General features: G+C 39.8%; 2 protein-coding genes, 8 long non-coding RNA genes and 1 other non-coding gene across 74 annotated transcripts in view; 5 read left to right on the forward strand and 6 right to left on the reverse strand.

Annotated features, from left to right (window-relative positions):
- Positions 1 to 7,768: 7,768 nt before the first annotated feature.
- On the reverse strand, positions 7,769 to 25,222 carry LOC105483395 (uncharacterized). Its single transcript, XR_988227.3, has 4 exons — positions 25,109 to 25,222; positions 16,795 to 16,985; positions 13,812 to 13,926; positions 7,769 to 9,369 (listed from the first exon to the last, which is right to left on the reverse strand). It is a non-coding gene; the product is annotated as an uncharacterized lncRNA (long non-coding RNA).
- Positions 25,223 to 60,074: 34,852 nt separating this feature from the next.
- LOC112427144 (U6 spliceosomal RNA) lies at positions 60,075 to 60,177 on the forward strand. The gene has a single exon (XR_003018612.1). It is a non-coding gene; the product is annotated as a U6 spliceosomal RNA (small nuclear RNA).
- Positions 60,178 to 64,004: 3,827 nt separating this feature from the next.
- On the reverse strand, positions 64,005 to 240,163 carry LOC105483473 (ADAM metallopeptidase with thrombospondin type 1 motif 9). 3 transcript variants are annotated; one of them, XM_011744376.3, is made up of 40 exons: positions 239,671 to 240,163; positions 238,692 to 239,092; positions 233,375 to 233,537; positions 209,912 to 210,201; positions 207,246 to 207,329; positions 207,029 to 207,144; positions 205,876 to 205,916; positions 205,662 to 205,767; positions 202,300 to 202,446; positions 200,917 to 201,058; positions 198,900 to 199,004; positions 192,875 to 193,020; positions 184,984 to 185,165; positions 184,758 to 184,894; positions 182,813 to 182,930; positions 182,461 to 182,556; positions 173,393 to 173,559; positions 173,171 to 173,300; positions 172,103 to 172,229; positions 166,613 to 166,823; positions 165,969 to 166,133; positions 163,989 to 164,153; positions 157,508 to 157,627; positions 154,424 to 154,528; positions 154,119 to 154,286; positions 152,149 to 152,418; positions 147,033 to 147,194; positions 144,477 to 144,653; positions 118,064 to 118,231; positions 110,956 to 111,129; positions 100,315 to 100,485; positions 96,178 to 96,372; positions 91,291 to 91,423; positions 90,979 to 91,073; positions 90,773 to 90,867; positions 90,548 to 90,681; positions 88,695 to 88,786; positions 81,446 to 81,550; positions 70,518 to 70,612; positions 64,005 to 65,471 (listed from the first exon to the last, which is right to left on the reverse strand). In XM_011744376.3, the coding sequence occupies exons 1-39, from the start codon at positions 239,783 to 239,785 to the stop codon at positions 70,523 to 70,525; spliced, it is 5,808 nt and encodes a 1,935-aa protein (XP_011742678.2). In that variant the 5' UTR covers positions 239,786 to 240,163; the 3' UTR covers positions 64,005 to 65,471; positions 70,518 to 70,522. The 3 variants fall into 3 exon arrangements, with proteins under 3 accessions (XP_011742678.2, XP_011742683.2, XP_024649109.2); XM_011744381.3 differs by lacking the exon at positions 207,246 to 207,329; XM_024793341.2 differs by lacking the exon at positions 110,956 to 111,129 and having other exon boundaries at positions 239,671 to 239,803.
- On the forward strand, positions 111,057 to 139,132 carry LOC105483468 (uncharacterized). Of its 3 annotated transcripts, none has more exons than XR_988316.2 (5): positions 111,057 to 111,146; positions 118,355 to 118,765; positions 127,294 to 127,401; positions 133,181 to 133,419; positions 136,768 to 139,132. It is a non-coding gene; the product is annotated as an uncharacterized lncRNA (long non-coding RNA). The 3 variants fall into 3 exon arrangements; XR_988327.2 differs by having other exon boundaries at positions 118,355 to 118,753; XR_988335.2 differs by lacking the exon at positions 136,768 to 139,132 and adding an exon at positions 136,682 to 136,710.
- Positions 236,958 to 616,616, forward strand: LOC105483454 (uncharacterized). 23 transcript variants are annotated; one of them, XR_011620152.1, is made up of 11 exons: positions 236,984 to 237,464; positions 357,016 to 357,279; positions 534,269 to 534,361; positions 535,079 to 535,256; positions 551,514 to 551,553; positions 561,417 to 561,520; positions 566,680 to 567,309; positions 571,404 to 571,578; positions 576,038 to 576,129; positions 599,630 to 599,697; positions 615,252 to 616,616. It is a non-coding gene; the product is annotated as an uncharacterized lncRNA (long non-coding RNA). The 23 variants fall into 23 exon arrangements; XR_011620141.1 differs by lacking the exons at positions 599,630 to 599,697; positions 615,252 to 616,616 and adding an exon at positions 589,195 to 589,264 and having other exon boundaries at positions 236,965 to 237,464; positions 576,038 to 587,388; XR_011620136.1 differs by lacking the exons at positions 599,630 to 599,697; positions 615,252 to 616,616 and adding an exon at positions 587,289 to 587,518 and having other exon boundaries at positions 236,971 to 237,464; positions 576,038 to 580,433.
- On the reverse strand, positions 440,816 to 448,471 carry LOC139361995 (uncharacterized). The gene is made up of 3 exons (XR_011620172.1): positions 447,717 to 448,471; positions 444,241 to 444,293; positions 440,816 to 441,347 (listed from the first exon to the last, which is right to left on the reverse strand). It is a non-coding gene; the product is annotated as an uncharacterized lncRNA (long non-coding RNA).
- Positions 448,498 to 457,334, reverse strand: LOC139361994 (uncharacterized). Of its 2 annotated transcripts, XR_011620171.1 has the most exons (4): positions 457,108 to 457,334; positions 454,747 to 454,854; positions 454,313 to 454,474; positions 448,498 to 450,520 (listed from the first exon to the last, which is right to left on the reverse strand). It is a non-coding gene; the product is annotated as an uncharacterized lncRNA (long non-coding RNA). The 2 variants fall into 2 exon arrangements; XR_011620170.1 differs by having other exon boundaries at positions 454,313 to 454,854.
- Positions 589,206 to 724,714, reverse strand: LOC105483418 (uncharacterized). Of its 7 annotated transcripts, none has more exons than XR_011620166.1 (11): positions 724,596 to 724,714; positions 723,653 to 723,753; positions 668,804 to 668,891; positions 658,568 to 658,759; positions 651,785 to 651,930; positions 645,320 to 645,402; positions 597,391 to 597,840; positions 595,145 to 595,368; positions 592,634 to 592,722; positions 591,747 to 591,796; positions 589,206 to 589,339 (listed from the first exon to the last, which is right to left on the reverse strand). It is a non-coding gene; the product is annotated as an uncharacterized lncRNA (long non-coding RNA). The 7 variants fall into 7 exon arrangements; XR_011620163.1 differs by lacking the exon at positions 724,596 to 724,714 and adding an exon at positions 724,462 to 724,584; XR_011620164.1 differs by lacking the exons at positions 645,320 to 645,402; positions 724,596 to 724,714 and adding an exon at positions 724,462 to 724,584.
- Positions 677,674 to 684,726, forward strand: LOC105483413 (uncharacterized). The gene is made up of 2 exons (XR_988235.2): positions 677,674 to 680,452; positions 684,635 to 684,726. It is a non-coding gene; the product is annotated as an uncharacterized lncRNA (long non-coding RNA).
- On the forward strand, positions 724,247 to 752,190 carry LOC139361993 (uncharacterized). 7 transcript variants are annotated; one of them, XR_011620157.1, is made up of 6 exons: positions 724,247 to 724,954; positions 728,698 to 728,858; positions 738,344 to 738,477; positions 738,963 to 739,153; positions 739,525 to 739,622; positions 741,663 to 743,492. It is a non-coding gene; the product is annotated as an uncharacterized lncRNA (long non-coding RNA). The 7 variants fall into 7 exon arrangements; XR_011620162.1 differs by lacking the exon at positions 738,344 to 738,477 and adding an exon at positions 751,926 to 752,190 and having other exon boundaries at positions 724,262 to 724,954; positions 741,663 to 741,819; XR_011620160.1 differs by lacking the exon at positions 738,344 to 738,477 and adding an exon at positions 743,520 to 743,768 and having other exon boundaries at positions 724,265 to 724,954; positions 741,663 to 741,819.
- A 151,519-nt stretch (positions 752,191 to 903,709) lies between these two features.
- Positions 903,710 to 1,153,433, reverse strand: part of LOC105483536 (membrane associated guanylate kinase, WW and PDZ domain containing 1) — a 677,852-nt gene continuing 428,128 nt past the window's right edge. For 2 of the 25 annotated variants that reach the window (XM_011744417.3, XM_071092041.1), the window contains 22 exons: positions 1,046,336 to 1,046,455; positions 1,031,287 to 1,031,493; positions 1,022,025 to 1,022,229; positions 1,005,364 to 1,005,446; positions 1,000,297 to 1,000,335; positions 995,059 to 995,116; positions 991,793 to 991,947; positions 989,074 to 989,166; positions 982,636 to 982,818; positions 981,456 to 982,076; positions 952,482 to 952,513; positions 941,865 to 942,081; positions 937,837 to 937,920; positions 934,221 to 934,312; positions 932,566 to 932,758; positions 929,290 to 929,583; positions 925,777 to 925,980; positions 914,942 to 915,035; positions 914,752 to 914,812; positions 913,564 to 913,707; positions 911,376 to 911,514; positions 905,229 to 907,302 (listed from right to left, as the gene is read on the reverse strand). In XM_011744417.3, coding sequence (XP_011742719.2) covers positions 906,548 to 907,302; positions 911,376 to 911,514; positions 913,564 to 913,707; positions 914,752 to 914,812; positions 914,942 to 915,035; positions 925,777 to 925,980; positions 929,290 to 929,583; positions 932,566 to 932,758; positions 934,221 to 934,312; positions 937,837 to 937,920; positions 941,865 to 942,081; positions 952,482 to 952,513; positions 981,456 to 982,076; positions 982,636 to 982,818; positions 989,074 to 989,166; positions 991,793 to 991,947; positions 995,059 to 995,116; positions 1,000,297 to 1,000,335; positions 1,005,364 to 1,005,446; positions 1,022,025 to 1,022,229; positions 1,031,287 to 1,031,493; positions 1,046,336 to 1,046,455 — 4,073 coding nt within the window. In that variant the 3' untranslated portion in view covers positions 905,229 to 906,547. Of the gene's footprint in view, positions 907,303 to 909,253; positions 909,343 to 909,458; positions 911,515 to 913,563; positions 913,708 to 914,751; positions 914,813 to 914,941; positions 915,036 to 925,776; positions 925,981 to 929,289; positions 929,584 to 932,565; positions 932,759 to 934,220; positions 934,313 to 937,836; positions 937,921 to 941,864; positions 942,082 to 952,481; positions 952,514 to 981,455; positions 982,077 to 982,635; positions 982,819 to 989,073; positions 989,167 to 991,792; positions 991,948 to 995,058; positions 995,117 to 1,000,296; positions 1,000,336 to 1,005,363; positions 1,005,447 to 1,022,024; positions 1,022,230 to 1,031,286; positions 1,031,494 to 1,046,335; positions 1,046,456 to 1,153,433 lie in introns of those variants that run through there. The other 23 variants (XM_011744510.2, XM_071092043.1, XM_071092042.1 and 20 more) reach the window with 23 other exon arrangements.

Raw genomic sequence — 1,153,433 nt, forward strand, 5'->3', positions numbered from 1 at the left:
TCACCTGGTCCCGACCCCGAAGGCTCGTCCCTCACCCTTGTCCCCAGCCTAGGGGCAGGGACCGTTTCACGCCCCCCTGCCGCTGTAGCTGGGGTAGGGGAGTGGAGATGGAAGGATGAGGGTTGAGTTTTTTTAAGGTATAATCCACATACAGTAAATTCACCCTTTTTTAGTGCACAGTTCTGCCAGTTTTGACAAATTCGTACAGACCTGTAACCACCACCACAATTAAGCTATAGAACAGCCCTCTCACCCTCGAAAATGGATTATTTTAAAAGTTTGTACTGTGCCTGGAATCTAGTGTTCATTAGGTGTTGGGAGAGGAAGAGGAAGTGGAGGAGGAGGAGGAATCACGCCCCTATGTAATTGTACAGTGCCTAGAATATAGTAGATGCTCATTAAGTAACTGTTGAATCATTGTATTCAAGCTTTAAAACCATCACGCCTTTAGTGCCTTTTCTCCCATTACCTTTTCCAACACTTATTAGCTGGTGATCTCCCCAAATTAACCTCTTTGTGCCTCTGTCTCCTTATCAATAATAATTTTTTAAATGATGTAACAAGAGTCCTTATCTCACACCATTGTTGAGAGAGCTGAGTTGGGACATATATAGTTATTATAACAGGCACAGACTAAGGCTCATTAAAGATTAGCTGTCATGGCCAGGCATGGCTCACGCCTGTAATCCCAACACTTTCAGAGGGGGAGGCAGGACAATCTCTTGAGGCCAGGAGCTCCAGACCACCTTGGGCAATCTGACAAGATCCCATCTCTATAAAAAGTAAAAAATTAGCCAGTCATGGTAGTGTGCACTTGTAGTCCTAGCTACTTGGTAACCTGAGGCAGGAGGATCACTGGAGCTCAGGAGTTTGAAGTTACAGTGAGCTATGATGGCCCCACTGCACTCCAGCCTAGGTGTTAGAACAAGACCCTGTCCTTATAAAATAAATAAAAACAAAGATTAACTGTCAAAGAGGGAAAAACTTAGTAAGTCTGAGAGATTCAGGTCACGTGCCGGCTTATCATTGATGTTTCTACTCAAATATCACCTTCCCTGAGAGAACTTTCCTGGCCCCCACTGTAACATCTCTCACACTAATATGATCTCGCACACACTAATACGATGTGTAGCATACATTGAAATGATCTTGTTTGCTTATTTATTTGTCCTCACCCAAACCTAAGTTGCACAACAGAAAGGATGTTGTCTTCTTGGCTTCAGTCGCCCTAGAACCTGTAACAATGCCTGCCTCTAGTAGGTTCTCCATAAATATTTCTTGAAAGAAGACATTCTTCTCATTGTCAAAAAAGAAAACTGTCCAAACTTAGTGTTTTACAGATGAGACACTGAACTTTGATAAGAAAAGGTGTTTGCCTGGAGTGGCACAGCAAATGAGTGGCAAGGCCAAACCACCTACACACCAAATTCAAAAGAATAGGGGCCACAACTCAGACATACCCAGTGGATCAGTGTCAGCTGATTGTCTTCACTGCCTAGACAGTCAAGTTTGGTTTTGTTTCTAGGCCAGAATTAGGATGAGGCAAAGAAGGCCTTTACTTTGGGAGCAACATGTGCTGGGGTGCTAAGAAACTCAGTAACCAAAATAAACCATGTTTTTATTCAATATTCTAAAGAATCAAAGATAACACCAAAAAAAACCTCCATGATGAACAGAATATCATTTTAAATAAAGACAGGATTCTACCCTTTACTTGTATAACCCTGCCTCACTCACCTCATCTTAATCGTGGCCCTGGTAAAAATGTTCCAAAACTCAGGGACATTAAGGATAGATTTCCTTATATTGCTTTATCTAAGTTACTCACCACCCATTATCACCATTAGATGATATACCCACAGAGGGTAAATGCCCCGGCTTTTTTATCTCTTCATTAGCCCAGGCTTAGCACAGCATCTGACTCATTTCAAATGTTCAACAAACATTTGTTAAATAACTAAATCTAAGGCAGTAGATTAGGTAGGGGGAGGGGGAAGGGATGTTAGCAATCACAGCCGGAGATCGTAGTCAGTAACAGGACCGGATGCTCACCTGGCTTTCTCAGCAGAGCACCACACACCCAGCTCTGCGGCCTTGTATCTAGAGGAAAAGGCCAGGAGGTTAGGGAAGTGCTCACATTGTGATTGTGGCTATCACCTATTAGTATTTTAATTATGAAGTTTTAGCAAAAGTCAGTAACAAAATTAGTGCATTACAAGTTTCCAACAGATGGAGGGTGAATATCTTGAGGAAGTGTTGCCTTATTCACATTCCCTCAATGGAGCTACAAGAGCTAGGAGCAGGTGTCTTGCCTCAGATGTGGCTGGTGGAGGGTGCAATGATAACATCATTGGGAGCATGGGTGGAGTGTTTCTGGCCTTTAACTTTTGTTGTGTGATCAAAGAGGAGATGCCAAGAAGATGTGAGTGGACTTTAAATGTTGTATGAATAAGCCATGTGCATGTGGCCCAATCCCAACCCACAAACCATGCTCCAAGGGTTTCTCCTGATGCTTGCCATAAAAAGAACCCCTTCCTAAGCCCAGTCCCCACTGCTCTATTTCTTCTGAGTCTCCTCTGAGTTTGAGCCAGTATTCTATGGGCTTATTTACACCTGAGATTCATGTATGAGAGGTAGTATCTTCCTTATCTATTCAACAACCACTTTATCTTGCTTAGGAAGACAAAGTTTAGTAACCCAGGAAGGAAAATACATTCTTGCTGTCAGCTGCAGGTGAATAGTAGACAATTTCCTTTTGCTTTATCACTGCATTTGCTGTTCATAGACATCTTTGATGTATGTTCTTTCTTCATCTCTCAAGGCAATACAGTTACTAAAGGAACTTGAAGAGATCCTCATACACAATTGTCAACATGGGAAGACGCCTTTGCTATAATGTAAGGTGGAAAAACAAAACCCGAATAGACTGTTTGCCTGTAATTGCTCCTAAAATATGCATCAAGAAACTGGAAAGAAATACACAACACATTAAAATGTATTGATCATGAAATTATAAGGTTTTGTTTCCTTTCTGCCTCTTAAATCTATTTCCTATAATGAACGTGTTCATTTCATAACCAGAAATGTGAAAGTATTTATCTAAATTGAGAACTGTGCCCTTGTTGCCTGAGGTCTTCTTACATCAAATCTGGATCAGCTGCAGTGAGAAGCTCTGTGTCTCCCCTTCTCTTGACCTATATATAGGTTCCTGTCTTGTGTAGTTTGGCTTTTCTATTTTTTTTTTGTATAAATCTGTGACTTTTAAGCCAGGCAAAGCTTCTGGCCCGCTGTTCTCACATACCTGCGGGAAACCTCAGCAATGTGTCCAAAAAGTACTTTCTAAACTAGGAAGGAATACAATAGCTCAGAGCAGCTTCACACATGTGCACACTTATTTCCGTAACCTACCAGAAACAATTCTGAATGTGGCCAAAGGAGTAAAATCTCCCTGAATAGTAGCCAACACTTAGCAGCTCTATCAAAGCGTCCTCTGAGTCAGAAGTCTGCAAATGGTAATTTTAAAAAGAGTATTTAAAGCCATGGGTGGTGGGGGAGTTCAGGATGACTGGAAAGATGATTTTTTTTCTTAGTGGTGGGATTATAGAGGGGCTTTCCTCCTCCTTCCCAATGAGCACTCTTCTGTAGTCTATACATTTTCTTGTCTAGGCATGAATCAGACATATGTCATCAGAAAGAAATCAGGAGATAACTGGAATACAGAGAGCAGTGCAGGTGGGCTATTTCACAGGATTTAAATAATCTTGAATGTATAAGTATATCCTAATATATTTAAAGCAAAAATATCTGAAAAGATATAAAGTACTACACTAAACAGCATATATCTTTTTCTTTGAAAAGCCTTGGAATTTTGTGGTGCCATGGGCTCAGCTTATCCTGAAAAGTAAATTACAAAAAAAAGAAAACTGTAGTTGGAGGGACAGTCACAACAGTGTTGTTTCTAAGACGAGAAGAAAAATCACGCGTGATCTGAATACCTAACATTAAAGGATCCATTAAGTAAAAATAAATAATGGTACATCCTTCCAATGGCACTCTGCCCAGATGTTAAAAATGATGTAGGATATGAGAAAATGTGTGTGAATATTGTTCCAGTCTAAAATCAGGCTACAAAATAACAATATGAATTTACATTTGCAGAAGATTTGGGGTACCTCTTATACTTTCAAAAATACACACATATTGGAAAAAAAAGAAGTCCACCAACTACAACAAAAATTGTTACTGGTTAGGATTGTTTTAGGGATTGAATTTTAAGTGATTTCATAGTTTCTCTTTTGCTTATCTAATTTTTAAAAAATGAATGTGTTTTCCTTTTATACTAATTAAAAGTGAAAATATAAAATAATTACTTGACTTTTTTTTTTAAGATGGAGTCTCACTCTGCGCCCAGGCTGGAGTGCAGTGGCACAGTCTCGTCTCACTGCAAGCTCTGCCTCTCAGGTTCACGCCATTCTCCTGCCTCAGCCTCCCGAGTAGCTGGGACTACAGGCATCTGCCACCACACACGGCTAATTTTTTTGTATTTTTTTTTTTAGTAGAGACAGGGTTTCACTATGTTAGCCAGGATGGTCTCGATCTCCTGACCTCATGATCCACCTGCCTCAGCCTCCCAAAGTGCTGGGATTACAGGTGAGAGCCACCGCACCCAGTTAATTACTTAACTTTTTGAAGTTCTTGAAGACTAAGAGTTATCTTTAGATGATAAAATATAAGGGGCTGTTGTTACTTTTTCTTATCTATATATTCTTAATTTCTACAGGAAGCAAGTATTGTTTTGAATTAAGAAACACTTTGGAAATATAAATGGATTTCAAATATTCATAATTATCATGTATGAAAAATACTACTTTTCTTTAGAAGGAAAAAATTTCAAATTTTATTTCTTTGCAATTTTCTAGAGTTGTTTTCCCCATGAACATATGTGTCTTTTGTAATAATAATAAAAAAAAAAGTGTATTTTTGGTGCAGCTCTTCTGTCACTCCCTTTAACCAGGGATTTGAAGACTTTTGAGTACTGTGCTCCCTGTTTTCTCAATAGCCCTAAACAAGCACAAATATGCAAAGCTGACTTTTGGATAATCCCTTTCACTTGTGTCCCAGTCTACTGTTTGCAGAGTACATTCAAAACTATTACATTGGGACTCCAAGACTCACAGTGAGGTCAGAAAAGGAAACAAACACTCGCTGTAGCTGTGTTTATGCTGGTAAGAGAAGGGGGTTTCAGAAGGAACGAAGCCTAGGTTTGTTGTCCCAAGTTTTCATGATCCCTTCCCGTCTTTGGGGATAGCTTTCTATTAAGATGTTCTCTCTCTCTGTCACATAGACACAGAAGCAAACCCACACAAGATTGCCCTGCTGTGCACCTTCTGGGCACACCCAGTGCCCCTTCACACAAAAAGGCATTTGAAGGACCCACATGGGTCTGAGGTAACAGCATATTTTGGGGGAGTTGAGTGGACTTTCTCTTGCTGTTTTCCCCTTGACTGCATTTGTTTCCCCATAATCCCCGACCACTCTCTCCAGCTCACCTGGCAAAGCTGCTCCTTTCCCTGAGCTCTCCTGCAGCCTTTGTATTATTTTTCTGCATTGGCTGAATTTGGCATGGCTTCCATCAATTGAATAGAAACCATGAAAAGGGGAGGAGAGGCAGTTTCCACACACACTATTTCCCCTAGTTCCCTAGTCTATGCTTGAGTGTCATCAAGAAACCAAGGTTATTGGTTTGCCACACAGAGCTCATTTTTCTCCTCAATTCTAACTCAAAAATAAATTCTCTCCCTCTGTCTGACACACATACACACAGAGAGAGAGAGAGAGAGAATGAGAGAGAGAGAGACATTTAATGGCCTCTGTCTCACTGAGATTCCGAATTACTGAGTGGTTCCCAACCTTTCTGTGCTTATACTGTCCAATGGTAGAATTTTGGAGAGTTCAACTGAAGGGATTAAAAGACTCAAAACAAGACCAAACAGGTCAGTAATGAGGACAAAGCAATTGCAACTATAATGTAGGACTGGTTGCCCTTTTCACTTGGCCTTTAGCACTAAGCCTCTTTAGAACAATGTCTCTTAAATTTGGCTGCGTATCAGGAATGACTTGGGAACTTTAAGAAAATTCTAATGCCCAGGCCACACCCCAGACCAATTAAAGCAGAATCTCAGGGGGTACAGCCCAGCCATCAGCATTTTAAGAACTCCACATGTGATTCCAGGCTGCAGTTGTACAGTAGAACTGTGGACTGCATGACCTTTTAGGCAAAGGCTTTTCACGGCCAGGTTCTTTGGCCGAGATTTGAATCTGCTATGCTTTCTTCTTCTTACCAGAAGCTGTGTCCAGCTTGACACCCACTGGAATGACCTCATCAACAGTAACAGTTTATAACATATCTAAAGAGGGTGGGCCTGGGGTTCTGAAGGGCTTTGTGTTTGCTATGCCTGGGTGCAGGCAGCGAGTGTGGAGCACTTAGGACAGGGCTAAACTCAGCTGTCTTGTAAAGGAATAAAAGAATGGGTGAGGGCTAGGGAGGCTGACAGAGGAGAATCACCTTATTGGCTGTGCAGACAGGGATTCAGGGGAGAGATGTGTCCAATGGGGATTGCTCGAACAAAATGTTGTTCAGTGCCTCAGCTGGCCCCACCGCAGATGTAAGGAATCTTCTGTAAAACCATATTATGTTCAGATGCTTGACATGCCTAGCTCTTAGGGAATCCTGGAAGAGGGCTGAGCTTTGTGTTGAGGCTGGCAAAGGGCCATGTCTGAGCTGGCTTCTGGTAACAAGAAGGAAGTCTACACCTGGGCTTCAAGAGTGTAAAGTCAATTACAACAAATTAATTATGCTCATTGGTCAGAATGTGTTGGAGCACTTGTGCTGGGCTCATGGCACCCTGTTAGAGACCCACTGGACTAAGGCCTGGTTAATGCTACAGAAAAGGCTGGCTTCTGTGCTCAGATGAACATCATGCAACAGCTTCTGATCACAGAGGACAACCAAACCGACAATGTTAATGAATTGTTAAAAAGTCTCCAGTTCCAAACAACGGCATGGATTTCACTTCTCCCATTTACCCTAGCTTCCCAACAGACCAACAGATTTCTTTAAAAGCCCAGAGCTAAGTGATTATTTCGGTTGAGGCAGAGATTTCATGTTTTGGGAACAATTTGATCAAATGATCTGATTTTTCAAGGTTTCAACCAGTTGGCCTGTCTTACCTGCAATTTCCATGAAGCATTTCTTTTTCTTTCCTGTCAGCCCTCTGAAAACCAAACCTGACATAATATCTTGATAAGACCCCTTCCTGATTCTTTCCATCTGGGAAAGTTGTCTCATTTGTCTAGCCCAGCAGTTCTTAACCCTGGCTACACACTAGAATAATCTGGGGAGTTATTTTCTTTAATATGTCATGTCTGGCCCCATCCTAATCAATTAAATCAGTATTCCTGGGACCAAGCAATGGTTAGTTTTCTTAAAGCTCTCCAGGTGAATTTAAAGTCCAGTCAGGATTGAAAGCCTTGAATCCATCTCTTTTCCCATAATTTCTTTACTCATCATCCTAGATTTTCCTTCTCTGTGCTCATGCTACATTATCCTCATCCTACCTTTGTACCTGCCCTCTCACTGTGCAAAGTAAACAGTATATCTCTTTTGCATAGATAACAGGAGAAGGAGACAGATCAGGACAAGACCTTTAATTCTTTGCTTCTCAAAGGTGATGTCGGAAACCAGCAGCCATGAAATTATCTGCAAGCTTATTCAAATTGCATAATCCTAGTAACTCAGAATCTGCATTTAAACAAAACCCCTAAGCAATATGAATGCACACTGGAGTTTAAGAAGCACTGTTCCAATTAGCCCATAACACATCCCCCTTAAAGGACCATCCTACAGCCCCTCTGTGATTGGCCAGAGTGGAACTATGTGGTTCAAACCCTCAGTCTCCCCAGGTACTGGCTCTGTATGAAGCTCTATTTTAAATGCTTCTATAGACCATCATTCATTTTAACCTTGCTACAGCTCTGTGGGATAGGCTTACTATTATTCCTAACTGGAATAAAACAAGGTTGAGAGAAGTGAAGTGACTTGTCCAAGCTAGTGACAGATTCAGGATTTCAACACAGGTTCCATTTGATTCCAAAGTTGGTTCTCTTTACAATAAAACAGATGTCACAGTGCTTCATCCAGAAACAGGTGGGCACAGAGTAGGTGAGATAGCTGGTGAAATTCTAGCTCTTCTTGCTTTGGACTGAAACTTGAAGACCCTTTCTCTGCTGCTGCCTCGAACTTGCAAGAGCCTTACTCTGCTGCTAGCAATGAAAGAGAGACCAGTTGTCCTGCTCTAGCAGCAAGTCAATATCTCACCTTGGAAATGACTTAAAAAAAAAAAAAAAAAAAGTGGTGTTCTCATCACCACTGAGAACTCGTCCAAGAGATCATAGTCTGTTTGGCCTCTTGGCAGGACCCTTCTGAATATGTAGTTCATTTCCTCTTCAGCAGAGAATTTGGTCTCTTGAGTATTAAAATGTACGCTTTTCTTTTGTGTTCTCTTTTTGCAAGCCAAAAATCGTCCAACCAGACAACTCTTTCTCTGTCATGTATGGGACATGTACAATTTTAAATGGTTGTAAACAAAACAAAACAAAACAAAAACATTAGAACTTCAGTTTAAATGAACTAAAACTTCCTACATAGCATGCAGATGGGGCCAGTATGGCCAAGATGTTAAGTGCCCATCAAGTCACCTCTTTTGTCTTCTGAACAGGATAATCAATGCCATAGACTAGGTTGAAAACTAGATCCAAGCAGAGGCCCCTCACATTCCTTGGGCATGTAACAATGGACAAGTAGTAGACTGAATTGTCATTTCTTCATAAAAGTGGTTGCCAGGATTTGGTTCTGTATGAGTCAGAGCAGTCTAGCTAGTCCAACGAACAGCAAGTCTCACAGGCCTATCAAAAGAGCTATTTCATGCTTTTGCTCACATCACAATCTGATGCAAGTGAGGCAGGGGAGGGGGCAAGAGGAGGGAAAGAGTGAGTGGGAAGGTGGTGCTCTGCTCCGCCTAGACATTCAGGCCAATGATTCTTCTAAGGGCTGCATCTGCCATCTTCCAGAACTGCAATGTCCAATATGGCAGTGATATCATATGTGACCATTTACACTTAAATGAATCAAAAGTAAAAATTCACTTTCTCAGTTACATTAGCCATATTTCCAGTTCTCAATAGCCACATGTGACTAGATTCTACTATACTAAATATGCACAAAATAGAAGATTTCCATAATTCCAGAAAATTCTATTGGACCACTTCCTCTCAATTTCAGAGTGCTCCACTGGATTGTCTGAATCTGACCTGCAGACAAGAAAAGAGAAGGTGAAGAGTCAGCGAGGAGTGGTGGACATATTTTCCCCAAATTTCATTGGCACAAGCTTGAGACATGGCCTCCTTTACTGCAAGAGAACTGGGAAGCATCAACTAGCTTTGTGCCTAAGAAGAGGAGAAGCATGGACATGCATGAGCCCTTGGGCATCCCTGTCCCAGTGTCCTTATCAGAATTGCAATACTATCTCACACTACATTCCTTGTATTCCTAGGAGAACTGGCCAGGCTTCTAAAGAACATAACCTTATTTTGGATTAGGCCTCAGAGATGTTAACTCTTGCTGTTTATAAGAGTTGACTCAGATGCAGAAACTCTGACAACAGTTAACCACTTCACTTGAAAGAGAAAGCCTCATATAACATTCATCTCATCAATGGCAAAGTGTATGAAAAAGTGATTCTATTTTTATATTCTAAATCGGGAGTTGGCAATTTTTTCTGTACAGGGTCAGACAGGAAATATTTAAGGCTTTGTGGGTCATACAGTCTTTATCGCAACAATTCAACTCTGCAATTATAGTACAAAAGTGCCATAAATGAAGGAGCATGACAGTGTTTCAATAAAGCTTTATTGACAAAAGCAGGCGGTAGGTCCAGTTTGGTCCAGCATAGTTTGCTGGCTCCTGCTCTAAGTCTTTACCAGGTCCTCTTCACTTCCTAGCAGACTCACCTTTCTCTTCTTCCTGTCCCCTCCAAAAAAGAATGGTAAAAAGAAAAATGGAAATGTTGACATATGTAGAGAGCCAACATTTTGCAGTGCTAAGCAAGTTAATTTAATTCTCACAACCCATTTACAGATGAGGAAGCTGACACAGAGAGAGATTAAGTCATCAGGCTTAGCGCATGAAGAGACTATGATTCTAAGTGTGATGCTATAATTCACTATAAGTCACTGGTGCATGAAGCAGTATTGTTTAATATCCCCCAACATGGTAATCAGGGAAGAACTCAGCCATAGACATTATCAGAGGGAGGGAACTAGAGTAGGGCATGGGGAAAAAAAAATACATACCTGAGTTGTAGTTAATGGGATTTGTTTGTGAACACCTATGACACCTGTTAGGGGTGGGGAGATGGCAAGGAGAATGAGGAGGAAATGTGTAAACCATGTAGGAGTCTGTGGTCTTGCAATGAACAGATGGGAAGTCATTATTGTGATGAACACAAGGCTTATTAATGTGCAACAGTGCCCAATTGTAACCCTCTCCTGTCATTTTCAATAAAGGGAATTTTGTCTTTGATGTCTGCTTCTCCTTTCCCCAGTTTCTGGCTTAAAAAAAAATTCAAAATCAGGATGTTGGGCAAAAAGAAACAGGCCCAGGTAGAATGGAAGAAAGGGGAAAGATTTTTGTTTATTGGATATTTCATGGGCTCTCCTTTGTTGTGAAAAGTCTGGGTAATGGGCAAGGCAGAGAGAGGGATGAAGGCAGACAGAGAGGCAAAATCAATCTAAATACTGTATTGCTGAGAGAGAACAGAGGTCAAAGACGGAGAGCCTGAAAGGGCAAGTGGGCTGCTCTTGGAGATGTTTGGGGTTGGGGTGGTGAATGAGAAGCTCTGGTATGACTGAGAAAATCAAGAAAGAAAGAGAAAAGGATTTTGAGAAATGCTACCATGGGTTATCAGCTGGGCCCCTTATAACATTCTGTGGGTATTGCAGGTAAAGTTTCCATTGTAATTGTTTTTGCTTTGGAAGATGTGACTGTATGCAGAGATTGGACCACATGGGGCCTTGGAATTTATTTGGGTTACACCAGCAAAATGTCTCCATTTTTTGCTCCCTGAATTGGAGGAATCCAGATTATATGAAAAAAAAAAAAAAAAAAAAAAAAGAATTGCAATAGGCACAGCAGTATGAGAATGGAAAAGGCTAGCTCTTGAGGTAGAAAATTTTTCATATCTACAAGTGTTCAGGTAACCACCTATTGTGATATTGAGGAGGAAATGCAGGAGCCATAGGGAAGTGGGTTCCTCAACCTGGCTAAAAATCAAAAGAATCACAGCTTTCACAACGCACAGACCCAGGCCCCTTCTATTTCTGTCATGTTGTGGAGCACTGACCTTTTACAAAAGCTCTCCAGGGGATTCAGAGCTTTGGGAACCAATGATGCCAAGAGCTGGGCAATGTGATCTCTACTGCCGCTTCCAAGCCTGACAGCATTATCCTCCACAAACCTCTCCTTTGTAAAAGCATAACATCATAGGAGTATTTAGCCAAAGTACATTCTGTTAAAAGGGAAGTGTGCTTAAAGGATCTCTCAAATAAGTAAAGAGAAATAGAAGGAACAAAGTCACTGTGAAGTTACATCCTGCTTCTTTTTGTGTCTCCTTGGATGATATTTTAGACACATTAAACTAGTCCACTGATTTATTTATTTTAAGAGCTTTTTTTTTTTTCCAGGTCTGTGGGGCTCCACTCTTTCTCTGCATTCACTCCTAAAACCCTTTAATGAGAAAATAGTGCCAGGTGGAAAAACAAAAATAGCGAAGAGGTTCTCAGGCCAGTCACAAAAATTATTCTAGAATCCAGGTAATTGTGGCTGAGAGCTGTATCTGGAAAATGGTGAGTAAATTATATTTTTGTAAATGCAGCCCTACGTGGAAAGCTGTGAGGCAGCTCCTTATGAAAAAGGCTAAGTTAGAGGAAACTTTCTATAAACCGAGTGGATATCAAGATTTTTATCTTTAAGATTTTCTCCTGAATTGCAAAAGTAATATGTCTATTTTAGAAAATATGTGACACACACTTAGAAAATCAGAAGAAAAAAACTTAAAGTACACATAATTCCATCACTGCAAGAAAACAATTTTAAATATTTTGGAGTATACTCTTCCAGATGAACACATATATACACACATATATACATATAAATATATACATGTAATAAACCTGTTTCAAAAAATTGGGATCCAACTATACCTATTTCTTTGCAACCTGCTTTTTCCCCCCACTTCATCTGTCATGATTATTTTCTCACACCACAAATACTTTTCCACAGCAGTTTCCAAAGGCTGCATAAAATTCTATCCTATTAAACCCCATTGTTGGACATTGAGGTTGTTTCTAATTTTTGACATGATAAATAATGCTTCTCATCTGCATCAGTATTATTTTAGATGAAGACACGCAGATATACCCAGTGATGCCAAATAAAACAGTGCCATTGCTAAATGTGATCTCATGTTTTATGCATTCTAAAACATTGAAGCTGTGGTTTGGGAACTGGTTAACTGTGGCTCCAGTGTGCAAAAATATATCACCTTCTTTTGGGACTGAGCTGCGGCAGCCAGGTCACCTAGCGGGGTGGGGGTCAGGAGATAAGCACCACCCCTCAGGTGCTCCAATTCCCTGGGCTCAAGACATCGCTCTCTGTCCTTCCAATAGTAATATTCAAGGGAAAGAAATGAGGGGAAAAATTTGATGGCTTCTGTTTCAGGTTGAATTATGCCTCCCCCCCACCCCCACAAATTCATATGTTAAAGTCCTAATCCCTGATATCTCAGAATGTGACTATATCTGGAAATAGAATCTTTAAAGGGGTAAGTAAGGTAAAAATAGGTCATTCAGGTGGCTCCTTACCCAGTATAACTGGTGTCCTTGTAAGAAAAGTTCAGGACACAGACACACACGTGCGCGCACACACACACACACATACACACAGGGAAGACCATATGAAGACACGGGGAGAAGACAGCCATCTGCAAGCCAAGGGGAGAGCCCTCAGAAGAAACCAGCCTTGATCTTGGACTTCCAGCCTGCAGAATTAGGAGAAAATAAATGTCCGTTGTTTAAGCCACCCAGTCTGTGGTTCTTGGTTATGACAGCCTTAGCAAACTAAGACAGTTTCCTAACACATCTTCAGAGAAATGTTGCAAGTGAGTCAGAGTCCTAAGAGCAGGCAGCTGGAGAGTTAGAGTCAGAGAGATGGGACTTGAAATGGAGGGTCTAGGACTCAGGAGCTACCTGATCTTCAGCATGCCCCTGGGGTTCCCAGCCTCAGCATCCTCACCTTTATACTAGAGATCAAACTTCTGTGATAAATAACACCCACTGTATTAGTCAATTTTCAAGCTGCTGATAAAGAGATATCTGAGACTGGCTAGGAAGAAAAAGAGGTTTAATGGACTCACAGTTCCACATATCTGGGGAGGCCTCACAATCATGGCGGAAGGCCAAAGGCACTTTGTACATGGCGTCAGCAAGAGACAATGAGAGCCAAGCCACAGCAGAAACCCCTTAAGAAAACATCAGATCTCATGAGACTTATTCACTATCATGAGAATAGTATGTGAGAAACTGCCCCCATGATTCAATTATCTCCCACTAAGTCCTTCCCACAACATGTGGGGATTATGGGCGCTACAATTCAAGATGAGATTTGGGTGGGGACCCAGCCAAACCATATCACCCACCTTTTGGAGGATTCTGAGGATGCCAGACATGAAAAGCGCCTGGCACAGTGCTTGGTATGTAGGAGGCATGGGATGAACTGTGTTAGTTAGTGGCCTGCACAAGCTTATCTTCACCCTGTCAAATAAAGTGAGTCTTAATTAACCATATAATATGTAAAAAGATAATTACACATTTGGAACTTTTGCTTTAAGGCAGATTCACTTTGTTTAGCCCACAGAGTGCTTTTTAAAAACACTTCAAATCAGTTGTCAATATTTTAACAATAGGAGATTCTCCACAAATTCTGGATTTCTGGCTATTTGAAAAATCAACAGATCTGGAAGACCTAGGACGCATTCTCTGGCTCACTGTGGTTCCTTGGCAAGGGATGTGGCTGTGTCACCTGCTGGGCCATGCAGCATTGAATGTGTAACCTAGATCTAATATATAAACTGATTTTTATATATATATAAATACATACATACACATGGAGAATAAATGTGTGTGTGTGTGTGTGTGCGCGTGTGTATGTGTGTGTGTATGTATTCCTTAAGTCCTATGTCTCTTCGCTTCATTATTTCAACATCTTTTCTTTTTAAAAAAATTCACTTTGATTCCAGATTCATGCCTTTGGTGTCTGATTCAACAAAACTGGTCTAAAAGCCCTATTGCACCATACACCCTAGAAATGTGGATGAAACTACAATTCCCCTAGTCTAACCTCTCATTTTACTCATGAGGCAATACAGCTAATATGTGGCCAAAAATTTTAGCCTTGAAAGGGGCCTCAGAAATTAGCTAGTGTTTGTGAAACCCTCGTTGTTGCTAGAAACCTCAGAGATTTAGGAAAGGTTTTTGTTATTTGATTCAATTTTTATGAACAACAACAACAACAACAAAACCCAGGAACAAAAACAAAAAACAAAGGAATTTAAACATTTAATTAGTCATGTTAATTTGTTTTCCTTTCCCTCCAAGCAATCTCCAGGCATTACTAAAATGCTCGCAGGTATTTCCTAAAACAGGTTTACCTCCACCGAGCCCTGTGAACCTCAGTGTTGTCTTGTATCAGTTGCTAGGTAACTGAGGAAGATTTATGCACATCTATTGTTAATTTTAAAGACAATTTTCAGCTCTGCCATAAACATCACTAGAAGCAGACACCACACTTGCACTGAGACATTCCTCCAGCCTTCCCTGAGATGGGGCATTCCAGGGCATGTCTACAAAATCCAAAATATTCTGGTTAAAAAAAAAAAAAAAAAAAAAAAGGATAATGCTGGTAAATTCCCAGCTGTCTGCAAAAACAGTTCAGCAAATTTGAGACATTTGGGCCCATCTCCAGTACCCTCTTGTGCCAAATCTATTATAAGTTTTATTCAAAGAGTATCATCTGCCCTCCCAGTTTGCCTGCATTTAATTGTGCATTTCAAGTTTGCCCAAAATTTAATATTGTGTTTCTCTCCCCCATTCTTTCCAGCAGCACCAAAATTTAGTCCTTTGTATCCCAGAAGCATCTGCAAAATTATTTCTCAACCCAGTGGTTTCTTCACTTTTTAAAGGGTTCTTGTTAAGCACAACAACCATTTATACTGGTTTTGACTAAATGTATGGATTTTGTTGCCACTGTTTGGGTAAGTGTTGGGGAGACTCAGTTTATATGATGGGCATCCAAACCAATATTTTGTAGAGTGATCATAATTATAATGACCCTTGGCTTGTGGCAAGCAGTTCATGTTTTATTACAAGCTTCCCGGGGCATTCCATCATCAGATTCTCACCACAACCCCGTAAGAAGCATGGTTCATGGCATCATCATTCTAGCTTAGATGACTTCCTGACTTCAACACTGCTAGCTGGTGGTCTGGCCTTGTCTCCTCCTAACTCATCCTCTACACAGTCTCGAGAGAGGTCTTTCCAAATGGAAACCTAACCATGCCAGTCTCCTACTTAAAATCAGCCATCGATGTTTCATGGTTCACATTTGTAACATGGAAGACAAGGGCCTTTTTGATCTAGCCCCTGTCTGCCTCTTCAGCCTCATTGCCTGTCACTCTTCCCTCACATTTTGCATCTTGGCTGTGCTGCCTTTTATATAGTTCCCTGCACACCACGCTGTCTTCTTGTCCCTGGGTCTTTGTTCATATGGCTTCCACTACCGGAGATACCCCGCCATTTAATTATTACACCAATGCCCAATACCAAAGCATTCTCTGACCATCTCTGCCTCACACCTGAAGAGTTAGATGCATTCCCCTGTGCTTCCAGAATACTCAATACATATCTCATCTGTGCATCTATGGAATTGCTTTATAACTATCAGTTCATCTGTCTGTCTTCTTCTAAACCTAAAACTAAATGTTTGAGTATTTTCCCAGGGAGTGCTTATACCATCTTCTTCCTCTGAGTATCTCCCAAGCCTAGCACAGTACCCAGCACATCATGAGCATTAGTTTGTGGCAGGGAGGGAGTAAAAGGGAAAGGGAGGGAGATCATAAGAGGGAGGCCAATAGCACCATTGGCCTGATTCCACAGATAAAGCAGCCCAGCCTCCAAGAGATTGGGTGACCCAGGCAACACAATTAGCAAGTGGAAGAGCCAGCATTTGAATGGGAGAAAGATCCTTAGAGATAAGTGAACACAGTCCAGGCGTGATGGCTCACGCCCCGTACTCCCAACACTTTGGGAGGCCAAGGCGGGCTGATCACGAGGTCGAGAGATCAAAATATGACCAACATGGTGACCAACATGGTGAAACTCTGTCTCTACCAAAAAAAAAAAAAATTAGCTGGGTGTGGTGGCATGTGCCTGTAATCCCAGGTACTCAGGAGGCTGAGGCAGTAGAATCACTTGAACCCGGGAAGCGGAGGTTGCAATGAGCTGAGATGGCACCACTGCACTTCAGCCTGGTGACAGAGCAAGACTTTGTCTCGAAAAAAAAAAAAGAAAAGAAATAAGTGAACACATCCTTTCATACAGTGGAGAGAGCTTCTGTTTGCATACCTGCGGGGATGGGCTGATCACTGCCTCTCCAGGCAGCCATTTCCATGGCTGGTCCGCTAGGCTGTGAAACGGTTCATTCTCTGGAGGCGCCAAAGCTAGTTTCCCAGTGATTGGCATCAGCCCGGTTTCACTTTTGTCTTCTGCTGTTAGACATTTCCTCTTGTCAGAGCAGAAACCTCAGACTTCATATTCTGTGGATAAATCACCCTCGAATTGTTCCCGCCTTCCTCAATCACCGTCAAAAAATGCAAAAATAACCAGATTCTTAGCCTAAACACAAGTACTTTCCATGTACTGTCTAATCCAAACATCCCAAAAACACAAGTTTAAAAACATGCTGGAGATCACACAGCTAAAAAGTCACAAATCAAGGCTAGACCCCAAGGGGTCTAACTCCAAGTTCATGGACTTAACCACCTCACAATACTCTTGCCTGTCTGAGCCCTTTAGCTATTAAGCAGTGAAAAGCTAAGCAGATTAAAAGCACATAATTCTCTCTCTCTTTCCCTCTCTCTCTCTCTCTCTTCCTCCCCTCCCCCCCTTCCTCCCTCTAATACTGGGTTTATGGAGACCTAGCAGACCTCTCTCCTCTGAGGATTATTTTTCAAAATGAGTTTCTTTCTCATCCCCCCTCCCATCCCAAGCCCCATCTGAGGAAGAAAGATCGCTGGGTTCCTGGCTGTGTACATACTGTGTTATTCATGGGGTACGCACCAGGACGGGCCAGCTCATTAGTTTCAAAGCCTCAAATTAATTTTACATTACTGTCCCCGGAGGTGAAAGGTCATTTTTTTATCTTCTTAGCCTTATCCACCACCCGGGATGAAATTGGATCTTTAGGAAGGAGGCGACCCTGCTCCCTATTGTACCAGCTATTGATGCTTCTCTTCTTTGTTGTGAGTGAAATTGTACACACAGAACTGAGATGAAAAAAAAACAAAAACAAAAACAACAACAACAACAACGAAAACACACACACACACACACACACACACACAAACACCAGAGGTGGTTTTTGTTGTGTTGTTTTGAGGCAGGTCTCACTCTGTTGCCCAGGTTGGTGTGCAGCGGCGTAATTATAGCTCACTGCAGCCTAAAACTCCTGGGCTCAAGTGATCCTCCCACCTCAGCCTCCTGAACAGCTGGGACTAGAAGTGTGCACCACCACACCTGGCTAACTTGCAAACTTTTTGTAGGGATGGGGTCTTGCTATACTGCCCAGGCCGGTCTTAAACTCCTAGCCTCAAGCAATCCTGTTGCCTCTGCCTCCCAAAGTATTGGGATTACACACTGAGCCATTGCATCTGGCTGGCTTTTTAAAGTAGGAACATTTTGTAAATTATGGAGTAGAGTAATGATTAAGAGGCTGGTACTGAGGGTGTTGAGAAAGCTAGAGACTGAAACAAACCGCTATTGGCAGGATGAAGCTGATGGGAACTAGAAGGTGAGAGGCCCTCTTAAATCCTCCAACTTTGCCATCTCCCTCTGGTGCCTCCTAGTGGCAGAACCAAATGTGGCACCAGCTGATGGGGAGAAATGGCAGCCCCAACCACTGCATCACAAAACAGTGGTTGGTGGGCCTAGGGTGAGGGACAGCAGCTTAGTAATTGGTACTTGCAATCACGTCTATATCAAAGATGTATCTCAATAACAATTAGGCTGGTTCATGGAGGCTCTGGTGAGTTTGGAGTGGCCCATGTTCACGGGACGTTCCAAGCATGGTCCCAATAACCTCCCAAATGATGAGAGGAGCCACCCCCCACAGAGGGAGGCTTGGTTTCCAGGTTGGACTGCCCCAGTTAGACTGAGCTGGATTAAAATTGCAGGGTAGCCCTGGCTGGATCAAAATTGCATTGAGGAGGGGAAGAAAGCGGCATTGAACCCTGCCTGCTTGTATTCACTGTAGCTATTGTCTCACCCACAACGGTGTAATCAGAGCGAACACACTGACCAGTGTTTGCTTTCCCTCTCTCCAGCCTTCTCCCACCATTTTCTCCCAGCTCCATGAAGAGGTTTGGCATTCAAAGGAGGGGGAGGGTGTGTAGTACCGCAAGACTGATGGGTGACCCCTGGGGAGTAGAGGAAACAGAACCTTCTCTTCATAGCTCCAAATGCTTCTACACGATGAATGCCCTGCCAAAGGATGAGTTGCCATGCAGCTTTAGAAGATGATACTGTCAGAAAGAGGCAGAATCGTGCCCTTTCCCTAAGCAATGCCCATCAAAAATGCCCCATGAATATCTTGGAGCCAAGTGGCATTCCTTAAAGACAGCAGCTGCCAAACAGCAGGAAAAACTCCAAAGTAGAAAGGTGGGATTTGGGGGAAGAAAGCAAAATAGAGCCACTGCAGTTTTAAAAATCAGCTTAATTTTCAATGATATTCACCAGGAAGCTTACTAGACTTAAATAGACCCTATAAAGCAGGGCAAAGGGGTTCCATTTGTGACACATCATGCTTTCAGTGCAGGTCTGTTCTTTCTCAAGAACACAGACTTGGTGGGGCACCCACCCCACTAGAGATGAAAACCCTGGAGTACAGCTGAAGACCAGAGCTGGCAAAGAAAGGACTGCTCTAAATCAGGACCCAGCAACCATTCTGCCCATGACTTTTCTGAGTTGAACTGGCCTTGCAGAGGAGGGCAGTGAGTTACCAAATAGCAGCTTGCCAGCTGCACAAGCCCACCTTACCCATTCTGGCCTGGAAAGGGAGAGAAGTTAGAGGTTAGGTCTTTCTGATTTTGGTGGAGCACCAATGGCTATGTATTGGGCATCCCTAGTGGGCCAGCTGGTAACTGGTTCTAGCTCTGGTTGAGCTCTGCCCTATACGGTTGGGTATAGATGTGAAAAGGCTGGTTCCTGGCTTAATATGGGACATAGGTATCCGCAGCCCATTTAAGGATGATGCAATGAGAACCTGTCTTTTTGACTTGTCAACATTCTTTATACCATCTTCTGGTAAGAGCACCACGAATTCCTGTGGGGAGCCATCTCTTCTTCACTTTCGGCCCTATAACTAAGTTTGGTGCATTGAAATGGATTTTAGGATTTTTACTGAAACCATCAGGAAGGAAAGAAATCTCTTTTGGTGGCAATGGAAATAGTTCATGCATCACTCAACAATGACCACAACAATGCTATATAAAGAGCCCTCATATAGCTCAGCCCCACATATCAGAAAGTGTTTATTATCATGCTAACAATTCCTCAGATTAGCTGGCATGCCTCTGCTTCCAGCTGCAAGCCTGCATTCAACTGAGGCAGCTTCTCTCTAAATGTCTTTTTTTTTTTTTTTTTTTTTTAAAGAGACTACCTGCAGCATATCCTCATGGTAATTCTATAAGCACAAGAGAAAGCATATGGAAACAGGCAGTTCCTCTTAACACCTAGGCTCAGAACTGGCACACTGTCATTTACAACCACACTTCTTTGGCCAAAATAGAGTACATGGCTACACCCAACATCAGTGAGATGGCAAATGCACTCTACTGGTAGAAGAGACTACAAAGTCGCTGGCAAAAGGCAGGCATGCAGGATGGGTGAGGAGTTGGGAAAAATCATGCAGTCACCCCCACAGTGTAAGCTGCCTTTGTTGGTAGCCATTTTGCTATGGGATGGGAAAAGTCTCCCTGAATGAAGCCAGCAGGAAGGAAAACAGAGGCAAGAGATGGAGACTGAGACTTGATAATATTGTTCGAGTCCTTGAATCCTGCTATGTTCTGACTTTTTGATTAAATAATTAAGTCTGTTTCAACTGGTGTCTGTGATTTGCTACAAAAAGACACCTGACCCGACTGTATCAGTCAGGAAACAAGGAAGGTCTAGAGTGTCAAGTCTGAAACCTGTGACTCAAAGGGAAGGCAAGATAGGATTCGAAGGGAAGGCAAGATAGAGAAGTGGGTCCTGCAGGAAGAGCCTAGAAAGGTGGCCAGAGGCAACTGGACATGGGTTATGGAATGTAGCTGTGCAGGGTGCCCTTGGAAAGCCAGTCGACATGAAGGAAATACAGAAAAGATACTGAGTCATTTGAATACTCCAGATCAAAGGAATATAGGGGCTCTTGTTTCTCCGGCATCTAATTGATACCCAACAACACCAGTGTAGTCCATACTGACGTGGCCCATATTGCATAACCCCAAAGTCAGAGTAAAAGTTCTGGAAAAGTGTCAAAGGACTTCTAGGAACGTAAGTTCTAGAATAAGTCCTTGATCTTGGGATTATTAAAAAAGAACCAGAGGCTGGGCACAGTGGCTCATGCCTGTAATCCCAGCACTTCGAGAGGCCAAGGTGGGTGGATCACTAGATGTCAGGAGTTCGAGACCATCCTGGCCAACGTGGAGAAACACTGTCTCTACTAAAAATACAAAAAAAAAAAAAAAAAATTAGCCAGGCAAGGAGGCACATGCCTGTAGTTCCAGCTACGCAGGAGGCTGAGGCAGGAGAACTGCTTGAACCTGGGTGGTGGAGGTTGCAGTGAGCCAACTCTGCACCACTGCACTCCAGCCTGGGTGACAGAGCAAGACTCTGTCTTAAAAAGAAAAGAACCAGAGTTGGATGTGGTTGGCTTATGCCTGTAAAATCAGCATTTTGGGAGGCCGAGGCAGGAGGATCATGAGCTCAGGAGTTCGAGACCAGCCTGGGAACATAGCGAGACCCCGTCTCTACAAAATTACATATTTAAAAAAATGAAGCTTGGCATGGTTGTGTGCACCTGTAGTCCTAGCTACTCAGGAGCCTGAGTTGTGAGAATTGCTTGAGTCTACGAGTTGGAGTCTGCAGTGAGATATGATAATACCACTGCACTCTAGAATGAGACCTTGTCCCTAAATATATAAATAAAAATAAAGAACCAAGGTTTCAGACGAGCCGAGGAGACTTTTGGCCTAAGAGGAAGAATCTCTAGGACTCAAACATTTGAGTAGCCTTAGCAACAACATTCACTGCAGCCATTACCATGTATTGAGAACAAGCCGTGTACCAAGCACCAGCCTAAAGATTTGTCATATATTAAAGCATCCTCTCTTGCCAATAAATCACAGAAGTAGGTATTTTATGTCCATTTTACAAATGAGAAAAATGAAGTCCGGGAGGTTTCACGCATCTAAGGGCCCTGAGCTGAACCTCTGTCCTGCCCAAAGCCCTTGCAGTTAACACCAGGCCAGGAGCCTCCCTAATGGATGATTCTTTGTTCTCTCTGACCCTAGAGCTTGGCAGGGACCTTTTAATTAGTACTTCCTTCCTTTGCCCTTTTAATAGCCTTCTGTTCTTTGAAATTTGGGCCCAGCATCAGACTGGAGAGAAAAATATCCTCTCTGTCAAAAACTTTTCTACAGTCTCATTGTAGAGAGCAGTTGTGACTTCCCCTGCCTGGCACCCAATCTCCCTTCTTCTGGTAAAAGCAACCAGGTTTCCTTTGAACAATCACTTCCCCCAACCTGCAGTCTAGGTGACTGATGTGGGACCAACCCTGTAGAGCTGATTCCCCTGCTTCTCCCGCCAGGGGTAGGCATCTGGGCCATAGTTGCTGATTAGCGCAGTCCATGACCTCAGACAGGCACAGTGTGGTGGGGTGGGGCCTTGTGTCCCCAGCTGCTCACCTTATTTCTGTGCCTCAGTCTCTTCACGTGGGCATATGGCAAAGATTCAATGGGAATCTTTGCTAGGATTTTGTTGGGACTGCTGAGAAAGTGGTTCTCTCTCTTCCTCTCTCTGGTGGGGGTGGTGTGCTGTGGGATATGGGGTTGGACTTCTTAGTAGAAGGAAGATCTGATGAGTCCAGAGACAGATTTGTCTTAGCATTGTGTAAAAGCCTGGGCCTGGCTGTGCCTATGGTCACCACTCCCCTGGACTTTTCAGGAAGATCAGGTGTTTTTTTTTTTCATTTTTTTATTCGTTTTTTTTTTTTTTTTTTTTGAGACGGACTCTCACACTGTCGCCCGGTCTGGAGTGCAGTGGCACAAACCCAGGTTCAAGTGATTCTCCTTGCCTCAGCCTCCCAGGTAGCTGGGATTACAGGCACCCGCCAGCACTCCTGGCTAATTTTTATATTTTTTATATTTTTTATTTTTAGTAGAGACGGGATTTCACTATGCTGGCCAGGTTGGTCTCGAATTCCTGACCTCGTAATCCGCCTGCCTCAGACTCCCAAAGTGCTGGGATTACAGGCGTGAGCCACTGCCCAGCCGAAGATTAGTTTTAAATGGAGTCAGGACCGGGGCAGGGCACAGAGTAAAAAGAGTGAGAATTGTTGGAATATCTTCAGACTTCAGCATCTTCCGGCTTTTCTCTCCTTTTCTAACCCATGAGACACACTAAGTAGTAAACGAGGGCATGGAAAGAGGAAAGGACAAATCTTTATGGTGTAATTTTCTTCCTCCTTCTCTTCCTTTCATGCATCATGCAAAAGAACACAGCCACTGTGGTATAGCCACTCCCCAATTATAAAAGCATGGACAAACGGACAATTTTTGTAAACCCCTGGGCCCCTGGGAATATAATAATATGAGCTTCAATCTTATGAAATGGACATTTTTATACATTAAAAAAGTTGTTGAATATTGACAATTTCACATCACCCTAACAGGGCTCACCTTATATAATTTTGTCAGCATTAAATGTGATGATACACAGGCAGTTCTGACCATAATGCCTGGCCACGAGGTAATGACTAGTAAATATTAATTGCTAGTGCTACTACTAGGATGACATTGACCATGACTGCTAAGAAGCCAAAGCACAAACCAAAGGGAATGGAAAGAGCAGCCCGAGGCTTTCACGGCAGATTTTGGACTTGACTGCCAAAGCTGCTTGTTTCCCCTCAAATCTTGCCCTTCAGGTTTTTCGTTGTTATTGTCTCCCCCAAGACAGAGAAGCCAAAAGTTCACAAAGGTAAAACAGGAAACTCCACGCCTCAGTGGCTCTATCACTCCTCCTGAAAAGATGCTCTGGGATCCCTGGGTTGTCTAGAGTTCTGATGACTGGGGAGGAGGAAGAGGGGAGGGAAGGAAGAAGGGATGATGTTAGAATTGCCATGCATAGCCAGGCACGGTGGCTCATGCCTATAATCCCAGCACTTTGGGAGGCTGAGGTGGGTGGATCACAAGATCAAGAGATGGAGACCATCCTGGCCAATGTGGTGAAACTCCGTCTCTACTGAAACTACAACAATTAGCTGGGTGTGATGGCGCACACCTGTAGTCCCAGCTACTCAGGAGGCTGAGATAGGAGAACCCCTTGAACCTGGGAGTGAGCCTAGATCGTGCCACTGCACTCCAGCCTGGCGACAGAGTGAGACTCCGTCTCAAAAAAAACAAAAACAAAAACAAAAAAGCCATGCATATTTTTAAACATCTTGATGTCAATAAAACAGCTTCCAATTCAGGGACAACTGGGGCACTTGTTTTGATCATGGGTTTCTCACACAGCAGCCAGTTATTTTGGTTAAAACAGAAGAGCATGTGTTTTCTGAAAGGCAGCAATTTGATGAGTAGTTTATTCTCCTCATTTTCCAAAGCTTCAAGGTGTTATTCCTGAGTTATTTCAGCTATTCTTCTCTGCTTGGGGCCTTTGGAAATGTTATTCCCTGAACCCAAACATTCTCCCCTCTTTTCTTCACCTGCTTCACCCTGCAGAGTGCTGAGCTCCAATATGACTTTATGATAACTTTTCAGACACTCCACATCCATCAACCCTTCTGTTACATGCACTCATATCACTTGGCAATTTTTCTTCACAGCGTGTATCGCATTTGACGTCTTGCTGTTCTATGTGAACTGCCTATGGAGCATCCATTGTCCCCCACTGGACTCCAAGCTTCAGGATGGCAGGTACTCACTGGGTCTACTTTATTTTCCACTGTCCCCAGGACCTAGCCTGATGAATACCACATGGTTAATACTCAAAATATATATTATATTTATGAATCCATCATTCAGTCATTCATAATAATTAAGTGAAAGCATTCATCAGTGATAGAGGCTTGGACCTTCCCCACTGGGGATGAGTATTTGAATTGAGGTACAGAAGGGATGGCATCAAGGATGTCACCTCGTTCACCCTATAAAGGGGAACAAAAGGAGGGAAAAATCCTTTGACTCTGAACAGAGTCCAACTCATTGTGAAGTCTGGAAAAGGTGACTGAAAGGTATACCAGCATTTCATTAAAAATCCTGCATATGCAAACATCGACTACTGAACTTCAGACACGACCAACAGCCCAGAATGAATGAGACGTGTTGGTGATTAGTTTGAAGTGAACAACAGTAATACAGAATGGAAGGAATTCCAATTAGAATTAAATGGGGGAAGGAACACTTACTCTGTCACTGTGAGATAGCACTCCTGATCACAGATCCTTAGCTGGTGGCAGTGCTGGTGTTTATAGCCAGGTTTTCCAGAGTCACTGTGGTCTGTGAAAAGGAACAAGCACAGCAGATCTAGGGAGAGAACATTTTGTTTGGGTTATACTTGTCAATCAAGTGGTAATTTATCTGTTGTACATCTCCCCTGCTAGAGAGGGAACATAATGTAAGAAACTGGGCCTTATTTTTTTCATGTATGTGAATGTTTTTTGCCTGTATTTGAAATGCCAGCCATCATTTGCCATGTCTTCTAGGGACAATCTGCATTAAGCCCAGGTAAGTAGGCAGCAAATCATATGATCCACCCCTATACCTTCCCCAGCTTTTTGTTCCCCCTTATAGGGTGAACCAGGTGACATCCTTGATGCCATCCCTTCTGTACCCCAATTCAAATACTCATCCTCAGCGGGGAAGGTCCAAGGTTCTATCACTGATGAATGCTTTCACTTAATTATTATGAATGACTGAATGATGGATTCATAAATGTAATATAGTTTTTGAGTATTAACCATGTGGTATTCATCAGGCTAGGTCCTGGGGACAGTGGAAAATAAAGTAGATCCAGTCAGTACCTGCCAATCAAAGGTACTGGGCCAATAAAGTGATAATTTATCTGTTGTACTATCTCCCCTGCTAGAGAGGGAATCTAACGTAAGAAACTGGGCTTTATTTTACCTCTCAATTTTATCCAGAATAAATGCCTTTGCATAAACAAATGAATGATTATTATTGTTGGTATATAGCCTCTGTCACTCACAAAAACAAACTATAATCAAAATTCACAGAACAAGATAATTCTCACTCCATAAAATATGCATCAACAAGAAATATTTATTGAATACCTACCATATACCAGGCAGTATGTTACACATTGAGAGGCACACAGGGACTATGTCCTCAAAGAGTTTAATTGCCTGGTTAGGGAGTATCTAGTGAAAAGCCCCTCTGGATCCATGTAACAGAAACTCACTCAATTTAACTCAAGTAAGGAAAACAAAGAAAAAGGATACAGAATTTAAGAAGTAGAAAACATAGGCACTAGAACTAGAAAACCAAAAGTAGAGGCCACTTCACTGTCTCACTCAGGCTTGTCTGTCCACTTTCTTACCTTGCACTTGACCCAAAATGGCAGCCAGTCCTAATACTATACGATGACCTCAAAGATCAAGCGCTCACCATAACTGATTTACCATGGCTGGGGAAGGTATAGGCATGGATCATGTGATTTGCTGCTTACTTACCTGGGTTAAACGCAGGTTGCCCCTAGAAGACATTGCAAATGATGGCTGGCATTTCAAATACAGGCAAAAAACATTCACATACATGAAAAAATAAGAGGAAGGGGCAAACTACAGATGGCATAGAAGTCCCTGGAAAGGAAGAAATAATGATAGGTTTGGTCAGGAAGAAAGATGGCAAAAGAAAATACAATGGAGTGAAGGAGTTGGTCCCAAATTCCAAACTTCAATAATAAGGAAGAGTTTGAAACCTTCTCTCTCATGAGTCCTGGCTGTGATTGTTCTAATTGCTAGAATGTCCCAGAAGGTTTTGTTAGCAAACCCAAATCCTCCAACTGCTTGGAGGTGATATTTCAGAAAGGTCTTTTAAAACTGTCTCAACAGTACCATTGACTCCCATGACCTGTGAGTCTGGACAAGTAATGTCTTACCTTCTGTGGTATTTGCACAGCATAAAGTGATGACACAATTAGGCACACAAATTAATAATACCTACTACTCACTTAGACCTTAGTAGGTGCCAGACACTGTTCTAGGTCCTTTATGCATGTGAACTCATTTAGTCTTCAGAGTGTTTTGTTCAGGTGTCAAACATTCATTGAGTTTCTACAGCTTACGGGGCAGTTAGCTAAAACCTACTGAGAGTCTGTAACCTGCTTCTCCCCATTCTACTCTGAATATTTCCTCTTGTTTGTTGTAAAAGACAACTAAACATGTGGCAGTATAGCATGGAATCAAGAGTGCAAGCTGCAGAGTCAAGAAGCCTGTAGAGTTTGACCTTCCTTTTGTCACTTCCTCCTTAGAGATGTTGGCCAAGTTTCCTATCCCCTCTGAGCCTCAGTTTTCTCGTGTGAGGATAATAAGAGTGCCAACCTCAAAGAGTGCTCTGTGAGGATAAAGTGGAAAATGTATCGAAAGCACACAATATAATCCTTTGCAGAATAAGCACAGTCAACATTAGCAGTCAGCTTTTGCTATTAAGAAATCCGAAGCAGAAAGTCACAAAATAGCTGAGATGGATTTACAAAGGAGAATGTGGCTAAGAAAGACTGGCTAGGAGGAGTGGAATGGGGTAAAGAGAAAGGACGCACATGGAAAATAATGTTTCATTACAATCTGAAGGTGAATATAGGGCAGAGTCTGACCTCCTCCTCCTGTTGCTGCTTATTTAAATAGAGAGGACCCATGCCTGCTACATTTGCAAATGCTCCATTTCCCCTCTGGAACCCATTTTTTGATGTGTTAAATAGATACTGCCTAAGATCTTTCCAGCACACAAATTCTATGAATATGGTGTTAGAGGGATTTCCCCTTATTTGCTCTTAACAATCAACAAATTATAAAATAGAAATGAAAATAAAGTATTCCCAACCACATATTAAGTTATTATCAATTATTTATCATACATAGACAATGGGTTTAAGTCAACTCCCTACTCCCAAGGGAAGAATGAGATGCAATAAGCCCATTGGATTTTTCAGTTTAGTCTTTGGTGTTCTTCAAGATCAGGGGTCCAGGAAAAGCTGCCATAGATTGTAAGAAACCAAGGGAAAAAAATGGGCACGCAGTAATGCTACTCACTTGCTATGTGGACATGTATATAGATTTAGGAAAATGAGAAGTAAGGGTTCTATAAAGATACACCCCAAACTTGTAACCTTCAGTAAAGAAGATCATGATTAGAAATAGTGGTCCAAGGGCACTTTAGCTTCATCTGTGATACATTAAGTTTTAAAAAAGAGAATGCATTTATCTCTTGCTTAGGTAATTAAAATTTAATTGTTAAATAGGGACCCTTGTTCAGGGAATGGTTGTCCAGGGAACTGCAAGAAAAAGCTGCTTCGCTGGTTGATTTCCCCAAGGCCAGGTCAGTGTTCCAACCCCTGCTATGTTGCCCCAGAACTTAAGAGGTGAGATTTCCAACTTAATTATTAATTGAACCGAAAAAAGTGACTTTCTGGAGACTGAGGGCTAATTTTGATGTTGATGTCAACATGTAGATGCCTGTTTATAAATTAAAAAAAAAAAATCTGGTTGTGTTTTCCTAACTATTGTTTAAGCAAAATTACATGGCAAGACAAATGTGTATAAATTGCTGTCTTGGGGGACTCTTGAGAAAAATATGAAATAAATGGAGCATCAAGAAAATTCGTTCAGCTGTGGATGTAACTGCATCCTCAACTCTTTCTCTGTGAATTGCACACACACACACACACACACACACACACACACACCCCTTCCCAGTCCCTTTCCTACAATTCTCAGGAGTTTAGAAGTGAAAAATCATATAATCAACACTTTTTAAAATAATTAATGGAACAGACATGTAATGGAGAATTTATAGGCACAGATCTTCCTAAATCTTCAAGCTAACCTTTGGTCTCAATTACTTCCTCTATAATCTTGATCAAATCCACTGTAAAACCACAAATACTTCCATAGTCTCCACGTGCAAAGCATTCTGTACTTTTCTTTCCCCTGTGCCTGTTAGAAATGGTGTCAAATTCTCCCTCCTGCTATGCCCATCACTTCCATAAGAAAAAAATTCCTCTTCCTGCCTTTCTCTATGGCATTCTGAATATCTAGTACTTCGTAGGAGATACTAAAAATAATAAGCCAATTTAAAACTCCTTTTCTTTTTCTTTACCAGTAACTGTGGGGGCGGGAGGGAAGCAAACTAAAGTATAAGAATTAGGTTAAGAATTTGCTCTCTGATTGTACTGGGCCCATGGAAATTAAGGATGCCTTTAAAATCCGGGGTTCAAAAGGTCACTTCGGGACCATGAGAAGTATTGCAAGAAGAAGCCATCCTCCAGCTAGAGGTGCAAGAAAGAGAATCTTTGGAAATTTAGATTATGATATTGGAGATTAGAGAGTAGCTTGACACAGAAATAATCATTCCACAAATGTTGAGGAACCTCAGGCTGTGCAGACACAATTCTTTTTTTTTTTTTTTGAGACAGTGTCTCACTCCATTGCCCAGGCTGGAGTGCAGTGGTGTGACCTCGGCTCACTGCAACCTCTGCCTCCCAGGTTCAAGTGATTCTCCTGCCTCAGCCTCCTGAGTAGTTGGGATTACAGGCCCCCACCACCACCCTCGTCTAATTTTTGTATTTTTAGTAGAGACGGGGTTTTGCCATGTTGGCCAGGCTGGTCTGAAACTCTTGGTCTCAAGCGATCTGCCTTCCTCGGCTTCCCAAAGTGCTGGGATTACTGGTGTGAGCCACCATTCCAGGCCCAGACACCATCTTAAGATCTTGTTTAATCTTCATGACAATGAAATCATTGTCCCTATTTGCCAGATGAGGAAACTTAAGCTTAAGGGGGTGAGATCGCATAAGGAGCTGAGAATTTAACTCAAGCAGACTAACGCTAGTACTCTCATGCATCACTACCCAGCAAGAAGGGAGGTAGGGAGGGAAGGAAGCAAGAAGAAAAAGAGGGAAGGAAAGAAAAAGAACAGGTGGATGTTTAGTTCAAAGAGAGTGAAATTGAGAAATTCAGTTTTAAGAACAGCGAATACCTTGAATCCAAGTGATGTTTGGAAGGGGAGGTAAATCTTAGTCATGAGGTTCACAGAACAACCGGGAATAGAAATATAGCAAAACCAGAATGCATCCATATGCCAAAGGAAAGTATGTCAATTAGGGATCCAATAGAAACAGCTGTTACACTTGAGTTAGGAGAAATGCAGGAAGATTTATTTAGAAAGGGGGCATTTAGAGTGGTGCATGTGCAGGAGAACACAAAGGCAAGCAAAGTAACCTTGCAAGTGCCCACCATCTTCAAGCCTAAGAGACGAGGGAAGGAAGCTGTTAGCAGAATCTTAGGGAGCTGTGGAGCTTGAGAGGAACAGAGACCTTAGTCTGGGGACACGCAGGCTGGCTGAGACCTTGGAAGTAAGGGCACCCATCCTTTCTTCTCCCGTCTTGCAATCTCCCTTGGGGGTTCTGCATTAGCTGAACCCAGCTAAGTGCCAAAGAGCAAGGGTTCCCTAGACTAGATGGTCAGCCACTAGGAGCAGAGGAGGGGATCTGGAGGGGAATCTCAAGATACCCAGCCCAGAAGATGAGGGCAGAGCTGTCAGCTGGAGACAGGTGTGAAGTAGATTGAGTAGATAAAGACTGAAGGAGGGGAAGAAGAGAACTGAGGTTGCACTTTGGCTCTGATATTAACAAGTGATAATGTAATGTGAAAACACATTCAGTCACTGGGGGGGAAACTGCTGTTTTAATAGTGGGTTAGCTATCACCTGGGTGAAGCTTCTCTGAGTCGTGCAGATGTTTACCTAGTTGATACCATGTCACACAGTGCCTTATGGGAGTGTACTAACAGTTACCTGGGTTGCTACAATACTGGAAAATGACTATTTGGGAAAAGGATGCCCAACCATTTTGGGACCTGGGAGGATATACAGAGGTGAGAGGAGCAATGGATAAGGCGTCAGATCCAGTGGTCCCTTTACTCGTCACTCAAAGGCAGAATCATGGAGGGAACCCCTTTATTCATATCTGGACCCTATTCCCAAGGGCCTTTGATGACAGAGTTGGGAATGAGCTATGTTAAGAAACAAAGAGCCATAAAAGACAGAAGAACATGTCATTCCGGCAGAGGATTCTCTATGTTCCTAGAGGGCTTTGAGGTATAGTGAAGGGAAAAGTTAAAAATACAAAAAGCAAAAGCAGCTCCATTCATGGGGCTGTTTGTTGTCAGAGCCATAAGTCTTGTTCAAGGAGATGTGATCATCGCTACATCAAGTTGGTAGCTGGGGCACCCAGAGAAAGTGCAAGTCTTCAGGATGGTGAGGAGCGAAGAATGGCTCTGCCCGGTACAGGTAACAAAGGTTCTGCCTGGTGTAGGTAAGAACATCTGCCCTGTGGCCAGAACAGGATGCTCTGGATGAGAGGGGCTTGGTCTTAATTGGGTCAGAGCCAGGTGAGGAAATGGACCAGCAGCCCAGGAGGCCAGTCCACAAGGACCACTACACATCACTGGGATACTTTGGAAATAAGATGCCCATTAACTCAGATTTTTCTTAAACCATGGGTGGAATGCAAATGGGTCCCAATATTGACAGCATAGAAATTATCTTCAGGTAGAAGCAAATGACAGTGTCAGCCAATGCAGACCTACTCCTGGAGAAAATTTTTGCCACTAGCTTTTATAAACTGCAAGATTCAACTATGGAAAATGCAAGAATTGCCAACTGACCATCACTTAAAAACAAAATCTGGATAGATAAAATTTTGGGAGTGAGAAATGCGTGATATAGTGCTGCTTCCTGGGGGCCAGTTGTTTTGTTATTTACACTTTGAACCTTTAAAATCTTTGGCGTGGCATGGTGGCTCATATCCATAATCCCAGCACTTTGGGAGGCCAAGACAAGCAGACAACTTGGGCCCAGAAGCTTGAGACCTACCTGGGCAACATCTGAAACCTTGTCTCTACAAAAAACACAAAAATAGGTTGGGCATGGTGCTACATGCCTGTAGTCCCAGATACTTGGGAGGCTGAGGTGGGAGGATCATCTGAGCGCCAGGAAGTTGAGGCTGCAGTGAGCTGAGATCTCACCATTGCACTCCAGCCTAGGCAACAGAGTGAGACCCTGTCTCAAAAACAAACATACAAAACAAAGCAAAACAAAACAAAACAAAAACCAAAAAAAAAAAAAAAAAAAGAGAGAGAGAGAATAAACTTTCTAAGAAGTTGTCTGATTTGTGAAATTGCAAAAAAAAATTTTGAAGACGGGGCACAGAAAAGGAGGAAGAGTTCTTTAGTCAGCAACTAGATGAAACACACACTTTGGCACACGGTAGCCGTTTCGTCGTTAGTCATTTAGCCATTAACTTGAGCACATTTGTTCTCTGTCCCCACTGAATACAGGTTGAAGGAATATTTAGAGAATTCTGGCTTGAAAGGGTAAAAAACTAACAACCTGCCCCAGTCAGTCCCCCATGGGTATTGAACTCGGGAAGATTTTGTTGGAGAAGTCTGAGAGTCCAGTCCTACAATTTTACACAATTTGTTAAACGTAAAACATTGCTTTGGCTTCGCTTATTGATTTTCCTTTCTCTTCCATTTCTGACAAACTCCAATTTACTGGGTGCCTGCTATATGCCAGGCTCCAATGATGAACATAGCTTATTTTGTTTCACATCCAAGGGGCTGTCAAGGACACACAGACTATGAGCGCAGACACATTTTAGACTTGCACTGTCCAATACAGTAGCCACTGGCCACATATGATTATTGAAATTTAAATTTATCTTAATTAAGTAAAATTTAAAATTCAATCTCTCAGTTACACTAGCTATGTATCAAGCACTCAATGGCCACATGTGGTTATGACAATGCTGCTGGACAGCACAGATATAGAGCATTTCTATCACTGCACAAAGCACCATTGGATAGCAGTTTTAGACCTTTCAGAGTTGTCTCTACCTCCTGTGAAGTCATTTTAAGCAGAAAAGCTGCCATTCATTGAGCACTCCTCTGGGCCAAGCAAGCAAGATTCTGGGTCAGTTACATAAGATCATCTCACCACAGCTTGCTGCCTCACGTCTCAACCCATTTTATTTATTTATTTATTTATTTATTTATTTATTTATTTATTGTAAAGCTGTGGTCTCACTTTGTTGCCCAGGCTAGTCTCGAACTCCTGGCTTCGAGCAATCCTTCTGCCTCAGCCTGCCAAAGTGCTGGGATTATAAGAGTAAGCCACTGAGCCCAGCCTCACCCCATTTTAGAGGTGAGGAAACCTGAGGATAGAGAGGCCAAGCAGCTTTCTCACCATCACACAGCAAGTGAGCAGCAAAGCCCAGGGGGTTTGACTTTAAAGGCTTTGCTCATTCTGATGGCCCCACCTTCCAAGGGCATTGCCCCCAAGCGTGAGTGAAAGCACCACTGTGGACTGCCGTGGGGTCAGACAGGCTAGAGGACCAAGGTTGGTTCTGCCAATGACCATGTCAGTGATATTGCCTAAGTCACTTAGATCTCTGAATATATGTAAAGTGGTAGAGTTCAACTTGTAGAACTATGAGGATTAAATGAGAATATACACATAAGCACTTGGCACAGTATCTGGCACACAGTAGCCAGTTAGTACATGCACACATGAGTATTACTTCCGGAGTGAATCCTTTTCTTCTGCTTAAGCAGCAAACAAGTGTTGCCTTTCTCCCTGCAATACACATTTCTGAGTCTGGCATGCCACCTGCTGGTCCCTCCTGGATACATCATCCAGCCCCCTGTTCTCCCCAGAAGGGCCAGTGCCCAGAGTGTTCCCAGAAGGCTGGGCTGTAAAACAGGAACATCCTATCTGAGTATTCAGATATTTTTTTGTAAAGTCCCTTTCACATTGTGGCTCCTCTGAGAATTTAGGATAAGTTTAGATCTTGCTAAGTTTGCTGAAATCTTCTTTGTTGCCAGGTAGATAAAGAAGATGGACTTCTCTGGGACCCTGTGTTCAACGTTATTCTATGTTGCCAGGGTCTTCTAGCTGCAGGCTATCTACAAGCACAGGGTCTTTACTATTATGGCTGGCATTCCCTTCGATCTGATGCTGAACATAAGTCTCACCTCCCCACCCCATATCCTATCAATCTAAAAGTCCTGTTGGGTTTTTCTCTCCGAAATATATATTTACAATCTGTCTAAGCCCCTTTGTATTCTCTGCCACCATCATCTCTCACCTGGACCACTGCATTAGCCTCCCGATCTTCTTGCATCTCCTCCCTTCCCCGTGCTGTCCATTCTCCACGCAGCAGCTAGAGCTGTGGTCCTACCTGCTGTAGCTATGGAATGCCTTGGGGAACATTCAAGACCTACCAACGCCCAGGGGCCAAACTCTGACTAATTAAATCAGAATCTAGGCATAGTGGGTAGAAGGTCTCTCAACATTCGTAGCTCATGAAAGCTCTTGGATGATTCTTTTTATTTTTATTTTTCGAGACAGAGCTTGCTCTGTCACCCAAGTTGGAGTATAGTGGTGCCATCTCGGCTCACTGCAACCTCAACCTCCCAGGTTCTAGCGATTCTCCGGCCTCAGCCTCCCGAGTGGCTGGGACTATGTGTGTGCCACAGCACCCAGCCAATTTTTTGTATGTTTAGTAGAGATGGGGTTTCACCATGTTGCTCAGGCTGGTCTCAAACTCCTGATCTTAAGTGATCTACCTGCTTTGGCCTCCCAAAGTTAGATGATTCTTTTGTGCGGCCAGGATTGAGAATCACTGAGCTTCCAGTCCAGACCAGTAGCAGCATCTCCTGGAGGGCCTATTAAAATACAGACCGTGAGTTTCACTCCCAGAGCCTGTGATTCACTAGGCCAGAAGTGGACCTGCGAATTTCCATGCCTCATAAATTCCCAGGTGATACTCCTGGGCTGAGGATCACACTTTGAGAACTACTGTTGTAAAAATATAAGGTGGACCATGAAACTCCTGTTTAAATGACTTATTACACTTATATATGTATATTTTAAAAATTCACCTTCTGTACCATGGCCTGTCAGGCAGGGTGAGACCTATCAATCTAAAAGTCCTGTTGGGTTCCTAGCTCTTGGCCTCTCACACTCTCTGTTAACCACTCACTGGCCTCCTATCTGCCTCTTGAACACCGCAGGTAGTCACCTGAAGACCTTTGCAAGAGCCTCTCTCTCTGCTCAGATGGCACCCCCTTTAGCTCTTCTGTTGTCTGATTGTCTTTCAGTCTTCAGGGCTCATAGAAATGTCACTGCCTCAGGGAGAGCTTCCCTGAATGTCACATTCAACATGTTCCTCACCTTCCCCTCACCCCTTGTTCCCTATCTCAGCAAACTGTTTATTTCCTTTATAGCATCTGTTACAATTTGCAATTATTTTATATCTGTTCACTTAAAATACATTTACCTCTCTGCCAGAATGCAAGCTTTAAGAGGGCAGAAACTTTGCCTTCTTGTTCACTACCTGGCACATAGTAGGTACCCAATAAATGATTACTGAATGAAGGGTTGAAGAGAAGCACGAATCAGGGAGCATAAAGGTTAGAAGGAATAGTATTAACGGAAGCGGGAGCCCTGTCCTGCTTCTGTTATGTCCCCCAAGGGCTTCCTGTGTGCTCATCTTTTAATATTACATCTTTAATTCACACAACCGGGCAAGGTAAGGTCATACTCTCTTCAATTTACACATGTGGAAATGGAGACCTAGAAAGGCAGGGACACTAGGCTGAGATCACACAGCTAAAAGTGGCAGAGTGGGCCGTGACTCCAGGCTGCCCCTATCCACATTCATCCTAAGATATGGAAGGAAGGAAAAAAGAGGCAGCAAAAGAACTGGAAAAGCTGTTCCCGCAGGGCAGTTTTTATTTTGCTCTAAACTCGTATCCAAGGTAAAAATATTAAAATAGAGCTGAAATCAAAGAACCCTTGCCCTACTTTCCAGGTCTCAGATTCTCCCAGAATCTCTTCAGAAGAGAGTGATCAGGCAATGATGGGTGTCTCAACTTTTAAGACTTTTAAAATAGCTGGCTCAGAGCCTTTGGAAGAATAGCACAGGCAGGAAATGGCAAGGCAGGATCTGAACCCAGCCCAACTTCCTGCACAGCCTGCCCAAGCTTTCGCATACAGCACAGACAGTATCTCATTCAACGTTCTTTTGTAGTGGCCCACCTCCTTACTGTGCTGGTTAAGGTAACATTCTAGATGCTGTCGCAGATAACCAGTCTCCTTCCCAAACTCAATGGCTTCATGTAATAAAAATTTCTCTTTCACCTCCCAAAAAGTCCAAAATCAGTGCTCCCAGTCTGCAGGCAGAGTTGTCTCCTCCAAGCGGTATTTCAGAGACCCAGGCTTCTTCCATCTGGTGGCTCTTCCATGTTTAGCAGGTGGCCTCCCATTGTGGCTAGGGAAGGGGAAGGAGGAGCATGAGATGGGCCAGGCCTGGCAGTGGTGCATGTCATTTCCATTCACATGCACTGGCCAGAACTCAGCGACATGGGCATACTTAACCGCAAAAAAAAAAAAAAAAAAAAAAAAAAAAGCTTGGAAATAGAGCATAGTGGCCAAAGCTATCTCACAGCTAACTAGTCTCATTTCCTAAGAGTCTGATGAGTTTCTGTGTCCCACCCCCCGCCCCCCACCGCCCGCCAGACATCTCCTCTCACTGATAAAAGAATTATCATAATTATAATTATAGAGAAGACTTCAAATGCAACCAGGAGAAGGGCCACCTTGATCTTAAATTCAGATCATACAGAGGTAACGACAGGTCTCCAATGTTCCTGCCGAGGAGGCTGAAGGTTTAGAGAAGGGCAGGGGAAAGAAGAGGTTAAATGTACAATTTGCTGAAGCCCAGACCTGGCTAAGAAAGGGAGACGTCTCTGTCCACCATTCTGGTGTTGTTAACAAAGTCTACCTTGAGTTCAATTCTAGATATTTTAGAATTTCACCAATTAAGCAAACATCTATTGAGCATCCAAAAGATAGGAGATAATAGTCCTAGGGATAGTTCTTTGGGATATCAAATAAAGGGATGAATGAATATGAGGTGAGGTCAGCTCTATTCTTTATCTGGTTGAGATTTTGAAGACACCAGTAATAAAAATTTGACACAATTATAATATATCCAGGACTGTATTCAACACTTGATATAAATTATCTCATTGAATCTTCCCAATAATTCTATGAGGTAAATACTATTATTACCCCCATTTTACAGAAGAGGAAACAAAACTAAAGAGATGAAATAGCTGTCCAAAATCTCAATTGCTCCCAAGAAGAGAAAAGAATGATTTTTAACAACATGACACTGCCTGTATTATGAAATTACAGTGCTATCTGCATATACAGGCATAATTCAATTGGCTTTGGAAAATAGAAGGAGGTTTAGAGTTCTAAACAGTTACTGGGCTGGGTGCAGTGGCTTATGCCTATAATCCCAACACTTCGAGAAACCGAGGTGGGAGGACTGATTGAGGCCAGGAGTTCAAGACCAGCCTGGGCAACATAGTGAAACCGTATCTTTACGATTTTTTTTTTTAATTAGCCAGGCATGATGGCACATGCATGTAGTCCTAGCTACTTGGGTGGCTGAGGAGGGAGGATTCCTTGAGCCCAGGAGTGCAATGTTGCAATGAACTATGATTGTGCCACTGCCGTTCAGCCTGGGCAACAGAGCAAGACCCTGTCTCAAACAAAACAAAAAACAGTTACCGAATCCAAGAACAGGTCGTAACTGGGGTTAAGAGTGCCCTGTGTAATTTAAAAAGTGACTTTGAAGCCAAGCAAGCTGTGTGACCCTGGAGGAGGAGACACTTTGTCTCCCTATTCTTCAGTTTCCTCTTCTGCAAAGTAAGGAAGCTGGCCAAGATGCACTTGAAGTTCCTTTCTTCCTCTGTAAAAGCAGCATGGCAAATGGGAAGGACTGATGTTTTCAAAAGCCAGATTCAGGGAAACTCTTTCTGCCTGTCTGAGCCTCCATTTTCCCATCTATGAAATTGGAATTAGGTTGGATTTGCTAATTTTTCTCTCCCTAGTGTCTGGCACAGGGAAGATAATAGGGTCTTAATAAATCTTGGTCACCTCATTAATGTTCCACCTGATTGGAGATGGCAGCAATCCATTGCATGCACAGAAGGCAGAATTGTATGAATAGAGATCTGCCTCTGAGCTCTGAGCTCTGAGCTCTGAGCTGCTTCTGAGCGCACAGGGTGTCAACCTCCATCCTGAGGTATGGTGGCCATTTTGGGAATGGCTGGCTCCTGACTCAGAGAAATGGCCTGCAGTTGAGGAGGCAGAGTGTAACGTTTCACAAAGCCTCCCTTGCCACCTCTGCCCATACCCCACACTCCATCATGTGCAGGGCAAACTGGCTCCCAACGAATCTGGATTTCCACTATTCACTCAGAATCCCCAACGGGCAGGTTCAGGACTTCGGGGTACAGAGTTCAGAGAGAGAGAGAATATTAGATCTCCCCGCAGGCCTCCCCAGCAAGCCTTATTTCTTACGATTACTTCAGGGATGCTCCCAGGAGCCTTGCCCGCCTGGCAGATATTGAATAAGGCAGAAGCCAGAGTGGATGAAAAGCAGCGTCTTGGAACGGTTGCCTGGTTACCAGTGGCCTGGGTCACGTGGTCTTCTCCCTTTGGGGTGGCCCAGGGCCGGCAAAGAGCAGGAGTACAGGGAAGGGGCAAAGGGAAGGCAGGGAGGGGAGGAGAGGCAGTGAGAAGCAGCTGCTATACATTGCACTTTCCTTCCCCGACAGCCCGACTGCCCGCATGTCGGGACAGGACAGGAGTACCAGGCCACCTGGGTGGGGACCCTGGCTCTTGCTTCCCAGGTGGAGGACGTGGACAAGTTAACTCAGCCTGTGGGCACCTGTCTTTCCTCACCTGTAAAATTAGTCTAATAATAGTGCAGACCTCACTCAGTTGTGACAAGGCTGCAAACAAGAAAACAGAGAAAAGGGGCCCAGCTCAGGGCTGGGAACGCACTAGACTGAACTTGAATACACCGGTGTTGCCCAGCGGAGCTGGGGGCTGGTGGCCAGAGTAACAGAAATCCTGAGTCAGGACGGCTACCTAATGTGACAGCCCAGGGCACAATGCAAACACATGCTTGTTGTTCCACAGGCAGGAGACAGGTACCCAAACATAAAGCCCCACCCCACTTCTGTGGCCCCTCTTGTGCTGTGTATTTGCTATTTAATGCTATGCTCCCTTGGGCATGGAGCTACTGGAGAGAAGCATGTAGGCCCTCACAGGCACCCAGGAGTCTTCCCCTGCAGTGTGGCCCACCAGTGCCCATCTGCTGCCAGGTCCCCTACACTGAGGCAAGAGGAACTGGGGAAGGGAAGCCAGGCATCCTCCTTTCCCACGGGCCCTTCACCCCAACCCATGGTGGACAGGTACCCTCACATCTTGCAACCTCCTTGTCAGAGGCTCTAGCACAGGGGAAAGGCTTGCCCTGCCAGTTGCCTCCCTGAAGGCACCACGATGTCATCAACCTTTAGGGCAGGCATGGCTGCAGTCATGTCCTACCCAAATGCTGTGGGATGCGCATGCTCAGCCTCCCGTGCCAGTGCCCTGCAGAGAGCAGAGTGGCAGCTGTTAGGGGGAAGAGAGAGAAGAAAGGATGTGAGGAGGGGATAGCAGGGGGTTGGGGAAGCTGGAACTGAGAACCCACCTGGTGAGGGAGGGGCCGGACTGCACTTGAACTGAGGCTCTTAGCCTGGGTGCCTGCTGTGTTATCCCACAGACTTCATTTACAAACTACATATTTAAAGATAAGATTATGAAGAATTTCAAGACACGACAGTAGAACATTAAATTCCTAGCACAGGCTTTTGTGTCACTGAGCTGGTTGTGCACCAGCTGACCCCTGTTCTGAGTTGTTGTCGTGGCTCTGTCACTAACTCTCCCTCTCCGGGCCTCGGTTTTCCTTTCTCTAAATGAGGGGGTAGGGCTAGATGGTTTCTAGACCGTCTTCATGCTTTTATGTTTCATGATGTGTCCCACTAGCTGCGTGGACATGGGCAAGTCCCTTCCCTTCTCTGGGCATCAGTTTCCCTGTCTAAAAATTGAGAATTTGGGAATCCCGAAGGGCCCTGCCAGGGTTACTGCTTAGAGAGATGCCTTTTCCTATCCCCTCCTGTGTTTGAGGGGACTTCTTTTCTTTTGCAGAAGGAAAGACAAAGTTGTCCACCAGGTGCTGGGGTATGGGGCTGGATAGAACATTCCTTTTCTCCTTCTGCCCACACTGGTGAGCTTGGGGACTGTGAGACAAGAAAGAAGGGAGGGAAAGCTCGTTAAGGAACAGAGAGGCAAAGAAGCATCACGTGAGAAGGTAAGCAAGCAGGCAGCCTTGGGAGATGCTTTCATTCACTCATTCATTCAGCAACAGTGAAACAGCAAAAGAATGTAACACTCACCGTTTTTGTGTAAGGGGCTTTTACCCATCCCCGCATGTAGGCTAGGATAATTTTAGAGCACTGAGATAATACACAAAAAACAGCAATCATGTAGTTTTAAAAGCTAACTCTGGGGTTATAGGGAAAGTATGTAAACAATTATGTTTTGTTAAAGATCCATATAGATAATACACAAAAACAGCAATTATGTAGTTTTAAAAAATAACTCCGGGGTTAAAGGGAAAGTATGTAAACAACTATGTTTTATTTAAAGATTTATAGGAGCATTGTGACCTGACCAAGGACAAAGAAGTTCCCAACCTCTTCAGGCCCTCGCTGGCACCCAGATGTCTGCAGTCATCAGTTACGTCTTGATCCCAACTCCCTCTTATTCCCCCGCCCTTAACATAAAAAAGAGCCTGAAATTTGTACTGACTTAAGATGGCATTTTAGGACACTAGTCTACCATCTTCTTGGTTTGCTGGCTTTCTGAAAAACCTGCTTTTCCTCCCACCAAGTCTCATTTCTTGAGTTTTGGCTTTCAAGCAGAGAGCAGCTGAATCTGGGTCTGGTTACAATCCATTCATTCATTCGTTTATTCATTTACCTGGATGGTTGCAGCAGCCTCTGCCCCCATCTCCCTGCTCTGTACTCACTCCCTTTCAATCTTCTGCTCCTCACAAGGGCCTAAGGGAGCTTCTGATGTGATAAACAGAACCATGTCGTTCCTCCCGAAAGCCTTTGTCAGTTAGAATTAGGTTTAGCTGTGACAGAAAATACACACTAACAGTGGCTTCAGCAAGATAGATGCTTTTCTCTCCCTCCCAGAAGCATCTGGCAGCTGGCTACCTGAGACTATGGCGGTTCAACAGGTTCAGGAATCCAGGCTCTGTCTACATTGTGGCACCTCCAATCCTGGCTTTCATTTACAGCGTCACCTCAGAGGCTGAGATGGTGCTGGGGTTCCAGTCATTTAATCTATACCCCAATATAGTAGCAAGGAGGGGTGGGGACACACATCCCCCTTTCTAAGATACTAGTCAGAAGTTGCATACACCACCCCAGCTTAGATTCTAGCAGCCAGAGCTTAAGTCACATGACCACATCTGCAAAAGAGGCTGGGAAAAGTTGTTCTTATTCCAGGCAGCCACACGCCCAGTTCAACTTTGTGGATTTTATGAATGAGGACAAAGGGGAGAATAGATACTTGTGGACAACAGATACTTGTGGACAACTGTTGATCTCTGCCACATAGTCCTTCCATAGCTCCCTACTGCACTTGAAATAAAACCGAAACTCTTTCCTATGCCTGCAAGGTCCTGGCTGTTTTCCCACCCTCTCTCTTCCCTCATCCTGCTTCAGGCCTGCTGGCCTCTTCCCGGTTTCTCAAAGACCATAGTTGTTTCCCATCCGGGACTATCTGTCCACACTGTTTCCTGGTTGGAATGCCTTCACCCCACTCTATGAGTCTATCCCTTCTCCTCTTCTAGGTCTCAGCTTGTGTATCACCTTCTCACAGAGGCTTCCCCAACCACCATACTTCTCGTCATTTTTTCTTGGGTCCTTTCTTTGTTTCTTTATAGCATGAAAGACACCTTGGAACTAGCTATTAAAATATCTGATAAGCACAACAAAGCATGAATGCTCGCATCAATGGTTGCTCACCTTTTTGGTTTGTCTCCCACATTCAAAAGGAAATTCTATGGGGGAGGCTTTGTATCTCGTTCACAACCCCACCCCTGGAGTTTTTCTCTACAACTACATATTGGTCTCCCACTAGGTGCCAGGAACCTAAAAGACAGTAAGCACATTCAGTTTTCATCTCAGCTGCAGGGCAGCCAAGAGGTGAGGACTGGGGTTCATCTCCTGGAGAGGAGGCAGAGAGCTCAGCAGAGACAGGGATAAAGGAGTTCAGTAAGATTGTAAGAAGAGCCCTGAGCTGCCAGGAATGGGATTAGGGATCCTTTTAGCCTCGTTGCTGGCTCCATCCTATGTCTCCACCTTTATGCGAATGTGTTCCTTTGTCCTACTTTTAACTTACATCAGACTATTGTGTGTTCCTTATCCTCCCAAGCAGCTTTGCATCCTTTCTGGAAGAGGGTGTGGGTATAAACAAACAAACAAATACACGATAAAAATACAGGAGATATTTGGGTATATCCAGTTGCTAGGAATAGAAACCTACTCCAAGCAGTGCCAGGCGTCTCTGAATTACAGAGCCAAGCAAGCATCCAGCAGTTTACTTGCCCTATCTTGCTGGGTGTCTTAAAGGACCGCAACTGGATGTGTCCAGAAAGCAACTCAGTCTCCCTCAAACTGGTCTTCCCCTAGTACTGGTAAACCAGTTGTCTAAGAAGCCTAGTGGCTACCCTCAGTAGGTAGTATTGTAGCAATTTACAACAGGGTTTCTCAACCTGGGCACTGCTGACATTTTGGGCTGGGTAATTTCTTGTCGTGGGGACTGTCCTGTGCATTGTAGGATATATAGCAGCATCTCTGGCCTCTATCCCTAGATATCAGTAGCACTCCAGCCCCAGCTGTGACAACCAAAAATGTCTCCTTTGAGAATCACTGGTTTAGAAAACAGACTTGAACTTCAGGCTGTGTGTTCACATCTCAACTCAGACTGTGTGCTATGGAACCCTGGACAAGGTACTTAAACTTTTTGTGCCTAAAGTTACTCCTTTATAAAGTGAGGAAAATCATAGTTTCTACTTCATGGATTAAATGAGCTAATATATGTAAAGCAGTTAGAATGATGCCTGGCACCATATTAGCTATTTATTACTTTTGAAATTAGTCCTTACCTTCCCCTCATTCCTTAACCAAATCCATCATCATTTCTAGATAATTTAAATTCATGAGATAATTTTACTCTAAAATCCACCTACCTTTCTCCAACAGCACCCTTGCCCAAACCACTGGCATCTCTTACCTCTGAATAAGGCTTCCTGCAATTCTCACTCAACAGAGAAGCCAGTTTGGCCTATTTAAACCATTCCATGCTTAAAACCAATCTACTAAGTCCCATTGTTCTTAGGAAAATGCCCTTCACCAATGGGCTAGAGATGAAACAAACATGACCCTGGTGCATCTCTACAGCCTGTCTCCTAACTTCATCTTGTTTGCTAATTTCAGCAACAATGTTTTATCTCTCCATTTCTCAAAGATACCATTCCCCCTCCTAATTTCAAGGCCCTTAAGTGTTCCAGACCCTCTGCTTGCAACCTCAGACAAGGCTATTTTTAAAGCAGTGATCAAGGGCTTTTTCAAAGTAAAGACCAGCCACTTCCCTGGAAAAGCAGAAAGAACATAAGTGATTGAGCCAGGCAGGACCACCTTGTCCACTGGGGTAGCATATGCACTGCACAGACACGCTCAGCTAAGGAAACAAGTAGGAACTGCAACACATCCCAAGCTCCACTTGTCAAACCACACTCTGGTGCAGAGCCATCTGCTTCCCAAGCTGTTTTTGTGCAGAGCTATGCTCTTTGAAAAAGGGTTATTTTTGCTAATTTGCAGTGAAGGTGCCACACAGGCTAGTGGCAACCCTATAGTCAGAACACACAGTAGGTTGATAGTAATGGAGCTACATTTTAACATGTACATTGTCTCTTGTGAAGACATTGAAGATAAGATAAGATACCCATTATGCAAACCGACTAGCTCTCCTGCACTCTTTCTTTCTATAGTTAGAAATTGAAGCTGGGTGCAGTGGTTGGCACTTGTAATCCCAGCTAGTCAGGAGGCTGAGGCAAGAGCATTACTTGCGCCCAGGAGTGCGAGTCCAGTCTGGGCAATGTGGTGAGTCTCCATCTCTAAAAGAAATGTTTTTTAAAGCGAGATGTTCTTGCATCACTGGTATTAGTACAGAGATGAGGCAGGCTTGAGAAAAAACTGTCCCTTACTTTGTGCACCGAGCAATTGGACAAATTTCAAGTCTTGGAGTGAAGCAATTAGCACTTTTCATAATTAAATTCATAATAAAATACCTTCTGGGAATTCAATATCTTTTTAAATTAACTATTCTTATTAACCTCATTCATCTGTCTCATAAAAAATGTAAACTAAGCCTAGCCATAAAGAACACATATCCCAGCAAATATAATTAGCACTAAACATTTAGCCACACAGTTAATATACTTCTGAGCCAAAAGGGACCACCTAGTACAAACATTCACTTTAGTGATGAGAAGCTTGAGGCTCAGAGGTTGAAAGCAATGTGCCCTGCATCACTGGGCTCAGGTCATTGCTAAGAGTATACGCAGGTCTCCTGTTTGCTGGGCCACACTAGAAAAAGAAAAGAAAATGAAACCTCACTTCCTTACCAGGTAAGAATTGTACATGAAACCCATGTTTCTGATTACTTGGTCTTTATACAAGGGGCACTTTTCCAGGGTACTGGTTGGTGAGTCTGTGTCCAATCAAATTATAATCAATCACAAAAACAGTATTGATTATAATTAATAGTAGTTTTTTTGATACAACATATTTGAGAGTATCTCTGTCGGACAAAATACAGAGCCTGGGTTGCCAAAGCCCGGGCAAAGACAAGTTTTATCATTCTCTTGTTCTTTAATAGGATCGAGGCCTCTGAGACTACCATATTTTAAGTAAACCTAAGACCGGCACGTGTAGATTTGAGGAATATAAAAGTGAGTGCTTCCCTAAAAGGGCTGAGCAGAAGATTCCAAGAATATTTCCCTTGCATATTTAAATGAGAATCAATTTTTAAAATCCATGTACACCCATTTTGAACTCTGTGTCACAGAAGTCAGCATTTAATTATGTGCACGTGTGATATCCCAGTGGGTATAATTGGGGAGTTGACGTTGAAGTGCACAGAACAGGGTATGCTGCAGTTGGGCAGACCCAGGTTTAAATCCTGGCTATACCACTACTAATCATCACCCTCTGAAAGTCACTTCACTTCTCTGAACCACAGCATATGCATTCATAAATGAGAACACTAATAGCTACCTTCCAGAGTTGGGGGAATTAAATAATATGAGAATACCATATTATTTTTAATACGTTTTATTAGTGGAATGGGATCAGAAAGGCTCAGCATACCTAGGTGAGCTGAGCCTTTTTGATCCCATTGCCCCAATAAAACTGTGAGGTCTTTGTAAGGCCTTTGCCTATTATCTTCATCTTGGTGTCTGCAATGCCAAATATGAGGTCTTACATAAAGTATGTACTCAATAAATGTTTATTGAGTTAACAGAGGAGTGTGGGAATGGGTTACATCTTTCCTGTAACTGGCACTAACCAGCAGTAGTGGGTTGAATAGTCCCCACTCCACCCCTAAATACATTCACATCCTAACCCCTAGAACCTGTGAATGTGACCTTATTTGGAAAAACGGTCTTTGTAGATGTGATTAATGTAAGGATCTCCTGGATGATCTGGGTGGGACCCAAATCCAGTGGGTCCTTATGAGAGACAGAGGCAAAGACACAGACACAGAGGAGAAGGCCATGCAAAGATGGAGGCAGAGATTGGAGTGATGTAGCCACAGGAACAGCTGGAGCCACCAGAATCTGGAAGAGCAAAAGGAGGGATTCTCCTTTAGGGCCTCCAGAGGCAGCATGGTCCTGCACACTTGGACTGACTTCCGCTCCAACTTCTGGCCTCCACCACTGTGAGAGAATACATTTCTGTTGTTTCAAGCCACCCAGTTTGTGATCATTTGTTGCAGTAGCCCTAGTAAATGAACACACCAGCACACAGGAGGCACTCATGCTTAACACTGGAACTTAATGCTTCAACACTGGAAGTAGTCAAGTGAAGGGATTTGGACTCATGTTTTGATATCAAATCCTTAAACTCTACTGTACACCCAAAGCATGTTATCCAAGCTGGCTTAACTATGATCTAGAAATTTGGGGTATAGTACATTAATCTTGGAAATTCCATTGTAAAAGGAGCCAGAAATTCTAATAAGCCACTCAGATGACACTACTTATTTTCCTGGAAGAATACACCAGGTTCTTCCTCTAGCCTGACCCAGACCAGCCACCCATGGCAGATAGTGCTAATAGATAGTAACCGCTTCTTGCTGAGCATCAGAGATGCCACCTAGACATCCTGATGGGGGCACCAAAGAGCAGCTGGACATTCAATCTAGAGCTCAGGGTGGATCAGAGTCAGCCCACAGCATGGCTCTCGCCTCCAGCCTGAGTTCCAGGTGCATGTGTCCACCTGCTCCTTGACTCTCCCCCCGGATGTCTCTCACCTGGCATGTGTCCGACTGAACCCCTGATCCCCCGACCCCATTTGTTACTTCGGCATTATCTTCCATCTCAGAAACAATTCTTCCAGTTACACTGTTCTCTTGGATTCCTCCCTTGGTCTCACATCCCTCAGCCAATCATGTTGGTACTGCCTTAAGAAGACATCTAGAATCCAGTCACTTGGCACAGTTTCCACTGGTGACTGTGGATCTGTGAATCACTGTGACTTCTGGATCTCCCCGTCCCTTTTTTTTTTCCTTGAGACAGAGTCTCGTTCTGTCACTCAGGCTGAAGTGCAGTGGTGTCATCTCAGCTACTGCAACCTCCACCTCCCAGGTTCAAGTGATTTTCATGCCTCAGCCTCCTGAGTAGCTGAGATTACAGGCATGTGCCACCACACCTGGCTATTTTTTGTATTTTTAGTAGAGATTAGGTTTACCGTGTTGGCCAGGCTGGTCTCGAACTCCTGGCCTCAGGTGATCCACCCGCCTTGTGCTCCCTCCCAAAGTGCTAGGATTACAGGTGTGAGCCACTGCACCCAGCTTGGACTGGTCTATTTTAAGAGCTTTTTCCTAACTAGTTTTTCTGCTTTTCTCCCAGCCCAATGACATTCTATTCACCAATAGGCAGCCAGAGAAAGCTTTTTAAAACCCAAGTCAATTCAAATGGCTTCCTACCTCATTCAGAAAGGAGTTCAGGCTCCTGATCCTGGTTCCTAAGGAAATGTGTCAACTGCCCCCATCCCAATATCCTGCCCTATTCTCCTCTGTTTTCATCTTTTACTACTCTCCCTTCACTCATAACTCAAGTCCCCTGGCCTCCTTGCTGTTCCTTTAAAATGCCAAGTGTGGGGCTGGCAAGATGGCTCATGCCTGTAATCCCAGCAATTTGGGAGGCCAAGGCAAGTGAATCACTTGAGGTCAGTAGTTTGAGACCAGCCTGGCCAACATGGCAAAACTCTGTCTCTACTAAAAATACAAAAATTACCTGGGCATGGTGGCTGGCGCCTGTGATCCCAGCTTCCCAAGAGGCTGAGGCAGGAGGATCGCTTGAGCCCAGGAGGTGGACATTGCAATAAGCCAAGATCACACCACTGTACTCCAGCCTGGGCAACACAGCAAGACTCTGTCAAAAAAAAAAAAAAAAAAAAAAGCCAAGCACACTCCTTCCACAAGGCCTTTGCATCTCCTGTTCCCTCTACCCGGAACACTATTACCCCAGATACCAGCATAGGCCCATCACTTCCATCATTCAGGATCTAACCCCATGGTCACCCTTGAGCACCCTATATAACAGTGCCTTTCCTGTCACTTTCTGATCCCTCTGCTTTAGTTTTCTTCTTTTCATATTGCATGGCTTGTCCACAGAATGACCTTGGATATTAGGCTTAAAAATTCCAGTTTCCTGACAGATAGCCGCAATTTAATCTGAAATCTGCAAGAGTTGTGTGGCCTTTAGATTCTGAAGGGGGAGAAAAAGTCAAATTCTGGTGAAGTTCATGTGTTCTGTATTAGTCAGGGTTCTCTAGAGGGACAGGACTAATAGGATAGATGTACATATGTAAGGGAGTTTATTAAGGACTATTGACTCACACGATCACAAGGTGAAGTCCCACAATAGGCCGTCTGCAAGCTGAGGAGCAAGGAAGCCAGTCCTAGTCCCAAAACCCCAAAAGTAGGGAAGCTGACAGTGCAGCCTTCAGTCTGTGGCCGAAGGCCTGACAGCTCCTGGCAAACTACTCGTGAAAGTCTAAGAGACCAAAAGCTGAAGAACTTGGAGTCTGATGTTTGAGAGCAGGAAGCATCCAGTACAGGAGAAAGAGGGAGGCTGGGAGACTTAGACAGTACAGTTTTTCCACGTCTCTCTGCCTGCTTTAATCTTAGCCATGCTGGCAGCTGATTAGATGGTGCCCACTCAGACTGAGGGTGGGTCAGCCTCTCCCAGTCCACTGACTCCAATGTTGATCTCCTTTGGCAACACCCTCACAGACACACTCAGGAACAGTACTTTGTATCCTTCATGCCTATCAAGTTGACACCCAATATTAACCATCATACACCTTTATCTACAGAGTGGAAGAAATGCAAAAACCAACAGTGTGTGGGTGAGAAGTCATGAGTTACACGAATATAAAGAATGTAGGTGAAGCCACCACTTCTTCAGGCTTCTCTTAAGAAGGAATTCAGCTGACCAATTAGACACCCCAAGATCTAGCCACACCTTAGGTATTAAACTCAGCAAACCCCAAATCTGAAAGTGCCAGTATCACTGCTTCCTTTAAGATTAAGCATATTTCAACCGTGGGGAAATTTATGATTACTAAAATATTTAAGATAATCAAGTCATAATATTAATATGTATATAAATATTTCATGTTAAAATGTATATTTTATGTGCTTATTATATTTACAAGAATTTAGTCTATTAGCATGAACAGATCAGCCTACTAATACTCATTTCAAATATGTAATTGAGTAATAATTGATCTTGGCTTAGAATTTTAATTTGAGATCTTATTAAGTTTATATATGTTGTTAGAATATTTAAGACACTTTAAAAATTACATTTATTCTCTTAATTTAACAGATTTATGTAAATTACTTAGGCACCTAGGAAGATTTATCAATAACACAAATGAGCTACTAAAAAGTGAAACTGAATACACAGAATTTATAAATGTAGCTTAAAATGTTTGATAATGTTGGAATTAATTGAGTTTGCAAGTGGACTCAAACACTCAAACGATCTTTAAAAATGGCAGCTCACATTTTTTGATACAAGTAGACATATAAGCTGAGCTTAAACCCTTGCCTTTTAAAAACATGTGCCTTAAATAAATTAATCATTAATTTCTAAAACCAAGATACATTTTGAAATGGTCTTTTCTGTGCACCAAAACCATCGAGGATTTCAAACGTTATTTATTTATCTCTTTGATGCCTCATTAGAAAATAAGCCCCACAAGAATGGGTATTTTGCCTAATTTATCATTGGACTCCCAGTTCCTAGGTCTGTGTCTAGCATGTAGTAGGTACTTAGGAAAATTTTGTTGCATGAAGGCAAATGCCCTTTGCCCTGAGTCCTACAGGATTGCTGGGCACATCCTAAAGAGACTAAAGCCCAGTGATTGCCTAGAAGACACCCAAGATCCTGAATCAAGTTAGATCCAAGGGTTTGGGGACAGTCCTAGGACACTGATTTACTGGGCCTTCTGCTCCTCAAAGGCACCTATGCCTGCTACCTCCTCCATGAAGTCCTCCACTATACCCAGAGTATGTTCACCATTTACATGACTCAACATTGTAAGGTTACTTTTGTGCGGTAGGCTGAAGAGTTCTACATTTCTTTATCACCCAACACTCTCACATGCCTTTTGAATGAGTGAATGAACTAATGGACAAACAAATGGTGCTTTCGTAAAGCATACTTTTGTGCCTGTTACTCCATAGAGATTAACGGCCCAGGCTTTAGAATCAGACAGAATGAGCTCAAACCCCAATTCCAAGGCTGGTGGTATGTGACTTCAACCCATGTTTAAGAAATATTGTGAGTATTGCATGCTTTAAAAATAAACATTAACCTCAATCTGCTTACCAGGCAAGATAAAGGGAAAAGCTAAACGCAGGGCACCAGTGGAATCATTTAAAATTGTTTGCTTAAGATATGTCAATAGATACCTGCAGATGTGAAGGCTTACCAGGACATGCAGGCCTTTTAGAGAAGAGCTTCAATATGGTTTACATTTCAGCCTCAGTATTTATAAACAGAACAAAATCCGGAGGGAAGAAGCCTGAGAAGATAAGCCTTTAGGTAAATAGTTCAAGAGGCACCAGAAGCTGCTTCCTGGGATGGGCCAGTAAGGCTTAACAATGGGGAGGTTCGGTGCAGTTGGAGAGTAGGGTGGGAAGGAGAAGTGGAATAGACCAGGATTTTTAGATCAGTACTTCTTAAGTTTTAAAATGTATTCAAATCACCTGGGGATCTTGTTAAGCACAGCTTCTGATTCATAGGTCTGTGCTAGGGTCTAACATTTTGCATTTCTAACAAGCTCCCAGGTGATGTTGATGCTGCTGGTCTGCGGACCACAGTTTGAATAGCAACATTCTCTGGTATGAAAGCATTATACATACCACCAAAAAGAGCAGTGAAGAAAGAAGTACAAACAAACAATCCCCTCCCCAAAATACAGATAGTGGCTAGTGCTTTTTTATTCTCATCAAGTTAGGTGTCCTAGAAACTGTATCTTAACATAAACCACCTTGAAAAATTGCTGGTAAGATTCATTTATTTGCTCAACAAATATTTATTGAGAATCTACTAAGTAACAGGGCTTGTTTCAAATTTTTAGGGTACAGTAGTGAGCAGCCTGCCCTTGAGGAGTTTATATTCCAGTGTGGGAAGGCAGATTCATAAACACTTAAAAACATACACAAGCAAAAAAAAAAAAAAAAAAAAAAAAAAAGACGAAATTGCTTCATGGCTTCAAGTTGCGATAAATGCCAAAGAAAATAAAACAGGACTATGAGTCAGAGAGTGGCTTGGGAAGAAGGGCTTTTGGAAAGGGCTGAGAAGTAGCCAGCCATGAAAAGTTCTAGGGGGAGAGTGTCCCAAGCAGTAAGTGGAAAGCGCCTAAGCTGAGAGAGAGCTTGGCAAATTTGAGGGATAGTAACAATGTGGTTGACGTGTAGTGACCAATGGGGAAAGAAGTAAACAAGGGCAAGACTGTGGTAAGCAACTAGGGTTTGACTCTATTTTGTGATGGAGTTTACAGGGTTTTAAGCAGGGGAGTGATATGAATAGTTAAAAAGATCATTCTGATCAATTTATATATCATCAGTGGTGGCACAACCAGCCATTATGTGCCTCTTAGAATTTGGAGGACACAGTGTCACTTATAAAATAGTCTTGCTGAATGCAATTAAGGCTTTAGATCTAGCATCTAGTTTATAAGAAATACAGGAGTTAGTGGAACAAGTTAAAGTACATCACGAGAAAGTACACTGAAAAATCCAGAAGATGGGATCACTGCCTCCTTTTCACCAAATTCGTAGCATGAAAACAAGGAGGTGCTTAGGATTAGAAGAGAGGTAAGAGATATTAACAATCAGATGTATGCAACATATGGATCTTAATTGGCACGTGGTTCCAATACACCATCTGTAAGAGACATTTTGGGACAACTGGAAACATTTTAAGATGGAAACAAGGCCTTAGGAATTATTTTGATTATGTCAGATGTCACAATGGCATTGTGGTTAAGGAGAAGAATGTTCTTATTTTTTAAAGATGAATACTGAAGAAGTTAGGAGTGAAAATTCATGATGTTTGAATTTCTTAATGATTTGCTTCTAATGAATAGAATATAGCAAAAGGGGAGGAATGTCACTGTTATGGTTTGGCTGTGTCCCTACCCAAATCTCACCTTGAATTGTAATAATCTCTACATGTCAAGGATGAAGCAAGGTGGAGAAAATTGAACCATGGGGGTGGTTTCTTCCATATTGTTCTTGTGGTAGTGAATAAGTCTCACAAGATTTGATGGTTTATAAATGGGAGTTCCCCTGCACGAGCCCTCTTGCCTGCTACCATGTAAGACGTGACTTTGCTCCTCATTCGCCTTCTGCCATGATTATGAGGCTTCCTCATCCATATGGAACTATAAATCAATTAAACTTCTTTCATTTATAAATTACCCAGTCTCAGGTGTGTCTTTATTAGCAGTGTGAGAACAGACTAATACAGTCACCTCTGAGATTAGGTTATAAAAGTCTGTGACTTCCATCTTGCTGTCATTTTCTTTCAGGCTCTTTCCACTTGCTCACTCTGAGGAAGCAAGCTGCCATGCCATGAACTGCCCTATGTAGAGATCCAAGGGACTGAGGGCAGCTTCCTGGCCAGGAGCCCCGAATTCTGCCAACAACCATGGGGTGAGCTTGGAAGCAGATCCCTCTCCAGTCAGCCTAGAAATGACTACAATGCTGGCCAACGACTGATTGTAGTCTACATAGTCTGTGACCTTTCAGGGTCTCTAAACCATACGTGGATTCCTGATCCACAGATACTATGAGATAGTAAATGTGTGTTGTTGTAAGCTGCTAAGTTTCAGGGTGATTTGCTATGCAGCAATAGATAACTAATATACCATTATATAGGTAGTTCATTTAACTAATCTACTATTAAGGGGCATTAGGTTATTTCTAATACTTTGCTATAGAAAAGAATGCTACAATACACTTCTATTAGTCCTGTTATATTTTAAGGAAATTATTTTTAAGTTACACTTAAAAATGTATGATTTTGAGAATTACCAAATTGCCCATTGCAGAGGTGAATGCTTTTTTTTTTGAGATGGAGTCTCCCTCTCTATCACCCAGGCTGGAGTGCAGTGACACTATCTTGGCTCACTGCAAACTTCGCCTCCCAGATTCAAGTCATTCTCCTGCCTCAGCCTCCTGAGTAGCTGGGATTACAGGCACGCACCACCATGCCTGGCTAATTTTTATATTTTTAGTAGAGACGGGGTTTTGCCACATTGGCCAGGCTGGTCTTGAACTCCTAGCCTCAAGTGATATGCCTGCCTCGGCCTCCCAAAGTGATTACAGGTATGAGCCACCAAACGTGGCCTCAGAGGTGGAGAACACTTTTGCAAATACTGAGTACTACCAATTTTTTCATCATTTGATAGATGAAAAAAATTCTCATTGATCTTTTAATGTATATTCCATTGATTATGAAATAAATTGGGTGTAATTCATTTGCTTGTCATTTCCTTTAAATGTTCTAAAAACTGCCTGTGTCTTTTCACCATATTTATTTCTTTTTCCTTTTATTCTCATTCTTTCTCTTTCTTTCTTCTTTATTTTGACTGTTCTTTTATATTTCTTCAGCAAACACTTGTTTTAAAAGCAGGTTGCTTATCTTTGTAAATGGAAATAATGCCTTAATCTGGCAAATGTGTGGAGAACATTTTTCTCCTAGTTTAGAATTTATCTTTGGACTTTGTTTATGGATTTCTTTATTTTTTCATATATATATTTTTTATTTTTATATGGTTAAACTTTTAACTTTTCTTCCTTATGACTTCTGAGTTTTGCATAATTTCTAAAAAGATGTTCTTACTCAAAGATGCTGCCAATGAGAATGATGTTGGTGATGCCAGAGGGAGGAAGAGAGGAGGAGGATGATAAATGCTTGCTTTGTATAATATGTTATGTGCCAGTTACTGTTCTATGAACTTTGTGCGTATTTCACTTACTCCCTGAATTACCCTATAAGGGAAGTATCATTATAACCCCAACTGACAAATGAGGAAACTGAGGTCTAGAGAGAAGTAAGTTAACTTGTCTAGATTTTAGAGGCTGTGCTCTTTACCACCATGCACTTGCAAAGGCTGTTTTTAATGCCATTCCTCGTTGGTTTTATGCCAACACAGATCACTTTGGTCTTTGTGACCGCAAAGCCAACTCCATTTCTTGGGTGCCAGGGGTAATTATAATGCTTTTTCACGACCAAAGAAGACTTTTAGTCCATAGAAAAATGGAGCCATAAATGATTTAGCACACACAAGGAGGCAGAAATGGAAATCGTTGCTGAAAACCAGCTCTTATCTGAGCGGTGAATTGGGGCTGGAATAAGAAGCGTGGCCTTTCAGAATTGCTCACATCCTATACCAATTAAGTGTTTGGGGAAGCCGACAATGGCTTCCTGATGTGGAAATCACTTTGAAACATGTAGGCTGGTAGTTAAAGCCATTAGTTCCTCTTGGGCTTCAAGGACAACTACAAAGAAAATATTTTGTAAATTGCGCAAGAAGCATGGATTTGGCAACCCCTGGGTTAGCCCGAACTGGTCAAGCAATTGCTTTTAACACTATTTCCTAAATGGACTAATACCTGGTGGGGAGATAGAAAACAAACCTCACTTCAGACAGGCAACACAGGGCTTCTTAAAAGCTGCAGGTCTCTCTGCCTCAGACAACCATTGAGAGAAGAGCTAGGCTCTTTTCTTGGACAAAGATTTTTTCATTTCAGTCTCAAGATTGAGGGGATGCAAATAAGCCCAGCACTTCTTGCCTGACCTTTCCTTGTTGAAAAGCTCATGCAGAAAGCCCAGAAGGACACCCAGGCAGGCATTTCTACATGCCTCGAAATCATATTGAAAGTTGAGATACAAAGAGCAAGAGAACAGGAGGCAAGTTGAAGTCACTAACTGGAAAATTGCTTTATCTTGAGTTCTCAGGGGCCTATGACTCTTAACCAGTGGCAGCTAATACGAAATATAGTTGAGCACTCACCAGAAATGTTCCAGTCGGGACTAATTTTCTTTCTTTCTCCGCTTGCTCTTGTGAAGCAAGGTTCTAAATTTTCTCTTCTTTCTGTAAGGAAGCTTGCTGGTGTGAAAAGGCAGTGTGGTAAGAATGAGGAGGTGTTGGCTCTAGCCTCGGCACTGCACTTTAACTACTTTAATGTACTGGACACAGCTGCTTTCAGTCACACCCACACTAAGCTGTTAAGACCCTGGGTTTGAGAGTTGACTCTCTTACCCTTTGATTCCCTTATCTTTAAAATGGGAATAAAAATAGCAGCTCTCTCAAAGAGCTATCGTGAGGGTTCCATGAGAGGCCATGTGCAAAGCATTTACAAAACTCCTGGCATGTTTCAGCTTAGGGTGAATGGTGCCCTCCAGAGTTGTGTGAAATATCAGTTCTGGCCTGTCACATACTGCTTTGGTCTAGGTCAGGGTTCTCCAGAGAAACAGAACCGATAGAATAGATAGAAATGGAGATAGATCTATCTCTAGATCTGTCTATCGATCTCTATCTATCTATCTATCTATCTATCTATCTATCTATCTATCATCTATCTAAATCTCTATCTGTCTCTCTATTATATCTATGGAGAGACAGAGAAAAAGAGACACTTTAAAGAATTGGCTCTTGTGAATGTGAGGGCTGACAAGTCCGAAATCTGCATGGCAGATGAGCAAGCTGGTACACCAGGGAAGAACTGGCATTGCAGCTAGAGTCTAAAAGCAGTCTGAAGACAGAATTCTTTCTTTCTTGGGGGACATCCATCTTTTTCTCTTAAGACCTTCAATTGACTGGACGAGGCCCACCCATATGATGGAAGGTAATATGCTTTCCTCAAAGAGTACTGATTCAAATGTTAATCACATCTCAATAACGCCTTCACAGCAACCTCTAGACTGGTGTTTGACCCAAAACTGTATACTATGGCCTAATCAAGTTGACACATAAAATTAACCATCACACATAGTAAATGGTCTTCTATGGTCTAAATGTTCATGTCTCCCCCAAATTTGTATGTTGAAATACTTACTCCCTGAGGTGATGGGGTTAGAAAATGGGTTTTTGGAAGGTGATTAAGTCACAGGGGTAGAGCCGTCATGAATGGGATTAATGCCCTTATGAATGATGCCTGAAAGAGACCTCTCACTCCTTCTGTCATGTGAGGTTAGAATGAGAAGACAGCTATCTATGAGAAAGCGGGCCCTCACCTGACATTGAGTTTGCTGACACATTGATCGTGAACTTTCCACCCTCCAGAACTGTGAGAAATAAATTCTTTTTTTGTTTTTAGATAGAGTCTTGCTCTGTCGCCCAGGCTAGAGTGCAGTGGCCTGATCTTGGCCTGCTGCAACCCCTGCCTCCCAGGTTCAAGCAATTCTGCTGCCTCAGCCTCCTGAGTAGCTGGGATTACAGGTACCCACCACCACGCCTGGCTAATTTTTATATTTTTAGTAGAGACAGGGTTTCACCATGTTGGTCAGGCTGGTCTTGAACTCCTGACCTTGTGATCCACCCACCTCGGCCTCTCAAAGTATTGGGATTACAGGCATGAGCCACCACAGCTGGCCAATTCCTATTGTTTATAAGCCACCCTATCTTGTTATAGTAGCCTGAACAGACTAAGGCATGGTCAACAAATGTAGTTAATATTTTTCTTATGATATAGTTATTATTTCTGTTGTTGTTGATCTATCTATATGCCCTTTCAGGCCTCTTTTAGTCTTGATATTTTCTGTTGAACAACATGCATCTGCATTTAGGGAAAGGAAACAGAAAAAACTGCAGTATTGTGCAAGCAAATGAAATCTTAGAAGGATATATAAATAGGAAAATCCAGTTTTCTCAACACTTGGTTGTGGAGTTGAGATGAAAGTTGGGCCAACACCTTCTCCATGATAACCTTTCCCAAACTAAAACACAGATTATATGTAGCATTTATGTATTACATAAACTTCAAATAGCTAAGAGATATTGAGTACTTACTATGTACCAGCCAGTGTTCTGAGTGTTTTAAATGTATTAACACAATGAGCTTCACAGCAACCATATGATGTGGGTGCTGGTGCCAATAATATGTTCCATCTCATTGATGAGGAAGGTGAGGCCAGAGAGTGTAGGGATCTTGTTCAAGGTCATACAACTGGGGAGCAGGGAGACCCACATAAGCCGCTGTGTCCTGTTCTAGAGCCTGTAGGTCCTGACCACATGTCCACCATGCAAAAAATTGTAGAGCTAAAGTAATGGGATAAGGGACATTGCCACTGCCTAGAGACTCCACTGCTGTATGGCAAGGACACTCTAAAGGTGGGTCTCCCTAGCGTGCATAAAGGTCTTTTGGAGAGCCTGTTAAAAAGGCGGATTCTCAGGTCCCACCCCTAGAGAGACTGACTGAGTAAGGCTGGGGTATGTCCAGGATCCACCCGGGATCCCACTAAGTCTCCTGCTTTTGCCGTGGTCATGCTGGGGCTCAGAAGGCTCACAGAGGTGCATCCATTCTGTGGTATTGTGAAGCTGGGCAATAAGCACTGAAGAAGTATCCTGGCTCACCAAGAAAGATGAAGACAGCATTGCTACCAAGTATGCCAATGGAAGTTTCTGTACCTAATAATGGCCCATGTACTAAATGTCTGTCATAAGAGAGGTCTTATGAGCCTTGACAAAGCCATGAGAGACATCCAGAATTCAGTGTGCCATCACCTAGCACTATAAGAATTCTATGTCCTAGGAAGTATGTGTAAGAATGTAGGATTCTTGTCAAGTTCAAAAGTCTTTGGATCAAAGCAGAATGAGATTTGTATATAACAGCCACATACAAAATCAATCAAGCAATAAAATGGCTGCAGACTTTGGAATGTAGACAGAAAAATTAGGCAATACATGGAATATGAATCCAGGAACGTGGGCTATGGGAACATCCCTCACTTGAAGTTAAGGGTCACTGACATAAAGTCCAGTGTGGCTTGTTGGGGATTTGGACAGACCAGCATCTGGTGTTTGCAGAAGAGGGAGTAGACAGAATAACAGCCTCCCAAGGATGTCCATGTCCTAATCTCCAAAACCTGTATACATGCCTTTATATTACCTTACATGGAAAAAGAGACTTTGCAGATATGATTAAGGATCTTGAGATGGGAAGATGATCCTAGGGTACCCGGCAGGCCCAGTGGAATAACAAGGGTCCTTACAAGAGAAAGACAAATGAGTTAAAGCCAGAAAAAGGTGATATGATGATGGAAACAGAGGTCAGAGAGAGAGGGAGATTTGAAGATACTATACTCCTGGCTTTGCAGATAGAGGAAGGGGTCATTAGTCAAAGAATGCAGGCAGACTTTAGAAGCTGGGAAGGGCAAGAAAACGGATTCTCCACCTAGAGCCTCCAGAGAGAATGCAGCCCTGCTGACCCATTTTAAATATCTGGCCTCCAAAACTGTAAGATAGTAAATGGGTGTTGTTTAAAGTCACATAGGTTTGAAGTAATCTGCTGCAGCAACATAGGAAACCAATATAGAAGGCTTCCCTCAGATTTACGTGGGATGATCTCATAGTTTCCTTAATTGGAGTAAAAATAATTGCCCTGGTTGTCTTCCACTCCAGACCTGTGCCCAAAGGAACCTCTGGCTCTACAATAGGTATATGAGCACACAACTTTTATTTATACCAAGAATGAGATCTGAGACATAAAAATCTTCAAATACATCAGAAACATTAAGATTTTTGTGTTGAAGAATATGTTAAAACTTACTTAGTTGTTTATATTGTCATGGTGTTAAAAATTTGAACTTTTAGAGCGGCAGCTTATAATGCCAATTTAAAACATGTTATTGAGTACTTGATTTAGATTTGTGATATTAAGTCAAAACTATAGTACACTGATTTTCTATTTTGGAATATTTTAAATAACTTTAAGTCCATTGATTTACATAATATTCATATTCTATATATATGTGTGTACACATATATATGTACACACACATACATATGGTTCAAGCAATTCTCCTGCCTCAGCCTCCCAAGTAGCTGGGATTATAGGTGCCTACCACCATACCTAGCTAATTTTGTATTTTTAGTAGAGACAGGGTTTCACCATGTTGGCCAGGCTGGTCTCCAACTCCTGACCTCAGGTGATCCGCCCTCCTCAGCCTCCCAAAGTGCTGGGATTACAAGTGTGAGCCACTGCGCCTGGCCTAAATCATTTAAGTCTTCAGAAAGGTTTGCTGAATGAGATAACTGAAGGACCTAAGACATAAATACAATCTGTCAAATGTACAAATGTGATATAAAATATTTCAAGCCTTTTAATTAAGTCACAAATGAGACACACATTAGTCAAACGGTTTTTTAAAAAGTAATTGAATAAAACTAGGCTAGTAAATAAATAAAATGATAGAATTTGTAAGGTTGACTCAAAAGCTTAAGGAACAACTAGGCTTCTGAACTTGTAAATGTAAAAAACTGAATATCAATTCTTTTTTACACCCAGCACCATCCTTGACCAAGCTGTGACATCTCATTATCAGTGGCCTATAAGGCATTTGATCCTAAGTCCAAACCAAGTGGCAGGATGCAAGCCACATATGAAGATGTACATTTCTGTGCAAAGTCACTTTTTCTTTCCCATTGTAATTGGATACCCTTCTTATTAGCACTTTGAATATTTGTTCCTTTTGTCCCTACTGGAAATCACTGGGGTGAATAATGTTGTAAAACCAGTTGATCGCCTACCTGGCAGACAAAACATGCGCCTACAGCTAAAGCAAAAATTGCCTTCAAATTTTTTTTTGGAGAAATCAGTATTTGATATTTAAAAGGAAAAGTAATATTCATGGAAAAACACTAGCTTCCTGGTCTGGAGTTCTTCTTTAAAAGATGGGGCCTCGTTATGTCATCCAGGCTGGAGTACAGTGGCACAATCATGGCTCACTATAGCCACTAAATCCTGAGCTCAAGAAATCCTCCCAGTTTAGCCTCCCAAGTAGCTAGGACTACAGGCATGTGCCACCACACCTGGCTAATTTTTTAACTTATTTTTAGAGACAGGGTCTTTCTGTCTTGCCCAGGTTGGTCTCAAACTCCTGGCCACAAGCAATCCTCCTACCTGGGATTATACGCCTGAGCCACTGCATCTTGAGATGCATCTTGGAGTTATTTTTCATTTTGAGGTACACATTCAAGGGAAGTAGTATCATCTTCTTAGGGCTTAGGACTTCTAAGGATCATGAGCTGCTTTGCAAAATCACCTCTAAAATGAGCAGAGAGCTTGCTTGGGCAGCACATATACTAAAATTGGAGTTGTACAGGGAAGATTAGTGTGGTCCCCGTGCAAGGATGACACACAAATTCGTGAAGTGTTCCATATTAAAAAATAATAATAAAATAAAATAAAATAAAATAAAATAAGCAGATAATCAATGCAATGGCCCAGACATAATAGAGCAAGACCTCTCCCGCCATCTGTTGGTGATAGGTGGTTTCCCATGCTCACTGAGGTTAGTGGCAGACTTTGATGGGGACCCACAGCTTTGCTCATAGCTATGAAGTTTGTAAAGAAGAAATGTCTGACCATCCTATTTAAAACAGCAACATGCTCACCCCATGGCATCTGGCATTCCCAATTCCTTTTCCCTGTTTTATTTCTCTCTCTGATACTTCTCACCTTCCAACACACTAGGTTTCGCTTGCTATTTTTCACTTCTGTACCAATCAGGGCATAAATTAAAATCAGCATGCCAAGGCAAAGGGAACCATGGCATCTTTGCGCACTCTGGGGGTATGAAAGTTCTTGGTGCTCAGGGAATGCCATCCCAGGCCATGATAGTAGATGAGTGGCCATGATGGACAATATGGTCAGATTTATGACTGGAAAATAATTGCAGGTTGGTTTAGTTGTTGATTTGCTTGTTTTCTATCTCTTCTGTCACTGCCAAAATGTAAGCTCCAAAGGGAGGGAGATTTTTGTAGCTTTTGTTCACTGTCTGTGGCAGAAGCAACTAATTTCCTCAGTAACAAACAATTCTCTCCTTCTTCCTTATAGTAACAGACAACCCACCTCCACTTAGTATGAGCTGGGCATGTGGTTGCCAGCTGGAAACTACATTTCCCAGCCTCACTTGCAGCTAGGTGTGGCTATGCCAATAAAATATTGCCAATACGTTGTAAATAACAATTATGCTTTACCTTCCCTGTCTTGCCTTCAAACAATTGCTGCCTTCCTGCAGGCTGGAGGCAGACCTTGTGAGGAGGAACCATATGAGGACAACGGCTTTGAGAATGGCCAAGATACAAAAAGAAGGATCTTAGTCCTCTGATGTTAGGGAGGAGAGTCACCTACCAGTCCCAGGGTACCTGCTACCTCTGGACAGCAAGTAAGAGAAATTAAAGTCTACCTTACTTTGGAGTCTCTTTGTTACAGTCTCTCTTATGGACTGAATTTTGTCCCCAGTCCTTACCCCCTGAATTCCTATATTGAAGCCCTAACCCTAATGTGACTGTATTTGGAGATACCTATAAGAAGGTAATGAAGGTTAAGTGAGGTCAGAAGGGCAGGGCTCTAATCTGATAGAAATGGTGATCTTGTTAAGAGGAGGAAGAGACACCAGAAATCTGTCTCTTTTTCTCTGCACATACACACAGAGAAGAGGCAATGTGAGAACACAGGAAAAAGAGGCCTGTTTACAAGCCAGAAAGAAAGGCCTCCCCAGAAACCAACCCTGACAACACCTTGATCTTGGACTTCCAGCCTCCAGAATTGTGAGAGAATAAATTTCTGTTGTTGATACCACCCTATTTGTGGTATCAAACTCATGCTCTCTTAGCCTTGACCTTAACTGAAACTGCTGCACCCAAGCCTTAGATGAGTGCCTAAAAATTAGTAGATATGCAATAAACATTACTTGGTTAAATAAATAAAATGCAAAGGCAATATTTAATTTTGGCAGTGCTACACAAATATAAATGATTACTGGACTCTCATAATTGTACATCTGTCTATTTATCCACCCACCCATTCATCTTTTTGTCACCTTGGTTGTGTTTACAATGAAAATAAAGTCTCATCTTTAAGCTCTTACTGGTTCCTTCACTCCCACAGCCCATCCCAAATCTATCAGTTGTCAGCTTCTATTAATTTTACCACCTATATCTCTCTATAGTTGTTTCTTTTTCCTACCATTACAATGATCACCACTCCAGGTCTCATTTATCTCTTACATACTCTACAAATGCTTCCAAAACTTTATCTCTTCAATCTCTGTACTTGATCTATTGCAGAGATTTTTAATTGCCTCTTTCAAATTCATTTTGCTTTCTTTCCTAGGAACAGATCCCTCATTTTATTTTCTATGGCAATGTACCCTGTGAAACAACCCCATTTCTCCACTACTCCTACAACCACATGACTAAATTCTGACTAAGGAGATATAAGTAAAATATGTTAGGTAAGGTTTCTGAAAAACTTTTTAAAAGAACAATAGAGAACTGAAAATATGCCACTTTCTATCCTTCCCCCTACTCCTAGTTTTTTTTTTTTTTTCCTGTCGCCTGGAAATTTGGAAGTGATTGCTGAAGCTACAACAGTCATACTGAAATATGGAAGAATGAAGAGAGAAGGAGAAAGAGAAATGAACTCTGTCCCTGATGAAGTCGTGGAGCTGCCATGCTAGTTCTAGACTGCCTACCTCCTACATAACAATGAAATATACTTTTACATAACAATGAAATACACTTTTTTCTTTCTTTTTTTTTTTTGAGACAGAGTCTCGCTCTGTCGCCCAGGCTGGAGTGCAGTGGTACGATCTCAGCTCACTGCAAGCTCCACCTCCCAGGTTTATGCCATTCTCCTGCCTCCCAAGTTTATGCCATTCATCCTCCCAAGTAGCTGAGACTACAGGCGCCCGCCACCATGCCCGGCTAATTTTTTGTATTTTTTTTTTTGTATTTTTAGTAGAGACGGGGTTTCACTGTGTTAGCCAGGATGGTCTCGATCTCCTGACCTCGTGATCCACCCGCCTCGGCCTCCCAAAGTGCTGGGATTACAGGCGTGAGCCACCACACCCGGCCTGAAATACACTTTTAAATATGTGAGCCATTGCAGTCAGATCTCTGTAATTAGCTGCTGAACACAATTCCTAACTGATTACGGAGCCCATGCCTTCACTGCTGTCAGCTTAAGCTTGCTGATGCACATTTTGAGGGCAGCTATTTTGCTAGCACTGATGCAGGGCTGAAAAGGATATGAGAAAACACTTTATCCTGGAAAGTAAGTGGGAAGACTATCAATAGCTTCATTTTACACATGAAAAAAACTAAGGCTCAAGATCATACAGTTAGTAAACACCAGAGAAAGGATGAGAACTGAAGCCTCAAATGATGCTGAGTGATGGCAAGGGGTGGGACTTTGGTGTAAGCTCTGGGGTTTGGAGTTTGTACACAGGCACATGCATGTGTTCTCACACACACACACACACACACACACACACACACACACACAATAGGAATTTGAGTGGATGCCTGCTTCTTTTTTCATGTCTCCATCCCATCTCCCCTTTTCTCTTCTGGAAACCATCTCTTTTTCAGTTGAAGCTGTTGATCACCTGACTCTAGACTAGCACAGGATCCCAGGTCCCTTGATATTGTGATTGGTCCAGAAGTGGTCATGTGACCCAATCAGAGCCAAACAGAGTTCTTCTTTGGGAGATGACTACTTATTCACTGTGTGTGAACTTGAGCCTATTTGCAACTCTAAGGCTCTGTCTCCTTGGTGTATTTTGTGGTTGTGAGGATGAGGTGAAACAATAAAAGTAAAAGGCCTGGCATATGGTGGCAGTTTGATTATCATTTGCTTCTAGTAGACATGTTTAGAAAGCTCTCATTTTTCCTTGGACACCATACAGGGTAGGAACTACACACAAAATGAACAATTGAGCACCCAAAGTGCACATAAATATTTTGTTTTGTTTGCTCATTTGTTTCCCAAGAGGGGAAAATTCCCAGTTTCCAGAAGAACCACTTTAATTGACTTTCATGATGAAAAGACAGATCTTATGGACAATCCTCATCCCTATCTGTCTTTAGAATTGCAATTGTAATAAATGAAATCAATAGAATCTTCACTTCTTCTCAATCTGGAAACTAGAGACGTTCTTACTCCAACTCGAATCAAGAGTCCAGAAACTATGCGAAACACAAATGGTTTGGGTGTGGTGATGTATTTATTCATAATATATTTTCAGAACATATTAATAATGGAGAATAACACTTATTCATATACTGAGTATAACTTTTCCTGGAGCACTCTAGAGCTTGCTTGGAGTTGGAGAATACTGCCAGGCTTTTCCTAATCTCTTTGGTCTTTGGAAGTGGGCAGGGTTTCTCAAACCAAGTGTCTTCCATGGACCATTGGCAAAGACTTCTCTTCATCAGTTTGGAAGGGCAGAAAGACCATGGCTTCAGCACTTCCATTTTGGAAAGAAGTAACAAAAAGTGAACTAATGAACAATTGGAAAGACTCAAAGCATTTTGTATTCCACAGTTCATTTCTTCACACAAACGTCCATTACTGCAGCGGCCATGAAAACTGGCAGGGTGTTAGGCTCATGGCCTGAAGAGAAGTCATGTCACCAGCCAATGTTTTCATGCAAAAGGCAATCCTGATGATTCAGAACCTGGTTCTGAACTTCTCCAGGTGTGCTGGTAAGCTGAAGGTCACACCCATTCTGTGCATCCTCTGTCTTTCTACTGGTAAACTTGGATGTAATTTTAGAGTATCTTGGCAAAATGGTGAGATGATCTCACTTGCCCAATATCACTCTGTAATGAAGCTGGGTGGGGGATCCTCCATTTGATTGTAGAGAGACCAAGGCACCATGGGCTGAAGCAAAGAATATTAACAACACTAACAACAATAAGGATAAAGTCCAAGTCTCTTCCAAAAAAGGCATGTCCAAAAATAAGGGTAGAGAGCTGGTCTTATTTCATCCAAGTGATTCTGTGCACTGGAAATTGTCCTTCTGTTCCTTCCTTTCATTGAAAGTGTTTATATTTCTGAGTCAGATTATCATTTAAATACATACAATATTAGCACCAAGGCAGCATATTTTTTTTCCCAGAGATCACATGAAACTGAATACATATTTAACATAGTTAATAGTTGGTACAGTCTGTGATATCACTAACATACTTGTTGGCTGATACTTGCCTAGAAATGCCAGAAATACCTTTTATACAACTCTTATAGCACCTTGATGACGGCTAGGTTGTTTTAAAAAAAAATCCATTTTAAAAAAGTAACAATAAAACATTTACAGATGAAAAGTAAACAATAGTGTACCGTGATAATGAAGGATCACTTTGTCATATTACTACATGCAAAGGCAGTCATAATAGAATCATTTTACGTACAAAAATATTACATCACAATAAATAATTTCAAACATAAATATTAAACTTTACATCATTAGGATAGTCCACATATATACATACACACATATATGTGTATATATGTATGTGTATATATGTATATGTACACACATTTACACACACACAAGCATACAAGTCACATGCACACACACACACACATACACACATGCACCCAAATTAAGGTGGAGGTATTGCATTACTATCCTTCATCCATCCCATAATGGCTTCCTCTTCAAAGCACCTGAAATAAACAAACCAGAAAATATAAACCTTCTGCCTCAAATGCTATAATAGGCAACTGATACATTTTTACATATATAATTTAAAATTAACACCTATTATTTTGTCTAGATTTTATTTTTATTTTTTCTGAGTCACAGTCTCACTCTGTCACTGAGGCTGGAGTGCAATGGCATGATCATGGCTCACTGCAGCCCTGACCTCCTGGGCAGGCAAACTTCCCATGTCAGCCTCCCAAGTAGCTGGGTCTACAGGTGTGTACCATCATGCCCAGCTAATTAATTTTATTTTTTATTTTTTTGCAGAAATGGGGGTCTCACTATGTTGCCCAGGCTGGTCTCAAAATCCTGGACTCAAGTAATCCTCCTGCCTCAGCCTCCCAAAGTGCTGAGATTATAGGCATGAACCACCACAGCTGGCCCTAGATTTTAAAAGTAATGTTTGTTTGCTGTAAGAAACATGGAAGTTTCAGGGAAGTAATAAACAACAAAATTTGAAAACCCACTAGCCTGAAATCCCCTTACCTGAGATAACTGCTCTTCATATATTGGTATTTTGGTATTTCCTTCTAGTCTTTTTTCTATAAATATATGTTTATATATGTAAATATTGTATATCTGTACTTATGCATAAAATTTACTACATATAACATACATACAAAGTTTATCTTCTTATATATAAAATATATAAAGTACATATATAATGGTGATCTCTAGTGGATACCTGCTGACTTTTGCACGCTTCCATCCCATCTCCCCCTTTCTGATAACAAAATACCTTCTTGTCCTTTAGGAACCATCCCTCTTCCAACTGAAGCTGTCGATCACCTGACTCTAGGTAGGTATATGATCTCAGATCCTTGGATGCTGTGATTGGCTCAAAAGTGACCATGTGATCTAACCAGGGCTAAACACAGTTATTTTGCAGAAGGTATGCTAGGGGATGAGTGTTTACTTGAATCATGAGTTGTAAGAATGAGGTAATCCTAGAGCTGCCCAGGACCATGGTGTGGGGGCGATAATCTGTCTGAGAATGAAGCCATTTAAGAGGCAATAATTGCTGATTGATGAGGAAAGAAAGAGTACTGATGACTGAACTTCTGGATCTAGCCATGCCTGACACTAGCATACTTCTTGGATATCTCAGTTACTTAAGATAATAAATTTCCTTCATTTCGTTAGCTCCTTGCAACAGAAATAATCCTAAATGTCAAATAGGCACTGTTGCATCAGGATCTTCAAGAGCCTTACATGGTAATAGGCTACTGCAAGCTTGAGGGAAGATGCAGGAGGGTCACATGAATTGGTTGAGTTCATCCCTTGTAGCTGAAGTCACTGGGATGATAAAAAGAGTGACGAATTCTGTCTTATATTCAGCAGAAGAATCACTTTCTGGCATAATGTACTTAGGTCAGGGATTGCCAGACTTTAACATGCATGACTCCTGTGGACTTTGTTAAAATGCAGATTCTGATTTCACAGGTATAGGGTGAGGCCTAACATTGAGCATTTCTAACAAGTTCCTAGGTAAAACTGATCATGCTGGTTCTTGGACCACACTATGAGTTAACAGGGGTGTGGCACAGTGGAGTGATTAAGAGCACTGGCTTTAGTGTAGGACACTCTGAGTTCTGCCGAGGGAATTCATCATCACCTTTTATTTGTTTATTTTTTTTATTTTTTATTTTGAGACAGAGTCTTACTCTGTCACCCACGCTGGAGTGCAGTGGCGTGATCTAGGCTGACTGCAACCTCTGCCTCCCAGGTTAAAGTGATTCTCCTGCCTCAGGCTCCCAAGTAGCTAGGACTACAGGCATGTGCCAACACACCCAGCTAAATTTTGAATTTATAGTAGGGATGGGGTTTTACCATGTTGGCCAGGCTGGTCTCAAACTCCTGACCTCAAGTAATCTGCCTGCCACAGCTTCCCAAAGTGCTGGAATTACAGGCATGAGCCACCATGCCCAGCCTCATCATGATCTTAAGCAAGTTACTTAATTGTTGTGGGCCTCAGCTTCCTCATATGTAAAATAGCAGCTCCTCCACACAGTTTTGTTGTGCGGATTCAATGAAATATTGCTCAACAAATGCCACTGTGGTTTTACTATTACATTCTTGGGAAGTATTTCTCAAAGGATGAGCTGTGATTCACTTGCATTAGAATTCCCTTTATCAAAATTACAGATCCCTGAATCCACTAGAGACCTAATGAAGCAGGACCCCTAGAGATCAAGCCCAATAAACAGCATTTTAAATAAGCTCTGCAAAGAGCTGGTACCAATCCTATTGAAACAATTTTTAAAAAATCGAAGAAGAGATATTCCTTCCTAACTCATTCTATGAAACCTGTATCATCCCGATACCAATACCTGGCAAAGACACAACAAAAAAAGAAAACTAAAGACTAACATCCCTGATGAACACTGACATGAAAATCCTCAACAAAATACTAGCAAACTGTATCCAGCAACATACCAAAAAGATAATCTACCATGATCAAGTGGACTTTATTCTTGGGAGGCAGGGATCATTCAACATATGCAAATCAATAAATGTGATTCACCACACAATTAAAAACAAAAACATATGATCATATCAACAGATGCAGAAAAAGCATTTGATCAAATCCAACATTCCTTCATGATAAAAACCTACAAGGAATAAGACATCAAAAGAACATACCTCAAAATAATAAAAGCCATCTCTAATAAACCCACAGCCAATATCATACTTAATAGGCAAAAGTTGGAAGCATTCCTCCTAAGAATCAGAACAAGACAAGAATGTGTACTCTCACTACTCCTATTCAACATAGTATTAGAAATCTTAGCCACAGCAATCAGGCAAGAGAAAGAAAGAAAAGGCATCAAAACAGGAAAAGAGGAAGTCAAATTATCTTCCTTCACTGACAATATGATTCTATACAGAGAAAACCCTGAAGATTCCACCAAAAGATTCCTAGACCTGATAAATGACTTCGGTAAATTTTCAGGATGCAAAATAAATCTACAAAAATCAGGAGCATTTCTATACATAAATAACATTCAAGCTGAGAACCAAATCAAGAATGCAATCCAATTTATAATCACCACAAAAGGAATAAAATACCTAGGAATACATCTAACCAAGCAGGTAAAAGAGCTCTACAAGGAGAACTATAAACATTGCTTAAGGAAATCATAGATGACGCAAATAGAAAACGTTCCATGCTTATCTACCGGAAGAATCAAGAGCGTTAAAATGTCCATACTGCTCAAAGAAATCTATAGATTCAAAAAATTCCTATCAAATTACCAATGTTATTCTTCACAGTGTTAGAAGAAGAACTATTCTAAAATTGATATGGAACCAAAGCAGAGTCTAAAAGCAAAAGCAATCCTAAGCAAAAAGAATGAAGCCAGAGGTATCATATTACCGGACTTCAAACGGTACTCTAAGGCAGCAAACCAAAGGTAACCAAAACAGCATGGTACTGGTACTACTATAGACACATAAATTAATGGAACAGAATAAGGAACCCAGAAATAAAGCTATACATCTATAACCAACTGGACTTCAACACAGTCAACAAAAATAAATAATGGGGAAAGCACACCCTATAATAAATGATGCTGGAAAAACTGGCTAACCATACACAGGAGAATCAAATTGAACCCCTACCTCTCACCATATACAAAAAATAACTCAGGATACATTAAAGACTTAAATGTAAGACTTCAAACCATAAAAATTCTAGAAGAAAACCCAGGAAATACTCTTCTGAACATTGGCCTAGGCAAAGAAATTATGACTAAGTCCTCAAAAGCAAATGCAACAAAACAAAAATTGATAACGGAGACCTACCTAAACTAAAGAGCTTCTGCACATCAAAAGAAACTATCAACAGAATAAACAGAAAACCTACAGAATAGGAGAAAACATTTTTAACCTAAACATTTGACAAAGGAATAATATCCAGAATCTATAAGAAACTTAAGCAAATCAACAAGAAAAAAACAAACGACCCTATTAAAAAGTGGGTAAAGGACATGGACAGACACCTCTCAAAAGAAGACACACAAGCAGTCAACAAATACATGAAAAAATGCTGAACATCACTAATCATCAGAGAAATGCAAGTCAAAACAACAGTGAGATAACATCTCATGCCAATCAGAATGTTTATTCTTAAAAATAAAAAGATAACAGATATTGGTGAGATTGCAGGAAAAAATGGAATACACTGTGGATGGGATCGTAAATTAGTTCAACCTCTGTGAAAAGTAGTTTGGAGATTTCTTAAAAAACTAAAATAGAACAACCTAAAATAGACCCAGCAATCCATTACTGGGTATATATCTAAAAGAAAATAAATCATTCGACCAAAAAGACACCTACACTCACATGTTTATTGCAGCACTATTCACAATAGCAAACGTAGAATCAACCTAGGTGCCCATTAATGGTGAATTGGATTTAAAAACTGTGGTCTGTATACATGATGGAATACTATGCAGCCATAAAAAAGAATGAAATCATGTCCTTTGCAGCAATATGGATGCAGCTGGAGGCCCTTTTCCTAAGTGAATTAACACAGAAACAAAAAACCAAATACCACATGCTCTTGCTTATTAAGTGGGAGTAGAACATTGGGTACACATGGACATAAAGATTGAAATAATGGACACTGGTGACTCCAAAAGGGAGGAGGAAGGAAAGGGAAAACTACCTATTGGATACCACGTTCACCATTTGGGTGATGGGTTCAAACGAAGCCTACATCTCAACACATTGTATCAGCCTAATAAACTTGCACATGTACCTCCTGAATCTAAAATCTAAAAGCAAATAAATAAATAGGCCAGCTCTGTAGAGGGGAACCCATGTTAAACAGTAGAGAACTGATGGCTTCAGTCACATGAGGACAGAGGAGCAGGAGATAAAAAGACAGAACAGTATTGGGTCAGCTTCAAGATGCTTAACTGTAACTCTGCCCGATCCTCCCACATTTGCTCATATAGGCTACAGAAAAAAGTAAAAGACAGACAGACAGACATAGGACTACTTACCTTAGCTATAAAGCTCGCACCTCCAGGCCAGTACCAGAGGATGGAGTGCATTTCCCACAGTAACCACCGCATTTCCCTATGACTCGGGTACCATCCTGCAAGGAGATGCATCATCTTAGGCTATCTGCTTGGTTAATGTTTTCAGGGCCTGCACTGGCTTTTTGGAAAAATGTTCTTATACACACAGTGAGCAGGCCTTCTGAACTGACGTGAAGCCCAACATACTCACCATGATCTAAAGCAGGGGCTGGCAAACTTCAGCCTGTGCGCCAAATCCACCCTACCACCTGTTTCTATATGGCTTGCAAGCTAAGGATGATTTTTATATTTTTAAATAATTGAGAAAAAGTAAACACAAACTAATATTTCTTGACACATAAAATCATATGAAATTCAAATTTCAGTGTCTATTAATAAAGTTTTATTGGAACACAGCCACATTCATTAATTTACCTGATGTCTATAGCTGCTTTCACGATGCAAAAACAGAATTGAGTCTCAGCTTCATACTACTTCTTGGTGCACAACAAATCACAGTGACATTGTTTTAACTTGAGAGTGTTTTGAGTGATGTGTGTATTGCTAGATCATTACACTTTATGTGCTTATTACCAGAGTATACCATTATGACAAATAAGAAAAGAAGAGGAAGTAGACTTTGAATGTTGCCCTTTTAAGGTACAATGGCATGTGGATTATTTTGTTATCAAATTTAGATGACAAAGCATTATGATTATTATGAAATGACACTATAGCTGTGCTAACAGAATACAATATATATCATCACCAAACTAAATACTCATCACAATATTCCCAATTCACAGAAAAACAATGGTCAAAAATTTAGAAAATTTAAAATGGAATATCTCAGCATAGCATAATCCCTCCACAAAAAATAAAAAAAAATGAAAATGAGTAAGTTTCCAAGTTGCTCATTTGTTAGCCAAGCAAAGAAAACAATTTACTAATGGTGAGTTCATTAAATCCTGTTTAACTGCAACATCTGAAGAAACGTGTCCAGAGAAAATAAACTTAACTACCCTTTTGGCAACAACTATTGCTTGAAAAGCCAATAACAGTGGGAACCACATCAACAGTCAATTAAAAAAAAACAAAGCAGATTATTTTGAGTGGTTTTCACTGGCTCTTGATGGGTCCACACATATTACTGATGTTATTCAGGTGTTATCATTTCTTTGAGGAGAAGAGTCTAGTGGAACTAGTGGAATAGTTTGTGGAACAAGTACAGATGAGAATATTTCAAAAAGGTTGGGAAAGAACTGCAAAACAACTGAAGTGGAATCTGCTAAGATGTGTTGACAACTGATGATAGTAAAAATATGTGTGGAGCATAAAAAGCTTTATTTGGACAAATGTACAAAGCTTATGAAACTGTTAGGTGTTTAAAGCCTATGGTTATTCACTGTACTATTCATTACCTGGTACTTTGTGGAAAATATTTGATCTATCAAGTGCTATAGAACTAGTAGTGTCAATAGTGAACTTTATTTTCTATCACAGACTTGCCCATCATCCATTTTATAATTTTTTTTTGTCAGAACTGAAAGCTCAACACCTTGACTTGTCCTACTACACAGCAATTTGATGGTTTAGCAGTGGGGTAAAGTTTTATTTTGATTTTTGAGCTCAGGGTCAAGATTAAAATTTTTTGAACTAGAACTGTTCTCAATCACTGTAATTCAACACTTAATGGCTCTGAATATTAGCTTTTGCTTCAGAGTTGATCATGTTTCTTAATGGATTGTACCTAAAATTACAAGGCACTGTTCTTACAGGCAAAACTTACACTGTGATAAAGTAATTTCATTGACAACACTGTTTGGATCACAGACTGTTTTATACACTTTCCATACTGTCAAAAGTTAAAACAGGAAATGACTTCTCTATTACACACAAATTTAAAGTGAATATATTTTTTGAACTTAAACTGCAGTTCCAGCACTGTTTTTCAGACTTTGATATAAATGCAAAGGAAATCTTTATATGTCAAAATCCATTTAACTAACAATTGAGGAGCTTCTATCTCATGTTTAATTGCAAGTGATTAATATGCAATGTAGTGACATGCTAAAAGGCAAATATCAAGAGAAAACTCTAATAGAATTCTATACATGCCTGCCAAGTCATGAATATGTTTAATTAACATTATATGGTTATGGACAGATATCAGTGTTTGGCAATATCAATGCATGCAGAAAGGCATTTAGAAAGATTGAAATATATAATATCTCATTTCAGGTCAGCATTAACAGATAAACATTTACAATCTCTTTTGATAATAAAGAACACTAATTGAGCAAAATATTTTCCTCCTCCAATATCCCATTCATCTCCTCAGGTGATCTGTATTAGAAAAAACTATACTCAGTTATCATAATTGTATTTTGAATTTAACCAATAAAAAAATTTTGTGCAAATTTATTTTCTCTCTTGACATACAAATACATATACAATATCATTGATTTTGCCTCTTGGCCCTTCAAGACTAAAATCTTTACTATCTGGCACTTTGTAGACAAAGTATGCCAACTCCTAAAGACCTGCAATTCTTAGAGTCTGTCTTTGCAGATTCATCTGGTACCATTCTCTACTCAACACATGCATTTCTTTTAGTTGTTGTTCTGGTATGTCCCTTACATTACCAGGCCTTTGCATGTGCCATTCTCTCTGATTGGAGCTCTCCTCTCCCTCTCTGTGCATACTGTACCACCTCAACTTTGGCCTGGTAAATTCTTCAGAACTCAGTTTAAAGCCCATTTCCTCTGAGAAACCTTCCTGACCTGGTTATCTGCTGCAAAGCACCCTGGTTATCTGCTGCAAAGACAGACAAAGCATCTGTCTTCCTACTGGAATGTCAGCTCCATTATGACAAGACCAATATCTTGTTAAAACCTGGGAGTATCCAGAACCTACCACAGTGTGTGGCTCATAATGATATGAAATATACAGTTGTTAAATGAATGAATGAATGAAAGGCTGAAGCTGAATTCTTCTTTTGGAACTGCAGTTAAGAATGCCCTGCTAATCAGGTCCCCTTATGTGTTACCATGCTATGAAAAAGTCCTTGTTTAATTTTGGCCTCATATTCCATTTTGTATAACTACCATGTCACATAATTCCACCCCTCCACCCTCTGCGCCTGCACAATATTTCATATTTTCCACTTCTGGAAATAACACTATGATGAATGTATTTGTGCCTACATTTTAGGATTTTTTAGGGTTACATTCTCAGAACTAGGTCAAAAGTCATGAAGATGTGCTTCACACAGCCAAACTAAGAAAGCCTCTTGAAAACAATGGATAATATCACTTGAAAAAAAGAAAGATGAATACAAAAATATAATTAGAAGAAATAAGTTATAGTATTTTATTTTTATTTTTCTTTTTTTGAGACGGAGTCTTACTCTTGTCACTCAGGCTGGAGTGCAATGGCACGATCTCGGCTCTTTGCAACCTCCGCCTCTCGGGTTCAAGTGATTCTCCTGACTCAGCCTCCTGAGTAGCTGGGATCACAGGTGTGTGCCACCACATCTGGCTAATTTTTGTATTTTTAGTAGAGACAGGGTTTTACCATGTTGGCCAGGCTGGTGTCAAACTCCTGACCTCAACTGATCTGCCTGTCTCAGCCTCCCAAAGTGTGAGATTACAGGCGTAAGCCACCATGCCCAGCCAAGTTATAGCATTTGATAGTACAGTAGAAAAATTATATTTAATAATATAATATGTAAATATAATAAATATTTATATAAAATTTATGTATAAAATTATACATATTTTTATATATTTATATATAAAATATAATGTATTATGATAATCTTATGTGTGATATATACTATATATTACAATAAAACAATATAATATAGTATAATATATATTAATTAATATAAATATATTTACTATAGATAGTTAACAATAATTAATTACATATGTCAAAATAGCTAGAAGAATTGTAATGTTCCTACCTCAAGGAAAAGATAAATGTTTGAGGTGTTGGGTATCCCAATTATCCTGATTTGATCATTACATGTATACACGAATCAAAATATTACTTGTATAACCAAAAATATGTATGACTACGATATACCAATAAAAATACAAAAGACAGACAAAAGAAAAACAGTGCCAGTTTAATAATAAAATAGGACAAAATAATTTCTTTTAATTTTTAAAAATTTGCATGCATTTGATGATGAATGGAACTGAGTTGGGAGAGTTATTTCTATCCTCCCACCTGGTCTTGGTTTTTGGGGCCTGTGGTAGTTCTGGAGCTGGCCCATGCCACCAGCGACTGGATTTGAGGCCAGACTAACTGGTCTTCCGTGAGGAACTTTCTCACCAGGCTTAAGTATAGGGCCAAGGGCCTTCACGATACAGGCAGGCAAAGAATGCCTTCTGTATCATCAAAACTTATGCTTTACTCAAAATCTCCTGACCCAGCAGAGGAGCGAACCTGAATCAGACTGCCTGGAGCTTGCACTGCATCTTGAACAACCTCTTTATGCCTCAGTTCCTGGTACATCTGTAAAATACGGATAATAATAGTGCCCCCCCACAGGTTTGCTGTAAATGAGATAATGCATGTAATGTGCTTAGCATAGTACTTGGCCTAATATATGTGCTCAATAAATATGAACTGCTATTATCATAAAGGCATTTTTAATGTGTAAATATCCATCACAGCCTGTTTTCAGGGAAATGAGTAAAAGTCTGGGTAATTATAAAATTATAAAATTAAAAAAATAAATCCAATACTGGGTTTACACCATTACTGCTATCTCCTTAACTGGGATTCTGTTATTTAATTGAGATAAAGGCTGAGCTAAAACTTATTTATCCTAAAGAATAAAAACAGTCACACTGAGCAAGTAAATACCAAAAACCCTTGTCAAGCAGACAGTGTCTATTTCAGAAAACAAATATATTAGAAGCACCCACTCTCATTCCTTAAAACACTAATTTTTATTTCTTCATTAAAGCAGGCCTTCTAAAAATCTCTTTTCGATGACTATTTTGCTAGCCTGGTTTGAGCTATTACATATAATTAAGTGAATGAATCTCTGTTCCATTAAGAATAGTTTGTATTTCACACTTTTCACTAATTCTTCTATTTTTTTCAGTCTATATGAGGAGGGCAGATTGGCTTCTTTGATTTGGGAAGACCAGCATGTCTTTGACTGGAATGTGCTTATTTAAAGACTTATTTAAAGTCGTCAGAGGGTGCTGGGGGTAGAAGCAAGCTGAGTTGGGGGTGGAGGTGGGGATTTTGCTAAGAAAATCCATACAGATAGTAATGAACAGAGATTATAATGATCATAGGGGTTAAAATCTGCCTGTTAAGGTCAAGGTTACGTGCAATGAAATTTACCCTTGAATGTCCCTGAAATTGCCCATAAAATACAGCATATAGGTTTTTTTTTTTTTTTTTTTTTTTTTTCTGAATATAGCCCTGGACACTTACCTATATATGAATATATGTATAAATGTCTAATTTGTATAGGACTATATAGAATAAAAATTAGACTACCTAAAATGTACATGTACAGCATTTTAGTCTACTGGTCTGTGGTATGATTTTTACACTTGGTGGATAGTTGGACTTTCATAAGTTGACAGCAAGTTCGGAGGTAGCCCAGGTCGATACATGAGAGAAGACGGCACTGAGCATGTGTGTGTGTACACACGTGTGTTTATTTCAGGTGCCTGAACTCCACTGTTTGCAAGTGAACTGAAGGATAGGAACTGAATCCATCCCCTCTATGGTAATATAACTTTCGTTATTTTTTAATTTCAAAGCAGTTCTTTGATTTACAGCCCTTGCTCTAGCACAGGAATGTCTGTTAGAATATATCCCTTAGAACAGTGGCCCAAGTTCTTCCCTGACCCTGCAAATTCCCCAGGCACACAAGGAAGACAAAAAGCCCTGTAAGCGCCTCTCACACCCAGCCAAGACGTGATCATCCTTTCATGCTGCCTGTCTCTGAAGGCCTGTTCCAGAATCTTCTACCTGAAGGAGACCAAAATGGGCAGCTCTGAGAATGGGCATGGGGAGCTGTGGTGGAATTCTGGGTGGGGCTGAAGGGCACTTTCACATTCTGGCACATTGGAGAGTTGAGGGTATACCGCATCGCTGACAGAGGAGCTTGAAATTCTGACATTTTCTTTCAGCCCTCGTCTCTGGCCCATGGTCTCCTTTCTGTCTGTCTGTCCCTCATGCAGATATCTAAGCAGAGTGAGGAGAGACTTACTAGACCCCTAGCTGAGCTGGTGCAGCTAAAGCACTTGCCCAGAAGTCCACCCCCAACCAAGGGGTGTTTCACACAACTTATTCCTGGGGTCAGGTGGCAGCCATGTGGACAGGCCCAGCCTGGGCTTACACTGCATTTGGATGTCCTTCCCACCAGCTGTCTCAAGCCAGCTCCCTTCCTTAGTCACCTTGGCCAAACTTCTGAAACAATGTGGCAAGCCTCAGGGCTATGAAAACGTTATAACATTAATAGCTAATACTTGTGCTCCTGCTATTTGCCCAGTAGGATACCAACAGCTTTACATTTTTATTTCATTTATGCTTCACAAGAAGTCAGTGAGAAACGGGCCACTACAGTCCCTATTTTATAGATGAACAAACTGAGTCCCCCCTCTCCCCACCCCCATTTTCCCGGAATTTAAATAACTTGCCCAAGATGGCAGAGCCAGTGGGCACAGACTCTGGCGGTCAGATTTCAGAGGCCACATACTTGACCTCTGGGCTCTGCAGCCACTGATGGTTTTCATTGTGGCACCGAGGGCTGAGCTGCTACAGGCTAGAGGGGCTGATCCCACCACCAGCTCAACTTAACATCCCAAGAATTTGACCTTATTCTCACCTTGTTGTTCCAATCTCCCAGTGACGGCACAGCTGGGAGGAAGATGCAGATTTAATGTATGTAAGCTGCCCAATAAATACTAGCTATTTTAACTATAATTAGGGTAAACCAGAGAAAGAGTCCTCTCCATTGCTCACAACAGTGAACTTGATATTGAGACTGATTTTGACCAGTTTTGCCCTTGGAAGTGAGACAGCGTTGCTGTTCTCCAAGTGGTACCAGATATCTAGTTTTACCCTGAAGGACTACAGCTCTCTTTTAGTTTTGCTTGGGGAAAACATTTTATTGCCAAGGAGATTTGGAAAATTGAGGTTTTCTTTTCCACCCACCCCCCACCCCGTAGCTCCCGGCAGAAAAGCAAAAGAAAGTGAGGAATGATTATTTGAGAGCTGAAACAGGGCTATTTGGAAAAGAGAGTGTTATAACTGGCCAGGGTGTGAGCATCCCAGAGAAGACTGGGCCACAGGCCCTGGGGGGCCAGACCGTGGTAGGTATCGAGTGGGAACAGGATATGGCACAATTCCTGAAGTGTGTTTCATGGGACCCTGGTTATTTGGGGGAAATTAAAAGCTGTAACTTGGAAAAGAAGGTTTTGTGGTTGGCTTCATTTAGGTTAGTGGTTCTCAAAATGTGACTCCAGATCGGGGGCATCAGCATCATGTGGGAAATGGTTACAGATGTCAATTTCTGGCCTCTCCTCAGACTGATCATGTGGTGGGTTTTGTTTTGTTTTGTTTTGAGATGGGGTCTCACTCTGTTGCCCAGGCTAGAGTGCAGTGGTACAATCATGGCTCATTGCAGCCTTGACCACCCAGGCTCCTCCTCACCTCTGCCTCCTGAGTAGCTAAGACTACAGGTGCACACCACCACACCCAGCTATTTTTTTTTTTTTTTGGTAGAGATTGGGTCTCCCTGTGTTGCCCAAGCTGGTCTTGAATTCCTGAGATCAAGCAATCCTCCTGCCTCAGCCTTCCGAAGTGCTGGGATTATGGGCACAAGCCACCACATCTAGCCACCTGTTTGTGTTTTAACAAGCCCTGCAGGTGATGGTGATGCACTCGTGAGTTTGAGAACCACTGCTTTAGTGGAATGCTGGCTAAAGTTACACAGGTTTATTTCCTGTATAATTTGGTCCCATCTCACATGCTAATGCTTACTGTGACTCTTCAGGAATGAAATACAATATACTAGCATTTTCTCCCAAATGTGTTGGGCGGTGGAGCATATTTTCAGGAAGCATCGCTAGGAGATGCTTCTCTGGACCACACAGGGGAAGTCAGGCAGCATTTCTCCTGACAGCCGGGGGCTAGAGAGGGCTCAGTCCCAGCTGCCAGATACTCATAAGGAGTACTCGACAGGCCCTGGAGATTAATTTTGAGTTCAGACTCTCTGAGCTGCCAAAGAACACCAAGAATAAGAAAAAAAAAAAAAAAATGCCGACAGGCAATTGTTAAACCCAGCTCCCTCCAGCCCAGGCATCTCCCAAAAGCCTTGGGGAACAGCCCATGTAGTGATCATTCTTTCCATAAGGTGGTGCTCCTGGCTTTAATTATTTTTAGTTTCTGGCTGAAACAGTAGTAACCAGCTAACAAATATAATTTATGTTACAGTTTATCTACATGGGTTTCCTACAATCACATTTTTATTTATTTATTTACTTATTTTTTTAACAGAGTCTCACTCTATCACCCAGGCTGCAGTGCAGCGGCACTAGACAGGCAAATTTTTTGGTTCTGGGTCACTGAAACATACAGTGTATTTCAAAACATCATGTTGTACACAATAAAAATACACAATTTTTATTTGTCAATAGATAAGAAACATAATATATAGATTTTGGAGGGAAGAAATGGGGGAAGAACATAATTTCAGGGCACATTCTAAAGCTCATGCTCTCTCTCTCTCAGCTATCTTTACTCCTTTCAGTGCAAGGAAAAATATTTAATGACTAATTTACAAGTAATCAATATGGCTATTTAATCAGATTTGAGGTCACTGATTGGCTTAGATGGAGAAGAGAGAGAGTGAGATAGCTTTTTTCACAGACACAATCATGGCAGCTAGAAAAAGAGATCAGGAAACAGATTTTCCTGGAATGTCACAATTGGACATTTCTCCTCTTAGGTGAGGGAGGCAGGTTGAGCTGCTTTTTTACATTCTTATTTTGATTAGGTAGAAGTGTTTGCAATAGAGTTTTCAGATTTAGAAAATAAAAATACAGGATGCTTGGCTAAATTTGAATTTCAGATAAACAACATATACATGTTTAGTATAACTATGTCCCATGTAATGGTAACAGTATACTTGTTGTAAACAATGTTCATTGTGTACTTGAAAAAAAAAAAAAAAAGAGAGATGGTGTCTCACTTTGCAGCCCAGCCTGGAATGCAGTGGCGCAATCATGGCTCACTGCCCCCTCAACATCCTGGGCTCAAGGGATCCTCCAACCTCAACCTCCAAGTAGCTGGGACTGCAGGCATGCACCACCACGTCCAGCTGATTTTTAAAGGTTTTGCAAAACCAGGGTCTCACTACCTTGCCCAGGCTGGTCTCGAACTCTTAGGATCAAGCGATCCTCAATGTGTGTTTGAAATTCTAATTTAACTGGGTGTCCTGTATTTTATCTGGCAGTTCTGCCTTGTAAAAATACCCTACTTTCCCAGCTCTCTTCTTTGTCTTCCCCTACCCACATTTCTGAGGCAACCCCAGGCAGGGCTCCTGGCTGAGGTGGGATTGGAGAAATGGGCCATGCTTGGGTAAACTTAAACATATTTTTTCATGAGCCGGGTTTCTGCCCCACACTCTTAGGACTTCAGAGGGAAGGCTGTAAGTGGCAGCGGTTTCTGACCTGGCTGTACATCTGAATCATTTGGGCAGCTTTACATTCTACTCCTGCCAGGGCTCCCCCACCCTCAAGAGATTCTGATTCAGTTCATCTGTGTGGGAAGGACCTGGGAAGGTGCATTTTAAAATTCCTCAGGTGATTCCACTATACACCCAAGGTGAGAAACAGTACACAGTTGACATGCTCCTCAATTTACAATGGGGTTATGTCTCAATAAACACATCTCAAGTCGAAAATACCATTAAGTCAAAAATGCATTTAATATCTCTAACCTTCTGAACACTACAGCCTAGCCTAGCCTACCTTAAATGTACTCAGAACACTTTCATTAGCTTATAGTGGGGCAAAATCATCTAACACAAAGTCTATTTTATAACAAAGTGTTGAATATTTCGTGTAATTGATTGAACACTGTACTGAGTGAAAAACAGAACGGTTGTATGGGTACCCGAAGTAGGGTTTCTACTGTGTGATTTGCTTTTGAACTATGGTGAAGTTGAAAAATCAAGTGGAACCGTCGTTAAGTTGGGAACCGCCTGCACAGCACAGTGCTTCTCAAGCTGTACGTGCCCATCACCACCTACGACCTTGTTCAGCTGTAGACTCTGACTCACTAGGGTCTGGGCCGCAGAACCTGCATTTCCAACACACCCCCAGGTGACACTGATGCACTGCGTAGACCACACCTTGACCAGCCAGATTTTAGAGTGTGAAAAACTTATTATTATAGACCCTGTGTGTGTATCGCTAGCTCTCCAGCTATATCACTTAATAAGTTATCTGTCTTCTAGCTCCATCTGTATTTCAATTATTCTAAACAAAAGAAGAGGTCATTTCCCCTTGGTTCACAGAATGAACTGCAAGCTGGCTAACTGAAAGATGTCTGAGCCACACCCTCGACAGAGGCTTCTTCCTGCTTTTACCTTCCTGGTTAGGTAGTTTTTCTAATTACTTGGATGGTTCTATGTTCACCTCTCGAGGAAGAATTCACCAGAAGTGAACAGGGCTCTCAGACTTTAATCACATGTAAACACTGCACCCTAGGTTTATTTCCTAAATGGTCTTCCTGACACTGCAAAATGGCTTAAGTGGGAAAGCACATTCGTTTGTTCCCTCAGCACCACTACCACAGTTATAAAGACAAGAACGAGAGAAAGAAATCAAAATTCATCTCTCAACCCATCTGTAGAACCTTACCGGAGACTTCTTGATGTCAGAGACAGCGTAATTCCCTTGTGATATCCATCTGGCAGATTCAGTTAAAGAAAGGCCGGTTCCATAAAGGTTGATGCTAAAACGACCCTGGAATACACGACCAACAAGAGATTTTCAGTCCACATGATGTCCCCAACAAAAGCAAAGGCAAAGGTGATACAATAAAAGGTACTTTGGAAAAGGGAAGGATGTTGATTAATTGTGATAGCTACTAATTATTGATTGTATTTAGTTTTGTTTGCCCAGGACCAGCCATTCTTCATGCATCATCTTAATCATCCTCGAAAGAGCTCTATGAAGGAGGTTTTCTTTACAGATGGGGAAACTGAGGCGTGACGGAGGTGATTAACTTCTTCAGGATACGGTAAGAGTCCAACTCACATCCTCCTGACTTCAAAGTCCTTGTTCCATTCGGCCTCCCTAACACAGCAGTCCTGATGTTGCTCACAATTATCAGATTCCTTCAGGAACAAAATGTCACAGTGTAATTTTTCTAACAAGATCTTGGTGCCAAGCTTCCTGGGCTTCCAGCTCCCTGGGGCGATTAGCACACCGCGTACTAAGCACAGCAGGGCGGGACTTCAAAGAGGCGCTTTCCCCAGGACGGTCAGCAGAGGGCAGGGTTGGCCTGCTCAAGACCACCTGGGCCTGGCGGATGCGGCTTCCAGGCTCCGTCTGGTAAGGGACATCTTCCAAACCCCACCGAAGGTGCCTTTCAGAATATGGCCTCTGGTGCCTCTATATTGATTTCTAAAGAGACGGTGCAGAAGAAAGACCCTCTCACTGCTTTCTCCAACTGTCTAACTCTGTCTTTCAAAAACGACTCGCAAAGGCATCTGAAATACTTTCTTCTTGAGGCTTCCTACTCCACAATGAGCAGTTTCAGAGCTAAAAATATTCCACATGAACACTCCTGATTGTTTTCTTTCTAAACCTGACAAGCCAGCCCTTTGTCAAAACAATCTCTTATAAACAAGAAGAGAGGCAAGGAGGAGCTCACAGCTGATCAGACCCACATGTAAATAAAGTTCTTTCACCTGTGATTAGATCCTGGACAGATCTTTTCTCACCTCTTGGAACCTCAGTTTATTCATCTGTAAAATGGAAGGTACTAAAACTCTCTTCCTTCTGAGCACTGTACAGAGGACTAAATGAAATCAGCTAAGGCTGGCACTTAGATATGCAAAAAGATGGCATCTGTCTTACATTTTCTAGTTGCTTTGTAAGTGTTCGTCTGATCTCTTCAATATGAACAGGAAGCTTATTGAGAGCAGGGCCTTACTATTGCTTTGTTTATTGAATCAGCTATGGTTTGTAACATATGACTAGCCACTTAAATATTATATCCTAGCTCCTCAATTAAGATTTCCAGGACTAGGTGTAGCTTAGAGGTCTCTCAATGCCAGTTCCATAAATATTGACTAACAAAAGTTTATAAACATTTCTGGAGTGCTAGATTCCACAAGATAGAGGTGACCAGAGGACTTAGTTTGGACTAAATCAGTGGTTCTCAACAGGGGACGATTTTGACCCCAGGGGAAATTTGGCAGTATCTGAAAACATTTTTGTTTGTCACACTGTGGGGGGCAGGGAGTGGTGCTGCTACTGGCATCTGGTGGGTAGAGACCAAGGATGCTGCTGTGATGCACAGGACAGCCCACAACGGAAAATTCTCCAGCCTGAAATGTCAACAGTGCTGAGGCTGATTGAAAACCTGGTACAAAGGATAGATTTACCCTAGAATCTTGCTCCCTTCTTTACTTGCATGTGACCTCAGGCAAGGAGCCCATCTGTAAAATAGATTAGTAAGACTTAACCTGTGAATAGGAGGTGATTAGCTAGAAGGCATAATGCATGTCACTCATTACCTGGCAGACAGTAGGTAATATTTAAAAAATATTTTTGGGCTGAGTGTGGTGGCTCATGCCTGTAATCCTAGCACTTTGGGAGGCTGAAGCGTGTGGATCATATGAGGTTGGGAGTTCAAGACCAGCCTGGCCCAACGTGGTGAAACCCCATCTCTACTAAAATTGAGAGGTGACAACGTGCTAGCAGCCCTCGCTTGATCTTGGTGCCTCCTCGACCTCAGCGTCCACTCTGGCCGTGCCTGAGGAGCCCTTCAGCCTGCTGCTGCACTATGGGAGCCCCTCTCTGGGCTGGCCAAGGCTGGAGGTGGCTCCCTCTGCTTGCGGGGAGGTGTCAAGGGAGAGGTGCTGGCGGGAACCAGGGCTGTGCGCTGCGCTCGCCGGCCAGCGCGAGCTCAGGGTGGGCATGGGCTAGGCAGGCCCCGCACTCAGAGCGGCCGGCCGGGACCGCTGGCCGTGGGCAGCGAGGTGCTTAGCACCCCAGCCAGCAGCTGCGAAGGGTGCGCCAGGACCCCCAGCACTGCCAGCCCGCCCACGCTGCGTTCGAATTCTTGCCGGGCCTCAGCCGCCTCCCCGCGGGCAGGTCTCTGGACCTGCAGCCTGCCATGCCCAATACCCCCTCCCTGCACCCTCTGGCCCCCCCTCCGCCCACTCCCCCTCCCCGGCAGTGGGCTCCCAGGCAGCCTGAGCCTCCCCAACTGGTGCCGCCCCCTGCTCCATGGCACCCGGTTCCATCCAAAGTCCAAGGGCTGAGGAGTGGGGACTGGCAGGCAGCTCTGCCTGTGGCCCCCCAAGGAGATCCATTAGGTGAAGCCAGCTGGGCTCCTGAGTCAGATGGGGACTTGGAGAACTTTTATGTCTAGCTGGAGAATTATATATGCACCAATCAGCACTCTGTATCTAGCCCGGGGTTTGTGGATGCACCAATCAGCACTCTATATCTAGCTAATCTGGTGGGGACTTAGAGAACCTTTCTGTCTAGCTAAAGGATTGTAAATGCACTAATCAGTGCTCTGTGTCTAGCTCAAGGTTTGTAAACATACCAATCAGCACCCTGTCAAAACGGACCAATCAGCTCTCTGTAAAATGGACCAATCAGCAGGATGTGGGTGGGGTCAGATAAGGGAATAAAAGCAGGCTGCGGGAGGCCACAGTGGCAAACTGCTTCTGCTTTGTTTTTTTGTTCTTCACAGTAAATCTTGTTGCTGCTCACTTTTTGGGTGTGTGCTGCCTTTAAGAGCTGTAACACTGAAGGTCTGCAGCTTGACTCCTGAAGGCAGAGAGACCATGAACCCACCAGACGGAAAAAACTCTGGACAGGTCTGAACATCAGAAGGAATAAACTCGGGACATGCCATCTTTAAGAGCTGTAACACTCACCGCGAGGGTCCACAGCTTCATTCTTGAAGTCAGCGAGACCAAGAACCCACCAATTCCGGACACAAAAATTAGCTGGGCATGGTGGTGCGTGCCTGTAATCCTAGCTACTCGGGAGACTGAGAGGTGGAGGTTGCAGTGAGCCAAGATTATGCAAATGCACTCCAGCATGGGCAACAGAGTATGGCTCTGTGTCAAAATTTTTATGACAATATGCTACAGAGGTTCGTGGTTCTTATGTGGTGGCATGGATGCCGTGCTCAGGTGTTCCTAATTGTAGCTGCACTGAAGCCTCCTCAGACACTGGGTTTTGTATGTTGCATTATTCAATTGGCCATTTTGTTTTCTTTTAGTTTATTTGAGACAGGGTCTCACTGTCACCCAGGCTGGAGTGCAGTGGTGTGATTTTGGCTCACTGCAACCTCTGCCTCCCGGGTTCAAGTGATTCTCATACCTCAGCCTTCCCAGTAGCTGGGACTATAGGTGTGCACCACCAGGCCTAGCTAATTTTTTCTTTGGTAAAGATGGAGTTTCACCATGTTGGCCAGGCTGGTCTTGACCTCAAGTGATCCACCTCCCTCAGCCTCCCAACGTGCTGGGATTACAGGCCTGAGCCACTAGGCCTGCCACCCCCTTCCCCCAAATTTTTTTATCTTACTACAATTTCTGTCCGCAGGAGTGGGTCCACATAATTCAAAGTGCCTAGGCCATCCTAGTGCCAAGAATGCCCCTCTTTTTTCCCTCAATTCTGCTTTCCACTCAGCCTGCCTGTCCCACCTGTACTGCAAGAGAAAGGAGACTTGATCTGCTTTGGCACTGAAGTTTTCGGGAGATTCAGGTTGCTGATCCAGCTTCTTTCTGGACAATGCCCCCAGCCGACCTGGGTGTCCAGTGTCTGAACACGCTCAATATATACGTCTAATAGGTCTGTCTTCCCAGAGGGGTTGAGGAACCCAGATGCAACAGATCATCGTCCTCATTTTCCTTCTGCCCTTTCCAGTTTAGGGATCTGCATTTCAGCAAATGTCCTAGCTGATTGTTAGCACTCTGAAAGTTGAGTTCCACCAGGGAAGACCTAATGTTCTTTTTGCCTCTGCTCTGGGACATCTTTGCCCTTAAGAGCCTTATCTTCAAGGTCTAAAGGGCACATGAGTTGTAAACACTACCTTCTGTTGCCTATTCTAAGGAAGAGGATTAAGAGTTGTACGTTTACTAGATGGTCCCTAAAGGTTTGCAAAAGATGTGCTTAGACCAAAGGATAATCCTGTTTTCTGTTGTACAAGAGCAAATGTTGCAGAAATGTTGCCTGAAAACAGAATCAAAAGACACATCTACTATCATGGATATGAATTCAGACACACTTAGGATCAAATCCAGACTCTACTGAGCAGCAGCTGTGTAGGTTTGGGTAAATCCTCCCAATTTCTACTCCTCACCCTCTTCCTCTTTAGAAAGGAGGCATTTTCATAGAATACTCTGGTGATTTAAATGCTACATGGAGTAGACAATACTGAGTACAGTGACTAAAGCATAGATGCATAATAAATGCTAGCTATTAATACCATCAACAATAACAGTGTCACATCTACTGTCAGGATAAAAAAATTCTGGTTATGTTTCAAGATGAGGGCTATCGGGGAACCCACTCTTATTAATAAATACATCCACAAAGCAATAGTGGTCACTGAGGTAGAAGAAACAAGTTCTCAAACACAACATCATTCTGCTGCGATTTCTGGGCAATCACTAGGTCAAAGGCTGAAGCATCCACTCTGAAGCAGCCTCCACAATTGCGCTTTCTACAAACCTTTTCCTGGAAAACTGATTGGAAAAACTCACATCTTGCATCAGTATAGCTGGTGTTAAATATACATGTCTAAGGAATTGAATTCTTAAAGTACCCAATATGGTTTGAAGAATGAGCTGGGAAAAAATAAATTAGCCTCTCACAAGCTTTGGGTTTTCCCATTTAGGAATTGCTTCATTGTCAGGATTTAGCAAAGCAATCAGTTCATTTGTCTGTGAATTATTAAAATAAATGAATGCAAATTACTTTTCATTTACTTAAGCTTCCCAAAGGATGTGCATAGAGAAACGAGAAAATCCTGAGACATTTGAAGAAAGCAGGACAGGGTCAATATATTAGCCACTAAAATGCAACAGATACCAATGGGGTTTTTGAAGCCATCAATTGCCCTAAAAAACACCGCACTTCAAAAGTTTTCGATTCCTGGGTAATGGAAGAAAGTCTTTTCACCATTATGTCCTTTGTTTATTTTCTTTCTCCCCTGAGAGCTTCCTCTCCCTTCTCTAAAATGTTTAGCAACATTCTTCTAAAGCATGAGGCTGAAAAAACACTTCGTTAAAAGAATGTTCAGATGTGTTTGTCTTTGGACGTTCTCTGTAGTTGGGGGTAAATCCATCCTATGGAGACAGGGCTTGGGATTCTGAGTGCATCACGGAGTCCCAATCTTCAGACTTTTGAAGGTGCACAGGCAAAGTGAGAAACTCTTGACAGAGTTTAACAACAGATTTGTGCAGACCTCCCTCAAACCGAAGAGAAAACTGTGGCCAAGTTCTCCTGTCCAGAATCACTGAATTCATGGTTTGTCCCGCCTTCCAAGGGCAGACCAAATGCCTGCTTTGCAAAGACCAATGCCTGCTTTGCAAAATAAGCCGGAGCTGATTATGACAGCATGTTTCAAAAGACAAGCTAAAACTTGCCACGCCTCTCTCAGGCAAGAAAGTGTAGAACCACAGAATGGGCAGAAAGATTGCTGCTGAGTGGCTCTGCTGAAAAGTCATCCAGCAGAAGATGATGAATTTGCACTTCTTGTCTGAACACTGCAAACTCTGTAGAACTGAAGTAGGGGTAACAGGTTGAGTCAATGACATCCGCAGAGCCCCAAACCTTGGTCCTGGAGGACTTCTAGAATATATTATTATCTCATGGGTCTTCGTTAACCTGTCATCCTCTCTAATAGGCTTTAAATTTCTCAAGGGATGAATGTTTATGAGTCTCCAGTAAAAAGGATTGCGCCTGGCACAAAGTGAGCACTCAAGAAAGGTCAGCTGATTTGTTGCTAAGACTATTCTAGAGCCACTTCTGAGTACTGTTCAGGAACCAAAGGAAACCCAGATAAGTCTTGAAAATTCTGAGATCTCCAGGTCCAACCTTTATTTATTTAAAAAAAAAATTGGTTTCAGGCTTATTTTGAAAAATTTAGGAAATCCAGCAAAGTTAAACATAAAAAAACCCAAAAACTTAGCAATATACCCAACTAATATTTTGAAAAAGTTCTTCCAAACTTTTTCTCTGTTTATACATTAAAAGAAAATACAGATGGGATCATAATGCATGTACTGTTTTGCATCTTGTGTTTTCTGTCTAATCCGTGTAAAGTGTTTTTCTATATCATGCAATATTCAGATTCATGAAGGCTGACAGTGGTGTGTTGGCACTCGCTTGAACTGACTTTTGAGAGTCAACTGTCTGCCTTCTTCCTAGCCCTCCATTTAGTGACATAATGTTGATGACATAATGTTGATGAAATCAATTATGGGGAGAATATTTATACCATGGCAATTGACAAATGTTACAAAGCAGGACCTTTTTTTTTTTTTTTAGAAGAGTCAGTCATTAAATATTTACTAGCACTCTGCTGACTGTACAATATTCCTTTTATTAACCACAATAATTTGTTTAACCAAGCCCTCGCTACCCGACATCTAATTTGTTTCTAAGCTGACATGTTTTGTTGAATGCAGAAGTTAGGCATGTAGCTATGATCGTTTCCTTAGGGCCCACTTTCAGGAGCTGAATTACGAGATTAGACTCCAGAGCATTTGTGAGGGTCTTGATACATGTGGCCAAACTGCCCTCCAGAGCAACTGTTCTAATCACATTCCCAGGAACAGATGCAACTGAGGGTGTCCCCGGGAAAGTGGGAAGTAAATCCCTCGCAAGGGGGAAGGCACCAAGGACATACCTGTGGGCACTTGGCAGCGCTGTAGCAATCCCCGGCTGTGGCAAAAGGGACGGGATGTCCTTCGCTTGTCCTTGCAAATTGTAAGTCAGTGGCTGTGGGGTGGAGAAGGGGTTAAAGGCAGGGGAAGTTAAGAGTGGGAGAAAGGCAAGGAAGGAATGGGACATTAACAAGGAGACAGAAGAGAAGAAGAAGAATAAGAGGGAATGGGAGAGAAAGAAGCAATGTGAACTATTAGTGGGCAAATTGATCCAGATGCTCACTAGCTTTTTCCTCATTATATTTGTGGTTCTGGGAGCTTCATTCCCTGGGCTTCATCAGCCCTGAAGGTCTGTCTTCCCACAGTATGGAAGCCAAAAAGGGGGTTTCAAACGACTTTGGAATTGATTCCTACATAAATAAATATGTGAATCACCTCACTTAAATGTAGCGTAATTGGCTGGTTGAGAACCTCCTGTTATCCTGCGTCACGGGCTTCAGGCCAGGGGGAAATAAGCCAGAAAGAAAGCATTTCCAGCTACTTAGGAGTGATTCCCTGAGGTTTCCTCTGTCCTCCTGTGGCCTAGGCACTATTATTGCCAAAATGTGGAGCAATTAGAACCCCCATCTTGAAATTATTAATGGCAGTTTCTCAAGTTTGGGGCTAGCTTGTAATTTTTTATTTTTTAAAGAGTCAATAAATACAAGGCCAACCCAAAGTGCGTGTTGTTAACCCCTATTATAGCTCCTGAGACGAGCTCTGCACATGAAAAGGGAGGAGTTAACCTGAGAATCCTGCAAAAGCTATCTGCCAGAGAGACTGGAGGCCAGAGGCAGGTTCCATCTTTCCGCCTTGTCTTTCGGGAATGGTCTTAATCTTTCTACAGTTCACCACACTTTGGTGAGAGGGAAATCCCAGTGCTCCATTGTGAAAGGAAAGCGGCCCTTGCCTGCTTCAGCATGTAGAACCCTTGGGTCTTAGCTGGGGTCTCTTCCTAAGTGGAGAAACTGCAGACCCTCTGCCTTTAGCCCTCATTAGTCTAGCTGAAGGAAATTTAAAGTATCTTGGTCCAAATCACGTTTAATCTATCTCAAGAGAAAAGCAATGCAATATTATGGGTATAATGTTAATGAGGAAAAATTAATTATTCATTATTTCTGTTTTTCCTTTATGCAAGGGAGCATGTTGAGGTATTTTAGCTGTGCTTAACCACTTCTATGATTAATGTCCCCAACAGAGATGCAGTGTTGGCGAGAGTATGAAATCAGCCCCCACACAGGCTAGTTTAGAAAAGGTAATTCTGTGTTCCACTTTTCTTCTGCAAATTGACAACTGAATAAAATTAGTTTTATGTCCGTGTAAGCATGTACCCTGTGCTGGTGAAAGCTGGGGTGGGGGGTGAACGTTGCCCATGAATTTCTTAGCTTTGGGGTTTTGTATCTGCTGTTTATTCTACCTTGAATACTTCTGCTACCACCTCTGCCTCCCCCACACTGACCTCTGTGCCTGGCTAACCTTAACTTGACCTTAGGGTCTCCATTTCAATATCATATTTTCTGGAATGCTGCCCTGACCTCCCACATTTCAATGGTGCTTCTTTCATGTGCTTTCATCTACTTCATTCATTCAATTCATTCATCACGAATTGGAGAGAGCACCTGCCTTGTGCGAACCACTTTCCAGGCACTGGGGATACAGCAGTGAACAAAAAAGACAAAACTCTGCCTGCAGGACTGTCCTCGCTGCACTGTAAGCCTCCAGTGTTCTTCCTCTCCATACCCTCAGCACCTCCCTGCTAGCCAATATGCAAGAAATGCTTGCTGTCTGAATGGAAAGAAGAACGCACACGTTCCCACAGGACACCTCACTAACTTACTTATTATCTGCATGCTGGTCAGGTCTATTCTGATTTTCTGAAAACTGGAAAACCCAGCCGCCGTGTAATCCTTCCGACATTGGCAATCATCACGCCGGCTCCCGTTATAGGGACATTCCGTTGGGTTGTGTAACCTAAATTATACAGAGAATGTTCTGGTAAGGATGGGAAAGCATTTCTAGGGATCTCCAGGCCTCTGGGATCTTCTGAGCCTGGCTCTCCTACCTGTGTCCATAAACCTCGGAGAAATTCTCTGAGTCTCCATGCACCAGTGTCACGTACTCTTTGGGATGGTCAGAGTGCATCCCCGCACAGAATATCTGAAAGACCATAAATAACCCAGGAAGAGAGGCTCAGAAATGAGGTAATGAGAGCAGTGTTCACTTACTCTAAAAATATTCTTGAAATAATGACTGGTATCTGACATTCACCTTCAGAAGCTTTCCTCTAATCATCAGGAAATATTCACCATCTTCACTGGCACCTTTAAGTCTTTTTACTTCCTTGCAATTCTGGGGTAACTCACCTAGAAAACACAAATCACAAAAAATAGGGTGTGATGCTCCGAGATGTAAATTATCTGCCTATAGAATGAATGACATTGTTCACACTAAAACTTTTTAGCAAAGGGAATGATTTCTTTAAGAAAAAATTCATATTTCTAAAAAGGGCAGGCAATCAAATGAAAAATGATAATCCTGTTCTTCATGCTAAAGAAAGATAATTTCAGTTGGCCAACTTACAGTTATAGATATTGCGGCAGGTTTTTCGTTCTTCTGGCTTCAAATCAGTGTGGCATAAGTGGCTGGGTTGGTCCTCATTGGTTAAACATTGCACAGATCTCTGCATCACTCCAACACCACAAGACACTGAGCACTGTAAGACAAACGGGAGTCGGCGGTGTGGCTATGGAATGTGGGAGGCATAGGCTTCCGGTGGTGTGGAGCTCAGAGCCCTGATGTCATCCTGTACAGGGTGTCACTTCAGACTCTGTGCCACTGAATACAAAAAGCTGACATTTATTGAGCACTATGGGCCAGTCTCTGTGCTAAGCGTTACAGATTCATATTCATGCATTTATAAAAACATATATATGTATAAAACACTTATACGTATGTATAAAATTTGTGTAATTTTACACACACACACACACACACACATAATTTTTTCATTTAAGCTTCACTGTACCCCTATGAGATAGTATTACCATTATCTTATTTTTACAGGTGAGATTGGGGCTCAAATATTAAGGAATTTGTTCAAGGTCATACCCTAACTGCTTCCAACTCATCATACACTTTTCCCTGATCACTTTTCAATTCTTTCTTTTTCTTTTTCTTTTTTTGTTTTTTGATATGGAGTTTTGTTCTTCTTGCCCAGGTCAGAGTGCAATGGCATGATCTCGGCTCACTGCAACCTCCACCTCCCAGGTTCAAGCGATTCTCCTGTCTCAGCCTCCCTAGTAGCTGGGACTACAGGTGTGCACCATCTCGCCCAGCTACTTTTTGTATTTTATTAAAGCAGTGTGAAGAGGGAAATTTATAGCACTAAATGCCCAGGAGAGAAAGCAGGAAAGATCTAAAATTGACACCCTAACATCACAATTAAAAGAACTAGAGAAGCAATAGCAAACACATTCAAAAGCTAGCAGAAGGCAAGAAATAACTAAGATCAAAGCAGAACTGAAGGAGATAGAGACACAAAAAAACCCTTTAAAAAATCAATGAATCCAGGAGGTGGTATTTTGAAAAAATCAACAAAATTGATAGACTGCTAGCAAGACTAATAAAAAAAGAGAGAAGAATCAAATAGACGCAATAAAAAAATGATATAGGGGATATCACCACCGATCCCAAAGAAATACAAACTACCATCAGAGAATACTGTAAACACCTCTATGCAAATAAACTAGAAAATCTAGAAGAAATGGATAAATTCCTGGACACATACACCCTCCCAAGAACCAGGAAGAAGCTAAATCACTTAATACACCAATAACAGGCTCTGAAATTGAGACAATTAATAGCCTACCAAACAAAAAAAGTCCAGGACCAGATGGATTCATGGCTGAATTATACCAGAGGTACAAAGAGGAGCTGGGACCATTCCTTCTGAAACTATTCCAATCAATGGAGAAAGAGGGAATCCACCCTAACTCATTTTATGAGGCCAGCATCATCCTGATATCAAAGCCTGGCAGAGACACAACAAAAAAAGATAATTTTAGACCAACATCCCTGATGAACCTCGATGCGAAAATCCTCAATAAAATACTGGCAAACCAAATCCAGCAGCACATCAAAAAGCTTATCCACCACGATCAAGTTGGCTTCATCCCTGGGATGTAAGGCTGGTTCAACATACACAAATCAATAAACATAATCCATCAGATAAACACAGCCAAAGACAAAGACCACATGATTATCTCAATACATGCAGAAAAGGCCTTCAACAAAATTCAACAGTCCTTCATGCTAAAAACTCTCAATAAACTAGGTATTGATGGGACATATCTCAGTAAGAGCTATTTATGACAAACCCACAGCCAATATCATACTGAATGAGCAAAAACTGGAGGCATTCCCTTTGAAAACTGGCATAAGACTGGGATGCCCTCTCTTACCACTCCTATTCAACATAGTGTTGGAAGTTCTGGCCAGGACAATCAGGCAGGAGAAAGAAATAAAGGGTATTCGATTAGGAAAAGAGGAAGTCAAATTGTCCCTGTTTGCAGAAGACATGATTGTATGTCTCACCCTAAAATCTCTTTAAGCTGATAAGCAACTTCAGTGAAGTCTCAGGATACAAAATCAATGTGCAAAAATCACAAGCATTCCTATATACCAATAACAGACAAACAGAGAGCCAAATCATGAGTGAACTCCCATTCACAATTGCTTCAAAGAGAATAAAATACCTAGGAATCCAACTTACAAGGGATGTAAAGGACCTCTTCAAGGATAACTACAAACCACTGCTCAACGAAATAAAAGAGGACACAAACAAACGGAAGAACATTCCATGCTCATGAATAGGAAGAATCAATATCGTGAAAATGGCCATACTGCTCAAGGCAATTTTTAGGTTCAATGCCATCCCCATCAAGCTACCAATGACTTTCTTGACAGAATTGGAAAAAACTACTTTAAAGTTCACATGGAACCAAAAAAGAGCCCGCATTGCCAAGACAATCCTAAGCAAAAAGAATAAAGCTGGAGGCATCACGCTACCTGACTTCAAACTGTACTACAAGCCTACAGTAACCAAAACAGCATGGTACCGGTACCAAAACAGAGATATAGAGCAATGGAACAGAACAGAGCCCTCAGAAATCATACTACACATCTACACCCATCTGATCTTTGACAAACCTGACAAAAACAAGCAATGGGGAAGGAGTCCCTATTTAATAAATGGTGCTGGGAAAACTGGCTAGCCATATGTACAAAGCTGAAACTGGATCCCTTCCTTACACCTTATACAAAAATTAATTCAAGATGGATTAAAGACTTAAATGTCAAACCTAAAACCATAAAAACCCTAGAAGAAAACCTAGGCAATACCATTCAGGACATAGGCATGGGCAAGGACTTCATGACTAAAACACCAAAAGCAATGGCAACAAAAGTCAAAATTGACAAATGGGATCTAATTAAACTAAAGAGCTTCTGCACAGCAAAAGAAACTACCATCAGAGTGAACAGGCAACCTACAGAATGGGAGAAAATTTTTTCAATCTACCCATCTGACAAAGGGCTAATATCCAGAATCTACAAAGAACTCAAACAAATTCACAAGAAATAAACAACCCCAAAAGTTGGTGAAGGATAGGAACAGACACTTCTCAAAAGAAGACATTTATGCAGCCAACAGACACATGAAAAAATGCTCATCATCACGAGCCATCAGAGAAATGCAAAATCAAAACCACAATGAGATACCATCTCACACCAGCTAGAATGGCGATCACTAAGAAGTCAGGAAACAACAGGTGCTGGAGAGAATGTGGAGAAATAGGAACAGTTTTACACTGTTGGTGGGACTATAAACTAGTTCAACCATTGTGGAAGATTGTGTGGTGATTCCTCAAGGATCTAGAACTAGAAATACCATTTGACCCAGCCATTCCATTACTGGGTATATACTCAAAGGATTATAAATCACGCTGCTATAAAGACACATGCACACGTATGTTTATTGCGGCACCATTCACAATAGCAAAGACTTGGAACCAACTCAAATGTCCATCAATGATAGACCAGATTAAGAAAATGTGGCACATTTACACCATGGAATACTATGTAGCCATGAAAAAGGATGAGTTCATGTCCTTTGTAGGGACATGGATGAAGCTAGAAACCATCATTCTGAGCAAACTATCGCAAGGACAGAAAACCAAACATCAAATGTTCTCACTCATAGGTGGGAACTGAACAATGAGAACACTTGGATACAGGGTGGGGAACATCACACACTGGGGCCTATCGTGGGCTGGGGGGAGGTGGGAGAGATAGCATTAGGAGATATACCTAATGTAAATGATGAGTTAATGGGTGCAGCACACCAACATGGCACATGTATACATATGTAACAAACCTGCATGCTGTACACATGTACCCTAGAACTTAAAGTATAATAATAATTTTAAAAATTTTGTATTTTAAGTAGAGACAGGATTTCACCATGATGGCCAGGCTGGTCTCGATCTGCTGATCTCATGGTCCGCCCACCTTGGCCTCTCGAAGTGCTGGGATTACAGGTGTGAGCTATCGTGCCTGGCTGCCTGACCAGTTTTCCAGACTAAGAGCTGCCTGGTGCAGAGCCAGGGGGGCTGTGACAGTCTTCCAGGGCAGTCCCAATTTAAAATATTCTGCCTTGTTGTACCCCAATGCAATGAAGTATTTCTTACACAGAAGCACTAGAACATACAGACTTCTTAAGAACATAAGCAACAATAACTACTCCTTCCGTAACTCTTATGAGTATCAGATTTAAATGCTTTTTTAAAAAAAAATTTGCAGTAAAATATACACAAAATATTTGCCATTATAACCTAAGTGCTTTATATATACAGGTCTATTGGAAGTGCTGGGGACCAGAAGTATTTTGCATTTCGGATTTTTTTTTTTTTTCAGATTTTGGAATATTTGCAGTATTACTAGTTGGATATCCCTAATCTGAACATCTGAAACTCAAGATGCTCCAAGGAGCATTTCATTACAGTGTCATATTGGCACTAAAACACGTTTGTATTTTCTAGCATTTTGGATTTCTGGACTAGGGATGCTCAACCTATGTAAACTCATTTCATCTTCACAACTACCAGTTTTGCAGATGAGAAAACTGAGACACAAAAGTTTTGCAACTTGCCCAAGGTTGTTCACCTGGGATGTGGCAGAACCAGGGTTCAGATCCAGACTGTCTGGCTTCAGAGCCCATGTTCTAAGCACCAAGCCACCTTGGTAAACAGAAAGAAGTCCCTTTGATCCCTGTCAGCCCATTTCAAGTTGCTAACTCCAGGGTCTCTCCCGGAAGTAGAGTTACTAAGGAGAGTGGGTTAGGCAGGACATGTTTAATACGGGGTTGAGATCCAAGGGTTTTCAGATTTGAGCGCTCAGTCTTCTACTTACACTTCCCCAGTTGCCAACTCTCCAGGTGGCCGAGACAGGGCACTCCCTCAGGTAACAGGGGTGAACACTGGGGGGCTGCGTGCCCGGGCAGTTGACAGTGGTTTGGTAGCTGTATTCATAATTCTCCTTCCCGGTGTAAATCTCGCTGCATGAGACAAGCCTTTGTTTGTAGCCTTTTCCACAGGTCACTGAGCACTGCAAAGACAGGGGTTGAGAGGAGAGGTTCGAGCAGTTCCTGGGGCAGCCCACAATAGGCTCCTGACCTCCACACCGAGCGCTGACCGTGTGACTATGCTGCAGAAAGCTCCCACTTCATTAGCTTATTTATTCATTTCAAGCGGCAGGCCCTGAGCACACAGGAGACAGGCAACCCTACAGGGTGCCTCGGGGATCTGGTGCTTCCACTGGCATCTTCTCAGCCTCCACTGCAGGTGGGGATCCCTCAAGCCCCTTCTGGAGGTTTTGAGGGGAGGAGGAGGGGGAGGTGCTCCAGCTGTCATTCATTTGGTTTGCATCTTCAGCCCAACTGCACAGGTTGGCAAACTGCTCTTTTCTAAATCTATGATGACCACCAAATTGGGAGGGAAGAAGAGACAGCAGCTGACCCGTGAGTTGGCATTTTGAGTGTGAAATCCAAGCACTGAGCCAAAGGGGACTCTGGGACTGTTTTCCTTCCCTCCTTGGTGCTGTTTGCTTTCCTACTTGCTCTCCATTTAATTTCCTTCTCCCCTCTCTCTCCTTGGCTATAGATTTTTTTTTTTTTTTTTTTGAGATTGCATCTCACTCTGTTGTCCAGGCTGGAGTGCAGTGACATGATCTCTGCTCACTGCAACCAGGTTCAAGTGATTCTCATGCCTCAGCCTCCCAAGTAGTTGGGATTACAGGTGCGTGCCACCACACCCGGCTAGGCTATAGATGTTGACTGGCATGTTACCTTTCTGCTTTTCTACCTCTTGCTCTATATCATGCCCTCATCTGTACTCTTCTATCCTAACTCGATGGCATTTAAACATACTCAATCAATACAGAAATGGAGAAGAAATACACATTGTTATAGTGTCCCAACATTCAACCTCCTTAGTTAAATTTTTTTTATTGTTTTCTATTTAAATAATAAAACTAAGTTACAATTAATTTAGTTTTGATGATATTTGATGATATTTTTAGACAACGGCATCAAATAACTGGTCATCTTTTGTAAACGTGCTTCATAAACTTGGGGTAGAGCGCCGGTATTCTCTAGACTTAAGGTTCTTGGGTGCGGGTGGGATAAACACCCCAAAACAGTATACTACATGTGGTGTGTTATGCTTTTTCTGGGGTAAGGGACCACAGCTTTCATCAATTCTCAAGGGCAGTTAGAAGCCACAGTGTCTGCTCTGCCCTAATGTCTCCTCCTGCTTTTAGTCACATGGCTTTCTTCTCCTGCAACTTTTCCAGGGAAAAGGCTCTCCTTGAAGAAATCCCAGAGGCAGGAGAGAACAAGTCCGGCTAGAGGCATGCAGAGCATCCCTGGGCCTTCCCTTCCAGTTGGCTCGAGACATAGAAATGCTCTGTGTACATTTCTTCCTTCTTTGGCTGCTGCTGTTCAAATGTTTGAAGGCCAAGTTGACACCAGGCCAGGAAAGTGTAAGGCCAGCCCGGGGTGTTTCATGCAGATGGCTAACAAAGTCTGTCCAAGCTGTGGGTAATCTTAGTGTCTAACCCAGTGCTTGCATGCATTGACATCAGTCCATACTAACTTAAACAAAGTTGTGTGTTTGAGAGAGGCAAGGAATGAGACTCTTGACCCCTACAAACCAGGAGCAAAAGCAGTCCCCTAGCTATTTACGTGGAGGGGGAGCCCAGTGGGTGACAGGCATTTGCTGATGAAACTGAGCCCCAAATATGGTCAGGCTAAATGTAGAGGCCTCCACATCTCTGTAAAGAAGCTGGCAAGAAGAGATGCTCTCAGCCAGCTGATATCAGCATTGTGAAAATGTTGACTGCTGCTGGTTTCCTCAAACCATTTCAGAGAGAAGCTCATACTGTAGACTCTGCATGTCTTCATGTATGTGCTTGGTTCCACATGAGCATGTATTACTTTTCTAAATTGAAAATAACAGCAAAGCAAAACAGTAAGAGTGTGAGCTCCCTGCATGAGCTGTACACTTCAGTCCCCACTAGAAAATGCATGTGTCAATCAGGACTGACAGAGCTCTTCTTTGCGAGTCCAGCTCGGGCCGCCTCCAATTCAGGTGGAGCAGAGCTCGGAGAAAAACATACAAAGAGGCCTCCAGGTAATAGAGGTCCCAGAGAGAAGGTATGTCTTCTTTTCTAGAGAGAAAGCTGGTGCCAGTCCCTTTCGGCCCCTCTCCCCTCGTTGCAGGCTTCTTTCCCTATGGTCCTTGTATCTGTACTAAATACTGTTTCCAGCCCTCTAGTTGTTGCCCATAAATTTTCAGACTTTTCAATTCATGATACACCTGCGAATTTACAGAAATGTGGAAGGCTTCCTTTTTTCTTTTCAATCTTCTCCCTGTCTCATCTTTTGGGGGTTACGGTTATATTAAAGCTATAGGAGTAAATTGACTCAAGTCTTAGAAAGAGATCAAAACTCTTTCAGCATAACAAAAGTACTACACAGGAGATAAGATTAAGAGGTCAGTCTTGGCCAGGTGAAAGGTGAGATCCCCCTGCGTTGGGATCTGGATGGGTTGGAACCTATGCCTCAAACCCAATGTCAAGAACTATTCTGAACACTCATTTGGATTCCACATGTTCCTGGCTGGCCAAGAGCAAATCAATTTCCTAAAGATCAGAACCATGTCTCCTCTTCACTCTCTAAGGGCATACGGTACTATTCAGGGCATACCAAGAAGATGCAAGGTTGGGGTCAAGCAGGGTTTCCCAGCCTCAGCACCACTGACATTTGGGCCAGATAATTCTGTATTGTGAGGGCTGCGCTGTGCACTATCGGATGTCTAGCCCTATCCCTGGCCTTCACCTTCCAACCCTGGCCAGTAGGGTCCCCTTTCCCCAGTTGTTACAACCAAACTGTCTCCAGACACTGCCAAATGCCCCCTCAAAGGACAAAATGTATAGGAATAAAGGATAGGAAGAGATAATTAGAAAAGACTTTGGGATCAGCTTTAGTGCAGGAAGCAATTCAACACTCAACACACACATCATCTAAATGCAAATATTCATCTCATTAACATGTGAAATTGCTGCCCTGTCAAACTTTGAAGAGACCCAGTGGCAGCAATCATATTACCTAACAATTTTCAGTACCTTTACTGTGAGTCCAGATGCCTCCCTTTCAAAGCTCTAAATACTTTTGTGCAAATGACAACTGGTTTGAACGCTATAGATCTCTCATATAGACATGAACATATTATGATGTTTGAAAATAATATAATCATGCTATAATTACTATTGGTTTATTACCAATAAAAAGGATCTAGATAAGCATTGTGTGCAGGAGGATATATGAAAAAAATGGTACTTGAGATACTTTGGATATTATAGAAAATTATTTTGTTCCTCTGAAGCTGTTTGTTAAACAGGCAAAATACATCTGGTTCATGAAAGGGTTTGTTTGCCCCTTACAACATTTTAAAACCAAAAATTTGAGCCCCCATTTTCAAGTTAGGAAATCTCACATACTAGTCCAGATTTTTAGCCTCTTTTGAGAAATCAGGTCTGGTAACACTAGACCACATTTCTGCATGGCCACAGCTGGAGTGAAAGAGATTCTGCTTCCTTCACACAGCATATGCTAGTTTGTCACAGTCACCACCTCTCCCTTTTGTATCCCTGGCACTACAATATTTTCTTATACTTAACTGTCTTCAGGCACCTCAAAGCATCCTATGAGTTTGCAGCCCCTGCAATAATTTCTTCTTTATGCCAATAGGACATCAAGGTAAATCACAGAATGTGACCTGAAGGGACTCAGAGACCATCTCATACATCTCTCCCACTTTGCATACAAGGAATTCCAGTTTGGGAAGGCTGAGGACTTGTCAGAAAACACACAGTTCACAGTAGCAGATCGGGCAGGTAGCCTCAAGTCTCCCACATTCCTGCACTCATCCCTCTGCTGCTCTTAGGCCATGGCTGAGCCGACCACAGTTACAGTCCCCAGGACGGTACCTCTGACCATTCTCCTGTGATCCAGACATACTCGCAGGGTTGCAAACTACAGCTTTCGTGGTCTGCCGGCCGCTTGCTCACGTCACAGCGTGCACCATGCACCTCATTTTTGCTGTCATCCACACACACCACCTTGCGGTACCTGGAGCCTTCACCGCAGGTTTTGGTGCACTGTTAAAGACAAACAAAAGGGAAGAATAAACCATAGTTATTTATATCCTATGACTGTAATTATGTGTTTACCTGTCTATATAGCCTTTAAGATCATAAGAGCCCTGAGGGCAGGGATTGCCAGAGAACTCCTCTTTTTTTTTTTTTTTTTTTTGAGATGAAGTCTCGCTCTGTCACCCAGGCTGGAGTGCAGTGTCGCGATCTCGGCTCACCGCAAGCTCTGCCTCCCGGGTTCACGCCATTCTCTTGCCTCATCCTCCCGAGTAGCTGGGACTACAGGTGCCCACCACCATGCCAGGCTAATTTTTTTGTATTTTTAGTAGAAACGGGGTTTCACCGTGTTAGCCAGGATGGTCTCAATCTCCTGACCTCGTGATCTGCCTGCCTCGGCCTCCCAAAGTGCTGGGATTACAAGCGTGAGCCACCGCGCCTGGCCGAGAACTCTTCATTTTACTCCAGTTACCTAACAACTCTGTTCCTGGCATTCACCACCGGGCTGTCTAAATGAAGGAACGAAAGTATAAATGAGTCAATCTCAGTTTAGAAAGGACCTTAAATCCTATTTACTTGGAACCCCTACTCACAAGTGACTTGCTTTAACACTTATGGCCAAATGTTTACCAAACTGGTGTCTAAATACCTCCAGGGTCAGGGACATCAGTACCTGCCCAGGTAGCCGTCTCATTTCATAACATGGAATCAAACAAATCTCTTTGTATGTTCCAGGCCCTTGTCCTAGTTTTCTATTCCAGGGAAGCGTAAAGGAAAGTTTCAGCTCTCACAAGTAATCTCCTCCAGCTATTTGAAGAGGGCTTTCCTGTGGCCCCAGGTGCCTTTTCTTCTCCAGAGGAACTGCTCTCATCCCACATCATTCTGCAAATATTCACTAAGTTCCTACTAGGTGGCAGGCCCTGTGACAGCTCCTGGGTGAACAAGAGTGCACACAAATGGCACGTTCCCTGTTTTCAGAGAGGAGCTTATATGTTAGTAGCAAAGGCAGACAACAAAGAAGACAGTTAGGTAGCGAGAGTTAACAATTACTGTAATTCCATTTTCCACATGAAGAAAATGGGGCTTTGAGAGCCTAAGTTACTTGCCCCAGGTCACACATCTCTTTGTGAGGTGGATGGGACAGCTATGTTTATTCCCATAAGTCAAGGGATGATTACAGAGCAAGTGGTATGTTTCATTCTAGGATAATCTCCATTGCATCCACAGATTCTTCTTTGTTTTGCTTTAACCAACAGCAAACCCTACCCCTGAAGTTTATCCTTAGTGCCCTGTGTTCTAAAGGTCACTGAAAGCCTATTGTATCTAAAGCTTCTGTGTCACCCCAGCATTTCAAGACTCTTGACTGCACTGGGAAGCCCCGGTGAGCTAACTGAAAACCGTGCCAAAGACTGCTGCGGTTTCTTTTAGGCCAGGGATTGAATATCTTGTTGGCAAAGGGCTTATCTAACAACTGTGATTTTTGTTGTGTGGTTAGAATGTTGTCTTTTCTTTTCTTTTCTTTCTTTTCTTTTTTTTTTCTTTGGGACAAAGTCTCCCTCTGTCGTCCAGGTTGGAGTGCAGTGGTGTGATCACAGTTTGCTATAGCCTCAACTTCCCTGGCTCAACCCATCCTCCCACATTTTAGTCCCAAGTAGCTGAGACTACAGGCATGAGCCACCATGCCCAGCTAATTTTTTAGTATTTTGTAGGATGAGTCTCACTACGTTGCCCAGGTTGGTCTTGATCTCCTGGGTTCGAGGGATCCTCCTGCCTTGGCCTCCCAAAGTGCTGGGATTACAGGCGTGAGCCATCATGCCCAGCTAGCACACTGTCTTTTTAAATGTCTAATTTTAGTATCTTTACGGAGAACCACAGACCCCACCTCTCTTTTTCATCTAATGGGCAGCCTTTCCTTTTAGCACCTGCCTTGCCTCAAAGGCACTTGTGTTTGGAACTCAGCTTCATTCAGAAATGTCTTCGATGATATGCCCCATGCCTTTTTTTTTTTTTTTTTTTTTTGTGGTGACAAAATACACAAAATATAAGATGCACCATTTTAACTATCACAGGTGTACAATTCGGTGGCATTTAGTACATCTGCAATATGGTGCAACCATCACCCCATCTAGTTCCAGAATATTTCATCACCGCAAAAGGAAACCCTGTGCCCATTAAGCAGTCACTCCCCATTCTTTCCTTCCTGCAGCCCCTAGCAACCCCCAATCTGCCTTTTGTCTCTGTAGATTTGCCTATTCTGGGTATCTTACATATATGGAATCATCCAATATGTGGCCTTCTTCTCTCCCTGACTTCTCTCCCTTAATGTTTTCAGGGTTCTTCCATACTGCGGCATGTATTAATACTTCATCCCTTTTTAAGGCTGAATAATATTCTATTGTATGGATATACCACATTTTGTTTATCTATTCCTCAGTTGATGATATATGGGTTGTTTCTCATTTGGCTGTTGTAAATAGTGCCGCTATGAACATTCATGTACACATTTAAACACCTATTTTCCATTCTTTTGTGTATATATGCTTGGTAATGCAATTGCTGGGTCATATAGTATGACCTGTGTCTTTCGTGAGCTATCCTGATCCTTTAGGAAGGAGAAGGGATATGCTGGCATTTCCTGGTAGCCCCTTGTCACTTGCAAACTTAACTCAAAATTTCTGCTGCTTGGGAGTAAACCTCAATATCTAGAATATGGAGTCACTCCTCATTTTTCTGGAGCATAAACATAACTTGAAACCACTGTGAGGTGAACATGGAGGAGCAGAATCACTTCAAATTAGTGCAGGAGGCCGGCTGAGCCCAGTTCCCTAGCTCATCCCTAGCTCAGTGGTTTTGGGGTTTTTCTATTCCCCTAGAGTATACTGCAGGGGAACTACTGCAAAGTGATAACATTTTTTTCTTCATTAAAAAAGTGAGATAGAGGGCCACTGAATGTTAAAAAAGAAAAGAAAAGAAAAAGTTAATTTGTGATGTGTAGATATATGCAAATACTTAACTACCCATAGAAAAAGTAATTCCTTAGAAAATTAGGACTTAGGTAACTCTGAGAAGATCCTAATTATTGCACAGTAAACCTGGACTAAATCTTCCAGTATCCTCTCTTGTTTTCACTAATCCACAAAGCTTTAATCTGCGTCAATAAGTAACAGTTCAGAGCAGAAATACAATGGTTCCTAAATACTTTATGCTTGTTAAGCATTTCTCTCTCAGTCTTAAAGAATGGTTAACTACCATAAAAACTATTTTGCCAATGGTGGAAAAGGGAGCTGGAAAAATTTACCTTGAATATAACTTTTACGAAATTAAAAATTAAAAATTAAACTAATAAGTGACCTGCCCAGGGTTTCCTAATTAGTCAACAGCAGATCTGAAAATCACATGGCAAGGGTTTTCTCTTGGAATCTTAAATCCTAACTAGGGTATGGGGGCTGGGTAATCAGAAAACAAAGCCCTTGCTATCAGGTTTTATCAACTTTTTGTAATATGGCTTCCCCCTCAACCCTCTAGGATTTATGACTCTTTTCCCTGTCCTGGAATATGATCTAGAAGTTCTGAAAAACAGTTGGAAAGTTCAATTAGCCTCATTTTAATTTCCAAAAGGTTTTCTCTAATTTCAGTATGACTTTTAGAAAAATCGCTAGCATGAGCAACGCCACCAGCCTCCTTGCATTTCATTACACACTATAATTCAGAAAGAAAATAATCACAGTGCTGGACTAAATCGGGCAGCTCGTCCATTGTTCTGCAAGCTACATGTGCCTTTCAATGTGCTGAAATTAACAGGGGGAAAAGAACTTTTCCAAATTTGCAGGTGAGGAAGACCTAAAGTAAACCCTGAAGGTGGTATTTTATTCAGCCAGGTAGGTTGGCCACAGAGTGATGGTCTAAAAAGGATCATTTAATGCAACGGGTAGAAATTTTCTTTGCTTAAAGATTATAATCAAGTTGCTTTACACTTTCAAATATATCTTTTGGTGCAATTCCCTAACCATGGGGGGAAGAAAACCACTAGATAGTCACAGGCTCTACCTTTTAAGGTTGTTGATTTTCTCCATGGATGAAAGACCTTGTATTCTCTAGTGCCGGGTTACCATTGTTGCACAGTGTATGGATGGCAACTCACAGAACCACAGGGTTCCTGGGTTTTTATGTCATGAGAAGCAGCAATGAAAAATCGGTTTATCTAGCGTTGCTTTAAATGGCAACAACAAAAAAAGCAGTCCTTACTTCAAAGCTCATTTTAAAGTCAGGTATATAGAATTTAGACATTTTTGCTCCCAAATAGTATATATTTGCTAGGGGGTGGAGTGGGGAGAAGGAGGCAGAAATAACACTATGGATACACTTTGTAACTTTAAAGTCATTCATTAGTTCAATCACGATTTTATAATGAGCCAAGGTCTATGCTGGGCCCCGGGAGGCAGCCCCCATGGCTTCCTACTCTGCCTCTTTCCCTGTTAGAACACCCAGGGTGGCGCCTATTCCCAGCTTGGGGTCTCAGGTGTTAGCTCAGCTGGCTACCTGGTGACCCTTGGGGTTTAACACCTAGGGCTACCTTGTGCAGTTGTGTAAGCAGATATGGGTTTCATAACAGAGTGTGTAACTGAGTAAGAAGCCACCAAGGAGAGAAGAGGAAAAACAACAGGGCAATTCCCGTGATGCTGCAAAGTGGGGCCCAGGTAGCAGCCGATGAGCAGGAGGAATGACGGAGGACATCAGTTCACCAGGCAAGGAGGGGAAGAGGACATTCTCAGGAGGGGCTCAGCATGCATGGTGGCTGGAAGTGAGAAATGGCACGGGTGGTGAAGGTGGGGAGGAGAATGACCACAGCATTTTGGGGTTTTCAGAGCAGATTATGTGTGGTTTGAGATTTTTAGAGCATCCCTAATGCCTAACACCTGGAACTTCACCAGTGATTGATAAATGTTTGTTCAACAAATTAATAAAATCAGCAATAAAGAGTTCATATCTGGCTCTGTGTGCACATCAAAACCTGGCCATTCCCTACTGTTAACTTCAGGAAAATCTTTGAAATCAACTGACCAAGGACCTGCTGCTCATTTCTAACTTTTCTGTGTTAATGAGATGAACTTGGGAATCATTCTACAGCTGATCTTACTAAAAGTCCTCAGAATCCAAGTATGTATCAGAGTTGCCCAAGTCCCCATACTGCACCAAACAGCAACGAGGTGAGTAGTTCTGCAACGGTCAGACATATCTGAGCCACAGCTTGTCTGTAGCATTGTGACAAAAAATAAAACAGCTGTTCTTACAGGAAAAACAGAGTTTGTACTTTTTTTTAATTTTTAATTTTTTTGAGACAAGGTCTTGCTCTGTCACCCAGGCTGTAGTGCAGTGGCCCGATCACAGCTCACTGCAGCCTTGACCTTCTGAGCTTAAGCAATCCTCTCACCTCAGCCTCGCAAGTAGCTGGAACTACAGGTCCATGCCACCATACTCGGCTAAATTTTCTATTTTTTTTTGTAGATATGGAGTCTCACTATGTTGCCTAGACTGGTCTCAAACTCCGGGGCTCAATGATCCTCCCTCCTTGGCCTCCCAAAGTGCTGGGATTACAGGCATGAGCCACTGTGTTCAGCCTAATTCATGTTCTAAAAGTCATTTTAAAATGTCTTTATTCTATAGAGTGAAAGATGAAAGTCCATCAATTAGCAGGCACTGTTCTATGTTATTATCCCTTCCTTCCTCCCTCCCTTCCTTCCTTCCTTCCTTCCTTCCTTCCTTCCTTCCTTCCTTCCTTCCTTTGTTCCTTCCTTCCTCCTTTCCTTCCTTCCTTCCTCCCTCCCTCCCTTCCTCATTCCTTCTTTGCTTCCATCTTTCCCTCCTTCCTTTCTCCCTCCCTTCCTTTCTTCTTTCCTTCCAGCCATCCATTATTTTGTTCCTCCATTCATTCGCAGATTCATTCATTCAACAGGTGTCTTTGATGCTGTAGGTACCATATTAAATGATAGAGAAGATTCTGGTGAACAAGCTTCCTGACCTTAAATAACTGATAACATAGATGAGGAAAACAGGCAATGAAAATTCTGGGTGCTAACTGCCAGAATACAGTAATTTGAGGATGCTGTGAGAGCTGAGTGGAGGAGTATCTGACTCAGATTTAGTGGGGTGGTGTGATTGGCAAAGCTTCTGAGAGGAAGTGACACCTAGGTTGAGGCCTGAAGGATGAGAAAGGGTGACTGAGGTGAAGTTCAGAGCAAGGTGGTCTTATGATGAAGAGGTACCACAAGGGAAGAGAGTATTCCAGATAAAAGGGAAAAAGAACATGTGCAGGACCTGTGAGATCTATTCCTCAATGCTGCAGATGTATAGCCCTATACAATCACAATTCAAATTTGATCAGAAGGACCTCTGCTGCTCTAAGTGAATTTATATATCAGAGTGTAATATTACTAACAAGTTAATCCTTTGTGATAATAATTCTCAAAAGAATTAAAAAGTCTTTTTAAACTTTTTTCTCCCAAACAGCCTCATGAGCATTATAATTCTAAAGTGGCTAAAACTGACCACTGTGAGGACAAATTATTCACCTGAAGCTGGCAGGTGATATTTAGAAGCCCAACATCATAAGGTGTAGGCTGAGCCAAACTGCTGTCATCACCAGAAACCTCCATCGGAAGGCCACTGTACTAAAAAGAGGTCTACTTTGGGAAGACTTAAAATGTGCTAGTCACCATGTCGAATCATGTCATCTCACCAAATCCTCACTGTGACCCTTGAGCTAAGTCTGCCATATAATTGCCATTTTGCAGATGAGCTAAGTGAAGTCTAGAAATTCAGAGTCAACTTTTCAGAGCCACACATTGAATAGAATTTTGCTTACAACATGTTGTTTCTAGGGTGTAAACAAAATGAGATGTGGATGTGTGGATACAGCATTTTTCTCTTGTCCAATTATTTTGCCCTATATCTGAAAGTCTGGGCTCTACTCTCATGGTATCAAGAAGGCATCCTGATGCCCCTTGCCCCTGAACAACCAATGGACCTCACAATGAACAGGGCAAGTCCACTGAGGGGCTCCAACATCATCAAGACTCATCTGGTGACATGGCTTAAAGTCTGATAGCCAACTAGATCAAGAATCTCCTTTTTAGAAGGGGTAGGTATTATAACCCAGTAAAGGGAATACACTTGGATAGCAACTCTCCAGTAAGAGGCTTGGCAAGTCATTGAGAGGAAAATAAAATAATTCACTTTAGGTATATGTTGGCATGGGATTAGTGAAGATAATGATTCAGCGTGTAGGTGTCAGAGGACAAGCTTCTAGGCTTCCAATTCCAGCCATACTACCTAAGCCCCAAGTTGCCCCTATTAAATGAGGATAAAAATATAAATTCTACATCAGAGAGTTATGGAAAGGGCTTAAAAGAAGTACTTTATGTGAAAATACTCAACATAGTGCCTGGTTTGTAGCTTAGTAAACAACAAGCTTTATTATTTTTATTATCATCAGTATTAGGGCCATTGTACTATACAAGTCTAGGGGATGCTCCTCACATTGTAGCTGATAAAAAAGGCACCCCTCAAAGTTGTGCAGTGTACAACCCGTGTGGTTGTACAGAACATCCCTGATGACCATGCCATGGTGAGGGTGCAGAAACTGTGCTTCTCTAGGCAGATGCCTGGATTATTTCTCAAAAAGAGGATGGTGCCATATCCCACAGACCTAGCAGGAAATACACCTTGCCAACCAACTGGTGGGTTTTAGTAGTTCACATAGGGGACTATTAAAAGGGGAAGCAAAAGGCAAAGTGCACACTCAAGCAAACAAGAGTTCTGAGGTGGTGACCAAGGACTGCTAAGAAAGAAGGGGTATCCTGTAATGGGGGGCTCCTACACATCCCATTCAGTTGGCTGAGAGGCTGCCCTGTGGCACACTCTCTGACCTCAGGTCAAGACGAAACTAGGTGTGGGAGAAAAGTGGAAACCTGTGCCTGCATCAGTGGATATCAGGTAAAATGGTAGCTGAATGAATGGATGTGAGACGAGGTGGGAGCAAGAAAGGAGATGAGGGCTGTGATTTAGGGGAGCCTGAAGGGTGCTGTCTTACCAAGTGACCACCCAGCTTACTGTTGAACAAGCGCGCTTTTGATCATAAAAGTAGGAACAATTAATAATTACACGAAGACTACCCTAGGCAAACAGGAGGCGTGGCCACCCTTTTCCTGATTTGATCAATTAAGGTAATTGCCCAGTTACTGTCATCCTTCACTCTCATTCTTGCTGCTGCAGAGACATTCTGAGCAGGCTGTCAGCAGGCCTTGCATATATGGGAAACATGAAAACTTTTGGTGAGGTTTCTCCCCACCTCCAGCTGCCCTGGGCATCACTCTGCCAATGACAGGCCTCCTATAGGATACCATAGGAATATCATAGGAGATACTCCTATGATATAGAGTATCTCTATATCTCTATATCTGATATAGAGGCCCAGGCCAGGCTGTCTCCTGAAGCCTTGTATTCTTCCACAGAGTTTAACAGCAATATTTGAGTAAGGTTTTTAAAAAACCCATCTGCACGACACATGCAAAGAAGTAAATTTTAGGCATATTTTGCATGATCAGAGAAGAATTTCTTCAGTGCACATGTGGCAAGGTTTTTCTATTCTTTGGGATGCAAAAGGAATTGTAAACAGAGTCTGCATTTTCATGATTGTCTCTAGCATTTTCAAAAACTGGCTAAAGCACGAACAGTCAGCTTAGACTCATTTCTGAACACTCTCTTACTTTCTGCTCCTTGGAGCAGGGTCGAGTTTAGCATGACACAAAGAGGGAGATGGAGAGAGCAGGCCATGGTAGGTCTGAAACAAAGAGAATCAAGAGGTCATACTGAGGGGGAGAGAGAGACAGATGAGGGAGTCTCCTCTTCCTTCTATCTCTGACATTGCCAATCCCCAAACCGTAATTGGTAATAGATAACACTATTATCTCCAGTTTTCTCAGAACAACTCTGCAAAGTTATTTTATCCCCATTCTACAGATGGATAATCCAAGGCTCAGAGAAATCAAAAATCCTTGCTCCAAGTCCCTTGGCTAATGTGTGGCAGCGCTGGGATATGAATCAAGTCTGTAGAATTTTATGATCTCTAGGGTTCCAAATAACTCATGTGGTTCAAGAGCTGTAAATCTGAAATGTAACTGCTTTAGGATTTCCTCCCTGCCACTGTCTGGTGGGAATATAAAGGTAAAGAAGGAAAACAGCAAAAAGACTGAGTAGATGGAGAGGATGAGTTTCCCAAAGAAAAGAAATTACTGCAAACAATGGAAGTAATCCATGAGGAAGCGAGGGAAGGGGAAGACAGGGATGGGTGGCTGAATCTCAATGGGTTAAAGAATGCGTTCTAGTATTTCATACTGGTTTAACAGAACAAACTTAGCATCAAGTCTTGCTTCTTCTACTTGCTAGGTGCTAGGTATATGACACTTGGGCAAATGACATAGACTTTCTGAACCTCAGTTTTTTCACCTGCAAAATGGGATGATGATAATAATAATACTCACCTTGTCTGGTGGTTAAAAAGATTAAGTGAAGCAATGAACAAAAAGTACCCAGCACAGTGCCAGGGGTACAGTCTAACTGTTCTCCAAACCATACCCTTTCTTTGTGTTCTGAAAAGCTCTTCGTGGTGGGGGATTTCCTGTCTTATCTTTCATTATCTCTGCACCTCAAACGGCATGCATTTTGTTTTTTATGTAAACATCAGTGGATGTGGTTTTGCTTTCTAATTCTTCCCCACCTTTTCTACAATTTAATCTTCTGTTCTGGAAACAGAGGTTACCTCCTACAAAACTTCCCTGGCTGAACTTTTCCCCATGGACACAATGTTTTCTTTAACCAAACATTAACTTGAAGCCAGGGAAAAAGCAAGTCTTGTCCACTTCTGCATGGACCATCAACGGAGCAGTTTCTTCAGATACTATTCCTTTTTTTTTTAATGTTAGAAATCTTTCACTAATTAATCAAGGTTTCACATGAATGCCCATCTTCTACCCGACAGCCGAAGTCATAGAAAGAGGAAAAATACAGAGTAGGTTCTACCTAAAGTCTGCCCTGTGGCTATTTAAACAAATACAGAATGACCAAATCTGGACAAAAATGACATATTTAAAATATTCCTTCTATCTCCCCCTCCTTCTGTGAAAGATATCTGAATGCATTTGGCCCATGGCCTGTTACTTTTTTTTTTTTTTTTTTTTTTTTTGAGGCGGCCAGACTTGGAACACTCAGTAACGCAGACAGACGTAGGAATTGCTTAAAAACAAGAAGTTCTCCCACCCTTGTTGGAGCGAACGCGCGAGTCTAACATTGAACCTTTTGGGAAAGAGCCAGCATTGTAACCGTGCTCGATGACTTCTCTGGCTTTATAGGGAACAGATGTGATGATAGCAAGGGGCACACATGTGAAATGCCTGGCAGGTACCCCTTCGTGGCTCTACTTACTTCTTGCCATTCCTCTGCCCTCCAAGTGTAGAGGGGACACCGTGGGCCTTGGCAGTCGCGTTCCGACTCCGGTCTGGTGTAGGGGTTGCACTCGGTCTCTCTGGCTATTTTATGTGTTCCGATCTGACAGCCCACATGCCTCTGCTGTACGCCTCGGCCACAGGACACAGAGCACTAAGAAGACAGAGGACGTAAGTGGGAGCTTCGGCTCATTTATTTTTGGGGGGGGGTGGGGGGTGTCGAGGGTCACAGAGGAGGGGAATGCACTCCTAATCCAATGACTTTCATAGCTACCACATCGCTTTCTAATTTTCAATGAAAGGGATCCCAGATCATGTCTTAAACTTGGAAACTCACTGCTTATCTTATCCATGCTGGAGAGTGAGGAAGGTGCTCAAGTTTGGAGGAATCCCTCAAGTTAATGAAATTCTTGAAGGATTGAAGAGGTTGATAGAAATCATTATAAAACATTTAGCACAACCTAGAAATAGTGCTGCCATGAGAAATGAAAACTTGAAATGATTTCTATCCTGGAGGATTTGAGATTCATGAAAACTGGAGAGACAGTGTTGTACAAGAAGAATTTCTTGGCAGATTAAAAATATAACCCAAGGAGAGTAAACCACTGAAGATTTTAGGACCTTATAAGTAGAATTATTTTCTCCAGTCTCTTCCTTTTCTTGCTCCTATTCATGGAGATAAGGGAATATTTTTTTAACCACAGAATTCACTAAAGAATTTGTGTCTATTTACAACCTCAGATGAATATATGAAGAATAAAAGCTGACAGGAAAAACCATTTCCTTGGGCTTAATGTTTTCAGCCCTTGAAAAATATTGTTAATCATGTTGAAACATTTTGTTGACCAAGTTGCAAAACATCATATTAAATCTGCAATTAACTTTCCTCTAAATTAATTTTTTAATAGTTTCCTCATTGCTGGGTTTCATAATCTCACTTATGGCCAGGCCAAGAATTATTGTCTTGATTGAGGTTTTGACAGCCAGAAACTAAAGGCAACATTTGGAAAGAATGGCATATTATTACACTTAGCTATTAAAAATTAGTTCCAAATTTTGTGATAGCTCCATCCCCATTTATTGGTCTGGTGTTGAGAAAACAAGCTTAACGTACATTAAAGCCATATTCCTAGGAGGAAATCTTCTTAAAGAATAGAACCATGCTCTTTCAAACTTGAAAAAATTATTTTCCAATTAACCTGTAGCATCATTCAACTTTCTCTGAGGCTATTAATGGAAATTTACTATCAAGAATCACATCCAAATGGATTCTGCTGAATGTTAATTTTCTCTCCATTTCAGATTTTAAGAAAACAGGTAATTATATTTAGAAGGTAACTTGGGAAAGCATATTGTTTCAGATAAATCTATGCCAGAGAGGAGAACCATATGTTCACATCAAAGTTAGCTGAACAGAAGAAAATATTTTGGATCAACGTAGCTACTATTGTTTGGGTTCAATTGTATTAATTGGATTGAATGAGTATGTGACCCACAAGAAATCAGACTTTTAAAGTCATTATGTCCTGGGTGTAATGGGAGGGTTCCTGAACACAAGTGATAACCCTATCTATAGAGAATGGCCATTTAATGCTTATTAGAGCTACATGAATAATATTTCCTGTTGATTACATTGGAAAAGAATGTACTGTAACATGGTAGAGTTACCCCATAAATGACAGAAATGTTCAAACATTATCATCATCAATAAACAACAACCAAAAAGTCTTTTTTGACTATTTCAATTTGAGGTCTTAAATATAAAAGAACACATTTCTGGAACAATATATCCAAATAGAAATACTGAAAGAATATTGTAAACAAATTTGAGTTTGGCATAGGGCTTAAATATATGCAGAATCCCATAATGTTTTAACAACCTAAAGAAAAATGAAAACATATTTAAAGACTTTTAGAATGTATAAGACTATTCAGGCTACTAGATAAATGAAACCTCTTTTTGATGCTATTGTAATTGAAAAAATTACTTATGGTTCAATGAAGGCACGGTACTAAGAGCCATAAGTATCCAACATTTAAAAAATCACTTCCTACAGTGTTTGATAATTTTTCAAAAGACAAATTAAGACACAGGAAGGTTCAATTATACAATATGCCATTCTGGCTTCTGATTTTCCTGATGTCAAAGCCAGCTTTGAAATACCACATTCAAAAGTTTCTACATGACTTAAGTGCTCACAGCAAGGTACAAGCCTGCCTTTCTGAATAACGCATTCACAGTAATCTTTGCTCAAAATGAGGTGCACTCCATCGGAGTTAGTTTTCTGTGTTCCACTTTTCTTCCTGTGCTGTCTCAAGGGAGGCAACAGTTTGCATACAGAGCCAGCCAGGCTTGCTTGGAATTCTGAGAGATTTGTGCAGGCACCCCCATGAATAAAACAGCATCAGAAAGACCTCTGTGTGACCCTGGAGGCAGTGATGGTGGTGGAATGTGTGTGTGTGTAAATCCAAGTTTTCTTGTTCTGTTCAGTACGCCTTTTAGTTCGTTTGCAGATGAAAACGAACTCTGAATGGCCTCTATTAATGTGCTCCCTCCACAGCCATCATCCCACCACCACAGTCTATTCGTGCAGGTTTGAAAGTAGATGTTTTTCGGTCTGAACTACTGAGCTGGGAGCTATGTTTCATCTCTCTCTACTCCCCACTGTGCAATGCTAGTATGCAGAACTCACCAACTTAAAAAGGGAACTTGATGCTTATTTCCATAGAGAGAAAGAATCTCCATGGAACTTTTGATGTTTAGGAAATCATAATACATACTTGAAAACCTAGAAAGAGTTTTAAAGTACTTTCTTCCAGGATTACTGCTGAAATTATGGTGATGACATTAAAGCAGCGATTAGTTTGAAAAATAACTATATAAACCAACTTTTATAAGCAATAATAACAATAATACAAACTTTTACTAAGCATTTACTATATGCTAGGCTTTCTATACTAGCATACAGTATATGCTAGTATACTGAGGTTTCTCAATTAAATAATTCTTTTTTTGTGTGGGGGTTGTCCTGTGCATTGTAGAAAGTTTAGCAGCATCCCTGGTTTGTACCCACCAGATGCTAGTTGCATTCCTCCTCATTCCCCCCAAAGTTGTGACAAACAAAACTGTCTCTAGACAGTCCCAAATGTCCCGTGGGGTACAAAATCACCCCCAGTTCAAAGCTTAGCTCTAGGCTAAGCATTTTACATAAAATACCTCTGATACTTCCCAATAAACCTTTTAGGCAGATACTCCATAAACAAATAAAACAAAAAACAGAGATAATCACCCTAACTCAAGCGAAAACAAAACCAAAAACACAAAGTAAAATTTGTCTTAGACAAGGTAGCATAGCTACTGTGAATGTGCATTTGTGATCCCAGTTTTTAAATTGGTGCTAATATGATGCAGTCTTTTATACTAGGTCAGTGAGGGTGTGGGTGAGAGGCCTGTCTTCAGACAATTCAATATCAATGCTCATGCTTCAAATAAAAACAAAATAAATGGAAAGCACAAAATACTAAAGCAACTCTGGTTCTCCTCACTGACCACATGCATATGGCTTCCTTAATTTCTCAAATAACACAAGCCACACATTTGCCACATTTCTCTATTAAACACTGGAAGGACACTTCAGAATGATACCACAACCCAGCTGCTCTAACTGTAATTATAAGAAAAGTCTTAATCAAGAATGGATGGTATATTCCTAATGTAATTCGCCAGTTTCTATTTCAGCATTAGCACTGAAGATCTTTTAAAACTTAATGCTTACTTCATTGAATGTAAGACAACACTGATTGCAAGACACATCATTATATTTTGTAGCACTAAGAAAGACAACAAGGGCTGTTAAGGAAATCATGACATTCCATAGTTTGTGAAGCCCATCCTGACCACAAACGTGTTAAACTGTGAAAAAGACCTGCGTCTCAGGACTGATGAATGACTTGATTGAATGAACTCATGAGTGATGAATGTGTTGGTGTGTTACTTTCATTATAATCTGATAATTTATTCTTTTTATTTTTGATCTTTATTTTAAAAACTCTATAGAGATAGTATACGTTAAAAAAGTTTTACTGTGAAACGCTTTTGCATTATGGGAATATAGAGTCTTCACATTTGTCAGTCTGAATCAAGAACTTGATGCTAATTTTTGTCTTAAAAATTCATAGGCATTCCTTAGCTCTTGATTAAAAATATCCAAACAAATTAAATGTAACCTTTTCGGAGAGAGAAAAACCCTTTGAGGCCCTAGTAAGGATAATTCTGCCCCCTTCAAGAAAAGCTGATTTTCTTTACAAATTCAAGATTTCAGAAGACACAGAAATGAAATATCCACTTTAAATCTCAAAACATCAATATTGGGGGACAGACTGTAAAGATTACCATGGCTATCCTAGTTTCTATCCCAATATTCTATGTATCATATTCTATGTATCAGACCTTTGGATGTGATGAGAAATTAAACCAGTTATTTTTCCTACCTTGAAGACAGGATGACTAGGCTGTAACTACTGGCAGAAAACAGGCCAGATATAAAATCTTCTAAATATTGCTGCAAGTGGACAATCATTACTCTTGCTTAATATCACAGCCTTAGGGATATTCTTGTTTACCACTGGATCATTAGGAAGCCAATAATCCTTAATCATGCAGACCGTCTTTCTCCATTAACCACTGGGTCTGATTATTTTCAGGTACACTTCTAAATTACCCAAATTGAATTTTACCCATGCAGTACTTTGTCTTGCCTGCTTTTATAATTCATTTCTACAAATCAAATCAGGACATTATAAGGCTGGCCACAGACCATTATATAACTGTGTTTACTTGCATTTTCTACAAAGGTGACTTGATTTTTCCAAGCAATCATTTTGAACAGGTGCAGTTTTTTCTGGGGAGGCATTCTGATAATCCTATTACCTTATGTTGGCAAAAACCCCCAGGGTTTAAACCTAATCATTTCAGCTTTGTAAGCAATTTTAGGCTTCCCATCAAGATCACACGATGCTGGATTAAAACTCACTCTGTGTTTACCAATAAAGACCAAAATATTCTTTTAATTATCCTTTGTGAATATTGGCTTTTAACATGAGCATCACTTACGTGCTCTGAACTTAATATTCAGAGGTAAATACAAATAGATAAGTAGAGGCCAAGGAACATACAAAAGTAACAGATCATGAAAGTCCACAAGAGGACACGCTAATTAGCATGGTATCTTAAGTAATGCTAGCTGCGAGCTTTTACGTGAATCAAATAGCTCCAAAAAATAAAAGGGATGAAAGTTAACAGATGACAAGGATCACTTAGAAAAACATTAAGAAGGATGATTGGTATGATATACTGCCTTGAATATGCTCCCTGAAGGAAGGCAAAGGAGGAACTAGCTCTGGCTGGGTACAGATTTATTTTCTTATTGTTAAATTAAAACAAACAAAACCCCCGTGTTTCATTACGATCAAGGCCTTGAGAGGGATGAGGCCACTGTCCTGGGGATTGATGATGGAAGATATGGAGGGCAGTGATGCCAGATCAGGGCACTGAAAATACATTCAGGTTTCTGAAGGAATTTTCCATTAGTCATATTGAAATGGAGGATTCTCAAATCCTCCCCATGTTAATGTAGCTATGACCAAAGCTATTTTGGGGCCTTAAGAATCAAGATTCTGGCTGGGCGTGGTGGCTCACGCCTGTAATCCCAGCACTTTGGGAGGCCGAGGTGGGCGGATCACGAGGTCAGGAGATCGAGACCATGGTGAAACCCCGTCTCTACTAAAAATAGAAAAAATTAGCCGGGCGCAGGGGCGGGCGCCTGTAGTCCCAGCTACTCGGGAGGCTGAGGCAGGAGAATGGCGTGAACCCGGGAGGCGGAGCTTGCAGTGAGCCGAGATTGCGCCACTGCACTCCAGCCTGGGCGACAGAGCGAGACTCCGTCTCAAAAAAAAAAAAAAAAAAAAAAAAAAGAATCAAGATTCTAGGCTCTGGAAGAATCCATTCTAGAGCCCGCCAACCTTGAATCTAGATTCCCATCGATTATCTGGAGTCATCTGAATGATTCTCCACTGCATGGAAGCACCAGAAATACAGTAAAACCTCATTGATTCAGATTAGTGGAGAGAAGGAGCAGCATTAAATACAGAATATTTTAAAAGAAATTGAGCCTTATTACTTTTAAGTTAGCACCTTCAACCAAACTAAGAAAATGTGCAAGTGTAGAGTTACCAGATCTATTCTAAAGATTTGATATGAATGGCTTTAGTTCACATATCCAGTGTTTATAGATTAAACAGAAGCTTCTAAAGTTCCTGTTTCAAGTTCAACAGGGAAACTCACACCCAGTTCCTGACTAGCTTATGAAATGTTTAGAATTAGTGGAGTCTAACTGTAATCAGTGTCTTGGGCACTCACCCCCTTCTCCATCCCATACACACATCACACTTGCCCAAATAAAATGTTACTCTTGAGAGCCTACTAGATTCAAGACCCCTGCAAAGCACGGGGCATTCATGATTGCATTAAGTCGTCATAAGAGCCAGGTGTAGTAGGCTCGGGAAAACTAAATTACCCAAGGTCATATAGCTGGAAAATAACAGAGAACTCTCCCTCCTGTCCTTCACCTTTTGTAAATAAGCAAACGGGCAGAGGTATTTTCTAATACTTTCTGTTGATAGCCCTTTCTTCAAGAACCACCAAGGTAAACCAAGACTCAATTTCTGCCAGGTGACCATGGTCAGCTTCAGTGCAGTCTGAATTAGTAGTTTTCTAAGTGGTGATAATGCAATGCCATCAGTGAAGTATTAAAGGACTGCTCTGTGCTCCATCTGACCCCTATTTCCACTTAGAATTCACCCTCACTGCCACCCCTAATTATAGGTATCATCCAAAGCTCCAGAGGCTGAAGCCCAATGTCACACAGCTAGTAAGTATCCTGACTATCTAGGTAATGATTCTCCCCTCCCAGTCCCCGAGCTCCCCTCGGTAAAACCAAAACCGTGCATAGAAACACAAGTGAACACACTGGTGTCAGCCACGTGGCCAAAAGTAAGGAAGCAGTCAGTAGAGGAGAAGCATTGCTCACCTGACTCCAAGCGCCAGTTTTCCATTTGGGGCATCTTCCTCCTCGGCACTTTCTGTGCCCATGTGGCTTAGCCAGGTGTTTACAGTAATCACTTTCTAAATGGCTTCCATCTTTTGCCATGCAGTAAACATTTCGTTGTTTATGCCCTCGACCACAAGAGACAGAACACTGCAATATAAAGCAATGGCAAGGTTGTTGTTGTTTTTTAATCACATGGAGTTTGAGAAAAAACCTGTGTTGTGAGATGTTAAGACAATGCCTAACAAGAGTTACCATTCCCCTCTTTTACAGCACCAGTTTGGATAATATCTCAAGGCTCAATAGGGAAGGAAGGTGGCATTGAAAAAAAAAGTCCATAGCATTACAGCAGCAATCCTGTGTGGCATTTTGGCTCACTCAAGAGTGTGGGTAAATCCTGATCATTGGAGCCAAAAATAAAGCTCATGAACCTGAAATTACCATGAAATTCTGATTTTAAGAAGTCCTACTATGAAATAGTGAGATATTTCTTCAACAAAATGCCTTGTGATTCACTGATTGGGATAAAGGTGCATTTCCAAAATACAACTATGTTCAATTTCTTCATTAAATGATTTAAGAATAAAACTCTTCAACCGTTTTCCAGAAGATAAGCTCTCATTTTCCCAGTCCATTGGGAAGAGGTGAAAAAGGCACGTTAGAAACTGAAAGGTAAGCTAGCAGGTAAGTCTGTGCCAATTTTGGGAGGGAGGCATTACCTTTCAACTTTGATCTGCAGATTCACTGGACTGTTTTAAATGTGACCTTGTCTGACCACATCTGAGAAACTTGACTTTGATTTCAGATTAGGTTTCTCAGAAAGGTTTAGGAATCAAAGTGCCCATGGAGTCGGGACAAAAATTTGATATGACAGCTTTTTGTAAAACAGGCAAGAGGCTGGCCCCAGTTGAGTGTGCTGAGATATGCAATGTCCATTGCCTCATTAGTGATTACAGAAGTCATTACCACTCAGATCATAAGCTGCTGGCTCAGGTTTTCAAGACACATTATTTCCCAATATAATGGTCTTGCTTTTTAGAGGGAAATGAGTTTAAGAATGAAGAACAAAATGTGAAAACGCAATGAAAACAGATTTTAAGTGTCACTTCCTTCCATTCAATATTTCTTATTTCCCCCACTAACTTTGTGATTTTGTTAAATTACCAACATGCCCTTTTATGCCTAATAAATAGCACCATGTGAAACATGTAGCCTCACATTAATTCAGCCACTATTACCAAGCATGCTCACAGTTATCCATTCATAAATGTACCAGACATGTTTTTCTAGTAAACACAAACCACTATAAAATTTTCAATAGTTGCTCATAGAGAAATGTAAAGTATGCATATTAATACATTTGGCTTTAATTTTTTTAACTTTAGGAGGTAAAAATATTGCTGTTTTCATTTGGGCTCTAATTTTATGAATATTATGATTTGGAGTAGTCATTCTGAAAATCTTAATAGAGTATACAGGATGGAAGGAAGGCACCCAACTTGAAATCTCTATACCAAAACAAAAATATTCATCATTCAGCCTATAGTGTTTGATCTATATAAAGACTTTGCGATATAATTCTAAAAGGCTTTTAGAATGAAGTTCCTAGAAGTATCTCCACAAACTCTAAAAGTGGACTGATGACTTGCACACAGATAATTCCTATTAATAGTGACCAATTTTAATATTTTAAAATGTTTCTCCAAAAAGAAAATAATATAAGGGTTCAATTGAATTCGGAATGAATTCATTTATTTATGCGACAAACATTTATAGAGCACCTACTATGTTCCAGAAATTATGCAAAGTACTAGAAATATAGTGATAAACAAAACTGACAAGTCTCTACCTTCATGGAGCTTACAGACCAGTGAGGGAAACTGACATCACTTAAGTGATGACAAAAATAAATATATGGTTATTCATTGAGATAAGTACTAGGAAACAAACAGGCTGGAGTGGTTGGAAGAGGGCTCACTGAGGGGCTTCCTGGGGTCAGGCAGCAAAGCTATGAACTACAATTATGAGTTTGGATTTTATTCTGCACAAGATGAAAGATCACTGAAGAGTTTCAAGTCAGAGTAAGACATGGTCTGATTTTTTGTTTCAAAACATTTACTTTGTTGAGTAGAGCCCAAATGGGAATACAGTGTGAGTGGAAATGAGAAACTGACTCAGGAATGCTTGGATAGGGGAAGTTGGTGGATTTAAGATGTATTTTTTTTTTTTTTGAAGTAGAAATGATGGATCTACTCTAGGGTGGAGAGGAAAGGGCAGTATCAGGGATAACTTTCAGGTTTCTGGTTTGGGCCACTGGGTAGACAGTGATAACACTTACAGAGATGGGGGAAAACTGGGAGATACAGCATTGGGAATCAAAGATACATTTATTTCTAGGAAATGAGTTAAACTTAAAGGATATAGAATTATGGGTGATAAAATTTGCTTGACTAGGGTAAAGAAACGAACATGGGTGACCTTAACACAAGTCTATCTGTAAGGATACTCATTTCAATATACAAATAGTCCAAACAAGCTGTCTCTTAATATATAAGGGAAAAGAGAGTTGTTAGAAATATTAATTTAGCAATCTACTGTGGTCATCAGAAGGTACAGCCTAGGCCGGGCGCGGTGGCTCACGCCTGTAATCCCAGCGCTTTGGGAGGCCGAGGCGGGCGGATCACAAGGTCAGGAGATCGAGACCACGGTGAAACCCCGTCTCTACTAAAAATACAAAAAAAAAAAATTAGCCGGGCGCGGTTGTGGGCGCCTGTAGTCCCAGCTACTCGGGAGGCTGAGGCAGGAGAATGGCGTGAACCCGGGAGGCGGAGCTTGCAGTGAGCCGAGATCGCGCCACTGCACTCCAGCCTGGGTGACAGAGCGAGACTCCGTCTCAAAAAAAAAAAAAAAAAAAGAAGGTACAGCCTAAAAGTTGGCAACAATCTGTAGAAGAATAATTGGAAAAGGTACAACTCTCTCACATTTATGAGCCAGGCATTACCCTAAGACTTTATATGCATCATCTAATTTAATCATCCCAATAATCCAGTGAAACTCAGTAATAGAGGTAGGTACTATTAGTGGAGACCATTGGTGTTTTCAGAATGGCATAACTGCAGTGCTTTATATAGTGCTTCCCACATGATTTCAACACAAATCAATACATTTCTGTTGGAAACAATAAAAGCACAATGAAAAATAGTTAAATTATCACCAAACTTACTGATAAAAATTTATCTGAGGTATAACTGACATCTATTGCTCATGGAATGAAGATGAATGAAGTAGTTTCTACATACAATGCCTTATCTTTTTACTGTCTGGACTAGCTGCAACCTACCCATTCCAGTGTTTTGTTTTTGTTTTTAAATTTGGGGACTTGACTGGAATTGACTTGGAAAAAACAATGAAGCACTTGCCACACATATTATTTGCCTAATATTGTTAAGATCGAAAGGCAATTAGGAAATTCTCAAGGTATCTAATCTGATAGCAAACACTCTTCTTTTAATGCTTTCTAACTTACCAATGAAGAAAAGCAGCTGCTCATGGAAATGTTCAAATCTAACAGGTTTATTAATGGGTCTACTATGATTTGATAGAGGGGCTGTCATTTTGATCATCAAATAAACACAAGTTTCAGCTCTTACATTCTGAGGGACATTTCCATCTGATAATTTCCAGTCCTTTCTCAGGCACTGACTTTTACATCACCATGTGTCACTGAGACATAATGGTCAAATTTAGTGCGTCACCTAGTACATGCTGTTTATTGGTTACACATCTGACAAGTTCTTGATCTAGGGAATATTTAGTTCCTCAAATTGACAGCCAAAAAGCCTCCTACTTTGCCAATAGGACTCTCACTTTTTTTTCTTGGGAAACAACCCAACTTTGTGTAACAGAATGATTTTCCTCCCAACTTTGAGCAAGACTCCCAGACAATGTAATATCCGCTTGTTACTTAGCAGTACCAAGGTCAGCATCCCAAGTGCTTGGGTATTCAGGCTTTTGTTTCTGTGAGGTGGTTTGAAGGGGATGTTGAAATGTGGCATTTTGTTCAGATGTTGTCATAAAACTTTTCACTAATTAAGGTCTAAGTGCTTGAAATCCTTGCATTTCAATTTATCTGGTGGAAAGGAAACTTAAGACATGGGCCGTCTGTTCTTAACCTCTATCGAGGGCTCTCTCTCAAGCAGTAGCACTGGATATGGTGCAGACGAATTTGGGTTTGGTGTGCTGTCTCTGGTTTTAGGGGTGCCCCACATTGGTCCTTTCACCTATACCGAGGAACATGGTTTCTTAGTTATTGAGAAGCCAGAAAACAGCCCTGGTGCGTCTACCTGAATGAGAAGGGCTGGATAACTAAAGAGAATGGGATCCCTGGGGTTGCCAAGGCTGCCAAGAACCTGGACATCCAAAAGAAGATGGATTTCTACACAGAGCTGCTAAAGATACCATAAGGAACCAAGAAGGAATAAGAAGGGGAAGGTAGAGGTCAGAGATGTACACAGGATCTGGCCAGAAGGAGGCTTCTGGGTGGGGGTGGAAGATGCTGGGGCTTAGAAAAAGCAGGGGCAGCCGGGTGCAGTGGCTCACGCCTGTAATCCCAGCACTTTGGGAGGCTGAGGCAGGTGGATCACAAGGTCAAGAGATCAGGACCATCCTAGCCAACATGGTGAAACCCTTTCTCTACTAAAAATACAAAAACTAGCTGGGCATGGTGGCATGCACCTGTAGTTTTATCTACTCAGGAGGCTGAGGAAGGAGAATCGCTTGAAACTGGGAGGCGGAGGTTGCAGTGAGCCGAGATCCTCCACTGCACTCCAGCCTGGCGACAGTGCGAGTGAGACTCCATCTTAAAAAAAAAAAAAAAGAAAAGAGAAAAGAAAAAGCAAGGGATTAGAAAAACCACTAGAAGGCGATTGAATGAGGACCAGGACTGCCTGAGTTATGGCAGATGCCCACTACGCAAGGACTAATGGATGGGCCAGGGGGACAGCCCTAGCACAGTGTCTGGGCACAGTTCTATGTATCTAGGTGATTCCCATCTCCAATTGTTCTTTATCGATGAGAAAATCTGTATACATGAAATATGAAATGGGGGTACTGACCAACTAGTCCATATTTCCAACCACAGGACTGGCTGACAGCAGGTGAGAAATAACAAGCACTGAAAAGCCAAGAGAAATGTCATATACTAGAACCTATTACCAAGTTGTCAAGGCTCTTCTGATCTAAGGATTTTTGACAACAGATGGCTAACCATCACTCAGATAGGTGTTTTGAGACAGGAGACTGAATTACTATTCAAGGTCTTTCCTTTGTGAGTCTACAGACTATGAGAGTAACATTTAAATCACTTCATTTAAAAAATGTTCAGTTGTATCTTTTCATACAACAACAAGCTCTTCTTGATTCTACTCTCATTTTAACTTTAACAAAACATAAAATCACAGCTCATCTGGAAAGTATGTCATCAGAAAGGATGCAACGCGTATGCCCAAGGTTCAGGACTGCCTTTGCCAATTATAGTGACAAATGAAGTGAATACTGCCTGGGCGTCACACTGTTGGGGGAAGCAAAGGAGATGCCAGCCTGTACCTATTGTTCCACTGAAGAAAGACCATGAGCACAAGGATATAGATTTAGTGATCAAAGTTTCAAACGTTGCTCAGTGGAAGGCCTGGAAAACCATGTGGGGCTTACCACATGGAAAAAAGATAGTAGCTGCAACTCACATATGTTTACTTGCTGCTTTCCACACTGTAGTCAGTCAGCAAATATTTATGGAAATGAACGAACATATGAAAGCTATAGCCATCACAGAGGTGTACTATAAAGCAAATGTCATGTTTTTGTAAAGGTCGGAAAGAAAGAACCACCTGGAATCCGACTCACGGTGCTAACGCCGAACTCATTTGGCACAAGTTATTTAGATTCAAAAAGGCCACCCCAAGGGCACTCTCTTTCAGTTTGAGCAGAACTCCTGAAAATCATACTAGCTACCTTTCATTGTGTTCTTATTAAGAGCAGGATACTGGGCTAAAGAACATTGACTTCTCTCATTTAATTCCAGCAGCAGTCTGGTGGCTCAGGAGCTATTAGGATTTTTTTTATATCGATAAGGAGACTGAGGGTCAAAGAGGTGATGTCACTTGCCCAGGGTCACAGCACTAGGAAGGAGGAGAGTTAGGCTTTAAATACAGCATGGGCTGGTCACTCTGGTTCATGACTTTAATCCCAGAATTTTGGGAGGCAGAGGTGGGAGGATCACTTGAACTCAGGAGTTTGAGACCAGCCTGGGCAATATGACAAGACCCCATCTCTACAGAAAACAAAAAACAAAAAACATAAAAACAAAAAAAAGAGAAAGAAAAATTAGCTGGGCATCGTGCATGGCTATTGTTCCAACTGCTTGGGTGACTGAGGTAGGAACATTGATTTAGCCTAGGAGTTTGGGGTTAGTGAGCTATGACTGTGCTACTGCACTCCAACCTGGTTGACAGGGCAAGAAACACACACACACACACACACACACACACACACACACCCCAACCACTTTAATCCTTAAGCTACACTGGAAAAATGGCCTGGTTAAGACAACCAGTTGCTCACCTCTACTTACACCCACGGCAACAACAGAAAGCAAGGACCTCAAGAAATGTGTCTTAAGACTATTTTAGAGTTGCCTGATTCCTCAGTCTTCCAGGAAGAGAGTAGCTATGCAATGTTAATGGTTCTGACTTTAATACCTTTTCTCACAACACCTTTAGTGCCTGTGAAGAAAGACACTACAAAAAGCAAACATACAATCCCATAAATAAAGGGCCACATTTCCCCTTGGCTGAAGCGACACTACTTTTCTCTTGGCCATTTTTCAGGGTTTATTAACTCTTTGAGGCCTGCCAGATGCCACATAGTAAATTACTGTTTCCATTGACGGGTGAATGCTCTTTACATGGTCAAGAAGCAAAGGCTGCAGGTTGTAAATTTTGGCCCCCTGGCAATTCACCAAGGAAAAATCTCTCAAATGTTCAATCTGCAGGGCATCTCAAAGATTATCCTGTCCATCTATTTATTTTACAAATTCAAGACTAGAGAAAAGGAGACACGTTGTGCTCAAGGTCACACAGCAGGGAAGGAGAAAATGCAGGCTGAAGAAGCTTCTGTCCCTAGTACAGAACGCTATTTGGTTTCAGCTGCAATGGAGGCCTGGGGCTAGGTTCTGGTACTGTTCAAAAACCAGAGCTAACCACGCACTCTGATTCTTTCTCATTCCCAAGCAAGAGTGTAACAACCTCTTGTTCCAAAGCAACCAGTGAAGAGCAAATTCCAAGGGGTGGCTGTGCTTGGGTGCTGCCAACACAGGAAATGGCAGCTGGGGTGGTGGGGAGGGTGCATGTCTTCATTTTGCTCTAAAATGTTGCAAAGGTTTGAGAGTCAGACAGACCTGGGCCGCAATCCTACCTGTCATTTTACCAAGGTGCCACTAGGGGCAAGTGACTTCACCTCTCTCAGCTCAGATTTGTTCTCTGTAAGATGGAGAATAGTAGTATCTGTACCCAATGTCATTGTGCTACAATTAAATGAGATAATGCACGCAAAGCTCTTTGTGTTTCAGCCAGACGGCATACAAATGGTACATTGTTTTGGGCATCATCACTACTATTATTTCTATTCAGTGGACTCTTAGAATATCTCTTAACACCAAGTTTAAAAGGTGAGTTTTAAAAAAAATATTTGTTAACTAATGGAGTCTAACATTCTAACAGAGGCATGGATAGGTAAAGGTAGGACTTTGGCAAGATCTCATCCCCGTAAATGGGCAAAGTGCTTTTCTCTCCAAAGGTCCCAGAGAAATCAATCCACAGAGCAGTCATACATGTTGAAGATTCCTTCCATGGTGCCCCTTTCTCTCTTAGAGACTATTACTTATCAATATTGTCTCTTCTCACCAGAGTAAGAAGAAAGATGCTATATCTGAATGCCACATCCCTTTTCTCCTCCATCATTCCCTGCTTACACTTATTTTTTCTCAAGAACTCCTGAGTTTCTCCCTTGTCTTTTGTTATGCCATTTCTTTAAATGTCCTGAGTCACAGAAGCAGCGTCAATGATAACCATTACGGAATCCACAGTCACTCACTTCCCTGCCACGCCCTGCTCTGCTGTGAGAGTTGTCACAGTCCTTTGTCAAAAAACGTATCTCCTTATTGGCAATGAACCCACTTAGGGGAGGTTTTACAGGCTTCTCACAAAACGATAATGGCTCTGAACAGTGGCAGCGACAACCAAAATATTGAGGAAGAAGGGAGAGAAAGCTTTACCAGGAAACAAGGGCTGTGACTTCAGGGCGTAAAGCCAGTGTTGACAAGGCCTGCCTGATGGCTGTTTATGTCTGGGACCACCCTGGCACTTATTACCATGAAAAGGAGCTGAGAGCGCCTGAGATTGGCAGGGAACACCAAGGAAGAAAGCGGATGTGGGAGTCACGGTCATCCCAGCCGGATGGGGCATTAGGCCATCCTCCCGTCCCCACTGCCCCCCAACACTCCAGCCTTTGCAATGCTACAAAGGTCTAAGAAAAGGAACCAAGATTCACATGTCAACTCTTGGAGCACAGTCGAAGGCTGCTGTCAATATGAGAACCAAGTAGGTGGCCCTGCATATGCTTTGTAAGGGAGATGGCAGGGCCAGGCAAATAAAGGGAGACAGCGAGGGGCTCACACCTTCTACTCCCACCCCATCGCCCCCAGGAATATGGGGGATAGGGCTCTCCAGTTCCCCAACCTTTGATCTCACAATGTAACAACTTCATATTAGAAGGGAAAATAAATTTCAACATTAAATATAGCAGTATATGAAATTAGTTATGCAAGCTATGAAACCCAAGTTAGGGCTCTTTTTGTTGTGCAAGAGTGGAAATATTTTACAGTTGGTTTCCCCATCAAGAAAGGAACAAAAACCAAGGAAATCCACAAATGTAGCACCTGGCGAATTCTATCGTGGCTATATCCAGGGATACCCTGGAGAACTGAAGACAACAATCACCAGGCAGTACAGGGCTCCATTACCCAGTTGATTCCTCATTCCCAAACACATTGCCTGTTTTTGTAGGACTTCTTTTCCTTTTTAAGGTTTACTACACTGCCCTGCAAATGATTATTTGTAACCTGACATCAGCAGAATAATGATGTTCACATTTTTCAGGAAAGAGGTGAAGATAATACAAGGACCCACTCTGTGCCTGCCATGGGATTATTTATGAAAGCCGTCTGGAAGACAGGGAGGGCAGTGGGTGAGAGATTTGTTCCAGAGGTGAGTGAAGTTGTGTCTGATTAAGTAATTGGTGGGAAAGCTATGACTGGTAGAAACAGTGACCAAAGTTTCTTGGTACTCTCAAGGTGGACTGTGATTGAAGGCCTGGACTGGAGAGTTCAAGGCTACCTGGAGATGTCAGTCTGCTAGGAGATGACAGTGCTGGGGCAGACCCACTTGACATGACTTATGCTACTGTCAAAAGCAGTCAGGGGACAGAGCTGGAAAGCTTCAGCCACCCTCTGAAATGCTTCTGTAGAGAAGCGATCCATGTACCTAACCAATGTCTGCCCCCTGGATCTTGTCCTCATCCCAAAGAACTATCTATGTGTCAACAAGTCATTTAAAAGACACCGGGGACACAGTTCATTCCATTGCTTCCTCCAGTCTTGCTTTCTCTGACTGTCTAGCTCTTCCTATGTTAGCTCGATGTGAAAGGAGCATCTTTACAGGCCAGCATGTCAGGTAGACTATCCTGAAAATTTTATAACATTTTTTTGGGGAGCAGCTTATGTAATTAATTTACTTGTGGGTGGATATTAATGCCAACTCCAGAACTAAGATGTGCACATGTGTCTGAGCCTGTATCCAGAGAAATGTATCTCAGCAGCAGGGATAAAGGTCATTTTAACCATTATCGAATTAGATGCTCATCCTCCAATTTAGCATTGCTCTATCGGGAGTTTGGACAGCACACAGTCACTCTCAATATGCATTATTCAAATCCTTTGTGGCTTTTCTTGTCTCCTTTTCCTGCCTTCCTTTTGGTTAAAAAAAAAAAAAAAAAAAAAAAAAAGGCTCAAAAGTACCACTATGAAAGGATGGGATGAGAAGAAATAACCAGAGAAAATGTAAATGGCTCACAACACGGAAGACTTGGCATTTTCAAAGGCTAAAATTATGTTTGATGGTTTTCTGCAAATTCAACTGATTACTACACTACTCTGAGATGTATTCAGATGGAAATCGAAAGATCGAGGCAGAAGGGTGTAGTAGCTATGAACACAGTGTTAGGACAGTCAGACCTGGTCTGACTGGAGATATCTTTCTTTATTATTTTTTGCAAGATACTTAACCACTGCAAGCATCTATATTCAATTCTGTTTAACAGAGATATGAAATGATGATGCCTACGCATCTCAAACTTAACATGTTCAAAATGGAAGTCCTGATCTTCCTCCACAAATCTGTTCTTCCTGTAGGCTTCCCCATTTTAACTGGTGGCAACTCCATCCTTTCACCTGTCCAGTCCATAAAACTTGGGAGTCATTTTGACCCCTTTCTGACTCTTGCACCCCATAGTCAAACTCTCAGCTAATCCTTTGGCACTATCTCAAAAATTCTTCTGAATCCTACCACTTCTTACCACTTCCCTTGTGACCACTGTCATCTGAGCAATGCTTTCTCTCATCTGAGTTACTACAATGGTCTTCTTCCATCTGTGTTCCTCGTGTACCCTCTGCTAAATTCAGAAGCCAGAGTCAACCTTTAAAAGCAAATTCATGTTCCTACTTAGTGCCTCCACCCACCCTTTCACTGCCAATCCCTTCCTATCTCACTCAAAGTGAAAACAAAAACTTCTTCCAATAGGCTAACCCTCCTTCCTCTCCTTGCCCAACAGTCTGCCTTCATGTTCGTCTCCCTCAGTTTTATCTGTAATTTTCTATCCTATCATTCACACCCTCTCTTCTAGCCACAGTAGTTTCTTTGCTATCACTAAGAGATGCCTGGTGTATTCTTGCTTTCAGGCCTTAACCTGTAATACTCTCCCAGATACTCACATGGCTTGCTTTTGTATTTTCCCCTATCTTTGCTCAAATGTCACTTTCGTAATGGAGACTTCCCTAAACCGCCTTTAAATTAATTTAATTAAGTTCTAATTTAATTTAATCTAATTCCCACCTACTCTCCCATACTACCTCCTATCCCCCTTCCCTAATTTATTTTTATCTATGGCAATTGCCATCCTTTTTCATAATATATATTTGACTTTTTTGTTTTGTTTGTGATTTGTAGCTTGTCTCCACTCCCCCACTAGAATGTAAGCATAATGAGTTCAAAGGTTTTTTTGTTTTTTTTTCACTCCTATATCTGAAATGCCTAGAATGGTACCTGGTTTATAAAAAACACTCAAACATTTATGGAATGTACAAATGAATTCATGAAACAAGTGAATAAATAATATCTAATAGAACCTAGAACCACTTATCTCACAAGAATAAAGATTAAGTAAACATTCTGTACAATGCTCAGTTTATTATTAGAACCAAATAAATAATGATTGTTGTCTCCTGTTTCTTATATCCATTCAGTCCAAAACTAGCCACATATTCCTGTGGTTTAATATTCAACTCATATCTACAGAACTAAATACACAGGGGACATCCAAAGGGAAAATTATTTGAGAATATCATGTAAAACAAGCAGAAGCTAGGAACTCAGAATACTACACTGCCCTGCAAATGCAAGAAACATTGACAGTGCATTCTTAGCCACTGATCCCACCACATACCCTGAACGTCATATAATGTTGTTTCCCCTCCCTGAAGATGTCATCTTAGAGCGACATTTTTGTCAGATGGGTGGAAAAATGTATATATACACATATATATATATAGAGAGAGAGAGAGGAAAAACAGAATACAATGAAATGCAATACGTAAAAATGGGTTTTATCCAGGCCAGGTATTTTCTTTCTTCTGGCTGGAAACATCTAAAAGCAGAAAACTGAAGATTCACTCTTCTGATCTAAAACAATGCTTCTCAGTGATCCTGACCAATTTTTTATAAGTTTTCTTCCATTTAGAAAAAGGCTTGCTTTCAAAGTATAGGATATTCAGGACTCTAAAACCAACACTGAGCCCAAGATTTTGTAGAGTGAATTTGATAGAATGAATCATAGTCACTCTCCTGCAAACTCTCTACAGCCAGTTCCCACCAAGTCTACCTATTATGTAGAGTACTTTTTACCCAAATATTAGGATCAGGCCATGTCCAGAAAGACCAAATTTTCTTAACTCAGTAGGACCTTTCCTTACAAATGTACTAATTCTCATCATTTTAGGATGCTGTGAAAGTCCGGGGAAACTGATCTATTTCAAAGCTCTGGCCTGAGGTTGCTGGGTGACCCAGTCCAATTTTTGAGTTTCTTTGAAAGCCATTCAAAACCAAGTGAAATGTAAAAAAGGTCCTATTCAGAAATGCAAATATTCAGCTATCTCTGACTTGTGATAAGCAAAATAAACAAAATCAGGAATCTGGCTGAAAACCCTTGGGAAACATTCAGATCCCAAGGACTCAGTCCCAGGGACTTTTACAAAGCAAAAGAAGGCTGAACTGGTTTCTACTCAGGCTTGTTTCTTTTATGCATCACAAATCAAAATTCATGTTTCTAGAAGTTTTGAAAGCTCCCCAAGACAGGCGGTGGAAAAACATGGGGCTTTGGAGTCCATCAGGTCTGGATTCAATAATTACTGATTGCATAATTATTGGGAACCTTTCTTAACTTCTCTGAATCTCAGAGAAGTCCTATCTGCACAATGGACATCATAAGACCTATTCTGCAAGGATTATAAGAGGATTGGCAATAATGTATGCAAAGGGCCTGGTCAAGGCCATGGCTCTATCAGATGTTTAATAAATGAGGGCCTTTGTTATTTTTTTCCACTTCTAGTCAAATCCATTTGGCCAATTGCAAATGGGCGCATTTATGTGTCACATCAGGAAATGTAAGACAATTAATTGTCCATCAGTTGATAACTACTGAAGTGGAGAAAGTCATTCATTCAGAGCAGTGAGCTTTTTGGTGGTGGTGGTCTGTCTTTGTTTAGGGGCAATTTCTGTTTTTTTTTTAAAATTTAATTTTATTTAAAATATTAATCTATTTATTTATTTAGAGACCAGGTTATGAGACTGGCTAATTTTTGTATTTTTGGTAGAGATGGGATTTTACCATGTTGTCAAGGCTGGTCTCGAACTCCTGGGCTCAAGCAACCACCCGCCTTGGGCTTCCCAAAGTGCTGGAATTACAGGCATGAGTCACCATGCCTGGCCGAGATTTCTTGTTTTTTTAGGGATTCTTTCCTAGGCAAAACATTTGCATGTGCTCAATTTATAGCCTAGAATTACTGGTAAGATTATAGTTAGGTAAAAGTCAAAATTCAATTTCTAATTTTAAAGGGCTTTTCACATAGCCAATTGGTAATTTAAGGTTCCAATTAATTCTGAAAGGCAGCATCCACTTTCCTTATGGAAAACCAAGATCTCCTCCACATTGGGCACCAGTGCATAAGTCTGTTCTTTAATAAACATTTCTGTATTCCATCAAATAAAGTTTGAACATTGCAGGGAAAATCCAATGTTTCATTAGAATGTAGGTTCCACCATAAAATTTCTGAGGTTGATGACAGTGTCTTGGGTTTATTTTCTTTGCCTTTCCTCTATCAGTAGATTTCGTCTCCAGTCTCAAAGCTTTGGAGTCACTACTAGTGTTTATGGCCATTGTTAATGACCTTTTTAAAGGAAAAGAGTTGAGATTGATTTTCCTTCTGGGACCAAAACATATCATCTAAAATGTTTTCTGACCCTCTGGTCTCAGAGTTGTGCCTGCCATTTTGAGTGTGTTTGTGTGGCATGGGGGTTGGGGTTGGGAAATATATAGCATTTGCCATCTGCTAGAGAAGCAAAGATTTGCAGAGTGGAAAAGAGGAGGTACGAGGAGGTAGAACTGTAGAAAATTGCTTCCCCAGAAGTTCATGTATAGGAAAGTCAAGTTAATGCCACATATTTGGAAAAGGTGATCCCCTAGTATAGTTTTCTCTGATGGGATTTTTAAAAACCCAGATAAAGTGGAAACGTCTGACTGTGAAAACCTGGTGATCTCTACAACATAAGGATTTCATTTCCCTGAGAGGAGGAAGGGAATGATTTTATAACCTCAGACTTCTCTGATTTAACAAATAGGGACTTGGTATCAAATATGTCTGGGAAATGCTGACGATTCTACCCATCTAATGCCCATAGGAATATGGAAAGAGAAATTCTGCTGTGAGAAATTCATAGAACTACCTGGCAGAAAAGGAAGAGTGATATTGCCTCCCAGGGAACATTTGGCAATGTCTGAAGACATTTTTCACTGTCACAACCGAGGGGGTATGCTATTGGCATCCAGTAGGTAGAGGCCAAGGATGCTGATAAGCATCTATAATGTCCCAAACAGTCCCCACAACAAAAAATTATCTGGCCTCAAATGACAATAGTGCCAAGGTTGGGAAATCCTGCTTCATACCTATTCACATTCCATGGAACACTTTATGTACTGCTGTCTTAGTCCCTAATCAGAAATTCTCAGGTAGAATGCTCACTAGAATTAATCCTACTTCTAGAAGAGTTCCCCAAAGATAAACTATATACTCAACTCTGACGCTCAAGTTGGACCAATTCCTAGATACTGCTGGCATATTCATATATTCAAATTATATCACTGATATGGGAAGCTCTGTGTGAAACATAAGCCTAAAAAGGAATCTCTATATATGAACTATCAGTGCTATCACATAATACTAACATAATGAACATGATGAGGATATAACCCTTGTTTCTTAGAAATGCCCACCCACATTTATGCTGTTCTTTTGAAGTTTATTACTCTTGTCAAAGTTACCATGCAGAATGTCTATTTATCAGCTGGGCACATCTGTAAACACTTACAATATCTGCCACTTCTTTTAACCCTCACCCCCACCCCCCAAAATGAGTGATGCTGCTTGTTGATTTGCAGATTCATGGTCTGGTGAGACAAGTTTGAGACCTCGTATTTTCAGCTCATCCTTGAAAATCCTGCTTGGATTTGACTGACCTTGATGGCTCCCTGGAATCTCACCTACATTTTATGGGAAATTCAACTCTCCAGAGAGAAGAGCTTTCAGATAGCTATGGGACTTGCAACTATGACTTTGAACTTTCACTTTTGAATGAGGCTCCAAATGTCTCAATGGTGGCACTATTTCCAGATTTGGGGTAAGCCAATTCTTTGTTGTTGGGGTTGTGCTGTGCATTGTAGACTATTAAGCAGCATTCCTGGCCTCTACCCACTAGATGCGCATAGCACCTGCATACCCATCGTAACAACCAAAACTGTCTCCAGACATTGCCAAATGTCCACTGGAGGCTAAAATCACCTCCCAGTTGAGAACTATTGAATTATACTAAAGTTCTCAGAAAGTCTTTCAGCAAGTTCTGAATTGATTCAAATTGACTTGGTGAGGTCAGGGCACACAGAGATTCTTTGTGGAAGGGGGTTGTAAAGGGCCTGCTGAACATCCACTCAACGAAGTCAGGGGCTACAGCTAAAAGGGTTGGGAAGCCCCCATCTATAGAAAACGTGCCGTGTACAACGTGAAATCAATTCCCATGCACAACAATGAAGATCCCAATTACAATGAACAAACACGTTCCTCTGAACAGCACTTCCTCCCTGACATCATGTCCATGACCCTGCACCCTGCAGGGGTCTCGGATATGTTATGTCTGATTCAAAGACAACCAAAAAGAAGGAAATAATGATTTCACCAAGAAAGGACACATACCAAGGCAGGAATAGGTGAGTGGGCTAGGCGGGACTTTTATTAATCTCAAGGAAAACAAACAGCACACATTTTTGGGAAAATGCTTTCATTTTCAAAGGAATCTGGATGTGGACTGGGTAGCAGTCAATTAAAAACAAGGGGGAGTCTGCATATGGCCAGATATTTACTGGAATTTACTAGGAAGAGATGCAATGAAAGTCTAGATTCCCCTGGGAAAAGGGAAGCAAAAACATGCACCATTCCCAGAAGCCTTTCAGTTTAGCTGCATGGGTGGGATGGGGAGGAGGGAGGAGGGAGGAGGAGAGAAGGCTTAGGAAAGAGAAATCATGGGAAAAAGCCAATAAAAAAGTAGGAAAGATTCTATTTCTGCTGAGCTCTGACTGCCACACCCCGCTCCCTTTTTTTTTAAATCACATTACAGTGCAGATCTGAGATTAAAAACAGCTTCCTAGAATGTGTTAGAATTTTTAAAGTTGTGAAATAAATCCAGATCTACTCTTTATTTCCTCGTGAAGGAAAATACACACTCTGAATATATTTATGTTAAGAAATTTTATAAATTAACTTATGTTGAAAATTTTCCAACTTACAGAAAGATTGCAAGAACATCATAAAGATCTCCCTTATCTCCTCATCCTGAGTCCCCAATTGCCAACGTTTCACCACATTTCCTCCTCCCATCTCTTTCTATATGCTATTATCATTTTGTCTTTCCCTGAACAATTTGAGAGTAATTTAGAGACATAACATCCCATCATCTCTAAAACTCTGTTTCCTCAAATCAAGGACACTCTTTTACATAAATACCATACGACTCTCTAAGTCAGGATATCATCATTATTAATACAACAGCACTAAATAATCCTATGTCTTTCTTTTTAATGATTCCCTTCTACCAGTTAGCTCTTTACTTCCATATTTCTGGGCTAATGTGATAAGGGGTTCAGCACCTGAGTAGCTGAGCTCATTCATTCATTTCAAAATTGTTTATAATATGCCTAGTTTGAGAAAGGCACCCAGTTTGAACTGTGGGTTTCATTAGGCAGAAGGAAATTAAGGTATGGGGCAATTAAATAAATGATTGGGGAGACAGGTTTTTCACTTAAAATGTGTTGGCTCTGTCTATATTTCTTCCTCTGTCCTAGCAAAGAAAAAAGAAGCAAACACAGTCTGCTTTTTCCCTGTTATATTTCCCTCTGTTCATTTTACCAAGTTCCCAAAACATAACTGTTTATTTACCTGCCACATGGACTAAGGAATACAGAGGTAGTTGTGAGAATGAGGAGTGATGAGAGGAAGAGGATGCAAGAACAGGGTTCAAGGTGGTTGACTGTCCTACCAATGGGAATGAACAATACTCAGCATTGCTAAAAGAAGAGTTCAGTCCCTGTAGCTTAATTTTAGCTCAATAAATAGTTTGGAAGACATTCCAATGCATTGAATATGCTTTATTTCAACCAGAGAGTTATTATGGTGAGATTACATTTTAGTAAATTTTATCATTTTTCATAATTCACTTGTAAGTGCTATAGCATCTTACTTTCTGCAAGGAAACTCATCACCATGAACATCTATAAAGTCTCCTAACAGGCTCTAACAAAATCTATCATCCTGACTATCTATATACCTACTAAATACTTAGATTTATTACCTCAAGTTATTCCATTTATATTAAAAATGCCAGAGATAGCACCCAATCTGTGCTTAATACTGGTTGTTGCTTTTTTCTTAAAATCTTCTGAAAACCCCAAATCTTGCTCTTTTACTTGGTTTAAGACAATTTTCTTATATTCATTCCCGATTTTCTTTGCTTATCCCCTAGAGCAAAACTTGTAAATGGCTCAAATTCATTTCGGAACATTTCAAATATTAGTAATTACACTCTGGGATAACATAAAATCTTACATTGTAGACATACTCTTTCCACTCAGGTTACATTTTACCATTTCATCAACTAAACAATGAGATGAGGGGATTATATCTTGGCTTAAACCAGTAGCTTAAAATTCATAAAATCCTAAGTTCAAATCCTAGTTCAGCCACTTCCCAGCAGTGAGACCTAGAGACCACTACTGAGCAGTGAGATCAACTAAGCAACTTCTCCGATGGTGCTGACTTCATCAAGTAGAGAGGATTAAGTTAGACAAATGTGGGTCAATTGTTTCGCATAATTCCAAGCTCAAAGTAAATGTTCCAAAATGTAAGTGGCTGTTATAATAATAATAATAATAATAATAATAATAATAATAAAGTCCTCCCTATAATTATGGGAGGAAATACATTGTGTAAAAAATTAAGTGGGAAAAAAATCTGCTCTTTTGTGGATAACTGAAGATATCAACTCATTCACTTTCTGAGATATTTCAGAAGAAAATGGCTTAGGGAGAATCATCTGAACTATTTCTCATTTTAGTGCATAGACAACCTGAGAATGAACATAACAGATTAATCAGTGCTTCTGAAAACAGACCATCTGTCAGATTATAGTTTAATTCAGGATGTTGCCCTAAAGGTGGGGAAAACATTCTGTCTGGCCACTGAGAAAGAGAACTGATAATTATCAGTCAATTTGCAGTCAATGTTGTTGCATAAATTTAAATTTCTTGGGGCCCTCAGTGTAGAGTAAAAATGTGAATGAATAAGAGTTTTTTGTTTTTGTTTTTTTTTTTTTTTTTAACACTGTGGACATTAAGTTTTGCAAAACTAATTGACTACATTTACAGTCATGGAGGAGAAACATTGCCTCAACTTGGTTTCTTCTGATATGTCTTTGAAACAGAGCCCTGCAAAGCTAATCTGCTCAACCTTCACCTACTGGGTTCAATGAATATGAAAAGCTGCCTTCCTGAAACTTTTCCTTCAAAGAGGGAATGATCTCTTGGAATTCAAGCTTCTACAAGGTGGCTACCTGGTGTTTTCCACTTTTGCCTTCTCCTAAAAAGCATCAATCAAGCCTTGCCCTTTCAACCCACTGAACACATAAACATGCTTTCTCCTTAACTGAACTTATGACCACGATGAACTTGAACTCTGAGATGCACAAGAGGAGAGTTTGTTTTAACAGCTGCTTTTACAATGAAGCCCTGGAGTTACTACTCTCAAGACCCCTGGTTCTGATAGGCCGTCTTTTCACTGTCCTCTGCATTTTCGAATGCCCAGCTGTCAGGGAACACCCACTGAAGTTTTCCAAAACAAAGGCATGAAACACAAGAAAGGCAAGAGAATGCTAATCACTGGATACATGGGCATCTTATGGGGGGACCCCTTACATGTGGAATAGGGTTTTCTCCCCAATTTATTTTTATAAATTTATTTATCTCTTTGCTAGTTTATTATTAATTGTTAGAGATGTCCTGTTGCCTGAGGTTGCCCTGTCCAATATGGTAGCCACCAGCAACAGGCAGCTATTTAGAGTAATTAAAATTACATTAAAAATACAGTTTCCTTGTCACTTAACCATGTTTCAAGTGCTCAGTATTTAACCACATGTGGCTAGTGGCTTCCATTAAAGGAAGGCAAAAATAGAGAACATTTACATCGCTGCAGAAAGCTACTAGATTCTTTTGGCCAAGGCATAAGCTCTTTCTCATAGGAGAAAGGGGATGCAGATCTTGCTAAGAGTGATGGATTTCTGGGTTCAGCCTACATGAGTCATCTTCCATACCACCCCTGGACATGCTTTCCTTGGCTGCCAATTTTCTATTTTATAAATTTCAGGAAAGAGAGGTTATGGTCATTAAAACGATTCATAACAATGATCCCACTTTAGAGAAAACAACAGCAACAAGCAAAGAAGATGGTGTGGAGATCCACACATTCCACATCTTTTAATTGGTACCCATTAAATAACAAAGGGAAAAAGTACCCTCAGACCACAACTCTCCACCTTGTGTGGAGGCCAAGAACCCAGTAGGGAAAAGGCTGAAGGTTAGGTTCTCCACTTATCCTGGCTCTTAGACCACTGAACTCACATTTGGGTTCTAATAGAATGGTGATTGGAAGCATATTCTCTGATAGGAGGTTTTTAAAAGTTCCATGCCATCAGCCAGGCAGCATCTGTCACTTAAAATGACTGGCCAGTTGCACATTTAAAAGCAAAGATAAAATTGCTAATTTATACTTACTGAATAAATGTCATCAGTATCCATGAAGGTACCTACCCTAATAACAAGTTGTAGTTTTATTTTAATGGTGATGGTGAAGCTGCCAGGAAAACCAAAGTATCAGTTCTTTAATTACATGTGTTTAGTATTCACTTAATACTAAAATTTCTCTTGCTCCCTTAGAACGAAGAGCTCTAACTTGTTCACTGCTGTATCCTTAGCACCTAGAACAGTCCCTGGCCTACAGTAGCCACTTAGAAAGTATTTGTTGAAAATTGAATGACTGTTTTATTTTATTTTTTAAAGAAATGACCAGAGTTTTTTTTTTATCCTCCCCCAACCACCAACCCCTGGTATTAAAATAAATCTTCCTCAACTGCCATCACTAATCGCCAGGATTCCCTCCTAGCCAATTATGCTTGGACTGAACCTCTACCTCCCACTCCACATTCCAAAGTTTCTATTTCTTTCCATTCCAGAAGGGCAACTCCACAACAGGAGTGAGGGAGAGGACCTGGACTCCTCCTCAGAGTCCAATAACCCTCCTAATCCTGCTCCCCCGACCCATGGACTTTTTAAATCCATGAAAATAGAATCTGTCAAGCTACCACGAAATAGCATCAGAAGGCAGGATCAGTCTTTCATAGGCATATAATCTCTGTAAATACTGGAAAAAGATTATTAAAAGCCTAAGTTTTGTCTCCAGTGAAATAGATGCAGGCAAGTATTTTGATTGTTCTGAACACATTAGAGATGAGTGCTACACAGAACTAAGGTAAACTTTGTAAATTCATATGTCATAACACTTTGTTCCACAAAAAACAATCTTATTTTTTATACTCCATACTGATGAAGCCAAATAATGTGGCTCTTGTTTTTTAAAGATGCTAGCAATATGTTTAAACATGTCTTCATTGTAATAAAAATATCATATTTTATAAAAAATTCATATGCATTTAATGTGATATTCCTTATAGTCAAAATCTTGATGTCATCCTCCTAATCTGGCTAAAAATGTATCCGTAAAATGAAAGAAAGGAGGCCGGGCGCGGTGGCTCACGCCTGTAATCCCTGCACTTTGGGAGGCCGAGGCGGGCGGATCACGAGGTCAGTAGATCGAGACCATCCTGGCTAACACGGTGAAACCCCGTCTCTACTAAAATACAAAAAATTAGCCGGGCGCAGTGGCGGGCGCCTGTAGTCCCAGCTACTCCGGAGGCTGAGGTAGGAGAATGGCGCGAACCCGGGAGGCGGAGCTTGCAGTGAGCCGAGATGGTGCCACTGCACTCCAGCCTGGGCGACAGAGTGAAGACTCCGCCTCAAAAAAAAAAAAAAAAAAAATGAAAGAAAGGAATATTTTGCCATTCCCTAAACAACAGTTGTTTGAAGCTTTTGTAATTCCTGGTTATGGGAATTTACCAATAACAGGAATGAATTTGGATTTTCTTTTGCCGGAATAAAATGGACAATGTCACAATTAGTTAAATAATGTTGAGGCTAAATGAAGTTTGAGTTTTAGGCATATCCTTTATAGAACATAAACAGGAGCCTAAAAGTTCATTCTGAACACAGGTTGTTTCTTTCTGCCAAAACAAGATTAATAGTCAGTACCCTATCAACGAGATCCTATCACGGAAGTAGATTATCTGCTAGTCAAATGGGTTTCTAACAGCACCTCCCTCATAGATTAAAACCAGGTTAATGTGATGTGTATTTGCTTAATTTGGCTTGTTACAGCAAACGTTAGCTATTGTTATCTTCGTTTCCTTTGGAGAAGTTACCTTATTTCTCACCTTATTAAAAATAAAGTCTAACTCATATAGGGACCCTCCTTACCTTGGTCCTTTCACCCATGAATACCATAATAACCTATACTGCAAAAAGGAGGCTCAGGAGGGGGATGAGGTTCAATAGGCCTCCGGGTCATTTCTATGATTTAGATTTTTTTGAAAAGGGTAGGCTCTCTTGAAACTTCCAAGGTAGTTGCTGTCATATTTTATTTTCCTTTAATAAGGAATGCTTTCTGAAATGTATTGCAGTGAACAAATAACAAAACTGACAAATGCTGTAAGCTTTTTACAGTTATCTGAACACACAGAATAAAGTGTAATCAAATTTTTGCACATTAGGTTTGCTTTTTCCTGTACCTAGCTGTCTCTTATGTGTTCAGAACCATTTCTTCCAATCACCTTTTTTTGTCTTCTGGCTATATTTTGTCATTATCTACAAATTCAATAAATGGAGCATGCATATTTCATAGTTGAGACTCAATAACTCAGGACAACAGTATTAGAAAAGAAAAAATACCCAACAAAATGTTAAGCCTCATATATTTTTGTTTATAAATCTAAGCATCATTTCCAACTCAGAAATACGTTTTTAAAGTATCCCTTTAAAATACATACTTGAATCTGTCTAATTACACAAAGCTAGATACTTGGCTACTCAGATTTGAGGGAGGGGTTGTACAGGTTAGAGGGAATTTACAAAATTAAAATGTATCTTTTTAAAACCAAAAGAAACATATACATTCATTTCTAACCCACAGAGCCTACTTGCCTTTACAGTCTGCTGATAAACACTGATTTTTTAAACATTGTATATAAAATTAAATAACATGAAAAAATAAATATGCTTTATTATATAACACATAGAAATCTGTACTGCTTAAAATATTCAGAAAATTCTAGGTGTGGCTGCTTAAAACTGTGTTTAGAAAATATGGTAGTGATATTTACAATCTTTATTTCTTCTAGGGAGAGAAACAGTGAGGTTATAAAATACTGACATCAAACATTTTCTCTTCCTACCTACAGAAGCTGCAAACTTTAATACGAAAATGAGGTAGACACAAATTCATAAGTTAGCCAGGCAGAAACAAAAGCACAATTCCTTCGTGAGCTCATAAATTCTCATTATTTGGGTCGACAAGCATTATTCCAATGCACCTAAAGCAAGGCTCAGAGAACATTTTTAGGTTTGTCATGAAAACCCCAAACAAGCAATTTCTCCTAAGGAAAAGCACAGTTTCCAAGGTGATCAGCAAGCAGGTTGACAGGACATTGCACAAAGGAATGCTGAAGACCCATCTTGGATATATGGTATCACCTAGCGGACTTTTAATCTGTGATTATCTATATGAGTTAGCTTTCTCTAGAATGCTCTGGATTTTTAGCCTACTTTCTGCTGTGGTTTGATGGTATAGAGCTCTCTTTACAATTTACTCCTCTAGTCATAGGACATATGCATTGTCTCCTTAATGTCCTGGGACTGACTGCAGGAGTCGACTGAAAGGCATGTGAGTTTAAGAACCTTATTTCAGGCTGGGCATGGTGGCTCATGTCTGTAATCTTAGAACTTTGTGAGGCCAAGGCGACAGACCACCTGAAGTCAGGACTTTGAAACCAGCTTGGCCAACATGGCGAAACCCCGTCTCTACTAAAAATACAAAAATTAGCCAGGTGTGGTGGTAGGCACCTATAATCCTGGTTACTTGGGAGGCTGAGGCATGAGAATCGCTTGAACCTGGGAGGAGGAGGTTGCAGTGAGCCGAGATCACACCACTGGACTCCAGCCTGGGCAACAGAGCAAGACTCCGTCTCAAAAAAAGAACCTTATTTCAAAAACAAACATTACCAAAAAAAAAAAAAAAAAAAAAAGAGTCCAAAGGCCCATTTTAAAGAGGATAGAAAAGGTTGAATTTCTGGAGGATGTTTCTCACCATCATGATTCTTAAATCCGCAATGACTTGAGCCAGAACCAATGGCTGATCTAAGATGGGGACTTAAACCTTAGGTTCACAGAAGCTTCATTTTAGGGATGCTGGAAGCTATATTAATAGTGATTTGGGGTTTCTTTTCTAAATACTGCTCTTTAGTAACAAGCGTTGAAGTAGGCTATCTCCATTTTGACCTTGGAGAAGGCTAATTCACACAGCAGTAGTTGCTTATTGACATCGTCTACTGCATGGGAGTACTTGGAGAGAGAAAGCAACCAGGCAGAAGGACTAATTGCTACCCTTGGTCTCTGATAAATCTAAGTTGCTTGCTGTTGAAAGCAACATGTTAGCACCTCCAACATACTTTTTGTTGTTGTTAGTTTCACCGTCAGTTACAATGATGAAGCACCATGGAAGTGGCTTATGGCTATTAACACAATTACTGAGGTATGCTTACATTTGGAATTACTAAGATATTACACCAAAGCATCCACAGAAATAAACTTACAACCAAAATCAAAATTCTACAGTAAGAATCTGAAAGACTGCCCTCTCACTCGTATATTTAAGAAAAGTAATATATTACAAAGATATCTATTTAAAGAAAATGCTTTTGATTTAATTTTTTAAAATCACAATTAAAAGCCTTGCAGAAGTGGCCTTGCTCTTAGACTATAGAGGCTTTTAAACACATATTTGAATAATGATAACTTTATAAAGAAACCATTGAAATCATATAGGTGGCAAAATGAATTTAAAAATGCATGCACTTGCTTCTGTGCATACTAGAGTATTATAATTTCTTTCTCTCTCTTTCTTCCTCTGTTTCAGAAAACTGTGTGCAGGCCCAAGGAGAACAACTACATGAAATAAACCTATGTTTTCAGTTACAATAATTAGCAGTTCCTGTTTTAAAATTTAAATATTTATGCTCTTAAAATGTCTGCAGGAGAGGGTAGTGATCCTGTGTAAAAAAAAAATTAGCGTATTTAGAAAGTGTTTAAGGAAGAAAATACCATGGAAATTAATTTACAGTTCTCTAAGAGTTATGTTTTTCCCCATTTTCCCAAATAATTCTTCCTGGAGAGGTAAATATAGAATAATCAATGGAACTGAGATGATCAATGGAATTGAGTCTGGGAAGGGAAATGCAGATTTCTTTTTTTCACCAAACCACAAGAACATACAATAAATAGGTTTGTGTGTTTCTTCCTAAAGGTTAAGAGATTTTTTTTTTGGTCAAAATTAATGAACTACTACTTTTTGGAGAGCTAGTAGACTTTCTAAAACATAACTCTGGCACTGGTATTGCTGTTGGTCAAGTGAACTGGTGAAAATATAATGAGCTCAAGAGGGAATTTCACGAAAAATAATATATAATAGGAGATGAGGGAAGTTGGGAATGTCAGAAGATGTTCCTGACATTCTAAGGTCATTTCTGATCTTCAGAAATGTTCATCTGGGGAAGGTGCCATTATTGTAGGGAAAATGCTCCTAGTGAACTGACTAGAGTAACAACAGATCAGAGCTCTCTGACTCAGAGTGGCATTTCTTAAGTTCTGGAAGAAAATACTTACAGTCCAGCTAAATAGTACCAGTGGAGATAATGCTCCAAATTCTTCTAGATTTCTACTTAATAGGAAGTATGTTGATTATATAGTTAGTGTTATACCTGCAGACATGACCCCAGCCATTGGAACCCTTGACTCTTAGAAATGTCAACAGGTATTAACCATGTCACTTCACTTAATCTATTCTTTAGCTGGTTTCAGGGATAGTTAAGACTTCTCAGAACCATATTGGGTAAAAAACATTCTGGATATGACTTAATATAATACTTAATTCAGCTTCAGTGCAATTAATGTATTTACAGGACCATTTTTACTCTATTTACATGAAGCAGCCCTAACAGCTAGCTCCACAGCTTATGGGCACAACTCAGCCAAAGTATAGTTTTGACACAGCTGATCCTTCTGTTTGCCAAGAGCTGCCCCTGAAGTTTGCATCATATTTACAGTGGCAAACCTGTGTCACCATGTCAGCTGCTGGCTAAGCAGATAGCAAAGGAAGACTAGGACCAAAGCAAAAAATGGTCCCAAATGGGCTTCCTGTCTCTCTGCAAGAGAGAGAACATTTCTGACACCCTGAAAGGCACCAGGTCACTTGTTCCATTTTTGGTCTTTTGCATTTTCAAAACGATTTTAGTCTATTTTGTGGGCACAGCCTTTGTAAAAATTATGTTCAGAGCTGTACCTGAGTCACACAGGCAAATTACAGTCACTGAAGAAAAATTGCTTTGGCCTCAATAAGCAGGTATCTTTCCCAAAAAGTCAAAACTACTATAGCTTAGAAAAGGAAAGAACGTGTGCTATTGAGTTGTCTGTTAAAATCACTGTGTGTGTGTGTGTGTGTATTTAGGCTAAGAAAAGGCAGCTACTTCTTGGCACCAGGTCCTATATGAGGTACACATATTCTGTAAAGTCACTTTGGCAGTATCATAAAAAGTTAATTCTATTATGCGCCAATATGGAGAAAATAATAGACTATTTATAGCAGAGTTTCCGGGATGCCCTTGTAAGTGTGACAATTATCTGCCGCAGAGGAGTGTCCCAGAATACCTTGAAATTAGATAGTTTGGTTAACAAACATGAATAGTTAGGGCCGTACCGAGCTCCAAGGGCCAGTACTCCATGCAGCGTCGTGTGGACAAGCATGTGTGTTACACTGCTCACGATCGGGAGGTTTATCAAGAATTTCACAGCTCAGATCTGGAAACCGTTCACCGTTGGACCGCTGACAGACCACCAGTCTTGTTCTTATGCCTCCACCACATAGCTTAGTGCACTGGAAGAAGGAAAAGGAAGGCTGCAGTTATTTTGTCTGAAAGGCCAATGACAAAGTTTCTTTCTCTCTAATTTCATAGCCAAACTCAATTATGGCATTGGGCAAGGTAAGCCTCTGACAGATGGAACCAAGGTGAATTACAATAGAGATACGTTAAACAGACCAAGGCTCTCCTCCCCTAATGGCAGGTATTAGTTATTAAGTGCTTTCTCTTCACTTGCACTGAGGGCTTTTGCATATATTATCCAATCAAGAGGAGTATAATTATTTGTCCCATCTTATATATGAAGCAAGTAAGGTGAAGGGAGGTTAATTAACTCGATCAAGGCCAATCTGTTAGCAAGTAACAAAGATTCTTTTTTTTTTTTTTTGAGATGTAGTCTTGCTGTTACCCAGGCTGGAGCGCAGTGGCATGATCTCGGCTCACTGCAACCTCCGTCTCCCAGGTTCAAGCGATTCTCCTGTCTCAGCCTCCCAAGTAGCTGGGACTACAGGCGTCTGCCATCGCACTCGGCTAAGTTTTTGTATTTTTAGTAGAGACAAGGTTTCACCATGTCAGCCAGGATGGTCTCGGTCTCCTGACCTCGTGATTCCTCCCACCTTGGCCTCCCAACAAAGATTCTTTGAGAAATACCAAACCAAACCAAAACAAAAATAAACAAACAATAACTACCCAATACCAAACAAAGGAGATAGTGACTTAACCAGTTCTATTTTCTGGTAACTTCCAAGAAGCTGTCATCAATCCTTGACTCTTCTCTGACTCCAGTCTCCATAGCCCTTTATGATGCTAACCTATTTTACTGTATCTCTGAATCTGAGGACAACTATGACTTTCCCCTTGGATGAATAAACTGTGGTGGGAACACTGGATAAGGTTCTGACTCCTGGCTAGATCTAAACTTCTGAGGCAGGAACACGTTGTGTTTCTTGGACAGTGTTGCCACGCTCAAATCCAGCAACACTGACATTTGGTTTCCCTGCTGTGTCAAGGCCAGATCTCCCACAGAATTTGGAATGATCTGGTCTGTGCTGACAGCAAAGCATCCCAGCAAGTTCGTGTACTCTCCTGGCTTGAATCCAATTACAGAAGCTTAATCACAGGCCCCACAGGACATAACTTTTCGAGGAGGTTTTGGGAAATCCACAATACATGAGTCACAAAGCCTCATTCCCTTTTCTTTCTCTTCAACAAAGCTCTCCAGAATGACATAACTGTCAATGAAAGTCAACCATAATCCCGTTATGACTGCCTATGACTACTAGGTTATGTGGCTGAAACCATGAACTGTGGACACGTGATTTCATTTAGCCAAGCGTGTGGACTAACACGCCCATCGATCTCATTTGTCTTTTTCCCCCTTGTGGCACTGGCACCTCCCAAGTGTTATTTCTCATGTTTTATTTGATAAATGTTATAGTCAAGACAGAACAACTCAACAAACTTTAAATATGTGCTCTCCCTGTGGATTCAAGAATAGAGAGATATACTCTTAGTTAATTAAACACAAAGCAATAAGCATCTAGGCCCTATGTATAATATGGGCTCAAACCCCCACTTAATCACAGTATTATTAATAATTATTCTTAACATTAATTATTATTATAGTATCAGTTGATTAAAGGCTATGTGCTAGGCATTTGATAGATACTACCTCATATAATGGTCATAAATACTAAGAGGTTGGTGCTATTATTATCCTTATTCACAGATGAGGATATAAATATTTGGCAAAGATACTACATTCTTTGCTGAGGTCACAAAACTTTTAAGAGCCAGAGCTGGGAACAGGACATGGTTTCCTCAGCTTCCAGTACTAAATTGCCCCTTATCAGTCATCACGGGCAACTCTGAAAAGGTAGTAGCTAAAGAATTCCATATTTGAGAATACACAGCTAACTACTCACTTCTGCAATAAAAACATATCATCTTTCATGAGAATTATAACACCTATTCAATCTGGCTTCATTAGGAACTTGGAAGGTTGGGAGACATTATGCCATGGGAACAGGGCATAACACAAACACCCCAAAACTATGAAGAAGAAAGAGGGCAAGACTTCCATGGACCGGTTTAACACATATTTTCAATCACTTTAAAAGCATCTACTTTTTATTCATCAGAGGTGAACAAACAACTTAAACCAGTATTTATCTGTATTCTCTTCTAATTTTGCTCACCTATGTACCCAAACTCTTAGTGGTAATAGGAACACTTAAAAATAAGTCCAAATTTAAGAAGACAGGTTTCCTAGTTAATCGCCACTCCAGAAGCTTCTATTAGAGCTAGTTCTTCTTCCTTAAAATAAAATCTGAATGATAAATACAGTTTGGTTAACACAATTCCTCTGTGTTTATAGATAGATAGTTCACTCTCACCTCTCCCCAGTTGCCATAAGCCCACTGAGGACAAGGGCCGGATTCACAAGCTCTTTGCTCATCAGGTTTTATTCTCTCCACACAGTCGTTTGCGGTGTATCCATTTTCGTCCTGACATACAACAACACGCCGCTGGGATCCGCCAGCACAGGTACTGGAACACTAAACACATCAGTTGACAAGTTAATTCTTACCTCAATCTCCATCTTAGGGACACAAAAGCAGCTGGTTGAAAGGTTAAGACAAACGTGCTGAAAAGCATTTTCAACTCATCCACGAAGGACAAAAAGCAATCAGGAAAACCTGACAACTTCCCCATTGTGGGGTTGTTTCATGTACATATCCTATAGACACACCTGGAGGGCAGAAATGTGTCTTCTCTTCTGGCATGCCTTAGGCCCTCCACAGGGGTTCCATAAATGCCTAATGTGACTTCCAAAGCAGGCCACTTACTGTCTTTTTCCCCTCTGCATCTCTAAGAGGCACAGAGGTGTGGATGGACACCACAGTTTATTTGAAAATTCTTTTCAAAACTTCAAGTGCCTATTTAGAACCAATATTTGATTTCCCTTTCAACACAGAGGTCAAATTACATGCTTAATGAATTGCCAGTTGTTGAAATTAAGCTTCTGTATGAACTCATTCAATTACTCCAGGAAAACATCATGGAATGTCATTTAGACATCACTTCCTAGCAGATAAAGTGTTCCTTTCTCTCTGTTTACAACAGCCTGAACTTCGGTGGCTAATGGTAGCAAGACTTGTTTTATAAAATATTTTATATTTTACTTCCTCAATGAACTTAATTGAATTTCATCACGACAAACCTCTCTTTGGCTGCACTTTCAGCCTAACACCCTCTCTTTCATGGTTTGTTATGGTGTTGTGTGTATTTCATTTCATTTCCCACATGAGCTTCTCATAGCTCACTTACTTATTTACACCTGAAGTGTTTTCTTCTTTCCATAATTTCCTTATCTTTTTAAACCCAAAATGTTTGCTAGTGTCCTTTACTCTGACCCTTGTAAAATCAGTTTGCCTATAAAATAACCATCTGGTCCTCAAAGCAATGTATTTCTCACAATTTATCAAGACTCAAACTGCATTTGCAAGCATGTTGTTACTTCCAGGTTCTGAAGGCTGATTTTTGTTTTCCAGCAAATTGTAGCTCATATCAGTGTTATTTCAAAATAGGCTCGATCAAACATTGCTTCTTGCTGGTCAACTTCTTCCATATCAAGATGTGAATACATTTTGTTGCTTATTGAACTGGACCACTGTTAATTTCCCTGCCCATTATGGTCAAATTATAAGTGTTTTTAAATCAGTACCTGCACTTTCATTTTATATTGGGTTTAATTTTTAAATTTAGAGCCAGAAAATAGATTTATTAGTTCCTCTTGAGAAAATATTTAGGTATTTTTCAAGTTATAAAAATGTTACCTTTATTCTTTGAGGATTCTGGTATACTTACTCTAAATCTGAAAATATTCATTTCCTACTTTTTTTTTTTTTTTTTTTTGAGGTGGGGTTTTGCTCTGTCATCCAGGTTGGAACACAGTGGTATGATCACAGCTTACTATGGCCTCCACCTCTCAGCTCAAGCAATCTTCCCACCTCAGTCTCCTGCATAGCTGGAGACCGTCAGTGTACACTACCACACCAGGTTAAAATTTTTAAATTTTTCATAGAAACAAGGTCTCACTATGTTGCCCCAACTGGTCTCGAACTCCTGGCCTCAAGCAATCCTCCTGTCTTAGCCTCCCAAAACGCTGGGATTACAGGAGTGAGCCACCATTCTTGGCCTTACTTCCTACCTTCCTACTTTTAAACAGCTTAGTACATAATAAAAAACAGAGAACTATTATTTTAATTAGCGTTGTTTGGGGACCAGAATTTAAAATGTTAGGAAGGGCCTTTCACGGTATAAATAGATTTGTCATCTATATCTTGGTCCTTGGGTTTTCTCCTTGATAATATAATCTTGTATCATTCCTTTATTATGTCACCTGTCAGCTTTATTGCCCGAGTAAAATATCAGGCTCCTTGAGGAAAGGCTCAGTGTTATAACTTGTGTCCCTATTATGTCCCATAGTGCTGGTCACAGGATATACTACCTGGTCCAGTTAAAGATTCTGGAAGGAACAGCTCTAGAAACTCCATGGTATTCTCTCTCCAATACAGCTGATGGGTATAAGGATGAACACCTGACCCACAGCCAACCAATCCACTGGCCACCCAGGGAGCAACTGGATGCTTCCTACTGAGAATCCAACTAAAGTGCTGGTGACAGCTCTCAACTTGGGTCAAGCAGTTGCACTGCACATTCTTGAGCTGTCTGAACACTGAGCCTGCTTGGGTCTTTATACTCCCACAGACAGATGAAGTATTGTATATAACCTTTCTCCAGGTCTAATTTTGCCATTATTTGATTAACAGGGATTCTTAGTTCCATTCCTCCATGTTGCAGACTTTCAGTCTGGACTTTTGTTAACAAAGTCCCCTGTCCTCTTTAAATGACAACATTTTCTTAGGTAAACATTTTTTTGAACAAACTTTGTATCTATTAGTGAAACGCACTTGAAATTTGTCATCCACAATGGACAAAATAAAGGAGAATGGCCTTTAGAGAAGCAAAGGGTGATAGACATTTGTTTTTTTCTACCTGCTCAAATCAACATCCTTTTCCTTACATGTGGCAGCCCAATTTCCTTTAAGAAAACATTCCTCCCCACAGCAGATGCCATCTTGGTCTATCAATTAAGACACTCTGCCCTATTGTGGTCAGAGGTGGACAACTGGACTTTCCTGGGAATTTGAATCCTCAGCAGAATAACTCAAGAGTGGCATAGGCTTAAAAGCGATTCATTCAGACAGAAACTCTCTAAAGAAATTATCCCTTAGTTACTCCTCTATCTAGATCAAGGGTTGGCAAGCCACAGCCCAAATACCAAATGTGTGCTGCCACCTGTTTTTAGAAACAAGGTTTTATTGGAACAGGGCTGTGCCCACTTATTTACATATTGTCTATGCCTGCTTTTGTGCTGCAACACACAGCTGATTAGCTGTGACAGAGACTGTATGGTTCACACAGCTGAAAAGATTTACTATCTGGCCCTCTGCAGACAAAACTTGCCAGCCCCTGAGATACAGCCCTGAAGATGCTCTGGTCCCTGTCCCTACTGGGGCTAAATGAACAGCATTGTTTGTTTTTCTTTCGCTTGAAAGAGTCAGTTTCCTTTCTTTTGTTTGCAAAACTCCTAATTGGTAACACACCTTGCTCAAGTGTATATAGGAATCTATCATAAAATGAAGTTCTCACTCCAGAAACCACTGAAAAACTTGATTCCCATTCTCCAGTGTTTATAACACTTTGCTGCCTTTTCTGCCATGGAAGGCAGGAAGACCATGTACAGTTTGTGTACCATGCAATGCAGTGCAAAGATGACGTACATCCTTCATCTTCCTGGAGTGGGTCAGACACGTCAAGCTAGGGCTGAAAAATCACATTGTCCAGCTTCAGCCTCACTTAACTTAGGAGAAAAAAATATCCAAACAAAAAACAGGCACAATGAGGAAAAGAATGGTATTACCCATCGCCACAAAAAGCTTACCTAATCCTCCCTAATTGGGAGCTCTGCCCAAGGGCAGAATCATTCAATCTTAAAGGAATGCATCATCCCCAAATGTAGTCCTAAATAAGTATAGCACTAAAAAGCTTTCTTTAAATCCTAGCGCTATCGTTAGACTACACATGTGTGAGTTTTGAATTATGTCAACAAGGAAAAACCATGAGACACTCAGCGATTACTTCCCTGGATCATCTTTTACTTTCTCTGAACTGAAATCTCTTCTAATCTAGGGCAAAGGAAGCCCAACAGTGGAAAGCAAGAGAGGGGGATGGGATAGTGAGGGTCTTGGGCAACTTGGCAGCTGTTCTGCACACAACCAGCACAGACAGTGGGTGCGCAAATGCTCAGTGGCTAATTAGTATTCATCAGAAAGTACATCTAATTTACTGAAACATAACCGTGGTGGGAAACAGACAGCTTCCTTCTAATTCTTTTTAGCCCAGAAACAATTAAACAGAATTAGCAGTACTAGAAGGAAACTAATAGTAAACAATTAAAAAGAAGACCCCTGAATAATTAGTAAACACCTAACTATGTCCCTATCCAGGATCCCTTAAACCCCCGCCCCGCTCCTGCAGTTCCATTTAACATGTCTGGTATTGCATAGCATATTTTTTTTTTTATTTAGTAAAAAGTTTAAAACATTCCAAAGCATACTTTTCTTTTGATATCAGATATCTGTCAAGGCCTTCCTAATTTGAAGGACAATGATAATGATAGTAATAAAGACAACTTGTCAACATATATTAAGTTCTCACTCTGTGGCAGGTAGGGCACAAAGCACTTTATTTGCATCATCTCATTTAATTCTTACAGCAACCCAGGAAAGCAGGAATTATTGTTATCCTCATTTTACAGATAAGAAAACTGAGGCTCAAAGAGGAGAAGGGACCTGCAGAAGGTCCCCAAATTTAAAAGTGTAAGTCTTTGGATCAAACCAAGGCATCTTCCCTCAGCGATTGTGCTGGTAACCCTCCTAAGCACAAATCTTACCTAGACTAGTACTTCCCCTTAATCCAGGACAATGACCTACTACTACAAATTACACAACAACCATGCCACTTTGAGACGGCATCCTTCTGGAAAATAGTAGAAAGGAAAGTGACTTTCATTAATAATTCCCTTTCAGAAAAGTTTCTCTGTCTTCTTAACTCCCCTACAGGTATGAGCTGCCTGTGGCCTCCAGGATGAATCATGATGGTATTCTTGGTACCTTCCAGGAGGTCATGTGATCATATCACCTAGTCACGATATCCCCTTTCTCCACCCAATCGAGGCAGCTTATAGGTGCAGGCAGTATCAGTATCATCAAGGGCTGTAATTAACCCATTACAATTTACTCAAAGCAAATGAAAATGCACAATGTCGATCCCTTGTAAAGAAAAAAAAATGCTCTAAAGGTGTTTCTAGTCTCTTTTCCCCCAAACCAACCTCAAGTGAAAGAGAAGCAAGCAAACTAAAGAAAGACTTCAGGGAATACTCACTGCTCCCCAGGGGCCAGTTCTCCACTGGTTTCCACCGAGTACGTGGGTGCGGCTAGGGCTGGCGCTCCGGGGACGATAGTCCTCATTTTGGAAGGGGTGCTGAGCTAAGCCACTGTCTGGGGTCCTTTGAGGGCATGGTGACATGGAACAGTCCTGGTCGGTTTCTGGGATATAATCCTGGTCGCACTCACTCCGATCGATCACATGGTCACTATAGTTGACACACACCACTTGCCGGGTTGCCCTACCTTGCCCACAGGTTACAGAGCACTAGGTTGAATGTTCAGAAAGAGAAAGGGTTAGTCAGTTGGTGGAGGGGTTGACAATTCCTGAATGTGCATTTCTGTAAATGGCCCACCACTTTCCCAAATTTCTCAGGCCAAAAACCTTGGAATCACCCTTGTCTCCTCTCTTGTTTTCCCACCCCATATACATTTCAGTGAGAAATCTGTGAGCTCAGTATTCAAAATCACAAAATATAACCCTTTACAACAAAAGTCAAATCCTATCCTTCCTTCCAGTGATTTTCCAATTCATCTGAATAATATCCAAAATCCTTACACTGATCTACTAGACCCTTTATGATGTGGCCACTGACTACCTCTTGGACCCATCTACCATTCGCCACTCACTGCACTCCAGCTATGCTGGCCTTACTGATGCTTCTCGAACAAGCCAAGAACACTTCCATCTGAGGGACTTCATACCTACTGCACCTTTTGCCATACCACTTAGATACCCATGTGGGTCATTCCCTCACTTCACTCAGGTCCTGCTCAATGTCAGGCCTTTTTTGACCACCCTCTCTAAAAACACATCCCATCATTCTCTATTCCATTTCTCGTCTTGACTTCTTTCTAGGACTTATCAGTGCCTGTTGCTACATTACATACTTCCTTATTTGTTCATTGACTGGATCATCCATTGGAATAATCTCCATGAAGGTAGAGGCTTTATTATTCATTCTTCACTGCTCTTTCTCTAGCAAGCTTTCACCAATATCTGGTGAGTAGGCAGATGGATCTTAGAGAAGATGAACTGACAGATGGATGGACAAATGGATGGATGGACGCATGGATCAGTGTTTGGAAGCTCAAGATGTGAGAGTGAGATTATCTACTATTTATTGAGTAGTACTTTCTGTTAAGCATTTAACATACATAATCTCAAATAATCCTCACAACAGCCCTGTAAAGTAGTATTCTTTTAAGAGCAGAGCAAACTGAGACTCATGGACTTAAACCAGATTGCTCAAGGCCATGCAACAAGTAAATGCCAAGGTCTGGGTTTTTACACAGCTCTATTTTATTGCACCTCGCAAATTTCTCTCTCCATACTGATATTTATTGAGATATTAATCTCCATTCTCCCTATGACCTCTCCTCACCTATCCTAATCTATTTCCTGAACCCTGGGCTTTTTGCAGGGCAGAAAACAGAAGCTGCCTAAAGATAAAAGTTCTACTTTTATAAAAACCCATAGATGGTGCTTGGTGTACAGCAGGCAGGTTCACAGCACTGGATGAGGATTCCCACTTCCCATTCTTGGCAGGGTAAACCAAGAGCCTCTTGACTTTTAGGGACCACAGGATGCAGGAGGAATCCAGACTCAGAGTAAGAGCCTCTCCCCTCACTCTCCTGACATTTTTGGTCCTCTACAAACCTACTGCATACTAATATGACTCAGTGAAGACTGGGATTTCTGATCAACCCAACAGGACAGGCACTCAAGCAGACTGTAAACTGATTTATTCATTTTTTGAAAATGTGCATTCCTTAAACACTTAGCTAAGAATCCTTGCATACTTGGCCAACAACACATAAGTGGAGCAGAACAATTTAAATCATAAAACAAATCCAGCTCTGACATATTACCCATTGACATTTCCAAGTGGCGGCCCCCTCCGCTGACTCCTCATACCCCTCAGTGTTCCCCCCATTCCTCCAATTCCAAATAATCCACTGGCTTACAGAGCTCCAGTCCAAGGCCTTCCATTGCCCACAGGGTGTCACAGAACATTCTTCCTTTGCCACTGGTCTAGGCAGGGTAGCACAGGCACTCTCATCAGCCACAGAGCCATTCTCATCTCGGCAGCTGACGTATCTCATTCGGGTACCTTTCCCACAAGTGGCTGAGCACTGGGTGTTGGAGTAAAATCATGCAGTTATGTTACTTGGAATGGCTGTTTACTGGACAGTAGTCCACTTTCTATAGTCATGCCAGAGAACATTAGCCCCCATCCTGCCCTCCCCACTTCTCCCAGTCTATTTCTTACTGGGGTCCAAGACCCAAATCGCCACTGGGTTCTTGGTGCACTGTATGTGCTTCTCCTCGTTTCCGGGGCAGCTGGGGGAGGATGACAAGATGGTAATTCACAGTCCTAGATGTGATGGGGGAAAAAAAACCAAAGTCACTTTCAAGTCAATGCACTTTCAAGTTAATGGTCACGGTGGATAAAAATGTAAAGGCTAAGAATTCTAAAGCTTCAGATTTCTGTGTGAATCTGGGCAAGTCACATGATATCTCTCAGTCCCAATGTCTTCAATTGCAAAATGAGATATAATCTTAGTCCGTTTGTTGGGTGCCTTAATAAAGGGCAGGGGTCAGCGTGATGATTTTTAAAGCCACATTTATTCATCCATTTGTGTAAAAAGAGAAAAAATATTGTAAAAGGACATGTAAGTCATGACATAGAAGGCTATCATTTTTTTTTTTTTTTGAGACGGAGTCTCGCTCTGTCTCCCAGGCTGGAGTGCAGTGGCCGGATCTCAGCTCACTGCAAGCTCCGCCTCCTGGGTTCACGCCATTCTCCTGCCTCAGCCTCCCGAGTAGCTGGGACTACAGGCGCCCGCCACCTCGCCCGGCTAGTTTTTTGTAATTTTTAGTAGAGACGGGGTTTCACCGGGTTAGCCAGGATGGTCTGGATCTCCCGACCTCGTGATCCGCCCGTCTCGGTCTCCCAAAGTGCTGGGATTACAGGCTTAAGCCACCGCACCCGGCCTGGCTATCATTTTAAAATCATTAGTTGTTAACGTTTTACAATTCTGAAGTCCAAATGATGTTCTCACATTTCAATTAATTTCTTAATCAGAATTTACTAATCATGAACTTGCTTTCCCAGTTTGCCTAAAGATAACATTAGAATCCCAGAATGTCAAATGTAGATATAAAAGGTGTATTCAATTGGCCAATGCCTGGAATTTATATAACACCCCTCAATCATTCAGACGAAGTCCTTGTTATGAACTAAGGTCATCTGTGTACAGGTAATATTCCAAGATATGCAAACAGGAACAAAAGTACACACCTGCTCGGATTCACTCTCAGCCTCAGTGGTTAGCAACTACCCTATGATTTAATACATATTCCTCAAATGCCTAAGTGTGCTGTGCACAGTGAAAAAGTACTGAGGCACAGTGCAAAAGTGCTGGGGCTTGGTGTCAAATATGACTGAGACATCTTTGCCTTAGAAAATCTACGTGTGGAATGTGAAATTTTGTTATTTGGCTCCAGACTTTGCCTATTCCTCCGTTTTTGGTCCAAAGAAAGGCACAGGGAACTTTTTGCAAAGTGAAGAAATTATCCACATACTGCAATGGTGGGAGCCATCCCATAGTCAAATGGATATAATAGAATAACTTAAAGGGAAATATATTTTGAATCTGAAAGCAAGCTGCTGATGCTTGCTGATGCTCAGTTCTTGATTGCTTGAGATGCCATAGCTAACATTTTCCAGGCATTCATCATACTGTGGTTTGGAACATTTCAATACAATAACATATTTTTTATTATAAGTCACATGTGTTGGGTGGTTAATTGATCGATGATGACAACATGAACAGCACTGCCATATTAATTTATTTTTTAACACTCTTTTACCATCAACAACCCACTCTGAAAGGCAGCAGATTGAGGGTGCTCAGGATGGAGACAGTACATCAGCCACATGGGGCTTCACTCAGAGTGTGAGTTCTGGGAATAGTCTGGGTTCAAATGCCATCTTCAGCAATTAGCAAAGCTGCTATGCAAACCCAAGTGTTCTCTTTATACATTCTCTTTACATACATGATGCCAAAATCAAGGTCTGTATAGAATAGTATGCTAGTGAGTGGTTATCCACCAGCTTCTTGAGAAAAAAAGATGTGTATGTGTGTGTGTTTATAGACATTGTGTGTACACAAACACACACATATTACATGGATGTACATACACATACATATGTATATATGTTTATTTATTATAAATTTTACTGATAGAAAGGATGTATAGCAATTTTGAAATAATAAAAAAATATACAATTATTTATTTTAAATTCCATACAATCAACTGATTCTCACAGAATACATTTGTTGATTTTTGCTGAACTTTTGAACCTGTTGCCCACCTATATTTGTAACTGCCAAATGAGTATAGTTCAGGCATGAATGTTAGTTGATATATTCTTTATGTTTAAGGGTAGGATGAAAGTGTAATGATGAAGATGTATGGCCAGAACTTGACTCACTGACCAATGATGTGGAAGATGTCTTTGCTGAATCAGATACTTTTCAGATATTAGAAGAATATCTCCACATCCTTTTGTTCTATTCACAATGTAATTGCTACAGACACAAGACTCTTTTACATTTAATCTGCATCATTAACATTTTCTCCATTACTTTCTTAAGTCTAACCAATCAACCAAATAATAAATTAAGCCCTGAATTGCAGCACTTGCTGATTCTTGTGGTGTAAATACTCTCATCATGGCCAATTTCAAGCTATGAACTTGATGTCAATGAACACAGAGCTGGGGAGAGATATGTGGTAGCCCACCCTTACATAGTACATCCACCATACAGACACATACGTATGTCATGTAAGTTCTGAGTGTTTATAAACTTTGTTTTTAATACCACATATTTAATTATAGGTTTATATTTTCGGTTTTTAGTAATGGTTATACTTAAAAATCAGTTTGCAAAACTCCTGCAAAATTTATCGATTGGCTCTTGTGAGCTGGTACAAGTTAGCTCCAGCAAATCACTGCCTGAACATATGACACTAGTTACTGAATACTACACTGAAATCATTTTAGAAATACGAGTTTAAGAAAATGAGCCCAAAACCCAACATTCATCATCCAATAAGAATTAAAAGCAAACCTACATATACTTCAAATAACTAGAGAAGAACAAAACTGACACATCAAGATATTTGATTATAAATGTAACATATAGGTAAATCTGGACAAGTTAATCTACTGGTTGCTCTACCGACATATGTATCTATGAAAGGGTTTCAATTTTGTCTGAACAGCTGGGCAGTTTGGTATCTTGGTCCCCAAAGTCAATAACTGAGTTGGACAAAGGAAATTTACCTGGGTATCAGTTGGTCTAGTTGCTGCATTACAGTCATTGTCATCTACCACTGACATATAAGTCCCAATGATGCATTTCACTGCTCTTAGCTGGTATCCCTGTCCACAAGTGACACTGCACTGGAAGAAGGAGGACAAAAGGTATATACAATTCAGTAAATCTTCTCTTTCCCTTACTTTCCCCATAATATTCTGCAAGAGAGAAATATTTCCATCATGGTAGGCCAGAGGGCGGGCACTCAAATAAATTAGGTCGAAGTAGGCAATCCTGCTCTGTACAAATTATACTGATTCATTATTATGATGACCCTTGGAATTATTTCTGCCTCCCATTGAAATTATATTTATAGGGGTTCAACTCATTAACTGTGAACTCCTAGAAGAAGTTCATAGTATCTCCATCATTCTTACATCTTTCACACTACATAGCAGAGTGCTGTGGCTAAAATAGGTACTTAATAGAGCTGTGTGACTTTATTTGACTCCTAGGAAATTATCCTGAAGAAATAACTGGAGTTTGCATCAATATTTTTATACAGAATGGCCTTTGCAATATTATTTATAAGAGACAAAAAAACTGGACACCACCAAAGTATGCAACAACCAAAAGTTGAATATCACAGCATACAAGTAATTAGGAAAATAATGTAGCCACTAAAAGGCCAATTGTTAGATTATAAAAAGCAGTCTAAAAACAATAAGTAGAGGGAGTGATAACACAGAAATGGCAGACTAGGGAGCTCCAAGAATTGGTCCCTCCACTGAAGCAACTGTTAAGCTGGCAAAAACTGGAACCAACTTTTTGGAACTCTGGAATTTAAACAAAACCTTGCAGAAACTAGGTGAATGCTTAAGAAAAAAAAGAAGCCACTCAATTTTGGTGAGAAAGTGTCATGGCATTTCTGATTACCCACCTACCACACTACATATTCCTCTCAAATGTACAGGGATCTTTTTTTTTTAAGAGGGATCATATGTTAGACTACAAAACAAGTCTCAATATGCTTTAAAAGAATGAGATTGCACAACCACAGTGGAGTGAGGCAAGAAATCAGTAACACAAGAAAAACTAGAAATTTCACAAATATGTGAAAACTGAACTACATACTCTTAACCAATAGGTCAAAACAGAAATCATAAGGGATATTAGAAAATACTTTGAGATAAATTAAAATGAAAGCAGAATATAAGAAAATTTATGAGATGCAATGAAAGCAATGTTCACAGGAAATCTATAGCTGCAAATACCTACAGCTAATAAAGAAAAAAAATAAATGAAGAAAGATCTCAAATCCACAACCTAACTTTACTTCCTAAGGAACTAGAAAAATAAGAGCAAACTAAAACAAACAAACAAACAAACAAAAACAAGAAAAGGAAAGAAATAATAAAGATTAGAATGGAGATAAATAAAATAGAGAGTAGAAGAACAACAGAAAAAAATCAACAGAACCAGAAATTGATTTTTTGAAAAGATCAACAAAATTGATAAACCTTTAGCTAGAATGACTAAGAAAAAATGAGAAAAGACTCCAATTACTAAATATTAGAAATGAAGGAGGGAACATGTCTACTGACCTTACAGCGATAAAAAAGGTTATAATAGAGTACTATGAACAATTGCATGCAAATATATTAGAGAATCTAGCTAAAACATGCAAACTTACACAAATTGCCTAGAAACAGACAAATCACAAAAACTGACTCAAGAAGAAATAAAAAATATTAACAGATGTATAAGAAGTAAAATGACTGAATCATTAATCAAAGCCTTCCTCAAAAAGAATAGTTTTCACCAGTTCACTCATGAATTTTAGCAACCATTTAAATAAACATTAATACCAATCTCTTTCAAATGCTTCCAGAAAAAAAAAATAAAAAAATAGGAGAACACTTCCTAACTTATTCCATGAGACCAGTATTACACTAACACCAAAGCCAAAGACAACACACACACACACACACACACACACACACACACACACACACCAGACTAATATTGCTTATAGAGATGTAAAAATCCTCAACAAAGTACTAACAAATTGAATCCAAAAGCATACTAAAAGGATAATACATCATGGCCAAGTGGGATTTAGTCCAGGAACATAAGGCTGGCCCAACATAAGAAAGTCAATCAATGCAATACATTACATTAGTAGAGCAATGGAAAAAAAACCATGATTATCTCAATTGAAGAAAAGCATTTGACAAAATTCAACATCTTTTCATGATGAAAACATTCAGAACGCTAGCAATAAAAGGGAACTTATTCAACATCATAAAGGGCACTTAGGAAAAAAAAACCCCACAGCTAACACCATACTCAATAGTAGAGAGTAAAACTTTCCCTCACAAGATCAGAAACGTGACAAGGATGCCTACTTTCACCACTGCTGTTCATCATTGTACAGGAAGTTCTAGCCAGATAAATTAGGAAAGAAAAAGAAATATTAACAAAAGACAGGCAAAGAAAGTGGGAAGGAAGAAGTACAACTAATTTTATTTGCAGATGTCATCATACTGTACATTGGAATCCCAAGAATCCATTAAAACTATTACTAGAGCTAATAAACAAATTTAGCAACATTGAAGGATACAAGATAAACAAAAGCCCATTGTGTTTCTATACATCAGCACTGAACAATCCCAAAGGGAAATTAAAAAAAATTCCACTTACAGCAACATCCAAAAGAATGAAATACCTAGGAACAAGTTTAAACAAGGAGGTAAAAGGCTTTCTATGCTAAAAACTATAAAACTTTGCTTGAGAAATTAAAGACCTAAATAAATAAAAAGATATTACATGTCTATGGATTAAAAGATTTAGTATTGCTAAGGTGACAATATTCCCCAAATTAATCCACAGATTCAGTGAAATTCCAAACAAAATCCTAATAACGTTTTTGCAGAAATGAAAAAGCAGATTCTCAAATTTATATAGAATGACAAGAGACCCCAAACAGCCAAAATGATATTGAAAAAGAACAAAGCTGGGGGAATCATACTTCACAATTTCAAAATGTACTATAGTGATCAAAACAGTCTACTGGTATAAGAATAGATGTATAGACTACTGACATAAAATTCAAAGTCCAGAAATAAACCCATATATGTATGGCCAAGTGACTTTCAACAAGAGTGCCAAGCCCACTCAATGGAGAGAAAACAGTCTCTTCAGCAAGTGGTGCTGAGACAACTGGATGCCTACATGCAAAAGCATGATGTTGGAATCTTGCCCCACTCTATATACAATAATTAACCCAAAATGGATCAGTGGCCTAAATATAAGAGCTAAAACTAGAAAACTCTTTTTTAAAAAATGGCAGAAAAGCTTCATGACATTGGATTCGGCAATGACTTCTTTGTTTGACATCACAAACAAGGGCAATAGAAAATAGACAAATTGGACGACATCATAATTTAAAACCTTGTGCATTAAAGGACACTATCAACAAAGTAAAAAGGCAACACAGGGGATAGGAGCAATATTTGCAAATCATATCTCTGATAAGGAATTGACATCTAGAATCTACAACTCAATAACAAGAAAAACAAATAGATCAAAAAATGAGAGAAGGAATATTACTGAACTATACATTTAAAATGGTTAAGATAAATTATATGATGAGTTTATTTTGCTATTAACACAATTCATATTTTTTTAAAAATTGGCAAAGAACTTAATAGACACTTCTCCAAGAAAGATATATTCAAATGACCAACAAGCACATGGAAAGATGCTCAATACCTTTTGTTATTAGGGAAATACAAATCAAAACCATGGTAAGATAAATTTATGTTACTTGGAATTTTAAAAAGGGAAAATAACAATTTTGGCAAGGATGTGGAGAAAATGGAACCCTTGTATATTATAATAAAAATGAAAAATTATGCAGTTGCTATAGAACATCATTTGGTAGTTAAAAAGTTAAACCCGGAGCTGGGCGCAGTGGCTCAGGCCTGTAATCCTAGCACTTTGGGAGGCTAAAGTGGGCAGATCATGAGGTCAGGAGATTGAGACCACCTTGGCTAACATGGTGAAACCCCATCTCTACTAAATATACAAAAAATTAGCTGGGCGTGGTGACACACGCCTGTAATCCCAGCTACTCGGGAGGCTGAGGCAGAAGAATCGCTTGAATCTAGGAGGCAGAGGTTGCCGTGAGCCAAGATTGCGCTACTGCACTCCAGTCTGGGCAACAGAGTGAGATTCTGTCTCAAAAAAAAAAAAAAAAAAAAGTTAAACTCAGAATTACTATATGATTCAGCAACTCCAATCCTAGATACACATCCAAAAGAAGTGAAATCAGGTACTGAAATAAATGCCTGAAATAAATATTCATAGCAGCACTAGTCACAATAGCCAAAGGCAGAAACAACCCAAATGTCCATTGAGGGATAAATGGATAAACAAATGTTGGTACATCCATACAATGGAATATTATTCGGCCAAGTACTGATACATGCTATAATATAGATGAATCTAGAAAACATTACGGTATGTGAAAGAAGTTAGACACAAAAGGCCACAAATTCCATGATTCCATTTCTATGAAATGTCCAGAAAACGTAAATCCATAAAGACAATGCAGATTGGTGGTTGCCAGGGACTGAGGGTAGAGTGGGGTGGGAAACGATTGCTTAATTCCGTGGTCCCCAACCTTTTTCGCACCCAGGACCAGTTCCACGGAAGACACTTTCCACAGATGGGGTGGGTGGGGGTGGTTTCAGGATGAAACTGTTCCACCTCAGATCATCAGACATTAGATTCTCATAAGGAGTGCACAACCTAGATCCACGCATGTACAGTTCACAATAGGGTTTGCACTCCTATGAGAATCCAATGCTGCCGCTGATCTGACAGGAGGTGGAGCTCAGGCAGTAATGCTTATGCACCCTCACCTGTTGCTATGCAGCCTGGTTCCTTACAGGCCACGGCCCATGGCCCATGACCCAGGAGTTGGGGACCCATGGCTTAACGTATACAGGGTTTCCTTTTGGGGTGAGGAAGTTTTGTAACCAGATAAAAAAGGTAGTAGTTGCAAAACATTAAGAATATACTAAATGCCACTGATTTGCTCACTTTAAAATGGTTCATTTTGTATTATGTGAGTTTCACTTCTATTAAACAATTGTCAGAATACAGCCATAATATTAATTTAAAAAATATTAGAAGAAAATCATAAACATGTTAGCAAAAACAAATTTCTTCAGTGTAGAGGTAGAACTGGGTTTGGTTTTCTTCTTGCTGAAATACATTTTGAAAAATTTCTCTTATGAATATTTATGACTCTTAAATAACATCTTCAAAAATCTGTTCCCCTGAACTGCATGTTCAGTTAAAGGAAAAAAAGGGTCTCTGATTATAAGCTGTGCTAGGAATGGCCTGGTGTGGAGACAGACAAAAAACAGGCATGTCAATTCTAATAGATGTTATATTCAGATCTTGACAGTGACCCTAAGCTGTGTTCTCCTCTTATTATTCCCTAAAAGTTATACAGACATAGAGAAAAAGATGAGATTAGAAGTATAAGTGAACTCTCCCTATTAATTCAGATATGATTGGCTATTTGGACTGTGGATGCTATGAAATGGGGAAGATTCAGAAGAGTGTCCATATCAGTGAAAGAAATTGTAAGGGTGCCATAATAAAGCTGCTTCCACTTGTTGCATGCATATTTGGAAATGAAGATAGAGGCTAAAAGACTGAAGTGGCTGTGGCTGGTCAGGGTGAAGGGAGGGTCATTCTTCAAGAGATTACGTAAGTGACAGCAGACAGCTGTTCTACTTCTAATGGGAACTCAGAGTGCTACTTAAATAGTACCCTGAATGCTTTTGCTTCTATATTAGGAAGGACTTAATACCGAGAGTAGTAACTTTTCAGATGCAAGCGTAAGGGAGACTTTCACTCTCTCCTTTAAGAATAGCTCAAGTTAAGACTGCGGAACCTACAGACCAGAGGACTCGGAGAAGATTATTTCCAAGCGTGAGGGTTTTGCAACTTTTGATCTAATTAATTATGTTTGAAGAGTCTGGTTTATTTATGAGAGGTGAGCTTTGTAATTGTGATATTGGGAGCCAAAATATCTTTTCCAAATCTCATTCCAGATCTTCCTGCCAGAGACTCTGATGCTAGATCACCTTCTGTAACAGACCCACAGAGGCACACTAGAAGATAACATCAGCCAGACATGAAATCTGTTGTGAATTTGTTCAAACGCTCATGTGCTCAAGCTAAAGGGCAAAGATAGGCATGCGGGTCTGTAAAAGAGGTAATCAGCTCCAGGAGGGCAGGCAGCAATGCTTGGAAGGGGGGCAAAATGGTTGCAGAGTTACATGTGCTTGATCCAGTGCCATGGTGGTGTCCTGCATGCCACCCGGCACACCGGTTAAATCTCCACCACTGGAATGCTCCTTTGCAAGCCCTCTTCAGATAAGAAGGAAAGAATGTAGTAGTTAAGAATCTTATCGTTCAAAATACCTGTCCCCAGGGACCCGCCTGCCAGGATGCACATTCCGGCTGCTGACAAGTCTGCATAGATGTTGGCTTGGTCTCAGGGTCACACATTCTATCATTTAATCGATCTTCACCAAACTGACACCAGACCTGGCGGTGCTTATGCCCTTTTCCACAGGTGACCAAGCACTGTAATGAAAAGCGGAGCCAGTCAGGGTCATTTCTGATCAATGTGTTGTGGTTTCTGGGGTGATTTATTGATGAGTAGGAACAGGTGTGTCCTTTTCCCACAGCAATCCCTCTCCCATAGCAATTTGTAAATATACTAAGCCTCATTTTTTTCGTTTTCGTTCATTTATTCATTCATTCTATAATTATAGTCTCTGGGCCAGTTTCAAGCACAAAATAAACTCAACATAGCACCATGCTATAAAATTTGAAAAACAACATCCATAATTTTCTAGCATAGGAGTTAAGAGTGGGTAATTATAAATCAGATCAACCTAGGTTTTATCACTTACATAACCAGGTCACAAGATCTCTCTGAACCTCAATTTTCTTATCTGTAAAATGAGAATTAGTGTCTACTGCAAAGGGTTGTGAAGACTAAACGAAACAAATCCAACTAAAGCTCTTGGCACAATGTTCATTTAATAAATGTTGAACATAATCATCATTTTATCCATACTTATCGTAGAAAATTTGAAAACTATAGAAAAACATAAAAGAAAAAATTATAATGATCCCAAATCTCACTACCCAAGGATAACCATTATCAGTATTTTATTATTTTCTTTCCAGTCTTTCTCAGCAACTTTGGATTATAGTGAATTTACAGTTTGATCTCCCAACCTGCATTTTATCACATATTGTTACAAAGGTTTGTTACTTAGTTTGAAATTATACTATGATGTTAGCTATCTAAGTAAAATTTAAACCCACTACTTATTTTCTCTTTTTTAACCAAGTAGTAGAGATTTTTAAGCTAAAGTAATTTGTTAACCTAGAACTAAAGCACTAGGTTTGCAGTTCATTTGTCCAGGAATCAGATACTGTTAATCAAATACGCTGTTAATTGACTACTATTTCAGGGGCATTAATAGTATCCTTTTCAGATTTATTTGATGATGAAAATAAACAGTTAATACTGCACTTATAAGGATGGGATAAGAGCATGGATATAAGAGCTGTAGCAGGGAAACTTTTTCTTTCCCCATATTCCTGATTTGGCCCATAAAAAAGGAAACTTCTGTTTTGTATTTCTCATTTCCCTTCTTCCCTTTAAGGAAGGCGGAGTGAGTCCCTGCTTGGTAAGAATCTCCTTGGGCTGTGTTAACAGTGGGCTATGTTAGTAGTGCGTGCTAATACTATACCATAAAAGCAAGAAAGAGGCTGCATCTTCTTTCTCTTGTTGTCCTGGGACCATCTGTGCTAAGCACTGGAGGGTTTGCCTTGTGCTTCATAAAGTAAAGGATGAAAAAGGCATAAATCTGGAATATTCAGTCTGGTCCATTTCTTTTTTTTTTTTTCCGAGTTTTTTTTTTTTTTTTTTTTCTTGCAGTTGGATGGGTAAGTCAGAGAGGTCACTCCCTGGGGTCTAATTCTCTTATTTCAAAGTCAAGGAAGTAGGAAACCTCATGTTGACTTCAGATGTGAGCTAGTATAGCTTTATGATTAATAAATCCATGATTTCCTTTCAGTGACTTAGCTAGGGCTTAAAGCGGAGGGAAGGTGATGGACTGGAACTTCAAAATCACAACAGAAGCTACCACAGTGAGTGATCCAGCCAAGCCCAAAGTGCCTCTGAGGTCACTGGTAGACTCGTTACATCCAGTACTACAGTCATGGTGCAGGCAGAGAACTGGAGTTGTTTTCTCAAGGGAGACAAGGGAGAAAGGGAGAGGTAGGAGAAAGGTGCACAAGGGTTCACCTTAAACAGATAGAGAGCACCAGAACTAGAATATGAGAGATGACCTAGGGGAAATAACAGCCCTCCCATATTACCTCTGACCAGTCTCCAGATTTCCACTGTGGACAAGGAAACTCACTGCACCTCTGAATGGTAACTTTCTCTTGATGTGTGCATTTGCTGTCATCCAGCACATCATTTCGGGTATTGACACAAATGGCCCTTCTCCTCTGGGTCCCACCATCACAGCTTTTAGAACACTGTAGGGACAAAAATAAATAAATAAAACTGTTGCTAAGTTTCTTATAAAGTATGCTCAAGATCTTGGCTATGTTGTCTCTTCCAGCTCTTAAGAAACAAACACACAAGCTGGCCAACACTAGTTGTTATTTTGGTGGAGATCTTTTCATGTTATCAGTTTGCTTACCAGGTTTATAATTAAAGTCAATATTAGCTTATTGACATACAAAAGTAAAATTGGAAATCGCTTGTAGAGTATGCAAAATAAATCAGTTGAGCTGTTCCACTTCTTTCAATTTTCCACACGTCATGCCCACGTGAGATATTATAAATCAATCATGCTACTCTATTCTGGAAAGCTTGAATGGGGTCAGGCATTACAAATCAATCATGGTCATCTCTTCCACACAGCCTAAATGGGGCTTACACACCAGCAAGGAGCCACCACCAACTAATCAGACAGCATCCAAGAAGACTCTTTGAGTGAGAGCCAACTTACTTCAGTCCAGGCAGAATAGCGCCAGCCACCTGTGTTACATTCCCCTGAGCATTTTTCACGGTTGCTTGGTTTGGGATGACTACTGCAGAAACCATCATCAACCTTCTCGGTCTTCCCATCCAGCCTGCTATATTTGGCACAGTAGATGTCTAATGTGCGGTAACCCAAACCACACTGGGCACTACATTCACTCCTGCTGGCCACATGCCACCTATGCAAAAATAATGGGGCAAAACCAACATTTCTGTTAAAAATATATGCCTTATCTATAGTCAACTGGTATTCATAGAAGAGTTGAGTTCTTTTTTCTTTCTTAACTCAAATACCGTGAAGCCCAAAGCCACAGTCAGTTACTAAAATCTAATTTTAAACCAACATATCCGCGTATTTTTCATGGTTGCCAATGTACATACAAGTCACAGAATGACAGCCAGAGGTGTTATCTTTGTGATGATTTTACCCCGATACAGTCAATCTGAAATTAAAGCTACCAAAAGGAAAAAAAAAATTCAAGTGTATTAAAACCTGTGTACATTATTATCTGTAAATAAAGGCTCTTAAATTCCTTGAAGACATGGACTATATTTTATACAATTCAATTTTACACTTTAAAATTAGATTTGAATCTATAAATCTCTGTCACCTTTGTATCTGTACTACCTATAATGAGATTATGGGGGGACACAGGTATTCCATATGTGCTGGCCAATCATCTGGTTCTTTAATACCCTAGGACCATGATCAGCAGTGCTTAAATTTAAAAAGAAAATAAATAATATTCTTAAATTAAATAGTATATTCTAAATAAATGTATTTAAAATACCTTAAAATGTATTTTGTTGATTAGATTTAGAAATCCAAAAAGGGTGATTTCTTTGTACTCTTCATTGGATTTCACTCTTGACCGTTCACTCTTTACTGCTCAGAAATTGGGTGGTTTGTTGGTTGCCAATGTCCTGAGACTACTTCTATGTGTACCTGTCCAGGGTAGAACTCAGGGGAAATAATAAGAGTTCTGGCCTCATGCTTATCTTGGAATTTCTCATGAATGTCCAAAAGTAGGTCAGAGTTGACCATCTGGCAAGTAAAGTGGGCTATGGAGATTTTCCAATAGAGCGACACCGTATTTGGGGGATTTTGTTCTAACCCGGAACATGTTCAATGAGGAATTGTAAAACAATGCTTTATCTCATCCTGTCACAGTCTAGTGGGGCAAACTCTCACTTCCTTCAGGAAGTGTGGCAAAAATGTGGCCCAATTCAACAGAAGCATCTGGAACTTTCATCTGCTCTTTGATTCTTGGCTACCTTCTCTTTGCCTTCGTCACCATTTCCTTGTGGAAAGGTTATTTTCCATCCTGGATGAAGAAGGAAGGTGTCCTGCCTCCACAAGACAACACGCCAGCAGCTTAGCATGGCAGAGTGGCTCAAGTGCCCCTGATAGTAACATCATCCCCAGAATCTGAGCAGAGAATCTTGAAGAGTCTATGGAAAGGGCATAGCACTGCCTTAGAAAAGTTCTCAAAATGCTACCCCCTGCTTCTTAGTCTCTCCCTGGATAGTGGTCTTCAATGTTTCGTGTTCATTTAGTTCATTTCAAGGGACATAAAATACAATTATATTTTATTGCTATATTTCAGAAAACCATATTCCAAAGTGTTGTTAATAAGTAGAAACTGGGCCGGGCGCGGTGGCTCAAGCCTGTAATCCCAGCACTTTGGGAGGCCGAGACGGGCGGATCATGAGGTCAGGAGATCGAGACCATCCTGGCTAATACGGTGAAACCCCGTCTCTACTAAAAAATACAAAAAACTAGCCGGGCGAAGTGGCGGGTGCCTGTAGTCCCAGCTACTTGGGAGGCTGAGGCAGGAGAATGGCGTGAACCCGAGAGGAGGAGCTTGCAGTGAGCTGAGATCCGGCCACTGCACTCCAGCCTGGGTGACAGAGCAAGACTCCGTCTCAAAAAAAAAAAAAAAAAAAAAAAAAAAAAAAAAAAAAAAAAAAAAAGTAGAAACTGAGAACAAAAAGAGTAACCCTGTGTGTTTTTGTTGCAGGGGCAGTTGTGGGATTAAATAATTTTGAGAACTACTGAATTCAAAAGGTTTTATGTATTATAGAACTTCTCAAGGCCTTCAAAATGTTGATCAGCATTATTAATCTCCACATGGGGAAGGAGATTCTTGGTAAGGCTTCTCAGACATACTGGTGTGTCATGGATTGTCTTTCAAAATGAGTGATCTACAACCATGCTTTTTGAAAAGCTATTTCAGAGTTTGACCAATCAGTAACAATCCTCTCTTCAGTCTTTCAGTTTTGGACACAGCTACTTGACAATAATTACTATAAATCAAGGTTATATTGACTGTCACTTTGATAGATGCAAGATAGAACATCTTATTTATAGGCTTGGTTTGTGTCTGTGTATTTTTCAGTGAACAATTTTATTTTCCCCACAATCTATACAGGCCAGTAAGATACGCGTCTCAATGCTGACAAATAGGCATGAGCTTTTGGGTAATTTTAGGAATGAGCAAGCACCTGTCTAATCCTAAACTCATGGGTTTTCTTTGCATTTTAAAATTCCTAACCCTATGATCTTTACATCTACCAAAAGACCTGGACATAATCCCTTCGCCTTTTCTTTAATTAGAGGTGCTATTATTACCATTGGAGCCTATGATCTGACCTGCTGTCCTTGTTTAGTCTGAGTAGAGATTATATATAAAAGGTAAGTGTTAAAAAAATAGTGACTTTCTCCAAATGGGAAATTTAGAATTTAGAATAGCTTAGTATGCTAGCGTACCTACTATATGAAATAAAAGAACTGAAGCCCTGCTTACACCTAGGTATTGTAATGTTATTTTTAATAAAAATCCAGAGGATGAACTATGGAATCAGAAAGACCTGGATGTGAGTGTCAATTAAGGGACCCTAGTTGAGTCACTTAACTTCACTAAGCCTCAGTTTCCTCATCTGTGAAACAGAGGGAAACAGAATCTATTTCACTGGGATATTTGGGGGATTGAGTGAAGCAAGGCATGTGTAGCATTTCACACATATGGCAGACATTCAAGAAAAGTAGCTATTCCTGTTATAATTTATTATTATTATTATCATTATCCTTGGTGTTTCATTCTCCAACCAAGTTTTAAGTATCAGGTAATTCCACATAAATCAATGAGCAGAAATCTATTTGAGATCTTTTGCATCATTTTACACAAAAACTCATGGTTTCAAGGGTATCTTTTAATGTATTAGCTTTGTAAGCACTGTTTAAATTTTATATCTAAAGGCTTCCAATGCAGGAGAAATTTTGGAGAACATCACATAAGCCAGCATCATCCCAAATTAAATAGTGGCTCACTTTGGAATCTGCTCAAAGTGAAAAATATTTTTTCAAAATAACAGCTCAAACATTATCTCCACCCTCAAATTGGTGCTCCATGGGTAAACTTAAAAAGAGGGTTCTTAAATAATTATTTATTTTTATGATCGCATTCAATTATTCACAGTGCTATGTATAAATTCACCATCTTTGTGATCATAGGAGCACACTTAGCACTGCAGGCAGGAGTTCTGCTGTATCTATAGTTATCATCGGAGACTCAACCAGTCCCGTTCTGATTCAATCAGTGGAGAAAAAACAGGTAAGGGGTTCCAAGCAAGGTAGGGAACACGGATGGGGCAAAAAAACTCATGGGAATTACTTCTTTTCACGAAGGAAGAGAAGATACCCAGAATAGAATCCATGAATACCACTCATCATTATAACTGAATTAAGAATAAAAACAACTTTCTCCTAGGGTTTAAGCACAGGATCTAGGTGCAGACTAACCACATTTAGATTTCCACCACTCCACTAACTAGTTGTGTGAGCTTGGGCAATTTGCTTAATGACTCTCAGCCTCTATTTTCCTTATTTGTAAAATGGTAATAATAATAATATATAATGTCGTAATGTTTGAAGAATTAGTAGTGTATTAATTATATTAACAGGATAATAGATAATGGGATAATATAAGAACTATCTTGTTAGTAAAAGAATATTAATAGGATAATATATAACTGTTAAAAAATAGTTCTTAGTAAATAGTTGACTCTATTACCATAACCATTACAGAGTACTGGGGAATATAGTGATAATTTGATATAAGGCTACTCAGAAAATGTCACCATTCTCAATTTATTAAGGTTATGCCTCAAGGAATCTATCCAACAATTCATTTTCCCCCAAACTTTAGTGATTAATTCAGTTTAGCAGTTAATTAACTAATTATTTTTTCCTGAATAGACTTTAACTTAACTCAATTGGCTGAAACAATGGGTTTATATGGACGCTATCTACAACAAGAATATTGCCTAGTATAAATGTCTGCCTTTTAATGTCTTCTTGGTTTTTTTTTCACAATGACTTTTGTCACTATATTTTGGCAAGTCAATTTCAGTAGGGCAATGAGCTAGAAAGTCAGTGACACTGGGTAGAGGCTAGACAGATCCTGGGCTTTGAAGTCAGAGCCTCCAGTCAGAACTGGCAAAAATATGACTTTCATACCATAGCTCCTCTCACTCCCATGGCAGACATTAGTAGTCAATATCAGAACTCCTCTGTTTTCTCAGAGCCTCAAGTAGGCCTTATAATCTGCACTAAAGCACTACAGGCAGCCAATACCCTTTGATTGGATTTGGCATTGTAATGTGGAACCTTCAAAATGCTTAAGCATTTACTTTTCGGCTTACAAATGGTGAGACCTTAACACATTCCCATACTACTCTCCACTGAATTTCCCTTCTTAAAAGGCGGATAAAACAGCAACTCACCTTAACTGTATTTAACTGTCATGCAGACTATACAATGCAAGCACCGACTACTTAATATTTCAATATGACGCAGTCAACCTTGCAGGCAAATAGAAAAGCTTCAGAATGCTCTACCCACCCAATATTTCCTGCCTTGGATTTTACACTTTTCTTAAATGCAGAATTGTTTGAATATCTCAGACATCTGTATATACATTTTCTTCTTGTTTCTTCCATTCATTGCTACCTTAGTGCACTGCAACTGTCATGTGTGTAGGAGTTCTTCTACTAGGAGGTATACACTCTAGGTAGATATAGGTCATTACGGGTACTTTGAGGGACGAGGTTCTCCTCCTTTTCTTTTGACTTTCAAAACAAGTTTTCACATACAATGTGACTCAATCATAATGCTAATACCTACCCAACAAGTTGTGAGGATCAACTGAGAATGTTTTTTTTGGCAAGTGCCATACTCTATTAGCTATTTTTAATTCTTAAATGAATAAGAAATCTGCACATGTATGTCTTGGATAATCAGTTCCAGAGGGATGGAGAACTGGTTAAGGCTTATTTCACTGAAACACAAGAAAGGGGAACTAAAGACCAGCATCCCCCCCTTTTGCTTCTCCTGCTGGGACCTCCTGCAAGACTCTCACAATTCAGTAATAAAGGTCTTGAGAAAACAGTGGCCCACCTCAGGTCACAGTCTGTGCCGCAGGGTTCAGTAATGGGTCCAGGCTGGGGCAGCCGATCGCATCTTTGATCAGAAACAGTAAGCTGATCAGATTCCCTGGTGCAAACAAGTTTTCGTTTCCGTTCCCCTAAGCAGAGAGGGAAAAAAAATTATTCAGGGAAAACAATCTATTCCATAAACTATTTAGACCCTGGATTGGCAAGCATTTTCTCTAAAGAGCTAGATAGTAAATATCTTCAGAGCATATGATCTCCGTTACACTATTCAACCCTGACCTTACAGGGCAAAAGCAGCCACTCAAAGTCAATACATAAACAAAATTGGCATGGCTGTGTTCCAATAAAATTTTATTTGTAAAAGTAGGTAGCCCGGGCGCAGTGGCTCACGCCTATAATCCCAGCACTTTGGGAGGCTGAGGTGGATGGATCATCTGAGGTCAGGTGTTCAAGAACAGCCTGGCTAACATGGTGAAACCCATTCTCTACTAAAAATACAAAAATTAGCCAGGCATGGTGGCATGTACCTGTAATCCCAGCTACTTGGGAGACAGAGGCATGAGAATTGCTTGAACCCGGGAGGCGGAGGTTGCAGTGAGCTGAGATTATGCCACTGAACTCCAGCCTGGGTGACACAGCAAGACTCCATCTCAAAAAAAAAAAAAAAAAAAAAAACACAAAAAAGAAAAAAAAAGTAGGCGGTGGGCTGAATTTGGCCTACTGGCTGTGGTATGCTGACTCCTCATTTAGACAAAAGAAAACAAAATAAATAACATATGCTATGACTACTAAAACCATGCCTCTGGAAAATTACAATGGCAGAGGTGATTTTTGCTTGGTTTTACACGTGTACAAAAATTTCTTAGGATTAAGAAACTAAAATTTCCTGAATCCCTTAAAAAGTTCAACTTCCCAGTCAAAAATAATCAGACACATTCAAAGAAAAGAGATTAGAGAATGTATGCAAATAGAAGAGTTTTCAGTTTGCATGTATTTGGCTGTTATTAAAAGAAAAAAAAAAAAAGATAAAAAAACTTCTCAAATCCCCAGAACTCAAATTCAAAGCAGATACCTTGGCAGGGTTTACTGCATGCTTGCCACGGCCCATGACTGTTCCAGTAAAACTGCTGAGGTTTATCTTCAATTGGAATATTGAAAGAATAGCGTACATCGGGGTTGTATAACTTTCCCACCGACAAAACCTAGAATGTGTGGACAAAACAGAAAGGAAGTGGGTGGGCTTGGTGATGCCAAGCAGAAGAAAAGGGTGGTGGGCTCATGGATAAGTTTTCACCTGAAGCAAAAGTTCTTGCTCAATGCGATCTGTTGAGTTAATTCTTTCTACGGCAGTCTCGGATCCACTGTACTCTACCACAGCATTCCCAATGCGGATTTCCCTTTTGGCCATTGTGACAACAAAGTTTCCATTTAGCAAGAATTCACCTTTACTGCTTGATAAAGCTGTAGGTGAGGAAAGAGAATAATACATTGATCTGCTGTCAATGACTAGCTGTTTGAAATATGAAGTAACATCTGGATAGGCAGAGAGTCGCTGTGCCCAGAGTGGGGACTTTTGAGCCAGACAGGCATGGCTTCAAGTCCTAAGTTTGCCACTTGCCAGCTGTGTGGCCTTGGGAATCATTTTCCATCCATCTCCATTTCTTTATCTCTAAAGTGGAGATAAAAGCACCTACTCCCTCGTGGTATCTGTGAAAAATAAAATGTAACCTAGTGTCCTAATAAACCTTGAGCTTGTTATATGAGAGTGACAGTTACAGAATTATAGATGGAAGCAAAAGTGTTGATATGATTTGAAAATATGTATTAGTGAACTGAACCCTTATAAAATTGATTCCTACACAAATCTATATATATTAGAATTAGTCAAGCCTGATGAATCTTTGTTAAGTCTTCTTTGTTGGACAGATGTTGAAATTTGAAAATCCATGGTTAATATGATGCTCAAAGGTCTCCTTTTCAGTGTAGCTCACTGTGGTAGCCAGCCTCAAATACGGCCCCAATAAGCCTTGCTGCATGGTATTCACACTATGTGTCATCCTCTCCCACATTCAATAGGAATGACTGCAATCACTAGGATAATGCAGGAACAATAGAACCTGACTTCTGAGGCAAGGCCAAAGGCACTGTGGCTCTGCTTTGCTCTTCCTTGAACCTCTGATTCTGGAAGAAGCCAGCTGCCATGTTTTGAGGATACTAAAGAACCCATAGAGAGGCCTGCAAGTAGCAGGGAAGTACTGATTCCTTCTGCCAACAGCCTCTGAGTGAGTAATCTGGGAAGTGGTTCTCCAGCCCTAGTTGAGCCTTCAGATAATACCATATTCCTAACTGCCATCTTGACTGCAACCTCATGAGAGACTTCAAGCCAGAAACACCCATATATGCTGCTCCCAAATTCCTTACAAGAGAAACTGAGAGATAGGATATATTTGTTGTTCTAAGCCACTATGTCCTGAGATGATTTGTTACACGTAAAAGATTAATACACCTACGCAGACCATTATTTCTAAACCTGCAACTGCCTCCCATTGTTAGCACAGATTACATACTTTCTATCCCCTTTCTCACCTGCATTTTTCTCCATGGCACTTTGTTTATACTCTCTCTTCCCAAACAAGAATGTAAGACCCATGATAGTAAGAAATGTTGGGATTATTTTATTCACTACTATATCCCAGTTTCTGAAAGAGCACATGGCAGGTGCTTAGTAAATATGTATCTTTGGGGAAGAATGAATAACTCTACTCTGGATCTTGCAAAAGATGAAAAAAATCAGTGATCTGAAAAAGTGATATTGGAGAACTGCTTGAATCGAGTGCCAAAATGTTGGCCAAATGAGAACCTGGCAGAGTTAGACCAGTTATAGAATCTAAAATAGTCAAACCCATAGAAGCAGAGATTACAGTGGTAAATGACAGGGGCAGGAAGGAGGAGGGGATGGGGAGATGCTGGTCAAAGATACAAAGATTCAGTTATGCAAGATGAATACATTTTGGAGATCTAGCATACAGCAATGTGACTATAGTTAACCTTACTGTATTGCATACTTGAAATTTGCTTAAAGGGTATAATGTTTCTTTCAACATTATAAGTGTTGAAAGAAACAAAGAGAGTGGGAGAGAGAAAGAAGAAAGAAAGGAAAAGAGAGACAGAAAGAAAAGGAAAGAGGAAGGAAGGAGGAAAGGAAAGAAAAAAAGAAAACAAAAGGAAATAGTAACTATGTGGGTGACAGATACGTTAATTAGATTGGTTTTGGTGATTATTTCACAGTGTATAGAAGTATTAAAAAAACTTAAGTTGAACACCTTAAATATATGCAATTTTTATTTGTCAAGTATCCCTCGATGAAGCTGAAAAAAGAAACAGGAAAGAAAATTGACAAGGAGGATGAGACAACAGCTGCTTCAGAAGAAATTATTTATTTATTAAAAGGTCAAGAGAGCTTACTGGGAAAGTAAATAAATCTCTAGAAAGCTTTTCAAAAATTGACTCCCTTTCAGATTTTACTGTTAAATTCAGACTTTCAGTCAAGAATATACTACTTTGCTATTATGTGACTTGATATGAACAATGTATGCAAAAATATTTATCAATTGCTTTATTCTTTTCAAAACCTTGACATGATTGAAAAGAAGATATAATTTTGTTGAAGGTCAAATACAAATAAATTTATTTTCACAATTTTGGATTAATTTCTCAAGATAAAATCTCAATCATATCTTTTCCTTTTAGTATTTAATACAAAATTTTGATAGCACTGCTTTTTTCTCTCCTGGTACCACTGCTCCTTGAATACATCCTCCTGAGTATTGGGCTTGACATGAAGCAGGTATTTAATAAAATCAGAGCTACGTAAAATGTGGGCTCTGAACAAACACTAGAGAAAGGTCCCCTTACCATCTGTAATTTGTGCAAGAGTAGCAAATTTTAGTAGTAAGGATGCCCTTGAAAGGTACAGGCCATATACTTAGGTGAATAAAAGGAACAAGGACATTTAACACACAGATGGCAAATAATTTTCATCCCCAGTGCCAATGTCAATCATTTGGTACCAGCTGCCCAAGAAACCATGCTGAACATGAGTCACCGATAGCATCATGTCTTAGCATCATATTGATGATATCTGTCTTGGTTGTGGAATGAGGAGTGGCTAAGATGACTGAGGTATTAGCCAGATCCTAACTCATCTTTCACTGATATAGGTTATCTCACCAATGTAGGTGACACATTATCTTTCACCACTCAGGAGAGAAGCAATGTGTACATAAAAGAGGTTCCAAGGATTTAGGTTAAGTAAATATTATACCCTTATGTGGATATTAAAGAGGCCTGAGATGAAGCTCTGAATATTTGTGGTTCAGCAGCAGTAGGATCCTTATTTTTGTAGACATGGGAACCTCACAGAGTTCATGCAATTGGACACTACTGATGCAAGGCTACTCATTTCAGGATTAGGAATTAACTGCATTGAATTCTGTTCCTAATCCAGCACTTCATTTACCAGAATTCTCACCCATGTAAACAATATTTGGTCCCTAGAGAAGACTAAGGTGCCTTCATTTGAAATGATTGGAAAGAATGTGGTGACACAGGGAAAAGTCAAGATTAGCTTTTAAAAGGATAAAATACCCTCCAACTTCTTGGCTCAAAATCCTTTGGTAGTCACCGCTACCTATAAGATAGTTCAACCTCCTTAGCATAACCTCCCTGTAACTTTACAAATCTTATCTTCACCTATCTTCCTAGTCTCACCGTTCACTCCCACCAATAAACCTAAATTTCAAGTCCTGTATATTTCCAGGTCAGCCATATATCATTCTACATGGTGGCAGTAAAGTGAAGTGGTTAAGTGTGTAGCATCTGAAATCAGACCAATAAGGATACCAATCTTTCCCATTTTCTATTTTGTAACAACTTGGATAAATTACTTAACCTCTCTAAGCCTCAGTTTCTTCCTCTGTATAATGAGTTTCTTATAGGATTGTTATATGGATTAAATAAGAACCCATATGAGCTTTAGTTCCTGGCAGATCAAAATGCCTTTGTATGTTCTGTCCCCTTATCACACCTCTCTAAGGTAGGGTCTATTATAGAAGCCTAATTTATGGGTGAGAAAAGCATAACTTAAAATAGTTAATTTCCCAAGGCCAGGTGGCTCCTAATCATTGGAAATCCATCTCCAGAGTCTATAAACTACTAAAATTTTCCAAGAAGGGGGTCAACAAATGTTTGTTAAATGAGTAAATGAGTTCATGCATTCGTTCTCTTGTATACAAATAGAAACTAAGTATGTTTGTGTTGTAGATTTTCTTAAATGTAAATTGTTCATTTTGTTAGACTGCATGAGCCCTTGAGCAAAGCAGCCATTTAAAAATCCACTTTTTTGACTAATAGACATTGGAAACTACCAAAGGTGGGAGGGTAAAAGGAGGATAGGGGTTGAAAAATTACCTATTGGGTACAGTGTTCATTATTTGGGTAATGGGTACACTAAAAGCTCAGACTTCAGCACTACCCAATATAGGCATGTAAGAAACCTGTAGTCCTACCCCTTAAATAAATAAAATGATAAAATAAAAATAAAAATTTACTTTTATAAGCCCAAGAGAGATCCCAACCCATAGTAGGTGCTCAATCGATGATGCTGAAAGAATAAGTGACTGATGGAGTCTGACACTCATGACAAGGAGGATAGAGTGCTTCCAGCCAAATGACTCTTTTTCAGTCAGTGTAAACCTCTGACAACCTTGTCTTGCCTGTAGCTCCTGCAGCGTGAGATCCACCAGCCACGAAAGAGGCAGGAGTTTCAATGGGTCACTGAAGCTGAGGTTGTTTAGGTTGTTTCTGTGGCACCTCGGGTATCCTGAGGCTGCTCCCTAATGTGGGTCATTCAAATGGTGACAGTATGATGAGCTGTCAACAAAATCACCCAATTCTTTCAAATGAAGTTGCATGCTAGTTACCCAGCTGATGTCTTGCTAAAAAGGGGAAAGTAAAATGTCCCATGCTGGTTCTGTAAATCAGGTGATAATCCAGTGTGGTCATATGTAAAGAGTGATAGTCTGTTCTGGGTTAATTTGGGGGGCTTTTCCAATGTCTCCAGGCTTCCTTTCATGCTTTGCTGACTCAGGGTATTTCACCCTTCACTGCATATTCTTTATTCCAGTAGATGTGAGTGGGGTGAAAGAGAGGAGCACAAATGATAAAGGATTCCTCTTACGATCTGCCCTGATAAACGGCTTGGCCCCAGACATCCGTAAAATCATCAGATGAAAAAAAAATTCCTATTTTATCTTGCACCGCACAGATTCCCATCTTCCCATTGCCACAATTAATCAAGAGCTAAGTGCACTGGAGACAAATAAGTATCACAGAAATGGTTACTTTTTCTTCTAAAGGGATATGAACATGGTGGCCCTGGGTACAACTTGGCTTTAGCTGAACAGGAGGAAGGGGTCCACGTGAAAGGATGACCTTTGACAGGGAGGCTTTCTGCTTTGGTACTTTGTGAAACAAATAGTTTCCTGAAAACAAGAGCCTAATGCCCAACCTCCCACTAATGCGATTAAGGGAGCTAATTTCCTGGGTTGGTTTCCCTCCCATTGCACCCATCAGAGCTGGGTTGCTACAAAAGGCCCTCTCTCCTGGAAATCTCTCCCTCCCAGAATACACAGAAAAGTATGGCTTGGCTCACATGAAAAAAAAAAAACACACACACACACATAAGGGATAAGGATGAAGATTGCTTTGCTTAGCAATGGAACATCTGTGACTGGACTCAATGCGAGACCCAGTGTGGGTTGTAAAACCTTCTCAGTGCATTTGCTGCATCTTCCCTCAAGCCAAGAGTAAATATTTACACACGCCAGATTTGATGACAACATCAAATTCCTCCTAACTTGTTGAGTAACCACTGTGAGGTTCAAAGGCTCTGAGGTCTCGACTTTCACACTCAGTGGACTGTGACTTGCAATGTAGGCTTGCACACTTTTCATTTGCTTCTAGAGAGACTTCCTATGCCAACAGGTGACTTTCCCATTCTATTCCATTAAAGAGCCATAACTGGTTCAGACTGCCTGTCCCAGATGACAAATCTTTAATTTTGTTTTCATTCTTTACAAGGAGATTAAGAAACCTCCAGTGAATAATAAAAGGTTATCAGGAGGCCCTCCTTAATTCAGGTGCTTGATGTGCACTCATTAAGTTGAACTGAATTGAGGCCACCACTTGGAGGGAGATTATTTTTCCAAGAAAGAGAAGAATAGCAGAGAATCCTTCTCTCTTTTGAAGAGAAGAAAGGAGCAACTCAACATGGCCTTCAGTTCTCAGGAAATTAATTTATAAAGCAGGCTGTATGCAATGCTGTTTGATTTAATTAGGAAGTAGTAAGGACACAGCAATCACATGCTTAAATTTATAACCAAGTGTACAAAGAAAGATACTTGCCCCATTCTGCAGCTGTTCAAGGAGAAATGAAGGATTCCCCCCGCAAAATAATTTGAAAACAGTTCCCCGAGAACTTTGTTAATTGTCTTATAAAGTTGCCACTCATTTGGATATTTGGGGTAGTGAAAAGCTGATGTCGTCATAGAGTAATTAATTCCAAGCAAGGCTTTACGGCCCTTGAAAGAAGAGGTCAATGTACATTTCCAAGGTAACCTCATTCTCCATTAAGCGCACAGTAGGTATTCATTAAAGACAGCATGGACAATGGCTGTTCAACAATTCAGCAATCATTTGCTTCGTACCTATCATATGTAGGCTTCATATCAGTAGCTGAAGACATAAAGACCCTGCCCGAACTTTAAAACACTAGTGGTAGTATAATAAATATGTAACTAGTCGTCTTGTCATCTCAGTTGATGACAACTCCATCCTTCCCATTGCTCAGGTTTTGACCTTGGAGTTTTGAGATTCCTTTGTACCTTTAACTCCTTTATTTCTCTCACACACTATGTTCAATCCATTAGCAAATCATATTGGTTCCAACTTCGAAAGATATCCAGAATCTAACCACATACTGCTCCCATTGGGGCCAAGCCACCAGCATCTCTCTCCTGAATTACTGCAATGATTTCCTAATCAATGTCACTGCTTCTGTCCTGTACACTTCCTCCACCATGTCTTCTCAATGTGCCAGCCAGAGTGCTCCTTTAAAAACATAAATGCAGTAAGATCTCATTCCTCAGCTCAAAACCTCCAGTGGCTCCTGATGTCTCTGAGTCCAAGCCAAAGTTCTTATAATGGTTATATGGTTGTCTATGACCTAGTCCTGTTTAACCTTATCTAGGAGTGTCCTCTGTGTTCACTCAGCAACAGCCACACTGCCTCCCTCTGTTCTTCCCTATTTCAAGGACTTTGCAATGGCTATTCCCTCTACCTGGGATGCTCTTCCTCTAAATAGCTTGCTATCTTGCTCTGTGATTCAAACATTTCAACTCTACTGTCCACATCTCACACTTGGTATCCCAATTTCCCTCAGCCTGCTCTGATTTCTAGCAGCACTTATCACCTGTAACAGTATGGAGTTTTCTTATCTGTCAGGTTACTGTTTATTGCCTATTGTTTATTGTCCCACTAAAAAGTAATGTCCAAGAAGACACAAATTTTTTTATCTGTTTTGTTCATTGTGCCTAGAACAGTGCGTGCCTGGCACATATTAAATAAGTGAGTGAGTGAATGAATGGTGATAGCAAATGCCATAATGGAGTCATGTATAAATATCATACTTGATTAGCATGCTTAGCTAAAGGCTCACTGTCTATCTATGCAGCTTCGTGTAGACATTCCAAAATAGAGATATAGGCTTTAATTCAATTCAACAAATACTCACTTTCTGGCTCAATATGTCTAAATGCTTACATTAAGGGCCTCTATACTGGTTGAATTCAGATGAATAAATAGAGTTCCTGCCTGGATATTATAAGAAAGAAAGTACATTCATTTCTTTTAAAGATTGACTGCCCAGCAAGACTGCTCTAATTTATTCTAGATCTGAGTGTAAGCCATGCTGCTCTTCATGGCTGGGAAGAGTTTTGTGTAAGGTGACCAGTTAAATCACTTTCGGTCATGACTCTACTCTCCATGTCCTCTTTCTTTCAAATGGCAGTTAGGCAAATTTCACAATCACTTACAGAAATTTACATAAAAATAAATTAAAGTGAGACTGGGCTAGGCATGGTGGCTCATGCCTGTAATCTCAGCACTTTGGGAGGCCAAGGCAGGAAGATTGCTTGAGGCCAGGAGTTCAAGCACAGCCTCGGCAACATAGTGAGACATCATCTCTATAAATAAGAAATAAAAATAAATAAATAACTACTAGCTGTGCATAGTGGTGAGTGCCTATAGTCCCAGCTACTTAGGCTGAGGTGGGAGGATCACTTGAGCCTGGGAGGTTGAAGCTGCAGTGAGCTGTGATCACACCACTGCACTCCAGCCTGGGTGACAGAGTGAGATCCTATCTCAAAAATACAGGGAAGGGAATAACACACATAGCGGCTTGCGGGATGCAGGATGTGTGGGCAAGGGAGAGCATCAGGAAATATAGCTAATGCATGCTGGGCTTAATACCTAGATGATGGGTTGACAGGTACAGCAAATCACCATGGCACATGTTTACTTATGTAACAAACCTACAGTCTTGCACATGTACCCCAGAACTTTAAATTAAGAAATAAATAAATAAATAATAAAATAAGATGGGACTGGGCTGAGCAAACTGTTGAAAATCAACACAGTGTCATTTTGGTATGCGTGGTTTAAATATAAGGAATAGATATTAATTAATCATGCACCTAGGTTCAGTGAGAAAAGGATAAAAAATCTGTATAGTACTGTTATTCTAGTAATGACTTAAGAAAAATACATGTCACCATAGAACCTTTTGCAATGAACAGGCATAATGAAATACTGAATAAATCTACCAGTGGTCTGCTACTGGTTAGAGCTGATAATATAAAAATTAAGTCAAGTAATGCTTCTAATAAAACATTTGCAAGTCAGTTCCCCACGGGACAGCTTTTTGAAAAGACCCAATGAGAGCAAGGATTTTATGCTAAAATTAGAAGATAAGTACTTTCAAAATGTGACTTGGGGCCTTTGTATTTTTTAAGATCCAGAGTAAATCCCTTGATATCAAATAATGCAGCTACATAACTTTTCAATCAATACTCTGAGGGTGTACGTATGAGGGAGAAACAATGATGAATTTTGAGATGCACTTATTTTATGCAAATCCATGACATCTGAAAGCTCTCCCTCTGCATGCCAGAGCAGGAAGGAAGTAGTATCTGGCCACTGCTCCATAGAACCAGAACTCACAAGTGGCAGGGCATCCCATCTCACCTAAGTAGTTGTCGTCGTCTGTTTCCCCTGAGAAACTGTGCTGCCGCACATCAATATTGGTAGCACCTGCTGGAATTCGGACCACAGTGTTGTAACCTGAAAAGAATTTAGCAGAAATTCAGTACTCCACAAAATGGTTCACTTTCTCTAAGTATGGAATAAAAAGTGGACAACAAAAGAATAGAATGTATTCTCATATAATTCTATTAGGTGCCTTCTAGTCGATGGATAATCCACCATAACAAGACTGATTTTTATGCTCAACATTAATACTTTTCAGTATTACATGTGGTTAACAATTTTCAAACTTTGACCATATTCCTTCTCATGGTTCTTAGGAGCAGATTCTTACCATAATGTACTGTATTAAATGTTCCTGCCACTGTTTTGCATGAAGAATTATCGCCACCACAAACCCCACATTTATCTCTCCGGGCTTTTGAGTTTAAAACATGATCGCATCCAGCTTGCTTTTAAAAAGAAAAGATTTGAAATAAATGTAAGTATTATAGAGATTATAAAATGTCAAATAATGTGTTTCTTTTTTGTGCACTCAAAATGACAAGAAAGTCAAGTCCCTTTAAACTTGCAAAGGTTGAAAACTGAAATTATATACTGCCTTGCTATTTAAAATGTGGTCCTTGGACCAGCAGCCATGGGCACCTTTGATGTGGTCAGGAATGCAGAATTTCAGGACCCACCCAGATCTATTGGATCAGAGTTGGCATTTTAATAGGATTCCTCAGGTGCTTCACCTACAGATAAAAGTTTGAAAAGCACTAGTCTGTAAGTAAGCACAGTAATTTTTTAAAAAATTGCTTAGGAATGAAAAAAAAGGGCATAGGTGAGGACTGTATCTAATTAAAGAGCTCATGCCCCATCATAAGGGAGTTGCCGCTGTCCACTCCAGACTATTGCTGCCATGAGGGATGGGAGCCCTGTGTTGACATTTTTTCCCAATTTTCCAAAGAAGCTGGAAAAATTGATTTTATGTAAAATCCCATACGTTTAAATATTGGCTATGAATGCCAGCCAAAGTATGACCATGGGCCGCCAGTTTCAAGCCTGAGGCTCCATCGAGTGGCCTCCTGAATTTCTCCCCATATTAACACAATGCAGCCACGTACACTGAACTCTGAAACATACACTGACAATGACCAGAAGACCAGGAGAACACAGTCCACATTCTTGTCCATTTTGTTCATTTGTGTGAACTAATCTTTGAGGAAAAACTCAATGTGTTGCTGTGAAATGGATAGATAAGGAAATCTGCAGTATAAGCTATTAGTCAGTGGGTGATACCCTTAGGGGTTCTTTCAATCAAATCCTTCCAACCAGGAACTCCAATGTGCTTTTGGACCACAGGCAAAACAAAAACAAAAACAAACAAAAAAACCCAGAGGCATCATCTCAGAGCCCAACCAGATCAGAAATAATTTTTGACTAATGAGAACAGTGAAATGATATCTAGCCCCTGAGAAATCACTACTCTGATGCTTTGCTGTTTCCCAGAAGTTTCCCAATTTCCCTTTCAAGAATAATTAATTAACAGGCATGTCTCAGGTAGAAATGATCATGGTTAAAAATGCAAAGAGAAACTAGAGTGAGGCCAGCTATTCTTCCTGACATATTTCTCGACCTCAGCTATTCAATCTAAAAAATTTGCTGTCAGGAAGCATTTGCTTAAGCATTGAGGTTATAGCAAAGGAGTGTGTGTGTAAATTGTTATAATAAATTTTTAAGGAGAGGTTTTGTGCAAGACCCTCGCAGAGACTGAAAATGTCAAGAAAAATCAAGGGCAATGGTTTCCAAACTTTGGCACAACGTGCATTAGAAAAAATGATACTAGGCCGGGCGCGGTGGCTCACGCCTGTAATCCCATCACTTTGGGAGGCCGAGGCGGGCAGATCACAAGGTCAGGAGATCGAGACCATGGTGAAACCCCGTCTCCACTAAAAATACAAAAAATTAGCCGGGCGCGGTGGCAGGCGCCTGTAGTCCCAGCTACTCGGGAGGCTGAGGCAGGAGAATGGCGGGAACCCGGGAGGCGGAGCTTGCAGCGAGCCAAGATCGCGCCACTGCACTCCAGCCTGGGCGACAGAGCGAGACTCCGTCTCAAAAAAAAAAAAAAAAAAAAAGTGTTACTGATGATGTTGCTGATCCTGGGGCCACACTTTGAGAACCACTGCCCTGGCAATAGTGCACAGATATTAGCAGTTGCTATTCTATCTAGGAAGCCACAAACCACAGCTTGGCAGCGGGAAAACACAGTGAAGAAAACACTATCTGGGACTTACCCGGCAAAGACCCTGGACACAGATATCGTTTGTGTCCTGGCCACACGGAGTTCCGTCTATCACTCTGTCTCGAAGCTGATAGTAGGCCGTGTTCCCTGCCACTCTGCAGAACAACTTGCACCGGTCCTTCATCAGAACTGGAGAGGAGAAAGGATACAACTTGACTTTCATGCTTGGCCTCGGTGCCGGCCGGCCAATGGCGGATACATACACCAGACACACTTACTTCCACTATACTTAGGGACCCAGCGCACATTGGGAAGCAGACCGTTGATGTTAAAATGCTTCCCGTCAAAGTGAGCACACTGTTCATCTCGGAAGTCTCGCTTCTGCTTGAGACATGGCTCCGTGTTGCAGGACTTAAATTTCATTCTACGTCCTACACAGTATTTTCCACCATTTTTTGGCCTGGAAAAAAAAAAGTGAAGAGCACACACACTGTATTATCATGTATTCCTCTGAACATCATTCCCTCATTCGTGACTTCCTGTCTTCTAGAGAAGTAAATCTAGGGTGGCAAATGACAGAGGAATGGGCAAGAACTCTGAATCCTGGTTTTGCATTCCTGCTGTCAATACCATGATGCGTACAACCTTGGGTAAGTCACTTGACCTCCGCAAGCCTCCCTTATATTTGCAAAATTGAATGTAGCTACCTTGTAGGCAGTTGTGAGGATAAATGTTAGAATGTATAGCTTAAAGTATGAGATACAAAGCTTGAATCTGAATCTATTAGGCCACTTTTTGTTCCTTTTCTTCCCGACATTCACGGTGCTTCAATGTTAAAACTGTAGAAGGTGAAAGGTACCCAAGAGTGGTTTGGAATGCTCCCTATCTTCCTTTTGTACCTTGACATATTCACAGGAGACCATCGAAAACTTGTTCCCTCACACCTCCATTCATTCTGTCCCTCTACACCCTCTCTCCAGACAACCATTGTTTTTGTTTGTTTTGTTTCACAAATAAAATGGAATAATGGGAATGTGTTCACATTTTGACTAACTTAAGAGGAGAAGCAGGAAAGAGCAGACTGGTTTCATTAGTTTTTGTGTGACGAGTGTATGGCGTACGCCTTGCAAAGCATCACAGTGCAAATTTAATCTCGGCATGCAACCCTGTGCATGTATATTCCAGATGTGATCCAGAGAGTAAATTATACAACACATCTACCAGCAGTCACCAGCATGCCAAATTCATCATGGAAATGGGAAGATCACAGAATCATAGGAAGCTGGGGCTCACCCACCCAGGGCTCAAACAGCTCGGGTTTCACAACTGCCCTAGAACACCCTGAAACTGAAAGGACATTTTTCACCTTTTTTCCTTTAGAATGAATCTTTCAGAGTAATCGGACTATAAAAAATGGGGTTTTGGCTGGTTTGTTTCAAACAGGAGTTTTGGGGAATGAGAAATATATCCCTGCTCACGAAATATAGAATGAGAGGTAGAAGGAGCTCTGGAGTTGGATCTCGGTTCCAATCTGGCCCTATCCTCTATCTCTATCCTATCCGGATCTCGGTTCCAATCTGGCCCTCTCTGTGTGGCCCTAGACAAAGTTCTCAGTCTTCCTGAGCTTCAATTTTCCCCTTCTCTAAAATGAGTGTACATAGTAGATGCCAGAAAATGTTAGCTACTATGATAGTACATGTCAGCACTGCCCAATCTAATCTGATCTGATTCTGCAGTTGGCTTCAGCACCCACTCTGAGCACTGAGGCAGGACTCAGTGCTCCTGCAGCATGCCCAGGTCCCAAAAAGGCCCTCCTAGGGAAGCTTGTCCTAATATTGTTATAAATGTACTCATTCGATCAAAGATTTGCAACACAAAGTAAGAGCACCGGCTTTGCGGTTACAAGTTGGAGGGATGACTTTGTATAAGCTGTCTCACCTCCCTGGGCTCTATCTTCACATGTAAAACAGAGATGATGCTGTGTACCTAAAAGGCTTGTTGTGACTCTGAAAAACTTAGCAAGAAGTCTGATCAACATTCACCATTATTTATCATACAGAAGACTGCATCTAGGGATGCAAAATGGCACATAAGACAGTCGTGTCTATGTCTGTCTGTTTCTGCATTAAGCACAATTAAGCTCATATACTGTATATCTGCACTATTCATTCAACCTGGAAAAGCTCCTTCATATCTTGTCCAAGACTAGGGAAGATGAGGTGCTTTCATACCAAGTAACAGGATGTTTAGAGAAGTACTTTGCCCAAAGGTCACACAGCTAACAAACGAGGAGAGTCAGGACTGGAATCCAAGTCTCCCAGAATCTTCTCTGTGCACGTCTGCTACATTATCTGTGTGCTGTGGTTCAGAGTCTTTTTTTTGTTTGTTTTCTTTTTCGGTGCCATTTAGAGATGCAGAATGGGTTTCCTAGATCCAAGCCCGTTTCTCAGTAACAAGGCACCCCAGTCTCATGCATAAAATATCACAGATTATCCATGAATAATAGAGCAGGACTGTATACCTGCTCAGGTGAAACTTGTTTTAAATGTACTACAAGGAAGACCCCCTTCAATTTTTCCTCCAGTTGAAATTATCATTATGGAATCTTTTTAGATGTCCCAGCTGACTATGGTGGATCAATCATTTATTTATTGCCTGAAAGGAACTCATATTTCTTTCACTTTGAACATAAAGTTTTTAAAATTGATTTTTTTGTTCTCTTATATAACAAGTCTTAGCTGATTCTTGAACTTTATCAAATGCAGTAGTTCTTCGGACTGCAAATAGTTATGACTTACAGGTGGCTTCCCTTCAGATGGTAACAGTTTCCACCTTTGCTTGCTTTGACCACTATAACATGGCAAGTAGTATTTTGGGATTTATTTTTATAAAAAACATTTTTTATAAACACACAAAAAATACTATATGTGAGAGGCAATACTCCTGATGGTTAGAAACATGGACTCTGGAAACAAAGGGTTTGAATCCCAGCCATGCCTCTTAATAATGATGCAATCTTAGGTGAGTTGCTTAATCTCGCCAAGCCTCTGTTTGCTTGTCTGTAAAAGGGAGATGGTACTAATATCTACTTCATAAAGCTGTGGTGAGGGTTAACTAGATTAATACATTCAAAGCACTTGAACAAAATGTGGCTTACAGTAAGTGATTAATAAAAGTTTAGCTATTACAAGATTTGGCAAACTACCATCCTGTGGGCCAAATCCAGCCTGCCACTTATTTTTGCATGGCTTGTTAGCTAAGAATAAGTTTTACATTTTAAAGTAATTGAAAAAAAAATCTTAAAAGTAGAAGATTTTGGGACACATGTGAACTATGGGAAATTCAAATTTCAGTGTCCATAAATAAAGTTTTATTGGAACATAGCCACACCCACATTGTCTATGTTTGTTTCTCCGTGTATCAGTAAGGTTGAGTAATTGTGATGGAGACCACATAAAGTGCAAAGCCTAAAATATTTACTATTTGGCCCTGATGGAAAAGGTTTCCTGATCCCTGGACTATTCTTGTGTCACTGCGCTACGTTCCAAATTCTGTCACTGACTGTACTGAGAGGGGAGCCCAATCCAACTCTCCCTGACCAGAAGCTCAAGACCTGGCCTCTCTTTCAGGCTGTCTCCCTTGAGACAGGCCTCTTTCCATATCAAAACTTGGTCTGCAAGTTGATTTGCTTTTATGTAAAGGCAGGTTACAATTTTTTCCTTAATTATGGACATGACTTTAACAAGTATAAATTGGCCTTCTAAACTATATATGTTTCCTCTCTCCTAGGCAATGTGACTGTTGCCTGATTTACATGGACTATATAATAGAGAAAACTTTAGCCAACCAAACTCATCTTTCAGCAAGGAAAAAAAATCATTTTATAATTTAATTATTTAGCGGAATAGGAGTATTTTTCTAGGTAGGCAAATATTGAAAATAATAGGAAATATAGCTTTAAAAAATAGTAACCACATTTCCCAACTATTAAGATCCTTTTAAAATATTGAATGTCAAATAGGGATGGGAAGGGTTTAAGGAAATTGCTAGAGTAATTCCTATTATGCACAGCCAAATTGGATCTTTCTTTCAAGCACATATTACACAGCCATGCCTGTTGATACATAGAAAGGAAATTCAAGATGATGCATGACCAAAACTATAACGAAATTTTTGCAGAGGTCATCACAGATACAGTTTATTCTCAAGGAAAGCTAAACTTTGGTCTGCAAAAGGGTTTGAACAGAAATCTCAACTTCTACGTTTATGTACAATGAATTAGGGTAGGCAGATTTAGGGTTGGCACAAGACATTTCTAAAGATATAACAGGCAGCCCCAGAAGGTAGTGTGATTCCTATGCTTGGAGGTTTTTAAGAAGGGGCCTGATGGCCAATTATGGAGAATGCTGAAAGGCTATTCAAAATTAGATGGGATGGGGCGGGAGCTGTACCAGCCCATCTTTAATGATCTTTCCAAATGGGGCAGTCTATGAAACTGGATTCTTTTATGTGTTCATTAGTTAATCGCTCTTCCACAGTAACCAATTCTCAACATTTCGAAACAAGTTCATCCAAACCGAGTGCCTCAAAAAAAAGCCTTGCTGTAATTCCTTACAGCCAAATGAGAAATTCATTTTTCTGGATGAAATAGACATATGTCTTGAATATGTTTTTAAAGTAAGATTTCATAAGCAGTTGCTATGGAGAGAGCCTAAGGGGGAAATATCTAGTTCACAATCTTTTTTTCCTCAAATTTTTGAGTTTATTATTTTCAAATTTTAACCTATCTCCTAATTTAAAAGCAAAATAGAAGCATTGGAAAAACAAAATGCTGTGCCTTTCCTGAGGAACTGGTATGATTTTTGTTTTTGATAGACTGTAACAATTCTACGGACCATTTTGTTTCAGCCACAAGGAAGCTCTGAGCCAAATTGTGAGCACAAAACAAGTATAGGGCCCAAAAGCCTGAAAATACATCTTCTAGTTCCAAAGCTCAGTCTGGTTTTGGTACTGTAAGTTATATTTTGGTGGTTCTGATTTTAAATTTTACTCTATTATACACTTCTTATAGGCCGGGAGACCATATAATTAATTGCCCAATCAAGAACGTTCTGAGAGTGAAAATGGGAGCTATTAATAACTCCTCCAGGGCAACAGATAGAACGAGGGACTGTTGTTGCAAACCAGAACTATGATCATCTTATCCGTAGGGCATGGATCAAAATTGAGATTAAAAAAATAAAGCACCTAAAGACAAAATATAAGGGCCCCACCTGTAGCACCATATATACCACTTGAGACCAAAATATCTTGTGACCAAAATTAGAAAGCATATGGTCTCTACAGCTTGCTCGTGGAGTAGAGCATAATCTCATCTTTTTTGGCTTTTATGCTTTCGGGGGGGAAAAAACTCCTAAGAATATACTATAAAGTCTCTGGATGCTAAATAAATACTCTTGAATCAGATAAATACTGTGAAAAAAGACAAAACAATCCAGTGTCCTTAATAGAGACATACCTTGTACCTTGGGTTCTAAACACAGAGTACTCCATTATATTGTAAGGGCTCGTCAAACTGACAAAAGGCATATTCCCAGTGAGGGGGGCAGCTGTTCCCCTCAAACTCCCTGAGAAGCGTGACAGCAACCACTTCTACGTTCTACATAATGAACCATCTGCTCTGTGAATTTCTCTGAACAAGCTTTTAAACTGAGATTTGGATCTGATTTTCCCTTTTCTGTGTTCCTTTCTCTTTTCAGATTGACTCCCCCAGAGCCATTGTAACCTCTGTATTCAGAGGCAGTCTCCTTCCTCAATTAACAGGGACATCCTAAAGTGCAAATAACTTGGAGGAGTTTTAATGAAATGATGTCAGTGCTGACACTCAACTAGGTGTTTTTTTTTTTTTTTTTTTTTTTTTAAAAAAAAACTCCCATAGCAAACAGCAGGGACAAGGACCTCTAATTGAGGTCTTTAATGATTGGTTCTTAACTTCTGAATGTGAGGATCTTTGTTGCACTTTGAAGCTCAAGATCCTTTTCTGCTGAGATCTTTACACTGGGTGATTTTCTTTGTCTAGCCCATTCCAATTATGGAGTGATTTATCTCTCTCCACTTTTCACATTACTTCTAGAATTGCTCAAGACTTAAAAAAGTAGTATTTAAAAAAAGGCCAAATACTTATTTTGCATGGAATATTATTGAGTCAAAAATGTTTTAAGTGCTTATAAAGTGGTCACTGTTTGCAAGTTCATACCCTCATGATAGCATTTACTATAAACTAATAACTTTGCTCAACGTAGCCAACAAATAGTTTTTAAAATGTAAAAATTCATCATATTAGTTGTTACAAGATTTTCTTTTAAAGCTTCAACAACACCAGCAACAAGGATGTATAGCTGAGTTTAAAAAGCAGCATGAAGCTTCTTTTATATTATATATACTTATATTATATGGTACTTATTTCATATAATACATATTTACATCCACAATCTTTTCTAAAAGTCTGAAATGACACACACCCAATTTTTTTTAGTGATTATTTCTCATGGGGAATAAGCAGGAAGTAGGAATAGTGTGACAACTTCTAAAATATTCTATATGTTTGTGTCTGAATCTTTTTAAGCATGATCTATATTTATACTAATATTTTAAAAACTAATTCAAAATATAGGCTATATCGAAAATCTAAGGCTTATTCATTTTTATTCATAGCTACAGTATTAGTTTTATGGAACAGAGTCTATATCTCATAGCCCTTTAGTTATCTTCCTTGTTGACCACTACATGGACATGAAATAAGGTTGGGTTACGAACAAAAATGAGTTAAAGTAAATTAATCATCATCTGAGATTTGTAGTACAGAGTATTTAGACCAGGGCTTGCAAACCAGTTGCCTACAGCTATGTTCTTTTTGATTCACACAATTCAGATTTTTCATAGAAAAGATTTGGAAGCTGTGCCAATATTAGACTCTTTTCTTACCTCTGAACAATCAGCCAGACCTGAGTAGTGCCCTGCATTTGATCTCTACAATACAACTATTGTATTACCCTAGCCTACTTAGTTCCTTTACTTCACCTATTTGCTTCTCAGTACAATAGAGTTTGCTATCCATGATCTAAGCTATTAAAAATAAATGAGACTGCTAGAGGAAATCATTTTACAAAATCCCAAAGCAGCTAGGGTCTTCAAAGTGGTTGTGGGTTTTTACATTGAAAAACTATCCCTATAGATTTCTTGGTTCCCCAGCCTAAATAGGTTCCATGGCAAGTCTGAGAAAGTGCCATACAAACTATTACTTACTTTTACTTACCTATTATTTTCTATTCCTTTTCAACTATATATGTCTTAGATCTATGTAAAATTGGATGCCATTTTTCAAAATGAAGATAGCAATTTATTATGCATAAACAGGCTTCCCCAACCCTCCAACCCACCCCACCCTACCCATGTCTGCTATGACAAATGCTGGGGGAAAAAGTCCATGGACTTTATTTAAACATGTCAGTCCTGACAAGGTTAGGCTGGTAGAAGTTGCCATAGTCACACAATGAGAATTATTCTGAAAGGCAAGAGACTCTCAATCTGTAAAATGTCAGGTTGTAGGATGGGGACTTCAGCTGTCTCACCTGTAATACAACTAGATTGATTAAAAAAGTAATTTCTTATCACAGAACACATTATTGGTGGAAAAAAAAAGAAAAAAATAAAATAAAAAGTAATTCTTGATTTGGGGTCCCAGGTCCCTTGAGGTCTAACTAGAGGGAGTATATTAGTCTACAAACTGGATGAAAATGCCCAATGTTTTTGTTTCCATGTGAAAATCTATCTAGTCACTCCATTAGTGTGCTATCTTAAGCTCTGAGTGTAGCGGGGAGAGTGAGACCTGCCTGATTGTCAACACTGGGAAACAGACCAACCCCAAAACCATCATCTGTTTGGTAGATAAAACTGTGAATAACAAAAGATCTTGAGAGAAAAACAATAATACAGGGAGAAGTGCCTGGGAATAGACTTTGGGTACCGTGGGTCTAAGCAGCCCTTGAAGTTTATGTTCTTTCTAGCTCTCTAATTTGGAACGTGCTCTTCATCCACCAAAATTATTCCCTTTAGGAATCTCTTGTTCCTGACATACCAATAATAACAGTTATACATTCTAGGACTTACTCTGGTCTGTTGCACTCTCGAATGGCTGTTTTGATGCCCCCTCCACATGTTCTGGAGCAGGTTCCAAAGGGACTCCAACTTCCCCAGGATCCATCTGTCACAGGGACATCCATTTCTTTGGGAACACAAAATCCATACTTGCAGTGCTGTATTTAATAAGGGGAATAGTGAGGGAGACTTGGCGCTATGAGTTGTTACAGGACTGGCTGTCCTTTTAAACATACCATACTTTAATTATTTTCCATGTGTGGGTTTGAAATGCTGCAGATTCATCATCTATATGAATACTAGAAACTATAGGGATTTTAATCTCACACTTAGTGATTTTAGGCTGGGTCTTCCTTTATAGCTTGCTTGAATAAAACTGGCCAGTGACTGGCTCCAGGCTGACATGGTAACTCCAATGGCAAGCTTCAAACGGCTCAATTAGTTTACTTGGAAAAACCAGGAGTGGAAATGGGAAGGGTGGTTATAGACAGGGCCAAAATGAGTTCTAAGATTTGCATAGTGAATTTCCATCAATAAGGCCTAGAGAAGTTACAAGTCTGGTAAACTATAATGCTTTATTGCTCCCAATTTTAATTATATTGGAGAGGGGAAAAAAAAAGCGAGTTACATGATTCCTATAAACACACTCCAGGAAACCTGTCAGGATGAGACGAAAGCAAAATGGACACACTACAGAGAGCCCTAAACTTTATTACTTGTTTGTTACTAATGGTTTCAGATTCTCCAGCCTGGAGCAGGAAGAAGGCCATGTTTAAAAAATAATAATAAAACAAAATAAAACTCCTCAGCAGGACAAGGGAGGAGAGAAGCCATTCCAACCCTCTGCCATTGTTGGGGTGTGAAGCCCTGACACAAAGCCGAGGTCACTGAGCAATGGACAAAGGAACAGTGGCGGCAGTGGCCACAGGAGGGTGATGCCCCGCGGCTCGCTCAGATCTCTGAAGCAGAGCTGGTGGCGGCTGTCATGATTTATCCCCAGGGAGGACACAGCCGCCAAGAGGGGAGAGGCAGAGAAGTTTGAAGACCAGGGGGTGGGGCAGTATGCAGGGAAAGTGGAAAAATAAGAGGTAGGTGAAGGTCTCAGTGGGAATAGCAGGCCCCACCCCCACACAATACTTGGTAAACAATTATTTAAACAGTGCAATTAAGCTTTCTCCAGTCTGCCTGGCCTCCTCCCTTGTAATTATCCTCTTACAGTATCTGAGGACACGTCCCTTTCCCTGGGCTGTTTGGCTGAGGCTTAAGACGTTCTGCATCTGAACCCCGGGTGACTCAGGACACATGAAATGTGCACCAAGGCAGTGGGGACTACGTCACTCTCTGGAAATCACTTCATATTTGTCTTTACAGTGGCTGTGAACATTTCTTAGAAAATATACATATAAAAATAAATGAACAGACGGACAGCTTTGTCTAGAGTACCTCTGTCCCGTAGACACAGAACATGAACCACATATATAATTTAAGAATTTCTAAAGTCACATAAAAAACTTAATTTATTTTATTTAGCCCAATCTATTTAAAACATTATTTCTACATGTAATCTATATAACATTACTCAAGATATTTTTTATTTTATTTATTTATTTATTTTTTTGAGACAGGGTCTTCCTCTGTCACCCAGGCTGGGGTGCAGTAGTGCAATCATGGCTCACTGCAGCCTCAACCTCCCAGGCTCAAGTGATCCTCCCACCTCAGCCTCCCGAGTAGCTGGGACCACAGGCGTATACCACCATGCTCAGCTAAATTTTCTTATTTTTTATAGAGACAGTTGGGGGTGGGGGATCTTAGCATGTTGCCCAGGCTAATCTCAAACTCCTAGGCTCAAGAAATCTGCCCTCCTTGGCTTCTCAAAGTGCTGCGATTACAGGACTGAGCCACCACACCTGGCCTACTAATGAGTTTTTTAATGCTCTTTTTTTTCATACTAAGTCTTCAAATCCTGGGGTGTATTTTATACCTAAGCACATCTCAGTTCATGTTGACATTTTAACATAGCCACACGTGGCTAGTGGCCACCATACCTGACACAGCGGGTCTAGACAGACAAAACTTAACAGAATATAACAGGTCTCACTAGGACTGGTAACTCTTTTACAAAATAATTCTGTGGCCTTGGGTGAGTCCTTAAATTCTGTTTCCACAACCAAAAAATCGGGACCTACTGGCCAAAATTATTTGGAGTTTAACATGGGACAAAGTATGTAACATACTTAGTATATAACTTAGCACATACGGGACCCCACTTAAATAACAGTGGCAATGATAATGGTAAATGTGTACACTGCACTTAATATTTGTCAGGCACTGTTCTAAGCATTATATATACAAACTTAGTCCTCACAACACACTGCGAAGTAGGTACTATTATAACTTCCATTTTTACAGGAAAGAAAATGAAGGGACAGAGGGGTTGATGCCAAACATAAGTAAGAGGCAGGAATGGTACTGAAACATAGACAAGACTTAACAGTGCATACTCTTAACTGGGACACATACTGCCTCTTAACTGTGAGCAAAGGGGACAATTTCTGACATCTAAATAAAGGACTGAAGTTTTCACCAAAAGTAAGATTAATGAGATGCCTAGGTGAGGCTGAGTCTCCAGATTATTCACTCAATATCCATCCTCCCCAACTATCTTGGCAATAGAACCTATATTTTCCAAAGTTTCCCTATGGATAGCGGTGGTCAAAGGGAAGTTAGCAGAATTCACTGGGTAGGATTACTCAAAAGGCCCTCTGAACTCTTTGGCTTCATTCCGCGGGGAAGTCAGACTCCTTGGCTGGAGCTAACACAGCCATTTTGTACCTTGAGGACAAAATTAAGGAGTTTTCTGGAAATATATTTTTTCCCTCTTAGCACTTCAGACTTCAGTTTCTGGATCTCTTTATTCTACAGATTTTATTTCCACAAGAGAGCAACTTCCAAATGACCATTCTTCTCATTAAGCATTACTATAAACCTCAGAACAAAACAAGGAGGTAGGTAGGTTTATCAGAGCGCAACCATTTAGCACTGCACTCAAATGTCCTCACAGTTGCTTTTAAAAAGAAAACTTCTAATTCAAAACTGATATGGAAATTAAATATTTCTTAGTGATATGACCATTGACAGGTGTCCAAAAGAGAGGAGGAACTTCAGAGGAATATGAAAAGTGTCTGACGTGACAGATGCTGGGAATGGGGGCTGTTTGGGAAACATGCGCCAAGATAATCTATTTTACCTGGCAAATTCTACAAATAATAATCACAGAGCAAAATTACTATTACATCATAGCAAAGCATTAAGTGGCTGGTGAAATAAGAGCTGAAATAGAGTCAGCCTTTATTTAAAATGTCCAAAACCATTTAAATAGTATTTTATACAAATGTATCTTTTTAAGAGGTTGGAATGGGGACTTAGAGGTTGATTTTGTCCAAAGGAAACTTGAAACAAAGGGGTTTCAAACCTCACACTCACAAATAAGGTTAAAATGAAAATGCTAACGGACTTAAGAGAGTGGAGAAAATAAAGAGACATTAGTGAGTCATTCATCAAAATAACATTGTGTCAGCAGCCCAAGACAGATTACTGCTGCAGGAGCAGAACAGAAAGAAGGGAAAGAAAGAAAAAACATTAACCCAGCGGCCAAGGGAGGCAGAATGTGCTAGCATATAGAGAAAACACACATACTGGCAATTCTATGAAAAAGAAACAAAGCAAAAAACTCAAAGAATTTCTATGCCAACATATTCACCTTCTTTGGCATTTCTAGAATGTGTAAATACTCTTCAGGGTATTTATATATATCCACATCTTTAATAAAAGCTGCTAGACATGGCCACTTTTCTAAAACAACTAAAACTGGACCTATCATTTTCTCTGCACAGTTCTTCTCCAAAAGCATCCTGAGCCTACCTTGGGAATGCCTTGAAGGCTCCTGCTCTTGCTACAAGCACACCCACTTGCTTGTGTTTAGCAGGAGCAGGGTCTGCTGAAAGCTCTCCCAAAGCTCCCCATCCCTCAGAAGATAGAAGATTACCCTACTATCCCTCCTCTTCTGCAAAAACAGAAGATTGGGAAAAGACACAATTGACATCCTCCAAGTTATTCTGCATTCTAGAACTGGTTGGGTAACCATACTGCTATATGGAGCTGGATAGCACGTTCATGACAATTTTACTAAATACAAGTCATTTCATCACGTAATTGAAAATTTTTCTTTGTTGTGTTTCTTTTTCAGTAATAACATGTGTCAGAAATAGACACAGTGGGTGGGTCTATCAGGTTAAGAACCACAACTAGATACCAGTGATTTTGCTGAGATCAAACAGATTCAATTTAAGTAATATAACGGGCTGGTTCTAACTCAAGCTAACTAACCAAGTTGTCAAATAGGTGTTAAGTTTATTGTTATCTCCTACTAACTGGTAGCAGTTGTTTGGATCTTTGTGTTTAGAAGGACTCTGAGGCTACATCTTGATTTTGTAAGAATGAGTGCCATATTCAATTTTTAATGGCTGCCATGGACTCTCAGACAAAACTATGATTTTGTAGCCTCCAATCCACTAAGTTTTACGTCTTGCAAAGATTCACTCTTTGGTCAAAGAGATATATTTCCCTTTACACCAATGAAAGCTCTAGAAGCTATTACACGCTTGTATCCGTATACACTTTTTGTTAGGCTGTCATTGAGGAAAGCTATATTCTCAATTGATGAGGTCCCAGCCACAGAGAAATTAGCACATGAGCTGACTCTGTTTCCAATTTAAGTCAAAGACAAAAGCATCTTCATTATAATTTTTTATTTTTGCATTGGCCTTTATATTTTTAAACTTTCATATCCTCAGGATCATTTAACACTGAAAAATCCACTAGTCTTCCTCTTTGACCATCACAAACTGGAGGAGCTCAGTGAGCCTGAGTTAGGGCCACTCCAGTAGGACCTGCTGCCCCTTCAGAGGAGGGGCTATGCCAAATGATCTGAGTGACCTTGGACAAATCACTCATTGTGAGACAAGAAACTGAGAAGTTTCTTCTCTGTAAGATCAGGGAACAGGTAATGAAGTTCCATCATCTCTTAGGACCTCTTCCACAGAAACATTCTGGGTGCTACTGATTCTATAAGGTAAAGCGGACGAAAGCGAAATGAGATGAGAATTATTAAAGGTAAGTAAAGTGGACAATGCAAAGAGGAGAGAAAAAAGGGAAAAACATATAGAAGGATAGCAAACCACTCAGAAATATCATTCAGGAATTGTATCCTTGGTAAGTTACAGATAGAATGCCATTTTCCATGTGTATTTCTTTTTAAATTGGGATTTATATCTAAAACTTTTTGTAACCAAATTTTTGGGCTGATGGTAGTATCACTGACATGCCACCATTTTTTTTAAAATGCACACTAGGTACAGAAGGTTAAGTTAATCATACTCCTAGGTGCATGAGACACTGTTACCACTGGGCCACAAAAGTAGCAGATTCTGTTTAGCTATTAACAAATTAGTAGAAACAATTATAACCAGCGCATGAGAACCTGGATTTGGATATATCCTAGATGACATTATAGCTCCTTAAAGGGAATAATGCCGGTTGGCAAAAGCCTGGTATCATAGTAGTACCTGCAATAGATGTACTATATTTCTATATTTCCTTGATTCTAAACTGTTCCATCAACTTACCAATAGCTTTCCAGTGTCACCCCAAAAGAGAAGAAAAAGAAATACAATCTCACATTAAATGTTCCCATAGGCACACTGGAATTTTAGACATGTTTAAATGAGAGAAAGTCTTAAGTTGAGAGAATATCTTAATATTGAAGCAATAATGATAGGTATATTCTCTGGTATCAGCATTACACAATCTAAGTTTCACAATTTTTAATAGTAAGCTAAACATCTGTCCTCTAAAAAATATTACACATGCTAAAACAGACTGCATTGTTTTATATTCTAAACATTGGTGTCTGATTATACAGCCAAAATTGTGCACATTTCTGCCCTAAGACAGAAGGACAGAACAGGGCATTACTTGCCTTTCCAGGCTCGCACTCCGTCCCATCGGCCCAGGGTGTGTGCTGAGTCCGGCAGCCTTTGTGTACTCCATTGACATTATTGCACCAGAGCCGTCTACATTGCATCTGCTCAATTCAATGAAATGGCAATTGAGAGACAAATGATTTATTTGACAGTATCAAACAAGGCAAAGCTTGCTTTCAACTAATGTTTCGCTAATGATATAGGGTAAGTTGGAAAGGAAATTCTTTTCTTGGCATGATAAATGCTAAAATATTAAAAGAGATATAGACAGCAGCCCATAAAACACATTTCTATGCCTGGTAATGGATACCCATGTACCCACCACCAAGCTAGAGGAAAGAAAACTTCACAGGCACAGCTGAAGGCCCTATGTACTCATCCTAGGTCCCTTTCCCTTCCCTTTCTTACCAGAAGTGACCACAGTACTGAGTAGTGTTCATCACTTCATCATTCCCAACATTTTTACTACAAATGTTAATAAATCTCCAGTAATAGACAGCATGTAAGCTTTACAACTGCACCTTACTGACATATCCTACAACTTGCTTTCTTCCTCCTCTAAATGCTCTGTTTTTTAGATTTATTCCATTTGCTATATTTAACTCTATTTCAGGGCACACTTTTAAAAGATTTTTTTAATTTTTCCTAATTATTAAAATAAATACAGTAGAAAAGTTGCACAAGTATTAAAAGTTTATTTTTTTAAATAGAAAAGGTTTCAAACTACTCCATCTTTTCTGTAGCTTTTTCTCCCCTTTTAGGGTTGAGATCATACTTTTTTTTTTTTTTTTTTTTTTTTTTTGAGACGGAGTCTCGCTCTGTTGCCCAGCCCAGGCTGGAGTGCAGTGGCGCGATCTCGGCTCACTGCAAGCTCCGCCTCCCGGGTTCACGCCATTCTCCTGCCTCAGCCTCCCGAGTAGCTGGGACTACAGGCGCCCACAACCGCGCCCGGCTAATTTTTTGTATTTTTAGTAGAGACGGGGTTTCACCGTGGTCTCGATCTCCTGACCTTGTGATCCGCCCGCCTCGGCCTCCCAAAGTGCTGGGATTACAGGCGTGAGCCACCGCACCCGGCCGAGATCATACTTTATAAAATTGTTTATCTTGTTATCTTAACTTAAAATTATATCAGGAGCATGTTCCCAGATGCAGATCGTTTTCAATTGCTACAAAAGGGAGACACTATAATTTGCTTAACTTTTCTTTTGCTTGGCAGTTCAATGACTCCTAATTTTTCCTATCATAAATAACACAAAAACAAATATTGCCATGAATCAAGTTTACTCAAAATTTTGTTATTATTTCCATGGAATACTACTGTACTTCTCAATTCACCAGGCAATCTCTGAAGACACTCCCAGCAAAAGAAACACACACATGCCACCCCAAAGAGACAGAATGGGCCACCCCATAGAAGCACAGTTCTACTCATCTGCAACCTGATAACTGCTAGATGATGTCACTGGCCCAAACCTCCACAACACATGCATCAGGCTATATCACACAGCCATCCCAGCTGAGGCCCCAGCAGAAATGATTTCAAGCCCCAGTTGGTCACAGGATGTTACCTTCACAAGCTAAAACACAGAGACACGTTTGTCTCATGAGTTACCTCTTCTGAATCTTGAAGAGTCCCTATAATTTAGGTCACCTGGACAAGTCGAAGGGCATTAAAGGCGACAAGGAGAGAAAAAAGCTGAGCTCTGTAATTCCCAACTCTGTAACCTTGCTGCCTCTGAGCCTCACTTTCACTTATAAAATGAAAGTGAGGATGGCATTTCCCTTTTGGGCTGCCATGAGGATGACATGAGAAAGTGCAGGTAAAGCATTATTTAACACTGAGCAATAGTACCGTTGTGTCATCTTCATAATTATTATGATCACTAATATACAACTTTACTCTCAGCTTTTCCTTGGGTAGTTTATATTCGAGTTAGAATCCAATGGAAAACTATGAATAAAAAGAAGAGCAGAATCAGTAGATGAGGGCAGAAGTGGCCCTCCTACACTTACCATATATGGGCACACCTGAGAACCTGGTCCAAAAATCAATTCACATTGTTTATTCACGTTGTAAAGGATGCCTGGCAGTTGGACAGGCAAAGGGTAGGGTCTGGATTCAGGTTCATTAAGCAAACACTCGCCATAACCAGTGCTATGGAAATACACAGAAACACACAGATGGTGAGAACGGTGGCTGTCAAGAGCTCCAGATAATGGTAAAGGCCACCCCACCATTGTAATGGTAGAGAGGACAGTTACTTTTTAACATGTGCTTTATTCTTTACAGCCAAGATTAAATCCAGATGCTGAAGTTACATTTTTGCTCTTTACTTTGTAGAACCACACACAATGAATACAACATAGCCAGTAGGAAATATACATCTGCTACAATGTTTGATCACACTTCACAGCAATTATCTGTTTGTGTTTGACTATCTTTCCCAATAGACTGTAAGCTTCTTAAGGGCAAAGATAGTGTCTTTTTCATCCAAGCACAGGGCCCTGTCCATGACAACAGGTGCTTAGTAAATGTTTGTTGAAGGGATGCATAAGCAAATCAATGACTCATAGAAAGAAAACACTTTACACCATCTGGTTAAAAAGAAAAACAGCAACCCTCCGGTTCTTTCCGTTTTCAGCAAACACCTCTCCTGGAAAATTCACACCCGTTGAGTTCTGATTAATAAAGCCTCCTCTTCCCTGTGGTTGCAGAAATATACACCCAGTGACTCTGGGACAATCACTTAACCTTTCATACTTCTGAGAGAGAAGAGCAATAAATCTGTGACACAGGGGCATTGTATAATGTAATTGGATCTTTGAGCAGCCTAGCAGGAAGCTTAAAAAACAAAACAAGAAAAGAAAGAAAATGGGAAAAAAGAGAAAAGGGGGAGGGAAGAGGGGGAGAGGAAGAGTGAGGCAGAGAGAGAAGGTCCTCAATTCAACAGTGTGGGAGCTACTAAAATTTCCACTCATCCACAGACTCTGCTTTGGGATCATCTCACTACCCCACCCCTTTTCAGGCCAAAATTACTAAATTAGAAGTGCATAAATACTTGCGGCCTTCATCAAGAAATCAGATTCATAGTCCCTCTCCCCATGTCTGAACAAATCTCAAAACTTTACCCAAAATGAAGCAACATTTCCACATCCTCTTTAAGATTCCAACCTTTTCTTTAGCTCAGTCTGTAATCTTCTAAACTCTGGCAAGGATATGAACTACACAGATGTCAGAGAGTATTTTGTTTGTTTGTTTGTTTTGCCTTCTCCAAGGAGTGTCAACAAAAATAACAGAAAAGGAATGTTTGACTTTGTATTGTCTTTCCCACAATTCATTCACTACATGTAGACCAGGCACTAGAAGTTTGTGCTAAAAGAATGTTCAAGTCTTACTCTAAAAACTCAGTGATATATTTTCGACTACACTTTGACCACATCCAGGGGTTGGTGTAGAAGTTCAGTGTTGGAGCCATGACATGCTGGGGACTCTTAACTCCTTCTTCTTTACATTTGTTGTTGTCATCATGAGGCATGTTAAACCTAAAGCCAATGAGACAATGATGAGAATGTCAATAAATACCAAGGGATCATGCTGTTCTAATTGCTTCAGGAATGCATCTATCTAAGAGAAAAAAATTTAACTGCATTTTGGATAAGAACCTGAACTCTGGTAAGTAGAACAAAATGTAAGACAATTCGAGATAGACTGTAGATTAAAATATAATTCTCACCCAACTTAATACGAAGTGTAAATGCATAAAATGCATTTAAAAAGATGTGGGTTGGCCCATGTATTTGGTTTAAGTGTACTTTTTGGAATTGCAGAGGCTCTGAATATGCTGTAGTTGGTGCTAGAATACAGTAGTTGGAATTCCTAATAAGCTGTTAAAGGGCAATTTATAGAGTCAAGAATTTGGCAACTTATGATAATGTGAATATAAAGAGTCAGGGAAGTGTCAAAAACTGAAGCCAAGAGCTTTCTAATAAGAGGCTCACTATGGGTCTTGGCATCTTCCCTTTTTTGGATCAGGGTGACAAATTATATACCTGTGTAGGTATATCATTCTAAAGGCATGCAAAGTTTGTGCACAATAAAACCCATGAAAGGTAGTGGTATGCATGGAAACCAGAGGCATGCCAATTCTACTGGCGTAACTCAGAGATGGCAAATAGTTTCATGCTTCATGCCAACACCAATTGATTGGTACTGGCTTCCTGAAAAGCCAGGCACAAAAGGATTCTTAAATTAATCCAGGTTCCGCCTGTGAGAAGGCTGTGAAGGACTGCCAACATCCTTATGGGCCTGGAAGGGAATGCAGCAGCATGAACACATACTTGCCATTCTTGGCTTAGCCAGAAGGAGTGGAAAAAAGTAGGAAGTATTTCCTAAATCCAGAAACACCAATTCTGTGACCCACATGCCATTCTCAGCTCAGGCAATTATCCACTGGGTAACAACCTCAGAAGGGTCACCTTCCCTCTGTCTGGATGACTATCCCCAATCACAAAATTGACGCATGTAATTAATTTAGCATTGAGGGAGAAATTCCCTTCACTAGTTCATCTTGATTACAGAAATAAGTGAGTCAGACAGAAGCATGTAGATTTGCATCATATAAAAGTTGGAATAAAAGCCTATGGAGTCTATTCCATTAATTTATCACATTTTCCCTTTTTCTTTAAAGTTTATGTCTCTTAATACTCACCAACAGAGACAGAAAAACTTGATCTTAGTTGAATTTAGAAATAGTTCTTAAAACGTGAGACTCTTATGCTTAAGAATCTATTTTCTTAAAAGACTAAATGCCTTGGTTTCCAGTTCCCTGATGCATAATCAATGTAATACCTGCATCAACAAACTTAAAACAAGCAAGGCATTCAAATCTTAGCAGTTTCTCTATAGTGGTGTTTATTTCCCATCCCCAGATGATGTTTATTCCCCACTCTCACAATTACTTGATACAGTCAAGTTTATTTCAGCATGTAAATAAGCTGAAAATTTATTTTCATTCAAATGTTACTCACATTTGCTCACTGAAGGAGTTAAATAGTAATAAATACTTATTGGACACGTACGAACAACAATAACCATGACTTTTCAGTATTCACAACACACCAGAAAATGTGCTAAATGCTTGAGATGCTTTATTTCATTTAATCACTTATTTTACCCAATGAATAGTACAGGTTGAGCATTCCTAATCTCAAAACCCCAAATCCAAAATCCTCCAAAATCCAAAACTTTTTGAGTGCCAACATGACACCAGTGGAAAATTCCACACATAAATGTGTAACACAAACTTTGTTTAATGCATAAAATTATTTAAAATATCATATACAATTACCTCTAGGCTATGTGCATAAGGTATATACAAAACATAAATTTCTTGCTTAAACTTGAGTCCCATCCCCAAGCTATCTCATTATGTATATGAAAATATTGCAAAAATCTGAGACAATCCAAAATCCAAAACATTTCTGGTCCCAAGCATTTTGGATAAGGAATTCTACATCTGTACTGTTATTATCTGCATTTTGCAGATGAGAAAACTGAGCCATAGAGAGCTTTAATTACTTGATCAAATCCCACAGCCACTAAGCTGGGGAAGGTGGAATGGGAATTCTCTTCAAGGCTTCCCTGAGTTTCACAAAGGTGCTTCAGAAAACACAAGGATAGAGAAGATGTTGACTAAGCAGGTTGGGCCTGCCACAAATGCTTAATGGAAAGCCATACCTCTTTTATGTTCTAAATAGGGGGCATCTGACTATATTTCCTCTGGAGAAAAGAAAAGGGGTGTGCTCTTAAAATACATTTGAAGGGTACTAGTTTAAAAATATACCTGTTATCGACTGAGCTAAATTGGAGACACCTGTGTATATATCCATCTTGTTCTGTGCCTCATACACTACACTGCACATAGAGGACCTTAAATGTATGAATGGAAAGCTTGTTTTATAAATGATGTTAGCTCTAAGTAAAGTTATCATCTGCCACACAAATTGATCTGCAGCTATATTAATAATATCTTTTCAGAAAATTATTTCAAAATAGATAGTATAAGTAATTTAATCATCCTAGAAAGAAAATAATGCAGATCAAAACTCAGAATAATTTCTAGTAAATTTGCAGTGTTTTGCCCCATGTTCTAACCATGCTCTATTTCTAAAAAGCAAAAGGGAAAAGCCATTTCATAATAGCCACTTAGTGATCATAATTAGGAAATGATTCCTTCTTTCTATCTTTGTTCATTCTCTTTCCTGAAAAAAGGGATATTACTGTTCCCAGATGCTAAATATCAGAATTAGAACTGTGTATAACTAGAATCAGGAATGGTCTGGCTTTGTAAAAATCTTGGGGGCCACAGTAATGGTGGGGGACCCTCCTGGACAAAGGTGTTAAATCAGGAAAGTTCTCTAGGCTAATATATCCTCTGCTTCAGTAGAAGGAATGGAAAGACCCCATTTCTCCAGTTCCCAGTAGGAAAGGAGACTATTAGACCTTATGTATTGAACTTGAGCAGTTAAACCAAAGATACACACAAGCTATGGCTGAAGAGAGTGCACTGCATTTACTCAACTATCGGAAGTCAAAGTCATTTCACCCAATTAGGTTCAAAGCTCTTCCACCCTGCAAACTCTACTATGACTCGGGAAGTGTCTTACACACTTGAAAGTCAAGTAAATGCTCACTGACGCGAAGGAATAAAAGGTTTAGGTCACTCTGAATTAAATGAAATTACTGAAAGGAAACTCACACATGACCCAGCTCATGGGCAATCGTAAAAGCTGTACTCAATCCACTATCTTCACTAATAGAACAGCTTCTGTAGGGATCACAAATGGTTCCCAGTTCAGCCAGGCCTATTAGAAGGAAAAACAACAAGGTTTACTCTAAAAAGCAACTGTGGCTTGAAATAAAAACATGCAGTAAACTGTTTTAGCCATAGAAGATACGCACAGAGAACTCACCTAAGGTATCACATTTGTCGTGAGCTCTGCAGATATCCTGTCTGAAAGCAAAGCAGACTTAGGCCTTGATGACATCAAAGAGTAAGTGTCAATATAAGTAAATACTTTAGGGTTGTCTAGGCATTCACAACAGCACACACTTTGGGGTGGGGGTTACAAAAAGTAAATTCATAAGACCAGAGTTTCAAAACTGAAAAAATTTTGGAATTGTTGATTTAAGAATTATAAACTACTACATTCAGAAGTCTTTTTCTGTGGTCAGGGTGGTCACAGAGCAGTAAAAAATCTCTCCAACCAGGATTTTCCCAATACCCTGGTTTCTAGTTTTGTAAAGACTCTTTGAGAACATTCCTGAGAAGGTGCAAGATACCTTTTACTTTCATTTAAGAGGACATGCTCGGAGTTATACCTGATGTAAATGACGAGTTGATGGGTGCTGACGAGTTGATGGGTGCAGCACACCAACATGGCACACGTATACATATGTAACAAACCTGCACATTGTGCACATGTACCCTAGAACCTAAAGTATAATAAAAAAAAAAAAAAAAAGAGGACATGCTCAGGACCACAATAGAGATGGCAGGAGGTGGGAGGCACAATTAAGCCAGCATGCCTCTGTGTTGCTACAGTGTTTTAACATTTTGAGATAGTAGCTACCATAGAAAAATTGGGAGGTTTCACAGTTTAAAAAAATTCATTTTTCTGGCTTTTGCAAAATCACAAAAGCTGGCAACACTGAACTCATATACTACATGGCAATGCCAGGTCCATCTGAATAGCAGCTGCCCTTGCCTGTTATATAAGGCATTCATTTTCAGGTCTGCACACATTTATTCCTCACTTGGCATCTATAAGTTAGTGGTTCTCAACCAAGGTGATTCTGCCCTTCCCACGGAGGGCAGTGTCAATGTCTGGAGACATTGCTGGTTGTCACAACTGAGGGGAGGGAGTGCTCCTGATACGTAGTGAGCAGAGGCCAGGGATGCTGCTAAACATCTTGCAATGCACAGAAAGAATTATCCAGCTCAAAATGTCAACAGTGCCTAAGCTGAGAAACCCTCCACCAGCAGCTGACTATCAGGAATGCGTGACTACATCCCATCAACTTGACCTGAGACTGAAAGATCTGAGGAATAAGAAATCCATATACCTTGTTAAGAGAACAGCAGTATCATGATGGATTCCACCTGGACTGTTCTTCGAATGCTGCCACTGGCAAAAGTTTTTTAATGTTGTCTGAGCATTAAAAGATATGGAAGGCCCATCCTAAATACAGAGAAGAATTATGGTTAATCTGTTGTACCAGTACCAATTAGATATGCCATTTCGGATACAGATAGAAGAAAAAAGAAAAAAAACTTTATTACCTGTTCATTATGAATCACAATTAAGTTCACAATAACAATATTAATTAAATTTCCAATACTTGGGTCTTTATAGATAGAGGCTACCTGCAACCGAGATAAATTTTTCAAAGTTAATTGTGAACTCCGTGTAAGCAATAAGCAAGTCACGTCTTACGTTGGGCTCCACCTCTTTTTTACGTTTCTTGCAACATATGCATTTTGTGGTTGTGAATTTTTCATTCACTCAACAATCCTTTTTGTAAATTCTCTTCGTAAAATTCATAGATCACAGTTTTAGGTAACAGTGAATTCAAACAAGTTTAAATTCCTCTGAAATTGCATTGCCACGTGACTTAACAATTCTCTGTACCAGAACACTGGATATTAATTTTCCATTAAGCTCTTTCTTCTCTTCTGAAGTCCTAGATTGCCACCTTATAGAATCTCACATTGGGTGCATGTTAGCCAACACTGCTGTTCTTTAATGTTTACCACCAATTTGTGTCCTTGACAACCTTGTTAACCTGGTGGGGTTTTTATTTTTGTAGTATTATAATTAATTATAGGAGCTAACATTTACTAAATGCTTGAGAACTGGCTGAAAACTACATACACACATGCATTTAGTCTCTATACAGCAAAACTCTGGTCTGGGTACTATTAAAATCTCTGTTCAACAAATGAGGAAACTAAGTCACTCAGAGAAATTAAGTCACTTGTCTGAGGCAACACACTGGTGAGTAGCAGAGCCAGAACTCTCAACCTAGGGCAGTTTGACCCAAAGTCCATGTTCATAATAAAAATTCTTATGAGAGATCTGAAATTAAGAAGTGAAAATGAGGTTATGCATATGTGCAGGGCCAGATTAGATGTTCCCTTCCCTCCTGGGCATGAGAGGGCTGGGGTATCTGGGACTGAGCAGCATGTGGGGGCGAGAGGGGCATGAAGGCCAGGCGGGGTTGACGGAGGGCAGAGGGGAATGGGTCACAGCAGTGAACAAAAAGGCAAGGAGTACCACAGCCCACATGGGGGGGAGAAGAAACCCTAAAGCTATGCCCAAACAGGATTGCTTTTCATATCCATCTGGGGGATTTATTAAAAATAAGTTTTAGTTCAGGTAAATTAGGGCTCATCCATTGAACGAAAAGTTATGCTACAGCTGAAAAGGAGTAAGAGGAGGTCTATATGGGCTTTTCTGGAACCATCTCGAATCGTTCAATAAAATAGCAATGTGTAATACAGTATGCGAAAATGCCTCCTGTTTGAAAAGAAGTTGTATATGCAAACGTGTTTGCATAAGAAATACCTAGAGTTGCACTGCCCAACAGTGGCCACTCATCATGTGGCTAGTGAGTACTGGTATGTGGCTAGCTCAAATTGGGTTATACTGAGAATGTAAAACACTGGATTTTGAAGGCTTAGTATTAAAAAAAGTAAAATACCTCAATAATTTTTAAAATAATATTTGATATAAATATATTGCTAAAATTAATTTTACCTGTTTATATTTTACTTTTTTTTTGAGACAGGGTCTCACTCTGTTGCCAAGGCTGATGCGCAGTGGCACAATCAAGGCTCACTGCAGCCTCCTGGGCTCAAGAGATTCTCTCACCTCAGCTCCCAAGGACCTCAGCCTACTATATATGAGCCAGGTATATGCCACCACACCTGGCTAATTTTTTTTTTTTTTTTTTTTTATAGAGACCAGGTCTTGCTATAATGCCCAGGCTGGTCTTAAACTCCAGGCCCCAAGAGATTGTTCCACCTCAGCCTCCTAAAATGTTGGGATTACAGGCATGAGTGACTGTACCTGGCCATTTTCTTAAAAACTTTTTTTCTTAATGTGGCTACTTGAAAATTTAAAATTAGGAAAATAAACTTTTTGAAAAATTTAAATACATTTGAAATTAAATATGTGGTTTGCATTATATTTCTATTGGCCAGTGCTTGTTAGAAACATGTAAGAAAACTTTCAACAGTGGCTGCCTCTGGGAAGGGGCCTGGCAGTCTGCATAGAGAATGGTACTTATTTTTTAACAATAGTCTTTGTTCTGTCTGATTTTTAAAAAATCATGCAAATGTATTGTGGTTTTAATTCAAAATGGGAGTAGAAAAATAGAATGAAAGCCTCCTAGGTGTCACTCCCCAGGCTACTTAATTAGAATCCCGGGGAAGAGGCTATTTTTAGAAGTTCCACAGGTGACTATGGTTCACAACCAGCCTCCCTAAGAATTACTGAATATCCACAACTGGCTGTGCAAAGTTCCTAAGTGAGGCAAAAAGCACTGGTTTTGGGAACTGGACAAGCTAAAGGTCACAGGCAGTGTCCAAGTGATTTATTAACTTTACCTGACCATGGGCAAGTGACCTAACTCCTCTGAGACTCAGTTTTCTTATCTATAAAATGGGCATGATTGATAATCTCACCCGGCAGGGTTGCCAGGATTCAAAATTATACCTTTTAAGTAAGAAGCACATTGTCTAACGCAGAATAAATACTCCATATTGATAACCACTGTTGTCAGTTTAAAAAGGCAACCAACAAATAATCTTATGTTCTGTTCAGTCACTTCCCTGAATGGCTGAAATGCCAGTTCTGAATGGTTCTCCAAAGCACTGAGTGGAAACCCATTCCCCAAAGGCACATTTAGAGACCTCATAAATCACCTTCATTTGAATGTACTTACAATTGACATTAAAGTTAAAATATAGTGTTGAAGGTTTTCTCCGTGGTATGAAACCATTCTGTTGTCTGCCACCACCAAGACTTCTACAAACCGTGGATAGGATAAAAAACGTTTTGTCCTTCTGTGGGTCCTCTTTTCTGTTGTGTTGTCCGTCTTATTACCATAGGCAGAAAATGCCTCTGTTGCTAAGCCGCTGTTTAATGCTGCCACGTCATCAGCCAGGTTAATCCTTTCTCCCCATTTTCTTGCTCTGGTTTTCTTCTTGTCTTTACTGTGCCTATTTTTGTGTTCTGTAACAAATCAGATGGTATGCATTACATTTCAAGCCACAGCTATTTTATATTAAGAATTTAATTTGACACATTTTAAATGGATGCCTCTGTGGTCAGATTACATACAAAAACAAGTCCTGTATACCGCGGACTCTATAGATGCACCTCAATCTGTACTCCCACCTAAGTGACTAAGGATTTGAGGTTTGCTTCCCTGGGAAGCTTTCACACTTGCTCACTTATGGTATTAGAAAATCAGGCCTGAGCTTGAGGGAAACAAGGCATGTGATTCTTATTCTTTTCATTTGGTAACAAAAGCCTTGCTGAGACTGATTCAAGGAATCCTACTCTTGCCAAAGGTATAGTAAGGGCCAATATGTAGCTACAGAGCTCTAAAAAACTTAAATGGAGGCTGGGCGCAGTGGCTCATGCCTGTAATCCCAGTACTTTGGGGGGGGGGGTCAAGGCAGTTGAATCTCATGAGGCCAGGAGTTTGAGACTAGACTGGTCAACGTGGTAAAACCCTGTCTCTAACAAAAATACAAAAATTAGCCAGGCATAGTGGTGCACGTCTATAATCCCAGCTACTTAGGAGGCTGAGGCACGAGAAGTGCTTGAACCTGGGAGGCAGAGCCTGCAGTGAGCTTAGATCACGTTACTGCACTCCAGCCTGGGTGAGACAAAGGGAGACTCTGTCTCAAAAAAAAAAAAAAAAAAAAGGTTCCATATATACCACTGATGCTATTCAATTAGTTCTAATACAAAGAGGTCTGAGAGGTGGACAGGCTAACAGACGATACAAAGGAACTGTAGAAAATGCACAACCAGGTATTTTATTACCTTATTAGATCATTTCAGTACTTAAAATATAAGAATAGAATCACAGCAATTCAATGTCTCTGAATTTTTAATTAACTTACTCCAGGGCTCAGTTAAGGAAATAAACTCTGGGCAGGCAGCTGGGACCATGATTTATAATGTCAGATTAGCTCTACTGATTTCCAACTCATGCCTAGGCCTCTTCTTGGGTTCTCCACGGTCTTGCTACTCAAAGCAGGGTCCGTGGACCAGCAAAATTGACAACAACTAGAAGCTTGTTAAAAAGCAGATTCTTTGGCCCCACCCCAGGCTTGAATCTACGCTTAACTAGATCCCCAGGTGACTGATATTAACACTGACATTTTGAGAATCACTAGTTTCCAACTTGGCTTGAAGTTTATATTGCTGATGAAAATACTAAATTTTTGCATCATCAACTATGCAATAAACAGAATAAGCATTAAAATGCCTGCCCAAATACACTTTGAGTAAAAACAGAATTTAATCAGTTAACTTGACAATCAGATCATAAATGTGTTTTAATGCTTTAATGCCACCAGCTTGTGGTCTAAAATAGGCAACAGAATTCTACAATGAAGAAGTATGCTTACCTAACCATAAGGGATAGAATTTGTCACATCAATACCAAAGGTAAAAATAAAAATTAAAAACAGTTAGATTTTAAGTGATTTCATATTTGAAAGGACTAAATATTTGACCATTATAACCAACTGCTAAGAAAATCAGTTTAGGCCAGGATGTGCATTTTACCCAAGTTGAGTGTTTTAGTCATTCTTAAAATACAGTGGTCCCCCCCTTTTTCATGGTTTCGGTTCCCTTGGTTTCAGTTACCTGCAGTCACCTCAGTCCTAAAATATTAAATGGAAAATTCCAGAAATAAACAATTCATAACCTTTAAATTGCACACCATTCTGAGCAGTGTGATGGACTCTGGCACCATCCTGCCCCATCCTGCCTGGGGTTGGAAATCATCCTTTAGGCTAGCTATCTATCCTGTATACACGCCCCACCTAGTCACCTAGTAGCCATTCCGGTGATCAGATTGACTGTCGAGGTATTGCAGTGCTGTGTTTAAGGAATCCTTAGTTTACTTAATGATGGCCTCACAGTGCAAGAGTAGTGATGCTGGTAATTTGAATTAAGACAAAGAGAAGCTGTAAAGTGCTAGCTTTAAGTGAAAAGGTGAAAACTCTCAACTTAATAAGGAAAGAAAAAAAAAAACCAACTCTGCATGCCGAGGTTGTTAAAGTCTATGGTAAGAACAGATCTTCCCTCTGTAAAATTACAAAGAATGAAAAGAAACTGGTGTTAGTTTTGCTGTCGCACCTCAAACTGCAAAAGTTACGGATACAGTGCACAATCAGTTTATTTAAGATGGAGAGGCATTAAATTTGTGGTTGGAAGACAGGAACAGAAACTTTCTGGCCAATGGCAATCACGTTTGGTACTATCTGTGGTTTTAGGCATCCACTGGTGGTCTTGGAACATATCCCCCAAGGATAAGGGAGGACTACTATAGTAAAATCTGTCCAAACTGTCAAACAAGTTATATGCAGTCCAGTTATAGATAACATCACTAGCCTAAAACCTGGTACATAAGATGTAACATTACATTCTTCTTCTTCTAGTTTTTCTTTCAAGAACACTCATATATGTATACCAATGCCAATGGCTATTGCATGTCTACCAACTGGCATTGGTATACATATATGAGTTTTCAGTATATGCATACCAAGGCCAAATCAATTGTTAAATCATCAAATGAATATAGACGAGATATTAATTACACACCTATTATGTACCAGGCATTGAATTAGGCTCTTTTACGTATGCTATCTTACTCCCTTCAAAGTGAGAAAATTACCTCTATTTTTCTGATGAGGAAAATAAGTCTCAAAGAAATTAGCAACGTATTCAAAGTCACATTGCAGGAAGTGGAGGTACAAGGAATCAGTCGTAGATTTGCTCAATTCCCTAAACCGTGCTCTATGAGGTGAGCTTTCTCAACAGCTACAGTTTGAAATGAGCTCATGATATGGTGAACAGCTCCCAAAATAAATATGAGTTGAGAAAAAGACAGTGCCTGGTGGATATTTTCACGAAGATTTTTGTTTTTTACAACAGGTGTATGGAAGCTATGTTGAAAATTAAATTTTTTAATACATTAAGAAAGTATGTCACTTACACTGGGAAAAATAATCCTTGCTTAATGTCTTCTGTAATTATTATAATTTGATTTATTATAGTAAGTAAAGTGTTAGACATTTTAGAAGATTTAAAGTCTCTATTGATTTTCTATTTCTCATTTTTTGATTTCTGCTCTAATCTCGATTTCTTTTCTTTTGCTTGCTTTAGTTTTAACTTGCTCTTTTCTTTCTGTTGTCTTAAAGTAGAAGGTTATGTTATTGATTTGAGACCTTCTTTCTTCACAGAAGTATTTACAACTATAAATTTTCTTCTAAGCCCTGCTTTAGCAGCATCCCATGTTTTGGTATATTGAGTCTTCATTTTCATTCATCTCAAAAAATTTTCTGATTTCTCCTTTGAATCATTGTTCATTTAGAAGGGTGCTGTTTAATTTACACATTTGCGCTTCTCATTTTTTGTCTGTAATTGATTTCTAATTTTGTTACATTGTGATCAGCAAAGATGTTTTGTCTTACTTTTATCCTTTTAAATGTATTGAAATCTGTTTCATGTTCTTGTATCCGGTGTGTGCTGGAGAATGTTTCATGTTCACTTCAGAATACTCTGCTGTTTGTGGGGTAACGTGTCCTATAGATATCTGTTAGTAGTTGGTTTATAGTGTTGGGCAACTTTTCTACTTCCTTGTCAATCTTCTGCCTGGCTGCTCTATCCATTATTGAAAGTGGGGTGCTGAAGTTTCCGATTATTGTTGCTGAATTGTCTATTTCTCCTTCCATTTCTGGTCAGTTTTTGCTTCATGTATTTTGGTGTTCCGTTATCAGGTGCACACATGCTTATAATTATTACATCTTCCTGATACATTGACTTTTTTATCATTATAAAACACTTTGATGGACTTTATTCTACCAGGAAAGTGAAAGAAGCCAGTCACAAAAGACCACACATCAAAGGACTCCAGTCATAGGAAATGTCTAAAACCGGGAAATCTACAGAGACAGAAAGTAGAGTAGTACAAGTTGGGCATCCCTAATCTGAAAACTCCAAATCCAAAATACTCCAAAATTCAAAACTTTTAAATGCTGACATGACACCACCAAGTGAAAAATTCCACATATGAGTATTTAACACAAACTTTATTTCATGCACACAATTAATAAAACTGTTGACTAAAATTGCCTTCAGCCTATGTGTACGAGGTGTATATGAAAGATATGTGATTAGACGGGGGTCCTATGCTCAAGACGTCTCACTCTGGGTAGTATATGCAAGCTTTCTAAAATCCAAAAAATCCAAAATCTGAAAGACTTCTAGTCTGAAGTGTTTTGGATAGAGATGGAGTGGGGAGATGGAAGTGTGGTTAGCTAAGAAGTACAGATTCTTTCCTCAAGTGATAAAAATATCCTAAAATTGACTGAAATGATGATTATACATATCTGTGGATTACCAAAAAATCATCAAATCGTATAGTTTAAATGGGTGAATAGTACGTATGAGACTTATACTTCAATAAAGCTGTTTAAAAAAGAGAAACTATATCACTAAGTTTGTGAAAAGTAAATAATCCTTATTTAATGTTTTCTGTAAATATTACAATTTTATTTATTGGATTTACTTGGAGAAAACTACTGAGTGAGAACAGCACTCAGGAAATGTTGTATGGAATTCTTTTTTTTTTTTTTTTTTTTTTTGACCACTAAGGGGAAAAACAAATGTACTATCAGAATCATCAGAGGGGACTTGGGCACAAGAAAACCTGCAGATGAATCAAGGCCATAATTGGAAACAAAGTATACTTATAAATATAATCAAAGAAATGAAGGCATTAATCAGAAAAAGGCTACAATCTCTACTAGCAAACGACTCATGTAATTGTAATATTTCTAGAGGATATTTCACCCACAAGTAATCTGTGTATCAAAGAAATAATTCAGCATACTTTAGATGGCATGAAAATGCAAAACCCAAATTATTTCTTCAGGATCAAAAGCAATTTCTTCTAAAACAGAATGCTCTTCAGTCTTTTATCAATCTGACCTTTTCTCCTAATGAGTTAGAATCATATTTATTGACCTAATTAGTCCAACTAATTTCTATCACATTAACCATTTTAGCAAGCAACTTTGAATTTCTCATTAAAAATAGCATTAAAAATAGACACTATATCTTATATACCCACTCAACTCTCTTGCTTCTGAATAGAATTGTAATAACAGAATAGTTTTCACCCACAGAGTACACACTGTTAGGATAAACAGAAAGTCATCCACATTTCTCTTTTGTGAGCTTTTAGTATAATGCTAAAGGAGGAATAGAGGCTTGTGTTTCAGGAATTTGCAAAGTCACTGTGCTTACAGTTTAATCAGAATAGGCTACATAATAAAATTTCACTGCCCTGGAAAGCACTGTAAAAATGGTCTGTGTATTCTTGCTCTTCTTTTTGTCCTCATATGTAGTTTTACATTTATGATAACTTTTCAATAATAGTTTAAGATTATTTGTATAAAGTACAATTTTCAAAGTATGAAGATCAATAGTTTTCAGGATATTCGCAGAGTTCCACAATCAAGGCCACCATCTAACCTTAGAATAATTTCATATTCCCAAGGAGAAATCCCATACCTCATAGCAGTCATTACATTCTCCCCTTTCCTCAGCCCCTGGCAATCACTAACCTATATTGTTGTATTTACGAATTTGCCTATTCTGACATGTCATTTAAGTAGAGTCATACAATATGTGGCCTTCTGTGACTGGCTTCTTTCACTTAGCACAATGTTTTCAAGTTTCTTCTATGTTGTAGCATGCATCAGTATTCCATTACTTGTTACTGTTAAATATTCCACTGTATGGATATACCACATAATGTTTATCCATTCATCAGTTGGTGGACATTTGGGTGGACATTCAACCCAACTGAATAAGAACATTGCTGCTATGAACATTCATGTACAGGGTTTTGGGTGAATATATTTTTGTTTTTGTTGTATATATACATAGCAGTAGAGTTGCCAGGTCATACGGTAACTCTACGTATAACATTTTGAGGAACTGCCAAATTGTTTTCCAAAGTGGCTACACCATTTTCTTGCTTCCTCTTGAAGTTCAAATAAGACACCTGGAAACAGGACATCATTTTTTCATGTTTCTTCTTCTTTGAGGATTCCTCGAAAGTTAATCATGTTTACTTAATTAAATAGCTTAATGAAAAACTTGGCCTAGCTCAAATCCTAAAATAGCATATTGATGCCTCCAATTAGTAAGTGCATGTTTGCATTAGAAGAAAAGTGTAATACTTAGCAATCTGAATCCTCATATATGCATGTAAATAATTTTAGACGTTTAAAAAAGCTCTAACTGGCAAGTGTATGTTTCCTATCACCACATCATAGGTATTACAGTTCTAACATTTTATTACAAGGACATGAGTTAATATCGGCTTTTGCAACTACTTTGGCGTTGATGCTCACAAAAGGGAAGTAGTCATGCTTACACTGCCACAAACAGCCAATGTTTGAAGAACTCGTGCAGCGAAGGAAGGGCAGCCTGATTTAAGTCCTATTTGACCTTGGGCAAACAACTGACACCTGCTTATAACGTGGAGTTAAAAACAGTACTTATTTCATAGAGTGGCTTTGAGGAATAATTGGAGATCAAGCATGCAAAGTGCTAGCACAGTGCCTAGTGCATAGGAAGGAATGAATAAATATCGTTACCATATTTTTCTATTTTTTTTTTTTTGCCAGTCATAAAGTCATAAAGTGAGTTAGAAGTAAAAGGAACCATTTAAGGTAGAAAGACTAAGTGTGCTTAAAAACAATTTTCTGGCTTACAATAACAATTTCAAAGACATGAGCTGTATACTCCTAGTGGGGAAAATCAGCACAGAGTGTGCCTGATTGCATTTCTGACATCCAGCTTTATGATACCGTGAAAAGAGGAGGAACTACAAGACCAGAAGTGCTGAGGGCTCGTCTTCACCCTACTATCCCATCTGAAGGATCTTTTCAGAGTCACTTCTCTGGGCCTCAGTTTCCTGACCTTTAAATGGGTGTATAAATACTTGCTTCCATCTTACGGCTATTTTGAGAATTAAATAAGAAATCATATAGAGAATTTCTCATAAATTGTAAGTTAAATTTTAAAAAAATTCACTCCTTGAACATCGATTTTGTGCCAAGTACTGGGCTAGATAAGTTGAAATAAACAACAGCAATGACAAAACAAGAATAAAACGTGGGTCCAATCTTTTTAAAAAAATGATTATAAAAATTTAAGATGGTATACTTATTTTTAAAAAATCTCACAGCGAAAAACTTTTAACATCTGCTGATTTATTGGTAAAAATGTTTTAAATGAGCTTCATTTCACATTTTAATACAATAAAATGCACAGTATGTTACTAAATAACTGGGATTATTTCAGCAAATACCAGCCAGGCCTTGTTATTCAGTGGTTAACTCACTGAAGTGTTTCCCACCAAATGGGGTTGGGCCTAGGAGATCTGAATGTTAACATTAACAGTTGGGAAGTTAATTATTGCTCTCTATTTTGTAAGGTTTATCAAAATTTAACTGAATTTCCTGCAGGCGCTGGGCTACCTTGTGACTTCACACAGCACAGGACCAAAGGGAGGATTCAGGAGCAAGGCGAGACCCCTTTCTGTTCCACCCAAGCTTGACAGAGAGAAGCAAATCTGCACAGGAATCATCTGTGGTTTTCCACTTGGATTCTGGAGCCAGGCCAACCCTGGTTCCCATTCCTGCCCTAAAGCTATTCTAGTTGCCCTTTCTTGTGTCATTTCCTGCTTCAAAGCCTCAGTTTCCTTATCTGTAAAATGATGATAGTAACAGCATACTGCAAAGAGTAACTGTGGAGATTGAAAGAGATAATACATAAAATGCCCTTAAAGCAGGGCATGGCACAGAAGACAGGTCCATTACACATTTAATGTAATAATAATTATTAGTGGTATTGTTTTACTTGAAGAATGCAAAACATCTGCTCTTTATAAATTAGGATATTGACATTCTCAAACAAAACAATTCTGTTTTAGAAAGAATATTTTATGGGGCACAGTGGCTCCTCGTGTAATCCCAGAAATTTAGGAGGCGAAGGCAGGAGGAATGCTTGAGGCCAGGAGTTCAAGACCAGCATGGGCAACATAGGGAGACCCTATCTCTACAAAAATCAACAAAGCAAACAACAGTGTGAGCTGTTTTTTTCTTTTTGTTTGTTTTATTATTATTTTTTAAGTGATGTGCCCAGTGTCAAGTAGCGCCACATGCACAGTGCTGACAGTAAATAAATACAAAGAGTGATGGCAGAAGGGATTGTGGCTGAGACTCATTTTGGGCTGGCCTGAACCTTTATAAACAATGTTTCCATGAGAGTGGTTTATGGAACATTAGTCCCATAAGATAGTTTCAAAAACAAATCAATTAACTTTGCAAAACACTTAACACAGCTTGCACATCTGGAACTTTCTCCATGCATATTAGCATTTTAAGAGCCCTGAGAAGTCTTGCAGGAAAGAAACCAGTTTACATTTCTCGAATCGCATGATTGCCAAACTTACAGGATCTTTGCCAAGTTAAGAGGCAAGTGATGGGGACAGCACCATCACTGGCACTATAACAAAACGCAGGTGGGATGTGTGGATGGGCTTCCCTCTCAGGGAGAGAAGGGTGTGCGAGTGGAAGGCAACAACTGAGAAGCTTCTTGGCTTTCAAGGAGCAGTGGTGGGCAGTGGGAGGTGTCTGAGGGTCCCCTCACTACCTTTTAAGGGGGTGGGTGTCTTCAGCTACCTGGGGAGTTAAATTTGCTGACTTGGGCTTGAGATTTGGGTACACTAGCCCCAAAAGCCCTTCTGTGTCCTTTTCATTCTCCATTCTATAACTCCTTCAACTAAGTGTGATAACAACAAGGACTACAGGCCATAATCATACTGGCCAACGTTTGTTGAGTGCTTTTCTCTGTGTCAGGGACTCTTTTTTTTAATTATACTTTAAGTTCTAGGGTACATGTGCACAACGTGCAGGTTTGTTACATATGTATACATGAGCCATGTTGGTGTGCTGCGCCCATTAACTTGTCATTTACATTAGGTATATCTCCTAATGCTATCCCTCCCCTCTCCCCCACTCCCCACAATAGGACCCTGTGTGTGATGTTCCCCTTCCTGTGTCCGAGTGGGAGATCTCATCGTTCAATTCCCACCTATGAGTGAGAACATGTGGTATTTGGTTTTCTGTTCTTGCGATAGTTTGCTGAGAATGATGGTTTCCAAAAGAGGACACAAACAAATGGAAGCTACCATGCTCATGGATAGGAAGAATCAATATTGTGACAATGGCCATACTGCCCAACGTGATTTATAGATTCAATGCCATCCCCATTAAGCTACCAATGACTTTCTTCACAGAATTGGAAAAAACTGCTTTAAAGTTCATATGGAAAAAAAAAGACCCCGCATTGTCAGGCACTCTTCTAAGCACTTGATTATTCCTCAAAGCAACCCGATAAGGTAGGAACTATTACCTTCATTTCATAAATGAGGAAACTGAGGGACACTTGAAATAACTTGTGAAAATACTTAAAGTATCTATTTGAAGTAGTATAAGATGCTGAACATCCTAGGGCCTGTATTTTACTAAGAGACATTTAGTTTTGCTATCAATATCCTGCGAAGTACTATTTGGGAAATATTGGTTTCGACTCACTCTATCTCTTAGCAGTAGTGGGAGAGTGATCTTTCTGCCTGGCAGGGTGCCAGCTGCCCACAGCCACCCTGTCCTGGCTGCAGCTCGCTTGCCATGGCCGCTTCTCAGGCTGCTTTGTGCCACGGCTTGGCATCTCCCAGGCTTGCACTCTCCAGTAGAAATAAAATGCAAGCCACACGTGGAAGTGAAGAATTTCTAGTAGCCACATTTTTTTTAACGTCAAAAGGAACAGATTAAATTAATTTTAATAATAGATTCTATTGAACCCAATTATGCAAAATATTATTTCAACATGTGACACTAGCCACATCTCAAGGGCCTCCTGGTGACCGTATAGGATGATGCATTCTAGGCAGGAAGTGTTTGCAGAGTGGATACAGGAGACAGCGTGTTGTGGGAGATAAGAGTGTGAGCTCAGGAATCAGAGAGACCTGTGTGTAAATCCCAGCTGCTCTGCATTCAATCTTTGTGACCTCTGGTGAGTCACTTCAGCCCTCTGTGCCTCAGTTTCCTCATCTGTGAAAAGGGGATAATGACAGTTCGTGCCTAATAGGGCAGTAGGGAGGGTGAAATGACTTAGTCTACATAAAGTGTTAGAACGGGGCCTGGTGGGTAGGAAGTACTCTGGAGGCACGGGCTGTGCTAACTCTCATTACTTAGAATGAGCAGCAGGTTAAGGCTGCTGGAATGAAGTGGCTCCCAGGCCTGCTGCTGGGATCTGCCTGCTATCTGACATTTCACTGCAGCTTGTGGGTGGCCCTGACGCTGAATGTGGTGCCTGTGGTGGGTCTAGGTATCATTCTCATATCAGAGATTAAAGCGCAGTTGGGCTGGAGCTCTTTGAAAAGGCATGTAAGCAACTCGTAGGGAGTGTATCTCCCACATTCTTTTGATACACAGGTCTTCTAGTTTATAGGCACTGAGGACTGGTTTATAGGGCCTGCAACTGAAACCCTTTCTCGTCCCAATGTCCATGTTCCATGACCATGGAAGTGAGTGACCACAGGGGCATGCTGTACTCCAGTGACCGGTGGACCTCACTGGTCTTCCTCCCCAGCCACAGGCCACCTTCCCCAATACCCTGGTCCAGCTCAGAAAAGGCTTGATGGGTTTATTTATTTTAAAATCATATTTGGTTGCTGTATACTCAGCTTTCGATGTGACAACTTAATCCCTTAAATGAATTGAAACCTTTCTATCTTTCTCTATCAGCTTGAGACAACTTCTTGAACAGTCTCACCAGTTCATTCTTAATTATTCCCACACTTAAAATAAATACAATGGCACTTCCCAAAGCTCATTTGAGTCATACTTTTGATCCCCTTTCCAGGCACCATCTGCAGCTTTTCCTTGTGTTACAGCCTGGAAAGAACACAGGACTGGGAAGTAAGAAGCCTGTGTTCAATTTTGCCATTCGTTCTAGCTCCAATATTAGGAGTCCCTTCGAAGTTCTGGGCCTTGATCCTCTTATCCATAAAGAGAAGGCCTGGAATAGAAGTTCTCGCTAAAGTTTCCCCCAGTATTAAAAATTTATGAATTCTTGTATTTTATAAGATAAAAGTGAATGATGATTAAAAATGAAGTCCTCAGTTTCCAAAGGGGCAAAACCCAACAGAGATTCCCTCTGAGCCACTGTCACTCTCAGAAAGGGTATGGATGAAACAGTCAGCAGGGTGGCAGGGAAGAAGAAGACAGAATAACTCCAAAAGAGATAGACCAACACAAAAGAAGTGGACTTTTGCTGATGTTAAATTATATTAAGGGGAGTACAGTCTACACATCTCCATTACTCATTGGGAAAATTTTATTTCGGACCTGCTGAAACAGATAATAGTTTCTGAAAAACCACTTCTATTTTCTCTAATCTGACGTGTTACAATGAAATAACATCAAATGTGAGAATTACGAAACTGGCTTGAAAGAAACAAAAAAGTATACAATCAAAGATATCTCTGGAAAAGCATTTAAATTGTCCACAAAGCACAGGATGGAAACTTTCAGGATTTATGGAGTTACATCTTCTATCCCTCTTCAGCAGCAGGGCATGTGGTCGTAAGGGCTGAATCTCATACTATTAACACCAAACTATTTTACCTCTGTCTCTGTCTCGTCCCTCTGACTCTCTCTTTCTCTCGAGCTGTCTGCATGCACATACATGTAACATACATGCAAACAACACAGTTGCATTCTTACCTATGAAGAGGCTCCTCTGGACCTGTTTTCACCCATGAGCTAAGACAACACACTGCCATCACAAAGTATACTGGTTGGACATGGAGAGTTGTGTTTCTGGATACAGAAGAGCAATAAAAATAACAACTGCCTCTTCTCTTGGCCTAGACCATGGCTTTGAATAATAAATCCTAAATAAGCCTCTCCTATTCCATTTTTTGGACAAGCTCTATACTGCATGCTCCACTACACTTTCTTGCTATGTAGTTCTGGGACTGCATGAAATCTATGGTGCATGAAGTACTGGCAATAAAATAAAGAAGCTGTGTATGAAATAAGCATTTACAAATTAAGAGACTTTTTGAAAGACAAGCCACAATCTGGGAGACAATATTTGCAAACTATATCTGACAAAGGACTTATATACAGAATAAAGAACTTTCAGACTTCAGTAATAAGAAAACAAATATTCTAAGTTTTAAAAAATTGCTGAAAGATTTGAATAGATACTTCACCAAAGAAGATACTTGGACAGCAAATATGCACATGAAGAAATACCCAATATCATTAGTCTTTAGGTAAATGTAAATGAAAACTGCAATGAAATTCCACTAAACACCTATTAGAATAGCTAAACTTCAAAAAACAAAAGCAGAACAACAAAATGTTGACAATACCAAGTGCTGGAGAGGATGCAGAGGAAATGGAACTTTCATACCCTGCAGGTGGGGCTACAAAATGGCACAACCACTTTGAAAAATATATTGGCAGTTTCTAATAGAGTGAAACATACATTAACCACCTAAGCCGGTAATCTTATGCCTAGGTATTTATCCAAATGAAGTGGAAACTTATATTCACACAAAAATCTGTATGCAAATATTTATAGTGGCTTTATTTGTAATGGTCAAAAACTGTTGCTCAAGTACGTAATGGTTAAAGAAATGGTGGCATATCCATTCAATGGAATACTGCTCACCAATAAAAAAGGATGAATTACTGATACAGGCAACAATGTGGATGAACCTCAAACACACTGTGCTTAGTGATTATTTCTATATTCTGCAAAAGACAAAACTATAGAGACAGAAAACAGGAGTGGGGAGAGGGGCTGATTACAAAGGACACCAAAAACTGCTCTATAACGTGATTATCATGATGGTTCTATGACTATACATTTGCTAAAACCTGCAGAGCTATACACTAGAAAGGTTAAATGTTATGGTATGTAAATTATACATTAATAGAGAAATGGAAGGAAAACACTAGGAAACACTAATGGAAAATAAAAAGATTTATCAAAAATTAAAAAAAAATTAGCAGAAAAATTCTCAAGCCAATCACATTAACTTGAACTTTTTTCCACACAGCAACTGCATTTTTAACACTCATTCTAATTCTAACGTCATATAAGAATTGAGAATCAATAAAAAGGAAGACTTGTGCCAACATTTGCCCCATGTTTGACTTTGCTCCTTCTCAAAGCCCACTATTCAGTCACATGTGCACACCATATCAGATCTTGCATTCACCCATGCTCTTTTTGTGATATTGAGATTATTTATTAATGATTTTCAGTTGCACAGAACATCCATGCAGATATCTGGTCCAGAGGTAAAAAGTCAAATGAGAAAACACAGCCATAAATGGCTATAATAAAGACTCTTTAATGATACAATTATCATAAAGAAACCATCTTTGGCAGATACAAAGGTGCAAATGTTAAACCTCAATGCATGATAAAATAGCACTTTATTAACCAAAGTGGGATTATCCCCTCATATGAAGAAACTCAAGAAATTTTGCCATGTCTTACTTTAAAAAGAAAGCCCACTCAAGTGAAAGATCTGGAGGGTTCTCAGGTCAACACCAAAATCTTCCTGCCTCTGTCAGCTAGATGGCCCTCTGTCAGAGCCTTCTACTGATTCTGAAGTCCCTTCTAAAGAACGATGTGCATCTTAACCAGTTTCAGGTGGTTCCTGTGAAGGTGAACATATTATCAAGTATTCATCCTTGTAGCACCCCTTTTCTTCAGCAGGGAATGGGTTTCTGAAGCAAAGTGTCAGGAATTCCTAAAATATGATTAGCAAGAAACAGGGAAAGGTCCTGAGATGGCACAGAAGGTGTAAAGCAGGCAGCTATTATGGCTGTGTTTGGATCCAGAAGCTTAATTAAAAAGTTTTGGGGGCCAAGCGTGGTAGCTCACACCTGTAATCCCAGCATTTTGGGAGGCCACAGCAGATGAACCACTTGAGGCTAGGAGTTTGAGACAAGCCTGGCCAACATGGCAAAACCCTGTCTCTACTAAAAATATACAAATTTAGCTGGGTGTGGTGGTGCACCACTGTAATCTCAGCTACTTGGAAGGCTGAGGCACAAGAATAGCTTGAACCTGGAAGGTGGTTGCAGTGGGCCAAGATTGCACCACTGCACTCCAGCCTGGGCAACAGAGCAAGACTCTCAAACAACAACACAAAAAAGGTTTTGGGGAATAAGTGTATTTTGTATGTAAATGAGTCCTAATCTCAGGTACAAACCTAACTTGCCACCTTACATTCCTAATTGCAAACTGGCCCTTCTGGGCTTCAAAACACAGGTGAGGGAGATCCTTTAAGGATAGAAAAGGTAGTTTAACATTTCAGTCAATGATGGAATGCAGATATGACAGTGGTCTCCTAAGATCGTAATACTAAATTTTGACTCTACCTTTTCTGTGTTTAGATACATAGATACTTAACATCATGTTACAATTGCCTGCAGTATTCAGTACAGTCACATACTGTACAGGTCTGTAGCCTAGGAGCAATAAGCTATGTACCACCTAGCCTAGGTGTGTGGTAGGCTATCCCATATAGGTTTGTGTCAGTGCACTCTGTGATGTTCACAAAATTACCTAACAAGAATGCATGGGTCACACACACCCTATGCATGATGACACTGTAAATTGAGGATCTTTCTATTGATAGGAACATCACAATGAGAGCTATCAAGGCACTTCAGACAAGGAGTCAAAACACCTCCCAAAGATACTGCCTTTTCCCTTCAATTAAATCACTCTGAGAAGTGGTTTAATGGCCCAGGGGCTTTGCTCTGGGTACCTGCTCTGGCCTCGGAGGCTGGCCTTGCTTTTCAAATCCTTGCAACTGCAGCCTGACCTTATGATGATAAAGATGAAGCAAAGACTATGGAAGGGAAAAAGGGGCTATATGCAGCAAAACTAAAACTAGAACAAAAATAGCAATTTTAACAATAGCAATAAGGACAACAAAGTGAAAAGTAGCTTCAGAGACAACAATGAGTTGCAATGTGTGGACCTTGTTTAGATCACAATCTAACCAATGATTGTAAAAAGGCATTTTGGAGACAATGAGAAAAATTTGAATATAGGTACTGTGTAGGTGATATGAAGGAATCATTGTTAATTTTGCTGAAACATTATTTATAATATTACTTGATACATATTATGTATCAAATATTAATACTATTACAGTTACATACAAAAAGATCTCCACTTTTCAAACTTTTATCATGAAATATTTAGAGATGGTATCTTGGGTTTGCTTTAATATACTCAGCATAAAGAAAAATAAGCAAATGTAGAAAAATCTTAGTCATTATTAAGATTCATGGTGTTGGCCGGGCGCGGTGGCTCACGCCTGTAATCCCAGCACTTTGGGAGGCCGAGGCGGGCGGATCACAAGGTCAGGAGATCGAGACCACGGTGAAACCCCGTCTCTACTAAAAATACAAAAAATTAGCCGGGCGCGGTTGTGGGCGCCTGTAGTCCCAGCTACTCGGGAGGCTGAGGCAGGAGAATGGCGTGAACCCGGGAGGCGGAGCTTGCAGTGAGCTGAGATCCGGCCACTGCACTCCAGCCTGGGCAACAGAGCGAGACTCCGTCTCAAAAAAAAAAAAAAAAAAAAAAAAAAGATTCATGGTGTTTATAGTGGTTCGTTTTATTATTGTCTCTACCTTTATGTATGCTTGAAGATGTTCATAATAAAATGGTTTTTAAAAACAAAATGATTTTTAAAAAAATTAATGAATAAATGGGAACAGATGAAAGAAGGTACAATTCCTGTATTAGAAGTTTCTTTTGTACTATTTCTTAATGACTTTATTGGAGTACTGCCCTATTAATACCAAAGTTTTTTTTTTTAAAAAAAGGAAAGCAGAATTTTTATAAGTACCATTCAGTAGATCAAGTTGAAGAAATAAAGAATTAATGTATTTAAAACAGTGATTTTCTAATAATGTACCAAGGATTTTAGAGGTCATTGCTTATACTGACTGTTTATTTGACAGAAAGTCACTGAAGACTATAAAAAAGAGAAAAACTGTATAAACTCCAATGAAGAACAAAAAGGGGAAAATGAAAGGAAATCAGGCTCAAACCATCCCAAATGGCAATAACTGTCTTTAAAAATTCATAATCAGTCTTGAGTTGCAGTGCCAGCTTTTTCCCTTTCTGCACACTGTGGACAAGTTTGTTCACCTCTCTTCTGCACGTTATGGACAAGTTTGTTCACCTCTCTGAGTTCAGCTTTCTCATTTGTAAGATGGGAATAATCAGAGCATCTTCCTCCCACGAACTGTTGCAGGAGTAAATGAAATAATCATAATGTGCTTTCGCATTGCCAAGTACACAGTTCCTTAAATGCTGCCTGCTGTTGATCTCTACAAGGCTGAAAGGGTCTAAGAATATGCAGAAAGTGTGTGGAGAAAGTGCAGGCAGACCAGTTCCTAGCATAAGTCACTAATTAGCCACCAACCACTGACCTGCTTGGGGCCCAGGCAGGATTCTGAAGTCAGCCGAAGCTTTTGTCACTGCCTGGAACCCACAGGCTACCCCAGAATGTTTTACCAAGAGCCCCCTCAGGGGTCTGCTCCCCAGCTCTGTCTCTCACTCCATTTGGTCACCACTAGAAGGGCAGCTAATCTAATCAGCTAATCTATGCTAAATTATTAATGGGATCCAAGAGGTTAATGTGTAACAAGTATACACTTCATCAGAGGCCTGCTGGAGACAGACACAAGGCCTCTGTGAGTCATTAGAGTCTTGGTGGGAATTTCAGGCACCAGGCAGCCTTCCTCAAATCAAATCAAATTCCAGACAGGCATTTAAAAATTCCTGCCAGCAGAAATAGTTTATATATGAAGGCAGTCAAATCAATGCCGAGGCCAAAAAATATCCCCTAACTAGACCAGGACATAAGGGCTGAAGAAAATGGTATGTTTATGAGCTTTATAACCTTGGGCAAGTCAACATTATGAACTTCTCTGTGTCTCAGTTTTCCAATCTGCAAAATGGAGTTTGCGGTAAGCATTGAAATATGTAATCCATGTAAAGTGCTTGGAACAGAGCCTACCACATGATACATGCTCAGCAAATGTCAATTCTTATCAGTATCATCTAGAGAATGGAAATTAGATGGTAGTCAAAGAAGATGCTCCAAAACCTGAAGTTAAAAAGGGATTTGTAGGCCAGGCATGATGGCTCGGTTCTGTAATCCCAGGGAGATCCTGTCTCTACAATGTTTTTTGGTTTGTTTTAATGAGCCAAGCGTGGTGGCATATGTCTCTAGTTTTAGCTGCTTGGAAGGCTGAGGTGTAAGGATCCCTGGAGCCCTGGAAATGAAGGCTATAATAAGCTATGATCGTGCCACTGCACTCTAGCCTGGGCAACAGAGTGAGATTCTGCCTCAAAAAGCCAAACAAACCAAAAAAGGGGTTTCTAGATAGCAGTTTCCATTTGTGTTTTCAATGCAATTCGACCCACAGTATAGCACATTGGAATCAGATTGGGTTAAGGCTCAGACTGTCTTCTTCCTGGCTGCGTGACCTTCTGGACAAGTTTCTCAACCTCTTTGAGCTAATTTTCTCAACTGTAAAATAGGGGTAATAATACCTAACCTACAATGTTGATGAATGTATTACATATGATAATGTGTGCAAAGTGTGTAGCATAGTGATCCCATATGCACATAAGAGCCTAACAGATGATGTCTTTAATTATCATCTTATGTTTTCCAGCCTTTGTAACGGCAGCCTGGAAATCCCAATCAGGAAGTGATGGTACCATCTCATGGGAGTGACAAACAGAGTCACCAGTGCCTAATGGAGATGAAATCTTAATAACACTAGGGTCAGTCCAACAGGCACAAGGCAATTTAGCTGGGTTGAATGAGATTCAACTTTAACCAGCCACAGATGTCCCAAAGAAGTAGACATGAGGCAGGATTTTTATCTGTCTGGTTATTGAGACTGCCTCATTGCAAGAAAATAAAGGACTGATAATCTCCACTTCTAAGGTCCTAAGATCCTAAGAGACCAAAATGTGGCTTGGCTATTGGTCTCCAGTGACAAGTTCAATGGGTCTAGCAAAATAAATCCATGCCACTGTCCCCATTTCATTTTATCTGTATTTTCTGATTATGAAACTGTTATAGAAACATAGCAAAGGAGTCACAAAATATAAGAATATAAAATTTCAAAAGTAACGACTGCCTATGTTCCTAGTAACCATAAATAATCACTGTTAAGATTTTCATGTCTTTACTTCAGATTTTCTGTTTACACACATGTACACAAATACAGTTTATCATTAAAAAAAAAAATCCTACCAAACATACTAGTTTATCACCTGCTTGTTCACTGAATATATATTTCTGTGTTTGGTAACATAAATTCAGGCCATCATTTTTAACAGATGCATAGGAATCCATTATATGCCTGCGTCATAATGTATTGATCTATCTTCCTCCCAAAGAGGACTTAGGCTGTTTCCAGTCTTTTGCTATAATAAATAACACTGTACTGGATCTCGTTCATAAACACCTTTACACAATTCTCCGATTATTTCTTTAGGCACAGCATTGATGGGTCACAGAGTAGACAGTTCTTAAATGCCTTAAGAAACAAAAATTACCTGGCCTTGCTGAGATGGGAAGGTGAGGGAGAAGTTTGAGTTAGAGAAAAAACACTTGTCTTCCAGGCCCAGGCAAACAAAACAGCCTTCTTCCCGGCCTTTCTCTCACCCACCTACCAGGAAGCACTGATAAGAACCACTAAATCCTCTTGTACAAAACTCAGGGTCAAATAGAGAGTGTCTGTGAAACAGAACTTGGGATTTCATCCGGAAACAAGCAATAGGAAGGATCCGCAGGAAGTGGCTTATAAAAGCAAGCCACTCTCCGAAGGGTTCCCATAGGCCTTTCGCTTGTCCCCCTGGTGTGTGGGGCTGGCAGGCAGTGAGCACAGTGAATTTTACTGAGGACCCGGTGTGCAGAGGACACTGCAGTCACAAGGGCATGTCATAGGGAGAGAAGACACCCCACTTCCCATCCTGAACCCTAAGGAACTCACAAATAGGATGAAAAGACAGACAAATGCAGAGACACTCAAATGACCCAAATGTATACACATAGACATAACCAGTGATGACAAAACAGATACAATCGGGAAGGGCAGCCACTGGGCCAAGAGAAACTTGCAAGAAAGAAAATGTTTAAATGCTGCATTGGGTACAGAGGAAACAAGGGGACAGAAAGCACCCTCAGCCTTGCTACTAGCTGGCAGGGTGACCTTGGGCAAGTCCCCTAAACCCTTCATGATTACCCAGAAGAACTAGGCTATTAGCTCTGAATTTTTGTATTTTGGGTTTTCCTTTCCTTATTGTGGTGTTTTGTTTTCTATTTTCATGAACCCTTAAAAAAAAATCTTACCATTCTGTGATTGTCTCCCACCTGCTAAATAAACACTATCCTGGCAGCTTTCATTATTTCATACTCATTTAGCTCTAACTTCAATCTTGAAAGGTACATGTTATTCTTACTTTATATTATAAAGTGTGCTTAAAGTCATACAACTCACCAGGAATACGGACGGTTACTGGTTTTCTCCTCCTGGCACAGAGGAGTTGGTCAATAAAGACTTGATGGCTAACTGAATGAATGGACACATGAATGAAGAAACAGAGTTGTAGACTCCTTTCTAAACCCATAAAGCTTTCATTGCAGAAGACTCCTTCTATGCTTCCCTTTCTAACTTATCTCAGAATCCTTTTTTGAAAATTAGGCATACCTCAAGACTCAGAAATGACCAAGATATATTCCATCTGCATGTGAAAGTGTCACAGCCATTGTGTCTTGCCCTGCTCCAACTCCCATGATTTGGTAACTAAAGGGTTACACCTAGCTCAGCAGGATCTCTCTCCCAAGGCTAGGGAAAGTTTGGATGAGTTGGTGTTGAATATATAGGGTATCACTCCTGGGAGGAAGCATCTTAACATCCTGCAACTTCAGTTTCCTTATCTGCACAGAATTAGAGTGTTGGCCTAGACCAGACTGCTAAGGACTCCTCCAGTTCCAATATTCTATCATTCTATGAGAAGAGGAGACGTGGAAAGCCCTGATGTAGAAAGTCAAGTTCACAGCAATGCCAACAGCAAGTGACAGATAATGACTACTACCTTAAACCCAACTTTAGCAGTGACTCTCAAATTTAGCTAAACATCTGAATCACTTGGAGCACTATTAAAACCACTGATTCTTGCTTCATCACGTTTGCCTGGGAGAGGGGTTTGTTTTGTTTTGTTTTAAAGAATCTGCATTTGTATGAGGCTCCCAGAGTACTTCTAAAGGTTACTTTTGGTTACCAACCACTGCTCTTGATTGGTGGTTGGGAAGGAAGGTGTATCACTGAATCTGAATGGATTGCTATTGCTAGGCAGCCCCTTTTCTCTCTGGCAAGAGGGACTACTCCCACCCCAACCTACTTTCACTCCCTGTGCAAAGGCTACCTGATTTCAGAGGTGTCCTTGACCTGTTGGTCCATTCCTCTGACGCCTGCTGGTGAATCGTGCCATATTCTAAACTGTCCTGAGAAATTGCATCTGAATTCAAAGAAGAGGTGCCGAGTAGCTGGAAGAGAGAGACCAGAGTGGCACAGCCCAGCAGCAATCTTTGGAAGAGCTGATCAAAACTGCTGGGCTCCTGGTTCATCACATGGGATGAAGGAACGGCACGCCATATTCGTCAGGAGAAAGCACACACTAGGAGGAAAACTAAAAATACTGGCATTGGTGATTTGGAAGGTGGTACTTAAAGGCACCAACCTTAATAATGACTGGAACCCAAATACTGTTTTTTTTTTTAACTAAAGCATCTTCATTGTTCTCGAACTTGACATTTTTAAGATTCACTCTTCTTTGTGTTTTTAACAGAGTTTGACAATGACATTTCCTCCAGCCCAGGAAATCAAATGCCCATTAACTTGCATAATTAATATTTTAAAATGAACCTGGAAGATTTTTTTGAATCACAATATTAATTAAGACTTTCTCTTTCTGCCCCCTCTCTCTTTTCCACACAGACTCCTGCACAGAGAAAATGGGTCACGGAATAAGACAAACATGGGTCATCATTGTGGACTAGCTGTGAGATCTTGGGCAAACTACTTCATCTCTGTAAATCTCAGCTCCTTTTCCAGGTATTATACAGTGGAGTTAGGAATGGTACCTACCTCATAGGTTTGTGATAAGGATTAAGCAAGATAGTGCAGGTACAGTGCTTTGCATAATGCATGTACAGAATAAAACAATAATAAATAGTCATTTTTAAAAATGTTGACCTGTAGCCACTTTAGGGGAGTGTCACTGGTCATGTCAATAAATTGGTCATGACCAGTGACACTCCCCTAAAGTGTCATTGGTCAATAAATTCATTAGTGAAAAAAATATTTCAGTGTCTTCTGAATATATACAAATTAAGATGGAAGGAGGGAAATTGCAAATTTCATTTCTGTATGTTACATATACATTTCATGTTATACTTACATTTATACACATGTCTAAAATGTGTACTTGCTAATACAGATTTGGGAAGTCAAGAAGTTATGGTACAATGTGCTAATGGTCTTATTAGCACAGTCAAAAATGTGATAAATGTCCTGTCCATTAAACTTGCTGGTGTCTGGCAGTCTTGACTCTGTACCCTCTGCTGCAACTATTGTTTTTGATCTATCTAAGTATACTTGCCCCTCTACTCCTCGTATCCTTTGGTTCTTTGGAGTCTGACAGAATGCTTCAGTTATATTCCATCTTGTTGTGGTGGTAAGAACACAGAACTGGATGCGATAAAGCCAAAAGACCTACAATGCTACACCCTTAAATTTGGCTACTTGTAGGTTATAAATGGTCAATGTTATCTTTTATTAAAGGATTCACTTTAGAAATAATAATTCCAGGAGAGAATAGGATAGCACATGCTATCCCACTGAACAACCTGGTACAGGTATAAGATGAAGTAAGTGATCCTCTGGGGAGCATTTGAGGAAACTCCCTGGTGGTCTTGAATTTTGGCCTTGTTTGGAGATACCAGAAAAACCCTGAGATGCTATTTAATTTGGAGAAGCAATTTTAAAAATAAAGAATAGAAAGAAAGATAAAAGTTTTAGAGACAGGAAGTCCAAGAATTTTTTTTAAGTATTTTCATGAACAACCTAGGACGCAGGACCAAATTGAGGAATTATTTCATAGGATAACCTATCATCAGGCAGAAAGTAACCAGGCTTCTGAGGCAGTGGAGTGTTGCTACAAGACTGCAGATGGAGAAACACAGACAGAAGCTTTCCAGGGTGCCCAGAATGATGTATCCCTGACAATGGCCAAACACATCAGCACAAAACCTCAAAGAATCTGGCCAGGATGGAAGGAGACTAGCAGTGGGCACATAGGATTTGACTGGTTGATTGGTACCTCACGGCGTAACATACAGGTACCTGCCTACAGTTCCTTAAGTCACAGAACATGAGCAAACCTGAAGTTTATAGGAAACATTCAACAAACACATATACGTTTTAGTGACTTCCATTTATAAGACATTTCTGTAACCGTACATGGTGAAACAAACAAACGAAAAACACCCAAATGAACAGAAGATGCCAAAAAAACACAAGCATTTGGTGACTGAGGGTGCTACTATCACGACCTGAATATTACTCAAGCTGAACCCTAAAAATCAGCAACTTCAACCAAAAAGGCAGCTCTGCCCATAGAGGGCATGGAGTCACTACTTTGAGTTCAAATCCTGACTTTATAACTTCTTAGCTGTGCACCTTTGAAAAGGTACTAAACCTCTCCTTAGTCTCCACATCTGTACAGTGGGGTATGTATCCCTACCTCATTTGAGGACTGAATAAACAATAATACATATGGTAGCACTTTGTAGACTGAAAGAGAGCTACATTTCTGTAGTAGAGCAATTTACCCATCTCAAAGAGCTGGGCTCTCTGCGTAAGCAAGAAGCAAATACCTGAGGTGTCACATGCATGCCTTCCCGTTGAGGGCTCTCTCTGGGGGGTGCTGCGCCTATAAATGATGTGGGGTTTGTTTTGTTCCTCTTCATCTTCTTGTTCATCCATGGACTGTAGTGGTTCAATAAAATAATCCCCATCATAAGACCGGAATGTGCCCAGCTGCAAATGAAGAGAGATGGGAGGTTGATTTAACATAACTCAGTCATTGGGAGGAAGAAAAACAAAAGAACATTTTCAAGTAAAGATGGTGTCATTTTACCCAAATTCTTTTTCAGAAGGGTTGTTTCAACTGAAAATGCTGCAACATATGTGGAGAAGTGGTTTATTTTCACTCTCTGTCATATCAGTACATTTTCTAAAAATTATTTATTATTTACTATTCTTATTATTTTAGAGATACGGTCTCGCCCTCTCACTCAGCCTTGAACTCCTGGGCTCAAGCGATCCCCCTCAGCCTCCTGAGTAGCTGGGATTATAGGATGCCATCATGCCCAGCTAAATTTTTTACTTTTTGTAGAGATGGGGGTCTCAATATGTTGCCCAGGCTGGTCTTGAACTCCTGGCTCAGCCTTCCAAAGTGTCATATCAGTAACTGATTCTTGGTTTGACTCCAGTTGATTGTATCTGCTATCCAAATCTGTCTCTAAGAAATACTTCCTTAGGGCTCAAGTTCCAATCATTACTATAGGCTGTTGAAAGAGTCTTGGAAACTTAAAGAGCCTGGAAACTTAGGGACAAGTATGCATTGCAGCAGGAAAAGCTGTCCTATTGAAGTCTTCCCATTGATTCAAATTCAAGAAGCATATTTTGGCCACAATGCATTCAAGGTGGTACCACCTGTAATGCTGGCACATGATCCTCTCACCAGCCCTTTCCTTTGCAAAATAGGGGAGTGATGTCCTGCAAGGCTTTGAAGCCAGATTGCTCTAGGTTCCAGTTTCAGCACCACCACCTACCCATTCACCTTGGGCAAGTTCCTTAACCACTCTGAGCTTAAGCTTCCTTGTTTGTCAGCTGGGGATAGATACTTAAGGTAACGAGTTACTGTGCAGATTAAAGGAGATAATGATAATTAAGTGCTTAGCAAAATGCCTGACACCTTGCAAAGACTTAGGACTCATGAACGGTTTTTGGTGTTGCCAGCGTTAGCCTCTAACCATTAGGATAAAATTTGCTCTTCCTAATCATTCTAAGCACCTTGCAAGTCACTTTTGCTCCTTTTCACCCCACATATCCAGTTTTTGCAAATGATAAATGATACCTCAAGATTGAACCACCCAAACTAAAAATTACAAGAACGCTGAAAAATTCCCTATGCCACATTGCTGAGTGGTATTTAAGAGAAGAAATCAAGCCCCTCTCTTCTCTTCCACTTTCCCAGTTCCCATGCTGGAAAAAAAATCTGATGCCTTGCATCCTTCCATTGACACAGGAAAAATGACTCCCTGAACATCAGCAACTGCATCCGCATCAGCATCATCCAGGAGCTTATTAGAAATTCAAATAATTGTGCTCCACCTCAAATCTGATCTATTGCATCAAAATCTCTAGGGGCAGGGTCCAAGAATTGAAATGTTAATGAGCTCCCAGGGTATTCTTATGCATGATAAAGTATGAGCAGCACTAGGCTAAGCCATTGGTTCCCCAAAACAGCTAGCTTCAAAATTGCCTGGGAAGATTTTTTGTTTTTGTTTTTCAATTAGATTTGGGGCATTACCCACTACTCACAGATTCAGAATTTCTAGGGATGGATCTAGAATGTTTTTTGTTTTGAAAGCTCTCCACATGATTTATGAGCCCCTGGTTTAAGAAAAGGGCAGCTCAGGTGTGGTCAGACTAAGAGACAGAGTAGCTAGTTGCCAGAGAAGTTATTTAATAAATTTACTTTCTGCCTGTTTTCAATACACAACTCTGGTGTTCTCCCAGCACAAATCAGAGCGCATATCACATGTGAAACCCATCAGAGACACGAGTCCTGGGAAAGAGCCAGGGAGCTCAGCTGGTGACGATTTGCCACCTTTGATTGGTAAATGGGAAAACCAAGACACAGAAGGAGGAAGTGATTGGGCCCAAGTTCCCCGACGATGGTACAGAAGCAGCTGGACAGTGCTAGCGCTGAGTCTAACCTGACTTTAGTCCTGTGCCTTTTTAGAAAAGAACCCTGAAATTCTCTTCAGGAGAACAGGATCAGTCTCTGGTCTATGGTTAAGTGCTAAGGATCAGAAAGACCCGGTTGAAATCCCAACCCTGCCACTTATGAGCTGTGAGACCTTGGGCAAGTCTCCGGCTCTCAAAGTCTCAGATTTTTTTTTTTCTTGTCAGTAAAATGCGTTGTTTTGAGGATTGGGTTATTGGAGGATTTGGATGAGATAATACATATGTAAACTACTTATAATAGCCAGGCAGACGATAATAAGAGCTCAATAAATCGTATCAATATGATGCCAAAATTAATCGTGCTGTTGATTCACAAAGGTGGGCCTAAGAGTTATCTTTTCTTGGTTAAGGTGACTATTTATTCAAACATGTATACTAAGTATACATATGTAGTACATACTAAGTACATACTAAGCACAACATACAAAGCTCCAATATAGAAGAAAAATGAGTTGATGCTGACCCTGTTGCCAAGGAGAAAGGGATAAAACATGTGTACCAAGAACCTTGATGTAAGGGAGAACATACTAAGCATCATAAGAGAGACTCTCAGAAGTGTCTATGAAGGTGGAGGGGGAGAGATGACATCAACTTGGGGAACTATGAAAAGGTCTTCTGGGAAAGAAGAGATATAAATCATATACACCTCCAAAGAAGGGTAGGATTTGAGTATGTGAAGATGAGTGAGAAGACCAAGTAAATTCAAAGGCACAAAGGCAATGAAGACTAGGATTGAGAGTGGGGTGCAGAGAAAGCAGTGTAAATAGTCTGACTGCACTGTAAATAGTCTCAAATGCCAAATGGAGTTAGCGATCGAGGAGAAAGACTGGAGAAGCAGCCCAGTGTAATATTTCTTAGACATCAGTCCTAAGGAGAGAGGGAGAGAAAAGTGAAGGGGTATAGATTTAGGGTAGAGATGTTCAGGAGAGGTGAGCGACCCATCTCAGATGAAATTCAGAAAAACTGACAAGTGACTAGGGGTGGCAGGATGGCACGGCCCACTCCAAAATCTGGTAGACTCCCAAGAGTCTACCAGATTTCTTGGAAGACTCCTAGGCGAAGAACTAGCAACATCATGACGCCACTGCTACATATGTGGTAAGGGGAAGTCTTGGGAGGAGGTAACTTCCAGAAGGAAGACAGAGGGGCAGGGGTTTTGGAGCTAGATTAATGACTGAAGATACAAAGAGCCAGAGCGCATATCCTTAAGATGTATGAGGGCCCTTTTCCCCAAAAGAGGCAGACTGCGAATTAAACGCAATATAAATGAGGTTATTACAGTACAGGTAGTCGTTTCTGAAGCCCCAGTCCTCAGTTTCCAAAGAAACCACGTGCCCATTACCACCTAAAACTGCCAATGAAAATGAAGGTGCTGCGCAGTAAAATATTTATACAACTGCTGGGGCCACTCGGCTTCAGCGGGTGTGGAGGCGGGGAGAGAGGAGGAGTAAAGACTGTTTACAAACGACGTACACACGCAGTCCTATCCCTACGGTCCTGGAATTGGGGGTTACTATCTTGGAATCTGGGGGCACTCCAGGCTCTGGGCTCAGACGGCTGACTTCTGCCTATCCGAGCCTTAACCTTTCAAAGACGGGAAGGATTCCGGAGCTCTTGCCCTAAGTCCTGGGGCAGCGATGACTCACCGCAGCACCCCCTCCCACTTCGCCAAGCTGCCGTCTCCGCCCACCCCCAAACAATCTCGACAGCGCATTTCGGGAGCCACGGCTCCGGGCGCTCTGCTGGGGGCTAAAGGGGTTTATCCCTTTCCTTGAATCCCAGCAGGCTAGAACTACCCCCTCCCAGGCTTCAGGCTTGCCATGCTCCCCACCCGATCCTTCCAATGCGAGGCAGAGAAGGAAGGATGCGCTTGGGAACTCTAAGAGCCGCGAACGACAGCGCACTGATGGAGCAGCCCAGTGTCCGGGGGTGAGTATCCAAGGCCCCACTTAGAAAAGGGAGGGAGGGGCTGTGGGTGCTTCGGGAAGAGTAAAGGCATCACCGGGCACACTGCCTACGACCCCATTGCGCGTACAGCGCCATGCGCTGGGAGAGACTGACCCGGGTAAGTTTCTGCGTCACACGCGCGTGGCAGAAACGCACGTCGCTTAGGAAAGTCAAGGACCACCCTTGCTCGGGCCAGAACCGTACAGCAGCGACTCCTCAAATGTCGAGAAGTCGGGGGCAGATGCCTTGTAAGATCCACTGGAGGGCACGTGCAGGGGTCGGCAGAGAGTCGGGGAACCATCGTGGATTCCCTGCTAAATGCGTATTTGGAAGCGCAAGAAGGCGGTCTCCCCGCCCTGCCTCAGTCCCTAGGGAAACGTGCGCCGCAGGCTCCCTCTCTCCACTCCCTGGAACCCCTAAGTAGTAGAAACCCCAGAGGAACCGAAATCACGTCCGGACAGCCTCTCCAGGCTGTCTCCCACTATCCTGTTTCTCTCGGCCACCCCACCAGTAGGGTGCAGAGTTGGACTGCGCTGCACCCCCACTCTCGGTTCCACCCCAATTCAAAGCGTCCGGGGTAGGCTCCGCCTTCTCCTCCGCCCCCAGAGCCCTCGGCCCACCCTTCCGTTCTTGGGACGGGACCTGCTCCCTGTCAATCCAGTTCAGCCTCAGGGTTCCTGGCGCGTGAATAAAGGCCCTGAGAGAAAGCGGGGACTCTAGATTACGCACCGCCCTCCACAACACACACGCAAGGAACTCCCAGTGCCTTGGGCAGCGGATCCTCAGCCCCACATCCCCGATGCAAGGCGCACCAATGAGGAGTCTGGTTCGCCCTGCGCTCAGCTGCTCGGCTCCCGGGTGGCCAAGTTTGCTGCAGGGAACCGCAACTCCAGCAACTTTCTCCGAGTTTGGAAACTGACTTTCAGGCCGCCTCGCAGCGTTGGGCAATGCGCCGCTGAACCGAGTCCAAACTCCAGAAAGCTCTGAAACATCCAGAAGCCCCTGGGGGCGGGTGTGTGCGCTCCACGCCAGTGTACGCGCACGCACAGAGCTAACTACCCAAACCTTACGAGTTTCTAGCTGATATTTAACGCCGGAGAGGAGGGGAGCCTCGCCACAGTGAGGGTCTCTAGGCTTAGAGGGCAATTAAGTCTTCCAGAGGCGGGCGAGGAGGCGGAAGGGGAGAGGAGGTGGCGCGCGCCCACTTACCATTCCCGAGCAGAGGCTGATGACGGCCGTGTGCTCGGACTTGGTATTGACATAGCCTTTGTAGAAACAGTGCTTGAGTTCCGCTTCCTCTTCGGAATAAAACTTGGTCTGGTTCACCCCGGGCGTCCCGAGGAGGGTGACAGTGAACAGTGGAGCGATAAATCCGGCATTGGCGGTGAGATTAAATAGAAACTGCTGGCCGAAGGCGGAGAGGCGGTAATGCGCCTGGGAGGAGGTAGAGGAGGAAGAGGAGGAGGCGAAGGCAGGCCAGGGGTCAGTGGCAGAGTTAATGCTCCGTCGCCTTCTTTTGAAGTGGACGTTCGTGGGAAAGGGTTCTCCGAGAGCGTTCACTCGGATGGGAGACACGATTTCGTATTCACTCAGGGTCTCTAATAATTTCACTGCGGAGAGAAGCAGAGGTATATGAACCAATAATTCATTTTTCCTCAAGCTTTAATTTAAAACGAAGGTGGGGACTTTGTTCTGACTTTATTTTCCAGCCCATTCGAGCCAATCCCTTCACCCTTAATCAGCGGACAAATATTTGCTAAGCACCTACTATGTGCCAGTAACAGGACCTGTGCTAGGTGCTGAGGATACACCATTCCGAGCCAGACAACTAACAAGTCAAAATATATATGATTTAAGATATTGATAAATAACCTGAATAAAATAAAACATGACGCTATCTGGTGCCCCCAATTATTAAATTACTTTAGTTTGCAGCGTGGGAGTGGGGATGGGGGATATATCCGGCTAACAGCAAGGTGGGGGGGGGGGTTGCCTAAATTCGTTTCCACAGTGTCCCTCCCTAGCAATTGATTGGGGATGACCCAAAGAAGGGAGAGGCTGCAAAGCGGGAGATAATTCTTTCTAGGAAAAGGAGAGAGGCCTCCGCTGTGGGGTGCCCCTGCCCGGGAGCGAGGACCGGGAGGCGGCGTCGGGGCCAGCGGGGTCCCGGGGGCCGGAGCCTGGTTACCTTGCCTCGGGTGCAGCCTGTCCTTGCGCACGGCCGCCGCGGCGTCTGGGATCCCCATCTCAGCCAGGTCCCGCACCAGGAGCGTTAGCAGTGTGGCCCAGGATACAAACTGCATGGTGCTTCCCACCCCTCCCTCCGCTGCCCCCACCCCCCTCCCTCCTGCCCTCCTTGGCTGCGGCGGCGACGCGAGGCAGCGGCCGTGGAGAGCGCGCGGAGCCCGGCGCCCGCCGCCAACTTTTGACTTTAGGAGTCGCTGAGGTCTCGCTGCGAGGGTCCCGTCTGCGCTCGGCTGAGCAACGCCGCCGCCTGCCGAGAGCTGAGCCGCTCGGGCCGCAGGAGGAGCCGGAGGAGCAGGAGGAGGAGGAGGACTGGGGCTCGGCTGCTTGGCCGCATAATGCCCAGCGAGCGGGCAGGAGAAGGCGAGGAACTTGCGCTCCGAGGCGCGCCGGGCGCCCTGTGCTGGCCGGGATAGCTGAGCGGCTTCTTGAATGGGGGGCTGGGGGGGCGGAGGCGGGGGGGCCGCGGGTCCACAGCCTCTCAAATGCCCCCGGTGCACGCCTCCAAGAGGAGGAGAGGGGAGGAGAAAGCGAGACGAACGGGGACCGCCTCCTTCCAGACCATGTCCCCTCCTCGGCCGGCCCGTGCGGGACTCTCAGCCGGAGGCCCTGCCGGCTGCAAGAGGCGGAGGCCAGAGGCGTCACCAGCGCCGGGGCAGCTGGTCGTGGTCCTCGCCACCTCGCTGAAGTGGGGTTTTCTGAGATTCCCTGCCCCGGGGAGGGAAAGCAGGGAAAGTTCTCTCCCTTTCCTGGCGCGCGTGCAGCCACTTCCCCTCTCGTCTTTTTCCTCTCCTCTCCTCTCTCTCCTCCCTACCGAGTCTCTTTTTTCTCCTCCCCCTTGTCTCCCTGTTGCTGTGCCTCTCAGACTCTGTCCCCTCTCCTCATTTTTCCCTGTGATGTCCGTCTTCTCCCCGCCCCACCGTGTTCCTCTCTGTTTCTCACATTTCTTTTTCCTTTCCTTTCTCTCCCGTCCCTATCTCTTGCCACCAGTCCCCTTCTTTTGGTTTCTTACAAGTGAAAGTGGCCCAGCGCAGGAGCGCCTTCCCTTCCTACAGTTTTTCACTCGGGAGATTTGGCACCTGAGCTCCGCTCTCGATTTAATCGCCCCAAGTCAAGAGTTTTAGAAATGGGGTTATTAATCCTGCAGCTCGGAGTGAGTTTCGAATACGTGGTCTCTTGAAAATTTCGCAAAATGTTTAAGCTGTGCTTTCCACCAACCTCTGTCACCATTCGTGGAGGGTCCATAGCATTCTCTAGGTCCCTGGCCCAAAAAAAAGGTTAAGAAGGCGTTTTGGCAACGAGAAGGGGCGGGGACTCTGGCGCTCCTTACTACCCGGGGGTTTAGAGATGGGAGGGGAAGGGGGGATGGAGTGTAAAGTTGTAGATCCCTGTGGGAAGCACCAGTCCCTGGAGGGATTTCTCAATCACTTCCGCTTGCTTTCAGCCTGAGAGATGCTTGGAAAGACTGAAAGCAGACGCTTCAAGCTACACCTTCGTGTGTGTGTGTGTGTGTGTGTGTGTGTGTGTGTGTGTGTGTGTGAATTGTTCAATCCTAGGTGGTTCAGTGGCGTTTTTTCTTTAACCAGCCCTCAGGAAGATAGAAAGTGTTAATTTCAAGATAAAAGACATGACAATATCGGTAAAAATATATAAATATATGACTAATAAATATATATTTGCCCAAGTATCCTATAACCGGGGTTGAGGTTCTGTTGCGTGGTAGGTTAGCACTCAGGACTAGAAATACCAAAGATAGCCAACACTAGGAACCAAATCACAATATGCTAGTAATGTCAACTGTTCTTGAGATAGTAATACAAATATTTCTTCCGGTGAAGGGTAAAAATGACTTGGCAAGACGAATTTGCTAAATAATTGTTAACCCAAATTGATGATGTTACCATCGTCTTATTACTAGAATTTCATAATGGGTATGTAAAATGTAAGAATGGAAAAATAACACCTGTATTGTGCACAATTAGAGATTTTTAGAGAATGGCATTTAAACCTTGAACTTCCAAATTAATTCACTAAAATACATTTCTTCTAATACACAGTATTTCTTTTTATTGTAATAAAATTCCCCACAATCACGGTGTCTGGGAGTTGCTGAGAATTTAGTAAGGAACAGAAAAATATCAAGAAATCAATCTTATTGGCTGATTCCTGTGGAAAATATTCCAGTACTTCCATTGTAAAATTACTCAAAAGTATAGCACTTTTCAGTATTTTCCATTAAATATTTTCTTTCTCTTTCAGTTCAAATCCCTCCTGGCAAACAGAAGTTAACTAACAGTATAGAAATGATGATATGTAGGGACAGAAGCCTCCTTTGTGTACTCTCTCTCCTTTGCTTTCTTTTTAGGACTTTGCTTGAAGAATGAACTTTGGCTACAGTTTTAAAAAATTGATCCACAAGAACTGATAGGCCAGGAAGATACAAAATATCTCTTTGTGACCTCCTGAGATGACCAAGAGCCTAGGTTTCTGAATTTCTCATCCTTAGTGAGGCTGCTCATCTCTTCTTCAATGTATTAGCTGGCTTCTGCATTTACATCTGCAAAAAAGTCTTAAAGAATCTTAGGAAAAGTCTTTTAAATCGTGAGACATGAAAAGGACAGTTGAGCTAACTAAACAATTCAGGCAAAAATCTTTTGTCTGAATAATTACTCTTTGTCTAAATAAGTACTCTTACTCAGTACTTACCATGAGGTAACATACAGCATTTAATTTAATTCTCAAAACAGCTCTTTTAGGAAGGCAGTGTCAGTAATCTCATTTTACCGATAAGGATACTGAGTTCTGAATAAGTGAAATAATTTGACCCCCCTCAATCCAGTAAGTGAGAAACAAGATTAAAACTCCGCTTCAGTCGTTCAATCCAAGTTCACAACTATTATCATATGTCATGAATAACTGATTAATCAGAAGCATTGCTAGATTTTTGGAGGGTTGCTTTGTGGGAAAATGACTAAAATCATTCAGAGAATTGCCTCAAGCTCTTATTCTATGTATAACTTTTCTTTAGCTCTCTCTTTTTCTTCTAATGCTAAGTATTTAATGATAATCGTGTCAGCTATTTCACTGATATTTCACAACTTTTTCTTCAGCAGTTAGAAGAGATCTGGCACATAGTAGGTATTCAAGAAATATTTACTAAGACTAGGCATAGTGGCTCATGCCTATAATCCTAGCACTTTGGAAGGCTGAGGTGGGAGGAGTGCATGAGGTCAGATCAGCGGTTCAAGACCAGCCTTGGCAACATAGCAACCCGTTGTCTCTACAAAAAAAGAGAAAAGAAATAATAAAATAAAATAAAATAAATTGGTCCCTCATAAAAATTTGCTCTGAAAGAAGCAAACCTTTTCAAGGTCACCTGGAGTTAATGGAGGGACAGTTTTTAGCCCATTTTGTTTTGGGACTTTACTGGAATTGAATGGTATTGTAGGTTAAGTGGAAGTCTTCATTGGCTGATTCTTCATGAAAATTAGATCCCAGAGGAGTGATGATTGATATTAGTCACTAGGGAGAGATAATCTGGCCAATGGAAATGAAAGTGATGACATCACCAATGACTCTGTTTGCCTAATGCCACTGGAAACGGCAGGAAGGAGACTTGAAGCAAAGCCATCAATTTCCACAGAAAGGGGAAACCCACACCCAAATGGTAGGGAGGGCCCAGGAGCCAGAATTCAAGTGAATAGTTTCCTGAGTGGTCAGCAGTGTCAGGTGATTTGGGGAACAGATAAGCCCCTAGTACTTGGTAGCACTGCATTCTGGTGAGTGAATCACCAACCTGGGACCTGGTGGTGGCTCAGCTCTGTGACCTTGGGCCTAAAGAATCTTAGGGAGATGTGTTTTACGTCACAAGAAATGAAAAGGACAATTGTGCTAACTAAATAATTTGGGTTCCAATCTTTTGTCTGAATAATAATAATGAGAATCTTTTCTTGACTACTTACTATGTACCAGGCCATGTGTACTATGTCCTCTCTGATCCAATTTCCTATTTGCAGACTGTGGTGGGTAGAAACTGTGTTGTCTTTCCTTGCCCTGTGAGTGAATGACCTTAGTGTATTTTTTAAAAGTCTTCTAACTACTCACTTCAAGCAACAGGTAGTGTAGAGAAAGTAGTTTGTGTCATTATTGATAATAACAGTAGATTCCCTTCATTGAGTTCTTTGTGCTAACTTTTTAATCCTCATAGCTATCCTGCCTTCTGGGTTTTACTCTCCTCATTTATGAAGAAAATAAGACCCAGCAAAATTAAGTGACTTTGCCTGGCATTACAGAGTCAGAATGTGCAGTTGGGATTTACACTGGGGTCCAGTTACCTCCAAAGCTTGTGATCGCCATTAATCAGAGCAGTCTAGTAACATAAAGATTTTCACCTAATTGATCTTGATCATTCAGCATTTATATTTGGCCTGATGAATACCATCTGTAAGAATATCATTTTTTCTTCTAATGCTAAATCTAAAGTTCTAACTAGCTTTTCTTGACCCTACTCTGAAAGTCATAGTTCCATTTTGGAGGTGGCTCTGTATAGCTCATGACCAGCTTATAGCAGTTCTACGAAGGTGATCCCATCTTCAGCCTGTTCACTCACCAGGAGCTCTTTGTTTACTTGTCATCCTGGAAGACCATACTCACATTATTGCTCAGGCTTTAAAGCCCCATATGAATCCCAATAATCTTTCCTTTGACTGTATTCTTAGGGCTTCAAATCCTTTTTCTCCTCCCTCTACTATCCTTGAAATGAGAGCTTCACACCTGGGTTCAACATCATAACTACAAATGGAATTCAGAAGTGCTAGACTTCTAGCTTTGATCCAAACTACTTCTAACCTGCAGCCAAATTAGCAACACAATGTATGCAAGCACAATTTTATTATTCTCTAAAAGTGCACATTTGATGTCGACAATTGTTAAATATATGGCATCTTTAACTAGCAGGGAATCTGATAACCCTAGGAGTATTTTGAGTCGTGCCAGAGCACTTTATGCTCCCTGAGTCCAGAATTTTCCCTGTCCTAGTTTGGTTCACACATGTTGTTGTGTTTTGGTGTCCTTTGTTAGTCTTTAAGGTACACAAGGGCAAAGGACAAATCTATTTCCTCCATGGTTACATAGTAGGCACTTCACAAATATGCCTTAAATGAGTGAGCTTACTGTTGCCACTAATTTGGTTCTAGTTTCAGAGCCAGGTTTTTGTTTTTACACATGCACACACACCCCCCTCCCCCCGGAATGATTGAAGTAATTTCTGTTTCTTACTGTATTATTATTACTCTTGGGAGGCAAGTCCTGCTTTAATCAGAATCATCATGATTCGTTTTTTCTGGAACGAGACATTTCCAGAGCTAGGCTTTCCCCAGTGGGTACTTCAGGATCATGAGTAACAAGGCACAGGGCCTCCCTTAATTGCTCAGCACAGTAAGTAAGAGTTACGCCTATGCTGTGGGCAGTTTTGGTATCCTTTGCATGTCCTAAAGAGGAGGTAATAATGGTTTCCTGCCTCATAGGGATGTTATGAAAATGACTTGATCAATGAAAGTGTTAGCTTAGTGCCTGACATAGAGGAAGTAAGCATGTCCAAATCAGCGAGCTTACTTGCACCCACCCACTAGTCAAGGAAGAGTGGTTCCTGATTCCTGACCCAGAGAGCCACTAGCAGGCTAGCTTTTCTTTCTCAGTTAACCTCCCCCTCACCCCACTCCATAACCAATTTATGGGCCTTTCGCCCCTAGAAAAGAAACAAAACAAAACAGCCATTTGTGTGCAAATGAGTATGCATTTTTTCATACTCATCTTTACTCTTAGCCCTTCATCCCTCTATGAAATTTTTAATGTTTTAAACAGATTTACTCCCTACAGTCTGCTTGGATTAGTAGTTTATATAGATTTAATTTAGCACGTTCTCAAGTACTGGGCTTTTCTTTCTGGCAGAATTTTTCAAATAGCCAAAACATAATTTTCCCTCTGAATATTAAAAAAACAACAACAAAAAATGATTTTCATATGACAAATAATTTTTACACATGCAAAAAAGTAATTTTCAAAAGTAAGCACTTCTGCCAGATGATGCTTAATAAGTCTGTCCTAATGGTATTTATCTTAATGCTTAACTTTCAGGAACAGTGGATAATACCATATTCAGTCCCCCTGACAACCCTATGAAACAGGTAATGTCATTAGTCCCACTTTCTGGAGGAAATGAAGGTACAGAGAAGATAAGCAGTAACTTGCCTGAGGTTGCACAGCCAGTATGTAGCTGAGTGGGAGTTCAGTGCTAGGCTGTGGGATTTCAGAACCTGCCCTCTTAAATTGCCACATGGTACTGATTCTCATATGTATTTATGTTTTATCAAGCTTAATATAGGATAAATTGTCATGCTTAGGAATGCAGTGTCAAAGAGTGGAAATTCAGACATTAGTAGAAATTCAGATATCCGGACAGTTGGGGACCAGGAGGCCAAAAGAGGGTATGGTTTAGGGAGTCATTCACAGATGTGGGATTCAGGATATCAGGCCAACTGGAGATGAGGAGAATGTCTTCCCAGCATCCCAAACCACTCATTCGCCTAACGATTAGACTGGCCCTTGGGAGCACTAGTCTTCTTCGTTGGTCTCATTGCCACAACCAGTCTCACAAACTCTCATTGCCCTCAGCTCAGCCCAAGTCTTTGTATTGTTCAGACTGTGCTGTGGGCCCTGCTCTAAAAATAGCATATGGTGAAGAGGTCTGTCTTGTAGTTGCAAAAGTGGTGTAGGATTTAAATTCCCCATGATAAGCTAATTTGGGGGTCCACTACAAAGAAGATTTTCAGAAAACCTTTCAAATAATCTCAACTACTGTGACTACCGAACACAATGGCAAGGGGCTGGGAGCAGGAAATAATACCTTCATTATCCAAACTAATTTGCATACGTTTGAAATGTACAAAAGTGTAGATGTGCCGCATGTGACAACTCGACCTGGTAATGAGAGTTTTGGGGCATCAAATCAATGCTAGTTATAAATGGTGTATTTGCCATGTACTGCCTTTGGATTAGTTGGCACCCATAATATAAAATAAGTTGTTTCCTGAAATGTAAACCTAGCAATCAGTGCTTTGTCAGTCCCTATCAATGTTGGCAAAATAATTGGTTTTGCAGTTTTTTCACTCAAAATAGGTCTGACAGTACATATTGGTGGCATTCACAGCAACATAACTGTAATAAACTTCAGCTACTGTTGGGCTCTTTGTAAGCAATACAGTTACTAAAGCAAGAGTTTGGCAGTACGGTTTTCTTTTAGGCACCCTCACCATGTTGATGAGGGTGCCTAAATTCTGGTTATAGTCAGTAATACAAATTAACTCATGTAAATGTTTTTAATCAGTGTTTCTTACAGCTGATTATTCGGCTCATTAACTCTGATCATAAATCTGGACTTTGGAAAACTTAGCATTTGTTCTATGTTACCTTTTCGAACAAAATGGTGGCTGAGGTAGAGAAATGATTTGTTCTCTGACTGGTGACTTTGGTCCCTGCATTGAGGAGTGGCAGAGCTCTCAAAAAAAAAGAAACCTGACAAAATTCAAGACCCTCTCCTCCACACTGACGAGGTGAAAAGGGAAAGGAACCATCTAGAGACAGTAAATAAATGAAATATTAGGCACTTGTTAAAAAAAAAAAGGAGGGAAGAACCATATGTTTAGCATATAACTATGTCCAAAATGCATTATTCAGCAAGCAAATCTCATAGTGTTGTTAGTCTAATTGGGTTCTACTGTAGTAAAAATGAAATAAAACAGCTACAACAAAATCTCAGCCTGTGCTTAAAATATGATATGCAAAGAAAAAATGTCTAGAAAGGTGGATATACATTCAGCTGTCACCAGTGGTTCTCTCTAGAGTAAGAATTTTGGAGATATTTTATACTTTGTACATGTCAGTGATACCCATTTTTATACCGTTTGATTATTTTCACAACAAAAATATAGTATATTTTTAATGAGAAAAGTGATGTTTTTCTTTGTAAATATACAGGTAATATATAAAAAATATATATGATAGTATCACCACCCTTAGGGAAAACTTTTCTCATAAATTATGTATAGCCCTAGCTTTTTCTGTAATATTCAACATGTGTTTTATTATTTGAAAATAACCTTACATATTTTGCATATATGAGAACAAATACAAGGAAGAGATTTATGATGGTTGAGTCAGGCTTTTGAGGGAAACTTGTGACTTAGAAATACAAGTATTGGATATATGGTAACCCTGGATTTAAGACATGAATGGAGAATAATAGCTGAATAACAGGAAAAAAAATAAGCTTTCCCAGCCCTTGACTAGTAAACAAGAAAGATACTTGTTTATTCATTCAATAAATACATTATTCAAACACCTACCATCTGCTATGCACTTTGCAGATAGCAGAAGCGTTCACAGCTAGTGGGGAAGAGAAACAGAAAATAAGCTAATACATGAACAAGCATATAATTAAATATTGTTCTAAGTATTGTAAAAGAGATGAAAAGAGAGATAGCGTAGATCAGATGAACGAAGAAAACCTCTTTGAGAAGTGATAAGCAAATTGCATCCTAGAGAATAAGAAGGAGAATAAGAAGGAGCCAGGCCCTAAAAGAACAGCAGGAAAAATATTCCTGGCAGAGAACAGTAAGGCCAGGTCTGAGCTAGGAAAGAAGGTGGAGGTTTTCATAACCCAAGAAGCCATTGCACCTAGGGTTCTATGATTGAGGAGAAGATGATTTAGAATGGGGTTGGGGTATACTTCGAAATAACTAAACGAGTGGAATTGGAATGTTCCTAACACAAAGAAACGATAAATGTTTGAGGTCATAGCTATTCCAATTACCATGATTTAATCATTATAGTGTATGCTTGTCTCAAAACATCACACGTACCCCATAAATATGTACAACTGTTATGTTATGTATCCATAAAAATTAAAAATTAAAAAATGCTTTTAAATTTACAAAGTAAATAAATGGACAAAAGAATGGAATTGAGAGAGAGCCAGCGGCCAGCTGATATAGGGCCTTTAAGGTGAGGAATCTAATTTCATTTAAAATAGAAGGAGTGGCCATGGAAATATTTTAGGCAGGCGCATGGCAATATGCCCTTTTTGTTATTTTTAAAAGATCACTCTAGCTGCTATGTGGAGAACAGAGTCGAGAAGGCTATTCTGCTATCCAGATGAGAAATCGAAGTGACTTGAAGTGAGGGTGGTGTTTGTTAGTAGGGGTGGCAAGAATCGGATACATGTAAAGTATATTTTAAAGGTAGGATTAATAGGACATGATGAAGGATATTATGATGGGGATGAGAATAAGGGTATCAATAATGAGTTCCAAAATTATACTGCAGATATTGCTCTCTCCTATATACAAATAACACCCACATAAAGAATATAAAATAATAAAATTTCCATAAACAACAGCAACAAAATCACTGGGAATAGAAATGACAAGAAACCTGCATGGCCTATATGAATTATGTTTTACAACACTAATGAAGACCTCAGAGGACATGTGACTAAATTGAAAGACACTGTATTCTTAGGATGACTGGATATCACAAAGATGCCTGTTCTTTCTAAGATAGTTTATAAAATGACTAGAAATAAAAATACCAATAATTTATTTCTGTTATTTCGTTTTGTTTGAATGAGACTAATTAATCCAAAATTTTATTTGGGAAGATAAACAAACAAAAACATCTCAAAAAACTTTGAAAATGAAGAGCAATATGGAAAATCTAGTATTAATGCCAGATGTTAATAGAGAATTTAGAGCAACAATAAATAAATAAGGTGATACTGGATTGTAAATGGACAGAAAACCCAATGGAAGAAAGTAGAAAATCCAGAAAGAGATGTAACTGTGAGAATTTAGTTTCTGATAGACATGGCTTCTCAAACTGATTGGGAAAGTCTAGGCTACCCAATATACACTGCCAGAAATAATTTGGTAGTCATCTGGTAAAACACACACTCACACAAATAATCATAAAGTTGAATCTATACTTCATACTTTAAGTACATACTTGATCCATATCAAATGGATCAATAAATAAATGTAAAAAATTTAACCAGAAACTGATTTAGAAGGAAATAGGAAGGAATAATTACCTTATATCTGTGGCATAAGGAAGGCCTTCTAACTATGACTCAAAATCCACAAGCCATAAAAGAAAAAAATTAAGGAAATATTTAACTACATTATAAAACAAACAAATTCTGCATGATAAGAAACATTATGTCTTGGCCCATTTTGTGTTGCTATAATATAATACCACAGAATGGGTAATGTATTGTGAATGGGAATTTATTGGCTTATAGTTCTGGAGGCTGGTAAGTCCAACATTAAGGTACCAGCATCTTGAGAGGGCCTGCTTGCTGTATCATCACATGGCAGAAGGGCAAGAGAGGGAAAGAGAGAGAAAGAGAAAGAGAAGGGAGATTAAACTGCTCCCTTTTATAATGAACCCACTCCCTTGGTAGCAGCATTAATTGATTCTCTCTGTCCTCATGACCTAATCCCCTTTCATTAGGCCCCACCTCCCAGTGCTTTTGCATTAGGAATTAGTTTCCAACATATGCTTTTTGATGTACACATTCCAACCATAGCACATCATAATCAAAATTGAAAGTTAAATGACAAGCTGAGAAAAAAATATTTTCAGCTCATAGCACAAAGAGAGATTTTTCCTTCGATATACAATAAGAACCTACAAGAGATACCAATTGATAGCTCACAAGAAAGGAAATACAAACAGTACAAACTTGTGAAAAGGTGCTCATAAAACTATACCAATGTGAGCTTTTCGGTAATCAGATATGCAAACTATTAAGTTTGATACACACAGTCAATTACTGAGGCTTTGGGGGATATATTACAACTCTTACGCATTGTTGAGTAAGTTGATATAACTTCTAAGGAGGCAATTTGAAATTTATCAAAACTGCAAAATCATAGACCCTTTGAACCAGCAGCCTACATTTTATATATCAGGTATATTTGCATGTGTGGAAAATGGCATTCACAAGCTTCTTTACTGCAGTATCATTTATAATGTCAAAAACAATGAAAACCTAAACTATAGCAGACTGATTTAACAAATCAAGATATATGCAGACAATGAAATATAATGCATCTGCAAAAAGAGTGTATATATATATATAAACTGGAGAAAAATAGTATTTCATAATTTTATTTGTGTATATATTCTAAAGAAATGCTGAAAGAATGTGTAAGAAACTAAGGACAGTGGTTACTGTGTGAGGATGATGGGGAATTGGGAAGATGGGGTATGCATTAATTTGCTACAGTTGTACATTATGGATTAGTCAGGTTTCTCCAAAGAAACAGAGCCAACAGAGTATATGTGTGTATACACACATACATATATATGCATATATATATGTGTGTGTATGTGTGTATATGTACATATGATTTATTGTAAGCAATTGACTCACATGATTATGAAGGATGGAAAGTCCCTAAACCTGCTGGGTGAATTGGCAAGCTAGAGATCAGGAGAGCTGATTGTATAGCACCATTTTGGATCCAAAGGCCTGAGATCCAGGAGAGCTAAAGATGTAGTTCCCATCTGAAGGCTGGCAGGCTGGAGACCCAGGAAGAAATGATGTTTCAGTTGAGTCCCAAAGTAAGAAAAAGCCAATATTTCAGTTTGAAAGCTGTTAGGTGGGAATAATTCTCTTACTTGCAGAAGGCTTAGCCTTTTTGTTCTATTCAGGCCTCATTAGGTGAGGCCCATCCACATTAAGGAGTGCAATCTGATTTATTCAATCTACTTATTTAAATGTTAATTTCATCCAAAAATAATTTTACAGAAACACCCATGACAATGTTTGAGCAAATATCTGGGCACCTTATGGCCCAGTCAAGTTGACACATTAAAATTAACCATCACAGGCTACCATAACAAAATAGCACTGACTAAGCGCTTAAGCAACAGAAATTTATTTTCTCACAGTTCTGGAAGCCAAATTTACTATCAAAGTACTGGCAGAGTTGATTTCTTTTGAGGCCTCTCTCTTTGGCTTGCAGACCGCCACCTTTTTGGGTGCCCTCACATGGCCTTTCCTCTCTAGCTCTTCATCTTCTTATAAGGACACTAATATTGGATTTAGGCCCCACTCTTATGATCTAATTTAATCTCATTACCTCTTTAAAGGCCCTATCTCCACATGCAGTCATGTTGGGAGTTAGGGGGTTAGAATTTATTCCAACATATGAATTCTGTGGGAAACACAATTCAGTCCATAGCAGGGGATAAGGGTAGGAGGGAGACTGTCATTGTTCACCTCTTTGTACCTTCTTGATTTTAAGCTTCCTAAATGCATTACCTATTTTAAAATATCTTAAAAATGAACTCCAAGTTTCTGCTTCCAGCAACTTGGAGGATGGTACCATTCACTGGGTTGGAGAAGACTGAGGAAAAAAAAAACCCTGATAAGGTGGGAATAGGGTGGAGATACTGGGGAGACACTGCTGTAGAATGTCAGTGAGGCAGTTGGTGTCCAGGAGAGGGGTGAGGGTGGAGGTGAGAAAAAAGGAGTTTTCTGCGTGGCTACAAATTCAGGGGGAATGCATCAGATCACTCTAGGCAGTGGTTCTCAAACTTTATTTGGCATGCATCAGAATTATCTGAAGGGCTTGTCATAACATAGGTTGTACAGCCCCATCCTCCAGAATATCTGATTCAGTTAGACTGGAGTAGGGCCCAAGAGTCTGCAATTCTAACAATTCCCAGGGGATACGGATAATGCTGACTGGGGGCCCCACTAGGAGAACCAGCAGCCTAGGGCAATGATTCTCCATTCTAGCCTTACATTTATATGACATGGAGAGTCTTAAGGAAAAAAAATGTGATTATATGGGACCTACTCCACTGCAGACCAGCTAAGTAAGAACCTCTGGAGAGCGGACCTGGGCACTAGTAATATACAGAAGCTCTCCCATTAATTCTGATATGCAGCTTGAGCTGAGAGCTTCAGACCTAGGAAAAGATGCCAGAGAAATGAGAGAAGGCCAAGAACAAAGGCTTTAGGATGTCTGCCTTCTAAATGACTAGTAGGCAAAAAGGAACCAACCAAAAGATTGAGAAGTGGAGAGATATTGGGACACCCGGGACCTATACTCTGGTGTCATGGAAGGCAGTCATTAACTCCCACCCATCTACACTGGATTCTGGTGACACAGATACAAATAAGACCTACGCAGCCTTCAGGAGCTTCCTTAGTGTTAAGAGCCAAGATGCTCTTATAAAGAAGTGATGGCATAATCAGTCTTGATGTGTGTCCTAGAGGGATACTTTCTCATACGCTGAAGGATGTTCATAGGAGCATTGCTTGTAAGAGTGAAAATCTGGAGACTACTTGTCCTCAGTCAAAGAATGCCTACATTTTATAAAATGGTATGTTCATATAGTGGAACACTGTACGGCAGTTCAAAAGAGTGAACCAGGTAGACATCAGCTTCCAAGATCTCAAAAAATAGTGTCAAAGGGAAAAAAACCAAGTTGCGCTATGATGTGTGTATCGTTTATAGGAAAAACAACTTACACATACATGCGTTTGTATATAAAGATATAAAAAAGGTCTAGAAGGATTTACTCCAAATTCTTATCTGGTGAACGGAAGAGGGGACAAGTTTGTGGAGGATAGGTACAAGCACTTTAGATTTTTTGGTAATGCTCTTAAAATTGTTAAGCCTTTAGGATTAATGCACATGTTGAACTACCTCAAAGTTGTACTAATTTAAACTTTTAAACATTGCTTACAAATGTCAATAATACCTATCAACTCTAAAGTTAATGTATGTAGACACTAGAATTTTTGACTTTGTGTGGGGTTCTGAAATAATGCTATCTATATCCTCTTCTGATTTCTGGGTCAATTCAAAATCGTCACTGACCAGATGGAATGTATCTCCCAATCCTTTTCCTAAACTGAAACAGGACAAAACCTATAATTTAAAGAAAGAAGAAAAAAATGAAAACATTGCTTAGCCATTACTCTTCTGTGAATTTGTCTGCAAAAAAAAGTGTGTTTAAAATAGCATTTCAATGATACAGACATCATCCTTTCCCCAGAGTCTTGACTGGCAGACATATTACAGTTATTTAGTCAGGCGGCTGCACTGAATACAGCTCTGAAAATGTAACCAAGATTTATATGGTGCAGGCCTCTGCCTTTAAACAGCAGGTAAATGATGCTGGAAGATTCTGTAAGTAAGGATAAAGAAATTCACTGAAGCTCGTTTTAATCTGAACATACTTTTGAGTTTTTAGAAAGATGAATACCTTTGAGCTATCTGTATTGAGAAACCTCAGTTGTCTCCCTGGAAAGCAATGCCTTTTAAATTCTCAAATATTCATTTTCAGAGTGGGAAGACAATCTCCCCATGTGTAAGTTGTAGACGAGCAAGGACTTTATCTGTATCATTGGCATTGTGTCTCCAGTGGCTAGCACAGCACCTGGCAAATAGGTAAATATCAGTAAATATTTGTGGAATGAATGCAGTCATACAACAGAAAGAGAAAAATAAAATCATGAATGAATTCTGTATAATGTTGAGCAAAATAAATCAAACAGAAAAATACATCCTACATTTTCCCTTTATGTAATGTTATAAAACAGACAGAATTAATTGATAGTGATAGAAAATGGTTACTTTTGGGGAGTAGTGTTTGGGAGGGAATAATGGAGGCTAATGGGATGTTGGTCATGTTCTGTTACTTAATTGGAGTTTTGGTTGCATGTATGTGTTCACTTTGTGAAAAATCATTAAGCTGTACAATTATGATTTGTGCACTTTGCATGTTGTTTTACAGATTTATTTAGCATAAATCAACTTTTCCCAGAAAAAAAATCACTGTCAGATAAAGGCAAGTAACTGAGGTTTTGAAATTTTGATCCTTTATGTTGTGGATGATCCTATCTTTGGAAAATTATTTTCCATCTCTAAACATATTTTCATTTCACATTTCTGAAGATATAGTGTGTAAACTCACCTCCAGGGCTTAAAGGCTTAGCTCTCTCTGTTCTGAGGCCTTTGCTCTTTCTTATCAGAATTCAGCTAATGGTAAAACAGCTCTTGTAGGATTGGAGGCAGCTCTGCTATTTGGTTTTTAGCACCCATCCTTTTTCTTGTCCCTAATCTTTTGAAATTTCCAAACACTTAAACAGACAAGAGAGAATAGTGAGAGAAAACCAGAAACTGGGCAATTTAGGAAAAATATGTGACATTTCCTACCATTTAATACTACCAGCCTCGCTAAATTTTCTAATGTTTTCTGTCTCCTTTCTCTCCCTCATTCCCTTTTTGATAAAAAGAACAAAAACATTTAAAAAATCCTTGAACCTAGTAACTCAGAAATTCAACATAGACACGTGCGCATGTACACAGGCGTGCGCGCGCACACACACACACACACATTTGTCCATGTACAAAGTGATATATTTACAAGGTAATTCACAGCTACAGTGTATGAATGGCAATAGGTTAAAGGCAACCTAAATGCCTTAACCAGTGAAAAGGGGACTGGTTAAGTATATGACATTTACCAATAGAAAAGTGTGCATCTATAAAAAACAATGAAGAAACTGTCTGCGTTCAAGATACGTAGATAAGTGGAATATATCTTAGATAAGTGGAAAATATCAGGTTCAGAGCAGTATGTTTAGACTACTGTACTTATGAATGCATAAATTATACAAGGAACTGAGTATTTGTTTGTCCCCAGAGGGGGATGGTATACATGGGCAGGAGAGACTTTCTCCCGTATACCCAGTGGTTCCTTTGATATTTGAACCACATTATGTATTGTCACATCAAAAATAAAATTTTAAGTGTATATAAAATAATACTTTGGCAAGAAACCCCCGATTTTGCCAAGGATGTGGAATGATGGTATAAACTCACAAAGTACTATTGGAAGGGTAAATTCAGACAACACAACAAGAAGATAGTTTGTCAAAGCATGTCAAAAGCTTCCAAAGTTTCCTTTTGAATACATATTTCTGGTCCTAAGAATTTATTTTTAAGAATGTAACCTTGCGGCCAGGCACGGTGGCTCATGCCTGTAATCGCAGCACGTTGGGAGGCCCATGCGGGTGGATCACGAGGTCAGGAGATCGAGACCATCCTGGCTCACAGGGTGAAACCCCATCTCTACTAAAAATACAAAAAATTAGCTGGGTGTGGTGGCGGGTGCCTGTCGTCCCAGCTATTCGGGAGGCTGAGGCAGGAGAATGGCCTGAACCCGGGAGGCGGAGCTTGCAGTGAGCTGAGGTCACACCACTGCACTCCAGCCTGGGCGAAAGAGCGAGACTCCGCCTCAAAAAAAAAAAAAAAAAAAAAAGAATGTAACCTTACAGTGAATGTATGGCTATAATGGAGCACACTGAAGGCCTGGACTGCAGAAATATTGGGAAAAACTACAAATATAAGGCTGAAGCGGGCGGATCACAAGGTCAAGAGATCGAGACCATCCTGGCCGGCATGGTGAAACGCCGTCTCTACTAAAAATACAAAAATTGCTGGTTGTGGTGGCGCGTGCCTGTAGTCCCAGCTACTCAGGAGGCTGAGGCAGGAGAATCGCTTGAACCTGGGAGGTGGAGGTTGCAGTGAGCCGATATTGTGCCACTGAACTCCAGCCTGGTGACAGAGTAAGACTCCGTCTCAAAAACAAACAAACAAACAAACAAATACACAAAAAACTAGACATATAAAATAGAAGTTCCACAATGAGAACACATTGACACAGGGAGGGGAACAACACACACTGGAGCCTGTTGGGGGTCGGTGGTGGGAGGGAGAGTGTCAGGAAAAATAGGTAATGTGTGTGAGGCTTAATGCCTAGGTGATGGGTTGATAGGTGCAGCAAACCACCATGGCACATGTTTACCTATCTAACAAACCTGCATATCCTGCACATGTATCCTGGAACTTAAAATGAAAATTAAATTAAATTTAAAAATTAAAAATTAAAAAACTAAAATAGAGGTTCTGCATAAATTATGGTACAGCTATATATTTAAAAAGCAATTTTGGAATCTTTAATGACAGAGGAAATTGTTCATAATATTAAGTGAAAAGTATACAGCATGTACATCCTAACATTTGTTGCCAAAAATGCATCTATATAACTGTTTGTGTAGGTATGCTCACCCGTGTATAAAACCGAAATTTACACTTTTATTCTAGGTAATAGAATAATGGATTTTGTATTTTAATTTTCATTCTTATATGGATTTCCAAAAGGAATTATACTAGGCTTATGTTTTATGCTAGAAATTTTATAATAAAAGAGTTAGGCCAGGAGTGGTGGCTCACATCTGTAATCCCAGCACTTTGGAAGGCCAAGGTAGGTGGATCACCTGAGGTCAGGAGTTTGAGACCAGCCTGGCCAACATGGTGAAACCCTGTTTCTATTAAAAATACAAAAATTAGCCAGGCATGGTGGTGTGTGCCTGTAGTCCCAGATACTCGGGAGGCTGAGGCAGGAGAATTGCTTGAACCCAGGTGGTAGAGGTTGTATTGAGCCAACATTGTGCCATTGCACTCCAGCCTGGGCAACAGAGTGAGACTCTGTCTCAAAAAAAAAAAAAAAAAAAGAATTAATGAGGATATTTTCTAAAAGTACTACAAGTAAATCCCACCATCATAAGTGTGATGCTGAAAATTCAGCTGCATAAAAAGCAGCACTGCATTAAACTGAGGTTGATGAAACGACAGAATTGAGACTTCTGAGATGGACAAGAGCCAGTTGTCAATCACTTTATATCCAAAGTGGTATTGTCAAGGGATGCGTTATCATGGGCACTGTCTCCATATGGAACGTGTTGACACTTTTTGAGAATTGTTACTTTCAGACTGAACTATTTTTATTCTTTTAAGGAAGCATGTAAATATTTACCTCAAATCAAAAACAATACACATAATACATATATAACACACACATATATAAATGGTGATATAATGCTTTTAAAAACTACTTCTAATCAAATTACTCCCACAAAATACCCCCTAAAATCATATTATTTTTTCTTTTTTATTACTTTTTTATCAAGATGAGATTCCCTTAGCATAAAATTAACCAGTTTTAGGTGAACCATTTTTAAGTGAATCATTAGCATTTAGCAGATTCACAACGTTATATAACCACCACCTCTACCTAGTTCCAAAACATCTTAATTCTCCCAAAAGGAAACCCTGCACACATTAAGCAGTTGCTTCCCATTTCTCTCTTTCCCCAGCCCCTGGCAAACACCAATCTGCATTCTGCCTCTATGGACTTACCTATTCTGGACATTCCATAGACATGGGATCATACAATATGTGGCCTTTTGTGTCTAGCTTCTTTCACATACCATGCTTTCAATGTTGATTTATATTGTAGCATGTACCAGTATTTTATTCCTTTTGATGGCTGAATAATATTCCATTGTGTGTTATGTCACAATTTGTTTATCCATTCATTCCAGATGGACACTTGGGCTATTATTTTTGGCTATTGTGAGTAGTGCTGTAATGAACATTTGTGTACACATATCTGTTTTGACTCCCTGATTTCAATTCTTTGGTGTATGTGTTGAGGAGTGGAATTACTGGGTAACATGGTAATTGTAAGTTTAACTGTTTAAGGAACTACCAAACTGGTTTCCACATGGCTGATATATATTTTAAATTCCCACCAGAAATGTTCAAGGGTTCCAGTATCTCTACATTCTCTCCAACACTTCTTATTTTCCATTTTCAAAAAAAATAGCAATCCTAGTGGGTATGAAAATGTACCTCACTTTGGTTTTGATATGCATTTTTCTAAAGGACCAATGACATTGAGTCTAATGGCTTATTGGCCATTTGTATATCTTTAGAGAAAGGGATATTCAAGTTTTTTCCTCATTTTTTAAATGGGTTGTCTTTTTGTTGTTGAGTTGTAGGAATTCTTTTTATATTCTGGATATTAGACCCTTATCAGATATATGATTTGCAAATACTTTCTCTCATCTCCAGGGAGAAAAAGGTTCTATAGGTTGTCTTCAGTTTCTTGGAAATGTCCTTTGATGTACTTGTTACTCATATTTATATAGAGAAATATTCTTATTTTCTGTTCTAATTTCAGCTAAAATTGTATCTTGGACACATTTTTGTGTTTCTACACATTATTATTATTTTAATGGCTGCATACCATTCTGTCATATTCCTAGTCATTCCTGGATTGTTGGCAAATTATTTAAGATTAATTTGGTAAAAAAATCAATTAAATTTAAGGAATAATTTAACTACCAGGCATTAGGAAGAATAGGAACGAAGTGGCTTTAAGGATTGCACGAGTTTGTAGGCTGCTTGAAACACTGCAGTAAACTTGCCCCCTCACTTCTGATTTCTTCATCTCTCATTCCAAGCTCTTATACAACAGTATCTTACTGGCTCATCATGGATTGGTGTGTACCCCTGTAGGGCCACAGTACTGCACAGCCCAGATCCCCACTTCAAGATTGAGGTGCTCATTCTCCCATGGTCCAGCAAGCTGTTCTTAGAAGTGGAAGCGATGGCTTATGGTCTACTGTAAAATACAGAGACTTTACAATTGTGCTCTCCCAGGTAACACTGCAATGAACAGCTTCTCCTTTTGTGTTATTTCATTTGGATAAATCCCTAAGAGTTACATTATAATAACTCCTAAGCATTTGTATGCTGCTGTCTAGAGGATTTTGCCAATTAACAAAGTTACCAGCAATAAGCAAATGCCACTCAGAATTTTCAATATACCTGTAACTAAAAAGGAGACAGAAAGAGGTAATGCCATTGTGCCGGGAAATCTGCCTGGTAATTTAAATAAATCCTATGTTGTCCACTAATATGCACTTTCTTCTTCATCTCTAGTAATAATTATACTTTAAAAATATATAATATTATTTGAGTCATTGCTGCTGAGAAAGAAAACTGTATTTCTTAACTTCTTCCATAGCTAGATATGGTTACATATTAGACATGTGATTACGTTCTGTCCGGTAAAATGGGAACAATCAATATGGAAAATGCTTCATGCCTTTAAAAGAAAGGAGCATGCTTTTCACTTTGCCTTTCCTGTTTCTGTTGGTTGGAATGAGAGCATGGTGGGAAAACATCTTGTACAATTAAAGATGAGAACAACCGAGGGTGGATGGCAGAAGAGAAGATAGAAGGAGCCTGGGTCCATGACACTATGGAACCACCACACCAGCCCCAGACTACTGTGCCTTATTCATTATATGGGAGAGAAAAAGAAAATCTTTCTTATTTAAACCATCAGTATTATGGATCTCTGTGACAGCAGCTGGACCTGTTTCCTAACTCATACACAGTATTTGTCTTCTTATTCTGTCCTTTAGTGCTAGTTATTTTAGAAATTAAGAAATTGGAGGATTGCATATATTAAGGAATTCACTCCAGAGCTTCACACAACAGGGAAGTCTAGATGAAATCCAGGTGTCTGATTGCAAAGTCAATGTTTTCTCACTGTTCTTTTCCAGAAGAATTTATAGTCCTTTTCTGGAATGTTTTCTAATGCCAACAAGCAATGCTCTGATTCAATGGTTACCAACTGGGTGTGCTACAATTCAGTTTAATTATGACACTGGACTTGGAGTTAGTTAGATCCAGTAAGTTAAAGGGTCAGTCCTATAAGACCATTCCCACTTCAGATGACACTTACAGGTGCCAAACTTCCCTTAGTAAGGACAGACGAGCTATGCATTGGGAGTTCCCTCAACCCCCTCCATGGGTTTGGCAATTTGCTAGAATGACTCACAGAACTCAGGAAAACAGTCTTTTTACCCTTACAGGTTTATTATAACAGCCAAGTGGAAGAGACGCACAGGACAAGGTATCGGGGAAGGGGCACAGACTTTCTCTACCCTCTTCAGATGTACCACCCTCCTAGCACCTGGTTGATGTCATCACCAACCTGGAAGCTTATCAGATTTTCTTGTTCAAGAGTTTTTTTGTTTTTTTGTTTTTTTTTTCTTTTTCTTTTTAACCCTTCATTCTGGTCTGATGGTTCGAGAGTTTTTATAAAGCTTTATCTAAACCCTCCCTTTCCTTCCCAGAGGTCTGTGGGTGGACATGAAAGTTCTAATACTCTAATCACTTGGTCTTTGTGGTGATCAGTCCCATCCTGAGACTATCTTAAATCACCTCATTAGCATAAAATCAGGTGTGATTACCTGGGGCTCCTTAGGAATAATAACAGACACTCCTGTTGCTCAGGAAATTCCAAGCGTTTTAGGAGCTCTGTACCAGGAATCACAGACAAAGTCCAAATATATTTTTTCTTATATCTCACCTTTGTAGGAACCTAATTTTCAAACCTCTACCTTGCTGACTATATGGTAAGATTTTTATACACATTATAAATCACAATATTCACATTGTTGAAGATATACAAATAAGTGTCTAAAATTATATCTTTTCTAACTTTCCTGACTTAATATTTTTCTGACTTCTAAACAATATGAAAGCTATTCTTGGGTGATCAAAGCCACCCTTTTTTTGAGGCCAGGAAAGCTTTAGAAATTCAGTGACCTTTAAGATGAATCCATAATTATGGGTAGGGTTTTACATAATCAAGATTTTTAATTTCTAGTTTTTAGTGACAGAATCGTAACTCAAATTAGTTTAAGCAAAAATAGAAAAATGTGTTGGCTTAGCTAATTGAAAAAGGGGCATCCTGCTTCAGGCACAGTTGGATCCAGGATAGCTAATGACTCCATTAAAGAGAGGTCCCTACCCATCTCTTGGCTTTATTACCCTGGGTTGGTTTTGTTTTTAGACAGCCTTGTTCGTGGTGGAGGAAAGAATGGATACCAGTTCTCCCAGGCTCACCTTGTTAGCAGCTTCATTACTACAGCAAAAAACAAGCAAACAAACAAACAAGCAAACCAACAGTGCCTTTCTCCTGATAAATCCAGCAACATATACAAACAGTGCTCCCATTCGGCCAGGTCTGGATCTCACACCCACTTTGTCAAAGACAGGCCCAGCTATATCAAATCCATGGATTGAGCTTGGGGAGGAGTGGTTTTCCAAAAGAACAAAAGGGCGCTATAAAACAGAAAAAGGTGAGAAATGGAACAACAGATGTCCATTACAAGTTTTACAGGTGGCGCTGAAGAATGAGGAAGGAGTTCCAAGTGAAAGCAACAGCCTGAGTGGAGGCCTGGAGATATGCTGGTACAGGAAGTTCAGATGGGCAGGAATACTGGGGAAAAGAGAAAAATCAAGCTGGAAATGTGCTGTAGAAAGTGTTAAGAGTCATGGTAAGGTGTCTGTGCCCAATTTTAAAAACAATAGGGAGTTAAAGGGGTGTCCAGAAATATCATCACACATTGAAAATACAATACATCATCAAGTAGAATTTAAAATAAATTCATTTATTTTATTCAGGGTCCAGTATGTAGTTATTCTTCATTTAGAAGGCATTTATTTTCAATTAAAGTATATAAGCTTGTGTAACCTACTACTGAGAAAAGTTTTATTACATTTGTTGAATGCATCTATCTCCATCAGTTGATTGAATTTCCTCTTGCCTGTAACTTCAGGGTTTGGCTAAACTGAAAAATACATATTAGTATGGGCAATCCCAGGTGGAGGACCAGGGAACTCTCAGAGATAAATAAAAAGAATGCAGCCAACCATGTATCCTTAGACCTGATGGGCAATTTACAACTCACCACTTCAAGGCACTCATTTATTCTTCAGTTAAAGTTGTTCTCTCAACCTTAGCACAGACTTTGGAAAAAAGAAATGTGTTTCGTTATAATAATGATTAAAAAGTCCCTTTGGAGGAAATAACTTGCTGATTAAGATTGATTTTCCCCTCTTTTCCTCTCCTATTTTATGTGTGTCTTCTCTCAAAAGCAAGAAAATGGTTGACCAGAGTCCAGAGTAATGGGCCACGAAATTCCCAATGGAGGTCAACTGAGGTTGACTTTAACTTGGCTTTAGTGGCCGCCCTTCACTGTTGGCTTAAATGAGGAAAAGTTTTGCAGATAGTAAAATGCTACCTGTGAGTTTACCATCATTATCTCAATAGCCATGAAATGCATTGCTATGGTTGCCAGCAATGCAAGAGGCCATGATGACTGGCCCTTGGCTTCTCCAACAAGATGATCCTGAGTTTTTGTTATCTAACATGTCTGAGCCTCCATAACCTCATCTGTAAAATGGGATAATAAAAGTGTCAAATACCTAATAAGGCTTTTGTGAGGATTAGATGAAATAAAAAGGATGAAAAAACATTTAGTTCAGTGTTGCAGCATGACCAACTCATCCTAGTTTTCCTGGAGCTTTCCCAGTTTTAGTGCCCTGAATCTCACATTTTAGGAACTCTCAATCCCAGGCAAACTAGGATGGTTGGTCAGCCACGAGTCATGAACTCAGACAACTCTCTCAGAAAGTATTAGCTATTTTTATTTCAGAGGAGAAAAGTGAATATGAAAATACTTAGCATGATGTGAGGAACACATTTTAAAAACCACCTTTTATGGTGAAAGAATTAAACCTGGTTTTTTGAGATGGGGTCTCGCTATGTTGCCCAGGCTGGTCTCAAACTCCTGGGCTCAAGCCATCCTCCTGCTTTAGCCTTCCAAGTAGCTAGGATTAGCCAGCACACATCACTGTGCTGGCTGCAGAATTAAGCCTTTAAGAGTCACAGGTAAGCCTTAAATATCCAAATCCTGTACTTTTCCCGTGTGCTCTTATTCATTCTTTCATCCAATTCTTTGTTCATTCACTCATCTCTTCCCTCATAGAGCTTACAATTTAGAATAGAACACATTCAATAAATAGTTATCTTACAAATAATTCAGTTTGCCATTATACTAAATAGATTTGATGGTAGTGTCAGGCAATCAGTCATCAGTCAATTTTTTAGGGATTTCCCTAAATCTGTTCATTCTCAAATGTTTCCACTTGTGATCATCTTTTCTTACAAAGTGGACACCTTGGGCTTTATAATACAGCTGTTGGCCAAAGGAGAGGAGAAAGCCAATTGGCCTGAAATGACCACATTTGGTCTGGTGATTGGGGTTTCTTTTTTAATGTTTTAACACAATGAGCAGAAGACTGAAGGAATACAGGGTTGTCCTATTCCCTTTCTCACAACTGATTCATAGTAGGCTCTTGACCCAAGGGGAGGCCATTCATGATCCATGCAGGTGAACCAGGTCTGCCTTTGCCTGCCCAGAGTAACAAAATGTGGAAAAACTCAAAAGTCTTACATTCTAACCCTTTCTATCACCAACTGCAAGAAAGGAAAAATGGGCTTTCCAAATGTGTTTCCATTACAGGATCGAATCATCTATTATTTTCATTTCAGCAATGCCAGGAAATTCAGAATCAGCCACCTCGTCCAAAATATAATAATCTTTCGGTATTATATTTACAATAACATATCATAGGGAAAGAGGATATTTCACCTGGGAACCAAGGCAGTCTCAGGGAGACTGACTTTCTTCAGTGGCGCCATGTTATTATAATAACTTTGAGAGAGCTCTATGCTGGGTTAAACGCAACTTTTCACCCCCACTGGCATCGCAAACTAAACGGAACAGAGAAGGCAACCTCTAGCAAAACAGGATTAGATTTCACAAAAAGATGTGGAAAGGGATACAAAATCTCTCACCGTGTTTCCTGCAAAAATAGAAGAGCCTTCGCTGCACTGTTTCTACTTAAAAGCGACTGCTTTCTTACATTGAAGTTTAGGTGGCTGCTTGTTTAAGAAAATCTTTACAAAGTTAGGTATTTTATTTTACTTTCTGTTTTCTATTTAGGATACATTCATGGAGGATTTTTGGATGTTTAGATTTGGTAGGAAATGCTGTGATTAGGTCCCAAGAAGGAAACAGTGGTTAATTTTGGTCTGGGGCCCCACTGGGTCAGGCAATTAGGAGACTGTCAAGGTGGCAGCAAATACCAGGGGGCTGGTTTAAAAGAACGGCCTCGAGTATGTCAGCAGCACCATTTTTATTAGAATTTTCTTTCAATTTCTTCTTTTTTCTTTCTTTTTTTGAGATTGCAACAAGTCTGTGGCTATTTCTTAAAATAATTTAGTGCAAAAGTTGTGCCCCTTGCTACTCTGAGATCTTGCCCAAGATTTGAAAATGTGCCCAATGCAGATGTGATCTGATACTTCAAATGAAGAAAATAACTTCAAAAAAACATTTTTCTTGGTGGTGTAGGCTGGGGGAGTGTTAGAGAGAAGGCACATCTGTTTTTCTCCTCTCTTTTCTTTCTTTCTTTCTTTTTTTTTTAAAGGATGATTCCTTGTTAAACATCCTAGCAGGAAAGAAAAAAGGAGAGATCTTGTCATTGTAATATTGCAGAAGTAGTATGGCTGAACTGTGTTCCTTTAAAATTTGTCCTAACCCGTAGAACCTCAGAATGTAATTGTATTTGGACATAGGACCTTTGAAGAACTTATTAAAGTAAAATGAGGTCAAATGGGTGGGCCTTCATCCAATATGACCAGTATTCTTAAAAGAAGAGGAAATTTAGACACAGACATGTACATACACAGAGGAAAGACCATATGAGGACACAACAAGAAGGCAGCCACCTGTAAGCCAAAGAGAGAGGACACAGAAGAAACCAAACCTGCCGACACCTTAATCTTAGACTTCTAGCCTCCAGATCTGTGACAAAATACAGTCCTGTTGTTTAAGCCATCCAGTCTGTAATACTTTATTATGGAAGCTCTTACAATCTAATATACTAAGTCAGATCACTCTTTTCACCAAAGGATATTGCCAATGGGCCATGGTCACTCTTTGAGGAGAGAACAGCAGCTTACCTTCCATAGCTCTTGTACTTTCTTAGCTATCATCTAAAAGTGCATAGAGAACTCGGGGAATTCAGGTTTCAGTAGAGTTATTTTTCGGTGGGAAGGGAAGCAAAAATGTTTGTCGGTCATATTTATTAATTTGAATGTATTTTAATATGCTTAATAAAATTCTCAATCATGCAGAGCCTATAGGATAATTTAAAAATTAATATTAATATATTTTTAAAAGGTTTTGACCTCTTTGTTCTATGTCCTAACTTGTTTGTTTGTTTTTAACTTAAAAAGACAGGGTTTTGTTTGTTTGTTTGTTTTTTGTTTTATTTTTCCCTGAACTGTGTAAGTTGCCTAAAATTTCCAGGCTCAACCCCAGTGTGATTAAGACTAATACAGCCATAGATGGAATAAAATTCAGTTTTTTAAAGTAACAATATCATATCAAAAGCATTTTATGCCTTCTAATCAATGATGCATTTTAAAAGTCTTTTTAGTGTTAATTGAAGAAATAATTTAAAATCATTGTGTGTATATTATTGCAATTATGCATAACTGTATGTAGAGTATATGTAATTGTACAGTTGGGTTTTAAAAAAGCCTAATCATAGAAAAATTAATGTAAGCAAATATACTGAGCAGTGATTACTTTTGGGGAATGGGATTATAACTGTCCTCTCCCCACCAGCTCGTTTTCATCTTTGCTTTAATTTCTTTAATAACCATGTATTACTTTTATAATTAAAGAAAATTATCTACCACCAGTATGAAAATATCTGTGAGTTCTTTATACATTACTAAATAAATGAGCTGACCACCAGGTATAAACACCTGACCTAAAGCTGACTCCAGAGTATGAACTCACTCAAGACGAATTCCTTCTTTATGTGTAGTTCAGATTGGTTTCCAACCATACAGCAGGATATAGGTGTCCCAGGGTTAGCTAATGATTGTACTACCAGAGACACAAAACCGAGAGTCAATACAATTTTAAAATTTGGGTTAGGAGGTAGAAGGAGAGGGTATGTAGGTTTAAAATTAGTAGAATTCAATCTTTTTAGTGAATATATATTTTGTATTCCTCAATGGTAGACTGGCATATTTATTAGAAATTTATCAATTATATATTTTTGTGGAATTGCAAATGCCATGAATGCACCCCTTCCCCCAGAAACATACTCTCCTCTGGAAAGATGGGTAGAAATGTAAATAATATGTTGCAAGTTAGACTAGTATACAACCTTGAAGTTTCAATCAAAAAGGATTCTAGGCTGGGTGCAGTGGCTCATGCCTGTATCCCAGCACTTTGGGAGGCTGAGGCAGGTGGATCACTTGAGGTCAGGAGTTCAAGACCAGCATGGCCAACATGGTGAAACCCAACCCAGTTTCTAAAAAAATACAAAAATTAGCCAGATGTGGTGGCAGGCACCTGTAATCCCAGCTACTGTGGAGGCTGAGGCAGGAGAATCACTTGAACCCAGGAGGCAGAGGTTGCAGTGAGCCAAGATAATGCCACTGCACTCCAGCCTGAGTGACAGAGTCAGATCCTGTCTTAAAAATAAATAAATAAATAAACAAATAAATAAAAATATAAAGGCATTGTAGAGTCTTGGTGTAAAATATGTTTGGAACCACTGAGATAAGTAAGAGAGTTGTTTCTTGGATCAGGCTGCCCTTGTAAGTTGACACAAAACACTGGAAGAATATCTAGGTGCTATGAACTTGTTCAGCACATGTGGCTAATTTTGGTAGTGAGATTGAAACTAGAGCCAGTTTCAATGTTTTTTATCTTGCAACCCTGTTTCCTGATCCTCCTCCTTCCCTAGTGGGGAAAAATCCTTAAGTCACTTTTAGAACAGCTAAGGAAGTTGTGTAACGATGGGAAGGAAAGGCTGTTAACTCTAAGGAAGGCGTTTTCAATATGATCTAACCAACTGTAAAATTTAGAAATTCTAGATTTTTTTTTCTTTTTCTGAAATACTGGCAGGCCTAGAACCTAGAAAAACATAAAATATATGGCACTATGCAATTTGAAGTCTTATTTGTCATTCCTGCAGATGGATGAGTAGCTTCAGTGATTATGAGGAAGGACTCATGCTTGTCAGGGTTGTTTCTCTTTTTTTGTTTTTGTTTTTGTTTTTGTTTGTTTTTAGATAGGGTCTCAGTCACCTAGGCTGTAGTACAAAGGTGTGATCACGGCTCACTGCAGCCTCAACTTTCTGAGCTCAAGCCATCCTCCCAGTTCAGTCCCCCAGTAGCTGGAACAATAGGTACACACCACCACACCCAGCTAATTTTTAAATTTTGTAGACAGGGGTCTCCCTATGTTGGCCAGGCTAGTCTCGAACTCCTGGCCTCAAGCAATCCTCCCACCTTGTCTTCCCAAGTGCTGGGATTACAGGCATGAGCCACCATGCCCAGACTGTCAGTGTTGTTTCTTACCTGACATAATTCTATCAGGTTCTCCGTGGAGTGGAGAAATGAGCAACAAGAAAAATCTCTGATAGTGTTGCCCTGAGACATGGGAGGATCACGAATCTTTGTGTTCCTAAATTCTGAGCTGGATTCTTAACTGAACAAAGTACTTTATTTTCCACTTTAGTGTGAGTTGACCTGAAACTTTCGGCCCTGGCCAAGTTACAAATATACCCTACTAGGACTTGGCCTTGTTCACAAATTCCTAACTGGAGTCCCATTTGACTAAGGTCTAGCTGAACCTTACAACCGCAGGAGGACTCACTATAACAATATGAGCTTTCATAGCCCTGCTATTTAAGATTCTTTCTCTCAGACTAAATAAGCAAAACTGCTCCCAGACATCCATCATGAGTATCACAGACCGACTTGCATATCATATAACTTCGAACTGGGTCGTTCGATTCCTTCAGGCTTCCTGAATTTAGTTAGCGGCATCTGCTAATGCTACAAATGTGTTTTGAAGATATTGTATCATTTGGCCAAGAAAATGGAGGGCCAGATGGCTTTGAAAGAATATTAAATGGCAGAAGCCTCTCTTGGAGTACTTCATTGTTTCTGGAGTTCATGCTTATATTTCTTAGTGTCCTCTTTGGGGCAAAATTTTGCTATTTTTTATCCAAACCAGAAACAATAAAGAACATGCATAATTTCAGGATAGTGTCTAAAATAAAAACGATGAAAGCTTTTTGCACAATGGTAAATTTGATTTTAAATATTTTGATGGCATGGTGGTTATGATGTTTTTTCTTACTGACATATTCTGTTTTATTAGGGAAGGCATAATATTTACTATTAGCTTTCAGCAATGTATTCCTGTGTGGAAGGAAAATTTTTGAAAACTGAAATGATAGTCTTTGCTCCATAACTTGGAAACTTCAGTGTGCAATGAGAGGATTCAAAGAATGAATGCTGATCTTTAATGTCCATAAAGTTAATATTATAATTAACAAAAAATTCTTAGAATGATGCCTGGCTTATTATAACTGTTCAATAAATTTAATTGCTATTGTAAGTGAGCTCTAGAAACAGAAAGTTGGTTTCTTATTTGATGTCTCAACTTGGCTCTCTCACAGGTATTTCAAACTTTACACATTCAAAGTTGAGTTATTTATTCTCTGTTGCAAATCTGGCTCTTCCCAAAGCCCTCTTCATCTTAGTAAATAATATCCCACATTATTCAAGCTAGAAACCTGGCATGTCGTTCCTAATACCTTTCTCTCTCTCAAGACTATATTCATCTATCACTAAGTCCTCTTCATTTCTTTTTTAAAAAGTACAATAGAGATGAGATCTTGCTATGTTGTCCAGGTTGGTCTCAAACTCCTGGCCTCAAATGATGCTTCCACCTCGGCCTCTCAAAGTGCTGGGATTACAGGCTTGAGCCACTCTGTTGAGCCCTCTTCATTTCATAGTTCAAAAAATACAGAATTTATCTACTGATCTCTATGCCTATTGCCAAACCTCTAGCCCAGGGCTGTCAACCTCTGTACTACTGACATTTTGAAGCCAGACAGTTCTTTGCTGTGAGAGTCTGTCCTGGACATTGTAGGATGGTTACCAGAATTCGTTCTCTCCCCACTGGGTGCCAATAGAATTCCTCCCCGCCAAAAATATTTGCCAAATGTCCTATGAGGGCAAAATCTCTCCCAGTTGGAAACCTCTGATCCAATACAAATTACTATCATCTTCTCCTTCAACTCCTACAGAGCTTTCTGACTGGTCTCTCCCCAGTAAGAATAAGACCCGTCCTTATACTCCTTAAAGCCTTTCTCCACAGAGTAAGAGTAGCAGTGAGGTCTCTATAACATGTGAATTTCATCAGTTCATCTCTCAGTCTGAACATTTTACCTGCCTCCCCTTGTAGATAGGAAAAATACTTTCCACTGCGTTCATCTTCATGGAGTCCTGGTCCTTTTTCCAGCCTGGTTTTGTGCACCTGCCTCACTGTGCTCCAGCCATGGTGGAATTCTTCCAACCTATACCAAGCATCTGTGCACTTCAGCACCTTCCTATGTGCTGCTCGCCGCACAGAGTGCTCTGCAGTCTGACTCAGCACTCATTCACCTAGGAACCTCCAATTACTTTTTATCAAAAGACTGGTTGTTTCCAACAATGCCCTCATCACAATTTTCAGTTGCACATTTTAAACCTTAGTTTTGTTGTCCCACATGAGACTATAAGTTCCTTAAAGGCAGGAGCAAATCTCTTTTATCCCTTATTCAATACCAGCACCCATCAAGTGTCTTACACATAACAGAGACTCAATGCATATTTGTAGAATGAATGAGTGATGAATGAATGAAACATAAAAGTAGTTTTGGTTGGTAATTGCTTTCCCCATTTCTTGCACTAGGGGGTGCCAAATGAAATAAATAATACTTTTTAAAAAAGATTTTAACATTATTTGGGAGGCTTGGATGTTCCTTTCCCAAGATGCCATTTAAACTTAGTAGCTCAGCAAATAGTTCTTCGCATTCCCTGGTAGCTACCAAGTTCAAAGAGTTGTGCTAATTAAATGAAATATGCCTGCGAAGTGCTTAGTACAACAGTGTCAGGCAGTTAGGAATACTAAATGCTAATTCTTAATCTATTAAATTATGATTGAAAAATTCAGTTTACATCAGTCTTCTCACCCAAATGGTTAGAGGAAGTAGTTTAAAGCTGAGAAGTGCTACTAACTTACATTTCCCTTGGATGACTCCATTTGCATTGCCCAGGGTTTTCATTATTTGCACTGAAACATATAACTTCTGACCCTTACCAAAATGTGATCACGTACAAAATACAATAACTAAGATTGGAAGAATAAAGTATTTAATGAAAATATTAGATTGACTTTAAGTTAATCTTTGATGTTCTAATTCCTAAATAAAAATGTCATATAATGAGATACTTATCTGAAAATTGTCCCGACTCCATTTAAATTTATTAGGGTTTCTTAAAAGCCCTATTACTATGAAGATATTATGGCACATTTCAGTAATTTGGAATAGCTACAGGTTCAGTGTGTCCTTTTGCCAAGATAGAAGCCAAGTCTTGAGCAGTGGTGTCAAAAGCTAACATGTTGCTTTGATTCTTTTCAGCATATTTCAAGCTGAAAGCTATTTACAGCCTTCACTTCATCCAGTATGCTGCAATTCTACCATCTAAGGACATTAAAACTTCCTAGATGAAGTAGTATATGAAAAATAAAGGGTGTCTTGAAGATAACCATTTCTTATGTATGGAGTAAGAGATTATTTTTCACACTGCAAAGAAGTTATAGTTACAAAGTGGAATAGTTATTTACCATTTGCTGCTCTCCCTTTGGATATTCAAATTGTCCTGACTTCTTTATTTTTCTGTGACATTTATATTTTTGTGGCCATTAGATCATCATAATGAAATGCAGTGTTTATTCTTAAGTCCCAAGAAGGTATGTTACCACCTTCTCAAGCCTTTGCCCAGGGAGCCATTATAATTGGAAGAAAAATATTCAAAAGGAAAGTTTACTGAAGACCAAAAAAGGACCCAAATAATAATATTTTTGGCAGTCACTTCTATGGTGGAACCAAAGAAAATGACCCAGGAACTAGTTTGGGATGTCATTCATCCTTCATGTCAGACTAGTTAGCTCAGTTGGGTATGAGATGATACTAGGAAAGCACCGTATTATCCAAGTTGTAGCCCTCTTTGGGCCTGTCAGTTTTGTGGAAGCAAATAACCATCTTACAAGCAAAAGCTCTTGTTCAAAGGCCTGCCTGACCTAAGGACTCTAGAGAAACATTTTCAAGTTGTCTGTAGCAGTCAAAACATACTATTCAAGAGTTTTGTCCTGTAATGATAGGGTTCTATTATTTTTCAAGGCAATATATGTCTGTATATCTTTGTTTCTCTATGCATATATATTAAACCAGACTTCAGAATAGCATCACACATTAGGTTGGTGCAAAAGTAATTGCGGTTCTTTCCATTAAGTGTAAAACTACAATTACGTTTGTACCAACCTAATAGTTTGAGGTAGGGGTTGGGTGGGAGAGAAGGAGAATCAGCTTATTAATATGCTCATCAATATGTCATCTTGGTTGTCTTCTCCATCATCATTATCATCACCATCATCATCGATATCATCAACATCATCACTGCTCTAATGTTCTTATTATGAGCCAGGCACTAGATGACATTTAATGTAATCTTCCTAATTATTTATTCAGGTAGGCTTAATTATCCCCATCTTATAGTCAACAAAACCATGGATCTGATCGACTGTCCAACTCATGCAAGAACACCCAGTTAGTAAATTTCAGAGTGAGGATTCAAAGCCAGGTCTCTCTGATGCCCAAGTTCGTGATCTGAACACCTACATGCATATGCTAACCTCAGAGTGATGGGCCTGCCAGCTTCTGTTCTATGCTATCTGTGTGTCCAAAGATTGAGTTATCTTTTTTCTAACAAAAACTTTATTGGGGGAAAGTTTTAAACTTTAAAGTTTAAAACTCTTTCGAGGGGAAACTTACAGTGACCCAATTTCTCATGACCTAGATTCTCCAAGTTAGCTTATAACTGATACTTACCCTTAAAAAATACATTATGAAACATGTTTCTCAATTCCCCTAAAGAGTACACAGTACTCAGTCTATGTCCAGGTACAAATGAAGTGAAAGTCATCTCTTAGACATCTGACACTCAGCAATGCCATAGAGATAAATTCTGCCTTTCTACAAGAAAAACCAAAAATCCTAAGTCGTTAGGGATTTTTTTTCTTTTCTCTTTTCTGTTCTTTTTTCTTTCTTTTCTTTTTTTTTAGTTTGAGACACGGTCTCACTCTGTTGCCCGGGCTGGAATGCAGTGGCATAATCTCCATTCACTGCAACCTCTGCCTTCCATGCTCAAGCAGTCCTTCCACCTCAGCCTCACGAGTAGCTGGGACTACAGCCATGCACCATCATGCCTGGCTACTTTTTGTATTTTTAGTAGAGATGGGGTTTCCCCATGTTGCCCAGGCTGGTCTTGAACTTCTGAACTCAAGTGATCTACCTACCTTGGCCTCCCAAAGTGCTGGGATTACAGGTGTGAGCTACCACGCCCAGCCGGAATTATTTTTCTAAGACTATGTCCCTTATTTTTGCATGTAAGGAGGGAGGTGAAGATTCAGTGGCTCTATTTCAGGGACACTGTGAAGGTGTGCTTCATAATAACAGTAGCTAACATTATTGAGCATTTATCCATGCTCTTAGGAGAATATCAGTCAATGATTTAAATGTTTTATGAACACATGTATAGGATATAATTTTTAGTTTATCATTTTTTATTTTATATGTGGGGAGTCTAAGGGCAGCAATGATATTTGATCTGCATAGCTCCTGTAATCCTTTGTATATAATAACTACTTATCAGATGATATTGACTTATTACTATAGCAGCAGACTTACTATAGTTTCTAGTTTATGATCTCCACAGGTAATGTCTTCTTTGATTCTTGCTATATACATAGTACCCAGCACAGTGCCAAGAATATAGTAGGGACTCATTATTAATAGTTGATTAACATTGAGTTTGGACTAAACTTGCTTTGTAACCATTCACTCTATCCTGCAGTGCATTAGACGCCCACCATATACTCAAATACATTTCATATATTCCAATGGAAATAAAATAAATTTCCACTGGAAATTTCTAGCATGGCCTTTGACTGAAAGAGTAAAGATTTGACCTGATTTGACTATTTGCTGTTTTGCTCCCTGGTAATGGATTTGCACTGATCCATCCACCCAATTCCACTCTGTTACTTGAAATGGGGCTGCCCATGGAGTGGGGCCAATCATAGCAATACCATCTTAGAGCTTGAGCAAAGGGAACTGCCCCCTACATGGATCAAAACCATCACCTTCACTTCTTTGGTTATTGCTATAAGTAATAGAAAAAAACAGTCTTGCAATAATAGAAGGATAAGTTCAGGAGCAAGTGAATACCATCTGGTCAGAAACTTTATATGAAAATGCTGGATGCATCCCAAACCCGCCTCCTTGGACCCCATTAAATTAAATTGTATTTACTAAAATGAGGTCTGAGCTTCCAGGTGGCATGTAGGGCCACTTTGTGGGGAGAGGTGTTTATTTCTCAGAAGCTAACCTCAAAATATTCATGGCTTGGGTTAAAACAATAACAAAAACAAAACAATTACCCTTTTAAATGAGCCTTAAGGACGAAATTTCAGTATAGAATGACTTTGAATAGCAAAGCATCCAGTAAAAGTAGGTGGAAAAATTAGCCGGTTACATTCAGGAATGTTGTTGTGCAGGCTTGTATAGTGGAGAGTCTAAGAACTTGCTATCGGAAGACCTCAGTGTAAGTGACAGTTTGGATCCTCCCTGTGTTGACCTTGAACAAGTGATAACCTTCCTGAGGCTTGGTTTCCCCATCCGTAAATCAGGGATAGATCTCTTGACCCAGCACAGTGGTATCAGAAGGGTCATTGAACAAGTCTCATGTTTGTAAAGAGTCTCAAATATAGATGTTTGACATAATCAGCAAATGAAGTTTCATTTAATGTTCCTTAGAAAAATTAACAAGATGGAAAGAAGTTAATTATATTGCTTTAGATTTTTGTTCCATTGCTGGACCACACTATTAATTTATGGTATATTACAAATATGTATACGTATGTTTTATAAATTCTGTAATTGTCTTGCTTTAGCACAAGTATGGTGCATTGCACTTTCCTTCTTCTGTTAAAAGCATTAATCTGCTTAATGTAATATTTAAGTATGTAGCTTAATTTTTTGGACTGAGGCAGCTCTAGAATCTCTTTAACTGATTGAGAAGCAGTGCAATGGGAAGCCTGGGCTGGGGTCTCCCCTTCAGGCAGCATTTATGCAGAAGCTTGCTGTTTTTACTTGTATCATAATTTACTTGGAGGGGCTTTGGGCACACTGGTAGAGGCCAAATGAATTAAAGCTATTGACTTCCACCCTGGCTGCAGGTATGTGTCTCATCCATATTGGGCATTTCTTCATTAAAAAATACTAGAGACCTCAAAAAAAAAGAAAATGACCCGGGCCCTTTTTGACTTCTGAGATGCTCTATGGAATTCCTGTGGTGATTGAATGTGACCAGAATGACGTGCTTTTTGGAAATTCTGTAACTCAAAAAGCACATTATAAGTGAAAGAGATAATGATTAGCAACCCAAGTGTCCATCGACAGATGAATAAACAATGTGTGGAAGAGACATAAAATGGAATATTATTTGGGCTTGAAAAGGAAGAAAATTCTGACATGTGCTGCAACATGGATGAGCCTGGAAGAGATTATGCTAAGTGAAATAAGCCAGTCACAAATAAACAAAAATTATATGATTCCACTTATATGAGATATCTAGAGTAGTCAAATTTATAGAGACAGAAAGTAGGATGGTGGCTGCCAGGGTCTGAGAAGCGGGGAATGGGGGAGTTATCCTTTAATGGGCTTTAAAGTTTCAGTTTTGCAAGATGAAAAAGTTCTGGAGAAAGATGATGCTGATGGTTGCACAACAATGTGAGCATACTTAATGTTACTAAACTGTACTCTTTAAAACTGTTAAGATGGTAAATTCTATGGTATGTATATGTTACCACAAACAAAAATTTAAAAAATTTTAAAAGGAGGTAATTATTATTACTTATTTTAATCAATTAATTGCCCCGTATAGACCAGTCAATGGAAATAATTTAGAACTATGGTCCCAGTTTGGAAATTTAGATGAAAAATAAAAGGGAGCAATGATACTTCCTTCCCTTCCTCCCTCCCTTCTTCCCTTCTACAATTATTTATTGAGCTTCCACTTGTTTACTGGCACTCTTTGAAGATCTGGGGAATTGGGACGAGAACAAAGTTCTGGCACTCACAGATTTTACGTTCTAGTGGGAGTGGACAATAAACAGGAAAATAAATAAGGTCGGGTAGAGATAAATGCTGTGAAGAAAAACAGACATGGAAGGTCAGATAGACAGTTAAGGGGTAGCAGATGCTTCTTAGGGACCAAGGGAAGGCTTTTTGCAGAAAGGCCATTTGAGCAGAAACTTGACGGAAGTGAGGGAGTAAGCCTACAAATACTTGAGGGAACAGCTATTTCTAAGCAGTGAAGACAGCAAGTGCAAAGGCCCTGAGTTTGGAGTGTGTTTGGCATGTCCAGGAGACATTTAGATCTCCCTCGTGACAGAGGATGAGTGAGTAAGGGAAAGGATAGTAAGAGCAAAGGTTGGAGATACAGCAAGGGGCCAGATTAGTTAGGGCCTTGAGGGCCATGTTACAATGTAGGAACTCAGGCCTAGAGAAAATAAGTGACCAAGCCTAATCTAAACACACTGCTCTTCCACTCTGGAAGCTGCTTAAGAGCACTAAGAGCCTTTCTGGTTTACTTCAATCTGGAATTTCTGTTGACTATATAGATTCATGTTACAAACCTGGCCCAATCTTTTTCTGGTTCATCTTGCTGAAACCAAAAGTTCAACATGTTAATTATACTGTATGTTAAAGATATTTCATTCTCTCTTTTCTAAGTCGTGACTATATAGATAGATATGCTTTGGGGGAAGTGCAGAAAGAGGTGGTGAGCTAAAGCTGAAGGACATTCTTCTGTTGTGATGATTAATTTTAATGTGTCAACTTGACTGGGCTAAGGGATGCCCAGAGTGTTGGTAAAATACTATTTCTGGATGTGTCTGTGAGGGTGTTTCTGGTAAGAGGTTATCATTTGAATCAGTAGACTGAGTACAGAAGAGCACTCTCACCAATATAGGTGGGTATCATCAAATCTACTGAGGGCCCAAATAGAACAAAAAGGTTCAGGAAGGGAAAATTTGATCTCTGTCTGAGCTGGGACATCCATCTTCTCCTGTCTTTGGATGTTGGCATTCTTGGTTTTCGCATCTCTGGACTGGGACTTATACCATCAGCTCCCCTGGGGCTCAGATTTTCAAACAAACTGAATTATACCACTGGCTTTCACTTGTAATTCATTTTGGAATGGTTTTTAAGCTAAGTCTAAGCAGAATTTGATTAAGAGGTATAACGTGCACAATTAGACAAGCTTAAGGTCTATATTTGAACATATTTTAAAAAGCTATGCATATTAGATGCACAAAATTATAATACTTTCCATCAAATGTTTTTAAATTTGCAAAACAGATCCCTAGCTAGCAGCCTTTTGATTTTCAGGTATGATGTGTGTGTCTTTGAGATAGTTACTTGTTCTTTCTTTTTTGAAACCAATGTTTTTAAGGTTATTATTTAGTACTGATTTCTACTTATGGACACTGAGGGTTCATTTTTTTCCCCGGAGTTTTAAACATGCTTTATTTTCTAGCCACACAAATCAAATTCCAGTCTTAAATGGGGCAGAGCTAGCATGCAATTACTCTAACTGGAAATTGTTCTGTGGTTCTGTAGCTACTTACAGATGCTTCCCCATCTGTGAATGGCGGACAATTCCACCTCCCCAAATTGTTGTTTGGTGAACTGAAAGAGAGAGTTTTAGAAGTAAAAGGGCCTATGCAAATGCAAGGCTTAGTTATTCCTGATCTGCATTCAATGGAAGAAGTCCCCAGCTCTAAAAAGCTCTATGTGGCTGCCAAAAGTGCTGGGACCATGGTCTTCAAACGCAGCGGTAAGACAGCCTTCTCTCTCTTTGACTGCTACGCCACTGCCAGAGCAATCTTTTGAAAGCAAATCTTGATCCTGCCACTTCTGTTTTGAAATCTCTTCGCTGACTCTTTAGAGCTTACAGGACAATACCTAAGCTCGCCTTAGTATGGCCAAAAGGGCTCTTTGCTGTCTCTTACCTCCCCTCCATGCACATCCAACCCTGGCTAGTGACTAAATGTAGCAGGCTTTACACAGCTCAGTTCCTTTGCTGTATGGCTTTTGCCCTCTTGGTCAGTATCTTGAAAAGGATTGGAAGGATTGGCCTAACACACAAGATCTCCTTCCTGGCTCCCTGATTCTGCCTCCACTTCTCCTCCTCCTCCTATTGATCCTACAAATTCCAAAACCATCTGTGCTAGTAGGCAGAGTAATTGGTGTTGAACAAATGTCTGTTTGGGTAACAATGTTATTTTTTAAAGTGGGTATTTTAAAAACATTGCTGCTAGATAGATGATTTTGGAATGTATTATACCTCATAATTCCTCAGGCCCAGCAGGTTTCTCAACTTGAGTTTCCTAGGTTACTAGTGATGTTTTTTGGATGTCCTTCGTACACACCAAGAGAGTGGCAGCAATGTGCAAGAAACCCAGTGACTTCTTTGAAATGAAGTGTTTCTTCTGGCTAACTTTCCACAATCTGTTACAGGCATACAATTAATGGGCAATCAAGGTCCTTTAAAATCATTTCTTCTTAAAAAATAGAATACAGTAAGTGTAACTGTGCTATTCGGTAAATCAACATGTGTTTATCACATTTGCAAAGCCCTGGGTTGAATAATCATTCATATGTAACTTCTGCATATTAGAGTTTCTAAGCTGCTTTCTTCCTTGCCAGTTCTTCTCGTGTCTCCAGTGGTTTTATGTTCATTTTTGAAGGGATCAGTAAGAGGACACAGATAAAGCTCTTTGCAAAGTGCAAATCCCTATGCAAATGTGAGAGTTTTAAATTGCTATTTCATTCTAGATATACAGTATCCCTCTGCCCATTAAACTGCTTCTTGGTTGTGATGGATCAAGAAATTGACTTTCTAATCTACTGACTTCTCAGCACTTCCCAGCTTCTTTAGAAGTTTTCTGGGAAAGGAAGGAAACCATGAATGAGGTCCACTCTTTACAAATCTGTCTCTTCACTCCATGCCCTGCCAGTCGGGGCATACCCAAAATATGGGCTTTGGCACAGATAAAACTTGAGACTCCTATTTCTTGCAGGGCTGAGTTCAGATCCCCAGATGTCACATACCAGTGTGTGACCATGAGCATGTTATTCACCTCATTGAGCTTTAGTCATCTTATCTATAAAATAATGACAATAAGAATATTCTCCCTCCTTGTATCAGGTAAGATAATGCAGGGAAAGCTGATGAGTATCAGATTAAAAAAAAAACTAGGTACTTAAATGCAGTAATAATGCATATGGCATAAGTAGTCAGTGAAGATTATCTGCAATCATATCATCATTGCGTATCATTATCATTAGCACAAGGTCTTGGGAAATTTCAGGCATGGCTAGCTGCAATCCACTCCATTGTCTCCTACTCAAAAAACAATATTTCGGGTGGAGCAAGATGGCCGAATAGGAACAGCTCCAGTCTCCAACTCCCAGCGCGAGCGACACAGAAGACCGGTGATTTCTGCATTTTCAACTGAGGTACTGGGTTCATCTCACTGGGGAGTGCCGGACAATCGGTGCTGGTCAGCTGCTGCAGCCCGACCAGCGAGAGCTGAAGCAGGGCGAGGCATCGCCTCACCTGGGAAGCGCAAGGGGGAAGGGAATCCCTTTTCCTAGCCAGGGGAACTGAGACACACAACACCTGGAAAATCGGGTAACTCCCACCCCAATACTGCGCTTTAAGCAAACAGGCACACCAGGAGATCATATCCCACACCTGGCCGGGAGGGTCCCACACCCACGGAGCCTCCCTCATTGCTAGCACAGCAGTCTGTGATCTACCGGCAAGGCAGCAGCGAGGCTGGGGGAGGGGCGCCCGCCATTGCTGAGGCTTAAGTAGGTAAACAAAGCTGCTGGGAAGCTCGAACTGGGTGGAGCTCACAGCAGCTCAAGGAAACCTGCCTGTCTCTGTAGACTCCACCTCTGGGGACAGGGCACAGTAAACAATAACAAACACAGCCCAAACCTCTGCAGACGCAAACGACTCTGTCTGACAGCTTTGAAGAGAGCAGTGGATCTCCCAACACGGAGGTTGAGATCTGAGAAGGGACAGACTCCCTGCTCAAGTGGGTCCCTGAACCCTGAGTAGCCTAACTGGGAGACATCCCCCACTAGGGGCAGTCTGACACCCCACACCTCACAGGGTGGAGTACACCCCTGAGAGGAAGCTTCCAAAGCAAGAATCAGACAGGTACACTCGCTGTTCAGAAATATTCTATCTTCTGCAGCCTCTGCTGCTGATACCCAGGCAAACAGGGTCTGGAGTGGACCTCAAGCAATCTCCAACAGACCTACAGCTGAGGGTCCTGACTGTTAGAAGGAAAAGTATCAAACAGGAAGGACACCTACACCAAAACCCCATCAGTACATCACCATCATCAAAGACCAGAGGCAGATAAAACCACAAAAATGGGGAAAAGGCAGGGCAGAAAAGCTGGAAATTCAAAAAATAAGAGCGCATCTCCCCCGGCAAAGGAGCGCAGCTCATCGCCAGCAACGGATCAAAGCTGGACGGAGAATGACTTTGATGAGATGAGAGAAGAAGGCTTCAGTCCATCAAATTTCTCAGAGCTAAAGGAGGAATTACGTACCCAGCGTAAAGAAACTAAAAATCTTGAAAAACAAGTGGAAGAATTGATGGCTAGAGTAATTAATGCAGAGAAGGTCATAAACGAAATGAAAGAGATGAAAACCATGACACGAGAAATATGTGACAAATGCACAAGTTTCAGTAACCAACTCAATCAACTGGAAGAAAGAGTATCAGCGATTGAGGATCAAATGAATGAAATGAAGCGAGAAGAGAAACCAAAAGAAAAAAGAAGAAAAAGAAATGAACAAAGCCTGCAAGAAGTATGGGATTATGTAAAAAGACCAAATCTACGTCTGATTGGGGTACCTGAAAGTGAGGGGGAAAATGGAACCAAGTTGGAAAACACTCTTCAGGATATCATCCAGGAGAACTTCCCCAACCTAGTAGGGCAGGCCAACATTCAAATCCAGGAAATACAGAGAACGCCACAAAGATACTCCTCGAGAAGAGCAACTTCAAGACACATAATTGCCAGATTCACCAAAGTTGAAATGAAGGAAAAAATCTTAAGGGCAGCCAGAGAGAAAGGTCGGGTTACCCACAAAGGGAAGCCCATCAGACTAACAGCAGATCTCTCGGCAGAAACTCTACAAGCCAGAAGAGAGTGGGGGCCAATATTCAACATTCTTAAAGAAAAGAATTTTCAACCCAGAATTTCATATCCAGCCAAACTAAGTTTCATAAGTGAAGGAGAAATAAAATCCTTTACAGATAAGCAAATGCTTAGAGATTTTGTCACCACTAGGCCTGCCTTACAAGAGACCCTGAAGGAAGCACTAAACATGGAAAGGAACAACCGGTACCAGCCATTGCAAAAACATGCCAAAATGTAAAGACCATCGAGGCTAGGAAGAAACTGCATCAACTAATGAGCAAAATAACAAGTTAATATCATAATGGCAGGATCAAGTTCACACATAACAATCTTAACCTTAAATGTAAATGAACTAAATGCTCCAATTAAAAGACACAGACTGGCAAACTGGATAAAGAGTCAAGACCCATCAGTCTGCTGTATTCAGGAGACCCATCTCACACGCAGAGACATACATAGGCTCAAAATAAAGGGATGGAGGAAGATTTACCAAGCAAATGGAGAACAAAAAAAAGCAGGGGTTGCAATACTAGTCTCTGATAAAACAGACTTTAAACCATCAAAGATCAAAAGAGACAAAGAAGGCCATTACATAATGGTAAAGGGATCAATTCAACAGGAAGAGCTAACTATCCTAAATATATATGCACCCAATACAGGAGCACCCAGATTCATCAAGCAAGTCCTTAGAGACTTACAAAGAGACTTAGACTCCCATAGAATAATAATGGGAGACTTCAACACTCCACTGTCAACATTAGACAGATCAACGAGACAGAAAGTTAACAAGGATATCCAGGAATTGAACTCATCTCTGCAGCAAGCAGACCTAATAGACATCTATAGAACTCTCCACCCCAAATCAACAGAATATACATTCTTCTCAGCACCACATTGTAGTTACTCCAAAATTGACCACGTAATTGGAAGTAAAGCACTCCTCAGCAAATGTACAAGAACAGAAATTATAACAAACTGTCTCTCAGACCACAGTGCAATCAAACTAGAACTCAGGACTAAGAAACTCAATCAAAACCGCTCAACTACATGGAAACTGAACAACCTGCTCCTGAATGACTACTGGGTACATAACGAAATGAAGGCAGAAATAAAGATGTTCTTTGAAACCAATGAGAACAAAGATACAACATACCAGAATCTCTGGGACACATTTAAAGCAGTGTGTAGAGGGAAATTTATAGCACTAAATGCCCACAAGAGAAAGCAGGAAAGATCTAAAATTGACACTCTAACATCACAATTAAAAGAACTAGAGAAGCAAGAGCAAACACATTCGAAAGCTAGCAGAAGGCAAGAAATAACTAAGATCAGAGCAGAACTGAAGGAGATAGAGACACAAAAAACTCTCCAAAAAATCATTGAATCCAGGAGTTGGTTTTTTGAAAAGATCAACAAAATTGACAGACCACTAGCAAGACTAATAAAGAAGAAAAGAGAGAAGAATCAAATCGACGCAATAAAAAATGATAAAGGGGATATCACCACCGACCCCACAGAAATACAAAGTACCATCAGAGAATACTATAAACACCTCTACGCAAATAAACTGGAAAATCTAGAAGAAACGGATAATTTCCTGGACACTTACACTCTTCCAAGACTAAACCAGGAAGAAGTTGAATCCCTGAATAGACCAATAGCAGGCTCTGAAATTGAGGCAATAATTAATAGCCTACCAACCAAAAAAAGTCCAGGACCAGATGGATTCACAGCTGAATTCTACCAGAGGTACAAGGAGGAGTTGGTACCATTCCTTCTGAAACTATTCCAATCAATAGAAAAAGAGGGAATCCTCCCTAACTCATTTTATGAGGCCAACATCATCCTGATACCAAAGCCTGGCAGAGACACAACAAAAAAAGAGAATTTTAGACCAATATCCCTGATGAACATCGATGCAAAAATCCTCAATAAAATACTGGCAAACCGGATTCAGCAACACATCAAAAAGCTTATCCACCATGATCAAGTGGGCTTCATCCCTGGGATGCAAGGCTGGTTCAACATTCGCAAATCAATAAACATAATCCAGCATATAAACAGAACCAAAGACAAGAACCACATGATTATCTCAATAGATACAGAAAAGGCTTTTGACAAAATTCAACAGCCCTTCATGCTAAAAACGCTCAATAAATTCGGTATTGATGGAACGTACCTCAAAATAATAAGAGCTATTTATGACAAACCCACAGTCAATATCATACTGAATGGGCAAAAACTGGAAAAATGCCCTTTGAAAACTGGCACAAGACAGGGATGCCCTCTCTCACCACTCCTATTCAACATAGTGTTGGAAGTTCTGGCTAGGGCAATTAGGCAAGAGAAAGAAATCAAGGGTATTCATTTAGGAAAAGAAGAAGTCAAATTGTCCCTGTTTGCAGATGACATGATTGTATATTTAGAAAACCCCATTGTCTCAGCCCAAAATCTCCTTAAGCTGATAAGCAACTTCAGCAAAGTCTCAGGATACAAAATTAATGTGAAAAATCACAAGCATTCATATACACCAGTAACAGACAAACAGAGAGCCAAATCAGGAATGAACTTCCATTCACAATTGCTTCAAAGAGAATAAAATACCTAGGAATCCAACTTACAAGGGATGTAAAGGACCTCTTCAAGGAGAACTACAAACCACTGCTCAGTGAAATCAAAGAGGACACAAACAAATGGAAGAACATACCATGCTCATGGATAGGAAGAATCAATATCGTGAAAATGGCCATACTGCCCAAGGTAATTTATAGATTCAATGCCATTCCCATCAAGCTACCAATGAGTTTCTTCACAGAATTGGAAAAAACTGCTTTAAAGTTCATATGGAACCAAAAAAGAGCCCGCATCTCCAAGACAATCCTAAGTCAAAAGAACAAAGCTGGAGGCATCATGCTACCTGACTTCAAACTATACTACAAGGCTACAGTAACCAAAACAGCATGGTACTGGTACCAAAACAGAGATATAGACCAATGGAACAGAACAGAGTCCTCAGAAATAATACCACACATCTACAGCCATCTGATCTTTGACAAACCTGACAAAAACAAGAAATGGGGAAAGGATTCCCTATTTAATAAATGGTGCTGGGAAAATTGGCTAGCCATAAGTAGAAAGCTGAAACTGGATCTTTTCCTTACTCCTTATACGAAAATTAATTCAAGATGGATTAGAGACTTAAATGTTAGACCTAATACCATAAAAATCCTAGAGGAAAACCTAGGTAGTACCATTCAGGACATAGGCATGGGCAAAGACTTCATGTCTAAAACACAAAAAGCAACGGCAGCAAAAGCCAAAATTGACAAATGGGATCTCATTAAACTAAAGAGCTTCTGCACAGCAAAAGAAACTACCATCAGAGTGAACAGGCAACCTACAGAATGGGAGAAAATGTTTGCAATCTACTCATCTGACAAAGGGCTAATATCCAGAACCTACAAAGAACTCAAACAAATTTACAAGAAAAAAACAAACAACCCCATCAAAAAGTGGGCAAAGGATATGAACAGACATTTCTCAAAAGAAGACATTCATACAGCCAACAGACACATGAAAAAATGCTCATCATCACTGGTCATCAGAGAAATGCAAATCAAAACCACAATGAGATACCATCTCACACCAGTTAGAATGGCGATCATCAAAAAGTCAGGAAACAACAGGTGCTGGAGAGGATGTGGAGAAATAGGAACGCTTTTACACTGTTGGTGGGATTGTAAACTAGTTCAACCATTATGGAAAACAGTATGGCGATTCCTCAAGGATCTAGAACTAGATGTACCATATGACCCAGCCATCCCATTACTGGGTATATACCCAAAGGATTATAAATTATGCTGCTATAAAGACACATGCACACGTATGTTTATTGCAGCACTATTCACAATAGCAAAGACTTGGAATCAACCCAAATGTCCATCAGTGACAGACTGGATTAAGAAAATGTGGCACATATACACCATGGAATACTATGCAGCCATCAAAAAGGATGAGTTTGTGTCCTTTGTAGGGACATGGATGCAGCTGGAAACCATCATTCTTAGCAAACTATCACAAGAACAGAAAACCAAACACCGCATGTTCTCACTCATAGGTGGGAACTGAACAATGAGATCACTTGGACTCAGGAAGGGGAACATCACACACCGGGGCCTATCATGGGGAGGGGGGAGGGGGGAGGGATTGCATTGGGAGTTATACCTGATGTAAATGACGAGTTGATGGGTGCAGCACACCAACATGGCACAAGTATACATATGTAACAAACCTGCACGTTATGCACATGTACCCTACAACTTAAAGTATAATAATAATAAATTAATTAAAAAAAAAAAACAATGATTCACAATGCAAAGAAGTGAAAGTGTGGTTGGTCTGAATAACTTGTTTCTGGCCCAACTTATTCTTTCCAATAGAAACCTTTATATACATTGATGCCTTAAGTAAAATTTGTAACACATTTCTTTTGCTGATCTTTACACAGCTGATTGGGAGCCGCCAGGGTTGTATTGACACCATGTTCACACAGGTGTACTGGTCTGGGACAGTCACCCGATTGCTACCGACTGCCCGGTGTCCTTCTGTATGGCTGCCAAGTACCTGCTTTGTGATTGACAACTCAAGTTCCTAGGCATGAAAAAAGACTGGTCTTCAATAATAATAATTTTAAAATAATCATTATGATACTAATGGGAGCAGCTATCCTCTACTGGTGGCTACTGTATCTAGACTTTGTGTGGCACTTATGTGATTTTCTATAGCAATCTTTAAGTTGAGTCCTTGTACTGCCTCATAGTTGAGAAAAGTGAGGTCAGAAAAGATGAAGTAAACTGCCCTTGAAAATATGAATAGGATATAGCAAATCTAGTATTTGAACCCAAGTAGTCTAACTTCAGAGTCTGTGCTCAGCCAATAGTCTTTGTTTGCTTTGCCATTTCCCCACCCGCTCCATATTCTTTTTCCTACAAGTTGAAGAACCACAAGAGATGCTCTAATGATAGGAACTCACATTCCTTGGGCACATAGTATATGCTGGGAATTTTTTTCCTCCTCTTTCTCCCTTTACACTTCTTTTTTTTTTTTTTTTTAATGTTCCCATAAAACTTTATTTACGGACACAAAAATTCCTCTTTTACATTTCTAAAAGTCCTAGGCAGGGAGGAAAGGCATTCATCGTGTTAACAGATGAGGGAACGGAGGCTCTGAGAGGCTCTAAGAGGCTGGATTACCTAAAGTTTCCAAGGAGCTCTCTGGCTGCATAACCCAAAGACATTCTATTTTCCACCACAGATATTCCCCAAGCAACTAACAGTTATAAGGCCTTGAAATAGTTGTGTGGCTATACCAAGATACATGGTAAAGACTACGTTCTGTGATTGGAGAGCCCATGGCCCTTGGAGATTATGGAGATTGGCGATTATGACAAACTGTCATAATCGTGTTGACTTGATGAACAACAGAATGAAAATATTTTCTCCTGAAAGGAAGAAATAATAACATTTTCAGCTGGAGCCAAGGCTTATACACCATGGCACCCTTTTAAGCTTCTCCAGTGCTATACAGAGCCCTTGATATTTTTCTGGTAGGAAATGTCCCCGACACTGACATCCTATTGCATGACAAGAAGACAACAGTGGCAAGAAGGGGCTTTCCCGAATGTGACTCCAACATGTCATTGAAATGTTGTCAGGTTCTAAAACAGTCACTTCCATCCAAAGTCTTACAGGGTAATTATAGCTTTTCCATTATTCTTGGCCTGGCTGTGATCCACGACTCTGCTCTCATTACCTGCTGCTTCTTTGTCTTGGGTCTGATAGAGCCCTTTCATCCAGATGTGGGGACCAGCTGAGCATTCTGAGTAGGTTCTACAGACCAGCTCTCCCCTAGACATCTCTGAATGTCTTGGGGCAAGTCATGAACAAAGAGAGTTAAGGAGTCAACCTTTAAACAAGAACAGAAGGAACCAGAGCAAATGGAACATGCCATGTTAAGCAGAAGTGTGTTAATTTTTTCTCCAGGTTTGGGTGTGTATTTATACGCTGTTAGAAGGAGTACAGGGTTTTAGGTAGATAAACTTCTCTATTGAAAGGGAAAGAAAAAAACATTTCCCCTGCCTTCCCCCCATTTCTTTTTAAGACTACAGTTGAAGTCATATTCACCTTCCACTGTGAGGCACGGTGATGTTTTTCTAATTGTCTGGAGTCAGGTCTGCCACACTTCCTTGACTGTATTCCTTCTTCCTGTAAGAGACAGGTTCCTGTGGTCAGGCACGCAGCAGGCTCCAGCCCAGCGTGCCAACTCAGAAGTCAGGAGCCATGGTGTCCCTCAGACATTGATCTGTTGCGCGGGACTCAGACTTCTAAACTGGGACGTGACTGGGGAGACAGAAACCGTGGCTGAATTCACGGAGTCCTCTGCCTCTCTGTCGCCCTACAATGGTACAGTCACATGGCTCTTAATGACAGGGACACATTCTGAGAAATGTGTCATTAGGTGATTTTGAGTTTGTGCCAACATCAAAGAGTACTTAACAAACCTGGATGGGATAGCCTACTATCCTAATAGTATAGCCTAATGTTGCTAGGCTACAAACCTGTACAACATGGTACTCTCCTGGATACAGTAGGCAATTGTAACACTATGATAGTTATCTCTGTATCTAAATGTATCTAATCATAGAAGAGGTACAGTAAAAATTTGGTGGTATAATCTTGCAAGACCACCGTCATATATGTAGTCCATTGTGGCTGAAACATCATTATGTGATGCATGACTGTACTTGATTATCTTTAAATAGTATTCTGGATCTTTAGAGGGGGCTTGGCCATGAGTCCATGCAGAGAGAGGAGGCTGAGCTTTATCTCCCAGAACCTTAGTTTCCTTATCTGCAAAATGGCAATAATGGGAATAATTATATCATGGGAAATGGTTGTGAGGAATTATTTGAGATAATGATATTAAAGCAGCCAGCACTGCTCATGGTAGCGATGATGTACAGGTTGAGTGTTCCTTATTCAAAATACTTGAGACCAGAACTGTTGCTAATTTCAGATTTTGGAATATGTGAATATACATAATGGGATCTCTTGGGGATGGTAGCCAAGTCTAAACATGATTTTTTATGTTTTACATGCACCTTACACTCATTGCCTGAAGGTAATTTTATACAATATTTTTCATTGTTTTGTGCATAAAATAAAATTTTGACTATATTTTGACTGAGATCTGTCACATGAGGTCAGGTGTGGAATTTTCCACTTGTGGCATCATATTGGTGCTCAAAAATGTTCAGATTTTAGAGCATTTTGGATCTTGAATTTCAGATTAGGGGTTTTCATTCTGTACATCATCACTACCGTAAGCAGTGCTTGAGATAATGCTTTACTGGCATTATCTCAAATAAATCCTCACTGCCACTTCCCATAATATAATTGTTCCCATTATTCCCATTTTATAGATAAGGAAGCTAAGGTTCATAGAGATAAAGAAACTTGTCTCAGGTTACACAGTATCTTGGTTTATATTCTGCCTTGAAGCAGAACTCATGACAAGAATCAAGTGAAAAGAGCTTATTTGAGATGTTCAGAAGTAGCAGTAAGGCCATGGGAAAATTAGACATGGAAGAGAAGTTTGCTAATATAGTGAGAAACCAGAGTGTCAACCCACAGGGAAACTCTGGAAAACAGTGTAAGAACAGATACCCCAGGGTCACCCCTTCCAAAGGATGAGGAATCTGGAGTATATTTTTACACCAGCCTCTGCCAGTCATTGGTTAAGGGTGGGTGATGTGGAAATGGTGTGTTCATTCTTCAGTTTGGACAAAGCTCCTACCAGGGATTCCTGGGCAGCCCCCACACCGAAGTAGTGAGCATCAAAGAATTTGTTAAGAACCAACACTTTCTGCTACATACACATAATGGAAAAGCCAAGGCCACAACATTCTTGGTGACCTCTTATCACGGAATAACCCAACCCAAAACTTAGTGGCTTAAAACAAACATTATATTTATTCACGAGTCTATGGGTGTGAAATTTGGGCTGAGTTCAGCTGGACTGTTCTTCTGCTGGTCTCACTTGGGGTCACTCATGGGACTGTACTCATCTGGTAGCTTAACTGGGAGCTACTTATTCTTGGGAGACCTCAGCTAGGACAGCTTCTCTGTTCGTGGGGTCTCATCCTCCAGCAGCTAGACCAGGGGTCAGCAAACTTTTTCCTGTAAAGTGTCAGATAGTATTTTCAGCCTTGCAGGGCATTCAATCTCTGATGTGACTACTCAACCCTGCTGTTGTAGCATACAATAAATCATAGAAAATGCAGAAACAAATGAGCATGGCTGGGTTCCAACAAAACTTTATTTACAGACAGGAGGCATGCCAGATTTGGCCCATGGGCCATATTCTGCTGATCCCTGAGCTAGACCAAACTTTATCACACAAGGCTGCACATTCAGAGAGAGTCAAGGCAGAGGCTACAAGACCTCTTAAAGCCTAGACTCAGAAATCAGACAGCATTCTGTTGGTCAAAGCAAGTCACCCCACCAGCCCAGATCCAAAGGTGGGGCAGTAGACTTTGCCACCTGATAGAAAGCTCTGCAACATCACTGCAAAGGGATGTGCATTCAAGAATATGAGAAATATTTGTATCCATCTTTACCAATAATCTACCTTGCAACCCAGGTTTGTTTTGGATTCCAGAGTTTCTATATTTAACTACCACATTCTCCTCCCTCTTTATTTTGCCTCATGTAACTGGTTGAGGGATGAGTTCAGGAAGCCCAGCAGATCCTGACTGCTTTCGATCATATTCAGTCCAGAATTTAAACAAGGTTCTTTCTTGCTGCTCCTGGTAATGAACCTTGCATTTGTGATGTGTTAAATCTCAACCTTAGAAATGGAGCTTCTAACTGGCATGATATATATATATACACACACACACACACACACACACACACACACACACACACACACACACCCATTACTGTGTATATACCCAAAGGATTATAAATCATTCTACTATAAAGACACATGCACACGTATGTTTATTGCAGCACTATTCATAGTAGCAAAGACTTGGAACCAACCCAAATGTCCATCAATGATAGACTGGATAAAGAAAATGTGGCATATATATACCAAGGAATACTATGCAGCCATAAAAAAAGGATGAGTTCATGTCCTCTGCAGGGACATGGATGAAACTGGAAACCATCATTCTCAGCAAACTATCACAAGAACAGAAAACAAGACACTACTCTTCTCACTCATAAGTAGGAGTTGAACAATGAGAACACATGGACACTGGGACGGGAACATCACATACCAGGGCCTGTCGGGGGGTAGGAGGCTAGGGGAGGGATAGCATTAGGAGAAATACCTAATGTAGGTGACAGGTTGATGGGTGCAGCAAACCACCATGGCACGTGTATACTTATGTAACAAAACTGCACATTCTGCACACGTACCCCAGAACTTAAAGTATAATTTAAAAAAAGAAAAGAAAAGAAATGGAGCTTCAAGGACCTAGAGAATTTTCTAGTCTAGTCAGTTACCTCTTGTAGGAAGGAGATCGCTCTACCAATTGCCCAGAAAATGACCATCAAGAATCTGCTTGATGAATGCATTGGACAGAATCTCACTACTCCAGTCTTTTTCCCTTCAGTCACCCATATGTCTCAACCATCCCTCCATTCATTGAGTCATTCAGCAAGTATTTATTGAGCACCTCCTGTGTACGAGGCCCTGATTTAAGAGAGGTACAAATTAACCTAGTAGCTTCCCTCCTGGAGATTATAGTCAGTTCATTTCCAGCATGACATCTGTTTTCAATTTTCTTCCTTAATCATATGACTCTTATTTTGTCCTTTATGGTCTTTGTTTACTAGGTCTAGAAGAGTTGTTCTTAACTCACTGAGAATATTTAGAAACACTCTCCCCACCCCGCCTTCACTGTCCTGAGATGAATTTCACAGATACATAGAAATCTACACAATTGCAAGAAAAAAAAAAAAAAACGCTCATAATGTACTAGCTGTAACAAAAAGGATAACTTAAAGGAGAAGTAACTTGTAGTAGAATCATGCATATTTTAATAGGTAAATTTTCTAAGATTCAACTAGATTAGGTACAGGAGTAATTGGATGTTAGTACGTAGAATCATTGTTTATACCAGAGGTAGGCAGACATTTCTGCAAAGGATCAGATAGTAAATATTTTAGGCTTTGTGGGCCATACTCAGTTCTGCTGTTGTAGTGTGAAATCAGCCATAGGTTATATGTAAACAAGTGATCATGGTTGTGTTCCAATAAAACTTTATTTACAAAAACAGATGGTAGGCTATATTTGGCCAGCTCACCGTAGTTTGCTGACTCCTACTGTATACAATAGTTAGAGATGAAGACTGATAAGGATATATTATGTGGACAATTCAAATATCATTAAGGCTATTACTGTCAGTGATATGATTTTTCAAAATGGTGGTACCTTTTGGCAAAGTTCTGAAGAAAGCAAAGTGAAATCCTCTCAATCTACAGAGTAGTTACTTTTCTGGAAAATTTGATGTATATCACCTAGCCTATTTTTAATTAGCTTTAGACAATTATAAACAGGTTTTCCATCTGTATGAGTGTCCTATGTGATATTTTCAAGGCACTTGGGATACAGAATTATTTTTCGTTGCAAGGACTAAACTGGGCACTGACAGAGGTTTTGCCTCCTTGATCCCTGCACATTAAATGGCTCTTCTGCTCCCAGTCTCTGTGCCACCAAAAAATACCTCCACCCCAAATTTATTAATGCTTCTCTCATTGCGCAGTAACATCTGTTGAGAAGCAGAGTCCTACACATGATGCCCGGATTAGCCTGCTAGGGCTGCCATACCGAATACCACAGACTGGGTGGCTTAAACAACAGAAATTTATATTCTCATAGCTCTGGAGGCTGGAAGTCCAAGATCAAGGTGTTGGAGTTTTGGAGTTTTGGTTTCTTCTTCTTCTTCTTTTTTTTTTTTTTTTTTTTTTTTTTTTTAGATGGAACCTTGCTCTGCCACCCAGGCTGGAATGCAGTGGCACGATCTTGGCTCACTGCAAGCTCCGCCTCCCAGGTTCATGCCATTCTCCTGCCTCAGCCTCCTGAGTAGCTGGGACTACAGGCGCCCGCCACCACGCCCGGCTAATTTTTTGTATTTTTAGTAGAGACGGGTTTTCACCATGTTATCCAGGATGGTCTCGATTTCCTGAGCTCATGATCCACCCGCCTCGGCCTTCCAAAGTGCTGGGATTACAGGTGTGAGCCACTGCGCCTGGCCTGACATTCGGTTTCTTTTGTGACCTCTCCCCTTTGCTTGCAGATGGCCACCTTCTTGCTCCATCCCCACATGGTCTTTTCTCTGTGTGCACGTGCTCCTGGCGTCTTTTTCTCTTCTTACAAGGACACCAGTCCTGTTGAATGAGGAGCCCACCCTTAGGACCTTGTTTAATCCTAATTACTTCCTTAAATGCCCTATCTCCAAACACCGTAACATTGGGGGTTAGGAGTTCAACATATGCATTTTGAGAAGTCACAGTTTAGTTCATAACATCCCCCGAAACTATTGCCTAGCCATGTTCTCATTCTCCTTTTTCTTCATGGTCCAAGGGAAGTTCACTCCTCAATGCAGCCTTCTTGGTCAATGGTAATGTCATATACCAAAATACCAATAATGGTCAATAATAAAATATACTGCTTTCCAGGTCACCTTACATTTGGCAAAGTACATTTTCATAAATAGCCAACTGGCTTTTGAAATAGTCTGTTTCTTTTTTCATTTAATTTTTTAAAATTGTAAGGCATTTTAAATAGTAAAATGCAGACAATTACTTAGCAAATATTCACATAGCCACCACCCAAATTTAACAAATGTTAAGATTTTTGACATATTTGACTCAGATTACTCTTATGAAATAAAATACTACAGGTTCAATTGAAGTGACTTCTATGTCACTTCCCAATTTCATCCCCTTCCTCATTCCCTAAAGTTGGTATGTTTCCTCCATATCATTGTTTTTATACTTTCAGCCTATGTGCACATATCCATGTTGTTCTATGTGTTTTAAAAATATTCTTAGGTGGAAGACAGTGTGGCGATTCCTCAAGGATCTAGAACTAGAAATACCATTTGACCCAGGCATCCCATTACTGAGTATATACCCAAAGGATTATAAATCATGCTGCTATAAAGACACATGCACACGTATGTTTATTGTGCCACTATTCACAATAGCAAAGACTTGGAATCAACCTAAATGTCAATCAATGATAGACTGGATTAAGAAAATGTGGCACAGATACACCATGGAATATTATGCAGCCATAAAAAAGGATGAGTTCATGTCCTTTGTAGGGACATCGATGAAGCTGGAAACCGTAATTCTGAGCAAACTATCTCAAGGACAGAAAACCAAACACTGCATGTTCTCACTCATAGGTGGGAATTGAACAATGAGAACACTTGGACACAGGAAGGGGAACATCATACACCAGGGTCTGTCATGGGGTTGGGGGAAGGGGAGGGATAGCATTAGGATATATACCTAATGTAAATGGCGAGTTAACGAGTGCAGCACACCAACATGGCAGATGTATACATATGGAACCAACCTGCACATTGTGCAAATGTACCCTAGAACTTAAAGTATAATAATTAAAAAAAATATATATTTTTAGGTGGTATTGTACCAAACACATGTCATTCCACAATTTCCCTTTTCCACTTTACATTATTGTTTCAAGAATTATCTATGTAGATCGAATTCACTCTTTTTAAATTTTTTATTTCTTTTTTGAGACAGGCTCTCACTCTGTCACCCAGGTTGCAGTGCAGTGGTGCAATTTTGGCTCACTGCAACCTCCATCTCCCAGGTTCAAGCAATTCTCCTGCCTTGGCCACAAGAATAGCTGGGATTACCCGCATGCACCACCATGCCCAACTAATTTTTGTATTTTTAGTAGAGATGGGGTTTCACTATGTTGTCCAGGCTGGTCTCAAACTCCTGACTTCCGGTGATTTGCCCTCCCTGGCCTCCCAAAGTGTTGGGATTACAGGGATGAGCTACTGTGCCCTGCCAAGTCAAATTCTGTTTAGTTGTTATGTGGTGTTTCATTGTATGAATATGCCACAATTTATGTATCCATTTCCCTATTGATGAATTAAGTTTAAGCTTGTCTCCAAGTTTTCATATCATAAACATTTGTGTATGTCACCTTGTGCCCATGCATGAAAAGAACTCTGACTATGAGTGGATTAATGGCACATACGCTTCCTAACATAGCAATAGGTATCTCAGGACTATCACAGCACTTGAGTGATGCCAGAGGGATCCAGGTTTATTCCTTCTCTCTGGTCTGCCATCTTTATCAGGTGCATGTTAATCATCAGGTTTGGTTTTTCTCATGGTCACAAAATAATTCCAGCACCTCCAGGCATCATGTCCATGTTCTAGTCAGGAATAAGGGAAAGGAGCAAAAGGCCAATAGAGCAATTAGTCATATTGTCCTCCCAAGCAAGTTTTCTTAGAAATCCCACTCAGTGAGGCAGAATGATATTCACTTACACCCCATTGGCCAGCACAGTGTCACATGGTTCACCCCTCAGCCAATTCTGGGAAACTTTCTAGAAGGCAGAATGGTGTACAAGAAAGCTGGGTCAGTTGACCAGTTGTATCTGCCATACTACCCAGGGAATAATGGCTGAACTGCATGATATTCATGTCCCCAGGACTCCTAGATATTGCCAACATGATTGCCAATGTGGCTGACCCATTTTATAGCGTTACCAATGAAGTTTGAAAGTTCGTGGTGGCTCACACCTGTAATTCTAGCACTTTGGGAGACTGAGGTGGGAGAATCACTTGAGGTCAGGAGTTTGAGACCAGCCTGGGCAATATGGTGAGAACTTCCCTCTATTTTTAAAAAAAAAAGAAAGAAAGAGAAAGTTCTGCTTTCTCATGTCAGAATCAAACAATTATAATGAATCTCCTGTTAGCATGATGCCAGATTAGGTCACTTACAAAAAAACAGACAAAGAAAACCCCCAAATGAATGCTTCCGGAGCCTTAAGCAGAGTGCCTAGAGCTTAGAGTCCACACTAAGACAGACTTGTTGGATCCCTGTCCTGCTATTTACTGATGGGTGATTCTGTGTAAGTTTTTCTGAGCCTTGATTTTCTCATCTGTAAATGGGGGACATAAGTAGCATCTATCTCTGTCTCCTAAAAATGTTGATTCTTAAAATAATGCCTATGGAATGGCTAACATAGCATCAGCCATAGACAGAGGCTGCAGTCACTGTTTCCTATTGAGATTAATGTCATTACCTAGAGACTGTATGCTATGTGTAGGCTGAGAATATTTTTTTGAGCCTCACATTAGGAAATAGATATGATGCTTTTGAGTCCACTCATGGAAAAACAGAATATTTGAAATACAGCCATTCTGAAGAATATAGAATGATTTCTAATATCTAATATTGATTTTCTAATATCTCAATAGAATGTCATCTTTGCCTTCTAGAACTTTGTAGAAAGTAGAGCATGTTTCAAAATATGAGCCTCAAATAGGAAAACAAAATTGGGTAGACTGAGAGAAATGACCATTAACTGAACCCTTATCTTACTCCTCACCTTGTAAATAAACAGATGAGGACTTTTACTTTTTGTTTTTATTTTTTGTCTTTAAGACTCCAAAAAACAAATTTTAGAATATGAACTTCAAACTTGTTTTTTTAAAATAACGTTTAACAGTAAGTGTTAAGAGATGAATAATATGGAGAAGTGGGGAAGCGATGGAAATTATCAATAATTTTTTATAAGGGAAAGCTTAAGAAACTGGTGTTATTAAATCCAGAGGAGAGAAAGTTAACGACAAGTGTCACAATTAAGTCCCTGAACGTTATCTTCACAGGGAACCAAATGAAGTAGAATAATTTTAACTAATGGAAGAATGAATTTTGGGGGTCTTTTTGGAGAAAAATGTTCCAGAAACAAATGCTGTTAAACTCTCATTATATTAGTCAGTGACCTAAAAAAACAGACTGGCTGCTGCTACTTTTCTGCAACTGTCTATATCTCTTTCAGATCATGAAAAAACTTGATCTTTAATAATTTTATTATACAGTTCTGAACCTTAAAAAAGAGACATGCTTTGTAGTTGGCAAAGGTGCCATTCAATGTATATTACCTGAAGTGTCTAATTATGTGTCAGGCACAGAGTTAGACTCTGGGGATATAGAAGAGTGCCTGCTGGATGTAGAACCTGCAGTCATGGAGCTTATAGACCATTAAAAGACCCAGAAAGGGCAATAGGAACTGACAAAACTATGATGGATGCTGCAGGAGCACAGGAGAAGCCACTTAATCTTGACAGAGTGGAGTGTGCATGGGTGGTCCAGGAAGGCTTTCTGGAGGAAGCGAAGTCTAAGCTGAAATCTGGTGAGTGAGTAGGAATCAGCTGTGTGAAACTTGAGGCTTGGGGAAAGTTGGTGGTTGGAGGTGAGGAGGAGGTAGGGACAGAGGTATAGCAGGTCTCTCATGGGGAGAGTGAGCCTGGGAGATGAGCTAAACTGGAGAAATGCAGGGCCTACGCCACTGTTCCTTGTTTGTAGGATTTTCACTTTCATCGTGCTTCTCTATGGTTTTTCATTGTTGTCTTGGCAACCATGATATCATCATACTATCCTAAAAACTGTTGAAGAGGCTCCACTTTTGAGAATAAGCTCTGGAACAAACCTCCCCTCCATTTTCTCTTTACCTATATGTTGGCTAAAAAATCAAATAGTCGGGTAGGGGAGGGGAGGAAGAGCAAGAACGGAGACATATGGGCCTATCTTAAGGCATCTTGCCTCTTCTATTTTAGTAATTTATCCATTAGATTTATGGCTATGTAACTACTTTCTACGTAGCATTATGGTTAAGAGAGCACATCCTGAAGCTAAAGTGCCTGTTTCCAAAGGAGGCACTGAGAAAGACTGGCAATGTAGCCTTGGGCAAGTAAGTTAACTTCTCTGGAGTTTAGTATATCCGTCTGTAAAAGGGGAATACTAGCACTTCCTCACAGAGCTGTTTTGAGCAATACATGTTAAGGTAGTAAGGTACTTAGAACAACACCTGGCACATAGTTAACTTTCAATAGATGGCCAGCCACGATCACCATTTATTATTTATGTTACATGGAACTGAATGCAGGGATCAATAATAATAATAGTTCTCATTGATTGAGCATGTACTATGTGATAGTCATGGTACTTCTTACCTTGCCTTCATTATCTCATTTAATATTCTCAACTACCTTATAAGTTAGCCATCTCTTTTTACCGATAAAGGAATTGAGGCTCAAAGAAGGTAACTAACTCACTCCAGGACAGTGGTGGGTTGGGGACCTGAATCGAAGCCTTCCCCTCAAATCCAGCCTTGCATTACCTTCACGAGGAAGATTAGATCCTGGTTCTTTTTACTTTCTACTCAGAGTGTCTTGTTTTCTTTAGAGCTGTGTTGGTAGACTTGTTTTAGAACTGTGTGGTCAGTCTGGAAGTATGATCGGCTCTTTAAAAAACCTCCTAAAAGTTATGTTAATAAACATGGCTCAGATAAAGTTTGAGAGTTGGCCACCATAACCAAAGACCAGCCAAAGGAAAATTACCAACGTAATGTGTGTTCTAAGAATCAACAAATGCGTCTGGATGCATGATGAATGTGCATGCGCCCCTACTAGGGGCACAGATGGGAAGAAAGTATTCCTAGTCCTCCACTGCTCACCCTGGAGCCCCAGAGGCCTACCTCGGAGAAGCAGAACTGACTCAGACTCAATATGGCATTTGTGAGAAAACACGGCCCCGGAATCAAGAGCATCGGCTCGACGCTTCAACTCAGGTGGGAGGCCTGCTTCCCTCCCTTCTAGCTGGGTGAAAAGAGTCAGTCTTTCCATTTCTCTGAACCCCCTTTTCCCTTACCCGTGAGATGGGGATATGAATACTTACATTCCAGACTCCTTGCAGACATATTGTGAATATTAATTGAGATAAAGGGCATGAGGGATATAACATGCTAAGCCGCACATGGTTAGCCGTTATTCTTTAGGTGTAGACATCAGCATGTCCCCAATGCTTTGTTTTTGGAAAGGGTACATTACTTCCCAACCGGTTTTTGGAAAATGTGCCCTGATGAAAAGAGACAGTGTGAAAACAGGAGACATAAATTCTGAGAGGGCAGAGACCTTGTGCAGAGGACTAATAGGAGAGGCAGTGGGTTGAGAGTGGAATGCAGCACATTCTCCGTATACTGTGATATCTTGATTCCTTCTCAAGCTTCAGGGAGCCTGAAAATTTGGGGGAAGAATGCTAGTATTGGAAAGTGAGAGAAGATGGTTTCTTGGATGGGGAATTGGGTGGTCCTGTCGCTCCTTCCAGACATAGATTAACAATGACTTAATTCCAGAAATATTGTCAGCCAGTAAAATAAATAGACTAATGACTGTGGGCAAATTGTATGTTAATGTATCTAGGCATTGTTTCCAGTCTGACCCTTAAATATATGTTTAATCAATCTAGATGGATGAGCCATCCTGCTCCTAATTAATCTTTCTGGACATTTATAGAGAAACGGCAAAGTCTTTACAAAGACCTTATAAATGTGTTTAAGCTTAGTATGGATTTTTATTTATGTGCATAGCATGAGCAGTCGTTACTTCTAAATGATGGCTTGTTTTGAATGTTCTCAGAACTTCAAAATGTTTTATTTCCACCCTTGGGGAGGGAATGGGGGGTGAGCCTAAAGAAAACATGTGATGACCATTTTCCACGGCACGAGCTGGCTAACCTTTCTGGACTGTGCATGTTTGTTTGGATTTTAGAGCATTACAAGTAAGGAGGCAGGAAGAAAGAGTTGGGTGCACTCTCTTCAGGAGGGCTTTGTTGGGAAATGGTGCCACATTCAGAGATTCATCTCAGTTGGGATGACCCTGTGCTCAATCTCCTCTGCCACAGAAATTGTCAGTATCACAAAAGCATTTCCCTGGGGCTCAAAGGCCAGCACTTACAACAAACAGTATGGCAGTGTTAAGCTGCATTTGTTGTCATGGACTTTTGTTGTGTCACACATTGCTGGGGATGAATCATCTACTGTGAGTTTGGGAGTTTGGTTCTGATGCTCTTTGCTGTAGGGATTGACTTAAATTGGAGTCAATTCTTCTAGGACACTGTGGGGTGTGTGTGTGTGTGTGTGTGTGTGTGTTGCAGATAAGGGTATTATCATTCAGTCTTCAAGCTCCTTTTTCCACTAAATTTTTGTGCCCTAGGATCAATTACTTTCACTGTTTTTGTGATCCAAACTTTAGCTTCTGACATTCATTTGTATTGAATGTCCTATTCTAGCTGGCACTGGGCTACATATTGAGAATACAATGCTACACACTATAGGCTAAATTCCAGGAGTTTATATTCTACAGGTTTAGAGTAAGTTGGAATCCCAGATATTGGTAAGTGCCCTTAAAAAAAATGAAACAAGGCCCTGAGATAAGGATGGCATGTTTAGAGCAAGAAGAAAATCCAGTATGGCTGAAGGAGTATGGACAAGGCAGGGAGTGGGTAGAAATGTGGTCAGTGATTTGGGCTAGTGCTAGGTCCAGGTCTTGGTGGGTCTCCTGGGGTACAGAAAAGAGTGTGGGTTTTACTCTAATTGCAGTGGAAGCCAATAGAGGCTTTTAAGCAGCGCATGACATGATCTGATTTAGTTTTCAAAGAAATCTTACTGGCAGTTGTGTAGCCTTTCTACTCAAAGCCTGGTGTGTAGATGGACTGGCAGCATGAGCATCATCTCTGAGCTTTTCAGAAAGGCAGACTTTTGGGACGCAGTCAGGTTGCCTGAAGCAGCATCTGCATTTTTAATAGAATCCCCAGTTTGAGAACTGCTCTTGTAGAGAATGGATGGGGTCAGATGAGGAAAAACAGCTTTACAAGCCCCCACCCTTAACTCTTTTCTCAGGTGTAGAAAGTGGATAGTTCTAGACAGATTTCTAGACAGATCTCAATGGGCTGACCCAAGCTTGGCTTGCTGTACCCTTGAACTCCTGGGCTCAAGTGATTGCCCTATCTCAGCCTCCTGAGTATCTCGGACCACAGGCATGCACCACCATGCCCAGCTAAATTTTAAATTTTTTGTAGAGACAGGGTCCTGCTATGTTGTCCAAGCTGGTCTACAACTCCTGGGCTGAAGCAGTCCTCCCACCTTGACCTTCCAAAGAAAGTGCTGGGATTACAGGTGTGAGCCACTGCACCCAGCCCCAAATTCCACTTTTGGTTGGACTAACATAGTTTTTTATGTGTTTGTTTTTTTCCCTAATTCCTAGGTGACTCTCCTTCTTGCCTTTTACTCAGCAGCTGAACTACTGATTTTTCTTTTGGTGTTCATTTATTTATCTTTCTCTTGATTCTATAACTTCCTAGCCCCTCAATAAATGACCACTATTTCCATCATAATTCCAAGTAGCAATTATATAAAATATCTGTATCTTAAAAGAAAGATAACACGACTTCATTATAAGGGTGGTAAAAGTTTGACACTTATATTTGTAGGCAGGCCGTTATTACTAACTTGGTATTACTACCGCTTTACCACGAAGGGCTTTCTGAATGCTGTTGGCATGTGTGTCAGTTAGGATTAGGTTTGGCTTAAGCTTTTAAACTGCTAATAATAGTTTACAAAAAATAGGCTGGACGTGGTGGCTCAAGCCTGTAATCCCAGCACTTTGGGAGGCCGAGACGGGCGGATCACGAGGTCAGGAGATCGAGACCATCCTGGCTAACGCTGTGAAACCCCATCTCTACTAAAATATACAAAAAAACTAGCCGGGCAAGGTGGCGGGTGCCTGTAGTCCCAGCTACTCAGGAGACTGAGGCAGAATGGTGTGAACCTGGGAGGCGGAGCTTGCAGTGAGCTGAGATCCGGCCACTGTACTCCAGCCTGGGCAACACAGGGAGACTCTGTCTCAAAAAAAAAAAAAAAAAAAAAAGAGGTTTATTTCTCTCTCATGTCAAAATCTGGGGGATAGACTGGAATTGTTATAAAAATTCTGTTTCATAAAGACCTCAGGTACCCAGACTTTTTCTGTTTCTTTTCACTGTGTCTAGCCTCCATTCTCAAGCTGACCTCATGGTCCAGGATGGCTGCTTTACTTCCTGCTGTCTCATTAAAATTCCAGTCATCAGAAGAGATGAAGAGTTGGTGCAAAACAAGCACTGCCGCAGACCTTTCAGAAAGGCTGTTAGAACTGCTGCACGATGCTTTCACTTACAGATTGTTGGCTAGACTTCAGATACCTGGCCCCAACCATGTGGCCCCCAACCCTGAGAAGTATAGTTTTTGTTTTGGGTGGTCAGGAATCCAGCTAAAAATCAGATGTCTCTGACTACGGAGGAAGTATTAGGGAACAACTAGCAGTTCCTAGCAGCATATTTCAGGGAATGTGATTTGGCATATAATCTAAATACATATTGGTATCTCCCCATTAAATTTAATCTAGGCTGCATATTTTGTACCATCATCTCATTATGGTGCCTTGTAATTCTTTCCACTTTTCTTTCCAAAGGAAAAGGGGTGTCTGATTTGGCAAGAATGCATTTCTGCATTCAAAGTTGAAATGTGAAGATAAACCTCACCCACTTGGAATAGGATAAAAGAAAATCCCCTGGATAGAGGGAAATATGCAAACAGTTCTATTACCATGTGTATCTTTTCCTGAGCTGTGTCTTTATACAACAAAGGAAATGGAGGTAATCTATGCCTCACCGTGGAGTGTTCCTGACTCAGCAACCAGATCCTATCATCACTGTACTACCAGAAGAATGGAAAAAGGTGCAAAGACTGGACTTTCAGAGGAATCTGTGTGTTTTTTTTTTCTTTCAAAGCTTATGTCTGAAATGGGTGCATTTTAAATATTTCAGCACAGTGACTAAGAGGATAGGCTGCAAAGTCAGCTAGGCCCAAGTTGAGAAATGGCATTTCTATTTACAGCTGGTTATTTTTGGACAAATAATCACTGATCTCCATATATATGCTAGTAAGTGAAAAAAAATGATACTGTCAGTTGAGGATTCATTTGCAAATTAAATGAGACGTTGCATACACAGCACTTAGCACAGTGCTTGTTTTATTGGAACTACTCAAAAAGGCTGAGTATTACAGATTCAGCCCATATTTCAGAGAAAAAAGAAATCTATATTTTTTCAAGAGATTTTCAAGGATATTCTTGAATCACATTTATGATTTTATTTATCGCTTATTGGTTTACCCGTTTACTAAAAAAATATTTGACACCTACTATGTGTCAGGTCATAGTCAGTACTATTTGTTGGAGGGGACAGGAAATACACCAAAATGAATAACACTGTTTCTGTCCTTAAAGCAGCTCACTGCTCAGTGGAAAAGAAAAGAATTAAAGAGGCAGATCAGTGAGAAAAATGTGCAGTATAACACGTTATTAAAATAAGAAGAGAGAGTTAAACAATCAGCGTCATTAACTCTGTGGCATTTCCTTAAGATATCATAAATTATAAGACGTTCTTTACTTAACATCAGGTAAAGGAAAATCTTTAATTAAATGTATATAATGATTCTAAGTCCCACGTTAGTTTCAAAGACATGAATATGTAAAGAAAAACAAAAATGGAGTAAAAGAGTTATTGGAGGGAGTAAATTACTTTGGTATTGTCAGATGACACAACCTTGGTTTGGTTAGCTAGCTGCAGGTCTGTGGACTAGAGCCCCAGCAGGAAAATTTCAGCTGGGAATGTCTTTTTCATTAGATGGGGAGCAACTCATTGCTATGGCAGGGTCTGGTGCCAAGGAGGACTAGTATCAAATTTTGGGGTGGTTTGTCTGTTTGGGGCTTCCTGTATCTGAAAACTAACTTGTCTCTATTTTCCTCAAATGTGTAGTCAACCTGAAGAATCATCATAGCCATTGCAGAAACCCTTTGGACTCTTGCTAAGAGTGTTAAAGTCTTCACACCATTTCCAACAGTCTGTGATTGAGTGATGAGAACTAGGCATCTGACTTGTCTCCCTCCAAAACTGATCATAATACTACACCTACCCTTCAATTTGTAGCTTCTTGTTGCTCTTAGGATAAAGACCAAAACATGACCTAGGCCTGTGTGATCTAGCCCTTGACCATCTCTTGAACAATTATCACTTCAATAGGGGAGATCAATTCCATAATCATTTTTCATATCTATGTGCCAAGTGTCCTGTACTATGCTTCTCACTCGCTCTGTTCTAGACCCTCTGGCTTTTTTGTAGGATTAGGTTTGGCTTAAGCTTTTAAACTGCTAATAATAGTTTACAAAAAATAGGCTGGACGTGGTGGCTCAAGCCTGTAATCCCAGCACTTTGGGAGGCCGAGACGGGCGGATCACGAGGTCAGGAGAGCGAGACCATCCTGGCTAACGCTGTGAAACCCCGTCTCTACTAAAATATACAAAAAAACTAGCCGGGCAAGGTGGCGGGTGCCTGTAGTCCCAGCTACTCAGGAGACTGAGGCAGAATGGTGTGAACCCGGGAGGCGGAGCTTGCAGTGAGCTGAGATCCGGCCATTGCACTCCAGCCTGGGCTACAGAGCGAGACTCTGTCTCAAAAAAAACAAAACAAAACAAAAAAAAAAACAAACTCAGACTCCTCTGAGTTATGTGAGCTATGCAAAATTTATCAGTCTCAGAGAGACATGAATATGGGACTTCATTTATGACACCCTCCCACACATATGCTCAGGAGCAATTTTTTTTTTTTTTTTTTTTTTTTTTTTTTTTGAGACAGAGTCTTGCTCTGCCGCCCAGGCTGGAGTGCAGTGGCCGGATCTCAGCTCACTGCAAGCTCCGTCTCCCGGGTTTACGCCATTCTCCTGCCTCAGCCTCCCAAGTAGCTGGGACTACAGGTACCCGCCACCTCGCCTGGCTAGTTTTTTGTATTTTTTAGTAGAGACGGGGTTTCAACGTGTTAGCCAGGATGGTCTCGATCTCCTGACCTCGTGATCCACCCACCTCGGCCTCCCAAAGTGCTGGGATTACAGGCTTGAGCCACCCCGGGAGCAATTGTTTATAGGCATTTTGTTCCTATTTAATAGTTGCCTTACCCATTATCTTCTTGTTTCTGGAGTTTGTGATGCAGAGAACAATGTATATAGCCAATCAATAGCTTATGCTATTTTAATGTAAATTCTTGGTAAACATCTTAGGAACTGCCTCTTCACTTTTTCCTTAAAAAGCCACTTATAACTGTTGCTAATCAGAGTATATTCAAGGCAACTTGAGTCTATGCTCTGGGATAGTCATCTTCCATTGGGGTTGAAATAAACTCTATACTAATTATATTTTCTGAATCTCATTATATAAGGGCAACAACATCATTTTCAGTTCAATCCAGGAAAGTAACTCCATTATCACTTTTAGTGCCTATGCACCTATATTAATCTGTTCTCATGCTGCTAATAAAGACATACCCAAGGCTGGGTAATTTGTAAGGAAAGAGGTTTAATTGACTCACAGTTCCACATGGCTGGGGAGGCCTCACAATCATGGTGGAAGGCAAATGAGGAGCAAAGTCATATCTTACATGGCAGCAGGTAAGAGAGCATGTGCAGGGGAACCCCCATTTATAAAACCATCAGATCTCATGAGGCTTATTCACTACCATGGGAACAGTATGGGGAAAACCACCCCCATGATTCAATTATCTCCAACTGGCCCCGCCCTTGACACGTGGGGATTATTACAATTCAAGGTGAGATTTGGGTGGGGACACAGCCAAACCATATCAGTATCCAAGTTTTCTCTTAATTGTTCACTGTATTAAAACCTAAAATTTCCCCCTCCTTCCTTCAGCAATTGGCAGCTCTTCTTTGCCCTCCTTTCAGCATCTAGTTAACCACAGCTGGACTGAAGAGCTCACTTTAGGAACTGACCAGGCTCCCAGGGATTCTGAAGGGCACAGAGATGTATAGGCAGCAGGCACTTTACTAATAGCTTTCTGGCATTATGGCATTTAGACCTCTCACCATTTTTGTGAGGTAGGGACTAATTGCCTACCTCCCAGAGAGGAAAAACTGAGGCTGAAAAGAGGTTATATGGCTCTTTGCTGAGCAAGAACTCCACACAGGTCAGTCTGATCTCAAATCCATATTCTCCATAGCCCAGTTGTACTCTCTATCAGGTGAAATTGCAAGAGGAAAGTAAACTACAGTGACTCCTTCCATCATGATCCAAAAAACTCCCCTTTCCTCCTCAGACTCCAACCCTATGCACCCAGCTTTCCTCCTAATCTAAAGAAAACAGTGAAAGGGCTATGATTCCTGAATACCTATTAATCAGAGAAAAGCAAAAAATCTCTACCACAGCACGTTACTATTCATACCGGCGTTGCTAGTGAGAAGTTATACCATCCATTATTTTGATGGGTGCTGGAGGGAGGATAAGGATGAGATCAGCCACAAACAGATCCAGAAATTATTGGCAAGTACAGTTGTGGGTGTGTTTTGTACCTTTTTCAACCTTTCACTGAGGATAAATAGCATATGACAGTAAGCAGTTATCTGTTTGAAAATGCAACCAAAAATAAAGTCTTACAAGGGGAAAAATGAAGAAGATCAGGAATGGAGAAAGAAGATGATAAGGAGTGAGTGTTGTATTTTTCTTCTTATCAGAGAAATCCATTATTTCACCATATTTCTAGTCCACAAAATGACTGCTCCTCAATTTATTTCCAAACTTCTGACCCCAGGTGTGTTACTGGGTGAAACAAAAAAGTGAAAAAACAACCCTAGGTTTGTCTGAATGCATTGATAAAGGTAATCTTTTGTTTTTAATTCCAGATAACTGTAGAAATCCTGCATGAAAGTTAGCTAAAACTGAAGTTTGGCTAAAAGAGTGTTTATAAATAGTTGGGATGGAAAGACAAGAGCATGGTGGTTTTTCTCTACGTTTGCTCCTGGAGAAGGTTGTGTGTTTAGATTTGCTCTGCAACCTGCCAGGCGGTTTTGTGTGCGTTTGGACTTGACTCCGTGTCCTTTGTATTTATTGTTTTAGAATCACTGGCTCCAATAAGTCTTCCTGTTCAACATGGATTTTCAGTAAATGGCAAAGGCCCCTTAAATCTGTCCTGAACAGACTGACCCAAAACCTTCACAATAACCATGGGTGGGCATTCATTGAAGGTCTCACTGTCATGTTTATTTACTCATTTCAGAGGTAGGAGGTTGCCCCACAGCTCCTCTGGGGATGAATGTAGATGCCATGAGGATTAGCAGTTGAAAGCTAGTGCAAGCTAACTGGTTGGGCTTGCAGGAAGCTGGCTGGAACCACAACCCAGCCAAGGTCAGAGTGGAATGCTATTATTGCTGCATTAGCATTATCATCATCACTGTTGCTTCCCAAATTATTCTTTAATGGGTCCAATTTACCTTCAAGTCTGTAACTAAGACACAGATCACTTATCTTCTGTGCAGCAGTCATTAGAAATGTCTAGGGCAGATTTCAGCTCTTCCAGCTCTAAATCCAATCTTGATGTTTTCCAACGGTTACCCTGCTCCTATTTGTCTGTTTAAGATTGGCCATTAAACTTTGACTCATAGACTGTAAAGCTGCAATTCGTGTTTATATGCATTTAGGTTGGATGTAGCTTTTATGCTCATGGATGGTGCTTTAAAAATATTTTTTTTTCCAGTGGTTCTACTATGCTTAGATATAAGGTAAAAATAAAATTAACAGAAATTTCCCAAAATACTACTGCTGTAGGAATTGATTTTTTTCCCTTGACTTCAGCTCTTGGATTTTGCTTTTCTTAGACAAATTCTACCTGGAATGATTATGAGTATTAGAAAAGGATGGATGTAAACTATCTGATATATAATCAGTCATCAATACATTTTAGTTCCCTTCCCACTGTGACCCTGTAACTGCAGGACCAGCCCAAACTGGCCCTACTCTATTGATAACAGAATGATAAGGTACCTTGCAGGTATAAGAACCAAGCCTGTAAGTCATGTAGCCAGGGCATATGCAATAGAAAAAGCTTTGGCCTCTAACAATATCCAGAACTGAGGACTCTCCTCCTGGAACCAAGAAGACCTTCTCTGATTCTCCTCATGGAACCAAGAACACCTCATAGAATCAGCATAACTGGCACCTGAACTCTGGAACTCTTTCAAAAGTGAGGGGTCCATTGGCCCAGAAGACCCAGGGCTAAAACCTACCTCAACATACCTTACTGCAGATGATCAAATTTGAAGCCCTCCAAATTTGAAGACCCTGCCACGCCAACATTTCTAAGCCCTTTCTCTTGTCCTCCAACTCCTTAAAACATTGTGGAGGATAGATTTGAGCTGTGCTTCCTGTCTCCTTGGCAATTGGCTTTGCAATACACCCTTTCTTTTCTCAAAAGATGGTGCCAGTGTTGGCTTCTGTGCACACTGGGCAGTGAACACAATTTGCTCAGTAACACCATTTTCACAGTGTTCATTCTTCTGATCGTAGAAGGTTTAGAATCCTTCAAATTTGTGCAAAATGACTTTAGAGTGAAAAGGAGAGTTATTATATAGCCAGTTCTCACAATTAATGTGCTGACTTTCTTTCATTTGTCAATTTAAAAATCTGATACCTAGAGTCCACCCTATTTTGTTTTTGTTTTCGTTGTTGTTGTTTTGAGACAAGGGCTCTCTCTCTAGGCTAATTTTTAAATTTTTTGTAGAGACAGGGACTCATGATATCACCCAGGCTGGTCTTGAACTCCTGGACTCAAGTGATCCTCCTGCCCTGGCCTCCCATAGTGCTGGGATTATAGGCATGACCTACTGTACTCAGCCCAGATTGAGAGCTTGTTTAGGTCAAGTGCTGTTCTAGGCCCATTTCTGTGTCATCACCTAGCATGGTGCTTGGCTTATAGAAGGTATGGATTAAGTGATTGCTGAATTAAATGGTCTCATTTCACTCTGTGATTCTGCGTAACACTAAGTACCTTAATAAGCACAGCATGATAGAATATGATAAAATACAATAACAAAGTTGAGTGTTAGAAAGGATAACATTTTAATGATGAGGAAATAGGTACAGAGAGGTGATGTGACTTGCCCAAGGTCACAGAGTCAGCAGGACTGAGATGGGCTTCAGGTCACGCCCGCTTAACATGAGGTTCTGCTTACCACAAACTTCCTTTATCGCCGCAAGTATTTTTAATATATTTTAAATATATTACCCTTAAAATTCACATTACCTCATACAACCCCTAGTATCTCAGAATATGACCTTATTTGGAGATAGGTCTTTACAAAGGTAATTGTGTTCAAATAAGGTCATTAGGGTAGACCCTAATCCAGTATGTATGACTGGTGTCCTTGTAAAAACAGGAAATTTGGGCAAAGAGACTAGCAGAGAGGGAAGATAGTGTGAAGAGTCACAGGGAGAAGATGGCCATCTATGAGCCAAGAGAAAGACCTAGAATAGATCCTTTCCTCACAGTCCTTAGAAGGAACCAGCCCTGCTGGCATCTTGATCCCAGACTTCCGGCATCCAGAACGAAGAAAGAAGCTTCTAATGTTTAAGTCACCTGTGGTACTTCATTATGGCAGCCCTAGCAAACTGAAACAGATGTTCATGTTAATTTCCTAGGGATACCATAAAAGAAAACCTTCACAGACTGGGTGGCTTAAACAACAGCATTCATTGTCTCATAGTTTTGTAGACTCAAAGTCTGAGATCAACATATTAGCGGGGTTGGTTCCTTCTGAGGGCTGTAAGAGAAGGTTCTGTTCCAGGCCTCTTTCCTTGACTTATAGAGGGTCTTCAAGCTCGTGTGGTGTTCTTCCTGCTGTCTTCACATCATCTTCCCTCTGTTATGAAATAAGGAAAATTACTTTTCTGCCTCTAGGCAAACCCAAGGTTTGCCTCTCTGCACTTTCACAATCCCTCATTTATTTTAGTTTTATTTTTTGGGAATGTGTAATTCATTTTTATTTTTATAACTGTAACTTGACTATTTGAGGACTAACTTTTTCCAAGTAACTTTTTTTAAAATCTTCATTTTAAGTTCAGGGGTGCAAGTGCAAGTTTATTACATAGGTAAACTTGTGCCATAGGGGTTTGTTGTACAGATTATTTCATCACCCACATGTTAAGCCTAGTACCCATTAGTTATTTTTCCTAATCCTCTCCCTCCTCCCACCCTCCACCCTCCAAAAGACCTCAGTGTCTGTTGTTCCCCTCTGTGTCCATGTGTTCTCATCATTTAGCTCCCACTTAAAAGTGCGAACATGCAATGTTTGGTTTTCTCTTCCTGTGTTAGTTTGATAAGGATAATGGCCTCTAGCTCCACCCATGTTCCTGCGAAGGACATGATCTCATTCTCCTTTATGGCTGCGTAGTATTCCATGGTGTATATGTATCACCTTTTATTTATCCAGTCTATCATTGATGGGCATTTAAGTTGACTCTTTGTCTTTGCTATTGTTAATAGTGCTGCAGTGAACATAACAAATGCATATATCTTCATCATAGAATGATATATATTCTTTTGGTTACATACCCAGTAACAGGATTGCTGGGTCGAATGGTATTTCTGTCTTTAGGTCTTTGAGGAATCACTACACTGTCTTCCACAATGACTGAACAAATTGACCCTCCCACCAAGAGTGTATAAGCATTCCTTTTTCTCCACAATCTCACCAGCATCTGTTATTTTTTGACTTTTTAATAATAGCCATCCTGACTGGCATGAGATAGCATCTCATTGTGGTTTTGATTTACATTTCTCTAATGATCACTAATGTTGAGTTTTTTTCATGTGATTGTTGGCCACATATATATCTTATTTTGAGAAGTGTCTTTTCATGTCCTTTGCCCACTTTTTTATGAGGTTTTTTTTTTCTTGTAAATTTATGTTCCTTATAGATGCAAGATATTAGACTTTTGTCAGATACATAGTTTGCAGAAGTTTTCTCCCATTCTCTAGGTTGTCTGTTTACTCTGCTGATGGTTTCTTTTGCTGTGCAGAAGCTCTTTAGTTTAATTAGATCCCATTTGTCAGTTTTCAATTTTGTTACAATTGCTTTTGGCATCTTCATCATGAAATCTTTGCCTGTGCCTGTGTCCTGAATGGTATTACCTAGGTTGTCTTCCAGGGTTTTTATAGTTTTGGGTTTTACATGTAAGTCTTTAATCTATCTGGAGTTTTTGTTTTGTTTTGTTTTGTTTTGACTCGCTCTGTTGCCCAGGCTGGAGTGCAGTTGCACGATCTCATCTCACTGCAAGCTCCGCCTCCTGGGTTCACGCCATTCTCCTGCGTCAGCCTCCCAAGTAGCTGGGACTACAGGCGCCCCCCACCACACTCAGCTAATTTTTTTGTATTTTTAGTAGAGACGGGGTTTCACAGTGTTAGCCAGGATGGTCTCGATCTCCTGACCTTGTGATCCACCTGCCTCGGCCTCCCAATGTGCTGGGATTACAGGAGTGAGCCACTGCGCCCAGCCTGGGGTTAGTTTCTTTATATGGTGGAAGGAAGGGTTCCAGTTTCAATCTTCTGCATGTGGCTAGCCAGTTAGCACTATTTATTAAACAGGGAATCATTTCTCCATTGCTTGTTTTTGTCAGGTTTGTCAAAGATTAGATAGTTATAGGTGTATGGTCTTATTTCTGGATTCTCTATTCTCTTCCATTGGTCTATGTGTCTGTTTTTGTACCAGTACCATGCTGTTTTGGTTACTGTACACCTGTAGTACAGTTTGAAGTCGAGCAGAGCGATGCTTCCAGCTTTGTTCTTTTTGGTTAGGATTGCCTTGGCTATTTGGGCTCTTTTTTGGTTCCATATAAATTTTAAAATAGTTTTTTCTAGTTCTGTGAAGAATATCAATGGTAGTTTAATAGGATTTCTTTGAGCAGTGGTTTGTAGAGCTTCCTTGTAGAGATATTTTTCCTTCCTATTAGCTATATTCCTAGGTATTTTATTCTTTTTGTGGCAATTGTGAATGGGAATTTGTTCCTAATTTGGCTCTTGGCCAGACTCTTGGTGTATAGGAATGCTAGTGATTTTTGCACATTGTACAATCTTACACTTACTATGAAAGGTGATATTTTTACAGCATCATTAATTTATTTTTATGTATTTATTATTTTTAACTTTTTAAAAGACATGGTCTCACTCTGTTACCTGGACTGGAGTGCAGTGGTATGATCATAGAGCTCACTGCAGCCTCGAATTCCTGGGCCCAAAGGATCCTCCAGCTTGAGCTTCCTGAGTTGTTGGGACTACAGGCACATACTACTACACCTGGTTAATTTTTTTTTTTTTTTAATAAAGACAGGGGTCTCACTGTGTTGCCCAGGCTGGTCTGAAACCCCTGACCTCAAGTGATCCCCCTGTCTCAGCCTCCCAAATTGCTGGGATTACAGGCATGAGCCACCGCACCCAGCCCAGCTCCATTTTCATTTATTTTGCCTTGTCTCAATCTCTGGCATAATTCTCCTCTTCACTGTCTTCTGAGCTGCTCCAGTCTTCTTTCACTCTAAATTCTTTCTCTCTATATCCCACCTCCACCTCCTGTGTATTAGCGTGCTATTGTTTTGAAATAAAATGTTACAAATTTAGCATCTTAAAATAACACTCATTTGTTAGCGCACAGTCTTGTAAGTCAGAAGTCTTGGTGGCTACCTGGAGAAGTTCTCTACTCAGGGTCTCACAGGGCTGGAATCAAGGCACCATCCTGACTGGAGTTTTACCTGGAGGCTGTGTGAAGATCCAAGCTCATTCTAATTTTACAGAATCCGGTTCCTTGCAGCTGTGGGATGGAGGTCACCTTTTTCTTGCTGGTTGCCTGCTGGTGATTTCCTCTCAGATCCTGGGGGCTGCTCCAGATCCTCCCCACAAGACCTCCTGCAACTTCAGAGCAGGCAATGGGATATCTCTCTTGCATCAAATTCTTCTCACACTGTGAATCTCTCTAACTTCTGCAACCAGCTGGAGAAAACTCTCTGCTTTGAAAGAATTTATGTGATTGAATTAGGTCCACCCAGACAATCTCCCTATTTCAAAGTCAACTGATTAGGAACCTCAATGACATCTGCAAAATTCCTTTTACCATGTAACCACAGGAGTAACACCAAGGGGTGAGCATCGTGAGGTCATCTTAGAATTTTGCCCATCACATCCTGTTATGCAACCTAAGGTGAAACAGCAAGTAAAAGATAAACTGTTGGTAGGTTGTTCCTTTGTAGTTGATGGAAGAATTCAAAAGGGAGTTGGAATTTTAAATGCAGGGACAAGGTTCAAAAAAAGATGTTCATTTGAGGAAAACCATGCTCTTTGATCCAAGTTATTTACCAATCATAATTCTAAGAGCAGCTATCATTTATTAAGGGCCTACTATGGGTCAGTCACTTTTGAAGGTGGCAGTGCCCTGCTGGCATTCTTTTGAATTTTAATAAAAGTACTCCAAAGTAAGTTGCACGAAAGAAGAAACCGAGACATCTATAAGTTAAATAACTTGCACAGATGGTAGTGACAGCCAAAATTCAAACCCATGTCTGGAGAGTGCAAGGCCTGTGTTCTTCCCAGAGCCACCAGCTTCTTCTCTGGCAGGAGAGCCCACAGATCATGCATGGGATTATCTGTTGATAGAACACCATTGTAAATGCAACCTGTTCAATGAGATGATTCAGACAGCATTTTCTGATACAATTCAGTGTTCCATAGATGGTACTATGAAGTAGGCCCTCTACGTTCTGGAATTTGGGGAAATTATATTATCTTCTGAAAGTGCACTGAAATAAGGAAGACTGGTGATTAAGCATAAAATTAAATAGGAGAATGATTTTCTTTTAAGGAGGCTCAGAGTGGAATTCTGTGTTGATATTTCCCTTGGGGAAAGAATAATCCAATTTTTAGATGGAAAATATTTTGGACTATAGAAGTATAATTAAAAAGGCTGTACTAGGGTCTGAGAGCAACGCTGTCTCTAATGTCCAATTACCATTGCTTAAACTCTGACTTATCATTTGATATCTATCCTTTAATAAGATGATACTTTGTCTAGAATAATAAATTGAATTCTGACATGAGATCCTTTCTCTCTTTTTTATTTCTTCCTTATTAGATCGGTAAATCAGTCAATAAACATTCAGTGAAAGCTGATTATGTTCTATGCATTGTGTTAGGCATGGTACATGGGACATCATCTCTGCCCTCCAAGAACTTCCAGTTAGTCAAGTGATTGCTGTTCATATTCTTTCTCCAGGTGATGTGCAAGGCAAGAAAATAAGATGGGGGCAACTAGTGGTGGTATTCAGAAAATACGGGTGGAATCTGTGGAAATTGAGCAGGCCAAACAAGAGTTTTCGAGAATTATTTCCAAAGTCTGATCCAATGCTGTCCAGTAGGACTTGCTATGAAGAGAAGAATGTTCTAGATCTGCACTGTTCAATAGCCAGTAGCCACATATAGCTGTTGAGCACTTGTAATGTGAGTTGTGTGACGCAGGAACTGAATTTTTAATTTAATTTTAATTACTTGATAAACAGCCACGTGTAACTAGTGGCTCCTATAATGGGCAGCACAGAAAATGTCTACCATATCTGAAGCTTTTCATTCTATCAGTTATTTTGAAAATCCTCTACTGCTCTCCCACTCTGACTTCTCAGTGTATTTAATCTAATATCTGAGTTATTTCCTCATGTAACTTAATCTTCTCAGATTAGTTTCTGGTATCGGTGTAAACATACTGCAAACCAAACAATTTTTAGAGGTGGAATCACAAAGCAAACAATATATTTTTAAACAGGCTGAAAATGATTATCGGCCTAAGAAGCATACCAAGGAGTGGAAAATAATTAGTTGGATCACGTTATTTTAATCCCATGTCTGGCTGTTCTGAGCAAACTCCTCTCGCCATTTGAAGAAAGTTGCCAACATTTGCCCTCCTGTCTTTTGAGGGAACATGCCAAATATGCTTTCATTTCATCCTGTTTAGACAGTTGTTTTAATGCCCTTTTCTGATGTTATCCCTGAACACACAATTAACAGATTTCTGCTAAGATCCCAGCTGCAATGAGAATTGTCTGTCTGTCACTTGTGTGTTGCCTCAACCCTGGCTCATTTACATTGCTTGGCAATCAGATTCGATAACTTTAAGCTGTTCTGCCTGAACAAATGAAGGTCTACGGCATTTCAGTCCAACCATTTTTTTCATTTTCAGGCAAGTTTATCTCTTCTTTTCTTAGCCTCCGCCAGGCCTGCCATGCTACTTTTAATAGGCTGTGAAAGTGTTATGCATTTTTGACCATTTTGCCTCTCTCAGGGCAATTTGATGCCAAAGATATCAGCAATGCCTTCCCATTTACCCCAGCCAAGAGCTTGTCTTTCCTGGCTGCTTTATTAAATGGGTGTACATCCTGCTAAGGAGCCCTGAGATTTTCTGGCATAATAAGATGGACTATATATTGGGGCTGTTGTTTCAGCTTCCAGCCACCATCCTCTCACATTTGGCAACCCAATAAGAATGTGTCCTTTGGGCATGGTTCTACAAGTCCAGCACATGGGCCCTTCTCTCGCAGGGTTAAAGGAACAATCATTTAGCTAAGTGAGGATTTTTGAAAGAACTGTGTTATTTTCTTCAATGTCATTTTAAAGTAACTTTCTTTTTTTAAAAAAGTGTCATATAACATGTAACTGTAGCACATATGAAATATAGGAATGTGAAACAAAGCTAATAATCCATATATCTTATGACCTAGCAATTACAATTTTTAGGTATCCATCATTGAGAAATATTTATACATGTGCCAAAAGAGGCATATTAAAGAGAGATAATGACAATGTTTGAGATTTGCAAAAGAGTTAAAACTGTCTTTTATGAATGAAAAAAGATTGGTTAAATGAATTACAAGACATCCCTACAATGAACTAATTTGCAGTCATTTGAAGATGACCCAGATTTATTTATAAGTGCTGATATTTAATGATAGTTAAGATGCATTAAGAAAAAGAATCAAGTTGTAGAATAGTGTATTTAGTTTGCTTCTATTTGTGAACGGCAGGAGGCTTACTTATATCAAGAAAGCCCCAGATGCCCACATACCTGCTTGTATATGCATAGAAAAAAATTGGAATACCTGAGAAACTGTAAACAAAATGGTTATTTGAAAGAGCTAGAGTTGTTTTATTTTGTACTCATTTGTATTATGATTTTTTTGAAACCAGGAGCATGATCTAATTTTTCTAGTAAAAAATCACTTTACTTAATACAAAAGACAATAAAAATCATCTGTAAGCCCACTAGTCAGAACATTTTTTAATATTTTGGAGTATATCCTTCTAGACTTTGCTTTAACCTATACGTGACATATATTAGGTAATATAGTGCATCCATTTTGTGATTTGTGCTTTCCCCAAATAAAAATCTCTCATGTAAACAAGTACTCCTATCATTTCATCTTTTTTTGTTCATTTTGGATAAACTTTGTTGACCAAATGGTCACTTTTTGAAAAATGTGTCATACAACATGTAACTGTAGCATGTATGAAATATAGGAATGTGAAACGAAGCTAATAATGTGTATATCCTATGACCTAGCAATTTAATTTTTGGGCATCCTGTCATTGAGAAATATTTACATATGTGTCAAAAGAGTCATATTAAGGAAAGATAATGACAACATTTGAGATGTGCACAAGAGTTAAAACTGTTCATTCATAGAGTGGTTAAATGAATTAAATGAATAATTTATTAAATAAATGAACAAATAATAAAATCAATAAATACTCCTATAGTTTCACTTTTTTTTGTTTTGATAAGCTTTACTGAGCATAAAATGCACAGATGGCAAAATGCACCCATTTTAAGTGAATAATGTTTACACAAATACAGACAAATGTCTACAATATCATTTCTAATGGCTGCATAGAACTGCTTCTTACCAAGCAGTAATTTCTGTTTTCCTGATCATAAAGACTGGTTTAGGGATGGGACCATAAGCCAAGTCAGCCCAAACTGAGCCATTCCTGGAATTTCTGGTGAAAATACCATATTTGATTGCCAGTTCCAAAGAGATGGATGTTTAAGATGTTTCAAATGTTGTACTGTTATAAATAATGCTGAGATAATGAATATTTTTATAGCCAAGTAATTGCACACATTTTTGAAAGAACCGTGGACTCTCTGGGGCCATTTTAAAGTAATTACTTTTACAAAAAATCATGTAACATGTAATTATGTTATTTTCTTAGTCCAACTGCCTAGAAGGAGAAATTCTGGGTGGAAGAATAGAAATGATCTATTGCTAAATTTCCCCTCAAGAAAGAATATGCCAATTTATACTCTCCCGTACTCCAAACCTCTACCTATTATTTTATTCTCCTCTACTTATTATTATTATTGCCACTTTGGTAAGTACAACCAGACATATATTTGAGCAAAGCTTACTGCTATTTGACCAAGTAGATACGAGAGTTTGGAATTCATTAAGAAACTATGACTTCACAGAAGGAAGGTATTTTTTTTTTTGAGACGGAGTCACCCAGGCTGGAGTGCAGTGGCCGGATCCCAGCTCACTGCAAGCTCCACCTCCCGGGTTTACGCCATTCTCCTGCCTCAGCCTCCCGAGTAGCTGGGACTACAGGCGCCCGCCATGTTACCCGGCTAGTTTTTTGTATTTTTTTTTTAGTAGAGACGGGGTTTCAACGTGTTAGCCAGGATGGTCTCGATCTCCTGACCTCGTGATCCGCCCATCTCGGCCTCCCAAAGTGCTGGGATTACAGGCTTGAGCCACTGCGCCCGGCCAAGGAAGGTATGTTTTACAAAGCAGCTTCTTCCATTTGCAGGATTGGTTCTCTCTCCTTCCTTAGGTAGGTGATGCTCCACTGTCATCTTCTCAGTGAGGCTTCCCTGCCCAGCCTAGTTATGTCTGTAACCTTTGTACCTCTTCTTTGCTTTATTTTTCTTCATAACACATCCTGAGTTAACGTTTTTCTGTTTTGTCTATTCTGTCTCCCTGTGCTAAAATATAAGCTTCATATGAACATGACTTCATGCGTTGTTGAACCTTATATGTGTATCAAGCACAAGAGTAGACCTCCAATCATTTTTTGGCTGAATGTGAAAATCATACTTTCAAGTTTATAAAGCACTTTTATCTATAACTTACCACTTGTTCATCACAACATCCCTGTGAGATGCAAAGAGCTAATTCCATCCCTTATCTTCCCAATAAGGAACTGGGTCTTCAAAGGATCAAGTGACTTGTCAAAGGTCATGCATAACTTTTCTGACTCCAAATGCAGCTTCCTTTTCACCTCCTGTGGCACCTCTTTGTCAAGGGATGAGTCTCGATACCTAAATTCTAATGCTGGCTTGGCCACTAAAGTATATATGCAGCTTCAGTAAACATTCTCTCCAGGGTTGTAAGTTTCCTTCTCTGTCAAATGAGGAGGCCAGACCAGATAGTCTGAGGTCTCTTTCAGCTTTACTATCCAATGACCCTAAAGGGAAATACCCATGATTGATCAGTAGAGGCCATTTCTGCCACATTTATTTTTTATTTTTTGTTTTGAGATGCGGTCTTACTATGTTCCCCAGGCTGGTCTCAAACTCCTGGGCTCAAGTGATCCTCCTACCTCATCCTCCTAAGTAGCTAGGATCACAACTGCACATCACTGCATCTGGCTCCTAATACATTTAATTTCATGGACCCAAATTATCTCCAATCTATCTCTGGCTCTAACAAAGGTCCCATGCAAGAAAGTGGGTCACCACTTACATCTTTGCTTATCACAGGAGGAGGTGTCAAAATGAAGTACTAGCCAACCTGATGGCAGAAAATTCTATTCTTAGAATGGGGAATCCCAAGCTTTTATACTTTAGAACATTCTGTCTTAAGTACTTTGAGTATATAAACACTCCTTCTAGTAGTAAAGATTCTTTTAGCCACAAGTGCCGGAAACCTGACTCTAACTAACTGAAGCAAAGATGGTAGTTTATTGGCTCACAATCCTGAAAAGTTCAGGGCGGATGTCAAGGTTCAGGTAAGGCTGGATCAGGGGCTCAGATTCCATTAGAACTCTGACTCTCTTTGTCTCTCAATGCTGCATCCACCTATTTTGACTAACTGGCTGCTGGTTACTCTTAACTTATATAGTATCCCCTTCATTCACCTAAGTTTTCCCAGTAGTTCCACCAAAAGTACCAAAAATGGTTCTGATGAGCCTGACGTGGGCCACAGGCCAATCCCTCTGAAATAGCCTCTCTAGCCAGGGAGATAGAATACATAGACTGGTGAGGCCTGAATCATGCACCCACCCCTGGATCATAGTGCTATGTCTTATCTTCTACAGACCATATGAACTGAGAGAGAGAAAGGAGTAAAGGAATGATTTCCTGTATGAAAACAAAGGTACTTACACCAGATAAAAGGGGACATGAATTGGGCAGGGAAAAAGAGCAAAAATTCACCGTCCTTTTGCCGTTCCTTCTTCTCTTTCCCTCTACCTCTCCAAAGAGCTTTAGGAGGGTGGTTTCTGTTATGATAGTGGTAGTGGTGGTTGCTATAGAATGAGAGCATTTTAAAATTCATTTGGTCGTGAGCTATTGGAGTACAGATGGGAATCCTCTACTCCCTGTAAGGTCCCTGGAGATACCATAGCTAGTTCTTACTGCTGTAAAGAAACAGCCAGAAATGCTTGCCCAGAAGCTACCCAGGTTTTCTGGAAATTCAACAGGATCAATGGACAAAAATGTGCCTCCACAAGATATTGGAGGGGTCAGATCATTGACAGCCCTGATGTGTAGACCCAAGGAATGATGCTGACCAGATGCTGCCAGCAATCTGGGAGCTGGAAGGCCTACCAAGTATAATCTGGAATCTTTTGAAGAGCCAGTTATTCAGGGCCTGGATATTTGAAAGGAAGAAATTTCCTGTGTCCTTGTTTCCCCTTCAGAGAACACAAAAGGACAAGCTTCTTGCTAACTACTCCACCTCCCTCTTCTCTACCCCAAATCCAAAGACAATTTTAGTATTTTAGAAAATACTAAGAGAGAGGACTGATTGTGAAAGAGGGAAGTAGTCATAGAAGATCGATTGACTGATTGACCGAAGCTTCCCAGTTTCTTCATCCACACATGTGTGCACCCAATTGCCATCGGACATCATGTGTGCCTTGGGTCATCTGGGAGTGCAGAGATGACTTACTTAGTCCTTGTCCTGAAGATGCTCCTGCTCTCTGATTAAGGTCTTATTAGATTAAATCTTAAGAAACTATGAACATATAAAGTAGGGATTGGCATACTACAGCCCATGGACCAAATTCAACTTACCATCTGTTTTTGTCAATAAAGTTCTAATAAAACATGAATATACTCATTTGCACAGCCTCTTGTACTTTAATGGCAGAAGTGAGTAGTTGCAAGGCAAAACCTAAAATATTTACTATCTGGATCTTTAGAGAAAGTTTTCCAATTCCTGATACGGACCATAGTGCATATCCCAGAATAGGAAGATGGTGGTGGAATCTGAGGAGGTATCCCAGAGGAGGCAATACCAAAGCTGAGACACGAAGGATGCACGGGAATTAACCAAACAAAGCTGAGAAGTCAGGGGAGGCCAAGACAGAGTGGACTGCCTGTGCCAAAACAGGGAGATAAAAGAGAGCGCAGTGAGTCCTCGGAACTGCAGGAATGGCCAGACCAGAGATGTGGGCTGTGGCCATGTTATGATTCTTCAAAAGTCAAGAGGATCCTTGAAAGTTTTAAGCAGAGGCAGGGCTGATCAAGTTTGCTTTCTTCAAAGTTCACTCTGCAGTGGAGTACAGTGAGCAAAGGATGGGTTGAAAGTGGACTGCTTCCTTTCCCTCCCATTTCCCCCTCCTCCACCTCTCAAAATATTTAGCCTCTTGGAATCAGGCCAGTGTAAGTGTCCAAAACTATCTGACCTTGCCCTGGTGGCCTGGGGATACCCACATGACCTTGTGGCCTGCCACTCTGCCACGGTCTGGTCCTTCCCCACTGAGGGCTGCCTAGTCCTATGCATAATGTAGGAGCAGAGGAAGTGGGGGCTTAGGATCCAATTTCTCCACTTGACACTTGCAGCCCCTTCAGCCTCCAGACAGAAATTTGAGTGGCAGTAATGGGATAAACAGTTTAATTTAATAGTAACAGAAGAACTGGGCCCAGTGCAAGGAATCTCATTGCCCTTTTCTCAAAGTGACTTTCCTTTCAACGCATAATATAGCAGGGCCAATGAGGATGCAGAGAAATACAATGGATTGATTTTGCCTGGCAAGGGATCAGATTTTAAGAAGAGAGTTTAATAGTCATACTATGAAAGGAACATGGAAAAGGATAGAGACAGATCACACCTGCAGTAGGCGAAGTTAAGGAAGAGGCAAAAGGGAAACAATATATTTTGTATTTCTGGATGTGAACTATTGTATACCTTTACGAAATAATTAATAGCTATCCTCTATGTTCAATGTATTTGGGGCTTTAGTTTTGCTTCTTTATTTAAAGGAACAAAACTTTCTTGCTAGAGGCATATTTTTGGTTCCTTCACTTAAAGTTACTAAATGTAAAACTTGCTAAAATGTTTCCAACTTAAATTCATGAAAGTTACTTCTTTGAGACTTTTAACATTCTTATCTCCTCAGACAGGAACCTCAAAAGTTGGAGCTTTTAATAACAGGCAGGCTGTTGCAGCAAAGCCTGGTGCAGGCAGGTATGTAGCACTTTCCCATGCCTCCTTTGTCCTTCTCGGTCATAAGCCAGGCCTTCTATTCAGCTGAATAATAGACAGGGTTCTGATAATCCCTGTCAAGCGTTCAATGATAACTAAGGTATTAGCTGATTGGATTTGAACCTTGTCTGGAGGATAGAAGATGGTCCAACTTGCAAGAAATGGGTGTTCAGAGTGGATGGAGGAAGCAAAGATTTCTCTACAATAAAGTTTCATAGACAGCTGTATACCTGGCTGACACTTGAAGCCAAACCTTGTTTTTCACAGTGCTGTTGGGAGTACCACTGCCCTATCAGAAGCTGAGAGAAGCAAGGTATATTAGGCCATTCTTGCACTGTTATAAAGAAATACCTGAGGCTGGAGAGTTTATAAAGAAAAGAGATTTAATTGGCTCATGGTTCTATAGGTGGTACAGGAAACTTGGCACAAGCATCTGCTCTGCTTCTGGGGAAGCCTGAGGGAAATTTTACTCATGGCAGAAGGCAAAGCAGGAGCTTGCACTTCACATGGCAAAAGCAGGAGCAAGAGGGAGAAAGAGACAGTGAAAGGGAAGTGGGAGGGAGCCACACTTTATAACCAAATCTTGTGAGAACTCACTATCTCTAGGACAACATCAAACGATGAGGGAGCCACCCCCCACACTCAAACCCCTCCCACCAGGCCCCACCTCCAGCAACGGAGATTACAGTTCAGCATGAGATTTGGGCAGGGACAGATATCCAAACTGTTTTACAGACAGCTCTCAGTTATGCACTCAGAAATCACAACAGTGGCAGGAAAAATCACACGCAGTACATCCACAAATGGAGATGTGCTGCATGTGGTTGTTGCATGGAGATGACTCTGTAATACATCCCCCAGCACCTTTTGCCTTCCCACTTAGATTTCGCTTGATAAACTTTAATTTTCTGCACTATTTTATTCACTAAGCAGCTGGAAGTGTATGGAAGCAACTCATGTGGAAACAAAACTAGAGAAAATGTATGCATATGTGAGCCAGCTCAGGCACTTGACTGAGGCTGATACTCTATCCCCCCTCTCTCCTTCTACCTTTGCTATGGTCTGAATGTCTGTGTTTCCCTAAAATTCATAAGTTGAAACCTAACCCCCAAATGATGATATTAAGAGTTGGGTGTAATCCCAGCACTTTGAGAGGCTGAGACGAGTGGATCATGAGGTCAGGAGATCGAGACCATCCTGGCTAACACGGTGAAACCCCATCTCTACTAAAAAATACAAAAAACTAGCCGGGCGAGGTGACGGGAGCCTGTAGTCCCAGCTACTCAGGAGGCTGAGGCAAGAGAATGGCATAAACCCGGGAGGCAGAGCTAGCAGTGAGCCGAGATCCGGCCACTGCACTCCAGTCTGGGCGACAGAGTGAGACTCCGTCTCAAAAAAAAAAAAAAAAAAAAAAAGAGCTGGGGCCTTGGGGAGCTGATTAGATGGTGAGGGTTGCTCCCTCACGAAAGGGATTAGTGCCCTTATAAAGGCACTTGAGGGAGCCCTTTACCCTTCCACCATGTGAAGACACACATAGAAGGTGCTGCCTGTGAGGAACAGGCCCTCACCTGACACCAAATCTGTTGGCATTTTGATCTTGAACTTCGCACAGCCTTTAGAACTGTGAGCAATAAGTTTCTATTGCCTGTAAATAACCAAGTTTATATATAGCATTTTTGTTATAGCAGCCCAAATGGACTAAGACAATCTTCCTTCTTCTGCTTCTGCTCTTCTTCTTATACACTACATAGGGATCAGGGGTTCTTTAAGGAGAGGTCTAGTTAGTACTTTGTTTGCTATGGAATAAAACAGAATCTTGAAATAATGGCTTTATTGTTGAACAGACAAGAACTCTGGACCTGAAGTGAGATGTGGAGAAGGAGTTGTACCTTTGTGACTCCCTTGTGTATGATCTTAGAGAACTTGAGCAAGCAATTTCCCCTCTTACAGACTTATTTTTGTCACCTACAATGCCAAGAGGGTGTCTCTGACTTCATAGTGTTGTTGAGATTACTTAATCAGATTCCAACAGCAAAGGTTCAGCCTATGCCTGGGTATTAGAATTCTGTTCCAAGATCCAAACATCTCACACACTAATTGATATAACAAGGTGGTCATGTTTACAGAGCTGTGGGCACTGTTTCCTAATATCACTGTCACCAAGTTGCTCCATCCATGTTTTTATCGAATGTTTGTGGATCACATCTTATATCCAAACCATGAGTAAGTGACAGCAGTTAGAGTGCTGATGGAAAGTAAGCGAAGAGAAGTAGACTGTGGACAATTTTAACTCAATAAATGTTTACTAAACTCGTATCATACTCCAGGGCATAATGATCTTGTGTACAGAGTTATAGAGGATACAAATATGATCCCTGCCCACAAGGACAGAACTCCTGTAACTAGAGTCTGGGAAAAATATGAAAGTGTAGAAAGGATATTAGGGTATCAAAAGAAAAGCCAGAACAAAACTAGGAAGGGCACAGATAGAGAAGCAGGCGTATAAATTACACACAGACATCCAAACGTTTTCTTTAAAAATCATGTTGTAGGTACATGTATGTCCTCTCTCTCATCTGTGTCTGGTGAAATACCACACAATATCTACCCTCAATGCTACATCCCCTGAGGAGTCTTTCCACATGATCAAAGGGTCACAGGAGGAATCTCAATCTTTCGCTCTTTCTCTGTCTCTCTCTTTCTCTTCCCTAAGTGTTAATATGTTATCTGTATAGGTTATATGTATATCTGTATATATGTATTTCTGTTCAATTACTTAGATTGGCTGTCTATATTGATTAGCTTTTCCTTGCACTCTGTCTGCGTGGACTCAGTGCTTCCTGAGTGATGGCAGCTGTATAACTGAACCAAAGCATCTCAAATGACATTCACCTACCAAACCAAACAACCACATGTTTACAAACACAGCTGTAAAAAAATTAGGAAATCAAGAACTATTTACCTTTTCTTCCCAACACATTACTGCTACATGATTTTGATAGAGACCAAACAAGGGAACTTCAACTAGACACCGGGAGGTGCAGCTGTGTTTCTAAAAGCCACATGGGGTTTTAATAATTCAGAGTTTACATTAAATACCTCTCAGTATTAACAAGATGCAGAATAAACTGTTTGCTGATGATTCGTTAGCCTTCAGATAGGGTGAACTCTTCGCAGTAGCTTATGTTTTACATTGGCAAAGCAGGCTGTTACAGTCAACACCCTTGGGGGCCTGGAGTCAGTTTATCTTTCTAAGAAACCAGGTAAAACCAGGCATCTGAAGCTGTTTAAATACAGTCTAGAAACAAACCAAGTGCTCGGTTTCCACCAGAGAAACTAGAATCTCGGCTCTCAATATGCAAACACTAAGGATGTTTGTTTTCACCTCTTTACCAGGAAGATAAATGTAGTTTACTCTTAGAAGAGGATCATTTGGGGCCATTTATTTCCTTTAACTTCAAATAGAAGCAACAGAGAGGGAGCCTCTCTGTTAAAAGCTGGGTCCTTTTGTTAGTAAGCAGGCCTAATGCCATGTGCTAATGTTGTGAGGCATTAATGGGAATTCCCAAGTTCTAGTCCAGGAGCCAAGCTGGGTCACCAGAAACTGGCCACATTTACTTAAGAAAGATCATCGCTGTGGATTTACTTCTGGGTCCAGAAAAGGGCATTTTGTTGTGATCTTCCCTGAAATTTTCCCTGCAGACTTGGGTGGACTGTTAACTAATTTAGAGACAGCTAAAAATCCTTTTAGGTAGTGTAACTTTCACTTCTCCTAGGTCTTTGTTTTTATTTTTCCCTTTTGATAGAGCAAGATAAAAACAAAAGGGTCTAGGATTCATGTCTCATCTCTTAAGCTACTCGGGTGATATTTACATATAACTGAAAATTGCTGTAAATCCTTCTCAGTCTTTTTGTTGGTGAATTTTTAGAAAATGCTGGAATACTTTATTTTGGCCTGGCCTCAGCTCCATTTAAAATGCCATACACAGCAGGGCTGAGTTTGTGCATGTTCCTTTGAGGATAGGGAAGTAGAGGAAGTTGTGTAAGGCGTTTGGAAATGGATGGGGTGAGGGAGTAGGGTATGGAGAAGGCCATACAACAAATCTCCAACAAAAGATTGTTTATTTGTGCTACCAAATCTGCCTTTCAGGAAGAGGCCGTTTCTGACCTATAGCAAATCACAACTGAGTGGAGATTGAAAAATAGAGAATTGCTTTGAATTTCAAATTCAGTGAACTTGGAGCATCTCATCTCATTGTTAAATTCAGCAAGGAAAAAGAAACTCACGTATCCAAAGTTAAGATAAGTGAAGGGGAAAAAATAGGATGAAGATGATCTGAAAATTGTATTCAAAAGGGAGTATTCAAAATAAATAGAGAATGTTTAAGTGAAATTCATGTGTATGTGTGTATACGTGTATGTGTACATATACATGTGTATGTGTAGGTATGTGTATGTGCATATATATGTGAACTTTTAAGACCTAGATTCAGATCTTTAATCTACTACATACTAGCTGTGTGATCTTAAGTTATAGAATCTCTCTTAATTTTAGTTTCCAAATCTATAATAGTGCCAACCTCATTGAGATGTTGTGAGACTGCAATCAAACACTACATGTACCATGTCTGGCATATACTATATGCCCATCAAAAATCAGCAGCTTTAAAAATCGTGTTCAGCATTTTAATATCATGAATGGCAAATAGGTTTCATTTCTAGTGTCAACTCTGAATAATTCATTATGACTGCCTGACGGGGCTCTACAGAAACGTATCGGGTGATCAATTATTGATGTCTGCTAAGGCAGAGAATGGGAAGGTGTATTTGCCATCCTGAATCTAGTAGAAAGGTCACAGCATGTCAGGAGAACTGGTCTCTTTGCCTCCAATTAGCTGGACAACATGGGAACATCTTTTATTCCCTCTGGGTCTCATTTTCCCCAATATAAAATAAAAGAGCAATAAATTTTTTTTTTTTTTATCTCTAAGGTCTCTTTGAACCTGAAAATTCTGATTTTAATCTGAAAAACAACAGTTTCACAGGTTTGGAATGTTGATACACTTTTTTTAAAAAAACACATTTTTCATTAAGTCCATTTGTTTATGTGAAGTTATTCTATGGTTGTGTTTTGAGTAGCATTCATCATAACATAAAACGAAAGGGTGCATAGGCTGGTAAATGAAGTTATGTTGAAAGCTTCTTGCTCACTGGCTGTGTGCCCCTATTTCAGTCAAAACCTCTCTGGGCCTCAGCTTCATCACCTGCAAAATGGAAGAAAAATGATTTCTGTCCCCTCCTAACTCTCTGAGATGTGGAGCAAATTAATGAAGTCATGTTTCTACAGTCCTTTGAACTTGTGAGAAGACAGATCTTATGTGATGCTAAAGTATGAGTATTCAGATAAAAATGTGGCCCAGAAATTGCTTCATATCATTGTGATACGAATCACATTAATATCCATTTGATGTACTACAGCTTTATTGTAACACAGTAATGCTTCCAGAAGGAAAAAGAAATGGGTAAAAAAAATCCAGACTCCATCATTTTCCTTTTAAGTTGAGCTTTGTCTTTCCTTAGTGTAAATCACATGGTCTCCACCAAGATTAAAAACATAGAGCAGAAAGAAGCTTGGTGTTGGAGTAGTCCACTTAGCAAAAATGGCCTCCATGGGGGTAGATATATGTTTGTTACTTAAATATGCTTAAAACCAACCTGCTGTTGAAAATACACAAAAATGAGTCCACATAGAACAGAAATATCTTGGTCCTGTAAAGAGTGATGACAACTGATCCTAGTGCCAGAGCCTGTTCTGGGGAATGATGTCACAACTTGGAAGATGTCACATTATTCCCCAAAGTCAACATTCCCAAGGATGACTGTATCAAAAACAGGGGGACAAAGTGCCCTCAAATCTCACACTGGACAGACTTCCGTGATAGAAGAGAAGATACACCAGGATAGGTAAATAGAATAATTTTGCTTCTTCCTGGTCACTTTGATTCATCAACATCTTCAGCGACATCTACCTAAAGCAAGGAAATGGAAGAAAATGGAGAGTGCCATCACTTGCCCCACTTGATCTTTCTTGACCTCTTACCCGTAGATTCTAGATAGCAGTGATGAGAGTGGTAGCCATGGCTATTGCTACGTGATTTTGGAATGGAATGCTGCCTGAATTTCAGCTGAGGTGTGTCAGTATGACAAATTCAAAATTACTAGGCGAGTAAGACAAATCCAGATAGAGTTTTAAATAAAATTTACAATAAACTGATCCAGTACTCTTGACAGACCACCCTTCACCTCCACTCCCTACCCTCCTAAGGTCTCTTTGAATCTAAAAATACTGATTCTAATCTGAAAAATAGCACCACCTTTGAAAAACAGCACTCAAGACCCACCTTTGAAGATATCAAAAGAAACCAAATTATGGAGAGTGGGATTGTGTAAACAGATTGACAAAGCAATTTTTTGTGTGCAAGCAAGTAAGTGCTGTGTTATCCTTCATTTTGCTTTTTGGGAGAGGGGTACAAATACTATCATGTGACCCAGGCTCAGGAAACTACAGTAGGCAGGTCAACTCCAGCCCATGGCCTCGTTTTGTATTCTGAGCTTAGAATGATTTTTACATTTTCAAATGGTTGGAGTCGGGTGTGGGGAATCAAAAAATATTTTATGATGTGAAAATTAACTTTAATTCAAATTTCAGCATCTGTAAATACAATGTGATTCCATATAGCTACACTCATTTATGAATATATCATCTATCTTTAAGGGTCCCCTGGAGAGCTTTGAATTGTACCCTCTGTGCTTGGAAGACTTACATGACTGGTGTCTGACTCAGGCCTGAAAAGTCTGGCTAAAAGAACTGTGGCCCAGGGACCTCCTCCTTTCAGGAAATTAAAGGCTAAAGAAGGGTTGACCAGCTCCTCTGATGCTATCATGGGGAGAATGTTGGCACAGGCTGCATTTCCAGTATATGCTGGGAAAGGGATGCATGAGCGTTTCCCAAGGATCAGATATAACAGGTGAGAGAAGGTTGGTATGGGCTTTTCTTGGTTCCCCGGAGGGGTCCTCATCAAGAAAAGGTTCCCACTAAAGACCTAGAGGTTGAGAAAGGGGTCACAGGGATTACCTGGAATAACTGATGCTTTGCTTTCCTGCTAGCCCAGTAGTTGCCCAGCCATGTACAAACCTTTCTATCCAGATAGCAGCTAACACAGAGAAGGTAATAGGGAAGGTAAGAGATATTGAAAGGCAGCCGTGCTCTGTCCATTCTCTCCAGCTTTCCCAAGACTACTTTCACTGATTAAGTTGAAAGAGATGAGGAAACCAGAAATAGATCATATTTATTAATATCAGGAGCCATGCTCATCCAACGTATGACTTATGCCATTTATCCAGCAGTTCTAATTACACCAGCGCTCTATATCCATATTCTCATGTGAGTGTTCTGAAACTTTATGAGACTGATATTAATTCCTCCATTTAATAGGTGAAGAAATGAAGGTTTAAATAGTTTAAATGACATGTCCAAGGTCTCATGCCAGTAAGTGGCAGAGCCAAGATTTAGTCTTTGTGAATCCCAAATACATGCTCTTTTCCTGATACATTGGGCAGCTCCTATCTTTGGAGTGATACTTTTGGTGCCATATTTGTGTCTAGAGCCCATCCACCTCATAATGGTAGTGTTTATCAGGTACTTTTGTTGTTAAGGAACAAACATTTCACAGATGACCTCATGAGATGGGGGTTTATAGCAAGGACACACATTTCCCTAAGTCACCTAGGGACTAAGTGGAATTCAAACTCTGGTGTGGTTGTTCCAAAACTGCAAGTTCTTACCCTGTGCAGATGGCCTTACAGTAATACTAAGTGTGTGGCAGTGGGACAGTTTAGAGTAATCCAAATGATTTTGCACATATTACTTCATTAGATCCTTACAGCAGCCTGTGAAAGCAGGCAAGGAAACTACTGTCCTTATTTTTCAGGTGAGTAAACACAGGCTCAAATGCTGAAAAAGTAGCACCCAAGGAATATTTGTTGAATAAATGAAATAATGAATATACCCCACCCCTGGTGTGTGTGTATGTAGATATCCTGTCACTGGTCTATGATAATTTATTCTTTAATTAGGTGATAAGCCATAGAGCCCCCATCTCTGTCCTGTATTTCCCATCATAGTTTCCCATCCATTACCTTGTATATAATGGATGCTCTAGATGTTAGTATAGAGTCTTGCTACCCTATAACAGAAGAGTCTTGTTCTAGGCACATGTTTTATATTAAGTAGCATCTCAGTGGGGAGTCAGTGTAGTTGAGATGTTTATTTACTTCAGGGCCAAACTTTGGGTAAAAATACGTAGATATATATCCTGTTGCTTTTACCTACTTTTGCTTTATTTTATTTACGTTTGAGACAGGGTAAGGATCACACTCTGTCACCTAGGCTGGAGTGCAGTGGCATGATCATAACTCATTGCACCCTCAAACTCCTGGGCTTGCAGTGATCCTCCCACCTCAGCTTCCCAATTAGCTGAGAATACAGCCATGAGCCAGGTAATTTTACCTGGCTAATGTTCAAATTTTTTGTAAAGATGAGGTCTCACCAGGTTGCCCAGGCTGGTCTCAAACTCCACGCTCAAGCGATCTTCTTGTCTTGGCCTCCCAAAGTGCTGAGATTATAGGTGTGAGCCACTGCACCTGCCCTGCTTTCATCTAGTTGACCATGATTCCATGAAGTTGGCAGACATGGTTTTTAATTCAACTCTGCCATTTATTGGCCATCTGACTTTGTACAAGACACAACATAAAATTGTGTCTTAAACTCTAAAATGTGCTTTACTCTGAGCACTCTAAATGTAAAAATTATATTTATTTATTTTTTATTTTTGAAACAAAGTCTCACTCTGTCACCTAGGTTAGAGTACAGTGACGTGATCTTAGCTCACTGCAACCTTTGCCTCCCAGATTCAAGCAATTGTCATACCTCAGTCACCCGAGTAGCTGGGATTACAGGCATGCATCAACAAGCCTGGTTAATTTTTGCATTTTTAGTAGAGACAAAGTTTCACTGTGTTGGCCAGGCTGGTCTCAAACTCCTGACCTCAAGTGATCCGCCCACTTTGGCCTCCCAAAGTGCTGGGATTACAAGCGTGAGCCGCGGCACCTGGCCTAAATTATTTAAATAGAGTATCTAAACACCACACCTGGCTTATAGTAGGTACTTGATAAATGGTAATCATTCTTATTGAAAGTACTCAGCTGATGGTTTGATTTCCTGAGTTTTGCTATGATCTCTTCAGATCACAAAGTATAACATTTTGTTCATAGGGAAGGAACTGGGTTCTGATATGTCCAGACAACAGGAGGCAAGGTCTGAGATTATGCAGATATACTAATTTGGGGGCCATAACTGAGGGCAACAAGTTTTCCACAAAACAGGCCAAATCAATGAAATTCCTGGGATAGACACGACAGAACTATGTTTTGAGTTGCTTGTCTAACCTTGGAATTGGTAGATGTATTTTAAAATGTCCAATCCTGTCTTTTCCACTGGATCATTTCTTTAAAATGTCAGGCATATTAAACTGAGAGGATAACCTTTCATTTACCCAGGTCTGAACTCAGCCATTTTTGCCATTCTTATTTGAAAGCGGTGATTACTTTTGAAGGATCAAAGGATTGGATGATTGGAAAATAAGATTGCAGAAAAAGATTTTTTAAAACACTCTATCTGGACACATTTCCTCCCAAATAAATTGAGCTCACTAAAGAAATTAGATACCACTAAAGCATGATTTTCTTATTCATCAACTAATTAATCATGGATGCAATGGCTAAGGCAAAGTGATTTTTACCATGTAGATATAAAAATGCAGTTTTGTAAGTAAAAACACAATTCTTTCAAAACAACTGATGAACATCTTTCATGGAAATGCCTCAAATATCTCTTCCCTGAACAAATAGGGTTCTGCTTTGGTCCACAATTTCTTTGTGCATCAGTTTCTTTCTAACTTTAATACAACAATAAATTGGGAATCCATGTTTTATTTTTATTTTTTTGCTGCCCATCACTCTGGAAGAACTATGTTAGCATTGCTATTAAAGTCCATACTTGCCATTTTGCAAGCATTTCTTTTTCTGTTGATTGTCTGAATGGATAGCATGCTCCTTGAAGGAGGATCTACTTCTTCTTATTTTTGTCCTATTTCCACCTAGCACATAATAGGTAAGAGATAAATGTTCTTTGAAATGGAATTGAATGGCTTAGGTATTTCCTGCTGAGAAAGGCCAACCTTGGCAATCTTTGAGTAACAGCAAATTAGGTGAGCAGGAAGGAGAAGTGAGCAGCAGTATCATTTCATGTGTAGTTAATCTGGGAAATTCACCTCCCACTAGTTGGAAGTATTTGATCGTCTCCAAGTAGGAAGCCCATTTAGAATCTTCCACACTAATATTATTTGGTCACACACTCCCTTTACTTCCCTAAATGTCACATTCTGCTTGGAGTGTCTCATGCCATAAAACACATGGCTAGGAAGCCTGCGGCAAATTGAACGTTCTCCAGACTCTCCTTCCTCGACTTGTCCCATCTTTTCATATTATTTTCATGTCACACGTCTCCAGCGTGAACGAAAGCATCCCCCAGTTACGAAACACTCACAGCCCACAGGCTGAAGGGCAGGCACTTGCTTCTAGCCCAGGCAGATAGAGCTGCTCTCCTCTGGGCAGCGGTCTTTGCAATAATAGCAGCATGTTGCTCTCAGTATCATCCCAATCTAAACAACCAAGATTTAAAATGACTTAAACCTTTTTTTTGGGAGACTGAAAGTGTGGGAGCCTCACATGGCCCCTTTTGAATGCTTCAGTTCTATACCCACTATCATTTTGGGTTACAAATGCTGTTCCTTTTCAAGCACTGGCTTGGGAGATCATTTGGATTTGATCCTGCTGGCCTGATACTGCATACTTGGCTGGCTGGAACTTCCTGGCTCTAATGATGATACTCTACAGCAGGAACAGAGAATGAGTGTTAATAAATCAGTCACCCTGTTCTTTGGCAATTTATAAGGTTCACTGTATAAAATATATGATATATATTAATTATATACAATTATATAATTATATATGATGTATTTTTAATATGCAGTTCCCCATTATTCAGTGAACATGTTCCCAGACCACTAGCGGATACCTGAAACCACAGATACTTCAAAAGACTATATATACGATGATTTTCCTATACATACAATACCTATGACAAAGTTTAATTTATAAATTAGTTACAGTAAGAGATTAACATCAATAATAGAAAAATGATAACAAGATACTTATGTCAATGTGCTCTTTCTCTCTCAGAATATCTTATTGTATTGTACTCTCCTATTTTCAGACTGTGGTTGATAGCAGGTAACTGAAACCACACCTCAGTCTCTGCAGATAAGCAGGGACCATAGTATTATGTAATCCATATACAATTGGCTTTTGAACAACATGGATTTGTACTGCCCTGGTTCACTTATACATGGATTTTTTTTTTCCATAAATACAGTCAGCTCTCTGTATCCTTGGGTTTCATATCTGTAGTCCAATGCGGCTCAAAAATACAGTAATTGCAGAATGTGAAACCTGCAGATACAGAGGGCTGACTTCATATATGTGGATTCTGCAGGGTTGAATTCAGGACTGGAGTATGTGAAGATTCTGGTATATCTGCAAGGATCCTGGAACCAATCCCCTGCCAACACCAAGGGATGACTGTACATAGATATTTTTATTTATCTGTCTATCCATCTAACTGTCATTTCCTACCTATCCCAATTCCAGGGGCCAGCCTTCACATTGTAGTTAAATTCGCAACCCCTGGAGCTGTGTAGTACAGCTCATACAACTGTACACAGCAGTCCTGATCACTATTATCTGATGTTCATTGAACACGTACTATATTGCAGACCCCGTGCCAAGCACTTTCCACAGATAATCTCAGGAATTTTCGTAACAACCTCTTCAAGTTTTGCTGTGTATCTTTTACATGGAAGGAACTGAGGTTCAGAAATTACCTTGAGGAAGTTTACAAAAAGGTAATGTATCAGGGGTAAAGTAGCGTCTACAATCAGCAAGTATTATTAACAAGCAGGTTCGACCTGTGACCCTCAGTGAAGGGATCCTTTCTCCTAGAGGGGCATATCAGACCCTCCTCTCCATGGGTGGGATATGGAGTGAACAGGGAGGTTGTAAGAGCATCATCAATATTGTAGTTTAATAGTTGGAAATTTTAAAACAACTTACAGTTTTTATAATATAATTGAGGGAAAGTAAAGGTTATCAAATCTTACAATGTAGTGGTATATAGAAGAGGAGTTTCTATTCGGAGTTACAGTGACTTAATGGAGGAAGAGGGAAGAGGTGAGCCCCTCCCTGCAAGGGGTATATTTCAGAAATGCTGAAGGTTGGTATGAGATATTTAGGCTTATCCCAAAAAAAGCATGTGTTGCAAAAGGCTACGAAAGTTCCATCTACACTGATCAAATGAACTAAATTATAACCCAGTTTCTGTTACTTGAAAGTTATGTTGACCCAGCAAAAGCTAAAAGTTGTATTTTTATTCCAGTTTCCATTATATGGATTCAATTCACTCAGCAATGACTTAGTTTTTCATTTCCCTCTGTGAAGTTCTGGCTAGATTAAGCTGGGCATTGCATGGAATATATACATTCCCTGCTATGGCTGTGAAAATCAGGCCTTAAAACTAGAAGATTCATGGTCCTACAAGCAAAATCAGCACTGCAAGGCCAAAGAAAGATTAGAAAAGGGGTATTTGGGCTGAAAACAGCAGTAAAATGCTGCTCTTTTCCCATGCATGGCTATTTGGAGTTTTTCTCCAAAATTTAAGATTAGACCTAGAAAGCCTTTAGGAACTATTTATGACGATTGCTGCATTTATAGGTAGAAAACCAAGCCTTAGACTGGGCTTACCTGAGGATGCAGAGAGAGAGAGAGAGAGAGAGAGAGAGAGAGAGACAGGCTGAGCCAGCGCAGCCTGACCTCCAGTCTGTTCTGTCATGTTGTCTGCCAATAGACTGGAGCCCTCCTCATCACACTAGCATTGACCAACAATTGTATTATGTTTTTAATGAACAGTGTTGCTTGGTAGATGTCTTTTAAACCATTGCCTGACACAAATATGGGATGTGCGAATGTTTTTGTTTTAGATGTCTCAAACAGTCTTCGCTTTCTTTTAAGAGAGTATAGCATGATAGTGCTCTGACCTTTGGCCTGGAGGTTGGTATGTGACCCCCACAAGTCCAATCAGAGACCTCTCCTAAGATTTGTTGGAACTTGAAGTCTTTTTTATTCTGATCAAGGGACCTTGATATAAGAATTAGGGCTGCTGGTTACTACAAACTCCACTTTGTGAAGAAGCACTGTGACAAAAAATAGAATGAAGCCAACATTCAGGGTTTGAGTGTCCTAAGTTCAAATGTTTGTACTGCCTCTTCCTGTGTGATCCTAGGGTACTTACATCACTTCTATGAATTTTAGTTTCTTCATCTAGAAATAGGAATACCAAGATGAAAGGTAAGTTATATTGTGTATTAAAAGTACCACTTTGAGATTCCTGGGCAAGATGGCCGAATAGTAACAGCTCCGGACTGTGGCTCCCAGCGAGACCAATGCAGAAGGTGGGTGATTTCTGCATTTCCAACTGAGATACCCAGTGCATCTCTCTCGAACTGGTTAGACAGCAGGTACGGTCCACGGAGGGTGAGCAGAAGCAGGGTGGGGCGTTGCCTCACCCGGGAAGTGCAAGGGGTCAGGGAACTCCCTGCCCTAGACAAGGGAAGCTGTGAGGGACCATGCCATGAGGAATAGTGCATTCTGGCCCAGACACTATGCTTTTCCCACGGTCTTCACAACCCACAGACCAGGAGATTCCCTTGTGTGCCTACACTACCAGGGCTCTGGGTTTCAAGCACAAAACTGGGCAGCCATTTGGACAGACACTGAGCTAGCCACAGGAATTTTTTTTTTCATACCCCAGTGATGCCTAGAACACCAGCAAGACAGAACCCTTCACTGCCCTGGAAAGGGGGCTGCAGCCAGGGAGCCAAGTGGTCTTGCTCAGTGGATCCCTCCCCCATGGAGCCTAGCAAGCGAAGATCCACTAGCTTGAAATTCTCACTGCTAGTGCAGCAGTCTGAAGTCAACCTGGAATGCTTGAGCTTGGTTGGGGGAGGGGCGTTGACCATTACTGAGGCTTGAGTAGACGGTTTTCCCCTCAAAGCGTAAACAAAGCTGCTGGGAAATTCAGACTGGGTGGAGCCCACTGCAGCCTCACAAAGCCGCTGTAGTCAGACTGCCACTCTAGATTTCTCCTCTCTGGGCAGGGCATCTCTGAAAGACAGGCAGCAGCCCCAGTCAGGGGTTTATAGATGAAACTCCCATCTCCCTGGGACAGAGCACCTGGGGGAAGGGGCAGCTCTGAGCTCAGCTTTGGCAGACTTAAACGTTCCTGCCTGCCAGCTCTGAAGAGAGCAGCAGATCTCCCAGCACAGTGCTCAAGCACTGCTAAGGGACAGACTGCCTCCTCAAGTGGGTCCCTGACCACCGTGCCTCCTGATGGGGAGACACCTCCCAGCAAGGGCCGACAGACACCTCATACAGAACTCCGGCTGTCATCTGGCAGGTGCTCCTCTGGGAGGAAGCTTCCAGAGGTAGGAGCAGGCAGCAATCTTTGCTGTTCTGCAGTCTCTGCTGGTGATACCTAGGCAAATAGGGTTTGGAGTGGACCCCCAGCAAACTCCAGCAGACCTGTAGAAAAGGGCCCTGACTGTTAGAAGAAAACTAACAAATAGAAAGCAATAGCATCAACATCAACAAAAAAGGCAACCACACAAAAACTCCATCTGAAGGTCAGCAACAGCAACAACCAAAGGTAGATAAATCCACGAAGATGAGAAAAAACCAGCACGAAAAGGATGAAAATTCCAAAAACTGGAATGTCTCTTCTCCTCCAAAGGATCACAACTCCTCACCACCAAGGGAACAAAACTGGGTGGAGAATGAGTTTGACAAATTGACAGAGGTAGGCTTCAGAAAGTGGGTAATAACAAACTCCTCCAAGCTAAAGGAGCATGTTCCATCCCAGTGCAAGGAAGCTAAGAACCTTGATAAAAAGTTACAGGAACTGCTAACTAGAATAACCAGTTTAGAGAAGAACATAAATGACCTGATGGAGCTGAAAAACAGCACAAGAACTTGATGGAACATACACAAGTATCAATAGCTGGATTGATCAATTGGAAAAAAGAATATCAGAGGTTGAAGATCAACTTAATGAAATAAAGCATGAAGACAAGATTAGAGAAAAAAGAATGAAAAGGAATGAACAAAGCCTCCAAGAAATATGGGACTATGTTAAAAGACCAAACCTATATTTGATTGGTATACCTGAAAGTGACAGGGAGAATGGAACCAAGTTGGAAAATACACTTCAGGATATTATCCAGGAGAACTTCCCCAACCTAGCAAGACAAGCCAACATTCAAATTCAGGAAATACAGAGAACACCACAAAGATACTCCTCAAGAAGAGCAACCCTAAGACATAAAATCATCAGATTCACCAAGGTTGAAATGAAGGAAAAAATGTTAAGGGCAGCCAGAGAGAAGGTCAGGTTACCCACAAAGGGAAGCCCATCAGACTAACAGCAGATCTCTCAAAAGAAACCCTACAAGCCAGAAGAGGGGCGGGGGGACAATATTCAACATTCTTAAAGAAAAGAATTTTCAACCCAGAATTTCATATCTAGCCAAATTAAGTTTCATAAGTGAAGGAGAAGTAAAATCCTTTACAGACAAGCAAATGCTGAGAGATTTTGTCACCACCAGGCCTGCCTTACAAGAGCTCCTGAAGGGAACACTAAATATAGAAAGGAAAAACTGGTACTGCAAAAATAAACCAAAATATAAAGACCATTGACACTATGAAGAAATTGCATCAACTAATGGGCAAAATAACCAGCTGGCATCATAATGACAGGTTCAAGTTCACACATAACAATATTAACCTTAAACATAAATGGGTTAAATGCCCCAATTAAAAGGCACAGACTGGCAAATTGGATAAAGAGTCAAGACCTAGTGGTGTGCTGTATTCAGGAGACCCATCTCACATGCAAAGACAAACACAGACTCAAAATAAAGGGATGGAGGAGGATTTACCAAGCAAATGGAAAGTGGAAAACAAACAAACAAAAAACAAACAAACAAAATAAACAAAAAAACAACAAAAAGCAGGTGTCACAATCCTAGTCTCTGATAAAACACACTTTAAACCAACAGAGATCAAAATAGACAAAGAAGGGCAAAGAAGGGCATTACATAATGGTAAAGAGATCAGTGCAACAAGAAAAGCTAACTATCCTAAATATATATATATATATATATCCAATACAGGAGCACCCAGATTCATAAAGCAAGTTCTTAGAGACCTACAAAGAGACTTAGACTCCCACACAATGATAGTGGGAGACTTTAATACCCCACTGTCATTATTGGACAGATCAATGAGACAGAAAATTAACAAGGATATTCAGGACTTGAACTCAGCTCTGGACCAAGCAGACCTAATAGACATCTACAGAACTCTCCACCCCAAATCAACAGAATATACATTCTTCTCAACACCACTTCACACTTACTCTAAAATTGACCACATAATTGGAAGTAAAACATTCTTCAGCAAATACAAAAGAATGGAAATCATAACAAAGAGTCTCTTTAGCTGTGTCCCAGAGATTCTGGTACATTGTGTGTTTGTTCTTGTTGGTTTCAAAGTGCAATCAAATTAGAACTCAGGATTAAGAAACTCACTCAAAACCGCACAACTACATGGAAACTGAACAACCTGCACCTGAATGATTACTGAGTAAATAACTAAATTAAGGCAGAAATAAATAAGTTCTTTGAAACCAATGAGAACAAAGACACAATACCAGAATCTCTGGGACACAGCTTAAAGCAGTGTTTAGAGGGAAATTTATAGCACTAAACGCCCACAGGAGAAAGTGGGAAAGATCTAAAATCAACATGCTAACATCACAATTAAAACAATGAGGGAAACAAGAGCAAACATATTCAAAAGCTAGCAGAAGACAAGAAATAACTAAGATGAGAGCAGTACTGAAGGAGATGGAGACACAAAAAGCCCTTCAAAAAATTCAATGAATCCAGGAGCTGGTTTTTGAAAAGATTAACAAAGTAGATAGACCACAAGCCAGATTAATAAAGAAGAAAAGAGAGAAGGATCAAATAGACACAATAAAAAATTTTAAAGGGGATATCACCACTAATCCCACAGAAGCACAAACTACCATCAGAGAATACTATAAACACCTCTACACAAATACTCTAGAAAATCTAGAAGAAATGGATAAATTCCTGGACACACACATCCTCCCCAAAACTAAACCAGGAAGAAGTCGAATAAGAATAGACGAATAAGAAGTTCTGAAATTGAGACAGTAATTAATAGCCTACGAACCATAAAAAGCCCAGGACCAGACAGATTCACAGTCAAATTCTACCAAAGGTGCAAAAAGGAGCTGGTACCATTCCTTCTGAAACTATTCCAAACAATAGAAAAAGAGGGACTCCTCCCTAACTAATTTTATGAGGCCAGCATCATCCTGATACCAAAACCTGGAGAGACACAACAGAAAAAGAAAATTTCAGGCCAATATCTCTGATTAACATCAGTGCAAAAATTATCAATAAAACACTGGCAAACCGAATCCAGTAGCACATCAAAAAGCTTATCCACCACGATCAAGTCGGCTTCATCCTTGGCATGCAAGGCTGGTTCAACATATGCAAATGAATAAACATAATCCATCACATAAATGGAACCAGTGACAAAAACCACATAATATCTCAATAGATGCAGAAAGGCCTTCAATAAAATTCAACATCCCTTCATGCTAAAAACACTCAATAAACTTTGATGGAACATATCTCAAAATATTAAGAGCTATTTATGACAAACACACCGCCAATATTAAATAGGCAAAAGCTGGAAGCATTCCTTTTGAAAACTGGCACAAGTCAAGGATGCCCTCTCTCACCACTCCTATTCAACGTAATATTCGAAGTTTTGGCCACAGCAATCGAGCTAGAGAAAGAAAGAAAGGGTATTCAAATAGAAGAGAGGAAGTCAAATTATCTCTGCTAGCATATAACATGATCGTATATTTAGAAAACCCCATCTAAAAAAAGCCCTCAAACTCCTTAAGCTGAGAAGCAACTTCAGCAAAGTCTCAGGATACAAAATCAATGTGCAAAAATCACAAGCATTCCTATACACCAAGAACAAATAAACAGCCAAATCATGAGTTAACTCCCATTCACAATTGCTATGAAGAGAATAAAATACCTAGGAATACACTTACAAGGGATGTGAAGGACCTCTTCAAGGAGAAATACAAACCACTGCTCAAAGAAATAAGAAAGGACACAAACAAATTGAAAAACATTCAATGCTCATGGATAGGAAGAATTAATGTTGTGAAAATGGCCATACTGCCCAAAGTAATTTATAGATTTATGCTATTCCCATCAAGCTACCATTGACTTTCTTCACAGAATTAGAAAAAACTACTTTAAATTTCATATGGAACCAAAAAAGAGCCCATATAGCCAAGACAATCCTAAGCAAAAAGAACAAAGCTGGAGGCATCATGCTACCTGACTTCAGACTATACTACAAGGCTGCAGTAACCAAAACAGCATGGTACTGGTGTATATATATATATGTATGCCAATGCAACAGAATAGAGGCCTCAGAAATAATGTCACACATCTACAACCATCTGATCTTTGATAAACCTGACAAAAACAAACAATGGGGAAAGGATTCCCTATTTAGTAAATGGTGTTGGAAAAACTTGCTAGCTGTATGCAGAAAACTGAAACTGGATCCCTTCCCTACACCTTATACAAAAGTCAACTCAAGATAGATTAAAGATCTATCCATCTGACAAAGGGCTAATATCCAGAATCTACAAGGAACTTAAACAAATTTACAAGAAAATAACAACCCCATCAAAAAGTGAGTGAAGGATATGAACAGACACTTTTCAAAAGAAGACATTTATGCAGCCAATAAACATGAAAAAAACTTCATCATCACTGTCATTGAAGAAATGCAAATCAAAACCACAATGAGATACCATCTCACACCAGTTAGAATGGCGATCATTAAAAAGTCAGGAAAGAACAGATACTGGAGAGGATATGGAGAAATAGGAATGCTTTTACACTGCTGGTGGGGGTGTAAATTAGTTCAACCAATGTGGAAGACAGTGTGGTGATTCCTTAAGGATCTGGAACCAGAATACCATTTGACCCAGCAATCCCATTACTGGGTATATACCCAAAGGATTATAAATCATTCTACTATAAAGACACATGCAAACATATGTTTATTGTGGCACTGTTCACAATAGCAAAGACTTGGAACCAACTCAAATGTGCATCAATGTTAGACTGGATAAAGAAAATGTGGCACATATACACCATGGAATACTATGCAGCAATAAAAAAGGATGAGTTCATGCCCTTTGCAGGGACGTGGATGAAGATGGAAACCATCACTCTCAGCAAACTAACACAGGAACAGAAAACGAAACATTGCATGTTCTGACTCATAAATGGGAGTTGAACAATGAGAACAAATGGGCACAGGGAAGGGAACATCGCACACCAGGTCCTGTTGGAGTGTGGGGGACAAGGGGAAAGATAGCATTAGGAGAAACACCTAATGTAGATGCGGGGTTGATGGGTGCAGCAAACCACCATGGCACATGTATACCTATGTAAAAAACCTACATGTTCTACACATTTATCCCAGAACTTAAAGAATAATTAAAAAAAAAAAAAGTACCACTTTGAGTGTCTGATACATCATAAATGCTAAAAACTAAAATAGAGGCTAAATAAGACTCCTGCTGTATTTATCTCTATATATTTTGAATAACTGCCTTGCTCTGTGTTCTGCCTTGTTTTATTTATGTAGTTCTTGGCAAAGCTAATCCACAGTACTCATAATAGCTTATATAATAGCTCAGCTTCGCTGTACTACAATGGACTGAAACTTGTTTCCCCCAAAGTCATATGTTGAAGCCCTAACCCCCAGTGTGATGGTATTTGGAGATAGTGCCTTTGGGAGATAATTAGATTTAGATGATGTCATAAGGATGGGTACTTCATGATGAGATTAGTGCCCTTATAAAAAGATACCCTAAAGAGCTTCCCCACTCCTCATCTCTTCCCAGTATATGAGTATACAAAGAGAAGGCCGCCATCTGCATGTCAGGAAGAGCACCTTCCCTGGGAAGCCAAGTCAGCCAACACCTTGATCTTGAACTTCCCAGCTTCCAGAACTGTAATAAATAAATTCCTGTTGTTTAACCCACTCATTCTATGATATTCTGTTACGATAGCCCGAGCTAAGACAAGCACATAGTGTTTCGTTTATAGTAAATATAGCAAATAAAGTTTATACTTGTTGGGGTATACTTGGTAGGAAGATAGTGGAATGTCAGTAGTCTTAGCCATGGTCTGCAATTTCAGCTTTCTAGAAAAAGAAAGCAGGACAAATAAAATAAAATGTTTTAAAAAAAGAAAAGCAAAAGGAAACAGGAATGACAGTGGATGCAAATGTTGTTTTCTAGCATCTGGGCCTATCTTCTATCTTTCTGGGAAATTGTGGCTGCTGAATTTTCGCTACAACTCACGTCTGAGTTTAGAAATGTTTTATAGTGGTAAATTTAGACTTTTCTTTTTTTTTTAGCTACAACTATGCAATACAATTCCTAAGCTTAAAAAACACGTGCTGTATTGCATTCATTCAGTGATATTTATTGAGGGCCTTCTGCATGTCAGGTACTCTTAAAGTAGCTAGAGATACAGCAGTGATCAAATAGACAAACATCCCTACCATTTTTTAAGTATTTTTTTAATGGAGGTAAAATTTACATAGTATAAAATTAGTCATTTAAAAGTGAATAATTCAGTGGCATTTAGTACATTAAACAGTGTTGTGCAAGCACCACCTCTATCTAGTTCCAAAACATTTTCATACTCCAAAATGAAAGCATGTGCCTGGGAAGCAGTCACCCTCTACTCCCCAAATCTGACCCCTGGTAACCACAATTTATGTTCTATCTCTATAGGATTTTCCTATAAATGGAATAATATAATCTGTGACCTTTTGTGTCTGGCTTTTTTCACGTAGAACAATATTTTCACGGTTCATCTATATTGTGGCATGTATCAAAACTTCATTCTTTTTTAAGGCTGAATAATGTTCCACTGTATGAATATACCACAGTTTGCTTATCTTTACCTCTGTTGATGGACATGTGGGTTGTTTCCACCTTTTGGCTATTATGAATAGTGCTGTTATGAACATGCGTGTACATGTACTTCTTTGAGTACCTTTTTCAATTCTTGTAGGTTTATACCTAGCAATAGAATTGCTGGATCACACGGCAATTCTGTGTTTAACAGTTTGAAGAACTGTCAAATTGTTTTCCATGGTGTCTGAGCCTTTACATTCATACCAAAAATCTATGTGAGTTTTAATTTCTCCACCAGTACCTTTATTTTCATTTTTTGATTGTAGTCATCATAGTTGGTATGAAGTAGCTATCATTGTGTATTTGGTTTACATTTTCCTTATATAGTGATGTCAAATGTCTTTTCATGTACTTGTTGGCCATTTCTTGGTTGGATATATCTTCTTTGGAGAAATGTCTATTTAAGGCATTCGTGTACTTTTAAATTGGTTTGTTTTTTATTGTTGTGTTGTAAGAGCTCTTTATATACTCTCCATGCTAGATCCTTATCAGATATATGATTTACAAAATATTCTATTGTATTTTATAGTTTGTCTTTTCACTTTCTTGGTAATGGCCTTTGAAATTACAAAAATGTTTTTATTTTGGTGAAGTCTAATTTATCTATTTTTTATTTTGTTGCTGTATCTTATCTAAGAACCCATGGCCAAATCCAAGGTCATGAAGATTTAGTCCTTTTTTCTAAGAGTTGTTATGGTTTTAGCTTTCATATTTAGGTCATTGATACATTTAATGTTAATTTTTGTTATTGTGTGAGGTTAGGGTCCAGCTTTACTCTTTTACATGTGGATATTCAGTATCCCTACCATTTTGGAGAAAAATTGTAATATTGTGAAGATAATAAAAAGTAAATTGATATTGTCACAGCCAAGAGGAGCCTAAGAATACATAAGAACTAAATGTAATATGGTACCTTGGATGAGATCCTGGAACAGAGAAAGGATGCTAGGTAAAAACTAAGGAAGTCTAAATAAAGTATAGACTTTAGTTTATAATAATTTATCAATCTTGGTTAATTAATTGTGACAAATGTACCACACTAAGGTAAGACATTAATAACAGGGGTTATATATTGGTTCCCGTAGAGTATATGGGAATTCTCTGTGCTAGCCTCACAATTTTTTGTAAATCTGAAAATATTCCCAAATTAAAAGGTTATCTTAAAGGTAAACCAAAAGCATAAAAAAATGCCAGTATCTAGGAAGAAACCGAATGAAACATGTTCAAGATGTCCACACTGAAAATCATTAAGCATGCTGAGTGAAATTGAAAAAGGCTTAGATAAATAATAAGACATACTATGTTCATGGATTGGTACACTGAATATTGTTTAGATGTTAGTTGTATCAAATTTGTTTACAGATTTAGTGCTATCCTAGTCAAAATATCAGAAAATGTTTATGTAGAAACTAACAAGTTTATTTTATAATTTATACGGAAACATAAATGACCAAGAATAGCCAAAACAATTTTCAAAAAGAACAAAGTTGGGAGACTTACATTACCTAATTTTCAGGCTTATTATAAAGCTCTGCTCGTCATGACAATGTGGTCTTGAAATACAAATGACATATAGATCAATGGAACAGAAGAAAATTCAGAAATAGAACCACCAGCCCACAATTGATTTTTTGAAAAGATTTTAAAGTAATTACACTGAAAAGGTAAAGTTTTTTTCTTATAATAAGTGATGTGGGAACAACTGGACATTCATATTAAAAAATTAATTTTGATGTTTTCTTCATGCCATAAACCAAAATTAATTCGAAATGGATTTTAGGTCTAAATATAAAAGCCAAAACTATAATATTTGTAGAATAAAAGATTTATTTTTAACTTTAGAGTAGGCAAAGATTCTTAGATTAAATAAATGAAAAAAATTAATTAGACTTTATCAGAATAAAAACTTTCTACTCTTGAAAGGATACCTTTAGGAAAGTCAAAAGGCAAGCTACAGACTGGAGTAAAATATTCTTAATACACGACTCTGACAGGGGACTTGTATCTGGAATATATGATTCAGAATATACAAAGAACTCCCAAACTCAATAATAAATGACAAACAAGAACCACAACAACAACAACAACAACAAACAGGCCAAAGACTTGAAAAGGCACTTTATGAAAGAAGATATAAAGTTAATAAACACATGAAAAGATACCTAATGCCACTAGTCTTCTGGAAAATGCACATTGAACCACAACAAGATGCCATTTCACAATACTAGAATGGCTAGAGCGAAAATGACTAATAATAGTGTTGGCATGGATGTGGAACAACTGGGACCCCCATACATTGCAACTAGGTGTGTAAAATGGTATAGCTTTTTTTTTTTTTTTTTTTGGAAAACATTTTGGCAGTTTTTTTATGAAGTCAAACATGCATTTCCCATATGACACTGCAATTTCACTCCTAGGCATTTAACAAGAAGTGAAAACATATACCTACTGAAAGACTAATGTTCACAACAGTTTTATTCATAACAGGCAACAAATGAGAACCACCCATATGTCTATCAATAGCAGAATGGAGAAACACAACTGGTATACAGTTGATCCTTTAGCAATATAGGCTTAAACTGCGTGGGTCCATTTTCATGCACATTTCTTCAATACATATACTGGAAAATTTTTTGGAGATTTGCAACAATTTGAAAAAACTCACAGACAAACCATGTAGCCTAGAAATGTTGCAAAAATTAAGAAAAGGTATGTCCTGAATGCACAAAATATTTGTAGATACTAGTGTATTTATATGTTAATTGACTGTTTATGATATTGGTAAGGCTTCTTCTGGCCAACCTCAGGCTATTAGTAGTGAAGTTTTACAGAAATCGAAAGTTATGCCTGGATTTTTTACTGCGATGGGGGTGGCCCCCCTGACTCCTGTGTTGGTCAAGGGCTTCCTGTATTCAAATGGTTGATACCATTTCATAGGAGCATTGTTTGCAATAGCAAAACTAAAGATACTTTAAATATCCATAAACAGGAAAATGGATAAACTGTGAAATATTCACTTAATGTAAGACCATGAAAACTGAACATTAATGAATTCAAACTTCATGCACAAAAATATTAAGTGAAAGAAACAAAACTTAGAAGAATTCATGCAGTATGATAGTAAAGTTACATAAATTGTTTAGAAATTCTTATACACATAGAAAACGTATGAGGAAGAAAAAGAGAATGATGAATCCAAAATTCAGAAGAATAGTTTCCTTTCATAAAAGCTCCATGAGTTTGGGTCTTCTTGTCTGTTTTATTTTTAATTGTACTGTTTTCCAGTGCCTAGAACATTACTTGACACGTAACAGTCACTTAAATAAACACTTTTGAAGAAATAAATAAGAGGAAAGGGGGATTGATATGGGCAGTTGCAGTAGGGCTGGAAAGGTTTTATTACTTGAACTGGATGATGGGTACGCAGGGTGTATGTAACAATATTCTGTATACTACATGGATGTGAGTATATAGACTTTTGTATTATTAAATGTTTTTTTTTTTTTTTGAAAACAGGGTCTTACTCTGTCACCCAGGCTGGAGTGCAGTGGTGCAATTCTGGCTCACTGCAGTCTTGACCTCCCTGGGCTCAGGTGATCCTCCCACCTCAGCCTCCTGAGTAGCTGGGTCTACAGGTGTGCACTACCACACCTGGCTAATTTTTTGTATATGTTTTGCAGAGACAAGGTTTCACCATGTTGCCCAGGTTGGTCTCAAACTCCTGAGCTCAAGCAACCCTCCAATCTCAGCCCCCAAAGTGCTAGGATTACAGGCATGAGCCACTGTACCCAGCCATAAAATGTTATAAATTTTAAAATTAAAAAATACATTGTTGAACTTCCATATTGAACATATTACCAAAGTGAGGAAAAAAACAGACATCCTCACTCCATCCCTCAGACCCAACTTCCTGTTGCCTCTGCCTTGGGTCTTTACATTTGCCCTCATAGGAAGAGGGTAGAAGCAATGGGTGTAGGGTTGGTGAGTCACAAAATGAGCCTCAGAGAGTTTGGTTATTCTCATATTTTAGGTAAAAAGTTGATTTAAAAAGATGATTTTAAATTACAATTTTACATCAAAATGACCATGTTGCTATGTCCTGCCTTGTTCTGCATAAGAGCTAAAGAGAGAAAAAGAAACGGATGGGCAGGTCCATTTGGGGTGGACTTGAGGTCATGGATAGCTTTTAAGATAGAGAAGCATTTTATTCTATTTCTTTCCTTTCTTTAGCTCCAGACATAGAGTTTACAATATATGTATAAGTCTCTTTCAAATGAGTCAGTAAAGAAATGCCAGTACCAAGATGTCCCCAAAATATAATCTTAGAAAAAGGAGAAAAATGGCCCACTCTAATCACATGACAGCTGGCCCAAAAAACCATTTTCCTAGCACCATGAGGATCAACTGAGATCAACCCTAATTTTAGTTTCTTTTACACATTTTTTTTGTCTTTCAAAAATAAACCGTCTGTTTAAACAACTTGGAGGGTGAACGTTCTTATTAGTTTGCCTGTTTCCACAGAGTATTTTAGTTTATTCCAGCAAGTTCTGGCTGAATGCCTATGATGTGCCTAGCACCTTAAAGATGTGTGGACAGCAGTAGGTTCTAGTTCAAAAGCAGCTCAAATACAGAAACCTCTACCACAACCTACTTCATGAGTTAAGGAGCTGCGAAATTTCACTCACTGCCATATTATGAAAAAGTCTACTTTGGTATTGTTGAATGTCATATGTGAGGTATGGAGTTTAATGCAAAGGACTAGGAATTGCATATTTTTTGATTTGGAAAGAGAGGGGGAAAAACATGCAAACTAAGCCGTCAGTGCTGATAAATGCAAAGACTTCCTGCTCACTCTGAGAAGCATATCCTTATGGCTGAAGTTCACCAGGGGAGGTGCTGGGAGCCAATGACTAAGCAATACTCTAATCCCACTCTGGTGCAACCTGTTCCTGAACTTGGACAAGCCTAGGTTTGGTTTTCACATATGTACCATAAAGCGAGCATCCTTAAGGTTTCACCTAGCTCTCATATACTCTTTGCTTCTCTTCTATTACTTTTGTATCTTCTATACATACACACAGTTCACACACACACACACACACACACACACACACACACACACACACACCTCTTAGATGAGTGTCTTCAAATAGTTTTAGCAAACATTTCTAGAGGATCCAGCTGGAGGTCTCAAACATAGAAACTCTGAGAGAATCATTTGAAACATATGTTAATTGAATTACTGCATGAATAACTGAGCTCATTTATTCAATATAAATTTATGCTATTTTGAGAACATGGTTAATGTCTCCCAAACTTCAATTATTTACACATCACTATTATGAATTGTGGTATATACTGTGTATAATTTGGAGCATTTTAGTTTTTCTTTAAAATGTCTTATTTTTACTCAAATGTAGTTTTAAAGCAAATGCTATATTACTCTTATAAAAAGAAAACCAATACTAGTTGGGAAATATTTCTTTAGGGAGACACAAAGAACAGTTAACTGTAAGAGAAAACATTGATAAATGTGTATAGTAAGAACTTTTATTCATTATGAAAACCTAAAGATACTGAGAGGTAAATTGCAGACTGCAACAAGATAATCTGCAATAGGTACACACAATCTACAAATAATTAGAACCAAAATATGTTAAAGTGACTAAATATCAGTAAGAGTAGCACAAACAAGTCAAAAGAAAAATGGGCACAAAACAGAAATAGGCCTTTCACAGAAGAGATAAACACATGTATGCAATAGATGCATGAATAAATTTTTAGTATTATTAGTGATGAGGAAAATACAAATCTAGATTAGATGAGATACCATTTTATAGATACTTGAGAGGCCCAAATGTAAAATGCTGACAGTGCCACGTATGGAAAAGGATGTAGAACCACAGGATTTCATATTTGTTACTGGTAGGAGTATAAGTTGGTGCCATCCCATTGGATTTGAGTTTGGCATTATCCATACCCATTATCCCGTCTCCATATCCATTATCCATTATTCCCATACTCTCTGACCCAGCAGTTCTACCCCATTGAAAAGCTTGCACACGCTCAGGAGAGATGCACACGAGTGTTCAGAGCACTGCTGCTCACAGCGGCAAAAGCCTGTAGATAACCCAGGTGCTCATCGATCGGCGAGTGGGTGCGTAAACTGTGGTATATTCATAAATGGAATGAAATATGGCAATCAAACCAAATGACCTGCAGCAACATCAACAATATGGATACTATCAGCAATATATTAAGTGAAAAAAGTTCCTAAATATTGTGTAAGCATGATACCCTTTTTATAAAGTTTAAAACAACCAAACATAAGGAAAAAAAGCTTAGAGATAAATATAGAGGCAATTAAAAAATTTAAAAAGAAGGCAGGAGAATGGTGAGCATGGCACACAGGGTCAGATAGAGGGATGCAAAAGGACAGAACAGGTGTGGTATTGATAGATGAATAATGTCCACGACTGTGAAGATCTTAGCTTTTCTCTTGCATGGTGAGTTTAGGGCTACTGATTACGGTATAAAATAACTAGCAAAATAAATACAAGTGGGTGATGCAAGGACCAATAACGGCTGTGTCATGGAATAAGTGTTGTAGTTAATCCAAATCTGTGCATCTGAGGTTCTTGAAGAAAACAAGCTTGTTACAAAGAGAAAGTATGTATTTCAAAAAGTAGAACAATTTTAAAAAGCTTTAAAGAGAGCATCTGTGAAATCATTCTCTGTACCATCAGTGCTGTACACAGAATGGAAATCACTGCCCTGTCATATGACAGTGAGTAAAAGACTGCTTCTTCTCTCAAGAAATTTATGGCTGGTAGGGGAGGCACAAACGTGGGTAATTATAGTAGAATCCACGAAGTGATAGGATAATCATAAAGAAGTAAGAGCACATGGCAGGGGGCATGAAACCAGCCTGGGAATGGCCGAAGTCATCCTAAGAGGATGTAAAACCTAACCCTGCGCTTCAGACAGACAGATATTTTAGGCAGGGAAACCCCATGCATAAGAACTTGAAGGTAGAATATTTGAGTTGCTAAAAGTTGTTCCATTTCACTGGAGCAGGGAAACATGGGAGTGAAAAGGGAGAGAAATGCGGCTTGGGAATTTGACAGGGGCCTCATCATTGGGAGCCTTGGACAATATATGATACTCTTTGGGCCTTATTTTGAGAGCTGCAGGAAGTCATTGAAGAGTTTAAGCCAGGGAGTGATATAATTAGATTTTTCCCTTCACAAAAAGCAGGACCAGAGGCAGAAAGCATCAGTTAGATGAGGTAGAAGCTGGGTCAGTTATCCAGGTGAGCCATGGTGGTGACTGAGTATTGACAGTCAGGATGGAGAGATGTAGGCAGATTAGGGAGTTATCGAGGAGGTGGAATTGGTAAGACTCAAAGATCAATTGGATATAGGGATCAAATAAGAGGGGAATATCGAGAATAATTTTCTATATGGGCAGCTAAGGAGATAGTAGTGACAGACACTGAGACTTGGGCACTTGGGAGAAAGAACATGCAAATCTTCCTAAATGACGCATCCCATTTGGCTAGACATTTGTTCACAGTATCTCAAAGCCTTCACAGATGAAGCTGACATCTCTCCAACCACGTCTGATTTACAGGCTCTAGAAATGACAGATATCCTGTTCTTGTTTCTAAACACCTGGACTGAATTATTAAGAGACACTCCTCACAGCTACCATGTGAGGAGCCTTTAAATAAAGGTCTCCCAAATCCATGAGCTCACATTATAAAAGCTGTTTCACTTGACTTTCAAAGTAGTTCCTAGATTCATTATTTCCATAGCAAAACATTTAGGAGTATTGCTAACTATTTGTGCCATTGACTTCCAGACTATAAAATGAGGTCAGGGTTCCTCTGAAATTATTTTTCTTATTTTAAAGGCAAAATAATGACCTAAGTATAGCTATATTGCACGGCAGCTAAGTAATAAAATCTTTTGCTTTGGGTTCAACATAAAACAACTGCATATTTTCTTTTCATATTATGGGTCATAAACATGTAAAGAAACCAATGTGAATTTCCTATAAAATGATTGCCAAAATGAAATTTTCTGATCGTTTGTTTTAAAAAGGGAATGCATGGACCTATCTTCTGTAAGAGTACTATAAAACAGCCAGGACTATGGTCATTTTTATAGATAATTCCGAGAAACCTTTAAAGCAAGATGGTCAAGGGAGTGATACATTGCCAGGATGCAGGAAATACTGGCCCATTACCTCCAGATCAGTCCCTGAGGGTTACTGTTCATATTTGGCCTTGGGGACAGGAGTCAATAAGAATTCATGTTCATAATACTTTATATACTCACATGCAGGCAGAAGGAAGGCTAAGGGAAATAGAAATAGCTTATTACATAGCACATAATAAGGACCATTAATATCAGCTGCCAATTCTGACACTAATAATGTGTGTGTTTATGTGGATTGTAGTGTCACGTGGTAGTTAGTAGAATGGAGTTTGGTGTTAGAGAGATTGAAGTCAAATTGTAGCTTTGCCGCTTAAGAAGCAATGTGATTTTAAACATGTTATCTAAACTCTCTGACCTTATTTTCTTCAATGGGACAATGTAGCTCTTCCTTCAGTTTAATGAGTAAATACGTGCAAAGACTCTAGACCAATATATCATAAGCATTCAATAAATGGAGATAATGTAAGTAAAGGAACATAAATACATTCTAATGATTCTTAGCAGGCTAAAATATGATATTAGATCTAGGTGCCCAGTGTAACCAAAACATTGTAAAATACTCCTTACATTTGTGGATGGTTGATTTTTTAACATAGTCTACAGTAAGCATAATAATACCATATTTCATTGACTCCAAGATGTGTATTTTGTATATTCAAATGAGAAGTGTTGACTTTGCCTGCACATACATATCAAAACCTGTGCAAAGAATGGCAGCAGATTGGAAGAAAACTTTAGATCCAATAATGGAACATTCTTTTAAGAAACACTATACCATCAATGCCCTTGCTGACATGGAGAATGACACTATGAAAAGACAGACACTGATGAACTTGATCTAAAAAATGAGTAAGAAAAGCTGGACTCCTCTGCTTTTATTTTTTTCATGTGCACAGAAGTAATGTTAGATAAATATATATATATACACACATATATATATGTATATATATCACTAGGACTGTTTATTAAATAGAGCACTTTTGATCAATATGAAATAAAAATTCTAGTGATAAAGCTCAGTGTTACAGTTTGTCAGCCTGTGCTCATTGTATTGGCACATACGCAATGGACTGTCTTACAACTGATGACAACTTAGCTTTATGGAAATATGGTAAGCCTAGAAAGTAAGGACAATCAAGAGAATTTAAAGAAGTTAAAAAACTGAGTTGATAAAGGAAGACATATCTGGGTTCAATCTCAGCTCCTTCATTTCCAGTTATGTTAACTTTGGACAAATGACAATCCTTCTAAGTCTCTGTAAAATGACAGTTTTACTTAAGTCATTGAGTAAATTGTATGGGTTAAATGAAATAACATAAATAAAATGTTTAACACCATATTTGTGAAGTATTTCAATACTACAATAAATGATTGGTATTACAGGCTGAGTATCCCTTATCCAAATGCTTGGGAACAGAAGTGTTGTGGGTTTTGATTTTGGAATATTGGCATATATAAGTTCATATTTGTATGAATTTATATTTCATGTATGCCCTATATGTGTAGCAGGTAATTTTATGTAATACTTTAAATATTTTTGTGCATGAAAGAAAGCTTTCACTTTGTTTTGACTGGGACCCATCACCTGAGGTCAGGTATGGAATTTTCCATTTGTGATGTCATCATGATGCTCAAAAAGCTTTGGATTTGGGAGCATTTCAGATTTTGGGTTTTTAGATTAGGGATGCTTAACCTGTATTGTTATTATGGTAATAAACCAGCAACTGGTAAACAGGAGGAATAAATTACTGTCAATCAAAAAAGTAGAGCTCTATGTACTAACATTCTTAGAAAACCATTGTCATTAACAGGGATTTCAAACAAGGCTTAAACTGGGAGACTTAAATGCGCATACACTAACCCCAAGATGTACAATTGAACTGCTTCATATTTAGGCAATTATGAAGAATGTTCTAGGATGAATAGTGCTTCATTTAACAGTGGTTAATGAGATGCCAGTATGTTACAGATGCCTATGCCTTTCTTAAGAGCTTCCCTTACTGATTCTCAAAGTTAAGATTTCATTTAAAGAAAAAATAATTGTAGGTCTCTGGTGTTGACTTGAATCATTTTATGTTACTTAAATGTATACATATAAAACTAGATGTAAACAATTATAAAGGTCAAATTGAATCAGAGGAAAAATTAAAGCAACACAAAACCAATAAAATAAAAAATGACTGTATTTGTTAAATGTAGTTGCAAAGTTGTTTTGCTGAAACATAGTAGCTGTTTGCTGCATGAGCATGGTGGTTTTGTTGTTGTTGTTGTTGTTTTTGAGACGAAGCCTTGCTTTGTTGCCCAGGCTGGAGTGCACTGGCACGATCTTGGCTCACTGGAACCTCCACATCCCAGGTTCAAGTGATTCTCCTGCCTCAGCCTCCCCAGTAGCTGGGATTACAGGTACATATCACCATGCCTGGCTAATTTTTGTATTTTTAGTAGAGACAGAGTTTTACGTGTTGGCCAGGCTGGTATCAAACTCGTGACCTCAAGTGATCCAGCTGTCTCAGCCTCCCAAAGTACTGGGATTACAGGCGTGAGCCACTGTGCCAGGCTATGAGCATGGTTTTGACTGAACAAAAGTTCCTTTAAAGGAAGAGACTACCATGACAAATACCAGAGGCTGGGAAGGGTGTGGGGGTCGAGGGAGGGATGAAGAGAGACTGGTTAATGGGTACAAACATACAGTTTGATAGAGGGAATATGGCCTAATGTTCAATAGCAGAATAGGGTAACTATAGTTAATAACAATCTATTGTATATTTCAAAATAAATACCTAGAAGAGGCCGGGCGCAGTGGCTCAAGCCTGTAATCCCGGCACTTTGGGAGGCCGAGACGGGTGGATCACGAGGTCAGGAGATCGAGACCATCCTGGCTAACACGGTGAAACCCCGTCTCTACTAAAAAAAATACAAAAAAAACTAGCCGGGCGAGGTGGCGGGCACCTGTAGTCCCAGCTACTCGGGAGGCTGAGGCAGGAGAATGGCGTAAACCCAGGAGGCGAAGCTTGCAGTGAGCTGAGATCCGGCCACTGCACTCCAGCCTGGGCGACAGAGCGAGACTCCGTCTCAAAAAAAGAAACAAAAAAACAATAAATACCTAGAAGAGAGGACTTGAAATATTCCCAGTGTAAAGAAATGGTAACTACTTGAGGTGATGGTAGTGCTAAATACCCTGATTTGATCACTACACACTATATACCTGTAACAAAATATCACATGTAGCCCATAAACATGTACAAATACCATGTATCAATTTAAAAAATATAGATGCTCACTTAGAAAAAATAGATTCATTTGAGATCAGCCCATCTGAAACACTGAGTTGGGTGTGATGAGCCATTTTCCTATCACGTTTCTCTATTTAAACCACTAGAAAACTTTATCCCTTGTATGATGTACATATATTAAGTCTGCCTTGATTCTATTCTCATTATCCTGTAATAAATACAGTGTAGTTCCAATGCAATCATAAAGCTAAATGCAAATAAAGGTGTCACCTTATCCATTGCTTTGTAATATTATCCATTGTAACACCACAATACTCAGGGTCTTAAGACAGCAATAATCTCAGTCAGGCCCCTGCAAGCTGTCTCATATGTTTTGACTCTGTGTCTCCACCCAAATCTCATGTTGAATTGTAATTCTCAATGTTGGAGGAGAGGCCTGGTGGGAGATGATTGGACCACGGGGGTGGATTTCCCCTTTGCTGTTCTCATGATAGTGAGTTCTCACAAGATCTGATGCTTTAAAAGTGTGTGGCACTTCCCCCTTCGCTCTCTCTCCTGCTGCTATGGTAGGATGTTAAGATGCATTTCCTTCCCCTTTGCCCTCTGCCATGATTGTGAGTTTCCTGAGACCTTCTAGTCATGCTTCCTGTTAAGCCTGTAGTACTATGAGTCAATTAAACCTCTTTTCTTCATAAGTTACTCAGTCTCAGGTAGTTCTTTATAGCACTGTGAAAACTGACCAATATACCATCATCTTATGAAGGCAGACCATTAGGATCTAGGTGGGTTCAGACTGACTAGCAGGGCACACTTGACTCATGGTGGGCAAGATATGCATTAGGGCCTCTCTTCCATAAGCAATTCATTTATCCATCTCTGACGCTGAAAAGAGTCAGAAAGTGTGGCTCCACTGGTCCTTTTTGGTCTCTAGTCACTGGCAGAGCTGATGTGTTTCTACTTCCCGCTGACTTTGAAAGGAGCCTTGGCCTGCCTGTCCCTGTGTCTGGCAAGCTTTCCTGTCCTTCTATTTCCCAGCTGTCAGTTTAGCTCCCATGGCTTGAGGCTGCCATCCAGAAAGAAACAGGGAAGGTGAGAGAGGCAAGACCTATCTTGCCTCCCACAGACAATTCAGACACCCTGAACTTTTCCTCTCTGCAGGGAGGGCATCTCTTAACCTAGTACCCTTGAATGCTGCCTGGAAGAGGAGGGAAAGGCTTCCAGAGTCCCTGAATGCCAGAGATGAACTTTCCCCATTCTGGCCTCTCCCTGTTGTCTTGGGCATGGTTAGCATGATCAGCTTTTGTCTACCTGTTATATTTGAGATAACAATGTTAATGACTGAGATGTGTCCTGCAATTCACCCATGACGTTCCCATAATCTGTGCTGGCTTTTGTATTAGTAAAGGACTCATATTAAAAACACTTAATTGAAACAGCAGAGGTGTTGACTACTCAGAATGGATGCTGGTCATTGGGATGGAGCAGGGTCCTGGGGGCCCCCTGTGATGCTAAACCTTAACCCTTTAATTGATTAATTGTGGGGAGGTCAGGAATCCTGAAGGGAGAGGGAGATAGTCTCTGGACAGTGCAGGTTGCTAACTGGTCTGGAAATATTTTAGAACTTTGATATCTGTGCATCTATACTGGTGATGCCTGTATGTGGTACGGTGTGCATATATCCTAAAACAACAGGGTGTTTTCTGAGAAAGAATTGGTGGACCAGGACCAAATTTCATCACCCCGTGCTTTCACTTGCTGACTTTGGGGAAGTCATGTCATTCCCTGTACCTCAGCTTTTCCATCATGCTAAGTGATGTTGAGGCTTCTTCCCAGTTGTAACATTAACTTTCATAATTTTAAAGCCATGATCCAGGCACCGTTATTATTCTTTGCTACAAAGAACAGTCAATATTGTGATTGAGCACCTGGGTCATTCTACTTGGTCTGAGCCCTGCTGAGTGATCCAGGGCAAGCTCTGTAAGTTTTCTAGGCCCCATTTGACTTATACCACATAGGGTTGTGAGGGGGGTTAGAGGGGCTGATGCCAGAAAAGTACTCAGTACCTTGCTTGGTCCAGCAACACACAATAGGTGTTAGTTCTTACTAGATTTAGTGGCTAGAGTGGGATCAAGAGATGCAGAACATTGCTCTTCCTTTTTCAAGCCCATCCATGATGCTGAGGTTATTTTTCAAGTGCAAGCTGCCCTAACTCCTGAGTTCCACTCCAGGTGTTAATGGAGCATTGAGACAGAGGGGGAGCCATGGCATCAGGCCATGTCCTCGGAGCGTGTGCCAGGCGTGGCCCAAGGGCCCATTCTCTGATGTCTCAATCTATTCAGCAGGACTCTACCCCATGCCAACTTTGTCTAAGCCACAATTTTTTTTGAATTCATGGTGTAGTGAGATGTTCAGCAAATACTTCTGCCTTTTATTGGAATTTGGAAGTGGTATTTCTAGGGCTCTCCATTTCAGATGTTCTCTTTGTCCATTTGGAGGTGCGATTAGACCAGAGAGTGGTTGGGGCTCTGGACAGACCACCTCCCAGTCAGAATTTTCTTCCTAAATTCTAATCTGAAGGACATCAGCATGTAAAAGAACAGTGGAGACTTAGAATTTCAATAAAAGGGAGAATAAATGGACACATTGGTAAATTATAATTTGTTGTAAGGCAATTGAAGTCCTAGGAATTTAGTGGCTGATATTGTTCAAGGGTCCAGGAAATGTGTTGACTTTAGGCTTGGCTGGTTTCAGAACTCTAGGCTTGTGTTTTACCAATTTATTAATTCCAGCCAAAAAATAACATTTCACATCAGTCCAGCAAAATCTCAGGTGGAATTCTCATGGGTCTAACTTGAGATATGTGTCCTTCTCTGATCCTACTGACAGCAAAGGGAAACAGTGCTCTGACTGGCTGAGCTGAGGCCACAGACCGTATCCCCTTGGGATGATACAGCTGAACAGATGCAAATCAAGCAGCTCTCCAGGGAAAAAAGGAAGTGTTAAAAGGAATTATTAAGTTCCGACTTCCCATACTAAGAATAGGGGAAAGGCTGGCTACCCCAAAGGAAATTGGAGGGTTTGTTCCTGAGGAAGCCAGTTAAAACCAACAGATTCCATTACAAGCAAGGGTTTAGAATGAAGGAAGCCATCAATGCACACAGTCCCAAAAAATGGGTATTTGGAAACTTTAGTGAAACAGCCGGATAAACCTAGTGTCACTTTTGACAAATCACTTTTCTGCACTCTTTTTCTTACAGCAAAGTCCTCGAGGTTCATTCATTCAGCAAGCCTCTGCCCAGCCTTTACCATGTGCTGAGTGAGAAGCTGAGGATAAGGAAGAGCAAGACCCCCAAAAAACTCTGATGTCTGGCTGAAAGCCGAAGCATGACGCAGCTTTGCTATATTTCTCTCCAACAAGGATTTGTATATTTTCACTTTCTCCTCAAGCAACACCTGGACCTGCTCCTTTCCCTCAGTCTCCAAGTTCCTTTGTGAAACAGGGTGTACCATCAGAGATGCAGGTAAGAAACCTGAACTGCATGGCCTCACATAAACCCCACCACACCTCTGTCCTAGGCTCCTTCCCTGCAACAGGTGTAAAGACAAAAGGCTCATTGTCCTTTGGAGCCTATAGGATAAACAGAAAGAACATGTCCTTGCCGGTTAATCTGCCGGTGATAAAGAGTATTGTTTTATCTCCTGCCATCTCCACGTTCCAAGGGATGAATTCTATTGTGACACAAAGTTGCTTTGTCCTTTGAACCCGCTGACATGTTTAAATTGGCCTTTCGTATATTCCTTGGTTGTCACAATCAGAGCAATGAGTTGTTATAATGTGTTGAGAGGATCTTTCCCCCACAACAAGGAGACTATCATCTAGAGAGATGCTATGATGCTGCGAAATAATGTGCTTCTCTTCGGCCTTTTTTTTTTTTTTAAACTAAGACTTTTATTTTTTGAGCAGTTACAGGTTCAGAGAAAAATTGAAGGGAAAGTACAGAAGTTCCCATCTTCGCTCTCAACCCTTTCAACTCTGTTTCCATACATTTGCTACAACTGATGAGCCAACAGCTATATGATATTAACTAAAGTGCACAGTTTATATTAGGGTTCACTCTTTGCTTGTACATTCTATGGGTTTTGTCAAATATATGAAGACCTGTATCCTCCATTATAGTACAATACAGAAGAATCTCACCACCCTAAAAATCTCCTGTGTTCCTCCTGTTCATCCCTCCCTCCCACCCCCCGGGGAACCACTGATCTTTTTACTCTCTCCAGTTTTGCCTTTTTCAGCATGTGAGGTAGTTGGGTCATACAGCACATAGCCTTTTTAGATGGATGTCTTTCACATAGCAATATACATTGAACTTTCCTCCATGACTTTGTGTGTCTCAATAGTTCATTTCTTTCTGTTGCTGCTTAGCTCCTGCTTAATTTTCAAAGTGTTTAATGTAAGAAAGTGGTATAGTCCAGGTGCAGTGGCTCAATGCCTGTAGTCCCAGCATTTTGGGAGGCTGAGGCAGGTGGATCACTTGAGCCCAGGAGTTTGAGACCAGCCTGGGTAACATGGCAAAACCCTGTCTCCTTAAAAAATACAAAAATTAGCTGGAAATGGTAGTGTGTGCCTGTAGTCCCAGCTACTCAGGAGGCTGCGGTGGGAGGATTGCTTGAGCCTAGGAGCTAGAGCCTGTAGTGAGCCATGATTGTGCCACTGCACTCCAGCCTGGGTGACAGAGTGAGATCCTGCCTTAGAAAAACAAAACAAAACAAAACAAACGAACAAACAAACAAACAAAAAAAACGGCAGTATAGTTGTCCCCACCCCTCATCCCCTCCTTTATGGGTATTTTCCTGATTATGAGAGGTTACCTGTGTTTTAAAAGGTGGCTTACTGTATGCACTGAGAGAATTAAATGACATTTCAGACCAGTTCCAAGTACCTTTTGCAAAGCTAGAGAAATAAAAGTGAATTCTAGTATCTCAATCACAGCCTAAAACTCGAGAAAGTCTACTTGGGCTGCAGGCAACATTGGTGTTCTTGGCAATTTTACCCAGAATTTATATTCCTATAATTAGTGTTTCCTCCAAAATTAATGATTTCCTGATTGATTTAGTTTTTTCCTAGCAGCACTGGAGGTCCCACTTACCTAGTTAGTAATAACATTTGCTCTTAATACATGAGTCAAACATTTTTTTTTCCTTTTTTTTTTTTTTTTTTTTTTTTTTTAACATTTCCAAAACAGAATACCCTGCAGGAAGAATGGGATGGCAGTGGAGGAGCTTCCACTCACTCACGTATCGTATAATGTGGGAGGCAGGGATATGCGATAGTCATAAAGGGTGCAGGCTTCAGAATCAAAGGAGTGAGGTTGGTGTCCCTGCTTACACCGTACTAGCTGAGTGTCCTTCAGGTCATTTCTCCTCTCTCAGACTCAGTGGACTCTTTCCTAAAGCATAGCTCATAACAGGCTCTATGTGGTAAGACCGTCGGGAAGATGGAAGGAGATCAGTCATCCCTAGAGAGCATTAAGCACAGTCTCAGCCGCAAAACACTTCCTTAAACATGATGCAAGCCACACAAGACATTTGGCCTGCATATGAAGGACAGTGTAGATGCTCATTAAATTAGTCCCGACTGATCAAGGGGGGAAGGAGAGGGTCAATCTTATCATACGTGGGCTCTCAAAGAACACAAAGAACACAGAGCTGTAAAAGGAAGCTGACTTAGTTAGGGTCAAGCATGATGGGGGAGATTAGGAACCGTGTGCAATCTAATGGAACCAAAGATAGCACTTCTAGTACCTTTTCCTTTTGGCCCTGCCCCTGCTGAGACAGGGCTACTGCTAATAACTCACGTTCTTCTCTTATCCCCTCTCAAACAGCCCATTTCCTGAGCAAGTATATGCTTTGGTAAGGTCATTAGTGGTCAACACGGTTTCCAAGTTTAGTGAACAATTACTTTCAGATAAAACTGAAGGTTACAAAATCACTTTCTCTCTCTCCCTCTCTTTATCCTACCTCTCACTTCCAATAAAATGACTTATCTACTAATTACAAAGACCTCAGTAGTGGAAGAAATCCATATCCTACATAACATGGAGAACTAGCTATATACCCTTGGCATCACTTTTTATCCTACTTTTACTTTTTACTGACTTTCATTTACTGAACAAAGCCTCCTTTGCCAAAGGCAGGGTAAATAAACTCAGTCACATCCTGTCTTCCTTACATCTCTGTTTATCCATAAACTGTCAAAGATACAGATGAAAATCCACTAAAGCATGCTTGAAGCAGTTACACGAAGGCCAAATAAGATAGGAATGGAAACACCTGATGTTAAGGGAAGATACTACCTAAAATGATACGGAGCTGGCCCATGTAATGACATGAAAAAAAAAATAAAAGATAAACAAAAGATGACTAACTGCTACAGTTAGGAATGGACTCATTTGTGTGTAAAGAAGCAGTAATGAAAAAGACATTAACAGCAATATAAGAAAGTGTCTGTATAGTTAGTGGGAAGAAGATAAAGCTTAGAGATTAAGAGCACAGACTTGGGAATGAGAGTAGATTTCAAACCTGGCTCCACCTTTTGCCTTTGTACTTTTAACTGGACAACTCAGTTAACCACGCCAAACCTCAATTTCCACATGTGTAAAATGGGATAAATTAATACGTTTCTCAGAGTATTATTTTTTGAAGATATAATGACATAAAACATATAAAAAGTACTTAGTGTTTGGCTTCAGGTAGATTTTCATTGAGAGTTAGCTCTTATCTTTAGTATGTTAGTAAGGATCTTGAACAAAGGGGTATAGAGCATACAGTACTATGCAAAATTTATCTCCATGAAACCTTGTTTTTTCCTCCAGAACACCCTGGGAGGTTAAGATTCTGCTAAAAACAGTGTGGGAAATGCTGCTTTAAAGAAACAGAAGACTTTGGGGGAAAAGGAACTATCTTGAATAGAAAATTAGAAGATTGAAAGTGGTGCTTGTGGCTGCTCCTGTAACTTTGGAGCAAGAGGTTTGGGGTCAGGATTGATTGCAGCATCAGTACAGTCCTCATTTCTATGGAGAATCAGATTACATTTATATCATTGCTACTTGACAGCAGCTTTTCTGGGACCCAACTAACACAAAGACTCCTTGCCCAAGTTGGTTGCAAACTTTGCAAAGGAAAGTCTTCTTTTTTGACCCGTCTCCAGGTGTGAGACAAAATAGCAAATGTAAGAATCTATGTTTGGTCATTTCTGCTTTCCAGCATAATTTCATAAAGCCTTAACTCTGACAACATGCAGCTCTCCGGAGGGATGCTCTGAAGACAAAACCCACACACCCGCAATGTCTTTTGCCGGAGTCACTATACTCTTTAAGAGGTAAAGGGCCCTAGTCCTTGCCTTTTTTTACACTCAAGATAACATCCAGCCAAGTCAGTAATTATGCTTCTGTAATCTCTACCCAGATGTCCTCTCACACCCAAACCTTGCTGCGATTTTGCACATACTGAATATTCACCCCCTATATGTAAACTATGAATTGAAATATTGCCCTATTATGAAATGAATTAATACCCAGGTTCAGTCTATAGTCCTTATAAGACTTCTAAATGTAACTAACTCTAATTCTTTCAAAGCTTGACTTTTTTCTTTAGTCAACAGGTAGCAGGCCTCTGTCTTCTCTACCCTACTGCTGGGTCAAAATTTCCCCTTGTGTCCCATGAACATAGAAGCCATCACCTGCCCCTTGGGGAGGTACTATGAGCCTGGAAGAAGCATTCTGAGCCTCTCTGGGGGAAGAGTAAGCTGCTTGCAAGGTTATGGGTATTTTGTGTTCTGTTATAGATGGATAATTAAAGGTGCAGGCTCACAGCTTGATTTTTTTTTAAAGGAAGGCAGCTTAGCAGTGAAACTGATTTTCCACAACTCCCAAAGTGGTATTGCAATAAATCTGTGAATTTAATCAGCCTCCTCTGTTGAGGCAATCTCTTCTAATTGGGTTCTTGTGAGGAATAATAGACATGATGACAAAAATACTTCATCTCTGGAAAGGAAGCCAGAATCTCATCAATAATCCTGATAGTAAAGATCCCATCCTCCAGAGAAATGGAGCACAGGCCTCCAGTGCAAACCCCAGTACCATGCTCACCCTGTGTTAGGGAATATTTGCCTTTTGGGTGATGATTCTGTCTCCCTGCTTCCTGCTCAACAGGAGGAAAAGTAAAACCTTGAAATGTGACTATCTCCAGGACCATATTGGCCAAGTAACTCCACAGACTACTAAGTGGGTTTCTAGAAGTATTCCAGAAGATTGCAATGGAGTCATAGGGAACTGCATTATGAAGAAAACAAAGCTGGAACACAGAATCCAAACTTCATGATTTTGTTTCCTTTCCCTGCCTCTGGTAGGCGATTCCCACTCTCCTATATTACTCCCTGGCAGTTATAGTGGGGCTTAGAGGGGTCCCTGTCTGGAATGTAACACACACAGCTGATGGCTGTCAGCTGGCAAAGCAACCCAGTGAAGACAGAGAGTATTGGAGCTAGATGCCACTTGCTTCTCAATTATTGGACAAATATGACCTCCAGATCTGGTTTTGTCTGTCCTAGGTGGGTGGGGTGGAGAGAGAGAAATAGATAGCATTCTTGGAGGCTGACCTTTCCAAGTTGCTCATCCCATTTAAAGGGTTTGGAAAACAATGGCAGATGCATCCTAGGTTTTTCTATCCTGGAAAATGAGAGAAGCAAAGCATGGTAATTGAGTTAGAAGCAGGGGAAAAAAGAATTTCACAAGGGTGTCATCTGTCCCAGTCCCACCCAACTTAGCCTGACATTCCTCTACCCTCTTCATTCTCTGCATGAAAACATTCTCAACACATCCCCTGATCCCTCATGGCTGGACACTGATGGTCAACAGATCACTTTGGTGATTAACACAGGAACTCACCTGTGGTCAGCACCCACGGGGCCAAAAATGGAGGAAGAGCTGTGAAAAATGCCATCTTCCCTGCAAAAAGTGCCACAAACACTCAGTGGTTCAACAAAGAGCTAGTGTGTTTCAGCTCCTTAGCCTCAGGCCCCACTAGCCTGTGAATAGGGGCACTGATGGGGCAGAGATGCGATAAAATCCCAGTTTCCCTTGTTTCAGTCCCAAGTTGTGGTTTTTCCGTTTCCTCCCACTGGACAGCTTCAGTATGAATTGCTCCCAAAACCAACAGTAAAATTTAACCTCCACTCCTTGCAGGAAAAGGAGATCCTCATCTCTTCGGGGGATTTGCTTTTGGTGCAAGTCTTGCTGACGTTGGCATGCCTCTCATACACACAAAAGCTGTGGGGCTTTCCAGATGATGCTCATATACACCAGAGGCTCCCAACAAAGTGGGTCCCTGGACAAGAAGCATCAGCTGCACCTGAAAATTCATTAGAAATGCAAATTCTTAGTCTCACACAGCCCTACTAAATCTGAAGCCTCAGAGATTTGGCCCAGCAACCTGTGTTTATAACAAGCCTCCAAGCGATTCCAATGTACACTTAGTTTACGACTGATACAGGCTGATCATTTCTCCAGTGTGCCTCTCACTTTCTTTCTTGTGTATTTGGTCTTTCTGTTCTTTCCATTCAGCATCCTTCCTCCTTCTGTATCTGGCCGACTCCTATTTAGTCTTTAAAGCCTTTCAAAAACCACGCTCCTATTTGTAAGCCTCCTCTGACACTATCCTCTCTGCTTAAGCAGAATTAACTGCCCCTTTATTTCTCCTCTGATAATACTTTGGGCATCCATTGATACATTATGTTATAATCATCATGTATGTATCTGTTTTCCATACTAGGCTGAGAGGGTGAGAAAATATCTAATTCAGCAAATATTTTATACAAAATATCACAGGCCTACCATTGGATTAATTCTGGTGATGCCAAAATAGAATAATAAACTCTGATTAAAAAGTGGGACAGTGCCATATTTGCCTAAGTCATCATTACATGCTAAGTGAGATTTCAAATCCCTGGCTTAAAGCCTCCCCCACTGACATATACTAGCTGTGTAACCTTGGGCAAATTATTGAACCTCTTCAAATCTCACACATCGCAGGGAAATGCTAATAATATTTAGCTCCATGTTTCATCATCATCATCATCATCGCATCCTTAGCAACTTGTATTGTGCCTGATACAGAGAACGTGGGCGTAAGTATAAAAGTTTTTTTAAAAAGATCAGAGTTCTGGACAGATATACTATACTTCTTGTAGAACTTGTCACTCACCCTAAGCAAATCTGACTTTACATAAAATGTTTCATAAAACATGCAAAAAGGTGCAGAGAACTTTTGTATTGCCTCCCTAATTTGCCCAGTAAGAGGGTGATCAATATTGAGAACGCTGCCTATTTCTTGGTTGTATTAGGTCTGTTCACTCCCCCATCCACTCTCAACATCTTTAAACTATGACTCTGGTTTGCAAACTTGATTTCACATGAGAATCACCTGGGAAGCTTTAAAAACAAATCCTGATACCCGTGTCTTGCCCCAAAAGTCAGATACATTAATAATTAACATGAGTAATGGCTTGGGCATGGGATCCCCAGGTGATTCCAATGTCCAGCCATAGGTTTAAGCCACTGGGTTAGAAAACCTAGAAGGAGACTAAACTGTGGCTCAGGATGAAAAGTTATGTAAATCAACAGGTCTTGCTATTTTCAATAAAATTAAAGTATGATGAGCCTGCTGGCGGTGGTGTGATCATACTAAAACAACTGAAGTGTTCACAGAAATGTTTAACTAGCGTAACATTCCAGATGGTTAGGACTTCTGGAATAGAATGATGCCAAAGTCAGCGAGCATCTATAATAGCCTGTGGATGATTCTTGTAGCTGCTAAACTACACTTAACTTTCCATTTTGTTTTTCAGTCTACATAGCTCACCCCTCTTGCCCTCACCAGGCAAACCAACTTCATTCATCAACAGTGCACCAAAGGACTGTAGGAGGATTCCCTTCCTGTCAGCTTAGACTTTTAGTTTCTGAAACACCACTCTCTGTAGAAGCAAGGCCGACAGACATCTTGAGACTGGTATTCTCTCTTGGCTACAATTTAGAGATTGTCTGTGATGACTGGCGCCAAGAACTCCATGGATTAAGCCTCCTTTTCTGGCTCCCCATCAATCTTTCCAAGTGTTTCCCTCTTCTTGACCTTGTTTCTCTGATAAAGCAGCCTGAGTGTGATGGCAAGGAGGTGGCTTACTGGGACGGGCCCCAGTGCCACTGGAGCAAGACTCAAAGCTTTGACTGTGAGCTACGGTCATCCTCTTCTTGAACTCTGGTTAGGACCAATAATGACACGTCTGGCTACCAGAAAAGAGAGTTTATTTCAATCGAATTATGTAGGAGAGGCAACCCTGGCTTTTAAAATGTGAATAATGCTCAAATTATTGGGGAGATAATGAGGAAAACATTAAATAATAAACAAGCCTATGGTAGATTTTATGTTGAAAAGAACATTCTCTTTAAACACTACTTCAAGGACAATAGCTACTTTGACAGTCAAGTTTTTTTAAGTTGTGCTTGCAGATAAGTACTAGCTCGAAGTTTCTTCTTTTCCTTTTCTGCTTTTCCTGTGCTCCTCTCCCATTTCTTCTTTTCTTTTCCAATCAGCATTTTCAGGGGCCAGGAAAATATATCATGGTACCCTCAGCAGAGAAGGGAAAAGGAGAGAGGAAGGACAACCAACCCTTCTTGAGAGTTGCCTGCATGCCGCATGCATTATGTCACAGAATCTCCTTTAAAACCCCTTACAAAACCCCATGAAGGGATATTATATACCTATTTTTTTTTTTAATGAGGAAAACCTGGCTCAGATTATAAAATACAATTTTGCTAAGGAAGCATAGCTAGCAAGCATGAGAATCAGGATTCAAATTCTGAGGTATGTGATTCCAAAGTCCAATTTCTTTACATTACAATGAGGTGGCTGGTAACTGCCCTCTTCCAACCAATCAGTGATACTCTGTTTGATGTGTCTACAGATGGAGAAAAGGCCCCTTGGGCCCCTTGGCTCACCTGCTTAGACTAGACCATCAGGACAGCTCTGATTTCAGTTTGGGTCTCTATCTTGTATCCTAACTTCCATCATGATCTTCTCAACAAATGTCTACGCCTGTGACCCTGGGAGAATGAGAACACACGTAAAAAGTTATGGGTGGGAGCTCCATGACCACAGGGGACACCCACATAGGAGTTGACTCTATGGAAGCTAATTCTATAGATTCAGCAGCTTCTTTATTTCTCAAAGCAGGTATTTCCCACTTCTGTAGGAGATAGAAGGAAGAGAGTCAGAGAAACAAGAGTCCCAGGCAAGCAAGAAGCTGTGGGAGAATGTGCAGAATTAAATTCAAGTGCCATTTGCTCATCATCAACTCTCCGACTCAGGTCTTACCAGGCCAATGCAGTGATGGGAGGGAGTACCGGATCCAGTGAAGTGTTTTGCTTCTGGCCAGGCACCTTTCTACCCTTTGGAGGAGAGGACACTGCAGCAAAGGAAATTTTGAAGTCAGGCCCCACAGATTATGTAAGATAGAACACAGGAAAATGAACCATTCTTCAGAACCCTTGAAGTTCTTGTATATTATTATCCAATGATAGATGTGCTTTACCATTCACACATGGGAATAAATCCTAAAAATAATAACTTTTTCATTAGAAAGCTAGACTATAATTTTTCCAAGGGTCAAATGGATAACATGCATATTTTTATAAATCTCTTTGGGCTGTTGGAGCTCTGGTTTGGTGTTATAATAGGAGAAGGGGTTTTGCTGTATTTTTCTGTCTTCTTTCTGAGGTTGTGGTGGACAAACAGGAATTCAAATTTTGCAACTCTAAAATGACACCCCTACTTCATGGTTTGGGGCTGTTTTTCTAGGATGAGGCACAGATGGTGTTTCTGTCTCCTCCAGAGAATATTTTTGGATGTAAAGTTTCTGAAATAAATTATTCAACTGAGGCCAAAATAGTCTCTGGAAAATAATCATATGTGAATAGAAAATAAGAGCAGCCTGGCCGGGGCTGAGAAAAAAATGCAGCTGGTTTTTAGAAATGGTAATGTTTGTACTAGTATTTGTATTAGGAATAGAATGAGACCTGGAATTTTGGAAGTGAGTGCTGTTTTACTCAGAAAATTTGATGGTTTGCTTTCTTTCTTTCTCTTTCTTTCTTTTCCTTTCTCCCTCTCTTTCATTCTCTTAACATTAGTGAAGAGCAGTCAAGGGTTAGTACTTCGGAAACTCTAATGAGCATATGAATTACCTGGGATTTTGTTAAAATGCGCACTTTGACTCTGTTGGTCTGTATATTCTGCATTTCCAACAAGCTTCCGGGTTAGGGTACTGTTACTGGTCCACAGATCACTTTGAGTGACAAGTGCTGGAGGAAGTTCAGATAAATTATATAGTGGAGTAAAGCTATGCTTTGCCAATCTAGTAAATTAATTATTTTAGTTTTTCCTTTAATAGGTATTTATTGAAACCTGCTTTGTGCTGGGCAATATGCCAGATGTTGGGGATAAAATGGTGAGCAGACAGACCTTGTGCCTGTCTTTATTGAGCTTGGAGCCTAGTATGTATGACAAACTTTAATCAAATAATCATATATTACAATTTTTCAGCTGTAGTAAATCTAATGAAGAAGGGGTACAGGTGCTATGAGATCTTAAAATAGGTGCCTTCATTAGATGGCTGGAAAAGGTTTCCCCGAGGAAAGGTATTCGCTATGAAGATAATAACAGTAGTCATTATTATCATCATAGTGAGCAGCTAGCCATGATTTGAACATTTCCTCTGGGCCAGTACTAGGTATATATCTGTCCATTATCTCATTTAATTCTCACAGCAACCTCCTAATATCCAATGTTATAGTGGAGAGACCTGAGGCTCAGAGAGCTTGCACAAGGTCACACAGCTAGCACATAGCAAATTCATGACCCAAACACAGAACCACTTAACTGTTTCAAGTTATCATCCAGGACTTTAACCAGAAAGACTGTTGAATCAACTGTATCAGCTTCTTAGCTCCTTGTTTTAACAGCAGCCATATTGGGAACTGTTCTGCTCCTGCTGGTGTGATGTAGCAGCAAAGGCTCTGGGCAGGAATAAGGAAACATGACTTTGGGCCCTAGCTTTGCCAGTAACTTGCCAGGGATTTGGACAGTGGTCATGACAGTGACCACTTTTCAAGCACTTTCTGTCTGCTACATACTTTGCTAGGCTTAACAAATGATTATTTTGCAAGATCAGAGTTATATATTAATATCTGCATTTTACTGGTGGGGCAATGAAACTTGGAGAAGGTAAAGTGGCAAAATTTGTAAGAGATAGGGCATGGGTTTGAGAGGTCGTTTAGCGTAGTGCAACAGTTCTCGAAGTGTAGTCTGCAGGCCTTTTCAGGGGACAGGTCGTCAAAACTATTCTCATACTAACACTAAGATGTTATTTACCTTTTTAAAATTGTGTTGACATTTGTAATGATGACTCAAAAGCAATGGTGAGTAAAGCTGTCAGTGCTTTAGCAAAATAATGTTTTATTAGTGATGTTAACTGTGTAAGTCGAACTAGCTTTTTCCCTAGATATATGATTTTTTTTTTGAGGCAGGGTCTCACTGTGTCACCCAGGTTAGAGTACAGTGGTGCAATCCTGGCTCACTGCAACCGCCACCTCCCAGGCTCAGGTGATCCTCCACCTCTCAGATTACCAAGTAGCTGGGACTACAGGTGTGCACCACTACATCTGGCTAATTTGCTTTTGCATTTTTTTTTGTAGAGACAGGGTTTCTCTATGTTGCCTAGGTTGATCTCTAACTCCTGGGCTCCAGTGATCCTTTAGCCTCGGTCTCCCAGAGTGCTGAGATTACAGGTATGAGCCGCCAGGCCCAGCCAAGGATTTCTCATAAAAACACTCACACAGATAAAGTTTCAGAAAATAAAAAGATAACTGCAACTGGAAACTAATGCCTGGAAATATATGATAGATCAATTATCATAAAGGCCTCTAGGATGATACCCCAGAAGTAATTGTTGCCAATAATATCATGAGAGCTTTTCAAGCTTTTCCAAAATTAGAATTTTGGAAAACTTGGATCTGCTACTATGAGCTTGTCAGCTTCCTAGTTCTTGATGCCCTTTTAAAATGAGAGTAGTGTTGACGTTAACAGACTGGTTTAAAAAAAAAATTGGTTGGGAGGGTTGAAGATTCGTAAAGCTCAGTGAACCAAGAGCCTCCAAATGTCCATTGTATAATGTTTAAAAATCATGCATGGGTAAAAGAACTGCTGAAAATACAAAATGGACCCATGGATTTTGGGTATGGAAAGTTCATTGACATGGTTTTAGATTCCACATTACAACTAACCTTTATGAAATATCACTTTTCAAGTTTTGTGTACTATTAAAGAAGAACAGCTACATTGATCTAAAAAAGCTACTAAACAGTTCTCCTCTGTTCCAATTATGTCTCTATGTGAAGTTGGATCTTCTTCATCTACTTCAATCAAAACCACGTATCACAACAGATTGAAGGCAGAGCAGATACGATCATCAAGCTGTCTTCTAGTAATACAGATGTTAAATGTAAAACAGCACTACTCTGTATACCAAATGCCTTATTTTGGAGAATATAATTATTTCTCTTAAAAATGTGCTATTTATGTTAACATAGGAGTTTATTGTTATTTTTGAGTGAATAAATATTTTTAAACTTCTTAGTTTTAAGTTTGAATACAGTAAATATGCATTGGGAGTTATACCTGATGTAAATGACAAGTTGTTGGGTGCTGACGAGTTGATGGATGCAGCACAGCAACATGGCACAAGTATACATATGTAACAAACCTGCACGTTATGCACATGTACCCTAGAACTTAAAGTATAATAATAATAATAATAAAAGAAGTATATTACATATAAAGCTCTTTGGGGTCCTCAATACTTTTTGGAGTGTAAGGGGTTTCTGAGAGCAAAAAGTTTGAGGATCCTACCTAGTGCATGAGAACATGGGCTTTGGAGCCAGGCCTGCTGGGGTATATCCTATTATCTGTGGGTTTGGGTGTTTTTACTTTTATTTCACATTTAGTGGAACATGTGCAGGTTTGTTATGTAGATAATAAACTCATGTGATGGAGATTTGTTGTACAGACTATTTTGTTACCCAGGTACTAAGCCTATTACCCAGTGGTTATTTTTTTTGCTCCTCTACCTCGGCCCACCCTCCACCCGCAAGTAGGCCCAGTGTCTGTTGTTTCCTTCTTTCTATTCACGAGTTCTCATCATTTAGCTCCCACTTATAAGTGAGAACATGCGTATTTGGTTTTCTGTTCCTGGGTTAGTTTGATAAGGATAATAACCTCCAGCTCCATCCATCCCATGTTCCTGCAAAAGACATGATCTCATTTTTCTTTATCACTGCATAGTAGTCCATGGTGTATGTGTACCATATTTTCTTTATCCACTCTGTCATTGATGGGCATATAGGAAGAGATGTTGGACCTTGGGCAAATTATTCCCACTTTGTCTGCACTGGTTGTATAAGGAATATAGAAACAATAGTTCCTACCTTCTAGGGGTATTACGAATGATGAACAAGTGGGCACAGATCAGTCAGCTCTTGTCTAATTTGTGAGTGAGTGTTCTTTCCACTAGATTCACTTTTCCAAGCTTTGCTGTCCATATTTCTGAGGTTTTTTTGTTTTGTTTTATTTTTTTGAGATTCCAGCCCAGGCTGGAGTGCAGTGACACAATCTTGGCTTACCGCAACCTCCGACTCCCGGGTTCAAGCGATTCTCCTGCCTCAGCGTCCCAAATAGCTGGGGTTACAGGCATGCACCATCATGCCTAGTTAATTTTTGTATTTTTAGTAGCGATGGGGTTTCACAACATTGGCCAGGCTGGTCTCAACTTCCTGACCTCAGGTGATCCACCTGCCTCAGCCTCCCAAACTGCTGGGATTACAGGTGTGAGCCACTGTGTCTGACCCATTTCTGAGATTTTTAAAAGCCTATTTACCTTAGCTATTACATACTTCTGTAAATATATTCCCTCTGATTAAACAAATTTCACATCAATATTCTAGCTAGAGGTGATGCCAGTATAGAAAACTCTATTTAGCCTCTGAAAGCAGTGTACTTGCATTGTATGGACAAAGGAAGTTACTTTGAAATTATTCCTAGCTCTGCCATAGATTTGCCCTTTGGATTTGAACTTAGATACTTTTTAGAATTTGCTCACTCTGATCAAGTATTTTGATTATGAACGTTAACAACAGGCATCCAGTTGCATTCAGCTTTCCAAGCAAATATTTACAGAGCCCCTTCTGTGCAATTGGCACGGTTCTAGGTGTGGGAATGAAACAGACAAAGGCAAACAACAGGAATGCATATTCTGGTTGTGTATATCATGGGAGAGACAAACAATGAATAAATAAGCAAAATATATAGTGTGTTGGCTGATAAGAAGGACAATGAAGAAAGATAAAGCAGGGAAGAGGGGAGAAGGCCCGGGGCATGAATGTGGGCTGCAGTTTCCCTTCCCAGTCAGGAAATGCCTCACTACAGAGATGATTTTGGAGTAAAGACCTGAGGGAGTGAACAATGTGGATATCTAGGTGAGAGAATTCTAAGAACAGGGAATCACATCTATAAAGACATAACCAGATTCTGCCTGGCGTGTTAGTATGGTTGAGTTGAGTGGGCAAGGCAAGTGTAGAAGATGTGATCTAAGAGGTATGAAGTGCCACACTGCATCGTATTGGCCTGGACACCCTGATTTGGAAGCCACTGGAGACTTTTGAGAAGTGACGTGATCAGAGGGATCCTGGTGATCAGTGTGGTAGCAGTGGAGATTGTGAGACATGGTTAGATTCTGGATCTGTTTTGAAACTAGAACCACCAAGATTTGCTGATATATGGGATTTGGGGTTTGAGAAAAACAATGAAGTCTAGGATTATTCTAAAGCCTGGGTAACTGGAGGGATGGAATCCAAGAACCAAGGCCAGGAAGACTGAGGAAAGGGCAGGTTTCAGTGGAGGTATCAGAGAGGTGACCAGAGCTTAGATTTAAATGTGTTCATTTTGGGGTGCTTATTAGGCATCCAGTTTTTCCGTTTTGTTCATACTCTCAAGGATGAACCAAATTAATAAAAACAGCCAATATACTGCTAGGAATTACTAAAAAAAAAAAAAAAAAAAGTGGCTACATTACTGTCTAGAAAAAGAAAGCCTGAAATCTTACATATGAGACTTTTTTTTTTTTTTTTTTTTTTTTTTTTTGTACATCATGTGGTGCTATTCCAGAACTGAACACCCTATGCCAGGTGCGGTCTTATTAAAGTTCTGGAAGAAAAGACTATCTGTTCTGAGACACAATGCCTCTACTTGTGGAACTAAAAATAGTTCAGCTCTCAGTCCCCAGGGCACGCAGCTCTCTAAGTGTCCATCCACTACATGGCCACATTAGTTTGACAAGATTTCAAGGCTCACCTGTCCACTACTCACACCACATCTGGGTTTTATATTTTAATTTTAATTTTGCATAGCTCTTTTTGCCTTTGTCGCAAATGTGACTTTCTCTACTCCATCCTTCCCTCTCACAGATGCTATTGTTGGGTATGACTGCCTGATACATTGTTGTCATTAATAAGAAAAACAGCATTTCCTAATTTTGTATCATCTGTAGAATTCATTAATGTGTTGTTTGCACTTTTATCCAGATATTTCAAAAGGATGTCAAATAATACAGATAATCATCTTACAATTAAAGTAAGGGAAAGGTCATCTTTTTTTTTGGAGGAGAAAAGGGGACATGTTTTCTGTTGTTTCCAATACCTCATTTGCTCAGCAAACACAAGAAAAAGGGAGCAAGGACAGATTTTTTGATAAGAATGTCAATTCATTTGTGGGTTGGGGAGATTGTCCAGAAGCTTAACTGACGTTCCTCTTCCACATCATCCCACATATAATTTCGAAACAAAGACAAGCAGGAAACACAGGTTTCATAACCTGAAATCTCTTTAGCTTCATCAAATGCCAATAAGCAACTGCAATGGCAGAATAAAATACGCTAATGTGTTTTGACACAATAATCGTGCCTGTTTCTCCTTAATGAGCCAGGCTGGGGATTTCCAACTTATAGAGGCAGAGAAAGGCTGTCAAACCACCAGATGTGCCCCATAATTGTAAGGGGCATTTACTTAATGGGCCATCTGAATACTTGCCTACATGTCAGCGATGATGCAAACATGATATCTCTCAGCTTGAGAGTTGCTCTTGTGTGCAGACAACTTTGTGAAGTCATGGGAGAGTACTTGGAAAGGAATTTTAAACTGGGAATACATTTCATGGCTCAGCTGCAAGGCTGAAGACTGCAGGAAGGAATTCACTTTCAGCAACTCTGTGAATTCATGGAGTAGGTCCATGCTATTTCAGTTCTGCACAGCTGGCCGACTGTAAAGCTTTATTTTTCTCTTCTTAGAGCTGAGTGACGTCTCTTTAATGGTTTTGGAATGACTGTTGCCAACTCTTCTTGAAAATTTTTGTTTTGTTTCTCTTAACTGGGATATTTCTTCTCACCTGGGTGATTTCCCATCTTAAGAATTTTTTGGCTAATTTTTTTTTTTTTCTTGATTGCCTAGAACAGACATCAACTTGTATTACTCACAAAATGAGGATCTAGCTTACTCACAAAATGAAGATCTAGTGTAAAGATGCAGAGACGTTGCAATGGAAGTGTAAGCAGAAATACAGCGAGGGCTCAGGAAATGCTAGAATAGGCAACTCGAGGGATGGCAGGAACAGGGAGTACACGCTCTTCATCTCTGCTTCTGTCTGCACATCTGCTTTATTTCTTTGTCTCAGCAGACTCACAATCTCTGCTCCTCATCCCGCATGGTGGGGAAGGATGCCTACCCACAGCTCCCCAGGCCATCTGTTAGAGCTTCAACCACATGGAATGATGGAATCCATTCTGTTCTCTATCTCTGCTCTTATTTCAAATTCCTGGGGAAAAATAACCCAGCTCACTTCAGGCTTCCACCCTTGGTCCAGTGGGCTGCGAAATTTCCAAGCGTAGCTTCTGTTAGTTCCTTGCTTTGGATTAGGTGAAAACAAAGGGAATAATTGTGAGCTGTTCAGATTCACCAAAAAGTTATCTACTATTGTTGGGGGAGAATGCCCAGGGACAGATGAATTTGGGTAAGGGACAGTAACAGGACACTAGAAAGGAAAATCCCAATTGTATTTTTCCTACAGAGTCAGTATCCCAAACATTTTCCTCCACAGAAACTGACAAATAATCCATGGGAGCAACTTAGCAGATGGGTTGAAAAAAGCAGCAGGCTCGTCATCAGTTTTCAACACCTTGATACACCAGGCTTGGCCCTTGCTACCTCATGCATTATTTAAGCACAAGGCATCTCCCTCTGACTGTGTCATGTGCTGGAGGAGAATGTGAAGTTCTGTCTGTCTTTAGCAAACATGTTTCAAGTACTGTCTGTCTGAAAACCAAATGGAAGAGGGTAAACCTGATAATCCACTTGATTTTAGTTTTTGGACCTTGGCGCATGGGCAGATGTCAGTCTGCAAGGATTCTGTGTAATCACTTTAAGGAACATTTTCTGAGCATGTCCAGTACAACAGATGCTCTGTTAGGTAGTTATAGTTAGGATGTTTTGGTTTTAAGTATCTGAAGATTGAAATGTATCAGCTCATGTACTCAGAAAATCTGGGGTAGTGCTAGCCAAACCAAATGGTTCAAGCAAATGTCATCAGTATTTGGCCTCTTCCAGTCTTTTTACTCCTCTATCCTCTGTGTCTGCTTCACTTCTACACAGGCTTTCTCTATGTGGTGGCTCCAGATTTTATATATTCTAGTTGACATTTTTTAAAAAGAAAAGGAAAAGACTCCCCTACCCCCTCCCCCAGCTCCTTTCTCTAGTTCATTCCAGTAGAAGTCCAGGGTTCTCCTTGACTGACTGTGATTGCGTCATGGTCCCGGTCCTGAACCAATCCCTGAGTCCAGGATGAGGTGTTGCTCTGACTGGCTAAGCTTGGATCTGTGCCCAGTCCTGGAGTTGGAGTAGAGGCAGCTCTAACCTAACCACAGGGATGGGGTGTGGGGGGAGGGGTATTCTCCAAAGGAAACCCAGGATACTGACACCCAAAGAAGGGGGAATAGAAGCTGTGAAGGCAGAATCCATAAATGTCTACTACCCAGGCTAAGGAAGGAGAAACATACACTACCTACTCTCATAAAAACCTAATGGTGCTAGGTGTTTCAAGTGAGGTATTTGGAAAACACAGATGAAAAGCCATTAATTATGAAAATCTAGACATCAATGAGGGTTTTTAGAAAAGACAACATCTGTGTTGGGCCTTGAAGGATAAGTGGGGAGGCTGGGACAGGGCGTTCTAGGCAGAGGGAGCAATGTACAAATATGAGGACTTGTAGTTTGATACAAATAAGACATTTCTGGCCAGGCGCGGTGGCTCAAGCCTGTAATCCCAGCACTTTGGGAGGCCGAGACGGGCGGATCACGAGGTCAGGAGATCGAGACCATCCTGGCTGACACGGTGAAACCCCGTCTCTACTAAAAATACAAAAACTTAGCCGGGCGAGGTGGCAGGCGCCTGTAGTCCCAGCTACTCGGGAGGCTGAGGCAGGAGAATGGCATGAACCCGGGAGGCGGAGCTTGCAGTGAGCTGAGATCCGGCCACTGCACTCCAGCCTGGGTGACAGAGCGAGACTCCGTCTCATAAAAAAAAAAAAAAAAAAGACATTTCTGACCTTTGAGGCCTGAAATGTTTCCCTGTCATTGATGATATATATGCATTTACTGAATATTCACATACATAAGCCTTCAGCTCTGAAATTATATACAAGCATGGACACATTACATGCAATGGTGAAATCAGCAGGGACTTTGAATTCAGTCCAACCTGGTATGAATCCCAGCTCAGCCACCTACTGGCTGTATGACCACAGAGAAGTAATTTAAGTATTTTAGCCTTCATGTTTTTATCTGTAGGAGGGTGACCTATCTACTGCATGTTGTCTTTGTGAGAATTAGTTAGTTACCCAAAATGGTGTCTGGGATATAACAGATACTCACTAAATACTAGTTACTTTCTCTCTCCCTGCTCTTCCTTTGTATACACCCACACTGTTTCTAATAAGAGCATGAAATTGATTTGTTTAATTACACACATAGTGACCACTTGTTGACCACAGCATTCGAAGCTCTGATTGGGCTCTGTGTAACTATTCTCTTCTTTGCCCAGCACCCTGGGAGGCTGGCCTTTTAGGATTGCAGTAACTAATTCCCATGCCCTCTACCTAACAGTAGGTTCAAAGAAATAGGAAGCCAACAAGAGATGCAGGGAGGAAATAGAGTCAATTTGGAGTTCATATTCCAAAAATTCCCTTCCTGTAAAGTTATGAGAGTTATTGTCAGACAGCCTTCTCCACCTACCTCCCGTTCTTTTCTTCTCTCCCCTTCTCTCTCCTGATAACCACTTCCTTCCATTGTTCCTTCAGGCTTAGAAACACACACAGCACCCTGACCATTACTAGCATCACAGCACAGCACTAACCCTTGTGCTGTCCCTACCCCCTGCCCTCACCTTTGCTAATTACTCCTTTAGTAATTTCTCCTCAAATTACCCAATTTGACTTTACCATTGTTTCCCTATTGGGGCCCCGACTAGCTCTGGCAGCAAGGATAAACATGATGCCATCATTCATTTGATGCGGGCCCCTCAAAAAATCAGCTGAGATAAATGAACTCATCATTCTATAGATAAAGGGAGAAATTCCCCAGATTGAATGGAGACATTTTGTTTAAATGTAGCTAATGTTTAAAATAATTACCTTCTTAAGAAGACCTCTACTTTCTTCTGGAGCATGGTGGTGTGTCCTTCATTTGGGTTTCACAGATTATAAATGACCTGATAATGAGCCCAGTATAAGAAACAGTTGAGGATTTTTTTCCCCCTGGGTTGGGTTGGGGGCAGGGGGAATGGGCTTTTGATCATTTTTGAGTCTCAAAATTGTTCCATGTAGGTTATCCACTTCAAAAGCCAAAAAACCCATCTTTTTGGATAAATAATATCCAACAAATAACCCTCCACTCTTCTCTTTAAATACTGACACCAAATCCTATAAGAAAAACTCTGTTACTTGTAAATAAAAGGTACATTGTTTCAAAGGGTCAAAGTGGAGAAACAAATCGTAATGATTCAAGTGTCCATGGCATAACTTTGAATAAGATCACTTTTATACCATCCAAAGCCATTGTATTTCAAGCAGACTACTAAACTGAATCACAGGGAATTGCTAATATTCTACCATTTTTTGACCTACAAAATGACAATTTCCTAGGTTCAAATAACAGACGATTCTTGCTGTGCTTTAAGAGAACATAACTTTCATTTCCTGCCCGTTTCTTGTGAGTATTTTCTCCTTACGTTAGTGGGTGGATGCTAGAATTTTCTCTGATGGTTCCTCTGATGAAATATCTGACAGATGAGTAGACAAACTTTGTCACAATATTTAGTTTTTTATTTGTGAATTAACTAAGTTGTATTAACTTTGTTCCCTATGTTTTCCATATGGTACTTTTGACGAACACAAACAAATCAATATAACTCCAGACGATAAAATCTGATTGCCACTGAAAGCTAATGCCTAGAAGTATGTGAACTATTAATAATCACAAAGCCTTTGCTCCAATAACCTGTTGGCTATTTAAAAATACTATTCTCAGTTTAAAGTTATTTTAAAACACATCTAGTTTTAGCAATAAATACCCTTTTATTCTGACATTTACTTGAAATAACTGTGCTTTCTTATAAAACAAGAGGTAGCTTACTAATATTCAACCAATACTACCACATTCTTCACAATGCTGGGTTGCATATGTTTAAGATTTAAGCTTCAAAAGAGGTATTTTTCTTAAGGTAAAAAAAAAATCATCCAATTACATACAAGCCAAGATTATGCAATGCATTTGAATCTGTGCATGGGAAGAATGATGAGAGACTCTTGCTATGGGGATTATTTGGGGTGTGGTTCCTCCAAAGGGAGTAAGCCCAGGTTTTAGAGAAAGTTTTTTAAAAATTATTCTCTGAAACTAAAACTACTAATGTCAACATGTCATGAGATTAGTTCTTTGCAAAAGGAACATACTAAATAATAATCTATGTATGCATTGCTTGTAAGACAAGTGTGTCCCCTAAAGGCATCTAAAAAAAAAAAAAAACTCATCAGCAAGAATCCCTTCTAAATATTTGTGCAATACAAAATACAGCCCACTTAACTGAAATATTATGCCACAAAAGGTGATTTTTATACAGAGAATTGTGTGAAATTTCCAGGACTGTCTGTATATGAAATTTTTTTTGCCCTGTAGTTATATCATGTGCCTAGGATTTTTCCTTTTCATTTTATTTTATTTCTATCGATTTCTATTGATCTACTTAGAGACAGTTTCATTCTGTCACCCATTCTGGAGTGCAGTGGCACTATCACAGCTCCTGCAGCTCTGAACTCCTGGGCTCAAGCCATCCTCTTGTCTCAGCTTCCTGAGTAATTGGGACTACAAGTACATGCCACCATGTTCGACTAATTAAACAAAAATTGTAGAAGCGGGGTCTCACTATGTTGCCTAGGCTTGTCTTGAACTGCTGGCCTCAAGTGATCCTCCCACCTTAGCCTCCCAAAGTACTGGGATTACAGGTGTGAGTCATTGCACCTGGCATCTATGATTTTTTAAATAGGAAAATATAACTTCCGTTTTTATAGGTGTATTAGTTTCCTGTGGCTGATATAACAGATTGCCACAAATTTGGTGGCTTAAAACAGCAAGAAATGTATCCTCTCATAGTTCTTGAGGACAAAAGTCTGAAACCAGAGTTGAAATTGCTGTGTTGGCAGGCCCTCCTTCCCCTAGACACTCTAGGGAAGAATCTATTCCTTGCCTCTTTTAACTTCTGGTGGCTCCTGCATTGCGTTCTTTGAAGGTGGCCATGTCATGTAAGTCTTCAGTGCCAGCATTGTCAAATCTCTCTCTACTTCATCTTCATGTCACCCTTTCCTCTATGTGTTTCTGATCTCCCTTTGCCTACCTTTTATAAAGATACATATGACTGCATTTAAGGTCCACTTTGATAATACAGGATAATCTTCCCATCTCAGGCAATGTAGTTTTAATCACATCTGCAAAGAGACTTTTCCCATGTAGGGCACCATTTGTAAATTCCAGGGATTTGTACATGATTAATGTTGTGGGGTGGTGCATTTTTAAGACTACTACAATGGGGAATATTAGATAAAGCAGAATAGTGAGCTGGAAGGACTAGAAGTTAGGAAACCAGGCTCAAGTCCTGGAATTTGTCTAGGTTTCCTTGGGAAAGTCAATTATTTGAGACCCATTTTCATTATCTATAAAATGAATATTAGGTATAAGGAGACAGATGATATCCCTAAGTTTTTTGTTTCAAAATTATATTAGGCATAAATAAGACAGATCTGAAATATTTATCTTTCATTCTCTAAGGAGAGACAGACAGAAAGTTCCGGATTTGGTGGCTACAAACTTTTCAACCACCAGAAAAGTACAAATGATAGTGGAATCAGGGTAAGTCTCTGGCCTGTGTCATACATCCTGCAAGAACCTTCAGAGATCGCAAGCAACCTTCTGAGTATTAATTCCGTGCTTCAAGTACCTTGATTTCAGGAAGTCCTGACCCCTAGAAAAAATATATCTTTTGTCGTAAATTGACGAATTGCCCTTCTGGCTCAGAAACCAGACTTTAGTGATTTCTTTAGACCTGACCACTACAAATTGAATTAATAAAGTGTAGTTCCTTAGTCCTCCAAATTTGAATTGCATGGTGAGCCTTATTCTGAAAGGTCCTGACATTTATTAATTTATTTAATAGACACTTATATAATAATAATAATGGTATTTCACATGCATTGAAGACTTACTCTGTGTAGCCATAAAGATAAACACTCTACATTAATTGTTTCATTTGCTGTCCACAATTTTCCAGCGAAACCAGGTGCTATTCAACAAATCATCACCAAATACCTACTGAGTGCCACGCATGTAATGGTGCTGCGGAATATAAAGATGAACAGGGGCCTTGACTCAAAGTAACATCATGTCTAAAAGAGGAGGCAAATATTAAGCAAAGAGCCACAGAAGCAAATGTAACATTTACAACTGCATTAAATACTGCCTACCAGCAGGAGCTACGTGGTGCTATTAAACTGGTTGCAGAGGAGAGATAAATCATTTTGAGAGAAATTTTGTAATTTGTCCCAGGTCACAACCTAAATTAAGAAGAGTCTGACTTTTGATCCAGGACTGCTGATTTGGAAGTCCCATTGGTAACTACTATGCCATACCTCATGTCTGTTTTCTCCATCACTGTTTGAAGTTTAACATGCCCGTCTTTTCTGTTGGCAATCTTTAAGTGGTCATTTTCCCACCATGACTGCTTGGCTCCAAAGTTTAGTTTTATTGACTCTTTTGAACATTCCCAGTGTGTGGAAATTTTTAAAAGAGCCCTCAAGCCATTTCTGGAGTCTATGACACAGACTTTAGATCTCATTCTATTAAGAGATTGATTCCAAGCCCACTTCTGAAAAGTGAAAGTATGTACTCAGTAAATTCCTGAAACTGACAAGAACTCTTTGGCTATTATTCAAAAATGTCTAATACCATGAACTAAAGTGGTGAGTTATTTCCGCACTTCACACACAACCCCCACAACCCTTGAAAGTGGAGTACTAAACTATGTTTACCACTGGGTGCAAAACCATTTCCCCTTAAAGATAATCTGAAACAATTTGATAATGATGGTGGATTGGAAGGCAGTGGTGATACAAATTGTTTAAATTTGCTATGCTTAAATTTTTTTAAGGAAACACATTTTGTATACAATAAACTATTCATATAAGATTTTTCAATTAAATTTCACACTCTATTAACTAGATATGACATTAGTAAACCAACTATTTCCTCTTATATTAACACAGCTACACTGAGCATGAACTCACTTTTAGTTCTTTTTCCCCAAACTATAGTCAGTTTTTCTTATATGAGCAATACATTTTTATGTGGGCAGGGGCAGACAAAGCCAATATTCACCATGTATTTTACAGTTCCTGTAGATAAGTATTAGCAGAAGTGTTGGCTTTCCATCTAGTTTAATTAAAAAGCAAACTTGGTTTTAAGTATTTTCCCCACTTATATACAATATCGTTATATAATGGAAATTAGCCATTTAAAAAACTTCAGACATTTTATTTTTTATGTTTTTATAATTTGAATTAATGACAAAAATAACTTAAAAGAGCTTTTTTTTCCCTTTGAAATAAACAATCAATTTTGAAGAAAGTCCCTTGAGCTGCTAAGAGGCAAACTAGTTAGTAAATCAAGAAGTGACCCCATGGACTTGCATAAACACCATTACACACCCAACAGGAAGGATTGTGACCAAGTAAATAGCGCAATTCAAACTCAAACACCAGCTATACAATTGCTCAGTCCCATTTAAATTGGTGACAAATGCCATTTAATCCCAAATAACTGCTCTTTCATTCATCACGGTTCCCATGTGTCTCTATAATCTACTGTAGCAGAAGATTCCTAAGAAATCATTTTCTTTCTGCCTAGAACTGGTCAGCTCTATTTTAGAAATCCTCAAGTAAATACTTATAATCCCTGTCCTCTTTAAGTGATCACTCAAAGAGGACATGACATATTCTTTTAAGTGCCAAACAGCTGGTTCATTTCCCAATTAGAGGAGAGCACTGTAAATGATAGTTCTAAATAAATATGTAATATAATCTACTGATAAGGACAATGTAAATATTTGTGACAATTAGGGAAACAAATGTACACATATTTGAATATTCTCCAGAAGATGAAATCTATCCATTGTAACATTTGTCAGAAAGAGTCTCTTTGGTGGGTTCTTCTCAGGAAGTTGTGCCCCTTGGGTGTTTTGCTGTTAAGCCGCCTCAGGCTCTAGAAGGGGTGTATAGGAAGGAGATTCTTACAAAGGAGCCCCTTTCAAGAAATTGCCTTCCAAAATGGAAGCTGGATTCCTTGCTCTCATGGTTTCAAATCTTGGATGGGGTGAAACTGGATGCCCCTTGCCCCCAACCCCTTGGTGAGATGCACTGAAGGACTACAGAAGGGAAGGACAATAGACAGAGTTTGCAGGGGCCTGGGCAATCTGTCTTTCTAATTACATTCCTACATTAGTTTTCATATACACATGGTAACCACAAAGATTCAGAACAGCGCTTCAGTTCAAGAATATTTTGTTTTCCAGATAAGGTTGTATTCTTCCATAAGAGCCATAAAAAGGAAAAATGGAAAACTATGCTATACATTACAACATTGCAAGCAATTTTATGCAAGCCCTTGTTGAAATTTAGGTCACTTGCTTGGGCCTTAGTTTTCCCGTCACTGAAAAGGGATAGTGCTATAGTCCTTTCCAGCTTCCTTCAGAAAATAGTTTGAACATCTAAGTATTATACTTCAACTTAAAAAAGGTGGACTATTCTCTGATTATAAAAATAATAAGTGGTCATTGTAATACAAGGATGAATGAATAAGAAAACAAAAGTAACTTCTTTTCCATTGTCAAAGTTTTCTCCCTAAGTGTGTGTGTGGGTATAAACACACATTACATATACAGTTATGCACCACATGACACTTTGGTTAAAGAGGGACTGCATATATGATGATGATTTCATAAGGTTATAATGGAGCTGAAAAATTCCTATTACCTAGTGATACAGTAGCCATCATAACATTGTAGCACAACACATTACCTTTTCCACGTTTAGATATGTTTAGACACATAGATACTTACCATTGTATTACAGTTGCCTGCAGTATTCCCTACAGTACAAACATGCTGTACAAGTTTGCAGCCTGGGAGCAACAGGCTATTCCATATAGCCTAAGTGTGTAGTAGTAGGCTATTCCATCTGGGTTTATGGAAGGACATTCTATGATGTTCCCACAATGTTGCATTTCTCACATTTCTCAGAATGTATCCCCATTGTTAAGTAATACATGACTGTTCAGATTATGCTTAATATTAATATGTAAATATTACTCTGTGATCTAACTATTGGGAACATTTCTCCATATCATTAAATGCTGTGTGAACATATGACTTTTATTTTTATTTATTTATTTTTAATTTATTTATTATTATTATACTTTAAGTTGTAGGGTACATGTGCATAACGTGCAGGTTTGTTACATATGTATACTTGTGCCATGTTGGTGTGCTGCACCCATCAACTCATCATTTACATCAGGTATAACTCCCAATGCAATCCCTCCCCCGTCCCCCCTCCCCATGATAGGCCCCGGTGTGTGATGTTCCCCTTCCCGAGTCCAAGTGATCTCATTGTTCAGTTCCCACCTATGAGTGAGAACATGCGGTGTTTGGTTTTCTGTTCTTGTGATAGTTTGCTAAGAATGATGGTTTCCAGCTGCATCCATGTCCCTACAAAGGACACAAACTCATCCTTTTTTATGGCTGCATAGTATTCCATGGTGTATAGAACATATGACTTTTAATGCTGTACAATATTCCTTTGTATGGATGAGTCATGATATATTTAATGGTAACTATTGTTGGATAATTAGGTAGCTTCTAATATAAATTGTCTCTTGTAAAAATGCCTGTCCCTGTTGTATTTTAGTCTTTCAGTCTCTCTTTGATCTTTCATGGTAGATTGAAATGCTAAGACTGAAAACAGGAAGAAGCGGTTTTGAATCCCTACCTACTACCTGTCAGCTGTATGATCTCTGTAGATGTTTAACTTCTCAGGGAATTTCAGTTTCCTTATCTGCCAAATGGGGACCACAGCTCTGTCTTTTAAAGCCGCTGTGAAGGTGTGTTGATATGTATGTCATGTGCCTGCCACACAGAAGGCTTCTTGTAAGAATCAGGCTCCCTCTCTTTCCTTCTCTCTTTTTCTTAATCCAGGAGTCCAAGGTGCCCATGATTAGGTTTCATTCTCTGCAAGAACACTGGAAATTGTGTGCAAAGTTTTGTGAGTATGTTCAGATATTTTTTGGGAAAGAAACTTTCACAATATAAGAATTACTACAAATCTCCTTCCTGGCCCGTGGCTTTCTATTTTGCTGTAAAATGATGGGACTGATATTTGCCCAGTCCCTAATGGCTGCTTTATTGACTTGTATTTCTCTGTTAATATCTCCCTTATCTGTTGGTGAGCTTACTGTTCAGTATGAACCTAGCCTGACACACAATTTCTATACTGAAATCCCAAATTCCAAGGCACTCTTTCCACTTCCTGATACACAATAAGCACACAATAAATGTTACTTGTTGCTCCTGTTATTATATACATGAGGAAATTTTTAGTAGAGGCACATGCATCTTAAATTAAATGCTAGTTTGATTATGGAAGATACATTACATATGAATGGATCACTCTCTCTCTCTCTCTCTCTTTCTCTCTGTCTCTCTGTCTTTTATGACAAGTCCTGTATGGATTTGGCCAAATTCTAAAACATTTCCAGGTTCCATTTATGTTGTGTAGGCTTATAAACAGATCAAGCAGCCAGAGATTACTATTTCTTTTATATCATAACAAAAGGATGTGTGGTGGGGGAGAGGAATTTGGCAATAGGCAAACATCAGTTTAAGACTTTAAAATGGGATGAGGGTCCATCTGTCTTGAATAACTTAGACCACAAGTTGACTACCAAAGAGGAAACTGCTGAAATTCTTCTCAACTTTGCAATTCTCTGATCTTACACATGGTCCCTTTGACAAATCTCTCTAAAGCAAGTATGTTTTAGAATGTCCATTACATAGCTGGAATGCTCAGGTTAGTGGGCATACCAAGGAAATTTCCCCATTTTGATCTCCCAGGAGTGGGTCACTGATGCCACTGTTAGCTTTTTAAATAATTGACTCCTAAAACATTAGACTTATGTCTTTCTGCTCACAGCAATAGCACTTCATGACCTCACTCAAGAAAAAAGGAAGTTCTGTTTTGTTTCACTGTGCATAACAGGTGCTTTTGGAAATATCTGGAAACTAATTCAGACCCATCAAAAATGAACATTTAAGGAAAATAGAGCCTGGACTCAGAAAAAATGCTAGCATCATTCTCCTTTGTATTTTCAGAAGCCAAAAGCAAAAGCAGTATCCCAAGTCTTGGAGTCTGCTTCCTCTATTCCATTACCCATGCTACATAGTTCAATTATAAAAAGTTTGTTTCTGCCATCTACTGTTGCCTATTGTGGCAGGTTATTCAGTTATGGCCCCCAGTGATACATGCCTTTCTGTCTCCATGCCCTTGTGCAGTCATCTCTCACACTGAGCTTTGGCCACTGGGACATCAAAACATGTAATGCAAGCAGAGGCTTATGCATTGGAGCTTGTCTTTCAAAATGCTGTCACCATATGAAGAAGCAAAAGTATCTCTCTGGAGGTATGTGAGCCAAGTTACAGCCAGCATCAAACACCACACACATGAGTGAGGTCACCATGGGCCATCTAGCCTAAGCTAGATAACTGTAGTTTTATGTTTGAGGCTGGAAGAACCACCCATCTGACCCCAGCCCAAAGTATTGACCCAAAATCATGAGCAAATAAAATGCCTACTTTAAGCTCAGAAGCTTTGGATGCAGCAATAGATAACTGAGACACCTATCTTGACTTGGTAGAGATTGACAAATTCCATGAGTGCTGGCTGTTCACCTAATATATTCATGCGGCTGACTTCTCCCTGTACACCATGAGGGGCTAAGAGATGAAAAGACAGGGCACATGGATGAAGGAAGAAAAAGGTAAGAGAGCACAAAAGAAAGAGATGGTTTTCCCTTTCTCAGATCATTCTATTCTCTGTTCAGCTTTTCTGTTTTTTTTTTTTTTTTTTTTTTTTTTTTGGATGGCTATGCTGGGCTCTCCTTGACTGAGTAGCAGAACAGAATGTTAAGATTAAGGAAATAAAACTTGCTGCTCTGTCTCAAACATTTTTTTTCAAAAGTCCTCCCTCCCTCCCTCCCTCCCTCCCTCCCTCCTTCCTTCCTTCCTTCCTTCCTTCCTATTTCTGTCTTTCTTTCTTTGTTTTTATAGACAGGGTCTTGCTTTGTTGCCCGTGCAGTGGCACAATTATAGCTCACTGTAGCCTCAAAATCATGGGCTCCAGGGATCCTCCCACTTCAGCCTTCCAAGTAGCTGGGACTACAGGCATGTGCCACCATGCCTTGCTAATTTTTTTTTTTTTTTTTGAGACAAGGTCTTGCTGTGTTGACCAGGTTGGTCTTGAACTGCTGGCCTTAAATGATCCTTCCATGTCAGTCTCCCATTACAGATATGAGCCACTACACCTAGCCAAAATGTTTCTTGAGGGAACAAAACCTTATGTCTGATTGACACACTTAAACACCAAGGGACTATCTTTTAATGGAATGCTATTGTGTTCTGAGGCATGACATTAATATCCTCATAGGCTGGCCTGTTTCATACACTTGACATCCTGAAACATGAACTGCTGTCCTTGGCACAAGTATCAATGTGTGGCTTTACCAGTGCAAGTTTTGGGGTTTTTCTTTCTCACTTCAACTAGAAGGTAAGTAGTTACCCACGAAGTAATGCAAATTCCTTCCCTCTAACCTACAAAATTTAATACTAAGCTTAGAAAGTTACAGCTTTTAAAACCTTTTTTCTTTAACCTAAGAACTACTGTTTCAGCTCAAATGTAATTATGCATCAAAATCATATCAAATCAATAAAATAAAATGACATCCTCTAAATCTTTAAGTTTCAATGTGTTTTCCAACACAGTTTAACTAAGGAATAATATCTAGGATGTTCGTCTAAGAAAAGGAATATACCCTCCTGCTGCCACATACCAAATGCCCTTGTATTTGTTTAAAACAGTATTCTGGAAAGGATAGAAAAATGAAACTAGAAGAGTCCCTTGCTATCTTCTAGCCTAACTCTTATGTGATGAAGGAAAATCTGGAATTAAAAAGCTATTGTTTGTTAGGATTAACGGCTGTTGGATTGCTCGAAAGACACTCCTAAAATTACATGGATGGACAAACAGCCTGAATAAAGAAATAAGCAAACTTTCCCAAGAGTTTCCTTGGCTGGCTGGGTCACTGACTGGCAGCTGACAAGGTTTTCAATAATGTGACTCAGCTGGTTCTATAATGCTGTGTGCCTCAAACATAATTAAAAGTGTTAAGAATTTTGTGGCCTTTATCAGAACATATTCTCCCCACATGCCTTCAGTGACCTGGTCACAACTACTAGAGACAAATAACTCTCTCATTTTACTCTGTGTATTAAGGTCATTGTACCCTAGGCAACTTTCCTGACTGTATCTTCTCCAGACCTAGGAGACTCCAAAACCTACCCAGATGAATTGTGTGGGGTCACTTCAGCAACATCCCTTTTCTTTCTCAGGATGACAGCAAACAATTAGCGTTCTTGGATATTTTTGGAGAGGAGAAATGCATATGGTTTTGGTCATTTTATATCAGCCACTTTTGTTAGTCCATCCACACATTAATGAAATGAGATAGGACTTGCAGAGCTGAAAGGGACTTGAGAAATCATCAGGTTGCCCCTAACATTTTACATTTTGGAAGTCGGGGGCTATAAATGTCAAATGGCTTATGAGCATCTGAGTCTTCTAACTGCTAGTGCACTCTTTCTATGCCACACTATAAAAACGTGAGTCTGTATCTTTGCATCCAGAGCTGGGATAACCATGAAGATCACGCACATCAAATTCAGGGTATAAAAATAGTTATTAGTGACCAAGATGAGACAATGCCGAGTATTCTTGAGATGAGAGTAAACGCTTATTAAGCACCAACCTAACATCTTGCATGTATTTGGTATAAAGTAAATTGTAGTGATTATTTTCTCCATTTTGTATGTGATTATAGGTGTGTGGGGGATTTTAAGAGTATGGTCTCCCTTATTAGACTGTTGGTCAGGGAGGATACTCTGCCACCCGCCCTTGCTGTGCCAGAGTACACGTCATGACATGATCTCAGCATTCTCTCCCACTGATTCTCATTGGTGCCTTACAACTCTTCTGAAGATTTCCTTCCAGCCTTCACTATCAGGTCGGCTCCAAATGAAACTTACCATGCTCAAAGATCAGGATCTGTGTCCTGTTCACCTTTGTATCCCCTTACCAGGATTGTCATAGTGCTTTGCGCATAATAGGTACTCAGTAAATATACCAAAAACATACAATCAGCTTAACGCTAATAGGATAATTACAAGAGTGCAGCAAAGGGAAAATTAGAGGTTGGGGATTGCTGTTTATTCTGAAAATCCCAAAGCTTTCTAAAAACTCTTGCAGGGCGGCTGAGAGGAGTGACTCAAAGGACCAGGTTTACACTAGTTCTGGCTCCTCGGAGCTCCTTTGATAGTTAACACAAGAGTGCTGTCTAGTGGGTCAAGGGGCACCTGGGCCTGAACCGAAGTCATGTGGTTCCACTTGGGGCTTCCAAGTCAGTGGCGCCAGTGGTGGTTTCTGCAATTATTTCAAACCAGCGTCTCCCCCTTGGCCTTGGTTCTGGATGTCTGTGGCTGGACATTCACCAACTCTGGCTCCACTTGAATAATCCAGGGAGGTGGCCCGAAGCCAGAAGCTACCCCAGTGACCAAGATCCCATCCCCCACTCTCAAATGGGCTTCATTTCATGGCATGAAGACTTAGGGGGTACATAGAGTCTTTGAGATGAGCCATCATCTCATCCCTGAAATGAGGGAAGTGAAAAGCAGTCCAAGGGAAGAGATAAGAATTTGTCTGCCCTGAAGTTAACAAGACTTAAAGTAATCATCAAAATATGCTCATTGGTAATAAAATTAGAGATGAATCAAATCTAATTAGACCTGTATAAGTCTGGTGAAATGGTTAATTAATCTTAATTGGCTACCTCTGCACATAGCCTTGCACATCCATTTCTTAACACTAAATAGAAGTATCACAGTGCAAGTCATGGACGGTATGCTGGGTGTCAGCCTGCATGGATGAGTGAACACTACCAGAACGGATATAGCATTATATGTATTTATAACAAGGGTTTCAAACCACAGACAAGCTGGGATTCCAAATGTCCAGGTGAGGATTAGGACAAGATAAAAGAGTAGAGAGAAGTAGTGATAAATGCATTTCTTTTGGCTTCATGAGTGAATTCGATATTTGTGCACTCTCCTGGCCACTCAAGAAACTCATCTTCAGGCTAAATTTGCCTAGTTCATGTGACTCTTTAACCCTGGATTAAAACACTTTTATATAAATGAATTTAAACCATTTTAAACATATACCCCTATACTCCAATAATAGATTAATTGTTGGGCAGGGTCAGGTTATTTTCCAATTCTTCACTTCCCTCTATTTTCCCTAATCTGTCAATATAAAAATGGGCCACTGAGATCTCAGGCACGTTCTATAGCTATAGAATGAGAATCAGGTAGGGGAAATATTTAAAATATTTAATAGGCAGTATAGTAGAGAAATTGGCCACTGAGAATAGATGCTAGCTGAAGAACTGGACCCCCCTTAGGAAGCAAGGCACTTTGTTTCTGAAATATGTGAAGGTCTGGGGGACACATAGAAGGGGCCAGGGAAGCTAAGGTCGTAGAGGGGGTAGTTTGGAGGGCTTGGGCAGTGGCTGTTTACCCACTACTAAAGAAATATTTAAATTTAAGAATACAGCCATACTTAACCATATGTATGGCCATACTGGTTAAGTATGGCTGTATTCACCATACTTGCATATTATGAATAATAATAGTAACTGATTGGGTAGTCGGGGCATACACCCAGTTCTACTTGGACATATTTCTCTTTAGCTCATCATTTGAAATCTCAGTAGCACACAGATAACTTATAACCTGATGATTTTCATGTTCATACATGACAAGAGATAAATTCAATCATAGCCTCAGAGTTAGAGATCTTAGATAACAACACACAGCTTCCACCTCCCCCAAGTACTTTAGAGAAAAAAAAATGTATATATATGCTTGGATCATTTCATCTACCTCCACTAACACTATATGATTAACAGTGAATTCAGAAACGGGAAGGGAAATCTGTTGAGGGGTGAGCTTAGGCAAGGTTTACTCTAAAATCTGCCAAGGAATCTGGTCACATTGGTCATAACCCAAATGGCTAAAATGACAGAAAATATAGTGTGGTAGTTAAGAGGATGGTTTTTAAGATAAGTTGAATGAATGTGAATCCCAAAGCTACTGTGGGATCCTTGAACATAGTAATCAACTTTAAAATGGGCATATAGTAGCACAAGTTATTAGAGATATTGTGACTATTAAGTAGAATAATATATATAGCGCTGCCCTTGGCATGAAGAAAATACAGACATGTATGGTTCTGTAATATGAATTAGGCCATCTGTTACTATAACAGGGGAATGTCCTTCACGTAATGCAGAAGACATTGGTTCATATGTGATGTTTTTCTCCTAGGCAAGGGGAATTGGACTAGCAGGAGTCCAGTTGAAAGCTTCAGCAAAACAGGAAAATGTCCTCACCTTGGCCTTCTGTATTGACAGCAGGAGACCTTTCAGTTGTTTTTAAAGAATATTTTAACACACATCCCCACACCTGGGGCTCCTTCTCCAAAGATGGGCACCCCAAGCCTTGCTCAGCTCTCAATTCATGACAGGTTGTACTTCCTCCCATGCCCACCTCAATGGCAGCCCCACTACTTAGAGCTCCACTTCCATTTGCACCTGCCAGCGCTGCTGTAGCCAAGGCACTGCCAGAATTCCCACTTTATTTGTGAGTGTGTGCATGTATGTGAGTACATTTTTAAGATCCATCGCAGCAGACTGCAGCCTTGCTAAGTTTCCTGCCTGGGTTGGTCCCCACAGACCAACTGTTTTTGTTAATGTTCTGGTTACAAAGGTGGGTAAGTTTTTAGTGGTCTGTCCCTAACTTTATAAAACATGATCTTGGTTATTGTTAGGGCTTACTTTTGTCCAACAGAGGATTTTTAGGAAAGCATATATCACATTATGAGGTGATATGCCTGTGGACAACAGGAAAGGGAAGTTCTGAAATGAGCACTATTGATATGGGGAAGACCTGAACTCATTCTCCACAGTCTCCAGAAAGGGGGACACATTTACTGATGAAGGTTTCAGGTAAGTGGAATGCTATTGAGCCTTTTGGGTTGTTTCCCAGGCATTTGCAGAATAGCTAGGTCTCGATCAAAATGGAAGGCCCCACTTTCATCTACAGTGGCAATGAGTGCATCTGTTCAGTAGCACCTTCTGTGTTTCTTCTCCTCACTCTATATACATTCTTTTATCACAACTCTAAACTTACGCTGAAAAGAACAACCCTTACAATAACCCTACACTTAAAATGATGAGGTATGTTTTTATAATCCCCATTTTGCAGATGAGGAAACTGAGGTTGTCAGAGGCTCTTGGATTGACTAAGGTTTTTTAGCCATCAGAACTCAAACCCTAAGCTCTTCTGACTCCAGAGGCTGACCTCCTAACCACCACCAGTATCTCAGACGGAAGGGCACATTTGCCTGGCCCTTTGTTAAACTCTGGAGCAGCTTTATCCAATAGAAATATAATGTAAGCCACACACGTGAGCCACATATGAATTTTTAAAAATTGTGATAAAATATGCATGACATGAAATTTACCTTTTTAACTATTTCTAAGCATATGATTCAATGGCATTAAGTACACTTTACAATGTAGTACTAACATCTCCACTATTCATTTCCAGAACTTTTTCATTACCCCAAACAGAAACTCTGTACACATTAAACAATAATTCTCGATTCCCTTCTTCCCCAGCACACTGGGCACATCTGTTCTTTCTCTATGGATTTGCCTGTTCTAGGCACCGCACATCATGGAATCATACAATATTTCTGCTTTTGCATCTGACTTACTTTACTTAGCTTAATCTTTTTGAGAGGTGATCCATATTGTAAAGTATATCAGAATGTCATTCCTTTTTAGGCTAACATTCCCTTGCATGTATGTTCTACATTGTCTATTTGTTCATCTGTTAATGGCTATTTGTGTTATCTCACAAATGAATTTTTAAATATTGTAGTAGCCACATTAAACAAAGCCAAAAGAAAAAGGTGAAGCTTAATCAATATTTTTCTATATTTTGGATACATTCTAGATTTATAATGATATTGGATATATTTAGTGCAATGTCTCAAAATTATTTCAAGAAGTTATCGCTATAAAAATTATTAATGATGCATTTTATATCCTTTATTTACTACTAAGTGTGTATTTTACACTATAGCACATCTTCATTCAGACTAACTGCTTTTCAGGTGCTAAAAAACCACCCGAAGCTAGGACTCTTATTCTGGGCAGTGCCACTCCAGAGATTTAGTTGGGGGGCCTTCTTTGTTTGTTTGTTTGTTTGAGACAGGGTCTTGCTTTGTTGCTCAGGCTGGAGTGCAGTGGCATGATCATGGCTCATGGCTCACTGCAACTTCAACCTCCTGAGCTCAAGCAATCCTCCCAATTCATCCTCCTGAGTAGCTGGGACTACAGGCATGCCTCCACATGCCCAGCTAGTTTTCTGATTTTCTGTAGTAGGACTTCTCTTACTTTGTTGCCCAGGCTGGTCTCTAACTCCTGGTCTTAGGCAACCCTCCTGCCTCAGCCTCCCAAAGTGCTAGGATTAGAGATGGGAGCCACCACACCTGCCTGGGGGGTGGGGTGAGTTGGGCTTCTTAATAATGTTCCTTTCAGCCCCAAACATCAGCTATATACATTCTCCATTTAGTCTCTGTGACATTTAAAGTCCCCTTTTCAATAATCCACAATATGTTTCTTTGTAACACTGGATATTATAAAAGTTATAGGAGAATATTACATGGCTGAGATGATGCCCAAGATATATGCGCATAAGAATAATACAAAGTGGTATGGTATTCATTGACAGAAAGCAAGGGATACACAATGGCTACTGTCTCTTGAGCAAATACAGTTGCAAAATTATAGTTTCTCTGATTTGTGAATTTTTAAATGCAATTTATGACACATTAAAAATAATTCTACTTAAGCATTTAACAAATTATCTTAATTGGAAAGAATTGGTTGAAATGTGTGATATTATCAGTATTTGACTCTTTTTGTCCTACGATACTGTCGGTTTCTTATGATTCAACCTAATACATTGTTTCATCAATGCACACGACATTAGCAAGTTCTTATGAAAAAGTGGACTTTCAGGGGATCTACAAGACTGCATGCAATTTACGTGGGCATAAAGGAAGGTAAGGCTGTTCCCAGGGGATGGACTCCAGCAGAGAGAAGGAAGTTAATAGGGTAACAGCAGCAGCAATGATACCAATAGCCACTGTTTCTTGAATGCTTATAATGTGACGAACTCTGTGCTGAGCATTTTGTAAATTTAACCTCATTTAACCCTTATTAGAGTCTTGTGGGTTAGGTCTTCTTGTTCCCATTTTGAGATTAAGATGCTGAGGTTCAGAGAGATAGGTAAGTTGACCAAGATCGCACGGTTATTTCTGACTCCAAAGCACCCACCAGTCATCCAGGTTTACTGGCAACTGAGGGGTTCCTGGAGCATGTGGCTTCCTGTTTAAAACAGGGATGGTCCTGGGCAAATCAGGACAAGTTGGTCACTCCAGTGCCAAAACTCTTCCTTATTCAATTACGACAACTTGGGGTCCTTTGCCTGCCAGTCTAAAGAGGCCTTTTCATTAAGCATAAAACAGACATGGCAGGTACTGATAGTTTTCCAACTTTTCAGGCTTTCTCATTGTTGACCTAAGCCAGCAAGAAGATTTTCTTACTGGACTAGGAATAGTTAGAACAAATGTTGGCAAGCACAGGCATCTCACAGTGAAGCTGGGTGTGCTGCTTAGAGCAGGGGCTTCATGGACTCTGTCACTCCAACCTCTACAGCAGGAGTTCTTAATCTGGGGAAGAAGTTGGAGGATGTCCATGAACTTGAATGGGAAGAAAAATTACATCATTATTTTTATTCATGTCTGAGATTTAGCATTTCTTTCAATGATGAATGCAGGCAACAAACCACAGTAGTATTAGCTGTACCTGTGACTTTAGCACTTCTGTAATTTGTAGATATTTTCATATCACATTCCAATTGTTGAGATGCTTCCAACTATCATTTAAACTCATCCACACTTTAAAATTATAGTGTTTATCCGTTCTACTACTGGCCCTTGATATTTAATGTATTGATAAATACATGTATACTGACCTGTTTTTTAAATATATTTTTACAAATATATTTCAGTCTAATTAGTTTCTTGGCAATCTTATGCTACCTATTTTATGCAATTTAAAGTATTATTCTGAGGCATCCATGGCCCATAAGAGGTTAAGAAATCTTGCTCCAAACCAAGGGGCAACAGACTAACCTCCTTAGATACACATTAACGCTGTTTCTCCACCTGATGCCACTTCGCCAATCTAATGCTTCTTCAGAGGAACTAACCACTTGCCTGGCTTGGACAATCTGATCTAAAGCTTGCACTGAGTTCAGTGAAAAGACATGGGGCCCAACCAACTCTATTTAGAAACGAAGCATCCACCATCTAGAAGTAAGGGACAGGGTTTCAGCCCTGGAAAGAAGAAGCCTCCCCTAACTCAATCCAGCCCGCTCATCCCTCCACAGCCATTTTTCTTCCCTGACCAATTCTGAGTCCCTTTTGTGAATAACATGTCTGGATTAGTTTGCTGAACAACTGAACAAATGAACAGTTCTCAGCCTCTGTCCTTGCTTTTGTGAGTCAAAAATCCTTAATCTTATTTGAATGCAATTTAATTCCCTAGAGAGCTGAGTCTTTAGTCTCTTAGTTTTATAAAGTGAGTGCTCAGAGAAAATGCATAAGAGCCAACATGGTGCTTCTTAAAAGCTAGGTCAATCTACCAAGGAAATAATTAGATAAATGTACACTGCAATCAGGGAGAGGAGGAAGAAAAGTATTTCTCCACAAATTACTTTTAGGACATTTGTGTAGAATTGAAATAGAATGCCAAGGGCCAGACAGCTCTCAGGAGGTCATTTGATCTAGCCCCCTGTTGCCGGGAAAGGGCACAGATGTGAAAATCTAGCTCATACTTTAAAAGCTTTAAAGAGAGGAACAAACATTTTATGTAAGCATGTCCTGCAAGGTGAGTCAGAGAACCTTGTGGATTTAAAGAAATATTTGTAATGAATTAAATAATAGTATGTAGCTCAATAATTAGGCAATTAATTAGACTTATTTACTGAGCCCCTGCCATGTGTCAGAGACTATCCTAGGCATTTAAGATATATCAGTGAGCTCCCATTCCAGTGGAAGGAAACAGACAAGTAATACACCTAGTAAGAAAATGATAAAGTATGTTGGAAAGAGATCAATGCATTGAAAAACAGGGAATCAAAATGGAAGTGCTGAAATGTGTGCAGAGAAGGGTATCACCATAAACTTGTAAGCATAAAAGAATAACTACATGCTAAGAGCTTAGAATAGTGCTTAGCATGATATATTCTCATTAAATAATATATGTATGCATATGTGGTTATATATTATATGTGCAATGTATATACGACATTTTGCTTAATTTTTAAATATGAGATGGGGTTGAATGCAAGAGACAGATATTGATTTTGACTGATTTAAGCAAAATGTGATTTCATTAGAAGGGTGGGGCAGGCAGCTCTGGTCTAGAACAATAGAACTAAGTTCTCTGAGGAACATTCAAGAACCTTATGCCTGCCAAGAACACCTCACGGTCTCACCTTCCTGGGCCAAGGCAGGTACAAAGAGCAAAGGAGATCGTCTCAGAGAGGAAAATGCTGAAAAGATGCTGCAGTGGAACTGAGAGATGGACTCATTCTAGTTAATTCACTATTATCTTCAGGTTAATGATGAATATTATTCACTAGTTATGGAATACGGTGAGTAAGGTAGATTTAGTTTCAAAATGAAGTTATTGGAAGAGGGTGCTATACACTCCAAATTCTACCAGCCATGACCAAAGATGATGTCAAATTCAGTTGGATAGGTTTTAATTTAGTATATAATATGTATTATATACTAAATCATAAATTATATATTACATATAAATTATATGTATATTATATATTATATATAAATTATAATGTCTAGATATATACTATATATTATCTATATACTATAATTTCCCTATCTAAAAAATTACCACATTTCGTGAGAAACGGGCAGTCTACAACCTCAACTGTGGTTGTGGAAAACAAGTAAGTGGATTCTGAAGAATCAGGTAATCTCTGATGAGGGAATCATTGTCTCAAACATAGTCAGCTGGGTAACAGATGAAGTGAAACTCAATGACACACATTCTCTCAACTTTGGAGCATCTCTTTTCAAGCTGAAAAAAGCAACGTTGGATTAAGACAGTATGCCCAGCACTTGGCTCCATTCTGCATCATCCCTTTTTGCCGCCTTAGATTGGATTTGTCCACCCGCTTACAGTTCTGACACAGGAACTCATCATGTATTCCCCAGAACGAAACATCACCACAATCAGGCTGAGAGGTATAGGGGCTCAGTGGTCTATTAAAACTTGCTGCAGTGTGTCTGAGAGTGTAATTACTAGTTCACTGTGTTTTACAAAAACTTTCTCATGTGAGACATAATAATTAAGCATGTAGTAATTGTCCTTGAATAATTTAAATACTTGATTTGTCCCTTGAATTTCTCCCAATACATACTAAGCTGGAATCTATTTGCCACACCACCTTGTCTGCATGTTTTACTTCCAATCTCCAGGCACATTGGTTCCCTTATCCTCGTGGAGCTTACTTTTGGTCATAAATCTCACCTGTTTCAATGAATCATGCTTATTTTGGATGTCAACATGATGCAGGTCTGTGAAGATTTAGAGAAAGGATCTAAGTCTCGGATATATGTGATTTGGTTTCAAATATGGTAGGTCAGAGAGACTAGATTTTTTATGACTGAATGGGGTAGTAACATATTTGGACATATGGAATTCACATTATGTCTCATTTTCTTCAGTGTTCTTGGCGGAAAAGCCATAGCAAGAGAAATGGCTTTCTTTTCCCTATGGTTTTGCTTAAGTAGTGGAGAGTCACCAACCCAGCATTTGGTTCTCACGTTGATCCTCTGCTCAGGATAAACAGTCACGAGGCCATAAGTTAACAATAAGATCATCTACTGTCATGTGTTGTGGGGGTGAAAGCTGTTCAAATACAGACCCATAAGGGGCATTATCACACTTAGGAAGTACCTAGAGGGAGACAGTATTATAGTAATTTTATAGGAGGAAAAATCTAAGCCAGGCATATCAAATGTCTACTCCATGTATACAGAATTAGGACCGAGATCTCTGCCTTGACTCCTTAAAGACTCCATATCCAAAACGGAATATGGATATGATCCAAGATGGTATGAAATTGTGATATATTTCCCTATGTGGATAGGCATATCTTGCTTACTAGGTGCTGGGACCAGGCACTGTTCTAAGCACTTTACATCTGTTAACTCCTATAAAATCTCACAATAACACTCTGAGTAGATAGTCACATTGTCTGGATGTTGCAGATGAGGAAACTGAGGCACAGAGGTGTTAAATGCCATGCCCATCATCACAAAGCTAGCAAGTGCCAGAACTGGGATTTGGAGGCAGGCTGATTGACTCCACAACCTGTGCTCTCAGCTCCTACGCTTACTGTTGGTTTCACATGTGTTTATATTAATGTCTATCTGAAGCAAAAAGATAACTAGCTATGATTGCTTCAGATAAGCCTAAGGTATGCAGGGTACTGATAATCTCTTTGATACAGGCATTGTGCCCAGGTAGGCCCACGAATTGGTCAATCCTCCAGTAACAAGATCTTCAGAATGGGGAGTATAATGTTTTATCCTACTAAAGTAAAGCCAATCCACCTATGTTAAATTAGATTGATTTTAAATTTACAGATTTACACAGGTATACTGAATATCTGTGTGTATGACTTTATTCCTTTCAATGCTATATTGAGGGAATATTTTCCCCCAAAATGGCAAAAATTCTGAAGGCTGTGTAAGAAAGATTACATTTGGGAAACCAATTCTAGTCCCAATCTTCTACTTTACAAATGAGGAATTTAAAGTCCAGGTGGATAAAGTAATCTGCTAAAAGTAACACAGTGAATTGATGTGAACAAAGGTTAATGCTTTTTTGAACACTTATTATGTACCAGGTGCTAGTCTAACTTTTCTTTGGTTTTTGTTTGTTTGTGTTTTGGTATTTTTGGTTTTTTTCTCGCTCTGTCCCCCAGGCTGGAATGCCGTGGCACAATCTCGGTTCAGTGTAACCTCCGCCTCCCAGGTTCAAGCGATTCTCCTGCCTCAACCTCTGGAGCAGCTGGGATTACAGGCATGTGTCACCAAGCCTGGTTAATTTTTTGTGTTTTTAGTAGAGACAGGGTTTCACCATGTTGGTCACACTGGTCTCAAACTTCTGACCCCAAGGGATCCGCCTGCTTCAACCTCCCAAAGTCCTGGGGTTATAGGCAAAAGGCACTGTGCCACAGCCTCAGGTTCTATTCTAAGTATTGTTGAGCCTTATAATTTTTAAATTTAATCATAATGTTTAAGGTAAATACGATTACCCTATTATTGTTATTATACTCATTGTACAGATAAGAAAACTGAGGCTTAGCAATAATAAGTAATTTGTCCTAAGGTCAAAGGGCTGGGAAGGGGTGGATTTGGGGTTTGGACTGTAGTCTTTCTAATTCCAGAGCCCAAGATGTCAAACTATGCAGCTCTACTTCCAAATCGTGTGAAGCATTAGCAGTTAATTGCAAAACAGGTTCCCATCTATATTTCTTCCAATGTCATACACCATCCCACTGCCCTGTTTACTGAGATTAGCTACCATGAAATGTAACTTTATTTTTTATTTATTTTTTTGAGATGGAGTCTCACTCTGTTGCCCAGGCTGGAGTGCAACGGCACGATCTCAGCTCACTGCAACCTCTGCCTCCTGGGTTCAAGCAATTCTGCTGCCTCAGCTTCCTGAGTAGCTGGGATTACAGGCGCCCGCCACCACGCCTGGCTAATTTTTGTATTTTTAGTAGAGACGAAGTTTCACCATGTCGGCCAGGCTGGTCTCAAACTCCTGAGCTCATGATCTACCCACTGTGATCTGCCTCCCAGAGTGCTGGGATTATAGGCGTGAGCCACCCCGTCTTGTCGAAATGTAACTTTAGAAGGAAAAGGTAGAAGGTATTAATACTGAAGTTTACCCTACCCCTGAAAAACCAACTATTTGAATTTCCAAGCAGAAAGCTATTAACTTATTTGCCACTGTAGCCAAAGTTCTTGATTTTCATGTGATGAAATAATGCCATTGGAATACAAAAAACAATTTTAATAGTACATTCACAAACATTTTGTAATACCACGATGTTTTCATAACAGTACGATGTAACTTGTTAGAGATGAGTCAGATATAATTGAACTTCTCTGAGAATTCTTCCTCTCAACCTCCTCCTGGTTTTGTATTTTTAAATTTTTCTAGACACTGATAGGACTTCAGCAACAAACAATAGCCTTTAGGTAAGTCTTTCATCAGAAAGAGAATCTCAAGGTTCCCTTTATAAACAGTGCTTTGATGAACCACCACCGTTTGGTGATGATCAAATGAAGCGAAGTTAAATAGCATTCCACTCTCATTTCCCCTTGAGGACAGTGGCTGTACAAGAAATATCAGTGTTTTATTTGGAGACTATCAAGCCCAATATTCTGCTGAAAAAATGGAACCCAATGAAGCAAAGCTACTATGTGAGTATGAGAAAATACACTCTATGGAGGGTGTGATCATAGTTTCCTGGGTTTTCTCTCATCATAGTTGTATTAGTGTTATTATCTCCATTGTATAGACTGAGGAAGCTGAGCTGAGAGATGTTAAGTTTTGTTCCTGAGGCCACACAACCAGTGGGGAGTGGAACCCAGATGACACCCACATCAGTCTGCCTGTAAATACACGCTCTTGCCGTCATTCCACGCTGGGGCAGGAGAGTTGGCAAAACACAAGGGGGTCCTTGAAACATACACATTCTTGTGGGTGATCTCTTCCTCATTACTTCAGTTGCCTAAACATTTTGGGTATGATTACAGAACTGAATTAATTACTGACGAGGCAGCTGGCCAGCACATAGAAAAGTCCCACTCGGATTGGGTATGTTCCCTCTAAGCGGAGAGTTGGATGGACTGTGGAGCATGGTTTTACTTTTCCTAAGAGAAATGGCCGGGACAATTGGCCAGTGCCCAGCAGCCTGAGCTTTGGTTACAAATGATCATTACCCCAATTAAGAGCTGTAAATCAGACTGTCTAGCCTTCTTTCCCCATGAAATGCGTTGCACCAAAAATTTTATCTTCTGGAGGTAGAAAGCAGAAATCCCATAATAAAACATTTTTGTTATTGAATACCAGGATGTGTCACAGCTCAAAGAGCTTTATTTTTTCCAGCCATTGGAATGGGTCTGATAATGTCTAATCATAAAAAGGCACTGACTCCAAGATTTAAAACTACCCTCAGAATAGTATCTGAATGCCTTACCATGGCCCAAAAGGCCTTCCATGGTGTGCCCATCAGTTCTCTTCTCCCCTGAAAGGTCATGATCATTCCCATCTCAAGGCCTTTGTTGTCCCCTCCACTAGAATAATACTCTCCCCACGATCTCCTCAGGGTTGGTCATCTTTGATTCTATCTCAGCTAAAATGTCACTTTTTCAGAGTCTTTCCTCTGTGTTGGGCATGACCTTTCACATGACCTTATAATTTCTTTTCTTCTTTTCTCTTCTTTTTCTTCTTCTTTCTTCTTCTTCCTTCTCCTTCTTCTTCTTCTCCTTCTCCTTCTTCTTCTCCTTCTCCTTCTTCTTCCTCCTCTTCCTCTTCTTCTTCCTCCTCTTCCTCTTCCTTCTTCTTCTTCTTCTTTCTTCTTCTTTCTTCTTCTTCTCCTCTTCTTCTTCCTATTCTTCCTTTTTTTTTTTTTTTTGACAGTGTCTTGCTCTCTTACCCCACCTGGAGTGCAGTGGCATGCTCGCAGCTCACTGCAGCCTCAACCTCCCAGGCTCAAGTGATCCTCCCACCTCAGACTCCTGAGTAGCTGGGACTACAGGCATGTGCCATCATACCAGCTAAATTTTTTTTTTTTTTGTATTTTTTGTAGAGATGAAGTTTCATCATGTTGTCCAGGCTGGTTTTAAGCTCCTGGGCTCAAGTGATCCACTTGCTTTGGCCTCCCAAAATGCTAGGATTACAGGTGTGAGCCACCGCTCCCAGTTGACCTTATGATTTCTCATCTTTACAGAACTGATTGCTGTCTGAATGCCTGTGCTTTGTTTCCCTGTGACATATAGCACTGTCTCCATGACTAAAAGGAAACCTCCTAGAAAGCAAGAATGGTCTCTGATCAGCACCTAGAACAGCACCAGACATGTAGTAGATGCTCAATAAATACTTGGAAGTTTAAAGCAATGAAACCAAGGACAGAAATGCAGATTATATCACTGTCTTTTGGGGGTGGGGGGACACGGGGGTGTTTTTACAATAGAAGTACCCAAGATAAAAGGGAAAGGAACTTTTATAATGGGAAAGGTTATTAGTGAATTTATTATTAGCTCAATCTCTTTTAGTCTCAACTAAATTCTCTTATTTCCATTACACATCATCTACAAGCGCCTTCTTTCTAGTTCTTGAACTCACTGATGGAAGCCATGTACCACCCTCCCTGCTCCAATCCCGTCACCTCTTCCCCCACAGCTGCTTTGCCTTCTTCCTATTGGTTTTCACCAACCTGACCATGTCATTCCCCAGTTTCATCACATGCCAATGCCTTTAAGATAAAGTCAAACTTTACCACGACTTGGAGAATCTTTTGCAATCCTGCCTGTGCTCACAGCTCTAGCTTCACTATTCTCTTCCTCCCCAGGCTCCAGCCACTTTTCCTTCCACTTCCTGAAGTCACCATGTTCTTTCTTGCTTCTGGGCCTTTGCACATGCTCTTCCTTCTGCCTGAAACACCGCCATTCCCACCCATACCCTCAATTCAACACACAGACACCAATTCATGTTTTGGCTTTGAAGCAGAGGTCACTTCCTTCTGGAAACTTCCCCAGCCATCACCCTGTCTCCAGTCTGGGCTCCTCCTGCACCTTTACCCACTATAGCACTCAGACTACACAGTCATTTCCAGCTCCCTAGCTTGCCTCTCTCATTAGGTTGCATTTGTCTTGTATACCTCTAGTGTTGAGCATGGATCTTGGCACTTAGTTGTCACTCAGTGTTTGTTTTTTAAGAGAGAGGGTCTCCCTGTGTCACCCAGGCTGGAGTGCAGTGGCATGATCATGGCTCATTGCAACTTCAAACTCCTGGGCTCAAGCGATTCTCCCGCCTCAGCATCCTGAATAGCTAGGACTACAGTTATGCGCCACCACATCTGGATACCTTTTTTATTTTAATTTTTTTTTGTAGAGATAGAGTCTTGCTATGTTGCCCAGTCTGGTCTCAAACTTCTGGGCTCAAGTGATCCTCCCCACTTGGCCTCCCAAAGTGCTGGAATTACAGGTGTGAGCTACTGCGCACAGCCTCAGTAATTAAAAAATAGAATAAAATAAAGAGATGCTTTGTTTAGGAAATCTCTAAGTTTCAACTTGGAGACTTTTCACCAGCTGTCGAGTGTCTGCTAGGCCCACCATGCCCAGAAGTCACTTTGGCCCCCTTTCCTTGTTGCATGATTACCAGGAGGCATTGTAACCCTCTGGGGAGTCTTAGCTCACAGACCTTTTGCCATTTAGAGTGTAACATAAGAAGGTCATTTCTGGAAGCAACATTGTCTGTGGTGGTACCTTTCAGCCCAGCAAAAACTCAAAAAATAGGGTGGTCTCAGCCAAGGGTCAAATTGCAGATTCGATGCTTTATGTGTTTGGCAGCGCTCTAGAGACAAATACATTAATCATGGAGGTATGCAATCTGGTTGGAAAATTCAGGCCAGATAGAATGACATGGGGAGAAGTACACACACAAACACACACAACCATGAGCTCTCTTATTTGTAAAAACCACATTAATGGATGGCAGCGCTCTACCTCTGAAGTGATTTATAAATTAAAATAATTGCTTCTTTGAACTCTTCGGATATTAATTAACCTATCACTAATGTACGCACAGTCTCTAAACCATCCAAACATTACCTAAACATTTTTATTCCCTTTATTCTGGAAATCCAAAAAACCCACAAAAAATAGGCTCTTTGTTCTGGTGCCAAGGGTCATAAAGAAAAGCCATCATCTTTGATGACTTTGCAATTCTTATTCTATTTCTTCATCAGATTAATGCTATGTGAAATAGTAAGTACTCTGAACTCAAATGAGTCTTCCCACTTCCCTCACTCCTTAACAATCTCATCCCCAAGCACATGGATTCTGTTCTAGTTCAGATTTCTGGTAATAAGAGCAAGGCAATTCATTTTTTTTAATTAACCCTAGCTTTGAGTTCATATCCCAAACCACCCGAGACTGTGGGCACCTGGCATTTCCTTTCTAGGTAAAATGAGGTAGAAACTAAATTGGCTGAGGCTCAGATGTGCATAGACTATGACAAGCTTGCCAGGGGTCCATTCTGCAAGGGTGACCTTGACCTGTATTGAAAGGCAAGCAGAAAAACAGTGCTTAAGACAGGATCTCTAAGGCAGTGGTTCTAAACCAGGGGTGATTTTGTCCTCCAGGGGAATTTGGTAATGTCTAGAGACATTTTTGGTTGTTACAGCTTGGGGTAAGAGGAGAAGGTGTTATTGGCATCGAATGAGTAGGGGTGAGGGATGTTGCTAAATATCCTACAATGAATGCATAGCACCCCCTCAGAAAACCACAAGATTATCCAGTCCAAATGTCAGTAGTGCTGAGGCTGAGAAAAACCCTGCCCTAGAATCTGATATACTTGAATTTACTTCTAGGTTTGCTCCTTAGTGGCTGTGTGATCTCGGCAGAGTTTCTTGATCTCTCTGAGCCTCAGGCATCTCTTCTAGAAAATGAAAATAGTGATAAAGCATCTTCTTTGTTGGCATTTTGGCAAGCCTGGTAGTTGTGAAGTTTTAAACATATTTTCTATTTTTATTAATCTATTAATATTAGTGTACTTTAAATGGAAATGCCTATTGTCATGTTTTGAGGGGAAACTATAAACATCTCCATTTCCATTCCAAACCAAAATTTTATTTTCTCTTTAAATTAATGCATAATAGAAGATTACAAAATAAATAATTCTATCTATAAGATCGAAGGATTTGAAAACTTTTCATTTAGCATGACTAAGTAATATTAAATTCAAAATGTGAAAAACCCATTCTGTTACTAGGGAAAGATCAATACTTAACATATACATTTAATGGCATGTACACACATCCATGGTTTCTAAATTGGAAATACGATGATATTTACTTTAATTCAAATAGTAAAACAAAAACAAAAACCCTGTTCCCAGTAGGCAAAAACACATCACTCTAAAATGCCTGAGAGAATGGAAGAAAATGGAAATATAAGTCATATTCTGATATTTTTCTATATGACGATAATATGTAATGTCAAATTAAGCATGGGAATCAGCAAATATGACTTCTATGTAACACTACATAAAATTTAATATTTAATTGAGTAAAGAAATCATGTTTATATCAAGAAGTTTCTTGAAACTGTTATTTAAAATAAGTGTTTTGGTATCATATAGAATGTGTCTGCTAGTGTTTTTACATAACTTAAAAAAATACTGTCCCAAAGTAATTTGATACGTGAAAATCATTATCTCCCAACACTTCTTACGGCCGCAGCTCCCACTTCCTTGTGCTAGTCGTTATTTAATGGGTTAAAGAAGCACAGTCTTTTGGTTATTATGCAAATATTTTTTGAGTGCTGACTATCTCTTTCCACCAAGATGTGTGTTAGGGTTATAACTATGCTGTAGAACATGCAAATGGTCAGGAGGCAGGGCAGCTAATGAGTGAGGACTCAGAGAGAGATGGCTTGACTTCTGGCTGAGCCACATCTTAGCTGGTGGCCCTTTGGCCACCTTCTCAACTTGCCTGAAGCTTGATATCCTAAGCTGTAAAAAATACGCTGATGGAATCTTTCTTATTTTGTTGAAAGGATGTTGGTACAAAGTACCTAGCTTGGGGCTTGCTGTTTATTAAAAAAATTGCTCAAGGGTGGGCACAGTGGTTCATGCTTGTGATCCTAGCACCTCAGGTGGCTGAAGTAGGAGGACAGCTTGAGGCCAGGAGTTCAAGATTAGCTTGGGCAATGTGGCAAGACCCTGTCTCAACAAATAATAATGAAAATAACATTTTAAAAATTAAAAAAAAGAAAATTCCTCAAAAATAGTTAACTGTATTAGTATGACCATTGTGTTATTTTTATAGTCAAGAAATGTCCTGGCTTTGGAAAATGGAGGCTGTTTTTCTACTGGGAAATTTAAAAAGCATTACAAACCAGAGGCTGAATAACTCATATTTCCTATCATAGTGTGTATAAGCTTACCAAATGCAGCCAGCTGTCGCAAAAACAACCTAGGGTTGCTATTGTTTTTTCTAAACTTCTGATGACCAACTGGCTGCTTAATCCAGTAGCTGGCCAACTTCTCTACATTGCATTGTTTACATATTTTCCTTAGACACGAGGTAGTGTTGGGAAACAAATCCTTTAGCATTCTCAAATTCAGAGTTTCTCTACATCCAGCTAGCCAATAGCAAAATCCTAAATGGTGGAGAAGAAAAAACACTCAACATGAGTTATTTTTATATATATATACACACACACACACACACACACACACTCACACACATTTTTTTTTCGGGGGTGGCGGGACAAGGACCCCCTCTGTCACCCAAGCTGGAATGCAATGGTGAGATCTTGGCCCTCCACAACCTCTACCTCCTGGGCTCAATAAGCCATCCCCCCATCTCAGCCTCCTGAGTACGTGGGACCATAGGCGCATGCCACAGCATCCAACTAAATTTTGTATGTTTTTGTTTTTTATAGACAGGGTCTTACCATGTTGTCCAGGCTGGTCTTGATCTCCTAGGCTCAAGCAATCCTAGGCTTAGGTGGTCCACCTCCCAAAGTGCTGGGATTATAGGCACAAGTCACCATGCTCAGCCTCTTTTTTTTTTTTTTTTAAATACAAGTAGTATTTATTGGTTTTCTTATTATAAAAGCAATGTATATTTCTCATTGAAAATACAAAAACGCAAAAAGAAAAAAATGCAAAGATTTGCCTCTAATCTCAATGCCCAGAGATGATAATTCTTCTGTTTTGCTTCCTTTTTTTTTTTTTTGCATGTATACATAATGTGTTACTTTTCCTTCAACAAAATTTTCTTATTTCATTTAATACTCTTATCAGGATCACTAAATGTTATTGTATTAGAGTAAAGTCAGCACATTTTTTCTGTGAAGGGCCAAACTGTAAGGATTTTAGGCTTTGTGGGCCATATAGTCTCTGTCACAACTACAGGATTCTGCCATTTTAGCATGAAAGCAGCCATAGACAATCTGTAAATGATTGGGTGTGGCTGGATTCTGCCCACAGTGGCCTGAATTTCTCCCTTGGCCTGTAGTTTGCTGACTTCTATACAAGAGCATCATCAGTTGTTATATTAATAGTTTATTAAACATAATTATACTAGTGTTATCAGTGGTTATATTTCATTATAATAGTTATGATTACTTTTTAATCCTTTGTGTTGTGGAGACTTGTTGAAGAGTTATCTTGTTCGTGCCAATCTTGGGGAATTCGATATAAAAAGACAACAACCAAGCATTAAAGAATGGTTTTCCAGAGGTTAAGAAACACAAGAACCCTGACACTGCCCATAATTAAGGGTGTGCTTTTGTCTACCACCATAATTTCCTAAATTCCTAATGTGGTCTTGAGAGCAGCGTTCTCATGCATGGTAGGAAAACGCTGCCTGGTACTCCTGGCTCTGAAAGAGCTGTTGCATTGTGTTACACGAAGAGTGTGACTCCAGCCCTCAACTGCAGCTGCTACCAAGATCACTTGCTTTCTCCAATTATAATGTTGGTTGTTTCTAGATTGTTCTAATGGGGAAAAATATTCCTTTAATTGATTCCTTTTTGTTTGATTCTCTTGAAGCACAGAGGCATGGGTTGTAGGTTGTGTTTATTGGGAAGCTAACTTTAGGACAAATATTAGCATTCAGAAAACTTATTAGGGAGTGCTATGGGGATCAATACTTGTGGATTAGAGTGGGAGAGAGGTGGGATGGGCAGAGGGAGAAGCTGGGTTTTGTTACAGTCTCAACAAAGGCCTCAGTTGATCCCATTGGAAGCTCTAGAGCTGGGGTGGCCCTTCAGAATTGTCCAGAGTTGGAGAGAGGGAGTCTGGCCTTTATACACTGGTATTAACTAGTTTTTGGCTGAGGCTACTCCAAGAAGGGCAAGGCGCTCTCTTCAGCAGAATCTTTTTGCAAAGAGGGTCAACAACCAAGTGTTGGCTTCTGACAACACTCCCAGTAACTGGGAGAGGAAGCCCTTCATTCCTGCAGGGGTTTCTTGGTGGTATGGCATGTCTACCATCTCATAGGTAAAGTCTAGAAGAGAAACTTGCTCAAGTCAGTGCTCTGTTCCCAGTTTCAAAAAATTAATGTAGTAATGTTTTGAAGCAGTGTGAAAGTTTCAGTCGGTTTAATTAAGTCATTTGGTTTAATAGCTTCATTCAATCATCTTATGAATATCAAGACCTGCAAACCCTCTATATGTAAGATACTGCTGTCTGTGTGAGTTAGATACAAAAATTCAAGGCATGAGTCTTGTCCTCAGAGAGCTTATAGCATTTTAGGAGAATTCAGGAATATGAGTTATAAGGTAAAATGAAAAGTGACAGTATTGGGATGATACAGTGATTCCTGGTCCTAAGAAACCATGGTTCAGCGAACTCAAATGCATACAGAATTCTCATTTTATTTTTTAAGCCATTGCCCCTTATAAGCTTACTAATAAATGGTATTAGTAACAATCATGGCTCAATTTCTGCTGCATGGAAGCCTGGAGTCAGAAACAGAATGTAGCTCTGTGGCAAAACTTGGAGACCGGTGTCATGGCCAAAATTTGTTGTTACCAATAGCCACAGAGTCATCTGAAATCCCCTGCCTTAGCTAATCCAGGTCTTGTACCATGATCCATTACTTTCTTCTGGATGTCACATTTTCCCCCTCTGGTGATTGTATGTAATTTACCAGTGCATTATAATACAATGCAGATATTACTCGTGGGTCCTATTGAATAAAAATACCACATTACAAATGTATTTTGGCTTACAAATGGAGTGCAGCTTCAGCTTTTTCACCTGCAAGTCTAAAATGAGGTACTTGTACAATTAAAAAGCCAAAGTGGGACTTTTTACTGGTGCCTGGAGGATTGTGAACCCAAGTTCTAGTTTATGAAAAAGTATACGTGGAATTCAAATGGCGGTAAAAGAGATCTCATTCAGAACACATAAAATACCAAAATAATTGCTTCTGTGAGACATACATGATGGTATATACAACTGCATAGGATTTTGTAGTTTTTAGGAAATACTGGACATCAAATTTGGTTTTCCCCAATGAGACAATTCTGTACCAATGACCAATGGTTTCATTCACTTATCCATTGAAATATTCATGTATTCATTCCTTCACTCAATACAGGACTGCTGTGTTGTGCATCTCCAGGCAGCACTGTTCATATCATTGTCTATGTGGATGGAGCCCCTGGAGCTTAGCAGTACACAGCCTGTACAACTACATTCAGTGGCCTTAACTAAACAATATTTACTGGATGAGTGTGTTCCAGGTGCTGTTCCAGGCTAGGCATTGAGTATAGAGCAGTGAGCAAGACAGACTTGATCTTGCCCTCAAGGAGATTTATTTTAGATAAGGGCCTACAAAAAAATGAATAATTACAAAAATCACATAAATATGAATTTAAATAAGTGCTATGAAGTATAGGGACAGGATAGTCTATGGACCTCTGACAGTGAGACCTACGGTTCTGGACTGGTGGGGAAGAAATTCTAAGGAAGCAGTATTTAAGTTGAAGCCTGAAGAGCAAGTATATTTATATTATGTGAATACTGGCACTGGGGAGAATGTTTCAGAAAGAGAGAACAGCAAGCAGTTCAGGCCAGAGCACAGGATAGCCAAGGAATTCTGCTGGGGTGCAGAAATGGGAGAGGGAGGAGATGGGGCTAGAAAGACAGTTAGGTGCTAGACCTTTCAGGGTTTTGGAGAATGTGTTGACAATTTTGGTCTTCATCCTAAGAAAAATTGCAAGACATTGGATGTCCTATGCAAGAGAGTGACCTTTGCTACATTGCACTATCCGCGTTATGGAGAAGGCATTTGATATGGACAAGAACATATATAGTTGACAAGATGGGGGCAGTTGCAGCAACACAAGTGAGAGGTAGTGGTGGCTTGCTCTGGGGCAATGCCAAAGAATATGATAAGTAGACAGATCAGAGAGATTTTCAAATGGAATGTCGTGCCCTAATCTCACTCTTTGTTATTTATTGGCCAGTAGATCTGAGTTATTTTGACCTTTGAGTGCTCTCAGGCAATATTAATTATCACTATTTTGAGTGACTCTGTGAAAGGCAGAATTGTGTGAGTAAACATCAAAGACCACTGAAAGCAAGTATTGCATTTGGCTATTAATATATTACATAGCCAATAAAACAGTCATTGCCCTTTTATGTATCAAAAGCCCTTTTGTCAACCTCAAATTTAAGCCCTCTGTTGTCGTCCATAACATGTAGTGCTCACCTCTATGGGACTGTGGTGAAGATGCAAAGAGAGAATGCATCTAAAGTATTTTGCACAATGCCTGTAAGATCATACTTATTATTAATTACTTTTTACTACTGCTATTACTCATACCTATATTATGTTGGGGTTTAGGATGAGATTTAATTACATCCTTTTCCCTCTAAGTTGGGTACCAAAATTTGAGTAAACAGATACAGATGTCAAACCAAGAGAGATGAAATAATTAGCTTTATTGCTGATATTGCTAACTTCAGGAATGTGGATTGGCTTTTCTGCCAAATCTAGCGATTGGTACAGATAACTCAATGAAACCTGTATATCTGTACATCATAATTTCTCCCTTGCCTCCCTCAGAAAGGGTATGAGCAAGACATGAACGCTGGTCCTCACCCAGGTTTACTTACATCATGGAAAAACTGAGGAGAACATGCTCCTTCCTCAGGTGAATCACAGAACAGAGAAGTTGAAAGCCTGAATCCTGAAGCTAGACTTTGTGAGTTATCCTGGCTGTGCCATTCATCAGCCAAGCAGTAATGCAAGTCTCAGTGTTTCTGTGACTCAGTTTCCTCATCTGTAAAATGGGAATGATAGTCGTACTACCTGCTAGGACAAGTGTGAGGATTGAATGAGTGCAAATATTGATCTCTGGCACATAGAATCTCCAATATATGTTTGTCATTATCAATATTTATGAGGAGAATTCAGAAAGCACTGCTCCACACATGCTTCTTCAAAACCCCTAACAGAGAGGTTATTCCTCTCCCCAGGGGAAGAGCCAATGAGATGGCTGGAAGAGAAGCATTGCTCCCATACTTCTCCTTCCTGAGGAGTGGGGTATGAAGCCCTCCCTCTCTGCTGAACATTGAGCAGAGGGAAGGAAAGGTTTACTTTCCCCATATTCTATTATTTGACATAGTTGGCCTCCAACAACCTGACCTCTGCAGGTCCCTGTCTCTACCTGGAAAGAGCTTTGTCATATTCATCAGTATATCCTTCCATCCTGTAGGGCCACACACTGGGCTCTGCCTCCAGTTGGCACTCAAGCAGTGCTTGATGGGTTTGAAGATGAGCATCTTTTTCTGAGATATTGCATTCTTATCGGATTAAATAGTGAGGGGCTGCTGCCCGGTAGCAATATACTGGCCCTGAATGGGAAGTGTGAATGAGGTCCCCTTGGTCTGCCCCCTTTCTCTGGGCCCCCTAGCCATCTGCATCCTGATATACACCCTGAAATTGTAGGAAACCGGAAGCTAACTAAAACTTGCTTAGTGCAGGGCAAACACTTTCTACATTGGCGTTCCTCACTTGTGCCTTTGTCCTGATCTAGAATGTTGGGCTTCTTCTGGCAGAAGTAGAAACAAGTAATTGAGAAAAAACTTATTATCAGATGAACACATTATACATTGATTTATTTGTTCCTGTACGTGTATGCTCATAAGTTAGGTTTAATTAAATGTGCAATATAGTGGAAGGATTTAGTTAAATATGGGATAGCAACTGGGCAGGATATTAGGAGGTCATGGACATCAGAAATAGAAGATTGAGTAGCTGCACAGACAGCATTCACAAAATCATATTGAGTAAAGCCTAGCACTGAACTATAGTAACAGTATGATCCTAACATAAGTCATACACGTTTACCTCATTATACATGTTGCTCCCCAAAATTATTGTTATTTGTCTGCTATATATTATCCACATCCCCAATTACAATGTGTGTTAAATGGGACTTGGGCTATTTTGTTGGTCTCTATAGCCCCCTGGCCTTGTGGCAGAGTTTAGCAAACTATGGCCAAGCAGCCAAATCTGACCCACTACCTGTTTTTTGTAAATAAAGTTTTATTCTAACACTTCCAGACCCATTGGTTTATGTATTGTTTGTGGCTGCCTATGTGATAAAACAGTGAAGCTAAGTAGTTGTATCAGACGCTGTGTGGCCCTCACAGGTAAAAAAAAGGCCTATACCTTTTACTATCAGGTCCATTAAGGAAAATATTTGCTCATCCCTGGCCTAAACCACTGAATGACAAATATTAAGTGCTTAGTAAACAGTCATAGAATGAATGAGTAGAAGAAGAAATGAATACACATGGATACAGAGTGTTAGAAAATGCAGATAAATCAAAACTGTGAAAGGGATAGGACTGTGCTTAGAAATTTTTTTCTTTTTAAATCCTGTTATATTTTGTTTACCAATATAGGTTGAGTATCCCTAATCTAAAATTTCAAAGTCTGAAATGTTGCAAAATCTGAAACGTTGTGAGCACCACTCATTGGAGCATTTTGGATTTCAGATTTTCAGATTAGGGATGCTTAACCCGTAAGTATAATGCCAATGTCCAAAAATATTCAAAATCCGAAACACTTCTGGTCCCAAGCATTTTGGATAAGGGATACTCAAACTATATATATTTTTATTTTTAAAAGCAGAAACAAAATTTGAAAAGTAATACTACCACCTATGTAAATTACTGAGAATATAGTTTGGAGGTCTTGTGGTTCAAGAATTGCTGCAACTCTAGATTACTGAGTGGTTTGCTCATGTTTTTGTTTTTAGTTCAAAAGCAAAGTGCCCTCATCACTAATTACCCTTCTAATTGTGAGTTAACAGTGGGGAAAGCAAGCCCGTGGGGATTACTTGCAAAGCTATTTTACAGCAGACTATGTGGGTTGTCCATGCATGAATGGAACAGACCCAACTTGTATAGTAATGTAAATAATATTCACTGACCTGGTCATTCATCAAAATTAAATTGATATGCGGCCCCATGAGGCTTGGTTATCTTAGTCTCTCCTCTAGACATAACATTTATCTGATAACTCACAGAGCTTCCAGACCAGCTCCATCCTCCTTAGCTTAGCTCTTCTTACTTTAGCCTTCTTAATAAGCCTTCTTTATATAAAACTCCATCTATTAGCCAAGAAAAGATTAATGAGCCTTTACATTTTTAAAAGATCAAAAAAAAAAAGAAAGAAAGAAAACAGAAGAGACATTTTATTTGTTTCACACAAGGACAAAAATTGGTCTCACTCACTGGCTTCATCCATCTTTATGCTCCTGTGAATCTGGTTGGCTCTTTTGTACCTATTTGTTCATTTGCTTAATGGTCCTTTGGGGCCTCTCCAACTAGTAGCATAAGCCAGAAGAGGAGAATCAATCTATTCGCCAAAGAGGGTGCATTTTAAAAAGTCATTTTGCCTACTCCATTTCACAAAGAAACAATGGTTGTAAGAGCTCTGGGACATTAACTTTTCACAGGCAAAATATTCATCTTAATGCATATGGCCATAGGTTCAAAAAGTAATGTTAAGCTTGTGTATGTTGGCCATAGTAGTGCTATTCAAGACTTCCTCCTAGTTCCCTGTTGCAAAAGACTTTTACCCCACTGTGTTTGGTGTTTTTCTTTGCATTTCAAAGCCCTGGAATCAAATGCAATTGAGGTTGCATGCTGGATTTTGGGGGCATGTGTATGAATTTACATGCATTTATATCTTTAATGAATATTAAAGTGGTGGTATTTTTCTAAAGCGACTCAAAACAGGGTGGAAAATCTGACTTTTCTTTGTTTTAAACAGAAGTTGGTAAACTAGATGAAATACCCTAGAAAGAGACATGGCCACTTGAGTGACCTCATTAAATATGGCTACCCTGTCCCTCCCAGAACTCCCATTTTTTGCAGTTAGCCATTAACATGGCTAGGTTAAGTAGCATCCACTTATGATGAAGGTGCAACTTGCTCTTTTATTTGGGAGAGGAAATAAAATTCTTCTGAAGCTCAGGATGATACAGCTCTTTGTAAGGTTTACTTCATAATTGATCTTTCTTGAGCGAAGAGATGAAATGTCTTGGACTGAACAAGATGAGGCAGCAGCCCTGATAAAATGGCACTGACGTATATGAACACATAGAAAAGAAAGAGGCGAACTGCAACAAAATGCCAACAGACGCGAAAGTCATGCCACCAGAAATGGAGCAGAAATGCTATTTGTGAATCTACTTCGTAAAAGACATATTTTTTAAGCTAATAACATCTTTCTATATAATTTCACATGTACAATATCACTTAAGCCTCTTTTTGCTCCATATCTAAAGCTACAGGAAGTCCAGCAGCCATGCACTGTGCTTTTATTAGGTTGAGTATATCCAGATGATTTTAATAAAGTTTTAAAAGGACATTAGTTTCCTGCTATTTCAATGAAAACCACTTGCAAGATGAATTTAAAGCAATAGATCTATTTCTTGTCAACACATGCCCTTTCTGTATGCAAATATGCCACCCTTTTCTAATAACCAACAAAACTACACACAAACACAATTATCAGCTGCATGTGATATGGGGTAAAAATATCAACCTCATAAATGTTTAAGGATGAAGAGATGGTAAGAGTAATAGATGCCACTGTATGCTGCTTGGATTCCTCCTAAAGGACTGGGGTTCCTCTGACCTCCAACTGCTGGAAGCTCAGAGTCTTGGTTACTGGAGTCTCTCTCTCTAGGAGTTGTCCTCAGCCAAATGGTGGCTTGTCCCAGACCATGTGCACTCTCTAGAGCTCACAATCCAGTAACTTGTCAAAATGTCATGGAGTGGAAGGGCAAGGAGAGGTGTATAAAGACCCAGTCCCCTGATGTCAGATGACCTGAGGGACCATTCTAGTTTCAGAGCGTCCCTTGGGAGCAACTGAAGTCTGTGTTGTGACTGCATTATAATTCAGCATCTCCTTCTGCCCAGTTCTCCTTCCTGCAACCTCCCATTGAATTTCATCTCAAGAGAATTCCTCCCCTCACCCCCATGCCCTCTCCATGCAAATCTCCACCTCAGAGCCAGGAATGTTTTGGATTTCAGATAGTTTTGGATTTTGGAATATTTGCATTATACTTATGGGTTGAGCATCCCTAATCTGAAAATCTGAAATCCAAAATGCTCCAATGAGCATTGCCTTTGAGCATCATGCTGGTGCTCACAACGTTTCAGATTTTATAGCATTTCAGATTTTGGATTTTCAGATTAGGGATGCTCTACCTATATTGTTAACAAAATATAACAGGATTAAAAAGAAAGAAAAATCTAAGCACAGTCCTATCCCCTTCACAGTTTTGATTTATCTGCATTTTCTTACACTCTGTATCCATGTGTATTTATTTCTTCTTCCACTCCTTCATTCTATCAGTGTTTATTAAACACTTTATATTTGTCAGTCAATGGTTTAGGCCAGGGACGGGCAAATATTTTCCATAATGGGCCAGACAATAAAAGGTGTAGGCTGTGAGGGCCACACAGTGTCTGACACAACTACTTAGCTTCACTGTTTTATCACATAGGCAGCCACAAACAATATGTAAACCAATGGGTCTGGAAGTGTTCCAATAAAACTGTATTTACAAAAAAAACAGGTAGTGGGTCAGATGTGGCTGGTTGGCCATAGTTTGCCAAACTCTGCCACAAGGCCAGGGGGCTATAGAGACCAATGAAATAGTCCAAGTCCCATTTAACATACATTGCAATTAGGGGAGGTGGATAATATATAGCAGACAAATAATAATTTTGGGGAGTACCAAGTACAGTGAGGGAAATGTGTATGACTCACATTAGAATCATTCCTTCATGGGAAGGAATATTCTTCACCATCTTAGGTTGGGTTCCCTGCTCAGTCTTATAATATCTTAGTGAACACTTTCCCTCTGGACTTTCTAAAATATTGAACCACAGTACTCAGACACTCATTGGGGCCATCATTGGCCCCTGAAATATAAACAGCATAAGTTGGCAACCACTTCTCTTAGTAATTTTTATGGTCACTTTTGGCTTTAAAATTCTATGATGTTGTAAGTCAGACTGTTCAAGAGTCAGTTCTTGCATGGTTGATTCGCCTTTTCTGTATGTGTTTATGCAGCCCATGTTATTGTTATGAAGGATCAAAGACATGAGACCCAATTAAGAAGGACAGGTATTTCAGCCTGAGGGATGAGAGGGCAGTAGGAGAGTAGGGTAGAGACAATTATCTGGACAGAAGGAACTGGCATAAAGAATAAATCCAAGAGAAATCCAAGAGAGATTCAAGAGGATGTGATGCTTTGGGGAACTCTGTATGTGGGTATGTGTTATGATAAAGGCAAGGGCAGAGATGGGGTAGAAGAGTTAAAACTGGAAAGACTGACTGGTAACTATGTACCAATGAGCCTTAAGGCATGTATCCTAAGGACAAGGAAGAACCAGTGAAGAGTTATAAGTAGAAGAAATACATGATACATTTTACACTTTGAAAACATCACTCTGAAGACTAGACAGAGTATGGTTTGGTTTGGGGACAGAGAGGTGAGATAAGACCTTGGATTAATCATCATTAGTATTACTAAAAATTGTATTAAAAAATCGACAGCATTTTCTTCAAACTGGGTCATGAAATTAATGTACTGGAGCATGGCCAGTACTTAAAAAAAGGAAGAAGAAAAAAATAAAAGAACATAAATATTAGAGCACATTGCACATGTAAGGGTATTGGTTCATGAAAGTCTTATGTAGATTACTGTGAGTATGTAGATTACTGTGTGAGCTTGTGTGGTTGTGTATGCAGTTTTACTGGGTAATGACTTCAAATGTATTTCTATATGTGGAGGTCAAATAAGTTTGTTCAGCATGACTCCAGACCTCAGGAAGCCTTACAAATGCCTGCTACAAGTCACCATGGGAACCAGGTGCCAGCCATCAACAAAGCAGCACAAATCCATCTCTCTCACTAGAAAAATGGGCTCAAGAGAGCAGGCCCTATTGCTGATACTGAAGAACCTACCAACAAGTTCAAATTAAAAAGATTTGCCTCAAACGACCCAGAAATGGACTGCTATGAAAAGATGCATTGGTTTAATGTATTTCATATTTGTCAATGGCAGTTCTGGGCCATCTATGTGGTGTTAGATATTTGTGGTCTCCTCAACTTCCTGTGGTTCAGTCACTTTTTTGCTTAGCATTTACCATGGGAGAGCAGGGACAAGCCATCTGTGCAGGAAACTTCAAAGATGTGTTTTGGTTTACATTCTGTTACAATGAAGTCAATGCAAATTGTTTTTATGTTGTTTTTAAAAAATTTGTTATTTTACTTGTTTTTGGAAGGGGGATAATAAGGGGAGTGAACAAGTACTGACTATGGTTTATAATATGGTGTGGCCTGACCTTAAAAAAAAAAAAAAAAAAAAAAAGAAGTCCAACAGATGTTGGTGTTGATTCACTGTTTTCAGCAGGAATCTACATTTTACTATTTTTCAAATTCTACTTGGATGCAGATTTGTCTTAGCAGAGGAAAATGCTAAATTTCCATTTAGATATATTTGCTTTGCCAGTGGCAAGTTGCCATACTGTTGTCCATTTCTTATTTTTTCAGAAAAAGCACAAACACTTCCTTGAACTTGAGGCTGACCTGAACTTTATTTGATGCCCTTTCAAAGGCCAACTGAGAGGCATTATTCCTCATGGAGAAGGCACTCAACTAAAGTTTAGAGTGAACCAGAAGGAACCTTAGGGTGAACATAATCCAATTCCTGTTAATTTAGCAGATGAGGCAGTTGAGCTTCAGAGAGGTAATGTGACTTGCCCAAGGACACAAGCTCACTGGTGGTAGAGCTGGGCCTAGAAACAAGCTCAGGACTAGACAATGCTCTACTCAGTTGACCTCACTGCCTCTTCAAATGTTTGGCCGCATCTCCTTCAGATGGCAATTTCGTGGAAAACACTGGCCATGCAAATCAGATGAAGGTCAGCATGAATTTTGTAACTGACAAGAAAATTTCTGAACTGAATTTTGTTACTGGCAAGAAAATTTCCAAACTAATTGATATTGTAGAATTGGACATTTTATTCATTGGTTATTTTATTATCATAGTAGGAGTCTCCAGATAAAATTGGTAGTTTACTCACAGTACTTACTATAGCAGAAAAAGTGGAAGAAAAAGTTGCCTAAGAATACTTAATGTTTCTTATCTGATATATAGAATATTTTCCCCCTTTTAATTATGATTATTGAAAGTGCATAAATTATATCCAGAGGAATTATTCAGATCACACACTGGAGTTGGAATCAAGGAGAGAACATTTCTAATAATTTAGACCAGGGTTCTCAAACTCAGCATTATTGACCTTTGGGACCAGACAATTCTTTGTTATGGGGGCTGTCCTGTGATTATAGGATGTTTAACAGCATTCCTAGTGTCTATCTGCCAGAAGCCACTAACACACCCCTAGTTGAAACAACCAAAACTGTCTCTAGACCTTGCCAGGTGTCCCTTGGTGAGGTGAAATAGTCTGAGTTGAGATTCACTCATTTAGACAAGTTTAGATGTTTAAAATGTAATGGGATAACTCTTTTATTAAAAGTATGGGTTATTGTTTCTGATCATAAATGTAATAAATACTTATATTTTTAAAATATGGAAACATATTACTGAAATAATACCAAAATGCCAAGGTATTACTTTGCAATTTGGTATTATTGAAAATGACTGAAAGGTCAGTCTCCACATGTTGTCACACTCAACAAAAGCACAAGTCTGACATCCAAAAATCAATGAAAATAAACTTAACTTTCCACCAAAATCTCCCTAAGAGATATGGAGACAGGAAATGTTGTTCATGACCACCGAAACGCCCTAAATTCCCTCTTCACTATCTATTAATTGCTTTCATCACAGCAGACAACAGTTACTCTTTCACAATCTCTCTTCTCCCTCAAACTTGACCCCACATTCCGACCCCTCCTAGCTGTCCTGTATCCTCTCCATGTCTATGCTTTAGTACCTGTCAACTCGTTTCTTCTGGCCTTTCCAGCTAGATCCTTGTAACCTCTTCTATGTGACTGACTTACCCATTACTTAGATCCACACAAGAAAAGTAATGGAATCTCCCTTGGAATGTTCTGAGATGAGGCAAGTTGTCAACCTTTACATAAGACTAATTTTTATCACAGTCATACTATAAAGAAGAAAATAAGAATCAGTGGCAATTCTACTAACAAATCACATGATTAACAATTTAGTAGATACCTAGGTAGGTCGTTTCAGCACATGGAGCTGTAAGAAGGGGAATCAAGGTGAAAGTAGGTAGTTTGCATTCCCCAGGAATGAAGGAAAAATAACATAATTTGACCTTTACTTCCAAATTCCTTTTTTTTTGAGACAGGGACTCGCTGTGTTGCCCAGGCTGGAGTACATATACATGGCTCTCTGCAGCCTCGACCTCTTGAGCTCAAGCAAGCCTCTCCACTCAGCCTCCAGAGTAGCTGGGACTACAAGCACACACCATCACACCTGGCTAATTTTTTAACTTTTGTAGAGACAAGGTCTTGCCATGTTGGCCAGGCTGGTCTCAAACTCCTGGGTTCAAGTGATCCTCCTGCTTTGGCCTCACAAAGTGCTGGAATTACCGGTATGAGCCACTGCGCCTGGCCAACATCCTTTTTTCCATTGAATTATGAGGCTGACTTTAAGATATTTCAGTTTAATGGAATCATCATCATTATCATTTAAGTATTTACTATGTACTACAGTATAGGCATTTTACAAGAATGACATAGGTAACTTTCAATACAACTACCAACACAGGTGCCATTAATAGTTGCAATTGACAGATGAGGAGCTGGAGTTTCTCAAGAGTTATATAAGCTGCCCAAGACCACATAGCTACTAATTTTTACTTGTAAGTGTAAGAAAAATTCCTATACTCAAGAATGTCTGGCCTTACCACTTCTTTTCCCATGTGTCTGTGTTTGAACACCTGGTGTGGCCAGGTGATGAGCATCCAGTTGCCATTTCCACTCATCTTTCATCAAACATACACAGAGAGGTGAAGAGGGACTGGTCCGATGGGCCATAGGAGACAGTTGGCCCATAGTTTCTATGGTAAGAACCTGTCTTAAGTATTCATCCCCATGTATGTCAGCCATGTCTGTGCTAGCTTGGAAGTGTCTTCAGGCCATGTTACTCACAGTGTGCTCCACCATCCTGCAGCATCAGCATCACCTGGGAACTTGGGAGAAGTGCAGAATCTCAGGCCATACCCTAGACCGACTGAATAGTTCCCGAGATGATTTGAATACAATGGTTCTGACATCTGAAAAGCTGGTCCCAATACAAGGAGCACACATTCCAATAATTCTCAAACTTAAGCATATATCAAAATCACTTGAAAGAGTTCTGAAAACAGATCGCAGAGTCTCCCTTTCCTTGTAGGGTTTTGGATTTTGTAAGTCTGGAGTGGTACCCAATCATTTGCAATGCTAACAAGTTCCCAGGTGGTATGGAGATCACAGTTTGTGAACCATTGCTAGTCAAATAAATGAAGAAACTCCTAAAAGTTAAGCAAAATTAAGCTACGTGATTTTCTATCAGGTCTTCTCAGAACTTTAATATGCAAATTCTCGGTTTCTCAAACTCTTTGGCTCATTGAAACAATTTTTACCAAACTATCACTATAGATTAGTCTTCCACAAAATGTACCTAGGGGACCACTGGTCTGCAAGCAATACAGTCTGGCAATTTTGACTGAAAAAAAAAAAAAAAAGCTGAATGTAATAAAATGACCTCTTTGGTTGGGGGAAAGACAGTCCTGGTTTTGGTGTCAGGTCAACACAGCTGTTGTGTCTTTTAGCAAATGAATAGCACATTTCTCCAAGGGATTTGTACAGATTGAAAATAAATTCTAAATTATTGAGATTCACGTAACATAGACCCGGAATGAAAAAGGGACAAAAAATATATCTGCAATGACATTTGAATTGCTGTTTCATCCCCCCCTATTGAAATACAAGCCAAGAATAAAACATTGATTAAATAGAGAGCATTGACATTTTACTCCTGTGGTGCTGGATGCCAGCCTAGACAAAGAGCCGGTTAAATTCAAAAGACAAAGAGTCCTTTTGTGAGGCAGTAAGTTCATCTGAGAGAAATATTAAGTGACGTCTCTAAGGACAGAGTTCTCCAACATCTTTACCTACTACACTCATTGAGAGTGGCTAAAATCACACTCAAAATATATGGGGAAGGAGGTTACAGGCATTTATTAAAGGATGGTTGGGATCCACATAAAACTCAACTTTTGTCTCCAGTGAGGCCAATTTACAATAGGAAATGAAAATCAAAATGGCCAATGAGAGACGAGCAAGAAAATACAGTCTTCCAAGTAAAGAAAACAAAGTGTCTCTTTTATCACATTATGGAGGAGATATAGCAGTGGGTAAGATGGATATTTTCTCTACCCTCAAAGATCATACACTGGAATAAGGGGTACAAGTTCAAAAATAATAAAAGAATAAATCAAGTAAGTGTTATGTTTGAAGATAAACAAGGAGAAGAGATGGAGAATAACAGGGTTTGGGTAGATGCTTTTTAGGAAGCATGCTCAGGAAAAGCTGCTCTGATTGATTTGAGCTGAAAAATAAAGACAGAGAAAAAGTGAGCCGTATAATGTTTGGGTAAAGAGAGTTCTAGAAATCCAAAATACTGTGTGAAAGGACTGCATCTGGAAAGAAATGGGGATATTTACGGAAGTGAAATGAGACTACATGTATTGAATATTTGCCTTGTACAAGTGATCATGCTGAGTCATCTGTGAGTGTGAGAGTGTGTGGTTGTGAGTGTGCCAGGATGGAGTGTAGGGGGTGAGATGCTGTTCAAGGACCAGTTAGACTTGGCCTTCTGTTTTCGGCCTTTTTTTTCTCCTGTGATTCATTCACTCAGCCCCCAAATGCTACATGATGGTTTCTGCCATGTTAATACAGAACAAATAAGCCATTTGGCTGTGTCCGGTTCTACATGTAGAGTCGTGTATTGTGTTCTAACCATGTTCTTGCTAAAGGTTTCTTTTCCATCTCCCGCCTGTGGTTAAGAGCAATTCCTTGACATTCAGGCTAAATTCGGTTTTGCACAAACAACTCTAACAAGTTGAAATTGCGCAACAACTTTAAATATTTAATGAGGCATTGTGGTGCTACAATGAGAGATGAAAGAGACTTTGGACCAAAATTGGGGCATGATGGCCCAAATCAATTCTCCTTGTATATATTATTGTAAAAGAGTGTCAGATGAATGAATACTTTAGGTCGATTTTAAATATAAAGGGATAATTTATACTTTTATTATGGTACAGGTAAAGATTTTTTATTTTTTATTTTTTGAGACAGGGTCTCACTCTGTCACTGAGGCTGGAGTACAGTGGCACAATCACAGCTCATCGCAGTTTCAACCTCCCCAGGCTTAGGTAATCCTTCCACCTCAGCCTCCTGAGTAGCTGGGACTACAGGTGCACACCACCGCACCCAGCTAATTTTTTTGTATTTTTTGTAGAGACAGAGTTTTACTACATTGCCCAGGTTGGTCTCAAACTGCTGGGCTCATGTGATTCTCCCACTTTGGCCTCCCAAAATGCTGGGATTACAGGCGTATGAGCCATTGCACCCAACCAGATAAAGACTTCTTAAGCCAATACTTACAAAATGAGTATGCAGGGGCTATAAATGTATGTAGAAATGATTTAGGCAAAGAATATTTTAGAAAGTAAGTATGCAGAAGAGTATTTTTACATTATTATTATAACTAAAATGAAAATAAAACACATGCAGAGAGACCCCAAAATCTTGGGGTTAATTATCAAATACTTTTTCTCAGTCACACAGGGCAGGGCATTTCTTCCTGAAAAACAAAAGGACTGGCAAATGAACTTAAGGGAAGTGAGACAACTTTCTTTCTAAAGCTCACAGTGGTAGAAAGAATGCATTTATCTTTTCCTCTGTGATTTCTAATATTTTAAATCTGAGCATTTGCCTTCTAAGAAGTTCTAATCCCAGATACAGAAACTTTCCCACTGTCATAGCAGAGCAGAGGCCATGTGATTGCTTCATCACTCCAAAGTCCCAGATCCTATATTTGCTTTGTGCTTTTAAGTGTCATCAAGTTAATCAAGGCTGGCTGAAATTATTTGAAGACCAGGCAAAAATCTGCTTTTCCTTTCTGCAATATGGCCTGATTTTGTAATCATACCCACACGAATCTGGCCTGTGTTGTTAGAAAAATTATCTCCTCATTAAAAACAAATCTTAATAGGCCTAATTTGGAGTCTGCTTTTGTCTGTAACTTGATCAAGAGAGTAATGACTGTGAACCATGCTAAACGGAGGGAGAGTAAAAGGAAGTCAGAAACATTCAACAGTGCAGATTACAGTCACATCAGCATGCTTTTGGTATGCAAATAAAGCACACTGGGCAACAAAATAACATATAAACGGCTTGCTTCTATTTCAGTTCTTGACACTCTTACGGCATGTGGGAAAACCTAAGTCTCAATGAAAGGATTCAGTTTAAGGAACATATAATTGCTCTTTTTGGGGCCTCTCTTTAATTTCCTTAGTTGCAAAATGGGGATAATAATGTCTATAATTATTATAATAGGATGGTTATAAGGATTAAGTTAGTAAATGTAAAACATTTAGAATAGTGTCTGGGTTTCTAGTCCAGCACATAGTTAATGATAGCACGTACCATAAGGTCTAGCTGTTATTATTGTTTTTGTTATTATTTTTGGCTCCCCCCCTCCTGCCACACCGCATTCTATGTGAGCAGGAACACCAGGAATAGACTCACAGAATTTCAGAACTTTTGGGTATTGCTTCCAGAAATGTGGTCCATGAACATCCACTGTTATTTAAGATATTTGTTGTATGAAAAAGGGTTTCTCTGATCAATAACTTTTGGGAAATGGTAGGTTTAATAAAATCAAAACCGTTTTTACCATAGGGTCTTTTAGAGGGCAAGGGTTCAGGAAAAGAATTATTTTTTCCTTGTACATCACTAGGCTCTTGGCCAAGACCCATATGACAAAAGACAGATTAACAAAAGAAAAGCAAATGTATTTAATGTTGTGTATTTAACATAAACACATTCATATTTGTATTACTATAAATACAGATTTATTCAATATAAATTTTATGTGACACAGGAGCCTTCAGAAATGAAGATGCAAAGAAACAGGGGAAAACCATGTATATTTACGGACAGTCATGCCAAAGTATGATTGGAGGACAAAAAGGTGTGGTCTGATGGTAATAAATGGGGTAGGAGGATCTCGGCAAGGCCTGTTTGTTCAGATTTCTTTTTGGCATCCATGTGACTTCCCTTTCCCCTGGGTATATGACAGGACACTGTCACAGAGCCTTTAGGGAAGAAAGGAGAAAGAGGGCCAGAGAGTAACCTTCCTTGGTTTTATGGCCTGCTTCAGGTAATAAGAGCATCAGGAATTCAAGTTTATGGCCTGCTTGGAAGGGAGGGGAGGAACTTGGAGAGAAGGTCAGAGAGACCTTCCTGCTTCTGCAGTTTTTTTTCCAGTTTCCTTCAGCTTAAACTTCTTGTATGCCAAGGTACCATCTTTTGAGGTATTGTGTGCTGAGCCTTGTCAAGATCCTTTAACATGCAGAGAATATGAATCTCACAGAGAGTGATACTCTATTCAGTCTTTCCTAAATTTATTTGACCACAGAGTGCATTTGTTCTAGAATATCTTGTAACCCTTCAAGGAACATTAGTTCTTGAAGAAAATTATGGATGAGGACTCAATGATGCCCAAAGAGAAGAATGACTTCTAGGCTCTTAGCTAGTAGTGGGCAGAGTCCTGACATAAGCTTGCATCTCCTGCTTCCTATCCAGGATGCTTTGTACAAATTACACAGTTTGCTCTGTCCTGGATTTCTGCAGGAAAGAATCTTGGGTGAAATGAGAAGTAAAGCCTGCAGGTTAAAAACATGATCCCCGAAGACACATGGGACTTGGGTGTAAGTGCCCACTTCCCATTGTATGATCTCATGCCAGTTATTTCATTTTCTGCGGTCTTCTTTTTTTCCCCTCTGCAAATGAATACAATGATTACACTTGCCTTGTGAAGGTGTTGAGAACTTATAAGAGAAAATGCCTGTAAAGCACACACATTAATTATAAGCAATTTATTATTGTTCCTGGCACATAGCGATTGCTCAAAATATGTTGCCAATTATTGGTCAGTAGTGCTTTAAAAGTGAAAATCCCATGGTAGGGACAGAGATCGGATGACAATTGCTTGTTTGCTGAGAACTTCCTTTGAAGGTTTGTCAGTGGAGGGTGCCCTAGAATGCTCTTAGAGAAAAGGAAGCTCTCTGTATTATTGAACCAGCCCTCAAAGGAATCACCATCTCCTCCTTTATATCAGTGTCATCAAGAAAAAAAGACTGCTAATGATTACTTGTCAGAGTAGAAGATTTTGGCCCAGACTTGAGGTCTTTGGATTCTACTCCAGAAATTCTAAGACAGGAAGAATCAGAAGAGCCTCTAAACCAGTACTTCTCAATCAGGCTGGGTGTGCTATAGTGGGCCAGGGATCTGGGGCCCATCTGTCTACTTTCTGAAACCAGTCCAAGATCAGGTCAACATAGACATTGAGAGTCAGCTTTTGGAAACCTTCATAGTAATTTGCAGAGTAATTTTATGTCTGTTAGATCCAAATGATAATTTTAAAACTGGGACTTGTATTTGTATTACCTTTACACATTGTTTCACTTTTCTAGTCATTTATTTTTCTTGTATTTTATGAAAGCATCAGTTCAGGTCATATTGAAAAACAAAATAAAACTTGTTCTTTATTTCAAAGAGTTTGATAATTGATCTAGAAAAACAGTTCTCGAAACTATGTCCTGGGCCAGCAGTATCAGAATCACCTGGGAAATGGTTAGAAATGCAATTCTCATCCCTACCAAGATCTTCTGCATTAGAAATTCTGAGCTAGGACCCAGCAATCTGTATTTTAACAAGCTTTTCAGGTGATTCTTATGCATACTAAAGTTTTGGTTACACTGGGACCATCTCCAGGATAAGTGTACCTTTTTCCAAATTTATTACAACAAGAACAGGTATTAATATCCCAAGCTCTGCTGTGCAAAAATAATTTAACACCATTTATCTAAAACCAAACTAAATTTACTTTGAACTACCACCTATTCAGGTTGATAGTAATTTCAATCTCATTTATTAATGGAATTAGGTTCAATTACAAGTAATAGAGACCCAAAAGAATAGTGGCCTAATCAATAAGCAGACTTTTGAAAAAAAGAAAAAAACAAAAACAAAAAACAAAAGGAAAACAGGCAGCAAGGGTTCTCTTGAGGCTAATTCTGTTTTCTGCCGTGCAACTCAAACCCCGTGAAGGAAGAGAACACAGAGGCCTGCCTACCTTTTTTAATAGTAGGAAAACTCAAGGAGGACCCAAAGCAAGTTTCCACAGTACCATCCTGCCCCATCAACAATGATATTTAATCATCCCCTATGATAATCCTGCGGCCAAATCAATACTTAGAAGGTTTGAAGAGGCCCGCTCTGAATAGCTTGGAGTTTACACATAGATAGGTTTATTTTCTCCTTTAACCACTGTCTACTTAAGTCTTTAAGACTTCCTTCATAAGTTTTGGAACACAAAAGATTTCCTTCTTATCTTCATCGGTCTGTCACGGATTCTCTCTTCTGTCATATATTTTTATTTTCTTGGTACAATTTCTTGTAACTGAAATCCTCAAGCTAAAAAAGGTGGGTGGAAGCACATTTTGCAAATTCATTCTCATGTCCCTGGCATTGATTCAAATCTCTAATTGGAAAACTAGTTTCCAAGGGGCACTAATTAGGTCTTGAGATTGATGCCTTGTGCAAAGTTTAGTCTTTTTCTAGTCTGCCACATTGTGTAGGTTCCTTTTTTCATCATCTCTAGTTTGTAGCTAAGGGATTTTATATTTCTATTGGTCTGGGCTATGGGCAACAGTTCTTACGCAGTGATTTCTTTTATGTAAGTGAAAATGTTGGCACTTCAGAATAAATTTTGACACATTTCCAATATCTACTACTGTATCTAATGAATTATGTAGCATTTTTCTTAATGTGCTTGATAGCCAATTATATATCTGTTGTACATTCATTTGGTTGTCAAATCTCCAAAAGGAAATATTCAGAATACCAAATTAGGCTTACTCCTGTTTATAGTCTCCAGTGTTGTATCTGTCCCATGATATGAATCTCTACCTTTTTGACTCTTCAGAGTCAAAAATCCCTAGAATATATCAGCTTCTGGATTTAGATATACTTGAAGCTGATCTTTCTTCACCCTTATTTACTTTCTTAGCAAATACTTTTAGAAACAAAAACAGGAAAAGGTAGAATCTTATCAAATCAAATATTATGCCACATTAATTTATAGTCATAACTTGTTATACAATATGGATATTAACCTCATTCTTTACTTCCTCTTGCTTTCATATTCTAATACACATTTTCTATCATTTTTCTTGCTTAATTTTAAAGAAGAATAGAAGTATTTGCAATTCTATTTAAAAACATCCACTTTTGAATATTTTGGTTCATTTTGTTCTAACCTCAGAGAAAGGTATCTTTTAGAAACACTGCCTTTTTAAATATATCCATATGTATTTTATTTATATCCATACAAATTCTTTTTTTTTACCATTTATAAAGTAACACATACTTGTTATCACAAATTCAAACCAAAGTGTATAAAGAAAAAAGTTGGCTGTGTTTTGTTGCCACATCTTTGGATCTAATTGCCTAAAGATCAGGCAAATTGGCATGGCTTCTGTAACTAGAGGTTAGCTGTTAGTGAACCTTTTTTGCCAAACTGGCACAGTGGCACTCCCCTAGAGCTCTGGGTCAGTTGGATAGACGATTTTATGAATTTCGAGACAACATCTAAAATATATGTTGTTTTTCAACATCTTCTCCCAGTAAGTAGTGCCAAAACTTGCTCCTCTGCCTTTGATGAAGTGAATTGTAATAGGGAAGCTGAGTTAATTGAGGGTGAGATTTAAATTTTTACGTTTTAATGTTTTTCTGTTTAACAAGATGCAGTGAACACTGCGATAGTAGTGAAATAGAATTTCCCTCAGCAGTCTCTTTGAATGACTCAAACCCCGATGTATTTGCTCTTCCCTCTTGAGTGGAGAAAGAATGATGGATTCAGAATAGATAGGGGCCATAAATGCAGAAGATATTTATTTCTGATTGGACCCTGACAGCTACCTAGCTTGTTTCAGAAATTAAAGGAAAAGAAAATTTTTTTTTGTTTTAAGGATGGTGAGAGGGAGGGTAAAAGTAGCTATATTACTTATGTTTAGCCCCAAAAAGGCAAATATATCACACACTTGATTTCACCCCTCTTCTGCCCTTGACAGACACTGCTAATCAATCAGGTCACATTTCCCACTGAGCTTAAATATAGCCTCAGGATTTTTCTTGATACAGCCCTCCGGGCAGCTGCTACCAATCTATGTGGGTTGGCTTACGAGATTGATTTACAGAGTGCATTATTTATTCATTTATTCAACATTTATTGAACATCTAAACTGTGCCAGGCATGTTAAAGGCACTCAGGAGCAAGACATGAAACTTAAATTCCAATGAAAATCAAATCTTTTTATTGCCTTTTTTGGTCCTGCACATTTGCTTGGCATGCAGTAGGTGCTCTATATCTACCTACCTATCATCTGTCTGTCTGTCTGTCTGTCTGTCTATCTATCTATCTATCTATCTATCTATCTATCTATCTATCTATCTGTCTATCTATCTATCTCACATTGCACTGAATTGGTATGTGAAGAGCATTCTGGCATCAGCTGACCCAGCTGAGAGGTGAAGAGTGGCTATAGTTCTCTGTCAAATAATAACATTTTTTCCACCTTAGTTCACTTCCTGCTCAGGGTCTATTAAAAACAAATTCATCATCAAGATTAGTTCTCAACTTCGCAGGTTTTGAGGGGCAGGGGGAGATAGCCATGAGAAGAATCAGACATAGAATCTCATCTCATCCCTTAAATCTGACCTCTGAATGTCTTTTAGATTTGCTGATTGGATTCTTGCTAGAACACAATATCAGACTTCATCCTCAAAGGAAATAAATTAAGCTGCCCCACACGAGGACAAATGGTTGACATTGTGTTCTTGCTAACATCTTGTGTGCAGCTGTGAACAGCTGTGTTCATGCCAGTTAAGCTGTGATAGCATCATTGGGGAGAGAGATAAAGGCCAATTCATTCACAAAGTGCTATTCAAAGGGTCTCACAGGTGTGCTCTAAGGATTGGTTTTCTGCTATCTCTTTTCTATCTAAAATGTATACTGACTTAAGGTGATAGGGTAATACAATTCTGACAAAATTACAGGTCATCTCCCTCAAGGAATGGTGTTTTAGGAATATATGCTGTGAAATTCATAAACGAACAGGAAATAGAAAAAAGCATTTCCCACTTGAAAAGAGGATTAGCATCTGACTCTGCAATGAGTCTGACCACTTATTCATTCCCTTATGAATAAGCCCCAGTTTTCTCCTCCTCTGATAGAGAGAAGCACAAAATGTGTCAAGAGAGTGGCTCTTTTAGAAAATAGTCTTAACACCCTTATTTGCAATTTTACTTGCCTCCCACCAACCCCTCCCCCGCCCAGAAAAAAAAGAGGCCACCAGCTGTTTGTCCACCGACCACAAATGGTCAGTTCTTTTAGTGAACAAGAACAGCAGGGTCAGCTAGTAACTACCAGTGAAGGGGACAAAATGAGATAAGAAAAGGGATATCTTGTGAAAATAGATTGAAATGGCATTTGGATGTTTGTTTTAAACAGACTTCCGTTTGCCGTATGAAGGGGAAATTGTGTGTATGGGATGCCCGCTTGAAAGTGTGAGCAAGATAAAGCAGTAACATTTAAATAGGATAGAAATTCTAGGTCAATGTTCCCAAATGCTGGCCCTATCCCTGGGCCACATCCCCAGTACTGCTGAGTGAACTTGTTAACGCTGTGGGTTCCCTGGTATCACTTTGCGCAGAAACACTGGAAGCAGTGCCTGAGCTTTTCCAACCAATTCCCCAGATGAGATTAGAGTATACAGCTAGATTTGGGAATTACTGGTAGATCCCAGGCTAAACAAACAAAAATACAGCAGATCAAATACCTAGAGGAGAAAACTGCAGACAGAACAAGAAAAATGAGATGGAAGGCCTGCCCCTTTGTCTAGAGCCAAACCAATAGGTACAATTTTGTAATCAATAAAGGGTAATTAATTGAAGACTTCTTATGTATCCAGTACTGATCCAAATGCTCTCTATTCCTTCAAGCTTTTAATCTTTGAAGTATAAGAAACTTTATGAGTGAAGCTTCCTTCACATGGGACACATACACAGTTTAAAGCAGATGGAAGATCACACAGCTGGTAGGTATCAGAGCCAAACTTCGAACCCAGGCAGTCTGGATCCACAGCCTGTGCTCTCAACCTCTGCCTCTACCTCATCCTGTCTTTCCTGTGCAAATGGAAGGCCCTTGGAAAATAATATTATTAACAAGGCAAGCTTCCTTGCCTCAGGAAGCTCACAGAAATTCTTAATATAATGGAGCCAGTGCAGTGTGCAATGTGCAAAGAGAAACTCGCAGGTCACTGCAGGATCACAGAGGAGGACTGACCCAGGATGGGGAGTGGGCTCTCTGGAGGTGGTGGTGCCAGATCTGAGATCTTAAAGGATGAGTAAGGGTGAGTTGGAAAAAGATTGGCGGGTGGGAAGGGCATTGCAGGAGGAGCAAAGATAAAATAGTTCCAGGCATCTCTAGACTTCTCTCAGGAGAAGGGTGAAAGGATACAAGGTGGCAAGAATAACAATCTACTCAATTATCGACAATAATTATTAGTGATTATGGTATAATTGGGACTATTCTTAATAATTATCACAACTGATTATAATATTGAGTGAATAGTGATTGTAGTGTTCCACAGCCTATTGCTGGGTAATAAATTATTCCAAAACCTAGTGGCATAAAACAATTTTTTATTATACTCTTGGAATTTATGGATAAGAAATTCTGACTACAAAGGTTGGGTGGATTGAGTCTGCTTCTCAGTGTCTGGGGCCTCAGCTGGTATTAACTTGACTAGATGGGGCAATGAACAATTGGCATTGGAGTGCCCACTTACAAGCAGCATGGCCTAGCATCCTGGTGGCAATCATTGGAAGACTGGACTAAGATGGGACTCTTGACCAGAGGTCCTTCATGTGCCCTCCTCAGCATGGTGGCACTGGGGAAGTGGAACTTCTTCCAAGGTTGATCAGTGCTTCTAGCGCAGGGTGGAGGCTGATGTCTTTTTGACCTAGCTTTGGAAGACACAGTGTCATCTCCCCCACAGGCTGTTGTTAAAGCACTTATAAGAACTTCCAGATTCAAAAGGAGGAGACATAGCTCCACTTTTCAATGGGAAGAACACCAAAGAGTCTGGAGCCAAGTTTTAAAATTATCACATATGATTAGCATGTATGGAGTGCTTCCTATGTGCTGGGCACTGTGCTAGATGCTTAACCAAAGATACTCACTGAAAGCTCATCGCAACAGTAGGAAATATGTGCTATGATCACCCCAGTTTACAGACAAGGGATCACAGGGATGGGGGTATGTGTAACTTATCCAAGGTCCCCAGTGAGTGCCCAGGTTTGGAATTCAACCCAGATCTGTAGGATTTAAAAGCTTAAGCTTAACCTGTATTACTGGGTATTCTTTGTAACTCAGCCCCGACTCCTGACACAATGTGCATGCTAGGCTCATTGTGAGTGTTCGTGTAAAGAAAGAAAGTCTCAGCAACTATATATCTAAGGGAACCCAAATAGGGACTTTGGTGAGAGGCAATATAATGATTGGCAATGCCCACATTCTCTTTTGCTCTTGGCAGACATGAAATCCTTAGGAACCAAGGGCTGTGTGGACTTTGGGCTTGATCTTTACATGTCTCATATAATTGCTCAAATAATTCTTTCTATGGTGGCCTCATCCCCAGAGACCTTGTGCCAGGATCCTGGAATTAGGGACAAATACAATTTGGTAAATACTTCTGAATCAAAGTTCTCGGAGATTTAGGAAAAACGAACACAAGTTAGGAGCATTATTTTCCAGGAATATGGAAAGATATATTAATATTTGGACTGCTTTTTATGGCTTATTCCAATCAGAAGAGTCATCAGTGGCATTTATACCCAAATTAATTTTGTTTTCATTTATCCACTCATCCAACATTTATTTGTCCACTCATCTTAGTGTGTTCCAGGCACTGTGCTGAATTATGAAGACACCATGGTAAATAAAACAGACATAGTCTTATCCCTCACAGAGCTTATACTCCAGTAAGAGAGACAGAGAGAAACCAAGTACATAACTCTACAAATATATAATTACTAATTCTCAAAAGTGCTGTGAAGGAAACTAATAATGAGATAAAATAACAAAAGGGCAGAGGGTGAGGTTGAAGTCTCTAGAGGGGTGATAGTTAAGCTGAAACTGGAAGAGAAGGAAAGAAAGACCATGATCCTATTTATTTTTATTCTGATTTCTTCTTTGGCCCCAACCTTTTTTTGAGTTCAAACCCTGTGTTCCAAAGGAAATTATGCTCAAAGAGCATTAGAACATTGATGCCAGAAGAATCTAACTGGTCCTTATTCCCATATCAAGTTTGTACGCCCACACTCATTAGAGGCTGAGCCCCTTCCCTGACAAATGTAAGTCTTGAGATGCAAGGATTGACCTTATTCCCCAGCAGCAGAGATCTGAGTCCAGCCCAAACTGCCAGCCTCAAAGTGCTCAGTCATTGGTATGCTCACCAAGATCCTTTCGCCTTCGTGCAAATAGTGTTGGTGGGCCATTCTATCTGTCTTCCAGAGACATCTTCAAACTGCAGAAGTGGGCTAGGCCTTCAGGCTAGAAGCCATTGAAAGGTGTGCTTACAGGCCTGGCACGGTGGCTTACGCCTGTAATCCCAGCACTTTGGGAGACTGAGGCAGGCAGATCACGAGGTCAGGAGTTCGAGACCATCCTGGCCATCATAGTGAAACCCTGTCTCTACTAAAATACAAAAAATTAGCCAGGAGTGGTGGTGCACACCTGTAGTCACAGTTACTCGGGAGGCTGAGGCAGGGGAGTTGCTTGAACCCGGGGGGCAGAGGTTACAGTAAGATGAGATTGTGCCACTGTACTGCAGCCTGGCAACAGAGCAAGACTCCATCTCAAAAAAAAAAAAAAGGTGGGCTTCCAAAAAGCTCACACAAATGTCACTTTTTAAAATCAAACCATATTTATATTTACCAAGGTATTGACTTTTAAGGAAACCTGGCCTTGGTGGGATGGGGGGCAAGCTAATAATTACCCTTTATTTGTTAAAGTTTAGTCATTGACCTAGTGAAGAAGATCTCTAGTATTTGAGCTCCTGACAACTGTGGCAGTTGCAGGAGGTGACACAGGGGGACTCAACAGGACTGGAGACCTTGGGTTGGTGCATTTTAATAGTCTGTGGAATATCAAAGCATGCAGTTATTATTTGAGACCATTCTTTGGAAATTGTTTCATTCATGTGTGTATGTACACAGAATATAAATATGTAACAGCATAATTAGTATGCATACATGGACTGATTTAAATTTTAAAATAGCAGCTAATAACTTATTGCATATCTAGTAATCTCAGCTCTTAGAACAACCTAATAAAATTGTTATGATTATAACATTGTATAGGTGAGGAAGTAATAATATATCAAGTAAGACTTTTATTGTCCACCAGAATACCCATTGGATACATGGGGCTATTTAAATTTAACTTATTTAAAATTAAATAAAATTATAGTTCTTCAGTCACACTAGCCACATTTCAAGTGTCTAGTAGAACATTTCCACCATCACAGAAAGTTCTGGTAGACAGTGCTCCGTCTACCAGAACTCTAGTTTCTCAGCTCTGGCACTAGACATTTTGGGCTGGCTGTTTGCTACAGGGACTTATCCTGTGCATTCCTTGTAGGGTATTTAGCAGCCACTACTCATGGTCACCAGCAGCAAACTTCCTCCACCTGTGGCAACCAAACATGTCTCCAGACAGTGCCAAGTGTCCCCTAGAAAGAGGGAGCAAAATCATCCCTGGCCTGAGAACCAATGTTGTAGACTCAGCCTAGGGGTTATGAGTTGAGTGGGAACTCCAGGAAGGTGCTTTAAATACTTCAACTTTTCCCATTGGTAAAAGAAGCTTAAAAAAATAGAATATATTTTCATGAAATTTTGTGAGGGTTAAATACTGCAGGTTAGGAATTTAGTAGATAATAAAAGTGGATTAAAGTAATTTTTGGACTCAAATGTCCTTACTCTGCCCTTAACTGATGTCTAGATTAGCTGATGTGTCAACTGGAAGCCTGGAAATCAAGATTTCTGCTTGCTCTTCTATTACTGTATCTATGAACTTGATTTTCCATGTTTAGATAGCTCAGACTCTGGAGACCACGACAACTTTGACTTTTTAAGACAACAAACCCTGGGGACTTAGAAACTCTTTAGAAACAAACAAGACTCTAAGTTAATACAGAAAATCATCATTCTGCTTCATTGCCCAGGTTTTGTCGGAGTGGCTTTGAGAATGTATGCAATGCTGAGGCAAGCAATTAATAAGGGAGGATTTTAAATGTCTCTATAAAAAGAGGATCAAAAACTTAGATCAATTATAATGAAAATAATTCAAACACATTAATTTGTCAGTAAACTATTGGACATTTCTATCTCAACTGTCTAAATAGGCATTTGGCCCTAATACATTCAGATTACCATGTTAGTAAGCTAGAAAGATAAGTAAATTAGTAGTTTTAAAGTTGGTACCTATCCTTGCTCTAAAAAAACCAAATATAGTGGCTTGTTGGGCTTACAAGGGAAACCATAATCAACTTATTCTTATCCTTGATATTTTCCACGGTTTGTAGGATTGAGTTGAATGTAACTTTCTGAGTACAAAATTATCAGTAGATTTGACTACGTGAACTAACCTTTGACCATTTTTTTTACCGATTATAAAGGAAATTCCATAAGATTTAAAACTAATGCATTGAGCAGAGAAGTAGTTTATTTCTTCAATTTATGTTTCAATGATTGATACCTGAGAAGTCACCTGTCTATTAGAAACAGAGTTCAAGTTCACCATTTACGTAATAACCTGGTCATTCACCATGCATTTACAATGTATCAGGCCCCAGGTAAAGAATTAAGTATTATGCCATTCATCTCATCTAAACTTCATAACAGTATGAAGGGGAATTATTTCCTTTCATTTTGAAGATGCAAAAACACGCTGAGAGTTTGGATAACCTGCTAAAGGGGTACAGCCAAGTTTCAGACTCAGGTCTGCAAAATGTCAAAGCTTTTGATCACCTGCCCAGATGCAGGTAAGCTACAGATCAGTGGTGAAGAAGATATTCCTTCTGACATGTAAATCCACACCTAGCTCTCCTCCACACCAGTATCTCTGCTTGCTGCATTTGAGCAAAGGACATAGTAAATGTTATCTGTGTACTTTGGCCTTGTTGATTCATTAAGCCAGATTATGAATGAGTCATTCTTCACAGCCTTGCTGCACAAAATATATATTTTTAGTATGACGAGTCAGCCAGTATCTCTGGATAAATATTTTCTAGGTTACTTGTTTATCAGAGAAAAATTCTGAGTAGCCATTTTAAAAAAGGAAACGGGTTCTATGCAAGTCAATCAAACCAGTCCAACACCACCAGCCACAAGAAAAGAAAAATATTCAAAATGGTCTCAAAGAAAGAATTCACTAATTTAGAGTGACTGAAGGGAGAGAGAATTCTGAATTAATAAAATATTTTAATTAAAATATGGGTTAAAAAAAGAAAGTCATTATCTTTTTGATACTTGATGAATGAATGAATCAATCAAACAAGTGTGGAAAGTATAAAATGATATCAACTGAGCAAAAATAGAACCATGTGGAGAACTCATTGGGCCTAGTTTGATGAACAGATGAGGGCTTTTTGAATATAGTTTTTAATTTACTTACAGGTCAAGGGGCTACTATAGTTTTTGGGGAAAAAGCTGTTCCCATAAGGTGGTGGACATTCCCCTTGCAATCTTTTTAAGCTGTACTTTTCTTAACTAACTCTTTAAGATGCAAAGGTAATGAACTCCCCAGACTCTACCAAATAAGAAATGTTGAATTGTTGGGACTGGAATTCATAAAGTCCTCTTATAAAGTCAAATGTTTATAGCAGCACAATTCACAATTGCAAAAATATGAAACTAGTCTAAATGCCCATCAACCTATGAGTGGATAAAGAAAATGTGGACATATGCGGACATATATAGACATACATGTCATATGTACGTATATACTATGGAATACTACTCAGCCACAAAGAGGAATGAAATAATGGCATTTGCAGCAACCTGGATGGAACTGGAGACCATTATTATTATTATTATCTTTGAGACGGGTCTTACTCTGTCACCCAGGTTGGAGTGCAGTGGTGCAATCTCGGCTCACTGCAGTCTTCACCTTATAGGTTCAAGCAATTTGGAAACCATTATTCTAAGTGAAGTAACTCAGGAATGGAATCCCAAACATTATATGTTCATTTTTGTAAGTGAGAGCTAAGCTGTGAGGATGCGTACATGTAAGAATGACATAATGGACTCTGGGGACTTAGGGGGAAGGGTGGGAGTGGTGTGGGGGATAAAAGACTATACATTGGGTGCATAGTCACTGTTTGGGTGATAAGTACACCAAAATCTCAGAAATCATCACTAAAGAACTCAGCCATGTAACCAAACACTACCTGTTCCCCAAAAACTATTGAAATAATAATAAAATATAACTTTATAAAGGACAACCAAGTATGGTTACTTCTATTTGAACTAGTCACATTTTGTTCTACCAGATTGATCACTTTTCTCTTAATAACATGGGAAACTAAATTCTAATTTGATGTGCTTGTATTTATTTTTGCCTTGGTAAAGCATTTAGTCCTATCTCCAATGTCTGTCTAAAAGAAATAGACATCTAACTAATACAAAACAGGCATACTAGCTTTATTAGTCCGTTCTCACACTGCTAATAAAGACATGCCTGAGACTGGGTAATTTATAAAGGAAAGAGGTTTAATTGACTCAGTTCAGCATGGCTGGGGAGGCCTCAGGAAACTTACAGTCAATGCAGAAAGGGAAGCAAACATGTCCTTTTTCACACAGTGGCAGGAAGGGGAAGAATAAGTGCCCAGCAAAGGGGGAAGCCCCTTATGAAACCATCAGATCTAAAGAGAACTCACTATCATGAGAACAGGATGGGGGAAACAGCCCCCATGATTCAATGATCTCCAACTGGTCCCTCCTACAATACATGGGGATTATGGGAACTGGAATTCAAGATGAGATTTGGGTGGGGACACAGCGAAACCATATCACTAGCTAATGAATAGTAAATAATCTTGGAGGAAAGAAAAAAAAACATGGAAATTAATTTGAATGTGTTAGATATCCACTGCTGATAACAAACTTTTTCAAATCTTAGGGGCTTAAAAGAACACACACAAACTATCTCACACTTTATGTGGGTCAGGGATCTGAAAGGACTTAGTTTGGTGTTTCTGGCTCAGGGTCTCCTCATGAGGCTGCAATCAAGGTATCAGCCAGAGAACAGTCATACAAGGCATGACACAGGCAGAAGAAGCTGCTTCAAAGCTCATTCACAGGACTGTTGGTCTGAGGCTTCAGTTAGACATCATGTGGGCATCCAGGGCACTATTCATAACACAGCAGCTGGCTTCCCCAAGAGTGTGTGATTTAAGAAACAGAGGGAGAGGGAGAGGGACAAGGAGAATCTAAGATGGATGCCACAGTCTTTTTATAACCTAATTTGGGAAGTCACATCCCATCTGTATAAGTCTGTTCTAACACTGCTATAAAGAAATGCCTGAGACTGGGTAAGTTTTAAAGAAAAACTCTTTAATTTTAGCTTGTGGTACTGCAGGAAGCGCAGTTATACAGGAAGCATGGCTCAAGGAGATTTAGAGGCTTAATTGGCTCATGGTTCTGCAGGAAGCACAGTTGTACAGGAAGCATGGCTCAAGGAGATTTTACTCAGGGCAGAAGGCAATGTGGGAGCAGGCATCTTCACACAGCCAGAGCAGGAGGAAGAAAGAGAGGTCAGAGATACTTAAACACTCATAAAAACCAGATCTCGTAAGAATTCACTGTCACCATGGCAGCACCAAGGGGGATGGTGCTAACCATGAGAAACCACCCCAATGATCCAGTTATCTCCCACCAGGCCCCAACTCCAGCACTGGATATGAGATTTGGGTGGGGACACAGAGCCCAAACATACCACCATCAGTTCTGCAAAATTGTGTGTTAGAAGCCAGGCAGTAAGTCTGGCCCACACGCAAGGAGAAGGAAAGGATTAAACAAGGTCATGAATGCCGAAAGGAAAAAAATCACTGAGGATATCTTAGAGGCTGCCTACCACCAATGAGTTTTTTTTATATGCCGATAGCTACATGCTATAGATTATCCAGAAGTAGTCATCTCTGCAAAGCATGTCCTGGGAACACCAGAGGAAAATTAAAACAAAGAGTAAACGTTTCTAAACCATGTTTTGGTGCTTGGATTTTTTCCCCTGTGAATTTTCCCCCTAAGCCATTTAAGGAAAAAGACTTTATTCACATATATGACAACTATTCACCCAGAGTTGGCCATCCAGAGGGGCAGAAATATTGGTCAGTTCCATGGCATAATTTGAGAAGAGTCAGAGAACCTCTCCTTTCAGAGCATCTTCTAAAAGAAGCTCTGTGATGATCCTTGGGGTATAAGACATTCTCAAGAGAAGAAATACCATCCCTAAGGGGCAACAATTGGCTCAGGGGGGTAAAAAGTCCTTACTCTTAGGGTGTGATGATGAAAAGAAGATGGATAAAAACTGGTACAGAACAAGCCAGTAAAGGAGTTCTAAGGCAAGGAAGGCTTTGAGGAGGGAAGGACTGGGAGTCAGATTTAGCTCTGGATGAAGAAGGAAAGATGGAATTTGGTAGAGTATAAATGGACTGTCCCAGACATGTGTTGGGCTGTAGTTTTACTTCTCAATCTGATGTTACCTAATTTCTACCTTTTAGGGATTCCTCACTGTTTATGGCCCACAGAGAGTTTCTTCCTAGTTTTGTAGCACATCTGTGTACAAACTCATTTAAGATATGTTTGCTAGCATTTCTGGAAGATTTGAGGTTGGTGGAAAAGGTTGTAGCTTGTGTTTAGTTTGCTGTCCTGGAATGAAGAGTGTTTATTACAGAGCCAGGGAAAATGGCTCCATTTTCTCCTATTCCTCCTTCCTCCCACTCCTTCTGAATAGAGGTAGAATCTGCAATTTGTGGTGAGGAAGAAAAAAGGACTAGAAAATAGGCACAGGGTGTGTGGAATAGAGTTAATGAAAGTGAAGTAGCAATGAAACTTGCACCATCATCCACTCTATGAGAGTCTGGTCCTAACACTCATGGTGTATCTAGTTTTGCATTTTCTCATTTTTAAAATGAAGGGTTTGTATAAAATGGTATTTAAGGTTGAATCTAGCTTCAACAGTATATAATCCCATAAAATACCATCTCCATCTTCACATATAGCTGTTAGAATCGTATGTCTTTAGGTTAGGGCTTTGATTCTCCTCTTGCAATTCAAAAGTTTAGCTGTTAACCTATAATTATCACCTTTATGTGAACTGCATATAAATCACATTTTTATCTGTTTTAGGACATTTATTAAATAGTTACCACTGATTATTCTTTACCATCTTCTAAATTCTAGGTATAACTGAATTTGAAAGTGACAACACAAGAATAGGTGTCTATTTATAATGAATTAGTCTGAAAAACAGAAAGTTATTATTTTTCTGTTTGAAAGAAAGGTTGTTCATTAATAAATACAGTCAGCCCACTTGCAGTTTTAAGACTCTGCTTTCTCTTTCCACTTTTTCCTTGTAGAGTTTGTAACAATTTCTAGTGGAAATGGCCTCCAAAATAAGAAACTCTAGCTTAGTGATCATGGAGAAAGTCATGGAGGCTGGAGTAGAAAGAGCGATGGGGCATGGACTCCTCTGTTTAGGTCTAGTTTTGCCAGGTCTACTCTGAGATACTGTGGAAATCTATAGCAGATTCCATTTTTAACCTAGCAAACAAGTAAACTAGACATGGAGGCTGAGGGTTAAAGGGAGGGAGAGAAGGAGGGAGGAGGAGAAGGAGAAGAATTAGGAGAATTAGAAGGAAATGGAGGATAATTAGAAGAAGTGAGAACATTCAGAGAACTTTGAGAAGAGGAATTGGAAACAGAAGAAGAACTGGGGGAGAAAGAGGGAAAGAAGTGAAGAGAATTGTAGAGGGAAAACAAATGGAAGAGGAGGAGGAGGATGAGAAGGAAGAGAGCACTCATGGTTTCTAATCCATGATCACTAGCTTGGCCACTATAACAAAAAAGAAAGGAAGTAAATGTCTCTTTAATCATGACTTTATTCTTCACCTCCTTCCAAAAGAACTTACAGTGACTAGGACAGCAAAGGAGCAGGAACATTCTAGAACTGCTTTGAGAGAGAGTTTATAGCTTTAACTTCTTTTTCTTGTTCTTCTTCCAGTGCCATACAGTGGCCCAGACAACCTGAATTAGCAAATTTAGAGTTAAAAAAAAAAAAGCGACAGGTATTCTCTGGAATCCCTTTCTCATCCTTTACAGCCTACCCTTTGGGTATTGCTGGGTTTCTGTGAATTTTGACCTTTCTGGTAATCAACATGAATAGGCCATATTCTGAAAACATATTTGAAATGTTGTTTGACATGTGGATTAGGCTGTGTTGACAAATAGTGTGGTCTGTCAGATATTCCACAAAACACTGCCACCTGTAGAAAATAAACCCCTCAGTGACTGCGTCTCAGCTCCTGGCATACATGGGACTGTCTCATATCACTTTCCATCATTTCTCATATGTATCAGAGGTCTTACATATCACTTTTCAAGTCGTTTCCTTATTTACATGTCACTGTGGTCAACAATTCCCAGGACAACATAATCAGCTATCTTAACCAAGCCAATAAACAAGTCCAGTAAATAAAAAATCTCTCTCTATATTCCCTCCTCAAGGTCTTTCTCCCAGAACTGTCTTCTCTTCACAAGCAAACTCTAAGGCTGAATATGTTATTTGTACACATTCTGGTTCATTGGCAGTATATATTTTCAATCTGCCAAAAATGTGAAAAGGAAGCATGCTGAATTTAGCTTCCCCCAGAAATGAATTCAACTGGATGTCAAACTTCTAGTAGGACTTGTAAAAGTCCCACTGTTGTTGGCATCTGCAGTGAGAGCAAAGAGACAGCTGTGAAAAGCATCTTCTCGCCAAAACGTGATTTGGGAAAGGTCATTTTATTACATGATTTATTTATATTGTTTCTCCATGGTACACAACGTTCTGATGGGGATGCAGAGTATTCTGATGTGGACACAGAAAAGGAGGAGAAGCGTTTAAAGAAATCCTCAAAGCCTGCAACTCAGAGGCACCATAGGGGCCAAAGAGATGTTTGATGTATATTCTTAAGGCTGTTTTAAGCCTCCAACAGGCTGCAGCTTTTCTGTATCAATCAAATAAAAAAGGAAGTTATATCATGATAACATCGATCTCCTCCACTGTCCTCTGAGGCTTCATCAGTAAGAAACATGATTAGAAGTAGGTCTTGCTTCTATAGTCAGCAAAAACAATCAAGACATTCTTCCCCTTTCAGAAAAGAAAAAAAAAAGTCAGCATAATCAAATTTCTAATGGTTTATCTTCTTTACACAGTATGTTGTAATTTTAAAGGGCTTACATTTTCTTTTCTGGATTTCTTTTTCCAAAGAGGCATGTGTTAGTTACATTCTAAAGAGACCTACAGTATTTAATAAGGAAAGTTGAATATCTTTTTAAATAAAAACAGATGGGCAGTTTTGTTTATCTTCACTTGGCTCTATCATTGTTTCCTAAACACGTGGGTGGGATTTTTTTTTAACCTTTCAATAATTTATTAAAAGAATTAAAAATATTTATTTAAAAAATGCACACATGTACATACCACCATTTCTCTTACTCTTATTATTTTTTATTATACTTTAAGTTCTAGGGTACATGTGTACAATGTGCAGGTTTGTTACATATGTATACATGTACCATGTTGGTTTGCTGCACCCGTTAACTCATCATTTACATTAGGTATGCTATTCCTCCCCCCTTCCCCACCCCACAACAGGCCCCAGTGTGTGATGTTCCCCACCCTGTGTCCAAGTGTTCTCATTGTTCAATTCCCACCTATCAGTGAGAACATGTGGTGTTTGGTTTTCTGTCCTTGCGATAGTTTGCTCAGAATGATGGTTTCCAGATTCATCCATGTCCCTGCAAAGGACAGGAACTCATCCCTTTTTATGGCTGCATAGTATTCCACAGTGTATAAGCGCCACATTTTCTTAATCCAGTATATCATTGATGGCTATTTGGGTTGGTTCCAAGTCTTTGCTATTGTGAATAATGCCTCAATAAACATACTTGCATGTGTCTTTATAGCAGCATGATTTATAATCCTTTGGGTATACACCCAGTAGTGGGATTGCTGGGTCAAATGGGATTTCTACTTCTAGATCCTTGAGGAATCACCACACTGTCCTCCACAGTGGTTGAACTAGTTTACAGTTGTGGGTGGGATTTTTAATATCAAGTTTGTAATGGTGACAAGTAGGATTTACTGGATAAATACTTCTTTTACCATATATTTTGTTTAACTTCTCTCTGATGTACAGTCTAAGCTAAATGTTGCTGGTTTCTGTTTTTTGTTTAACCATTGTTTTCTGTTAGTTTACTGCTAGTATGTCTCAGACATGGAGGTCAGGTGATTGAATATAAGAACCAAATAGAGTTTTTATTCTTGCCCTTAGAGTACAGCCAGTGTTGAGGCTTTGTTAAACCTCTTGTTTCACCTACTTGAAAGTACTTTATACAAAGAAAGCAAAAGGAGCCAAGTCTGTTGAGAAAGTAGAGAATATGACTTGGCTTGTAATGGTTCCCCTCAACCCAAACAGTCACAGGCATCTCTCATTTTTGTTTCTATAAATTTTTATATAGGTAGCAACTATCAGTATCCTCTTGCTCATTGTAAGTTATCTGATGGTGCAGACTCTATCACCATATCTTCAAAAGTGGCTGACTAGGGAATGCACATGGTATGAATCGTATTCTCTGATAATGTCTGTGGATATATTTGACTGATTAATGATGATGATGTTAGATGATGAAGTCTGATGTCTCTGTGGAATTACATTTGAGAGAGATTTAAAAATTAAACATCATGAATATTCAGCAGTGCTGCCTGGAAGTTCAGCTCCAAGTGACTTAATCACTTTCTCTGCAGTTTTCCTTAAAGAAACCATTGTTTGAACTAAGAAGGCATTTGTTTTACTAAATATAAAAAAAATTAAAAGTTAAATATCAATACTCTGTGAAACAATCCCTTGACACGTTGAATTGTAATGTTCTTTAAAAATTTTCACCCTACCAAGGCCACCTTTAGAAAACAAGATTATTTGTTAGTGGCATCTCTCTGCTTTCAGGAACATTGCATTAGAGTTTCCAAAGAATGCAGGGCCCATGCAGGATTGATTTGCATTAAGTCCATTTTGCTCTTCTTTGCTCTTTGTTGGAAAAGAGAATCGTAGGTCATAAAAGAATCTCATTCAAACTTAGGAAGACCATTCCAATAATTGGGATAAAAATAACAACGTAGGAGGGGCAAAGATATTAAGAAAAATTATCCCAAACTTGGATATAAAGCAAAAAGATTACTGTGAGCCCCTTCAAAGTGATACTACTAACTATTCTAATTAGCCCACCCAAACAGATACAAAACAAACACTATAATAGACAATCTGAAAGGCTAATGAAAAAATTATTTGGATTACTGAATATCTACATACTTTGTAATACAAGTAAGAGAGAAGAATCTCAAAGGCTAATGAAAAAATTATTTGGATTACTGAATATTCACACTTTGTAAATATTAATAGAGAAACAGTCAAAACTGGGACCAGTACTAGAAGCTGTGAGTTGCCTGTTTCATTAGCCAGACCACCTTTAATTGAGTTCCTTGTGGTAATTCAATAACTAGGCCACATTGGATCAAGTCCAAAGCCAGGAGGTCTTGTACCAATTTCTGTCCTATGGTAGACAATGAGGCTTCCCACCTATAATCTAAGCATAATGTATCAATTAGTTAGAATACAATTAACTAAAGACATCGCTAGCTAATAGTGAGGCTTCCCACCTATAATCTAAGCATAACATATTAATTAGAATGCAATTAACTAAAGACATTGCTAGCTAATAAAGATGTAAAAGCAATAACACATTACATGTATTTAGCACTTTAGAGTTTGGAAATAATTTCTCACAAGTCTCAGTGCCCCAACTTTGGAAGGGAGGTACTATTACCCTCATTTTATAAATAAGGATATAGATGCCTGGGGAGGTCAAGAATTACTTGGTCTATAAAGTTCAAAGCTGGGAATGGAACGCAAGTCTTTTGTGAGTTGTGAGCAATGCTGTGTGGTCAAACACAGCTAGAGTTTAGTTATGATTTCAACACTTACTGGTTGAGTAAGCGTGGTAAGTCACTTCACTTTTCTGAACTCAGTTTCCTCATCTTTAATAAAGGGAAAACACTGTTACTAAGTCAATGTTGATTTTTGAAAAGCATTAAAATAGATCATTCATTTAAAACACTTAACACATTGTCTGGCTCACAGTAAGCACTCAATAAATCTTAGCTGTATAGGAAAAGAAAATGAAATGACAGTACAAAGTTGATTTCAAAAGATTCCCTCAACACATTTAAGGGGAGATACTGAAACTACTTAATGTAGTTCAATGTCCAATTCCCAAAAAGATAAATTACATTGAGAACTCAAGTGAAAATTAGTATGGTATATGATGTTACATAGAAACATACAGTTCATCACGTTTACTCTGATTCATAAGGCAGGAAAGTGAATGAACATATCAGAAAGCTTCTGAACAACAGCATTGGGGTAATAAACTTGCTTCTAGTTAGTCTTCAGTTAGCCTGAAAATCAGTGGACATTCTGGTTTATATATTACATATGTTTCTATAGTTTTTTGGTTTTTTTTTATTTTTAAAGTACAGGGGCTTAAAAATAATTAAAAGAGTGAAATTTCAAGATTATTTGAGAGCAACCAGGATTCCCTTTTCTGGAGCCTCTACTAGTAGTGATTCACAGTAACATTTACTTGACCTTCCAGTAAAGGCTTCAGTTTATTTAGGGGAATGAGAAAGACGGGAACATTAAAGAAATCATAGAGTCACAGAGGCTGCCAGGGTTGGCAAAGTGATTCCAAACTCAGCAACCTTGCACCTTAAGCCCCTTTCAAGAGACAGGCTACTGGCAAATCCAGGACAGACCACCGAGCTATTTGCAGGCAAGTTTCAGTGCAAAGCAAGCCAAACTTAACTGCTAGAATAGCGATGCTCAAGTGGCATTGAAAAGGGGGCATTGAAAGGAGTCCTTAGGAGCTAGCAGTGATGGGCTTTTAATTTAGGGAAGGTAAGAATGCACTGATACAGCTGGAAACACAATAGCAGTACATTTTCCTAAGATAAAATTCACTTATGTCACTTTCTGAGTAAGACATAACAGAGATCAGCAGAGGATTCTCAATTTTGTTTTCTTTTTAAATTATTTTTATTTTTATTTTTTTGAGACAGGGTCTTGCTCTGTCACCCAGGCTGGAGTGTAGTTGTGCAATCATAGGCTCACTGCAGCCCCAACTTCCTGGGTTCAAGCGATTCTCCCACCTCAGTCTCCCAAGTAGGTGGGACCACAGGCATGTGCCACCATGCCTGGCTAATTTTTTTTTATTTTTCCTAGAGACAAGGTCTCACTATGTTGCCTAGTCTGATCTTGAACTCTGGGCTCAAGCGATTCTCCTGCCTTGGCCTCTCAAAGTACTGGGATTACATTCGTAAACCACCATGCCCAGCCTTTTTTGTTTTTTTAAATCTTCATTATTTTATAAATAGTTCTTCAAAAAAAAAAAATCAGCAAAAATCCCTCTTGCATTGCCTTATTATAAAGATAATGTATTTCCTTCCTTTAAAAAAAAGAAGAAAAAAAGTCTACATGAGCCTATTTCCTTTAAAAAGATCTTTTTGGGAACTTCATTGATAAGCAGTGAAAACCTAGTGACCTATTTATCCTGGAATCTCCTTACCAGAAGCCCTTCCCAGCCATTACTAATATTAATATTATTAAACGTCAACATTTCAGAACAGTTTATTCTGGGTTGTCTGCGATGGAGAAAGGGGATGAGAACCATTTTCAAGGGCTTTTCTCGTGACATTTGCTCCTCTGCTCCCAGAGAGAACACGTCAGTTCCCTCCATCCACAGCTGCACATGTGTCCGCTCTGATTGCAGTGCCCGGGGAATGCATCCTCAGCCCTCAGAGGGACCATCAGTGTTATCTAAGAGCTGGCAAGGAGCCACCAGTGGGCAACAGTTTGTAAATAGACTGGTTCCTTCCTTGTCCTCACAGCAAAGAAAAATAAGGGTTGATGGAAGAAACTGTAGGAGAGCAAAAGGTGTCAGGAAAAGGCCCCTAAACTAGGAAATCAGGCAGAAAGATTACTGTGAGCCTTTCAAAGTCATACTAACTATTCTAACAAGCCACGTAAGGGTCATATGATGCTCTCAGACTGCACTATTCATTATAGTAGCCACTAGTCATTTGTGGCTCTTTAAACATGAAGTAATTAAAATTAAATAAAATTAATTGAGTTCTGCAGTCACTCTAGCCACACATCAAGGACTCAATGGCTACATGAAGCTAGTGGCTATCATATTAGGAAGCACAGCTAGAGAACATTTCCATCATTGCAGAAAGTTCTGTTGGACAGCTGCTCTAAGGGAAGGGAAGGTTCCCTTAAAATTGACTATTAATTACAGCTCAGACTCTGTAAAGTTAGACTTTAACTGGTAGAAGACTGTTAATTGCAAATGACTTTTGTTCTCTAGAGATGCAAATCACTTTTATCCAGAAGGAAAGATAGCCCTACAGGTTACTCTTTTTCTTTTTTTGCCTTAAAGGAAATTAACCAGTTTTGTATCTAACTTTGCAATCTTGTTCTGGCATTTTTAACTGACTAAATATATATCAGTTTCTTATATCCTCCTTTAAACCAGCTTTGTCATCCTGCTGTGTCCTCTGTTCCTTGCTACTGAGTTAAAGAAATCCTTGACATGTGCTCACCATATATGTGAGAGTATCATGTTTCTAATTTTTTAAAAATTATACTCTGACAAAGGGATTGAACAGATGCACCCTGTAGGAATTTGATTTAAATAGGTTCTAAATTCAATATTGGGCAGATTGTTCTCTTGACAAAATTTATGTAAATGCTTCTTGGCTTTTTCAACAACTCAGCAGTATGGCACAGAGACTGAGTCTAGACTTTGAAGAGCTGGGTCAAGGTCCACAGAGGCTACTGTCAAGATGATACACAAGAAAGTAGTAGAAACAAACTAAAAGAGAAAGAGTAGGGGAGGGTAGAAACTTTTTTCTTTTCTTTTCTTTTTTTTTTTTTTTTTTTTTTTTTGAGAGAGTTTCACTCTTATTGCCCAGGCTGGAGTGCAAAGGTGCGATCTCAGCTCACTGCAACCTCTGCCTCCCGGGTTCAAGTGATTCTCCTGCCTCAGAGCCTCCCAAGTAGCTGGGATTACAAGCATGCACCACCATGCCCAGCTAATTTTGTATTTTTAGTAGAGATGGGGTTTCTCCATGTTGGTCAGGCTGATCTCGAACTCCTGACCTCAGGTGATCTGCCCGCCTCGGCCTCCCAAAGTGCTGGGATTATAGGCGTGAGCCAGCACACCCAGCACCTTTCTCTATTTTGTATAATACTATATAGCTTCATTTTTTAAAGTAATGAGCCCACAGAAATACATAAAGTAAAAATAAAAGTTGCATATACAGGGAGGCAACTTAGTATTGTGACTAAGAAGATTTTGACACCACACATAACACGATTAAAGTCAACACTCTACCACTTACTAGCTGTGGAATCTTGGATAAGTTGTCTGATTTCTTTGAACCTCAGTTTCCTCATCTATAAAATAAAAATCATATCAACTAGATTATACAGCAGTTGTGATGATGAAATTAGATAATGTCTGGCACATAGTATGGACTGGATCAATACTAGCTCTTCTTGTCATCACTTCAGGGAACCTAGAATTCCATAAAGTAATTTATCGAAAAGGCAACATCTAATGTCTCCCATCTGATCTTGAAAATTCTTAAGAATTATGCATTCTCCTCCATGCTTTATTTCATTTTAATTTGTACATAATTTCCTCCCAAATATATCCAGTAAAGATGTGCCATATTTATATTGACTTTGCCTCTTCTTGGTAAGCTCAGGGTATCATCAGAAGTACACATACCCTAGACAGGAAAGCATGGCATCCATGATAGATGTTAGGTTATGGGTTCAGTTTTTCTGAAATGAAACTTATTTTAGTTGACTGTGAAGAATCAAGAACATCAAATAAGATACACAGAAACATATACATATCAGTACCAGTACCACCACCACCACCACCACCCAAACAATGACCAAACACTACCCAAACTCACCAGAATTTTCCATTTTGAAAAATTATTGCTGGTAAAGGCAAAGAAAGAAAGAAAAAGGATTTCAAGAGAAAGTGAAAGAGGCTAGGATGGGGGCAGAGGATTTGTTTCCTCTGCCTTCTAGAATACATAATTTAAAGCAATTTGCCTGTTAGTATATAGAAGATCCCAGAGAAGGGAGGTTCATAAGCAAATGCCTCTCCAAAGAACCCAAAGTAGCCCTGACAGACTCTCTAGGAGAATCCCTCTCCCAGGCCCAGCTCCCAAGGGACACATAACCAAGGTTCTGCTGCTTTGCCGATGGTAGTGTGGAGGCACCATTATGTGTGCCTGTCGATTTCTCAAGAAGTTAGAGGAGGAGAAACAGGCAAATAGTATATCTTTTAGTCCCATATACTTGTCACCGACTCCCATTACTCAGAAAGAAATCCAAGCTCAACAGGTCTGACGAGTCCCAGCTGGACTCTGGCATTCAAATGTCGTAAGTGCTGTACCTTGTTCTCTCTGGACTCTGGCATTCACACGATGACATAAGTGCTCTCCATCTTTTGCGCAGGCCCTCTTCCTGGCAGGGAATGCTTGCACTGGACATAGTTAGCTACTATACAGAAAGAGCTCACCCTCTACCTATGACTATGCAGCCACATCCGTCCAGCAAAGGACACCGATTGACTCACCTTGAAACACATCCCTAACAATGAGCCAATCACCACAATCATGGGAATCAAATACTTTCATTGGCTAGTCTGGGTCACATGACCACCCCTGGGGCCAATAGTTGAAATCAAGCACGTCTGAACCAAAGGGACTGACCATGATTTCCACAGTATGAAGGAGGAATTGTGCTCCTAAAAGATGCTGGGCAGTCTTGGTTCCCAAGAGAATAGAAAAAACTATTATGTATTAATGTACCTAACAGCATTAGTCACAATAGCCGAAAGGTAAAACAATGCAAATGTCCATGAATTGATGAATAAACAAATTACGGCATATTTATACAGTGGAATATTGTTCAACCACTAAAAGGAATGAAGTACTAAATCTATAATATGGGTGAACCTTGAAAACATTATGCTATGTGAAAGAAGCCAGTCACAAAAGGCTACATATTCTTTGTCTATTTATATGAAATGTTAGACGAGGCTAATCCATAGAAACAGGAAATAGTGATTGCGAGGGGCTGCGAGGAGAGGGAAAGAAGAGTAATGGTTAATGGGTACGGAGTTGCTTTTTGGGATGATGAAAACGTTCTGCAATTCAGTAGTGGTGACAGTTGCACAATTCGCTGAATATTCTAAAAACCACTGAACTTGTATTTAAAAGGGTAAATTTTATGGCATGTAAATTATATTTCGTCTCAATAAAATAAAAATACCATTGCTCCAACACTAACGTCTTCACCAAGTGAAGTGGTGAGGCTGAATAGTGCCGGCATTACCACTAGATGGAATGAGAGCTAATGGTAAATTCGTAGCAAGTATTAAGTGAAATAATTTTTGCTAAAATAGGCCTCTTCTTCACCTTTACCCAGTGCCCTTAAGGGATCCTTTAGTATTACTTTTATTTTATTAGTCTCTATACTACATTACTCAAAAGAGTATTACCATATTACTAAAGAGTCCTTCCTTTGGGCATAAACAGGCTTTGGCTGTCAGTGCCCTTCAAATGGTTTCTGCTCCCTATAGCCCATTATTTTAAGAAACTTGTTCAGCTTCTACTTCCTGAGATTCTTCCCATACATTGCTTAGCATACTGCGTGGGAACATGGAAGGCACTCAGTAACTGTTAATTCCCAGTGCTATTATTACTGATCCAACTCTGGGGTCATCATAAAGAGGCCAATTCCTAGTATTGCCTAGGATTCCTGGAGAAAAGCCAGTTGAGTGTTTTATTGGATCCCGGCAGTCAACAGGACGCATCACTACTCCCTAAGTTGGTTGAAGTGGTAATTTGTTAATGAATGGAGGTAAGGGTGTGGCTTAGGAAACACATAGGAGGTAGCAAGGCACCCAGAGACTGACAAACCGAAGCAGTCGTGACCATCCCTTGGCTGAAGATAGAGGAGGAAGTATTGTTTCAGAATTTGAGGGAGAAAGGCAGAAATCCTCCGACTTGTCTCTCTCACCCTCTCACTTCCTTGTCAGGGTCGTTTTCTAGCTGAACTCAACTTGAAGCTAGCTGGTCAAGGAGAGCCTGGGATGCAGTCTATAGGTGTCAGCCTCCTAGGACAAGAGATAGGTGAACCATTACTTTAGGGGAAGAGAGAAAGAGAGAGAATAACTATGTTTTTAAAACCTGGAGTCAAATATATGGTTAATTGCCTATTCACTCCTGGTGGTTGAAATTCTCTTTATATAGGAGGCCCGTCATGGTTCTGAGTTCTGGCAACCTTCTTCCCTTTGTTAGTAAATGCTGCCATTAAAACAACAACCTAAGCAAGTTGGAGGATAGGCAAAGGCAACTTGAGCTACTTAATTTCAAAGTTCCAGCTTTGTGAATAGCATTAAAGTCTGTTTCTCATAGAAGGCAAATTAGTTAATTTCAAATGTGCTCTGTGAATATCAACAGACCACGCAAATGTTTACATATTTTATACCATCCTCCTAGTGGGTTTCAAAAAAATAATTTAAAACCCAGCTAGTTTGAGAGAAAAAGGGGGCACTCACGCATATAAATTGTCTGCATTAAGGGCCAGTTCCATATTAAAACAACATTAATTATTCATTTAGTGAAGTAGAAAAATTTACCTATCATAGAAAAACCCCTAGGGTGACATTGTTTTCCACAAACCTGCTTGTAAGCCCAATAACATCCCAAATACCCCTCTTATTCAACCTCTCTCTCTGGAAATGAGAAAAGGCTATGGAAAGAAAAACAATTGAGCACTTTATTGCTACACCATGTCTTAGAGGTTGACGTATTCAAGTTCTCTCAAACCTGGAGGTCAGATCCAGAATTCCAGAGCTGAAGGACTGTGCATGGAAAATAATCCCTTGCCTCTGGCTCTTTAATAAAGTCAAAACTTTGGGAAAAGTCAGCAGGGTCTGTTTCAGGACTGGGATTTCGGGTCCTGGCAGAAAAGGACCCCCTGAGGAGGTGTCTAACACCAGGCTGAGTTTCCAAGTCCTCCCTTCCCCACTCCCCAGTGACTTTCTGGAAACAGAACAATCGTTGTCCAAACTCAACTCACAGTAGTCCACCAAGAGAAAAGTCTATTGTTCTGCCAACTGGAATGCTTTAGATTTTCAACAGCAGATTGAGGGCATGTCCTAGGGACCCGAGGAAGAAGAGTTTCCAAAGAATACATTTTTATTTGCTAGAAAACAACCACCTTGTTCATTTAATCATAACAAAGTCAGGGATCTGAATCTTTCTACTCTACTGAAAAAAAAAAAAAAAAAAAAAAACAAATAACTGCCCTTGCCACTCCCCTCAAAATACTATGGAATCATGGCAGTGGTCTTAAAGAATGTGCATGGTTGTTCTGGTTTTGATGAACTGGAAAGTTTGATGTGTAGCCTATTTTCAGAAATCTTGTATGTAAACTTGACATTGCTAAGGGTGCAGGGTTGTTAAAATTTTGAGAATAGCAGCTATCTACCTGGAGTCGCCAAAGAAGCCTTGGGGAGGTCCAACAACCTACAAAGACCCTCCCTGTCACTTGTCGGCATGGGCTGAAACTCAGTCTTTAGAGATTGTTTATTTGGATCTTTCAACTTTGTTTTTTAAGAAACTCATATTCAAATGCAAACAGCAGTAAGAAAGCACACTTTTGGAACTGTTGGATCCTTGGCAGTTTGGGGAAAGGTGGTAGAGGGCAGTAGAGTGATAACATGGCTTGAAAAGAGGGTATTGAAAGACTGCTAAAAATACTTTTACCTACTTTATAATTTTTGTGCAGATTTATCACTGTAGCCGTAATTTCTTTCAAAAGAGAGAGGCTTAAGGTTAGAAGATCCCACTTACAGTTGTGTAGCCTTTGTCAAGTCTCTTAACATTCCTAAGCCTCAGTTTTACCATCAGTAAAATGGGGCAATAATACATTATTAATTTTGTGAGGATTACATGAGATAATTTATAGGAAGTTACTAACATGGTACTTAGGACATGGTAGGTGTTCAGTAAATGTAATATAGTGATAATGATGACGATTCCATCTGCTCCCTACAAATAGATAAACAAGGAAGAACATTTAAATGTGTACAGAGAAGGGGAAAAATAAGGAAGAAGCAGATGGCTGGAACATTTCAATGGCAGCTGGCTCTCTGTTTCACTACTTCTGTCCCTTGCTGGGAATAGGGAGGCTTAATAAAGGAACCCTCATTGCTTTCTGTACAGCTGATTGGATTTGGAGGAGAGAGGGAAACACAGGGGAAACCATAAATAGATGCAGCTGTCTGAGTCCTCAGGTCTGTCCTTGGGAGAATATTTATTTAGCTCCAAGGAAACAGTTTTATTTGGCAAAGTGTGATTTTAAAATTTCTTGCATCTGAATGCTAACATTTCCTTTCTCCAACTAACTGCTTAGTAACTTTAATCATGTGGCCCTATAGATAGACTTTTCTGTAGCTACTAGTCTATCTAAAATTTAACTTGCTTGATATGGGCCTATCTCAGACTACATTGCATCATGTAGTGATGAGATGGGATAGAAGTTGGGAAGATAGTGGAAAACAGAACAAAAATACTATTAATAGATTTGAGGTCAAATTGAGCATGTGGGTTTGATGATAGTCCTAATTTTCTCACCAGCAGGGTTTGCAATGGAAGGAAACTTGTGTGGATAAGGGTTTAGTCCTTGTAAAGAAGACTGAAAAGCCATTCCACTATTTTTAACTAATGGAAATAATTTCACAGGCACAGAGCTGTGAAAATTTTTAAAAAATATATTCTTAATTATTACTATTTTTCAATGTTTATCTAATGGCTTGATTTTCTGGTGGCATGTTTAGCATCTTTAAAGAGAAAACTTGTTTCATTAACTTAGTAATGTGCATTTATGATGGGCATGTGTGTGATCATCTAGGGAGAAGGGAAGGAAAGAGGAGAAACTGACATAGAACTGAACTCTGAGGTTCACCAAACTGCCATCTCTGCAGTTACCAATGGGGCACTAGGGTTTTCTAGATGTTCTGCCATTTTCATTTAGTCAATTTCTACCTGTAGGAACATACCTATCTTTCAAGTTCAATGTAGCACTTTGTCAACTGGGCCCTAACACAACACTCTGGGGTCACCATATCTCAGAGATGGTCTGAAATGGGCTCTAGACTTCAACTCCAAGGTGTGATACTGGACCATGGCTGCCTCATATCTGTCTACCTGTGAATGTGGTCTCAAGATCTACTTTACAGGTTCCTCTCCACCCAAATCCAAATGAAGGTATCCTTGGCTCCTCTTACTCTTACATTTTCCCAGACATGTTAGAAATCCTCTTAGGCTTATCTAGGATTCCAGTGTACATGGATCTTCAGGGCTACCAATTGCCACATGCATATCTCCTGGGAATGGAAATTCCTATAAACACTCTGTATACAAACACTAGTAACTTTCTGGCCAACAATCCTACTTCATTAGCTGCTATTAATGTTAGTGTTACTCTCCATCCTTCCTCCCAATTCTGGTAATAAGAGTACAAAACCAGGTAAAATATCTTCTTAGAAGAAGTTTGAGATTGCTTTTAGGTAGGGAGACTAATTTATTCCTATTGTTTCAGCATTATTTCTTTTTAGCATTTGCATTTTTTATACCTAATAGGTGTATATATTTGGGGGATACATGTGATGTTTTGTATATTCATGTAATGTGTAAAGATTGCATTAGGGTAATTAGGATGTCTACCATATTTACCTTTTCTTTACCAGCATTATTATTAATAGAACCCCTTTCATCCCTAAAATTGTTGCAATATCAACGATAAAGTATAAGATCACAATGTTTCAGTTTAGGTAAAGTTATGTTGCCAGAATAAAGAGACCCCTAAAAACAGTGGTTTAAATAATACGGATATTTACTTCTTATGTAGAGTCCTGAGATGAACGTCATCCAAGTTGGCAGGGTTTCTTTTCCACAGGATCCTCCAGGAGCCAAAGTTCCCTCCATACTGTTATCCCACCATCTCTTAAGTGGCTCGGTCTGTCTGCATGTTCAAGTCTGGATCATAGATTCGGTTACAGCTCACATGAAGGGAGAGAGGAAGTATGAAGGAGAGCATGCCCACAGGTTGAAGGCCCAGAATCCAAAGCCACACATATAATTTCTGCTCCCATTTCTACTGGCAAGAACCCAGTTACATAGCCATGCAGAGGGCATTTTTCTAAGTTCCTTACAAAGCAAAGCATGGGGCAAATGCTTTTGTGCTGTTAGGGAATACCATGCCAAGAAGCAGAAGTGAGTAAAAAATTCAATGTGCAAGGAAGGAACTAGATCAAACAGGAGGGTGCATTACTGAGTTAACCAACTCTTGGTATCAAGTGAGATCAATTGTTCTTGCGGGACCATGTCTTCTGAGAGGCCATGTATATGGTTGGAGAATCTATTCATTGGTTTTCATTTCCTATTGGTAAAAGGTTCAGAGACATTAAATCCCCTGAAGTTTCAAGCTGCACATCTTTTCTTCCTTGCTTTCTTCCTTCTATTCATCCACCCAACATATCCAACACAGTTCTTTAATGTATAATTCTATGAGTAAGGAAAAATGCATACAATTGTGTAACCACCATCATAATTAAGATAAGGAAAAGCTCCATCATCTCAAAAAATTCCTTTTTTCTCATTATTAGCCATATAAATGACCACTGGTCTCTCTTCTGTTCCTATGTTTTACCTGTGTAGGAATATCACATAAAATGGAATCCCACTATATGTAGACTTTTGATTCTTCTAGCTTTTTCACTTAACATAATATATTGATGTTCATCCATGTTGTTGAATGTGTCAATTTTTTTTTATTGTTGAGTAGTATCTGTAGAATGGATATAGCACAGTTTGATAGTTCATTCATGCGATGAAAGACATTTGGCTTTGATTTGGTATTCTTAGGAATAAGGTGCTTTAAATATTCACATTGCTGTTTTGGTATGAGCAGGTATTCATTTGTCTTGTAAATCTCACAACATTCTTGTGAGGTAGATATTCATATCTCTATAATACAGATGAAAATATTGGGTCCCATGGAAGTTAAATAACTGACCCAGTGTTACAGAGCTAGTTGAGTGTTGAAAACTAGATTTCAAACCATGTGTCAAGCCCATGGTCTTGGGGAAAAAGACACATAAGCAAATGGTTATATTACTATGAACAAAAGTCAAATATATATATATCTCTCCAAACAAAACCATGGAATCTAAGAAAAGTGTGCCTAACCCTTTTCCTTCAGGTGATCATGGAAGTCTCCAGGTTAGATCTAAAATTCTGGGTCTCAAAGCATGAGTAGGTGTCCTTTAAGGAGGCAGGATGGTAGAAGGGCTATAATGTAAGTATCCCAGTGAGTTAGTTTTGTTGTTTGCTGCCTCCCAAGCACCTGGAACAGTATTCTACATATAGTAGGCATTCAGTAAATATTTCTCAAATGAATGAATGCATTTCCACCAAAGGGCATAGCCTATGTAAGTACAGGTCACTTGGTTCACATTAGGTCCCCTTCCCTGGTACATGGCCTTTTCTTCAGATGTTAGAGAAATTATTCAGCTGCTATTCATGGAAGCCTTTGCAGAAAATTACGACATGATTTTTTAATTTCCAGTTGGAACTGGAAAGAATCCAGTGGCCACACCCTCTATCTGAAGCCCTGGGATTCAAGAGTCTTTATCTCTAACAAGCCCTATTCGAGAAGCCAGGCCTTGGCCTCTGTGAACCACCACAAAGTGCAGACAAACAAAAGGGAGATGTGAAACTTTGGAGGCAGGCTTATCTTTTAGGGCTCTGCCAACTCCCTGCATGTCATCGATTCTGTTCCTTGTCTCTAAGGCACCTGCTCAAGTTCTTGCCAAAGAAGGCTAAAGCCCATGGAGTGGCAGGTCCCAAGGGAGAGAAAAGGAAAGGGCAAGCTATTATTCAAGAAGCTCTCTTGAAAGGGGGGGTCTTAGTAGCTACACTGGGGTGTCAGAAAGGCAGGTGGACTGCCTTCTGTCCTTTTTGCTTCCTTACTCTAAATGTAGCACTCACTATTATAGAAATTTCGCTAACACTATAAATCAGAAGAAGAGTCTAAAATTATCTTTATTCCAACATTGAAAGAGTAGTTCTTAACATATTAGAATTCATACTTTTATGCTTAGAGGCATACACAGGCACACAGACACGTACAACAGAATGATCCCCGTAGCCTACTTTTCTACATAATCAAGTACCAGGAACATTTTGCATATCATTAACGATGAGTCAACAAGCTCATTTTAAATAGCTGCATTTTGTTTGAAAACTAGTTTAAACAATTATCAGGATACACTTACCTTTAAACCATTTATTGTTTTTTGGGAGAAAAGTCCTCATGTGGTGGCTTTGGTGTGGGTTTTGGGTTTGAGTCTTACCTCCTGGCATTTTCAGGCTGCATAACTTTGAGCAAGGGACTTGAGTATGTTGCCTCTTCAGTAAAAAGAGGATGATAGTAATACCTACTTGATATGTCTCTTGCAAGGATCCGATGGCATGATTCATATGAAATACTTGGCATGACACCCAGCACACAGAAAGCCCTCTGTACACGTTAGCTATGATTAGTTTTTTAAAAAATAGTACAAACAATACAGAAAAACATAAAATTTAAAAACCACCTATAATTTTCCCAACCAGAGATGACTGATGTTACCTGTGTCATATTACACGTGTGCTCCTGAAATCAGTATATTGCAGGCATCTTTTCATCTCCAGTAATAGTGCTCTGTAGTCTCTATCATTGTTTAAAAATAACTGTAGAGCATTCCATTGATGCAAATATGCCAGGATACATTATTGACAAAGAAGAAAATAAAGTTAAGTCCAATAGAGCACACGTCCTGGGTTATGAGCTTGGCCAAATCCTCATTGTGCATATTTCATAACACCAGCTAAGAATAATCTTGCTGCAAACTCAAGCTCTGCAGAGTCAGGAAGGATCTGAGAGCTGTGTTCCAATTTCCAGATTGGAGCTGACCTTGATTGTTCTAGGACATCACCCTTCACCTACATACTATGCTATTGGTCCTCAGAAGAATTAAAATGGGAAACAGTCAAGTTGCCCTCGTTGTTTCTGCTGATTCAGCAAGCAGGAGACTCCCCCAGAGAATTCATGGTGGTTTGGCAGCCTGGGGTTCAGGCTCTGCTGAGGTTCCAGCCTCCTGGGGGCCAGATGAGGGGCGGACTTGTTTACACTGCATCCCAGACCAAACAGCTGGGGAAACTGTAACCTCTTTAATTTTGCTCTGCTGCCTTAAAGAGGAATTTGATTATACCACATAAGGAAGAAGTTTCTTTTTCTCATTCTTTCCCTCTCCTTCTTTCTTCCCTTTGACTTTTTTTTCTTTTCCTCATTCTCTCCCTGACTCCCTTGCTTTTTTTTTTTTTTTTGCTTTTTTTTTTTTAACCCCCTCCTCTTCTTTTCTCTCTCTTTTCCTCTCTTATTCCTCTTCCACCTTCCATAACAAATAATTTTGGGGGAAAGTTCTAAAAAGAGAGAAATCCTTTATTTTTAGAGCCAGAAAGATTTTTTTTTTTTTCCTTTGGCCAAAGATTTGTTTGCAGCTGAAAGAACTAGTGAAATAAATGGACCAAAGGCCTCTTTCTTATTCAGGCAAAATGTCCACGGAAAGTACTGAAAAGGCCAAACCTCGTGGTGACCTTAGAGATTATATTTTTGGAAGAAAAAGATTGGAGTTTGTTTTCTACCCCTGCCCCAACCAGGCCTCTTTCCAGCACTCTGACCCAGCTCCTCCAGTTGGGAAGTCTATTCCTTCAATCAAAGGAAACGCAGTGGAATTCAAGAGAGGGACAACCCAACTCCTAGCTGTATGTCATCTGCCAATCTGACAAATATCAGTTCTACATTCTCTTCCAAGGCATTGATCAATATATTGCATGGGATGAAGACCTGTGGCCTGCAATTAGAGCCCTCAGTTCAATCCCTATTTATTTATTAGAAAGGCAAAGAGGGTAGTATAGTTAAACGCAAGAATCCTAACTCTTTTATTTACAAGCTTTGGGTCTTCAAGAATATGACTCAGCCTCTTCAAGCCTCCATTTATCCATCTACAAAGGTGGGAACAACAATGGCACCCATCTGGCAAGGTGGTGTATTGTATGCAAAAGGCTTAGTGCAGTACCTGACTCAGGCAGTTTGCAGTCATTGGAGGTAATTATTAATAATTCAGTTAGCTGAGAATCCAACTCATCAAATTATCATCTAGCCCATGCTTTCCAACACAAAAAGCACACATCTGTTTATCAAATGCCCTTGCTGAAATTAAAGCGCATGCTGTCTGGAATATTTTATTGATCTATCAAAAATAAACCATTAAAAGAGGAAATAAAGTTATCCCAGGATGACTTGAACCTCTGCATGCTCCCAGCCGTCTCTGGCTGAACTCATTTTCCTAAATGTTCATAAAATGTATATAATAATAAGATTCTGAATGCTAGATACATTGCCTTATAGTTTTTAGAATCCACATTTTTCTCATTTTTGAAAACTGGAATAACATATTCCTGTCTCCAATTCCCTGGCCTTGCTCCCAGTCTCTGATTTCTCTAAGATTGCTGACAGTGGTTTTGTAATCACACCTGCAAGTTCTTTCTGTATTCTAGAATCCAATCCAACTTGAATTCATTAAATGTCTAGTTCCTCTTTTATTATCTCTTGTGCTATCTTGAGCTTTAATTCTCTCTTTAAAAACATGTTTCTTTAAAATATATATATATATATATATATATATATATATATATATATAAAAGTAGTACATATTCATGGCTAAAAATTTCAAAAATATGGTTAAGCAAAATGAAGAGGTAGAAAATCATCAGTAATCCTAGCATGCTGAGATAATAGTGCTTCCTGATTTGAGATAAAACCTTCTAGCATTTTTCTTTGTAAAAATAGATACACAGGCTGTTGGATAAATAAAGCATGAACATATTTCCATATAATTAGCTCTTTTTTTCTACAACAATATTTTTAATGTTAGCATACGATTTCAGTGTAGTAATGTGAGATAATTTTTACTGAGCTCAGCCCCTTTGGTTGAGCATTTTGGCTTTTTGGCTACAAGCTGTATTATTAGTGTTATAGTTACTACTTTGATAAAAGAAGTAGGCGTTCAGTAAATAGTTGCTGATATCCTTAAGTAAGGAGGCTCCAGAGGCATGAGAATGTAGACTTCACAAGTAGAGACACTCTGCCCTGATGCCTCTTGTTCTCATGCTAGATGGCTGACCTCAGGCAAGTCACTCCACTCTTCAGGGACATAGTTTTCCTTTTGGGAATTCTCTCCTGTTAAGGGGTGGGGGTGACAGATAGTGGCTTCCAGAACGGACTCTTGTAAAGGTGAAGTGCAACACTGAATACAGATGCTTGCAGCATAGTGCTTGGCTCTTAGGAAGGACCCAATAAATAATAGCCATTGTTACTAATATTATTTTGTTATAAGTTCTTACATGGTTCAAGGTCTATGTACTTTGAAAGTAAAGATGTTGTTGGAGGTCAATGAGTCCCTTAATTCAGGGATTTACATTTTGAGCTCAAGGCAAAGTGCATGGAATCTGACAGTACACTGTAAATAATATTAATATGAAGACTCATGCAGAGGCACTCATATAATATGTATAACTAGCTCTGCTATAACAAGATACATGTATTTGTAAAAATCATCATGCTAGGCAAAGCAGTGCAATAAACACCACATATATCATGGGAGATGGGGTACGGCAGTGGTTCTCAACCACTCACAATCCTCCATGATTTTCTCCCTCTCCCCAGGCTATATTTGGCAATGTCTATAATCATTTTGGGTCACTACACTGGGGAGTAGGGGAATCAGGGCTACTGGCATCTAGTAGGTAGATGCTGGCCAGGGTGGTTGCTAAATATCCTACAATGCACAGGACAGCCCCACCCCACTCCCCCAGCAAAGAATTATCCAGCGCAAAGTATCAGAATTGCTGAAGTTGAGAAACCCTAGGTTTGAGGGCGCAAAACTCAAAAACTTGTCAATGACACATTAAAAAACAAACCAAACAGGAATTAACAACAACAACAACAAATGGTAACACCATTTAACCCATGTTAAATGGTTAAGAAATGCATAGATACAATAAATATTGCGCTTTTCCTTGTCAAAGACCTGGCGTCTGCCTATGAAAGTGAAGGTGGGAAGGGTTGCTGCTTTTGAGCTATTGTGAAGTGGTGGGAGGGGGTTATCTAGAATCAGAGAGAAAGTTGCAGCACCGGATGTGCATGGTGTGGCTCATGACAACATGGTGGACTGAGATAGATGACAGATGGTGGAGGTGTATGCATTTTGTGTATTCCTATTAGGTGCAGTTCAGCTGGGTGCAGTTTTCGGCATTCATCTAGTGTTTCTGGGGGATGAAATTGTGTATAAGCAAACGTGAAATCCAGTTATGTTCAAATTGTTCCCTAATATATTAATGCCATTGGAACAAATTCATGATTTCAAAACAAGCCTTATAGCAGAACTGACTTTACATACTTAATTGCACTGAATGGACTTGGCTAAAATTGTAATTTATAGCACCAGTGATTCCTAAAATTATGGCAGATATTATTAGCAAAGAGAGTTTTAACCCATAGAAATTACCAAACTGAAATATTTTAGGGAAATAAGTAGGGCCCTGTTTATACAAACTCTTTCACATGCCACTGTCACAAGACTTTTCCATGACCTGGCAAGTGGCCCATACTATTAATAACAAAGTCTACTTAAAATCTTATATAATGCTGAAATAGTTAAGGGCAAATTATATATGTAACATTTGCTTCAAAATAATCTGGATTTGGACAGTATGTGGGAGGTGCTACTAGGAAACAAGATTGGCCATGAGTTGAATGAAATTAGGAAATGAAAACATGAGGCTTGGTTATCATCTTCTCCCTACTTTTGAATAATAAATGGAAAAAGAAGAGTAGTCCATTTAAAAATCATGTACAAGCAGTGGATTTGCAAGCAGGTTCATATAAATACTGATTTTAAAATAGAGATGCCATTTTTGAATGTAGGGTTTGTGTGTTGCCACTGTAATGAAATATCATGCTAAAAACATGGGCTGGGCTGAAAGTATTTAAAGCATGCTTACTTTCTTCAGGTTCCAAAGGATGGACTATGCTGAGTAGAGCATGATGTTTAGCAAAGGCTGTTGTCAAAGGGAAAAAATTAACATTCAAGTCATGGTCAGTGACAAGACAAATACTTGGAGTGGAGTTTCACCGAGCTGAGAATATAAGAAGCCCTAACAGAGGAGATGAGACTGAGTCAGGACGTATGTTGATTCTCTCCGTAGGAAACTTGACTAAGCAGAGAATCCGTGGTTATGAGCATGGGTGAGCGTTAGAGCTTGACCTCACCAGGGAGGCCTGGGTTCACTAAGTGGCCTTGGGCACTAATCTAATCATTGTGAGAAATTTTGTTTCCCTTCAGGTTTGTGAAAACTGGATTCACCTTGTAATGGAAAAAAAGTACGATGTAAAGAAACAACAAAATGGATGCTTGTGATAATAAAGACATAAATTGGAATAGACTCGCAAAAACTCTTAAGTGATTTTGAGTTGATCTATGGAGGATCTGATGAAAACTAGAAATACTCTCCCAAGAAAAAATACATATGTAAATTCACAAAACGTTTGCCTGTCTATGAATTCACAGACCCCTTAGTATCCATTCAGGACACTGGGTTGAAAACTGGAATTAGAAGCTGTGATTGGTCCAATCCAGAAGCCAAGATTGCAGTGAGGGGGATACAGGTTACACATGCAGCTGTTGCTTCTGATGTGTTTCTCCAGCCTGAACTACTTCTCCTCTCCAAATTCTGCTCCATTCTTTAAAGACCCCTGCTTTAGGGAGGCCTTTCTCAGCCTGTGCTATCTACAGAAGTTTTTCCTCTGAACTCACAGTAACTCTCAGTGTTGCTATTTTGGTCCTTAAGCATACATTCTCTTTGAATGCTTATCTCTGGATGTCTGAGAGAGAGAGAGAGAGAGAGAGAGAGAGAATGTTACCACCTGTCTAACTTGACTGCAAGCAATGTTACCACCTGTCTAACTTGAGAGCAAGACCATTTATCATACTTCCTGGTATATCCCCCCAGTATCATGTAGAGAACTAACAGACGGGCAGACATGTGGTTATAAAGTAGGTTCCCATAAGATATTATGAATTGAATAGATGAATCTTCTACTCCTTTCCTTACTCCTTCCCCTAGCACTTTAAGCTTAGTGCTCTCTATCGCTTTTGTCTGGAGCACCTTTCTCTACCAGAAGTCCGTTGGAAACTCCCATGGGTGTCCTGGGGATGAAAGTTCAGAGCTCTCAGGGAATTCCTCCATCTTCTACTTTCTTCCCCTCTCTGCCTCCTCCCTGCTCCCTGGTTCCATCCCATGAGATTTTGGAAGACCTCTGTCAGGTACCTATGTGTAGCACATCACATGACAATGATTCCCTGTGACATTGCTAAGAATACATAAGGTACATTGAGTACAGAAGAACATGTTTACTAAATTATTCATTTATTTTAATGTGCATTTGTAACATTGTAACCATATATCCTGCGCATTATTTCCCAGAGAATATTGATTAGGATGAGTCTACATTTGAAATTGAGATCATAGGTTAAAGAAAAATAGTAAGTAAATAATAGTTCGCTTGCTATGGTTTTATAGCAGAATTTCTGCAGGTGCGGTGAATGTTCGTATTTTCTGAGCACCAGGCTGGCCATTAACAGGCAGATGAGTTGTAAACATAAATGTCTTCATGTCCTTCTCCCTTCCTAGGAGGCAGCCCTAGGATTGCAGGGACAGGGTCTGAACCAGCCCTGTAATTCCTAGAACTGGTGCTCAGGGATGGTTGACTGAATTGAGTCATGCTGTATTGAATTTAAAAATTCTGTCTCAACATTAGCTTTCCCTCCTCAAAGCACTATTGTGGCTAATCCCTGGAACAGAGGGAAAGCAGGAAGATGGGAAGGAAAATCACAGCTCTGCTTCTCAACACATCTCCAAGTGGTCCAGACAGACCACTACAGAAGCCTATCCTAATTGAACCCCACTGGATGCCATTGTTTGATTATGTCTTCTTCCTCATTTTTCTATCCAGCTCTAAAGCCTACTTATGGATGTGTAAAGAGCTTTCTTTGACTTTAACACAATTAGCCAAGGATTCTCTTCACCACAAAGGCAGGTTTCACCCACCCAAGCATTTGCTAATGTCACAGAACAATGATGATTACCTAGCTAATGGTGGAGGGGTGGGGGTTACGGAAAGAGAGGAAAAGCAAAACATCAAAATTGCACAGAGGGAAAACTTAGCCAACTAACACCTGCCAGAAAAGACTAGAGGGTGGGGCTGGAGTGAGCAGGTTCCGCTGGGCTCTTCCCTAGGGAGGTTGCTGAAACTTCCCAACTCTGAATGTCTTTGTGTGAGAGGTGAGGGGTGGGTGGAAGTGAGTGAGTCCTGCCTGGGAGGCGAACAAAGAAAGGAAAAGGGAAAGGCAAGGGTGCTTCCACTTCTCAAGGTAACATACTTGAATGAATCCAGCATTGAAATTAGCCCTAATCACTGGTGATTCATTTTGAAAAATCACAAAGGGCCTTTTTTCCCCTCTGTTTCCGCTTTAGGGATTTCCCAGGCTAAAAGGGCAGCCCAGTTTGAGTCACTGGTTTTAAGAAACCAAGAAATGATAACGTGGAACAGATCATCAACTGCAATCCTGAGGGCTGTTAACCCTGTGTTTACAAGAATTCTTTCAAAAATTATTTATCTACAATTAAATCTGAATTCCTGTAACTCCATGTACTAAGGTATTCCTGCCTTCTTTTTTGTACTGCATCTCGACAAGTTTGAATGGTCAGAGGCTCCACCTAGAAAAAGTGACAAGTTGAAATTATAATCAATTCTGTTTGTTACTTATTACCAGGTATAATAAGGACCAGCTCTCCTTTATGGGGTATATGGTTAGGTATCTTTAATAGAGAGATTTCTCTAGAGCATCAATATCATTTCACTTTTATTGATCAAAAAATAACAATGACCATTTTTGAGTGCCTAGTATAATCTAGGCACTTAACATACATAATTTCTTTTATTTCTCACAAGAATCCAATGAGCTAACGCTTCCTTGCTGAACAGTTAAGAAAACTAAGACCTAGTTAATAAGTGGCCCAGCCAAGATATGAACCCCAAGTTTTATCTGTTTCAAACTATATGTCTTTCCATTCCCCTTATTGTGTTTCTAGAAACTATAGAAAAGACTTAGGAAAAGCAAGAAGCAGTGGGACTCAGCACAGCAGTCAAGGGAAACACAACTTATCACACAGATCCATAACATATGACACATCTTTTGCTATGAGATAACTGACCAAACTCATGTCCGAATTCACACGTGCCAATCAGTCTCCATGAGTCTCCTTGGGCATGCGCCTCAGTGTCCCCTATGTGCTCCCCAGTCAGATGCCCTCCACCCACACTAGCACCATATTTATATTTATTATCTTGTTAATTGTTGGGAAGAGGGGAAACAGCCATTAGTGGGCCATGCATTTTCAATGATTTAATTCCTAGTATTTGTGAGCACCAAGAGTGCAATGCTCAGCAATCACCCATTTCCATGAGGATCTGAGGTTCTGAAAAGAAAGTCCCATCATCATCGTGGGTTCTCTTTTGTCATTTCCAGTTCCAGGAGTTGCTCCTCTCACTGCGAAATAGTTGAACAGCCAGAGTCAGTATGGATGGAAAGACAGAAAAAAGAGCTGACAGGCTCAAAAGCAGGCAGAAGATTAGAAGGGGAGGGGAAAGACGAGTCTTCCATGAGGGATCATTTTAAACATTCCTGCCATTGTGTTGCTTTATTTTCTAAGCATCAGTTTCAGTGCTTAATGCTAATCTATGGGGATCATCTTCCCAGAAGCAACCTCCTTATTCATGGACTGTCTGAAATTGATTGCTCAATTTAGCTGTGATAAAAATAAAGTCCAAGTGCTTCATGTTCCATAATTACCAGAAAGGAGAATAGCTTGGAGTTCTGGGGGCCAAGGCAGGTCCTGATGATATCTCCTAACAAGCCCAAATCACGTTTATTACTGATTGCCCCTTGGAGAGCCAGTTCTAGTAGAAATTTTTAACTTCGTAATGTGCTGCCACACATGGACTTCTTAGCTCCATCTAACCCCAGGCCAAATACCAGGGCTAATGACTGCCCTTTGGTGATGTTGTCCAGACCCTCTTCAGTCCACTCTCACACTCTGCGGCATTCTTGGAGGCTGCTGGAAAACTGGAGCTGGGCTGGCTTATAAAAACTAGGAATTTGCCGCCTCCTTAAAGATCCCATCCCCTCCCCTCAGCATACTCTCCCTGGGAGGTTTCACATTCTTTGCATCCCCCAACTCCCCAAGCTTAGTACTGAGCCTATGGTTTACATTTGGGTGGAATTGAATTGAGGTAGAAAGGGCACATGTTGTCATCATTTCCATTTACAGATGGTGAAATCAAGACCCTTAGGTTAAAGTCATTTGCCTGGTGTCACAAACGTAATTGAACATAACTGGTCAGGTTGGCAGTAGATGGAGTTCAAGGCTTAAGTAAGTAGTATTTTAGTGGTCATTGGAGATAAAGTTTGAAGACATGGATAAGATTGGATGGTAGGTACCTAATGTATCAGGAGCCTCAGAAGGTAAGGGATAGAGTGGCAAGAGGAGATGGTGATATGAAGGAGCTGTGGATAGGACCGCTTAGAGCCATGGGCTATCAATGACTAAGGAAGTGAAATTTGTCTTTGCCAAGCTTAATTGAATGTGAATTTTTAAGAGTGTGGCTCAAACCATCACTAACTATGGGAAGGCTGGAGAAAAGATTAAATTTCTCTTTGCCCTATTCTCAGCATTTCTAGATAATCAGAATATCTAGATCAAAGGTTTCCAACAGTGGCACTATTGATATTGGGGACTGGGTAATTTATTGGAGGAGGTTGGCAACTTGTGCATGGTAGGATGTTGAACGACAGCCCTATATTCTACTTGCTACATCCTAGCACTGTATGTACACTACACTCTCAATTATGACAATCAGAAATGTCTCCAGACATTGCCAAGTGTCTCCTGGGAAGAAAAATTGCCCCCCAGTTCAAAACGATGGATCTAGATAAAGGCCTTAGTCCAGTGGTAGGCATGCATCAAATGCTTAGTAAGTCTTTTTATTTTTCACTTTCCTTTTTGCTCTTCCTTTCCCACATGGTGTCATCCATTTCCAAATGACTCTTATGCCCTCTGTTTCATCAGTTGCATTCAAAACCACCTCTGCAGAAGAAACCTGCCAAGTGCATTTACATTGTGAGTGTTTTCATTTTAATATGGGCACATCACCTTAAGCCACAGACACCATCTGAGTTAAGTTTAGGCACCAATGACCTGGGTGAGGCATGTATTTTAGAGACATTTCCCTCCTAACCTCTCAGAAAACAGTCCATGCAAATGGTTTGTATACTGCCCACTTATAAGACATAAATGAGTCATTCCCAAAGTGTGTTAGGATGTGTTAGGTACTAAGAGAGTTTTGTGATTAAATACATTTGAGAAATTCTGGGTTAATTAAAATTAAACAAGTCTCTCTACTTCTCAGGTCTTCTCAGAACCTTGAAGATGCTCACATATACTGTGAATATTCATGAAGGAATATGATTTTTAGCTTTTTACAAACTTATTTTCACAGGCCAAGGGCCAGCAAACTACGGTCTATGGCCCAAATCTAGTCTACTGTCTATTTTTATAAACAAAATTTTACTGGAACACAACCATGTCCACTCATTTACGTATTGTCTATGGTTGTTTTCATGCTATTAATACAATGGTAAGTTGAGTGGTTTTTACAGAAACCCCACAAAGCCTAAAGTCTTCACTATTTGGCTTTTAAAAGAAGAAATTTGGCCGGGCGCAGCGGCTTATGCCTGTAATCCCAGCACTTTGGGAGGCCGAGGCGGGTGGATCACCTGAGGTCAGGAGACTGGTCAACATGGTGAAACCCCGTCTTTACTAAAAATACAAAAATTAGACAGGCATGGTGGCAGGCACCTGTAGTTGCAGCTACTTGGGAGGCTGAGGCAGGAGAATCACTTGAACCCAGAAGGCAGAGGTTGCAGTGAGTCGGGATCACACCATTGCACTCCAGCCTGGGTGACACAACAAGACTCCATCTCAAAAAAAAAAAAAAAAAAAAAAAAAATTCTCTCTCTTGTTAGAGGCAGAGTATTCCATGGAATACACACTAGGAAACATGTGTTTAGAGAACCTCAATATTGAAAAGGATTTTAAAGGTCATCTAGCCCTCTGTAGCTGTGACTTCACAATGACCATGTTATGATATGGTTTGGTTTTGTCCCCACCCAAATCTCATCTTGAATTGTAGCTCCCATAATCCCCATGTGTTGTGGAGAAGAACCAAGTGGGAGATAATTGAATCATGGGGCAGTTTTCCGCATACTGTTCTCATGGTGGTAAATAAATCTCACAAGATCTGATGGTTTTATACAAAACCCTTTCATTTGGTTCTCATTCTCTCTTGTCTGCCACCATGTAAGATGTGCCTTTAGCCTTCTGCCATGATTGTGGGGCCTTCCCCAGCCATGTGGAACTGTGAGTCCATATACCTCTTTTTCTTTATAAATTACCCAGTCTCAGGTATGTCTTTATCAGCAGTATGAAAAAGGACTAATACAGTGTCCTTAAGAATCACCTGGAGAGCTTGTTACAAATGCAGATTCCTGGGAACCTGTCCTGACCTACTGACCCAGAATGTCTAGTGGGAATGCCTAGGAACTGGTATTTAACCAAATCACCCACCCATTCATATGCACAGCTAAACTGCTTACCTCTGATCTAATCCAACTGCCAACCCTGTACCTCAGTCTCTCAAGTATCCTCAGCATGACAGCTCAGTTTCCCTCTTCATACCTCTAATGGTGGAGAACTCACTACTTCCCAAACAGCCCCTTCTATTTTTACTCTACAGTAATTATCAGAAAGTTCTAATGTTGAACACAAATATGTCTTCTAGGAATGTCTGCACATTGGCTTTTATTTTCTTACACTTCCACCTCTTGCCAGCTGTGACGTGTATTTAAACAGGAAGGTAGAGGCCAAACTTACCCCAAACATCTACACAGGAAGGCTTTTCTGGCTCTTTCAGACAGAGTTGAGCTTGTCCTGCCCTGTACTTTCAAAGTGCATTGGAGGTTGCTCTGTTTGTACATTCTCCACATTTCTGCAAGTTAGTGTGGTGGTAGAAAGTACAGGCATCTGACAAAGCCAGATAAACTTGGGGCTCCATCCTAGCCAACTGCTTCCTCGTTCTTGGCCCTTGGGTAAGTTATTTTACCTGAGGCCTCCATTTTCTTATCTTGAAAAAGGGTGTGATATTAGCACCTACCTGGAGATAAGAATTCTGAGGCTTAAATAAGATATCCCAGGCACAGGGCTTAGCACAGAGCCTGGTTCACAGGAAGTGCTCAATGGGTGTCAGCAAGGAAGAGGATTTTGGTGATCTGTCCCCAAGGGGTGGTAAACTTCCCCAGGGAAGGATCCATCTATAAATTACTTTCCTTCAAATCCCCAGTACCTGTCACACAATAAATGCCAACAAAGAAAAGATTTATTAAAGGAATCATTAAAGACTGAAAGAGGGCAGTAAAAACAGTGGTCAAGAGCAAGGGGACAGAAAGATGAATTCGCCTAATTTCAAATCCCTTACCACCTGTTGCTTTCTGTGTGGTCTTGAGGAAAGAGCTTGGCTTCTCTAAGATTTAGTCTACTCCTGAGTACATGCAGCCCCAGCCCTTCCTAGGATGGTTGTGAATATTAAATAAGAAAATTCAGGCAAAACACTTAGCACATTAAAAAAACAAATAAACAAACAAACTCCAATGAAGGCTATTGTTATAATAATGATTATGAAGACTACTAATTATTATTAATAGTATTTTCTCAACAGGGTCTACTGGTGGCTGGGGTAAGAGTCTTGCCTGGAAAAGATGTCTTTCTTTGCTCATGGAGGGGAGACAAGGCTTATCTCTGTATTCTTCTGCTTCCTCTACTTAGATTCCCTTAGGAGATACATAACCAAGGGAGCAGCTTAAAATTTGAGACTAGGCTAACGGAGCCCCATGCAAATTCACCTTGGAGTCATACACACAGAAAATTTTGTGGCCACATCAATCTGTACACAGTGAACATTTCTCTTAGTGCCATAAACCAGATACCCTTCTACCCCCAGCTGTTTGTAGCATTTTAGGTGTAGACTTCGTTAAACTCCTAAGGAAATGAGAGTACTCGAAGGAGATAGAGGAATATCTTGTGTCCAAACCAAATAGAGGACAAACCATAAATAAGAGGGCTCTAAGACATCAACATTTATACTCAGAAGGCTCTTCTTACTACAAAATCTGGCTGTTTAATGCCTTGGAGATTTACCGTTGATTTCCTTGCTCTGATTTGCTTATGGCCAAACCCGAGCACCTGGAGCTTCTACAGAGGTCAGATAAGTTCAATGTTGAATGCCTTACTTTTTGCTCTATGAGCTGAACAATTCTAGGCCCTGGGAGTAAAAGGTAGACACGCACAATTTTTGCCCTTATGGAGCTCACAGTTCAGTAGGGGAGATAGACGTCAACTAAAGAATCACATGAATGAATGTAAAATTACAATGAACAGTGCAATGAAGCAAAGACTCAGGAGTGCCTTGAGATCATGTCATACGTTATTTGTCTACAGGGAAGACAGGGAACTCTTCTATCAGGACATGGCAAAATAATGGGATCTGGTGAATGGGCAGGAGTTATGCAGATGAAGGGAGCAAGGGACTGGTTTGGAGAATGATGTCAACAGAAGGAATAGCATATGTGAAGGTCCTGTGGCAGAAGGGAATAAGCATGACAGAGCAACTGAAAGAAGTCCTGCTTGATTATAAAAGCAAAGAGCCTGATACAAAAGGAGGCTGGTAAGGAAAGGGAGGTCAGACCAAGGAGACACACAGCCACCTGGCAAATATGGTCTTTATGGCAAGAGCAAAGAGAAGCCACTGAAATACCATAAGCAGTAGATTGACAGAGTTTGTACCTCAAAAAGTTCAGAAGAGACTAGACTGAAAAGACCAGTTGGGAGGCTGTAAGGCTATCAGGAGATTGGTGGTGGCATGGACCGGGGTGACGGGCACTGAAGGTAAAGAGAAGTAGATGTTGGATCTGAGATATTGAACTGAGATGAGATACCAACATTTTAGAAAATGCATAGTTTCATTCTTCTCAGAAATAACTTGGAATTTACAGGCCTCCAAAGACAGAAAACAGAAGGTTATTCAGTCTTACTGGGCAATAGTAATGGATTTTATAAATCCATACTGCTGCATCATAAATTCAGCTTAATAATTATTGGGGCTTTACACTAGCATCAGAGTCAGACAGAATGGAGTTCAAATCTCAGCTCACTCACCCCCTAGAAAGTGATCAGCAATAACCTTCCATCCTGTCCCTCAGTGTTCTCATGAGTGCAATGGAAAGGATGAACCATGCTTTGCAAGGTTATTACAGGGTTAGAAAAAGATGACGTGAGGATTACAAGTGGGTCATGCGTATAAATTGCCTAGTACTGGTCTACATATGTGTTATCCCTTATCTTCATTAATAAAACACCCTCCAGTAGGATTGGACACAACAGAAACATAAAAGAGTGGTGATTTTTTGAAGACGAGACAGTGGTACCATATCTCCACTTTTGAGCCGAATGAAAGATCATGGTCAGCAGGGGCTAGTGAATTTAAAATCACAGGAGTAGAGCAACTTCTCGGAAGACAAAAGATAGGGCAATATGTTTCTTACTTTTGTGGACCACAACCCTCAGAAAGAAATACATTTTATGCTGTGAGCTAGTAATATACTCAGCCTCCATTCTATTTATTCAGTTTCATTCAGAAGAAAACTCTGGTTATGACTCACCAAAATGATTTCCTCACCCTAGGGTCACAACCCACAGTCTGAAGAACACCAGGTTAGGGAGTTCACATGCAAGTCCTTCCAGGAAGCCTTCCTGGAACACCCTTACCGGCTGGAGGTTGTTACCACACTTCCATTTCCCTGGCTCTTATGAATTCAGGCTGTGCCTCACCATGTATTCATAACTCTTCTCTTGCCTCCGCAAATGCATTCACTGTTGGTGTATCCTTCCCCAACTACTTCATTACTTTACATGAAAAATACTTGCTTTGAGAAGTTGGGATAGTTTTATATTTGTCCTGGGGGAGGTAGGGGCAGGCAGGGAAGAAAACTAACATCTCTTCAAACTAACCTGCATTGGCTGAGTGGTTGCTCTGTGCCATGCACTGACCAAGGCTTAGGAGGAGGATGGGACCTTTCCAGACTCCCAAAGCCTTGGAAGCTGTGCAGAATCTCAGAGTGTGGGAGTGGAGCACATGGCCTTCAGCATGAAGCCTCTAAGGGCTCCTGGACAGGGGCGTGGCACCGTCAGACCTCTGCCCTGTGACGAAGAAGCATCTTTAGTAATAGAACAAGACTCCATCTGCCTAAGGACAGGAATAACACAGCTGTCCTTAATCACTTTATGAAATAAATAATGTGTTTGCACTCAAAGTTCACTCTCCAGTGTGAAGTGCACAGAGAATCAGGTAGCGATTCTATGCCGGTGCTTCATTCCAGCCGTCTGGACAGGGAATTGATCTTGTTTCTGTTTGGCTGTTTAAGCTTAGAATGGACATTCAGGACTGAAGCAGCTGAGAAACTAGCCCAAAGGTGAATTCCTTCCAGCCATGATAATGTAGAGAACTACAACCACGGACTTGTTAGGAGGCACACAGCGCCAGATTTCAATTTTCTTCTACTATTTACTAGCTGTTGATTGCGAATATGTTTCTTTACTTCTCTGAGTTTCTCTTTTTCTGGCTAATAACACTTATAGAAGAGGTTTGCCAGGGGCATTAAATTAGATAAAGCTCCCACTACAGTCGCAAGAACATCATAAGCCTTTAATAAATTGAATATGGACCAGAGTTATTGTTTCTAACATTCAACACAGCATAACTGAGGGGGTGAGGAGGGCAATCTCCCCAAAACAGCGTTTCCTTCATAAAGCCAAAAGGACATCGTTTCCTAGTGAAAATACATGAGGAAGTTAGGCCCTGACAGCTCCTGGGACAGTAGGAGATGTTATCTCAGGAGGCTCTGTGCTATGCTAATGAGCAGACATTACTTAGCCAGCGATCACCTATTAGCACTTCTGAGAACTCTATTTCAGGATTCACGTTGCCTTTGAGCACAGGCTGGGAGACATGGGAGGAAAATACCCAGGAGATTTATGATCTCAAATGTGAGAATTCTGGTTTCCTTCGGCAATCTATTTGCTACTACTTACTTTTCAGAGTTCTCCAAAGTTCTGTGCATCTTGTCCAGAGTTTTTGGTTGCAATCAATGGGAGAAACTGCATGAAATATGTTTATTCTATCTTAACTAGAATCAGAGTCCTCAGGAAACAGTTTTTCAGGGTGTCGTATTGCATTCAACCTCTATGGCACGTGATCATCCACAAATAGTATGTACAGAAACTTTAGATTGGATTAACTAGAATACCATATTTCCTGATCATGCCAAATATCCATTATAGTCACATTCACTTACTTAGATACAATGGAACAGAGCTACTTTTCACATTGAGAACATACACAAAGGGATTTCAATGCCTGTCCTCGAATCAGGAATGAATTGGGAATAATGACTGAATTTTTTCTTCATGAAAAGTGTAAACATCTATTAACTCACATTATAGACTCAGTCACATAAGTGTTGAATTGGGCAATGTATATTGCCTCCATGTTTTCAGACTGTAATGTTCTAAGCATCCAACTTGATAAAGTAGCTGTGGGTTGTATTTTTGTGGAATCACTGATATTCACAAGAACAGTCTCAAGTTTACTTTCTCTGGTAGACAGTAGATTTTGAAATTAAGTAATTAATGCTATATTGCCGAAAAGTATGTCCATTTATATGAATCAACTAATTTCCCAAAGTAGTGTCCATTTAACCAAAAAGGAAGTGACCCACACCTCTAAAAATATCATTAGAGGGCCAGTGATGACTTTAGACACAGTATGTGCTCAAATTCACAGAGCTGACAATGTGCTGATAAAGATAAGCTAAATTCCAGAAACAGTTGTGAAATAATTTGGTGGTTAAGAACATCAGAAAACATCAGAGTTATTGGAAATGATAATGTAGATATTTGCATAGTAATATGTACTGAACAAAATGTTTTTATTCAATTGACTATTCATTCTGAAAGTCATTTATTAAGTGTAGATAATGTGTTATCATTTAACTAGATGCCCTCGTATTCATAATTTGGTAGTCATCCTAGGTGTACTTTATCCAAACCTTCTAAGTAAAAGTCTGAATTAAGAGAATGGATATAGTGAGACTTACACAAAGATACACTGTTGAATTATTAAAATAATAAACCTTAAGATATTTTCCATTTAATGGAACATTAAATGCAAACATTAAAATTATACACATATATTTGGAGGACTGTGAATCCCAAGTATAAGGGGCATGGGCTTTGGAATCAGAAGCACCTAGCGTCAAATCCTTGAAGTTAATTTAAACCTCAGTTTTGTTATCTGTAACCTTTAGAAGATAACAGTACCTATGACAAAGGCTCATGACCAAGTATTGCATGACCTAATGCAGTTCTAGTTTTCGGTGAAATCAAACACATGGTAAGCCTTCAATATCTCTATCTCCCAGTATCTAACCACTATGTAATATAGGGTTTATTTGCATGGCATATAAAATGAATTATTTCTCAGTGGTTGATATTAGTGCCAAGTATATGAGTTTGTCCTATTATCTATGATATTTAAGAAGAATAATTATATAGAGGAAAAAATTGTTGGGTAATATGCCAACATTAAATATTTGAACTTTTGTGTTTTCACAACTCCTATTCCCTAAATGAAACAATTTTAATACTCATCCTATTTTCTTGGGCTATTTTGATCTTTATCACTTACTAAGCACCTGCAATGTGTGGCTGAGGATCTACAAAACCCATGTAAGACATAATTCCTGCTTTCACAGAGTTTACCTGCTAAAAAGACAAGATGTACTTTAAAAGGTAGTCTTTGGGAATGAGATTATTTTTGTGTTACTAAACTGTGCCAGAAAGAAAGCAGTTCGTTCTCTTATCTCTTCCTGTCTTGTCCATTGAGCTTGTGGTTTTAATGAGATAAAAATTTAAACATTTTCTTGCACTTTCAAATGCAAATGAGTCTTTCATTTGAGTGAGCAGAAAGCAAAGCTGAGATGTCAACATACCAAGGAAGTTTAGGAAGTCCATAATCATTATAGCAATAATTACTATCATTTGTTAAGCATCTTCTGAGGGCTGGGCTTTTTGCTAGGTGTTTTCCCATTTAATCCACACAATAAGGATGTATTATTGCCTCCACTTCACTTTGGTGGCCAATGAGGTTTAGAAATGCTTAGTAACTTGTGGAAAGCAAAGTCTGGATTTAAACTTAAGACTGTCTGCTTTTTTGATATGACCCTTGTTAAAGCAAATTTAAAATGGGGACCAGGTCTGAAGAATCCCTGAGTGGACAAAGCCAGTTAGGCCTCAGCCTTGCTTGATTTGCAAACATAAGTGAAACTTAATTTGAACTATTTCTTTAAAATGCCTGTATTAGAGAAAAATAGAACTTAAGCTCAACCAGTAAGAAGCAGCAAACAAACTTATGATTATATAACTACAGACTTACCAGGGGATTGATCAAATAAGGCAACTGTATAACTGTAACCAGTGAAATATTTTCTCTGCACTACTTCCATGTTCATCCTATAAAAGCTTCTTCCCCCTTGTGATCCCTTGGTGGAGTTTCTGAACTACTTTTGGTTTGGAGTTCCTGGATTGATGAATCACTATTTATTCATATAAACTCTTTAAAAATTATATTGTGCCTGAGTTTACCCTCTTAATACTCTTTAGCTCAATTTAAGAATATGGTATGCTATAGAATGCAAATGCCTACTCTTCTTGGATGTCTTCTCTGTTATCCTTTCTTCTGCAGGTAAAGTTCTGATGATTAACACATGGCAGTTGAGCCACAAATCCCCTGACTTTCCATTTCTGGCAGACATTACTAATTGATCACAGCTCCCCTTTTCAATGAAACTCAGGGACAGGAGAATCTTCAACACAGCATTCCAAAGCAGTCAGTCTCAACAAATTGACTATAGTTAACAGCCAACATCTAATTGACATCTCTGCTATAGTACCTTGTTTATGACTCTATTAACAGCATATAGGACATATTTTAGTTATTTACCTCCCTTTTAGTTTTGGCTGTGAGACTGTGAGACTCCAGTGGCAGGCCCATTCATTTTCCTCAATCCAGCATCCTGTACACAGTCTACTATGTAACACAATGGGAACCTAGTAAAAGTTTTGTTGGATCAAACGTAAGTACTTTCAGTTTAAACCTGTTTGACTACCAAATGCCATACATCCTTATGACTGCACTACTGCCTAATACTAGCTTTCAAGAACTTTGCCAGGTGACTGACCCCTGAGCTTTATTCCAAAATTTTCCCAGGTAATCATCAAGTGTCTCTCATTGTGTGTCTTTGGGTCCACAAAAAAAAAAAAAAAGAGAGAATTGAATTTATGATTAATGTCCTGGAGAAGTCTCTCTCCCTTTCTAGTTTATTTTGGCCAGAACCACCTTAGGCTGCGTTCTGTGTGGCCTCTGTGAGAGGTGCTATGTGGTACAGAGAGGAATAAGATTTATTCCCTGACATCAGGGTACTCACAGGCATGTGGAGAGGCAGTCATTTAATGACAGTGGGGTTGTCATGGAGAAAAGCAGGTGACATCTCGGGTGAATGAGGCTTTGTCCAAGAGAATCTTAAAGAGTGAAAAAGATTCATCCAGGAGGGAAGGGAAAGAAGAATGTTTAAACCACTAAAAACATTGTGCTTTTGAGTCTAAATCCAGGCATGCCAGGGATGTGACTATTGATTTCAAAGTCCCAAGATATACCTTTCATCTGTCTCTCAAAATGCTTTGGGATCTTCCAAGTAGAACTTCAGTAGATCTGCCCTGAATCTCTGGAGCCTGCCATTGTACATATGCTTTCTACACCAACACATGGAAATAGTATTTCATTTATTTATTATTTTAATGCAGTGATTGATCATGGTTGTTGAGGGGGATCATGCATTTTTAAGGATTTCAGCACACCTTTTACATACCCTGAGGGTCCACCTTTTGAAATCAATGAATGCCTCATGAGCATATTCTTTCAGAACTGAAACCTTCAAAAAGAGGCACATAATATCCCCACATTTCCTATGAAAGACATTATTCAAATGTCCTCAAGTGACGGATGGTCTAATAATCTGCAAAAACGTGCTCCTTACACTCTGAGGTCAGCCCTGTTTTACTTGAAAGTTTGCACTCATACAAGTACCATCTGGAGCCCACATCCTCTGTCTTAAGCTTCAAATAAATCCTGATTTACCACAGAAACATTTGCCAAGAGTCTGCTTGCTAGAAAAATTACCAGTTTCTCCCCCTTTGTGGCACACCTTTGCAATAAATGACACATAGTAGACATTTAATAAAAGACTGTCTGTTGGGATGCTCTTTAGGATGCTAAAAAAGTTACCTGTTGGGGAACAAGAGTTGGGAAATTGCAGCTACACCTTTTTGTGGATGGGGAGGAGGGCAGATCTGGCAAGACTACAGAGTTTTTTTTTTTTTTTATCTGGGTCATCCTAATCCAAATTAAAGCTGCATGTGCTGCCTCGACATTCTGACTCAATACCTCTGCAGTTTCCTTACCAAACATTTTTCAGCTCTCAGTCTGGGGCACATTTTGATCTGATGATGTATGTAGGTAGAAGAAGAATGGATGGATGCTTGAAGATGGACTTCAAATCCCAAAGGGATCATGTGCTATTGTGTTCCTTAAAAAGCCTGAGGAATGCTTTATGTTTGGTCTAACCCACAGTCTGCTGGTGGCATGTTTGTGGCTAACACCTTGCAAAGGGGACACAGGGCCTTGGTGCTCATGTTTTCTCTCTGGGACAAAAACCAAGGTGCATATATGATTTCTTTAATAATTCTAAGATGTTATCCAAGCCCAGTCCGGGGTCCAATGTGCTCTGAAAAATGCCCTAAGCATTTGAGCTAAGCCACTGAGTCAGGTGATGAAGCTAATCTAGCCACTCTGTTTTTGTGCCAGCCAGTTGATCCACAGATGCTCTGAGCATTGATCTGCTTGCCAGGACTGGAATGGACCACTCCTGTACTTTTTCACTGAATTCCCTTAAAAGTGGAAAAGCATCCCTTTCCTTTTAAAATAGACCCGGAAGCACAGTCAACTAGCTTTAATTCTTTTTCAAGCTTGATTCATAGTTTTTTTTTAATCAATTCCTGGTAGGAAGTGGGTCCTACATACATGCATTTTTTTTTTTTTCCAAAAATGGGGAAATGAGTAATTCCTAAGTAATGGGCCAAGAAGAAAACCTGGAACTTCAGTAGGCTTTTCACCTTTTGGGTGCTCATAAGAGCTTTATTAAAGATTATTTTTTGAAAATCACCCACAATTCCATGATCTAACAATAATTTTTTTAAAATCTAGTCTTAAATTTTTTAAAAATAAAATTGTGATTCATGGTGCATAAACTTTTGCAGAATGCATTTTGTTACTAAAACTCTTGTGACCATTTTTGTATATACTTAATGCCTAAATATTTTTAAAAACTTAGGCTGTTCAAGGGTCACATAATAATCCACAAAATCTTCTTTGTGAAATTACATAAAATCAACCCAGGATACGCACCATGGTAGTTAATAGTGGAGACGCAAGTTAGAAAGACCTGAATTTAAATCCTGGTTCTCCCACTGAATAAGCATGAACAATATATAAATTAATAATACAATAACATTCATTGAGCATCTGCTACATAGCAGGAAATTTGCTAAGGGCCTTTCGTGTATTAATTTCACTTAATCCTTATAACCCTATGAGGCTGGTACCATTGTTATTCCTACTTTGCAGATGAGGGTATGAACAGAGACTAAGGAATGTTTAATACTTCAGCTCACAAAGTAAGTACATGCACTTGATCTGGCCATGCCCACATCACCAGACTGAGGTTCCACACTTTTCAACTAGCCTTTGGAAGTCAGGTCCCGTTGGTCACTTCCCTGAAAGTCTGAGTCCTTAGCATCCCCAGCCTTAGCGCTGCCTCACAACACTCACTCCTTCTTCTAAATGCCACTTGCTTCAGGAAGCCTTCTTAGTGCTCTTGACATATATTCTCTTGGCAACCTGCACTTTCATTTAGAGCAGTTTTTAGATGGGGATTAGTTCATTTTGTAACTATGAGTTCAACACCCACCTCTCCTTGCTGGAGGGAGACAACATGATTCCCTCACATCCATATCCCCCCTCCACAGTGTGGATGACTGACTTATTAGTAAATATCCTTCTCAATTCTTTAACCATTAATATGGTCCATTCCCATCAGCTCAGTTCTAATTCTGTGGCCTTCAGCATGACCAACGGGGAAGAAGAGGAGATGAGTGAAATTTCTCAGTTAAACTGTAACTTTAGGAAGGAAAGGTCTTTGAAAACCTCATCCGTTCTGTGTTCCTTTCAGAACAGAAGCTTGGATCTGCACATGCCATTTTTGCCAAGAGAAGCTGTGAAGGGCTCTGGAGGTAGTGCTATTGCACTCAAACTACTTCTTTGACAACATGAAGCTTCAAGTCCACAGAACTGTCCCCAAATATATATTTTGGTGGAGGAGCAGAATAAATGCTTCCTAAAATGTGTTTCTCTAAGGCTCACTGATTCTGCACACTTCCTTGTGAAAAAGGACACCATCCCCTGGAACTCCACGGCCAAATAAAGGAAATGGAATTTCACAATGCATATTAGCACATTAGAGAAGCAGAGAGGCCCTGCAGGGGAAAAAAGAAAAAAAAAAAAAAAAAGGAAGAAAAAAATGTGACTTTGCTCGATTCTTTCTAAGTTTATTTGGCCATGTTTGGCTGTAGAATGCTGTCTTACGCTAGAATGTGCCAGGAGCTGATCCTGAAATAAAGATTTAAGTGGAAGGAGTTTTATTTGGGAGGTCAATTTGTAGGAAGTATTATAAGGGGAGACAGAAAGTGAATTTGGAAAGGGCAGGACACTGACCTAGGGTATATTAAGAAAAAGTTTTACCTCTGTGGACAGCTGGTACTCAATCTTGCTAGGGATGGCTAGGAAGAACACGCTCAGAGGTGTTTACGGGAGGAGTGAGGATGCCGAGTATCTAACAGCCTTCATCAGTCATAAACCGAGGGCTGCTTCCAGGGGTGCTAACTCACTGGCACTTTCAGTCTGCCCTGCCTGGCACCCCAAGAACAACTTTAAGCTGAGACTAGCAGTTGCTTCCAACAGAGGACTTGAGTCATCATGCACAGGAACTGTGAGTGTTGAGGAGAGACTAATGGGACAATGTCTGTTGCACAGATGTCCCCCTCTGCCTTTTTGTTTTTCATGGGGGACACCCAGTAATACCTGAGGAACTAGTACTTGAGGAACATAATTTGGAAAACAGAATGCCCAAGACATCTGAGCAGTTCCATGAATTTCAAGAAGCTATCATTTAGTTAGACACACAGAGCCAACATTATGCTATAGCTGGTCAAACTCCAAAAGGAATTCCTGTAAATGTCACCAAATGACAAACAAATAAATCTCAAGGCTCAGTAGAAATAACCCTGGAAAATCATAGCTTGTGGGATGCTACATCAAAAAGGCTTCTAAGGCTCCAAACTAAGATCCAGGCTCTAACTTGATCTGTCTGTGAAAGAGGAAAGTCATCTTTCCCACAGCCAGAGGCAGAGAGAATGGCATAGTAACTGAGCCTTATGGATGGTGACATTGACATCGAGCTACTAGGATCCTGCTCTTAAGGAACTTACATGTTAGTGAAGTCAGATAATGCCAACAAACCAACAGAGAAAATCATTGTAGCTGGTGGGATTATGAACAGGATAATGAGGGAGAATGCAGCTGGGAGAGAATTACTTTAGGTTGAGTGATCCAGAATGGCATCTCTGAGAAGGTGAAATATGAGCTGGCACTTCCTTGATGCAATGGGTCAGAATGAAAGGCATCTCAGGAGGAGGAAACAGCAAGTGCAAAGGCCCTGTGATGAGAACAAGACTAGAATATTTGAGGAATGAAAAGAAGAACCTGCAGTATTATAAGTGAAGGGCAGGGTAAGGTTAGAAAAGATTAGCAAGGAAGGCTGCAGCCAGAAATTATTGGGTGGAAATTTGACGTGTTTTGTCTTCCATTTCTTTGATCTTAATAAACAGCTTTAAAAAGTATCTAAGAACATTTGGTGAACACCCAATGATGCTCCTGCATTCCTAGATGTCAGAGGAACCCTCAGAAGGAAATTCATCAAGGTCTTTCTCCATATGGCCATGCCAATGGTCTCATCTTGTTCTTCGGCATCTTCCACCAAGATCTCCAGTGGCCTCACAAATTACAACCAGTCTCTAAAAGCTGAATGTCAACCTGCCCTTCAAAGTCCCTGTGTCCCAATGCCAAAAGGCAGTAGTTTAAAGAAACAGGGAACAGTCTTGCTGGGGGCTACTTCTTATTGGAAGGAGTGTACAAAATCTGATCTTGCCAGTGGGTGGCCTCTATCCAGCCCTGAAGGCATCCTCCAGGCAGTTCTCTTGTGGACCACTAGTCAGTGGTTCTGGAGGCCGGATTCCCAGTGGTGCAGCCATAAAGCTTCACCGGGGCCTGGCCCCTGAGGACAATATTAAAGGATCTGTGTTGGGAGTGCAATTAGTTCTATATGGAAAAGAAGGCTGATTCTTTACTATCTGGCAAGGTCAAGGCCAGGAGAAAAGAAGGAAGAAGAGGGCAACTCTTGGTCTCTGGAGAGACAGACATTCTTGCAGAGATCTGTCATCCATGGGATCACCATTGGGGACCTAGAGAAACCTCAGTTTTATGTCACAAGAGGTTATTAGGCCCCTGGTAGGTGTTGAGAACTGAACTCATACAGGAATGAGTTAAGCACAGGTCCTATTCTAAAGATGATGTCTGGCAGAAGGAAACATCTGACCACCTGGTAATACCAGGCGGAATGAAATCTGTGTCAGAAGAGATGTTCAAACAAGAAACTTCAGGAGAGCAAGGGAAGAGAAATGAAAAGGCTCATTGGCTTTCTCTCACTTGATGGCAGTTAGTTAGGCCAACTAGAGGCATGTAGGACTACATGTGTTCCTTGTCACACTCATGTAATGGGCTTTTTCAGGCTGCAAGGAAGAGACCACACTATGTCAGATGATGGAGTATTATGAAGAGGAACAGGGAAGTGAACAGGACAGGAAAACAGCTCATGAGGCGCTAAAACAATGGGCCCTTGTCCCTCAGGCTACAATAACAGTTCTGAGGGCTGGGTGTTTTGACATCCCCTCCAAAGAAGTTTCATTCTCCTGTCTTTACTACCTTTGCCTTTGACTGTTCCCTTTAATTCTGGGTCCTTTCCTTGGTATCTTGTTTTCAACAACCCCCTAGACAGAAGCTCTATTTGAGCGTGAGCATCATCTCTTACTTATACTTACCTTGGGCAGATTGCTTCATCTCTGTGGGCCTCAGTTTCCTAATCTGTAAAAGGTGTATATCAGTGGTACCTACCAGTGATGGATTTTATGAGAAATTTAAATGAGTTAACACAAGTAGACAGGACAGTGCTATTTTCATTAGATTATGGTGATTATCTCCCCTCCCACTAACTGTAGCCAGGGTAGCAGGCTGTCTTGGGCAAACTCTGATGGTTTATGCTGTAGGTAAACTGGTATCCATTTTCTTGAAAGGCATTTGTAGGCATTAGAAGTATAGTATCTCCTGGGCACTTAGAATCTCCTAGATCCTTTATTCTACATCACAGTAGCTTTCAAAATAAATTTTAAAATGTTTAAACCTTATAAAATAATATAGGTTCATTAAAATTATATTAAAATAGTCTAGCAAAAAGCAGATGAAAATCACAGAGTAGAGGATGTATGATTTTTATGTGCCTGCATTCCTCCCTTTTGGGAACCAATTCTGATTACGTAGCAATCCTGCTTGATCCATATGGTTTTCGTGAAGATGACCCAGATGCAGGCATGGACCAATGGACCAGACTCTCCTCCGGGACTTTTGTTGGAGCTACTGAAAGATGATCTTTTCTTTTGGAACCAGGAAGACATGTCATTAACAAGTTTGAAGCTTCCGATGGTGAAGAATAGAGAACAGCTTTCTGGATGGAGACAAAGAAGGGTGAGGAGTGAGAGATCCCCAAAGACAGAAGACCTGGATCTAGTCATATGTGAAATTAGTAGCCTCTGTATATGAGCCAAAAAATTATATAAGTGAATGTACTTTCTCTTATTTTATTTCTACTCAAGCTAGTTCCAGTTGACATTCTATTATTTGCAAGTAAAGCAATTTTGGCCAGCCTTCCAGAAGGAGCGCCCCTTCCATTTGTGTATACATCCTTTCAGTCTTTCTTTCCTCTTATTTTCTTGCATACATAGTTTTTTTTTTAAAACAATAAAAAGGGGCCCTGATCTACAAATTTTAACACTTTTTTCCTTCCTGATTCTGTTATAAAATTTACTGCCTATGATTACCTTCCAAGTGTTTCTGAGAGAGGATAGAGAATTTCTGCTGCCTCCCACCACCGCGCCCTGCCCCCCCGCCACCGTCCTCTGCCCCGCAGGAAGAATTTCACAGGGCAAGAAACTATCCTGTGACATTTACCGATTGTCAACTCCTTTCCTGCTCAGCGCCATGCTGCCGGGCTGGAGACGCTCAGCTTTGATAGACTTTGGTCTTAGGTCAGCTTGGACTCCTGCCTGGTCTTTCATAGCCCTTTCCTCTTAAAGTCTCTAAAATCAGCTTTTTCCATAAACATCTTACTACCTTTTTCTTAAGTGAAAAGAAATTTAAGGATGGGCATATAATATATTAATAGTGATCTAGAGACACACTGCATGGACAATAGTTTCAGGAATCCAAAAACAGATTCACAGAATATGTTCAGCTGCGAAATGACCATTTGGAGCATGATTGAACATTTAAGATGCTGTAAGAACATGGTAGGAATTATACCTCTGATTTCTTTTCTTTTCTTTATTTTTTGAGATGGAGTTTCCCTCTTGTTGCCCAGGCTGGAGTGCAATGGCACGATCTTGGCTCACCACAGCCTCTGCCTCCCGGGTTCAAGTGATTCTCCTGCTTCAGTCTTCCAAGTAGCTGGGATTACAGGCATGCACCACTATGACCGGCTAGTTTTGTATTTTTAGTAGAGATGGGATTTCTCCATGTTGGTCAGGCTGGTCTCAAACTCCTGACCTCAGGTGATCCGCCCACCTCTACCTCCCAAAGTACTGGGATTACAGGAGTGAGCCACCGCGCCCGGCCTATACCTGTAATTTCTAAAGAAAATCGGAGGTGAAGTGGCTTTTGCTTTATAATTAGCACGATCAGATAATGCAGGCTATAGAACATTTGCTAATAATTATGGTGCTTACTTGCTCTCCTTATAGCTCAAAAATAACAGCAAAGTTTGTTTTGCTAATCCTTCCCCTGGATTTGTGAATTCTTTGTTTTTATTATTTTGAAGATAAACTGGGAAAAAAATCCAACATGGGGGAACTTTTCTAAGACAGAACACTCGAGCTGTCTTTGGATGTGGATGACATACTTAATAACAACCAAAGTAGACCATGCTGGAAGCTCTAACAGAGGAATGTGTTTAAAATGAAGGAAATGACACAGGTCGGAAAACAAACATGGACTTTGAAACCAAGGATGCTGGTCATTCCTGCTCCTCCTTATTCTGCTGGGTGACTCGGAACAAGTCACTTCACCTGCCTGGATTCTGACTCCCCACCTGCCGCCTAGGGGTGACAATAATCCCTGCTCTGTTCACCTCAGGCAACAAGAACAACAACGGTGATAAAATGCTTTAGAGCATTTTGACTTTTTTATAAATAAACATAATGAACTATAATATTATGCTAATATTCAGATAGCATTTTCCAGAATTTACGAAATGCTCACACATCTAATAGATGGTGTTATTGCCAGCTCATAGATCATAGATCTCAGCTCCTCAGAGGAGTGGAAAGAGATTCAGTTTTAGAGTCAGACAGTCAGGGATCTGAACCCCAGCTTTGGCCATGTGACCTTAGGCAAGTTAGTAGCCTCTATGGTCTTATTTATGTCCTTTGTGAATTGGGGATGAGGTAACACTTTCCTAGTTGTCCCAAACCTTTCTGGCAGACAGCAGGTATGGATTCTTTTATTACAGTAAGCGCAAATACTCAAATCTTAGAGCCAGTTAAACAGATAAGAACAGCAATGACAGTAGTATTGTAAGAGCTATCATTTTTGGAGCCTTTCACTGTCTTGGGTGCTTTTCTAAAACCTTCACACATATTAACTCAGTGGCACTCACAACAGCCCTACGAGGAAGGGACTGTCATTATCCCCATCTTCTAGATGAGGAAACTCAAGCATGGAGGGGTAAAGTATCTGCCCTAGGTCACCCGGCTAATAAGTGGCCCAGCTGGGATTTGGTGCAGGCTGTCTGGCTCCAGAGCCTCTCCTTGTAACCTTGATATGGGGTCATCTCTCTAATTGCTAACATTGATAACATGCTTACTACGCGAGTGTCACTCTTCTAAGTAATTTATGTTCACAAACTCTTAATACTCTCACAAGGCGGCCAGGCACGGTGGCTCACACCTGTAATCTCAGCACTTTGGGAGGCCAAGGAGGGCGGATCATGAGGTCAGGATTTTGAGACCATCCTGGCTAACATGGTGAAACCCCGTCTCTACTAAAACAAAAAACAAAAAACAAAAAGAAAAAATTAGCCAGAGGTAGTGGCAGGCACCGGTAGTCCCAACTACTTGGGAGGCTGAGGCAGGAGAATGGTGTGAAGCTGGGAACCGGAGCTTGCAGTGAACCGGCACCTGTAGTCCCAGCTACTTGGGAGGCTGAGGCAAGAGAATGGTGTGAACCCAGGAACTGGAGCTTGCAGTGAGCCGAGATCGTACCACTGCACTCCATCCTGGGCAACAGAGCAGGACTCCATCTCAAAAAAAAAAAAAATTACTCTCATAAGTCCTAGATTATACTAGATTATAGCTACTGCTTCGTTGTTGTTGTTTTTATTTTTAAAAGGATGCCTAGTTGAGTTTGATTTTCAAATAAATGACAAATAGTTTTAAAAATATAAATATGTCCCAATGATTATTTATCTGAAATTAAAATTAAAACTAACTGGACATCCTGTATTTTTCCTGACAACCCTGCCCTTAAATGATAAGGTAGGAACTAATCTAGTTCCCAGTCCTGAGTGGGCCTTAGTAAATGAGTAAGTGGTAACTCCTACCACTATTGTTATTTCCAGGTCTGGACATTTGTTTTCAGTTGTTCCTCTAGCCCAAGTAAATTCAGAAGTTATATGCATAAATAGAATAACAATTATGAAAATGTTAATACCGTAGAATAGTATCTCTGCAGCTTTTTCATGAAGATTAGATTATCTAAATGTCATCTCATGACAATCCTGTAAATTAAATATGCTCATTTAATTAATGAGAAAACTGAGCCTCAGGGCCCTTACACAATTTGCCCAAAGGGCGAACAACTAAAATAAAGTGGATCTTCACATCTTCACCTGTAGTGAGTATGTGAGCCATGTTATTGCATACCAGGTTTTATAACACAGAACATGTTTGTCAAGGTAGGAGTTTGGAGCCTAGCCTCAACTTCTGTTAATGGCAGGACACTTCCTAAAACTTAAGGCACAAATAGTAAAACCAGTCAGTATCAAGAAAAGAAAAAGGCATCTTCAAAATCACTATTACATTTAGCAATAGGATTATCAACATACTTGTTTTTCCCTTGGCCCCAGTAATATTTTATGGTGCTATAACCCTTGGTGATATGTCTGCATAATTCCCATTTACTGTAAAGTTTTAATGTTCCAGACACCCTGGAAAGATCTTTACCATTCCATAACCTATTCTTATGACAAATACATGACACACACATGCTGCCATACTCTACCCATGGCTATTGCAGACATTACTAGTTGATTATGGAGCTGTTTCCCTTTGAGTCTGGAAGTGACTGCAGAATCCTTATATATACACATTACTTTGGGCAGCCACTATTGGTCAACTGTCGCTAACATTCAATGCCATACCTAGTAGCTACTTATGATCATCTCCTCCTGCTCAATACCTTTATCTTTACAGCTACAGTGAAAAAATAGTCAACTCTGACTGCTGTGTGATTAATGCTACTCTATAAGGACCATTTGGTAACTCCCAGAAATGGAATCCATCTGAGATGTGATGGTTCAGAGGCTGCAGCCTGCTGCAGCCTAACTGCCACTTATAAAAAAAAGAGGGTGCACTGTGAGGAGCCTGAAACTCTCTGCCACCAAGCCAGTTGCGAAGCCACCATTTCCAACATCTTGTGGTTGCTGTGATGGTCTGTTGCTTCCCACAGGAGGAAAACTGCACACTGCTGTGTGCCAGCAATGAGGCCTTAAGTCCTGCCTTTTCTTTGAGGGTTTAGGTTTCATTCTCAGACAGTGTTCTCATAGGCCAAACAACTGGGTTGAGGCTGGGAGTGCCCTTGGATCATGACACAGTACAGATTTAGGAGGGCCGTTACCCTGGCTTCCTAGTCCTTAAACCAAGCCCAGTGGGTTCACCTCTTTGTGCCCCCGGTTCCCCTACCATCCCCCCTGACACACTCTAGCCCACACATAATGATGCTTTTCTTCCTTCTCTTTCTTGGGAAGAGGATTTAAGAGCTTCATGGACACACCCAAGGCATTGTTAGTAAAAGTTCAGGAGGAGACAGTGACCTGGGTTAGGAATGAGCAGAATCAAAATTAGAGTAGGAGGGAAAAAAGGAAACATTATTCATTAAATCTACTGATTCCTAAGATAATAGGGTTTGTAGGAGTCTTGAATAGGATTCCCAAATTGTATAAAGTCCTTAACTTCTCCCCGTCATTGTCAAAACCAGCCTAACACCAGATCATTAAGATCAAAACACACCCCGAGAGAAGGGAAATGCTATTCAGAGTGAACAAATAAAGCAAAAATGTAACAAGCTTGGGAAAGTAGACAAAAGGAACAGTAAATTGGAGGGGTACACAGGAGAGGAAAGGGAAACAAGTCAAGGGTCTAGAGCAGAGGGCCAGTGAAGGTACATGGCACATGTGAAGGGCATTAGTGGTATGTACTACTCTCAAGAGCAAGAGCTGCATTTCTAAACACTGACATGTGTAGCAGCTAAGAATTTAGACCCTTACATCTGGAGGCTGAATTCCAGCTCCCTCCTGTGAGTTTTGTGGCATCAGGCAAGTCACTTAAGTTCTCTAAGACTCAATTGCTTCATTTATAAAATGGGACCATTAATAGTAACTGTCTCATGGTGCTCTTTTGAGAACTTGTCTAGCACCTAAATAAGGCAATAAAGTATGACGTTGCTATTACGTGAATATGTCCCCAATATATTGCTGAAAGATGTGTAAGTTACAGAATATGATTAAATGATTCCATTTATGGAAACAGTTTCTTTATACATAAATAAATACTCACAAAAGAAAAAAACAACATTGTAGGATATAATAAATTCCTCTTCAAAGGTTTTAGCCCATAGATTGTTAAGTACGATCAGTTCTGAGACCCTCTCCAAAGAACCAATGTATCAGTATGTTCAGCTCCCCTGTTCTTTGTTCTTCATTTTAAAGTTTAACTTCCTCATTCTTTACATCTCCTTGCCCCTAGTTTCAGTAAACAACCCCCTCCTAGCCTCTATCACCTACCTCCATTCTGAGTCCCCCCAGTCACCTGCTCTGTCCTGAGTCAGCCCTAGTCACCTGCTCTGACCTGAGTCACCTTTAGTCACCTGTTCTGTAACTGTCCTTCCTGCCAAACTACTCACCCCACCTCTCTGGCTCGTACCCATGCTGTCTTTAAAACAGCCAGTCGGAATTAGCTTAGATTGTGTGGTCCAACCCTAGCCAATAGGTGAAAGACACAGCAGTAGAGATTAGCTGCATTAGGATAAGAACCCCTTCCCCTCCCTTGTTCAGGTGTGCTCTCACCATTGCTCAATCTGCGAGACCCACCCTTTTATAGAAGTAAAATTGCCTTGCTGAGAAATTAAATTTATGTTCGAGTGCTATTTCTTTTGCAGCACCGAAAATTTATTTCTAACACCATAAAAACCTAAACTCAAACTATTAACCATAAGGAATAGAAGTGATTTTTTTCTGCCTTATATCTTTCTGTATTGTTTGTTATTTATCTTTATAATAAGCAGGTATTATTATAATAAGAAAATAAAGATACAACTATAAAAGGAACAAATCAAATGACTACTGACCCTGAAGCATGGGGCATAATGTGGGGTCTCTAGGAGGACAGGCTGGCCAGGACATCCTTGACAAATAAACAGGTGTTCCCTGCCAAGGCAAGCCTAAAGGATAGAAAGGAAAATAAGACTTCTTGCGAGAAAGAATGAAAAATGAAAATAAAAAGAAGGCAGAAGTGTTTAGTAATACAAAATGGGACCAAATGCACAGTGCATGAGGCATCCATACAACACCCAATATTTTTCATGCCAAAAGTAGATAAGACCCACCTTCCACCATTTTTAATGGAATAAGGTACTTTGTGTTGGCGTTCACAAAGATCACGTTTATTCCTCTGTCTGTGGCTGTGTCTGGCCTGTAGTTTAGGTGACTGAAGTTTGAGAAAACGTAAATTTCTCTTGAAAGACAATATAGAGTCTATTTGCCAAGTGAAAAAGAATTTATAGGGCCATTTTTGACTGAAGTGTTCTGAGTATTAGAAAATAATTGTGAAACATATAAAGAAAAGCTTGCTGAATGGATTAAAGCATTTGAACCTATAATTAACCCAAGAAGCTGGTTTTAAATGAATAGAGAGGGAATAGGAAATTTATTGCATCATTCTGGTTGTAATGAATATTCATCGTATGATTTCTCTACCAACATATGATGAGCAAAAATAACTTTATTGCCTTTCTATCTTCTGAAGAGGATATTGACAAGATACGAAGCATCTGAAACCATCTCCATTGTATTTCTATTTCTACCTGGGTCAATGAAACTATGAGCTTAGTGTTCTTAGGTAACTCTGGGGCTGGAGGATCCACTTCCTAGGTGGCTTGCTCACATGGCTGCAAGATGGTGCTGGTGGAAGCCTCAGTTTCTTTCCACATGGGACTTTCCACAGGGCTGCTCATGTGTCTTTCAGCATAGTGACTAGATGTTGGCAAAGCTGCTTATCTAAGAGACTGAGGCAGGAGCTGCAATTCCTTCTTTTATTACCTAGCCATGAAGTCATGTAATAGATTCAGAAGTCAGCATAGACCAGCCTTAAATCATTGGGAGGGAAATGTACAAAGGAGTAACTGAGAGGAGGTGAGGGTTATTGGAGGCCATCTTGAAGATGGTTCCCTTAGGCACCAATATATGCTGACAGTTTTCAGAGCTTGCATTGGAAGCAGTGTTGGGCAGAGATGGTACTCTTGGTAGAAGCTATCAAAGCCTGGATTGTGAGTTGGAAGTTTTGAATAATCACAAGATGAGCTACAACCTTGTCTGGAGGAAAAGGATGGACAATTTGACCTCTAAGGGGTGTCTGGGATCTAGCTTGGATCTACTCCCAAGTTATTCCTAAGCTTGAGATCCTTCGCCCCAGAACTAAATGGAACATCAGTGAATTGATTCATTCCATCAATAAAATTTTTATAGAGTACCTACTATGTGTGAGGCACAGTACTTGGCACTGTAGCTACCTCTGCTTAATAGTGACTATCCCAATATTCAACTGTCCCAATGAATAGTGACTGTCCCAGTAGTAATCCCAATGAAGTGACAAAGGAAAGATAAGCTCTTGGATATTGGAGGTGGTGATAAGATGACAAAAAGGCTGACAGCTTTATATCATGAGGCTGAAAATGGGGGATGTGAATCCAGAATGAAGAGAAAGCAGTTTTCTCCTATAAATACTTAGCTTATTAATGAATTATAAATTTTCATAAGAAAAATTATAGTATGCTGTGAGGACTAGTCAATGTCAGGGAAGTGATATTAAATTGAGAAGTGATGAGTAGGAGATGTTCGAAGAAATGAGAGTGGGGAGGGAGTTGTAGGTAAGAGGGAACAGCATGTGCAAAGGCCATGAGGTGGGAATATGGGGAACTCTGAATCCTGAACTGCCTGCCCTATAATTTGGGAGTTACTGATAACTGAGATCCACATGGCTCAGTGCTTATTATTAGAAGAAAAGTCTTAGTCATTTAATACCAAATTATTTCTTCTTTCAGTTCTGGATAAAGACAAGTACATTATTCATTTTCCAGATTTCCAGAACATCAAGGCATAGTTATGGGGCACATCTTAGAAAAACCTTCTCTTATATCTGATAGCATAGGAAAAACATCTGAAATAGAACAGAGAAAGTTTAACAGATAATTTTATTGCTAACAGCTCTGGTTTCTTTCAGTGTCCAAAATTAAAGTGAATGGTTCAAGGAATATTGTGAAGTGGGTATTCCTCTCTTACGACCATTGGCATCATAGATGTCATCTTATGCAGGCAAACAAATAATTACAAGGGACAGTCAGCTATTTGTATGAACAATCAATTCCATTCCTTATCATCTGAAATAACCTCAGATACAAAAATTATAAATGAACACAAACAAGATTATGTAGTGGTCCCTTTAAGATAAACCTGGCAGTGTTTAACTAGAAATTGCTGACTGTTCCAAAAATGACATTCTGTGTTCTTCAGTAAGATGGAGAACTTTTTTGTGTGTTTTTTCTTCGCTCCCATTCGGTTATAACAATGAGTCACCACTACCTGCAAAGCTAGACATGTAGATTCGCATCTTGTGCCAGAAAGCCCAGGTACCAGTTAGCCAGGATTTAAAATGAGAAGGGTAAAAAAGTTTAATTTACAGATTCAATTAAACATGAAAGTTTGCAGGGAGGAAAACACATCTCCCAACCACCATCCCCCACTTTAAAAAATGTATCTATTGATCTTCATTCCAAAGATGTTACATACGTTAGATAACTAATTTTTAATGATTTGTATAAAGCATTCATTGGTCACAAATCACCCAGAAAAACTGTAATGAGTACTGATACAAACAAAACTCCCAAGTTTTCTCTGACCACAGCACACTTCTAAAGGAAACTCATTTCACCCTATTTCTATAAAGGCTATCTCTTGTGCCCACCTGTCCTTGGCTTCCAGGAAGCACAGAGAAGGTGAGGTAGTGGAAATATGGACTCAGAGACCCCTGCAAAGATGATGATTAGGTACAATGCACAGCAGCCCCACGTTACCTCCTAAGACAACTCCCCTCCCTGCCCTTTTCCCCCACAAATGAGATCTTTCCAGACAAGAAACCTGACTCTTATTTTTATAATGCTTCAGGCATGCACAGCAAAAGAGCAGCTCTTTCTGCCCCTCCAGTTTAGACAAGACCTTATCATCTGGACTGAAAAGTTAGAGTTTCACATCTTGGTCTTTGTGCGACTGAGTAGCCAACCAGAAAGAAAATAAGAGGGTAAACTCATACTATATCTTCCAGAAATAAAGAAAAAGATAATGAATATGAGCACACACTTTTAAAAATATCTCTATGAAGCTCACGTAGATGTAGATATAAATGTATTTCAAGATACCCATTGGGTTCCCCAGGCGTGGATGGATTGGCTTATAAATTATTCCAATATCTCTTTAGTGGCTGCATATTCAACCTGAATTATATTTCAAGTTCTGAAGCCCGCTTTTTCTCAGTTTTAATAAAATGTGTCCAAACGTCACTCCCACGACTAAGTAAAAAAGGAAAGATAAGCTCCTGGACGTTGGAGTTGGTGATTAGATGACAATAAGGCTGACAGCTTTACATCAAAGGCTGAAAATGGGGGATTTGAATCCAGAAGGAGGAAGAACCACTTTTTCTTCTACAAAAACCAACAAGTCTCCTTTCTGAGAAAAAGGGAGACATTTTGACTGTGAGTGGGAGTTTTTAGTTCCTCTAAAGGGATTTTTCAGGGGCACGTTGTTCAACAGAAAATATTACCTATATAAGATTGTTCATCTACTAGACCAGAACTGTTCTTAATACTATGTTCTGCACTATTAATACTTAATAAATTGTTAGCAGCAATATTCCAACAATGATAAGAAGTCAAGTACATTCATTGTTCCGTTATTTGCATTTAGTAGTTGCCGTCTTGAACACAGTCATAACGGATAAAGGCATCCAGGCGCTTTCTTTTTTAGAAACAGGGTCTCGCTCTGTCACTTAGGCTAGTATGTGTTTTCTTCCCTTTCCTTCCTGTAGTGAAATGAGGTGATCGTGGCTGACTTCAGCCTCAACCTTCTGAGTTCAAGCCACCTTTCCACCTCAGCCCGATTAGCTGGAACTACAGGTGCCTGCCACCATGCCTGGCTAATGTTTTTATTTTTTTTGTAGAGAGGAAGTCTCACTATGTTGCCCAGGCTGGTCTTTAACTCCTGGCCTCAAGCAGTCCTTCCGCCTTGGCCTCTCAAAATGCTGGGATTACAGGTTTGACCTACCGCTGCCAGCCAAGGCAGGCACCTTTACAGGGATCTTCATGCTTGAGATGCTTATCTATTTCTGTATGCCCTCAACAAAAGGACTTCTATGCTCTTTGTATTTTTTCTAATGAATTTCTCTAATATCTTAGGAGCCTGAGCACTGATGTCTTTATTTTTACTTTTAACCAAGACTTTCATAATTTCTCAAATTCATTCCCACAAAGAAGACAATGACATCAGGAAAGACTTTGAGAATCCATCATTCTGTATATTCAGCCTATCTCCTCTCATCAAGAAAGAATCCCCTTTGAGTTGGGAAATATTCTTTCCCTGACTTCAATACTTTGGTTTTAATGGGAGTTGCCTATCAGTTTAACACACCCCTGTTTACATGGGTGAGGATGTGACCCAACTGGGCCAGTCATCATGCCCCATGGAGGATTGGCCCAAGAGACAACACGTGATCAACATAGGCCAATGTGAGTCCTGGCTGAAGTTGACACCAGAGGTACCCCTTTGACTCTGGTGATGAAACTGGGAAGAGGTGAGCCTGGAAGCTGCCATCAATCCTGACTCTGGCCATGGGAAAAAGGTGACATAAGGAAATGGAGCCAACACTCAGAAAGAGGTAGAACTGAGAGAGGGAGAGAGTGGATTATGAGTCCCATCTCTGGTATTGTTCATTCAGCTCATCCTTGAAATATATGAGCTACCCCAAGACTCTTTCAATTAAGCATCCCATTTTATTCTTTTACTAAAGGTAGTTCAGGTTAGGTTTCTGTCCCTTCCTGATTAATTCGGGTTCTAACTGCATTAAGAAGCACCTTGCACAGTGGTCTGCCTAGAGTAGATACCTAATGTATGTGGGTTAAAGAACAACTGCTTTTATTTTTTAACAGGTGAACTTTAGAAGGCAGAAAAGGGAATTCAAAATTGGATGACTGTCTGAATTTTACTGTTACCATTAGCACTAATAGAGACACTATTTCAGGTCTACTGACATTTCAGGTCATACTCTGTGAAGTGATTAAAGGTACAGACCAATGCTGTCCAGTGGAAATACAACTTGAGCCACATATGTAATTTTAAGACTTCTAGTAACCACATTTTAGAAAGTAAAAAGAAATAATTGAGATTAATCTTAATATTCTGTTTAATTCAGTATATAAAAAATTATCATTTCATCATTTAATATAAAAATTAATGAGATATTTTTAAAAATTTCTTATACTGAGTCTTCAAAATCCAGTATGTATTCCATACTGAATCCAGTATATATCACATCTCAATTTGGACTAGCTACAGTTCAAGTGCTCAGTAGTCATATGTGGCTAGTGGCTACTATACAGGACAGTGCAGCCATATTTCCTGATCTTAATCCTGGTTCTACCACTCACTAGTTCTATGAACTTGGGAAACCTATCTGATTTATTTGAGCCTGAGTTTCCTCATCTGTAAAATGGAGATAATAATAATCATTCCTTCACCATAGGGTAGGTGAGGATATAGAGACAAGTGGGTTGGATGAAATTGCTGCCTACACTGAGCTATATTCTAGGGGGAGCAATGGACAACTTACTGCTATAAGTATAAACAAATGATGTCAGATAGTACTAAGACAACAATATAACAGGTTATTGAGAGAGCAAGTAACCATGAAGGGGATTGGAATAAGAGCTTAGATAGGACTAACAGGGAGAACCTCTCTGAAGAGGCAATCAGTTAGGTACCTGCAAACTCAGCAATGAAATGGAGCCAGCCACATTATAATCCAGGGTAGGAGGCCAGGATCTATGTTCCAGGAACTAAATAACTATCTCTAAGAAAGAAAACACAAAAATAAGTATCCTAGGGAAGACTCCTGCGTGGCAACTCATATGCCAGCAGCCAGCATCAAGTCATTTTTTGAGTTTTAGTGCCGTGAAGTGCTGGCGACAGCTGTTTAGTGTCCCACATACTTTTCTCAGGCAGCCCTTGCATCTGTTCCACACCTCTCAAGAGAGAATGAAAGAGAGAAAACAAACTCTGTTGACAGAAGGAGGTGTAGGCCTTTATGGCATTAAAAAAAAAAAAAACAAATTACAGCAAGGTAATTCCAAGCTACTCTAGTTTTAAAAATAGGTCAGTCCAGGTACCGTGGGTAACCCTGACAGATCTTTTCTACAAGCATGTGAAGAATACAGGTTTCAGGACGGTCCTGAACTTGTGAGGTCCTGCAGAGGCATACTCTCTGGGCGGTGCACATCTTGCTGTTGCTACTGCCAAGTGCCAAATTTGTCCTGGCTCGGGGGTAGACCCACTGCTCACAGTCTTGTTTTGACTCCTTCTGTCTGTTTCTCTTTGAAAGCAAATTGCCTCCCCGGCTGTTTATGACATGTTTCAGGCAGCTGGCCTGGCAGCCTCTAGAATGCTTCTGAGTTGGCCATACAGGTAAGCAAACTCGAGGTTAGCTGCTGTATCATGGCAGCAAGGGGTTCAGAAAAGGGTTTGTGCTAAGCTCTTGCTCAGCTACTTATACATGTCAGCTCCTTTCATTCTCCTCAAAACAACCCCAAGAGAAAGATATATTACTACCAACATTTTGCAGTAGAGGAAACTGATGCTCAGAAAGGTAAAGTCATTTCCTCAAAGCCACACATCAGTTAAGTGTTGTCTCCAAATCCCCTGCTCTGAGCTAAATGGGAACAGTTAAGGCTAGAGAGAGGGGAGATACCTGGGGTATCATGTGACAGTCCATTAAATTTTTCCTAGGTAAAAATTCAAGCAACTTGAACTTGATTCTCTACCAAGACTTCACACTCCCAGGTCACCATGGATAGATTTTCCACGTTGTTCCCAAGTTGGCTGCAAAGACACCAGATCATGTGTAGAAAAGACACACTTCGGGGGCACAGGAAGTGTATCACTGGGAACAGAATCCAGAGAAACAGAATGAAGAAGTTGGATCAGCACTGCAAAGCCAGATGCTAAATTCATTAATAGATGCCTTTTGGAGAGTTTTTAGAAGCTCAGGATCATAAGATTGAAGCAAGAATTTGAACAAGAAATAGAAAGCAAAACAGATCACATTATTCATCCTCACAAGATCATACTTCCACCTGCAGCAGTAATGGTGCTTTAAATTGGGTTGCATCACATAAGATCTAAACATAAACCCATGGATGACTTGCCTCCTACCTTTTCTACGCCAGCCCACCCAGCGTACTCTCACTGCTTCCTTGCAAATCGTGCTACCTGCCTACTTGTCAGACTCAATGCTTTCTCGTTCCTTATGATCCTGGGTAATCTTCGATCTCCCTGCCACATTTGACAATGCTAGTCACTTCCTTTTCTCAATACTGTACCTCTCTTGCTTTCTGTGATATCAGAATATAATGTGTCTTAGTTCTATGTTGCTGTGCAACAAATTACCCTAAAACTTAGCATCCTAAAACAACACATATTTCTTATCTCTCAGTTTCTGTGGGTCAGGAAGCCAGGCACAGCTTACCTGGATCCAGTTTCAGGGTCTTGCCCAGGCTACAGGGAAGGTGCCAGCTAGAGCCATAGTCCTCTCAACTGGGGCTGGATCCATTTCCTGACCCAGTCATTGATTGCTGGAAGGATTCAGTTCCTCATAGGTTGTTGGACTGAAACCTTCAGTAGTCACTGGCTGATCACTGGAGGATGCCCTCAATTCCTTGCTATGTGGGCCTCTCCATAGAGAGCTTCATCAGACCAAGTAAGTGACAGCAACAGAGAGAATGCCACAAGGTGGAAGCCACAGTCTTTTTTTAACATAAGTGTGGAAGCGACATCTCATTATGTTTGCTGTATTCTGCTCACTAGAAGGAAGTCAGTAGATCCAGTCCACCCTCAAGAACAGTGGATTATATGAGTGTGACTAGCAGGAGGTGGGGACTGTTGGCCCACCACAGAAAACACATGTAATATCTACTGAGTACCATACCTCGTATTTCTCAATGTGAGTAAGTGATGGCCATATTTGACATTATATTCTCCTGCTCAGGTAGGAACCTCCCCAACTTCCCTTGGGTTCAACCCCAGATGATGGAGCAATTATTGTGCCACCAGACATAAGAAAACTTAAGTATGCCTCCTCTATCCCACTCCATACATACTTTTTTTTCTTCCCCGCAAGGCAGCCAGAATAGTCTTTCTAAAACCCAAATTTGATTATGCCACCTTCTGCTCAAAACCTTGCAATGGGTTCTCAATGTCCTTTGCTTTGAAGACCCTGCGTACGGAACCTACATTTACCCCTCCAATCTCTTCACCTGTCTCTCCTGTCAAGTTTCACCATACTTACTTTCTATCAGTTCTTTAAACATGTCATTTTCACTCACCTGTCGGACCTCTGCTGAATATACCCCTTAACTTTCAGCCTCTGCACTCCAAGAAAAGGGGAGTCCTTTCTCTTACCTAGAACCTCCATGAGGGCAGAGATCATGCCTGTTAGTTTATCACTCTGTCCTTAGTAGCTAGGATGGTGCACAGTGGTACTCGACCATGGGTAAAAGAACGTACCTTACAGAAGATGTTGGCAGAAGGTCCATAGATAAAGGGACTATGGGACTTGATGAGTTCAGGATTTGCTTCCAGACATCTGCTTCCTGGACTCTGCTTTCTCCTGGGATGCTGTCCTACGAGCAGAAAGCGGTAACATCATACGTTTAAGGCACTGTGATTTTAGGGTGGCCAAATGCATGAAGAATTTACATCAAGTGCTTTCTTTCATATTGGAGGTTCCTGACATGTGTTTTCAAATGAATGAATAACTTAAGAGACCAAAGTAAAAAGAACACCTGTCAGTCTTAAAAATAACATCAGCTAGCATTTGTTAAATACTTTTGGCACATCAAGTGTGGTGCTAGGTGTTTTACATGTAGTAATCTCGTTTAATGTTTACAACAACACTGTGGTTAGGTATCATTATTCCTATGTCTCAAATGAGGAAACTGACACACATGAGGGCACAGTGATTTGTCCACAGACATACAGATTATAAGTAAACTGAATTTGGACAAAATGATAATGACTACAATGGTTTACTAAGCCTTTATTATGTGCCAGGGCTTTTACCAGTATTGATTTGAGTTCTCTTACTTAATCCTTCTAGAAACCTATTAAAATTGGGAACAGAGCTATTCTTGAATTACAGATGAAGAAACTAAGGTTCAGAGAGTTTAAGAATATTGCCTCTGACAGCACAGCTTGCAAGAGGAAGTGCTGAGACTGATTTTTTTTCCAGAACATACTTTATTATAGCGATATTTTAAAGAAGAATTTAATTTTCAAGTATGAAATATTTTAAGGAGTATGTTAAAACTATAAGCTGACAACAGTGACCAAAGTTAGCCCTCTCTCTTTCTCCCTAAGAAGAAAAGGCTGTATAAATATTTAGGAGGCTTGAAATCATCACTTTAAGAAAAAAATGAAATATCTTAGTGAATTTTTGGTCTGTTCGATAGTGAAATCAAGATTAATTTACATCCTTCTCAGCACCACATCTCACTTATTCCAAAATTGACCACATAGTTGGAAGTAAAGCACTCCTCAGCAAATGTAAAAGAACAGAAATCATAACAAACTGTCTCTCAGACCACAGTGCAATCAAACTAGAACTCAGGACTAAGAAACTCAATCAAAACCCCTCAACTACATGGAAACTGAACAACCTGCTCCTGAATGACTACTGGGTACATAACGAAATGAAGGCAGAAATAAAGATGTTCTTTGAAACCAAGGAGAATGAAGACACAATGTATCAGAATCTCTGGGACACATTTAAAGCAGTGTGTAGAGGGAAATTTATAGCACTAAATGCCCACAAGAGAAAGCAGGAAAGATCTAAAACTGACACCCTAACATCACAATTAAAAGAACTAGAGAAGCAAGAGCAAACACATTCAAAAGCTAGCAGAAGGCAAGAAATAACTAAGATCAGAGCAGAACTGAAGGAGATAGAGACACCAAAAAACCCTCCAAAAAATCAATGAATTCAGGAGCTGGTTTTTTGAAAAGATCAACAAAGTTGATAGACCGCTAGCAAGACTAATAAAGAAGAAAAGAGAGAAGAATCAAATAGACTCAATAAAAAATGATAAAGGGGATATCACCACCGACCCCACAGAAATACAAACTACCATCAGAGAATACTATAAACACCTCTACACAAATAAACTAGAAAACCTAGAAGAAATGGATAATTGAGAGTGGACACTTACACTCTCCCAAGACTAAACCAGGAAGAAGCTGAATCCCTGAATAGACCAATAGCAGGCTCTGAAATTGAGGCAATAATTAATAGCCTACCAACCAAAAAAAGTCCAGGGCCAGACAGATTCATAGCTGAATTCTACCAGAGGTACAAGGAGGAGTTGATACCATTCCTTCTGAAACTATTCCAATCAACAGAAAAAGAGGGAATCCTCCCTAACTCATTTCACAAGGCCAACATCATCCTGATACTAAAGCCTGACAGAGATACAACCAAAAAAGAGAATTTTAGACCAATATCCTTGATGAACATCGATGCAAAAATCCTCAACAAAATACTGGCGAACCGAATCCAGCAGCACATCAAAAAGCTTATCTACCATGATCAAGTGGGCTTCATCCCTGGGATGCAAGTCTGGTTCAACATACACAAATCAATAAACATAATCCAGCATATAAACAGAACCAAAGACAAAAACCACATGATTATCTCAATAGATGCAGAAAAGGCCTTTGACAAAATTCAACAGCCCTTCATGCTAAAAAACTCTCAATAAATTCGGTATTGATGGAACGTATCTCAAAATAATTAAGAGCTATGTATGACAAACCCACAGTCAATATCATACTGAATGGGCAAAAACTGGAAGCATTCCCTTTGAAAACTGGCACGAGACAGGGATGCCCTCTCTCACCACTCCTATTCAACACAGTGTTGGAAGTTCTGGCTAGGGCAATCAGGCAAGAGAAAGAAATCTAGTGTATTCAGTTAGGAAAAGAAGAAGTCAAATTGTCCCTGTTTGCAGATGACATGATTGTATATTTAGAAAAACTCATTGTCTCAGCCCAAAATCTCCTTAAGCTGATAAGCAACTTCAGCAAAGTCTCAGGATACAAAATCAATGTGCAAAAATCACAAGCATTCTTATACACCAGTAACAGACAGAGAGCCAAACCATGCATGAACTCCCATTCACAATAGCTTCAAAGAGAATAAAATACCTAGGAATCCATCTTATAAGGGATGTAAAGGACCTTTTCAAGGAGAACTACAAACCACTGCTCACTGAAATAAAAGAGGACACAAAAAAATGGAAGAACATACCATGCTCTTGGATAGGAAGAATCAATATTGTGAAAATGGCCATACTCCCCAAGGTAATTTATAGATTCACTGCCATCCCCATTAAGCTACCAATGACTTTCTTCACAGAATTGGAAAAAACTGCTTTAAAGTTCATATGGAACCAAAAAGACCCTGCATTGCCAAGACAATCCTAAGTCAAAAGAACAAAGCTGGAGGCATCAAGCTACCTGACTTCAAACTATACTACAAGACTATAGTAACCAAAACAGAATGGTACTGGTACTAAAACAGAGATATAGACCAATGGAACAGAGCAGAGCCCTCAGAAATAACACCACACATCTACAACCATCTAATCTTTGACAAACCTGACAAAAACAAGAAATGGGGAAAGGATTCCCTATTTAATAAATGGTGCTGGGAAAACTGGCTAGCCATAAGTAGAAAGCTGAAACTGGATCCTTTCCTTACTCCTTATACGAAAATTAATTCAAGATGGATTAGAGACTTAAATGTTAGACCTAAAACCATAAAAACCCTAGAAGAAAACCTAGGGAATACCATTCAGGACATAGGCATGGGCAAGGACTTCATGTCTAAAACACCAAAAGCAACAGCAACAAAAGCCAGACTTGACAAATGGGATCTAATTAAACTAAAGAGCTTCTGCACAGCAAAAGAAACTACCATCAGAGTGAACAGGCAACCTACAGATGGGAGAAAATTTTTGCAATCTACTCATCTGGCAAAAGGCTAATATCCAGAACCTATAAAGAATTCAATCAAATTTACAAGAAAAAAACAAAAAACCCCATCAAAAAGTGGGCAAAGGATATGAATAGACACTTCTCAAAAGAAGACATTTATACAGCCAACAGACACATGAAAAAATGCTCATCATCACTCGCCATCAGAGAAATGCAAATCAAAACCACAATGAGATACCATCTCACACCAGTTAGAATGGCAATCATTAAAAAATCAGGAAACAATACTGGAGAGGATATGAAGAAATAGGAACACTTTTACTCTGTTGGTGGGACTGTAAACTAGTTCAACCATTGTGGAAAACAGTGGGGTGATTCCTCAAGGATCTAGAACTAGAAATACCATTTGACCCAGCCATCCCATTACTGGGGATGTACCCAAAGGATTATAAGTCATGCTGCTATAAAGACACATGCACATGTATGTTTACTGCGATACTATTCACAATAGCAAAGACTTGGAATCAACCCAAGTGTCCATCAGTGACAGATTGGATTAAGAAAATGTGGCACATATACACTATGGAATACTATGCAGCCATAAAAAAGGATGAGTTCGTGTCCTTTGTAGGGACATGGATGCAGCTGGAAACCATCATTCTCAGCAAACTATAGCAAGAACAGAAAACCAAATACCACATGTTCTCACTCATAGGTGGGAATTGAACAATGAGATCACTTAGACACAGGAAGGGGAGCATCACACACCAGGTCCTATTGTGGGGAGAGGGTAGCGGGGAGGGGTAGTATTAGGAGATATACCTAATGTAAATGAGTTAATGGGTGCAGCACACCAACATGGCACATGCATATATATGTAACAAACCTGCATGTTGTACACATGTACCCTAGAACTTAAAGTATAATAAAAAAAAAAAAAAAAAGAAAATAACTCTCTGGTATAAAAGGAGAAAAAAAAATTTAAAGCCAGCCACTAATATACTACTCACTTGCATTTTATTCAAGAAAAGAAAATACGTCAATATATAAGAATACAGAAATGTTTTTATTTCCTGTTGTCTTGAAAACAATTACTAAAATGCAATTCAAGATATTGTTGGGCTTCTCACTTGTATCATGAAGGTGACAGCACAGACAGTAACAATTCATAATATCATGGCTTTCCAGGGTGGGCACACACCCACCATGTTCCTTACGCTATTGCCACTGTCCCAAATGAATAGTGGCATATCTCCCTCCCTTACTCAGAGCTGGGATTTGAACCCAGGCCTGTCTGGTGCCCAAGACTATGCTATTATCATTAATGAACCACCTCTCACACAGTCCTTTGTCTCACCTACCCAGGCCACTGTACTGACCACAAAGCATAGAGAAAATTTGTTCCTCAATTGCCATGATATTGGATTCTTGCTCAAAGAAAGGCCGCAGACTCTCTGGACTCTGAAAATAACCATAGCAGGCTCCTCTGAGTCCTCTCTGGGTAACTGAGCAGGAAGGTTTTCCAAGTCTTCATCGGGTCCAGTGGTTTTAAAAGCAGGCCAATATTCAGAATCAGCTGGAGGTTCTCACAAGCTACGTATTCCCAGGAGCTGACACAGACCCGTGGACTCAGAAGCACTAGGGCCAGGGCTTAGGAATATGTTTTAACAAGCTCCTCAAGGACTCTGATGGTCAGCCAGATAGGAGCCAACAATTCCTCCCCAAACCCCTCGTCCCAATCACAACTCCGCCCCACGAGACCCCCAAGCCTGCCACATCTCCCTTTATATGCCCCAAAGAGGATGCTTCAGTGCCCACTGGTGATTGAGAAGAGGCAGGTTTGGCCCCCAAAATAGCAAGAGTGATACATGTCTAATTCTACTGCTGATTTTTTTTTTTCATTATTTAACCAAAACATATATTCTTTTCTGGATACCACTATAAACTCCCCTTTTGAACATTAAATAAAAGATGACAATGATATCTGTAACTATTTATGGGATATTTACTATATGCTTTATATACACTATTGCTAATTGCAGCACCTCTCCGAGGTACATTTTATTCTCTCCACTTTGCAGTTAGGAAACCGAGGCTCAGAGCGGTTAGTTAACTTGCCTAAACATGTCCCTCCTGCAAATGGCAGAACCAAGATTTGAATCTAGATCCTGTTCAACTCCAGGGCCCACATTTCCTCGATTGTCCACTTGCTGTGTCATCTGGGGCAAGTTACTTAACCTTTCAATGCCTTAATTTCTCCATCTGTGCAAAGAAGGAAACAAAAGAACCTCACTCATAGGGTTGTCATTTAGATTAAATGAAATAATTCATGTCAATTAGCACAGTAATATTCAATATTATATTAGTTGTTTTTTATACCTGGGCTGTCCAAATATGTCTTGGAAAATACTTGAGCCCTCTAAATAAAAAGGTTGCAAATTATTTCAGCATGTGTGCAAATTGCGACTTACTCTCAGTGACTCTCAATGCTTATTAGCATATTAAAGACCCAGAGAAATTCCACAGTGAAGAATCCAGTTTACCCCAAGCTGGAAGATATAATTTTTTAAACAAATCTCTTAATTTTCACTTAACATTTTGGTCCTACCCAAGAAGGAAAGGGGCCTTTTACGCCCGATTTGGAATGGAATTACTTTGATAATCTCACCCTTCGCTCGTGCTTGGAAAAGGCCCTACTAGAAGAACATACCATTAAGTACTTGCTTTGATACTGACTATTAATCCCATGGCCCAGCTTGACATTGTCTCTTAGCAACGTCCTGTCCTTTTCCCCTTTTCATTCTTGTGCCTCTAACAACACTTCCTCTCCTCTGATTTCTCTTCGGCCTCCGGCTTTCAAGGCCCCTTAAGCCTCCTGTACACAGAAAGAAGCAAGAGCTGAAGGCCCCGTGCACATATTTATGTTAATAGCGCTGAGGGGAGGAACAGGCTGTTCTGGGGACTGCTTTCCAACTGTCACATAAATCAGTCAGAAAAAAAAGGTTACTACTTTCACAAAGACACTGCCAGCGTGGAACAGCAGGTCTTGGCAATGCATTGCTCCCCGATTCCCCGCCCCCTAAGCTGAGCTTCCGTCACGTCTCCCTCATTCTTGATTCTCCAGGCAGGAGGGGATGAAGGATTTTGTAGACGCAGAGGATTTCCCAGTCAGAGGGGACCTCTGAGATCATTTAGTGCTAAATCAAATGGAAACTTCTAGTAAATATCTCTGCCTGGGTCCTTTCCCCAGAGATTCTGGAGCAGTTGTTTGGAAGTAGGGCACAGGAATTTTTTTTTTTTTTTTTAAGCTTTCCAGTTGATTCTAATGTATAGTCAGGACTGGGAAGTACTGAATGGACTCATATTCTCGTGGAGAGACTAAGGACCAGAGAATGTGAAACTTCCTTTAGATCACACAGACCATTAGTGATAGGGTGGAGCCTTCATTGCCAGTGGTGTTTTCTTGCAAAATGTTATGCTGTCAGTAAGTCCTGGGGTAGAGAGGCAGAAAGACCTAGACAGTAGTGTTATTAGAGTTTTGCATCCCAATCACTTGGGAAGCTCTTTTAAATCTGCCTTCACTTTCCTTGTTTCCCTGGACCTACTGAGTCAGAATCTCTCTCTTTTTAAATAGAGACAAGATCTCACTGTGTTGCCCAGGCTGGAGTGCAGTGGCATGCACATAGTTCACTGCAGCCTCCAACTCCTGAGCTCAAGTAATCTTCCTGTCCCCACTTCCTGAGTAGCTGGGATTACAGGTGTGTGCCACCATGCCCTGCTATTAAAAAAAAAAAAATTGTAGAGATAGGGTCTTGCTATGTTGCCCAGGCTGATCTCAAACTCCTAGCCTCAAGTGATCCTCCCACTTCAGTCTCTCAAAGTACTGGGATTATAGGCAAGAGCCATTACCCTCAACCTGAATCAGAATCTCTTGAAGGAACCCTAGCAAGCAGATTTTGCAGAAGTCCTTCGTGTTAATTTTGACATATACTTCAGTCTAAGAACACTAGCCTGATAGAAAGAACCACAGATTTGAATTAGAAAAACCAGGCTCCAAATTTGAAATCCATCAAATGCTAACTGTGGTTTTTTGAACAAGTAATATAACTTCTCTAACCTTCAGTTTCTTCATCTGCAAAATGAGACTACACAGCTAACCCTCTTCATCCTTCAGTTTTATAATTAAAATGTCATTTTTCCTAAAAAGGTTTGACTGAGCTTTCAGACCAGTCCAGCCACCCATCCTCCCAGGACACATTTTCAGAGAACACTTCATACACTCCTGCTTTGTGACAATGATCACAATTCATTGATCAAGTAGTTTGAGGCTTAATACACGTTCTTTAATGAATAAATATCTAATTACGATTAAAGAGATGTGCAATGGATTACTTGCTTTCTGTCTCCACTACCAAAGCTCAGTAAGATAGGAAGTTGGGCTGTCCTGTTCACTGCAGTATCCACAGCACCTGGTGTGAAGCTGGCACTCCATAAACATTGGTTAAACAAATGGCTGAACAAATGACCAATATATGTAAAGCATCTGGCATACAGTAAGTATGTAACACATGTTGCCTGTTATAATTATTTTCAGGCCAGGTGCTGTGACTGATGCCTGTAATCCCAGCCACTCTGGAGGCTAAGGTGGGAGGATCACTTAAGGCCAGAAGTTCAATACCAGCCTTGCCAACAGAGTAAGGCTCCATCTCTAGAAAATAAAAAATAATAAAAATAAAATTAGCCAGGCTTTGGTGGTCCATGCCTGTAGCCCCAACTACTCGAGAGGCTGAGGTGAGAGGATTGCTTAAGCCCAGGAGTTTGAGGATGCAGTGAACTATGATCATGTCAGTGCACTCTAGCCTGGGTAACAGAGTGAGACCCTGTCTCTAATTTATTAATTCATCTTCAGAGAGGCCAGGTGTTTTAACCAAAGACGCACAACAGAGCTGAGATTTGAACTTAGTCTACGGGACTTTTTTGTAATTCATTGTATTTTTCTGCCTTAAAGTTTTCATATTAGGGGGACAGGATCTAGGAAGAAATGGCAGGCTGTCTCTGTCAGCTAGAATGAGCTGGAGACCTGTCTGTCTCTTATACGCCCTCAGTCTCCACGGATGTAATCCACGCACACGCACGCGTGCACACACACACATTTGCAGACTAAGATGGCTCTGTTGGCCTTTTTCTACTCTTGAGAAAATTTTGGTTAATAAACTCCTTGAAAGCAGTCACCATGGTTTTGCATGATCTATCCTCTGCAAGACAGATCCACGGGAGTCCTGTGATTTACTGATGATAAACTTGTGAGCAGTAACACAGTCTGGATCCCAGCACTAGTCAAACATGATGGGGCCAAAGAACTGTGATAATCTCTGGATTTCCTCATTGGCCATCATGCTGTCTGTGATTCTCAGGAAATGGGTGACTGGAGGGGCACAGAGGGAGGTGGAATTCACATTATTGGTTGCTTAACACACATTGGGGAAAGGAGTTCAGAATAAGACTACGGGTGAATGTTTTTGGGAATGACTGGATGAGTGCTTGTGTGTCTACACTAGCACGAAAATCAAGAAATATGAAAGTTTTCATTTTAATAGCTTTCATTTAGTTAGCGGTTATTAGGCCCCAGATGCTGTTTCTAGTACTTTACAGACATTATCTCATTTAGTTCTTTGGACTCCAAGGGATTGAAATCATCATCATCAGTATCATCAGGGGAGAAAAGTGAAGCTAAGAGTAATACGCCAAATGTTACAAACATCTGTATGAGGCAAGACCAGCATTGGAACCAGGTTTAATCAATGATTTCAGAGCCTTCCTTAGCACAGTCAACCAATATTTAATGGGCACCTTGTATGTACCATGTTTTGTTTTGTTTTGTTCTTATTACAAGGACTATATTACAGACAAAGACACATGTTCTTGTGGGACTTAGATTCTCTCAGGAGGAGACAGGCCAAATCTAAGTTCTGTGATCTGTTAGAAAGTGATAGTGCTAGGCCAGGTATGGTGGCTCATGCCTGTAATCCCAGCACTTTGGGAGGCCAAGCCGGGCGGATCACCTGAGGTTGGGAGTTCGAGACCAGCCTGACCAACATGGAGAAACCCCGTCTCTACTAAAAATACAAAATTAGCTGGGCGTGGTGGCGCATGCTTGTAATCCCAGCTACTTGGGAGGCTGAGGCAGGGGAATCGCTTGACCCCAAGAGGTGGAGGTTGCAGTGAGCCGAGATGGCACCATTGCACTCTAGCCTGGGCAACAAGAGCAAAACTTGGTCTCAAAAAAAAAGATAGTGCTATGGGGAAAAAAACCGGCAGTGCAAAAAGGATGGGGAGTGGGTGGGAGGCTGTGCACATGGCATCTGTGATGCAAGTTTCCAATTTAAACAAAGTGGTCTGAACAGGCCTTGATGATCAAGTCACATTTGCAGAAAGAAGGGAAGACTTGTAAGAGGTCTTTATGCTATGTTGTGCCACGTTTGGGCTGCCTCCTTAAAATGATTGGATGGATGAGTGAGTGAATAAAACTACTATTGATTAAGCACGTACTATGTCTCGGGCTGTGCTAAACACTTTATCCATAATTTCTAATTGAACCCTATAAGAATAATGTAATCTTCATTTTTTCAGATAAGGAAATCGAGACTCAGCAAGAATAAAAAAGATTATCCAAGTTGGGCACAGTGGTTCATGCCTGTAATCCAGGCACTTTAGAAGGTTAAGGCAGGGGTATAATTTGAAGCCAGGAGTTTGAGACAAGCCTGGGTAACATAGCAAGACCCCCATCTCTACAAAAAATTAAAATATTAGCCAAGCATGATGGCACGCACCTATAGTCCCAGCTACCCTGGAGGCCGAGGCAGGGCAATTGCTTGAGCCCAGCAGTTTGAGGTTATGGCGGGCTATGACTCTGCCACTGCACCCAAGCCTGGGTGACAGAGGGAGACTGTGTGTCTATAAAAATAATTTTTTAAAAAACTCAGATTGTTCAAGATCAGCTAGTAAGTGATGGGACCGGGATTTAAACTCCATTCCTCCAGCTCCACAGCCCCTGCTGTTTTGACTACCACAATGCTTCCATTCTTTCTTGGACTGACAAAGAGCATGGGGAGGCTGAGGGCTGCTGAGTGGAGATGCACAGCCCCCAAGCCAACCTCAAAGGCATAGATTATATTCCTTTCACCTTTGCACAAAGCCAGCCAGCCCTGACTTGAAGAAGTCGCCCTGCACCGCTCCGTGAAACAAGGATGCTGAGTCTGGGTGCTCACACCTGTAGGCGGCCTGGTTGACCTGCTCAGTTCTCCCTGTGTTGCATTCTCTCTTACACATCCTCAATTTTCTTTTACATGATTTTGACATTTCTTTCTTTAGTGGTGATAGCAGACAGATGTGGAGACGCAGTTCCTAAGAGCTATACCATTTGCAAATGTCAGAAAAATGCAAGGTTTCTGGAAGTTCATTGCCCTCAGCTCATTAAGAGCATTGCTCTTTCACCAAGGAATGGTGGAACCCCGGGTGGTAGAGGCTAAGCATCTTCCTAGTACGCTTTTGAAGGAACTGTTCATAAACTTGTTGGAGTCTCATTCTTGACTTGGCAAATGTGGCTCTCATCAATGGTCTTCCCCGAGTCTGACCTCATTCCCTCATGCTGCAATTCCTCCTTCTTGTGGACATTAGGAGCACGTCATCTAAGGGGACTTGCTGAAGGTAATTCTACCCAGCCTATACTTGTATTCTGTCTCCCTCCAGCTTCATGAGTGGTAAACTCATGAAAATATAAATATAATACAATATAAATATTGTAAGTAAATGACATCCACTTAGAAGTCTGCAAGGAAAATAAGTGGGTTGCTTGAGTGAATTTGGTCATTCAATATAAAATTCTACCAAGACATTTAGGCATGAATGTGAAATGACATGAGTGCTTTGAAATTAGGAGCACCACAGAAATATACTTTGGAAATAATGAAGCAGCAGCAGCTGGGAGAAGGATGGTAGAATCCTCTCTGGGTAGCCTGGAGTTTCACAGCCTCAGTCCACCCTATGACCCCAAGGCAACCCCAAAGGCATAGATTCTGTTCCTTGCACCCACTGTACATACATATATTAAATACTTATATAGTATGAGGACAGCTTGTATTTATTAAAATATTTTCATGTTTTGAAGGCACTGTTCATGGCCATTAATTTATTTAATCTCAGTCAAGCATCAAAACAACCTAGTTAATGGGATGTGGTGATTTAAATCCCTATTTTTCAAACGAGGAATCAGAGACCACAGCAGCTCAGTAACTTGTCCAAGGTCAAAGCCAGTGAATGATGAGAGTATGATTCATGTCCAAGTGTCCAGAGTCAAGCTCTCATGTGTTTTCCCTGACAAGGAAAGGGTGCTTGATACCAGATTCATTTATAGGTATAGGATGATCACACCCTACCCTACATCTGTCTCTCTCTCGTGCCTATGTCTCTATTGTCCTCTTTCCTCTCTCTCACCTTCTTTTTCTCTGTCTCACCTTGGATTTAAGTTTACTCCAAGATGAATGTGCAGAAAAGCCTCATTATATGATTATTTCACCTACAAGGTGATCCTGTGACAGGGACCCCAAGAGTGACCTTGTATTGAGACCTTAATAAATTGCTCTGGAGTCCAGAGCTGGCTGCATGCTCCGGTGCCCTACAGCAGATCAAATCCTCACTTGGGGCAGCATGTATGATAGCATCCATGATGGTGTAGACTCACACAGTAGGAGAGATGATCCAGGTTGCTTAGAGTCAAGGCCAAACCCCCAGACCTTTGGGGCCTTTCCTGGTTCCTCCTTTACACTCATCACACTTTGATATATTTGCTTATCCAATGTCAGTCTCCCCATTAGATGGAGCTACATAGGGAAAGAACTATGTGTGCCTTGTTAACTGCTGTCCCCTTGGTCATGTCAGTCACTGGGTAAGCCCTCCAAAGAGAGGGGTAATAACTGTATGAATGAATACGTGAAGTGTTGATGGAGTAACAATAATTTCACATGTCACTCTTCTCAGAAACACTCATATTTTCCAAGATTCTCAGTGAAGATGCATCTTAACCTCTTTAGGATTTTCACAGGGAAGGAATTCCACATGAACAGCCTGTTCTGGAATGAGTGGTTATGAGATGGGATGAGAGTATTTTCTCAGTGTTTCTCAAATGGCACCGTGCAGCCCCTTGGGTATTAACTCAGCCCCATCACCAAAACCAACAGTGGTTGGACCTCAAGGAACAGGAACTTTGGGGAAGCTGAGAAGAAAGGCAGCTGGGGCCTGACTTCATACTCTCAGGATTCCCTCCCTGTGAGCCTCTGGTTATTCTATCCTGAACGCAAGGCAGATATGGAGAAGTTCTGAGTCAGGGCCTAGAAGGTGGGGTTCTTATGAGACAATAAAAATTGGAACCAACTTCTGGCCTTGCTGGGTCTGTTATTGGAATTAAGCCCATCTTTTTTCATTTTATTCAAACTGAAGACACTTTCTGGCAAGGTGTTAGATTGCCACCGAAAATATCAGCCAAGGGCTTATGAAGTCAAGTCCTGAGAAACTTGTGTCAATTTATGCTCTGGGTAAAAATTCCTATGAGATTCAGCATCCTGGCAGGTTCATTTGTTATATACTAATTTCCATGTCCTAAACTAAAAACCTGCAAGGAGCTATGTATAAAATCAACAACAAAGGCCAGCGTGGCCTGTTCTATCCCAAGTAAGGATAAACTGATAGATGAACTGTGGAGGGCACACCAGAGTGATCTTCTTTCCCAGCGTAAGAGCAGAAAAGGACTGAACATTTTCTAAGTTCCAATTCAAACCTTGATCAAAGATCCAATCAAAACGAACCTTACCAATAACAACCTGTATTGAATACTGAATATGTACCAGGCTTTGTGCTAAGCACCTTTCATTTATATTGACCAATTAGTCTTCTCAATGATTTCATCAAGTGGGTTTTATTATTTGCTCTGATAGAAAATGAAAGAAACAGAAGCTCCCAAACTTCATTCAACATGCCCGAGCTTGCAAACCAGCAAAGACCAGGATTAAAGGCTGGGCAGTTAGCCTCTGGAACCTCTGCCCTTAATGTTGGTTAGTAATGAATCCAACATTCAGGAATATAATCAAAGTGCTCATTGCAGGTCTTGTTGCAGTTTGAGACTCCTTATGGTGGCAGATACTTAAACCTCATAGTACAACATTTTTTCTTCTTCTATTTCCTGATACGAAGAGAAAGCCCTAGAATAATTAACTGGAAAATTCATTCTCCAAATGTTTTGCATTGTACCAACGCTAAATTGGATAGGTTAAGATGCCCTCCTGTCTGTCCCCTGGGATTCTGAAGAAATGTTTAAATTACTTTTGTATACTCGTAGCATTTGGGTGGAGAAAAATCTAGGGATTATCTAGGATTCTTAACAGCCGTGACAATCAGGATAAAGAACATGGCCATAAAGAGGTACCCTGATAGGGAATGGCAGGCTTCACCTACTCCCTACGCATTTGATCTTTGCAGCAAGCTTAAGTCAAACTTGCACTTCATTCACAAATATACAAAAAGATGGCCAACATCAGTATTATGGAAGGGAATTAAAATTAAATGATGTGTTTTCCATATCATTTTGGCAAAAACTTCTGAGTTTTGATAATATCGATCATAGCGAATGTGAGGAGAAGCAGGTACTTCCATAGATTGCCAATGAAAGGATGAATTGGAATGGCTATTTTGGAAGGTGATTTGAAACCATTAAAAATATATACCACCTGTAAGCCAGCAATTCTAGTTCTTGCCATCTACCACCAGGAAACACTTATATTCACAAAAGTGTTCACTGCAGCATAATTTATGGGGCCAAAAGCTGAAAATCATAGAAATGTAATATGTCCATACCATGGAGTATTACACAGCTCATGAAAAGGTAAATTTCTATGACTGACAACAAATAAAATGCATAAGACATACTGTTAATTTAGAAAACCCATACAGCACGGCATCATCCAATTATGCACACACACACACACACACACACACACACACACACACACACGCACCAGTGTATAGAAAAAAGAGTGCAGAGGTACACAAAAGACTCAAAGAGGAGACTACTTCTGGGGAAGTTCTAGGGATGGAGAGCAACAGTCAAGAGAACCACCCATCATTCAACAAATATTATTTAGCACCTTCTCTGCCAGGCACTGATGCTACCCTGTGATGAACAGACCAAAATCCTTGGAATCACGACACCAATATTCTAGCATTAGTATTACTGTTAAGCATGTGTATGGAACAAGAAGGAATTTATATATTACTTGTAATTAAAAATAAATAAAAGCTAATAATGAAATCACTCACAATTTGAGATAAAAAAAAAATGTCAGCTGATTATTTTGGATTTTGAGAGTACTTGCAAATAGTCCCAACCACAAATGTTGTATTGGTGGCTGTCATGAGGCTACTGTAATTCCTCAAATGGTCCCCTTTGGACAGTTGGCACAGACAGGAATGCATGCAGGAACAATCTCACACACCTCAAACACCTGCACACAATTTTGGTAGTTACTTCTGTTAACATTTTTGGGGAGCAACATTAGACACAAAGTAGGAGTAAAACCCAATCCAATTATACATATATTCACAAACAATATGTACAGGAATAATCTTAGCAGCACTATTAAGAGGCCCAAACTGAAAACTACCTAAATGTCCATCGGTGGTTGAAAAGATGAATTGTCTACTATATTTACACAAAAGAATGACATATAGCAATGAAAAGCAATGCATTAAAATGAAATATAACAATAGATGAATCTCATTGACAGTGGTGAATGAAGGAAGACTGACTCAAACATAACGCACTCTAATTCCATTTATTGAGAGTTCAAAAAAACGCAAAAATAACACATGATACTTGAAGGTGGAATAGTTGTTACCCTTAGGAAGAAGCAGTAGCTTGGGTGCATTATGAAGGCTTTGCCAGGACCAAGATTTTTCTGCTTCCTGATCTGGGTGCTGGTTGCCTGGATGTGTTTATGAGTTGTGTTGAGTTTTACAGTTGCTACTTGTAACTTTTTTGTAGGTATATTCTACTTGCATCACAAGATTACAAAAAAAAAAAAAAAAAAAAAAAAGCCCTGAAATCCACTTTGTGTTTTGGAAACTCATCTTTGTCAAGTCACATGCCTTTTCTGGACTTTAGTTTTACCATCCAAAAAATGGGAGAGAAATTTGTTAGCTGATCAGGAAGGGCTCTTCCAAATGTGTGGCTCTGTGTCTCACCTCTTCCATTCCAATAATTCATTCCTAAAGGAATTAAAAAACCTAGAGAATGAGGCTTGTAGAAGGCTTATCAGGTCACATGTGCCCATTTTCAAAGCATTTTGTTATAAAGACACAATCAATGAGCAACAGAAATTATGTCTTTCCAGGAAAATACACATAGTTAATTCTTCCCCAAAGTGCTTGTGGGATAAGTGGGAATACGCCAAATGCTGCTTCTATCACACATCCTATGGTCATGCCAATACAAACAGACTGTGAGGGGAGAGTCAGCAATTTAGGAGGCAGAGCTGTTCCTGGTAGGAAGGAGGCAGCCACTATGCTCATGACTGACGACCTGTTTGCAAAAGCACTTCCTCTCTGAGGGGAGCTGGTTTGTAATTTTCCTCTTACTGCTACTGGAAGTCCTTGAATGGCAATATCACAACTTGTACCCATTCACAACAGGAAAGTTTGACATCCGCAGATAATCTTGGCATGCAAGGAGGAAAAGTCCAGTACTGCCTGTCAGCTTCTATATAAGAACCAGGAAGATAATTTCTATAGTGTATACTATGATATAATCATTACGCTCGAGGTGGGCCTTCAGCCAGGGACTCTTTTCCTAGTTGTATCCAAGCCCCACTGATATTTGCAAGGCAGGGACCCCAAAGAAATCAACTCAAGGCCCTGAACAGACCCATTGTGTTAACTCAATTTAAGCCCACAGACATGGACTCTTGGGTGAGTGAAGCAGCCTCTGATGAGTAGGGGTGTTATTCTGACTGTTTAGAGAGCTGGTCCTTATGTGAAGGGTTGGTTCTCAGAGGAAAGCTCAAATTAGCAGTTGAAAATAACCAGGCACAAAATCTGATAGGGGTTCTCAGGTCATTTAGATCAGTTCTTCTCAAATGATCAGAGGCGAAGGACCAGTTTTGTTTCATTTAGTTTGGTTATTTATTTGTAACCATTCACAGGCCAATACGTTTTTTTTTTTAATTCAAGAAAATTGAATGATTACAAATGGAATAAAGAGACAAAATATAAACTGCATTTTTTTATTAGTTTCAACAGACATTATTCTGTCCAGCGGCTATAAAAATTCAGAAATTCTCCTTGATCTAGGTGCTGATTAAATAGATTTGTTTAGCTTGCAAAAATCTGTGGAGCAGTAAGCAATGTCTGCAGGTACCCATCGTGAAAGGGTGGTAGTCTGTGGATTTCAGGAGCAGTACTCATTGGAGATCTTCATACTCTCTCATGAGTACACTTGTTTGGGAATAACACAGTGTTCAAAGTAGGGGAGAGGGTCAGGGGACAGATACTGTAATGAGGATGGGACCCAAGATAAGACAATGGAAGAACAGGTAGAAAAGTATTAAAAGTAATGGCAAAAACCACGGTTACTTTTGCATCAACCTAATAAGAATCTCAGAAATCAAGACTTTAGTGAGGAAGCAATTTTTGGTGATAATGAAGGAACTTCCTGTTTTCAGAGGAGTGAGGTTGAGGGACATCAGTAAATAACCAGATTAATTACCTAGAATGAGGGACAGAGATCTCTGCTCATTGTGTTCGGCAAATCCATAGGCTAAACAACCAATAGGCAGTACATGAGATATTGAAGTTCTGGTTTAGGTCAGGCTGAGAACATCAGGCAGGTAACGCATTACTTCTTTCCACCCATTTCCTGCTCACAAATTGCAGATGGAAAACAGATTTTTACAAAATCAATTTTCTTGTTTTATCAAATACCAAATATAAAAGCTCATGTCCATATAATCACAGTTAATGATTCTGGAAAGCAAATTTAGAATTAGGGGCAATCACAACAAAACCTTAGGAGAGTAAGTTATGAAACAATTTATTTTAAGTTATAGGAATAATCTCCCACTGAAGGCAACTATTCTTTTATTTTTATTTTTTTAGTATTTTTGGAAAAGGGACAAATGTAAGTAGGTAAGACAAAAAACTGAAATTCTACAAGCATTTTAGTTTCCAGTCCAAGACAGCTGTTGGGTGATATCACCCATTGTGAAAACAGTCATGCGTGGAGGGAATTGGCAGATGAAAAGCAAGAACACTCGATATGGGGCGTGTAAACGTGCTTTCTCTGTCTCCTTTGATTTTCCTCATAGCTAGACACACCTAAAAGTGAAGTTACATATGTGGATGTTTATATGAAGAATAAAGGGCACAAGAAAGGATTCAAGAAATGAAAAACGGTGGAGGAAGATAAACATTTCAAGATTCAGATCATGTTGCTGCCCGAATTCAGTGTGTCTCTAAGGAAATAGCTAGAAGGGGTTTTCAACTCTCAGCTTCCTTCCAAGGAATAAAGAGTTTGCTGTGAGCAAAAAAAACATGCCAAGAAAATGCCAATTTGTGTCACACTAACATCTTTCTTAAGGCTGAACGTGGACTTCGGAAATGTGAACCTTTGGCTCCGGTGAACACAGTCAGCCTTGAGGGTTTGAAATTAGGTTCTTCAGAAGGACCGAAGGAAATCTGAGAGATCAACTTAGACACCCACTAATTAGAAAATGCGCCGACACCAGAGACTTGTTTGCAATGAGTGGTGGGGTCAACCTTTCCATGGCACCTGACGTGAACTCAGAAAAATGGAATCGCTGAAAACACGTTTGGAAATGATTTTTTCGGAGACAGAGAGAGACAGCAACTGCTGGAGTGAGGAGGAGAGAACAAAAAGCAAACCAAAGTGAGATGCTGTAATCGAGAAGACTTGGCGAGAACAAATGAAGAAAGTTCAAACTTCCTTGTTGCAGACAAAACAACCTTCAAAGGCTACCTTTTTTCCTATTTGATGGGGTAAAATTGCTTCCACCAATGCATTATACATATTTAAAACTCTCCTTTCTGCATTTATAATTTTCATGATGCAGCTTCCTCCAAACTTAAGCAATGAATGTAAGATGATGCTCCCTTGGGGGTTGTAAAGACAATCTAAGAACGAGTCATTTTAGAGTAACAAACTTCACAGCCGGGGATAATTTCCATTGCATAAGGCATCTACCCCTAAAGCTTTCATTGTTTCACTCTTAGGCAGTTATGTCATTATTTTACTTACCTCATTGGGGAAATCATTGTTTAACAACCAAATATAAATGGGGAAATAGTCTTCTACTTTATCTTCTCCAGGATAATAGCTTCCCTCCCCTACTTCCCTCCCCTACTTCCCTCCACAGAAGGATTAGTCCCAAATGGGTGATGAATTGCTCCAAACAGACCGACAGTCCCAGAGAGAGAAATGAGAAGAAAAATAACTAGCTGATTACCAATAGGGAACAAATTGGCCACTTGAGAATTCAGTGGCTAGAATGACAAATGAGAAAATGAAAATCCTCATCAAGGGACTAGACTTGCTGATTAGTCCAAGTGCAGATGACCACTTTCCATGCCTCTCCTGCCCTGCTGTGAAATGATTTACATCTGATTGAACATTATTTTGTATTTGGGACCGTGATTTCTAAAAGGGTGTTTGGAAAACTTTGAAGTACTTAAATATAACTAGGAGGCATTTGGGGACTGAGCAGTGAAATGGAAGATGCTCTGTGTTGGGCTCATGGAATGTTCATTTAGAGGAGAACCCATGTCTGCTTGGTTTGGTCTGGTTTTTCATTCCATCACCCCTTAAGGCAGCTTTCCAAGGTTTTCTGGGCTCTGAAAGAAAATAAAAATGAAAAGCGTATTCTTGGCCAAGGGATCCACATTCAAGGCGGACTCCAGGATTTCAACATGTGGATAGACTGGGTTTTCTGTTAATCATCAATTACTAAAAATAGAAATAATTTGGGACTCCTTTGAAGGGAGGCCATTACTAGACTTCATTTGAACCAGTCTATCAAGGGAAGTTGGGTATATAACGAACAATAGACATTCTTAGTGGTGCTAAGTCATATATGCATGAAGAAATAAAACAGGACTCTCAACCATTAGCCTCCAAGTGGACATAGTCATATGAGCTATAGGAATTATGAGGAAAAGGGGAGGTGGAGATTGTAAATCAGGTGATCAGGATAGGATTCAGAGAGAAATGGTGATCGGACTCAGGCCTTGAAGGAGGGATAGAGTTATAGTAATTTCTGGGTGGGAATCACTTGAATGAAGAATAGTACTGATTTTTTTTTTTTTTAATGATTTGGTACAGAGTAGAATGTGTGCCTTAAGCAAAGTGGTTTTCAGTACAGGAATCTGGAAAGATGAGACAAAACATAAAATTTTACATGTATGAATAGGTCTTCGACACCAGGCAAATAATTTGGTTTGATTCTAAAAGTACCAGAGGAACATTAAGGATTCTAAGGCAAGTTAGATCTGTTTTAGAGGTCTATTTTCCTCATCTGACAAAAAGAATCAGCAAAACAGCATTCTCTGTAACTTTTCCAACAGGCAAAATCGACATGTAAGACTGCCATTTTGCTTCTTCTTTGGTTTGTGGGACCAGCGCTATGGAAGATAAGAATGAACTAGCACAGTGCCTGACTCTAGGACTCAACACATATTGCTAAATGCATGAATGAAGCTGAACTATATAAAACCACAGTACTGTTTCCTAGGACAGAGGAAGATGATCTGATTACCTCAGACCTCTCAAGAGGTATCAATAGAGAATTTGATAGGGGCCCTGGTTGGAAGTTATGTGAACTTGGGCATGTAACTTCACCTTTTTGAGTATGTATTTCATCACCTGAAAAAGCAAAGGTGAGTTTCATGAATGATCTTTAATTACAGGAAGATGTTATATGTATTTTTGGGGAAAGAGATGCCATACATGGCTTGTGTTGGATTCACAGCAGTCCATGATCCAAGATACAGTTAAGAACCACTGGATATTTCTTTTAAACTATAAGAGTCTGTGACTCTGAGACTCCAGGGATGATTTTCCTCCCTGGAAGGACAACTGGAATATCAGACCCCACAGCCCTGCCAATTTTGTTACCTTGTAGGAGGCCTGTGGCTGATTGATTTGACTGAAATGAGGAGGAGAGGATGTTGTTCTTAAGTGTCAACCCAGCCTCAGATTCCTCAGCAATTTAAGAACTATTATTGATCTGATCAGCCATTCTGGAATGTAATTGACAAGGCAAAGCATTGAAAGGCAGCTGTTCCCATCAGAACACGACACTGGCAACATGCAACCTCTGACACAGTTCTTTCTGTAGAATGTTTCCTCTTTCTTCTTCCTTTCTTTAAGTGGGCATCTTAACAGTGGACTCTGTTATGAGGTTATTAGAAAGAATAACTACTTAATGATGGGGAAAGCATTTGGAAAGATGAGAGATAGACTTCTGCTCTTAAGGCTATTCTTCAAAACAATATGCAATGATATTTTTGTTGAATGGACACACTCAGCAGTCACTCTGATTTGGAGACTTGTCAACAATGATGTAATGCTGGCCAGTTAACACGAACAGTTAAAGAAAATGTTATAATCCTAGAAGCTATTGTCAGTATAAAACTCCAGCATAGAAAGCTAGTCCCAGTAATTTACAATGAGGCAGTACTCTTAATGATTTTTGGCTTCAAGTATTAACAAATAGAGATTTAAAGGATAAAGGACTTACATTGTAATAAGGAAAACTCATGAAAAGATTCAGCTGTAATCAAAACAAATTGTGTTTTTAGATTGATTTTCATAAATTCAACTTTTCCCCTTATTTATACCAAAAAGGAATGCATTGTGCTAAGCTGATTCCTACCGTTCAGAAAAAAGAATGGACATTATATTTTTAACATATTTTAATAAAATATCCATAAATTGCAAATATCAACTTACAAGAAAGAAAAAACTCATATACAGGCAAGAATAGAGCATCTATTCTTGCTAGGAAGAGAAAAAAATTTTCCTATGTCAAATTCATTTTCCCTTTTTAAATAGTACCTGTTATTTAATTGAAGCGTTGATTAATGCCATTAAAAAACCTGCCTAAAGGCCAGGCATGGTGGCTCACGCCTATAATCCCAGTACTTTGGGAGGCCAAGGCTGGTGGATCACGAGGTCAGGAGTTCAAGACCAGTCTGGCCAAGATGGTGAAACCCTGTCTTTACTAAAAATACAAAAATTAGTCAGGCATGATGGTGGGTGCCTGTGATCCCAGCTCCTCAGGAGGCTGAGGCAGAGAATTGCTTGAACCCTGGGGGGCGGAGGTTGCAGTGAGCCAAGATCGTACCACTGCACTACAGCCTGGGTGACAGAGTGAGACTCCATCTCAAAAAATAAATAAATAAACAAAAACAAAAACAAAACCCACCACCTAAAAGAGCAATTTTATGAATAATAGCAGTGAAATGCATTATGATTACCTTTGCTTTCTATTCTTTCTCCTCCCTCCCAGTTTCTTCTAAATAAATGATGCTCCTTACTCCCCCATCAGGCATCTAAAACCAAGAGGAGACAATTTCTTCCAAGAAAGTGCATTTAGAACTCCAATTTACTTCACTTGTAAAGTCCTATAGACAGTAGTATCAAATAATGAGTCAAGATCACTCTATTTAGCATCCAACTATTCTAGACTTGTTCATATCTTAATGTTGTTTTTTCAGCAGGAAAGCAGAAACTTCTACTCTATCTGCAATTTTCTTCCTTCTACTGGCAGTGATACTATTTAAAAAGTACTTGGCATCACCCAAATCTGTCTTCCAGTGAGCATCAGAATCCTTCTGATTGTGATTGCTCCCAATTTGCCTAGAATTGGAACAGACTAAAATATATGGTTTAACTCTGGAACCCAGGCCAACGGCACAACATATGGTAGGTTGCAAGTAACACAATGTTTAGCTCAATCTTCTATGGTATCTGGCAATAGGATGTTACCAGTGAAAACTCCTTAAGCTGAAAATTGGCCCAAGTTGCAGTCATTCTGCATTTCCAAGTTGCATCAGACTCTATGGTATACTCTATGGGGGTCCTATGATTTCCCAAACTGTCTAATCTCTTCCCATATCATTGCTCATGTTCTCAGGAGAGCTGGCTTAATTTGTGTTTATGACGATATTGATTTGTTATTCTAAAAACAATTATTGTTTTGGTTTTTGTTGTTGTTAACAAACCAATCTGATTCTGCTGCAGTAGAATCTACAATTGCACTGGGGTAGAATTCTTATCATAGCGAACAGCAAGGGGCAAATGAGTTATGAAGGATAAAAGCTGGGCTTATCTCTATTGGAACTCTCATTGCTTCTGAGGATGAGACACCCTGACTGTATAGATGGTTTACCCAAACATAAAACACACAAGGGCATTTATTAAATGTCTTTAGCCATTTAGGTTATAACACACTTACATGCCAAAAATCACTTTTTTTCTGGCATTTTCATGGCAAGATTAGTTGTGCATTCATTCTATAGTAGGTATTAATAAATCCTGCATTGTGGTTAGCTGTCAGAAACAGCGGGAATTTCGTGGCGGCTCGTCTTTGGCATCTGAAACACAGCACAGTATTTTCACTGGAATCTTCCAAATTATTTCTTTGTGTTTATGGAAATAAGTTCTCACTGCGGAGCCTTAAAGGGTTGGAGAGAGTGACTGGTTTTCAAATCTTTTTGGCTCCTGAAATGTAGGCTGAACTCTAAGGGATCCTGTGCTCTTCATTCATTCTTCATAGTCATACCTCCCTCACAGTGTGGGTCTTTCCACGTCACAGAAAAGGAAACTAAGATTCAGGAAATTTAACCAGTCATCCACAATGACACACCTAATGTATGGTCAACCTAGCTAATTCAATTGATTTGAACCTTTCTACCAGGGTCCTAGGCAGGCTGTACCTCTACATGTCTAACGTTTGGGCGTCTCCCAAAACAGTGATGCAGATTTGGTGACTATGAGAGAAGGAAACGTAAGACAGTGCATCTGTATCATTGCCATGTATGAGCGTGTGAGATGTAGGAGAAGAAATCGTAGTTTCTAGTTTCAGCTCTGTTACTACATTTCTCTGGCTTTGAGAAGTCGTTGTTCATGTCTTTCATTGACTCTTTAGTCAAATAAGAGTGGGTAATCCATGCGCGGTGGCTCATGCCTGTAATCCCAGCACTTTGGGAGGCTGAGGTGGGAGGATCACGAGGTCAGGAGATCGGCACCATCCTGGCTAACACAGTGAAACCTCGTCTCTACTAAAAATACAAAAAATTAGCCAGGCTTGGTGGGGGGGGGGCCTGTAGTCCCAACTACTCAGGAGGCGGAGGCAGGAGAATGGCGTGAACCGCAGAGGTGGAGTTTTCAGTAAGCTGAGATCGCGCCACTGCACTCCAGCCTGGGCGACAGAGCGAAACTCCGTCTCAAAAAAAAAAAAAAAAAAAAAAAAAAAAAAAAAAGGTGGGTAAATATGTGAGCAGAGTGGTTCAACTGCTACATTCTTAGGGCTAACACTGAAGGATTCTAACCTATGTGCTTACATCATAGCCTGGGAAAATGTAGTTTGGGGGTCTCCTTTTCAAGATCCTACCTCTCCATCCTACCTTTAAATTTGAGAATTCCCAGAGTTCCACCCCAAACCTTCTGCTCTTCTCTAGCACTGCTTTCTCTGTGGGTGATCTCACTCTTTCTTGGTTCTTGTTTTAACGTTTCTTCTCTGATATTAATATAGCTACTCCATCTTGCTTATGGTCGCTGTTTGCATGATATCTTTTTCCATCCTTTTGCTTGCATCCTATTTGTATCTTTGAATCTCAAGTGTGTTTTCTGTAGACAGCATAGAGTTGGACCTTGTTTTGTTTAATTCAATCCAATTATCTCCAACTTTCAAATGGATTTTGTAATTATTTATGTTTAATGGCATTATTGTTAAGGCTAGATTTACCTCTGCCACTTTGCTTTTGGCTTTCTACGCCTCAATTCGTTTTTGTTTCTGTTTCTCCTTTAATGCTTTCCTTTATGATTAATCAATATTTTCTAGTACAACATTTTAATTTATTTAATAATTTTTCATAAAGAATTATTTTCTTAGTGTTTGCTCTTGGGCTTATAATATACATCTTATCGAAATCTACTTCATATTTATACTGACTTAATTCCAGTGAAACATAGAAACTTTACTCCTATTATATAGCTCTATTTTCTCTCCATTTTATAATATTATTGTTCAATATATTCAATCTATATGCTATAAACCCAATGGTGCATTATAATAATTATTACTTTATATAATCTTATGTATTTTACAGAACGTAGAAGAAGGAGATCAAGTACATATTTATCGAGTTTATTATGTAGATCTTAACCATTTGTAATTCACTTCATTTCTTCCTATGGACTCAAGTCATCAGCTGGTGTTATTTCCCAAAGCTGCTTTGCTCACACCTACCTCCTTTCTGTTGTTGTTTTCAGATGTATTGCATTTTTATATACTGTAAGTTCAACAGTACAGTTATATGCACATTGTTTTCTATAAACACATTTCTTCTGAAATCAGTTAAGAGAAAAAGGGAGAAGGAATGTGCAGTTATTTACTATTCTTTTTTTTTTTTTTTTTTTTTTGAGACAGGGTCTCTGTCACCCAGGCTGGAGTGCAGTGGCATGATCTCAGCTCATTGCAACCTCAACCTGCCGGGTTCAAGTGATTCTCCTTCTTCAGCCTCCCGAGTAACTGGGATTACAGTCGTCAGCCACCATACTCAGCTAATTTTTTATTTTTTCATTTTTAGTAGAGATGAGGTTTCACCATGTGGGTCAGGCTGCTCTTGAACTCCTGACCTCAAGTGATCTGCCTGCCTAGGCCTCCCAAAGTGCTAGGATTACAAGTGTGAGACACCACACCCAGCCTACATTGACTTTTTAATTATTTTTTTTTTGTATGTGTGAGGTGAAGTTCATATAACATAAAGTTAAACATATCAAAGTGTAGAATTCAATATCATTTAGTGCATTCACAATATTATGCATCCACCGTCTTCTTTAGTTTTAAAACTTTTTTGGGCCCACATGGGGAAAGCCCGTCTCTACAAAACCACGAAATAGAAATGTTAGCCAGACGTGGTGGCAGGTGTCTGTAATCCCAGCTACTTGGGAGGCTGAGGCAGGAAAACTGCTTGAACCTGGGAGATGGAGGTTGCAGTGAGCCAAGATAGTGCCACTGCACTCCAGCCTGGGTGACAAAGCGAGACTCTGTCTCAAAAACAAACAAACAAAAACAAAAACACTATTTTAGCTGGCTGCAGTGGCATATCCCTGTAATTCCAGCACTTTGGGAAGCCAAGGTGGGAGGATTGCCTGAGCTCAGGAGTTTGAGAGCAGCCTGAGAAACTTAGTGAGACCCCATCTGTACAAAAAAATTAAAATATATTTTAAAAAATTTTCATCATTATGGTTTGTACTCATTAAGTAATCACTTCCCATACTCATCTTCTCCCATCCCCTAGTGATCACTAAACTGCTGTCTCTATAGATTTATCTATTCTGGATTTTTCATATAAAAGGAATATATAATATATGACCTTTGTCTGGTTTATTTCATTAGCATAATGTTGGCATGGTTCATTTGTGCTTTAGCACATGGCAGTACTTCTTTCCTTTTTATGGCTGAATGTATACTCATTGTATGCATGTACCATAATTTGTTTATGCATTTACCTATTGGACATTTGCATTGTTTACATTTCTATAATATCTTTTGGCCATAATGAATACTGCTGTTGTAAACATTTGTGTACAAGTTTCTGTGCAGATCAGTATTTTCATTTTTTGGATGTATACCTAGCAATAGATTTGTGGGTCATATGGTAATTCTATGTTTGGCTTTTTAAGAAACCACCAAACTCTTTTCCCTAGTAGCTGGACCATTTTACATTTTGACCAGCAATATACAAGGGTTCCTAATTCTCCACATCCTACCAACATTATTTTCTGTTTCTCTTTTATAGCCAACCTAGTGGATATAAAGTGGTATTCTCATTGTGGTTTTTATTTACATTTGTTTAATGACCAATGAGGTTTAATATCTTCTCATGTGTGTTTGGTTATTGGTATATCTTCTTTAGAGAAATATTTATTCAAGTCCTTTGCCCATTCTTTTTTCTTCTGAGATTGGGTCTCACTGTGTCACCCAGGCTGGAGTTCTGTGACATGACCATGGATTACTGCAGTGCAGGCTCAATATTCTGGGCTTAAGCAAACCTCCCACCTCAGCCTCTAGAGTTGCTGGGACTACAAGCACAAGCCACCATGCTTGCCTAATGTTTCTATTTTTTATTTTGTAGAGATGGGGTCTCATTATGTTGCCCAGACTGGTCTCTAACTCCCAGGCTCAAGTGATCCTCCCGCCTCGGCCTCCCAAATTGCTAAGACTACAGTGTGAGCCACTGCATCCAGCCCTTGGCTCATTTTTGAATTGGATTGTCTTTTTGTTTTTGAGTTGTAAGGGTTCTTTATGTATTCTAATTACTAAATAGACCCTTATCAGGTATATGATTTGCAAATATATTCTTCCACTTTGTAGATTGTCTTTTCACTTTCTTGGTAATGTCCTTTGATGCCCCAAAGTTTCTAATTTTTCTGAAGTCACATTTTTCTGTATTTTCTTTTGTCCATCATGCTTTTGATGTCAAATCTGAGAATCCGCTGCTGCCAAATGAGTTCATGAAGATGTGTCCCTAAGCTTTACAACTCTAGTAGCTTTGTATTCTTAGTTCTTATAATTAGTTTGTTGATCCATTGTTAATTTTCATATATAGTGAGATGGGGCCCAATTTCATTCTTTTACATGTAGTCAGTTGTCCTAGCACCATTTGTTGAAGAGACTATTCTTACCCCATTGGATGGTCTTGGTACCTTTGTTGAAAATCAATTGACCATAGATGTTTGGGTTTATTTCTGAACACTTAGTTTTTTTCCATTGGCCCATACATTTGTTGTCCTGCTGATACCATAGTGTTTTGATTACTGTAGCTCTGTAGTAAGTTTTGAAATCAGTACATGTGAGTTCTTCAACTTTTAAAATACTGTTTTTTCTACTTGGGGCTCCTCACATTTCCATATGAAATTGAGGATTGGCATTTCCATTCCTCCAAGACCACCATTGGAATTCTGATAGGGATGCATTGAATCTGTAGGTGACTTTGGAAAATATTGGTATCTTAACAACATTGAATCTTCCAATCCATTAACACGGAACATCTTTCCATTTAATCAGGTCTTCTTTAATTTTTTTTCAGCAATGTTTTGTAGTTTTATGTATATAAGTCTTTCACCTCCTTGGATAAATGTATTCCTGAGTATTTTATAGTTTTGCACACTATTGTCAAAAGGATTTTGTTTCCTTTTTAAATAGCTCATTTCCAGCATATAGAAACACAAGTGATTTTTCTGTATTAAGTATGTATACCACTACTTGCTCAGATTTTATTCTCCTGATATCTGTTAGTTCTTTATCCCCGGATTCTTTCAGCTCTTTGAAAATATTAATGCAGCTAATTTTCAGTCTTTTTCTGGTATGTTCAATGTTTGGGTTTCCTCATGGATGTTTCCTCTCATTTTTTCTTCTCTGTGAGCCATGCATTTCTGATTCCTTGTATGCTTTGTTCTTTTTGGTTGAAAACTGGACATTTTGAACATCGTGATGGGGTAACTCTTGGAGTCAGATTATCTTCCTTTTCCAGAAATTGCTGATGCTGTTTGTTGAGAAGTGTAGTCATGTTTGTTTAGTGACTTTCCTAAACTGTGTTGCAAAGACTATATCCCTTGTCAGGTGTGGCACTGATGTCTCTATTCTGTTATCTCAGCAGTCAACCAATGGCCTGGCAGAGACTTTCTTGGATATTTTAACTCAATAAAGAAAGAGTAAATAAGGTGTTTTGTTCTTTTAAATTCCCCCTGACAGATGTTGCCTGGAAGGCCATTTCAGTCCAAGGGAGCTGAAACAATGGCTAAATCCTGCATTAGTCCCTCAGTGATCCACCAGCCAGATCAAAACATATGACCCTTAAAAAAATTGCAACCCTGATCTTTGAAGCACATAGTTCTTATCTCCAACCTGGAAATAGAAGCCGCACCAGGAACACGAACTGTCATCCACACGGATACCAGTTGCCCCAGGGAACAAGAGATGGTAGCTGCTCCATCAAATGCTAAACTTTACCAAAATATATTACTTCTTCAAGCACTCCCCTGGACAGTGCAAGTGTTTAACCTGGCTCTAGATTTTAAAAATAGTTAATTCTGACAATTAACTCTTTCTCAATAGGTGTTTTTTTTTTTTTCCCCCCAGTGGAGGGACTGATTTTTGGAGCTTCCTACTTTGCCACCTATACAATGACATCCCTCTAAGTTGTCTTTTACACCTTTACTGCTGGTTCCTTGGTTTTTTGTGTGGATTCAAATTATTGACTGATGTCACTTGGTTTTCAGCCTACGAAAATTCTTGTAGCATTTCTTGTAAGGCAGGTCTTCTAACAACAAATTCCCTCAGATTTTGTTTATGTAGGAAAGTGTGTATTTTACCTTTCATTTTAAAATATAATTTGGCTGATTCTTGGTTGACAGTTTTTTTCCCTTCAGCATTTTAAATATATCATTTTATTGCCTTCTGGCCTCTTAATTGCTCTCTACCAAGATTTCCCTGTTTTTGACAACACTCTAGACATGAAATTCTCCATGCTGTGCTCCAAATGAAGTCAGTGCCCTCAGGCAGAGCTACAGTAACCTGCTTTTTCCCCGGGCTAAAACTCTATGCCACTGCCCAAGAGCTCAGGGTGGGAAGAGAAGCCTACTGCTAGAGTGACAAACCTACTCTATGAGCAGACATTAGGAAATGGTAGCGGTCTGTGGTTTTTCTAGCTTGACCCTCCTAATATGGGACTCTTGTCCTACCAGCAAACTGATCAAGAATGATTGGAGTGCAAAATTCTTGGTCTGCAACGTCTGGCCTATAAGTCAGCCATCTATCCCATTGGAGTTTTTTTTTGTTTGTGATGAGTGATTTGCCTTTTATTACTTGCAAGACATTCTCTTTCTCTTTGAGTTTCACATATTTTAGTATTATATGTCTGAGTGTGGTCTATTTGTATTTATTAAAATTGGAATTTGAGTTTCTTGGATAAGTAATTTTTTTTTCATCAAAGGTGGGAAGTTTTCAGTCATTTTTTTTTTTGGGTTTTTCTATCCTCTCTGCTTTTCTTCTGGTACTTCTATTACTTGTATGTTGATGTGTTTAATTGTGTACCACATTTCTCTGATATCATGCTCATTTTATTATTTTTTCTGTTTTTTTTATGTTGGGTAATCTGTATTATGTTCAGTTTGCTGATTCTTTCTTCTGCCAGCTAAAATCTACTTCTGAGCCCATGTAGTGTTTTTTTAAATTTTGTTATACTTAACTCCAGAATTTTATTTTGCTCTTTTTTAAAAAAATAAGTTCTGTCTCTTTATTGATATTCTTTATTGGGTAAGACATTGTCCTCATACCTTCCTTTAATTCTTTAAACATGTTCTCCTATAGTTCTGTGAACATATTTATAGTGGCTGCTTTGAAGTTTTTGTCTGCTAATTCCAACATCTAAGTTTCTTTAAAACAGTTACTTTTGACTGCTTTTTTTCTTTTAACATGAGTCACACTTTTCTCCTTCATTAAACGTCTTATACATTTTTTGTTGAAAACTGGACATATTAGATAATACATTGTAGCAACTCTGGATATTGATTCCAGCTCCTGTCCATCCCCCACCCCTCTGCACCTAAGGGGTTTATATTGCTGCTATTTTCCATGTCATTGATTTATTTGTTTAACGACTTAGTTAACTAATCCTATGAAGTATTTTTCCCTCTAGTGTGCAGCCTCTGACGTCCTTCCTCATATTATTTACTTTTTAAAAAACTTTTTGCTGAGTGATTTAGGATCATTCATGAATTGGCATGTAAGCCACTTATTGATCAAAAGTTACCCCCTTAGTAATTAAATTTTTGCCCTTTACCACTGGATGTATAAGTAACTTGGAGGCTGCTCTGACAGGTGAAGAAGTTTACACTTTTGCTTCCTGTCTACCCAGGAACTAGTTGCTTTGTTTTCCCCGCTCCATTCACTCCTAGGAGGGTGCAACTTTGGGCATACAGACAATCTTCCAGATTGTTAGGGATACATACGGTTTTATTTTTAAACATAGCTCTTGGGAGTTGCTTCTGGGTTAGAGTAGGTTACTATTCAGCCAGTGTTGAGTTGGAGGTTATCTTTAAGCCATAGTGTCAGTGCCGGCTTGCGTTTTTGTTTTGTTTGGGTTTTTTTTTTTTTGTTTTTTTTTTTTTGTTTTTTTTTTTTGGTGATGGATCTGTGCGCAGCATGGGAAATTTTTCAGATTTGCCTTATTTCCTATTCTGACGCTGCCAAGTAGGTACAACCAATCACTTATGTACAGCCTTTCCAACCCCCAAGGCTGACTGCTCCCAGGAGGACTCTTCCTAGTTGTTTCTTCCCATGAATTAGTCTATTAAACTTCTAATTGCTCTGTTGTTGTGCTTGTATTATGGAGCTATGAGCACTCTCTTAATTGCTCTCTACCAAGATTTCCCTGTTTTTGACAACACTCTAGACATGAAATTCTCCATGCTGTGCTCCAAATGAAGTCAGTCCCCTCAGGCAGAACTACAGTAACCTGCTTTTTCCCCTGGGCTAAAACTCTATGCCACTGCTCAAGAGCTCAGGGTGGGAAGAGAAGCCTACTGCTAGAGTGACAAACCTACTCTATGAGCAGACATTAGGAAATGGTAGTGGTCTGTGGTTTTTCTAGCTTGACCCTCCTAATATGGGACTCTTGTGCTACCAGCAAGTTGATCAAGAATGATTAGAGTGCAAAATTCTTGGCCTGCAACGTCCGGTCTATAACTTCTGTCCTTAAAGTGGGGGTTAGGTGGAAGGAGCACCAGTCCTCTCTGAATAGAGCTTCTGCAACGTGGAACTTGTGGGGGAGGATGGAAAACGTTAGCAGTCCACTCCTTCCCAGATGATTCCATAAGATGGACCTGGCAGAGAAGTGTCATGTCTCAAATGTCACAGACAATCACTATTCTTACTGAGATTTAGTAAATATACTTGAGTGAATATATCTCCAATTATTGTATGACCCTAGGACAATTTCCAGAAGCTTTAAATGATTTTTTAAAACTATAATTTTCTTTAATTAAATGGTTACTTAACTGGGGAGAAAGTCTGCAGGTCTCCCCCTTCCATCATGCCAGAAGTTGGTCTTCTGTCCTATCTTTTAAACGTCATCTATGAGCTCATGATGCCCATGTGCCTGTCTCTAGCCTAGCCTTTCACCTGGACACCAGACTTCCATATCTAGAAGACTACTTGTCATCAAGTAGTTTTGGTTTTTCTTCCTCAAAAATGTTTTCTTCAGGCCCTCTTTATCTCAGTAACTGAAACCACCATCTACCCGGTTAACCAACTCAGAAACCTGAGCATCAGCCTCAATGCCTCCCTCTTGTCAACCACATGTAATCCATCAGAAAGTGTCATTGGGTCTCTCAAACAGGTCTAGAAACTGCTCCATTTCTCTCCAGTTCCATGACTACTGACTCTGAATCATTCCCCTTCACTTGATCTATTAAAATAGACTTCTAATGGGCTCTCTGCTTTCACTCTCACTGCCCCTCCAATCTGTGCCTCACACAACCCCGAGTGATCACTGTATGTGTATTTCCCCTGCACGTATGCTTTAACCCTGGCTTCAGCCCTGTAGGAAATGGCTGCTCTTTACCTCTCCTTCCAATCTCATCTGAAGCCCCTCCCTTGACCTCTGTATTATAGTCACATGGTCCTCTTTGCTGGCCTGCTTTTCTTTGCCTGGAACACTGTCCTCCTCCCTTTGCATGGCTGGTATTCCTCCTCTTCTCTTCTTGTTTTAGCTTAAATGTCACCTCCTCTAAGATGCTTTCTAGGTGGCTTCTCCTCTGTTATTCTCTGTTGTTTCAGCCCATTCATTTCCTTTGCAATTCTTGACATGGTTTGTAATTATTAATTTGTTTAAAGATTTATTCTCTGCTGCTCCTACTAGATGGCAAACTCCAGGACAGCAAGAACCTCAAAGTTGTTTTGTTAAGAACCCTGAAATAAACACAAATAATAAGAGCTCCCACTTACCAAGCACTAAGTACGTGCCAGAAATGTTCTAAAATACATATGAATATATATGTATATGCATACACTTATTTACACAAATATATACACATATACACATGTATATACATTTATATATATACACATGTGCATATGCATGCAAAAAACCACACTAATTTAATCTTCACAACAGCCCTATGAGGTAGATAATTTTATTATCTTCATTTAACAGCTGATTAAACTAAAGCACTAGGAGGATGGGTGACCCATCCCAACGTCACACAGTGAGTGAGCTGTTAACCCAGGTTGCTCTAGGGTCTATGTTTTTAAGCATTTCAGCTGCTTCTCAGTACAGTAACAGGAACAAAGTAGGTACTCAGTCACTATTTGTAGAATAAATAAACAAGGGGTGAAACAAAATGGAGATGTTATCATCCCTAAGAGCAGTGTTGTCCAGCAGAGCTGTCTGAGATGATGGAAATGTTCTACATCTGTGCTATCCTATACAGCAGTCACGAGACACACATGGCTACTGAGCACTTGGGATGCAGGTAGTATGACTCAGAAAATGAATTATTTTGTTTAATTTTAATTAATTTAAATTGCCACATTGTGGTTACTGACAACTGTAGTAGACAGTGCAATCTAAGATTTTTGAGATGGTATCACTGTTGATGCCTTACGGTTGACAGACAGTCTTGATAAATTGAACTCCAAAGACTGACCACAGAATTCTCCTCTGCCTTTTTGTCCCCTAGTGTCCTCTCCCCGCTGTTCTTCAAACATCCTTTATCCTCACACTTTACTTCATTCCAGCCTGTAGAATCAAGCCTCCTTTCTCATATGTGGCTCCAAAGTGATTTTCCCCACTCTTTCAACAGTGCCCTAAACAGTCCCTCCAGAAGTACTGAAGTAGTCAACAAACATCTAGTGTCTACTTGGGATGGAACACTGGCTCAGGTCCTGGGGAGGAGTGGAGGGAGACACAAAGACAAGTAAGACAAGGTATCTGTCTAACGGTGAAGTGGGGGAGTTAGACTTACACATTAACTCATCGTAAGGGCTCAGTCAAAAGGATGGTGTTGGGGGAGGGCTGGGTGTCCAGGTCTGTAGCCTCAGAATTCAAAACTGGGGGTCTGGAGTGCCCACTTTGCAGAAATTGCTGTAAAATGGCACCAATTTTACTCACACTTGGACTAAAAGAATAAATGAAATCATAGCTTACTTTAAAAACTAGCTTATGACAGACATGAGACAGTCTTACTGACGTATAGAAAGAGACAACTGGCCTGGCTAGAGGAAGCTTATACTTTACTCCAAAGGCCACATAACTTTTTACAGAAAAAGAATCAAAGAAATAGTAAATAAAAATCAGACTGATTCGAATATTTAAAAAGAAGAAAAAAAATAGTGCACGTTAATCCTCCAATTCAGGGGCAATTACTATTCATATTCTCAACCATATGCAATAATTGGGGTAGTGAAAATGCATTTCTTTCCTCCCACCATTTGCATACTTGGAATCTCACTTACATTGCCTGTAGGTTAGAGAAAAAAGATGCTGCTTTGTTTGGATTTTGCTTTTGCTGTGGAATCCATTAGAAAGCAATGTGCTTTGTATGTCAAAGAGCAGAAAGGCCCCCACTTCCTCTTTTCAAAATGTTTTTAGCAGAAGTCAACTACTGTATTTACTCCATGCAGTTCTCCATTTGATTACTCAATGTGTGCTGAGAAAAGCAGTGATTTTTTTTTTTTTTTTAACCACAAAGGACTTTCTAACTTAGGATGAGTCTTATAGCATCATACCTTTGAAAGTGAAATTTTTAGTCAGTTATCTAAACGTCATTCTATAAGAAGCATTTAAACACATAGCAACACTCAGGTGATGTCTAAGTGCTTAAGTGCTTCATTTTTCATACAGATATATTATCAGTGCACAGGTAGAGTGACTGCGTCTTTGATTTCTCCAAACTTCCTCAAGTTTACTCTTTTCAATAAAAGTAGCTCCTTATGTGCAAAAATCAAATGAGATTTCACTTTGATGCCTAAGACTTTCCTTTTACATTACATCACAGATTAGAAAGAAAAAGAAAACCCAAACAGCAAAGAACTAGATCAACTGTTCCAGTCTACTCTAGACTGAAGAAAATAGCTCCTAAGACATTAACTCCCTGCTTGTGTGTTACTGCCACACTTTCCCAAAGTGTGTTCCTGAGAACACTAGCTCCATGGGTTGTAACACAAAGAAAGCATTCCATGGTGAATTCCATAAGCCCATTTGCTTGTGTAAAACAGTTGGGTTGTTTTCATAAACATTTTCAGCCTTCAGATGTACCCTCCACATCTCAATCCTCCTGCCAGATAAGAAGTCATAATGCAAGCATGTCTCGGATCAAAATTCTAGCACATGCACATATATTTAACAGCCATTAAGCACAATAAAACAGTAATGCATATACGTTCTTGTAAGCTCAGTTAAGTCCCACATTGTCTTTGGGATCTTGCATAAACCCCTGCAGAAAATGTTCACTTTGCCTAAGACAGAGACCATGACTCTGGTGGCTGGACCATGTCAAGTGATAAAGCCTTCCATGAAGTGGGAACGCAGGACTTTGAATAAAGAGATTAGGCTTTACTGATTTACACACTGTGTTTGTAAAAATGAGGGGCGGGGGGTGCTCTGCAATTATTCTAGCCTACAGCATAATTAGCCATCATCTATTTGAACAATAAAAAAGCATTTCTAATTTTCCTTGTGCAAATTAACAAAATCTATGGTCTTGATTATAATGGTGACATTCAAAATGTCTGAGTAACTACCTTTGCAGTTAGATTCTTGCTAAGGATGCTGCAAACGCTTTCTACATTTACCTACTGGGTAGGCTAATGGTACTTTACACATGCATGTGTCCATATGCAAAACGCTATCCTGTTTATATTAAATGCTAATTAAATTTAATCACCACATTGATCCTATAACACAGTCTTAGGTAAGTCTGGAAATCCTCTTGGGAATTCCAATAACCATAAACATGCCTAAGGCTCTGACAAGTCCTGCAAAAAGAAAAAGCACCTCGACTAAATCCAAAGGCTTTCATCTTATTTGGCCTTGGAAACCTCAGGACACATGCATCTGAGGAAAATAATGATTCTGTATTCAGACAGCAACCTACTAATCTAAACAATATTTCCAAAGTCAAGACAACTCCTTACATACGAATAAATGAACATTTCAATTCATAAATTACTCTCTTGTGACTTTAGTGTATGAGAATCTGTCCCTGTCTAACATGGTAAAATGAGTTTTTGAATCAGCAAAATTCAAGGTCACAGCAACCCCTCCTTGAGGGTGCAGTATAGTATCTACTAGAGGTGTGCTATGATAAAAAACAAAGTGTCTACCATTTAATTTACTCTTCTTAATAATATACAATGGAGATATTAGTGTCATCATTTTAAAACAGAGGAAATGGAATATTTTTTAAGAGACAGGGTCTTGGTCTGTCACCCAGGCTGGAGAGAAGTGGCATAATCATAGCTCACTGCAGCCTCAAACTCCTGGGTTCAAGTGATCCTCCCACCTCAGCCTCCTGAGTAGCTAAGAACTACAGGTGTGTGCCACCACACCCAGCTAATTTTTAATTATTTTTTGTAGACCTGCGATCTCACTATGTTGCCTAGGCTGCTCTGAAACTCCTGGCCTCAAGTGATTCCCCCTGCCTTGGCCTCCACAGTGCTGGAATTACAGGTATGAGCCATTGTACCCAGCCAGGAAATAAAATTGTTGAAAGACTAAACAAGTCTCTAAAATCATTGCACAATTAAGTAGCAGAATTAGAATTAGAATACAGAGTGGGCCTGTTTGAAAGCATCAACTATTAACCACCATGCCACACATTTCAGGAGCAGACCCCACACTTGTAACCAAGCACTGGAATTTGTCACTCCTGCAAGTCAAGACTTCACCTATGAACTAGCCGCCCTCTGCCACCCCAGCTCCATGGATGTGCAATCTCTACAGTTGCACAGCATCCCACGTTTGGTTTAGTACTTTGTTTTTGCTATCTTTAAATACTTAATAATTTTTAAACAAGAGGTCCCATGTTTTTATTTTGCACTGGGCTTCACAAATACAGTCAGTGCTATCCATAGTACCTAAGCTATAATTAATACAAAGCTTTAAAATGCATAGAGTTTAGCTGAAATTGCTGCCCAGTCTGAAGGAAAGTCCTAGAAGCTAATTTTGGAAGATGTTGTTCAGCCCTAAGTTATGAAAAAATGTTCTGCCCTTTTACAACTCTAGCAGGAAGAGCTAAGCCCCCAATATTCAGCCTATGATGTCCCTGGTGAGAGTCTTCAAAACTCCTGAGCAATAATGCAACAATTTCCCAGCCTCCAACATGTGACCTACTTCTACCTTATTAACTCCAATAAACTGACCAATTAAATGTTTTTGTGATCACAGAACTTGTAACTACATGGTTAAAGATGCTTCAGATATATCACATTCTTTCACATTGTGGCAGAAACTACTGGTTAAATAACTTAGCCATATGTATCTTCCTTGTCCACTCTGCACAAAAGAGACTGGAAAAAAGCTGGACAAAGCTGGACACTTGCTTCTTTCCCATCCTCCTTTGCAGGTAAGCATCACTGCGTGACTCAGTTCTGCCCAATGAGATGGGAAGGAAGTCTGGGATGGAAAAAGCTTTTATCTTTGTTAATAAAAAGGAGAATGCCTCTATAGGAAAAGATCTTTTTCAATACCACTCTGTTGCCCACTTCCTGCCTTGATGTTATTTGGAGCTACAGTGCCCATCTTGAGATAATGAGGTAAAACACATCACTATGAAAAACCAACAGCTGAATTTAGAGTAGACAGGATGGAAGGGACCTGGTGATATTGTGGAGCGACTGAACAAATGCTGTCGACTGCCTAGTTAACCCATTACTTGTTTAAATCTCTGATAGGCTATATTTTTAAAATTTTGCAACCACAGTTATTCATAGTCTAAGCATACAACTTTGAAAAATGTGATCCCTTTGACAAAATAACAAGCCTTCCATTACCTGCTACAGGTGACCCAGTTTTCTAGCTGTCGTGGGTAGCTCAGAACAGCCCTCTAAGGCACCTTGGCCCTCTTCTATGCTTTAAAACTCAACACCAAACTGTATTTATTCTTGTAGTACTGCCTGTGTCTTAACATGCATCCCAACGCCTGGCACAGAGCCTGGCACTGGCAACCTCTTGGGAAATTTGTTAAATGAACTGATAGTGTAGCATTCTGTCACTTTCCTCAGTGACAAAAGTCTCATTCTTTGAAAAATTTTCCTTTTGCAACTGAATTTAAAAATGAAATACCTACCACCTACCACTTAAAGTTTTGCTAGGTGATGGCTTACCAAAAAAAAAATAAATAAATAAAATAGAAAAAAAGGAAAAATACTCTTGTGTGATGATTGAGGAATAGTGAGCGGAAAACTGATTGGTTTCTACAAGGCATCATTGGTCTTGCCAATGGCCAGTAGGATGTGGTTGGTGTGGAGTGGAACAGAAGTCAAAAGCAAAGGCTATGGTGCCAAAATACTTGGGTTCAATTCCCAGCTCTGCCATTTACTCACTGGGTGCCTTCAGCAAGTTTTCTCTCCTCTCTGAACCTTGGTTTCCTTATACTAAAATGGGGAGAGTGTCTTAGAAAAGTTGTAGGAGGATTGAATACATGAGAGAATGAAAACCTGTAAAGTGCTTACCACGAGCATGATACTTAGTAAGTGTTCAATAGATTTTAGTTATTGCTTTTCATCTCAAGTGCTACCTGGGACTTACCTCTCAAAAATTTTCAGAGCATTGAACACATCTAATATCTATCTCAGAGAAGGCATACAATACATATTTAATAAAAATCAAATTAAAAACACAGTAGGTAACCATGGATCATCTCTAAATAGAGATGATCATTGTATCAGACCTACATAGTATGTTATAGCTTGCGGTCCAGAGTCTGATGGCCTAAATCTTCCTCACAGTCCAACTTTCAGTTAACCTCACAGCACCTCAGTTTCCTTAATCGAAAAAGAAGAATAATAATAGCATCTTCCCTATAGCGGCTTTAGAGAAGTGAGTGGGTTCTGCCTAATATCTGACACAACAAGTAGTCCATAAAGGTTGGCTCTTTTTAATCCATCCCACAGGAAGCTCTGATGTGCTATGCTGGGTAGAAAAGTATATTTTATAAAAATGTCCCTGTTTTGCTCTCTGAAACCCTGTTGAAACCTTTTGACATTCAGCTACATGTTAAGCACTAGGGCAGTCTTGGAGTTTTTCCGCCATCTGTGTAACTGAATCTTAACAAGTATATAACATATACACATCACCTCTCATGTAATAAAGCAAATTGTTCCACACAAAGGTAGCAGAGTTCTCATTTGCCAGCTCAGATCTAATTAGCTCTCTCAATACAATTTGCAAGTTGGATCCGGGCAAATCATTTGGGGAGCACTTGCTCTGGTGAGCTGAGAGGAACAGTAGGCCCATACTGCAGTTTGCCAGAGATACTGCATACGGTAGCAAAATTGTATCTGTTTCTTCCCCTATGAAATCCTAAAAGCATCTCTTCCCAGATGGCTGCAGCTACGGGCATCTTCCTTCCTTCCACAGTTAGAAGAGGATTGTGGGGGTTTAGTGACAAACTTTTATGGAGACTGGGGAGGCGAAAGGAAGCCGGTGCAAAAGAACATCTTACATGAGGGGAGAGACAGTCAACAGGCAGAACCAAGCTCTCACTGAGGTTCCGGTGGCACAGACAGAAAAATTTAAGAGAGGCCAAATGAACATCATTTGTGGGCAAGAGGTAGATCTCTTGCAGGTAGATGACAATGGTGTGTGGAGGAACTTTATTCTAGAACAACTAAGCATAAAGAAATAGTGGGAAGCAGAATCCCAACTCAGGGGAAAAGGATGTAAGAACATTTATTACATTTGCCTACCCAGTGTTCATGCTGTCCCTGTTTTGATAGTGAAACTTCGGTGTCCCTTGGGGAATCTTCTAGGTTATGTGTTTAAGGTGTTGCAGAAACCGTTCCCTTGACTGGTGGGGGTGGGAGGGACAAATGACCCGGGTCCAGCCAGAGGGAATTTTTGGAGCTTTTGCTGAAATAATTTAGAAAGTCACTTTCATTCTCTGTGGAAGCTAAGCTGGCAGGATATGACCCCAGGGCTGCTGGGGACATCCCAAAAGGAATCTGCTTGAGAATGAAACCAATTGCAGAGGAAGGAGTGAAGAGGTGAAAAGAGGCAGGTCGGTTGGATCAGTGTTCAGGAGTCTGCATCCAGCCAGCCATGCATCCCCTGGACTTTTCAGTCACAAGGCTGGTAAATTCCCTTTTTGCCAAACCCAGTTGAAGTTAGTTTCTGTCACTTGCAAGTGAAACATAATCTGACTCATCACTGAGGTAAAGGGGAAGACATACCTATTTATAGGATGTGACAATTTTTGCTCAACCAAGTCTTTAATGGGATCTCTGTCTTGGTCTACAGCGACCATATTTTCCCAACCATTTCCCTACAGAATCAGAATATCTGCTCGAACAGAATTTTACTAATAGAATGATGGAACAGAATGTTTGAAAATCAGAACTATTCTGAAAATCCGGGACATGTGAAGGAAACACACATCCTGAGAGTCATAATCACACAGTCTCATTACCCGAGTGAACTCCTGAGGCATGCATTTCAAACTCACATTTCTCCATTTAGTAATTGGGCTAAAAATATCTTGCTGATACTCTCTGGCTACAGAGTGAAACACACTGCTCAAGGAGCCCTTGCCCCACCTCTAAGCTAGGTAGCCAATGTTTGGACCCTGCAAAGAGTCCCAGGCGTACAATTCAGCCCTCCTGCCATCTTGGCTATTTAGGAGTGACTCAGCTCAGTAACTTGGTTCCTCAGAATCTCAATAATCACTTGACCCTGTAGAGGTGACACGCTGTGCCTTGCTATGCCTTAGAAAGGTACTCGTAAGCAGCGCAAAGCCACATTTGTTCACTGCCATCCTGTGGTCTATATATTGTACATGACCACTTCAGAGATGATCCATCTTCATTTCTTATGGGTAGGCAGTTGGCAAGGGGAGCATAATACTTTAGCTTCTGGTATAACTGATGGAATCATTATTATTATTATTATTATTATTATTATTTTGGAGATGGAGCCTTGCTCAGTTGCCCAGGCTGGAGTAAAGTGGCATGATCTCGGCTCACTGCAACCTCTGCCTCCTGGGTTCACGTGATTCTCCAGCCTGAGCCTCCCAAGAAGCTGGGATTACAGGTGCCCACCACCACACCTGGCTAATTTTTGTATTTTTAGTAGAGACAGGGTTTCACCATGTTGGCCAGGTTGTTCTTGAACTCCTGACCTCAGGCGATCAACTCGCCTCAGCCTCCCAAAGTGCTGAGATTACAGGCATGAGCCACCATGCCTGGCCATTATCTTGCTTTTGTAATCAACAGGACAATTGCTGGATTAAGCACTTACTATGTACCAGGCACCATGCTAAACATTTTACATTTACCAGTTAAATATTCATAACACCCCATGACATAGAATCTACTGATGTCTCCAATTTACACCTGAGGAAACCAAGACTCAGAGTAGCTGAGCAAAATTTACACACTAACAAATATTGGAGCCAGAGCTATATTCTAGAGTCATCCCCTTTTCCTCCCATAGATCACGTTCTTAATGTTTCCTACTATATGTTCAGACTCTTAAAAGAAGTTTGCTATTTTTACTTTGGAACATATATTTTTCACATCAAAAAAAAATTTCCCTGCTTTTCCTGAGCTGTAGAATTTTTATTTTTATAACGAGAACTTTTAATAAGAAATTTTGGAAGTAACTGATTAGGCCCAAGCATAGCAGGAGTACATAACATAATACTTACTTGGTGCCTTTCCTGTGCCTGGCACTGTGCTGGGCTTTGGGAATACAGCAGAAAACAAGGTGTCTGACCTCATAAGCAGCACAGATAGAGAAGCAATGACAAACACAGGCCAATTGTATTCTAGGGGAAACCGAGGATTAGAAAGTCAGATGCTTTCATTCTGGTATCTGCTTGCTGTAAAGCCACTTGGTGACAGACACTTGGCAGAATTGTTTGCCCTTTGGGACCTCCATTTTCTAATCAACCAGGGTAAGCTAGATGATCTCCAGACCCCCCTCCAGCAATGCAATTTGTTGAGTCACAGATTCTCTTCCTGGGTTCTTCAAGAGTAAGTTATGTAGGTCAATACATACTAGAGTATAGTTGTCAAACATAGTAAATATCAGAAAAACCTGGGAGCCTGTTAAAAACAAAAACCTCCAGACCCATAACCAGAGAGCTGGATCCAGAAACTCTGGGATGGGGCCAAAAACCTGCATTTTTAGTAAGTCTTGCAAGAGATTCCGATGCACCAATTCTGGTTTGAAACCCTAGTATTCAAAGCAATGACAGCACAAGGGACTTTATCAGAAATGCAGAACTGGGGTCCTGTCCCAGATCCACTGAATCAGAATCTGCATTTTACTTTCTTTCTGTATGGATGCTAAGCTGGTAGTGTATGTGCCCAGGGCTGCTGAGGACACTCTATGGGAACGATGCTCATGTGCACTGAAATGTCCTTAGAAAGGTCCCAACCTGGTCAATTTCAATACCATGATCAACACTGATACCAAAGAAACTATACTACTCCTTATCTTTTAGTCATTAGTTTAGCTTTTCTGATGGGAGGCTTTTTGAACCAGGAGAAATGTGCAACTGCTCCTCTTGAAAGCATGGTCTGGAACAGTGTTTTTCAAATTACATTTGGCAGAGCCTTAGGCTTCAGTCTTGCAGGGCCACCTGGGGATAGGGATTGTGTGAGGCAGCCTGGACTGAGCTGGCCTCCAGGCTACAAACTCTACTTCAAACAGAACTGCTCCACTTTGATCAGTTTTAGAAATTGGGATTACAGTTTGATTCCCTTTGAAAAGAGAGTTTTGCTGCTTTAACATTTTTCTCAATCAGCATGGTGCTCCACAGGCTCCATCAATGCCATTGGTACCTTTCCCATATAAGCCAAGAGATGGGCTTAGGGAATGAACCTGATTCCCTTTTCCTCTGTGCTTCCCTTGGGGACAGAGATGTGACCTTCAAAATGTCAAAACCCACTCCTGTTCCCAGGAGGACTGTTAAGTTACTCTCCCTATTCTATTTTAATGTTCAATGACCAAGGCAGATGCTAATGTGGAAAATTCTGAATTTGCCTCATTTACCATTCCTAGTTTGTCCCCTAACAAAAGTTCCATATATCTTTTCTTATAAACCAAAAAGTTCCCACCAGTCATTGGAACTTTGATATTTAAGGTAAAAAGCAGTAGTCTGGATCTTTCTTTTTAAACCAAGTGTTTTGGGGATATCTTCAGGGATTAGTATTGCTTGGTGCATCTAGATTTAGAGGCTCAGAATTAACCTAAGTGAGAAAGTGCAAGAGACCCACTGGAATCTTGGGAGTAGGATCCAGGTATCAGCACTTTATTTCAAGGTCTCTAGATGATTCCAATGTGTAAATGAGATTGAGAGCCATTGCCCAGTAGACTAGATTTGGAAGCACTGGAAATTGAGTCCTGCAAGACACATGCTCACCAGTCCTCCTCCTTCCTGTCTTGGTCCCCTCTCTCCTGCGTCAGGGGACCATTTATTCATTCACTCACTCATACATTCATTCACTCAACAGTTACTTAATAGTCATCTGCTACGTCCCGATTTGGCACTAGGAATTAGAAATTCAGAAGTCTTGTCCTTGTGGAACTAACAGTACTACCAACAAAATGATAATTTTTAAAAAGGTTTTAGGTATAAAAAAGTATAGCTAGGCCGGGCGCGGTGGCTCACACTTGTAATCCCAGCACTTTGGGAGGCCGAAGTGGGCGGATCACAAGGTCAGGAGATCGAGACCACGGTGAAACCCCATCTCTACTAAAACTACAAAAAGTTAGCCAGGCGCAGTGGCAGGCACCTGTAGTCCCAGCTACTCAGGAGGCTGAGGCAGGAGAATGGCGTGAACCCGTGAACCCGGGAGGCGGAGCTTGCAGTGAGCCGAGATCGCACCACTGTACTCCAGCCTGGAGGACAGAGCGAGACTCCATCTCAAAAAAAAAAAGTATAGCTATAGGCTGGGTGCGGTGGCTCACGCCTGTAATCCCAGCACTTTGGGAGGCTGAGACGTGCGGATCACAAGGTCAGGAGATCGAGACCATCCTGGTTAATGTGGTGAAACCCCGTCTCTACTAAAAAAAAAAAAAAAAAAAAAATTAGCTAGGCATGGTGGCGGGCACCTGCAGTCCCAGCTACTTGGGAGACTGAGGCAGGAGAATGGCGTGAACCCGGGAGGTGGAGCTTGCAGTGAGCCAAGATCACACCACTGCACTCCAGCCTGGGTGACAGAGCAAGACTCCATCTCAAAAAAAAAAAAAAAAAAAAAAAATTGTAGCTATAAGGAAGGCACAACAGGGGTGTCAGTATAGTATGCAGACATAGCCTCTCTAAGAAGGTGGTATCTGGGTTTGAAGTTGACACCCAAATTCTAAGACAGGAGGAGCTACAGGAAGATCTGGGGGAGCAAAATCTTAAACAGTAAGAGTAATAAGTGCAAATGTCCCCAAATAGAAATGAGCCTTGTATAGTCAAAGGACAGATAGAAAGGTCAGGGTGGCTGGAGCAAAGGGAATGAGTGAGGAGTAAAGCACAGAAGGAAATGACATCCTGTGGTAGCTGAGAACCAGATTGCATAGGTCTTTACAGACCATAAAAAAGACAGTGGAAGTGATAATGTCTCAAATAACTTTAACAGTGGGAAAATATCTACTGAAAGACCGTACCAGTCACATGAATCATGGCCTATATTCTAATGCAATGGTTTTCAGTTACATTTCACTTGAGTTTTTGGAGGGGGAGGAGCAGTTGGTACTGTTCTTGGGGACACACATGAGAATTGCCTGGAAGAGGAGTTTTTTCAAGTTGTATGGCACCCACATCACCCATCTTCCCCATAGACGTGATTTTTTTTCACACTGCCCTAGTGGTGGGACCGCTACCCATATTGAGCTACTCCTCACAGGAGTGGGAGATATCCACTGGCATCCAAAACCAACCATATTCATGCTTAGGATTTTCATTCACCCTAAACTGCAGTCCACTTCATTCACTCTAAGCTTTAGACATCTGTACTCTCTGAATCTCTCTACCAGGAGGTCCCACAGCACCTCAAACACAACAAGACCAAAACTCAACTTATCTTTATCCATAAAATGGCTAGTTTCTCCTCCTATAATCTTCTATGTTGGTATCAATATGACTCCAAATTAGCAAGTAGTGGATGTTCACTACATAACTGTCACATGAACAAATGAATCAACTTCTGGACCCAAGAGAGAGGAGACTAAGATAGGAAGGAGGAGGGCTGGCAAACATGTGTCTTACAGGACTGCATTTTCAGTGCTCCCAGATCTAGTTCACTGGGCATTGGCCCTCAACCTCAGCAGCACATTGGAATCACCTAGGGACCTTGAAATAAATATTGATGCCTGGGTCCCACTCCCAGATATTCCCATGCAATTTGTTGGGGTGTGGTCAAGGCATCATGATTTTTCAGAGCTCCCCAGTTGATTATCATGTGCATCCCAGTTAAGACCCACTTATTAGTTGTTACTAAAGCTGAAGTAATCTTTTTCCTGGGCCTCTTGCATCTTCTTTCTTAATTGAATTCAGTGACACTCTAAATCTAGAGCTACCAAACAATGCTAGTCACTAAAGATAGCCCTAAAATTCTTGGTCTAAAGAAAGATCCAGATTGTTGATATTACCTTAACTATTAAAATCCCCATTGACTGATGGGAGCACTTTGATTGATAAGAAAAGGCACATGGGGCTTAGGAGACCAACTAGCATGGTATATGAACTCTCCCTTATCGCCTTCCTCACACTTTCTAAATTTTCACAAAAGTCTCCCTCACTACATTCAGTCTTCGAATAGAAACATAGTTTATCTTTGTAAAATCAATCAAATTCACCAAATATTCCCTCCTTTGCTGTCATTATTGTCATTTTTATCTTAGCAGGCTGCAAATATCCTATGAGCACAAACCAATACTGCTTTTTTATCTGTTAAAAAGAAGGATCAAAATTACTGCGCCATGCCTGCTAAGCACCTGCAGGCCTTGGAATCACATAGGCTGGAGTTCAAATCTCAGCTCTACTATGATTTAATTGGACTGGAGGGAATCGCTTAGTCTCTGTTTCCTCATCTGTAAAATAAGCATAGTGATAGCCCCTATCTCACAGAGATTTAATGAAAATGAAAAAACAAATATTCCTGTTTTCTATTGAGGCATAAAAATTACCCCAACATTTAGTGGCTTAAAACAATTGATACTATCTTGTATGGTTCTGGGAGTGGATAGGCTCAGCTAGATAGTTCTCCCTTAGAATCCCTTTACATGGTTGCAGGCAGTTGGCATTTAAGACTAGATCATCTGTTGGCTTCTTCACTTCACTTATGTCTGCTGCCTGGGCTGGGATAGCTAGAATAGTTGATGGTGTCTAGTTAGTTTTCTCTATTCTCTTGTGGCTACCTTGGGCTTCCTCACAGAATGGTGGGTTCAAGGTTGCTGACTTCTCACATGGCAGCTGGCTTTTCTCTGAATGAGTGTTCCAAGAGACAGGAAGTAGAAGCTGCTAGTCTGTTAAGCCCTGGAAACAGTCACAGCATCACTTCCTCCATATCCTCCTGCTCACTGCTGTTACAGTGCTCAACTGGCTGCAAGGGGAAAGGTCAGAGACTCATCTCTCAATGGCACAAATGTTGATAAATTTCTGGCCATGTTTTGTCCGCCACAATGTATAAAGCCTACGGTGCAATGTCTGGCACATCTTAAGATACAGTATTTCAAACAGAATCTATTACAATAGTAACTAAATATTATCCTAATCACCTTATACTAATGTCCCTTAATATTTTTATGAACATAATGGAATATAGTATCAGCAACTGTGGGGAGGAGGGGACAGGAAAGAGTGACGATTGTAATCATTGAAAAGAAACATTTACCTCCTTGCCTGAGACACTGAGTCACTCTCAATTTGTTGGGCACCATGGGACTGTAGGAAGTTGCTGTCATAATCCTTCCAATGCAATCATCGTGAGGTCACATAGAAGAAGGGGCAGGCAGGGAGACCCATCTCATTGCCAATGCAGGATGTGCTGAGTGCTTTTGTGTAAAAGGTGGCACCAACAGGAAACAGGATGTGCCAATGTGACAGTGAGTCACTGAGTGAAATCATAGCTTCTAAGGTTCTGATGCCTGCTGGGCTAGGAGCAATGAGATTGGCCCAGGGTCCTATCCCCTCTATGGAGAAATCAAGGAAGTTTAGTCTCAGGACTTATATTCGGAGAGGAGAGAACTTGCTGTTTCAACTACTTTCATCATATAAGAGCATTGAATTAGTCCCTTTTCACGCTGCTGTGAAGAACTGCCTGAAACTGGGCAATTTATGATGGAATGAGGCTTAATTAACTAACAGTTCTGCATGGCTAGGGAGGCCTCAGGAAATTTACAATCATGGCAGAAGGGGAAGCAAACATGTCCCTCTTCACATGGCAGCAGGAGATAGTAGTGCAGAGTGAAGTGGGGGAAAATCCTCTGTAAAATTATCAGATCTCCTGAGAATTCACTATCATGAGAACAGCAGGTGGGAACCACCCCCAAGATCTAATCAACTCCCACAAAGTCCCTCCCCCAACACATGGGGATTGCAACTCAGATCGCAATTCAAGATGAGAGTTGGGTGGGGACACAGAGCCAGACCATATCAAGTATTATACTGGATTCTTTTTAGGGCAAAGATGATCCACTATTTTTCTTGAAATGTATTATGAGAAAAAAAGCAAAATGAGCCAAGCTAAGCAAGTAATATATTAGACTTAAAGATAATTCTTTGTGATGACCAAGTTGGGTTTGTCCCAAGTATGTCAGGTTAATAGACATTAGAAAATCTAATTGTTATAATTCACCACATTAATATACTGTAATAGTCTCTAAAGGTGACCTTTGGCATCACATCCCTAGAAGTTCCTCCCTCACTGAATATGGGCTGGCCTGTGACTTCTGTAACCAATTGAACATGGCAGAAGAGAAGCTGTGCCTATTCCAGAAACATGCCTCAAGAAGGCTTGGCAGTCTTACTTTTGCACTTTGGGATCCCTTAGCCACCATGTAAGAAGTTCACCTATCCAACTGGGAAGACCTTGTAGAGACCACATAGAGAGAATGAGGCCTGAGACTACAAGGAAAGGACAGCCTCACTCATTTCATTACACCAGCTATACTGAGACTTCTAGCCATCCCTACCTAGGCACAAGACATGTAATGGGCCATCTTGGACAGTCCCACATCCAGATTAAACTCCCAGATGTTTGCAGCCCCAGACACTGTCTCACTGCAATGGCAAGAGAGCACCCAAACAAAAACAAAAGAGTCATCTTGCTGACCCCTCTCACCCACAGATTTGTGAAAGATAATACAAATGGTAGTTATTTCAATCCACTCACTACTTGCATAGTTTGTTATAAAACAATGGACAATGATAACATATTAAAAGAAAAAAATGTAATAGGTTATCTTTAAGCTTACAGAGAACAGATAACCCATGTGGAAAAAAATCTACGTTTATTCATGATTTAAAAAAATTCTGAAGCAAAACTTGGGATCAGAGAGTTAATTTCCTTAATCTGATAAAAGGAATCTACAAAAAATTCACAATACCCATTATAATTGATAGCAAATCCCCATTTTCAGATAAAGACAAAAATGCCCACTATTACCACTTTTTTATCAGAATTATACTGCAGTTTCCAGTCAGTACAGTGAGGCAAAGAAAATAAAAAGCATAAAGATTAGAAAGGAAAAACCAGAATTGTCATATTAAAATATTATTTTATACGTATGAAATCCCAAAGAAACCTCAGATACATTATTTTGATTAAGATATAAAATCTGGATAGAAAATCAATACACAAAAATCAGTTATAGTACTATATACTAGAAACCAGAAAATAAACAATTAAAAAGACAGCATTCATAATAGTATCAAAAATATGTAAGAATAAGTCTAACAAAAGAGTTGCAAGACTTGAGTAAAATTATAAAATGTTATTAATAGGTATTAAAGAATACCTAGATAAATGATCATAGATTGGGAGCCTCAATATCATAAATATATAAATTGTCCTCTGAAGAAATCACAATGAAATTCCCCAATTTTTTTGCACCCAATAAGCTGATTCTAAAATGTATATGGAGTTTCAAAGGATAAATAAGAGGCGAGAATACCATGAGGGGACATCTACCAGGTATCAAGAGTGACTATTAAGTTAGAATTAACTGCGGTCAGAGATAGTCCAAAATGTCAGTGGAACATTGCCAGTTCAGAAACAGACCTGTGTTATAGCCATTTGCTGTATGGCAGCAGTTACATGGCAGTTTGGTAGGGAAAGGACAGACTTTAATAAATATTGCCAGGAAAATTCAGTATTCATGTACTTTTTAAAAGAGAAAAAATCACACATCTATTTTACACAATATAAAAAAAGATTTTCACCAATTTTATTTTTCAAAAGATGAGAAAAAAATTACACCTGTTTCACACAATATACAAAATAATCCAACTTGTTTAGAATAGGAGAGGATAATAGGAGAGGATATCGAACTTAGAAAGTAATATAGAGAAACATTTTCATAAGTGAAAAGTAGTAAAGAATGTCCTAAAACCCAAAAATGTTGACTCTAAGGAAAAGTTTACAGATTTTACTACATTTTCAAAAAACTGATCACCAGAAAGATACTATTAAAAGATTGAAAAGATGAGCCATCGATTGGGAGAAGATATCTGAAACCTGTAAAACCAACAAAGGGCTCCTTTTGAGAAGATATGAAGAACTCTTCTAACTCACAAGAGGGACAACACAATAGAAAAATGTCTGCAACAGACTCCAGTATCTTCCTCTATAAAAGAGGAAACTCAAATGACCAATACATGCTGTATGTGAAAAGGTGCTCAACCTCATTATGAATCTGGAATATGTATATGAAAACAAATATGAAATACTCTTGCTTATCTAATAGTTGACAAATCACTTTCAATTGAAAATACCAAATGTTGAGAGAACGCAAAATATTGGGAACCCTCATACACAGCTGGTGTAAATGTTACTTTTTTTGTTATCTACTCAAGCTGAAGACAACTTATCCTCCATGATTTCAATCTCGGGGATATACTTTAAAAAAATGGGTACACACATGCCCCAGGATTATTGTAGCCTGTAATTGTGCAAATCTGGGATACCCATCCTGCATAGAATGGAAAAACTATGGCATATTCATACAATGGTATGCTATGCAATAATGAAAATGAACAAGCTACATAGATAAGTTTAACAAACATATATTGAACCAAAGAAGCCAGACACAAAAATATGAATCCATATCCATAAAAGTTAAAAAATGAGCATTGTGGGGGATTCATTTATAAGCGGTAAAGTTAAAAAGGAAACAAGGAAATCACAATGATAGTCCCTCCAGAAGAACAGGAGGGAGTTTTGATGGAGAGAAGCTCATGGACTGCTGGCCATTATATTGGTATTTATTTTTATAATTATTTCCACTAACTACAAAATGTATGTATATATACTTTTCCTGTGTGTTTGTTGTATTTTATAATAAATGAAACAAAAATAGTACAAAATCAAGGATGTGTACACAAATATTTAGTTATAAAGTATTAACTATAACTATGTCTATTATAGGGGGAAACTCCAAACTTTGAATCACTGCTTTGGATTATGTAAAAGAATGAATCAAATACTTCACTGCACACAGAAGAGAGTTTACACAGCCTCTAGAAATTGTAGAATATTTCATGGCTTCTAAAGATAATTGAGATATATATTTAGGTGGGAGATGATGTTTATCATACATTATGCACAGATATTTCAATGTTTTAAAACAAACTTTGAATGCTAATACATGAAAAACAATTGGGAGAAACACATTATAATGTTAACTATGATTCTATTTGGGTGGTGACTTTATGAGCAATTTTTGTTTTCTTTGTTTTGCTCATTTGTATAGTTTTCATTTTGAGCAATGAATATGGATTACTTTTGAAGGAAATAAAAGGAGACAATATATTCTATTGGGAAACAATAATGAAAAAAGAACCTAGAGATCTCAAAATGGAAATAAGAAATGTGGTATTCGTTAATATGTGTATTTGGAAAACACCTGGAATCCTACCAGCTGCGATGAGCCCATTTGAATATAACTTTTCCCTACGAGTGGCCACCCACTTGGTTCTCCTTTCCCAGCAGGCGTAGCTCTGATAGTGAAATCAAATTCTGGCTGTCTGCTTTGGAAGTAAGTAGGGCAGTGGGGTGGGGGAAGGTGAAGGGATCCTCTGAGAACAGCCTGCTCCTAATTGAAAGGAAGTGAAAATCCTCCACATGTTGCAGGGAGAACTGGTAGATCATCCCTCAGTTCTCCTCCATCTGTTCTGCTGCCTCTTATAGAAACCAAGACAGGAAAAATGAAATGTACCTAACACAGGAAATGAGGGTAGTCATTTGAATGATACAGTATCAGAACCCTGGAAAGTGTTTTGGGCAAGGTGGGCAGTGAAACAAAAGGCACCAATCATAGTGCTCAGATCTGATCTCACACTGGGAAAAAGTAGGTACCTAAAGACCCCAAACGATGGAGAGTGGGGAGGACTCCAGAGTCAGCGCACTCACATTCCCAACAGCCAGGTGGGTTTAACCGCTGCATACCTGTTAGCTCCTCAGGGTGGAATTTCCCAGCTGCTGAGCCATGGCACGCTGGTTTTCCCTATGCTACTGATCCCATCAGCCCTAGAGGTAATGGCCTCACCTCCGGGCCAGCAGTTCTGACAGCAGGCACTTCATAAATTAGTGAAATAGAGGAATTCACAGAATACTTCTATAGCAGGTAAAGAAAGTAAGAAAACATTAAGTGGAAAAAGGATGTTAATAGCCATTAGCATGCAACTACTATGATTTTTATTATCCTTTTCCATGTGTGTCATGACATATAAAGACCTGGGAAGCATTAGAACTACCATAGGTCATCCCCTCATTAAATAAAGTACAAAAAAAAAAAAAAAGAAAAAAAAGAAAAAAAGAAGGGCCAGGGGGTGGGAGTTGGATAGTGGCTTATAGGTCAATGTACTATTTTTCAATAGAAGGCCAGTTACTGTTAATAGGTGTGCTATAAAATAAAGAGGAGTCAGATGAATTTGGGGAAAACCAAGGTTTTTAAAAGGTATATGTCATTTCAGGAATTCCTAGGGCCTGTAACTGACAAAAATATATTGTGACTTTCCAGAAGTAGAAATAGCATAGAATTATTGGGCCAAAGCTTTTCGACCATAGAATATCACCTGAGGAATATGCTTTGCAAATTGCTACAGTAATCTCTCACTGCTGCACCCACGCTTCACTGAATGTGTGATATAGAACGGGTTTTGATCCTCTCCCACCTGATGATGATTGTCCCCACACTGGCTTTTTTCTTTTACTTATGGCAAGTCATTGGCCTGATAAAGCTGAAACTACTAATGGGCTACTCAGGGGCTTTCATCCACCTGAGTCCAAAGCCTTTGCAAAATGACTTCCCGGAGCTCAGAGGCAGTCTGTTGCTGGAGCAGTTAGCACTTTGCCAGGAAATAGATTGTCTTCCTTTTCAGTGTATTTTTCGTTTCTCAGAAGAAAGAAAACTAATAGTCTCAAGTAAATGAATAGAGGAACGTGCAGAACTCTCTTTAAAATGGCATTGCCATGACTTTGCCAAATAAATGAAGATATATTTTAGACACGTATACTCGCTTTACATATAACTGTGATTTCTTGTTACTTTGCTGATTTTCTTTGAAAATGGAATATAAATATTCAATCAGAGGGATTGTTCTGTTGATGAAGTCCAGTTAAGTTGTAATAAGAACTAAATTGATTAAGAACATAGGGCTAAGAATCATGTAGCCTCTTAACCTCACTTTTTCTAAGCTTCCAGGTAGCCCTTTATTTTGCAGGAATGGGAACTCCAGCCATCTGAACAGAACGCATATGAAGTCTGCATGCCAAAAGAAATAGAATTTTGCATTTATTTTCTGTTTCTACTTCCACTTGGAAAGTATCCTTTCCCCCCAAGAAACACATTTAAAAGGTTATAAAAGGGGCTTTCTGTTTGGGGCCAGAACCAGAAAAGGAAAAACAATGGAGAAAAAAAATATTAGCTCAGCTTTTCCAGACTTGAAATAATGTGTGATTTTTGTAGTTTCTCCAACTTTTGAGACTAGGTCTGGTAGAATGCTTAATTCTTTCAGCTGGCGAATCACCTTTCCTTTGTGGGGATATTAATGTCAAGTTAAAATTTCTCCATATGAATAAGGAAAAAAACCATGTGAATACAGCAGAGTTGGGACTAGACTGATAAATAAAATCATTCTGTCCCTACCCCATTAATTCTCCCTTTCACCATTTGGAGGTCCTGTGGGCTGAAGCAGTACATCATTTAAATAGTACCTTCAGGTGTTTCACTGAGACCTAATTAAAATTGATGTTGTCATCTGGTGTTTCCTTGTGCAATTTGTCTAGCTCCATGCAAATTGCAAAACAGAGCTCTCTTCATTAGGACTTTGTCCTTCAAGAAACTACCCAAGATTTCCTTCAGGTGCTGCAGAAAACTATTTGGCCAGTTTGGGGAAAAAAAAAAAAAACTTAAGAGTCACTAAGTTCACTGATTTCCTTGGCAGGATATCCAAGTGGTCCCTTTGAATGGATCTGCTGTGACAGGTAAGACAGTATCCCCCAAGACTTTCCATTCCATAACTGAATTTTTTTTTTAATTTCTTACGATTATTTGTTCTCACAAAATATATGTATCAGTCTCATACTATGAACCTTGGATATAAGGCTATGTATAGGCAACAAGACCCCATCCTTTGGTGGAGCTCAGACTAGCAGGAAGATAGCCATCAACTAGTAATTAACAATAACACATAATGAAGGAATCAGGAAGAAGGAACTGGCGCTGTGTATTTAACATAGGGGTCAGGAGGGCCACTTCCCTGAGGAAAGGAAATCAAGATACCTCCAGAAGGATACTGAGTGGAGATGGGGCTGGAGAGGGTACCACACTCTCCAGGTATGTGCTGTATATCATCGGAATAACAGAGCTAGACATTTGCTTTCTATCCTTCATGCTTTCATTCAAGTTTTGCCTTTAGATTTACAAATTAAAGACCAATTTCCCCTCCTAGAAGACTATTAATAAGTTTGTAGCTATGGTCGTTTCTTCTGTGTTTCTTTAGAAAACAATGATTTTAAAATAAAAGCTACCTTTTATTAAACATTCACATTGTGTCAAGCCCATTGAAGTCTCACAAATGTTTTCATTTTATCAGCTTTTGAGAGAAACTGGAGTTCAGAAGTTTTACTCAACTAGGCAGTGGCCTAGCAAGGAATCAAAGCCAGATCTAAGACATTCAAGTGTCTGATTTTAACCACTTTACTGGGGTTTTCTTCATGTTCACATCTACAAACCACTTCATCAAAATGATATGGGGAAGTGTTTGTTAAAAAGAGTTCCAGGCCGCCCCCCGCAGCTGTTTTGCGTCTGAATCTCTGAGGATGTGGACTGGGAGTTTGCAGTTCAACAGGTTCCCCAGGTGCTTCCCATGCATTTGAGAATCAGTGCACTCCACACAGCTATGCACTTGTAAGACAGGGATGTGGGGGAGACAGACCACTGCTAAGACAGTTTACTGTACTCTTATCCACGTTCTTGGATTGCTCTCTTGGCCATTTGATGAAATACTACAATGTAGAATGATTATGATTTTCAAACTGCAAATAGTTTAGCCTCACATTTTGGCAAGATGTCTAGGCAGGGTTCACAGAAAAGCTGCTTATTCAGGCTTCAGCCAAGCTGTGAAAAGTGAGGCCTTTTCAGAGGAAGTGAGATAAGACAAAAACTTAAAAAAACAAACATTCTGAGGCGGTGTTTAAAAGGCCACCAGCAAAATCTATAGCCTAACTAGAAGTGAGCTAAACAAACACATTACTGGATCATCCAGGAAACATGAAGCAGATGCCTGGAAGTGGGATGTGTGTTTTCAACCTGGGTAGAAATATCCCAGGGAGTGATGATATGGAATCAGACACAAAGTTCAGATCAAAACAACAAGGGAGATTGGCAATGGGCAGTGCACCCAGGATGGACAGGAGATGTTCCAGTCAAGTAGTTCAGAGCAAGTTCAGGATAGGAGGGAGACCTGTGTCCTATCTCACTTAAACTTATATGCCTTCATTTGCACCTCCTCATGGAATTATCTCATGGCCGCTATTTGAAAAAGGAATGGCAGTGGAGACCTAGTGGCTAGGGCCAAAACCTCAGAGCTTTTGAATAACGAAAAAATTGTGGTGCTGCCTACTCTTTCCCGTTACATAATATAAGATAAAAACAATACCGATTCAGCAACATTCCAAGTTTTCCTCTGAGACTCATTGAATGCTTTTTTAGAAATGCAAACTACCAATTTCTTGGAAAAAAAAAAAAAAAAAGGATTTTGTGTGCTTTGCTAGTGCCCTTCACACAAGCTTAATTCAGTGAGATAGTGTTCAGTAAAGTGCTTAGCAAACTCCCTGGCACAGAGGAGGCACTCATGCATTGCTAGCTATTATTATTTTTAATAATAGCAACATATGTTGGCAACTACATTTACTATGGTTTCCTTCCCTTTAAAAGGACGCTAAAGCTCCCCTTCTATGGATGCATTTTTACTAGTGTTTTACTATTTGGTATTGTTTGAACCTGGCTCTGCAGCAGTGGAAGTTGCCCTTAACTTTCCATGTAGGCTTCTGTCCTCAAATTCAGATTCCAATTCTCTGGTATGGTTTCCTACAGAGCTCTTTCTTTCCCACATTTCCCTGTTGCATCATGACATTTAATTAGTTATCATTCTTGCTTGCTTTTAATTAAAGAAACACTGTGCTCCTCTTGGAATCATTCACTGAATGCCATCTAAACTCTTGATATTTATTTAGAAACTTGCATTTTGTGGAGTTTTTGTAACATAAATATTTGATGATTAGAGTAATTCAAGGCCCTCTGTAAACAGAAGCTCATACCTCTTCTTTCCAAGTAGAAACCACACTGAAGGAACTGCAATAATGCAGAACTTCCTATCATCCATGATGATGCACCACCTTTCCAACTCCGTTATCTAGAGCTGTGGTTCTCCATCAGAGGCAATTTTGTCTCTCAGGGGACATACACAATGTCTAGACACATTTTGATTTCCATGATTGGGAGGCAGAGGTAGGTAGAGGCCAGGGATGCTGCTAAACCTCCAAAAATGCACAGGAGAGTTTCTCACAACAAAATTCTCTGAACCAAAATGTCAATAGTGTTAGCGCTGAAGTTGAGAAACTCATGTCTGAATTGCTCCTTAACCCCATAATTAAATATGTCTGATTTTTGGGATTGTAAGCATGCTAAAAGAAAAAGCTGGCTGCGTGTGGTGGCTCATGCCTGTAATCCCAGCACTTTGGGAGGCTGAAGTGGGCAGATCGCTTGATCCCAGGAGTTCAAGACCAGTCTGGGAAACGTGGCAAGACCCTGTCTCTATTAAAATACAAAATATTAGCTAGGCCTGGTGGCATGCACCTGTGGTCCCAGCTACTTGGGAGGCTGAGGCGGGAGGATTTCCTGAGTCTGGGAGGCAGAGGTTGTGGTGAGCCAAGATCACGCCACTACATTCCAGCGTGGGCAATAGAGAGAGACTCTGTCTCAAAAAAAAAAAAAAAAAAAAAAAAAAGAAGAGCTAAAAATTTAATTTAGATTTTAACAGGGTATACTAATAGCTTTCTAAAGCAAAGTGCTTTTTAGTATGTAAAATCAAATGTAAAATATGGTCCATTTATAATACAAATGATATCTTTTATACATATAAGGTATTTTATAGTATGCAAAAACAGTCACATATCACATTTAAACATCACTTCAATCACATTAAAGAACTATACCTGGCATCATAACCATTTTATAGAAAGAAAATTGTTTTTACGTATTGCATCCCTTGAAATGGCTTTTCAACTGTTGTAACACCTTAATTATTGAGGAGTCACCAACAAATCTGTCATGTGTCAAGTATTCTAGAAGGAAATAAAGGCAGGGTATAGGCTACACATGTGTCTCTCACTGGTCATGAGTGAATGAGTGAACTTTCCCAGGAGGAAATGAAATTTCAGGGACTGACTTGCAAGTGGTAAATTATATGGTATGTGTCACAATTGTGCCACATGCCTGATTTATAAACATCCATAGTTTTGAAGGGCAAAGAATGAATTAGAAGTGATTTTCTTTCCTGAATTACCTTGTTTTATAGAAACTGGTACAGAAGGGGTGATGGTCATGAAAATTCCCAGCCTCTGATCTATTCTTTGTATGGCTTTTACTGTGCTGTGATCCATAGAGCATAACTTGAAAATTTAATAAGAAAAGATCAGGGAAATCAGATGCTGAGCTGTTGTTCAGGTCCCCTTGGCAAACTAAACATATATGAATATAAACGTGTCAAGTTCATTGGACACTCAAAGGGCTCCCTTTGATTCTTGAAATGCCGTAAGGGCAGAAATCACTGAGAGAGAATCAGGCCAGAGACATGACTTCAGAAGAGTCTTTGCTGAATGTGAAATGAGTTCTTGTCTCATTCAGGACTGGCATTGAACACATTACTTTTTGAACCCTGGCTTGAGGAGGAGGCAGGCTTGGGATAAAATGTCGGTTTGACCACTTGCTAGTTATTGGAAATCGTTGAAGTTACAGAATGCTGCTGCTCCCTCACCTGCTAAGTAGAGATGATACTTCTTGGGGCAGCAATGAAGATTAAAGGTGTGATGTAACAGGCTTAGCATGGAATCTGAAATCCTTCTCAAAGGGGCTGTGAAGTTCTGATTTATGGCCCTTCTTGCTGGTATGATCTCTTTTTGTGATACTTCTTCAGTGTACATATATATTCACTCTTCCCTGAGCCCAATGCCACTGTCCTCAATCAGACCCCTAACAAGTTTTACAAACCTCCTGTGAATGTAATCAAACCCTACCTCTACTTACAAGCCTTCAAAGACTCTCACTTTCCTAAAAGAGCATCTTCCTTCGCCTGCCCATTCAATGTTGGGGCTCCCTCTCTCTCACACTCTCTGTGTGTACTTTATTAAAGATAGTATACATCAATGTTCATAGCAGCCCATTCACAATAGCCAAAAGGTGGAGACAACCCAGATGTCCATCAACAAGTGAACGGATATACAAAATGTGGTATATTCATCCAATGGAGTATTGTTCAGCCTTGAATGAAATTGTACACATGCTACAGAATGGAAGAAACTTGGAAATATTATGCCAAGGGAAATAAGCCAGCCACAAAAAAACTAATATTGCAGGATTCCACTTGAAGGTGGTACTTAGAATAGGCAAATTCATAGAGATGGAAAGTGGTTACCAGGAGCTGCGATGTGGGGAAGGGGAAAGGGAGAGTTATTACTAATGGGTACAGAGTTCAGTTTGGGATAATGAATGTAAGAATTCTGGAGATAGATAGTGGGGATAGTTGTATAACTATGCAAATGTACTATGCCACTGAACTGTATACTTAAAAATGGTTAAATAGTAAGTTTTATGTATATTGTTCCACAATAACTTTTTTATTTTCTAAGAAAAAAATTTTAAAATTATGCTTAAACTTAATTGTATTATTTATCATATACCAAATATTAAACTCATTTAAGTTCATTTAATGCTTAAATTAATTTAAAGATTTTTAAAACTCTTTGATGTCTGTGATATTGTCATTATCAATAAGGAAACTGAGGCCCTTAGAGGTTAAGTAAGCCCAAGGTCACACAGCCAGGAAGTAGCAGAGCTGAAATTGAAACCCAGGTATCAAGTTCCAAATTCTTAATCACCATGCTTGCTTCTGTACCTAGTTCCTGTGTATTGACAACTGCCATATTTCGAATCTCTAGCCCAGATCTAGAACAATGACGATAGTATTAATGCTTGATGAACATTATTTTGAGTCTCTTAAAAAAATTGGGAAGGAATTCCTATCATCCTGATTTAAAGACGAGAAATCTGAAGCATAGGGAGGTTAAATAACTTATTCAAGTTCATCCATCCATGGCAGAGCCAGCATGTAAACCCAAGGCAGTCGAATTTAAAGCCATATCCTTAATGTAACTGTCTCCAGTAGTCCACAAGTACCTTATCATAAGATAAACATTTTTCCCCAACATTTTTAAGTTTCTGAACTGGGGATCCATCTTACAACGTATTCCTAGTTCAGTGTTTTCTCTGCACTTTAGTTTGATGAATGGTGTCTCTAGAACTCGGGAAATAAGGAATGTAGCAGATGCACAGGATCAGTTTGTTAAAATGTGATCTGCCTTACAATGACCAAAAACTAGCCCTTAGGCACAGATCTAAATGAAAGAATCAGGAACTCGGGTGAGTTGTGTGCAGGAAATAATTTTCTAGCAGCCCTCACTGAGACGCCCCTGAGGTCAGGAAACCTTGGCTATCCAAGAACAGACTTGGAGAATATGCGTATATGATTTTAGAAAGTTTAAGCCATTCTGGCGATCATTAAAAAGTCAGGGAACAACAGGTGCTGGAGAGGATGTGGAGAAATAGGAACACTTTTTACACTGTTGGTGGGACCGTAAACTAGTTCAACCATTGTGGAAGACAATGTGGCAATTCCTCAAGGATCTAGAACTAGAAATATCGTTTGACTCAGCCATCCCATTACTCGGTATATACCCAAAGGATTATAAATCATTGCTACTATAAAGATATATGCACATGTATGTTTATTGCGGCACTATTCACAATAGCAAAGACTTGGAACCAACCCAAATGTCCATCAATGATAGACTGGATTAAGAAAATGTGGCACATATACACCATGGAATACTATGCAGCCATAAAAAAGGATGAGTTTGTGTCCTTTGTAGGGACATGGATGCAGCTGGAAACCATCATTCTGAGCACACTATCGCAAGGACAGAAAACCAAACACCACGTGTTCTCACTCATAGGTGGGAATTGAACAATGAGAACACTTGAACACAGGGTGGGGAACATCACACACTGGGGCCTGTCATGGGGTGGGGGAAGGGAGGAGGGATAGCATTAGGAGATATACCTAGTGTAAATGATGAGTTAACGAGTGCAGCACACCAACATGGCACATGTATACATATGTAACAAACCTGCACGTTGTGCACATGTACCCTAGAGCTTAAAGTATAATTAAAAAAAGAAAGTTTAAGTAATTCTATTTACATTTTGGTTGTCCCTATTATAGCCACCTTTCTCTATGGCATGTGCTTCTTTCCCTTCTCAGGCACAATCTCTGCCTCTATTATTAAGAGCTGAGACCCCCTGTGGCCCCTGGTTCTTTTCATGGGTAGCACCACCTTGCCTCAACTCACACTGTTGCTTATTTGCCAGTTCTACAGCTGCCCTCAACGACTGCAGAAAGTAGGACTGAACACCTTGGAGTTTAAACACAACAAAAGATCTAAATCCGTGACCCCCATAAAGATCCTAAGAGATGCTGTGGAATGCAAACTCCATCAGTGAATCAAATCTGTTGTGTTCTGAAAGTTATCTAACAACCATGAATCATTAGGCATCATAACCGAGAGATGGACCAATTTTCCTGCTGTAAAACCAGCTTTTCATAAAAATAGGCATTCTTGATGCCATGGGCAGAATTAAATGACCTGAATGCAACTATGCAACAAAAGAAAGAATGGCTAAGACTTTTTACCACTGATTTTTCTTTCTTGGAGAATATCTTGCATGTTCCCAAATTTAGATCTGGAGAATGTACTTGTAATAATAATTAGACATTACCATGACAACGGCAATGTTTAAAAATTGCTAGTAGCAAAAGAAGTCACTTCACAAGGAAAGATTTTTGTTGAGAAAATAGATGTAATTTTTCAAGGTATACAAAAATATATGTGGTTACCTTAAAATATCCTAAAACCTTTCCAATTATTACTGATAATGTAAATCAAAAATGAAGTAGAAGCAGGGGTGGTGGCTCACACTTGTAATCCCAGCACTTTGGGAGGCTGAGGTGGGCGAATTGCTTGAGGTCAGGAATTTGAGACCAGCCTGGCCAACATGGTGAAACCCCATCTCTACTAAAAACACAAAATTCGTCAGACATGGTGATGCACGCCTGTAATCCCAGCTACTCAGGAGGCTGAGGCATGAGAACTGCTTAGACTCAAGAGGTGGAGGTTGCAGTGAGCCAAGATCTCACCATTGCACTCCAACCTGGGTGACAAAGCGAGACTCTATCTCAAAATAAAAGATTAAAAAAGAAAAAAAGCAGTAGAAATTTCAATGTGATGGAGCAACAACAAATTTACAGGTTGACCTGGCTGATATGTGACTCTGTTTTTGCATACTATAAAATACCTTCTATGTATAAAAGATATCATTTGTATTGTAAATGGACCATGTTTTATATTTGATTTTACAAACTAAAAAGCACTTTGCTTTAGAAAACTATTAGTATACCCTGTTAAAATCTAAATTAAGGTTTTAGGTTGTTTTTTTTTTTTTTTTCTTTGAGACAGAGTCTCTCTCTATTGCCCATGCTAGAGTGTAGTAGCGTGATCTGGGCTCACCACAACCTCTGCCTCCCAGACTCAGGAAATCCTCCCGCCTCAGCCTCCCAAGTAGCTGGGACCACGGGTGCATGCCACCAGGCCTAGCTAATGTTTTCTATTTTTAATAGAGACAGGGTTTTGCCACGTTTCCCAGACTGGTCTTGAACTCCTGGGATCAAGCGATCTGCCCACTTCAGCCTCCCAAAGTGCTGGGATTACAGGCATGAGCCACCACACGCAGCCAGCTTTTTCTTTTAGCATGCTTACAATCCCAAAAATCAGACATATTTAATTATGGGGTTAAGGAGCAATTCAGACATGAGTTTCTCAACTTCAGCGCTAACACTATTGACATTTTGGTTCAGAGAATTTTGTTGTGAGAAACTCTCCTGTGCATTTTTGGAGGTTTAGCAGCATCCCTGGCCTCTACCTACCTCTGCCTCCCAATCATGGAAATCAAAATGTGTCTAGACATTGTGTATGTCCCCTGAGAGACAAAGTTGCCTCTGATGGAGAACCACAGCTCTAGATAATGGAGTTGGAAAGGCTGGTGCATCATCATGGATGATAGGAAGTTCTGCATTATTGCAGTTCCTTCAGTGTGGTTTCTACTTTATAGGGTGAACACACTTTTATCCTTCTCCTTGACAAATCTGAAAAATTAAATTGAGAGTTCTGTAAAGTGGCACTAAATTACATGGTTTACTGCTGAGGCTTCTAGAGGATTAGCCATACTTGACTAAATTAGCATTTGGGATTATGTCAGCATGGGAACTCAGAAAGTAAAAGCCAGTGAAGTGGGGCTTTGATTTCTGTGTTCTAAGTGCTTTTTAATTTTGATGTAAAAAAAGACAGATGGCTAACATTGTCCACATTTAACATCACACACACATACACACACACACACACACACACACACACTCTCTCTCTCTCTCTCTTTCTCTCTCTCGCCCTCTCTCTCTCTCTCTCTCAAGTTCCCAAGTTTCTATGCTCATTTTCTAGGTGAGACAGCAAAAATTCAGAGCAAATAAGCCCACCAGACAGCAATTTCTTTTTTTTTTTTTCTTTTGGAAACAAAAAACCTCACCAACTTCTCAACCTCTAGGGAGAACTTTATCCAAGTTATTTGCTGTGTCTACCTATTAAATGATACCAAGATCTTTGGAGATTATCTGGTTCAGAGATATGTAAAATATATGTGTCATGCCTAGCATTTTGATTACATCTTTCCCTTAAAGGCCACTGAAGACTCTGTAGTTTAGTTAAGCCTTCAAATTTAAAGTGATCAACAAAAGCATAGATTAAGTGACTCATCTAAGGTGATGTAGATGGAAAATGAAAGACTGGGAAGTGAATACCAAGGGGATTTTAAAGTTCCTTTTCCTGAGTTATTTTTATCCCTAAGTTCTATCTTCTGTCCTTTTTATTTCCTCATTCTGCTCCCCTTAGCTTATTTTGTCCATACAGTGTTTGGCTCAAAATAGATGCTCAAAAAATATTTATCACTCAATGAAAGAAAACCCCAAACCACAGATACCACGGACAACAAATCAATTTCCTATTGGAGATATTATTTGCCTTAGAAGACATTGTAGCTATTTAAAAGCAAAAGTGCTGATTGGCATCACTTTAAATTCATGGCTAGAGATCTCAAATACATGTTCAACCAGTGCCTGGCAATTCCACTGCTCAGGACTTCCAATTCCCTAGTTTCTCCAAAACAGTTCAAAAATGAACATTAGAAATTTCACAGAAATCTTTGGTGGACAAATACTAAAATAAAACAAAATTTGGCCCACTACAGCATTTAAAACATCTGCTTGTGATGGAGCATATCCACAAACAGTGGGATATGTAAAAGCCAGTCAAAAATCTCCACTGAAGTTTCAAAATGAACAGCTCCTACGCCCCCACACACTGCCATTTGAAAAAATAGATGTCATACCTTCTTTTCTTTTCAGATATTCCATGAGCATAAACATAGACAAAACAGAATCTCATTACACTTGTTACTCTCTGCCTTCTCCATTCAATCTCATGTCAAGGAAATGGAAAAGAGACTCAGGTAAGTATACTTCCTAATATCCTTGTTAGAGGAGTTCACTGCCATGGCAACCTCATGCACCACATGTCACATGGGAACACTTGCCAAATCTCAGAAGTTGCGCACGTTGCTATAATCAGAGATCTGGGCACTTTGGATACTCTGTTTCTGACAATTGTCAGAGCTTGAAACCAAAGTAATGGCCTTCCAGCTTGCCTGAGTATACTTTCCTGAGAAAGCTTAATGGGATTCATGCTATACAGTCAGATTCATACAGTATTTTCACTTTCATGGCAGCTTTGATAGAGGTCCAAATGAGTACATCCAATGACAAAGGAACAGATACATAAATACATCTCACTTTTGCTCCTCTGCCTTGCAGTACTTCAACTATTGCAGTCACCCATTATGTCAGTTTCCTACCTCCATCTTACTTTCTCAACCATCTTTTCCTTCGAATAGAGTGTGAGCACTGCAGTTGGAGTGATATTTTTAAAATGTGAATTTGACTGTGTCATCTCTCTGCTTAAGACTCTCTAGGATCATTCCACTCTCTGGAACTCCCTGGCCCCTGCTTCCCTCTCCACCTCCTGCTTGAGCCACTGTCCCAGTATGTTCTAGCCTCCAGTTATCCCAAGCTCTTCCCTGTCCTAGAGTCTTCATGTGAGCAGCCTCCCAGCCTAAGAAATTTCACCCCTGACTCATTCTGCATCTGTCTCCATTCAAACTGTGCCTCTGTGGACACGTCTTCCTTGAGGACTTTATCTACATAGGTCTCTGCTTTCATTCTTCATTGATGTACCCCAATTACTTTTTTCATAGCAACTGTCTCAGTTTTCCTAAATACTTACTTAGGAATAGTTGTATTGACTTATATATTTCATCTTCTCTCCACTCGAAGACTGTAAGTCTGTGTTTATTTCATCTCCCACTGTAGAACAAGTGTGTAACTGTGCCTGACATGTAGTAAGCACAATAGATGTTGGCTAAATGAATGAATGTATATCATCATAGAAAGAGGTAACAGCATTAAAGGGACACATTTGCCTCAGAAGAGTCCAAATTTAAGCTTTCTGCCCAACAATTATATATACCCAATTAGCCCTCTTTATCTTTTTCTGCTCTGCCCTCTTGCCACCTTAACAAATTTGGTATTTATAGGAACTCAGGGATTTTCAACATGGTAAGACCCAGGGAAACCCCAAATCAGTCCAGTGCTTGTTTCATGCCCAGATTTTTGACCCCTGCATATTTTAAGAAAAATCTAACTTTGATTAATTTACAGTTAGTGAAACTATTTCATCTAATTGCGTCATTTTTTTTTTTTTTTTTTTGTAAATCAAAACCTTCTTTCACTGACACAGGAAGTCATATTTTGTCAAAACTAGATGAACATGAACCCAGAGAGACTTAAATTCTATTGTAACCTCAAAAACCACAAAAATGGAAGGAATTTGGGAATTCAAATGTGTCCCTGTGCCTTGTCTATAGGGTCTAACATTTTGTTCATCTTGTGAAGATTTGTGTGTTTCCAGTTTCACCCCTGCCACAGTTCTTGGTACAGGCACGTGATACAATGGGGAGATTCCCACTTTAGAAGGCAGTTTTCACAGTAACTGCCTTTAGCCTTTGAGTTTCTAATGTAACCTTTGAAAACAGCTGGTCCAAATTCCATCTTGTCCCAGACCCACACAGACCTCCTCTGCATTATGTTCAATTCGAGGACAAAGGAAGTTCAGGGAGGAACACTGAGCAAGATGTGATTTGGCCAAGTAATTACAGCCACTTTGCAAGCAGTCACCCGGAATGCAGATTTTATTAGCTTTTGTTTCACTTATTTTTAGAAAAGCCTTTTAAATGACTGACAGATCTATATACATTTATGCTTTTTTTTTTCAAAGCTGAGAGGGAAGGCTTAACCCTCCTGCATACTGTTTGACCCATGAAAATAAACCCTTGACCTTTATGAATGATACCTCCTCATGACCAATTAATCTCCATACACGAAGACCACTACAGTCCTTAATTCTCCCCAATAAAGTATAACCTTTAATTAAATAATTTACCTGACAACTTCTAACTTTGAATGAGAATTGTATACAAGCAATATAATGTAAGAGAAAAGAAATCTATCTCTAAATTTGGAGTCAGACAACCTTAAGTTTAGATCTTAGCTCTTTCAGCAGTAAATTATTGACCTCAGTTTTCTCATCTGAAAAGCAGAGCTAAGGAATAGAAAAGTACACTTCAGAGTTACTTTGAGGCTCAAATATTTTAAGGCAGGTAAAATACTTAGTAGAGTGCCTGGCACAGTCCCACATTTGAAAGCTATGAGAAAGAGGTATTTCCATGCACTCCTAGTAGGAATACAAATTGGTATAACCACTTTGGGAAATGGTACAAAATACTGAATTTTAAAGCTTGTGTATTTCAAGACCTAGCAAGTCCACTTCTGTTTTTACTATTTATACCAGAGAAACACTTGCACCCAAGGAGACATGTACAAAATACTCAGAGCAATGTGTTTTGTAATAGTGAGAGACTGGAAACAGCCAAAGAGTTCTTTAATTTTAAGGAGGAGAGACTAATTCTTGTAAGAAATGCCCCTACATATTTGAACAGGTTAACAATTTGAGGTGGAGGTTTACGGGTAACCTTCATTGTGGTGATTCAGTGACCCAGCTTTCTGTGACTCTGCTGTCCCTAGGACCTTGGAAACTTCTGCTAGATCCTTTGCATCTAGTTAGCACATGGAGGATGAGAAAGGATGTGGAAAATTTCATGAAGCGTCAACAGATTGGACCTGGGAGTGCCATATATCACTTCTCTCCACAGTCCATTGGCTAGAACACACTAATTTAGTCATAGTTAATCATGATGTAGTCTAGATGCAGGTTCAGAAATGTAGGGAACCAGGGCTTTGATGAACAACATCTCAGTTCTGACACAAATACAAGATTAAAATAATGAGATAGGTCTATTTTACTAGCAAATGGGGCTCCCAGGACATATTCTGTGAAAAACTAAGCAAGCGACATGTCATCGGGTGGTTTCCTGGGAAGCAGACTATGAGATGGAAGTTACTGTTCTGGAAATTTATTAGGAAACTTCTTCGCATCAGCATCTAAGGAAGCAGGATTGGGCGAAGACAGAAGTTGAGCTATGATGTGGACTCCACAGCAGCCTCAGCCACCCCACAGGCAGCTCTGAGGCTAGGAAGATCTTTCTGAGTTGCCCCAGTCTGTGCCAATATGGCAAGACATTTGTAGTCTTACAATGAGCTTGCATGGGAACTAGTACCTTGGTACCAAATGGAACTGGATCAGACACTGACCATTGCCTGTCTCGGCAGGGGTGAGCCTGAGGGTGAGGGGGCTGTTGCAGCAGAGGTGGTTCAGGAAGGGGCTGAGAGATGCAGACAGTCTGCTGAAAGTGCTCCCTGATGAGGCAATGAGTCCTTCATTGAAGGGGGATTTGGGCAATGCATAACAGTGTCACCCCACATAGCTAAACTATATAGGTAGGCTATTATTACTGTAAAAACAAAAAACATGCTTATTTTCTCTGACTAAATTTCTATGTAAATTCATAGAAAAAACTTGGATGAAAAGCTGGACATTTTGTATAATAATAAGTACATATCAGAGAGATGTGGCTCCTTTTGAGTAAGGAGGCAGGTCTGAGAGATTGAGGGTAAATGTCAAAAGAAACTTCAACTGTATCTGTAACTTTTAATATTATTGAACAAATAAAATGAATTGCTATTTTGCTTACCTATATGAATTTAATAAGACTATTATTTGAGGTGGGTTTATTGTACCAGTATGTATAAGAATATTAACCCAGACAATATTCTACATGTGGCAGGACCTTCCATTGCAGAAGCATCACATAAAAATAGCTTTTATTTATTCAAAGATTGATCGACTTTCCTTCTTTCTTCTTCCTCCCACAGCTTTTTGGCCAATTCACTGCTCACTAACATCTCCATCAAAGGGTGACTGTGTTGGGGCGCCGGGTGTGGGGAGGAGAGGAAGGAAACGAGAATCGGCAGTTTCCATTACTTGCTAGCAACTCTGGTAAATAGGTTTAGTAGGGGGAAATGTTGAAAATCAGTTATTCAGATTATCTGAGCCTGTCAACCATGCATGTTACACCCTCCTTCCATTAGCATAGACTCAGGAGAATTGGCCCTAATTGCATTTGCAGTGATAGTGACTGAAACAAGATTGTTTAATGATTATGTGTCTCCTTAAACTGATTTTTTTTCTTTCAAATGGCACATCCCAACAGAATACTTTGAGGAAAAAGGCATTTTCTATTTTATTCTCACCTATTAAGCATCTACAAATCTTTCAGGATAATTGATTGTCTAGATACACCAAAGACAACTTCTTTGAATTTGAAAAAAAAATATTTTATCTTTTATTTTGGTCTGGCAATAGAATAGTTTATTTGGGATATACAGGTAGCAATAAAAAACACAGTATGATCAATAAGAGACATTCAAATATTTGAATGTCACTCAATAATTGAATAAATATCTGTTGAGTTTAGAGGATTTAAGAGCAGAGTTATAATACTGGCACTTAAAAAACTTCTAGGTTTCAACTGTAAAAACACTGAGTTTTAACCGAACAATTCCAGCCAATTCAATTTGAATTGTTTTTTTCCTGGAATTAAAATGCTGTGTTACAAAGAAGCTTGGACAAAATTCGAAAGACTAGCATTCTCATTCAGATCACCACTTTACTTAGTGATTTTGAGACAATTTCAGATTCTGACTCAGTTTGTTCAGTTATAGATGGTTGTATGAGGAAAAAACCTACATTTAATGTTTTACACATATTTGTGTATTTATAACTTTTACCCCAACACTGATATTAACGAGCTATAGCGTAGAAGGCTTTCATTGGTAACAAATGGAACTGGATCTTGCCCCAATCACATACTGGTTATTTGATGTTAGTGAAACTAAGTGGCCTCTCCAAGATTCTACTTCCTTATTTGTAGCATGAGGTCGCATATAATTCATGTATCACTGGATTGTTGTGAAGGTGAAAATGATAAAGTACATAGCATCATGCCTGAGACATAGCAATCCCGTAATGAAAGGGAGTTATCCTCAAATCTTAGCTATCCCACTAACAAGACACACTCTGTTTTTCTCCTTTTCTCAGGAAAAACACACATTGTAAAATAAGAATCCTTCAAAGACAACTTGAGGACATCTGGGAATTCTGAAGGCTGAAAATTCCATGAGTTCATAGCAGTATTCACTAATTCCACTGATCTAAAGACAAAAAGGAGGGTCAACTGCATGCCCAAACTCATTTCTGATGATTTCTTCCATCCTACCTTTTCTGCCTCTCTGGGGGTGGTTATGCCTGTGAAAAACATCGAAGCTGTCAGGAACACAGTCGGCTTTCAAGACTGGAATGTCAAAGTAGAGTCTTCTTTTCCTCAGACCAGAAGAGTTTCCAGATCTAAACAAAGACAGGACGGGGATATAGGAGGTTGTACACATAAACAGCACAAACACCTTGGGTAAGTGATACACCAAGAGAGACCAAAACAGGGCAGGAACACAATCCTAAAGCTACATGAGATAAGAAGCCAAGAGACCCTGTCTACAGGCTGATCTGTGTTGCAACCAGAGGCCAACTACACTCAAGAAAATTCTAAATGATGTAATTGGTCATGGGCACTTTCTCATAAAAACGATCGATATTTTTTTCTTACAGGGATAAAGCTTGAAAGCATGGGATATAGCTCCATTAGGAAATATGAAGTGAGCTGGTATATTCCAGGTAGGTTAGACTGAGATCATTACAAAATTGGGCTGATTTTACATGGAGAAAAACCTGATTCCTAAGGGTGTTGAAGGACAAGATGGGGACAGTTATTAAGGTGTCCAGGTGCTGTCCTTTGTAGCCTGTAGCCTATTAATACACAACTGAACACAGACCCAAGAAAAGGGGTTCTACTCATTGCTAGAATGTAAACTCTAAGAAGATAAGGATTTTGTCTCTTCATTTACTACTGTATTCCCAGCTCCTAGAAGAGTGTCCAGCACTTAGTATCTGTTGGTAAGTGACTGTTGAATTAATCAACCAGTGGTGAGACTTTGGAAAGCAGCTAGTCCATCTGTAAGACTGTTTTCTCATCTGTGAGATGAGTCGGTTAGATTAGATGTTTTCTAAGCTTATTCTAGTTTTAAAAATTGTATGTTTCTATCAGAAATGATAAATGAAAATGTCCATTCCTTTTTCATCTCCATCACCCATCTCACATCTTCTTTCAGTGCCTATGTGGTCTGTTTGAGTACAACCAACCAGGTGTAGGAAAGTACTAACTGATATGAGATGACTTCAGTAGTCCAGGGACTCTCCCTCCCCCCACCCCGTAAAGAGTCATTTGCTTAGTTTAATGTATATTATAAAAACAGAATGAGTTTCTCAATTCCATTTATAGTCATATTATAGTTTATTATTCACATAAATTTAAGGTACAAGGAAGTCAACTTAAAGAAAATATTTTAAGTAAATTACAATGCAAGTTCTACACAGATGTAGCACAAACCACAATGCTAGGACACAAACAATTGCTATTGGAGAAATAGGCCTTTTCATCAGTACTCATGGCATGTATCTTAAAACCCGACTTTCACTAGTACTCTCAAAGGGACTAAGTCACAATTCAAGTGACCATACCATTTAGCTGAGGGCCCTTTATTCCTGTTTATGGTAAAATAATTGCCTTACTTGAACTTTTAAAAAAATATACTTTTTCTGCTTCTGACCATAATGGGCTAACTGCCATTAAAGAGACCATCTATCAGAAACAATTAGAAAACTGGATGGAATATACGAAGTCACTGTTTTTGGACAATAGGCAGCACAAAACTATGATCCCTGAGAAAAAGGAAGGAAATGAGGTGATGCCTACAATTGCCCTGATTTTTTGCCTAGAGATACTGTCCGAACTGCTACTCTGGAAAGGAAAACCCAGGTGAAACATGGGGCCTCACCGAGTAGAGGAGACAGGGATCAACATTGGGAAAGCTGAAATGACTGGAATTTGTAGGGCAGAGTATGGGGAAGGAAGGAGCTATGTAGGGAAAGAGCTCAAGAAATACGCACAAAGGGCGGGTGCAGTGGCTCACATCTGTAATCCCAGTACTTTGGGAGGCCGAAGTGGGCAGATCACAAATCAGGAGCTCGAGACCAGCCTGACCAACATGGTGAAACCCTTTTTCCATTAACAATACAAAAATTAGCTGGGCACGGTGGTGCATGCCTATAATCCTAGCTACTCAGGAGGCTGAGGCAGGAGAATCGCTTGAACCCAGGACGCGGAGGTTGCAGTGAGCCAAGACTGTGCCACTACACTCCAACCTGAGAGAGTGAAACTCCATCTCAAAAATAAATAAATAAATAAATTAGCCAGGCATGGTGGCAGGCGACTATAATCCCAGGTACTCGGAGGCTGAGGCACAAGAATCGCTTGAACCCAGGAGGAAGAAGTCACAGTGAGCGAAGATCGTACCACTGCATTTCCAGCCTGAGCGACAAAGTGAGACTCTGTCTCAAAAATAAAAGTAAAAACAAAATATGCACAAGGATGTTCTTGAGTTTTTGGCTGATTATGAAACTATATAGCGTAAGACACCACAAGTGAAAGAACAGCTACTTGGAAAGACAATTATTGACGAACTATAAACTGAAAAACTACCAGAGCTCCTCCTGAACTGAAATGTATTCAAGTTCCAGCCAAAGTCGAGACACACCATTGAATTTATGTGTCATTTAGTAGAGACCCCAAAATATTCATGCCTCAGTAGTAATGCAAAATTGTCCCTACAATAAAACCTAGAGTAGCTCCCCCTTATCCACAGTCTAACTTCCTGCAGCTTCAGTTACCCACAGTCAACTTCAGTCCAAAAATTTTCAATGGAAAATCTCAGAAATAAGCAATTCATAAATTTTTTTTGTCTTTTTTTAAAAATTTATTTATTATTATTATACTTTAAGTTCTAGGGTATATGTGCATAATGTGCAGGTTTGTTACATATGTATACTTGTGCCATGTTGGTGTGCTGCACCCATCACCTTGTCATTTAATTTTAAATTGTACACTGTTCTGAGTAGCATAATGAAATTTCAAGCCATCCCACTCTGTCCCACCCAGAACACGAATCATCCCTCTGTCCAGTATATGCTACCCTCCCATTGGTCACTTAGGTTATCAGAATGACTGAGGCAGTATTGCAGTGCTTATACACAAGTAACCCTTTTTTCGTTTAATAACAACCCCCACATGCAAGAATAGCAATGCTGGAAATTTGGATAAGCCAAAGAGAAGCCACAAAGTACTTCCTTTAAATAAAAATGTGAAAGTTCTTGACTTAAGGAAAAAAAAGTCATATGCTGAGGTGGCTGAGATCTACAGTAAGAACACATCTTCTATCCGTGGAATTTTGAAGAAGGAAAAAGATATTTGCTAGTTTTGCTGTCCCACCTCAAACTGCAAAAGTTACCACCACGGTTCAGGCAAAGTGCTTAGTTAAGACAGAAAAGAGTTACATTTGTGAGTGCAAGACATGAACAGAGAGGCATTCCAATCAATAGTAATCAGGTGTGGGGAGGTACTGTCCTCAGTTTCAGGCATCCATAGGGGTCTTGGAAAGTATTCCCCACAGATAAGGGGGCGGGGGGCTACTGTACTCCATACTCGTTCTAATAAAACTTTTTAGAAATCTCAAAAAGATTAAGCTAATCTACATGAAATTTAAATGCTTACTAGAACAAAGCACAGTGCTCTTTAAAGGAGCAAAACTAAATCCAGGCAATACTGGAACACAATGTTCAGCAACATCCAATAAAAAAATTACTAGACACACAAGAAATTAAGAGAAAATCTCCTTTCCATAACCGGGAGAAAAATGCATCAACAGAAAGAGACCCAGAAGTGAGAGAGATGATGAAATTAGTGGACAAGGACCTTAAAACAGCTATCAGCAGTTCCAAGTATGTGTATAAAAACATAAATGCAATGAGAGAAATGGGTACTGTAAAAAAAGAACCTAGTGAAACTTCTAAAGCAGAAAAATATAATATCTGAAGTGAAAAAATTCACGAGATAGTTGCAGTAACCATTTGATACTGTAGAAGATAAAGGTCAGTAAAGCTTGAATAGAACAGAGAGGAAAGTGTACTCTTTTCAACCATTAGTGCTGTAACAATCAGACTGTATTGAAAAAGACTAACTTTTGTTCCTACCCCTTACTACAGGCAAAAAGTAAACTAGACACAGATCGTGGAACTAAATGTAAAACCTAAAATAATAAAATTTTATGACCTAGCCATAATGGATTTCTTAGACCATAAAAGTACTAACCAAAAAAGACCAAATTGATAAGACTTCCTCAAAAGCAAAAACTTTTGCTACTGACAAACCATCATTAAAAAATAAGATGTCAAGTCAAAGATTGAAAGAAAATATTCACAATGCACATCATAGAGTTGTATCCGGACTATAAGAATAATTTTTATAACTCAATAAAAAGACAACCAAATTTTTAAGAGGAGCAAAAGATTTGAGATTTGAACATATACTTCACAGAAGAATATGAGGGTCAGTAAACACTGAAAGATACTCAACATCATAGTCACCATAGAAACACAATTTTAAACCACAATGAGATACCACTACACACCCACTAAAATAGATAAAATGAAAAAGACAGATATTAACAAGATTTGGAGAGGATTTAGGAGTACTGGAAATGTCATACATGGGTAGGGAGAGTGTAAAATGGTATAAACATCTTAGAACACAATTTGGTAGTTTCTTATAAAGTTACAGATATGCTTATCATATAACTAATCAACCCCCTTTCTAGGTATTAGTCCAAGAAAAATAAAAACATATGTCTGCTACACAGACTGCTTGTCTACTTATGTATGAACACTTGTTGAACACAATATGAATGAATCTCAAAAATATTTTGCTGGGAAGTGCCTAATCCCCAAAAAGTACACATCACATGACTCAATTTGCTTGAAGATCTAAAACAGGTAAGTCTAGTCTTTATTGATAGAAAGTATAATGGCAGTTGGGGTTAGGGTGGGAGGTTGCCTGGGCAGAAACAGAAGATATTATTTTAGTGAATTGGGAATTTTATGTGTCTTGATTTTTGTGATCATTACACATATGTATGCACATATCAAAACTTAAACTGGACACTTAAAATAGGTACACTGATTTTTTTCCCATGTAAATTATACTTCAATAAGGTCAATAATGTGTGCATATTTATACTCTCCTAGGGAAAAGATACTACAGGCTTCCCACCCACACATCTTTCATGTCACGCATCTTTTCAATTTTTCTTTTCAGATTTGTGTTGTGCTGTCTTTCCTTTCCTACTCCTAGTTTCAGCCCCACCACCACCACCATACTTCATGACCAGCTCAGACAAACATAATTAGTTACAGTTGTCATGATAGTGAATAACTTCAGTGGTACAAAACGAAAACTGCACAGACTGTTCCCAATTAGGTGGCAAACCTGTGAAAAGTTTGTAGCATATGAATTGAGATCTATGAATCTATAATCTTCTAGCTCACATTAATGCCATGATGATCCATTAATTTTTGCTTACACAGATCTCTAACAACTCTATTTTTTTCTTCTGAATAAAAACTGAGAATGTTATTCCAGGTCTATGCATCCGAATGTTATGGGTGCATGGGTGAAGGAAGGCAGAAAGAAACTTGGAATAAGATTCAACAGCTGTAGTCATGCTTTCATTATTTGAAAGCCTTTTTGGACCCAAGATAATACACTGTGGGTTTTTGTTGCCAAAAACGTCAGATTTTTGGTTTCAGCTCATGATCCAGAAGCTGAAAGTGTGTCAACTTGGTGATAGTATCCAAGAATAATTCAGTTCTATAGTCTTTGTAGAATGATGGGCAAAATGAATGTCAGCAACATTAAGCAGCCAGAAACTGAAGGTATGTTGTGAGCTAGCAGCAAGGAATAAGAGAATCTTAACAGATGTAATTTATAGCATTACTGTTGATGAAGTTAGTAACCTTTAGCAAGGAGACATAGAATCAATAGCAGCCTGACATTTTACAGCTGCAGAAATTTATGTGGGAACTGACCAGGAAGTAAGGTGCAAGAGGAGTTGGCAGAATATTTAAACCAGATGAAAAAATTTCAGGTTAATTATAAAGTGTCCAAAATGTGGAATTAGAATGATTTCTTCAATTTTCTACAAAAATGGACCAAAGTTTATGAAAAGCATCCCGAATGTAGAGAATTATACATTCATAAATGCACAGAAAGAACATTTGGGTGTTTAAACTGTGGCACTGAAAGTGCAGAATGAGAAGATACTTTTCAGAAATTCAGTGCATGCACTTACACTTATCAGTGCACCCTCTCTTTCTCTGCTTAGATGTTATGGTATTATTGAGATGCTTATAATACAGCCTACTCAATTGGACAATGGTATATCGTTATACATAGTTAATCAACAGACTAGGTAAGTGATAAGGCCTCAGAGAAGAAGAATATTAGAGCTCAACTCCAGCACAATGAGTCGTTAACACCCTTGGGAATGTATAGCTGTTAAACAAAACAAGGAGACCATATTGCCCTGTGAATTCAATGGGATCTAATGGGAATTTCAGAGTAATTGTATTTTAAGATGTGTAGGAAGCCTAATCATTTAAAGTGCTTTTTCTATTCCGAAGCAATTCATCCCACCACATCTTTTCGTTTAGTACTGATCAGTTTGCTTAAAAGATTAGGAGGTGAAAGGACGCACTCCAAGAAGAGTGATCCTTCTTAACATTTTGCATTTAAAACTCCTTTCACAGCCTCCTACAAATCTGTATTAGCTCTCCTGTCACAATTTAATGTATATCTTTTGGCTTCAGAAAATTTGGGGGTGTTTAGGATGTTTATGTTTTACACTAGTAAAACCTATCTAAAAACAAGCAAAGGGCTCACCAAAAATAGAAGGTACCATCAAAGTGACAAAACAATCAGGTAATTGTGGGCAACTTAGATGCTCAAGTCAGCAGGAGACAGGTTTATATCCTCAAACCTTGCATACTGCTATTCAAAATATTCATTTAAAAAGTGATAGTAAATAAATCTAACTTTTTATAACTTTCTGCTGTTTATTCCCTCAAGAGTGTATCAACTTGAAGTCAGTGATTAATTTTGGTCTAAATGCAATTGGACCTGCCTGTAAAAGTAACAGTAGTATTTCACAGAAGTCTTTCTCACTTTTCACTGTCATATTCAGAAACTGCAAATAGAACATTGTATTAAAACTAAATGAAACTAAAAATGACTTTTATGAAAGAGGATAACATTTTTAGCAGTGACTTTTTTGACTTGGGAAGACTAGGAGTTTGAATACTGTGCTGTGCACACTAGCTCTTTCCATGACACCAACTCTTGTTAACTGCCTACATTTGTCTCAATAATAATAGCAACCACAACTACAACTAACATTTGTTGTTGTCAATGTTGACATGGATATGGAGAAAAAGTCACACATATACATTGCTGGTGGGAATGTAAATTAGTTCAACCTCTATGGAAAACAGTATGGAGATTTCTCAAAGAACTAAAAATAGAACTACCATTTGATGCAGCAATCCCACTGCTGAGTATCTACCCAAAGGTAAATAAATTATATCAAAAAGACACCTGTACTGGTATGTTCATCACAGCATTATTCATAATAGCAAACAACCTATGTGCTCATCAATGGTTGACTAAAGAAAATAGGGTGTATGTGTATGTATGTGTGTATATATGTATATATATATATATACACACATCCTATTTTATATTTTATATATATACATATATATAGAGAGAGAGAGAGAAAGGAGGGGAGGGAGAGAGAGAGAGAATACTATTCAACCATAAAAAAGAATGAAATCATGCTCTTTGCAGCAACATAGATGGTGCTGGAGGCCATTATCCTAACTGAACTAACTCAGAAACAGAAAACCAAATACCACATGTTCTCACTTATAAATAGGAGCTAAACAATGGGTACATATGGACATAAAGATGGAAATAATAAACACTGGAGACTCCAAAAGTGAGAAGAGTTAGGGGTGAGGGTTGAAAAATTACCTACCAGGTACAATATTCACTATTTGGGTAATGGATACACCAGAAGCCCAATCCCCAACAATATGCAATATACTCATGTAACAAAGAAGCACATGTACCCTCTGCATCCAAAATGTGAAAAAAAAAGGAAGAAAATCTACTGTTGTCTCTGTTCAAATCACTATTCTAAGTCCTTTATGTGTAACCCACTGAATTCTCTGAATAATCTTACTCATTGGTTATTTCTATTTTGCAATTGAAGAAACCAAAGCACAAAGAATAACTTGTCCAAGATCACAGAGTTTAGGAAGTAATGAAGCAGGGCTTTGAGTTTTGCATAAAGTGATACCCCATAGATGCAAAGGGAATACAATAGGAGTGGGTCCATGAAGTCCCACCCAGAGAATGCCCTTCTGCCAAAAAATTTCAGATTGAAACAGCAAAAACCTAAGCAACTGATAGGTAGGGTCAGTATGTTTCAATGTCCAACTATAGAACTGAAAAGATCTTTTCTATGGTTAGTCTACATGAATTTCTGTTAAAGAAGGAACAAATGCCAAATGTAGGGCAGTGTACTGTTTGACAGAAAAGAAGGAAATTTCAGAATTGTTTTCTGGCAGTATCACTTATTGCTTACTGTTCTCCACCAAAAAGCAACTTTTAAAAATCACCAACAGTGTAAGACTGTGGCTTGCTAAAGAAGATAGATTTTCTGGTCTATTATTCTGGAGTGGGGGCAGAGTGGATGTTTGCTTAGCAGGAAGAGAGCTCAGTAATTTACATGTGGCATGACATGGTAGATAAGGTTAGGAATTACGTCTCTTTTTTTTTTTTTTTTTTTTTTTTAAACAGATTTGGAACCTAGGCTCAAAATGTGCTAAAGGTCACATAGCTACTAGGTGCTAAAGTGATAATTCAAATCCCTGGTTTATCTGACTACAAAGCTCTTGCTCCTGCCATGATCCTACCTTTGCAATCCCACCAAAGAAGTACTAAATACAAATAACGACAGATACCATTGTCCAAAATGAGTTTCGATTGTCAGTTTATCTGTTGACGTCGACTTTTTGGCTCTGAAAAAGAAAATTATTGGTTAGTGTTTCACCCTATTTCAACCTCTCTTTCAGCTTGCACATGAGATGATTCCCTTAAAATTTTAATGCTTTCAAACAAACCAAATCTAGAGATATTAGATTAGCTACATTTTCCAAACAAACAAGGTGTAGGAAGGGTGGGAAAATAACCTGACCTTGTTCTTGAGATCAGAAATGCTTAAAGGCATGTGTAAAAAGCCCGAGGGAGAAATATTCAGTATTTTTCACGAGTTCAGCTCAGGCTGCATTGCCTAATCATTGTCTTATCACCAAATATTACATATTTACACAGGTGGTTCTCTGATTTAATTGTTTGAAAGCAGTCACTGGAAGCAAAGCTATGTGACTCAGCTTCGGTGATGCACTCCAGCTGGAGTCTGACAGGTAAATAATTACCACTAATCAAAGCCTAGATGAATTCAGGTTCTTCAAAGTCAGATGGGGATGAAGGGGACAGGGATTATTAATGAACTGTTAGGAATATCAGGAGAAATAAGAGCTGGACAGTCTAGTCTCAGATGAAAACAACAAAGAGAACAATTAACATCAGTAAGACCTCGGGTGCCATGTGTATTACAGCACAAAGATCTTTGGCTGGGCTCCGTTATTCCTCATTCAGGCATAATTAGTTTGGGTATCTTAGGATCCTCTCTGGGTCTATGAAACTGAATTGGATGATGAGGTAGGTCTTCAGTTCTCACAGGATATAATTGCATGATTTCCTTAAGCAGAATTCAAATTTCTTGACATTAAGAGGGGAAAATCTCGTTCTCTTGCTTCTGCATGAGTTAATATTGTTTAAAATAAAAATTAAGAATGAACACATTTGCTCCTTAAAAGCAAATCATATGAGATGAGTGCATATTAAGTGAACAAACTTAGATGGGAGGGGGGACTAACCATCCCTAGGGGGCCCATGGATTTCAATAGAAATTTCCATGGAGTTATTATGAAGGATAACTTCCCTGAGGTTTTAGCCCCTGCATGATGGATTCAAGAGCTTTATTTAAAAGTCAGCCTGTACTGGCTTGTAGAAAGCTTTCAGCCTCTTTTTGCAAGTCATTTTTCAGCTTCCTGGTAATGAACAAAACAGGTCTGATAATTCTCAATAATAATCTCAGGAAATGTGTGGTGCAGGACTGCAGCTTTCAAGCAGTTGACACAAATCTAGTTTAGTCAGTGTGGAGAGTGGTGGTGCCTGAAGACGCCTTCTGTGTTTTGGGACCAGCCAGGAGCGCTGTATCAGCCACAGCAAGGACATATTTTGACTGGTTTTCATCAGTTTGACTTGAGCGGGTTTTTTTCTTTTTCTTCTTCTTCTTCTTTTTTTTTTTTTTTCTGCCTCTTGTAAAAACATTTGGCTCTGAAGCAGAAAAAGAATTTTTTAGTTGTAATTCAAAGTACTCTTATTGTCTCATAAAATGTGAGCTGGAAGATTTACCTTATGGTTTGGCTGCTGGCTGGAAGTAAGCAAGAGTCCAGTGCATCAGGGGAAAATATTAAATGACCCCTTAAGATCCTCTTTAGCCTGAAATTATGGTCTGTACCCTTTTCACCCTGAGTAGAATTCCCAACAGGTCCTTAAATGAGGAGATCTGGGAGAAACATGCCCTCTTTGGTCAGAATAAGCACCCCAAATATAACAATCCAAAAGAAAAATAGCAACATTTTAAGGAAATGGTTTTGAGTGAGGTCTTCCAAGACACAATACTATGTGCTGACTCAGGGAAACAGGGCGACATGCTGAAAACATTTGCAGGCCTGGAAAATAACTGGTTTAATAATTCAAGATGCTTTTAAGTTACACAGAACTACATAAAAACAAATAAACCTCCATTCCCAAAGTGATGTTATATGTGAACCACTCCTGAAATGAAAGAAACAGAACTTAGAGTCTGATGCGAATTCAGCTTTGTGAAACTCTTAAACAACTGACAAAGAACTTTACCGCCCCACACCACATCCCAAATGGAAATATTCTTTTCATGACTTCAAAATATTTAGATGAAAAGTGAAATATTTAGTCAATACCCTAGATGTATTTTCATCTGGGTATCATGCATCTGAGTGTTTCCAGGGGATTTTCCAAGTGTTCCTAGGATATACATCAGGGTGTCTCAACTCTGGCACTAGTAGCACTAGTAATGCTTTAGACCAGATAATTCTTTGTTGAGGGGTTTGTCTCCTGCAAAGTGGGATATTTAGCAGCATTTTTAGTTTCTACTCACTAGACACCAGCAGCATTCCCCAAGTTGTGGCAACCAAAAATGTCTCCAGACATTGCTAAATGCAAAATTGCCACAAGTTAAGAATATACTTTATTTTTACTCATTAAATCCCAAATGCATCCTATGAGATAGTGTTTCTGTTATGATCCTATTTGTTCCAACTTTATAAATAACTAAATGTGGCTTAGAATGTATTAAGTGACCTGTTCAATTTCAGTTTACTAAAGACAGGACGTCAACAGAGCCTACACTCTTTGTCCTAACACTGTAGGCACTCAGAATTTGAGTTAAACAATAATGTAGATGCTCTATGATCTAAGAGTTCCAAACATACAGAAATAAACACTTTCTTCAAAGAGTCACAGAATGACTTTATTCAAATGTCTTCTCAGTTCAAAGATGTACATTGGAAGTCAGGAAGGAGCACACAGTTGTCCATGCCTGGATGTGGGTAGCTGAGCCATATGTAATTGCTTCCATTTACTCCTTATTACTTGCATGTTCTTTCAGTTACCTGAGTGGATAGCTAAGTCGAAAGAACCCATCAGATCCATCATAAAGCAGATGGTCAAAACACTAGTTGACAGCAACCATATTTGACAATGGAAAGGGAATAGAATTTGTGAGATGAGCACGCCTAAGGATTTCTCTTTACTAGCACTGGAAATTTTTGAAAATTAACTTATTTTAGCTTCTGATTCCTTATCTGAAAAAGGATAATTGTAGCTATCTTACAAGGTTGTTGTAAGAAGATAGTACATGCAAAGCCCATGATATAGAACTTGGTATGTAATAGGCACTTGATATATGGCAGCCATTATTGTGATTCATTTAATAGCTATGAGACACAACAGAAGATCTCTTTATTTTCATGAGATGATTGGTGGAGGAGAGGAACCTGATAATATTTACTGAGTTTTTACTACATGCCAAGCAAGCACTGTACCAAATGCTTTACATGAATTATTGAATTTCATTCATGAAGTTGATTCCTTGCTGGTTATATTAAGCACTCCTTCTTTTGGTTTACTTATCTATTATTTATCTTACTTTCAGGAGGGCAAGGACCATGTCTGTTTTATTTTCTGCTATACACCAGTGCCTTTTACCTCAATCAATGTTTGCTGAATTAATAAATTAATAAACCTGTGAAAGAAAGGATGATCCCTCTAGGAATGATCTTTGACTCTCTTCTATCAAGTGCTCTTATTTCACAAGCAGCATTTCTGGGATGAATTCATTTCTTTATCATTCCTACAGCCATAGGCCTGCTCCTTACTGTCATGGCCTTGAGTCTGGACTGTGGCAGCCACATCCTAATTCTCATGTGGTTTCTAGCTTCTTTGCACTCCCAGTCAAGCTCCTCACTGCTGCCAGGGTAATATTCCCCCTACACCCTTATCAAGAAGCCTCAGATGGATCATTGTCATGGACTAGGTCCAGACAAGCATCTTCTACTCAGAACCAAAACCTTTCATGATGGACCCCAGCTTGCCCTAACCCACATCACCTTCTACCATTTACCAATCCCGCCATTTATTTGGTGTATAGTTTATTAGGTGCCTCTAGGTGCCAGGTACTGTGTCCTAGGTACACTTCAATTAAACATGCTTCCTGTCCTGTAGAACATAAAATATATTTGGGGAGAAAAACATAAAAACAATTGCAACATGGTATCAATCCATTTGAAAGGAGCTGCATAGCGTGCAAGGTAGGTTCCTGGGAATGTCTGTAACCTGCACTTGGGAGGTCAGAGAAAGCTTTCCAGAGGAGAAAAGATATCACCTGACATCCAAAATAGCTTTGCTAGAAAAACAGTGCAGAGAGAATACATGTGTGAACCCTTGAGAGGAATGAATACGGCTCTCTCAAACTGAAAAAAGTTATTATCTGGAGAGTAGAGTGTGAAGTAGGTGGAGGAGAGGAGAAGAATGACAGATGCTTTGGAGAAGGGAGTGCCAATCACAGAGAGGGGCTATTACCCACTTGAACCCTACTCTGAAGACAATGAGAGATCACAAAGCAATTTTGAATAGGTTAATTGAGATGTTACTGCTTGAGATCAAAAGCGGATGGTACTGCAATGGGCACTTCAATAAGTTACCATTTCGTCCTTATAAAATATAGGCTTGTAGAACAAATTCATACTCTGCTTCCAGAGCTGTAAAGGAAATGTCAACTACAGTTTAGAAAGGTGATTTTGGCCTTGGAGCCTGGGAGAGATCTGAAGAGCCCACACTCGGGTCTTGCCTGAGCTCTGTCAACAACTTTGGTTCTGCTCTGTGCCTCGGTTTACCTCATCTGTCAAATAACAGGGATTAACTGACTATATGACCTCCCAGGCCTCTCCCAGCTCCTCCCTTCTCTGAATCCTGGCCAGTGGTCATAAGGCTGAAGAACTGCTAAGAAGTCACCCTTGAGGAGCTCATTAAAGTTCTAAACTCACTCTCCAAAATGCAGGTATTGTAAATGGGGACATTAAAAAAAAAGGGGGTACCCCAGGTGAATCTCAGGCAGGGATTCCTCAAAGCTTTGAGAAACTCTGAGAAAAATGAGTCTCTTCATTTAAATGGGAATGAAGCCTGGGAAGGGCCCACTCCTTTAGGCATTGGCCTATGAATCATCAAAAGGAGACTCAAACCCCCAATTAAACCTTTAGAACGTAGAAACCAAATAAGAATAGATCATCTCAAGAAGTGAAATGGACAGAATAAAAATCCTCCCTTAGTGCTGTAGTGCTGTGCCCTGCCCCATGCCAAGCACTTGATACTCATTAGTGCCTGTCAGTCACAGTCAGCTGCATGGGCAGATGGGCTGCATGGTCAGGTTCTGAAGCTAGGGGGCACAAGCAGGGAGCAAGGACGCCTTTGACCTTTGTGGTGAGGAGCATGCATCACAAATGATGACAGGCTTTGGTTAGCTTTTCTAACTTCTCATTTGGCATTGATGTTTCCACTATGTAGCGAACAGGCTTACCCTTTGCTTTCGTGTTGCTTCCCTAACATCTTTTCATTTTAACCAAAACAACTAACATGTCAAGATATTACCATAATATATGATTGAAAATATGCCACTTTTTGAGAACGTGCTCAAAGGAATCAATCTCCCACATTCCCCTTGCCTTCCAGTTATGCCATGAAGTAGATAAGATCAAAATCAAATGCTTCTAAGAATTCATCTATAGAAATCTTTGCAGGAGATAATCCATCAACCTTTGAGATAGGCAGGCCCTTAAAACCAGGGTGATTCCCTGCATACAAAACCATAACTAATGTCAAATTAGAGTAAACCTAACATTGGGTACTCTCGATCAACAAGGAAAAAAATGGAACCTAAGGAGAATTAGATTTGGCTAAGTGCAGATTCAGAATTAACAAAGGAAATAGGTGTTCTGACATTAATAAATATTTCTTGTTGTCACCATCAGAATATTTTTGGCATTGAGGAAGATGACACAATAGCCTAAATAGGAGGAGAATACAGAACGTTTAAGCATATTTGCCTTGATTTTTAAGCTCACTGGACCCTTCTGCTGCAAAGATTAATTTCCAGAGGGAACTTATTCACCAAGATCCAGTACTAATTACTTTGTCAGTGTAACTCCCATGGAGAAGAAAGCTCATATCTTAGAAGATAGGGCAGCATAAGTGGGGCAAAATGGACTTTGGAAGCAGACAGAACTGGATTTGAATGCTTGCTCCACCACTCTAGCTGTGTGTCTTTGTCAAATTGCAAAACTTCTCAAAGCCTATGCTTTCTCAACTGTAATGGTAATAACAACCAGGACTTTAAAAATGTATTCTAAGAATGAGAGAGAGGCCGGTCACAGTGGCTCATGCCCATAATCCCAGCACTTTGGGAAGCCGAGGTGGGCAGATCACTTGAGGCCAGGAGTTCAAGACCAGCCTGGTCAACATGGTGAAACCCTGTCTTTATTAAAAATACAAAAATTAGCCAGGTGTGGTGGCACGCACCTGTAATCCCAGCTACTTGGGCGGTTGAGACATGAGAATCACTTGAACCTGGGGGGTAGAGGTTGCAGTTAGCCGAGATCGCACCACTGCACACCTCTACCACCTCCAACTCAGAGTCCTGTTAGAAAATAAGTTTCTGAACCTGGAAAACTGTGCACTCTTCTATAGACTCAGCCAAAATATGCCCCATCTCTCAACAATCTCCACCGTAGTACAAAGGTTTCCTTATAGTTTAGTAGCAGGTATTGTTTAATGCAGGGATTTTCAACATTCTATTGCCAAATATTCCATTAAATCATGTTTTTGAAGCTCTTGCATACCAAATAGGTGATACTTATTCAACAAATTATTGTCCCATTTCTTATTAATCTAAGGTATAAATAATTTTCCCATAGAGGTTTTGAATGAACACCATTCATTCGTCAGTAAATGTCTATGCAGTACTATGTGTGATGTGCTGGGGACACAATGCTCACAGAGACCTGGTTCCTGCTCACAGTTTGTTGGGAAGATGGACAAGTGAAAGGCATGACAGTGAGAAAGAGCCGTGACAAGGCAAGTGCAGAGTGTTAAGGGAGTCTATGGAAGAGGCATTGCCTGTGACTTGGAGAGTTAGGAATGACTTTCTGGAGGAAGTACATCAGTCCCAGGACCTGAAGAATGAGTGAGAGACAGCCAAGAAAGACAACACAGGGAGAATGCTTTGGGCAAAGGGAACGATGTGTGCAAGTCTTTGGGATGAGTGAACAAGCTGAATTCCATAAAGGAAACATTTTTGGTGTGGCTGAAGTGTGACCTTCCCAACACATTTAGTCCTGTGCTGCCTCACGTTGGTCAGGTGGTTGATTTCAATTAGGCTTATTGCGAATATCTTCCAGGGTTTGTAAAATGCCAGCTGAGAATAGTCAAGGGCTTTGGTCGGAAAAAATCAAGCTAATTTCCAACCTCCACAGTTGAGTGTCTACACTGCCTTGGGCAGTGCGCTTATTCTCTTTAAGCCTCAATTTCCACATCTATGAACGAAAGAATAATATCTAGCTTGTCGAGTAGTTGGGACCATTAAATATATTGATGACTCTCTACTGAGGTACCTAATGGATTCCCTGACACATAGTAGCCACTCAATAAATCGCAACCATTCCAGTAGCCACCAGTGAGAGCTGAATTCTGTAAACTTCCAACTGGCAAATGCTGATACAGTTAATGTCTGTGGTCAAAACCCAGGTGTATCAAATTTAGTTTTGTTTTTGAAGACAAAAATCCTCAATAATATTTATACACTGATAATTCTCACTACTTTTGATTACTATGACCCAGATGCTCTGAAAAGCATTTATATTAAATTTTTATTTAACCCTTACAATCATGCTATGAGATCATTTGTATTTCTACAAAAGAAAAAGCCTCCTGATCTTAACTACATTTTCACATTTGGGGTTAAACAGTTTCATTTCCTGCACAAGTTCCCAGGGACTTTAATCTGAAAATATGCATTATCATATCTGAGATAGAGGAAAACAGTCTAAAGGGTTTTCCAGATGTATTTGATCATTAAATCCCATTTTGATTGGATGCAAATTAAAATTTCATTGAAATGTACTTTGTGAAATGCTAAAATATTATCAGCGCTATTTTATACCTGAGAAAACTGGGCCTCAGAGAAGTTAAGCAACTTTCCTATTGTCAAACAGCTAATAAGCGGGAGGGATTGTGATTTGAAACCAGGTCTTTCTAGCTCCAAAAACATACACTTGGCTACTGAACAATTTTTTTTAACGCAGCTCCAATTCTTAGAAAACATGTAAGGTACAAAAACATAGGCCGCTATACTAAAACCCCAACAACTCTGGGTAGAACGGTCTGAACAAAAACCAAAAAAAATCTTTGCATACCAAGTCAGGAGTCTTAGTCTTAAAGGATAGTGCCCACTCGTAGTGCTGGAAAGAGGTTAAAAAAAAAAAAAAAAAAAAGCCACCCTGGTTCCGCAGTACCAACACCTCCCCGCTGTCAAGCAACTGCGCAGAGCACACAATGATCCACCTACCTTATTGATTCTCCCTGTAGCCTAGGTTGTTATCCCCACATCTCAGAGCTCAAGCTCCACCTACAGTGGCCCAGTTTTTCTACCTATCTCTCCCTATTTTAGTGGTGCTTAGTGACAGCTCACATCTGGTTGTACCCTCAGCAAGGCAACTGCAGCCCACTACTGAGTATATTACTAAAGCAAATGATTCATTTAGCCCAAACCTAATAATCCCTCCTCAAAACTCAGAGAATATGAAAATGAATTGCCCCATCTAGTTCCCTCAGCATTATGGGAACAGGCAAGACTTTCATTTACTTCAGCAGCCCATATGTTTGAAGGTCAAACAACACCTGGGTATTTCTTTGAAATAAACTAATTGAGCCTGGATGATTTAAGAGTTAGTCTTGCTGAAAGACTCACTGGATCTCCAACGGTAACGCAAGACCTGCTTTTGAAAACTCTGGATTCCTCCAACCCCAGCTTTATCAAATGGCAAAGAATATTTGATGCTGTTCAAAGATTAAGGCCTGGATCAAACTGAGTAAAAAGAAAGAGAAAGGATTGCTTTCAAACTACTATGAAAAAGAGCCTCGGCCCCAGGTGTTCAGAGTGGTAAAGAAATCAGAGCCAGCCAAAGGGAAATCAGGCAGAGGGCCTAGAAAGGAATAGTTTTCAAATGCTAAGTGTGCATAGAAAGCAACTGGGAGGCATTTTAATAATGCAGGCTTCCCACCTGGCTTTTCCCTTATATTGCTCCCCACTTCCCTTTTTTTTTTTTTTTTTTTTTTGAGACAGGGTCTCGTTTGGTCACCCAGGCTGGAGTGCAGTAACACAACCATAGCTCACTGCAGTCTCAACCTCTTGGGCTCAAACAATCCTCCCACCTCAGCCTTCCAAATAGCTGGGACTGCAGGTGTGTGCCACCATGCCTAGCTAATTTTTGTAATTTTTTTTGTAGAGACAGGGTTTCTCCTTTCCCAGGCCTAAACTCCTGAGCTCAAGTAATCCACTTGCCTTGGCTTCTCAAAGTGCTCGGATTACAGGCATGATATGGTTTGGCTGTGTCCCCACCCAAATCTCATCTTGAATTGTAGCTCCCATAATTCCCATGTGTTGTGGGAGGGACTCCATGGGAGATACTTGATTCATGGGGGCAGTTTCCCCCATAGTGTTCACGTGGTAGTAAGTCTCACAAGATCTGAAGGCTTTATAAGGGGAAACCCCTTTTGCCTCACTTCTCTCTTGCCTGCCACCATGTAAGATGTGCCTTTCACCTTCTGCCGTGATTGAGGCCTCCCCAGCCGCGTGTAATTGTGAGTCCATTAAACCTATTTTTCTTTATAAATTACCCAATCTCAGGTATGTCTTTATCAGTAGCATGAAAATGGACTAATAAAAGGTGTGAGCCACTGCTCCCAGCTGTGTTCCCCTTTTAGCTGGTTTTCATGGAAACCTTGCTCATAGGAACACACCGAATTAACACATATTGAGACCAGTTTGATTCAGATTGGGAGAAATGCATCAATTTCACCTATTTGGTTTGTATAACATGCTGCCATGAACACCAGTTAGTTTGGTTTATGTCAGGCGGCTTCTATCTGAAAGCCAAAGGTGGCCTCAAGGTGGAAAATCCCCACTTTGCCTATTGGTCCTCCAGTTTCACAAACACATAGGACCTTGTACTTGTCTTTATCATTTTCAGTGGCACTGTGGTGAAGTATTTCCCCACTGCACTATTAATATCTTATTCTCCACTTGACTGTGAACTCCATGTGGATCCATGCCTATCTTGGTCATAACTGCATCCCTAGAATCCAGCACAATACATCACGGTATTCCCTAATTATTTGCTGAATTAATAAATGAATGGTATTAGAAACCAGTGACAGGGCTAACAAGAACTTTCTGGGACAAATACATTGGGTGATACACAATTTTTTTTAAAAATGGAGAAAATGCACAACCATTTATTTTCATCTCATAATTTTAAAATGTACATATTTACCAAGAATTATACTGTTTGGTTCCAACCACACTCAACCATTACGATTGAGGGAGAGTATGGAAACTGAAATAATAATAATAGAGTATAATAATAATAATGATCAGAGCTAAGATTTATGAAGGACTTGTGTGCCCAGTCCTGTGCTAGGTTTTGTTTATGTATTACCTCATATAATTGCCTCAACCAGTCTATGAGGTAGGTATCTCCATTTTATAAAATGAGGACACTGGCAGCTGCCCATGAGGATTCCAATATGCCTGTGCTCTCAAACAGTATGCAGAGACTATAAGGGAAAGTTCATTCATTCATTCATTCATTCAACAAATATCTGAGTATGTACTATTACTATCCTAGAACTAAATAGTGCAGATAATAAGCAAAAATACATACCATCTCAATTCTTTTGGTGTTTATAGTATAGTAGGGGAGATAGATGTTAATCAATAACCATACAAAAATGACAAATACACAGCTGTTTTAAGTATTATAAAGGAGCAATATATATCATTAGGAGAAATTGGTCCAAGGCAGCTGTATTGAGCTGAGACCTGAGGAAGGAGTAGACATTAACTAGGGAAGGAGAAGAGGGAGAAGTGCTCAAGGAAAAAGGAAGAGTTGTGCAAAGGCCCTGTGGTAAGAGGAAACATATGCTTGATGAGGGAATAAAAGCAAGCTATGAGAGGCTGGAATGGTGAAAGCAAGAGGCTGTATATAGCCAGAAAGGTAGGTGGGCCCTAGAGCAGTGGTTTTCAGACTTGAGTATATACATCAGAATCACTTGGAGGGCTTGTGAAAACACAATCTGTTGGACCCCTTCCCCAGAGTTTCTGACTCAGCAGATCTAAAGTGAGACATAAGATGTTGAATTTCAAAGCACACTACTGGGTGATGCTGATGTATTCTAAGACTACACTTTGAGAACCACTCCCCTAGACTAGGTAGCACCTGGTGAGTTATGGGGCAGATTTCTGACTGTGTCCTAAGAAGAATGAAAAATAATGAAAGGATTCTAAGCTTGGGAGTGACACGATGCAATTTACATTTTGAAAATGCAGGGTAGAGACAAGATGGTAGAGAGGCTAGGGTGGATGCAGGTAGATCAGTCCAAGGGTAAGTTGCAGTGTTCAGAAAAGACATCATTGTGGCATGGCCTAAGGTAATGACCAAGGAGGTAGACAGAGGTAGATGGGATTCAAGAGAGATTTAGTCAGTGAAGTCAGTAGAACTTGGTAATGAATAAGGGGGTTAAGGGAGAGATTAGCTGTTTGGCTTCTGCATGCACAAGTAAACAGAACAGTGGTGTTGTTCAGCGAGAGAGACCCTGGAAGAGGACCAGGCCTGGGAGAGAAGATCATGAGCTCAGTCTTGGACATGCTGAATGTGAGGTACCTTCAAGGCATTCAAAAGATGGTAAGTAGACAGTTGATATATGGATCTGGAGTTAAGGGCAAGATCAAGACTGGAGATAAAACCATGAGTCATCTGAGTATATATGCAACTTGAAAACCACAGGGGTGGATGAGATCACTGGGTAGAGAAATCAGAATAAGAAGAGAGGGCCTAGGACCTCCAACAACTAATGGCTGGGCAAAAGAAGAACCTACAAAGAAGGACAAGGAACACTAGGAAAAAAAACAGAGAGAATTGTGCCCAGAAATCAGAGAAAGGGAAGGTACAGTAGGCAATAGTACCAGTGATGCTCGGATGCCAACTAAGATGAAGACTAAAGAATGTCTGTTGGATTTAGGAATGTGGAGGTAACCATGGTGAGAAGTAATTTGGTGAAGGGGGAGAGGAGAAGTTGGGAGTAGGCCACCATTAACATTGGGGAAAGAAAGTGTTTAATCTCCAACCCTCACTTAGTATTATTTTCAATATCCTTCCTTCCCAGTTATAGCCCAAACACGTTATTTTCCCTCCTTATTCACTGCCAAATGAATCAGAAGTTCACTCTCCTTTTTTTTTTTTTTTTTTTTTTTTACCTCCCACTTACTCTTCCTGCAACTCTAATTTGAATTATGGCCTATGAATATTTTTCCTAAATATTATAATTTATCTATTTTTATTTGTTTCAACACACAGAATAGTTGCAAAAATTTACCTTCTCTTAACAAGAAAGATATCATCTCTGATTTGTCACTAAAGGAGATCTCAAGAATATGAGGCTACAGGTCCTGATCTTATTTCTCTAACTGGTCACTTAACTTTGGAGAATGGGCAATCATGGGACTATTTACTGACTAGACCAGTGTAATGTATAGGCAATGTAAAGTTAAAGATCTCACAAGTCCTTTACTTATGTGAGAAGTCTGCCTACATAGGAAATCAATTTACTTTTCTAGTGCACATCACTTTCTGCTCAACAGCAAATTTAGAATCTGGAATTCAGAGCCTGTTAAATCAGGACACAAACCTTGGACTTGTAACTTTCCACTGGTGCAACGTTGGATAAGATATTCAACATCTCTGAGCCTTATTTTTAAATTTATGGTTTAAAAAGCATAACAATACATACCTTAAAATATAATTGTAAAGTATTAACTGCTTAGCATACTTTGTGTTAAACAATTCCATTGTAACAGAGTCACTATAGTGGTACTCAAGCAACCACAAAGGAGAAAAATAAGAAACAATCATACAAGAAAGTGTGTTCTCTAAATAACATCCCAAAATCCTGAATAATTTGTTTGGGCTTTTCTATACTAGTCCTTTTAAAAAACTTTTAAATCTGTTATACTTTCAAATGAATTCATCATGAATTGTGCCCTCTTCAACCATTATTGTACTCATCCAAAAAGGGATTTGTTGAAGTTGCTTTTCAAAATTCAATACTCCTTTCAGGTAAATGCTTATTTTTTTAAAAAAAAAATTTAATTAAGTAAAATTAAATACTCCAAAGTTTTTACTATTTAACTTCTGTTTAAATAAAAATAAGAAATTAGGTGCTCATAAAACAAGAGAGAAATACATGAATGGAACTAGTCGGTTTAATTTAGGGTTGTGCAGATAAAACAAACATGAAAAAAACAACAAGGAAATCATGGCCTAACCCAATTCCCTAGGCAAAAGAAGCAGAATAGACAATGGAAATGTATACCATTCATTCATTTTTTCATTCATTAAATCAGTTCTGAATACTTAGTAAAAGGCCCAGGGCTAGGATCAAAACCAAAATAAATAGATTTTGTTGTTGATTTTGAACTTCCATCTTGTCAGATACAGCCTTGACTCATTGTTGAAAGCAGATGTAGAGCCACCAAATTGGATGCCAAGGAGAAGAGAAGAGGTGTGCTTTGTATGGATTCCATGGAGCTCCAGTGGTGGAATCAGTTAGCAGACAGTACTTACATGTATGGATTCTCTGCAATTTGGTAGAAGAAAAACAAATAATTACTGCATAAAAATTTCCACATTGAGTTTACCTGCCTATGTCCAAGCCAACAGCAAGAGAAATGCCATTCAGAAAAAGTTCTCCATCCAGTAGCATCATTGATCAACTCACCAAAATAGTAATACTAATGATGACCATGATGATGATTGTGATGATGATGATATGAGTCTTTACCTAGTATTTAAAAGCAATGCACATGTATTTACCTATGTTATCTCTTTCTCCCTGGCAAAAACCTCAGCGTAGGGAGACTATTATAATCTCAATTTTTGAGACAAGGAAACTGAAGATAGGATAGATTAAGGTCACACCAGTATAAATGGCAGGATAAGACCTAAAAGTATTTATTCTATGGTGCTGATCCCATTTTAAAATTAACTTGCTTTGGCTCCAAAATAAGTAACCCAATTTGTGGATTTTTAAAATTCTATATCCTTATTTGCCCTAACAAATGACTCTTTGAAGGTCATAATAATTGCTACAAATCAAGGTTAAAACTACATTTCTCCCCCCCAGCACCACCTTTTTTGGTGTGCTCGGCAAAGCAGCTCAGTTTTCGTCCTAGAAAACTAGTCTTCCCCAACACCTCTCCTGGCAGGGGAACCCCGTCTAATAGACCCTTGAGCGCTTTCTGTAAATTACTCACTCTGGATCCTGAAGCTCAGCAAAACTTTCTCAGTCTAACCCAAGAGCAGTAACTATTTCTCGCACCAAAAGAATGCTCTCCCTCACTGCCATAAAGGCCTCTGAGAACAGCCAAAAGGGAATGGCAGATGGCAGAACTGCTATTCACTCTGAGGTCATCTATAGCACTGGTAGCCTGCAGACCTGAGCAGAAAGGGTATTCCTTCATTGGGGTAAGATTTTCTAGCCACAAACTTTTTGTTTTATTGCAATGATTTTTTTTTTTTTTTTTTTTTTTTGAGGACAGTATCATCTTCTTTAAGGAAATTTTTGCCTTTCATGGGTCATTTGGAATTTTTGCTGAGACACAGCCTTGGCTAGCTCAGCATCAGATCCCTGTACTATGTGGGGGGTTATTTTTTAAATATAAGATCTGATCATTTTATGCTAAGGGGCTATATTCTTTGTGAAATTCTAAAGGCCAGTAAAACCACAAAGATCCTACTTTTCATTCAGCATAGGTTGCTGTGTCTTTAAACCAAAGGTATTCCTAGTTCAAAATGGAATAAACTTTTGAGAGCACTTATTATATTCCAGCCTCTGTGCTTAAAGGTCATATATATATACTATTGCTTTTATAATCACTACATGAACTCTTGAATGTGAGAATTATTATGAATTCCATTTTACTGATGAGAACATGGTTAGATAACTTGCTCCAAATATTGACAATTTTTGAAGCTAGTGATGGGTACACAGGGGATCACTGAGTTATTTTCTCTAATTTTGTCTATGTTTAAAATTGTTCATAATACAATGTTGTTATTGTTGCTTTTATAGTAACTTCCCAGAAGACCCCTAGCTCATGAGTAGAGTCTGGGGTTTTAAACCCAAATCTATTAGCCTGCAAAGCCCAAGCTCTTAAACATGACCATGCTGTTGAATATTGCCCAGTTGACAGTTTTAGCCAATGTCTACCTGATGCCAAAACAACTTCCTAGAAAACCAAAACCCAAACCAACGTCAGCATATTTGGTGTACTCAGCAGCAGGCAACCATCCTGAAATGATTCTTAGATCAAAATTATTGAGTGTATCACATTACAAAAAGCATTTTCTCAGTGAAAATGTCTAATTTTCAGAGCAATCAAAACTGCATCCTCACCACCAATAAGCTTTATTTATTTAGCATACCATTTGGGGTCTAAACAACCTCTCCTTAATGGGTATGTCAGGCCCAAGAACAGTAACGATGGCATTTGGCTGCAATCTCAACATGAAATGAGCACTACATTTGCTGTTTCCTGGTTATTTAGCCCTCAACATGGAAACCCATCTTAAACAATGACTGGGGGATCTTTGAGCCTGGGTCTACATGATCTTTTTGTTAAACACCTAACCAGCACTATGCAGCTCGTGTTTCTGTAACCGATCACTATTGATTTTATGACTTCATTCTCTGGTTTATTAAAGTGACATATAAAATATACTTGTTTCATAAGTGAAAGCAACATGTTTATTTTCTCCTGATAGAATCTTACAAGACCCTGTGATACATCCTGCCATCCTCAAATATTGGGAAACCAGGCTTAGGATTTATCCTGACACCAAATCTCTCGCCATAATTATGAACAATTTCTAGCTCCAGCTGCTGGAGACTTTATTCCCATGCCTTGCCATTTTATTTTCTCTTTGAGGAAACGTGAGATTTCTCCCTCTTGCCAAAGTTTGGTTTAAGTGGACCTAAGACTTGCCTGAGGGATAGTTTCTGGAGAAGCATGGAGTTCTGGAAAGCCTCAGCCATCTGTCAGGGGAAAAGCATTGCTTAGTTTGTAAAAAGAAAAAAGAGAAACTTCTCTGTAGAGCTTAACTACATAAGCTGAACAGGGGGAAAGGCTGTTGGGGTGTGTTCTTATCACAAAAATGGCTTATTCAGATAATCCTTCTCAGTGGAGACCCTTCTACAGCTATGGTATTTAAACAGAAGGAAAGCATTTTGATGCATTGAAGACGCTGATAAAGAAGCCATACAACAACCATTTCCTTGGCCATATCCATTATTCCATAAACATCCATATCAGATATAAATAATTTAAATATGGAAAAAGTATAAAGGCGTATCTACCTCTTGCTAAAATAAATCACTAAAAATTGATGTATTTGAGCAAACCAGTTACCTTGGCACTATGGAGAAAGATGTAAAGCTAAACAAAGGTTGACCCCACTCCATGCCCATCCCAGCCCCCACTACAGTGAATTTAAGCAAATATGTCCTTGTAATTCTCAGATTTGATTTCTTAATCCAGGAGTTTTTATTGCTTATCAAGCCCTACATCTCCTATCTATTATGAATATTTGACAACACAACCAACAGTTTCAAAAATATTAACATGATGACTTCACTACGAGATAGAGGAGAAATAGAGAAAATTAACTTATAATAAAATAACATATTTTAAAATGTAAGTGCTCAGGCATGATTACACTAGAAGACATACTGATCTGTGCATCCATTTATATAAAATCATTGTGGATTTTTAAAAAGTTAGAATACTCACAGAATATTGTTCATTCTTTCACTTTCCATTTGACAGTTTGAAATAAGAACTAAGGACAATCATATATACTTGCACAGAATTACCGTGAATCTGACAGCTACAAACTCAAACCAGCTGTTACAGTGAAATTTCCATGAGTGGTGCCATCATTGTTGATTGGTGATATGATATTCTGAAATGGTGAACAATGCTTGGTAAAACTCTGAAGGTAGTCAACTATAACCTATCCTCTGTAGTTGCAGTCCTGGAAAATGTAATAATACTAAAGCATTATCTATCTATATCTATCTCTATCAATCATGTAGCCTCGGTTATACATAAAATAAATATATGCAGGTTTTCAACCACATAAATGTCCAGCAGGACATCTGAAAGTTATCCAGGACTCAGGAAAATTTACCATTTCTATGTCTACTTCACATATTGTAGGATGTCTGCAACTTCCAGACTCGACTCATTAAATGACAGTAGTGTCTCCCCAGTTGTGACAACCTAAATCATTCCCAAAGATTTCTAAAAAGCCTTCTGATAGTCATATTCCCTTTGAGAACCAATGTCTGATGGAAATATCAAGTCAACACTCTCCAATGCTTTTCCACAGAATTTGTGCTGTGGTCCCCACAAGGGATGCCCTAGTCTCACTTTCTTCCCAGATACACCCTTTATCCTTTATAGAGCTCATATAGTCTCTCACCTTCAACATGGCCTGCCTTTCGCCTGCTAGCTGGACCAGAACTCTCCTACTTCTGAATTCCCATTACGTTGATTATTTCTAGGGTTCATATCAACAACTAATTATCTGCTAACCCATACTGATATTTAAAAGCCGTATGAACATGCCTTATTCTCCCAAATCAACAGAAAAGTCCTTGAAAGAAGTCTTTTTAGTATTTTCTATCTACACAGTTCTATGGAGGCACTTGTGGACCAAGGTTGAGTTAATAAAGCTTAAAGTTTGAGGAAATGGGTTTCATACTTCTAGGATATATGAAAATGTAAATGTGGAGCAATCCAGACTGTAACTCAAGCTTCCAAGTCATTTCTCCACCTAGATGTAATTCTCACTGTACAAATTTACACCCATTCTCATTCAGAGTGCCTATTGGTGTTGCTCACACCAATATATATGCATGTATATGTATGCATATGTGTGTACATACATATATAATGTGTACACATAGATGTAGAATGTGGAATGATAGGCAATGGAGACTCAGAAGGGTGAGGGAGTGGATGATGAAAAATTATTTAATGAATACAATGTAAGTTATTTGAGTGATGGATACCCTTTATAAAAGTGTTGATTTCACCACTACGCAATCTGTGCAAGTAACAAAATTGTACTTGTATCCCATAAATTTATTGAAATTAAAAAATAAAAAATAAAAGACAAATGTAGGTATGGTCTGTTAAAAATGTATGGAATGAATGCATCATTCATATAAAAATATATGAACTGAACACTCAGCATTAATGATGAGTGATAATTCATTCATTGGATAAATAGTTGTAAATTTCCTACTGTGTGGATTTAGCTCTGCAATGCCACTGCCACTGTTCATAAGAAGTTAAGCATCTTAATAATAACAACAGCTACATTAATAGAGTATTTAATCTGTCAGGTGCTTTCTGTGAATTTCACAGACATTACTTATTTAATCCTCAGAAACCCCAAGGAGGCAGGCACTACTATTCCCATTTTGCAGATAAGAAAGCTAATTCTTAGAGAAGTGAACTATCTTTCCCCTTATAAGCAGAAGAGGCAGAATTCTAGATTTGTCTGCCTCCAAAGCCTATGCTCTTAACCGCACCACCCTTCTATTCTTAGTTGAGTGATAGGAGGTGGGGGTACAATAAAAGAGAATGATCAAAGAACTTGGGGTCCCAGAGACATATAGGATGAAGTGCCAAGGGGATATTGGTAAGGGCATAAGGGATGAATTCAGAGCCAGGAGTGACAATAGAAGGTGGCAATGGAGGTGCAGGGGTTAAGGTCACTCTTAGAAGGAGAGTGGGGTCTCTCCTATAACAGAAGGCATTCCAGGGATGAAGGCTAAGGAGGAGGCAGCACTGTACCCTCCTAGCACACAGGTGGGAGTAGACACCCATGGAGAAGAAACATACAGACTCAGGAGTATATGACTCAGGAGCTTGTAGGAGCTTTAGCTGGAAGCAAACCACACCAGGGAAGCTCACACAGCCGCCTGCACTGATGCCTCAGGAGTGTCCTGCAAACAACTCTCATGTTCCTCACACAAGCCAGTCTCCTTTGTTCTCTAGCTCAGCCAAACAAACCATGTGAGTCATGCCCTGGCCCCCTCATATCTGTTCTTAGCCAGTTGTCCGCAGACACTCAGGAAGGAGGACAGATGAAAGATGAAATTACCTCTCTGGGTTTCAGGGCAGGCTGGGCCAACTGTGATAACTGATAGGGAAACCTCTGGAATTCAGGTTCAGTTTGGAGAGTCACCAAGAAGTGGATTACAGCTAATGGGAGGTTATATGACTTAACTCCAGCACCATGCACAGGAACAGCTAGAACAGAGGCGATGGCTAATATAGGACTACTCTCTTGGTGGACTGGAAACACTTACCTATGGTCCTCGTCTCTTCCTTGAGTCTAGGGAGCCATGGCTGCCATTTCTTCTCCCTGCCTTCTCCTCAGGAAGAAATGGTCTTCAGCCTCCCCTGTCAGGCCCGTTTGAGAAAAAGGAGTAGGAGACCCTGCATAGGTATCATGACTGTGTAGGTTTGTGAGCCTTTGTCAGGCTCTGCGCAACAAGTTGAATTCCTTGCTCACCAAGAAGTAACACTTATCCTGTAGTAAAAAGAAAAAAAATTTTTTGAGACAGAGTCTCGCCTGTCACTCAGGCTGGAGTACAGTGGCGCGATCTCAGCTCACTGCAACCTCCACCTCCTGGGTTCAAGAGATTCTCTCCTGCCTCAGCCTTCTGAGTAGCTGCGACTACAGGCACCTGCCACCACATCCAACTAAATTTTGTATTTTTAGCAGAGACAGGTTTCACCATGTTGGCCAGGCTGGTCTCAAACTCCTGACCTCAAGTAATCCGCCTGCCTCAGCCTCCTGAAGTGCTGGGATTACAGGTATGAACCATCACACGCAGCCCTCTAGGAAAATTCTTTAAGTCAAATTTAACATAATATGAAATCATAAATGCCCAGGGGAAATACACCAAACCTATATGCCAGGCCCAGTGCTAATCACTTTACCTGGAACTATCTAGTGTAATCACGATTAGAACAACCCTGCAAGGCAGGTGCCATGATCATTTTTATTTACAGATGAGAGAACTGAGGCAGAGCAACGATAAGCACATCAGGTTCTGCTACAACGCATGTTTGCTCCAACACGGTTGATGCGTGTTGTGAGCCACACCATCCTCATCTGGTGCTACAACTTTCCCTAGGATTCCAGATAACCAGCTCCTGCCACTTCACAGTAGCTTGCAAGTTGCAACCCTTTCCACCCCACTTCCATAGGCAAACCCTAGGTCTTTTTCCAGGTGGAGTGCCATATTTATATATTGTTGTATTTGTTATTGTTTTTTAGCTATTTATCAAGTGTAAAGTTGTCTACTGTTTCTTTAGTGTTAAATTAAATTTGGCCTAAAGCTATCTCCATATCTTGAGTCTGTATGTATCAAAATGCAACCTAACTTACAAGTATATTCTTGTAACTAATGGCTGAGTCTCAGCCAATCATAGCAGCTGAGCTTCAGTCAATCACAGGCTGCCAAATGATTAGAACATGTCAAATAAGGCAAACTACTGAACTGCAACCAATCAAGCTATTGTTATACCTCACTTCCTTACTCTGTCTATAAATACTGAAAGCCCACATTGCTGCATGAAGCTCTCTCAAGCTCTCCTGTGCAACAAGTCAAATCCCTTGTTCACCAAGAAGTAACACTCATTCTCTAGTAAAATTATTTAAGTCAAATTTTGGGGGCTTCCCAATTCATGAATCATTCTTTGCTGAAATAAACTCTACTAAATTTAATTATCTAAAGTTTTTCTTTTAACATTAGGTTTCTATCTTTTTTTTTAACATGTCACTGAAAAAGTTGTTTTGTGCTGTGCCCTGAGCCCCATTTTCCTCATAAGCCTTGTGCTTTGTACTGCCCAATTTAGCATAATGCAGTGAGTTTATGGAACATATATGTTATGTTAAACAATAGCTGTTTGCTGAGGTTACATGGCTAGGTAGTGGCCCAGCAGGGATTCAAACAAAACTTGCTAGAAAACCCAGCGTAGCTTCTTAATCCCTGTATCTTCCTGCATTGGTACACATATTCTCTTTTAATCTTCACAGCAACCTTAAGAGGTCTTATTATCCCTATTATACAGTTGAAGAAGTTGAGATTCAGAAATTATCACTAAAAGCTTCAATGGAATTAACCAAATATGGTAACTGAAATTTACATTCAAGTCTGTTTACTTCTGAAGCACTTACCCAAACTAGGACTTCAGCAGTCTGTATAAATAGTAAGGTTTTGTACTAAAGGGATAATGCCACAGGTCTACACAAATCTTAATTGACAGTTACCAATTCAGCTCTTTTTGACTGGGTAAAGAATCAGTCCTTAACATTAATAGCCATTATCTGAACTATTTTTCCATTCCCTTGCTTCTCTGTTGTTGCTTTTGTTCATTCATCCAGTCCTTCATCAAGTATTGAGTCCACAGATATGATATACCTGATGTTTAGTCTTACCTTAAGTATCACTTTAGAGCTGCCTTCTATAATTCATGCCCCACCAGTTCAATTAGGAGGTTCTTTTATTAATAGCCCCCTTTGTCTCCCTTCCCCAGTACTTACCACTAGCAATGATGGTATGATTATTTGTAAAGAGTTCTTGATCATCTTCCCCCGTGATGGTACAGTCAATGAGAACAGAACATGTCAGCATCCAGTGCCATAACCTGACAAATAGTAGCTGCTCAATAAATCCTTGACTGTTTCACTAATGACCTTAGATCTGGCACTGATATAAAAAGAAGCCCACAGAACATCTTCATCCTAGACAAGTGCCTCTTCAACAACAAAGTTTTAAAGGTTAGTGAAAGTCTTGAGCTAGAAGGATATATCCCTGCAGTGAGTTCACAGAAGGACTGTAAAGAAAAAGTAGCTGACAGACGGAAAACTGATCCACAACAACTTCTATAAACGGACCATGGAATAATCAGGTTCCTTGGTCTTTTATTTGTTTCTGGATGGAGTCCCAGGCAGGGAAGATAACCTTCGCCTCAGAACAATGTGGCGCATCATCTGTAAATGTAATGAGATGATGAATTATTCCAGTGTCATTATGCTCATGATTTATGGGGAGACATTATCTGCTAAAAGCCAGGGCTGAAAGAATATTGATTTCACTTTTACTGAGACAGCCATTTAAAACTTTTTAAAGACAGCAAATGATTGTTTAAAAGACCAGCTTCAAAAAGGCCAGTTTCAAACCATTCGGTGGGGAGCGGTGGGGAAGCAGAAATGGTGATACAGCTCCTTTAAGACCCCAGTGGGCAAAGTTAGGTCATCCTGCTCTATATTCTCCAGCAACACCTTGTACTTCTCCTTTGCAGCATTTGGTTGCATGCACAGGATTTTATACCAGATTATTCTTTAGGAAACTTACAGGTTCAAAGCTGAGTTTTATTTTGCTCAGGGAAATCATTCTCTGTCCTTTATCCCAATTTATTTTGAAATCCAGAGGTGCGGTGGCTCACGCCTGTAATCCCTGCTGAGGTCAGGAGTTTGAGACCAGTCTTGCCAACAGGTTGAAACCCCATCTCTACTAAAACTACAAAAATTAGCCAAGCGTGATGGTGGGCACCTGTAATCCCAGCTACTCGGGAGGCTGAGGTAGGAGAATCGCTTGAACCTGGGAGGCAGAGGTTGCAGTGAGCCAAGATTGCACTGCTGCATTCCAGCCTGGGTGACAGAGTAAAACTCCATCTCAAAAAAAAAGAAAGAAAAGAAAGAAATCCAGCAGATTGGTGCTATTTGGTAGTAGTAGTGGTGGTGATAGAGAATTCTTCTTTCTCCCTTAGATGAAATAACACTATTTTCTAAATCACATACTCTTATGCTGATAACTAATTAGGCTTCCCCTAGAATATAGAAAGACCATACATAGTGAATTTTTTAAAAGAGAGAAATGACAATATAGAACAGGATGGTAGATTTGGATCCATGCTAGTGAATTAGGTGGAAATTAATATGTCAGGCACTTAATAACCATATTTATTTAATCCTCCCAACAAGTTTTCAGAATAGCAATGATTGCCTTCTTTTATAGACAAGGAAAATGAGGACTGGGGATGGTAAGTCCAAGTTTATAATAATGGTTGGCAGTACCTGAATTTGAACCAATGGCTCCTATTTCTTTTCTTTTTTTTCTTTTTTTTTTTTTTTTTTGAGATGGGGTCTCTCTGTCACCCAGGCTGGAGTGCAGTGGCATGATCTCGGCTCACTGCAACCTCTGCCTCCCGGGTTCAAGCAATTCTCTGCCTCAGCCTCCTGAGTAGCTGGGATTACAAGCATCCACCACCACGTCCAGCTGATTTTTTTGTATTTTTGTATTTTTAGTAGAAACGGGGTTTCACCATGTTGGCCAGGTTGGTTTGAACTCCTGACCTCATGATCCACCCACCTTGGCCTCCCAAAGTGCTGGGATTACAGGTGTGAGCCACTGCGCCTAGCCAGGACTCCTATTTCTAAACCGAGTTGGCTTCTAATCCCAAACTTAACACAACACGGTCTGAAGACTAAAATTTTCTCCATCGTTGAGAACACCTGATCAACACAGAACTGCTTGCTCTTCCCGAGAAACCCCTTCCTGCCTCTCGGTTCATAAGATCAGGTGTTCTCAGCCATGGAGAAAATTTTAGTCTTCAGACCATGTTGTTTTAAGTTTGGGATTAGAAGGCAACTTTCTTTTCCTCTGCTTGGTCAATTATGCATAGCTTTTATTCCTTGTTTTCCTTTAAGGCTAGTCAGCTGAATAAATATAATCTCTTCTTCATCTTGTGTACCAAATATTAATTCTTCTTATTCCTAGGTCATGATTTTCTGCCATAAAATGAACATCCTGAAGTTGAAGGGGATCCTATAAAGACTCTATCTTAGGTACCACAATTTGGTTATGCATGGGCTGAATATAACCCCAGATGTGTTTTTTGTTATTGTAGTTCATTTAGTTTTATTTTGGCTAGCATATTCTCTTATATATATAAACTTACATGTAATTCACATATGATACAATTCACCCTTTTACAAAGTGTAAAACTCAATGGTTTTTAGTACATGTACAAGGTTGTGTAACCATCACTACAGTCCATTTTAGAACCTTTTAATCACCCCCAAAAGAAACTCTGTGCCAGTGAATAGTCACTCCCCATCTACCTTAACTAAATCCCACAGGCCTAGGAAATGACTAATCTAATTTCTGTCTCTATATATTTGCCTATCTGGATATTTTCCATAAATGAAATCTTATAATGTGTGGGCATTTTTGACTGGTTTCTTTCATTTAACAGCATGTTTTCAAGGTTTATCTATGCTGTAACATGTTATCATTTTTAATGGCGTAATAATATTCCATCATATGGATATACCACATTTTATTTGCTCTTTCTTCAACTGTTGGATGTTTCTCCCCCACTTTTTGGCCATTATGAATGATGCTGCTATAAACATTTATATGTATACAACTTTTTGTGTGACTATGTTTGCATTACTCTTGGGTATACATCTCGGAGTGGAATTGTTAGATCATATAGTAACTCTAAGTTTAAACTTTTGAGATACAGCCAGACTACTTTTCAAAGCAGCTTCAAAATATTAAAGTCCCTTTAGTAGTGTATGCGAATCCTGATTTCTCCACATCATCATCAACATGTTATTATTTGTAATTTTTATTATACCCATCTTAATGGGTGTTAACTGATAGCTCTTTATAATTTTCATTTGCATTTTCTGATAACTAATAATGTTGAGCATCCTTGCATGTGCTTATTGTCAATTTGTACATCTTTTTTAGAGAAATGTCTATTCACATCTTTACCCATTGTTTAATTGGTTTGTCATTTTATTGTTGAGTTGTAAGAGCTCTGTATATGATCTAGGCACAAGTCACTTATCAGAGATATGACTTGCAAATATTTTCTCCCATTTTGTGGGTTGTCTTTTTACTTGCTTAATGGTGTCCTTTAAGTGAAACAGCTTTTAATCATGATTAAGTCCAAGTTATTTATTTTGTTGTTGTTGCTTGTGCTTTTGGTGTCACACCTAAGAATCCATTGCTTAGCAAAGTTACAAAGATTATTTTATTCTAAGAGTTTTATAGTTTTAACTCTTATCTTTAGATCCGTGACCTATTTTGAGTTATTTTTTGTGTCAGATGTGAGGGAAAGGGCTAACTTAATTCTTTTGCAGGCAGACATCAAGTTTCCCAATATCGTTTGTTGAAAAGATCATTCTTACTACCATTTAATTCTTCAGATGCCTTTGTAGAAAATCGGTTGACTATAAATGTCGGGGGTTATTGCCAGACTCTCATTTCAACTCCACTCATCTATATGTTTATCCCTATGCCAGACTCTTTACCAGACTGTCTTGATTACTGGTATTGTAACAAGTTTTAAAATTGCTGTGAGTACACTAACACTTTTCTCATTTTTTTCTAGCTTGTTTTAGCTATTCTGAATCCCATGAATTTTTATATAAACATTAGGATCACCTTGTCAATGTCTGCAAAAAAAAAATCTACTTTGGATCTTGAAAAGCATTGCATTGAATCTATGAATCATTTTGGGGAGTAATGACATCTTAACAATATTAAGTAATTCAATCCATGAACATGGGATCACTTTCCATTTATTTAGGTTATCTGTAATTTCTTTCAACAGTGTTTTATAGCTTTTCAGAGTATAAGTTTTGTCCTTCTTTCACAAATTTATTTCTTAATATTTTACTCTTTTGATGCTATTGTAAATGGACTTAATCTGTTAATGTCATTTTCAGTTTATTCACTGCTACAGTGGGCGGATACAGTTGATTTTTGCATATTGATCTGTGTCTTGCAAGCTTGCTGAACTCATTTATTAGTTTTAATAGTTTCTTTAGAGTTTTCTATATACAAGATCATGTCATCTGCTAATACAAGTAGTTTCACTTTTTCTTTTTAATTTGAATGTCTTTTATTTCTTTTTCTTGCCTAATATCCCTGACTAGAACCTCAAGTATAAGGTTGAGATAGCATAAGTGGATATTCGTGTCTTGTTTCTGATCTTACGGGGCAAGCTTCCCATGTTTTACTTTTAAATATATTGTCAGCAGCTGGGCACGGTGGCTCACGCCTATAATCCCAGCACTTTTGGAGGCCAAGGCGGGCAGATCACTTGAGGTCAGGAGTTTGAGACCAGCCTGGCCAACATGATGAAACCCCATCTCTACTAAAAATAGAAAAAATAGCCAGGCATGGTGGTCCATGCCTGTAATCCCAGCTACTTGGGTGGCTGACACAGGAGAATTGCTTGAACCTGGGGGGCAGAGGTTGCAGTGAGCTGAGATCACACCATTGCACTCCAGCATGGGCAACAGAGTAAGATTCTCTGTCTAAATAAATAAATAAACAAATAAATAAATAAATAAATTGTTGTGGAGTTTTTGTACATACCCTTAGTCAGGTTGAGGAAATATCCTTCTATTCTTATTGCTTTTGTCATGAAGGGATTTGGAATTTTGTCAAATACTTTTTCTAAATCTATCAAATTGCTTATATGTTTTTTGTTCTTGATTCTACTGATATAGTATATTATATTAATTGATTTTTAGATGTCAATCCAAACTTGCATTCCTGGGATAAATCTCACATTGTTATGGAATATAACCCCTTTTATATATTACTGAATTCAGTTTGCTAGTATTTGGTTGAATATTTTGTGTCTATATTCGTAAGAAGTATTGGTCTGTAGTTTTCTTGTGATGTCTTTGTCAGATTTTAGTATCAGAGTAATACTACCCTCATAGACTGATCTGGGAAATGTTCCTTTCTCGTCTATATTTTGGGAGAATTTGGTGAATAATTGATATCAATGTTTAAGTTTTGGTAAAATTCACCAGTGAATTCATCTGGTTCTGGACTTTTTTTTGTGGGAACTTTGTTACTCCTGAACTCAATCTCTTTGTGTTTTATGGATCTAATCAGCTCTCCTATCTCTTCTTGAGTAGTTTTGGTACTTTGTATATTTCTAGGAATTTGTCTATTTCATCTGGGTTACCTAAATTGCTGACATACCATTGTTCATAATATACGTCTGTAATCATTTTTATTCTGTGAAGTTAGTGGTAATAACCGCTCCTCTGATCTTTAATTTAGCCATCAGTGTCTTCTGTCTGTCTCTTTTTTTTCTTCATCAGACTTGCCAGAGGCTTGTCAACTTTGTTGCTCTTTACTAAGAAGCTTGGGCATGCCCACAGTTAAACAGGGATGACAGTGTTTTTAGTAGGGCTCTCTTTCACTGTCTCTTTTTCTGAACTTTCTGTTAAGCTGTCTGCTTCTGTTGGTATCACACCCAGCTGTTAGGCTCCACTAATTGCTGATTTATTGCTCTATTATTTCTTGGCAATGTCCTAGAGCATAAAGTGCCCCATAGTCTGATGCAAATAAATTCAGGCCCCTTTGCAAGGGTAGGCTTTAAATCCAGTCTTTGAGGTTTGTTCTGACCCAAGTAAGTCTCTTCTTAGCTTTTTCCCTGGTTCTCTTCAATAAACTAGTTGCTCTATGGTTTAGTTTGTTGCTCTCATGTTGCAACCAGCCTCCTTACCACTAAAAATCTCCAAGGTTTTGAGATCACCCTTAGGCTTGAACTTTCTTTCCCACACTTTCTTCCAAATAAAGTCAGTTCCTACGAGGAAGACTTCAGAACTCTGTTCTTATGCCTACCCCCTTTGGCAAAACATCTGTACCTATTCTGTGGAGCTGGGGTTGGGAACGGTGGCTCATTTCTCTTGAAGAGACGCTCCTGCTTTATGAGAAGGACACTGAGTAAGGGAAGCAGCCTCTGGTCTTCTGGACTAGCCTCTGCTGGCAGCTGGCATAAAACCTCTACCTATGAGAGATCTGGGGAGAGCGTCATCTGAGCTATAGTATTCCCAGCTTGCTGTAACTGAGTAGAGCCTCTGCCCTGTGATTGGGGTCTGAGTAGAGAAAGGGAATCCCCCAACCTCTCATTCACATTTGCCTGGAATTTAGCCTCCGTAAGACAGAGCATAGGAGAATCAGAAATGCTAAAACCTGCCTCTCCAGGTACACCCCTTGACTTCGAGCTTAGAGAGGAGGGCACCCTATCTTCTTGGCCACATCTGTTTGGAATGGAGTTTTTGCCACATTGAACTGTGGGGCAGGGGAGGGAGGATAGGGAGAGAGTGTGTCATGACTCAAATGCTACAGATGCTCACTGTTCTTAATAAGATTTAGTTGATTATTAAAAATAACTATTTTATCATCTGTTGTATGCCATTATAATAATTTTCAGAGAAATTATTTTAAAAATAATTTTTATCAATTATGGTTGTTCCACTGGGCCGAGAGTCACAGAGCTCCTCACATTGTCATTTTGGAAGCAGATTCTAAGTTTGATTTCAAATACCTTTAGGCACAGCAGTTTCTATCCAGTTGACCACCTGGCCTGCTACACCCTATTATCTTATGACAGGATGCTTCTCATATTCTTTTGTAAAATCCTTTCCAAAATAGTCATGAATCTCCCAACTCTATACTCAGCCCCTGCTTTATTTCTTTATTAGCATACATCACCATTTTACATTATATATTTATAGCTTTGTTCATTTTCTGTCTTCCCTCTCTACAATATGAACTACATGAGAGCAGGAATTTTGCCTGTATTGTTCACCTGTATATAACCAGAACCCAGAACATACCTGACATTTGTTAAATGTTCAGTATATATTGAATTTACTTTGAGTACTATCTCTCCATCTGTGGCAGACATGATGAGTTGTTTTCCAACATCATTCACTTCTTCTTTAGTAGGCACTAATGGCATCCAGAAAAAAAAAAAAAAAAAAAAAAAAGCCTTTCCCAGGCACCCTTGCAGCTATATAGCTATATGTAGCCATGTAACCAAATTTTGACCAATGAGTTCAAGTGGAAGTATTATATGGAACATCTAGTGAGCCTCTGCTTTAGTTTCCTGTGGCTGCTACAACAAATCACCACAAACTTGGTGGTTTAAAACAACATAGATTTTTTATTTTACAGTTCTAGAGTCCAGAAGTCCAAAATTAGTTTCACTGGGCTGAAATCAAAGTGTCAGCAGGACATTCTCCCTTTGGAGACTCTAGAGAGGAATTCATTTCCTTGCGTTTTCCAGTTTCTAGAGCTGCATTACTTGTCTCCTTTCTCCATTTTCAAAGCCAACAGTGTCATATCTTACTTTGCTCATCATGTTGCCTACTGTCTCTGCTACAATCAATTCTCCCTCTCCCTCCCTCTTACAAGGACACTTATAGTTGCATTATGCTTGCCTGTGCAATTGAGGATAAACTCTCAATTTGAAGATCCTTAATTTAATCACATCTGCAAAACCCCTTTTGCCATGTAAGATAACATTCACAGGTTGTAAAACTTAGGACATGGAGGCCTTGAGGGACCATTATCCAGCCTCCCTCAGCCTCCTGCAGGTCAAACTCAGCATGTAATGGCTTGAACTCCAGCAGCTACTTGGACCATGAGGATGAGGACTGCAGCCTAGGGATGGCTTGGTGGAAAGCTAGGAGGAATATGGAACCCTAATGAGTTTTGGACCCCACCATAACCACTCTGAATTGGCACTGTAATTTTGTTTAGCCAGTAAAATGTAGGAGAGGCTAGGTGGTTCTCCTTCCAAACCTAGTCCTCCAGAGGCCTTGCAACTTCTGCTTTCTTTTAGAACCCTAAATCATTTCTGGGAACATCTAGCATAGTCTATTGAAAAACGAATGACGTGTGATCCAGTCACTGCATTGCCCTAAGACAAGAGCTGGACAATCACCAGGTATGTGACTGAGGCCATCCTAAACCAGCCAGCCTCAGCCAGTCTGCCAGCTGATCACAGACACATGACTAAGGCCAGCCAAGATCAGTCAAACCTGGCTCAGAACAGCAGAATTGCCCAGTCAACCCACAGACCCTTAAAGAATAATAAATGATTATTATTCTAAGCCTCTATAGTTTGTTAAACTGCAATAGCTCATTGATAAAGCTGCCAAAAAGAATAGCATCAAAATGTATTATATATATAAAGTATAAATCATCTGGAGATTATACACAATTTTGAATGATTTTTACTTTTTACTTCATCAAAATATGATATGCATAAACTATTGATATGCAAGATAATTTTTAAGTAACATGAATAAACTTTTAAAATTTTGAATAGGTATGTACTTAATGTATATTAGAAAACACTTGTTTTCTTTTCGTTAACTTTTATTTTAGATTCAGGGGTACATGTGTAGGTTTGTTAAATAGGTAAACTTCTGTCACAGGGGTTTGTTTTACAGATTATTTTGTCACCTGGGTACTAAGCCTAGTACTTAATAGTTATTTTTTCTGATCTTCTCCTTCCTCCCACCCTCTACTCTCAAGTTGGCCCCAATGTCTGTTGTTCCTCTCTTTGTGTCCATGCGTTCTAATCATTTAGCTCCCACTTATAAGTGAGAACATGTGGTATTTGGTTTTCTGTTCATGCGTTAGTTTGCTAATAATAGTGACCTCCAGCTCCATTTATGTTCCTGCAAAGGACATGATCTTGTTCTTTTTATATGGTTGCATAGTAATCCGTGTTGTACATGTACCACAATTTCTTTATACAGTCTACCACTGATGGACATTTGGTTGATTCTATGTCTTTGCTATTGGAAAACACTCGTTTTCTGTGAACAATAGTCATGTGAAATTTTTGCCCTAAATAAACTTTTTAAGGCATTTTAAGGCAAATAAGTATCCCATTTGGAAAATATTAAACAATGGTACAGGTGGTAAGCAGAAATAGTAAAATCTATGAAATTGTGAAACAAATACCTGAGGTTTGAAAAACATTGTAAGAAGGCAGGTAACCTAAAGTTGGCCAGGACACTTAAGCTTTACCAAGGCACCTTATCTAAGCATTTGGCAATTCTTGGAGAATACTGGCCTGAAGGAATTTTTGTTCTAAGTCTGGGGCAACAAAACTAGTGTGAGGCATGTTGATGGGATGAAAAAATATTTTGTCAGATAAATTCAATTTTGCAGGCCTAGCTTATACCTGTGTATAGGCAGACATACATTATTTAGTGTTTACACAGAGAGTCTTATCTGAGGATCTCAGTACCCTTCACAGGCTTTAATTAAACCCCACAATATCCCTGATGAAACAGCTATTATTTTAGATGGGTAAATTGAGACACTCTTAATCAAGCCTCCTGAAACTGATGAGGCAATCTGCCTAAGGACAAACAGGAAGTGATTATCTAAGCTGTGAACAGAAGCTGCTAGTCTTTCTCCTTGGTTCAGACTCTAACCATCTAACCGCAGAGCCTGAGGGAGGAGAAAATTGCCTGCTTTTAACTGTTTCTCAGAGTAGTGTGAGATTGTCTCTCTCCCTGGACCTCACTCTTATTAAAGAAGGAAAGAAGTTGCTTGCTTGCCCTTTTCTTTTCTTTTTCGGTCACAGATAAATAATCTCCTTGTTCCTTTCCAGGGAGAGTATCCCAAACAAAGACCTTTTTCAGAAGTGTTTTGGAATTATCTACCTGTTGCATTAAGGCAGACACCAAGAGTTTCTGCTTTTAGGGAGCATTTTAATCCCTTATCTTAAAAAGCTTTGTCAGTATCAACAGGCTTAAAGCTGTGTGTTTTCCCTGCCAGGGGGAACGATTCTCCGCCAAACATAATCTTGGACTCATTTAGACTTCCCGGAACTTTGGGTTCAAATCCTGCCAGGTTTCATCCTGGACCTTCATCTCTTCACATTAGATAAATGGAGCAGAAGATAGTTTACCATGTCAGATTTCTCAGCCAAGATTTTGGAAGCCAATGATTTAATTTAAAAGTCTTGGTTCTTTGAGAAAAGTTGTTGAGTTTACTTTGGATCATGAGATCAAAGCTAAATACTGCTAGTTAAGCACTTCTTTAAAAGGACTAATAATATTTTCTTTTGGAAGTTTTTGCCAGGTTTTTAAAAAATGGCAGCTGTACATGAATGTTGTCTAGATTATCAGATAAGTTTTTTTGTATTATTCACCTTACACTGAAACATAGACATACACAATTTAATTATTCTTAATACATATTATTTACTTGTATCTTTTGTTAGATGTTCATAGCAACCTAGAACTGTTGATTCATGAAGTCTCTAGCAAAAGGTCATTAGGAACTAATGGAAGTGTTAGGAGGAAGATGAGCTGGGTTTTGATAATGACTGTTCACATTACTTTCATTGACTTTGAAGAAGTTTCTGGATGAAGCTGTGTCTTCAGTTGAGACTGACAATCACTGCCCATCTTATATAGCAACTGTGAACAGACTATGTGAAAGCATTCTATAAACTATGGAGTTATGAAGCTATAAAGGATTATTATTTATGCCATGATTCTTAGTACATTCATTACTTACATGTTAATATCTGCTGTCAATGTTATACTAAAAAAAAATGTATACTCCTAAATAATTCAAACTCTTTCTATTGTGTTTCATTCAGCACACTACTTGGTTGTAACAGAATATCTTAAACCATCTTAAAAAGAAAAAGAGAATTGGTTGGCTTGGGACAGGGCCAGATTCAGTGGTCAAGAAGGTATCATTGACATAATGCAATCATCACTGTCACTTCCTTAATGCCATCTAAAATTATCTTTCTAGATTTCTCAAAGAACTTAAAACAGAACTACCATTTGACCCAGCAATCCCATTACTAGGTATATATTCAAAAGAAAATAAATCAGTCTACCAAAAAGACACATACACTTATGTTCATTGCAGCACTATTCACAATAGCAAAGATAGGGAATCAACCCAGGTACCCTTTAACAGTTGACTGGATAAAGAAAATGTGCTACATATATACCATGGAGTAGTATGCAGCCATTAAAAAAAAAGGAAATCATGTCCTTTGCAGAACATGGATGCAACTGGAGATAATTATCTTAAGTGAATTAATGCAGGAACAAAAACCAAATACTACATGTTCTCATTTATAAGTGGGAGCTGAACACTGGGTACTCATGGACATAAAGATGTCAACAGTAGACACTGCAGACTACTAGAGGCAGGTAACAGTGGAAAAACTAACAATTTGGCATAGTACTATGAGTATAGTACTATGCTCATTACCTGTGTGATGAGATCATTCATATCCCAAACCTCAGCATCATGCAACAGACCCATGTGACAAACCTATACATGTACCCACAAATCTAAAATAAGCTTAAATTATTGAAAAAATGAAAATTTAAAATAAATAAAACTCTCCTCCCAGGAATATTCATTTATATGCAGATAAAGCATTTATTAATATCAGTTTTATCTATTATGAAAATGGGCTTGAATGGTGTTTGAGCTCTGAAAACAGACAGACTGCCAACTCAAGTGGGTCCCTGACCCCCGAGTAGCCTAACTGGGAGACACCTTCTAGTAGGGGCTGACTGACACCTCATACAGTTGGGTGCCCCTCTGAGATGAAGCTTCCAGAGAAAGGATCAAGCAGCAACATTTGCTGTTCTGCAATATTTGCTGTTCTGCAGCCTTCGCTGGTGATACCCAGGCAAACAGGGTCTGGAGTGGACCTCCAGCAAACTCCAACAGACCTGCAGCTGAGGGGCCTGACTGTTAGAAGGAAAACTAACAAACAACAGAAAGGAATAATATCAACATCAACGAAAAGGGCATCCACACCAAAAACCCATCTGTAGGTCACCATCATCAAGACCAAAGGTAGATAAAACCACAAAGATGGGGAGAAACCAGAGCAGAAAAGCTGAAAATTCTAAAAACCAGAGCACCTCTTCTCCTTCAAAGGATCACAGCTCCTCACCAGCAACGGAACAAAGCTGGACAGAGAATGACCTTGACGAGTTGACAGAAGGCAGCTTCAGAAGATTGGTAATAAAAAACTTCTCCAAGCTAAAGGAGGGTGTTTGAGCCCATCACAAGGAAGCTAAAATCCTTGAAAAAAGACTAGACAAATGGCTAACTAGAATGAACAGTGTACAGAAGACCTTAAAGGACCTGATGGAGCTGAAAACCATGGCACAAGAACTACATGACTCATACACAAGCTTCAGTAGCCGATTTGATCAAGTGGAAGAAAGGGTATCAGTGACTGAAGATCAAATTAATGAAATGAAGTGAGAAGAGAAGTTTAGAGAAAAAAGAGCAAAAAGAAACAAATAAAACCTCCAAGAAATATGGGACTATGTGAAAAGACCAAATCTACGTTTGATTGGTGTACCTGAAAATGATGGGGAGAACAGAACCAAGTTGGAAAACACTCTTCAGGATATTATCCAGAACTTCCCCAACCTAGCAAGACATGTCAACTTTCAAATTCAGGAAACACAGAGAACGTCACAAAGATACTCCTCGAGAAGAGCAGCCCCAAGACACATAATTATCAGATTCACCAAGGTTGAAATGAAGGAAAAACTGTTGAGGGCAGCCAGAGAGATGGGTCAGGTTACCCACAAAGGGAAGTCCATCAGACTAACAGTGGATGTCTCCGCAGAAACTCTACAAGCCAGAAGAGAGTGGGGGCCAATATTCACCATTCTTAAAGAAAAGAATTTTCAACCCAGAATTTCATATCTAGCCAAACTAAGCTTCATAAGTGAAGGAGAAATAAAATCCTTTACAGACAAGCAAATGCTGAGAGATTTTGTTGCCACCAGGCCTGCCTTACAAGAGCTCCTGAAGGAAGCACTAAACCTGGAAATGAACAACCAGTACCAGCCACTGCAAAAACATGCCAAATTGTAAAGACCATTGATGCTAGGAAGAAACTGCATCAACTAACAAGCAAAATAACCAGCTAACATCATCATGACAAGATCAAATTCGCACATAACAATATTAACCTTAAATGTAAATGGACTAAATGCCCCAATTAAAAGACACAGACTGGCAAATTGGATAAAGAGTCAAGACTCATCAGTGTGCTGTATTCAGGAGACCCATCTCACATGCAAAGACACACATAGGCTCAAATAAAGGGATGGAGGAAGATCTACCAAGCAAATGGGAAACAAAAAAAAGTAGGGGTTGCAATCCTAGTCTCTGATAAAACAGACTTTAAACCAACAAAGATCAAAAGAGACAAAGAAGGCCATTACATAATGGTAAAGGGATCAATTCAACAAGAAGAGCTAACTATCCTAAATACATACGCACCCAATACAGGAGCACCCAGATTCATCAAGCAAGTCCTTAGAGACCTACAAAGAGACTTAGATACCCATCCTATAATAATGGGAGATTTTAACACCCCACTGTCAACATTAGACAGACCAATGAGACAGAAACTTAACAAGGATATCCAGGACTTGAACTCAGCTCTGCACTGAGAGGACCTAATAGACGTCTACAGAATGCTCCACACCAAATCAACAGAAGATACATTCTTCTCAGCACCACATCGCACTTATTCCAAAACTGACTACATAGTTAGAAGTAAAGCACTCCTCAGCAATTGTAAAAGAACAGAAATCATAACGAACTGTCTCTCAGACCACAGTGCAATCAAATTAGAACTCAGGATTAAGAAACTCACTCAAAACCACACAATTACATGGAAACTGAACAACCTGCTCCTGAATAACTATTGGGTAAATAACAAAATGAAGGCAGAAATAAATATGTTCTTTGAAACAAATGAGAAAAAAGACACAACATACCAGAATCTCTGAGACATATTTACAGCAGTGTGTACAGGGAAATTTATAGCACTAAACGCCCACAAGGGAAAGTAAGAAAGATCTAAAATTGACACCCTAACATAACAATTAAAAGAACTAGAGAAGCAAGAGCAAACACATTCAAAAGCTAGCAGAAGGCAAGAAATGTCTAAGATCAGAGCAAAACTGAAGGAGATGGAGACACAAAAAACCCTTCAAAAAATCAATGAATCCAAGAGCTGGTTTTTTTGAAAAGATCAACAAAATAGATAGACTGCCAGCAAGACTAATAAAGAAGAAAAGAGAAAAGAATCATATAGACACAATAAAAATGATAAAGGGGATATCACTACCAATCCCACAGAAATACAAACTACCATCAGAGAATACTATAAACACCTCTATGCAAATAAACCTAGAAAATCTAGAAGAAATGGATAAATTCCTGGACACATACACCCTCCCAAGACTAAACCAGGAAGAAGTTGAATCCCTGAATAGACCAATAATGGGCTCTAAAATTGAGGCAGTAATTAATAGCCTACCAACCAAGAGAAGTCCAGGACCAGATAGATTCACAGCCAAATTCTACCAGAGGTACAAAAAGGAGATGGTACTATATCTTCTAAAACTATTCTAATCAATAGAAAAAGAGGGAATCCTCCCTAACTGATTTTATGAGGCCATCATCATCCTGATACCAAAGCCTGGCAGAGACACAACAAAAAAAAAGGGAATTTTAGACCAATATCCCTGATGAAAATTGATGAAAAATCCTCCATAAAATACTGGCAAACCGAATCCAGCAGCAAATCAAAAAGCTTATCCACCATGATCAGGTTCACTTCATCCCTGGGATGCAAGGCTGGTTCAACATACACAAATCAATAAATGTAATCCATCATATAAACAGAACCAAAGACAAAAACCACATGATTATCTCAATAGATGCAGAAAAGGCATTTGACAAAATTCAACAATACTTCATGCTAAAAACTCTCAATAAACTAGGTGTTGACGGGACGTATCTCAAAATAATAAGAGTTATTTATGACAAACCCATAGCCAATATCATATTGAATGGGCAAAAACTGGAAGCATTCCCTTTGAAAACTGTCACAAGACAGGGATGCCCTCTCTCACCATTCCTATTCAACACAGTGTTGGAAGTTCTGGCCAGGGCAATCAGGAACTCGGGTGAGTTGTGTGCAGGAAATAATTTTCTAGCAGCCCTCACTGAGATGCCCCTGAGGTCAGGAAACCTTGGCTATCCAAGAACAGACTTGGAGAATGTGCCTATGTGATTTTAGAAAGTTAAAGCCGTTCTGGCAATCATTAAAAAGTCAGGAAACAACAGGTGATGGAGAGGATGTGGAGAAACAGGAACGCTTTTACACTGTTGATGGGACTGTAAACTAGTTCAACCATTGCAGAAGACAGTGTGGCGATTCCTCAAGGATCTAGAACTACAAATACCATTTGACCCAGCCATCCCATTACTGGGTATATATACAAAGGATTATAAATCATGCTACTGTAAAGACATATGCGCACATATGTTTATTGTGGCACTATTCACAATAGCAAAGACTTGGAATCAACCCAAATGTCCATCAGTGATAGACTGGATTAAGAAAATGTGGCACATATACACAATGGAATACTATGCAGCCATGAAAAAGGATGAGTTTATGTCTTTTGTAGGGACATGGATGAAGCTGGAAACCATCATTCTCAGCAAACTATCTCAAGGACAGAAAATAAAACACTGCATGTTCTCACTCATAGGTGGGAATTGAACAATGGGAACACTTGGACACAGGGTGGGGAACATCACATACCAGGGCCTGTTAGATGGGGATAGGGGGCAGGGACAGCATTAGGAGAAATACCTAATGTAAATGACGAGTTAATGAGTGCAGCACACCAACATGGCACATGTATACATATGCAACAAACCTGTACATTGTGCACATATACCCTAGAACTAAAGTATAATAAAAAACAAATTTTTTTTTAAAGAAAGTGGGCTTGATAAGATTTTAACTTGGTAGACTTTTAACTACTGGCTATACAATTCTTGACTTAGGAAATTAAAGCCTTAAGTCTTCTGAAAAGTCTTTTTATTCAGTTATTTCAGTAATTTTGGTAGTTTTGCACCATCATCTGCTGAGAAATCTATCCTAGATTGTAAAAACTTTGAAAGTGAGTACTGTCTTATACATCATTTTTTTTTTTACTTTAGCACATCTTGCACAACATATTCATTCATTCAAGAAATATTAATCAGCTCTATGCCTGGCCCTAGGAATACAATGGTAAATGAGACGGCTACAGCTTATGGCTTCATGAGTGATATATTTAGTAGACAAAAGGACAATATTAAATACAGAAAAATAACTTAGGCTGCAAGAATTCCAGAGAGATGTGAGGGCATCTACTTTAGTTGGGGAGTCAGAAGTACTCTCCTGTGGAGAGGAGTTTAGTGGAAATTTCAAGCCACTAGGCTGGGGAAATGGTTGCAGAAGACTCACTTCAGGCAGAAAGAATGTGTATGTTTAGGAACACATGAACAAGAGCCTGGAGACTGGGAAAAACTGAAAATACCTCATAATGTACAATGTAGGAAAGAGAATGGCCAAAAATATTCTATAAGTTTCCTCTAAACTGACAAGTATTTTACCCTATCAGTCATGAAACACTTCTTGGATGCAGCTCATGGCATAAGCAGCCCTGTCTGTTTTTTCCAAGTCCAGGACAGCTTAGGACTAACCCAGATGTGCTGGCCACGTACCTCTTAGATGCCGTACTTCATGGAAGACAGATGTCATTGATCACTAGCCATAACTTCTAAGCCACCTACCGCATATTTGCCTGAGGCCATTCTTCCCAGTGGGTCTTAGCCAGTGACTGGGCACAGCAGACACTCAGACAGACTCATTTGGGGATATGAGAGCTCTTCTAATGGGCAGCTTTCGCTGGAGGATCCCTCTTCAGCGTTGCAGAAGAGCACTGTAGTCTAGACTTTTCCTACACAGCCTTCCTTCCTTCCCTCTCTTCTCATAAGGTCAGACCTGTGTGCAGTTCCATGGTTCCTTCTGCGTCCTCCAGCTCCTCCCCATTTTTCTTCACAGGCATTTCCCCCAGTAAAATGCTTGCACATCTAATCCTGCCATAGTGTCTGCTTCTCAGAGGACCCAAACTAACAATTCCAGACAACCATGTATCTTACCCTGTATGGGGAGATGGCACAGTTACAAATAATTTTTTTCTGTTAGTTAGGCATAGACATGCAATCCCAAAGAGTATTTAATGAAGGTTTTCTTAAAGTAGAAGAAATAATCATGGGCTGAGTGGTAGAGGATTTGTGATCAAAGGAAGAGCAAGAGAGAAAGAGAGAGAAAGGAAGAAAAAGGTGAAAGTGATGGGGCGAAATGAGAGGGAGGCTGGCGTTGGGGAGGCAAACTTAAAAGAATGTTCCTGGAAGAGGGGGAAGGAAAAACATAATGCCTCCACTAATTCTGTTGGAATAACAATCTCTTATTCTTGGAAGATCCAGTGTTTTCTTTAAGAACCAGGTTCCATCACTGTAATGGAAGGGTACTCATATAATCACTTAAGTCTAAGACAGAGGGAGAAACTTTTAGCAAAATTACTTATAGAAGATAGGTTATATATCATACAGATTTGTAAATTCAAAGAGTCTAACTTTGGGAGTTCAAAATATCTGATTTTTTTTTTTTCCGCAGATATTTCTTTGGAGGCCGGGTCACATGGGAACCTCTTTGTCCACCTTCCCTCTCAAGGCCCAAATATCCCTCTCCAAAGGTTCAGAAACAAAATGGGAGGAAGTTGACAATGATGACAATCTATGCCTGACTTCATCTCCAAGGAAAGTTTGACCTAGAGAGGTGTGAAGAGGTCAAACCTGCACTGTCCAATATGGTAGCCAGTAGCATGTGTGGCTCTTTACATTGACATTTAAATGGACTACAATTAAATAAAATTTAAAAATCCATTTCACGGGCATACCAGCCACATTTCAAGTATGTCATACCTGCTTGTAGCTAATAGCTACTATACTGGAAAGGACACACAGAAAATGTTTTCATCATCACATAAAATTCTGTCAAACAAATCTGTGTTGAACAACACATTTAGGACTGTGTTCAATCCTAAGTTGAACACAATCCTTAGGATCTGTGTTGAATGGACAGAGCTGCAGTGGGAAAGAAGAAGAGTGAGGCTCTAGGAAAATCCTGCCCTCTAAAAAATGAAAGGCTCATTCTATGGTTGGCCTCCATGCCATCACCAAAGATCATGGACAGGTTAAATCGATTAGGAAAGCCCTTCTCACATATCTAACCTGCCCTGCCATAGGTTCAGGTTATGTAGTACATTGGACAATGTAGCTTGAATCCTAAATTCAAATGTATTAAATATTCTTAGTATTCCATGTACATACTAACAAAGAAAAAAAAAATGTTAACTGACTATGCCATGCTCTCCTTCCAGAGCAGTGTTTCTTGACTTCAGCACTACTGACATTTTGGGCCAGATAAGTGTTTGCTGTGGGGGCTTGTCCCATGCACTGTAGGATGTTTAGCAGCACCCCTGGCCTCCACCCACTAGATGCTGGGAGCACTCCCCACCTCCACCCCCATTGTAACAACTAAAAATGTTGCCAGACATTACCCAGTGTACGCTGGAGGGAAAAATCACTCCAGGGTGAGGGCCACTGATCTAGAATATGATATATGGCATCTGTGACATGAGAATATGACCTTATGCCTGGTCATAAAAGAATGTGCCACCTCCTGACCTGAGACACAACCAAGCAGTGGCCTGTGACTGACTTGGCAAAATAACACTTTGTTCAGAGGAAGTTCATAAAACAGTTTTGGCCCAGAGGATGAGCTAACCTCATAATAGGTACTTGAGAGAAGCCACCCCACAAATGCATGATGTGTACCATGACTAGGATTGACTTAACTAGGGTGAAGAAATCATATAATTTGCTGTGTCTACAGATAAGTAAGTAACCCAAATGTGTGTTTCTTTTTTGGATATCAAAGGGTAATTCTAGAATAAAATTCATAGTCACAGTCATTTTTTTTTTTTTTTTTTTTTTTGAGACAGAGTCTCGCTTAGTCGCCCAGGCTGGAGTGCAGTGGCGCGATCTCGGCTCACTGCAAGCTCCGCCTCCCGGGTTCACGCCATTCTCCTGCCTCAGCCTCCCGAGTAGCTGGGACTACAGGCGCCCGCCGCCTCGCCCGGCTAATTTTTTGCATTTTTAGTAGAGACGGGGTTTCACAGTGTTAGCCAGGATGGTCTCGATCTCCTGACCTTGTGATCCACCCGCCTCGGCCTCCCAAAGTGCTGGGATTACAGGCGTGAGCCACCGCGCCCGGCCAGCCCACAGTCATTTTTAAAAACATCAACATTTTCAAAAGTCTAAATAACTACATTTTTCACTCTCCTCTAAAAATGGAAGGCACTAAATAATACAACACTGTGTTCTAACCTGAAGATTTTCATACTCAGTTCTAACTCAAAACTGTATCTGCTGACATCATGCTTCATAAATAATTCCCATGTAATAATTATGTACCTTGAGCAGAATTACCAATGCATTTGTCTTGAATGCTTAATATATTTAACGGGAAATGTCTGGGGGGAATTTTCAGTTCTGTCACTGCCAAGAGGAGGAAGTATTAACCATTCAGAATAAGATACTCACATGAGATTTTGTGCATGAAGAAAGCCACAAGTGAGGCTGTAAAGACTTAAATAGATGTTGCTCCGGAGAAACAATAGTCACTACTACACTCCCTTCCCTCCCTTAAAAGTCTGTCCATTCCTAAAGGGTAGGGACTATATGTTCTTCCAGTACTTCTATTAGTGTCCTATGAATATTAGGCACTTAATACATTTTTTGTGCATCAACAGATGGACTCAGAACTAACCCTCTGAGTATACTGCTACTGCTATCCAGCTTGGATGAGGATATAAGTCTCTTAATCCCCAACTTATCTTGTTTCCTAACACAAGCAATATATGGGGAATTATGCTTAAGAGGTTGTGGCACTTTCTATTTAAAAACCCAGCTCTGTTTTTTAGACTCTTTGTTCTTCAAGTTGGTTATGTGCTAGGTGACCTTGCTAGTTCCCTAATTTTTCCAAGTTTCCCTTTTCTCACCAATAAATTGAGACTAATTAATAATGACACATTAGTTTGAAGTCTAAATGAGAAAATCTACACGAGGCTTTTAGCACACTCCCTGACACATAGAAAGTGTTTTCTAAATGCTACTTATTATTTTTATGGCAGAATTCTCTCATAGATCCAAAAAGATGTTTTTATTTTTAAAAAATTATAGTCGCATTTTTTAAACTATTACTTTTCTTCTCTTTGAAGTCAATCTTCTCAATACAGCTAGAGAATTACAATGAATTTGGGGATCTGAGAAACAATCGTTTCTAAATATTTGTATGTTATTTGGAAACAATTACAATGGCAGCAAGAGAACAAGAGGCTACTTTTTAGTATCAATCTATCTGTACCCTTTTAAAAAAAAAAAAAAAAAAAAAAAAAAAAAGAGCATCCCATGCTGATTTTTAAGAAGAGGTGAGGTAAAAGTGGTACAGCTTTATTAAGTACAGGAACTAAACAATCCCTTTTATTAAACAGATCTTGAATTTGTATTACATTGAATTTATAGATCAATTTGAGGAGGATTGATATGGGTATGATATTGAGTCTTGTTATTTCATAATGTGATTTCTCACTTAGGATTGTCTTATATCTTTCAATACTTTTAGAATTCTTTTTTAAAAGATCGTTCATATCTTTTCTTGGGTTTGCTTCAAAGGACTGTATAGATTTTTAAATGGGGTATTACTAAGTATTCTAATTGGTTAAAGTAAGAACACTATTGTTTTTGTATATTGATCCTCTATCCAAAAAATTTACTGAACTCTCTAACTACTGCTAGTTTGCAGATTCTCCTGGATTTGCAAAGTTAAAAATCATATGAGAATAAATATCTTTGTATCTTCCATTTTACTTTTGATATATTTTATTTTTCTTGTCTTATTCAGTTGACTAGAATGTCCAGTTAATATTAAATGCGGATAATATCCAAGGGCAATATTTGTTTATATTTTCCTTAAAAGGAATGCTTCTAATGTTTAACCATTAACTATAATGTTAGCGATACATTTTTTATTGACTAAGAAAGTTTATTTTTTCTAGTGCAAGTTCCATCACATCATTCAGTTCCTTTATTAAAAATTTAAAAAATATTAATAAAGTACAGACATCTGAGGACTTGTACACAAACTTTTAAATGACAGTTACAGTTTAATAGCACAAAAAAAGGATAAGATGATAGAAGAGAAAGTAGAAGAGATAGAGATGACTACCTTAATTGACAAAAGAATATTTTGTTTATGTTGCTTTTTTAAAGATTAGCTTGGACTTATGCTCCTCACTAAGTCATTCCAGGGTGATGAGTAGAAGTTCTCCAGGAATTGGGAGCTGGGTCTGTGGTACCGTTTTGCTATTTTCAGTGCTGTGAGACCGTAGTGGTCCTAACATGTGGCAGTATACAATGGATTTCTGGCTTGGGTTGACTGTTTTCTTGGCTTTGTTTCCACTTGCCACATGGCATTATCCACTAGACATTGGTAAATAAGTCTGCTTATCAAAAGATACAAAAAACATATTTAATAAGTGATCTCCCATGATTCTTTCCTTCCCATTTGGCCCTAACTGCCATGTTTTTTCTTAAGTGTGGGCCGTGCTCACACCTGCTTTCACCAGTCCTGTCTACCAAGCCCCAGAGTGTTGCAGCCTGACCTATATGTTGCAACTTTAGTTCCCTTCTCACATTCAGCCTCAAATGGATCCATAGGGCTTCCTGGAATTTCCTTTATTTATCACTTTATCATTTCCTAGCATACTTTCATCGTTGCCATTCCAGGCATTCTTTTCTTCTGAAGCCCCCAGCACCCCGTACCCTCCAGCCTCAGAGGACTTAGTTCATGATGTCATGAAGATGGTGGCAACCAGCCTTGTCCACAGGTCAACACTTGTAGGAGGAGTGGTCCTTCTTGGTACTAGCCTTAGGGGTAAAATCAACCTCCACACGGACCCATAGGAAGAATGAATTCCTCCAAGATCCTTCAAATAGAGAATTATTTCAAGAAAGGCTAGACCTTCTGGGATCATTTAACATAACAGGAAATCCTCCCATTATCATTTGCGAAGAGACTGGCTTCTAGAATTGAGGGGCAAAGTGAGATTTCAATGAGTAGTTCCACGTGCCATTGAGTTCCCTCACTCTCGCTTCAGAGCATATCAGGTAGTGACCTAGGAGTCGCTCTTCTTTGAAAAAGAAGTTTCTGATGCAATATTTGTTTATGATAAAAATTTTAACATAGAAAAGTATAAAGAAGACGTAATCAATAACAGGACATATTAATAGGTTTATTGAATGCTCACTATATGCCAGGTTCTGTGCTAAGCACTTCATAAGTATTATCCTATTTTTTTTCTTTCTTTTTTTTTTTTTTTTTTTTGAAGGGGAGTCTCACTCTGTCACCCATGCTGGAGTGCAGTGGTGGGATCTCAGCTCACTGCAACCTCCGCCTCCCGGGTTGAAGCAATTCTCCTGCCTCAGCCTCCCGAGTTGCTGGGATTATAGGTGCCTGCCACCATGCCCAGATAATTTTTGTATTTTGAGTAGAGATGGGGGTTTCACCATGTTGGCCAGGCTGGTCTCAGTCTCATGACCTCAGGTGATGCACCCATCTCAACCTCCCAAAGTGCTGAGATTACAGGCATGAGCGACTGTGCACGGCCCTATAAGCATTATCTTATCTTCAAAACAAGCCAGAAAAAAACAGCCACTAATATTGATATAATTCCCTTCAGTCTTTTTTTAAAATAGATTTTGTTAGGACATTTCAAATTTACCAAAAAAAAACAAAAAAAGTTGAAAAGCTTGTACAGAGAGTTCTCTCATAGCCTACAGCCAAAGTCCCCTATTATTACCATGTTACACTAGCATGAAATATTTGTTACCATTAGTGAATCAATGCTGATACATTGTGATTAACTATGATCCACAGTTCACTTAGACTTCCTTAGTTTTTGCCAAGGTCCTTTTTCTGTTCCAGGATCCTCTTCAGGATCCCACATTAGATTTCTCATCATGTCTCCTTAGGCTCTTCTCAGCCATGGGTTTTTCAGACTTTCCTTGTTATTCATAACCTTTACAGTTTAGAGGAGTGCTGGTGAGGTTTAGTGAAGGATGCCCCTAGATTAGAATTTGCAAGGCTTTTCTCATAAGATGCGGGTAAGAATTTTTTTAAATTCTGATTAATTGAAGCTGAATTATAATAATTTTTTTCTGCTAGTGAGACAAACACCCAGTCTTTCTCTTTTTTTTTGCTGTTGAAGTCCATTACCAGATTTCAAATGTTACATTGTCTAGAGTCCTGAAAAAAAAACCAACTTCATCACAATGTATTTGTTAAACCAGCCCATAACTATCCTTTCTTCTGTTATCCTTGCCCAGTTTTGTTATTATCTTCAGTCATGTTTCCCAGGAAGCAGACCCTGGGGCAGACATGTAAGTTCAGGAAGTTTATTCGGGAAGTTAAGCTCAGCATCAATCCCTATCAGGGCAAGGGCAGTGGGTAGAGTTATAAACTGTGATGTAGGTGCAGTGGAAGCCTCAGTGATAGAACCAGGATGGTCTTTCAAAGTTATCTTAAATTGATTCCAGGTGGCCAGGCCCTTATGCCATTGCATCTACCAATAATTGGAAGTTGGTTCTCCCCGGGGAAAGAATGTAATTTTGGACAAGGCAGGTCCTTCCAGCAAAAGGCAGTTCCTGGAAAGAGACTCAGCTATGCATGGCCAGCAGCCACCATTCCCAGAAGCTGGGGGAATGTATGCCCTGTTCATAAAGGGTAGATCTAGGCAATTTGCCACAGCATCAACTATAGTAACCAAGAATATTGTTTTCTCAAAACCAGAATTGGGGAGGTTTTTCTTTTGTAGAGTCAAACAATCTGTAGAAGCTAAACGTTACCTATTCTTTTGATTGTGTGATAAAACTCAACTTAAAAATGGTCTGGGCCATGAGTTGCAGGGGTCTGGGTGTAGTTAGAAGTGAGGCTGGATAGATGTTTGACTCCTAAATCAAGTTATTTGACAGCTTCATAAATCCTTTTTCTTCACTCATGTCATATTGGTAACCTAATTTTTTTTCTAGAAAAAGAGTCAACTTTACATAAGTTTTCAGATTTGTTAGCATCAAATTATAATCACCCTTCCAATATTTTAAGTCACTATTTTATATTTAATTATGCCCCCTGTTTTTTCTGTGCCTTCTGTCTTTGTTTCTAAGTCTTGCCAGATGTTTGTTCTCCTTCTCCACTTCATTCTTTTCACCTTTTCAAATAAGTGGACTTTGTTTTTGTTTACCATCTTTATTGTTTGTTTTCTGTTAAATGTTTGCTCTTTAGTAGTTTCTTCTTTCAACTTTCTTAGGGAATAAACTTCTTTTTCTAAATTGAGTTGAGTTCTGGGCTTACTACTTTTCTGTTTTCTTTTTCAATAGATATATTTATGGCTACAAAGTTCAACCTGGAGTATTGATCTAGCTGCATTGCATATGTTTTGATTAAATATAATAGAGATTGTAAGTTGTCCTCCAATTTCCATCCTGATCTTTTTTTCTATTAAAAAAAAAACCCACCCAAAATGTTAGATGAACATATGCTTTCCAACTAAGGATAATATTTCTCAGCCTCTCTTGCAGCTAGGGTGGCCATACGTTGAGTGTACATAGAGGCCAGGGTCACACAGGTGTTTGTTCCAGAAATTTCTGAGAATGAGATCTAATTTGCAATCAGTAATGTGTTACAGAAACTCCAAGGTGGTCAGCAACACAGTCTGCCTAGTCAGCTTTGAAACCTACTTGTCAGGCCAGAAAAAGGTACTGGCTAGATTCTACTACTGCAGCAAGGAAGGCTGGAGAATGGAGACTGTCACCTGGAAGCCATTTATCTGTCTAGCTAAAATTTGGAGAATCCATTATTGAAAAGGTAAAGGAAGAATGGATACTGGGAAACTATTAGCACTCTCCATCATAACTCTACACTAACACACAAGGGATACAATCAAGTGATTTTGATTTGGGTGGTAGAGATGTGACCAGAAGTCATACATGTATCCTTTAGTTTGCATCTTCAAAGAAAATGAATACACCCTCTTCTTCCTTTGTTCTCATTCCCTAGTGGCTGAAAGTCAGCATGATGGCAGGAGCTGGAAATTGTCAGATCATGACATGAAAGCAGCATAGTGAAGATTGTAGAACACACAGCTAAGGGGCTCTGAGAAAGACAGGATCTAGTTAGAGTCCTCCTGGAGAGCTTCTCTAGACTTTCCCAGCCTAAGAAATAAGTGCCAAGCATGACCAAGATGAATCTTGGGGGCTGGTGAGGATAGAGTTCCAGCAAAAAGGAAGTGAGGGAACAAGGTAGAGATGGTAGACAAAGCAAACTCAAGACGTACTTGCAGTGTTCTATTTTGTTTTCATAAAATAATGTATTTAATTGTTTACAAAATAAACATTGATTTTCAATACCTAAAAGAAATCAAAACAGAAAGACTTGAAAACAGGAAGGTACTCCAAAGTCCACCTGACAAACTTTAGTTACACAAGAGGAAAACACAATATCCTGGCTTCTGGCATAATGAGTGTTACAGGATGACATCTGAGGGTACCAACACTGTATCAGAACATTTAAGAGCTATGATATTAACCTGAACAGATGTTGTCCCATTCCAGCCTTGAAACCTTAGGGAGGCCTCCATTTTTCTCCAATCCATAAGGCTATTCTGAGGTCTTAATGATATTATAACTATAAAGAACTTTAGTGTGCTTGGCACACAGTGCATACTCAATTAGTGACAGCAATTATTATTTCCAGTATGTTTTAGCACTTTCCCAACTCTAGAACCTTCTCTTTGCCATTTTCTTGAACTCCTTAGCTTTTCCTTTTTCCCCTCTTAACATAGAAAGGATTGACCTATAAGTGCCACTGAATGCTAACACTGTCAGAAGGTTTATTAAGTTCAAGGATTCAGCATCTATAAAAATAAATCAGTACCCTGTTTTATGGGAGCTCAGGGCTCAAAATTCTGTAACACAGGTTTACATTTAATGACAAATACCTATGCCATGAACATGTCATTGTGAATATTTCTGTGGCAAATTGCACTGAACAATAAGGTATTTCAGACAAATAACCCGATGTCATGCAGGAGGGAAAAGCCTTCTTTACTTACTAATTCTTAGCTCCGAATGCCCTTTGTGCCTCTTGGCTCACTATTAGATCAGAGTAGTTATTATTACTGAAACATAAGGTTAACATTTCCATCATCACTGGGGTTACAATTTGCATACTTCTGCATAATTCTTGTGCGCAGCTGCTGTTATACTTCATCTTTCATCTTGGTTTGTACAATTCATCTGGAATTTCTTAAAACTGAACATTCATAATAACAGTCTTGAAAGAACTTCAGGGGGAATGTTGAGTTCAACATTTTAGCAGCATCCTTAACTTAAATAAAAAAGTTTCAGAGCCTCTTGAAGACATGAACGGTTTTGACTAAAAAGTTTAATATCGACCACATGGGCTAAATGATTGCAGAACAAATTTTTTATTGCATTATAAATCTGCTGGAAACAACAACAAAAAAAGGTCATCGATCTCTTCCTCACTTCTTGTTGGTTTTCAAAAATTACTCTCTTTGCCTTTCTTGTTTCCCAAATTAAACTAGGGTATTCAATGTTGTCACAACTTCTATTTGTCAACAATTTTTTTTTTTCCGTAAACTATTGAAACTTGTAGGCTAGATGAGAGGAAACCACATAAAAACTCGAGCCATCTTTAAAAATCAAAAGTGCAATAAAAAGAAACTGGTCAACAGCCATTACGTGAAATAAAGGAAAGGCAAAAGAGAGTAGTTTAAAAGAAGACATGAATTCTAGCCTTGACTTTGCTTAAAACTTGACATATTTCCATTAGCACATCATTTCACTTTTCAGTAGATGGGCCACTTGGTTACAAGTTTCAGAATCCAATCCAATTGCCAAAAGAACAAGTGAAAGCAATGGTAGGGCAGAGCCATTTATCGGCTCACATACAAACATGGGGGTATATTTGGTTCAGGTGTGGCTAGATCTAGGCCTAAATGAAGAATGTGTTCCCTCTTACCCCTATTCCTCAACTCCTCTTTTTCTGTAGATTGGCTTCACTTTCAGGCAGCCTTTTCAGATCCCATGGGAAGATAGTTACTAGCACTTCCAGTTTATGTCTATCAGTTTAGCTATCCCAGTGGAAAGAGAGCACCCCATTCCTAATAGTTCCCATAAAAGACCCATGGTCTTTGGAAAACCCCTTTAGATCTCAGACTCAAATTTGAACCAATGCAAAATGCAAATTGGCCAGGTTTCAGGTACATGCACCACATATTATATGAACTACAATTTGGGAGGGGGTGTTTGCCTGAAGGAAAATCAGAGTAATGTTACAAGAAAAAGTGGGGAATTAATAATAAATGATGGGCAGGCAAAAGCAATTTACTTTCACTCCAACATCTCTTGGATCTCAAAGTACTCAATGAAATGCAGAACTCGGAGTTGATGATGTGAAGCTTTTTACTCTAAGATTCAAACGACAATACCTTTAAGAAACTTCTGAGAAAGAAAATTGAAACCCAATAATTATTCTCCTCCTCTATCTTTAGTGAAAGAATCCCCTAACCTGTGATAGATGCATATCTGCCCAGCAAAAGACTATTATTCCCAAGCTCCCATGTAGCTAAGTGTGCCCAAATGACTGATGTGGTAGGCAGAATTATGACCTCTGTATTAGTCTGCTCTCATGCTGCTAATAAAGACGTACCCGAGCCTGGGTAATTTATAAAGGAAAAAGGTTTAACTGACTCACAGTTCTGCATGCCTGTGGAAGCCTCAGGAAACTTACGATCATGGCAGAAGGGGAGGCAAACATGTCCTTCTTCACATGGTGGCAGGAAGGAGAAGTGCTGAGCAAAAGGAGGAAAAGCCCCTTATAAAACTAAACTGTCAGATCTCATGAGAACTCACTCACTATCATGAGAACAGCATAAGAGTAACTACCCCCATGATTAAATTACCTCCCACTGTGTCCCTCCCATGATACGTGGGGATTATGAGAACTATAATTCAAGATGAAATACAGCCAAGATGTATCAACCTCCAAAGACAGCTAGGTCTTAATCCTTAGAAACTGAGATTGTCACCTTACAAGGTAACAGGGGCTTTGCAGGTGTGATTGAGTTAAGGATCCTGAGATGGGAAAATTATTCTGGATTATCCAGGGAGGCATTAACTGCAACTGCAAATGCCCTTATAAGAAGGAAGCAGAGGAAAATTACATACAGCAGAGGAGAAGGCAATGTGACCACCAATGTAGAGACTGGAGTGATGCAGAATGCAATAGATACCAGAAGCTGGAAGAGGCAAAGAGGGGGTTCCCTTCCACAGTCGCCAGAGGGAGCACAGCCTTGCTGACACCTTGAGTTCAGTCACTAAAAAAGAGAACTGTGAATGAATAAACTTCTGTTGCTTTAAGCCACTGAATTTATGGTAGTTTGTTACAGCAGCCACAGGAAACTAATACAAATTAGTATGAGTTTTAGCAAATAAAATATGAGGAGAAAGGAGGTGCCCAACTACCAGCTTATGCCCTTCAAGGGAAAGGCAATAGCCTCCCTTCCTCTCTCTCTCTCTCTCTCTTTTATTCAGTGGGCTAGAAGGCAGACATGGTGGTGAGCTATCTTGGACCACCACCCATATGTGAATAAAGGTAACAACCCTACAATGGCAGAGCAGGAAGATAGAAGGAACCCAGATCCCTAATATTCAGCCTGAGTTTCCAGTTTGAGAAATAAATAAAATTATCTCTTGCTTAAGCCACAGTATTTTGGGGTCTCTTATGACAGCTAATCTGTATTCTAATGAAATCACCATTTTTGACTGCCATGAGATGCTCCTTGCAGACTTCAACTACAAGGAGTACAATTCACCAATAGTCAGTGGCCACAATCTGAAATCCCCCACCATGTTTGTACCCAGCCCATGCTTTCACAAGCTGCTCCTGCATAGTGACTGGGCATGGTAGAGATACTAAAGCAGTCCTATTCCTGGGAGACATGGTACTCCTATAACAGGCATCTTTGGCTCAAAGATTTCCCCAATGTCCTTGCCAAAACTTCCTTAGACAGCATGGCAGTCTAAGAAACTTAGACCCAACCTTCCTTCCCTCTGTGGTCACTCAGGGCAGACTTGTTTTACCCTATGATGGTTCTCCCAACCTTACCAGCTCCTGCCCCATTTTCCCTCACAGATGAATCTGCTAATTAAATCCTTGCTCATTTAATTTCATCTTGGCATCTCTTCTCAGATTAGCATACCACCCTTTCTGAGAAATTCAAGAAAAATAGGTCATCTGCAAAAGTAAGAAAATACAAAAATTTTATCATGCAGTAAAAATAACCTGCTATAAACATATTTTGTAAATACCCAAGGTACCTCTCTGTGAAACCAAGAAAGAAGTTTTGACCATCTTATACAACTTCACTTTCCCCAAACAACCTCTTGGTTATTTCCAAATTCCCCTCTGCCACTTAGAAATAAATTAGGAGGGCAATAAAGTTTTCTGTCAACATTTAGCAAATTGTATGTTATTGGTTATTCTGAACAACTGAATGAAAAGTACAATCCCATGAATTACCCAGTTGCTTATTTAAACATCAAACATGTAGTTGGTTGATGATAAACAGGTAAACACTCAGAATAATCTAGTTTTTTCATTAATCTTTGACCTGATTTAACATAGTGTAGATGGAGTCCATTAGCTCTGCATCTCCACGTGTTTGCATGTTTTCATCTTGGTGGGTGCTAATCTGTCATCCTGGATGTGCAGATGTCCACACAATGTGAAGACTTGCTTAACTCTCCTCATTAGAAGTTACTGCTCTATTCCACTATAGTCTACTATTTACACCATTAATCATAACTTATTTCATACACACACACACACACACACACACACACACACACACACACACTAAGGCCAGGCACAGTGGCTCATGCCTGTAATCCCAGCACTTTGGGAGGCTGAGGCAGGTGGACCACGAGGTCAGAAGATCGAGACCATCCTGGCTAACATGGTGAAACCCAGTCTTTACTAAAAACACAAAAAATTAGCCGGACGTGGTGGTGGGCACCTGTAGTCCCAGCTACTCAGGAGGCTAAGGCAGGAGAACGGCATGAACCTGGGAGAAGGAGTTTGCAGTAAGCCGAGATCGTGCCACTATACTCCAGCCTGGGTGAAAAAGCAAGACTCCATCTAAAATATATATATTCTTTAAGTTCTGGGATATATGTGCAGAACGTGCAGGTTTATTACATAGGTATACACGTGCCATGGTGGTTTGCTGCACCCATCAACCCGTCATCTACATTAGGTATACATTAGGTATACATTCTCCTAATGCTATGCCTCCCCTAGCCCCCCACCTCCTGACAGGCCCCAGTGTGTGATGTTTCCCTCCCTGTGGCCACATGTTCTCATTGTTCAACTCCCACTTATAAGTGAGAACATGCAGTGTTTGGTTTTTTGTTCTTGTGTTAGTTTGCTGAGAATGATGGTTTCCAGCTTCATCCATGTCCTTGCAAAGGACATGAACTCATCCTTAAAGACTGCATAGTATTCCATGGTGTATATGTGCCACATTTTCTTTATCCAGTCTAACACTGATGGGTATTTAGGTTGGTTCCAAGTCTTTGTTATTGTGAACAGTGCTGCAATAAACATATGTGTGCATGTGTCTTTATGGCAGAATGGTTTATAGTCCTTTGGGTATATACCCAGTAATGGGATTGTTGGGTCAAATGTTATTTCTGGTGCTAGATCCTTGAGGAATTGTCAGACTGTCTTCCACAATGGTTGAGCTAATGTACACTCCCACCAAGAGTGTAAAAGCATTCCTATTTCTCCACATCCTCTCCAGCATCTGTAGTTTCCTGACTTCTTAGTGATTGCCATTCTAACTGGTATGAGATGGTATCTCATTGTGGTTTTGATTTGCACTTCTCTAATGACCAGTGATGATGAGCTTCTTTTCATGTTTGTGGGCTGCATAAATGTCTTCTTTTGAGAAGTGTCTGTTCATATCCTTTGCCCACTTTTTGATGTTTTTTTCTTGTAAATTTGTTTAAGCTCTTTGTAGATTCTGGATATTAGCTTTTTGTCAGATCGATAGATTGCAAAAATTTTCTCATTCTGTAGGTTGCCTGTTCACTCTGATGATAGTTTCTTTGGCTGTGCAGAAGTTCTTTAGTTTAATTAGATCCCATTTGTCTATTTTGGTTTTTGTTGTCATTGCTTTTGGTGTTTTAGTCATGAAGTCTTTGCCCAGGCCTATGTCCTGAATGGTATTGCCTAGGTTTTCTTCTAGGGCTTTTATGGTTTTAAGTCTTACATTTAAGTCATTTATGTCATCTGCCTCAATGCCCTTGACAATCATTTGAGTGTGTGATTCCTACACTCCATGACCTGAAATACAATTGAGAGTCTAGAAACTTATATGTATAATCAATTGATTTTCAACAAGAGGGCCCAAAAACTCAATGGAGGAAAAAAACCAGTATTTTCAATAAATAGTACTTTAAATGGACAACTTGGATATCAAATGGACAAGTTGATATCCACATGCAATAGGATAAAGTTGGATCTTTTTCTCACACTATACACATAAATTAAAATTGATCACAGACTTAAATATAAGAGATGACACTGTAAAACTATTAGGAGAACCTTCAAGATCTTAGGTTAGGCAGTATTGTCTTATATATAACATGAAAATACAAGTGACAAAAGAAAATAGATAAGTGGGACTTCGAAATTAAAAACTTTTGTGCTTCAAAGAGCACCACTGAAGAAGTAAAAAGACAACCCACAAAATGATAGCAAATATTTTCAAATCATATAGCTGATAAAGAACTTGTATCTGTATTACATTAAAAACTATTATAATACAACAATAAAATGACAACCCAAATTTTAAAATATGTAAAGGATCTGAACAGACATTTCTCCAAAGAGAAATACACAAATGAGGATATACAATTGGCCAAAAAGCACTTGAAACGATTCTGAACGTTATTAGCCATTATGGAAATGCAAATAAAAACCACAGTGAAATATGACTTCAAACTCACTAGAATGGTTATAATCAAAAAGAGACACTGACAAATATTGGCAATGATATGTGAAACTGGAATCCTCATACACTATTGGGAACATAAGATTTTGCATCTACTTTGGAAAATAGGCTGGTAGTTCATCAAAAGGGTAAACATAAAATTATCATATGGCCCCGAAATTCCACTACTAGATATATTCATTCAGGAGAAATAAAAATGTATGTCTTCACAAAAACTTGTACATAAATGTTCAAGTTCAAGTACATAAATGTTCAAGTACATAATGTTCAGCATTATTCATAATAGCTTATAACTAGAACTAAGTTTTCATCAATTGAATAACAGATACACAAAATGTGGTGTATCTATCCAATGGAATATTATTTGGCAATTAAAACAGAATGAAATACTGAAACATAACACAAAATGGATGAACTCTTAGAATAGTATGCTACATGAAAGAAGTCAGACATAAAAGGCCATATACAGCAAGATTCAATTTATATGAAATGTCCAGAACAGGTAAATTCACAGAGACAGAAAGTAGATTGATGGTTGCCAGGGGATGGGGGTAGGGAGAATGAAGAGTGACTGCTTAAAGGTATTGGGTTTCTTTTGGGGGTGAAGACTATGTTGTGAAATTAGATAGTGGTGATGGTTGTACAACTTTGTGAAAATGCTAAAAAACATTGAACTGTATACTAAAAAGGTGGATTTTATGATATATGAGCTATATCTCAACTTGTAAAAGTCTATGAGCCTCCAATAGCTTGTAAACCTTCATCTCCATTATCCCTATTAACATTGCCCATATCCTTAAATCATTTTCCCCAGTCAACAGTTAACCAATATGAACTTCCCGCTTCACCTTAGCATATAACATAGTGAATTAAGGCTAATGTTGAAATCAATTTTACTTGTGAAAAAATAAGACATGAGCCTCTTGTTTAAAAAAAAAAAAAGGGAAACTGGGGGAAATTTTTAAAATATATATTTTACTTATCTTTTGAGGATTAAAGTTTTTGTATTTTTTTTCCCCCATAAACATCTCAGCTCTACGTGACCATACAAAATCTCTCTCCTTTTGTTGACAGGCTTGTTGCAGGACAGGGAAGACAAATCCTAATCAATGACAAATTGGTTTCTTTAAGTTTTCACATCCTTTGGTATAATTGCCTTTGAGATTGAGCTCATGGTCTCTTCTGAATTTCAGATCAAGCTGGGGCAACTGATAAATTGGCAGCCCCTACAGGGTCTCATTTTAAGCCACTTTCCTCCCACCCCAGTACTTGAAGATTAGATGAAAGTGACAGTTGTCTTGTAATATGACTATTAAAAAATTAATCTCCTTATTCAAGGGGAGGTATGCAGGCAAGTGAATTATCCCAATTCTTCAGTATTTTTATCTTACACCTCAGCGTGACTGAAGAAGAGACATACATTACCACAACAACAAGATGCCAAAAACGCTCCCCCTGAAACATTATTTTCATGGCTGTAAACACAGTTGAGGTTTCAGAAATATCTTCTCACTATATTAACCAAGCACAAAAGGTAACAAATTATTTAACATTAACCAATCAATCTGGGCAAAATTCTGCTATGTTTCTTCACTATTCCAGCATTAAAGATGAAAACATATTTGCCTTTAGAAAGCGGTTCCTATGGAAATGACCATAAATAAAGATAAGTGTGAATATATAACAAGAAATGGGGAAAATGTATTCTTTTTTAAGTTGGCTACTTTGAACTGGTTGATTTGAGAAGAGTGCAGTTTCTCTTCTTTGGTAGAAAATTCTCCTTTGTTTAGAAAAACACATCAATGAGTTTCCCTGTATTGTATATGTTTTTATTTTCTATATATTCTGATGTTTTGACATCTCAAAAAAACCGTTCTAGCTGGGGAGGGACTGCCCCTCCCAGGAACAGCCAGCTCTTAGAGATAGGGAGAGCTCAGCCAGGCATGCCTTTGATATGCAAACTAACCAATCTGCAGCCCAGAGCCCGAGCTTCTCTATTTGGTCCAGACACCCCAGGAGACTATATTCCTCTTCCCTAAACATCCCAAAGCCAGATTCCAGGCAACAAGGGACCACCTCTATAATTTAGAACGCACCACATATCACTCAAACCAGCTAGTCCTAAATTGTTCACTTTGCCCTGCCTTGCCTTTCCCATAGAAATCCCCATGGACCATGGCCCCAATCCACCCCCTGTTTGTGTTTCTGTTTCCTGCCTCCTGACCACCATGCTTTCTTGCCCCTGTGTCCCTGAGTGGTATGCCCCACCTTTAGGATCTGTGAGTATAACACACTTTGCTTTCCCGGGCCACTCCTGAGTCTCCTCTTGTGGTTGCATCTTACTGAACATCCCATAAAAGAATTGAAAATACCCCTCAACTCTCCAGACCACATAACAGAGATCTAGAAAAAGAAAAATAAAGCTCATCTATGTAATAAATAATTAAAATTTCCCCAGTGGCGTTGGGCAAGGGAATCTTCCATATCCATTTCCCCACCCTGCTGTGCCCTGTGTATCATCTGACCATAGGGGACTGCATTCAGCAGACTGCCAAGCCCACCAGCTTCCAGCGGGGTTCTGCCAACATGTGATAACTGCCAATGACTGGAAAGTGAGGTCGGGGTGTTTATTCCCCAGGCTCTCCATCTGCTGCTTCATGGGCTAGCAGCACTTGGCATTTGTGGAAGCAAGGCATCCTTCTCCTGCAGGGTCTGTCTCCCTCTCAGGATTACCATGACATCTTCTCTGCTCTCCTCCTTCAGACATAAGAGTAGTAACAGCTCCCTGCTGTTGCCAGCCACAGGGTGCTTCAACATAAAGTCAGCTCTGCTATAATGTGATACAGGCATTCTTGAAAATCATCATACTATGTAAAACTGTGCAATAAAAACCACAAGGCTTAGGGCAAAATGGGGCTAGAGGCAAATACACAAAAATAACACCTGTGACATGTTTTAAGAAGATTGGAACCTAATAAAAATGGTACAGTGTTACACTGGTTGAATAAGAAAGACATAAATACTAGAAGAAATATGGCACTCAGCCTTGCATTTGCTTATGTCATGGGTGTGGGGAGAGGTGCACCTTGTGAGCTATTGTGAAGTGGTGGGAATGGGTTATCTGGAATCCCAGGGAAAGTTGTCACGTAGGATGTAGGTGGGTGTGGCTCGCAAGAATGCGATGAACTGAGGGCAGATGGTGGTGGATGCTCAAAGCCCTTGCATTTTGTGTATCCCTACACTGCTTGGCTCACCTGGTTGTAGTTTTCTATGTTCACTTAATGTTTCTCATGGATGAAATCACACATAAGCAAATACAGAATTATGCTCAAATTTTCCCTGAATTTTAGAGTTGATGCTGGAATGAATTACAACTTTTGGGGCTGTTGGGATGGAATGAATGTATTTTGCATGTAGAAGAGCATGAATTTCAGGTGGGGGGTTAAGGATGGAATGCAATGGAATGAATGAATGTGTCCCACACAAAAAACATATGTTGAAATCCTAACCCGCAAAATGATGGCATTTGGAGGTAAGGTTTTGGAAATTGATTAGGTCATGAGGGTGGAGTCTCCATGAATGGGATTAGTGCCCTTATCAGAGAGACCCCTTAGAACTCCCTTGCACCTTCCCCCAGTGAGGATACAACCAGAAATCGTCAGTCTGCAACCTGAAACAGGAACCTCATCAGAATTCAACCATGCTGGCAACCTACTCTAGGATTTCCAGCCTCTAAAACAGTAAGAAATAAATTTTTGTTTTTTATAAGCCACCATAAGTCAATGGTCTCTGTTATAGCAGCCCAAATTAAGACAAAGCAATTGCCAAGGAACTTTGAAAAAATGGTCATGTCTCTTTATAAAATTCTAGTTGCTTCATGTTCTACATGATCTTGCAATCTCCACCACAGCCTGCCCCACCTCCCAGCCTGGGTACCTGCAACAACTGTGGCTTTGTGAAGATTTGGGAAAGGAAAGGAGAGGAGAATGGCATATGAGAGACAAAGATAGGCAGAAAAGACAGGGACCACAGTTGCCAACAAAAAATAATTGAGACACAAACCTCCTTCCCCGGAATCAATCAAGGAGAGGGACCTTGGAAGGAAACCAGGCAGTTCACACTGTGTTAGTATGTGACTAGGGGCCATATTCCCACTGCTAGAGAATTGCACTCTACATGCAGAAAAAGCGAATATGATTTTACTTCCACATTTTTCACCAAAAAAGCTTCCCAACTATGTTTTTCATTCCAAAAGCACTTGTTCTGCAAGTAACAAAATTTTAGGAGTGAAAATATTCTATTTTTTCTTCAACAAGTCATTTTCTTTTTTACCTAAGCCAGAACGTAAATATAACCGAGTCTTTGCTCAAAAATATTACATTAGCCATAGAAACACACCCATGTGAAGGAATTATTAATCCTCAAAAAAAAAACTGTAGCAGAAGTTGATGAAAGCTGAAAGGTATTTTTACAGATGGTTGTGCTATGATGTACTTGATTTGAAAAATATTAAACAAAGCAATACTCCATTTCTGTTTTATTCCCTGAAAGCAATTACTACATGAAAAGGTAGACAGGCAGGACACAGTTAACAAACAAAGCCTAAAGAGTTGTCATCGGGTTCAAAATGGTCTGGAAAATAAATGAGGGCCACTCACCAATAATATGACTATAAAATATAGCAACGAAAAATCTATATTGCGAACATACACATACTTACATCCCACATCACAGCTTGATGGAGCAGGAGATAAATGATCTAACATTGATTGTTTTTACAGGAATATGACAACTCCCCCAAAGAAGAGAAACAGAACGTCTCTCCCTTCACATAAAAAGCAAATTACAGATGAAAAAAAAGTTCACTACTCTCAAAGCAAGATTCAATTAAAAAAATATGTCTGGCTTTGACAGGGCAAATTCCAGGCATAGTATATTTTCATAGAAGTTGGTCCTAAAGGAAAGATTTCAGTGCAACAAAAACCTATGGAACTTTTCACAGTTTGTCATAATTTCTCTGTAATACTAAGCAAGGATTTCTGCCTCCTTAGCTCATATTTTTCTTAATTGATCCTGCAAGGTGGTGTTATGTTTGTGATAGTGTATGTCCTTCCTGAAATCCATGTTGTATAATAGCTGCACTGCAGACATTGAATAATAACTAATACTGCCTTACAGCAATACTGTAATGGGTAGTGCTTTACTGAGGAGTGTGTGTGTGTGTGTGTTTGTGTGCACCCGCAAATACATGTGGTTAAATGGCAGGATGAAACTACAGGAAGGAAGAGCAGAGGCAGCTCATCTTGACCCATGAAATATTGCAAGGACATCACAAATGGCATCATTTAATTAGAAGGCAATCCTAACTCTGGGACATCCACTTCTATCTTCAGAAACATTAAACAGGAACTGTATTGTCTTTGTGTTGTGCAAAGGTTCAAGCCAACACAAAGAACCTCTGAAAGTCACATGATTTTTGAGCCAAAACTTCTGTGCACATTCCCCTTTGCCTTGTCACCTTTCATCCACTTTGTCCAGAGCATCATTAGGGTTTCTAGACAACCTGTTCTGGATCTTGTTATAATGCTCAGAATGGCTGTCAGCAGACAGGAAAAGAGCTCCAGTAGTCAGGTTTGAGCTGTGTGAATAAATACACCCATTTGGGGGTTACCAAGCTTTTCCATTTGTCTTATCATTTCATTCTTCAGTTGACACTGTGACCCTTGGGAAGTCAAAGAAGGCATTTCTCCGGTTACCTCGACCTCAGGGCACTACAGCCTTTATTCTCTGTCCCCTATTGCCCTTTGGAGATAATTGCCTACACTTTGGTGCCTATATTACATATGTTTCAACCTGTTCTCCAAACGTTAACTGTTTGGGATTAAAATAGTTTCTAAGAAGTATTTTCAGCCTTTCCTTGAGTTTCTGCCAAATCTATGGCTCTCCACAGAAAGGAATATGCTGAGCATCAAAAACAAAATGAGGATTAGTCAGAAAGAGATAATAAATAGCACATTACTACATGTGACAAAAGCCAAAAAAAAAAAGAAAGAAAGAAAGAAAGAAAGCCCAACTTGTTTGTATTTTAATGGTTTAACCATGACAACAGTTTGAGGTCTTAGTAAAGGTAATAGGAACATAGGTTTCTCATTTCCATCAAGAAGTGAGAAAACATAGGAAAGGCTTTACCATGGAAGTCATATCAGATCATTGATATTGTTTATGCAACCAGATTAAAAGATTCCACTTAAATATTTCCACAATGCACTATTTGCAGTGTAAATAGTAACAGCAGCAATAAATGACAGAATAAATTGTGATGTGAATAATTACAAAATAGGAGTTGGATTAAGGTCTGCAGGACTCTAGTTCTCTCAATATTATGCTAATAAAGGGGCAGGGAAATCTCTATTGAGACCTTTGTCAAAATCTGCAGGTTTGGGTGGAGAATATCCTGGCTACCACTTGGGAAAGAAAGAACCATGGTGCTAAAATCATAACAAACATCACTACCACAACTTATTTAATCTTATAAAAAGAAAAAAAGCCAACCCTATGAGGTTAAGATACTATTATTATCCCCATGTTGCAGATGAGAAAATCAATATCCAAAGAGAGGTGGGGTTTACCAAAGGTTACAGAGTTGATAGAGCAAAGAGATAAACCCAAGCAGTAGAGCTCATATGAATCCCTGCTTAACCCCACAGTATTGTGCCTGCATAATGGGCTAGGAAAGTTACAGTGTGTATTTGCCATGTCTCGCTAGAGGATTAGGCATTTAGCCAATCACTCATGTATTTGTTTATATATTCAACATATATACACTGAGCACCTACTATGTGCCAGGCATTAATGCTAGAGCTGGGGGGTTAATCATAAACAAGTAGATGAGCCCTTTTCTTTTGAATTTACAATCTGGCTGGGGAGATTGGTGGTGAAAAACAGGTTACCTGCAGAGCTATGGAGGGAAATACTCGCAAGTAGTTCTGGAAGGTTAATATGCCTCAGAATTGCCTAGAGGGTTTATGAAAACATAGATTGTGCACTCCCACTCCACCCCACCCTCCACCCCCACCACTGCTACCTGCAGTTTCTGACTTAGTAGGTCTGTGTTTGGGCTTAAGAGTTGGCATTTCTAACCAGTTCCCAGATGGCGCTGATACCACTGGGCTGGAGAGTATGAGCATTGTTGCTCTAAGAGGTATTTGGTTGAGGGAGAAAGAGTTCCTCATGTTGTATTTTACATCTCTTGGAGATAATACTCTGCTTAAGAAAACTAGTTACTAACTTATATAGATACAATATGAGGCCTGCCAGAAAGACTCTCTCATCCTGCCTTAAAATATCAACATGTTCTCTAGGATGGGTAACATTCAGCCACCCACAGCCATTCACATGTGGGATCTGATGGAATGGGACAGAGGACAGGTAAGTTGTTGTTGTTGTTTTAATAGCCTTTATTTTTTACAGAAGATTTAGGTTCACAGAAATATTGAGCACAAATACAGAGCTCCTGTATACCTCCTACCCCCACCTCACTCCAACAGCTCTCACTGTCAACATCCCCCACCAGACTGGTACATTTGTTGCAACTGATGAACCTCCATTGACTCATCATTATCACCCAAAGTCCATAGTATATGTTAGTGTTCACTCATGTTGTACATTCTATGGGTTTGGACAAATGTATAACAACATGTATCCACCATTATAATATCATACAGAATAGTTTCACTCCCTAAAATCCTCTGTGCTCTGTGGATTCATCCCTCCCTTCCCCCAACCCATAGTTTTGCCTTTTCCAGAATGTCATATAGTTGGAATTCTACAGTGTGTATCGTTTTCAGATTGGCTTCTTTCATTTATCAGTATGCATTTAAGATTCCTTCATGGTTTTTTATGGCTTGATTGCTCATTTCTCTTTGTTGCTGAATAATATTCTGTTCCCTGGATGTACCATTGTTTATTTATCAATTACTGAAGGACATCTTAGTTGTTTCCAAGTTTTGCAATCATGAATAAAGCTGCCATAAACATTTATGAGCAGGTTTTTGTGTGGATACAGATATTTACTTTTTAACCATTTGGCAAAAACCTGCCTATAACTTGTATTTTTGTGTATTTCACAATGAAACATCTTTATATTATATTTTAATTTTTAATTTTTTGTTTTATTAACTATTTAAACTTTTTTTGGTTTTTTAAGTTGGTAAAATGATATGTAATTATCATGTACATCATGATGTTTTAAGGTATACATACATTGTGAAATGACCAATTTTAGCTAATTAACACATTTTATTGGCTCTCATAGCTATTTTTGTGGAGAGAACACAACATTCACCCTCTTAGCAATTTTCAAGAATATAATATATTGTTATTAACTGTAGTGACCATGTTGTGCAATAGATCTCTTGAACTTATTTCCATGTAACTGAACTGAGACATTTTTAAATGAGCTAATATATGCAAAGCATAGTGCATGGCACATATCAAAGCTTAATAATGCCACCAGACAGGTAAGTTTAGAAACACAGACTTGAAAGGAAAAGCAAAACATGAAGCCAGGGTGTGCTATCTGGAGTATATTATTGAGGAATCAGAGGTAATATACAAAATATTGACACTCTAAGGGATGGAGGTGCTAATGGCAAGATGAGAACCACTACAGAGGAATTTTTTACTCATCAATTCAAGAAGCACATCTCATTCATACAGACAATAACACCCTCCCATTTAATTGACATGATGATTAAAGTTGCCTCCAGTTTCCTGGGTCTGGTTTCAACACATGTTTTAAAAAAAAAAAAAAAAGCCTGAATATATTTCTTGTCCATGAAAGGGTGTTTTTCCAGATTCATGACCTTTTTGTCTACTAGAGACATACATGGCAAGAGTAAAATGAAGCACTGGGAAAGAGACAATTTCTATGAAATACATATGTGGAGAGAAAGTGCAACATTATCTGTGAGAACAATGATATGTGTACATAGGTCCACATATATGTGATTTTTTTTTCAAAGGTTTGAGTTGTCAAGCTGAATGCTACAGAACAAGAGGGCTTGTGGACCTAGGTTATAAAACTGTGAGACACAGAAAGGAGTAATACACGGGTTGGCATTTGGATAGCTTTCCTCCCAGATCAAGTAGAATGAAATTCTGACATCAAGAGGTCATTTTGCTCTGCTCTGGAAATAGCCTTACACTAACACCAAGTAAGAGCATAATAAGTTGCATAAGTAAATATCCAGCCTTAAAGACAAATGCAAGTGATTTGGAAAGTCATTTAGGAGTTGGTTATCTACAATATCAGCTATCTAAATGGCTATTCCTTAACCTGGCCCAAATAATTAAAGGTTAGTTGGTTTTCTAAGCTAATGGCCCACAAGTGTGATTTGTTCAACCGGCATCTCTTGCTGCTTGTTGATGTGCCTTTAAATGTTGAACTTGAATGAGTTAAATGGAGCACTCAGTCTCCTGTGTGCAACCTTGCCCAGTGGTCTCTGATATCTTTTGCCTGGACTGGGTGAAACCTTTAAGTCACTGGCCAATCCCTTGGAAAGACTTGAGTTTTTGACCGTTGCTATATAGTTTAGAAAGTTTCTCTTCAACAACAGCATTATTTTCCTATTAATCTAACTGCCTCTTATTTTTTCCTCATCTCACTAGTGAAAGGCCAGGTTTCTCCATAAGAATTTAATTGTTCCTGAGTGGGTGATATCATAGTATGTGAAACTTGGGGAAACTTAGGAAATGTTTCTCAATGAAAGTACAGAATTACTTTCTGGCATAGTTCAGGGCATGGTCCATATTATTGACCTAATTGGGAGGGGCTTGAAAACTTTGAGCTGAATAAATAAAATGGGTCAAATCTGTGAAATAACTTGATTTTTAGCAATAAAAGCATATTACCACCAGACACAAATTAGCTCAGAGAATACATTAAATTTTAGGAGGTACAGAAGGGGCTTTTTTTTTTTTTTTTTGACAAAATAAGGCTGGGAGAATGTGAAATACCTGAGGCATGTTCATTTTTATTCTGTAATGAATAGGAAATCTACTGCAGTAAAAGCAGAATTAATGATTCAAAAACAGCTGGAGATATTGAAACAGAAATTAGTCCTACTTACCTAACTCTTAAAACTGGCGAAAGGGCAAGGCAGGCTGAAAGCCAGCACCTGAAGGGAAGTGGAATGTGGATGTTAAATATCTGTGACCAGTCATTTGTAGGACATTCACATATAGCTACGGGAAAGCCCACAAGTAGCAAATCTCACTAATTAGGAATAATGGGGTGATGGCCACTTGAAATCACTGGAAAACCTGAAGTGTGGACACTTTTTAAGGACAGGTAGTGATATTGCTTTCAAGGCAGAGACTAACAACAAATGACTTTCAAAGGACTGCAAGGTCCCACTGGAGCTGCTAAGAGATAAAAATCATTTGCACTTAGCACATTCTTTATAGACCGGGGCTGGTGTTTGGGTTGTACCAATCACTTTAAAACAGTTTGATTTTAAAAAGCTATGCATAACTCCTGCTACCTTATCTATGCTGTTCATTTGACCATCTTTTCCAAAAATGGTAGAAAAGTTTACTTTAGTCCAAGTGCTTTCCCAAGTGACAAATTCACGTTGGTAGTATATGTCATATTGAAATGGTCCCATTGATCTTAGAAATTCTTACTGTTACAGTTGGGGAAAGACTGAAAATTGGAACATATGTATGTATGTATGCACATGTGGGTGCGTATGCACATGTGTATAAGGCCCATATTTGCCATCTTCTGTGTTGCTCTAAGTTTTTTTTTTTTTTTAATTATTGAATTCTAAGTGGCAAGTATGCAAACTTGAGCCTCAAACAATTCATTTTGTGGTTTTTCTTTTTCAGGGTATTGGGAAGATATAGGAATGATGACCAGGGCTTTTCTTCACTAGTAAATTTTGCTGGTGGATTTTAAACAAATAGAAAATTCATCTGGCAGCTCTGTTTTCCCATCACGTGTATATCTTCAAACCTATTCTGGATGGAAAAACAGCATTTATGTCCAAATCCATTTCAACATCAGCTCTTAACCAAAAGAGGTCTTTATAGAATTTCCAAGGCTGGCCGGGCGCAGTGGCTCAAGCCTGTAATCCCAGCACTTTGGGAGGCCGAGACGGGCGGATCATGAGGTCAGGAGATCGAGACCACCCTGGCTGACACGGTGAAACCCTGTCTCTACTAAAAAATACAAAAAACTAGCCGGGCGTGGTGGCGGGCGCCTGTAGTCCCAGATACTCGGGAGGCTGAGGCAGGAGAATGGCGTGAACCCGGGATGTGGAGCTTGCAGTGAGCCGAGATCTGGCCACTGCACTCCAGCCTGGGCGGCAGAGCGAGACTCCGTCTCAAAAAAAAAAAAAAAAAAAAAAGAATTTCCAAGGCTAAAGCACTTGCTTATTTCCATACTTAGTGACTTTCAACAGACAGGAGCCTATGAAAGAACACACTAATTCCAGGATGTTTGTGAATGTCTATGCATCTGGGGGCCAAGGTACAAATGGCTTGTATATTTGCTAGATGAAACTGCCTGAGATTCCCTAAGGAGGAAGGAAAAGATCTTATATCAAGTGCACTCTCAGCATCAGTCCCCGAATAAGCTTTATGTATGAAATATATTAAATGATGTCCCTATTTAAAATTAGGCTATGCCCCCTCCTACTTAATTTCTCTCCTTAGCATTTATCATTTTACACTATAAAATTTACTTATTTTGTCTATTTTCTATCTCCTTCCACCAAAATATAAGCTTCATGAGGGTAAAGATTTTACCTGTTTCTTATTGCTCAGTCTCCACTGCCAAGAATTCTGTCTGGACGAAGTCGATAAATAAATCATTGTGGAGTGACTGAGTGAATGACTGAGTATAAACAACCATGGATATCATCTCATTATCTTGTGTTCTAATGGACACAACAGGAAGACTTGGCTGGAACCTAGCTCTGCCACTTATGAACTGGAAGGCCTTAGATGAGGGACAGTCTCTCTGAGTGTCAGTTTTCCTCATGCCTGAAAAGCAGATGATAGTTCCTTCTCCACAAGGTTGTAACAACGAAAAAGGAACATGCCATGACACTGTTTGGCATATTTCTCGGCATGTTGTAGGTGCTTCAAGAATGTTGGCTATTAACACTGCTTTTGTCTTTATTTCAAAACCATTAACGAATGCAGAATAATACTCCCATGAATGTAACAGAATTCTGTACCTACGTATTTCATCATTCATCTGTTCTAAGAGCTCTGACACAGGACTAGGAAGAAACTGATGGGTGAAGTAGCTGCCCCACTCTTGCTGAGTTTTGAAAAACCATTTCTTGGGCTTGGAGAGTGGAAAGGGCCTCCTAAACCTGACCCCACAAAGGACCATGTGCAGCAGATGGCCTGCCTGCCTCTGAGTTGCATGCTTAAGAAATCAGTAGGGCATTTGGGTCTCAGGCTGTCCATGCTATTACCTTCCTGAAGCCCTAAATACATTTGAAAAGCAATCGTTTTCCTTATGGCTTTGGAAAGGAGAATGTGAAGAGAGGCCTGGTGGAGGCAAGCTCGTATTTCAAGGCATGTCAGGAACCAAGATGGATGATGTGCAGATAACAGTGGAAACGGATGTAAAACATAACGACCAGGCCCACACAGATGCCCACACTGCCCCCCCACCCCACTTCAGGATCAAGATGAAATGGAGCCATAACATTCAAAAACAGAGGCACTGGCTTTCAGAATAAAGGATGGCTTGACAGTGCCTGATATTCAGGCCATCATTGTCTGCACTGGGATTTTGAATGCATAGATGCTTCCAGATAATGTCTATTTTTCTACCTCTTGTTCTGTGGTTCCTAGCTCTGCTTGCCTTATTAGAATTATCAGTAAAGAATATTGTTTTAAAAGCACTTATATTATGGATAAGGGCTTGTTTCATCTTTGCAATAAGCCATCGAAATAGGAAATATTTATTTGTGTGCCCATTTCACAGATGAGGTCTTGTCATAAAACCAGTAAGTAGTGCAGTCAGATCTGCCCCCTAGGCCTGTCTGAATCAAGCTTAAATGCTGCTCGGTATCATAACACCACAAACCAAATTAGTTCTCCTGTGATGCTCTCACAGCTTCTTTTACTTTTTCTTCATAACATTGAACTTGATTTTTTAAAATATATGTACATGATTACTTGCCTAATTCTTGACTCTGCAATCAACAATTTTTTTAATATCACTGTATTTGCAAAGCAGAGCCAAAACATAATTCATAAAAGAGATTCAGAAAATCGCTGTCCAATGTGTGAATACAAAGTGGACATAAATTAAAATTTCATATTAAGATTGAAATTTAGTCAGCTTTTTAAATGAATAAAGAACATTCAAAACTCTTGTATTCAGTGATCTTTCCTCTTCTAAGGATAAAATCAATGTGTAAAAAATTTCTAATAATCTTTACCATAATTATTCCACAATCATATGGAAATTCATACAATTGTGCAATTTACCCATTTATTATTTTACTCTTCCATTAAACAACTGTCAGTATGTATCTACCCTCTACATTTTTTTCCTCCTTTGGATTCTAGTTTTTAGTAGGTGCTCAACAAATATTTATGAGACAAACTAATTAAAATTACTGCTGATCAGCAGTTGCTGATATTTTAATAAAAGTAAAAGTGTTGACACCTTTATAACCATACATGAATCTTTTCTGAGTGATGTGAACTTAAGAGATTTTCAGAGTGAGTTACTTGTGACTTTACAACATTCAAGATACAACAGAACGATGAAAATCGGATTCAAAGGAGAAACTCTGTGGTCATGAACCAAGGCTAAAGAGAAAAAGCCTTGCTGTTTTAGTTTGTTTTCTCCAAACAAAGTTGGGAGGTAAACCACAGCTTCTGACCATGTATTTAAACATTTGGAAAACTCACTGAAATATCTTACATGTAAACAGCAAGAGATTAATACTACGTTTTTGAAACTGGCTTGAATGAGGCCTGTGAGATTTCACCACAGAAAACGAGAAAATGATTGTTCCCAGAAATAAACAAAAACAATGTAGGAATTTATATTTTTTCTTTATCTTTCTCTTAGCCAAAATCAAAACACAACAGACAATGCAAACAAAAAGCAAATGAACAAAAGAATCTTGAAAGGAAAGAAGTGGTGATAAAATCTAAGGACGGGGAAATGTACTATGAAGCAAGAAGCGAAGGATTCCAGTGAAATGTAAGGGAAATGCTAAATGAAAGATGGGTATACAGCGTGAGACAGAATCAAGAAATGGTAAGAGGCTGGATAGAGAAGAAGAATGAAGCTGCCGGGTGGTGAGTCCAAACACTGCTAAAATCCAGTTCTAATTATACACGAGCCTCTTCTCTGCATTTGTTTAATTTCATTCTTCTCTGCAAATACAGAAACAGCTGTTTCCCTTTGACACAATTATCTAAGTCCAGAAGCTTTTGAAATGTCCCTTTGAAAGATTTGCAGACCTTACAAGAAGCCTAATCATATTAAGTAACAGATCTTTTGGATTTTAGACAAGGAAAGCATTTTACTCAAGGCCTTGAGTCCACCGGCCAGAGGACCTAGGCTGGTGGAAGGAACCATGGTGTGTCTCAAAGTCAGGATGAGTGGCAATACTTATTTGACCTTAAAAGTCAACAACTTGACCATTAGCTTGATTACATTATGAGTGAAAAATTGACCCAGAGTATTCATCCATTGGCTGACCAGCAGCTAATCAGATTGTTTCTATTGAACTTAGTTTGAACTAAGATATTGATAATCTATAGTCAACTGTTGATGGGCACCAGAATGTAGTCAAGTAGATTTAGGATTAGCAGTTCCATTGGGCCATGTCAGTCAAGAGACACAAATAGAAAACTGAGTAGTTCCATCAAGAGAGAGAAAATACTAAAAGAAAACAGTGGAAGACTACAGAGGAGACAAAAATGAATGAATGTGCGGCCTCACAGAGCTGGAAGTGAGAAGGGAAGCCAGCTAGGCTTCTGGGTCCAGTGGGGACTTGGAGAACTTTTCTGTCTAGCTAAAGGATTGTAAACACACCAATCAGCGCTCTGTATCTAGCTAAAGGTTTGTAAACGCACCAATCAGCACTCTGTAAAATGGACCAATCAACACTCTGTAAAATGGACCAATCAGCAGGACGTGGGCTTGGTCAAATAAGGGAATAAAACCTGGTCACCCAAGCCAGAAGCGGCAACCCAGTCACCCACTCCCCGCATCTTTGCTGTGGTATCTTTGTTGTTTTGCTCTTCGCAATAAATCTTGCTGCTGCTCACATTTTGGGTCTGCACTACCTTTATGAGCTGTAACAATGCAGAGGTTTGAGGCTGCACTCCTGAAGTCAGCAGGACTACGAACCCACCGGGAGGAACAAACAACTCCAGACACACCACCTTTAAGAGCTGTAACACTCACTGAGGAGGTCTGTGGCTTCACTCCTGAAGTCTGGGAGACCACGAACCCACCAGAAGGAATAAACTCCGGACACACCTGAACATCTGAAGGAACAAAATGCAGATGCACCATCTTTAAGAACTGTAACACTCACCGCAAGTGTCGGCGGCTTCATTCTTGAAGTCAGTGAGACCAAGAACCCACAGGAAGGAACCAATTCCGGACACAGAAGTATTTTCTATTCCTATCAACTTTTCATTTCCATCTTCATGAAGACTCAGTATCCAAACTCAGTATCCAATAAACAAATAATGGTCAATATTTCTGAACACATAACCACATGGCATTGTGCATACATTGTTTCATTTCATCCGCAACCCTACAAAGAACTATTACTATTCCCATTTTACGGCTGAGAAAACTGAGACCTGGAGAGCTTAAGTTATGTGCTTGCACAAGTCCCATGGTTAGTGACTGGTAGCAATAGGATTCAAACTCAATTCTGTCTTATTCCAAAGTTCATGTTCTTCTTAAACCAAGTATTTCTTGTACCCTGAAATTACCTTCCTCTTTATTTGAGCAAGCTTGAGAATTTCTTTCTATAAACATCAGCTATCCCCGATGAAGACAGAAATGGAAAAGTTCAAGATGCTGGCAAGGAGGGGATCCTCGCTAAGCACTTAAGTTGTGACATGGAGGCAATTCTGTAACTTCAAACTCCATTTCCTTTGGGTATAAGGATTCAACTTTAAATGATTGTCCCCCACTTTACTTTCCTCCTTTCTGGTTTTTACTTAGGCAAATTACTGATATAAAACTCACTTCTTGCTGAACTTAGTGTCCTGTCATTCTCCCCAGTGTTCTGAAATTTTTTAAAAAATATAAAGTAATTTAATGGAAATTTTTAAACTGAGTAAGAGAAAGAGGAAAGAGTATACTTTGAGTAATGAAGCCAACAAAGCTGAGGAAGTTGGATGCTTATGTTTACTACCAAGTAAATGTCAGAGGACATTTACATTTGCCAAATTCTTTGCGTGTATATCTTTAAAACTGTCCAGATGCGTTAGATGAACACAGCATGATAATGGTCACACCCTGCTCTACGCTTCACTTCTACACATTAAATCACCTGAATATAAATGAAGGCCACAATGTTCATTTACATGCAATACTAGGTCTTTTTTTTGAACAAGCTATCCAAAGAAATATTCTTTCACATGACAGATTTTCACATCTTTTCTTTGGCTATTTTGGTTTTATGTTGGAAAGAAGTGAAGAGATATATGAAGGAATTTTTCAGAATATTGAATTTGGGCCTGGGCTAGGCATTGGCTAGCTATGTGACCTTGAGCTAGGCATTCACCTGATGACATTGAAACCATATTATTTATGTCACAGGATAAATAAGGTCATAATAAGATTGTAACTGGAATAGAGATAGAGAAGATTATCAGGAGTTTTTACATGTTTACAGAATTCATTGAATGATTATTATGAGTTGTTTTTAGGAAGACCCACTCTAAACTCCATTTTAGTTGAAGGAACACATTTGGGTACTTACTGTGTGTGCCACTGTGTATCTGGCACATGCTTTCTCTTGAAATGATCTCCCCAGCTCTGCAATAGAACTTTCAGTTTGGGTCTTTTGAGTTGAAAATGGCAGAAGGTGCTGGACCATCAAGATCTGGAACTGATCTCGAGAAAAGATGCTTCCTGCCTCCAAATCTTTAGCTTCAGGCCACTGGGCGCATGTGGAATGGGTTCACTCAGCAAAGGGGCGGGGTCGGTAGAGAGGCTGCTGTTGCCTTGCAGCCAAGTCCCCAGGGAGACACAACAGGGTGCTGACCACAAGCAAAGAACTCACTGTTTTACCCCTTTAAAAGGGTAAAAATTACAGGCTCATTGTTTTAATCTCACATTCTTTTGTTTGTAACATCAGAGGCAAGTCTTTCATAACCTATTCATAGACACACATTTATGTGAAACAAATATTTTTCAAAAGAATAATTTTTAAACAAATGACACTTTCAACAGAAAATATGTAGATATTCAATGTTCTCCTTCCTCCTAGAGGGTAAACAGCCTCTTTCTAGGGAAGGGCACCCAGCTGGAGAACATTTGTCATAATTTGCAATCATCAGCCTCTTATGAAAAGAAACATAGTCACAAAGCCAAGGCAGGCTGTTTCAAAACCACAGTAGAGAATTTTCTGGAATCAGGGGCATATGGGTGCATGGAACTGAGGAACAAATGCCAGATCCAAAGTGGATGCTGAGATCATTCCCAAGCAAGGACCACCATGTGAATAGGGGGAATCAAGACATAGTGTCAGAGTGGGCAGAGAAGCCCAAAGATGAGTGAGGCGTATCATGGTGAGAAGAGGGATAGCTACGGCATCTGCAGGAGCTAAAGCAGTTCTGCTGGCATTTGTAGCCATCTGGCCTTAAAAGGTGGCAACACAGAGGAGTGGAAGCAGCTCAGGGCATCATAAGGCCCTGGGAGCCTGAGAGAAAAGTCATAAATGGAGGTGTAAGGCCCAATGAGAGACGAGAATAAAGACTAACCAAGGATGAGGAAGACCATAGCATTTATGGTCCAAACAAAGCCAGGACAATTTGGAAAGTGAAAGGGAGTGCTTTTAATAGCTATACCAGGCATATACTGGACTGTCTCAGGCAACTTGGAACATATGGACCCTGTATTAAAAGCAAATAATGCTTTGGCTTAATGTTGGCCTTGATCAAGCCATTGATGGTAAAAGTTAGGGCTCTGGAGTCATTTGCCGTGGTTCAGACACAAACATTGCAGCTTGTTGACTGTGTGATCTTGGGTGGATAATTCAACTTCTCTGTGCTGAGTTTTCCTGCATATTCCCATTGTACAGGGAAAACCCTGAGGCCCTAGAGAGGTTTAGTAAGTCACCCTAGGTCATGAAGTTAGGAATCAAACATAATCCAGTCTTAAACCAGACTCATGTTCTGAAGCTCTACCACAGTAACTGCACATACAGTCAGTGGCAGCCTTTGTGTTCTCAGATTATTCACTATGAACAGCACTGAATAGATCTCAGCAGGTTTCTAACTGTTTTCCTCCTTTACCAATATCTTTGGAACCACAATAATGGACACACATTATAAAGTCTGTCCCCGACTTTATAATGCCCTCAAGCAATACCCACTCCCCAAGAAATGTCTAGTTTAATGTCGTTTTGGAAGATTTTCCTTAAAATCTGCCGTTTCTTCTACCAGCAATTCCTCGTGCCTTACAGAATGTTCTCTCCCTGGCCACAGAAGAAGGTATCTGTTTGATTTTAATCACTCTCCTTAGAATCCCAGCTTAAGGGGATACAGGTAAAAACAAGAAAAGGAATCAGCTGAGAAGACAAAGTTCTTGGCTGCAAATTAAAAACAATCCTGAATATTCCATATCTGAAAAAAGTGCAGATGTTTTCCTGGGAGGGACTTGGAAAAGAGCTTGGCGCTTATAGTAATCTATCAACTGTCAGCCTCTTAACACTAGAGGTTTAAAGACACACACTGTTCTTGTTACAGAGGACATGTTCTTGTGGGTACATCCACAGCAACTTATGACTACTTCAAACTCAGTTGCAAGTTTCATCTATGTTTGAAATCCAGCATTTACGTGTGCTTTCGGAGACACTGAAAATGCTCTTAAATGAGATATGTAAAAGCCAGTGAAAAGTTAAAAGCGGCTTATAAATGCAAGTTATTGTTATTATTGGAAGAACATTAGTCATGCAATGCCTGTCAGTCTCTTCTACAGTATTCTCCTGGATAAATGCATTATTCCTTTAAAACTGTTCCAGTAAATCTGACTTTAGATATTATGCAGGCAGACATTATTTTCATATCCCTTGTTTTCATTCTCTGAGTGTTGACATATTGCAGATCGGTGAGTGAATCCATAAGGTACTCAAAGAGGCAGTGTGGTCTTCTCACCCCAGAGCACCATCACTAATTACCTGTAATGCAGCTGACCAGGACAAGAAATGCAGAACGTAACTCTTTATTAATACTTGTACAACCATTTTAGCTCAGATCCCACTAATTTGGACATTTCAATTATTCAACTGAGCCTGTGCTGAATTTTTTCTTTTTCTTTGTATTTATGCTGAATTTTTTTCTTTCTGCTCTCTTTGATAAAACTAGTTGTGAAGCAAATGAAAGTATAAATACAATGAGTTTAGAGGAGAATGTTAAAAATATTTTAAAAGTTTTGAATACATCTTCATGTAAAAGAACAAGAAATGTGATGAATAAATGTAGGTACTCACGTATTACCTAAATTTTATACCTCTTTAAAAGAATCTTTAGTGGTTGCCCTAGGGTTACATCTTTAATTAATCAATCTACTTTCAAGTAATGTTAGACTTACTTGAAAGTAAGTCTATGGCATGCAAGTTGGCATTTGAATCACATTCCTTATTTAATAGATGGAAATTAAAATATACTTTAAGCTATGATTCTCTATATTTTAGTCTATTTTCACTAATTCAGACTGACCAGTCAATTTTCTTCTCTTTACTCTTAGTTTACTCTCATATTCTGGGGTACTGACAATGTTCTATATCTTGACTTGGGTGATAGTCATGTGGGTGGATACATGTGTAAAAATTTATCATGTACTTAATTGTATATGTGTACTTAGATTTTTTTTTCAAGATGCACAAGTTAAGCCTTCCTCACTGTTCACACAGGAGATATTTCTGTAATAACATTGAGTATGTTACAGAAAATATGGGTAGGGCATATTTTGAAGGCTGTCTGGATGCCTTATGTGAGCATTCAGAGCTCAAGAAGCTGGAATCTCTACTGATCAGTTATCATCATTCTAATCCTAGAATGCCCTTTCATCCCAACCAGTCATCTTTCAGACACTATCTCCTGTCTAGAAAAGCCAGAGTCACATCAAGGAAGATGATTCTCAACCAATAAAACAGCCCACATGCAACTAGTGGTGAAGGTGGATTTTTTTGCATGTATGCCAGTGAGGTATGAAAAATGGCATCATTAATGACAGCAAACTCTAGCAAATTAAGAATTGTTCATATTCATTTATTCATCAATAATTCATGAATGATTATTCATGCAATCATTTATTGCATGTCCATATGTACAAGACCCTATGCAGAAATATGCAGTTATTGTTTTTAGGCACTCATTGTATTGGGGGATATAATGGTAATTACAGTGCAGCTGCACAGTAACTGTACTATAGTATAGTATAGTATAGTATAGTATAGTATAGTATAGTATAGTATAGTATAGTACTGCAGCATGGCATCGCGGGGCAGAGTTGGGCTCTCCACCAGCTGAAGAATAGCAAGGAGCAATGGGTATGGATGTCTTCTTGGAGGATATGAAGCATAACCATTGGAAACAGCCTATCAATCTAGTGCCAGAATTCTCAATTCCCATCCACTTCCCTCTTCTAACTATATTCCTTCCTTAATGGATGTACCTTGGAAATGTGCACCATTATTTTTTTTCAATTGCTAAAGTAAAAAAATCTAGGAGGTCCTGCAAAGGAGCACAAAGAACTGTTTAGAATTGGTTAAAAAAAAAAAAAAAGATATTTCTGTATTACAGTGGTATGGTTCTGTAGGCATATATATCTTTCCATACTCATCTTGGTGTATGTTTTAAATGGATGAAATTTCATCAATAAGGTTGATGAGAAGTCTAGGCATTATCCTTGACTGATCTTTTCCCATCATCCTCAAGTCATTTATAAATGCAATCCCTTCAACATGTAAAAATCATCCTAATCCATCCACTGCTCTCCATCGCCATTGCCATCACTTTTGTACAAGCCCCAACCACATGTGGCTAGGATGACTATGGTAGCCTCCTGACTGGTCTTCCCTCCATTCCTGTTCTCTACAGTCCATTCTCCACATCTGTTTATAATGCAAATGTGGTATATTATACCCTTGCTTAAAACTCAAAAGGCTTCCAGTTGCACTTATAATGAAACTGAAATTCCTTACCAGGGCCTTCAAGGTGCTACTTTAAAACTTTTAAAACTTTTGGCCTCAGGACTCTGTCACACTTTTAGAAATTAGTGAGGAAAGCAAAGAGCTTGGTTATATCTATTGATATTTACCAGATTAAAAACTAAAGCTGGATTATTTTTATATCTCTTTAAAATAAATTTTTAGTGGTTGCTCTTCCAGGGTTTTATATATACATATGTGTGTATATATGTATATATGTGTGTATGTGTATATATGTATGTATACACACATATATAATCTTTAATCAGTTTACCTTCAAATATACAGTTTCACATGGCAGGCAAGAAACTTTAAAACAGTATTCTTTTGCTTCCTCTCTCCCCTCTTTTTACTATCGTTTTATACATTTTGCTCATACATATGCTATAAATGTACATTAGTATATACTTTAGATAGAAAGTTATCTTTTAGAGCAATTTCAAATGAAGAAAAAATAATTTTATACTTACCTTCATTAATGCCATTTCCAGTACTTTTCATTTCTTCATGTAGGTCCAAGTTTCTTTAATTTGGTATTACATTCTGTTTGAAGAACTTCCTTTAACATTTTTTCCACAGAACAGGTCTGCGGGTAATGAGTTCACCAAGTTTTTGCCTGAAAAAGTATTTTTGAAAGACATTTTTGCTGGATATAGTATTCTGGATGTACAGTTGGGTTTTTAAAATTTGTTTATTAATACCTAATAGATGTATGCATTTCTAGGGTACATGTAATAATTTTGTATAATTTGTTTCTTTCAGCACTTTAAAGATGTCACTTTTGTCCTCTAGCTTGGAGAGATTTAAGGGGAAGTGGCTAATAATTTTTATTTTTGCTTCTCTTTATGCAATTTTTTTTCATGGCCTTCAAGATTTTCTCCTTATCTTTGGTTTTCAGAAGTTTGAATATGACGTGTCTAGGGTTTTTAACATCTTCGTCGTTGTTCTCTAAGCTTCTTAGAGCTGTAGTTTGTCATCCATCATTAATTTTAGAAAATTCTCAGACATATATTTCAAATATCGATTCTTTCAAGTTTTTTTTCTCTTTCTAGGATTTCAGTCATATGGTGTATTAGACCATTTGACCATTTGATATTGTTCCACAACTCTAGGATACTCAGTTCCATTTTTTAATTTGTGTCTCAAGTTGGGTAATTTCTATTGGCCTATTTTCAATCGCACGGATTCTTTCCTCAGCTGTATTGAGTTTACTGATAAATTTATCAAAGGCATTTAATCTGTTTTTCACTTCTAGCATTTTGATTGTTTCTTTTAATTGTCATCTCTCTGCTAAAGTTCATCATCTGACATTGCATGCTATTCATTTTTCTACTAGATCCATTAATTTAATAATTACATTTAAATTTTTTGTCTGATATCTCCAACTGAAGGACCTGGGTGGGGCTTCATGCCTTTCCCAGGGATGTTGCTATTCCCCTTCTCCATGCCTTGCACCACAAGGGAGGTTTCCTCTGGACTCTCACCTGCCTCTCATCTTTCTCATGAATATCCAATAAAGTCCACAAAAAAGAGCCTGAGAGTGAGTGTCAAGTCCCCTTGTGTCTGCAGCTCCCAAGGATTCTATACTCTCATATTAGCCACCTTCTGTTTTAGCTCATTCATTAAATTTTTAGCTAAAACTTTTATCAGCTTGTATGGCTAGTTAGGCCATCTCCATTTATATGTACTTGTCTGTGCTTAAATTTACGATGAGTTGATTTCCCTGAGACATCAGCAATTTGAGAGATTTAGGAATGATTGTATGTAGCCTCTGAAAAACTCTACTGTGTGCTCATCAGAGAACAAATGTGAAAAGGGAAAATAATATTTAGTATTATTATGAAAATTATTTTAGCTTTGTGAACTCTCCAAAATGTTTTGGTGACTTCCAGTAGAGTCTTCGAGACCCTTTGTCCTCCATGATTCAAGCTCCACTCACCTTTCTAACATTACCACCAAGTGCTTTTCCCCCTTCCACACTATACTCAGCCACACTGGTCCTATAGTTCTGCCTGCACACCAAGCTCTCTAATGACCTAAGTTTTTGACCTCACTTCTCCCACAAAGAATGCTGTTTCCTACGTCTTCAAATGACTAGTTCCTTGTTATTCTCCAAATTTCAACGTGGATGTACCTACTCAAACAGGTCTTCCATGATCACCTTGGTCTAAAGAACCTATACATACACACCTACTCTAAGATGTTTTCTATCACATCACACTCTTCATTTGAAATTGTATTTATACTTTCAGCCATGCTTTCATGTCTCTTGTGGCTATGCCTATCCTTGGTGTGAGTTTGACTGGGCCTAGATAGAAAACCAATTCAGTTCAAAGAGCATTTGAACCTCGATATGAACTATACTTGGGTCAGTGAAACAACCCCATGGGAGCCTTCTTTTTAAGTGAGTTTTAAAAACCACAATTAGCTTACTAATGATTGACACAATTGAGTTATATTTTTATCAAAATTATTGTCAATATATTTGCTTCTTTTCTGTCTTCCTCCAACTTTTCTGTCTCCTACAATATCTACAGTACCTAGAACAGCATCTGCTTTATAGTAGCTCCTCAAAATGTATGTGAATAAAATGGCTTAGACTATTTTAATGACTAAATTGTACCAATCATTATCAAGTTAATTGTGACTTTTACATCATTTAAATTAAAAAAAAAAAAGTCTCCCATGGGATTGTTTCACTGGCGAAGAATAGTTAGTATCTAGATTCAAATGCTCTTTGAACTGAATTGGTTTTTAATCTAGGCCCAGTTGAACTCATATAAGAGACAGGCTCAGCCACAAGAGACATGGAAGAATAGCCAAGAGTCTAAAATATGATTTCAACACACGATAAAGCAAGGCTGTTTCAACAGCATGGGAGGTGGACTTCTTTGAACAGTGAGCCCTGGCTTTCCATATCACAGTACCTGGCAAAGCTTTGTTTTCTTTTCAGTAATCTTTAGCTTATCTTCCTTAGGCAATGTGAAAAACTAAAGAGGAAACTTCAAGCCAGGAAGCTGTCAGAAATCCCCTGGTTTTAATGTCTGCTCTACTTGGTTCCCCAAAGTAATATTTCCACAAATAAAGATGTCAGGAGTTAATGCAGACTCCAGAACTAGGCAAGAACCCATAACCAGGTGGTGCCTGATCAACCTCATGATGTGCTTTCTCCCTTATGGAAGACTATAGAACACAAAAAAAGGAGAACCATGGTTCTTTTTAAATTTGGGATTTGTGGCAAGAAATTAAGTGCTGGTAGTTTGGAGTTTTTCACAAATTGAATGGATGTTTTAGAAAAAGCTCTCACTCAACACTCAACTCCCCTAATGTAATGGATGACTTTTTTCCTCAGCTGTCTGATTTTAAATGTATGTTACCATCTGGATGAATCTTTTCTCTAAAGCCTTATTAAGGACACATATCGGGGGTGGGGAATAAAACAAGGGCAGTCATCTATGCAAGTCATCAATGATCTGAAAAGTCCTTAACTCAGTCCTAGAAAAGGGGCATAATATGGTGGAGAATGAAGAATATAGGGCCAAAATATAAGTCATATTCCTATGGGTGTGGATGTGTATTCATTAATCCAGTATACATTTGATGTGGTTTGGCTCTGTGTCCCCACCCAAATCTCATCTTGAATTGTAATCCACAGGTGTCAAGGAAGGGACCTGATGGGAGGTGATTGGTTGGTGGGGGCAGTTCCCCCCATGCTGTTCTCATGATAGTGAGGGAGTTCTCATGAGAGCTGATGGTTTTTAAAATGCTCTCTCTCTCCTGCCACCTTGTGAAGAAGATGCCTGCTTCTGCTTCGCCTTCTAAGATGATTGTAAGTTTCCTGAGGCTTCCCCAGCCATGCAGAACTGTAAGTCAGTTAAACCTCTTTTATTTACAAATTACCCAGTCTCAGGTAGTATCTTTATAGCAGTGTGAACATGAACTAACATTAACATTATTAAACTCCTACCATGTGATAGATACTATACTAGGTAAACAATGGTAAGGAAGATAGACACAATTTCTTCTTAATAGGCTTCAGAGTCTAAGAAAAAAATGAGAATACAATTAGATACAAATAACTATATTAAATATAATATGCCATGAGAAAAATAAATAATTGAATATATAAGACTAAGACTCAGAGCAGAGATTTTTGATGAAAATGTGGGAGGAACCAACACAGGTATTTTATTAAGGCTGTGATGAGTAGATTGATGATCTAGGATGAGAGAATAAATACAAGACACAAAGAACTGGAGAACACTGATTGTATGTGGCTCAGAAATGGAGAAGCCAGCAAATGAGGCTAATTAAGAGGTAGGAAGAAAACCAGGAAAGAGTCATATCATAGAAGCCAAGACAGTGGTTTCAATGTGTGGATTTCAGTGTCAAATGTGTCAAGAGGCCCAATGAAGTGCATACCTAAAACAGATGTTGAATTAGATTCTTGGAGGTCACTAGTGATCTAAATAAGATCACTTTTATTGGTGCAATAGAAATAGAAACCAGAGCAAAGCAACTTGAAGAATAATAGGGACTGTTTGGGTTAAGCTGATGGACCAAACACACATCTAATTCACTTCCTTCCAAAACTTCAGTAAGACTACAATAAAGAGTTTTTATTATTCTCTAAAGCCATATGCCTACAAGAATAGGGAGAGCAGGAGAAAAGACACAACAAAATTTTGGAAGCTTGAAGGCAGATGAATGAGTGGTACCTGGCTTAGCAGAGTCAGAAAAGCTGAATTCCAAGCTAATCATAAGGAAACCTGAGCACAAACCAATTCACACCACGGACTTCTCAAAAGACACAGGAATTAGCATTATCCACAGGTACTGCTAGAACTGAGAGCGGGGAGGTCTAAGGAGTTCTTTTTACCAAAATGAAAAGTACTGGGTAAAATCTGTTTGAAATGCAGTTAGATTCCTAGATTCCTTCCCCTCTTTTATCCTGTTGGTTAACTCTCCCTTCTCTACCACACTGAAGTACACAGGTCTATTCTCTGGGTGATAAAGTGGATGCTGTATTGAAAAAAAGGTAGATCAAATGACCACATGCATACTGAATGCTGAACGCAGAGAGGCTATCCCTCTTTTCCTGCTTGGCTCCAAGATCACAGAGATTCAGACCCTTCTCCATGGGAAGATATTTCCCTGGTGTGATGGTTAATACTGAGTATCAACTTGATTGGACTGAAGGATGCAAAGTATTGATCCTGGGTGTGTCTGTGATGGTGTTGCCAAATGAGATTAACATTTGAGTCAGTGGACTGAGGAAAGCAGACCCACCCTTCGTCTGGGTGGGCACCATCTAATCAGCTGCCATAGAATATAAAGCAAGCAGAAAAATGTGAAAAGGCTAGAATGGCTTAGCCTGTTAGCCTACATCTTTCTTCCGTGCTGAATACTTCCTGCCCTCGAACATCAGACTCCAAGTTCTTTACTTTTTGGACTCGGACTGGCTCTCCTTGCTCCTCAGCCTGCAGACAAGGTGTGGAACTGTGAGTCAATTAAACCTCTTTTGTTTATAAATTACCCAGTCTCAGGTGGTACCTTTATAGCAGTGTGAACATGAACTAACATTAACATTATTGCCATGTGACAGGTACTATACTCGGTAAACAATCTCAAGGAAGATAGACACAGTTTCTTCTTAACAGGCTTCAGAGTCTAAGAAGAAAATGAGGATACAATTTGATATGCAAATAACTATATTAAATAGAATATGCCATGAGAAAATTAACTAATCGAATATTTAAGACTAAGACTCAGAGCAGAGATTTTTGATGAAAATGTGGGAGGAACCAACACAGGTATTTTATTAAGGCTGTGATGAGTAGACTGGTGATCTAGGATGAGAGAATAAATATAAGACACAAATAACTAGAGTCTCTATTGTGGAACCTTGTGATTGTGTGAGTTAATACTTAATAAGCTCCTATATCTCTCTCTATATATATTTATATATACACATATATACATGTATTTATATACATATATACATTTATATACATATATACATATATATACACATATACACACATATGTATATATCCTATTAGTTCTATCCCTCTAGAGAACCCTAATATACCTGGGAACCTGACCAAGTCAAGGGAAAAGAAGCTAAAGATACTTACATTGAGGGTTCATCCAAAAATGATCTACCCAGATGCCCCGAAGTAAACCTCAAAGTTGACAAGCCCTACCTATACACTCAGTTCATCCAATCAGGGCATTTTCCCTCTTTTAATCAGGAGCACACTACCAAGACATCGAGAGGAAAGTCTCTTACATAGAAGATGGAGATCATTAAAATACAGTCACGTGTCTCAATGACAGGACTGCGTTCTGTCAGTAGGTGAGTCCATCATTGTGCAAACATCATATCATGTATGCTGTGAGAAAAATAAATAATCGAATATATCAGACTATGAATATGCCATGAGAAAAATAAGTAATTAATATATAAGACTAAAACTCAGAGGAGATATTTTTGATGAAAATTTGAGAGGAACCAACACAGGTATTTTCTTAAGGCTATGATGAGTAGATTGGTGATCTAGGGTGAGAGAATAAATATACAAGCACAAAGAACCAGAGAACACTATGACTGAGTGTGGCTCAATCAAACCTAAGTGATATAGCCTACTATATACCTAGGCTATATAGTATATAGGCTATTGCTCCTAGGCTACAAACCTGTACATCATGTTACTTTGCTGAACACTGCAGGCAACTGTAACACAATGGAAAGTATGTGTATATCTAAACACATCTAAACATAAAACAGATACTGTAAACATACAATATAAAAGATAAAAAATGGTTGACCTGTATAAGGCACTTACCATGAATGCAGCTTGCAGGACTGGAAGTTGCTCTGGGTGAGTCAGTGAGTGAGTGGCGAGTGAATGTAGAGGTCTAGGACATTACTGTACACTACCGTAGACTTTATGAACACTGTTTACTTACATTTATTTTAAAAATACAGTAATTGTCCTACAACATTATGATGGCTATAACATCACTAGGTAATAGGAATTTTTCAGATCTATTATAATCATACGGGCCCACCATGATACTGAAATGTATGATCATGACTGAAATGTCTTCATGCAGTGCATGGCTGTATCTCTATCTAAAGTTACACCAGAGGATTCATGAATAAGCATAACAGATATTGCAAATAATTTGTACATTGGTGAAGTGGATGCATTAGATTTAAAAAGCTATAGAGGAGCTGTCACCCTTACCAAGACGGGGCATAAGAATCTGGTGAGTCAGGAGCCTAAAGATGCTGCCACAGTGGTGTCGTTCAGTCTTGTGTAGGCGCACATTGTGGATATTCCTGCTGCCTGATGCAATTCAGTTAGTTACTGACACCTCAGATCATAGTCACATCTGTGTCCAAGTGACCCTTTCATATATGACATTGGTTGGAGAACCTAAAACAACAGACAGCAGAGTCGGCCATTGGATTACAGAGGAGACTTGTGAATAACCTTTGGAAGTGTGGCAGAAAAAAGTTTGAGCCTTGCTCTCATGAACGTACCACTTGGCAGAAAAGTTTACACACAGGGAAAGGAACATTTAGCTTGCACCCAACTCTCATTATCAGGGGCTAACAATATTTACTGAAAGACCTTGACAAATGTGAACAAACAAACGAGTTGAGGTCTATTTGCAACATTTGTCCAGCATGCTTGCTGGATAAACCATACTTGGATTCAACTTTCTTTTTGGATTTAAGCCTTTCTTGTGCCGCCGCCTCTCAAAATGTCCTGCCTTCTCTTGTACACCAAGCCCACTCATCTTATTGAAACCATTCACATACTCAGACGATTCATATTGTTTCTTGACAATTCAACTGTAAGCTCCCTAATAGGAATTCTGTTGTGCAAGTTTTAGAGTAAGAAATATTATAATAGTAAGACTCAATCTCTCTCTCTCTCTCTCTCTCTCACACACACACACACACACACATACACACACACGCACACACTTACAATGTACCAGGCACTGTTCTATATGTTTAATGCGAATCAACTCCTATAATTTTCACAGCAACCCTAAGGGGCAGGTACCATCAATACTCATATTTTTACAGAAAAGGAAACTGAATCAGAATAGTTAAGTGAGTTGTCTAAAATCACACAACTATCATTCAAACTGAGCCAGGTGAGCTCTGAAACCCTAAACTCTTTACCACTATTGTGAGATTTCTAACCTGCAGAACTGTAAGATAATAATTATTATTATTATTATTTTTACTATTTTAAGTCACCTGGTTTCTCACTATTTGTAATAGCAGCAACAGGAAACTAATATAGCTGTGCTATCCCCACTCCCATTCAAGCCACAGGCATAATTCTTTGCATATAAGCTTTAAAAACTAAAGGTGTTGGCCGGGCGCAGTTGCTCATGCCTGTAATCCCAGCACTTCGGGAGGCTGAAGCAGGCGGATCACTTGAGGTCAGGAGTTTGAGACCAGCCTGGCCAACATGGTGAAACTTCATCTCTACTAAAAATACAAAAATTAGCTGGGTGTGGTGGCAGGCACCATAATCCTAGCTACTGGAGAGGTTGAGGCACGAGAATCACTTGAACCTGGGAGGCAAAGGTTGCAGTGAGCCAAGATCATGCCACTGCACTCCAGCTTAGGTGACAGAGCAAGACTCTGTCTCAGAAAAAAAAAGAAAAAAGAAAAAAAATGAAAATTGTTAATGAATATATATTTGTTGAATTTGTTACAACTATCAAAAAATGACCTAGTGATGCAGAGAAACACAAAAATTATCATGAGAATGAGCATGAGAGAAAATTACATAGTCATGAATTTCAAAGAGGTGGCAAGGGCACCAATCTTAGAGACCAGAGACCTTGATCCTGGATGAGATTTTGCCTAGAAATACCTATGTGACATGAGCAAGCCTTTTAATTTCTCTAAGCCTCAGCTTCTATGTTGAAGAATAAGGGAGTTGGACCGGGTCATCTTGAACTTCTTTCTGGTATAAAAAGAATGATATTTTGAGTATAGTTTTCCTTCTTCCCATTTATTTCAATCACATAATAATGTGCCCCAATATTTCTCTGAGATAGCCACACTATATCCTCATGAGCAGTGCTAATAATCAGATTCATGATGAAATGCACAAGGAAATACTCAAAGCTGACTTTAAAAAGCACCATCTAATATAACCCTGAGGTTTCCTCCCTCCACTTTAACTGATCCTTCTTAGTGGCTTGCCATTCATCACAGAAACCGATCACACAAACCACAAGGGCGTTGATCATATTTCTTGAGTCTATGCATTTGTATAACCTCATTGTCTTTATAGAGTACACAGAATAAGAATTTCTGACAACATCTTTTTCTCTGCTGAAAAATAATAGATGTCTGTATAATACCAGTGATACTGGTCTGATGACCAGCCAGTGGTTTACAGTTTCCAGTAGAATTTGCCTTTATGTGTTATTTTTCTAACAGTACTGTTACTATAAAATATAAAAGAAGAGTGTACTGGGGAGAAGGGCAGTGGTAGGGAAAGAATAAGAGACAGGAATAGAGGTCGCAGTTGAGGGAGCTGTAAGGTGCTTGAAGCTGTTTGGCCTTTTGTGCATAATTGACAAAACCATTTAAATTGTGGTGGGTTATGCTGCTCCAGCCAAAATTCAGCAGAGAGGATTTAAAAATATAAAAATTAGATGCAGAGAACTAAGCAAAGCAATCGGTATGTGCAGAAGTTGGAGGAAAAAGGACCAGCTTTTGTTGCAAATCTTTGGGCAGATGACGTAATTTGGGCATAGTATACATCTTTCACAGTCAAACAACATAACCCGTGATGAGCAGAGTGTCCAGACAAAGATAAACCCTGTGAGTCACATGCACTTCTTTTCTCAGCAAACAATGGAATTACATCCAGCTTGGTTGGTCAAAAAGACGGCCAAGGCATTTTCCTTTCTTTGAGTATCTTAATATAATGAAGGGATAACATATGAGAGGGAACATAGAGAAAGAGAAAACTTTATTAGAGAAGGAAACATTGTCAGATAACTAGACAGCAAAGAGACATAGGGTAACAAATTTCCTGAGATATATCCCCTGGGTACCAAAGAAAGTACAGGATTGGAAGAAAAAGAAAGACGAAGATGAAATGTGATGGGAGAGTGTAAAAAGTGAGAAGAAAGCTTATGAGGAGAAAGAAAAATGAAAATAGGAAAAAAAATGAGAAGAGAGGAAAGAAAAAGAAGAGGAGGTCGAAGCCTGCTTTGTCCCCCTTTCATTGGTGCACATCAGTAAGGGTCAGTCTTTGTACATCTGCTTAATCATTACTTCTACTTTCTCTTCTTTCTCACTATTTCTTACTTCAGAATTGGGAAAGAAAGGAACTGCCAGAGATGCTTCCCGGCTCCCCTTTGCTGCCATGCACAACTTGGATTTTCTCTCCTGCTAAGACAGCATAAAATGGGGTTCCCCAAAAGGAAATCAGGGTACTGTTAGGAAAGGACCATGAGGTTGAGCAACCAAAACACAATATCCACACAGGAATGATTCTGTGAGCTAGTCTTATCTTACATTGAGCTCCAACCATTCACAACGTAATGAAGGGGAGCTGAAAAAGCAAAGATGCTAAATAACAACAACAACAACAACAAAAAGTATATATATGCAATGTTTCATAAGAGATGAAGCTTTCCCTAACCTCACAGATCAGAAATGGAAATAAAAGCTTGATGTAACTTTCCTATCCTGTGAGTCTGCTTCAAGAATAAAATCGCTAGGTTAATTGAACTCTGACCTCTTAACATTTTCATTAAAAATGTAAAAATATTGTTTGATCATCTCTTGAAAACTAAAATGAGCTATACTTTCAGTCATTTTTGTAGTTGTCATATTTATGTTTTCATCTTTTATTATGCCCCCTGACTTTTATGATTTAGGTATACTAAATTTTGTCCTCTAGAAACAAATTGATGCTTTTCTATGACATTTCCTAAAAGACAAGTGGCTGGGTTTTTTTTTTCCTTTTGGCATACTTTGTGCTGCATTCTTAATTTTTTTTAATCTTGTGAAAATTTTTTTCAACTTTTTTTCTTCATGAGAATGCTCTTCAAGTCTCTCAGAACCTGTCATGTTATACTACTTTACATACAAAATTATATATAATTATTGTAAATGCATTTACAAATGACTAAATGGCAAATGCTTACAGATGCATACTTACAGACATGTACATATTAAATATTTACCTTATACACAAATTTAGTCTGACTCTATGTTAAGTGGATGGTTATTAACATGTCAAAATATGGTTCTGAGAGTATGATTTTATAACATCAGGATAGTTGATATGTACTGACAAGGACTGATGTCTAGAAATGTTAAGTGAAAAAATAAGCTGCAGATCAATACACATACTATAATCCTTTGAATTTTTAAAAAACATCATAAGTACAGATTCATGTATTAGGTTATAATTGGTTTTGCTGTGTTAACTAGCTTATCCTGAAATCTTAGTGATTAAACACAATGAAGATATAGTTTGCTCATGGTACATATATAACACACATATGCATGATGAGAGAAGAATGCTAATCCATATAGTCATTCAGGGACCCAGGCTTCCATCGTATTGTATATGTAACATTTAGAAGATGGAGCCTCCTCAGTCTTTGCAAGAAAGGAAGAAAACTCATTATTACCATTATGCATCAGCCCAGCAATGACAAATATTACTTCTTCTTTGAAACAGGGTCTCACTCTGTTGCCTAGGCTGGAGTACAATTGTGTAATCTTGCTCGTTGTAGCCTTGAACTCCTGGGCTCAAACAATCCTCCCACCTCAGCCTCCCAGGTAGCTATGACTACAGGTGCATGCCACCACACTCAACTAATTTAAAAATATTTTTGGTAGAGAGAGGGTCTTACTATGTTACCCAGGCTGATTTTGACCTCCTGGCCTCAAGCAATCCTCCTGCCTCAGCTTCCCAAAGTGATGGGATTACTAGCATGAGCCACTGTGCTTGGCCTCAATTCTGTTTATAGTATATGGGCCTAAGCTAGTCTCAAGGCCAATATGAGCTACAAGGAAACTGGAATTGGGAAGAGCACATGGATATCCAGTTAACAGTAAATATTTCTAACAGCACACACACACACACACACACACACACATACAAACACACACACACACAGAGAGAGAGAGAGAGAGAGAGAGGATGCAAAACGCAAATTTAAAAGCTCCAGAAAGAAAAAAAAAAGTCTATCTAGTGAGTACCTTTGAGGAGAGAAGTGAAATTAGGGAAAGAATGAAGAAAAATTCTACTCTTTTATATTATATGCTTCCACATTTTTGCATTTTTAAAATAAAATCAGGTCTTACATTTGTTATTAAATAAAAATATTTTTAAAACTGTTAATTATGAGTTATTCTGAGATAATCCAGTTGAAATACAACTGGTAAATAAGTGGTTAAAAGGCAATACAAAATAGTTTCCATCAATGGCCCAGCATCAAGCATGGGCATAGTTTTCAGGGATCAGCCAGGGCTCTCTATGATTTAGTGGCTGTTGTTTGATCAATGGCTGAAATGATAGAGTGGAGAGCCTGCTGATTAAGTTCATGGATAAAGCTATGTTAACTAAAACTTCGGGAGCTGTGATTAAGATCCAAACTGGCCTGTCAGAAGTGAGCTATGGCCAAGTGTGGGGTGTGAGTATACTTGGGAGTGAAGAATGAATCTCTGAAGACTGCAAGGGTCAGATAAAAATCCTTGAGTGCCTCTGGATTCAGTGTAAATCACATGCCAGATGGATGTCTGGAATAAATGGGGTTGCTTTAAGAAATGTAGCACTGCTCAGGCATTTCAAGCTTTAAGAGAAGACAGGAAAGAAAGGAACATATCTTCAGAGCTTGTTGTATTCAAGATCATCAGGCAAAAAAATAAATAAATTACTGAACAGGGTGGACTGTGTATCAGACCATGTACTACAGTGGTAAATAATGCAGACACTGTCATCATCTTTAAGGAGATCATGTCTAGCTGCTCTCTTTACATCCAACACTTCTCTCTCTTGGTCTCTAGGTTGACTTGTCCAGGGACCAGCAGCAAGAGACTCTCTTGAGAACTTATTAGAAATGCAGAATATAAGCTCAATCCCAGACCTAACGAATCAGAATCGGCTTTCTAACAAGGTCCCTCAGGTGGTTCACATGCACATTTATTTGTGGAAAACACAGGTCTAGGTTATATCTGCCCCCTCCAACTTATCCACCCTATTAAGGAGAAAGCCTCCTTACTTACTTTGTAATTGCCTTGTCTTTGATTTTTATCTACATACGGATAGGCAAGAGAATTGAAAGAGATAGGAGAGGCTAAGCAGACATACATAATGAAGAGGCGAATAGAGAGGGGAAATGCAAAGAGAAATATTCAGGTGGGGGAGATTATGGGAAAGTTCAGGGAAATGTAGAGACAAGAGGAGAGAGAAATGGAGGGCAATTGCAAATAAATAGAGAAAGAGATGAGGGAAAGCAAATTTGAAGAAGTTCTGCTATACAATGTCTCCATCAGCCATTCCTTGAAAGACTTCATAAGAGATTTAAATTTCTTTTTAACTATCTTTGTGTGTCACTACTAAAATTTTTATGTGAAACCAGATGAGAAGGGGCTACTACTACAAACCCTAGCTTTATATTAGTTATATATTAGTTGTCATTTCTAAGGTAGGAGGGTGGAAAAGGCAATAAAAATCTAAGACAAGTCCTATAATCTAGGAATATGCAGTTCCCATTCTATACCATTTCCAAAAAGGAAGGATTTTTTTTCATTGTTTCACAATGTTTCTGTTGACTATCATAGATCTCTGCACTGAATTATTTAATGATGCTAAATTAGAGCTAAATCCCCAAATAGCTGTCATTTACCAGTTACACCAGAAAGAGATGGACCAGATAGATCCTTCGAGCTGATTTTAGCCCTGTATTTCTATGTCTAGTATGAATGGAAAACAAATTGAAAATAATATCCAACTTGTGGAATTAAATTAGCAGTAAGAATATTCCAGCCTTGGCTTTTAGCTAAATGAATTGCTTGAACATAAACGATCATTATCCTTTCTATGTACATAACAAAGAGGATCCATTTTGAAGCTCAAATCAATGATAGTGATAGTAAAAAAAGGAATTCATAAATCAAACTTGGTAGAATATAATAACCTCAGCACCTATGGCTGCTCTGTATAATCTCCATATCAAAAAAAAATCACAAAGCAAAAAATAACACGTTGTGAAAAATCTTGAATGGTATGAGAGATGAAGTGATGGTTCTCCTTGGAAAACAACTCTCATAAACATTTATTTTAAAAATAGTTTTTAGACCAGGAGAAAACATCAGAAAGAAACTCTGACTCTTTTGCTCCTTTTGGTGTTTGATTTAAACTCAAGGTTGGGGGAGTCTTTTTTTTTTTTTTTTTCCTCTTTTAGACGGAGTCTCACTCTGTCGCCTAGGCTGGAGTGCAGTGGCATAATTTTGGCTCACTGCAACCTCCACCTCCGGGTTCAAGCAATTGTCCTACCACAGCCTCCCAAGTAGCCGGGACTGCAGGCACCTGCCACCATGCCTGGCTAATTTTTGTATTTTCAGTAGAGACAAGATTTCACTATGTTGGCAAGGCTGTTCTCGAACTCCTGATCTCGTGATCGAGCCCACCACAGCCTCCCAAAGTGCTGGGATTATAGGCATGAACCACCGTACCCAGCTGGGGATTCTTACGACAACAAAAATAAAGAATTTTGTTTTAACATAAGCATAGTCTTTGATGCTGCATTACCTACATGTGGTAACATGTAACCCTACTTGACTTAGATATATTACCATGCATTCAACTGCAGCACAATTTCAAAGACTTTCAAGAGACTAGGTGCCCTTTCTCTCTGAGGTAGTATCTAATTAACCCATGGCAAGAGACCTTTAAAACACACACATACACACACATACACACACACAGAGAGAGATGGTGAGAAAAGTGCTAAACTTTATCAAAATAGGGTACCTGTAATCAATTTGTATAGGATTTACTTCTAATTGATGGTGGGAATATCATGAAGTCTTCCACATTTAAAAAGAGAGAGAGAGAGAAAGGAAGGTTGCTGATCTAAATGTGCTTTACAAACACTTTATCAAAGCTGCAACATTTCAAGTGTTTCACAGGCTATAATACAAACATGATGGCAAGAAATTGTGTTGAGTTGATTGCTGTCCTCAATGCTCACTATGTAAACCTCCATAACACAAGCACCATATCTACTAGTAGACACCCAAGTCCTTCGGCCATGCTCCAGGGTCAGTGTGTTTTTCTGGCTTCGGGCATCAGTATATGAACTCTAATTACAGTTAATACACTATTCCTAGGTACTGATCTCCAATCCCACAGCTGCCAGATCCATTGGAGAAATTGGCCGAAAGTCAAGGCCAGGGAGTTTTAAGGGAAAGCAAAATGCTGAAATGAACAAGATGCTGTCTATCTCTTGCTTAAATGTTTTCTCATGGCTCTCGAAATTAAGGTCAAGATCTGCAGGATGAATTACACAGTCTTGCGCAGTCTGGCAGCTCCCTAGCTCCTGCTTAGCGTTTTTCCCTTAGCCGACTATTCTTCAGCCATGCTGGTTCTTTTTCCCCCATCATGGGGCCTTTACCCACATCCCTGCCCCTTGCCCACTGCATTTCTAACCTCTCTCTTCCCTTCATCCATCAAGTCACAGTGCAAATGTCAAGGCATCAGGAGAAGCCCAACTTCGGCATTCAAACTAGGTAGTTTGTTCCCTCTGTTATGCGATCCCACAGGACCTGCAACTTTTCCATGAAAACATCTACCACAATTGCAGTTTTACTGTTATATATGCAATTATTTTTTACTGCCTTTTCTCCTAGGCTTTAAGCTCCATATTTCTAAGTACTATCTGTCTGGCACATAGAGACTCCATAAATATTTGTTAACTGAATGAATGAATAAAACAGAGAAGAGATAGGAGTCAGCTAGTCCCGTAAGACACCTTAATCATTTACATCTTTCAGAGTCCCTTTTACTAATATTGAAATTTCTTATTTCTGAATTGGTCTCCCCCATTTAATTATCTGATCTTCAGGTAGAGGGTCCTTGTCAGGGTCTGCCACATATGAAAGAGCTCAAAGATCAGCTGCTTGCAGAAGAATGGAAGGAAGACACGGAGACAGAAGATGAATGATAAGAAGGAAGAAGAAAAGGTGGCAGAGAGAGAAAAAGAAGACAGAGGAAGGGTTAGTAAGTCCTTAAACATGTCAGATGAAGTACAAGAGAAAAATCCCTGATTAAAACCTTCCTCTGGAAGAAGAAAAGGCTTATGTAACCTTTTTGAAGGATATGCCAAACAAATGTGGCACACCAACAGCATATTATAAATAATACTGATTTTAAAATTGTTTTTATAAAGACAAACAGAACACTACATTTCCTGTTGGCAATACTCAAACCATTAATAATTTTGATTTCAGGTTAATACATTTTTGGGGGAAGAATAGAGGACTTCAGAGGGCATTGAGAATCACTAGAAGCTGGTGTATTGCCACTGACATTAACAATCTTTGGGAAAATTCATGATGTCACTGCTTTGAACAATATGAGGACCAGCTGTAAGTGGTATAGAATGAAGACTAATGACTAACTGTTCACATGCAAAACTCAGACTGTGGGAGAGGACTTCTTAGGCAGCACCAGACTGTTAGGCCAAATTATTAGCTTATTTTAATTGAAAATGTAAAAAGACATTACACTTTGCAAGATGGTACTCAGGACAGCCATGATTTTTAGTGAAAGAATCTCATTCAGAGAATCCCCACGGTGCCAGGCTTTCAACTGTATATTACAGATATGTTACTGTTGGTATTCTGTATTTTTGTAAGATCTGGTCAAAATGCATTTGGTTCTATGATATTCTGATGGTCCACATCAGAAAGTCTTTAGTCATCTTGTATTTTAGACTTTTTACTTACATTTCCATTATTCAAGACAATGTATTTGTTCACCATCCTCTTCTAAAAAAAAGATAAGTATCATTAACATGTCACAACTCATATGTTTGGTTTTTTTATTCCAAAGCCATAAACTTTTATTGAAAATGTTGTGATTCATTCACTTTCAAGAAAAGCTGTTGGAACATCTTCGTTTGACAGAGTCTCTTAAGTCAAGCCCAATATGTTCCTGACATGGTAAGCCGGACTTTTGCCAAAACAGGCAAAAGCTAAACTATGCATGTTAGCAGCAGATGAGGCCAACAAGCTGGCTTTGGAAATGGTTCTCAAAGTAGCCACTTTTGAATCCTGGATAATAAGAAAGGATACCTCACACAGAAGCTGGTAACCATAAATCAACCAAGGTTCCTTTGTCCCTCATTTCACCCCATGTCCAGTCTGACAACCCCATTAATTTTGCTTCCAATCTTCCCCACACTACCTGAGCTACTCCAGTGCTCTCCTCCCTGGGCTTCAGGCTTACATCCTTGGCCTCTTCAATGCATTCCCTACATGGAGACCCAAGTGATCTGATAAACAGAAATTGGATAAGCTTGGATATCTGTTGTAGGGTAGTAACTATAATTGATAATAATGTATTGAATACTTGGAAATTGTTAAGAGATTAGATCTTAACTCTTCTCAAAACAAAAAATAAGTATGTCAGGTGATGGATATGTTAATTAGCTTGATTGTATAATTTTACAACATATACCTATATGAATATATCACCTCATATGCCATCAATATATGCATTTTTGTCAACTGTGCCTCAGTTTTAAAAAAATAAAAGTAAAAAGAAGCACTCTCCAAAAATAAAACAAAACCCAAAAATATGATCATATCACCGATCTGCATGAACCCTTCAATGATTTTCCTTGCACTTAGGATAAAGTAAAAGTCTTTACTCCTATTTAAAATGCCTTGCCATCCTCTCCAGACTCATCCTGTATTACTTTCCATCAGTCTCCTTTGTATTTATTATCTTAAAAGTTAAGGTGCAGTAACACCAACACACACTTTTACCCTGGTGACCCCAGGCATCCTGGCTCACTCACCAGGTAAGCTGGGCACCATTCAGGAGTTCTGGACCGTGGAGACATGCACAGTGGTGCCCTCACATCTTTTCATCAGTCTACATATTGCAGGTGATGTGTGCCTTTTATAGTCAAACTAAAGTCACATTATCTAATGATAACCAAATTGCCAAAATGAACAGTGGACTATGAAAGCTAATGCCTACTAAGAAACTCCAGTTAGAAGATAATACCAAAAAAGGAAACACAAGCAACCACAAGAAAAAAGCAGAACAGACACTTCTCATACTCCAAATCCATACTTCTTTCATGTTAAAAACGATGACAGAGTCAGATTTGCCACAATGCCAGGAAGAAAGTGATTATCAAAAAAAGCATTTGAACTTATTTTCATGTTTACTATTGTTAATAATGATCCTTAACTTTTATATATACTGAACCTTGACCTATTGATGATATGAAAATATAGTTAGCAAGAACATTTCTTTTTTTTTTTTTTCCCCCATTGGTGTCTTTTTTTTTTTTAAATTTATTTATTATTATTATACTTTAAGTTGTAGGGTACATGTGCATAACGTGCAGGTTTGTTACATATGTATACTTGTGCCATGTTGGTGTGCTGCACCCATCAACTCATCATTTACATCAGGTATAACTCCCAATGCAATCCCTCCCCCCTCCCCCCTCCCCATGATAGGCCCCTGTGTGTGATGTTCCCCTTCCTGAGTCCAAGTGATCTCATTGTTCAGTTCCCACCTATGAGTGAGAACATGCGGTGTTTGGTTTTCTGTTCTTGTGATAGTTTGCTAAGAATGATGGTTTCCAGCTGCATCCATGTCCCTACAAAGGACGCAAACTCATCCTTTTTGATGGCTGCATAGTATTCCATAGTGTATATGTGCCACATTTTCTTAATCCAATCTGTCACTGATGGACATTTGGGTTGATTCCAAGTCTTTGCTATTGTGAATAGTGCTGCAATAAACATACGTGTGCATGTGTCTTTATAGCAGCATAATTTATAATCCTTTGGGTATATACCCAGTAATGGGATGGCTGGGTCATATGGTACATCTAGTTCTAGATCCTTGAGGAATCGCCATACTGTTTTCCATAATGGTTGAACTAGTTTACAATCCCACCAACAGTGTAAAAGCGTTCCTATTTCTCCACATCTTCTCCAGCACCTGTTGTTTCCTGACTTTTTAATGATCGCCATTCTAACTGGTGTGAGATGGTATCTCATTGTGGTTTTGATTTGCATTTCTCTGATGGCCAGTGATGATGAGCATTTTTCCATGTGTCTGTTGGCTGTATGAATGTCTTCTTTTGAGAAATGTCTGTTCATATCCTTTGCCCACTTTTTGATGGGGTTGTTTGTTTTTTTCTTGTAAATTTGTTTGAGTTCTTTGTAGGTTCTGGATATTAGCCCTTTGTCAGATGAGTAGATTGCAAAAATTTTCTCCCATTCTGTAGGTTGCCTGTTCACTCTGATGGTAGTTTCTTTTGCTGTGCAGAAGCTCTTTAATTTAATGAGATCCCATTTGTCAATTTTGGCTTTTGCTGCCGTTGCTTTTGGTGTTTTAGACATGAAGTCTTTGCCCATGCCTATGTCCTGAATGGTACTACTTAGGTTTTCCTCTAGGATTTTTATGGTATTAGGTCTAACATTTAAGTCTCTAATCCATCTTGAATTAATTTTCGTATAAGGAGTAAGGAAAGGATCCAGTTTCAGCTTTCTACTTATGGCTAGCCAATTTTCCCAGCACCATTTATTAAAGAGGGAATCCTTTCCCCATTTCTTGTTTCTCTCAGGTTTGTCAAAGATCAGATGGCTGTAGATGTGTGATATTATTTATGAGGACTCTGTTCTGTTCCATTGGTCTATATCTCTGTTTTGGTACCAGTACCATGCTGTTTTGGTTACTGTAGCCTTGTAGTATAGTTTGAAGTCAGGTAGCGTGATGCCTCCAGCTTTGTTCTTTTGACTTAGGATTGTCTTGGAGATGCGGGCTCTTTTTTGGTTCCATATGAACTTTAAAGCATTTTTTTCCAATTCTGTGAAGAAACTCATTGGTAGCTTGATGGGGATGGCATTGAATCTATAAATTACCTTGGGCAGTATGGCCATTTTCACGATATTGATTCTTCCTATCCATGAGCATGGTATGTTCTTCCATTTGTTTGTGTCCTCTTTTATTTCACTGAGCAGTGGTTTGTAGTTTTTCTTGAAGAGGTCCTTTACATCCCTTGTAAGTTGGATTCCTAGGTATTTTATTCTCTTTGAAGCAATTGTGAATGGAAGTTCATTCCTGATTTGGCTCTCTGTTTGTCTGTTACTGCTGTATAAGAATGCTTGTGATTTTTGCACATTTATTTTGTATCCTGAGACTTTGCTGAAGTTGCTTATCAGCTTAAGGAGATTTTGGGCTGAGACAATGGGGTTTTCTAAATATACAATCATGTCATCTGCAAACAGGGACAATCTGACTTCTTCTTTTCCTAACTGAATACCCTTGATTTCTTTCTCTTGCCTAATTGCCCTAGCCAGAACTTCCAACACTATGTTGAATAGGAGTGGTGAGAGAGGGCATCCCTGTCTTGTGCCAGTTTTCAAAGGGAATTTTTCCAGTTTTTGCCCATTCAGTATGATATTGGCTGTGGGTTTGTCATAAATAGCTCTTATTATTTTGAGGTACGTTCCATCAATACCGAATTTATTGAGCATTTTTAGCATGAAGGGCTGTTGAATTTTGTCAAAAGCCTTTTCTGCATCTATTGAGATAATCATGTGGTTCTTGTCTTTGGTTCTGTTTATATGCTGGATTATGTTTATTGATTTGCGAATGTTGAACCAGCCTTGCATCCCAGGGATGAAGCCCACTTGATCATGGTGGATAAGCTTTTTGATGTGTTGCTGAATCCGGTTTGCCAGTATTTTATTGAGGATTTTTGCATTGATGTTCATCAGGGATATTGGTCTAAAATTCTCTTTTTTTGTTGTGTCTCTGCCAGGCTTTGGTATCAGGATGATGTTGGCCTCATAAAATGAGTTAGGGAGGATTCCCTCTTTTTCTATTGATTGGAATAGTTTCAGAAGGAATGGTACCAACTCCTCCTTGTACCTCTGGTAGAATTCAGCTGTGAATCCATCTGGTCCTGGACTTTTTTTGGTTGGTAGGCTATTAATTATTGCCTCAATTTCAGAGCCTGCTATTGGTCTATTCAGGGATTCAACTTCTTCCTGGTTTAGTCTTGGAAGAGTGTAAGTGTCCAGGAAATTATCCATTTCTTCTAGATTTTCCAGTTTATTTGCGTAGAGGTGTTTATAGTATTCTCTGATGGTAGTTTGTATTTCTGTGGGGTCGGTGGTGATATCCCCTTTATCATTTTTAATTGCGTCGATTTGATTCTTCTCTCTTTTCTTCTTTATTAGTCTTGCTAGTGGTCTGTCAATTTTGTTGATCTTTTCAAGAAACCAACTCCTGGATTCATTGATTTTTTGGAGAGTTTTTTGTGTCTCTATCTCCTTCAGTTCTGCTCTGATCTTAGTTATTTCTAGCCTTCTGCTAGCTTTCGAATGTGTTTGCTCTTGCTCCTCTAGTTCTTTTAATTGCGATGTTAGAGTGTCAATTTTACATCTTTCCTGCTTTCTCTTGTGGGCATTTAGTGCTATAAATTTCCCTCTACACACTGCTTTAAATGTGTCCCAGAGATTCTGGTATGTTGTATCTTTGTTCTCATTGGTTTCAAAGAACATCTTTATTTCTGCCTTCATTTCGTTATGTACCCAGTAGTCACTCAGGAGCAGGTTGTTCAGTTTCCATGTAGTTGAGTGGTTTTGATTGAGTTTCTTAGTCCTGAGTTCTAGTTTGATTGCACTGTGGTCTGAGAGACAGTTTGTTATAATTTCTGTTCTTATACATTTGCTGAGGAGTGCTTTACTTCCAATTATGTGGTCGATTTTGGAGTAAGTACGATGTGGTGCTGAGAAGAATGTATATTCTGTTGATTTGGGGTGGAGAGTTCTGTAGATGTCTATTAGGTCTGCTTGCTGCAGAGATGAGTTCAATTCCTGGATATCCTTGTTAACTTTCTGTCTCGTTGATCTGTCTAATGTTGACAGTGGAGTGTTGAAGTCTCCCATTATTATTGTATGGGAGTCTAAGTCTCTTTGTAAGTCTCTAAGGACTTGCTTAATGAATCTGGGTGCTCCTGTATTGGGTGCATATATATTTAGGATAGTTAGCTCTTCCTGTTGAATTGATCCCTTTACCATTATGTAATGGCCTTCTTTGTCTCTTTTGATCTTTGATGGTTTAAAGTCTGTTTTATCAGAGACTAGTATTGCAACCCCCGCTTTTTTTTGTTCTCCATTTGCTTGGTAAATCTTCCTCCATCCCTTTATTTTGAGCCTATGTATGTCTCTGCGTGTGAGATGGGTCTCCTGAATACAGCAGACTGATGGGTCTTGACTCTTTATCCAGTTTGCCAGTCTGTGTCTTTTAATTGGAGCATTTAGTCCATTTACATTTAAGGTTAAGATTGTTATGTGAGAACTTGATCCTGCCATTATGATATTAACTTGTTATTTTGCTCGTTAGTTGATGCAGTTTCTTCCTAGCCTCGATGGTCTTTACATTTCGGCATGTTTTTGCAATGGCTAGTACCGGTTGTTCCTTTCCATGTTTAGTGCTTCCTTCAGGGTCTCTTGTAAGGCAGGCCTAGTGGTGACAAAATCTCTAAGCATTTGCTTATCTGTAAAGGATTTTATTTCTCCTTCACTTATGAAACTTAGTTTGGCTGGATATGAAATTCTGGGTTGAAAATTCTTTTCTTTAAGAATGTTGAATATTGGCCCCCACTCTCTTCTGGCTTGGAGAGTTTCTGCCGAGAGATTTGCTGTTAGTCTGATGGGCTTCCCTGTGTGGGTAACCCGACCTTTCTCTCTGGCTGCCCTTAAGATTTTTTCCTTCATTTCAACTTTGGTGAATCTGGCAATTATGTGTCTTGGAGTTGCTCTTCTCGAGGAGTATCTTTGTGGCGTTCTCTGTATTTCCTGGATTTGAATGTTGGCCTGCCCTACTAGGTTGGGGAAGTTCTCCTGGATGATATCCTGAAGAGTGTTTTCCAACTTGGTTCCATTTTCCCCCTCACTTTCAGGCACCCCAATCAGACGTAGATTTGGTCTTTTTACATAATCCCATACTTCTTGCAGGCTTTGTTCATTTCTTTTTCTTCTTTTTTCTTTTGGTTTCTCTTCTCGCTTCATTTCATTCATTTGATCCTCAATCGCTGATACTCTTTCTTCCAGTTGATCGAGTCGGTTACTGAAGCTTGTGCATTTGTCACGTATTTCTCGTGTCATGGTTTTCATCTCTTTCATTTCGTTTATGACCTTCTCTGCATTAATTACTCTAGCCATCAATTCTTCCACTTTTTTTTCAAGATTTTTAGTTTCTTTACGCTGGGTACGTAATTCCTCCTTTAGCTCTGAGAAATTTGATGGGCTGAAGCCTTCTTCTCTCATCTCGTCAAAGTCATTCTCCGTCCAGCTTTGATCCGTTGCTGGCAATGAGCTGCGCTCCTTTGCCGGGGGAGATGCGCTCTTATTTTTTGAATTTCCAGCTTTTCTGCCCTGCTTTTTCCCCATCTTTGTGGTTTTATCTGCCTCTGGTCTTTGATGATGGTGATGTACTGATGGGGTTTTGGTGTAGGTGTCCTTCCTGTTTGATAGTTTTCCTTCTAACAGTCAGGACCCTCAGCTGTAGGTCTGTTGGAGATTGCTTGAGGTCCACTCCAGACCCTGTTTGCCTGGGTATCAGCAGCAGAGGCTGCAGAAGATAGAATATTTCTGAACAGCGAGTGTACCTGTCTGATTCTTGCTTTGGAAGCTTCCTCTCAGGGGTGTACTCCACCCTGTGAGGTGTGGGGTGTCAGACTGCCCCTAGTGGGGGATGTCTCCCAGTTAGGCTACTCAGGGGTCAGGGACCCACTTGAGCAGGGAGTCTGTCCCTTCTCAGATCTCAACCTCCGTGTTGGGAGATCCACTGCTCTCTTCAAAGCTGTCAGACAGAGTCGTTTGCGTCTGCAGAGGTTTCGGCTGTGTTTGTTATTGCCCTGTCCCCAGAGGTGGAGTCTACAGAGACAGGCAGGTTTCCTTGAGCTGCTGTGAGCTCCACCCAGTTCGAGCTTCCCAGCAGCTTTGTTTACCTACTTAAGCCTCAGCAATGGCGGGCGCCCCTCCCCCAGCCTCGCTGCTGCCTTGCCGGTAGATCACAGACTGCTGTGCTAGCAATGAGGGAGGCTCTGTGGGCGTGGGACCCTCCCAGCCAGGTGTGGGATATGATCTCCTGGTGTGCCTGTTTGCTTAAAGCGCAGTATTGGGGTGGGAGTTACCCGATTTTCCAGGTGTTGTGTGTCTCAGTTCCCCTGGCTAGGAAAAGGGATTCCCTTCCCCCTTGCGCTTCCCAGGTGAGGCTATGCCTCGCCCTGCTTCAGCTCTCGCTGGTCGGGCTGCAGCAGCTGACCAGCACCGATCGTCCGGCACTCCCCAGTGAGATGAACCCAGTACCTCAGTTGAAAATGCAGTAATCACCGGTCTTCTGTGTCGCTCGCGCTGGGAGTTGGAGACTGGAGCTGTTCCTATTCGGCCATCTTGCTCCCCCCCCCCCCCGCCCCCGTGTCTTAGCAAGAACATTTCAAAGCTAAGCATACAGATTATTAATCTACTTAAGAATATAAAAGTTTTTATGTTAATAAAAATGACTTAAATATTTTTATCTTATCTTTTAAAATATTGTTTGTAACATAGTGCAAACATAATTTGTAAATAAGTAAATACATATATTTTTGTATTCCTTTCTCAAAATGTTTCTGTTGCTGGGGTGGTCAAAAAGCTTAGAGAAAACTAGACTCATATGTATCAGAATCATTTGTGAAACTGCTAAAAGCAATGATGCCTGCCATTCACCTCAGGGTCTCCAAGGATGGGATGCAGGAATCTGCATTTTTAAACAGATCCTTTAGAGATCTTGAAGTGTTCCCAGGATTCATTAATTCCATACATACTGAATAAATCCTCCTGTGTACCAGACCCTTTGAGATGCTGAGGGGACAGCAGTGAACAATTTAGACAAGGCTACTGCTCTCCTGGTGCTTACATTTTAAAGTGAGACAAAGACAAGTAAATAAACAAAAGGATACTTGACATCAATACATGATACAAAGTAAATAAAATGGGGTATTAATATAGAAAGTCAGGAGCTGGATGCAATGGCTCATGCCTGTAATCCTAGCACTTTGGGAGGCCAAGGTAGAAGGACCGCTTGAGCCCAGGAGTTCGAGGCCAGCCTGTGCAACATAGGAAGACCCTGTCACTACAAAAGAATTAAAATTAATCGGTATGGTGGAGCGCACCTGTAGTCCCAGCTACTTGGGAGGTTGAGGTGGGAGGATCACTTGAGCCCAGGAGGTCGAGGCTTCAGTGAGTCATGATTGTGCTGCTGCACTCCAGTCTGGGCAACAGAGTGAGACACTGCCTCTCAAGAATAAAAAAGAAAGTCATACAGGTGTCAGGAAGGACTCCTGTGGAGATAATGTTTAGGCTGAGAGTTGAATGACAAGAAGAAGCCAGTCATGCCAAAATATGGGACCAAAGGGAACATCAGTGCAAAGTCCCTAGGTGGCAACAAATTTGTAAAATTTGAGGAAAAGGAAAAGATCATACAGCAAGCATTGAGGACAAGGATAAGATGCAAGGCGAGGTGAGGCCCTACTCCCGTCAGCTTTGGAAGGCAGGGGAGGGAGTTCAGATGTTCTTTAAAGTGAGATGGGGAACCGTTGAAGGTTCTTGGTAAAGGTACCATCTGATTTGATTTATATTTTTAAAGCATGCACACTGGCTCTGTGTGGGGAATGGAATGTAAGGAGGCTGGAAGGACATCAGGTGAGACCCACTGTGACAGTCAAGACTTTCAAACCTGGCCAGGCACGGTGGCTCACACCTGTAATCCCAGCATTTTGGGAGGCCAAGGCGGGCGGATCACGAGGTCAGGAGATCGAGACCATCCTGGCTAACACGGCAAAACCCCATCTCTACTAAAAATACAAAAAAAAATTAGCCAGAGGTGGTGGCGGGCTCCTGTAGTCCCAGCTACTGGGGAGGCTGAGGCAGGAGAATGGCGTAAACGCGGGAGGCAGAGCTTACGGTGAGTTGCTCTGCACTAGAGTGCACCACTGCACTCTAGACTGGGTGACAGAGCAAGACTCTGTCTCAAAAAAAAAGACTTTCAAACCTAAGGCCAGGCTCGGAACTAAAGAAAGAGTAGCATTTGGCTGTTGAGTGAACTAATCAACAATGAAGAATTAATAAATAGTGGAACCAAAGAATGAGTCAAAGCCAGGAGTGAATTATAGTCCTAGAAACTCACCCCATATCCATTGGTGACCCTTCCAGTTAGAAGTCAGGACCACTGACCACTCCTGTTCTGGGTGCCAGCCAGCCCTCTGCTCATATTTCAGACGGAATGCATTTTATGATTAATCTTAATCCTCCTACCTCCCGTAGAAGTAAATCATCTAAATGCTTTCCTCAGGGGAGGAGAGAAGGTAAATGATCTCTACAAATATACCCTTTAAACTTTTTTCTATGAAAGCAAATTTTTAAACCCACACATTTGAGTGGGAACTGAATGGTGGTAAAAAAAAATACCCAACTTCTACATGTGGGATCTTTGAGGTGACCCCATGTCTGTCATCACAGAATGAAGTTTGTAACCACAGTCAATATTTCTACCCTCATCCTTGCCCTGACTTCCAAATAACAGGAGCCAGAAGTTGCCTAGGTTAAGACATGAGATGGCTGTGGTCTTTTCCACGTAAGTTATTATACACCTTCTTTTTCTTTCAGGCACCTTGCTTTTTCACTCTCAACATGAATACCTCTCTCTGATTTGCAAATCTCTTTCCAGAGTCTGTCTAAACAGTAAGGGGTTTTTTTGATCTATAGCCCAGACAAAGGTAGGATCTGTATTTCCAACATCTAGTGCGGGCTGCCTCCCTGTTGACATTAATCTTCTGCCTCTGCCAGGTCTAGACAATAGGGGTTGGAGAGCGTTAATCTAAAGATTCACCAGACACCAAGCCATAAATCTGCCTGGGGGTAGATAGACTTGTGGCATTTTCTATTTGCTCCTAAGAAGACTCTAGGCTCTGTTTGGTCCTCCATTGCTTCTGCCCTGAGAGATTGAATTACTCACAACATCAAAATTCACTTCCTCCGGAGCATCTCACACTCAGCAAAGCCAAGAAGAATAAGGCACCAGCCATTTACTTTAGGAATCAAGTTAGAAAATCCAAGGGGAGACATTGGAAAGATACAATATATTTAGTTGTTGTGAGACATTTTGTTTCCCAATAGAATAAGGCAAAGGAGATATTTCTCATTATATAGTCATGTTTCCTAGTGAACATCACTGAGATTTTTCTAATTGCCATATCTACTTTTTCTTATCTGGGTTAGAGTGAAAGTTTCCAATTAAGACCAAAACTATAAGGTGTTCACAAGAGAATACTACCAGTAAGCTGGATATTTGCTGTACATTTTCATGAAATCCAAATATTAAAAAGCAAATCTGAAAAGTGTGCCTAATGATAGATAGGCAATTGTGTCTGCAAAATCAAAGGCATCATTATATCTTGTCTGCATGCACAACTGATAAATTATTTCCCTTTAAAAGTTATTTTGAATTTTTGTTTTGACTTTTGTTTCCCCTGAGATTAACTGGACCATCAATGTGTGTGGGTGTACGCTTAAAGATTATTCTCTGTGTGTGCATGCATGTGCATGTGCCTCCCTCTGTGTGTCTCTGTTATCATGTCTCCACTTTCTTCCACCTCCCTTTCTCTCTCTCCCTCCCGCCCTGTTTGTGTCCATCTGTCTATCTGTCTCTCTCTCCCTAAAAAAAACACCATAGCCCTATTAAAATAAGTTGCATCCCATAACCCTTCTACTTGTCCTGGCTCAAGAGAACACCTATTTAAGGGTACTCATCCTATGGATAAGCCGACTACTTGAGATATCTTCTAGTCTAAGAACTCCATAATTATTAGGCAATTCTCCATATCAATTAAAGAAATGTTTTCATGCACATCTCCAGATTGAGCTTTGGCTCCATTATACTCCTGGGATCATTCATATGCTGACATCACTTTAAAAAGACACCCCAGTGTGTACAGAAAGATAAGCTTCATTTCATGTGCCAACAACGAGATAGACTGGATAAAGAAAATGTGGTACATATACACTATGGAATACTATGTAGCCATAAAAAGGAATGAGATCACGTCCTTTGCAGAGACATGGATGAAACTGGAAGCAGTTATCCTTAGCAAACTAGAGCAGGAACAGAAAACCAAACACTGAATATTCTTTCCTGTAAGTGGGAGCTGAATGATGAGAACACATGGACACATAGAGGGAACAACACACACTGGGGCCTGTCAGTGTGGTGTGGGGGGATGGAGAGCATCAAGAAGAATAGCTAATGGATGCTGGGGTTAATACCTAGGTCATGGGTTCATCTGTGTAGCAAACCACCATGGCACCCATTTACCTATGCAACAAACCTGCACATCCTGCACATGTACCCCGGAATTTAAAAGTTGAAGAAGAAAAATAAACACAGATTGAGTTGGTAGTGGATCTTAGAGCTCTGTGTTTAGGAGGATTCTGAGGCTATCTCCTTCCTTAACAGGAAAGAGTGCCAAAATCATCAGGTCTTATTTCTACAGGAACGGGAACTTAAACAAGGACACAAGTTACCTTTCTCCAGTCTGTTCCTTTGTGTGTTTTCTATTGACAGGCTTCATCTTAGACACATACTTCACCCCATCACTTGCTAGCCTCTCTTAACCAAATATTTTGCTCCCATTTTTTCAGCTTACCTCTACATGAGGGGCTAGACCCTGGAGTGTCCCTTCAACCTCAATTGACCTGTGATATGGCTCATGATATGGCTCATTCGTTATGTTCCAGTTTCCAGGCTAATTCTGTAAGTACTTTGTTTTAGAGTAAGACTACGTGAGAATGTCATAATGAATTATGCTTTTGGAATAATATGTTTACATTTTAACTCAAGTTGTGGGCTTTAAGAGGCATGATGAATAAACTTTCTCACACACATCTGCACTCACAGACTTTTGTGGCTTATTGCATCATACGCAAACGGCCAGGCCGTCTTTATGATGTCAGCTCAGGAATGGCATGCTAACTTTCTGTGCTCATGAAAACAACGATAAAAAATTCTGGTTACCTCAAGATAACCAGAGGTGCTACAAAAAAATCAGCTATCAACCTGTGCACAGAATGGGCCAGCATCTTGTGAGCATACAAAAGAGATCTGGGTTGCAATTTTTACCATAGCACAATTTACCCATTAAAACTAGCTCAACATTCCCCATTAATTACTCATGCACATTTCAGTTCTTTTGAAAATTGGTAACAAAGAAACACAGCTTAAGAAATAAACTACCTATACAAAAATAATCTAGGAGGAAAGAGAGAGTCACATGTGGCAAATAAACATTTGTAATCAGTACTATAAATCATGAAACAGATTAATTATCCGGAAACATACAAAATCATCCTCTAAATTGTTCTCCTAATGTACTAGCTCTCCACTGACTCATTGCTAAATTATTTGCTAGTGAATGAATTTTCTTTTCTTCAAACGCTTTTTGAGCTTGGAGAAGTTGGCATAGACAAAATGCTTTCTGCCAGGGGTGAGGTTATATCCCCACAACCCTGAATCAACTGGTTATAAAAATCAAAGAATTCTGCTGAACCACAAGGAAGTTTTCTCTTGTGGTTATCGGCCATTTATTTTTGCCACATCTTCTTTACCATTCTGAAATAAAATTCACAGATAATATAACCTACTGACATGTAATTTAAATAAACAAACAGGTATTAACTAATATAAAGGAAAGAAAAAAGAAAGTCATGTATTATAATATGCATTTAATATTTGCATGTTTGGGCTCTAACCTGGAAATCATAATAAAGCAGTCAGATGATTTCATCTGTACATAGAAGCACAAGAGCTACAGATACTCCCCAATCCTTGGAGCAATCAAAATTGCATCCATGTATTTGCTATACAACTCCTAGAGAGAGGTGATTTCACTGACACCCACAATTTCCACAACACTAAATGGTTGGTTTGATAGCCTCTTTTCGATATATATTTTTTTCAGGCTGAATTCGTTATTGGTCTGGCTAGTGGTATCATAGCCATTGATGAGACCTTGAGACCACACACTCTCTAAGTTTTTACATCTCTGTTTTTATTTTTATTTTTTAGGACTAGTGTCTTGCTCTGTCACCCAGGCTGGAGTTCAGCGGCATGATATGGCTCACTGCAGCTTCAAACTCCTGGGTTCAAGCAATTCTCCTAACTCAGCCTCCCAAGTAGCTAGGACTACAGGCATGTGCTACCATGCTTACCTAATTTTTTAAATTTTTATGGAAATGGAGTCTCACTTTGTTGCCCAGGTTGGTCTCAAATTCCCGGCCTCAAGCAATCCTCCCACCTCAGCCTCCCAAAGTGCTGTAATTACAGATATGAGCCACTGTGCACAGCCTCACCTCTGTTTCTAAGTATGGTTCTCTAAAAGTCCAATTCTAATGAAATAAACATAGAAACCTGCCAGTTCCATGGCCTGCCACAGGACTATACCTGTAGAGAAAAATGGCAAAAATTTAAGGAAAAAAAAAAAAACAGCCCACTCCACAGACATACTGAGATTTGTCTTTTAGGCAGAAGTTATAAGGTTTTCTCTACTCCCCTTGAGATGGGGCACTGAAACTCCAAAAGACATTCACCTTGTGATATCTGAATCAGGAGAGCGGCTTGCTTGTGTCCACAAATGATCAGTATCATTCTTGAGCTTCCACACTGGATTCTGTTTCTCACCACGGAGAAAAGTAAACTTCTTATCTGACTGTGAAATGGGAACCCGAGGTGGGGGAATGCCCTCACCTGTTGTGAAAGGGGATGAGTAAGTTCTCTTTTTTACTGCTTAATGCTTCTAAGAGAAAGAGGCACACATTATTCCCTCTGGGTTGTCCTTCTTAAGTTACTCCGGAACAAAAGTCAGTTTGCATTTCTTTTCTGGTGAATCACAGAGATAAAACGAAAACAGTGAAAGCACTTCAAAACGTCAACGGTATGCTTCCCCCCCAGCTGTAGACCTGTGATGAGATATCATAATTGCTATTGGTATCATTGATGTTTTGCATTCCTGTACTATTGTAGAAGTGTCATTGTACACTCTATACACACGATCCTACTTGATCCTTTACAGCAAGGGATATTAAAAAAAAGTCAGTGTTATTAACATCATTTTAAAGATGATGACACTGAGACTGAGAGAAAAGTAATTTGTCTAAAGCCCCATGGTTACCAAGTGGCCATTCAAAGAGAAGGATTCATGTATTGGGCCAAGAATACTTTGCTCTTTCTATTCCACCACTGATTTACCAGAAGATACCCCTTTGCCCCTTGGATAATTTGCCCCCTGAAGAGAATGGATCATTTCCGTGATTGACCCTCAAGTAGGCAATAGCTAAAAATAATATCGCAAACCAAGTTCTATACTTTCGATGTTGGGAAAACAGGACAAGGACACACGTGGGTAATGTCAAGACCCAAATTCACACAAAGTATATTTCAAGAGAATTAGTCACTGTCTCAAAGTGTTGCCTGCGTTAGAAAATTATTGTCTCTAGTTTTTAGACTCCACCATCTTCAATGTAGGAGTTTTACTTCAGGATAACTCTCCTCATGGTCACAAAATGGCTGCCAAACAGCTCCAGGCTTCCTACGGGGATGAAACAAGATCTGGCAAGAAAGAGATGATCTATTCCTGAGTTTAAGAGTGAAACAGAATTTTCTTCTGGAAAAATTGTGAGAAGTCCCCTAGCCAGTCACACTATTTTCATCAGCCAGAGCTAGGCCTTATGCCCACCCTTAAAATAATTTATTGGCAAGAGGAATTACTCAATTGACTGAAACACATCAAATTGACCCTTTGGCTGGAGGGAGGGTCCTCTTCCCTGAAGGGAGATAGGAAGATATCTGGGGGGAGAAAATGGGGTTTTATTGAAAAGAAAAGGCCAGGTATGGTGACTCATGCCTGTAATCCCAGCACTTTGGGAGGCTGAGGCGGGCGGATCATGAGGTCAGGAGTTCGAGACCAGCCTGGCCCATATGGTGACACCCCGTCTCTATTAAAAATACAAAAATTAGCCGGGCGTGGTGATGGGTGCCTGTAGTCCCAGCTACTTGGGAGGCTAAGGCAGAAGAATCACTTGAACCCGGGAGGTGAAGGTTGCAGTGAACCAAGCTCGCACCACTGCACTCCAGCCTGGGTGACAGAGCCAGACTCTGTCTCAAAAAAAAAAGAAAAAGAAAAGGAAAATGACACACACACACCTCTCTCTCTCTGTGTGGAGGGAGAATGCAATGTTGTCTACCACATAAGTTTGTACAAGCTATGAAGAAATTTCCATTTTCTAAATTTCCTTCTTTTGAGGATCCTTCGAGCACTTCTTTCATACTTCGTACCTTCTAGATAGTGCTGGGTTTTTTTTTGCTTCTTTCCTAAGCTGCATTCTCTTCTAGTTTTGTTGTTGATACAGAACTATCTGTCTGATTGCCTCTTCTCTGAGGCTGCCAAGCCACGGGATTGGGCAAGTTTCTAAGCTTGGCCCTTTAGAATTGGATTTTTAGAAAATCATACTTAAAAACAGAGATGAGAAATCTTAAACTATGTGGTCTCAAGGTTTCATCAATGGCTATGACACTGCTAGCCAGTCCAATAATGAACCAAGCCAAGAGACAATATCAATAGATAGTGTGTTTAAAATGTTCACTCAGTTGTGAATCATTATTGATAATACATTTTAAAGGCATTTTTTACTGAGTGTTTACCAGGTGCCCGGTGTTGTGCTAAGTGCTCTGCATGCATGACTTACGTCACTGTCACATTTCCCTCAGAGGAAGGTAATATTTTCCTCATTCTTGCTTGGCTTATGAAGAAACTGAGCCTCAGAGAAGTGAAGAGACTTACCTTCTTAAGGTCTTACAGCTAAAAGTGGCAGAACAGGTCCTTGAACCCATGCTTCTCTGACTCCACAATACTCTTAACCACTATTTTATGTTTTCTTCCAGATATTCAGAAGCCTAGTGAATGAGTCGATGCGATGATTAATCAGCTTCCATGTTCAGAATTACTGATAGCTCTGGCCTTCCTAATAGCTCAGTGAGTTTGAACATTATGATATTTTACCCTCACAGAGTTCCTGAGTACTGAAAGCGGGCTGGGTCATCAGCACCACAGCTGTAGGTCACCAGGTGAGTCAATCAAAGGAAGAGCCTAGAACTATTAATAAAACAAGAGTCTTCAGACTCCTAGCCAGTGCGCTCACCTGCAGATCATGAAATGCCTTACCCAGGACATGAATCACTCTCCCATCAAGTTCCAGGGTTCTTACCATCATCATCTCAGAACCTCTTCATACCTCCCTGGTAAATATTAGGTAATGATGTTAACTTTGATAGAAAGAAGCAAACCTGGTGGGTCACGGTGGCTCATGCCTGTAATCCCAGCACTTTGGGAGGCTGAGGCAGGCATATTGCCTGAGTCCAGGAATTGCCTGAGACCAGCCTGGGCAGCATGGTAAAACCCTGCCTCAACAAAAAACACACAAAAAAATAGCCTGGTGTGGTGGTACATGCCTGCAGGCCCAGCTACTTGTGACACTGAGGTGGGAGGATCCCTTGAACCTGAGAGGCAGAGGTTGCAGTGAGCCAAGATTGTACCACTATTCTCCAGCCTGGGTGACAGAGTGAGGCCTTGTCTCAAAACAAAGAAAGCAGCAAACTTGATAAGGGAGAAGTGTGGTGGTTTTTTCATGCCAACCAGACAAGTTATGGTACCATAGCCATAAAAGGTATCCAAATGCCCCCTCCACACCCTGATTATAGAAGCCTTTCTTGGAATTCCTGCTTGCTTGAAGAAGAGATCAGTAAAGTATCTGGTTATGCTCTGTCCACAGGACAAGATTGCTGATGCCACATCTTTTCCCCAATCATTCAAAACAGCGTCTTTGTCAGCCTGTCAGCCCTACTGAATCAAAGTGATGCTGGGGAAAGGAGAGAGCAAAGTCAGGAGAGAGAAACATATATAACAACTGTTCTGAACACGACCTCTAATCCAGTAACAATTGTCCTAATTTCAGAGTGCTAAGGAAACAGTGTCCTCACTGGCGGGTGAAGTTCAGCTTCTCTGCAGGAGGAGGACCCACGCAAATCATTGTTTTTCCTTTCTAAGTGTCTACTAGATACTTTCCAAAGGGTTAATCAGCTTTAACATGGGGTGATGCCACTGTGCTAGTCTAAAATCTATGATTTGCAGATGGAGGTTGGTGGGATCAACCACAAAGTCTGTCATCAAACGAAACACAGTTTGTTCATCTCTGGTCACTGGTTCAGATTCGGGGCAGCCTGCCCCTTTGGCTGGAGGTAGAAGAACACTTTGGTAACTGTTGTGAGTGTGGCGGTGCAAGCTGACTAAGTTGATGTCCCCTTAGACTTCTATTTGATATTTCTCCTCTGGTATTTGTATGGTACAGGTTTTGGGCAGTTGAATGAGAGTATGTGGGGACTGATCTTAGAAAACCAACATAAGTCCAGGCACGGTGGCTCACACTTGTAATTCCAGCACTTTGGGAGGCTGAGGCAGGTGGATAACTCAAAGTTGGGAGTTCGAGACCAGCCTGGCCAACATGAAGAAACCCTGTCTCTACCAAAAATACAAAAAATTATCTGGGTGTGGTGGGGGGCACTTGTAGTCCCAGCTGCTCAGGAAGCTGAGGCAGGAGAATCTCTTGAACTCAGGAGGTAGAGGTTGTAGTGAGCCAAGATCACGCCACTTCACTCCAGCACTCCAGCACTCTAGCCTGGGTGACAGAGCAACAATACTCCATCTCAAAAAAAAAAAAAAAAAAAAAAAAAAAAAAAAAAAAGGAAAAAGAAAAAGAAAAAGAAAAAGAAAAGAAAATCAACATAAATCAGACTGTTACCTTCTATCCCTTCTCCCTGTCTACATAGGGGGAGAATGCACCCTTTTATAACACATTTACTACACCTCTGCCAGTGATCTTTTACACATGCAGCAGCTGAATTGTCACTTCTTCAAAGACATCTCCTTGACCATTAATCTGAAGGAGCCATCTAGCATTATATTCTTCATAATGCTGATCTCCAAGTGAACTTTCCCTTCCATTGTTTATTACCAGTTTCCCCCAAATAGAACATAAATTATTTGAGAACTGGAACCTGACCTGTTACACCAGTTAAGATGAGCTTCCTCTGCTGGTCATGAAAAATCTAAACTAACAGTGACTCAAGATCAAAACTTATTTCTCTCTTGCATCCAGAGGTAAGCAGTCCAGGGCTGCTAAGGTGGCTCCAAGATCTCTAAGGGGCTCAGGTGCCCCTCTCTCTCTCTCTCTTTTATTCTCTTTCCTACAAGTCTTTTATCTTCAGGCCCAGTCATGGCATCTGTTTTCCAATCAGGTGGAAGGAAGACTGGGTAAAAAGAGGCAAGACCCTCTGTTCTTTAAATATTCTTCTGCTTACATCTTATTGGTCTAACCTAGTCACATGGTCGTGCCTTCTGCAAGGGAGGCTGGGAAATGTAGCCTATATTTCTGCACAGGCCCAGACAAAAAGCAGGGGTTTTATTATTGCAGAAGAAGAGGAAAACTGATACCAGAAAGCAGTTAATCTCAGAAACTTACGTCGTATTTGCTGCTCTGTACCCACTATCTGACCAATCTTTGACATAAGGGTCCCCAAAATATCTGTTGAATGAAAATAAGTGAATGAATGCCATTCGTTGGTTTATATTCTCTAACCCCTCCCAGTGGTGGTAGAATTAAGACCCAAATCCTTAACGCAGACTACAAAGCCCTATGTGATCTGAATCTTGCCCCTCTCTCCAGCCTTGTTCCATTCTTCCACTCCTCCTTCCCTCTGTTGGCTCTAGCTATGTTGACTTCCTTTAATTCCTGGAATATTCCCAGCTGTCTCCATGCACATGGCATTTCCTCTGTCTGAGATGTCCTTCCCTACTCTCTTATTCTAGGCATTTTCTACTCTTTCCTTTTTCCTTTTCTATCCTGAACACCTAGAAAAGTATCCCGGGTATACGAGATGCTCAATAATTACCTCTTGACTGACTGAACCTCAACACGTACTTCCTCAGGGAGGGTTTCCTAACTCTCTAGACTGAGTTGAGTTCCATATCATATAACGCCATAGCCTCCTAGACTTTTCTTTTGTGAGACTCTGTACTCTTAAAATTATTTACTTAGTTATTTAGAAGTATTTTTGGGAGATGTCAGCCACCCTCACTAGATGAAGATCATGGAGGGGAAGGATTATGTAACTGCCATTCTCTGCTAAATCCCCAGAGCCTAGCAAAGTATATGGCACACAGTAGGTGCTTCATAAATACTTATTGTCTATGAATGAATGCCTACCTTGTGTAAAACTGCTATATGACATCTTGGTGAGTTGATTCAAACAAGTATTCCTTGTTCTCATGGAGTTTATAAGATAGACACATGAACATAAATACACATTCAGGAAAAGTCTATACAATTACATTTAATTGAATTAAATAGGCATTTAATGAGGACCTGCTTTGTGCCAAATGATTAAAAGTATTGACCCTCAGGGAACTCACAGTGTAATGAGGACTATAAATTGCTAATCACCCTGCAATAACTGTTTCCCATTTTTCTCTTTAATAGAATCTCCACTGCCAACTCAAGTGTTAGTGAAGAACATGGCTGCCTTGCTGAGGTCTAGTGTTTCCAACCTCCCTTTTAATCAAGTATAAACACATGACCAAATCTGGCCAATGGGATGTGAGCAGAGATGATACATGCAACTTCTAGATTATGATCTTATGAAGGAAGCTGCTTGCATTCCCCCACTTATCCTTTCCTCCCTTCCCAGTGGCTGGGAGATGACAGTAACTCTAGCTATTTTCTTGTGCCCAGAGATGGAAGCCACACATTTAGGATGGCACAACTACTCTGGACTATTCATCCTTGGACTGTTCTGTGAGGGAGAAACAAAACTTCCATCGCCACTATATTTTGGGGTTTCTGTTATTGTAACCTAACTTATATCCAATAGAGGGGGTAGCCACGTATGATGGCTTACACCTGTAATTACAGTGCTTTGGGAGGCTGAGGCAGGAGGATGGCTTGAGGCCAGAAGTTTGAGATCAGCCTGGGTAACACAGCAAGACTTTGTCTCTACAAAAAATAAAAACAATAAAATTTTAGGGCATGGTGACACATGCCTATAGTCCTAGTAATTCAGGAGGCTGAAGTGGGAGGATCACTTGATCCCAGGAGTTTGAGGATACAGTGAGATATGATTGTGCTGCTGCACTCCAGGTTGGGCAACAGAGAGAGATCCTGCCACAAAGAAAAATAAAAACAAAAAAATAAATAGAGGACTGGGCGCAGTGGCTCAAGCCTGTAATCCCAGCACTTTGGGAGGCCGAGACAGGCAGATCACGAGGTCAGGAGATCGAGACCATCCTGGCTAACATGGTGAAACCCCGTCTCTGCTAAAAAAAAAATACAAAAAACTAGCCGGGCGTGGTGGCAGGCACCTGTAGTCCCAGCTACTCCAGAGGCTGAAGCAGGAGAATGGCGTAAACCCGGGAGGCAGAGCTTGCAGTGAGCTGAGATCCAGCCACTGCACTCCAGCCTGGGCAACAGAGCGAGACTCCATCTCAAAAAATTAATAAATAAATAAATAAAGAGAGGAGGCAAGCAAACACAATAGAGTATGTTAAGTACAGTAACAATGGAATCATAGAGGGAAAGCCTAATCTTACCAAGACAGTAGTGTTTAAAGATGAAAATTGGGCACAATCTAAATTTCCTCTAAGTCATCCAGAAAGCATAGTGATAGTCAATGTTTCTCATGACCCTTAAATTATCCTTCTATTTATTCCTGCAGAAGGTTGAGGAAGTCGTAACTGCCTCTTAAGCAAGGTATCTGATGTTTCTGTGTGGGCAAAACCCCTGAAATTATTCACTCATTCTTCCTCTATGTTTTACCTTCCCACCTGGCTAAATTTCATTCACTGCCTCTTTATGGGTAAAGCATTAGGGGTGTCAACTGAGTATGCTTGAAGTCAGTTAAGACAGATGGGCATATGATGGTCCTCCTACAGAAGTGGCCTAGAAGACTGAGTGCTTCACTCTATGTGTGAGGAGTGGGACATGGAAAGTTTCAAAAAAGAGCTTTGCAGGATTTCACATGAAAAAGGAAAATGAGTTGTTCATATCTATAACATGACATGAGATTGAAGATTTTTAGCTTACTGGATTTACTAAGGCTCCTATGTGATCCCATCATGGATGACCTTGTATATGCCATCACTCATGGGATCGTTTTCAGGAGTCATGATAAATTTCAGTAACCAAGGTCATGGGGGCACTGGCACTAAAAGGGTCCATGTATTTATGATGTGTAACATGCTGTGACATGGGTGGTATCGAAAGCACTGGACAGGAACTATTGCATATTGCCTATAATAACCACTTACAAGAAAAACCTTTATAAGTTTCCGGTTTGTCAAGCAAGTAGACTTTATTGCAAATAACAAATTCATTTCTGTAATAACAATTTTGTTAAACCCTCATGGAAATTGAATTATAATTTAGGTAATTATGAGAGAATGAGCTGTTTGGAAAAACTTAGCACATCTTTGCCTTTGAAGGAAACAAAACGTCACCTAACTGATAGATGTTTTAATTTCTCACTTTAGCACATCCACGTGCTTATAATGAGGGTTACTGCCAGTAAATTCACGTCCTGCTTCAAATCTGCTCTGGTGCATGTTTCATCTTAAAATAGAACCCCACAGTCTATAAATCATTATACTTTTCTCTTGATAACTCTTAAAGTTGTGGTGAGAATTAAGTAAGTTGGTAATGTTAACTACCTGTATCAATAACCCAGTTAGGAAAGATCATTTATCCTCCCTATAGATTATCTGCAAAAATGGCCTCCCAGAATTCCATCCATCTTTAACACACATGCCATCTTTCCCACCAAGAGGTGTAGTCCATTTCTCCAGCCCTTAAGCCTAGGCTGGCCTCATGACTCTCTTTGATCAATAAAATGGAACAGAAGGGATGTTATATGACATCTATTAATATTTTTGGGCCTATACCTTAAGAGACGTGGCAGGGTCTGCATTTGGCCTCCTGGGATCCAGTCTTCATGTGAAGAAGCTTGGGCTAGATTATTCAATGATTAAAGAACACATGGAGAGACAGAGAGGGTCACCGAGGCCCTGGCAGTTCCATCTACCCCAGCAGAAGCCCCAGGCATGTGAGCAAAGCCATCTTGCAACCTCCAGCTCTAATCAAGCTCTCCCTACTCCTCTTTTCCACCTCCACCCCACCTCCCCTGCCAACAGCACATGGGGCAGAGATGAGCCTCCCATGCCAAGCCACCCATCCCAAGCCCTGGCCAACTTGCAGAATTGTGAACAACTAAGGGGTTGTATTATTTTTTGAGATGGAGTTTTGCTCTGTTGCCCAGGCAGGAGTGCAGTGGCACGGTCTTGACTTACTGCAACCTCTGCCTCATGGGTTCAAGCGATTTTCCTGCCTCAGCCTTCCGAGTAGCTGGAGTCACAGGTGCCCGCCACCACGCCTGGCTAATTTTTTTTTTTTTTTTTTTTTTTTTGTATTTTTAGTAGAGATAGGGTTTCACTGTGTTAGAATGGTCTGGATCTCCCAACCTTGTGATCTGCCTGCCTTGGCCTCCCAAAGTGCTGGGATTATAGGTGTGAGCCACTGCACCTGGTCAAGTGATTGTGATTTTTTTAAGCCTCTAAGTTGTGGGGTGGTTTGTTATATAGCCATGGGTAACTAAAACAGATGAAGAAACTAGATCACAAAAGGCCACTGGCTTAGCTAGCCAAGTAGCAAAGCTAAGATTTGAACCCAGGCAACCCAGCAGCAGAAACCACACCTTTAACCACCATCCTATGTTGACTGGTTAGATATAAACAAAGAACAGCACGGAATGAGAAGGCAGATCAAAATCACAGTCTAAATGGTGGGTACAAATAAAGCAAGGGAAAAGAACAGTAAACAAAACAAAAAAAGATCAGTCCAGAGATCTGAGGTAATGGTGTCAAGAAAAGTGCATAGGAACCATCATGATTTCCAACATATATTTTTGCCCTTTAACTGCTGCCTAAGTCAGGATACATGCCTACCTTGATCTTCATGCACGTATTCTGTCTTTTAGGTGTCTCTTAGGAAAGGCAGCAGTTCAGAGTTTGAACTCTGCCTGATGGGGCTTAAGATTTGAGATACCTAATACCTAGCTGGCATTAGGTATTGTAAATCTTAAGCCACCTCATCTTAGCTGGGTGCTCTCCTCATATCACTTAACATCTCTGAACCTCAGTCCATCCATCTGTAAAGTGGGTACAACACTGTGATCTAACTTATAAATTGTTATAAGGATTTACATGAGTTATAACAATATACTCATGGTTTCATCTCAATAATGGAAACTATTACTTTGATGGAAACTTGCTCTGGCCCAGAAACCTTCCTCCTTGCACTTTTGGCATTATATTTTGACTTGATTTCACAACTTCTATATTACATCTCTAAATCCATGTGCCATGACAGTCACCAGATGTCTGCCATCCTCCAACACTGCTGCAGGCTAATCCTGAGGCACAGACTGCTAAACTGCCATACCTGTTTGGCCCACAGGTTCAGGAAACTCTATTTTAAGCCCCTGACTGATTGCCCAATATGAAACCCCCTTTCCAACCCAGGAATCTCATTTTGCATTTCTTGCCATGTTAAACAGTAAATAAATTACCTCCTGATCAAGCCAAAAGCACTTTCAAAAGGCCCTTCCCTTTTCTTTCTTCTCTTCACATCAATCTTTGTTGCTAGTCAGGTCATTTTTTTAACGACTTCTAAGCTCTCTTCTCCCATGGGCATCTGATACAGTCTGCTTTCTTTTAGCCTGTTATGCCCCAGTCCTCCCTCTCTTTTCCCATTATCTTAAATTCCCAGACTACTAGAGTGATACCAACAAGCTGACAACTCACTTGCCTGCCAGACCCCTTCCAAGCACTCATTAATTCAGTTGGGTCAAGTGTAACATGCCTTCCCCCCGATGCAATTCCGTTCCCTCAATTTTCATTTTCCAGGCAAGGTGCCTGCATCATGGAATGGCCATGATGAATTAGTTTTTACCTTAATTTATTCCAGCATACATAAAGAAAGCATGAGGATTCCAATTTCCTTGATTAATGTACCATTCCACTCCACAAGAGCCTTCATTTTTAGTTCCTAATCACTCTCAGAAACGTGTGATCTTGTTAGCTACCACATTCCACCTAGGAATGCTATTCTTTCCCCAAGTTCCCTCAAACTCAACTTGAAGCTTCACCCTCTGAGCTGGGATGTCTTGAAAACCATCCTTCACCTTAAGTTCCACAATAAATTTTGTATCTTTGCCCCCTTCTTGGGATATCATGAAAAACATACATTTAGAAGAAATATAGAACACACTTTAAGAGAATCTGGCCCCATCCATGAAAATGTCTCACTTTTACAGCAGGGAGAAACAATTCCTACAGCATAAAGAATCAGTGGCTTCTACCAAAAATAATGGTAGTGCTTCCAGAGGGTTTCCATAGAAATAGAAAGGATATTTTACTCAGAAAAGGGGCATAAAGGCCAATGACATGTGTTCACTCTCTGAAAACGTGAAAAACAACAGATGAAAAGACAAATCAAAGGTCTCCTCGCCAACCTCTCTTTCTTAAATAGATGAGAGAGATGGAGGCCCACATCGAGCTAACCCAACCCTGACAGCTATTGGAGAGTAACAGGGAGATTAGATGAAAGTGTCAGGAAGAAAATACAAAGATGATATTTTTGTTTCAAAGCCAATTTTCCATATTTTTATCACAAAGTATATAAAAATTATAGAGTAGGTCAGGGGACTGGGAAAGGCTTTCTTTGTTCACTAAATATCAGAGTCTATCAAAAATGTGAGCTCCTTCCTTTCTTAGGGATCTGGCACATTGAAAGTAGAAGGAGCAAAGATGGAGAACTGGATAGGGACAGGAACCTGGTGAGAAATGGGCTGCACTATCCGTCTAGTTGAAGTCAACACTTTTATTAAAGGCAGATTGATACTTGAGATGCTCCCCTCATGAGAATACTCATGTCTGCCTCTATCCCTTTCTCCTGGCCTGGCCACATGCAATCACATCCCTTCACACATGATATTTGATGCTTTGGGAACATTGCTCATATTAGTCTCTTGTTTGATTCCCCACATCCCCCTTGAAATCCTATTTGACCTGCATAGCCAGTTCAGATACATTCAGTATCTCCATGAAGACTTCTTGGTGTATTTAGCTGCAATTTATTGCTCCTTCATTGGAATCCCATCATCCTCATCATTGAAGCTATCATTTATTGAATGTGGCTATTTTTTCCCCCTTGTGTTCCATTATTCAGCAGACATTTAGAGGGTATTAAACACGTACTGATTACTACCTGTTTGTGGAGGGGGAGGAAGGGGTGAGGAATAAGGAGAAATAAAACTTCTGTTCTCAAGGAAACATCTCTCAAAATGTCATCATCATCGTCAAATATTGAATCGTGACAGCTACACCATGTCTGATTCATTTCCTACTTGTGTGTGCCTCCCACACGGTCTTAACCTCTTGCAGTTAGGTAAGGCCATGTGACTAGTTCTAACCAGCGGGCTGTGACATCTGTCCCTTCCTATCTGAAGCACTTAAGAGCTGGGGGGGAATAATGATCCCCCTTCCCCCAAGCTCTCTCTTGCTTTTCTTAAAGCACTGCATTGAAGTGGCAAAATCACAAGTTTGAGGTGACCTAGATCATTGATTAGTCAATGAATGGGTAGTAATTGCCCTGGGGAGTCAGCTGGCTCACAGCAGATTTTGTGTTGATGAGAAATAAACTTTTATGGAATTGAGCACCTGTGTTTTGGGAAGATCTCAAGGTAAAATTACCCGAGATTTATGCATTCTCAAAATGCAGGAAATTCCAATCCTAACAGAATAAAACAGGTTCCTATTGTGGGTTGAATTTCATATCCCACTCCCCCCAAAATGACATCCTAACCCTCATGGAATGGGATTGGCACCATTACAAAAGAAGCTTAAGAATCTGTTTGTCCCTTCCAGTGGGTGAGGACACAACATGGCGCCATCTTGAAAGGAAAGTGCAAATGTTCACCACACACTAAATCTGGTGGCACCTTGATCTTGGACCTCCCAGGCTCCACAACTGTGAGAATAAATTTCTATTGTTTATAAATGACCTAGCTGGTTGTATTTTGTGATGCCAGCCCAGATAGACTGAGGCACTGGAAGAGAGCTAAAAGCACCTATATGAGGTCTCTTGACCTCAGGCTATAACTCCAACTCCCTGTGTAACGTTTTAGGCAAGTTACTTCCTTTCTCTTTGTCTCCATTTTTAACAATAATGACGTAGTAGCTCCTTTGTAGTCTGAAATGAAGATTACATGAAATAATGCCTGTTAAAACGTATATCACAGATAGTACATAATAAGGACTCAAAAATTTTATAACTATTATTAAGTTTTCAGAGCAAACTTAAACACAAGAGAGAACAAGGGAAAAGTTTACAAACTTAATGGAAGCCTCAATAATCAACTTTCTGCTGTTCATGATTATACCTAGTCCAATAAGATAGCTATTAGATACATGTGAGTATTTAAATTCAAATTAATGAAATAAAATGAAATGAAAACTTAAGTTTTTCAGGCACACTAGCCAAATTTTAATAGCCACATGTGGCTACTAGCTGTGAATAGAATATTTCCAGGATTGCAGAAAGTTCTACCGGACAGCAATGTTGCCACCTTTGCTGCTTGAAGGCCTTAGGTAGAGACTTTCCAGACACAGAATCCCAGATGCCAAGGGGGTGTTATTTTCCTTTCAGCTTATAAAGGATTTCCAATGCTGCATCAGTAAATAGACATCTTTAAAAATCCCTTTATCAGCAGTAAACATAAAAGTCAGTTTTTATCACAACTTCAAATAGAATGCATAGCTACCAAGAATTTTTCATCTACAGCCAGAGATGCTATAAGCCACAAAATGGAGTGTGTATTAATCATGACAATACCAGTGTATGAATAACTTCTTTAGTAATATCCACAAAAATGCAAAGGGCTTTCAGTTTTAGGAACAAGAACTGGTACAAACACTTGTAAACCAAGTCCCACATTTACTGTGAATAAAAAGAGACCATTCTGGTGTAACATGTTGACCACACAAACATATTTTTAAGTTTCAGAACCTAGGCTGAATTAAAAACCACATGGAAGATTATAGCCAAAATAGGGAAAAATACAATAATAAGTGACAGAACAGAAATCAAAGTGACAATGTAGTTTTTAAGTTTCCAGTTAGATGTCACCTAAAATGTCTTGTTCACTGTAATTGGCCTCTCAAGAAGACATTATGCAAGGAACAGCTCAAGAGACAGCCCGTGATGTCTCTCATTTTGATACAATTTCTGGAAGGGGGAAGAATATAATCAAGTCACTTCTCTTCCAATCAAAAGGGGGATATCACGGTTCAAGAAAAAAAAATCAAAATAGAGAAATAAACTTTATGTTCTACTAATCAGAGATGAAATTCAGAAGGATGATTGGACTTTTAGAAGAGAGTTCAAAAAACCCATTTAACTACAAGCATAAGAGGGCAATGAAGTCATGATGCTAATAAGCAGAAATGTAGATAAATGGAGTTTAGGTCCTCCTAAGCATTTCATGGCAAGAGAAAGGCCTGACCAAGAAACTAGAGTGATAAGACATAGATGATGTTGGAAGTAAACCCAAAAGGGTCAGCATGGACAGCCTTATCTTACACAGTCCACCACTAAACGGGTTTCTAAGAACAGGCAGTGGAGATCAGCTGTGGCTATCTGTTACAGTCCTCCTATCAAGATTTCCTCTACCTTAGGAAATGATCACATCCCTTCCATCATTTGTACATCAACTAGACTCTCTAGATCATCTTCTTTCTGTCTCATAAATGTCTGTCTGGGAGGTGGGCGGGTCTGGAGAACAGGCCCCAGCAAATTTCTGACACCACCCTCTATAGAGTTCTTTCCCTAAAAAGGAATGTAAGACCAAGACAAAAGACTAATGAAAGAGAACCCTTCTTAAAGAGGAGGAGCTCTCTCAATGCAAACCACCACTGCCTGTCCGACAGCTCAAAGAGAAACTGCAGTGATTTCCACATCACAGAAACTCAATGTTAAGTCTCCACATTCCTTTCCTATTACACCTGCCTGCCACCTGCAGAGATGTACTCATCTCATTTCCTGAGAGGGTTTCTGCACATAGCAAGGTGGCCTCAAGTTAAAGGAATGATGCAGGTCAGGAGACACAGAGTACAACTCTTTGAAATGTTTATGAAATCAGATCCTGAACTTGTCCTCCCACCATTATGTTGCATGACAACTATCATATGCCTGCAATTTGCATTGCTGAGAAACAAACAAGAAACTACATGATTTGTTTCTGGACACTTCCCTGTCTATGTAGAAAGGGTTTGTTCTTCCACCTGCACGAGATGTTCCAGCCTGTTCCATCAGCTAGAAAACATATGCTTTAAGATGATGTATGTGTATTGCAAGATAATGACACAGATAATTACTAAATTCAATAATGTAGTTTAAGTTAATAAAAAGCTGAAGTATTAGAAAATGACACCAAGAATATTAAAACTTAGTAGAAATTCTAAAAAGACTGAATAGCCCAATAGCCAATCAGAGCAACAGAGGTTGCTGGTCTTAATGGCATATTGGTGATAAGGTCAGAAGTAGTCTAGCTTAAAAGAGATACCAGTTTTAAATCATCCTGAGCCCTATCTCAGAACTTCAGAAACCACCTCAGCAGGGTCTCAAACCCACCCCACCCCAATTCTCTTCCTTCTATTTTGCCAAGGTCTCCACAGCCTGGTAGTTTCCTGATCCCCACAAGAGGATATCCAAATGAAAAGACCAGGGGATTATGTTTAACTACTATCAGCCCCTATCTGCGTACATGTTGTAAAAAGCAGTGCATACATCTGTTCAGCTATTATCCACATGAAGGACACAATCCTTGGATAGATTCAAGGGAAAGCACAATTCACTAGCAATACTAACAAACTAATACAAATAACAGCAAACATCACTGTGTGCTTCATAGGCACTACCTGGCACTATTCTAATGCGATTTATGTACAGCTTAGCTTCTCCTTGTGACAACACTCTGAAGTCGGTACTACTGTTATTATCTTCATTTGACACATAAACAAAGGTATGGAGTGATTGAGTAACTTGCCTAAGTTCACATACCCAGGCAGAACGTTTCCAGAGATTGTGTTTCTGACCACTAACTCTGCAGCTCACTAAGGGACATAAATTTAACTGCATTTTTTTCTGAGGAATACCCTAAATACCTTAAATTTAAGAGTAGCCTACATATCCTAAATACAACTCAACAAAATGCAAAGAGACTGACAGGAGCACAAGAGTGAGAACTTTAAATTCACACAAAGATACATGTTTTAAAAGAAGGTTACCTTCAGACATTGGTATAGAGACGGTCACTACTATCTAATGGCTTGACACACCACTTATACCTGTATATCCTTGCTCTGTGGTCAAGTTCAGTGGAAGGTATAGAACAGAAGTCACCAGTGAAAGCCCACGGGCAGGTCTTGAATACATGTCCTGTTCTGCCCATACGGTATTTTCAAATCTTTTAAAACTTTGCTGCCAAAATGTAAAAGTTGAATTTTTTCACATAAATATTCAGATTTTAGGCTTTTCTAAAAGGAACAGGTTTATCCATGCTGGACACATCCTCCCTTATACAACACTTAGAGCTGAAATGTAGGTCTGTCCTTTAGATGGGGCGTGTGCTCTGGTTTGTCATACTCACCACTACTCCCTATTGTCATACATATGACAGCTTCTCTCATTTATGTTTCCTACTAGGTTCCCATAAAGCACTGAAACATGTGGGTCCTGATTTAGAGGAAAGGAGAAGTCATAGAGAAAGGATTCTGAAAGGGCAAGATAAAGGGATTTTGGTTCTAGCTAGGAGACTGGTAACATCACCTCACTCCCCATATACTCATTCCTTAAATGGGAGGCCAGGCTAGATACTCTCTAAGGTTGCCTAAGTTTAATAACTCAAATAGGGGATTGAAGCAGTACCAGTAATGTCCCAACAGTGAGAAGTGAGTTTGTCGCTCTTGCAGAGGCCACCTAGGACAGGCTCTCCCTGTGCATTGTCTGACCAAGAGAGCTGGCTTGGCTCAGTTACGTGGAACACCTACTCACTGCTGGGGATTGAGAGGCAGTTCCCTATGTTGGTTCTCAGTGTTGTATTAATATTTAGTGTACTTCTCAGATAAGAGATAGTAACTCTTCACGCTACAGTATTCTAAGCTTCTCAGTTTCATCATGGTATTCATAGATGAATAACTTTTTGCTTTTTATGCATGCGTACACGCACAACTGTATTAATCCATTCAATAAATTGAATGAAGCTCTAGGCACTGTGCCAGTCACTGTGATATAAATCTGCAGGTTGAAACAGCAGGTTAGTGGGGAACTAATGCATACAATCCCAGATAGCTTGCAGTGTGGGCAGGCACCATCCAATCTACTGGGTGCCTGGAGAGAACAAAAGCAGAGAAAAGGCAAATGTGTCAATCTGTCTGCTGGCCGGGGATATAGTCCTCCTCTCCTGTCCCTGGGTAACAACTTCAGACTCCCCAGCCTTTGGACTCCAGGACTTATACCAGCAGCCCACTGGGTTCTCAAGCCTCTGGCCTTAGCTGAGAGTTACACCATCCTCTTCCCTAGTTCTAAGGCCTTTGGACTTGGGCTGAGCCAATCTACTACCATCCCAGAGTCTCCAGCTTGCAGATGACCTGTCATGGAATGTCTCAGCCTCTATAATTGCATGAGCCAATACCCCTAATAAATTCACACTCATCTATGTATTTTTTTCTCCCACCTATCTCCCTACCTCTCTACCTACTTATCTCTCTACCTCTTTACCTGTCTCCCTACCTCTCTACCTACACACGTACTTTCCTCCATGTCCTCAGCTGAAGGTAGAAAAAGGGCTGTGGCTTGGGCCCAGTTGCTGTTCATGCTAGTCACTGTTAAGAGTAGTTAAGAGGACCCTGGTGTGAAAATTGGATTGTCAATTGGGTGGAGCTCTTGCAGAGGTCATGTTTATTTTCTAAATTTGTATAAGTGTATTGATAAATTCTCGACCCAGTGCTTCTTCTCAGGGCCACTTTACCAGGCACCTTCTAAGCAGAGCCGAGACACCTCGAATCCCTTCTTCCCAGAGCCACAGACTTTAGTTTCCTTTCTTTGTGCTTCCCTGCCACCTCCCCCAACACACACACACACACAGACACACACACACACACACACACACACACACACACACACACACACACAGAGACTACCGATCAACTATCCACCACCCCCTAATCCTGTTTTCTTTGTTTGGCCTACTAGAAACCTTCAGTGCCTTATTTAAAACAGAATCCAAATGTGTCAAGGAAAAATTTGGTTGTCACTTCCTTGAGGACAGGGAAGGCTTGATCTTTAAAATAGAATTCTTTCATTTCTACCTCTTGCCAGTGAGAGGAAGTATTTATTTGGCATATCAGGAAGGTACCTCATTCCCAGATGGGCTAAGTCAACTCCTCCAAAGCAGCAACAACAAAAGACCTTCCATATTAAAATAGGTTAATCTTTTACCTATGATTGCATTTGTACTATGTCACTTTACCCTCTGGTTAGCAGATTGAATTAAGAGAAGATGTTACTTTTTTAAAGTTCTTTACTTTGCAGCCCAGTGAAAGTTTCAATAAAGACCAACAAAACTTCCTTGTAGATTGGCCTGAGTTCACAGGCCAGGAAACAAAGGGGTGCTACATTCTAAATGTTATGTTTTTCCCAAAATTCATATGTTAAAAGGGTTCTTCTCTCATGAATGGGATTAGTGTTCTTATAAAAGAAACTCCAGAGAGTTACGTTGCCCCTTCCAACATGCGAGGACGCAGCAAGAAGGAACCATCTAGAAATCAGAAAGCCCTCATCAGACACCAAATCTGCAGATGTCTTGATCTTGGACTTTCTAGTCTCCAGAACTATGAAAAATAAATTTCCATTGGTTATAAGCCACCCAGTTTATGGTATGTTGTTATAGCAACCTGAATGGAAAAAAAACAAAAACAAAAACAAAAACAAACAAACAAAAAAAAAGAGGTAAAGTGATACTTTTAATTCAGAAACATCTGAATCCCAGTTCAGATCTCAATTTAGATGCTTGACAGTTGGGTGTCCTTGGGTAAGTTACTTAACTTCTAAGAGGCTCCAATTTCTAATGTAGAGAATGAGAACAATAAAGCCTCCCTGTTCTGCATAGCCCTAGACAATATACCAGAGCTGGTGTATGGACGAGCACCCAGCACAGTGCCTGGCACAGAGAAGGGGGCACATAAATAATATGGCATGGAAGAGACAACAATTGAGAAGGAGAGAAGGTTCTCACATGCTGCACGAATTGTTGAACAGAACCTCCAGAGCACAACCAACACTTCAACAGTTGGCACAAACTATGTTTAAAAATAATAAGGAAAAAAAGACAAACGAAATATATTGAAAAATTCAGTGGCTAAACAACACTGATTCATTGAACCAATCCACACTGAGTCACTGTATCAGATGAGGGCTAAGCACTGGCAGTAATAATGGGGAAAATAATTCAACTAGTTTTTCTTATCATGGAGCTACAGAGGAGACATCGGTAAATAAACCAGTAACAATGCCAACTGGTGGTAAATGCTCAGGAAAGGAGAAGATATTTTGAGAGCAAGGGTCTATCAGAACCCCTGTTGGGAAAAGAAGTTTTCCCAGAGGTAGAGCCATCTCAGCTGAGATCTGCAACTCAAGGAGGAACCAGCAAGATGGAGAAGGTGGTAACAGGAGGCACAAAGGTCTAGTGGTGAAAGCAAGTGAGCCCTTTCAATGAACTGAAAGAAGTCAGAGAAGACATTAAATGCAAAAGGGGAAAGGACAAGGGTTGTAACTATGCTGGGTCAGCCCCAGGCAAGGAAATTTGCTCCCAAAGGCAGTGGAAAGCTATCAGGGAGACTTCAGCAGAAGACTGGCTTGTCTTTGGATAATGAGACTATGGAATTTTTTTTTTTTTTTTTGCTTAATTTCTGATTTTTAAAAATCTCTATAATGAGCAAGTACTAGTTATATAATTTTTAAATTGTGTAAACCATTCACCTTAATAAGAAGCAAATACAATACACTGTTCATCAAATAGGTCTTTTTGGGAAAGAAGGTCAGGGATTTAAATATCCTTAGAATTACCAAGAAAGCAAACCCACCATTTAAAAATGACAAAGGGCAACATAATGCCTTTGGCTCATTGCATCAATAGGGCCTGAGGATATGTAAAGAGGCTTAGCCCAGCTCAGGTGCAGACCAGACTCTAACTCCTTCAACATGATGTTCTCAGGGATTAGGATCTTGACGACGTCAGAGAAACAAGCTGAAAGGAAGGTTAGAGACCTCTTCAGTGGTTTTCAAACATTTTTTAAAAAGGGACTTTTTTTTTCTTTTTCAAGTGCAATCTTAAACATAAAATAGGTAAAAGATTACTTGCAGGTTGAACAGGGAGGAAAATGTGGTAAAGAGCCGGAATTGGGATGACTTGATCTCTGTTTCCTAAGGTGAATTCCTCCCACAAATGCGAGGGTGCCTCAGAAGAGTTTAAACTTTACCAACCTAGGTTCAACATCAAAGAAACTTCTATCCACAGAGGGGAAGCCAGTGGCTGTAGCACTGGAAGGGATTTGCACAAGGTCACGGGTTAGTGCAGAGCAAGGATGAGAACCCAGGTACCTGTCTTGCATTCATTCTGGCTTCCTCCACCCCCCAAAAATGGGCCCAAAAAGTTGCCTAAAATTAGGGTATTCAAGTCAAAAAATTGAAGTGATAGCCAGAGCAGGTCATGTCTTTGTGGAAACCCCTGCCTCACCTCCCAGGACCGTGTCACATCTACAGGAGGTCACACTCCATTCACCCTGCCAAGGATCTCAAAGGTAGTTCTGTGTATTAGTTTGGATTCCAACTTCTAGAGCCAAAACAACAACAAAAGGAGGACTTATTGGCTCATATAACGGGGAAGGCTAAAGTCAGTTGTTCCTCAAAATAACTCTCTCACCTTTCCTTAGCTTCTCTCTCCTCTGGATTTCTTAATTTTGATGGTGGGTTCTCTCCATCTAGTGCCAAAAGCAGCCACTAACAATTCTGAATAAAAAAGTTTCTTAAAATCTCAGAGTCTGATAATTCCAGCAAAAGTCCTCAGAAAGCTCTTGATTGGCCTAATTTAATACAGGTGCCCATCCCTGAACCAATCACTGCAATCAGGGAAAATTGATCCTGAACTGGCTTGGCCTGAGTCTTGAGCGCACCCCTTGACCCTCAAAATAGAATCATCCCCATCTGGGGCTTAGGGTAGTGGGGAGGGTGGGAGTTGGAAACGGGTGGTTCTCCAAGGAAAGGAGATGGGATGCTTGGCCAACAAATACTAGACTTATCCTTGACATTTCAGGCCTATAATAGGTCATTTGCTAATTGGTGAAAGCGGGATTATTTGTGTAAAGGGCATCTTCAGAGATATACACGACACTGCTTTTCTGCTGTGAATAGCCAGAAATTGCTTACAATCCTAATTGAATCAGACCCCAGCAAAACTCGATTGTGCCACTAGAGCTGACGTGAAATGAAATCAGCTGAATTAAAAAATTTCTATTTCACTTGCAGTTAGATGGGTCCCAAACCACTTCTAATGTAAATCCTGAGCCTGATACTGGCATTTAGTCTTTGTCTTTACTACAGAAGAATACAAAGCTATAAGAAGAAGGAGCATTTGGGTGCATATTATTAGATTTATTATGTACACCTTTAGGAAAAATAAAAGCATTCAAAAGTTCCAGACATTATTATGATCCAAACATGGTGTGAATCTTTTTAGCACCCAATTTTAAGGATTTTCCACAAAGACCGCAGTGGAAACTATTGTGTATAGATCATTATAATACAATTAATGGTAAAACTTTTAAGGAATATGATATTTTCAGAGCACAGAAGAACAGCATCTGCTTTTGCCTTGCCTGCCCCACAGGCATGGGAATAAGGTCACATGCATATTTCAGAGCTATAGACATTTCGTGTTTTCTAATTCTTGGGTTTCCAAAACAGCTCTCAAGTTTCTTCAAAGGTTTAGTTCACAAAACAGAGCTAAAATGTAATGAGAAAAGGCTGAAAGAAAACCTCTAACCCAGGGACATCAGGTGGCGTTTGAGAAGCATTTTAATGACAAAGCTGAAATCCACATCTGTTAGCACCTTTCATAACGCCCCCTGGACAACGTACTGAATCCATTTAACTCTTGGCATCTGAGAACAAGGGATTCTCCGGGTCCAGCAACTGTTCGATGCCCTCAACATAAGCCATGGAATGGCTCAGAGGGGGTAAAAACAAAACAGAATGAGCCAAAATGAAACTTCTCTCTGCTTGTCCTGCCCTGAAGGGAAAGATAACTTAATCCACGCTGGCTAAATCACAAGTGAACCATGGGTAAGGGCCCCGGGTCAATCCAGGACAAGAGAACGACATCTGTTAATGTTTGGGGATGGGATTGTTCCCTGGGCACTTTTAGAAACAATGCTGTGAAATGCTGCCGGTCACTTTTTCCCTTCAGATGTAAACCTTATTCTTCAAACTTTAATAATAGGAACCAAATCTCATGCACCACAGTTAACATGGCAACATATCCATTTCATGCCTTTGCCTTGGAGAATCTTTTTTTTTTTTTTAAGTGCAAAAGTTTCTCTACCAAGATAAAACAGATTGAAAAGTACATATGGTAAGTTAACTCAGGTATTGGATGGCCTGAGGCTTAACATTACATCTTCTCAAACCTGGTCAGTTTGGCAAATCTTTATTCTCAATTGGCTTACTGCTATACAGAGAAATCCAGGTAATCCTGAAGTATGTAAATAGTTTTAGCCATAATAAAACATCTTTGGGTACCTCTGTAGGAAAAATAAACTGAGAGAATATTGTAGAACACTGTGGTTTAGACATTTCCCCAACTCCTCTAGTTTTGCTTTCAGCTCACATTTTTTTCTTTCTTAAATTTTTTTCCTCTGTTTAATTGACATAAAATAATTATACAAATTTATGGGATACATAGTGATGTTTCAATTCATATAATGTGTAGTGATCATATCAGGGTAATTAGCATATCCATCATCTCCAATATTTATCATTTATTTGTGTTAGGAACATTCAATATCCTCCTTCCAACTATTTGAAACTATATATTTTTTTAACTCTAGACATCCTACAGCACTATAGAACACTAGAACTAATTCTTCCTAGCTAACTGTCATTTTGCCACTTTAGCAAACGGCTCCCTATCCCTTCCTTCCCCCTACCCTTCCCAGCCTCCAGTATTCTCTGTTCTACTTTTTACTTCTATGAGATCAACTTTTCTTAGCTTCCACTTATGAGCAGCAGCTGACGTTTTTTGAGTGCCTAATACATACCAGACATTAAGAATACAAAGATAAGCAAAAGCTCACACACAGGTGGGAGACAAATACATCAAGAAACAGTGACAATCCATGTAACTCTTGGAAACAGGGAATCAGAAGAAAGGGAAGCTAACTTAGCCAGGCTAAGGAGGCATGATTAGGGAAGGTTCATGGAGTGGGTACCCTTTGACCTTTGTGAGTTAAACGAGAATTCAGCAGGTGGAAAATGGTGTTGAGTGGAGGGGCTGGAACAAAGAGTGGGGAGTATATTATCAACTGAAGAAGACAAGTGAACATTATCTCAGATCCCAACTCTAATTGATTGGGAGTGCATTCTCAAAGTGTAGCGATGACAAAGTCTACGAAGCTATGTGGCAGGCATTGCCCAAGTCCCACCCATCATCCAACCCATCCTTCACTCAGTCCAACTTCACCCCTGAGCTCAATTGTGGGCTCTGTGAACAGTTCTTTTGCAATAGGGTAGCTTCCCGTTTCCACTACCTGCAGCTTTCTGCTCTTCTGGCTGAGGATTTTCTGATTCCTTGGAAACCCAAGGGCAAGGCAGCCTGCAAGTACTAAGAATTTAATGCTTCCAGAGGAAACCTTTATCCAGTGAAGAAATGGGAATCATTGGGAAAATAAGCAAGCATCCCCTTCCCTCATGGACATTGTTCTCAGGTGCATCCTATACAACCATCGCAGGATCACCAGTGGGATTGAACCCATTTGTCTATAGCAGTAACTCACTCATCAACATATTGACTTCTGTCTTCCCTGTCTCATTTTCCTCACTCATTTAAACTTCCGGGAATCACCTTTCAAACACTACACATCAGATATCTATTGCAATGTAACAAATTATCTTCAAATTTAACAGCTTAAAACAATGTACATTTATAACCTCTTGTAGTTTCTATAGGTCAGGAAATTAGGAGAAGCTTGGCTGAGAGGCTCTGGCTCTAGGACCCTCATGAGGTTGCCATCAATTGAAGGTATGATTAGGGCTGACGGATCTACTTCCAAGATGGTTCACTCAGGTGACTGGTAAGTTGGTATTGTCTGTTAGCAGTTGGCTTTACCATGTGAGTTTCTCCACAGGGTTGCTTAAGGGTCTTCCTGACACAGCAGCTGGCTTCCGCCAGAGAACACGATCCACCAGAGCAGATCGGTACCCATGATATCTTTTATGACTGAGCCTTAGAAGTCAAACGCAGTCATTTCTGCAGCACTCTATTGGTCAAACAGGGCAGCCTCATGCAATATGGGATGGAACTATACAAGAGTATGGATACACGAGAGAGACTGGGATCATTAGGAGACATCTTGGAGGCTGGCTATCATACTTTGTCTTAGCGTTTAGGAGGAAAGTTTGTCCTGTTTCATTCATGATGTCCACCTTGCATGGGGCATGAGGGTGCTGCCATGCATGCTAGCATGCTGAGGGTCTTTTTCCCTGAAATGTCTGGATTTAATTCCCAAAACTTTCAGAAATTAAGTAGATTCTGACCAAGACCTAAAAACTCACTTCCATTTTGGATGTAACTCTTCCAAAATTAAGCCAGTCCCAATTTCCTACTAATTTATTCTTCCTTTTAGGAGTCCTGTCACTGAGAAGGACTGGGACAATACCTTTCCACTTTATTTGGAAACATTTTCAGATCCTTCAATTGTTTTTTTAACAATGCCAGTCTGCTTCCATCACTAATATAAGTACAAAATTCTAAAGACATGGTTCCTTCTAATTTGTAATTTATATGCATTCTTTTGCAAAACTAGTCACTAGGAAATAGCAACAGAAAATCTAAATTACTTTTCAATATTACCATATTCATATCCACATGGGAATTCCACAGTATAAATCAGATCTAAATAAATAAGTTCTGCCCCCAGATTGCGTAAGATGTATAAATGACATCAGATAATTCAGTTTGCAGATGACAGTTCAAAGCCTTCCTCTTTGCCCTCTTGTGACAAACCTACGATAAATATGTCCAAAGTAGAAAAACTGTCAAATGGCCAAAACAGGTTCACCAAGGTGAAGAGTTTTGCTTGATCTATGTTTCAACCTCTCCCCAAAATAACTTGTAAATCCATAAGATGAATAATATCCTTAGTTTGCTTCCATGGAACATTTAAATTACGATCCAATTTTACAATTACATTTCCTCAGGTGTATCACTTTGGTTATATCAAGATTATATAAGCATGCAAGATTTAAGTTAGTAAATGCAGAGCAAAATATAAATATGTATGCCTATGAACACATTAAAAATGAAAACCATGAAACTCAAACTTGAAATTTCTTATGTGCCTCCTTTTCAGTGATGAAAATACAAAAATTAGCTGGGCATGGTGGCACGCACCTGTAGTCCCAGCTACTCGGGAGGCTGAGGCAGGACAATTGCTTGAACCCAGGAGGTGGAGGTTGTAGTGAGCCAAGATCACACCACTGCACTCCAGCCTGGTGACAGAGCAAGACTCCGTCTCAAAAAAAAAAAAAAAAAAAAAAATCTTGGCCAGATACTATCTTTTCATAATGTATTCTTAGGTCCAGGGGGATAGAAATAAAACATTAGCATTAGAATGTTAGAACAAAATGTGTGCATTAAATAAACAAAGATGTTTACCTGGAAAGGAACAGACTAGACCAACCAAAACCTCAAAAGAATTGTTCAGGTTTAAAGCCATCTCCGTTGCCAAAAGGCTCAGTCTTTTGTTGATTGTCATCTTTTATTGTGACACTAGCTAGAAGAGTCGGAGGGGTTTGTGTGTGTGTGTTTGGGGGCGGCGGTGGGGGGGCAGTTGTTTTTTACAAGCAGAGATCAATCTCCTTTTAACCATTCTCCATCTTAAGAAAAAAAAAATTGCTTAAACTCTGAGAGGCATAGGCTTTATTTAGGATGCCAGGGAGACAGATTTTAACTCACTTAATCACAGTGAAATCTCACAATCTAAAATAATTACCAGTACTTGGCAGACAAACTATTATCTGTTGAAGATAATCAGTAGAGAGAACCAGGCTAGACGGTTAAGAATCTAAAACAAGGCTTTTTATTGTTGATCAAGAGGAGAATCATCAGGCCTGAATTATTCTGCCTAACCTCTCCCTCTTTTTATCTCTGCCAACCCAAGCTCAATGTGAAATGACCACAGTATTTTGACTATATTTGTAGGTGAATCCCATCTCCATATGGTGTCTGTGAAGAAGTCTATTTGTTTATCTAGTTTATAACAGTGATATGTGATTTATATATTTTGTTTAATATATGTTTTCTGTGTTGCAAAATAGTCTTGCTTTTTAAAAAATAAAAGAAATGGCTGGGTGCAGTGGCTCACGCCTGTAATCCCAGCACTTTGGGAGACCAAGGCAGGAAGATAACCTGAGGTCAAAAATTCCACACCAGCCTGGCCAACATGGCAAAACCCCGTCTCTACTAAAAATACAAAAATTAGCCAGGTTTGGTGGCGGGTGCCTGTAATCTCAGCTACTCAGGAGACTGAGGTGGGAGAATAGCTTGAACCTGGGAGGTCAAGTTTGCAGGGAGCTGAGATCGTGCCACTACACTACAGCCTGGGCGACAGAGCGAGATTCTGCCTCAAAATAAATAAATAAAAGAAAATAAAACAAAATAAAGTATTGAGTTCTGCTGAGTCATTCATCCACAAAGTCCTGAGAACAGCAATTGAGAACAGCTGGGGGAATGACTTCATTTTTTTTTTTCATTTAATAACAGCTTTGTTGAGATATAATGCACATACCATAAAATTCATCTTGTTAAAGTATACAATTCTGTTTTCAGCATATTCACAAAGGTGTGCAACCATCACCACTATCTAATTCCAGAACATTGTCATTATACCAAAAAGAATCCCCATGCCTGTTAGTAGTCATTCCCCACCTCCTCCTTCATCCAACCCCTAGCAACAACTAACCCATCTCTGTCTCTATAAATTTGCCAGTTCTGGACAATTCATATAAATGGAATGCTACAATATGCAGCCTTTTATGAAGGACTCCTTTCCCTTATTCAAGGTTCATCCATGTTGTAGAAGTATTTACTACTTTGTTTGGCTAAATAATACTATTGTATATTCATACCATATTTTGTGTAGCCATTCATCAATTGATGGACATTTGTGTTGTTTCCACCTTTTGGCTGTTATTAATTCTATGAACATTCATGCAAAAGTTTTTATGTGGACATGTGTTTTTAATTCTTTAGGGTATATACCTAAAGTTGGAATTTCTGGGTCATATGGTATCTCTATCTTGAATTTTTGAGGAACTTCCAAACTGTCTTCAAAATGGTTGCACCATTTTGCATTCCCACCAGCAACGTATGAGGGTTCCAACTTCTCCACATCCTCACAACACTTGTTTTTTTTGTCTTTTTGATATAGCCATCCTAATAAATGTGAAATGATATCTCATGTGGCACTGACTTACATTTCTCTAATGAATAATGATGTCAACATCTTTCATGTGCTTATTGGCTATTTATATATCTTCTTTGGAGGAAGATCTATTCAAATCATTTTTCCATTTTTAAATTAGGTTTTTTTAATTGTTGAGTTGTAAAAAGTTCTTTAAATATTCTAGATAGTAGACCCTTATCAAATATGTGATTTGAAAATATATTCTCCCATTATCTGCGTTGTTTTTTAATGTTATTGATGGTGTCCTTTGAAGCACAAAAGTTTTTAATTTTGATGGCATCCAATTTCTTTTTCTGTTGCTTATGCCATTGGTGTTATTTCTAAGAAACCATATCTAATCCAATGTCACAAAAAATTAATTTTGGTTCTTAAATTTAAGTTTATGATCTGCTGCAAGTTGATTTTTGTATATCATATGAGGTAGGGAGTACAACTTCATTCTATTGCATGGGGGTATCCAGTTGTCCCAGCATCATTTGATGAAAAGACTGTTTTTCTTATTAAATTGTCTTGGCACTCTTGGCAAAAATCAATTAATTATAAATGCTAGGGTTTTTTCCCGAGACTTTTGATTCTACATTACATATGTACTTGTCTTATTTGTCTATCTTTATGCCAGTACTATATCATCTTGATTCATATAAATTCATAGGAAGATTTGAAATCAGAAAGTGCAAAGCCTACAACTTTGTTCTGCTTTTTCAAGATTCCTTTGGTTATTCTGGGCCCCTTGCATTTCACGTGAACTTCAGGATTTGCTTTTCCATTTATGCAAAGAAGGGCAGCTTGGATTTGAAAGAGATTGCATTGAATATGTAGACCAATTTGAGGAGTATTGACATTTTAACAGTATTAATTTTTCCAATCTATAAACGTGGAATGCCTTCCCACTTATTTAGGTATTTCTTAACTTCAGTGAAATGGTTTTTAGTTTTCAGTGCCAAATCTTGCAATTCTTTTGTGAAATTTATTCCTCCTAAGTATTTTATTCCTTTTTATGCTATTGTGGACAGAATTTCTTTCTTGATTTCATTTTCAATTTGTCCATTGCTGGTGTATACAACTGAGTTTTGTGTATTGATCTTGTGTCCTGCAACCTTACTGAACTTGTTTATTAACTCCAATAATTCTTTTGTGGATTCACTATGATTTTTTATATAGAATTTCTGTGTCTTTTTAGAGTCCCAGGAATATGTCAGAGCCCTTCAAAGACCACTGCAAATGTCTCATTCCTCAGTTTTTCCAATTAAGTTTTTTGGTCAACCTCTTGTTAGCCCTAACTGGTAATGGCATCTCAGACAGCTATAATATTAAACATTTGCTGCCAATTGTTTTCAACAAGTATCTTAAAGATAATACTATTCATACAGAGTAAGTTCTGAATCAAGTCAAATAAAAACAAGCCCTGAGAATGGAGCTTTTCAGCAAGCTTTCAGACAAGCCAAATAGTAGAAATTCTCTGGAGATCAGGCTTTAGGAAAACTCCAAATCTATTTTGTCCTAGTGGCTAGTAGGCTACTGGTTTTCAGAGCAATCATAACTGTAATCCTGATGGTTTTCAAGGCTACTATGGCTGGAGAAGAGGAAAGAATTATAAATTTTAAAACGCTATAAATCTAATTGTTCTTACCGAGTTTCAATTATTTTTCTTAAATAAACACTCCTCAGATTATTGTAAGCCTTTAGTTATTTCTAGAGTTCTTCAAAAGTTGATTTTGATGGGTTTTTTGTTTGTTTGGTTGGTTGGTTTTGTTTGTTTGTGTTTTTGCAAATGTTCTTATTTCTTCATTTCTTTTATGAAGAAATGAATTTTCAGAGATCCTTACTCAACCATTCTAGAAGTCAGCCCAATGCATTTATTTATTTATTTATTTATTTATTTATTTATTTATTTAGATTATTACTGCAGAATTCGGAAAAGAGCAATCAAAGATAGGACTTGAGCCAGTAGAAAATGCACTTAATAAGAATTGGGCATTGATGAAGTAGTTGTCAGTTTTAAAAAACAAAGAAAAATTTCTTTGCCAATTTAAAGTATTTGAAATATTTTTTAAGTGATGCAGCACATTCTTTATAAGTTTCTTTTTTATTTGCTTTCTATCAATTAAGATCCAAACAGTATTGAAAATAATGTCCTTAGTATACTAAGCATGCAAATCCATTATTATGTTTCTTCATGGTACTCACTAGTGAGAGTGAGAAGGGGAGATTCCCTGTTTTTATTACTTTTTCTACGCCCAAAGGATGTCTTCATAGCTGTGCTACCAAAGTGAGGCATGTTGTGGCAACTTCCAGAGATGAAGCGAAGTGCTGAGAAAAATTAAACTCTTTCAGACTTGCCCTAAAAACTTAACCCTTTAGTGTGATGGCAGTATCTCAGGGATTCCCTCTAATTCACTGGAGGAAGAAAAAGTCCCACCAATAATATTGATATATATACATTATGCAGTATGGATTTTGTAGGGGCTAAGCTTTTCTTTTCTTTTCTTTCTTTTTTTTTTTATTTTTGATAGCCCTTTCTATTCAACTTTCAAGGTTAAATCTAAAAATTTTTGTAAAGTGCTATATGAAATAGCAACGTTTCAATATAATTCTTATATTTCAGGATGTGTTACAGAGCAGCTGATGGCCCCAGGGAATCTATCCTTATCACTTCCAAAATTGATTGGTGCTGTTAGTAGAAGGTAGCAGAAGTTATTTTCCTTCAGATATCTCCAAAGCACAGCACTTGCTCCTTCTATATTTATAACCTAGGCACCCTAACCAACGGCTGCTTCAATGTGATGGGAGCAAACCGAGATTCTCAGCTTAGATATAGGCAAGTTTTGAGACAGAATAAAGGCATACTATGTTCCTTTCCTTGATTCAGCTAATTGCTGAATGACATTTTAATAAGCATCTGAGGTAGGACAAATCTGCCATTTATATTAAGATCAGTCTCGAGCTGTAGACAAGAATTTGGACTGTAGAATTCAGCAGGAATACCCAGATACCAAAGCTGGGCAAAGTGACAAAACAAAACAAACAAAACAAAAAAACTGATCCTTGCGTGTCTTTGAAGTCTGTAACCAAGCAATAGGAAAATTTTATCTACTTCCTATAAGAAAAGGCAGTTTCCAAGGGTGGAGCCAGGACAATTTCATGCTGTTAAAATTCTAATTAGAAATTCCTATTCGAAGACTCTGGTAGTTCTTTGCCATCCTTTTTCTGAATTAACATTTTAGAAGCTTGGGTTGTGATCTTTCAGCAAATCTTATTTCAAGATAGGCCCTTTCATCTTTCAAGTGGCTTTGGGGCATCCTTCTCAGTACCAGGATCACAGTTATCTATTGCACAAATGAGGCCAAATGAGGATGCCACCTGGCCTTCCTTTCACAAACATCTTTCCTACCCATGACAAAGAAACAAAGCAGTGAATGGTTCAATGGCATCTGAGGCATATAAATTGTAAATTTTCCCACACAAAGAAATCAATAGATATTTTCAAAAAGTCAGTTTCCCTCTATACTAGCAAGCTGAATCCACTGGGGGTAAGAAGTGTAGGAAGATCCCAGTTCTGTGATGAGTGTCTTGTTATAGTCCCCTGGCTTGTTTTCCTATACAAAGATTGAATCCTGAGAGAAGACAATTTTCCTGTAAAACAAGCAAGGCAGTCCTTAGTCAATGTGACCTTGAACCAATCCAAGCTTTATTGGCTTTAATCTCCTTATATACAAATGGGGATAATAACAGTATCTGCCCCCAACAGATTGTAATGAGGCATAATTTCCTGTAAAATGCCTACCCTACTGCCTGGCTCCTAGTCAATGCCCAGTAAATGGTATCTCTGAAGTTAACAAGGTCTAGATTGATGATGGTGGTGACTGATGTTGATAAGCTGATACTGAATATTAGCTGATATTGAAATTTAGCTCAGAATCTCCCTATTCTTCTGATCATGCCCATTCTACATCCCTAACGATGTTTGTTCCTCAGCACTCAGTGAACTCAGATCCCACCCCCAGATGGAAATAGAATATCACAGCTTAATAAGTTTAAATGTCTGCAATTTAAAGAGGACTACAAGAAAACAATGAATAAAGTACTCCACAGGGTGAGTTTAGGTGCTGGAGCATTTCTCCAGAGCAACTTTTTATGGGTAGCCAGGGAGGAAGAAATGAATCAGACCAAGTTAAAGTAGAAGAAACAGAGCTCAATTCAAAGCCCACCTGGAAAGATGGTTTTGTGAGGTTGATTCCCGGATATCACTACAATGAACACCTTTGTTGGAATAGCTGAGCCATGGAGACTTTTGCTAATGTTGGGTGATTAGATTATTACACAAAGCAGCATAGAGGGCAGCCTTCCCTCCTACCCCTTTGCCCTCCTCCTCTTAATTTTGTAGATTGATTTAACCACTCATCAGTTAATTAAGATATTTCTTCCCTGCATTAGGTTTAGCCTACTTATCAGATGATAATAAAACTCATTTGAAAACTAAAGAGAAACATTTAATTCCAAGTCATATACAAAAGCACATTTGTAGATAGATATCATGAGGAAAAGCAAGATCTGAACTTCTAAAATTTAAATTCCAAGGTTTGGGGGCAGGAGGGGTTATTTCTACTGTATTTCAAAGATGCAGGCATTCATGATTAAATTTTTTTTCTGATGCATTAATATAAAGAGGACTGATCTGGTAGAGGAATAATCATACAGAAGTTGAAGTCTAAAGTTCTGAATTCAAATTCTGACTCTTAAGAGCTGTGTTGCCATGAGGAAGTCATTTAATTTCTCTGTGCTCCATTCTCTCACTTGTAAAATGAAAGTGCTTGATAACCTATTTTCTTTTGTGCATGTACATTTTACAATCTTTACACATGCTTATCATTTTTTTTTAATGCGTGGGTATGTCAAGATAACAGCAAAGTCCTCCCTACTCATTACCCAACAGTCTCACTGCTCAGAGGTAACTGTAGTTAACTGTTTGTATACATTCATACATGTAAAGACATGAAGACATATATTTTACAGAAAAAAATGATTCTACTATATCAAATGTTGTGCAATTGCTTTTTTATTCCTACTAATATTTTCCTGAGTTTCATTTTAAGTGAGTTCAGGTAAATCTACTTTAAATATTACATAACATTACATTATGTCATGGTTTATTTAACTTTTCATTGATTTATGAATTTAGGTTATTTCTGGTTTTGTTTTTTAGCTGATACAAATAAGGCAGCAATGAATTTTCTTGTGCAACTATCATGTGCACTTAGGCTGATATGCCAGTTGACTGGATATCATAGAATGCTGCTAAGAAATTGACTTTTTCTTCTTTCCTAGACCGTATTTTTGCTCTAAAAATGTGTATAAAAAGCTTCAGCAAGTGACTCTGAACACCATCTCTCTTGTCCTCTCTTTCTCTCTCTCCAAAAAAGATGCAAATATGACATTTTACTGCAAATCTGACAGAAACCCCACAAAAGCCTGCAGAAGGGTCTTCAGAAAGTTTTATTTAATATTGTCAATAATGGGATACAGTTTAAACTGTCAAATCCCTCAGAACTTTAGAGAAATATTTAGAAATTGATGAATGTTAATAACAACAATGTAATGACAAAGTTGGGGGTGGTGGGGAGATGTTAATTTGTTAAAGAAAAACATGCAGAGTTCAGCTGAGAAGAAAAATCCCCTTTTCTGACTGACACAACTGAGCAAAGAGAATCATTCAACTTCAAAGCCACAACAAAAAAATTAACTGCTTACTATAATTTAGGAGTAAAGATTGACAGTTTGCTGCAAAAGTTAATCTCCTGATTCATGTTGAAGGCATTGACTCAATAGAGTACCATCATTTATAGTATTGCCTATGAGTTAATAAAATTTGCTATTGGAGAATTTACAACTTCCTGTGTTTAAGAACAAAGGTTCCTTAAAAAGAAAAGAAGATATAATTTTAGTTATTGATGCCTCTTTCAACTCAAACACTGCACATTACAAGTGAACAACATATGGTAATTCAAACCAATAAAAGTTACTACAAAGAAAATAAAGAATATGATGGATGACCTGTTCACCTGTTTCTGAAGGTAGATATCATCAAGTTGAAGAAAAGGAAGTCAGGCAGAAATGGCATGACCACCATATTGTTTTCTTCCATCACTGCATTTATCCAACAATGCCCATTTACCATACATGCACTTAATTTTTATTGTAACCATCCATCTTCATCTCAGAGTGAGATGTATTTTCTAGGTGTGGGGGAAGATTTCCAAATTAATAAGTTATTTCTGCATCAAAATTATCTGAAAAGATTATGAAGAGTGTGATGAGAAAAATCACACTTTCAACCCTAGTCTGAAATAACACAATATATACTTTCGTTTTTTTAAAGAAACCTCTTGTAAGGGGCCAAAATGATTCAAGAAACCATTCTGGGATGGTCAACGAGTCACCCCAAGCAGTTTCTTCTTTCTTTACAGCTACAGCTTTGAGAGAGTTGTAGAATATGACACATTCAAAGAGACCAGGGCTGAGTTTCAGAAAAATTACAGTTTTATAAAAATTATTAATGTAAATAATTTTGAAATTAATTAAGATATTTCTTCCCTGCATTAGGTTTGGCCTACTTATCAGATAACTTTTTACATTACATTACAATAATGTTGAAATTATTTACATTAACGAACTCCAAAGGAAATCCTGAGTCTATAAGGCCATATAACAAAAAAACTGAAAATGAAATTTTCACAATCTCATAATATTCAATCTTTACTTTCTCAGTATTATTACAGATATTCTATAGGTTTCTAAGATTTTCAGTGTTTCAGAACCATTCCTGTTAGTGTGAAATTTCCAACATAGAGAAATGCCATAATTTTTATAAATCTTACAGAAATGCTTATCTTAGGCAAAAACATTTCACTTAGAAATATGTCATTAAAGGATTTTGGATTCTACATAGTGGCCACTTTAGAGGGAACTCTAGTCTGGATATTTTCTGTTGTTATCTGCCTCACTTTCATTCACTTGTCTTTTGCATCCTGATTTCCACGTGGAACTGCCCCTTCCATAATCTCAGTAGGATGGTGTTTATCGTTTAGTTGGCCAGGTGATCCAAGTCTGATCAATTACAGCATCACATCCCTGGAACCATAGTTATTAGTTTAGAGATGAACAAAGGAGCTCAGTCAAGGCTGATTGTAGCCAATGAGTTTCAATGCCAGGACTCTAACTTGAAAGAGAGATGCTCTGTTTCCATGCATACTGCTTTTAATTCATGGATATTTCATCCTTTTCACTCACTTTCAGTTTTTGTTTTGTTTTGCTTAATCATTTCTACTCCCTGTCTTCAGGGTTTTTGTTTGTTTGTTTGTTTTGTTTTGTTTTAACTTTGGCCAACTCTTTCCATGTCTTATTCTTTTAGAACAACAGTATCCCAGGAACCACCCAGAGAACAGAAAAACATTTTTTGCTTCAGAAGGATTAGGATCTAGGCACCATGTGGAATTCAGTTGAAGTTGAAGAGTTTCTTACATGTTCTTTACAAAAACAACAAAACAGAAAATAATAAATGAAACAACTACTATCAAAAGGCAGCTGGCCCAGCACTTCTTTTCCTTTTTTCTTGAAGTTTGGCTGGGCAGCCTGCAAAACAAAGAAATGTAGTGGCAATGTGAGGTTCATGTGTCAGAACTCTTTATCTTGCGTGGGGCTGAAAACTTAACTTGAATTGACTTGAGAGAGAGAGAGAGAGAAGATATTTTCCCCTCTATCAGAAATGTTCAGGGTAGAGGTTGGCTTAGGGCACAAATGAATTCAGGATCCAAATGATGTCATTGAACTCATTTTCATTCCTTATCTCCACTCTGTCTTCCTCTGTTGGTTTTATGGTCAGGACCTGAAAAATCAAAGCTTGTAGTGACACCTGAAAAATCAAGGCTCAACTACTTTTTATAGCTGGGGGAAGAGGAAGTATATGCAAGATTTTCACTGTACCTCACTGAATTTGACTGAACTCATTCATTCATTCATTCATCTACTCCCGTTTCTCTCTATGCAGTTGCTTTCTGATTACAAGCACATCAATGACCACAGCATCCCTGAGATGGTGACTTCCGATCACAAGTCTGTATGACTTTCCAACTCATCTCTCCAAAGGAAACTAATTCAAACATACTGCTAATTTCAAAAACCATGGAGAGAGATTCTGATAGAAGTCATTTTGTGTCTATCCCTACTCTAATCAGAGGACCTGTGAAGATTTCCTCTTCAGGGCATTAAGGCAGAGTCTCCAAGAAAGCAGACAGACAGAAGAGGAAACAGTCCCAGCATAACACAGTCCCTACCATAATACACACATATTCCAAAACCCTTTAGGGTCTTTCTGTTACGCCAACCCATTCACTCATGTGATACAGGAATGGAGACAAAATTGGATAACTCTCTACATTCAGGCGAGGCAGAATTCCCAATCCCAGTCTTCCCTATGTGCTCCCAAAGTGCAGGCTTCACCCCAGACCAGTGAAGTAGGATCAGTAAACCTCAAGGAATAACACAAATGCCTATAAGCAACTCCAGCTAAATTTCTAACTTGTACCAGATATGCCAGATACAATGAGTTCAATTCCTGGCTCCATTAATTATTAGCTATGTTGCCTTGGGTAAGTCACTAAACTTCTCTTTGCCACATTTTCTTTAACTGTGAAATGTAACCCTTATGATTTTTGTGTAAACCTCATGATATCCTTCCTTCATAAAATTCTGTGTATCATGATTTTCCACAGTGGGACTATTTGGTGGTATTCTCTTATACTGAAACCCCTGTTAACACTCTAAGTTTTCTATTACCCACCTACCCCTAAATGATGAGATGGCAAAATCAGAGAGCGTCAGTGTGGGAATACAAATGTGACTTCTCAACCCAGCCCTGAGCCTAGACATAGTGTTGCTTTGAAAAGGCACTAAACTTGGGCCCCCAGATTGCCACCTATAAAATGAGGAAATTGGAGTGATTGTTTCTGTTTCCTTCCGGCTTTATTCTAAGAATACCCGTTCAGTGTAACAATTATTTTAAGACTGAACTTATGGTAACTTAAATGTTACCGTCATGGAAAATTAAGATGCCTTTGTTAAACAAGGGAAGTACCAGTGTGCTGTCAAATATGGAATTCTCTTGTATAAATGTGACTGGAGAAAAAAAAATGTAAGAGAGCAACCTCTGAGCAAGGCTTCTGATAGTGTCTGAGGTAATATCCTGAGAGGATATGGCTCCTCATTAAGAGACCCTGGCCCAGCACAGCAGAAGGAGGAAGAAGCAGCAACAGGTTTTCCCTTGTGATATGTTGCTGGTCTTTCACAGATCTGAATTTTTTTTCCTACCTTGTTTCCATTTATTGGTTAACTACTAATATTAATAGTTTTCTTAACCTGGTTGTAACCCCCACTTTTTATTTAGAAAACAGATTCCAAAGGCAATCCTTGTTTCATTGGAAGCTGAGATTTTGACTTGCTGTACCTCATGGCCTTCTGGATTTGGACGGAGGCTTAACCTGAGAAGAATATTATGTCTGGGTAAGGAACAGAGCAGTTCCTGAACTGCCACAGCTATAGATCCGTGGTATGCCAGGAAATATACTTTTGTTCCAGGATCATTTTCAAGTCACTACCCAGGCCTCTCCAAAGAAGCAAATGCCATTCTGTCTTGTTTTTCATCCTGACGTGGGCTTGGGCACAAATACATTGTCCAGCAGCATCAAACACTGTTCTGCAGAGGCTTCATCCTCAAACTATCCTATCAAAGAAATAACTGCAGGACACTCAGCCTCACAGTAGAACTCATTGTGACTACAAGCCCTGTTTTATAAACCTAATCACATTGTCCATATAAACAGCAGGAAGCCAGCCAGGCAAGGTGGTTCATACCTATAATCCCAGCACTTTGGGAGGCTGAGGCGGGCAGATGACGAGGTCAGGAGTTCAAGACCAGCCTGGCCAACATTGTGAAACCCTGTCTCTCCTAAAAGTACAAAAATTAGATGGGCATGGTGGCGGGCGCCTCTAATCCCAGTTACTCGGGAGGCTGAGGCAGAAGAATTGCTTGAACCCATGAAGTGGAGGTTGCAGTGAGCCGAGATCATGTGACTGCACTCTAGCCTGAGTGAGAGAGCAAGACTCTGTCTTGGAAAAAAACAAACAAACAAGCAACAACAACAACAACAAACAAAAGTATGAAGCCAATCAGAGAAGCAAAATTATTTCTTTTGTTCTGTGTGAGATAGGGTCTCGTTCTATTGCCCAGGCTGCAGCGCAGTTCTGCAATCATAGCTCACTGCAGCCTTGAACTCCTGGCCTCTCACCTCTCACATGATCCTCTCTCCTCGGCCTCCCAAAGTACTGGGATTACAGGCATGAGCCGTCCCACCTAGCCAAAATTCATAGATAGCTATAAATGGGTATGATATCTCACACTCTAGAGAAATAAGGGAGGTGGGAAAAATTATTCTTTGAACACTTGCTACTAGTCAAGCTTTAAATGCACTGCAAAATTAAATCCAAATAAGAACCCTGGGTGTGGCAGGGCAGTCTTTCCTATTTCCATATTACAGGGCTATGAAGCAACTTGCTCAAGGCCACTTAGCTAGTAAGCAGCTGAGCTGGGATCCAAACCCAGGTCTGTTTGTCTTCAAAGCCTATGCATTTTTTTCTTACCCCTTCTCCCCCCCCACCACCACCAAATGCCCAAATATCACTTTAAATAACTGGGGGAACTCATTTTCTAATTTAGATTCATATTGATGCATATTATATTACATTTCCTATCTTGTGAACAAGGCTTATTTCTGTAGCATTTTCATAGCACCCCAGAAAGTAAAATTTTTCTCTAAAAGAGACTCAGAGAATTTTAATATTTTGCTTACTCAAGAAAGGCAGATTACATTCTGCATTCAAAACAAAATAGCTCCCCCTACAGTTTTTGTTCTATTCTCATCCTCGGCTTTGGCAAACAACACAGAGAACCCCTAGGTCAGATACTAGAAGGCAGAGCTGTGCATTTGCCCCTTATTGATGGGAGTAATTATTGGTCCATCTGCTTAGAGAGGATCAGGGTTGCTACTCAGGACAAGGAGACAGCCCTTTAACATTTCCTCACTTTCTTCAGTGTCGGCAACAATTAGCAGAATAACTCTGTAGCTGCTAAGAGTCTCGTGTTGATTTTGACAAGCTCCAAGCTGGAGTAAAAATGTGCTTTCTGGAGGCCAAATTCCCTTCCAACTTCCAGCGCATAGCTGGCAAAGGCAGACACTGTCAGCCATTCAAGTGCTGAGATTCCTCTGTGATGTCATGAGTCCCAGCTTGGCCCAGCGCCCACTGCCTCCCGGGAACTGGTTGGAACCTCGCAAAGCTGTGCGTCAGCATCACGTTAGGAACATGGCACCTACGTGCTCTCCCATGGGTCTGCAACGAGGGAACACCACTGATGATGCAAGGGCTGCTGGGAACTTCACTATAGTTCTGGGTGCTCAGTGGCCCTGGGGACGTCAATAATTTGAACTGGCCTAACGTCATTTGGTCTCACTATCCCTTACAACAATCAGCTGTCTCTGCCTCTTTTTGATTTGGTTATTTCTCCTAAATCATTTCCCAAGGAATTTTTAGGTGGAGGGAGGTGGAAAACTCTTCGTGTAGTCCATGCAAAACCTACCTAAGTGGACAAATGAAGGAAGACAGATAATAATCAGACACCTATTAATAATGTTAAGAATAATTAAATTAGAAAATGCAGCTAGAAAGTACACTGAAAATTTTAAAGGATATAGAAATAATAATAATTAACATGTGATGAGCTCTTAACATGGGCTAACGACTGTGTTAACAACTTTACATGTAATGTTTCTTTTAATCCTCAAACCAGGCTTACAAGGTTCATTCTATTAATAGACCCACTTTGCAGAAGAGAAAACTGAGTTGGAGAAGTTAAATATTAAAAAGATGTCAAATTTCAGAGCAGAAAATTAAATCTATATCTGTATGACTCTAAAGCACATGTTCTTAACACTGGATAGTACTGCTTCCCCAAAACAGAAGTACAAATTAAGTGGCAATTGATAGTGGAAAGTATAATCAGATACTAGGAATGATCCTGAGAAAACTTAGATTTTAAAACATGAGCATGCATTCTCAGTAAAGTTGCCCTTTGCACCTGTAAAGTGCCTCTTACCTCGATTACTGGACATGACAATCAGTGTGTATGGAATGATTTGTGCCTTTTTAAGCATTTCCATATGTGCCATTGTATTGAATCCTCCCAGTAATCCTATGAGAGACATGGGGCAGGAATCTCCACTTTCTAGATAAAGCAACTGAGGAAGTTAAGTGACATGGCCAAAGTCCCATAATTTAAAAAGAAGAGTGTCCTGATTCTCAGTTAATAGCATTTTCTGCTTCCCTGAGATGCCTGACTTGGAAACAAATGCTAACTTCCATTCTTCCACCTCTTCCCTACAGCAAACCTAGCCCTTGGTATCTGCCTTTCTCCATCTTCTTTAAAGAGATAACCATCCTCTCACCCACAAATCTCTGTGCATCCAAGGACAGGGTTAAATAAGTCACTTATTTGCCCTAATCCTCCATGTCTGTCAATATTTGATGAATGGCTTCTTTAGAAACTGCCCCAAGTTTTCCTGACCAGCTGAAAGTGATGAGCAATGGAGAGAATTTACAAGGCAGGAGGAATGAGTGAGAGTCTGGCAGACCAGACATTTGGGGATGATATTGTCTAAATTGGTTAATTTGTTTTAATCAAGTGGCTTAGTTCAAGCCATCATTAGCTCTCCCATGTCAATGGTATAAGTGGAATGACCTCCTAAAAGGTCCTGCTGCACCCGGCCAACCCATTTGGTTCCGTTTTTTAAAGTGAAGCCAGTTTAATCTTACAAAAAATGCAAGTTCCTCTTGGCTTTAAGCCTTTAAAATGCTTCCCAAGGCCTTTAGGATTAAAACAACAAATCCTTATAATAACATATGACCCCAGCTTACTTGTTCAACCTCTGCTCGAGTCACTCCCCAACATGCCGCATTTCCCCTTTCAGTCTGCACCCTAATCTCTTTACTCAGTGTATGAGAATTCCCTTCACAACTCCCCTGACAATAGTCCTCCAACCTAGGCTTGAATGTGCCCAGGAATAGCCTGGCAGAACAGCCATTCTCTTGACAGACACATCAAATCATCATTCCCTAGTTGAGTCCCAATCAGTTCCTTTATAACTTGGGCACAGAAGTCGTGGAGATTTGGGTCCATGTCCTATTCCATTGCACCCTAGCTGTGTGAGTCAATGTCAAAGCGTCAGTTTCCTCATCAGAGATGGGTAACCTGATGAAGTTGCAGCAATTAAGTGAGAACAGGTGTAGAATATTCCTAACAGTGCCCTACACATAGTAAGTGTTCAGTAAGTATTAGACATCATTATCATCATCACTTTCACCACATACCTTTCCATTCACTTGGCTACACATCCTGAGTTTCTTCAACCAATGCAGAATAGCATTAACTATTTAAAAATCAGCTAACATTTAATAGTTCCCCCAGGACATATAGCCTAATGCCCTTTTATCTAGGAAGAAGTCTTAGATTATCATAAGAAGTACCCTAGCTCTGCTGCCAAGTTATGGGGGGTTACTAACTAAGACTACAAGTTGACTGCCACATCTCCTCCCACCAAGCCAGGCCCACACCTAATGCCCATGTACACACACCAAAGAATAAGTGAATTTCCCAATTCAATTAACTTTAGAATTGGACTTCTAATCCAGCTTGAGTCTATACTACATCAACACAATAGGAATAGAAGAGGAGGGGGATGACAGTCTAAGACCCAGGACAGTTGCAAAAGGATTTTCTGTTTAAGAAAAAAGAAAAAATACACAAATAACAAGAAAAAGAAAACATATAGTGCTCTTACGTGCGTTTTTGGTTCACAGTGAAAAGTCAACATGGTCTCTTGTCTTTTCTTTCAAGAACTCGAATGCTTCCTACTTCAAAGTGTGTCATCTAAGTTATTGCCTTTCAAAAAGACACGAAAAAGAGACATTAATTTGTGCAGCATGAATTGAATTTCTGAAGGAAATATATGGGGAGTGTATTTGAGGAGAAACTATAGAGGCCAACGTAGTAAAACACGTCTTCCTGCATTGGTGTTATGAATCATCACACTCAGCCAATGTGGGTAGACTGTGCCACATTTCATCACGTCTGCACACCATGCCAGATGACCATAAAGAAGCATCACATGTTTCTTTGCATATACAGCCTCATCTAACCATAAAGAAATAATTAAAACAAGCAACCAATAAAAATTGTGGACATGTATTTTTTAACTGAAATGCAGTGTAGCAACTACAGCCATGAAACAGATAAGAGGGAAAACAGATCAATATTTAGAGCATAAATTTTGGTAATGCAAAATCAAATTACCATCCAAGGAACCCAGCTCTTCTTGCCACATCACCCCAGGAAGGCAGCCAACTCAAGTCAAAAGAGGACATTAATTTCTCACTTTTCACTCCTATATGATTCCCACTCCCTCTTTAGACTATCGGGACCTGCTCTAAGCAAATGGGGCTCATGGGAAGTTGACAGCAACACCTTCTCACCCCATCAGTATGGTCTTTCTCCCTCATTGCAGTCACTGACAGATTTCTGTCCTCAAGGCACTCAGAACATTGATTCACCCGGACTCCTTTGGTTACAAGTGTCAGAAACTAAACTTACTGAGTTAAGCCAAACTGGAACAATGGGTTCAAACAGCAGAGAAATCCAGTAGTAAGCTGGCCCAGGAAGCCCAGTGACTTAGATAATGTGATTACATTTTGCCATCTCCCTCTATCTCCAAGCTCAGGTTCTACCTGTTGTCCTCTTCCTTTTCTATAGATTGGCTTCTTCCTCATGGCCAGGTTGAATGAGAAAATGGTAAAAGAGGTGTGGATGCAGACAACTCTAGGCGTTCATTTCCTGCTTAGTAACACCAGAGCTTCTCTATTCCATTGTCTCTCTCTATGAAACTGCAGGGAAGGACTCTGATTGGCCTGAATTGGGTCATGTGCTCATCCCTGTGGCCATGGAAACCAGTTACTATGATTGGCCAGGCCTACTTTTTATGTTCATTCCTACGGCTGCAGGGCCATGTCCTGCGATTGGCAGCTCCTCAGAACCACATGGAGTGGAAGAGCTGTCCCTAGAAATAGGGTGCTTGGTATTCTGAGAGGTAAGTAGAAAAGACAAAAATGACAGGTATTTACCATATCATCCCATTCTGTCTTTGTTACCAGGATACGCACATCCTCTGACCCTCTTTCACTTTAACCCATGACCTCTGCTTCCCATTAAATATTTTCTGGAATAATTCTTATAAACACAGACCTTTTAAATCCTGCCTTAAAATCCCACTTGATCTCATTTTCACATTTAAAGAAATCCATCCTAGAAGTTATAAGTAAATAAAAAACACTTTGTATTTACTACAGTTTGGTTTGGAAAAAAAACTTCAAAATTACTTTTGTAGAACTCAAAAAAACATTCAAATACCAACCATTCCTCCTTTTGAAAGTTCCAAGATGCATGAAGTCTGCTCTCAAGGCCACTCACCTGCCTGCTCAAATACTGACAACCATCCCCTTCAAATGGTCCCACTTTTAATTTCCCCTTTAATAGTTCTATTTCCTTTACCCTACCATTTACTCTTTGACCTTTCTAGAGTAATGAGCTACAATCTCCTGACCACTTACGGTGATTGTAATAATAAAAACTAAGAAGTTGGTTATCAAGCCAGCAACCTGTTAGGCAGAGCAGGAGAAATGGTGGGCCAAGCAGGCAAAGTCAGTTTTTTCATAGCAGGTGAGGGAGGGAGGGGTCTGTGAATACTCACATGCTGATGTATTTTCCCTGCAATCTCCCTATCACTTAAAGTTCAGACAGTTGGCAAAAGCCACTTATTTCACAAACTCATTCATAACAAGGCAGAGTTACCAAAGCACAGATGCTACACAATGAAATAGCTTTGTAGTCAAATAAATCTGGGAAAGGCTTCCCATCATATCCCTCGATTTGAGGTTTATGGTGTACCTGAAAGACTGACAATTTTTACAGTGAAGGCGTATGTTTCTCTTGTTTTACCTGTCATTCCAAAAACACACTTGTTAATAGAACTCTTCATGACACCACCCATTAAAAGTCTTAGGAATATACTTTGAGAATTGTACCACCAAGAGATTTGTGGCTACTAATGCCATCTCTGGGAGAATTTTTGCTTTTTTCAGAAGCCTGGCTCAAACATCAAAGCTCTAATGATGGAGATGTTGGGCAAGCAGCCAGCCTGTGGTAGGTACTTGGAAAGATAACTTTTTGATATCTCGTCTTCTGCGGCCTCTATTTGGTTTGGACTTGCTCTCCATACACCACTGCTGAGTTTCTGAGCACTATACATTGGAGAGGAATAATTTTGGTTCCATTGAAAGGCCTCTCTTTCATCAAACCAGTGTGGTGCTTTTACAGCTCTCATTGCTCCATGGGGCTATGAGCAGTTTTCCTATCAAAGGCACCAGGTGCTGTCTGTGTTTCTGGGACCTTCTCCAGTACCTGTGTCTGTTAGTCCCCTTGAATGTGCTGCCTCCATTTTGCTACTTCTGATTGAGAACCATGGGCTTCAGGCTGGGTTTCCATCTCTCTGCCTTGCCGCATTAGACTTGATGCTATATTCCAGAGTTTCAGTCCCAACCCAAAACCTATTCTCATACGCCTAAACTCCAGGTCAACCTCACCCTATTAAATTCAGCTCAGGGTTGAGCTTTTAACCCACCACTTGTCTGCAAGAGAAAAATAGAAGTTCGTTTCCTTCTGTTTACATTATTTCTGAAATTTCTGAAATAGAAGGAAAAATGTAAATTATGGAAATAATTAAGAAAATAATGTAAATTATTTCCTTCTATTTAGATTATTTCTGATATCTACAACATTTCAGAAAATTTTAGCTCTTTGCTCAAACTTGGTGCTTTCTACTTGCATTATAGTGTGCACAATATATGCGTATGAATGACCTAAATCCCCGCCCCACTGCCTCACATCTCAAGCTTCTTCAGGACAAAAAAATCTATATCTATTTTTCTCCATATCTCCCTAATACCTGGGTAATGTCTTTTGCAGGTAGTAAGCACTTAACAAATGCCTATTAACTGAATCAATAAGAGAATAAATAATCTTACATAGCATGTGGATGCTTTGGGGGACTAACAGAAAAGACAAAATATTTATAAACTTAATCTATTAAATCTTATTAATTTAGAATTCCCTAATCCAAAAGTGTATTAGTCTTTCTGACACTGCTATAAAGAACTGGTCAAGACTGAGTAATTTATAAAGAAAAGTTTTACTGACTCACACTCCCACATGGCTGAGGAAGCCCCAAGAAACTTAAATCGCGATGGGAGGGGAAGCAAGGACCTTCTTCACATGGCTGCAGGAGACAGAACAGCCTGTGAGAGCTTTTCTCAGGAAAAATTACGATTTATAAAACCATCAGATCTCATGAGAATCTACTCACAATCACAAGAATAGCATGGGAGCAACAGCCCCCATAATCCAATCACTTCCCACCAGGTCTCTCCCTCAACACCTGGAGATTATAAATTCAGGATAAGATTTGGGTAGGGGCACAAAGCCAAAGTATATCCAAAAGCTATGTTGATTCCCAGAGCATGGTGATTTTCCCTTCTTCCCCCTACCTTTGAGTACGTCTGGCATTGTCTGGAAATATATTTAGTTATCAAAACTAGGGTGGGGATGAGGAAGAACAGAGCTACTGGCATCCAGAGGGTTGAAGCCAGAAATGCTGCTCAACAGCTTACAGTGCACAGGACAGACACCCTGCCCCCAAAAAAGAATTATATGTCTCCAAAGTCAATAGTGCCACTACTAAGAAACCCCACCACAGAGTCAAGAAAAAGTCCACCTTTCCACTGCCCAGTAACAAAAGCTTGCTAAAGAAATGAATAGCCTAAAAAGATTGCAAAACAGAATTCAAGCTTTTTCAAATGCTTCAAGTCACCTGGTTTGCTTTCATCAAAGAACGGTCTTTATTATTATCTTTATTCCACTGTAATCACCCAGAATGCTTTGCTCATGTTCTCTGCTGGACCAATTGGTAAATTGAATCGCTTAAATGCATTCTCTTCTTAGTGGTGCTTTTGTCTATATTACAGAGTAGGAAACAAATTTAATTCCCTAGTCATAGGACAAATATTTACCACAAACAATAGCATTTCAACAGTTTGAATCTTTAACTGCCAGAGTGGCTGTTATACAAGGGATTGTAAGCACAAATGCTCAGCTAGTATTTAAAGACCCAACTGCTCATAAGCCAGACAGCACATGCACAAATTACCGTTTTCTTCACTTGACAACTGCTGTTTTTATCTTGACACATCCACTTAAAAATTATTTCTGACAAGAATCTTAACAGCTTTAAATCAGTCTAATTAAAGGTAATACATTTTTGCTAGCAAAGCATTTGAAATTATACAGTATTGCACAGTTCACTTTTAAAATCAAGTTACTGGGTGCATTAGTAAAGACAAAAACACCTCCAGTGACATATGGTCTTCTATCGAAGGAAAACATTTCCAATACTTTATGGAAGTTTCTAACAGCAAGGTTGTAGGAGGCAAAAAATGCTTAGAGAGTTTTTCTGTAGTGAATTAGCACCATATCCTGGAATGTTGCTTTATGTAGATGTGGTCGGCAGCTCTGACAGGGCTCCCAGTGACCTCTGCCTCCTGGTATGCAGGCATCTGTGGAATCCCCTTCCTTTGTGCACAGAACCTACTGACTCAGTTTTAACAAACGGAACATAACACAGGTGATGAGATGTCATTTCCATGATGTCGTTGCAGTCTTACCTGCATCTCACTGGCTTTCTGTCTCTGTTGCTGGCATTCTCTCTTACCCTCTTGCTAGCTTGCTGCCGTGTTGTGAGCTGCCCGATGGAGATGCCTACATAGCAAGAAACCAAGGGTGGTTCACAGCTTATGAGGAGCTGAAACTCACTCCAACAACCCACAAGGATTGGAAGCCTGCCAACAAACACATGAGTGTTCTTAGAAGCGAATCCTCCCCAGGCAAGTCTTGAGATGACCACAGCCCTGTGAGAAACCCAAAGCTAGAGGATCCGGCTATACGTGGCACCTGATTTCCTGACCCACAGAATCTGTGAAATCGTAAATATGTAGTCATTTTAAGTTACTACATTTTGGGGTAATTGGTTGTGCAGCAATAGATAACTAATACAAGACATAACCCTGCTATACCAATCTTTATCTCTTTTGTTAATTCCTTCCTTACACAAAAGACTCACCTCTCCTATCCTTTGATGTATACTTTTCTTATCATTCTACCAGCTCTAAAACTGAACTCTGCATCTTCTTACCCACACACCAGTATTTCTTCCTGACATCTATATTATTCAAAAGCATGCTCCTTTACACTCTTTTCTTCTTCTCCAAAGCTCAAATGAATGGAATGAAAAATGCTACATTGGCCATCTGGATTCAGAGCATTGGTGGCATCATTAACTTCTCCACTTTCCACATTGACAATTCTACACACAGCCACAGTGCCCTCAACCTGTTCCTCCTCTCTCCACAAAGGCTCTCACATCCCTTCCTTCTTATTGTTTCCTTATGTTGGAACGATTGTATTTGTCTAAAGGTTTCTTCTCCAATTCATTTTATACATACAAAGCCAGATTATACCTCCTAACACACCACTTTTCTCATTTTACATGAAATTTTTGCCTAAAAACCTAGAAAATGTTCATTCATGTTTGGAAAATCACCTTTGATTATTACATTCACTCTGACATTGCACCTAGCATGCCAGTTTTCATCTCTTTTGTGTTCAGGGCCTTATGAAAACTTGACTCATAAGGTTCAGAATTTCCAAGTCTCACAGCAAAGTAAAACACCATAGCCAATTTGATATAATAAATCCGTCAGGGTTGTTGTTGCAGGTCGGGTCAAGAAGTAGACAGTGAGATGGAGATTATTAGCATGAGAAAAGATTATTAGGGGGTTCTTCAAGATTGACAGTGGTCGGGAAAGGGAAGGCCAGAGGAAGAAGTTGGAGAAGATGCAATCACAGCAAATGCCTCAGCCTTGGAACACAGTTCTTGTTCATAAGAGCCTAAAATGGAAAACAATACAAAGCTGCATCAACAAAATAAACTGTAGTATACTGAGACAAGGAACACTATGTAGTAATAACAAAAAAGGACTACCATTAAGCTCAACAACATGGGTGACTTTCACAGATGCAATATTAAGCAAAAGCATCAGACACAAAAGAATAATTACTGTATGATTCCATGTACCTGAAGTCCAAGAGCTACAAAACTAATCTATGGTGATAGAAGTTATAATAGTGGTTTCCTCTTAAGGAAAAGGGGTTATTGACTGGGAAGGGTCATGAGGGAATCTTCTAGGAATGGGGTCTGAATATATTCTATATCTTGATCTTTGCTGTGGTTATATAGGCGTGTATATATATGTAAGAATTTCTCAAATTCTACACTAAATATTTGTATACTATAATATATGCACATTATAACTTTTTACTAAGGGAAACATAAGTGTTGGCCTGAACAAAACAACAATTATCTCAAACAGAAATGTATTCATCTTCCTTGGAAGACTAGCTAAAACCACAGTAAGTTTGGGAGATTTTTTTTTTTTTTTTTTTTTTTTGTTTATGTGTTTTGAGAGAGACAGGGTCTTGCTCTCTCACCCAGGCTGGAGTGCAGTGGTACAATGATGACTCACAGCAGTTTGAACCTCCCAGGTTTAAGCAATCCTCCCTCCTCAGCCTCCTGATTAGCTGGGACTACAGGTGCACACCACCACATCCAGCTAATTTTTAAATATTTTGTAGACACAGAGTCTTCCTATGTTGCCTAAGCTGGTCTCAAGCTCCTGGCCTCAAGCAATCTTCCCACCTAGGTCTCCCAAAGTGTTGGGATTACAGATGTGAGCCACCATACCAGGCCAAAATTTTTAAAAATGCTGTGTTTCTTCCCAAATTTTCAAAATAAATGTTCACAACTACATAGCTGTATGTGTACCTCTACTCATAAAATATAGAACACATGCCAATAGGAAGAGAAGGCACCTGCATGTTGACGCTAGCAATCTCTGGCCACTTTAATTGTAGGCAACTTTAATTTTTTTCTATTTGATTTTCTAAAATTAACATTGATTATTATTTGTATAAGAAAAAGAGTGATTACTTTTTAAATGCATTATCATTCATTGAGGAACAAACTAAAAGAAAAATGCAGTGCTGAAAGTGAGGTTGTAAACACCGTAGTCCCTGAGAGTGTGTGTTAAACATCAGAGTGAATAAGGGTATCTTTTTCAGGACCAACATGAGACTGGACAGGGGTATAGAAGACCCATGGGGGAAAGGTGCCATGTTAAAAACAAGCTGCAAATGACCCTGGCCGCAGTGACGATACATTTAAATGGGAATGTCCAGTTGGGAAGGAACACAGCATAACTGCTGACAGTTAGGAATTTCTGGCAAGACACAGGTAAAGACAGAGGAGCTGTCCCAGTAACATGGCTCTGATTTCTTTCAAGGCCAGAAAAGAGCCCAATCCTCTGACAAAGACTAGCTCTTCCTGTAGTGGTAGCCACCGATGCTGCTTGAAGGACAGGCTAGAGAGATGTAAAGCAAGAAAGCCTCTCAGTTCCTTACAGATGCCAGAGTAACGGGACATCAACCATGTTGCCTGGGAATATCCAGAGTACGTCACAGTGGCAGGTAAATAAAAAAGGGTGTGAATTTGTCAGATTTCAAAATCTTCCAGCCACTCTGACTCAGTGACTACTGAAATCATTTCACAATGATCAGATTACTCCCAGAGTCCCTCGTGGAGAAACATCACGTTCTCTGCCAGTCCAACTCAGGAACATGAATCCCCAGGGGCAGCTGAAGGAATACAGACATTTCAATGAAGAGTGTTTATAATACAAGGGAAAAGATTCTTTCTCTCCAAAGGATGCTGAAAGCTCACGAAAAGAAAAATGTTTAATTTCTTTATCACCTAGTAGAAGTAAACTAAGAATTAAAACAATAATTTAAGGATTTATTTTTGAGGAAGGAACAGAGACATGCTAGTGGCTGTGAAAGATACATTTTGCCACTGTGGAAGCAAAGATAGCTTTGTGATCAGAAACACTAGTACTGGCTGCATGCCCATGGACAATTTACCTCTCTATACAACAGCTTCTTCATGTCTAAAGTGGGAGAAAAATACCCATCTCATAGACTATTGTGAGGAGTAAATGCAAATAACATATATTATGTGCACTTAGTGCAAAGCCTGGCAAGTACCAAGCACTCAGTAATATATGTCACATGATCCATGCTGTTGTCACAATTATGGACAATTCTCACTACAGCCTCTTTCTAAATTTCATTCCAGTCTCACACCAGCTACAAAGTCTTCTTTTCATGCCTCGTATTGCATGCTCTTATTTCAAGGATAGTGTCTAACTCTATAAAAAGTGTACATAACAAGATCTAACCCAAGCCAACAGGCACAATAAGGCCACCATAAGTGAAGGTGGTATAGTACATTGCAAACCCAGATAGAATGAAGCCCAGCTAAGTCAGAATTATGTAAAGTCAGCTTGTCTGATTTTTCCCACTGTGGAGACATCAGAATCTTGACTCATAAAGTCTAGTATGATTCACTTGTCCAAGGACCTACATAGGAGAATACCCTGATGTGTTCTTTAATCGTAAAACCTGAGAGTCTCATGAAAAACAATGGAACCTGAATTCTATAAGGAAATCTACATCCTATAAAATTTGTAATAAATGACACATAGTCTCTAGCCATTCCTCACTGAGGAATTGGTGATAATCTCTAAACAATGACTTTTTGAGCAAACAGCTCTCATACTCTCTGGTCACAGACAGACTTTTTACTTTCTGCTTAAGCATTTGCTATTAATAAAAGTATAATGTCACCATTGAAGGGGTGGACTGTGATGTCAGACTGCCTGCAGTGCTAAACCCAGTGCCGATATTTGATAGGTGCGCAACTTGGGTACATTGTTAGCATCTTTTTTTTTTTTTTTTTTTTTTTTGAGACAGAGTCTCACTCTGTTGCCAGGCCTGAGTACAGAGGTGCGACCTTGGCTCACTGCAACCTCCAACTCCCTGGTTCAAGTGATTCTTCTGCCTCAGCCTCCTGAGTAGCTGGGATTACAGGCAGGTGCCACCATGCCCAGCTAATTTGTGTATTTTTAGTAGAAATGGGGTTTCACCATGTTGCCCAGGATGGTCTCGATCTCCTGAGCTCGTGATCCGCCCACCGCGGCCTTCCAAAGTGCTGGGATTATAGGCGTGAGCCACCGCGCCGGGCCCATTGTTAGTATTTTAATTTTGTTTCAGTCTTATCAAAAGTAAATGGTATTGATAATAGTATCCGTGTCAGAAAGTGGTTGTAATCCTTTATCATAAATAAGTTTATTGATGATAAGGTAAACCATTTAGTGCCTGGCACACAGCAGGCAAATATTTAGCTATTTTTACTAATTTTTAATCATTGGATTAATTCTATTAACTTTTTACTTATATTCATTTCAGAAATTTCAGAAAAAAAGTGGAGGGGAGAAAGTTTTAAACCTTCTGCTATGGAACATCTTGAAAATGGCCACTTTAAACATTTTGGAAAAGTTTTCTTCTAAAATATACAATTTCACAATTAATAGCAAAATATATATGGTATTTTATAAGCTAATTTTTTCCCATCTAGCCAGCAATTATGGGGTAAGGAGTGATGTCATATTTTTCACTTATTCATACTTTATGGGAAAAATCTTTGTCATTATATAGTCTTCTAAACATTATTGTGCCTTATGCAGAATACTACATTGCATAGGAGTATTTCTTTAACCATTCCTCTATTACTGGCTATTTAGGTTTCCAAATTTTACTATTTTTTTAAAAAATGGTGGAACATCCCTGAAACTTTAATGCTTGTGCAGGTCTATGATCTTTACGTTAAGATAAATTCCTGGGAGTGGAATTTGTGATACTCAAAAGGAATAAACATTATTGAAGCTTTTGATCTATTTACTGGGTTTCTATTGGGATGCACTGCTTCCCCCAAAATGCTCTTTCAAATTCTGATTGGAAATATGTGATGCTACAGTTCTTTGTCTCTCTAAGCAATAGGATCTCTCATCGGTTCCCCTATAAGATATACATTCTCAGCCAGGCGTGGTGACTCACGCCTATAATCCCAGCTCTTTGGAAGGCCGAGGCAGGTGGATCACAAGGTCAGGACATTGAGAACATCCCGGCCAACATGGTGAGACCTTGTCTCTACTAAAAATACAAAAATTAGCTGGGCAGGGTGGTGCACACCTGTAGTCCCAGCTACTCGGGAGGCTGAGACAGGAGAATCGCTTGAACCCAGGAGGTGGAGGTTGCAGTGAGCAAATATCACGCCACTGCACTCCAGCCTGCAGACAGAGTGAGATACCATATAAAAAAATCAAAAAAAAAGATGTACATTCTCTTCTGTGTGGCAATGGAAAGGCTTTTAAAACTCTCCCTGATTTAAAAAAGAATCCTTTCCTGTTGTCTTTGAACTGGAATCGAACTATGCAAATACATGAAATCCACAATACTTATTGTGCCACCTCTGGCAATAGCATCCCTAGGGGTTATCTTTTGTTCACTTGGAGATCAATATTTTGTGTATTTCATTTTGGATGCTCAAGTAGAGTAAACAGCTTCATTTCTCCTCTTGCCCATTTCTCCACTTTTTTTTTTTTCACATTCTGGACTGGTGTGTTACTTTCTTTATAGGCAAAAAATAAATATAAACACATGAAATCTCTAAACTTCAACCCACTTAAAGACTGGTGCATGTGTCAAATTTCCTATGGTGTCCCCTTGCAGTTAAAAGCAATCTCAATGCCTTACCCCAACATTCAAACATAAGATCTAGCCGCTGCCTAACTCTTCAGCTGTGCCTATGCCTCTCTCTCTCCTTTGCGTACCAAATTACAGTTATGCTAAACATTATGCAGTTCATTGAACATTCCAAGTGCCTTCTGACACTAGGCTATTCCTGAGCTGTTCTCTCTACCAAAAATGCTTTTGTGCTCCTCCTTGTCATTCAGATCACATTCGAATGCCACCTCCTCACCATCCTTGCCTGCCCACCCAAATTTAAGCTGCCTCTCACTCATCCTATCGCACATTACCCAATATAAGTCTTTGCAGTGCATTTGTCATGCTCTGATCTTATATATTATCAGAGTCCTTGGACTGTTTTCTTCCCAGCTGTATTCCTGGGAACTAGTGCCTGGCATGTCGTAAGTGCTCCATAAATACTTACTGAAAACTTTTGTTGAATGGATTATGAAAAATTTACTCATTATCTCCTGCTGAAAATCTCCAACAAAACTTAAGTTCTGTAAGGAGGAAGAGAATTGTTGTAACGAGAATAAGGCGAACCTCTGTAAGAAGAATGAATGTCTGTTATACATATACCCTTACTTAGGAAACCAATGGTGAACAGAACTATGGATACTGGATAACAGGAGAAAAGTGTAGGGACTTTAAAGTGGCAAAGAAACTCCTTTTGGTTGTGAAAAATGAGTGGATGGAGACAGAGATAGGAGTTGGAGAAAAAGAGAGAAAGGAAAGCGAGAAAGATAAAAGGGAGGAAGAGAGAGAAGGAGATAGAGAAAGAGAATTCAAAGCGAGTCTTTGAAATGCTATGTGGCTGAGATCTTGCAGAGGCACAAGCCACATGTCAAGGGCTTACAGAAAATGAGAATGATGTATTATAGGGCCAGGCAACCAAGGAGAGTTTCAAGGAGGAATATGAACTAAGCTTGTAGAACACGTGAATTTTTTTTCCTAGTAGAGAGAGAAAGAAAAGAAAGCATAGTCACACCTCAGCAAAGGTAAGTAGAAAGAAAGTGCATGGCTCACTCAGAGAAATGGCAGGTCATTTTGTGGGACTGAAGGAGAGGTACAGAAGGAGACATGGAAGGAATTCTCACTGCTAGCACTTATATATTTGGCACACTCATTCCCCAAGAGTAGTTCCATGGCCTGGCCCGTTCTAACTGGTAGCAAGAAGAGAGGGTAATCACGTAACACATGTTCTCATTAGTCTCCCCTTTCATTTATCTTTCTCTTTTTCTCAACATCTGTAATTAGACACAATTCACATACCATAGAATTCATCCACTTGAATATATGATTCATTTTAGTATATTTGTAGAGTTTTGCAACCATCAACACTAATTCCAGAGCACTGTCATTGCTCCCCCCAAAAAACCCATAACCATTATCAGTCATCCCTCATCCCCACCCCCAAACCCCTGACAAACTCTAATCAACCTTTTGTTTCTGTGGATTTGCATATTCTGGACATTTCATATAAAAGGAGTCCTGTACTATGTGGTCTTTCCTGACTGGCTTATTTTAGTTAGCATAATATCTTTAAGGTTCATCTAAGTTGTGATATATATCAGAACTTCATTCCTTTTTATGACTGAATAATATTCCATTGTGTAGATATACCACATTTTATCTATCCATTTATCAGCTGATAAACATTTAGTTTACTTCTACTTTTAAGCTACTTTGAATAATGCTGCTATTAGCATTCATGTGCAAGTGTTTAATTGTCCTGGGTATATACATAGGAGTAGAATTGGTAGGTCATATGGTTAACTCTATGTTTACCGTTTTGATGAATTGCCTGTTTTCCAAAGCGGCTGCACTATTTTACATTCTCACTAGCAATTCCTCCATGCCCTTGCCAACACTTACTATATGTGTCATTTTGATTACAGTCTTCCTAGTGGGTGTGAAGTGATATCTCACTGTGGTATCTCATTATAGTTTCGATGTGCATTCTCTAATGACTAATGATGTTGAGCCTCTTGGGTTGCACTTACTGGCTATTCTATTCTGCCCAATCTATTCTTTACCAGATAGCAAAATTATAGTCTTTAATCTGTAGCTGGACTCAATACCCCTTGCCCAGAACTTTACAAAACCTACCCATCATATTCAGACTAAAGCCCAAATCCCCCTCACATATACTAGGCCCTGCATAATGTTACAACTTACAGTTATTTTACTAATTGGCATGTCCTCATTTTGGGGTATGTGTCAGTCTTCCCATTCAGAAGGTCAGAAATAATATCTGTCTGTCCTGCATGAATTTCCATGCCTAGAACAATGTCTCCCATATGGTAAAATAAATGCTTATCAAACGCAAGAAAAATTAGGAGATTTAAAAAATATTTTCTCCCAAATATAGCTAGATAATATACAATAATTTGTTAATGAAAAGTGACATACACATGTGTCCTTCATTTATTTCAATGAATAATAATGGTATATTAACTCCTCTCATAAAAAAGTGTGTACTAGCAGATCTAGAAGTAGAGAATGTAATGAAAGTAGACATACTTATTGTAGTTCATTTAATTCAGTCACAGTCTCCAAAATGTACTGTCTGCTGCTGCGATATTTCAACACACCTAACTCATATCCACATGCTGTACATTTGCCACTCAGCTATATATATATATACACACACACGTATATACATATATACTTTTTTTTTTTTTTTTTTTTTGAGACGTAGTCTTGCTCTGTCGCCCAGGCTAGACTGCAGTGGCGCAATCTCGGCTCACTGCAAGTTCTGCCTCCCTGGTTCACGCCATTCTCCTGCCTCAGCCTCCCAAGTAGCTGGGACTACAGGTGCCCGCCACCACTCTCGGCTAATTTTTTGTATTTTTAGTAGAGGCGGGGTTTCACTGTGTTAGCAAGGATGGTCTCGATCTCTTGACTTCATGATCCACCTGCCTCAGCCTCCCAAAGTGCTGGGATTACAGGAGTGAGCCACCGCCCCTGGCCTCAGCAATATTTTTTTAAAAAAAGAATAAGTAAATCGGGTAATAGCTCTATTACCATTCTGTAGATAAATAATGCAGGTTTTATTGCATAGTTTGGTATTGATATGTGTTTATTCTGATTCTATTAACAATGAGTATGTACCAGCCAATGTGAGCCTGTGTTTTAATGTATTCCATGGACATTGTGATTCTGCTTTAAGTGATCCTTTTGTTCAATAAAACGTAAAAGTCATTTTCAATATGCTATAAGGTTTAAGTTTCTTTGGGGTTATAAGGTTGCCATTGCCATACTGTAAGAAATTAGTTTAAAGTGATTGGAAGTTAATAAAGAAATTATTCATGCCATGTATTACTTAAAATGAAAAATCATCAATTTGATGGCTTGTGATCTTTTACATGGAAAACAACTTTCTTCATTTGCATTTCTAAATACATGACTTTGGACATTAAAAACAAAATAAGGAGTAGTTTCCACCCAATCCTCGCCGACCTATTCCTTCCCAGAGCACACTTTTCTACATATTTGTCCCCAAGAACTCACCATATTCTTGAATGATTTAAACTCAAGTTTTATCTCCCCCATAAAAATTCTAATCAGTCCACTCTATCTTATCTTCCATTCCTCCACTTCTTTCCAGCCTCTCTGTTGCCACTGTGCTCTTTCTTTCCTGGACAACTACAGCCACCATAGTTCTGCGCCCCCACCTCCAGTTGAGCTCTCCTCCAGGCCATGCTGCACCAGCAAGTCAGATCATGCCACTCCCCATCTTTGGTAATGAAGGGACTAATGAATTATCGACTACCCAGAGAGAGAGAAGTAGTAATTCTAATAATTGTCTTCTCATGCATAAAGCATTTGTTCATATTTTCAAAACCTCATTTTGATGAGGATAGGTGGGAATTATTATTATTATTGTTATTTCCATAATTTTTACATTATTTTATTGTGTAAATTTTTTTTTATTTTACACATGGAGAAATTGAATCTGGGGCATTGGGATGATTAGCTCAGGGTTACATGGATAGCTGGAAGACAAACAGAGCCAAGATTCTAATTTGGAATTTCGAATTCCCTGTCCTGTGCACTCTTCCCGTGGCAATGTGTTTTCTCTGCTGCCCCTCCTCACACACACACACACACACACACTCACACACACAGGCATGTGCATGTGCACACACCAAGGAAAAAGATTGAAGGTGCCTAATCTGTTGCAAAACAAACCTAAAAGCTATTTATGTTTTTCTGTATTAATACAGAGGAGCAATTGCTTGAAAACCTGTGATAGCAAAACTGTACAAGTGGGAGATTATTTCATTTCCAAGATATAACCAATCATGCTGTCCCCAGAACCGCCCGAGAAGAAACTCCCAATCTGAGAACAGGCACACGGCTCGAATTATCAGAAAAGTCGCTGAGATAAGACATGCATGATCTCCTTCCTAAAGAGGTACCTCAAATTAATGTTCAGCTGAGTGTATCTAGAAAATGAGAAAGATTAAAATGCTCCCTGACACTTTTCTTCCTTTCAAGAAAATTATTCTATGAGACAGAGCTCTTCATAAGGCCTATTTTTCTTGTAGCCCACAGCAAGAACTTAAAACACAATAAAAGAGGACTCTGTTGGATGGGTCAAAGAGGTTAAAGCCAAGAAAAGAGACTGGAGAACACTTTTTAAACAAAAAATTAAGAATTATAGGGCATCTTATACCACATAATATATGTTAGAACAGAAAACTGGCAAGGTACATGGTGCCTTGAGACTATTTCACTGTGACATCTTATTTCTTATAAACCATCTTAATCTCCTTTCTCATCCAGGACAAGAATGACAGCCACATCATCTGGAGAAGGCAGCCAGGGAAGTACTCAAGAGAAAACACTTCTGTGGGTGACTTGAAGAAGCTGGTCACCATATGGTACATTTTCTATAACCCTGGTCAAAATAAGCTCAGGAACTAATGGGAACTAAAGGGTAATCAAATAAAATTATCCCAGACCAAGAAGCTAATTGCAAAAAATAAAAGGGATGAATCAGGGCTTGAGTCAGAAATAGGGAGTCAAAAGCTCTTCCCAGAGACCACCCTCCTTGCTCTCACTGGTAGATAGCTCCTCTTCCCCCTTCCCTTGACAATTTCTGCTTTGTTAGTGCCAAGCCCCTCCCAATTCAATTCCTCGTGTCTCCTTTGAGTTCTAAGGAATGGGGAGAGGAGGCAAAAAACAGCTTTCAGATGCCAAGTAAGTGGAAACCAGGAGCGCCAATCTGCCAGAACCTGTCTATACCCCACTCCTGACATAAGTCACTGTCTCTTGTATCCCCCACTTTCACCAGATAGAAGGACATCTCTGCCAGTTCTTTAAACATTTCATATTTTTGATTCATTTAGACCTTAAAAACTGTTTATTTCCTCTTTCTGGAAGGTTTTGTTTTTCTTCTTATTGCCAGCTAATCATTCGGGTCTTCACTTAAGCTGCAATTCTCCACCTACCTTGATCCTGCCCCCTCCCACCAGAGCAGATCAGCTCACTTAGCCATACTCTCATGGTACCTATCACAGAAACAAAAATCGTTAACAAAGTCATCATAATTATTTATTGTTTGTTTACACTATTAGACTGGACACTCCTAGAGGGCAGTAACGTGATCTCCTTTTCCTCACTCCAGGAATCCCAGTGCTTAACTCACTGCCTGGCACGTGAGTGTTTGGTAAAAGTTTGTTGTTCCTTTTGCTACTGGTCACCTTCCAAAATCTCTGCATTACATCATCTCTCAAATTGCAGCTCAGGGAAGACTGACTTGGAAATGAAACACAAACAGAGGGAGGATGCCAGACACTAGTGACTAAGATACAGCAGGGCTGTTCACCCTCCATAATAGCCTACCACATCAACATGTACTAACTTCCCTCCTATTCCATAGTCAAAAATCTTGGAATCATTCTTTCATTCTTGATGCCTGCACTCGTCTTTCCCTCACCTTACACCTAACCATCACCTAGGACTGTCTATTGTTATTTCCCATCAATTGATTACCAACCACTGTACTAGCTCCCTGTCACCATACTAGACAAAGCCACCATTCTCTCCTAGAGATAGCCTACTCCTGTCTCACTGCTTCCTTCTTGCTCTATTCCCCTCCATTCTCCACTTAACAGCCAGAGTGTCCCTTGTGAAACACCTACCATGTCACAGCACTGCCTTCTGTTGATGTTCCTTCAATAACTTCCCGTGGCTCTTAGTATAATGAGCAAAAGCCCTAATCAATCTGTGAGGCCCTCGCAGAGATGCCTACTGTGCATGTAGCTCATCTGCCTCAAATGGAGCCAGTTCCCCATGTGCTCAGCTGCACTGGCCCTCTGACTGTCCTGTGGGCCCTGCCAAGCCCTTGGTGTCACATGGCCTTGTGATCACTGCCTCCATAGTCTACAGTGTCCTCTCACACCCTTCTCTCATCCATTAACCCATGCTCCTTCTAAAGATCCTAGCTCAGTTGTTCTGCTGGGAAGAATCTTTTTATCACATGCCTTCTCCCAGTCTAGAGCCAGTTTCATTCCTTTACAGGACTTAAATATATTTCTAATTGTTTCTTATTATGCACTCACTCAGTAGAATTGCTAAGAGTAATGCTTATCTTTTGAACCAAACTCTAAATTCCTAGATAACAGAGACTTGATAATGCTTGCAGTTTTATCTTCAACATGTAACACAGTGCCTGGCACAGAAAAGGCACGAAGTAAACTCTTGTTAATGGACGGATGGATGGATGGATGGATGGATGGATGGATGGATGGATGAATGAATGAATAGTCTGGACTGCCATTTGTCTATCCTCTAAACCAGGAATTACAAAATCCCCACAGGGGCCAAGCAGGTAGAAAAATGTGTGAATTATGCTAGGGGTTATTAAAAAGGAGTCGTAGAGCATGCAATGAAATTTTCAAATTTCTTTTAAACCCTAGGTTGTGGACCAAGCTTCACTTTTTTGCAGCTTTCTGTTCCAACAAGTTACTCCCCCCAGATCCCACCTATTTTAAAAGCAACTCCCAGAGAAAGAAAGGCTTGACAGCCAACAGATGACCACCACATTCTCTCCCACAAGTCATCTGATTTCAAAAGGCAAGTTCTGTTCACAGGAAGGAGAGTATCCATACAAGTCCAAGTTCAGTGAGAGGGACTGTCCTGTAACCTGGAAGCCAAGGACTGGAATGCCCTCATTCACTTATTCTGATTCATAAAGTTTAAATTACTAAAAGAGGTTAACAACTTCAACATGTGGCATAATCCAGCGATTCATTTGTTCAAATAAGAGAAAAAAGTTTAACTTTGTAACAATAATATGAACACAAAAACATTTCCTGGGACCAAAAAAAAAATGTGGCTTTGAAATTCTGCCTTTTATCTTCCTGGGAAAAGCAAGAGCTTACAAACTGGGGTGGGGGGGAAGGTTTCTTTTTGGTAAACTCATAGGCCTTTGGCCACTGCTTCCCTTCCACCTCAATTGTTTTCTTCTGATCTATGCATTGACCATGTAGAAATGTTCAAATGAAAGCACCCGGTCATTTTTACTTATCTTTCTTATTTTTCTAGAAAGAGGCCTTGATATATTCTAGTTTCACAAGTGATTTTGCTAGATTTTTGCCGTTACGAATCTGTTTCGCTTTAACTGCAAACCACCTGATTCTGATTTTCCCTAGCCATAAATCTGAATTTTTACTACATTTTATCTGAGATTCACAACAGATGGGCTATGAACCAAGAAAAATACAATGGGAGGAAAGAAAAGATAAAATTATTGGGCAACGACTACACAGAAGATGGACCAACCCTGAGACAGGATATAAAGGAGGGTGAAGGGGGTAGTCCCAGTGAAGTAGAATGAGGAAAACCATTTTCCTCATAAAACTATAGAAACAGCAGTGTTTACCTTTAGTGTTGTTGCTACCCAGAAGAAGAGAAGGTATCTTGGCATTTTATCAACCACATTTTTATGTACTGCCATCAAGAATTTCTTTTCACTGCCTCCATATATTTCTTAGTCAGGCAACCATTTTCAATGATACTAAATCCATCTACTCCCATATATCTGGCCCAACACAACTCAATCAGACATTTTTTTAAACCAGCCCTATGAAAAGATGTTTTGAAAAGCTAATGACCAACCAAACCTGAGTATAGCCATCCAAACATTTTAGTCAAAGGACAGGTTAGAGAAGAATCACTTGACTAAAGAAATGCTTACAATGGGCTGGGCCAGTGGCTCATGCCTGTAATCCTAGCACTTTGGGAGGACGAGGCACGTGGATCACCTGAGGTCAGGAATTCAACACCAGCCTGGCCAACATGGCAAAACCCTGTCTCTACTAAAAATGCAAAAATTAGCCAGGCATAATGTTACACACCTGTAATCCCAGCTACGTGGGAGGCTGAGGCAGGAGAATCACTTGAACCCAGGAGGCGGAGGTTGCAGTGAGCCGAGATTGTAACACTGCACTCCAGCCTGTGTGACAGGAGTGAGACTTCATCTCAAAAAAAAAAGATAAAGAAAAGAAAAGCCTACAATGTTAAAGGTTATGCTAACATTTACAGCCAAAGGCAGAAGGGCAATGTATATACTATGATACAAAAGATTTAAATAGGAAAAGTTCAGTTCACCAGATATGCACTCTGTACATGATGCCAACCAGGTTACTTGAAAGTCACACATTAAAACAGCTGTCTTCACATTTGCTAGTTGCTGTCTAATTTCTATAGGGTCTTGGTCCTATAAAATTTTTCTAATATACGTTATTGGTTTTTTTATTTTAATCTTTTAATAGAAATTCAAGAATGAGTATTTACTGCCTATATCTGATAGAAGAATCCCATTTCTCATGAGAAAATCAATGGAAAACTCAGCATTTCTTCAAAACCAAAACTTCCTTTATCAAAACCTGTAGAACACAGGTTTCAGCAAAATTCGTAAAATATTCAGATCAAATTTGGGTTTCTTATTGATTTTCAGGAGGATTAATCTCTTTTATATTAAAAGCTCATTTGGTCACAAGTAATGGAAATTCATTGAGTCTTGCTTTGGAATGGGAAATGTGCGAGAACATACTATGGAATTCAGAAGGGAGGAAACAGTTCAGTTCAGTACGGATGGGACCCCAGCACTAGATAGCCAGAATGAATCAAGACAACCAGTAACGGATCTCCCCAACTCTGTGGTTGGTGGTCTCTCCTCTCTTCACCTCATCGCAGCTCACTTCACTCATTTCTTTGTAGAAAGGCTTTCTCTATCACTCTACGTGTGCGTAGAAACAGGCCACTCCCCTGTCTCTCAAGACTGCAGATCCCCAAGTCAAATGATTAGGCAGACTCCCTTTCCTGACTCTAAATTTCCAGAGGGAATCCAACTGACTCAGCCTGGATCAGGTGTCCACCTGAGGCCAATCAGCTTTGTGCAGATAGGCAAGTTTTCATAGTAGAGCAATCTGGAACTACTCAGGCAAATTACATATATATATATATATGTGTGTGTGTGTATATATATATATATATATTTCCTGTGACCTAGCACTTCTACTCCAGGGGAAATTTCACAAAGATTCATGAAAAGGCAGGGGTATGGTCTTTGTACACAGTTTGTGGGGGCAAGAAATTGGATGTCCATTACTGGGAGAGATTAGGTAAGCATTAGATGTACATCACAGAGCATTATGCAGCAGGCAGAAGCAAAGGGCTACACACTTAACAAAGGAGTTGTTAAGTGCAAGGCTTTGTCGTGCACTATAGAAACTTCACATGGTCAGAATAGAAGGTCTAGGGAGAAGGGCTGCAGGAGGATATTGGATGCCCAGTTGCCTTTTATCACAGCATTCTATGGAAAGGTGTTCTCAGGCCAGAGGGTAGCTAAATGTCTCCTGAGCTATGCTCCAGGAGAGAAACCTATCCGTTTTTATAGGACTAGTGAGAGCCCTTGCAAGCAGGGACAAAATAGCCTGTGCTTGGGTGCTGGCTATTTAAAGGAGCTGTATGCTCTTGCTCATAGCATCTAGAGAATTCGGGGGACCTGAAGCTGGATACAGCCCATCCAACTGGGAGAGGGGAGGAGCTCCCAATCCCAGCCAGCTCATTTTCCCTTATTTGGAAGAGAACACTGCATCATGCAGTTGATGTCCTATTGGGCATTGCAAATCTTAAATGTATAGTGCTTAGTGGGGGAAAGGGTTAAAAACAGAAAAAAATCTATAAAATAATAAAGAATATCATCTGCAAAAATGGGGGTGAGACATGTGAAAATGAAATGGGTGAATGGTGACCAAATAGAACAAAAGAAGATCTTTTCACTGGACAAGGATGTAATGTGACAGAAAGTATAATTAACCTGAAACCATTCTGCCACAGATCTACAACAACAAACACATTTTTAAAAATGAATAAAAGATGAATACGGATGCAGTTTCAGCAGGGCTGGGAATACAGTCTCAAGGCTGTCTATGAAAACCTATCATTAATCATTTCTACAAACATTAAACACTGATTCTGAACCAGGAATGAAGGGTGTTCCACAATAAAGCTGGAATGACCTTTAACTAACAGTCTATCTTCACCACTGGGACATTTTTCACTTACTAGTGAACTTCTAGGAAATAAGATTAACTCATCTTGTCTTTGAAGGTGGTAGTGATGGTGGGATCAAATATCCTCTTGACCTCAAATATCACATAAGTAACAGCTCGGCAATGTAATGCTTCATTGTTGTCAAAGAAAATCTTGTCCACCAGCAGTTAAGCATTTGTAGAGAAAGTAGGGAGAAGGTATATGGCAAATGTTTTCATAAATCACTATAACTTAGAAATGTATCTAAAGGCACATGGCATAAATTGATTTTTAGATTTCTTATCTTAAGGTCTTGAACATGCTCAATATCTGCAAAAACATGCCTATTTCAATTCTCATCACTTTTCCAGATCAACTTGAAATTAGTCAAAGGTGGACTAACGTCAAAGAACATCTTTGACTAATGTGGAACAGGGCAAATTTCCCATGTCAGAGGACAATTACATGCCAATTTTTAAGGATGAATTTTCAATTATACACCAACTTACATTTTCAACTTTTGCCTTATACAAACAGACCAGGATTGCCAGAGGGAAGGTTGCAGGAGAATAAAAAATAAAAAATAATAAAATAAAATGCTGATTGAAGCCAAGATGGGGTTGGAGGAACAGGGAACAGTTGGAAAAAAAGCATCTCCTCTTTCCCCTGGAAATTCTTGTGCTCTCAGGGAACAGAAATGATTGAATCTGCAGGAGAAAGCTCCCCCCACCCTGACTCCCTGGGCCACCAAGAGATAAGTAGAAGGTCACCAGTTTAATGATGCACAATATCATGGTGACCCCTTGCTTCAGTCTCAAGCTCTACAATTTATGGTTTGGTTGTTATATGACCTGTGGGAATTCATTGAGAACCATTGGTTCTCATTAGAAGGCCTTTAAAAAAACTCCAAGTTTTTTATAGTTCATCTCTAGAATTCTTACAAAGGGCACTATGTTTATAAAACATCTGAACACCCAAGAATATGGCTGAAGCAAGGCAACCCTGGGAAGTAGGTAACATCTGGTGTTTTATCCCAAACCTATTAGCCTTCTCTCTAGTATGGCTCTATTTTTAACCCTTCTCTCCCCAACTAGACAGTCAGTCACACAACTAGACAGTCAGTCAGACCCTTGGTCCCCAAATTCTCTTAACTGCCTCCTTTCCTCCTCTGACTTGGGTGTTTGCTAGGAGACTGCTAGCAGTAGTACAAATTCACAGTGTAAAAGAATCAGCAGGTGCCAACATCTTCATACTGAGATTCTCAAAGTTAGGGGCATATCAACAAACAGACCCGGTATTAAGTAGCCTCTGTTCTGATAGCTCAGGGCCCATGCTATATTGGTCATTAAATACCTTAACATTACTCTGCTCATGGAGTTTGTTCCAGCTATGTATGTCATTCCTGTACTTCTCTCCAGTTTCTCTATTTCCCTATTCCAGCCCAAGATTCTATCTCGTGAATCAATGTCAAAGTGAGTCACTGTGACAGAAGAAGTTTTGTGGGAATCCACAGGTGTTTTGAAGCAGAAAAAAATATATCCAAAGACGAGAGCTGAAATTGTTATTGCAGTAGTTTTCAACCCTGGTTACAGATTAGAAAACTACGTGGGAGAATATTTTCATGCTGACACTAATTAAACTATACATCCTGGTGGATATTGCCTGGCATCAATATTTTGTGAAAGACTCGCCATGGGATTCTAATATGCAGCCAAGGTTGATAGCCACTGCATTGCTATTGCCAGTTAGAATACCATGTCTGTACTTAGGGGTCTACAATGCTTTGACCCAAAGGAAAATTTTACAGAGTAATTTCAGGTATGCTCGTTGACTGGCAGAAATATTTTCAGTCGGTTTGGATGTCACATGATGCAATCAGTTTCTTCTTCCATCTAGGCACGGAATGCCAGCATTGTGTCATAAATTCTCATCACATTTAACCAACAGGGAAATCAGACTGGCTGAAGATTCTTGCGAGAGGTGCTCTTGTACCTGCTGGTGTGTGGCTATTGAAAGCCTTTTCTGAGCAGTTATGTTCGTGCATGGAACTTCAAACACCACGGCACTGGGCTATTGAACACTAAAATTTAAAACACACACACAAAAATCTATACCCTTAAGATGCTCTATCTCTTCATGCTTGATTTACTCTACTTAGATTTAGTCCACACTGGCATTTTTATATTAAATTGTTTTCCTGCTGTCTTGTATTTTAAAGCCCCTTGAGAAATCCTGACATTAAATTGGCCACACAATAGAAAAATTGGGAGAAGCAAACTCCCTTCCCCCCTCTTTTGTTAGCATGATTGTTTTTGATTAAGTCAAGTCCAAAATGAAAACCACAGGGGCCTTCCATCACAAACATCCATCATAAGCCATGTTGAAGGCATTCTCAGAATCCTATTAGAACACAGGGAAACTTGCTTGGAAATTCTGACATCTCCAAAACATTTCTGGGGAGGCAGGTTGGGGGTGGAGGTACAGGCAAATATCATTAGGCTAAATGGCTCCAGATTAGAGCGGTATCTCCCCCAAAGAGCATTTTTTTCCTAATTAAGAGTTTTTCCAAAATGATGTTACAACAAAATCCAAGAGATTGTTTAATTTTTTATGACTTTGGCATTTCTTCTTCTCTCAGTTGCTTTTGTTTGTAGTTGCAAATATTTTCTATCTTGATTTCTTATACTTCCATACCAAAGATCATACACTATACATACAGTACCAGTTTCCCACAGAGTGGATGGTGGTCAAGGGGATTTTTATTTGACACAGAGACTGCTATATATTTTCCCAACTACCTGCAATAAAAATAATAAATGCAGCAATCACTCATTCTGCTTAGTACAGTTGCTTGCTGATGGTGCCTGTTAAAAGGTTCCGCTTAAGAAGTCTAGCCCTAGCTTTTTTGTGTAACTATCACTTATTCGGTGTTACTATGGGGCAGATAGGGTGTTCTGTGTTTTAAATCCATTTTCTTCTCTATTCCTCACCACAGATAATACTCTCCTCATTTACAAATAAAGAAACTGAGTTCATAGCAGCAGTTATGTCACTAGTTCAAGGCCTTGCAGCTAGTATTAGGTGGACCTGAAGAAAGCAATCCTAGTTTATTTCACTCCACGGTCCATTTGCTCTCAATAACAACATGATATTCCCTAGTGGGACAGAGACTATTAAAATCTGGAAGTAAAATAAAATGCATGCATATTTTCTGTCCTGAATCCTTGTAGGGCCACCTTGAAGGATACTGGGGTGAGGGAGAATAGTGTGGGAGTATGTTGAAGATCAACTCTTTCTTTTTTAAAAAAAAATTTCCATAGGTTTTTGAGGAATAGGTGGTATTTGGTTACATGGCTAAGTTCTTTAGTGGTTATTTGTGAGATTTTGCTGAACCCATCACCAGAGCAATGTACACTGAACCCAATTTGTAGCCTTTTATCCCTCACCACTTTCCCACCCTTTCCCTTTGAGTCCCCAAAGTCCATTGTATCATTCTTATGCCTTTGCATCCTCATAGCTTAGCTCCCATTTATGAGTGAGAACATACAATGTTTGGTTTTCCATTCCTGAGTTACTTCTCTTGGAATAATAGTCTCTGATCCCATCCAGGTTGCTGCAAATACCATTAATTCATTCCTTTTTATTACTGAGTAGTATTCCATTGTGTGTGTGTGTGTGTGTGTGTGTATGTATACATATGTATGTGTGTGTGTGTATATATCTTTATCTCACAGTTTCTTCGTCCACTTGATTGATAAGCATTTGAGCGGGTTCCGTATTTTTGCAATTGTGAATTGTGCTGCTGTAAACATACGTGTGCAAGTACCTTTTTCGTATAATGGCTTATTTTCCTCTGGGTAGATACTCAGTAGTGAGATTGCTGGATCAAATGGTAGTTACACTTTTAGTTCTTTAAGGAATCCCCACACTGTTTTCCACTGTGGTTGTACTAGTTTACATTCCCACCAGCAGTGTAGGAATGTTCCCTTTTCACTGCATCCACGCCAACAGCTATTTTTTTTTATATTATGGCCATTCTTCTGGGAATAAAGTGGTATCACACTGTGGTTTTGATTTGCATTTCCCTATCGTTAGTGATGTTCAGCATTTTTTTTTCATATGTTTTTTGGCCATTTGTATAGAAGATCGGCTCTTTTATGTAAAGCAGGGTTTCTCTGCCTCTCACTATAGACATTTGGGGCAGGATAATCACTGATGGCCAGGGAGATGGAGGGGGGCTGGTCTGTCCTATGGATTGCAACATGTTTAGCATCCCTGGCCTCCACTTACTACATGTGCTAGCAAGCCCCCTCCCAGTGATAACAACCAAAAAATGACTCCAGATATTGTCAAATGTTTTCTTGGGGGTAAAATCCCCATTTAAAACTCAGTGACAGACTAAAATGAGAATAGGGAGCCCTGGAACTGTGCAAAGGCAGCAGCCCTGCTCCATCCCATCCATTACCAAAAGACTCCCAGTGAAAACAGAGACACAGGGTGAGTCAAATCAAAGGCAAATGGATGCTACTAGGAGAACAAAGGAGCTTGAGATTCCTGCAGAGTATTTATGCACCCATCAGATTGACCAGATTGGAGTGCATACCACTCCAGAAGTCAGTAAATCCTAATTCCAGATAGCCGCTGTTCACATTCTTCTGAGGAGCCATCCAGTTGATGTCCCTTGCAATGTCTGCCTTATGAGGCACATTGATAGATCTATTGTCTGCCTGGTGTTGTGGTCTACATTTCCTATCTCTCAAAAAGAGAACAGACATGGAGATAATTGATTGGCAGAGGTTAAGTTTTTAGGTCAGTGTGTAAAGTCTTGCCACTACCTGGTTTCCTTCACAGAACAAAGATCATTCTTGTTCTGCAAAACGTTCCTGTATCATATATTTCAAGGACTTTTGATCTAGCATTATGCAAATTCCTGGTACCCCTAAGGAAACAAGGCAAAATAAGCCACAAAAGGCAGTTATTTAAATCTTGGAATGTTAAGGTTCAAGTTAGAATTAAGACCCAGAGAGGCTCCATGTAATGAATGTTAACCTGAGCCCAGGCCATGTTAGGAAAACCGAGTAACTATGACACAGATGTAATTTATTTGTTGGTCTTGGCGTACCGATCTTCTTATCTCCCCAAGTTTTGGTCCTGGTGGAATTGCAGACACTTTCAACTCCAGTTCAAGGCGATACCTAGGATGAATAAAAGCCATTGCATTACCAGTTGATACCAAGTAAAGAGGGAGGGGGAACAGGAATGTTCTAAGATTCCAAAGGCTTTTCTCCAGAGCAACTCTTATACAAGTCCATCTGCAATTCATTTTCTGTTTCAAACAGGCTCAAGACAGTGGGCTCTTCAAAATCACACACAAAGGCAGAAAGCTTTATAGCATGGTTTTTCATGGTCCTTTCGCCTGCAGCCATCACTGGATGTCACAGGAGATGTGGTCCCCTTGTTGTCATGGTAACAGGATGCTACTGGGTTGGCTGCCAGCCACTGGGAGCCTGGAAATAATATTCACACCACATGGACACTTCACCCCCTGGCACTTTGGGGTCCCAAACTGAACCAATGGCATTGTGTCCCTGCTAGAATCCACTCCAGGGGTTTCCTTCAAGTAAGCTAGAGCCGGGACACAAGCTTGGCTTTGAAACATCTCCCTGCCACAGAGCTGAGCCGACAAAATGAGTTATTTCAGGCAGAAGAGCCTCCTTTGAGCTCGGGACCTCTCTGCCCTTGCCAGATGATTCAAAGCACGAATCTGATTTTTCCTCTTCCTTGCTAATCTTCCTTCTGATGTTCAGTCCATGTGCGTGTCTCACAAACATTTTTACAAGTAAAAGAGTGAGGAAAAGGAAAAACAAAACAGCTAATTCTCCCACTCCACCCCTTGAAACATTCTTCTGTTAAATAAGCCTCACAAACCTACAAAAATCACTGGGTGAAATAGGCACATCTGAAAACGTGTAACTTTTCCTTATTCCAGGTTATGCTATCCCTTGGTTTTATCAATAACTGTGGGTTGCCAGGTTTTTGTCCCTACTCTTGGCACTGCAGCTGGCATACCACAAACGCCAGATGCACAAGGAAAGAAGATAAATCCCGGGGTCCAGGATGACAGCCTTGACGGAGTTCAGAGAGCAGCAGTCAGTGGATCACAGTTCAGAAACCAAAAGGGAGTTCACAATACGTGATCTCTTTACCCAAGGAAATGACAAAGGAGGAACCCCTGTCTCTCTGTTTCCTTTGTTAATCTCTTACAGTCCATTTTCCAAAAGGCAACAGAATGATCACAAGGAAATTAGCCTATGTTACCTTTTTTACTTAGAACATTCCATCTCCTTCAGCAAAATCTAAAGTTGTATCATAGCTTCCATGGCCTGGACTGTGATCAGCTACCTCGCTGATCACATCTCCCACTTTTGTCCTCTTGGTAACTCCAATTCAGCCTCTGGATTCCTTTTCTTTGAATGCACAGAGCAAGCTCCTGCCTTTTGTTCAAATGTCAACTCGTGAGGGTGGGCTCAGCTGACCAGCCGATAGAGCCCTCTCCCAGCCTCCCACCCTGTTATTCTGGATGTCCCTTACCCTTAATTTGTTTCTTGTCATTAATCTGCTTGTAATTCCCCCTCTGAAAGGTCAACTGTCTGGAAAGCAGGAACTTCATCATTCAGGTGGTCAAGGAAGGCCTCTCTGAAGAGATGACATTTGAGCAGGGACCTTAGTGATCCCTGAAAGACATGAAGGATTAAGCTGGAGGAAGAGCGGTCCTGCCAGGACAGAAGCACAAAGACCATGAGATAGGGCCCAGCTTGGCAATTCTGTATAACAACAAGGGAAAGGTTTTCCAATAATTTTCTAGTAATTCTAAAATGTTGGCTTCTTTTCTTACCAGAAAATAAACAAGCTTCTCTTTCAGATGCAGTTTATTATTTTTCATAGTTAGATGAAGACTTTGCATTCTTATAGATTTGCATTCAAAAGAATGTCCTCTGATCATGGACATGGGATGATATGTGGGGCCAGTAGAAATATTGTGAAAGACAGTACTTCTGGGAAAAAGAATTCCCAGACTGTTATTAATAATTCACCCCTCCTCTAGCTCACAGGAAGATTATCTGGACTTTTAAAAATGCCTTCTTTCAGTTTAAGTCTATCTCTATCCCTGTTAGAAAATCAGGATTAAACAAATGAAGTGTCATCTCAACTATTATCAAAAAGACTGTCCTATAGAGAAAACAGGATAAGGCTTAATTTTCTCAAGGAGGTGAAAAAAGGGAAAGACGAACTGCTAATTCATGGTTACTCTGAGTCTCTGTATTACTGGATGCACTTTCTTTTATTAGGATAGATGGGATTAGAGTTGTTTTGAATTCTTAAAATGTACATGAGATACCCATATCAAAGCTTAGCTTAAAGCAAGGAATTACCTACCAGGTAATATCTTTGGGGTTGATGGGAGATTTTAGACCAGACATTTGTAATTCAATTATGCCAAAAGATCTGGGTTGTTCACATTTTTAAGTAGTTTTGACTTCTCTATGTGCCTCTCCGTAAGGAGCCACAGCAGATACCAGGCCCATCTATCACCCAATGTACAGGAAAAGATATCATAAACTATTTTTCCCCAAGGTGACAGCAACTTAATATGCTACCTTCTCCACAGATGTTTCCGTTACAATTTTATTTTGCTGAAAAACTAATTAAGCATCTTCCATGAACCAGTCTTTCTGTTCACTGATTACATTTGTCTTATTCAGTAATTCATAACAAAGTGAGACTATTAGGTTTAGGTTTGGGATAGAGACATAGGTAGTTTGAAAAAAAACACATAATTTTAATTACTCTATTTTCTGTTCCATGATACAAACTATAAAAATGAGAGCTCAGGCCGGGCGCGGTGGCTCACACCTGTAGTCCCTGAACTTTCGGAGGCCAAGGCAGGTGGGAGTTCAAGACCAGCTTGACCAACATGGCAAAACCCTATCTCTACTAAAAATACAAATATTAGCCAGGTCTGGTGGCACGTGCCTGTAATCCCAGCTACTTGGGAGGCTGAGGTAGGAGAATCATTTGAACCCAGGAGCCAGAGGCTTCAGTGAGCCGAAATTGTGCCACTGCACTCTGGCCTGGGTGACAGAGTGAGACCTTATCTCAGGAAAAAAAAAAAAAAAAAAGAGAGAGACCTTAACCAAAATTTTCTTGGCTGGTGGCCTCATGTCAGTTGACCCCAGGCCCAGAGCGTCAGTAATTTTACCTCTTCTCTTTGAGCCCCACCCCAAGCATGGGATGAGTTTCCTTCCATTGCTTCTGTTTGAGTTGCCTCAGTGACTCCTGTTGGCTTCTCAGCCTTGCTTCTATCATCTGTATAATGAATTCTCTGCACTATATCCCTGCAATTTCAATACATTGAGTGATTTCTGTTTTTTTCAGTTGCATGTGGATTGATACAGAGGCCACACGTAACACTTCCAAGGTCATAGTTAAAAGAACTGAGAATGGAACTCAAGTCTGTCTGCATTCAACAGCTATACTCTTTCCACAACATTTTGCTACTTGGATAAATTAACTTAATGAATATTTATTGAACTCGCACTATGTACTAGGCAATGGGTAAATACGGTTCTGAAAGCAAGGGCTTACTGCTGACCAGGACCTTCAATGTTCCCCTAGTTTGGACCTTGTTTACAGATAAAAGACATTAAGAGGATTCCCTTCCTAAGAGTCAGCCTGGTTTGTTACTCTGCCTGCATTAATGAGCTCAATTACTGTAATACCAGGAGACTCAGCTGTATTCACAACTCCCACCATAGCAAGTAACCCCAAATGATATTGTGAAATGCATCTTGTTTTTCCTCTTTTCCTTGTATCTTACCAGTAGGGAAATAATAGTATTAGAAAATCCATTTTGCCACTTCATCTCTTCCTGTATCTCATCAGCAGGGGAGGAATCAAAGTAAATGGTAGTGGCCCAGAGGCAGCAGAGAATTACTGGGAGACTGAGCACGTCCACTTTAAAATTTGTGGGGTTTAGGCACATCTAGGAGGAATTTGGTGATGTACACAGACAGGAGGGCTTTTTTTGTGTTTGTTTCATGCCGAACCTCAGGTTGTAAAGTTTGTGGGTTTAGATACGTGCAATAAGCTGAATGCATTAAACTCCATGTCCAATGTAGACCAACAAACTGAGGCACATAAAGATGATGTGACTTACCCAACATCACAATCCCAGTTTGTTGCAAATACAGTTGATAAGACCAATCGTTAACATTTCTTCCACAGAGAAAAGAAGGACCACATCCCTTGGCTTTGCTAATAAAGCATTTTAAATCATTTATTTACACACACACACAGAATTGTAAGTTTAGAAACCCTTGGGAAATATATTACAAATAGTGGAATGCAGACAGCAGACAAATTTACAGAGCAGAAAGCAATTCTACTGTTTGGAATATCTTTCCTCAATAAAAATGATTATCTGTACAAGAAAACAAACCCCTGAACATATCCAGAATCCTCCATATGCAGGAGAAATACAATGGCTTATAAATGAGCACATGCACTGGCCGCCCTTCACCATGAGGATTGCTGAAGACAATAAACAAATGAAAAAATACATATCTGCATGTGTATACATTCTGAGTATTAAATCATGTTTCATTAGGATTAGAAGTACTGATTAAGAAGATAAATTTCAATGTTTTCTAGTTCAGAAATTAAAAACCTCAATCCTTGGATTTGATGACTTTATCACTTTCCTCTATCGACCACACTTGGGTCTCAGTCAAATCTTGACCACAGCAGGGAATAATTCATAATTATGTGCTGGTCTAGAAAGAAAGAAAACAGTTTTTAAAATCTGAATGTGATAGTTTTAAAATGTGTCCCCAAATTCTTGGATGTGTATTTCATCAGGAATGGAATCTCATTTCACTCCCATTGAATGTGGCTCACTTCTGACAAAGAGAAGGCAGTGGAAGTGGTGTTGTATGACTGCTGAGGCTAGATCCATAAAAGGTACCGGGCTGTCTCTCCTCTTGGGACATAGGCCTCTGGAGCCCTGAGCCACCATGTAAGAAGTCTGGTCACCTACAACCACCATACTGGAAAGACCATGTAGAGAGACCACAGAGACAGCAAGAGCGAGAGAAAGGAATTAGAGTTGTTTGAGTGATCCTAGTCCAGGCACCAAATACATGAGTGAGGATGCCTTCGAGGTGACACCAGCTCAGCCACCATTTCACTGCAACTGTTTTAATGACCCCATGTGAGAATCATCTAGCTAAGCCTATTCAACCCTGAAGACTAACAGCAATAATAATAAATGATTATTGTTGCTTTGTGCCATTATGTTTGGGGTGATTTTTATGTGGCAATAAATAACAATTTCATTCTAATAAATTATCTTTCTACTTAGTGTGCTTATGGTACCTTTTGACTGCTTGCGACTCTTTTTCCCTTTTAGGAACTCTTCCTATCCCAATGCCATATGATTTTTCTGGGCTATCTACCAAGCAACTTGGAGTCTTTTGCCTTGTGGACAGATATGTGGTCCAACCTGGCCCATCAGAATATCCTGGAAACAGTGATTGGTTCAAGGAACATGACACATGATCCAGCAGAGCCAATTAGAGACCTCCAGGGAGATCAATGCCCACTCTGGAGAAAAGAGATGATGTCCTTTTCTCTAGATTTTCTAGCTTTGGGGTGGTATCTTGGCTAACAGGAAACAGAAAGTTGCCCTGGGAATAAAGACAGGATAATAGAAGGCAAAATACAGAGATAGAGGTATGGAAAGCAGGGATTGAGGATAGTGGAGAAACAGAGAGAGTGATTAAATCATGATGGCAGCATTTGAACTCCTGTATCTAGTCATGCTGAAGTCAGGATTCGCTGCCTTGGACTTTTCAGACACATGAGCTAATAAAGTCTCTTTTTCCCTTAACTTAAGTTTGGTTTCTTTTAATTGCAAAGAGGTCTCTTTCATATTTAAGAATTCAATATGGTTTTAGAAAAAAAGGTCCAGGAAAGATCCAAAGAGGTGTATACAATTTTAGCCAGAAATAAATTATGATTGTAATTATTCAAGCAATGCTACATGCCTGTGTGAAAAAACAAAATATGTAATTTATTTTTATAAAGGAAGATAAAGAAATAAAAAGTACAAAATTGAAGGTTCAGGATAAAGATTGAAATCAGCTTTAGTAATTATATTACTTTAGGCTGGACATTTTACTTTGAGACCTAAAACTCAATGGTTTAAAACATTTTTTATCTCAGAGTTTCTTTGGGTCAGGTATGCAGGAGCAGTGTACAGGGACCTCTGTCTCAGCATCCTTTAAGCTATAATCAAGGTGTCTCTCTGGGGCTGGGGTCTCATCTGAAAACTCAACTGGGGAAGGATCCACTTCCAAGCTCACTGACATGATTGTTGGCAGGTTTCATATCCCCATAGGCTATAGGATGAGAGTCTCAGTTTCTCACTGGGTGTTGGCAAAGGATTCCCTCCATTTCTTACTACATGGACTTATCTGAAGGGCAGCTAAGAACATGGCAACTGGCTACCATCAGGAAAAGCAAATGAGAAAGAGTGAGGGATTGAAAGCAAAACAGGAATCACACACTTTGATAACCCAGTTCCAGAAGTGACATCCCATCATTTTGCCCTATTCTATCCCTTAGAAGCAAGTTACTAGGTCCATCATTCCTAACAGAAGAGGATTACACAAGACCATGAAGGCAAGATGCAGGGATCATCAAAAGCCAGGTATCCTTCCAGGAGTATCCTCACTTCACAGAGGCTTCTATGTGCTCAGAGATGAAAGTTAAAGCCAGAGTGTCTATGACAGCGTTATAGGTACAGAAACTGATGATGCAGATAAATCCCTCTAGGAAGGGAAGGGTTTTCCAAAACCTAGTTAGCTCCAGAATTTTCATATATTAGGAGATTGTGGTCAACAGTCTTGTTAGAGGGTGAAAACTTGATTTGCCTTAAAGTTGCATTTACCTAGGAAGCACATTCTTTTTACTTAGCTTGTTGGTGAGCCATTGAGGGGTAGGTATAGTAAAAGGATATTATGATGTCATTAGACCTTTTCCAAGCCCCAAGTGTGCCAGCATCAGAACTTTTTGAATCATAACACAAAAGCCACACTTTTCTTTGTCTAAAGGAAGATTGATCTTAGACCCAGGTCTTCCTATCCAAGCCACTGAGGGCACTCTTCCCTGGCACCACTGCTTAGGAACATAGTGCCTTTGAGCCTGTAGGAATTACAGCTAGTGTTCAGAGTAGACAACTGTGGTGGAATGGTAAAAACATTGCAAGCTATCTGCTTATCAGAAGCACTTGGGTCCCCTCTGTTTTGAAAAATGTTTATGTTTGCTTCTTTCTAACCACTAATTACTCCATAAAATCCTGTTTGGCTATTGTAAACATGTGCCTCTAGCTAAATGAATCCATAAAACCAAAACAACACCATTAGAACAGCTCTTTGTTAAGCTTTAGGAATGGACTATCGTTATTTGTATTTGGCACAAGGAATAAAAATGAAATCATTTGCATAAACATTATTGAAAGTAGAATCTTAAAAGAAGGTTTATTCCCCAAGGTGTTTTATTCTAAAAAATAGTTTCACTTTTTTTCGAGAAGTACCTATAGAAGGAACTATTATTTATTATGTTTTAGGGCTTTTTTCTACTACATAGAGGGGAACAATCTAGATTTTGCATGTTTGCTATTTATTCTCGAACAAGTGCCTCTATTTTCCTATCCATATAAAAGACAATATCAGATTGTCCTTGGAGAACAATAGGCAATGGCAAGTAGCCTGAAGATCTCCTTCGTGTGCATATTTCCCAGGTGGAGGGCCAATGCAGAAGTGGAGGGTAAATCCCCAATAGGGGATTGGTTTTGGCAACATGAGAATTTGCTCAGCTTGACTCAAGTTGTATATGTGCCAAGTTCACTCAAGAACACAACACATAACCTGCCATCTAGATATTAAGCCAGGATATGTGATCTACAGAGAAATATTATATGGCAACAGAGAGCTCTACTACAAAACTGCTTTCTATCACCAAAATAACAATAGAAAAATTGATGCTTTTTCTATTGCAGACCAGTGTTCCTGATCTTCAAAATTGTAACAAACCTTCCTTAATGTTAATTCCCAAGCTAATTATGAACAACCTGAGCACAAAGTCTAATGCTTGGAGTTTTCTGTGAGTAATGCTCCTCCCTCTTCCTAAAATCCCTTCAACCAAAAGAATGGAGGCAATGTAGTAAGGGACAAGTGTCTCCCCTCTGTTGCCTCACTCAGTATTTTCCATGAGAAGCATCTCATGTTGAGGGGGTGGGAGGGTCTGAGCTCACTGGAACAACTCTCAGGTCTTGTGGCCAAAGGGATGACGCCAGAGGCCCACGACACCAGGAACTTCCCAGATGGAATAGTCCTTGAAGCCATTTTGAAGGAACTTGCTTGAGTATATAACTCAGCTGGGTGTAATTGTGACAGGAGACATAGTAGCCAAAAGCTTGAACTGTTGGTCTTAATTCTCAAATCCTCCAACTCAGTGGGAAGGTCCTATCTTTCCTACCTGCCTTTGGGAACACCATAGTTACCTTTTTTATGTTCTGGCCCCCTACCTTCATAAATAGCTCTTAGCTACGAACTACTGATAACTTCCTGTATGGACACAAATTATTTTTAGTAATTTTACCTAAAACCTTTAGACTGGACATTGTTGTGATTTTCTAATATTCACTTCATTCCTTCCCCATTGGAAAGTGGACACACAGTTTGGGAAGACGAGCCTCACCCTCAAGACTCACTCCAGGTGAATGGTGCTGATGCTTTCCAGTCTTTCATTTATCATGGAGGGCAGGGTGCCCTGAAGGCTAACAGCACAGGTGCTGGTGTTAGATCCTAAGTTCCAATGTTAGTTTTGCCTCTTACCTTCTCCAGCCTTCATTTTCTTCATTTCTACAATGGGGATTACAATGGTACCCCTCCTTAAGGGCATGTTGTGAGGGTTAAATGAGACTGTCCATGCAAAATTGTTTTAGCAGTTCACATAGTAGGTATTCAGAACATAACAAGGATATAGTGGGGCTCAACATAAGGCAGCAAATGTGACCATTATATTAATGTTTCAGGGAAAAAGTGGTACCAAAAAAGTGACTTCATGAATTCAGAAACCAAAAGACTCAGAGAGTAATAATGTATGAGGCTTCAAATGGGAATGGACAAGTTGGGTGGGAAAGAAGAAGTTAGATAGGCAAGTGTCTGGGCAATTGGCTAGTGTGTCCTGTAGTGTAGTGTAGCTGGAGAGATGGTGGGACAAGTAACAAGCTCCCAGGTCTGTCAAGTTGCTCTTCTCCCAACCTCTAGGGATCTGATGAAGCCACAACAAAGTCTTAGTACTGAGGCAATGGAAACTTAGCAGTATCAAATAAAACCCTCTCTTTTTCCAGATGAAGAAATGACTTGCTCTAGGTCATGCAATGGTTCATGGTAGAAATAGAAATGCAACAAAGATCTCCTGGCAGCCAGACTGGCATTTTTTAACCCAGCAACCAGGTATCTAATTAGCTTCTATTGTAATGCTCTCATGAAAGCATTCAGCGTATCATGACCTGCAAGACAACTTTACACACAAACAAATCCTAGTTTAAGCTTTTACTACTGAGAAGAAAAATGTGGCACCATGTGTTCCTTTGAACCAGTGAGAAGACTAGAAAGCAATCATTATTTTGCTAAAATTTGCAAACCATTGAATCAATAGAATGTACTTACATTAGGGCATCAGTCTACACACACAAGAGTTAACTACAGAACATAAACTGGGTGCAGGCAGAAAGTTGGGATGTTAAGAAAAATGGTCCTAGCTGAACCAGGGGCTAAAAGGAACTCTCACAATCTAAAATTTACTGTTTTGACCCTTACAACTGTCACGAGATCTGGGACACAAAGACCCACATTTCAACTCTCTTCCACTTACTAGCTTTGGGACCTGGGCCAGTTACTTAAATTCTCAGGGCTCCAGATTCTGCTTCTATAAACAGAAGATAATAACATCTGACTCACAGCATTGTTTTCATGAGACATTAGTGAGAAATTGTTGATGATGTCCAGCATAGTGCCAGACCCAGGGTGTTTGGCACTGCCTCTCCCAATCCAGGTATAGCCAAAGATACTCATTTTCTGAAAAAGCAATAATTATCTGTTACGTAGCAGGTCCTTCCTAATTGGGCTTTTGTTCTGTTTTGTTTTAATGATTTTTCCAAATTAAATAGAGAGCAAGGAAGCTGGTTTAGATTACAGGGTCACTGCAAAATAACTGAGACAGTAGATATGACCTATTTTCAAGCTGCCACAGTATAATTGGGAATATTTTCTTTGTCTTGGGAAGGAGCCAGAGCTGTAAGCCTCCTTTCCTCTGCTTTGTGGATCATATCAACCAAGGGAACCACTTTGACAGCTCTGCAGCCTTGGCCCATGCTTGAGAGTTTCCCTTCCTCTGACCCTAGGATCTTTCCCCAGAAGGCTTGCTTTGCACTCGCCTCAGCATCATTGAAATTCCCTCTACTTAACAGTTATGGCTGCAAGCAAGGTCATCATAAGTGTACTGATGATGCTATTGATGGACCCTCTAATGCCATCTGTTGGTGGTGGGTAGAGTTGATATGCTTCTAGTCCAGTGTGTGGCTCTATTGAATTCTGTAACAATTTGAGATAGATTTTCTCCAAAGATTGTCACGAATTCCTCTTACAGGAAATACTAATGGAAGTTCTTTAGGCTGAAACAAAGTAATCCCAGATGCTACTTCAAATCCACATGAAAAACAAAATAAAAAACAAGTACACTGGTAAAAGTAAATATGTTATTATAAAAGATAGTATGAATTTCTTCTCCTTTCTCTTATAATAACTGATTTACAAAGCACTTGCATAAAACATATGTATATAATTGTATTGCTACAGGCTTGTAACATAGAAGTGTAGAATATTTGACAACAAGAGCACAAAGATGGTGGGTAAGAGCAAAGCTGTATTGAAGAAAAGGAATGACACCAAACAGTAACTTGAATCCACAGAAATAAATGAAAAGAACAAGAAATGGCAGATAGGATGATTAATATTAAAAGAAAACTCTACAAATAAGTATGTACTCTCCTGTCTTCTCTGTTTTCTTTTTCTTTTCTTTCTTTTTCTTTTCTTTTCTTTTTTTTTTTTTGGAGACAGGATCTTGCTCTGTTGCTTAGGTTGAAGTACAGTGGCATGAACACAGCTCACTACAGCCTTGACCTCTTGGGCTCAAGTGATCCTCACACCTCAGTTTCCCAAGTAGTTGTGACCACAAGCATGTGCCACCATGCCTGGCTAATTTTTTTGATGGTTGTTTGTTTGTTTGTTTTTGTAAAGATGAGGACTTGCTATGTTTCCCAGGCTCAGTTTCCTTAATAGACATAAAATTATATAAAGCAATAATTACAAAAATATAGAGTTTGCAACATATATGAATATAATACATATAACAATAATGACTTAAAAGGGGGAAAACAGAATAGAACTATATCAAAGTAGTGTTTATGTATCTCACTGGAATTAAGTTTGTATAAATCTAAGTCAATTCTGATTATTTAAAATGTGTGTAGTAAGCCCCAGAGCAACTATTAAGAAAATAACTTAAAAATAAAAAGTGAAAATATCATTAAAGGAATTAAAATGTTTATAAGAAAATACTTAATGCAAAAGAAAGTAGTAAAGGAAGAACAGAGGAACAAAAAAGACATGAGCCATATAGAAAATAAAAAGCAAAATGGCGGACACAAAGCCAACTAGACAGTAGTAACAGTAAATGTGAATGCATTAAGCAATTCATTTGAAAAGCAGACATGGATAAAAAACAAGATCCAACTATATACCTCTACAAGAGACACGCTTTAAATTCAAAGACACAATGCAGAGAAAGTAAAAGGATAGACAAAGATGTATTATTTAAAGAGCAACCATTTTAAAAACTGCATTAATATTAGACAAACACACTTTGGAACAAAAAGTGTTAAGATAAACTTTAGAATAAAAAGTTTTGAGAGGCCAGGTGCGGTGGCTCACATCTGTAATCCCAGCACTTCGGGAGGCCAAGGCAGGTGGATCACTTGAGGTCAGGAGTTTGAGACCAGCCTGACCAACATGGTGAAACCCCGTCTCTACTAAAAATACACACACATAAAAATTAGCCGGGTGTGGTGTTGGGCACCTGTAATCCCAGCTACTCAGAAGGCTGAGGCAGGAGAATCACTTGAACCCAGGAGGTGGAGGTTGCAGTGAGCCAAGATCACGCCCCTGCACTCCAGCTTGAGCGACAAAGCAAGTCTCCATCTCAAAAATATAATAACAAAAAGTTCTGAGATAAAAAGGGATATTTTATGATGGCAAAAGGGCCAGTCATACAGAAAGATAAACATTTTTTAATCTAAAATTGAGCCTCAAAGTATAAGAAGTAAAACTAACAGAAGTGAAGGAAGAAATAGACAATTCAACAATAATAGAACTTTAATACTCCACTTCGATAATGTATAGAACAACTAGACAGGAGATCAACAAGGAAAAAGAAAACTTTAACAATACTATCAACCAATTAGACATAACAGAAATCTATAAAACATTCCACCAATAGCAGAATACACATTCTCCTCAATTACACATGGAACAGTCTCCAGGATAGGCCATATCTAGGCCATAAAACAATTCTCAATGAATGTAAAATGACTGAAATCATACTAAGAATATTCTGTAACCACAAGAAAATAAAATGAGAAATCATTAATGAAAAGAAATTTGGGAAATTCACAAATATGTGAAAATTAGACAACACATACCTAAATAACCAATAGATGAAGGAAGAAATCACAAGGGAAATTAGAAAATACTTTGTGATGAATAACAATGAAAACACAACACATCAAAACTCACAGGATGCAGGTAAAATAGTGCTTGGAGGGAAATTTATAGCTGTAAATGCCTACATTAGAAGAGAAGAAAGTCTTGATCTCGATAACATAACCTTCAAACTTAAGGTACTAGAAAAAGAAGAGTAAGCTAATTCCAAGCGAATAGAAGAAAGGAAATACTAATAGCAAAGATTTGAGCAGAAATTAATGAAATAGAGAAGACAGAAACAATAGAGAAAAATCAATGGAAACAAAGTGAAGCCACCAATAATTCCTCTCCTCCCTGTATACACACGCAGCTTCCTCCACCAAGAGGTGGGGGTCTGTCTCTTTTCTCTTTGAATCTGGATTGTTATGATTTTCATTGACCAATCGAATATGGCAGAAATGCTACCTAAAGAGGTCACCATGCTACCCAAGTACAGGTTAGCCTGGTGAAAGAGGGGCCTCATGGAGAGGCCCTAGAAGATGAGAGAACAGGAGGTGAAGAACAAAGCCTTCCTAATCAGCAAGCACTGAGACCTCAGATATGTGAGGGAAGGGCTTAAGGATCACAGCCAAGCCTAGCCACCAGTTGACTGAAACTTAATGAGGTATTCCAGTCAACACTATGTTGGGGAAAAGACCCCCTAGTCAACTGACAGAATTGTAAGAAAATACATGGTTGTGTTAAGCCACTAAGCCATAAGTAACTGAAAACAGTTTCTAGGTTGAACACTCATAAGGATAGGAACTTGTAATATAGTAATGTTGATCAAATCTCAGTCTCATTTCTCTATAATGTTAAAAAAAAGGTCTCAATCTTCTAGTCTAGAGGTCTTCAAACTCTAATAGATGAACTAGATGAAAGTTAAGTTTCTCTTGGTAGGATGGCCAGGGGAAGACACTCAGAAATTCACCTGTTTGGTCTCTCTAATTACCCCCTCAGAGGTCTTTGAATCCCAGTGCCAGATCATTCTTTTTTTTTAAGTTAGCTTCCCCCCCCGCCCCCCCTTTAAGTTCTGGGATACATGTGCAGAACGTGCAGGTTTGTTACAAGGTCTGCATGTGACATGGTGGTTTGCTACACCCACCAACACGTCATCTACATTAGGTATTTCTCTTAACGCTATTCCTCCCCTAGCCCCCCAGCCCTTGACAGGCCCTGGTATGTGATGTTCCCCTCCCTATGTCCATGTGTTCTCATTGTTCAACTCCCACTTATGAGTGAGAACATGCGGTGTTTAGTTTTCTGTTCCTGTGTTAGTTTGCTGAGAATGGTGGTTTTCAGCTTCATCCATGTCCCTGCAAAGGACATTAATCCATCCTTTTTTATGGCTGCATAGTATTCCATGGTGTATATGTGCCACATTTTCTTTATCCAGTCTATCATTGATGGGCATTTGAGTGGGTTCCAAATCTTTGCTATTGTTAACAGTGTTGCAGTAAACATACGTGTGTATGTGTCTTTATAGTAGAATGATTTATAATCCTTTGGGTATATACCCAGTAATGGGATTGCTGGGTCAAATAGTATTTCTTATTCAAGATCCATGATTTAAATCAAGACCATGATTTTTACAGATGAGGCACAGAAGGAGAAAGGAAGCTTCCCAAGAAGTATAAGAAGTTTCTGACTGACTTGTAATCAAAGTCAGGTTTCCTCAATCTTATTCAGTACTTCATCTTGAACACATGAAACTTTGGATGGGGTACTTTATTTTTTGTGCCTGCTTTTTGGTCCACTTCTCACTGTAACAGGCCAGCTAAGGCATAACAGTTAAGACATGACTTTGGAACCACATTCCCTTACTACCTGTGTGATTGTAACCTCTGCCAGCAACAGAGACCACCACTAAGTCCCCAAGATGGTGGCATTTTTCCCAGCATGATCAGCCAGCTACCTGGTGGCAGGTTGATTACAGTGGACCCCTTCCACCATGGAAAGAGCAGCATTTTGTCCTTACTGGGATAGACACTTATCCTGGATACACATTTGCCTTCCCTAAATGTAATGCTTCTGCCAGAACTAGCATCTGTAGACTAGCAGAATGCCTATCCAGCCTCATGGTATTCTACAATTGCTTCTGATCAAGCAACTCACTTCACAGCAAATGAAGTGTGGCTCATGGGATTCACTAATCTTACCATATTTCTCACCATCCTGAAGTAGCTGGCTTGATAGAATGATGGAATAGCCTTTTGAAGACTCAATTACAGTGCCAGCTACAGTGAAGGTCTGGGGCAAAGTGCTCCAGGAGGCAGTATATGTTCTGAATCAGTATCCAATATATGGTGTTACTTCTCCCATAGCTAGCATTCATGGGTCCAGGAATCAAGGGGTGGTCTACTGGCAAAGACCCCTAGTGATCCACTACCAAAAGTTTTATTTTCTGTCCCTGAGACCTTATTCTCTGCCAGTCTAGAGGCCTTATTCTAAAAGGAGGAATAGTTCCACCAGGAGAAACAAAAATTAATCCATTGACCTGGAATTTAAGACCGCTGCTCTGACACTTTGGGCTCCTCATGGCTCTGAATCAATGAGCAAAGAAGAGAGTGGGTGTGATGGCTGGGGTGATTGATCCTGATTACCAGGGAGAAATTGGACTGCTACTCCACATTGAAGGTAAGAAAGGGTATTGCTGGAGTACAGGAGCTCTCTTAGGGTGTCTCCTAACACTACCATGCCCTGTGATTAAAGTCAATGGAAAACTATACCAGCCCAATTCAGGCAGGACTAGTAATGTCCCAGATCCTTCAGTAATGGAATTGTAAATTTATTCTAATCTTTAAGAATAGAATCATGACCAGCTGAGGTGCTTGCTGAGAGCAAAGGGAATATGGAAGGGGTAGTGAAAGAAGGTAAAGACCAGCTATGACTATTTGACTTACTGCAGAAAGGAGGTCTGTAATTGTTATAAATATTTCCTCATTTTATTACGAATGTGTGTGTATGTACCTAGGTGTGTATGTGTGTGTGTGTATATATATATATAGTGTGTGTATGTGTGTGTGTGTGTGTGTGTATGTGTATATATAGAAATATGTGCAGGCAAGCTTGGTGGAAGACAGCCCTCCTGGAGAGACCCTGGAGAATGAGAGGATGTACACACACACACATATATACATAATATATACACATATTCAAGTATCTTTGTTTTCTTCCTTTTATCCCCTTGTCATACAACATAAGCTATATTGACTTTGTATTACAGTATTTAAGTACTGTTAACTTTATACCATAGTATTTAAGTACTGTTAACTTTATACCATAGTATTTAAGTTACAGGATATCAAGGAGAAGAGTGAATATTACTCAAGGACATTGCATCCTCTTCCCCAAGGGGAAATGATTAGTGGATTTTCAGTTGTATACAGGACATTTGTATCATGTTAAGCAGAAGTATGACCTTGTTGTTGTCTTTATTTGGGGAGTAAGTCTGGTTTGAGAAGATGTGTGTGGGTACAAAGTCGGCAAAGGGTGAACTGTGATGGTTAATTTTATGCATCAAGTTGGCTAGGTCATAGTATCCAGTTTTTGGTCAAACACCAGTCTCGGTTTTGTTGTGAAGGTTATTTTTTAGATGCGATTAACACAGAAATCTATAGACTTTAGGAAAAACAGATTACTCTCCATAATGGAGGTGGCCCTTATCCAATCAGTTGAAGGCTTTAAGAGAAAAAGACTGAAGTCCCTTGAGGAAGAATGAATCCTGCCTCCAGACTGCCTTCACACTCAAGCACATCTCTTCCCTGGGTCTCTAGCCTGTGGGCCTTCACTGCACAGTTTAGGAAATTGGCTCCTATACACACATACACACACACACACACACACACACACACACAATTGATTCTGTTTCCTTGGAGAACCCAGACTAACACAGTACTTAACCGTTCTATGCCTCATATGTATTTTCTGTAAAATGAAGAAAATAATGGCACTTGTAGGGCTTTAAGGGAATTAAATAAGTTAATTCATACAAAGTGCTTAGGAAGGATAGAAATATTACATAAACATGTGCTGTTATATTATTATAATGTAATTCAGGCCATATTTTGTGTATCTTTATAAGCTATCTCAATTTTCTTTTAGACTATTAAATCAATTTCTGTTCATGAAACTCTCATATCACATTGTAAGTATCAATCTCCCTCTACAAAATGTAAGACCTTAAGGACAAAAAGTGTGTTTTATTCATCTTTATATTCCCAGATCATAGTGCAGGCTTAGCAAACAGTTCATGCTCAACATTTTTTGAACGAACAAATGAATGAATGAAAAAATTGCTTTATGGAAGATATAGAAGTCCACCTGCTCTTAGCTCATATCACTTTTTTTTTTAATACTTTAAGATCTAGGGTACAGGTGCACAACATGCAGGTTTGTTACATATGTATTAATGTGCCGTGTTGGTTTGCTGCACCCATTAACTTGTCATTTACATTAGGTATTTCTCCTAATGCTATCCCTCCCCCAACCCCCAACCCCACAACAGGCCCTGGTGTATGATGTTCCCCACCCTGTGTCCAAGCATTCTCATTACCACCTATGAGTGACAACATGTGGTGTCTGGTTTTCTGTCCTTGCGATAGTTGGCTGAGAATGATGTTTTCCAGCCTCACCCATGTCGCTACAAAGGACATGAACTCATCCTTTTTTATGGCTGCATAGTATTCCAAGGTGTATATGTGCCACATTTTTTTTATTATTATACTTTAAGTTCTAGGGTACACGTGCACAACACGCAGGTTTGTTACATATGTATACATGTGCCATGTTGGTGTGCTGCACCCATTAACTCGCCATTTACATTAGGTATTTCTCCTAATGTTATTCCTCCCACTTCCCCCACCCCACAACAGGTCCTGGTGTGTGATGTTCCCCACCCTGTGTCCAAGTGTTCTCATTGTTCAATTCCCACCTATAAATGAGAACATGCGGTATTTGGTCTTCTATCCTTGCGATAGTTTGCTCAGAATGATGGTTTCCAGCTTCATCCATGTCCCTACAAAGGACATGAACTCATCTTTTTTTATGCCTGCATAGTATTCCATGGTGTATATGTGCCACATTTTCTCTATCCAGTCTATCATTGATGGACATTTGGGGTGGTTCCAAGTCTTTGCTATTGTGAATGGTGCCGCAATAAACATACGTGTGCACGTGTCTTTATAGCAGCATGATTTATAATCCTTTGGGTATACACTCAGTAATGGGATGGCTGGGTCAAATGGTATTTCTAGTTCTAGATCCTTGAGGAATCGTCACACTGTCTTCCACAATGGTTGAACTAGTTTACAGTCTCACGAACAGTGTAAAAGTGTTCCTATTTCTCCACATCCTCTCCAGCACCTGTTTTTTCCTGACTTTTTAATGATCACCATTCTGAATGGTGTGAGATGGTATCTCATTGTGGTTTTGATTTCCATTTCTCTGATGGCCAGTAATGATGAGCATTTTGTCATGTGTCTGTTGGCTGCATAAATTTCTTCTTTTGAGAAGTGTCTGTTCATATCCTTTGCCCACTTTTTGATGGGGCTGTTTGATTTTTTCTTGTAAATTTGTTTAAGTTCTTTGTAGATTCTGGATATTAGCCCTTTGTCAGATGGGTAGATTGCAAAAACTTTCTCCCATTCTATAGGTTGCCTGTTCACTCTGATGGTAGTTTCTTTTGCTGTGCAGAAGCTCTTTAGTTTAATTAGATCCCATTTGTCAATTTTGGTTTTTGTTGCCATTGCGTTTAGTGTTTTAATCATGAAGTCCTTGCCCACGCCTATGGCCTGAATGGAATTGCCTAGGTTTTCTTCTAGGGTTTTTATGGTTTTAGGTTTAACATTTGAGTCTTTAATCCATCTTGAATTAATTTTTGTATAAGGTGTAAGGAAGGGATCCAGTTTCAGCTTTCTACATATGGCTAGCCAGTTTTCCCAGCACCATTTATTAAATAGGGACTCCTTCCCCATTGCTTGTTTTTGTCAGGTTTGTCAAAGGTCAGATGTGTGGTGTTATTTCTGAGGCCTCTGTCTGTTCCATTGGTGTAGCTCTCTGTTTTGGTACCAGTACCATTCTGTTTTGGTTACTATAGTCTTGTAGTATAGTTGGAAGTCAGGTAGCATGATACCTCCAGCTTTGTTTTTTTGGCTTAGGATTGTCTTGGCAATGCAGGCTCTTTTTCGGTTCCATATGAACTTTAAACTAGTTTTTTCCAATTCTGTGAAGAAAGTCATTGGTAGCTTGATGGGGATGGCATTGAATCTATAAATTACCTTGGGCCGTATGGCCATTTTCATGATATTGATTCTTCCTATCCATGAGCATGTAATGTTCTTCCATTTGTTTGTGTCCTCTTTTATTTCATTGAGCAGTGGTTTGTAGTTCTCCTTGAAGAGGTCTTTCACATCCCTTGTAAGTTGGATTCCTAGGTATTTTATTCTCTTTGTAGCAATTGTGAATGGGAGTTCACTCATGATTTGGCTCTCTGTCTGTTCTTGGTATATAAGAATGCTGGTGATTTTTGCACATTGATTTTGTATCCTGAGACTTTGCTGAAGTTGCTTATCAGCTTAAGGAGATTTTAGGCTGAGACAATGGGGTTTTATAAATATACAATCATGTCATCTTCAAACAGGGACAATTTGACTTCCTCTTTTCCTAATTGAGTACCCTTTATTTCTTTCTCTTGCCTGATTGCCCTGGCCAGAAATTCCAACACAATGTTGAATAGGAGTGGTGAGAGAGGGCATCCCTGTCTTGTGACAATTTTCAAAGGGAATGCTTCCAGTTTTTGCCCATTCGGTATGATACTGGCTGTGGGTTTGTAATAAACAGCTCTTATTATTTTGAGATATGTTCCATCAATACCTAGTTTATCGAGAGTTTTTAGCATGAAGAGCTGTTAAATTTTGTCAAAGGCCTTTTCTGCATCTATTGAGATAATCATGTGGTTTTTGTCTTTGGTTCTGTTTTTGTGATGGATTATGTTTATTGATTTGCATACGTTGAACCAGCCTTGCATCCCAGGGATGAAGCCAACTTGATCGTGGTGGATAAGCTTTTTGATGTGCTGCTGGATTCGGTTTGCCAATATTTTATTCAGGATTTTTGCAACAGTGTTCATCGGGGATATTGGGCTAAAATTCCCTTTTTTTGTTGTATCTCTGCCAGGCTTTGGTATCAGGATGATGATGGCCTCATAAAATGAGTTAGGGAGGATTCCCTCATTTTCTATTGATTGGAATAGTTTCAGAAGGAATGGAACCAGCTCCTCTTAGAACCTCTGGTAGAATTTGGCTGTGAATCCGTCTCGTCCTGGACTTTTTTTGGTTGGTAGGCTATTAATTATTGCCTCAATTTCAGAGCCTGTTATTGGTCTATTCAGCAATTCAACTGCTTTCTGGTTTAGTCTTGGGAGGGTGTATGTGTCCAGGAATTTATCCATTTCTTCTAGATTTTCTAGTTTATTTGCATAGAGGTGTTTATAGTATTCTCTGATGGTAGTTTGTATTTCTGTGGGATCAGTGGTGATATCCCCTTTATCATTTTTTATTGCATCTATTTGATTCGTCTCTCTTTTCTTCTTTATTAGTCTTGCTAGCAGTCTATCAATTTTGTTGATCTTTTCAAGAAACCAGCTCCTGGATTCATTGATTTTTTGAAGGGATTTTTGTGTCTCCAGCTCCTTCAGTTCTGCTCTGATCTTAGCTATTTCTTGGCTTCTGCTAACTTTTGAATGTGTTTGCTCTTGCTTCTCTAGTTCTTTTAATTGTGATGTTAGGGTGTCAATTTTAGATATTTCCTGCTTTCTTTTATGGGCATTTAGTGCTATAAATTTCCCTCTACACACTGCTTTAAATGTGTACCAGAGATTCTGGTACATTGTGTCTTCATTCTCCTTGGTTTCAAAGAACATCTTTATTTCTGCCTTCATTTCATTATTTACCCAGTAGTTATTCAGGAGCAGGTTGTTCAGTTTCCATGTCGTTGTGCAGTTTTGAATGAGTTTCTTAATTCTGAGTTCTAATTTGATTGCACTGTGGTCTGAGAGACAGTTTGTTACGATTTCACTTCTTTTACATTTGCTGAGGAGTGCTTTACTTCCAACTATGTGGTCAGCTTTGGAATAAGTGCGATGTGGTGCTGAGAAGAATGTATCTTCTGTTGATTTGGTGTGGAGAGTTCTGTAGATGTCTATTAGGTCTGCTTGGTGCAGAGCTAAGTTCAAGTCCTGGATATCCTTGTTAACCTGTTGTCTCATTGATCTGTCTAATATTGACAGTGGGGTGTTAAAGTCTCCCATTATTATTGTGTGGGAGTCTAAGTATCTTTTTAGGTCTCTCAGGACTTGCTTTATGAATCTGGGTTCTCCTGTATTGGGTGCATATATATTTAGGAGAGTTAGCTCTTCTTGTTGAATTGATTCCTTTATCATTATGTAATGGCCTTCTTTGTCTCTTTTGATCTCTGTTGGTTTAAAGTCTATTTTATCAGAGACTAGGATTACAACCCCCGCTTTTTTTTTTTTTCTTTCCATTTGCTTGGTAGATCTTCCTCCATTCCTTTATTTTGAGCCTAAGTGTGTCTCTGCATGTGAGATGAGCCTCCTGAATACAGTACACTGATGGGTCTTGACTCTTTATCCAAATTGCCAGTCTGCATCTTTTAATTGGGGCATTTAGCCCATTTACATTTAAGGTTAATATTGTTATGTGTGAATTTGATCCTGTCATTACAATGTTAGCTGGTTATTTTGCCCGTTAGTTGATGCAGTTTCTTCCTAGCATCAATGGTCTTTACAATTTGGCATGTTTTTGCAGTGGCTGCTACCAGTTGTTCCTTTCCCTGTTTAGTGCTTCCTTCAGGAGCTCTTGTAAAGCAGGCCTAGTGGTGACAAAATCTCTCAGCATTTGCTTGTCTGTAAATGATTTTATTTCTCCTTCACTTATGAAGCTTAGTTTGGCTAGATATGAAATTCTGGGTTGAAAATTCTTTTCTTTAAAAATGTTGAATATCGGCCCCCACTCTCTTCTGGCTTGTAGAGTTTCTGCCAAGAGATCTGCTGTTAGTCTAATGGGCTTCCCTTTGTGGGTAACCCAACATTTCTCTCTGGCTGCCTTAGCATTTTTTCCTTCATTTCAACTTTGGTGAACCTTACAATCATGTGTCTTGGGGTTGCTCTTCTTGAGGAGTATCTTTGTGGTGTTCTCTGCATTTCCCGAATTTGAATGTTGGCCAGCCTTGCTAGGTTGAGGAAGTTCTCCTGGATAATATTCTGAAGAGTGTTTTCCAGCTTGGTTCCATTCTTCCAGTCACTTTCAGGTACACTAATCAAATGTAGATTTGGTCTTTTCACGTAGTCCCACATTTCTTGGAGGTTTTGTTTGTTTCTTTTTACTCTTTTTCTCTCAACTTCTCTTCTCACTTCATTTCATTAATTTGATCTTCAGTCAGTGATACTCTTTCTTCTACTTGATCAAATTGGCTACTGAACCTTGTGCATGCATCACATAGTTCTCATGCCATGGTTTTCAGGTCCATCAGGTCATTTAAGGTCTTCTCTACACTGTTTATTCTAGTTAGTCATTCGTCTAATCTTTTTCAAGGTTTTTAGTTTCCTTGTGATGGGTTCGAATGTCTTCCTTTATTTTAGAGAAATTGGTTACTACCGACTTTCTGAAGCCTACTTCTGTCAACTCGTCAAATTCATTCTCCATTCTGCTTTGCTCCATTGCTGGCGAGTAGCTGCGATCCTTTGGAGGAGAAGGGGTGCTCTGGTTTTTAGAGTTTTCAGCTTTTCTGCTCTGGTTTCTCCCCATATTTGTGGTTTTATCTACCTTTGGACTTTGATGATGGTGACCTACATATGGGGTTTTGGTGTGGATGTCATTTTCGTTGATGTTGATGCTAATCTTTTCTGTTTGTTAGTTTTCCTTCTAACAGTCAGTTCCCTCAGCTGCAGGTCTATTGGAGTTTGCTGGAGGTCCACTTCAGACTCTGTTTGCCTGGGTATCACCAGTGGAAGCTGCAGAACAGCCAATATTGCAGAACAGCATATATTGCTGCCTGATCCTTCCTCTAGAAGGTTCATCTCAGAGGGGCACCCAGCTGTATAAGGTGTTAGTTGGCCCCTACTGGGAGGTGTCTCCCAGTTAGGCTACATGGGGGTCAGGGAACCACTTCAGGAGGCAGTCTGTCCATTCTCAGAGCTCAAACACAGTGCTGGGAGAACCACTGCTCTCTTCAGAGCTGTCATACAGGGACGTTTAAGTCTGCAGAAGTTTCTGCTGCCTTTTGTACAGCTATGCCCTGTCCACAGAGGTGGAGTCTACAGAGGCAGGCAGGCCTCGTTGAGCTGCAGTGGGCTCCACCCAGTTTGAGCTTTCTGGCTGCTTTGTTTACCTACTCAAGCCTCAGCAATAGCAGAAGCCCCTCCCCTAGCCAGGCCTGCCACCAAGCAGTTCAATCTCAGACTAGCAGTAAGCAAGGCAACGTGGGTATGGAACCCGCTGAACCAGGCGCGGGATATAATCTCCTGGTGTGCCATATGCTAAGACCGTTGGAAAAACTTGGTGTTCAGGTGGCAGTGTCCCGATTTTCCCAGTAAAGTCTGTCACAGCTTCCCTTAGCTAGGAAAGGGAAATCCCCAAGCCCTCGTAGTTTCCAGGTGAGGCGATGCCCCGCCCTACTTTGGCTCACCCTCCATGGGCTGCACCCACTTTCTGACCAGTCCCAATGAGATGAACCAGATATCTCAGTTTGGAAATGCAGAAATCACCCATTTTCTGTGTTGGTCATGCTGGGAGTTGCAGACTGGAGCTGTTCCTATTGGGCTATCTTGAAACGGAAGCCAAGCTCACATCACATTGATCTGATCAATTGGCAGTCAGTGTCACTGATGACATTACCAAAGTTTACTTTGGTAATGCTAAAGGAAAGTGATTGAAAGGATATTATTTTAGTAATTAATTACTTACTGTAGGATCCATAACTGCCTTATTTTTTAGCTAACATTTATTAACTGAAATTTCCAAAAAGATCTTAATCATAACATAAAAGAGTCCTTCAGATTCCCAAAGCCAGTTTCTACAGTATAAGCTGTCTTCAGGCTGAAGATGCTTAAGAACTATGAGGACTTGCTTTGAAGAAATGTGAACAGCCCTAGAGACTTCACTGATTTATCAAAACCAAGTAGCCAGAAAGAAGCCAGAGCCCAGTCCTTCATTAATTGGATTGCTGTGGAATCCGTTTGGTGAGCACTTGACTTACTACAACTGGGTTACCTATTCTTAGTAGCTTGTTCTGTCTTCCAATTTTAGCTTATTTGCTGAATTGGTGCAAACCAGAAGACAAGCACTATATCTGGAACAATCAGCACATTCTTCCATGGGCTAATGAGAGTCAATTACTGGGATTTCAACAGAAACAGTTTTTTAATTATCATTATAATTAATAATAATAATGCTAAGTAATTTTCTAACCAGCCAGGGTGAAATCACTCAACATTTGAAATTGACACATATGCCCAGTCAGGATTATAGGCTCCACTTTTTAGCTACTTGGGTATCTAGCAGTTCTCCTGTCACTCTGAGGATATGAGCTTGAGGATTTTGGAAATTTAGTTCATAATGAGTGATAGAATCCCAGAGTCTCAGAAAGTTGGAGCCAGTGAAATCATCTACATTCAATCTCTTAGAAGAGCTTAATGTGCATAAACATGGAAATATGTTCCAAGACGTATCGTCAAGTTGAAAACAGTAAATTGCAGGATAATACACATATCAATTGTCTGTCAACATAACCACAAAAATGAAACTAAGTAGAAAATATGTTTTTTGGAAGTATATATTATATATTCTAGAAAATAGAGTAGACGATATGTATTGTGGAGAAATTTACAAGACTATACATTAATATATTAACAGCGATTATTTCCGAGAGAATGAAGTAACATAGAAATTACAAAACTAGCCTCAGTTATTTCCTTTCCCATATATCTGCTGCTTGCAATGTGATTTTTCAACTCCTCCTACAGAGATGTGGAGTCCGTTTTTTCTCTCCTTGAATGTGGGCTGGTACGGTGACTTGCTTTGGCCAATAAAAGCAGCAGGAGTAAAGACATGTCAGTCACAAACCTAGGCTTCAAAAGGCTTTCACTTGCTCTTTTAAGGCCCTATTCAGCCTCGATGAGAACAAGCCTCAAGCTAGTCTGCTGGATGATAAGAGAAATACAGTCTGGACACCCCATTCCCCCTTGTCCCTGGCAGTCAACACTTAGCTAATATACCAGCTGACCACAGGCACATAAGCAACCTCAATTAGATCTGCTAAGCCTAGACCAGAACAGCAGAACCACCTAACTAACATTTAGAGTCATGGGCAATAATAAACACTTATTATTTCAAGCCACTGGATTTGGGTGAGATTTGTTACACAGCAATAAATAACGGATAAGTGCGGATACAACCTAATAATCCTTTTCTATAATGTTATCATTTTACAATGAACATATATTGACTTTTTAATTAGAAAGCAAAATAATAATTTTTTAAAATGTCTAACCCTTGAAAGAAAAGAAACCTGAATCACACAAGGGGAATATTGCCCATTTGGTTAAAACTCTGGCTGCAAATCACAAAATCCTAATTCAAAGTTTAAGCAAATCAACTAACTTACTGACTCGCAGGACTGAGGCCCAGTGAGGTATTTCTAGTTTTAGTAGTGGCTGAGTCTTAGTAATCAAGTCATATTTGTCTAGAATATGTCTTTATCTTCTTTTATATCTCTTCTTCTAGTTTGGCTTCATTCTTAGGCAGATATTCCCAGGAGTGATGAGATGGTCATTGCTATAATTTGGATGTTTTGTCTGCTCCAAATCTCACATTGAAATGTGATCTCCAGTGTTGGAGGTGAGGCTTGGGGACGTGTTTTGGTCATGGGGGCTGATACCTCATGAATGTCTTGGTGTCATCCTCATGGCAATGAGTGAGTTCTCACTCTATGAGTTCGTGCAAGATTTGATTGTCTAAAAAAGCCTGGAACTTCCTCCTCCTCTTCCTCCTCCTCCTCCTCTCTCTCCTCCTCTTCCTCTTCCTTCTTCCTGTCTCTCACTGTCCCCCCATCATGTGACACACCTGCTCCCTCTTCATCTTCTGCCATGACTATAAGTTTCCTAAGGCCTCACCAGAGGCTGAGCAGATGCTGGTGCCATGCTTGTACCCTGCAGAACTATGAGCTAAATCAACCTCTTTTCTTTATAAATTAGCCAACTTCATATATTTCTTTATATCTACAGGTTTAGGATCCAGTGTAAATGATAATTCCTCCTAAAAGTTCAAGTAATATCTCAGGAGTCACTCTAATTGTCCAAGTTTGGATTTCATACTCATCTCTCAGTCACTGTTGTTCTGGTTGACTAGGTCCATTTGTATGCCAGTCCCTCAGAGATGGGCAATGAATGCAAAAGCACAGTTATTCAAATGAATATTGGGCTACTGTTATCCTAATAAAGGAGAAGTGGGAGTTGGGGTGTAGAAAAAACAAAATAAAACAGAGGTTCACAATACCCAAGGACTTATAACTAGTAAATGGCCAAGTTGGGACTAACTCCTAGGTTTTCTGACTACTAGCACAACACTGAAAAAGTATTGTGAAATATATATGTGAAAATGCCCACTTTTGACTTTGCATGGTATATTCATCTCTGCCCTCATGTTCTTCATCATTTGGCAAGCAGCCCAAAATGTATATGAAATGTTCTGCTCCTATGAAACCTCATGAGAAAATACTGTGCTTTCACAAATTAAAGTGAAGTTGTCATAGTCCATTACTGGAAAGCAATAAAACTTGCATTCATTCGTTCAGTAACTATCTTGTGGCTTCTGCAATATGCTTTAGTATATTCTGTAGCTATATCAACATATGAATGAAAAGCAATACAGACACCCTTCAAGTAGGGGAGAGGGGGGTTAGAGTTTAATTATCATGCCACAATTCATCTGTTTTGGGAACCATCCCAAGCACAGTGAAAAGAATGCTTTATCACAGCAGAAGGGAGGTTATCATTTGAAACTTGGAATAAACTGAGTCTATGAAAATAAAAGACAGTTTTAAAGTGGACTTTTACTATACTTAAATAACCTTCATGCCTTTCTCCTACAGTTGCAAAATATTTACATATTATCATATTTGCCACAACCTCTCATAGCAAAGCCTGCCAACTCACTTTAAAGAAAAAAAAAAAAAAACAAAAAAAAAACAGAGAGATAAACCAACATGCTCAAGTGCAACAAGTTCACTGTTTGACTAGATGCATGTCAGCCTTGATCAGGAGTGGAAAGGAGGCTGCCCCAAGACAGACATTTTTCTTTTGGAAATTTTGACATCATATTGACACAGCTGGTACAGATCGGAAAATATTTTATGTTCTCACCATCCCAAAATAAAATGATCTTCTCCCACCATACATTTGGTAATTAATCATGGACAGCCTTGTGGCATTTCTTCTTTCTCTTGTGATTTCGACTTGGGAATGTAATCCTATGCTTTTCTTTTTTTATATCTGCTGTGTCTCCTCAGTATATATAGGGCCTTGGGGGCAGGTCCCTATATTAAGCCTGCAAAGACAGTAAGCTGCTCCCTGTGTGCCTTCCCGAGACAATTGCTGGTAATTGGTGGGATCTGGGGAAATTTGATACCCAGGTTCTATGGGAAAGAGGGTCAACGCCAATGATAATATCTGCCAGGGGTTTCATATGGCAGGTGATAGTTGACCCTAAGCTTGCCAGGCATTTGCCATCCTTGCAATCCCAGGCCCCAGTTTCCTTCTTATTTGACCCTACAGCCTCATGTCTTTAAAGAAACTTCTATCTGCATTCTTTATCCAGGATTCAAACCTTTGTATGGATATAGATAAATAAAAGTTAGGTGAGCATCTCAGGTGAGATGGTTTGGCTGTGTCCCCACCCAAATCTCATCCTGAATTGTAGCTCCCATAATCCCCACGTGTAATGGAAAGGATCTGGTAGGAGGCAATTGAATCATGGGGGCAGGTTTTTCCCATGCTGTTCTCATGATAGTTAATAAGTCTCACGAGATCTGACAGTTTAATAAAGGGAAGTCCCCCTGTACAAACTCTCTCTTACCTGCCACCATGTAAAAGTGCCTTTACTCCTCCTTCACCTTCTGCCATGATTGTGAGGCCTCCCCACCCATGTGGAACTGTGAGTCCATTAAACCTTTGTCTTTATAAATTACCTAGTCTCAAGTATTTCTTCATAGCAGTATGAAAATGAACTAATACCTAAGGTATTATATATGCAGATATTATTTACAAAATAAATTGATGTGTCTTCTGATTAGAAAGTTATGTTTTGTGTAGTAAATTTAGAAAATAAAGGGAATATTATGATAAAAGATAAATAAAAATTACTGTAATTAATTATATCATCCAGAAATAACCACTGATAATATTTTTGCAGTGTTCTTGCTAGCCAATTTTTTTTCTATTTGGGTTTTTCTGCCAAAATTGGGTTCATGCTAGTATATGCTTTTTGTTTTTATCACTTAGCAATGTGTTTTGAACATTTTAAATGTTATTATTCTTTCCCCAAAATGTGTTTACTACGAATAAAATTCTTCTATGTGGATTTCCATGGGTTTATTTTTAACTCAAGGCATTATTTGTATTAAAATATTATTGGGTTTAATTACTTAGATAACTATTTACAACTTTCCTAACAGCAGTGGGACTTCTCACTGTATTGTTACATTAAATAAAACATTCACATTTCCAGGGGTTCTGCTTCCAAACTGGAAAAACACTCTGAATTCAAACTCATTCAGGATCACAGTCTGCCTTGCCTATACTGTTGGAAACACAAGTGATCTTTTAAGGAGAGAAGAATAATAGTTAGGTCAGGTGCATCTCTTGGAATATGATCTGGAAGCAAATTATGCCCTTTTTTCCTTTCTGAATTAATAATTTATACTAAAGTCACCTGCTTATTTCTTGTGTTTCCTTCATTGCCTTTAGAGCCTCCATATCCTTGAAATAAGGCGGAAAAAGAGACTCTGTTCCCAGCAGAGAATTCCCCACTGACATCAGGGCAAGTAATGCAGTCTTCACATTTCATCAAGGGAACGTCCCACAGAAGATGCTTACCGGGGATAAGACGGGGGAGAAAGAACAGCCAACAAGATCTGGGACATTCTAGCGATCCTCCAAGGCAGGACACTTGAAAGCAGGGGAGTAGAGCTCTAGGAATCTCCTTTGGTTTTTGATAGCGGGAAAAATAATTTGTTTCATAGGCTTAAAAATATTAAATCTATTATTAGATTTAAGTTATTCAATGTTGATCTGTGTTAGCAGTTGCTAATTTAACTGTGCATAATAATTACCTGGGTGCTTGTAAAATTCAGATCCCCAGACCTTACCCCAGACCTACTAAATCAGAATCTTGGAGAGGAGGAAAAGGAGAAGTCAGATAATCTGTATTCTAAAAAGTTGCCCAGGTAATTCTGATGCAACATATGGGAAACCACTATCTCAAAACAGTTGGAATTGAAAATTTCAGTCAATAGCCAACTATTGGGTCTGCTTGATTTGAGGTCAAGCAAATTGAATAAATTATCTTGATGAAATAGAGGTATTTTTCCCCGAGTCAACTAACACATATTAAACAGTAACGTTGTGTTCAGCTCAGTCAATGGTTTGCAATTCTTCACTGTCAAACCATGGGGCTCTGATAACTGGTCCTTCACACACATCCCAGACATTTCTATAATGTCTTCAGCAACCAATTGGCACATTTAGCCAGCAAAACATAACCAAGGTTACCATTCTGTTGATACACTTCCAGCCGAGAGCAAAGAAAATTGACATTTTAGCCTAAATGGCTTTAGGATGGGAAAATCTACCATGTCTGGCTGATATTTTGAAATAGTAAAAATAGGTGAAGGATCCTCACCCACTATTCTCTGCTCACAAATCCCTAGCTGGGTGTCGATTTGCTAAAGAAAAAAAAGTACACGGCACATGCTTACCTTCAGAAATTCACAATGTGATGTGGGAACATAATTTATTCCAAAAAACGAGAAGGGAAGAATATAAGACACGGCATAATCAAGGGCTAGATTGTGAAGGAAGGATGTAAGTACCAGAGGAACTTGGTGAAAAGAAAAACTATATGAGATTTGGTCTATATAATTACATTAGCCTTGCAGATGGCAACGTGCCGGCAATTGAGTACTTTCTCATGATCTCTATTTTAAATGTCTCATTATAATACTATCTCTGGATCCTCAACTGGTTCACCATTTTTGTTGGCTGATTTATTTGGGAGAGTTTTTTGAAAGCCTGATTTAAACCGTAAATCCATCAGTTAGAAGTCTCAACATAAAATCCATTTAAAGAAGCAATTATAATTTACCCTTTCCTCCTGCCTGTACCAAGATAATTTTTCAACTCAGCAATCCAATCGTGAATTGTCCAAAAGACGTCACTTTCAGAATAGTTTCTCACATATAATGGAGAGGAGACTTTGATCAATTGCAGCCAGCATCATTTTGCTATGTCATTGAAGAAGAAAATTTTTGTTTTAATGTAATGGAAACATTAGCATTTAGAAAACAAATTCTACTGAACACTGCTGTGAATATAAATATATTTTAATATTAAATATAATAATATTAAATATAATATTAAAATATATTTTTGTACCCCCTAAAAAATTGTTATGCCTGTAATTCCACCAGCCAGACAGAAAGCTCCATCAAAACCTTGGTGCATAACCTTTCAGACCTTTTCCCAACTATGTCAAATGCGCGCGCGCACACACACACACACACACACACACACACACACACACAGAAACATTTATATTATCTATATAGTAAAAATTAAAATTTTAAAATTACAGATAAATCATTATAAATAAGGAATCATGCTGTATATAACCTTTTGTGACCTTTTCTTACTCTGCATGGGAACATTTTTTCCCATATCAAAAATGTTGATCTACAGTATTATTTTTAATGAACCACTTTAATTCTTTTAAATAGAACTGCCATCTTTTATTCAACCAATCCCTCACTGTGTGGCATTTAGATTTTTTCATAAATGTTTGCTATTATATACAACACAATGATGAATATCAAAGAGATAAAATATTCTCACCAGTACTGATTACAATCTCAGGATAAATTTCTTGATGTGGAATTTTAGGGCCAAGTAAGTGTTTGTGATACATATAAGGCCAAGTGGGCTTTCCAGCTCCAGCAATGGCCAAGAGCTATTTACCTGAGCTCTCCTATAAAGCAAACCAGACTTCTCTAAATAATATGGGTATACATATGTAACAAACCTGCACATTCTGCATATGTATCCTGGAACTTAAAGTAAAATTTTAAAATAATAATAATTATAATAATAATATAGGTCTCCAGTCCTAGCATATGTTACAGTGTTAAACTCAATACTGAGCCAAAAAAGCCTCCCCATCACACGTGAGGTTGGAGAAGGTCAAAGAAGTGTAGCAGGGAGCAAATCCCACCAGGCAACTGGGCACATTCCATTCATTCATTCCATAAGGATGTATCAAGCATGCACTGTGTGCCAGGTACTGTATTTGGTGCTGGCAATTTGATTCCTGTTTAGCATTTTGAATAGAGATAACCACAGATTCTCATAGATAATCATCGCAGGGTGTGATATGTGCTGTGTGAAAATCATATGCAGGGTGCACTGAAAACACAACGGACAAGGCAACACCTGAGAGGTCAGAGTCACAAATCATAGTAAAGGTTACCTATTCTGAGCCTAAGAACAGTAGTAGAAGTTTCCCAGGTAAACAAGCAGACAGAAGGACATTACAGCAAAGGGAACAGATATGCAAAGGTTCAGAAGTCTCTTTGAGAATTACAAATTCTGGGAAATGGCAAGTGAATTATGGCTGCAGTAGAGGAAGCACAGATCCCAGCTATAGACAGGACCTGAAGATGAAACTGTGGTCTGGGTGAGACCTGAATGGCCCCTAAATGGCACATTAAGAAGTCTGGATTTAATACTGCAGGACACCAAAAATATTTTGAGAATTTTTATCTTCAAACACATGATCTTATTTTATGAGACAGTGAAGGTTAAATATAAGGGCTGTGGAGTCACAGGATTGTTGAGATAATTAGGTTTATGTCTGTATGTACAGCTGTATAGTTCACAATGTCTGAGCTATACTCTGCACTCAATAGATAGTAGATATCGCACTAACAAGAGTGAGAAATCATTGTTAATCCTCACAGCAACCATTTGAAGGATGCATGAGAGGAAAGGAAAACTCAAAAGGGCTTTAGGGACTTGACCTAACTCCAGTAAGTAGTTTGTGGAGAAGCACAAACGTAACATCACATTTTGGGACTTTAAGTCCAATGCTGTCTCTTTTCTTAACATCATAATGTGTTGCTTCCATGTTTTAGTGTGTTTTGTGCTTCTATAACAAAATACCTAAGACTGGGTAATTTATAAGAAATGAAAATTGTTTTCTTACTGTTCTGGAGGCTGGGAAGTCCAAATCAAGGTGCCAGCATTTGATCGAGAGAGGGCCTTCTGCCTGTGTCCTCACATGGCAGAAGGGCAAGCTTGCTGAACGCTGCATGAAGCCTCTTTTAGAAGGGGCTTAATCGAATTCATGAGGAAGCAGCCCTCATGACCTAATCACTCTTAAAGGCCCCACCTCTTAGTACTACCACATTGACAACACCTGGATTTTGGAAGGGACAAATTCAAACCATAGCACCCTAACTTTTTCACTTATAGTCAGCCCAGAGGGGGCAAAATGACACTTTCTAAAAGACTGTCCCTCCAGTTCCTCCACGAAAGCAAGGCTAAGAGAAAAGGCAGGATTGGGATAACTGTTAGCCTGGTTGTAAATAACATCAATGATAACACTAACACAGCAGGAATAACCACAGCATTAAAAACTACTAACTTTAATTGAGCACTAGGTGCCAGGCACTGAGCTAAGTACTCGACAAGCATTGTACCACTTAACAACCCCCTAAATTAAGTGCTGTTCTACAGATGAACAAACTGAGGATCAGAGAGGTTAAACAACTTGTCCAAAGTTAGAAAGACAGTAATTCATAGAGTCAAACCTGTGCCAGATCACTCCTAAGCCAGTATATTTAACTTCTGTAAACAAAATTCTGTATCCTGTCAAAAGCCTTAAGCTTTAACATAGACTTTTTCCAGAGCTGATGCTTCAGAATTGGACCCAGGAATCACTGGCTTGTTAGGCCACACAGTGACCCTGGCACATTGCAATCCTGTCTCTTGAAGAAGGTCAATCTCCTATTTGAAAGGCTACATTGGGAAAAGGCTCTTTGCTCATGTAATGGGCTGAAAGGAACATCTGCAACTGAATTTCACCACCCGGCAGTGTGTCTAAGGCTGGTGATGAATGGAAGGTGAGAGTGACACTTACTAAATCAGGTTGTGTCCTCCATTCAGAGGAACGAGGAGCACCGGAAAGCCAGAGTGATTCACTGAGCCTGCTTTGGCAATCTGTGAAGACTTTATTCCAGGCTCACAGCAGGGAAAAACATACTTAAATCTTGCCTGCAGAGCTCTCCGGGAACGAAATCCATCACATCACTGTAGGGGCAGAGAGAGAAATCAGCTCTGCAATAGTCAGGTGTGTCTAGCGACCAGTCACTGCTGTCAATATTCAAACTTGCCCTGCAAGCATCATGAGATGCTATCAGCAATAGCAGTGCAACACAGTACTAGCCAGTGGGCAGGGGAGGCTCCATGGGCAGCTTTGAGGAGGTAGGAAACAGTATTAATGAACAGAGGGTGAGAAAGGGCTTGGTTTAAAGGCTGTATGCCATCAGGAGTAATAAAAGCAGGATGCTAAGAAAGAGAACACTTCATTCATCCTCTCTCATGGTTGGTCATTCTCTCCCTAAACTGAGTATGTGCTTGCTATGAAACCCAGCCTCCCATGCTTCGGAGACAGATCAAATGCACAGTGGCATTCATGTGCAGGGAGAGACAGGAGTGCTTTAGCAACTCCTTACCAGCCCATCCCTTTCTCTAACCTTATTGCCTACATAACAATGACCATGGTAGTTATGAGTCACAGCTTTTGTTGAACACTTGCTCCATGCTAGGCACAATGCAAAATCCTTTTAGTCTATTAACTAATTTAATTGGTGAAGCAACCTTCCAAGGTAAGGACTATTATTATCCCTATTTTACAGATGAGGTTTCAAGTAACTTGCCAGGGGTTACCCAAGTCTTTATGCAGAGCTTTATAACCTAACTACTAGTCTCTAGCACCTCCAGTGCCTACACATGGTTCTGCTCTCAAAGGTCACTGCTAAATTATTACTTGCCCAGAAGGGGTGAAACCAAGTTATTATTAATTTCCCAGCTCATTTCCTTCAGATCATTTATCACAATCTGGACACATCTGATTTCCTCTTTGCTTACTTATTAGTGTTCTATTTTCCCCAATAGACTTATAAACCCCAAGAGACCAGGGTCTTGTGGGTCATGTTTGCTAAAGTCACATAAGTGCTTAAACCCATGCCTAGCGTGTTCAAAGTTTTCATTGCAGATTTGTTCACTGAATGGTTTGCCATTTATACTCTCAAGTTAATTAGGTACATAGGTTATGAGCTTCTCAGAGCCAGGGCCCATGGTCTAATTCTATCTCCTATGGTCTAATTTGTGGCCTGGTGTGTAATGCGCATGCAATTAATGCTCTTTGCCATGTGATACAATTTTAAGAGCAGGCATCTGCTTTTTGGAGCAGATGGAGCTGACCTCAATCGCTCATTAGTCATGTGACTTTGAGAAAGTTACGTAAATTTTCTGTGCCACTGCAGTTATGACATCTGCAAAGTGGCAGGATTGTCGAGAAGATTAAATGATAAAAATCAAGGCCCCATCAATGCCTTGATTTTAGACTTCTGACCTCCAGAACCATCATGATAGAGTACATTTCTGTTGTTTCACCTACCTAGTTTGCAGTAATATGTTGTGGCAGCCCTAGGAAACTAGTGCTATGGTGAATGTAGGTGCTACTGGAGTATAGAGCTTAACTTAAATAAAAACAGAACAGCAAAGGACCTATATTTGAAGCATTTCAGGTGCACCTTGCTGAAAGCAAGCCTAATGAATAAAAGTCTTAATTCATGGATGAGATTAATTAGAGAGCAAGTATCTTCTCAAAATGATTTATAACAGGATCTCCTTAAAAAGAATAGATTCAATTTAGCAAAATGTATTTGCCCACAAATTTTCTTCGCTGAGCAAAATAAGATATAATTATAAAAATCAGCCGGGCGCGGTGGCTCAAGCCTGTAATCCCAGCATTTTGGGAGGCCAAGACGGGCGGATCATGAGGTCAGGAGATCGAGACCATCCTGGCTAACATGGTGAAACCCCGTCTCCACTAAAAAAATACAAAAAACTAGTTGGGCGTGGTGGCAGGTGCCTGTAGACCCAGCTACTCGGGAGGCTGAGGCAGGAGAATAGCGTAAACCCGGGCGGCGGAGCTTGCAGTGAGCTGAGATCCGGCCACTGCACTCCAGCCTGGGCGACAGAGTGAGACTCTGTCTCAAAAAAAAAAAAAAAAAATCATTGTCCTTGAATCAATCACAGTCATTTTCTTCACCTGATAAAATGGGATGGTCTGTTTATTTATCAGACATCTTCCTTTGCAATCTCTTTTTAAAAAGAAACTATTTTATTGACCTGTAACATACTACAGAAAAGCGCCCTACATAAAAATGTATGTCTCCAATTAATTTTTTATTTTTATTTATTTTCTTTTTAGATGGAGTCTCGCTCTGTTGCCAGGCTGGAGCGCAGTGGCACGACCTTGGCTCACTGCAATTTCTGCCTCCCAAGTTCAAGTGATTCTCCTGCCTCAGCCTCCCAAGTATCTGGGACTACAGGCATGCACCACCGCACCTGGCTCATTTCTTTTGTATTTTAGTAGAGACGGGGTTTCACCATGTTGGCCAGGATGGTGTCAATCTCCTGACCTCGTAATCTGCCTGCCTCGGCCTCCCAAAGTGCTGAGATTACTGGGATTACAGGCGTCAGCCACCGCGCCCAGCCAGCTCCAATTAATTTTTACAAATTGTTCCCACTAAGGTAATCAGGCACTATAAACAGAATGTGACCAGCCTCTATCGTCCACCCTCCCAGTAACTGCCCCTCCCCACAAGAGGTAACCAGTCTTGATCTCTAATATCACCGACCAGATTGGTCTGTTTTAAATATTATATTAGGTTGGTGCAAAAGTAATTGTAGTTTTTACTATTGAAAGCAATGGCAGAAACCGCAATTACTTTTGCACCAACCTCATATAATGGAATCTGATGGTATTTACTGTGTATATCTGCTTATATTGTCCAACATTGCATCTCTGAGACTCATCTATGTTGTTGTGTGTCATGATACTTTGTTCTTTTACATTGCTGTATGGTATTCCCTTGAAGAAGTGCAACACAATTTATCTATTCCATGGTTGATAAAATTTTGATGGATTCCAATTTTATGGCTATTAAAAAGACCGTTTCTTTGACCATTTTTGTACATGCTTTCTGGTGCACACATTCCTTTTGGATGTGTAAGTCAGTGCTGAATTACTGTGTCACTGAATATACATGCATTCACCTTGATGACATACAGTCAATTTTAGCCATTTTAGTGGATTTGTAGTGTGTTTCATTGTGTTTTTAATTTGCATTTCCATGGTAATAAATGACATAGGTCATCTTTCAAATATTTCTTGTTCATCTGGTTATCGTCTTTTGTAACGTGTTGGTACAAGTTTTCTGGCCACTTAAAAAACAGTTACGCTGCCATCTCTAACATGGTTTTAGTTTCAGGTTTTCCACATGAGTATTTTATAAAAATCATGTGACAAACATTTTAGCTGTTCGAGTACTATAAACGAGAGGATGATAACAGGAATTCTATTTTGCTATGTGGTTAGGTTACCTCCCTTTGTTTATTGGACAGACAAAAGCCTTGAAAAAACACATGGCAGCCGAATCTTGAGGTTAGAGGTCCACTCAAGGCCACAAAACTGGAGATACTGCCACCGTCATGCTGTGGTATTTCCCCCAGGAGCCAGCTGGAGAGGATTTTACTCCTTAACTTTCAAGTCAGCAACATCTCTCTCCTTTCTCATAAGAAATCTGAACACAGCACAAATGACTCAGGGCACTTATAAACCAAACTGGACCTCAAAAATAATCTTGTTGTCAGCTTCTGGGGAAATCATTCATCAGCGCTCATGTTTTCTTGGTAGGCCCAGGTGAGCTTTCTCCAACATCAAGACTTGCAATGTTCTTTTATGTTCTTTCTTTTCCTAATGAAGAGTATTGATTTTCTTTCTAATTTTCTCTTTGCTTTTAGAGAAAGTTTGCTTTATAACAAATATAATTGGTTGACTTAAATCGGGTTCCTGTTCATACAGATGTTCTCTCTGTGATCACTGGAATGACCAATTTGAACTAGTTTGTCTTCATTTATGGTAAAATGATACAATTTTCCAGGATTCAGGCTGTATAAAAGTAAAATAGTAGCTTGAGTTCTCTCAAAGAGTGGAGAAACTTGTATACTCAAAAGAGAGATCATGATTCCTATTGGCATTTCAGACCTTGGAGCTAGAGGCAGCTATGCAGGAAAACCCAAGGTAGGGGGCCGTAAGGGGCCAGGAATTCTAGAATTAAATGCAGCTCTTGGGCATTTTTAATAGGTGAGTTTCCCAAATACCATTTTGAAATGTTACCTCTGAGATACCCCAAGGCAGACTCAGTCTCAGGGGAAGCTATAGATGTAAATCAGGAAGGGCAAATTTTTACCCTTTATTAAGTCATTTTCCTCAAAATTTCTACCTGGGGGTTTACACCCTGAACCTAGTGCTAGAGGACACCGTGAAAACCAGTGACAAACAGCTTTGTTGTCTCTGCTTCAAAAATATGTCCTAACGAAATAATAAAGGATATGTGCAAAGGTTTGTAGATAAGGATGTTCATACCAACGTTGTTTATAAATGGTAACATATTGCCAATTACCTAAATATTACATGGTGAAAGACTGGAGTTACATATTGTGCTTTCTTTATTTTTGCTTACATTTTTTTTCTATTTTTTCACAAAATTGTATTTCTTGTTTGATTAATATATATATTTAAAATAAGGTGATATGAAAATCAAGTTAAATAAAGAAAAGAATACAGGAAAACAATTGCAAAGAGGTATTTCATAATCTTTGAAGTAGAGTCTTAGTATGGGACTAAATGGCACTGGGTGGAACTGGGCTTTCAGTTTGCAGTAACTTTCTTTAGAAATGGAAGATAATGGAATGACAAGAGATGAAGCAGCTGGTTCCTGCAGAGGCTCTTATTTGATAGAAAATAGTAACAGTAGATTTGTCCTTGGATCTAGTGATAGGTTACCATTTACTAAGTCTCACTAGGTGTCGGGCCGTGTGCCAAACACAATTGTTACACGTTGTCACTTAAATTGGGCAAAGATATGATGCAGGCATGTTTGTGATCAATACCTCCATCTCCCTGAAACTCTATCCTTCCTGACTACATTATCCCCCTCCCCTTCTCCATCCTCCACCTCCTACTCCATGCCCTACTCTGAAACCTCCAGACTGGGCCAGGCGTGGTGGCTCACACCTTTAATCCCAGGACTTTGGGAGGCCGAGGCGGGCAGATCACCTGAGGTCAGGAGTTTGAGACCAGCCTGGCCAACATGGTGAAACCCTGTCTCTACTAAAAATACAAAAATTAGCAGTGCATGGTGGCAGGCGCCTATAATCCCAGCTACTCAAGAGGCTGAGGCAGGAGAATTGCTTGAACCCAAGAGGCGGAGGTTGCAGTGAGCCGAGATTGCGCCTTCGCACTCTAGCCTGGGGGACAAGAGAGAGACTTTGTCTCAAAAAACAAAGAAAAAAAAAACCCTCCGGATTGGATATTGAGTGCCACTGTTCTCCTCTTTCTTTCCCTGAAATCACTGCCCCATCTCTGCTAGTCTAAAGCATCTGCCGGTTTGGACCTTGTCCCCTGACTCACACTTATTTACGCACAACAAAATCATTCATTCATTCTTCCATTGGACATGGAGTTAAGACTCAAACCCAGGCAGGCCAGCTCCAGCATCATGGTCTTCATCTCTCTGCTCTGCTAGCTTTGGTACACACCCAAGCTTTGATTTACACAAATCAAAATGGGTTCAAATCCCTGTGCTGCCATTTTCTAGCTGGATGGGACCTTTATGGAGTCACTTAGCTCCCTAAGCCACACTGCCCTTATTTGTAAAAATGGGTTTACTGATGGTAACTATTTCATAGGGTTAATATGAGGGTTAAATTAAACAAGACAGGGTAGCAAGAGCTCTTCACAGAGGCTAGCAGATAGACATATTTAATACGTAGAAGTTAACTATAAGCAAACCGCAATGTTGGCCATGAAATCAAGTTTCTGAGAAAAAAAATTAGTTAACTGCAATACTTGGAAACAGTTTGAAAACGACCCACATAAATGGTAAGTACGTAAATACAGAGTTTCTATTGAGGTCAATTTTTCCCAAATCTTCCCCAATTATCATTTTACAAGGGACTAATTGAGGGCCTTCTGTTCCAGGAAGTAAGCCTCTTCTCTGGTAAATTTTTTTCTGACCTGCTTTACTCTCTGAAGTATAATCTTCTGGTCTCATTGATTCCTCCCAATAAGATTTAACATGGGAGATTATGTTATCATATCGCATTCAAAACTTTGGCACAATATTTGAAAAAAAATAAAAGGACCCTCCAAGATCATCCCATCTGTTGCTTCTCAGTCTTTAATGTGCATATAAATCACCTGGGGTTCTTGCTCAAATGCAGCTTCTGATTCAGCAGATATGAGTATTAGCCTGAGATGCTGCATTTCTAAGAAGATCCCACATGATGTGATACTGCTGGTCTAAGGACCATACTTTGAGTAGCACAGCAAAAGAGCCCTAGTTCTCAAATGTCACTATACATTTGAATAATGCAGATGCTTTTAAAATACTGATGTCTGATTCTCACTCCCTCACCCTCAAGATTCTGATTTCACTCAGAGGCCAGCATGAGCAATGGGCGTTTTTGTTGTTCGTGGCTGCACATAGGCTTTCAGGTGAGAGGGCAGCACTTTTTTATTGGAATATTCACAGATCACAAGTGCACAGCGTGATCCTCCAAAACAAGAAAATAGATGTCAGCATGGAAATAAGGTCCAGATTGCTTTCTGTCAGGTGAAATCTCCAACCCACAAATGCCACTTATTGGTTACTTACTGTGTACTAACTATTAATACTTTGCTAGAAGACACAGATTTCACTTGGCTCTACAGCAACCCTCTGGAGTAGGTATCGTTAGACTCATTTCATATGTGACACTCAAAATGTTAAGCGATTGCCCAAGTGAACCATAGTGAGAGTCAAAGCTGGGATTCAAAACCAAGTCTTTCTGATGGCAAAGTTTGATGAAGTTTTTGTTTTGTTTTGTTTTAAGTTCCAGGGTATATGTACAGGATGTGCAGCTTTGTTACATAGGTAAACATGTGCTATATGGTGATTTGCTGCACCTATCAACACATCACCTAGGTATTAAGCCCAGCATGCATTAGCTATTTTTCCTGATGCTCTCCCTCCTCCATCCCACCCTCCAACAAGCCTCAGTGTGTGTTACTTCCCTCCCTGTGTCCATGTGTTCTCATTGTTCAGCTCCCACTTATAAGTGAGAACATGCAGTGTTTGGTTATCTGTTCCTCTGTTACTTTGCTGAGGATAATAGCTTCCAGCTGCATTCATATCCCTGCAAAGGACATGATCTTGTTCCTTTTTATGGCTGCATAGTATTCCATGGTATATATGTACCACATTTTCTTTTTTCTTTTTTTGAAATGGAGTTTCACTCTTGTTGCCCAGGCTACAGTGCAATGGCATGATCTCAGCTCATCGCAACCACCACCTCCCAAGTTTAAGCAATTCTCCTGCCTCAGGCTCCCGAGTAACTGGGATTACAGGCATGTGCCACCATGCCTGGCTAATTTTGTATTTCTAGTAGAGACGGGTTTTCTCCATATTGGTCAGGCTGGTCTCGAACTCCCAACCTCAGGTGATCCCCTGCCTCAGCCTCCCAAAGTGCTGGGATTACAGGTGTGAGCCACCGTGCCCATCTGTACCAAATTTTTTCTTTATCTAGTCTATTATTAATGGGTATTTGGGTTAATTCCATGTCTTTGCTATTGTGAATAGTGCTGCAATGAACATATGTGTGCATGTGTCTTTATAATAGAATGATTTATATTCCTTTGGGTATATACCCAGTAAAGGGGTTGCTGGGTCAGATGGTATTTCTGGTTCTGGATCTTTGAGGAATAGTCACACTGTCTTCCACAATGGTGGAACTAATTTACATTCCCACCAACCATATAAAGGCATTCCTATTTCCCAACAACCTCTCCAGCATCTGTCGTTTCTTGACTTCTTAATAATCGCCATTCTGACTGACATGAGATGATATCTCACTATGGTTTTGATTTGCATTTTTCTAATGATCAGTGATGTTGAGCTTTTTTTCTAGTTTCTTGGCCACATGACTGTCTTCTTTTGAGAAGTGTTTGTTCATGTCCTCTCCCCGCTGCTTGTTTAATAATTTTATTGAAGTATAGTTGGCAAATCCATTGCACATATTTAAAGGGTATTATTTTATGAGTTTTGAAATATTTATGTACCTAGGAAATCATAATCACAATCAAAAGAATGACTATATTCATCTCTTCTAAAAGTTTTCCTACGCCCTTTGCCATCCCTCCCTCCCTGTCTTCACCCCATCCCCAGGAAACCACTAATCTTTCTGACATGATACATTAGTTTGAATTTTCTAGAGATTTATGTAAATGGAATCATACACTATGCACATTTTTTGGCTTAGTTTACTGAGCACATTGATTTTGAGATTTATTCATGCTCTTGGATTTATCAATGGTTTATTCTTTTTCATTGCTGAGCAATGGTCCATTGTATGGATATACCACAATTGGTTTGTCAGTTTACAGTTGATGGACACTCAGATTGTTTGCAGTTTGGGACTATTAGAAATAAACCTGCTGTGAGCATTCATGTAATATCTCTACATGAACTTATGCTTTCATTTCTTTTGAGTAAACACCTAGGAGTGGAATGACTGGGTCCTACAGTAACTATATATCTAACTTTTCAAGGAATGGCTAGACTGTTTTCCAAAGTGGCTGTACAATTTTCCATGCCCACCATCAGCTTAGGGAATTCCAGTTGCTCCACAGCCTTGCCAACATTTGGTAAGATCCAGGTCTTTTAATTTTAGCAATTCTAATAGATATGTTGTGATATCTCATTGTGACTTTAATTTATATTTCCCCATTAAATAATGATCTTGAGCATTTTTTCATGTACTTATTTCAAGTGCAAGCTTTTACACTCAACATCACTGTTTCTCAAAAATACAGTATGATTCTTCTTAAATGAAAAAAATTAAACCATACCAGTATCCAAAGTTCCTTTAAATAACTTTTATAATGATATTTAATTTTATTATAATATGAACAAAATACATAGCAACATAAAACAAGGCATTTTTATTTATACATTATACTTTTATTTATATAACTATAAAAAATTAAAAATTGAATCCAAACAAAGCTAAAAATTCCCACTACTAGAAGTAATAATATGAAAGATGATTTTGCTGACCCTAAATCACCACTTGTAAATTTACATGAGTTGCTTATACAATAATATATGGCCTTTGCTTAGCTAGAATTCATCATTTATGTGTAAGATCTGCGTTTGTTTTAGCCTGTGATAATCAAAGTGGTCTTTCTTGTCTTGGCTCCAACACTATTATAAACACCAGTGCAAATGTAGGCACTGGCATTGCATGGCAGTACTTGGTTGTAAGGAGAACCATATGATCCAGAACAGGCTTATATTGTTTTTGTCAGATTTTCATCAAAATGAAAAATACAGAAATACCCTCATAACAAACAAGTCATCCTCCAAAGACAGGGCTACATTTCCAAACCTTAGCAAATCGCCTAGTTAGAAAAGCTCCACTCTATGATTTGACCTGTGCTGTCTTCACTTGATCACACACTTGCCCTGTCCCCTGCATCCGATACTCTTTCTTCTATTCCACAGCTCATTCCACAGTGCTAATGACTCTTCCAACAGTTTATAACTCATTATATCACTTGATCACCCCCACCAAAGAAATCCTGCAAGGAAAGTAGAGCATCACCCTAAAGTGCAGAAGAGGAAAGTGATGCTGATGACTCTAAGTGGGCCTTCCCATATTCACATAACAGAGCCTGGTGGATTCAAGACTCAGGTCACATCTTCCAAGTTACATCTTTTTTCCTACATCACATGACTTCCTGGCATTATTACTAAGAATAAATATTCTGGAGAACATACAAACCTGGGGCTTTTTAAAATAGCTCTCCTTATGATCAAACAACCAAATGTTTTCCACCCATTTTATTTCCACTAATCCAAAACAGACCCAGCATCCTTTTGCCCATAATTCATGTCTATTTTTCTTTGGTTGTCTCTTTGTCCTCTCCAATAGCAAACACAAAGCTTTGGGCACACAAATGGGTATGACACAATCTAGCTGCCACCCACCACATGGCTACTGTCCATCATGTGAAAACAAGGACCCCCTTCCACCCTCATTCCCACAGCCTAGCCCCTATTGTTCTTACAATCACACCAACTTTCAATAGCCTCAGCACATTCACAGCTGTCATTAAGGATACTGTATTTCTTTTCCAGGTGGAAGTTTTCAAATAAAGCTCTAAAAACAATTACAACAAAACCACGACATCTGTCATCCATTGAGCCTTCATGCCAGGCCTTGTGCTGAGGGATCACACGTGTCTCACCTCCATGCCACATCCCTATGAGGCAGATACTATCATACTCCCACTTAGGAGATATGGAGATGATAACTTGTCCAATGTCACACAGCTAATAACCAGTGGAGCCAGGATTCAAACCCTTGTCTTTTAGGGGTCATTAATGTATGTGTTTAACCATTACGTCAGCATTACCTCTGAGAAGTCATCTCTAATTTCCCCAACAATAGGAAATAGCTCTTTTCTCTAAAAATGTGTAGCCTTTCAACTATACCCAGATTCCCCTTCTTGACGCTTCTGATTTTGCATTATATTTATTTGTGAGATGTATTTGCTCCTAAATGGCAACATTTGTGCCCAACACCCCTTGGGAGTCTCACACAGAACTTAGCACACTGCCTTACCTATAATAAGCTTTTAGTACATGTCTATTATTTTTGCTTGTTTGTCTTGGCTGGCAAGATGGATGAGTTGGCTGAGGGCCTTGCTGTTTTCATCTGCCAAGCATCCTTATTTCTGGAAGTGATCACCACCATTACCACCTACTCCAAGAGTGGTCAAGTATGGTGTCCACTCCCCTCCCTGATCACCTGGGCAAAATTTTTTCCTGATTTCCCTACAACAGCAATTGATCCACAAGGGGTGGATGGTTCAAGGAGATGCCTTCTCTATAGTCATAAACGGACACAGGTAGAGAGAAGCACCTCTTATTGCTGAGATGACTTAACTGGGGCGATGTGACTCTGGAATGGTCAGAGTTCTTTCCTTTCATCTCGAGAAGAGATATTCTGCATATCCTGCATGTAGGATGAGGGAAGTATAATTTGAATGCCTGAACTTGGCCCCTCAACACAAAACCTACCAGTTAAGTGAGCCACATTTGACTTATAGTCATTTTGGCACTGATGACTTCCAACTTCAAGTTGCCTGACAAACACCAGAAAACAAGGGCCTAGATAAGGATACTGTTCTTCTTATAAATCATCACTCTCTGTATTATTAAAAAACTGATGATGGCACATGAAGAAGACAGGTATGATATATGAGCTTCATTCACTCTGTCATCATTCACAGACCAAATGCCATTTAACACACCTCAGATGTCATGGCACTCACGTGGGTCCTCTTCACTGGTCTTTCACTGATACTCTTATGTATTTTCCAAAAAAAAAAAAAGCAAATTATTTTCTTACTTAAGATGATTTCAGGGGAGACACAGACAATGCCATCAAGTACCCAGGTCATGCCTGTCTATACAGTCTGATTCCTCCAGTGCTGCCTGTCTCATAGTGGGCCCTTGGCAGTTCTGAGCTCTCTGTTCATGGATGTAAAATGACTGCAGCAGTTTGAGCATCACTTCCTTGTACTGCGCCGTCCAGAGAAGGAAGCAAAGTCTCCTCTGGTAGTTCCTGCAAAAGAGCTTGCCAGAATTGAGGCTGTCAGTCCCCCACAGGCACATGACTAAGAATGGGAAATCCATTTCCCTTAAGGCAAAATTCATGTATTTTAATGTGAAGAGGAAGCAAGAGACACACACATACACACACACACACATACACACACACACACATACACACACACAGAGCGCAAGATAGAGAGGAGCATAAATATGGCAAAAATTAACAATTGTTGCATCTAAACATAAATGGTATATGGATGTTCCATGTATTCATTTTCAACGAATGTTGAACATCTGTAACTTTTGTGTTATGGGGAAAAAAGTCACAGAGGCCGTGAGCACCATTCATCAAAATTTTCAGCTCTCTGCCATCAAAGCACATGGTGAGTTTATACTTCCCAGCTTCTTTGAATTTAGATGTAGACAAGTGACTTGCTTTGGCCTATGAGATGTGAACTAGTATCATTTCTAGAAGAAGCTTTGTAGGCCAATTTGTGATTCTCTATGTTCCCTCCCACTGTTGCAGAGATCAAGGAAGCATATATCAAGATGAAATATCCCTCAATCTCAGCCTCTGAGAGACCATATGAGAACAGCCCTCAGACAAACCCCTATGGTCATGCACCTAAGAAAGAAATAAGTCCTTCTGGTTATGCACCACCAAGATTTGGGGGTTGTTGGTTACAGCGGCAAAACCTAAATTATCCTGATATAGAATAGATACTGTGCAGAAAAAACAATACTCCAACCTCTAAATAATTGGAAGATTTAACCATGAAGCTTTAACTCTTAGACCCTTAGCTCAAATAGGAGCTTTCAAGCACACACTCAGAGCAGGCTAAAATACTGACTTTTTTGCTGTTGTTGTTGCTGCTGTTTCAAAGTTGCAATTAAATTGTGGCCCAATACCAAACACCATGTGATCACTCTTTTAAGATAACTGTGTTGTTAAATAATACTAGGAAAATGATTCCGATTGCTGTTTCCTTCTTTCCTAACCACCGAAAATACATTCTAGAGTGGTGTCAGAGCAATGACAAGAACATTTGCAAAACTCTAGAATCTGTCCTCTTAGCCCCATTGCCTGTGAGTCAGCAGAGAAGGGCAGTGGGCACATTGTAAAGTAAACCACTGTCCACTAAATCTGTGAAACTGTGAGAGAAAGAAAAAGGGAAAATGTACCCAGTCCTTAGGAAGTTTCTAAGGAAGAATTATAATAGGCTAGTGGGATTGGAGTGAACTCATCAGCAGTACCAACCAGAGAAGTAAATGACTTCTCTTAACTACTTAGAGAGCATCTTTCTTAACCACTTGAAACTCTTTGCACAAGTCCACAAGCATTATCCACTGTGGCAAGAGGCCCTTGATAGGCCAGTATTGGATTTCTTAAAAGTAGCACAAGTGATCTCTCTGAAGAGAAATCTTTAAAAAGTGGAGAAGTCACTTGGAGTCCAAACTCAACCTGGAAAAAAGGATTCTCTGAGAACAGAGGAAGAATAGGCAGATGATTTGGTAGATAGGTCTGCATTTTTTGGAAGGAAAAGCTCATAAAAGTTTTTGCAGTGATGGTCCCATGTTAGCTGCAATATCTGAGTGGCTCTCATCTACTTTGGGCCTCATTGTCTCTGTTACCTCTCAGAAGTTCCTTCTGTAGCTCTGTCTGAAACAGTCAGCATTGATCTAAATTAACTTAGCAGAGGTAGAATCAAAGGCAAGCTGCACCAAATCTGTAAGCCTCAGTTTCCCCATCTCTAAAACAGAAATAAGACTGTTGTGATATTAAATGAAATAAAAAAGGTAAAGTGCTTAGCAATGTCTGGCACATAGCAAGAGCTCAATAAATATTTAGTTGTTATCATTATAAACTGTATGTCTTGCTTGGAAGAGTCCTGTGGGTCTCTATGTAAGTTGGCTGGCCTTTTCCTTTCTAACTCTTCAAGGGCTCCAGTCATTATTTTCTTCCTCCTTTAAGTCAAGGATATTAAACTGTGTGCCAGCTACTGTCCTCCTGGTTGGTGATGATGATAAATGAGACAGTTCTTGTCCTCCATAGAAAACACACACAATGTAATGTGATCAGTGCAAAAAAGAAAAAGAAAGAAAGAAAGAAAGAAAGAAAGAAAGAAAGAAAGAAAGAAAGAAAGAAAGAAAGAAAGAAAGAAAGAAAGAAAGAAAGAAAGAAAGAAAGAAAAAGAAACCCATCGGCCATCGAGGAGGGACACTGGAGTGGGCTTGGGTTCAGTTAGTCTTACCCTGAAAGGGTGATATTTAAAAGGCCTCCTCTCCCGAGGCCTAGCTGTCTCCTCAAGAGGATCTGCAAATACTGCTCCACAGGTGTCAGGAAACAAAAGGACAACTCCCTACCCAGATTTAAGTGCTATGAAAACTGGAGTGAAGAAAATATCACCAGGAGGAGAAGAAACTCCTATTCTTTAAGGCATTGGGACCAGGGGATCAAGATAGGGATGTGTCCATGGATTTTTTTCCTTGGATATGAGAGATACTCATACCAAAAGCCCTAAGGATAGGGCTTCTATCCCAACAGATACTTCCCATTGCATGCTTGTGCACTTATCAGTCCCCTAGCATTTCAAATCTGAATTTATTGCTTCAGTAAATCCTGCACATTATATTAGCATGGCTATATATCCTGATTGGGCTAGGATAGTCCTGGTTTATACCTGTTGTCCTAGTGTAATTATTACTAGCATTACTTTTCACTTTCAAAGTTGTCCCAGCTTGAATGATAAATTATACCTATAGAATCAACCTAATTTTAGTAAATCTCCTTAAAATTTGTTATAGCTTGTGAGTGTTTGGATGCTAAATATATATATATTTGAGATGGAGCCTTGCTCTGTCACCCAGGCTGGAGTGCAGTGGCGCGATCTCTGCTCACCGCAAGCTCTGCCTCCCGAGTTCACAAAAATACTTTAAAATATAAGAGAAGTTAAACTCATTTTCAACATCATCTATATTATAGATTGACAGTCATAGTAATAACAAAATTGTTTACCATTTATTAAAAAGGAAGTATATCCTAGTCATTCTGACAGGTGCTTTCCTCGTTTTATCTCATGTGCAAATATTATAGCTTCATATGGGGCCACTTTCCACAAATGTGGAAATGAAACACAAAGAAGTGACTTATGGAATCTTCAGGGAGCAGACGAGATACTGTGGAGGAAAGATAAGGCATCCAGGAGGAAATGAGGAAGATAGCAGAAGAGGCAGGGCAAGAGAGACAAAGCAAAGACAAGGAAGTTTGCTTGGTTCAAGGCCCATCTTACTCCTTGGCTAGCACCTTGCAGACGTGGGAACACCAGTGCTTCCTGGCTTTGGAGCTTGAGTGAAACCTTCAGCTGCCTAGAAGCTTAAGTGAAGCCCTAGAACCCTCTGACCCTAAAACACTGAGAGCAAACACTTTCTTTTTTTTTTTTTTTTCTCTTGTCTGATGTCTTTAATAAAATTCACTTCTTTGAAATTGTATCAAACAGAAGTGAAGCATTATCTATTCATCTTCTGTGATACTTTCTTTTTTTTAATTATACTTTAAGTTCTAGGGTACATGTTCACAACATGCAGGTTTGTTACATATGTATACATGTGCCATGTTGGTGTGCTGCACCCATTAACTTGTCATTTACATTAGGTATATCTCCTAAAGCTATCCCTCCCCCCTCCCTCCACCCCACGACAGGCCCCGGTGTGTGATGTTCGCCTTCCTGTGTCCAAGTGCTCTCATTGTTCAATTCCCACCTATGAGTGAGAACATGCGGTGTTTGGTTTTTTGTCCTTGTGATAGTTTGCTGAGAATGATGGCTTCCAGCTGCATCCATGCCCCTACAAAGGACATGAACTCATCCTTTTTCATGGCTGCATAGTAATCTCAACCATTCATCCTCTCCCTTCTCCTTGGCCTTGTACCAGCTCTCTAGAGCCTTCTAGAGCAATATCAAATTATCAAGAAAAGCAAGACTTCTGAAATCCAAGGGTCATGAGAAAGGTATTCTAGAGGTCATGGCCTGCAAAATCCCTGATATGGCTCAGTTGCAGAGGGCTAATCTCCTATCTCTTCTCAGATCTTTGTCTACTTGCCAAGGTCACAAAGCACGGTCAACAGATCTGAGCCCTGGGACTTGGGTTCTGATCTCTCCTTGTGCACTATGCATGTTCTCACTGCCACTAGCACAGAAGCTGCATTTCCAACACTATGATTAATTGAATCCCTCCAGGTTTCCACAACTAATCACATCTTCATAAAGTTTAATTTAACGTAATTTAACGTAACACTGCCCTCTTGTGCCTCACCACACAAGGGGCCTTTGTGTGGAAAAATTTATTTTCAATTAAAAATAAAACGTATCATTTCAGCACCTTATGGAACATTATGCTGGAGGAGTGGATGTATTTCTTGTTTTTCTCCCTTCATGGTTTACCCAAGTCTTTTGTTACATTGATTTCCATCATTGACAACTGCTGGCCAAGGAAACCATTGCTAAGGACAGACTTCAACATAAATCCACCTGTGATTATTTTAAAGTAGCATATGGACGGAAATAGCAAACAATGAATCCAGGCTGCCCGGGAATGAGGAGTGCAGGAGAAACTGAGTAAAAAAATCAGGAAATGAAAAGAAAGTTATTAAATAGACTTGCCACAGCTGGCTTAGGGATTGCAATAGACTTGGTTAATGGGAAAAACAATCATAGAGAGCCCCTTAATTGCTTTTCTGCTGAGTTCCTTTCCACATCTCCATATTTGCAGAGATTAATTAGGAGTTCTAATCACAACCTAAAACTAAACTCAGTCAAACAGATCAAGAATTCTTTTTTTAAATGGGGGCATGCTCTGGAGACTTCAGAGCAATGTGTCTCATAAAATTGACAGTCAGTGATTCTGGTTTGCAAAAAAGTAAAGTATTTGTAAGGAATAAGTAATTTAAGGGCATAACCCAACATCAAATAACGCACAAATTGCCACTTTTTGAGCCTTATTCCTAGCTCAAAAATTGGGTCTTAGTGTTTTTCTCTTGATTAACCACTCCTCAGCACTCTGGGCAGAAATGACGGGTGGGAAAATGATTCAGAAAATGCTGAACGTTCTATAAATCATTGAGGGAGAAAAAATACAGCCAAGCTGACCTCTAAGATAAGGAGATAAAGGCAGGAATTGCATAAGCCATGTCTCTGGAGGTGTGCTGCTCGCTCTTCCAGAAGCACAGCTTCTGACGACTGTTCTATTTCCATTCGATTTTCTTTATCTAACCTCCATCCCCATGATTATCTTTGAAAATGTATGCTTTGGTCAGTGATGGATGTCTGAAGATTATGTACTTAGAGAAAGGTGGCCCATGAGTTCTTTTTCCCCTCCCTTTTAGGTCATAGTTTGCTTTATGATCAGTTCTTTTTACTATGTCCAGAACTTTCAGCTTTGCCTAAGGCTCTGAAAATTGTAAACGTCTTGAACTACCAGAAAGCCTCTTTGGATAACAATGATAGTATTTATCTAGGAGGGAGCCACTAAAAAAAGCATTTCTTTTTTTGTTTGTTTTGTTTTGTTTTGTTTTGACTGGCTTGTATTTACTAATCCTTCAGAAATGAACATAAAATGTTTTTGCAATAAGAAAAACAAGCATGTTTTGAAAACTTTTTTCAAACTTTCAATTTTTCGAAGACTTTTTATGGATTTGGATACTTGCAATTTTTTATTTAAGAACTTTGTACCAAATTTTGGATGTTAAAATCATACCTTTCCCTTTATCATACATTATAGACATTTTTCTTTTGCAGCAGTAGCGATTACTATTAGATGTAGGGTGATAATCATACTCACCCAATAAATCATTACCTATTATGTATATAGCACTGAGGTAGTCAGTGTACATGTACTGGGAATAGGAGAAATGACAGTGACTGATGAGATTCAGAGTTTTATATCCAGAAAAGCAGAAGAGTCATATCCACTGATAACTACATCACCAAGTAGAAAAGCATCAGTACCATCAGAGAGGTGGAGATTGGTGGATCCTGGCCTTCAGCGTGCATCAGAATCACTTTGAGAGTTTTAAAATATATATATGCAGATGCCTCTGTCCCTCCCCTAGAAATCCTGATTCCATCTGTCTAGGGCAAGGCTCTGAATATTTGTTTTAAAGTATCCTCAGGTAATTCTGATGTGTGACCATGTTTGAGAAGTATTGGTATAGCTAGACAGATATGGAGATTCAGAAAACATGAAGTTGTTTGCTCTAGGAAAGAACGAGAGGGTGGCTTCATTGAAAAGATGACATTTTAATATGTATATAACATTTAATATGCTGGTAGAACATATATGTGATATCATCCAAGTGCCCAGGCCCAGATAAGCAAATACTTACTAGTTACTGTTAGAGAACTAAATAGGCACAGTAATCATAAGGTATAAGATATTAGAAATACTTAAAGACAATCATCAAACTCAGATGTGCAAGGAAGCATTTGATAGTCCATCCACCAAGGGTAAAGCACAGCTTGATGGAAAACAGAAAGGACTTAAAACTGTTGGAAGTTTGGAATTAGTACAGCTCTGTAGTTTAGAATCATAAAATGGTAAAACAAAAAAGTAGATCCTGTTGTTAAAAGAAATGTTGCATTCAGCCTTTCAGCTGAGAAAAGGGGGCAGATGGGTGACGTGACCGTGACAGCAGGACTGACATGTGCATTGTCCTCCTTAAATATCCTAAAGTGAGTGAGGGAGCTCTGATTACTTCTCTGCCCTTCTGCACTGCTGAGAGGGTGAGGAAATACAGGAGAAGGCAGCCCAGACTCTGCCATCAAAGACAACTGTGCTTACATCACCACAGTTTTTTAACCCTTCTTGAAATTCACAAAAGCATCAAGGTGAACCTTCTAAATGTTGGAAGATGAATCTAGTTCCTAATCTCAGATGAGCAAGAAATGTTTCTTTAATTTAAATCAAATTGTCTGATTCCCAGTACCCATCTGACCGTGGGCTCAAATACCTCTCAGTGCTTATTGCTGTTGCTGCCCTCATAGGGATGCACCAACATCCCAGGGTCTTACCCAATCCCAAGCAAGAGAGTGGGAAGTGACACTTCGTCTACCCACTAGGACATCTGTGGCACACTGTCTCCAAGGAGAGGTTCCGTGGCGGCTGTGCCAAGCTAGTGACTTGAGAATCTTGGGCTAGTCCTGAGTCCTGAGTTTATGATCCCATCTCTGGGTGCCTTGGGTAGGCATCACCCCTCCCCAGTCTAGGGAAAAAACCTTAGATGTATCTGCTAACCTCAGTTCCGGCAGAGCTTCACCATCTTTAGGCACTTCCAGTTCTTAGAAACACATCCTTACATTCAATCCTTGACCTCAAACACCCTCCTTCTGCTCTACGTGCTTAGACCCTTTGTCCCATCTCTTCTACAAACTTAGGCTTTTCGGAGAGGCTCGGAGAGGCAAGAACAGTATTTAGTTTAGGCAAATTTGGCTGTCAATCTAGGAAAACAAAAATGAAAATAAAAAAGGCTGAGTTAAGGAAATATCAAGGGCGTGACTCCTTCTTGGAACAGAAAGAAAGGAAAAGGCAGGGAGAATACAGACTCCTCAAAAAAATGTTTTTAATAATATATTTAATTTAAAGAGCAAACTGAACACACCACTCCCTCAACTACAGCTTTTCACTGATTTGCCATCACCTATTATATAAAGTATCTCACTATTATTGATAAGACCATTTAAGGTGCTATCCCTACCTGATAAAGTGCTTTATAAACTTTAATGTGCATCAAATCACCTGGGAATCTTCTTAAAATGCAGATTCTGATTCAGAAGGTCTGGAATGGGGCCTGGGATTCTACCTTTCTAACAAGCTCCCAGGGGATGTGAAGTCTACTCCTTCAAGGACCACACTTTGAGTAGCAAGGGACTACAGCTTTCGCTCCAGAGATACCACAAATAAAACTCTCTGCAACATCACACAACTGTTTCTTAGTGGACTATAGGAGAACCACCTGCCTCAGAACTATCTAGGGCCTTTTGTGTCAAATGCTGGTTTTTCTGGACCTCATCCCACATCCACTGGTTCAGAATCTCTGTGGTGGGTTATGGTGTCTGTGTTGTTGTTGTTGTTTTTTTTTTTTTCAAATATATTTTGTGTGTGTGTCTGCATTTTAACAAGCTCTCTTGGTGACTTCTATGCTAAGTAGATTTAGGATCCATTGCCATCACTTTACCCATGATTAACTATTCAATGGGTTCCTAAGGTGTTTTTCACCTGCCTGCCCCCAGGTCTTTGCATCAACTGGGGATTCTACTGCCAATGTCCTTACCAGCATCCTTCTCCACATTTTGTCTATACACTTTACCTGGATTCTTCTTACTAACGCTTCAGAAGCCTTCTTGGTCCACTGCCAATCTGGAGTGGATACCCTCTGTTCTGGGTTAAAGCATCCCATGAATACTTTTGTCCTCTTGTTCTATCTATTGGAATGTCTCCCTCCAAACTGAGGAACAACTTGAGGGCAAAGTTCTTTATCATTTATACCCTATGGACATAACTAGATGGACGGATGGTGTATGAGATAGACAGACAGAAAGACAAGACAAGACAGATAAGATAAGATAAGATTTTAAGATAAGATACCGTGGGTTGTGGGTCAAATGAATCAAGGGCAGATCAGTGTTTCCATCTAGATACATACAGAAGTTTTACATTTATAAAATTCTTAGGAGTTGCTTAAAATAAGTTTTGCTAAATGCACCAACAGATGTCAGGCTCAAAGCAGGGCTCTTCCTCCCAAGAAGAGTGCTGTACCCTCTGTTTTATCTTCAACCCTGCCAGAGAGGTAACAATGTAATCTCTTAAAAAGGCATTTGAGACTACCTTCTTCCAAAATCCCATGCATGCACTTTTATTCACCTTTATGTAATCCACAAAGTGCATCTCAGTTTCTGCCAACATAGCTGCTATGTTACAGACTAAAATTTCAGAAGAAAGAACAGCATTTTCTGCCATCTAGGGACTCTACCAATCACTTTTACGTTAAATATCTCTTACAAGCCGCACAACGACCCTGACGTATATTGCCAAAGGGAAACTAAGTGTAAAGAGGTTACGTCAGCTACTCCAGATCAAGGAGCTAGGAAAGAGGATGAAAGTTGAAACCCAGGACTGTCTGACCCCAGAGGCAATGCTCTGAACCTCTGTGTCACTTCCCAGGGAATATGCTCTGGTCACCCATGAGCACAGCATTCAAAGCCTTTGGGACATTCATTGGGTATACCTTTGGATTGTCACCCTTTCACTGGATGACTATGGGGAATTTTCATCATGGAAAAAAATTCAGCATGAGAAATCTTTGCATCACTTCCTAGGAAGTAAATCACACTCCACCTAGCCCAGCTCCCATCCATAATTCTAGGATCTCACTCTCCCAGACGGTCTTCTATTTCTTGACTTCCATGTCTTCTTTTGTCAACGCAAAGGGAAGAAGTCAAAATCAGCATGTGTTTTGTGGTTAGCAAATGATACATTAATTAAACTAACCAAAGAATTCACCCAGTCCCAAGGTTTTGTTCCCAGTGTTACTTACAATTTCTGGAAGAATGATGCTATCAGGTTAAAATCCATACAGTCCATGACTGCCATCTTGTTACCCAGGTGTTGCTGAGACCCTGTCCACAACCACCTGCGATGTCTGCAACCTGTGACGTAGATTAACTTGGCTAAAACCCAACTACACTGTCCTCCCAATGGCTTCTGCCACTTCCCTAGATATCCTCTATCCCTAGCTTCTGCATATGTTCCTTTTCCCTCCTTGTCAACCTAGATGAGAAATTCAGCCCCTTGCCAGTTTGTATAAAAGCAGTCTGAGAGAAAGAATGTATTGAAGGACACGGAACTGAGAGAGCAGTCACCTCAGATCTCCTGCCACATCACCCATCCTTCTCACAGCCCTCCTCACTCAGTGCCCAGAGAAACCAACTTAGTTCCTCCTGAGTACACAGAATAATTACACCAGAACCTGCTGCATGGATACCAGACAACATCTCCCTCTTGCATTCTAACAGAACCCTGAAATTTTTTAGAGATTCACATGTACAAACAACTGTGTGTTTCAGAGGACATTGCCCCTTACCAGCCTCAGGGACAGGTTTGACTTGTCAAACAGCAATCCCATTTCCCTTTCAGGGATTGCTACAGAAAAAAGCACGTGATCCAAATCTGGCCAACGAAACATAAGGGAAGATTTGCTGGGGGCTTCTGAGGAAAGTTTCCTCATTCATGGGAGACACACAAATAAGAAATTGTTTCTTTTCTTCTCTCAGCTGTGGTAGTTAGACAGGACGCCTGGAACTGCTGCAGCCATCTTGCTACCAGAAGAGAAGGAGTGACTTTGAAAACAACAGAGCAGAAAAGGAGAAAGAGCTCAGGAGACAGAGACAATGAATTCACCAAACCCATTTTATTTTTCTCCTGAGCACAGAATAAATGACAGTTAACAGCTGCCCCGCCCCCTCCCCTGAAGTCAGGCGTCCTGACTCATTGAGTCCTGACCAACGGATTGTGTATGAAAGTAATGTTTACAGCTTCTAGGCCTGGCCTTTAAAATGGCCTGCTTCATCCTCCCCATCATTGCTCCTTCTCCATCAGCAGGCTGAATGATGATAGGGTGATTGTGAAGCCATATTGAAGATGACAGAGCTATCACATAGAAGAAGTCAAAGTTCTTGAATGTAGTAGAGGCCTCTATTTCCATTAAATGATTAAATGAATGAGTAGTGTCCTTTTGTGTGTTAAATCACTGAGATCTTACGACTAATTTGTTGTTATAGCACATACCATTACTCAACCTGATTAATACAACCACATTCCTTGACTCCTGAATCAACAAACTCTGAAGTCTTTCCACCTCTAACCTTCCTCTTATGAGATAATAGTTTACTTAATCCTTAAGCTCATTTGGGGCATTGTTTTCCTTTTTTCAGCCTAAAACATCTCAACAGTAATTCACATCTCTACAGTTCTGACCTTCACACTTGTATAAACAAACCCATCAAGATGTTCATAGAACCAAGGCCAGGATCCACTTTGTTAAAAAAGATTATCAATGAATGTAAGATATTTTTAACACTCTCCAGGGGTGGTCTGGTTTCTTTTTCTTTTCTTCTTTTTAATTATACTTTAAGTTCTGGGGTACATGTGCAGAACATGCAGTTTTGTTACATAGGTATACAAGTGCCATGATGGTTTCCTGCACCCATCAGCCCTTCACCTACATTAGGTATTTCTTTTAATGCTATCCCTCCCTTAGCCCCCTGCCACCCGAAAGGGCCGGTGTGTGATGTTCCCCTCCCTGTGGCCATGTGTTCTCATTGTTCAACTCCTACTTATGAGTGAGAACATGCGGTGCTTGGTTTTCTGTTATTGTGATAGTTTGCTGAGAATGATGGTTTCCAGCTTCGTCCCTGTCCCTGCAAAGGATATGAATCCATCCTTTTTATGGCTGCATAGTATTCCATGGTGTATATGTGTCACATTTTCTTTATTCAGTCTATCATTGATGGGCATTTGGGTTGGTTCCAAGTCTTTGCTATTGTGAATAGTGCCACAGTAAATATACGTGTGCCTGTGTCTTTAAAGTAGAATGATTTATAATCCTTTGGGTATATACCCAGTAATGGGATTGCTGGGTCAAATGATATGTCTAATTCTAGATCCTTGGGGAATCTCCACATCATCTTCCACAATGGTTGAACCAATTTACACTCCCAACAGTGTAAAACCGTTCCTATTTCTCCACATCCTCTCCAGCATGTTGTTCCCTGACTTTTTAATGATCACCATTCTAACTGGCGTGAGATGGTATCTCATTGTGGCTGTGATTTGCATTTCTCTAATGACTAGTGATGATCAACATTTTTTTCATATGTTTGTTGGCTGCATAAATGTTTTCTTTTGAGAAGTGTCTGTTCATATCCTTTGCCCACTTTTCAATGGGGTTTTATTTCTTATAAATTTGTTCAAGTTCTTACAGATTCTGGATATTAGCCCTTGTCAGATGGATAGATTGCAAAAAATTTCTCCCATTCTTCAGGTTGCCTGTTCACTCAGATGATAGTTACTATTGCTGTGCAGAAGCTCTTTAGTTTAATTAGATCCCATTTGTCAATTTTGACTTTTGTTGCCATTGCTTTTGGTGTTTTAGACATGAAGTCTTTGCCCATGCCTATGTCCTGAATGGTATTGCCTAGGTTTTCTTCTAGGATTTTTATGGTTTTAGGTCTTATGTTTAAGTCTTTAATCCATCTTGAGCTGATTTTTGTATAAGGTGTAAGGAAGGGGTCCAGTTTCAGTTTTCTGCATGTGGCTAGCCAGTTTTCCCAACACCATTTATTAAAAAGGGAATCCTTTCCCCATTGCTTGTTTTTGTCAGGTTTGTCAAAGATCAGATGGTTGTAGACGTGTGGTGTTATTTCTGAGTCCTCTGTTTTGTTCCATTGATCTATATATCTGTTTTAGTACCAGAACCATGCTGTTTTGGTTACTGTAGCCTTATAGTATCGTTTGAAGTCAGGTAGCATGTTGCCTCCAGCATTGTTCTCTTTGCTTAGGATTGTCTTGGCTATGCGGGCTCTTTTTTGGTTCCATATGAAGTTCAAAGTAGTTTTTTCCAATTCTGTGAAGAAAGTCAATGGTAGCTTGATGGGGATAACATTGAATCTATAAATTACTTTGGGCATTATGGCCATTTTCATGACATTGATTCTTGCTATCCATGAGCATGGAATGTTTTTCCATTTGTTTATGTCCTCTCTTATTTCCTTGAGCAGTGGTTTGTAGTTCTCCTTGACGAGGCCCTTCACATCCCTTGTAAGTTGTATTCCTAGGTATTTTATTCTCTTTGTAGCAATTGAGCAATTGTGAATGGGAGTTCACTCATGATTTGGCTGTTTATTTGTTCTTGGTGTATAAGAATGCTTATGATTTTTGCACATTGATTTTGTATCCTGAAACTTTGCTGAAGTTGCTTATCAGCTTAAGTAGATTTTAAGCTGAGACGATGGGGTTTTCTAAATACATAATCATGTCATCTGCAAACAGAGACAATGTGACTTCCTCTCTTCCTATTTGAATACTCTTTATTTCTTTCTCTTGTCTGATTGCCCTAGTCAAAACTTCCAATACTATATTGAATAGGAGTGGTGAGAGAGGGCATCTTTGTCTTGTGCCAGTTTTCAAAGGGAATGCTTCCAGTTTTTGCCCATTCAGTATGATATTGGCTGTTTTCTAATGGGATTTTCTTCTCCTTTGGGAAGATCTATTTCTGTGCTTATTTCTGCTTTGATGGGTACAGTGAATTTTCCTAAGAAGCATCCTCTTCCAGCTAGCCAGGGAACCTATAGCAATGTGAATTTTAGCAGTAGGCATTCTGAGATATCCCTCTAGATAAATTCACTGATGAGAGCTCCTTGAGCACTCATCTCAGATCTAGCAATAAGTTAAATTTTCTCCTGAGTCTTATCTTCTCTGCACTTGGTTCAATAGCTTCCCCTTGTGAGGAGGGTCTTTGAATGATGCTACCTTCCTTCCTTGGTGGTTGATATGGTTTGGCTGTGTCTCCACCCAAATCTCATCTGGAACTGTAGTTCCCATAATCCCCATGTGTCGTGGGAGGGACCAGGTGGAGGTAATTGAATCACGGGCGGTGGTTTTCCCTATGCTGTTCTCGCAATAATGAATGAGTCTCACGAGATGTGATGGTTTTATAAGCACCTGGCATTTCCCCTGCTGGCACTCATTCTCTCTTGCCTGCCACCATGTAGGATGTGCCTTTGCTCTTTCTTCACCTTCTGCCATGATTACGAGGCCTCCCTAGCCATATGAAACTGTGAACCCATTAAACTTCTTTTTCTTTATAAACTACCCAGTCTCAGGTATGCCTTTATTAGCAGCATGAGAACAGACTAACTAATACAGTGATGCACTTTTATCTGCCCCTGGATGAAGGCCACAGAGTTGGCCTTACTCCCAATGCAAGTGTTCCATCCTTCTCCTCAGCCCAGTGGCTCCATTGTCCCACTAGAAACTGATACATCTGTGGGCCCACCCACACTTGAAGGGCTACCAGACTACCTCAGTTGGTCCTCTTGCAGCTCCCATGGAATATTGGGACACAGTAGGCAGAGACAGGACAAATAGAAAATAAAATATTTCTGACAAACCAGAGTTGAAGCATACATACCCATATGCCAAGCATCTACATATTCTCCCTCCTTATTGGACCTTCTCTTAAAATTAAATTATTTTTTGAGTTCCAAAGTCTTTCCTGAAACTACTCTTTTCTACTCCCTTCCCACATTAGAGCTTACCACTTTTTCCTTTATGAATCCTGTCCTGGAACCTACTGTTCTTTGATGTGCTCTTTGATGCAGCAGAAAATAGAGATTAGGAGCTTGGACTCTGGAGCCAGACTACCTTGTCTTGATTCCTAGTTCAACCATTTACTGCTTATGTAACCATGGACAAACTAATCTCTCTGTGCCTCAGTCTCCTCATCTGCATGAAGGGATAAAAATACTACTACTGATTTCATTCAGGTAATGGTGAATATTGAGGAAATTCACTGAACATGGTTTGAAGAGTGATTGGAACAGAGTTAAGTGCTCAATAAATATACATGTAGCTATTTGTATAGCTGTCTCTGCTTTCTCTTAGATTATAAATTTCTTGAAGTAAAGGACAAAATCTTATCCATCTTTGTATTCCCAGTTTTAGGCCCTAAGTAATGCTCAGTATGTGTTGAATGAATGAATGAGAAATATGTAACGGAATAAACTTCCAGATGTATCTATGACTAATAAGCAATTATTTGAAGACTTTCTCACTGACAACCATAGCTTTATAGCAAACAATTCCAGTCTTTGTGTCATCTGTCATAACCCAAGAAGAGCTTGTCTTAGTTTTCTCTGCATCTGTGAGCTTTCTGATGCCAGTGTGGATATTTCAATCCTTTTTTGCCTACACCCTCCCCACCCCACCCGCTTCCCCAGCCCAGGTGAAAACATTCTGCCTTTCCAACCTCAAAGAAATGAGTAAGCAAATTAAATTATACTGTGAGGCCATTAAAAAAGATGGGTTTGCTCTCACATCCTTCTATAGAAAGATGTTTGTAATAAACTTAAATGATAAAGATTATGTAATAAAACTGTATTACAGAATGCTCATTTTAGTAAAAACATATATTTTATACACTAAATGTCTAGACTCGTGGTTTTTCACCCATGGCTACAAATTAGACCTTAAAAAACTAGTCCTGCACACTCCAGATCGTTTGAATCAGAATCTCTGGGAATGGGCAACAGACACTCATATTCCTTAAAAGCTCCCCAAGTGATTCTAAAGATACAAACTGATATGTTATCAGAGGCTGTCTCTGCCTCATGGAATTGTTGGTGTTTTTTATTTTCTTCTCTTTGATTATCTTTTTTTTTTTCGCCTCTTATAAACATGTATTGCTTTTGTGATAAGAAAAGAAAAAATCCTCACATGCCATCAAAATACAAGTGGAGACAAGGGTAGAATGTAGATACTTTTCAACATCCCCTAGTCCCTTACTAGAAGGGAGATAACATTGAACCTTCCTGCTGCACTGCTCAAATTGCAATCCCACAGGGCCTCCTAGGAGAAGGTGGGGTAATTTAATTACCCAGTCTCAGGGGTTTTATTGTTGTTGGTTTTTTGTTTATTTGTTTGTTTGTTTGTTTGTTTTTTGGAGACAGAGTTTGGCTCTGTCACTCAGGCTGGAGTGTAGTGGCGTGATATGGGCTCACTACAACCTCCAACTCCTTCCTAGGTTCAAGCGATTCTTGTGCCTCAGCCTCCCAAGTAGCTGGGACCACAGTCATGTACCACCACACATGGCTAATTTTTGTACTTTTTTGTAGAGATGGCATTTCAACATGTTGGCCAGGCTGGTCTTGAACTCCTGGCCTCAAGTGATCCACCCATCTCAGCCTCCCAAAGTTCTGGGATTACAGGCGTGAGCCACCATGCCTGACCAGTCTCAGGTATTTTAATTGGCTCACGGTTCTGCAGACTGTACAGGAAGCCTAGCACCATCTGTGTCTGGGGAGGCCTCAGGAGACTTATAATCATGAAGGAGGGTGACGAGGGAGCAGGCACACGACAGTGAAAGCAGGAGCAAGGGAGAGAGAGAGTGGGGGATGGGGAGATGCCACACAGTTTTAAATGACCAGATCTCGTGTGAACTCGTTCACTGTCTCTAAGATAGCATCAACCCATGAGGGATCCACTCCCATGACTCAAACATCTCCCCCTACACTCCACCTCCAGCATTGAGGATTACAATTAAACATGAGATTTGGTCAGGGACAAACATCTGAACCATATCAACCACCCTGCAGATCCATGCCAACCAATGGAGAGGGCATTAAAGGATATACTAGCCAGCCCTAAAACACTGGACTCACTTTTGAAGTTTATTAACCTTCTTGTTAAAGCTCAACTTTGACTGTCAATGGCCATTAGAGCTTCCCCAAAAGACGATGCAGTATGCACAGAAGTCCCCTAATAGTGCACAAAGCTATCTGATGATGAGGTAGATGCCAATGGCTACTCTACAGACAAAAATATCCAATCCTATCTTATGCACAGAATTTGAAAAATAATATGAGTTGTCCCCAGAGTTCAGGATCATCATAAATCTAGGTAGTTATGTAAGTGGTGGAGTGGGTAGTGGGTCTGAGAAAGCCCACCCATAACATTTGCAGAGCCTAGGGTAAGAATTCAAATGGAAGCCCATTAGCTGTAAATCAGGCATAAAAACTGTTAAATAAAATGTGTTCTATCTCCCTACCTTAATGACTATTTTTTCCACAAAGATGAAATGGAAAATATGTAAAACCATGGCTTTTAAGTGACCAAAAATCAATGACATATCAAAGATGACTGAATGAAAAGATTACTGTACAGCTCTGGGTATTCTGTAAATGGGCCAGCAACATTTGAATGAGTAATAAAATAAAGCCATACATAGTAACAAATTGTTACCTAACTATTCCATAAACTTTACTTTTCTTGCCCTTATTTCCACACAATCATTTTTATAATCATTTTATTAATATTACAATCAAGATTTTCACATAATCTGTTCTATTAACAGTAATAATTTAAAGGATTCTAGATAAAATGTAAATTATATTCACAATACACAAAATTTGAGAATATTTTTATTCAAAAGTTATATTAAAGTAAATGTAACAAGGTAAAAAGAATTATTTAAATTATTACTTAGTGTTATATCATTTTATGTCTATTATACATTAATAAACTCATATTACTTAAAGTATTGCATTCACATTTTGTCTTCTAACATGTTTTAAATTATCTACTAAAATTAAAAGACAAAATTTAAAATAATTAAGAGTATTCAAATTTTAAATCAACACTAAATAAAATATTTTATTTAATTTTTTAAAATTCTTATTAAATATTTAATATTTCTATTAAATCTCATTAAGTATTTGTGTAGAAATAAAACTACTCACAATTCTAATGCTTACTATTGAAATGTGCAAAGAATTGGTATTATGCTTCATTCACATTTCATCTAGAACTAAATAAATGAAAATTGTTTAATACTGTACATTATCCTTTAGCTACCTTATGAGACAGTTACAAATCCACAGCTGACTCAAGTAGCCTTAAAACAAGACTCATGTTATGCAAAAATCTATTCTTGCATTTATGTTATCCAAAAGGAAGAATTTTGCATGTTAAGTAATATGTATGTTTTCTTACTTCTGTCTTACCTTCTGTCACTTAAGCCCTCCTGTACTGTGGAGCAGTGTCCCTGATAGCAGCAGCACAATCCACAAAGCTCCAGGTTCAGTGAGTTCAGATTGAGTCATCTTTTGCTTCAGGAACCTTGGACAAGAGAAGTTGTGAAGTGGTTCTCTGAGACCTGAGAGGTGCTAGTCATGGCAGTTGATGTTTAGGGTTACAACTCTCCCTGTAGCAGAGCTGAGCACTGGGTCATAAATGACAGATGTACTCACATAGATTCTTTAAGAGTGTGTGTGTGTGTGTGTGTGTGTGTGTGTGTGTGTGTGTGTACAACAAAAATAAAAATTGATAACTGGGACCTAAATTAAGAAGCTCTGTGTGTGTGAGAGAGAGAGGGAGGGAAAGGAAGAGTGAGGAAGGGAAAGAAAGGGAAGGGAAGGGAAGGGAAGGGAAGGGAAGGGAAGGAGATGAGGTTCCTTTAAATTAAGGGCTCACCGATAGCAAGGAGTCCCTCTTGTCTAAGTCTAAGGATAAAACGGCATCTGAGGAATGCCAGAAAGGATTTTTTGCTCAAATATATCTCCTTCACTGAAAGTTTGGTGAGAAGTGAAATATTTACATAACCTCAGAGTCTCTTTCCTTAAAAAAATACTTAATTATAAAGGGAAGAAAAAGAAAAACTTTACAGTAAAGAAACCTAGAAGACACCAACTGAATCCACTGATCAAAGTGAACTTCCCTTGTAATAGGAAGCAATGAAAAGAACACAGCACTGCTTTCTGTGATAGTCCTGCCAATGAGGCATGAACTGAATCTAATCATAAGAAAACATCAGGCAAACATAAATCAAGGGAAACTTTACAAAGTAAATGAACTTTAATATTCAAAAATGTCTCAAGCTTATGAAAGCCAAGGAAAGACTAAGGAACTTTTCCAGATTGAAGACTTAAGAGAGACATGACAACCAATGTACCGTGTGATCCAGGATTAAATCAAGTTTCATCAATTTTTTCAATAATATCCTTCCTTGGATAATCCTTTTGCTACAAAGATATTACTGGAGGCACACAAAAAATAAAATACCTAGGAATACATCTAACCAAGGAGGTGAATGATCTCTACAAGGAGAACTACAAAACACTGCTAAAACAAATCATAGATGATACAAACAAATGAAAAAGCATTCCATGCTCATGGATTCAGAGAAACAATATTGTTAAAATGTCTGTACTGCCCAAAGCAATCTACAGATTCAATGCTATTCCTATCAAATTACTAATGTTATTTTTCACAGAATTAGAAAAAAAAAACTATTCTAAAATTCATATGGAACGAAAAAAGAAACTGAATAGCAAGGTGATCCAAGCAAAAAGAAAAAAACCAGAGGCATGATATTAAATATCAAAATATACTATATACAGCTTCAAAATATACTATAAGACTACAGTAAACAAAACAACATGGTACTGGTACAAAAATAGATACATAGACCAAAGGAACAGAATAGAAACCACTGAAATAAAGGATACCCTACTTCTTGAATAGGATACTCTTTGTGCATTGTCTATTTTTGTCAACACAGGAAACGACGCTCTATTTAATAAACAGTGCTGGGAAAATTGGCTAACCATATGCAGATGAATGAAACTGGACCCCTATCCCTCACTATACACAAAAGTTAACTCAGGATGGATTAAAGACTTAAATGTAAGACCTCAAACTACACAAATTCCAGAAGAAAACCTAGGAAATACTCTTGTAGACATTGGCCTAGGCAAATAATTTATGACTAAGTCCTGAAAAGCAAATGCAACAAAAATAAAAACTGTTAACTGGGACCTAATTAAGGAGCTCTGTACAGCCACATAAACTATCAACAGAGTAAACAAACTACAGAATGAGAAAAATTTGCAAATTCTCCATCCAACAAAAGACTAATATCTATAGTCTATAAGGAACATAAACAAATCAGCAAGAAAAAAAAACCCATCAAAAAGTGGACAAAAGACATAAAAGACACTTCTCAAAAGACATACAAGAAACCAACAAATATACCAAAAAAAAAAAAAAATCCTCAACACCACTAATCACCAGAAAGATGCAAATCAAAACGACAATGAGATACCATCTCACACCAGTCAGAATGGTTATTTTTAAAAAGTCAAAAATAGATGTTGGCAAGGTTGCAGAGAAAATGGAACACTTTACATGCTGCTGGTGGGAATGCAAATTAGTTCAGCCCCTGTGGAAAGCAGTTTGGAGATTTCTCAAAGAACTAAAAATAGAATTACCACTGGACCCAGCATCCCATTACTGAGTATATATACCCAAAGGGAAAGAAATCATTCTACCAAAAATACACGTGACCTCATTTATATATTTATTGCAGCAATATTCACAATAGCCAAAACATGGAATCAACCCAGGTGCCCATCAATGGTGGACTGGATAAAGAAAATGTCGTACATATACACCATGGAATACTACATAGCCAAAAAAAGAATGAAATCTTGTCCTTTGCAGCAAAATGGATGCAGCTGGAGGCTGTTACCCTAAGTGAATTAATGCAAAAACAGAAAACCAAATACCACATGTTCTCACTTACCACTGGGAACTAAACATTGGGTGCAAACAAAAACAAAGATGTGACCAACAAACACTGAGGATTCCAAAAGCGGGGAGGAAGAGAGGAAGGCAAAGCTTGAAAACCTACCTATTGGGTACCATGTTTACTACTTGGGCAACAAGAGCTTTAGAAGCTCAAATCACAGCATCATACAATATGCAACAAAACCATACATGTACCCTTGAATTTAAAAATTTAAAAAAGAAAACAAAAATAAAATTGTAGCCTGATGACTGGGAAAAAAAGACATTATTGGAACAATTGACAAAAGCTGAATGGGGCCCATGGATTAAATGGTAGTCATTTATTAATGTCAATTTCCTGATACTGATGGTTGTATTATAATTATATAGGGGAATATTCTCCTTTAGATCAGATATACTCAAGTATGGGAGGATGATTGGGGACTGTTCGCAACTTACAGGGGGAAAAAAATCTTTGTACTCTTTCTTCAACTTTTCTGTAAGAAAGAAATTTAAACATTGTTTTTAAATCACCCAGGGTCTTATGGTGCCTGAAATTCCACTAATAGTGACATTACTGGTCCTTTCCATTATAAGAAAACTCCTCTAGGCTTCTCTTTTTAAACTACTAGTATTCCTGAAGGGGATTAACACAGTCTGTTATCTATCATCCATCCATTTATTCAACAAAGATTTCACTCATCTATTCAATAAATGTGTCTAGCACCTACTGTGTGTCAGGGACTGCACTAGGCAGGAGGAATATGTTGGCAAGCAAAATGCGTCATGACCCTACCCCTTTTAGGCTTTTGATCTAGTAAAGAAGACACAAATTAATCCAAAACTCACAAAAACAACTATAAAATTCCAATCTTGACAAATATTACAAAGAAATACGTGATGCCATAAAAGTGTGTAATTGAGGAATGAGGAATTGACCTAGTTAATTTGTTTTGAGCACTGAAGATAAAAGGGTGAATGAGGTACTACATTTAGGTTTTAGTAGTTTACAGTGTAATAAAGGAAAAAAACAAGAATAAAATAACATCATTGGGACGTGATAAATCTAACAAGAGTGACATGAAAAAAAAATACATTGGGAGCACAAAGGAAAGGTTGATCTTACTGTAAAGATCAGGGCCTGAAATCAGTGCCACCTGATCCAAGTTATGAAAAATGAATAGGCAAGGAAATGCATCCATATCCAAGAGGGTCATGTAAGCAAGAGAGTGGGGGCATGGGTGGGAAGCATGGCTCCTTAGAGAGAGGTGACTATCACAGAGCACCTGCCACATAAAGATGAATATCACAGAGTGCCTGCTACACAGAGGTGAATATCACAGAGTGCCTGCCACACAAAAGTGAATATCACAGAGTGCCTGCCACATAGAGGTGAATAGCACAGCACCTACCACATAGAGGTGAATAGAACAGCACCTGCCATGTAGAGGTGAATATCACAGCACCTGCCACATAGAGGTGAATATCACAGCACCTGCCACATAGAGGTGAATATCAAAGAGTGCCTGCCACACAGAGGTGAATATCACAGTGCCTGCCACGTAGAGGTGAATATCACAGAGCGCCTGCCACATAGAGGCGAATATCACGAGCCCATCACATAGCAGTGAATATCACAGCACCTGCCACGTAGAGGTGAATATCACAGCACCTGCCACGTAGAGGTGAATATCAGAGCACCTGCCACATACAGGTGAATATCACAGCACCTGCCATGTAGAGGTGAATATCACAATGCCTGCCACACAGAGGTGAATACCACAGCGCCTGCCACGTAGAGGCGAATATCACAGCACCTGCCACATACAGGTGAATATCACAGCACCTGCCACGTAGAGGTGAATATCACAATGCCTGCCACATAGAGGTGAATATTATAGTGCCTGCCACGTAGAGGTGAATATCACAATGCCTGCCACATAGAGGTGAATATTATAGTGCCTGCCACGTAGAGGTGAATATCACAATGCCTGCCACATAGAGGTGAATATTATAGTGCCTGCCACGTAGAGGTGAATATCACAGTGCCTGCCTCATAGAGGTGAATATCACAGTGCCTGCCACAGTGAATATTACAGCACCTGCCACATAGAGGTGAATATCACAGAGCGCCTGCCACATAGAGGTGAATATCACAGCACCTGCCACGTAGAGGTGAATATCACAGAGTGCCTGCCACATGGAGGTGAATATCATAGCACCTGCCATGTATGCCATGTGTGAATATCACAGCACCTGCTACATAGAGGTGAACATCACAGAGCACCTGCCACATACAGGCAAATATCACAGAGCCTGCCATGTAGAGGTGAATATCACAGCACCTGCCACATAGAGGTGAACATCACAGAATGCCTGCCACATAGAGGTGAATATCACAGCACCTGCCACATAGAGGTGAACATCACAGAGTGCCTGCCACATAGAGGTGAATATCACAGAGTGCCTGCCACACAGAGGTGAACATCACAGAGTGCCTGCCACATAGAGGTGAAAATCACAGAACCTGCCACACAGAGGTGAATATTATAGTGCCTGCCACATAGAGGTGAATATCCAAGTGCCTGCCACATAGAGGTGAATATCACAGAGCACCTGCCACATAGAGGTGAATATCACAAAGCTCCTGCCACATAGAGGTGAATATCACAAAGCACCTGCCACATGGACCCTCTGGAAAGAAGCAGGCCAAGCTACCACTGCAAAGGCAGGTCAGGTTTGGATGCAGAAGGATCTAGATGCTGGCCATTTTCCCCAGGCGGCATGGAGCTGCTAAAAGTTTGTAAACAGTGGAGTTGGATAGCCATTTCTTTGAAAATTAGTTGCCCTAAGCTACAAAGTGGAGACTCCAAAATGTTGAATGAATAAATGCACGAATGCAGAAACAAGCCTTGTATCAAAATAGCTGAATTCTTGAGAAGATTCCTGAGAAAAATACAAGATATAATGTAAGGCTTATTGATGGTACAGTCACCCCAGTCTTAAATGGCACAACCTCACTTGCCAAATACTCTACTACCACAAAGCGCTGGATTGTTCAGACTCCCACCCACAGGGAGGTCCAGGATAGGCCTGAAGGGAACCTCTCAGAATCCCTCCCACAGACCTCTGACCAGTACAATGTAGATTTCTATGGGAAATAAGATGCCACAATCTTTATGTCATTTTTACAAAGACAGATGTTTTCCAGCTGTAAAGATGGTGCATATCAAAATACATTAGTTCACATAATTCCTAATCAGAACTATATATTGCAGGTGACAAAAACCCAACTCATACAGAAAAAGTGAAAGAAAATCTATAGGATCATATAACTGAGGAATCAAAAGGGGGAACAGGCTTAGGCACAGTTTGACCCAAGGGTTCAAGCAAAATCAAAGGAACACTCCCCACTCCCATTTCTTTTCTCTTCTGGAATCTACTTCATTTCACTTTCAAATATGCCCTCGATTCATGGTGGGAAACCACCAACAGCAGCCCACATTCATATCCTGCATGTTTAGGATTCTTGGTAATAAGAACAAGTCTCTTTTCATAACTTTGGCAGAGGAGCCTTGGGGACAAGTCTTACAGAACCAAAATGGATCAAGGGCACATCTATAAACCAATTACAGTGTCTAGGGGACAGATTAGTCCAACTGGTAGATATGAGTCAGTGTGTACCATTGACTGCATTATTCCCTTACAGGAAAAAAAAAAAAGTTCTGTTTCCATAAGAAACAGGATGATATGGTGCCAGGCAAACACAAACAACAGATTTGGTAGATGTGGCAGATGGACTCATGCCTCTTTATTTCCTCCCTTTGTAGTATGCCTTACAGATGCTAGAGGTTGAGAAGCTAAAAACTACTCATTTAAGGCTCCCTCCAACTCAGGCTCACACCGGGCAGCCTCTGCCAACAGATACAATCATGCAAAATCTAGCTGCTTACACCATTTGTTCTAGCAAGAGCATTCATGGACACACTTGTCAGATCCTTACAGATGGTCCCAGCTTCATGTGTAGCAAGAAATAGAGCTCAGGAACCTAATTTGCTGCTAAGGGTCATGGCTAAGGCAATGTAGTCTCTCTCGCAGCCCCCAGCTGTGGTGGTGGCTTCCTAATCATTACAGAAGATGAACTCTTTTGGTAAATCACCTCTGTGACAGTTTGGAAGCCCAGCCTGCAGTCTGTTTGCTTAGTCTTTCCAATGATTGTGTAAGCCCCTAAATCTCTGTATATTTAATCCCTTTCTATTTAAATCAGGTAGAGTATGGATCCTAACACAGTTATCCACTACAATTTCTGAACAATGCTCTACAAATAAAACTTTGTTCTGAATCCTTTTTACAAATGATAGATTCATGGAATCCATCTTAGCAGAATCAGGCTATACCTTCCATGAGTTCATCCTATCATTTGTGGCTTCCAGCAGTTTTGAGATACCCTTTTCTTTTTATTTTTAACATCTTACAGCTCTATAATTCTATCTTCATCTTCTTTATCATCAACTGTTTAACTCATCTCTTAAGATGTTAATTTTGATTATTGCTATTTTCGATTTCTGTGTTTCTATTTTGTTTTAAAATATATTGTGTCATTTTTCCAATTTTCTCACAATTTTTTTTAATTTTCTAAGCACAGTTATTTTTAAATGTTTTTGAACTTTCCAACATCTGGGTGGGGCCTATCTCGTGCCAGCTTTTCTGTCTATACTCACTCAATGTGTAGTCTTACATGCCTGACTATCTGTGAGTTGTGTGCCTATAAATGCATTTGAAAAAATGTTTATAGAAATAATGTGAACTCAAATTATGCTATTTTCTTCTAAGGAGGATTTTTTATTTATTTTTGTCAGGGAACTAGAGGCATTAGAAATCTAGAATAGTATCTATCTGATTTCAGGAACCACCCAGATAATCCAAAGATATGGACTCTGAGAACAGTTTTGCTTCTGGTTCACACTTTCTTTTTCTTTTTCTTTTGTATAAAATAACTTTTATTTACATAATTTATATATATATATGTATATATGTAACTGCTTTCTTTAGAACAAGAAAATTTATAAATGACATGATATTGCTTTTCCTGTCAAAGACTTCTTCAAGCAAGATAGTATACATGGTCACTTTTGTTTCAAATAACATGACAGTAAACAGTGGATATTAATATTTTTGTTATGCCTCAACCATTTAGCAACAATTAGGTGTTCAAACCCCCATGCTGACTACTTGCTAAGACATAAGTGTTCAGGAGAAAAAGTCAAGAAAAGATAAAAACTTCACACTTTCTAATTTAGGATCTGCCTTTTACATTCCCAACTCAATGTATAGGGCTCTTACTAGGTTTCTACCACAAGCAGGTCCTGAACTCCAACTTTTGACCCCCACTCCCAACTCTATTAGGCTGTTGAAAGTGCTACTCCAGTCTCAGCTGCCTCTTCTGGAATCTGCAAGCGCACCTAGGGTTACAGCAGCCAAAAATGTTATTGCACCTCTCTCAATTACTTCTATTTCTTACATCTGGGTTCAATAATTCCTCATAACCTGGTTAGTTCCCTAAAGCCTTAAAACAGATTTTTAAATAGATAATATTTTGTCCAGCTTTCTGGTTTGTCATCAGTGGGAGGGTTGGTCCAAATTACAAAATCTGCTATAATCCAGGGGAATTTTACTTTTCTGGGATCCAGAGATAGCTTTTCAAACCCACTCCAACTCATTATACAGACAAACGACAAAACATTAGAAAGTTGTATAGAATGACCCAATAATTTTATCCAAAGTGGTAGAAAATCAGTCTGGATACACTCAAGGGATGAACCATTTTGAAAAACTTAATGATATGGTTTGGCTGTGTCCCTACCCAAATCTCATCTTGAATTGTAGTTCCCATAATTCCCATGGGTTGTGGGAGGGACCCAGTGGGAGGTAATTGAATCATGGGGGCGGGTTTTCCCATGCTGTTCTTGTGATAATGAATAAGTCTCATGAGATCTGATGGTTTTATAAAGGGCAGTTCCCCTGCACATGCTCTCTTGCCTGCCACCATGTAAGATGTGCCTTTACTTCTCTTTTGCCTTCCACCATGATTATGAGGCCTCTCCAGCCATATGGAATTGTAAGTCCATTAAACCTCTTTCCTTTATAAATTACCCAGTCTCGGGTATGTCTTTATTAGCAGCATGAAAATAGACTAACACACATAATAATCAAAACTTTGGTTTTCCTTCAAACAAAACAGTGACTAAAACACTGTTGTCAAGGAGCAGCCTTTTCATAGTGAGATAGGGAATTTTCACACATGAGGCAGCTACTAGGAATGACTTCTTTTCTGACTACTGCTCTGTTTCCTCCTCACTACTAATAAGCTGAGATATTCTGGAATGATTCTCTCAGGAAGCTTTGTGTGTGTGTATATGATCATATTTCATTTTTATTTGGCAGAACAGAAAAGATGATTTGGATAAAAACAATTTCTGCTCAGTGAGCAAAAATAAAACAATAAAAGTAAGGGGGAGACTTCATTCAAACATGTTTTATAAAGAACTTAAAGTTTTAAAATATAGGAAATTTCACTATCTTGTATATGTTTTGGTTTGGTATTTTGCAGAAAAATGCTCCTCCAGAGAAAGCCATGACTACTTTTAGTATTCATTAAAGATCAGACCTGGACTAAGCCTAGATTTCTGAACAGTCACTTGAGAAATTATTTGCTTCTGCTGTGACACTAAGGGATAGCAATCACAGAGCTTAAAGTCATTTGAGTGGTGAAAAATCATGAAATAGCACGAAGGGAAGTCCCAGATTTTCTGGTTTTCCTTTATGGGCAAAATTTTTCATTCTGTTCTACAATAAATAGAGTCCCCCAAGGCTGTTCCTCTGGTAGATGTATTCATTATTGCTGAGAAATTAGAGCAGTTTCCACAAAATGCTAAAGGCTGTGTTGTTGATTATATTTATTAAGCAACCAAAGACAAAATATCAGTTGCAATGTTTTGGAAATCACATGAAATGGTTCATGGGAGGCAGTAACTTTTAACAGGTGGGGGAACAGCTAGACAGGCAGATCATCACATTTGCATAGATAAAAGAGCATTACTATTTGTTGTTATTGAGAGGTCCTGTAAATTATTGACAAGGAGATGATACACAGAGCAATGAGATACAGTCAAAGGACTAGCAAGTTAAAAGTAATATAACAGAAATTTCAGAAAACTTAAAAATCTAGGCCTTTAAGGTTAGTTGTTTTCTTATGGATGTCTGTAATAGAAAAAATATTTTCCTCACAAAAATGGAATAAAGGTAAGCTTTATGCCCAGCTTTGTCACTCACTAGTTGTATGAGTTGGGAATGTTTCAGTCTCTCTAAAACTCAGTTTGCTCATCTCTAAAATGGAGTTTATCATAATGAGATACCATCTCACACCAGTCAAAATGGCTATCATGGAAAACTCAAAAAATGACAGAGACTGGTGAGGTTACAGAGAAAAGGAGACATTTATACACTGTTGGTGGGAGGGTAAATTAGTTCAACCATTGTGGAAAGCAGTATGGCAATTCCTCAAAGAGCTAAAAGAAGAACTACCATTCAACCCAGCAATCCCATTACTGGGTATGTACCCAGAGGAATATAAATCATTCTACCATAAAGACACATGCACACAAATGTTCATTGCAGCACTACCCACAATAGCAAAGACATGGAATTAACGTAAATGTCCATCAACATCAGATTGGATATAGAAAATATGGTACATATATCCCATGGAATGCTATGCATCCATAAAAAAGAACAAGATCATATCTTTTGAGGGAACATAGATGGAGCTGGAGGTTATTATCCTTAGTAAACTAATGCAGGAACAGAAAACGAAATACTGCATGTTCTCACTTATAAGTGGGAGCTAAATGATAAGAACTTATGAACGCAAAGAAGGAAACAACAGACACTGGGGTCTACTTGAGGGTAGAGGGTGGGAGGAGGGAGAGGAGCAGAAAAGATAACCATTGGGTACTGAGCTTAATATCTGGTTGATGAAATAATATGTACAACAAACTCCAGTGACAAGTGTTTACCACTGTAACAAACATTCACATGTACCCCCAAACCTAAAAAAAGTTTTTAAAACATAAAAATTTGGTGAACGCAGCAAAGGAAGTGCTCAAAGGGAAATTTGTAGCATTGAATGCAAATATTAGAAAACAAGAAAGACCTAAAATCAATAATCTAAGCTTCACCTTAGGAAAGTAGCAAAAGAAGAACATTTAAATCCAAAGTAAGCAAAAGAAAAGAAATAGTAAACATCAGAGCAGAAATCAATGGAATTTAAAAAAAGAAACCAATAGAGAAAAATGATGCAATCAAAAGCTTGTTCTTTGAAAAGATCAATAGGATGTTAAACCTCCAGCCAGGCTAACTAAGGATAAATGAGAGAAGATACAAACTACTAATATCAGAAATGAGACAGGCCATCACTACTGATTTAATGGATATTAAAAGGATAATAAATATTAGGAAGAACTCTATGCCCACAAATTTGATAACTTAGATACCACTTAAAATTGTAACTTTTAAGATTCAACAATGAGAAAATACACACTCCAATTAAAAAATGGGCAAGAGGTCTGAGCAGACACATTACCAAAGAAGATATACAGATGGCAAATAAGCATCTGAATAGGTGCTTGACATTATATGTTATCAGAGAACTGTAAATTAAAACAATATTGAGATATCACTGCCACCTATAGAATGGCTAAATTCCACGATATTGACACCAAATGCTGGCAAGAATGTGGAACAACAGGAACCCTCATTCATGGCTGGTGAGAATGCAAAATGGCACAACTGCTTTGGAAGAGTTGGGTAGTTTCTAACAAAGCTAACCATGCACTTACCTTACAATTCAACAGTCACACTTTTTGGTATTTGCCCAAATGAGATAAATATTTATGTCCAAACAAAAACTTGTTAATGAACATTTATAGCAGCTTTATTTATAATTGTCAAAACTGAGAGGCAACCAAGATGTCCTTCAATACGTGAATGCATAAGCAAACTGTTGTACAGCCATGCAATGGACTATTTTCTAGTGATTAAAAAAATGAGCCACAGAGTCATGAAAAGACATAGAGGAACATGAAGTGCATATTACTAAGTAAAAGAAACCAGTCTGAAAAGGCTACACAATGAATAATGCCAAGTATATGACATTCTGGAAAAAGAACAACTGTGGAGACAATTTAAAAAACCAGTGGTTTCCATGCATTCATGTTGAGGGACGGAGGAATGAACAGTTGGAGAATAGGAGAATTTGGGGGCAGTGAAACTATTTTGTACCATACCATGATGGTAGATATATGAATCATACTTTTATAAAAACTCACAGAACTGTACAACAAAGAATGAATCTTAATATAAACTATGTGCTTTAGTTAATAATATTGCATTAATATTAGTTCATCAACTATAACAAATTTACTACACTAATGCAAGATGTTAATAATATAGGAAACTGTGGTTAGGGGTGATAAATAGAAACCCTTTGTACCTTCTGGCTCACTTTTTCTGAAAACATAAAACTGCTCTAAAAATATAAAGTTGGTTAATTTAAAAAGCAAAAAAATAAAATAAAATGGAATGGGGTTTACAATGGTGCCATCTCACAGGCCAGTTGCATACAAAGAGTTTAGAACACTCTTCGGCATGGAATAAGTGATTAATAATGTTATTGTTTATATTACCACATTATTAAGTTAGCTTGCCATGAAATCCAAAGAACAAATGACAAAATAAAGTGGTCCCCAGACAAACTTGTAGTAGTTAAGAAGGGAGGGAGTACGGTGTTTTAAGATAGGTTTGGGGGCATTTTGACAAATATTCTTAAATCAAAATCCATTACTTCAAATTCAGGAATGTTAAGGAAAATGCCTCACTGACACTTCCCTCTGAACTGCTGATTTTAAAAAAATGTTTTTTAAACAAATACAATGGTGAAATGCAGATTATATGGATTGAATATGACCAATCTAAACAGAAACAAGAAGCCAGAATGCAAACGTGATTCTGCTCAGACATACTTAAGAGGAAAAACTATTTTCAAGTTGTCAGAAAACTCTCTGTACAAGCAACTGTCTAGGTTCTCCTCCCATTTCTCTGACATTTCCATCTTTGCATCCTTGGTGAAGTCCTCTGTATCCACTCACCTCTTAGTTTGCACAGTTCCCAAGAGTCCTCATGGCTCACTCTGCTGAATGACATGGGCTCACTGGGTTTCCTTCACTTGCACACTGTAGGCCCTCCCTGCCCTTGATTTGGCCTAAACTGAAAAGTTTATTGTTCATATAACTTTAAAAACCTCAGGGAATATGGGCTTTCTTTGGAACAGTGGAATCCAACTGCTCAGATGTACCTATCAGGAATCTGTTTTTGTTATGTCTCAACTCTGCCTTCCAAAATGGTGGTTGGTTGGTTGGTTCTTCTCACAATAGTAAGTTGGCCAATAGGCAGACTTATCAGCAGAAAAACAGAGGGTTCCTTTTTCCAATGCATCCATCATATACCTTGGAGCTGATTCTTACTGGACTGACTTGGGTCCATGCGTATCTTAGAACCAATCCCTGTGTCAGAGCAACAGAGGATACATTTACCCAGACCTCGGTTACATACCCAGTCCCGTAACAGGAAGTAGGAGTCATTGCCTCCAAACTACCAGTCAGAGAGTGGAGAGGCAGAGTAACCCAAAAGAAAGAGATACATTCTATTAGCAGAAAGAATGCTGTGCAGACAAAAGAACAATTATTGCATATGCCAGATCTTCCCTATTCTGGCCTCACCCTCTTCTCCCACCCCTCTGGACACTTCCTGCCAGTGAATCCCAGTGGACACCCTTTCTCACCTCCATCCCTTCCTCACCTCCACCCCTTCATAAGGGTAATCCCTACTCATCCTGTAAGACTCAGCTCAGTTATCCTCCCTCCAAGGAGTTTTCCCTGACTACTTATATCACCATAACCCCATGCTGGATTAGGAGCTCCCAACAATCCTGTGATTCTGTTTGCTTATCTCTATCATGACACTTTCACATTGATGTGCCAGTCTCCACTCCTGGACTAAACTCCTCAAGCGCAGGGGACTATTTAACTCAACTTCATATCCCCTGAAATTAGCATAGTATCTTGCGTATAGTAGGTAGTCAGCCTCACTATGCAAATGAATTTATGAAAGAAATTTCAACATGAGGTCAAATCCCAAACATTTACACACATGCACACAGGTGGTATTCAAAATGGCTAACAACCTGTAAATTCACAGACTCATCAGAAAGGACTCTGGCTGTAGTATCAGGACAGAGGCCTGGAGGCATCCTTCAAGAGCCAAGTGTTTCCACTTGGACACATCAAGTTGATCAAGGGGAGCCCCAGAGGGTACAGCAGGTAGCCAGAGGGGTACTCAGGGTCAACATCTATTTACCAAGTGCAATGAAAATATTTCAATAAGTCATCAACTGGTACAGGTGTACTGAAGAATACCTGGTGATTACCAGATGTATATCTATTTGTGTGGGTGTTCATGTGTATAATATATTTAAATATGTTGCATACACAGGTATGTATGCAATATAAGATTTTCATTAGCTTGTCTTTTATACATTTTTTATAATAAAACTTCTAACAGTACACAGAAAGATTTCTGGAAAATGTGTCTTGGCCTAGAAAGACACAATAACTCCTTTTCCCATGCTAGTCTCCATCACAGAAGCATCTGCTCTGACTTCAGCTCCCAAAACCAGAGTCCCCAAAAGATCCCTTGCAGATGGCTCAAAAATGACACTATTCTCAGTGCACATGCTCCTCTTACAAGCAATGTAGTCATACTCACAGCCTTCCCCCAAACTGGCATTTATTTCCCAAGAGGGTTCTATATTCTTCTCTAAAAAGATGGAACAAACATTAAAAGTCTGAAGTGATCCAAAGACAACCAGGGTTAGGGAAAACTTCAGGGAAGCTAATTTTGTATTCACAAAGAAGGTAGCAGTGGTCAGGTCCTGCCAGTGGGTGAATTTACAACATATAATTCTTTCAGAATGAGATATGCAAATAAAATCAATTAAATCCTGGCTGTGCTTGGCCATTCTAATGCTCACACTCACCACCACATTAATTGAAACAGCGCTGAAGGAGTCTTAAATTCAGGGTAGTAAGTTGTGTCTGAGATAATCAACAGGCAATGCATTCATATTAAGGCTGAGTAGGAAACGCTGATTCTAAATCACTCAAGGATCCAGCACTGCATGGGAAAGAGGCTGGTCGTGTGGTGCTGATACCCGAGAAGGAGCTCTGTTTTTTAATTCTATTGACAAGAGACACAACTCACTCAGAAGAGGAGCTGGTTTTTTTCTCTGAACACCAAGCAGGCATGAGGCTGACAAGAAGAGCAGTGCCTGAGACCTTGACTTAGCAAGAGGTGAAGGGAATAAAATTGCAGAATTTTAAAACAGGGCCAATGGCTAAAAGGCATGCCAGAAAATGACTGCTACATACCAGTAGTAGCTCAAGACAGAAATTTGGGTGTTATCCTAGATTTATCTCATTCTAGTTATCCCTCTCCACCAGCCAATTCATCACTAAATCCTCTTTTTCTGCCTCCTAATTATACACTTAATCCGTCCGCTTCTATTGACCACCATTGGCCACCTCCCTAGATCAAGCGCTTACCACATCTCCCCTACACTTTAATAATTGCCTCTTTACTAATTTGCCTGATTTCATTTTTGTTTTCCTCCAATATACTATCCTTGTAGAAGCCACAGTGGCGTCTTATAAATAGAAATTTGTTCATGACACTCCTTGCCTTAAAACCCCTCCATGGCTTTCTGTTGCACCTCAAACAAAATCCCAGCTTTGTATAATATAATGAACCAGCTGGCCAAAATAATGGGTCACTTCCTGCCTCTCTACCTGGGTCTTGGTACCAAATATACCCCTCCCTACCATAATCCTCACCCTCTCACTAATTCCAATCACCCTGGCCACCCTTCACTTCCTCAAAGATTCCAAGCTCTTTCCTCCCCCAGAGTATTTGCAATGCTCTGTTCCTTCTCCCTGGAACATCCTTCCTTACTTCTCCCAGCTTCACTCTTAGCGTCCTTCTATGGCTGCCTTCTTCTGATCTTACTGGTCACAACCCACATATGACCTCGTCAATGAGCCTTTCTCTGACCACCCATCCCAAAGAACATGTGTTTCCTCCTCCAAAACCCAACATCATGCAACACCACCTCCCCAAAAGATAAAGCTTAATACCTTCTTCTAGGGTTTCCTCCTTTTTCCCTTGTTTCAAAGAGACCAACAAACAGAAATCCCAGTTTTTACCCTAGCCATCTCAAACCTGTCGATGCTGCTACAGCAGCAATGGGAGATTAAATACTCGGAAATCTGCTCCCGCTGGGATCCATTTCCTCTGTCAGCAGGCACACTCCAAAAGGGATGGCAGGAATCCACTTGAGCTGATTTGCTTTCAATCCGGTCAACAAGGCGAGGCAATTTAGCCTCATATTTAGTACCACTTGCTTTACTAAGTACATTCTAACGAAGTTTTAATGACCTAACCCAGGGAGCACTGTATCTACATGTAAGTAAATTGGTTGAGAACTTTGATTTTCCCACTGGAAATCTCACCATTAATCCATGATTTATTAAGCCATTAATCAAAGATTTCAACACCCTAAACATGCTGTCATTAATAGTTAAACTACCTTCCTACTCCTCACCCTCCTGTTCCACTTCTTGGAATGATTTCTGGAGGCTGTTGCCTCTGGGTATCTGCTGCACACCCCACTGGCATCTCCATCTCAACTTATGTTCTGCACACACACTCTTCAGCCTTGAACTCTGCATTATCCAAAGGGGCCTTAACAGAATTGCCACCATAGTCTTAGTGAATTTTTGTACTTCTTAATCCGACTTCGCTCACCTTGACCCTGTAAGTGATTTTAAAATGCCCAGTAGTGGCTTCTCATTTTTCTCAACTAATTAACCTATTTCGTGAGATCTGTCTTCTGCAAACTCATTCATTTTTACAAACACGCTTGAGAATATGATACAAAAGAAGTATATATAATGGAGAGTATCTCTTTGCCAAACAGTCTGTCAAAAGAGGTAAGATTCACACACATACACACACACACACACACAGAGAGAGAGAGAGAGAGAGAGAGAGAGAGAGAGAGAGAGAGAGAGAGAGAGAGAGAGAGAAAACTTTGATTTTCCCGCTGGAAATCTCACTATTAATCCATGATTTATTAAGCCATTAGTCAAAGATTTCAATACCCTAAACATGTTGTCATTAATACTTGAATTACTTTCCTACTCCTCACCCTCCTGTTCCACTTCTTGGAATGAAGAATGAAAATATATATACATATATATAGGATATATACATATATCCTTCTCTGGGGTTAAACAAATGAAACTCTTGAAGGAAAATAATAATCAAATTAATATTGCCACCGTCATATTCTATTAAAAGGTATGATACCTTCTTTATACTCATACTAGTATAGATAATAAGCATTATTGCAGAATTTAACATGCTTTCCTTTTCTCTTTTGTCATTTATTCCCTTTATCAGAGTTCCTTAGTTTTAAGAAACCAAAACCAAGCTTCAATGTCTAAAGATAAAATGGAGTTTACTAGAAAGAAAGAAAAGACTCACAGCATCAACCAGATATTTAAGACCATGGATTAGAAAATATTAAGGAACCACAGGACACTGGCAAAAGCTGTGTTTCAGGAATAATTTGGCCAGCTACTACCCCCACAAAACTCAAAAGATAACCGTGCCTACTACTGCTGCCTAAGTGAATTCATTCACTAACATCCACTGCTAACATAAGTGAATGTTACTGGATCTTTCATCTTTGTGTCATCTGCTCAACTGCTCAAGATAAAGTTGTTGGTGAGAGAATCTGATGGGCCAAACCTAGCTCATGTGCACTTGACCCAGAAGGCAGGCAACATGGAGAAGGGGAAGCTGACCCTTGGCTGGGATGCTGTGGTGCACTGACAGATTTCTCAAGACCCAGGCTCTCAATTCCTCCAGCTGCTGGGGATATTGCCTGCTGATGGCTCGCAGATAAATCCCTCCCCAGGAATTGTCCTCCACCGGGAGGAGCTGCCTCACCCAAGGGTACACTCTCTACTGGGGGCAGCCTGCCTTCAATGCCTGGGTATGTTACTGGAAGGGGGTCCTGATCCAGACCCCAAGATAAGGTTCTTGGATCTCATGCAAGAAAGAATTCAGGGCTAGTCCACAGTGCAAAACGAAAGCAAATTTATTAAGAAATCACAGTGATGAAAGAATAGCTGCTCCATAGACAGAGTGGGGTGTTCCCAATAGTAACAGGAAGAACGTGCCCAGTCTAGGTACAATGCTGTTTATATACATGATAACAACAACAACAAGAAGTCATGGGGATAAGTGCTCTGCTACAAGGATTTGTGATGAAGAATTTATTTTCTTAATTACTATATTTTGCAAGAATTGATATTATTATCTTTAAAGCAAAATTAGGAATGTTTCTGTTCTCAAGATATTGGGATATCAGGACATTCCTGGGTCTAGGTCTGTCTAGTAAACGTTATCAATCTGTTCCCTTAGTCATAAACATCTAGAGGCAAGGAATACCTAACTTTCTGGGAATGTAGCCCAGCAAGCCCCAGCCTCATTTTTTACTAGCCCTCACTCAAGATGGAGTCACTCTGGTTCTAATGCCTCTGACAGTTGATAAAGGAATACAAAAGCCTGCAAACTATGCCTCAACTTGGGACATCTCCGAAGAGCCATCTTAGTCTCAGAGCTCCTTGTGGAGTTGACTGAGGTCTTTATGCAAACTACATTACAGTTCAACTTCACCCTCTGCCCCATCCAGCTTTCCTCATTCCCCTACCTGTGTTGTTCCTAAGAGTACTCCCCAGCGAACTACGTGCAGGCAAACATATGTCTCAGGATCTGTTTTGAGAGCCTCCTTCAGTTTTCCAAAAAGAACTACACATAATAGGAATTTTTGCATAAATAAGACAGGGCATAGATACTGGGCAATCAAGTAAAATGGCATATGTCCATTGCATGCTCAAATACTTTTCTGTATTAAGTAAGATGCTGCCATTAACAAATAGTTGACAATTTAGAGTTTCATTTAGAAATTTTCTATGGAGTCAAGTCAGTTTCCTTACCCCCATTCATCCATTCCCTTCCCCTATTCTCCCTGGCTCACTCTTTCCTATATTTGGATTTATATATTTCTCTCTATTAGCTATTTCTCTAGAGATGATAGAAATAGCAATCATAATGGAAACAGAAATTAGATAGATACGGAGATCAAGAGATTCAGAGATTAAGAAAGAGAGAGATGTCTGAAGTCATTCTATTTCTCTCTGTTTGTCCTTATGCTCTTCTCCCTTTGTAGAATTCCTTCTCTTTTTCCCTCTCTCTGGCAGTACAAAATCCTACCTATCCTTATTTATAAAGCCATTCCCTCACATTTAGAAAGCACTTGGATAGTTCAAAGTGCTGTAACACACTTAAGCAATTTGATCTCACAAAATGACCATGAAGAAAGAAGAACAAATATTGTTATTCCTATTTAACTATGGGGATCCCTGTCTTAGAGAGGTTAGATAACTCGACCAGGTTCCCTTAGACCTCCTCCTCCATGCTGTCCTTTGAATACATTAACTGGATTCAGAGTTAGGTTTTGTTCTCCTGATATTCCTTGAGTGGTTGTGTTTTGTTTCTGCCTAGCACTCCCATCCACCAACCCACCTGACCCTGCCCTAGGCTAGATACATGCTTCTTGAGGGCCAGGGCTGCATCTTTACTCCTACCACAGAGTACAGAATAGTAGAAGTTAGAAACCCAGGGTCCAGTCCTGGTATTAGTATTTTCCAGCTGGGTGATCTTGCAAGTCGCTTAACCTTTCTGAGCCTTAGGTCTCTCATCTGTAAAAGAACAAATGCCTACTTTGCAAAATCATTGTGAAAATTACATGAAATAAGACATTTGGAAAAACTTACATGATCTGCCACACAGAGGTCACTTAATAGGGGATCATTTTTCCATCATTTTCACTTTCACAGTGCTAGGCATACCAAGTCATTTTAATGAATATTTATTAATTAACTATTAAGGGAAATGATGGTCATGATCATGTTAGGAAGAAAAGGTATGTAAAGAGATAAGAAATGGGCTTGAAAGCTGCTGCTAAAAATGTTTAGTATTTATTATATGCAAGCCTAAATATATATTTCTATCACATCACCTTTTACAAAGCACCAGCTAACCGGTTTGCCTTTCACCCAACCCTGTAGCCAAAAAATGGCCCCCATTTGTATGCTGGCTATTGTTACAGACTGTCAAGGTTCGTTAATACATTTTGCACTGTAAGTGTTACTGAAACACAGTATTTTACAAACCGGGAGGGATATGGTTTGAATGTGTTTCTCAAAGTTCCTGTGTTGGAAACTTAATCCCCAATGCAACAGTATTATGAGGTGGGGCCTAATTAGAGATGAGTAGGTCATGAGGGCTCTGCTCTCATGAATGGATTAATATTGTTATCTTGGGTGTAGATTAGCTACCGTGAGAGTAGATTGTTATAAAAGTGAGTTTAGTACCTTCTTGCTCTCTCAAGCATACTCTCTTGCGCTTCAGCCTTCCACCATAGGAGGATGCAGCATGATGGCCCTCACCAGATACTCCTGGACTTTACCTCTGGAACCACGAATGAAACAAATTTCTCTTCTTTATAACTTTCCCAGTCACAGATATTCTGTTATAGCAGCAGAAAATGGACTAAGACAGGAAGCAGCTTTTATTTTAAGGATGTGGTAATGTCAGCCCACAGAATAAGTGATTCTCCAAAGTCACACAAAAAGTAGCACAGTGGTAGCTAAAATTCAGATTATACGAGTCTAGAACCCAAATCCTTTCCTCCATCCCACAAATGGGCCATTATCATTTCATAGCCAGTTTACCTTTCTCTCAGACTCATGGTGAAAACTTTAGATTGCACGTCAAAAGAGATGAGATAAATGCTAATTTCATTTTGGCAAAGATTCAAAGTCACTTGGTTTCCAGAAATGGAAACCCACTCAGGCTGCCTTAAATAAGAGGAGATTCATTTTAAAGAATCAGGAATATTTTATGTAATCTCAAGGCTCTGGAGAAACTGAAAACCAAAGGCTAACTCAGACTGAGGAAGCTATTTTCTCCATCTTGCTTTCTTCCCTTCTTGGCTGCCACATCGTCTCCTGGTCTCTCACTTTTCTCTCTCTCTACGTGTGCACATTTCCTCAAACTCAGCTTTCTCTGCCTCTTCAAAAACATGATTAAAACGTGGCTGCCTGGATGCCTTCCACTGCTTTCCAATTCTAATGCCTCCAATTAGCTAACTACCATCCCTGCATCCCAGTTCCAAATTCCCAGGTGAGAACATCTGATTGGTTGACACCAGCCAATAGATGGACTCACCTAATTCAGCTGTCTATCATTATCCAATCTGTTGGCATCAGGGAGAGGTATAATTAGGTAATGGAATCATGTCTACAAGGTCATATTTCTTTGTGTGAGGAGCGTGACAATTTCTCAGAAACAGGGCAGCCCAAAAGTAGCCCCAAGAATACCCTTAGATGTGAAAATGAATGTTTTGTCTCAATCATCTGGCTTCTCTTAAACAGCTCAATGATGGGCATCTTCACTTATACATTATGACAATCCATCCAAAAAAGAAATGTGGACTCCAGCAGCACTGCAGCCATAAGGTTACACTACTGAGATGTCCCTTCAAGAGAGATGCCGGCATCTCAAAGAGATACTCGCATATTCATGTTCACTGTGCAGGAAACATGGCACAAACAGCCAAGAGATGGAAGCAATGTAAAGGCCCATCAACACATAAATGGGTAAAGAAAATGTGGTATACACAAACAATAGAATATCATTTTACCTTAAAGAGAAGAAACTCCTGTCATACATTACTACATGAAGGAAATTTGAGGATGTTATGCTAAGTGAAATAGACCAGTCACAGAAAGACAAACACTACATGATTCCACCCATATGAGGTATCTAAAATAGTAAACTCAGAAACAGAAAGTGCAATGGTGGTTGCCAGGGACTAGGGACAGTGGAAAAGGAGCAGTCGTGTTCAATGGATGTAGAGTTCCAGTTTTGCAAGATGAAAAACTTCTAGAGATCTGATCTGTTAGACAGCAATATGCATATAGTTAACCCTATTGTGTGTAAACTTACAAATAGTTAAGATGGTACATTTTATGTTATATGTTTTTGACCATAATGAGAGAGAGAGAGAGAGAGAGAGAGAGAGAGAGAGAGAGAGAGAGAGAGAGAGATGCGGACTCAAGGAGTGCTATTAAGCTGTGGGTGCTTCAGAATCTGCACCAGATTTTAGCAAAGATCACCCAGTTCCTGGGCACATTCCAGTCAAGGGTTCACTAACATTAGATGCCTCTATAGCCGATCTTCGTGCCACTGCTCCCTGTGGGCTGTTCTGCAGTCTACGGCTCTTCCTCCTTCCTTTCCCTTTACCTTTCATAGATGACAGACCTACTTCAAGGTCTGAAGCGTTTTCCTGCCTGCTCCTGCCACCTTCTTCTTTACCATTCATAGGCATTATCCCCAGTAATTCTCACATTTCTACCTCTATCTTGGTATCTGCTTCTCAAAGAACCTGCCACAAGTCACTCAACAGACCTACACGTTCACCTATACGCCCATGAGAGAAAATGGTATTTATGTGCATGCACACTTGTGGCTAAGTATGCTGCATGAAGCAGCCCCTCTGCAAGCTAAACCCACACCCCAGGCAGCTTTAGCTCTTCTCTAGTCCCTTCGCACCTTTCGTATCTCTGTGTTAACACTTAGTGCACCATGTCATCATTGTTCACAAGTCCATGATTCCACTGTGAACATGCTCCTCCAAGACTAAGGGCACCCCCATATTTATTTCTGTATCCCCCAACACTTGTCAGAGTACCTGGTAGATAAGACACAAATAGCAAATATTGGAGGAAGGAAAAGGCAGGAAGAACAAAGTGAAGGAGGAAGAGTTAAAGGATAGGAACCATTTTTGGCATAACTCAGCTCACAGCTGATGTTCAAAAATGCTCATCCACAGGCTGCATGTATACAGTAGCCTGCCCTTTTCTGTAATCCACCCAACAGTTAACAAATATATATTGAGCATTTTCTGTGTGCCAGATGGAGAGATAACATGTGACTTACATATGTGGTCTCCATCCTGGGCACGGAAACACAGAGGCATTTGATTCTACCGTATGTAATGGATATCCGTGTTTCCCCCCGCACAATTTGGTCAACAAAATATCCCGTGTGCACAGCGCAATTTGACAAATGTGTGGAAGGGTGAGGATTATCACTCAGGAAAATGGACGTTGATGTCACTGACTGTCCTCCCAGGATAGTACTGGGAAACATTCCACTTAGTGACTCATTAATCATTTTCAGGTATAGCCTGAGCTTTCTCTTCACTAATTATGTTGACCTTTCTGGAGGCAAAGATTTACACTGTGAATATATTTCCTGTTTCAAAAATCATCTGTTTGTAAATGAAATGGTGTTGTGGTGCCTGGGAGCATTCCTTCTGTTTGGAAGATTATCACATTTAAGTCATTTAAGACTTTAAAAGCAATTGCCACACTTTTTCAAAACCTTGGGACTTTCTTCAAGAACAAATACTACTAAATAAAGCTTGATTTTAGCTCAATCTTTAAAATTTGTATTGCTGACTCATCCCTGCTCTGGGTGGATTTCTGAGTTGCAGAGTGGAGTGACCAGCAAGCGATGGAGATTTCTTCAGTTCAGTGTCCCTTAGCAACCATAATTTCACTTTCCTGTTGCCATAACAACTATAGCATGAACATCAAGGTCATCAAGCCCACAGAGCCTCTTTCAGGAAGCCGAGTCTCTCACACTTTCCAGGCTTCTCTTCTATTTGCTCCCACAGGAGATGTTTTATAGAAAATGGCATTTGCTCCTCCCTTTCTCCACTCCATGTTACTTTAGAAAGCAATCTATTTAAAGACACAAGATAATCCATAATAAAATAAATGCAAAGACCTCCCCTGGTAGATTGAAATAGCCACTGCAGTCACTCATTTAAACTGTGCTACATCTTCAAATGGGTCTGTTTTAAAAGAATGAAAAGACAATATAGCAGGGGGCAGGATTTTGAAATTCTCAAAGTCTTGGATTCCAGTATGACATTTGTCATGATTCTTAGTATCCAGGTTTTCTAGCTTACAGTTTCTGGGAAAACGGGGAGGCTGAATTTGATGGTCTCCAATGTCCCTTTCAGTTCTCACATTCTGTGAAGCAATATTTAACAGATCAGATTTTGCAAGGGCTTGCTTTTTAGATGGTAAACCAAAAGTAGTCCTAGCATAAGCTTGTCCACCTCACCGAAAACAATCAGCTTCATGGAACAAAAGCTAATGACCCCTCTTGATGGGGGCTTTTGTGCTCATTCCTGCATGCGCATGGTAGAGCTGGCACTCCAGAAACATTGAATCACCTCGAATAATTATGCAGCAAGGAAACTTTCTCTTCTGTCTTCTCTTTAGAATTATAAATAGTCAACATTAAACATGGTTCTTCACCCCAGCTATCAGCCAACATTCAGGGGAATTAGCTAGATATTAACATTTGAAGATAGTGTAATTTCATAGCTCTATTAAAGCAGACAAATAAATCTCCCAGCTAAATTATCTCTACTTTTCACTAGGAAAGAAGAGACCACTTAGGCTCTCACAAGAGTAAGAGATGCTTAGCACATTCCAAATAAATCCTACTTACTGAGCTTTCTCAGCCATCATTGTCAACCACAACCTTCTTCCGAAATTCTGCATGCTTGCTCACATAATGTAGCTCTCAATGTGTATCAAAGACATTTGATTTTAGGGCATGTGCATTGTACTCAATTGAATTGAAGACCTCGCCTTTTTTTTTCTCACTTTTTGTCAACTGTTAATTAAGCAATAAAGTTTAAAAAAAAAACTTCATTAGTTAAGAATAGTTCTTCTGGTACTGTGCTTAAGAGGCTGGGGTTTTTTTTTTTGATTTGCCAATGTGTTTATGACATTGTTATATGGTTTTTCTTTTGTTTCCAAAAAGCAGTGTCAGCTGCAGTTGGTGTTTGAAATTATCATCTGCCCCTCGCTGGCTCTGCCAATCCTTACTCACAACAGTCATAATGCTTGCTAATCATGGCCTTCTCCCCTGGGCAACAAGCACACCTACAGAAGCTGCCTGAGGGGAATATGGCACCAAGAAAGCCACTTACGTCTTGAAAGTTTTTTCCTGGGGAAAGGAAGGATACTGTAAGAAAGAAAGGCTGCCTCCTGGTTGCCTTTATTTCATCAGTGTTTTCTCTGCAGGAAAAAATGACTCTTGGCAAAGGAGGCAAGACACCTGCAAAGTAGTCAGTGTTTCCTCCTGTAGGCATAGAGATCTGAGTAATGTGTTCCATAGAATTGGAAGAAGATGACAGACAGACAGCAAATGATCGATATTTCGCAAAAATTCTAACTAAAAGCTGATATCTTGCACATAGTGGGTATTTAATAAATTTCTCTAGAACGAATTCATGAATCCCAAAGTCAGTAATTAGCACGCAGTGGGTAGAGGTAAAGTACAATTGCAACACTAAAGGATTAAATCAAATCCATCCACGTAAAAATGATTCGTTCAGGAAATGGGCATATTGTCCAAGTTGGGCCAGTGATATTTAAGGCTGGGATTCCTGATGGAAGATTTGAAAAACAGTTGCTTTTTTACATTCAGATGACTAAAGTCTGAGGATGCTGTCTTAGCTAGTGGCAATCTATTCACCATACAGTAATAGACTGCCTCAGAATAAAGATAACAAAGAGAGGCAGAGCTGAGAGATGGAGAAAAGCAGATTTTGAATATAGAGAATATAGAGTGCTATATAATTGCATTGCACATTTATAATTGATATGGCATTTACGTTTCTCATGGCTCTGCCACACTGTCTCACTGCCACTTATAACAGCCCCACAAGCAGAAAATTTTCCAACTCTCATTTTATAGGTGAAGAAACTGAGATGGACATTACATAATGTACTGGAAATTGTATTGCTAAAGACCTACCGAATTATGGTTTAAATTCAGTTCTTCTGTTTCCCAACGCTGTGACTTTTTCTTAAGGTGGAAGTTTGTCTACAAAATACAGTTAAGTCATTTTTTTTAACTAAGTGCGGCTGGGCACGGTGGCTCACGCCTGTAATCCCAGCACTTTGGAAGGCCGAGGCGGGCAGATCACCTGAGGTCGGGAGTTCGACATCAGCCTGACCAACATAAAGAAACCCCGTTTCTACTAAAAATACAAAATTAACCAGGTGTGGTGGCGCATACCTGTAATCCCAGCTACTCAGGAGGCTGAAACAGTAGAATCGCTTGAACGCAGGAGGCAGAGTTGCAGTGAACCGAGATCACGCCATTGCACTCCTGCCTGGGCAACAAGAGCAAAATTCCATCTCAAAAAAAAAAAAAAAAAAAAAAAAAAAAAAACCTAAGTGCATCACTTTGGATTTCCCAAGAGAAACCAATTGTAACCACCTTTAGAGGGAAGAGTTTATTGGAAGATTATAAATATAAAGGGCTCCATATCAACAGATGGCTGGAAGGAGGGGTTTAGGAGTTGGGATTCTGGGGGCCAATTTTATGGGAGCAGGAAGCACAGCAACTGTCTCCTTTCAGAAATAGTTTGATCAGAATATTGCAGCTAACAACACTTGTTACTGCCATTATCCCCAATTGTCATGAAAGTTCCTCCAAACATTTTCTTTATGTTTTTATCACAAGTTCAAGATTTAATGTCTCAGAAGAAAGTGCCTGACTGGCTGAGCTCAAGTCAGAGATCCAGCTCCTGGCCTTTCAGGAGTAGGTAGAGGCAGAATTGGTTCTCTCTTTCCCACCTCCGTGTCCCAGCTTCTATAATAAGACAGAAGTCCACACCCCATGGAGAAGGAGTAATTCTCTACAAGAAAAAAAAAAAAGCTGTTAGCACTAAGCTTTAGGAAGATGAATGATTATTGAGCCAATCAAAGTCAAGTGCTTGCTATTCTAGGTTATACATAAATCTATTCTCCAAGATAATTTTACAGGAAATTAAAGTCTAGAAGCAGAGAGCTGAACCACCTGCCATTACGTGGATCCTTCTTGGGGTCCATTAGTTAAAGTAGTGAAAACGGAAGCTAGTAGGACACATGAAACCCCACAACACCTTCCTAGCCTTGTGAGATGTACTGGAGTCAGAGAAGAAGACATTTCCAGTGCTCCTTAAAGAAATAAGCTTCTACAAAGGCTTGTGTTGGTTAAGCGCTGCTTTGCACTGCAACATCTATCACAATACTCTGCCAGTTCAGTCCACTTCACTCCACCATAAGAAGCCACAGCTCGTAACTATAGCGGGGTTCTTAACAGGAAAGAAGTGAAGACTAAACCTGCACAGGTCATTTTTGCCTCTAATTTGGAGTTTGTCACCGTGGGCCTCACCCGGTGATCTAGTGAGGCCTGGATTGCACCAGCCTATCAGCTCTTCTTGCTAATGGCAGGTCCACTTCTTGGCTTCAGGGATATTTATCCGACATGGAGGCATTTTGGCACCACAGTGGAGATGTATTAGTTTTGCCTATCCAGCTCCCTCTGGTCTTCCTTCCAGAAATAGCATCTGAGTCTGGCAGGAGAGAAACACACCTCCTCTACTCTCAGACCACATGGTCCTAGTGGGTCTGACCACACCCTCTCTTAATCGTGGCATGGGCATGAGCAAAACCGGACAACTGTCATCATCCTTCCCCCTGGTAAAAATGATTCGTTCAGGAAATGGGCATATTGTCCAAGTTGGGCCAGTGATATTTAAGGCTGGGATTCCTGATGGAAGATTTGAAAAACAGTTGCTTTTTTACATTCAGATGACTAAAGTCTGAGGATGCTGTCTTAGCTAGTGGCAATCTATTCACCATACAGTAATAGACTGCCTCAGAATAAAGATAACAAAGAGAGGCAGAGCTGAGAGATGGAGAAAAGCAGATTTTGAACCTCCCTACTTGAGCATTAGGACACATTCATTAGTGCATCCATTCCTGAGTCTACACCTGAATTTTCAGTAGTGTGAGTCAATAATTCCTTTTTCATAATTGAGCCAATTTGAGTTGTATTTCTGTCCATGCTTGTTCTCCACAAATAGAAGAATGATAAATTCATTCACTTATTCAGCCAATATTCACTGAGCACCTATCACACACCAGGCCCTCTGGTAGGTACAAAACAGACATAGAGACTGGGGTTGCAGGGAGACATTAGTCAGGCAAACATACAGATAATATGCTTGAAATGATTATGATGAATGAGAAGGAGAATATAGAGTGCTATGAGACTGCAAAGAAGGCCCCTCTGACCATCCCCGGACACAAAAGAAAATTATGAAATGTCTGAGGTTAAAAAGAGAATGTTGATGTTAGAGAGCAGCAGACAGTCAGCTCTAGGACAGACCAAGGGAAGTGAGAGGCAAGCCAAACCAGATAGGTAAGTTTCATTTGTGAATCCTCCTTTTTAAGGTTCCCAATATAGGCCTCGGATGTAGCTGAGAATAAGAAAATTTAAGTCTTCCAGAGCAAGGAACACCGTAAAGACTTCTCTGACAGAAAATCCTTAGTGACCCCAAACATGGTAAGTTTGCTCTCAAGGAAGAACTCCATGAGCATCTGCCCATTTTCTCTTGTGTCCCCAGCATGCGGCAGGGCCCCAGTGCCTCCTGTGGGAGGCTGAAGAACCATAGAGCACTATCATTGTCCTGAACAGGCTCACAGCAATGAACAATAGGAGTAATGCATTTATCCAAAAGTGTAGTTGTGAAACAGACAAATCATGTTCAAGGACAGTGACTCTCAGCAGAGAGAAAGGAGACATGTGAAATTTGAAAAAGGATTCCATAACACAAACCAAAAAAATGATAACTATTTGGCTGGTGCAGAAACACATAAGAAAGTAAAAAATATAGAGGAAACTTGGGTTTTAAAAAGGCCTAGAAATGCTTCATCTAGAGAAGAGGCCCAGGGTAGTGATGGAATGTAACCTTGTTGGGGACAAGGTCTTTCTGGTCAGTCCAATAGACCAATGTCTGAAGGCCAACACTGCCACTCAAGAGCTGTAAGACACAGGACTCCGGAGATACTACTTCACTTTTCTGAGCATCAGACACACACCACTTTTAAACAACAGCAATATTAATACTGCCTACTTCAGTGAATAGTTTTGATGAAGAGAAAATAGTTGGAAAGAACTTTGTGTTTACTGCTACACAGTAAACAAGGACTCTTAGCTATTGCCATTGTTATCATTGTTCTGGACTTTGATGGGTAGGGAAGGTATGGATAGATTAGGCTCTTAAGGACTAACATCGACTTAATAGCCAAATAATAGTTACCTTCTACAGAGAATTGATTGAGTGCCAGATATTATGCTGAGCTCTTTCCTACATTCGTCCTCAGTCTTTGTGCAGTGAGGATGTTCTGGTATAACCCCCATGTACAGATGCCATCAATGAAGTATAAAGAAGTTAGGTTACTAGTTTAGGCTCATACAGCTGAGAAGTAGCAAAGCAGAGATTGACCCTGTACACCTAACTCAAAGTCCCCACACTTCCTCAGGTCTGTCCAAACCTAGGAATCCCCCTAGAAACTTTTTCAAAGACTTTATCTCAAGGCCCAGACCTAGAGCCTCCCACTCAGTAAGTTTGCTGGGAAGCCCAAGAATCAGCATTTTAAAGCTCTCCAGGTGATCCTAGAGATAAAAAGAATTCAGAAACCCCAGCTGTAGAAAACCAAGTCCCTGGAAGAGAGTTAACTGTAGCCCCCCTCCTTCACCATGGCCTTCAGAGTAGACAGAGCCTTGTCTCCCATCAATATCAAAGAATTGTTTTCCTGCAGTACAAACTCACTTGGGACCAGGTATAACTCAGCAGGCAGGGACTCACTCCAGGTGCCAATTCTCCACATCAAAGGCAAGAGTTTTCTTTGCCTAGACATAAGGGCCACTCAAGTATTAATTTCACTCCCATTATAAATCGTGAGTTGTGACTTGTGCACAGTCCTTTAAAATATCTTGAACTTCAGAGACAGATGAAGTCTGTGACCTAGCTCTTCCTCCATTCATCCCACTCCCTCATAGAATGTTAGGCTGTCTATTAAAAACCATCCTTGGTCGCCCAAATCATGGTCAGACCAAGGAGATAACCAATCTTCTCCATGTAACTCAGAGCCAAAAGGTCCCATTGTGATTCTCCATGCAGGCTCAGAGCAGAGGAGTTAATGGTATAAGTGGTCTTGTTGTATGCTTGGCACAAACTCACTGCAACAAGTAAAAGTTCTGTGGATTTTCTGGAAACACTTAAAATGAACTTTGCTCTCAGCAGGCAGCTAACTAAGACTAGAAGTTGTTCTCTTTAATCTGTAAAAACCACCAGAGCTGAGGGCTGTATACATGTGGCTGTCAGCTCAGTCCAAACGAAGCTACCATTTTCACCATATTATCCCAGCAAGTCATTAAAGGTGTGTGGTACCTATAGATTATTACTCATAGATTAACAACTCAGGAAAATACATCCAACAGCATCCAAAGTCAATGGGCACCAGGTTAATCCAAGCTGGACTGTCTATGCAGTGACACCTCTCAGCTGTTAAATTCTTTCCCCCTTTTCTAGTATAACATCCCAGCAGTCATTGCTGCTGCCTGCTGCAGCAATAAACCTTGTTTAGACAAGTGTTTGAAGCACATTGTTCACACAACAATAGAAAGAGAGACACTGAGAAAAAGCTCCCAGCTTTGACTGATGTGTGAAACAGCCCAAGGTGACATATTATAAAATATTTAGTTGAAACAATGCATATAGCTGGAGCCCTTGTGCAAATATAAACACTAGCATCTTCGTGGCAATTTCCTCATTATCTGCTGGTGGTTTTTCTATACTATTACTTTTGCTTCATCCTTCTTGACAGAGTACATTTTGAGACTTCCTCCACTGACATTCATGGATTTCTCATACAGATGTTTAACTCTGTTCAAGAAGCATACGGGCAATGCCCTTTGAAGGCTCAAATGCCTTATTTTTCTGCACAAGGGAAGGTTTGAGGGTAAGCAACGCTATTTGGTGGCAATTTACTTCAATCTTTGAGATGGATCTCTTCAGGATGTGAACAGGCAGAAAAGCAAACTGCCTTTCAGCTCTATTCCCTCCAGTCCTGCCTGGAATATGTATTTAAAACAAGCCACCAGCATGCTAAATACCCCATCCCTGAATTTCAGATGAACAAGCAAAAACCATGAAAGTAAATATAAGCAGGCAAACTTGGGGGATAGCTACTATAAGATTTTTCTATCCCTATTTCTGTTTTCTCTCCATAAATGTGCTAAATATAACTATGTATCCTAAACTTGTACTTTTGTGCCATTGGGGAAATTTGTTCTCTTTTAGTAAGTTATTTCCATATTTTTACAATCTATTCCTTGTCTCTATTTCAAGCACATTCAAGTGACAAACATGTACTGAGCATATCCTTTGTGAAGAAGACATAGCTCCTACTCATAAAAACCTAAAATCAAGGTAAAGCACGCATCTCAATCTTCCCTCGTTCTGCTAAAGAAGCAGCAGTCTTCAAATTATCATTTGGGTATTGCCATTTTCGAAGCTATTGGGGGAACCTCCTGGTTTTTGTGTTGTTTGCTTGTCTGTCTGAGCTACTTAAGCCAACAATAATCTGTGGGTTGCAGGCAAAGATGGTCATGGGTATTAAAACCAGAATAACAGAGATAGAGAAAGGAAAAGAAATGAGTAGACAGTTGATGGTCATCTCCCATGCTTCCTCCCACTTCTTTCTCAACAGGCTTCTATTTTCATTTAGAGACCCACATGGCTCTGGGAAGCTGAGCCCACCCACTCCAAGTCACACATTCCATCCACTTGGTCACAATTCAGGAGTAGGTAGGTATTTAAGAAAGAATGTTGGTTTGGCTATGAATGGGACAGAGAGCCAAAGTTACCAATGGCTTAAACAAGATCAAAGCTTATTTCTCTGTCACATAAAACTCAAGCTGGTACAATGGCTATGCTCTGTGGAGTCACCAGGGGGCCCGAGCACCTTCTATCATGTTGCTCTTCCATTCTTGAAGTGCTGCTCTCATCTGTGTGGTCTCAGGATTGCTTACAACTAGGAAAGCTCCCATGTTTCCTCTTCTTTAGTTTAGGGGCAAAACACCAGAATTGCACACAATACCTTTCACTTTTATCTTATTGGCTAAAACTTAGGCACATGGCCATGCTAGCAGCAAGGGAAGATGGAAAATATAGGCTTTTTTTTTTTTTTCAGGCATTTATGTGCCTGGATAAAATTCTATTACTAGAAAAGAAGGGGATAGAAGATATGAGAGGTCAACCCAGTAGCCTCTTCCAGGCATGTGGCCTAGACTATTTTAGATCCTCATGTTTTGGTTTGGTATCCAGAAAAACAGGTGCACATTCTCCCCCAGGATGTACAGTTTACTGAAGTGGGAACTTGGCCATTTTTGCAATCACAAGGAAAATAATCTTAGGATGAAGAAGAGGGTAGAAGCAAGTGAATCTTAGATGAAAGGATCTGGTTATCAGGTGATATTATAAACTTCTATATCAAACCACATTGGAAGCTCTATCTCTAGACTTTTCATGTATGCCAGCCAGTAAATTCTCCTTATTTTCAAAAGCAGCTTAAACTAGAATTTTCTTACTTTCAATTGAAATATCCTAAGATATATAGAGAAAAAGGGACAGAGAAAGAGATGGGGAGAGAGATTGCAAGAGAAATAAAGGAAGACACCAGATGGCCACTAACCCAAAATTTTAACAAAAGCCACTTTCAGACACAGGAAGGGTGTAAACTACTTAAAACAGATGAGCTAAACATTAACAAAAACACAGAATGATCCAAATATTAGCAAAACTCCTTAGAACAGAGAATAGATGACAAAGAATAGCCAGTATTGAGCAGCCAAGAAGTATAATGTTTTAAATAATTCTTTCCAAAGCTGCTCATATGAATTGAACTCTATTATCACATCACCCTCTTCTCTACTTCCTTCCATGGAGAAGAGTTTGTTGGGTGAAATAATACCCTTAATATAAAAGCCTTATTAGATTAGCAATTATTCTAGATCAAAGCCTTGGGTAGATGCCCCTGGCCTTGATTCTTTGACAAATTATATTGTGGTGGTCAATGTGAGGTCTTGAAAACTAGCTTTGTAATCTTCCAAGTATTTAGTCTAAGGCTCCTTCAACTCTTAGCCCTGAGGACAAGACCAAGCAATTACAACCCTTCTGGACTTTATTTTTCCCTAAGATCATCATCAGGAATTTATTAAGCAAATTTTACAGTATAAATGCAGATGAAATAGGCACCGTTTTTAGAAAACTAGGAAAAGAGTTCGTTTTTACTGTTATATAACTCAAGACTGAGACAACATGTTTGAGAAAATGCAAATTTAACAGATGACAAAAATTAGATGAAAGAGACTGTGTTCTTTACAGTCACAAATGAACTAGAGGTACAGTTGGAGTTAGAATTCAGATCTGCTTGTTTTGATAGACATCTCACCTAAAATTATTTCCATTTTATTAATGTCTAGACTAAGAAGATATAAGAGGAGGAGCAAGTACTGATAGCCATGTGGCTTAAAATTAGTATTATCCTATTGCAAAGGGTTATTCAGATTCAAAAACAAAAGCCTGACACGCCAGTAGATATTTTTATGTATTATTTTGCATGTGAGACAGGTGGGAGATGGAGCCAGGCTGTTAAGCGCAGGTTGTAGAACAAAAAAACCATTCATTCATTCCCCAAATATTGCCTCTAGCCTGAACTGCTCTGGGTATTGAGGCTATGGCATTAAACAAAACAGAGTAAAACAATACTGCTCTCAGGGACCTTAGTTGGAGCTAAGGGCTAAGGAGAAGATGTTGTAAGTAGTTTTGTGATAGCAGGGGAGGGGAATCTGTTTTAAGTAGAGCAGAGAAAGGCTCCCGGAAAAGGTGACACATCCACAGTAAAGGAAGGGATGAGGGTGATACCAATAAGCCCTGCTTTTTTCCAAGATGCTTCAGCAGACTTTCCTTTACTTGGTAAGCTAGAGCTTTGTCAATGGTTATCCAAGCACAAGGGTAAGTGGCAAGGGTATTGTTTAAGCCAATCACAATTCACTCCTCAGGCTTTAGCACATTGCTGCCCCAATGGTTTTTTCTGGGAAAAAAAAAAATGTTCAGAAAAGCACCCATAAATTATGATGGTTTATTCCACTCCTGCCAGGCCACATTCATCTAAAGTGAAATACTTGCATGATAACTGAAAAGAGTTACCATAATTGAAAAGCTTCTATGTCAGAGAGACAAAACTTGCAGGTGAGCCATGGGGCAAATGCCCATTCACCCATTGGAAGAATCTAACCTTACTGACATCATTTCTCGGAGGCAGATAGATAAGTGAAATCTGGCTGCTTCTTGCTGAAGGCTCTTCATGGGCATCAACCAATAAAACCATTTGACAATTCAACTAAAGCATACTGTCACTGTCCCTACATACTTCTGATCTTGCTTCACTCACCATCATAATTCAGGAGACCACTTCTTAGTCTGGGGAGGTAGCACCAAATGTTCTCACATTTCAAAATCACAGATATCATGCACCTTAGCATTTAGCATAGAATGAATCCCTTTTTTCATTATTTTTCAAATTTGATTTTTTTGAGTTACTATTTCTCATTCCTTGTTGGGCCAGAGAGACTCTAGAGATACATTCTACAATGAAAAACATTTAAAAATCTAACAAAAGTGCAAGACAGAGAGCTTTTTAAGTTAATTCAGGAAAAGTAGATGCTTTTTAAGAAACCTTCTTACCAATGAAGTCATGAGGTGCTATGGTGTGTTAGAAAAGCAGAGAGCATCTGAATCCTTGAATCCTAAGCCCCACGTTTTCAGGTATAAGCCCTTAGGCATGAAGCAATTCATCTATGTGGGGTTGAGATATTTCCTGCCAACACTATGGGTTTGGGTGGTGGGCATGGGATTGACCAAAAACCATGGTATTTTGTGTGGAAGTGCTTCCTAAATAGCTACATTTTATTGTGTGACCTGTATGTGAGAGATACTACAACGCACCCTTTACTCTCACCTTATTTAAGCCCAAACTCTGTGGCAGGTACTGTTGTCGCTATTTTACAGCTCGGGAAAATGGGTAATCAGAATAAATACACAGAAAATTATAGAGCCAGGATTCCAATTTGGACTTGTATGACTCTTTCCACCAGTGGCTTATTATTTTCAATTCAGAATCTCACCAGGCAGAGTGGCACATGCCTATAATCCCAGCTACTTGGGAGGATGAGGCAGGAAGATCGCTTGAGTCCCGGAGGTGGAGGCTATATTGAGCTATGATCACACCACTACACTCCAGTCTGGGCGACAGAGTAAGACTCTGTTTCTAAGAAAAAAAAAAAGTCTTACTAACACAGGCCATTTGGAATTCATAGTTTGGGGTGAACTTTTAGGAGGGGAATAAAGTAACTGAAACAGACATAGGTTGAAAAAAATAAAGAAATTACACAATTGAGGCCGGGCGCGGTGGCTCAAGCCTGTAATCCCAGCACTTTGGGAGGCCGAGGCGGGTGGATCATAAGGTCAGGAGATCGAGACCATCCTGGCTAACATGGTGAAACCCCGTCTCTACTAAAAATATAAAAAACTAGCCGGGCGTGGTGGCGGGCGCCTGTAGTCCCAGCTACTCGGAGACTGAGGCCGGAGAATAGCGTGAACCCGGGAGGCGGAGCTTGCAGTGAGCCGAGATCGCGCCACTGCACTCCAGCCTGGGCCACACAGCAAGACTCCGTCTCAAAAAAAAAAAAAAAAAGAAATTACACAATTGAAGTTACAAGACTTTCCGAAGCCAACATTCTTGAAACAGAGAAGCATATTGACATTTTTGGATAGATATGGAAAATCAAAGACATGGGAATTAGGAGGAGAAAATGACTGTGACTTTTAGAAATGAGGGGCAGGAGGAGGGAAGACCAGCACAAGCTGGGGGAGTAATTACAGCAGGACACATTTAGTCTCAGACAGTTCTTTGATAACCAGAAAACATCACATTATAAAGTTAGAGATTTAATACTCATAAGGCAATTAGAGATAAAATCTTTACCAATGCTGGAAATAATTGAAAAACAGAAGCAGGCAATTGACCACTTTCTGGTTTCTTTGATTTCTCCAGGCTGTTTGAAGAGTTGAATTCTGGAAAGGATTTGAAAACTGGGCATACCAACCCTAACCATCTAATTGCCAATGAAGAAGAATGAATTACTCTGCAATTCTATTAAAGGTGAAAGAGGTCCCAGGGAACAATTCTAACAAAAATTGTACTGACATGGGATAAAAGCTTGACTGGTGACAGCCCAGACTATTATGATATTGAGACCGAGTTCAAAGAGAATATAAAAGAAACTTTATGTTTGACCACCTTTGGACAAGGTTACAACTCTCTACCAAGTACATGCCAACTTATTCAGATATGGCATTCCATTTCATACACCCTGTCCTTTCCTCACCCACCAGAGGAAAAAAAAAAAAAGCTACCATATTTGTTTACCATGACATTTTCCTGGTTTTGTCCTTAAGTTTTGCATTCAAGTCATTATTTTGGCCATTGTCTAGTGTCAGACAAATTTACGATGGAGCGGCATCGATGGAACCACTCTTCTGAAGTTGTGGGTGGTTGGTTACCTTATGAAACTCATTAACACCAGAATTGGATACAGTCTGAAAATAGAGGTAGATTGCAAGCAGATTTTAACAATTCTTGGATAACAGATCTTAATGGGTTATCAAGAAAAAAAAAAAGTTCAGTGATTGCTTATTGAACCTCTATTAGGGTTGTCACATAAGACACAAGACATCCTATTAAATTTGAGTTTCAGGTAAACAATGGATAATATTTAGTATAATAAAGTCCCAGTGTAATAAGGTCTTAGTATAATAAGGTCCCAGTCAGTATATGGGGCATACTTACACTAAGGAAGGGTATTGTCTGTCTGAAACTTGAGTCTAACTGGTAACTGGCTTGCTTGCTTGTCTGTTTTTGCCATATCTTGCAACTCCAGTCTCTGCTGGTATAAAATCCTATCTCACACAGGGTTAGTTTCTTAATTGGCAAGTAAGGCAAAAATTGCCTATCTTAAAAATTATCACGGGAAATCTTTTAAATCACTCAAAATACAGTCTACTTGATTTTATATCATTGTGCTCTTATATCTCTCAGCAATTCCAAAACAAATTATCTTACTTGAGTGTTGAAAAACTTCTCAACTGAACACCAAATAAAGTTTTTAAATTGTATATTAAAATATGCTCTATCAAATGCTGTATTAAAAACATACATTGGCCAGGCTCAGTGGCTCACGCCTGTAATCCCAGCAGTTTGGGAGGCCAAGATGGGCGGATCACAAGGTCAGGAGTTCGAGACCAGCCTGGACAAGCGACCAGCCTAGCCGACATGGTGAAACCCCATCTCTACTAAAAACACAAAATTAGCCAGGTGTGGTGGAGGGCACCTGTAATCTCAGCTACTTGGAAGGCTGCGGCAGGAGAATTGCTTGAACCTGGGAGGCAAAGACTGCAGTGAACAGAGATGGTGCCATTGCACTCCAGCCTGGGTGACAGACTGAGACTCCATCTCAAAAAAAAAAAAAAAAAAAAATATATATATATATATATATAGTCTGTTTCTTAGATTAATTAATGTTTATCAAACTAATGTAGTGCATCGTTTCAAATACTAAATAGTACACTTAATGACTTATAATGAAAAATAGCATTCCTCTACCCAAACTCTCTGGATACTTCAGTCCAATTCTCCATAGGCAACAAGCCCTCAATCCTTCTTTTCCCCTTAATATTTACTTTCATATTTATTTTTTTAAAACTATGCCTTTTTGCTTTTTTTCTGGTATAATGAAAATTTTATTGTTTCTATTTGGATAACTGATTAAATGAAACACTTCAACATTTTCCTAACACTAAATGGGAAATTTTAAATTGCTCTATGAAGTTAAATTACACTTATGTCATTTTTGTTTTTTTTGTTTTGTTTTGTTTTGTTTTGTTTTTGAGATGGTCTCACAGTCTCACTGTGTTGCCCAGACTTGAGTGCTATCATGACCCATCACAGCCTCAACCTCCTGGGTTCAAACGATCCTCCCACCTCAGCCCCCCAACTAGCTGGGACTTCAAGCATGCACTACCACACCCACCTAATTTTTGTATTTTTTGTAGAGACGGGTTTCACTATGTTGCCCAGGTTGGTCTCGAATTCCTGGGCTCAAACAATCCACCCAACTCGGCATCCTAAAGTGCTGGGATTACAGGTGTGAGCCACCATGACCATTTTTTCTATGGAGTACAGTGTGATATTTCAATACATGTATGCAATGTCCAATGATCAAATCAGAGTAATCAGCATATCCAACATGTCAAACATTGATAATTTCTTTGTGTTGAGAACATTCAAAGTCCACTCTTCTAGCTATTTGAAAATATGCAATAAGTTATTGTTTATCATAGTCACCCTCCAGGGCTATAGAACACTAGAACTTATTTCTCCTGTCTACCTGTACTTCTGTACCCATTAACAAATCCAAATACTAGTGTTTCTTAACTTAGCAATTTTACACATTATCTACACATTTTATATTACTTTTGAGTCAATCTGTATACTGTGACCATAACTTCTTCCTTGAGCAATCCTTCATTTTTCCTGGAGGCAATCATTGTCTCAGAATTGTCTTTTTTGTTGTTGTTTAATTTGTTTGATTTTCTAAGCTCAAATTGCTAATATTTTCCAAATGCTCCAACACCTCTGCCTTCACACCTATGAATAATGTTTTCCATTTACTCAGACACATCAGTTCCATTATTTTCTTTCCCAAAGACCTCCCTCCCAGAACTTCACATCCACTTTGCTCTACTCTGGACCTGCCTTTCCATGCCTGCTGTCCAGGTCACATTCTGGGTCCTGTCCTTTGCAATTCTCTGTCTTGGAGTGTCTGTTTCTGAATTCCATGTTTGCTTTTGTTGTCTTTGTTGACCGCATTATTAAACCACACCCTCCAGAATCTTCCTAAGGAAGGCTGCCCTAAAAGCAAATATTTTGAATCCTCACAAGTATGACAACACTATTTGTCTATTCTAAGTTGATAGGCTAAGTAGAATTTTAGCTTGAAGATTCTTCTTGCTCAAAATTATGTTGCTCCATTGCTTCCAGTTTTCTGGATTCCTGCTGATGAGATATGACTCCTGATACCCCATACATGACTCCCAATATCCTGTACATGACTTTTTTTTTTCTCTTAAAGCTTGCAGAACTGGCTTTTCAATTTTGGGATTCTGAAACATCATGATGATGTGCTTTCATGCAGGTCTGATCTCATCCATCACACTGGATGCTTGTATTCATTTCCTAGGGCTGCTGTTACAAAGAACCACCAGCTGAGTGGCTTAAAGCAACAGAAATGTATTCTATTAAAGTTCTGGAAGCTGGATGTCCAAAATCAAGGTGTCAACAGGCCTGGCTCCTTCTGGAGGCTCTGAGGGAATATCTGTTCCATGTCTCTCTCTAAGGGTTGATGGTTGCTAGCAATCCTTGCCATTCCTTGGCTTCAAGTCGCATTATCACTCCAGTTTCTATTTGTATGAGGCCTTCTTCTCTGTACGTCTCCTCTATTTCTCTGTATGGCCTTCTTATAAGGACACCAGTCACTGGATATGGGCCCCACTCCAATCCAGTGTGATCTCATTTTAGCATAACTGATTACATCTGCTACTTATTTGGAAAGACCATATTTCCAAATAAGATCAAGGTGTGGAAAAACTCAAACTGACTTATCCTTTTCTCTCACACCACCAACCACCACCAACACAGAATACCTCTGTGACCAAATGGGTGGGAGTTTTTCCTCACTCACCAAGCAGCAGGCACCACCTGAGTGTCCCCTAATTTAATTCTGACACCCTCTACCTGGAGATAGAGTCAGATGCCATAGGTTGAGGCTTGTCCCTCAAGACTGCCTCCCTCCTCCTCCAGACCCCAGTGGCAAGTCTAGGCTTCTGGAACTTTTCACCAGTTGCTCCAAGTTGGGGTTCCCATGACTCCTTCTTCGGGTTTGATTAATTTGCTAGAGTGATTCACAGAATGCAGGGAAACACGTTTATTGGTTTATTAGAAAGGATATTACAAAGGATACAGATGAAGAGATGCATAAGGTGAGGTATGGAAAGGGGTATGGACCTTTCATGCCCTCCTCCCTTGGTGAGCCATCATCCAGGAACCTCCATGTGTCCAGCTATCGGGAAGCTCTTCAAACCCTGTCCTTTTGGGGTTTTATAGAGGCTTCATTATATATGCATAATTAATTAAACCAATGGCCATTGGGTAATCAACTTACCCTTCTGCCCCTCTCCCCTCCCTGAAGGTTAGGGGTGGGGCTGAAAGTCCCAGCCCTGTAATCCTGCCTTGATCTTTCTTGTGACCTGTCCTATCCTGAAGCTACCCTGGGGTAGCCAGCCACCAGTCAATCAGTAGCATATAAAAAGACATCATTTTGGTAATTCTAAGAATTTTAGGAGTTTTATGCCAGGAAAGGGGGTTGAAGACCAAATATATATTTCACAATATCGCAATCACATTCTGAAGTTACAGGTCAACATAAATTTTGGGGGGACACTATTCAACCCGAGACAGGAATAATAAAGTATGTTCACAGAAGAATAGAAAATTCCAGGCGCAGTTTCACATAACTAGCCAAAGGAAACTGTTGAAAGAGCTGCAGAAGCTAGGGGCTAAGACCTTAAAATACAGATGTGGACCAAGCTGGCTAAGACCAACTGGACTCAACATGGCACTGGATTTGTCCTAGGTTTCACCTAGGACCTCACTGTACACTCATTAACATACTAAACATATACCCACCAGCACCATGACAGTTCTAGGAATACCCATATTTGGTGTAAAAATGGGTGGCATCACAGTTCTGAGAAATCTCCACTTTTTTTCCAGGAATCCTCGTAAATATTCCACCCTTTGGTTAAAAAAAGTTCATAAAGGTGAAATCCCATACCCTCTTGTATGATTCCCTCTTGAGTATGCCCACATTCCCCGTTTTTGTTTTGTTTTGTTTTGTTGATACAGGGTCTTGCTCTGTGCCCAGGCTGGAGTGCAGTGGCACAAACACGGCTTGAGTGTGTATTTTTCACTTTGTAATAAATGTCTGTACTTTCAATATTTTTTCACTCATCCTTGAATTCCTTCTGGTGATGTTGTCAAGAGCCTGGACATTGGCTGGGGTCAAAGTCCCACTGGCATTTGGGACCATATCAAAGTCACTATAGTGTTCATGAGTTCCTTTCATTCTGGAACTCACCTCCTTCACTTTCAGACATTTTTCTTGATTAATTGATGCTTTCCTTTCCTCTCTTTCCTCTAGTTTTGCTCCCTGAAATTTCTGTAACTTGCATCCCGAACCTCCTGGAATTATCATTTAATTTTCCTATCCTTGCTCTCTTGTCCATTTCTTTTTGTTATGCCCATCTATGGAACTTTACATTTCAGTTTTAGTTTCCATTTCATTTCAGCTTTTTAATTTCCAAAAGTCCTTTCTTTTTCTCAGATTTCTCCCTTTTTTATAGCCTCTTGTTCTCATGTCACGGATGCAATATCTTGTAATATCTCTGAGGAAATTAATTACTGGTTGTTATTGCTGCTGCTGCTGCTACTGCTGTTATGTTTTTCTTTTCAATGTTTTCTTGGGTTCTTGCTTTGTTTCTGTTTCTTCCAGGAAGATAGAAATGTCTCCATCTTTCAAGTTGAAGGCTTTCCTCAAACGTGTGGATCGTTTGATGTCCTTACCGAAAAGTGCAATACTAAAAAAATCACATTAGAAGCTCTGTATGAATGGGGGAGTTTAACTTCAGGGTGCTGATACAAGCTACAACTTCACTAGATGTCGCGATTTTTTCAGCTCCATTATAATCTTGTGGGATCACTCTCATACATATGGTTCATCATTGACTGAAACAACTTTATGCAGTGCATGACTGTATGCATCTGTGTGTGTGCACATGTGTATCATAAATTTACACAGCTATATAGAAATGAGAAAGTGGAGTTCGGAATGGTATCCACCAAAACTCTTAATAGAGGTTCATAGTAATTATCTCTGGAAAGGGCTGTTAGAGAGGATGTCCTTTTCACAGAAATACATCACTCAAATAACGAGAAAATAAAAGCAAAACTATTTCCATTTAGGAAAAAAAAAGGCAAATCGAATATATGTGAGATGAGTAGTGAACATAAAACATCGAAGTAGAACCACAGATAATTTAAAAGGGAAGGAAAAAAGACATTTATAGTAGAGAGTGAAGGAAGAAATCACAATCTTAAAAAAACTCACTAAACAGAAGATAACACAGCTTATGTAACATTCTCATAACAACAAAACTGAGGTCCTAGGTGTACTTCCTGAAGCATGAAGAAAATACAGCTCCAGGCTAATGAAAAGCCTGCATGAAGGAAGTTAGTTTTAAGACCTGCAAAATCTGTGCAACCTGGCATTGCATTCCTATTAAGGAAGTGGGTGGCTCACACTTCCCCTCCCAATGTACCTCTTCATGGATATTTCTGACCACTTTCTTTCTGATAACATGTTAAATTAGCCAATTTGGCAAAATTTACAAAAATAAATGGGGCTATGTATGCAATTCCACATCCAGTGTAGATGTGAGTGAAGCCCAGATCTGCCATACTTCCCATATGCTCACCTCATCTCCTGTTAGTGTTCTGAAATGGATGGCACCACTGGAAAATAGTACAGGTCCCAAGAAGTAAAAAATCATCTCCAAGTTAAAAAAAAAAAAAAAAAAAAAGACTGAGCTACAAATCACATAAAGGATGGAAGAATTCCCTAATGTCTTAGCTTTTTTCTTACTATCCAGTCAGAAAAAGTTATTTTAACAGGAAAAAGTTATTAAAGTGTTTAAGCTTTTAAAAGTTGATGAGTCAACAATGACAGATCAGGATATTTGCACTAACTCTTCCACTAAAAACAACTAAAACTGATGTAGTAAACATTTTTAGTCCTTTTAACAGCATCAAAGAGCTGGCAAAATGAAAAAGGAAATACTAAGTACCAAAATAAAAGATGTAAATGGAAAACTTCAGCTTTAGGTCTGAAGCCATTTGCCAATCTGGAAAGAACTAAGCTGTCCTTTCAATGGCCTTGTGGTATCGAGGAAGCAACAATTAAAGGATGAGGCCCATTCAATGTCATGTGTCTAGTAAATCACCTCCATATATAATGCACCGAGCTCTCAAAGGTATACAGTATTGGGGAACAGATAAATCAGTATATCCACCTATCTCCTTCCACCCGGGGAGTTTGCAGGGAGACATACCTTGGACTAAGAAGGGCTGGAGAAGAGAAATAAAGAGGAAGGAAGGAAAGAAAGAGAAAGCATAGACAAATCGTCCCTGAGAGGAGGCAAAGCATGGGCACTTTCTCTCAAGGATTTACATCACCAATTTTGAAGCACCTAAGTGATCCAAACAGTATAAACTATGATTTTAATTTAAAATAGTTCTTCAGTCATTGGGAAACACCCCATATAGAGCTGTTTCAGGGAAAGAAACATTTCACAAAGACAACACAGTACTTAAGGAAATAATACACCATGGGTGAAAACCAGCAGAAATAATGGACACCTAAACTATTTCAGATATTGCAATTATTAGACATAAATTATTAAAAATTATGTTCTATGTTTAAAGAAATAAAAGACAAACTTAGAAATAAATGCAGGGTATAGGAAACTAAACAAAATGTCATAGCAGATTTGAAGAAGAACATGATTGAACTTTCACAAATAAAACATACAATAACCAAAATTTAAAACTTAATGTATTGTATTGGGCCACAGATCAGATGAAAAAGACCTAAGTAAACTGAAAGAGAGAATAGAAGACATTTATCCAGAATGCAGCACACAGAGCACATCATTGAAAAGAAAAAAAGGCTCAGGAACAAGAATATAAGGAGGGGAAGTAAGAAGAGAAGGGAAGAGAAAACCTAATATACATTTTTTAAAACTTTTTTTTAAGTGATATAAAAGAAAATGTGGTGGCAGCTCACACCCATAATCCGAGCACTTTGGGAGGCTGAAGCAGGCAGATTGCTTGAGCTCAGGAGTTTGAGACCAGCCTGGGCAACATGATGAAACCCTGTCACTATAAAGAAATACAAAAATTAGCCAGGCATGATGGTGCATGCCTGTAGTCCCAGCTACTTGGGAGGCTAAGGTGGGAGGATCATCTGAGCCCAGGGGAGGTGGAGGCTGCAGTAAGTTGTGATCATGCCACTGCACTCCAGCCTGTGTGACAAAGAGAGACAAGAAGGAAAGAAAGAAAGAGAGAAAGAGAGAAAGAGAGAGAGAGAGAAAAGAGAGAGAGAAAGAAAGAGAGAGAGAGAGAGAGAGAAGGAAGGAGACAATATTTGAAGCATTAATGAGGAGAGAATTTTCTAGAAGTGGTGAAAGATGTCAGTCCACAGATACAAGAAGCTAAATGATTTCTAAACAGGGCATTTAAAAAAAAATCTTAACCTAAATTTATTGGAGTAAAATAGCAGGAATCTAAAGTTAAGAAAAGTTTAAAAGCAAGAAGATCTTTTTTGGAGGAAAAAAATACAGCAGTTAGACTGACAGCTGACTTCTTAACAGAAGACAATAAACGGTGGAATTGTATTGTCAATTTACTGAAGACAAATAACAACCAACCAAGAATCCTATATCCACCTCCACCAAATTATTCAAGAGCAAAAGTGAAGACATTTTTAGACAAAAACTAAGACTGCCTACAAAAATCTAATTCTAAAAGATAAACTTCAGTCAAAAGAAAAGTGACTTCAGATGGAAGATGTATTAGCAAGAAGCAATGGAGAGCAAAGAACGTGTAACAAACAAGCAGAAGACTGAAGCATCTTTTCTTGGAAAGTTTGTAAACACTCACATTTAAGAATCTTGAAACAAACTAAAAGCAACAGTAAAACTTTAACTTCAAGTGGAAAGACTTTAGTAGTCAATTTGGGGCTTCCAAATTTGGGTGAAATAATTTTTAAAATGTGTTTTTAAAGGTTTGCAGGGAAAGAAAGGCAGGATCAAAATACGTAATTTTTGAGAGTTAGCTGTCTCCTTGACATTTGTGTTTTGTTAAATTTTCTTAATGGGTGTACTTTCCTTTACTGATAACATTAGCCTTCCATTGGAATATGTTGCATCCATTGGAATATGTTGCATTCATTGTTTAACAGAAAAGTTACGAACAAAGAAAGATGCACAGACTATTTTCTGCAATACGTCATGCTCCCTTGAAGATTAATTGTTTAGATTCCAAGCCTGAACTTTTATAAACATAAATCAAGTTCTAGCTTAAAATTGCCCCAAATTAAGTGCATAGCCCTTACCATGTCCTAGAAGGATATATCTGGTTCCTGTCTTTGGGTACGCTGTCTCCCAACAACTCTGCCTCTTCCTTACTGTCCAGATCTATGGCCTGTTGCTCAAGTATTCTAAGCCTGTAAACGCTTGAGGACCTTTGCACAGTTTTTGTTTTTGTTTTCACAGCCAGGAATGCTCTTCTGGTTCTTTTTATGGTTGGCTTTTCCTCATGTTTCAGTCCTCATTTTAATGGCATCTCCTCAGAAGGCCTTTCCTGACTATCCTCTCTAAAGCAGCCTCCCTCTCAGGTCGTTATACCACTGTGCTCCTCATTTCCTTGGCACACTCATCATTCTCTCCAATTGTCATCTTTATTTGTCTACTAGAGTCTTGCCTGTCTCTTTCCCATAGAAAATACGTTCAACTTCACGAACAAAGGAACTTTCCTGAGTTGTGTGGCATTGTACCTTTAAGTCCTAGCACTGTACCTGACTCAACATAAGTGTGCAACAAATATTTGTTGAATATCCTTAAAACTGAAGATGTTCTCATATTACTGACATTATTTTCTGACTTAAGGTGTGAGCTGCCTGTTCTGGATTGGGACTTAAAGAGATACCTGTAAAAGGAGCATCAAATTCAGTGGCTACAATGAGAAAAGCAGATATAATCAGCAGACATTTCCTGGGAGCTTACTGTGCTAAGCATCAGAGTTTTAAAGAAATATGTTATCATGTATGAAATACATATTCGGGATTTTCTTGTAAGAAAAAAGTTTTATAAGGACTTTGTAAGGTCAAGATGGGCCTGAGTTCTAACTTTATTCTTCTACTTCCTTGCTGTGCAAATTTAGATAACTTAAGTGAACTCTCTCCCTGACTCATTTTCCCTATTTGTGAAATGAGGACAATAGAAATGACCTCATAGGGCTGTGAGAATCAAAAGTGACAACGCCCGTAAAGCAGTGGCTATGTGTGTGGCATATCATAGAAGCTCTGTAAATGTAAATATTCTTGCCTCATTCCATGAAATAATTTTTGATGCACTGTGCTAGAGAAACTTATAAATAATATGTAATTCACACTTATTTTGAATTTATATAACCTCCCAAACCAGTGAAGTACTAACATTTTTTTTGACATGGTTATCTAACAATCCATGGAGAGCATTGCCCTACCAACATCTATCCCCCACTCTTCCAAAAGAATACCAAATTTATTTGAGGTAGTAATGTGCTGAGCTAATGCTTTAGCTCCCAGACCCTCAGAAGCTAGAGGTGTCCATGTGGCATGAACCTGGCCAATGACATATGTAAGTAGCACCCTCAAATGAGGCTCCCTGCAAGCTCCTTTGGCCTTTTGACCTTCCATCTCCTTCCTGCCTGGAATGTGAACACAACTCCTGGATGTACAACAACCATCCTGACAGCATGAGAACAAAGCCACCCAAAAAGTTATGGAAGGAAGATAGAGGGAGTCGGAGTCCTTGATGCTATCACTGTACTGCCATGTCCAGCACTGTCCTGCCTAGTCCTGGGTTACTTCTCATGTGACAAATAGCCATCTTATTCATTTAAGTTTACCTGATTTTTTTTTGTTACAAGTTAGGATTTTGTTACAAGTTGGGATTCTCCAGAAAAGCAGAACCAAAAGAGATAGAGATGGGGATAAATACAGATACAGATATACACAAAGAGATTTATTATAAGGAATGTACTTACATGATTACAGAGGCTGAGATGTTCCAACATCTGCATTCAGCAAAGTGGAGACCCAAGAGAACCAATGGTATAAGTTAAGTCCAAGTCCAAAGGCGTGAGAACCAAAATAGCCAATGTTATAAGTTCTAGTCTGGAAGTTGGTAGGCTCAGACCCAAGAAGAGTTGAGGTCTTAGTTGGAGTCCAAAGGCAGGAAAAGACCAGTGTTCCAAGCTCCAACAGTGGGGCGGAGGAGTCTCCACTGACTCATGGGTGGGGCAGCCATTTTGGCGTATTTAGTCCTTCAACTGATTGGATGAGGCCCACTTACATTAGGGAGGCAATCTGCTTTACTCAGTCTAGCAATCAAATGTCAATCTCATCCAAAAACACTCTCACAGACTCGCTGGGAAGAATATTCAACCAAATACCTAGGCACTCCATGGCTTAGTCAAGTTGAGACATAAAATTAACCATCATACTTGCAGCCAGAAGCAATGCTATGATGTACCAGTCAGGACCACCTCATGGGCACCTGCAAAAGAAAATCCAAGGGTTCTTTTAAGAACACACTTTTTAGTTATGCGTTCTCTCCTCTTCCCATTTTACGTTAAGAAAGCCCATAGGAAGTGGAACGTGAACATAATCATAAAGGGGGCTATGGTAGCTTAAAATGTGTCTAACCCCCAAAGAACAGCTATTGCAAAAATCTTGAGAATAGGTAGAGAAAGCACTGCCAGCCCCTTCCCCAACGAGTCCCTTTATAATTGTTCCCAAAGGAACTTTGAAATCTCCAGTGTTCAATCCAGAGAGTAAGACATGAGCCACAGGTTCCCCTGCTGGCCCCAAGAGAAACAAAATGAGGTGTCTCATCAGCATTACAAAAGCTTTTACGTTATAAAATTCAACATTATTTTTGATCATTTTCTCTGATACTTTTGAATTTGTGTATAATAAGCATGTAAAGCACAACCTTATTAATACACTAAAAGTAGTTTTATGAGCCCAAAGGAAAGGTCCTAATTTACATATGATGCTTGCTCACTCATTCATTTACTTGTTGGATAAATAATTGAGTGCTTTGTAAGTGTCAGGCTCTGGGGACACAAAGCCAGGCACTTTGTAAAGAGGTTTAAAGAGCCAACTCTATCCTCTAAGAGTTGATCATCTAATATTGACACTGATACACATGCAAATACATCCTGGCACAGAATAAAAGAATGAATCCTGGACATTCTTGAACCATGAAGTACTTATGTCACATACAAATTAGTATCACATGGAAGTTAATGTTCACAAATAAGAATAATTGGAAATGGAATGAAATGTATGTGTATGCATACTTCCATTTCCGGTCTAGCTGAGCAGCCTTGAGTAAGTTACAAAGCCTCTGTGAGCCCCATTCTCCTCATGAAGAAAACAAGGGTAATAATATCCAACACTGAAGGAGTCTTTAATATTTAAAAAGCTAGTAAAGCATATAGTACAGTGCCCATCACAGAGCAAGTGGAAAGCACTCTTTACAGCTACTTCTGCAGTGATGATGATTGTTCAAACATTATTAATCCCACTAATAAAGGGTTTGCACATTACAGGTATTTTTTTAACTTTTATTTTAGATTCAGGGGTACATGTTAAGGTTTGTTACACAGGTAAGCTCATGTCATGGGGGTTTATTGTACCGATTATTTCATTACCCAGGAATTAAGCCCAGTACCCAATAGTTTTCTTTTCTGCTCCTCTCCCTCCTCCCACCCTCTACCATCAAGTAGGCTCCAGTGTCTGTTGTTTCCTTCTTTGTGTTCATAACTTCTTACCATTTAGCTCCCACTTATAAGTGAGAACATGCTGTACTTGGTTTTCTGTTCCTTCATTTGTTTGCTGAGGGTAATAGCCTCCAGCTCCATCCATGTTCCCGCAAAAGAGATGATCTCATTCTTTTTTAGCGCTGCATAGTATTCCATGGTGTTTATGTACCACATTTTCTTTATCCAATCTGTCACTGATGGGCACTTAGGTTGATTCCATGTCTTTGCTAATGTGAATAGTGCTACAATGAACATTTATGTGTATGTGTCATTATGGTAGAATGATTTATTCCTCTGGGTATATACCCAGTAATGGCATTGCTGGGTCAAATGGCTATTCTGCTTTTAGCTCTTTGAGGAATCACCATACTGCTTTCCACCATTGTTGAATGGTATTCTTAATTGATCAGGTTTATCCTTCTCCTACCAAAAAGTCAGGGTCCCAAAACTGTCCCTAATGACTCAGTTCTCATCAAGACAAAGTGTTTTGTTTAAGTAAATAAGTAGGGGGACTGGAGGTATAAAAAGAAACCAAATTAAGTGATTGTTTGAATGCTTTTGCCACTATGGAGTTAGCTACATCTGTTTCATGTTATCTACTGTGGTCTTCTAAAATTCCTGTCATCTCGTTTCTCTTTAAATGAGCAATTCTATATTGCTGAAGTGTATTTTCTAGATCCTTCTTTTAATGTACTTATATTTCTGTTTAACACACTATTTATTTGTTCATTCATTCATTAAAAGTATTTTTCAGCACTTACTAAGAACCAGGAACTGTTCTGAGTTTAACATTGTTAAATAATATCAACAAGGTAGACAGGTTCCTGATCCCAAGTATCTTAGTCAAGCCTATGTTCCACCAACGGTCCTAAATGTCCTTCCAGATCCTTTCAGATCATGTACTTTCCGGTCAATTATTGTAACATTTCATCCCCTAAAGATGGTTCATATCATCTTTACCTATAAAATTTCCGTCTTTATTTATGGAGTATGGTTCATTAAGATTCTTTTATTTCACTTCTATTCTCTACTTCATGGTTTCTCAAGTTAGTGGGTCCCATAACAAACCCTCTACAGTGTAAACCACAATTGATGTTTTAATTTTGGTAGTTGAAAAACTGTTCATGTCAAGGTATGATTTAAAAATAAGTCATTCCTCTGACACAAATTACATTTCTAATGTAATGTGATGGACACATTAAAAGAAGCCTTTCCAGTAAATTCCTTAGAGTTTCCATCAGCTCAGCATACAGGCGAGATTGAATATCTGCTCAAAGCATATGTTTATCAGGGACATATGCACTAACACGTGAGTTATCATTTTTTCAAGCAAGATTTTAAACTCTAAGTATTTTTATGTTACAAGACATTAAAGGCACTGATCATTCACCATATGAATTATGGCCGTGTGCCGTGTGGGAAACCAGTGGGTAATTCTTTGCACATCAAAAGATGTTGTCTCTAAATGTACTACCTCCCTCTCGGTGTTAATGTTGGCCTTGGCTGATCCCTCATGAAAGACTAGTATAATGTCTTTTTAAATGACTTTTTTTTTTTTTGACTTATGTAACATTCACAAACTAGGTATTCAGGAAAAAAAAAGAAAAGAAAAAAAAAAAAACCTTAGCAAGTTCTTGGGAAGAGATGAAAGCATGTTCTGTTTTAAATATTCATCTAATCCTTCATAGAGGGATAAGATAAACACATTTTCAAAAGTTCAGTAAAACTTTTCAGAAATTCAACAAAAATTCCTGGAAAGCTAAGAAGTGTCAGTTCCTTCCAGCCCAGCAGCACTGTCCCACACAATGTTTAACACATGGTGTCACAAGGCCAATAGTAATGTCCTTTCTGAATCATTTAATTTTTAGCCAGGAAGTAATTCATCTAGCAAGCCCTTGCCTCTTTAATCACCCACCAACCCCTTCCTGGCCCTATCATGATGAAAAAATGTATTGCTGACATCCTACTATCAGACAACAGATAGGAGCACCCCTGGGTGCTCACTGGTTTGAAAACTCTCTGCCGCTCATTCTGCCTGTCTCTTATATTTGTCTGTCCATATTCCCAACAATCTGACTGTCTTAGTTCATTCAGACTGCTGTAACAAAATGCCTTAGGCTGGATCATTTATAAACAATAGAAATGTATTGCTCACAATTCTGGAGGCTAGAAATTCCAAGATCAAGATGACAGCAGATTCTGTGTGTGGTGAGGGCCCCGTTCCTCATAGATGGTGCCTTCTAGCTGCATCTTCATATTGTGGAGGGGGCAAACAAGCTCCCTCGGGCCTCTTTTATAAGGGCACTAATCTCATCCATGAGGGCTCCACCCTCATGACCTAATCACCTCCCAAAGGCACCATCTCTTAATACTACTGCATTAGGGATTAAGGTATTAACTTATGAACTTTAGGGGAACATAAAGATTCAGATCATAGCACTGACTGATTGAATCTCTGTCTCTTTATTTCTATGTCTGTTTCTTCCTTTCCCTTTAACTGTACTTCTCTGTCACTATGTACGTTTCCCTCTGCCTTTATGTTTGCATGTCTCTCTCTCTATGGTCCTTTCTGTATGTATCTCTCCCTGCTCTTCTCTGTTTCTATCTCCCTTTCTCTTCTCACCAGTCTCTCTCACTGACTCTCTGTCTCTCTCACACACACACATGCATATGCACACAAACACATAAGGGCATTGTTGTTTTATCTTTATCATCAACCCCAAATAGACTGTTACATGTCTCCCACACTATTACAATAAAACTTCTGTCTGAAGAACAAGTTTCTATGCAGAGAAATTTTGAACATTATTAGAAAACAAAATTCCAATACCAGCACAAAGCTGTTCTTTATAGTCCTCTACATCCAGGATTTGACATGAGAACTTCAAACATATAATAAAATCTGTCACTTAGACCATTGGTCCAAAATAGCCCTGGAAAGATTCTCAAATCCATAGGACATCTATCACTGGATACAGACTGAGTCAGTTATATATCTTATATGTGGATTTACTATAATTTTCAAAGATATGTTATTCAAGGTTTCTCAATGTCAGATTTGCAGATGTCCACAATGGATGATTTCAGGGGGCTCATGAACCTCTTAAAACTGTATGTAATTTTCTGTGTATAAGCATTTTTCAAGAGAAAAGTCCATAGCTCCCACCAAGATTCACAAAGTACTAATAATAAGATTCACCAAAATACTACTAATAATAATCAGCCATGTGATTGTCATCTTCAAAAAATTATGAATTCATTGTAAAGAGTTTACTTTTGGTCAATATATACCTTATTGACCAAGGGATGCTAATAGTCACACACCACCACCATCATATGGAAGTTCACAAAACATTTGACAATTAAAACAGTGCAAATCACTATATTAAAGGCTTATAAATTCCATCTGTAGGGAACTGTTTATTTGGCACTGCAGTTATTTTTTAATCTTTTTTATATTTGAGAACTATTTCTGACATAATTCAAATGCACTCCATCTCCATGCATTTTTACCTTCCTGAATATTTCCATAAGAATCTTTAATTTTCTAACATAGCTCTTTAAACAGACACACATAGGAGAGGATAAAGACACGATGCATTTAGCAAGTAGCTCATTCTATTCTCTACAATTAGTCCCACTGAGGAGTTGAGTTAAAGAAAAGGTTGGGAAGGTTACCTATTATCTTGCTTCTCAATGCTTTCATTTGTGTGTACTGCTTCAACAACTCCCCAAATAATGAAACTATAAAAAATGGTCAAGGTTAATTCCATGCAGATACTTCACTTTAAATACAATTATCATTTCGTTTCTAAAATGCTTTTTAAAAGAAATGATTGCTTAGGAAATGAGTAAGCAGAGAATGGAAAGGAAAACTGTGTTTCTTAGCAAGCATGTTGGCTTCAGGAAGCAACAGGAGGCCAAGGTTGGAAGAGTCCATTCATAGGTTCCACAATGCCAAAGGGTAAATAAAGCTCTCAGACTGGCTTTCGAGGTTCTTCTGCAGGATGGAGTCCCAATCTTTAGATCCATCCTTATGTCTAATGTTCCTCAACAGCTAATTTATCTCTTCTCTTCCTCCTTGAGCCCAATATTCTAATAACCCTTCATGCCTCTGGTATGTGGCAGACAAACTTCAAGGTGGCCACCATAACCAACACCTGGTGCTCACCTTTCTCTCGTCCTATCCCTTTGCATGTGTGCTCCTAACAAATAGAACGTGGTAAAGGTCATGAGATGTTACTCCTGTGATTATGTTATGCTATAAAGTCTGTATGGTTAGCAGATCCATTTTGGAGTTTCTCTCTCTCATTCATTTTTCTGTCCACTTTAACAAGCTGCCACAAACCCTGCAGTCACATGGGAATGAATTCTGCCAATAATTTAAGGGAACTTGGAAGTGGATCCTTTTCCAGTCACATCTCTTGTGAGAACCCAGCCATGGCCAACACCTTGACTACAGCCTTGTAAGAGCCTGAGTAGAGAACGCAGCTTCCTGCCCCATAAAAATTGTGAGATAATTAATGTGTATTGCTTTAAGCCACTAAGTTTATTACACAGACAAGGAAACCAATTCAGCTAGTGCTGTGCTGTCCTTCTAGAATGTTCTTCTTCTTTGGAAATCCTGCCCCTTTGTCAAGAATCAGATCTCAAATCTCTCCTTCACCTTTTTCTCACCTAAAAGCTGACAGTTTTTCCAAGGACCTCCCAAGTAGTTTGATTTTCAGCCTCTTTTCAACACCCTTTTCCCGCATGGATGACTCTGGGCCTTAATGTCTCACACGGTCCTACATATTCCATAGGGATCATCATGAATTCACATATATGCTCAGTACTCTACTCTCTCTGCCTGATTGTTTCCTCATGACCTTTTGATGGTGCTTCCCTGGGCCTATCACACCTCCTTTTCCACCATTCAACCCCTCTCCTCACTCTACAACAAAAGTAATCTCTAGCAACACTCCAAATTTTAGTCACACCCCCAGATTTAGACTTGTGACCCAGTTTCTTCATGGCTTTGAACCCATGCTAATTTTCCCCAGCCAACCAAACCCTCTCTCACATGCTTAAACGGAGGCATGAGGGTTTAATTAGGAATCTTCCTGTTAGTCAGCAGCCTCTCCAGTCAACTCAACAAGGCCCTCGCTATTGGCTCACAGCAAACAGCTGTGAGACTGGTCTCTCACCAGCTACCTGGCTGCCACTTAAAATATTTCATGCTCAGAGGCACAAAAAACAAGCTCAAGTCTGAGTCCATATCCAGATCGTGACAGGTCTACCTCATTTCACTCCACACGAACCCGTACACATCAGATGAGCGCAATGCCCACAAAATATTATCAGGTATGTATTAGGATGGGTATGAATTTAAACTGGGAAAGCCTTTTTGGAGGGCAATTTGGAGTACCTATCAAAATATAGGACTTTGTATAGGGTGATACTCAGCAGTTCAAAAGAATGCTAGGACTTCTGCTTGCAGGAAAAGAGATTAGACACACTTCTTCCTATTCTTCCTGTTTAGAATAACTAAAAGCTCTGGACATTGTATATAACCCAAATGTAAGTAAATTCTGAAAGGAGGAATGAAGAAAGCAAACCAGCTAGAGATCTGTGATCAAAGGAATGACATGGTGGGAAATGCCCTGGGTTTTCTTTTTGGTCTTATATAACCCCAGATTTGGAGCTGAAGATGCTGACAACCCAATCTCCACATTAATGTTTGTAACAGTCCTAATGGTCAAAACCTGGAAACAACCAAGATATTCTTCAATGCGTAAAAAGGTTAAACAAATCTGTGCTATGGAATACTACTCAGCAATAAAAAGGAACTACTGATACATGAAACCACCTAAATGAATCCCCAGAAAATTACACTGATTGAAAAAGGTTAACTACTGTAATATGCCATTTATGTAAAATCTTTGAAATCACAAAGTTATACAAATAGAGGACATAGAGGACATTTTAGTAGTTGCAAGGTTTGAGGAGGAATTGTGGGGCGGGAGGGAAGTAGGTGTGCCAAAGAAAAGGCAACAAGAGGCATCCTATATATTTACTGTATGATATTAATATTTTGGTTGTGATATTAATTTAGTTTTGCAAGATGTTACCATTCTGCAACACTTGTGAAAGAGTACAAGGGATCTCTTTTTTTTTTTTTTTTTTGGCAACTGCTGGTGAATCTACAGTTATCTCAAAATTAAAAGTTTAATTTTTTCTTAAAAAAGGAATGCTATCTCTAAGCTCTCCAAGATGTATTGTTTAAAGAAAATTAAGTTGTAGAGCATTATTTACAGTATGGCCCCTTTTATGTCAATATTAACTAACCTTTATAGATACTTAGAGTGTGGCAGGCACTATTCCAAGCCCTGCACACACATTCATTCATTTAATCCTCATTATATGTCTATGGCAGACACTATTATTATCTGCATTCTACAGAGAAGGAAACTGAGGATCTGAGAGTCAATAACTCAGTCAAAGTCACTTAGCATATGACAGAGACAAGACTTGAACTCAGGCGGTCTGATTCCAGGGTTTGTGCTCTCAGCCACTAACTGCATATTTATACTATCTGTCTGAAATGAATTTTTACATGTACTTTGGTAGAAAAGGATCTTAAAGGATATACACAACCAGTGCTGTCCCTGTAAGCAAGCTTATTTTTTTGGAGGGGAAGTGGCCTGTAGTCTTTGCCAATGTCTATGATGCGAATATGCTCAATTTCAAGCTATTAACATGCTGTCACTAAACACAAGGGTTGCTATAAGCCAGCTTCAGCACACCACTGTACATTGTGTCACTGTGTGTGACACAACAAATTAAAATTATGGTGCCCTCAGAAGGGGAAAATGAGGAATTAAAGACTTTAAGTGTGTTTTTTTTTTACTTTGTATTAATTATTTGTTTACAATGAAAATATATGCATTACTCATACATTTTAAAAATACAAAAAGAAGTAAATATTTAAGGGTGTATCCTATTGACTTTGACCTTAAAATTCTTTATGGCACAGCCCCTCCCAACATATTCCAGTGCTCAAAATACTTCAGTGTACCCATTACCTGCCAGAAAATCTCTCAGGCTCCTTCTCAGGACACACAAAGCCTCTCAAGGGTTTGTTGTTGGCCTGATCCCTGCCTCAACCCCTTCCATAAATATTTATTCATCAGATGACCTGCCATGCATTGTCACATTACCATTCCTTTGGTCATGCCATTTTCTGTTCTTGTAATGTCTTTTCATCTCACTCTAATACTTAATGCTCCACAGTTGATATACAACCTCCCACTAGGCTATACCCTCCTTGATGGGAAGGGTCATTTCGTATTCATCTTTTTCTCATTTAATCCTCACCAAACCCCTACCTGAGATTTTTTTGTTATCTATTGCTGCCTAACAAATTACTTCCAAAGTTAGCAGCTTAATGATATTTATTGTTTATGTTTCTATGGGTTAGAAATCTGGGTGCAAATGAATCTCTGCTTTACATTGTCTCACAAAGCTACAAGACAGGGTCACTGGGACTGTAGTCTCATCTGAAAGCTTGACTGGGGAAGAATCCACTTCCAAGCTCACCCATATAGTTCTTAGCAGGACTAGATTCCTTGTAGGCTGTTGGCCTGAAGTCCTCAGTTCTTCTATTGGCTGGAAGCCACCCTCATTTCCTTGCCATGTGGACCTCTCCATAGGGCAGCCCATCACATGGCAGCTGGATTCCTCAAAAGAGGAAAGCAAGAAGAGTCAGAGAGAAAAAGTGCAAGCAATGCAGAAGCCACAGTTTTAAAAAAACTACTCTATTTGTTTGTTTGTTTGTTTTAGAGAAAGGATCTTGCTCTGTCATCCAGGCTAGAGTGTAGTGGCACAACTTCAGCTCACCAATCCTGGGCTCAAGAGATCCTCCTGCCTCAGCCTCCCAAAAAGACCTACTCTTGAAAGTGCTGTTCCATCACTTTTGCCACATTGTATTCATTAGAGTAAATCATTAGGTCCAACCCTCTGTCAAGGGGAGGGGAGTACATGAGGGCATGGACATCAGGAGGCAAGGGTCATTGGGATTTGTTTTAGAAGCTGCCGACTCCACAAGGCTCCACAGCTGCTGAGGGGCAGAACACAGATATGCATAACACTTCCAATATTTCTACACTGCTACACAACATCTGCCTGTGTGCATGACCTAAAATTCTCTATTTGCCATATGCATTTTGTTTTGTTTTGTTTTTTGAGACAGAGTCTGGCTCTGTCATTCAGGCTGGAGTGCTGTGATGTGATCTTGGCTGTTACTTGACTGTCACTTGGCTGCAACCTCTGCCTACCGGGTTCAAGTGATTCTTGTGCCTCAACCTCCCAAGTAGCTGGGATTACATGCAAGCACCACCATGCCTGGCTAATTTTTGTGTTTTTCGAAGAGATGGAGCTTCACCATATTGCCCAGACAGGTCTCGAATTTCTGGCCTCAAGTGATCCACCTGCCTCAGCCTCCCAAAGTGCTGGGATTACAGGTGTGAGCCACCAGTCCCAGCTAGCCAGATGCATTCTTTAAACAAATATGTCTTGGACGGTTACAATGTGCCAGATACTGTTCTGGGTGCTGAGGGACAGTAATAATGAAGCAGAAGAAGTCCCATTATCATGAACTTACATACTAGTTGGAGGAAGCAGACAACAAACAGACAAACCAAAAAATTAAATTACATCAGGTGGTAAGCAGAGTAAGAATTTTAAAAGATGTTTGGGGGGATAATGGTCAAAGAAGGCCTCTCTGAGTAGAGACATGAAGGAAATGAGGGAGCAAGCCAGGAGGAAATGTAGGGAAAGAGGGTCAAGCAGAAGGAACAGCAAAGGCAAAGGCCCTGTGGTACGACCATGCCTGGTGTGCTCCGGGAACTGCAAGGAAGCCAGTGAGGCATGAGGGATGAGAACAAGCAAAAGAGAAGGTCAGAGAGATTGGCAAGGCCTTGAAGCGCATAGGAAGGATTCTGGTGTTTTAAGTGTGTCAGGAAGTTGCCAGAGGGTAAGGAATTTCTTTTCAAGATCCAGTCATGTAGTGAGAGACCAACGTATTGTATTTCGGGAGCTCTTTCTGACTCTTACTGTTGTCCTGACTTTGTACTGACAGTTTCTCTTCTATCTGTTTCAGAGGATGGAGGATTTACAAATCGTCAACCCGTGGCATTCCCACAGGGCAAGGCTCACCATCATGAACCTAATCTCCTTGTCTCCTTGCACCAAAGCCTTTGTCCCTTTTCTCCTCTTGGATTCATTTGTGAGGTCAATAGTAAGTTTCCAACATGACAGCAAAAACCTTGTTTTTGGGTTTTGTTTTCTTTTTTTTTCTTTTGAGAGAGGGTCTCGCTCTGGCACCCAGGTTGGACTGCAGTGGCGCGATCTTGGCTAATTGCAACCTCTGTCTCCTGGGTTAAGGAAATTCTCCTGCCTCAACCTCCCGAGTAGCTGGAATTTCAGAAGTGTGCCACCATACCCAGCTAATGTTTGTATTTTTAGTAAAGACAAGGTTTCACCACATTAGCCAAGCTGGTCTCAAACTCCTGGCCTCAAGTGATCTGGCCACCTCGGCCTCCCAAAGTGCTGGGATTACAGGCGTGGGCCACCGTGCTCGACCTCCTTTTTCTTTTTCTAAGCACACCTCCTGATTTTTCTCTGAACAAACACCATCTAGTTTGATGAAGAATACAAAAACACAGCCAAAACAAAGTCCAAACCCTAGTAAGATGAAAACGAAGTTGAGCCATCCATAGCACCTGGGTCAGCAAATACTTCCACACTCTTCAGAGTGGACATACAGGGTGTCCTCATATTTTAAAGATGCAAGGTGTCAATATATAAGTTTCCAAAACTATACTTCTTGCTTCATCCCCTCCTTCAGATGCAGAAAAAGTAAATCCACAACTCTGATGCACTATAGTGTAGACATGAAGCTGAATTTCTCAACCTTGAAGCAATTGACACTGGGTGCTAGATAATTCTCTGTTGTAGGGGCTGTCCTGTGCACTGTAGAAAGTTTAGCAGCAATGCTGGCCTTTACTCACTAGATGCCTGTAGCATCTTTCCAGCTGTGACAGCCAAAAATGTCTCCAGACATTGCTGAATATCCCTTGCAGGGCAAAATTGACCCAGTTGAGAACAATTTCCATAAAGGCTCAGGTGCATGCTCTTGGGCAAGTTACTAATCCTGTTTGGCCCTCAGTTGTTTGCCTAGAAAATAGAGAAAATGTTACCCTACATGCCTAAGGACAGGAAGTCTGAGATCTCTGTCCACGATCCATGCTTATGTGAATCTGTGATACTCAGTGAAACAATTACATTACATTGAGAGCATCCTTGTTTGAGCAATATGAGGGCACAAATTGAATCTTACGCAGCTCTGTGTATTAATGTCTTGTCTAGTTTGTAACATGCAGTAGGTTCTCAACAAATATTGGTTTAATTATGATTAAATACCACCTATATGGGTCTTCTCACACTTGGCACTACTAGATGTCCCATATCCAGCTCATAGTAGGTATTTAATAAAATTTTAATAGTGTTATTAAATATGGTGAGGTCACCTTAAAATCAGGCCCTTTTTAAATTCAGAAATGTTCAAGTTAACCAGAATTTACCAATCATTTACAATGATCCAAGCACTGGAGAGATGGATATGAATGAAAATGGCTCTTGCCCTTTAGAGAATCATGATACAGTGGTACAGGTCAGTCCCGCATCACAGGAGACTCCACTCAACAATGAAAGATGTTATAGTCAGGTGACAGAGCGTTCCAAGTTTCTGTAAATCTTTTACTTGCATTGGTTCTCAGGAAAAATGTACTTTGGAGAATCCACTCCCATTAATATAAGCAGTTATATTATATATAAATGAAGTCATTCTGTTTGAATGCTTCATGAAATGTATCACATCTTTTCTCACCTTTCTAACTAGATTACACACATAATGAAATCTAGTGACGGTTTTATCTTGAGTGCCAACTTAGACATATATTGGTTTCCAGGAGAACTATGTTAAGGATTCTGAGGCCACATTCAAGCCCATTCTTAATATCTGCCATGGATGCCGCATGAAGAAATAACTTCGCTTCCAAGTATCTATCATACCTGATTTAACCTCTTCTTGATAAGTCAAGATTACATTATAATTATGGTCCATCGTTTCAGGAAATAACATCATCATTCTACTTGCATGGATCCAAATCATTGGAATCATCCTGAACTCATCTTTTGTTCTTATACATCACAACCAAATTGTCAGCAAGTGCTAATGGCTCTACCATCAACAAATACTCACCCCCACTGCTGCCACCCTGGCATGAGTTAACATCATGTGTCATCTCCTCCTATTCTTTTTACTGCCATACTTCTCCAGTTGCTATTCCTTGAACCTGCCAGGAGCCCTCCCAACTCAGGACATTTCAACTCACTGTTCCCTCTAACTTGTATGCTCTTTCTTTACCAGGTAACCTCAGAGTTGATCCTTCCCTTTTGCATTTTCTCACTGAGGACTTCCCTGGCCTTCCTATTTAAAATTGTAATTCCCACATCCTCCCCTTCTCCCTATCCCTTCTTGCTGACTTGTACATATCACTTGTGATCAACTGACATCCTATATATTTTTATTATTTATTTGTTTAGTGGAGACATCCCTTCAGGAAGCTTCATGAAAGCAAGGATTTCTATCCATTCTGTTCACTGCTACGTCTCCAGCATCTAGAACAGTGCAGGCTCATGGTAATTGCTTAATAAATACTTACCAAATAAAACAATGGATAAATAAGTGAATGATCAGAGCTATAACTCAATGAGATTTAGGAGTTCTTGGAGTTTTAGAAGTCTCTTTGTCTGTATACTAAATAACCTCATAGCAAGTGCTTTGTTCATTTCCTTACAGTCAATGAGTCTGTCTAGAGATGCACTGTCCAACATGAGAGCCACCAGCCATATACAGCTACTTGGATTTAAATTTAATCAGTTAAAATTAAGTAAAATAAAAATTCAGTCCCTCAGTTGTGCTAGCCACATTTCAAATGCTCAATAGACCCATGTGGCTGGCCACTGCTATATTGGACATTTCCATCACTGCAGAAAGTTCTATTGGCCAGCACTGGTCTAAAACATCCACTTCTGACTACCCTCAAAGTAATTAATTTTCTAATTTGAGGGACCAACCAACCAAACTTGTTAAAATCATTCATAGTAAGAACAAGCTGAATATCAGTCAAGGCCTGATGAATTTTCCTACAAGATTCTGTGCCTGGGCTTTCTGACCTATGCTTTATCCCTCAGGATCTTTTATTTCTTGGCTTTGATTTTTCATTGATGTTCCTGATGAGATATTAGGTAGATGACCTGCAAATAGCAAGCTGCTACAGTAGCACATCTTCCATGTAAAACATGCCTCCTTGACTCAGAAATCCGTTTTGTCAGTCTTTGGAGATAAAGGACACATGGCACAACTGTCAGAAGTAAAGACAGGACTGGAATAAAATCCTCTTTGTGGCTAGGGATCAGAAAATGGGTAAGTGGATTGGAAAATAGGAAGCGGACCGATTATGAAGATAGGTGGACAGAACATTATAACTTCAGTGGTTGACATTCACGTTGTGAGATAAACAAGGAAGAGGAATGTAGGGTACACTTACTATTTACAGCTCAAGGATTCTGGAAGACTCAGGAAGAAAAGGCAAAAGAATTTGAATGATCATCATCAGTTTTCATTTCAATAGATCATGGGGCCCACATCCTGGTTCATCACAGACATCTCCCATACATGTTATCTCTAATGCTCTTTAAATAATTCAGCCAAGCCATTTGCAGAGGTCAGGGTGGGCAATGCTCCCTGAAAAGGAGTGATATGGTTTGGCTGTGTCCCCACCCAAATCTCATCTTGAATTGTAGCTCGCACAATTCCCACTTGTCATGGGAGGGGCCCGGTGGGAGGTGATTGAATCATGGGGATGGGTCTTTCCTGTGCTGTTCTTGTGATAATGAATAAGTCTCATAAGATCTGATGGTTTTAAAAGGTGGTGTTTCCCTGCACAAATTATCTCCTGCGCGCCACCATGTAAGAAGTCCCTTTGCTCTTCCATCGTCTGCTGCCATGATTGTGAGACCTCCCCAGCCATGTGGAACTCTTAGTCCACTAAACCTCTTTCCTTTGTAAATTATCCAATCTCAACTATGTCTTTAAGAGCAGCGTGAGAATGGACTAATACAAGGAGATATTTTCCCTTGCCTGTGTTCCACTCTCTGCCCTCCAGAGGACAAAGGAATCTATCACTGCTGAGAGAAGTCTGCACTGCAACACTTGTAACTGTCATCTTCAGGAACAAACTAAGTCTTTCTCCCTCTTGTTGCTTAATTACAAACTGCTTTCAGATCCATGAAGGAACTGTAAATATGTCCTGATTGACAACAAGCCTTGAGATTGTGCAAGGCTAACATCAGAGGTTGAGTTCAAATGAGCTACCAATACAATTTGATCTGATTTTAAACCTGTTAAATAACCAAAGGAAAAAATTAAGTATACTTCTCAAAAAATAAAATCTCAAGATGAACTTTAATTTGAAACTAAATTGTTATTTATTTAAAAACATGCCATGTTTTACCCTCCTCCTTTTTTCCAGTTCAAGACATTCTTTTCTCATGTCGCAGTCAAATATTCCTATTGTTTTCTGAAGGTCATAGTCTTACATAGTCTTAACATGGTGACTTCAGGATTTAATGTTTGTTTCATGAATAACATAATTGTTTCCTAATTTTGTTCTATGACTAATTGGTTCTTCCCTTATCTATGCCCCAATTTTCTATTTTAATAGGCTGGCCAGTGAATTTTTAAGGATTCTGAATAAATCTTCTTCATCTTTCTGTGTTCCCTGTGGTACTTCATACAGAATCTGACAATGAATTGGGGTGTAATTGTTGAATTAATGAACAAAGAAATGAGTCGATGAATGGATGTCAGATTAACTAGGTGAAGAAATCAACACAAGTGCCTACAGATGGCCAGTCTCAGCATGGGTGTCCTCACTCAGATCCTACAGTCAGCAGCACATTTACCAATGGGGCTTCATTATCATGCAGAAAAACCCTGCTTGCCGTGGTTCGGGAGTAACTGGCAGCAGATGAAGGATGGGTACTATGAGAACACTGGAATGCAACACAGCATTCAAACAATCCTAAGGACCAAGGCAGATGCCATGTCCCTGAACTGGTTAAAAAACAAAAAGTCTCTTTGGACTTTACCCAACTTTCAGACAAAGAGCATTTGCAATAAGTAGAACATACCAGGAAACAAAGATGACCTGGGAATGCTCCCTTTTAGTCACATATTGACACCTGATAACCTTGACTAAAATGACTCTCAGTCACTCCTTCCTGTCACTTTCTAGGTGGCACAGCGAAATGAAGTCCAAGTTCTAACTTAGCAGGCCACCATGCAAATACAAATGCCACAGTGGCTACGCTTCTGAGCCTTTGGAAAGGTAGACTTGTGGTAGGGGAAGAACTATGATTTCTAGTGCCAGACTCCTGGCTGTGCCACGTACTAGCCATATGGCCCAGCCAAACTACTCAACTCCTCTGTGCTTGGGTTTTCTCATATGCAAAATGGGGGTAATAATTGTAACTACCTCATAGGGTTAATGTACAGACTGAACAAGTTGATATGTTCAGTGTTGTAATGTCAAGCACTAAGAACAGTCCCAGGCATATAGTAAGCCATCAAAAAGTGACTGACACTACAATGACAGTGATGATGATGAGGATGATCTTGGGAAAAAACTGTACCTCAGTTATTGATTCCCATTCTGGGACACAGCTCATAATATAGATGTCTACTGAACAGACCTAGAGTGTGTTCATAATCCATATGTCCCATGACACATTATAGAGCAACCGGTTCCACTGTATTTTCACATAAACATTCACATGTGCGAAGATTCTATATCACAGATGTTCTGGGCTGTCACCACGAAAGTAGGAGGCAGCAGAATATAGTGCTTATGACTCAGACTGGCATGAGCTCAAACCCCAGCTATATCACATATTGTCTATGCAGTGTGGACAAATTAATCAACCTTGCTTTGTTTGCTCTTTTACAAAATTGAGATAAAAGTAGTGCCTGTTTTCATAGCGCTGCTGTGAAGATGAAATAAAATACTCTATTATACTTTTAAGTTTGCTGCAAGTACTTGTTCAATAGAAGATAGCTACCACAATCTATCCTTTAGATTAAAATGCAGAGGGAGAACATCAATCTGTTTCTTTGAGTCCATCATAAGACTTTGATTCAAGGAACCATGGACCCTCTGAGTCAGAAGGGGTCTTCAGAATCATTTACCCCAGGCTCTTTCCTTTATGGTTGAGAAAACTTCCCTTCTCTGAAGAAGGGAAGTCACTTACCCAAGCTTACCCAGCTGAAGAGAGGTAAACTGGGATTAGAAAGCAATCCTGATTTCCTGGCCTGGGAATCTTTTACCAAGACTGCACTGACTCCCTGACAGAATTCAGCCCTCTTCATTCCCAGACTCTATTTTCTTCACCTTGTCCAATGTGATAGATGCTTCTAGTGTTCCTGAACCATTATCACTCAGCGTTCACCTCTCAGCTGGTGGCTTCTACTACTGGCAGGACATTTCAGAGATGTGCTGTCTCCCTGGGATTCTTCCCTAGGGACTAAGCCTATTTCCCCCAGCGGTAGCCTGCTCCCTAACATTCGTTGTAATGGCTTCCTTCTTTTCTCTATCTCAATTCTTCATCCCCTTTCCAGTGCCTCCTAGGATCACCTTCCAAATACACTACTTGCATGTAATTCCTTGCCTCACGACCTGCTTCTGGGGTAGTACAACCTAAGACACCCACAAATTGAAGAAATATTTTTAAGAGAGAAAAATAGAGGAATAAAATGACATGACATAGTACAAAATAAGAGACTTTGGGAGAGTATACAGATGCAATCTGTGTGTCACAAAGAGGTGAATCAGAAGCTACATGTGGGTCATTGGGGGCTACTCAGACTAGATCAACTCAAGCTCAGATATCTTCACATGTCTGTGGGTCAGATATTCAGTCAATGGCAAAGTCACTGTACTCCTCCTGTGGACAACCCTGCAACACAGCACAACACCACACCACAACACAACACAACACACACCTCTCTTTATCAACAACTATACCCACAACTCCACCATCCATAAAATATTCTCTATTTTGCTTCTCTCCTAAAAAATCTTCCTCCTGCTACGTATTCTTCAAATAGAAATTCCTACCTTCAGGGAACTCAGTCAACCATTTGCCTTCCCCAACACACCAGTGGGAGAGAAATCTATCAGACTGAGTCTGAGCTCTAGCTTTAGAAGCCAGGCAAGTTGCTTCAGCTCCAGGCTTCAGTGTCACTACTAACTAGGGTAAGTTATCTGGCCTCTGCAAACGTCAGTTTCCTCACCTGTAAAATGCAGTAGTAATGTTTGCCCTAATAATGCCGTGATGATTTAATAATGCAATGCCTGTCATATACATACTGGCATAAGGGAAGAGTTTAACAAGGAGGAGCAGTAATAGCAGCTGTGGCTGTACTGTTGTTGCTGTTCTATAAAGGCCTCCCTCATTCCCATTGTCATGGCCTCCTGCAACTCTTTCCTGGGTGCCAGGCTCTCTCAGCTAAAGACTGTACAAGCAAGCCTTCCTCCCCTTTCATCAAAAAAAGTACTCATTTGGAGTCTTTCTCTGAACCACTGAGGGAGAAGGGAAATACAGAGTCCTCTGAGAACACAGATGGCACACTAACCTTAAGGGTAAAGGCCTTGGGAACTGGACCAACGGTCATGGAAAACTCAAGAAAAAAGCTATTGTGATGAAGCTGAAAGCTTCTTGTAAAAAAATGATGCATGGCTCTCTGCTTCTAGTTTCAATTTCACTGTAGTGTTGCTAAAGATCTTGAAGAAATGATGTCATTTCTCCAGTTTTTGTAATCAGGGCAAAGCAAACTCACAGAGAAAATTCAACAGGGAGATGAACAGCAAGATATCCGTTTCAAAATATGATCGCCATGGCATCTGAATTCACCTATTTTGCATTAAGAAAATGAAATATTATTTGTAATCCTACATAAGCCCATCTAACAGAATGAGCTTGGCATAGTGAAACAAACTAACAGGCAAACAACCTCTGATTGTTAGGGTGGGCTAACTGACAAAACCAATAGACCCCAAACATTAGAGGTTTATTTCTTGCTTGTATAACAGTTTGGGATAGGTAAATAGGGTGCCAGGGGTACTTCCCATGCAGTCATTTGGAGGAGCCAAGCTGGCAGAACAGCTACTTTCTTCAAGATATAAATTCCATGGTTGCTTGGGAGTTGTCCCCATTTGAACCAGCAGGAAGAAAAAACAGCCCAGAAGAAGTGGGGGAGGCATGGGCCAGTGCTGAAGTGGAGCTCACGGCTTCCATGGACAGTATATTGACTATCTCAGGGTCTCACAGAATTGAGGGGAAGAAGAAGATACGACTGTTGGTGTCCAGTCAACAGTCTCTTCCACAGAAGTCCAGAGTTTTATTCAATAGCCAGGACTTCTAGACCTACCTACTAAGTAACTATGAAAAAGCAACTCAACATCTGAGTCAAAAGTAAAGGCTTGGGCTGCTTGACAATGTGGATGGGGAGTATATGAAAGTCCCCTGGATGAACTGATCGAACTCCACAGTGAGATCCCAGGGTGACTTCACAGATATGTGTTACTGACTGGGAATCACCAGAGTTGGGCTCCTGGCCTGGGTGGCACCACGTAGCATCTTAGGTGGCTGAGGGGGAAATTATCTGGCAATAGCAGATTTCTTTTTTTTTTTTTGATGGAGTCTCACTCTGTTGCCCAGGCTGAGTGCAGTGACATAATATCAGTTCACTGCAACCTTTGCCTCGCAGGTTCAAGTGATTCTTCTGCCTTGGCCTCCCAAGTAGCTGAGATTACAGGTGTGTACTATCACACCCGGCTAATTTTTATATTTTTAGTAGAGATGGAGTTTCGCCGTGTTGGCCAGGCTGGTCTCAAATTCCTGACCTCAATTGATCTGCCTGCATCAGCCTCCCAAAGTGCTAGAATTTCAGGCGTGAGCCACCACGCCCGGACTGGCAATAGCAGATTTCTAAGGTTATTCCCAGCTCTAACTTTCCACAATGAAAACTCGTGCATATACAAACAATGCATTAGAAGATACCAGTTTCAGTAGCAGAGGGTAGAAGCTGTCATCTGTGCTTGTCAAGCATGTTCTTGTGTCTTCTAGTTACAGAACACAAAGATCTCAAGTTGCACTGCTTGTAAGCAGAACCTAGGTAAGGAGAGAGGGAGATAGATTCCTGCTGATATTACTCGAGATCCTAGATTCCAATGTGGCTGATGGCAACAAATACTCAAACTGGGCTTTGGCATAGGTTTGGTCAAGTGTATAACTTGAAAATAAGGGGAATCAATGAATGAAGCCCCCTATGATAGTGAATACAGCTCCTATTGATAGGACGTAGTGAAAGTGGGCTACAACATAGTATGTGTCGTGTAATACGATGTCTAATGATGAGTTTGCTAATACAATGCCGGTTAGGCCTCCTACTGTGAAGAGGAAAATAAAGCCTAGGGCTCAAAGCATTGCGGGGGATCATTTGATGTTGCTTCTGTGGAGTGTAGCAAGCCAGCTAAAGACTTTAACACCAGTAGGAATAGCAATAATTATAGTGGCAGAGGTGAAGTAGGCTCGTGTGTCTATATCCATACCTACTGTTAATATGTGGTGGGCTCACACATAGGAAGAATTATATCCTTCCTACTAATCAGCTGATGACATGCCCGAACAGACACTAACACCGCAGCCATCCAAGCAATTTTACACAACCGCATCGGCGATACTGGCTTCATCCTAACCCTGGCATGATTCCTCTTACATTATAACTCATGAGACTTTCAACAAATACTCATCCTAGACTCCAATTCAAATTTTCTCCCATTAATAGGCCTCCTTTAGCAGCAACAGAAAAATCAGCTCAACTCAGCCTCCATCCCTGACTTCCCTCTGCTGTAGAAGGTCCAACCCCCGTTTCAGCCCTACTCCACTCCAGCCCTATAGTTGTAGCCGGGGTTTTCCTACCCTTTAATAGAAAACAACAAGCTAATTCAAAGCTTCACACTATGCCTAGGGGCCATTACTGCTCTATTCACAGTGCTACTCTATTCACATACTACTCTATTCCTCAGAGCGCACTTTGAATTCTTCTAATAAACCCTTCTCATCCTCAAGTTCTGCTGAGACAGTGGCCTTGACACTCCCAGAAAGAGTTACCTATTCCCCCTTCTATGTCCTCACACTGCTTTGTGAATCCCTCTACTATAACACCTGGCTTGTAGAACTGGAATGACTTGCTTCTCTGGCTATCTTCCCCATAAATTCACAGCTTCTCCAGCACCTAATACAGTGACATCTGCCCAGAACCTAATGCAGTGTTGGGCATCTAGCAGGCATACAGGAAAGTTTTTCTAAGTGAGTTTGTCCATTGAACGTTTACACTATGGGCCAGGCATGGTGGCTCACACCTGTAATCCTAGCACTCTGGGAGGCCAAGACAGGCAAATTGCCTGAGCTCAGGAGTTCAAGACCACCCTGGGCAACATGGCAAAACCCTTCTGTACAAAAAATATTAAAAATTAGCCAGGCATGGTGGTGCACACCTGTAGTCCCAGCTACTCAGGAGGCTTAGGCATGAGAATTGCTTGAACCTGGGAAGCAGAGGTTGCAGTGAATCAAAATTGCACCACTGCACTCCAGCCTGAGTGACAGAGATAGACTCTGTTTAAAAAGAGAGAAAAAAAAAAGTTTGAACTATTACTGCAGAACAGCATTGAATTGTGAAGCATACGGGCTTTAGAATCCGAGCTCTACTCCTGGCTTTTCCACATACCTGCCATGTGATACTGGACAACTGACCCTGCCTCTCTAAGTCTTAGTTTTCTCTTCCATCACGATAGGACAGATACACAAGTTTCTGCATGGAAGCTCTTCTGCATTATGAAGCTTGTTAAATGAGTTAAATAAGGTCACTTTTGTTGAGCACTTACCACAGTGCCTTTGAAAGTCCCAGAAAAAACATTAGCTGTTATTACTCTCACCATCACCATCATTATTGTCCATTCATGCTCTCTCAAAAGGCATCCATGCCCTCTGTTAAAAAGCCATTACTTGTGATTTTTTGCACATTAATTTTGTATCCTGAGACTTTGCTGAAGTTGCTTATCAGCTTAAGGAGATTTTGGGCTGAGATGATGAGGTTTTCTAAATATACAATCATGTCATCTGCAAACAGGGACAATTTGACTTCTTCTTTTCCTAACTGAATATGCTTTATTTCTTTCTCTTGCCTGATTGCCCTAGCCAGAACTTCCAACACTATGTTGAATAGGAGTGGTGAGAGAGGGCATCCCTGTCTTGTGCCAGTTTCCAAAGGGATTGCTTCCAGTGTTTGCCCATTCAGTATGATATTGGCTGTGGGTTTGTCATAAATAGCTCTTATTATTTTGAGATACATTCCATCAGTACCGAATTTATTGAGAGTTTTTAGCATGAAGGGCTGTTGAATTTTGTCAAAGGCCTTTTCTGCATCTATTGAGATAATCATATGGTTTTTGTCTTTGGTTCTGTTTATATGTTGGATTACGTTTATTGATTTGTGTATGTTGAACCAGCCTTGCATCCCAGGGTTGAAGCCCACTTGATCATGGTGGATAAGCTTTTTGATGTGTTGCTGGATTCAGTTTGCCAGTATTTTATTGGGGATTTTTACATCGATGTTACAAGAATAAAACAAACAACCCCTTCAAAAAGTGGGCAAAGGATATGAACAGACATTTCTCAAAAGAAGACATTCATACAGCCAACAGACACAAAAAAATGCTCGTCATCCCTGGCCATCAGAGAAATGCAAATCAAAACCACAATGAGATACCATCTCACACCAGTTAGAATGGCGATCATTAAAAAGTCAGGAAATAACACGTGCTGGAGAGGAGGTGGAGAAATAGGAACACTTTTACACTGTTGGTGGGATTGTAAACCAGTTCAACCATTGTGGAAAACAGTATGGTGATTCCTCAAGGATCTAGAACTAGAAATACCATATGACCCAGCCATCCCATTACTGGGTATATACCCAAAGGATTATAAATCTTGCTGCTATAAAGACACATGTACACGTATGTTTATTGCAGCACTATTCACAATAGCAAATACTTGGAATCAACCCAAATGTCCATCAGTGACAGACTGGATTAAGAAAATGTGGCACATATACACCATGGAATACTATGCAGCCACAAAAAAGGATGAGTTCGTGTCCTTTGTAGGGACATGGGTGCAGCTGGAAACCATCATTCTCAGCAAACTATCGCAAGAACAGAAAACCAAATACCACATGTTCTCACTCATAGGTGGGAACTGAACAATGAGATCACTTGGACATGGGAAGGGGAACATCACACACCAGGGCCTATTATGGGGAGTGGGGAGGTGGGAGGGATGGCACTGGGAGTTATAACTGATGTAAATGACGAGTTGATGGGTGCTGACGAGTTGATGGGTACAGCACACCAACATGGCACATGTATACATATGTAACAAACATGTACATTGTGCACATGTACCCTAGAACTTAAAACATTAAAAAAAGTAAAAAAATTTTAAAAAGCCATTACTGACTGCAAATTGGAAACAAGGAGAGACTACCCAGGTTTGAAGAGGCGATACTTTAATAGAAGCTAAACATCAGCACAATGTCAGACTGTTCTGAGTCCCCGGAGCCAAGGCATCCATCATTCTGAAAGTGAAGACCAGCACTGTATTGAAGAGGCCAGTGGGGTGGGAAATCTGGCTTTACTCCCTTAACTGTCCAAATTTGGGCAAATCATTACACTCCAAGGCCTCACTTTCCTCACCTACGAAATGGGCAGAAAATGATCATATACACTTCCCAAGGTTATATGTGATTATAAATGAAAAATTTTATTGTCATGCACTTTACAAAGCTTTAAAACTCAATACAAACATAAGGGCTGTTGTTTTTCAAAGCCAGTTGTAATTGTTCTTCAGCAGATGCCCAGAAGAATAGGCTGGGCTGAGGCAACTCAACCTTAGCCAGGCCCAGAGTGCTCAGAGAATGAGGCTAGAAACTCAGTCAATCACCCAAACAATTTACCACGAACAAAGCCATGAGGTTGAGGGGATCCACATTAGCACACCCACTAAAAAGACATCTCAGATTCCTTAATGAGTGGCATGTCAGAGGCCCAGGGAAGGGAAGGATATGAGCCCAGGTCACAGACATAGGTACTGAAAGAAGTCTGATTAGAACCCACTTGTGACTGAATCTATATGGAAACATAAGCACTAGGCTGGGGTTTTCACAGAGAGTAACAAGCCATATTTAAGATTTTCACTGGAATCCCAGTACTTTGGGAGGTCGAGGTGGGAGGATCACCAGAGCCCAGGAGCCTAGACAAGATGGTGATACTCCGCCTCTACAAAAGATGCAAAAATTAGCCAGGCATGGTGGCATGTGCCTATAGTCCCAGCTACTTGGGAGGCTTAGGTGGGAGGATTGCTTGAGCCCGGAGTTCAAGTCCTCAGTAAGTGATGATGGCACCACTGTCCAGCCTGGGTGAGAAATACTGTCTCAAAAAAAAAAAAAAAAAAAAAAACAGATTTTCAGTAAAAAAATAAATAGCTCCTAATATGAGTCCATCACTTTAGTAGGCACTATTAAAACTCTATTCTGAATCCTTCCACGAACTCTAAAATGGTAGCATAAACCCCATGCTGTGGGGGAAATCGAAGCCCAGAGAAGTTCAGTGGCTGACAGTGGGTCACACAGTGTATATGCATTTGAATCGAATTTGACCCAGCACCTTACAAAAGCTTGAATTCTTTCTACTCTGTGACCTCCTACCTCATGTTCCATATATACTACTTCCTTGAAACATTGATTGTCCTAGTCACTTTCTCCTGGGCTTGGCTAATTTAAATTTTGCAGCCAACACAACTGCTGTTCAAATGTGATTCAAAGAGCTTCGGGGCTTGTCTCAAGTCGAAGACCTCAGAGGGACTGTCGAGAGGGAACAAATGCAGCTTGTCTCCTAAGAAAGAAGTAATTCAGCCTAAGTGAGGCTAGAATCAGGCTAGTCTGCAGGCTACTTTCCCAGCAAGAGCCAAGGGAGGTCAAGGTTGACAGGAAATCCCAAATGAGAAACTGAAGTGCTCAGCTGCACACCGTGAGGGTTGCCAAGAAATTAATTCATTGAGGAACAGACTTTGGAGCAGTGAAAAGTACACCACTTTTGATAAGGGCAAAAAGGCAAGCCCACAGCAAAAGTCTGGGACCTTCTTCCAAGGAGAGAGTGGCATCCTTCATTTTGCAACCCTGGGGGTGTCCAGCTGGGGGCTCCGTCTGACAACCAGCCATCCTCCATCAATTTCCATGGTAATGATGGCTATTTATTCAGCATGAGAAATGAGCAGTCAATTGGTGAATGTGGGGAGGAGGGAGCTGGAGAAGCAGGGGTGAAATGGAATAGAAAAAAAAAATCTATAGAAACATTCAAAGACCGAAGTTAAAATGTCCAATGTTATAATACTGAAATGCCAAGTCTTTGAAAAATAAAATTGGAAGTAATCTTTAAGTTCAGAAAAGTCAAGAAGGCAAACTAAATGACTTTTTTTTTTAAGTGCATCACTTTTGCAAGAACAAAGGACACTCACAATTTTACACTCCTAAAAAAGAGCCAGGAATTCAAGCTGTCTTTAAATTAGGATAATCATTTCAAGGCTTCCTCTGTTATTGCCAAGTTGGTGCTGAAGGAGACTGGTAGTTTTGTCTCAGAGGGGAAAGCTACAGAGAATGTGAGGTTATGCAAGCAATTAATCCAATATTGACAGTGGGGTTTGCTGATAGACAGACAACTCATGTGTGATCGGGCTCCAGGCTGCCTAGCATTTCCACCTCACTTGTAGCCATATTTGAATTAGAAAGAGAAATCAGAGGTGTTCAAGAAATAAGTATTTGGTAGGGAAGTGGGAGTGGTGAGAGTTTTTGGATTTTAATGAAAATAGAATTTCTACATAGGAGGGACTGGCAACAGGGCATGGGGAAAGCATGGAAAATTGGAAGAAGAAAGCTAGGAAAACTGTCTTAAATTTGCAATCTCATAATCAACATAAACTTTTCCTTGGATTGCATGCATATGTGCAGTGGCTTAAAAGGGCTGACGGACAACCCAGTGGCTTGTCTTCTCCCTAGCCTTGTGTGATCTTGAGCAGTTTACCTAACCTCTCCAAGCCTCAGAGAGCTGTCAGCATATTTTGAAAACCCACTATGTGCTGGATATTGGCCTGGATGCTGAAGAACCAGTGGCAAACCAGGCAGAGCTTCTGCCCTCAGGAAGCTTACATTCGAGTAGGGATGAGACACAAAAAACAGAAATACATGCTCAAATTCCAAGTAGTGTCAAACTGGATGAGGAATTATGGAGTGATGGAGGAAGAGGGGAAAAGCCCTTTTGGAAAGAGTGGGTGGAAAAAGTTTTCTTGGAAGAGAAAATATTTGAGCAGAGAACTCAACAGGGCAGGGCTTCTCAACCTCCACACTACTGATATAAGGCCAAAAAATTCTCTATTATGGGAGCTGTTCTGTGCAACGTAGGAGGCTTGGCAGCATCCCTGGACTCTACCCACTAGAAGCTAGTAGCACTCCCCTATCCCAGATGTGACAACCAAATGTCTCCAGACATTACCCAGTGTCCCCTATGGGGGCACTCCAGCTGAGAACCACTGGAAGTGGAGTAAGAGAGACAATGAAAGAGTCAGTCTTCCAGGTAGAAGGAAGGGCCAGTGAAAGGCATGTAGGTGGGAATAAGCCGGGTGGTTCGAAAGAACAGGAAGAAGTTTAGAGAACCTAGACTGCCGAAGTCAGAGGAGAGGGAAATGGTCAAAGGGAGAGTCAGAGAAGTAGTGAGGAACCAGGTCACACAGGGCTTTGTAGACAGCAGTGGGAGGTTTGGACTTGGAGTGGCAAGAGAAACTACTGGAAAGTTTGGCAGGAAAAGGATTTGACCTGATTTACACCTTGAAAAGCTCACTCTGGCTGCTGTGCAGAGAACTGAACATAGGGTAGAACAGAAGCAACAGGACCACGTAGGAGGCTTGTCCAGGCATCAAAGCGAGACACTCATACTATAGACTATGGTGATGGCAATGGGGATTTGTAAATGTTGCCAGATTTGAATTCTACTTCAATGGAAGGAGTAACAGAATCTGATGATGTATTGGATGGGAAATAAATGGAACGGAAGCCAAGGAATTGCCTAGGACTGGGCATGAACAACTGGATGGGTCTGCTGCCATCAAATGGGACTGGGGAGAACTGAGCAAAAGCAGGTTTGGGTGGAGGAATCAGTAGGCTGTCTTCTTGGGCAAGTCTACTTTGATATGCTTCTTCAGCATTCAGGTGGGGGGTTTGCACAATGCTTGATACATAGCAAGGGATCAGTCAAGGGGGCAAGAAGAGAGGAAAAGCACACATGCCTGGACAATAACAGCATAAAATGATTTACATTATTTACTTTACCAAGGCCTTTGAACTCCTCATTTAAAGTACGCATCTCTCTCATATGTTTCAATTAAGACAAATTTAGGTAGAATTTTTTGTTTGTTGGTTTTGTTTTGTTTTGAACAGAGTCTCATGCTGTCAGACATTCTGGAGTGCAGTGGCACGATCTTGGCTCACTGCAACCTCCACCTCTCGAGTTCAAGTGATTCTCACGCCTCAGCCTCCCGAGTAGCTGGGATTATAGGCATGCGCCACCATGCCTGGCTAATTTTTGTAATTTTAGTAGATACAAGGTTTCACTATGTTGCCAAGGCTGGTCTCAAACTACTGGCCTCAAGTGATCCACCCGCCTCAGCCTCCCAAAGTGCTGGGATTACAGGCGTGAGCCACCACACCCTGCCACAAAATTTTATCTACGTCATTTACCTATACATTTTTGCTCCCGATCGTTTCCTTAAATATGAGAGTTGATAAGAGAAATTATTTGGGTATCTGGAATCCATCATCCATAAGAATCTTGGTTAATCTTCATGACTCTCCCTCTGTTTATTTATTAAGGAGTAAATCAGTGGCAGAGTTAATTGAAACAAATATCTTTATAATATTTTTCTCTATGTTTTCTCACATTCCAAAAAAAGTTACACTCTAGGGAGAAAGATTACACACTCTGAGCTGTTAACTACAGAAAAAAGTGTTTTTTAAGGAGTTTGAGGGCGATGTTTATATTTACGGCAAACTGGGCTCCCTGTTGTTGAGTCGAGAAATTGCTGTTGGTCATTAATTAACTAACCTCCTGCGGATTCTCCATGGAGCATGCTGCACGCACGTCTCTCTGTGCAAAGCAGCTCCATCCCAAGTGGGTGGCTGCCATTAAGAGCACCTACCACTGCAACTTCAGGCTTTTGCTTTTTATTTGAAATCATTGTTTTCTCTTCCCTGGCCATCTTAATCCATACAACACATCTCTTCCAATTATTAGCACAAGGAACCTTAATTTCAGATTCTCTGGGATAGGAGTTGGCAAACTTTTTAAATGAAGGGCCAGGAAGTAAATATTTTAGACTTCGCAGGCTGTACAGTCTATCCCAATTATGCAACTCTAATGTTGCAGCACAAAACCAACCACAGACAATATGTAAATCATCGAGTGTGACTGTGTTCCAATAAAACTTTATTTACAAAAACTGGCCATGGCTAGGATTTGGCCCATGGACTGTAAATGACCACTCGCCTCTGCTCTGGAGAATTAATCTTTTAGATGATACCCCAGTGTCTGTAGAGTGACTTCCAGGTACACAGTATAGCCCATATTAAGTCAATCATTTAGAATATAGCTTCTAGCCAGGCGCCATGGCTCACGCCTATAATCCCAACACTGGGAGGCTGAGGTAGGTGGACCACCTGAGGCCAGGAGTTCGAGACCAACCTGGCCAACATGGTGAAACCCCGTCTCTACCAAAAATACAAACGTTAACCAGGCGTGGCAGTGCTCGCCTGCAATCACAGCTACTTGGGAGGCTGAGGCAGGAGAATTGCTTGAACCGGGTAGGCAGAGGTTGCAGTGAGCCAAGATCATGCCAGTGCACTCTAGCCTGGGTGACAGAGTGAGACTCCATCTCAAAAACACAAAACAAAACCAAACAAAACAAAAATAAAGCTTCCAATAGATCTGTTGAAAATCTATCGTAATACCTATAGATAGAACTATAATATCTTTTCCTTTCAAGTTTCATGTTAGGGATTTAGGCATTTGAAATTCCAATAGAGTAAGTATTTGGTGGTATATCGGTTATGCTTGTTATTACAATAGGGCTATATAATAAATCACCCCAAAACTTTGTAGCCCAAAACAACAACCATTTATCCAAAGTCTATGGATCACCTGGATTAATCTGGCCTGGTTTGCTAATCTTGACTGGGCTTGCCCAACTGTCTGCAGCAAACTGGTAGGTTGGGTAGGGCTTGCTTGTTTCAGACAGCCTTGACTAGAATGACTTGGTCCTGCTCCACATGGTCCCTCATGCCCCAGCACACTATCCAGGGATCGTTCTCATGGCATGGTTGGAGTCCAAGAGTGAGCAAGACCAACTGTGTCAGACAGCAAGTGAAGTGCATAAGACCTTTTGAAACTTAGACCCAGAACAGTCATGATCTCATTTTCCATGCATTTGATTACAGTTAAGTCACAAGGTTAGCCCAGAATTGTATTGAAACAAGACTATAAAGGTTCAGGACAAAAAGAATTGAATACAGAGAAGCCCTTAACTAGGGTCATCAGTGGAGCCAATCTACCACCATGACCACTCCGACACCAGCTCATTACTGGCATGCTTTCAGGATAGGAATACCACTTAAGCAGAGGGAGGGTGGGAGAATTAACGGATTGATGTGGGTTCTTTGAAAACCCATGTTTTAATACACTAAATGTTTTGGATAGCTGAAAGATGGCATTGCTCATTTTCCCATATTTAGCCATGCTGAAGAGAAGTGCTTTATAATTTTAAGGATGATTGCCATACGTCACAATGTTGGGTCTTAACAGAGATATCTTAAGAAGCCAAATGGCACCAAAATACTACAGTTGTACAGTCAAATTAAAGGAAGAAAAAACTAAAAACAAAAGCCTGTCGGGAAACAAAAACACAATGCACTGTGCTCCCCACCTTCCTCCAGACAGCCCCCCTTGGGCATTGGATGCTTAATGTTGGCCACCTGAGTAGTCTGGACAAAGTCTTCCACCAGGAAATCACATCAAAGATGTCTCATTTCGTTTGTAGCAAGCTCCATGGAAACAGTATTTATTAGAACCCCTTGGCTGCAAGTAACAGAAACCAACTTGAGCTAGCTAAGGCTCTTAAAGGAGGAAGGAAATAAAAACACATCACAAGGATACAGGTTGTCTCTCAGAAGCCATGGACAGAGATGCAGCTGAGCTTTAGGAAGGGGCTGGAAAGCAGCCAGGGACCAAGAGCATACTTTCCTCCTCTCATCTCTGCCTCCTTTATTTCTCTCTCTGCAAACTAGCTCTAGCCCATGTAGTGATAACTATGTGATGGAAAATAGCTGTCTCATTGTTCCTAGGTTTTATTTTTCTCAGCTGGGATTGAGCTAAACTGTGTTAAGTCCTAACTCACTCCATATCCCTGGGAGATCAGACTTTATTTGCCCAGTTTAACAAATAAAGTCCACTCTGGTTCAATCATCTATAACCAGGGTCAGAGACTATAAACAAGGTTCCCAGGACCCCTCCTTTGTGGGTGAAGCAGGCACTTAAGGGTTTGTTGGGAGTCACATAAGTATACCTCAAAAGAGCTTATAATAGGAATTCTCTCCAGTTTTAGGAACAGCTTTCAATAAGAAGGAGGAAAAGAGAAGGTCAACCTTGTGATATCATCAAAAGTCATGTATTCAAACTCTCTTGATTCTGCACAGTCCTTCAATTTCGTATGTTCTCCCACTCATCAGGCGTGTTTGTGAGAATGATCTAACACACTGAGAAGATTACTAACAGTTTACCAGTGTCTTAGTTTGGGGGCCCTGAGCAGCAGGCTCTGAGTCAAGGATTCGAGGGCAAATTGCTTATTTGGGAGATGAACCCAGTAAATACCGATATGGAAAGAACAGAAGGAGCCAATGAACGCTGTTAACAAGCAAATCATCCCTCTGGGCAACTGCACTTAATCCTGCTGGGGAACTCTGAGAAACAGTGCGGATTATCCACCCAAGGTTTGTCGATCATGGGTTGAGGGCTTCTGGGCACTGCCAGCCTGCTGCCTGCATGAGGAGAGCTGGCTCCACCAGCCAGAGAAAGCTCACAGGCAGTGAAGCTCAGATCCTGGCCATTGGATGGAGGTCTAGTCGGTGTATTCTGAAAAAGTTGCTGGTCATACCAACAAGGGGAGTGGGTGTAACAAAATAGGGAAGGCATACGTAGGCACATAGGTGATGAGATCTTACCTGCTTAAAAAGGTCCACACGAGGAAGAGGCAAGTGTAGAAGCAGTGAGACCGACCAGAAAGCTATGTCATGAGTCCAGGCACAAGATGCCGAGGTCTTGAAAGAGCATTAGTGGAGAGAAAGGAGCGAGCTGGTGGGCAGCTGCAAAGAGTTATAAGGAAGGAAGGGTTCACAGGAATTACTAATAGATCAGAACGTGAAAAGGGTGACTCCAAGGTGGATTTGGTTTTGTTGGTTTTTATTTTGTCCTGTCTGGCCTTGAATGGGCAGAATTTTGTGAGGTAATCCGGGCCAATCAGAAACCAAGGTGCAGGAAAGGGCCAGACCATGCTCTAGGACTGGAGGCCTGGATCTAGGGTGAGTTGGGGTTTGATTCTGCGAGGCACATTTTCTTTGCTCCCCCATCTGATTCTAATATGCAGCAAAATTTAGAACCACTGATCTAAGCAATGGAAATAGATGAAATCACCAAAGTGGAAAAGAATGCCCAAGAGGGATTCCTGCGGAGCCATCAGTGCATAAAGCGGGCAGAGGGACCAGGAGAAAACAAAGGGAGAGTACCCATCACAGGGGGAGGAAGGAAACGTCTAAAGCCAAGGGGAGAGAATCCAGGAGGCAGTGGTCCCCTGTGTCCAGGGCTGCAGAAAGGAAAGAGAGGACTTGTCTATTAGGACAGGTGGCCTTGATGGCTGAGGGCCACCAGGGGGCGATGTGGAAGCCAAATTGCGGAGGTGAGGCGTGTATGAGTGATGCACCAGCTAACTTGGTATTCATAAGCAAACTCTTGTACTCCTCTCTTTTTCCTTATCTGAAAAGCAGAGAAGATACCACCTTCCCTACTAGACTCCCAAGAGGACGAAAGTCAGATGAAAAACAAGGTGCTGTGAAATTTCTTCTAGCTTGAGGTTCCGGAAAGAATACAACGCCGACTTTAGAACAAGCACTCCCAGCATCATCACCTCCCAGCTCAGTGACCATTTCCGTCACGGTCTTGATAGCAGTCTCTGAACCTCAGTTATCGCAACTGTAAACAGGAGGTAATCGTACCCATCTTAATAGGTGTTCTGAAGATTACATGGAGTCCCAGGACAGTGCCTGGCACATTGGAGGTGCTTTTTGGCTTCTTTTTTTTTTTTTTTTTTGTCAAACTGCAAAGGACTGTGCAAATACAAGATGATGATGACAATAACAGTGGTGATGGTTATAAAGGAAGAAGGAGGCAAACCCTAGAGGAGTTAAAAGAGAGAAGTCACACAGAAAATGAAGGTTTCCTGGATATAACTTGTGGTTTACTTGATAGAGTTTCAGCAGAGTCTCGTAATCGTGCTTTCCTCTTGGCAAAAGGGCAGGGGCAGTAAGAAGGGAAAGAGGGGGAAGAGACAGAATGAATGAACAACTATGAGTGAGAGAATACACCATTTCTCTAATTTACCTGTTGGGGTTTCAGGGGTAATAACTTGAAGTCTTCCATCACTACGAAGGGATATTAATTTCCCTTCGGATGTTTTCCTCTTCATCTCATCATTAAAAGAACCTGAAAATAGCTATCAAAATTAGGTTTGCATTTTTCCACTGCTAATCATGACTACTTATTCCAATATCCTTCCTCCCACCGAACTGCTCAGATATGTGAGAGGGCAGGCAGGATCAAAGCCACTACTCAGGGTTAAAAATTGCCTAATTTGCCTAATTATAATAGAACTCAGAGTGGACTTCCTACCTTCAAAGCACCTTACAAAAGTTAACTAATTAATCATCATAACACCTTGTGAGGTGTGCATTATTATTAAATTCAAGGTGAAGCTTTAGTTGGTGGCTGAAATTTAAATAAGGCCACTTGATAGTGAGAAGTAACTGAAAATGTAACCAAACATAGAATGGCTTTGGATTTCACAAACTGCTCTCCAAGAATCCTGTATGTTATGACTAAGAAATTGAAGACTGCCTCAGCAGCCATCGGAAACATAGAAAAGGAAATCGTTTACTGAGACACCCGCTGTTTCAAAGAAGCATTCGAATCAGCAATTTTGGAGGGATGCAGACTTACCTAAAATTACATCTTCTGCAAAATTAAGATGTCAACATTCTTTGAAATTATTCTCCCAATGGCAAGGCCCCAGCAAATCTATCATTTGGCTTAGAGCAGAGTTTCTCAACCTGGGCACTGTTGACACTTGGGGCTTCATATGGTTTGGCTCTGTGAACCCACCCAAATCTCACCTTGAATTGTAATAATCCCCATGTGTCAAGGGTGGGACCGGGTGGAGATAACTGAACCATGGGGATGGTTTTTCCCATGCTTTTCTCGTGAGATCTGATGATTTTATAAGGGGCTTCCTCCTTTGCTCAGCTCTCATTCTTTCTCTCCTGCCACCCCGTGAGGAGGTGCCTTCCACCATGATTACAAGTTTCCTGAGGCCTCCCCAACCATGTGGAACTGTGAGTCAATTAAACCACTTTTCTTTATAAATTACCCAGTCTCAGGTATTTCTTCATAGCAGTGTGAAAACAGACTAATACAGGGCTGGATCATTCCTCATTGTGGGAGGCTTTCCTGTGCATTGTAGGGTATTCAACAGCATCCCTGGCCTCTAACCACTGTATGCCAGTAGCCCACCAACCTCTTCCCCAAGTTGTGACAATGAAAATGTCTGCAGATATTGCTAACTGTACCCTGGGAGCAAAACTGCCCCTGAGAACCACTAGCTTAGACAAGAGGTCAGGGTATTTCTCTCTAGTATTGCACATATCCAGAGAGCCCCTGTAGATTTATATTTTTAAAAAAAAAAGTTGTTTTTGTCTTCCCTGAGCCATTACTCTGATCCAAATGAACAAATATTTTCAGATTTTCCCACCTGAGCCATTACTCTCATCCAAAAGAATTCCAGATTTTCCCATGACATAAGGGGACTTGGGTGAGCCAGCACAGACGGTCCTTTAAAGATGCACAAAATGGTGAATGCTGAATTTTGTTAACTGGATGCTACTCTACTCACCCAGACAACTCAGTCTGCATAGCGACTGGAAAGAGAGCTGGGGGTGTCTGCCTGGGGACCAGAGCTTTTAAAATCTTCCCAGGCTTCCCACTGGCAATGCTAATTTTCAAGGAAGGCTTGCATCCCACACAGGACATTTCTGGCCTTGCCTGCCTCCTCCAACTTTGCATCCTCAAATGCCAAATTCTCCCACTTTGTAGTTTAGCAGGCAGAGAAGCAGCTGAAAACCCTGTGGGCTATTGAGAATGCGTAATTGGATATCAGCCTCAAAAATAATCAATCTTTTCGCCCCCCTCCCCGCATCCCTTCTCATCTCCATTTCCTCTCTCTTGCCTCCCCCTACCCTCAGAGGTAAAGGAAATCTTAATCACTTTTAGACCAAGGAGGCAAAATCATACTATATTAAGCTTTCTAAGAAAAAATGTAAAGGAATTTATCCCATGGCAGACAAAGTTCAAAGTATTAAAGTATAGGAGATGTATACTATCTGCTATATACTGAATTACCCCCCAAATTCACATGTTGCAACTGTAACCCCCAATGTGACTGTATTTGGAAATAGGACCTTTAAAGGAGGCAGTTAAGGTTAAGTGAGGTCATACGGGTGGGGCCATAATATGATAAGACTGGTGTCTTTACAAGAAGAGGACGAGACCCCAGAGGTATGCACAAAGAGAAAAGGCCACATGAGGACATAGTGAGAAGGTGGCCATCTGCAAGTCGCAAGTGGGCCCTCTCCAGAAACCAACCCTGCCAACACCTTGATCTTGGACTTCCAGCCACCAGAACTGTGAGAAAATCCATTTCTGTTGTTGAAGCCACACATTTTGTGGTATTCTGATATGGAAGCCCCAGCTGACCAATACACTATAGAATACAGGTGGCCCTCCATATCTGTGGATTCGACCAATTGTGGATCAAAAATGTTTGAGAAAAAAATTGTCTACTGAACATGTACAGACCTTTTTATTGTCATTATTCCCTAAATAATACAGTATAACTATTTACATAGCATTTATACTGTATTAGGTATTACAAGTAATTTAGAGATGATTTAAAGTAAATGGGAGGATGTAGGTTATATGCAAATACTACATCATTTTGTATCAGGGACTTGAGCATCTTTAGATTTTAGTATCTGCAGAGGGTCCCGGAACCAGTCCCCCATGGAGACCAAGGGATGACCGTATTATTCAGCAGTTTAAAAAAAAAAAAGGCATAGATTCAAAAGATGAATTAAGTGGGAGAAAACACCACTGAACAATAGGTACATTATTATGCACTTGTATTTTAGAACCCCACAGACAAAAAACATACACACATACACATATGCTTTTGTGCATTAGCAGATATCCTGACATGTCTGGAAGGAGAGTGCCAATATGGCAACAGTGATTAGCTCTGGGAAGAGACTGGAATTGAGGAAGAGAGTGGTTAAGAGTTTTTATCTCACACTATTTGGACTTTTTAAAAAACCAAACTAATGTAGTATGCATTACTTGCATCGTAAAACAAAATATTAAGGGTTTTTTTGTTTTGTTTTTTCTTTTTTTTTGGTCTCAACTCCTTTTCTTAGTCTTCTCAAAGCCTGAATCATGTTCTTGGTGACACCCACATCTGGCCCCTGCTGAAAGTAGCATAAAATCGTAGAGAATATGGACTTCTTTCTGGTCTAAAGTCTATAAATGGACCAGACCATTTCCCACTGTTCCAGTGTAACCATCAATGACATAGTGAGGGAGGGGCACGAAGAAAGAACAGTTTCCTCAAAATCCAAAGTAAAGCTCATTAATAGGAACAAAGATTGAGACATTTTAATTATCCAGGCATGCGCCTGTGGAATTTCTCATCCATTTTAATGGAATCCAGGAAGAGAGAGGGAATACATTTTTAATAAAAATAAAGAGTGAAACAAAACCAACCCAGACAAAATACACCAAAGTGATAAAAATAACCCCCATGAAATAGATTTCAAAAATAAAACTGAAATAGGTTGAGGGGAGAAAACATCATCAGCCAGACTCCTGGGGTGATTTCACAGGGCCCGTGACAGTGCGCAATAATTTTGCCCATCTATCTACAGGAAATGGTTCCCCCGTTACAAGTTTCCAATAAGACCAGTTAAAAGAAAGCAACTGGAAACAAAGGCACTCCTAGCCCAAATGTGTTCTCTGGAACCTACTTGTTGGCTCTTGTAGGAAGAATAAATAAAATCTTTGCTTCTTTGTAAAAAGGAGACCAGCCCATCATTTTCCTTTCACATAGTTTGTGGTAATTCTAAGAGGTTTTAGGATGATCCAGATGTCGAATGTGGGTTGTTCTCACTGCTTTTTATTTTAGCAATGGGGAGGGTCACTTGGTCCCCTCTAAATAGCTTTTTTGGTCTCTCCTTTCTCCCTCTGTGGGAATAGGCAGTCTTTCTCCCTAAGGTTCACAGACACATTTCAGTTCTTGCTTCTATTTCTCCCCTGTGGCTATGGTAGATCTTTAGTCTCATGGGCCTTCCCTCCACTCCCGGAATAAAACACACACCCTTAGCCATGAGGCCTTTGCCCAGGTCTTGCTTTCTCCTTGGAGAGAGCTCTTCCTTCTTGCCTCCTTTTTTTCTTCTATCCAGATAAAGTCCTCCAATTATAGACACTCAAGGGCACCACATACACTCCATAGCTCTCACCACAATTTAACTCAATTATCCAATGTCTGTCTTTCCTGGCAGACTCTGAACTTCAGGAAGGCTGCAGTTTTATTGACACTGAGTGCCCAGCATCAAGCCTGGAAAATAATACTCAGTACATATTTGTTAACAAACTGCTTTGACCTGATTTATATTTTTAGAAGACAATGGAGTGAGTTAAGGTCATCTAAGGTATAATTTCCAAGGGATAAGTGGAAAATCTGCCTCATAAAATTCCTCCTGGAAGGGGTGGCTATAGGGAGGACTGTCAAATAGATGGGTTGGAGAGACAGATGACATTTTCACTAGCCTTGACACATTCTGCAGCCAATAAAAAAAGGGATACTATCTAGTTCTAGATTTCATGACTATTTCAAATGTACTCCTGATTTCTCCTTTGGTCCCAAATTAGGGCTGGTTATATCAATGGTACCTTCTGGGTCATTGGACTGGACCAATGTTAGAGTTGCTTACATTAACACTAGAGCTTCTAGGTAAATGATACTTTTTGTCGGTAGCATTTTCCCAAGAATATTTTTCCCCTAAATGTTAAGGTTTGTATGTTATTTTGGTCATAGGAATGTCACATTCCACTTATTCACTCATAACACAATTATTTCTCAGCCCCAAAGTTGCTAAAGTTAGTTGTGGCTAGAGATGGGGGCAGAGACATCATACATACTCTGGAAACTAAGAACTTACTAGAAATAATTTTCCTTCTTCATGCCTGCTGATTGTTAACTATTCAATATTCTCTTGTTAAGTTTTAACATACCACACATTCTATTTAAATAAGAACGTAAAATATTTCTCAAAAAAATTTAAGTGAAAAAATACTATAGCTTAATCTTGGTTAAATGATGGTGTTTCTGACCTGTTCTTGAAAACACCTATCCTTATTAGTGAATAAATTCAGTGGTGACAGGAATGTAAAACAGAATTCACAATTGATATATACATGTCCATTATGTTTATATTTGGCTAATAACTTTATGCAAGTAGGAAGGTTTTTCAGTTTACTTTGGGAAAATAATCTCACACCATCTTTTCTTTGAGCTGCTGCATCACTGCAACCTTAAAAAGGCAAGCATAGACACCTTATGAAGAAAAGAGAAAGCAATGCAGATGCATTCAATCCCCCTCAGGCTATGGGGTTAAAGCTGATGGACAAGGGCATGGCTGTCTATTAAAATCACCTGGGGCCTTTTATAAACCCTGGCTACACCCAGACCAACGACATCAGAATCTCTGGAAGTGGGCCTAGGCATTAGCGCTTTTCAAGCTCCCCAGGTGATTCCAATGTGCACCCAAGGTACAAACCATTGGTTTAGCGGCTCTGCTGAGCCTGGTAACTCTCATCTGATGGGAAAAGGTCCCACAGACTGCAAGCACTTTGCTAAAAACAGCTGCTCCCAATAAAAGAATGCAAATTCTCAGTAACATTGGTGTCACCAGAAACAAAGAAGGATTAGGAGTCACAATTTATCCCTTCAAAACTATTTAAACAAACCACTTAACGGTACCAGGTTTTAAAGTATAAAGTTGTTCACTGCAGCCTGTTTTTATAATAACAACTGCATGTCCATAGGGGATTGGTTAAGTAAATTGTGGTCAACTTTAGAATATGCAGCTATTTAGAGACAGCACAATACTTTTGTTTACTGAGTATACAAACTATGTACTGGGCGCTACTCCAGGACCTTGGAATTCATCAGATTCAGAACAAAGATTCTTGCCCTCGTGAAACTTAATGAAGAAACTTATTCTAGAAAAGGCCAGCTACATAACTGGCAAGACTTAGTGCAAATTGAAAATGTAGGGGGTCTTTATTCAAAAATTACTGAAAATTCAAGACCACGAGAGCAGAGCATTAAATCAAGCAAAGGGCCCTTCTAAGTGCAAGGCGCTGTGTGACTGCACAGGTTGCATGTCCACAAAGCTGGTCCTGATTATAGAGGAGACAGGTGATAAACAATAGAGACCTTGGGAGGCTGAGCAGGCAGATCACATAAGGTCGGGAATTCGAGACCAGCCTGACCAACATGGAGAAACCCCGACTCTACTACAAATACAAAATTAGCCGGGTGTGGTGGCGCATGCCTGTAATCCCAGCTACTCGGGAGGCTGAGGCAGGAAAATCACTTGAACCTGGGAGGCGGAAGTTGCGGTGAGCTGAGTTCGTGCCACTGCACTCCAGCCTGGGCAACAAGAGTGAAACTCCACCTCAAAAAAAAAAAAAAGAAAAAAGACCATGAGTAATCACGTAGATTACACAGCATGTTAGAAGGTGTTGAGTGCCGCAGTGGGGAAAAGAGTAGAATGCAGGAACCAACTTGCAATTTTAAATAGGGTGATCAGGGTAGGATGCATGTGAAGAATGACAATTGAGCAAGGATTTGAAAAAAGAGAGGGAGTCAGCCATGGATATCTCGGGAAAGAGCAGTCCCAGGCGGTGGACCAGCTAGAGCAAAGCCCCTAAGCCTGGGAGTATGCCAGAGAGGAAAAGAGGTCCCACATCCCAGAGGACCTCAGAGCCTACTCTAAGGACTTTAACCTTTCACTTGACATTTTAAGAGAGGAGCTCTGCCTGCTACAGGGAGAGGAATCGGTAGGTGGCATAGGCAAAAGGCAGAGAACCGTGAGGAAGCTAATCCAAGAGTGGGGGAGAGAGAAGGACAGAGAATGGGAATGAGTGAGGTATAAGAGGCTTTATTTTAATGTGTGTGTGTATATCTATATATACATACATACTCCTAACTTGAAGAAATACCCACAATATGTAAGATAAAGGAACAGTTCATAACATAGTAAGGGCTAATGGCCCATTTTTCCATAAAAACTATATATACATACACATACCCATACAGTTATATATATATACACACACACACGCACACACACACACGTAGAAAAAGACTAGAAATGTCACAAATCAAGCTGCTAATAACAGTTATTTCTGTGGATTGGGATTGACAGGTGTAGGGAAGAATGTCACTTTTTATACTTTCCTGAAATGCTTGAATCTTTTATTGTAAATATGCATTCGTATTGTAAATATGCGTTTGTTTTGTAAATAAAAACACTGCTTTTAAAAATGGGGTAACGCAGGAGTGAGTGGTTCCTTTCTTCACACTCAAAAGTGGGGAATGGCTAGCAAAGAATGGATAATACATAGACAGGCTTCTGTAACTTGAGAAAGATGCGGTCAACTTCAAAAAAAATAAGAAAATAAGATTACGTTTGAAACAAGGATCTGGAAAAAAAAGGCTAGTGAGGCGGGAATTTGTAAACCTGTAGAAAACCCAGTAGAATAGTAAATGATGGACCTTATCTAACAGAAGAAATTGGGTACAAAGTATTCTGCATGTATTAATTAAGGTATAGGGAAGAGAAGCTGAAGGATTTAGGTTGGAAAGAAAATGAACTCTTTTAGTAAGAGGAAGGTAAACATGGGCTTGGGGACTTCTGAACTATGAGAACTGCATGGTACAGGAGAGTTTCCATGGTAACAGTTGCTTTGCTGGACAGCCCCGGTGCCTAACTGGATTCTTTCCACCTCTCTCCAAGTCTGCTCTCCCATGGTGCTATGAGGCATCTTTCTCAAACTTAAACCTGAGCTGGTCACCACTCCCTCCCTGAACACAACACAGCTCACCAGAGGCTCTGTTAGAACTCTTCAATGGTCTTCTGTTACTCTGAACTCTAAAATCCGGAACAAGGCCAGCCTGGCACAACCCTTATTCCCTTCACAATGCAACCTTTCCCTTCTAGGCCACACTCCCTCGTACCTGGGCCCCTTTGCTCAGCCTGCACTTTGTTCCTTCTTTCACTGATTAGTTTCCTTTTCCTCCTGGCCTCAGTTGAATTATAACCTCTTCAATCTGGCTAAATCTCCTACTAGTTGCTATCAGAGGACCCTGTGCTTCTGCTTGGTATGCAGTTTGCAAGCATTTGTCTTCTCCCCACCAACTACGAGCTCTTGAGACCAGGAACCAGGCATTTCTAGACCCCACCATGTACCTGGCACAGAGCTGATCGTCAATAAATGTGTTGAGAAAATGAGAAATAGAGTTGCAAGCCTTGCCTATTACACATGTAGGAATGAGCAGCCTTTCTGAGCTATTTTCCCTTCAATTCTACAATCTTATGAGACCAAAGAGAATTTAGGATAAATATAAAGTACAGTACTTAATGGAGTGGTGTTTAGAGCTCTCAGCTGTGAAGACCATGCCTTTATTCCCTCCAGGGACATGACAATAAAGACTTTTCAGTTAGGTGGAAAGGTGATGCAGTCAAGGGTAGCAGTTGCATGTAATACTTGAGTATTTACTGTATAATTCAACAGTTATCACTACTTTGCTTAAATACATGTACTTGCAAAGAGATCTTGTGCTTTGGATCCATTGGACACCTAATATCTACACTAATAGAAGTAAAGCCACACGCTTCTTGTCCCTGACAATAACAATGACCACAATGCATAAAAACATCACTTGGGGGTGGGAGGAAGTAGTCAAAAATTTTTCACAGAAGATCCACTCTTGCAAAAAACACCCCAAATAATTATGTTGGAGAGGGCATTTCCCTTCACATTAGCTTCTAATGATGTCTATTGCCAAAGTACTTGGATCTTACTGTGCTAAACATCCACGATGCTGATGGTGTTGCCTCATAGGAGAAATCACCTGGAGGAACTTGAAAGGGCTTTTCCTTTTACGATGAATGCAGGCCACCACAGGTGGTCTCGGACTGCCCACCAGCTGGAAAAATCCTGACGGCATAATTGAGTCTGCACATTTGGTGTGGCTATTTATGGCAGGCCAAGAACTTGCATGGTATAAGGGCTTTACAAACAGCTTCAACTGTTGGTTAAGCCAGGGACCACTTTGAGATGCCATCTTTAATAAAGGAGATACTAGAGAAGTGAGCAGAGTTCATAATTACCATCTTGGTGACAAAACAAAATACAGCAAAGGAGATGAATTGGAGGAAGGCCTACTATTCAACAAAATGCTTTTCGAATGCCCAGGAGCTTAGGTTCTGGAGGAAAACCCCAAACACTAAGTCCTAGAAAGGAACAACCCAAAAACTGTGTGAAGGAAACTGCAAAGTTATTCAAAACTACCCGATCCACCCACATGCATGTTAGGTCACTTGAGAATGGTTAACTTTTGTATCTAGTGTGACTTGGGAGTATGTCTAATTCCACACACATATCTACCTCCTGAAGTTGGACTTAGAGATGACTTTGTCTCAGTTTTCACAGCACAGCATTTTGGTTTCATATTCCTCAGCAATGGTAAGTGTAGTATTTTGTTGAATAGTATGTACCATACTATTTATAATTAAAAGGCCTTCCTCCCCATTTTAATAGAGGGAGAAAAATTTTTTTTTCTTATGGGTACAGTGTCTCATGCCTGTAATTCCAGCACTTTGGGAGGCTGAGTTGGGCAGACTGCTTGAGCCCAGGTGTTTGTGACCAGTCTGGGCAAAAGGGCAAAACCCCATCTCTATAAAAATACCAAAAATCATTTGGGCATGGTGGCATGCCCCTCTAGTCCCAGTTACTCGGGAGGTTGAGCAGGGAGGATCACTTGAACCTGGGAGGTTGAGGCTGCAGTGAGCTGCGATCGTGCCACTGCACTCCAGCCTGGGCAACAGAGTGAGACCCTGTCTCAAAAAAAAAAAAAAAAAATTTTTTTTCTTTGAAAAATAAGCCAGGACGAGAAAAGGAGTACTCACTGTCATGCAGAAATCTTCCTCAATTAAAAAAAAAAAAATTGTGTCATTTACTGAGGACTCTTCTAATTGCCAAAGATGTGCATCTATTCTTAGTTCTGTGATGTATGTCCCTTTATAGATGAGGAAACGGAGTCTTCAGAGGAGGTTAAGGAATGTGCCCAAGAATCACACCAGAAGTGATGAAGCTCTTAGCTTGGCAGGGTTTGTTTTATTACCAGGGTTCTATGCTATACTGTGTTGTGCTGTTTAAACTTTCATGTGCATACAGCATAGCTGAGGATTTTATTAAATGCACATTCTGACTCAGTAGGTCTGGAGTAGGGCTGAGAATCTGCATTTCTAACAAGCTCCTCGGTGATGATGAGGCAGCTGGTCCACAGACCACACTTCGAGTAGCAAGGCACTATGCTATTGCAAGGGCATAGGTCCTGCTCTTTCAACACAATGGTATTTCATCAAGTTGGAGTCAGTGGCCCTCAATTGATTACTTGACCCTGATACATTTGAGACAACATAGAGACAAGGAAGATATCAATCCAGAAGCAATAGTGGTTGTGGAATGCATACATTTCCATGTATTTTTACAGTAAAAATGCATTAAAAAATCTTTCACAAAAGAAACTTAAAAAATACAATTAGGGTGTTGAGTCCTCCCCCCCCAACATTCTTTCAGGCATCAACTGTGTAATGGAGGGAGACAAATTCCTAAATCATTTGATTTCATCATACAAAATACTCATCCATCATCTCTCATCAAGACATTTACATTAAGTGAGGGAGGGCGGGATTAAGGAAAGTAGGCTCACAAGAATCAGTTTCCAATTTAAGGTTACAGTAGTTCAAAGAAAACTATATCTTTCTGCTTAATGCATAGTCCCTGTACAGTACAATATTTCCAAACAAATCTGATGTGTGGAATTCAGGAGAAACTGCCACACCAAGAAGTCCACAGATTGAGATAAGCCCAGGTGGGTAGCACATAGATTTTAAAATGTCAAAAATCATCTTACAACAAGAAGGACATCAAGATGTTAACTTCAGGATATATTCCCAAACTCCACCTTGATTTCATTTACTTAAAACTCTGGACCACAATTGAGAGCATCAGTCATTTAACATCACAGATTTTGTTAGAACTAGTGAGAAGAATCCTAGCAGTGGAGCCTTGGGAATAAAATCTCCAAGTCGGCTCTTAGGAACTTGATGAAAAAGAACATCATTGTTCAGTTGTACTCTTCCTCAGCCTTACTACAGCTCAATGTATGCTTTGTATGGAAAACTTTAATAATAAAAATAGCATTCACAGACTTTTCCCTCCTTTTTAGCTACAGAATGTATATTGTGTCTGTTCCAGGAAAGGAACTTGTTTTATAAATGTCCACACAACTATAGCTACTCATTCTAATGTTATGTATAAACCCATAAGTCAAATAAAGCTATGAACAATGTAATATTTATATATGCATAGTGTTTTATAAAAAGATTGGCCCACATACTGCTTTTCATCAATACAGAAAGAGCATTAAGTCCATAGCACACTGCAAGAAATAAATGAGTGAAGAACAGAGAATGCAAACAAGTGCTTAATAATTCACAAGCAGGCTCACCATGGAGGAAATGATGATATTCAAACCAACTAAAGCTCTAGAGAATTACTTATATAGTCTCCCATTTTAAAACAACTTTACATACCTGATTTAGTTTACATTAAAATATATCCCCATGAATCAATTTGTTCCATATTCAGAAATATAAACACATATCACATTCCTCACAGCTAAATTTTGTCATAAATTCTCTTTTATACAAGAAAAAAAGGCAACAGCTGTTTTCTTTTTTTTCCCAACAGGCTCTATTAATTACAATTTTCAGCTCTGTACACGCAATGATTGGCTGGTTTTCTTTTTTTTTTTTCTTTTTCCTTTTTTTTTTTTCCTTACAGTACCATGGGAACAACAGTGATTGACTTGCAAAGTTTTGTGTATGGAAAATGCAAAACAGTACTACGGAAATACACAATGCACTGTAAGCAGCGGTTTGCTGTAGTGGTCCAACAGGTACAAGCAAACATTTTGGCTCAGCTAGGCAGTAATCCACTTAAACCACATCCCGGGGCTACAGCCGACCCAACCACAGCTCCTGTGGGGTCAAAAAGAATGGGTCTGTCTAAAAATAAAAATTGTTATGTTTTGTGCTGCTGTCCAAAGGACTCAAAGGACAGAGTCATGAGGCAGAAGTTTCCCAACCAGATCTAGAACCACTGGGACCACTTCCTTCCTTTCTCTTCTACCAACCTAGAGACTTGGACTATGGTTTCAAAGTGAAATTGGCATTTCTATGAATACCCACAGCCCTCACTTCTTTAAATATCAACAGAGAGGTTCCTTCCACCAAGGCTCATTCCCTCCTCCCCAATTTGGCTAAGGGCAACTATGGGCTTATACTAAAAGGGGGAGGGGCATGCTTTCCAAATTGGGGATCTTACGTCTTCCTCACACCAGGCACACTGTCCCCCGTTCCATCTACTATTCAGCCTCCGATCAGACAAGACAACATGAAAAATGCTTGTTGTCTGTTCCTTGTAGTAATTGAGCAAAGCTGTGATGGCGTTGCCTTCAATGAGATTTAATTAGATGCTGGAGATGCTCACGAACCTGACTATCTGTGCTTGGGTTGTATTTGGGTAAAGATGGCCGACATTTTTGTCTCTGTGCCTTCCTGGGCCAGGGAGATTACAAACTGTTTTCTGAACCAACTATAACTCACAATATAAAACGTCTTTGTGCTACGCAGTTTAGCTATAAATATCCTTCATTTGCAATAGTAGTCTTGTCATACAGTTTGCTTACTTTTAGGATCGGCAAACATAATCCATCCCAAAGGGTCCTCAGCTTTTACAAATAAAACTTTGCCTTTTTGTTCTTTGCTTTTAAGAAAAACTGCCGACTACAGTATAGCACTATATCACTACATAACAGTCTATATCAAATTAATTAAACTTAATCAATAAATTCCCTTACTTAGAGAAAATGATCAACAGCCCCATTTAACCAGGAGAGAAAAAGATTGCTCAAAAACGGGAACAATTCTTGACGATTCTACAGGTTACGTAGAAACAAAATTTATACCCCTTTGGGCCAGCATTTGGCAAATAATTTCCAAAAAAGTATGCATTTAAAAATACTTTCTTTAATATGATACATCAGGCACAATACTTTTCATATATATTTTTCTTATAAGATTTCAAATGCATAAAATGTTTGTTGTTATTCATAGGATCATCAGGTGTCAGATGCTTCATTAGGTAAGAAACTAAATAATTTCACGTTTGTGACTTTCCTCTTAGAACCTTTGACACGGTAAAGGTTGGAATGTGACTCAGCGTCTCAGATACTGAGGTCGGTGCTACATTCTTTGTAAGCTCGCCTTCTCTGCTCCGTGGGATGTCTGGAACTTCTGCCGGCATCCTGTTTCAGATTCCCCTCTTCCCTTTCTCGGTGGCTGGCTCTGTCCTCTCTGTTCCTTTTGTCCAGGGACCGCTCTCTCCTGCGCTCGGGGGAGCGCGCGCGCCTCCGGTCGGTGGACTTGGCCCTGCGCTCGGGCGAGCCCCCTCTCCTGCGCTCGGGGGACCTCCTTTGCTCCAGGAGTCTCTCCAGAGACCGTCTCCGCCGGCTGGGGGAGCCGTCTCTCCTGCGGGTGGGTGACCGCTCTCGCCTCCGCTCCGGAGAGACGTCTCGTCTCTTCTCGTGCTTCTCCCTCCTCTCCAAAGTGTTGTCGGCGCTGCGGGTGCCCTCCCTCCGCTTCTCTGGGGACCGCCTCTTGGGGCCGTTGGCGGCTGCCGTGCGCTCGGCCTGCGCGTCCCTCCGTCCCTCCGGCGCCCGGTCCTTGGGTCGGCATGCCCCGCTGTCGGGTTTCCTCGAAGTCCCATTCCAGGTGTGGTGTTCATTGGGTTGTCTGCTATACTCTCTGCTGCCTTTCGGATCCCTTGCGTGTGCCCGCTTTTCCCCATGTGGTGATGATTTGTGAAGATCGGGTGGGTAACTGGACTCCAATGACGGATGCTGCCGGCGGTCGGGCCCGGCCCTCACTTCCGGAACACCTTGTGGACCGGTTGGGGGGCCGTGGCGGTCGCTGCTGGGGTCTGCCAGGAAAATAAACGAGAGCAACAGTTGGGTATGAGGGTCCCTCGGCTCCTGTCCCCGCTCCCACCCACACTCGAGACCTCATTAGTCACAACAAGCAAACAACTGTTAAAGCAGTCAGACTCAAAGCCAACTGAATCTTGTTAATTTAAGGATAACTGCACGTAGTTAGGGTTAAAAAAACTAGTACTTGTAGCTTTCAACGTCTAGCTGACTGAATGTTCTCCATACCCAAGACATAGATCATTAAAGAACTGACAAAAATCAGTCATGATTTGAGTCTTTAAAGGCACAATCCAAATAGTCTGTCTAGAGGCATCAAAATTTCCTCTGTAGCTATCCCTTGCTCTTCCTTTCCCACCTCCAACCCTTCTCCCCTGCGCCCACCCCTTTCCCACCCCCAAGAAAATATTCTTTGCTTTAAAGAATACTTGTTTTGATTTACTTAAAAATAATTTAGGGTGTTGATCTGAAGGGGCACCTGGGAAGCTCTCTGGAGTAGGGCAGGAATCATCTACATCTTATCTGGGTGGTGATTAAATGGGTGCATACAGAAGTGAAAAAATCTACTGCACTGTATACTCAGGATTTATGCATTTTACCATATGCAAAAGTATACTTCTATTTAAAAAAAATCCAGGCTACCTAGCAGGCAAAGGGGATTACAGAGGCAACATGCTGGTCAGATGTTGATGACTGGCAAATGGGATATGTACACAAAGGCCCATTAAACTGTTCTATCTGTATTATTCAACTACTTTCTCTACTTTTGCATACATTAAAAAATAAGGAATTGTTTTTAAAAGGTGTTTTCTGATAGATAAAAGGGAGGGGAAGAGAATAAAAGGGAGGGGAAGAGAAGTTGCTAGGTACACATTTGAGATTGGATGGAGGTCAGATAAAATTTTTAGTTTAGAGGCACTTTTTCTTTATGATATGGGAGGTAGTCATAATGACATCTAAGAGCTTGGAGTCACTGGGCTGCTTCCTATAACATCAAGGTTTCTATATGTTTAAAAGCAGGGCAGCCCATAATGGCCCCTATTTATCATTATTCAATATTTGAAATGACAGTGCAAATGTTTTAGGCAGTGTCCTGAATTGAGGAGAGCTCTTTTCAAAGCTGGGATGCTTTGTTGCAACTAAACCCAACAAGTCATCCACATGACACCATTCCAAGCAAAGCGCCTGAAACAAGGTGCTGCAGTCTGGAGGGCAGACTCGTATGACAGTCAGAGACTAAGGGGTCACTGGGGCTCTTTAAGGATCTTTCATGAGCCAACAAGGTCAATATTTAGCAATTAACCTGTTTTATGACAACTTCCCAAAACCTAGAGTGGGTTTTTAACAAAAGCAAGTGAAAAGCCAAAAGCAGGGGTCAGCCAACTTTTTCTAAAGGGCAATAGTAAATAATTTGGGTGTTTTGGGCCGCACCATCTCTGTTACAACTATTCAGCTCTGCCACTGTAGTATAAAAACACAGGCAACACAAAAGTAATGGGCGTGGCTATGTGTCAATAAAACTTTACTTACAAAAACAGGCTATGGACAGGATGGGGCCCAGGGACTGTAGTTTGCTAAGAGATACCTGACCAAGCAGGAAATCTCATCTTCCCATCTAGCAAAGCCCTATGATACAGGGCTCCATGATACAAAGTTCATTCTTTCTAAATGCTGGGTTGGCTACAAGAATGAACAAAAAACAGGTTCTTAACAAAGGTCATTTGAAGACTTGGATACATGAAGGTACTTGGATCACCACTGGATTCTTATGCCTACTTTTAAGACAAGGGAGGGCAACACTTCAACAGGGTCAGCATTGTACTTACAATTCAAAGAACGCAGGGTGCTCAGAATGAATTGCCAAACATATCAAAACAGAGCTAAGCAGAAGCAATGAGGAAATTAGGCCACAGCACAGAAACACCTAGTATTGATTGAGCTACAAACCGTAGTTTGATTATGGCCCATAAGGTAGAAGCAAGCCTCCCCGAGCTTTTCATTTCTCATACATGCAGCGATATTAGGAGGTATCATCGCTGTGGAAGGGAGGGCCCAGCACCAAGAACAGTCAGAGAGAAAGAGAAAGAGAGAAAGAGAAAAAGTTGAACATTTAGATTCCCTATAACACAGAGGAAAGAAAAAAAAATCTGCATTTGTTAACATAGGGCAAAGAGAGTTTATTTGTCCAGTCAGACAGTCTAAGGCAACACTCAAATAAGGCTGCAGAGACCGCAATCGGAACAGTGACATTTTCAGACAGCCATAAGATGACTCGAGAACCCAGACAATGAATGCATCCTTTTTTGTTTTGTTTTTTTCAAACAACTGGAACAATGACAGACTGGCATAGGAGAGCATTAACAATAAACAACAAAAGAACAAAATCCCTTCCCACCCCCACCAAAGACCGCGGCAGTTAAATTAAGTACAAAAAACTCATTACAAAAATAGCCTCACAGAGAAGCAGGTTCCAATCAGGTCAGAAAAATATTGGAACTTAACATATTATAACCCATTTGTGACTCTAATCAATGGAATTAGAGAGATTTAGTCCAAGTGACGCACGGAGACATTACAGTAGCACAACCCTGGCAGGTTCAACCCTTCTTGGAAAACCATGTATTTCAATGATCTTTATTTTTAGCCCAAAGAACATTTGTTAGTGTTGGATTTTCATCCTCAGTGCAACAGACATAGGTTTTGAGAAGGTACACAGGTTACTGACGATGACTCTCAAATGAAATATCACATCCAACAGAAGCATAGGGAAGACAGAAAAGGGAGACAATGTTACACAGTTTCAGTGGTATCAACACACCTAATGGTCAGAAGTTTAGTACAGTGCACAGCCACAGCATCTTAATGTTGTCAAAATACTTCCCCTGTGGTTGGCCATGTCTATAGGGGCCTTGTCTAATACCCACCCTCCCCCTGTACCTCGGACCCCTCGTATTTTGCACCTGTACAAATGTCCAACACCTGGGAAGGCTGGCCCTCCAAAGAGCTATCCTTCTCCTTGAGCTGCATCTGAATTAAACATATCATCAAGTCCAAAATGCAACTGAGAATTGTGCAGAATGACTTTCAGAAAAGAGGGTGATAATAGATAAATCCCTAATAAAGGGGACCAACGTATATGGGGACCATTCAATCACAGTTTCTATAGAAACTTTTGTAGACCTTTGGTTGGGAAAAAAAGCCCTACATCTAGGGCATAGCTTCTTCTTCTTTTTTTTTTTTTTTAATTTTAAACACAAATCTCAAATAAATAGGACATAATTATTATCATATACAATATTTTGCCATCAGAACACTAAGCTATGTAAAGATCATTACTGTCTACTCAAATCAAGTCTAAAGATATGACAAAGGAACTCTATGTATAACCTGGCTTTCCTCATAGGAAAGGTATAATCACATGTTTCCCTCATGATGAGCACTGGGAATTTATTTCATCCTTTATCATTTAAAAACATTATGGCTAATATATTAACAGTTTTTGTTTGTTTGATAGTAGTGGGCTCAGATGGTCTGATTTGGGGTAAGAAACCAGTTGGGGGATGGAGAAGTGTTGTATACAGAGCATAAAGGAGGTGAGCAAAGCCCCCAAATCTCTCAAAATTTCATGCCTCTTAAATAAAGACACCAAGTAACCAAAAAGGAAAAAATAATTGTGCCTCAACATATCACTCAGGAAACCTGCTTTCCTGCTTCTTAAAAGGAGTATATAGTCATTTTGTGCTAACAATTGGATCTGAGGAACAGTTTGGCACAGTTCAAACAAACATTCCTTCGCTCTCGGTCGGACTAGACAAAATGTTCTCTCTGATTATCAGAAAGGGGGCTATAAAGATCTTGTCTTAGGCCATGCCCCAGTCCACATAAGCAAGCAAAAGGATGAAATGTGTAGAGATTTCAGAACAAGCGAGGCAAATAATCACATGGTGCGAGAGGCTGGTAAGACACTGGTGAATAGGGGAAACAAAAAAGACTTTCCTGCTGCCGTTCTGGAGACAAATTCATGGAGTCATGCCAGGGAAGGAAGGAATGTTTTCATAGTTTGACCCACCATATTCTGGTACTGAGCCGTCTCCCCGCTTCAGAAACAGACGAACTCTGCGGCCACCATTCTTAATCAGTTCTATAGCTCGAGAATGCTTCATGTTTTTGGTGGTCTCACCATTGATCTCTAAAATTTCATCACCAATCTGTCAGAGCAAAAGAAAACTAGGTGAGATTTAAAATTCATGTATGGATTCACCAAATATTTATTGAGCATGTGGCAGAACATCTATTGCTTTGGATGTGGCAGTGACCAAAACAGAAATCCCTGCCCTCATGGAGATTATATTCTAAAGAGGGAAAGACAATTAAGACAATTAGAAAACTACATGTATGCCGAATTACATGATAAAGGGGGAAAAAAAAAGCAGTAAGGGCATGTTAGTGGTTGGGGAGGGAGCTTTTAGGAAGGCTCCCATGATTTCTGCCTCTGTGCATTCACAATCTGTGTAATATCCCCCTGCCTTTGAACGTAAGTTGGATCAAGTGACTTGCTTCTAATAAACAGAATATAGCAAACATGGTATCAGTTCAAAGATTAGGTCATAAAATGATTTTGTCATCTGTCTTACTTGCTCTCTTTTCTTCTCTCACTTGTTTGCCCTGATGCATGTTATGAGCCATCCTCTGGAGTTCCATGATAATGAAATGAGGGACTGCCTTAAAGGCACTGAATCCTGGTAACAACCACGTGAGTGAGTTTAAAAAGCAAACCCTTCCCCAGGTGAGACTTCAGATGAGACCATAATCCCAACTGATAGACTGAATGCAGCATTCACTTTGTGTCAGTCACTGTTCTAGGCACTGGAATTAAAGAATAAATAAGACAGGGCAGATCCCCACTCAAATAGAGCTTATGTTCTAAAAAGAAGAGAAATAGCACTGGCTTTCAAGTCTACAGTCTTTAATTTGAATCCTATCATTTGGTAACTGATTTGCTCCCAGTACTTAACTTTCTGGAGTTTACTTTCTTACTTGTAGAAAAGGCTGGTAACACCACCCATGCCCACTAAGCTGCTGGCATCAAATCAGGTAATACATGTAAACCTGTCTTGTAAACTATACGCCATTATACAAAATAGCATAATAATATTTCACTTGATCAAAAACATTTTTAAGTGATTAAAAGGCAAGGGAAAATAAATTCCTTATGTCTGAAATTCAAACAAAAGAAATATATACCACCATGTATCTTCCCTCGTATATGTACATGCAAAAAAAAAAGGATATGAGAGGAACTGGTATACTGTTTGACCCTGGACACTATATTTTTACTACATACCATTTTCGTAAAATACATTCATGCTCTACCTTCTCAATTTTAAATGTTAAAAAATTCACTCTGAAGAAACTTAAACATCAAGATTGTGGCTTCAGTTCAAGTGTTATGATCCTCATCCTTAATCAGTTTTTCCCTTTTTCTGCTGAGGCTCAACTGCATTCACTTTGTTTCCTTTCCTGGCCTGACTGTCTTGATTTCTTTTAATTTGTTGTAAATGGCTCTCCATGGGCAAGTCCCAATCTATGTGACCTATCTATGAGTAGATGATTTATGTTTTCTTAATTATCTAATCTGCCCAGGAGAACAGCACATTCATCTACAGTAACAGATATTAGTGAAACAGAGCAGAGTGGACTTTTGGCATTTATGTATTTAAAATTTGTAGCTCTTACTACAGAGCAACTCTGAATATTCATGCCACAGAGCCCTGGCTCTTTGCTAAGACAGAGAGTAGACTTGCTCTCTCTAAGCCTAAGGTAAGACCACTGGTAGCCAGCTAGAGGATGAGTAGACCTCACTGCCCAGAATCTACAGGGCCACATGACTTTCCTGCTCTCTAAGCATCCCAGGGTACCCCAGAATTCCTGTCAAGTGATGTGCCTGCCCCATGACATTAAGCACAAGAACTATAGAAATAGGCTCTGAAAAATACCTACTTTAATATGTTTATAAGTAATTTAAATCCCTTATTCCCTATATCAACCCCAAGAGTTGGAAGTGTTCGCCTAACTTTAGCAGCTATAATTGTGCTTTAGGGAGAAATATTTGGTAGGGTAGGAGTCATGCATTTAAGAGAATCATGAAAGCCACAGAAAATGTAATTCTTATGAACATTAACATTCTAACAATATATGACAAGAATTCACTGCAGATGGTTTATTTGCACCTACCCCAGACTCCTCTCTCCACTTACCCTCATCTTTCCACACCTCTCTGCAGGACCATCCTCTGCTAAGCGCAGAACATAGAGGTCCATGTTATACTCTCGGCCTCCTCGAAGGCTAAAGCCAAATCCCTTGGCTCCTCTTTCCAGTTCCACAGTGTAAAAGTCTTGCTCCTGTTTAAAGAAATTAAATGCAATCATTCTAGGAGAATTAATATCCATAGGAGTCTTCCTAAACATTCTTGGCAAAAAGGCACAACCTCTATCCCCATCTTGGTGACTCTTGTTTATTAATCATCTTGATTCATCCTCATTAATCTCAGAAGTCAGAGATCCAGAATTTGAAAACATTTATGAGCATGTCTAAATGCATGTGTGTATTTAATGTAACATATGTGGATTAAAATTTAATCAGTGAGGCCATGATTTGCATTTGGGGAAGGACAATTCCTCATTACATGATACCAGTCACCTGGCTGCTGGATGCCCAGCCTCCCTGACCTGTGTCCAATAAATGCTGACTGTGCCCATCATGAGGATACCAACAAAACCTCTCCAAATCCCAGTCAAGGAAAATTACAAAGGGACAACCGAAAGCCCCCAGGTGACCAGTAAAGAAGGAACCCAGTTGGGCACTTGTAATACCAGCTACTCAGGAGGCTGAGACAGGAGGACTGCTTGAGCCCAGGAGTTTCAGTCCATAAGACCCCTGTCTCTTAATTAAAAAACGAAACAAAACAAAAAAAGGGAATCTGTTTAATTTTGCATCACCCAAAGCTCCTCAAATTTGTTTTACCTGCTATTATTTTCACACTCTCCCTTGCCATCCTGAGGACAGGTATTTTGCTCTACGGATATCACCTTAAATTCCCAAGCCTGAAAAACACCTTATCAAAAAGACATTTTCTGGGCAGAAGCATGTTTATGAAAACTATGAGTAGATATTGGCTGTTTTGCTTTCTCTAACTGGCGATCCTTGTGACAATTACTGCTTTTCATTTTTTTCCCCCAAAAAAGGCTATCTAGGAATATTTCAAGGTAGCAAAATAAAATGTTATTTCCTAGAAAATCAAATGTAAGTATATATTTGGTAAATCACCTCACAAAAGGTTATTTCTTTTAAATTAAAGGTGCTTCAAAATATATCCCATAAAAATAGCTTGAGAAAGTTGGAAGGAAATGTGCAAAGTATAGAGAAAAAAGAGAAATGGTGCTCACCTGTGTTGCCTGGGGTGCTTTGAACTCAAACTGAGATTCCTGCTTTGGTTTGGTGGTATTCCTGCCGAAGTGAGAGAAATAAATACAAGAGCAACCCATTAGGAAACTGAGAAAGAATCAAGGACATATATTGTCATGCTGGGAGTTACTTTTTTCCCCTTTAACAAAGGAAACCAAAGCCATGTCTGACCTTGTCTCCTGGGTCCCTTGCTGAGAAGGGGTGTGTGTGGTGGTGATGGTGGCGATCTTCTCTGCATTGGTCAGCAAGGTGGCATTCGAGGACTCTGCAAAGAGGGACAGAGCATAAAGAAATGAAGGCTCCAGAGAAGACATCCTCCAGCCAGGAGGTGTGCAGAAGCCCTGTATCTGAATAACAAGTGTGACTTCTCTGTCCCCATTTCAAACAGTCTGACTTGAATTTCTAGACAATTAGGAGTTTATAAACCATTTTAAGATCTTCTCTGATGTGGGTCATGCATGTCCCCATGACCCTCCTCCCAAACAGACACTTCCACAAATAAAACGCAGTTTGCCAAAGAAAACACTGCTCTACAATTCTAGCCAAGGTAGGTGTTTCTCACTCCTCCCCTGCCACTGCAAAAAGGCAATCCCATCAAAGTGCTGCACCACAGCACAATTCTCTCCCAGAACTTTAAAGGCTGATAATAAATGTCTCTGCCAACGTTTCCTGCAATTTATCAGCAATATTTAGTGGCTCTGCTTGATTTCCTCAAGTGAATATTAAAATCAGAAGTGTACTAACATCTTGTTAAACACACACATAATATCTACTTTCTTTCCCATTGCTTTTAATAAAGCACAACTGAAAATAATGGAACTCTTGACAGATCTTGTTTGGTATCACTCATGAAAAGTCAATTTTAAAATTTGCATTAGTCAGAGGCAGAGTTTGTAAATATAAGTTATACAAATCATGAAGCCACCTCCATGAAATGAACATGATTATATCCCTATATAAGTTGACCTTTTTCTCCACTAATCACATTCACAAGCAACTTCATCATCTCCAGAAGTTTGGAGATTTTGAATCCAAAAACTCAAAGTGCAACTACAGACTGCACACGAACATGCACTACTAAAATATAATCATTCCTATAGTGATAGCTATATATTCTTTACTAATAATTTCTTCATTATGATCAAGGCAAGTAGCAACCAACTATGAGTAAGTTGTATTTTTAATATTTAATTGTAGGTTGACTGAAACTTGCCATACATTTTCTAATAAAGAAAATGCTAAATGTGGTGTTAGGTTCCATTATAAGATTCACCTGTGCATGCCCATTTAATTCAGTGAACCGTTAAGCCTAGAAGTTACCAGGAGACCTATGGCTTATAGTAGGCACTTTCACGTTTGCTGAATACATGTATCTTCCCATCAGATTTAACTATTATATGGGAAAATATGTTAACTATTCCAAACTGAGATACCTGGACTATATATCTTTCCACTGCAGTTCTGGAACAAAAGACATCCCACAAATCCCAACTATCTGTGGTCTATCTTCCATTTACATTTCCCAAGGATCTTACTCAGCTTTGGTCTGGCTTCCTGTTATTTTATTTTCATGATACATAGTGGTTAAAAGCATGGGCTTGAGATTCAGACCTGGGATCAAATCAACTTTTTTTTCTACTCATTAGCTGTGTGCCTTATTTTTCTTATCTGTTAAAAGGGGGTGATGACCATAATTCCCTTCTCATGGATAAAAGTATATGCAATGTTTAAGCTCTGTGCCTGACATACAATAAGCACTCAGTACACATTTATTACGGCTACTAATTTTATTACTATGAGACCTTGTATAAGTTAAACTCTCTGCAAAATGAGAAAGTTGAAATATGATTTCAACAGTTAATATACTGCAGCCATAAAAGCCCATTATGCTAAGGCACAAGAAGAAGAAGAAAATAACTCAGTCAAGTGAATTGTTAGGTGAATCCCATTCATGTTTTGGGACAATGTTTCCCACAATCTGTTTTACCAATCATTTCCTATGCACTCCTCTGAGTCTTTACTACACCATAAGCCTATGACCGTCCAAGCTGGGGAGGTGGTGTTTCTCAGGCTTGCTGGGAGACAGTTTAGCACAATGGTGACTAGGTCAGATTCTGGAATCAGACTGTCTTATCTGACTTTGCAATCTAGGCTCTTCGATTTCCTGGATGGGACTTAAGCAAAGTTACTCAAATTCTCAGTGCCTCAGTTTTCTCGTCTGCACGTTGGGAATAAGAGAATTATCTAAGGAAATTGGGGTAAAGATGATCCAAGAAGATTGTTTGGAATAGTCCCTGGCACACAAAAACTGCTCAGAAGTGAGAAGCATATTTTTGGTACCATGTATTTATTATTGTCATAATGTTAAAAGCATATTGTTGGTATATTTTAATGACTGCTATTATAACAGAAAATTATTTTCATAGCTTTTGGAGGAACGCTAGCTCCTTCATATAACTCCCATTTGAGGGCAGTTAACCAGCAGAACCAAGGTGATGAATCAGTGATATTTCATAAAGTATGCTCACTGTGTCACTAAATAGGACAAACAAGCTGTATAGCCATCACTGTGACTCTCCAGAACTTTCATAAACTCCTGTATTGGTCTTTTAGCAAACTTCATGTTGCTCACTGCAATTAATTTTATGGAGACTCTCAGAAATCACCAGGTTGTTCAGGCCATGGGGAAATCATAATCAGGATACTAAAAACAATGTCTCCTTGTAATCAAAGTGATTATAATTATTGAATTGTACAGAGGTTCCTCTTTAGAGTTCTTGTGTGTTGTTGGTAGCCAGAGTTTTCTAAGCAGATCAGATTCCATTTTCAAACTATTTTTATTTTTCTGCTGCTTTCATGATTTCATGAGATAATCACCCAATACACAGAATTCCTTTATTATTTTTATTCCTATCCTTTATTTGCTATTTTTTTCCTCATCTGTATGTCTGTGAAACTCTTTTTTGGGTTGAAGTATAATTTTAAGCATGGTAAAATTAACATTTAACATGCAAATGTCGAATTGAGCTTGCTGAATTTTCCTCATTTGTTATTTATCTTAATCTATGAACCACCATTATTCAATGATCATTTAAATGTGCCAAGCACTGTGCTAAGTCCATTACCACATATATTACTTCATTTAACTCTCACCACTCAATAAAATAGGTATAATTATGGCCCCAGTTTACAAATGAAGACACTGGGGTATAGAAAATATAGGTAATATGTCTAAGGTCACTCAGGCAGCAGGTGGAGATACTGGGAATGAAACCCAGGACCTGCCTGACAGTGAACTTTTAGTTTTTGGTTTATATAGGAATTATGTGCTGGTATCAAGGAAATCACATCCAACTGGAACATTCCTTTCAAATAAGAAATAATTTTATTTTACTGTATAAATACTATCAACTTCACCAAGCAGTATCATAGATGAATTAAAACATGAAATATCCTGCTTTGACGGCTAGATTTTATAAACCATCTTCAGAGCAGCACCAAAATAATATTAGGTATACCCTAGATTTCCAGGATGTTTTTATACTATCAATAAAGTTATACTTGTTTTAGTGAACTTTTAATTCTTCATTTGGAATTAAACCAGGATTATATGTGCTGAAATTCTCTCTAGCTATTTAAAATACAGAGATGAGTCCATTATAAAAGAGCTTTATCCCAAAGCAAAAGTGGCCACTTATGGTAGAAAAAAATATAAAAGAAGGGCCTGTAACAAGAGTATGAGTCTCCCTGCCCTCCAGCAACAGTATTAGAAAGAGGTGGCAATGTATTCGACTTTTAAAACTGCAAGGCACGTGGACGGATTAGGTACTTTTATGACAAATTCCAGAAAGTACCCAACACCCTTTATTAAACAGTGTTTATACCTACTTTAGCTTTCCCAGAGGAGTGAAAATGGAGATTACTACACTTTCCATAGCAGTCATGTATCAAGGGAAGCAAATCCTAGCTCTCACAGCCCTGTCCAGGGACTATTCCAAATCTCAGCACTTACTCTTCCGACAGCAGCTTCCATCTTGGGTTTCAACCTATCTATCTGTGACAAGCGATTACAATTCTAACCTTGTTCCCATGTTAATATCCTTAGCCTCCCCTTGTGGAATCCACATTGAAAGCCAAGCAAATCAACAACGGATACAATCATTCCTGTCATAAATATTTTACTGGATAAACACGTATGTAATAAATATCTACGGGCAGCACGGGAAAATTTGAATCCCATAAATATTTGAAAAGTTTTGGGAGACTTTTTACTATTCTAATGCCTTTGCCAAGGAAACAGCAATATCTGTATGTTGCCAAGTTCTACCTCCTACGCAAGCAAATACTTTGAATCAGAGTGATCTGAAGTGCAAATTTAGGACCATTATTCAAATAAAGCATTTTTAAGCTCCTAAAGATTTTCATGTTGAACTTGACTCAATCTGATGATTCTATGTTACCTGGCTCAGTAAGTGTCTGTCCTTGTCTGATTAAAGTCTCTCTCCTACTCCATGGGGCATCTCTATACAATGCAAATGTTTGACTTCTTAGATTTCAAGTTCAGATTCAGTATGTTCAGCTATGCTCTGGGCCCTTCTGTGCTGCCATCGTGTATTTATTCATTCATTCCTTGCCCAATCTCACAGGAGAAAAGGTTCTGCCCTCCCCCATTGTCCACCCTGGTCCCAAAGAGAATCAAATTAGCAAAGGTGAGGACTCCCCAAACCTTGGCCTGACCAAGGCTGTGAAAACACTCCTGCCAGACCTTCTAACATACAATAATGCCAAGGAAAGAGGAATCACGTTTTGGAGGTTTTGTTGGAAAAGTTAGAGAGAAATGTGGGAAGCAGAGTGAGGGAAACTAAAGACTGAGATAAGTGAAACTGGAGAAAGAATGAGGTGACAGATGACAAGAACAAAGAATTAGGTAGCATGAACTAGACATGGAAATAGACTCAGAGTAGACTCAAGCACTGCACAAATGACACAGCATCTTTTCAAAGGGCCTCCTGGGGTTTCAAGAATAGTATCCCGATGTGATGGATTCTTTTTTTTTTTTTTTCTGAAGACAGTCTCACTGTTGCCCAGTCTGGAATGGGCAGTGGTACAATCCTGACTCACTGCAACCTCTGCCTCCTGGTTTCAAGCAATTCTTGTGCCTCAGCCTCCTGAGTAGCTGGGACTACAGGCATGTGTCACCATGGCTGGCTAATTTTTTGTATTTTAGTAGAGACAGGGTTTCACCATGTTGCCTGGGCTGGTCTTGAACTCCTGAGCTCAGGCAATGTGCCAACCTTGGCCTCCCAAAGTGCTGGGATTACAGGCGGGAGCTACCATGCCTGGCTGCAGACGTGATAGATTTCTAAGAGCTCAGAAACTACTCTGAGTTAAGGCCTTCAGTCTCCTTGTAGATATCATGAAACAAATGGCCTTTGGGCCACTTGATGAAGTAAATATTAGAGTAAAAGATCTGAAGGAGACCTGAGGCATCGGCACCTCCATTGTACCTTGGAATCAACTATGTCCAACACACTTTCACAGAAAGGAAGTGGATCCAGCGTGATTATCTCTTCACTGAACTGTAATGGTCACCTTTGTCTTCTAGGGGTTTGCAAAATCCTCCTGGATCTCCCACATCTTTCAAGAAATCTAACTCCCCTGCTTCAACTCTAATTTCCAAGATGCTGTTTCTCAGACCCACTTAAAATATAAGCATCACCGTGAATCCGGGAGGCAGAGCTTGCAGTGAGCCGAGATCGTGCCACTGCACTCCAGCCTGTGCGACAGAGCGAGACTCCATCTCAAAAAAAAAAAAAAAAAAAAAAAAAGAGCATCACATATTCATCCTTTGCCAGACTTGATTCCCTTTACCTGGTTCTTCTGGCACTTACAAAGTAACTAGAGAAGAGGTTTATTATCATATCAACCAAATTTCTGAAACATCTTGGATGCTCAGCAGAACATGTACTGCCATAAAAAATAACAATCCTCAACTATCATGTACCAGTTTTATGTTTACTTGTTTCTAACCAAGGTAGCACAAGATATCTATGTGAATTTTATATTTCCTATGTATTTAAATTTTAAAATTGCCTTTATAATGCCAATGTTATTGGATAATCCACCCTGCATGATAATTTTTGGTGTTCAGGCTTAAAAGTTTTTTTTCCAGGATATTTTGTTTTATTTTGTTTGTTCTGAGACAGGGTCTCACTCTGTCATCCAGGCTGGAGTGCAGTGGCATGATCAGGGCTCACTGAAGCTCGACCTCCACCTCCTGGGCTCCAGCCGCCCACCTGCCTCAGTGCCTCCTGTCCCCTGCCCCAAATAGTTGGACTACGGATGCAAGCCACCTCTCCTAGCTAATTGTTTTGAATTTTTAGTAGAGATGACCTCTCTACTACTCTAAACATGTTGCCAAGGCTGGTCTGGAACTCCTGAGCTCAAGTGATCCTCTTGCCTCAGCCTCCCAAAGTGCTGGGATTACAGGCGTGTGCCACTGCATCCAGCTGTGTATTTCATTAAGTCAACATCTACTATCTACACTGTAGAATAAGTCTCTTCTAAGTATTTATGTTTTTACTGACTTCAAACTCTTTTTCTAAGCTCTTCACTTGGGGAGTACTTTCTTTCCTTCCTTTTTTGGACATTCTCATTCCCACAATAAGATTGACCAATTATAAACCCAGAAAGTCAATCCCTGGGTCCTGTTCTTTTGGGTTAGTCTGTTTGATATCTTTCCATGGCATGTAAATAAATGTGTCTAAATTCATACACAAAGCATACCTTGGAGATATCATGGGTTCAGTTTCAGATCATGGCAATAAAAAAGCAGGTATTCCAGTAAAGTGAGTCATACAAATTCTTTGGTTTCCCAGTGCATACAAAATTTATGTTTACACTATACTATATTAAGTGTGCAATAGCATTATGTTTAAAAAAATTACATACCTTAATTTTAAAATACTTTATCGCTAAAAAATGCTAATAATGATTATCTGAGCCTTCAGTGAGTTGTAATCTTTTTTTGCCGATGGAGGGTCTTGCCTTGATGTTGATGCCTGCTGATTGATCAGGGTGGTGGTTGCTGAAGGTTGGGTAGCTGTGGCAACCTCTTAAAAAAAGACAACAATGAAGTTTGCCACATCACGGGGCTCTTCCTTTAACGAAAGATTTCTCTGCAGTGTGTTGCTGTTTGATAGCATTTTACCCTCAGTAGAACTGTTTTTTAAAAAATTGGAGTCAATCCTCTCAGACTCTGCCACTGCTTTATTAACTAACTTGATGTAATAATCGAAACCCTTTGTTGTCATTTCAACAAAGTTCACAACACCTTTACCAGTAGATTCCATCTCAAGAAACCATTTTCTTTGTTCATCCATAAGAAGCAACTCCTCGTCTGTTCAAGTTTTATCATGAGATTATGGCAATTCAGTCACATCTTCAGGCTCCACTTCCAATTCTACTTCTCTTGCTATTTCCACCACAAAAGAACTCCTGCAGTTCCTTCCTCCACTGAAGTCTCAAACCCCTCAAAGTTATCCATGAAGGTTGGAGTCAACCTCTTCTAAAATCTTGTTAATGTCAAATTTTAACCTTCTCCCATGAATCATAAATGTTCTTAATGGCATCTAGAAGGGTGAATCTTTTCCAGAAGATTTTCCAAATCTTTCCAAATGGATTTTCCAAATCCATTAGAGCCACCACTATCTACGGCAGGTATAGCCTTACAAAATACATTTCTTAAATAGTAAGACTTAAAAGTCAAAATGACTCCTTGATCCATGAACTATAGAATGGATGTTGTGTTAGCAGGCATGAGAACAACATTCATTTCCTTGTACATTTCCATTAGAACTCTTGGGTGACCAGGTGTATTGTCAATGAGCAGTAATATGTTGAAAGAAATTTTTTTTCCCCTAAGCAGTAGGTCTCAGTAGTGGGCTTAAAATATTCAATAAACCACAGCACAACAGATGTGCTGTCATTTAGGCTTTGTTGTTCCATTTCTAGAGCACAGGCAGAGTATATTCAGCATCATTCTGAAAGGTTCTAGCATTTTCAGAATAGTCAAATGAGCACTAGCTTCAACTTAAAGTCATCAGCTGCATTAGCCCCTCACAAGAGAGTCAGCCAGTCCTTTGAAGCTTTGAAACTAGGAATTGATGTCTCCTCTCTAGCTAGGAAAGTCTTAAATGACATCTTCTTCTAATAGAATACTGTTTTGTCTACACTGAAAATCTGTCATTTTGTGCAGCCACCTTCATCTCTGATCTTAATAATTAAATCATCTGGAAAACTTGCTGCAGCTTTTACATTTGCACTTGCTGCTTACCCTTATACTTTCATGTTATGGTGACGGTTTATTTCTTTAAATCTCATGAACCCACCTCTGCTAGCTTCAAACTATCTTCTCCAGCTTTCTCCCCTCTCTCAGCCTTTACTGAATTGAGGACTTAGGAACTTGCTCTGGATTGGACTCCGGCTTAAGGGAATGTTGTGGTTGGTTTGATTTTAATCCAGACCACTCACACTTTCTCCATATCAGCAATAAGGCTGTTTCACTTTCTTAAAATCCGTGTGTTCTCTGGAGTGGCACTTTTAATTTCCTTTAAGAAATTTTCCTTTGCATTCACAACCTGGATAAATGTTTAACATGAGGGATCTAGCTTTTGGCCTATCTCAGCTTTTGACATGCCTTCCTCACTATGCTTAATCATTTCTAGGTTTTGATTTAAAGTGAGAGATGTGTGACTCTTCCTTTCATATGAAGAGTTAGAGGCCATTGTAAAGTTATTTATTGTCCTAATTTCAATATTGCTTTATCTTGGAAAAGGTCTGAGGAAAGGAACAGAGATGGGGAATGGCTAGTCAATGGAGCAGTCAGACCACACATGACATTTATTAATTGTTTGTCCTCTTATGTGGGTATGGTTTGTGGCACCCCCAAACAATTACAATAGTAACATCAAAGATCATTGATCACAGGTCATCACAGCAGATATAATAATAATTAATACTAATAAAGCTTGAAATACTGTTAGAATTACCAAAATGTGACACAGAGGCACAAAGTGAGCAACTGCTGTTGGAAAAATGACACTGACAGACTTGCTCGAAGCACAGTGGCCACAAACCTTCAATTTGTACAAAATGAAGTACCTGCAAAGTGCAATAAAATGAAGTGCAATGAAAGGAGGGATGTCTGGACCACATTTGGCTCTCTCAATCACTTCTCACTGTATTTTCTGGCTTCCTTCATCCTTCCCATTAGGAACCTATGTTCTATCATCTTGTGACCACTTTCCTAAATTGTAATAGCTTTCCAGAGTGGTGAATTGGTGGAATGAACTCCAGACCAGTTGGTAAATGACTAACCATGCATTTGAAGGAGGGTGAAGTAGACCATCATTCAAGAAGCCATTTTTTTGCTCCATATTTAGTGTGGGATATTTTTGGTGCAGAGAAAGTTTTCTGTTCTTGGAACCAACAATTTTCAAACATTTACTGTTTGGTTTTGCATTTACCTTTTCCTTAAGGCACCAGCTATACCTTTCAAATCTTGAACTAGAAAGTTCACTTTCTAGCAGTTAGTATATAAAAATACTCATTTGGTAAATAACTTTCAGATGAAATGTCTGATTTTCTTATTTTATAGATACATGGCATAGAGTTTTTATCACACTATCTTTATAAACCAGATTTTTTTTGAGAAATACTCACTGACTTTTAGAATATATATTTTATAACATGTATAGCAAGACTAAAAAAAGACATTTAAACATTTTGGGACAAGTGTCATTTTCTTCTCCAGAGCAGAGTAAGCTTAGAATAAATTGAATATTCAGGATTTAATTTTCTAAAGGATCTATACTTCCTGACATTAGTGTATCGACTTAATTTTTTTTTTTTTTTTTGAGATGAGTCTCGCCCTATTGCCCAGGCTGGAGTACAGCAGCGCAGTCACAGCTCACTGCAACCTCTGCCTCCTGGGCTCAAGCGATTCTCCTGCCTCAGCCTCCCAAGTAGCTGGGACTGCAGGCATGTGCCACCATGCTAGGCTAATTTTTATATTTTTAGTAGAGACAGGGTTTCACCATGTTGGCCAGGCTGGTCTCAAACTCCTCACCTCAGGTGATCCACCTGCCTTGACCTCCTAAAGTGCTGGGATTCCAGGCGTGAGACACCGCACTCAGTCTCAACTTAATTTTTATTAAACATGAATAATACAATGAGTATTGGTATTTTGTGCTGGGTAACTTTTTATTGTGAGGGCTATTCTGTGTTCTGTAGGATGTTTTGAAGCATGTCTGACCTCACTAGATGCTACTTGCACCCACTGCATACAATGCCAATGCTCCCTGGGGGGCAGAAGTTATATAAAAGAACCAAAGATTTAAATTTAACTAATCAAACAAACAAATAAGGATAGGCCTAGTTTAATGCAGATATAATCTATCAAAAATAGAGAGATTTCATTCTTTCTTCATTCACATACAAAAATTAGGGACAAATCCAGTAGACACAAACTCTTAGATTCTCCCATTAAATAAAAAACTTTGATACATTCACTTATTCTAAAAAACTATAGTATTGGCTCTGAATTGCTACCATGCAGGTTTTGTCATGTCACCAGATTATACAGTTCATATTATACATATCAGAGGATCTGTACTACCTGTATTAAAACTATTTTATAGTGTTGAAGACAAGGACACAAAAAGCTAAATAAGTTGAGGAAAGGGTGAAGATTTTTCTGAAACTTTTATATCTGCAGCAAGACAGGGTCACAGGGCTAAAGGATTAATTACATAAGAGGGTGAGATAATGGGTTAGTAACAATGGCTCACGTTTACTTAATGGGTATATTTAGTTAAGGATGAATGAAGCTGCCACTAAATTAACACTATTCAGTTACATGAACACTAATGAAAGAGAGAGAGAGAAAAGGAAAAGACAGAGAGAGAGAGAGAGAGAGAGAGAGATAGATAATAGGTATACTTTACCATCCCCAGGAATGATGCGGAGGGTAACTGTGTTTCCTGCTTCCTTGATTAGGTTCACAATGTCTGAATGGGATTTGTTGGTGATGGAACATCCATTTACTGCCAAGATCCGGTCTCCTACTTTCAGCTTGCCACAGCGGTCAGCAGGGCTCCCCTCAATAATCCGACCTATTTTGTGAGGCATAGCCACACATGCATTGCCTGCTTTGATATTGAGTTTTAATTTTTTTAAAGTTACGTGGGAATATAGCAAAGGGAAGAGAAAAAGGGTTGAAAAGGGAAAGAGAAGGTTAAGTGTTAATTAATTAAAGCATTAAGCAAATGTTATTAAAGGAGAGCTCTGCACCGATGGTCAAAACATTGGCAATACTCAGGGTGTCTGTATAAGGAGCTACTGCCCTGAAACTAGAATCGATTGCTGCCATCCTTTCCAGATTCAAAATCAGGGGAACCCCCAGGTTTCCTCCTTAAACCAATTACAAAATTTGGGATAGCTGGCAACTTCAAAGATTTTTAAGAGCCCCAAAATAACTCGCTGTTGGCTTATTTTGGGACTGCAAATGTGAAACCCAAGGCTGGGATGGATGCTTTTACTCATTCTGTGTTCATGTCACTTCATTTTTGCCAGCTGTTGTTTAAGCTTCTGCCAATGTTTTGTTCCTTCTCCGTTTAGAAAAATAATCACTGGGCATCTGGTGAGGCATAAGTCTGCTAGCACCAAAAATTCAATCTGAAAACACCTAATGAACAAACACTCAGATTTTCTGCCTTCTCCCCAGAATGATGAAAGCTTTAGAAAATGGGCGTAATTGTAAGAGATGAGCTAAGAAAGCACCCAACCTTGAAGCTTATTTTTCCTTTTAGGACCTTTGCTCAAGCAGCTAGTCTTATGTGCTTTCAGAGTGTGGCCCGACTGGTTCATTAGCTCTGAAATCATCCTCCTGCCTCACAAAAATCCCCTCAAAGGACTATGAAAATCTAGTACCTATTTAGGCTGAGGACATTGATCCAAAGCTAGGTTCAAATCTTTCCTCACCCTTTTTCCTTTAATCATCTCCTTTCTCATCATCAGTTACTGCACATCCACAATATCAAAGACCGGGAAAAGTGCATTTGGAGAGAAAGGTTTATCATGCACTTTGAGGCACTGCATGTCATTGCTAACTTCTAGAGAGAGGTGGCTGGCTTTGAGGCCTGATATAGATTTCTAGTTAATCTAGTTAATCATGTATTGAGTTTCAAAGTTCTTATGCATATTCACCTACTTTGAGAATTTGTCTTTCTGGGGACTATGAAGGTAGTTATGCAGTTGAGTTACCTGTTGGAAAGGGTGACAAAATTAACATGAGGGACATTACAACTAACTGAGTAGGCTCTTCTGTCATAATTTGGACCTTAAGGGTAACGTGTGTGGGAAAATGCGCTTTAATTCCTTTGAATTTCAGCAGATTTGCCTGAGCTTGTATCACAGGATGGAACATCAAGGTAAGATAATTTTTAAAAGTTAACAGTCTATTAGAATATAACAGGTAGGCGTGCTGGAATGCTCCCATACTCAAATTCAAGGTCTTGACTAAGTTTAGTTGATCTCCAAGGACAATTGGTATCACAAAGGTATCGAATAGCAGGTCTGAGGAAAGCTCAGCAAAGCTCAGAAGTCTCATGCAAGGTATTAGGGAAAGTTTAATTTGTTTGTTGTAAGAGCCAAAGGAAAACAATCAAAGACCAAATTGTGAGTGTGAATACAATATTCATTATATAACACATAACCTGCCACTTGACATATATGCTATTTCTTTCTCGAAGGTGAAACTGACAATTCTGAAATAGTTAGGAACATCACAGGATGCATGGAGACAGTCAAATTGTAAATCTGAAGAAAATAATTTGGGATTTCTTTCTCCCCTCTTCCTTCTCTTTATTTTTATATTAAGCAGGAAAGTCTCTGAAATAAATTTTAAAACAAAACCAAAAAACCTTGCTTTGATTTCAGGTCATCCATCCATGACATGCTATGATGACTTGATTAATGTAGCTCAAAAAGCACTGTTAGTAATGGGCATTTGTTACTGCAGCCACACATGCATAGACCTGGCTGGGTCACTGTCCCCTGTTAAACATAAAACTTACGGGGAGACAGCTCTAGCAGGAAGCAACACACCAAGACTAAATGGAGGCCAAGTGAGTTCTACTGGATAAGAATGCTAAAGGGGTGTAGCACCTTGCTGGTCCTAGCCAGTTTCCAAGTGGGTAAGTCATTCAGGGATAGAGCTGAGGTACATGAAAAGCCTGCACAGCCTGCACAGCCCTTTCCCTTCTCCCATTGTATTCCATAGTAAGTAACAAACGTGCTCGGGAGATAACAAATGACTTTTTACTCAATCAGGAAGGTGGATCATTTTTGGAGTGTACATCTATAATCAATCCATCGCAATGGGAAACATTCATATATCACTAGTTTCTGCAATCATCTGGGTTTCTCTTGGTCTTTGCTAGTGTACCCAGCAGAGAGTGAACCTTCTGAGAAAGTGACAATTGTGTTTCTACATACTTTGCTGAAACCCTCAACGTCTGGATGAGACAGGAAAATCAAATGACTCTTAACTCAGATTTTAACCAGACTTTAAATCAAGCAACAGTAAAAATATTATTTTAAAATTTTTAAAAATTCCTATGGGAATACAGTAGAGAAAGAACACAGATGAGGTGGACTAGCATCTCCTGTAGTATTTTTATTCCTTATACCTCTATTTTTCCTAGAGCATTTCTACAGCCGTATGCTCCTTGTAAAAACTCTTAAGATATTCTTAAGACCATTCTGAGGCCCTTGCAATTAGTGCTGTCCTATTCAATACCTTTCAAAAGCTTTGCTTTGGCAAAAACTGTAGACTCTGTATGCTGTCCAGGGGTTGCTATTCAAATTTATTTTTCTTTTTCTTTTTCTTTTTTTTTCAGATGGAGTCTCGCTGTGTCACCCAGGCTGGAATACAGTGGCACGATCTGGGCTCACTGCAAGGTCCACCTCCCAGGTTCAAGCGATTCTCTTGCCTCAGCTTCCCAAGTACCTGGGATTACAGGCATGCACCGCCACGCACAGCTAATTTTTGTACTTTTAGTAGAGATGGGGTTTCACCATGTTGGCCAGGTTGGTCTCAAACTCCTGACCTCAAGTGATCCACCTGCCTCGGCCTCCCAGAGTGCGGGGATTACAGGCGTGAGCCACCGCACCCGGCTGCTATTCAAATTTCACGCAAATCTGGTGTATGCTTTAAGTCGTCTGTGCGTGATCACATTCTCAGGGTGGAAGTTGAAAGGGCCAAACAAATATTCCCAACCTTCAAAAGGGAAAAAGCTACCAAATCAACTCCATCCCCAATTAACTCTTTAATTACCCAGAGCAAGAAGCCATAAAGCATTTCTGCTCATGAGGTCTGGGTCAGCTTTCACTCACAGGAGAACAAAAACTCCCAGGCATGGTAGGAAATCCTGGGCGATTTCACATTCAGCACTCACCAAAGGTCGTGCCTGCTTCGGGCCTGCTCACCGAGGACACGATGACGAAGCCGAAGCCCTCGTTCTCCCCACGCCGGATCTCCACGTCGTAGGGCTGCACCACAGTGCTGACCACGCCGCTGCCCCCGCCGCCGCCGCTGCCGATGCCGCTGGTGCTGCCGCTGCCCGAGCTCACCGTGTTCAGCGAATTCTGGCTGCCCTGCGGGGTGCGCTTCTCTTCCGTCAGCGAGGCTGGCTGGTTGCTACTGTGATGAGAGGAGGCTGGCGAGGGCACCTCGTTCTCGGTTTTGGGTACTGTAACAGAGATGCACGCGTACATTACCGTGTCCAGCAGCCCCTCCATCCTGCTGCCCATCCCTCCTTCCCGCAACTCCCTCAAGAAATCAAAACATGAACCGAGGGGAGGAGACAGCACCTGGTTTCACAAAACCTGGATATACGGATTGAAAGCAGCTTCTCTTGACAAATATTAACCATTCAGTATCTACGAACATTGATCCTACTTAACACCAAATGGGACTCGCAAATAGCGTTCGTTATTTTTTTTTATATATTTTTTTTTTTGAGACGGAGTCTCACGCTGTTGCCCAGGCTGGAGTGCAGTGGCGCCATCTCGGCTCACTGCAAGCTCCGCCTCCTGGGTTCACGCCATTCTCCTGCCTCAGCCTCCTGAGTAGCTGGGACTACAGGCGCCCGCCACCGCGCCCGGCTAATTTTTTGTATTTTTAGTAGAGACGGGGTTTCACTGTGGTCTCGATCTCCTGACCTTGTGATCCGCCCGCCTCGGCCTCCCAAAGTGCTGGGATTACAGGCTTGAGCCACCGCGCCCGGCCGCGTTCGTTATTTTATAGCATGCTATATGTCGACATCCACACTCAGAATCAAGTTTGCAGCAAGATCAACCTGCTGTGAAATATTTCCCCACTGCACAAAGGGATGAGCCTAAGCGTAGGTGAGGGCTACATCCGCGAAGACCACCATTTTGGCTTCATAGATACAACCTTGGATGCACCTTCATATTGTCATTACTTTCCAATCACATTTCCACTCAGCTTTTTCCATCAGGCAACGAACAGTAAGGTGACGGTAACGTTGAGGCTACCTGTCCTATGTGGGGTTCATGACAACACCTGTGAGACACATATGCTTCTCTTCTTAGCTTCCAGGTGTCAACATCTACTCTGATCACAGAACCCGATACACTGACCTCCTTCTGAATTTAGTCACCGTGCTAGTGTTACTAAAGCGCTCCTAAACAGCCAACACAGTAGGTGGAACCAACTATGCCAAAAACAAAATGTGTGTTGTGTCCAAGTTTTGGATCAGACTGTATTTATTTTCAAAAGCTTCTCTTTTCATAGATTGTTTTAATTGTGGAAAAATAAGCATAACAAAATTTTAAACCATTTTTAAGCATATAGTTGAGTGGTATTAACTGCATTCACATTTTTATACAACCATCATCATCATCCATCTCCAGAATTTTGTCGTTTTCCCAAATTGAAACTCTGTACTCATTAAAAACTAATTCCCCTTCCCATTTCCTCCATTCCCCACCGACCATCATTCTGCTTTCTGTCTCTATAAATTTGACTACCCTAGGTACCTCATATAAAGGGAATCAATATTTCTCCTTTTGTGACTAGTTCGCTTTGCATAATGTCTCTTCATAGTTTTGACACGCCTTTCACACAGAGCTAAAAATCCAAAATATTTAATATTTAAAAAAATAAACCTGAAGGCCGGGCGCGGTGGCTCAAGCCTGTAATCCCAGCACTTTGGGAGGCCGAGGCGGGCGGATCACAAGGTCAGGAGATCGAGACCACAGTGAAACCCCGTCTCTACTAAAAATACAAAAATTAGCCGGGCGCGGTGGCGGGCGCCTGTAGTCCCAGCTACTCAGGAGGCTGAGGCAGGAGAATGGCGGGAACCCGGGAGGCGGAGCTTGCAGTGAGCCGAGATCGCGCCACTGCACTCCAGCCTGGGCAACAGCGTGAGACTCCGTCTCAAAAAAAAAAAAAAAAAAAAATAAACCTGAAACACAAAATATCACATTGCCTTACTATTTCTATTTGGGCCAGGGAAGCCAGATAGTTTTCATCTCATCTCAAAAACCAGTTCTAACTGACTGCTTTTAGCTGCATGGAATACTATGTTAAGAAGGATTGTGAGGCCACAAACAAGCTCTAGGGACATAACCTACAGCAGATTAACACTGTTTTCCATGCATGCAGGAGGTAGGACTCTCACACTGGAATTTAACATCTTAATTCTATAATTAATCATATACCATTTAAAATGGGTTATACTTTTTTTTTTTTTTTAAAAAAACAAGGTACCAATTAATTTGATCTGGCAGATATCTGTTTCACTAATATTAATGCCACAAGAATTCATAATATTTCAGGTCATATTTCTCCAGTAATTCAACTGATAGAAGACAATCACTTCTGCTGTATTCTGGGTTCTGTCTCAAAGGTTTCAAAGTGGGAGCTGCATCCAAAGGTGAACAACAAGGTGTATTCAACGTGAGCTTTCAGGAAGCTGGTAGGTCAAGGGAAAGGACAGACACACAATTCACTGTGTCAAAATGGCAGATTCTGATGTGGAAGTAAACCATGAGTCACTAGAATGGCAAGGAGGGAATGCTAAAATCTGAAGGTAGTCGGAGGAAGGAGGAATTTCTGAGGGAGGAAGGTTATATTTGTGCTGAGCCTGAAAGGATATGTAGTATTTTGAGAATTAAAGTTCAAAGCTTATGGGCAGGAAGAAGGAATCAAAGCTGACCTAGAATTGGCTGGCTCTACAACTTTCTTGTAGAAAGAAAAAAAAATCTTGGTTTAATACATAGGACAGTAAGAAATCAGTAACTTTTTTATGAGCTTATTTTGTAGCACAAACCCAATTTTTGTTCTCTTGATATGAAGCTACAACTCTTCTGACTTTCATAATGACCTCATTGGTTGAGGATTATCATCAAATGAAGAGGATGGCTAAGTTCTGATTTGCAAGGAGATAGAAGGGAAGTAATATATATTCAACAAGCCTTCCTCTGGAAGACTTTGTTGAACATATGCAAACGGCACATTAAAGTACTTTAGAATGACAGTAATTTTTGCAGGGTTTGAGAGAAGCAAGCCATCTGGAAATTCTGAGCTTGATCACATTTGCAAACATTTGCTAAAATAGATGCTCAAGGAGGCAGACACAGGAAGGAGGCCTTTTCTGTGAATCAAGTGACAACGCACTGTCTGAACGAATGAATGAAATACATACCCGCAAAAACCACTTTACGCCGCACTGTGAGATTGACGTGGCCTTGTTTGGCAGCTTGTTGCATAAGCTGGACCACAAGCTGGTGTGATTTTCCAATTACTGGCGTCCCATCCACACAGATTAATTCATCTCCAGACCTCAGGCGGCCGTCGGTATCAGCAGCACCCAGTGGTACAATGTGACCAATATAAATCTGTTGAATAATTGAACGATGGATGAAACACTTCTCTCCTACATTTACTGTGACATCAATGGCCTTCACATCTCTGGGAACAATTCATTCATTCATGTCTGCAGGCATGCCACAAACATTTATTGAGCACCCACTGTGTACAAGACATTGTGCTAAGTATTGTCACAATTATTAAATGGTGGAAAGAATATTTCTTGCTTAGTTTCCAGCTGTTTATCTGTGGCCTATTGACAACTCACTCTTTCTTTTTCTCCGCTGCAGATATAAATCACTTTTCTCCCTTCATTGTACAACCTATTCTTCTTTCCTAGCTACCTAAAAACTCTCTTTCCATACAACTCTGCTAATAAAATTTTAATATTACTTTTATTTAAGAGTCTAGCATCATGCCTAGGAATAGGGAATATGTAATAAATACTCTTAAATGAATGAATGAAGCAAAAATTAGTTGAACATCTCCATTTTCGAAGTCTTTTAGCACCTGAAAGCAGAGCATTCTTTATAGTTAATGTCTTACTATTATATTTGCCATTCACTAAACCTTAGCTAAAATACTTGTGCCTACCTTGCCTTTCCAGCAGACAATAATGCTATAGTTACCTTTACATGGCATTTACAGTTTGCAAAGAACTTTGACAAAATAGTTGCTAAGAACATGGATTCGAGTCAGACCTTATTTGTCAGTCCCTCTGTTTGGTAGCTCCGTAATCTTGGGCAAGTTAATTAGCTTTTCTTTTTCTCAATGTGAAAACGGGATAAACTGGTGGGTTTGATGGATAAATGAGAGAATGTATGTTAAGAGCCTTTAGCACAGAACCTGGCACATAGTAAGCGCTCGATGAATAATGGCTGTTATTATCACAAGGAAATTAACAATACCTATTTTAGTTTTCTTTTCTTCCTTCAAAAGAACCCTGTTATGTTATTCTAAATTTATTCCAAAATGGAGGTCACTGAGATCCAGGGAAGTTCAACGTTTCTTGACCCTTACTCAGGGTTCTTTCTCAAGTTTTGTAAAGGCAGGGGTCTGACATTCTCCAATCACTGTCCCATAAGGCTTTGTGAAATACTCTCTGCACACCAGCAACTCAACACACAAAGCCCAGTACCTGCTGGCAGAGTGAAGGGACCTGGCCAGAAGGACCAGGCTACTGTTATATCAGGTGATGATTATCCTGTTTTGCTTTCTGTTTTTGTCTCCCTTGGGGGAAAGGGGTGGTCTACAGAGGCTGCAGCTGCCACTTTTCACAAACACGCATACAAACTTTTTAGAAAGAGTCTAGTCTCTTCTTCCTCAAGACAAACAGTGCTCCACAAAACCCAATGAAAAACCCATACTACTCAAGATGAAAGAGTCAGTGTTGCATCTAGCTGGACAAATCTTGGTGATTTGTCACTGTTGCCAATTTGCTTTGAAGCCTTAGAAAAATATGCCGGGGAGAGAGATGAGCAAAAGACTCACAGGTTCCCCTGGTTCATTTCCACCCAGAATCCTAAATCCAAATCCAGTCTCTTTTCTCCAGAGGAAGATGTCCTGTTCCTGGTAATCTGGAACTGCAGAGAGGGGAGAAAAAAGACATGGATTATTTTTCTGATAAAAGCAGTGATACCCCCAAGATGAACACAGTTGCAAGACAAGAATGGTGGTGCTTGATCAGATGGAAGCTTTTCAATATAGGCAAAGAAACAAAATACTCTGAACAGGTGAAATAACAGAAGACATGGGGATAAAGTAAATAGTGGGAATAGTCACTGAGCCCTAAAGTTCTTCAAAGGACTCATCACTGTTTGATAATTCCGAATCAAGCCCAAGCCATGATCCTTAACTACAAATAGTCAGCATTAACTGCTTTCCTCAGTATTCTTGCAAGGAGAATTAAGTAAATTAAAAGTATGATGTGCCACACTGCAAAGCAGGTGTCCATGTCCAAGAACAGAACTCAGGCTAAGTCAGAGCCACCTCTGAAGCCGGCTCTAAGGATTCTGAAGTCATGTTAAGTCACCAGATGTTTCCTCTACTAGAGGATGAAAGAGAACAGCTTGGTTTAAACAGACTTTCTGATTTATCTTTAAGTCACTTTCTTCTTCCTTAAAATAATTAAGACTAGCAATGCTAATAATTTGTTAGATCATTTTTGCCAAAAATTACTCTCAAACATTCTAGTATTTCTGCATACAGTCAGCCCTCCATATCTGTGGGTTCTGCATCCTTAGATTCAACCAATCACAGATAGAAAATTTGTTAGACCTACAATGGTTTTAGCTGTGATGAATACGTAGAGATTTTTTTTTCTTGTCGTTATTCCTAATACAGTATCACAACTATTTACATGGCATTTGCATTGTATTAGATGTCATAAGCAATGTAGAGATGATCTAAAGTATATAGGAGGAGGTGGGTGCGGTAGCTTACAGTGGCAATCCCAGCACTTTGGGAGGCCAAAGCCGGCGAATCGCTTGAGCCCAGGCATTTGAGTCTGGGCAACATAGTGAGACCTTGTCTCTACAAAAAATAAAAAATGGGTCAGGTGTGGTGGTGTGTGTCTATAGTCCTAGCTACTCAGGAAGCTGAGGTGGGAGAATCGCTTGAGCCAGGGAGGTTAAAACTGCAGTGAGCCATGACTGCCCCAGTGCACTCAGCCTGGGTGACAGAGTGAGACGCTGTCTCAAATAGATAAATAAATACATAAACAACAAACAAACAAATAATACAGGAAGGAGAGTGTGTGTGTGTGTATGTGTGTGTTCCACACAAATATTATGCTATTTTCTAGGGATTTAAGCATCCATGGATTTTTACAACCTTGGTGGGGGATGCAGGTGTCCTGAAACCAATTCCCAGCAGATACTGAGGGGTGACTGTACAAAGTTTATTAGGATTTCAATACTATTACCAAAATCAGCCAGGCCTCCAAATCCTTAAGATCAATGGTGATGACAAAAAGTCTATATTAATGAATCATATATCTCATTGCCAAAATCGCTGATTTACTCTAGAATTTGCCTATGATATTTCAGCATTAAAAGTATTAATTCATTTTCCAATAACTTGGTATTTTACTTTCAACGCCCAGTAATGGTCCAGGGCTTTAAAATGAATATCTTGTTTTTTAAAAGAAATGTAATTTCCATAAGAAAATACTTACTATACATGAAATCGTTCTATACACCACTCTGTTACTTCACTAAGGTAAAAGAGGGTTATTTCTATTTAATTCTTACTTAATATTTTAATGTATACATAGGGTGTTTTATGACCTATAAAATGACGTATCTTTTATTTAAAGAGAAAAAAATATGATTCGGTTGCAATGAATCCTAAAGGAGATTTTCAAACGCTGTAGTGCATACCTTCTTATTTAATTAACTGGATTTGGGGCTGAAGGAAAGTGTGGGCCTGAGAATTTAATTCTTTTCTTCTCCAGTTTTGTACAACGGAATAGGGAAGAAGAAGGTGGATGTTTAGATTTTAGGTTGGTGAAGAGATGTCCCTTTTTAGTGATTCACCCACAAACTTAAAATGTATAGTGAATGAATGCACCAACAAACAAGAAACCAAATGACCAGTAAGTACAAGTCAGAGGAGTTCGAATCTGATCTTTTTACTTGAGCTATCTCAGTGCCAGGGCTATAAATGGGTGCTTTCTATCCACTGCTTTTATTATAATTGCTGAGGCTAAGCTGCAAAACACCGGGAACATGGAGCTAAGCTACAGCACAGGACTCCCATAAACACAATTTGAGAGTAATATTTTCTTGAGCATGCTAAGGTAACAATATTTTCTTTCTGTTCGAGTAGCTGGCTAAAGGATATTTGCTGTAATAGCCTCAATGAAACAACAAATTAAATCAAGTTGTGTCTCCGTCTTTGGTTCACTCAAGCAGGAGGATTATTACCGAAATAGACCACTGGTGCTGTCCAGCCAGCACTGGGTTCCTGGCAGAGTCTGTTTTAGGTCTGCTGAGTGTGTGGCCTTTCTGGGAACAACGAAAGGGCCTCTGCAGAGACTTCCAGCCCAGACCTATTTTTCTCAGCATCATTTAACACAGGAACATTTGCCCATCCTACAGTGACACCAAATGTAACAAGTTTCTGCCTACTGTTGCTCATTTAGGTGTGAGCTAGCATGGTATGGGAGGTTGTGGCCAACAGATCTAGGCTTATCACACCGTTTAGTCCACATGAAAAAAAAAAGCTTCATTTCCTTCTGAGAATCAGTGGGAAAATGGCAAATTTATTTAAAGGTTTTCTGTTGAAAAGGAAGATGCCCACTGACACTAGGGATGTTAAAGACACAACAGCGAGCCAGAAAACACAGATACAAACATCAACACACAGACATGTTACAAAGAAAGTCTTCTGCTACTTCAATTTTGGCATTTTAACAATTCTACTCTTCTACCAACTAAATGCCATTTACCCCAATATATAACTTTGGCAATAAATCAGTACTGAAACACATTATGGGATTATGAAATTTCTCTCTTCTGTGTCCTCCGAGGCCACCTCTTCTTAGAGGCATTGAAGTTTCTAAACCACTTCCCCCGAAATGGTTTCCTTCCTTACTTCAGGCAGGTTTTATTACAATTAAGTTTTTAGGCGGCAGTAAGGTAGAACCATTTTCCCGATATTAATATCCCTTTTTTTTGAGTGAGGCTAAATCAAATAGAGCTAAGAAAACCTTGTCCAGTTTTCATTTGTAAGCCCTTGCATATGAACAATTTCTGCAGTTAGTCTCCTTTTGGCAATGCCAGTGACAACTCAATAAAGCAGTCAAAAGACTTCCTTTGATAATTAGAGAGAATGGAACCACCAGGTTTGCAGAGAAACCTCCTGGTGTCTCCATTACTACAGACATACTAACACATTTCCAGACTTGACAAGGGCATGCAAAACCCTTTTTATTCCATCATGTCTTTGGTTTGCATTTGGTCAACAAGAGCTCCAAGGCACTTCCCTTCATGCCCCTCTTTTCTTCCCTCTCTTTTCTGAACTTCTCCCCAGGCCCCCAGACCAATGAGAACATCAAACAAGATGAATGAAAATGGAGAGACAAAAGTTTTCAGCAGATCCTTACTCGGACATTCTCCAAAATTCGTGGAATTGATTTCTCTCTCTCTCTCACCCTTGCTCAATCCCGATGCAGGTGAAGGTGACATGGCTGGAATATTAATTTCACAGTTTTGCAAAGCTTAATGTACATTCTTTCTCTTAGTTCACTTTAATTTAGTTTTGACTGATAAGGAACAGGCAGTTCAGCTTTCACAATAAAGGTCATGGCTGTTATTTAAAAAGACCATAGTTTGATTCCATTTTTTTCTTTCTTTTTTTTTTCACAGTGCTTTACCTATCAAAAAGCTAGAATTTACAATTGCACCATTGAGAGTTTCCTATAACTCCTATTACTATCTTAAACTCTCCTTATTTAATGACACTCTAAAGTACACATTCTTGATTGGCCTTACTTCAATCATGGTTTGTCTAAACCCTTATTGCTTTTGGAAAAATTTAAGTATATTTGTGCTACCATTAAACTACAGCATTTATTCAAAAGTGTATCAAGTTCAGGATGAAATTCATTCTTGTACTAATATCTGTTCAGGTGAATTCTAAGCATTTCAAGCCAGAACAGTCTTATATTTAGAGACGCAAATCAATGGATCTATCGGAGAACTGAACAAACACACAAATACTGTCATAATAGCTCTTAAAATCTGGAGGTACATCCAAGCTTCTTAAGCTTACTATGATAAAGAAGCTCAATCGCCACTTCCAAACTTGTAAGCATGTCTCTCCAAAGCAGGACAGATTTACAATGTTGGTTTTTGGGACAGTTTTGAGCTTTTTCTTCCAAGCTATATAGTGAACAGGCAAAGTCTCAACTACAAGCCTTATAATTTCTTTTGTAGTAAATGCTACTGGATGTGATCTGATTCTCCTAAACATTTACTAATAAGACTGCATCACTGTTGTTTTTAAGATGTGCACAATTCTAGAGAAACTATAAAACAGGCAACATGGCTTTTAAAGGACTTTAGTGCTAGTCTTTGTTTTTAATTAAACATTGAAACCCTTCAAAGGGATTCATGAACACATGTGTAATTCAGACTGATTTCATTCTAATGCTGCTGCCTTGAGAGATGGCCATATCAAAAATATGGTACATCGCAACAAATTTAGACCATGTGAAGGAATGCGATCACAGATTGTGTTAATCTCCACATTGCCCCTAATAATAAAAGAAAAGAAAAAGAACAATGTATTTTCAACAAAAAGAGGGTAATATGGCACAGTTAAGCTGCTGTTGCTGACTTCAATTTTCCTGTTTTTCCTGGAGTACTCTGCTCATTTTACTGTCTTGGGGAGAAGGGGCAGGGAATCACAACTAACAAGGCGATACACTTTTTTCTCTTTGAAAGACAAGATACGAAACAACCTAAGGGAATGGCAGAAACTGATCTGAGATAAAGAAAAATACTGATTCAAACACAAGATTGATGCAGGTTCATTCCTAGGTGCTGTGAAAATAAAATCTGTGACAGATACTGAATAATCACCATGGGGGCCAGGGGGAGGTCTCATCATTATCCTCATTTAGTAGTGAGGAAGAAATCAATGTGAATCTTAACATCAATTAGGTTGCTACTATCTATCAGTCAACCACAGAGCCTCCAATTACCAAAAAGGAATAGATTCCCATTTGTGCTGCTCTATCCGATTCCTCAGATGTTAAAGAAAGTGAAGGAACAAAACTGGCACCATTCTGAATATTTCTTTTCTTTTCTTTTTTGAGACAGAGTCTCACTCTGTCACCCAGGCTGGAGTGCAGTGGCATGATCCTGGCTCACTGCAAGCTCCGCCTCCCAGGTTCCAGTGATTCTCCTGCCTCAGCCTCTTGAGTAGCTGGGACTACAGGCACACGCCACCACACCTGGCTAATTTTTGTATTTTTTAGTAGAGACGGGGTATCACCATATTGGCCAGGCTGGTCTCCAACTCCTGACTTCATGATCCGCCCGCCTAGGCCTCCCAAAGCTCTGGGATTACATGAGTAAGTCACAATGCCTGGCCCCAAATATTTCAGTCCGGCTGCCACCTGAGCAATTTCAGTACTTTTGGCAGCTGGCTATGGCCACATTACATATTTTTTCTTATTTTTTTTTCCTGGTGAAAACTTTTTTAGAAACATTTGATTAGGTCAAATTCTTAAGAAAACTTGCCACCACCAGGGTAAAAATGGCATTTGAGCAAAAGCCTTCTATTAAACGGATGTTTTAGAATTATCCTGTCAACCCATGATGCCCCTGCCAGCCCTTCAGAATGCAATTCATTTTATCATGAAAAGATTCATACAGGAAAACTCAATCATAAATGTGTACTGTATTGAGGAAAGCAGGAGCTCGGTCAATAAAGCAATATCTCAACATTAACTGAAGTCGGGCCATTGATTGGACGAGCCACATGCTTAGAGAGAAATGTGGAGGGAATGTGAAAACGCTCCTCTTTACAAACATCTCTTAAACGGTTTACTTCAGTGAAATCACTACAATGAGTGAGGAGACACAATGAGGACAGAATCTGGTTCCTGGTTAGCATCCACTGCATATGAGGTCATTCCAAATGGAACTTCATTTCCTTTAGTCAGGCCTCGGGGGTACTTTAGGGGTGTCTTTCTAGTCCAGCGACTAAAATAAGTCCCTGCTCAAATCAGTGGGCTTTTTGTCAGCAGAGTGAACTTGTAGCCAAAACAGCCTATTTAATTCCATGCATTGTGGTAGTAAGAAGGCAGTAATATTTCTCCCTTGAGGAGGAAAAGGATAGAGCCCTGAGCAACTCCTAACATTTGATAACCAGCAAGACTCCAGGCTCACCTCTGCCCCCAAACTGCTGAGTATCACTCAGTGGACTGACCAACCTTCCTCCTCAGACAAGGATGCTGGCCTCACTGCCCCATTTTGCTTGGTCACAGAGAAGTTGACTTTCAGCATACACTTCAGCCGGCAAAGGAAGCACAGCACAGCCAAGTCTGTGTGGTGGACAGGAGGCCAGGGCCCCACACCTCACACAACCTCTCTGCCACGACTCTCGATGTCCCTGCTGAGCAGTGACCACAGTTGCAGCTAGAAATGAAACCTGTGCTGAGGGGAGGATGAGCACTCTTCACTCTTCACTCTTCCAGCTTCTCTCAGACCCTTCAACAAACCGAATCTCCACCGTCACAACACCTCTCCCCTACCCCATACCAAAAAGAGAAAATGAGGTATCTGTCCTTCATAGCTGCCTCACCCTGACCAATTATACTCATAAGAAAACATCAGAAAACAGCAACCCAACAACAACAACAACAACAACAACAACAACAACAAGCAGTTTGCATCGCCTAAAATTAAGGCATTTTAGGAACTTCCATTGGTAAGATAAATGAATATTATTTATGGCGAATAGTTTTTGGAAATCATTTCATAATAAAAAGTAAGACATTAAACATGAGAGTGATATTATGTTTATATGAGCCGAGAAGTTACAAAATATACTATCACTAGCTTGTATTTATAGAAAAGGTAAAGCACTGGATAAGTAATTAAAGCACAACCACTCACTGCTATTGTTTTTTCCTTTTTGTGGGAAATGTTTAGAGAGATTATAATGGTTAAAAAAAATTACCAGTATTTTTGAAAATCAAGAGACCACTTAAAAAGCATTTAATTTCTTCTCATTAGCCCTACAATCCCAGTCAATCATATTTAAGTTCTACTGCATATTGGATTTGTGCTCAGAGCACATCACAATCTCCACTCAGGGAATTAATGAGACAGCAGCTCTTATCTACCATGCCTTTTAACTGAAGGGAGGAAAAAAAACCCATTTTCACCCAGGGCATTTATTTGATAACCATCCACTTCTACCCTCTCCCCAGACTGAAGGCATAGTGAGGCCTCCATGGATAGCCAGCAGAGTCCACTCCCTTGGCCATACTTTTGCCTCTTGTGGATTTCACTTTATCCGGTTTACATACTGCAACTCCTCTATTTTCAATAACCTTCAAAAGAAAGGTAGAGCCCTGTGGAGGGGTCAGGGTAAGACAGAGGCCAGGATGCTACTCACGTCGGTTTTCATACATGCTCCTGGACTGGGCCCAGATTTTAAAAGGATCTGGTTTTTTCTGGCCAGAGCTGTCAGTTTGATCTGGAGCTTGGGCCTCTGCAGGTGGGAACTCGGGGAGCACCTGTGTGCTGTGGCTTGGGGATGCTGTGTGCAGGCTCCGGTGGCTGGAAACACTGTGCTGAGAACTATTCTGGCTGTCTTTCCTTTCCAGTGGTTGCTGAAAGTAAGCAAGTGAGAAGGGCAAGAAGAAAAGATCATTATTGGTTCTCTGAGTGGGTGTTTTCCACCAGCTTGTCTTTGTTTAGCACTTCTGCATACACATACATAAGTATATCAACAGTATTTTGGCTCCCACCTTTCTCCAGCTAATGCTGAATGCAGATAAATCCCTAGGTGACTGGCAGACAAACAGAGGGGTGGGCCAGATAGAAAGACATAATCATAACCCATACTGTTCTCTGGGTTATAGCGGAAAACAAATCCAATATTCATCACAGGTTCTCAGCTAAGATGCTATGCTCGTTTATTGCAAGATGGATCAGTTTTGACATCCTCATTTTCACAAAAATATGTGACACCAAATACCATGAGTGGTTTACGATAAGGCTATAATATCCAGAAGAAATATAATCAGGACTAAAGATGCACCTCAGGACTCCATGTCTTGTATCTTTTAATAATGAAATACCCAATTCCTCTCTAAGAGTTTGCTATCCATTCTTTTCGACTGTTAAACAAAAACAAAAAAACAGAGGTCAGATCTTTCAAACATCATGCCTAGCATTATATGTTTACTGGTATTTCTATGTGTATAAATTACTAATATATGAAGAACTTCCATAATTCTTAGCTAATCAATTTTGCAATCATTACACTTCACCTCTTAAACTGCCGAGAGTACTGTTGGTTGAAAACCATGATCAAACTTTGTATACGGGGGTCACCCTTCTTAGATTTGCAACTTCTCCAAAGTTCAAGTATTATAATATTCAAAGGGGAAGAGTTCCATTTAAATTTCAATTGAATAACCAAGTCCTTGTTTATTAAAATCTGCTCAGCAAAGACCCTTCTCATTTTACGAAATGCTCTGTTAGAATGGCTAATGAATGGAGAGTAAGACCTAATGGAAAGGAAAATAGTAGGTAGAACAGGAAATAACTGTAGTTCTTATTTTCTCCAATAAAAGACTGTGGTAATCTCAGGTGTTTAGCATTCCCTATTCAAAACAAAAAAATCCTGCAGTCATGCCTCATACACCATAGACACCACGTCACTATACTTATCTGATTTAAAGCACTGTATGGGGTTGAGGGCAGGAAGGGGCTCTCCCTTCACTTTTATAGATCCTGTAGAGCTCATGGTTTTAAAGTACTTTGTAAGAGCTTTGACCTTGAGCATTCTAGATCCCTGAAGTTCTTTACAGAGCCCATATCTTCCACCGGGTGTTCCGATCAATCCTATCAAGACCATTTTTCCTTGCTGTCTCCCCAGGGATCCTTCATCTTTCATTCCCCTGGAATTCTGCTGGAAATTTGCAAGGTCCTTTCACTTAATTCTCAGGTCCCTGTATTTCCTCTACTTCCAGTCCTTGCTTTGAAACACGTATCTGAAGAAAGCCCAAGGAGGACAAAAACTTCATTTGCTCTTGACTATTACAGATTTGAATGCAGATATTGGCAAGGATTCAAAATTGAGAACAATTGGACATGTATTTAATGAAGGCAAGATAGACCATTTAAAATTACACTTGATATGCTTGTGGGAAAAATCTGAGGACCATATTCTAAGCTACTCTGAAGGTCTTGGGAAAACTGTATGAGAGGCTTAATTCACTCCAATTCAAGGGGAAAAACACACTGGTGCAGATGCCAGGAAAACACGCTGATGTTTGGGTGGGAACAAACACCATCATAACCCCATGTCACCGTTTTTCTCTTCTGAGGATCAAGTGCTCAGCTCAGATTTGGTTGCCACTCCAAAGAGTTGATAGAAGCCGGCTCTGCCAACTTCAACAGTTTCTCCTCCAACAGTGAATTCAGCTCCCAGGGCCAGAGTCAAAAAATGTAAATGATGGATACCATATCCATTTTCTTCTGCATGCACATGGGAATGTTGTTTTTTTTTGTTTTTGTTTTTTTTTCCCCCTCTTCAATATGGTCTTTACAAGGGTCTTGATTATAAACAACCATGTATAGCATCAGCCCATTTTTTGTGTGAACATACATAACAATGCATAGAGAAAATGGGATTACGGGTGGAGTTTTTCCCTCTTATCATTATACTTTCCCATATTACCTACCTTTTTTATTTTTATTTTATTTTTTATTTTTTTTTTTGAGATGGAGTCTCACTCTGTTGCCCAGGCTGAAGTGCAGTGGTGTGATCTCGGCTCACTGCAAGCTCCGCCTCCCGGGTTCACGCCATTCTCCTGCCTCAGCCTCCCCAGAAGCTGGGACTACAGGCGTCCGCCACCATGCCGGGGCTAATTTTTTTTGTGTTTTTAGTAGAGACGGGGTTTCACCATGTTTGCCAGGATGGTCTCGATCTCTTGACCTTGTGATCCGCCCGTCTCGGCCTCCCAAAGTGCTGGGATTACAAGCGTGAGCCACCGCGCCCGGCCTACCTTTTTTATTTTTATAGTGCACAGAGAATACTTTTTATAATCAAGACAAAATTTAAAGTCATTTTCATTTCAAAATGAACCTTGGTAAATAGAATTAATGGGAACTGCTACTTCCTATTTTTTTACATTTTAGTAATGTTTTACTTTTGTTCACCTCTGAAGGGGGAAGATATTTTAAATGTAAAAGCAAAAAACTCAATAAAAGACCTCTGCATTTACCTGAGAGTGGCATGCCTCCCTTCAAAGGACCACTCTCTTTTGGTTCCTCAAATTAGTAGATGCCAGATTGATTGCAGGGCCGGCCTATGAGCACTAAATTCTGACCCTGGAAGCTCTGGTCTCCTCCTCGTGTGGAAACTACTCTTCACAAAGGTGTGCACACTGCAGGATTACCTGCAGGAAACAGCCTTGTGCTGCTACTTCTTTTGTAGGGTTATTTGCAGTTTCTGTTCCATTGTCTTCTTGGGCCATTACCCCCTGAAGACTAACTCAAACCTTTTCCACTTGATCCCTCTTCCTGAACTGCAGAGAAATATCCTTCTGGCATCCCTGACCCACCGAGAAAGTCTGATAAAAGTATTGGACCTGTATCCCAGAGAAAATGCGTATGTGCTTTTACATACATACCTGTACATGCGTGTGCAGAGATTCAGCATGTTACATCATGGGTTTTTGAAACCCTCTCATGTCTGTCCCAGTATAACAAATCCCTGACATGGAAGACCTAGATCTCTTACGTCTAACTGAAGAGATGGTTCCACCAGAAACAGAGAGTGCAAATGAAGTCTACTGGAAACACTTGGGCCATTTTTCAAATTATAACACCCTTTCTCACCTCCCCAATAAATGACTCATTTAGGTCCAATTTAACACCAAATGACAGACACAATCTGGAATGAGTTTGCAAAACTGCCTCTTGGTCAAACTGCACCTCTGAGTCTCTTTTAAATGCCATCTAAACTTTATACCTCAAATTAGAAAATAAAAGTAAAGGAGCATCCTGAGAATGTGCTCGAAAAACTGTGCCACCACTCAACTATCTCTAACTGACATATATAAATGGCACACTAATGGGCTAAATACACAATAATCTGGAAGCTTTCTGGATGTTCTCCCTGCTAAGACTTAACCTCACTCTATGTTCCTTCTCAAGTTCAATTATGAAAACTCATTAATTTGAAGATACATTCCGTAACTTAGTATCTTGTTGGCACTCTGGATTTTTTAAAACTATGCTGTGGGTGTGGGGGGAGTTTGAAGTTTTTTTTTTTTTAATTTTCTGTGAGCATGCTGATCGGCTATGAGGTTGTCCTTTATCTGGTTAGAGCCCAGAATTGTCCAGGAAAAAAACCACGTTTATATATCTCCCAAATTAAAGAAAACTTGTATGCATTTTCAGTAGTCTGGATCATCTCCTAGAAGACTAGGGACATGAGAATATGTTCACTTCTGAACTATTTATGACACAGGATAAGATTTGCATTTAACGCGATTTTATTTCACCTCATTTTCCTAGGTGAGACACTAGTCCAAAGACAAGTAGCTGTAGTTAAAGGTATACTTTTAAGTCTGTTAACGAAACCCTGTGCACACTAAGAACATGGAAAATGGAAAAATAGTACACCAATGATATAACATCCAGCCCAGGCCCTCCTAAGTGGGCTGCCCTACCTGCAATAGATTTATTCACCTAACCCAATAAATACATAGGATCACCTGCTGTGTGCCAGATACCGAGGGAAACAACGTGTAAACAAGGAATAGATGGTACCTGAGCTCTTGAAATTTATCCCTGGGCATGTATCTAAGTGTGTGTATACGTAGTGTGTGTAGATGAATATTAATCAAATATAATATATTGATAGCAACACACTGCAACGTCCTTTAGAAAGGTGGTAAAGAGAGGACTCTGGAAAAAATCTATTAATAGAAAGAGAAGGCTGGGCATGGTGGCTCACACCTGTAATCCCAGCACTTTGGGAGGCCGAGTAACACAGATCCCTTGAGGTCAGGAGTTCGAAACCAGCCTGACCAACATGGTGAAACTCCGTCTCTGCTAAAAATACAAAAATTACCCAGGCGTGGTGGCATGCACCTGTAATCCCAGCTACTTGGGAGGCTGATGTATGAGAATCACTTGGAAAGGTGGAGTGAGACGAGATCACACTACTGCACTCCAGCCTGGGTGACACAGCGAGACTCCATCTCAAAAAAAAAAAAAAAAAAAAAAACATAGGGTGTGCTAAGTGGACTTTCTGAACAAAAAAGCTAGTGTGGCACAGCAAGGAAGGGTGGCCTGAGAGGAACTGGGAGGCCACATAACGCATGAGCCCTGTGGGCTACGTAAGGAGTTTGGGTTTCATTCTTAGTTTCAAGAGGGGGAATCCATTAATGAAGTTCAAGTGGGGATGTTCCAAGAGCCAACATGTTTCCAGAAAGTTTGGTGTCACTACTGGGTGGTGAATGGATTGGTGGGGAATAGGAGTGAATGCAGAGAGGCCAGTCAGGAAGCCCCAGCTACAGTCAATGTGGGAACCTAAGGTGGGCAACACCAGGGTAGCTGGAGTTACCCAGGAAAAGAACAAGTGAGGTCAGAAGACACTTTGGTGCCAAATTCAACAGGGATTGCTGACAGACTGAATGGAGGAGGCTGAGGAGCAGGAGAATGGAGGGGACAGGAGAGAAGAGAGGTGAAGAGGATCACCAAAAGGAGGAGAGCTTAGAAACAAGGATATCCACCCACCACATCTCTAGTGTGAGTAACTGGTTGAGAAGGGGTCCCATATGTTAAGAAAGGAATTTCCAGCGCTAACTGTTGTCACTATGCTGGTATTTTTGAAGCAAGAGTCTTATTGCTGAGTCTCAATTCATAGCCAGCTAGGAATATGGAAATGGGCTCAATTTTAAAAATTCCATAAAGGTCTTTGGCCACATGTTGACCATGAATCTGTATCACAAGACCTTTTAAACTAAAACTGTACCAACCTCTCTGAAATGAATGATTCCCTTACTTACTGTCAGGCCAGGGAAATTGGGAAGACATAATGGTTTTTATAAATGGAAACGGGAAGAAAAAATCAACTCATCAGTATTTCCCAGAATGATTTCAAAATGTAGGTACTTATAAAGTGAACTGAAAATATTTGCTTGGAAGAGCAAATGAATATAGACAGCACTTAGGAGCTTAAATGATGAAAAGAATTCATGTGGCTTAAAAATGACAAATCGATCCATTTTAAAGCAAAATTATTTACAGTTCACTTATCTGCCAAGAGCGAAGGCTACTGCGGCGATTTACATGGACAACAGGAAAAACTCCAAGTGCTGATGAGGTATTAGGCCAATGTCATTAAAGGCTGTGTGAAAATCAGAGACTCGAATCCAAGCCAATGCAGAGGATGGTCCTTCTTTTTGTTTGTTTCTTTTATCATTTATGGGTCTAAGTCAAATGATTTCTTCCAAAAAGGTGGGCAAGAGGAGTTAATGGAGAAGAAAAGGCAGGCACTGAGTGGATATGAAAATGGATTCTGGTTCACATTGCATGTTTTAAAGGAATGTAATACAATGGCAAAGTCCATCTTCCAGGGTTCCAAAAGGCAGAGAAGGGGAGTTGCCATGGGAAGTGAGAGGCAAGGAGACTGACTTAAGTGATCCTATGCCTTCACCCATCTACTACTCTCACTGCTTCTTCTTGTAGGCTGTAGAAGCTTTGATGGGATCAATCATCATGCTGGTTATCACCCGGGGGCATTAGGGAAAAGGAAGACAGGTGCCACACAACTGGGTGAGTCTGAGAAAGAGGCAGGGTACATACAATGGAATGATCTAGGCCAGAGTCACTCAGTGTATGTGTGTGTAAAAGGAGTATCTCCCTCACATTTCCTAATGACTAGTTTTCAGCAATTTCCTTTAGCATCTCTCGCAGGGGAAAGGGACAGAGAGGACAGTGGAACAAAAACCTATCACTGTGGCTACCCTGCAGACAGCTTGCTATGTCTGCTGTAAAGAGGCTGTTGAAGAGACTGCCTCTTCAATGTGGATGGGCACTGGATGCTTTCCCCACCATCCAGGGTCCTCTATATGAAAACTTCTTGTAGGATATTTTTTTTTCTTTTGTAAATAGGAAAATCTTGTCTCTTTAGTGAATATGGTACACTTTCTTTCATCTGACAATAAGAGCTGAGTAAAGAATGTGGTTTCCTATGTTGCCTAGGCTGCTGGGGAACTCCAAAGTACTCTACAGCTCAATCACAGCACTTACTCAATTGTGGGTGTTGGCACTTTATGATGACTTATAGGTTCTTATAATTAAGAGTGGAATGATTACATGATGTGTGTACTTGGTTCCGTGTTATATTTCTGCTTTATTAACGCTCATCACACTTTAATCCCTACGAGGGGAGGATCTCTGTAGATCTGCCTATTGATGGGGTTATTGTTTCTCCCTCCCCATTTCCATGAGGGCAGGGATGTTTTCTGCTTAATTCTTATCAAATATTGGCACTGGGCCTGGCACACATAAAATAATAAATACTTGTTGATGAAATGACTGCACAAACATTTTGGAAATTTGTGACAATGAATCTTTTTTTTTTGTAAGGAGCAATCAATAAATGGTTTGTTTGCAAACTGCAAGAAAAGAGGTGCCATGACCATCTTATTTATTATAGTATTTCCAGCGCTTCACACCAAACCTGATATTTAATGGGTTCTAAATACTAGTTTTCTGAATAATGGATGAATGGAAGGATGAAAGATGAATGTGTAGGTGGAGGAACAGATGGATAAATAGAAGATGATAGCTAGGTGCGGTGGCACATGACTGTAATCCCAGCACATTGGGAGGCCAAGATAGGAGGAGCACTTGAGACCAGCTTGGGCAAAATGGTGAGACTCCCGTCTCTACAAAAAATATAAAAATTAGCCAGGCATGGTGGTGCATACCTATAGTCCCAGCTACTTGGAAGGCTAAGGCAAGAGATTGCTTGGGCCCAGGAGTTCGAGGCTGCAGTTAGCTATGACTGTGCCACTGCACTCCAGGCTTGATGACAAGGTGAGACTCCGTCTCAAAAAAAAAGAGGGGACAGATGAAGGGAAAATAATTGCGAAATGAATTCATAAGAAAACAGGTGGATACTGACTTAAAATTCAGGGTTTGGTGTGATACTTAAGTTTTAAATTCTCATACACAAGATCCTTGTGGGTGATTTAGACTGAGAGTCTCAGTTAAATGAGTTTTCAGTAAGGATGATTAAGTTGGGCCACAGAATCAGTTTCCCAGAGAGGTCTAAAGCCTGACAGAAAATATGTCTTATTTTTGTCTCTGCTATTTGGCAGAAAAATCCCTGATGTTATGAAAGTCCAGGTATTAAATTAATAAAATTTTATTAAGATACTGCCATTGTCCCCAATGAGTATATAAACCACAATTTCAACATTTAAACTAAATCTTGCAGGTGAAATTGCTTATTAAGAGTAAGCTACAGGGACTATCCAGGAGAAGAAACGAGATAAAAAAAGATAAGTCCTTCTGTTCTAATAAAAACCCAACTACTTAATTATTGAAAACCTTAAAAAAAAAAAAACAAAAAAAAGGTATGAGGGCAAAAGGAAGCTGCCAGTCACATGAGCAAACCAACATTGTCAGGAGCCTCTAATCAAATAAACAAAACAACCACAACACAACAGTCCTGGGCTAAGACCACCGTGCACATATGCTCAGAGCTATTGCCAAATCTAAGTGAGTCACAACCCAGGTACAATCAGTGTGCTTTTCATTATGCATCCTGCATAATGGACCTTATCTGTCATGATTTGAATGGCTTTCTGGTACCAGGACATCCAGCTTCCCTGTGAATTCCCTCTGACCCCACCAGAAAAATCCCATAATCATCTGTCTCCCTGGCAGGACATCATCGAAATTCAAACTGGGAAAGGGAAACCGCTTTCAACCCACCTGTACAGGACTCTCACTGATCACAGATGTTAACAGCACTTTACATCCAACAGCAGACCTTGGCCAACAGCTCCCAAATTTTGTACAGCAGCTGCCAGTGCGTGCCAGCAATGCTGTGAAAACCCTCATCCCTGTCCTGGCGCAGAAATCGGGTAAGGACAAGTCCCAAGCCGGGGGCTTATTCTTTTCTAACCCAGCAACACATCACTCTCTTAGCTTGTGGTAATTAAGAGCCAGCAGACTGTGGGCAAAGCAGTTGAGAGCTTCTTTCTTAGGAATGCAGCCCGAGTAATTGGCTTGCTGCTTGCTAATGACATGGCTTCTGCAAAAATTAACTGTCATAGGGAATTCTCTTAACTGACTTGGTGAATGCAGGTTCAATACCTATTTGATAGCCTTTGAGTTCACCAGGTAATTCCAAAACACTCGGGGGAAGAAGGAATGCAAATGAATTACAAAATTCCTTTTGCACACTAAATTTAAATGGAATGCAAAACGGAAAAGAACACCTTGCTACTTGACGTCATGCTACCTGTGCAAAACTACTTTGTCTCCGTCAGCACACTCCTTGTTAAGACTCCATTCCATATGGGGTGTGTAAAATAAGCCCATGTATCAATATAGCATGGCTGGGGTGGGGGAGAAAAAAGAATGCTTCACGTTAACTCAAGCTTATGAGACACATCTTCTGGATTTCCTTCCATTTTTCTGAAGGCAGATGGGTTACTGGCTATGACCAAAGGACAGGGAGACACACATGTGCACATGCACACACTTTGGCGTCTTTGTGGCTCCAATGTGGGCACCAACCAGCACTTTTCTGCCTGGACATTAACACACACTGACAAGGAAACCAGCCCTGAAGTCAATATTCCAATCACCACGGCACTATGCCATCAGAATCACATCAACTATTGCAGGTTTTTCTCTTTGGAGAACTTAGGAGTGAGGTTTAAAAATGCAGGAAGCTCCCTCTCTCATCTTAATAAACTTCTGCCTCGTGCTGCCAGGCTGGGAGACAGGTGGAAAGAATTCAGCTGCAGCACCGTAAGCCGCAAAGTTTTCAAGGTTCTCCCTTCCTGGATGGCACGAGGCTGTACATTTTCCCTCCCCCAAATCTTCTAAAGCACATGGAAACATCCCTCTTTATCCTAATATTAATGAATTGGGAAGCCCCTTCCACCCAGATCAATTTCACAGGCATTGGAGTTCCAGATTTTGAGTTAAGCAGCATTTTAATTTGTCATTAGTGCCCTGGGAGCATAAACCCATACCACCAAGCAAAACACTATAGCCTCTAAGCTATTAGCTAAACATGTCAACTAGGTAATGCATCTTCAGGGAAACCAGATTAGAAAAGACAGCAAAACATTGATTTTTTTTTTTTTTAAAGAATCCTATACCTGCAGCATAATGCTGCTAAAGCTGGCAAAACAACAAAGGACATTTCTATAGCAAGGAAGTGTCTTATTCTCAGTGCTGGGGCAGTGAACATTGTTCCATCTGAGCATGGTCACATATATGGGGCAGAGCAATTCTTCCTTAAACCTACAGGCTTTTTATTTTGTAAATAATTCATCCTCTGGCGCCTAAGAAAGCTAAGGGAGAGAATGGGTAGACAAGTGGATGGCTGGGAACACCAGTTGAGAGCAATGCTACTCACGGAGCAGGTGGAGCTTTCTTTTTTTCTCTCCTTCCAAAGGAAACAATAGCATTTGTATCAAGTTAAAACGGCTAAGAAACTCATCCCTTTGAAGGAGAGTTTGGACGCATTTATATAGAGAAGATTTCAAACATGCATTCTTTATCCTGCTCCTGCAGCCTGCCCACAAATCACTATACAGTTAAAGACAAGCCCAAATACCTTCTATAACAAACGGATCCCCAGAACTTAAGAAAATGAGCCCTGGCTCCTGTCTCCCCCATCCACTGTAAAACACATTTAGTGAAGTGAAGCCCCACAGAGTACCCTCCCACCTCCAGCCCCCGACCATCCACCCCAGCCCCAGCAAGCACCAAGTAACTGACAAGTCCTTACCGACTTTGGGCTCTTCTTGGGAACTGGCAGCCCTGGAAAAAATGCAACAAGGAGGGGAGGGGGGAAGAAATCATTAGCATATAAATGTTACCTTTTCCTTAAAGAACAATCCCCAGGTGTTCCATGGCAACCTAGCCATCTGCAGAGTTATGTCAGATTTCTCCCCAGCATCGGAGTTACCAGGCTGTTCATATCGAATCAAAGCAGAGGGAGGAGGAGAGCGAGAGGCAGGAGATCTATCTGCATTAGCTATGCTGACTTGTACTGCAGCAGCCTGGAGGCTGGGAAAAGAAATTCACAGACCTCAGCGGCCTGGGAAATTGAACACTTGGACAGAATCTCAAATGCTCTTCTGGATTAAGAGAGACTTAACTTACAATTAAGTCCAGGATATTTCCTTTCCACACGATCCACTTGTCAATTGAAACGGACCAATCAGGACAGAGGAAAGGGTATATATTTAGTTTCAAAGGAGTACATGGTTAAAATTAAAAATTTTTTTTTGGTCTTTTCTTTTTTGTTCCTCTGCCTTTCAGAAGAGGAAATGCTGCTTTATTTGGATGAGCTCAATACCAAAACAAAGACGGATGCTCTTTTGCCAACACAGAATGCTAACAAATGAACACAAATCCAAGTTGGTCTAGGGTCCCCTCTGGATCATCAGCACACGTCTGTCTCGATGTCTGCCAGTTATCCAAGCAACCTCCTACTCACAGCTTGTTGGAAAGGACTGGAGCAGGACTAGCCCTTCAAAAGGGAAAGCATGTCATTTGGGAGTGAAAAAGAAAAATTGCACAAAGCTGAAAGAAAAAGATAGTAATGGAGAAAGAAAGGCAAAGGTGGTCATTGAATCTAGGTGGCTGTTCCAAAACCCTGCCCCCTTAGTGGGAGGGCTGGAGCTGGAAGGGACAAGTGATCTCCCCAATTCTAGGGAAGTCAGGAGCAATTAGGGGCAGACTTACGGGAAATCTACTACCAGGGAAGGGTGCGAAAGACAGGCGAGAAAGGAAAATAAAGCGTATACTGGTGTTTCAAAAGTAATCATTTCTGCAAGTTGTTGCCTCTTTTGATTTTTTTCCTTTGGGCAGCAGTTACAATACAAAATGCAGATTCTATCTGTGTAAAGCACACAAGAGAAGCCTGGGATCTGGTGATGCTGCACTGGAGATTTCAACCTGTTTTTGAAAGTGATTCCTAGGGAGTGTGATGATGTCAACTCTTTTGGAAGTGACTTGTCAAACCATAAGCGATGCTAAGTTCAGCACAAGCAATATGAGGTGAGGCAAGGCAAGTGGGTGAGTAAGGAGGAAGCAGTCCAGATGAGCCTGCAAAATGCCCACTGGGAGTGAGGCATGATGAGGATTACTCGTGCTGGGAGGCACGGGGGCACTCTCTGGCAAGGTTCCTCGCGTCACCAAAATGAGGTCACCATAGAAGTCTGGCTCCCAGACCTTAGAGGGCATAAAGCACACTTGGTAGCTTGTTAGAAATGCAGCAGCCCAGGTCCCACCCTTGGGGGCCGTGGAATCTGCAGTATTAGCAAAAATTCCAGGAGATTCTGATACAGAGAATCCGAGGACCGTATTTAAGGAAACTCTGATACAGTCGATTATTACTCTTTCAAGTCAGGCAAACTCAGATAGGCATCCGTTAACAAAATGCTTTGAGGCCCTCTCTGTCTCAGTTTCTCCATTTATGAAGTGAAAATAGTAAGACTCACTTCACAAGATTATTAAGATAATGAAACAAGAGAAAATGTTTAAGAGCGTCCTACCTGGCACAGAGGAGTTACTCAAATGACTACACCTTTTTTCCTTCCTTGGCTAATTTATGTCATTCAGAAAGGAAGTGGTACGGTTATCTTGCACTAACTAGAGAAAAATCATCTGCTAAGCATATTAAAATATAAAAAAGGTTATAGGAGAAAATATTTTACCTATGGATACAAATAACTGTGTTGAACAATTTTGATATGTCTTTTTTTTTAAATAATGATCAGGTGCTTTTCTTGACTTATTCATATGATTCCCTTAAGAAATATTATTAGGTTGTATTAGTGTGGGTCACTGTACAAACTTCAAAATTATATAAGATGACATCTTTAAATTCATATTTTCTCCTAATTCAGAGAGACCTTCTTAGTTAACTGGAATCAGTAAGGTTTCACCATAGTTATCTTTTACTGCACTTGACTCTCCCCAGGATCCTAATGACCGACAAGAAAATTTGGAAAGAATCCCCCATTACGTAAGCAGAGTCAGGGAAAATGGTTTCAATCTACACTCTGCTAATTATTTGTAAGACTGTGGCTGATCTTCAAATCCCTTCTCTTAGGAGCTTCATATACAAAATAAGGGGCATTTTACATTCTCTACTGATGTACATTCAAAGGTGCATTCACAATGATGTTCAGTGCACTATTGTTGGTAGAAAGGAAAACTGGACACAACTGGAAGTTCTGAAAAACTGTGAGGCAGCCAACCTACAAAGCTAGGTTAAAAGGAATGAGCTGTCTCTACAGGTAACAACATAATCTTTAAAACATAATGTTCAGTAAAATGGCACGCTGCAGAATGGCAGGCACAGCAGCAGACAGGTGTTCCACACACTCAAACACACGCGTGGCTTTTGCCTTCCATGAACGTCCACATCAAATGGATAATGGGGATATGTTCAATAGTGCAAGGAGGGGCAAGGATCAGAGGGACTCATTTAAGGAGACTTTAGCCTTATTTAGAATTCTTTTTTTAAGACCAGCATTTTCACATATCACTGAGACAATAAAATACTAATTGAAAAATAAATATTCATTAATTAATGGCCCTTTCATTGTTAATGGCACAAAGTCAACCAGTCTGAAGGATATAGGAGTAACCAATTAAGGTCTGTTTCCTCTGAGGAAGTAGTCCATGGAATATTCCAGAAATCCCAGTCCAATTGCCACAACAAACTGTATATTACAACAAATAAGAAAATCTTTGTTTTGCTGGGCGCGGTGGCTCACGCCTGTAATCCCAGCACTTTGGGAGGCCGAGGCGGGCAGATCATGAGGTCAAGAGATCGAGACCATCCAGGCCAACATGGCGAAACCCCGTCTCTACTAAAAATACAAAAATTAGCTGGGTGTGGTGGTGGGCGCCTGTAGTCCCAGTTACTTGGGAGGCAGGGGAATCGCTTGAACCTGGGAGGTGGAGGCTGCATTGAGCCGAGATCACACCACTGCACTCCAGCCTGGTGACAGAGCGAGACACTGTCTCAAAAAAAAAAAAAAAAAAAAAAAAAAAGAACATCTTTGTTTAAAGAGGCATTTGTTCCTCTTTGCTGGCTAGTTGCTGAAAACCTTCGTTATAAAAAGCCATACCTTTCACAGCAGCCCAAAAGCAGGTTACGACCACAAATTAATATTTTAAATAGTCAAAATCAAGAGACTCCACTTGATTGCTTTTTTAAAAAGAAGAACTCAAAGATTTGTTTTAGGCCCACATGGTCATTAAATCTTAAAATCGAATACATATGAATGCTGGAAAAACCTTATTACAATTTATAATTTATTTTAGCCCAAACTATTCGATGGATTGAAAACAGCTGGGAGACCTAACAGAAAAGACTCAAAAGGTCACTGCTTGACACGACAGAATGCTCCAAGACCTATCAAAGGAGATAGCACGTATGTAACTGGTTAACTGCAGACATGTCCCTGCTGATAAGCCAGGCTGCAGGAAGCAACATCATCCCATACTTCATGGCATATCCGTGGTTTTCCTTAGACAAGCAAACACTTTGTATGCCTTGTGGCAACAGGAAGTTTGTGTTCTATAAATCATATCACATATTACATATAAGGCATATGGGCAGAAACGGCACCTGTCTTAATGGGTTTGTCTGGTCCATTCAGGGTAAGGAAGGAGAACTTTCAGAAGAGGCAGAAGAGTTTATGGATGGCAGCATCCACTCTTAGGGCCTTAGAGGGCAGCACATGTTACTTCTAAGGGATCCTAGAAAACTTTTCCAGGGAAGTGTTTGTTCAAAGTGTGATCTGCAGGAGCAAGAAAAGCTTGGGACTTGAATATCTAAAGTTCCCTATTAAAATAGTGTCATTTCGGAAAAAAACAAATGGCAAATTCTTTGCTGGTGACTGGGACCTGAGCAACTAATGTAAGGAGGAGAAATCTGTTTTCCTCTAAATATCAAGACCATAAACTATAATTAAATGGCAGAATGTCACAGTTGGTGAAATTTTAGAATGCTTGTATACAAATAATTTATATGAAAAAAGTAAAGCTATAACAGAATACATACCATTTTGCAAAGAAAGGCTAGAAGGTTATGCGTGAAAACAGTATTTTCTTTGGTTCATGGGATTATGCGTGGCTTTATTACCTATTTTTAGTATCTCTACATCAAGAAAACATTTATTTATTTATAAATACACACATACATATCCACAGATACCACAATAAACAAAACTCTATACTGCTCTTTGTTTTGTTTAGTTTTTGAGACAGAGTCTCGTTCTGTCACCCAGGCTGGAGTGCAATGGCATGATCTTGGCTCACTGCAACCTCCACCTCCCAGGTTCAAGTCATTCTCCTGCCTCAGCCTCCTGAGTAGCTGGGATTACAGGTGCACACCACCACACAGCTAATTTTTGTATTTTTAGTAGAGACGGGGTTTCACCATGTTGGTGAGGCTAGTCTTGAACTCCTGGCCTCGTGATCTGCCCACCTCGGCCTCCCAAAGTGCTGGGATTACAGGCATGAGCCACCACGCCCAGCCTCTATACTGCTTTTTAAGATAAATGCAGCACATTTCAGAACAATTTTGTTGCATTTTAAAATATCTTGAGCATCACTGACCTCTATATCCTCCAAGAATTGCTTACTTTTCCCCAAAATGAATGCATACATATAGCTTTATTAAAGAACCCTCATAGATTAGGACCTGTGCTTGTCCTACTGATTAAACAGAAATATGGAAGAAGCAGGGGAGCTCAGCTGGGCTGTCAGGGAAACCAAGCAGAAGCCGAGCATTGCCTTTTCAGCACTGAGACAAACAAAACCTGAGCTGCTGGGAAACAGAGTGGACCTCTCTGGACCTACTTTCCTCCAGGTTTAAAGGAAGGGGGAATGCCAACCAACCTCACTAACTGAATGAATCAAGAAAAACTGCACAAAGGGGCTTTGAAAGGGTGAATCCTAAAGTGTCTGTCACATACAAAATAGATCTACGCATAAGAAAAATGTACTATTTGTGTCATCAATTTACATTTTTTCATTGTGATATTCATTCCCCTTTGTACTTGGGTCTCCAGACTTCAGCATTTAGTGGAAACATTTTGCTTTCCTCCTAAGCATTCCAACAAATGCTGTGTCACTAATCCACATGTCACTGAACACATGGGATTCTTTACACTTTTGCAAGGCAAATGTTGCAATAAAAACTGTCCTGGAGCTGGATTAGGTGATACAGTGTGCAAGGGGTAGGGAACTGTTTGTGTGTGTGTGTGTGTGTGTGTGTGTGTATAAAAAAAACACAGTTATAGATCTCTCTCCATATATATGTGTGTGTTCTGAAATATATATATATTTCAGAATATATATATATTTCAGAATATATATATTTCAGAATATATATATATGTGTGTGTGTGTGTGTGTGTGTGTGTGTGTGTGTGTATATATATATGGAGAGAGAGAGAGAGTCGGAGCTATAGACGGAGTCATCAGCGACCACTGAAAGCCACTGAAAGAAAATGATGGTGAGGTCTTGGTCAGGGACTGCTCTTAGATACCAAAGAAGATAAAAGTACTTCTGAACACAATCTCAGACCCCACAAGCCTTCTCTGTTATTCGAAAACCTATCAATGCATAATTCTAAATGTAGGAGTTTAAATTTACAATGAATTTTAACTCAGTAAACTCATTATTAGGAGTTTGTATTAAGGAAATAATCAGTCTTGCAAAAATTCCTATAAAAAAGATAGTCAACACAGCATTATTTTAAGAAGATAAAAAATAGAAACAGGTTGGGCGCAGTGGCTCATGCCTGTAATCCCAGCACTCTGGGAGGCTGAAGCGAGTGGATCACTTGAGGTCAGGAGTTTGAGACCAGCCTGGCCAACATGGTGAAACACCATCTCTACTAAAAATACAAAAATTAGCTGGGTGTGGTGGCACATGCCTGTAATCCCAGCTACTCGGGAGGCTGAGACATGAGAATCACTTGAACCCGGGAGGCGGAGGCTGCAGTGAGCCGAGATTGCACCACTGCACTCCAGCCTGAGCAAGACAGAGCAAGACTCTGTGTCAAAAAAAAAAAAAAAAAAAAAAAAAGGAAACAATCTGAACTTCCAAGAGCAGAGGACTGAGTAGACAGATGTGTTATATCAATAAGATGAAAAATTTAGAAACCATTAAAAATGACCACAACAAAGAACATTCAGTGATTAGGGGAAATAGTAATGATACAAGACATGAACAGCAGGGTAAAAACTGCGTCAAATATATAAACTCATTGTTAAAAAGTGGATATACATATATATTCACACACATCATATACCCAAAGACTAAAGGAAATGTATTAAAATATTTTTCTAAACATCAGGACTAATAGGTAATTCATATTCTTGTTTTCAGTATTTTCAAAGATTGCTGGATTTTACATATAATGTGGCAATAATCATCAACAGGATCGGTATTGCAGCCAATATTTAGCATGCCTGGACAACGGCACACACTGGCCTTAGTACAGTGCTAGGTTAAAGAATAACTGGAGTTTGTTCTCTCTCTCCTTTGGCTCAATGACTCACTGCCATTCCTACTCAAGTGTTTATGCTCCTAAATTACTGGGTCATGGCCTTGATTGAAAAATGTGATACAAAGCTGTTACAGCCCCTCTCAAGCAAAGCTGCACAGAAGCACATAATTTTGCATATAATTTCAGGGAGTCTTTGAAACCTTCACTAATGACCCTCAGAAACCCACTCTATTGGGGCCTATATATAGTCCTTAAGTTAAATCATCCTTGTCCAAGTATATGGCTATACCATTAGAAGCAATTCCTAGGGTGAGATTTACTTTAGCTAAGTTTTTATTTTCAGTAAGAGCAGCATGTAAGTAGAGGGGACAATAAGAAGGATCAAACAGAAAGGTAAAACTTGCATTGCTTACTTCGCCTTCTTTCTTGGAAAGATCTAAAAGACACATCTGAAAAAATTATGAGGAGAGGAACTGTATTAAAGAACACAGGTAATTTTCAGCAAAAGTGCTGCTCCCTGAAAAAAGGAATGTGCCTTCTAGGCCATGCTTTTATTTGTTGGGGGTAGTATGATGATGAGTCAAAACAGTAAGAGATCATCGAGGCAAAGTCGCAATGGGGTGCAGGAAAGACAAACTGAGAACAATCTGAGACTTCCCCAGCCAATCAGAATTGAGGGTTATTTGACTGCAATCCAGTGGTTCTAAACAATGAACATCAATGGCCAGCAACCCTTCTAAAAAAAAGCCATCTGCATCATTTCCTGCCAACCAGTGTTTTGTTTTCTTTGTTTAATAGAGAATATATAAGCCATGAAATAAATTTAAACTGCTCTCTCTGTACCAATAAAATGCTAAGGACAGTCCAGAAAACAGGAAAAGGTACATTCAGCCTTCACAGTTTCCACTGAGGGCAGGAAGGAAAACAGGCAAAATTCACTCACTCATGTAACCAAACTGTGCTGACAGCCTAGGAACTGGCATGAAATAAAGCAATGAGCAAGACCTCCAATGAGTGCTTTCACAGCACTCATACTCTGTGGGGAGACAGAATAAACAACTTAGCAAATAATTTCAGAGAGTGATAACTTCTGTGATGAAAATGAAGCAGGACAATGGAACAGGCTGTGCCGGGGACGCACAACTACTTTATGTTGGGTGATCATGCAAGTCTTTCTTGAAGAGACCGTATTTGAGCTAAGACCTGAAGTATGAGAAGGAACCAGTCATGACATCATTTATTCATACAAGATCTATTGAGCTCTGCCATGCGCCTAGCAAAGCATCACTAAGAGATGAAAGTAAATTAGACAGGGCCCCTGCCCTGGAGGAGCTCATAGTCTATTTTAAAAGAGAAAAAGCAAAGCAACAGTTTTATAATTCACAGTGGTAAGTGCTATATGCTGGGAGAGAAGGGAGCACTGTTGCTTTTAGGAATACAGAGAAAAGAAATCTAATCCAATATGAAGAAGGGGGCAGAGGGAGGAGCTGAAGTGAAGAATGGCTAGCATTTAATCGTGGGGTGGGGCAGTGGGTGGGAAACACATGCAATGATTGATGCTTGAGTGAATAATGATGATAAGCTTTTGTTGTTGTTTTGTTTTAGCTAAATCGGTGTACCAGCATAAACTCAAGGCCAAGCTGAAACCAGAGTACATTTTTACTGAAGGACTTTATAAACACTATATATCACAAAATTGAATCCATAAAAAGGAATGAAAAAATGATCCTAGTTTGGACATGTTTGATTTTTTTTTTTCTCCTTCTTCTGGCTAAATACCATCATAACCCCGTAGCGTAATTTTTCAATACAAATATGATACCAGCTGCCAACAACATAAGTATCAGATCCAATGTCTCCAAAAAGATGAAGACATTCTTTCCTTTGGGGACTTAATAATCGTCATTATGAAGTATTTTGACCATCATAATTTAGAGAGATGGTTGGACTTCAGATGTCTGAAATAAGTAGCTCCCAAGGTAGTGTCAGCTGGCACTTTGTGAAGAAGATTAAGAACATAGTTGTATTGGTTTTACAGCTACAGAGAAGTCTGCTTCAATTACACAGTACACATAGTCTAATAAATATGTCCCAGGAGAAATAAATGGCTTGCAAAGCTGGTGATTGCTGATGGCTTACAGAGCCTTTCACCTCAAAGTCACAAGCCTTGAACTGGCACAGGTAAGAGAGACCTAAAGTCATTAATACCTTGGGCTCCTCAAAGACCTAGGTAAGATAGATGGGTTGTCTTCGTGCAATTCCTGAGAAATAAATGGTCACTCCAGAGAAGGTGTCATTGAAATGACATGGAGGATCCTATTGTTGCTACTCTCGAAAACACGTGAAGTATACCTGAAGGGTTGAAAACTGAGTGCAAAAATAACTAAAAAGTATTGAGAGCCTGTCTTTGACATAAATATATTCTTCATGCCTGTTCTCTAAGTACTAATATCTTCTCATTTGCAGATGAGAAAACCAAGACACTGATGGTCAAGTAACATGGCCAATGTCACACAGTCAGTTGACTAGCTGGGGATACTTGGTCTAAAACCAAGCCTGTGCTTTTAAATATTAAACTATATGCTCTCATTCAAAGGTTCCTTAATTGTTTTGGTTTAGAGCCTGCTATGATAAGATGAATCCTACAGCCATTCATATATACCAAATGCATTTACAGAAAATTTTTAATACAGCTTTATGAAGTACACAGACCTACCACTGACAACAGCTAGGTCAATGGGTCAAGGTATCTAGAACTCGTAACTGCGACATGCATTTCGGAAGACAGTTCTTTTCTACAGATAGCAGAGGAGTCTATTCGCAGTCAATCAATTTCTTAACACATCCCTGATATTTTACTCCAAGTCTCAGTACCTAAATCACTGGTCATTCAAGGCTATACATGCTAAAAATATAACAAGATCAGTCTCTGATTTGGGACAATGAAGGACATCTTTAAAGCTACACAACTAACAGGTTGGCTGGCCACCAGACTTTATGAAATTCAGTTTCAAAGTGGGCAGGAGCTTTTCTAGCTTGCAAATGTTTCCTGACACTACCTAATAACAAGATTTCTTTTCTTTTAATGGGCTTAGAGAAAAGATAAGGAATGAGTCAGAAGTAGCGTGAATTATGGCATCTTCTCTCCAGAAGGGAAAGAAAAAGAATCGTCAACTTAACCACAAATTTGTCAAGATGTACCTATCACGAGGTCAATCTTTCTACCCTAGGGAATATTCCTACCAATATCTACTTTTTAAGGGTAGAATTAAGCTAGTTTCTCATATGGTTCTAGGAAAGCTCTCTAACTTTGTGTAAGTTAAAAACATCTGTAAGTGTGGCATTTAGAAGTTGGGTCTTGTCTTCATCTAAAAATGCTTCTACCTCTAAAGAAGATTTCTTAACTACTATACCGACAACCTGATGCTTCTACTACCTATATTTCAAATTTGAATTGCTTTTTATGCAAATACTTAAGGATTGACCACGTAACCCACTCCTCTTATCAACAGCTCATTCACAGAGGTCTCCCTAAGACAGGTGAAACTATGGTGGCCTGATAGCCCCATGTAGTTCCTACAAATTTGAAAGTGTGATTTTTAACTACATAGGATGTACGGGGGGGATTATGAAACAATAGCTCAAAATAGCTCACCGAAAGAAAAAACTGATAAGGATTCCTTTTCTGGGTTGGGAAAACAGGATGCTATGTGGGCCTTTCTTTTAAGGTCACCGGCCCCAAAGGGAAACCTATCACTGTAATTGGTGCTGAGAAGCTTATAGGTTAAAAAATACATGCTGAGGCCCTTTTCTTTTGCATTACTGACTTTTAGGTTCTTATCCCAACTGCTTATTTTTAGCAATGTAAATTAGGCTCAGGACCAAGACAGAAACCCAGAATACTAACCAGGCTTTTAACCTTATAGGACCCCAAACCCCTAAAACCTAAGACTCTGCCTAAGGCTTCTTTTTCTCTCTCCCACCACATCCGTCTCCAAATACATTCTCAATCCATCCGAGTTCATCTCTACTGCCACTGCCTTCTCTTGCCTAGATAACCACTTGAGTTCAGAAACTGGTCTCTGCTTTATTGTTTATCCTCTTTATTATCCGCACGGAGGCCAGAGACAACTTTATACAGCAGAAATCAGACTGTACCGTCTCCTGGCTCCATGTCCCTATGGCTTCCCAACACCATTTCAATTAAAGACAAACTCTTTGTTCAGTGTCCCACTAAGCCCTCCTGGATGTGACCCTTCCTATCTCTTTCATTTATGTCCTCCTCCTGGACACACACTCCAGCCAGGTCGGCACCCTCCACTGCGGAACTGCTTCCTTGCAATTATCCAGGCATCTTCTCTGGCTGCTCCCTCGGCCTGGAACTCTATGCCTGCAGATCTATGTGTGGGTGCCTCCTGCCTGTCACTCAGGACCCTCCTCAAAAGCCACCAGAGATCCAGGCAGGCTACCAGCAGATCTGAAGTGGCCCTTTTCTGACCCACTTTATTCACAGAATCCAGTTTCTTTGTTTTCATTGAGCCTATCACTCTCTAAAATGACCTTGTTTACTTATCTATTATTTATATTGCTTATTGTTTACTTATTTATTGTCTCTATTTCAGGGACCTGTTCTATTTTATCAGTCTATCCCTAGAACAGTATCTGGTCACCAGTTCAATAAATACCTGTATCTCTCAAATGCATGTATGAATGTGCAGAGCTCATGAAATGAGTTTATACCTTGAAAGCTGCAGGAAGAGCTGATGAGGCAAAGGGGAGGAGCTGCTTGGCCTTTCCTTTTATTGCCATCATCGTTGCAGTGACTGTTTAACAGCTCTTGATCCTTGGTCTGTTCCTTGATTTACTGGTGAGCTGCCAGGTTCGGCTCAACTCACAGCTGCCTCACTCAGCACAGAGAACAAGGTTCCGCTGTGCCACCTTGTGTCCTGACTTCCCATCACAACAGATGAGCTTTGGTCTCAGAACAAACTGAAAGCTCAGAGGGAAATACCAAACCCTATAAGCTCCCCACCCCAGCAAATGGGTATGTTCTCAAGGATTCTTTGAGACTAAATCTTCAGGTAAGGATAGCTTCATATCCTTACTTACTAAAGCAAACTTTTATTACAGCACTGGGTTCAATGCCTCTCAATGCCTCACCCTTCCCTACAAAAACCAAACACATGCTGATGAAAAAAATATATATATCAGGTCCTTTTCTTAGGGCAAATCCATGAATGTCTTGAGCAGTTTCAACAGACTGATTGATGTGATGGTCACTGTTTTGTCACAAGATACTTCTGCAAAATAGGGAAATTTTCCAACTTGCTCTGGAAGGGTATATATTATTTGGCAATTTCAATTAGCTTTGTAACCAAACTGCTTAATTGCAATGGAGGCAATGCCTGGTACCACATCAAGCTTTACTCCAATATCTTACATTTAAGAAATTATATAAGCCTTAGAAAACACAGGTCACGGTTAACAATAGCAAGACGATCAGGCTTCAAGTCCTGCAGCACTGCATTATTCAAAGTGTCTGCAAGTCAGACCTAAAGAAGCCATTTACTGAGGGGTCAGGTTTTTCCACAGAGCAAGGACATAGAGTGAGCAGCCCCAACCATCTCCCATGGAGATATTAAATGTCTTCAAAATCCTCTTGCTGAAACAGTATCTGAACTGGTCTAAGTGATTATGTGACTTAGAGGGGAAAAAGTTGTTTCCTTGACGAAGTCAACTTCTAATGAATTGCTGCCCCATATAGTTATGAGGGGCAAGAGACACTCGGGCTTTGTTCAGCTATTAGATTTCAGGTTTCGGTGAGGCAATGCTCACTGTACCAACCGGATTTGCTTAAAGGCTGAGTACAGGAATCAGTTTCACCCACATACACCCCAACCCACACAATATCCCAGTTAGGACAAGTCTCAATTAGAAGTAACTTTTATAGGTCAAGTACATTGGAGATGCAAGAAAAGGCAAGAACTGCGAGGCCCTTGAATGAAATATTTCAGCTGGGAACAAGAAGTATAACAGAGAATTGCATTTATAGCAGGGAAGAGTAAGTACAATGGAAATGAAATACATGTTGACTCAGTAAGCACTCAAGTCAACAAGTTTCTCACTGTGGAAAATAAATGCCAAGATCCTTTTGCTTTCTCTCTTGTCTGATTCTGGCTGTCTGCTATCGTTTATTTATTTTTTGGTAAATGAAGCTCTAATCAGGCTTAGAGTCAATGCAGATGATGATCTTAATGCAAGCAAACACAACTTGAAATGAAGTTTTTAAAGCTGTCATAAAGTTTCTGAGACTGCTTTTTACATACAAGATATCAGCCACGGTTATTTTGGGGTGCCCCCAAGCATACTAAATATGCTCGATTCACCCAATTTTTGTCTTGCTCTTGGATTTCACTTCTCTGGGTTACCCTGATAACTTATATAGGACAAAAGAGTTTCATAAAAGGGTGCAACTAATAAATGTTGTATTACATAAGAGTGACGAATGTAACCCTGGCCTTGAATCTAAACTCTTTCTTCTTGAATGAAGAGCTGGGGGAAGCAATGATAAAAGAAAGAGGGGAGCTCCCATCTGCTCTGCCTGAGGTTTGGATGCCAGAGCCCCACTCACACATTACTTTGGACGCTCTGCTTTTGTATCCTGTTCTATTCTCAACCTCCTCTGGGCCTTTCCCTATAGCGGTGATTCCTGGATTCTACATTTCATAAGACAGCAGATTTTGACAACATAGAACTGAGCAATTGATCCTAAGTTGCCAATTCTTTCTTTTGTGAACTAAGAACATTGAAAAGGAGGAGATAAATGACAACAATCTTTTCATCAGAAAAAAAAGAGCCACAGGGCGTGGTGGCTCATGCCTGTAATCCCAATACTTTGGGAGGCCAAGGCAGGCAGTTCACCTGAGGTCCGGAGTTCGAGATCAGCTGGACCAACATGGAGAAACTCCGTCTCAACTAAAAAAAAATACAAAGTTAGCCGGGTGTGGTGGTGCATGCCTGCACTCCCAGCTACTTGGGAGGCTGAGGCAAGAGAATCCCTTGAACCCAGGAGGCAGAGGTTGTGGTGAGCCGAGATTGCACCACTGTACTCCAGCCTGAGCAACAAGAGCAAAACTCCATCTCAAATTAAGAAAAAAAAAAAGAAAGAAAGAAAAAGAAAAAGAAAACAGAAGAAGAAGAAGATCATTACCTAAACAGGAGAATCTTTCATATTGGAAAATCTTCACTTCGTGAAAACCTACTACTCCATCCTGGTTCTTCTCACCATTGTTTGCTGAAGGAACATGCTGTCACAGACCAAAAGGAACACATCTCCTACCACCTTTCCCTCCAGGCTCTTCCTTTTCACCTTCCCTAATCTTTTCTCTACTCCAGACAACTAAGTCAAAGGTACTGAAAACAGTAGGTCTGCTTCAGCCTCTCCTCCACCTCTTTTCTCGTAAGCCCCATTCAATGTGACAGAGCAAGGGGCCAGAAAATAAGAAACTCTCCATCAGAGCAGGGCAGTGCTGAAGGTGTGACAGGCCCTCATCTTATTCCATCCTCTTGACAGCGCTGAGAAGGGTGCAGTCCTACTCATACTTCAGATGATAATCTGGAGGCTCATGGACATAGCCCAGGACTGGCTCAGGCTACACTGCTGGCTGATAGCAGAGATCATGCTGGGGATCCTCACAGCTGACTACATGGCCACTCCATTACTGAGGAGATACAGATGCGACACTAAGAAGAAGTGGGGAATTCTCCAATAAAATTTCTTCAATCCATATTCAACAAAAAATAACCCAGAGGTGGATTTCATTTGTACCTAAAAAAACAGAACACAGCGTTTCTAACAAGCCAAACCAAATGGGTGTTGAAGGGGTTAAAGCAGTGGTTCTCTAGCACATCTGGTTTTGCTCTTTACAGGACATTTGGCCCTGTCTGAAGACATTATTGGTTGTTAAAACCGGGGAGAAGGGGGTCCTACTGGCAGTTAGTGCTAGGTTATAAAACAGCCTTCTCTTCCTCCTTCAGTTGCCAAAGTCTGAGTGAAGTTGCTTTGCAGATGCAGACAAACTACATAAACATAGAATCCCATTAATTCATGGGCAGTGCTGTTATTTTTTTCAATGCAATCATCTGCCATTTTGGTAAGTGGTATCTATGGCAAAAGTAACTACAGAGAATGTAAGCCATTTTTAAATTTAGAAACAACAAAAATACCTCAGAGCATGCAGACCTAATTCCAACTATCTCCAAGTGATTTTTGAAAACAAATTCATGTTTATGTAACTATAAGAAAGTTTTTAAAACACTGCTTTTACACAGGTTCATCATGCCAAGACCCCCTTTGCGTACCGATTGCAAAAATAAAAGCCTAATTAAAAACTCAGGTTACTGAATGAGTGGAGTCGACAGCCAATGGTAGGGAAAGAAAGGGATTCCCTCCATCACAAAGTCATAACTGGTCCATTTTTTTTTTTTTTTTTTTGAGACAGAGTCTTGCTCTGTCACCCGGGCTGGAGGGCAGTGGCCAGATCTCAGCTCACTGCAAGCTCCGCCTCCCGGGTTCACGCCATTCTCCTGCCTCAGCCTCCCATGTAGCTGGGACTACAGGTGCCCGCCACCTCGCCCGGCTAGTTTTTTGTAGTTTTTAGTAGAGACGGGGTTTCACCATATTAGCCAGGATGGTCTCGATCTCCTGACCTCGTGATCCACCTGTTTCAGCCTCCCAAAGTGCTGGGATTACAGGCTTGAGCCACCGCGCCTGGCCTAACTGGTCCATCTTGCAGCTTCCTAGTTATGATGACTGCTATTCTATGACACAGTGGAAAAGAAACTTTAAAGAACCTTGCAACAAATACAAAGTTCACAAAAACGGTATATTAGAATTTTTCATGGCAAAGGTAATACATCAAATGAGATTTCCAGAAAAAGAATGAGGCCCGAGACAATGGGGAAGCTGTGATTAACCACACTGTATTTTTGATGTTTCCTTCATGGCACTCCTCTATAATGAGAGAAGAGCACAGTGCTAAAGTTTGTTGAATGAATGAATGAATGAATGAGACTTATTGCATATGGTGAGAAACCGAAAACGTTGAGAACAATAAAATGCAAAAATGAACACTATTAACAAGAGTCTGAAATAAGCCCAGAAAACAACTTGACACACAATAAAGGGCATTCTCCATGTTGCCAGTGGCAACATATTACTCCTAAGGGCTCCAGGCTATTTTTGAAGACATTAAGATTCTACCAGCAAGATGTTTGAACCAAAAAGGATTATGTTCACAAATAGGTGACATGATTAATATTTAAGCAGAAATACAAACAGAGGAAATACCAGGTAAGGTAGAAGTTTTAACTTTACAGGTGACACAGCAAAGACAGACTCAGTAAGCACCATGGCAAATACTTCCCTCCAGATGGTGGTAAAGAACATGTGATTTCATTTGAGGAAAATGAAAGAAGGTGGGAACATTTTACACAAGGTAAACTCTGTCTCAGATAATGGTTTTGAAAATGCTCAGAACTAAAAAATGCTTCTAATAGAAGTAGGATGATATCTCTTGCAATAAAGAGAAGCTCAACAAAGTGAGGCTGCAAAACCGATATAAGGACTGGGGGTGAGGGGTGGGGGACGGACAGCGTACACTGGGGCTTGTCAGAGGTGTAGTGAGAGCATCAGGAAGAATAGCTAGTGAATGCTGGGCTTAATACTTAGGTGATGGGATGATCTGTAGCAAACCATCATGGCACACGTTTACCTATGTAACAAACCTGCACATCCTGCACATGTACCCCTGAACTTAAAGTTGGAATAAAAACTGATATAAGGGAGGATGCTATAATAATAATATTCCTCATAGCAAAGACTTTTCAAATGGGAAACGCTATCCAAAGTTGCTGACAACTAATTAATTTTCACATGGAACCAAAGTAAGGGTAGGAAACAAACTCCAAAGTTAAGGGCAGAAATGTCTGATGATATATGGTTTCTCTTTTTTTTTTTTTTTTTTTTAAGCATAAATTAAACAAAAAAGAAAGGAGAAGTTACCAGTTACTGGGATTTTGAGATGGTGGTGAAAAGAAATTCCTAGGAAATGGTTCCACAACAGGCCTGCACATTCATGCATGATATCCTTGCCTTTCTTGGTGTCTTTGTGTATGCTGTCTTTCAGTCTCAAACTCAGTTGCCTTGTGGGCCACAGGTACACAATGGGCAAGAGTAAGGACAGATGCAGGAAATAGCAGGCCAGGGCGAAACTGGGATTGTTGGCTCCAGCTAAATGCATTCAGATCTGAAAATACTTTTTAAAAAGACCGATTAAAAAATACATGAGTGGGTCATGTCAAATACTGCCCAAGGACCAGTTGGTAACTTTAAATCCTTCCTACATTTCAAAGCACTGCTTTAGTCCAGGTGTTCTTAGCAGAGGGCGACTTTGCCCCTCAGGGAACATCTGTCAATGTCCAGAGATGTTTTTGACTGTCACCATTGGAGAAAGAGGGCAGGTATATGACAGGTACCTACTCAGTAGAGACCAGGGATGCTGTTAAACATCCTGCAATGCACAGGAGGGGTTTCCACAACAAACAATTGTCTGGTCCAAAATCACAAACTGTGGAGGCTGGGGCACTCTGCTCCAGTTCAAGTAGACTCTGTTATCTGTCCCCCATCCCCCACCATTCACCTCTTATCCAAATATGTTCAACACTGACTCAGACTACATGTTACTGCTGGTAAAGCTCACTTGTTAGTCTTGCCTCCCTAACTAGATTGTGAGTATTATTTTTCTCCTTATTTCAGAACTGTGCACAAACAGTATCCTCAGTCCTCCATGAACAAGTATGGGTCAAATGGAAAGAGGCTTGTCGCTATTATCACTAGGACTATGAAATTAAATAGGAAAGCCTCAAATAAATAGAAATTTCAATAGTTTGCTTTTAGAGGGAAAAACAATCATCAAATCTAGTTCCATCTTCTGCAGTTTACACAGACTAACTCCAAGGCCTACCCCTTCTCGCCTATGTTGCATCCCATCTTCCTCCGCTTCTTAAAGACTTCATTCCTGCAAAGAGGGAGTGCAATGAATCCCCCTTTCTCTTCCAATCATTACTTTCTCCCTGTCTTTTGAGTCATCCTTATCCATACACAAGAATGCTATAGTATCTCCCATCTTCAAAACAAAACAATGCTCTTTCCTTTGACTCCACACCCCTCTCCAGGACTTGTTCCACTTTGCAGCAGATCTTCTTGAACGGCTTACCCCAATCCCTATCCCACCTCCTTCCCTCTCCAGCCTCTCCAGCCCAACTGCATTCGCGGCCACATTTCATGGGTCCTGCTCTCAGGGGACGCCAGCCACAGGCAGCGTTTTCACCCTTGCAGGCCTCCACTCCTGGCCCACGAGTGCTGCTAGAATCTCCTTGTGACACTGTCTTCTCCTGGGTTCTGTGATACGACGCTTTCCTGTTCTTTCTCCTATCTGCACTGGCGGTTCCATCTTTACTGGGGTCTCCTGCTCAGTCTGACCCTTGAATGGTGATGTGCCTCAGGGTTCTGTCTTGCACTTTTTCTCTCTCCTTCCCGCTCTTTCCCTCAGTAATCTCATTCAGCCCCATGGCTCTAAATACCCTCTGATTCTGACTTTTACAAACTTAAGTGACTATGGTCCACAATGGGAAATACATACATGTGTGTATGAATGTGTTATAAAATGTATTTCCCATTTTATGAAACATTTGTGTGTGTGTATGCATGTATGCATGTGTGGGTATACACACACTGTAAATGTTTCATAAAAAAAGGACTTATCTTCAGTGAGTGTGATATACTCTGATGTTTTCCATTTCACTTCCAAGAAAAACACTGGGTATAGCCCAATACATTGATTTCACAGCCTAGTAATAGGTCACAGCCCACAGTTTGTAGAATACTCAGTGAGACGATAATGCTCCATAAATGTGTATTTCTCCTGACCTAACCTCACAACCACCAAACCCCAGATCCCAGACAACTCGCCTACATTTCTGTTTCATTCAGTTGTCAAATGGGCTCTCATAATTAACAAGTGTGACAAGAAACCCTTGATTTTACAGCTTAAGTCCTACCTACTTCTATCCTAGGATCCATATCTCAACCAAGATTCCTCCCAGGTCAAAAATTCTGGGGTCATTTTGGCTCCCTCCCTTTTCCTTTCCTTCAGTTGTGGTCAGCAAATATGGCCCATGGGGCACATACGGTTTTCTTGGAACACAACCAACCCATTCCTTTACATATCACCCACTCCAAGGGCAGAGTAGAGTAGTGGGGACAGAGACTGTAGGGCCCACAAAGCCTAACATGTCTACCCTTTGGCTCTTTATGGAAAAAGTATGTCCCCCCATTCTACAGTCAACCTATGGAGTCCTGCTGACTATTCTTTAGGTGTCCCAAGTCCCCCACTGCCATGATCCTCTGTCTGCCCTATAGTCCAAGCTGCTAACACTCTTGCTTGAACTACTGCAAAAGCCCTCACAGGTCTCCCCTTCCACTCCTGCTCCCCTAAAATACATTCTTCACATATATGCCACAGGGACTATCTGAACATGTTACTGAGAGCCTGTCCCTTCACCGTGTGAATCTGGACCTCCCACTGCAAATGGAATTCGAACTGCAGGTCTGGCCTCCAGTCTCTGACTTCGGCCATCCCATTCCCTGCTCCCCTTTCTCCAGGCACACAGGACTCTGTTCCAATTCTTTCTTGGGGCCTTTGCACTAACTGTCCCTTCCTGCTGGAATACCGTTCCCTTCTCTGTGGTCACTCAAGTTTCACCTCTAATCTAGAAGAGCCCCCTCACCGCCAGGCCTGCCACACCTGTTCACTTTACCTGCTCTGATTTGCTTCACAGCACTTTTCTTTAGCTGACCTGATTTTGTTCATTTGTTTATTTTTGTGCTTCCCCCCGCTTCCCCTAGAATAAAAGCCTCATGAAATCAGGAGCCTGTTTGTTTCATTTGCAGGTGATGTTGCTCTATTCCCAGTGCCTAGACGATGACAGGCATGTGATGTTAATGACTTTGTCCCCCAAAAAGAGACAAAAAAGGAACTTCTTTATATTCAAATTCCGCACTTAAATAAAAGCACAGCACAATAATTCTACAGCCTGCCAGCCAAGGGAATGAAATTCTACCACTCTTCCAGAAAGGGGAAGGGATGCCACCACACCTTAATGAGAATTATAAATCACACATGAACACATTTGTAATAAATAATGCATGTAAGTAAGTAACTCAGTGCATTAAGTTTACCTTCAAGGAGAATGAGACATTGTCTTGTAGAACAAAAGTTAAAAGTTTTAGGTGTGCCAACCACTTTGCATTATGAATATAACAGAAATAAAACTCAAATCATCCAGTAAAGTCTGAGTTGCATACAAATGTTAAATTTACCAAAGCTTGCTTAAGTTTAAAAACCATGAGATCAAAAAACCATAAAGAAACCAGAGTTCCTTAAGATGTGAAAGTGAGGAATAATTTTTATGCATTATGTAATGAAAGACAGAATCAAAATAGAAACATTTTTATATTTATCTCATCTCTTGCTGTAAGTCATCTCAAATATAAATGTGACCTATCAGTCTACAAAGAATTCTCAAATAAAATCCCTGATAACTTTAAACCATGGCAATAAATCAAAATAGCAACTTAAAACTGCATTATGAATAAAGGCCAGAAGGCTCCTTTAATACCAAATTGGAATGCCATCCTGTTTAGCATGGTGGAAGTGCTAGGAAATTTGCTAATTTTAACTTGAACAACTTTTAACAGCTAGAAGATGTTAGGCAGCACGTTGGATGTGACAAGAGGACTCAACTTATAAAATTATTAGAAAATACAAGTGCCATAGATAAGTGGTGAGTGAGGTCAATTAGTTTGAGATACTTAATCAATGAATCAGATAAACACACCAAGGAGACTTCAAAGTCTCCTCTTTGAAATAGACTTCTGACAAACTGTAACTTGCTGATAACTCATATGGCAGATTATACATATTTGATATATAAAAATTTTAGTTGTGTTTTTCTTGTGTTTTGAAGTTTCTTCCATTTTTTGGATTAAAGCTACTTTAATGAAATCATTTAATTTAAGCTCCTTACATAACATCAGTCTAGTATAAAAGCTGAGATGCTTCCCGGCCAGGTGGAGGTCCTGTAATCCGCTTATAAACTTAATGACACCATGCCAGGATAGAGAAAGTCGAGATTGCCCCCAAGCACTTATACTTTACAAGTCTTAAATCCTCTGAGTGTCAATTCCTTGCATCCCCTAACATCCAGTTAACACATATAAAGAACTCAGAGCAGTGACTAAACATGGAAATGATGTAATAAACAGGACCTATGTTTATTACTCTCTGCATAAAAAGAAATCCATTAACCATGAAGGTGCCTTCAATTCCATATTTTTCTTCTATTCAAATGTATAAAAACAAAAGAAAGGGTAAAATAAAGGATCTCGGCCTCTCACTTCTGAGGGTGAAATAATTAAAATCTCTAGAACTGTGCTGTGTAACAGCACTTCCAGCGACAGTGGAAATGTTCTCTATGTACACTGTCCAATACTGTAGCCACTCGCCACATGTGGCTACCGAGCTCCTGAAGTGTGGCCAGATGGACTGAGAAACTGAAATTTAAATCTTACGTAATTTTAATCATGAGATAGTGGCTACGTTACAAGATGCTGGAGAACAGGCTTTGGAACCAACATGATTCCCTGACATGAAGCTCCCATATCTTGGCCTACGGACACAATGAACAATGCATCTACTAGTAGTTCAGGGCAGCCTGTGAACTGAGCACACAGCTATTGCAAGCAAACAGACCTGGGTTCAGAGCCAGGATCTGTCACCTTTTAGCTGTGTGACTCGGGGGTGGTCAGTCTCCCGCTGCCCATTTCCTCAGCTATTATAATGCTCACACCTCAGAAAGTCCTCTCAGGATTAGCACTTACGAAAACCAAGGGTCCTGCATTAACTCATCTTTTCATTCAATGCAGACGATTTTCTGAATACCTATAATGGGCTAGGCACCGTTTTAGGTAGCAGGGATAATGTAGTGATTGCAACGAAGTTCCTTCTCTCAGGGGGATCACAGGTAGGTATAGTGCCTAAGAAAGATCACGAGAGCAGACAGCGATCATGGGAGATGCTGCTTGATTTACAAAGAATGGTCAGAACAGACTTCTCAGATGAAAGCGGATGAAATAACCTCTGAGCCAAGGCCTGAAGGATGTGAGTGAGGAGGTCCTGTGGCTACCTGGGAGAAAAAAATACAGACAGAGGGAGATGTAAGTGCTAGGGCCCTGACACAGGACTTTGGAGTTCACGCTTAATGATGGGAAGCTATTCTGACATGAGGACTGCCTTGATCTGATGTACTTTAAAGCACTGTAGCCGGAGGGCAGACTGGAGGAAGCACTGAGACCTGTTGCCAGGTCACTGCAAGGCCAGGTGCCCTACAATGGGTGGTAGAGGCCAGGGAAGGGGTGAGATGTAAACCAAGTCTGAGTACACTGAGAAGGGAGAACTGGCTGATGGGAACATAAAGGGTATTTGCTGATGGGAACATATAGGGTTCCAACATTATTAAGATATCACTCTATACACAACCTGAATTCCCCTTTCTGGGGCCCTACGGCTCAATCTGAGACATTGTGGCAGTCAAGCACTTAAGCAGTACAATGCACAATTCATTCTCTGGTCCAACACCAGAGGGCAAAGAGGAGAAGTGCCTGATCACCTGGGTTTAACTCTCTGTGCATGGCTCACTGTGGTTCTAATTATGATGGTTTTGTATCATTTCAGAAACACACATGTGTGCATGCACACACACACACACACACACAGAGAAGAGCTAATGCTAATGATGCACTTAGGTAACGAGATTAGATACTGCTTTCTCTGTTTGGATCGATGACGATTTAATGAACTAAATATCATCAGTAAATTCTGATGAGAATTAAGAAGCATCACTTTGCCCATAGACTTCAGGCTTTACTCATTTCTTTATGCATAAGATACAGTCCTCAACAATTATGGTACTGGAGCAATTTCTTGCCTGTAAGGCAGGAGGCTGTTGGGCAGAGTGGTTAAGCACTGTCTGGAGCCAGAATTTCTAGGTTCCAATCCTAGCTTTGCCACTAACCAGCTAATTTGGGTAAACCACAGAAACTCCCTGGGCCTCAGCTTCCTCTTCTCTAAAATGGAGCTAAGATTGTATTTACTTCAGAGGACTCTTATGAATTATGATATGTAAAATGTCTAGAAGCATGCCTGGCACATTGTAGAAGCATTTACTGTTTTCATTACAAATTTTATGCAGGTTTTCCCAACTAAAACAGAATTTTTCTCCTTTGCTTTATACTAATTCATACCAAATTACGCTGTAGGGTTTCAGCAACTAAAACAAAAACAATTCCTTCTTGTATTTTGTCCTAGCATAGAAGTTAACAATCACTGTCTTCATTTCACAAGGATCCAACCCATTATCACATTGCAAATTGGTGGCAGTTTCAATGTGGTAGCAACAATGAAGTCTTGAAAGGTTTTATTTACCTTCTTGGGCATCTGTGTGCGCATGAATGTATGTATGTGTACTGCATGTATCATGGTAACATAGCTGGAACATAGTAAGTACTCAGGAAATGACAATAGTAACATTATCATTATCATCACCACCACCATTTTCTTATCTAAGTTTTGCCTTTTAACTCATTATCATTTTTCTAGAGTTATGAAGTGTGCTTATAAAGCTAGAGGATTAATCTTCTATTGTGACTGGTGGATCAAGTTTAATTTATTCAGCTATGATTTACTGAGACCTTATCGCTTGCCAGGTTCCCCAGGAAGTGCCAGGGACACAAGAGTAAGAGTCAGACACACTACTGCCCTCTAGGAATTTTAACATTCCATGAATTTATAATCAGACGCTGAGGCCGGGCGCGGTGGCTCACGCCTGTAATCCCAGCACTTTGGTAGGCCGAGGTGGGCGGATCACAAGGTCAGGAGATCGAGACCATCCTGGCTAACACAGTGAAACCCCGTCTCTACTAAAAAAAAAAAAAAAAAAATACAGACCCTGAAATTACTCAGTGTCCTGACCAAAGTATTCAGTATATATGGTTTGTGCAAACTAGAAAGGAAAATATCACTTCCATTACTGTTGTGATCAGCAAAAGCCAGTGGGAGATGGCACTCTAAACGAGCATCTCCAACAGCCAAGTCCCCCTTCTATTCTCCTTGGAAGTATAAAAATGTAGAATGTGGGAGCTGAAATGGACCTTAGGAAAGACTGAGAAATCTGTCACTTACAAAACAGCCTTAAAAAGATGAACATTACTCAGAAATGAAAATATTAAATAAGCTTTATAAACTTATTTTCATCCAACTTATAGGTCAAAGAATCAAAACTAGAAGGGACCATGGAGGCAGAAGCCTAACATTTTTTGCAACTCTGGTTGTACATCAGAATCACCAGTGGTACCTGAGCAACACAGTGAGACCCTGTCTCTACAAAACAATTTTTTAAAAGAGATTAGTCACACATGATGGCGCATGCCTGTAGTCCTAGCTATTCAGGAGGCTAAGGCAGGAGGATCACTTGAGCCCAGGAGTTTGAGGTTGTGATGGGCCATGATCATGCACTCCAGCCTGGGCAAAAGAGCAGGACCCTGTATCAAGAGAAGATGAAGAAGAAAAAAAAACCTACCAGTAGAACTTCTTTAAAAAAAAAAAAAAAAAGATGCCTGAGTATCATACAATCTGTATGGCCCAGCTAGAACTTTTTATAAATAATAAAATACAAACAATCCTTCCCCACCCAATTGCTACTATTGCTTTATCATGTGATGACTACTATGTCAGGAACTGGCACAAATGCTACCTTATTTATTTAATCTACGTACATCATGCCCATTTTTTTCAGAAGTCTAAGCTCAGAGAAGCCAAGTGACTTGCCTAAAGTCACAATGCAAGTAACGCAGGAGCAGGATTTAAACTTGCATCCTCTGGCTCCAGAGTCCTGTGGTCTCTCCTCTATAGAGCAATAAGGTCATCCCATGCATAAAATTTGAGCCAGAAAGGAGTGCCTGAAAGATTCTCTAGCTCAAAACATTCATCTTTTAGATTAAAAAAATAAGTGTCAGGGTAGAAGTAGTACCCTTCTCAAGCACATACAGCAGCTTATACAGCAGCTTATACAGCAGCTTACGGGCAGAGTTTGTACTCAAGGTCAGCTCCTGGCATCCCGGGTTCAGTTTTCTTTTTAATACATGCCTTCTTTCAAAAGTAAAACATAGGATCTTCACTCGCATACAGTGTTGCCAAATCTTTTCTTGAAACACAGTGTTGTGACTCAGCATGAAATTACGTCTTAAAGAGTGTCACACCTACTGATAGGTGTGAATTTGCTGAATATCCAAAATATTTGACACAGAGGGGCACAGGTAGTTATGCTATCTACACGAGCCTTCTTTTAAAAAAGTAAAAAATCTTTATGGGACAAGTTCGATAGCTTTTACAAATTAAAAATAAAAATCCACAAACTAACTTGATTTTCCAAACACTTCAAAGAAGCCTCTACATGCACACTGGTGTCAGGTGACAGAATTTCTGAATGCAGATGCTGTGTGCAAAATAAAAGGATAAAAAGCACTTTCCTGACTGCACAGCAGAGGGGGAGGAGTAAGGACACACAATTGGAAGAGGGGAACCAGACACAGAAAGGAGCTGCCCTTTAAAAACCTGAGTGATCGACTGGCAAGCAGGGAGATGTTGACGAAGAGGAGACTTGTAAGCAAATCAGGACTGGTCCTGGCTACTTGGGAGTATAGATGAACACTGCACAGCAGCTCTAAGCCTGACTGAGGAAACTGACCCTGGACATTTACAAATGATATTTCAACTTTCAGCTCGATTTCCAGATGAGGGAAGGGGGATGGACTAAAAACACTAAAAATGAAATGTATTAGATCTTGACAAGAACAAATGTCAAAAACAAGCTCTAGAGATTAGGAATTAAAATGGATGCTACAAACATAAAAGCCAGTTCTGTCCCAAAGTAAAAATGGCCCGTTCTTTAAAGCACAGAAAGCTACAACCTCATGACAGGAATGCCTGAGACTCGTGGAACAGTGTAGATGAGTTTATCAGTCATCTTACTAGCAGTTACAAAATAAATCAGATTCATTAGAAAGAATCGGTGAGGTGGTCATTTACGTTCTCATTCAACCTAGCTGTTGTCTTGTACCTTCATCAAGCCTCCTCATTACACCCCCGCTATATAGAAGAGATGATTAAACGTCAGCTCTGATTCAAGCAACTAATGTATGGCAGAAACAAATATATTTATATGCCTTCCAGAAAGATTAATAGTATCTGGCGCTAGCCTGCCAAGTGCAGATGTACAAACTTTCTATCCTATACATAAATCAAACACAAGACATATGGTGTATTTTAAAGACTGCTGATGTCACAGTGATTTTAAATTACTCATGTTCTGAAATAAACTATGTAGATGTTGATGAATATGGTGATATATTCTGGATTTTTCATATAAATGTTATAAAATGTAACAGCATTAATAAGAAGATGGCATTGGGAATTAAGAAGAGAGAATGCAAACATATTTAAAATCAAGGAGTATAGTCAGGCATGGCAGCTTATGCCTGTAATTCTAGCACTTCGGGAGGCCGAGGCAGGTGGATCTCTTGAGCACAGGAGTTCAAGACCAGCACGGGTAACATGGAGAAATAGTTTCTACTGAAAATACAAAAATCAGCCGGGAGTGGTGGCATGCACCTATAGTCTCAGCTACTTGGGGGGCTGAGGCAGGAAGATCACTTTAACCTAGGAGGTTGAGACTGCAGTGAGCTGAGATGGCACCACTGCACTCCAGCCTGGGTGACAAAGTGAGACCCTGCCTCAAAAAAAATAAAATAAAAAATAAAATCAAGGAGTATGTTTCTATAATCAGTTGTTTGCTGGCTTAGGCAAATTCATTACAATATGGTTCATTAAGTGTGTAAGTTAGTTGGCTATAATGAAACTTTATGTTTGGTGTCCTTAGAAGTGAATCTAAAGAGATAATAAACTTAACACATCAATAACAGAAATGAGAAAGCAGATAGATGAGTTTGGAGAACAAGGTGGTTTGTGTCTGTCAAATGAGCAGTGGCTGAAACAGAGGTGCACCTGATGTACCAAGAACCATTTGAAAGTTTCCAGGTTGTCAGTCACAGTATTAAGCAACTATACAAAAATCAGTGTCACTCAGTTAAGTGGGACAGAACATTGGACTGGAAACCACAGAGCCAGGGTGAACAGCTCAGAACTACTGTGGGGTGGCACCTTCCTACTTCACAGCAAAGTGACAAATATCAGAGGAGAGGTAGGTGCAGGTATGAAAGTGCTTTGTCTATCACTGATTCTTCTATAAGTGCCAGGTTTCACCATCACCATCATCATTATTGTCATAATCGTTCTTATACCCAAGTCATTTCCCACTACATACATCTTGGCTACTGTTTAAAACCAGTTCTCTGGGCAGTCAAGTGATCTAGGTACAAGAAGAGACTTGAAAATTAGTTAGTGGAAACGACATTTAGAAAAATAAAATTTGCACAGTGCCTTTTGTAACTGCCTAAGCCAGGCTCATTGAGCATTTCAATTCACGTAGATAGGTGCTCTGTATTTTGGGTTTCCTTCAAATGACCCCAGCCATTCTGATCGCAGAACACACAGATTCACGAAAACATGAGAATCGGGCTGCTGTGACACAAATGAACTCCTCAGTTGCAACAAACCAAAAGGAAATAAAAGTATGGTTCTTGATCTCTTTTCAAAAGGCCTGAATATGTTGTTCATGAAACAAATCATGGTGACAAGGATCAGGGAAACAGCTATTCTCAGGCCCACTGTGTGAAACTATCAGTCACGACTAATCACATATATGTACGTATTCCAAGAGCAAGGCATTTCAATATGGTGGAAAATATTGCTCAGTGTGAGGTCCTGTGTTTTCTGGTGAAGCAGAGGGTGGGATGTGGACTCAAGGAGAAAGGAGGAAGTTTAATGCCTCAAGATTTAGAATAACCCAGATCTCTGAGATCCTCAACTACTTCATTAAAATGTGAGCATGTTGAGGGAAGTGTTTAATATGATTAGCAGACCTCTTGTTTCTGCCAAATAGAAATAATCACACACCTATTCACTTAATACCTATTCATTCATAAATACCTAAAAGGAGTCAGGTGTTGTGTTAAATGCTGGGGACAACAGCTGTCCACATGCATACACGGGCCCTAGCTTTATGGAAATTTATATTCTCATGAAAGACAAACACTAAAAAATAAATAAAAGCATGAAATAATGCCTTGTGCTAAAAAGGTGATGATGATCAAGGTTACGAAGAAATGTGATCAAGATTATATGGAAGTGTTGGGAGCTACTTTAGAAAAAGTGATGGGAGAAGCCCTCTCTCAGAAGGAGACCTAAATGAGACTGAGCCAGCTGGGAAGAGCCGGGAAAGGACCATTCCAGGTAGAGGGGACAGTAAGTACAAAGGGCCTGAGGCAAGAAAAGGCTTGAAGCATTAAAGGAGTTCCATATAAGCAGCCAGTGTGGATAAAGCACCATCAGATGGAGGAGAGGAACATGAGACAAGTTTCGAGGAGTGATCACAGCCACATTTTGCAGGCTATGCAGGCCTAGTTCAGGAGGCTTAAAGGATACAGGCTATTATTACTATTTTTTATTTAAAAAGCACTTTTTAGAGAATGGGGTCTTACTACGTTGCCCAGTGTGGACTCACATGCCTGGGCTCAAGTGATCTTCCCATCTCAGCCTCTCAAGCAGCCAGGACTACAGGTAGGTACCACCACACCCAAGTTAGGTTTTTTAAATCTTAACGTTTTAAAAAGGCATAATCTGATTTCTGTTTTAAAGTACCACTCTAACTGCATATGTCTGCCATAATGTATAAACCATAATTTTTATGCGAAAGAGGTTAGTATTTGGAGAAATCAGTAGGCATTTTGAAGCATTTAAATAAAAACGAACTTAAAGGAATACACATTTAAAAAGCCCCCAGTGGTCATCTGAAGATGAGTAAGTTAAGCAATGAATTTGGGACTAAAAAAAAAAATTCAAAGAACAAAACAAACCTACTTACCTCCTCGTTGCACCAACAATGTGACCTCACTTCCCTTAGGACACTCAACCAGCATATCCACCACTTGGTTGTGAGTTAGGGCCTGCACGTTCTTCTTATTAACTTCCACTATGAGATCCCCTTCTTTCAGGCCTCGGCACCTTGGGCTGTCAACAATCTGTTTCACTCTTTGGCCACCCCCACCAGGACTGTCTGCGATAGTAAAACCAAAGCCCATTGGCCCTTTGACAATATGAACAGTTATGAGTTCTGGCTGAGTGGCTATGGAGGAAGCCAAAGAAACAGTGTCATTAGGATAACCATGCGAACTATTTGAAGTCACGTCCGCTGGGCTGCTTGGCCGGGCATCCTTCATGCCATTGACTTTGCCTGTTTTACTACTGTGGCTAGCTGGTGAATCATAGGTCTCTTGCCCATTCACAATAATTGGTTCTTTATCCAAAATAGCTACCGAGGTCACTAAACTTGTATTGGGGTCATCTGGATCAAAAGGCAATGGATAACCTCGGCAGAGTTCAAGGTCCACGCTGGCACCAATGGGGATGGACTGGAAGATCTTCACAACTTGAGCATGTGTGTGTCCCAAAACACAGGTGTCATTCACACTGACAATCACATCCCCTGTAGAAGGCAAGAGTGTGGGGGTTAAGAAAACAGCACCCATAAAATTGCCATCAGTATTATAATATATTCCACTAATATGAAACTGAACTGAAACTGCACATGGGTGTGATACTATAGGGCATAAACTGCTTCTATTACTGACTTTAACAGCTAATAAAGTGTTCTTTCAGCACCTAGTATCTTCCCTGCTAATGAGAATATAATAATCCCTGAAAGAACATTGGAGCTTTCTCCTAAAAAAAAATCTCACTGCAGAAATCCAAGTTTAGAATTCATTTATTTAAATGGGGATCTACATTTTTAGTAACTTATTGCTTTACTGTAGTCACACAGTTTCCCAAAGTTAAAATGACTTCACAGGTTTCAATCTGCCCCAAGGGATGAATTTATATAATGTGGAGACCGGGCTCATTCTCAAGGTGTTTAAAGGTATAAACATGTGCAATCATGACGCTGTCTGGTCTTGCTCAAACCAAACAATGTCATGATTGCACATCTTTATGTTCTGGGTTGGAGTCTCACCACACAGAACACACTAAGGCCATGTGGACGCTACCTGTTTCCATCTTGCCGTCCAATGCAGCAGGACCATCTAGGACCAAACTCTTGATCTGCAGAAACTCATCAGGTTCATCCCCTCCAACCACCGTGAAGCCAAAGCCACGACTGCTTTTCCGCAGCTTTGTGTGAATGAACTTGCCTTTCAACTCAGAAGGATTTCGTGTAAAAAAGGGTTTGCCTGGATTAAAAGAAGAAAAGCATAAGGAATGTCACCATTGGTGAAAAGGAGAATTTAACAAGATTTGAGACAACATATAGATAATTCTTCAAGCTTATGCCCTAGAGCCTTTGGGCACATAGCATCTTAAGAAAGTCCTCTCTTAATCTGAGGAATAAGGATGTTCCTAGCCCCCAGTGTTGATGGAAGGAGGTAAAGCACAGAGTATGTCAACTCCAGGGTCCAAAAGCAGCTACAAGAGAGGGATGAAACTAGTCCCTGTCAGGTGACATACTTCTTGGTTTCCATTCATGCAGTTTGACAGGAACTGAGCTGCTACAAACCCCTTCACAGCAAATGGAACTGGTCTGTTTTATGTCTTTTGTTTTAATTTTATTTTGCTATATGGCTTCTGATGTGCTGCTTTGGGCCTGGCTTCCACTCGAAAAATCAACTGAACAAAAACTTTAGTTTTAATCAAACAGAAAATCCAGGCTGAAAATGCACAGATAATACCAGAAAACATATTAGAGTCACAAATAATAATTTGACAAAAATGTAGAATGACTATTTTCAAAATTAAGGGTCAATTCACTTTGAATTGAACTCCAAATTCAACTATTTTTCCTATTTATTTGCACCTTTTATTAAATTTATGAAATAGCCAACACATGTCTACGGCTAAGATTTACTGTTTAAAACAAGTTTAGGATATTTGTTTAAAAAACACAAACCAAAAAACAAAGAAACCCCACCAAAAAAAAAAAATCCCTAAACTAAGTAGTTACTAACAGTAGCCATACAGCTCCGAATTCAGCTGTCTTATTTAAAATAAGTTAGGCTGGGCGTGGTTGCTCATGCCTGTAATCCTAGTACTTTGGGAGGCTGAGTCAGGTGGACCACTGAGGTCAGGAGTTCGAGACCCAGCTGGCCAACATGGTGAAATCCTGTTTCTACTTTAAAAAAAAAGAAAAAGAAAAAGAAAAAATATATATCTATATTAGCCAGATGAGGTGGCGGATGCCTGTAATGCCAGCTACTTGGGAGGCTGAGGCAGGAGAATCACTTGAACCCAGGAGGTAGAGGTTGCAGTGAGCTGAGATCATGCCATTGCACTCCAGCCTGGGCAACAAGAGTGAAACTCTGTCTCAAAAAAATAATAAAAATAAAAATAAAATAAATGTACAGATAGAGATATAGCTAAATTACTCCCAAACATGCTACCTAAGGTTTTATTACGTTTTCTTGATACATTCACAAATAACATTTTGAACATAAACCAAACGTTTTCTTTTGGGTTTTACTAGGCACTTCTCTGTAATCGAGAAACTTATTGGAACTTCTCTGATTATCCCAACTAGTAGACCTAATTTCATGAGCAGCTTCTTTCATCTCTTCTAACTGTACTTACTTCTTATACCCTGTTCTTGCCACACATAGCTTCTCCATCTGCCCTGTTTCTTTTCTATTAAAAATGTTATCCAAAACAAAAAGAGAGAGAGAAAGAGGGAGAAATTAGTTCCCTACACCCCTTCACTAGGAGCCTGGCACCTAGGAAAGAAGTTATTTTTGGTTAGTTATATCTAAAAGGGCTTAAAAGGTCTCTGGGCATGCATACAATTTTTAATTGCATATTTTAAAAGTTTCTGGCTCCTGCAAAGAAGGCTCTTTTAAATGGCCGGCAATCGGAGGTCCTTTCGCTAACCTGCTCTCTAGCACAGTCCTAAAGCTTATTGGAAGCCTGACAAACTACAGCCCTGTCACAGTGGCTAAAGAAAGGCAGGACTTAGAAGGATTCGCCAGGCAAAGTCATCCGCTAAGGCATCGGGAGGGTGGTGTCACTTGTACTAAGAGCTTTGGGGAGACAGCTGCCAAGATAATTATCAGATGGAAATCGAGGTGAGGTAAGATAACCCCAAAGTTTACTTTAGGGGGAGGAGGGTGAGTGGCCTACACTCTTGCAGCAGGTGCTGCTAGGGCATTCCAGGCGCCCTGAAGGGAAACACATTTCAGTTACGCAGAGACATCATCAACAGCCATTACTTTCGCAGCAAGACCTTCCCTAACCACCTTGCTAAAAACTGCAGCACCTCCAACATACATTCCCAATCCCTTTTCCCTGCTTTAGTTTTGTCCTTAGCATTTACCACCTTCCAACAGAATATACATCTTTCTTACAGTTTTGGTTTTCTTACTATCCCCCACTCCCATGCATGAGGGGCATTGATACGCAGGTACATAAAACCACTAGAATGTTAGCTCTATGAGGATTTTTGTATTTATATCCAGTATCTAGAATATTGTCTGGTACATTTTACGTGCTCCAAAAATGTTTGTTGAGTGAGTGAATGAATGAACAAATAAAAGCACATAGAAATGATATTTAACATGTCTTTGAGAAGGCTGAAAAGAGGTGTTTGGGTGTTGGAGCTTTTCACTCTTATTATAGGCTAAGTTAGAAAATGTGAAAATGTGCCTGGCAGTTTATCTAATTAAAAAAAATACATTAACATATTTTGTGCTGAGAATGTTAACTTAATAAAGACAAGAGCAGAGCTTTGAAATTATACAACTGACTTCCTTTTCCAGTGTTTAACAAGGGAGGGAAGATCAGAGGGTTTCACATTTATGCACATTTTATTCCTTTTTACATAGGGGTGGATCATTAGTTAATGCAGCTTTTGGAAAGAAATGCTTTTCACCCCACAGGCAGTGGAATTTGGAGCTCTCAGCTGCAGCCCTGTGGTACATGTAATTTTCTAATATCCTAACCTCTGTTTACCAGTCACCAGTGGTAAGGCTTGGTTGTGTCTTACCTAGGGAAAATCACCTGGGTAGCTTTTTAAAATGTACCTATTTTCAGCTCCTTCCTTAGACTCACTGATCAGGATGTTCTGGGTCTTGCCCCAAAACTCTGCACCTGAATGAACCTTAGGTGCATATTTCCCTGCCAGGCTGAGGGGAGGGGAAAGAAATGTCACTTCTTGACACTACTGTTTAAATACCCTAGACCAGTACTGTCTAATGGCACTTTCTGTGATGATGGAAATGTTCTGTGTCTGCACTGTCCAACATGGCAGCCACTAGTCACATGTAGCCACTGAGCCCTTGAAATATGGCTAGTGAGACTGAAAAACTGATTTTGTTTTATTTTTTAACTGTAATTTATTTAAATTTAAATGGCAACATGTAACCAGCGGCTTCCATACTGAACAACATAGATTTAGACTACACAAATGAGGTATCACACAAAAACCAAAACAGCCAAAAACCTTTCAACCAGAAGTTAAACTATTCCTCATGAATAGTGTTCAAATCTGTGCTCTGCTACTTAGTGGCTATATGGCCTTGGGCAAGTTACTAAACCTCTCTGCCAGAGTATCACAGACATAAATGGAGGTAATGATGATACCTATTTCATACGATAGTTGTGAGAAACAACCATGGCAGATAATGTAGGTAAAGTGCCTAGGAAGGTACTTGGCACATAATTAAGAGCTCAATAAATGAGTTATTGTTTTGAATGTGGTGGTGGTAGAGTGAGTGTGGTAGAGGGGTAGCTGCAAAAATCTCTCTCCAAGCATAAGCTTGAAGCTAGAGAGTTTTCATAAGAGCAAATCTCCAAATTATCACTTGCTGGGATTAGAAGTACACCCTTGATCGGGGATAATTTAGTTGGCCTGTGAACTTGGCAAAATTACTACCAAACAATCTAACCAAATTAGCTATATGGCTTCTTCCTGACAGTCTGTCAACGCTAGATACTGCCCAAGATTAAACACTAGATGGCTAATCAAGACACTTAACCAGTAGGCAGGTAACCCAGACTTATAACCAATGAGGCTTAAGTCTAGGTTAATGTTTATTGAAATCACAACTTGGAGTCAAATGGTATGGATTTTAACTGGTTTCTTGGGTATCAGTTATATTCCAAAGATTATAAAGGTGCTTGAAAGGTGTGGATCAACAGAGAGACTACACAGTAGAAGGGTTGTAAGAATAAATGAGTCAATCCCAAGGAAAGTTCAATGAGCTTGAACATTCCCAGACACTGTTGAATGGTATTTAGAAGTGGGGCCTTTGGGAGGTGATTATACCATGAGAGTGGAGCCCACATGATGGGCTTATTCTTATAAGAAGAGGAAGAGGACTAGTCCTTTCTCTCTCTACTCTGCACCACGCGAGGACACGGTGAGAAAATGGCCGTCTGTAAACCAGGAAGTGGACCCTCATTGGACATTGGCTCTGCCAGCACTTTGATCTTCGACTTCCGACTCTCCAGAACTGATAGATAAATGTTCGTTGTTTAAGCCACCTAGTCTATGGCAACTTGTTAGAGAAGCCTGAACGAAGGCACCAGTGGATGTCTTAGTCAATCATTAGATGGCTAAGGAAATAAGGAAGAGATATAAGGAAGTAAGGAAGAAGAGAAAAAAAGAAAAAGAGAAAAAGGTTGAGTGAAAGAAAAGTAAGAATCTGAGATGAAGTGTCTAATACAGATAAATACCGTCTCAATTCTTAGTTGGTGCACTAAGCATTTGGCACCCAGAACCTGAACCTTTATAGCTTTAATTTACTTAATTTCTAAGATAGTTATGTAAGAAAGTCTGGTTGGCTATTCTATATGTATATGTGGATGGATGGATAGATAGATGGATGGATACTGTTTCACTCAATAATGTCATGAGAAATAGATACCAACGGATTATGCCTTGTTTGGGATTATCTCACAGTGAAAAAACAAAAAACAGAGAACCACAGTCTCTTGTCTCCATAGGATTTAAAGTCTAATGAGGAAACTATTTTTAAATAATAGCACATAAATGAACACTAGTTACAACGGTTAAATTTCATAAATGTGAAGTACAGGATGGTTAAGAGTAAACATGGTAGGGGAATCTAGCAAAGACCTGAAGTGAACAGGAGTTAGCAGAGTAAGAAGTAGGAGGAAAAGAAAACTGCAAATAGAAGGAACAGCCTCTGCAAAGGCTCAGAAGCGGTCCACAGTTTTGCTAGTTAAAAGAACTGAAAGGAGGCTAACTTACTGTGAGAGAGGGGAAGGTAAGAAGGCATGAGCCGACAGAAGGAATTTTATATTTACAAAAAACCCCACAAAACTGAGGAATCCACAGTCATACTGATATTAATCAACATATTATTATCTACTATATCCTATCTTTATTAAAGCCATTATCACCATTAAAAAGTATATTCATGCCTGAAATTATTTTACATAAATTGATATTAATTCTAATCTCATGACAATGTCAGCTAGCAGAGAAACAATTTCTTTCTTATGAAAATTATAATGAAGGAATTAAAATTTTAAAAATGAATTATTCTACTTATCATTTTATATCTAACACAATTAAATCTCTTTTAAAATGCAGAAAGGAAGGAAAATTTTATAGTATTTTTATTGCTTCTGTACCACAAACATTCCCCAACTCTGTCAAACATGATGCTTGTTTAAAAGAAAAAGAAAACTAAACACAAATATTTTCTATAATTTAAGAGTAATGAGGCCTGAAAGTTGCAAGGTTCTGGAACTTCCAATTTTCAAGAATAATCCTCTATAAAGGCCTCATCCTATGTGTGAATGTAAACAAACAAGATACATTGAAACGTTGTAAACATGCATAAATACCAAAACTGCAGCAAGAATAGGGAATGAGAACTGAAAACACAATATCAAACCATTTGCATTTATAGGAAAGTCTTAGACAAAACCTATTAAGTTGGCTAGAATCTTGAAATATCTAATGCTGAGTTTCAGATTTATCTTTTTTAACATACTATTAAATATCTGTGATCTCTAAATCAGTGATTCCTATCTCTGGGATGGGTTTGCTCCCCAGAGACATCTGACAATGTCTGGGGACAATTTCCTTGTCACAAGGAGAGGTGGGCTGTGTGCTACTGGCATCTAGTGGCCAGGGGACATCTCACAATGCCCAGGACAGCCCCACACAACAAAGATTTACTTACCCCAAAATGGCGATGGTGCTGACATTGAGAAACATTGGTTTGAATGATCATTTAACAAGTAGTCTTTATTTTTAAAATATTACAAATAGTTGGAAAAAAATTATTCAGGAAGATTCCTAATTTTTCTTGACAAGTCTAACAATACATTTATCATTGCTTTTATTATTTATGGTTTTCACTATCAAAGGAATGACTTGGGGGTTACAAGATTGCACTTTTTAAAATACCTTTAAAAAAATTAGATTTTGAGCTAAAACCATAACACAATTAGAAAAACAAGTACTTTACCCTGAAGTGGAGCTTCTCTGGCTGGCTCTGGATTGCTTGGCGGGTGGTTTGGAATAACAGGAGGCACAAGGGCTGAGTGATCTTCTGTCCATTCTATGAAAAAGAAAAGAAAGTTTCCTATTTTTCCTTCAAATGGCTCATTGACTTCCTTATGATTCCCCTGATTATTAATAATATCCAAAGCAATAAACCAAGGGCAGATAGCTTAGATTAAAAAGAAGTTGTTATCTGACCTCACTGTATGAAGCTCTTTTTTTCTTGTCTAAGACGTTTTAAGAAAGAAATATTATGATATAATGAATAAAAACTCCAGTTCTCTCTGGCTGGAAAGTCTAAAGTAACGTCAGTTAAAAACTGTCAGGAAAGATATACAGCCAACTAATGGCATGTGTATAAGGGAGAAATTTCTCTAATGTGATTGAGACATGAGCTGGGCTGCTGAGGCCAGCTTGGCTTAGGTAGAGAGGAAGATGAAGGTAGATTTCAGCAGATTGCTAATAGTGCTCTCTTCTGCTATCTCTGAAATCCAAATGAGACCGATTACAAATATTCCTGGGTCCTAATTGTAATCTTATTCCCCTTGGAAGGCCAGACATAACTCACAGTGAGTGACCCTTGAGATGGCACCCCAGAATCACTTCCAGCTCAGCTAACACTTTCAATTGTACATTCTCATTTGCAAACGGCACTTTCTAACACTACCAAGTTTTATCAGCTCAGAAAAGATACATTAAAAAAATTCTTTTTAGACAAAAAATAACAGATGCTGATAAGGATGTGAAGAAAAGGGAATGCTTATACACCGTCAGTGAGAATGTAAATGACTGCACCCTCTACAGAACTACCATACAATCCAGCAATCCCACTACTGGGTATCTACCTGAAGAAAAAGAAATCATTCTATCAAAATGATACCTACACTTGCATGTTTACTGCAGCACTATTCACAATAGCAAAGATAGACAATCAACCTAAGTGTCCATCAGTGGATGACTGGATAAAGAAAATGTGGTATGTATGCCATGGAATACTACTCAACCATAAAAAAGAGAATAAAATTATATGTCTTTTCCAGCAACATGAATGGAACTAGAGGCCATTATCTTAAGTGAAACAACTCAGAAACAGAAAGTCAAATATCACATGTCCTCACTTATGAATGTGAGCTAAATAATGTGTACTCATGGACATGGAGTGTAGAATAAGAGACCATGGCAACTTGGAAGGGTTGGAGGGGGATGAAGGATAATAAACTACTTAATGGGTACAATGTATACTATTTGGGTAATGGCTACACTAAAACTCCACACTTCACCACCACTTAATATACCCATGTGTCAAAAGCTGCATTTGTACCCACTAAATGTATATGAGAAGAGTTCTTTTTAGCTAAAAAAGAGACTACGGTAGATAACATTTCAATGGGTGAATATACATAGACATACATACCTACTCTCTCTAAACTGTACAGTCCAGGGCAGTGGTTGGCAAACTATGGCCCACTAGCCAATCTGGGGCCAATTCCTGTTTAGATATAGCCTGTGAGCCAAGAATAACTTACATTTTCAAATGGTTGAAAAGTAATAAAAAAGAGAATACTTTGTGACATATGAAAATGACGTGAAGTTCAAATTACAGTGCCCATAAAGCTTTATTTGAACACAGCTACATCTATTCATTTATGTATTGTCTACAGCTATTTGTATACTACAATGGCTGAAGTGAGTAGTTCTAACAGAGACTGTATGAATCACGAAGCCTAAAATATTTATTATCTGGCTATTTACAGAAAAAGTTTGCCAACCTGTAGGCTATGGTTTATATTTGTTATATTCAATATTATAGTAACAGAAGCACTACACTTGATATTCTGTTTCATATTCACATATTATATTGAGGAGAGTATTAAGCCTATGATTCCAAAAGATCAGAATGAAAAAGTGGGAAAAGCCAGAGTATCTAGTAATAAACGAATGGCTAAATAAAACAGAGGCATTCATAAAATGGAACATTATGTAACCATTAAAAAGTATAAGCTAAATCTATATTAGCTAACTTTGAAATATGTGCAAGAAATAAAAAGTGAGAAAAGAGGTCTCACATACATACTATATATATATAAATTATTATAAGATTTTTGTTAAAATATGCATATATGTATATCCCTAGAAAATTTCTGCACAGGGCTTATCTCCAAAAATGGAAAGGGGGCAAGCAGGGGAGAATTTAATGTTCTATACTCCTGAACTGCCCATATTTTTACAAACAGCATGAATTAGTCTGTAATTTTTAAAAAGCACCCCAAACTACCAGCTCTTTCTGATTCTTTGCATGTAATGTTCCTAAAATTAAAAGTTAGTTTCATGCCCAGTAACTCCACTTAAAGTAAAAATGCTAAAAGTGGTTTGGATTTAGCTACCAGTTGCAATGCAAATACTGCGGGGGCGAGAGAACAACTTCCCCAAAGTTCTCTGATCTAACGATGCTCCCTTCTAAATTAAAGGGGAGATTTGGGTGCCTTTGAATTAGGATCTCCACTTTGGCCATCCAGAGGAACATGGAGATGGAGTTCTCTTCCTCCCCACAGGACATTAACTCTTCAGTGTGGCAAGAGAGGACTCAATCATCAAGGCCAGTTCTGACCACACGAGGGTGTCAGCGCTCAGATTTCGCCCCATGCTCCCCTGCTCAAGAAAAAGCCTCGAGGAAAGAGGCCAACCTTCTGTCTGCTGTTGCTGCTGCTGCTGCTGCTGCTGCTGCTGCTGCTGCTGCTGCTGCTGTTGCTGCTGCTGTTGCTGCTGCTGCTGCTCAAGCTGCTTCTTCCGTTTGGCTTCAAGAACTGGGTTCTCATATTGCGTCTTCCTGTTGATGTGGCTGGGGAAGACAGCAAATAGTATTCAGCTTGAAACACTTCATCCCACCAGCAAAATGCCAGTCAGACCAAGTCCCTGGATTCAAACCGAGCAAAGCAGGTGGTCTGAGATGCTAACCCTTGTGTGTTAAAATGCTCAGTTAGAAAGAGGAAATAAAAGTGAAAAGTTTCCATTACTGACTGCTTATATGCACTAAGCACTGGCTACTAGTTTTATATGCATTTTATTTAAAACTCCTCAGTAAATGCCAGGAGGTAAGTCCTATTTTTATTCATATCTTATGAATAAGGAAAGTAAGTGTCTGGGCAGTTAAATAATTCATCTAGCATAATATAGCTAGTAAGCAGTAAACAGGCATGCAAACTCAGGGTTTTCTGCTTTCAAATCCCAGGATTTTAACCACTGACCCCCTTCCAAATGTCCAAGATACCACCTGACAGGGGAAGCTGCTTTAATTCAACAAGAAGTAGATTAAGGAATTATTGAAAAATAAGATTAACGTGGCTGTGTGACACTGTCTATAACAAACAATGCCAGAACTGCTGTGTCTACAGTAGGGTTCACAGAAGCATAAGCATTCATCCAAACAATGAAGTTAAACAAAGAACTCGACTCACATCTGTTAACTATTTTGATCACTAAACATGGAGGCACAATTAAAAGTACAGGCCTTAGGCAGAGAGACTCCAAATAAAGTTAACTAAGTAGACGTGATGTGCTCAAAATGATAAAGATCCAAACACTTAGATGGCTACAAAACTAATTAGGCCCTGCATGGCAAAATGAAAAATACACACACACATACACACACCTCTATATATGCATACATATACAAATTTTTTTTGCTATGGCCTTATTTAGTGTATGTACACGTGTGTGTATACATATATACATATGCATACACGCGTGTATACATATATGTATACACACACATATATATATGTATATACACACACACACATATGTGTGTGTATATATGTATATACACACACACACACGTATGAGGTCAGGAGTTTGAGGCCAGCCTGGCCTACATGGTGAAACCCCATCTTTATTAAAAATACAAAAATTAGCCGGGTATGGTGGCACACGCCACCATATATGTGTGTGTATGTGTGTGTATATATATATGTATATATACACACACACACCATATATATGTATATGTGTGTATATATACACACACACCATATATATGTATATATACACACATATATACACCATATATATACACACACAACGTAAGCATATACATATATGTTTTTCTTTTTTTTTTTTTTTTTTTTTTTTTTGAGACAGAGTCTCTCTCTGTCACCCAGGCTGGAGTGCAGTGGTGTGATCTTGGCTCGCTGCAACTTCTGCCTCCCAGGTTCAAGCGATTCTCCTGCCTCAGCCTCCCAAGTAGCTGAGATTACAAGTGTGCATCACCATACCTGGCTAATTTTTGTATTTTCAGTAGAAATGGGGTTTCACTACGCAGGCCAGGCGGGTCTTGAACTCCTGACCTCAAGTGATCCACGTCCTCTGGCCTCCCAAAATGCTGGGATTACAGGCATGAGCCACCATGCCCGGACTTATTTTTCTTAATTCAAAATAATAGTTTATTAGAAGTTTAGAAGCATACTATTATGATTATTTAGAACTTTTAAGTTTTTTAAAAAGCTAGGCTTTATTTTTTTAAGCAGGCTTATCAATAGAATGGATAGACTGATTGCTCTTAATTTCTATTAAAGGCCTACATGTTTATTTCCTAATTCTTGCAACAATTTCATTCTAAGAAATGGTCTATCATTAACAGGCACATAAGTCTGAAAAGACACAGGGAGAACTGCATGGTAAGATAACAACTTGTGTCTTCACCCATCAAAGCTTTTGTCATTTGTTCCTGCTCTCTCTTAATGCATAAACTAGTTGAGGGACAATTCAAAATGAGCTTCATCTAGTAAAAACCCCACAGTACATCTGTGAGAAAGATGATCTTTGGGGCACACAATAGAAATTTATTTTCTGAGGGTCAGAGGGACAGCCAAGTTTGCCTCTCTGATGCCCCATATTACCAATCCCTCTTGTCAGGCAAAGTGGAGGTGAAAGTTAGTATTGGCCAAGGACACTTGCTATATTGAACTCATAATTTTTACAATAAGATGCTGGGCATCTATTTTATGGCCTGGCACTTTTTTTGTCTTACGTTCTTATCACCAGGGTATTATACAAATGACTTTTCATCACCAGCAGCAAAAAGGAAAGAAAATATGATAGTTACATCTTCAGTGTGGCAGGTAGGATTATGTTTCTACAACATTTATATGGCATTCGCTTCTTTTGAAGGAACTTTTATTTGTTACCTCTCATTTTTCTCAGAGGAAGTTATATAATACAAAGCTTTTTTAAAATTTTTATTTATTTATTTATTTTTTTCAATGGCCTAACCTTTGGTTTCTTTTAGTATCATCCTATCAATCAATAGTTTTGATGAAAGGAAAAAGTGGGAGCCCAATGCTAGAATAAGGCACACAATAAAGAAGTCACGAGGGTTTTAGACTTTTAAAAATGGGAAACAAGAACCTCAGGCAAGAGAGAAACAAAGAAACACACAAGGTCTGCATCCTAGGCTAGTTCTCCATTTCCTCCTCAATCCTGGCAACATTTCATAAATTACCTGGCTGAACCTTTTGGAATGTATGAATGAATAAAGAAGTAATCGCTAAGGAGTTCAGATCTGGGCAGAGCAAAAAGTAGACAAATCAGATACTCCTTGTAAAGATAAACAATCCCTCTTCATCTGGTCTACTGAATCCTGGCTTTTCTCATTCATTCATTCAACTAATACTCATCAAGTACCTGCCATATGCCAGGACCATGTTGGGCCTTTGTGATGCAGTGGCGAACAAAAGACATGGATCCTGCCCATGTGAATTTAATAATATGATTTGCTATTTTCAGATTTATTGAATATTTTCTCATTCATTAAAATATGCATACATATTTTCATCATAAAATTAACACTGTTAATTGATTTGTGCCTTTTAATGATGTCAGGCTGTACTTAACACAAATGTACATAATTATAGAGAGGTATAAACTAATGTGTGGATTGTGAATGGGCACTTACTCTACATAGTAGATACCATAGACAGGGTCTTCAATCTTTTCCCAACCAGCAGGCAGTTCTGAAAAATAAAAGAACATTTACGGCAAGAAGAGCATATTATTGAAGAGCCTGGGTATTTTCAACAACTGAGTTAGGCAAAAAGAGAAAGACTCATAAAAATGCTTTAAATCCAATTAAAACTGTATATCCTAACCAAAAAAAAAAAAGTATCTATTATTTTATCAGTGTATTTTTCTACATGAAGAGCAATTCTTCATCTACTGACTGGTATTTAATGCAAGAAAATAAAATTTAATAAAATGCAACCCCGGATGCCTTTATTCTAAATCACTATTAAATTAGATTTTAATGAAAATATAGGTTAAACTTGCCTTGAATGCATAGTTCCTATCTTAAATGTTCACAGTTTTCTCATTTTGTTTCTAGGCCATCTTATTACACAAGCAAAAATGGATGAAAATTAATGTTTCATTTTCAGTACAGTAGTGTTGCTTTGCTCTCCTTGAAATAAAATAAAATCTGCATCTTATTTTCTCCTTGTTCCTAATGAAAATGTAGTTGGGTTTTTTAACTGCACACATCTATCACTCAATTGCTATCTCTAGGCTGGCCCATCGTTTCCAGCACTTAACCTGTGAAAGCAGTAACACAGCTCCTGATCCCGGAAAGCTCATTATCTAAGGTGGACGATTTTATTTCTTTAAATGTGGTGGTACCATCACACTAGGGGATGTATGTGCCTTTCTGAAAACTCAACCACGCTCTACAGAACTTCCTAAGGTTTCATATCAAAGGCCAAAACTTTATTAAACAGGTAATAGTTCTGTCTGAACAGGAATCTGTTGTGGAAAGGCCCACTGCACCACATTATTTTACTTGGTGAAAGAAGGGACTAGGTTGTGTTTTTTTGTCATTCAACAACCCTTTCAGGTAGAACAACAGTTATTCAACTTAATTTTAAAGCTTCCCTGATATGTAGTCAAGGCAAACTTACGTAATACCACACTCTAAAGTGAATAATTAGTCCTAGAAGTAGGTATTAAGACCAACTTTGATAGAATACTACAGACTTGAAATATTTGAAATAGATTTTTGTTTAATTCAAGGAATCATGTGGTCACTAATTTAAATAATGATCATGTCATCAGGGCAGAAGGCTTACATATGCTACAAACAGTTCCAGACTGAGGTGGAGCCATGCACATGCACACAAACTTATACAGACTAATTACTTAAAGTTTATGTTTTGTTCAGATTTGGCTGCACATCAAGAGACATTAATTTCATGGTTTTTGCTCCACATGTTACTTGTTTGCAAACAAAGAGACAGGTTTTCCCCTCTTTTCTTCTAAATTAAAAAGAAAAAACATTTAGCAGGTTTTAAAGAAGTCTTTGACTTGTAGGACACATAAGCTACTAAAATGCAAGACAGGTCCAATTTGCAGATGTTGATACAACTCGGCATTTTTATATACTGAGTCTTGCGGACCGATGCAAATTAAATGCCTGGGAAATGCTTTCCCCTTACAAAGCTGGAAATTACCATTTAAATGAAAATGAACCAGGAAAATATTTCCAAAGAGTTGGGAAATCGAAGATTAAAAAAATGCAAATTGGTGCACAGTCATATATTTGTACAGGGCAGAAGGGTGGGTGGGTGTGAGGAGACTGCATTAAGTTCCACAGAAACACCATCTCTTTTCAAAATCTGCAACCTGAAATATGTGGCCTGATTATCTTTAGATAAAACAGGGGAAATATTAAGCTTTCAAGTTACTCAATTATTAATTTGACAAACATTTGTTGAACGCCTACTGTTTGCCTGAGGGTATGTTAGGCATCAGGGACACGAAGACAAACGCCAAGTGCATCATCTAAGCAGAAAATTCAGCCACGTGGTAGTGCTTTGATGGAGATCCGAGGAGAGTACTAGAAAAGAAGGTACCCGTGACTTGTTTCCTAGTGCCTAGTCAACAACTTAATATTCTAGAGTTGAAAGATGGGGCCAGTCAACTAGCATCTCTGGACACTCGTCAGTTTAAACACATCTTTTGGAACAGATGAGCAAACTCCAGAAACTGAAAAGATAGTTTCTCACTTCCAATGTGGTGATTAACTTAATCATAGAAATTAGTCTCCTAATGCTTAAAATAGAAATGGGTCATCGATTTTAAATAGGAAGATGTTTGTCCTAGAATTTGCCATTTGGTTCTAAAAAAACTGAAAAAGGTAGAAAATATTTAAGTCCAGAAAATAATGACATTATAATTTTTTAAGCAAACACTCTAAAGACTCTTAAAAAGGAATCCTCATATGACTAACCACAGTCAGGGAGCAGATGAGACTGCACAACCTATCACAGAGATTTCAGGTGGCTAAGATCCTTTTGGCATTGCCCAGATATAAGATTGAGCTTTAGTTCTTTCATTTAGGCCTACTACTCTGTGGCTTCGGGCTACTTACTTAACATCTCTGAACCATATCTTTCCCCTGGGTTTACCTCAAAAGTCAGTAGTGGATTAAACAAGGATCCTTCTAAACACTTAGCACAGTTCCTGGTACATAGAAAGTGCCCACAAATCGCAGCTGCTCCAGGAAAGCACAAAAGGAGTAAGACAGATGTCTGTGGCCTGTGTACTTGCTACTCCTGCCTCTGAAAATCTCATGCTGCACTATTTTGTCTTCACAGAGCAAATATTGAGCAAAGGTTCTAATTTCTTTTCAAAGAGATTTGTCTGTGTATAGATTGAAAATCATGTTCAAAACCAGAGATACATTTCAAAACTGTGACTTAGTTTTGGTTGGGAGAAGAACTTATTTTCTTGGCTCTATCCCCCCTAGTTGGTTTCACCATACGAACACCCTATAATTCCAAAAGAAGGTTCTGCAGGTGCTTTTTAATTCTGGGGAGATGTCTGCAGAGGACGTGATAAATTCTGCAAACCAAAGTACATAATGGAGCAACTGACCCAGCTCAAACAACAGAGTTCAGAAATGACAACTCTATAATCAAATGATCTGTGTCCAACACCCAAGCCAACTGCCCACGCCTCTCAGAGGCCGATTACAAAGAGGGTTTCCTTGTCACATCTGGAATTGCATTGTTCACTGAAAACCTGACAGTTGCTATTGTTTGAAATTAGGACCCTCTTATTAAGAAAATGAGCAGTGAGCTTGTCAACAGAATCTGAAGTGAATGCAACAGAAAACAGTGTGTGCGCACGTGTGCTACTCTTTACACAGTGGACATGTGCAGGCAAAAATCAAAGGTTTTTTTTTTTTTTTATCTCTACCCTTCCTACAAGAACACATTTGGGTCATTTCTATAGTATAGAACACATTCCTCCCTTGCGCTGTGTTAATGGATAAAAGTACCATAAGGAAGTATGGAAAAATCCAAGAAGAGGGAATTAGGTAATAAATAATAAAGCTGCAAATAGCTAATAGCATGTGTTGATCACAGGGACAAATAATAAAACACACTTTCATTAAATCACCTCATAAGGACCATGGGAGCTCCTGTTTCGGCCCCTCTTTATGGATAAGGAAAGGGAAGCTAAAAGAAGGTGAATAGCTTCTCAAAGTTTGCATAGCCAGTAAGCAGGGGAGTCAGACAGCTTGATCTGAACCCAGAGAAAGCCAAGACAACTCATGTTTAGAGTCTTTAACAGCATAAGCAAGTCTCCACGATATCACAGTTACATATGGGTAAAATGCAGAAACATCTTTCCTGAAAATTTCAAATTCAAACTTCCAGAGAAGCAAATAAGGTTGTGCCCCTGTACACAGCTGTGCTATCTCCACTGGCTGCCAGCAGACAGCAGAGCGATCTCTCACACATATTACTCAGGTAGCAAGAGTAGTTGAAATCGGCTGAACAAATGATTAAGACACTCATTTTGTGTCTGGAAAACCTATTTCTGTCTCTTTCAATTACTTTAACTAATATCATTGGATTGACAATTTCTTTTTTCGATCAAATTAGTTTCAAATTGTTCTATCATTCAGGGTGAACCTTAAGTCATTCCTCTCACAATGACCACAAAGATAACTTATTAAACATCTTTAAAAATAGATCGATCAATAGTTATCGACCATTGTTGGCATGTGCATCAATTACAACAGGTACGTTTCAAATGTTACAAAAAACAGAGCTTGGTTCTATTCTATCATAATTCTAGCCAACCAAGACAGATTATCTTTATCTCATGTAACAAAAATAAAGAAAACCAAATGAATACAATAATCTGTATTAAATAGATTTATATTTTCAGGTCTTCAGGCAATCTCAAAAATGCCAGGCAGATTCAATAATCTTACTACAGTTCCACTCATACTGATATTAAACAATCTTCTACTTAAACAATATTCAATTGCTAAAGAATCTTCCCATCAGCCGAGGCTTTCATCTGCAATTTAGCTGAAATTTATGCTTTCCTATCTATCCATCAGTAAATGTATCTGATGGAATGCAAGCTAATTTTAATGTTGTTCAAGGTTGAACATAAAAGCGAACATAATTCAATATATTCCAATAGCAAAGAAACAAGAATTTGGCATCATCTGCTAGCATGAATTATTCCTAAACAATAACTAGAGTAGTCAAGACTTGATTTGTATTGACACAACTCGAAGGCAAACAGTACATATAGGTGCTGCATCACTATATAAACAACCACTCACTATAACGGCAAGGTCAACAACATGTGGTCTGTGATGTAATAACAACATGATCCTAAGTCTTAACTATTCAATTCCTCAGTGACCTTCTTTTATTGCAAGTGCTCCTATAATGCTCCTTAAACTAGTGTTAATAGATTTTTGTTTGTTCTGCTTGGCTTTTTTATATTACCCAAATAACCATCTACACTAAACAAATAAAGAAATAAGACTGAGACAGGTTACGCAAAAGTTCAAGGGACACAGCAAGCATCTCTTCGGTTCTTTCCCAATCCTCACTTTACAAGACTACCTATTACCAGTTTGCTAACTCTCGTTCTAGTCTCTGTTCAGTCAGACACTTTATTTGTAAACATAATATATTACAACTCTGCGTGATGCCTGCAGTCAGACGCGCAGGTTGTGAGACTGACCTTTCCTGGATAAACTAAAACAAAAATCATAACTGGAGGAGTGCAAACTAAAGAAACAGAGGGATTAAGCAATTCACTGGGGAAAAAACCATGCAGGTCATGTCATGCACGTGTCATGCAGTAGCAGCAGGCAGGAAGGGTTTACCTAGTTCACTGTCCAGCTCCTCGGTGTGTACCCCTTCTTCTCCAAAGGAATAGCAGGAATGAGACAGAAAAGAGAGAAAGCAAAATTCAGACACCAGCACCAAGAAAGGAAATCTCCTCAGGAAAACAGCAGCAAACACATCACTCTAGTTCGTCCTTACCTGTATTGTGGCTTATTTCATTGGCTTGGATAGTAAACTCGCGACCTCAGTGTAAATCACAAAACAGGAAGAGCTGATATTGGCAAAATAATTATATGGCTCATTTCCTTGCATGTCAAAATAGGATTTGATTGGTTGTAAAAGATGACAAATACCTTTGCGGTTTCAATGTTCTTAAGTGGGAAGTCACTTATTACAGACCTTATTGGGAGTAAACAAAGCTGTCAGACTTTCAATATCAGTCCTTTTAATCCTTCAATAATCCTCTAATCAGTGAGGCAATTATACTCACAATTAAAGCATTATTTAACTTACAAGTAACAGTGCTGCTTGAAAAATGGAAGGTGAGGTCAAATTGAGTGTGGACTATATAATGAGCTAACTTTGATGTCTTTCAAAAAGGAGCTGGAAAGATGAATTACGTCAAGATAAAATATATCAAGGAAGAAAGCCTTGAAAACTGCCCTGAAGGAGTGTTGGGAGGCATTTTATTGGTTTTGTGAGAACACATACACATGCGCGCGCACACACACACACGCACTTTCTAAGTCAAGCAGCTCAGAAATATTAGAATTAAAATGTCCTCAAAAATGTCAGTGAGCAAAACAAGTCCAAATCCTTTCCATTCTTGACCTCCTCCTCTTGCTGTCAGTAAAACATTTTATTACTGAGAAGGAAACACAGGAGAACACACAAAAATCATTTCATACCTAATGTTTCCCCAGCTATAGGGCAAGTGGCTCCTATAAGCTTCACAAACACAGGGATCGAGCCTGTTTTCACCACCACAATAGGATCAATGCCCAGTGTAGCTTTCTGCACATGTTAGGTACTAAATATTTGTTGATGAATGAATGAATGAACCAATCAATCAATGATTGACTTAAATAACCAACATGGGCCTAGACACCTTGTAAACTCTTAATTTAAAAATGATCCCAATGCCAATGGTAAGTTTTGATTGGCACTGTTTCTTAAAAGGAGAATCTAATTTACACAAAGTTACCTGTGAAAATGCCCACTTGTATATTATCTAATGTCTTTGGGAGCATTTGTTCACTTCTTCAGTAGTTATTTATCAAGACCTATGATAAATAGGTCTTGCCAGTCACTATGCTAGGTGACATATCAAAATGAACACAATCAGGGGCCAGCCATGGTGTCTCACGCCTGTAATCCCAGCACTTTGGGAGGCCAAGGTGGGTGGATCACCTGAGGTTGGGAGTTCGAGACCAGCCTGGCCAACATGGTGAAACCCCGACTCTGTTAAAAATACAAAAAAATTAGGCATGTGGCGCTCACCTGTAATCCCAGCTACTCGGGAGGCTGAGGCAGGATAATTGCTTGAACAGGAAGGCAGAGGTTGCAGTGAGCAGAGATCATGCCACTGCACTCCAGCCTGGGTAACAGAGCGAGACTCTGTCTCAAAAAACACAATCAGACATCTCTGCTTTTCCAGAATAGGAGACAAATCCAAAGCTCACACGAATGAAACTAAAATTAAAATCATGATAAGTTCTCAATAGAGTAAGATACATGAGTGATCTAATCATATCTTTGGGGGCAAAGTCATGGAAAAATTCCCTGAAATATAACCTGAAGGATATACATACCTAGGATGCACGTGACATATAGAAAGTATTCAATAACTATTGTGAAATGTAAGAGTATAGTGAAATGTAAGGGTATTCTAAGACAGAAATGCACATTTAACTGACATGAGGCAGGAACTCAATGAGGACTAGTGGGGATGAAGAGCAGAGAGCAGAGAGCAGAGAGCAGAGAAATAGTGTGAGAAAACCTAGAGAGGTTGACCGCACAGGGCTCAGAGAAGCAAGCTATGGACTTGGCATTTCCTAAGCAGACCCTGTGGAGGTTGTCACTGATAACATCATCACATTTACATTTTAAAAGATTGCTCTGAGTGCAACACAAAAAGGAGAGTGAAAAGAATCTGTATGGGAGATGAGCATGACCTCAGAGGAGAATGGTAGACGCGGTGAAAAAAATAGTGAATGGATCCAAGAGATATTTAGGATGCCAAGTGAATTTAGCTGGTTCACAGGTTAGAAATAGGTGTGAAAAAAAGTGACAGATCAAGGGGGAATTTTGAGTATGCATAAATTTACCAGGAATGGAGACAGGAAACACTTAGAGAGGACCAAATTTTGGGGAAAGATAATCAGTTTTAATGGTTTTAATATGACTGAGTCAGAAGTCTCTTTGAGACAACCGTTGACACTATCCATCAGGTGGATTAAAATATTGGCCCGGAGTTCAAAGGCAAGGTTGAGGGCTTCTAACTGAACTGGACACAACAATGACAGAAGGAGTCATTCACTAACATCAAAATCTCAAACTAGTTTCTCGATTTTCTGAGATAGGAAATATTAAATCTATGTGATTTAATATTTAATTAAATATTAAATGAGATAGAACATATTAAATCTTTACAATAATTAAGTATGATGCTATACTGTTACACCCCATATGTATGACCTACAGAGAACAGAAAGAAATACAGGGGCAATATTTGCAACCAATATGCTTTTCTGCTTTGTGTTATAATATAAATAATAACAAGGCAGCTTTGCGTTAACTGGCAACAGAAAATGCAAATTGATACTTATCATAATCTGATTATATATTTATACTGTTTGTGTGTACAGGCACACAGATACACATAGAATTTCTACTAGAAACAGAATATATGAATTCTAATATTAAAGAGATAATTACTAAACTTATTGCATTTGGTATGAATATATTCTTGTTCCAAAGGAAATAACATTAATACAAAAAGATAATTTTAAGAATTAAAAATTACTAGATTTGGTAACAAAAATGTCAATTCTATTCAATACTTTTAATCTATGTACAGTTTTTCTCAGAAAAAGCTATTGCAATATTCTATCATTTATAATATTGTATTAACAGGCATTTTCATACCTTCCCAGAATAATTACAGAAAGGATATTGACATTGAAGACCCTATGGTAATGACTGCCTAAATTGCTTTCAAAATCATAAGGCATCAAATGATTAAATTATTGTTCCACGAAGTTTTAGGGTTGAATGTATTTTATGCTCTGATCTTTGAAAATTGGTTATTTATGTGCAGGTTGAGTATTATCCAAAATAGTTGGAATCAAAAGGGTTTCAGATTTTGCATATTTTCAGATTGGGAGATACTTGTGTAATATACTTACTGGCTCAGCATCCCTAATCTGAAAATCCAAGATCGAAAATGCTCCAGTGAACATTTCCTTTGAGCACCATGGTGACACTTGAAACGTTTTGTATTTTGGAGCATGTTGTTGTTTTGTTTGTTTCTTTAAGACGGGGTCTCTCTCTGTCACCCAGGCTGGAGTGTAGTGGCACAATCACAGCTCTCTGCAGCCTCCTACTCTTGGGCTCAGGTGATCCTTTTGTCTTAGCCTCCCAAGTAGCTGGGACCACAGGCACATGCCAACATGCCCAGCTAATTTCTGTTTTATTATTTGTAGAGTCAAGATCTCACGATGTTGTCCAGGCTGGTCTCAAACTCCTTGGCTCAAGTGATCCTCCTGCCTCAGCCTCCCAAAGTGCTGGGATTACAGGTGTGAGCCACACCATGCCTGGCCAATTTTGGAGCATTTTGGACTTCAAATTTTGGGATCAGGGATACTCAACTGGTATTATATGTTAAACAGAATACTGAAATAATCAGTACAGTCCATTATCTCCCAGGCATGCAAAACACCACAGCTGAATGAACCTGTTCTATTCCTTCTTCAGGAATGAAACAAAGCAACCAAAATAAAACAAGCATCTTGGTCATGCCTCCTAAGTTAGAAGGACTTTTGTTTCCATTTTAAGTAACTCAGATAAATACCGACACAATAGTCTACGTCATTTAATGTAATCTGCAAACCATGTATAATAGAAGGATTGTGGAGTACAAGGTTTTGACAGTATCATACTTTACTGCCTTGCATTTTCAAAAAATCTTCAAGTTTATATATACAACAATTCTGTACTATAGGACAAATTAATAACGTTCTGTTATCTTACAGTAAAATACATATTTAATATTTATACTACTAATTCACATGCCAGACTTGAATAATGAGTAGCAAAGCAGAGCAAAGCAAACCATTTCCCGTTTCATTTTTCCACATCAGAAAATAATTTTGGTAAAACTTGGGATAGACGTTGGTGTACTGAAAAGGGACACAGTAGCTCTGTTTTAATTTTTTTTTTTTTTCATTTTGGAGAAGTAATTAAAAAACCCAAAGCCTTGAAATGAACTTTTTCAACTAAAGCTCTTACAGCCTGTTAGTTCATTTCCAAGATTAACAGGGAGAGTGGTGCTCTAGGTAACACCTCAACCTCTGTCTCAAAAGAATACACTTACTACGTATTGTGGGTATACTGTAAGTTACACAGAGATTCTAAAATGTATCTAGATCTGTTTCCCCTACCTCCAAGACTAGGGAAGTATGTGAAATAAGTAGAGTTCAAGAAAAACTCCCAACTTTTTCCCCTAAGACTTTTAAAAGGTAGGGTTAAAGCTGAGAATGTGTGAGTGACCAGAGCATCTCTGATTTCTTTATTCCTAGAGATTTTCTAGAATTTTCTCTAAGTTCCTGAAGACAGAGGATATATCTTCATTTGAACAGTTTGAGTGTTCTGCTCCTAATGGAGATATTAGTATGCATCTGTCTTCATGTGTAAACAAATTCTTCTCTTGAAACAACTCTGACTTTCCTCCTGGCTTTTGTAAACCACAGTCCATTTAGCAGAAATTGGATTACCTTTTAAAAACTCAACCTAAGACCCGACTGACCTCGCTACGACTCTTTAAAATTTGCACATGTGAACAGTGCCCCCAATTCACTTAACCCAAGACCTGCCTGGCCCCTTACCATCATCTTCACACTCTTCCAGAGGCTTCTGCTGCTTGTTCAGGCACCGAGGGTCTAACCAAGATGTTGTTTTCGTATTATGGCTGCAATCCAGAAACAAAAATAAGGAATTTGTTTGAAAAAAACAAAAAAAAAAAGCAAGAAGCCCATGACGGAATTACACAGTCTTGAATATTTCTTCCTTAACCACAACAAAGATACTTTCTAACAGCAAATCCAAACCAGAAGACGGCCTGAGTTTAGAATTATAAAATTGCTTGGGGAGGGTCTTAGGTAGGCTTTTTACTTACCTAACATATGATTATTCAATTACTGAAAGCTTAAAAAGTAATACCAGTTTCATTTTTGAAAAATGAGTTGCAAATGATACCCCTTGCCTATACCATCTACCCTTGTCTAGATTATTTTAGACTTCGCATTTGTCACAGAGAAAACTTCAATTTATTTTAAATTTAACTATGATTTGAATCTTGGATGCTGAAACTCACAAAGAGGGCTGCTATTTCATTCATTATATTACATAAGAATTCTCCTGACAGCATGAACTACCTCAATTCACATAAATGACTCAAAACTGCCAATATACATCATTAAATCACAGTGTCCTAAATTATGCTTTGGACATAATGATGGCAGCCCCCAATTACTCGTCATAAATAGAATCTGGGCCGAGGATAAGCTTGGAGAGGCTAAATATGTCACTCAACTGCCTTCTAAGGAGTATAGTTCAATTCTAGATGAAGTATTTCAACAGATGGTGACTGGGGCCCTGCAGATCTGAAAGTATACAGACACATTCCCAAAGATATCGTCATTCAATCATGTTAGAAATGTCACCAGAATGGCTGGAAGCATTCAGCCTTTGTGCTTCCCAAAGTAGTGGCTGGGACAAAGTTCTGCTTGAGCCCCCAGGGCACTATGCAGCTAAGGGGGTGAGGCAAACAACTCCAGTCCAGTAGTTCTGGCTACAAACTAGACATGAAAACAAGAAATTTTTTAAAAATTAAGTTTAGGCAGTAACTTAAAACTTTGTTTGAATTGTGACATTTCGGTTGTAAATTTGGGAGTTGGCAGGGCAGAGGGGTTGCCAAAGTTCTTTATTTTTGATTCAAATCTTACTAATTGTTAAAAAAAAATACACGGCTTAAGAGAAAAATAGAATCTGCAAATGTAAACACGTCATATCAACTGTGTTAAAATAAAAATTACAAAAGGTAATATAGCAACCACCACCATCACCACCACCAATCCTACTTAATGTGACCACATATGACTGCCAGAATCTATTCTTTTACATGTTAAAATTTATTTAATCCTTACAATAACCCTATGAGAGAAGTATTATTAGCATTAAAATTATTGCTTCCCATATTACAAATGAGAAAATTGATAACAGAAAGGTAAAGCAATTTGCCTAAGGACACCCTGCTGAAACATCACAGAACTGGGAATTAAACCCAGAGAGTTTTGCACTAGAATCCATAGTCTGCACTATTCCTATGCAGTAAGATAGTAACAAGAATCATTGTTAGGAGAGTAGATTATGCAGGATTAAGAAAAAAACTGTGTTTGAAACAAAAATAATTGTAGATTCACATTCAGTTAAAAGAAAGAATAGAGAGATCCCACACGCCCTTTACCTAGAACCCATCAATAACAACATCTTTCAAAACTATAGTATACTGTGACAACTAGGATACTGATACTGACACAGTCAAGATACAAAACATTTTAATCATCACCAGGGTCCCTCATGTTGCCCTTTTATAGTCACATCTGGTTCCCTTCCAACCATTCCCTCCAACCCTCTTCTTAATCCCTGGTAACTATGAATCTGTCCTCTATTTCTATAATTTTGTCATTTCAAGAAGGTTATATAGCACTGGGCCTGGTGGTAAGTGCCTGTAACCCCAGCACTTTGGAATGTCAAGCCAGGCAGCTTGCTTGAGCTCAGGAGTTCAAAACCAGCCTGGGCAATGTGATTAAATGCCATCTCTACGAAAAAATACAAAAAAAATTTAGCCAGGTGTGGCGGCACACACTAGCCAGGTGTGGTGGTGCGCACCTGTGGTCCTCGCTACTGGAGGGGCTGAGGTAGGAGGATCACCTGAGCCCAGGCGGCAGAGGTAGCAGTGAGAAGAGATTGTGCCCCTGCACTCTAGCCTGGGTGACAGAGTGAGACGCTGTCTCAAAATAAAATAAAAATAAAAATAATTTTAAAAAGAATGTTTTATAAATGGAATCATTATATGTCGTATTTTATGATTGGCTTTTTCACTCAGCATAATTCTCATCAAGATTGCTATATATATCAATAATCAATTATTTTTTATTGCTGAGTAAAACTCCATGGAATGAATATATCACAGTCTGTCTAACCACTCAAAGACATCTGGATCATTTCTAGTTTTTGGCTATTTGGACAAATGTACTATAAACATTCATGTACATGCTTTTGTGTGAATTTATGTTGTTCACTTCTCTGGGATAAATGATCATGTGCGCCATTGCCGAATGGTATGAGCTGCACGCTTAGTTTGTTACGAACTGTTTTCTAGAATGCCAGACGATCCCACCAGCAATGGATGTGAGATCCAGTTTCACTGAATTTTTACTATCACTTAGTGTTGTCACTATTTTTTACTTTAGCCATTTTAATAAGCAAATGATATCTCATTGTGGTTTTCATTTCCATTTCCCCAGAGCTAATGGGGCTGAACTAATTTTTTCATGTGCATCTCTTCCTTCTATATACCCTTTACAGTGAAATGTCTGTCCCTCTCTCCCTGTCTTCAGTTCACATTCTAACTGAATGGTTTGATTTTTTTTCACTCCGGAGTTTTGAGAGTCCTTTGTATATTCTACATACCAGTCCTTTTTTAGATGTGGAGTCTGTAAATATTTTCTCTGTAGTTTGTCCTTCCATCCTCTATCAGGCTCTTTCACAAATCAAAAAATTTTCATTTTAATGATGTCGAATTTATCATCTTTTCTTTCTCAGGGATCTTGCTTTTGATGTCTCTTTGCCTAGTCCTGTATTTCAAAAATTTTCTGGTTTTCTGTTTCCCTAAATGTTTTATTGCCTTATGTTTCACATTTCAGTCTCTGATTTATTCGGGGTTAATTTTTTTGTATGAAGTGTGGGGTTTAGGTGGAGGTGAGGTTACATGCCTCTGGTCATCCACTTGCTCCTGGACCATTTACTGAAAAGGCTATCTGCCCTCCATTGGATTGCTTTCAAATTGAATTGCTTTTGTCAAAAATCAGTTGAGCACACTTGTGGATCTACTTCTGGGTTCTACCTTCTGTTCCATTAAGTTATGAGTCTATTCCTTCACCAACACCACACAGTCTTTATTATTGTGACTATATAATAAAGCCACAATAATATAAATTAGTACATTTGATATCAAGCAGACTAATTACTATGACTTCATTCTTCCTTTCCATAATTGTTTTAGCTATTCTATTTCCTTTGCCTTTCTATTTATATTTTAGAATAAACTTGTCTGTATCTATAAAAAGACTGAGATTTTAACAGAAATTACATAAAACCTGTATATCCATTTGGGGAGTAGTGATATCTCTATAAATTCTGAGTCTTCCTGTCTGTCCATGAGACATTGTCTCAAAATAAAATAAAAATAAAAATAAAAACAATTTTAAAAAGAATGTTATATAAATGGAATTGTATGTAATACTTTATGATTGGCTCTTTCACTCAGCATAATTTTCATGAAGATTGCTGTATATATCAATAATCAATTCTTTTTATTGCTGAGTAGTATTCCATGGAATGAATGTATCACAGCCTGTCTAACCACTCAAAGACATCTGGATCATTTCTAGTTTTTGGCTATGTGGACAAATTTACTATAAAAATTCATGTATATGTTTAAGTACGTCTCTCCATTTATAAGGAACTTCTTTGACTTCTTTCATTGGCATTTTATAGTTTACAGCATATAAGATCCAATATACATTTTGTTAGATTGACATCTGTATTATTTTTTTGAGCAACTTTATATTTTATTTTTGATTTTGGTGACCAGGTATTCATTGCTAGTATATAGACACACACTTGCTATTTATTAAATTTTAAATTTTTGTGGGTATATGGTAGGTGCATAAATTTATGAGGTATAGAAGATATTTTGATACAGGCATATAATGTATAATGATCACATCAGGGTAAATGAAGTGACCACCTCCCTCAAGCATTTATTCTCTGTGTCACAAACAATTCAATCCTATTCATTTAATTATTTTTAAATGTACAATTACATTATTATTGATTACAGTCATCCTGCTGTGCTATCAAATACTAGATCTTATTCATTCTTTCTATTTTTTTTGTAGCCATTAACCGTCTCCACTTCCCCCTTACCATCACCCCACCGCCCGTCCCAGCCTCTGGTAACCATCATTCTACTCTATCTCCATGAGTTCAATTGTTTTAATTTTTAGCTCCCACAAATAAGTGAGAACATGTGAAGCTTGCCTTTCTGTGCCCAGCTTATTTTACTTAACATAATGACCTCCAATTCCACATAGGTTGCTGCAAATGACTGGTTCTCATTCTTTTTTATGGCAGAACAGTACTCCACCGGGTATATGGACTCCATTTTCTTTATCCATTTATCTGTTGATGAACATTTAGGTTGTTTCCAAATCATGACTATGATGAACAGTCCTGCAATAAACATGGGAGTGCAGGTATCTCTTCAATGTACTGATTTCCTTTCTCTTAGGTATATACCTAGCAATGGATTGCTGGATCATGTGATAGCTCTATTTTTACGGCTTTTTTGTTTGTTTTCTATTTCTTTGTGAGGAACCTCCAAACTGTTTCCCATAGTGGTTATACTAATTTACATTCCCTCTAACAGTGTGAGAAGGTTTCCTTTTCTCCACATGCTCGCCAGCATTGGTTATTGCCCGTCTTTTGGATAAAACCCATTTTAACTGGGGTAAGATAACTCACTGTAGTTTTGATTTGCATTTCTCTGATGATCAGTGATGTTGAGCACCTTTTCACATATCTATCTGCCATCTGGAGTCTTCTTTTGAGAAACGTCTACTCGGATCTTTCCCCCATTTTTCAGAGTACTAGATTTTTCCACAGAGTTGTTTGAGCTCCCTATATATTCTCGTTATTAATCCTTTGTCAGATGGACAGTTTGTAAATATTTTCTCCCATTATATGGGTTGTTTCCTCACTTTGTTTCCTTTTCTGTGCAGCAGCTTTTTAACTTGATGTGATCCCATTTGTCCATTTTGCTTTGGTTGCCTGTGCTTATGAGGTATTATTCAAGAAATCTTCGCTCGCTCCCATGTCCTAGATAGTTTCTCCAATGTTTTCTTTTAGTAGTTTCATAGTTGGAGGTCTTAGATTAAAGCCTTTAATCCACTTTGATATGACTTTAATATATGGAGAAAGATATGGGATAGTTTCATGCATCTGCTTATGGATATCCAGTTTTCCCAGTGCCATTTATTGAAGAGACTGTCCTTTCCCCAATGTGTGTGCTTGGCACCTTTGTCTAAAATGAGTTCACTGTAGATGTACGGATTTGTTTCTGGGTTCTCTATTCTGTTCCATTGGTCTATGTATCTGCTTTTATGCCAGTACTGTGCGGTTTTGGTTACTATATCTCTGTACTATAATTTGAAGTCAGGTAATGTGATTCCTCCAGTTTTATTCTTCTACTCAGGTTATGTTTGGCTGTTCTGGGACTTTTGTGGTTCCATATAAATTTTAGAATTGTTTTTCATTTTTCTGTAAGGAATGTCTTTGGTATATTGATAGGGATTGCATTGAATGTGTAGACTGCTTTGGGTAGCATGGACATTTTAACAATATCGATTCTTCCAATCCATGAATGTGGAATACAATTGTTATTTATATGCTTATCTTTTATCTTGCAACCTTGCTGAACTCATTTATTATAAAATTTTCTTGGTACATTTCTCCTGATTTTCTACTAAGGTAACCATATAATCTGCAAACAGGAGTAGTTTCATTTCTTCCTTTTCAATCTGTATGGCTTTTACTTCTTTATCTTGAATCATAACCCAGGCTAGAACTTCCAGCATGATGTTGAATAAGCGTAGGAACAGCTCAGCACTTGGGGTGGCTGAGGCAGGTAGATCTCTTGAGCCCAGGAGGTGGAGATCAGCCTGAGCAACACAGAGAAACCCTGTCTCTACAAAAACTACAAAAAATTGGCTGGGTATAGTGGCATGTACCTGTAGTCCCAGCTACTCGGGAGGCTGAGGTGGGAGGATTACCTGAGCTCAGGAAAGTTAAGACTGCAGTGAGCTGTGTTCACAGCACTGCACTCCAACATGGGCAACAGGAGTGAGACCTTGCCTCAAGAAAAAAAAGAAAAAAGAGTGGGGACAGCTGACATCCTTGACTTGTTTTCACACTTGCAAGGAAAACATTTCATCTTTTCACTATTAAGTATAATGTTGGCCATAGGTTTTCTGTAGATGTTCTTTATCAAGTCAAAGAAATTTCCTTTAATTCCCATTTTTCTAAGAAGTCTTAATGTGAAGAGTGCTAAATTTTGTCAAATGCTTTTTCCACATCAATTAATATAAGCATTAATTCTTTAGCCTGTTAAAATGGTGGATTACATTGATTGATTTATTTGAATACTGACACAGCCTTGCAGCACTAGAACAATTCCCACTTGGTCATGGGAAATTGCTGATTACTACTTACTAATATTTTGTTAAAGATGTTTGCATCTATGCCTTTTTTGTACTGTGTTTAGTTTTGTTATCAAGGTAATATTAGCTTCACAAAAATAACTTCCTTTTTTATTTTCTGGAAGAGATTATGTAGAAATAGTGTTAATAGTTCAATATTTCTTTTTCAGGAGTTCTTAAATATACAAATTCATTCCTCATTATCTTTTTTTTTGTGTGATGAGTCACTCCTCATTTAAGCCTGGGAGTACTACTTGCATTACTTATTTCTTCTTCTTTTTTAAAAAAATTTTACTTAAGTTCGGGGACACATGTGCAGAACAGGCAGGTTTGTTACATAGGTATACACATGCCATGGTGGTTTGCTGCACTCATCAACATGTCATCTACATTAGGTATTTCTCCTAATGCTATCCCTCCCCTTACCCACCACCTCCTGACAGGCCCTCCAGTGTGTGATGTTTCCCTCCCTGTGCCCATATGTCCTCATTGTTCGACTCCCACTTATAAGTGAGAACACGTGGTGTTTGGTTTTCCGTTCCTATATTAGTTTGCTGAGAATGATGGTTTCCAACTTCATCCATGTCCTTGCAAAGGACATGAACTCATTCTTTCTTATGGCTGCATAGTATTCCATTATATATATGTGCCACATTTTCTTTATCCAGTCTATCATTGATGGGCATTTGGGTTGGTTCCAAGTCTTTGCTATTGTGAATAGGGCTCCAATAAACATATGTCTGCATGTATCTTTATGGTAGAATGATTTATAATCCGTATCTTTATAGTAGAATGATTTATAATCCTTTGGGTATAAACCCAGTAATGGGATTGCTGGGCCAAATGGTATTTCTAGCTCTATATCCTGGAGGAATTGACACACTGTCTTTCACAATAGTTCAACTAATTTACACTCCAACTAACAGTGTAAAAGCATCTCTCCAGCATCTGTTGTTTCTTGACTTTTTATTTTATTTTTTGAGATGGAGTCTTGCTCTGTCACCCAGGCTGGTGTGCAGTGATATAATCTCGGCTCACTGCAACCTCTGCCTCCTAGGTTCAAGTGATTCTCCTGCCTCAGTCTCCTGAGTAGCTGGGACTATAGCCTCATGCTAACATGCCTGGCTAGTTTTTTTTATTAGTAGTAGAGATGGCTTTCACCATGTTAGTCAGGATGGTCTCAATCTCCTGACCTGGTGATCCGCCCAGCTGGGCCTCCCAATGTTTCTTAACTTTTTTTTTTTTTTTTTTTTTAAGAAGGAGTCTCACTCTGTCACCCAGGCTGGAGTGCAGTGGCGCAATCTCGGCTCACCGCGAGCTCTGCCTCCCAGGTTGACATCATTCTCCTGCCTCAGCCTCCCTAGTAGCTGGGACTACAGGTGCCCGCCACCACGCCCGATAAATTTTCTGTATTTTCAGTAGATGGGGTTTCACCATGTTAGCCAGGATGGTCTTGATCTCCTGACTTCGTGATCTGCCTGCCTCGGCCTCCCAAAATGCTGGGATTACAGGCATGAGCCACCACGCCAGGCCTGTTTCTTGACTTTTTAATGATCGCCATTCTATCTGGCATGAGATGGTATCTCATTGTGGTTTTGATTTGCATTTCTCTAATGACCAGTGATGATGAGCTTTTTTTCATATATTTGTTGGCCACATACATGTCTTCTTTTGAAAACTGTCTGTTCATATCCTTTGCCCACTTTTGGATAGGGTTGTTTTGCTCTTGTATATTTGTTTAAGTTCCTTGTAGATGCTGGATATTAGCCCTTTGTCAAATGAATAGAGTCCAAACATGTTTTTCCATTCCATAGGTTGCCCGTTCACTATGATGATAGTTTCTTTTGCTGTGCAGAAGCTCTTTAGCTTAATTAGATACCATTTGTCAATTTTGGCTTTTGTTGCCATTGCTTTTGGTGTTTTGGCCATGAAGTCTTCGCCTATGCCTATGTCCTGAAAGGTACTGTCTAGGTTTTCTTCCAGAGTTTTTATGGTTTTAGGTCTTAAGTTTAAGTCTTTAATCCATCTTGAGTTAATCTTTGTATAAGGTGTAAGTAAGGGATCCAGTTTCAGATTTCTGCATATGGTTAGCCAGTTTTCCCAACACCATTTATTAAATAGGGAATCCTTTCCCCATTGCTTGTTTTTGTCAGGTTTGTCAAAGGTCATATGGTTGTAGACGTGTGGTGTTATTTCTGAGGGCTCTGTTCTGTTCCATTGGTCTATATCTCTGTTTTGGTACCAGTACCATGCTGCTTTGGTTACTGTAGCCTTATAGAAGAGTTTAAAGTCAGATAGCATGATGCCTTCAACTTTGTTCTTTTTGCTTAGGATTGTCTTGGCTACACAGGTTCTTTTTTGGTTCTATATGAAATTTAAAGTAGTTTTTTCTAATTCTGTGAAGAAAGTCAATGGTAGCTTGATGGGGATAGCACTGAATCTATAAATTACTTTGGGCAGTATGGCCATTTTCACAATATTGATTCTTCCTATCCATGAACATGGAGAGTTTTTCCATATGTTTGTGTCCTCTCTTATTTCCTTGAGCAGTGGTTTGTAGTTCTCCATGAAGAGGCCCTTCACATCCCTTATAAGTTGTATTACTAGGTATTTTATTCTCTTTGTAGCAGTTGTGAATGGGAGTTCACTCATGATTTGGCTCTCTGTCTACTATTGGTGTATAGGAATGCTTGTGATTTTTGCACATTGATTTTGTATCCTGAGACTTTGCTGAAGTTGTTTATAAGCTTAGGACTTTTTAGGCTGAGACGATGGGGTTTTCTAAATATGCAATCATTTCATCTGCAAATAGAGATAATTTGACTTCCTCTCTTCCTATTTGAATACCTTTATTTCTTTCTCTTGCCTGATTGCCCTAGCCAGAACTTCCAGGTGGTGAGAGAGGGTATCCTTGTCTCATGACAGTTTCCAAGGGAATGCTTCCAACTTTTGCTCATTCAGTACAATATCGGCTGAGGGTTTGTAATAAATAGCTCTTATTATTTTGAGATATGTTCCATCAATACCTAGTTTATTGAGTGTTTTTAGCATGAAAGGGTGTTGAATTTTATCGAAGGCCTTTTCTGCAACTATTGAGAAAATCATGTGGTTTTTGTCATTGGTTCCATTTATGTGATGGATTATGTTTATTGACTTGCATATGTTGAAGATGACTTGATTGTGGTGGATAAGCTTTTTACTGTGCTGCTGGATTTGGTTCATCAGTATTTTATTAAGGATTTTCACAACAATGTTCATCAAGGATATTGGCCTGAAATTTGTGTGTGTGTGTGTGTGTGTGTGTGTGTGTGTGTGTGTGTGTGTCTGCCAGGTTTTGGTATCAGGATGATGCTGGCCTCACAAAAAGAGTTAGGGTAGAGACCCTCTTTTTCTATTGCTTGGAATAGTTTCAGAAGGAATTATACCAGCTCCTCTTTGTACCTCTGGTAGTACCTGGCTGTGAATCTGTCTGGTTCTGGGCTTTTGTTGGTTAGTAGGTTATTCATTACTGTCTCGATTTCAGAAGTTGCTATTGGTCTATTCAGGAATGCAACTTCTTTCTGGTTTCGTCTTGGGTGGGTGTATGTGTCCAGGAATTTATCCATTTCTTCTAGATTTTCTAGTTTATTTGCGTAGAGGTATTTATACTATTCTCTGATGCTAGTTTGTATTTCTGTAAGATCAGTGGAGATATCCCCTTTATCATTTTTTAATTGTGTTTATTTGATTATCCTCTCTTTCAGGGATGCCCTGTGGAGAGGAGGAATCTCCACCCCTTATTATCTTGAATGACTTTAGGGTCCATAGTGATTCCTTATTTAAATCCTAATATTGACAATTTGGTCTTCTCTCATTTTTTCTTTCTCAATCTTATTAGAGGCTCTTCAATTTTTTTAATCCTTTTGAAGAATTGGCTATTTCTTTCATTGATTTTTGTCTATTGTTTTTCTGCTCTTGATAGCATTGATTTCTCCTCTTATCTTTATTATTTCCTTCCATCTTTTTGCGTTTCAGTTATTCTTCTCTTTCCAGGTTCTTGCATTGCAAGTTTAGATTGTTAATTTGAGACTTCTCCTCTTTTCTCATATATATGTTTAGTGCTATAAATTTACCTCTCATCACTGCCTTGGCTGTGTCCCACCTATTTTAATGTGCTGTATTTACATTTTCATTCAGTTCAATTTATTTACTTATCTTTAATTTCCCTTGAGACTTCCTCTTTGACCCATAGATTATTTAAAAGTATGTTGTTTAGTTTACTTCTAATTCATTGGAGATTTTCCTACTGTATCTGACATTAATATGTCAACTCTTGCTCTTTCGATTAACATTTGCAAGATATATTTTCCCATCCTTTACTTTCAACATACCTATATTGTTACATTTGAAATAATGCGTCACAGATAGCACACAATTAGGTCATGCTTTTTAATTCACTTTGCCATTCCCCAACTTTAAATTGTTGTATTTAGTTCACTTTATTAAATGTAGTTATTGATATGTTAGGGCTTAAGTCTTCCATTTTGTTTGTAATTTTCTTTTTGTTCTGTTTTTCTTTCCTCTGTTTTATTTTTCTGGCCTTTCTGTGGGTTACATGAATATTTTAGAATTCCATTTTTATATATCTACAGTACTGTTGAGTATATCTCCTTTGTATAGCTTGTAAGTGGCTGCTTTAGATACTACATTACATATATATGCACACATTATATATATATTATTTATAAATATATTTAATATATCTTATAGTCTACTGGCATCATCACTTTACCACTTTGACTGAAGTAGATAAACCTTATCTCCATTGATATTCTTTTACCCTCCCTCACTTATAATAAATTATCTTAAATATTCTCTCTACACACATTTAGAACCATTGAACAGTATTATTGTTGCTTCAACACTTAAACATAATTTGGAAAATTTAAAGAGAAGTCAATTATATCTCAATAAAAATGGAAAAAAAGAAAACTCAAAAGGTGAAAAGTGTTTTATTTATCTATAGTTTTACTTTCTCCATTCTTCTATTTTCCTGATTGTTTTTGTTTGTTTTTTTAGAATTTTGGTTTTGTTTTAGAATTTTCTTTTTGTTTAGAGAACATCTTTTGGCCATTTATTGAGAGCAGGCCTGCAGGCAGCAAATTTTCTTTCATTTAAGAATATTTTCATTCTCCCTTGATTCCTAAAGGATATTTTCACTGGATGTAGAATTCTGGGTTAATTCTTTTTTCTTTCAGCACTATAAAAATGCTATGCCACTTCCTTTCAGCCTTTGTTGCTTCTGATGACAAATATGCTGTCATTTTACTTGTTTCACTAACATACATAGGGTGTCATTTCTTGTTGCTTTCAACGTTTTTCTGGTTTTAGTTTTCAAAAATTTGACTATGAATGTGTCTTGCTGTAGTTTTCTTTGGGTTCAGCCAGGTTATTGAATCTGTAGGTTTATTTCTTTTGCCAAATTTAGAAAATTTTCAACCATTAGTTCTTCAAGTACTTTTCTTTTCAGTACCACCCACTTTCTCTTCCCCTGGGACTCCAATGAAATAAATGTTAGATCTTTTGTTATTGTTCCAAATGCCCCTGAAGCTCTGTTTGTTTGTTTTTTTGTTTGTTTTTTCCCCTAGTTGATTTTCTCTCTATTGTTCTTATTGGGTAATTTCTATTTTCAGGTCCACAGATTCTTTCCTCTCCCCACTCTCTTCTGCTGTTGAATCCATCTACTAAGCTTTTTGTTTTGGCTATTGTATTTTTCAGTTGAAAAATTCCAATTTTTTTTTTTTAAATCTTCTATGGCTTTGCTGAGACTTTCTATTTTTGGCTGAAACATTCTAATTTTCTATTTGGCTTAAGCATGGTATAACTGTTTGATGAAGTAACTTTATAATGGCTGCATTAAAATCTGTTAGGTAATTCTAACAGTGCTATTATCCCTGTGTTGGTATTCACTTATCGCCTTTTTTCACTCATTTTGATATCTTCCTGATTCTTAGGATAACAAGTGATTTTTTTTTTATTATTAATGTGGATATTTTCGGTATTACATGATAGGGGTCTGGATCTTATACCTTCTATTGGCTTTTCCTAATATGGCTGAAAAGAGGAAAGGGGGTTATCTGTTACTTTTAGGTGGGGTCCCCACTTGGCTTTTGCTGACACCAGAGAGGGGAATGGGCTCCTTCTTACTGCTGGGTGGGGATGGTGGCTTGAGCTCCCCACTAGGCCTTTGTTGATACCAGCTAGGCTGGGAGGGGTAGGACTATCTCACTATTGCTCACAAGCTGGCCTCTCTGACTCCATACGGAGAGGGTGGGCTCTTTACCACTGGATGGTGGTAAAAATCCTGATTCTCCTCTAAACCTCCTCTGACACCACACCAGTGGGGAGGAAGAGGGTGTTTCATTACTGCCAGGTGGGATGGAAGTCCTGAGTTCCCTCAAGTGGTCTCCACTAAATCTATGTGGAAATAAGGGGAATCTCCTTACTGCCTGGATACAAAGTGCCAGCTCTACACTTGGCCTTTTCTGACACTACCCAGCAGGGAGGTTTCAGCTTCTAGTCACACAGCCTGTCAAGGATAGAAGTCTAAGCTTCTACCCTTGGGGCATGGGATCACACGTTTTTCTGTGCTGTTGCTAGAGTAGAATGGTTGTTGAATAAAAGTTTTCTGTCTTGTAGGATGCCCCTTTCCTGATCCTTTGGCTAGAGAGAGCAGGCTTTTATTAGGGCTTTATTTGCCTCCATCTGTTGGTATTTCTGGGTTGCTGGCTCTTTAGCTCTAAGTCTGGATAAATGAAGTAAAACAGAAAGGGAACTCATCACCTAGTATTCCTTTGATCCTAGGTTCCCTAGCTAGTCTGTCTTATTTGCTCTTCCTTTCAAAGACTTCTTATGTTTGTTTTCTACACAATGCCAAAGGTTTACAAATCCATGCTTGATTTTATAAAGTTCTTTTAAATTTCTACTATTTCTTCAATTTCCCAAAAACTATAAAACAAATGTATATATATTTGTATGTGAGTGTACACACACGCACATGCATAAACAAGGTAGATCTGGTTCTAATGCGGTTTAATTTGCTATTCAATGTAAGACATCCTAAAAAGAAGTTTTTTAGAATGAAAAAACACATGAAAACAAAGTAACCGGTATATACAATTTAGGCTAAAAATATAAATGATATGTATCTAATCACTTAATACATGTGAAATCTGATAGTCGCAAACAAATCCCATAATTATCATAAGCCACATTTTTGTATAATTTTTCTACTAAACCTTAGGCAAGTGAAGCACTGGCTTTATATCACCTAAAAGCTAAGTTATAAAAACTAGGCAAATCACTACATTCTCTTGAAAGCCAGCCATAGTTTCGAAGGCCAGCATCCTGCTAACCATCAAGATATCCAACTTCCCTTTTTCCAATGTATCAAGTTAGTTTTGAACAAAATTACTAGTACATTCTTTTCTAAGAATCTGAGTTTCACAGATTATTCTGTACCAGGAACACCTAATATCCTTCCCTTTTCTCAGCATAATTCTTCTTTACTAATGTGACATAATTTCAAAGGCAATTTATTGCAAAAGCTAAGTAAATTTTTGATTTTATGGTTGGCATCCATTTTTATAACAATGTTTTAACTCCTCAGAATAACCACAGGTAATGATGATGACCAATACAATGATGTTATTGTAATGGTAACAATAACAATAGTGATCACTAATTAGTACTAGCCCAAGAACTTTAGTTTCTCTATCTCCTCTAATTCTTGCCAACAGTTTGACAAGATAGGTACAATTCATAGTATTCATGTTCTCCTTTTATATATATATAGAAAACTGAGATGCAAGAGGTAAACTAAAGTTCCTAAGGTCAAATAACTTGTAAATGCTGGAAACAACATGACCCTTTAGTTGAGCTCTTAATTAATACACTTCTTGACTCTCGAGAAAAGACTACTTCTTTTATCCTTATTTTTAAAAAGCATTTGTCATTAACATGAAGACAGAAACATGAGTTGTCCCCTCCCTCTAGCTGGAAAATAGCACAGAAGCTCTAATTCACTTATCTCAGAATTCTTCCTGGGTAGGTTCTCAAAGAGGGTATTCTTTTTTTTTTTTTTTTTTGAGACAGAGCCTTGCTCTGTTACCCAAGCTATGCAGTGGTGCGATCTCAGTTCACTGCAACCTCCATCTCCGAGGTTCAAGTGATTCTCCTGCCTGAGCCTCTCAAGTGGCTAGAACTATAGGCATGCACCACCATACCTGGCCAATTTTTTATGGAGTTTCACCATGTTGGCCAGGCTGGTCTAGAATTCATGACTTCAGATGATCTGCCTGCCTTGGCTTCCCAAAATGCTGGGATTACAGGCGTGAGCCACTGCACCCGGCTGTCCAAGAGGGTGTTCTGAGATCCAAGCCTTTTCTCTAACTCCCATATGCTTAGAAAAATCATACTACCTAATTTTCATTGTTTTTTTCTAATTATAAAACATATGCTTAAGTATGCCAGGCTTAGTGACTCACACCTGTAATTCCAGCACTTTGGGAGGCTGAAGTGGGAGGATCACTTAAGCCCAGGAGATAGAGGCTGCAGTGAGCTATGACCATGCCACGGCACTCCAGCCCAGGCAATACAGTGAGGCCCCATCTCAGGAAGGGAAATAAATAACTAAATAACTAACTAACTAACTAACTAACTAAATAAATAAATAAAGTGTGTGTATACGCACACACACAAAGTATAAAAAATTCACAACCCACATGAATGAAACATCTGGCTAGAAAGTAAGTTATTTACTTAACTCAAACCCAACTATTAATAGATACTTCTAGAACTTTCTGCGTCTAGAACTTGATCTACATATTAACAGAAACAAATGAACACACAGAATAGATGTAGGATATGTATGTATATATGCATATTTTGCAAAATTGAGATCCTTCTCATAGTTTTCTGCAATGTCCTCCCCTTTGTTATTGTTGGCTTAACAGTAGATCAATTTCAATCTATGTGAGTATAATAGATGAATCTGTGGTTTTATTTTTAAAATAATTTAATCATTTTCTTTTTCTTAGTGGTACATTAAAACATGGTGAATCTCAATGATAGGATAATACAGTCAAAATACTGCACTTAAAAACTGACTACTGTTGGTTAGGAAAACCACATTATCTTAGATTTTCCAGAATGGTTCAAAATGTAGCCATTTTTTTTTCCTTTTCAGAAAAGATTATTAAATGTTTAACTATATAGCATTTACATTTTATAAATCTGAGAGACTTTCCTGTCTGTTCTCAAATCTTAATTCATACACCTTGCACCATGTAAAAATATTAACTTGTGTATTGCAGACCTAAACATAAAATGTAAAAAATGAAAATATTTTTGACTGTGTTAGGCAAAGATTTCCTAGCCACTACAGAAAAAGCACAATTGACTAAAAAGAAAACTGATAAATCAGACTTCATCAAAATTAAGAATTTTTGCTCTTTGAAAGACATAGTTGAGACAATGAAAAGAAAAGCTGGACTTGGAGAAAATGCATACAAATCACATATATGATAAAGGAATTGCATCCAGAATATATGAAGAAGTCTTAAAACAATAAGGACATTGCAGTTCAATTAAGAAAAAAAAAGCAACATATCTACTATTTTTAATGGTTAAATATGCTCTTTAAATATTATGTCATAATTTCTATATACCATAATGTAGTTGTCTAAACCTTTAGGGAAATGATTAACTTTATGCTTCCTCAAACTGTTCAGAATCCATAAGTAGAAAATTAATTACCTTTTTATGCAAAACTTATTAAACCTTATTAAAAAATACCGTCAGTGGGTGATCAATCCCTTAAATATAGTTTACATTGGCAGCTGCTAGACAGAGGGAAGGAAGGGAAAAGAAAGAGAGATTTAGGTAGAAATAATGGTATACTTTACTCTATAAAATAGACTTCTCCATTTTCGGTATAGGCCATCTCCCAGTTCTCAGGTAGAGGACCTAAATTATCCTCTGCAGAAAGAGGTAGGTATTGAGGGAACTTCTGAGAAGGGTCCGTGATGGGAGCAGCGATGATGCTATTATTCACAGGTGGTAATGCTGTTTCTTGGAGAGTGTGCTCGTCTTGTTCACCAGAATCGGCTGCTTAATCATGTGAAGAGGTGAGAGAGAGAGAGAGAAAGAGGGGGGGGGAAAAAAAGGTATTCAGCAATCATAACCCATACCTGGGAAGTATGTAACTATACACATCTATATTCTTAAACGCTCTTATCCTTTCCTAATTCCTGGCCATTAACTATTACTCCTATTTTATTTAGATGTCTGTCCCTTAATTGGAAAGCATCGAAATGATCAATGAAACTTATTTTACTTAAGAAGAAGGGGAGAAAATCCCAAGTAATATATTGCTCACAATCTTGGAAATGTCAAAGAAGAAACAAATTCATGACTCAAACTCTTAAACTAAGAAGGCCATCAAAACACAGATGGATCTGCACCCTCATTCCATAGGTATCACTTGATTTCATTATTCAGAAGATGTTTGGGCACAAAAAAGTATCCAGGGTGAAAACACAGACACAGTGGCATTATTACCCATTCTTGTAGAAATTATTTTACGTTATTTTTATATTTGTATAAATATCTTTGGTAGACACTGGCAAAGATCAAAGAATGGTAAATCAAGCTGAAACATATACAAAAGTTTAGAATATGGAGAGAGCTATACCAGTGAGTCAGATTGGAACCTCTTTTGAAAAAGTTACATTCCTGTGAAAACCAAGACAGTTACCCCGAGAACAGTATCATGTGGGCAGACTGATACGACTTGAGTTTTAAAAGAAGGCTCGAAATACTTGAGTCTCCTTGCCTTCTTATTAACTAGAAACATCAGGGGTGATGTCATCAAAGTATCCTCAAATGGCATTGTTGACATTCTGGTTGAATTTTTATAGAGGCCGATGATATTAAATGTCAATCTCTATGGGGCTTTAAAACTGAATAATCAGGGTACGAAGCGAATTTCTATCTCCCACAGTAATTCTGTAGACATTTCTGATTTAGTGAAAACAGACTGAAGAATGATAAAAGGCTGTTTTCAAAGCTTTCTCTGATGAGAACTCCCAATGACACACATGAGAGTAAAGGTAATCTAAAAGCTGGATGGAGGACATGCTAAGCCTACTAAACCACCACCACCACCAAAGATGTACTACCCTTGAGGAGGATGCCTGTAGGTATTCCCAGCCCTGCATCTATCTGCTCTTCTCCTGCTAGCACCACTCAGGTATCCTTGTGGTGCTTCCCTCCACTCCAGGTCCCACATGGTCTAGGAAGGGACCTACTCCTGGCTCCACATCGTACTCCTTGCCAATCTGGAGTATTTTATCATTTTTGTCTTTGTTATTAGGTCAGGAATAGGTACGTGATCTAAGGCAAACAAATTTGAATGTCAGACATGGAAGATTTACTGGAACCATGAAGCCAGAGGTGGTTGCTTGAGGCTGGAGCCTATTTGCTAATAGGTTCTCATGCTGCAGGTGTTGGCAGCCATCTTGACATAGCTTGATATGACTTGCCAGAGAATTAAGTGCACACAGAGGAAAGGTGAGGTGAAAGATGGAGAAAGTCATCTAATATCCCAGACTGAGCCTCTGATCTCTGATTTCATACCTGAAATCAAGGATGCCCGTCGTTTTGATTGCTTGAACCTCCAAATTCACTTTCCTGCTTAAATAATTTGAGTTAATTTTGCAACTTGCATCCAAGAGTGCAGATTAATAGATCAACTAAAGTAAGGGAACAGAAAGGAACTAGGCCAACACAGAAGAAAAATTTTGAAATGACCAATCAATAACAAAATAAATTCAAAACCTGGCAAGAATTAAAAGAGTCACCTTTAATTCTCTAGAAGCCAACAAATATTCATTTCTGGCATATCTTGGAAAGTAGACTTTTCACAGTTAAGTGCATAAAAGAATCACCTGGATAGATTGTTAAAATGCATATTTCTGGCTCTGTCCTCCAGAAAACAGGTTTGGGGTAAGGTTCCAAAATGCACACTTTTAAAGTACCCAGGTGATGAAGATTCCAGTGGTATAATAACTACACTTTAAAGACAAAGACACTAAGAGTTCTCTTACCAACTAAAAGAAAAAATGATGCAGAAAATCAATTGTTTAAAAAGTTCTAATTTCAGTTAGGAATTACTCTACCCTTTTCTTGGTTTGAACCTGCCATGTTCCAGAATCACCAGAACCTCTGGCTCCTAGGACAGGTGTTGCCGGCAGCCAATGAGCAGAGAGTGGGGCAGTCTCCGGCTACATACTCCTCCGTGCACCAGTGCCAGGCCAGAGATGCAAATGAGATGTGTAGAGAGTGGGTCTAGGCTGAAGGGAGCTGGGCACTCAGTGTCAGACAGTTTGTGCCCTGGAGGAGAGTGGACTTGGGGTTGCCAAACTTCTGACTTTTCAAGACAAGCTGGAAATCTGTATTGTTATGTAAAATCTCCCAAGTTTTCAATCATAATTTCTTTAAAAAATAATGCAGTACGACACCAGTGAAAAATGAAAGGTCATGATTATGAGCACTGACCCCGGAGAGCCTCACTACCCGGGTTTGAATCCTGGCTTTACCACTTACTAATGTGGGCAAAGTACTTAACCTTGTGTGCCTTCACTTGTTCATCTGGAAAATGGGGACAAAAACAATCCCTATCTCACGGAGTTGTGGGGAGGATTAAGTGGATAAGGCACTCAGAATACTGTCTAGCACATAGTGAGCCACAGTAAGCAGCTGCCAGCAGCAAAAGTACCTCTATCTTCATCAAAATTATGATTAATTTTGTCTTCAGGCCAGACCTGGCCCACAGCCTGCAAATACGTTACAAATAGGTAGAAAAAGGATAGGTTATAACAGCAGACCACAGATCATAGTCTTGTCTGCTTCTAGCTGTGCGGCTTTGCCTTTCTGAGCACATATTTCTCGATCTGTAAAATGGGCATAATGTACATGCATGAGAACAGAATTAACACATGCAAAGTGCCTGGTACCTGCGGCGTGCTCAGTGGGTGCTTGGGACTGAGACCTCTTACTGGAACTACAACTGTCCAAACTCAGTGACTGACTTTTCACTTAGGAGACAGCAAACTGTCAGAATGATAAGGAGAAAGAATAATTTCATTTAAAAATTTTAATTAACCTATTTTAATAGAAACTGGATGTAACAGGAAAAGGGTAGTGCCAATGGGTGAGCCACTACATATGAAATGAGATGCACTCAATTTAACACTGAGTGTATACATGTTTACAAAAAAACAAAAGTCCTTCCGTCACAGACACTGCATGAAGGGAATATCTCTGGGAAAATCTCTCAGTAATGTTATTTTCCTGGAGGAAAAAAAATCCCTCCATAACTAGATCTTACTTTAAATTATCCAAGTATTTGTTTTTATTTTATATGCTTTCTATATCTTCTCAGCTCAACAGAATCTGAATCTCATTCTCTGAAAGAAAATGGAAAGTCCAAAAATGAGCTGCTGGCACAGACATATGGCAGACTCAAGAATTCACAGCCTTAGTCATGGCTTTGACTTTGACACATGCTGTGATTTCAAAAAAATCTTTTGTTGGGCATGGTGGCATGTGCCTGTAATCCCAGCTATTCAGGAGGCTGAGGAGGGAGGACTGCTTGAGCCCAGGAGTTTGAGACCAGCTTAGGCAACATAGCGAGACCACATCTCTACAAAAAATTAAAAATTAGCTGGGTGTAGTGGCACATGTCCACAGTCCCAGTTACTGGGGAGGCTGAGGTGGGAGAATCACTTTAACCTGGGAGGTTGAAGCTGCAGTGAGCTGTGATTGTGCCACTGCACTCCAGCCTGGGTGACAGAACGAGACCCTGTCTCAAACAAACAAACAAAACCTTTCATTTAATTTACCAAAGATTTAGAAGCACTGCCACCACTTTCTTACTAAAGGTTACCACTGAAACCAAAGAGGACAGGTAGAATGGAATACTGGAACAAGATGGAATGAGGAGACAGGGAACCTGGTTTTCCCATTGTTCAGTGGTGTAACAGGTACACAGTCCTTCAGGGTTCTCATCTGCAAAACTGGAAAGGTAATCTCTGGATTGCTTCTCTCTCAAGATTTTCAGGAGGTTTATGGGATACATGTAAAAATGGTTTGTAAAACATAAACGAACATGAATGACATTTTTATTCAGAGTAAATCAGAAGCTTCCAAGTATTTACACACACACACACCCCCCCCCCGACACACACAGGAACTTTTAAAGGTGACTTCAAGAACATAAGCCAAGTCAAAGAAAATTTCTCAAGTTTGTTTTAAATTATACATGCTTTCAGGTTTATGTGTATCTCCCACTGTGTACAACCGGTTAGTCATAATCTTTGAGGTTCCATAAAGCTGATGAACTTGATTTAAAACACAAATAGCATAGTAGGTGTGGAGTCAGACTTTCTGGGTTGCAGTGGCAGCTTTGACCCTCCCTCACTGCTTCTGTAATACTGGACAAGGTATTTGACCTCCCTGGTATAAGCATAAAGAACTCAGGAAAGTGCTTGCCATATAGTCCACATTTGAGAAACATTAGATCTTATAGAATGATTATCTCTTAACGTTCCAAAGCAATGCTTTATCACTGTCTACCAACAAAAAAGAAGTATCAGGCTGGGCAAGGTGGCTCACGCCTGTAATCCCAGCACTTTGGAAGGCTGAGGCAGGTGGATCACGAAGTCAGGGGATCGAGACCTTCCTGGCTAACATGGTGAAACCCCGTCTCTACTAAAAATATTAGCTGGGCGTGGTGGCGGGCGCCTGTAGTCCCAGCTACTCGGGAGGCTGAGGCAGGAGAATGGCAGTGAACCCAGAAGGCGGAGCTCTCAGTGAGCCGAGATAGCGCCACTGCACTCCAGCCTGGGAGACAGAGCAAGACTCGGTCTCAAAAAAAAAAAAAAAAAAAAAAAAGTGCAGACGGGCGGATCACGAGGTCGGGAGATTGAGACCATCTTGGCTAACATGGTGAAACCTCGTCTCTACTAAAAAATACAAAAAAAAACTAGCCGGGCAAGGTGGCGGGCGCCTGTAGTCCCAGCTACTCGGGAGGCTGAGGCAGGAGAATGGCGTAAACCCGGGAGGCGGAGCTTGCAGTGAGCTGAGATCCTGCCACTGCACTCCAGCCTGGGCGACAGAGCGAGACTCCGTCTCAAAAAAAAAAAAAAAAAAAATGTCAGCAACCTAATGTTTACGAATATCAGGGATTATTGGAAGAAAAAAGCCTAGAAACATGATTAAGTAATGTTTTGATGTCTCTCAGAGGTGTTCATGAATGAACCTGTTACTTTTAGTTTTTTTAGTTGTAGTGATTTGTTGCACATTCTGTTTATTATTTTTTTATTTTTATTTTTATTTTTTTTGAGATGGAGTTTCACTCTGTCACCCAGGCTGCGGTGCAATGGCACAGTCTCGGCTCACTGCAACCTCTGCCTCCGGGGTTCAACTGATTCTCCTGCCTTGGCCTCCTGAGTAACTTGGATTACAGGCACCGGCCACCACACTCAGCTAATTTTTGTATTTTTAGGAGAGACAGAGTTTCACCATGCTGGCCAGACTGGTCTTGAACTCCTGACCTCTGGTGATCCGCCCGCCTCAGCCTCCCAAAGTGCTGGGATTACAGGCATGAGCCACCGTGCCCCGCCCTTGTTACACACTTTCTAAGGTGTCTCTAAAAAACACAGTATTTTTGCAAAAGTCTTTGTGTATATAACTGTGTTTTGGCCAACAGTGTAACTCAACCTTCATTAAGCCCATATAGGAAGTGTTTTTTCTCAAGGACTCTTTTTAGGCCCATAATTTGGGCATAATTTGTAGAAGACTCTCCCATGGCTTTGTGTTCACAGTCAGTTCCACGGTGAGCATCTGGGATGACTGCCCACTGCTCAGCTTCTGCCTTAATCAATGACTGCAGAAAGGAGGGGCGGGCTGCCTTCTCAGGATGCTTCTGGCCAGTAGGCTCCCTGATCTTTTGTCTGCAAACAGTCCCAGCGTTACTTAGGCATGTTATTGAGACAAACCTTCTTCAAAAGACTCAAGCAAAAGGCAGCTAAGATAGAAATAGCAGCAAGTTATTAAAAATATCCTGGTAAATATCATTTTAATGGCTCCATAATATTTCTACATTTTGATATGATGCTCATGCCTTTATCATAGCTGGCCCAAGCAGGAACCAACACCTCATTATGCCACTGTCACTCTACGTGCAAAGTGGCTGGTGGATTCCTATTTAACGTGGTTCAGAATATGAAATGCTTTGACACCACTAGTTTCACATACGTATGGACTGGGTAGTGTTAATTATGTGAAAGATCTAGCATGCGTTAGCGTATGACAGATTGTCAGCTGTCGCAGGTGTAGTGTTATAAGTGAGGGGACAGTCAACATGCTCCATACGTTGTGAAGAGGTCCCATCACGTGCATATCTCAAGGCCACTTTTTCCTCAGTGCATCCTACTGGCCTTCTTGGTATCAGACAAGAACGTGAGGAGCACAATCAGGTGCCACTTAGCTTTCTGTTTTGTGTGGAAACTAATCATCAAACTGACTTTGGCAATGATGATCTGGGTCCACAAGCTGTTCTAAGATGCCAGGATTTCAAGTGGGGATTTTATGGGGTCAGATTTTCTGAGGCATGGCTTCTAGAGAGAGATTGATAGTAGTTAGAAATAGGAAACTGCATCTAGACTTACAGTCAACTACCTCTACTTTGTTCCTTATTTCTACCAAAAAATCTATTTAATAAATGAAGGACAAATACAGGCACACAAGCTTCTTGGGGACCACCCAATCTGCTTGGCAGAACTGTTTTGCTGCACACTACCCCCAAGGTCTTCTGTTTCTGTGACCACAACTATGGTTTAGGTTATACCATCACTTGCTATTCTTATTTATCAAAATATCAAGGCATTAAAGTATGAGATTATTTGAAAGAAATGTTAACATGTTTTCATGATCTGTTTTCATTTTCGTAAGGGCTACTATAAACATATGGAAGATTCCTAAATGAATGAAATCAGCTGATTTCAATTAAAACATAGGTACAAGGTGGCAAATTTCCTCTAGATATTACAACTATAGGGCAGGCACTGGCCTAACCCATTCTAATTGAGAAAATAAGAAATTTCCATGGAGTCAAATTCATACAGCTAGAAGGGGAAACTCAGAAATGACCTAATCCTAGCAAGTCATTTTATACATGGATGAGTTAGGCATAATGTTCCTAAGAAGACAACTACCAAGAGCCAAGCCAGGATAACAAACAAATCTCTTCTGTCTTTACCTGACACTTCTTCCACAAATGTTGGGCTATCCAGTTGCTATAACAATAAACTCATCCAAAAATTTTTATTGCCATTTGATAAAATGTAGGCTTCTGAGCTTAGTTAATAAATTTTAAAAATCTCAGTGAGGCCCATACAGGTTGCAGACAGCATTCATAAATAAGAAACTTTTCCGGCCGGGCGTGGTGGCTCAAGCCTGTAATCCCAGCACTTTGGGAGGCCGAGACGGGCGGATCACGAGGTCAGGAGATCAAGACCATCCTGGCTAACACGGTGAAACCCCATCTCTACTAAAAAATACAAAAAAAAACTAGCCGGGCGAGGTGGCGGGTGCCTGTAGTCCCAGCTACTCGGGAGGCTGAGGCAGGAGAATGGCGTAAAAACCCGGGAGGCGGAGCTTGCAGTGAGCTGAGATCCGGCCACTGCACTCCAGCCTGGGCGACAGAGCCAGACTCCCTCTCAAAAAAAAAAAAAAAAAAGAAACTTTTCCTAAATATTCTGTTAGAGTTGGCAGCACAGGGGAAAACAGTCTAGTAATCTCTCCCTTCCCCAGGGCTGATGCTAATCAATAACCAAAGTATGGTAACGTGAGAAAAGGCCACTATGGGAGCGGATAATCTCATATGTTGAAAATGGATAACTTATTCATAGCTATAACTCTAAAATATTAAATACAATATTTAAGTACAGGAATAACAGAGGAAACAAGGTGTTCTTCTAATGCACAACACTATAGACTGAAGTTACTTCTATCTTATTCAGTTGTTACATTTGGAGTTACTGTGTAAGGTCAAATCCTCATATAGTAAAAAATATTCTTGAGCTCTTCTGGGTCACTGCACTAACCCAAGGAACACACAACATTATTATTATTATTATTATTATTATTATTATTATTATTATTTCATTTATTTATATTTTTTGAGACAGAATCTTGTTCTGTCACCCGGGCCAGAGTGCAGTGGTGCAATCTCGGCTCACTGCAACCTCTGCCCTCCAGGGAACACACATTATACCCTGTGAATGGTGCCCCCTGGAGTTGTGCAGTAATCAGCCTGTATGGCCTTACCCAAAGGCCTTGTCCTTGAAAATCCCTTCACAATTACGTTGTGCACATGTACCCTAGAACCTAAAGTATAATAATAATAATAATAATAAACCCTTCATAAAATACAACATACTTAAGCTCAGAGGTAGACAGCCCTGAATATAGATAAAATATATATATAGCCAGTAATACATAGGCTATATAATATAGAATGCATATATAGGATATAATGTTAGAATTTTACTTTTCCATCTTTCCCCCTTTTAAGGCATATAGCAATTTTGCTTAAGTTAACGGAGCACATAATATCCTTTCATTATATCTCTGCTTTCAAAGATGTAAGAGGGTCCTGCTGGCCTTCTGTACAGCATCAACTGACATTACACTGATAAAACACATTCTCATATTTTGCTTCATAGCAATCAGCCATAATGATAGAGATGCTGCAAGTTCCCCCCCTCAAAAAAAAATCAATGAACAAAATACAGCTATTTATACACATATATCATTTTGAAGAGAAAGAAACCATGCTGATTTCTCATTTTCCTTCTTCATACATTCACCCCCAGCTCCTTTAAGGTATTCTGGTGAAGTTAAAATATTCCTGTAAAGGGGCATGAAAAGACGACCAGGGAAAGGACCATCTCTTCTGCAAGCACTGTGTGGTCCAAGTTTGAATTTTGGCGACCCTACAAAATCCCTCTTGAGAACAGCATCCTTTTCAAAACTGTATGCAAAAGCCTCCTTGTCATCCCTTCCCCAGGTCCATTGAGGGCAACATGGTCTGACCTTTACCTGTAAAGCTGCTGTTCATTTCAGGAATGTCATCCTCCTCCTCATTCTCCGCATGGACTATGCCAGCATTTTGCATATCATTGTAGGACTTGGTTCGCTTCGGGGTCGACTGCTTAGAGCCAGACTGAAGGCTTTGCAAGGCATCCGTCGTGATCACTTTCCCACTGACTGGCTGGCTAGGAGGCTTGGGTGTCCCATAATAGTTTCCTAGGTGATGGAGAGACACATTTGCATGTTTCAAAAGGAATACTTTGTTTTTTTTTTAAGACTTCACATCCAAATCTCTAGTCACATTAAAAAAAATTAAACTAGAAAACCAGAACAAACTGTATTTTATTTCTGGAGTGGGTTAGAAAAGATGTCTTTCCTATCCAGCTAGACACAGTGATTTCAGATGGGAAGAGGAAAGCTGTATTGTTTTAGTGCAAAGAACCTACTAGGGCTAAAAACAAAGGAGGCTATGCTGAATAGTAAACCTTCCTCCTCATTACATTTGAATATCAATTGGTCAATCTTTTTACATATATGCACCAGCATAATGCTGAATCCAATTTAGAGCAAGACTCACAGAAGATAAAAAATTCATTACTGCCGGCATCCTTACAGGCCTAAAAAGTTGAGGTCACCTTCCGTTAATAAGGGGACTCGTCAAGAGGGAACCAGGGCAATATTTAAAAAAGAAGACAGTAAACCCCACGTGGCGCCTCTTTAGCTGAATGGCAGGCTTGACTCTCAGAGTCGTGAGGGGTAGGAACAAACCCTTGCCAAGTTTTAACAGAAAACCCTGTGTCAATGGTGGCACCCAGTATGGGTCACTCTTCCAGTAGTGGCCCATCTTCACTTTCAGCCACTCTTTCCCAGTTTGATTTAGGTCCCTCTATAGTGTGCTATGTGATTCTCACTTGTACATATATAGATTTTTACATTTTAATTTTTTTATTTTAATAGATAACATATATTTTTAATTTGCCATAGAGAAATCTCACTGGTAAGTTATGATAGCAATACAAAGTTTGCCTTTAGAATTTAAGAAAAAAAGCAATACTTTAAAAAATTGACTTATTTTTCACTTGAAGTTTAAAAAGACAGTTTTATATAATAAGAAATTAATCAGCTGAATACAAAACAGTGATGGTAGTAATAAGAGTTTCCTTTCGAAAAGTTAAAAAGTAAGCTATTTTTTAAAAGTTATTTTAAAGATAACATTAAATAAATAATACGTGTTCTCCATATGAACAAAATCATAAAGGGTGGTTCATCAAGATCAAAGTTTGAAAAACACAGTTGATAACAATAATACTCAGTGGCTACATGATAAAAGACATCAACCTTAGAATTTTTTTTTTTTTTTTTTTTTTTTTTGAGACGGAGTCTCGCTCTGTCACCCAGGCTGGAGTGCTGTGGCCGGATCTCAGCTCACTGCAAGCTCCGCCTCCCGGGTTCCCGCCATTCTCCTGCCTCAGCCTCCCGAGTAGCCGGGACTACAGGCGCCCGCCACCTCGCCCGGCTAGTTTTTTTTTTTTTTGTATTTTTTAGTAGAGACGGGGTTTCACCGTGTTAGCCAGGATGGTCTCGATCTCCTGACCTCGTGATCCGCCCGTCTCGGCCTCCCAAAGTGCTGGGATTACAGGCTTGAGCCACCGCGCCCGGCAACCTTAGAATGTTATCACTCCATTTACCACTTCGCATCTTTCAGAACAAGGCCAGGAAGATAGGAAATGATTTTGAGATACTGAATCAATCCTAACTAATGTTTGTAATTCTATGCTTAGTAAAGCAGAATTTGTAAATAATAATAAATCCTATACACACTCTTTCTTCCCAAGGATCCAACCCCATTGTCTAACCTCAGTACATAGCTACATAAGAAACACATTTTATTACACAAGCACCAAAAGAAAAAAAAACGCAAAAGGAGACAGTAATAGCCTGGTCTTCATGAGATATAATGAATTCATTTCTCAGCAGGGTACAGCAGATCATGCTTGTAATCCCAGCACACTGGGAGGCTGAGGCGGGCTAACCACCTGAGTTCAGGGGTTCAAGACCAGCCTGGGCAATATGGTAAAATCCCATCTCTAAAAAATATACAAAAATTGGCTGGGCTTGGTGGTACTCTCCCGTAGTCCCAGGTACTCTGGGGGTGCTGAAGAGGGAAGGATTTCTTGAGCCTGGGAAGTCGAGGATGCAGTGAGCAGAGATTGTGCCACCGCACTCCAACCTGGGTGACAGAACTAGATCCTGTCTCAAAAAAAAAAAAAAATTGCTTCTATTGGGCTTTATTCTTATCAATAAGATTTCTTTTTTTTTTTTTTTGAGATGGAGTCTTGCTCCATCACCCAGGCTGGAGTGCAATGGCACTATCTCGGCTCACTGCAACCTCCACCTCCCAGGTTCAAGCGATTCTACAGTCTCAGCCTCCCAAGCAGCTGGAACTACAGGCATGCACCACCATGCCTGGCTAACTTTTTTGTATTTTTAGTAGAGACGGGATTTCACCATGTTGGCCAGGCTGGTTTGGAACTCCTGACCTAAGGTGATCCACCTGCCTCAGCCTTCCAAAATGCTGGGATTACAGGCATGAGCCACCACACCTGGCAATAAGGTTTCTTTTTTAAGAGAAAAAGATTTAATAGTTTTTAAAAACGTTTTTTGAATCATCAAAATGTATAGAGATACACACCCATTTTCTTTGAGAGCAGTGTAATAGTCTGTATCAGCAGGAAAACTCAACATACACATTTTTTAAATGCAGTACATGAAAGAGCACCATGTTCAAATTTGAAGGGTGCCAGGTAGAAACCTGATATGAACATTCTGGTGGCTTATATTCAACTCAATCATTGAAGTGTTTTCATAGGAAGTAATCTATCCATATCTTCAAAAATCTTCTTTCAGGTTTTCAACTTAAAGGCGCTGGAATTGAGTAGAATCAGCTTGAAGAAAGGCATCTCACGCGTGTCTTTAGGGGCTAACACTTGAGCAAAGAAGAAATTAGCACATGTGTCAACCAAGAAATGCACTTAATCTTGCATTTCTATGGAGGCTGTATCAAAGGATGTCTCATGCCTTCACTGAAGGTGTAAGTAACTAGGCCAAACTGTTAACTTTCTCATTAACTGAAGACTATCTAGTGAAGTTTAAGAAAGTACGATTGTTAACTATTTTAAAAATAATCTGCACAGTGAGAAAAAAAGGAGAGAGACTAGGCTCTAATGAATTTAATTTTCATTCCTTACAATCATTATTATATCAAGACATCATGTACATTTTCGAGTCTGATGTTAAACTAAGGCTAATGTCTATAAATAAGAAACTTCTACTGAAAGATGTGGAACCCCTCCCTCATAATTTTTATATGTATAATTTCCTAACCATATCACTCAGTTTCAGTGCCATTAAACTGAAGTAGCATTCCTAAAATTATTAATCATTTAAAGTCAATTAAAACTTCAACATCTGCATTTATGGCAGAAATAATAAGTGCTTGGAAAATAAAAGTTCCACTTAAATTTGACATATATGTGTGAATTTTCCATTAGGTACCCATCCTCACTTTTCAAGTTCAAAATCTTTCTTAAGTTAATAAATGATTAGCAGATTTGTCAATGCAACTACATACAACCCAGAAAAATCCACTTGTTCACAATGGTTTCCCATTTCTGAAAATTAGTTTAACATTGAGTGGAGGCAGATAAAGTAGATAATATTAGGTTGAACCATATGAAACTGCTGTTGTAGAAGATATAAACTGTCAAACATAAGCAATTTCACTGGCTTTAATCTAATGAGTGGCCCATGAGCAACACTGCAGAGCCTTGGCACACCATATCATGGGGTAAAAGGCTTGGAAGAGACAGCTCAGAGTTGAAAGCCCACTACTAACTAACTAGCTGTGGGACTCTGGGCAAGTCTTTGTCCTCCTTTAACTTGGGATTCTAAGAGAACCTAGTTTACACCTAGAATAGCTGTTAGGAGGACAAAATGAGACGGTCTGCCTTTAACCTATGCTGAATTCTGCCACTATGGTGAGGGTAGGTAAATGCTACCTAAAGTTGCTATTGCATGTTTCCAATCTTTAAAATGACACCCATACTACATTGTTTTGAGGATCAAAGAGATCACGTATCCAAAGTGCCACACATGGTAACTGAGCACTAAGCAAGCAAACCTGTCAATAACCAAATAACCAAGTCTTCTACACTCAGTCTCTCTAGTACTTTCTCTGTGAAATGGGAATGGTAGTACCAGCTGTAGTAACCTCATAGGATTGTGACAGTTAACTAACGCAGAGTTTTCAAAGGTACTCTGTAAACTATAAGGTGTTAAATATGAGACGGTGTTGTTATTATCCAAATCTCTCCACTATTTCTTATTTCCCATACTGAAACCTACAACCTTTATAGAAAAGTTTCTGTCTAGTGGTTTTCTAACTGCAGAGTGTTCAAACTTTCATACACCACTGTTTTAAAATAATTTGGATTAGTGACCAACATTTTAAATTAGAAAGCTTCTAGTTGAAGTCTGGATTCCCTGCTTGACAAAGTGTAAAGTCTGGTTCCAGGGACTCCATCTCTTATAGAGGACGTTGAAAAGCAAGTATGTGTCTAAAGCCAATTCACATGAACATACTAAATCAAGGATTTCTGCAGAGACATTTTTGCTCCCCCTCTTGGTTTTGCCTGACCCTTGGCAGACTAAGATCTTGGACCCCATCTAGAACAGTGCCCTAAGGCTGCAGCAATGCAAGGGCATGGGCAGATACAGGGGCATGAGCAGAGGCATGAGTAGATGTAAGAAAACCTCAAACTTCAAAAAGTCCTCAATAATTCACAGATTAGCCTTTGAGTGAATTGATTTTTGGAGGACTTGCTTTTTGCCCTGGGCTTTTGGACAAAAACTCTGGCTGTCTTATTTCAACTCTGGCTGTCTTATTCTGCTGCGAACTGTCCTTACCGTGCAGCAATGGGCAGGATGGGTCACGTATGCTCCAGTTTGCCACAGTCACCACTGATCTTCTCTGCCTTTACACAGACTATTCACCCTCTTACCTGACCTGTATGGCCCCTCAGGCATTTGAGTTCATGACTCTAACCTTCCAGAAACACTCCACCTTCTGCAAAGGTTTGCACTCTTGTCACAATCAAGCAAAGTCTAGCCATAGCAGAAACACAAACCTTACAATGTCTAGCCATGTAGAAACACAAACCTCACAGACAATATGCGCTACTTAATGGTATTAAATAAAAATCATCTGAAAAATTATAAGTGATTAAAAACTTAATTGGGGCTATCACTTGGTAGGCTGCACAGTGTCTAGGAGCCGTGTGCCTGATTGTCCCACAGGCTCTGCGTTATCCAACACACGTTTCCTGCAGTGGCTGGGCTTCCTCCCAAGTGGAAACTTGTTCTCTCTGCTGCTATTTTCAGAACTGGTTCTACAACAAAACTCAACAGGGAGGGCGGCCAGGGAGGAAAGCGGAGGGCAAAGGAGGACTTAAGAGGAAGCCATTGCTGGCCTTAATTAAGAAGCACAATCTCTGGCTAGGACAAAGCCAAAAAAAATATTTTTCTGACACACATTTAAAAAGTAATAGGCACTGCGAATCAATTTTTAGAGCTTTATAAAATATTTAAGGAGGATTGTAACCCTGGAATTTAAGCTAGGATGAACCAAATCTGTATGGCTTTCAAATTATACAAATTTACTATTCATTCATTCATTCATTCATTTCCTTACAGAGAACCTTTTTAATGCCAAGCATGGGAAATACAAAGTAAAAATTGGACTGAAACATGATCTTCGCAATCATTCTATATGGCATACATCAGTTTTGTCAAGCTTCAATGTGCAAACAATTAAATTACATTAAATAATGATCAGGGTGGGCCTGAGATTCATGGATCACTGTTTGTGTAGCAAAGCCATTTGGGAGACAGAAAATCATTCCTCTTTTGCAGACGACAAACATAGAGGCCCAAAGTGGCAGAAACGCCTGCCATGGAGTTACATGGCTGGTCCAGGGTAGATGGGGGTGGGAATTGGGGGTACTTGTCTGTCTTCTTCCTACGAGACAAGCTTTTGAAAATAAGCCCGAGAACAGGATGGTAGTGACTACCCATGGCTGGGAATCTACAGCATGCATTTTTAACCGGGGCAATATGACCCCCAAGGGGGCAAAAATGGTTTTTTTTGGGGGGGAGGGGTACAAAAACCTTACTTTCTTTACGTATATTGCAAATATGTGTAGAGTACATGAATACATGGACATCCAGCATATCTGATTTTGCCTTGGCCTCAAGGTCCTGAGTGGTCTGCCCCAGGCCCACTCTCCAAGCACTTGTCCTGATTGCCTTCACCTTGTTCTTTTTGCTCTGACCTCACTGGTTGCCTTTTGGCCCCCAGCATGTAAACTGTGCCCCCTTCCCCACCTCATAGCTCTTGCACTCACTCCTCCCTCTGCTCCTCACCCTGTTACTGCCTGCTTATCCTCAGCAACAGTATCTCTGACCCCAAAGACTAGATCAAAGCTGTCCTTATCAGTTCTTATATGTTCTCAAGGAACCATGTACCTCCCCTTCCTAATGCCCTTTATTGTACATAGCAGACTGTTTAATTATTTAGTGCCAGTCTTCACCTCTAGACTATAAGCTCCAAGAGGCCAGGGGCCACATCTGATTTTGGGTACCATTGTGTTCTCAGGCCTGACACAGTGCCAGGCACATACTATTACCCAGTAATTCACTGCAGAATGAGTAAATGAATAAGTGCAGAGCGTGCACATGAATTCCAGCCTGGGATCCTCCTAAAAACCTGTATTATGGATCCAGTTTTTAATAGCATGACTCACAACACTTTCTTTCCAGTCCATCAATTACATCTGAATTACCAAGATCTGCCTCACTTCACTTTGCTACTTGCTTGCTCAGCACACGACAGTTCCTTCACAAAACTGCAATCCTTTCTTTTTACTCTTCCTTTTCCTACCTGCCCCACCCTACAAAAATACGATGTTCATGCACAGAAGGGCAATACACCACTGTCCTATAATTAGCAGTTTGTCCTTGCCAGTGCCATTTGGCTTCTAATACCAGATCAAAGAGGACAATATAAAAGCTTTATGACCCTGAGTGACATAAGGGACCTCTCTGTCTTCAGCCTCAGTTCACATAGGATAAAGATAAAAATCATGGCAACCTAATAGGGTTTTTGTCAAGATTAAATGAGACAATGTGTATAAAGCACCCAGCACTGTGCTTGGCACAATGTTAGCCTATAATAAACTCTGGCAGTCTCCAGTCAGGCCTGATGTTGTAGACAGATAATAGGATTAATGTGTAGAAGAGTGTATTATCAAAACACATATTCAAATAACAACATTTTTTAAAGTTACATTTATTGTGCACCGATTATCACTACCCATATATTCACTTATTCTAATCTTCATAAACAATCTTACAGAAAAAAAAAGGCATCAATATTACCATTTTCACATAAAGAAACTGATATTCACACAAGTCAAAAATGATGACTGGCATTTAAACACAGATTAGTCTGTCTCTGACATCTATGCTTTTAACTCCAAGAATCTTTGGGGATCTCTAAGCAGGGAATTAAAGAAAGCTTCTCCAGCCTCCCCATCTTCATAAGCAGAAGAACAGCCAATTATAGCACAGATTTCATCTGGTCACTTTCATTATCAACAGAGAACATTCCACGGCAGAGTTTGCCAACAGAGCTCATCACAACAGACTGCTTCTAAGGCCTGCCAAAGAACAGGACTCCAGACAGTCTCGTTTTCTTTAACCAGAAACAAGAACTCTCTTCACCCCTGTTTTACCTCTGTGTCCCCAAAAATTAAACCATTGGCAGTTGCCTTTTTGCAGACCTTCTAGGAAGCAAAACAACAACATTATTGAATGCTGACATCCTCTTCCTAATTAACATGCAGAAATATGCAACCCATAACTCCAGTTTGAAATGTCACCCTGGCACTGCACTTCTACGCGGAAGGAAAACCTTTGCAATGCCCAAAGTGTGTAATCAGCCTCTTCTACACAGAGGCATTTGCAAAACAGCCATGTCTGGACCCTCACCCTCCACTGAACAGTTCATTCCTTGTAAACTCTCTCCTAGAGAAGTCCCAAGGGATGGCTGAGGCAGTGACCTGTCTTGCAGAGCAAAAATGTCAACAGACAAACAAGAAAAGCAAGGGAAAAGGGAAATGGTTCCGCTGACTTATTTTAAGCACCATATCAAATAAATCAGCTTGGTGCCACAATTAGGAAGTTGGCCCAAGTTGGAAAGATGTGCTTATTCTTGTCTTCTTTGCCTTGCTATGATGCCAATTCTGTTCAGTGGCAGAATGAGGAGCTGGTTCAAATTATAAAGTGGAAATCAATGACAAACTCTACTAATAACTTCTATGCCTTGTGAGGGGTGATAATCAGATTCCTTACATAGCTAGGAAGGGGCTCTACTCTGCTGGGAGTATATGCAACTCTCAGTGTTACAGTTGCTGGGGGAGATAGAAAGTTTCAGGATGGAGCCTCTGCCCGTCAAACCTACCCCAATTCTAGTATTTTTTAATTTTCACAAATGGTACCACTATCTATCTAGTTATAGAAGACAGAAACTAGGAGTCATCTTAGCAGGATTACCATCATCTGTCTTTTCTACCTCCTTCTCACAATAACCAATACATTAACAAATTCAGCTTTTCACATAAATATCTCTAGATTCAGCTGACTATTTACCACCACCATCACCAATGTGGTCCAAAGCCAACTCCAACTGGTGTTGCCAGATGATATGCAAAACAGGGTGTTCCGTGTTTTTATTTGCGAAATCCAGCAACCTAACTCCAGCTCACCCACCAGATCTCACTTCAATTACTACTTCTACAGGGGTACCTTTTCTCAATTCCATAGACATCCACTCTCCCCATCTTATGGTCTCCTTTAAAGACCTTTACACACTTAAAATTGGATATTTATTTCTTTATTTAAATAATGTGTCTTGTCCACTAGACAGTTAAGACCCATAAAGACAGTGACCACAACCATATCTGCTTTTGTTCAGCATTTTATCTTTAATAAATACATGAATGAACTTACAAACTAGTAACTGAGGCCACAAAAGAAGCATTACTTCTCAGGCAACAGGGAAATAAAAGCATCCCAGTCCTGCAACATTTGGCCAGGCTATGTTCCTAATTCCTTGCAGTATCTTAAACCAAGCTCTCTCTGAAACTCAGTTCTATTATCTGAAGAAACTAACTTTACTGCAGTTCCAGCTGTAAAGTCCTACAACCCTACCAATCTCAATCAAGCAAATATTGGGCTTGAAAGAGAATTCTGAAGGTTACTGGGCCTTGAGGCTTCACTGGTTCACTCTATTTGTCTGCATCTCGCCTGTCAAAGAATGTATCCACAAAAGAAGATCATCACTCCTTTGCATAACATCCTCTTTGGGAGGATCAAAATGATGCTTCTTTCTGAAAGGAGCTTAACTCTTAAGACATGCTTTGCTTTGTGAAGTCAGCTGTGAGGACAGAGAAGATCTTGCTGAGCAGGTCCTTAACCTTCCTTTCAGAAGCTTTGACTCTAAAACTGGAGCCACCAGCCATGTGTGGCTACTTACATTTAAATGAGTTTATATTGAATTAAAGTTAATTTAAAACTCAGTTTCTCAATCACAAGAGCCACAGGTGGCTACCGGCTGCCGTACTGGACAGTACAGAATATTGAACATTACCAGCAAGGAAAGAAGTTCTTATGGGACAGCAGTGGTTCTAAGGGAAACAGGGTGTGCTTGCTTCCCTCCCCTTTCTAGAAGCCACCCTTCTAACCCTCTCTTGGTTCATCATCACATCACTCTCTGTGGATTCAGGCCCCACCACCCATGCCGACTATTAAACTCAAACACCATCTCCCAGCCTCTCACCTGACCCAAAGTGGCAGAAATATAGTCCTCACATAGCTTCGCCTCCTCCAGGGTGTCTGCCAAAACTAGAAGAAATGGTGTGCCCTTCCTATAAGCTTCTGGAGCACTGTGTAGTTTCTCTCAGAACATTCATCACTTTTCTTTTTTCCTTTTTTTTTTTGTTTTTTGAGACAGGGTCTCACATTGTCACTCAGGCTGGAGTGCAGTGGCACAATCTCGGCTCACTGCAACATCTGCCTCTTGGGTTCAAGTGATTCTCCCACCTCAGCCTCCCAAGTAGCTGGGACTATAGGCATGCACCACCAAGCCCAGCTAATTTTTGTATTTTTTTTTTGTAGAGAGGGGGTTTCACCATGTTGGCCAGGCTTGTCTCGAATTCCTGACCTAAAATGATCTGCCCACCTTGGCCTTCCAAAGTGCTGGGATTACAGGTGTGAGCCACCACACCCGACCCATTCATCACTTTTCTTAAAATTGTTTACATTCATTCATTCATTCGTTCATATATTATACAGTCTCACTCTTGTTGCCCAGGCTGGAGTGCAGTGGTGTGATCGTGGCTCAATGCACCTCGAACTTCCCAGAATCAGGTGATTCTCTCACCTCAGCCTCCCGAGTAGGTGGGACTACAGGTGGACGTCACCATGCCTGGCTCATTTTTTGTATTTTTTTTTTTTTTTTTGTAGAGATGGGCTTTGCCATGTTGCCCAGGCTGGCTGTGAGCTCCTGAGCTCAAGCAATCCTCCCACCTCAGCCTCCCAAAGTGCTGGGATTATAGGTGTCAGCCACCATGCCCAACAAAATTGTTTATGTTTAATCCGCCTCACAAGACTGAGCGGGGGAAGAGTATAGACTCTGCAGCCAGAGTACCTGAATTTGAATCCCAGCTCTATCCTTGGTTTACCATGTGAACTAAGAAGAGATTATTGGCCTGAAATAAATGCTCAATAAATACTTGTTGAAATAAATTATATATGCATTAAAAGGCTTGCTTTAAAACTGTGCTACCAGAAATTTACCCTACAGTTATGCTCATAATTGTATAACAAGATACCTGAAGCACTGTTTATAACACCACCACCAAAAACAGAAGGGGGAGGTAAGGCAGGGGACATTTAAAATGTCCATCTGCAGAGGGCTGGTTAAATAAGTTTTATATACACACATACACACACACACACACATACACACACACACTTATTCACTGGGATACTATGCAGCATTTATAAAGAATGAGGTGAAACTGTATGGGGTAATGTAGAAAGATCTCCAAGCTGTGTTAAGGGCAAAGGGCAATACCAGAGTGAAATAAACAAGATATACATATATGCTGTGTACATATAAGTTTTCCAGACATTTGCACTAGCATCTTTAATAATGGTTACCTATATGGAAGAGGGGAAGCAACTAGGACTTAGCTAGTTTTAAGTCTTTTACTGTAGGAACTATTCCATCATGTACGCTTATTACTGTTACTTAAACATTTATACATGTCGTGCTTTAAAGAGTGCTTTGTGGTGTTGTGGTAGACTTTTCCTCTCTGGAACCAGTAGAGGTGTGGAGAAAGCAATTTCAGGAGGGTAAAAAATAAGGTGAGTACCTGGGAAGTAAATAAAGACATTTCACTGGCAGATCTGCTGGTTTACTGACTAGTAGAGAGGAAAGAGATCCACTACGGGAGCAATTTAGAACTAGGTGCGTGTAAATACAAGAGCTAACGCTGATGGAGAGCTTACATGTGTCAGACACTCTGCTAAGCCCTTTCCAATTATTGTCTCATTTAGCCCTACCTCTGAGGAAGCACTATTATTATCCTAATTTTACCAATGGGAAAATGGAGACATGGAGCATTAAGTAACTTGCCGGAGGGCACACAGCTCAATGCAAAAGGGCTGAGAATCAAACTCAGGCAGTGTGACAGCAGGGCTTGCAAGCTTGTTAGTGTCCACCAATAGACAGCAGCCACCATCAAGGGACTTATCCAGGAGAGGCAAAGACAGAGAAAGTTCTCTAAATGTCTTTCCAGCCCTACTCCTCTGAGGGCATAAGGCATTTAATAAACATTCCATTTGGCTCTCAGTTTTTAAGAGTCAATATAGTATACTCGGGTCAGTTCTAAAAAATTATAGGCACGGTGGCTCATGCCTATAATCCCAGCACCATGGGAGGTCGAGGCAGGCAGATCACGAAGTCGTGAGACTGAGACCATCCTGGCCAACACAGTGAAACCCCAACTCTACTAAAAATATAAAACCTTAGCCGGGCACAGTGGCATGCACCTGTAGTTCCAGCTAATCAGGATGCTGAGGTAGGAGAATCGCTTGAACACGGGAGACAGAAGTTGCAGTGAGCCGAGATTATGCCACTTGTACTCCAGCCTTGGCGACAGAGTGAGACTCTGTTTCCAAAAAAAAAAAAAACTTATGAGCCATCTCATGTGGTAGGGAAATTTCATTGCTAATAGGCCAAAGGTTGAAGAACACTGCACAGTCAAATGGGTTAGAAGTGGAAAAGATTAATCCTGCACCTAAGAAAATTCCAGTTCCAAAATAACGACGCAACACTCACAAAGGCACCATTTTCTATAAGACAATCAGACATTTTCTGAAAAACATTCCTCTGTTGCTACACACAAGGAAGTTAGCTTCACGTACTAATGGCTACTTTCCTTAGCTTTTTAGTTACATCTAGGATATTCTTGGGGTTTTTAGGAAAGAGTGTAGGATCTGAGAGTCACATTGAGCTGGGTTTGGTTCCTGTTCTAGCATTCTAGAACTGGCTGTGCAACTCTGAAAAAGTTATTTAATGCCACTTGGCTCCAGTGTCTCCATCTAAAAATTCAGTGAAGATAATAGCTGCCTCTGTTGCAATGATAAAATTAAATGAGAAAAAGAACTGACTCCACCTATATATCATTTGTTCCATTAACATTGAATAAAGCGAGTTTACTTTCCATCTTTCAAGTTAAATTGGAGCCTAAATCACAAGTTTTTCCTGTCCCACCCAATCCTCTTTTGCTTTGTACAAACATTCCTACCCCAGCCTCTCCAAAAATGCAAATAGATGTTTTGTATATTTGATGACTGAAGCCCCCCAGATGGGCATAACTGATTTCAGAGGAGGACAATTCTCTCTCTGCTAACCAAAGAGGAGTCACACATGCTCTATCCATGGCCACTGAAGTTTTAGCTCAATTCACATGTACAACATGTGAGGACAGCATGCTGACAACAAGTTGAAGAAGCTCCTTGTACCTTCCCGCAGTCCCCCTCCCTTCCCTCTATACACTCCTAGACCTCGATTATTCTCGGACTCCTGCCCAGCCCACCAGCCACCCAGTCACATCCCAACATGTAGTTTCAGGAAACTAAGCCAACTGATAGTTAGCAATACTCAAAAACAAACAAATAAAAATTCCTGACTTCATGAGCAGGAGTTTGATTAATATACACTGTCTACTGTATATTCACAATTTGGAAACGAGCAGTATGTACAAAGACAATGCTCCTCCCCTTCTCCCAAGAATATCAAACCAGAAACAGCATCTTTAAGATTCATGATCATGATATGACTGTTAGTCACCATAACAGGAGCAATTATCACATTAAAGCTAGAATGTCCCTAATAAAATAATAATCTACTTTGTATTTACCCTTTATGTTTATGCCTAATCTTTAAAATGTTCCTGTGAATGCCTAATAAATCCAAATTTTAAAGAGTTAGTAAAGAGATACACATAATAACTTGACCAAGTTAACAATCTGTCCTAGTTAATAGTATGATTGTGCCGCTTCTGCCTCAAACAATAATAACACTCCAAAAAGTAATCAAGCTATAATACTGTTTTCAGAAAAACATGACTTTTTTCCACCACATTCGGCTTTGACCCAGCAATGGGATTTGATCCTATGGATATGTTTGCACCTATGTGAAATGATACATTCATGTCATTCAACTCAGCAGTGTTTAGAAATATGAAACATTGAAATTGACTCAAATATTTGTTCAGAGGGAAGTGGTTAAATAAATTATGGTATGCCCATACAAAGGAAATAAAATTTTTATAATTATATTTCAAGAAGAAAACCAGAAGTGCTTTATTACCGAATTGCAATGACCTATTAAGACATATTGTTAAACAAAAAGAGCAAGGTACCAAACAGCATGTACTGTATACTGCCTTTTGGGGAAAACAGGGAAGAAATGGGAATATCCATACAACATGCATGCACACATGTATACACACATGTATATATGCACATGCACATGCATGTCTGTATTGATATCAACTTCAGAAGAGTAATCAGATTATTTATAATATTGAATCCTAAATTAGGCAGGTGGGAGACAGGTATACGCAGATTACTTAAGTACATATTTTAAAAATAATTTGCTTTCCTGTAATCCCAGCACTTTGGGAGGCCGAGGCGGGCGGATCAGGAGGTCAGGAGATTGAGACCATCCTGGTTAACACGATGAAACCCCGTTTCTACTAAAAATACAAAAAATCAGCCGGGCTTGGTGACGGACGCCTGTAGTCCCAGCTACTCGGGAGGCTAAGGCAGGGAAATGGCGTGAACCTGGGAGGCAGAGCTTGCAGTGAGCCGAGATCATGCCACTGCACTCCAGCCTGGGTGACAGAGCGAGACTCCATCTCAAAACAAACAAACAAACAAACAAAAATAGTTTGCTTTATGAATCACATAAAAATACATTAAAAATCAATCAGTAGGAAAGTGACATTTTATTTCTTCAAGATTAAAACAACACTACTTATAGGGTCACATTTTGTGATTAACCATGATTCTTCCTTCTTTTCTAATACCACACATGTCCATATTAAAAAACAAAACACACCTGCGCACTTGAATAGGTAAATTAAAAAAGAAAACTCCTAGAGAAAAACAAAAACTATTTTTAAAGAGCTCCACAAAGCCTTATTCCACAGACTTTAGCTATTATTCATCATATTAAAGTGAACTGCAATCTCCTGTTATTTGTTTAGACCTCCAGATTCCACAAAACATTTTTGCCCGCATGGCTCTGGGCTCCTCTGAAGTACCCAGGAGAGAAGCTTTTTATGCTGTCATACAAGTAACTCACCTTCATAGGTGCCGACTTCCAGAAGAGTCCCGCTCTGCTCGAGGTCCAAGAACTCCTTCACAGTCAGAAAGTTATAGTCCACGCCAGGCACTTCTCCTTCTCTGGGAGATCGGGTTGTGCCTGTAGCAGAAAATACAAAGGCACAACAAACCATCAGTCAACTAAAACAGGAAGTTCCACATCCAGGTGTAATTAAAATAACCTGTTTAGTAAGCTGGCGTACCTAAGACTCTGCCGCCTCATCTGTCCAGACAGGGACATGGTAAAGGCAACTTCTTTCTAACACAACACAATAGCATTCTCACTGCCACACTCTAGTGCCTGGGAACCCCAAATGGGAGAAAGAGAAAAACAAGCACAGCTGGGTCACCTAGAGAGAGTTTTATACCATTTTTGACAATGCACTGAATAGAAAAGGTGAACTGGATTTTATACAGACAACATTCACAGTCAGCAGCTTTTAGGACTCTAGTAAATACTAAAAATGTATCCACCTTAAGCTCAGATCCTAAGGGGTCTGTGTTTTTATCACAGGTCTTGAAATTCTTGTGTTCCTCAATACAACCGGCAAGTTCCAAAGCTCTTTAAAGAAAATGACACCTGCTGCGTAAACACATCACTAGAGAAATCTGACTGCCCAAGATCTGTGGTTGGACATCTCCCAGCGATTAAAATGCTGCTGCTCCTCATGTAATTAATATGTTTGGCAAAAAGAGGCCATCCATGAATTCTGACTAGGAAGAAAGGACACTGCATTTGCTAGAAAATTCTCCCCCTGAATTAATCTGGTCATCTTCTCAGTGGCTGACAAATGTAACACTTCCTCTTATGAAATCATGCAGAGCATCCAGAGAACAAAAGTCACCTAGCTCAGGTGCTGGGCTGTGGATCTAACATTTTAGCCCAATCTCAGTCAACAAAGTAGAAGCAATGAGCAGACTGTGGTTTACACATTAGTCAAGAAAGGAAAATAAGCCAAGCAGCAACTATGTACCGTGTACTAGGAGCCTATGTTAAATATTATGAGACCAAAAAAAAAAAAAAAAAGAGAGAGAGCAAAAAATGTGATTTCTGCTGTTACATTCAACAGAGCTCATTTTGCAAGGCATTATTACCTGTGGTGGTGATTTAACATCAATGTTTTCCCATATAATAAGCAAGGATATTTCCCTATGCCTAAGAATTAAATAACCAACTGTATGTGCCTAGTGGCCCTAAAGTTCTTAGCGCTGTGCAGTCTCTGATTATTTGCCCATGTGAATGACCGCATCCACACCTATACTGGATATTCGTAATTTTCATAAGTCAAAAACACTCAACACTTACTACACACGTTACTCAGGCAAAATGTATTTTTAGTGTACACAATTCTTCTATCTGAAATCTGAATATTTTAAACAGCTGCAAATTGGGCATATAATGGTTATATTATAGATGTTTGCTTCTCATAATCAGCATGCTAGAGCCTTGGGGTTAAAGAAGTCAGATACTCTTACACTGTTTCCTAATTTGTCCCCATTTCGTGCCTCCCCTGGCAGGTGATGACAAATCCCTTCAGGTAGTTCACAACTTTTAAATTTACATATCAAGTGTCAGGCACAGGAAACATAGAGACAGTATCACATACTGTTAAAGAGCAGTGATCTGGAGCGGGAATGCTAGGTTCATGGTCTACCTCTCCAACTTGTGGTCTTGGACAGGTTCCTTAGTGTCTACTATTTCTCAGTGTCCTTGTTTGCAAAATAGGGACAACAATGGCACCTAATCCATAAGTTTGTTGTGTGTATTGAATGAGATAATCCTTTCTGAAGGCTTTGCTCAAAAATTTTTAGTAGACATTATAGTTTATGTTTTTGTTAGAATTAATTGATGGAATCTTACTGTTCAAATCCCACTATAATAATCTGTTATTTTATATATATATCTGTATATGTGTGTGTGTGTGTATTCATGGCATTACATATTGCCATGAATAATGCCATGGCATTATTCAACAAATATTTACTGAGGCCCCAACATATGCCAGGCACTAGTTCAGGCACTGGGGAAACACTTGTGAACAAGACAAAGCTCATGCCCTCGTGGAATTTATATGTTACTGTGAGACACAGAAAACAAATATGTATATAAATAAATACAGCATATAGTGTCAGGAGGAAATCATTCTTCTATAGACTGAAGGATCAGAAGGTATCTCGGAGCAACATAGGTTAAAGGTTTAGACAGTGTCATGGAGGGAGGAAGCAAGGGAGAAGTAGGGAAGCTATTTTAGCTAGGTGATGAGGAAGAGCCTGGCGAATGCAAAGGTGATGGGGAATGCATCCAGGCAGAGGGAAGGGCAAAGGCTTTGATACAGGTGTGATCTGGTGTGTCGAGGAAAGGGCAGAAAGGCCAGCATGGTTGCAGTACAGTGATGAAAAAAGGGATGGAAACGAAAGCAAGGGGCAAGATTACGTAGGCCACAGAAAACACTTCATATTTTATTCTAAGGATAATGGAATGCCATTCTTAGAATGGTTTTGAGCAAGGGGGTGCCTTGATTTGGCTTTTCTTTTATTTTTCTTTTTAGAGACAGGTCTTGCTCTATCGCTCAGGCTGGAGTGCAGTGGAGTAATCACAGCTCCTGGGCTCAAGAGATCCTCTCACCTCAGCCTCCTGAGTAGTTAGGACTACAGGCATGTGCCACCACACTCAGCTAATTTTTTATTTTTTTATACAGATGGGGGGGTCTCACTATATTGCCCAGGCTGGTCTCCAACTCCTGGCCTCAAGCAGTCCTCCTACCTTGGCCTCCAAATTACTGGGATTACAGGCATGAGCCGCCACACTCGGCTTGGTTTTCCTTTTTAAAGCTCTTTGACTTCAAGGAGAACACGTTTTGGCAGAGTAAGGTGGGTTGGACAGGAATAGAAGCAGGGGGACCAGTTAGGTGGTTACCATAGTGTCCAGGTGAATGGTAATCAAGATATGGACTAGAATAGTAGGACAGCACTGATAAGAAGCAGTGAGATTTCTATTACAAACAGAGTATTTTAAAGAGCTACAGTACAGTCCATAGAACAGACATATTAAAAGTAAAACCCATCATCAAGGTATTAAGCACCGCATGCACTAGCTATTTATCCTGATGCTCTCCATGCCACCCACCGATGGAGGACAGAGAGCATCAGGGGGTTGGAGATGCACCAGGATAAATAGCTAATGCATGTGAGGCTTAATACTTATATGATGGATTGTCAGATGCAGCAAACCACCATGGCACATGTTTACCTATGTAACAAACTCGCACGTCCTACGTAAGTATCCCAGCAGTTAAAATTAAATTAAAGTTAAAAACAAAGTATGTCAGCTCATCACACCATGTTAGGTCTATATTTTGAAGACAGAAATAATAGAACTTGCTGATGGATTGGATGTTGTATGTAAGAAAGAAGAATAAAGACAGAAATACTTATGTTGTGATCTGGGCAAATGGGCTGTGCCATTTGCAGAGATTGAGAAGGCTGAGGGGAATGGTTTTGGGAAAAGGGAAAATCAAAAGTTTACTTTTGGACGTGTTAGGTTTGAACTGCCTAATAGACAGCTAGGTGCAAAGAGCTGGAGCACAGTTGATCTTAAAAGTCTGAAGGTGAGAGTAGAGGGTGGAATGTAAACTTAATAAGGGTGATCAGTTGATTAGTAAACCAAAGGCATCTGAAGGTAAGAGACAAAGATAAAATCTACAGAGAGAGTTTAGGAAAAAAAAGCCAAGAAGTTTGGAGTGAACACTAAGAACTTTTAACTTTTAGAAGATAGGAGTAAGAGGAAGATTGTCAAAGGAGACTAAGCAGCAGTAGCCAGCAAGATAGGAGCAAAAAAGGAGGGTGTGATGTCTTGGAGCCAAGTGAAAAAGCTGTTCAGCCAGCTACTTGTAAAACACAAACAGTCTACATGGGAATTCCAGTGCAGTGCAAGAATAGAAGCTCTTTGAAAGTTGCTGTGAAAGGATCTGTCCTAAATATGTTCTATATGGCAACTCTCATATTCAGCCTCCATACCAAAGTTCCATTAACTTAATCCATCTCCAAAAAAAAAAAAAAAAAAATGAGGACAAAATAAAACAAAACAAAAAATGTGTTGAGTTTTATAGTCTTGCCAAACCAGACAACGTTGATTTTCTTCTCCTTCTGCAGCCATCTTTGCCATTCTTTCAATGATGTTTTCAGATCCAATTTATCAGGTTTACCTTAAAGACAACAATCACCCTGGGGTCTTAATTTCCTGAGAAGATTCAAAATAATCAAGAATGTCAAAAATGCTAGATTTCAGAGGAAACATGAAACTAGGATCCCATTTTTCCATGTAAATAAATATGCTTAGGATGCCTTAGAGCAGCAGGGGAAGGGAGTGGGTGGGCGGGCAAGTCTCCACCCATAAACCGTTCAGGGTTTATTACCCAGACAAAACCTTTCCATGCTCAGGCTAGCAGGAGGTTTCCCAGCTATCCTCTGAGCAGCCTGCCCTGGGTCTGGGCCAGCCTGACCAGGCTCCATTCAGCAATGCTTTGGAGAAAAGGACCCAGGGAGGGGACCCCGCCTTCTCTTTTCTTGTAGCAGAATGACAGGCTGCTGGCTGGACACACGCCTGGCAGATGGCATTTCAAAGGGTTTTCAGGAGCCATCTGGGTTGGGTACAATTATTACAAACCATGCTTCTAACAAAGCCAGAAGGGTTACTTCCTGACAGAAGACGAGTAAAACAAATTCAACCATGTTTCTCAGGGACAGCGTATTAATAAAAATAAAAAATAAAAAGCCACCGGGCTGACAAACTGGGATTTTCCTTAGCCTACAATACTGCCTTCTGTTTCTCTAGCTAGAAATTGGGCCAACAATATCTTGCAGTTATTAGCTTTAAGCTAATAATAAACACAGTGTCCAACCCCCCAAAAAAGAAAAAAATATGTAACACTGGGAAAAAAATAATAGCTTCCATTTCTCAGATGTTCACTTATGTCCCAAGCAAGGTGTTAAGCACTTAATCAGTACTATTATTGTATATAATCTTCACAAGAAACCCAGAAGTAAGGATTATTATTACCCTCATTTTATTGATGAGGAAGCTCAGACTCAGAGAAGTAACCTGTCCAAGGTTACGTAACAAGTTGGGCAGAGCCGTGATCTGTCTGGATGCAGGTAATCTGATGGCAGCATCCCTCATCCTTAACCATCATTGTCTGATGGAACCTGTCTTCATGGAAATGTTCCATCTGTGCTGTCTAACATGGTAGCCCCTAGCCACATGTAGCTGTTAAAAAGTGGCTGGCCAGTGTGACTGAGAAACTGAATATGAACTTTTATTTAATCTTAATGACTTTAAGTTTAAATAGCCACATGTGGCTACTGGCTACTGGACTGGTCAGTACAGCTCTCAACCATGAGAATGTCTGAGTTGCCTTCATTACACTACATCCAGTACCATGTCCCAAACAACTTCTAGCACTCAAGAACAAGAAACATACTTACCCGAAACAGCATGACATCTCAAACAGATAAAAGAAAACCTCTCTTAAAAACAAACAAACAAACAAACAAACAAAACCTCTCATATGCTTTGAAAAAAATGAGTGTCCAAGAATATGGAAATGATCGAATGAAAAATGGTTGATCCACCCTTGGGAAAATGTTTTAGCTATGTAATGGTAAATGGTAAAGAATGGTTAAATTGGCCAGGTGCAGTGCCTCACGCCTGTAATCCCAACGCTTTGGGAGGCCGAGGCGCCTGGATCTCGAGGTCAGGAGATCAAAATCATCCTGGCTGACACAGTGAAACCCCATCTCTACTAAAAATACAAAAAATTATCCGGGCATGGTGGCAGGCGCCTGTAGTTCCAGCTACTCGGGAGGCTGAGGCAGGAGAATCACTTGAACCAGGGAGGCGGAGGTTGCAGTGAGCTGAGATCGCGCCACTGCACTCCAGCCTGGGCAACAGAGGCGAGACTCCATCTCAAAAAAAAAAAGAATGGTTAAATCTACCTGCAGTTACCTGAAGGAATACCTTTAATGTGCATTGAAGTGATACACACAAGTTACAGAATAAGATGTAAACTATCACTGCATTTCATTGAAAAACAGAATATGGCATGTTTTACAAGTTTATGAGTTTTATGAGTTCACATAGTTAAATGAGTATAATAATACTATACCCTTAAGAGTGGTTAGCCACCTCAGGAAGGTGACTTCAGAAATGGGAAGAGATGAAATGATGGTTTCCTTCTTTACACACTTCTCATGCTCTGAATGGTATCAGTAGGCAGGTAATTGTCTTGGCATTTTATAAACTGAATGAAATCATTATCTAAGAAATATTTTAAGACCTGATTCTTGGGTATTTTACTCAAGTATCTTCAATAGTAATGTAGTCCTCACAAAAAAACATGCAAAAGACTTACAGACTCCAGCTGAATCACACAAACAATGTCCCAAGGTTTCGCATCTCTTAGAAAGCCAGCCTCAAGGTCAACAATACTTTACTTGCCTTACCGATGAATAGGAATATACTACAAGTAGATTTGAGAAAGTGGTACTATTTTTCCACCTGATTTTATTTTTAAATCTCAAACTGCTCATCACTTAAATAGGGTCCTTTTCAAGTATTTAAGTACCTCCAAGATTTGTACTAGAATAGTGAATAATATCAACCCTTCCCACCACTGGATCATAATTTAAGTAATTAATTTGAGCTATGTCCTAGTGAGTGTCTCAGAATGAATTAGCAGTGCCCTCAAAGTTCACCCAGTAAAGCTTGAGTGGCTACCTGCTTCTTATGCACATTTTATGGTTCATAAACTTGCAGTGTATCTGGCTTCAGAGACTCCTGCTGAGGAAACGAGAAAGTGACCCTCCTTATCACTAAAATCCACAAACCATGACTACAAAAAGGAAACTGCACTGGGAACTTGTTCACTCTATCTTTTTATTCTAGAAATTCTCTTGAAAAATCCAGTTGAGGTAGAAAAAGAAAAATCTTACTGGTGAAATTCTGATAAGCCATTTCCTACTGCTTCACGTTCCCAAAGCCATCCGGTTTCAAGATGTTGAGATCTCACTCAGTAACTGTCCAAATGGTCTTATGGCCAGATTATTAAAGAAAACTAATCGGCCCACAAAGATTAAACTGTCAATATTCCACGATATCACCCGCTGTTAAATTAATCTGGGTCTTGCTTGTCAAAACCTAACAAGACTTCAAAAAATGACAGTCGCTGCAACTGCTTCCGTATTAAGAACAGATCATCATTTTCCTATTCTAACACAATCATTTGCATCTGGTAAATATCCAGAGTATCAGTTAGACATCCAGGACAGCCTCATGCAGTTCATTCTTTAGTTGACAGAGCTAGAGGCCAGTAGAATGTATTAGTCCTCCAAATTCACTCAGTTACCCTACCTCTGGCACAATTTTTGCCATATATGATGATCAGCACTACGATTTACTCAATATCTACCCCTCAAATCAAACTGCCTTTTGTGGTGAAACAGACATTTTATTTAATAAAAAAAAAAATTAAACAGGCCGGGTGCAGTGGCTCACACCTGTAATCCCAGCACTTTGGGAGGCCGAAGTGGGTGGATCACGAGGTCAGGAGTTCAAGACCAGTCTGGCCAAGATGAAACCCCGTCTCTACTAAAAATACAAAAATTAGCCAGGTATGGTGGCAGGCGCCTGTATTCCCAGCTACTCAAGAGGCGGAGGCAGAGAACTGCTTGAACCCAGGAAACAGAGGTTGCAGTCAGCCGAGATCGCATCACTGCACTCCAGCCTGGGCAACAGAGTGAGACTCTGTCTCAAAATAAATAAATAAATAAATAAACATATTTAGGTAAAAAGGAAATACTTAGCCACCACATACCTATTAGAATGGTTTAAAAATGTTTCTGTAATACCAAATGCTGGCAAAAATATGGAGCAACTAGAACTCTTATGCCTTGTTGGGAAGAATACAAAATGGTACAACCATTTGGGGAAAGAGTTTGGCAGTTGGTTAAAAAGTTAAACATAAATTTCTCATATGACCTAACAATCCCACTCCTAAATGTTTACTCCAGAGAAATGAAAACATATTCACACAAAACCCTGTACATAAATGTTTAGAAGAGCTTTGTGCATAATCAACCAAAACTGGAAAACAACCAAATGTGGTTCATTTGGTGAATGAATTCACTGTGGCACATCCCTACAAAGAACTACTGCTCAGCAAAACTACAGATACACACAGCATGGACGAGTCTCACATACATTATGCTCAGGGAAAGAGAATCCAGACTCAAAGATTACTCACTGTATGACCACTCCGTTTGTATTCCACATATTCTACAGAGATGGAGAATCAAGCAGTGGTTACCAGGTATATAGGGTGGGAGCAGCACAGGTCATTAGGGAAAGGAGGAGGACACTGTTTTGTTTCCTGCCTATTGTGGTGGCTGCATGACTGTGCTTTTGTCAAAACCCATAGCACACACCACAAATGGTGAATTTTACTGCGTATAATTTTTTTAAAAAGGAAACATTTAGCTTTACCTCAAATGGAGAATCGGTTTCATCCTGCCATAAAGAGTAAGTAACTAAAAATAAATGCAACAAAAATAAAGCCATTTTGTTTTATCTGCAGCCTAAGGCTTTGAGCCTGAGGTCTGAATTATCCTATTATCACAAAACAGGAGTGACAAACATTAGAAATATCTTAAGACACCCATGAATGTCAATTTGAGACTTTCTCCTTAACATAAGTATAAGGACTTGTCTTCGTTAGTTTGTACTGTTATAACAGAATACCATAAACTGGGTGGCCTAAACAACAAGCATTTGTTGAGACAGGCATTTTGACATACACCTGGAGTCCCAGCTACAAGGGAAGCTGAAGTGGGAGGATTGCTTGAACCCAGCAGTTCAAATCCAGCCTGGGGAACATAACAAGAACTATCTGGTGAGAGGGCCCTCTTCTTGATTTTCAGACAGCTGCCTTTTTGCTGTATCTTTATATGGCAGGAAATGAGAGCCCATCCTCTTTTTCACATGGGACATCAATTCCATCATGAGAATCTGACCTTCGGTTAATTACCTCCTAAAGGCCCTGCCTCCAAATACCATCACAGTAGGAATTAGGGACCCAAAGGTGAGAGAGAGAGACAGAAGGGTGTGTCGAAGCAGAAACAATTCCAATGTGAAAAGAAAAGGTGTGTGTGCAAGGTGGTCACGGTACCATGGAAAGGGCTGAAAGAAAATCTATGGCTCATACTACTTTCGAGGGTGGGAGTGGTTAGAAAACAAACAGTGGAGAGAGGGGGTAAAAATCCATGATGTAATCCCAGATGAGATAGCTATGCAGACTCAGAAGGGTCACGTGAATAAATATGACTCAAACTTAGTGTCACTAAGCAACACACACACACACACACACACACACACACACACACCCCTCCACCCACCCCCAGTGGTGCTGTTCCTCCAGCAGAACAAAGCTGAAAAGGTAAGATCCTTGTCTTCAAAGAACTTGGAATCAGTTTGGGTCTGTATCCAATCAGAATTGATGCCTCATTGTAAATGAGAAAGCAGCTAAAAGAGATTTGACTGATTGTCGTCCCTATAACACATTATAAAATAAACAGAAATAAAGAAGGCCTGCCTCCTCCTCGGGGGTCAGGGGAAGTTGCTGAGTTATTTAACACTTTATATGTGGTGATCTACAAATCACTTCACAAGGAAGCAAGGCCACTCAGGGCAACATGAATGGATCCTTTCTAGAAGCACCATTTTGAATAATGGGGCATTTTCTCTGTCCAAAACTCTCAACTATGATAACAAAGGTCAGAAACAGGAACCTCATTTTTTCTATCCCAGATCTCAACACAGAAGTGTCAGTAATTGGTGTCTCATAAATGGAATAATGCCAAGCCACTCAACAGCAGGTGTGTAAAGACAATTATTTTATTCCAGTTATAACTTGCATGTTTGGGATCAGCAAACCCTTTCAGATTCCATCTTGCATGGAGGAACACTGTGTGATGAAGGTACTGGAATCTCATTTTAAAAACCACACCTAAAATACTTGAAATAAATAAGGACTTGGCATTTATTCCATTGTGCTGATGATTTGCAAAATTGGCCTAGACATGAGAGATGAGAAGCATCCGATCTTGTTTTCATGATCCTACTTCTAGCTCTTTTCTCCATAGCTATGACATGGGATGAAGGATTGAGTGCCAAATCCAAGGAGCTCCACAGGAACTATGCAAACTGACCATGCATCCTTTTCCTGGAAGCCAGGTGCTCTCACTTAAGTGTAAACATGTTACCTTTCAAGGAGATCTACATTATGTCAAAGCAAAATGTGGACCTTCCACATTATTGAATGAATCATATAAAACAAAAAGAGAGTATATATTTGTCTAGGGCAAGCAAATGGTTCCCAGTAATAAACAAAAGCAGCAGCTCAAGGAGCTGATGTAAGAAGAACCAGTCTTGATCCAGCTCTGCCACTAAATTAATTATGTGACTACCTTGGAAAATTCCCTTTTATGCACTCAATTTCCTTATCTGTGAAACAAAAAGGGTAACCACTGCTCTGACTATATCACAGAATGATTGTGAGACCAAATAAATTTATGTGCAAGGATACAAACCCCTCAGCAAATTTAAGGCATTAGAAAATTATGTTCATTTAAAAAATCTGTATTTAGGTCAACATCTATTCTTTATATGCATTATCTCATTTAATCCTTGCAACAACACTATAAAGTAGGTAATATTATTATCCTGTGTCACAGATGAGAACATTATGTGACCTGCCAAGAATTACACAGCTGGTAAGTGGCAGGACCAGGACTTGAAACCAGGTTTTTGTTACTATAGAGTGGTGGGAACTTCTGTACACAGAGAAGACATGGGGAGGGGTGGGAGGATAAACTAGTGGAGGAGTGAGGTGCAGCTGAATTTCCACAGCTCTTCACCCAGGGTTGAATAAATCAGCACTGTCTTCATCCAGGAAACATACTGGGGAGCTGATGGAGTTGAGGGTCTGGGAGAAGCAAGCTGATAAAACCCTTGCCCACAACCTCTTTGATCCCAAACCTAAACTGTCAGGAACTGTGTCTTACTGCCTCTTAAACAGAATACTGAGGTGGACCAAAAAACATTCCACAGGAAAGTCAACTTGAACCTGAACATTAACCATTTTCCCTCATTTTTCAGGGAAGGAACTTTTGACACATACAAACTCATGGAAACCTCACATTCATTAAAGTCAGGAACATGAGAATTCTCAAGCTGTAATCGATTCATTTCAAACAGTATTAAAAAGCATCCAGGAAATAAAGGATTAGAATCTTCAACATTAGATACATACTTATCAGAAATCAACTTTTGAGGATTATCCTTGAGGCATTTTTGTTCCAAGAGGGATTCAGGAAACCAGTAATGCTATACCCTAGCACTAAAAGTTGTCTATGAGAAAAGGGATTAGAGCAGATAGACTCTCTCTATTATGGCAGGTAGTAATACTTTTGCTTTCTCTGATTAATTATAGCAATTGTTTGTGTAAAATGGAACGAACTACTTCCAACGATTTCAATCAGATAATTTTCAAAAGCATATTAAAAGAAAATAATTATTTTGGTAAAAAGCTGTGATTAAGAATATCAAGTTTCTACAAATTAGGTGATTTTGCATGCTCAATGCTAAATACTGAATGTTTCCAATATTTGGCAACTTTCTTGCTTAGTTAAAAAAAAATAATAATAACTGGGGCCAGGCATGATAGCTCACGAGTTCAAGACCAGCCTATGCAAATAGTGAAAGCTCGTCTCTAAAATAATTTTTTAAATTAGCCAGATATAGTGGCACGTGCCTGTAGTCCTAGAAACTTGGGAGGTTGAGGTGGGAGCATCACTTAAGACCAGCAGAGGTTGAGATGGCAGTGAGCCATGATCATGCCACTGCACTCCAGCCTGAGTGACAAAGTGAGACCCTGTCTAAAATAATAATAACAATAATAATAATCGGGAATGACTGCTAATAGCTACATGGTTTCCTTGGGGAATAATGAACATTATTTAAAAATAGATCGTTTCAATGGTTGCACAGTTCTGTGCATATAATAAAAACTAAAGAATTGTATACTTTAAAGGAATGAATTTTATTGTGTATAAATTGTGTATCAATAAAGTTGTTAAAAAAACTATTACACTGCAGAGATGTAAAGATGGGTAAAACCTGATCACTGTTCTCATGAATATTATAATTTAGTTGAGGTGTTGTTACATTTCCATAAATAATAATACATAGTATAATTTACTCTTCATCAATTTAACAGCTGCTTTCATTAGTCCTCCCAATATGGGAACTCAGAGAAAGAGTGAGATCAGCAATCACTGACCACGTTATGTCATTTTCCTAAAAACTGCAGGGATCTAAAACTCTTTCAGAATGGCGATCTAGAGAAATTGTTACAAACTCTACAACCAGATTTGGTGAGTTCAAATCTCAGCTCTGGTATCTGCAAACTGTGCAACCATAGACAAGGTAAACATTTTGGGCCTTGGTTTTCTCATCTCTAAAATGGGAATAATAATAATGCATGCCTGATAAGACTGTGTGAGGATTACATGAGACAACACATGTAAAATGCTTAACCTGGTCATAATATGCATTCGGTAAGCATTAGCCATGACAACAACAGTATCTGCCCCCCCACCACAACATACTCTGTGCTTCTAAAGGGAAATGGTTACGGAAGAAAGAAAAGACTATGGATCACTTACTATATCTCTAACAAGGAACACAAGTTTTCTATACGTAATGCCTACTTTAATTCTTCCAAGAGGGGTATATTTTTCCAACCTTGACGAAATTTTCCATCCCTAATCACCATTTTCCAAAGTCACACAAGAATCTATATAGCTCCTAACCACAACTTTTTGTATTATCTTTCAATAAGAAATCACAAAGTCAACACATTCTATAAATACCATCATTCTAGTCATTAGCCACTAGCAAGGATCCATAAGACAATGCCTACTTATTGAAATACAATGTCTAAATTTGAGGATCTCAATTGCCCTAATTCCATGTTAACCATGTTATTCTTCACATAATCAAAGCCTTCTATAATTAAATGAATGTGATATTTATTGAGTAAATTATAACTGGATATAAAGAAATAAATTTCTATCTGGTACTAAAACAAAGCAATTACAACAGCAATTCAAAACAGACACAAGAAAAAAGGAGTTCATGTTCATTTAATAAATACATTCGTTCTCAGTTGACATAGGCATGAGAATTCTGAAGCCTTCTCAAGTGTACAGCCTTGAACACGTAAATTTTATTTTGGCTCCCATCAAGTATACATATGGCTACATCAAAGTAAACAAGAGGAAATATCATAGAGCACAACATATAACTTGTTGAAAAAATAAAGAAGAATTAGGTACAATACTAATAAGCCGATACCAAAGAAAGGTACACTATAGTACTACCCGCACATGGTCTTCATGGTATTGAAGAAAACTTACTGGGAACAGTAAAATTTCTAGCCACACAGCAGTATCGTGTTGAAGAAGGCCTACAGAGTAAGTAGCATAAAACTGAACACATCTTTCCATTTTTTAACATGTGCTTTTTTCCCTCATATTTATAGTGGTATTTACCTTGAAGGGGGTTTAGATTTGGCATTAAAAACTCAAACATTCAAAAAGTGTCTCATGAGCAAAGGCTGAGAAACATGAGAATTTAAATATCACATAAAAGTGTATGAGGATTACATGAGACAACACATGTGAAATGCTTAGCCTGGTCATAATATGGGTTCTCAGGCAGCTGAATTCACTCTTGGGACTCTGGTGTTGTTCATAACATGCTTATGTTTTTCTCCATAAATAATGACATCAGCAGATTCCCAGAAAACTAAACTATAGCTTTGACTCCCCATCCCCGTCCATTACCTTATCTAAAGTTTGCCAATGATCTCTGTAACTATAAATCACAATCCAAAAATATATGGACTTGGAGCAACTACAAAATCATCTAGACCCAGCTGATTAACTGTTATTGCCCTCATTTCAATTAGTTCATGTCTCAATGAGCAATTACATTCTCACATTATGTGGTACTTCTCTGGCTACAACTGTAGCTCATTTTATGTTATGGACTATAGTTTCTAGATAGATGAGTCATAGAAATTATTTTTTTCAGTCTCATTGTTAAGCCAAATTAGGTAGCTTTTAGAGGTGATTTTTTTTTTTTTTTAACAACAGCAACATAAAAAACCCAATTACTAATGCTTCTAAACATTTGCTTGGAAAACGCACACAGTGAGGAACAGAAGCCTGTGCTGATGTGATAAACTCAAGTTCTGGTCTTTACCCACACTGACTTTAAAAATAACTATATCATTAGAATACTATATGAGGTATCAAAGGTATTATCAGAAAAGTAGTGGCCAATTTTTAAAAAATAAAATCAAGCAGTTTCTATTATTATAAGTTACTTTGAATTATTATAAGTTACATAAAGACAATAATGTTCAAATAGAATCTAATAGAAATTGGGCCTTATTTCAGAGATGTCAGGCGAGTGCTTTGCCTTCTAAGACAGTCACATTACTTTAAGCCTACAGGATTTTCATTAATCCAAGAATGCAAATTATGCCTTTGTCATCTATTCAAACTGGACCCAATGTGAGTCCAGATAAAATCCAATCAATGGATATTTATTAGATATAATTTTCATGAAAAGGAAATGGATACCTTTGTTGTGACATATAAATAACAAAAGAAAATCTGGGGAGCTTTGTTTTTGTTGTGTTTTGTTTCATGTGTATTAAGTGAATGTCATTATCACACAATGCTTACTGGTTCTCACTCTTGGGTTCCATATGATTTGTCATCCCTGTCACAGCAACTGCTGATCAAGGGCAAAAAGAGGGCAGAGGCAATCTTTATTTCCTCCATTTGGCAGCAGGGTGAGACTGCCATTAGCTTCCTGTCAGCCAGGGAAGACCTGGTGATATGATAGATGATCCTGGAGCTCTTATAAGAAGTTTTCACCAGATACTTGCCTCTTAACCTATTTACCTAGCAGTTAGGCTCTCATCTTCTGGGAAACCCACATTTTTGCCCAGAGGGAAGCAAAGAGTCAAAGTGTTTAATAAATTCTGAAGCTATTGCCTTGGTCTCCAATGGGTTTGTTGTTTCAAGACAAAACAATAATAATAATTTTTAAAACTCCAAAGGTATTTAAATGAACCAGTTGGGAAATGCAGAGAGCTCCTAATCTCAACATGTAACATACGTTACATTTGAAGAAAATAATTTCTTAAATTAACCACTTCATAAACTGTTGTATAATAATTTTTTGTTTTGTTTTACATAAGCAAAACAGAAAATGAGACATCTAAGAAAAAAGAAGTGGCCTTCTAAATGCTTAAATGAATACCACCCAATGTCAATGAATGATATTTATACTAAAAGCAAGCCACGGAAAATATAAAATTCACAAAATAGGGCCTGATCAAATTTTTGGTAGTTGTCCCTTATTTCTCTTTTCAGATATAAAAAGTTAATGCTGTAAACAATGTAGAATCTGTGAAAGAACCAAAGACAACAAGTACCCCCACCATCCAGAAATAAACCCTATCAACAGCTAAGTATCCGAAGTCCATGGCACCAACTCATGGCCGGGGATGAATTCCGGGAATCTTCAGCCAAACTCTCAGCCATCAGAATTGTCACTTGCCACTTCAGGCTTCATTGTAATCAACACCGAATCATATGGTCCAATATGTTACAGAGAAAAAGTATTTCTATTTTTTACAACCATAATAGCAAACCTGTCACTTACATGCTTCGGGTTACACAAATACTGAAAATGAGGGTGAGAACACATCATAAAGTTTATTGGAGAAGGTAGTACTGACTGATGCACAATTCAAAAATCTTTACAGGGGTACAGGGGATTAAAACAGCAGAAATTATCAAAAACAGTTTCTTGCCCTAGTTTTTAAGCTCTAGGTCCTTTACAAAGTGTAATAATAAGCTGGGTGCAGTGGCACGCACCAATAGTCCCAGCTACTCAAAAGGCTGAGAGTGAGAGGATCGCCTGAGCACTGAAGTTCAAGTTCAGACTGGACAACATACCAAGACCCTTTCTCTCTCTCTCTCTCTTTTTTTTTTTTTTTTTTTTTTTTTTTTTTTTTTTTTTGAGATGGAGTTTCACTCTGTTGGCAGGCTGGAGTGCAGTGGCACAATCTTGGCTCACTGCAACCTCCAGCTCCTAGGTTCAAGCAATTCCCCTGCCTCAGCCTCCCGAGTAGCTAGGACTACAGGCACCACCACACCCAGCTAATTTTTGTATTTTTAGTAGAGATGGGGTTTCACCATGTTGGCCAGGATGGTCTCGATCTCTTGATATTGTGATCCGCCCGCCTCGGCCTCCTGGCCTGGCTGACCCAGTCTCTTTTTAAAAGCATAATAATAATAAATAGTAGCATGTACTCACCTAATAACAGAGGTCTGTTAATATCACTATCACCACAGAAGAGTTATAAAGCACTTACTACATGTCAGGTACTGCAAGTACTTTGTATTCTCTTTTCCCCTAAAACCTTATCACAATCATGAGCAAAATACTAAAATAAGCCCACTTTTCAAATGAGGATTTGGAAAGAAATATAGTACATCCCATCTATTTAAGGGAGCTGAACTGGGATTAAAACCCAGGATTTCCTACTCTGGAAGCCAAGCTCTAAAGTTTTACACTACATGGCTTCATGTCTCATTCTGCATCAAACATGTTGGCCTCTGTTCTTAGAATACTGGAGAAAGAATCCTGCCTCAGGGCCTTTGCACTTGCTATTACTCATCCCTACAACACTCTTGTCTCAGTTGGCCACTCTTTCTCAAGGCAGCCCCAATGGTTGCTCCTAAACTTCCTTCAAGAATTTGTTCCAAAGTCACCTTCTTGTTAAAGAGCTTCCTAGTGGCTTACTGTAAATTGTAAGCTCTTCTTCCCACCCTTGAACTACCTATCCTGCTTTATCTTTCTCCACAGCACATATCACCATTTGTGCTGATTATTAAACTAGTGGCCTGGCTCCAAATCTACCCTTCCAAACGCTCTTCTGCAAAGCTCAAGCGAGGAGTCTACAAACTCTATTTCCTAGGATTATTCTGCAATAGGGGGAAACTAAAGAAGGTGGGAGGTCAGAGTGGACTAGCTACTTCCTGTATGGTTGCTGTTCCTGTCAGTATGTCCCCAGCAGAGGCCCTTCGCCCTGGCAGCATAAGTTGGTTCCAGTCTCCAGCTCCTCAGAGTCAGTCTCATAGCATCCCAAGAGGTACCAGTGCCACCTCCTCGGACATCTGAGCTCTCTGCCACAGGGATCCCTCCTCTGAGCCATGAGTCTCAAACAACTCTAAACTCTTTATTTTGATCCTCCCACCATCCAACCATATAGGCTGCTTTCTGAAGTTATTTCCTTTGTATGACCTCAGAGCTCTCTTTCTGCTTTTTCAGATCTCCAATACCAATCCCTATAACAGAGTCCCTCTGTTGAAAAACGTAGTATGATTTTCGCTGTCTTGACTGGACTGCAAATGATATACTTAATATGTAATAATTTTAGATTTATAAACAACATTTAGAAAATAATCTTTCCACAGTAGCATGTAAACTGCATTAGAACAGAGGGTTTTATCTGTCTCGTTACTGTTGAATCCTAAGCACGTGGAATAGTATCTGGTCCATATTAGGTGCTGCATAAACATTAGCTGAATGAATGTATCCCTCTAGTTAGTAGTTTAAAACTAACCAGAAGACATTGTCTAGGTTTCGGCCTGAAGACTGTCTTATCCTCAAAGGCTTCTCTGACCCTAACTAAAGTAGATCCCCTCTAGTTCTCCTTCACAGACCACTGTATAAGTCTATCATGGCACATTTTACAATCTGTAAAATGACTTTCTGTATCTGTATATTTATTTATTTATCTTCCTTATTCACCATAATATTAACACCATAATACTAACACCATAACACCATAGAGTTGTGTCTGTCCCACTATATCTTCGGCGACTAGCGCAGGCTACGCACGCGGTAATTGCATGATTATTTGTGGAAATAAAGGTATACTGGGGCTTAACTTCATAAGAAAATAATCCTTTGGACATTTTATTGTTTTTCCCAAAAGAAAAGGTAGGAGATGGGAATTAGTAGTGATCTCAGTGGGAACCTGTACCTTAAACTCCTCGATGTGACTTGGAATCCCAAAGAGCTGTTAAGCCAAATTTGGTTTGACGGTATTATGAGACATTGTTAGAGTCACAAATTAAAATACTTCACAAACATCAACACCATGGAAAGTTAAAACCTGTGCTGAAATCCGCTATGGTTTCAGCAAATATCTACTAAACACATACGATGTGCCAAGTAATGTTTAAGATGGTGGATGCAGCAAAAAATAAACAAATAGATAAATAAACCGAGTTTATGTCTTCATGGAGTTGATATTCTAGTCAGTAGAGATACACATTAAATAAACTAGTAAATAGGCAATATGTCACTTAACGTGAGGGAGAAAAAGCAGAATAAGAGTGGTAGGAAATTTTCAATGGTAGAAGTAGAATTACAATTTTACATGATGAGGGAATTCCTCACTGAGAAGGTAAAATATGCACAGAGGACTAAAGGAAATGAGAGCAGGAGCCACGTGGCAAGCCTAGGAGTGTTCTAGGCACAACAGGGAACACCAAACGCAAATGTCCTGAGGCAGAAGCAAGCTATGTGTTTGAATTACAGTAAGAAGCAGAGTGGGTGGGGTAAGAGAAAGACATTATTAGGTTTGTGCAAACATCATTGTGGTTTTTGCCATTACTTTCTTTTTTGCACCAACCTAATAGATCAGAGAGATAATGGGGACTTGACAACACAAAGAGATAGAGGCCACCATAAGGACTTTGTATCTTATGAAGAAGATGGGAAGCCATTGGAGAATTTTCATCACAGGAGTGTCATGATCTGATATATGTGTGTGTGTGTGTGTGTGTGTGTGTGTGTGTATATTTTTTTTTTTTTTTTTGAGATGGAGTTTCACTCTGTCGCCCAGGCTAGAGTGCAGTGGTGCAATCTCAGCTCACTGCAACCTCCGCCTCCTGGGTTCCAGTGATTCTCCTGGATTAGCCTCCCGAGTAGCTGGGATTACAGGCGCGTGCTACTATGCCTGGCTAATTTTTGTATTTCTAGTAGAGACGGGGTTTCACCATGTTGGCCAGGATGGCCTTGATCGCCTGACCTCATGATCCACCCACCTCGGCCTGGAATTACAGGCATGAGCCACTTTGTCTGGCCCTGACTTAGATTTTAAAGAGATCACTCCATCTACTGAATAGAAGAAACTCTATGATGGACTAGAGTGGAAAGAGGAACAACAGTTTGGTTATTACAGTAACTGAAGTTACAGATTGTGATAGGTTATTCTTCCCATTAAGATATGGAGTCCAATTCCACTACCTGTGTATTTGTGTTGGCCTCAGTGGCTTGCTTGATTGAAGGAGTAAGGCAGGAATGGTGCTGTGTTACTTCCACGGCTAGATAAGAAGAATACTTGCAGCTCTGCTCCCTTGGCACAGCAGCTCTTAGACCGTAACTGCCTCACTCGGAGAAAGCTGTAGAGACCCAGAAGGAAAACAAAAAAGGATCCCAGCCAACAGCCAGCACAGCTTTCCGACAAAATGAGTCGGCCATCTTGGAAGTGGACTGGCTAGCTCCGGCTGAACCACCCCACCTCCTCTTCCTGGAACAGACTACAAGCCACCCCGCTGAGCCCTACTCAAATTACAGATTCATGTGCAAAATAAATGCTTATTTTTTTTAAGCCACTAAGTTTTAGAGTGATTTGTGACACAGCAACAGATAACCAAAAAAAGAATTCATAGTAGCTCAAACCAGCCAGAAGGGAAAAGATAGTTCCTAAGGCAATTATGTGGAAGATCCTTGAATAATATGGTTAAGAACTTGGGTTTTGGAGCCAGAAAAACTTATATATGAACACAGCTGTATCACTTAACAGGTGACCCTTGGCAAATTAATTAGTTTTCCTGAACCTCAATCAGTTCCCTCATCTGCAAATGGAAATAGTAATAGGGCCTAGTTTCTTGAGATGTTGTGAGGTTACAAGGAGATAATGTATGTAAAATGCTTTGCCCCGTGCCTGACACTTAATGAGTATTCAAAAAAAGAAAAAAAGTGAGCTATTAATAGGATTGATTTTTTACCTTTTTAAAAATAGCACCATATCATTCAACATTCTCAAAAATGGAAGCTTTTGTGGCATGACTCCCGGATTTCCATTATATTAAGAGGCCAGATGCAAAAAGAGTTAGTCCCAGGAGAAACAAGAGCTACAGTTGACTAGCCATCTTCTATGCATCAACAGTGTTTATTAAGATGTCATAGGATTAACTGCCAGACTGCCGTTCAGAAGCCTTTTGTGACTTATGAACCATGGTAGTCATGGGAGCTAACTCTATATTACCAACCCGCAGCAAAATAGCTTTCCAAAATTTTAACACTATCACATCTATTTTGGCAAACATATTAGCCAATTCAGTGGAGGGCAAACTATTATGACACCAATTTAAGAGATTCTGCAAATTCAAGGAGAGGAAAAAGGGCATGATTTTATCAATCCATCCCAAATCTTGAGGCTGATAATTAGTGCAAACCCCATTATAAAAGCCTAGATGTGAGATGTAATATCTACCTCAGACAGTGGAAGGGACTTCAAACAGAAGGATCAATTTACCACTTTATTAACCTAAGCTTGATAACAGATCACTGTTAGAGATACTACTCACATCCCATTTCCACTTTATTACAGAGATTACACTGAATAGAGATTTTTAACAATAAAAGTCTTTCTGTGGCCTTTAGCAAGAAGCAATAAAATTCTGACCTCACAGCGATAGCAAAACAGAGAAACCTCCTAGCATATATCTCTATATTAAACAACCAGCCTTCAAGATACATCACTGGAAGGATGTTGGAAAGAAATGCTGCTTTAAAAATATCAATACCCCACGATTTAGGAGCAAGTACAACAGATGTTTAGAATTGGTTTAATAAATATTTAAATACATATGCCAACATGCCATTAGTTTATGAAATATAAATTTCAGGGAATATTGACTTGAGGCCTGTATTACTTACTGAGTATTAATATACAATACAATGAATATTCATGGACAATGAAAATTCACTATTTTAATGTAAATATGCATACCTGAGTTCCTGAGTGATTTATCTTCCTCTTGGGTGGCTGTTACATCGTAATAAATGTTATACTCTTTACCATACGTTAATGATTCATTTCAGGCCCAAGAGCTTTATGAAAAGTTGAATGTTATGTTGTAAGGCATTAGAAAGTCATTATAAGATAACCATCGGAAAACTCAATTTTTACCAAGAAGCCACCATGCCTCTGCTGATGCATAAACCATAACTCTGCTATTTTGAAAAATTTATAATGGTGATTAATCTGATTGTTTATTTCAATGGGACTTAATGTATCTGGGATGTGTTCCTCTGACATTTCTATTCTTCATTATAGCTACACAAGCCTAAGGTAATGATGGGTTCCCAAATCTCTATTATAATAGAAAAGTAGCAATAAAGAGGGAATACTATCACAGAGGAAAAAAAATTCAAACGGAAATTTCATACCCTCCTTCACTCTTACAATGGCCTTCATCAAGAGCAATATTTTTTGCCACAACGTGGCCTAAAAATGTTAATATATATCCAGCAATAACGAGATATGAGTCAAATAATGTCGAAAAGCACTGGATTCAACCCAATTAAACAGAATTCTTCACTGCAAGACTTCTCAAAGGTGTTGAATATCCTGATATTAATTGAGAGTTTCCAAAAAGAATAAACTATGCTGTGTTTACTCAATTCTTTCTTTACAGAGCATTTCACAGGACTAGTGTTCTATAAGCACAAGCATAGGCTGGTGGAGTTTAAGTATCACTCTCCGTAATCTCGAAGGTAACTTAGTCGTGTTTTTAAAGGATCTCTAAATCAAGAAAGGATTCCTGTTCTTATTTTCTCCTCTACATAAAGCCAAGTTTAGGATGAAATCTCACAATGATGTATGAGAAAGGTCATACTTTCTAGACCCAGGGTACAACAACAAATTTAATTACATCACTTACTTGTTTGAAGTCCCTCCAGTAGCTTCCCAAAGCCTACATGGTAAAACACAAATTCTGTCAATCAAGCTTTTGAAAATTTCTGTATGACCTGCTCATCTTTTCTTCACCAGTCATAGGTGTCAGTACTCAAGACGTCCATTTGGGTACTTTTAGCTCCCCACAAACCTCTCCCCAAAGTAAAACGCTTCAAAGGCAGACAAGTCCTGGCTAATTTAGCTGAATGTGGTACTTCTGGCACTTACTATGATTGTCTGCACTTGTAGATTCTATACCTATAATTCCTCTACCAAAAAAATATTTATGCCACCAATTCCTGCTGGAGTAGGGGTGGGAAGACTCCCATGTGTTTTTTTGGCTTCAGACTGAGCTTACACATCACTTCTTCCAGGAACCTTGTCTGATACAAAGAGGTTGGGCTTGGTATTATTACTATGGGTTCTCATAGTATTCATTCCTTTCCCACGCTGTAGAAAATCCCACTCTCCATTGAAATGACACCCTAACTGATCTCCTCAACCAGAATGTGTATTTCCTGCATGCTAAAGATGGAATCTACGCACACATACTACGTTTGCCAAAGTCTTTTACACCACAGTCAACCAATAAAGTACACATAGTCTTACCGTGTATGATACTATTACCATATTAGCCAGTTATTATTGAACTAATGCATGCCCACCATTTATCTCAAGAGTAGAAAACTCTAATTCAGATAATAAGAACGTTTCATGAGGCCATGCTCTAGTCTACACAACTGTGAAGGTACAACAGAGGGTTAGTGGAGTCACTATAAACACCATCTAATGTGGCAACCTTAATAATATAAGCAAGGTCAGAAATTTTAAAAAGGAAGAGAGGGAGGCAAGGAGTGGGGGAGGGAAGAAAAAGCAAAGAATGCAAGAAAAAAAAAAGCAAGTTAAAGAGTAGTGTTGCTTCTTGTAAACGAACTTCTGTCCTGGAGTGACCAGGTGACTGGAGGCTGTTCTCCCACTAGTCTCTGTTTCACATGCATACTGTCCCATGGAGTGTTGGATATTGCACAGATTAAGAGAATTTCAAGGGAAATCTTGACCTCAAGCAATTCTGATTGCCTCATATGCTTGAAAAGGAACTCATACGTAAGTTAGAACTCAACTGCACAAGTATTTTAAGAAAGAATTTTTCTCTCAGTCCTGGAAATAACTGGAAATAGTGGTTAGAAGTGAAACACAAACAGAAATTAGCCATAGGGGTAAAAATATCCCTTCTATAATTTTGTATCATTTAAAATCACAAGCACAAATACTTCCAGAGTAGGAAGCCTGGGAGTGTAAGCTACTGAAGAGCTTATGATGTCCTATTACTGCTGTCACCAACAGAAATTCAAATGCAAAGATCACATGAAACACAGACCTCAAGTTACTACAGTGTTTGTTACAAAGCAAATAGTCAATGAAACTTTGAAAAAGGAAGAGAGGAAAGAAGAAAGGGAAGGAAAGCAAGAAGAAAAGGAAGGAAAAAGGGGAGAAGAAAAGGAAAAAAGGAAGAAAGGTAGGAAGGAAGAATGAAAAGTTGATTTTGGTCTTTGGGAAAGTTTTGACAGCAATCTTTCACAATGAACATTTTACTGTATACTCTCAAATCACAAAGTTGGTGTACAATGGCAACAGGCAATGGAAAATATCTGATGCATTCTATCTGGAAATGATGGAGTCTCTCCCAGGTTTCATGAGAAGAAAAACAATTGCCACAGGTAAAACAGAAGTACTCATTCCTAATCAGTAGCTCATAAAATTGCTGTAAGAATTTCTAAGCAATAATGAATAGAAAGTTTCCCTCATACAGGACTTGGAACTTACAGGAGTTAATATATGTTAGTCATGTTTCATTACTCTGTTTTTGCTTATAGAAAAATGAGACATGTAGGGTGAATTGGACTGTCTTTTGTCAAATTCCCAAAGCAAATATGGAAGGGTTTCAGTGCATCATTCAATTCCACAGTGGACCACGCTCAAAGAGAAACGAGGATGTAGAACCAACAAATAAATGCAGCCCAGTCAACAAAGTGTCAACATATCCTACTGTGCTGCCCTGGTGTGTGAGTCTGAAAACAGTGAAGTGCATTAAAGTTATGTAGACTCTACTGCAGATCCAAGATAAGGTGAACGATAGATGGCAACAGGTGGATATCTGATACATCAGGCCATGCAGAACTCCTAGTGGTCACTCGCATTCTAACTCTCTCTCAGCTCCAAGGGGCTCTGTCTAGACGTTGGAACTCATCCACAAGGTTTTGGCCAGAATCCAGAAACATGTAATAGGAAAACTGGCAAAGGTCCCAACCCAGCCCATTAATGATCTGCAAATGGTACCCTTTAGATCAAATACTCAAGCCACAGGCCTTGGAGGTGCAGCCTCACGTATGGCTTCCAGAAACAATTATTTTACCATCGAGGCCCACTTGCACTGTTTACTAGAAATCATTCTCCTCTCCCCTTGGCTCTACCACCCTCAGTCATAATTTTAAACACCTACTTGGAATTGCATCCCTAGACTCAAATTTACACATTTTCATCTCCCTATAATACACCTATTTCCGGCTCACTGCCATCAATCAGCAAGACTGCCAGATGCTACTATTCCACTGCAACGATGTCAAAGCCACCCTGTTGTGGATAACCTTCCCAAAAGAATTCCACACCACCTCTCTATGGACAGACATATGCTGAGCAGAGGAGTAGCTTCCTCAAATCTGCAACTCTGCTTCAAAATGACCCTCACAAACAACCGCAACCCTCTGTAGGTTTTTCTTTTTTTCTCTTCTCCTTTACAGTATTTGTAGCCAAACACATTGTCTGCTGTACTGAGATAATCGGCAGAAAAACAATTGACTAACCTTTGGAATGCTTTTAAAATCTGTAGAACTAAGATACACACACACTACCCAAAGATCTCATCCTCACTAAGGAATCAACAGTAATCTGAGAAATGTTCTGTTTGGAATGTTGAGTTTTTAAGTCCACTAATATGGCTTCTAAAATGGTTAAAAAAAAAAAAAAAAAAGGACATCTTTACTTTCAATGAATGCTGTGGTCTGGAATAAGCACTGTATGACCATCTGAGATTATAATTACATGGTCATTCAATTACAGTCACAGAGAGCCTCTGAGTTGTAAAAATGTATGAAAAAACAAAAGAACAAAACAATTATCTTGTCAATAATATAGCAGTAGAATGTGCCTAACTCAACATCTGGGGTTTGATGGTGGGAAGCCACTTATTAATTATATAATTAGGTATCACAATTGTACAGGTAGACAATTAGTAGGTATTATTTCCTGAATACCTATGTGTTCAATATACCTACATGTGCCCCATACAAGGGAGGCACACATTGTCCCCTGTTTTAGTTGCTTACTTTGCTGGGGACTTCGGTAACGTCACCACGTCACAGTTACGGGAAAATCACAGTTCATAGAAAATGTCTATGGAAAAAGGCTTCCTAATCTTTGCAAAAACAAAGACTCTTTTGTTATGTGTGATTAGTTTTTACAGAACTCATTGTACATTCTCCACTTTCATCATAATCTACATCACCTAATTAATGTGATTTGCAAGTGAGAAATATTTATTGTGCTTTTCCACTCCAGTGGCAGGGTGGGATATATGCTTGTTTCATTTCTCTTTTTTCCTGTCCTCCTTGATGTTCAGTTCACTGTGAAGGTGTTGTTGACATCTTTGCCATTTTTTGCCAAAATGACTGCTCAAATTAAGGTAACTTGGGAAGTTATTGCCTGTAAAACAAATGGGGCGTCACTGAAATGGCTATTCCTTGCTTGTATTTCATTTGAAATTTAACAAAGTCAGGGAGATGGGTCCCACGAGCATACCTCTAGTAAAAGCTCCAGCTCTTACTTGCAACGTATGTTATGCAGCAATTATGCTACCAAGCTGCCCAGAATTCTTTATCTGCATGCAAATTAGTTCATATGTGCTACAGCTGCCATTATGACAGTATTAAAGAAAGAATTTGGTAATGAAACGATCCTCTTTATGGAAATGCAGTTCAATTACCTTAATAACACATTGGACATACCTGCAATTGCTTACAAAGTGAAAAGCCCAATTCTCTCCTCACATGCCCAGACCACTGTATTTAACCCACCTTCTCATCACTTTAAATACAAGAACAACCAGGAGGGGAATTTCTAGGCTACCTTTTACAGGCCTGACTCTTTCAGTGCTATCACGGGAGCATTCCTTCAACTGACAGCAGGGGTAACAGCGAGATTAAACTTTCCTACAATCCTCTAATAGTTAAAAAATTAAATGGTCATCCAACCCACAGCTGTTAGCTCCCAGCTTTGCCATCAATCATTAATATTAAGTCTTGGGACCTTCAAAGGCCACCAGCAGGCAGGAGTGAAAAAGGAAAAAAGAATATTAAGTCCTTAATTCCAGGCCTGAAAGATACATATAAAGCAAAGAATGCAGGCTTTAAAAAAATCTAGAATGGTTATGGTATTTTAGGAAGGCTAAGATTCACATATCTTCTCTTCTTCCACTGGTGATTGTCTTGATTTCTCAAACAGCCAACCTAAATCACTGCTTTTAGGCTGAGATTGCAGAGGACGAACAACAGCTCCTTTGTCACACCAGTGGCTCCTTTTAGGAAGCAAAGGCCCAGCCCTCAACACTGGCGTTTCCACAGCTTGGCGAACTTGGGATGCTACCATACGAGCACTGAGTCTCACACCTAACTTATATTGTTCAGAGTTAATTATATGTCAGGGCTGGGAGCAGTGGCTCACTCCTGTAATCCCAGCACTCTGGGAGGCTGAGGCAGGTGCATCACTTGAGGTTAGGAGTTTGAGACCAACTTGGCCAATATGGTGAAACCCCATCTCTACTAAAAATATAACAATTAGCCAGGAGTGGTGGTGCATGCCTGTCATCCCAGTCACTCAGGAGGCTGAGGTGGGAGAATTGCTTGAACCCGGGAGGCAGAGGTTATGAGATCATGCCACTGCACTCCAGCCTGGGCAACAGGGCGAGACTCCATCTCAAAAAAAAAAAAAAAAAAAAAAAAAAAAAAAAAAAAAAAAAAAAAAAAAGTTAATTATATATCAGAGAGATCATAAGAAGTACCAACTGGAAATTTTTTAAAAAGTGGGGTGGGGAGTATTGATCTTCACATAGAACAATGATATTTTTACAGACTGCTTTTTTTTTTTTTTTTTGGTTGGGTGAAAGACTACAAGGATTTTAAGAGTATCGTAAGTTAACCAAAAATGGCTTATTAATTTCTCTTTGCTCCACTGCTCATTTACATCAAGAAAAAAGTGAAACACCTTGAAAAAGGTGTTCTGAAATTTAGACTGCAAAACTAACAGAAGCACTTTATTTTTACCTCCCTTTTCTTTCACTCCATGTCAACTGATACAAATTGATATAACACTGCAAAATTCATCCAGTATTGCAAAATTTATCTAAGCATTTCTCAAAACTGAGATTTTCAACACAGTGCAATTGCTGTCAAACACGGTGCTACTCTACATAGCCAAAGTCTTTCATTCATTCATGGAAGAGATTCAATAGATACGCCATGGCAGGATAGGGACTAGGGCCTAAAGTCACCATGGATATATAAGGACATGTAGTGTCTGTCCCCTTGGAGTGGAAAATCCTATGAGCTTGGCACTCCAGAGACTGTACCTCTCTTTGGTAAGACACAAGGCAGGTCACTGAACCATCTGGATCTCAATTTCTGAATCTGTAATGTGAAGAAAATATCACCTACCCTTTGTGGTTATTGTGATCATTTCAATTTGGTAATCTATAAGAGTTAAGTGCTTTGCATGATATGTAGCAGAGAACAAATGCTCAGCAAATGTCAACTCCCAATATTTCCCCTTTTCTCAAGGTAAAAATTGGCCCCTGTACCAAAACATTATTTTATCATTCAAAATACTATGGAGTCAGGCGTGGCAACTCACACCTGTAATCCTAGCACTTTGGGAGGCAAAGGCAGGAGGACCACTTGAGCCCAGGAGTTTGAGACCAGCCTGGACAACAGAGTGAGACCTTGTCTCTACAAAAAAATTAAAAATTAGCCAAGCATCATGGCACACATCTCTAGTCTCGGCTACTAAGAAGCTGAGGTGAGAGGATCACTTGAACCCTGAAAGCAGAGGTTATAGTGAGCTGAGACAGCACCACTGCACTCCAGCCTGGGCAACAGATGGAGCCTCTGTTTCAAAACAAACAAACCAACCAACAAAAAACAAAAACAAAATACTGCCATTAAGTAATGCCTAACTGGTAAATATTCTTTTTTTAAAATAAAAAAAAAGTCTTGGACTTTCTGCTCCCAGGTTAAAAGAAAGAGGTTTTGAGTAGATACTTTTCACATTTTGGCAAAATACACTTAGCATAAAAGTCATCATTTGAGCAATTTTAAATTGTACAATTCAGTGACAGTACATTCATAATGTTGTCCAACCATCATCACTATCTAGTTCTGGAACATTTCATCAACTCAAACAGAAATGCCATACCCATTAAGCATTAATTCCCTGTTCTCCTCTCCCCCAAGTTCCTGGCAACTACTATGAATTTGCTTATTCTCATAAAAATGGAATGATACAATATGTACCCATTTGTGTCTGTCTTCCTGTAGTGTAATATTTCCTGTAGTGAAATGTTTTCAAGGCATGTAATGTGGCATGTATCAGTACTTAATTCCTTTTCATGGCTGAGCAGTGGTATGCTCTCACATGGATATGCCACATTTTGTTTATCTATTCATCAGTTGATGAACATTTAAGTCGTTTCCAGCTTTTGGCTACTGTGAATTATGTGCTGCTATGAACATTATGTATGAGTTATTATTTAAAAATCTTTTTCAATTCTTTTGAGTATATACCTAGGAGTGAAATAGATTTTACATATGTATACACACACATAGATAATATATGGATACAGATATAACACACATAAAAATGTATATACACATATAATATATACACATATAATCTATATACATATATACATATAAACATAAATATAATATACACACACTAGCTCGTTTCTGCAGTAGTAAGCCTTTGCTGTACTTGCTTGGTTAAGGCCTTTCCGTCTCTTTCTCTATCATTAGCTGATCTTGACCCTCTTCCATCTTCACATTTGGAATGTCTTAAATGACTTGAAGTCCTTTCCATATTCCACCTGTTCACACATCACCCATATATCTGTGAGAGTGCCTAGCTAGGGGATCAGTAGGTATTTGTTGGAAAAAAATGAACAAATGAATGAACGAATGAAGCAATACCTTGCATATAGCACAAATAGAGCACGCACCTGTAGCAAGATCAACTCCATAATCATATCCAAGGTTAACATAGAGAAGGTGATCCCTAGTGTTCAGAGTGCTCCTTTGAATGTCACTTTCTGGATACCCGTCATTAATGTCATCCATGTCACTGAATTAGATGAGTGCTAATTCATCCACGTCATTGAATTAGGTGAGTCTTTCGCTCCTTTTCTCCATCACAAACTCCTCCAGAACCATATAGCACAGTGGCTAAAAATACAGGTTTGGAGAGGCTGAGGTAGGTGTACTGCTTGAGCCCAGGAGTTCTAGACCAGCCTAGGCAATGTAGTGAGACCCTGTCTCTACAAAAAATACCAAAATTAGCTGGGTGTGGTGGTGTGTGCCTGTAGTTCCAGCTGCTACTGGAGAGACTGAGGTGGGAGGATCGCTTGAGCCCAGGAGGCAGAGGTTGCAGTGAGCCAAGATTGCACACTACTCCAGCCTGGGCAACAGAGCAAGACACACACGTATGTGTGTGTGGTATGTGTATGATGTGTGTGTGTGTGTGTGTGTATATTATTTGTAGTTCTCAAAAATTTCTCTTTGCTTCTCTGAAAAATAAGGACAATAATCCCCATGCTTTCAGGTTGCTATGAGAATTAAATGACATAAGTCACGTGTAATGCTTAACAAAGTGCTCGGCCCACAGATTAATGGTACTGCTTATCATTAATTAAGTAGGTTCCTAGCATAAGCAAAATCTCTTTTCTTACATTAAATTCTCTCAGGACACAAAAAAAAAATCTGAAAAAAAACAACCCCAAATGTTCCAATCCAGATCCATGGCTTTATATCAATACACTAATGGATCTCAAATTATATCTCAAATTTATAGCTAGGGTTGCCATCTGAGCAACTGACTTGCGGATCATCCAACTGCCTACATGAAATTTCCACCTAGACCTGTTAAGAGACAGCTTAGAATTAATACAATGCATGCCTAATACATTATCATCAGGGGAACTCAGGTGAAGGGTACACAGGAACTCTACTATGCTTGCAACTTTATGAGTCAAACTATTTCAAAATTTAAAGTTACAATATTTATTTATAATAATATTTGTAACACAATTATTATAGTTATAATACTTATTTCTAATAATAAGATTAACATTCTCAAACTGAACTACTATAGGTTTGCTCTCCAGTTCCAATTTCCCTATCCATCTTTGTAAATGAACCACTGTCCAACCAACTGCTCAGATGAAGCACTTGGGCATCACCCTCAAGTGCAATACAGCAGCATTAAGAACATACATGCCTTGGGGCCAGACTGCTGGGTTTGAGTCATGGCTCTTCCAGTTTCCAGCTAAGTGACCTCAGGCCAGTTCCTTGACTTTTCTAAATTTCAGTTTCCCTATCCATAAAATGAGAATACATAGAATCTATAGCACACAGTTATTATACAGATTAAAAGAGTGAGTTGCTTCACTCTTTTAATGGTTCACTTCTCGTTGCAGATTTTCAATAAAGAATTAGCCATCATTATTATTATTTTCCCTTAGCCCTACACTTACATCCAACATGTATTCTAAACCTGACCACTTCTCATCCTCTCAGCTGCCAACAACTCTAGTATAACCCCACCACCATCATCAATTCCTATAAATCCGTACATGTTCCTATCATATCTCTGTTCCCAACCTTCTCCTCCTAGGATTCATTTTCCATAATAGTTAGAGAAAACTTTCTAAATTCTAAAACAAATCATCTTATCTTTTACTCCAATGGTTTCTATTCAATGTTCCAATCGTTTCCTATTGGGAGCAATTCTTTGAAAAACTCTTAATAATGGGCTAAAAAATTCTATATGATCTCACTCCTGCTTTCTTTTCTGACCTCATCTGCCTCTGTTCTCTTCACTAAGACACAATGGCTTTGAGCATGCCAAAGCTTTTGCACTTGCTGTTTGTGGCATGGACTGTGACTTAATCTCAAATGTTCATTCTCCCATGCTTTCAAACACTCAGTTTGTCAGGGCCACATGGTGCCCTAGAATAGAGACTACATATGTAGCCTACTTTGCAGCTAGACATAGCCAAACAATGACATTCTACCAATGGGATCTAAGCAGAAGTATGTGTAACTTTCGGGAAGAGACCTTAAATAGAGAAGGCACATCTCTCTTTTGCTCTTTCTGGGTCAGACTGGCTGCAGTGCAAAAACAGCAGCCCAAGCTTGGAGCATGTGTTTGGAAAAATGCAATTAACAAGACAGAAGGAGCCAAAAATCTGTGGAGGGAAAGGCAAACATACAGAAGGAGTCTGGGTCCAGGTGATCATCAAGTTGCATCACCAGCTCTAGGTTACTTACTTCTGAGAAGAAGAAACAGACAATGCACTCCCATCGTGTAAGCTGCTTTAATTTATGATCATTCCCCCGTTCCTTGCAGAGCAATTTTCCCCATGGATCCATGTGTGGCTGCCTCCTTCTCACTGATCAAGCCTCCCCTCAAATGGTACAACATTAGGGGTGTCACTGGTTTAGCAGGACCCTTCCCTCTCTCCTGGTCTACATCATGTGACTCTATGCTTTCTTGTTTGCAGCATGTGATAGCACAGGAATTCTTTATCTACTTTGTAAACGTCTGTCTCCTTCTACCTAAAGATAAACTTTTGGGGGACATCTTCTGTAGCCCCGCACACTTAAAACAGCTCCGGTATTGCAAAAAGAAGGCAATCCCTATTTTTTGACTGGCTTCCTTATGGTAGGTGTGAATGACCTGGTTCTGTGTTTCCTCCAAATACTGGATGGTTTTCCTTATCATCTCAAATTAGTAGATTTAGCTCAGTCCAACATTTATGAAGCACTTATTGGATGGAGACACTGTGGTAGACACTGGAGAAATAAAGACAAAAGAAGGTGTGGTCACTGACCCCAGGGGCTTCATGGTAACACTGCAGTCTGCTCTTCTCATCACAGAATCAAACACTGAAGGAAAAGACAAGTTGACAGTAACTTTTGTGTTGTGTTTACTTAGGAAGAAACTCAGACTGTACCCATAATTGTCATTTTTAGATTCATTTTTGAACACACTGCAATCATTACTTTAGTGTTGTGACTATCACAAAATACAGAGAACTTCCAAAATACAGTTTCAAAATGTCATTAAATATGTAATTATTGAAAAATTCTGTCATTGTACCATGATCGCCCCAAAATCACTTTCTAGAATTCAAAGACTTTCACTACCCTCTGAGGAAAGTGACATGTAGGATTCTACCAAAACCATATAGAAAGCTATACACACATTTCTTTTAACAAGACCAAATATTCCCCCAATGCGGCAGCTTCTAAAAGATCTCCTCTATCAAAACATTCTCTGAGCATTTGAATCCATGTGGTTAAGGCCATTTCTTGGTGGCGGCTTTAAAAATTCAACCTTCAAAGTCTCATGAAATCATCCCAAATATTACGTCCATCCAATCCAAAATTCTCCACTACTAGATAAGATCATTCATGAGCGCTTATATGGCTTATGTAAATTCTAGACTCAGAATGTTTTACAAAAAGCACAAAGACTAGCTTAGAAGTGGATTCTCTGGCCATACTCAAGGCTGGAGATGACTGAAGCTTGACAGTTTGATTGCAAGCTTCTGAGAGAGAGAACTACCCAGAACTACCTAAGTCAGAACTACCCAGCTACGCTGCTCCTGGATTCCCGATACTTAGAAACCTGGTGAGAGAATAAATGTTTGTTGTATGTTTGTGTGTGTGTTTTTCTAAAGCATGATCACTGGCAGTCCTATTTCCAAATTATGTTAATGGCATGGAATACAGTTTAAAGGCACAATTTAATATCCATCTCGGATAATATTTCAGAGTTAGAAGTCATCATTGGTTAAGAGTGTGGTATTTGGAGCAAGGTGCAGGGCTCATGCCTACAATCCCAGCACTTTAGGAGGCCAAGGTGGGAGGATCGTTTGAGTCCAGGAATTTGAGACCAGCCTGGGCAAGATGGCAGGATCTCATCTCTACAAAAATAAATAAATAAATGAAAATTAGCCAGGCGTAGTGGTGCGCACCTGTAGTCCCAGATACTCAGGAGGCTGAGGTGGAGGATTACCCGAGCCTAGGAGTTCAAGGCTGCAGTGAGCTGTGAATGTACTGCTGCACTCCAGCCTTGGTGAGAGAGTGAGATCCTGTCTCTAAAAAAGAAAAAAAAGAGTGTGGGATTTGGAAAGAGAGAGATCAGCGTCTGAAACTAGCCCAAGTCATGTGACTTGGGCAAGTGTCTTAATAACTACTCCATGTCACTAATAACTATTCCCTAAGAGCTAACGTGACAAACAAATGAGATCAGGAAATGAGACCACAGTGCCTGGCATACACATACAGTAAGCACTCAATTCACATTGACTGTGATGTCAGTAAGATCACTGACGATGATGGCAAGAGAGCAGAAAGATTTGAACCCAGGTCTGGCTGCTTCCAAACTCAATCCCATTTCACTATTTCTTGTTCAGTTTATTCATTCCTGGTCACCAATCCAGGGCATCAGTAGGAGGTTTCAGCTCTGATTTCTAAGGCATGGATGCTGCAGAGCCTCTAGGGGGTGAGGTTGTTCAACCCCATCACCATGGCAGGTAATTTGTGCAACAGAAATGATAGAGATTGAATGGAGGGGAAGTGCCAACTCTCCATGTGGGGGACAAGGCACCATATGGCCCAGCAATTAGGAAGGAAGAAGACTGCCAAGGACAAAAATAACTCTGGCAGAATCCAACACGGCTGGTAGAAGAAGTCAGCCCAGGTCAGCTCCTTCTTGGTGGTGGTGTTCTTGTTCCCCAAGGGACTTTACTGACACTCCTTACCATGAATTTGAAAAAGATATGAAAGAGGAAAAGGAAGTCTGATGATAGTGGAGAGTTCTAATACCAGCTCATTAAAACAATTTTCCTTTTTCCTAAAAGCCTGGTGCATGAATAGCTCTTCAAAGGGAAGATGTGCTTCAAGAGAAGACTATTGTTAACTTTGAAGAAGCTTAACAGCCTCACTCGCCTTGTCTCCAAAAGAAGGCAGGTGAACTAAATGAGATGCCTTGTCTCTTGCAGCTCTAAAATAAGCTGCTGATTCCAGTCAATAAGCCAGAGATAGCAACAGGAATAGGAAGAAGGAAGCTGTATAGATTCAACCCTACCCATTTTCTATAAGTAAAGTTTGTGTTCAAGAAAAAGAACAGGGAACAAGGACTCAGTGAATTTCTGTAAGGATTCAGGCATGCTTCACACCAGGAAAACAATGAACACCGGACTCTTTCAAATCTGAAAAGCAATCTAAATGTTCTGTTTCTTTCTCTTCTAATGGAATGAAAATATCAATGGCATTCAAATACCATCACTCATTCAACTGAAAGCTATTTTATGCATGTAACTACAAGGGGATGATTCAAAGGAAAAAAGGTAAGGTTTTATTTGGCAAAATGAAAATTAGTATTTCTTAAAATAGAGATCAGTTAGGTAACCTCTATCTTAATTATGACACTTCAATATTTTTTCTTGACAGCTTAAAGCTTCTTTGGTTAAACAGCAGCTAAGGAAGCCACTTAACTTTAAGGACCATGTTGGATTTTTAAAAATACATAGTAAGATACTACAATCACACCCACTTGGTGAGGTGCTCACCCCATGAGGGGCACGTGGGACCTGAAAACAAATGGAAACATCCAACTCAAGCCTAAGCCTAAACTCCTGTTCACTTCGGGACCTTCATACACCATGTGCAAAGGTAGCTGGCGTGGACTGTGTTATTTACATTTATATGTTGATTATAAAGGTACACACTGTTGATTTTGTCTGTTATATACATATATACTGATGTTTCACTGTATATTTTTGTTGTTGTTCTAATCTTATCACCCCTACTAAGCTACAAGTTCTGTGAAGCCTAGATTCATCTTTGTATAATAGCTCCTAGCATACTATAGATTCCTAGCTTCTAGAATTTCCCATATCGGAAGGTCTCAGGAAACCTGTATGGGATAATACGAATGAAAATAAAAAGTGACCTGGATACATACATATTTGTCTCCCTGAAATACTGCTAGAGTTACCCTTCCTGGGCATTTGTACAAAAATGATAATGAGCCTTCTGGCTGGCTTCCTTGCAACAGTTATAAAGGCAAAAGGAATAAAAAAAGGATTCCAGGACCTTTTCAAAGGAGCCAATAGGGTAGGGTGGGATTTAGATCGGAAATGCACTGTTTCAGTCTATCTAGTCACTATTACCCATTTTCTGCCCACCAGCTCCCAGCTCCTGAGGTGCATATGACCCTGACCAAGCTAATCAGCATAATCCATTCTCTAGTCAAAGTGTTCAGGGATGGCCATATGACCCTGGCTAATCTAACTGGATTCAATCTTGGGACACGGGTTATAACCATTGAGAAAAAGGAGAAAAATTCATTTTTCATGAAGGATGCTAAGCTTCAAGGATGGGACTCTAACACTGCTAGGAACAATTTGCTTCCCACCAGAGATAAGACTGAGAATGGCACCAATACAGCAGTGGGCAGAAGAGAGATACAAGGGCAGATTGCTAACATGTTTTGGGTACCCAAAGCCAGCCATGCCTGTAGGTAGTTTATCTTTGGACTTTTTCATTAGGTAAGCACATAAATTCTCTTTTCTGTTTGAGTCTGAATTCTTCAGGCTATGACAATGGAATGAATTTTAAGTGAAACAGAAGTGTTACGGGGGATTCCACAGGCTTATAAAACTCAAGTCCTTTACAATATATCCCGACCTATGTAGTCTAAGCTCCTCTGCCATCACCCCTCATCCATTCTGTGAATTTAAGTTCTAAATGCACTCCACTACACACTGTCCATGAATAGATCAAACACATTTATGCCAACATGACTTTGCTCAAGCTGTTACCTGTCCCTTTGAGATCTTTCCTGCTTTCTCTGCCCAGGAAACTCCTATTGATATTACAAAGCCCATTTTTCTCTGAAAGCTATATATTCATAAGCAGGAACAAGCACTCCCTTCTCCATGGTCCCTTTCACTCCTTTCTCTGTGTTCCCTTTTGCATTTTCCCCATAATTTATGGCATCTTGTGGCATTTGCCACATTGGTTCACTGTTATTTATTCATGTGTTTCTCCCCAAACTGTAACTTATTCACCTTTATCTCCTCATAGTTTAATGTTCAATAAGTGAGAAGGAGGAAAGAAAAGCAGTGCGGGAATGTTATGGTTGTGCAGGGCAGAGAAGAAGGATGAACTCTGATTAAGAGTCTTCAGAACTTGGGCATAGCTTGTAATGAAAACGATATCAGGAAATCATTCCTGGATTCGAAATGACCTCCCAACTTTTCACCTTCCACTGAAAAAAATCACTAGACTTTTTAAGTAAATGCAAAGGAAACAGTCGTTATTTAATAGTCAAATTAGGATCTCATGCTGTTCCCCAACACCCTGAAAATCACACATTTAAAAAGACAGATTATGAAGAGAATTATCTTTTAAACGTATCGAATGCGGTGGCTCACACCTGTAATCTCAGCTCTTTGGGAGGCCAAGACGGTTAGATCACCTGAGGATAGGAGTTCAAGACCAGCATGGCCAACATGGTGAAACTTCGTCTCTACTAAAAAATAAAAAATAAAAAATAAAAATAAAAAAATAAAAGTGGGTGTGGTGGTGGCTGCCTTTAATCTCAGCTACTTCGGAGGCTGAGTCAGGAGAATCGCTTGAACCCACGAAGCGGAGGTTGCAGTGAGCTAAGATCACACCACTGCACTCCAGCCTGGGCAACAAGAGCAAAGCTCCATCTCAATAAAAAATAAATACACAAATAAATGTAAACAGTTATGTTTACAACACCCTCTGCGTTTTCCACTAACCTACACGTTGGAGTATAGGATAAAACCAGAAGATAGCATTATTGGGAACCAGAAAACCAATGGCTTCAAGACTTCTAAATTCTCAATAGAAACAACAAAATACCACAGCTAAGAATAATGCTTTAAGTGGCATGAACTCAGGGGATATTCTCTGGCCAGATTAAAAGATACACATCATCCTTTCACGTGGTGATAAAAAACACTGATCTCTATCTACCTCCTTCTCTCTCATCCAAAAACACTTTTTCTCGTGTGTTAAGCATTTTCTAAAAGAAGTAACTATCCAGAAATCAATTCCCTGTAGTTAAATTTATACCAAGTTAGGCTGGCATTGAACTGCAATGTTACCAAAGCTCTTAGAAATCTGGCAAATACAACATTAAGGCTATCAAAAGAAGCCTGTAATTGAGCTGAAAAATTAATTATAGCCTCAATGTGATTCTCTTCAATCAGGAAGGTCCACTAGATGCCGTGCTCTCATCTAACCCTCAGAGCAACATTAATATCCATGCCAGACGGACAGGAAGGGCAGCAGTCAGACCCAGAGCACTCGTTTCTCTGTTCGATCCTCAATATTTTTCTCCTATTAAATAAGACAAACGTACCAACTACCATCAAACAGAAACACATACTAGCTACCATCAAGCAGTCACACACACCAACTACCATCAAATAGACACATATATACCAACTACCGTCAAACAGGCACATGTACCAACTACCATCAACTGAAAACATATACCAACTACTGTCAACCAGAAACATGTAACAACTACCAACAAACAGACATACACACCAACTACTGTGAAACAGAAACAAATACCAACTACCATCAAACAGAAACACATACCAGCTACTGTCAACCAGAAACACGTACCAACTACTATCAAACAAACACACACCAACTACCATCAAACAGACACAAACCAACTACTGTCAACTAGAAACACATACCAACCACTGTCAAAGAGAAAACCTCTTCTGCACAAGATGGCCAAGCAACCATCTGAAATGGATACTGTGTTCTCTGGGACCAAGAACAAACAAAAAAGATGCCTGTGTCCTTTTAACCTGTATCCTCATTTGTGATCATGGCCAAAGCAGAAGTGCTCAATGAGGAGGGTGCAAGGAAATATATTTGGATCAAAAGCCTGGCCAGGCTTTCCACACTATTCCTAGACACAAAGGGAGCTGGCTTCCTGGGCACTCTAGCAGACTGTGGCAACTATTTAGCATATGAAGAGAGGCCGGTGCCTGTACCCACTTTCTGGAAACAAAAGCAGTCTGTCGTCTATATAAATACAGTTTACATACCAATGCTTTCTAATTAACCTTTCACCACAGTAGTTTTGACCACAAGTGCGTTTCCCATCTTAGCCTCAGGAACCTGGGAGAGGCCTAACCCTAGGCTTCTCAGTCCTTGCTAACGATAGGTTTCCAGGGGTTTTAAACAAAGTTTGGATTTCGGGATCAGCTCTGCCACTTACTACCTGAACTCAGGCAAGTAAGGTAACCTCTCTCACTTCCCCTACACTCCCTTCCACAGAAAAGCTTTTAAGAGCTTTCTCGTAAGATCAACGGGAATATTAAACAACATATGGGAAGTGCTTAACACCAAGATGGGCTCAAAGGGAAAGTCATAAACCACATACAATAGCCACTTATGCTATAACAACTTATGCTATATGTTATACTCAGTAACTTCTAAGCTAAAAGGAATATTTGAGATCAGTAATCACAACCAATAGGAGACTTCTTACTTTATACATGTCTTCCTGGATTACTCTATCTAAAATTACATCAAACCCCCTTTATTTTCTACCCCCCTCACCCTTCTTCGTTATTTTACATAACAGCATATATAACTTCCTGGCATTTTATATTTATTTTGGGTGTTTCTTCTATATTCATGCTCCATAATGTAAGCTTGGTTGAACTCATTACTACATTCCCAGTGCCTAAAAAAGTGCCTGGCAAACAGACACCCTCAATAAATACCTGCAAGATGGTAGAATGAATATACATTTTAAAAATATAGGGGGCTATCGATTTTTACATTTGTTTTGAGATGGGGTTGTGTTTTATTAAAAGGATTTTTGATACTGCAGGTTGCTTTACATCTAAAATGGATTTATTATCTATTTATTCAAAAAAATATCTATTGGACAGAGCATTTCACAAAGCTGCTTGCCAGGTGCTGAGAAAGAGGTAATGATTCATCAGAGTCTGCCCTTAAAGAGGTTTTAGTTCATACACACTGGATTGCATCTTCAATGCACAATCATTCTTCCTTCACTGGTAGGTGCCCCTCTCCCTTCTTCCACGTGGAGACTGCAAATGCAGCCATGTTGCTAAAATGTAATAACCAGTCTGCTGTGACAGAGGAAGGAAGCAGATGTGCTGGGAAGAGCAGTGAGGCTGAGAAAGGGATTCAGGGCTCCCTGTGTTGCAGCAAGCCCCAGGGCCCAACTGTTACTAAATCTGGATGGTGTATGTATCAAAAACAATGTTTTAAAAATAATCAGGCAACACATAAAAAAGTTTGAAAAGATATATTCTTTCCAAGGGACAACTATCCTAAAGAAAAAACTGAAATCTGAACATATATTAAAACACTGATCGCACAGAAATATAAACTACCATCAGAGAATACTATAAACACCTCTATGCAAATAAACTAGAAAATCTAGAAGAAAAGGACAAATTCCTGGAAACAAACACCCTCCCAAGACTAAACCAGGAAGAAGTCCAATCCCTGAATAGACCAATAACAAGTTCTGAAATTGAGGCAATAATTAATAACCTACTAACCAAAAAAAGCCCAGGACCAGAGAGAGTCACAGTCGAATTCTACCAAAGGTACAAAGAGGAGCTGGTACCATTCCTTCTGAAACCATTCCAAACAACAGAAAAAGAGGGACTCCTCCCTAACTCACTTTATGAGGCCAGCATCATCCTGATACCAAAACCTGGCAGAGACACAACAAAAAAAGAAAATTTCAGGCCAACATCCCTGATGAACATTGATACAAAATCCTCAATAAAATACTGGCAAACTGAATCCAGCAGCACATCAAAAAGCTTATCCACCACGATCAAGTCAGCTTCATCCCTGGGATGCAAGTCTGGTTCAGCATAACGCAAATCAATAAACGTAATCTGTTACATAAACAGAACCAATGACAAAAATCCCGTGATTATCTCAATATATGCAGAAAAGGCCTTTGATAAAATTCCACACCGCTTCATACTAAAAACTTTCAATAAACTAGGTACTGATGGAACATATCAAAATAATAAGAGCTATTTATGACAAACCCACAGCAAATATCATGTTGAATGGGCAAAAACTGGAAGCATTCCCTTTGAAAATGGGCACAAGACAGGGATGCCCTCTCTCACCACCCCTATTCAACATAGTGTTGGAAGTTCTGGCCAGGGCAATCAGGCAAGAGAAGGAAATAAAGGGTATTCAATTAGGAAAAGAGGAAGTCAAATTGTCCCTGTTTGCAAATGACATGATTGTATATTTAGAAAACCCCATCGTCTCAACCCCAAATCTCCTTAAGCTGATAAGCAACATTAGTAAAGCCTGAGGACACCAAATCAATGTGCAAAAATCACCAGCATTCCTATACATCAATAATAGACAAACAGAGAGCCAAATAATGAGTGAACTCCCATTCACAATTGCTTCAAAGAAAATTAAATATCTAGTAATACAACTTACAAGGGATGTGAAGGAACTCTTCAAGGAGAACTAGAAACCACTGCTCAAGGAAATAAGACAGGACACAAACAAACAGAAAAACATTCCATGCTCATGGACAGGAAGAGTCAACATTATGAAAATGGCCATACTGTCCAAAGTAAGTTTTAATTCAATGCTAGCCCCATCAAGCTACCATTGACTTTCTTCACAGAATTAGAAAAAACTACTTTAAATTTCACATGGAACCAAAAAAGAGCAATCCTAAGCAAAAAGAACAAAGCTAGAGGCATCACACTACCTGACTTCAAACTATACTACAAGGCTACAGTAACCAAAACAGCATGGTACTGGTACCAAAACAGTTACATAAACAAATGGAGCAGAACAGAGACCTCAGAAATAACACCACACATCTACAACCATATGACTTGACAAACCTGACAAAAACAAGCAATGGGGAAAGTACTCCCTATTTAATAAATGGTGTTGGGAAAACTGGCTAGCCATATGCAGAAACTGAAACTGGACCCCTTTCTCACACCTTATAAAAAAATTAACTGGAGATGGATGAAAGACTTAAACATAACACCTAAAACCATAAAACCCTAGAAGAAAACCTAGGCAATACTATTCAGGATATAAGCTTGGGCAAAGACTTCATGACTAAAACACCAAAAGCAATGGCAACAAAAGCCAAAATTGACAAATGGGATCTAATTAAACTAAAGAGCTTCTGCACAGCAAAAGAAACTATCATCAGAGTGAACAGGCAACCTACAGAATGGGAGAACTTGTTTGCAATCTATCCATCTGACAAAGGGCTAATACCTAGAATCTATATGGAACTTAAACAAATTTTCAAGAAAAAAAACCAAACAACCCCATCAAAAAGTGGGCAAAGGATATGAACACACACTTCTCAAAATAAGACATTTATGTGGCCAACAAACATGAAAAAAAGCTCATCACCACTGGTCATTAGAGAAATGCAAAGCACAACCACAATGAGATACCATCTCACATCAGTTAGAATGGCTATCATTAAAAAGTCAGGAAACAGCAGATGCTGGAGAGGATGTAGAGAAATAGGAACACTTTTACACTATTGGTGAGAGTGTAAATTAGTTCAACCATTGTGGAAGACAGTGTGGCAATTCCTCAAGGATCTAGAACCAGAAATACCATTTGACCCAGCAATCTCATTACTGGGTCTATACCCAAAGGATTATAAATCATTCTACTACAAAGATACAAGCTCACATATTTTTACTGCAGCACTATTCACAATAGCAAAGACTTGTAACCAACCCAAATGCCCATCAGTGATAGACTGGATAAAGAAAATGTGGCACGTATATACCATGGAATACAATGCAGCCATAAAAAAAGGATGAGTTCATGTCCTTTGCAGGGACATGGATGAAACTGGAAACCATCATTCTCAGCAAACTAACACAGGAACAGAAAACCAAACACCACATGTTCTCACTCATAAGTGGGAGTTGAACAATGAGAACACATGGGCACAGGGAGGGGAACATCACACACTGTGGGGTCTGTTGGGGTTGGGGGGCTACAAGACGGACAGCATTAGGAGAAATACCTAATGTAGATGACGGGTTGATGGGTGCAGCAAACCACCATAGCACGTGTATACCTATGTAAGAAATCTGCACATTCTGTACATGTATCCCAGAACTTACAAGTATAATAATAATAAAAAACATGAAGATGTTTATCACAGCTATTTAAAAAGGAAAACCCAATCATTTTAGACAGAAAAACGAATGAACACCTTTCTGTTCTCATATGACAAGATACTAATGATTAAAAATATGTTTGGAGGAAAATCAGATTGTATAAGAAATAGTCATGATAATCATGTTAAATGAAAAAAGCAGGATAAAAAACCACATACACAGGATGATACCAATTATCTATGTCTCATGTGTATGAGTGTGTGTATGTGTGTGGGTATATATGGGGAGAGAGAGAGGTATAGTAGACATAGAAGCTGATATATAAAGAAGATATATCCAGATATTCAACAAGATTATTCCTGGATTATGAAATTAATGTACATTTTTCTTTCATTCTTGGTGCCTTTTATATTTTTATATTTTACAAATTATAATAAATAATGACTACTTTATTTTAAAATGCTGTATTTTACAATAAAATATTACCCAATGACTTCTGGAAAGTTCTTCTGTTTGTAAACAACTAAATAGCAAATGCTTCCGAGACCATTAGGAACATACCTGTAGTCGTACTAGTCAATTTATCACTCAATGCAGCAGGGATAATGCACACTGTGAGGAACTGTGGGATCTCAGAAAGAGGAGATTGCAAAGAACTTTTATAGGAGTTGCACATGTGTTGGGTAACTTTACGTGATTTGGGGGAGGGTTCAAGGAAGTAGGGCTTTGTTCTGGACTAGATGCTGTTAAGACATGGAGGTAATTCTATGATTGTGTTTCCTAACAAATCTTACCTAGCATGCAGAAAGAAGGAAGCTATGCTACAACTATAATATTTAAAGAAGCAGCCGTCACTCATATTAGCCAGAATGGGAGGATGTGTGGTCATTTTTGTGGTTTGGACACTTTTCATGTTTTGTCTGTGTTAAGGCGTGATTACAAGGGGTCTCGTTTTTGTTTTGATCCATCACCAAGCCACGAGCAACCCCAATGCCTGATAGTACCAGGCCAGTTCCCAAATATCAAAGAATATATAAGCTGTCAGAAATATTCAGAAGCAAGAAATATGATTAGGGTTATTTCTGAAAACAAACATAATGCAAACCTGATGGGGTTATTTTGTAGATTATGTAATACATGTGAGTGTGATTTATAAATATAAACAGCCACATGCATGTTACCATGTTGCTAATATCTTCACCATCACTGTCATTTATATCAATACCATCTAGTGCAGGAGGATCTGTATCTTTGGAAAGGGGCGGGCTGCAACAGAAACTTGTACATTAGTTTCAGTTGACCAAAATGGTCAGAGATGACAGAAATTAAGACCTAAATCTTAGAAATGGACACATGTGAAAACTTCAGACACAACTCTTACAATAGGCATCCCCTCATAATGTGTCACTTCTGACAAATCCGTAAGAAAAAAATTTAACACCTATCCCAAAACATAGTAATTTAAAAGAAATTTAAGAAATGGAAAATGTGGCCAAAGGCAAAGTGGCATAATGTCAGCAACTTACTTTCAATGGTTCAGCCAAATAAAGAGAGAGTGAGAGAGAGACAGAGAAAGACAGAGAGAGAGAGAGAGAGAGGAAAATATGGCAAACCAGTAACATGTGGTGTATATGTGATATTAAAAAGGTAACATTTAAAAAATGTATATACCTGGAACTCCTGAGGGTTTCTTCCTGTATTCTCTTGGGTCATCTCGCACTTTGGAGACTACTTCCTTAAAAGACCTAATGACAAGAGGTCAGAATAGTGGAATTGTACATAAGATGTGTGTCAAAGGCCAGGAAGTACCCACAGTGAAGCAAAACTTGCTTACTTTCAGACAGGCCTTTATTGTGATGAAATTATAAATTCTTAGGTGACTCATATTCTAGCCATCTATTCATTCTTAAGTATCTACAGGGTTCCTAAGAAGGACCTAGCTTGGTCTAAGGTGTCAGAGGTCCATGAAGACTTCTCCAAAGGACTCCCTCATGAGCAATCTCCACAGACAGGATGATGCACCATTTGTTATATAGGAATTCCATCTAGTAGACACCCATCCCCTCAAAAAAATGTGATTATCCCACCAAAAGCTTGCAGGCACTTAACCGAGGCGAGAAAATTAAACAGCCTGTATGTAGTAAAGGGATCACAGAAAGGTTATGTTATGCAGAATAAAAAAATAACACCAAACTCAGGGGAACCAGGTCCTCTGAACTTTTATTTTTAATTAGTACATGGGCATAATGGGGTATGATTTAAAACACACACACACACACACACACACACACACACACACACACACACACACTCTCAAACTATAAAAGCAAATCTCCCTTCCTCTCAACTATAGCCTTCCAGTCCCTCCCCAGAAACAACTAATGTTTTCTATGCACACGCACACTTGCATATATACATACATTTAAAATCATAAACGGCCACTATGGACCCTGTTAAATACTTTGCTTTGTCTCGTTGAACAATATTCACACGTTCATTTACTTGTTATTTAACAATTATTCTAGGAACCACTAAAAAAGCAGTCAAAACAGACAAAACTCTTGCCCCCATGGAGGTGGTATCTCAATGGGCCATTCCATACAGCATATAAACAATACCTCATTATTTCAATAACTGCATATTCATGCTGTTGTAAGTATATGCTACAATTTACAGTCCTTTATGGATCGACATTCAGTTTGCTTTCCACTTTGCACATTCTTTTTTATGAACACTGGGCTTGCAGCATCCTCTTCTTTTATAAGCAAATATTTTGGCCAAACCCTGAAGAGCTGTTTAAAACATGTTCATCTACGTCAAGGTTGTATTTTGAAAATGCCTCATTCAATGACTTATTTTTCACTTATCAACATCTATACAATCACATCAGGGAAGATATTCATTCTAGAACTGTTTAACTAAGTTAAGTTTCCGGTTGATTATTTGTAACAGTTTAGCAAATTACATTACAGTTTTTAACAGCCTATGAAGAAAGTAAATGTCGTAGTCAATCCATTTTTTTTCCTTGCAACTGTTAGGTGTGGTGTTAATTCTCCCAGCTGGTTTTCAGACAGCTTTAAAATTAACTTTGAAGTTTCTCTAACCCTTAAAAAAAAGGTCAATGATTGCTTTGCCAAGAAAAACAGGGCCCTTACTGAACAAGTCAGAATTCACTAAGTTCTTATAATTTCAAATGTAGACCTTCTGGACACTATGTATGTGTATATATGTGTGTATGCATACATGTGAGGGTGCATGTACATGTATGTAAGCTAACGTTCATAGAAGGTCTATGATGCACTGCAGCTGAAGGAGTAATGCTGAACCACTGTTACATCAATCCATCTTACATAATAAATACATACCCAATACAAGAGTCCATGCTGACTTATAAAACAATAACCCCAACATTTCTTGAGCACCTAAAATGTGTGCCAGGTTCCGTGCTGTTTTAAGTGCACCTCTTACGCAAAATAACTCAATGAAGGATAGGAAAGCTGACTCTTAGAGCGGCTTAGATACTTTGCCACATTTATTCAACCTCTAAGCGACAGAGTTGAACGTCAGCATAGACAGCCTCTGCTTTAAAATCTCTATAAAGGGTATGACACTACTGTAACTTCTAAATACATCTGATAATGCCTGCTTATAATTATGAGATGGCATTTTATATCTATTACCACAGTATAAAACATCATGTAGGATTTATATAGATTAACTGATGCTTTTTGTAAATGTGGGATCCATGATTCAACCCACATCTATCTACTCCACAGCTGGGTATTCTTTTTGGTCACCTCGAGGTACCCCAGAATGAAACCATGGAGAAGCTGTACTGCCCACTTTCTGCAAAGAGGCAGGGTTAAAAGTAGGAGCTCTGGAGGGCTACTGCCTAGATTCAAATCCGAGCACAGTCACATGGTAGCTGTGTGCACTGGACAAATCCCACTTCTGTTTATCTGTTTAGTGGGAATGATATTCTTGGTGTCTGAGTGTATTGAAGAGGAATAACAGTGTCTGGCCTATGTTTAGATACTCCATATAGCTTGCAACTATGGTTATCTGCCCATATTCACTCCATAACAGAATTACAATCAGGTATGTTCTATTCCAGACTCAGGGCAGAGCCTGGAGTTCAAACATACCACATGTTGAGAAAAAAGGCCAACTATGAACCTTCATTAGGAGCTTAGAACAATGAAGAAAAATTAAGAACAATGTTCAAATAAGGAACAAATGAAGTAATTGAGGAACTCCAAAACTACCATCCTAGAGCTCCTCAAGCAAAGGTCTCCAATAACCTCCTGCAGCCATGGAGCAATAACCAGTCCTGCAGACTGGAACCCATTCAGCCTGATGTGAATACACTTTGCTCTGGAGGAAGAAGCTCTGCTCATGGCAGATAGGCCTGACTGCCAGAAGTTACATTTCCTGTGAGTGAGCAGGAAGCCATGGAAACTGGAGCCATGGGGTATTGGGGGCATCCCAGGTGAAATGAGGCTCTCACCACCTCAGAGGAGCCTTCTGCCCACAGATGAAGCATTCCAATGAGAGAAGGGGCAGCTGGTACACAGCTCGCAAGAAGGCCTGGGCACCCTACTATCCCCTCTCCCTGCACTGGGGACCACGAGAGGCTCAGGGCCAGTGGAGAAAAGCGGCTCTACAATAAGGCTCTGCATAAAAGGGCTTCCCATTTCAATTCATCTCCATTTTCTCCAGCTGAGCCCAGCTTTATGCAAACAACACTCTTTTTTTTTTTTTTTTTTTTTTTTTTGAGATGGAGTCTCTTCCTCTCGCCCAGGCTGGAGTGCACTGGCACGATCTCGGCTCACTGCAACCTCTGCCTCCCAGGTTCAAGCTATTCTCTCCTGCCTCAGCCTCCCTAGTAGCTGGGACAACAAGCATGCGCCACCACGCCCGGCTAATTTTTGTATTTTGCGTAGAGACGGGGTTTCACCATGTTGGGCAGGCTGGTCTCAAACTCCTGACCTCAAGTGATCCGCCCAACTCGGTCTCCCAAAGTACTGAGATTACAGGTGTGAGCCACCACGCCCGGCTGCAAACAACACTCTTAAGCTCAAAATGCAGGCTACTGGAAGGGTGGGGGTGAGCCAACAGTTCATTAAGTGGCAGCAGTTCAGGGAAGCGGGTACGGCGGGAACGGGAGGCAGCAAGGGGGAAGGGAACCTGGCTCTCAACCCATTGGAGCCAAAGTAAACTGTACTCCAAGGGACTCCCGCCCCAGGTGGAGCGAGCCTGCAGCTGATGGGCCGCCCGCGTCTGCTTGCACCTGCCCTGGCGCCGCAGCCAAGGCAGTCCCCGCGCGGGCCCTGCGCTCCGCGGCGCGGCCAGAGATGCTCGCCCAAGAAACATGGCTGGCTGGAGCCTCCGAGCTGCGAGCGCCGGGCGCGGGAGGGACGCGACCGCCAGCCCGGGAAGGCGGGGGGGGGGGAACTTGAACGCCCGGGCGGGCGGCAAGTGCAGCGCGTTCCAGCAGCTCCCCGGCGCCGCCACTTCCTCGCCTTCTCCTTCCTTCCCTTTCCTCCCTTTTTCCGTCTTCCCTCTTCCTCATTCCCGCCCAGCCTCCTTCCTCCCTTCCTAACCCCCTCACCTCCCCTCTTCCTGCTGTCACTTCCAAACCCAAGGACAAAACCGTTACCTGAGGACCCCGGAGCGGCCCCGAGGTCCGCCTCGGTCACTGCCGGAGCCCAGGCGCGCGCTCAGTGGCCGCCCGCCTCATCCCCGCGCGTCTGAGCGGCCCGGCGGCAGCTGCTCCTTTTATGGGGCTCGCAGGCTGGAGGCTCGGCCAGGGTGTCCCCAGCCCGCTCGGGCGGCAGCAGCGTCAATGCGCGCTATTCACACTCTGGGCTGCGGCTGGTACCCCCCTACACACCCCCTAGGAGTGCGCGACTGCCTGCCCGCCCCCATCCACAGGGCCTTGGACAGGGGTGGGGGTGGCGGACAAACACGGCTTTCAGGGCACCCACTAGGGGAAGGGAGTCACATGGTTCTGGCCCTGGGTAGCCAGGGTAAGAGGGGCCCACCAAGAACTGCTACCACCTTAAAATGAATATGGAGGAGCCGATCAAACACTGGAGTGTGGGGTTGACTTCGAAATATGGCAGGAAGAAAGCCGAACCTTTCATTATCATCATCATCACTATTTTACTTATGATTATTATTAAATAGCATCTGCCATTTTATTAAGTGATAACTATGAGCCAAAAAATTCCCTTCTGGTACAGAACATTTTAAAAGCCTGTGTATCCTGGGTCCACCACCTGGCACTTCGGTTAATACAGACAGGATCACATCTTCCCTCTTCTCAGTGGAAACCTCTGCTGGCCCCATTCCATAGAAGAAAAGCTACCCACATTAGCTCTGCATTCAAGGGCCCTTACGTTTCTATCCTGGCCCTACTCTCTAGCCTCAAATCTGACGCATCTCACCCTCAAGAAACCCCAGGAGGGCGTTAAGTATTTGTCTTTTTATTAAAGATCAGAAAGACAAAGCTTGGAGAGGTTAAGTAATTGCCAAAGGTCACTCAGCTAAGAAATGCTGGAGCAATGCCCCAGGTCAGTCCAAGTTCAAAGTCCTGGATCTTGGTCTCTCCATGCTACTGCTTTTAGTAAACTTCTAAGGCCAAGAGGGCATCACACCCTTTTGAGTTCTGGATGATATCTCACCTCTTCATTGGCAAGAATAAAACTTGAAAGAAATTGGACTCCTTAGGCCAAGAAGAAAATCCCAGAGAGCCCTGTTTGAACCTGTCACCTCTGGGCAGCTCTTCCTTTTATTCATATACAATTTTAGTTTTAGTTTCAGGTGGACCACAGCAATAGTGATGGGAAATAATCAATTTGGCTAAATTGGGATTGGCCCCCAGCATGCTCACATCACTACCTGGAATGGCAAGAAGAAATGGAATTCCCAAAGCTAAGCACCATAGCTGATGCTTACAATCCCAGCAATCTGGGAGGCCAAGACAGGAGGATCACTTGAGCCCCCAAGTTTGTGACCAGCTTTTTTTTTTTTTTTTTTTTTTTTTGAGACGGAGTCTCGCTGTGTCCCCCAGGCTGGAGTGCAGTGGCGCGATCTCGGCTCACTGCAAGCTTCGCCTCCCGGGTTCACGCCATTCTCCTGCCTCAGCCTCCCGGGTAGCTGGGACTATGGGCGCCCACTACCGTGTCTGGCTAATTTTTTTTTTTTTTTTTTTTGAGACGGAGTCTCGCTCTGTCGCCCAGGCTGGAGTGCAGTGGCGCGATCTCGGCTCACTGCAAGCTCCGCCTCCCGGGTTCACGCCATTCTCCTGCCTCAGCCTCCCGAGTAGCTGCGACTACAGGCGCCCACAACCGCGCCCGGCTAATTTTTTGTATTTTTAGTAGAGACGGGGTTTCACCGTGGTCTCGATCTCCTGACCTTGTGATCCGCCCGCCTCGGCCTCCCAAAGTGCTGGGATTACAGGCGTGAGCCACCGCGCCCGGCCTAATTTTTTGTATTTTTAGTAGAGACGGGGTTTCACCGTGGTCTCGATCTCCTGACCTTGTGATCCGCCCGCCTCGGCCTCCCAAAGTGTTGGGATTACAGGCGTGAGCCACCGCGCCCGGCCGTGACCAGCTTTGACAACAGAGGGAGACCCCGTGTCTACAAAAAACAAAAACAAACAAAAAAAAACCTAGCTGGGCATGTTGGCATGCACCTGTAGTCCCAGCAACTTGGGAGGCTGAAGTGAGAGGATTGCAGGGGCCTAGGAGTCTGAGGCTGCACTGAGCTGTGATTGTGCCACTACACTCCAACCTGGGCAATACAGACCCTGTCTTTAAAAAAAAAAAAAAAAAGGTAATGGAATCCCCAATGATAGGTTTGGCTCTGTGTCCCCACCCAAATCTCATCTGGAATTGTAATCCAGGGAGGGACCTGTAATCCCCATGTGTGGAGGGAGAGAGGTAACTGGATCATGGGGGTGGTTTCTGCCATGCTGTTCTCATGATGGTGAGTTCTCAGGAGATCTAACAGTTTTGTAAGGAGCTCTTCTCCCTTTGCTTGCTTTTCTTTCCTGCTGACTTGTTAAGGTGCCTGCTTCCCCTTCTGCCATGATTCTAAGTTTCCTGAGGACTCCCCAGCCATGAGGAACTGTGAGTCAATTAAACCACTTTCCTTTATAAATTACCCGGTCTCAGGGAAGTTTATAGCAGTGTGAAAATGGACTAACACACCCAAGAAGAAAGCCAAAAGCAATTATTTGTTACACTTCACATAATATTAGAATGATTTTTTCATGTGACTTACAGAAGCAGAAGACTATACAATCCACACTAAGCCTCTGAAACAGACCTTCCTTCCAACGTGTGGAAATGCATAAATGCATTAGCTAAGAGAGTGAGTAACATCACATTTACTCCTCTTTTTTTAAAGCAGACACAGAGGAGTAATTTGACATGAGAGGTTCCCCAAAGCAAAGCTGGTACAATTTCCCTATGTGGGGCTCATCAGAGGACTAGATAAGCCCGATGCTGATAAGAGGCAGAAAAGGAATGTGTAAGTTGTTAACTCCAAAGTGGGGGAGGCGTTGAGATATTCCTGTCAGAGTGAAAGTGATTTTCAATTTCAAATAATTATATTAGGTCATTCATTGTGTGGAATGGAGTGTCTAGTACACAGCATTCCTGCTGAGAGGGTTCTCGAAGGCTGAGTGTTAGGAGGCAGAAAGCCTGTAATTAGAAGCCCTGAAGCACCCACCCTCTCTGATGAAGAGGATTGGAGTACAGCCTGTCCAGGTAATAGGGCTCAGCTCAGGAGTGTGTGCGTGTGTGTGTGTGTGTGTGTGTGTGTGCCCGTTCCAATTTCCCAACATGAACATCTAATTATGCCAAATCTGATAAGCTTCAGGGGAGTGGGAAAATGAGAATTAAAAGCAAACAATGATTTAGAGAAAAAAGATATTTGAACCCATTTCCAAAAGAAGCTTGCATTTAATACAGGGGTAAAAGAGTGGTTTATCCTTTGAAGCAGCCAGCAAAATTCCTAACTACTCTCAGATTCTGAGCTACACAACTTCCTGGTTTCATTTGCACTCATGATAGATTCTCTTAGAAGCCCTCTCAAGACTATGGGTAAATGCCATCGGGGACAAGAAAATGAGGGCTTGGTGGTGATGTCACCATTCTTTTGTCTGTCTCCACTCATAGAGATGAAAATGGGTCTCCTTTGAGCAAATCTAGCTTTTCTTGGGGCCTTGATCCTATGAATTACTTTGGGAAGGGCCTGTGAAAACTGAAATTTGCATCTGCCTATAGAGGGAAGTTTAGGAAATCTAACTTAATTCATTCCATAGCCACTCTTGACATGACATATGAACCTTCAACATACCTCAACCAGATGCTTGTGTTATGCCTTGGTTTAATTATGAGATGAATTCATAGGTTTTGTGTAATATACTGATTAACTTATGTCTCCTGTTCACAGATGGTAAACGTAACATTTCTCCAGGAGAGGGAATTACATCCTCCTGCAACTTGAGGTTTTTGCTGATCTGTTCAGTGTGGTAATACATCTAAGGGATGTTTAGTCCCCACTTCAAACATAAATAGCTATTCTTGATACTCAGATGAAAAAGAAAAAAAGATGCCTTAATTATAACTTCACTCAACTGCATTAATACCATTCTATTTAAAATAACAATACTGAGTTGTTGGATTTTTTTTTTTTGAGCCCCTGAAGATGGATGGAAAAATTAAGTCTGATTTAATCTATCAGCTATGCATGGTATAACAATATTAAGTCATATATTTGGAGTGTAAGTAGCTAGAGGCAGTTTCTACATCAAACTCACTTGGCCACCCAGAACTTATATTCTCTGTGGTAGGTATGAGTCTTGTCCTACATTTTGGTCATGTTTATTTATTTTTTAAGTGTAAACAGTATTGCCCTAACATCAAACAGCATGAATTCAGTTTGGTCTTGAAAAAATTTTATTGAATATAACATCCTTTCTCCTTTATTCACTCAACACATTTTTTTAAAGCACTTCGTATGTGCTGCATTGTTTTAGATGATGGAGATGTAACAATGAATAGACACGGTGATGATATACTTGTGCCTGACCAGAATCCTGACATCAATGTTGCAAGTATATATAGAGTGCACTATAATTATCAGCCCTAATAACAGTAGTGCAATGCGACATATTAACACAAATGAATGAATAAACCTCACAAAGTTTTTCCCTGGTTTTAGGATATGCATATATTTTTTCCACAGACTTACTAATTGTTTTTTTAATGTGAGTAAGGTTACAAATTGACAGCAATGAACTATGTTTAGACCTTGGACTCTGGAGTCTGTCTGTCCTGATTGGGTATCCCCATGATCCATATTCACTTGCTCTGTGACCTTGAGCTAATTCTCAGTTTCACTAATTCTCATTATCTCCATTAGAAAATACAAATGAAGAAACTGAGAATACTTTCCTCAAGATAATGTTGTAAAATTTAAATGAGACAATATAGGCAAACCATTTGGACTACAGTAGTGTTGCTCACCCTTTTCTTCATTATTGCTCTAACCAATTAGCTTTTTTAGATTTCTTTTTCTCCTAATCAACCCCTGCTTTCCAATGATATTGTAATACCACAGATATACTGTATATCTATTTAGGTATTGTAGGTACATCTGTACTTTCTACATAAAAAGGGTAAGCTTTGTTTCACCCCCTAAGAACCAGTGTTCACCTCCCTTAGGGGAGACATCACTTCCCTTTGAGAAGGCATGGTCAAGAGTCACTTTGGACACTATGTGATATAGAGTCATGCAGTGCTTGCTGAATCTTAGCAAATATAACAGTAATAATCTCCAAAATAAATAATACGCTTCTATATCCCTAGACTAGAGAAGGTCTGAGTAAAGTCTGGTAAAAGATGACAAGAGGCACATCAGCTCTGACACCCAGGAAACCAAAGCCTGAATTCAACAACAAAGAGTCTGTTGGAGGCTGGGGTTGTGCATGAACCAAGAAGACATTCTTATTTTCTTACCAATGGGGAAAAGACAAGACGCCAAGCATTAGAGCGCTGGATAAGGGTGATCACATCTCTTAACAAGTCAGCTAAGACTACCCATCATTTACACATGCAAAGAAGCAGCAACACAACATCAAAGTGCTCCAGAATAGATACTTCTAGGCACAGTTCATTTTGCCTGAAAAATCTCCTTTCTACCCCTCTGTCCATCCAAGTCTCATCCCTACATCAAACACACTAAAAGTCCCCCTTCCTTCATGAAATCTTTCTAGCACAAAGGACCCTCAGTCATCAGACAACCCTGAATTAAACTGAAGGGCATTCTACAGAATAACCAGAACATTTCTTCAAAAGTGTCAACATCATGAAAGAAAAGGCAAGGCTAAGGAACTGTCTCCACTGGAGACATAACAAAGATATGCAAGGTGAGACACTGGATTGGATCCTGCAACACAAAAAGGACATGAGTGGAGGGGAAAATGGTGAACTCCAAATAGTCATGGTTTAGGTAATAGTACTGTACGTGTTAATAGTACATGGTTTAGTTAATAGCCAATGTTAATTTCTTGATTTTGATCACGATACCATGGTTATGTAAGATGTCAACATTAGGGAAAGCTGAGAGGAGAATAAATGGGAATGCTCCATACAATTTTTGCAACTTTTCCCCAAGTCTAAATTATTTCAAAATTAAAAGTTTTTTTTTTTAATGGTGATTTACTCATTCAATTTTTTCAACAAATGTATTTTAAAGGCCTACCCATGCTAGGCCCTTCCAGAGGCTTGGGAATCAGCTATGAACAAAACAAGACAATCATCGCTAATATCATGGTTAACATAGTATTCTAGGAATTCCTTTCTGCCTCAGAATAGCTATGAGGCCATGCCTTATAAGTCTTATCCTGTCTACTACTGCCATGTCAAATTCATCTGCTCTTGTCATATCTCCTCACATTAGGGACAGGGAATGGCTCCTGTTCTCTGCCTTTCACTCATGGGAGTGGATGGGGAGGTGAGCTCCTATGTCCACTGCCTGGTATGTAGCACATGCCTAGAACACTGCTTGAACATAGTAGATCTTTGATAGGTGAGAGGAGGTTAAATTTAAAAAATTAAAAAAAATATGAATACCCAGCCTGGTGCGGTGGCTCATACCTGTAATCCCAGCACTTTGCAAGGCCAAGGCTGCAGGAATGCTTGAGCCAAGTCAAGACCAGGCTGGGCAACAAAGTGAGACTACCTCGCTACAAAAAAATTTTAAAAATTGCCAGGCATAGTGATGCGTGCTTGTAGTCCCAGCTACTTGGGAGGCTGACGCAGGAAAATCGTTTCAGCCCACAGGTTGAGGCTACAGTAAGCCATATTCATGCCACTGCACTCTAGCCTGGGTGACAGAGCAAGACCCTGTCTCAAAACAAAACAAACAAACAAACAAACAAACAAAAAACCAAACGCCCTTGATACAGAGCCTGGTGAAAATAGGCATTCACTTAACATGTTTCTTGCTTAGAATATAAGAATGATCAGCTGTTGGTCTCTGCAGACTCTCAAATGTTATAATTTTATATGTCATACTTGATTCTTTGACAAACAAGAATGTATGTGTGTTTGTGTGTGTGTGATAGGGAGAGATTGTATGAGAGAGAGTTAGTGAATTAGTTTGGAAGTAGTGGAACGGAGAAATAGAGGCCTGAACTAGTACATCCCAATGGACCTTAACACTTCAAGACATAAGCTGGTACTTAAAAGACTGCATCTTCTCACTTTGAAAGACAAGAATGATCATCAAAAGAGAAACACCAAGAAATCTTTGATGTACTTTTCCACACATTAGCTACTTACACAAATTAAAATTAAAAACCAAATTTGTCATATGGCTTTAAAAATGCAACATGCTTTTGTCACTTAGACTAGAATTACATTTTTCTTAGAAATACCTCCCTGCTGGTCCCCCTGCCCTGAACCACCTGAGACATTTACTCACTACATATAGTGATGTCACTAATTTCAAGATCAGTTCTGTAATGTATTTCATAAGTCTGGTCCACTTTCAGAGTTCTCATTATCAGTGAATGCCATCTGCATCCATCTCATTATAAAAGCCAAAGCCTGAGAAATCATCCTGGAAAACTCTCTTCACTTTGTCTCTAAATTCTGACAATTTTCCTCCTAAATATATTTCATGAGTTCACTACAATTTCTCCTGCCAATGTTCTCATCCACCATGATCTTTTGCCTAGACTACTATAATAGCTTTCAAGCTGGCTTCCCTACCTATAATCCACACTATTCACAGAAGGCAGACAGATCTTTTTAAAAAGTAAAAACCAACACGAAGTAAATCTGATTATGTCATTCCACAGCTTGAGTCTCCAAAGAACAAGATCCTTAATATGACCTAAAAGGACATGTCCTTTTATGGTCTGGTCTCTGCCAACCTCTGCAGCATCATCTCTCAGATTCCAGACTCTTTCTGCTCAATCCGCACTGGCCTTTGTTCACTGCTTCAAAACATTCCATGCTCTGACCACCTGGGAAAGGCTCTCTACCAAAGTACCCTTCCTTCCCCCTGTTTATTCTTTGTGTGTCAACTTGAACAGCAACTTATCAGAAGAACTTTCCAACAAATCCCCATACTCAGTGTGTTGTTGACCTCCAAGGTGGACATTAATGAGCCCCGTTTCCTGGTATTCAGACTCTTGTGTATTGTCTTTCCACAGTGAACAAACCTAGTCTGGATGACTAATAGAATATAGGAGAAGTGACAGTATGTTACCCTTAGAATTAGGTTATAAGACACTATTCCTTCCACCTTGGTTCTATGCATTCTCTCTGTCTTCCTCTTGGAGTATCTGCTTTGGGGGAAGCCAGCTACCACGTGGTAAGAGTCACACATAGTGAGGAACTAAAGCCTCCTGTCAACAGCCATGTAAGTGATAGTCAAAGTCCATCCTTCAGCCCCAGCTGTGTTTTCAGATGACTGTATCCCTGCCCGACAGATAACTGTATCCTCATGAGAGTTCTTGAGCCAAGACCACCCAGCTATACCACTCCTGGATTCCTGACCCTCAGAAACTGTATGAGATCATTACAGTATATCATTTTAGCTTTCTCAGTAAGAAATTACCCTAAAACCTAGCAATAGATAATGAACATGCTTGGTTAGATGTCTCTGTCATATCCTCTCATGGAATATTGTTCCTTTTGCATATCTCACTTGGTAATTACATATTTGTTGAACTAAATCAATCAGTGTCAGTCTCCTCATCAGTTTTGTCTCCTAATTTCACCACAGTATTTCCAGAACTTTGTGACAGGCAAAAAGTAGGCCCTCAAAAACATTAGGTGGGTGAATTAATTGTCCTAGCAATACAACTGGAAGACTTCCCTTCAATAACTTAATTGCTCTGCTAAATTTGCTTTTGGTAGGGAGTTAACACGTAATGTGAGCCCTAAAATCAGTCAGTAATTAATAGAAGATAACCATGTAGAGAGGTCCCCCAACCACGGCCTCATCCACCATCAGTTTCACTCTGCAGTATGCCTTCAATAGGGAGATAAACTGCCTTCCACCCACGAGTCAATTAATAACAATAAAATAGGATCTGATCCAGGTCTGTCCAGACTGCAGTCTCTCTACTGTCACTGTCTTACAGATCTATGAGTCCAGAGCACCAACAGGCTTTCTCACCCTTGAAGGATAATTATCATCATTCTCATGTTAAGTACAATGTCCTGCTTTATTAATAGACATAGATGCTATCAATACCCAATCAGGAGTCCAAGTGTCCCCATCTGTGTCTAAATGTTTCCATTTTTTGATTGCTTGATTTTTATTTCTCATGGATGACAGACACTCTACTGGCCTCCTCTCTGGAACATTATGACTATTGGTTGCAAGTGGAAAGAATTACTAAGCAAAATACAGCCAGTAGTACCACGAAGAGAGCAGAAGGCCATCAGCACACAATGTTTATTCAAAGCTGATGATAGCTGAGGCAAGAGGATCACTTGAGACTACGAACTTGAGACCAGCCTGGGCAACATAGCACAACCCTGTCTCTTTATTAGAAAAAAAACAAAAACAAAAAAACAGCTGACAGTAGATCCTATTATCTTCTTACATCATTCTCTCTCATTCATTTCCTCAAATTCAGGTTTTATGGTAGAGAAAAGCTAAGTTTAACTTCCAAGAAACCCATGAGTTTCAGCCAACACTTCCAATGGGTTGGTTGATCTTCAAATGTGGTGCATGCTAAAAACAAACACACACAAAAATACCCTGCAGATTTGGGATCCCATCCTGATCTACTGAGTCAGAATTTTCAGAGGAGGAGCCTGGCAATCTACAATTTTAACCACTAACTAAAAAACTAGATTATATACATAAAAGTTCATACATCACCTAAAACCATTTCCATTATAATGAGCTACAAATCCAAATATTTGTTGTAAGTCAAATGACAGAAAACTGAGGAAAACTACAAACCTTCTAAAGCAAAAAACTTAAGTAATTTCATTCTCAAGTATACTCCTCTGCTAGATTAGGCTTCTCACAAAGGAACCAAAGGGCCAAATTATACATACTGCACACGTGACAGCTCAAAGTCCTTTTCACAATAGGTGAAGTTAAAAAAAAAAGGTTTTACAACAACAAAGAAGACAACAGAATTCTTCTTGGAGTCCATTTTCCTCAGTGAACTCACAAATAAAAAACTGACTTTAGTATCTCTTTAAGAATATCCCTTTCAGAAGCTGAGCATCTAAGAAAAATTACCAGAAAGGTTATTTTCTCCTGTCAGTTATTCATTACATTAAAAAACAGGACTTTCAAAATTAGAGGATTAAATAATCCTAACAGTTTTCTTAGCCAGTCTTTCTCATCCTTCATGGGTCATGAAGAAGAAGAAGGTTTTGACCGCAACTCTCAAACTACTTTTAAATCAATCTGTCTGAAAATTTGAGGGGACACTTCCACATGATTGAATGAAGTCCATAATATTTTCAGTTTCCAAAATACTAATCATAACTTGAAAATACTTATCTACATATTTTTAAATTTTTAAATTTACTTTTACTTGTTTTTCTTTGCTCTCTGTTGAAATAGATTTATCTCTAATATTCTAACATTCATACAGTGCTTACTGTGTGCCAGGGACTACACTATGTGATTTCATCCCCTACTTCTTTTCATCAGCCAACACTCCTACAAAGTAGGGATCGTTATTCCCTTATTATAGATCAGAAAGTGGAAGGTCAGAGAGCCTACAAAACTTGTCTAAGTTCTCTTGGCTCACGGGTGACAAACCAGGATTTAAAACACGTCTGGGCCTGGCATGGTGGCTCATGCCTGTAATTCTAGCACTATGGGAGGCCAGCAGGAAGATCCCTTGAGGTGAAGAGTTTGACACAAGCCTGAGCAACACAGTAAGACTCTATTTTGTATAAAATATACAAAAAGCTAGCCAGGTACTGTGGCACGCAACTGTAGTCCCAGCTATTCGGGAGGATGAGGTGGGAGGATCATCTGAGCCCGGGAGGTCACGGCTACAGTGAGCCAAGATTGTACCACTACACTCCAGCCTGGGCAAAAGAGTGAGATCTTGCCTCAAAAAAAAAAAAAAAAAAAAACAAAAAAAAAAACCACACATCTGACTTCAAAGCTTGTTTGTTCAGCAAAATACAAAACTCCATATATATAGGATAAAATATTTAACATCTTCCCACTGTGACGTTAAAAATACTATTTTAAGAGAACTATATAGGGGACTCCCTGGTACATATCAGTGTTGATTTTTCTATCACTTTAGTGAAAGTATCACATTATTGCTACTAAATTAGCCTGTTTTGAATTAAAAGCATCCATTATGATGGTGCACTGAAAAATGTACTCCTTATAACTGGATCGTTTGTAATACAAAGGATAAATACTTGAGGGGATGGATACCCGATTTTTCATAATGTGATTATGATGCATTGCATGTCCATGTACCCCATAAATATGTATACCAACTACGGACCCACAAAAATGTAAGATAAAATTTTTAAGGAATTTTTGAAAATGTACTCATCACCTTTTCTATCCTTTAATAAGGAGACACTATAACTACTAGAACAAATTCTAAAGATAGTTCTAGATTCTAAAGGAACTGGTCATCTGCAATTAATTTAATGACACTGGAGGAAATGTAAACAGTTTCCTGCTCCTCCCACCCCCTCCCCCTCCAGATAGGAAAAGAGGGACATAGGAAAGAAACAGCTCCGCAAAGGACAAAGAAAAGTCACCAAGTGAAACCCATCTGGTACAGTCACAGTGATGAGGCAGGCCAATGTGGGTGGGTTTTCTACTATGGTACCCACCACAAACAACAAAAGATATGTGGCAAAATCTCCAGACACTGGGAAGTCTGGGAGGAAGACTGCTCAGTGATTAGTCCAGATGGGAACTACTACATTGGCTAATTTGAGCATCAGAGAAAGTGATCCATAAATTTTTGCATGAGCACAAATGAAGCCCACTTTTTGAAAATGGTTGTGCCGGTAGATCCTTCCTTCAGTAATTCTTAGGGACACAAAACAATATGTATGGCAGATATATAGGGAATAAATAAAAACAAGCTGTCCAAGGCACTTAGACAGTGTTACACCTGGTACTTTCCCTGTTTCTCTAATGGACTCTGTACCTGAGGTTTTTGTCAAGACTTTGTACCTCCAGGTAGAAAAAGCTTTTATAGATCTTCAAACACTGCTAGGAAAACTTGGAAATAAGACAGCAATCTTTTTCTATCAATAAATCTTCCCTATTTGGCAGAGCTATGAGTTATTTATAGAAGAAAGATCATTTGATTAAAGTATTTTGAGAGCTTTTGTTTCCCCTCTTTTGTTGTATTTTCTCCCTCACCCTTAGCAACAGGACACTCAATCTATGGCTGGGGCAAATGGTACTAAGAACTCTAGCAGGACTAAGGAAGGGATTATTTGCAAAGGCTTAAGCCTTAAGAAACGAAACCCACCACCCAGAAAAATCTAAACATAAGAAGCAAAATTCAAGGAGGTGCTTAACTTGAACTCAAATGATCCTGAAGTATTCAGAAACAAGCTTAGGGGGTCTACGAACCCCCTGAAAATACATGAGACAGATTAAGTATGAAGTTCTGGTTTCTTCTAGAAAAGGCTCAGAATCTTGAGACGCACAAGCTGAAAAGGAGTTTTAGAAATAATTTACATCAACTCTCATTTTATACATGAGAAAACTAAGACATACAGATGTGATATTTACCACTTCACTGAAATAAAATCAAATGAGTTTCTCACTTCTTAAATTAATCCATCACTTTATAAAACTTTATTAGCAAGTTGAGACAGAGTCAAACTACAACTGGGCAGAAATACGCAACTCAACTCTAACAAACCAGTAATTCACATGAATTTAACATACAGTAGTCCCCCCAATCCAGTTTCACTTTCTATGGTTTCAGATACTCTCGTTCAACCAAAGTTTGAAAATAGATGCTTATGGTACAATAAGATATTTTTTGAGAGAGACCATATTCACTACATGTATTTATTCATAATAAATTTAATTACAGTATATCATTATAATTGCTCTATTTTATTAATAGTTGCTAATCTCTTACTGTCCTTAATTTATAAATTTAACTGTGTCATAGGTATGTATGTATAGGAATAAACAGAGTATATATAGGTTTATGTACTATCCGCAGTTTCAGGCATCCACTGGGAGTCCTGGAATGTATCCCCTGAGGATAAGAAGGGGACTACTGTATTTTCTAGATAACAAAATAATAAAACTTACCATGTTTTATCAAATCTGAGGCAACAATTATAGCTTATGAAGCAACAAGGCAGAAAACATACTGGCAATTAAATTACAGAATGTCACTCATAGAATGCATTTTGATTTCTGAAATGTTAAAATGTAGAACACTATGCATCTTAGAATTGATAAATATGGTATTGTAAAAAAGTAATGACTTATAGGACCCTTGGTTTGTTTTGTTATGCTTTGTTCTTTGCTGTGTTTTTTGTTTTTGTTTTTTAGAGACAGGGTCTTTCTCTGTTTCCCAGGCTATATAGCTCACTGCAGTCTTGAACTTTTGGGTTCAAGCAATCCTCTCATCTCAGCCTTCTGGGCAGGTGGGATTACAAGTGCAAGCCAATTTGCCAGACTGATTTATGACTCTTGAAAGAACACAATATGGTAAACTTCTTTTTGTAGTAATTAACAGGTAAGAAAGAACCTGTGGAACATCTCATAAATTAAAAGCCCTTTTTCCAACACATTTGAGACCAGTAAACGATGAGTTAATTCTTGCACAAAGCAAGAAATCATATAAAATTATTCATACATATTTAAAGCATTTTATTTTAACACACACAGTGTTCATTCTTGCATCCATCTTTTAAAGTAGACTGAGAACTTTTTTTGAACCTAAGTTCCCTGTTTGGGATTCTGTAGTATCTTTCATGATATAAACCATACTTATAATTCAGTGTCTATGATTTCTAATTTGGGCTTATTTGAAACAGAGTGATAATGTAAAGATACTTGCAAACCAATTTGAGTGCTTTAGATTTTTTATGACTTCCCTTTATATTTTACAGTCTTTACGTACACCTAATTTAACAGCAATTTTTAAGCAACAGACCTTTATGAAGCCATCCTAATACATTCCAACAAATTTTCAGGGAAATATCAGCTTTCCCTCCCCACTTGCATTTCATTGGTTTACATAATATTTAATTAAATTATATTGTTAGAGCAACATGATATAAGCAGGTTTGAGAACAAACAACAGACTATTGGACAGCTTGCAACTCACAGTGGGAACATCAGTATGCAACTGAACACCAGCTTTCAAGGTGACACTCAATGATTCTTGCCTCCAGGTGTTCAAGCTCCAATGTAGTTAGTCCCCCTCCCACATGAAGAGAGCTGGCCTGATGTTGCAGAAATGATGGAATGTGATTCCTGAAGTGAGGTCATAAAAGACATGAAAACTTCCAACTTGCTCTGTCTTTGGTCTTTTGTTCTAGGGATGCTGCCTGCCATGCCATGAGATCCCTCAAACAACCCTAGTGAGAAGTCCACATAGCTTCCTGCCAAAACCCAGTGTGAACTGACCAGATATTCCAGTGAGACACCTTGAGAGTGGATCAAACAGTCAAATCAGACCAACCTGGATATGAACCCAGACTCAGCCACTTAGTAGCAGAGTAACCTTACCCAAGGTCACTCTGCTCTCTAAGATTCAATGTTCTCTTCAGTAAAATGGGTTGATAACGATGGTGCTGATTCATTAGGGTAGTTACCAGGAGTTGTTACAAATTCAAGACAAATATTGCTGGCACTTGATAGTTACTGAGTGCTTACTTGTATGAGACCACTATGTCAAGCCTTTATATTCATATTCATTATTATCATGGTCATAAGCCCTTCTCTTCTCATTTACTAAAGTAGATAATAGTGCCTGGCACATGGAAAATACTTAATAAATGTGGCTTCCAGCAACAGCACATGTAACGACATTAAGGCTTTCATGCAACTGGAAACTGGGTTCCTAGGGAACAAGATGCAGATCTCCAGTAGCTAAAAGGGCCACCGGAGCTCCTGCATTTACGCTTTCCCATTGTTTCACTCTATCCAAAGCCACCCTCCTGACTAGGTCAGGAAAAACCAACTGGAACGGAGTGCAGGGCTGGCAAGTGACCTCATGAAGCCGGGACCAGCTCCTCTGCCTTAGACAAGGCTTCAAAAATGGATAACAAATCTTCTAAGAAAAAAACAAACAGCAGAACAAATCTATTTTAAAGATTCTTTCCTTCCTTTTACAATTACAATGTGCTTCACGAATGCCCTGATTTGAATATTTCCACTGCCATCTTCTGCCCCTGTTTTTGGCCTTCTTCCACATCTAATTCTGATTTTTCTTGTTTGCTGAATAGATGTAGCCAAGGCAAAGAGACAATTAGATGGCATAAGAATGAATGAGATTTTTAAAAGAGATAGCTTATAAATAACTCCCTGCAGAAATCTTGAAATAACTGTGGACAAAGAATTGTCATCCAATTTACAATAGTAACAACATGAAGACCAAAAATAAATAAATAAATAAGTAAAAATAGTAGGCCATGCAGTGGCTATTCCTGAATCCCCTGGGAAATTAAACATAGGCACAGCCTCATCTCATGTTCAATAGCAACCGAAAGATTTATTTGTGTGCATTTCGATGTCCTAACAGTACTCTAACCTGCAGCTAGGGTCTCTAGCAGAGGGACTAGTTGTCAAAAGTGCTCTTAAATGACATTACTAATTTTTTTCTCATCATTAAATGCCTGTGTGAGAGTAAGTTTACTGGCCCCATACTGCCAACCAGCTCATCAATGGCAGAAACACAATACGCTTCCAAAGGCTGTAGACCAAGTGAGGTGACAACTTAAGAGATGAGCCAGTAGGGGCTGCATCTCCTGAATACTGCTACCCAGAGGACATTAAAACAACTGACCTTCAGTCAAGGTCAGCTGAACTGCTGAGATACCGTGACAATTATTTCATTCTTTCCAAACCTGGATACCACCAATAGGCTCCAAAACAAGCCTGCAAGCACTTCTGCATACACACGGGTGCACACACACATATACGTGCACAAACAGTTCATTAAAAGGTAAAACACATCTCTAGTGACAGCTGAGCAACCGGAAAAAGGTGCATGATTTAAGACATCTTTTTCCATTCCCTTTTCTTCAGTATCAGATGCTGTAGCTTATGTCAGGTGCAGGCTAACTCCCATAGAAAATATTTTTATCAATAGTCTATCATATTCCTTACTGTTAATCTACAATATATAGCCAAACCCAGTATGTAAATACTAATTAGAAAATACAGAGGACCATTCATGGCCAGCAAATATTTCGACAGTAGTACTTAAGAAAATCAAAAACAAAATAAAAAACAAAACTCAGTGGTCATTTGTGCTCACGGTTGTTAAAGTCAGTGTTTTGAGTCACTTCACTTCTCAGCTCCTCAACTTCTCCAGTATGACAGTGTGGCTCAGTTTAGACAACAGTACTCTCATTAAGAAACATTGCTTATGGCCGGACGTGGTGCCTCATGCCTGTAATCCCAGCACTTTGGGAGGCTGAGGCAGGCAGATCACTCGAGGTTAGGAGTTCAAGAGCAGTCTGGCCAATATGGAGAAACCCTGTCTCTATTAAAAATACAAAAATTAGCCAGGTGTGGTGGTGCACACCTGTAATCCCAGCTACTCAGGAGGCTGAGGCAGGAGAGTTGCTTGAACCCGGGAAGCAGACACTGCAGTGAGCCAAGATCGCATCACTGCACTCCAGACTAGGAGACAGGGCAAGACTCAGTCTCAAAAACAAAAAAAAAGAAAAAAGAAAAGAAAGAAAGAAACATTGCTATGACACAATGGACAGTGGATTTGGAGGGAGTCCTTACTATACGATGCAACAGTAATATTAACAGGCAGAGAAAAAATGTCATAATATTTTAAGTTTGTGGTGGCTCATGCCTATAATACCAGCACTTTGGGAGGCCAAGGCAGGCAGATCACGAGGTCAGGAGTTCGAGACCAGCCTCGCCAATATGGTGAAACCAGATGGGGTTTCTACTAAAAATAGGAAAATTAGCCAGGCATGGTGGCAGGCGCCTGCAGTCCCAGCTATTCGGGAGAGGAGGCAGAAGAATCGCTTGAACCCAAGAGGTGGAGGTTCCAGTGAGCCAAGATCACGCAGGCCACTGCACTCCAGCCTGGGCAACAGAGTGAGACTCCATCTCAAAAAAAGAAAAAAAGACATAAAGCAAGTTTGGTTAATATAGGCACACATTACTTATCTACATGTATTATCTATATACTCAGAAAGGCATGAAGGTTATTAACATCAGAACATTAACAGGGACTAAGTAGTAAAGATTCAGGGTGATTTTTATGTCTGCCGTTTTGCTCACCTTTGTTTTTTTTTCATAGTTACTACAAATGATCTCTGTGATAGTTACATGTAAATGGCAGCAAAAGCAAAAAGCATATACCTCACACTAATAACCCAGGGAAATTTGGTTCCAGAGTTAAGGCTTTGTCTAAGGTGGCATACATACTCAGAGGTCCATTTTCCCAAGTCCGTATTACTGGGTTTCTGTTTGTTTGCTTTGGAATGTGGATCATATACTTGTGTCCAAGAGTTTAGTCATTTAGCAATAAACAACCCAAAAGACAACACATTTTTAAATGTTTTTTAAACGGCATTGCTTCTTAAAGCAGGAAAAACTGGCAGGACCTCTGAGATGTCAGAAGAGGCCCAGGACACTCGTAATTTTTGAGATCTCTCCTGACCTGGTGATCCACCTGCCTTGGCCTCCCAAAGTGCTGGGATTACAGGCGTGAGCCACCGTGCCCGGCCATCTTTAGATATATTAATTAAAATCTTGTGAATGTATCTACATGGCTGTACATCAACATTGTTTGGAGATGACGATAAAAGTCTACATCTGAGGCCATTCCTGCTCCCTGCTCCTTCATACTCATGCTGACCCTGTAAAAAGTATGAAAAGAAATGACATACAGACACTTTTAAGTGGGATTGCTTCTGAAAGCAAACAAAACTGACAGGACCTCTGAGATGTCAGAAGAGGCCCAGGACACTCATAATTTTTAAGACCTCTAGTATGAAATAGCTAAATATGGTTTTAAAAGTTGAGCTATTATTTTTAGATATATTAATTAAAATCTTGTGAATGTATCTACATGGCTGTACATCAAATTTTGTTTGGAGATAATGACAAAAGTCTGTATTTCAGGCCATTCCTGCTCCCTGCTCCCTCCACACTCATGCTGACCCTGTAAAAAGTATGAAAAGGAATGACCCCCACTGACCATTAAAAAAAAAATTACACAGGCAAGGCTGACGGATGAAGACCAGAAAATACCTCTAATAGAAGGACAACTACTAAAATTTAAAAATAAAAAAAGTCCTACTACAGAAAGCATTGATGGAAAGCCCTATAATTGTATCCCGAATCATTTCTTCACATCTAACTAAAGAAGAAAGAGGAAAAGAATGGCTGGGCACAGTGGCTCACACCAGTAATCCCAGCATTTTGGGAGGTCAAGGCTGGTGGATCACTTGAGGTCAGGAGTTCAAGACCAGCCTGGCCAACATGGGAAACCCCATCTATACTAAAAATACAAAAATTAACCAGGTGTGGCAGTGCACACCTGCAATTCCAGCTACTTGGGAGGCTGAGGCAGGAGAATCGCTTGAGTCTGGGAGGTAGAGGTTGCAGTGAGCCATGATCATGCCACTGCACTCCAGCCTGGGAGACACATGGAGACTCTGTCTCCAAAATCAAAAGAAAAAAAAAAAAGAAAGAGAGAGAAGCTCATTCTATCTTCATACATTGCTGTAACATCCCACTGGCATGTTATGTGATATTTACATTTAATTTAGGCTGAATCTGACTCTAAGCAAATCTCTTTGGTAGTTAAGTGTTTCCTTCAAAGGGATGTCAGGATATAAATCCTGAGGTCAGCATCCATGTCAACACCAACACAGAAACCTTTCAAAGCACAATCCCAAGTGAATCTATTTATTAGGTAAAGGACACAACCAGAGGCACTTAACGTGGAAGACTGGTGAAGGGCCAAACTCCTGCCCAAAGACCAAGTCATCATTCATTCTTCACACATCTGGGTAAGCAGTAGGCAAGGCACTTGTTGATATTGAAGCTGGAATTGTTTCCCCATCTCATTTCCCTCTCGTTTCCCCAGTTCATATTCCAAGCTTCGTGGCAATAAAAATAAAGTATTTTTTGACTGAACACATGTTTTTTGCTTTTTGGTTGTGCACAGGAGCTAGAAAGCCCTTGTTATATCCATGCAAGCAATCTAGGTGATTTCTTGTTATGGTTGGTCAGGTAAAACCTTAACCTTCATCAAATCAAGGCACACAATAGAGTCAACTTGGTGAAACGCTGAGTTGGGGGGTCACTGTGTATGAGCAAGGAGCTCTCACTTGATTATACTCATGCTCTGCTCAGGTTGGCTGATTTGCCAATAGATTTAATTTCTATAGCAGTGTACTGGATAATAGGGACTGCACACTCAAGTCTAAAATGTATTCATTCATTCTACACCTGTTTAGCGCCTGCTCTGGGCAAAATCTTGTGCAGGGTGCTGTATGTTGGCTCCCAAAGGAGGAGGATTGCTGCCAAGTTTGCTTTAGGGCTTGAGCCATGTTGACTATTAAATGCCAGTTCAGGGTGTTCAGAAAAGTCTGATAATGCTCCATAAATTTCTAATTAGTCAAGCCTTTAAATAGAAAGAGGTCTGTCATTTTATTGTGATTTCCAGGGTTACTTTATCCTCTGCATTTCCAAGGTTTCTATGACCTATAGCAATGAGTTCATAATAATATCCATGTGTAATTTTATTTTCCATATAGAGCAGCTGACATCAAATAGCAGCCCATGTGCTAAATCCTGCCAGCTGATAAATGTTTTATTTGGCTCACACAGTACTTTAAATTCTTTTTTAAAATAACTTGCCAAGCAACCCAAGTGTCTATAGATAGATGAACAGATAAACAAAATGTGGTACATACATACAATTCAGCCTTAAATAAGAATGAAGTTGTGACACATGCTACAACATGGATGAACTCTGAAGACATTATGATTATGCTAAATGAAATAATCCAGACACAAAAGGAAAAATATTGCATGATTCCTCTTATAAGAAGTACCTAGAATAGCCAAATTCATAGACACAGAAAGGAGAATTGCAGTTACTAGGGGTGAGAGGGATGAGAATGGAGAACTGTCATTTAATGAGTACATAGTTTGAGTGTAGGATGATGAAAAAGTTCTTGAGTTGGATGTAGACGATGGTTGCACAATAGCATAATGTACTTAATGTGACTGAAATATGCACTTAAAATTGTTAAAATGGTAAATTCTTGTTATGTATATTTTACCACTATAAAAAAGGTTGAAAAAACCTTCTCCACTTATACAAATGAATATGTGTGCACTGTGGAAATCAAAACTGTAGGTAAGTTTAAAGTATATAAATCCTTCCACAATTTTTAAAGGATCCTTTAAGATTTAAATGTTTATGAGGCCAGGCACGGTGGCTCGTGCCTGTAATCCCAGCACTTTGAGAGGCCAATGTGGGAGGACTGCTTGAGCCCAGGAGTTGGAGACCAGCCTGGGCAACATAATGAGACCCTGTCTCTAAAAACAAAAAAATAAATTAGCCATGCATGATGGCATGCGCCTGTAGTCCCTGCTACTTGGGGGGCTGATGTGGGAAGATCTCTTGAGCCTGGGACGTCAAGGCTGCAGTGAGCCATGATTGTACCACTGCATTCCAGTCTGGGCAATACAGCAAGACCCTGTCTCAGAAAAAAAAAAAAAAAGTTTCAGGAATATTTATCTGGTGAATGTTGGCTCTTGAATTATTTTTACTGAAATACTTAGATGGGACAAGGCAAGGGGGGGACTTTGCAACATTAGAAACATGAGAGGTAGTATACTGTCTCAACCACTAGGTGAGCTCTTTCCATTCCTACAATGCTTCTTTCTTTCTCTCTCTCTCTCTCTCTTTCTTTCTTTCTTTCTTTCTTTCTTTCTTTCTTTCTTTCTTTCTTTCTTTCTTTCTTTCCTTCTCTCTCTCTCTCTCTCTCTCTCTCTTTCTTCTCCTTCTCCTTCTTCTTCTTCTTCTTCTTCTTTTTTTTTAATTTTTTTTTTTGAGACAGAGTCTCACTCTGTTGCCAAGGCTGGAGTACAGTGTTGCGATCTTGGCTTACTGCAACCTCAGCCTCCTAGGTTCAAATGATTCTCCTGCCTCAGCCTCTGAGTGGCTGGGACTATAGACGTGCACCACTACGCCCAGCTAATTTTTATGTTTTTAGTAGAGACGGGGTTTCATCATGTTGGCCAGGCTGGTCTCAAACTCCTGACTTCAAGTGATCCACCAGCCTCAGCCTCCTAAAGTGCTGGGATTACAGGCATGAGCCACTACACCTGGCCTTTCTACAATACTTCGTAAAAAAAAGAAAAAAAAAGTTTAATCAGCTCAGATTAAAAATACAACAATGAAGAAAAATTATATATAGCTTAGAAATTAAAAGGTGCACTAAAGTATAAAGAATATCAAATATTAGGAATGCCATTTATATTTAAGGCTTATAAACCAGATCAAACACAGGGAAATATTTAAAAATGAAATTATATGATATCCAGGGTTTGCTACAAAATAATTTGGTGGCAGGAAAATAAACCAGAATGGTGATACAGATGAAATAAGATTGGCTAAAAGTTGACCACTGTTAAAGCTATGTGATGGGCATCTGGGCATCTAGATTCATTACACCATTCTTTTGACTTACGTAGAAAAAATCCAGATCATGTTACCTATAGAAAACAGAATAAGCAAGAAATAGAGACTAAACTCTTTTTCTCACTCTCCTACCCCATTTCAGGCTGCCTGGTTGTTTGGGGGGCTCTTTCAAATGCAATGGTTCAAAAGAACTGCTAGGACAAAACAAGCAAACCAAACTCAATTACCAAATAACACTCAATTTTGCCAATAGCATCTGTAGAAAAGGAGGCTTACATTTTTTTGAAAAGCCTCAAAATCAGATGCACTTACTAATTTTGTTAACTTGAAGAGAACAAACAGAAAAGCATCTCTTTTTCCAAAAACCTATAAACCAGTTTGCTTTTTATTGTTTTTCATTACAATTTTGAACATGAAATACTTGCAGAAAATGAAAAACCCAAATGCACCTGCCCACATTAGGGACTGATTAATTGCTTGAAAAATTCTATTTTAAAAGTTGCAGTGAATGAAACTGAGGGTCATTTTCCTCCCTTTACTCAACTGTATGCAAATTATTTTATATAACTTTTCATCAAGGCAATACAAATATATGATACAAATTTTTCCTCAAATTTTGTGTTTCAGAAAATGTGGAAGAAATAAATGCTCTTTAAATGGTATTTTAAATGATGAATACATGTAATAAGGGCTTACCACTCAAAGAAAATGGTATAGTGTTATTTGTAAGAGGATCCAAATGATCTTAAATTGAATCCCTAGCTAAAATTTCAGAAGACTAACAAATCTTACTACTTAATGAGTTCACTAAATGCATCCTTCAAAAGCAAGATATGATTACTGGAATATACCATGGGTTTATTCAGAAAAAGCTATAAGCAACCAAGTTCTTGAAGTAATTTATTACACTTTATTTTAGACAATAGGTCAAAGAACGTAGCAAAGGGCAATTAGATTTCAAAAAGACACTTGGTAGGGTTTTTCTATAAAGGAGGAGCCATGAGTAACAGGACAACTACACCCACAGGTGTAGTCGATGAACACATTTTGAGAGATGGCCTTTGTGTTTGATTTGGTCCCGTTAATAATGTATACATGTATTAAACAAAAACATAAATGGCATGCTGACCAAAAATAGCTGTAAGACAGTACTGATCATTTGATGCATAAAATTATGCACCAAATGAGGGCTTTAACTCATTTCTTCAGTTTTGGCAAGTATACCCAACCTCATAACAGATTAAAAAACAAAAGTTCTACTCTTTGGGTGGAGATAAAAAATAAGCATATATGCACAAATTAGAAAAAAGTTTATAGGAGAAAGGGACAGAAAGAGATTATCCTTTAACAGAACAGTAATGTGAAAAACGAGGAAGGTATTCATCCTATTTAATTCTAACAAAAATGAGGCAGAGTAGACAAGTTTATAACACTGGGCATTTATTATGTGCCAGGTACCATCCTCAATACTTTAAGAATAATGTCTCATCAATATCACCCTATAGAAAGGAACTATTATTATCTCATTTTTATCAACAATTAAATTAAGACTCAAAGAGGTTAGAGGATGATCTAAGGTCAAATGACCTTAGAGGAGAGCTGAATTTGCCAAGGCTATGAGGGCAGTTAATGTAAACACCAGCAACTAGCAACGAGTGAATGGTGTTAAAGGGAAAGAAAGCCAGCCACCCTTTCCAGAGTGCATTCTATTGCATTGCACAAAATGAGGGGAAACTGAATAATCCGCTGAGGAGTTACTACTGTCCACTCCAGGGGAAGAAAGAAGACTGCATCACAGGGTCACAGACATCTATCCTTCAAAGTAGTTAAGCAGAGGCAAGAGGCTGCCTGTCAAACATGGAGACGGGACTCAGGCATTGAGTGCAAAGTTGAACTAAAGATCTTGAGTTTCTCTGATCCTATAAGTAGAAGCAGCAGCCATATATGTGGCAGTAGAAATTACTATTTATGATATGCTGTTTTCCTTTATTATCTTTATTATCCTTTATCCTTATAACAATACTGTCCCATAAGTATTATTATGTTCATCTTAAACACAGAGAAATCAAAGGTCTATAGCAGGTCCAGGATTCAAGGTCAGACCTGTCTAGTTACAAAAACCCATGCCCACTACACCACCTTTTTTCCCCAAAGGAGCAACTAGATCATAGGAACATTTGATTTGTTTTCAGAAGGGTCAAACTCTGGCCAAAGAGCAGATTGTTTCTCTCCAACATTCACAATTCTCAGAGGTATAGTCTATTCAAGAATTTTAATTTAGACTTGCACATATTTTGACAAGTGAAAAAAATGTTACATACATATGAAGACAAAGTTAATCATCTTATCCCTATCTGCCAATTACATGCCCCAAACAACTAGTGCTAATATTTTGGTGTTTGATATTCATTCCTTTAACAAAACTATAAACATATAGATACATATATAAGGAGTTAATTTATTTTAATTCAAATAGAAACAAACTGCACATATTATACCACTCATTTTTTCTACTTAATATTATAGACATTTAAAATCATTAGAACAAAAAAATTTCAAACCAATATTTCACATGAACAAAGATGCAAAAATTCAAAATAAAAATTTAACCAATCATATCCAACAATAAATAAAAAGCAGAATATATCATGAGCAAATAGGGAAATAGGGTTCATCCCAGTAATGTAAGATAATTTTAACATCGGAAAATCTATTGCTATAATTTATCACACTAATAAATTATATATCACACTAATAAACTACATAAAAACCAACTAGTCCTCTCAGTAGACACAGAAAAAGTATTTCAGAAATTCCAACATTGATTCCTGATTAAAAAAAAATCTGATAATCTATAAATGGCAAAGAACTTCTTCAACCTGATAAAAATAATTTATGAGAAACCTACAGCTAACATAATAGTTAATGGTGAAAGAGTGAATGTTTTTTCCCCAAGACTGAGAACAAGAATATCTTCATTCCCCTTTTCTAACACTTCACTAGAGGCTATAGCCAGTGCAGTAAGGCAACGAAAGAAAATAAAAGGCATTTAGAATAGAAAAGGAAGATGTAAAATTTTTATTACTTCTCAGATGGCATGCTTGTCTGTGTCAGGGTTTGGCAAAATGTGGCAGTTTTGTTATTAACTTTTGTAAGAATACAGTCACACCCATTCACTTGTGTATTATCTACAGCTGCTTTCACCCTACTAATTACTCAACTACTATGGGCAGTTGAGTAATTGCCACAGAGACACATAAGCTTAAATTATTTATTATCTGGCCTTTTAAGAAAGTTTGCTGACCCCTGATCTACGTAGAAAATCTGATAAAATCTACAATAAAACTACTAGGAGTAATAAGCAAGTTCAGATACACTACAGAATATAAGATTAATATATTAAAATCTATTATATTTCTTTCTGCTTGTAACTTGTAATCACAAATAGAAATTTTATTTTTTATTTTTTAACTATTATTTTAGGTTCAGGGATGCATGTGAAGGTTTTTACATATATATATACACACACGTACATATGTACATATATATGTAAAAACCTGTATATATACATATATACGTGTGTATATATGTATATATATACACATGCAGTTTACATATATATACATACATATATACATATATATGCAGTTTACATATATATATGTAAACTGCATGTTATGGGGGTTTGTTGTGCAGATAATTTCATCACCTGGGTAATAAGTATAGTACCCAATAGTATTTACAGGAACAAAAATTTTAACACAGCATTTATGACAGCAACAAAATATATAAAATACCCAGGAGTAAATCTGACTGGAGATGTAAATGACTTGCATAGAAACTAAAAAAAAAATGTACTGAGAGAAATTTTAAAATCTACCCTATTCATGGGCAATACTTTTAAAATGTCCATTTTCCCCATATTGATCTGTATCTAGATATTCAATGCAATCCCAACCAAAATCCCACCATACATTTTGTCAAAATGGACAAGGTGATTCTAAAATTTACACGGAATACTGAAGGACCTAGAATAGCCAAAACAAATTTGAAAAATTTGAAAATGAAGAATAAAGTTGGAAAACCAATAGTACCTAACTTCAAGACATTATACATCTCCAGTAATCAAGACAGTGCTGCACTGGTGTAAAGACAGGTGAGTAGATCAGTGAAACAGAACAGAGAATCAAGAAATAAACCCTCACATATATGGACAACTAATTACTGACAAAGATGCAAAGATAATTAAGTGGAGAAAGGAAATCTTTTCAACAAATGACACTCAAACAATTGGACTTTCACATTTGAAAAAATCAACTTCAATTCGGAATGGATCATAGATATAAAACTAAAACCAAAACTATAAAACTTATAGAAGAAAACTTTTGTGACTTTAGGTTAAGTAAAATAAACTTAGATATCACACCAAAAACACAACCTATTAAGGAACCAATTGGTAATTTGTATTGCTTCAAAGTTAAAAATCTCTGTTCTCCAAAAGACGCTGTTAAGAGGATGAAAACATAAGGCACAGATTGGGAAAAAGTATGTACAAATCATATATCTGAAAAAAGGTCTTATATTCAGAATCTATAAAGAGTTCCAAAAACTTAATAAGACTACAAAACACCAACTAAAAACAGAGTAAAATATTTGAATAAACACTTTAACAAAAAAGGCATATGGACGGCAAATGAGCACATGAAAAGATGCGACATTATTCGTCATTATAGAAATAAAAATTAAAACCATAATGGGGTACCATGATATACTATTAGAAAGGTTAAAATTAAAAAGGCTGACCAAACCAAGTACTGACGAAAATGTGGAACTGAAACTCTCCTACACTGCTGGGCAGGAATATAAAGTGATGCAATCACTCTGGGAAAGTTAAGAGATTTCTTAAAAAGAGAGATGATCATGTGACCCAGTAATTCCACCCATAGATATTTACCCAAGAGAAATGAAAGCATACATCCATATAAAGACTTACACACAAACGTTCACAGCAGCTTAATCTGTAGTAGACAAACTGGAAACAAACCAAATACCTATCAATGGGTGAATAAACAAACAAAAGATGATACATCCATACCATGAGATACTACTCAGCAACAAAAATAGTGAGCTGTTGCTATATGCTACAACATGAATGGCTCTCAAAAAACTGTGCTAGTAAATGATGTATAATTCACTATTATGCTACGAATGAAGTCAGATTCCTCATGCCACAAAAAGAATACATACCACATGATTACATTCACATATAATTACAGATAAAACAAACTTAGTGCCAGATAACATGTTACTGGTTGTCTTGAAATGGGGAGATACAGGGTAGAGGAGAGTGATTATAAAGGGGCACAAGGACATTTTTGGGGGACGTAATGTATGTTCGTTTTCTTAATTGTGGTGCTGGTTTTATGGGTGTATGCACAAGTCAAGACTTATCAAATAATACATTCTAAGCATGGACAGGATATTGTATATTAATTCTACTTCGATAAAGATGTTTTTAAAGAGTCATTAGATATTTGTCTAATTTTGTTTTCTAATTCCTTTATGTCTATATACACATAGATTTTATAAAATGTAAAGCATGCATAATTAGCATTTTTAGCAGTTTTCTGTTTGCTTCTTGTTTCTAAATCTCTCATTAATCAAGTAACACGTATTAATAATCTGTTCAATAATAATTCTAACAGTGGCCCTCTCAAAATTCAGCTCGAGGTGCTAGAACAATCAATATAGTGACACCAATATCATGACGTGTGTGACACATTAGCATGAAATTAGTGGTGATCCTTGTCAGTCCTATACAGACAATGTTAATCAAACCCCACACTCTTCCTCTCTGAGCCTGAATAAAAGACTCCAGCTCTAACAGGCTGGAGCTAATACAAAAGGTGAACCCGCTCTGCCATCCAGGGGTCTTGTTGATGACGCTGATGATGCCTGACTGAAGTAGGCAAATACATTTTTATCTTCATCTTTTTGCCAGGCTATCTCTGTGCTATCTTGTTGCTTTGCTTAAATCAAGAAAAATGAGCGTTGTATTGCTACCTGAATTTTGTCTTACATTTAAGTAATGGTTTCCTTTAAGAGCCAATTCAGAACTCGTATATTCCAGGAAGCCTCCTATTGACCAAGCTCAGGTCATAATAAACTTGACTTTTTCTGAATCCTTTCAATACTAGATTCCGTGCTAGACAATACCACATTTAGGTATCTGCCGCCAGGATTATTCTCTGAGCTTCACTTTTCTTACCTGTAAATTGATACTTATATTGCAGAGTTGTCTTCAGGACTAGAGATGACGTATGGTTACCCCTGGGATGTAAACTCCACAAATTCAGACATTTTGTCTAGTTTGTATAACCCTAGTACCTACAATAGTGCCAGACACAGAGTAAGTGTTCAATAAATAGCTCTAAGTAAATATGTAAGTAGTCTTTCACATATCATGGCACATTAAATTCGATCCACATACACAATTAATACTCTATAATGACTCAGCTACTTGAAGACAGTCACCCTAGATGCTCTTTTTGTCCCTTGGAGCTATATTTTACTCAGGGTTTCTATAGTTAGAAGTCAAGGCAAATATCACAGGCAGAGCTGGACTAGAGTGAAACAAATGAATCATAATCCTGGAATGTAAATTTAAAGGATACACCAAAAAAAACTCCACATATGAGAGAAATAATATTTCATGCAATGTTTTTTAAAATAAAAATAATGCAAAGAATCCATGATGAACAAAACATCAGTTTTAAACAAAGGCAAAATTAGTAACAGTGCAGGACTGAGCCATATCAAAGCCTGAGGCAAAATGAAAAACCAAACACGGCTCCTGTCTTCACGTAAAATAATTTTGATTAAAACATATTGCACTAAAATATTATTTATCCTGATTACTGAGGTTTCTAGCACTCCCTTCAATTCTGTGCCAGAAGTGAGTGCCTCCCTTGTGTCACCCCAAACCTGGCCCTGCACAGCTGTCAAAATAGTCCTTGAAGAATCCCTTACTTAACTATCTACAAAATATAATATTCTACTCTCATTAAATTCAACAGCACCAGTTTGCCTTTAGTATTGGAACAGTGCTACTTTTCTCCAAGTGAGCCCTAGATGAAGGAGATGGCTTACACGTAAGGAGCCAGGCTGTATACAAAACGTGTCTTTACACAGCAGACTCACACTTGGCTCGGCGGGGTGCTGATGCTATGGGAGGCTCCTGGGACCCAAGAACAGTGGAACCATGTCTCTCATCTCACCCTGGCTCAGGCACAGACTCCAAGGCAGGCGGAATCAACCACATTATTTTATTTGTCTTTATTCACTCCTGTTTGTGCTCTCTCTGTCTCTCTCTCTTTCTCTCTCACACACACTCTCACACACATGACTTGTGTAACTTGAATGAATAAATAATGTGATTCTACTGGAAATGCAACGCTGCCCGCCCCTTGGCTTTCTACCCAGCATGCCTGCTTGTTGAGCGACTGGCGGGTTCTGCCTCCATCCTCAGGAGCCTCAGCTCCCACAAATCACTAGTGATTTCCTCCAGTCGCCAAGACAAAGGCGACTCTGGCAGCCAGGCTATGTATTCCTTTTGCTTTCCCTAAGCACCCATACCATGTTGCTTCCCATAAATTCACAGTTTTATCCTGAGATGAAATCGCACCATTTCTGCCAGGAATCACACACAGAAACATGGTTCTGTTTTGTTTCTGGACATACTGTATTTGATAAAATTAGAAAGAAATCACCCTACCAACATTTGCACACAAGAAGAAAGGGAAATAAAAGAGGAGGGTGAAAAATCAACCAGTTATGAGATCCAGTAGAGAGAAGATATCAGAAAAACATTTTTTGCAGGTTCCAAATCTTGAAGTATAAACTGTCCTCTCCTGTTCTTCTTTGTTCCCACTTGTGGCATCTAGCCAATCACCAACAAATATAAGAGCTGGATGCCAACTCCAGTAAACATATTTAACCCTACAAGGAGAGACAGTTATGGGGGAAAATGAAATCTTCACGGGTCCAAATCTAATGAGAACAGATATTCAGGCCAGGTGCTGCGGCTCACGTCTATAATCCTAACACTTTGGGATGCCAAGGTGTGTGGATCACTTGAGATCAGGAGTTCAAGACCAGCCTGGCCAATATGGTGAAACCCCATCTCTACTAAAAACACAAGAAATTAGCGGGACTTGGTGGCACATCCCTGTACCCCCAGCTACTTGAGAGGCTGAGGCACGAGAAGCACTCGTGATCGTGCCACTGCAATGCAGCCTGGGTGACAGAGTAACACTCTGTCTCCGAGAGGGGAGGGGAGGGGAGGGGAGGGAAGGGAAAATTCCCTGCAAGCTCTCCTAAATCAGAGGCATTTTTTTTTTGGCGGCCGGGGGGGGGGGGTCACTAATACAAAATATTGCCTTGGCACTGAGCCTCTCAAAGCAGAAAGAAGATTGGATAATTACGTTCATACACATATCCATCAGGCAAACGTCCTTGAAGTCAGAATCACATTGTCCAGTCTCACCACTGTGCAAATCCTGGAGTCAGAACATCTCAGATTCTACTAGCTCATCCCAAGTATTTTCCAGATAAGGTAACAGAGGCTTAGCAAGACCAGGTGACTTGTCTTACCTAGGTCATGATGGCAGCAGGTGCGACCATCTACCCAAGCTTCTGCCAAAAATCTAGGATATTTTCTGCTGCTCTGTGGTGGGATCATTTGATTGCAGGACTGCCACATACTTGGGCCTTATACAGTTCCTTTCTGTGGTTAAGTCAACTGACTCCCCATGCCCTATTACTACCAGATACACCACAGTACACAAGTGACTTCCAAAATGCAGCCAGGAGTCCCCACAGTTACAAATGTCTGTTCTTAGAACCTCTGAGAAAACTGTAACAGGGATAAACATGAATGGAGAGTGATCCATAAAGAACTCGCTCACTGGCCGGGCACAGTGGTTCACGCCTGTAATCCCAGCACTTTGGGAGGCCAAGGCAGGTAGATCACCTGAGGTCAGCAGTTCAAGACCAGTCTGGCCAACATAGTGAAACCCCATCTCTACTAAAAATACGAAAAAGTAGCTGGGCATGGTGGCGGGCACCTATAATCCCGGCTACTCGACAGGCTGAGGCAGCAGAATCACCTGAAACTGGGAGGTGGTGGTTGCAGTGGGCCAAGATCGCGCCATTGCACTCTAGCCTGGGCAACAAGAGCGGAACTCCATCTCAAAAAAAAAAAGAAAAAGAACTCGCTCAGTATCATCGGGACATTAAAAAAGCCAATGAAACTAGACAAGCTCGCTGGCACTCTTTTTTCATTAATTAATGTATCCTTTTTTCTGATTAAAAAAGTATAAAAACTTCACATGATCTTATAAGACTCTTAGCTCCCTGAGGACAAAGACTTTTTCTGCCTCATTCACTGGTCTATCCCTAGTCCAGGTCCTAACTCAATATAAAATAAACAGTTCCTGAATAAGTTTTAAAAAGAAAAATGTATCTGTTCATTGAGAAAGTCCTGAAAGCATAGAAAAAACATTTAAAATGAAGCAAACTCTCCCATCAATTAGCAACACAGAGATAGCAACTGTTAGCACTTTCCAGAATGTATTCTGTACATGTACATACAAGTTTTCATAATTTGAGATTAGACTATATAAAGAATTTTGTATCCCATTTGGTTTGTCTTTTCTTTTTTCTCCTTTTTTTTTTTTTTGGCCAAGTAATCTCGCATCTTGCTTTTAATTTTAACCTTCTCTTTAGTTCTCTCTTCTTCAATTCAAGTACACTGACAGCTACAGACATCAGAAATGAGCAAATCGATACACAGTGACCCAAAGTCAAACACCAAAAGTTCTTCCCGGAGTCAAACAACTTTTGTAGAATAAAAAGAATCCTCTGAACCAGTTCTTCCTTACTCCTAACAAAGGTTATTTTTTCAATTAACAAGTCACGCAAACACCAGGACAATTACAATTGTATTGAACTTTGTGGTATTTTCTGCACAGAAAGTAAATATATCTTTCTACCAAAGCATGAATAAAGAAGTGAAGGACAATTTAAAAAAAAAATATGTGGCAGATACCAATCTTGGGCTATCAGATTGCTCAAGCACCTCTGAATGCTAAAGACTGACAAGTGGCTTCTATAAGAATCACAATTTTTTTGGTCAGTTGTTTCTCTTACAGTGTGCACACCAGTTTCCACACATTAATGTGTGCATTTCAATTCAGCTGACTTTCCTGGTGATATTTCTGCCTGCATATCTAATAGATATTTAGATTAAAAATATCCAGAGTTAAACAATAATCTTCCCCTTCAAATTGGCTCCACCTGCAATCTGTCCCATCTCAGTAAATGATGACTCCAGCCTTCCTCTGGGCTTAGGGCGAGAGTCATGATATTAATATCATCCTTTTCTCCTGCCTTCCTCTCACACCTCCCATCAAAAATATCTACACACCCTGTGCCAGCTCCCATCACTGCTCACCTTGATAGCTGCACAAGCCTCATAACCAGTCTTCTGCATCCAAGCTTGACTCCCTATAGTCTGAGAGGCACACTGTATGTCCTAACATTTCAGAATCATTCTTTGAAATGTTGAGTCAAAAAGGAGGCAGCACAAGGGACTTTTCTGAAATGATGGCGTGACTATATGACTTGAATGTGAACCTTTGCTAACGTTCACAGAAATGTACACGAATAAGAGAATTTTACTGTCTAGTAAAAAGGAAAAGAAACATTACTATTAAAAAAAAAAAAAAGAGGCAAATCAGGCCACAGAAATTCTCTCTCGAAAACCTATATTGTATGTGCTGAAGTTGCCACATGACCCGATTCCCTACTACTGCTTTAACTTCATCTTCTAGTACTTTCTCTTCCTCTGCTCACTTTGTCCCAGCCACACTGCCCCCACCACCCTGCTGCTATTCATACAATTTAGGCATGGTCCTCCCTTAGTGACCTGGCACTGGCTGTTCCCTTTACCTGGAATCCCTCCTCCCCTGCCATCTGTAAAGTTAATACTCTCCACTCTATCTCTTGCACAAATATCACATTCCTAATTAAACCCTACTGAAACCTGCCATTCATCTCCCATCAGCATTCCCAATATCTCTTACCTTGCTCTACTTTTCCTTTTCCACTCATAGGCATTATCATTTTCAGACATACCATATAACTCACTCACTAATATTCTGTGGTCTTTATCTATCTCTCCCTTACTCACCTCCAGTTACAATCTTAAACTCCTTGAGAATAAAAATCTTCCTTCCAATCCTGACTATATCCCTGACACTTAGAAAAGTGCCAGGAACATTGTAGATGTTTGATAAATATCTTTTGAAAAAAAGTGTACACAACTGGAACCTAGTGTATGTCAGGCATTGTGCTAGCCCCTACGGTAGATTCAACATGTAAAATAACTGTTACTTTGTTAAATAAACGGGTTGGCCTACATAATCGCCAAGTCCCTCTTCAGCTCATAAATGCATTCCAAGTGAGTGTTTTGTTTTGTTTTGTTTTGAGACGGAGTCTTGCTCTGTCGCCCGGGCTGGAGTGCAGTGGCCGGATCTCAGCTCACTGCAAGCTCCGCCTCCCGGGTTTACGCCATTCTCCTGCCTCAGCCTCCGGAGTAGCTGGGACTACAGGTGTCCGCCACCTCGCCCGGCTAGTTTTTTATATTTTTAGTAGAGACGGGGTTTCACTGTGTTAGCCAGAATGGTCTCGATCTCCTGACCTCGTGATCCGCCCGTCTCGGCCTCCCAAAGTGCTGGGATTACAGGCTTGAGTTTTAAACTTGATTATAGGCTGTACTATACTTACTGTACACTTACTGGAGTGTAAGCACCCTGAAGGCAAGGATTTTAGGCTGCTTTCCTGCTACTGCATTCCCTGCTCTAGAACAGTGCATGACATAGAGAAGCATGCAATATTTAGTGAATGAGTAAGCTCCCTGTGAACAAGGAATAACAGTCTTGTATGTGTTACATTTCTGATTCTATCCGGCAGGTAGGAAGAGCACCAGGCACGTGGGAGAGGCTCAGCCTTGTTTATGTACTCTACCTAGTCTCCTCATGGTTGGTTAAAAAAATCACAGTTAGCAACAATATGCACAGGCCTTCCTCAATATTCTCAGGGGTATTAACGGAGAGGATGATTTTAAACTTGCTACATAAGCGCTTTACTTCAGGTGGCAGCCCTTTGGAATTCCTATTAGGTGCATCACATCAAAGAGAGGCTCTCTGATGTTGACACGCCTGACGATTCTGAGTACAAAATCTAGGTCAAATAAGACTTCTGTTGAAAACAAGCTTTTCCAGAGAAATTGCAGGGATTTCCCTTTGCACCCTGGTTACCTCAATTCTCTGTCTTGAACTTTACACCAAGGCCACTACGAGCCCAAAGCCTCATGGAAGTCACCTGAGCAGTCACCTACCCCAATCACCTCTGACCGACCGTGACTGTTAAAGGTTTTACTTCCATGAATGTGTGTTTTCCAAAGATACACACACCTCATCAGCAAATGAACTCTGACATGACACATGACTTCTCCCTCTACAACTTCTAGAATTACAGGTATCATTGTCACACCAGTCCATCAGCACTGTGCAACACAGACATAATGTAAACCACATATATGATTTTAAGTTCTATAATGTTAAAAATAAGTCAAACCAAACAAGTGAAATGCACTTAATAGTGTATTTTCTCTAACCCAATATATCCAAACTACTCTAATTTCAACATGAAATCAATATAAAATTATTAATGAGATATTTTGCCTTTATCTCTCATACTAAGTCTTCAAAATTGGGGTCCACTTTACATTGACCACATATCTCAAAGGCTCTAACAGTCACATGTGGCTAGTGACTACTGACCTGGACAGTGTGAGTCCAGATGTCAAGCACCTTCTCTCCCAAGATGTTATTGTTGCTCTTAGATTTACACTACTTAAGGATCTTAGAACTGATTTTGAAAGTCTTCTAACCTATGATGACACTACTTTCATTACTCTCAGCACCAAAACATGCATCTTGCAAGACAGTTAAATGAAGCAATGTTACAGTGGGAGAGGGCTGCTAACTAGGATAGAGTTACCCTGTCTCTGAGAGTCACAAATAATACATTTGTTTCTCTAATCTCTAACTAGAACCCCATTTTGTTGAACTCCAATGACATTCCTAAGATTCTAAGAATGGTGTTTCTTACTGACAGCAGGGAAATATGTGTGCTGACTACAGGGTTTTTGTTTTGTTTTTTTTAAACAGCTCTGCCAACACCATCACCAAAAGATAAACTGAACAGCAACAGAAAGGAGGTTGGAAGCAGGAAAAAGTTCAAGTACAATCACCTTCTCATTATAAACTGCACTCTCGTGGACCAGCTCTTAGTGTTTAAACAGGTATAACCAAAATGAGGCTGAAGAAAAATAGGGCTCTTTTAGGACACAAAGGAATATTCTAACCAAGTTTTAAATGAAGAAGAACTAAAGAACACCTTCAGGTTAGGTGCTAATTCACCAGATGAAAGTTGTTTTGACAATCTATACTAAGAAAAGCTCTGCCATTTTCTCCCTGAAGATGAGACTGTGGCTTCTACTAGTCTTTCAAAGGTGAAATGGATCACCAGAATATGAAAGGCAGTTCAATCTGGAGAACTTTCCACAGTGACAGTGGTGTGAAGTTCATAGCAATAAAATAATAATTAACACATCACAGCGCATCCAGACTTTGACATTCTCTACCCCTATTTCCATTAGCCAGGGCCTCAATAATCTCCTCTTGAAAAAAAAAAAAAAAAAGCAAACTGGTTTAAAGTTAATTTTTTTCCTTTCCATGGGAGGTTGTTATCAAGCATTGCTCAGTCTACAGAATGAGCTACTCTGGCCTAGTTCTAACAGCTGACTCAGCAGAGACCAGTTGGAACAATGCTTTTCAGGAGGCCAATGCTGGAATTGGTGAGGCTCTGACAGCACCCTGCCAGAGTCAGCAATTTCCTTAAAATGGGGTCAGCTTACAGGAACCCAGATGCTTTATCTACTGGCCTGGTTTCTTGGAGAGAGAAAAAAACCAGACTACAACATACCCACTATCCTAAAAAGAGCCAAGACACAACTGGCAACAACCTCAGTAGATCTGAGTGATAAGCAGTGTTTGGCAAAAAGCTGGGAAGCCATTGATTTACTTTGCAGTTACTCATAGATTTCACATTCAAGTGGACGAGCAACCTAGGAACAAGACGCAGGTCACAGCTCTTTCGGCCTTTGAAAAAGCATGTAAAATCAGAAGGAAGGAAGCAAGTACATCACATTGCCACATCTTTATGCCCTCAGCCAACCTAAAAATAAATTTGAAGTGTGTGGTACAAAGATTATCAATGACTATAGAACTAAAATAAATGGAAAATGTAATAAAGATATAGTTCAACAAACATTTCTAGATTCAGGATAGTGCCTCACAAAACTATATTTGTGATACTCTCGTCAAGTCAAGTATAACAGTACTCATTCTTTATTTCATTCATTTGTCCATTCGACCAGTTCATTTAAGTCTTTCTTGTACCAGGTACTGTGCTAGACACTGGTGCTACAATGGGAAACTGAACCCAACAAGGACCCGCATTCAGGGACCTTCACATCCATTATGAGGAAGGGAGATGGGCCAAATAGATTCACCCAAGTCAGAAACACTTACTGACATGTAATAAGAACTACCATTCAGTGAATGCCTATCATGTTTCAGGTTCTATGTGAGGGACTCATTTAATCCTAACAACATCAGCAATTAGGCACTAAGACCATTTACTGATGAGGTAACTGAGCCTTACAGAGGTCAAATGATTTGCCAAGGCCATTCAGAACAGTCAAGGACAAAGCAAAGATATAAGCCCAGATCTGTCCAACTCCTATCATAAACTTAATGTCTGAAAATAAGATATCATCTTGGTATTAAAAAAATCAGGCAAATCAATGGTGAGTAGGATTGACTGACAGCTTGTGCAATGCATTAAAATGTATGATTATAAATAACCCAATTTTAAATGTGGATAAAGGATCTGAACAGACACTTCACAAAAGAAAATATACAGATGGCAAATAAGCAGATGAAAACATGTTCAACATCCTTAATCATTTGCAAAATGCAAGTTAAAATCACAATGAAATACCACCACGCTGCTAGAAAGGCACAGAAAAAATGTTTTCAATTTTAATACCAAGGGCAGGTGAAGATGCAGAGCTTCTGGAACTCTTAGATGTTGTTGGCGAAAATGAAAAATGGTACAGCCACTCTGGAAAAAGCTTGACAGTTTTTTATAAAGTTGGACACATATGTGCCCTACTACACAGAGGTCTCACTTCTAGGTATTTACCAAGCAAAGTGAAAACCACTGTTGACAGAAAAACCTATCTAATACATATTTCGTTCTCTCTCTGGCCCTCTGAACCTATTCTCTTGCTATCTTTGAAGGTTCCTTTGTCAACGTCATTCTTAATTCTCAAAAATGAGAACAATTTTACTGTTCTTTAACTGGTGAACTGCTACACATACTACAGCATATTCATACAATGGAATAATATGCAGCAATACAAAGGAACAAAATAATGACACTAGCAAAAACATAGGCCAGGTGCAGTGGCTTACACCTGTAATCCCAGTACTTTGGGAGATTGAAGCAGGAGGATCGGTTGAGCCCAGGAGTTGAGACCAGCCCTGGCAATATAGTGAGACCCTGTCTGTACAAAAAATTTTAAAAATCAGCAGGGTGTGGTGGCGCATGCCTGTACTCCCAGCTACTTGGATGACTGTGGTGAGGGTATTTCTTGAGCCCAGGAGGTCAAGGTTGGAGTGAGTGAGCCATGGTCATGCCAGTGCACTCTAACCTGAGCAACAGAAAGAGATTGTGTCTAAAAAAAAAAAAAAAAAAAAAAGGCGGGCAGCGGGGAGCAACAAAATGGATGAAGTTTAAGTCCATTTTATTAAGTGAGAAAAGCTAAATCTAAACCGTTACACTAGATTATCCCATTTACATGATATTCAGAAAAAAGGCAAAATTATTAGGAATAGAAAATAGATATAATTGCTTGGAGAAGGGAGAAAGGATTGACTACAAAGGGTCAGTAGGAAGTAATTTTAGGAATGCTAATTTTTAGGGGTGATAGTACTATTATTCTACAGCTTGAATGAAGTGGTAGTGACATGATTGTATGCAACTGCCGAAACTCAGAGCACTGCACACCAAAAAGAGTAACTTTTATTGCAAGTTAATTTTAAAAGTGAATAAAATTTGCTTCAACAAATTGTGATTTGAATAACAGAAATTAAACACCTCTTAAAGATATACAAAAATACTAAAATTTTGCCTAAAGCTGTCCCAGACTATAAGACGTATTCTTAATGACAAAATGTTGGAACATGAACAATTTCAAATTGGCAAGTAACCAATTTTTTTTTTTAACACCTTCTCACTGGTTGGCAAGCAGAACGGTTCACTCCAATACCTTCATTCTGCATTCTGGAAAATGCAAACAGGGCACAGGGAAGCTTCTGGTATAGGAGAATGAAGGTTTCCCCTTAGTCTGTAACAGGTCACAAAAGCTGGTGCAGAGAACATTTTTCTTCACAGGAGAAGCTAAAATTTCCCAAAGGCCTGCTGCTTTCCCATTATGGAAGAGGCACCATAAAACAACCTGGTGAATTGTCCTGGGATCCCTATCTATTGGTGTGTAAGGGCTTTGCTTTTGGAGTTGGGATTGAAGCTCTTTTGAAATCTTTGACATTCCCCAATAAGATATTGCTGGGCCCAAGACCTTGCTGCTTTTTTCTTAATGTCATTAGAATACAGATGCTCCTTGACTCACTATGGGGTTATGTTCCAATAAACCACTGGTTTACTGCAAACGCACCTAACCTACTGAACATCATAGCTTAGGCTGGCCTATCTCAAACGTGCTCAAAACACTTACGTTAGCCTACAGCTGGGCAAAATCATCTAACACAAAGTCTATTTTATAACAAAGTGTTGAATATCACATGTAATTTATTGAATACTGTACTGAAAGTTAAAAAAAGAACAGTTGTATGGATACTCGAAGTATGGTTTCTACTGAATGCATACGGCATTTCTTTGCCATTTTATTTTATTATTACTTTTTTTTTTCTTTTTTTTTTGAGACAGGGTTTCACTCTGTCGCCCAGGCTGGAGTGCACTAGTGTGATCTCAGCTCACTGCAACCTCCACCTCCTGGGCTTCCACCTTCCAGCTTCCACCTCTCAAGTAGCTGGGACTACAGGCACATGCCACCATGCCCAGTTAATTGTTCTATTTTTCTGTAGAGACGGGGTTTTGCCATGTTGCCCAGGCCAGTCTCGAACTCCTGAGCTGAAGCAATCCACCCGCCTCGGCCTCCTAAAGTGCTAGAATTACAGACGTGAACCACGGTGCCCAGCCTACTTTACCATTCTAAAGTCGAGAAATTAGGTTGTAACTCGACCAGCTGTATTAACCACACCCTCCCTCCCTTCTTTGCATTACAACACAATGAAACTAATAGAAGCTCTCAATCAGGGAGTAATTCTACAAAATGTATGGCAAGTCTGAGAGAAGCTCACCTTCCCAGTGTTGGGGGAGCAATACATCTGGATCTCAATTCTCCAGCACACATTTGGTTCTTTCCCCAAGACTCTAGAGCCTATTCTCTGGCTTTCCTTAGAGGCTCCTTTTCTGAACAGCCCCAAAGTGCTGGCTCATCTGCCTACCAAAGGCTCAGTAAAAACCCATATAACAAGCAATTCAAAGCATGAAATGAAAATTGATGCTTTCAACTCCTGTAACGATGAAAACGGGAAGCTGCCGAAAACTCTATGCTCCCTTATTTGCCACATCAGTTTTCAAGAATAGAGATAGCAGCATGTTATATGAGATAAGAACTTGCTTTAAGGGTGAAGCATTCCTCCCTAAATTTGACCCCATTAAGGTGGAGCGCTTGCATTCAAAGGCAAGTCTGGTAGGGGTGTATCAATAACAAAAATAAAAAATGCTACCTTCAGAATCAACATTGACCAAAGATGACAAACTACTCCCCATATGTAAAAGGCACATTAAAACAATGGGTGACTATGCCCTTCAGTGTGAATCAAATCACATTTTTCAATCTAGGCAACACAGATAAAAGTCTCACCACTCTACTGGTGAGATGGGCAGTTGAAATTCTATCTCTGTGCAGTTAAGCATCTGTAAACTGAGAGGATTGAACAGAAATAACACCTCAGAGTTCTCTTGCAATATTATGTTCTGTAGTTCTAGGACTTAAGAAAGTACGAAGGTCAATGTACTGTCTGTCATTCTCCACTAAAATAAAAGTTCCCTAAGGGAAAGAAGCGTTGATTATTGTACCCTTGGTACCTTGCAGAGTGCTTGGCATATACAACATGCTCAATAAATTTTTATTGAACAAATGATGAATGATGAATGATGGTAGAGTCAGGATAAGTTTGCCTGGCTCCAGCATTCGACTATCGGGTTCTGTAATTAAGAAATAAATATTTATACACCTAAATTGTGATTTCATGATAGACCCTAGGAACACAAAAATGTATGAGACACTGAAGTTATCCTTAAACCTATATTCTAGATAGCGAAACAAGAAATGTTAGCTTAAGAAGAGAACCATCCAGGAAGTAAAGAGTTTTCTAATGTTGCTAGGTTCACAGCAGGGATAGGTCAGAGTAAACAGTTTACAGTATGCATGGACGGCTTCCTGCAGTATGTGGACAGAAAACTGGGGAGACAGGAAACTTGAATAGTTAAAAATGATTTAAAATGACGGCAATGAGGATTCATTTCCTTATAATGGGGCAGTGAAACAACATGCTTCTATATTTTTATACATTAACAAGATACTACGAAAACAGGTCCAAACTTAAACACGCCATTTTGGACAACCACTTAGGCCACTCCCAGGCTTACAGATCCCACACTCTGCTGGACAGCCCACTTGCATGACCCTTGTGACTTTCCCATCTACCAAGTCACTCTTCCTAGGACCATGCATGTCATCTTGGACCTCTTCCTCTCCCTTGTACTTCCTGCTCCAGTACTCACCAAGTTCTTTCTCTCCCTGAATATTTATTTATTGGGTATCTCCCCTATCTTCCCTGCCTTAACTTGGGCTTTCACTTTGACCATAGCTTCCTTGTTGACCCCCCTGCATGAACTTCATTCCCTAAATCAAGGGTTGGGAGATTTTTTCTGTCAAGGGTCAGAGAGTAAATAGAAAATAGGCTTTGGAGGCTGTGTAGTCTCTGTCACAATTACTCAACACTCCCACTGTGGCACAAAAGCAGTCATTAAAAAAAAAATGCAATAACCAGATGACCAGGTTCCAATAAAACTTTATTTACCACAACATGCAATGGGCCAAATCTGACCTCAGGATCCTACTTGAATGATCCTTGCCTTAGATAGCTGCCAGGGTGGTTTTCAAAAAAACACAAATAGAACCATGTGACTCTCCTGCCTAAACTCTTCCAAGATAGCCATCACCCTCAGGATAAGTTCCAGGTTCCTTGGCATCTCTGTGTCCATCCCCCTGCCTGTCTCTCATAACTCTTAAAATTGCACATTCAATGATCCATGACTTAATCCCTTCCCAGAAACACTAGCCTCTTAAGACTTGAAATATACATGGTTGGGTCCTCTTCCAGGAATGTCTCCATTTCCTCTGAAAAACTCCCATCCAGCCTTTAAAACCCATCACCAGTATCTCCTCTACCATGAAATCTTCCCTGACCTGAATTTTAGACAAAGTCAGGTCAGTCTCTATGCTCCCCCAGCACCTTGACATACTTCTCTTACAACCAATGTGACAGTGGGATGTAATTGGCCATGTTTGTGTCTCTCACCACCACCAATTCACCTGTGAGGGTAAAGCTGTTTTGTACAACTTTGTATCTTTAACACCCAGCATAATATCAGGCTTATAAACATATTTGGGTCATAACAACTATTTGATTAATCAGTAAAAAAAAAATCATAAAGATTTCAACTTGGTACTCCTTTGACCTCGTATAACTGTAAAGAAATCTGAATTCACTCGGTGCTCTTAACTATCTTGGTTGTGCCAACTATTTTAATTCAACACTTGCTATTAAAACTTGTCCAAATGTCAGAATAAACTGTTCTTTCTGAGGATGATATAATTCAAAATTTCCCCTTTTAAAGGAGATGTACTTTAAAACTGCTACTTAGCTGTCCCCCCCATTATTCTTTAATTAGCTGCTTGAACAATGCTGAATATGTTACATCCTCTTGAGGAGAGCTAAGTCCTCAAGCAATTAGTCTATCCTACCAAATGTGACTTACGTCACTACTGTGTCCAGGATAGGCAAATCTTCACAGGACAGAATAAATTCCTACATCTTCCAGAACCTGGACAGAGTCTCTAAAGCAAAAGGAAACATGAACTTGTAGTAAAGACTATAACAAGTTCATGTTTTTTCATCTATCAAACCAGCAAAACTTTAAGAAACAAGAAAACAAACACGCTTACACATGCTGGTGGGAATGTAAATTATATAATTCTTTTAGTGGAACAATTTGGGAGTATTTCAAACCCTAAAACGTGCATTCTCTTTAACTCAGTGATGTCACTCTCAGGAGTTTAACCTACAGAAGAATTCACAATACACAAAAGCTATGTGCGCAAGGATGTTCCTTTCATCACTATTTCCATCATTCAAAAACTGGGGAATGATGGGCTAAATCATGGTACAGCAAAATTTTCCATAAACTCCACAATCTACAACCACTGCCCTTCTTGAGAGTCCTGACAGTCAAGCTCACTATGTCCAAAATGAAACTCCTGATCTTAAACTAAGAGATGACCAGTCCCCGGTGTCCCCTATCTAGCAAATGGCAACTCTGTCCTTCCAGCTGTTTATGTTAAAAAACAAAAAACCAAAACCCTTGGAGTCATTCTCGACTCCTCTCTTTTTCTCACACCCCTCAGGCCATCCATCAGGCATGAGTCTACTCTCAAAATATATATAACCACTTTGTACACCTCCACTACTATTCCTCTGGTCTGGCCACCATAATCTCACACCAGGATTATAAAAACTTCTTGTCAGTGCTCTCTGCTTCCGCTCCTTCAGAAAACCTCATCCTACTACCTTCAGTGAGGCTCTGCAAATGTTCATTGAGAGCATGTTACTGCCTGGATCAAGACTCTGCAATGGCTCCTATTTCATTCTGGGTGGTGTGGTTGGTTAGGGTCTAAAATGTCTAGCATAATGTGTCATTCTTCCTTATACTCTGACCTCTCCTCCCACAGTTCTAACCCTTGTTCACTCTATTTCTGCCACTCTGGCCTTCTTGCTGTTCCTCTGAAAATGCAGGTACCAATTCTGCAACAGGGCCTTTGCATTGGATTGGCTTTTACCCGGTTATGCACATGGCTCCTTCCCTCACACATTCAAGTTTGTGCTTATATGTTACTTTCCCAGTGAGGTCTACCCTTGACACCTTGACAACTCTATTTAAAAACTGCAACATGCCCAGTCTCCACACTCAACCCCCTTACTCTGCTCTGCTTCTCCCCCACCTTCATATAATGTCCCGCCTTCTAATATACGAAATGATTTACTCAACTATTACATGTACTGCTTTGATTTCACCTGACTAGAACATAAACTCTATTAGGGATCTTCATCTGTTTTGGTTGATCATATATACCAGGCAGGCAGAACACAGTTCCTAGCACATAAAGGTTGTTAAATAAATACTTGTTGAACAAATAAATATATCTTAGTGTTTTTGTGAGGACTAAATCAGCCAGCCCTAGCACATAGCAACCTAACAAAAGTAGGTTCCAGTTATTATTAGAAAGAATAAAGTAGGCATGCATCTACTGACATGGAAAGTTACCCAGATGTAACGACAATAAGAAAAGCCAAGTTGTAACTGAATGCAAAGTGTGCAACTGAACTAGCATGCAAAGGAGAGTTAATACAGCACTATCAGTAATACTGAAAAAATAGAAACATGCTCACATCTCACCATCAGGGCTAGGGTTAAACATACTATACCATCCTCCCACCATACTTGGGGACATTAGGTGGTTGTTACCAAGAATTAGGTAGGATATTTGTGTTATATGTTAAGATGTCAATTTCAGATGGGAAAAAGAAATTGACTTACTGACTGAACAGGAGGTAGAGTATGATAGTATCTTCTTTGAAAGAAAAAAGCAAAAAGCTGTGTGCATATATGTATTAGTGGAGAAAAGTTGGGAGGGAAACAAAGGCACACATGCACATGCAGCTACTTTTGGGGAGTTGGACTTCAGAAAGAATGAGGGCTAGCGTGTAATTTTATGTTGCATTTTTCCATTGTGCTTGACATTTTTGCAAGCAATCAACACAACTTCTGTTTTGCCAACCACAGTAACTTTTGGGAAAACTTCCCATAGTGGAAAGAGCTCATTTTAACTAATCATTTCTACCTTAATCCCTATTCCCTGATCTTATTAAAAGTAAATTAAGACAGATTCTAATACAAACTACAGAAGGGCAGGGGGCTTTTATATTTTGTTCATGGGGCTATGATCTCCAGTGCCTAAAAAGCACCTAGCACACAGTAGGCACTCAAATATGATAAGTTATTCTCAATATGACGTAACCTTCATGTAAAATTATAAGCAGTAAATTAAAAAGTCCCAAGCTAGAAAGGGATATAGCAAAAGTGTCCATAAACTGGAGTGTTAAGCCTCATAAAAAGGAGTTTAAATGTTTACAGACTTTTTTGCTTCCCTTTCAGGTCACTATCTATAATCATATATTTTTAAAGCAACTCTCTTTGGCATGACTCCACAATTAATGAGAAAATTACAGCACTTGCTGTCTTATAGCCAAGTTATTTCAAACAGTTGTTGTCAAATTTGTAGATTCCCACTGATCTAATCTTTACTGTGGCAAAGAAATATACCCAGTGCAGTAATTCAGAGGCAAGGACTAGTAGATTGTGAAGGATGGGGGAAAAGGAGATTCTTTCATCAGGAGAGCAGTATCAACTTTTCAGAACAATTAAATAGTGAGCAGAAATCTAAATGCTTTTTTACTTCCAAAAGAATACAGGATAAACTATCTGGTTGGTGGAAAATAATATGTATCATTAAATACAAACAAACCTATGTTTCATTTTCTATTTTCAAAATGATTTTTCAAGGAGTTGTACTTTTTTGCATTGCTTTGATAATTACAATAGCACTCTAGGAAACAGCTTGAACTTCATAATGACTTCATAAGGTCAAAGTTCTTAATGGGCCCATTCAAGTATTTATTGAACGTGTATTACGTGCTAAGCATTGTGCTTAGGACTAGATATAGAAATATTGGAATACATACTGATATCTCATTCTATAGATATAGATATATTGGGATATTGAAAGAGAAATAATTTAAAAATCTCCACAAACAAAAGGGTGAGCCTCACAGAATGGAATTAAAAGAAATATGTTTTTCCCCCCCTTTCAGGTCAGATAATCATTTAAAAATCTTTTCATCCAAGAACATTCAGCCTGGTGAGTCACTTTCAAGCCCAAGACCTCCCATTTTTACTCTCATGCCTAAGATCTTCTCAAACATCTTGGTAAAAGTCAGGTAACATTTTCTCCATCCTGTTTTTATTCTTGCATGTGACCACCTATCAAAACTTTAAGGATGTCACCCTCCATGGATGAAGAAATAATAATCAGCAACAGCAGCACAAGGACTGTATTTGAAAAAACAAAACAAAACAAAACCAGATATCTAGATGGCATCAGTCATCAACTCACTAGATTCTTGAAAAGCAAATGGATTGAGTGCCATCTTTATCAAATGGAACCACCTGTCAAACAGGTTTACCAATAAAAAACGGCAGATCCCACTATTCAGAAACATTGTTTAGTCATAATTTTCCTGGCTGTTGACATCCCAAATTAGTCATGTAAATTTACTGAAGGCCAACAGTAGCAGAAACTTGTCAACAAGACCCAGGAAGCAAAGGAAGGCAGCATCTTTACATTTTTAGTGTTTATAACACTTCAAAAACCTAAAAGTCATGAAGAACTGGCCTACTATCAGACAGAGAGATCAGCAGAGTTACTGAATTAATGGCTGGCATTGTTGCCTTTTCTTCCCACCAGACATCTCAAAAAATGCTGACAGTTTTTCTGGTGCCAGAGGGTGTCAGTATGACTGCGAGGGATGTGCTTACATTCAAATATTTGGGGTCTGATTATCAACATAAGAAATGTTTTTTTTTCAAAGGAAGAAACAAACATGCTGAGAAAATGGTGATTACTAAATGAACAGAATTTTATTATGCAAATACAGTTGCAAAGAAAAAGAAATATTTGCGGTATTCTGGTGGGGGGGGAGGCTTTTGATTTAGCTTTTTCTAGTACTATCATCTCTATATTTACTTTCAGCTTTAGAAATCCTTTTACCTTCAGTGCTCAGTGTCTCCCAAATTCTATTCCATACAAGTCTAATAAGCCAACATCAGAATAATGCATGGGTCTGTGTATTTATTTATTGGAGTCATTAAATAGGCAGTTTCAGTTGGTATCACATCACCTGCTTTATATTACACAACACAGGGTCAAAGAGAAATTACAATTAAATTTTTCAATAACTGGTGTCAATTAAGCACGGTGTTTAGCTCCTTTGTAAATATGGAGATCTCATTCTTTCTGTTTTCTCTTTCCACTCCTCTACCCCCATCCATATGCCAAGAATGAATAGAAAACAAGGGGAAAGGAGAGCTTGTCTCATCCAAAGTCTTTGCTAGATGTGTCTTGGTAAAATCAGCTATAATCATTACTTCTATGGCACCATTAATTCATGGGCATAGTTTCTGTTCTTATCAAGAATGCCAAAAGATCTATACAACTGTTCATCACAAAAACAGTCTTGGGTATCATACATAAAGGTTCAAAGAGCTCCTTTCTGTTAATAAAACCCATGTGAATGAAACTGTTTTGCCACAAGCTTTTAGAGAATCTAGACTCAGGGTTGGCAGTTCCAGTGGACACACCAGGGGCCACCTCACAAATTGCCTCTTCTGGCCACAGTTAACTGAAGAGGCAGTGAGGCTCTAGTCTCCCCTGGGGGTGGTTTCATATCAAACACACATGCCCATGCTTTTGCTCAGCAAGGATCAAGAGAAGAGCCTCAAGTCTAATCATAAGAACAGACCAATTTAAGAGCCATAATTGAGTGAAAAGAATAACGGACCGATTCCACATCTCTCTAGCACAAACACAACAAATCCAAACACCAGACCTCAAGCATCTTTTTAAATACAGAAATACAACTTGAAATATACAGCGTAAGAAAGAAACTACACAGGGAAGCAAATGGGTAAGCTTCAGTTTTTAACTCCTCGGGGTGGGTGCGATGGGGGTGAGGAGTTAGAAGTGTCCTCATCAGGAATCCTTTCTCTCTGCCCCATCCCCTTTCCCAAAGCCAAAAGAGGAAAGGCATTGAGAGACAGGGCCAGACTGCTTCTGTTTGCTCAGTTGAGAAATGGAGGAATCAAGTCTCTGTTGATACCATTAATCTGCTAAAGCTTTCAACAGCACTAAAATTCATTGGCAAGTGATGAGCTGCGCCTTGTTGACGAGTTTCAGTGCAAGTTAAATCACGAAAAGAATCCAACTTCACATCTAATTAATACAGGCTTCTAAGTGATCAAAAAAACACCAGTTTTTCAGAAAGTATGAGCCTTATAGATGATAAAAGACAAGATTTTCTCAACTAAGAAAGGCATTTATTTTCCCAGAACCCCAAAGACAGTACGTCATTCCGTGGGTTACCATGTGCATATGGAGTTTTTATGTTTTCAATATAAAAGTCACAATGCCCTCATGCAAAAGCTTCCCATTTTACTGAAAACCCCAACAAATATGTCTGAACCTTTTGAAAGCACTGAATACTCATCCAAGAGGAGCAGTAAAACAAACAACACTATAAATCAGCAAGGGTTATTTGGCTAGCACACACTCATAAGTAGTCTCCTAATTGATTCTCAATTGACAGGGTGTTGAGCATGGTAAACTCTGGGAAAGAGAAAAGGGTCCAACATACCTAATCCTTACAAATAAGCTATACATACCCTCAAATAATTTAGTTCAGGCACAAATCCACTCCCTTTGTGTGTGAGACAAAGTCTATATACCAACACTGTGGACAAGACAGCTTCCTTGTGCACTCCACTGCCCCCTGGTACCCAGGTCAGTCAGACTTAGGACTTAGGAAGAGGAAGGGAGGGATAGCCCTCCTGAATCTTCAAAAATCCCCCAGCCTTCCTGGTTTCGCCCATTCACTTAGGAAACCAGACAGGGAGAAAAGCCTTTTAGCTCCCAAGCACTCAGCAAGCCAGACTCTGGATTCTGTTTTCTGATACCCACAGACATACATCTCTTACCTAGATAAGACAGTGCTCTAACATACACATGTTAATTTCCAGGAAGCAAACTTAAAAAGCCTTCTGCACGTACATTCTTCCTTTTAGAAATAGGAAAAAGGACAGAGGAGAATCGCAGCTCTTCCGTTTCTTATTTTCCCCCAGAGCTTACAAAGCCCTCCAAAGTGCAAAGGCATTTGCCCACCGAGCTGCCCGGGGAAGCAGCTCTCCCTCTCCCCCGCCTTCCCCAGCCTGGGCGCCGGAACAATGCAGCAACATACATTTACCAACACCTGCTGGAGCCTATTAATATGCACGGGGACGTATTGATTTTTCCCCCCTCCCTTCCCTTGCCCTCCACACTGAGCAGGCTTTCATCTCCTCCTTTACCATCCATCAGGAACTCATTTCGCCGGCCCCCTCCCCCTCCCACCCCCAGTCCCCATTCAGCCGAGCCCCTCGCTCCAAAAGCCCGGGCTGACGAGCACACTTTGGAATGCACTTCATTAAAATTTAGCTGCCCGATTCCAACCTGCAATGCGGAGGAGGCAATACAAAGCGCGCGCCACACTTCCTCCAGCATCCCCTTCAAAAGCCCCATTGTTCGCCAGGCATCTGCTCCAGAGCCCAGCCTCTCCCTATCCACTGACCTCTGTTTTTTTTTTTCCCCCCTCCCCCTTCCTCCCATCCTGGCCAAACGGGCCTGCCTGGTGAATTAAAACGCAGCCGCAGCCATCTGGCCCTCCCAAGCTGGCCGGGTTTCTCCCCGCCCCTCCTCCCTGGTCCACACACCACACACGGCATCTTCACCTCCATGGATGTTCCCACAACCCAAGCTCAAACCTCCGGTGGCAGGGCGCCTCTGCCGCCGCCTGCCTGTCCCCAGGCTTCCTCCAGCGGCAGAGCGTTCGAATCCAGAGGTGGGCAGGGGGCGGTGGAGGGGTGGCGAGAGGAGATCATGGACCACTTGTACTTGCCTGCAAACCCCAGCCCAATCGCCAAGATTAATCCTTCCCTTTGTGAGCCTGAAACCGCCTCCCACCACGCTGGTCCTCGGCTCTGCAGCGGTTGTAAAGAGAGGCGGGGGTAGGGGGGTGGGATCCGAACCCCTTCCTAGGAGAACTGGGGGCGCCTGGGCCACCTGACCACAGAGCGGGTTTTCGAGGGAAGAGGTGCTGGCAGCAGGAACAGCTGATGGTGCGAGAAGGGAAAGAAGATGCCCAGGCTTGCGCCTTTTATATTACTGGCGACATTTCTAACACATGACAACAATTTCCATCTGTATTTAAGCCCGGAGTGTGAAAAAAGAGCATTACATCACAGAGCCCGGGCTCCTAGAGGCTGCCGGATATCTAGGCCGGGGGGGATTAGGGCCGCACCTGCGGACGGGGCGGGGACCGAGCGAGCCTCTCCCTGCTGGGGCGTGTCAGGTCCCCATCACCCGCGTGGCCCTGTGGGAGCCCCTGGGCATGGAAAGGCGGGAAATAGGGTTGCCCCATTTGCGACATGCTGGAGGCTGAGTGCATGAGTGGGTGGATGAGGCTGAGGGAAGGGGCGTGACTCCCTTTCTTGGTTAGGGATGCAACCCTCACTTCCCAAGAGCAAGGGACAGAAGTCCCTTCTGATGAAACTGACTTCTGCCCTTCTGCCTCTTCCCCAACTTTGTAAGAAATTCCAATAGATAATAACTCTTATGTTTGAAATAATTGTCTTCCTTTGGAGTTAAACTAAAGACTATGGAGTGGCTTAGAAAATGAATTTGAAGAATCCACTTTCAAGGAATTGACACTTCAAGAATCAAGGGTACAATCTGACTCAGAATCAAGCTGCTTCTTTACTGCTCACCTCTCTGTCAATAAAACTCACTGTTTTTAAGGAGTGATAGGATAGTGGATAGGGAGAGGCTGGGCTCTGGAGCAGATGCCTGGCAAAGCTGCCTCTTTAAAAGATTCTGTAAGAGCCAGTGGTATCATCTCCATCCTGTTTCTTTTGAGGGATCCTTCCTCTTCATCCACCTTAGTGAGAAAACTTTATTGAGAGGCCTCTAGCTTTGGAAAGGTAAGTTTTCTCTATTTTCAAACGGTCAGTCACTGCTGAAGCTATACCTTGTAGCAAGAGAGTGAATGCCTCCAGACTGTCAAAGAAAGGACTCTATCTACTGCCTTCCTTCTCATAATCCAGGTGCTACAGAGTCGCGTGCAAGCATCCTCCAAGAATTCATTACTACGACTTGGACAGGAGGAGATAAAGGGGCTGGAAGATGTTCTGAGATGAAGAATGCCAAGAAAATGAGGCAAGAGGGGAAAGGAAGCAAGGGCATGCTTCTTTCTGGGGTGTGTCAGGGGAGGCAATGCAGAAGCTAGATTACAAATGGGTGGATCATAGGATGGCAATGCAGACTTACAGGTGCAGGAGAAAGCTGAGAGGGCAGTGAGCCATTCAGATAACAAGGCAGCATAGATCTTTCCTTCGAAGGCAGTATTGGCTGGATTTCACAGCAGATGAGAAAATAAATTTTGTTCCTTCATATTTGCTACTCAGTAAACCTAGTCATGTCCATCTGAAAAATCCAGGGTGTGGAAGGACAGCATGTTGAAGGCTCCTTTTCCTTCTAGTCACTCACTGTGGTCAAAAGACTCAATACTGGAGTCAGACTCAGTAGGTTCCAACCCCATCTTTCCATTTTCCAGCTGTGCGACTGCAGATAAATTACTTGCTTGATTCCCCTGGCATATAAAATGGAACAATAACTCTCTACTTATTACGCAGATCATACATACAAAGTGCTTGGTGCAGTTCACCATACACAACAGGTGCTCCCTAAATGTCACCTATCACTACTGCTACTATTATGATTGTTTCTGTGTAAAACATCTCAGCCAAATGCAAGCGCTCATCTTCTACTTCTGAGGGGACCCGCAAAATGGAACAGCTCCCAGGGCTTTAATTAGTGAAATGCAAAGAGCAGAACCCTAGACATCCTGGACCTGCCAGAAAAAAGTGAGTAAGATGTCGCAGAAGAAACACAGATTCGCCGGCTTCATTCTTGATTCACATCTACTTGCAGGAAGGTGAAAGGCCTTGAGAGTTACATGCAAAGTATTCACCTACATGTTTTGTTTGAGAAAAACAATAAACTTAAGGGAATACTTTATCAACCATGTACATAATACATATGAGCATTTACATCATTTTTCCTCTTGATCATTATTTTTAAAAACGGAAAAAGAAAAGCAGATACTACATAAAACTTTCAAAAGCCTTTAGCCACAACCTAATGCTGAAAAATGGAATTTGTATTTTATTAGTTTTCCACAAGAAAATGATTGTGCAGTACAAATTAAATTGCTCTTTTGCAAGGAAGCTGCATAGAAACTTCCCTGAAGGGAACAAAAATACAAAAGGCATTCTTTTTATGAGAGAAAGAAGGGAACTTTTATTCAATAAGTATTCAAGGATGTAGCTTTCCAATCTTCAATAGGGAAAGAAAAATAGCTGTCATTTTGGTTAGGAAATATCCCTAATAATAACAAATTATTTTCAATCAGAGCTCCAAAGACCAGGTTTCTCTATGTGCAAGAGAAGCACAAGGAAAAGAGTCCATGAAAATCTACTTGGTTTTCTCAGAGGTGTAGTATCTCGACACACTCGATCTCAAAAACCAAGGCTCTCCCAGCTTGTGTGGTCTCCAGCATGAGCCAGGAGAGATGCTTAGTTGCATTTCTTTGAAAGTCTCTTTTGTCGCACACACAAAATTAAAACCAGTAGGTCCTGGGCTAGCCAGCTTCATGGGTGCCAGGCTTATAGAGCCCAAGGGCAAGCTATGGCTGCAGTGCCTTGAGAGTGCAGTTTAGAGAGGCAGTGAAATGTAGACACTTCTTTACTAGCAATTTTTGAAAAATAACTGTGAGAAAAAGGTCGAGAGTTTCTCTCACTGAACACATTCAAAGTAATTAGAGAAATGTTTAGGAATCAGATTAAATGTTGTGGAAAAGTGACCACTTGCAAGGCAGTAGAACATACGGGTTATGAGAGTGGGATCTGGGGCCAGACCAGTTCAAAACCCCACCTCTGGCTTTCTCAGTGTGAACCACTGGGCAAACTTGACCTTACAATGACTCTACTTTTTCACCTGGAAAATGGGAGTAAAAAGAGTTCCTGCCTCATGGAACTGTGATGAAGACTAACTGGGTGAATAGAGGGCATCGTACTTAGATGAGTTCCCGACACAGAGAAAGTGCTAAGTATTATTACTGGCACATCAACACTGCTAACTCTTAGGTGTGAATTCCCTCTAAATGCTTGCTCTGCATATGTCTTTCCACAAATATTTACTGAGCACATACCAAGCATATAGCTCTGTTGGATATAATAAAGAGGTAGAATACATCCATGGGGTTAGAAAGGGGTTTTATTGTTTGTTTGTTTGTTTTTTTAACAGAAATATCCTTTGGATAAAATATAACTCACATAACACAGGCCACATTCACTGACTAAAATGCAATAAGAAGAGCCATTAACAGTCAAAGGGAAAGCAAAAATTCATAATAAAATCTGCGGGATATACCCATATGCCCACACAGAAGGAAATTATAGCCTTAAATGCATTTATTAGAGAATAAGAAAGGCAGAAATTAATTATGCTTTCTATGCATGATGCTATAAAAATTAAAATGAAATAGATTCAAAAACAAAAGTAGAAAATTCAACAGTGTTGGGACAACTGGATATCCACATGCAAAAGAATGAAGCTGGACCCCTACCTCCACACCAAACACAAAGATTAATTCAAAATGCATCATGGACCTAAATGTGATATCTAAAATTAAAAAATCTTAAAAGATAACAAAGGAGTAAATCTTTTTTATCCTGGGTAACACCAAAAGCAAAAATTAAAAAAAAAAATTAGATTAGACTGTATTAAAATTTTAAACTTTTGTGCTGAAAACAGTATTACCAAGTTAGTGAAAAGAAACCCATGGAATGAAAGAAAATACTGGTGAAGCATTTATCTGATAAGGTACTTGTATCTAGAATATGTGAAAAACTTCAACTAAACAATAAAAAGACAAATAATCCAATAAAAATAGGCAAAGGAATTCAATAGGCATTTCTCCAAAGACAATACACAGATGGCCAACAAGCATATGGGAAGATGCTCAACATATCCAAACTACAATGAGATCCCATTCATACCCACTAAAATGGCTCTAATCAAAAGGACAAGTGAGTAAAGATGTTGATAATTGGAAGTGTCCTGTATGCTAATATAAAACGGTTTAGCCACTTTGGAAAACAGTCTGGCAGTTCCTCAAAAAGTTAAATTTATGATATGACCAAATGATTCCCTCGGTATACACCCAAGAGAAATAAAAACATATACATGAACGTTATAGCAGCATTATTACTCATAATAGCCAAAAAGTAGAAATAATTCAAATGTTCACCAACTGATGAATGAATAAAATGTGGCACAGCCATATGAGAGGATACTACTGGGCAATAAAAAGGAATGAAATACTGATACAACATGGATAAACCTGAAAACATTATGCTGAGTAAAAGAAGACACAACATGTCACATATTGTGTTATTCTATTTATATGCAATCTACACCATAGGTGAATATATAGAGACAGAAGGTAAATCAGAAGTTACCTATAGCTGTGGGAGTTAGAAGGAAATGGGATGTGACTATTAATGGGTATAGGGTTTCTTTCTCAGGGTGATAAAAACATTCTATAATTTTGTGGTGACAGTTGTACACCTTGAGAATAATCTAAAAAAAATGAGTTTTTAAAAATAGGTCAATTATGTAGTATGGGAACTATATTTCAATAAAGCTATTTTTAAAAGGTAGAAAGAAGAAATAATGAAATTAAGGTAGACATTTATACTGGACACTGTTGGCAATAAAAAAAAAATCGAGAGAAAAACTGTTTCTAGGGAAGCACTATTAAAATAGAAAAACCTTTGGCAAATAAGGCCATGAGTGGGGAAAGGAGAAATCATATATAATCAACCTTAGGAGCAAAAAAGGAGGCAATACAAATATTAAAACGCTTTATTTTCATGTATAAGAGAATACCATGTACAACTTTATACCAATTAATTTGAAAATCTAGACAGAATGGATCATTTTCTAGAATAACAAATTAATGAAACTATCTTAAAAAGCAATAGAAAATGTGGATAGAGCAATGACTATAACTAAAATGAAGTTAAAGAACTATCTCCTCCTTCCCTTTTCCTAGCTACTGCAAAGAAAAAAATACGTATCAGGCCAAGATATGTTACGGACAGATTTTACCAAGCTTTCAAAGAAGAGTGTGATACCCTTCATGCACATCCAAACACACATACTTTCTGTACTATTTATTATATATTTTCTACAGGTTCATGCATATTATGAATAACCAGAAAAAGATCTCAGGTGAATATTTAAAAAATGATAATCTATGCTTACAAGACCAAAAAATAGATATAGCACAGTGTTGAGATGGTCAAAGGGGACACTGAAATTCATGGTGCTGCTTCTATTTTGAATAAAATAATTTATATGACAATTTACATAATAAAATTTTGACAATTATTTGGAATAAAAAATTAAGGCATTATTTGGAAACATGCATTAAATTTTCTGTCTAGCAGATTGAACCACAGAGCGCAGATAAGAGGGAGGCATTATTGCCATTGAACAGAAAGTTACTCTAATTGTAGGTAAAATCCCTAAGAAACTGAAAAGCCTCCTACATGCTGGTCTTGTAAGCCTGAATATAAAGTTAAAGCAGAACTAACAAAAAGGAAGAGCCTTGTCTTTCTTTGTGCTGCTATAAGAAAATACCTAAGACAGTAGTTTATAAAGAACAGAAATTTATTTATCGTAGTTCTGGAGGCAGGGAATTCCAAGATCCAGGCGCTGGCAAGTTTGTCAGTTGAAGGCCTGGTCTCTCGTTCCAAGATAGCGCCCTGTTACAGCATCCCCGGAGGGGATAACGCTGGGTCCTCACATGGCAGAACACTGGAAGAAAGGAAACCCACTCTCTCAAGTCTGTTTATAAGGTTCCACCCTCATGACTGAATCACCTCAGAAAGGCCCCATCTCTTAATACATACTGGCCATTAGGATTCAACACATGAATTTTGGGTGATACATTCACATTATAGCACTTTGTAATTTTCACAATACCAAAATTTCCTTAGTTCTAAGATGTAATTAGTTATAAGATACAACTTTCAATTTATGGCTTTTCAGGAAAAAAGAAAACTACGGCATTAAATATATACATCTATGTTTAAAAACACCCAAATGCAAAAAAAAAAAGCACCTGAGGATCAAGAAATATTGGTGTTATATGAGAAAGAAGACACTGATAAAAATGCAAAACACTCTTCCAATGATAACATGTTAAGCTATGTTGGATTCTACAGCAAAGTTGTGCCTGGATAATGATGTTTAGTTAGATATTGACATTAATGTATAAAGATTATTTAAGAAATAGCAAACACTGCTGGGGAAAGGCAAGCAAAACAAAAATTACTCAATTTATCTGATGCTTTTTAAATTGGCCAAGGGCCTAAAAATAATAACAGAGAAATGCTATCAGAGTTGCTACTGTGGATGTTTTTCCTGGCTTGTGGAATACGATGACTTTCATATAATGTCAAAGACAAACAATAAATCACTTGTTATTTATCTATTCATAGAGATGGGTGTTTTCCTTATAAGAACCTTTGATTTCCACCATATAAGAAAAAAGAAACCAAAACCACCAACTTGAAATGCTATTTTCCCACTGGATTTACCTTGAATTGCCACAAATGTGTGAAGAAGTGAACTGCTTATTTTTAAAAAAAAAACAAAAAACAAAAAACTCCATTGACAACTCTCTGGCTTTTATTAGTCAACTGGAGAATCAAACAGCAAATGGGGAATAAACAGAATTCCTATGACTGTAAATTTCAACAAGAAGTGAAAATAGAACAGATGTGGAACATTTTCCTTAATGTGTTACTATCTAGCATGACTTCCCTCCAAGGTGCAAAAGATGACCATCTTTTTGGAATGTACTCAAATGGGCTCTTTTACAGGCTTTCCAAGAAAACACAAAAGCAGCAAGCTTCCAGTTGTTACGCCTGAAAATGACTCATGCCATGAAAATATGCAACTTAAGATGGCTAATGAGAGAAGAACCATTCTGCAACAGCTCTATCAAAGATAAAGTTCCAGAAACTTCAAACATTGATTGTACAAGGGATGTCATAACGACCCTTTAAATTTGTTTGACCAGACTTCACTATAAATGACCTGTTTTACAGGAACACATCCCTTTATCCTTAAAACTGTGCAATTTACAGTGAACCTGTGCTGGTATCATCCTTTTGTATTTTGTGTTGTGACTCTTGCTGGCTTCAGAACACAAATTAGGGCTCTCAACAGCATGCTCACCATGTGCATCTCTGAAAATTTTCACCGGTGAAACTTTACACTACACATACCAGCCAAATGAGCTCCTGAAAAAATCTGTCACGATGAATAAATAAAGGCGGCAGAAATTATAGATTTGATACTTGCTGGGAAGTATGATGTGAAAGTAATTGTGCTCCCTGTAGGCCATGCACAACTGAAGGAAGTGCTCATCTTCCTTCAGACAGACAAACTCAATGATGGAGAGCCAGGAGTTGGCAATAAAAGAAAAACCAGTCCTTATAGGCCAACCAGACCCTTCTATAGTGTCTGACCTACTTTTAAAGCATGCTGAAGGGCTTTCAGCAGATCAGAGTTAATGAAGGAGAGAGGAAAAAATAAGTCTACAATCACACTTACTATTTTAGTGTGCCCAGAAGTGTGCCTTATATTAGTAAAGTATACATTATCCAACTTGGGTTCAATGGTGGATTACTTATATAGGAGACACATCTCAATTGCAACTGCTCTAGGAAACAACAAATATTTTGATGAAAGAATTACAGAACCAAACTCTGAAATGAAAGTCCACTTCTACCCACAACCCAGAGAGGAGATCCAGTAAGTCCTACTGTGTGCAGGGTAGTTACATGTAAAACACCCTTTCCCGCTTCCTTTGCATCCATTCAACTCTGCCTCCTAAATGATTATTTCAATTAGCACAGAAATGTGCATTTCTACTCATCAGATACATGGACGTATTTTTGCAGTTTGAGCACCTACTATGTGCCAGAGCCTCTCTTGGTCGACCAGTGTCAACCAGTATCGACCAGAATCTGGGTTTCAAGAGAATTGTTAGGAAAAGCAGTCTTAGGCCAGGAGTGGTGGCTCACACCCATAATCCCAGCACTCTGGGAGGCTGAGGTGGGTGGATCAATTGAGCTCAGGAGTTCGAGATCGGCCTAGGCAACACTGATATGGGTTCTTAAAGCAACCAAACTGGTAGGTTGCAGTGAGCCAAGATTGTGCCACTGTACTCCTGCCTGGGTGACAGAGCAAGATCCTCCCACCTTAGCCCCCAGAGTAGCTGTGACTACAGCATGCCACCACACCCGGATATTTATTTATTTGTTTGTTTGTTTAGTTTTGAGATCGAATCTTGCTCTGTCACCCAGACTGGAGTACAGTGGCATGATCTTTGCTCACTGTAACCTCCACCTCCCAGGCTCAAGAGATTCTCCTGCCTCAGACTCCTGAGTAGCTGGAATTACAGGTGCCCACCACCATGCCAGGCTAAATTTCGTATTTTCAGTAGAGATGGGGTTTCATCATGTTGGCCAGGCAGGTCTTGAACTCCTGACCTTAAGTGATCCACCTGCCTCAGCCTCCCAAAGTACTGGGATGACAGGCATGAGCCGCTGCACCTGGCCCAGCTAATTTTTGTATTTTTTGTAGAGATGGGGTTTCACCATGTTGCCTAGGTTGGTCTCAAACTCCTGGGCTCAAATGATCTGCCCACCTTGGCTTCCCAAAGTGCTGGGATTACAGGCATGAGCCACCATGCCCTGCTTCCTTCATTTTTTTAAAAGAGTCTCTGTTAGAACCCAGATATAACTAGCACAAGTAATTGTTTAGAATCGTTGCATTCTACTGCCAGAATCTGGAATAAGGGAAAGAAATGGACCAGTCTGAGGTAGCAGGAAAGGAAGGAAAAAGAGAAGGGGAAGGAACTGGAAGAAGAGAAGGAGAGAGGGAGATAAGAAAAGAACAGAGGAAGGGAAAGAGACTTTGATATGCCTGGACAGGTCAGACCCTTAAGTATATAATACAAATTCAGAACAAAACAGCAATTATTATATCAACAAGTTTTTTTTTTTTTTTTTACCTACTCCATGTTCCTTAGATATCTAACCATTTCTTGATTTGTAAATGATCCACTCAACAGTGAGCTAAGAAGTTACAAAATTC

The sequence above is a fragment of the Macaca nemestrina genome, chromosome 2 (genome assembly GCF_043159975.1).
Source record: "Macaca nemestrina isolate mMacNem1 chromosome 2, mMacNem.hap1, whole genome shotgun sequence".
NCBI lineage: Eukaryota > Metazoa > Chordata > Mammalia > Primates > Cercopithecidae > Macaca > Macaca nemestrina.

Coding starts and splice junctions, on each gene's coding strand:
- LOC105483473 (XM_011744376.3), bottom strand. CDS start 239,785: ATGCAGTTTGTATCCTGGGCCACACTGCTAACGCTCCTGGTGCGGGAC. Junction 199,005..200,916: donor CTCAGGTGTGCCCATATATG/GTAAGTGTAGGA, acceptor TGAATTGAGCAG/ATGCAATGTAGACGGCTCTG. Junction 91,424..96,177: donor GAGTTGGCAACTGGGGAAGT/GTAAGTAGAAGA, acceptor TTTGTCTTACAG/TGCTCAGTGTCTTGTGGTGT.